The 975,175-nt window shown below is 36.0% G+C and overlaps 1 protein-coding gene across 21 annotated transcripts; it reads right to left on the bottom strand.

The window, feature by feature from the left end:
- Nucleotides 1-2,157: 2,157 nt before the first annotated feature.
- On the bottom strand, nucleotides 2,158-605,926 carry GPC5 (glypican 5). 21 transcript variants are annotated; one of them, XM_038151931.1, is made up of 11 exons: nucleotides 605,770-605,926; nucleotides 603,997-604,084; nucleotides 602,763-602,939; nucleotides 573,747-573,908; nucleotides 496,472-497,166; nucleotides 479,401-479,534; nucleotides 475,242-475,367; nucleotides 397,650-397,770; nucleotides 286,467-286,629; nucleotides 15,960-16,109; nucleotides 2,158-8,709 (listed from the first exon to the last, which is right to left on the bottom strand). In XM_038151931.1, exons 4-11 carry the CDS (start codon nucleotides 573,853-573,855, stop codon nucleotides 8,549-8,551), a joined length of 1,659 nt encoding a protein of 552 aa, XP_038007859.1. In that variant the 5' UTR covers nucleotides 573,856-573,908; nucleotides 602,763-602,939; nucleotides 603,997-604,084; nucleotides 605,770-605,926; the 3' UTR covers nucleotides 2,158-8,548. The 21 variants fall into 21 exon arrangements, 17 of the variants coding, with proteins under 17 accessions (XP_038007859.1, XP_038007724.1, XP_038007731.1 ...); XM_038151796.1 differs by lacking the exons at nucleotides 602,763-602,939; nucleotides 603,997-604,084; nucleotides 605,770-605,926 and adding an exon at nucleotides 581,915-592,570; XM_038151803.1 differs by lacking the exons at nucleotides 602,763-602,939; nucleotides 603,997-604,084; nucleotides 605,770-605,926 and adding an exon at nucleotides 581,915-592,570 and having other exon boundaries at nucleotides 2,158-8,706.
- Nucleotides 605,927-975,175: the final 369,249 nt, after the last annotated feature.

The raw sequence follows: 975,175 nt of genomic DNA, 5'->3' as shown, positions 1-975,175 counted from the left end.
AATTGCACCTAAAATGCAGAAACCACTTAGGGAACAGGAATGAGATGTGTCAGACGTCCATCACAGACTTCTAAGTATTGTAATAATGTAAAGTTGGAGGATTTTTGTGGTTGTTATTGTTGTTTTGGTTTTTTTGGTTTGGTTTTTGGCTATGATTTTGTTGATCCATCAGTGAATTTATTGTCTATCAGTAAATTTGACTTCAAGATTTTGCATCACGTTAAGATAAAACTGAAAATAAAAACTTATTAGACACAAGCAAATTTCACTTGCGTATGGTACAGAATGTTTTATATTTTTTGTTACTACACATCTACATTTGAAACAGAACTGATCATTGCTTAGATAAGCAAGTATGTTCGAGGGTTTATAAATTCTCAAATATGATTTGAAATTCCAGTAGTTTTCCAGAAATGTATGGAGACGACCTTTCCCTGGCTTTCTCACATTAAAAAGAAATTATTTTTAAATAAAAATTATTCCATAATTCTTTTTACTTACTTTCAAGGTTACTTAGTTTCAAGTTCTAAAAGGTTTTAGGCCCTTGCTGCTGTAGAAGGCTATGCAGCAGATCCAGATGGTGCCTGAGTACCAGGGCATGTAGAGGACCAGTCCTGCTAGGGTAAGTATTCAAATTCCCTGTGCAGGTAATGAAGAGAAGTAACACTTAAGAAGTTTTTGTTCTAGAAAGAAAAAGTTGAAGGACTTAACTGGATTGAATCCCATGATAAAAGTAAATTTTTTTCTCTTGTAAATTCACATATTAACTATTAGATATCCCTGAACTAATCTCTTCTTTACCAGAAGAGATATATGTGATCCTAGATTCCTTTCTCAGGATGAGAGGAATCACACTTCCAAGGTGGCCCTTTGATCCTGACAACTCGGTTGATCTGGCCACGCTAAGGCAGGTGTCTCAGACCATCCTGGTATAAATGTGTAGCCTTGGAATATGGCTTTGTCATGGCTAAAGTGGCCCTTATGGCTTTGTTGTCGATCCCTCCAGACTGGAACTCCTCAGATTGGCTGTCTGAATGTTTCTTTACTTGCTTGCAGCTTCGTTTTGCTCACTTTAGCTGTGACAAGAGGGTTTTTTCCTGACTGACCCGATGACTATGGCAAATTGGGTACACTTTCATTTATCTTTGCATGAAGAAACAATAGTTTTATATAGATAGCAGTAACAAGCAGTTATTTCATGCAGAATCAGATATTTATGACTCTAAGACAATGTTGTAACACAGAGCAATAGAGATTTAGTGCAAGAGCAGACAACTGCAGACTGAGATGGTGGCATAGAGGAAGCACAGACATGGGATGCCAAAGGACTGGGAACAGGGTTGCTACTGGAGATCCCATAGCGATAGACAACCAACCCATGGTCTTTGAAGAAATGTAGCTCTGGAGCAGGAAAAAACTGGTTTTAAGGGTAACAAAGAGAACCAAGAAGTAGCACCTAACATATGTGAATGGCACCATATATATTAGATTCAGATGTGACCTGGAGCAACAGATGAATGAAGGAAGAACAAAGGAATAAAAGCAAACATATTGACAAAGTGAATCTGGAAGTGAGAAAGAATAAAGCATCAATGTAATATTCCTCCCTTTGAAGGACCCCAGAGGCTGCCCACCCAATGTAACCCCTCTTCTGCAATCTGAAATTGCCAGTTTTAAGACCCATACAAAGAGTGGAAGACTGACTATGAAGTTATAAAAAAAGATAAAAACTGTGTAATTTCCTCTTTCCCATATATTCAGATTACTGAAAGGCTGAAATTTATCACCAAGTTACATATTTCATACTTTTTCCGAAGAACCACGGAAGTAAGGGTTCACACTATAAATCTTTATTTTCTAAATTAATTTTTATTTGTTATGGTGTACATATAACCAGGAGAGAGCAGAGAATCACAAATTGATATTACCTGTAATTTTTGATGCTTTTCTGAAAACAATCTTATTGTATTAAGTGTATCAATTCAATTTTGCATGTAGATAATACAAAGTCAAAGTATGTTTACAGTTATATCCATGGAATTCAGTAGCATCACAAATGTCTAAAAGAACCACCTGGCCCATGAAATAATTTCCAGTCTGGTAATGTTCTGAAACTAAAAATAACATATTTTTTTTATAGCTTGCTAAAGATTCAGGATGATGCTTTTTACCTTTCTGAAGGCCTGGAATTCTTTTTCTTCTTTTTTTTTTTTTTTTATAAACTTGATAAACTTTGATTTACTGTTGATCAACAGTAAAGTTGATAAACTTTGTTTGTTTGTTTTTTTAATAAAGTAAGTGAAATACATGGGTTTCATGAACACCTCTGTCTGCCAAAAAGCAGGGATGTAAACAGACATGAAAAATATTTTTAACAGCCATCATAAAGGTGTTAGCTATACCTATAAGTAAGAGGAACTGAAAGTAAACAGGAAAGCACATTCTATGCAATACTGATCCCCTAAAGACAGATACAAAGAAGAGAAATTACTCGTGGTAAGGCATGCTGATGTATTGAGCAGTATGTTTTTTGCCCATCAGCAAAAGATATCTGTTATACACTTTCATGTGTGGCATGAATAAAATCAGACTTGACCATGATTTTTAGTGGCTGTATCCTGTTTTATATACTGAAGGATGAATCCTCACACATAATATAGTTATGAAAACAATTTTGCAGTATGTTTTTATGTTATTTAAGTGGTTTTCTTTTCCCTCATGTTGTGTCCACCTGCTATAACTATGTGGCTAAAATTCAAGGAGCACTATGCCCACACCATCCATTGTACCAGCAGCATTGTCTTTGAAGATGCAAGGTGAAGTGGATCAAGGAGATCCTTTGAGTCAGAAATACCCTGACCAGTTTCACTGCATGATCCTGTAAACTCTTGCACCAGCTCAAATGGGAAAGAGAGTGACATTGAGAGGAGCAGGAAAATCAGAAACTGCCACAGAGAAAGACCTCCGTGTGACTTATATTCAAGAGACTAACAATTGATTTGGACTGCTTGACAAACCTGGAGAGACTTTGTTGTGACACCTAAATTAGGCATGCACCGCAGGTGATCTTAGCACAGCCCTCTGCGCTGTGAGGGGTGATGAGATGGCATCGACTGAGTCCTCCCAGCCACAGAAGCTCAGCATGAGCTTCCTCCTCAATGTGAACTAGAAAAGAGCCTCATGGGGTACCAGGTATACTGTCTGCAGCATTTCACATTAAAAAGTACTAAAATAAATTAAAGACAAAGTTTCTAACTGCCTGAAATGCAAATATTATCTCCCAAAATTTGTTCATGTATCACCAGGAAGAAAGAATTAGGAATTAAAACTTAATTAATTTTGCTGAGATTTTCAAGAAGAAAATCTGGCTTTTTCTAGAGTCACTAGCTTTCTTAGTGTAATACAGTTAGAAACAACTTTTATTTTAATTCCTATTATAATCAGTTGTGACTCAGAGCACATAGAAAAGCACATATTTTTCTAAATAAGATTAATGCTTACACAATTATTTCATAGAAGAACTGAATATAAAAGAAAATAAATAGAGATAGCTTCAACTACACATTTTAATTCATTGTCCTGAGAAGATGATATGGAAATGATAAAGTTAATCTGAAATCTTCAATAGGTTAATCTAAACCCTGTTATAATCTCAACAAGAATATTATCTCAATAATATAAATATAAATATACAGGTACAGAGTAGTAAAGAAGTTATATGCATATCTACCTACAGAAAGAAATAAAAAGGTAACCTTTTACATAGCTGTAATTATGTATCATCTTTTATTATTCATTAAAGGAACCATGATATTTGCTTTCCAAGGAAACAGGTGCTTCTTTTTCTCTTTCACCAGCTACACACAGGAAAAGTTGTTACCTTGAAATGTTTATTTAAAGTGCTAGGACATTAGTTATGAGAATAAGTACTCCAGTCAGTACCTTTTCCCCAGGAGATACAAGTACATTTAAAAACACTGGTACATCTACAGAAAATAGAAATAGAAAGTCAAGAATTATAGAATCATTTAGCCTGGAAAATAGCCTTAAGATCCTCGAGTTAACTCAGCACTGCCATGTCTGCCACTAAACCGTGTCCCTAAGTGTCATATCTACATCTTTTAAATGTCTCTGGGGATAGTGATTCCACCACCTCACTGGGCTGTCCATTCCAATGTGTAACAACCCTTTCTATGAAGAAATTACTCCTGATATACAATCTAAACCTTTCTTGGCACAGGCTGAGGCTGTGTCCCCTCATTCTGTCACTGGTTTCCTGGGAGGAGAGGCCAACCCCCACATTTGTACAACCTCTTCTCTGGCATTTGTAGTGTGATAAGGTCTCTTCTGAGCCTCCTTTCCTCCAGACTAAACAATCCCAGCTCCCTCAGACACTCCAAACATGTCACCAGCTCCCTTGCACTTCTCTGGGCTCACTGTGGCACTTCAGTCTTTTTGATTGACCTTGGGCTTCCTGAAAATTCAGTAACAGACAATGATCTGAGGGCTCTAGTCAGGGAGGCAGCAGGCTTCCCTAACAAATGGGTGTGCTATGTATATGGTCTCTCTTGATCTCAGGGTAGAAGAGGAATATTTTGATTTTATCAAATAAAAATATGAATTTCCAAAATGTTGTATTTTTTTTAGAATTATTCCATTGTTGGAATTTTATTGTAAGTAACCAGACTGTCCTCTAAGAAATTATTTCTTAGAAGGCTTTCTTATTTTATGGTCGCTATTAAAAAAAAAAAAATGTACTGAGGCCAGGTACACAACTCTAATATTGCAATTTTAGTATGATCAGTCTTTGAGTGAGTGTCTGAGAAATAGCACACTTTGAGCAAGGTATTCCTGTTTTAGACCATAACAGTTATAATACACAAAAAGATTAATTAAAAGAAGGCAAAATAAAGCCAAAATCTTGTTTACCAAATGTTCTAGGAAATACGGAGAAGATTCTGACTGTTAAAAATGCCCCATTGTAAACAATTGAAACAGAGGAAACAAGATCTACATGTCATTTCTGAAGTCATCTGAGGAGCTCAGAGGCAGCCCTGTGCAGTCTGTGTGACCTCATGTTGGGAAAAGCTTCTGCATGCCCAGGCAATTGACCCAGACTGACTCACTTACATACTGTGATCAGTCCATCATTTTATGTGGATGGAAGTGGTTTTATACTCCATTACCACAATCTCCAGCTTAACAGTTCTTTTCCTGTTTCTCATCTTGGCTTCTCTAAAGCATTCTTCATGTTTCTGTTCAGTGCTATTCCTCTTTCCATTGTTTGCTTTCACATAGCACAGCAACATTGGGGCTTTTTGTTCTTTTTTTTCCCCCCTGCCTTCCAAATGTGGAGTTATACAAAATTCTGCTGGTTTCCACAGTTTAATGCAATGGTACCTCCCTTGCAAGGTGACCTTGGGGCAGATTGTCAAAGAGCCTTGCCTCCCTTCTTCTTGCTCTGACTTGTTTGTTTTAGTGATTCTATAATAGTTATTTAAGAAACTAGAATATTTCTTCATAGCATGGTAGATTTAATGAAAAAATCTTGATGCAGCCTGGCAGATGTATGACTCTGAGCAATGATGTGGAGTGTATGGTGATGCCTAGAGATGGATGGAACAGGAGGGTGAATGAGGTCTCGTGGCAGAGTAGTGAATGAGAAATCTCCCGACCTGACACTATTATTCATATTGCTATTCATACTGCTATTCATATTGCTAGTTTGTTCATATGTGTCTGGGAAGAAGAAACCTAGTTTTCCACTCCAAAAGGAATCTTAGGAGTAATTCTGTGTAGGTACAGTGCTGAAGAGAATGGGAATAGGCCAAGAAAACCAAAAGAAAGGATTATTACAGATTAGTAATTCACATATACCCGAGGAGGTCTTAGGACTAATCAGCAATACTATCAATATTTGAAAATGAGGCTTGTGTTTCCTATATTCTATAGAAAAATCTACCATTCCTGGACTATCAGTCTCTGTAAGGTCTTGAACAACACACAAAAGTTAGGAATGGAAACAAAGTGCTTCAGGACATAAATAAAATTCTGAGTAATGAGTACATGTGGAATTTTTTCTGCATTTCTGTGTCTCCTTTTCAAAGCCTTATTCAATTTTCATTGAAGTGACTGATACTGGCCACTGTTCAAAAAAAAAAGTTGCCGAAGTGGATTGATTATCAGTGTGAGTTGACATTACAAAGGAAAAGAATGAATTCACATTTTCTTTCCCTGAATTACCAATGTCATAATTTCAAGTAAACAAGACTAGTGCATTTGAAAGATTGATTTGCAAAATCTGCAAAGGAAAAAGAGGTCAAGCAAAATGTACACACTGGCACACCTGCCTAATAATGATATTTATCTGGGAATGTAATTGTTCATAGAAATGTTAACTTGCTTTTCTATCAGTTTACCTCTTTATTATACTGTATGTTATACTATGTGTGTTAATGACTAACATATACATTTGGGAATAAAAATATTTATGTTTATATTAGTCTCAGAGTAAAATTTTTTGTCTAGAAAGAGTTCTAGTTATCATATGAATACATACAATTGGTTTTGAATACATACAATACATACAGGTGGGGTTTTTTTTGTCTTGTAAAATATTCTACAGGAGAAATAACTGTTACAAAAATTCTTAAATGCTTCCTGGTTAAAATGACACAAGAATTGGTCATGGCAGAACAATCAAATTTTACAACAGTAATACATAATGTACCATTAGTATTGTGGCACACTTTTGCAGGCCTCATTTTATGACGCATAAGAACTTGGGCTGGGATTGTTGTGATTCAGGTTTGCATTCATGTGTCACCACCCCAACCAGGTATCTAAGCTATCAGTGATATTAGTGGAGGTTTGATGTATGCTTCATGGGCCCACATGTGAATGTCTAGATCTGTCTGAGTTAAGGATGTCTCCCACTTAGCTGCCAGCTGCCATTCCCCATGGCTCCCATTTAAGGGAGCCTCTGGAACATCTCAGAAGTCCTGCATCATAAATGCCAGTCCCCTGAGGATGTCTTTGATACTCCAAGAAATCTTATGTGGCAGCAGTCATTTCCTTTTGGGCAACTGAGTTGCTTTTTTGGGGTGTCAGTCCCTATATGAGCTGGAAAATGCACTGGGCTTCACTGACTGTGTTGACAAAGGGCTGTGGTCGCTTGCCCAGAGAAAGACCTGAGGCCATTCAGAGCAGTCGTGGACACCAGGTGGGGATTTTTTGTGTATCACAACAGGCACTCATTGGTATTTTAGCAATTTAATCCAATGACTACAGTTACAGCTTGAAAAGCATGTACATAAATATCTGTATGTTGACATATATGTTAAGATGCCTTAATCCAACACTGAATCTTAACCTTGCTGTTATCCCTAGGTAAAATCGGCCATCATATACATATTTAGTATGTAACATATAGGTTTTTCTGAACTATAAAAATAATTCTGAATTCAGAGGGACCCTGACAGACTGAAGAATTGGCTTGATAGGAATCTCAGAAAGTTCAAGAAAGGGAAGTGCCAAATCCTCCTCCTGGGGAGGAATAACCCCATATACCTGTACAGGTCAGTGCCTCCTGGTTGAAAAGCCATTTTGCAGAGAAGGACCTTGTGGTCCTAAGGGACACCAAGCTGAAAAAGAGCTCACACTGTGCCCTTGCAGCAAAGACAACCAACTACCGTCTGGGCTGAATCAGGAAAAATATCAGCAGGTCAAAGAAGGTGATCCTTCCCCTCTGTTCTCCACTAGAGAGACACATCTACAATGTTATGTTCAGGTCTGAGCTCTCAAGGACAATGACAAGAGAGATATGGACATAGTGGATGGATTCCACTGCAAAGGACAATGATGATTTTGAAGGTATGGGAGCAAAACTTGTGGAAGGAGTGGCTGACACAGCGGGGTCTGTGTGGCCTGGAGAAGATGCAGAGCGGGATCTTTTGAAAATGTATAAATACCTGATAAAGGGAGGAAAGAAGATAGAGCCAAACTCTTGTCCGTGGTGCCGTGACAGGACTCAGTGGGCAAAATGGTCAAAAGGCACAAGCTGAAATACAGTAGCTAAAAAATATCTGCTAGGAGTGTTGAAGCACTAGTACAGTTAGCCCAGGAAGCCAGAAAAGTCTCCCTCCTTGGAGACATTCCAATGTCAACTGAATTTGGTCTTGGGAAACTTGCAAGAAATGAGTCTACTATGAGCACAGGGTTGGTTTAGATGATCTCCAGAGACCGTTTCAAACTTGGTAATACTCTTTTTGACAAATTGCTTTAGGAGAAAGATTATCATAGACAACTTATTTTCAACATAAAATATTAAAAAAGAAAACATTATTTTTATGACTATACAGGTGTTTAAAAAAAAACACAGGTAAGTATTACACAAAATTCTTTGTTAATATTCAGGGCTAAGATCACTGGCTGATCTTATACAAGATACCATAAATACTGCTATAATCATCAGATCCCTTATTCCAGGCTTGTGAGTAGGGATAAATAGATGACAATGAGATACATATATCTAGCCAGAAATGAGCAGTTACCAAAGACTGAGAAACAGCGTTACCAAAGTAATCAGCATAAATGTCATATAATGGGCCATTGCTGTACATCCTGCTCCAGTTGTGTCTAAAGTGCTGCCATCGTTGGTTTGATGGATTTGCTTTACGTCCCTGAGGTTCGTCTTGTCTGGCATCCCTGCTGAGACAAATAAGAAAATACAGTATGATGCATGCCTTGTCACTACTGGCAACATATTATAGCTAGAAAAAATTTAAATATCCTCAGCACACAGACTGTCACAGTTTGGTTTCTAATTCTCATGTTACTGCCAAATTCAAATGCTTTATAATTGCATCTAGAAATATGCACTATACTATAGGGCTATTCATCGTTGAAAGGATTTCTGAGGTCTGCCAACTCTGAACAAAGTTGTTCTTGTAGAAATATATCTCAACAAACATTTACAGACTGAAGTGAACAGTTTTGCAAGTACCTAAAAATCCACTGCTCACATCTTTCTTGGATTTGAAGAAAAAGGAAATAATTTAATATGAAATTTCTTGTGTCTGGGTTTTTTATTGCAAAATAAAATATTATTACAAAATAATGTATAACTCATGGAAGGTGTGCAGAAAAATATAGTTGTTGCTATTTAAAACTTCCATTTTGGCACAATTTAAATAGACTTTACAATACCGTAAGGAAAAGTTCTAAAGCTAACTTTGAACAGGAACCCTTTTACTGAGTTCCCAGCTGAATATTTGTACTTTTTTTTTTTTTTTTTTTTTTTACCAGGGTAAATATGTCTCCACTTCAAAACAGTACTCTTATGGAACAAGTATGTAATCAACCATTATATTTCCTCTGCCTCATTAAACATAGGAAAGAGAAGGTCTTACAGACACACTGAAATTTGGTAGCATTGTCAGCTGCTTGTATCTGCTATGCATGCTTGTAGACTAACTGTCTTATCCCATATAATAACTTGTGGCATGCCACTATCAATCAAAATTAACAAGTCTAAATTCAGTGTTATTACATACAACAAATATTGACATTGTAATTACACCGAGACTGAAAAAAGCTTCATATAAAGCAAAGTCAATATTTATGTAATTAGGTCAATATATATATAATTCAGAAGGTAAACTCTGCTGCTGCAACAGCAGCATTAGAAAGAAGCTCAGCTCTACTGAGCTGATATATTGATTTTACAGTCTGAGTTTCTGCATCAGTATTTATTCTTTAGGTGCTTCTTTCCTTTCTGCATCATTAGTAAAGATGAATAAACTTGTGATTTTTTAAATTATTATTCAAAATTACTATAACAAAGTATAAATACTTTAGTCATGGTGTTATCTTCTTTGTTGAGCTGGTTTAGCAGAAGCTGCAGAGGACAGTCATTCTTAAAAAGAACAATTTTTTTTTGTGCTTGCATTAAAAGTACTCTTTTCTCTAAAAGCAGCTTGAAAGCTGCTTTTTTGTGAACTTCTGCTCTATGTACTCAAATATCCTTCCTGCAGCCTTGAAAAAAAGCATTAAGGGAAGAGTCAGCTAAAGTCAAACATGCTGTCTGAAAAAACCTGCTGGATGCTTTCTGAAAAAACCTGCTAGAATGAATTAATCTTCTTTGCTGCTGTACTAAGCAGTGTACCCTGATATTTCATGTGGATTTTTCAATGCCATTCTCTTGCCTGGAATTTGTGAAAATTAGCTGTAAGAGTACAATGCAAGTGGACATACAATAAGGAAGATTGAAAGAACAGATGTTGAGAAGGAGGGAATACGACTTTTCCTCATCATGTACTTTCAGTAACCTGTGTAGAAAAACATCAGTCAGCCAATGCTTCACTGAAGGTATTTTGAGTGGATCATCACTATCAAGGTATATCAAGGATTTTTTTTCAGGGAAGGTTTTTAAGTAGAACAAAAGAAAAAAAGAGTTTTCATAATTTCTTCAGAGTTTTAGTGAAGTCTTCTCATATTTAAAAGAGATTAATTTCAGTAAGTGAAAAATTCAACTCTCACCTACACAACAAAGCAGTTCAGCAAGTGCCATAGGTATAACAAAGTAGATTTTTCCAATATTATATTTATTCCAATATTATATTTCTAATATAACAGATACACTATCAGAGTAGTGAAAGATTGAGTCTTATGCAGGACATAAATTATAAAAGCTAAATCATATAAAGATGAAAAGTATTCCTAGATCTTGCAGTTGAAGAAATAACCAGCTTCCACTGAAAGTATTTTGAATCTGAAGAAAATGTGACTAGATAACAATCAATGACAGTCAGGTGTAATTTCTAGGGAAAATTTAATTTACACTATTTCAAAAATAGGAATTTCTTTTGATGGGAATTTATTTTTTTTCTTTCCAGCCTCAAATGAAAACTGCAGACTTTGGAAGTTCCCATGAAAGCAGTGTTATAAAAAAAAAGTTCAAACCTACCTATATGTTTTCCTTTGAAAAGGCCATAAATCATTACGTGTAATCGCTGATCCTAAATGAATACCCTAATAGAACTGTAGTGTAATCATATAGCAAACCTGCCACCTATTCAGGCCCATAAGTCTATGCCACACTGACTTTATTGAAACAAGAAGTCAAAAAAATATGTATAGATATCATCTGGTGAAAAAATCACTGAAAAGATAAACACTCCTTTAAAATAGCTTATTTAAAGAGAGCTGTGCTTTGTTGCTGGGGTTTTTTTTAACTCTAATCTATAGACTTAATTCCTAAACCTAGGCTATCCTTTTTATTTAAATTAGTAGGTTCTGTTGTCCACTATGAATCAGGATTTAAACATTTATGCCACCTTTCATATATCATAATCTGTAAAAGAAGGGAACCTTCCCTGTAAATGAATTTAACTTTCATAGTTCACAGCATACTTGCAATGAGAGATAGCCAATCATTTTTAGCAGAACAGAGCAGAAATAAAACAAACTTGTTTGATTTTAATCTCCTCTCACTTCTGAAGCTGGAATTACGTTACAGAAAAGGCATTTAAGTTTACCAAGTATTTCAAATGATCTCTGGTAAATGTCTAGTTTAGTAATAAAATCATAGTAGAACTAATATTTTGACTGGAAAGATGGTAAAATTTAGAAGTCTCATCTGAGATTCAGGGGAATTTTTTTCTGATGAAATTTAGAATTTCAGCAGAGGGGAAGATAAATAGCTTGGGAATTAAAATCCAAATACCATGTTTGCATAAGTCTACATAAAGCAAAGCAGACAAGTATTACAGTTGTGTCCCCAGCATCAGCTCTGAAACTGTGTAAATAGCTGCAATTTAAAGTATTGTCCTGCTCTGGTTTAGAAAAAATAATCAGCAAAAGAATTTCCACAAACATTGTGATTAATATTACAGCATCAGAACACAAGTTCTTCATACTTTGGCAGAGCAAAATTTCATCTGTTTGCTGTGTTGTTTAACCAGTTCAGTTTGTGTCAGAAACGTTAAGTAAGTGTGAGCACCACTCCAAACGCATTATAAAGTAGCACTATGTTGATGCGGAAGTTTAGAAGATTGTAAGATTTATAAGGGACAAATAATTCCACCTCGTTCTTGGTATCTGTAGAGTCTACATTTACACCTTGGTTAAACAGCTACCTACAGGCATTTTAGGCGTAGGAAAGAGAGGTATCACATTTGGCATACAGCTGCTTGTCCAAAAGTAGCCTGATTCTTATAAAACCCTTTAGGGACGTCTTGGACATCTTAGAGCATCTCCAGTGACTTTTGATGCTTCTAGGTAGACAACTGAAGCAAAGTTAGTTACAGCAACTTGCATTATAGTGAACACAGAGAAATAAGAAAATGCAGAAGAAGAAGGTGGAATCCTCAGATGTACATATTTGGTCTGAAATTGAACAGAGAAACCCTACGCTTAGTTACATAACACATTCAACACTGAGTGACCAGAGAGTGTTTCCCAATATATCCCCTATCATCAAGCTTTATATCTTTGATGGAAAACTAAAACTAAATATTGAATCATGTAGATGTGGCAAATAGATTACATTTTAGAAATTTTAGGCAGGAAAATAAATAACTGATAATAAAAAAAAAGGTGAAATATTGATCAAGTTCATATTCCTTCTCCTGTAGTAGTATATTTTCACTTTTATACCTTAACCCATGCCTTTAATCCGTTTTGGTTTTAGGACCTGGTGTTGAAGGGCAGGGTCAAGGGCTGCATATTGCCATGAAAGTAGCCAATATCTGATGTGTGCAAACATTTATGAGAAGCCAGTACTTCATGAAAGTGTTTCCTGTTAAAGCACAGAAAGCGTCACTGCAGCTACATTTACATATTAAATATGTGTCCCAGAAGGAGATCCTTCAGGCAAAGTGCTGTTGAGTGGCTCATGCCTGCTGTGCTCAGGGACAGCAATACCTAGAAGAAACTGCTAAAAAAACCTCCTCTACATGGCACAATGCCTTGCATGTCTTTCAAGCCACACACAGTGATCTCCCAGGCTCAGAGATCCAGTTATCATTTTGTTTGTTTGTTTTAGTTCAAAGTGTTCGAAATAAATATGAGGGCTCTGCTGCAACCCACCAGGTGGTGTTTTTATAACATGAAACTGAAGGAACACATTACAAACTCTGGGATATGATATCCAGGCAAGGGAAAGTGTTTGAAAATAAAAAGCCTGCTGTTGAGGGACTCTGCAGGGCAGAGAAACCCAAGCCTTCAGCCGTCTGGTTTGTGTTGCCTTTTGGAAGTAGTCCTTGGAATGAATTATCCACAGAACTTGAAGTTTACTTTGGAGTGACCAAGATCATTTTCCTTAATGCTCAGCCATGGAGTGTGATGCCTTGCGAAGGCTGACCTGGAACAGAGACTAGACAGAGCTGAAGAATAAAGTAGGTATTTTTTAGGAGGCCTCACTGGATCCACCTTGGGCAGCGCGAGAGCCCAGTCAGGGCTACACCCCAGGTGAACCCAAAATGGTCACAAAATAGATGACTGGTCATGGAGTTTCACACTTTTATAAGTTCTGGTCCATTAACACAATGGAGTTAATTGTCCAACTATGGCTTTAGCTTATGAAGTCCCATGCTTCTTGTTTTTCTCTCTTCAGTCCACCATTGTTTATGCTCTTGTGCTGAGATTTGGTTGATTTGTCCTTGGCCTCCAGCTAGAGAAGGAATTGTTTTGTCTACCTACTCTGTGAAGAGAGCTTACTGTGTCCTAATATGAAGCTCAGAATTACACACTAAAGCAGTACAGAATCTGAAAAATATAAAAGCTAAAACCTGAGGCATCAAGTGAACAAATGCCCATGCAATGTGGGTAAGCAGAGCTGAAACCAGGAGACAACTCACAAGCTAAGTTAGTTGACAATGTAGACATAGCCTATGAAATCACTTAAATTTGGAGTGTTGCTTAGTATCATAGGAAGGTTCTATAATGTGATATAAATCCTAGCAGCAAATTTTCAATGTCTTCATAAGTCTCACTTCTACAATTGGCCAGTCATTTCTTTCAGTGAAAAGCAGTCATTGAGTTTTCATTGCTGTATCTAAGTAGCCCATGCAACCTGTATCAAGATCCCAAGGAGATCTCTGAGAATCAGAAAGCTGAACCTGAGCTGTATGCCACAAGGTGAGGTGGAACAGAGAGATCGTGCTCACTTAGAAACCAACCAAACTGCATAAATACTCAAGAAGTTTTCTGTAATATTTCTTTGGAGGCACTAATTTTATCTAAAATCCTCATTTTTTAACCTTTTTATATGCTAGCAATCATTGTAATAATACACAAACCAACACAAATAGCAATTTTAACTGTAGAGGGAATATCAAATGTAAGTAATCTCACATACAAACAAAGGAATAGCATTACTGTTATTGTTAGAAACCAATTAAGAAACCTGCCTAATGGTATTAGCTAAGAAAATTCTGCATAGTTAACAATATATTAGGAAATGAATCCAACATATCATGTTTAATTGTGCATATTTTATGAAACGTGCATACACAAGAAATAGAGTGTAACCGATGATCTTACCATAAGTCTGGTGAGTCATTTTAACTAAAAAAGCAGCAGACATGAAGTCTCTAGTCCAGTATTTGAAAGTTTTCTTTCAAAGTTGACAGTGGCATTTGTTTCACATTATACATTAATGAACTCAATATTTCCATTGAGAAAACAAAGCTTTTATGAGTTAATGTAACACAAACAAATGGTGTCAGAGACCAGAACATTTCCATTTGTTTCACATTATTAAGAATCAAAAAGTGATAACATCATTTTTTGAAATAGCTAACATGTACTTTTTTAACTTGTAGGTCAGTTTTAGCATAAACAACGTATATGTTAAGACTATGTTGCTAAAATAACAAGTCTTAGGTGTCTAAAATACTTGGGTTTATTTTCCAGACAGAGACCAAACATAACTATGTCTGATGTAGAGAGAATCACAGTAACGTTCATTAGATCTATTCCTAATGCTTTCTTGGGCCATAGTTTCTAAATCCATGTTCATTATAAGACATGTTCATTATAACTTCAAGGCTCAAGGGTGCTGGAATCAGCATTGCCAATAATTCCTGTTTTAAATGAAGAAATCCATCTTTTCAATCCTTTTCATTATTGAAGGAGTTTTAACCTTTATCATTAACCTATGCAAAAGCTTTGTAATCAATACAAAATTAAAATAAGGCCAAAGTCTCATAAATCAGTCTGTGTAAAAGTAAGCAAATTCTTCATTCTCTGAATTTTCTTCTTATCAGTACTAGTTTGCTTCCTATGAGTCAGATGTCCAGATGTCCTATATAAATTACTGTCATTTAAAACAGTTTACCCATTATTCTTTTATTTTTTTTTCATTTTTGCTGTAGGAGATTTATAATCAACAATTCTCATTTATGCAAAACTAACCATATAGAAGACTAGAAGAAAGAGATGAATTTGAACTGAAACTCCTGACATTAATGGGTGAACTAGGATTGAGGAAGAACGTTACCAGTTAGGGACATAAAAAAAATGAAATGTTTTTCAATTTATTTTTTCTTAATCATTCAGATTTCCCTGATTTATGGCCCAATTTCACTGTAGCAGTTCATTATCCTACTGTTCATCTTGTTTCTATTTCTAAAATTAAAGTAGCAAAAAATCACCATTTTCTGAAAAATAAATCTGAACTAAAACAATTTCCATTGTCAAGATGTTCAAGTAACTTCGTAGTTTTTTTCAGGTCAGTCTACCTAGAATTCCAGTCATTCCAGTCACTCCACTCCCTGTTAAAAGAAACATCATCTGTAAATTAACTTAATCTCCAAAATAGTCATACATTAAGTAGTTCTTAAGTTTTCCTGAAAAGCAGATTTTATGACATATTTCTACAAGTTGGAACTAATTACGGGAGAAGATTTTACAGTCATCTCCTTATCATGCCTGCAGATGGCAGATACTAAACTCACCTGTTGCCCATGCAGTGGCACATTTAACACCCCCCTTGTGAGCCTGTTCCCAAAGGTGAGTGATCAGATCTGTGATTTTTCTTGATGGGTTGGTTTTACTGCCTCTTGAGCTCACTTTTAGAACCACCCCACAGTGGGATCTAGTATGTGCTGGGAAGAGGAAGAACAACCATGCTGTTATAATTTGGAAAAGAACTTAAGCTCTCAGCTAATCATAACATTGTGATGCACCCAGAAGCAGACTAACAAAATGTAAAATCTGATGTTGATGTCTGACTCATCCCACATCAAAGACTGGATTACTGACTCAAAAAGGAAGCGTGGAGCTGTAAAGAAAGTGGATGTCCTTGTCTCCATTCCGTCACTGTAAACAAAAGCACAGCTTGTCTCCTTACAAATAAAAATGCAACACAGAGATTCCCTTCAGTTGCTGCTTTCTCTTCCTCCAAAAGGTTTACTTTTGTTTCCACAAGTTTTAACTCAGCTACTATGTTGAAAATATATCAAAAGCACAGAATAAAAAAGAATAAATTTTCCAATATCATCTTAGAAATGCATTTTCTAATCAGATTATGAAATTTTAAAAACCACAGTTTTTCACAGAAATATTTCCTCTCTGATTTTCATTTCTGAGACAGTTCTTTCTGGCAGAGCATTTCTATTTCTTTCAGGCAAGATGAATATCAGCAATGAATTCTATGGTTCTTACTGATGAATATTGATCTACATCCCTCAGTGTGTTTAGTGTTATGAAATGCCATAGGAAGTCTTGTGTCTCAGAGCATCCCACAAATACAAGATCTTTGATCTGAAGTCACTAAACATAAATAGTTAAACATCAAAATATGTGTCTTCTTTAAGTTCAGAGATAACCACAGGGCAATTCAGGGAACCAACCTGATATCTGCAGCAGTTTAACCTCTCCCTAGGAAAGCTGGCCTTGCAGAATTCTTATAAATATGTAGGTTTCATACTAATATACAGCTCCAATTCAGCAACACTTGAATAGTGCTGCTTCTGCTTTGCTCCCAAGCATCCATCCTTGAAGAGAAAATAACTGCTGATCACTCTGTGCTCCCACAGCCTAGCAAGGCTGACCATTGACTTGACTGGCTGTGGTTGACTGACTGGACAAAAGTACTTACCAGCAAAAGAAAGATATCAGTCTCCAGGCTAGCAGCAATGTGAGTAATGTAATAACAGTTCTAAACATAACATGTCAGAAAAAGGAAAAGAAATACTAAGGGAAAAAGATTTGTTTCCCGGATTGGTACTGTGAACATTTGGAAAGCCAAAATAAAAAGAAAACCCATATGACTTCAAGAGTTTCCTCTTAAAAATATGTTAAGTTGTGCCTGATCCTTTCTTCTAACTGAGTGCCCATCTATGTTACCTCACTTAATTAACCGAAATATAAACAAAGAAACAGAACCACTATTTCTGGTTAATTTGATCATTTAGACATATTTTCTAAACAGGATTTTAGTCACAACACAGCTCTTCAAAGAGAGCAGGAACACAGATGGATGAGAAACAGCTGAACTTTCACAGTTTAAGTTTTTAGCCTGAAGATATTGATCCAAGAGAGAAAGAATTGAGTAAATAATGGATGAGGGCTGAAAAGCAAAGAGAAGAGAGAAAGGTGACCTCTATTTAAAGCTATTCTTTGTGGACTGCAAGTTGAGGACTATAGGTTTGCACTTAAGTTGGGCTGTACCATTGTCAGTGAAAAGGTACGTCAAAGTGCAAAAAGTGCTTTTTCCACGCATGGATGGGTCATGGGAACTGAGGGGAAATGCTGTATCAACAGACTAAGACCGCCTCCTCCACCACACTCCTGTTTCTTCTGAAGCATCAGCACGTGGCAAAAGAAGGGGAGATGGTAACAGTGACCTTGGCAGACAACATATTCATATTTTTCTTCTTTTAGATGAAGAGAAGGAAGATTGGATTCAGATCCCAGACAGTGCAGCAGAGAAAGTTTTGCTGAAAGCCTCAACCCAAAAGTCTACACATGTATGCCAGAGAACAGTAATTGACATCCCAGAATTTGTTAAGGTTTTTTTAAGTTAATGTGCCTACCTTAGCAGAAGCATCATTTCTTGGGACTTGGTAGGGAGGGGAGTCATTCCAGTGGAGTAAAGCCTGGATATGAGGCACTTTAAAGCACAATAGCTCTTTGTGCCCTGAAACTGCTTTTGTTTTTAAATAGTCTTCTTCCAAAAAACGGGAGCTGAATAATGAGATGGCTGTTTTACAGGTTTGCTTTTCAGTCTGACACCAAGGATTTGTTATTTTATGGAGAGATTAAAGGTCATGGCATAGGTTTGGGTGAATGTTCAAAACAGAGAAGACAAAACCTGGTTCAAATTATACCTATTTCTAGCAGTACAGACAGTTCTGAAGAAAGGTATCTTCTCAGGGCAGTTGGATCTTTCTCTGTTAAGGGGCTCCAAATGGCAGCTCTGAAGAAAATTAGCATATATGTAAGGTAAAGAATTGGAGTGCCTGGCTCCTGAAGCAAAAAAAAAAAAAAAAAAAGCTCAGTCTACAGTGAAAAAAAGCCTGTATCTTCAAAAAAGTGAATTAATTACCTAGATCTCTAGATCTTATCTTGCACACTCAAGTGTTAAAATAATTACTTGTTTACTTTAAAGCATTTTATTTTGGGAAGTTAGGTTTAGCCAAGTTGGTTTTTTTTTTTTTTTTTTTTTTTTTTTTTATTTTACCAAATATTAACATGTATATAAAAGCTTTTGGCATATCTGGCCACCACTTAAGGTAAAGAAGCAATGGAAACATTAAGAAAAGTAGGCTACTGAAGTACTATCATCAACATCTATAACCAGTGTAAGAAGACCAGGACTGAATTTATACAAACTAGATATTTGGCATAAAAACATGGAAATAATTACATGACTAAGGAGGCAGAATTGGAACAGAATGAATGAATGCATTTGAAAGCTAATGTAAGTTAAGCAACAAAGGAAATTCTCCAAAAATAGCTCAGCAGGATAAGCAGATGAGTTAAACTGCTGAAAATGCCGACTGTAGGTTTTTAATAAGTCAATAAAGTACAAGTCTGGGAATGTCATGTAAGCTTAAGTGGTAATCATGACATTTCCTCCCTTGTGGTGTGCTCTCTTCCTAAGAGCCCCCTCTTTTTCCTTCAGTCGCATGGATGAGTTATATCATGTCAAGCTTCTCCTCCACACAGGAGGAGTTCCAGGACATGTTCAGCACACTCCAGTCATGCTCCAGTGATTTCTACAGTCAGCAGGGAATTAGGGAGCAGCAGACACTCTCAATGTTTAGAGCAGGAAGTATCAAATTGCAACACCCTCCCAGACATCAGATCAAGATGATGTCTCCTCCCTTTGCCAGGCAAGATACCAGTAAACAGGTCTGATTTTGGGAGCAGAGCTGCAGAAAGGTGAAAGATAGGATTAATTCTTCCAGGGTTTACTACTCTGTGTATTTGGGCACTGAGTGTGACCCTAGCACAGGCCATGATAGTGCTTGTGGGGTGCAGTCCTTAGCACCTGAGAAGTCCTGGGTTGGTGACTGAGCCAGTTTCTGAGCACTGCTCAGTCATACCAAGGTAAATTGTGGTATTGAATGAGACCTAGGTCCATCAAGGAATACCAGCCAGGGGCTAGATTGGGAAATTGGGCCAGAAACAGGTCTGGAGAAGAGTTTTCCTTCAACATTGGCTCGGGGCCATTCAGGGGACAGGACTAGAAATGATTGTATCTACAGGATAGCTCAGGGAAGGTCTAGGTGCACAGGACAGAGCTGCTGTGGGGCCAAGAAGGCATGGGTGGGACCCACAGGTGAGGCCAGTCAGGACCGTCAAGGCTTGGAATAGGGACCATGGTTAAATCTCAGTAGCTGTCTGAAATTAATTCTTAATTTGTGTAATTTCCTCAGTACCCTCATCTTCCAAGGAATATCCTGAGATTTCATCCACTTTCCAGAGAGTTGCCTGCTGCTGAAAAAAGGTTTTTGTTCCACTCGTGTCATTCAATACAGCACAGGCAGCGCAGTTTGGATGAGCAGTTGGTACAGTGCCCCTCACGCAGCAGAAGTCTTCCTCCATTCCTCATGGTGCAGGCAGCCATCTCAGCCCTTCCCCTCTGCCTTATGGGCTTGAAAAAAGAGGCAGGTAGTTATAAAGCCAGACCCAGGGAATTCCTGCTGGCATTGGGAGTGCATGCCTGGAGCTGGGAGGGCACTCTCTGAGGAAGAACTTACAGAGTCTTACACTGACTTGATGATTCCACCAAAAGGGCAAAAGGACACAATCCTGTCAGAAGATGCGGATCCATTTGAGCAAAACAACTGTAATTCCTCACATTTATGCATAGCAAAAGATGATTTCAGTAGCTTGTTTAGTCAAATGCATGCTGATATTGTCACTAAACTGTGCACCTGCCGCTTGATCCAATCATCCCTTGCTGTAGTCTTTGCATTCCTCAAGCTTCTCTTGAAACGATTTAGTCTAGATCTGACTTGTTGTATGACATATCTTTCACTGAAATTAAAGACAGATTAATGTGTTGTAAATTATATAAAGCCTTTTGCTTGATCACTCCCATTTTTTTCCCATGGGAACCTATTCCATAGTTCAAAACTTAAATTTCCTGCTAAAAAATAAAGGATTGAGATAAAACTATGCAGGCTTGTAGAGATAATGTTTTACCACACTAGTATCAAGCAACTTTAAGTTGATCCAAACAAAATGAAACAAAAAAAATCTAAATTTTTAAAAACATAATCAGGAATTACATCCCTGTTACCATTTTTGGTTGGTGGAAAAATATCATAATAATATTATTATATCTTAAACAATCAAGGTACTAAATGGCTTTAAAAAGAGTTTTCCTGGGAAAAACCCTGTCTGAAAGATTGGCTATTTTAAACAAATTGTGTAAGTTTTCTGCATTCTCAGGGATGTTTTTTGCTTTCCATGACACATTAAATATTACAAATGTAGTAATAATGTAGTCAGTTTTCCAGAGCAAAAAAAGAAATGTGTGACACTGATAATGCTTGAAAATATTGAATGGTGTACATAGAGTGAACAAAAATTGCTAGATTTTACTGAAAGCAGGGAAATATCTTGCTGTTTAAACCTGTTATTGTCACAGTGATCAGCTTGCCACATGCAAACTACTTTCAGTGGCTTTCTCTGTATATAGAAGGTGGAAGCATAAATAAAGGAGATTTTCTCCACACATCTGATTTATAGACAGTGAATAACTGATCTGATTTATAAAATGACAGTGAATAACAAATATATTTAACAGCATATATCAATAAAAATCCAAATGAAGTATGATTAGGCATTGTTATAAAATTGTAATTTAAAGACTGATTTAATTCTAAGTGTAAAAAAGCACATTCTTTTACTTCTGTATTTAATGAATTGTAACCTTGGTATTCTTTTAAAATCCATCAGTAAAATAGATTTTTTTAATTTAATCGGGCACATGGAAACTTCAAGAATAAAGAATTAGAGATGCACTCTAGTTTGACTGTTAAGTTATTTAAAATTGCATTTTGTATTACACTTAAATTGCACCACCCAAAATAGCATGATAGAGACAGTGAGTTGGTCTCATTCGGATTTTTGTCTGACTTGAAAAGGAGCTGTAAATGGGAAAGTGGAGACACACAGACATAAATAATTATTCATTCCCGAGCATACTTTCAGATGACACATCTGGGCTGTGCATGGATATCTTGATATATTAAAATTCAATGGCCTGCACTAGGCACAAAATCAGACTAAATGATCAGAATGGAATTCTTTTAGCTGTAGACTTAATAAGCTATGTGCAGATTGAAATCCTCTTGAACTGGAATTAATACTTATTAGCCAAACTTCCACATTATCTCTTCAACTGAAAACTCTCTAATTATAGGGAATCAGATATAAATGCTCACAAACAGGACAGCCTTAACTAGTGAACTTGACTCGACCAGACTCATGAAGGTAGTTTTTAATTCTTGGATTATTTTGAAATATTTTTCTTTTTTAAAATTGAAAGTAATGCCAACATTTTCAGTATGTATTTTTTACCATAAATTTCTCACATTTACATATTTTGCCATATTTTGTTGAACTTTTATAATTTGCAAGTGACAATCAATTCAAATATATAGTTCTTATCACAAGAGACTGTTTTTTCAGGAGCACTTTTGCATCAAAATGAATTCATAACTTCTAAAGAGATGAATTCCTGAAAATAGGGCTTTTCTAGCAGAATGCTGACAGACACTTACATGAAGCACTACACTCAGCACTGTGCAAGTCCCCAAGCACCACCTAGGCACTAGAAATTCTGTACCTTGTGTCTTCCCCATGTTTTGTATTCAGATGACATTTTTCAAAGTCTTCCTGTATGCAAATACTTTCCCTGGAAAGATATTGTACCTCTGGGAGTGTAGGTGATTTTGGTGGTTTTTTTATCGGTGATGAGAACCTGAGAAACAGATGATTAAATATAAGAAACCTTCCTCCATTACTATTGTGTCAGTGTTCTAGAACTTTCTGTCTATTGTTAAAGGGGTATCTTAAAATAGTTCATGGTCTAAATGTTCAATAACAATATTAAGATTACAGCGAGGCTGTGCTCAGCATTTTTGCCCTGTGGAGTAATTATGAAGGAAGAAAATACAGCTACTCAAATCTGCATCTCCTAAACCACTTTTTCAGCTTGTATAACAGAAGGTATGTAATTTATTATTACTTTTTAAGCATCCTTTCCAGTATACTGTGGTCCCAGCATAGCCATGATTTATAACATATCCCAGATTTTCTGAAACATTTGGCTTATATTGACGTGCAACTTGAGGTGGTCATTTGGCTTAAGAAGACTATTTATGCTAATATGTAATTAATTATTTTAGCATTTCCAGGCATATTTCCAGATATTTTGAAGGAGAGAGAAACCTTCTTTAGTAAAAAAAAAAAAAAAAAAAAAAAAAAAAAAAAAAGAAAGATAAAAAAGACTATAAAATCAAGGTTAATAATAATATTAAAGATGTTACATGTTGAGAAGGTGCAGGGTTAGCATGATAACTGTTTGATCATCTTCACATTAATTGGTTTAATTATGGCTACCCCCGACAACACTCTCCCCATAGAGAAGCAGTACTGCTATTAAGGGACATACTGCCCAAACATGTTTGCATGACCATCAGGAGACTGAAAACCCAGAAATCCTAGCCCAGCGGTCCCTCTGCATCCACAGAAAGACAAAGAAAGCAAAGCAGGTCCCTCTAAGTCTGCTATAAAATAGATTATGTGCAATTTTGAATCTACCAGTGATGGCAAGACTGGATATACAAGGTCAATGATACACTGGCTATGTCCAAGCATTAAATGTGAAAATGCTGAAGTTTTAGCAAAGCTTGCTTAGGGAAAGAAAAAAACCTTGTTTTTTCAGGAGAGTTTAAAAAAATTCTCTATTGAATTTATTTTGTAGTTCATTGCCAAATTTATTCTTTTTTTTACACTACTGTAACTGATATACAAGAATTATTAACAGATGGATTTGTTTATTTACTTATTTAGAGACTGTGTGTTTGCATTTTGTTTCATATTGAAATCTAAACAAGAGAATTTCCTGAGTATATTATATCCATTAAATGTAAAGAAAAGCTGGAAAGTTACTTTTAGAAAGGTTTTATTTGTATGCACCATTTATGTAATTATTTATGAATGGACAATATTGAAAAAAAGTGTATTAGAAAAAACCATTGCCCTGGATATCTTCTGCTCTTGAAATATTTCCAGTGTCATTAGAAAGCTGACTTCTCTCCAAGACTGGAATTCTTTTGTGATCTTTTAAAAACTGCAAAATGTAGTAAAAGTCAGAAATGTTTGGAGGTTTTCCGAACCAACTTAATTATTCAGAGAACAATTGTTTCAAAAATGTTTAGATTTTATCAAGTCTGCACTAATAATATCTAGCTCGAGACAGCACTTTGTCTATCTCTTACTAATGCTATCCAAACCACTAAAGCATCCCAAAGGGAGAAGAACTGGAAGAATTCAAAACTGTCATGAAGCAATTATTGCTGGGCAGACTGCTTCATATCCATGTGTTCAGCACATCTATTTCAATTTGTTTCTGGCAAGAAGGAATATAAAATTAAGGATTCACACAGAGGAAGAAACAAGAATAATATTCAATGAATTCAAAGTAGGCAATAAACCAATTTATTCAGCAGTACAACTACAGATACTTTCAACTGAATGTAATTATTTCAGAGCATCTGGAGGAAAATTCTCAGGGCAAGAGGGATTTCTAGTATTTAATACAGGTAATTGTGTAAATCTATGTGTAACTTGACTTCTGGGAGTACACATGTACATTAGGAAAATTATATATCTGTCTGAAAAATTAATATATTTGGGTAAAGCTTTTTTCCATTTGTTTCAATTCTGAATGAAAATGGATATAAACCCCACTTCAACTAGAATACAAATGTCATAGATTTTCAGCTTTAAAAAGTGCTATATTTTTGTTTGGTTTGAGGTTGGGTTTTTGGCTGGTTGGTTAGTTGGTTGTTTTCTGTTTGCTTTTTCTTGATGAAGATTGGCTTTCAAATACTTATAGATGAAAACTGATAAGGTAAAAAAAAAACAAAACCCTGTGTGCTTGATGCTGAGCTGCTCTGTACAGATGCAAACAGAATGGGCTGCTGGGGGCTGGCTACCCAGTCAGAGCATGAATAGCCCCAGCCAAGCCTCCTGTCTGTGCCAGGTTTGTAATGGGGACAGGAGTCCATCCGCACTACAAAAATTGTACAGATAAGGGGAGACAGATGAACAATCAAAATGTTCAAAGCTTCAGATCTTCAAAATTATCCAGAATAATGGGTTCAATTTTGCCTGAACATTGAAGGCACCTTTACAATCAGTAATGAAGGTAGTCTGAGCAGTAAAGTTGCCTTGGAGCCTTGACTACAGGCCACTGTTTTCAAAGCAATTGCTGAATAAAATACAGGCATTGCAGGCTAAAGTGGACAGATTTCCAAAAGAAGGTCCTGTAACAGAGCAAAAATAACATATTGAAGCTTTTTAGCTGGAAGATGTGTTCATCTACATAAAAGTCCAGCATTATGTGCATAATTTCTAGACTCCAACATCCGAAGATCTCTCCCATGACACATGTAATTCCAGCATTTCCAGCACAGCACACCCAGCCTGGTACTCTTGAATGTATTGCAAGAATTTGTTACAGGCTAACTATATTTTAAGTACTGTTCCAACAATTTATTGATACTAATCTCCGAATTCCACTGCCCAGTAATGTTCCTGGTTACTGTTGATTTGGCTGGTTGTCCTAGAATCCAGACAAGTAAAAGGCTTCTTGAAGCATTTCTTCTCAGTGCATGAGAAGGTTTTTTATCATCTCTCAGATTTATAGAGACACTAGGGAAAGATCCTGATGGCCAGTCAATGTAATAAGAAGAAATGAAGTGTCAGCATATGCAGAAGTAACGCAGAGTACCTCAATGAGAAGGAAATCCTTATTGAAGTAAACACATTCTTGTAGGCATATCTGGGGCTAAATAAAGTGAAATAATAGCTCAGAAAAAGGGAAATGATTGATGAGTGAAGCAGGTTTGGGTCAAAAATATTTTAGATTATTAGAATCTTCAGAAATTATTTTAAGTTTTTGCAACCAGTGTGGCTGTTCTCATATCCTGATGCCAAAGAGTAGGATGTACTTTTCTGTCAGACCTCTCCAGCAACAGGAGCTTTCAGCTGTTGAAATTACTGAACAAAGATACTAGACTTAGTGCTTTTAAGCAATCCTCTTGGCGATTTATCCATTTGAACCTGAACATGATACATGTTTTACATTTAGACATCTCTTCCAGCTCTACTGTTTCCCTGAAATTCAGTGCACATTCAATTCACAATTGGTTTTGTGATTGTTTCAGGTTTTTTTCTTTTTTTCTTTTTTTTTTTCCCCAGTACATGTGCTTGTACACTCATTCTCTGCCATATCATGAGTGAGTACTGGTATTTCATAAGCAGTACCTTAATTTTTCCAAGCAGCTGGTTGTGGTTAGAAAGAATGATGGTGGAGTTGATGGGACATGGATTCTGAATGGAGCTCAGAACACAACCAAACAGATTATGAATTTCCACATTACTTGTGCTTTTGCAATAGAGGCCTTGATGCACAGACCAGTGAGAGGCCTTCCTCATAGTACTGTAGAAAATTCCTGGCATATAGAATGACTTCAATGACTCCCACTTCATGGGAGAAACTAGAGTAAGGGATGAATTCCCTTAGGGAATAAACAAGTCCTTAAGGCCTTTCTGATATTCTGTGCATCTCAACTGTGGAACCACTTGTCTGGCAGCATAGCAAAAGCACTCATCTCCCAAATGTAGACACATTTGTGATTCAGTTGCCTGCATACACTTAGTAAGAGCTGTTTCAGGTCCTGCCACGTATCCTGCTTAGCTACTTACTGTCAGTCAAGAAGAATGCTGACTTGCTGTGAGATATGCGTTGTACCTATTTGCCTCCTGTCTTAGATACTCTTCTATACCTTGGAAGATGTTATGAACCTATCAGTACAGATGTAGAAGAATCCCACTGTTGTTGTTGTCTTCCACTCTGGTATCAATCAAAATTGGTTTGGGTTGTCATCTTGACACTGCATGGTCCATCTCTGTTTACCAATATTTAGAGGTATCATAGATTTTCCCGTTCTTGGACATGATCAGTTTATAATTAGGCTTGCTCCTTGCCTGTGGACAAATCAATTTATTTGAATGACAACTTGAAATTGAAACAAAGCTGTGTCTCATCCAGATGAATATCCAAATAAACATTTATCAGGAGCAAAATGTTTCTAAATTTCTTCCAAGTCTATCAGATCCAGTATCTGTCAGGGAGAATGTGCAGTTCTGGTGATTGTGTGATGGCTGCCGTACTTAGCTTCCATAAATGATAATATAATTGATGTTGATGAAGTCATTGAAAAGTCATGAAAGAAAATAATATGCTGGTTATCTGAAAGTACTAAGGTGGGTTTCTATTTTTCTACACTTTTCAGATTGTTTCATAATTTGAATTTACGTGCATTCATATGGAAGTGTGTACAAAAAGTCTGACTATCTAATGTTTCATACATAACAAAACCATTCTCTTTCATATCTTTTTAGATAATATTTTTCTCATTCTTGGATTGCAATATATGCGTATAATTTTTCCATGTCTCTATTTTATGATCAGTTGCTATAAATCACACATCACACAGTTACAGTTATTCACTGACATTACTTAGAAACTTGGGTTTTGTTGCCACTTCCTAAGTGGTGTGTGATGACGATAGAATGAAAAATGACATGATGTACATATGTTACTGACATCTGGATTTTATTCCAATACCGTTACCTGTTAAATATTTTTTTTCTAGACAGCTATATTGTGTCTAGATAACACAGAAGTACATGAAGACATGATTTATCATAAAAATCAGGGACTGATCATTCCATTTGTAACTGAAATTAATCCTTTCCAAAAAGTCTGAAAAAGAATGAGATATTAAAAAAAAAGTCCTTTCATTTTAGTGTTAATCAAAAGAAACGGATAATTAACAGAATTAACACGGACTGTTTCTACCAGAAAAAATTCCAAGAATTGTAAAGACCTGCACTTTGGTCATAATGACCTTCAATCAAAGTGACTTTCAGTTGCAGAGAACTGGATAATGGATGCTACTGCATCAGTCTAGCTCTACAATTCCTACAGCACATTAATGCTGCATTCATCTCCTTCTGCAGGTTGTACCTTTCAGAACATAAAAAGAACATTTCTTTTGCAGGTCTTTTCAATCTCCTTGTTTTCATGAGAACGTGTCTAGTTTTAAACCCTCCTATTTCATGAAAGTTCAGAACATATGTTGTAACGACAAGACTGTGCTCTTTAATCTACACTTCATTACACATTCTTTGATAGCTTTATTACTCTTTTGAATTTTATACCTGCACAAGGAACATCTGTTTCTCCTTTTCTTTTTTTTAAGGTACATTGTGATACATCTATTACAGTAACCGATTTACTTCCTGCTTTCTTCCTCTATACTGCATGTAAATATAATGTGTGCATCAAGAATAGTGGCTAGTAGGACTATTAGGAGCAAAGTGAGCTTCTTGTTTAATTTCTGCTCCAATTGCTTTTGCATACAGGTCAAACCTGTGTTTATAGTATTTTCTTCAATATTTCCTGTAAATTTAATCTCTGCAGGGGGTAAAATTTATTTCATTTTCCACTGTCTTGCTCACTATTTTACTAGAATCATACTGATTTTGAGTGTATGTGACATTTCAAGTTCAACAGAATGCCCTTATTGAGATATCAAAATTCACATATTTATTAAAACTGAATAAAAGTTTATTTCTTGAGTACTTATCAAATAAGACTGTGTATCCTGAATAATTCCAGGATATAAATGCATATCTTGAAAGGAGCTTAATATTTTCTGCCATCAGATATTCACTGGTGTTGGCACTGGTGTCATCTGTAATTAAGGCTTTCTGGACTCATCATTAAAGATGACAAGATTCCTGCTTGCCAGAATAGGGTTATTTATACTCAAAAATCTCTGAGTATTTACTGTAGAATGAAGTAGAATTCAATTATTTATTCATAAATATTCAGATAAAGTTATTTGAATATGAGTGAAAGAGACACTCGTTAAGATACAAGTTGATTCCCAAACATTTGCACCTTTTTCATTTACATCTTCTCTTGTGGGGTCTTTAGTCACATTTGGTTATGAAAGTGTTTCACTAGCTAAAGAAATGGACATTTAGTGGCTTGCAATGATTTTTTTTTAATTTCCTCACTACAAATCTGTGACTATGCACAGTTACGTAGTTTTGAGTATGCTTTTGTAGTAGAAAACTAATTTTCTTCCTTAATATTTCTGAAGAAAGCATTTCCTTGGTTCTCCTTGTTATGATTAAACTCCCCCTGCATCATTACAGTCAAGTAACTGACCTTGCTTCCTATTTAACGTGGGCACAAGTTAAAAACTTTCCTCTATTTTTTTTTTCCCCAAATTGCTGTCTCAGAGCACTGTCAAAGAAAACAAGGGTGGCCTTCCCTCTGTGACAGAGTGACAGCCTAATTTTGAGACAGAAACAAAATCTGGTTCAAATGCAGTGGAAACAAATATCTTGTTGAGAAGGGAATTCACTGGTTGAATTTGCTTATACCAAGACTATGAGACTAAGGAAGAGGAAGGAAGAGCTTAGAACAAGAAGAAAATATAGGGAAGACTGGAAACTTTGTCTGGAAAAGGGCATTCAGTTTGGGTCAGACATGTTCTTCTTCTTCAGAAGAAGAAAGTGACAAAGGGAATGGTGAGACTGACAGGAAAATCAGATTTGTGAATGAAGAAAGTAGTTGAGCTGAGCAAACAAGGATAGAGTGGAATCTGATGAAAAGTAGAACAGCTGGTGGGTCAAATTGACCTTGACATGAAGCTAGAAATGAAGAGGTGAAAGAATGAGTACAAGATGGAAACTAAAAGAGTAGTACTTTAAAAAAGAGTTAATTTTTTAAAACTGCAGGAAACAAAAGAGAGATCAATCGAGATCAGTTACCATTGTATTAAGTACCAAAACCTAGAGTAGGAAGGAGACTTATATTTTGGAATTGGAGACACAGTGGAATTGTATAACAGCTGCTTTAGAGAATTTGTTTACTTCATTCTCATTTTATCTTTTAGTTGAAACAGCAGAGTTTTGGCAGACTCACTTCAAGACTCACTGATTGTCATTGTAACTAAGTGTATAAAAAATGAGGGAAAAAAGCAACAGGATTTCTTTTTGTTTTGGAGTGTTTTCTTCAACTTATTTTTAAGACAAAAAAAAAGAAAAATGAAAAAAGGAATAAAACAAAAAATGTTATTAGAGCAATAATATCTGACTGTAAAGTCAACTAGTTAAGAAATTAAAAGTAATAATCCAAGTCACTTCTACTGAATTGATTTGTACTTTTTATTACATCTTTGTTTCTAAGAAAGCACTGTGAGGGAGTGTTTTAGGTGACTGAAAGTAGAAGATTCGTAATTCTGAATTTTCAGAATGGTTTTTTACTAATGGTTTCTCCAAACTTATTTCCAGTCACAGGCTGTAAGGTATTATGAAGCACAGACATGAAAGCAAATAGTCACTTTGGGTCTGGTCACCCTGTCTTGGTGGGAAAGAGGGCTTAAATGTTTCTGTCCAATTGACTTTAGTGCTATTTAAGAGTCTCATGCCTGTTTAGTTTACAGATATAGACAAATCCTTACTATCTAACCCAAGAGGTTTTTAAGTTCAAATTCTCATACTGCTCTTTTTCTCTCTGTACAAATTCAGTTAAAATTGTCCCTTGCAAGAATAAGTAATATTACCAATCCTAAATAGGTAATCATTTGTATATACAGCTCACCACAAAGATGTTTCTAGGGTTTTCAATGCTAATAAATTATTCAAGTTTATTTTTAATAATGAAACATGCTCAGAAATTATGGAAAACTGTATTTACATTAGTACTGATCCGACTAGTTTGTCAGATACACCTGCCAAGTATGAAAAATACTAAAGACTTAGATGTTGAATCAGATTTGAAATTTGGAAGTTCCTTTATAGCCCTAAAAATAAATCTCCTCCTCTGTTATGTGCCTTCTGTAACAGTTCCTTATGTGCCATTGTAAGGTGACAATTAATGACACTGATCTGCCTGAAAAAAATGCACCCAGTTTGAATGCTTGTAATAGTGACAGAAAGCATGGATTAGACACTGTCTGCCAACAGCAGAAATTGGACAAGAGCCTTTTTCTAAACTCAGTGAGGAGGAATAATTGCTCATTGCTATCCAACTGAGTCTGTTACTTTAGGAGAAAAGAAATCTAAGAATAGGTTTATAAAATACGCAGTAACTCTCCCCTGCAGACACAACAGACTTAAGGCAACTAAAAGTCTTTAAAAATCTGGCTAAACACTCAAGATGGACAAAAAAGTAAGTAGTGCAGTCTGTCCAGCATCAGAATACTCTTTAGTTTAAAAGTTTCCAGATTTATATTTTTTTTCTTTACTGTGTTATTAAAAAATATAAAGGTTTTGGGGCCAAGGCCAATTTTATGGACCAAGGGCTCGGCCCTGCCCCTGAGTCACCACAACCCAATACAATGCTACAGGTTTTGGACAGAGTGACTAGGAAGCGGCCCAGCAGAAAAGGACCTGGGGGTGTTGGTTGACAGCCACTGAACATGAGCCAGTGTGTGCCCAGGCGGCCAAGAAGGCCAGTGGCATCCTGGCTTGTATGAGAAACAGTGGGGCCATGAGGACCAAGGCAGTGATTCTTTCCCTGTACTCAGCAATGGTGTGGCCACACCTCGAGTACTTTGTCCAGTTTTGGATCCCCACTTCAAGAAGAACATTGAGATGCTGGAGTGTGTCCAAAGGGCAACAGAACTGGTGAAGGGTCAGGAGGGTAAGTCCTATAACAAGCACCTGAGGGAGTTGAGGCTGCCTAACATGAAGAAAAGGAGTCTCAGGGGAGACCCTATCACTCTCTACAGCTGCCTGAAAAGAGGTGGTAGCCAGACAGGGGTCATCCTCTTATCCCAACTCATGACAGAACAAGATGACACAAACCTGAAACTGGGTCAGGGGAGGTTCAGGTTGAGCATCAGAAGGAATTTCTTCACATAAAGGGTTGTTAAGCATTGGAACCAACTTCCTAGGGTGGGGTTGGTTCTCAACCACCCCTGGAGCTGTCAAAGGAACACTTTGCCATGGCACTTAATGCTATGGTGTCATTGACAAGGTGGTGATCAGGCAAAGGCTGGATTTCGAAAAGACCGTAGAGGTTTTTTCCAAACTAAATAATTCTTTGATTACCTGAAAGTGACACCTAGTGAGAGGGAGGTCAGTCTCCCCTCCTCAGTTATAAGTGCTAGGACAAGAGCAAACAGCCTCCAGTTGCACCAGGTGGTTGAGATTGGATACTATAAAATATTTCTTCACAGAAAGGGTTGTTAAGCATTGGAACAGGTTGTACAGGGAAGTGGTTGAGTCAGCACCCCTGGGGGTATCCACTGGACATGTAGATGTGCTGCCATGAGACGTGGTTTAGTGGCAGACTTGGCACTGCTTGGTTAACTGGATGCAATGAATTTAATAGTTTTCTCCAACATAAATGATTCTACGATTCTTTGATTCCATGTTTTTTTTTTTTTTTTTTGTTGTTGTTGTTTTTTCCACAAAAATGCAGCAAGGCCATAAATGCCAGAACAAATATAAATAGGTAGATTATTTGAAAAGCGGAAAAGTCAAGTTCAATTATCTGCCCTAAGTACAACAGAGACTTGAATATTAGCATCCATCAGCCTCTACAGAGCCCTCATCTGTCAGATTTTGTTGCAATTTCTGTTTTTCTTCTAAACTGTTATGAAAACTCCAGTGGTACCATTTCTATCATATTTTCAACAATAGCATTTACCATGGAAAATATCTTTATCACAACCAAGAAAACGTGGTAAATCTTAAAACACTCTTTTCAGAAAGTAATAGGGATGCTAAATTTTGATTTCCCAACAAATTATCTTTCATAAATAAATCACCTAATTTCTGATATTGATTACAGCCTGATTACAAATTAATTTCTTAAGTGAATTTAAAATAAAATTAAATTAAATGTTTGAATTATGTATTTCAGAAATTGAAAAATATGTTTCATGCCCATTTTAATTGGCTTATGGGGTTTACATTGCTCTTCAAAAGTAGTGGTATGAAACTTGCCTTAACATAGAAAAAAAGTAAGTTCTCAGATGCGAACTATCATTTCCCCTGCCACACTAAGTGATCTTTTTCCAGAAAGAGAGGTTATAATTTTTCATCTTCCTAACTGGTCAGCCTGTCCTGTAAACAAATCATAGGCTGAAATATCAGCACATTTTGGAGAAACTACATTATGATTGCATTTCCCTCAGGAGCAGAGTAGTAAAACAATCACATGAGCAATTCTCATGTGATAGGTTGCAGCTAAACCTCACAGAGCAACAGATTCCTATGGCCACACACCTTAGCATTCATAAAGAAGTTACTGGGCCTGGTTCTCATAGTCTTGCTATTTCTAAGCAGGTCCGTAAATGGAAAAAATCCCAGTAAAAATTAATAAAATTTTAAAGAAAGCAGATATTAAATCTAAGTAATGGAATAAAAAACATTTTAACACAGAGATTTAAAAAAATTACAAAAACAAAATAAAACTACAAACTAGAGAGCAGTGGTAGATAGATGTGATGATATTCCTAAGACTAGACCCTCAACACAAACCTGAGAAACAGGAAAGCATCTTTCGTTATCAGCCACGAAGGCGACATAATCAACACAACATTCTTTTCCATGGCTTTAGAATGATGGAATCATACTTTGTCACATCCCTAAAACTACAGGAATGAAAAAAGGCAAAGATTATCCCAGACCAAGAATTGGAAAAAAATAATGCTGCACAAATTTTCTTTTTCCATACTCTAGTCCAACCTCATGGAACAGTAACAATAAGTGTTCAAAAATTTTGTGTGATTTGATGTATTACTCTCAGTAACACAACTTCATCTCTTGTGGGAATGAAAAGTACACAGAACATACATGGAATAAAACATGTGTACCTATAATGAAGGATTCCCTAAGTTGGTGTGAGTTTTCTACTTGTTATTAGTATTCAAAAGATGAAATAGAGAGCTATAGGAGAAATAGCAGACTGGAAGAACTGATTTAATCTTTTACATACACTGTGGCTTAAATACTTAGTTAATGTTTTGAAAAAGTACATTATTTTTATATCAATCTTTTCCATTCTGAAAGTCTAAAATACTTTTCAATCTGCCCCAGTCATATCCTTGAATGGAGGAACTTCTACTATTTATCAAATATTTCAAGCTGTTGCTGCCAACTTTCTCTGCTCATTTACTGAGGGTGCCTTTCAAAAGTATGGCTAATCACAGTTCTGTGATATCAAAGACAAAAATATTCAAAATGGAAATGAAAGCAGGTTTTTATATACAGGTTTTTATATTTTGCAGCTGCAAATACTTTCTATGATTTTCTGTTTTATAAATCTTGTCCTAGGTGTATGAAAATTACATTTATTCTCAATTTTACTCATCCAGAAGAATCAGATTTGCATGTGGAAATTTAAAGCAAAATATTTACAGTTAAAGTGAACTACATTTTCCCAGGTAAATTTAGACATTTATGTGGAAGAAAAGTGTTTATATTGATTTCAATGCTACAACAAGCAGAATATTAGGTGACGAATCTATTCAGCATTGGTCAGGAGAATATCTCATTTGAGACTAAAAGATTTATTAATTTCACTTTGTTGTACATTATTTTCTGAAATGTTTTAGTTCAAAATGCCAAGCAAGATTCATCTCTAAGGCTGTCTGCCTCTTCATGGGAAAGAGTACTTGTGAAGGGCCCTTAGTATTCTCCGAATACTATTAAATATTAAATACTAATTTTTATGCAGCAGAGGAAGGTGAAGGAAAAAAATACATAGATTTAATAAAAAGAATCCTCTTTGTCTCTTTTGGAAATTTTTTGTACCTACATAGCTACTTATCTATGTGTACATAAATATGTATGTATATATGTACATACGTGCATGTATATGTAGCTAGGTACATGTATCTATGTATACTTCTAGATACATATATACTTATTTATATACATGACATTTAATCTTTATGTTTAATTTGTTGGGTTTTTTTTTCACAAAGTTACACAATTTTATAAGGTATTTTTCATTGGAAAAATACTTTATTCTTTTTATGTTTGGTTAGGTTTTTTGATTTTTTAAAATCTACGTACAAGAACATGAATGAAATGTCCCTGTGCTCATTGCAACATTTCAGATACTTAGAAAATATGTACTCTGGCAGCAAAGATGGAAAACCACATCCTGGGGTGCATCAAACACAGCATGACCAGATGGTCAAAAGAAGTGATCATCCCTCTGTATTCAATATTGATGTGGTCTCACCTGGAGTGCCAGTGCAGGGCCCACCCTTTAAAAAGAATGTGAAGGTCCTTGAAAGTGTCCAGAGGAAGTCAACAAAACTGGTGAAAGGGCTGGAAAGAATGTCCTGTGAGAGCTAGTTGAGAAGTTTGGGCTTGTACAGTTTGGACAGGAGGTTGAGGAGTGACCTCATTGCTGTCTACAGCTTCCTGAGGAGGGGAAGTGGAGAAAGAAGTGCTGATGATACATGTAGGTCCCTTCCAACTGAAATAGTTTATTCTAAAAATATTTTTTTGAGTTTGAGGTATAGGCATCCAAAGAACAGCATGAATTCTTACTAAATCTGTACAAAACTTGGCAGGAGTGATTTTCTGAATTTTTAACCTCTTTTTTTCCTCTTCATAACAAGTTTCATGGTTTTAAAGTTAAAATTTTGCTTTGAGTTTTATAACTACCTGATAACAAGTCTTTGTGAGCATGATAAATACTTTGCCTGAGTTAATTTCACTAAATTTTGCTGTCCAGAATATTTTTTTCCCAGGAAAATTGATCTCTTGTTTTCAAGATATATGCTTCTTTAAGAGGCAGAACAAAACATTTTGCTTAATTTGAACTTCCACCAAAGATGCATGGTTTCCAAAATTTTTGTTTAACTTATGCCAATTTTTTTTAGAAAAAAACTCAATTTTAATTGATTTTTAGTTTAATTTAAAATATGTTTCTATCTTGAACACTTGTGAGTATAATGAAGTTTTTATTGAAAAAAATACAACAATAGAACAGAATTAGACAAAGAAAACATGTTGGTTGAGAAGACTAGCAATTTGGGCATCATTTCAGAAAAGCACTTAAATGTGTGTTTAAAAGGAAAGTAGCTTCATTTGAGGCAGACAGTAGACAGTGCATGAGACAATGTAGAAGACTGTCTCAAAAAGTAAAAGATCCCAAGACACTTAGAATTTGGCAAGACAAGAAAGCCTCAAAAATCAAGCAGCGGGAAATTGACCAAGACTGAATAAGCAGTGTTTGGACAACTAAGTTATATGGAAAGTTGCAATTCAACTTGCAAGATGTGCTTCAAAGTTTATAAAAAAAGTGTGTCTGGGATGTACTAGATGTGGTTATCCTTGTGTAGCCCTACTAGCTGGAGAGATCACTAGACAATAATGCAATCTAAAAAATTACTATCAATTGAATAAAAGGCAAATGTTCAATCTTCCTGCTGAAAAAGAGGTTTTAGATGCAAAACGTAGTAAGAAGAAACAGAAACAAAACCAAAACCTAGCAAATAAACAAAACAATAACAAAAAAAAAAGAAGTATATCCTCTCACAAAACATACATGCCATGGGATGCTGTGGACTTGATGAATTACTTAAGTTCAAGAAGCAGTTTGGGTAAAACTACTGCAGGAAAGTCCAGCTGGAACAGTTAAAAAACCCCTTCAGCTTATTTCCTTTAACTTCAAAATTTAGTGTTGTTTCAGGCACCCTAGAAACTTGCAGGTGGATGTTAAACCTGAAAGACATCTTCCTTTTTTTTTGACCAGAGCTGGTGAGATAAACTTGGGTACTTCAAGTGACACCAGGCATTCGTGCTTATGCATCGGATGTTTACTTGAGCATGAACTGAATCTCTCTTGAGGTTCTATTGACTGTCTGGACTAGACAGTTCATTAACTATATTTCAGTGCATTACCTATAATTAAAGCTTAGACATGTAGCTCACAGCTAAGCAGTTGCATGGAGACATCCAAATGAAAGTGTATTAATGTTTCACTTGCTACTGAAAGCAACTGCTTCTGAATCGAGAAAGCCCTGAGTTGCAGACTGACAAGAACAGGGAAAATATTCCAGGAAATGATCAATGACTTTTTAGTCTTGTTGTTTTTGTAAATCCTTTTCCTTAAGCAGCTACTATTAGTCAATGGGGACAGATGATAAGTAAAATAGATGAGTCTGAGGCACCCTGAACTGTCTCAGAACAGCAATATAGATGCCCTTGTGCTGTTTTCTGGGAACACAGTATGTTGTGTACTGTTAGGAGGTAATGGCAAGTCAGTTTAGGGAACAAAAAAAAAAAAAAGGATTATCAAGAAATCAAATGAAATCCAGGTGAGATCGGTAGACAAGAAAAGGTTTTAATGTCTGCTGTATTAAATAAGCTTTTTCTTCTGAAAGGATTGGAGGTTTGCTAAAATAAAGATCTGGCTTGCTTCAGGTAGTACCTTGAATTGTGTAATCTACTTTATATGACAGCCCTAAGACATGCCAAATATCAAGGTTCTACTAAATAGCTGAAACAGATTGTTTTCCCCATTCTGTGGCATCAGTTATCCCTATACTGAAAACTTTTGCATCTTTATCTCACTTCCCTTACCTGTTCTAGCAATCTTCCTTATGCTCCCACACTTTCTTTGCATGATCACTCCAACTCTGTTTGTAGCAGCAATTTACACAGACCAAAAGCACAGGTCTGATGACTGACACAGCAATCTGTCCTCAGTAATGGCCAGCAAACTCCAGGGTATGGTTTCAATCCACATTTCCAGACAGAATCTAGGAGTCATTTGAATGAGACGGGCTATTTGCAACACAAGGGATGATTAACACCTTTTTATTCTAGGAGTGAAAAGAAGAAGGACTTTGCTCATCTGACTTTACAGTTCCTTGATATTTATCTTCTAATCATAGCTGTCGAGTTTAATTTACTAATACACATGTAACTGAGTGGGTTTTTTGGGTTTTGGTTTTTGGTTTTTTTGTTTGATTTGGTTTTGTTTTTATTTTACCCCAGAAATTGCTTACACCACTCCTGCAAAGCTCCAAGCCACCAGAATACCAGAACATTATGGTTTTTTTACAAGTTTATTATCCTCTTCTCTCTTGCCTTTGTGCTTTCCTTGTGCTTATTTTAACATTTATATTTTAACTACCATTTGTGTCTGACCCTACCACAGTTTCAGATGGTTAGTGTCCACATAAAACCTTACCATGTTTTCTGTGAAGCAGGTAGTTAAGGCATTAATCCTACAGATTCTGTTACTGTAATCCTCTCCCTGTGCAAACATAGCCAGTTTTTAGGAATAGCTGCATCACAGTGGAGTACAAAGACAAAATATTTCCTGTAAATAATGCATGGATTTTTAGAAAAGTGTGCACCAAGAAAAGTTATTGCTTTATCTGAGGAAAAAACAAAACCAAAACCAAAACAAAAAAACTTTGGGGAAGCAACATATTTTTATTCTTCTCTCATAAATTCCCTAATCCACTGATGTCCACTGGAATTGAGATGAAATAAATTTCAGTTATGTAATACATAACTGTACTACATAAAACTGTATATGTAATACAGTTATGTATTACAATGTCAAAATGTACACGGGGTTCTATGCATTAATTTGTGTGTTACAGCTATAAATCTGACAATTGATCTCTTAAATAGTCTGCTATTTTCTGTTAATGCTTACATTTTTGCAATTACATTGGCATATTTGATAGTAGCAAAGACACCTTTACACGTCCAACAAGATTTAAAATGCATATAATGAGTTAAAGTCTTAAAAACCTGACATAATGGAATAATAACTTGCTACTAATGACACTCTCATAAATCACAAGTTCTTTTCTCAAGAAACATGAATTTGTGACTGCAAGTTACAGGACAACTGTATTTACACTAAGTAACCTATTGTGTGTTCATTTCATTTTTTAATAAATTTTCTTTCAAAAGGTCTCAACAGCATGCAGTAATTTCTATGGCTTTCTGCACCCTAAAGGAGAAATGTTAACAGGATTGATCCTTATTTCCTCTGCTTTTGCCAATAGTTATTTAAACGACACTTAGTTTTTAATTCAGCAACCTCTCCAAGTCCATTAGTAAAGTAAATCAAACAAAGTAAAAATTGAAAGCAGACAAAACTGAAATTCCGAGAAAATTTTAGTGAATTGCAAGTTAAATTTCATTTCCACTACTGCAACAATTATTTTCCATGAGAAATTATGTGGCTGGATTAGTGAACTATATTTTAGATCCAGAGGGAACATGTGTCACCTTAACAGAATAAAACATTTTCAGTGAGGCTTAGTATTTCTTTGTGGAAGTCATATTATGGAAAAGTAGATTTCAAAAAATGTGTAGAAAATTAACAAAATGGTATTTCCTCTAGACAATATCAAGTCCCAAATAAAATAACAGGGAATTGAAGGAACATTGATCTGAATATTTATTTATATTACTGGCAGAGCTGACACAGTACGAAATATTAGACAGTACAGTATAGACAGTACAAAATATTTTTCTACCTACAAAGTCAACATATGAATCAGACCTAAAGTGAGCTGGAGATGAATTTCAAAGGAAATAGAAAGCTGTAATTTGTAAAAAGGTTTAGCAGAGTATATGCTTTTTTTTTTTACTGCAAAACATAAATAGGCAAAATACAGAAAGTTACAGATGAAATTACATTAATTAATTTGTCATATATTAGTTTACATAGAGATCTGGATATTACTCAAAGAAAAAAGACTTTGGAGATTAAAATAATCAGTGAAAACTGCTGTTATGTTTGCATGTACCAAATTTACTGAGTGTGATAAACCTGTTGTTTTTTGATATGCGAAAGAAATATTTAAATATTATAAAGATTCTCAATTTAAAAATAGATTTTTTTAAACTTTTTAAAGGAAGATAAACCTTATTTGTGAATGTCCTGAAATTTTTTTTCTGTGTGCTGTACTGATGTCCTATTCAGTACGTGAAATTAGGACATTTTAGAAAGAACAACAGTCTGAACCTTCAAACAGAACTGTCAAGAAATATATGGACACAATAGATAAAATATTTAGAAGAGATTAAAATTTAATTCCCCTCTGAAAGCTGCAGGAAATTACTAGACCTAAAAAAAATTGCACATAAAAACCATTGTGTAATTATCATCTCATCATCAGATGCATAGAGGGACATCTTTCCTACAATTCCCATATATGTGTCAATACTACCTGCAAAGGGCACAGAGGTACAGACGTGCCACTAGAAGGAATTCTGGGCTGTACTGTTTCTACTTCTGCACAAACTTCTTTGACTTGGGGGGACATATAAAATTACTTATACTTTGTTTTCCATATGGGTGAAAAGAAAGAGCTGTTTGATGAGGGGGTTTTGCCTCCTTTTTCTTTTTTGTTAATAAACAATTCTTTCCAGAACACAGTTTTATTCCATGTGTCACTGCTAGACAATTTATCACAGTGTTAAGGTAAAGTCCTTCCTTCTGACAAAAGAACAATTATTCAACACATCTAATTTTTATCAAAAGAGGTAAAAATACACAAATATTTACTTCAATGCATTATATGTAGTAAAGCAGCTTGATCGGAACTCTGAAGATGCGTCCATACAATTGAGTAAAAGGCCTAGTCCTGGACTACTCCTACTATTTAATTTCTAACATGGTTTCTGTTAATGGTTTTGGTCTTTGCCAGCTATTAGAGTTCCACATGATGCCTGGACATAGCTCCAGTGATACCTTATGGCAGGAATATTTCACACGAATTTGGGCACAGTCACCATCTCCTTTGGGCGTAAGAGGATTTAGCTGTGTGGATGTGAGGAAAGCTGTACCTGTGACTTAATGTGTTGCTCTTAGTTTGTTTCAATCTTTGAACCCTGAAAAAAAAGAACTGCTAAAATTAAAATATCTCTTGAATATATTTGAGTAAAGTGATGTGCTGGATATGTCTGAGATAAAGGTAGCTTACTTCATGGCAGCCTCTATGTTGTTGTGATTTGGATTCATGATCGAAACAGTGTTGATCACACCCCAGTGTTTTAGATATTGCTGATCAGTGTCTGCATGGGTTGATGCCTTCCCTGTTTCTCACTGTCCCCAGCAGTGAGTGGGCTAACAGTGGGCAAGAGGTTGGCAGGGGACACAGCTGGGTCAGCTGAGCCCAACTGACCAAAGGGATTTCCCACGCATCGGGGTATTGTGTTCACCAATAAAACATGATGGGTGTAGGGCAGGGACTATTCCTGAAGTAGCTATTGCTCAAGAGACCAAATGGACATCAGTCTGCTGGTGGGAGGTGGTGAATGATTGCCTTTGCATCACTTGCTGGTTTTTGAGGTCCCCCTGACTCCCCCATTCATTTTAGTTCCCTCATTAAACTCACAAGTTATTCTCAGTTTTACCTGTCTGACTCTTTCCTTTATCCCAATGCAAGATGAGTGAGTGAGCAATTGTAGGAAGGCTTTAACTTCTAGCCAAGGTCAACACCTACTGGTTTTCATAACCTGCAGTGATAGAGTTATGCAACCTAACTAGCAGTCTAGACTAAGGCTGCCTTTTTAGAAAGTTTTGGGATTCTTCCTGATGTTTAGTTTAATTGTTCCTGCTGTACCTTAAAGCCCATCAGTTCTTGCCCTATTCACAGTGAGCATAAAAGCAACTTTATTATTACCTGTTGTAAAGATTTTTTGAAGAAAAATCTGGAGGTGGTTGTGAATGAAGTATGGAAATATGTTTTTGAAAAAGAAACTGCACATCCCAGAGTGGTAAGAGTGGCCTGTACTGATAACAGATGTCTCATCAGTAAGGAACCTACATACAATCTCCAGGAGGATGCCAATAAGCTTACAGCATATCATATATATCAGTCCTCTTCCTTTTAGCCCACCAGAAAAACTTGGAGTACCAATAAAGAGAAAATATACAATGAGCAGCAAAGTGGCCTAAGAATCAGAGAAGCTGAGTTAAGCAAGGTTCTAGGAAAAATGACCATCCAGCTGTTGACTCCTACAATGCATGAAAGATCTGTCAAAAAAAATGGTTTGTTGCCACCAAATAGAGAAAAACAAAGACAGCACAAAGACTTGTATCCTGTTTTCTTTTGCACACAAGCAATGCTGAACAGACCACTTAGAGAATTACTGCATGTTGAATAAATGAAATTTATGAAAGTAAAAGTGTGAAAAATAAATCTATTGACATACCTTGTGGGGGTGGGGTGGGGAGGAAGGAGGCAGGGAGTTGGAAGTCACCTTCGTTTTCTAGAAGGCCTTTGAATTTGATTACACTAATTTAGTTACAATTCCTCTGTGGGCAACCATAACGCATTGGGAAGGCTGTTATTACAGCAATTTCCAGGCTTTCCTTCTCTGACTCTACAACCCAAATATTTAAATTTTTTTTGCCTTAGGTCCTAATTTCTAGAGCTTGTTGGTTCCCAGTCTTCCCAAGGCCATCTGGCTTGTGTCCATTCCTAACATTGCATCTCAATGGGTTCAGAATAGTGAAAATCCAGGTTAATAAAAAAAGTATCTGGATGACTAGACTAAAGGGTCACACCTTACCTGGAGGCTGGTAAGGCAAAGACTCTGAGCAGAAGGTTCAACTACAGCTTCCTTCCAATTGGAGTTATTTTGTTTCCTTGGATCACTGCTTGTAGTAAATAATTGGAAGGGAAGTAAAGAAAGGGAAAGCTATTTTGAAAAAGTTTGTGAGGCTTTGTGGATTGTATGTCCCAACAGAGAAGTTATTTCTTCACAATACCACATTAAATGTTGGCAAATGTTCACTTTGTAGTCCCTAATAATCCTCAGGTCTTTTTCTGTGAAACACATTCTTTCCTGGTTGGTCTGCATTTGTATCACAGGATTTTCCTGCCACCATAGAATCCTTTCCTCCTGCTGACTTATATTTTACTTAGGCACATTACTAAAAGAGATAAATTGTTTTGTTTTTTGGTGTTTTTTTTTTTTTGTTTTTTTTTTTTTTTTGTTTAAATCCTATTTTCCAAAGTATTTGCACACCTAGAGCTTCATAGCATCTAATTCAACAACATTCAATAAAGATATTATTTATTCCACTATCACAAGTGAAAAATATTGCAGAGCCTTGGACAGACTTTTACGATACCACAACAAACATTTTTTCACTCTGAAAAAGAGTCACAGTTAATTCTTTCCTAAAATAGTTTCCCTCTAATTTCATATCCATATTACAGTTGTTTAATCTGGACAGTATTTCCACTGCTTGTTTATAAAACGATCATGTGATAACTTCCAAAATCCTTCTAAAATAAAGTGGTACAGCAACACCACTCTCCCTCTATCCACAGAATGCATTAAAATGTAATAGATGTTTAACTGGAGAGTTCCAGTTTCTGTCCATATCTATATTGTTACCAATTATAGAGTGGTAGAGTTTAGTATTTCTGAAAATTTATGCTTTCTCAAGGTATTTAATTGAAGCCTAAATTTCACTATTATTAGCTATGGTAAAGATTATAAGAAACTACTGCTTGTTTTTTCAAATTAAAAACAGTTTAGCAGTAGAGACTTCTGACACCACTTTAATTCACTTTAACCATCTGAAATTAAACAAAGGCAAATGCAGTGTCATACAACTGATAAGCTGTGCTTTTCTTAGAGTGAAAAATTTTTGGTATGCAGAGTGCTGAAACTAAAGACAACCAATAATTCCTACTGACACTATGTTGATATCAGCATACAGGGATAAACTCCACTTATATTAGAGGCACACAAAGAAAAGTAAAAATAAAGAAGATAGACTTCTCATAAAATCATTTAACTGCAGAATCTTTGACTAAAGGTCTGAAACAACTTCCTTGTAGATCCCAAATGATTTTCTCATAGAGTGCAATGTCATATGTTGTTGGTGGTGAGGCCCTATGTGCCATTTTCCCCAGCTACATTAATATTTCTGAAGATTCAAAGATATCATACGTCATAGCACTCGATATCCATTAGCTGAAATGCTTGTTAGTACTCAGAAGCAGCTGGAAGAAAGAGCAGGAAGGACAGTGCTTCAGGCTTTTGCTTAACTATTTTTCCACCACAGGGAGTAGTGACAAAGGAAGGAGAGCTGCTTTGCAATTCATTTTGCTTAAAAGAACCAAAAAACCCATAATCTTTAGGAACACACAAAAGATGCTGTAAAGTTAGGTGGTGACTCTGAGCAGGGCCACAGGTAGTGAGTAAAACTAAGTCATTACCAGTGCAGCTATGCTTCAGAGAGACTGCTGGGGCTTTTTTTTTTTTTTCCCTGCTCAAACTTTGGCATAGGAAAGGAACAAGGAAGCTATTTGCTGTTGGATTAAAATAAGGGGCAGAAAGAATGGAGCCTGATAAGTGCCTGGTGATTATTCCCTTGATTCCCAGGCCTTTTCCATCTTTCTTCGATAGGGATGGAAGGACATATGAATATAGCCTGGCACTACATTCCCAGTTGCATATGCTACAATGAGCTGACCCTCAGCAGTGCCAGTGGTGCATTTTCCCACATCTCCAACTCTGCTCAAGTCACCTGCCTCTTACCAGAGCTGTGTCCTACCCTATTCTGATAGAGTTTCAAATACTGTACAGACAGGAAAAGGATATTGGCAGGTGCGGTAAAACTCCTTACCTACTGCCTAAGTATGTCCAAATAAGAATTTAATGCTTTCAAAAAGCTTTCTGAGGAAACCTGCCACAACAAAACAGGACGAAAATGTTGCAGTTTGCAACTGGTGATAACCTCTCTTAACTGATACCACAGGATTTCCCACGCTTTTAATAGAGGATAGGCTTGCCTCTGCAGTAATGAAAAATGTGACAAGCTGCACACTAAATATAAGCAACATTTTAGAAAAATATTGAGAGCTATGCTGGTAAAAATACCAAAATGAATGGCTTCTTTTTTTTTGACACTGTTGAAGAAAACATGTGAGAATACCAGATTAGTTTTTATTCTTGTTTTCAATCTGTTTCTATTTAAGAGTTGGCAAACACAGAAATATAGTTGTTTTTTTGATTAAAGAACAGAGATACTTCTCTGTTTGTTTCCTCATAAGTAAAACTGATCTCAAAAGAAAGGAAAAATGCTCCTTTCACTTAATTTTCAATGAATGGCTTCCTGATGCTTTGCAAGGAATATTTCAATACCTGCCCCAGGAAGCCCAGTCTCACAGTGGAAGAAACATGAATCTGAACAAAGTGAGTAATAGGGGCAAAAGTACCTGAAAGAATGTATTTTTCTGCTGCTCATGGGATGCATTTTGCAGCTCAGCATTCACACATCATAGGGTGGTGACTCCTATAGGCATTCATTTAATGATGTGGGGGTGGTTTTTAATCTTCTCACTGGTACAGACAAATATATACTCAATAAAAAATGGAGAATTACTATAAAAAACTATTCTTGATTCAAATTAAAAAAAAAGAATAAGAAAATAAAAATGAGCTAGAGATATAGATTTACTTTGTACTGTTCAGTTTTCCTGTTAACAAGAAAATGGAGAATGCTCTCATTTTATCCTTGTTAGGATCTCACTGCTCAGCTGCAACAGCTGTAAGCATTTGACAGTATAACTTTGAAATAATCATTGAGAACCACTTCAATTTTTTCTGAAAAGCTTTTTGAGAAAGTGAGGAGTTTTCCCTAGTGGTTTCTTCTCCCATCCAAGTCCTTGCTCTATTTCTGACACTTCAGAAACTGGAAAATCTCTGAAATCTGCATAAGGATCTGAAACCAGATCCATCCACTCAGTGGTCAGGTACTTCTGTGCATTCCTTCCGCAGAAGCCTGATTCACCTCTAAAGATTGCAGGCAAGCCTATTGCCTTCCTGCTCTATAGTCAGGGACAGCAAGTTCCATAGCAGAAAAACAGTGAAGCTGTGGCACTATATAGCACCACGTGGTGGTTTTGGCAACAGTTTTTAAAACCAGGCTTAAATTTGCAAAGCCAGATGGTGCAGTACAGTTGTGTCCAGATCATATTTCAAGACAGAGCATTGAACAGTCTACCCCATAATTCAATATCCTTACCAAAATAGCTAACTGAGTCACACAAGACACAGGCAATGCAGCTGAACTAAAAGTAATGTGTTTTTTTTTTTAAACTTAAATACTAACTGCATCCAGTCCTGGGCTCCTCAGTAGAAGAAAGCCATAGAGCCATTTGAATGATTTCCTAGAAGGGCCACACAAAGGAGCCAGAGGGCTGGAATACATCTTCTGTGCAGACAGGCTGAGACAGTTGGGGTTGTTCAGCCTCAGCTAGAGAAGCCTCCACAGAGACCTTAGAGTAGCCTTCCAATAGCTAAAAGAAACTAAAAAGAAAGATGGGAAGGGACTTTTTGTAAGGGTGTGTAGTGGTAGGACAAGAGGATATGGGTTTAAGCTGAAAGAGGGTAGATTTAAATTGCACATAAGGATGAGATTTTTTTTTTTAGGATGAGGATGGTAAAAAGCTGCAACAGGTTGCCCAGAGAAGTTGTGGATGCTCCATCTCTGGAAGCATTCAAGGCCATGGTGGATGAGGGTTTGCATAACCTTATCTACTGAAAGATGTCCCTCTCCATGGCAAGGAAGGATTGAATTAGGTGATCTTTAATAATTTCTTTCAATTTGAACTACTTGGTTCTATGATTCTATAAATATGATATAGACATGCTCCAAGAATGCAGTATAAAATAAGCATTATACCTCCAGAAGCTCTCAGTCTCTGAAGTTGTACTATTTTCACCCATATAATTTTAAGCTTACTGGAAATAAATTCTTTTGAAACAACATCTCATAAGGAAGAAGAATAAAGTGAAGGGTTTATAGATGATGATCAATAGAAAAAGATTGGAAAAGATAAAAGATGTTATAATTGAACTTGTTAGTTTTCTCTATATATGCCAACACTAAAGAATGTTAGTCAGCAAAGTAAACTTATAGCGCAAGGACACCAGTTTATTGGCAATGACATGTCTTGATATCCAGATAGATTAATACCATGGTAAAACTTCCTCACTCAAGAAAAGTTCAGAGTAACAGAGTGATGGATATGGTGTTCCATTTAAAAAGCAGATTTAATCTCCTTGTAGGCAGAAAGATGCCAGGTGGATTGTCTCAAATGTTGCCAGCAGTGAGGATGCTGCACAATTGAAGTTTGACTCCTGTTCCAAATTACACAGAAAAACCTCTCCAGAACAGTTCAGAGCTTCTGTTAGCTGAATTTGGCTTAATTTTCTGAGACTTGATCCATCATTGTTTCATTGCTAGTTCTCCTACTCTACTAGAATTTTCAGCTTTTTTTATGTGTGTCTCAAAATCACAGAAAAATTTTGAGATAACAGAGAACTCTGTCTGTCTAAGGAATTGATACTTCCTCCCATAAAATAAGGAATAAAACCTTCAAAAGATGGATTTTACACTGACTTCTAAGAGGAAATGTTTACCCCTTTGAAATTATTTGCCATTTTTCTATTGATTTCTTTGGATTTATGTCCCAGAATATCCCTTCCTCACTAGCACAACCTTTCAAAGAACTGTTTGGTCAGATTGTATAAAATTATTAATGAAGATCATTAATGTAGGATATTGTAAAAGTGAGACCATAGATATATTTTGGAAGCTGTGACTTTCCTTCAGAGACATAGTATTTTTGCTCCAACAAATTGTTCACAGTGTAATGAGGTTTTCCCAAAGCTTCCAGGGAAGACTGTTTACATACTTTTAAATAAAAAAATAAACTTTTGGAAAATTTGGCACTTTTTATTTATCAATTAACAGTGAAATGGCATCTGAAACACCCAAGAAAGGGCTTTAACCGGTCTAGACAAATGTTTTATAAATTATAGATGTTCTGTTCAATCAAGATGAGCTCTTTTTTCAAACCTTTCATCCTTTACTCTTGTGTCTAGTCTGATGAAAACTGTTTATTTTAAACCAAACACTGAAGTGATTACTCAACATTCAGATCAATTACTTTTAGTTTCAAAATCAGTAAAAAGTTTTTTTCAGCACCACAAGAAAAAATTTAGTTTTGCTTTCTCCAACACAAAGGCCAAATAAGCTTTTTTTCTGCTCTTCTTGGGAACAAAGTACAAGTCTGTGGTAGCAGACCAGGTGCAGAGCTCAAATGAGTGGCCAATGGTGAAGGGTGGCTGAATGGAATCACACAGATTTTGAGAAGTGTATGGCCACACTGGGAAGCGCTGTGAAGAGTAAGGATGTTCTTGGCAGTGAAAGTGGGCACTGAGTCTTTGAGAACGCCAAGCCACCCTTGGGACCTCTGTCCATAGCCTGGGGGCTACCAGGGCTCAGTCCTGATCCCTGATTCTTGGGAGTCCAAGACACCCATGAAGACCTTGTGTACTGTCCTTGGAAGTAGCAACAGCAAAAGCAAAGGACCATGCCAACGGAAATGGAGAACAGCTTTTTAGGTGCAGTTCTAAAATATCTGATGTCTGAAGCTTCCAGCAAAAGTGAAAAGAATCTTGTTTGGGTACAAGATTCTTGCTACTGACAGTGCATATGTCTGGGATTCAGTTGAATGAATGCATTTAGCAGAAAACCAACTCTTCCAAAAGATTATTGTTTCCTATGTTCATATTTGAAATAGAGGTTGGCAAAGAGTGGACTCAGAACTTAAAAAAAATTAACAGGTTTAGTGTTGATTCATGTATTTGATGGCAGAACATTTTTATGTATTCTACTTGTTTTCCTGAGGATAACTCTCTAAAGGCTGAAGATTTTGACCAATGTTCCATATAAAGAGTGTTCTCTTAATCAGTCTTTTGCTGGGAGTAAAGGTGAGGGAGTGTGGGCGATGCAGGGAGGGGAAAATATTGCCTGCTTTAATGCAAACAGCAAAATTTCTGAAAGCACAAAAAACAAATACCAATCAATACTAGGAAAATGAACCAAGAAATCATGTCCAAAGTCTACAGAGGGAGTTAACTCTTCACAATCTCAAGATGAATCCACTCAGAGTATCCTTGATTACGCATTGTATCCTAGAGCTGGTAATTCAAAACAAATATATGATATTGAAGTAGGTCTGTTATATTTCAAGTAATGCTTTTTGACTAATTGATTTACACAATGTAGTATTCAAATTGTACTGATAAACCAAATATTTCCATAAATATACCACTCATGTAGAAAGATGAATCCTGGGTATAATTTCCTCAGTGTGGGACTTGGAGAGCTGTCCTTGCTATTTACATTTCCTAACCACTAAGAACAGGGCTAAAAGGTTAGAGCTGAAAATCCCTTGCTAGTCACTTCTGGCATCGTGAAGGCTCCCTTCATCCTCTTCCTGACCGAAGTTACAAAGGAGATCTTTCTGTTGCTGTATTGCTTCTGGCCTTCTCTCAATGCAGACTGCATGTCCTCTCCAAATTTGTAACTTCTTCTGACTTCACAATTGAGTGAAGTAAACATACTAAAGATTTCCTTGGATGCTCAGCCACATTCTGCAGCATTTTGATATTTACTTTTCTTTCTCTCTTTTTAAGGTCAATTCCACCATTTTAATACTAGCTCTGGCATTGCAATGCTCACTGGATAAAATCACTCTTTTGATGCTTTCATCTTACCCCCCGGCCTCTCTCTTACTCTCATGCACTTGCCAAAATCTTGTATGACTGCATGGGCTGAGCTGCTTCCCTGTCTGCTTTTGGGATTCCCAAAAGTGATGCGTAAGTGCTCTATATACATCGTGTTCTCAGATGTCTCAAAACACACCACCAGTTCCATGTACTTGAGTGCTTTGATCTGATTCATTTCACCTATTTGTGGCACATAACATAAATCCCTAAGGCAGGAATGTAGTCGCCCATGGCTTCATTTATAGTTAATGGGAAGTAGCAAAGACCTCAACAGTGCAAATTAGGATGCCATAAAAGAGGCATTTTTAGGCAACATTGCCTTTTCTTTCTTCACTGCCTATCTAAGAACCTAATGTGACTGCAGTCCCAAGTGAAGTCTCTGTAGTACAGTGGTATGAAGGCATTAGTTACTGGTTGCTTTGGATTTTCTTCTGATTTATCTTCACAGAATGTAGACAGACCTTCACAGAATGTCCCAGCCCTCAGGTATATATTCATGAGAAATGACCATGTTTATTTGGTTGTTAGGCGTTTACTCTCCACATATCATCACATTACTTTTTCTTACTTGCATTAATACTAGAACTTGTATCCTTATTTGTCTTATAATTAAAAATTTAAAAACCCACAAATAAAATATTGTGATTTTTATTTTGCTACAAAATGGGTGAAAAAATCCAAAAGCATACAGCATGGATTTATGTTTTATTTTTGTACCACAAATGTCTTTTAACAGAAGCTGACTCAACCTAAACTGTAATATTTTCAGGTACACTAATGCCGTATATTAAAGTCACAATAGTTTATACACTATTATCTGGAAGAATTTACCTGAATATATATTTCCTGAAACAATCTCACCATATTGCAATATTTTGACCATTCACTCAGATGCTTGTGTCTGCAATATATTTAATAATGTATAACATTGTTGTTTTTCAAAATTACACGGCTGGGCAAATGAAAAAGAAAAATGAGTTCCCTCGTTAATATGCACAGTAAGATTTATTTTATATAATCTATGGAAACCTAGGAATAAATGTATATGTGTGCACGCAGGGCTACTCTTAGGTTCATTTCCTTTTTTCAATTCCATTTATGAATTTATATTTTATTTTGCTAAAAGCAAGATAGCTACCTCAAACTGCTAGGCTAAATGCAGAGTGTTGTCTGACATCTGCTTTGTTTCCATATCTGACTGACAGTGAATGCTGGAGCCCATCCTCTTTATCCAAAACATTGATTCAGGAAGTATATGAGTTATCTTAGGCTGCTAGACTTAGGAACGTAGCTCTTCTCTTCTAAATAGATATGTTTAGCAAGTTTCAAGCAGCCTATAAATATCTTCTCAGTGAAAAATATTTGTCAAGGATAAATTCAAATCCCCAGCCAGAATGTCATTAATGCTGTTCAGTGAGAGTGGCAGAGGCTCACAAAGAAATGAGCAGTCCAGCAAAATGTGCAGCCTCTTCAGTTCCTTTTGAATGAGGTGCAAGTTACTCAGCAGATCACTAGAAATATGCGACACATAACAGATGAAGCCCAAATGAAAGCATTTTCAATGATCTAGTAACTTATTTTATTTGTGCTGAGATTGCTAGTTTCTTGGTACCCTGCAAATGAGGTTCCAAAAAAGCAGAGAACACTCCCAGGACAATTAGTAATCAGAATCACAAAGCTTTTTAGAAAATGTATAAAATGAGTACTTGTGATCCTTTTGCCAGTCTATTAATTCTCCAATTAAAAAAAAAAAAAGGAAAAAGATAAAAAAGGAAGGGGGATGCCTCATTAGAGCGTAAAAGAAATGAAGGAAAAAACCCTTGCAGAACAATTAAATAAACAAAAAGCAGCTTGCTTTGAAAATCAAAGACAAAACATAAAAGAACTTTTGTAAAATAACTTCAAAGTTCATGAAATATGTTTAAAGTGGAAGTTGCTTTGGGAAGTTGGGAAATGTTCACGTACTGCTGGATGTCACACAGAAGACACAAGCACAACACAGTTAAAAAACACTAAATCAGTCAAATGCAGAATTAAAGTGAGCACAGTATTAAAAGAGTGTGGAAAAAACACCCTAAAAAAGGTCCTGAAAATGATATATACATAATAACTACAGATTTTTTCCATTTTCAGTGTTTAGTTGCCAAACCCTTTGACCTTTCTCAAAACAAAAACCGAAGCATTTAAATCTCATATTACTCATATTTAACTTATGTAATAGACAGATGATGTTTGCATGTCCAAGATTCAGGGAAATAACTAGACCCCTCTGACTGAGGGTAACTTCTGTCTTCTGGATACTTTTCCTCAAGGATAGCATCTGGCATAATAATAGATATTCCCCCTACAGCATTTCTTACATTTATGTTTATGTTACGCCAGCTGAAACATGACTATTTGGAAATACTATTATTCCAAGGAAGTTATTCAGATCCTCCATGTTATATGCTATTTAGCCAGCAGAAGGCAACAACACTGGCATAATTTCTTCAACTGAGAATTGCTTTCAGCACTTGAGACCAGAGGGTGTCTTAGGCTCCCCCAGGGAACACTTGCCCTACCAGTCCCTAGCTGGCTCGATCAGTTCTGGGGTGGAGCTTTGGCCCATGAGATTGGCTATCCCTCAGGAATGACTAACAGGAGGGAAACTCAAGTTGCCTACTCCTGACAGCAGCTTGGGTGCACTGCATGATAAAAAACTGTACTGGATGTGATGCACAATTGCACTTAGATATGATCTAAGTGTCATCCAGTCACAGACAAAGAAAGGATGAGTCTAGCTAGGACTAAGGCTGGATGAAGAGCTACCAAGTTTCTGTAACAATAATAGGAATCCCCATGCTTCACACCAGGAAATCCATGCTGAATTGATACATGCTGGTTTTAGAATAACAATCTCTCTCATGCGTACTGTACACAGTGCACTGTGAGACAAACTTCTGAAATGTATTTGTAGATGAATACACTGTGCCACCTGGAGTTTTAATAAACCAAACCAAATTATTTTCTCTCCATCTCATATAACTTTATTTATGAATAAAGTATTCAGATTTTGAGCAAGAGTTTACTTCCATGAATCAGGAATTAATGAGTAGATTTGCAACTGCTCTGAGAAAGGCTCTTTGGCTCATCACAGATCACTACTAACTCTGTAATTTGTCAGTATATTTTGGATACTGGAAAAAGGAGGGGAAAAAAGAGGTAGAGATAGGTGCAAGTGCACTACACAAGTGGGTCTTTCAGAATATTTTCAAATGCCAATATTGTGGGTAAGACTCATGGAAACTACTGCTGCAGAGAAATCCATAACAATTGTTGTTTGGGGATTTTTCACTCCTTCTTCTCCCTCCTACTTGTGCCTGCCTTAACAGCTATTCTGGCTGTTGCACAGCTTTATTGCTTCTTTAGAATTCTGTCTGGACCAAGTGGAATTAAATAGATACACCCAAGGTTGAGGTATTTCTGTGTTGCTTCCGGTGCAATTGCCTTTCTTTAGGGAACACTTACTCTTTTTTTCCTGACTTTTTATCTGGAGAAACCACTGACTGACACCAGAAGAATTCTGGTGTGGTGAAAGTGTGTCTGTAGGTTTTTATTTTATATAAAAAGAGCAAATGTCTACAGCTACAGTTAAAGTACTTGTACTTTAACAGCAGAGAATGTAGCAAGTACAAAAAGGTGAGAATATAAATCACATTCCTTTCCTTATAACAAACAGAATACGCCCGCTTTTGTCGCCTGAAGAAAGATTCCTACTTTAGCAATATGAACAGCTCTTGAAATTGATAAAGGCTTTTCAAGATAAGAAAGTTTCCAGCTGAAACTGGAAGAAATTCGTCTATTCAGAAAATAATATGGCTTTCAGCTTTGCCTGTCTGGTAAATAAAGAAAAAAAAGAAAAAAAAAAGCACTACACAGCTTCTGAAGATCTACAAGCATAAGGCAATATATTCTTGCCAAAGATATAAGAACAAAAAAAATCTCACTTGAACTGTCAGTCTACATATTCTATTCTTTTTTCTCCTTGTGAAAGCCAAATTACTACTAGTGTCAGTAGATTCAGAAGAAACTTTAAAAACCCCCACTGGCTTGATTTTCATTTTTTTCCTACTAGAATAGTAAGTTAATTTACATGCAATTTTACTTACACACACAAACAATTTGAAGAAGGGAACAAAACTTACCCCTGAATTGCTGTGTGTGAACAGGAGTTTTCAACACAATCCCCTGCTTCCAATATGACCCGGTAATAAATGAGACCAGTTACGCAGTTGTGCAGGCTGCCAGAAGGAGTCTTGTGTTCACTGATATGGATATACTGCATCCACTATCCAAAGCCTGGTTTTGGTTTTTCTTTTTATTCAACATTGTGTTAGTCCTTGGCTATGGGTCTGACTCATCTTTCTTGGTCAGTGGATCTGAACTAATTGGTGTAGCAAGGCAAAACTACACCATGGGGTAACTGTTTATGTCCCATGCCAAGTACAGAAGCCTGGAGTTTGGGATTTGAGTACCATTTCTTCTTACAAGGCAACCACAGTTGGTTATCCTAACAGAATTCCTTGCAAGAATGTCTAGATAGATGACTTAGTAAAGTTTTCAAAAGAAATTAATTTTCAGTAAATGTGGGGGTTTTTTTAATTTCTTTTTCTTTTATTTGAATTGCAATTTAAATGGAGATCATTAACAGAAGAGTAGGCTGCAAGCGAGAAGAGTTAGACATAGGCAAGGAGAAATATCCCATGGCTCCTACTGCTGTCTTTGTAGATGATTATTTGGGAAATGTAAGAAGAACAATAACTTCAGGTATTAAAAATTACCAAAGTGTCTCTGGAAGACTTGAAAGAGTATGAAACATCACAGGTCATCAAAAGGCGTGCATGGATTCAAGATGACTCCATAGAACAATGAAGAAGAGATGCTGTTTTATTCCCAGCTATACTGAAGTCTTGGTCTCTGATCATATTTTGGACAAATGCTCAGTAATATTACATCACAGAGAAACTCTGCTACGAACATCATAGAAAACATCTACATGAACATCAAAAAAAAAAGTGTCGTCTACAGGAAATGAAGAGAATCCAGTGAGTAGCAAGGATGCCAAGCTATCCTCCACACACACCTGAAGCAAACCCTGAGGCAGCTAGCACATGTTGCTCCAATCCTAAAAAGATGAACAAGAAGCTAAGGAGGAAAGAGCAAAAGTTCCAGTCCTGACATCTTACATCCCCTACAGTACAGTGCCAGGCAGCTTGAAGTGGCTTAGAAAGCTGTGTACAAGTAGTCCTGAATCAAAAAGCCTGTAGGCCTTAGCAATTATTTCAGCAATCTCCTGCCCATGCAGGGGACATTTTCACCAACTGAGGCAGTCATGCCCTGGGCTCACCTCTTCTAGGCACTGCATCACAAGGCAAACTGAGCAGAAGACCTTGGAAAACACCAGGATGAAGCTACTGCTGAGGTCATGTGAGTTGATCCAGCTCTGGGACTGAAGACCTACAGTCTGAGGGACAGAGGCCAGGGAAGTCAGCAGTACGCAGTGTGTGCCATTTTTCTTCCACAGCATTAAACTGCTAACTCTGCAGAACAAGCAGAACTCTGACAAGTTACAATGAATTCCCACCTTTGATATGTGGCAGGCAATCCAGCAAAGTGCCTAAAAAGCAAAAGTTCAAGGCTGGTCAAACAGCTGGGACCAAATGCCACAACAGATGAGGGATGATGGGTATGTCTAGGATTGGACTCTGCTAAAAAGTTGCTGAGGATGAATCTCATTGGATTTAAGAGGAGACAGCTGTATTCCAGGTAGAAAACAGGCCACTGCTAATAGGTAGCTGTGAAGGAGAGGTGTTCTGGCATCTGCCAAGATGACATGCACGCATGTTTGTTTCATTTTCATGTCCCTTTGGAAGGGACAAGGTGAGGAAGAAGGGATACCACATTGTGTCTGCTTCAAGCATCTTCCAGTGGTCCAGAGCACACTGCATTTTGGAGCCCCACAATCTGGGCTCCACCTTCTTTTGGTTTCTCCCCTCATTCTTTACTCTCTTAGGTCTGGATTCTGCTGAGTCATCCAGAGCCAGTGGGAAGTGAGGGATCTCATTTGTGCTCACCTGGGACCACGCGTGCAGCTCAAGGCTGCTCTCTCTGCTGAGATATGGCCCCTCAGTTAGGTTTGGTGAATTTCTGCTACTATTTTCTAACAGTACTCTGCAAAATAGTCTCCGTGTTTTCAAGAAAATATGTGCAATTCTGAAATCTCCACCTGTAGACAAAAATAGGTGGAGCAATCAATTGAATGGTTAGACATCATGGGTGGAAAACCACTTTTCCTCACTGTTATGCAAACTTCTATTTCCTCCTGTCAAAAAGCAGCAATAATATTTTTTCATACAATGGACTTAAATTAACTTTTTCAGCTGGAAAGAAACTATTGTTTTTATCAGGTACATTTAACAGAAAAGAATAGTTTTGACAACTGGTTAAGCAAGACATTCTATTTTTTTATTCTAAACACCATTTATTACCTGTAGACTTTAGTGGTTTCAAAAAGGAAATCAGAAATGGCATTTAAGTTCTTCTTGCCTCCTGCTAGTCACTTCATGTTATTTTCTCTGATGTAAGACTGACAAACCATTAAGCAATCAGTGGAAGGGCTTGTTTTATCACTTTAGAACTAAAAACAAGTTCATGGATGTGAAAATATGGGAAATCTCACCCATATTTTATTAAAGAACATGTTGATATGTCCTCTTCAGGGATTTTCTCAGTGTGAAAGTACGCAAATTCCATTGCTTATAAAAGCACAAAGGGAATTTGATGCACTGATAAAAAAAAATAAAGCTTTTCAGAAAATAACAGGCAACTCACCAGGGCATAACTGACCTATTCCTTTCTCACTTATTAAATGAATCTGAGGACCGTTTCAGGATTGTATTGATCGTGTTTTCAAAATGACAGGTGACCTCCAAATCAGTTCACAGGCCAGTGTCTCTTAGTGAAGCACAGAGCTGCTTGTCAATGGTGCCCTCAGAATTGAAATAGACATTGATGGACAAGACCTTCAGCTGGCTGTTTAGAACATGCAGATTCCCCCGATTAGACTGGCCTTTTTTGTAAGGTTTTTCTTGTCATTTCTGTTGCTTGGGAGTATTTAATGAGCTTTTATTGATTATGTGTTTAGTGTTACAGTGTTAAAGAATGTGTGCAATACCATAGTTAAGAATTTGTATTCACCACCTTTGTAAAACAAAGGGTTTGCGGCAGCTTTATGGAAAGAGTGATGCTTTTAGCTATAAATATGTGCTTTAGTAAAAATAGTGAGTGTACAAACTTGACACTTATTTCTGTTTTGAAAAAGGTTATGTGAAATTCCTGTAAGTTAAGCAGGCTGTTCTTCTAAAGTAGAATGAGTATTTGCTACTTATGACACAACTCAGTCAGATTAGTTTACAGATGTCAGTATATTTGTAGCACCTGAAAATTTGCAGCAGCTTTTTAATGTTAGAAAGGTGAAAACAAATGATGATTTTTCTTTTATTTAATATCTAAAATATTGTTACATATGCATGCATGTCTTATTTTAAATGCAGCAACCATGTAAAAGAAATGCTGTCTTTAGAAAAGGTGGATGTTACATGTATTTTCTCTGAGCCTGATTTTGCTCTTGCAGTATCCATTGTTTACTTAATAATTCATTATAAGGTGTTATTTAAAAAATGAAACCTTGATCACAATTGAACCAAATGTTTATTAAATATGAGTGAAAGAAGAAAAGAAATCAAATTATGTAAAATCATTCCTTCCTCCCTGACTTCCTCTGCAAAGTTTTCCTGGTTTGGATTTTCCTTTAAGAGAAGAGTGAACGTTATAAATTTGTAATTGAATCTAAGTTCCACCACATTAGCAATTCCTCCAGCTCACCAAGACAATAATTTTATAAAGTTCTTTCATTAAAAGCATTTACCTCAAAAGTATTCGCAATTTCCTCTCCATTTTTTTCCTTTGAATTAAATTACTCTCCTCTGTGTTTCATCCCCAAAAAATGCTAATTAAAGTGTTCCTGGACCAAAAGCAGAGTACTCTGTGAGGTCATAGCATCACTTTCTATCTTGACAATTTTAGTGTAACAATAATTCTCCATCTGATTCTGCCTTATGTAAGTTGCACATAGCTGAGTTTTCACACTGTAAATAAATTTGAACTCTTTCAATAACTTTCCCTCCATTTTAAAGTTCAACTCTTATGATTTCTGAGTGAAATTATTCACACTATTTGACATGAATCCCATTTATCCTGTTACAAATCCTATATTCTAAAAGTTTAAGTGAAGCCATGGATGCCGTATATTAACTCCCGAAAAGGTAAGACTTTAATCCCAAATCTCTAAAGGTGACATTAAGAGTATGATGTTCTGCCCAAGTGTAGTGCAAGCAGACTTCAGACACATTTGTCTTGGTTAGGATGGACACAAGCCTCTCTCTCTGCAATTTGAGCTGAAGAACCGTGGCTCAACTCAGAAGTCATAGTTGCATTTATCCTGCCCCTGAGACAACGCTTCTTGCCTCTCAGAAAAGAATATACACTCTGTTGCTGTCAGTGTGTGTGGAGCACGAACCATACCCAGCTGAAGTTCAACCAGCTTGGAAAAATTTATGGTACCTAAATAAATTCAGAGCTGCAGGATGCAATTTGGATGACTTATTTTTCAAGCATCACCATTAAATATCAGTTGTTAGAAGTAGCCCTAGGCCAATTGGTTCAGGTGAGCACCCTAGACACAAAATTGTGTTCTGCCTCACCTTCTCTCAGCTTGGGAGAATTTGTATTCATGGTCACTGAGAATGCATTAAACTGCCTGTGCAGAGCCCAAAAGCTTGCCTTTTGTTATTCTAGACAGGCATCATTTCAGTCTGGGATGGGTGGGCAACCATAAATAAGGAGCTTGATTCTTTCACCTGGTGATTAAGACACATTATTTACAGGAGGACAGCATCAAGTCCTGGCCCTTGTACCGGGTACTTTTGTGCATTTTCCTTCGCCATTAGCAGGTAAAACAGATTGTGAGCAAGAATGGGAAACGTGATATTCCTTCCCCATATTCTACCAAAAAATATAACCATTTCTGGGTGATCTGAATCGATTATTGTTTTAAGTGAGAGAAAGTCACAAGAGTATCAGAAAACATATGTTACTGTAAAGTCAATGATTCAATACCTCAGTATTATTTGCAATGCATGGTTGCATCATTAGCAATCTGTAAAAGTCTCACTAATCTTGTAATGAAAGCCTAGAAACAGATTTTGGAAGTTAGAGTGGCTCTGAAATCCAAATTGCCCACAAACTCAGCAAAATTAAAAAGGGAAAATGTACAAGAAATTAGGCATCTCAAAATCCCTCAAGCAGTACCCAGAGTGTTGGAAAATAATTCTGTGTCATCAGAGTGCCAAAATGCTGTCCCAGCAAAAGTTGTCTGACAAATATTTTTAAAAGCCTTTGTTTTTTTTTAATCTTTCTAGTAATGAGAAATTGATATTTCAGAATTCTAAGGAAAGTGAATCCATTAATTGTCAGGTTTCTTTCTATTATTTTCAGGGCATGGAATAGTTGGAAAATTAACTAGGAATTTAACTGGGAAGATAGGTTTCAATTAAAAGAAAAAGAGAAACAAAACCAGCTTTACATGACTATGTTTATTTTCACAATCTTTTTTATACAGGTTTTGAACTTGTTCTTACATTTTTTTCTTGAGCAAAGAGTTTAATGCAAAATCTTGACAGAGGTTGAAAAATTTATGCTATGTTCTGTTCCATTCTAAGGCAGTGACCAAAGAATAAAGACACCTAATTTTTACATGTAAAGGGAAAATCGTAATGGAATTTTGTAAAGTAAATTAATTTTAATGGCTACTCTATTACAAGTTATTCCCACACCAGTTTTAATCTCTGTTTGAAATTGTGTACCTTGGAGTTTTGTCTGTTTGGGGGGAAGGGCTTAAATTAAATTCATGCAGTATTCTCATGAGTGCAAAGTGTTAATCAAAGCTGCTGTTTCTTGTGACATAATGACTTCATTCTAACTAATCTTTGCAAGTGAAGGGATGCTATCTATTGAAATGGTGAAATGCTCTATAAACGTACATATACAGAAAAATTCCTATCAAAGTACAGAAGCTATATAAACACATCTTAGATATATTTATGAGATCCCAGTGAAACTAGGGGAAGAGACAAAGAGATTTCCTAGTTGCTTTTGTTGTGTGCCCATGAATAAAATTTTAAAGGGCTTATTAGCCAGGAACATTATAAATAAAGCAGGACTTGGGGCAAAAGACAATCCAAGGCAAGTTTTCTAGTAGGTGACTGTGGCTTCATATGCTGGCAGAACAAGAAGAATGAATTATCTAAGGTGAAAATCATAACTATTGACCTTTTAATTTTAGTAGAAAACCTATTTAAATACCCCATTTCTTAGGCTACAGTACAGCATCTATGGGAAAACAATGCAAAACTAAGGAGGCTGATCAAAATGTGTAGCTTCTGAGCTACCATGCTCATACTCTTCATATAATAAAGTAATGGCATTGTTGTATATGGTAGGGTTGTCCTCCTGGGTTGTCCTTCTGATTTTAGCCCTCATATTTACTAATCTGAAGCACACTTGCAATGAAAATGTGTTTCCTAAATAAATTAGGTAATTTCCCACAACTAAACCTTTGCGATGAAATCCTAAACCTATATATTCAACAGGAAAATCTCGATTAATTATAAAGCAGGTAGTATTGCACCCTTCACCTTTCAAAGCTCTCATGTTATGAAAGCATAATGAGAAGCTGGTTTACTAGTGTCATTAGCAATACAAGCCTCTATCAGAGGCTATTGGTATGCTAATACCAAGCTTTGTGTTGGCTTCACTCTTGAGGTTTCCTCCCATTTCATTGAAGTAAAATAGTCTACCTATAATAATATAACATGTTCTAATTCAGATGGTGGAAAATGAAACATTCTGCTGTTATTTCAGGGAGCCAAGCACCTTTGAATTACTCTATAAATACAGTGGGTGCATCATTCAAATGGAGGCTGACTGTATTGAATGGTGCACTAAGCCTTTACAGACCACTTCCTCTCCTCAAAGTTTTGAGCTAACGCTGTCTGAGTACAATAGGTATGTTCATAAATCTGTTTTAAGTGAAGGAATGGCTTTTCCATCAAGGACTATTGGAAGGAAAATTGTCATGGTAGTGTGAGCCTAAGGGTCAAAAATGGAGGGTGTAAAAAGAAGGTGGAGAAGTTCACTGTAGAAGAGGAAAGAAAAAAATCCAAACAAGACAGATTTTTAGGTAGACCAAAAAATGAGTGAAAAAATAAGCGTGAGAATGCTTTCAGCAAACAGGTGAAAAAAATACTATTTAGACCTTCAACATTCTTGTTCATAACAAACCCTGCTAACACATCTGAGTGCACTAATGCAATTCCCTCACTTTTTTTACACTTCTAGCTAATAATGTGTGTTTGTTTACTTTGGTTATTTTTATTTGACACACCAAATGTTTCGGGTCTCATCAGGAAAATCTTCCATCATAACTTTTATTGCAGCTTCATATTGACAATCTCAAACACTCCAAAATAGACAATGGGGCACAAAAATCATAACATTTTCTTTAAATATTCAAGAAGTGACATAAATAAATGTGAGGTCTCTGTATAGGCTGCTATCTCATTTCTGAGTTGTTTCCACTTGCTTTATCATCAGGCTGTGTATTTGAAAAATAAAAAAAAAAGAAAAAAAAAGATTCTTGGACTGCTGTGTCAGCAACTGCGGTTTGATCAAAATTATTCAATTTTATTCACACACTAAAATTGTGAGTGTGGATTATATAGATTACTGAAATAATTATCTTTTATCCTAGGTATTTCTTTAAGATATTGAAGGTTTTTAAAATCAAGAAATTGTAAAGACTTCAGCTAACAGCTAGGCAATAATATTTGAAAGGACCAAAGTCAACATGTACTGCTCAAAGTATCATGTCCTGAAGTTACTGTATGCCTATAAATAATTACATTCAGGTTATTACTGAATATTATATACTGAGATAAATCATTCTAGAATGGAATAAATCATTCTAGAATGGAATGCTACAATAATATCTATTATGTTGCACTTTCAAACTGCCTCTTCCAGGATACAAAAGAATTGGAACAAGCTGTGCTAAGTAATTTAGTGATTTCCCCAACGTCCCAGTCTGTCTTGTTTACAGCTAGGCATTGTGACTGTCAAAGCTTTTGCTTTACTTTTTTTTTTCTTGTACAAAACCACTACAAATATTCAGCATTAAGAGAAGATCAGAAAGCATCCTGCAGTCCAGGTTATAAAATTTCTTCATCCATTTATATTTCATAGAGTTCAATAAAATTGGTTACCGATTGTAAAATGTAAGTCCTGAATCCTCCTCTTGTGATGGAAACTGCACAGCTATGCAATGAATGGCATTGATCCATGTTAAGCATCTGCCTATCTATTCATTTATTTGCTTGTTTAAATAGTCATACACATGGATTCAGGCAACTAGTTATGTGAGTTAAAAAGTACTTGCGAGTTAAAAAGTACTTAATGGAAATCTATCTGGAATCTCAGGGTGGTGCATGCTGCAGCAGCCTGGCAGAATTCTGAAGTCCATGAACAACATTCTCCAGAAAGTGATTTCCTGAGTGGAGCTGAAATTTTTGAGTGTGTTCTGTAAATCCGTAAGGGGCTGGCATTTGCCATTTCACAGCTTTCTCCTTTCTGCTGGTGAAAATGCTACAGACAGATTAATCACAGGCAAGCTTGTTTATACTTGCTAGAAAAGCATGTTCTGTAAAAAGGACTGGTTCATTTGGCATGTCTCTTAGTACAGTCTGACTTTTTTTTCCAATCAAAACCAAAAATATCTTTTGAATTTCAATGACTGTGCAAGCAACCGAATGTGGGGATTTCAGTTATGAGTGAAACACAAATGCCAATTATAAACTGTGCTCAAATTCTTGGAAGAAAGACCAACCAATAAAGGGTTCTCATCTCTTTTTTGTTGGACTCATCTCTTTTAAGTTTTTCCTCCTTTGGCTGAACGTACCAAAGTTTCTGGTAGCGCAGTGGCAGCACAGCTTGAACATTATAAGCATCTTTAAAGTCTTTTGAATTTAAATATTTAATTTTATAATTTTTACATAACTTATTATATCTTTTAATTTATATTTAATGCATGATGATAAGCATATCTCTAATTCTGAAAAATATCACATTTATTTGCTCACTGTGAGACTTTCATTTTGACAGTAAATGCACTGGAACATTCCTCTATAATATACTTCTATTTTCAGCCATTCTTTGAAATGCTACATGGTTATTTAATTTAGCAGCACAGAAGGCAAATACTGTAAACACCACAATCCATTTATGGAAAGTAAAAATAATTCATGGAGCTTCTAATCCAAGAAAGCAAGCTATGAGTGACCAAATGGAACTGCAGACTAAGACTTATCTACCATAGGTCAGGTTGTGTTAAAGATTTACCATAAAAAAAAAAATAAAAGGGGGAAATTAAGAAAAAAGGTGGTTTAAATATTAGTTACTGGTCTCCTCAAACAATCTTTCTGCCAGGAAATTTGTCTGGGGAAGTTGAACACTTTCCCAGTTAAGCTATATGGGCAAAATTCCTATCTTTTGAAATAAATCATCTATAGAAGTGTCTTTGCAGAAAAAATCTTTACTGTGATTAAAATGTAATTGCTCACTGGGAACTTGTTGCATAATTCAGTATCTGTCTCTATAATGGGAACAAACTGTATGGCTTGAGCATGCTTTTAGATGCAGATTGAGCTCTTTTCTATCTCCAAGATGAAAAGAAGCCCTGGACTTCTCTGATAACTGCATTTGATTTTAGAATGAAAGAAGACGGACAAATTGGGAAAGTAAAATTTGAAGATCAAAGCTCCATCACAGAAACTTTTACAAACCTGAGAAACAGAATACAATGGTTAGGGTGCTTTTATTCAAAGGTGTATCAAAAGTGGATGCTTGATTTTAGAGACTGTTTTTCTTTATTCTTAGACTAGCACAGAGTGGATGCAACCTAGAAGTCAGGAAAACTAGATTAGAGGAGAAAAATAGCTGAGTTCTGGAAAACCTTTTGCTTGCCCATTCCTGAGGTCACTGAAGTAAACTTCAAAGGAAGGTACTCGTATCCCTTATCCTTTAATATATAAGTCTTGTCTTTGTAATTTATCTGCCAAGGATTATGAAGAAGCAAAATCCAGCACTGCTCAAAGTAATTTCATTAAAAAATTAAAAAAAAAACTGCCACAACCCTAGCATTTTATTAAGCTCAGTCTCAGTCCAACATCTATTTTATATTCCAGGGTAAAAAAAAGTGAAGGGGAAAGGTAAGGGGTCGCCAATAAACCTTTTTCATTTAGTTGATCCAGAAAATGATTAAATTAGTGTTTAGATCTCCTTAATCACTCACTTTTCCGGCTATTATTTCCTTGTTAGGTAGTTCTAGTGAACATAAGATAATTTCTTTTGTTCATATAAAAATCAAATTGAGAAACAAAATTTCAGAGAAAGAAATGGTCAAGATTGTCAGCATATACACACCATATAAGTACGTAGATCGCAGCCTCCCGGACCCAGTACCCTTGTAAAATTCCCAGCTTCTCAGAAATACTCTCACAGCTGATATACAGACTAAACCCCATAACTTTGCATCTACAAAGATGATGCTGTCACCTTTGCTTTATTTGCGATCAGTCAGAGTGGGCTCTCAAAAAGCTAACTCACCAGGTGTAGTGTCTCTCCCTGAGCTCTGGGAAACCCTGACTACACAACTCACCTCTGTCATATTTCAGTAATCTGGGAAAGCAGAGCTACGTGAGCGAACTGGGAGTGTTTGCAGTTGCTGATTCATTTGGCGGCAGGATGTGCTATAAATTGTGAAGCAGGTGGTGTTTCCTACAGGCTGATGGTTTGATGCCCAGGTATGTTGTTGCATTGTCTTAGTCCAGATGGCAAAACACATATGTCTGAGAGCAGGACATAGCCTGCTAGGCTTTGAGCAACTGGACATAATGCATTCTTATGACTGCTGAGGTCCCTCAGAGAGCAATCCAGCAGCCCTCCCAACCTAATTAATTGTGGCCATGAAGAACCTGGCTGTAGCTGCAAGAACATCCAAGTATTTTCTGCACTTGTCACATCTGCCCTTTTCACCTTCAGTATCAGCTGCTTGACTTCTTCATCTGGGAGCTGATAATTGTAAGGACTGGATTGTTTTGATGGTGTTGGGGTTTTTTCTGTGAACAACAGACAAGAGTGTCTGTGCTGGGTGAGGAATGCTCGCACTGGAATCCGCAGTATTTCACAATACAAATTATGTTAGTTGTTACATAGGTCCAGTTGCGCTGTCTCTGCAGCCATGGTGTGTGTGTTCATGTTTCTGAGTATAAACTTATGCACATACAGAGACTCTTTAAGAAGATTAAGAATATATGCTGCACTTAATGCCTTTTGAACAGAAAAGATTTGAATTTCAGCTTCCAAAGGGAAGTCACTTAGCCTGTGAAACAAGCCTGCAAGAAAGCAAGCAGGGAAATCAGTTCCCTTTACCTCCTTGATCATAGATGGGGATGTTTAGCTACAGAATATACAGCCTCAGCAGAGGAAACATGATTCAAGCAAGACAGAGGGAAAGGAAAAATATGAGAAATGTGGAACCACAGTAATAGGCATCTCCCAGAGAATTTATTTTTTCTGCTACATGCTTTCATGGCAATTGATGGCTAGTTGTTCAGGCCACCTACTGTCAATTTTTTACAGCTCTGAAAAAACATTCTGATGTAATTATTCAGTGAATTTTCAAATGTCAGTGTTGTAAAGAAAATGCTGGGGCTAGGAGAGCTTCAGAGAAAAAAAAATCATAGCTAGTTTTTGGCTTAATAAACAATTTACTCAGTCAAAGAGAACATGTTTTGCACAATGCTGAGTGTGTGGCAAACAATTTAAGAAATCAGAAGTGCTCTTTTTTCTAAAACAAAACCTTCGTTACTTTTTGACTAAATCTCAGTTTGAAGTGTACTCTTTACCCAAATGTCTCCTCTCTTAGTTTTACTCCTTTCCATGTAACAGTAATGATTTGAGTCACAGCTGCTTCACTGGAAAAACACTCTCCATTTCAATGCAAAGAAGGAAATCTGTTTAGGAAAGCTTCAGTGTTAGCTTAAACTAATCTATTTCCCTTTGCACAAAAATGGTCTGGAAATTAACATGATCAGTTATGGCGTCTCAGCTGCAAGGCTGGTAAAAAGCAGCTGTGAAGGATAATTTCATAAACTATTTCATCCAGAAGTGTAAGAGCATTTCTATTTGTGCGCTTGAGAAAATTGAGAAGTCCTATGAAGTCTTTGTGCAAGGGCTAGTTCCAGGGAATATATGAGTTTGTTTATGTCTGCTTATAATTAACAAGCAAATCAGCACAGACATGTTGTGAATGTGGATTGCACCTTGCAGATGACTCTGGATATTTGGATACTTAAGAGCTTCTGCGCTAAACTGCACCTGGACTCAAATAAAGAAAAGTCAAGAAAGAAGAGTGTGAGTGGCAGTTTTGGTTTGGTTTTTTTTTTTTTTTTAAATAAAAATGCAAAAGCACTATCAACAAAGCAAAAACTGTTAGCATAAGCAGAGTGATAGTGTGAAATAGGAAAAGCAAAACTCAGCGAGTGATTTTCTATCAGCTGTAGAAATCACCATTTGACTGTTGTTTGCCAACCTTGTGGTAAAACGAAGACCTAAAAAGGCATGTCTCAGTTATCGTGGGATAATAGATGTCTAACCACAAATGTCTGATGCTTTGAGATGCCTCGAGATATTCTCACTGGCTTTTCAGCTGCTCCTTTCAAAAGGTGCAGAATTCCCGTGACTCATATAATTTTTGCCAGGCTTGTGCCTTAGAAACACTGTAACATCTCAAGTGGTAGGCGACATATACATTTAGTCAAATGAATTTAGATATCTGAACAGAATACCACTCTATGCAAGGGAATATTAGAATTAAACTAGGGGAGAAATGCAAAGTAAAGGCTTCTGGATTTCTCATTCAAGTAAGGATTTCACTTCGGTAAACATATTATTGAGTGACAACTCAGCCCTCACCAAAATTACTTGAAACAGATTTTGTATTGCCTTTTCTGTGGAAACAGTTCAGGAATCCACAGTCTATTACTGTGAGCAAATACTGCAAAACATGCAAAACTAAAATGAATCTATGAATTTCTAGCTGTGTGACAAAACACTTGTTTTTTGCTTAATACATGCACAGAACAAGATTTTCTAAAAGCTTGGTGTATGCAGTTTTAAACAAATGCTAAAAAAATAAACTTCAAAGCAAATAGAAGGTCTGACAATTACATATAAAAGAAGAAGCAGTGACATGCACATTGTCTCCTTTTAACAGGCTACGTTGTTTATCTTAAGGTTATAATTCTACTTTTAACATAAAAAGTAGAGCTTACTGAGGGGGTGACTATGTTAGAATCAGAAGAAAATGAGTTAGTAGGAAATGTAAGTAATCATATAGCCAACCTTCTCTCCTATGCTATGCTCAGATATCCTTAAATCATTTTCCTGGGAGACTTGCCTAATGTTAGAGGCTATACAACCTTCCCAGCCACCTATTCCAGTGTTTGTACAATTCAAAGATGTGTTTAATTGTTTTTTCCTAAAATATATTATTTTCTGTGTTATTTGGTATTTATATGAAAACAGAATATTCCATCCTTCTTAGCTTGTTCCCTCCTCAATGACATAATGAATTTTTCCTGGTACTGTGGCATTTATAAAGCAAACATGTCTTTATCAAGCACAAGTTACTATTCACTTTGAAGAGAAGTACACAATAGTATATCTACTCAAATGCAGTCTTCTGTTGACTGTAAACATTGAACACGTTCCACCACTTCAGGTTATGAGACAAATAGCACAAGTACAGAGAAATTTGTATTAATATTCTCTTAGATGAGTGACTCACACCACCTATTAATGGTGTTTGGTAATTATATTGCCAGTAAGTAAATCGTAGCTTCAAACTGTCTTGTATTCAGTACTTGTACCAGTGGATCTCTACCTTAAATGTCCTCTACCATCCTTCAAATTTGATGGGAAAATTTTGAAAAGAAATACCTATACTTAGATGATAGCTGTATTATTTTAGAAAACATTAGCCTTGAAACTGTATGATTTAATACATATATTTTAAACCAGTTGAGACATACTGGATTGAAGCCTTGAGTGCCACATAATTATCAGCTACTGTTGTCCAACATTTTACCTTGAGAACTGAAGGTTCAGATGTATTGAAATGTTGCTGCAACAGCAGGACACTGCATAGAAAAAACAGCATTATCCCAGAATATACGGTATTATAAAAATCACTATAAAAACTGTTTGAAGAGGGATAAGTCAACAAAGTTTTCCAGAAGGAGGTCTTGCCCAAAAAATCATAGAAACAAATATTAGCATCATACATTTTAGATTTCAGGGTATCCTAGAAAAGATAATAAAATCCCAAACAAAGCAAAACAGAAAACCAAACCAAACAGAAAACATCTAATTACATCAGTCACAGCAGATAGAAACACTTGGAAAAAAAAAATAAATAGGCTTTTTTTCAATAGAAGGCACTCAAATAAGATGCCTCTTTTAGTATGTGTTGGTCATCATACTCATTAATTATCTGAAAGACAAAGTAAATAGTGAGAATAAAATTTGCTGATAATTTTATATTATTCAGGATTATAAAAGTAAAAAAGTACTGTAAAGGTCCGCAGTAGGGTTTCAAAATATTGACTGACTATGTAACAAAGTGGCAAATGAAATTCAGAGTTGATTAGTGCAAATTAGCCAGTGTGGGAAAACAAACCAAACTGTATACAATGACTGATTCTAACCACCTACTGCCTGGGACCTATGATTTACTAAAGATGGTAGCATGAACATTCTGATTTCATGTTCATTGTTTAAAAAAATGGAAATTTTAAGAAATATTGGATAATAAAAATAAAACCAGATGAAATCACCCTTATAAAATAATGTGTTGAATCTTGACTATATGGACTTCTGATTCCAGCTTGTGAAATGAGTACAGCAGAACTCATAGAAACAGAGAAAATAAACAAGTTTTATTGAAGCTTAATATACAATAATTTTTGTGCTAAGAGAAATTAAATATACTAGAACTTATTGAAAGAGGGAGCTGGAGAATGATGTGAAATGAAATCACCTCCATGAGAAATTTAATTGGAAGTCCTTATTCAGAGGAGGAAGTAGGATCAACACGATTTTTGACATGATAGTGGACTTTTAAAAATACATATAAACCTAACTGAACCATTTCACCAGTCATAACAAAGAAGTTGCTAAGTAATTATTAAACTCATAAAAGAAAAGCACATTATTGACAATTAAATAGTAAGAAGCAACATTGGGCTGCTTCAGATCATCAAAAGTGCAGACTGTTTCATGCAGGCAAGCATGACTGTACATTCTGGTCCTCCACAGTTGGAAAAACTTTGCATGGCGGACCCTTTCTAGAGATAGTTACTGGAGTAGGTGGGCAAGGCTATGAACTGAGTGGTACTCCTGTAGAAACTCTTGTATTCTCACATCTGCATTCAGAAAATTCAATGATGGCCATGGTAGGATTGGACCAAAGAACAGAACATCCAACAGAACATTCTTTCTTTGAGGAAGAAGTTTCAGGGGAGGGAAATGATGCTGATGATAAAGAGACCATTTTTGGTTCATTTATTTTGTCACAACTCTGGGCAGTTCCAGCTCCCTGGAAGGCCTGGCTGGAGTGAAAAGCAGTTGTGTTCAGTGCATATCTCAGCCTCCCTGTTTTATGCTTTTCCTTGCTTTATCACCATCCCTCTTTCATTTTAGGGCACAATTGATTTTAAGCTGCCTTCACATCCCAGTACCCAGCTTTGAAAACATATCTAGCACATCTGAGGCCAGCTATAGAGCATTAGGACATCCTCCAACATCCATGCCAGTGCTGAGACTCGGAGTGTTGCACAGCCTCACACTGCTGGCCACATGTAATGGGACCAGAGCCCTCAATAAAAGGCTTTACTAGCCCTCTTTATGAACACAGAGAAATACCAAAGTGTTTTGTTTGCAGAAGGTTCTCCTTTTCTGAAAGATACCCGAATGCATGGTAGAGATTGGATGGATCTACTTCTTTGGTGGATGACAGGGTTTGCAGAAAGCAGACAATTAGAGCCTGCCCACTGGAAGCCTCCCAAATTATAGCAGCAATGATTTTGTAGCAAACACAACAGAAAGCAGACTGCAAACATAGAGAGAAGCTTCTTGTATTTTCAGTGCTGGTTATTTTTAACAAAAAGCTGGGTTTTTTTAGAAAGAATGAGTCCTCTCACATTGTTAACCAGCAGATGGTACATACAGGGGCACTGCAGTCCAGCAATGGGGAGAGTCCAGCAATTTCATCTTTCTTGCTTTGTAAAAACAACTGATGGGTCTTCCTTTATGCTTGAATTAAACTGGAGAAACACCTTAATTCAAAATTGCTTTCACTGCACTTATTACGGGCAGAAACCAGAACAGGAAGCTTTGCTTCTGTTTTAAATCTACCAACTAATTCCTCTATTTCACTGACTCAATTCTGTTATGTTTATTATACAAACACTGTTTTACTTCAACATTAATAATGTTCCGTTTCCCTACTTTTCCATTTTAGGTTTCTTTCTATATATGTTTGATTGTATAAATAAATACAAGGATATATAAAATGAAACATACACAAATGAAGCTCCACATAGTGAATCCATGCTTGTATTTTATAAATGTACTATTTTGGAATACTTCTTCAACAGAGCTGCAGTAAAGAATTGGCCTTGTATTGGATGAACTGAATTTAGAGACTGAATTCTATTACTTGTCTATTTCACAGATGACAATTCCTAGGAAAGTACCTAAAAAAATCCCCCTTTTTAGAAACAACTATTTAAGAAACAGCTTCCAAAATATGCCCCTTTGGGACAAACAGTTCCTTAAGGACAGTCTCATATAGACTTACAGTAATTTTGCACTGAGGCTTGGTGTAACAGTTTCATGTGACATTTTAATTTGGACCAATATGTTTATAGTTTTACTGGCAAAAGTAGAGACAGACACCCTGGAGTGGGAATATAAAATCAAACTGTTGCTCTGTGAGCCAGTTTTCATTGAAATACAAGCTGTACATGCAACATACTCATTGACATGGTAGGCTGGTGTAGTGTCAAGGTAATATTGGATCCAGTGTATTTACCAGGCAGGTTGCAGCAACAGGCTGGTACAGCCAGCACACATTTAAAGTGCTTGCTGCTAAGTCTTCCTTGTAACAATGAACCTAATAAATTCAAGCAGGTCTGTGTTAGCTCAGCTGTTCTTGCACTGCACTCTGCTATGCTCTGTAAGCATGGATGATTTTTTTTTTTCAACAAACTAGAATTATGCGTTTTTTTTAAATAAAAGGCAATGTACTTTCACATTCTTGGGGTTTTGCACTATCTTGCATTTATGCTTATGTTCCAGCTTTATGTCCTACCATAAAACCTGTTTGTGTTATGAACCTTTTTTACACACCAAAATTTCTTTTTTATACATCATTGTTGATGCTCCTCTAATAGGAAAAGGTTTGTTTTTTAAGGTCTTTTAAATATTACAAAATAAAACTGGTTCAGGTATTCTATACTTGATATACTCTTAGTTCAGCTATGCATACAGTATTTCTGTAATTGAATCTCCTGTACTGATAGGGCAGTAGCAAACCACAAACATTATGTAAAGTATAAGACAAGAATAATATGTCAAACAAATTGTGCAAAGAAATGTTGATATCATGTGAAAAAACAGAGGACTGAAATATTAAGAAGAAAATCAATATATCTTCAACACCAAAAGCCAATTATTTGAAGATGGTGATACTTTTTGTTGTTAATCCTTTATCTCTACTCTTCAATAATGTTACAACGGCTAGGGCAATATTCCACATTCATGACAGAAAACAAGCCCAGGGAGGAGCATAAACTCTTATTCTTTTTGCCTCATATTTCACAAGTACTGTCCCTCAGAACATGATCATATATAAACCCTCTTCTAGGGATAGCAAATCTATGCCCAAATATAAAGACCCCGATATTTCCTATCTCCATAGTTCTCAAGGTTTTGTAATCATGATCAACTCACTTTTCATTACAATAAGTGCCTGACTTGCATGTGGCACAAAGTCTGCTACATCAGAAGAATGTTTTAATGGGAATTATTTCATACTAAAGTTTGTGAGAACTTAATGGTTATTGTATAGTATATTGTCAGGTTAACAGTTCCTGGATTTTCCCTCTGTTTTCAGTTTGTCATTAGTCATTAGAAAGTAAAGCTACTGCTGTATTTTAATTTGAATACAAGCCCCTGTGCTGATACAGTCTTTGGAAGCCAAACTTTGTCTCAGGAGAAATTTTACAGCTGAGTTGCTTGCAAAGCTCTCATTTACTTCTGATGAAGTAGCAGGGTACGTGCATAACAAAACTTGGAATGACTGAAAGAAAAAAGGATAATCTTGTAACACTGATAATTTAAATTAATAAAATGAAAACTCCTAGTCCATGAACCACTGTTGCCCCCAAAGAGCAAGGTGTTTCAGTTATTTGGAAGCTCCTGAATAATCAGATAATTATTAATTGAAATCTAGCAAAAAGTGTAGCACACTCTTAATGTTCATTCACCATCAGAAAGAAACTAAAACTCAGACAATGAGTTTTTTACCATCATTTTGAATCAAATAAGGAGTTGGCAGTTACATGTATGACTTGTCAAATTCTCTAGCAAAGCTTTTCAAAAGTTTTGAGATGAAAGAGCCATCCCTTTTTCTCAGAATAATGATAGCTGGAAAGATAGGATATTTAGACAATAATGCCTCAGAAGAATGGCAGATTTCTTGAGCAAGGTGTAAATCTATACAGCTGTTCCCTCTTTAAACACTTGGCTGCATGCAGTGGTGCTCTATACTCGTTATACACCAATAAAAGCAATGGAGTGTGAATAAAAACACCAATAAACTTTGTGGCTAATCCTTTCTCAAAGTGGACTGTACCTACTTTTAAAGCACAACTAGTGAATTCCATATACTCATATTTGGTATTTTCAATGCTATTGATTTTCAGAAAACATTAATTTCTTGAGAAAAACTCTCTGTGACTATCTTACTCTAGCTAACTGTGAACTATTAAAATGTGCTTATCAGAGTTTTATTGGGAATAGCTCTGGAAGTTAACTTCATGTAATGCTCTGATAAGCCCTGAAATTTGGCTTGTCTTTCATCCAAGAATTAAGTAAGATGGGATTAAAATACAGGATTTACACACTTCTATGCCCAAGTCTGATTCATCATTGGCCTTACATATAAACAAGCAGCAGAGGGTAAGTAAACAGTATATACTTTTGTTTGTTTGCTTGTGCAGCAAACAATTCAAATGGCAGTGTCTTAGTGCAAGGTATTATTGCTTGTTTGCTGAAAGAAAAGAAGATTCTATAAAAGAAGGTAAAAGGAAAATGCAATTGGCTCATGATGCAGTATTTTCCCTTAGTCCACAGGAGAGATGCTAAAGGGTGTCAGCCTTCCCAGGGCTCAAGGCATTCCAGCAGAGATCATGGCACACAGACCTGGAAGAACCTGCACTTATAAACCATATTCCTTCAATCACAGTGAGATGGCTGACTGTTTTATGTCCCATAAACTGTGACACAATTTCCTGCCTTTACTTCCCAATGTGATAAAAGGTTTTTCATAATGCACCACATAGAGCTGGTGCAGTCTCTACCACTGTGTTCTGTATTTTGCATCCTGGAATAGACTCTGGGAAATGGAAGCAAAGCAAACAAGCAAACAAAACCTCCTCTTTTTATTCTCTGCTTTTCTTCCTTTAATAGAACATAAATGCCACCTTTTATTCAAGCAAAACAAAACAACACTGTCACTAAAGGATGCTGTCTGTCGTAAAGCTCATGGTGTTTTGAGCTGAGCAAAAGGACAATTAAACCAAATAAAGTAGTAAAGGAAACCATGGGGAAATTTAACATAAAAGTAAAAGGCGATTCAGAATCCTGAATATCAAATTTGTAATGTAGTTCTCTTCAGGGGAACAAAGTTAGTTATATAAAAAATTCTCACAGTATTTTTAAGCTCCTCTCTGGAAAGATCCATGAATTGCAAGTATCTTATTCAGTATGGAAATATCTGAGTCTATCAGAAGTCTCTAAAACTGTATTTAGCTTTGACAGCATAATCTCAGAATTATCATCTATTAACAGACACAAAAATAGTCAATGAAAATTTCTTATTGATGCCATGATCAGTGCAGCCTCCTCTAGAAAAGACCACGACTTCTGCAAAGATGGTCCTTGTTTAAAATCCCTACATGAATCTGTTCTCAGGACTGCCAGGTATTGTACTTGTCATGAAGAATAAAATAGCAACATGGAGTGTTCTTGTTGAAATAACCTGTAGAAGTGATAATAGAAATATACAAGTAAGGTGAAGTTGCAGATAGAGTTACAGTAAATCAATGAAGCTTTAAAAACTAAAGAAAAACATCTAAATTTGCAAGATGTGGCTCAGGTAGAAACTACTTAGTGGCAGATTGCAGAGCAAAGCTCCAAGTTCATAGAGATAAATGAGCAAAAGGAGGTGCTGCACCAACAAATTCAATTGCTTTGTCTAACCAAAAATGCCCAGGGCTGTTTGGGCCTGCCTAGGCAATACTCCTGGACCCTTGTCTGCAACTCCAGAAGGACACAGGCCAACCCTGTATCATATCTGCCACCCATGTGTGGTGTCCAGGATGCCTTAAGTTTTGTCAAATAGCACCAGATTCCTCTGTGTGGTATATTGACACTTTCATTGTTCAGAATACATTTTAATATCTGCAGTTCAGTTTACATTTCTTAGTCTTTATCCAACACCATAGAAAACTTGAATTTATTGCTTCTTGACTGGCTCTAAATTCTTTACTCCAGCCCCTCTTCCTTCTGACTGGTACTACATTAAGATTAAATAATAAAGGAACAGAAGCATGAAAAACATACAAATCACTCAACAAAAAATATTAATGACATAGGTAAGACCATTGTCATTATGTAAAATATTAAGGACATAGGTAAGTTCATGTAGTGTGTTACATGAACCAAAGTTTATTATCATTCATCTGATAATGGTTTATAGATGATGTTTAGGAAAAATATTGAAAGTGGGATAGTTTTTTTCAGGCTATTTTCCCAGCTTTAAAGCATCTGCACTACAGGGACTTTCTGAAGCATAAGTGATATCTTTGTGTTGATATATTTGTGTTCAACAGCTATCAGAGGTCAACCAATCATTTATTCCAAGTGAGTGACTTGATTGTTTGCCAGGAGTTTATTGACGAGAAAATACAAGTTGCTGTCGAGTTGAGAAAGAAGTAATTGGGCAGTGCATGTGATTTAATCAGTTTCTGGATAGTTCCTTTAAAGAAAAAAATATGTATTTTCCTGTTTCTGAACATAATGAGCTTATACAATGTGACTTGGATTGGGTAATTTCAAATGTCAAGATGTAATGGTAGCAAAATGTGCTGTATATTGGTTTCACAATCAAAAGCAGGATGAGTTGCATTTTATCAAAAGGAATACCAATGTTAGCAAGAAGAATGACCATATTTGTTCAAGTGTGGTCCAGCAGAGAGAAAACTTCAAAAAATAATTTGAAGGTGTTATACAAAGTCGTTCAAAACAAATTTGTAGTGAGACATCTTTTTTTCATTGTGTCAGAACAAAGTTGCCTGTTTATTAAGGAAAGACAGGTCAAAAGAGGAGGTAAATCCAGGACCAGTTCTGCCCCACACAATACATCAATATCTTGAAACTCATATGGAGTGATAATATGTGATAAACTCTTTGTTTTACATATGATCTACAGAACCATCTAGTAAAATCACACCCTTTTTTTTTTCATATATTATGGGGTTTACTAATTGCACACATTTTTTACATTGAGAATCTTAAATCCTTAAGAACACATATTATAAAAAGATCATGGCTTCCACGTAAGTCAGAGAAAAAAAATTGTTGGTTCATTTTAGCTGAATCCCATTGTTCATGCATAGAATCTCACTTTTCCACTTGTTTCCCCAAGGAGAAGCTGAATGTGTAGCTTTTACCAATGTAGCTTCCTCACTGTTATTAAAGCAGAAAGGAAGAATAAGAGGAAGAAAGTACACTGTGCTTTTCCATAATCATGAACCAGTGTATTGTTTCTTCCATATGGCTTACAGCCCTATCTCAGGAACATACATATTGAATTGACCTCTGGACGACCTAAGATTAAACTGTTACAGGAAGAAAATAAGTAACAAGGGGCAGTTTAAAGCTAAGTGTGCTCCAGGCAGGGACATAGAGAGCCTGGCTGCACATGCAGTCCAAATAAGCTGGCTGAATAAACCTTCCATGGAGCGAACCGGTGGCACCTTTCCCTCCCCTTGCAGCCAACCACATAAACTTTCCATCACTCCTGCGGGTGCTGCGCTCGTAAGCAAATGAGCTCTTGAAATGTTTCAGGCTTTTTACTGACAGAAATTTCTTAGAATATTTATCCAGAGAATATACACTCGGTTTTAAATGCTCTCCTGGAAAACAGCACAAAACCATCTCAGAGTTTGCTCCAGACCTTGCCGGCTTGCTTCCACTGATGAGTAAGACAGGACAAGTCCTTGAAAGTCTCACCAGAGAATGGCGATTACATTCAAGGACCTCTGCGCTTGAAATACTTGTCTTAGAAAGAAAATGAGCATGTTTTTAATGTTGGTTTTTAGTTTATAACAATTTGTGTCGCAGCATGTTTTAGAGAACATAGAATTGTGTCTGAGTGTCTAGATGCCCCTCAGAGTTATAGCTTAAGGCAAGTAAGAGACTATGCTTGTGGTCTGGCTTTAATTTTTCTTTTAAAAATTTGATTGTTTCAATATCTGAATTATTTCTTTACTTGTATCTTAATTTTGAATACTTCCACCTTTTTATTTTTCCTAAATTCCTACTTTCCTTTTTTATTCTCTCTGTGCTCTTTTTCTTCTCTTATGGACGCTCAAAAGGAACACTAAGTGAAACTGGTAAAGAAAAACAGAAAAAGTATGCTCTGGCTTAAAAAAAATATATTTTAATGTTTTATTTTTTGGTAATTTTTATTCCTGGATTACAATGCACCTAATTTTTTGTAGCAAGCTACAGTCACTGTTCCATTTTTTTTCTGTCTCATATGGTGTGGATTTTTGTTGTGCCAGAATGTCTTTGGAAATAGATAAAGTTCTTAAGACTTTATCTTTCACAAACCTGAAAGTAGACAGGCATAATCTGAATTTATGACCACTGCATGGAATATTATCCTGTAGACTGTAGTAGTTCAGAATCATCTTCCCCTTCTTTTACGAGAACAGCAGTCTCTGGGAGATGGGACAGAAAGTAAAGGGAAATGTTGAGCCAAAACTCTGTCTGAAATAGAGTAGATGTTGGATCTGTAAATGAAATGCTGGCATCATGGAAAAGAGTGGCAAAACTCTCTCTGATTTCAGCAGAGCAGAATTTTGCCACCACTTTAATGAGACAAGTAAATAGAACTACATGAAACATATCTTTTATTTTAACAAATGCAGGCTTCAGACTCAGTTTTACATATCAATGTTCAACGTAGCTTTGTTTTATCACCTTGGGATATGTTTCACTGATGGCAGTACTGAAAAGGAGCCTAAAATATTGTGTGGAGCATAAAATATGAGAGAAAAGTAATATTTGAATTTGAAAAAAACCCTAATTTTAACTTAGTTCTATCCCCACCTTTTTTTCTTATATCTCTGATCGTAATAGCAAAGTGTTTATTTTGTGATAGCTTCCTAAGTGGCCGTAAATAGGCAAGAATGACAGTGAGTTTAAGAAATACTCTTCTATGCCACTTGATTTTCATATTACAGCAGCAAAGGGATGCTACCAACTCACACAAGATATTTTTCCTTTGTTCACTTTTTTAACAAACTTGCACAGTGGTCAGCCTTCATGCTATTGTTATAAATTCTTCTAATAGCTAATGTTTAACATTAGTATCTACCTCTTGAAAGTGATGATTGTGTAAATAATTTCAGATTTTAATTAAAAGTATGTCTAGTATATCTAATCTTTGCAGTTTTGAAGACCTAAGTAGCCCCCACCTTACAAGGAAGCATTAGAGCTTTTTGCTAGCTTTCAAAGATGATTTTTAGATATTTGGGATCAGAAATTATGAACCTTTAGGCAGTCTTCCCCTGTATCATAAATCTTCTCTGGTTTCAGTCAGACTCTGACTTAATTCTTCATTTCTGTATGCCTTTTTTTCTCTGCTTATTCTTTTTTTCTTTTTTTTTCTCTTCTTTTTCCTCCCCATGTCACGTGAGATGACCATTCAGAGAGAATGGGAACATCCAAGCTCCTCATCTCTCTCCGTCTTATCAGCACATTGGTACTCCAACCCCATTGCTCAAAGGAGATATTTTTTCTAATTTTCAGGATGTCTTGTACTTCAAACATGATTAGAGCTTCTCTAACTAATAAGCTAATAAGCTGGTTTGTGTTCTTTTAAATTAATGATCACAGACTTTATTCCCTACAGAACCATGCTTAAAATAGCAAATAAAGATTAATAGGTAAGCCTTTAAAATTTAGGGTTTAAAAAATTAACAATGTCATCTAAAAATTTAAAAAATCTGTTGTTCTCTATGTTCAGTTGTCTGTGTGTATAAATCAACAAAAAAGGAAAAAAAAAAGCAATTCAGTAGGAGGGAATTTGCAATACACAGTATTACACCAGAATCATCTTACTGTAGATTTTATTGGCAATAAAAAGGAAATAAAACCCAATAAAAAGGAAAATGTGTTAAAAAAATAAAACCTTATGGGTATTTTCCTTGTGCTATCTTATGCAGCAGCATAAGAGTTTTCATTTCTCGACAATTAGAATGAGTAAAGAAACCTTCATTTTCTTGTGGGTCAACACTTTTTCGTCATTATGTTATTCTGGTTTCATATAATATCTCCTAGCTATTATGTAGAAAGGGCTTCTGTTTTGTAAATTAAGTGCATACATATATACATACATACAAATATATATATATATATGCACACAGAAATGAGTATAAACACTGATGGGGTTTTTTTCAATGGCATTTCAAGGCATTGTTCTGGGAAGATTGTTTTCTTTACCCTTGACTTGTGTTAAATATTCTACTCAGGTTATGGAAGATGGTTGTCTGATTGCTTGCCCTATTTTTCTTTGCCAGAACAGATAGACTATGCTTATCTATTAAAAGCACTCCCGAGCTACATTAAGCTTGGATACCTGTGGAGCTTGTCAGCACAGGTTCTCACACAGGTCACTGGTTGCTGGGGCAGCCTCAAGAACAGAATAACAAGCACTATTTGATATGGGAAACACACATCTGTGTCTTTTTCTTATCAGCATACTGATGAGAAATCCTTTAGATAATGAAATAGAAAATCTCTCTAGGTAATTTTGGGGCTTTTTTTAAATTTTTTTTTAACTCTTGTTGTCTTAGGTGCAACTATTTTTTATTCTTAAATCACAGAAAGATTTAACATCTTTGTAGTGGTTGGGATACCTATGCATCACTTCCGGTTCTTGGAGAGATGTATCAGTTCAGAAAAGAGCTCACAAACACAGACAAGTAGTTGACCACCTGAAAAAAACAGGAGGAGTGGAAATAAGATCCATCAGAGGTGATCTGGCATAAAATTATACTATGATTATGATTTTAGGAACTGTATTTAGTTGTGCAGCATAGGTGTCTGCCGGCTTGGGACATCTGAGGAAGCTGTTAATATATATAAATATATAAATGTATATTTCTATCTATCTATCTATCTATCTATCTATCTATCTATCTATCTATCTATCTATCTATATATATATATATAAAATCCTGAGTTGCGAGCCATAGGGGACCTGCAGTTTTCTAGAGATGGAAACTAGGTGGGACAACTCTCAACACATGAAAATGCACAAGACCCTTATATTTAGGAAAATAACTTGCACTCCAGTACATTTTGCTTTTTCCTATTGTGTGGCTATTTAACATCTTAACCCTGGGCTCAGTTCAGGTGCCCACACAGAAGTGATAGTTAACGGTGTGATTCACAGCAACAGCCTGCCCAGCTTTAGATGATCCTCTCATAGGTTAGTTCTCATCTAGATCCTGTGTCACAGCTGATGAACCTGTGTCACCTTCCCTGGAGCATCTCAGGTTTTACCAGATACTTACGTATGGACAGCTGCTTCAAATCTCTGTGTACTCCTTCCTATAAATTGTCCGTAGAGAAAACACACATTGTGAAGATACCAGTAATTTTTTTCAATATTGCACAAGGAGACACTCTCTACCAGTCTGGACCATTTTTGTTTAATAATAGGTGCCACATATTGCACTCAATTCCCATTATTCTGGAACGTTCAGATTCCTTTTAAACTAATGCTCTTATTACTCTTCTGTGCAAAAAAAATCTACCAGGACAGCCAGATCTGCTGTATTATCATGTAAAGACCAGTGTACATGATGTTTCTATTTTCAGGATATATGGAATATCATAATGTTTTTATTTCATATATGCCTGCTGTTTAAAACATTTGGCCTTTTAAAGAAAAAAAAAGCTATAAATTCACCCATTAATGTATTTTCTGGCACTTTCCTTTTAACATAGAACTCTCACTTCCACGCTGTTCAAGTTTCAGAGTGTACCAGAATTTAATGTAGATAAATATTTATCTGTATAGTTGTAAACCATAGTAGATGTGCTATCAGTTTATGCTGCATAACCCTGGTGTTATGCAATTGCCTAAAACAAATTCAGTTACTTGCCAAAATACGTCATGCAATGCCTGGTTATCATCTAAATGACATTCCTTCTTTTTAAGTGTCTCTTTGATTCATTAAAAAATCTTAAGGAAACATTGCACAAACTAGAATTCCATTAAACAGACAATGACAAAATTATCATAAAATAGAAGCAAGCAAAATTTCATTATCATAATTTTGTATTACTTCATTTTTTATTTATTTCGTATAACTTTTTTTTATTTTAAAGAACTATCCAGTTTGACTCTTTTCCTCTCTCCCTTGCACACTGAGCTTTGCTGAAGCTTTAGCACTACTTCTAAATTATGAGTATAAATATATACACTGTATGGCTATACCATGTCATTTTTGGGATTAAAATTCTTTCCATCTTGTTTTAGACACCAAATTAGAACTAGACAGCTTTTGACCTTAGATCTCTCTTCAGGCAAGATTCCTCCGTCAGTTCTGTTTGTGAGATGAATAGGTGACTGAGATTACCTAGCTTTCAGACTGCTGTTTTCAAGATGCAGCTGTGCTTGGGAATCTGGACAGATTCTGTCTGTCCCACTAAATAGGAAAGGGGCAGATATAAGTCCTTAAGCTTGGAGTCAAGTGCAACAGGCGTGACACATCTACACTACTAACTTCTACCTAAAATACTTAGACCTATTGTCTTCTATACCATTTTTTTTTTCTGAGATCTAGGTCAGAGCAGTCCAAACTAAATATAGAGGTAGCTATCAGTTAAGAAGCAAGTTCAATCGAGCATCCAATCCTCAATTTCACTCCCTGGGTCTCTTTTACCTAGCAGCATAAGTGAATGCATCCATGAGGAAACTGAAGGAGCCATAGATTTGTGTTAATGCTTTAAGTGAAGGGGGAAAAAATACCCAAAAAAAAACACAAAAAAATTTCTTTACATTTACCTCCCCTATTCAAGAATAGATAATTATTGAGCTTTTTGTGGAAGTGATTACTCAGGGAACTTCTTAGTTTCTTTCCTAGTCCTAATTTGTGTGAAGATATTATTTTAAATTTCAGGTTCACAAGAGTGTCTCACTATTTTGTATTAAGCAAATATCATGTGCAGGACATGGTATCTGGAAAGGCAAAGGAAGAACTCTATCACACTAATATTTACAATCAACTCCTTAATAAACTAATTTAGAATTAACAGATAGCTAGCAACTAGTAGGAAAAAAGTTTCAGAGTGAGAGTAATGCGTAGAATGACACAGAGAGAACACAAGTGCTAGTGGGACAGTTCTACTTTCTCCTGGACTAAAGATTCTTGCTATACTTCATAAAGTTGTTGCTGTATCCTTCTACTTCTCTACAGTTTTTCCTCCTAGCTGGCAGACTCATAGGCCAGCTGGAGGTTAGTAGCTTTCTAAACAGTATGTAAGGCAGCTTCTGTGGAACAGTGCTACTGTGGTGAATTAAGAACATCTGATGCTTTTCCTATACACTCATACTATACATCAACTAATATATGTTTTTTTAAAAAATTAAAATATGATTAAGAAAGCAAGTTTCATAATCTTACTTCAGATCGGAAATTTCAAATTTCAGGTCATCAGGTCACTGCAGGCTTTTCAGGTCGTGGGATTTTTAAATTCCACTTTTCACACAGTAATTGGATTTTGGCAACAGTCTCTTGCTGTGTCTTTTCTTTTTGTTTTAAATTTTCCTTCCATGCCCACACCAAAATGATCAGTCCAGAAGGTAAGATTTGTGAGACCCAAGTTTATTTGGATAGGCAAAGTGTGCTTTGAAGTGTGCTTCTGAAGTGGGCAGTATGAAATGTGGCAGTTTATAGAATAGTCACATGACAATCATTTTTTATGCAAATAGCACCTTCATTAATTGACACCAAACATTTAACTCTGGGGAAATATAGCTACTGTAAGAATGTACAGATAAAAAAATCAGCAGCCCAATTCACCATTCTCCCCCAACATGTGCATCTTCAGCAAAGTAGAGACAAAATCCTACCAAACCAGGGCAGTAGGAACAATTGCTCTAGGAATACCCCCATAAGTAAGAGGTTAGTCTACTAATGGGCATATGGCAAACAGGCTCTGTTCCTTAACTGAAAGCACAACTGAAGAAACTCTTGGGACGGCGGAGAGAGACATACATTAATAGATTTCTAACATTATTTTTGAGAGTTTTAATTCAATGTGAGTGGATTTGATCTGAAACATGTTATGCAAATACGTATATGACTCTATTAACAAAGTTAATATCTTTAGTCGTAAGTTTGGTTTTTTTCTCCTGAAGTATCTGTTCTTTATTCTTTGGGACCTGTATTTTATAAAGGTCAGGTCAGTTTCTGGTATTCTGTTATCAGAAAAGTGTTCACCTTCTATGATACTATTCAAAAGTGCTTAACACGCAGCTAGAACAGTGTTCATATTGAATTGGAAGTGATGAATAATTCATACAATCTGATTTAACTTTTTTTCCTTGACATTAGATGATAATTTAGCACAGGGTGCAATCAATGATTTCTAAGATACTGACGTTCAAGGTTGTGCTTGGTAACACCTGGAAATGTACAAAAAACTTGCTTTCACAATTAATTTAACGCAGTAGCTACTCTTTGTCACTGTTATGATATACAAAATTGTACTGCATGTGTTTATGGCTTTCCTAGATATTTAGAATGCACTCACTAATGCTCGCATGGAAATATAAAATGAAAGATTTCTTAATATCCTATCATCAGATTTTGACAACCTTGGCATTTCCACATTGGTTTTGGGAAGACTTCCAGATCCGTAATTCACTTTATGTCTATGTACACTGCCTTTTCCCTTTTATATAATGATTCTAGATACTATGTCATACACAATCTAAAACCAAGACCCAAGACTGAACTGAGGAGACCTATTATGAAATACTAATAGTAATGTTATTAAAGATGATTGATTTTTGACACTGTTTAAAAACATGTCAAGATTTCAATCCTTTTTTTCTAGATTCTGCCATAGATTTTATACCCATCTTTGTGAAAGCAGCTTGAGGTCAATCTTTCCATATTAGATCTGTAGGTATGTGCCTATTGCGCCTTTTTCTCTTGAATAAAACATTTATAAATCCTTGTACCCCAGAAGGCAAGAGACCTTGGATGTTTAACATTTGTGGACATCAGACTGAACTGGGGAATCAGAAAGTATGATGGCTTGTGATGATACCCCTTCTTTCCAGGAAGCAGAAAAGCCTGAAGTGGGGACAAACCTGATACAAATTTGCAAGGCTGCTATGAGATCACATTTTCATCTGCAGATTGGCTGTCCCTGCTGCAAGGGCACACTAAATGGATTTCTGTGAGCAGCTTGGGTGGAAACTCCTTCATCTTGCCCAGTTTTTTTAATGACATTAAATGTATGTCCACCAGGCTGTGTTGCCACTTTTGCCAAATATGAAATAACACATTTTTTTTGTTTCTCTTTTTGTTGTTGTTGTTTTGTTTTATTTTTGGGTTTTTGGTGTTGTTGTTGGGGGGAACAGCATTTTGTTTTTGTTTTTGTTTTCCAGAATACCTAGAACAGACTTTGCAGTAGATACTTGGAAATAACAGATTAAAGTTCCTGCAGAATACTTGTCAGCAAGTTCCAACAACCTTGAGATTCAATGACAGCTTTACTCCCACAGTTTTAAACCCGCTGTAGTTATCTGATTTCCATGTTGCTGTTAATGAATACCACTGGCAGAGCTAAGAATTGTGCCCTAAAATACACTTCATTATCATTCCCTGAAGCTTTCTGCTATGGGAGGTGGCAGTGGACAGTAAATTTGAAGTACAATACCTGTTGTGTTGCACAGGTCAGAAAACCATAGTGGTTTAGGGAGTGTCCCTAATGCTCATTTTTTTCTTTCTGGAGACTCATTTATCTTCTAGGAGTCCACAAATTTCTGAGCTAGAATCAACCTATTAGTGATTTTCATCAGAACACTGCTGAGCCAGCACAGGTTGGATAACTTATTTTTTACAAAATATGATGAATGAAATGTACTTCATGACAGTGAGTCTAATGATTTAGAGCTGGTACTGCTTTGGAGGTTTCCAAAATAATTTCTTTGTAAGTTGACCTACACTATTATAAACTATGGAATCCCATAATTTATTTTGTGACAAATCCTGCCGTCTTTATCCTACTCTTAAGCAAAACAGTGAAATACCTCTCTTCTTACTGCTTGGGTAAGAAGAAGTACAAAGCTAATTAGAATAAAACAATCTAGTCCAGGATTAAAATAGAATAAAATAATCTAGCCCAAGAATCTTGGGCTATTTAGAATAAAATAATTTATATTATAATGGATTCTAAGAAGACAACAGCTTAAAAATATTGTTGCAGTTTAGATAATAAATGAAATTATGTTATCTTGGGTATCATATCTTCTAGCACTAAGGTTGATATAGAACAAGTTTCATACAACACTTTCTTTTCTGAAGCAAAAACTAAACATAAATGTCGACATAGAAAGAGGTTAGGTCAGATTTTACATTATTCATTAATATTTTCTTTTCCTTCATTTTGAGAATGTCCTTATCCTATCTTACTGTTTAGAGTAAGAATATATTTTAAATGTTGCATGAATTTATTTTTTTTTTTTTTAATCAAAGCAACATGAGGCTGGGTGGGGAACAGAAAAATTTTCCTTCAAAGATGCATATTTGATTTTTTTTTTTTGGTGTAGAGGATATTTGTATCCTAATATAGGAGGAAGATGCTTTTTGTGCTAAAACCTCTGTTTTGAGAAATCTTGCCTGGTTAGACCTGAGACAGTCAGTTTCAGTACTCAAAGTAATTATCTCCTTAATATCCTGTATTTATAAAGATCACAACATCCCTAATTTATGACTTTATTTGCTTCAGCATTCTCTCTCTTTTCAGAGTAGAGACACATGTATTTTGAGTGATTTAGAACTTGTTTGGGTTATTTCTCTCTATTGGCTGCAGAATGAAATATTATTACATCAAGTGCAAAGATTAGTGCTGTAGGTAGTGCTTATATGCACTTTGCAGCTACACTAATACGCAGAGAACTACTTGTTGTGTAGTCTAATACATCTTTAGGTTGGTATAGCTACAAACAAAGACAATTTGGATGTTTCAAAAGACTGGACATCTGGATGAGAACTAAAATAATTTAGTTTATCTAGACTAACAAAACTCCCTATGAGATATATTTGCTGTCTAGAGATGTTTTGGAATTTAAACAAAGCAAAAACTCCAAAGATTTACTTTAGTTGAAGAACATAAGGAAAACTGGACTATGTATAAAATATATTCAGGAAATCAGAAAAAGATTCTTAACCACTAGAATACTGTGAATGTGTTACAATTTTCCAGTAAAGATTCTATTGTCTTTCAGATGAGAAATACAGGCAGATATTCCTGCAACTGTGTTTGAAGCTCATACACAATATTGTGGCACAGTTTCAGGACTATCTGCCCTATAATCCAAAAGTATTTAACTTTGGGTCATGCTGAGTATTTAAAAAAACTAATCAATTTTTTTTCTACTGGCAAATTGATTTGTGATTCAAATGTAGTCTTTAGGCAATATAACTATCTTTTATCAGCTGCAGTTTGTATTATGCGTGTGATACATAATTAATTTTAAAAATAGAATTTAAAATGTACTTTTAATATACTATATATACATTTTTTTCTGAAGAGTTAGAAAACATTTTCTGGATTGTTTTGAGAGCATAGATGCATATGAATGTATAACTCATACAGATATATAAGCTTATTTTTTACACAGACTTTCAAACTTCCTGATTTTAGTTTCCATAATTTTAGATTACTAGTGCAAGAAAAATTATCATCTCTTCTTTCCCTTCTGTTCCCCCTCTTATGCTGCCTAACAAGCTATTCCAGAATCACTGGAAAAACAGAAAAGAGAACTGATTATTGGAGTGCAGAAGATACTTAAAAAGGAGGACCCAGGTAAACATGCAAGGAATTTTGAAGAAATTGTACATTTGTTTTTCTTTTTTTCTTTTTTGAATCCATGGGAATTTGTTTAAAATGTAGATAATAAGTTAAATTGAAGGGATAAAATGAATTATGTCAAAAGCAAGAGAAATAACTAAAATATTAACCAGCCAAAATAGCTGTTAAAGTTCATGAACACTCTACAGTATTATGTATTTCCAATGACTGGCTAGAACTTCAGACAGATTTATAAACTTCAGTTTTGGCCTAGCTCAACTTTGTTCCCATTTAACTTTTGAGGAGTTACAGTGACAAAGTCTTCTAAGTGCAGGATAGAAATTGCTAGGGCTAATAAATTTGACCAGAGTTCGTGTTGGGATTCATTATGTTAAATCACATCACGTGAAAATAAATTGACTTACACAAGTGGACAGAGAAGAAAGTTGCTCCTTGTTTAAATGACTCACAAAATATATAGTTCTGGCCCTCCTAGATTGCAGGTCAGAAACTCAGTCAGAGATAAACTTTTAAATCAGTGAGGTTTTGATCACATCATCATCATTTACTTCAATAGGATTTGGACTGTCAACCCAATAGACACTGCAGACAGTGGTAAGAGATGGGCTGCATAGAGAATTTCTCCCTTGTAACCTGCCTGCTTTCTTTACTTCAGCTGAAAGTTGAACAGTGTAACTAAAATAGCTCAGTGGGTATCATGAAGAATATTTTACATGCTGGTGAGCTTCATATATTCCAGAGCCTAATGGAAGGTGTAAGAGAGGCGAAAATGTATTATAGATAAGGAAGTCTGATCAAAATAGAAGCTATGGCTCCGTTTTTGTGAGGCATTCTCTGTGCCTACTGCAGAGAATATTTTTGAGTTATTCTATACATTTAAAATTACAAAATGCTTTTTACTGCTTTTTTTTCCCATTCACTAGAGGTCTCAAAATACACTCTGTGTACCCACTCAGGAGGCTATTCTTGCTGTCCTAGCAACTTCCCAGTATAGCTGCTCTTTTTCCCAATGGATGGGATAAAAAAGATGTAGGCACAAATACAGCAAGACTTCTTGAAAGCATGTCTCATAACAATATAGACTGACAGTTGAGAATGGCAAATGACTGAAAAGAATTCCCCAGTCGATCAGAAGCCTTCCTAAGCAACCTGCTCTATCTGAATACAGCTTGTGAATGAAGTCTGCCTAAAATTAATTCTGATGTAACAACAGGAGAAGTGAATTGTAGAAATCTAAGGCTTTGCTCTAAGGAGAATGTGTCACCTGACCCATGACATTTAAACTAAATATAGAGGCTGTCACTTTAAATGTCTCAGTTGATCTCAGCTATTGATATAAAGTGTAGAAGACAGAGCAGGTCTTTAAGATACTTAGGAGTCAAAAGGTAAAAGGTTTTATGGGCAAAATACTATACCTTGAACTGTACTTAGAAAAAAAAATCAGAAGACACAAAAAATGTTACCGGACTGGTGCAGTAGTTCTTTGCACATAAAACACTACCAGTAGCAGAGCAGGCATGTTCTTTCATAAATGCACTTTTTTGAGTGGTTTTCAGATGCAGATTTCACTTCAGTTGTATACATCTGTAAGTGGTCCACTGGTGACTCTGGCAGCATTTGTAAATAGAAAATCTCCAACACATACCTGCATCAAGACCATAAGCATTCTGATAGAATGTGGTTCAAAGATTGGAGGTACTTCAAGTCATAAGGCAAACTGAGAAGAATTATTATTTCATATTCTTTTGTAATTAGATATATGATTTCTCTTTGTTTCTGGGACAGGACAAAGTATTTTTATTACATCTATTTAAATCTCATGTCTGTTTCATTTATATTACTGCAGACATGTTATCATGTTGTAATAAGGAACCAAATACATCAAAAACTCTGATGTCCAAATATTTAGCTAACAATGTATTCATTTATCCCTCTAAAAATCCATGACAAATGTCACACACAAAAAACTGAAACTCTTTAAATCCCATGGAACTATTTGTTTAAGAAATCAAGCAAAGAGAAGACGAATACATAACTTGTCCTTCAGAACCACTTGCATCCTAAATGTCATTATAACTTACTGCTGATTAGCTGTAGAAATATCTTCTTTTTAATTATTTCAAATATCCACTTTACTGCTTAATGTATATTCATCTGTTACAATTACTTTTTTTCTAGAGACACATTTTGACAAAGTGTCTAAATCTTAGAAAAAGCCCCTAAATAAAACTAGCTCTTATTTTGGTGATCAAATGCTGGTATCAACTAGTGCACTACAAAGACTCTTTGAATTTCTAAGTATCCTTAAAGTGCTTACCTTAAAAATTAAACTTTTTTTCTCTAGAATTCCTTAACATGCTAAACAGTGCTCATTTTTCCACATATCACATTCTTCATTAATATGTGCTTAAAAAAGCTGCTTGTGAGTGAACATCCTAATTTTTCAGATGAGAAACTTAAAGCACAGAAAAAACTCTCATCAAGTGTCCCATTTCATTGGCAGAAAAAGTAAAATAAAAATTGTCACATATATCCTAAATTCTGTTCTCTTAGCCCAAATAAAAAACAATTTTTTTCTCCTTTGCAAGTACCTCGGTGACTAATAAATGATAACCAAAATGAATTAACAGATTTTTTTCAAAGTTCAGTACGCTGAAGTAGCAACTTTAAAAGAAATTAATGTGTAAGAATCCTTTTAAAGTTTGGGTTTTTTTTAATTTCCTGATCTCTTAATGATTGTGTTCAGGTTGTTGATTATCTCTGCTTATTTTACTTAGGTGACGAGAGGGCAGTGCAATGTTTATTTCCTCAAAAAAATAATGTTGTCTCTCCATAGAGCAATTCATGTTAATTCATGGTCATATGGCCTTTCAATCCATTAATTAAATTAATGAGACATCACTCCTTTCACCCATCCACCCTTAATTAAAAAACCTGAGAATGAGAAACACAAAAAAGTAACATATGGCATTATCAGTGTTGTGCCCAAGAGAACGATTTAATAACAGCTCAAGATAATTTATTGTTAATAAAACCTAGTCACCCTCTCAAAATTCATATGATAATGTGGAAAAATCTGTGAATATTCCGACTTATAGAATCTATTCACTTTTCTCTGCATCAGTCTTGGTGACTAATGCTTCATATTTCCAGTAGCAACAAGGTAGAATATTCGACTGCAAATCTGAATTTGATTGTATCAGAGCATATTTGATGAGAAATTGTAACTGCTCTTCTGCTGATGAGATTTTTGGGTAGCTAAAACTCTGTGTCAGAGGAGTTTAGCATGTTTTCTTGACAGATCTGCCTGAAGTCTATTGAACAAAATATTTGCTCAGTATATGATTTACTTTGTTTTTTACTGGATCATTTTCTGAGGCTGTTGAGGGAGCCCAGATGAAACACTAAATCTTAGAAACCAAAGGAAAGAGGTAAAACTAAAAAAATGGACAATTTTCATTGCCGTGCAAACAATAAGCAAGTCAGTGTATCTGGAATTAAAAAAATGGTGCCTGGAGATTCCAATAAAGTGAAATTACTCGCTTCTCCTAAGTTAATGGCTTATTACACACCAGTTTTTGTAGTCTGGAAAGGAATTAGGGTTCTGCACAAGCTCTACTTTCTGATATGCGTGTCACCAGCCCAAATAACTCCTGATGGGAATCTACCAGGCTGCTGGTATTGAACCCCTGCCTGAGGTACCCTTCAAGGTGCCTTGAGCACAGCAGCAGGGAAAAGTCAGAAGAGGAGCAGCCCTGAGGTACTCAGATAACCAAAGGAATAGGGATAGAAAATGAACTGATAGAAATGGCAAGTCTTTTGCTTACAAACATCTAAATTATCTGAGTTTGCCAATGGTTCCCTGCATGCAACTGCAACTAAAGGAATATTCCAATTTTATTCACAAGAAAAACTCCTAAGTCTTTTCGTCTCAAAGATGTATAGTCAAGCTATAAGTCCTTCCTTTCAAGGTCAGTACAATCAATCATTTCTCAGTTGCCCTCATTCACACAGAATCCTCTGACTCCCTCTTGGTAGGAGTTCCCAGGTCTCCCCTTTAGGAACTAAATTAATGCTCTGCAGATGGATTTTAGTGGCTGAATTCCAAGCTCTTTGTGTTCATTGGCAATCCACTATCAGTATATATCCAGAATAACTTAATTCAACTCTATTACTAGTTTCCGCTGAATGCTTTAAATACTCAATGCTGTATTACATTTCTACTAATAAGAAATGGGTGCAAGCTGTTCACATAATACAAATATGTTAATGCACAGAATTGGGACGACTTAATTAAACAAATCTCTAAATGAAAGCAAATAACAACAGCTATAATAATTAATAATCAATGCAATGGTCTCTGTAGTCTAGGATGTTTGTTAAGGTTTTTTTTTCACCGTGTTTTATTTTTTAAAATTTATTTATTAATAATATAAAAATTATACTTAATGGAAGTTTTAGAACTGATTGATTCTTCCCAGTTTCAATTCCTCCACCAGTTTTCTAGTAGTGGGAAATATCTAAGTCTTGTTTACTATTTTTCACCTTTTCTATTAATAAAAGTTAATAAAAATTAACTTTTTTGAAAAAGCTATTTTTTTTTCACAACCATATGGGATTTTTCTCCACATCATGTTTACATTTGCTTTTTAAAGTTTAATGTCTCCTGCATGATGAGGTTTCCTAGAAACTGCATGTGTCAGTAATTAATTCTAGGTGTTTTAATAAAACTAAATCATTATTTAATTCACTAGATTATTCCAAGATGGTCTTCCTTCCCAACACTTTGTTTATAATTCTGGCCTTTCACAGTATGTTCTTTTGCCACCAGATATTGGCTTTCTTCTAGTCTAGTTCTCTGAAATAACCACAACTGAGGACAAAAGAGTGTCAGAGACTGCAAAGCAGGGTCAGAAGTGCAAGAGCAAGTATGGGAGGGAAGAAGTGATTGCAGCAGCGCCTCTTTAAATCATCTTAAACTTTTCTAGAACTGTACTTTCAATTCTTACAAAAAACTGTATTATATGTATTTTATGTGTATTTTTAATTGGCATCTGGAGAAGCTAGACGCATAAAGCCATTTTATTCCTTTGTTCTGCATTTGTTTCTTTCAAATCCTTAACCAAACTCCTCTTGAAATACCATTTTGCTTTTTTTCAGCAATCCCTGATTCCATTAAAAATATTCACAATAATGGAATTTCCTGCACAGAAATTTGCTAATACATATCCAACCCCTGGCTAATTTGCACAGCATTTAAAACAGGTGTCCTCATCTCATGTGTGGTTAGGGTGAATTCTTTTAAAAATATTAAGAAAGAGGGAGAATGAGAACATTAATTGAATTTAGTCTCCACTACTTTGGATTCAAAAAGAGAGTCATATTATGCCTGTATTAATCCTGATTTTTTTTCCGGTCACTTTCCTGAAAAAAAAAAGAATTTTAGTTACACACAACATTTTAACATGATTTTCTTCTACCATCCCTATTCAAACATCTGTTTTGGAATAATATCTATTATTTAATGCAAAACAAAATTAGTGAGAGCCCACAATCAAAGTCTGGTGACACCATCTGCTTTGGACACCCAGTACAGCTGTTTTTGGAAAGAACTCATGCTGCACTGGGAAAACCCAGAATAATCTTTCTGACAAATATACAAGGTTCACGCTATGCAATATATGGGTAAGACAGCAGCCATTTCCAGCAAACACCTTGAGCAAATCAATTGGACAGTACCAGATTTACCTCCTGCTTTACCATGGAAGCAAGCCATTGTACTTAGCCACCTCCATTTCCTCTCTCGTTAAACATATGCACACACAGAGCCAGCTGCTCTCTGTTACCCCAACTTCCACTAGCATTACTTATTTGCTAAATAAAATGGAAGATTCCACACAAATTCTGGTATCTTGAAACTCTGTCTTGACTTATTTGGCTGGAGATAAGCTTGGAAAAAAAGACAAAGAGATTTTAATGCTTCACTGGCAAAGAGCCAAAATATAGGGAGCCATAATGAAAATAAAGATGCGGGTATTAATTACCAAAGTGTTCCCTTTTCTACTGATAGCTGTCTGAGCTATGGCAAATGCTTGTTGTCTGTATGACAAGTAAGTAAAACCAGTTTTCAGCATCTCCTTCAATGCAGGCAGTCGCTCTCCACAATAACTGCATTCCATTGGCCTGACTAGTTCAGATCACTAAGATGTTTTATCAGGTATTAAAGACACATAATCAGCGTGCCCCAGGAGGATAAGAAACAAAGTATAGTCGTGTTTAGAGCTGATCTACAAGTGGCAAAACCTCCACTCCAGGTGTTTCTTCTCTTAAGCAGGCACAAGTACCCTACTCTTTGGTAGGAGGAAGATTCAAATGAGACTATTTTTAAGCCTTTCACTTCAGCTGAAAAGCTGTACAAAAATAAATGCCATATGCACAAATGCAGGAATATAACAAATAAGTGCAGATTTGCCTCTACATCCAAGATGAAGAAAAAAAAATCTTTTTTCTGTTCTATGTTCCACAAGCTCTGTTTTATTTGTTAAAGAATAATAAATACACAAACAATATTTGCAGCACAGAACAGCATGTGAAGAATAAAAATATATTGTAATGACAGATCAAAAGTTTAATGATGCCAATAAATCCTTTCTCCGCTCTTTGTTTTCTGGGATTTTCAACAAGACCCCACAAAAGGATTCAGATTTCATTATTTTTTTAATCTCAGATGTTCCAAGTGTTCATATCAAAATATACTGCTGTATAGATAAATAAATTGACAATTTTGAAGTTTAAATATATAAAGATAAGATTTTATGTCTTTTTTTTCCTTGTGCTGATGTTAAATTGAGTCATTTATGTAGTCATTCATTTACCTTTTGTAAGAGACTCTTTGGTTTTTAGACAGTTCAGGTTAATTTTGCATTTAAAAGCTAATTATGATACTACGAATCCCTGATGCATTATTTTCCCTTACCTGAAGATCATAAAAAGGGGACAGTGGGGTCTGCAGAACTTATTTTTTTTTAATTAAAAACTTAGCAGGTCACCTTCTAATAGATTTACCTATGCAGAGGGATTTATATATAGTCAGTAAAGGCATAAAAGTATAGATGGCAATTAAGAACTGTCCTATGGGATATCAGCATATGCAGCCTTCTTTCCCCATCTGTATAAAGCTAAGTGTTTCCTATCAGATGTCAAACATCCTAAGAACCACAGCCAATAGGCATTGAAGGAAAAACTAGTTTTTAATCATGCACAGCTTCATTCAGGATTGAAATCCAGATATGATGAATAGTCTTAGATTTCAAATTATAATTGTGATCATACAAAGAAAGAAAATATGTAGATAATTTTATTGCTCCTCTACATGTGGGCAAAAGCCAGAAGTGCTGGTAATCCCATGAAAATACAGCCCTGGAACATTCCTATCCAGGAAGTTGATTAGAAGGAGAGAACTGATAAAAAAATGTATCTGATCAAGCTACTTTAGGATAAGCAATGCAGCAAATGAAGTTGTTCAAAAGCCCAAATTCACTTGTTTCTTAAAATACTGATGGATAACTGTAAAGTATTAAATATGATGTCTAGCATAGAGAATGGGAATCCCACATCTTGTGAGGACTGTTGGCCGCCTTTCAAATTTGTTCTAGGAGAGGCAAAATCTTCCTCAGAACACGGCAGAATTAAAATCCACTTTTCTTGTATATATTACCTTTTTGAAGCAGTACTTTGATTTGCCCTTTGCAAGTATTTTGCATAATATATCAGAGAGGGAGAGACAAGCAGTGACTTTTCGAACAATGCTTGTTTCAAAAAACATAAATGAAGGTATCCAGTAAAGGAGTACTCCTAGGCTGAGAATTAGTCTGACCTTTATGAAATTGCAATGGCCAAGCCTTCATGCCTGTAATTACATGAACAGTTGAAGAATTAGCCCTTATGAAAAAAGTCATATTTCCTTTAATCACCAGTCTTCAAAATCAACAGTGCTCTTTAGAATTAAGAAGAAAAAAAAGTAATTATTGAAATAAAGGTTTACTATTAAAATGCTAATGAACTCAAAGTGGTGACAATCATAGGTAATAAAAGTGATTTTGCAATGTTATTTGTCTAAATTTCCTAGTTTTAGGAGTTGTATTCATTGTTAATTTAGGAATATTTAAATACTAGATTTGAATGATATTCATAACACTATGTTTGATGTGTTGGTTGAGTTACTGTCTTTCTTTAAAGTGCCTTATACACATGATAAGCTTCTATGAGGATTTTTTTTCCTCCTTTTTCCTCTTTTCTTTTTACCAGAGCCAGGATACTTTTATTCAGAAAGGCACCTGAAGTAATCCTGAACAGTAAATAGTTGTACAGGGAGCTAATAAAGAACCGTGAAGTGCAGCACAGATAAAAGATTATATCACAATAGATGAAAGGTACAGTGGTGCTTTTCTCACAGGGATTTTGAAAAGGACTTGAGTTCAATTACAGTGTTAGGTACTTTAATCCTCATTCTCTATTTGCAATAAATAAATCAGAACCAAATTTATCAAGTCAGCTGATGAAGAGCATTCATTATTTTATACTACATTAGCCCCCAAAGTTCTTCAGGGTAGCAATGATTCACCTCAATAAGTCACGCCCACTGAGGCCATTTCTAAGAGCTTCAGAGCATCATAAAAAGGCATCCATGTGCTTGTACATGGAATATTCTCTGTTTATTTCCATACACAGAGAATAAAGGACCCTTTCTTTGTTACGCATTTATTTTTTAAAAATTAAGTATTTTCTACTTTAACTACAATGGATTTTTTAATTAGTATCTTATCAGATTCACCCTCATTACTTTCAGTACTTAGCTTGGTGAATGATCTTTGGGGTCTAAAGTTGTTTTAGAGTACTCTTGTGGTTGCTGAGAGAGGTACCAACCTCTACAATGTCACTTTGAGCATCCTCCTGCATTTTCCTGTGGAGATACAGATCTAGTAATGTCAGTGTCTAGTGGTAAAATAAAGTGAAGAGTTTGGGCTCCACAACAAGACATGGAATTCCTGGAGCAGGTCCAGCAGAGGGCTAATCAGTTGGCCCAGGGTCTGGAGAATGTCTCTTACAAGGAAAGGCTGAGGGAGCTGGGTGTGTTTGCTTTGCAAGGAGGCAACTCAGAGAGGTCCTTTCTCTAAATATTTAAAGCATGGGTGTGAAGAGGATGGAGCCAGGCTCTCTCGGTGGTGCTGAGCAATACAACAAGAGGCAACAGACAGAAACTGATGCACTGGAAGTTCCTTCTGAACATAAGGAAAAACTTCTTTACTCTGTGAATGACCATGCACTGGAACAGACTCTGCAGGGAGGTTGCGGAGTCTCTCTCAATGGAGTTATTCAAGTACTGTTTGGATGAAAGCCTGTGCCACGTGCTCTAGACTCACTCTGCTTTAGCAGGGAGGCTGGGCTGTTTGACCCAAAGTGGTCACTTTCAACCTGACCCATTCTGTGTTTCTGTGAGTCTATGAGTCCATCTAACAATGCTTCACATGTAAATTTGTTTTGATTCTTCAAATTCACTTGGCCTCCTCTCTAGTCCCTTATGACTTGAAGCAATGGATTCCACATGTTCTTATTGCTCACAACAATGTCATGCTACCGGTGAGGGAAAAGCAGGCTTAACCCTTCCTTTAAGACCAGTGAGAAAAGAACATTTCTCCAGGATTACTGAACATCAATGACCTGGCCTGAGCAGTAGCTACAACTTTGATCAGTGGCCAAGTGTTTAAATGTTTTGAATAACAGACTGCTGAGCATATGCAATCAGTGCAATGCATCCAGAACACGTAAAGCATACTGTGTGTTCTGGCCATCTGTGCAGCTCACAGGCAATTGCTCAAGTGAATCCCAATGTGTCAGGCTAACTGTGTGTGCTTCACACATAACATAGGCCCAGGTTTCCTGAAGGCAGCACCCAGAAAGCAGAAACAGAAGAGATGCATGCTGTAGAATGCCTGTATTACAACCCCCTTGCCTCAGTTATATTGCTCCTTACCAGCTATTGTTTTACCACCATCAGAAACGGTCATGCACCAAAGAATGCCATGTGACCCAAAAAGTACTTCTGTGTAATACATACATCTATCCTCTTTTTTTACTTCTCCCAAGTTAAATAGTAAAAATGATTTGAATATTATCTTCCTCAGAATCCCTTGTATCTTTCTAAATCTTTTTATAGATTCTTTCTGAAAGCTTACACTCCAAAGAGCTGCAGGAAGGTGAATTGTAATGAAATGAGATCTTGTTTTTCAGGACAGGCTACTGTCTCGTTCTCAGCAGAGTCATTTGGCTGCAGACTCTGACTACTGGGGTAACCCTTCTGGTGGTGTGGTTGTGAAAAGCCTGAGAATAAGAAGACAATACATCACGAATGTATCTTGAGGGTTGCGTTAGTTTCTGGATCGATTCAGAATGAAGCCTTTGGGTGTGATTTGAGTTGATTTGTGTAACAATCCTTCTTCTCCCCTCTAGAGAGATTCCCTGCTAGATTCAAATCCAGAGCAGGGCTGTAAATGTGGTGCATATTTATGGCTACCACAAGGTATGGGAGAGACAGGTAAATATTCTCTTGAGGCCAAGATGTGGGTACCCACTGCAGGCACTGCAATCAATGGCAAGATGTTGAAAGCGTATATTCAAATGACAAAAGCTTATTTATTGACAGATACCTGGAAACAAGCTCTCTAAAATAGTATGGCATACATGGAAGACGACTTATTTCTCAGGTCACAACTCTTCCTTCCTCTCCGATTGAAATATTTTTTTCCAGCTATGACCTTTTCCGGTCAGCATAGTTTTATTAAATAAGGTGGCTTTGCCCACAAATACTGCATAAGAAATTAATGTAGCTTGCAAAATAAAATGACTCTAAAAGTCCATATTGCTTGCTTACCAGGAACTTACTGTCTTCAAGCTGCTTGTGGTTCTCATCCTCAAGCATTGTTTCCAGTATTGCAGAAATGGAAATCACATGTGTGGCACTCATGTGTCCATGCCTTCACTTCTTTGTATTTTTAAAAAGAAAAACAAAAAAGGACACTACTAACCTGTGGCTTTAGTTTTTTTGTTACTACTCCTCACTATCCATGATTCTTCAGAAATAGAACCATGAAACCAAAGAATAGCCCTCTCTCTGAAAAGACCTTGGAAGACCATCTGGTCCAATATTCAATGGAAAAAGGGGCTTAGTTGGGTTATTTAGCATCCTCTCTAGTCAAGTTGTGAAAACCTCCAGTGATAAGGACTTCATCACTAGGGAAGTTCTTCCAGTGATCAATTGTTGTCAGTGTAAAATTTTCCGTATTTTATCTCCTAATGGGTCTTGTACCCATGCTCCTGTCTACTCCCTGTGGCTTCTTGTGAAGACAGAGCCTCTGTCATCTTTGTAGCTGCCCTTTAAGTACTTGAAACTGTGATAAAACCTTCCTGGACTTCTTTTCTAGGTTGGAAGGACAACTGGTGTCACATTTAGTGACCATAGCAAAACATGCAGCCACAAGGCTCTTGATTGCCAGTGACTGGCAGAGAGTAGGACACCATTTGTCCTTCACAGCTTTGAAAATCCCTTCTACCTTTTAAACAAAAATATTAACATCTTGGGCAGCCCAGTATCTCAGCTGACTGATTTGCACATGTTCAACTTTACAGGCAATTTTTCCTTGCTAATTACTCATATTACTTCTTTGCTGAAGAAAATTTTTGAATAAAAATAACATGGCAGCAATTTCTACCATTTATTTAATTGCCTGCACTACTTTATTCTTTTAATAGCTCTACTTTCTCCTCAGTAATTCTTTCTGCACTGATGTATTTGTGCAAGACTGTCTCTTTCCCATTGACCTTTATGGTTAGCCTCAACATACTTTGATTTTTTGCTGCCTTTATCTTATCCTCAATACCAATAATATGCATGTTATTACCCCTACATCCAGATAGCATTATTACCATTACAAGTCAATGAATGCTTTCACCTTAGATAATAGTTTTTGCTGGGGAGTAAATTCAAAGTTAAGTGTGTTAAGAATGCATAAATTATTTTCCTTGAAGCCTCAGCAGGTACTGAGTCACAACCCATTAATCTTTTCATATACTTCTCAGCATGAACAATTACTATCCCAATATAATGAATATATGAAATAAATCTAGTGATGTGAAATATTAAAATTTAAAACAAGCAGATAATCAGAATTTTAAAGACTATACAAAGACCATTAAGTATTGTTAGATAGAACAAAGATCAGTTCAATACATATACACAGAATCTAACCATTAACAGTAGAAAATGCATTTTCAACTATGAGTTCTATCCCATAAGATCTAAATTAAAAATGCAAATGTAATTCATGCTTGTGATAAACTAGATATATAATGATATAACTTCATTCACAGAAACAAGGATATGTCTGCATAATCCTAGAATTGTACTATTTTGTTACTCCTTTCACTAGCAATGGATGTAGATATGTATGCAGCCACTGGTTCACTTGTAGAAAACAGAACAAAGGAAAAATCTATCCAGAAAGATGATTTGATGTTACAAAGCATAATGAATACCTTGTAAAACCTCATGACAGCCATTGCTGCACTTTTCATAAAATCAAAGTCTGGCGTGGGTCAACAGACCCTTTTCTATAAAATATTGTTGGATAATTTGGGTTAGCTACTGTTGATGAAATACATTTATATACTGTGAAGTATCTATGAATTTACAAACCTCAGTGAACACTTTCTTTAATTATGTCTATAAAAAATCAACCTCTGTCACTATATCAAATTGGAACATAAATCTGTCTACGGTTGGTGTGCAGCAGCAGAACCATTGGAAAACATGCTCAGGAATTAAAGGTTGCCTGTTCCCCTTACGGTATTGAAATATATTAAACTTTTGAAAACCAGGAAATTGGATCTTGTCTTCTCTAATTTTGTCTCTTAATTGAGCTCACAGTAACTAGATATTGCATCAACATGAGCAAGACGTTCCAATTGCTTGGAGGCTGACTTGTAACAATTCAAAGATCATGGTTAGTTCAACAACTGTAAGAAGCTCAGTAGTTACAGCACTCACTTTTCAAAGACAACCAGGGATCCTTAAAGAAAAGCTCCCTCCCTTTCCCATGAGAAAATGAGTAAATCACTTAAATTTATTTCTTAATGTTCATTAGTTTTTCAATTATAGTAGAAAAGGCTATAACAAATAAAATGAGGACTAAACACTAGTAAGAGAAAACAATGCTTTTAGTTAAGATAAATTTCTACTTGAGGCCTTTCATCTTTGTAAGCTCTTGCTGTGCAGGAAAACAGAAGCTGAGTTCCAGTTCAATGAGTTTTCTTCAATTATGTCTGGATTGTCATTAAACTCATATTAAAAGATTCAATACAGCATCATAAGGCTTTAGATCAAGCCTACATTAAGGAGTGAAAGACTGCTTTTTTTCCTCTCACATAATTTGCTGAAGTTATCTCTCTCCTGTGATTTAGGGATGAATATATGTAGCCTTTGGAATATACATTTGTCCTCCAATGTGGCACTCCTGAATGACTCAGCTTCTCTATAAGCTTTATGAAAGCCATGCTAGAGGAGCTTTATTCATTGGAGCAGTATGAAAACTGAACTTACATTTGAATATAGATGAACTCCCCTAGAAGAGTGTGAAAGGAAAATAAGTTTATCTTCTCTATTGTGGGTTTAGGAAAAGAGAATCAGAGTCAAACACACCATGGATATTACTTGTCCTACTCTAGCAACTTCAGATAACTGAGACCACATTAAGCCTTTCTGCAGAACAGGGGGGAAAAGAGTCTTCTATTAATTTCACAGGAATGCACTTAGACTGCATCTAAAAACCAAATTTAACTGAGATGTAGAGAAAAGCACAAAGCAATCCAGGTCATCTTGAAAAGTAGCCATAAGATAGGTTAAATACCTTGGATGCTTTGGAATTGCTCTTTCCGTTAGCTGTAGAAGCTTAGGCAATCTAGACATCTAAAGTTAGATGAAATGAATCATAAAAAAATCAACAGTCTCTGGAAAATTGTAAAATTTGGTTATTGAAAGCAAAATGTACTTACCAAAAAAAAAATACCAAGACATTGTATTAAAAATGTATGGTTTGCTAAGTTTCTTTTTCCTAACAATGAAATTCTTGTTTTAATAGTCTGTGAGCATATGACTTTAATCAAATGGCATATTAAGTTAGCGTAGATGAGTAACTCACAAAGCACACTCAGCAAGTGTCACCATTTTGCTACATGAATCATTTGCAACTTTTTAAAGATATAAATTACCAGAAATCATTACACGCACACACACACAAAAAATAGGATATGATTTCTTCTATCATTTGTGGGAGTTGCAGCAACTTTCTGAACTCCTGAACAACCTATTTTGTAAAGGTTAGGTAGGTCTTATGGAATATGTCTGTTCTCTGATGAGATGAATCATGATGAGATCTGATGTGTTAACATATCTGAATATGAATTGGAAATGTAATTCTTGCTTGATTTATATAAAAGATGTAATTGACAGAAACATGTCTGAAAGCATTTGTTAAAATAGACATCAAATTCAAAGCACTCTTGCTATTTTTCCTTACATACGTCCCAAAAAAGTAGCAAAAATAGAAATAAGCTCTGGTCCAGAATAGATACAATATCATAGGAAGACACACAGCTTGGCCTACAAGTGCTGCAGACTAAATACTCTCTGACCACTGCTCTTATCGTCCCTTTTTGCCTCCATTCCTTTTAAATACTTGACTGTCCTCAGCTAGTTACTGACCAGCTAGTGGTTGCAGCATCCCTCTGGGAAACTCAAGCACCCAGCTTCCTCTTCCCAAATCAATGCTGTCACCACATCAATTTAGCATCAGGAGAGGTTTCTGGCTTCTGTCTCCACCAGAGAAGCTGAAGCCTTGTCACCAATTCCATAGGTGGGTGGCTGCAGGTGCGCTGAAGAGCCTGGGTCAGCTCCATGTCAGATGGGCTCCTGTTCTTACTCTGCTGTTGGTAGACTCATGGTGACCATACAAAAGTGAACCACTTTTTGGAAGTGCCTTTTTCTCTGTGTTAATCATTTGACAAGAGCAGGTTCACATCACTGTGTTCTGCTAGATCCTCCTATTTATGGAGATTATGGTCCTTAACAAGTCACTCTAGCAATCTGACTACATAATCATAATTACAGATTATAATTATGATGACAGCTTCAGTGCTGAATTTTTTATTTCAGATCTACGATGGAATATCTTCCTTAGAAGTCACATCATAAAAGTCTTCAATTAAAAAAAAAAAAAAAAAAAAAAAAAGAAGAGATAGTCATAAACCAGCAAGACACAGAGAAGGGAGGTACAATACCAAGAATTTGGATGCTCCTCAGCAAAACTCTTCCTGCCTGGCATTATCTTTCCCTCACTTACAGAATGCCAAACCTCCTTATCTGTGGCAGTCAACCAAAATGAAATTCAGTTGAATATTTTTTGTACAATAGAAGTGAGACTATGAGTCATGCACTTGTATTTTCTTATAGCTTTTCTTTGGCCAAAAAATCTGAATTAATTTTAAAGTGGAATTTAATTTTGAGATTAAAAAAGCCAAATATTTTATGCTAATGCAAAATGGTACATACTGAATTAAGTAGGACTGTAATGAATTAATTCTATATACCACATAGTTAAATTTTACAAGTTTAGTAAGCACAGAAACTGACTGAAAACAGTAAATGTATTTTAAGAAATTTTTTATACTCATTTAGCACCTGCCTATTCATCTATGTTTTAGCGATATTTTCAACATTTGTTGCAAGATTTCTTCCATCTTCAGGCAAAACTAAAATCAATATTAGGAGTTACCTAATGACTGTATACATAGCATAAGCCTCATGAAATAATATAAGGAGTGAATATAAAAATCATTTAACAGATATAAACAAACCCCCTTTTTTTTGCATTAAATCATACATTTCAGAAATATTTGACTTGAAAATTGGATAGACAGCTGCTTTAAATATCCACCAACAAAAATACCTTTATTGTTCTGTCACTTTAAATTCTCTTATGAGTTGTAATTCACAACAAGGGTACCCAAATAAAGATTATGATATCCCATTGACTACTTGGTAGAATTTGAATTGGCCTTTGAAAAAAAACTGAAATAAAACTTACAGTTTACAAAGATGCTTGTTTCAACATTCTTATGTTTTTATCTGTCATTCAACTGGTAGGCAAGTTGAAATAATCTGATTTTCTTAGTCTTACTTTCAAGCAAATGAGCACCAAGATGCAAAAACTAAATTTTGCATTACACACAATGACTTCTGTCAAGACAGAACATATTAGAATTCAATTTATGCTAACCAGGAAAGCCCTTTGCCCAGCAAAAAGGGAAACTTGGGATTTAGTGGTGTTTTTTTCAGATAATTTTAAGTCACTGCACACTGTTTTCTCATGCAAAATATGCATTATATCCATAGGAAGGAAGCTTTATGCAAATTCTGAAAATGCACAGCTGGAACAGATATTATAGTCCTAAGCAATGCTGTGTTCATGCATGTTGACAATGCTATGTGGAGCAGAGATCATTGCTGAACTTCTGGAAAGCAAGCAAAGGCACAGGCAGAGAGAAAATTAAACAGGCCTGTTTGCTGCTGTCCAAAACATTTGTGATAGCAGCAGAGAAACCTGCCTCTATGTGTCAGGCCAGATGCCTGAATAAGGAGGGGAGAAGGCATGATGCTCCACCAGAATCAGGCATTCCTGGGGAAAAGAGAGACAAAAATACATGCAGAAAGCCCAGCCACCTCAATGAACACACTGTGCAAAATGGCTGTGATTAGTTGAGTTGTGAGGAAAGGCTGGAAAATGGTTAAGATAGTGGAAATCTGTGTCAGTCATACTCACTTGGCTGGTTACAACAGTACTGAAACTTCCTGTTCATCATCTCACCCAGGATCCCTTGGACTTCAAGATTTCAAGCTTCCTCCCAAACACTTTGCTTTCTCAGATACCGGCACAGCATTCCTAGCAATGCATCCATACTTCCCAACCTCTTCAAGTGCAAGTTCTAGTCACAGGTGCTCTTTTGTTCCCGTGTTGGCTTGCCTTTTAGTCTATTCACATAGATCTTCCTGAGTGGCATCAAAAAATTAGTAGGTTTTCCTCAACTGGGTCTCCATAGCAGCAATAACAGGCTTTTCAATCAGCTGGTGCTGCTCTGGATGCTGGTGGCCCTCATCTAAAACATGTAAATAGATTAATCCTGGGATTAATCCTGGGCAGGAAACCCATAGAAAGGGTAGCACAGAGGTGAGGCATTGAAGAAACAAGAAAGAACAAGGGCTGTGGGCAAAATGTTTAGCCAGAAATATCTCCTGCTAACTTCAGAATGAGGATTCACAGCTCATATGGACTTTTTTCTTTGATAAAAGCTCAAATCACCTTGTTGAAATGGAGACGATATACTAAGAGTTTAATTACTGTCTCCCAATACAATACGTAGAAAAGTCAGGCCAATGTTTAGGTCTTCTGAATTCTTTTCACTGGTCACAGTGGATTGTACTAGCAATGCAAGGAAAAGAGATATATACTAATTGGTACTTTACAGGAATTTATCCCCAGGAGATCATTTCACTACCTTTAAACTAAGGGTAATAATAACTGCTGCTCAGTTCTGACATATTTAACAGCACTAGACTTAAGAGAGATTCATTTGGCTGGTATTATCATGTTAAATGGTGTGTGGTCATTGGTAAACAGATGTAAAATTTCCAGGCTTTCAGTTGTAAAATGAAAATGGAGAAATAAAGATGAAGTTAAGTGAATAGGATATTTAACTCCTGTGCCCTTATTTCTGAAGTGATGTAACTCCAAGATTTATTTAAACTTTTCAAATCAGGACATTCCATTAACTGGAAAAAACAATGATTGTGAGGAATCCATTATATAGTGATATAAAAGTTAGTAGCAGACAGCACTTACAGCACAAAAGAAAGCAAAAAGAAAAAAAAGTCACTTAACATATGTTCTCAGTGTGAGCTGTGTGACTAAAGGGAAGAAAAAATGGGGACATATGGTAACTGCCTTTTGAATATGGTAAAGTAAGTTGAAATAACTCAGGACTGAGATGGTGAGAAGTCCCATGAGAAACCAGGAGTTTTAATTCCTTGTTTCACCCCTTTCTTCTTGCTGCTGCTTTTAGCTCAAGCGTACCATATATGTGAACTCTACCAGAGTTTCTTTAGTGGAGGTATAATTTAGTATAATGACTCTAAAGGATGTTTTATACTGTCAAAATAAGTCAAAAGAGGGAAAAGCTGAAAACCTGAGGCTTCCATTGGAAGGAATCTGCAATTTATAAATACCTTAGTTGAAAGAAGTATCATCAGTTAACTCAATAAACAAATAGTCCCAGAAATGCTATGACTTTGTGGCATCTTCTTTTCCCCAACAGAAATATCCTCAGCAAAGAAGAAACAACTACATCCAGCATGTGGACTTCAGATGCTGGAATTGATATATGGACAACATCAGCTTGTTTTCATGACAGAAAATGAAAGCAGAACAAGCCATTTTATATGGTATTGTGAGAACAATTGAATGCAAGTGGCAGTGGGAGGCCTCTTTGAGGGCTTAGTAGGGTTTCACCAGCTGTACCTGCTTTCTAGTATTGCAAGAAACGTTTGTATGTTCCAGCGCATGCAGAGGCATCCAAAGCATACTCTCTTACACGTGGACCAACACATCGAAAGAGTAAATAGCCTTTGCCCTGTATGGAACTTTTATTCCCTCTTCTTCACTCCTTGGATGAACAGACATATTTTTAGATCATAATGCAAACTGCTTCCATTTAGAAAAGTAAATGATTAAATGAAAAACCAGTCAGCCTATCCATACTTGGCATTTTTTCTGTGAAATAAATATAGAAGCACTCTACCTTGTCAAAAAGTAATGAAGACGGTATGGAAATAATGCATTCTTCATTATTCCCTTAAAAAGGTTTCGTGAGTAAAGTGAAAATAAGCTGTATGAAAATAAATCCAGGTTTATCTGAAAAAACTGCAAGAGAACACAATGATGCCTTCTATGGAAAGTGTTGTTCTTTTCTAACTGCTCTGATCAGCAAAAAACCCAAACCCTCCTATTATTTGCTATTTATATAGTAGTAGAAAAAATGTCTAAGTCATCTGAAGAGTCCACTTTCCAAAGCTCTTCCAAATCAAAATAACTTGTGACCTCATGAAACAAGTACTAGAGAAAATGTGTTCTGTGCTGTTAGCTTACACTTCAGGCAGCTGCTTTTGAGTCTATGGGCTACACAGACTGTAATAAAGATATGACATACAAAGCTTATCCACAAAAACCCCACAACTTTTTACTAGTCTCCATTAATGCGATATAAATGGAATCTGTAGTGAAAAAGTTGAGTGCTCACCCCCACATTTAAAAAGCACAGTGTATTAGTGAAGCTACTAAATACTTTTTCTTCAGTGTTTATGTTGATATTTTTAGAAAACAAGATTGACTGTATAGTTTGCTGCAAAATTTCCTTATAACCAGATGCTCTTTTGAGACCAGAATCCTGCTGACTGGCACAAGAAGCATCTGGCCAGCTGTCAGGATTGATTTGGCTCAGTAGAAACTGGCAGCAGTAACAGAATGGAGGAAGGCAGCAATTACACTAGACAGTAACCCCTCCAATTCCAATAGTTGGGAGCATAACCAAATACCCTTGACATCTGGTAAAAAAAGAGCCAATAGAACGTTTGGTTCCTGCATTAGTGAAAAAAGATTTCATAGAGTTCCGCCAGCACTGCCTTGTCAGCACACTAAAAAAATACTGCAGGAGTTACAAGAGGAAATCTGAGAAAAAGGATATTGAGAGAGAAAGAAAAACAACCTGTGCTTCCTCCCTAATGCTTTTCACTTGCTCCTTCATGCATAAGCCTTCACATGTTTTATTCTGTGACTATTATTGACTCAGATTTGCAGAGTCTTTGTAAAACATTCTTTTTTAACTTTTTGGAATTTGCTTAAAGTACTTGAATCCTCACAGGACAGAAACCCCATCCTTTAAGGAGAAATAGGCTGGAAGGATTCTTTCTTCTGCCTTCAGTTAGAGCTGGCACTAGCTGCAGTCAGCTGGCACGTGGTGACTGCATGGCAGCAGCTATGTGTCATTTGTCTGTTGTCAGCTCACACTGACATTAACCAGACTGCAAGGTGAGAAGATACAAGGGGAGAGGGGAAAGAGGAATAAATCCACAAAACCTTTGTCTGCCATCTCATTCCGCTTCTGTTCATACTTGAAGGCCATTCTATTCTCTAGTATTGAGAACACTTGTATAAATATATGGTTATTTCATCTGTAGAACTGCAAGACGTTGAGAGGATTTTAAATAACAGAACTCCTGAAGACAGCAGGAATGTAAAATACCACCATATTTTCTTTCAGAAATCTAGGCCCACCACACAAGCTAAAGTGAACTATTTCATACTTAACCAGGTTCCACTCTGTTGCAGAACCAATAGCAGCATAATAACCTCACTGAGAGCATGTACTATAGTGCGAGAGACTGCAAACTTCCTCTTGTCTTACAGAAAGGGAGTACTACTCTTTCAGTGGAAATAGTACTTCATTTTTTTTTTCCTGAGTAGTATAACCTGGAGGTTGTTAAATTCCTTAGAGAACAAGCAGAACTTTAAAACTCACAAAAAACTTAGATAAATATAAAACTTGGGCAAAGAACAAGATTTTCACCTCTAAAGAGCAAATTTACATATTTTAAAAAATAGATAGCTTCCAAACCACAGATATTTTATCGTAGAACTACTCCCTTACTGCTGTGTATGTGAACTGTTTTACTTTAACAGATGTATCTCTGTTATGCAAACAAGCACACATCCCATACATCTCCGCTGAATCCATAAGTAGCAGACTAGTATTTTTCTTGGCTGCTAATTTAATATTGCTTTTCATTAGAATAGCCTGAATGGTTCTAAACACTCTTTCTTTCCACATATAGATGCCTCATTCTTTGACAGTCATGCTGGAATTACTGCTTAAAAAGTCATCAAGAAAGGCAGTGAACCAGCCTTCATCCCTGAGGTCCTGTTAATGGAGACAGTATACTTTTCTAGTTCTACTGCCATTGTCATGAAGACTTGTTTTTTTTCCATGGCTAAGCATGAAAGGGGTTAGATACTACTCAAAACCTCATTACTGTTATTTATTGCTACTAAAAAGTCAAAGAAAAATTACACCTGTCTTGTTTAATGTCATCTCTTACTATGCTTGTTTACTTTAGCTGCTAAAAGCTCATGGCAGGAAGCTATCATTGCATTTCTTTCCAGGGCAGAGCACACTAAAAGTTTGGATTGACTCTGCTATGTAATAACTCATGTGGAAATCACAAAGACTTCTCTGGACTGATAAAAATTGGTATTATCTTGAATTAATGGGATCTCTGAGCATTCACAAAAAAATTTATGTGTTCAGATTAGAAAAGACTGAATTGCCATTAACCGTTCCACAGAATGTAAAAAGATTAAGGTTGGAAGGGACTAATGCAGGACATCTGGATCAATCCTTTGCTCAAGCTGGCCTGCTAGGTGATGATTGCCCAGGACCATGCCCAGGAGGCTTTTGAAGATCTCCAAGAATGGAGAATGCATTACCTATGTAGGCAAGCTGTGCCAGTGATTGATCAATCACCCTCATCATCAAAATCATTTCCTGATGTTCAGAGGGAATCTCCTGTGTTACTCTTTCTGCCCATTGACTCTGGTCCTGTCACTGAGCACCACTGAAGAAGGCCTGTCTCTGTTCTTTTCACACCATCCCTTCAGGCTTTTGTACACATTGACGACATTTCCCCTAAGGGTTCTCTTCTCCAGGATGAGCAGTCTAGCTGTCTCTGACTTTCCTCACAAATGAGATGCTCCTGACCTTTAATCACCTTTGTAGCCCTTCAATGCAGATTCTCCAGTATGTCCATGTCTTGTGTAACATATAGCCTGTATGAAAAGTTCAACAGGTGTTTTTTATGCAGTCATATTTAGAATATTAATATTGTTACAAAAATGTTATATATGAATTTTTAAAATCTGAATAAATTACTTGGACATTAACAGGCAGAAAAACAAATGTCAACCAAAATACATAGCACCTAGATGTTCTGTAATCTGATTTTGGTCTCAGGTTTTAGCGAGAAAAAATAGTGTAGAAGAGGACAGAATACTATGTCCTGTTTTTTCTAGAATGGATTCTATTAAGCAAAGAATAAAAGTGTCCGTTCACACCCTCTTAATGGATTTAAACCATTGGATCAATAGCAAGGGATAAACTAAACCACTTAAGAAGGTATTGCATTAATAAAATCCTTTGCACCTGTCTCTGTAAAAGAGGATAAACAGAGCAGAGTTTTAGGGGGTGATTAAGAGAGCATCAGGTTGCAGTGAAAGGCTTAAAGGGGACAAATTAGCCTTTGCTGTACATGGAGATAAGGCACAGGGCTACAAGACTGAGCTACACATTACAAGCTTTTACAGGCAGATTAAAAGGTTTCAGGTTTTTTAAAGATGCCAGGGGGATATCACATGACAAAATATCTTGAGGCTGTTTATATAACTAATAAAAAAGATGGTAAACTCCTTTGCTGGAGCTACCCTTAGGGCTGCTTGTTGATCTTATTTATTGCAGCCAGAATTATACTTGATTCATAGCTGTTCTTGTATTCATTCTGTAGAAAGCCTTCTGGGACATGTGGGAAAAATGTGAGGATTCAGTATGATTTTGTTGCATTTTAATATTTAAATGTACTAGTCGTAATACTTTTATGAGCTTGTTAGTTTATAAATACAATCTTGCTACAGTCACACAATCCCCTATGTTCATGCTCTTCACATTCTTCTTCATTCTCAGATAGCAGCTGTCTGCAGAGTTTCACGGAGCTGTGGGCCAAGGAAGATATTTTATCACCTAGTCTCACTTCTTAGAGGTGAATATACACAGAATTTTACCCCTGTGTTGTCACAACCGACTTTGTGGGGTTATAACAGGCAAGTGCTGAAGGAGATCTGGGCTCACTATGTGTACCACAAACATTTATTAGGTAAACTACAGACTAACTGATCTTGGTAAATATTTAAAGATGGTTCAAAAAGAGAATGAGAAAACAGCAGTAAATGGCCAGTTACCACTGTGGGTGGAGAACATCAATGATGTTCCATAAGACTTTGTGTTGGGCCCCATATCATTCAAAATATGCATAAATTACCTAGAAAAGAGGTGAAAAATAAAGTGAAAATATTGCTATTATGAAGCCATTTGACATAGTGGAGACTGGTGTCAACCATTAAGGATCCAACAAAGCATTCTAGGGGATTAGGGAAGAAAATAGCTAGCAAAATGCAGCCAGTAGGTAAGTATAAGGTGATATTTGTGGCAAAGAATCACTTTCCCTTTTGAATTTTCAGTCAATTTCTATCAGTCAAAGAAATGATCTTGAAGATATACCAGAGAAAATCATTAAGATATTAGGTGAATCTCAGTAACAATAACTACTGAGTTTTTAGAAATGAAGCATAGAATAAAAAAATGGACAATGTTATTATAAAGCTGCATAAAGCATTTTGCCTACTGTCTGTACTCTAAGTACCCAGAAAACAAAATGATAGAGAGGAACTGGATAAGGTTAAGAGAAGGACAACAAAGAATACAAGAAGTATGAAACAGTGTCTTTACAAGGAATAAATAAGTAGTCTGGGACTCTTCTGCTTGAAGAGGAAATGACTGAGGGGGAAATGATAGGGCTTGTAGAAAACTGATCTGTTGTTCTCTGCCCCTTGACAGCAAAGGCAGTAGTAGGCATCAAATGAAGCTGTCAGCTGTCAGGTTCAAAACATGGTTACAGATAGAGTGTATATCACCTTGACACAAAATATTGTGGATGATAAAAATGTAAATGGGCTTGTAGGAAGACTAGACAAATTCATGTCAGAAAAATCCATACAAACCTTTTCTGCCTCAGGAAATCTTGTAGGCTTGAAGAAGTATTACCATATGCTGTTGGGTTTTTTCTCAGGGCATTTAATTTTAGTACATGTCAGAAAAAAACTCTTTTGCCCACTTAATCTTTGGTTAATCTTTTTAGATGTCCTAGTATCAATTGCACTGTGATGCTAACATCTCCAAAACCTAGCAAGACAGCTATGGACAAAGAATGAAGATAATAGAGGCATTTATTGAAAACAAAATAATAAAACTCATTATCCTCTCCCTTTTGAATTGTCTTGAGTGAACTGTTTCACCTAGAGTTATCTTCAAATCACCTTATACCTATAGGACTGTTTAGGGATAAAATTTTGTAGTCTAATATAGGTAATCTCTCTCACCCAGCCAAATTTTCAGACAAATGCATTGTATTGTAGGCATCTGAGAAATTAATGATAACCTCTTATTCATGGGACAAAGAAATCAAACATTTTCTGACTTCAGGTGACATGAAAGAGTACAATCATGGGGAATTCACTCAGTGGTAAGCAGTGGGCATGAGGTTCAACCTTCCCTACTATTAAGAGTGCAGATATTTACATGTGAGCTATACATGTTTAAATTTCCACTACATTCAACAGAGACTCAAGGAATGCCTCCACAAGGATTAAGGGAATGATTCAATGAGTGGGCTATTCAGATACCTAAGCCAAAGGATATCATGTCATTTTAAGTACCCAGAGGCATTTTCTCAGACATGACAGACATTATGCTAGACCTACAACAGAACTGCATTCTTCTGGACTCACAGCTGGAGGCTTAGCAGCATGTGGGAAAGCATATGAAATGTTTAAGCAACTTAAACACATCCTGTGTGTTTCTCTGATGATGATGTAGCCAGTCTTTACACTTCCTCAGCAGTATCAACTGCATTTTCATTCATTTAGAGTAGCATAGCATAGCCTATAACAGAATAAATGGAATAGTTCCAATTTGACAGGAAGTTACAACAACCCTTTAGTTCAACTACCTGAGCATTTCAGGGCTGACCAAGTTAAAGAACGCTGTTAAGGGCATTGGCCAAATGTCTCCTAATCAGTGGGGCATCTGACAGACACCTAGACAGTGCCCATCTGTCTAGGACTCCTGTTCCAGGGTTTGGCCATTCCCACACATCCTATCATCACATCCTAACTCCCAGGGAGGAGAGATCAGCTCCTCCCTTTCCACTGCACCTCCCCAAGAAGGTAGAGAGCAAGGACATGGCCCCTCAGCCTCCTTTTCCAAACTAGACAAGCCCAAAGTCCTCAGCCACTCCTCACAGGACATGACTTCCAGTCCTTTCAGTGGAACTGTTGCCCTCCTCTGGATGCATTGGAGGGCTTTGATATCCTTCTTAAATGTGGGGATCAGCACTGCACACAGCACTCTGGTTGAGGCTGCAGCAGTACTGACCTCAAGCCTCTGTTCTCCCAATTTTTACTTTTGCCTAGCTTTACTCTGTCCTAGGTACAGAATCCAGCATATGGAACTTGTTAAATTTCATTACAATGCTCCAACATATGCAGATCACTCTGCAAGACCTTTTGTCCCTTCAAAAGTGTCAACAGCAGCTCCCAGTTTGGTGGTGTCAGAAAACTTCCTAATGGCATGTTCCATTGTCCTGCATCCAGATTGCTGATTGAAGAGGACTGGCCCCAGAAATGAGCTCTGAGGAATGCCACTGGCAACTGGTCACCAGCCACATGTAGCCCCACTGACCACAACCCTTTGGACTCTGCCCTTCAGCGAGTCCTTCACACATCAGTTACAGTATTAGTAACAGGTATACATTTGCAAATGGATATAAAAATAGACAAACCCATAAAAACTATAATTCCAAACATCAACAGTGCACCTTCATTTGACACAAAATCCCAATGTGATAAAGATATATAAAATGTATTTTCATATTTCAAAATTAATTGTAAATACTTTAAATATACTTAGAAACAATGTGTAAAGAAAACATTTTCTGAAAGTGAAGTAAGGATAGTTGTGGTAGTTGCTGGCAGGATAGAATAAACCTTAACACACTCAAAATGAAATAAAGAGATATAAAAGCCATCTCATAATTCAGCAAGCCATTTATAATGAAATATGCATCTTTTAAATAAAGAGAATGCATTAGCAGTAGTTAATATGTTTAAAATTATTCCTTTCTCTTAACCTGTTGTCAGTTATGCATGTTTATAATGTATTAACTTTTCCTGAGTCGTTGACACACAAGCCTTTAATACACTTTGAGATATCTATTTCTGATTTAAGCCTTTCATCTTCTGCAGTTAAATCAAAACTGTTTCTTGTAACATTTTAAAATGGCAAAATTGTTTGAAATTGATACTCCTTATTTTAAAAATATTAAATATGAAGGTTAGAACACATGTTTAAATTAATTGTAGCAAGGAAGATAGTCCAGTTGTACTTTGAAAAGAAATAATTTTTGTCATCAGTTTCATGGTACGAGTCCAGTTTTCCATTTCTGAAGGATACATATAATGTTGTTAAGTTTTGAGATTCTGATGTCAAGATGCTCTGGCATTACTTCCTTCTGATTCCTCATAAAAACACATAATGTTTGCAATGTTCTTTATTTGAACATACAGTCTTCACTTGCCAAAGTAATAAAACCACATTTATGAAGCTGCCTTGAGAACCTTGGAAAATTATATAGAAATCTGGAATATGTCACTTTTTATTAGGTGACTTTGCTGAATATACCCACAAGTTCATGTCTCTTTTCATGGCACATTATAATTTATGGTTTTTACACTTTGCTATAGATATTGTGTATTAGCAGGATTGGAAAAGCCTTTTGTGGTTTAAGGTGGTTGCAGAATTTCAGGAACTGGATTTCAGAACTCTATTTCTGTGATAGGATTGCCTGCCATGGAGGATAGACAGATCTTTGTTCTGCCCAAGCCCTTGAAGTGTTGAGATGCTGTTTGTGAGGCCCCTCTTACTAGGCTCTGCAGAGACCGTTGTCTGACAGGGCAGCTTTTGCCACTGCTTGACAAGAACCTGTCAGAATTAAGAGTGAGGAACTTGTAGGAGTGCAGAGAGGGACAAATGCTATACAATGTGTTACTGTGTTTGTTGTACACAAGACATAACATTACTGAATGAGTTGGATTTTCATGTTATTTTCCATCTTATACTTCCTGTCTAGAGCCTGTTTTATGTGTGTCTCTGGTACTTTGGGATAAAGGGTGCAAAAAGGCAAAGAGAAAAAGAAAGGCTTCATTGCTTTACATTTAATTTGAGAATAAAAACCACAGATTTATTTATAAAATGAGGTATTGCAAAAATGTAACATGTATTCTTTTTCACAGTGCTGATTTTTTCAGCCCTATTACTTGTTAAACTATCCTAGACCTGATATATTACTGGTTTTATATATTCAAGTAATTTTTAATAGCAGGAATTGCTTATAGAAAGAGCACCCTTTGTGATCTTCACTTCTAGTTTCCTTTTATGAATTGCTCCTCTGATTTTGTTCATCATATATTAAGTCAAAATTATGTCTTCCTGATTTCATTCTTCTTGCTTCAAAGGCCACTGAAGAAAATGCAGGGATTTCATAGCTTTCCTGCTGCTGAATAGTGCACAGGGACTGATATTAGTATTTATCTTCTGTAATATATGGAATAATCAGGGAAGTAGCTTTCCTCTCAGCCTTCCCACAGTAGAAGACTTAAAATTAAATGACAGCAAAGGGATACCCAAACAATTTTGTTACCAATTTCACCAGTGCAATATTTGCATAAGGACTTAAAATTTTCATTATGACAGGGATTTGGGAAAATAATTCCACAATTTTTGATCTCTTTAGACAGCTTGGACTGGCTGTGTATCACTAAGTTATGAATAATGGGGTTTTTACCTACATTGCTCTTTCTAATGGAAAGATACAGTAAATGCCAAAAATGCACATTTGTTTTATCTAGGTCAGTAGGTACTTGAATCTTAAAAAAGGAAGAGAATTAGTGTTATTTTGTGTGATCTTAATTATGGCATAATTTCATGCTGAACTGCCGTATCAGCACTGCTGTGACAACATTACAGTTCTTTTATAGTATCTGTATGGTGAAAGGTGGTAAAAAAGATCAGGTACTTCTTTTATTCCAAGTGATTCTGTTTTAGGGGTGGAAGAATTTGAGAAGTACAGATTAACTGAACTGCTCTATAAGGCAGATGAACAAGAATTTTTTGAAGTATGTGAAGGGTGTTCATCTCCAACAATTGTATTTATAACATAATGAGAATAAAAGTGTAAAAGAAGAAGCTAAGAAAACAGGGAAGGGTGGGATTCCATAATCTTATCCACCCTCAAAATATGACACATACTATATGTCATTGACATCTACATACTAATTAATTGTTTTGATTCTGTTGATATCCTTTGAAAAAAGTAATCCTGTTTACAGTTCAGTTATGCTATGATAATAAAGTTACTTGGCATCTCAGGCTGGATAATGTGAGTCCCATCCAATCAGTCTCATTAAAAATTTTAGTGGTCAATGCATCTAGTTTAAGAGGAACAAAAGTGAATATGGATATTAAGTACATAAAGCTGTAAATAAACAATCTAAATTACTTTCAGGATCATTCTCTACATGTTTTGCCCCAGCATGTGTAGAAGTGTGCAAACCTGAACCAAACCTGATGAGGAGCAGGTAAATAATTAAGTTATATGGACAATCACTGGACAGAGTTTGAGCCTGTTCACAGGCCCTGATTTGTATACAGGACAGACGTGTCTAAAGATCCCTCCAGACTAGAGCTGGACTCCAGAGTGTGCCCAAATACAGTGGCAACAAAAGAGATTTTTATGTTAGGACACTGAAAAGATCTGTAACAAACTGCACCTCTTACTGATATGGAGTAACCTGTGCCCTATTTTCAGGTTGTGAATGTCTCCCTTAAGACCATGCAAACATTCTTTCACAACATTCCATTACTTTTTGCTATGAAGGATGAGAGTTTAACAGATTTCTATATATTTCTGTTACAGATAAATCATTCTTGATAATTTGAGGTATAGATCAGTGTGATCATAAACCAAAATACGGGAAAAACACAATTGCAACATATAGACAGGTTCAGGTCCTGTCTGCCCTGTCCCAAAGGGACTTATAAGGGATAATAACCTGGGGAAATGTCATCTTTTTGCTTGACTCAGTGAAGCTCACTGAATGGCTCTGCACAACCTGGCTCAATATGTGTTAGAGAGAATAGAAAAAGGGTTTAATTTCATGATACGTATATGTCAATCACTCCTTTTTGTCAAGTTAGGTCTCTTAGTGAAGAGGTCTTAGCTTTTAGAAATGGACTCAGGCTAAATCTAGCTATTTGAATAACAAGGTCTTAACCCATTCTTTTGGATGCCTCTGATACAAAGATATTCCATTCCATTTCATTGACCTTATTTTGCAATTAGCTTTCTTTACATATGCACTCTCATTAAAAAGAAACCAGATATGTATTTGGAAAATGTTAATAACTAAATGATATTTCTATTTGCTTAATTTTGAAAAGTAGATAAGGAAGAAATAGAGCTCGAGATAATTACCAAATTTCAATATTTATAGAAAGCAGGCACTTGTGTAGATAATAAGACAATTCTCAATGTGCTTTGATGATGATGAAGTGCCAGTTTTCTGTAAATATTGAAAAAAGGTAATTATCACTTGAACTATTTATTATTTATCTGGTTTCAGATCACAATGAATCCAGTCAAATTGCCATTTTTTCATAGGAATGTGAAGCTAAAAATAAGTCTTGTGTTAACCTTTTATATACTTTCTTTTTGTAAGTAGTTTAAAAAGTGTTTCGCAAGATGTAATGAGAGGGAATCTCTACATACATAAGGAAGGACAAATTTTTAAAATTAGTTTTTAAGTTAAGACAGCAGGCTTCCTAAAAATGAACTCTCCAACAAGTATTAAATCTCTGATCCCCAAACACTGACAAAGATAAACCTATTTACCATATATCTGCACAAGTCTGCTAAATAAGTTCAAAGGACATTTCCTGGGTGATTGAGTTCTGTACTTTATATGCCTGCAATTACATTAGTCAACCTGAAAAGCATTAACACTTTTTAAACCAACTGCCTTTGTTGTTTCTGCTAATTTTATGTGAAGGCTGTTTCAGAACCTACATTTTTGGAAAGATAAATTTTAATTTATACTTAAAAGTAATCCAGAGTACTTGATAAATATTTATTCTCATGCAAGTATTACTAAACACATATGTAGACATTTGCAAGAATAAATCTTGGCTTATACTGTGCAAGGACTATATATTAGCTTTGTTCTTTATACAGCTTTAATTACAAAAATAAATAAAGTGAAGTTTTCATAGATAAAAAGACACTACAGCACTCTCTAAATGTATTTATTTTCAGAATGTTTCATAATGCATTGAGTGACACTCAGAACCACATGCAGATAATAATTTGGAAACATAGTAACAAGAGAAGTATTGAAATGCAAATTAACACACCAAGCAAAAATTTCACTTATGATAAAATTATGCCTAGAAAATATTAACCTTTGTGTTAGTTCAGTGTCTGAGCATGCTGCACTCAGAATTATATTCTAGTAAGACAATACAGAGTACATTTATTTAGGTCCAGATCCAAAAATGTATTTTGCCCAAAGATTGGAGGGAAGTAAATATTACCTCCTTCAAGAAAGGGCAGAAGGGGGACTCAAGGAACTCAGACTGGTAAGCCTCACCTTGTTCCCAGGGAAGATGATGGAGTAGCTAATTCTGGAAATAATTTCCAGGCACATTAATAAACGAAAAATCATCAGGAGTGGTCATCATGGATTCTTTAAGTTGAAGTCATGCTTGACCAACTTAATAAACTTGTATGATGAAGTGATCGGCCTGGTAGATGAGGGGAGAGTGGTGGATAGTACTTGGACTTCAATTAGATCTTTGACACTGTCTACCATGAGATGTGCATAAAGAGGCTATTCACGTACTGGCAGGACAAGCAGATTCTGAGACGGACTGAAAACTGACCTTGTGGCTAGGTCTGAACAGTTGTCATTGGCAGGCCAAAGTCCAGTTGGACACCAGTTAGAGTGGTGCTCACCAGGGGACAATACTGGGTGCAGTCCTGTTTGACATCCTTAGTGATCCAGAGGATGGGTAAGAGTCTATGCTCAGCAAGCATGCTAATGACATCAGGCTGGAAGGAGGGGCTAATTTATCAGAGACACGTGCTGCCAGCCAGAGGGACTTTGAAAGGATGGAGAAATGGGCCAACAGGAACCTCGCAGAGTTCAGCAAGGGAAAGCACAAAGTCCTGCACCTAGGGAGGAACAACTCCAGGCACTGGCACATGCTGGAACAGCCAGAAAGCAGCTCAGCAGAAAAGGACCTAGGTGTTCTGCCCATTAGGCTAAACATGAACCAGGAATGTGTCCTTGTGGCAAAGAAAGCCAATGGTATCCTGGGTTGCCTTAGCATGAGTGATGCCAGCAGGTTAAGGAAGATGATCCTGCCCTTATACTCAGCACTGTGCAGCCACACCTGAAGCCCTGTTTTCAGTTCTGGGGTTCCTGGTACAAGCCATGGAGAAAAGAAAGACAGTCCAGCAAAGGGCCATGAACATGATGACAAAGAGGTTGGAGTATTCCTCCATGAATAAAGGCTGAGAGACCTGAGACTGTATAGACTAGAGAATAGAAGGCCTGTGGGTGGATCTGAATAATTTTTTCAGTGGTGCCAGTGACAGGACCAGAGGCAATGGGCCCAAATGGAAAGACAGGAGGCTCCCTCTGAAATCAGAAAATGCTTTTGGGTTGTGAGGGTGACTAAGAACTGTCATAGGCTTCCCAGAGAGGTTGTGGAGATATTCAGAATCTGTCTGTACAGGGTTCTGGGCAAGCATCTCTAAATGGCCCTGCTTGAGCAGGAGGGTTGGTCCAGATGATCTCCAGAGGTCTGTTCCAACCTCAACCATTCTGTGATTCTGTTTCTGTCATTTTTAAGCAAGTAAATGAGCTGGTATTCTGTCATACCAGGCAAAATAACAAAATGTTTCTGTCCATTGAAAATCAAATGTGTCTTTGTTTAAAAAAATATGATCATGATGTCTTAAGAAATAGTTGTTAAAAATTAAATTTGCAGCAGAAGGAAGGAGTGGCTGAAGGTTAGATGCCCAGGAATGCTCTCTCAGGAAGGCAATTAGCTGTGATAGGGTCTAGAGTTCTCAGAGTGCTGCCTGTGCAGAGATTGTGCATCATCAGACTTTGTGAACTCTTCCACACTCAACAGTGCTTCATTTTTCTCAACAATATACTATCCCTCCTCAGGTTCTACAGAACATCAGTGTGGGATTCTCATCTTACTATCAGTGGGTCCCTTGAAAGCACAGTCAGAGGAGATGTGGCTTCATGAGGGTTGGACATTGAACAGCCTCAAGCTAGCATTTAAAGCAAAGGTGTCAGTCTAATATGCATAAAGATAACTTGAAATATTATTCCTGTTTGTTTTCCATGAAAGCCACAAAACTTTATAAGAGAATCTTTCAGAAATAGAGCAAGACTAATTTTCCAGATAAAGCCTTTCAATTCAATAAGATATTTCATTGAAGAACACTTAAAAGTAAATATAACGTGCCTACAAGCTCAGTGTCATAAGATCAATTCCTTTTGAAGAAAAACTGTGCTTATGTTAAAATTAGCAAATTGGTAGACTCCATAGCTCATTCCCATGAGATTCTTTGGACACATGCTTTTTTAGTTTCTGGCTAAACAGGGCAAGAGTTTTGATGACACAGGTGGGATTCATGCATCTAAACACAGGCAGGTAACCCCATAGTACTCAAAAAAACTAGCCCAAAGCAGATTCTTTCATATTCTTTCAAAGCTGGTCTTGTGACAGGGACACACTCTACTCACTTTAAAAAAAAATGAATGAGTTTAAACAATGTACTGGAGACAGAAATAAAATTCTGTGGTTATTATATGCAAGTGGTGGAAGCTTCCTTGAGAAAAAAAAAAAAAAAAATAAGACCAAACAAAACAAGAATCAGAGTAACAGAATAACATTATCACATCTTCAGCACTAAAATAAAAAAAACAAGGAGCTTCAAGCTATTTATCCTAAGCATTACAATAATATTTTTACAATAATTACCAGATTTTTAATATATACTGAAAGACAAAAATTATTAGTTAAGCAATCTGTGGGATGATGTGAAAAATTACATCTACAAAACAGCTTGCACCTTTTTGTACCTCCTGTTTTACACAACAATTTTTCTAAGGCTATGTGTATTCTTACTAGCTTTTCCATTTCTGCCTTGTAAATGCATGTGCGATGGCTCATAGACACATGTGTGCGTGCATGATGTTATGTACAGCTATTTAAATTTTCATGGGGGAAAAAGGAAGTATAAATGTGTGCATGTACAGGTGGGGGAGCATAACAGTGCTGCAAGGATGTGCACTTCAATTCCATAAAGAAAGAATGAAGAAAGGGAGTGACTCAATACTGATGCAGATGTGAGCATACACATGTAACAGGCAATTGTATATTAGCATTAGCTCTGCAATGCTGCAAAGAGGAAGCAATTCTCACTCTTGTTTAAATGGTTAAAGTCCTGGTTCCACATGGGCTGCCTACAGCCTGTATTAATGTCAGACCTTTACCAACTTCAGAAAAGGATCATAACTGCTCACAGCATGTTTCTAGCACTATAATAATATACAGAATGTATATTATTAAAGCACTCCTAGAGCAAACCATACATCAGCCAGAATCAGAATCATTATTTTTACAGAATGTTGCTTTTAAGCACAGTAAGACAAACAGGATAGGTATGAATAATGACATTGAAGCAGATAGGTAGTGTTCTGTGTTCTTTCATATGCTTCATTGCTGAGAAATTTTGATTAAATGCCTCTGCAATTATTTCCAGGCTTAGAGATGTCTATCTGCTTTTCATTTTTTTTTCTATCTGCTTTTCTTTTCAGGTGTCTATCTGCTTAGAAAATGCAAAGCTTAAGAGTCCGTATAATAGTACCACACTGTGACTTGGGAGTTTCCATAACACTGAGGAGAAAGGATATTTTTTTAGCAAAGTATCCCCAAGTTACATATTATTTAGATAGATCCAAGCTGCTGAATTTACATTACTTCCATTTGCCAGATGTATACTTGACCTTTTGTGTTTGTTCATGTGCATATGTTACATCCAAAAATATTAATTTTTCCAAGCATGCACATGAGGCAAGAGTAATAGGCAATATTTCTCTGGGTTCACTCATAGGCACCAGAGAAACTTTCTGGCTCAGTTCCCTCCTTTCTACATTAACAAATCTAGACACCACCATGCATATTGGCCTAAGAATTAAAAAGGCCCCTCTCTTTCCCCTGTTTGTAGGTGAGGAAGTGAGCAGGACTTGTCCTGCAGATTCAATGTGCACCATCTGATGGAGCTGAGTGAGAAGCAGTCTTGCTGCAGACAGACTTCAGAAGAGATAGGTATATGATCTGCAAATTAAATAGCTTTAAAAAGAGTGATTGTGTCTCTATAGCAGCATAAATCTGAAAATTTATGCAGAAATAGCTATTGATAAGCAAATCTTACATCAAAATTTTCTGCGTCTAATTTATTGCAACAGAAATGTTGTAGGTATTGTATCCTATATTTTTAATATAAAATAAATTATACTTATCGATTTTTCAAGGTTATGTTATAATTGTATCGGTTCTTTTTTTTCTAAGAATAAGTGTGTGGTAAGGAATCAGAAATTTTCTTATTGCTTTCTTGAATTTGATTGAATTTGAATTACTTGTGCCTTGGGTTTTTTGGTTGTTTTTTTTTTGTTGTTGTTGTTGTTGGGGTTTTTTGGTTTTTTTTTTTTTTTGTTTGTTTTTTTTTTGCATAATAACTCAGTGAATCAACAGACCTATGTATCTTTACTGAGAGTTAGAAAATTCAGTCGCATTGAATTAGGTGATTTATTCCTTGCAACCTTCTCTTTAGCCTATGCACACTGTGACAGTTAGAGGCCACAGTAGCAATTTATCTATTCAGACCATACTGTCTAAAAAAGGAGTAATATCTCCAAAAGGGAGTATAATTATTTCTGAAAAAGCCACACATATAATCCAGAACACTTGTAACAAAACTTTGAGTTGACTTTTAAAATTAATTAGTTGAAACAGAAAGGTAATTTGTGGATTCTTACAGGTAATGATATGTACTCAAATACCTACTGAACAACAAAAATGCAGTTGTTGATAAAGCTGAAGGAGGTAATAATAATAAGAACAAACTGAGTAAATTAAGGCACAGAAGAATGGCACGGTGAAGAATTCAGGGAGCGAAAGTATTTTTGCTGTTCCTCTTACAACCTTTCTAGGGAACCTTCAGGCTTTCATTACCTGTCTGGAACGACTGTACACAAATGTATGCTTCATGGGGAATAAACAAGAACTACAAATCTATATGAGGTTGAATTGCACAGACATGGTGGGATAGCTCATGTGACTGGAATACTGTCATGGATGGATGGCCATGTACTTTCTAAAAAGGACATGTCGGAGAGGTGAGGTGGTAGAGTTGCTTTTTATAGGAGAGAACAACTGGAATGCTCTACCCAGGCACAGATGAAGGAGACAAGAGCTTATGAGTAAGAAGTGAGGAACATGCTAATATGGGTAACACTGTTGTGAGTTTTCACTGCAGTCCACCTGATCAGGAGGAGGAGGAGGTTGATGAGGCTTTCTGTGGGCAGGTGGAAATCACTTTATGTTCATGGGCCCTGGTTCTCCTGGGGGACATCAACCACTCTCATATTTGTTGGAGGGACAAGGCTTGACACACAGGAAGTTCCTATAGATCACTGAAGAAAACTTTTTGGTGCAAGTGGTGAAGGCGCCAATGAGGAGAGGTGTGTTGCTGGATCTTATACTAACAAGCCAGGAGGGACTGGTTGAAGATGTGGAGGTTGAGACAGTCTTGGCTGTTGTGACGATGCAGTGGTGGAACTCAGGATCCTGCTTAGAGGAAACAAAGCAGTAAGCAGGACTAGTAACCTAAATTTACACAGACTGACTGACTTTGGTCTCTTCAAAGACCTACCTAGAGGAATGCCATGTGCTAGGGCTCTAGAAGAGAAAGGGATCCAAGAGAGCTGGTCATTATTTAGGCACCATTTCCTCCAAGCTCAGGACCAGTGTATGTCAATGATCAAGAAATCAAGCAAAGGGGACAGGAGACCTGCATGGATAAATAGGGAACTTCTAGCAAATCTCAAACAGAAGAAAGAAATTTATGGGATGTGGGAAACAGAAGAGACCATGTGTGAGGACTGTCAGAATATGCAGGGATATGATGAGGAAGACCAAGGCCGACTTGGAATAGAGTCTGGCAGAGGACATCAAGGATGGGAAGAAAGATTTCTACAACAACATCAGCAGTAAAAGGAAGATTGAGGAAAATGCAGGGCTGCTGCTGAATCATGTGGGCGTCCTGGCAAGGGAGGATAGAAGAAAGCAGAATTACTGAGTACCTTCTTTTCCTCAGTCTTTACTGCTGAGCTCAGCCCTCATGAATCCCAGATCTCCAAGGTAAGAGAAAAAGGCTGGAGAAAGGAAGATTGCCCCCAGGTTGTAGGGGTTTGTGTTACAAGTTAGCTAGGCAGACTAAACATCCATAAATTCATGGGCCCTGATGGGATGCACCCATGGCTGCTGAAGGAGCTGTCAGATGTTTTTCTGCAGCTCTCCATCATCTTTGAAAAATCATGGAGAATGGGAGAAGTAGCCCATGAATGGAGGAAGGCCAATGTTACTCTCATCTCCAAAAAGGGCAAGAAGGAGGATAAAGGAAACTAATGAGCAGTCATTGTCACCCCCACCTCTGAAAAAGTGATTGAGCAGATCATTCTGAAGGTCATCACCAAGGATGTTGAGGAAAATAAGGTCATTGGAGTAGCCAACATGCATTCAGCAAGGGGAAATCATGCTGACCAGTCTAAAAGCCTTTTATGGCGACATGGCAGGATGGGTCAATGAGGACAGAGCGGTGGATGTCATCTGCCTTGATTTCAGCAAGGCTTTTGACACTGTCTCCCACAACATCCTCATAGGTAAGCTCAGCAAGTTTGGGTTAGATGGATGGACAGTGAAGTGGACTGAGAACTGGCTAAATGGGAGAACTCAGAGGGCTGTGATCATTAGAGTAGGATTTGGCAGAAGTCTTGTAGTCACTTGCATTCCCCAGGAATACTGGGCAAGGGTAGGGTCCTGCACCTGGGGAAGGATAACCCCAAGTGCCATTACAGGTTGGGGGCTGTCCTCTTAGAGAGCAGCTCTGCAGGGAAGGACCTGGGAGTCCTGGCGGATGACAAGTTAGCAATTAATTGGCAGTGTGGTCTTCTGGCCAGGAAGGCCAGTGGTATCCTGGGATACATTGGGAAGAGTGTGGCTGGCAGGTCCAGGGAGATCATCCTGCTGCTCTACTCAGCCCTAGTGAGGCCACATCTGGAGTGCTGTGTCCAGTTTTGGGGATCCTCAAAACAAGAGAGAAAAGGAACTGCTGGAGAGAGTCTATTGGAGACCACAAAGATGATGAGAGGTCTGGAGCATCTCTTATGAGGAGAGACTGAGGGAGCTGTGCCTGTTTAGTCCAGAGAAGAGAAAACTGAGGAAGGATCTCATCGATGCACATAAATATCTCAAAGGTGTGTGCCAAGAGGATGGTGCCAGACTCTTTTCAGTGGTGCTCAACGACAGGATGAGGGGCAATGGCCACGAACTAAAACACAAGAAGTCTCATCTCAAATGAGGAAAAATTTCTTTAGATTGAGGGTGGAAGAGCACTGAAACAGGCTGCCAAGCCTCTGTGGATCACCGAGTCTTCCCCTCTGGAGATATTCAGAACCTCCCTGGATGCATTCCTGTGTCTCCTCCTCTGGGTGACCCTGCCTTGGCAGAGGTTTTGGACTGGATGATCTCCAGAGGTCTCTTCCAATCCTAACAATTATGTGATTCTGTGTTAATATATTAAAATGAAAAACAATAGAGTACTGTGTGACTCGACAGACTTAATTTTATTACAAGGGAAAGGCAGCCAAAATCTCATTTGAAAATTTACATATATGGCCAGGAGGTTGTAACCAAAACATTTCCCTTGGACAGCTCATGTATGTGAAGAAAGATCAATGGAGATGTATAGCTCATTTTCTGAGCTGGTGCTTGCTGTGGTCTGTTTGGCATCTCCTATAAAATTCTAATTGTAAATCAAATTAATCCAATAGCAAGTTCAGTTGCCTAAGAATAGGTTTTGAGTACAATTTTAGAGATTCTAGGGTGTCCACATGACTTCCAGCTGTGTCTCTGAAGGAATATAAAAGGAATTTCATAGTCACCACAGGGGAAAATTAAAATGGCAAGGGGCTATTTTCAAGCTTATTTAGCCCTATTTAATGTTTATGAAAAAGAAAGCAAATACCAGGAGCTTCTTAGATACGCATAGACATCTCTCATCCTATATTGTGTGGAGCATATTCTCTTTCTACATCCCTTACTTTGATTTACATAAATTTCTGGAATTGTCATGCCCAAACTCTAGACCATGTCTAATAACTTAGGCATCTCCTAGTCAGAATTGTCCTAGGCATCATAGCTGTATTGATAATACAAATAAGGAGTTTGAAACATGGGATAAAAATATACAGCTTCCTTGAAATTTAGCCTGCTAGTTGTGACAGTTGAATTAGCCAAAAATGTAAATATGGTCCTGCTTCCCTCAAGGTAAAATAGGGTATATTATAAAATGTATTTATTCTCATTGATTTTTATAAGAAATTTAAATTAAGTTTGTCAATATCATATTTTTTTTACATTTATAATTTGCATACATCTTGAGGATACTTCAGAGAGGTGGAAAAATATATGAAAATATTATTCGTTACAGTCAATGAAGAAAGACAGACAATTCTAGAGACTCAGAATAGAAAACTATTGTAAAAGTTAATAACTCTTTCTTCATTCATCAAAAGGGGAGCCTGAAGGAACAACTCCTTGAGATTATCCCTAGCCCCTTTAGTCATGTCTGTACTCATATATAGAAGAGGAAGGAGGAACATCAAGCAGGGGCTCTACAAAAGTTCCTGGTCCTTCTGATCATGCTTTGGGCAGTGCTCAGGCACAATTCAAGGGAATCTATTCGGCAGACATTACCATCTATGGGCAGTTTTGTCAAAACTGGTATCCTGGCACCATTGGCAGTCTTCCAACACTATTATAGCAGTCTTTGCAACTTCAGCTGATTCAATGTCTCATGCCACATCCAGAGCACCATTCACATGTCTACTCTGCCCTCAGTTTCATGTTGTGAAAAATCTAATTGTGGCGATCTACAAGAGAGTATTCATATTGCCTTATTGAAAACAGTACACACAAAAGATAATTGTAATTTTTGGAGTCAGAGGCAGTCCAGGGCTAGATGCTATGAATGGAGAACAACAAATATGATTTTCCTCTCTCTTCCAGGCCAGAAAAAAAGTTCATGTGCTTTATCCATCATCAGTATGCTCAAATGCTGTTAATCCCCTCCTTTAGGCCCAGGCTACTCTATTCTTGATAAAGCAGACCATTTATATCACGCTTGCTCTCCTTGTTTATAATGCAAATTGAAACACTTGTCCTGCACTGATTTCAGACCTTGTGAAGGTGTTTGCAGGGCTGTGTCCAAAATTACTGCTAACAATTCTTCCCAAAAATCCTCATTTGAAGCTACCTTCTACAGAAGGTTTGATTTGGTCCCTGACCTATTTCACTGAAGAACATAATATCTATGTTTCTTCTTCTATGTCTATTCATAATATCTCAGGTTTCTATTTGGAAAATAAATGTATACAGGTATCTATTAAAAACTAGTAACAGAAATACTGTATCTTATCATCAAAACTACTTTTAAAAGATAAAAAGACATGCAGTTCTTCCCCCTTTACCTTCATAATATCTCTCCTCCTATTAGTATATTTCTTTCTTTAAAAACCAGAACCTTTCTTGAAGTTTCATACATTTACTGCCAAAATATATCTATGAGGGGACAGCACTGTCAACCTTCCTTATTGGATCTTTATGAAAGAATAAACATACTACACTGAAAAAGGCAAGATATAGATTGTCCTCTGAAATTCTTCCAACACCCACTTTATTCCCTTAGTTTCCTCTGAAATCTTCTCTTCAGAACATGAGCATATCAATATCAGTAATCCTGTTAAACTGAGTACAGTTCACGCATGACAATAACTTCATTGTCTCACTTCCATTTGAGATTTCTTAGTCTGAATTAATCTGAAACTTAATTTAAATTTGTAATTTAAAAGAATGTTCCCACTTTAATACTCTTCTAATATCAAATGCTACTTTTGTCTTTGATTTTTTTTAAAAAAAAAACTTTCAATAAACAAAAAAAAAGGCTTTGGTTTGTTTGTTTTTTTCTTTTTAAGTGAAATGGATGGTGTTTGCTAAATTTTAAAGACAGAATTTTAAGTACTTTATGCATACACAGTCAGGTTTGACTGGCAAAACATTATTTGAAACAAGGTCCTAAGAATGAAATTATTACTATTGGAGATTCAAGTGGAGATGGGATGAAGAGATATGCCAATCACTTTTTTTTGTTGATCAAAAATCAGATAAATATATATTTCTTTGAAATTTTTGTGCACTTTGCAGTACTGGAGTAGTTTCTATGTTCTTTTATTGTCACACTGTTGCAGTTTCACAAAACTTTACCAGAGATCCAACTGCTCATTTGTTTTGCAAGACTTTCTTATAAGAGAATGGTTCTGCAGGGTAAGTGACAGCAGGAACTGTATTTTTACAATTTGTGAAGTACCACTTCCTTGCCAGAAGAGATTGAACTTCAAAGCCTGACTAAAACTGCCATACACAGTTTATTTGTTTGGAAGATATAAAAAATAAAAGCCAGAGCTAGGGTTGCTACAGCGGTATTTCAAATAAATGATAGTGACAGCCAAATATTTGTCAAAGGCTGAATATGCTTTTTATCAGCCAAACAATTTCTCTGTTCCCGAAGTTAGTAATTGATCGCTAACTTAACTGCTTTATTGATGCTCAAGCTGCCACATTGTATCCAGAGCTCAAGAAAAAAAGAATTCATATTTGTGGATCTATTCCCTCTTTTAATTTTTTTTTACTATTCAGTGTTTTTAATGGTTGCCTAATCATAAATTCTAGTCAGACTCTTATAATTGGTTTTTGACCTACATTCTATTATGAGCCTGATTAACAATTCCCTAATCAAAGTTGCAAAACATTCTTCTTTGTGTTCAATAATTTAGATATCCATGTGGGAGTTCTATTGTTGCTCTTAGTCTTGCTGTGAATTTAGTTCATTCTGTACATGTAGTCTTGAGATTCACTTGGGCAAAAATAATTTCAAACTCAAAAAAACCCCTTAATACATCCAAGAATTCAATGACTCTCTAAACTGTACTTTTTCATTTTTAAAGACATCTACAAATTGAATCTACAAAGTGTGTATTTTGCAAATTAGCAAAATGGCATATTTGTTCTACCAAAAGCTCCTAGGACCAAGTCTAAGGATGATTACTTTTAACCATGTGGACAGAGTGCTTTTGGAGCTATCAAGATGTTAACAGGCAGGTTTAGGAAGATTGTTCCCTTTCATGAACAAGGCAGAGATGACATATAATGCCTCCCTTTAGCACCCTCCTTCTCTAGTGCCAGGAAAACAGGAACTAGATGTGGAAATATTTCAGGGGCCACAAAATATTGCAGCATTGTGATTAAAAGTTTATAAGGCCAAATGTCTACCCAAAACCCATTGACCTGTAAATTACATCATTCCTGTAGCCTCCAGAAAACAAGAGAGTGATATGGACATCTTCAAGACCAAACAGTCTTTTCCCAGAGGAACAAATGCCCTTTCAGAGAAGTATAGCTTAAAGTACAGCTGAGGACAAAGGAAGAAGAAAGCAGCTCATTGGTCCCAGCAGGCCTCTGTGACTTCCGCCCTATTGTACTTCTTGGTCATTCTAGTCTTCCTCTATCAGGGATCCTACCATGGCAAGATCTCCCTACTTACCCTCCAGCCTTTTTCCTTTGTCCTTTATCTGCACAGAAAATTGCTGACTGGTTTCAGAAGTGTTTTATACTTAGGGAACTATTTCAAAACAGATCTCAGTTGAGTTGCAGCTTATTCCCTGTTCAAATTAAATACAGACAAGAATTATATATCTGATCACCATTCTCTTGGTGATTCATTCAAACAGTTGGACAAAGACCTTCACAACTTAGTGGGGAAAAAAGCCCAAACCCCATTGTGGCAGCCTAGACTGTCCCTGAGTATACTGAAAAATAGATTTTAGCTAAACATTTTCTCAAAAGGTGCACAAGGCTAAACCAAATGCATTTCAACTAATTTGCTGATGACCTTAGCCAGCCACCTGGTGAATTAAAGTAACACTGAAACCTTGGAATTACCTAATGAGCATTCTAAGACTAAAGATGAGGGAGCAAGCTCCCTTGTTGATAACCTGTGACATATTCTTCACAGCCAGGGAATTTTATGTATCAGAGTAGACTTTTTAAGGAATAGAAAATCTACCTTACATGCATATTTAGTCTGATGCATGATGCTTTGCCAGGCAGTTTTTCCTCAGGGAACTGTGTTGAAATCCATTATAAATATTCCATTTCTGACACGTCTGCAGATAAATTAATACAATCCAGTAGGTAATTCCTTTTTTGCAAGAATCAGACAAAGTATTTTCATCACCAAGAAGACACAGAAGTGTTTTTAAAATATATGCCTCCTGAATAGTGCGTGAGCAGCAGCACAATGCGATTGAATCTCTTGTAAACAGATACTAGGAAAGAACATGAAAGTTGAAGAGATTTTGTGTCCTTAATTGCTTTATAGTCTTAATTTTCTGCAAAGTTTAAAAGCACAATGAGTTTCTTCTCATTGTGTACTTTTGTACGCAAACATACACTTTTACTATTATGACACTACATTTGGTCCTGCACTGTGAGAGACATAAAATTTGTCATATTTTTAACAAAACTAAAACTCACATCTTGCATGACTCCAAGGGTTATAATGCTATTTACAGATTCAACAGGGATAAAAAATAAATACAATATGAAATTTAGTATCAATCGTAAACTCAGCAGAAAGATGTAAATTAAAATAATTTAATAAAATTTAGACCCTATCAAGTAGGCATTATCAACACAAAGTTTATCAGGAAGTTGTTTGAATGTTTATACTTAAGTCCCCAAATTGCATGCAAATAATAGAAACTGTTAGAGAATACAAGTGAAAAACCCAGCATGACATGTACTTTTATTTCAAGGTTATAAAATCTACCCATTTATGCACCATAGTCACTGTGTCTACAATAAATTAGATCCCATAAAATTTAAACTAAAGCACACATTAAGGTTTCTGAAGCTAATGAAGGATCTGGGGAAGAAACTTCAGAGAGCACACACAAAAATTGCCAAAAGTCACTGGGGGTCTTAAACTACAGAAGGAAGTGAACTGTAATTGCTTAAAATTTTTATCTAAATGTTTAGCTAAGATAAATGATGGAGACTACATGCTCAGAGGACATTCCTGCCTGTTGGTTTTAAAGGGAGTTTTAGATGCCAACAGAGCAGGGCATGATCACTTTGGAATGGCAACAGTAATGATACATTTTATGAAATTATATACTGAGAAAACACTTATTCCAATTTCATTTGTTGAGTTCCAGTTTTGCATATGAATGCTATTGAACTCTTCACAATGTAACCTTTCATGGAAAAAGGTTTGAAAATTTTTAAACCCTAGAAACATGAAAAAGGAACAAGAACTATTTACCAACAAGAAAGATGAGCATCTGAATTACACAATGGAATGCGACTTTATGGAGTTAAATGTTGGATATTTTGGGGGAAAAAAACCAAACTCCCCAAACCAAAACATCAGAAAAAGATGCTTATTTTCTTATGATTGTGCTAAAATAACAATTCTCCCATTTTTCTTAGGTATTACTTTTTGAGGAACTAAATAATAAAACATTTGGAGTTTTAAAAGATTTGTTGCTCTTTGTATGAATACAGAGAATATATATCTTCATCTGTATTACAATATATTCTTTATTCGTCCTAAATTTCCAGTAAATATTGTAACAAAGTGATGGTAAATTTGTACAGATGCAATGAGTTTCATCTATTTCTGATTCTGTTTTGGAAGTATATTACTGTTTTTTGGAAGTATATTACTGTTTTATAGATGGAGAGTTGACAGGAGAAAAAAAGAGAAGGTAGGTATAATATAGCACAGATCATCCTATCTTGAGGCATGATTGCCACTTGCAGCATTACCTTTGTGAGGACAGATGGTATCAGTATTGATCAATGTTGAAATTGTAGACATATTTCATTGAGTTCTCCAAGAGCTCAAAATCTAATATTATTCCTCTGTTTTCCTGAAAAATGGTGGACGCTGTGGGTAATGGCATCCTTGATAGTATTTATGTCAGAAATGGTTCAAACTCATTTAAAATTCAGAAATGCTTCCAAACCTGGCCAGTTAGAGACATCATCCCCAGAACTTCTGAATTCACCCCTTGTAAGTTAGTCAGTGCTGCCTGGTATCCCTGTTTGAGACTGCAAGAGAGAATCCAAACTGCCATGCTACATCTGCTTCCAGTGTGTGGGACATTTTACAATGGAAGTATGTCTAGATCACAAAATCATAGAATGATTTGGGCTGGACCTTAAAGATCATCTAGTTTCAACCCTCCTGGCACAGGCAGGGAATTTTTCCACTAGTTCAGGTTAATCAAGGGCAACCTAATCCCTTACACTTTGACAGGGCATTCACCTGTTCCAGTGTTCCACCATCCTTATAGTAAAATAATTTCTTCCTTTTGTCCATTCTAAACACACCCTCATTCAGTCTAAAACCACTGTCCATTCTCCTGCCACTATGCTCCAGAATCCCTCCCCCTCTTACCCATGGGTCTCCTCAATGTACTGGAATGTTGCCATCAGGTCTCCTCAGCACTGTCGCTTCTCTGAGCTGAACAAACCTAAATCACTCAGTCTGTCTTCATAGGGCAGATGTTCCAACCCTGATGACCTTTCTTATCGTCCTCTGGATCCATTTGAGCAGGTCCTGGTCTTATGCTGAGGGCCCTAGAGCTGGATGCAGTACTCCAGATGGATGGTCACAAGAGCAGTGTAGAAGGAGAGATTCTCTTCCCTTGACCTGATGGCTACTTTTCTTTTGATGCAGCCCAGGATACGACTTGCCTTTTGGAATGCGAGCACACATTTCTGGCTTATACTCAGTTTTTAATGACAAGCCCTTCTCTTCAGGGCTGCTGTCAATTCCAGCATCACTCAGCCTTTTTTCATGTTTGTGAATCTCTAAGCCAGGAGCAGGACCTTGCACTTGGCCTAATTGAACCCCATGAGTTTTAAGCAGGCCCACCTCCCAAGTCTGTCCAGGTCCTCCTCGATGGCATTTATTTTATGTGTGAGGTCTACTGTCGTGATAAAACTTTTACCTTTATCCTTTTCTTCATTTTATGTTAGAGAGATAGAACATTCTCTGCTTTTTCCTTCTGCTCCTCTTCAGGCATTCAAAACCTATTTTGTAGCTTCACTCTTTAAAAATGGTAATGTTGAAGTCTATTCTAAATGAGAGAAATCTAGGTTTATGCATTTGGGAAAGAAAAGTTTATTTAGTATTTATATTAAAACTTAGGTGACTGGTCTCTGAAAATCAGTGTGTGAAGAGTAATAACATGAAAATGTATTAGAACTAGTGCTTGGGGAAGCAAAAATGCTTTTTGGTTGTTTTGTTTTTAGACTCAATAACTGGACTTCCACAAAAAGTGAGGGAACAAAGTATTTACTACTCAGTCCAGCTATTTCACTTTTGCCCTGGTACTGCAATTCCCATTGATTTAGCAAGAAAAGCTGTCAAATTTCATATAAGTATAGAAATGAAGAACAAAAATCTTCTAGCTTTCAGGAAGATTAAATCATAACTCTGTTTGGACTGGTTTTTACTTCCACCTATTTGACACTAATGGCTATGATTTCTGAACTCCCAATAGTCCAGATGGGGTACCTTATACCACTGGGATGAAATTGAAGATTAAGTCTATTTGCAGAAATTTTTTCTGCTTGGGATTGGTAGGCACTATATTTTTCACAAATCACACACAAACCATACTAGTTTTTTTTTTTTTCTTTGCATCAAATATTTTTCCATAAAAATTGCATCTCTTGAACTCTAAAAAGAAGACATCTGCATCATGTGTTTAAGTGAGATTAAAAAAAAAGAGAGATACCATCAAAATTCTGAACTAACCGTCTTAAGGTCTGTTTATAGTTTGATGAAAATGATATTGGATTTATTATAATGGCACAATGAGAACATTTCACACTGAAGTTTCACAATTTATATCATAAAGTAAGATCAGATAGTGCAAATGGGAAAAGAATTGTGAGAAATTTACCTTATTTACCTTAATACCTTAATACCTTAGTTATTTTAACTAATGTTTTATATTTGTTATTGCAGACTGAACAGTTATGAAAAAAACATTTAAATTAAAAGAATTTGGGTTCCCTGCATAATGAAATTCAATTCATTGTGATTAAAAGAAAATGTAATAGATAACTCTTGTTCAGAATTACCAACTGTGAGCAATTTTATATTTGAAATCTAGTATTTATGAGTTTATATCAGTGCACTCTTCTTAATTTTGACAATTATGTAAGTCATTGAAAGATATGCTGTTTCATAAAATTTTTTTTTTTTTTTTTATCTTAGTGTACACAAACTTTTTGAAAATAAGGTATGGGTCCTCTATGCTAGATGCCCTATACAGGTAAGTGGAAAAATGTCCAAAGCAATGTCTTGACTAATCAAAGTTTCTGGTAAAAAGTACATTTCAAGAATTGTGAAACTAGTGAAGAAGTATGGGTTATAAAGCTTAATTTTAAAACATTAAAAGGAAAGTTGTTCAATTTCAAATTTTATTGACATTTGATCATAAAGTACTTTAATAGCTGTACTGTTATATAAGTGGGAACATGTCTCACTGCAATGTGCTGTGATATCTTCAGTAATACATTCCAAAATAGAAAGACCTCTGAATGTCAGAAAACTTCACAACCAGTGACTTTTTAATGGACAGATACAATTTACAGCAAATCTTTCCATTTCTTGAGAGAACTGTCTATGTGTTTTGGGCAGAAGACAGAGTGGGAACACAATTCACAGAAAGACATTCGTATATTTGCTTCTGAAGGAGAAAAGTTCTTCAAAATTTTTCGTATAGAAACAATCTCTCTTCTCTCATTGCACCAAGGTAGGTTTCATGCATTTAGTCTAGCCAGCAGAACTGGTAGAATAAAGCAGTGTACCAACTCTTTTATGTAGTAGAAGTAAGCAAAATACAACAATCTATCTGCTCCAAACAGAATATTTGCTTTGTGAGTTCAATTAGATAGATAGCCAAACTATAAAAACAACCTGTTGATCATCACATGCAAACATTTCCTGGCGTGTCCACAACAAGTAGCCAACAGTGACAGCAAATTGGGAAAAGAATGCCATTTGATCTCATTTTGATCATCAATGAGATATTTTCTACCCAACCCAACAAATGAGGACACTCAAGAATACTCAGAGAAGCCAGAGGAAGAGATTCCAGCTGGGACACAGAAAAATGAGATCATGTGAAACTCTGATGGGATTGCATGTCCTTGAAACATGTTTTGGGACCATGACTCCACCACTTCAGACCTTGTGGCCTAGCCCCAGAAACGCACATCCCATGGCTTTGATTGCTGCACTAACCTGCACGACTTCACAGCTGCATTGTCTCTCCCGTGGAACATGGGCATTGTGTAATTCATAAAGTTGCATATATCTATGATTAAACTATTTTGGTATCCACAGCCATTTAGTATTCACTTTGTGATCTGGTCTTAAGCCACAAGAATTAGGTTTCTGTTGCTTTTAGGGTTTTTTTCACACTAATGAGAAAATCAGGTGGGAGTTTTAATAAGTAACAGTTCAAGATTTCCTGCCTTCCTGCTACATTTTGAAATATATATTTAAGTTCTAGAGGACTGCTCTTAAGACCTTCTTTAGAGGTTGAAGAAGCAAGACTGAGTTGGATCACAGTATGCAGAGCCACTTACTAGAGCACTTTGAATGGTTACAGCTGCTGCACCTCTTCTATGCTACAAGCAGTAGACAGTACACAACCTTAACCTTAACCTTGCAGAAGGCATCTTAGCATCCTGCTCAGGACTAGGTACTTCTCTATCATCCAGCACTTCTCCTGAATCTCTTGCAGGCATCAAATATAACAATAATATTTCTGTGTACTTCTCCAAGGATTTGTGTTGCTCTGGGAGCAGTGTGATGAAGCTTACCAAGCTAGGATTTACTGCATGAAAAGGAGGACACGAAGGAAACACTGGAGATACGGCATGAGGACATAATACGTATTTTTTGAAAGCCAGAGGACATCAGTCAGTGCTGTCTCAATCCTTCTTACTGTAAAAGATTCTCAGGAACAAAATGTCCTCACACTGTTTTGGGGCTTTGAATCAATGAGAAAATTAGCCGTTCTAGGCCAAAGATTCTTCTAGGGACCTAGTTATGCAACACATCCAATTTTGCCAGAACAGTCTAGAATTTAACAGTCATAATGGCAGTTTATGTTAATCATAAATCCTAGAGATTGTGTCTCTGCAGGCATAGCACATAATTTCACTCTGCTAAAAAGCGTGGCATATCTCATTCCCACAGAACCGTGTCCTAAACATATCTAATACTATTAAAATCTGGTATGCCTGGTGTGCTCAACTATATCTTACAGCAGTCCTGCATGATTACAAGGTTAACATGTTAAATAATCTTTTTTCGATTTGAGAGCAGTGTTAGGCATTCAAGGCCACAACTAAACTGTCACTATCCACACTGTTTGTAGTGTATAGATTATAACTCCCTTCTTCAGATAAGAGATAAGTCATATCCTACCTCATTGACAAATCCCTGTTTCCTTTTACAGTGGGCTAATTTTTTTAAAAGAAGTCCTCTAAAAGCTGAGACAAATATATCCATACAAAAAAAAAAAAAAAAAAAAAAAAGCCAAACAAACAAAACAAGAAAATCCTATATTTTATATTTGCGGTTTGGTTATATTGAAAAAGAAATGCCATTCAGTGAATTGAGGGATCACAAACATCCAAGTATATTGAGAATGTAAATGTGAAGGTAACAATAATTTATCCAACAGACATGACATTTAAAAATATTATTTAAATTTTATAAATATCCACAGAAAGGAATTTGAATATGCCAGAATTATCCCTACTGCATTTGGCAGCAAACCAAAGGAGCCAAAGTTACTTAAACTAGCTATAATCAGATTTCTAGAGGAAACTTTTATTTAATAGATTGTAAAATAAAGGAAGTGATAAGTTTTGAATTATATTCCATAGATATATATTTTGCATCTACTCATGACCATATAATTTTTAATTAGAAAATAAAACACGCTATTACCTTAGCTGTAACTTCACTGATATATGTAGCATTATGTCAAGGAATTTTGATTGATAGCTACAAAATATTAATGCTGGACCACAATTATTTGGGATGCTGTAAGTTTTTCTACTTAAACATCCAACAATATAAAAAAATAAATTACCTTTATGAAAATACATAAAACACAGAAGGCCTCTATTTCATGGTCTGATCTGCACTTCATTGCAAAAATTATCCTAAAACAAAAGTCTCAGTTCATTGAAAGCTAAAAATGAAAACTGTATGTATTTTTTAAACACCAGTTTCTCTTTATTTCTTAAACAAGATACAAAACTTGTGTAAAATGGGAAACTAGCTTGAAGTGACTACCTTCTCTGAGAACAGAGCTAAAGATCTTTTAAACACAATATTTTGACCTGATTTAACAGGTTGAAAAGCCATTTAAATTTATCTATTTTAATTTGCAAGGGATGCACTTACTAGCAGTGAAGGTGACTTGATTTCTTATTTTTCTATCTGCCTCACACTTCTTACTGTCTACATAGTCAACAAAAAAAGGAAATTCAGAACAGGGACACTGTACAGTGGCCCAGTAAAAATGCAAACGAAAGCTTATGCCTACTGTGCAAAGACAGTGTCCTGACCTTTGAAGCATGTTACCAACTTGTTATGAGAAGTGGCTGTGTGAATTTGAGCTTGATACCAGGTGTCTCTTGTTATGATGTCGAGTTCAAGCATGAGATAACAGCAAGTGCCTTGAAAGTATATTGGAAAATAGAAGACCTAGACCTGCAAACAATCCCCAGATGTCAATTAATTACTGGTCACTGGAGACGTACAACACTGACGATGGGGAAAAGGCTCCTTTCAGCATACTAAAGAAAAGAAGCAGATAAGCAAAAAAAAAAAAATAGCTGAGCAACAGGATAAGACACCTGCCTGTGAGAGTAACGCCCTCAGTGCACATTGCAGTCTTGTCAGCAGAAGCTAAAGGCTGCAACAGCCAAGAAGCACAAACGTTGTGTAAAATGACAGGATTTGAAATGGGTGCATAGAGGAAGAGGTATTTATGACAGGAATTGTTTCAGCAGAATTGGTGAGATGACTGGAATAGTGAGAGAGCTGCATTCTTTTGCTGCCTGCTCCAAGAGTAGCAGCTCTAGCTCTCTTTGCCTGTTGCAGAAGTCCTTCATTCTTTTGACCTGCAGTTGTCCAGGGCTGTGTGTAGGGGGGTGTGCATGAGCATGCATATGTGGGTGCGTCTGTCTTTCCTTGCAATTTCTATGTATATTTCCCCGTAACTCTCTAGCTTGCTGGTTAGACCTTATTACACATAAACAGTTCTATTGTTTCCTCAGCTGCCCTTAACCTTGATCTGTTCTCTTCATGTAGCCTTGTGTAATATTTAACAGTACCTAGACTATTTTACAACTCAGAATATATATTTTCTTGAATGCAAGAACTGATCAAAATCTTCTGCATGCTGTGTGGTAGGAGCATGTTAGGAATGGGTGACTGTATGTATCTCTCAGTCATTTTGGTATTTTCTAGCCAGTGGCCTTAGTAATGTGTGTAACTACTATCCTCATCCTTGCCCCTGATCCATTAATCTGAAAAATAAAAACTTGTTTTCTTGCTTATGGAAATTTGTTCCCTCCTTGGGGAATAAGAAGGTAATGCTTCATAAAGGTAATGACATCTTGATACACTTATTTGTCTTAAGTACATTTTCACTGTTATTAATGAATCTAACTTAAAGAAACTTGGTGGTTATGTGGCTATTTCAGCATTTCACTTTCAAGGGCAAGACAATCTTAAAACTACAAATAAGAAATTCAAAATGAGAGCTAACTGGTACAGCCAAAGGGAACAGATGGGATTTGTCTTTACCTTAGGAAAATGTGATTAAAAATGCAATGGCAGGTTTCATATCACAGGAAATTAAAATAGAAAGAATGAGATTTTAAGAGGTGCAACATACCTTGTTTTTCAAGAGCCCTATTGCTAGCTTCTAGCCAATAAATATTTTTGCTTTTCCTATGTTTTTCCTCTTTCCCATTTCACAGAAAGTGAGATATTTTACTGCGATTGAATAGGGTAAAGAATCCCAGTGGTGAAATCTATTACATAGTGACACAGTCTCCAAAGGAAAGTAGTAGAAGCTTTATTGCTCAGTACACTTAAGTCAAGATGAGACAAAGCACTGGGAAATATTCTTTAGGGAACAATCTGGTGACTACATGAAATAGAAAACCAAATAGCTGTTTTCAGCTCTAATTTCTACCATTAACATCCATGTTATAGTATGATTTGAAGGTTATTCAGAGATTAATGTGTTACAGAGCTGCTAGATGAGATAATTAATGCAAAAATCTGCATTTCACAACATTTTGCACATTACTGTAAGTTTCGGGGGTAGTAATTTAACCACACTTAAAAGAAAGCATAACAAGCATAATAACAAGGACTGAGTTGCAGCCAAAAATAGCCATCTGATTTTAAGTGATTGCTTTTCACACAGCAACTAGAAAATCTCACCTCTGATCTGGCTTTTCTTCATAATGATAGATGCTGCCTAGGAGTAACAATTCAAATGTCAATGAATAGATCTACTAGTATCCAATAGGTTGAAATGGACAACTAAGATAGATATAAAATGCTTTTGAACAAAACTGATTTATTTTGAACAATGCTGATTTATCAAGATACTGACATGACTATAATGCTAGTCTGTATTAACTGCAGGGCTGGTGATAAAATGATCTGGAAAGACCTATCTCAGAAAATATATAGATCTCATCCAGAGGAAACAGTGTTTACAATTTACCTAACAATGGGACAATGTGAACTTTAACATTCTTAGTGTTGTCAGTTTTATCTTCCTTTTTTATTTTTTTTCCTATGATTTACTCTTGTATTTGAGACTGGCAATGAAGTTACTAAAATAAGTAATCAGTACTTATAAACAATTCTATTTAAGTGTAATAAATAGAAATGTGTGAGAGAACAAAATATTGGAAGTTTGCTATCTTTAATATCCTGATACATAGAAACATGCCAGATACTACCCCAATGCTCTCTCACTCCCATTCCTTAGTGGCACAGGGGGAGAAAATATTATGTAAGATAAGCAAATGAATATCATTTACCAATGAGCAAAATAGACTTCACTTGAGGAAGAGTCCATGAAAATTATCAGACGGCTGGAACACTTCTGCTTTGAAGGAAGACTGAGAGAGCTGGGGTTGTTTAGGCTGGAGAAAAGAAGGTTCCATGGTGACCTTATAGCAACCTCCCAGCACTTAAAACAGGGCTTACAAGAAAGACGAAAAGAGATTTTTTTAGCAGGGCCTGTAGTGACAGGACAAGGCTTAGTGATTTTAAATTAAAAGAGAATAAACTTAGATTGGACACAAGGAAGACATTTTTTGCAATTAGAGTGGTGAAACGTTGGAACAGGTGGGTGCCCTAACAATGGATGTGTTCACAATCAGGTCGGATGAGGATTTGACTAACTTGAACTGGTAGCAATTATCCCTGTCCATGGACAATGGGTCAGACTACATGATCTTTAAAGGTCTTTCCAACCCAAACCATTCTATGATCTATGCATGCTTGCTTTGTGCCAACTCTCTGGAAAAAAAATGGAGCACAGCAGTACAAGATGTCATATTACAGTCTCAAGCAGGCCTGTTGAGTGGGACTGGTTATATTACCAAAGGTGAATTCTCAGTTTATTTTTGAAATTAATGTAATTTATTAGCAATTAAGATAGATTTGGGTAGTGAGAAGTAAAGGAAGATTTTAAAACACTTTCCTGCCATCTATTTCCCAGATCCAACTGCACTTGTTCAGTCCCAACTCCCATACCTACCCCTGCTTCGTGTGGCACACGGAGATGAGGAATGGGGTTTCATGATGTCATGGTTTGACGCTGGGACAATGCCAGTGCCCCCATGAAAACATATCCTCCCTGGTGTCTGCTGTGAGATGCGATCAGAGACAGAGCAAAGCAGACCTCCACTTGTGAATAAAGAAAAAACTTTATTATCTTACAATTATAATAAAATGAACACACAGAGCAAAAATGGAAACCTTTCAAACATTTCTCCTCCCCCCACTCAATTTCCCACAGCATAAAACAAGACCTTAGATTTTTACCCAGTCCCACACCCTTCAAATAATCAACTCAGTCCATCTCCACCCTTCCGACAATCACCTCTCATTTCATCAAAGAGAGAGGAGTCCCTCTTGCACCACAGGTTTCCCCTGGAAACACAGCCGAGACCAGTTGTGTTTCCCCGTCACTCAGCATCACCTTCGTGACTTCTTCCTTCCATGTTCAGTGCTCTCACTACTGCACATGGACCAGAGCTGCTTTTAGGGTTTCCCTTTTCAAGGATGCTTCGCCCAGTTCCAGGAGAAAACGACAGTCTCTCACCTTTTTGGGACACTAGTCCCCCCCAATATTTCACCCCCTGGGGCCGAGGAGTCTCGAGAGCACCATCACCTCATCACCTGTTGTCTCCGCTCACATCACTCCTTTGGCACCAAGCCATCGCCTCCCCCTAAAATACAGTCTCTGTATTACAGGAAAGGTTCTGTCCATGGCTATACAAGAAAAGTCCAGCCAAAAGCCACTCCATCACCTCCTCCCACCTAAAATTCTTCTCAACTTCTCTCGTCCTTCTTCACCTTCACAACTTGCACCACACTTGCGCATTTCCTCCTACTTATCCCCGTCTCTCTTCTCCTTCAACTCCTGGAGGATCAGCATTTGCAAGGTTTCCATCATCCCACAGAAGGGTTAAAATCACAGTCTCTACTCGTCCCGAACTCCCACGCTGGCTCTGCCGGGCACTCTTCTCGCCGCCCCCCCCTTCTCCTTCTCGGCCAGGCCGGTGCTATCAAGTTTCAAGGTAGCACTGGCACCTCTCTCTCTCTCTCTCCCTCCTGGGAAAGGGGGGCTGCCTGATGCCTCTCAGAGTTCTTCCACCCTTCCACCTCCATGGGGAACTCACTCTTGTCCTACAGGGGCCTTCACCTCCCGTCTCTGCCCAAGGCTCCGGCCTACCTCCCTCCGGCCTCATGGCTTCCCCTCCCCCGCCCAGCCCGCAGCTGGGCAGGGGAGGTCTGACCTCTCCATCCACCGGAACCAAGAAAGCATTCCCCTGGGAGTTCCTTGCTTTTAACCCCTGTGTTCTGAGAGGCGTATCCATATCCTCAATGGCCAAACCAGGTGCCAATATTCACATCTGAGCACCTATTGGTTTGACCACCACCACCTCCCAAAAACTCACTTCCTCTCAAACCACGACACATGATCAGTCAGCAGCACCTCTATGCCCATCCTTCTTCCTCACACCTTTCCTCCACTTATAAAGGGTATTTCCAGGGGCTTCAGGAAACATCCATAGGGCTGTCCACTAGCTGCACTGTGGATATCTGCTCCAGCACAGTTCTGCATGGGTTGAAGTAGGACAACCTTCTTCATTATGTTCTCTCCCATTGTCTGCAGGGGAATCTCTTCTCTGGCACCCAGAGCACCCTCTCCTCAGCTCCTTCTCTGACCTTAACATTTTCACTGTTGTTTCTCTCTTTTTTTTTTTTTTTTTTTATCCCCATCACACTGCTCTTTGTCTGGCATTTTTTCCCTTTATAAATATGTTTATGGAGGCACCACACACTTGGCTGATGGGCTCAGCTGTGTCCTACAGTGGGTTTTTTGTGAAGCCAGCCGGACACAACTGTGTCTGGCACAGGGTAGCCCCTGGTCTCACAGAGATTACTCTGTAGCCCACTTGATGCTAAAACCTTGCCACCCACACCCAATACAAAGCTGTGCAACACAGGGTACCCAGTCCAAACTCCTGCCCCTAAGCATCTCTTTTCAAACTCTCTTTAAACCAGTTTTATTGTCTTTAAAATTACCCTCTACAGGTCAGAGAAGTCCCCTTATGAAGTCCATTGCTTTAAAAGGATACCAGAGTGTTTCAAGGTCTCTAGATTAGTCAGAGCTCTGTTTCTCAGAATACACATTCCTGATCCTGCCTTACATATGGACAGAGTTGCAAGGAAGGCAAACACTGACATTTGTGCTGTTGCCAGCACTATTTATTTAAATACTGGAAAGGCACATGTATGTGCCTTTTCCTGAAAAGGAAGGACTGGAATACTGAAAGACACCTACAGATAGAATGTTACCCCGTATTTCTCAAAAACATAATATACTGGGAAGTAAGAACATTCCTGAACTCTTTATGATTTAAGTCCTCATCTTTGGATACCAGAGAGTGTCTCTACTCAATATTCCTACTAGGGATTTTGTATCCTATTGGTTATTATTATGGAGGAAAAGCAACATGAATATAATTCAGCCGGAAGCTTGTAATATTCCTCATCAAGTGATTGTGAAAAGAGAGTTAATGCAATTTTTATGTCTCTTGCCTGCCTAAATACTTTTTTTCTCTGTTCATATATCCAAAGCTCTTTTGAATTCAGAAAATAACTGCAAATGTGTTATCTCCCGAGACATTTACTAACACAAAGTCACAAAAACAAAACAAAACAAAACAAAAAGATGGCTTTTAGCTCTCAAGGACAATGGAGGAAAAGAAGTAAAATTCATCATACAAAAATTCATAAGTTCATATCTGCATTTATTATGATATCATTCTAAATCATATCTGTCATAATTTTGCTTCACCTTTCATAGAATGAGATTGTATATTTGTTTTGGTGCTTGAAATATTAAGATAACCATTCATCTTTTTGGCACAATGAAAGAAGAATGTGTAATGAAAAAAGTTAGGAAAATAGATGTTTCTTGAGAACATCTAGTTCTTCTATTGTAATTTGAACATGTACAGTCAAGTTCCTTATCTACCTGTTAAGATTTATGTTGAAACTGATCTTTCTATGAGATAATGAAAGGATGAGCTAAATCAATGAGGTATTATTTTAGAAAGAAAATATTCTTTCTCTGTATCCATTAAGCAATACAATTATAAAATGAAATTCTCAGTTAGACTGCTTTTTCACTCTGTTCACTTCAGCTTTGCATGACCATGAGTTTTGCGTGAGAAACTTTTTACTGAGTCTGATATAATTTTTCATTTACTTTTTGAGCTGTAGAGTCCAGCCACTTTCAGAGTACATAAATTTGTTATTTGATACTGAGGGAAACTACATAAAGGCAAGCCAAACCCAGAAAATATGGGTGTGGTTTTGTTTTGTAGTTGCTGTTATTTCAAGAAAGCTATTAATCTAAATTTATGCAAACAATATGGATAAAATTCATTATTACACTTAACATTATTCCTTCAGAAACACTTTTTAAAAAAATTCTAGTACTAAATAGTAACTCATAGGACAGGAACAATGTCTGTTGTATATTTTGTCACTAAGTATTTCACAGTATTTCCTTGGAATATTTGCAAATATACATTTAAATCTTTTTAGGAATGCTAGGAACTCAATGCTACAAATTCGTCTAATACTAGAGCTATGAATCCATTACCTAATGAAAGATGCTTCTGCCTGTGTTTTATAGCTTGACCTGATTTAGCTCTTCTATTGGAGTTCAGATGTTGTGAAAGTCATTAGGCTTTACCTTCCTGAACTCATATACTCACAGACATTCCAGACAAACAAACAAAACTATTAATAAAAAACATTTAAACATGAGATCAGTCACTGTTAAAACAGAGCTCATTTAAATTAAAAAAAAAAGAACAGAATTATATCAGAAATTAATGAGAAAAACTTCCTATAGTAGGGGGGAAAAAAAGGAGAGTTGCACAAGAAAAATATTATGTGGAAATCACAGATTGGGTATTTCCAAATTAAGTAATTTCTCAAATTCTTAGCTATCTAAAATTGCCAATTGAAATGCATATGCCATCATACTTGTAGTACCATAAGTGCAGGATGAGTAAAGTACAGCACCACTAATAGCAGTCCATAACTTGTATGTGTGGAAAACATAAGACAGGATGTGCGCAAGGCTTGCCTTGTTCTTTCCTCTTCCCAAAAACTACAATTCCAACTACTTTTACAGCTGGAACATCTATTGTAAATGTGATGTCTGATGGCCACAGACAAATAATTTCTCCATGATCCTGTTGAAATAGTTTTTGACTTTTTAGAAAGTCTCGTGCTGAGTGGAAAAACTATTACAGTTGTTTATTTTACACCTGCTACTTGAAATTTTTTAGATCCTTCCACATTCTCATATTGTATGATATAGTCCTTATTCACCTCCATAATTTACAACACTCTTATATACCACCTAGGGTCATGCAGTGGTTTCTAAAGGATATATAGAAGAGCAACACAGTGTAATAGTTGCAAAAGGGAAGCTTTAAACTCAATCAAATTAAGAAGCTTCACCATATGTCTTTTTTAGACTCCCTATTTAAAGAATAAGTTGCAGCAAGCAACACTTTGCCAACATTCTTCACTATTTTGTAACTTTGTGATTGTAGAAATGTCCCTTTAAGAAAGAAAACAAACCAACCAACAAACCCAACTAAGCCAAAATCAAACAGCTGTTTAGCATGCAATCTCTACAAGTACTTTTAAATTCTTACACTTTTTACTTAGTGAAAAGGAGCTTTCAGCTCCTGAGGCCATTTGCTATCTCATACTCTCTTCAGTGTTAGATAATGCACTTTGTGCTTAGAAATCACTCTGTATTTTTCTGATTTATTTGTTCTAGAATCTTTCCCTCATCCTCCAGTATTTTCTCTTCCTTCTCTGTTGTCAGCTTAATAAGGGTAAATTGCTATCCGCCTGCATTTGTCTTCACTGCAGTCTCTCTCAAATTCTCAAATTTTCATCATTACTCCCATGCATCTCAGATACATTCAGAGATCTGTGATTTTCCTCTTGGAACCTTTTCTTGATTTCCCATCAATTTCTTAATTTCCAGTTCCTGGAATTTCCATGTCTTCTGACATCATCATTTTGTATGATACAATCTCTCCTTTGTCAAGTAGTTTGTTTATTTTCTTTAAGCAGAGAGTAATAATGCACTCAGATATTTTGAAAACATAATTCTTATTTTGTTCTCAAGCTTCACCTAGAGAGGGTGTAAATATTATCCTGCAGTTCATCCTTTCAAAAGACATGTCAAGTGTCTTAACAAAAGGAATGAACAAAGGCATCTTATTTCTTATGGCAGATTTCAGAGTCACCCTTCAATTTCTAATACTAACTGAGTCAATTTTATATATTCAATTTCTTATCATTTTATGTTGTGAGATGGAGTCAATGTAATAGAGCAACATGTTATTATTCCCTTGCTACAAATGTTAATTTAAAGTACTGAAGGAAAGCATACAGTTGGAAAATCCAATAATAAATACTAAAATAGAAATTTAGGTTTAGTGGTGTGCCATACTTTGGGGCTTGCTTTGGAAGAATGTTTGAGACATGCTAGTACAACAGCCACAAAAAAAGCTTCTTAAAGTGATTTTTCTTTTCAAGCATGTCTTAGTTCTTTGGAAGTGTAGGTAGAGCATATTGCAAAGGCACTTTCTCTCTTCTTTACAGCTCTGCACAGAGTGACAAATATTTTGTTTGATTGGTTTGGTTTTGTTTCTCATCCCTTAAGAAAACTAGAATATAGAGTTCTTGTTTTGCATATTAATAGCTCCTTGAAATACTTATATGACACACAGTAACAGTGCAAAAGTATTCCTTTCCCATCTCTCCCCCTTCTTAGCTATCTACTTATTCTAAGGTCACTATTTTGAAAGCAAGAATTGAATAATTTCATTCAGTTATCACCTGTGGAGAAGCATATAAATTACAACTTATGACACCTGTGAGGCAAACTACATCCATATTTCTCAGTGAAGAAGATAATGAAAGAATAGAGTGTTTTACGAGACATTGTGAATGGTAGAGAGAAAAATGAGTTGGAAACATCACCTTGGTATTTTCAATAAATGGAGACTGATTGAGAAAATAGTAATTTCTAATTAAGCTACTTCTACTCTTTATAGGTGTGGCCATAAGAAGAACATCTGGAGCCTCGTGGGTAAAGAATGCCATGCTTTTCAGCTATGCTTTGAAGTTGGAGATATTTAACCTACTTCTGGCTTGCAGCAAAATGGTTTGTATAGGGCAGCTGTCTTTCCTTGTCTTTAATGTGTAGGCAAACACAGCAGAAGGAAGGACAAGAGTAATTACATAGTATATAATAAAACATCTTTCATGCAGCATCACAAAAAGGGAAGATAAAATGGTAAGTCATCTAAGAAAACATTTTTAGTACTTTACCAACAGGCACAGGTATTTTTGACAATTTGGATCTTATCTGCAATTTTCCATTTATAAAATTCATTAATTTCTGAAAGCAGGCGTGCTGTCCTACATCAACTTTCTATAAGGAAGCTTTGCCAGATGTTTTTCCAGACAGTTTTTGCTCTCTACCCCCACCCCAGTATTAACAAGACAGTACGTAGCAGAGAAGTTGTCTATGGTGGAAGAGGATAATTGTTCAAAAGATTGTCAGCAGAAACAAAATCTTTGGAGCCTTTCATCAGCCAGGGACCAAATTACAGTCAAGCTGTGTATTGTAATGTGTGTATTGTACAACATTTATGGTAGGGATAGAAAAGAATGTGTGGGTGTTTAACATGTCTCCCTCAAGAAGATTGGTGTGAACAAGTACTAAGAAGCATTGTAAATATCCTTGAAAATAAGCAAAAATCTCATTAGATGCCTCAGAGGAACTGTTTCTAACACTGTTTAGCATAGAGATTGTACATTTTTATTGATCAGTAAAGAGTGAAAAAACAAGCCTAAGGACTGGAAATTAGAACTAAAAAAAAAAAAATGAAAAGAAAAAAATATTAAATCAGAAGGCAGATAAAACAATCCTGTTATGAAAGTTTAGACAAAATAGTCCTTAACATTCCACAACTGAAGCCCAGTGTAGCATGATGTGCTAAGTATATAATAACCCTATGTTCCATTAAAAAAAAAATTCTTTGGTACCTTGATGCAAATTAGTAATCTAAACACAAATTCTTCATTAGAATAATTTATTATAAAAATAATAAATTTGTTTTAAAAATAATATTTCTACTGTTTTAAGGTCTCACTGTAACTCGATTAATATTGTCAAGAAAGCTGCATGCAATGTACAAGGCGAATGTTTTTACCACTTAAATGAAAAAGACCTTTTAAATAAATTTACATTTTCCTATTTATTTTTACCATGACAATTACCACTAAAATGTGAGCCAGATAAGAGAGATTAAGCATCCCTCTTTGAATAGGAGTATTTCAAAAAGTATTACAAAAGTATTATGAAAATTTCAAACCTATATTTTTGCCAAGTTGATTCAATATTCACTACACACTATCAATTTACCAAGCTATTTTAATGATAAATAATTCCAAACTTATCATAGCACTTTTTGTCTTGGGAACTGCTACTTATCTTTCAGTTTGATATAATTTAATAAAATAATATTTTCTTCTAAATTGTCTGAAATAGATAACTTAATACAAGTAAGCCATTGCCAATTAAACAGGTAATGCTAGACCAAAACACCAGATATTTCTTGATAATGAGGACACCCAAGAGTTCTTCAGGTCATTTGTGACACAAAGTAATTTTCTTATTGAACAAGCAGGGAATCTGTTTCAGTCAAATTGATTGACACTGCTCAAAGGGAAGATATTGACTTTTATTAGCCTCTTTTTAGCTTTCTATTTCACTCTCAAAGTCTTCAAATAAATTGTTTCAATTTACACACACACAAAGAAATAAAACTGCTCTGCCTTGCAGAGAGCCCAGAGCCTGGGCTAGAAAGAGCAACATTCACTGCAGTCTTAGTGCGGAAACTCCAACAGAGGACTAATTCAGATTGAATTATTCTTTTCAAAGTGCCCTGACAATTTAAAAAATACAAACAAATATATAGAAAGAAACAGAGAGAAAAGATGCAGTGGCCAAATGGAGCCCTTATTTGATATCTGCAGAGTTTTCAATACCGTTTCCATTTTCTTCCTAACACAGAAACAAAACAAAACAAAACAAATTTCCTTTTCTTTTTCCCCCTAAAGCATGTAGTTTAGTGGAAGTGTGAATAAAGGCTAAAGAAGTAAAGAAATGACTTTCAAGTAGCTGCCTTTCTTAATCTGCAGCTGGCTCATGTTTCTGTTATTTTTATGGTGCTGTGTGCATGTGATTGGCAATGGCAGCCTGCTTTCTGAGCATTTAGAATTACCTCCTTAAAATTGAAAAGTCTAAAAAACAAAGTTAAAATTTAATCCTTTTTTTTTTTTTTGGTGCTAATTAAGGATACCGAGTAGTTTAAGAAGAAATGACAGATGTGTAAGGACCACATTTTTATACTTACTGATAATGAAATCCACCTTCAGTGATTTTTTCACTGACACCATTTACCAAGAGCAATGCTGCTCAGTAGGGAAGAGTGTAAAAGGTGCTCAAATGAGTTCATAAATGTTTCGCAAAAAAAAAAAAAAATTTCTAAAATATAGGCAATTATGAAGGCTATTTGGAACAACACTTTTTCTTGGTTTGTTTCAAGTGCATCTGTTTTCCTCCTATGCATACTAAACACTATGCCCTATCGTTTAATAGCAATGAAAGAAAAACCAGGTTTGGTTATCTTTTGTTAATAAAGCAAGCCAAAAAGATCAGGATGAGACAGGATGATACCTTGGGTAGACATGTAAGAGGAACAGTGCACTGATGTATTTCTTGCTGGCTTTTTGTATCAGTTTGACTGCTTTCCCTGTTGCTATAAGAGTCTCTGATAAAATTCTGAGAATATGAATGGAGGCAGAAGAGGTGGCCCAGTGCAGTGAAGAGTCCTGGGCAGAGAGATTACATCCCACTTTAGTTAACTTGTTTCCTAGCATCTCCTGAAATAAAAACGTCCCATATGAAATCTGAAAATATGCATTTCAAAACACAGTAAATTTTTAGTCTAAAACTTTAGTCTAAAAACGAAAATCCCTTTTTTCCTCTCTCTTTTTTCTTGGCTGAAGAAATGGAAGACATAACTCTGGAAATCTGTATGTTCTGTAACAGGAGAAACAATATCTGCTGATATTGCTATGCTGTCCTTTCAAACATATCCTTTTGAAGAAGAATTATAATTTCTTTCCTATAGTTGTGACTATTTTCTGATATTTAAAGGAAGGTCAATTCCCCAAACATGAATCTTATATAAAATATTGGATATTACATGTGATACTTCACAGAAATCCTGTCTGAATTTTGCTGTACTAGACTATGGAACATATAGTTTCATAGTCTAACAAGAGATTGAGGCATATATTAATAAGAACTGAAGAAATGAAACATTTTTGATGGATGGAAGTGTTCTCCTATCAAAATATTTCATGAAGTTGTCACAAATCTGTTCTAACTCAATGTAAAAATGTCATGTGCTGCCTTCTTTCCTTTTCTGTATTTTTGTATTGAAAAATCTCCCTTAATTATTTCTGAAGATAGTAACTTCAGTTTTTCATGTCGATTTATGTATAGAATTTAAAGCTGTACAACAGGGTTTAAAATGTTTGCCAGATGCTGTCATAAATGATAAATTACCATTACTTCTACTTTCTAAATATTTCTTTCAGCATTGGGAAAAGCTAGGGATTTTTTTCATTAGATTTTTGAGTCTCCTTCTGGATAAATTCAGCCTGTCATAATGAGAGCAACATAAGGCTCCAAAAATATTGTAAACCTTCTTTTGTAACATAATAAATACTGTAAAAAGAGTATTTTGGAACTTTAAAAGAGATAAAAGTGCTTATATCAAAATAAGTGACCAATATCACTCAGAGTGATTGTAGGAACCAGCAAAAGGGCAGCAAAGAAAACTGTGCAGGCAGAACTTTAAAATTGCAATTAAGAACATATGTATAGATAGGTTAGGATTTCTCTAAAACAAATAAAAGTTCCCACTAGACCTTAGTTTTATTATGTATTTTTGTAAACCCTTGCCTTCTTTCTTCTTTCCTTAAGTTACAGCAGTCCTAGCCTCATCTTTCATCTTTCATGCAACTTCTCCTCTTAAATGTTGAAGGTCAGGACTGGGTTTACCTACTGTGCTTGTGTATCTTTTCCTTTGTCCTGACTCTTCCCATGAGCTTTAAATCCAATTCAAGACAAAATTCAATTTCACCAATAATTTATCCCAGTGTTGATCATCACAAAGAGATATATATTTTTAAAATGAGTTAACAGACAAAGTCCAGCTATAAAAAAGAGGAGAAAAAATTAAAAGCAAAGGAATGCAAATATTTTGTGTTCTAGTACTGCAAAGAAGAGTTTTGAATCAGGTTCTAGCCTATGAAATACCTGATTCAACAACCTTTTTTGGGTTTTGGGTTTTTGGGTTTTGGGGGTTTTTTTTGTTTTTGGTGGGTTTTTTGTTTGTTTGGTTTTTTGTTTGTTTGTTTTTGGTTTTTTGTTTGTTTTTTTGTTAAGATTCTCTGCCCTTCTCTGCCCATAATTAGAAAAAACAATATTGCAATGAAAAGGAAGTCACAGCTATAATTTGAAAGCTAACAGTGTTTCTTGATGACAGCCACAAAACTGCAATGGAAGAAAGATTTTTTTCATTAAAACTTTTACTTTTTTTCTTTTACAGTGTTAAGACCATTTTTATTTAAAACTTTAAAACTAAACACCCAAACTATGAGTTTTAAAATAAGAAGGCAATACTATCAGAAAAATATGCTTAGTTTTACACATTGTAAAGCTGTGTCTGCTCAAGAGATAATAGAGTTTCTTGTGGATGTATAGAGCAGTTGACACAACTGACCTCTTCCATAGCTGTCACAGCTTGCAATGTAAATATGCATGAGATTCACATTTTTAAGCTGATAAAAGGCAAATTCAACATATTTGAAAAGTAAGGCTCAAAGGTAAGTGCTGAATCAATGAAAAGGCAAAGATCATCACAAAGCACAATGGGAACAGAAGAGGCCTAGAATTTTTTCAAGGACAAAATTTTAGGTAAAATGAAGGACATTACAGTGGCTGTGGCTAATTATCAAAAACCATAAAGAGCACATGCTGCCTTCCAATTTTTTATATTCATTAAATATTCTTTCAGTTGCTCAAAGCCATGCTAGCACAGAGTCTGAAAACATGAACAAGTTATCCCAACACTGACAGCCCAACAAAAAAAGAACTGTAATCAGAGGAATAAACAGTATTAACCTAATTATTGCTGGTTCCTGCTGGATTTTATGCATTGTGACATTGCCTTTTCTAAGTGCCGTCTCAGTAGAATCTCAGTGGCATAGCAGATGGAAGGGGCAGTGCAAATGTGGAATTTTATTAGTGTGGTTTTTTCTAATACAGGAACTGCAATAAGGGAAGTAAAATTTCAGGAATGTTATAAACATTAGCAGCATCAGCAAACAAAGGACATTCACAGTCCTAAAAACACTTAAGAAAGATAGAGAGATGAAGAATAAGGACAGCAAGAGACTTACATAAACACAACAGCCCAAGCAAAAAATGAACATATTTTTCTGTGTCTTTGTCTTTATTTTCCTTTATTTGTGAAACAAAATGGAGAAGACATAATGGAAGAAAAAGAAACTGCAAAATATGATCAGTTGATAGAGAAAAGACAAAAAAATAACAAAGAATGAGGAAAAGGATTTAGTGACAGAAGGGAAACTATTAAGATGTTAAGAAATGCAATAGTTATAGATTCTGATTTTTGCTATGGAAAAGTCAATGGTACAAAATTAATCTTTATTAAAACAAGTATATATAACATAGCAATAAATAACCATGATATTGGATCAGAGCAAAAATCATTCTTTTTGGTCAGTTGCAGATATGTAGATTAAAAAAATATATGACACAGGGCAAGTATTAATTGAACTGTCCCTAGTTGAAGAACAAGTATTCAGTAAGAGTTTCATGCAACAGACTATGTGCCTGATATCATTGTTGTGCAAGGACGTGCTGCTTTTTTGTGATGTCAAGCATTGGGAGGAATTGAGCAGAAAAAGGGGTCAACACGACACTTTTTCTCTAGCTTTCCTTTCTTCTATGCTTTAATTCTAAATCATGAAGCACAACCAGAAACTGGCTGTGGAAGAATAATCAGAAGTGATGTGCAAGTTTTGCACTGGCATGGATGGCCAAGATATGAAAAGAAACCAATGGGCATGGGATCAATTAGTATATTGTGCCCAGGAGCCTTCGGCCTATTTTTTTTATGAACTAGTTCTTCAGTCCACTTGCTTAATGAAAGATTAATTTTCCCACGTTACTTTTGATGTACATGATTACGTAATTTTGCTGAATCCGTGCCTGCAGGATGATCTTCCCTGAACTTCTGCCATAGTAAATAAAAATCAAAGCTGGATTTGGCAGAACTCACAAAATTAAAACTATTTCTATCCATATGTTTTATGATGATTTCCCATATGAAAATCTGTAAATTTTTTGCTCGATTTTCATTTAGCAATTTAACCTTTTAGAAATCTACTTTCTAGTCTCAAAATACATATCCTCTATTGTAAAGATAAAATGCTCATATCTGCAGAACCAAAAGACATGGTATATTTTGTGAAAATCCAGAAAAAAAAATCCATAACAGTGATAGAGCTCTAACACCTATGGCTTTGTAAAAGAGTTTTCATAAGAGGAGTTGTAGCCTGAAGAGAAAACTGAAGACATAATAACTGCCTTAATGTATGTAAAATCTTCTGTTCTCAATGTCCATAGTAGAAAAGATAAAAAGTATCAGACTTAAAATAAAGCAGGAAAACTTTAGGCTAGACTTTGAGAAAGATTTTCTATCAGAAGGACTTCTAGGAGCTAAACAGGTTACTAAACTAAATTGTAGAGACTCAAGATTGGCAATCCTTAAGACCAGATCTGACAAAATCTGTCAGGAATGACCTTCCTGGAGTTGATAAAGATTAACTCAATAAAGTGGAAGGATATCCCTGCAACCGCTGTAACTCCAGTTGTAGCTCATTATTTCACCTGGGAGTAGATTTCACATGCCTATTAAGAAACAGGGGAAAATGGTGTTAAGAAAGGCTTGAAAGACATTATTGCCTAAATACTTTAATTCAGCTTTCACAAAAGAGAATGAATCTATTTACATGGGGATAGTCTTTTTATCTTGTGTGCATTAAAAAAAACCCAGTCTCTTTGAAAAGAAATTGCTATTTGTAAACAGACTGACCCTCTAGCAAAATTTACAGAATGAAAGCAATAATTGCAGTATAGCAAGAAAATTCAGTTACAATTGCTGACTACCAGTATGTCAGGTCTGTACCTGTGTACATAAGAAGCACATTCAGTCTGTGGAGGTGTTTGCGGGTCCCAGGACAAGGGAAGAGATGAGGAATTTGACTTCATGTTTCAGAAGGCTGATTTATTATTTTATGATATTATATTATATTAAAAATGCTATACTAAAATTATACTAAACTATAGAGAGAAAGGAATCATCAGAAAGCTAGAGAGGAATGAATAATAAAAACTCATGTCTGCTCAGAGATTCTGACACAGCTGGACTGGGATTGGTCATTAAGTAAAAACAATTCACATGGAACCAATCAAAGATGCGCCTGTTGGTAAACCATTTCCAGACCACATTCCAAAGCAATCACATAGGTGATTGTTTACATTTCTTTTCTGAGGCTTCTCAGCTTCACAGGAGAAAAATCCTGGCAAAGGGATTTTCATAAAATATCACAGTGACTTTCAGTCTGTTCCTGGAGTGGCCCAGAATGTCACGTTTATTGTGAGTAAAGATGAGACAAGGAACTGATGTAAGACAAGGTGGCTGACTGAGCTGCTGTCAGGTTTAAAAGAATACATTCAACAAATTATCACAGAACTTCTTCACGTGGGAATTTCAGACAGCCCTACCATCATATCCTTACTCTAGGAAGCTCTTTCTGAACCTACGCCAATTAATAGACATTGTCTGTATGGATAGATGTATTGATAAACATCCTGGGGACACTGCTGGCAATTACAGAAACTCTCTCAGACAGGTCCTTCTGCTTGTGCCTAAGAGATTTCTAAATAGTCAGTAGAATCTTTTCTGGCAGATATGGAATTGTTCATTCCACAGAAACACAGAATGAGTATGGCTGGAAGGGACCACAGTGGAGTAATTTGGTCCAATATCCGTGCTCAAGCAGGCTCATCCTAGAGCACAGGGCGTAGATCTGGGCCCATGTGGGTTTTGAATACCTCTGGTGAGGGACTCTCCACAGCCTCTCTGGGCAGACTGTTCCAGGGCCTCACCACCCTTGCAGTAAAGAATTTCTTCCTGATATTTAACCCGCCCTCTCTTGAGCTTTCTGGTGTGCAACTTCTGCTTTACTTATTAAAGTATCTTCACCTCAATCCATGAGCCCCCTCACTTTTACCCTTCTGATTCTCTTCTGCATCCCACAGTGGGGCAGTGAGCCCTGCTAAGTCTGTGCAGGACTTAGGGTGACTATGGGTTTAACCCACAATAAGTTTAATAATAAAAAACAAGAATTAAAAGTAAAAAAATGTTCACTTTTATGACAGGCATATGTATGGGTACATCTATGTATACATAACAACAAATCCTATTTTGAACAAAAGAATGTCAGAGAAACTCTTGAGTTCCTAGACTAACCCCATTTTTTTGTATGTGTTCACTTAGCATATTTATACATACATTTTAATTTTTCAATTTGTTTTTTTAAATAGTGAAAATACGGCTTTGACTCTTCTAAAAAATGATATTATTTTAAAGTATTTCAAATATTGCAGTAACATATTTTACTGGGGCTCTTGCAATTTGGCTTTTGCAACTGTTCTATTTTAAACTTTTTAGTTTTTTGTTTTATTTTATTTAACTGTGTAAGGCTGCAGCAAATCACAACCTTGTTCTTACATAAAATATTCACATGCTTAACTTTGAGCACAAGTAACCTCATAAAAACCAATGACTTAAGCAGATGTTTAAAATTAATCATGACAATAAATCTTTGGAGACCAGAGGCCTTTAAATTATATGTACCAAAAATTGTATAGTAACTTTCAAGGAATGACAAGAATTTTTATAAAAAAAAAAGTCATTCACATCAAATTACCACTTATGTATATATTACTGAGTAATAACTTTCGACATTACCTTTCCCCTTAAAAATCGAAATTCTAGGCCAAACAAAATTGAGTTTGTAATTTTTAAAAAGAAGAGCCCTAATTAAGAAGCATATGTGGTGTAGGGAGGAAAGCAAAAGGGAATAGTACTCAGAAGTCATAAATAACTTTAAATAATTTCTGAGTGCAATATTATCCAGAAGAATTTTAGGGCTATATTCAATATTGTGTTATGATCATGAAGTGCAACTTATGCAAAATTTAACACTAAAAATGTGATCCAGATGCTTTCAACTGCATTTTATTTGAGTTTTTGCAGGTGCTTCAATTCTTACTCTGTCAAATTACTTATGCTGATTGCACAAAAGAGTCACAAGACAAAATTCATAAATGGATTAAAAGAAACAGTCACAACACTGGACTTTTTCTTGTTCCTGGTATGCCCACAAGGCCTGTGTCCAGTGCAATATTTATACTTTTCTTTTCTTTTCTTTTCTTTTCTTTTCTTTTCTTTTCTTTTCTTTTCTTTTCTTTTCTTTTCTTTTCTTTTCTTTTCTTTTCTTTTCTTTTCTTTTCTTTTCTTTTCTTTTTCCTTTCCTTTTCTTATTGGCTGTGCAATATGGCAACACTGCCCAGCTTCAACCTGAAGTGTGCATCCATCCCAGTCTGTAATCTGGGTGGAGAAGTAGGATTTGCAGATTTGGGTCAAAGAAGGTATGGGACTTGACCTTTTGATCCTTCCTCTGTGTCCACACAGAGAATGTAGAGAACCATCTGTCAGTACCTGAAAGGATTATCTGAAGTACATCAGTGTGAGCCAAGCTGAGTCAACATGACAGCAGCCCAAACTGGTGGAAGACAAGATATTTTCAGTCTGCAAATGCCTTGCAGCTGCACTCTTGCAGGTGATAGCCACAATAGTGACTTATTAAGGCCAGTCTGATGGATCTATATGCAGGCATAGGCTTGACATAATGTATAAACCTATTTTTGGACTGGATCTATCTTCTGTCCAGTCTCCTCATAGTGTGGGTGAAGACCATGGGTCACGCCTCTACCTCTCTGTGCCAGGATGTCATGAGGTGCCTGAGTTACCTAGTTACAATGAGTCTTCCTGGCAAGGATTTTGAGAAATATGTCTGGTTTCATGGATTCCATTCCAGCTTCCTAAATACTATAAGTTGGTATAGTATTTCATTATACATAAACCCCTGGGCTTCATCTTCTTATTACTTAATCAAAAGTATTTTTCCTGATCAGACATAATTAGGAATTTTCATTGAGGCCACATGTATAAGACCAAGTTTTCACTTCTTCATACATTGAAAGTTTTTCTATATAAACCACCTTAGAGAAAACAAATTAGGAAATGTGTCAGTCAAAATTAGAGAAGTGAAAAAGTAATGAATTCTTAATGGACTGCCAATCCTGGAAAGACAATTTTTCTTCTTTAGACTTGGACCACAAAAGCTATCATGCCAATGACTATAGTGCCTTTAAGATTATTTTGTTTTGACTTTGAGGGTGGCAAATCTTTCTTCTACCCTTCCAGCTCTTCCTTTTATGGCAAAAGTCATAGCAACACTGGCTTTAATCCCTCAAATAAATCAACAGGTCAGCCCTTGTTATTACGTAGTGTGATGTTAATTCCTACAGCCTGGAGATAAACAGGTATGTTTGAAAAAGAACATTAGGAAAGCAATTTCAAATTCACAGAGTGCCATTTGTTCTTTTCCATTGTCAAGGTAATCCTGATAATTTGAAGATGTTTGCTACTGCTCTGCTAATCTATTTTTACGAAGAGCTGTCCATCCTCTAATCTTTCTCAATTTAGTGAAGGCATTCTGCTTCTTCACTGCAAGAATTGCATTATATACAGAACTTTTAGGGCAAAACAAAGTTCTTGGTACTTTCCTTCTACCTTTCCAGTGATTTCTGATCATAATCATACCTACATGGTTATACTCAAGTCCAACACTGATTGATTGGGGCATTAGACTTTTCTTGACTAATGCATTTTCCATGTAATTCATATCCAGTTTCCTTAATGTCTAAATATGTACTCTTACAGAGACCATATAAAACACCTTCCATAATGTGATGAAAATGAGAGAAATTTCTTGATGGCCAAGTTCTCTGTGGCAGAACCCAGAGCCAAGGTTAAGTCTGTCAAGTACTTTAAGTTCCCATCTCCATGATAAAAAATACTCAGGTATTCCTGGCTGTATTAGACATATTTACCTCTGACATTTTACAAGCAGTTCATCTGGCATACTTATCCAAAGTTATTTTAATGCCGCTTGCTGGGCTACGGGGTGTTCCCAGGTAGCTGCATTAAAGCCGGATGGCTCAGCTCTGATAAGAGCTGCCCGCCCGAGCTCTAGCAGCGCCTTCCAAGCCTTCGCCTTTAGCAAGCCTTTTAGTGATATTCAGCTTTTGTGATCTCCAGCTCATTAGTGATTTCAGCTCTTGGGCTTGCTAGGCTCGGCTGGGGCATGCAGCAGGCATTCGGCTAATGCCGGAAGAGAAGAGAGGAGAGAGGCTGTTTGAAATATTCCGCAGCGATGTCTTTTATTATCTTCTTTTCTGCAGAGGGGTTCAGTGACAGCTCTTCTCTGGCGAGCCATGCAGAAACAGAGGTTTATAAAAGGCAAAAGGGGATTGAGAATTGTCCAAGGGTAAAGGTTAAAGGAAAGTGACCTATAGCCTTACAGAGAGATAAGCAAGGGCCTAAGAGCAGGAGAGAGGGGCTCCTAAGGTCCAGTCATCATGACTCAGCATTTTGCCTATCTTAGGCTTCCGAACACCAAGGCAGGTTTACAGGGCCTGCGCCTGCTACATTATTTTTCTAGCTGGTCTGCCTAGATCTGGTCACAGATCAAAAATTTTGGGATTGCATAGACCAGAAACTTGTAGTCACCAGACATCACCCAAGACTAAAAAAAAAAAATGAGGTGAGTCTCTGATCTAGGGTGGCTAGGCAAGAATATAACCAAGAATGACTTCAGAGGATTATTATAAAATCCATGGAAGTAAATATGGTAATAAAATGCAGGAATGAAAACATTTTGGGCTCAGCAAACAGATTTTTTGGTGGAAGCTGTCTCCAACTGTCTCCAGGAAAATATCCAGTTAGTTCTGTTTGTTACAGAACTCATCATGAAGCTCTATGCCTCCTAGTAATGGGATACAAAACAGATAAGTCTATATAAAAGTATTTAATGCATGATATATGCATCAGACACATTTACTCATTGATTACAATTTCATATAGGCTTTAATGCAAGAGAACATGTCCCAGACATGGAACTCAAAGTCAGCAGAAACAAACACACGCACATAAAGGTGAATATAGGTAAGTAATATGTTCAGTCACGAACAAAAATAACAAATAAATCAGAATTCTGAAACAAGCCTTGCATTTTCAAAAAATGTAATGAGGTTCCAATTGGTAAAAAGTACTTAAATTCTTAGCCCTGCTTGCTCAATATTAATCTATTCATCCATGATATTAGCCCTGAATCAAGCCCTTTCCTATGTTTTTCATGATTCTAAAAGGTGCTGCTTATTTTCAGTATGAGATTTAAAGGCATAAAAAGGATCTATGAAGTAAGCACATGTTCTAATGAAGTACTTTTAAGCATACAAAATAAGCTGAAAATTAATTAAAAATATTATTTGCCAAAAAATCATTTTACTCAAATACCACTCTGGATGATCAGCTGAGAGAAAAATTGGCTGATGTTTCTGACCCATCGGCTAAGTCTTGACAAAAGGTGAACAAAACTGGCACAGTGTGCAGGCTGCAATTGGCAAAGAAAAAATTCAGGGCATATTCTGTTTACATTTAAAAGTGATGTAAAGCACAAGAACAGTGTTCAAAATCACTCTGTGAAAGGCATAACATGGGCCACAGAATTCCTGAGGGATTCTGGAAGGGCACAGTGGGCACAGTCCTTGTCTTTTCTTGCAGGGTAGTATCTTGATCCAAGATTTAAATGATCATAGAATCATAGAATGGCTTATGTTGAAAGGAACTGTAAATACCATCTAGTTCACAGAACCACAGCATTAGGCTGAAACAGACCCTTGAGATCATCGAGGCTGTCTCTTGAGATCATCGAGATCATCAATTGCCTCTCTAGGCAACCTGTTCCAGTCCCTCTCCACCCTCACAGTAAAGAATGGCTTCCAAGTAAAGAATTTCTTACAATGATGATGTTTAATTTCTAATCAATCAGGGCAGCAGTGAAGATGTACTTCCTGGAGGCCCCTGAACTTGACTTTCTGGGGATGGTGGAGGAAACAAGATCTCTGTTTGAAGCTGAAAAAAAACAAATGAAAAACATACATGATTCACTGAATTGTGAAATACCTACCTCAAAGTTTACCTGCTGAAAAAAAGGTGTAAGTGGTAGTGGGTACTATAGCTTCAGAGACTAATCTTTCTGCCAATTGCTTAAAAATAGCATACAAGAAACAGATCTGTACTTAAAAAAATAAAAATAAAAGGACAAAAACCAGAGTCTGATTAAAGCTAAAGTCTTAAATAATAATATTTGGTTTTGATGATATTACTAGCTCTATGTCGGAAATACCTGTCACAGACTTCATTAATGAAAACTAATTCAGTGACCTCCTTATTCAGTTTTAGAAGGGAAGACAAGTCTACCTAATAATGTATTCATTTTTTAAATTACCATCTGCAGTCAGTTATAGCAGTTTATTGGTTGTGTATAGTGTTCTCTCGGAAATGTTTCAAGCAGAAATGCCATTCATTTATATGATTATTATTAGACTCTTCCTCTGTGCCTCTTTCAGGAAGGAAGTACAAAGAGTTTGCTCCCCATCTGCTTAGCAAAATGCAAAACACAGGTGAAATCTGCTAGCATTCAAGGGATTTTCAGTTTCTTGGGCCCCAGGATAAAGACGGATATACAGATCCAGAGCTGAAAGATATATATTCTGTCATTTCCTATTAGTACCCTTACACACCTGTGAGGGCTTATAAAAGATTCCTTTTAACCATGATATCAGCAAACTTTAACCAGCAGATCTCAACCACCAAATCTCCTGATTAGCCATTTAAAATACATAATGATAGGAAGCACAAAGGCGTAGATTCCAAAATGAGTATACACCACAACAATATTTTAAATTCATAACAAATATACACTTATAAGAATATGTTATAGAATTTTAATTATATGTATAGAGTAGATAAACTACTCTGAGTCAATCTAAGAAAGAAAAGCAGAAAATTCAGTTCAGGTTTCAGATAAAATTCAGACTGATTCCTACTTTATACATGTAAGTTCAGCCAAGCATAATAAATCCTTCACAAACTGTAAGAGCATGTATAAGCTTACTTTAGTGAGAAGAATATTATTTCTATTTGTCATCATAATAGAGGAACATCATGGATTTGTTTTTTTCTGGAAGCCTTTGTATATGCATTGCAACCAGACCTCTGGATGCTTAAGGACAGAATGAGTTACTTCTGCAATGGCTAAAAAATTTTTAAAACAGTACGTATTCATTCTATTAAATAAATATCTCACATCAACTAAATCTCTTCCATTTCTGTTAGCTAATTAGAAAATTGCTTAAATTAATTATACTAGATAGTTTTCTAGTCTCTCAGAATTAAGTTGCAAGCATTGCTCACAGTCTGAAAAATGTTTTTATTAAATTGTCATTTCCAAGATATTATGCAACCATCAGTCAACTGTTGTGTTAAGTCATAATATATAAAGTACCTAAGAAAAAACTTTTTTTTTCTTATTGTAACTTTCTTTCAATTACAGGAATCTCTTTTTCCCTCTAGAGTGGTCTCCATGAATGACATTTGAGTCTTCACGGTTTGCTTATGTAAAGAAAAATAATAATAGAATATGTTATTCCTCATTTAATTCTTATGTCAAATAACTGTGATTGCTATAACTCCTCCATATAGTCATTATGAAGTCCACACTTTAATGTTCTAGCAGCAGGGTAACTTTAAAACACTTAATACAACAATTAATGGAGTATAAGTACCTAGTACAAGTATAATATTTAAACAGTCTATTTCTTCTTCAAATGGTTATGAAGTGAACTGGTTCCACCATCATAGCAATGTAACTTCCTCGTTAGGACATCCAAAGACCAAAGTATTCTGCCCATGTGCATGTTATTCCCCAAAGTAACTATCATGCATCTCTAGAAATAGAAGGTTTGAAGCTTGCCTCTCAAACTGGCCACTAACTGTGAAGTTAAAACTGCTATCAGGTAGGAATATCAAGCTTACTGTTCTCTCATTTTAATGCTTAGAAGAAAGAGGAGTGAGTTTATTGTGAATATTTATATGCCCCTTCTACATGCAGGGAAAACTTGATCCAATGAAGAATTTTCGGTCACCTGGAAAAATTCACCACTAGAGAAATGGAAAAGAAATTTTAGGAAACCAGGGAAATAAATTGGATGTGTAAGTTTTCTACTCAATTTTATTAGGTTTATTAGTGAGACTACTGCTGCATATAGGTAAAGCCTTATAAAATAAGGGCCTTGTTACCCTTGTAAAATCATGGCTCAGGCCTGCTACTTAGGCTAAGTAGAAAGGAGCTATGGGAGAGTGACTCAGTTGGAATAGGGAGGGGCAGAGAGACGTGAGAGACGTGCTGCGTGACTCGTGACGGCTGCGCGTCCACATCGTGGTGTATGGTGGTTGGGCTCGTTGTGCCTTAAAACCATGTAAACTGGTAACTGCCTAACTGCTTGAATTGCAAAACTGTTTTTTTGCAATTAAGTGGCTCTCCTTTGCACTGCCTGGGGACTCTGTGTCACCCTGCATCAACACAGACTAGCCAGGTTGTATTAGGCAAATGTACAAAGATGAAATAGTAGTTTCACTGCTCAAAGGGGTGTGCTGGGGAAGGATGTATCATGTATGATCAAAGTTGTGAACAGATCTGTTGTGAACAGATTACAAACATCTGTAATTAGACATTTAGATTACAGTGCCTTCTGTTTTCTGTCTTTACTTTTCCTACCAGTTGACACCTTTCCCTGGTAATATCTCTTTGCCAGCTGATTTTGCTGCACCCAGAGAAGTCTTACATTTGTTTTTCCAACTCTTTGAAAATAATAGACTATGCGACTGCAGAACCATATTTTCCACAGAAAAACTGCCTGCAAGACTTCTAAAAAATTCATGGTCAGGTTAAACACAGCACTCAGACTGTGTTTAGTCTTCTGGAAAGATCTGCTTCTCACCCCACTGTGAAATTCAGGTACATTGAATTACAGTTACAGCTGTAACTATATAAAACTATACAAGCAGAGTGAAATCATTATTAAAAGAATCAGTATATTAATAGAAGATCTATTTAGAGCGAAGAAAGTTGCACAGTCAATATCTTCCAAATTACATTATGCAAATGCATGCACTCCTAAAGACAATCTACAAAATTGTCTTTAAACCTTTCCCTTACTGTGTGTTTCAAGATCACAGAGTCTACAATGCACCTTAAAATATTATTTTCTGCTTCCCTTTTCCAATATTTCTGAAATATTCTGAAATATGAAATTGTTGTACACTTCTCCAGATTCTGATGTAGCAACTACAACTTTTATATGCATTTCTATGGAACAGCTGGCCTATACAACTTTTTGCTTCTGTTTCAATATTAGATTATGAGCACATCTGCAAAGCCTGTCTATAAACACCACAGTGTAATAACAAAAGAAAATCCAGTCAAAATATTTTAATTCACTTCACTTAATTGTTCTTATCAAAAAGTACTGAAAGTGATTGATTGAATAAAGAAGGTTTCTACCCTCATACAACTTCCAAGAATTTACAGGAAGCAAGGTCTCTAATAGCAACAGACTAGCAGTAGAAATTTAGCATGCAGAAGTTGTGAAAGAAGACTCTGTCAAGATTTTTATCCACAGATCTCTAATATATTAATATATAATTTTTCTGCAGTTCCTTGGCTCTGTTCCACCTCCTGTCACTCCTAACATTAGCCTTCTGACTCCTTCCTTGACTTATAATTGCACACTGCCCTCTGTGTCTTCCAGTCTGTTTACTGACCAACAGTATGTGTTGGCATTTTGCAGCTTTTGAATAGGATTTGTGAAAATATTTGCAAATATTCCTGCATTAGTGTTGCATAACCAACTATGTGAAGAACTATTTGCATTTACAGGCAGAAAAATTATTTAACTTGTAACCTTTCCAGCTCGCCTATTCTACATATTAATTAAGACCATTAATCATTTCTCCCACCTCCCCTCTTTTTTTTTAAAGGTCACATTTGGTTTCAAATTGAAAAAGACCCTTTCTTAAATTTATATATATGTGTTTATATATAAATATCTATATTTGCATATATAAAATTTGTCAAGATCTGTAAGTAACATGTTTTATGTCATAAACTTCACTAGCAAAGGCCAAGAAGTAATTATTTACCTTTCCCCTGTTACTCAGACCATAAACTTTTTGCAACTGATATCCCAGTCTATGTGACCCTATTCACAGTCATAGTAAAGAATGACTGGAAATTCAGTAACACAAATTTTACAAATCAGATGAAAGATTAGGTACATATACAAATACCATTTCACAAGTTTTGTCAGCCTGAAGTATCTCTAAAATTTATGCATTATGCTTATATTAGAATATTTTTTTTTCCATTATGGTGAAAAAGAATCCAGCTCATGTGTATATTTCCATATACAGTATTAATACCTTCTCTTAGCTGTTATGTTTTATACTTTTTTTCTTTAAATTGCCTTAGCTTGTGTTCGATCTTCTTAACTGAAGCATCTAATTCACAGTCTTAATTACCAAGGTTTTCCTCCCTAGCCAGTTACCCCTTAAGGGAATAATTTAATAGACCTAAAATCTCTGGAGTGGTCTATCAATTCCAATCACCTATTGAGGCAGCTGAAAAAAGAAACTTTCCTAAATTACATGTGCTGTACAAGGAGTAGCACCAGTTCATGCCTTCACATTAAAAGGAAAACGTGTCTGTTTGCTCTGCTTGAAAGAGCTTTGCGGTACAATATTCACATTAAGGTTTCCTTGCCAGATGAAGGTAGGAAGCTTTCTGTTGTCAATAATCTTTCTTTTTATTGTTACTTCACTAACTGCTAAAACATTCCTTAGGACAGTCAGAACAATTCGGGGCACTTAATCTCGACTTCTTCTGGTGGTGTTTTTTCCTTTGCCATTGACTGGAACCTGCATTTGCACATCTTGTAACTGAGCATGTGCACAGGCATTCAACTTCTGACACTTAAATTTGAAAGTCTCAATATACTCAGTATATTCCCTGTCTTAAAAGAATGTCAACCTTATGCATTGATCTTTGGGAAGAGATCTGCCAGATTTCTAGATATCAGAGGATGTCTGATATCTAGGTTTCCACTGAAAGCAGGGCAAGCAAGTTCCAAATATGCTCTAGTGAAATGACATGGTGCAGAGATGGCGAAGGAATTTCATGCTATTCAGACACACTGACATATTAACTCACTGCAAATATGACAGTCAGTTTTGCTATAGAGGTTTATTGTATTGTCATAGAATCTCAGTACATCCTGAGCTGGAAGAGACAAACAAGAATCATCAAAGTCCAATTCCTGTCACTGCCCAGGACAGCCCCAAGAATCATACCATTGTGTCTGAGAGCATTGTCCAAATATTTCTTGGACTCTGTCAGGCTGGTGCTGTGACCACTTCTCTGGGGAGCCTGTTCTAGTGCCCAACCACCCTCTTGGTGAAGAACTTTTTTCTTGCTATCCCACGTAAACCTCCACTGACACAACTTCAAGCCATTCCCTTGCATCCTGTCACTGGTCATCACAGAGAAGAGATCAGTGTCTGCCCCTCCCCTTCCATGAAGAAGTTGCAGGTTGCAATGAGGTGTCCCTTCAGTCTCCTCTTTCCCAGGCTGAACAGATCAAGTGAGCAGCTCCTCACACAGCCTCCCCTCTAGACCCTTCACCATCTTTGTTGCCCTCCTTTCGATGCCCTCTAATAGCTTTATATCTTAATATATATTGTGGTCTCCAAAACTGCACTTGAGATGCTATGTGAGAGCACAGCAGCATGGAGTAGAGCAGGACAGACACATCCCTTGACCAGTTTGTGATGCTTTTGCAGGCACTGAGCGCTAAAGATGCTGCAGGTCTACTGTATTTCCCCTTGCCAGTGTTGGGATGACAGAGGTGAATGCTGGTTTGCACAACAAGGTGTCCTTGTCTGTCTTAGAGAGAAACACAGCTGAAATCTGGTTAATCATTTATACATTTTAGAAGTTTTCACACTGAAAACTCCCATAGCATTTGACATATTTTTAAACTTAGTAGTGCTGTTTCTGAATAGAAACTTATGATTTCAAAATTATTGTATGCTTGTAAGTTTCTTTTAAATTTAAAATCATAAATTGGAAATTGGGATCTTATACAGTAAATTATTCTGGATTCTGTGCTGGGCTGAGTAAGATAGATAATGTGAAGTAAGATATGTTTTATGGTTGCTGTTAAAAAAATAAAGAACACTTGATATTTTTCAAAGTACTAGAACTCTTTCTACCTTTTTTTTTTTTTTTTTCAGCTTTGCATTACTGCTTTTCTCAATTCTAAGTAGAACCGGAAGCAAGAAGCTGCACTAGAAATTCTAGAAGCACGCAAGTTGTCAAGTTTTAGGTCAACTGTAAATTTTCAAAAGATTGAATTTTCAAATGTGCTTAGCACCATCAATGATGCAAAATCTCCAATGTCCCCCACCCCATCGTTTGCTTTGGGTATGATGTGCATGGAAGCTGAAGGAAAACTTTCCAGTCTCAATTAAGGGGATAAATGGGAAAAAGAAGAAAGCTTCTATCTCAGAAAACACATCCAAAGAAGCTTAAAAATATTGCTATTGTGTTTAAAGTCTGACATATGGGGACTTTTGCAATTCTACATTACACATGGTAAAGATAGAAGCTAGTTTTTTACATTGCTGGTAAGGGAAAATATTAAAAATTAAGCCAGTGCTAAGAACATGGTTTCTAATGACAGAGCTGGCCATTATCACTTTTTTATCCTTGAGAAATGGCTCATAGATGGTGCTAACTAGAGTCAATTACTACCCAGTATCTTGTGCTGACAGATAGCCATTCTGCTCTGGAGGGCACTTGCAGAGAGCAGAATTATTTTTAGTTGTAGATACTTGGGAGCTTCAAGTCATTTACTATGGATCATGTGACATTAAACACCTGCGGCAAGCTGCCACCTCTGACAAACTCTTTACCATGACCCATGAATACATGCACAGTTAATATCAGACTGTACATCATTAAATTTTACTGTCTGACTGAGTTCTGCCCTACAGGCACAGAAAGAAGAAACAGCAATGATCCTGCTTACCTGCCTAGGAACTGCTAACTTACTTTTGATATGTTTTCTCCCATGACTCATAAAAAGACTATTAATTACATTGGTGATATGTCATCATACTTTTATCCTAATAGGGATTTCAGTAAAAAATTACAGCTAGTTGTATCAAATATTACTTCTTCCATCACTGACTTGAATTTATGTAATTTAATTAACTTACACCTCAGTGATATTTTGAAAATGAAGTAGCTCTGAAATAGCCGTTGAATGGGATCCAATTGATATTCTATCAGAGTATACTGCACCAAAAATCTCATTCTCTCAATAAAATGACACTGTCAATATCAAAAAGGAGGAAAGTTGGACCTTACTGCTTAGTATGAAAAAGACCATGCAGTTCAGCTACCCTAGCAAAGTAATTGTGCTGAACAGGAAAGACGGATGGAAAACTAAAGTTTACTTAAGTGTGTCTTCCAGAGAGGGAGCTCTCAGTGACAGTGGAAATGCTGCATATTTTGCATATTCAGTCTCTCTCAGAATTGAGGGGTGCTACAATTAATTTCCATTATTTTGTTCAACACAGCTGGTTTCCTTCTCATTCATCTACAGACAGCAGCCAAACAAATATTTTCAGTTTTCATATTTCTTTCAAACACGAACTTTTATTTAACTAATTGCAGACCTAGCTGTCTAGGCATCATCTGCACTTTTTCCACTAGCTAGTGATCTAAACTTTTTTTATATTCACCTAGTCATACAGAGCTTTTCTCTGAATTTAAAAGAAATTAAATTCAGTGAATTTATGTATGAGTTTAGATAATGTATGAGTTTAGATAATGACTGCAAGATCAAACGTCATGAAAACTAGTGGACTAAAAAATATTTTTTAATTTTTATTTTCTTAGATAAAGTAACTTCTTATTTACATGAAAACATTTTCTGTAATTTTAAACTGTCATTTTTCAGAGAGCCTTTCAGATAAAATAGTGAAGTTTTTTTTATAGCAGGGGAAGAAAATTGCATTATCTCTTGCAAAGGCAATTAAACCTTTCGCACATTAAAATAATTTTTAATAGTTTAAGAACATAATATGAGATCCGGAATAGGCAGACACATATATAAGTGAAGGAAACATTTTTTTTTCCTCCAGTGAAGATAAATATTTCAGGGAGGGAAAAGTATTAGTATAATTTTAGTGAAAATTTGTGACTTGAATACAGTGTGTAGTGTTTTCACTTTAGAAAAAAGCCCTTAGCCAATGCAGATTTCTATATCAATTATGTAAGTCTATATAAGTATAAATATAAGTATAAATAAATAAGTATAAATATAAGTCTACTAATTAATGGTAAAATGAAACGTGTACACTACATGCAAATTAAAGCTCCCTTTTCTAGTCTCTTATCTGTAAACATCTGTAGAGTCCCATCAAAATGATGTAAATTCCACTTAACTTAGTTTCTATGATTTTAAGTGATAATTTTATTGTTTGCGTGAAAACAATACATATCCATGCAGAATCAGCCATTTTGGATGTTAATGCAGTATATCAATTCTACTTGACCAACATCAATATGAGACATAAAATAGACAATTAATTTCCTTACAAACAGCTTACAGTATGGACTAATGCAGCCAAAGCCTACTGCTGCCATGATTCAGTCAGGCTATTGCTCCTCTTCATTAAGAGGAAGATATTACATGGTCAAAAGAAAGCAATTGGTCTCCAATTTAAAAAAAAAGAGAAGGGTTTTGTATTAGGCACCTTATTGAATCAGGTTTCACGGTTTGTGATAGAAGCGGGCTGGTAAAAATGGTAGTTATGATTATTATAACAACTGTAAATACTGCTGTTTGTACCTCCAGTGAGAATTTATCCGTGGCCTTTTCCATCTAAAAACTATGTAGGAAAAGTTGACAAGAAGGGAATCTGTTTTTTGTCCCCTCCACACCAGGGAGAGAAAATGCAGCTCCCTTTAAGCTTTGTCACAGGAATTTAATGTATTTTTAAAAACACTAATGCTATTCCATATAGACTACAAATGGTTGGATTTTCAGAACGTGCAGAATACGGCATATGAGGGTTTCTTAGAACCAGGCCTGGACTGGAGATGAGCTTTGTGTGGGCCAAGTGTGGGCCATATGCACCAGATAGAATATCACCTGGTATGAACAGGCCTCAATGCTCCTCTGCTTCTTGGCACAAACTTTATTCCCTGTTGAGGTCATTTCAGTCCGTTTGATAAGCAGGAAAGGACAGCTTCCCTTTAGATCAGGAAGCACAGTTAACGAAGTCTGTTGCAAAGGTATTGGAGCCAGCTTGGCCATGGGAGGGAATAGAACATTAAGTCATTTCTGTTATGACTCAGTTTATGGGTAATTGGTAGTTACCCTCTAAACTACCTGGCACTCAAAAGATAACATGTTCTAAATTTCTGGCAGCCATTGGAATGCTAATGTTTAAGGTTGGCATAAATTAGACTTACATGAGCCAATCTATTGCTCACTACTCTTACATACTTCAGCTGAATCGCTCATGTTTTTGTTACTGTGGATTGCCTCTTTTTCCTTTATTGCTGTGCTCAGATACAGATGCATTTTGTTTTAATTAAGTCATTACTGCTATCTTGCAGATCTGCTTAGCACTTTCAATGTTCAGCTGTTATCTACATCTGTAATCCTCATCTCTATAATTAATGTTATTTTTATGATATTTTAATGTGAAATCACTTGAGAGAGACAGGCTTTAGCTGCTAATATAAGCTTTAAAGAGATAAAAGGCTGGAAATGGCTGGGATCTTCAAGGCTTAGTAAGGCTTGTGACAGCAACACACTTACAGCTATGCTTACATATTCAAATATTTTCATAGATTTCAAATTGAGTATCATTGCTGTACAAATTTGTCCATGGTTCAAATTTTCAAAAGCTCTCAAAAAACAGGTAACCTTTTGGAATAATGTGGGTTTAGAGTGGCAAATGCAGGACAATGTTGAAGATTCAATAATTTCAAAGGACCCGTGTTTCCTGGGTTCTTTTAATAAAAACAAAAATGAAACACTGATGGTCAAGCTTAGATTTTGAAATGGAATAAAATAGAGGAGGGAGACAAATCTGACACAAGATCTAAAAAAAAAAGTTGATTTTGAAGGGGAACTTTTGCCTCTATGACCAAAACTACCCTTCATTGCATAACCACCAAATAATTTATTCAGTTATTTCTGATTCACGCTTACTTTCCAACTATGCAGCTGAAATTCACTGAAAAAGAAAGTATGTACAAAATGGCAAGGAATGGGATGCAAACTCTGCATATGTTCACTGTCACAAGTATAAATGATGCAAAAATATGCTTACCTTCTGTAGTTAGTTTGAGTCCTTTATGTTTCTTCACTCAAGTAATTTTCACTTTCATTTGCTTAGCCCCATATGCCTAAGGATCTTTTTCGGTCCCTCTGAGCTGCTAAATTTTTTTTTCTTAAAATATTCCCTGGCTCACATACCTTTTGATTCTATTAACTATAAACCAGATTGAGCATTAAAACTGGTATATAACATATCAGAAGTCATTATATATGTTATGTGGAAATGTAATTTCAACTGATTTTATACTGTAGCTGTCCTAGAAACTTTAATCAGATTTTCCCTTTCCATTTCTAATATAAAACTGTCTATTAATAAATAAAAGAAGACAAAAATACAGCAACTTAAGATCACACAGAGAAACTCTTTGCAACCAGCCTATTATTTTTGAAACAATAGAAAGGTATCTCATATTACCCAAGACTGCTTTTTCTTTCCTGCTGACAACAGTTTCAGTCTACATTAAATTGCATCCCCTGGTAAGAAAAAGCCCTTGGAGAGAGAAAAGTACAGTATTTTCTTCTGAGATTAAAGGAGACATTTTCTAGGCCACTGCATAACTGATATTATTATACATTTATTTTAAAATGTTATACTTTTTGTACAATTTTGCCATCATTTTTATATGCAAATTTCACTTTGAAATCTAAACATTAAGAATAGACAACAGTGTATTAATATATCAGTGAAAGTGAAACTGTTTCAAGTTAAAATGGAAATGAAAGGTTTAAAAATATGACTGTTGCCTTCCAAAGATTATTAATTGATAGAGTTTGCAATTTATTTTGAAATTAAATTTTAAATTTACTAGAAAAAATTTACTGAACTGCAAACACAGAAAGCATTGAGTTGTATCTCAATAAATGTTTTCAACTGCTTATCTAAATGGTAGTTTTTGATTTTTTTAATGACTATATAAAGAAGGTTAACTGTCTCCTCAATGGAACACCTTTGTACCACTTAATTTCTCTATTAAGCTTTCAAAGGAACAGCTAAGGAATGCAAAGGCCTTTGCAATTGTTCTCTGTGTAATAACAAAGACATATTGTCATTTGTTTTTCAAAGAGGTTGAAAAAAAATATATTCCTTCAGCAAACAAAGAAACCAAAATAACCTGCATTCTTTCATCAGAAATCAAACTGGAATTTAAATTTTACTGAAATGCACTATTGAAAGGAACTATTTTTTACTATCACAAAGGCAATTTCCCAGCATGAGAGTGTACTTCATTGTATTAATCAGTAATAACCATGTAACTGCTTTGTACTATTACTTAATGGTTTTCATTCTGAGTATTTATAGTAAAAAGTAGGGGGTGTTTTGAAAGTTAGGTGTCTCAGTGTGCCTGACAAACATTCAGATGGATAGACCTATTTTAGTCTATCTGAACAGGAAGCCAGGTCACTCAGTAAAGGATGGTCAATAAAAATGGTGAAATAGGTTTTCTCCCAAGGACTGATAGCTGGATAATTTGAGAAAACGATGGAGAAGGATCATGAAATACCTCTGGATCGATGGCTATTAATTTAAGAGCAGCACATTTCCTGGAATGAAACAGTTGATGTTGTTGTGTGGAACAATTACCATTTTCAATTAACTGACATTTCACATAGCTTTGAGACTAGAGGAAGACAATAACCCTCAGCACCTAATCTCAGCTCTGCTGTTAGGTGAGCTTTTTGTCAATAGTTCTGTGCTTTTATTTCAAAGGCAAACCCAATACACTGTGAGAAGTTACTTTCTTTGTCCTCAAACAGTAAGAACTGCAGACACAGTTCAGGCACAGTTCAGATGCAATGAGTATTGAGACAACCACTGTCTGCTCTACTAATGTGTACCTATATGTGTATATAGCTTTTTATATATAAAAACAAATGTGTATGGGTTTGTACGTATTTATGGTCTTAAATAACTGTATATGTGCACTTCTTTTGCCATTTCATCAACATGAGCAGCTCGGTTAGCTTTTATGGTTGTTATGGCGTGTCACAAAAAAAAAAAAAGGTAAAACAAATATCAGTGATAGAGCTAGCTATCTCCTTTGAATGAAATGAACTAGTCTGCTCATTAACACTAGGTTTTATATCCTGCTATATAAATCACCATTTAACTTCCTAGGCTGAATTCTTACCACAGCTTGGGAGATTGAGATAAGCCTCTATAATGACAGCCTCTTTAAACTGACTTTTAGACCCCATAGAGTCAAAAATTCAAGGGGAGAAAACAGCAAAGAGAAGAGCAACCAAGAAGAGCCAGATGCAGACTATGAGTCTATAGCTGCAGCTGTTGTAATTTTGCACTAACCAAAATCTCAAGTATGAATTGATACATCTTTTCTGGGTCTCAATTCAGTTCTCAGTGGTTCCTTCTGAGACCCAAATTGTGTTTTTTTGTGTCACCGAATACAAGATGGGTAAATGAAGGGGGCAACAAATCCCAAAGGCAGGTCAAGAAGGGAGGTGGAACACATGAATGAGAAATGCAGCAGAGAATGGGACTGCAGCAGCCAGTGTTTACATCAGTTTAGGCTGCTGTGGAAACACAGGATTAGTAACATATTATTTAAATAATAAATCCAGAAAAAAAAAAAAGCAGCATTGCGCTAAATTCTTTGTGCTTTCAGTTATTTCTGCTTTTTATCAACTGTCTGTTTAGAATTAAATGGATAAGCAGTCCAAAGATCAAGCTGAGAACACAGACTGGATATTTTTAGTTTCAGCCCTTTGAGAAGCACTATATACTTTCATGTTTTTAGACCCAAAAAAAGTTAAAATACAACAGAAATTTATTTGGAGTCACAGTTTGGGGGAAAAAATCAAACCCACAACCAAACAATCATGTTACAAAATTATAAAATTCATAAGCTGATTTGAAATATAATTAACTGGATTGTAAGGCTATAAAAGTGTGTGAACTCATCCTTTTAGCTTTTGAATGGAGTCCTGAGGAATGGAGATATCCATTGATACAAGGTTTTACGACCAAGAGATAAGCAATTTGTTCTGTTTTGTAACAGAACAACTTATACATCCTTTAAATATATTAGGCTGACCCATAACTTGTAAAAACATTGGCCTTTGGCTCAGTATAGAAACCGCAATTGGTAAAAAATTACATTAGAAAATGAGTAAATAAAAATATTAAAGAATAAAAAGGAATATAAATAAACATACCACTGCTTCCCTAACAGATGGAAATGTTTTCAGTTTTGACCTCCTTTGTTGAGTAAAATTAAATTTAAAAATCTGAATCATGGATGTTAGTTTCTTGTCAAAAAAACCCAAAAAAACCCCAAACCCTGAATGTATTTTAATTTCTTTGTATATGTAAAATAAATTTTATAAGTAATAGTTAGATGCAGGATTGTCAGAAAGTATTACAATTATTTATTTACACTGCATATAATACTTGAAAGAAATTTTCTGAATATTAAACTAATTTTCATTTAAGTCCATTAAGCAGCATTATCCCAATCTTTAAACATGTGGCCATTGATTTGAAAAAAATATTTATTGAGCAGTAATAATAAAAATTTTTCTTTTCTGCACTGTATATATTCTTATTTCATAATTCTTTTTTTTTTTTTTTTGCATCAGTGTATGTTCAATAGCATTCTAAGTGATGGTACTAACATCTGTCACAAATGTGTTTTATGTTCTCTCATCCTCTCTTTAAGGAGAACACACATGCTGCTTTGTTTTGATTGTTTCCAGTTTCGTTTCTCTTCCAAATCAGCAAGACAAATACGCTATTACATTGGAGAAGTTATGCTGAGCAGCAATGGACTTTCATTTACAGGAAGGAGTAGCAGAATTAGTGATGATGGCTCCACCAGATTTAGTACCACAATGCCTGGAAATTTTATACCCAGAAGAAATAATTTTCTTTTTTGAAAGGTTTCTGAGTGCAAGAATTGCACTCAGTGTGCATTTCTGTGTGCAAGAAATGTGCAAACATCAGCCTTGGTTTTCAGCCCAAAATTCTTACATACCATTGGCTTGGTCTATTGAAAAAATCTTGAATATCATTCAAATACTTGCAACAGAAAATGGTTTCAATAAGTAAAAGATGTACTAGACATCCTGAAATTCATGTAAGGTACACAAATCTTCAAAATAAAGTTCTTGGCAGATATTTCTTACTGCAGTTATTGAAAAAGAATAATGATCTTAAGGTTGTTGGCTTCCCTCTCAATGGGTGTAGTGCTGTTCCTGGGAATTTGGTACAATTCATAGTCTTTCGTAGAAAAATCAAGATGTCAATTGCCTGATAATTGGAAGATCTCTCTTCAGAGTTCAAGATAGCATCTACACTGGGGTTTAATAAATATTGAGCACTAAGCTGAATGACAATTTGTTTCTGCCAGTTAGTCTTCAACCCAATATCTCCAAATCCTGTGTTTAATTTCTTTGAATTTGAGAAAGAAAAATGAAGTCTGAAGCAAAACGCTAGAGTACCCTTTGCTTTCAGATGTTAAGCCAAATATCTCCTTGATGCCACTCTGTTTTCTTAATAATGGCTGGTTTTCTGACCCTCCAGATTTGTTGTTATCCAGCCAGCCAATGCAAGAGAAATAAGAAAATTCTCTTTGAGAACTCTTTGGGTTGTGTAGAAACTCTACTAGATAAGGTTACTTGAAAGTTATTTTTTAAGTAATCTTTACTGCAATTACTTGGTAAAATGTCAAAGAAACATCACTGATAGATTTTTAAGATTCTTGAATTGGAAATTCTGGTATGTAATTGCCATAAAAATATTCCTAATTAAAACTAAATTAATATTACAAGTAAATAAAGATATTATCCACCACATTTAAAACACATCAGAATGTTACAAACATATAAGAAAGGCACTCACTCTGTTTCACCTTTATCCATCTGAATTTCTGACAGTATTCATGGCTTTGAGGCATTCCTTCTGCACTAACACTTTTTGAATTAACTATAGATTAGATTTTCTTGCTGAATTGTGGTAACCAATCTCACTTTTGAAATCCTCCAAGGGTCCAGACAAATTTAATCTTTCTACCTGAAACTTTTATTTCCTCCTTATCCAAGAGACAGTTTGCTTATTCTTCTTAATTAAAGTAAGCATCATTTTACTTGCTTAGGGATATCTCTTTGTTAGATTAGATAACATCTCCTGTAATTTAGTGACTAATTAATGTTTCTTCAATGAGTTGCAAAAAAATCTCATTTTTCCTTCTCCTTTGCCAATGAATACTAAGTTTTACAAAACAGGTTGAAAAAAATGCTCTGATTTCACGTGCATAAGATCCAGGTACATGACTTATTGGCGACAAAAGGGGAAATACTGTTCCTTCTTCCTAAACCCAGCTCCTTCCTTTTTTCTAGTCTTTGTCCCTCTCTCTCTCCCATTCAGCTCCCTTCCTTTTTTTCTTTTCCTTTTCCTTTTCCTTTTCCTTTTCCTTTTCCTTTTCCTTTTCCTTTTCCTTTTCCTTTTCCTCTTCAGCCAACATATCTGATTTGTTTTGGACTCCTCTGTGCATTTTCTTAGCTCTCTAAATAAATTGAAAACAAAAGTGGAAAATCAAAACTGGATTTTTTTTCAGCTGAATTAGTAATTTTTGAGCAATCCTCGGCAGTGGCTGCATGTACTTGGCATGGAGGAAAAGGTGAAACTGCAAAAGCAGAAGAGAAAGTGGGAGGACACAGGTACAAGGAAAGAGAGAGGAGGAACAAGAGCTTTGGCTGTTGATTGACCCATGGAAGCACAGCTTTAGTTTTCCTGTTTCAGGAGTGACTTTTGCCCTGAATACTGTTTTCTGTATCATCTGGACATTAATGATAAGCATCATATAAACATCTAAGTAGGACAAGGACTGGCAACACAGATGGCTCTTACTTGAGATCATCCACCACCAATTTGAGGTGCTTGTTCTTCATTGTCTGTCTTCTAAGTTTTCTCTAACTCTGGGTACAATTTTTCTTGCTTTAATTTACATGTCCAAACTGTAGGCAACTATGTAACAGTGAGTTTATTTTAGCCAGTTAATCATAGGTATCTAGTATTTTGAAGTGATACATTTTGTCTGAGATATTCACAGGCAGCACAAAACATGTAAGACTTGCAGAAGTCATGCCCATACACCAAGACGCTAAAAGTGGTACTAGTGACCTACACTAAGATAATTAAATGTCATCTCCTACCCCTTTTTAGGCCCATGTAAGTCTTCTATTCTTCATAAATAGGAGGGAATAAAATGGCAAAGATGAGAAAGAGATGCTTGATTGCCATGATTCTATTAAAAAATTTTTTTTCAACTAGTTGGGAAAAATTTTAGCTCAAGACATTTATTTTATGAACATTAATATACCTACAATATATATTATATGTAAACATCTTGTACCAAAACTTAACTAAAAACTAGTCCCACTGCACTCATTCAAGTTTTATCTGACATACACACATTGGTGTGTTTATATGCAGCATGAGTGGTTATATGCTTGAAGCTAACCATGAGTGTAATATCTTGCAAAATTTGGACACACAATAAGCACTACTGTTTCAGAATCTGTTTTGTTGAAATCTAAATTAGGATAAGGAATCTAGTAGATTGAACTATATCTCTAAAAAGGAACATTTTATATAAATTTCGTGTTCAGTAATGGGGTCAGAGTTTTCATTATATACTAAAATTTATCTTCTCTTACCATCGAATGCAAGTTCAAATTCCATATGAGACAAAAATGGTCACCTAGTCAATCTCTTGATATGATTTTCAATTTCATAGGGGCTTTAATTTTACTAAGTAAGGTTAGAAGCTAAAGTATTTTCAAAGTTTCATACATTTTTAAAAGGCGTGAATCAGTTCCTTAGCAAGACTCCTACTCCTGAGTTCATTAGGAGGATCTGATGTTCTTTGTAAATCATCATTTCTATGAAGATCTATAATAATCTTTCTTCCTGTTATTATATTTCAATTCTTCCTTGTTTCTCTAACTAAACAGTATAATTGTTTGGATAAATGTTACTTTGAAATGTTTCCTCTTTATTGAGACTCACACTCTAAGTTTTTATGAAATTCCTGGTTAAAGACTATATATATCACCATAATATTATGTCAGAAAGGTCCTGATCCTTTCAGGAATTCCTCATGGAGTTAACATAGTCACAAATGTTCTGTTATTTAATTGCCTTTTACCAAATTTATTTTTACAGGAACAGATGTTATTTTTTCAAAGTATACACTTAGGGCTAAATCTTCCATTGGGGCCAAGTCAACCAAAAGGTTATTACACAGTGTGAAAGAAAACATTTCCATGGCACTAAATAACAGTATAGTTAATCTCAAAATCAAGAGAAATGAATTTTGTATACACAAATGGTTCCAATAAAAATGTGGATACATTTTTATTATCAGAAGCAGTTACATTTAGCTGCACGAACTTCTCTAAGATGATGGATTTGTACTGTTGGAACAGAGCCATATCTAGTGTTACAAATGCACTCCAGGTGTTATAAGTAAAATTCTGCTCAGAAATTTACCCAGAACTACTAGAAATAAGAAGAGATGGATAATTTCCTGTATTACTTGGACAGATGTTTAGGTCTGGCTGTTCTGGAAGCTTGTGATTTTCATTTGTGTCACCACAAAGGCTATATTCTCAAGGGTACACAAGGAATTGCCAGTCAACATCTAGGAAAAATTAATTTACCAGGTCAGAGCTCCATACTGAGAATTAAGTGAAAACGGGTGAATCTAATATCTAGGCCCCTTTATAGAAGAGATCAGCTACTACAAAGAGCCTCCTCACTGCAGAATTATTTGGAGAAAAGATTTGCAAACATGAAACAAAAACAAAGGGAGTTCAATCTTTCATTTTAATACGCTTGTGAGTTGGGGAAATAGACTCTTTCCTCACTTTTGTAGGACAGTGTTGGGCATTTTGGAAAGCAAAATGTGCTACTTGCAAAATACAGTTATGCAAGTCAAGACTTATTTTAGTATTCTGCAAGTAGGTTAGACGTGGCAAAATACACAAGTAAATATAAATTGATCATCAGTTGCTCATACTGTCTTACAGGAATAGCCAACCTGTGGCAACAAACAGCCTCAAACCTACACTGCAGCTCCAGTTCATAAGGGTTATTAAAATACAATAGGCAGAGAAAATTTCTATGGTTCAGCCTATTGTACAAGCGTACACATATAAGGCACACCATCATAGAAACAGACTGGCATGGCAACTGTAATTTATTGCAAGTCTTGGTACCCTTACAAGCAACTGCACCTTTGAAGAAACCATCCAAAAGGACCTTATATACAGAAAGTCAGTGTTCTATCATCAAACTCCCAAAGAACTGCCAGAGGAAGTAGCTGATATCCTTATTCATATTTTCAGAGGACAAAACACCCTACTTGATATGATAATAAAATTTATAGTTAAATCTGTGCTTTATGCAAGCCTCCTGTTTTCACTTGTATGTAATAATCTCATTTTTTTTTTTTCTTCAGTGACTGAGACTTTTCATATCACTTTCCTTATATTGGAAATATAGCCAGTCAGGGACATCAATACCTAAAATCAAGATCTCATATTTTTGGCAGTCAGTCACCTAGAATCCTGCAGTAGTCAGTAAACTCCTGCTGTATTTTACTGAGAGAGTAAGGCACAGCTAATATAGTAAAAAAATCTCTCTATATATACATATACATATACAAATACATATATATATATATCTATATATATATATATATATATTTATATATATATTTTATCAGGTGATGAACTATGCCTTAGACCAATATATTACCTCCTGCTGATGACAGCGAAGACAACTTCAGGTAACTGACTTTGAAGCAGATACCTGCTCTATAAATTTGGTCAATGAATATCACCTTAGATGTTATTCTTCCTCTGTCTCTTCCGAGTGCCTAATACACACCAGCAACAGTTTCCTGCAGCTGTGAACATTTTTTTTTAAGGGAAAGGTAGAAAAGGTGTTTTACCATGTCATAATTAGCAATATAAATTGCCATATCTGGAATAAGCGCCAGATGAGCTCCCTAATGGAAATATGGCATCTTTTTGGCTACCATACTGTTTCATTATGTATTATATCCTAAAGTGGATGGATGGGGAGTGCATCATGATCTGTTAGAGGTCAGGGCATAGTGGTAGGAATGAGGAGACCCAACTATCTACATACTGAAGACCATGCTGAAGCAGAAAGATTTCCTTTATCTTTCCACCTTTATGAAAAAAAGAAAAGCAGGAACAGCAATGTTTTCTGGAACCTGATCCTGTCCATTTGCATTAGGCATCCTCAGCATAAGAAATGTGTAAGGCATTTGAGCAGAAAACCTGATGATTCAGACCCTAAACCTATTTCTTGACATATTCCTGTTCTATGTGAAAGGCTGATGTTTAAATATAGCAATATCTGAGATGTCTGTGAGCTTCCAAGATATCCACTTAAGGCTACCAGGCTTTGCTGAGGATGTATGGGCCATTCTTTTACTTTCTTGAGGTGAAGACTGGAGGTTACTTAAGGTCAGCCTAAGGTCTAATAGGCTACCTCAGGATGTCTCAGATGCAATAACATACCCCAACTGAGGCTACTTCATTAAATTGTAGACTTCCATTGATTTTGACACCTGGATTGCATGTATACACCTAAATATGGTTAATATCTTAATCTGACATTCAAAGCACAGAAAAGAATGGTGTTATTTTCAAATTTAGATAACATGCATACAAGCTTGCACTGAATCTAATCCTAGATTCTTGTACCTTAAAGCTTTATGTATAATACAGATTCTGTATTGAGTTACACATTGTGGTCTTTTTATTTAATTTGGTCTTTCTATTTAATTAGTCTTAGTACCACACATGATGTGTAAATTCATTAGGAAAACAATGCAAAAGAAGCTGGACAGTCACAGACTGTAATTCTAGGTGGAGAACTTCCCTTAAAATATATGGCCTCGGCACATTCTTCTTAACCAAGCAACAAATATATCATCATAGGGGCTTTCTATCAAATCAGGTATGTTTCAATTTATCACACTTTCCCTAACTCAGCTTTTGTACTGACCTTTGAGAGAAGTTAATCCATCACGACCTATGCAAACATATTCCCTGTCTTTATCTCAGGGTTAACCCCACTAAGATCTGGTGAGAACTGGGCTGTAACAATATATTGCCCAGTTCTAATTTTCATGGGAATGGACAAATTTTTATTTTCACTTTCTTCCTTTGTAAGGAAAGGGCCTTAATTGTTTTCTGAGCAGAAATAAAATAACTTTCCTGCTTTATGTTTTAACTCTTGTTCCCCTAACAGAAAGAACAACATTAAAACTAAAAACAGTGTTAAACCACTTTAGTAAAATGTTTAATGTGTTAGGCATTTCACTAACTCACTTTCTACTAAAATTAATTAGAATTCGGCAATGTGTGTTAGATTAGGAGAATGAAGAACACTTCACATCTCACTTTCAAACTCTGCTGTTAAGCCTCCATTTATATTCTGCTTTAGAATAGGTGCATCAAATCCTGGTTGCAGATTCAAGTACTTCCTCAAAACCTTCCTTTGACAGTAATAAAACCTAACTGCATTTAGCAGAGAGGATTTAAATATCGGGACTAGAGCCAAACCAGCAGAATTCTTTTTTGTTATCACAGATGTGCAGCTTCTCAGAGAGGTGACTCTTTATCTCCTTATGTCTACAAGCATTTATATGTTTTTATCAGTAATAATTTCTAGATTTAGAATACAATGGGAAGGCAGGCATATATTTTATTTGATATAATTTCATTTGTCTACCTTCTTGAGAGTTCCTGATAAATAAATAAATAAATAAATAAATAACAGAAGAAATAATCCTTCTATGAACTTATGAACCAGCAGGAAGTTTTTGACTCATTGGTAGGTCTCTATACAAACATATGAGACTTCTATAGTTTCAACAATGTTAACAAGCATTGCAAACACTCTATCCATCTTCCACAGAATTGCATTACTTTAGCACTTGTCTTTCCCAGAAGTGTTTGCTACAGTTTAACTGAGTATTTGATTTAGAAATCACAGCTGTTCTTGTAAATAGACAAATCTGCATCTAAGTAATAAAATGTGAAATCGAGTATATATCCACAATATGCCCTCCATCATTCTAGTTAATATCATAAGCATCTCTAATTTAAACATAATCAAGTGTTTCTTTTGTCTTCTTTGTGAAAGAAAGACTAAAATCAATTTCATCCATCAATGGGACAGTGAAGAATTTCATTGAACAATTTCACAGTAGATGATTTTTTTGAATTTATTTTTTAAAATAAGTGTAAGTAAAATCTGTCTCTAGACTCAATACTTCCTGCAGGAACTTTCTCTGACACAGATAACTACATACCCATACTTTTCTCAATCAGTAAAATACCAGCATTTGCATGGTCCATTGTACTCCGTTTCTTTGTATTGCTCAGTTGTATGTCCAGTTTTTTTGGATGGAGCGATATGGAGGTTTTTTGTTAGACCTATATGTGAAGTGGCTTACCCCCAAAAATCAGGAATAGTAGAAAAAGGAAGGCAAGTATTTGATCACAATAGTATACATTCTGGTTTCTTCATCCAGTTTTGAAGACTGGTGTCATACAGAAACTAGGTCCATGCAGTTCAGCTCTGTGTGTGTGTGTGTATGTGTACGTTTGTAAAACCCTTGAGCTGTCCTCAGGAAATTTTTAATGCCAATCCTAATATCAACCAAAAATTGTTGAAAAGGTTTTAAAAAGGTATTGGTTTTGTGTTTTGTAAATGTAGGAAATGAAAAAAGGAGGAAGAGCCTCTCTGATAGAAAAGCTGAGGCACACAATAATACCTTCTTCATAAGGTTCATACTTTAGATACATCTCAGGCGATCTCTGATGCACACTGGCACATAACCCTGGAATTTTGATTCCCTGGTCATGGGAGCTCTTTAGGATGCATAAGAAGATTACATCTGTGGGGATGGCAGTGTGAAGAAAGCACACAGCCCTGACAGAGGCAGAAGACAAACCCAGGCCTGCAGTCTGAGGCCCTCTTGGCTGCTGGATCAGGTGTCATCTAGACACAGCCAGAGACACATTATAAATACTTCAGCCAACAATGGCAGTCAATCAACCACAGGATGCAGAATTGTAGGAAATAGGCTTCTGATCCTCAGAGACAAGAAAATTGCCTGTATTTTCATTGTGAGAAGTTTGGTATTTTTGCTTTTACAGAAACATGGGGTAATTTCTCTCTGTGTCGTTCAGGACTCTGTCATGTGAAAGGGACAACTTCACTTGAAATGCATAGCAAGCATCGTTATGTTAGTAGAACGTCTTTGCTAAAACATGGCTAAGTTGTACACTTTTTGCATAAAATATTTTCCCCCTCTTAAATGCTCAGTCTTTTGTGGCAACAAGCTTAAACAAGTATCCCCTGCAGTTTATGTATAAAATATGCATAATGTGAAGAAACATTTTAATTCTGTTAAGGATATTTTGCTTTTGGCTCTTTAAAGAGATACCAAGTTCCTATTCCTGTGCTAATGTAGTTAGATCAGTTAAGAAACTTGATTGTCAACATAACTGTTATGCAAAACAAAGGCAGCTCTTTTTTCTGTAGTAGATAGAACAAAGGATTATAATAACTATAATCTCTGATAGCAACATAAAACCAAATTAAGTCTGTCTATTCTGTCTATATTTTTTAGACCACACACAAAACATTTTGAATTTTTTGCTTCCTGGTTTTCATGTAGATATTTATTTTGATAAGAGCTGAATCATTTTCTAACAAACTGACATTCTATTTATTACTTTGCATGACCACCATCAATGCATTATTTCCATGTTTCCCAAACATTATTCCATTTATTGTTACAAAATCCAGTGGTGACAGAAAAATATTGTCTCCATTTCTACAGCTGTGGCCAAAGACCACACAGTTAAGGATACATCAGACCCTGGAACTGAACCAAAAACTCAAAGTCCCAGCCCAGCACCTTCCTGGTATGACTAACTTTATAAATTTCCTCGCAGACTTTCTTTATGGTTGTAGTTTCAAGCAACACTCTACAACATGAAGTGATAATTACGTAACCGTATTTACAGTCCATCAAGAGTTACTGCAACTTGAAACAGGGAGCAATATTTTGTTTGGTATAAAGGAAACCCATGTCAGATGTTTTCATTTTCCTTAGAAGTTAAGTAAAAATACTTTCAGCATTTATGTGTGATATTAATCCAATATAGCTGGCTATCTGGAGTGTGTGTATCATGAATTGACTTCTAATACAAAGAGAAGACATTTTCTGTGGCATGGATGGGCCATTTGATATAGCCACAGTTACTCTTACTTCTCAAAGCTTTTTAGTATTTTATCCAAAGATCTATGTTGTGAGACTATTAAAACAAAGTCTTTATTAGGAAAAGAACTTAAGGAAGAAATACACCCTTTTGTTATTTTCTTTCCTACTTAAAGTTTATATGATTTTTACTGAAAGAATTGGATTTTCTATTAGGAATTTCCAATAAATTAAATGTTAATATTATATAAACTCATATACTCATATATATATATATATATATATATATAATATATTAACAATTATGTATATATCTAGTAATAAGACGTTTAAGTCTGAATAAGTTGATTATGTCCAATTTTACAGTCAATGGAGAAGAATCTTCAGTTGAATATTCATTTTATCTCCCTGGGAATGAAATTTACTCTTGAAATGACTGTGTATTTCTGTTGAGAAAATAAAAATACTTTTGAAGACTACAGTTTTGTTAATTTCGGAGGCCTAAATAGGGACAGATTAACTCTATCCATATCTGTAGAAACAGATATGTCTGATCCGAAAGAAATATCCTCATGTTTTTCCACTTTACTGCTATTTTGTGAAATAATATATATCTTGGTACTGAACAGAAATACCTTTTTTTGAACTTTACTGCTTGGTTGCAGAAAAACACTTTATTTTTGAGAAAAAGGTACTTTTTTAGCTATTTCAAAATTTTTATACAGTGTGTACGATGTCTTAATTTATTCTTCTGTTTATAAGTCAAGAACATTCCTTTCATTCAGTCCAAAAGATTATAGCGCATCACAAGTTAGATTTAACAAAGATTGTCCTCCAAATTTCATGTATTATATAGAGTAGATAATGTCACAGTTATCTATTTCAACAAAACTAAAAAATAGAAACCCTTTAAAGAATGCCCTTTAGAGAGGATATTAGAGAAAAACACTAGGTTTAAATTTCATTATCTTTCTGTGAGAATAAGAAATGTTTTGTAATTTATTACTTGGGTCTGTCTGTCAGGCAATACTGAAAGGCATCTCAGATTGTGGGGACACTTCACTGTAGTGAAATACAAGTCATCCAAGGAGATATGGTTTATACCTCAAATTTGGACTGGAACCATCTAAAACTTCTCAGTAGCTCTTGATAGAAAATGATTTTACAATATTATCCACAGGACTGGAGTTGTATTTGTAGTTTAGAAAGTATATCTAAAATTATCAGAGCACTACCAAGGTCATTTAAATAAATGCATTTTATTTGCAAAGCAATAGACCAGTAAGAGACTCACACCTGGCAACTGCGCTTTCAGGAACATCAGTGATCAGGAGATGCAATTAAATTGTTTTAACAAAGCTGCAATAACCAGCCCAGAGCCTAAAGTAGGAGACCATGTATGTTAAAATGCAAACTGGAAATTCAGTCTTGTCTGGTATTTTTGGGGCATTGCTACAGGAATAACCAAATGTCTGTGGCAATCCCTGGAGTAGTTTATTTTCAGTGGTGTAGAGCACTCAGCGCATTGGACTCCCAAAACTGAGAACCATGAACAGAAATTATCCATCAGTAGTCAGTACCATCTTTTGTACCTTATTCTGGGCCTGTGCGGATATCGAAATACTCCAGTGGGAGAAACAGGAGGTAAAAATATAAAGAGGATATTTTTTTCTCTCTTGAAGGCAAATCTGAACATCATTGTGACTATGAAAAACATGTGCAGTGTCCACAGGCACTATAAGAAGCTGTGGCATGCATTTCACCTTGATGCCTTGTATTGTAAAATTGATTTGTTTTTTGCCTACTGCGTGTGGCTACAGTGCTGCCTTTCAACCAATAAAAGAAATATACTTATTTGGGGGAAAAAGCTTGACCAAAATTTTTAGTAGTCAGCTGGGTGCTGCATATTTTCTTTACCAAGGTATTGCTGGTGTACTTATACTATAAGAAATACATCTAGTGTTATGTTATATTAGTATTTAAATATACTTAATTTACTTTTTGATCAACATTCAAGATGTTGTTTTATAGAAAATGTGTGTTGTATTTTTAGGCTTTCTGCATATTTAATAAACTTATGCCTGATTTAAACACTTGGTGCGGGAGTTAGTTATTATTATTAAATATATATATATATATATATATATATATATATATATATATATATATATATATATATATATATATATAGTGTAATTAATGTTGTTAATCAATTTGACTTTTTTCCTTGACTCACTAATTCTTAAAAACCAGTAAATAAACTAGCTTCTTCTCAAATACACTTAAAAATATTATGGTGTCTGATAAAAGCCAGCTGTTTCCAGCAGTCATCATGTATACTAAATGTGCCATGAATGCACACTTCTAAATTGGTTTTACAAATGGTATTTGTACTTGTGTAATGCTTTCTGAATATCATTGCCAAGTAAATTATGAAATGAGTTTGTTAAGTTGTGATTAACCAATTTGTAGCCTCTTGGATAAAGATTTATGAGTAAGTTTACCAAACCCTGTATTTTTTTTCAAATTATATTTATGTTGACTACAAAAGAAACCCTGAACCAAAACCAATTGAACAAAAAGAAGCCCCAACTTCATTTACTGCAAATATTTTGAAATCTATGCTTTCAGTGCTAAAGTTTGCATCTTCTAAGACTTATTTTTCAGTTATCTAAATACTACCAAGCAATACACAGCATCTGCCTTGGTGTACCTGCAGCCTTAATTTTTTATGAAGAAGATGGTAATTCACCAGCTCTCTTAAGCCATTTATGTTAAGGAGCTTTATAGATCTGTTACATTTGGGAGCCACATAACTCTAAGGCAATTCAGCCTTATGTTAAAGTATTTTATCTCTTTGCACTATCTGTCATAAGGTAGAACTCCATAAAGGAAGGTGACTGTGCAATTCCCAGGGATTTCAAGGGCACTTAGGGTTCTAAATAACTTAAGACATTTGTGTCTTACTTGGTAAAACGTTTTAGGGTATACTTTAGCACTCTGCTGAGTCAACACCTAGCATATTTTCATTTTTTTGCCACCTAATCTTCAAAAGAAAGAATGAGTAAGGTAATTCCAACTTTAGGCAATCTTCTATTTAAACAAGGATAGAACAGAAGGAGATTTGCTCCTGTACCTTAAGTGTTGAAATTTAGGTAGGATAAAGTTTCATGAATGTGAAGCAGTAGGGATCTGCTGAGTTTGTATCTTTAAGTAACCCCTCCATCAATAGAAAAAGGCAATTTTGGTTTGACAAAAGCAAAGTAACGACTCTGTACTTTTAAATTTTTTTTTCATAAAGCTATCATTTTAAGTAAGGAAGCAAAGAAGCAGCAAAAAACCACCATCATGAAAATTTTGAGTTAGCTAGTTAGTTAATTATTTTAGTTATTTCTTTCCAGAATAATTTGTCTTCAAGCAGGTTAATATTAGTGGAGATTTGCTTTGAATACTTTTCTGCTAAGTGATATTTTATTCAACACATTCATTTATCCTCCCCATTTTAATCAGCCTAAAGAGTAATAAATACCAGATTATTTTTCCTCTGCATAGCATAGCACACATCTAATTATTTTTCATTCACAGTTTGCTAACAGTATAGGTTTTTAATGCAGACTCCAAAGAACAACTTTGGCAGTTTATCTAGGAAAATCAGTATACATAGCTCATGCCAGTAATCTTAGTTATTTTAAAATTAGCCTTTCATTAAAAAGCTTAATTCCTGTAAACAGCATGTATTAAGAACATTTTAGAATAATCTATGTTAATTTAAATGGTGGCAAGGCAAGGACTGCAGACATACTAAAATGCTATAAAATAAATATTAAGGTTTACTGTCTTCTGAGAATAAGAAATCAGAGAGGCTTTTATAAAAGATTAAAATGGTCATTATTTGGTTCAAAACCTAACATTACACTCAGCAAAGGTTTTATCTTCCAGTATCTGAACTATGATGAAGTCATTGTGGTACTCAACATCAATATTTATTATGCTACATATCTAATGAAATATATAAAATTTAATTGAAAGGGGTAATTTTTCTATATGTTTATCATGATCATAGGCTTATAAATGATCTCACAGATTGCTGAATACAGTTCCTTTGTGTTACATGAACATCCATCAAATATCTGTCAGGCATTACATGGAAATTACAATTAGAATTAGATTTCCAGTTGTTTCTGCTTCTACTGCAAGGATATACTGGAATTTTGCTCACAAATCCCTGAAAAGCCATAAAAGCCTTCTAAAGTTCCAGACTAAATTTGTTCTTGAACAGTGACAAATGCTTGTTCTCATTCAACACCACCCTTCAGCTCAACATCTTCCTCTCTCCCCAGTGCTTATTCCTCCAATGTCTTTGTAATGTAATTGCACTTCTTCTCCTAATTTCAATTTTGGTAGGTTTGGTAAATTAAATTCATTTAGTCTCCCTTCATAAATAAAATTTTCTTCATTCTCCTGATTCTGTTAAAAGCCATTTCTGCATCTCTTCCTTTTAATATTAAACTTTTTAAAATAAGAATGAGCAGGAGTACACACAGGACTCTAGATTATATCTTATGAGTACAATGCCTTGTGTTACAGTTGAAATACACAAGAAATTCAAAAGAAATTCAAGATTTTAATACAATTCTTTCAAAAGAAATACAAGATTTTAATACAATTCTTTCCTCTAATAACCTTCAGATTGCACTTTGCTATTCATACAGCAAATCTTCATACCAAATATTTTTCTGATTTTTTCATTTCCAGCTGAAAAAGTCTCCATTTATAGCAAAGCATGTTCCTTGTAGATATGTCTCAGTCCTGTGTTCAACATCATTAAGTTTCATGACATTGTCACGGCTCCAGTCCTCAAGGAAAGTAATATTCCTATTGTCTTTTATATAAATGGTGCTTCCAACTTAGGCAGAAATTTCCTCCGAGTTTTCCTGCGTATTGTATTTAAACTCTCACTTTAAAAATTATATAAGTTAGTTTCAAGGATAATCTTAAGAAATGCCAGTGTTAATGCCACTTTTAACATTTCAGCTCTGTATTTCTCCTGATGGAACCAACTGCTATCACTAGTATTTTCAGCCCTTTACCAATTTCATAATATTTTAATTAATCTCCATTTTTCCACCTTGAGATATGAACTCTCATGTGGCACCAATACGTCACATTGCTGAAATCCAGGTGATAAAGTTTAAAGAATTTTCCTCTTTTAGAGGCTCAGATGAGATAGATATTGATATATTAGCTATATATATATATATGAGACATATATAAAATCAGATTATTCTGGCATTGTTTATATTTGTAAATCAATGCAATATTTTACTCTTTTCTTTCTAATGTAATCTAAATCTTATGGAGGACAGCCTAGTGAGATTGCTTGTATTGCTTTTCCTGACTTTTTAAGCATTTTCTATTCTTCAGACATAGGATAATACTCCAGATTTTAAAATTATTCTGTTCAAACTTCTTCTGGTTTGAAATGTCACTTGTGTCAGAATAGTCAGTACGATACAATTCACTTTTCTGGAGAAAACTGAATTTAGTGCATTGCACTTCTTTAGTTTTATTTCTGTTTTAGCACTGGCATTTTTCATTTCTATACATTTATTCATCGTTACTTTATTGCCTTTGTTTCCATATCTAACATCAACTCCTTGGTGGAGAACTGGGACATATTTCAGGTTGAAATTCATGGGCACTGATTTCTGGATTACACAGCATATATCAGATGCGAACCACAAAAGTCATAAGAAAAGGGAAATTGCATAAATGAGAAGTGGAGAATTCTGAAGCACATAGGGTACTGACCAAAGGAAGACCATGACAGAAGGAAGAAAGCAGCAGGAAAGAATGAATAAAGAAACACACATTTAGGAAAAATGAAAATTGGCTGATATGAAGAACAACACAGACATTTGTTTGGCTTGCACAAAGAGGAAAGATTTTCAGATATTAACAATAATCTTGTAAAGACCTATTTCTAGATTTGACCTTGAGTACAGCAAATAGCCTTATATTAATGAGTACTCACTTTAGATAAGACACTTTAAAAGCAAGGAGCTGAAATAACATCAAACAAATTACTCTGAAAAAAAAAAAAGGTAATGTCGGTGTTGTTAGCATCTATCAAAAATAACACATGTAAATCACTTTCAGATTTTACTTTCTTTAATTGTGAACCATGTTTGGCATGTTGCATTCTCTGAACAATAGTTGAGAAATTATTTGTGTTTTAAATATTTACCCTAAGGTGGTTTTATTTCAGAAATTGAATTGTTATCATACACTGCAGGTGTTTTGTTTGCTTGCTTGTTTTTTTTTTGCCTGGTAATAATATTGTGCTTCAAGCATTAGCAAGGATATTTTGTACAGTATGTGCTTCCTTGTAGTTTACCAGTTATATGTCTTTTGGTCCAATTATCAAATAACAGCAATTTAGCTTTTTGCAGATTTTCAGAGAGGATGTTTGTACCTGAGCTAGTTCCCTACAGAGAATGCAAATTGCATTCTTGAGCTGCATTTTTCTGACACATAGTATGTACCTTGTTCAGGATAAAACAGATTTATTTTTTTTAAAATATGCTTCCCATTGTCTATACAGCCAACAGGAGTAATTTGCTCCCATATTTTCACCTCCCGTGTTTAAGTATATATGTGCAAGGTTTTCATGTGAACCAGCTCTAATCTTGTTTTAGGGTAACTGGGTATTTATTCAGGAATAGAGTCTCAGTGGTGTTGAGATGAAAAAAATCTAGGTGTTCTCTTTAGAATAAACCAAATAACTTCTACTTTTGCTCATACTTTAGGTTGTATTACATAGGTATTTATAATCTGGAGAAGAAACTAGCCTTAAAAGACTGTTGGTCATGTATATCCAATGAGGTGCAAATTTGCATTATTTTTTGTTTGATATAATAGTATTGCTCAGTCATTTTCATATCAACTAGCTGCAGAAAGAACAAGACGGAGGAAAAAAAAATGAACCATTATCAGCAGGTTAAAATGTGTGGGATGCTGACAACAAACCCTTAGTGTCAGTGTCAAGTCTGAATTTAAAGATTTGGTTTTTATTTTCATGTCCTGAATAAACCAATTGTAACAGTATACCTGCTTTGACAGAACTAAAGACTACAGAATCATGGAATCAGAATGGTTGATGTTGGAAGGGGCCTCAGGAGGTCATCTGGTCCAGCTGCACTTCATGAACAAATAATGGAAAAGGAAGAAGTCTTAGTAAGGTAATTAAACTTTTCTCACTTTTAAGACATGAAAAATGGGACTTCATAATCGAAGCATTATCTGTTGCCCAACTTCTCCCTCACCACTAAAGCAGGACGCTATTTTAGCAAGAGCTAAAAATCAGCTGCTAATTTTTGTGACAGTAGGAAAACGTGCTCTGGCAGCAGAAACCTGGGAGGGTGGTGGGATTCTGGGTTGCAGAGCTGACCTCAAACTGCTCAGACATCTAGAGCAGGCAATCTTTATTTTAGTACCTTTCCTTTTAGATTGCTACGGCCAAGCTCTGGGCACTGAGCTTGAAAATCCCACATGGAAATCCAGACTCAGAGTCTGGAATTACTTTCCAGAAACCTTTGTTTTAGGTTTCTTCAGCTTAAAAGAAATATGTTCAGTTCTTTCAATACCATTTTCAGAGCATAATCTTCTCATGCATTTGGCTCCCCTGTTATTAATAATAAAAAGTATTTCAACAGCAGTTGAATTTTATGTCTGATTGTCAGAGGGACTCATTTGAGATTAATTAATTTGAAATAATTTATTCAAGAGCTCTCTTCCACCTATTATTCTTACTTCTGCTCTCCTCACCATGGATTTCCCATCTAAATCCCTATTTTTGTACATTTTAGCCTGATGTAATGTATTAGTTTTAAATCTTTGATTTTGTCTGGGCTCCAGAAAAAGGCACTTTCAAGCACTGGGTGCTTGGACATGAATCAGACTATCTTAGCATAAAGTTATATGCATGGTTTTTAAAGACAAATATAAGGGTAATGTCCATCGTACAAATACATAATACTGAAACCTTGGATAAATAACAGCCAAAGCAACATCAGAAGAGTAGAACTGAAGACCCCTGACTTGAAGATGTTTTGGGGTGTGAGGTGGTTGGTGGCTTGGTGTTTGCTTTGTTTTGTTTCTTGCAGAACAGGAAGCATTCCACTAGGACAAAGTCATAACAGTCAAACACAAATTCCCTTCAAAAGCCAAGGAATTGTAATCTATATAGGGATTAAATAGGGATTGCCTCTGTACCTGTTTGGATCAGAAATCTTGAGTTGTAAATTAATATGAAAATAGATAGGTGTCACACTATACAATGCATGAGAGAAACTGAGGGTCTTGGAAGATAAGATTAATGAAATATGTATTTGAGATGTAAAGTATATTACCCATTTAAAGAAAAAATATTTTCTATTCTTTGGGTCTAAGTATATTAATTATTATGAGATGAGAGTATTTTTAAACAATCTTGGAGCCTAACATATTTGCACTGAAAATAATTTCATTGTTATAGAAAAATAAAATAGCTACAAAGTTTCTAGGATCGTGACATAACATTTTGCCAGTTTCTTGGGTAGTGAGAAAAAAGGAGAAAACAATTAAATACTTTGTGGTACCAGAAGAGATATCCTAAAACAGAAGTAAAAATACACTTTGGATAAGTCTGAGGACTTCAAACAAAAATGGCCCCTTTAAATCCCTAGCATAAAAACAACTTCTGAATGTTCCTGTTTGGTCTCTTAGGCCACAGCATATTTTCAGAATATACACATTGAGTTTTTTTCCAGAAGTACTAAGTTGTCAAAAGGACATGTATGAGGAACAGCTGAGTGTGCACAGTACCTAAATGACAGGAGGACAGCACCAAAACCTTTCAGACATTTGCAGAAGATTTTATTTGGAATAATAATAACAAAATTTTACCAGCCTGTATAAAAATGTAAATAATATAAAGATGAGGAAGCTTATAACAGCTAAAGTTCTGCCAGTCTCACACGGGCTATCAGGTTGTTTCTCTATCATGGAAAGCTATTGCTCCCCTCGGCTTTGTGTTTGGCTAATAGAAGTTTTTCTTTGATAGGAAAAGAAAATTGTCTTCAATTTATTTTAGTAAATACAATTCCCTTGACCTCTAGTGTTTCAGGAGGGAGCAATTGTATCGATTTCAGAAACTGAATTAATGACAACAATTTATATGCATAACTATCCTTTAGTGCATTTCAGCACAACATTGCCATTTTTGTTCGATGTGTTTGCAGTGTCCCCTGTCCTTTGTGTTAAGCTTCAGCACAGAATGCAAGCAGCAAGGAACTGGCTGAAAAAAATATTTCGTGTTGCTTGGATTATACTTGCTGGTAGTAGTTGGTTTATTTGGGAGTTCATACTCAGGATGTTGATTAGAAAATACAAACATGCATTGCTTCATCTAGAAATGTATACCAAGCATGTACTCATATATTGATATAGATATTCTATAGATATATATTCTATATGTATTTTAAATATATATATATACAAAATATTTCTATATTTCTTCATGTAAACCAAATGCATATATATATTTTTATATATACACATAAAGTTTATATATATATATATACACGTACCAATATAAATCAAGCTAACATCTTTCTTCATTTACAAGCATGTTTCTATAGTAAAAGACAGTCAGATGATAGGGATTGGCAATGTGTGTTTCTTCTTACAATAGAATGTATCTATATATTTATATGACTAAAAGAATATGAAGAAAATATTGACACAGCCCAAGGGTATTATGGAAAAAAACACAAGCTTACACATTCTTATGTCATCCCATGTATAAAGCTGAATAAAAAACTATTTCATTTTAGCTGACACCAACAGTTGATTTAATATTCAAATAATTGAGATTTTGGATTCCTTCCTTTTCATGCTTTTCTCTGACTGGAACAATCCCAAGCATTTTTTGTAATGAACAATTATAAGCCAGAATAAATTACAATATATGGTAATGCAAATGGTCACATATTTTGTGAATTTGTAAATTCTCCTCAGAATTTATGTCTTTCTCATTCTCTCCTTTTGCTGGTTCATTGGGTACTAACTTGAATGTTCTAATGCTCTTTACCTGGTTTTCTAAACGTAATCATCTCATATTTTTGTAAGTCTATGCTCATCAAAATCCCATCAGTATTCCTACTCTTTCCAAAACCTAAGGCCTTCTTATCAGTGCTTCTCTATTTTCCAAAAAAGTTTGCAATAAAATAGATGAGGTTTTTCTTCTCACAGAGATTCCTAGCATCCTTTCTGAGTTCCTTAATCTGTGCCTTTTGACTTAGAAGTATTGCTCAGGTATTCAAATCCCTGTAGAAGACATTATTTGCACCAGTGATTACTTTTCAAAAGAAACTCAATATTGGTCCCTAAAATCACATTACAACTTAGACCTTTTTGGAGGGAAAGGAGACAAAAAAATCTCTCAGAATCATTAAAAATTCAGTGTTAAGCTAAGATCAAACTCTATACAATGGTCATGAACAGATAGCCTTTCATACAACAGGCAGCTTTGGATGAAGCACAAATACTTTGAAATGGTCTCAAAACATTCACATATTTCAGCCTGGCACTGAATTCCACAAAGAAGGATTATATTTCCTTAGGTATCGTATCCAGAATAATTCTTCCTAAATCTAGATTTATGACTAAGGTGACTGTTTGAAGAGATAAGTTACCTGAACTATGGTTACTGAGGGATAGGCACTCTTTATTAAAATAAACACCTTCCCAAAGGATTCAGGAGTACAAGGAATGTACAGATATGCATAGATTGTTTCCAAATAGTGCCTCAAGACAAAATGAGTCAGTACTCTAGGGATCACCACACACAAACATTCTGGGTTTAAAATTTAGATTAATTTTTAACATAGCCTCCCAAAATTACTTTTGTGCTAAAGAAAGCCAATTTAAAATAATGTGCAAATGTCAGCTACAATGCTGTGAAGAAACCAAGTGAAACAGAATTAGAACGTTATATAAAAATACAAGATATTCCAACTCTAAAATGAAGTATTTAAATAGATATTTAATCAGGGCAGTTAACCAGTAATGACACCAATTAATCAAGAAGTGGAAGCACATTCACCTTGCAACCCTTCCCCCACACCAAATCCATTACATTTTGAAAGAGATTGATTGTGTTTATTAAAAAAGTCAACAGTGTAATTTAATTATTATAAGACAATGTCAAACAGTTTGTGAATTCTGTGGGCACCAGAGCTATAGCCCTTTCTCAGACAAAAGTTTTGTATAGTTTGTAGACATTTTACTGCATAAGAAGTACAGGGTTGGGCACTGCATGAAAAGTAGGAGCTGTATATTGGGGTAGAAAGAGACAGAAAGCCAACAATTTTTCCCCCCTCAAGGAAAATAGAAAATTTATGGTCTTAAATTGTCTTTTTCAAGTATTCTAAAAAACATGCCTCACAAAACTTAAACTTCTATACTTCTCCAGACAGTTCTCATCCTGAGAATCATTTTTATACAGATAATCAAAAGAGGTTTTATAACAAAGCAAAAACAAATTTTCTGAGCCAAATATGTTATGAGATGAGAAACCTAGAATTAAAAAAAAAGAAGTTTACTAATGCATCAGATATGAAAATAGACATACCTATAAAAATGCAGTAGTACCAAGCCTGTGACAGAAAACATGAAGCTATGTTAGTGGTAAGCATAATTTTTAAATTCCTGTTCACCACTCCAGTTGGCTGACATTAATAATCATTTTTCTCCTCTATGCAATTTAATTAAATCAGGATTAGTTATTTATTTGCTCATGTCTGTCACAAAAACACTGTGATGACTGCTTAGCTCCTTCTGCAGTGTTTAAAGTTTTTTTACAGCCACTCACGGTTTATTCCTCTAACATCAGAAAGAATAAGACTCATGCAGGATTCTGATAGATAGAAGTATTCAGGACCAAATAAGAAAGAGAAAATACAGTCAGATAGAATGAACTTGGCATATTGGTATGAGAAAAAAAAAATCAGAGTTCAAAAGAAGGTCTGAATGATCCTCTTCTCTCTTTAGAAACTTTTTAATGTTTTATAGCTTGTAGCATTACAGTCACAGAGACACCTGATTAGAAATGCTTTTAGAAAGAGGAAGGAGGTAAGCGATCAATATTTACAGCAGAAGTGAAGACCTGCATGCTTCATGCAAGGATCATTGGCTTGAACCTAAACTGTATTTAGCACCTCAAACGATCCCAGTAAACCTCCTCCTTGGTCTATATGGCTAAACAATTACTGAGGAAGAAAGCCAAAGGGCTGATTGTGTCCTGGGTGCATCTCACACAGCATCGCCAGCCAGGCCAGGGAGGGGATTGTCCCCCTCTGCCCTGTACTGGTATGGCTTCACCTCAAGTTCTGTGCGCAGTTCTGTGTGACACAATGCAAGAAAGACAGCAAAGTGTGTCCAGAGAAGGACAAATAAAATGTGAAAGGTCTCTAGGGCAAAAGTTATGAGGACCAGCTGGTTTGTTCATCTTGGAGAAGAAAAGGCTGAAGGATGAACTTCGTGCAGCCTGTGACTTGCTGTTAGGAGGGCAGCGGAGCAGGAGGTGCTCTGGTGATCCAGCAGAGCTCCTCTCTGGTAATCAGGGATAGGACACAAGGAAATTGAATGAAGCTACATCAGAGAAAGTTCAAAGTGGACATTAGGAAAAGACTTTTCATTGAGAGGGTGATTGGTCTCTTGAACAGGCTTCTCAGGGAAGTGGTCATGGCACCAAAGCTGTGAGAGTTCAAGGAATACCTGGATGATGCTCTTAGTCACATGACTTAATTTTAGATAGTCCTGCCAGGAGAATAGAGTTGGATGCAATGATTCCCATGGGCCCTTCCACCTTGACATGTTCTGTGATTCTACAGCTTGATTTTGGATTCTAATTTTTCTGGGGAACAAAAGTTATTTCCTATTCCACCTAGCTGGACAGGTGTTATTGCACACCACAAAACAAATGGATAACTTGTTTTGATAATAATTTATAACAATTTTAATTGATAATTAAGGATTCAGAAGGAGCCCTTTGAATAGAGTATGACAGAGAGTAAGCTCTGAAATCTGCCTCAGAAAAAATTTAGGAGAGACTGAGCAGGCTGAAAGAGTCTTTCAACTCTTTAAACAACTGGACTGTGGCTAAATTTAAGATCATTTGAAGTCTAATAGCTCTTGGCAAGAGGTTTGACATATTCTTCAGCAATTACTGTAATTTAATTGTCGTTATCTTATAGTATTAAAGTGTACTAGGCAATTTCCTGTAATAAGCTTGATTAAGATACCTCTCAAACATCTACCGTCACTTGTAAGTCTGCTTTAGAGGGTGAATAATGCCCCACAGAACCTGTTTCTTTTCATTGACTGTAAAGAGTGTCCAGATGGTCAGCTCAGAGGTAAAAGACTACTTTGTACAGAGATACATTTGGCCAGTTGAAGGTTGTTCTTCGTGTCTACAATACTTGATTGCAAAAGAATAGATCTCAGACTTTGAACTAATACTTTGCCTTTTTTCTATGTAAGAAAAATCAGTATCACACTTTATTACGATTTCCTTAAGTAGGAACTTCTCCATTTACATACACACCACTTCAAGCCTCAGAATCATAAGGTAAAAAAGTAGTTTTAAGCCTCAAAGAAGGAAGCACAAAGTTGGGATGCAAATCACACTTCAAGGGATGGTGCCTCCACTGCTTTACTGACACGTCTCTTCCAATGGTTTAGAATACTTCCTGTAAAGAAATTTTTCTAATATCTAATATAAACATTTCCTGGTGAACCTGATGCCATTTTCTCTCATCCTTTTCCTTGTTACTTGGAAAACAAGATTGATACCCACCTCAGTACAACCTCTTTTCAGGACACCTGTGAAGTCTCCCTTCAGGCTTCTTTCCTCTAGGCTAAAAATTACCTGCTCCTTCATTGCTCCTCATAAGACTTGTGCTTTAGCCCTTTCACCAGATTTGTTGCTCTTCTTTGAATTCCCTCCAGCACCTCAATGTCTTTCTTATAGTGATGGTCACAAAACCAAACACAGTACCTGAGATGTGGAAAGTCAGTTTCTAATTGCTTTAATTATCAGCTGAACCACAGCAAAGTTCCAGTCTTGACAATACCAAGGATAATATTTCTCTTTACAAAAGCATCTATGAAGAAATAAATAAAACCAAGTTTTTATGTTCTTCTTACAAATCCCTTTCGCCACCTAACAAACACAGTTATCAGCTAGAGTCTCTACAGTAAGCAGAATCTCTTTGTTGAGATCATCCTTTAATTTTGTATTGATGCTTTTTTTAGCTTTCTGAGTTGCAAATCATTAGACAACCTTTTTTAGAAATGTCCAGGCTCTTTGTTGTTAAGGTCCTATGATCTTTAAGGTGCTCTTTTCTCATTGATTTAGACTGAATGAAAAAGATGTATATTGAACTCCTGAAAAATATTTCCTGTATTAAACCAGCAGTGAGCACAGGAAGAAGATTTTTTTTTTAAGATTCTCTCAGGTTTTAATATCCTTGAGATTGAGGTGAAACTTGACCTCCTCAAAGGTCAGTTTCCTGTCCATCAATTCATGAAGTTACATGGATATTCCTGAAATTCTATTTCTTGTGTTTCTAATGCTGTTACCCATTCTATCAATTTTCTAAGTGTTGTGGTTTTGCTTCCCATCTTCTTTCTGGAGAGATAGTTTTTTGAAAAAAGTGTTGATATTCTTAATAAGTGGAATGGTGATAAAGGTGTGAGGCAAAGGCTGGGTTTGGTCACTATACCATTTGCATTTTACATTCATGATGTATGAAGCACTGAAAAGCTAGAAGGCTGAAGCACTGAAAAGCTAGAAACACAAACTCTTGCTATTAGAGATACATTGCATATTAGGAAAAGTGACAGGAAATAATTGATAGGCACTTATAAGCAGCAATTCAATAACTGATACGGTTCATAAGTACCCATGACAAGTGGCATTGATCTAGTTAGTAATGCTAGTTGCTTTCTTTGGATGTTTAACATATATGGCACAATTTTTCTCTGATAATGTTTCAGTCCCATCTGTAAATAGAATTACGATCTGTTATAACCCTGAAATCGTTGCGTCTCATCTGTTCCAGGATTATTCTGCTCCAGCATGAAACTGACATAAAATCATAAAAGTAATAAACAAAAAAGCAAACAAAATATTTCAACACAACAAACTAATCATTTTTTTCTTTCAGGTATTAAAAGTGGCCCATCAGGTCTTCTGGTTTTGGTGCAAATTTGGTCTACCAAGGCTTTGACAGCCTAAGACTGCGTTATTTGTAGAAATTGTAAGAGCTAGACTGAGACCTCTTTAGAGTTTGCTATAAAATTAAGGAAAATTATCTTTTACAAATGACATACTTTATTATCTAAAATAAATTTACTTCTTGCATAGCTACATAAGCAAGATTTTTATGTATTACTTGAGTTTTTAAACTGATCGTTTATAGCCTGTGTGCATCATGGATAAAAGCATGGATTACAAAAGAGCTGTGACAAAATATTTGAAAAAGAAGCACAAAGAAATTAACTTTAAGGCAAGCAAGACACGTTTTTTTCTCTGGGAAATGCTTTGTTTTACTATAGATCAGCCACATATTTCATTGAAATGTATTTAATGATGGCATGTGAAGAAGACACACCATAGCTTTGATTGTCTAACTGCCTTTATGAATCTTATACAGACATTTGCAATGGGAATATGTGGGGAAGTTCCCTAACTACACTCATCCAGTGTGTTTGCACAAGATCCTTAAGGACATTTCCAGCTTTTTACTCCATTCACTTCATAAATATTGTCAGTATTTTATTTTCTTTCATGTTCATTCCTACTGAGCATTGCTAGTTTCAAAAAGCTGCTGATAAAAATATTAAGATCTAATTCCTGAGTAATAACACCAGTTATTAAGTACTGTGTGGTCATTTTGCATATGTCAACCATGAGTATAATTTTTGTTATTAATAAATATATTCAATATTCATGCTCTTCTTGAAACCTTTTATTAATACTATGAACAGCATGGGATATCTACATCCAGATCCTTAACAACCTCCTCATCTAGATAAAAGAATTTTTTGTTCCCTATGTTTTTTGTTGTTTTCAAAACTTCATCCCTAAACTTTTTACAAGTCTTTATTAGGGACTTGTCAACTTTTTTTTTTTTTTTTTAAATCCAAGAGCACTCTAATGGATAATGTGAACCATGGGCTCATTTTACAAAAGGTATTTCAGCAGTTTCTCAATGTATCATGTTAGTCTGTCTGCTAGTTAACCCACTCTTCTAAACAGTTTCTACTGTTTCTTAACAAACTCATCAGGCTTTTTTTCTCCTCAGGATTTATTTTGAAGCTTCCTTGAAAAATTAGCATTTGCCCCTTTTGTGGCAGTACCTTGGCAACAGCCAGGATAGTTTCAAGTAAACGTGTCTATGCCTATTCTTCCACTTAAATGCTTAAAAATGTTAGGTGATTAGCATGTGGTTGTGGTAATTTGCTGCAGTTCATTTATCAGCCTGTTGTGCAATGTCTTCCAGTGACATCTTCCAATTTTAAACAAAATCTCTGCTGTTTTTCACATCTCATTTGGGACCCACTCCAAGCTTCTCTGTGTGGATCAAGGAATAAAACCACCAACATTTCCTTTATGCTATGGCCATGGATTGTTTGAGTGCTCCCTCATACTTGTATTGACCTTAAAAAAAAACCCAGATGTATTTAGAATGGCCAGAAGCTATTTGCAAGGGAATTTTGTAATTCTTTGGTTTAGAAAAAACAGAAAATATATGTAGGATATTGGCATACTGTGATAGCATAAATATTTCTATAAGGCATGTTTTGGTTTCACCATGAAGGTTAAAAGTGGGCCATTTTCTATTAAAATAGAAACTTTATCTGACACCTCACATTGGCAGTTAACATTGCAGTCCAGTACACACAAAGTATTATTTTGTGATTCAAACAGTTTCAATGGAGAAGAAGAAAATGTGTATCTCTACATCTTACATCCATCCCTAAAGAACCTACCAACCAGAAATCGTGTGTCAAAAATGCATTAAAAGCACATTCCAGGAGATGAAAATTCAGCAGAGTATGCAAAGAAAATAAGACATCAGAGAAAGCCCTCTCACTTTTTGACCCACCTTTCAGTCCCATCTCATGTAAACAAAAGTTGATGTAGGTCAAAACATTGAAAATCCCATTCTGTGTAAGCTTCACTAGGGTAAACGAGATTCTTGCCTTGAATACTTCTGTAGTTTTTCCCTCATGTAGTATATTCTCTCAGCATGTAAATACATATGGGGTTTTTTGTTTTTTATTTTAAGTGATATGGATGTATTTATTTCAGCTAAAAATGTTCTGGTGTTATTTGAATACTCAGGCTCTTCAAGGTAGTAGCAATATGACCTGTCTTTCTTACACTTATTATTGTAAAAATGGCTTTTCTAGTCATTCTTCCCCTTTCACAATGTGAGCAAAGCTGTGACTAGATTCTAGCAACAGATGTTTCAACTCCTTTATAGTGCCAGGTAACATAAAAATCTCTGTGCACAAATATGTCAAACATTGTATTTTCAATAATATAATGGGAAAAAAAGAACAAAGAGTCTCCAGTGAACTTGTATATGCATAAGCCAATTTTCAGAAGTGCTAGTCCTAAGAATTGCAGTTTGACAGACCTACTTATCTGAATGAAGTAAATATTTATTTATCAAAGATAAATTGTGAATGTATGATTCCTGACAATAGATGTGCTACAGTTCAAAAACAATTCCCCACAGGATCTTTTTCACTGCATTCAGACTAATAAGCTTCTTCACAGAAATGTTTCTTTCTACCTGTGGCAGTGGAAAAGAAGACGGTAAAAATAGAGCTTCCACTATATTTGGAAAGTACCATTTGTGGGTACATTATAAGACCATCTTTAGTTCACCTGTCTATGACACAGATACATGAGCTTTGAATAATATTACTTAAGTCAATTAATTTAAAACAATTTTAATTAAAATTTGATTGGTTATGGTAGGAAAGTGGTAAGTCAATTTTTTATCTCCATGATTTTTCCTCAGAGACTACAGCCATTCTGCTATACATCATTATAACTTTGAACACCAGTGCTGTTTGATGAGATCAAACAGAATGATACAGGATAAACCAGAACACTCTGAGATGCAATGTGGCTCAATAAATCAGCAAAATTTTTAATATAATTTTCAAATTATTTTAAAAGTGAATAGGAAAGCTATCAACCAGTGCTTCAAGTCATTTTTTTACAGCGTTAACATATTATTCAAGCAAATAAACTTTTTCCTTTTTCTTGTGTAAAAACCAAAAATTAAATGCTAAATATTTTTCTAACATTCCACAGAAGTATTGAATTAGTTTTTACCTTAGCAGATGAGTGTTTTTTAAGATACTACCTGAATTTAAAGCATGAGAGGTACTCTGATAATAGTTTAAACTTATTGAGACAATATTTGAGGTTCATCTCGCCAAATCTTGGACAATTAACTAATTGGCCTACCGTTCTTTAGTGACTGTAGAGAGACCTGGAACTTTTGCATTCCTCTAAATGTCAAGGATCAAGACCTGACAATCTTAGTGTGACATTGGGGCTGGCACTGCTTGGAGCAGGTTGGACTGAAGAGCTCCTGAGGTTCTTCTAAACTGAACAATTCCATGAATCTTATTAAGGAATGGCAATCCAAACCACATTATGTGAGGTTCCTTTTTGCACATTGGTATTTATTATGTTTCTGTTAAGATTTATCACCCTGAAGATGGTCTTGTTGCACCACAGCCACATGGACATCATGTATGAAAAGTAGGTCCTTTAAAATTGCTGTTATTACAGCATTGCACCAATGCGTGTATTAGAAACAAACACTGAGAGTGGAATGGGAGGGGTTTGGTGTGAAACAGCCATTAAGCAATCACATACTGGGACCATATTGGAAATTATTATAAGCAGAGGCTTTGAGTGCTTTTTTCTCACCTACATATTGCACAGTTGTAATTGCCCTTAACTTAGAAAAATTTTGTTCCTTGGATTCTGAAAACGAGGTAAATATCCTAGAGATTGTTTATGAATTAATCAGAAATACCTAAAAATATGCATTTCAATGCTTAGTGATATGATAATGAGGTTTTAAAAAATGTGAGGCTATTTTGATGCTACCTAAAAACATGTACCACTCTTGTTCTCAGAAGACACATTAAAATCTTATAATGTCTGTTTAAATGAATGCCTGTGTACAAAACAGTGTGGTGCACCATATGACAAATTTTTTCCTTGCTAGGCAATAATTCATTGTGTCTATTTGTTTTAAACAACTACCTCTGAAGGAAATGAGTGATAAACAATTTATGTGAAGGGGACCTGATAGCTATCATGGTCCTCTGGAAAATATGCTTTAATCACAGGTTTGTTTAACAGTTGCAGTTTATAAGTTCATAAAATGAAAGCAAAGTATTCTAAACTAAAATAAAACGCTGTTATACAAACCCATTATTCTTAAATTCTTCCACTGTGATTCATATAATATTCATATTCACATTTCGTTAACTTTCAAATATTACAATGTGATACCAGATTTTAACTGGTTTAGACTCACGCAAAATTTTATATTTTTCAAAAGTTTTTTAACATGTAAAATAACATCATGTTTTTTCTTCAACATATTACTCATTATTTGTAATAATTCAGCCATTGTGTTAGTTTCCAGTACAGAGGCTGATTATGTCAGCAACTTACATCATGTACTTTATATTACTAAAAATCATGATGTTACCATATTAAGCATTAAATTTAAAGTGTGTTTCCCCTGTCTATGGCCTCCTTTCTGTTTTAGCAAAACAGAAACACTGAAATAAAGATACACTGTCATAGGCACTCTGAAGAATTTTGAAGCACTGGAGACGATCTCCCACAAAGCTGCATGATGCAACATGGATTGGAGGTTCACTATGGTTAATGATAAAGGAATATTCTGAAAATTCTGAAATTTATATTTCTTGGCATCAGAAAATTTTCCAACTTTATCCCCAAAATTACAGCATAAGTTTAGAAGAAAAAGCTTTCTTTCCCCAGCTAAGCAGAGAAATACACATTCAAACTGTGCCAAAGAGAAACATAACAAATCTCTGGATTTTTCCATTTCCCCCAAAACCTGTCTCACACACAGCTGCTTTCCCAATTGTCACAGTGAGACTCTCAGATTGCTTCTCACTCAATCCTTCCCTGACAGAGCAGACACTTAAAATCTGTCTTGCCATAAGACTGAGAAGAAAAAACCCATAATTTTTTCTTTGAGTGGGTGATGGAGGGAAGTTATTTATGAAGGAAATAATTAAAATATCTCAAAAATAAAGAAATTTAAAAGAATAACTTATACCTATCCACTTTAATATCAGTCATGTCACAAACCATGAATGCCATCAGTGCCATAAATCGACACAGTTATCTGTGCTTGATTTGTATGGCTGACTGCATTGATAATAGTTTGTGTGATTAGCTGAAATGCTGGATGCTGGTAAAAACATAATTGTTCACTAGAAGGCTATCAGTCTGTTGAGCAGATTGTGGTTACTACTTCTAAATAACTTGCTTTCCGAAACTCCTGTTTTCCACTTCCTCCAGATTTTTAAACAAATAAACAAATAAATCCTGTCTCTGAATTTTACACTGTCACACACAGGATTATCAAGAGGACGAGACAGAGCAGGAGATGACTACAGTGAAAATTTTACAGGTGTTACAGAAATGAGAGTCTATCATGCCAGTTCATTTAAGCTCCATTTATGCTCAAAGTACTTACCAAGAAACTAAAAGTGAACAAGCCCTGCAGGGCCTATTCAAAAGCATTAGCAATAAACCAGCCCCCACTGTGTCACTTAAAAGTTACAAGTTCTAATTTCATGTGGGAGTTATGTGGAAAGTTTGTCTCTACTATGATTATATCAGCCTGATTTTATTCCCCTCGTCATACAAAGTCTCAATTTTTTTTTCATGCATAATTGGCACACATTGTGGGTCTGTCTCTAATCTGCACAATTATCTACCTACACCGATTTTCAATTAAAGGATCACAGTGCACATGGCGATAGCATATTCTTGAAAGGCCACAGCCTCTATATGCAAGCTAAGAGTTTTGCTATCAGAAAAAGGCTATGCACTAGTTTTTACCTGACATTTTGCCTTTGGTGTAGCTCAGCATGTACAAGAAATATGAAAAGCAATCCTCAGTCTTTTTCACTGACAAATATTTAACAGAACAGCAGGGGCTGAGAGTGTTGGTGGCCTTGGCTCTGAATTGAAATGTCAGTAGTACCACCATAATGCAGCGTCTATCTGTTCACACACTTCAGAGAATGAAATCCGAGTGCTATCCTTACAGGAAGACACTTTAACATTTACCAGTGCACACACATGGACACAGCAAAGAAACAAATGGCACAAAAATGTTTGAATTATTGCAAGAGGTTTTGTGATATATTATGAGCTACATTTTCAAAGGTCAAAAAGCTCTGAGTACTGAATATGGAAATACAGACCATACAGTACGACAAGCTAGCTAATTAAAGTGTTTTAAATAATACATATTTTGTCCTTCCACAGATGAAGTCTATTTTCTAGAAAGTCAGTTATTGTATTTTGGAGGAAAAAGATAATGAATGTTGCTTAATTTTTCTTCAGGAAAAAATGCTGCTAAAATTTTTGTCTAGCAAAAAAGGCATTCCAAACAATCAGACATTGGCTTAGTGCCATCTTGGTTTTGGCTTCATATTTTTCTCTATGACATCCAGCTCAAGAGTTAATTTCTTTTGATGTCACTTGACTAAAAAGACCAAGAAAACTGTGTCTTGCCTGCAATCAAGTCCATCAAAGTTCAGTCCATGAACAGATTCTGTATGAATCCTCAGGGAAGGCTGTCTGGAACCCCATCTATTTAGTCATTTGTATAATAACAGAGACATAAGCACTGTGTTCTGTGCTTTTGTCTCTTTTTTAACATCTCATTTACATGGTAATTTGCTTGCCTAATCCACTCTTGTGTACATGAAATTATTAACTTCCTAGGTTTTGATTTTCACTAAAGAAAATCCTTCTGTAATTTCAGTTTCCCTGTATAATCTCCTCACAGTCATGTGCTTTGCAGCTTACTTCTGTTTCTGTTGTCCAGTGTATCATACTTTTTCACTTTTCATCTGAGCTTTAATGTTTTATTTGCTTCACATCACCCATAAAAATCTCTTCCTCCTTCTTTCTGGGTAATTTGAGTAAAAAATCATATGCTTTTATAAAAAAAAAAAAACAAACAAAAAACCACTTTATCTTCTCTGGTATGTTATTTAATGAATTACATACTCATACCTTAACTAGGTCTGAATACTTTTAGCCCTCAGAAAGTTAAAGGGATTCTGGGTTATAACTATCATACTACTCATGTACAGATTGGACTACGGGGTGAATAAAAATTTTAGGTTCCTACTGTCTCGTCTCTATTTGGTTTACTTGTCAGGAAGATAGGAGTTAATTCTGCCATGACCACCCTTGTACACATTTCTTTATTCAGCTGTGTTGTTGTGATCTTTTAATAAATGTGCTTATTTCCTCTGCCTACTCCCTCACATTCCCTCTCAAAATTTCCTGGTTTTATATTCTCCTACCTATACATTTAGCATGGACTTTCTCTAGGAAAAAAAGAAGCAGTCCAGTAAATTTTACTTTCCCATTATAACCCCTTCACCTATTACCAATGTCAATGCTTCTCATCTGCCTTTCTAAAGAGATTTTATTTTGTTCATCTGAATTAAAGTAAAAGATTTCAATGCACTGTTAAACAAAGGGCAGACACTTTGAATAGTCTTCCATTATGAATCTTAGCAGTAAATTCTAATGTATTAATTTAATATCACTCTGTGGCCCAGAGAACAGTCATAGATTATGTAGATAAAATATGCATAGTTATCATGTCATCCTCTGCAGGTTTTTTCTCCCAATTTATTATGCTGTATATATTGTCATATATCAGCACACAATGAAAAAGAGTGCTATGAGTTTCTCCTTGTAGAGGCCTTAGCAAAGTAGTTTTTAAACCTCATGGTTAATTCTAGCCATTCTCTCCTTAAAACTAATATTAAATAATGAAAAGCAGTCTAAAGCCAGCTCTTCAACCTAGATGAATGGTGAGTATGTACAAGGTTAGATTCAATTCTGTGCATTCAACATCAAAGTGCCTGGAGGTTGACTATACACTAATTATCTGTGCATCTATCACAGTCAAAGGGCATCTGGGGATCTATTCAATTTCTTTAATAGAGGCACACTGTGTAATTTGCCATGCTTGACTGTCACCACAGCTTCTTTTTCGTATCTGAAGTCTGGCACCGTACCACAGTGTCCAGGCTCATTGGCTCTAAGGACCCCAAAGACTCCATGTTCAGGTGACCTACTTTAGGGATGAAGGAGTAGCTCTCTGAACTGTGCTGTGCACACCTGTTATTATTTTCTTAGGTTCCACCAAAAAAAAGAAGCCCCAGCATCATAGGAAGAGGGGGAATGGATAAGGAAAGCCGGATGTGATAGACATGACAGCAGAGGTATGGCATACTCCTCTAGAGAAGTAGCAGGGCACAGATAAGATACTTTAGGGCACCTGGAATGGCAGATTCAGGAAACTAAATCCCACCTTATATTGCTGATCTTCATTGACTATAGCAGACTGGGGTGGGTTGACCCTGGCCAGCAGCTTGCTCAGTCCCCTTGTCCCAAGCAGGATGGGGAAGAGAATTAGAAGAGCAAAAGCAAGAAAAACTAGTGGATTGGCATAAGAATAGTTTAATAAAAGGAAGGAAGGAAGGAAGGAAGGAAGGAAGGAAGGAAGGAAGGAAGGAAGGAAGGAAGGAAGGAAGGAAGGAAGGAAGGAAGGAAGGAAGGAAGGAAGGAAGGAAGGAAGGAAGGAAGGAAGGAAGGAAGGAAGGAAGGAAGGAAGGAAGGAAGGAAGGAAGGAAGGAAGGAAGGAAGGAAGGAAGGAAGGAAGGAAGGAAGGAAGGAAGGAAGGAAGGAAGGAAGGAAGGAAGGAAGGAAGGAAGGATTATGCCTAGATTGACAAATGGTACCCAAGTATTCTGTTCTCCTGACAAAAAACAAACAATCAAACAAACAAAAACTTAAAAAAAACCAAAAAGCCCCCACTGGAATCAAAAAGAAGAAAACTACAAATTTTTTTTATTAATTTTGGCTCTAATACCTTGAGTACTACATACAGAAAGGAGCACTGTTAAAAAGACCTGTTATAAAATAAAAAAAAAAACCAAAAAAACAAAAAAAACCAAAAAAACAAAAAAACCATGAGAATGAAAAATGTTAAGGAAGCAACCAATTTATCTAGCAACATCTGTACTCTTGTCTCATGGTGTTTTTTTAACTCTGGACATGGGATTTTCATGACTATACTCCAAGTTATCTTGCTTTTTTTCTGCTTGAAGATGAGTGACAAGAGCTTTCTGGGCAAATCTAGGCTGCTCCTTGTCAATGGGGGATAGAGGAAAAAATCAACACACACTTTGCAGAGTTTGAGATATTCTAGAGGATTTAAAAACTGAATAAGAATAACGAGGGAAGGAAAAGTCATTATTTATGTAACTGAGTGATATGTGAACACATTTACAGCTTTCTTTATCTTTAGAAAACCTTGTATGTTTCTTATATACGATAGGACTTACTTCAGATAAATGTAGCTGTCAGAAAAGTGAGTGATTATGCTAGCATTTTCCTTAGGTTCCTGGTAGATACAGTAGGAAGAGTAGATGGCTCCAAACGAAGGAGACTATTCTTAACTCAGCAGGATCCCAGTATAAACAAGTCTGCCTGTAATATATGCTTGCCTATATAATTCACACATTTACTGCTGTCAGAGCATAGCTCACATTTCTGTCCCTTACCTGTGCCATTTACATTTGATTCCTCAGTAAACACTCCCTCAAAACCCAGGAATTATTTTAAAATAAATATTCTTTATTCTTTGTTTTTAAATGTAATGGTTTTGTACCTTAATTTCCTGAATTAGGAAGGTTGCAGTGTGGTTCCATGTCACCATCTATCTCATATCTTAGTTTTGTGACCAAGCTCTTGGATCTATAGCAAATGCAATGAATGATCACTTGAGAAAACTGCCCAGGTTAGAGAACATGACTTTTTTTCAAAATTTCACTTTTAAATATGATAAAGATATATTCAATATGACAGCATAACTATTTTAATAGTGTATTTTAAAAGTGTCTTTATATATTTCAAATGTCTCACTTCCACACAGAGTATATGGAGATAGAAATATTCCCATATAAAGTTAAAAGTACAAAAATCCTACAATTCACATGAGAAGTTGTCCCAAAAAATACGTGCACAAAAAGAAAAAAAATACTCAAAGGTATACAAATGCAGTAATTTTGAGGCCAGGGTCATAAAACTTGCTATTTTTTACATGCCTCACGAAAATGGCTGACTATAAATTTTTAGAACTGAGTATAAAACTGTTGTGAAAAGATGAGGAGTTGGAAATCTAAAGGAATCAGAGAGTATTGTTATAAGTATCTGTGATACAATAGAAATTGCAACTAAATATAATATTTTTTTAAAGTTTCTAGGTCTTAGAAAGTACTTTGTAATCAATTCTTGAATGAAAGATGACTTCATCTTTTACTTGATGAAGTTTGAAAATCTATGTTTTAATCATCACTAGAACTCTAAAACAAACATTTATTGAAAGGTATGAATTTTTTTCATTTATTGACAGGTATTAATTTTTTTAACAGTCACATCTTTTTGCAGAGTCTGCAGGTTCATTTCGACTTCCAGCTGACATGTGGTGGCCAAAGTAATCTTTCCATCTGCATGTAACAACAAGGTTGCAAACAGATTTTAGATATAATGACTCCTATCTGGGCTTATTTTACCTTCACTGGAAAAGACCCCAAACATTCAGCTGATGAAATAATAACCTAATTTAAACCCATCATCAGGCTTTTTAAATGCTATAAAAAGACAGAGATACACCTTCAGAGTGTGATTCATCCAATCTGAAGATAAATATCTAAAATAATTGGGAGGAATAATCACCCTCTGAAAGGGTCTATTTTGTCTCTATGACTGCCAAGCAAACCTATATGACTGTGAAAGGAATGAGACAGTGAAAGCAATGCTACTGATTGACATCCAAGTGTAAGAGTACAAGATAACTCAAGGAAGAACACATTGAAATGACTGAGCAGCACAGGACGGCATTTATGTCCAAATATAACTATCTGCTCTAAAATGAACATCCAGGTTTGCTCTGTAGACAAAGCCACTGGGAGTTTCCATGGTTTACTTCTAAGGTGGTGTTTCATGATGTGAAAGTGTTTAATGATGTAAAAGTGCTAAAACCAATGACTGTCTCCAAGTAATTTTGAAACATGGATATACAAAATCATGCTGCTATGGATTTAACACCTAGAGGATTGCTCTGTTTTCCAGATTGCATAGCTGATATTTAACCATGACCAGTGACAGGACTGGAGGAAGCAGCATGAAGTTGAGTCAAGGGAGGTTTAGGCTGGATATTAGAAAAAGGTTCTTTCCCAGTGGGTCCTTGGACACTGGAACAGGCTCCACAGGGTACTGGTCACAGCATAAACCTGACAGAGTTCAAGAAGTATTTGGACAATGCTTTTGGACACATGATGTGACTCTTGGGGATGTTCTATGCAGGGCTAAGAGTTGGACTTGATGGTCCTTGTGGGTCCCTTCCAACTCAGATTATTCTATGTTTCTATGATTCAAAGTACCAACAGTAAAATGTTCTCGGCATAGATTGGTTTTCTTCATTAGTCAGTAACTATCCATTCTTTCTTCCTTTGTCTTTGAGAAAAAGTAAGCAGCACCAGTGGTGCAGTACTCTAACAAACTTCCATCAATTTGGACTGATGCTACCTTTCAGTTACTAAAGGAATATTAAATTTATTATAATAATTTTAAATACACAGACACACACGCACTCAATGTAAAGATCCAGTTTAACAGTATTTTAAAGTGTGACCTGAACATTACGAGGTGCTCCATGTGAATACCCTGTGTATAATGATTGTCATTAAAGTTCCTTCCATCACCACTCAGCCTCTAAGAAATTTTAACTAATTTTCTTTTGATTCTTCAGAGCACAGATAAGAAAACCAAAACAAAAAAAAAACAAAAAAACAAAAAAACCCAAAATAAAAAATTGTCCAAAAATGTAACATAAGCAAAAGAAAGGAGTTTCCTACCAGACCATAATTTTTCTGAAATAAACAAATGTATTCTTATTCAATCCTTCATATACAAGCCAAAAGGTAGAGCTTGCAAAAAAAAAAAAATCTATTAATTACTTGTAATGTAAAATCTGACAGGAGTTATACAAGAAAGCAAATAACTTAAACAGTGTTTTAAACTATTTTGTACATCAAAAAGTTAAGAACTGCTAGGCAGTTTTAAAGATATTAATTACAGGTGATTAAACAGCGGGGAAAATGTAATGTGACTTTTTCTATCACTGTGACTTACAGTGTTAGAAGCCAAGTAGAAAATATGACACAGCCTTCTGATAATGTCAGACTCTGCAGCCTTACAGGGTCCAAATGAAGTCCCCTCATTGCTAGCAGTCTTCAAGACAATTAGAACTGGCTATTGCCCAAATTGTTTTATCTTTAGCTTAGATTGGTACTATATATGTGGTACAATATTTTTTGTTAGAATAATTTTGGTATATTTCTGTAACAAACAAATTGTTAAAAAATAGTATTTATTCTTTGTACTTATAACACCATGAACTGCTAGAGTAGTATGTCAACAACCCCCATTTACACCTAGGCATATCTGACTTACGGGATCATACCTCCCATGACACTTTTCCACTTGCATTGCATCTTGTTGGAAGACAGAAAATAAGGTCAATTTCCTGTCCTGTTTTTCTAGGGAACTTCCAAATAGATTGGAAGGACTTTCAGTATCCACTGGGAACAAAGCAGTAACTACTCCCAGTTGTTTGTTAATACAATACAAATGCAACAACCACTACATTGAGAAAAAAAAAAGGCTTAAAAATACAGGCTTTAGAGAATTCATTCCCTGGTTTAGAAAAACTGCTCTTAACAGCAGTAAGTTCCAACAAATACTTAACTTTCAGGTAATAAAGCCAGTCCTCAGTATGCATTTCCTCATTTACTAATATAGTTTTTAAAACTACTGTAGATCACAGATTACCAGAGGACAGGATTTTGAAGCTGTTCTGCAAATGTTATGTAAAATACACATGGAATCAAAATGCAGTTGTTATAAAATAATAGTGCTATTCTTTGGAGTTCCAGGACTTTCCTAAGAGACACAGAAATAATTTTGTGTGTCTTGATTTTATTATCTCACCTGCTTCTTATTAATTTCATTCTAGTTCTTTCCTCTTTTTTATTATGTATTAGAAACAAAGTAATACTCTTTGTATTATGTGCCCAGAACATTAACAGATGCATTCAGAACTCTTTTTACAGCACCTTAAGGATTAGAGAGTATTTTATTCCTATTTTAAAAACAATTCTTTCAATATCTGGCAGATATTCTGCTGATCAGATTCCAACAAGATGAATAAAAATATTCCCTCTGTTGCAATGACTTACAAGTTTTATCTCCTAACTCAATAAACTCAGAATATATCCTATATGTTAGTGAACATCACTGAGCTGTATGCGATGAAATGTTTTCTCCCAGCTAGTTTTATATTATCCAGTTTAGAGACAAAAAATGTTCCATTTTACCAACCTGTTGATTTTTACTTTATTTAAACTAAACAGTGTACTTGAGAAGTATAATGTTGGAAAATTTGGAGACCTACTTTTAAAGGCTAATGGCAACCTATAAGATTTATAAGTAAAATGAGAAAGAGAGCTGACATACTAAAAATGTTTTTCTATCTGTCTATCTATCTATCTATCTATCTATCTATCTATCTATCTATCTATCTATCTATCCATATTTGTGTATATCTATGTCTGTACTGAGAGAGATGGTGGGTTGTAAACCTAATTGCAGAATACTATTTTAATTTCAAATTTAACCCCTCTTAAAAATCTGCTTAGGAAGTGATATTTTGTGATTACCCAAGATGCTAAATTAGTTCACAAAATGATGGATTTTTCACATAGAGACATTTTTAAAATTGAATTGTTTTAGTAGACATCTGCATAGGGTGATTAACTTGTTCAGCATTACCTATGAAATGTTTGTTTATATTCCTGAATATAGTAACACATCAAAAAAACCAACCAACCAAACAAACAAAAAACCCAAAAAACCAAACTGGCAGTTACATAAGAGCCTGGAAATCTTGGAAATCTGGATGCCTCGACTTCAATTTCCAGCTACAAAGTCTCTAATGTTGATTGCTGGGTTCTTATCCATTATGCAACAACAACAAAAAAAAATTAAGAAAAAGGTCAATAAACTCACTAATTTCCTATTTCAGAGAAATTATGTTAGTAAGAATTGCAGGTTGGTAAGGCCCACCTCAATCCCTGGGGAGGTAATCAAACAACTAATCCTGGAAACCAATCTGATAACCTTCTATGATTAAGTTATTGGCAGTTAAATGGGCACAAACTAAAACACAGGATGCTCCCTCTGAACATCAGGAAACACTTTTTCACTGTGGAAGTGATCAAGCAGTGACACACGTTGCCAGGGAGGTTGTGGAGTCTTCACCTCTAGAGATATTCAAAAGCTGTTTGGACATGGTCCTGGACAGCTGATTCTGGGTAGCGCTGCATGAGCAAGGGGGTTGGTCCAAATGACCTCCATAGGTCTCTTCCAGCTTCAACTATTCTATGACGAGACAGTTTAGTGTAACAGGGGGAAAAAAATCTGTTTATATTAATTTACTTCTGTCTACCCAGCTGATCTCCTTGTTACATCCAGCCTTATTTCAGTCCATCATGATTTCTGTAAAGATGCGCGTGTCAAGAACACAGTGTTTGTATCACAAAATACATTTGTAAGTCTTCCTTTAATTCAGGTCTGTCCATTTATATAATTAGATTTTGTCAGAAATTGGTCAGTTTTCCTAACCTTCCCAGTTAAGGGTTAGCAGAAGAGTTCTGAGATCCAACATATCTGACTAGTTTTTCCTTCTCACTCTTTCACTGAGAGATGAAGGGTGAGATGATATTCCAGATTCCTGAAAGATAGATTACTATTAGCTTTGGGGTTTTTTTCAAAGCCCTTTTACTTGACTTCAAGTCAAGATGGAACTGAACTGAAGGAGGCATTCTAGGAGTACACCTAGTGCACTCCAACAGCTAATCACATAATAATAATAATAATAATAATAATAATAATAATAATAATAATAATAATAATTGATGGTGATGATGATGATGATGATGATGATGATAAAAAATAGACTGGAGCTAGACTTCATTAAAACCCCTGATATATTGGCAATGCTGGTCCTGGAAAACAAGTGGGTTTTTTTCACAAAACTCTCAAAGCCACACTACTTGCTCCAATACAAAGTAGGGTTTCAAAGTGGTAAAAAGAGTGGTTGCTGTCAGGCGCAAAAGAAAGGTTGGATGACTTATGACTCTGAATCATGTGTGAATAAAAGGGCAAACTATTCACTCATTTTGTAAGAGCTCCTAAAGAAGCATTTTTTATCCTACAGTTTTAGAAATGAAGTTTAAAGTACATTTTCCTTTTATATAAATTTACATACTTAACCACTGCTGACCTGGACTGGATTTCATGAAGAGCCCTACAGATAGTGGCAGCATGTTTTCCCATTACTGGCCTCTTGGATCACCCAAGGAGTCTACTTCTTCTAAACCACAGTATTCCAAAAGATCTCCTAATCCAATTTTAGATGTTCTGTAAATAAATAATATTTTTTCTATTGGAAACAGATGAGCAGATTATCATGCATCTGCTTATTTTCGTATGTGAAATTCTTAAATCTACCTGCTACTTGACCGCACACTTGAATTCATCTATGAAAATATAGTGATGCTATTTACCCCAGAGAACCATTTACTCTAGTCTCCTTAAAATAAACATTACAGGAAGATCTCTGGTGTTTTCTCACTGAGAAACTTACCTAATTTATAACATATGTAGTTTCTATATGATAAGGTACTGTAGGCAAGATGGATCAAAACTGAAATAATAATGAATTGTTTTGCACCTGAAGATTCAACAACTGCTCAAATGCAAAAAAATAACTCCATGATTTGTAGATAAACTGTTTACCTCTATGTTTTATTTAGGTGTGTTCAAATTTACTTTTTGACAATAATGTCATCTGCCAATCTAGTCTATGACTATCAATTTAGAAATATCCTGTTAATTTTCTGCTTTGTTCTAGAAAGATGAGTTTCCTTCAAACTTGCAGTCTGGTGTAGCTATGAATTCTGCTTTACTATTTCAGTTTAGAATTAATTTTTTTTTCAAGCATTGTGTCTCCTCCTATTTCATCCCTTAGATTCTGCAGCTGGAATAGGACAATCTGGGTTGTGTGCATAGACCAGGGGATGGAGGCTGGAAAGCCATGCTGTGGAAAGGGGCATGGGGGTTCTGGTTGATGGCAAGACAAATGTGAGTCAGCAGTGCCTTGGCAGCCAGGAGGGCCAAATGTGTCCTGGGGGGCATCAGGCACAGCATCACCAGCTGGGCAATGGAGGGGATTGTCCTGCTCTGCTCTGCACTGAGGGCAGTTTTGGGCACCACAATATAAAACAAAGACATTAAGCTATAGACAGTGTCCAAAGGACAACAATGAGGATGGTGAAGAGGCTGGAGGGGAAGCCAAATGAGGAGTGGATGAATTCTCTTGGTCTGTTTAGCCTGGAGAAGACTGAGGAAAGCTCTCATTGTCATCTTCAATATCTTCACAAGCAGAAGTGGAGGGGCAGGTAGTGATCTATTCACTCTCATGACCAAATAAATAAATTAATAAATAAATAATCACTCTGAAGTTCATGTACCAAAGTACTGCCTATTTCAGAAATTAAGTTTATGGATTTCAAAATGCAAACTATATACATCCATTTTACTATCCCACCCAGCCCCCTCCCTGCTATTCTTTCTGGTGGATAACTAAATAGCCCATAACACATTTTTCATTTGAGAGTACATGCCTGTCTAGGAACAGGTAAGTATAACAAATACTTGATATGTATTAAGCCTCGTAGATATTGCTGTTATCTCATTCCTATTATCCTCTAAAGTCACAACAAACAGAAGAGTAATGAATCCTAATTTTTGGTAAAAGAAGCATGATCTCAGCACTCTGTTAAATCCTCATCATTGTAAGAAGCTTGCTCATTCCACTGAAAGACAATGCATAACTTTGCAATTTTTCCCTCGTGTGCAATAAGCAGAATGTGGCACACAGCAAATGCTTTTGCTAAATCTCAGCAGAAGCTCCCAGAACTAGCTCTAACAAATTTGCAAAAGAATGCTACATAAAAAATCATTCTGCATCTGCTTTTCTTCTTGTAGTTGTTGTACTCCCTTGAACAAAGACTATTGGCAAAGACAAAGTTTCATCTTTGTATGAAACTAGCAGTAAAGGTCCACCCACGTCTTGGTGTGCATTATCATCTCAGTGATCCTTTTCCCAGCCCTTTGAGTAGCCCTGCATACCTGAGATAAATGCCATTTTTCATGAAGCTAAGTAGTGCAGGTTACAAAATATTTATTCTCCTTCCATAGGCATTGAAAAGTAATCCATGTGTGTCAATATTTTTTATCAAAGAGTGCCCAAAATGTCTGACTGCAGAGAATGGTATGGTTTGATCAATTCCTGTTACCAAAAAATTCCCCAAACCCACACTCAGGAACCCTGAAAAAAAAGACTTTGGACTGGATTTAGCTGTGGTAATGTACTTCATGCTGATAGGAAGGAAGCCCAGTTGGGAAGGATTCATCAGGGGCTGGCAGAAGACCTGTTTCCAGTTCCAGAAAGAGGTTAATGGGAGCAGTGAGCTGCACTCTCCTAAAGACTGAGTTGTACTTAGCTTCATGATTAGTCTTAAGAATGCAGGAGTTTCAATAGTTGAACTTGATTGTCCTGGAGGTCTTTTTACAGCATTGGCCATTCTATGGTTGCATGACCTGTGAGAACTTAGCAGGACACTCAGGAGCAGAGGGCATTAAGCACTGTCAGCCAATGAAATGGTTGTTATTAGTGGACAAATGCTATGTGTGTGATGACTGCCTAGCAGAGTTTTCAGTGTTGCTTCTACTAGTGATGCCTGTAACAGGGACACGAAAGAACCAGAATAATCTGCTAAACAAAGACACTAAAGAACTAAAGAATCTGCTACAGGACCAAAGATGAAAGAGATAAATAGACCTGAAGTCTCCCACTCTTCCTTATCATCTTTAGGATTATTAACAGGAGATTGCTGCAAAGCTTTCCATCATCTTTGTGGCTACATTCAGCCAGTGATATCCATCAGGTACTTCCACAGTAAAAAAAGATAAAATATTTTTTTCCATGTACAGTTTCATAATCTCAAAATAAGTGTTTTCAATTCAATTCAATTCAATTCAATTCAAAATCTCCATTTAAAAAACCAAAATGTGGAGTTGATGGGTCCTTTTCAGCCCAAAAGTTTTTTTAAATATTCATTGAGTCATAAGTTAAAAGACCCTGCAGTTACCACAATAAAAAAGAATGGCAGAGCAAAGAGAATTCTTCAGAGCAATACTTTCTTCATGTTTGCATGTTTCCCTAGTCATTATATTTTGGCTGTTAGGACAAGCTGGAGAAGTAAAGTAAGAAGTGTAACTTTGCAAGCTATCTCTAATTTTTCAGCCTAGAAAATTACTTATTGTCTGTCTCTTTGCACTATTTTTAACTTGCTAACTCTTTCTTGCTATTTTTGATAATATATCACATGTATTTATCCCTTCTGAAGCTCATCTTAAGATTGTACAGCATTGTTGAGCCTAGTATTATGCTGAAGTATACTGGATATTAATGAGTTATCATCATTCATTCAGACAGAGCTGATATTATTGCAATGTCTAAATTGTTCTATCTTTGCACTATGCTCTTTTTTTCCCCATTAAAATTCTATGAATCTATGATTATCTAAAAATGTTAAACTGGGATCATGGCCCTAAACAAACAACTCTGAATGATTTTAGAGGTTTACACACTAATCTCTTCTTTAACATTCAAATTATATAAAACGCACAAAAGAATAGTGGTGAAAATATTAGATCTTTAAGGTCACAGCTAGAAGTCCTAATTCCCAGCTGCTGAAATATGTGCATGTGTATACCTTTATCCCATCTCCTCCTACATTCATTGTCCTCAGTCTAGCTTGATCTTTCCTTTTCCTTGCTTTTGGCCTTTACCATAAGTTCTGTTCCATCTAACAAGCCCCTTCCCATATGCCAGGACAGGTTTTTATGAGACTGCTTTTAACCAGTGAAAAAGTTGTGGTGGACATCCTCAAGGCTTTGACTCCTTCTAAGGCCTATCAGTCAGTGATCTCAGAGCTCTGAACTTTTCCAGTGACTCTGTTTCATCCTGATACTTCCTTTGTGTATCTGGCTGCTTAATTTATTACTTCATATGGTTCTTTATAATGTGAATTAAAAAATTCACAAGCTGCTTTGCAAACCAGGTGTCCTTACACTGCCCTCACATTCCCTTACACTCTGAGCATGCACGTCTCTCCATCCAGCAGCAGAGACTTGATTGTAACTGAAATCATTTAACATGGGACAGGGTTCAAAGAGAATTCCAATTTAAATAAAGCAGAGCCAAGAGAGTTAGTGAAATAAGCAACAGTTTTCACAGGCCCAAGACCCGTATCACGTGAGAAACCAACCACAGAAGTGCTCCCAGGAGTAAGTACCAATTAATTTGTTAATATATAAAAGACTTACACTTTAGAAAAAAAAGCATAGACTCTTTTGTCAATGACCATTGAGCCAGCAAACCTATGTAACAGGTCACAAATAAACTTTTTCATTTTATCAATAAAGAGAATTAATATTTTATTTACTTATCTTTTTTTATTGCACATTCATTTTTAGTATGTATCAATTTTGTGTAGAACTTTAACAGCCGTGGAAAAAATATTATTTTTCCATTTAGAAAGAGAAAAAAAATAAAATGTCTTTTAAAGAAACAACACTTTTCATGAAACATACTCCTTCTATGAGAATCTGAATTTTAAATATCTACCTTAAAATGAAAGAAGATAATTAACCATAAAGGCACTGCAAAAGACAAAAATAGGGTATTACAACCTCAAGACAAAGGTCTATATAACATGTGTCAAATGTTCAAAATATAATCTGTCTTTAAATATGTTGAACCTGTGGAATGTGCTCTTTGGTTTTAACAGCAGTGCTCAGGCTTTTTCACTAAAGTTGTAAATGTAGAGATATTTACAATGCCTTCACAATGAGAATTATTAATTAAAGCTGTTTTTCCTTTAAAATAACATATATCAGGTTAGAATTGCATAATCATAGAACCATAGAATTCTATTTGGGTTGGAAGGGACCTTAAAGATCATCTAGTTTGAACCCCATTCCATGGGCAGGGACACCTTTCCTTACACCAGGTTACTCAATGCCCTCTCCAGCCTGGCATTTCCAGGGATGGGGGAGATGAAGGGTCCGCAACTTGTTTGGAGAACCTATTCCAGTGTCTCGCCATCCTTAAAGAATTTCTTCCAAATATCTAATCAAGACGTACTCTCTTTCAGTTTAAAGCTGGTTTTGATTTCAAACAGTCTTTGTGCTTATTCATGCTCTAGCAAGTCAAGACTTGGGCTCTTCTCATGATGTCTCTGCTGTAATTACTGTAGCAGATATTTTGGTGACCCACTGGGGACCCTCACTTCATATGGACTGAAAAGGTTCAGGTTTCATCTGTGCTCCCTGGTAGTGATTGAAAGTTGATTTTTGGGACACTTCTGGGGCAATGAGGTAGATGCCTTCTGGTAGGTGCTCAAAGGGTTGGGTATTGCTAGAAAGTAAGTAGAATGAAGCAGTGGCTGGGGCCCAAATGGAAATTTAGTTTTCCAATGTACAAGTCATGCAGGATTTAAGGGAACCAGGTTTAGTCCTTCCCTTCTCTATTAACAAGTAGAAAAAGCATCCCACAACTTCAATTTTTCACTTTAGCTTCAACACTTGAAATGAGTTTTGGCTGGTTTGGGGCTTGGGGTTGGTGTGTGTGCATGTGTGAGTGGCAGCCTCTAGAGAAACTGGAGCACTGGCTTCAGGCTAATCTGGCTGCTGACCACATACCATTATTTGGTGGATGACTGGATGAGGAGGCCTTTCCTCTGATTAAAGAGGGATTCAAGACAATGTGGTTTCATGTGTGTCAAGGGTCAACATACAAGAAAAAGCTTCTTACAGCACTCAAGCTGTTACTTATTACAACCCTAACAAAATGCTTACGAGAGGGAAAAATGTATTCAAGTAAAGAGTACATTTCCACATTCTTTTCAATAACCAAACTAACACATGCAACATGGTTTAGTGGTAATATGGAGGAAATTCTAAAGGAGGAAAATTAGCTAGAGAAACAACATATACAAAATTTACCTGTCTTCCTGAAAGTAGGACTACAGAGATTAAGGCAAACCAAATATGCCATATTACGGTCAAAATATTTAGAAAATATTTAAGTATCTGAATGTTCAATTTATGTATTTGGCTTTTTTCATCTTTGATAGCACTTCTTCCATAAAAAATTGAACCTGCTAAATTTTTGACTGTATTAGAAGGTCTTCAAAGCTCTGTTCCTGATAGCAGTTTGGAGAGGGAAAATAATACCATGAGATATCAGCCTTCTCTCATACCTGGAAGGAATTGCTTTGACTCTCAGCAAGAAAAAGTCTAAATGATTCTGTCTGTAATCCAGGTGTAATCAAGTTCATTTACTCTCTGAAGCCTTGCCTTGAAGAAATACTTTTCTGATGAAGAGTGCAGCTAATTACATTGGAATTAAAATGTAATATTTCTACCTACTAAAGAACTGTAACTCAAATTGAAGTTAGAAAAATTGCCAGATTAAGTAAAATAAACCTGATGTGGTTCTCTGGGCTAGGCAGCAGAATATTGAGGGGCAGCTAGGATCACTTTTTAAACATGGTAATTCATCTTAGAAAAGGTAATCCCTAACATCCCATTTTTTAACTAGATGTAACTAGAACATATATTCTGAACACATGATAGTCATTATTTTAAGGCCAAACAAGCACTATAGATTTATATGTGTTTCTGAGATTTCAGAAACATGGGAAAACAGTCAGAAAGTTTAATAGCTGTATTCAGGACACTGATGATTACTGTGACGTCTATAAAGATGTCGAAAGAAGGATACATGAAAAGAGAAACTCATTTGTTTACAATGACAATTCTGCAGTACCATTAATGGTTATATTGCAGTTTCATCTGAGGAAATGAGGTCTTTCTTTTATTTAGTATGTATTTGTTGTTAACTCACATGGGAACAGCATCTCGTGCAGAAGAATTTGCATCGTAAGAAGTTTGGACATACTTCTCCCTGCACTTTATATGTTATTTCATTATTTGGGACATAAAATAAAAGTCAATTAGACATGAAAAAAGGAGGAAGGGCTTTGAGAAGAAATATTTATCAGCCATTTGGATGGCAAGCTGAAAATACTTAGAGTTCAGACTGAATGGGAATTTGTGTTCAAAAATATTTTAACATCGTATATTGAGGAAACCCTATACTTCAACTTCTATATGTTTCCTTTGTAGAAACTTTAATAGAAAGGAAAATAAAGCTGTTTATAAGTGTATCAATACTCCAGATTTTAACATTTTACTTTGGATTCCCTTTAAACTGGTTTATTTGTACAAACATTATTTAGCTCATTATGCTCTGTTTATCTCATATAAACACACATTCTTTTTTTTTTGCGTTTGATATTTTCTGTGTTTAATCTAACAAATGAGAAATGCTCTTTTCTTCCTTGATCTTCCACAACTGTTCAGTATGAAGTTTCTATTTCATCAATGTCCAAAATCTAAGGATTTTTGATTGAATTTCTGGGACATCATTACAAAATTATATTTGCTCTTTCTGGCAATGTAAAGTTATCTGCAAGTAGAAGCAAACAGGTTAAGAATGTCATACCTTGCTAAAATAAGGGTTCTGATTAGGAAAGAAAATTATAATAAGGTTGAACAGGTTAAAACAATGGTTAAAAATACTGTCTCAATATAAGAAGAGAATGAAGATAGTTAAGCTCTTACATTTTTCAAAGTTAGAACAAGTATTGAAGAAAAACCCCATAAACTGTAGTAAGGCCATATATGAGAAGATACAATATATAGGAATGAACAATAATACATCAATTTGCAATGCGGTGTCTCAGCAATTGTTTATATTGTGTGAAGTATTAAAACCTAGATGGAATTGATTGATCAAGGGGAAATTGAACCACTACCAAATTTTCACTTCTAAATTAAAGATTGCCATGTGTCTTCCCTCTCTTACTTTTGCAGTCTAGAGGCACATAGAGGGAGTCAGAAACTAGGTTTAAACCAATCAAAATAAGACATCATAATCAAATTAACTTCAATATCTTTTTCACGTGCTGAAAAACGATGAAGATTGGTGAGCAAGACTTACAGGAAAAAGTCTGCCTAACTAAATTGCTGTAAACCATTTATTATTACTGCAGTAACTAAGAAAAAGAAACACCAAAGGTAAAAGTATTAAGAAGTTATTAAATCATGTCCCTTTACACTTAATAAGCTCTAAGTATGACATGAAAATTGAGATTTTATGAAACATTTGCAACTTCATTTCTTAGTAGTAGTGCACTGCTATTTCTTACAGAAAACCAGACAGTGGTCCGTATAAGAAGCATTGCAATATTGAACTGGCTGGGTATACCTGGGAAACTTACTTCTAGTAGGAAAATGCCGTGTGTCTTAGTCCTGGGAGCAAAGTCTAGTTAAAACTACTGAAGACAGAATAGGAAGGGCAAAAGAGTAGCACAATGTTCTGAGTGCTGGAAGAGGCAGCTTTTGGACTTACGGTATCGCATCTCCAGCACCTGCCAAGCAAGCGAGAGTGCTTCCAGTGCCTTTTATCTCACCTACTCTTTTGAGGCAGTTTTAAAATAAAATATTACTCTCCTCCTCTGAAAAGGCTCAAATGCTTACACTCAGGCAAGAAATAAGGGTTATATATTATCTGCTGAATCGGGTCCCTGGAGAGATGCTGCAAACACTCCTGTCACCATCCTCACAATTTCTAATAAACTCATTTCTACAGCTCACTGCTCTGTGCTGGATATTGTTAATATTATTCTAACAACTTCCAAAGGCACAGGCAACTCTGCAGCTGCTGCACCCTTCTCGTTTGCATGTGGGAGTGAAAGCAATCTTCCTCTGTTTGACCTTGGTGCAGAGTAGGCACATACCATTGAAAAACAGATGTGAGGCCCAGATATAGAGTGAATGATTCTTTCTAAGGCAATTGCTTATGGCTATTCCCTTGAAGTTCCTGTGGTGGTGATAATGCATTATTAAACTGTGGGAAGGTCCTGCTTGGTTAAAACATAGGGATTTAAAATTACTTACTAAAGAAGATTATTAAAGACTAATTGCTCAATAGCATAAGAAATTATAGAAAGCTCTTAACAGTCTTAAACCAAGGTTTTCTAAAGTGTTCTGGAAGTTATGGGAAAGAAAAGGTGTTACCTTACATAATTCTAAAGCAAGAGGACAAGTTTTATTGGAAAACTTTGTTTTCTCTTGCAACACACTTTTCAATAATCTTTTCATCCACTGGGCAGTACCAGTTGCCCATTAAGAAGCATTTTATGATAAACAGCTGTACATGAAAACTGAGCTGGATTTGAAACCAGAGAAGTGGGATTACTGCATTCAGTCTGCAGAAAATAGAAATTAATATTGCCATGTTTTCCATGGAAAGATGTTGAGACAACATATAATTTTTTGCCTAAATCCAGTAAATGAACACAACTAGCTCAACTCATCTCAGCAAGGACAAATCAGATATTTCACCCTTCTCAAACCATTTTACATATGCTTGCATATGCCCTGGAACACTGATTATGATCAATTAGGATTAGTTCAAAACAAGAAATTTAAACAATAATGGTCATTTTTTAATGGAAACTTGCAGGAAAATTTATTTAAAGGCTGCCAGCCAAAGGCAACACTATTGTTATATTCCAATTTGAAGTTTGTTTCTACCTTTCTAGATTAATTTAATTTGGATTAATTATGATACGGATTAATGAAGGTACTTAAATAATTAAATTACAAAACAAATCACAAAAGCCTGCTGTCATAGTCCTTTTTCTTCTCCTATCACTTAGATTATATCAGACCTAGGGAGAGTCAAACTGCGATGAACCTTGCCTTTTGGAACTTTGAATGCATTTGACTTGCAATCAGTCTGAAGCCTAATAAAGGTTTTATTTCTGAAACTGTTCCAAAATGTTAAGAATTTGTAATTGCATCTGTCTGGAAGTACTATTATATTGCCAACTGAATAATGTTGATCCAAGTTAGATTTCAGACCCCTTTTACTTTGGGAAAATCTAGGGAGACTAAATATAATTGTTAAAGAATATAATTAAATAAGCACATCATTAGATGTCTCCACAGACTCGTTTAATTGAATTGAAAAATTCCACATTGAAAAATATGTAAAAATATCAGTCACTACAGAAAATTTTAAAAAATTGCCTCACTATATTGCTGAAAGCTTTATGAATTTTACCAGTTTAAACATCTAAGCAGAGAACACACAAAATTTTGTTATGAATTCGCAAATGTGCTCAATGTTTATAAAATGATTCCTCTTCAAAGATGAAAGAATGAATGGAGAATAAATAAATTGTGACCTTCCTGAAAAACAACTTTACCTTTAAAGATGGATCATGTAGGGTGATGCTTCACTGCATCCAATATATTAATAGTTATTAAGCTGACAGAAAGTCAATTTCACCATAGCTTGTTCTTTACCAGAAAGCAACAGTAAAATGAAAAAAAAAATAAAAGGAGGACATTCAATCCATGCTTCCTGTAAATGTCATTGTACATTTTAATAGAAAAAAAGTCTTCATAGACATTAATGAATAAGCTGTGCATAAAATTTAAAAAGCCCAAACCCTATATATATTCCTATCATTCCTATCATGAACTGTTTAGGTGTTGACTGATTTTGTAGTGCAATGATCCTTTGAAGTCATGCAGGACAAGTATCTCCAATAGCCAACAGTTCCTGATAGGTGTAAGATTTCTGCCACTCCTAAAGCAGTACTGGGAGAACATGAAATCATATAGTCATCACTACTATACAGCTATTTAGAAATAAATTATTATAAAGGACAGCTAATATCATTTGCTATGCCAGTAAGTTATTACATACTAATAAGAGTATATGAAATAAATAACTTTTGAAACAAAACAAAAGTTTAAGTCTTAAAGACAGCAAAAAAATGCAAATTAATATGCTAAAAAGATACCTCATAAATGTAGAAAACAGGACATTTTGGATTCTGGAAATGAAAAATACCAGACAGATTTATACAAGGATTGATTTATCTTATTTTTACTGTACTATTGTGAGTATATACTGAATATATTTTCAGCAGCTCAGTTATTTTAACTGATTGAACATATGCAGTGCAAAAAGAAACGGTTGCATGAGGTGGTCATCCAATTATTTAGTGTATTTCATTTAGCTACAGTCGCATATTAAGAAGACACTACAATTAAAAAAGTGATAGCAGGAATCAGGCACTGAAATTCTGATCCCACTTCAACTCTGCCTTAAATGATAATCTGAAATGAATCCTCTGTGCCTGATAGTGAAATACCAGTGTTTTCACAACTCGGTCATCTCAGAGTTGTTTGCTTCTAATGAGATGAGTAACACAAGCTGTTCACAGAGACTGTAAGAGCTGAGCTTTTCCATAAGGAAACTTTAATGTGCAATCTAAATGCACCTCAGTGAACATTGGTGTTGCAGGGGGTCCAGAAATGCCTTACAGAGAAGGGATAGACAACTATTTCTCAATTCAGTATGATTAAGCACTCCATGAATCTTTTTTTCGTTCACAGATCATGGGCATTTCTAGAGTTAGAGCTGAAGTGATAAACACTGCCTTAAATGTTATTTCACAAGTGTTACTTGAAAATTTACTCTTTCAAGACTGCTTTTTTGTGCAGATTTTAAACTACTTATGTATTAGAGAAATATCCTTATTTGGCAACTTACATTAAACAGAGATTCATAATTTTTTAGTCTAAAAATACAGTGCAATGGAGTGACTCTCAAACAGAATAACACAGGACAGAATAAAGAAGATAAATAACAAGTTCACTGACACAAATGGCACTGAAAATCCTGTAAAGACTATGGAAAGTGAAAAATCCTCTGGTCTTTATATGATAAAAAGGGCCAAGCAATTATTTTAAACAACCAAACAAACAGCTTGTAAATAAGCAGTAACTTTCTGTAGAGGACCATACTTCAGAATGATTTTTCTCAAACATTTTGAGTATTGCTACAGGAGAGGTGATCAAAAATGAAGGGTCCTATGCAGATGGGGCAGAGCTGCTCTGATCCAGCTTCATGCTCTGCTTGGACACTGGTGCTCAGCCCCACCCTCCCAACCCATTTCCTCGAGAAGGGCTGGCTGTGCATGATACACATAATATGTGAAAAGTCTAATCTATGTAAGAGGCCTGCACCAGGTTAACTATAAAAAACACAGATTAGAAAGATGCTTCCTTGCTGTTTTGTGTCTCTGGCATCTCTTTTTTTCTCTCTTCTCCACACTTTTGCTTTCTTTGTCTCATTGTTTGCCCCAGCTCCTGATCATCCAGACAGCAGCATCAGCGGAGGATCTCAGGACTGGTGATATTGCTTGTCTTTTTTTCCTTGCTTTACCTAAGCAAAGCACAACTATCATATTCTATTCCATACTCCATGTTTAACTCTGCTGTGGGAGTGGGGAGTACACTGCTTGTGTAATGGTGTGTTGCGGCTTGTGAGCCAGACCTGCGAGGAGCTTCTGGTGGAGTTGAGAGCTTATTGAAGTGTAGTGGGCAAAATAAAGGGCTTGCTGTCTGTCACTTGTGGAAGTCTACTGTATGAATTTACAGGCTTGTTAGCCAGCCCCTTCTCAGTCTAAGTAGTGGGCTGGTTGCCAAAGTTTTGGTGACTGTAAAATAAAACAAGGTTTCCCTGACAAATGGTCCAATGTCTTTGTTCAGCCTCATGAGAATTTACAAGGAAAACCACAGCCCTTACCTGTGGGTCGTGACACTTACTGATAGGACAAATGATAGTAGCTGCTTTTTATAAACAATTTTATAGCATTGTATTAGGTATAAGGTGTGCTAGAAGATGAAAGCCTGTAAAGGGGCTAGAAAAAAGACCTGTTCTAATAGAGTTTTTGGGAAAATGCCACAAAAGTGAGATTACTCTAAGAATTCCACAGGTATAGGTGCAATCATCTTACTTAAGGGAACACTTTGGTATGGGGTCTAGTATGAATCAAAAAGTTTATAAAGCACTGCTAGCATGTAGATTTGAACACAAGATTGTTTCATGGAAACACTGGAAAAAGACAATCAATTATTTTCACATTGAAAGGAGTGTAGCTAATATTTCCCCCTTTTAAACTTAGCAAAAGCACAACATATTTGAGATAGCAATTAAACTCTGTGTATCTGATCTGGTTCTCCATTACACTTGAGCAGCACAGGTAGAAACCTGTACAGTATATACAGCCCCCAGGATTTCTCTGTGTTTTCACCTACTCTCTGCTACACAATGAAGTTATGATGCTGAAAATTAGTCTCTAAAGGATAATTTACCTAGAGCCTTAAATTTTCATTCTATAGTGAGAGTTAATTAAAAATCTATTATTGCTGATTTATTGGAAATATGAGTACTACCAGTTTTCTTCTTCATTTCATTTGATCTGTCTAAACAGGCAGATGACACATCAAAAAGACAACTGGGTGCTATACCTATGAAAATCTTTCCCTACAGGCAATTGTTTGGTTTTTCCCAGAAATCATTCTTATAATTGAAGACATTCAACATCTTTTTAAAATCACCTTGGCACAAAGACCGGGACCACATTCATGAGGTCTGCTGATGACATTCTCATCACTATGGAGAGGGACTGGAACTTCTCACAGGAATCACTGGATCTTTCTGATCTATGAATAACAGTAATTGGATGAAAATCACCAATGGTATAGACTGACTGAAATACTTAGATACTGAAGAGAAACAAAAAGAACTATTTCTTGGGTTGGTTAACTATACAATAACTACCAACCATCAAGATAAGACAATGCTGGAGAACAGCATTGTGCTGGCTGCATCACATAAAGTATTTTTAGTATAGTTCTGCAGGGTTTCTGCAAAACCACCCTTTGAAACATACAATTTTTTTACCTCAGATTGGACTTCATACAAAGACAAATTTCAAAAATCCGGTACTACAGTCAATCAGTAGAAGTAATGAATAAATTTGCACTACAAAACCAATGCATTGTGAATGGAATATAAGGTAGCTTTTGACTGCCCTCAGTGTCCCCAGCTGATTCCCTACTTATGAGGAAGCCCATTTTCCTCAATATTTTAAGGATGCTGTTGGGAAAAAAAGTGTGTTTATACATACAGTTAATTTAGATCAGCAAAGGCTTTTGGGTAGATAGAAAATCTAGGCTTTTAAAAATAGAGATAAATTAAATAAAATACATGCCGCACGATAATGGCATTTTCTTTATTTTTGTTCATGGAATAAAATATTATTGTCAAGAAGAGTATTACCTGTGGTGGGGAAAGTAATATTATTAAGCTGACTTTCATAAAAGTGAATGCTAATTATAGCTGCTAATCCAATGAGACACATTTCAGAGGTGTGCATAATCACTACAAATTTCACCTTTCTGTGAATATATAATGAAGCATCAGAGACTTATTTCTAAGTATATCAACTTCTGTCAAGAGATTTTCATTACACCAAACATTGATTAAGCTAAACTTAGGTCTACCATGCAAGAGATGGCTTTGAAGTGCTGGTAGGCATCATTTAAAATGTATCTTTGCAGAGACCTCTATTACAGTGTGTGAAAAGGAAAGAAGAGAATACTGTCAACTTGCATAATGTACTTGAAAATTACAAAGTAGAAACTTCTGTGATTCTTGTTACTTTAAAATCTGGAGACTGTGGGGAAGCAAAATATAAGCAATGAAAGTAATTATAATTAATGCCTTTGATGGTTGTTGTTCTAACTCATAGAAAGTTTCTGTTAACAAACTGCGATAAGCTTGTCATGCTATTAGGATCCATGTGGGATCTTGTGTGGAAACAAGAGCTGCTACATGTACATACCCTCTGTATACAGAAGAACATATACACACTGTATGTATACATACTCTGATACAGGGGAATTCTTCCCTGTAAAGGGAAAATCTTTGGTAGTTTATGCAAGTTTTACATCACAGACATAGACAAATGCTATCCTAGTAATCTGGTTTTATCTAACCCCTGTGCCACAGTGTGTGCATTTCTGTCACAGCAAGTTCTGCTTATTCATTTGCTGAATAAAATACATGAATACATGTATTCCAACATGCTGCACTGCACTGCATCTTTATCTGGTCCTACCAAAATGAACTGTAGCTCATTCTCAGGACTGTGCTGTGCTATATTTGAAATATTATCTCTCTGTGTTACATAGGCTGGTTTTGGAGGGGACAGAGCTAATTTTCTCCACAGTAACTGGTATGGGGCTGCTTCGGATTTGTGTTGCAAACAGTGTTGATAACTCAGGGATGTTTCTGTTGCTGAGCAGGGCTTGCACAGTCAGGGCCTTTTCTGCTCCTCACTCAGCCCACCAGTGAGCCATCTGTGGCTGTGTGTGGACATTGGGAGGCGACACAGCTGGGGCAGCTGATCCCAGCTTATGAAAGGAATATCTAACACCATATAGTGCCATGCTTAGCATGTAAAGATGGGGTAAAAAGAAAAAAGGGAACGTTTTGGGTGATAGTGTTGGTCTTTCCAAGTCACCGTGATGCGTGATGAAGCTAGGCTTTCCTGGAGGCGGCTGAATGCCTGCCTGCCCACCACAAGTAGAGAATGAATTATTCAGTTTACAGTAGATTCTACTGTTGTAGTCAGTATAAGTACCCAAAGAATACAAAAATGGTACTCAATATTTCATTAATGCCCAGAGAGCCTTCTGTCTTCAAAAGCAATAAATCTTTTGAAAGAAAACAGAATAATTCCTCAGTTTGTAGGAGGATCCTGTGGTAAGTTAAGCTCATTTCTCACAGCACTGAGACACCATCTTCTTTCACTATTTTTAATAGCAGTTTAGATCACTCTATCTTCCAGGAGCCATTGCTCCAAATTTTATTAAAAGACTTTTTAACACAGTACTGTGCTTTGAGGAGTCTTATAGTTCTCAATACAGTCAAGGGAAAATTGTGGTGTTCAAAATGAAGCCTTTAAAGCAGTTACTACCAGGGTGTGGCCTCAGGTATTATTTTTCACATTGAATAAGATTACCATTTTCTAGCCCTTTACTGTCTCTATCCTGCTGAACCACCACATCACCGCTTTATAAAACTCCATACACAAGTTTTCAAGTACTTGGTCCTGTTCAGGTTCCTGTTGTAGTCCAGCCCCTGGTGTTCTGATAGTCCTGATCAGCTGTCAGGGAGAAATGCAAAGGTTTTGAGGGATACAAGGGGTGTAACTGAGGAGTTCATACTCCAGGTTAACTCTAAGTCCCGTAGGGTTAAGGAGGGTCATTTTGCATCTTCCAAGGAGGATTCATGGGATGAAATACACAACCAAGCTGACTCCTTCCTCAGACAATGTAGAGAAATGTTCTCAACTAGGAAATTATTCACCTCTGTTCCAGGGACTCAGTTAAGTTGCCTAAACAAGTCTACTGAAATTTGGGCTAGGATATCCCACATGGTCTTCCACTGATGTACCAGAAGGGAAAATTTCTGTCACAGAAACTATAATATTGGGGTTGGGGGTTTTTTGGAAGCATCAGGAGAGAAGTTTCAAACATCTGCCAAACCCTAAGTTTTGGATTCCTTAAAGCATCTTAGAAAAATTTAGAGTCCTCAAATTAGCCCTTGATGTCTATATGAGAAGAAGATGTGCCCTAGCAATGCTTATTCCTTTCCTTAGCAGAGATATTCAAGGGTAATTAGATCAGATACAGATGGCTGGAGTCAAGTGAGATGAATACCACTCTCAGTGGTAATTAGGTACTGCTTTGAAAAACCACAAAATGTATAGGAGTGCTCCTATTACTCCTCTCCTACCCTGCCTGCAGCTATGCTGTAGCAACTGAAACTGCAGAACTTACAGGTTCTGGGGAAATCATGGGGTGTCTGAATACTCCGCCTTGGGGGCAATTTTCCTCTGATATGATACATTTCATAACAGTCATCCTGTAAGTGTCATAAATACCACCCATAGTTCTTTCTTAGGGAAAGGTTCTGTTAAGCAAACTGTATTTGCAGATATGCAAGAATGGTGTAGACATTTACTAGCAATAACAAGGCCATCAAAAATTCAGTCAGAACTTCCCTTTTTCTTTTTCTCTTTATCCTTACCTTTTTAAATTGAACATTAAATCAGTAATAAATACAATGCTCTTCACTACTGCTTTGAATTAGTATTGTAGTTTATTACAATTCCACTGATCTAACAAGATTGTATGGCCAGCTGTTAACAAACAGCACAGACAGAAGAAAGAAAGGAAATTGAAATTAAGTCAAACAGACACAGTTTAAAAGTGCTAATTAGGATCTTTATAGATAATGCTGTAATTTTTTTTTTTTTGTTTTCTGCTATTTTAAAGATCATATTAAAACATGTAAAAGGCTTTTAGTCTAAGGACACATTGAAGGGTGACCTGGAGTGGTGCATTTATCAGATCTGTTTGTGCATCTCGGTGAGAGAGGAAATCCTGCAGAAACTGAAGTGTGCCAACTAAACACTGTAATGGAGTTTATGAAGTCTGAATGGAAGACCAGATTACTAGGAGAGGTCATGTCTGCTCCTTGAAGTGGTGCCCGAGCCAAAAGAGGCTTGTTCAAAATAGCTTTAAATAAGAAAGGCTCCTGTTTGGCAGGATAGTTTCCAGCACTCTAGAACTGCTGCACATGATCTGCAAAGGCAAAATCAAGAGACTTTCAAAAGACATTTCCAAAGAATCTTTATTTCATTGGGTTTTTTGAACTGGTATATCTATATAAAATACTGTATCTTTAATTTTTTTTTTAAATTATGCTCCAAATGTGGGGAGATTGCAGTTGTAGCCTTACATGCTAATATTTGCTCATGAAAGTTTTGCTAATGAATTGCTTGCTTATTTCTGTCTTCAGTCCTGGTAATCACAATCTGGAATAAACATGTACATATTTTTTATTGAAATCTAAAACCATGGTGTAAAATTAAAATTAATCACAAAATTTCCTTCAGTATATCAATAATGCACTATTTTACTAGGATTCAAAGTACAATTAAACTGCTAAAGAAGCTACTGAACAGTAAAACACATTTTTTTTCTTTAACTGAGAGACAATACCTTAGAGGATAATATCCCTGTGAACAACAAAAAAAAGGGAGATAATTAAAATCTTTATAAAGCATCTGTCATCCAGCTATACTCATTAGGGATTGAAAAACCACACGGATTATAAAACATGAAAATAAAAAGTAAATATTAAGTTGTCCCCAAAATAAAACAGAAATATTAGAGAAAAATTTATAATGGTCAAATCTTTGCATAAAAGCACAGATACATTAAACCAAAAAACCCCAAACCCCAAGCCTATAACTTTGAGTATGGTTCTGATGTGTAAACAAAACAATCACCATGTAACATTTCCTGAGAAAAAAACCAGAATGATGAGATATAGTGTGGATCACAGATTATTGCACTTTAATTTCTAAATGAGCTTAGACATCTGTGAAATTAAAACCCCAGGGCGGACAATTTATGTGACACTACGTCGAGAAAGGAACAAAGCTTTGAGATGCAAATTCCATCTTTCCATTGCGTCAGACCAGGTAACCTTGCAAACAACCTTCACACAGACCAGTCTTCTCCACTCTGACTGATGTCTCCCATATGTATCTATTTCTCCTCTCTGTTTTCCAATCAAGTTGACAGCAATTCCCAATTCGTTTTCTAAAGAGACTGATAAAAGCCGGGCTGGACCTGTACCTGTTATTAACCTCTCTTGTACCATTATTACTTATTTTTCTCCTTTGAGATAAGCGGTTACATTGCACTTGCTGATCTTTGCATGTGATGTGTTATTATATAAAAACGGTACTGCAAATGTCAGCCTGTTACTGGGTCATTAAAGTCAGGTCATGATATTTGAAAATTTGATGTTCTTAACCTTTTCAGGAATTAACCAACATATATTACAGGATTATTTATCTTTGTTTGTTGTTTTTGTCATGGTTGTTGTTGCTTACATAAATTATTCATGAACACAAGGGCATATATTATGCTATAAAAAGCCATGAAGTCTAATTGATTTATTCATGTTATTGAAACAATGATTTAATCATTAATAGTGTTTACATACTTATTTTCACTGGCCAGTTTGAGTCTCCTTCATCATTGTGAAGAAACAATTTTGAGCTCTGTATATGTACAAACACTTACTCAAAAGTCTTCTATACATATAAACAATAGCATGAGATTGAATAAGATGGAAAATGGCCCCAAGCTGCAACAGGGGAGGTTTACTTAAACATGAGATAAATTTCTTTACCAAAATGTTGAAACATTCCCTGGCTGCCCAGGGAAGTGGTAGAGTCACCAGCCCTCAAGGTATTTAAAAAATGGGTAGATATGGGACCTTGTGGGCATGGTTTGGTGGTAGACTTGGCAGTGCTGGGTTAATGGTTGAATTTGATCTTAAATGTATTTTCCAGCTTAAATTATTTTATGAATCTATTATTCTGTGGTACCCTATTTTGTTCTAAGTGAAAATAAGGCTTTTTTGGCCTATCATTAGCATTCCTGAATCTTTTTCAGTTATGTACACCTTCATGTTTGTTACAAAACAAGGCTAAATGATAGATATTTCTCATTTTCAAATGTAAACTAAAATATTTAATAAAATATGTGTTTGAAAATGAGATACCCTGAGATTTTGCAGATATGAATTAACTGCAAATCTCAGGTAATGCTTGAAATACATCACATGATAGGCATTCTAAGATGTCAGAAATTATGACACTTTCTTATATAACTGCAGCCCCCAAACCCAAAAAATCTATGAAGTTCATTAGTTTTTGCAGGTCCAGCACCATTTTGTGCCAACAGCTGAGGAAAAAGAAAACAAAAAAAAAAAAAATGGTATTCAAATACTTGCCATGTTTGCTTTGAATTGGAACCAAAATTCTTTTGAGAAGCCTTTCAGAGCAGAAGGTATGAACCCAGACTCCATCTTCTACTCACATAGTTTAATTTTCTAAATAAATCAAGATCTTTTCCTTGACTTCTCTGCATGCCACATGGTTTCTGCAGACAACATATTGCCTTTCTTTGAGTATTACATTAAAGTTATTCTTACATAAACAACATACAAAGAATATTTTTTGCTAAGTGTATACCTAAAATTTTACTATATATAAGTATAGTTTAATTCATTTATTCAACATACTTGATGAAAGGATGTCATGTAGAAAGTCTTCTATGAGAGCCTTCTTTGGTTGCTAGTATAATTTGAGGAAAGTTGCTAAACAGCTCTGTGTAGGTATCTTTTGCTAGATTTTATACATGCATTTATAGAGCAATAATGCCAAAGGCATGCTGGCCATCTGCTGTCCAGCTTTAAGAAGTGAATTGTCATTCTTCAAAACCAAGAAAATATTCCTCATATTTCCTTCATGGATAAATAATCTTGAAAATTTAAGACAACTACCAAAGGAACAAATCACTTTTTACAGTGACAATATTAAAATTCATTTAAAACAAGCAGTTTACAATACCATACTAGAGAAGATGATTTGTGTATCTTTTTCACACTCCTGAGAACCACCACTGAAACAGGGCCATTTTATAAAACATTGTTAAAACAATCAGCAGTTTTTAAATTCAAAATATAAGCTGTAAGAATGTGTCCTGTTGTTAAAGCAATCACTCTTGTTTAGGAGAAAAATGGGACAAAGCTGTCATAACTTGTAAGCAAAATAAGCTATTAAAAAAATAAAATCGCAGATTAATGGTTCTAGCAGTCATGAAGATGTAAGCTCCAGAAGTGATTTATTACCTTTCTGAGGAGGTGAATGGGCAAAGTGTGATAAACTAATTGCAAGTATGAGTATTTTTATGGAAAGCTTTTGCTTCATGCCAGCTCAATATGCTGTTGCCTCAGTTGCTGATGTGACACAACCAACCAGGAACAGTGAGAGATGCATCAAAAAGCCATTCACAGAGGGAAATATATTATTCTTCCTGGTAGTCCTGGGGGGAGAAGCTGACTCCAAAATGCTAGCAGTATGGCTCTTCAGACAAAGCAGAATATACCTTTGCTCATTCTTCTGGGTCATTCTCTACAGTAAACTTCTTTTTGTCCTTTGTTATTGTGTTATTACTACCAATGCAATCCAAAATCAGTGGAATGCTCATTAGAGATATTCCTTTTTTTTTTTTTTTTCATGTTTTTCTCAGACCTTTGGACCAAGGCTATACAGTTCATGGGTGGCCTGATCCCATCCATCTACAAAATCTGTTAAACCTTTGAATTTCTTTTTACAGTGTGTATCTCTAAGATATTAGGACAGGGCTGCCTAAATTACCTTTACTTTTGAAAGAAACATTTCTCTGGAGTTTTGACCATTTCTTCAGAGAAATATTCCCCAGACACACTTGAGAGATAAATTGTCTAAATGAACTTTTTAATAACTTTTTACACAGTATCTAATTGTGGACTGGCCTAGCAGGCAGCCTCAGCAGGTGCATTTCTATCAAAATAATTTCACTGCATTTTCTCTGTAATTGAATTGACTAAGTTCTGCTGCATCATGATGTTTTCTCTCATTACAATGACAGCTGTGATATATTACAAGTTAGTTCTTGAGGAGAAGAAAAAAGTAAGAAGAAAAAAATATATATTTCAACCATAATTCTTCAAACCAAGCATCCAAGGGAGAAAAAACAAATCAAGCAACAAATCATTACCTCAAGATAGGAAGCAAATAATATGAAAGGCAAATATTTTTGTTCCAGAAGTACCTAGACTGTTTTTGAAACATTAAGCATATTTAGAGTAAAAAAAATTCCTTTCACATTAGTATGTGCCCTCAAAATATTATTCCTTGTGGTAGAAAAAAAAATACTAATACCTTAGAGAAACTTATGGTGTTCTTCAGTTTCTTAGCAGCGAAATTAGTCCTGAAATTCTTCCTGGTGATGTAAATAAGACTTTCTTTCACTTTTCTCACCAGGAACACCCATTCCAAAGCATTCAATAAATATAAGCAGAAAATATATTGATCCTCTGAGTGTCATACTGTAACTGCAAATTGCAGCCATTAAGAAAGTGCCCTAAGAATAACTAACTCTTTAAAAAAGGAAGCTTATTTACTGAAAGAAAAAAGAGTAAAATTATTCTGTATGTACATCTGTTTTCAAAAAAGTACAAGGAGTAATTTGCTGTCATTGAGAATGGTGATCACAGAATTAAAAGTAGCTTTTATACTCTACTGTGTTGAAGAAGTGTGTTCAATTGTCAGAAATAAGATTCCTCAAATAGGACTTCTTTTACTACCATAATTGTGACTTCTTAGTCTGAATATTACTTTCTCTTTGCATTTGTAAGCACGCATGGCACAACACATAATGAATTCATAACAATATTGGGCTATTGAGTAACTAATTACTTTCTCATTAATAGTTCTCAAAGATTTCACCTATTTCATCTGAACTGAGAAATTGCTATTGTTCCAAGCAGCTTTTTAATGCTTATTTGAAGAAGCATTTTTATTATTACTTTATACCCCCTCAAAACATGTTGCCTCTGTCTGAACCTTTTAGATACATTGAACTACTACTTTTCACTACTCAATGCAGTACTTTTGGAAATAGAAAGAATGATGGAATGAGATGCCAAAGGGAAAAAATTCAGTTGCGGCAGAAAGGCAGGCACAAGGAGGAAAAATGTAAATTAGTTGTGTTCATCTTAGGCAATGCCTTTCACTCCTCATAGCAGAGTGTGTAGTGTATGTGCTTCTTTCATAGTCCTTTATCTGAATTACACACAGACCATATGCACTTCGCAGTGGTCAACAGCCTATTCCCAGCTCTAAAGTGTCCCCCTTTGCCTCTAGTGTCAGCTAAAGGTTCTGGCATGAGATGGTGAAATGCAAGAGAAAGCTCTCAGGAAATAGAAAATGTGTACTTGTAGGGAGATTGTTGCCCCAAGGATAATTCCTCAGATTTGCTGCTTGTTCACTGCACAGACTGAAATATTTTTAGGAAAGCTGAAAGCAGGAATGGAATTCAACATTTAGCCCATAGTGTTGCCTTTAGTGGCAAAGCCCATTCCAGGCTGGAGAGAGGAGTAAGCCCTTGATCTCCATTGATTTCAGATAAAAGTTTATAAACCTGCCATATACCTAGACAAAAACACCTTTTGAGAAATAGGGAGTATCCAAAACCTCCATTGGGGTTGCCATATATTGCAGAAGTCTTGTGAGAGGCCTGTGTACTTCTGGACCAGCAGAAGGAGAAGAAAATTGAACCTCAGAATGCATTAATAAACACCATAATTACAACAACTGAACCATGACATAAATGTCTGTAGGTGAGTTAGGTCAGGGGATCCCTAGAACCCAGTTCAGCTGCTCATATGCAGACATTATATGTGGGGACTACCTGATTAGCTTGGAACAAATGAATAAAGGGCCTACATTTGGTTACTTCATTGTAAATGCCCACAATCTGGAGCTATACTGGGGGCACAGCTCAATCAATCACTTGACCGATCACTGATCTATCTGTCATAAAACATGAATTCTGGCTATTCTCTCTTGGAATTTGTTGAAAAGAAAATTGGAATACTATAGAAAACAGGAAGGAGGTACAATAAAGGATATATATTAAGAACAGCATTTTCAATGATTTTAGGAATTAATTCTTCACGCAAGTATTCATTTATTTCCAAGCATTTATGAAATGTTTTCACAGATTTGTGGAAGGAAATTGTCTAGGAAGCAGGGCGAATTTTACAATCATTGCTCATTTTTTACAGTCATAAATAACTTATAAAAGCTGCCTATCAGTGCTTTCTCTAGCAGAACTTTAGTGCACACGTGAAGTAGAAAAATTCATTTAAATGAGAACACAAATCTGATTTAATAAAGTCTTGGCACAAACCTTAATATGATTCCTAAAATTTACTAAAGTCACATAAAATATAGACAATCTCTATTATTTATAGTTGGACAGTTTATTGATGTAGTAGCTAATTAGCTATGAGAATCTGAAGTTTTTCTGCTATGCACTAGTATTGCTGAATTTTGTAAAGGAAACTACTTTTCTTTCATTTTTGTCCTTGTCAATAACACTCTTACTTCTCTAATTCTATCTATGGTCACAGGGGAATTTTTATAATCTCAGTTGTCGGAACCCAGAACATCCCTCTGGGTGCCCTGGATGGCCCCAGCTGCTGGCAGGGGGCTCTGAGACCCCGGCATGCAGCCAAAGACACATAGTGTTTCAATCTTTGCCCATGGAGCAAATTACCAACTCTGTATGAAGAATTACAAGCCACAAAAGTCTAGGTATTATAGTAGAAATAATCACAAGATGAAGGGAAAATTTTTGAGGGCTGTACAGGGGGGTTTTGGACTCTGTACAGGGGGGTCAGGAGTCCCAAGATGGGGGAATCAGGGCATGCCTCGTCTTTCTTCCTTCTTCTTCCTAGCCTCCATTATTTGGGTGATGTTGGCACTTTTAGATTGGTTCAGAATAGAAGCTGACTGTCTAACATAGGTGATAGCTATTGGAACAGAGTTGTAAATATAGTACACGTATAAAAGATAGCACCAGCCTCAGGGGTGGAGAGTGTGCCTCTGTCTGACCTGCTGAGCAGACCTCAGCAGCTCAGGGAGAAAATCTTTTAGATAACACACGATAAACAACCTTGAGACCAGATGACTGAAGACTGTTGAGTCTTTCTTTGAAGGCATGGGTTGGAGCAGAAACTTTTCCACCTTTTGGGGTCACCCTGACCTGGGGGAGACTCCGACACTCAGTGAATGATCAGAAAAATTTTGTGTTAATTCATATCAATTTCTTAGCACTTTATGATGAATAATCTCATTTTAAAAGAAATATTTATTTAAAGGTCAGGTTTTTTTATTTCTAGTATCTGAGCACCTAATTTTGACTCCTAGATAACAAAGACATTGTCTGAAATTATCTGCTTGTATCAAATAATCTTGGAGGATAATCTCAAAAGCTGCTTTGTCATTTAACATTTTCCCCCAAAGTATTTACATATTACAGTACTATTCCAGATAGGTCTTTACCTACATTTCATGCATTTTCCAGTTTCATATATTATAAGGACTTCCAGATTTGAAAAATCACTGTAAAATAGCAACTACATTATACATGAAAAGCTGATTACGCTTAAAATTGTTTTACCTGACCTGAAAACAACTCCAGATCTAAGGAAGTGAAAGGATTAAGGGAACTGATATGGTTCTAGGAGACCTACTTATCATGACCTTAAATTGGACAGGGGTTTAAATTGCATGTAAAATTACATGAACTAGGGTTGAAAAGGGCACATCTCAGACAAGTATGTGGTTCATCTGATCTACAACAGAGGTGTCTAACATGTGTTTTTATGCACTGTTTTCAGGAGCTTTTGGATGAACAAGACTGTATTAGGTTTGCATGGCCAGGTTTTGGTAGTGGGGGGACTACAGGGGTGGTTTCTGTGAGAAGCTGCCAGCAGCTTCCCCCATGTCTGGCAGAGCCAATGGCAGCCGGCTCCAGGGCAGCTCTGCTGGCCAAGGCTGGGCCAGTCAGAAATGACAGTAATGCCTCTGTGATAACATTGTTAAGGAAAAGAAAGTCATTGTGCAGATGAAATTGTAGCCAGAGAAGAGCAGCGTAAGAACATCTGAGAAGAACAGCCCTGCAGACACCAAGGTCAGCGCAGAAGGAGAAGCAGGAGGTGCTGCAGGTGCCAGAGCTGAGATTCCCCTGCAGCCCATGGGGCAGCCAGCCCATGGTGAGGGAGCTGTGTCCCTACAGCCCATGGAGGTCCGTGGGGATACAGAGATCCACCCTGAGCCCATGGAACACACCTACACCAGGGCAGGTGGGTGCCTGAGAGGAGGCTGTGACCCCGTGGGAGGCCTGTGCTGGAGCAGGGTCCTGCAGACCTATGGAGAGAGGAGCCCACTCTGGAGCAGGTTTGCTGGCAGAACTTGTGACCCTGTGATGGGACCCACACTGGAGCAGGCTGTGCCTGAAGGACTGCACCCCGTGGAAGAGTGACCCATGCTGCAGCAGTTTTGGGAGGACTCATGGGATGGACTCACATTGCAGCAGTTTGCAGAGAGCTGTTGCTCGTGGGAGAGACCCCATGGTGCAGCAGGGCAAAGACACCTCTCCCTGATATGCAGGAGAAGCCTCGGGTCACGAACTGACTATAACCCCCATCCCCTGTGTCTCTCTGCCACTGGGGAAGGAGGTAGAGCTTCCTCAGAGCTAGGAAGAAGAAAGGAGGAAGGTGTTTTTAAGGTATATTTTACTACTCATTGTCATGGTCTGATTTTGTTAGTAATAAATGCTATTACTATCTCTAAGTTTAGCCCAGTTTGCCCATGATGGTATTTGGTGAGTGACCTCTCTGTGTTCTTATCTCAGTTGATGAACCCTTCATTATATTTTATCTCTCCTGTCCAGCTGCTTAGGGGAGTGATAGAGTAGCTCTGGTGGGTGCCTGGCCTTCAGCCAGGGTCAACAGACTAAAAGTCATCATGGGAGCAGAAACAAAACTGCAGCTTTTCCATCTCCCCAGGAACAGTTATATTATCCTGCAGAACTATCAAGATTTCTGTTCCTTGATCTCAGTTTTGCCCCTTGCACCTCACATTGCTGGCTGTACAGTGGCACAACTTTACCAGAAGGACATCATGCCTGTGTACTCTGTGCTTGAGAACTCTCAAACTCTCATGAGGATACAAGTATAAAGCCCCTGGGGACAGGAACGAAAAGCTCCAGATATTCCAGTCCTGAAGCTCTACTTCACCACTCAGATAACAACTTTTTGTTGAGAAATTTTTGGCATGTCAGCATACACTATAGTATCTTCTAAAATGCAAATTATGTCATAAAAAGTGAGATGCTGATGAAACTCCCTGAGTGGAGATAGGAACAAGCTGATCTATGTGACCCTATCAATGTATCTTAAAAGCTGATGTGCCACTTCTTTTCACATTTTGGCACAGACCAGATGTGCTTTGATATGCAACATGTTTGAACAGCTAATTAATATTTAAAAGTGTCATTCTGGCATAATCTGTATAAATATACATTTGGAATTCACAACATCCTGTCAAATACAATTTTTTAAAAATTATATTCAGTCAAATGGTTATGAATGCCTGTATGAGTTTCATATGAAACTCAAATATTTCTGACTTCATTGAAAAAAACACAGGGTTTTTATCTGTCATTTTTGCTATTTCTTCCTTCAGAAAATGAGATTCACCTTCATGTATATAAATGCAGGGAAAACATATTTCCTATTAACAGCCTTTTGTAAAGTATCCATTACATATATTTTCTTAAAAGAAGTAGGTTTCTTATTGAAAGTCAGAAATCATTAACAAAAACTTCTGTAGAATGGTTTCAATGTTTTAATTTAAACACAAATTTTAAGATTAAACCATCTCTCATTGAAGAAAAGGAATGCAGTAATTCTATAGTTTTGTAGAAAAGAGAAACAAAATTATATCTTTACTTCCAAAAGTATACCTAGTTTGATTATATATTTAATACTTATATAGCATATTTAGAGTAAACTATAGCTAAATAAAGAATTTACAAATTGAAAGCCCCAGTGTTACTATTTCCTTAAGAAGTGATTCTCATATGTGTTCTATCTACTACAGTGCCTAGTGGTTGGTTGCCTTTTTAGCTTTACCAGTTCTTTAACTGTTTTCTTCGAGTTTTAACAGTTCTTTGAGTGGAAGAATGTGGATGTTCAAAAACTCCTTAAATTTTATAGCCAATATCTTCAGGAGTTTTTCTGCAACACTGGGTGGGGTGCAGCTACAATCTAAGAAGACCAACCACAACATTTCCTTTTTAACCAAATAGTTAACACTGAATATAAGCCACTTATGGCTTTGTAACTTTTCTCAAACAGCTAAATTCCACATTTCAGAAAACATAATAAATGTATCTGTGAGTATAAGTGTAATCACAAATAGCTTTCCTAGCAGTAACTAAGTTGAGTACATTTTCAATCCAAATGTACCAATAAGTAATAACAGTAAATTAAAAAATCAGTAAGATAACGCACCTACTAATTTTTCATTAAATCAGGACAGTTTGTGGAACTTAAGAACTTATCATAAATACAAAATAATACTTTACTAGAGTATTCAATTCAATGGTGATAATACATAGCACATTTTACAAAAATACTACACAGCAAGCAGTGGTGCTTTGCATGATAACAATTAAGAGTAGAAGTAATCTGGCCCACATCATGTATGTAGAAATTTTGCAACTTTTCTCCCAAGAACTGGTTTAAATCTTCGTCTTTCTCGCAAGATGTTAAATATGTCAGATTAATAATTATCTAAAATACTTATTTATGCTTATAGGTTACAAAATAATATATTTTATTTAAAACACAGGTGTTCTGCATTGCAGACAATAGGGTAGATAAAAAATTATAATCAATTTTCCCAGGTAGTGAGTCTTACATAGTCAAAGTTTTCCATTATATTTTAGTTGGCGTTAGCTTTGCAATCAGATATTGCCTAAGATCTTGAAATCAAACATGTCCCCTCCTCAGCATGACTTCATACTTTCCAAAGCTCTGCTTTAAGTAGGCCTACTGGTTTGCAGTTCTCTGAAGCCACTGAAAGCTATGCTATGCTGTTGTGTGCCCTTTTCCAAGTGTATTTTTAAATCAATTTTTCCTACACAAAATGTAATGCATCTAATCAAGTTTGGGTGACTTCTATATTTAATAAAGAAGTAGTTATGTATGGCACACAATGGTTTACAGCAACATGTTGATTCATTAGAAATCAAGTTATATTATCTATATGATAAAATATCAACCGTAGATATTTAATTATTGATATAGCCACAGTTTAAAAGATTTTTTTTTTAGGATGCAGTAATTACTACATACCAGTATTTTTTTTTAATTTGCTTTTCTTTTTGTCTTTTAAAACTCACAGATTACTTTTGTAAAAAGCTCCATATCCCAGACCACCAAGAGCTTGCTCATATGAGCTTCATGTTCTGTAATTTGTAAGTTTCCTTTGTTTTTCAGTGAAAAGGAAAGGAAGGGAGAAAATAGCTGACATACCTCAGTCTATGGGGCTTTTTCATGCAATACATCAGTTGGAAAACTTCCAACAAAAACAATGAAGACCTTTTTTTCCATTGAGAGAGAAAGAAAATAGCTATGTTTTTGATATATTCATGCATGGACACATCCAGCCTGAATTATAAATATATAGTTTTATGGATATGAGTGAGTGAAGTAAATAGCACCAGTTAAAAAATTCTTTTAAGTGGCACTACTCTATTGTCTTACTGGCTCTAGGAGCTCCAGGTATGGTTAGACTCTAAACTATAAAAATAAATAAATAAAGTGGAATCACATCTTTTGAAGGAAAAAAAGCATGATAAAGGAGGAGATGTTGACATTCAGGAGACCTTTTTCTCTCTGAATCTGCTGTTATAGCAATGTAAATTACAGCATTAGCTCATGAACTGTTTCAAAAGCAGACTTTCAAAGGTGATCAGTTGAGTTTATTAAGGACATTTCCACTGTTCTTAAAATATGTCATTGAAACAACTTTGTGTTTTCTGTAGCAAACAATTATGTATTGTTGGATTGCTGTGTTGAAAAGTTTAAACCTTTCATCTTTGATGCACTTGCATTTCAGATGCACTTGCTATTTATCGTATAAAGTTTCTAAAGCCCTTCCCTGTGGAAGACAGACTGTACATAAACATAAGATGCTGCATCACAAAACTGGAGAAATCTTCCTTTATTAATATTCTGTTCATGTTTCCATTCATACTGACTCCTAATGAAGTAAATGGGAATGTTGCCACTGACTTTGTTAGATCTGGAATTTGACTCCTCAAATTTGTTTTGTCTTACCTTCAAGAATCCCAAAGCATTCTGATCCCTTTTTCTAAGACTCCTTCTTTGATTATAGATCCTTCCCTCACAAATTGCCTTTCAGGCAGAAAGAAGACAGTGTATTTGCAAATTCATTTTTTGTTTCCTGTAAGGTCTAGACCACAAGGCACTTTGTAATGTCTCTGCTTGTCTGTATTACGTACAACTCTCAGGTTCCTTTCCTCAGTTACTTACAGCCCTCAGCTAGCATTTGAGTTAAAACCTTTTTCCTTGATTTTATGTCTAAATTGCTCCTTTTTCTCTCTCAATTATGATTAAAAGCTTCCTTAAGTGAAAGAGCATTCTAATTTTTTTTAATGTCATCACTTTGAAAATGCTTAATCTGAGCAACTGTGGGCATATTACATTATCTCTGTGATATATTACATAACTCTCTGATAGTTCTCGGTACAGTACATGGACAGAAACAGAGATTGCTGGAGTACAGTTCATTCTTTAATAGATATCTGAACTGGGTTACATGAGTTAAGGAGTCTGTACCAGACTAAGTAAGGTAAAGGTGAGGAATTGTAATATACACCAAAGAGTACAGTGGGGATGTGGTTTGCTTCAGAGTAAGCTACAGACCTGCAAGTAACTGCTATAGGAGCTCTAAAGTAACAGGACTGAGCAGTCTTAACTGTGGTTGTGTAAGTACGGAGAGGATTCTAAAAATACCTGGAGTGTGTCACATATACTAACATGACAGCATTACTCTACACTTTACCAAGAGATGTGCAATAGCTAGGCACAGGGCAAAGCCCAGTTCTCTTCTGCATCCTCACTTGTCCAATATCACTGTAGCCACATGTGGTATGAAGTCATGATTCATATGAAATTTCAGTTAGGTTGTTGGCCTCTAAGGTCATGTTATAACAGAAAGATTAAGATCCAGGAGAAGTTAGAACTGACAATTTACTGTATATATCTGGTAACTTGGAAAAGCCTGTGAGTGATAGGGACTACACTGAAAAGGAAACCATTTGAGTTCCTCTGCCACCAGACTGCTGCTGAATGCCTGGCTTTGGTAGCTGGATACTGTGAGCTGAATTGACAATTGATACAATGAACTTTCAACTCCAAAGGGCACGAACCACTTCAGCCTCTTCCAGTATAAAAGAGATTACTTCGGTTGTAAAGCAAAGAACAAATATCTTTTTAATTTCTTGCAGTCAATGAATTCTAACTGCATTATAATCCTTGCCTTTTGGTTTTGGAGCAAGTACTCCAAATAAACTCCCCTACAAGTTGCGGTAATAAAATCCCTGTTAAAAGAAGTAATAGACAAATTGACTTAGATAAAATACATTTTTAAAGAAGATTGCAGATAAAATACATGCTTGATATTCTTTCTTCCATTATGCCCTTTTTACTACATTTTGCAATATCAAAAACCTAATAATATACGATTAAATTCCTCTCTTCAGTGTTCTATTTAACTATAAAAATAGGAAAACTTTATTTTCAAAATATTATAAACCAGTCCTAAGACTGTTATAAAGAAATTAATTAGAATAATCCCTATAATAGATGTGTTTTTAAAACAAAACCAATTTTTGGAGGATACATAATTTTTAAATTCTACCCATTACCCATTTATTTTCACCCCTTTTTTTCACTGCTGCTTTTCCCTTCTAATAATTCTGTAATTTTCCATATTTTTATCCTAAAATAAACTTTTAAATACAAATTGCAATCCTGAAATTGAACTAGCCTATCTTATTTGTCTGGCCTGCTCTTATAGGTCTAAATATCCACTGGCATCTGGTAACAAGGCAGTCTGCAGCACTGGAACAGGAAATGCTATGAAATCCTAGTAGTGAAGATATCATTAAATGGTGGCCCTATATACAATCTACTATGCAAGTTTGCTTGTTCTTTAAACAAAAATAATCACCATGTCACAGGTAGACGGAAATATGCACCAAGATTTTTGAAGCATTTAGTCTCAGCAGCCTCTTCTTTTCCAGCTTTTGCTTATTTAGATTCTGTTTTCCAGTGTTCAAGTCCTAATACATCTCACTAGTTTAACTGTTATGTGCAAAAATATTTTGTGCCATGGAAAATAAATTCTTCTTATTTCAACTTGCATATCATATCTGTTTTATTAATAGGTGAGTGGTTATTAGAAGACACATACTGATCATTTATTCAGGAACATATAAATGTAAATGAATCATGAAGAGAGGAAGGGAAATTGTTCCCATTTCCACATTTTCAATATAGATAATATTTTATCAGATTTTATAAATCAAAGCTGCTCCATGTTTTATTTCTTCTCAACTGTTCATATTTTCCTTGAATTAAGTTTTTATTTATATATGAACCTCATAGCAAGTTTTGCTATCTTACAAAAAATAGGTTGCCATATGCTTTCATAAACAGAACTTTTATTTGCTTTTATTAGCTTGCTGCATCAACACGGAGCAGATTGTTTTGGAAAGATGCATTTTTATACTGCCAAAAAAGATCCAGAAAAGAATGCACCATTTTAAAACTTAAGTCCATTTCATGAGGATGTATTCTTTGAAAGAAGTTTGATCATATAGGGCCAACTGCAATGTCAAGACTACAATCTAGAAAAGGGCTGGGGCTCCATCCTACTTTTTAATTTTTTTTTCTAACAGCAGTATAACTGTAAAAACATGAAATCATTATAGGAATAAGTATATTGGAAATTATAGTAGCAAACATACTGAACTACCTTCTCTTTACCTGTTTCTTTTTCTGTTGTTCTACACTTCTATTTACAATGTTTTAAATACTGATTTCAAGTTCTTTATATCCCAGAAGTTATATAAAGTTGTTCAACACAGCATCAAAATAGATACAAGGATATGCATTTGAAATGGATATTTCTAACAACTAGATTAGATTTTCAATGATCTAGCTGACATTTATCTGTTCAGAATGCAAAAATTCATAAAAAAACACAGTTTCAGTTCTGTCTGGATTCATAAATATTCTAATCTCATTCTCACAGGTAAATAGTGATAAACTGTTAATGCCATTTAGCATTCTGAACTGATAATTTCAATTTATTTTCCATTATACAGAGCAATATTTTCTTCATTATTTTTGTTTCTTTGTACAGTGTCATTTTGGTTAATAACAGCAAAGTAATTCAAACTTGAATGAGGAAGGTAAGATAACATCTTATTGTCATTCCTCATAATACCTTATTGTTGACATAAATTTCTATGTTGCTTAAAAATCATTGAACACTGAAATGCTATTCTTTTTTTTTTTATGTAATCATAAAATTAGAGTACAGGAATTAGAATGCTGAAGGCTCAGGGGTAATTATATTTGTTATGCTGGCTGCATTGGTACAGAAGTTCCATGAAAAATCACAAGCACTTAGTTTTAAAGATTCTCAATGCCTATGAAATAAATGGAAGTAAGACAATTTAACAGACTATTCAGTAAAACATTCTCACAGAAAAGGAATCTTCACATCATACCATTATCATGGTGAATAAACTAAACACCACATACTGAAAATTTTAGTGTTGCCATTTAATGAAAAGATAAGAGTTAGTGTACCAAATCGTCTTTAATTAAGATAAATTAATTTAGAAGTCAATAATGAAAAATAATGTAATAAACTTGAAATGTAGTGGAAAATAGATTCTTCTAACCAGATATTTTATAAATTAGCATTTCTGAACATTTAACAGAAGAGGGTTTAGGGAGTTTAAAAATGTATATGTAACACTAAACAAAATGCTGATCTTAGTTTAAGAAAACACTGTTTTTTAACTGCTGAATTTAAGGATCAGGCATTAGACCATATTCAAAGTTAGTGAATAATTCAAAATTTCTGTATGGAAAAATATCTATTTTTACTGAGCCTCTAGAAGTAATATCCAGATCATTTAGGTATATAATAAATTAGTGCTAATAACAAACACAATATATTATTGGCACATTTTGACTTTACAAAGTTAGGAAATCAGAATTCTCTAGCTATACAGCAGGTGCCCCAAAAACATAGGTTTACATTCAGTGGTAATTTGAATAACTGCCCCTTACTCTTGCCTGCTGAGCTGGGTGAAGGACCCTGTGTTCACCTGGAAAAGCTGTGTGATTGCATAGAAGAACAAATTATTTGAACGGTTGTAACTTCAGAGAAGTCAGTTTCCCAGTCTTGATTTCTGCACAGCTGCACAAGTGCCCATGCCAGAACAGAACTGATGCAGGGGCAGGAAGAGGTATCTGGGATGGAACAGAGATTCACAGGATGAAAGAGACACCCAAAAAAAGTTAATGATGTATTACAGCTGAAATCGTATGAAAGCCTCATTAACACTGCAATAAATTAGGGTTGTTAATTTAGATATCTGAGTGAAATACATACAGATGTGTAGTGACAGCATTCTTGCCCTTTCCTTCCCAAATCATGTATTTAATGTTGGTAAATAAGGTGAAAGCCAAGAAACAATACAGAATTCTCACCATTTGTATGAACTAAGAATTCTACTTTTAAGAAGCACTCCAGAGAAATTAAAGGAATTTTGTCAGTTATATCTGCCAGTTATATCAGTTAAAGCAGGACTTTAAAAAAATGTTTCTTATCTTTTTTTAATACCATTTTTAGCAGTGATGCCTTTTTCCTCTCCTTTTCAGCCCAATGATGAACCTTATTTTCCCATTTCTTTCTAGAAAGCAACCAATGGGAAAGCAGTAACATTTTTAACAGTTTACTGCAATGTTTCTTGGGACACTAACCGTGAACCTTGTACTTAGACCCTCACGTCATAGTTCTAGTTGGAAAGTTTTCTGTGTTTTGCATGGAGATTTTCTATTACAGAGATACCATTTTCTCTATGATGTTTTGAGCTTATTCTAAGATGCAAAAAGTTAAATTGCAATGTTTTTCCCCCATTAGTCCCTGTACTAATAGAGAGAGGTACATGTATGCCAAGCACTGCCAAATATATCATTTAGGGATTCAATTAGTATTTCCATTAAAACAATAGTAACTATGCCTATTAAACTAGAAACTCAAAGGGAGAGTAGCAAGGTATAAAAGGAGCAATGTGCTCTTTCCAAATGCCATAGGTCACAGTTAGTTTGCATCCAGATTTTGGGAAGGTAGAGATTGTTTAAATCTCGGTTCAGAAAAAAAGAAACTTAGGACAAACTGACTTTTTTCTGACCATCTTTCTTTGCTTTCTAGGATAGTCCTTTGGTTCAGATACTTAGATGGCAGATGCAATATTGCTGTTATATATGTGAAAGCAATGTAGGCTGTAGGGCAAGAAGACTCTTAAATTACACGTAGGAAATGTTTGTTATTTTCCTGAAGGAGAAAGTGTTGAGAAATTGTCCTGAAATTCAACATTATAAAAGCTTGTGGTACACGGTAATGAGTTCCTGCCTTATGAGCATTTCCACAGGATCCTAGTACATCCAAGCTCATTCAAGCACATAGGATAAAAATTAAGGTCCACGTCTATTATCTCCTGACTTCTACATGTTTGACTTTGAAAATCTCAATTAAATTATTTTAATTTGTTTCTTAATACAATATAGTATAAGGGAAATAACTGGATCAGGAAGGAGGTAATAACTACAATGAAACATGTTTTCTTCTGGGCACTCTTTACATGTAAAAATGGAAATAGTTTAATTTCATTTTCTTTTCATTACATCGTGAGGGACAGCTCACCCTATCACTGAATGAATCCCACTATTAATGAAAAATTTAATTGATTAAGTAATCATGCAAGCATTTTTTTATGTCTTCTATTTCTAATATAAAAATAATTATTATTTATTTATGTAGCTTCTCCCAAGAACACTCAGAAGCTTTACTCATCTCCCCTTTACTTCAAACAAAACATAGTTTTCTTATGTATCCTCAGCACAGGGAGTCAGAAAATTCCCAATCCATGTGAGATCTGAAATAGAATAAACAACAGCAATGACTGGCCTAGTCTTCTGACAGGAGTTGTAATATTCACATGATTTCTGATAGATGATGATCCAGCATGAAGTGAAATGAAGTCTTCATTAGACTCACGTATTCAGCACATTGACCTCAGTTTGCTCCTCCAAACGTGATTCCAAGACTGGCACTCACAGACACTCCAGACGAAACAATTTCCCTGCTAGTATATAAGATGGACACCATTTTACCATGGATATTTGAAGAAGGAAGCTTTCTGCCCTCACCAAGCATGGCAGTGCCAATGTCTGGCTACGTATTAGCTTCTACAAATCTGAAACTGCTATGCTGGAAACACAGTAGGTCAGAAGTCACATGTAAAGTAATTAAAAATTTACAAAATAGATCTAATTAATTTATATCTACCTACAATTCTGCCTTTCTTAGACCCTTAGGCCATTCATTATCGCTTGTAATAAAACTACACTCCAGAGGTAAGTTTTGATTGAGCTAAGTCTGGATGACATCAGTCAAGCAGGTTATTTTCTGGGCCCAAGATAAATAATCCAGAAACACTTTTCTTTCTTTTTGTTTAATCCAGGTTGATCAACAAACAAGTGGGTTAATTTTATGTCTACTTATGTTTGGGGGTAGGCTGCAGGATCCACCTGAATTCTGGATTTCCTGGGAGAGAAAGTAGGATTATAAAATAATCAATCTATGGCCAGTTACTCCTTTAAAATATAGGCTACAAGTAATTAATCTTTTAAAACCATGTATAATTAAATAAATTTCCTCAAAAGAAGACACATTATTTAATTTAAATTGATTTGATTTAAATTAATGAAGAGCTATTTTGAAGGCCCTATGGCTTAAAAATGATGAAATGGAAAAATACAGTTCATAGTAATGAAAAAGACAGGTAAATCCAGCATTTCTGTGCTTTATCACTCTTTCAAAATAAAAGCGCAGGACCACTTTAAACTTACTTTTTTCCAGTTCTGCAGCTAAAAGGTCTTGCCAAGCTATCCTAATTTTGTGGAATGAGAAGGCCAAATTCCAAGCTCCACTCTAGTAATTTGTCACAGGTAGCTCTGCTGTTTTCCATGGTTATTTTTAACCTTCTAACTTGCTGTCCTTCCAATCTTTCTTTTCATTCTGCTGCTTTCTCTTCCACTAATGACTTCAATAGTTATTTGTGTGAGGAAATAATGTAGTATTTGATTCATGGCTAATAAGGCTTTGTGAAGAAAGCCTCTGAAAGGAGAGCTTATGTTTTGATGAACTAGATATTCAAGTAAAATTAAAATGAAATAGCTGTTGCAAATGCGAATACCTACTATTTCCAAGCAAGTTTTCTATTTTAGAAAACTCAAAATCTCTGCTCTGTTTTTAAAATGGACAGAGATATTAAGTTCTGTGGGGGCATCTGGGAAAATATCTTATATATTGGAGTAGTGCAGAACCAGAATGCTTATATAGGTAAAGTGTAATTCTGCCCACATGTCCCCTGCAGGAGAATACCTCATATTTATCCATCCCTACAGGGACAGATAAATATGAGGTATCATCCACCTGGTGTTCTTGAAGGAAATCACTGTAGCAATTTAAAAGTAATTACACATTATATTCAGGAAAACTATGAGCAAGGACTCAAGCCTGAAAGAAGAAAGTAGATTGTCTGGGTTTTGGAACCAAAATGTCAGCAGAATTAAATGAGCATTTGACACATTTGTTTCCTCCAGAAAGCCCCCTGGTGAAAAAGGGTCATGACTTGAGGATATCTTCTTCTGTGTACATTATAGGTAAATATACTGATGTTCCAAATCTAGAAATTCTAGAAAGCAGAATTTTGTCAATGGGGTTTATTTGGCTTTGAAAGGGAATATAATCAACAGATCCTCTAAAGTATTCTGAATGGGTATCTTAATTTCAGAAGTAGTGTGGGTAAAAAATGAGAAATGTGCAACACTTATAAAATGGGAGACTGCATCTTGCCTACCGTGTCAAATGAAATAAGATCAGCATTTAATGAGTAGTAAAAGTGAGAAATGCAAGTATAATTACCTTATCTTGTCTCCTGTTCTGGTCTCCTGCTTCAAATCCAACAAGTATTCCCCCAGAAAAGAAATTGTAAGTATTTCTACTCAAGTTGCACCATGCTCTGTGTGGAGAATTAGCATTGCATTTACACACATATTAACTGTACACCAGGAAAATCGCGCTACTGTGTTGAAATTTACTGCTTAGGCACTCAATAGGTTTTTTAATAGGTTTAGTATTTCAAATAGGTCAGATCTGGATGGGTTGACACAGAATTTGCTGATAACACACAAGCTGCTTCAAATTGTGTAAATTCTTCACAGACATTTTTATGGAACAATAAGCGGGAAAAAATTCCCTTATTTTTTCTCGGTTTTGGAAATGACTGAGGTAATTTTTTTCCTTCAGATTTCCACACACAGAAAAAAGAAACCTTAATCAGAGAAGCAAAATGTTTGACCAATCAATAAGCAGGGAAGAGCAGTGATTTATAAGAGAAATTACGGCGCCACTTTGATTATCTACGATTTGCAAAAGTGAAAACTATGAAGATTTGTGAATAATCAAAGTTAATAACCTGTCTTCCTCCTCTTCCCACAACACATTTTGAATTAAGGGTACACACTAGAAGTAAAATTATTTAGAAAGCTAAAAATAGCAATCATAACTTGTTTGTATAAGACATATCTTTCATTTTGGCTAACACCTTCCTTTACAAATCCCTAAAATTATTTCCATAGGATTATGATGGATTAAATGACAGTTCAGGGTAAAATTGGCAGAATTAGGTCCTAGAAGATTTCCTGTGCTATGCTATGATCCCAGAAGAGAAGGAGTAGGAATTACACTACTAAAATTATTAAAGCCAAATGGGATTTATTATTTAATATACCCTTTGAGAAAAATTCCTGCATTAACAGGAGGACAGACAGGATGACATGGAACTACATATTTTACTTGAGTCTCATTTGTCACTATCAACTTGGTCTTTGACAAAAATATTGCTGTTTAACTTTATTTTTAAATCAGAGAAAAAATAATTATTTATATTTTCTGCACATAATAAAATTATCAGCTCATAAACCTATTTACAGAAGGGTTGGGGTTTTTTCATTGTGTGTTTTTATTTGGAGTTTTTAATTCTTTGTGTTTTTAGGATGGAGAGAGAGACAAGACAATACAAAACTATGGCCTATGGGATGGGAGAAAGTAGGAACTGAGAATTTATATTGTGATTTATTTTATGAAAATAAAATATAACTTTTCATTGTACACTGAAAATGAGACATTTGAGACACTTCAAAAAGTGAATTTGCTTAATACAATGCATCAATTGAGAAATAGTAAATGCAATACTTGATACCCCATCCGCTGTAAATATTATCCTTTTATCTTATCTGCTTCGGCTGTACAAAATGTTGCAGTATTCAAAAACTATTCAAAATATTTTCTGTGAGATTTTTTTTAGGAGAAAAAATGAAGCATAGTAATTGTGCATCAAAAGGACTCAGGAGACCTTAAAAACTATAAATAATCTACAAAACTCTCTGTCATTCTGAGTTCATTCACTTAATTAAAAGACGCAGAAAGACATACCTTACAACTTTAGATATCTGCCAATGGCTAGAATCTAAGGGAACTAAAGTTCTCTTATTCTTATCTTCTCTTAAATTTCTTTTATATTACTGCTTTTGTTTTGGTTCAGGGTTTTTGTTGTTGCTGTTTAAATTAGCCTATAATTGATGGAGATTCTTACAGGTCTCTACAGTAGCATGTAAAACATAATCCATTAGAACATACTAGTCCACTTTCAAATATGAGATGGTGTTGAATGGCAGCATTTTTGGAGCTACTTAGTCCTGCGATGTGACTGGAAAACTGGAATCTGTACCTGTGAGGAACAAGGAGATTGTCATGCTTAAGGGCAGGTGTTTCTTCAATAAATACAATGCCATTGAAGAAGAACGAAGTTACCTAAGTAAGAAAAGTTAACATCAAATCACTTTTGGTTTTACTTCAATTTCCTTAATTCACCTTGGACCAGCTTGGGTTTTTTTTGAAAAAACAAAATCAAAATATTTACATCTCACTGAAAGAGGTTTGTATAACAGAAATACAGAACATAATATATGAAGTCATTTCTGCTTGCACAAGAAGAAAGGGTTCAGAAATACCCAAGAATTAGTGCATCATCCATCTGTAATATGAGTAAAATATTGCTTATAATCACAAGTGGATGCCACCTGATACATGTTGAGGACCTGCACTCTTACTGCATGCAAAACAGTCGTTGTCATAAAAACACAATCCTGAGTTTGCAATTTCCTCATCAGCATGAAACTAGGGTTTCAAACAAAGTATTTTTTTTTCAAAATGCAAATTGAATTTTAACACCTGCTTGGATCTTTGACCTTCTTTAGAGACCTGTTCCTTTCTTTTGATAGCCTTTGTATTTATTAGTTTTATTCTCAGCGCTCATCATTTATGCTCTTTTTCTAGGCCTCTGTCTCTGTGTTCATTTTTCTCTGGTTGTTTCCCTTGCTTGTTTATTTTTGCATCTCCTTTCTAAGAGCTCTGCCATCCCATGTAGGTTCTACCAATTGTGCTTCCTATTTTAGGTAAAACCTTGCTCAAGGCAAGTGAGATGTCATGCGCCAATGAGAGGTTTCAGAGGTATTATCCAGACCCCTGGCTGTGGGAGCTCTTTCCCCCGGCAGCCCTGTTCCCAGGAGTCATTTCACCTCCTCCTGCATCTCTAAGACATGCAATTCTTTCATCTTCTCCCGAGGAACCGCTTCATCACAAAAGTCTACTCTTCTTCTCCAAGCCTGCCCAACAGGTGATACTGCCATTTTTCAGTTCAGTTTCCCAGTACTGAGGTGTTCAAATGGGGCAGACACAGAGCAAGGTCTTGGTTCAACCTGTTCTACTCAAGGCAATGAGATGGAAAAAATGGCTGTATCAAAAATCTGGTGAAAAGATTTATCAAAGTCATACATGGCTGAGAATCTGTGATCACAGTAGCATCAACCATTCACCAATCTTCCCATATGTTTAGCTGTTTATGCAGAAAGTGTATGACTTTTTGGATCAGAAACACTTTACTCTCCTTCCTTTGGAGAAAGCCATCAAAATAGGCACGGGATTATTGCTACCTTAATCTAGATCCATTTTATCCCTACAAAATTATTCACATGATGCCTGTACATATGGTGGGCTTGATTGCATCAGTAAAAGTTTGCTACACAAGTTAAACAGGTGAGTGTTTTTATGGTAAGTTAACCTACTTCTGAAGTAGAAATACAGAGAAGAGCTGATAGTTATGCCACTGACATTTATTTACTCAAAAAAAACCTGTCAGTCTTTCTGAAATTTTTTACAATGCTTTTTCTTTTGCAGTTAAGTAAACTGTACCTAAAATAGTTTTGTGTAGGTTAATGAACTACAAATAAGAGGAAATTGTCCTAAATTGTATTTTAACATAATAATATGTCAGAAATAAAATTAAAATCCTGGCAAGGGGATGGATGAGTAAAGGCAAAGGATATCTTTGGGGAAATTATGTAAATTTGTGGAGAAACATCAATTTTAAAACTTGTGAGAAGAGTGGCTGAGCGGAATTGATGATTTCTTCTTATATGTATATTTTTCTTCATACCTATGTTTTTGTGTTACTTTGATAATCATTGACTCTACACTGAAATACATTGAGAGAAACAGTAAGGAAGTATTTCTTTGTATCAGTCCTGTGATTAATGATATGTGTCAAAACAAGCTCAAATCATCTGCCAGCAAGGATGTCTCCCAGACCCAATGATTTCAGGAATAAATACATGGAAAAACATAAAGGACGTTAGTTCTGATTTTACTTCGAAGACTGATTAACAGGGTAGCCAAAATCTCCCACCTATCATGGTTCATTTCTCTTCATTTTCCTTTCCTTCCCCAACTCAAACACCTTACTGCCCACACAGTTCCTTCCAGAACTGTTCTGACACTGTTCTTAATTTTCTTTCCTCTCTAATTTTAGTTTAATTTGCCTTTAAAATAATATTTTGGATCAGGACAAATTGATTAACATAATAATGCGCCTTAAGTTATTCAACTTACCATCTCTTAAGTTTTTTTCTCATGTCCCGTAAAGGCAAGAACCACAGACATACATGTTGTGATATTCTTACCAAGCAAGCAGATGTAAAGAATTCAAAAAATTCTCACTATATAGAATAAGTATTTTCTTATGGTCAAAGCATAGAAGAAGGTTAACAATTAGGAGAAATAATTATCAGGAAAAAATAGAAGGAAAGTCATAGTTTAAACAAAGGTATTGCTGCAGTTTATGAGATCATTAAGTTCATAATCTTGGCCCACAGTCTTCTATCTGCCACCTTTACGAAATTCTTAGAAAGTTCTTTAAAGTATTTTCATTGTAAATAAAACTAACAATTAAAGTGTTCATGCTGCTGTAGTTAACAGTGCATCAGCAGTTTTACTGTAGCCCTTGGTTTCACAGGTTCATAACTCTAAGGTAAAATGTTCTTCAGTCCGAAGCTCAGCATAGAAAAGAGAAATCATAGAAAAAGTGATTCAAGTATCAAGAAAACTACATTCATTCAATGTCAGATTTTGAAAGAAAAGGAGTTTAGTGAAGTATGGTAGTCTAAAAATTATTTTACACTTTGGAAACTAATAAATCATAAAAATAAAGATTCGGCATGCCTTTTTATGATTGTCCTCATTTTGAATGAAAATAGATTCATCATGACAGACTGATGTTATTTCAAAATTGTCAGAAGTATTTTAAGTTATCCATAGTCTTCTAAACATGTCCACAACTTTATGTCAACAAATCTGCAGTGACTTTTAGTCTTTAAAAACATGTCCATGTGTACAAAGGGTATTTTTTTCAAGGTTAACCATTAGAACTTTAATTTCTATCCTACCAACCATTTTAAAAAGAAGGAATTATTATTACTATTATTATTGTTGTTGTTGTTGTTGTTGTTGTTGTTTAATAAAAGGTTGAGAGAAAGATGTAATGCTTTACAGCAGGAATAATGGTTTTTCAGAATTTATACTATTTGTTTGCCTTATTGATCGTCACAGAGCTGCTAAAGCTTCATCCTATATGGCAGAATAACTGTACCATATACACCATTATATACCATATAACACAGATGAGAACTCAATAAAAATAAAGGGAATAATTACATTAAAAGGAGTTAAATATGGCCTGAAACACTGAGTGAGTCCAAGGAGTGGATGTGGAGTGAGTCCAACTTCACTAGAAGGCTCGCATTGGGCAGAATGTAAGATGAAGGATCTGATCCTATTTTGTACTCTCCTGAAGTCTCTCTTAAGAGACCTCTTCAGTTGAAAAGAGCACAATTTGCCAAAGCAAAATGCCCAGTGACTCTCTGTTGTGAACACTTGCATTAGGGATTTTCTTTCAAAGTGATGCACCTGTGTCCTCCTGTTAATGTGAAAGTTCAGTGAATCTGTGGCTTTTGTTCAAACATTTGCTACCATGGACCTGTGCCTGCTGCAGGATTTCCTATCAATTCCAAGGTGTTTTTCCCACAGCTATAAGTCTCTATAATTCTCTAAGGAAGACGCTGATTTCTTTTGGGATGTCATATCACAACAGTCATTGCACTTTCAATGAGATCTACATTGCACTGTCCCCAAAGAAATATGAGGCTTCACAATTATAGACTGGCTCCTTTCAATTTATTTACTCATTGCATAAGAGCAAAGAATATTGCAAGCACCTCACAAATATTGAAGTGGGGGGCATTGTTTAGAGCAATTCTTATTTTCAGGCTATTTTATAGGTTTGCATTTGAATTACTGCATTAAACTCACTGTAAAACAATCACCCAAAAGAAAGGTCATGAGATTGACTTTCTGCTATGAATAAAACCAAAAAAAAAAAAAAAAAGGTTGCAAAATACAAAGTTAACAAGGACACTAGCAGGATAAAAGTAATTTTTTTTAGTGGATGTCATTTCCTTAGCTACTAATAACATTAGATTTATAAGACTGAGAGAGGAAAAGGTAATTTAATTTTCACCATTTGTGTTGCATATCGCCAAAGGTCAGTCTCTTCACAGCACAGCATCTACCTGCATCTGATAGTATGTTAATCAATTCACAAACAATTCCAGAAAAAGAAAAATAGCATTAAAAAAATAACCTAATGGCACAATTTATAACTGATAGGAGAGATGCAGCTTTGTAAAGTATTGAGCCTTGGAGCGATACAAAGCAACCATACCGAGTACAGGGCACATCTCCACGAGGTACCTATGTGTTTGGTATTAACCAAATAAGGGATATGGCCAAATTTTTCATCTTAGCAGAGTTTCTGCAGCAAAAGAACTACTTCAGCAAAATAACTCTTCCATGGAGATCTTCAGACAGTTTAGAAATCCTAGATTAATGATCACTACTTCACCCTAAATTATCTTCTCTGATTACAGCAAATGCATTTGGGGCTGAAAGAAATCTTATTGCTGTCTGACTACTTATCATTATTAGTGTTACAGCATGTAGATGATAGTAACTGAATGAAAAGAAAATAGTTCACTAGCTGTTCAGTGCTTAGATAGTAACCCTGAAAAGAGCCAACAAAATCTATTATAGCAACTCTCTGATCTGTACTGTGCCTCAGATCATTGTTCAGAAGTGTCAGGGTACTCTCACATTAAATATTCCCTTCTCTACTGAAGAGATACAGCAGTCAATACAAGTAGTAGGAAAGATGACAGCACAACAAGACATTTATGAGAGCTCTTGACAGCAGGTGCACTTGGCTACAAAGTGGAAAGAATGAACATGGAGAGACCAATACTGCTGGAGTGAAGCAAGAGTACGTAAGCAGGGCACAAGCACAATAAAGTGGTTCACAATATCACTGCAAAGCATAGCTGGATCAAGACAAAATGAGAGGCACCAGAACAGTACTAATCCTAAAACAGAAGAAGATAATGCGCTGCACTAAAGAGACAACAAACTAAAAGTCTGGTGCTCCAATTTTTTTTCTTCACGTTTCTACAGAGCACTAGTGCTTCTAGGAATAATGGTATCAACTATAAGCTGCTACTGGAAAGAATGGATATTTCAATCCACTTGAGCAGACACTCACATTAGAATAATAGAATATCCTGAGTTGAAAAGGACTCAAAATGGTCTTTGAAGTCCAGCTCCTGGCCCAGAACAGAACAACCCCAGGAATCACACCAAGTGCTTGAGAGCATTGTCCAAATTCTTCTTGAACTCTGTCAAGCTGGTGCTGTGATCACTTCCCTGGGGAGCACCTTCCAGTGCCCAACCACCCTCTGGGTGGAGAACATTTCCTGATATAAAACCTAAACCTCCCCTGACACAACTTCAGGCCATTCCCTCAGTCCTGTCACTGGTCACCAGAGAGAAGACACCAGTGCCTACGTCAGCACCTCACTTTAAAACAGAATACTTGAGCAAAGTGCCAAGACTTTGACTTAGAAAAATACTTGGTTTATGAAAGAGTGAGTAGCACCCATTCAGAAAGAGACAATGTAGCAAACCTTTACAAATGCAATTAAAATAAAGCTTCTGTCCAAAAGACCCATTCTGATTCAAAACAGTCCAATTGCTGGTTACAGAGCAAAGGCTAAAGAAATCTGACTAAAATTTAATTGATAGGAATGTTTTTGATCTCCTAATCTCATAGCACTGCCCAACATTTTGCTCTTAAATAGATATTTTAATAGGAAAGCAATTTTAAATACAAAAAAAATTACAGATTGCTGCTTTGCAAAACTTAATGCAAACATTTTTGAGACACTGTAAATTCATCATGTCCATGTAAGTAAAGATTTCACCAGAGGCTAAGGTTAGTATTCAACAAAAACTTAGTTAAAAAATACATGAGAGTAAATTAAATACTGTGGGAAAATAAACACATTTTAAGACTTTATTTCTTTCCTAGTTAATTAATTCATGTTATTCATAGAAGGCATGTTTCTTTCCACAGCCTCTATTGTGCATCCTGACACTTAAGATGAGACAGCTGTTTTGTTTGAGGAACTGTTTTAGACAGTTAAAAGTCTGCAGATAATTGACTGGTCAAATCTGTAGGAGTCCCTTAGAGGTTGTAAAACATTCTTCTACATTTGTAATATAATACCTAGTTTATCCTTGCAAAGTAGCAAAAACCTTTTCCTGCTTAAGTTAGAAATGTCTTTTCTAATCAATTATGTGAGTACTTTGAGTTCTGAGCAAAGACTGACATTGTCTAGGATAAAAAATGGAATGGAGTGGATTGGATTTATTTGGCTCTTGTAATAATTGTTCTTAGTGGAGCGGACAGAAAACACACATGTTTATACTGTGAGACTAGAAATAAAAAATTATACCAAAAGTATGAAGAAAATTACAAGGAGCCATTATTATACTACATTAAACAGTCTTGAGATATTAATAATTTTCCATCTGTTTACTTATGTTCTTAGAATTTCTCTCATGAATGTACTTGAGATTTAGTTCTCCAATGTTGCTAAGAAAATTTACATAAACACTGAGTTCTCAAAGGACTTCTAAGATGTTACTAATGAAAACTTGGCCAGCATCCCCACTATCAGAGTTTGATAAAGTAAATATAAACATAGTTATTTTTTAAGAAAGGAAGACTGAAATCTTATATGCATAATTATGTAATGCACTGCATGCAAGTTATTATAGTCAGTATTTTTTAAATATGCAAATTTCCTTTGCTGGAAAAGCATAGCTTATTATTATCTGTCATTACTGAACTTTACTATAAGTTAGTTTCCACCAGCATCAACTTCTTTGACAAAAAAACAGTGCCAAACCAACCAAAAACGATAAGCAAAAAGTAGTCATATCTTCTGTTGTGTATTGCTAGCATCATCACACATTTGGAAGTTCAAACCTCCCAAATATTTTCTAAAAATGCATTTCTATTTGTTTATCAGTTGCAATCAGCCCTTTTGCAAGATAAAGTTTTCTTAATGCCTTTGGTTCATCAGAAATTCAAATATATTATTTCCAGTGTTTTCTACTGTTTTGCTATACACTACTTAATAATTTACATAAAAGTTTTCAGAAAGAAATTTGATTCCTTTTTCGAAAATTAAATCATATGTAGGCACATAATTATCTCTGAGAATGTAGTCTATAAGAATCGCAGTTTCCATGAAGAAAACCAAAAACTTGGGCATTTAGAAATCAAGATGACTTTGTGTGAAATAGCTAAGATATTTTTTGAAAATCAGGTTTATGCATGAAGTCGGATTTTAATGGAAATATATTTAGATATCCTTCCATTTTCTGAGTGATCTAGAGTCTCTCTCTTGTCATCATAAAAAAATTAGCTACGTATGGGGAAAAATTAATCCAGGTTTTATTAATGCCATAGTTTTTGATCAGGAAAACTTTATTTGTAATTATCCAATTTTCCTGATAGAACATAAAGTGAATCTAGAGTACTCTAGATTTAGGAACTAACCTTTAAATTGAGATAAATCCCATTTTATATCACTTTTATTCATTGTTTGAATAAGAAAAGATATTTCAAAAAATCTGTATTTCTCCCATATTTTGTTTTATACCTGAACTAAAAGTTAGTTATACATAAGCTGGCTAATAATAAAATTTGAACTCAGCATTTCACTTATATATCTGAGAAAAAGATTAATAGAAATGCTGATAAGTGTAAAAAAATCAATTTTCTCTGAGAGTAAAAACTTAGGACCCTTATTGTATGATGCATTGCAAATCTGGACATTGTTTTTACAGCACAGGGAAAAGATCTTTATATTTTAGGCATTCATGAGGGCAAAATAGCTTACAGTGGCTACACAGAGTTAAATTATAGAGTGATATAGCACATGGCTTATTTAGTTAGAAAGCCAAATAAAAGCCACAAGAAAATTATCTTTTCCCTCTAGCCAAAGACATAAAATAACATTAGTTATTATTTAAGTCACTCTTTTATAGGAACTCATAGTTCATTATTAAAACAAAAAAAAAAAAAACGCAGTAATGTCTTGTGGTCATGCAAAACATGTCAGAATTTTTCTTGTGGGACAAATCACACAGAAGTTACATTGAAGAATAAAAAAAAAATGGAAATGCCACTGGAATGGGTTTTTAGATATTCTGTAGCATTTATAAGTGGTGTGTATACGTATAATTATCTGACAGTGTGTATGTGGTGGGCTGACCTCAGCAACAGCCAAACCCCTTCCAAGATTCTCACTCACTCTCCCATAGGACAGAGAGGAAATAGAAGGAAAGCATGAAGGCTCAGGGTTCAAGGCAATTACAATATCTGAAACTGGTTTCTTTAAACATATCTATACAAGTCTATATGACTATCTTGTCAGAAAAATTACTTTTTCTTATTTCAACTTCTAGGCAACCCACTCATTATCAGCAGAAATGACAGCAACTACAAACTGGGAAAAACACCACTAAGACTATTGTAATACAGTGACAAATAGTGAACTACTCTAGAGTCAGAAAACTGTTCTAGGAAGGATTTATTTTTATTTAATTCAGAACTATTTCTCTACATGAAAAGTAGATTTTCAAATATATTTACATTATTTTGGTTTCTTTGCAAGTTAATGACACTTGAAGACCTGTGAAAATATAATAAAAATGTAACCAGTTTGTTGAAAGACAAGGATTTAGAAAAGAATCCTGACAGAGATTAAGCAGCAAAGAGAAAAGTCTCTGTAATAGAATCTGAGACAATTATAGCACCAGTGATTGAATAACTCATTAATTTCCCCTTTTAAAGGATTGAAAGAAAGAAAGAGAAGAATTTTACAAGCTGAAAATTTTTATATATTAAATGTAGCACATTAAATTAAGACCTTCCCTTTCAGTCTGCAAAATGCTTTATAGAAAATGCTCCATCTCATTCATATTTAAATTATATGAGTTCATAGCAACCTTAGAAAAAGTCAGCATTAATTTAGTCTTTTTAATGTTTGCAAAATGCAGGTTATATCAAGGTCCTCAAGTCTACTATATTTTCTGTTACCCTCAAACTGATCTGTCTGATACTCTTTAGGTTTGGAGATGGACAAGATGATTTTACCATCAAAAATATACGCATTCATTCAGACAGTTTTTAAATATTCAAGGTGTTAATCCTAAATTCTGGCATAGGGAAAAAGGCTTACTCTCCTAATATTTATTACCAAATACATTTTGTGGAGAGTCTTCCTATATTTTAATGATGCAATATATAGGCAGGTACAACAATGCTCTATATTAACTTTTCAGAAATTACAGAAGTAAAACACTGCTACTGAAGTTCACCATATGTGCCTTTAAGAATTATAAAAATACATAACATTTAATTTATCTAATCACATAAATGTGAAGATAAAGTGTTTTTCAGCAGTGATTCTATTGCTTTAGATGTTAGTTCTGATTAATTACTAAAGGCTTCCTTTCTTCCTATGATTCTCCAAACCGACACGCTTTAGCAAAACAAAAATGTCAGAATGCCAAAAGCACAACAGTCACCATGAACCCAAGATAAAACAAATGGGAACAGATTCAAAAGAAGTCTTTCAACTGGGCTTAAGAATAAGGGCTATTTTTAAAGAGTAATCTTGAATTTTTTAAAGAGTAATCTGGAATCTACAGAAAAGGAAGATATGGGAGAAAGAACCTGGAAAACAGACAGCTATTTATTAAGGATAAGGCAAGGTAAGACAAGTGATGGAAAATTTTGAAGCATTTGATGATTTATAAAAGTTTAAAATAGGAAATGTGATTTAATACCATGGGAGTACAGGGTTGCCACTGTTTTACCGTACTTGAAATAAAACAGGGGTAACAGAGAAGGATGTACATTATTTAATTTCTAGTTTGGATGTATTCACGTGCACATGCAAATTAGCCTCTGAAGAACCAGTACCAATACTGTAATTACAGGTGGGATCCATAAAGTGATTTACTAGTAGAAAAATACTGTATTCTGACTAGAATATTTTTCCAACATTGAAGCACTTGTACAAGTGAGTTGTTGCACATTCTCTGTTACGTAAATGGACAAAAAAAGCCCAAACAAATAAAACAACAAACAAAACGGGAAAGGCTTAGAAGCCAGATAATGAAAAGTTATTGTTTTCTCTAGAAAAAGCAAGGGTTCCTCCTAAAAGGTCAGAATTCCTCTTTTTTGGAACCATTCCTTATTGGTAGTGGATCCACCCTGAAGATTTCTTCTTAACTTATAAAAGATGATGTACCAGAGGAAGGATGTTTCTGAAATTAGTCTAAGTTCAAAACAATTTATATTGTCTTGTACCTGGGAAGGACTTACAGCCTACTCTAAAAATACCTGCTTAGACTAAGATGTGAAGTGATAATATGTTAAGCTCCAAACTCAATTATGGCTTATAATGTCACTAAAAGAAAAGATGTATGCTGATTTGGTTTAAAAAAAAATCTACCACTTAGTAATTTAACATCTTTTGTTTCTACATTTTCCTTTGTAAACATTTTATTTCAATTATTCACCAAGGAAAGATCAGATCTTAATTTTGTAGAGAATGAATGTTAACACTTTGGAAGGGAAGATTTGAAAATCTCTACAGATCTTATCAGAAAAGATAAAAATAAATATAAAATATATTATTCAAGACAGTGTTTCTTTAATGATGCATGTTAGACAATGCCATAGCACACTGGATTTGAGGGATTTGGTTTGGTTTGGTTTTGGATAGGAAACTCACTGTCAGGAACAGTCATTTCTCTGAAATAACTTAGTGTAGCCATAGTACTTCTTCATATCCATTTTTCCTATTCTCATTTCTAATGACCTCATCTGAATGTAGTTTTTTCTCTAATCACTTTTCTGCTATGCAGGAGTTTAAAAGTACATCGGTATCTTCTCTTTTGATGTTAAACTGTTAAACTGAACTTTACAGAGTAATGTGAAGAGGTGATGGATAGCAGGTTTAGTATTCCTCAAACTTTTTTATTTTAAGCCCTGCATACATACGTTGTGGATAAGTATAATTTTATTTTCAACCGAGAAAACTGCACTAAGCACAATACCATTGAAAAGTTCTCTTTAATGATAAGACAGAACATTCCTATCACTCTTCAAGCTTTCAAATTTAAAATAATAATAATAAAAAAGTATATATACACAGAGTAAAGAGCTGTGGAAAATAAGCTAAGGTCAATATATTCACCTAGGGAGTAAATAGACAAAATTTTTTGCAGGTTTGTGGTCTAACCCTGGCCAGCAGACACAGCCCCACACAGATCCATTCCCCTCCCCACTGGGAGAATGGAGTGAATCAGAAGGGTATAAGTGAAAAACTCGTGGATTAAGATAAAGACAATTTAATAGAAAGAGTAAAAGCCATGCACAAATGCAAAGCAAAACAAGGAACTCATTCATCAGTTCCCATGGGCAGGCAGGTGTTCATCTCCAGGAAAGCAGGAATCCATGCAACAGTGTGAAGACAAGCACCATCGCTCTGAAAGTCCCCCCCCTACTTCCTGTTTCTTTCCCCCTCCACAGCTTTCATTGCTCAGCATGGCACCAGAAGGGTGTGGGATATTTGGTCACTTGGTCGCAGCTGTTCCAGCTGTGGCTCCTCAGCCCCCAGCGTGATTGGACACTGTGAAAAGCAGAAACAGCCTTGATGCTTGATAGCTAATACATTGCTGTGTTATTAATCTAGGTTTGGTCACAAACCCAAAACACAGCACCTTATAAAGCACTATGAAGAAAATTGATTCTATCCCAGCTCAAAGCAGCACAACAGATAACTTGTTTAATTCTGTGCAGGGGAGACCTGTTAGAAAAAAATATGCAGTTCTAGTCTGGCCCCTCAGTAACATCAGTCTTACTGATGTCCCTAGCCAAGCTGGATAAAGGGCATCAGAAGCACAGCTTCTCACACTTCAGATGTGAGACACAATTCTTTGACCTTGGTTTGCACAGAATTAAAAATTCTGGTGTACACACCATAATTCATCCATAAGGAGAGAAAGGAAAAGCAAATATGATGTGACAGACAATGCCGTGTTACTTAAGATTAGTATTGGCCCTGTGATGACAACCATGATACAGGAACCTGAGCAGAAGTTAAAAGCATAATAAGCTTTCCTTTCAATCAGCTAGAAAGAGAGAATAATCTATTATCTATTTTTTCATCATTTTTCTCTTAAGTAGTTTCATCAGAAAACATATGGCCTTAGATGATTCACATAATTTTAAAATATAGAAAAGGCCAGTCTTATTTTCAGTTTATGATTGCCTTCTCTTAAAAAATACATTCCTGTTCAGTGTGGATCTAGTTCATGTAAAAAAGGCATTGTCTTACTTTTACTATAAGGCATCATGCTGTGTGTTAAACTAAGCTGTACAAAGCAAAAAGGATGTATGTTGTTAGTCAATGTATGCTATTGCATATATGCTGCAAAACCACTACTATAAATAGGACATTAATTTCAATGTAAAGAATAAAATAATTTCAATACAGTTGATTCAATTAAATCTTTAGTGGTTTATTGATTTTTTTTCACTGGTGCTCATAATTAAAGAATAAGAGTCTGGTAGTTGAAATTCATTTAGTGGAGGAATCAATATTTGATATTAAATGTGCTAAAAAAATAATTTGATTGCTTTTTGCAAAGGAAAGGGTACTCAGACCCAACAAGCCAACAATTTTCATTCTACATATTGTATGGCTCAGCTAAATACTCTATGCATAAAAGAAAAATACAAGATCTGATCATTTTTACAAACCAGTCTCCAGCCTCTGAGTACTTTTTCATTCTTCATTGCCTCAGAAAAGTATGAAAACAGGAGCAGAAATCCATTAGCTGTTTCTTCAGGTCTTAAAACACTTAGCAGAATGCTGTTTTTTTGTTTATACAGGTTAAGAGAAGGAAGAGAGCAGATATCTGTATTCTATATTCACTAAATTCAACAATACAATCAATATAACTTTTTAGATCAATATTTACTGAAGCTGGAGGTGATGTCTTTGGCTTAGGAATGGTGGTTCTTGTCCACATATGAATGCATGGTAATACCACAGTATGCAATATCCCCTACCTCCTTTCTTGCCGTTACTCTCACTGATTGTAAACTCGAGAATAGGAATAGGTAAATCAAGGGCTATGACCAGGGCTGTATTTCTCTCTGCTCCCAAAGTCTGCTGAAAGGATTAAGGCAGCTGAAGTTGTGTCAGCTGTCTCAAATCATCAGTTTGTGGATATTTGCTGCCCTTGTAAAAGGCAGAGCTTTATGAGTCATGAGGTTACAGGAAGATGGCCTTTAATATATTTTTCGCATTGCTTATTGCTGTGAAAGAAATTTGAAAATTTTAAATTATTATGACAATAAAAGTAGAATAAAAGGAAACAAAATGCATTAAAATAATCAGGAGGAAATTCAAACCTATTCAAAATCCAATTTTTGAGATGTTAATTTTTGCAATGTACATTCAGTGAAACCTTGTTAAAGCAGCATGAGGGATTATTTGTGCATAACATGACAGCACAGAGATTATGCCCCGACCAAAGGAGAGCTAGCAGTTGGCTTCTGATAGACGGGTGAAACGGAAATTTTGTGTGCCAGGAACAGCCAGAGAAGATAGTAGGATATGGTGAGGAAAATACTGCTAGTATACTTCAGAAAAAAGAACCAAGGGACAGAGCACCTTCAAAACAGATGTTCTGAATTATGGACAAAACAAACAAATCTGCTATTTGCTTCTTACTGTACTCAAGAAAATAATGAGAAGTACTTCCATAAATTAAAAACAAAAGAGGTTATGTCAGTGTCAGTTTCTATTCCTTGTGAAAGTGTACACAAACCTGAAGAAAGACTGACTAAATACTTAGATCACAGAAGAAATGAATTGCAGACAATATAAGGAAAATTAACATGTTAATGACTGAAAGCTTTCTGTGATCAAAGGTTCATATTTCATGCAAGAAGAGATAATTAGAGAAAATATTTTTCTTTAATCTTTTAATATGAGAACAACCATTTTCAAGATTGATGATTACATAACCTTCTAATTGGTAGTATGCTAAATATAATATTCATTCAAATAATTGATATTTACAGTTTTAAATATTGACCTAATTATTGGATTAAAAAACTGTATACAATCTAAGAATGCATTTACAGGATATCTTTCAATGTAAAGAAAAAAATCTAAGGAAAAAGGCATTCTTGGTAAATATTGAACTTTTTAAAACAAACAGCCAAAGAAAAGAGAAAGATCACAGTCTGAAAAAGCATGATGCCATGAGATATTGCCTCACAAAACCTTAATATAATATGCTATGCGACCATACTTCAGTCCTGCATGTAAACTACTGGTTTAGCTTACAATCAAAATCAGCTCCCAAACACACTACAAAATTTAACTAAAAGTACAATTATGTTCTTTACTTTTTGCTTTGTACTTCTGTTATATTTTAATAAAATCTTAGTATATGTTGAATTTTCATCACCAGGGCTTGGTAGCAGGGGGCCTACAGGGGTGGTTACTGTAAGAAGCTGCCAGAAGCTTCCCCCACTGTCTGACAAAAATAACGTGAGCTGGTTCCACGGCAGCCAAGGCAGAGCCCATCAGTGACAGGGCTAGCAACTCTGGGAAAATGTAATTTTAAAAGGATGAGAAAACCCTACTGCAATAGCAGCCGGAGAGAAGAGGGAGAATATCTGAGAGAAACAGCCCTGCAGACACCAAGGTCAGGGCAGAAGGGTGGGCAGGAGGTGCTCTGTGTGCTGGAGCAGAGATTCCCCTGCTGCACCCCACGGGGCAGACCCTGTGAGCCAGGCTGTGCCCCTGCAGCCTGTGGGAGGCCATGGTGGAACAACAGATATCCACCGGCAGCATGTGCAGAACCCCATGGAACAGATGGATACCTAAAGGGGGTGATGGTCCTGGCAGGATCTGTGGCCCCATGGAGAAAGGAGCCCCTGTTGGAGAAGGTTTACTGACAGGACTTGTGATCCCCTGGGGGATCCATGCTGGAGCAGTCTGTTCCTGAAGGAATATGCCCCATGGAAGAGGCCCATGCATGGAAGGGAACAGGGGAAGTCTGTGAGGAGTCCTTCCTCTGGGGAGGAAGGAGTGGCAGAGGCACGTGATGAATTGATCACAGTCCACATTCCTGGTCCCCCTGCATTGCTGGGGAAAGGAGAGGTAGAGAAAATAAGGAATGAAGTTGAGCCCAGGCATAAGGCAGGCATGAGGGGGTGGGGGGTTGGCGATCTTTTAAAGGTTGGGTTCATTTCTTAGGACCCTATTCTGATTTCATTGGTATTAAATTTTAGTAGTATCTCCAAGTCAAGTCTATTTTGCACCTGATGGTAATCAGGGAGTAACCTATTCCTGTCCTTATCTCAACCTACTGGACTTTATTTTCTCTCTCCTATTCTGACGAGGAGAGAAATAATAGAATGACTTTGGTTGGCACGTGGCATCCAGGGATGGTCAACTCACTATATAGTGAAATTTAGATTATTTCATAGAAAGGAATATTCAGAAGTGGTCCATCAAAGTCTTTAATTTTAATTACTTTCAACATTTTATAATAATATTTACCAGTGATGTTTTCCAAAAAGAGATGTGGGCACAGCTGTGACTAAATGCTTCATCACAAATTATTTTGGATCCATCATACTTTTCTAAAGATAAAGATGAATTCAATGCATCAAAACAGAAATAAGCAGTTTGTTGCTGCAACACTGATGTGCACACTGACATAATATTCGCTGCCTATATCATTGGCCCTATCTATGAGTCATCAAAAAAATTCTCTATTGCATACTAAATGCCTCGGCCACACTGTGCTTTGTCTCCCACCTAATATTTGGTGCCTCTGAATAATGCATGTGAACATCAGTAAACATGAAACCCAGGAACTGTGGTAGAAATTGAGTTAGTTTTTGCTAAAATCAAAATTAGGCTTTATGTGGGTTCTATTTAATTCCAAACATACCTTTATTCACAGTTATTTTTAGCTGTATTTAGGATAGAATAAATTCTATTTTCCAGATAAAATTGTTGTAATTACTGGTGAAAAGACCGTACATTTGTAACAGATGGGGTACACGTTTTCTATACTTTACCTTCTTTGCCAAAAATGCACTCTGCTGACGCATTTAATGTGCACTTTCACCTTTTAATTATACAACTATAAGTTAAAAATATAAGTACTCAACTTTAGGGTGTATTTTAGTATTCATAAAACAAAAAGATGCACAGATGAGTTGCTATGGAGAAGTAATGAAGAAAGTTTTACACGGATATTAAACAAAACAAAAAGTCTCAAAGTGTAATTACTATATAACATTTTATTGGTGGGTCCAGTAAGAACACATGTTCAGTCCCTAGGACTGACCATTTGCTATTATTTCACCAATTTCATGGATTGTATTCAAGTAATTTGATTGTTTCAGCAAAAACTTTTGATAGATGTTTAATCAAAAATTACAATAGGCAGGTATGTGAGTTGTTATTTTTCCTCATAGTAATCAACTCTTCAGTAATCTGTCACTTGACTTAATATCCTTTCTTGCTGCTCTCTACGCACTTGAGAAATTTTAAAGAAAGGACAGAATGATCAGCTACTGTTTCATGAACATAGGTAAGAAGGCATAAATTTCAGTGTAAAAGATATCTCCAATTTCCCCACCACCCGGTGGAGCTCAATGTGCCTTTCAAAGCCACAGCACAGAGACCAGGCTTTTAGTCTGTATGGAAACGTATGAATTCTGATAACAAATTCTGTCGTTTCACTAAGGAGATGATTACTAACAGAGGAGCTACTGAGTGCACTGAACAGGCTGAATAGATGTGCTGGAAGTGGAAACAAACCACTTTTGACCAGTAGACAAAGGGAAGGCAGTAAACATGGGTGTTTGGGATTTTAGAAAAGCTTTGTATACTATCTCTCACAGCATTTTTATCAATAAAATGTCCAACATACAGCTAGACAGGAAGGGTCAGGTCCAAAGCCTTATAGTAAATGAGGTATCACCTCTCTGGTGGTCAGTCACTAGAACTGAAATATTCTAAATTCTGGATGATAAACCTGCTTGATGTCAAGACATGAGGTCTTGAAATATTAACTGAAAAAAGAGAATATTGATAATACATGGCATAAAATTTGCATTGTGCAGTGCTTGTGAGTAATTTTTCCACCTTTTATGGCAGAAGAACCTGCATAACTTAAATTCCACAATAGCATTGTGATTGTCCATTTGCTGACACTCACATTTGACAGTGGATTGCAGTGTCCCATTGGAAAACTTAAGTGCACACACACTTTGCTTGCTTTCTTATGTAGGCACCCTGAGGACAAACAATTAATTAATAGAGAGCTTGTTCAAAGGAAGTGCTTTTAAAGTGCTTCTTCCTATTGTAATTCCTTATAGATTATCAATTTGAACCTTTTTTGACCATCATAGAGTTGCACAGTTACCTCCCTTCCTCTTCTCCCCTGTCACCAGCAAGTAGCACAGCTTTCAAGAGGTAAAATGTTTAAATTGTTCCTAAAAGATAAATAAATCAAAATAAAATAAAGCATCCTTTTAGGTAGACCTTTTGGGGAAATATTTTCTGGCTGCCCTGTTTCTTTATCACCTAAGGGAAAACCTAGTTTCTAAAGCTAGTGATGGACTGCCCACTATGAGAATTTTTAAAGTATAAAAAAAAAGGAAAAAAAGAGAACCATGACACTGAAGTAGATAGATGATCTCAAACCTCTCTGCGATTAACTGGATACAGAAGAAAATGAAATAGCAACCTAAGAACACTATTTTTTCAAAGTGATTTATATGTTATATTAAACAGCAGGAGAATCCTTTCTGGAAAAATCTTTTGGAGAAAGAACATGTACTCTTATTAGTGTTTGGTACACTGCTGCAGCACATAAATATCCAAGGTAGCAAATACAGGACTAGGATTGCAGTTTATGAAATTATGCCATAAAATAACTATTTCCTTTAATTCCCCATAGGTAGTTGTTTTTATTTTTTTTAAATAAATAATTATTGCAGAGTCTCATTCTCTCACCAGATTAAGACCCTGTACTTTTAGGATACTCACAGTAATACCTTCTCAGGTGCAATCAATCAGATGCTGTATCTGATAATATTCATGTCCTGCTCCCCTGTCATCAGTCTTTACTGTTTGGAAGCGAGTGCTACAGTGGCATCTTCTGGCATACAGAAGAATTAATTGCCTTCTTGCTGTGAAAGAACACGCTATTTAAAAAGGTAAGTTAAGAAACAAGACTGAAGAACTGAAATAAAAAGCACCTGCTGTTCTTCAATTATTCTGTTTAGAGCAATTAAAATAGTAATGAATGGTGAGAAATTAAAATCCACTTCCTTGCTAAGTGGCCGTTTGGACACAGAGTTTATGTGTGAGTCAACTGCTCCTAAGGCTATTAGTATCCTACATAATGACTTATAATTATGTCAGTTGATATAAAATGACAAATGGTACTTAATTAGAAAAAAGGAAGCAGCAATAAAAATGGAAGAAAAAAGGCAATAGATAGCACTAACTAGAAGAGAAATAAAATCTAATGGTTCTCTTTTTGAATCCATAGCTAAACACTTTCTTTTACATTTTATGACTTACATTTCTTTGAAATTGCTACGCAGTAAAATAAATTAATGTTTATGGATTTGGGGATGATGAGAGTTGTTAATGAACTGAATATTACATTTGAAATTTTACTAGAAAACTACTTTATAACTTCATAAAAATGTTACAGACCTCACAGCATTTAATCAGAATCTCTTTAATTATATATTATATTTTCCTTTTCTATGATGTATTCTATGTCATTATGCATCACACATCTTGCTAAGTGCATTCAAGAAGTGAATCTTGAGAAGCAGAAGCATTACCTTCCTCAGTCTACTCATAAGAGCCTGAAGGTCACACAGGTTCTGAACACAGGTCATGAGAAGTTACATTTTTTCTACTGTCTCTTGAATTTTTCCCTTTTTGTGGAAGTTGTTAACACCAGTATCAGGCTATCAATCACAGGGCCATTTTTCACAATGGAAAGCTACAGGGATTTTGGTAGTTAGTGACTGTCTCAAAGGACCTAACCCAGAATCTATCAAAATACTTGGTGCAGGAGCACGAGCAGCTAAGTCCTGAGTGTGCATAAGCTGATCTGCAAGCAAACACTTGGTAACTTAGTGCAGAGGGAGCTGTCGAAAAAGTAGCAGATCTTGCCCTCAACAGGCCAAACCACTGCGTGTGTGTGCAGCAGTGGGCTCTCAGCTGAGTCCCCAGGACTGGCCAGAGAGCTCATGGCTCATGACCGCAGTGAGTGATTAACCTCAGCCTGTCCTCTTGGCCCTACTTCCAAAAGTGATTCCCTCTTGGTAAGGACAGGACCCCCCTGTGTTATCTGACACACCAGTGCCCGTGTGCGCCCCAGTGCTGTCAGGGGAGGCTGTAGGGTGACATCTGTGAGGAGACACTGGGATGCCTCACACCTGACACAGGCTTTTGCCGTGGGATTCAGCAGATCCATCCAGGCCACGGCTTAGCTAGCCCCACCAGTCAGGACTGTGGTGCCCTAGGGAAAATGTGTTTTAAAAAGGGCAAAATTCTGCTTTTCACTGAGAAGGAGGAGGTGAATGTGGTGGAAGTGAGAGAAACTGAGAGAAACAACCTTCTGAACACCAAAGTGAGAGAAGGAGGAGAGGGAAGAGGTGCTCCAGGCACCACAGCAGAGGCTCCCCTGCAGCACCTAGAGAGGAGCTGGTTACCACACTGCAGCCTGAGCAGGACTTTGTGTTGGAGCAGGATGTGCCCTGAAGGAAGCTTCAGCTTCTGGAGAGAACTGACGCTGGCACAGGAAAGAAAATGTGAGAAGAAAAGGCAGCAGAATGGAGCTGTTATGAACTGGCTGCAATCAATCCCCTTTCCTTGTCGCCCCTACAACACCCAGAGTCAGAGGGAGGCAAAGGAGCTGGGAATTAAGCAGTAACATAGATTGAAAAGAAGTGGGTGATGGGGGTGAAGCTGTTTGGCTTTTACCATCTGACTCTATTTTAATTGGCAAGAAATTAACTTTCTTCAAGTTGAGTCTTTTAATTTTTGGGATGTTAATTGGTAAGTGATCTTTCTGATTTTATCTTGACACAAGAAAGCTTTTGTCTTATCACACTATATTTTTATTATTTGTTGAGGACAGGGAATTAGAGAACAGCTGAGTAGCTATCTGGCAATCAACCAAATCAACCCTGCACATCTATATTAATATATAGCAGAAACACATTCAGTTTGCACCAAAGTTTTGGTCTGTATTAAAGAGCATCATTTGTGGTTCTGCTATAGTGGCTAGAAGAGATACAACTGCAGAGGATGGGCAAGGTGGGCAGCAGAGATCACCTTCTCAGCTAAATTAATTTGCAAATGAAAGTCTGTACTCTTAGTTTCCCTGTATTTGAGGTGTTTCTGGGTGTCTTATGTGTCTGTGTCTTGGAACTACCAGAGAGAAGCAAATTGTAACCTGGAAACAAACCTATTCAAGTTCCTTATTATCATTCAGTTCATTTAAATATATGAGTAGGCATTTTCAGTTATTGAAAACAAAATCCCTGATGTGCACTTTTAATTAGCAAACCCTTAAAAAAGAATAAATATTTTATTAAATCTCAAGGTCTTCTGCAAGTCAGAACATATGATCAATATTTTTGTCTATAACTAGTTTTTGATGAACAATTTTATTAGGAAATATCTAATAGCTCCTTCCTTTTTTTCTTTTTTTGTGAATGACTGTGTTTATATACATAAGACAACAACACAATATGTAGTAAATTCTTATTTTGCAGCTATTTAGTTATATATGTAGCTACTTCCTTTTAGAACAACTCCTACATTCTGGTTTTGCTCCCTGACATTTCAGAAATAGTTTTTTTTTAACAGCTAGCTGTCTCCACTCTAGCAACTGACATATTTTCCAAATGTCACTGTTACAATCCATAAGATTCTCCTAAGAATATTGTACTTTCTACATCACTATCAGCTGTGCAAGTGCCATAAACTGTGTTTCTCACATCCCAAAGCTGATTACAGGATCTACTCTTTAGCCGCAGAGATGCAGACTTACATTTATGAGCATTTCTACTTTAGACTGTGAACACTGGGGAAAAAAAAATGAAAAGCAGTGGAAGAGACATGGTAAAGGTAGTGTACAAGCACATTTCTGTATTTCTCTCTTACATCCTTCTCTATTCAGACTTATTAAGACGTCTCAATCAAACATTTTCCTCAAAAAAATCCTCTCTTTGGGAGTATCTTATTCTTAGACAATTTATTACATCCTGTCCCTGTTCTCAAGGCTAGATTTTTGCTTCTCCAGGCTAGATCTCAGAGACATTTTGGCCCTGAAATAAAATGACATTGATTGACCTATGTCCATAATCCTTAGGGCATTAGTGATAATAAAATAAAAACAAGGGTTTCATGTCCTTTCTAGAAATCTGACCTATCTTTCCATATGGTCTCTCTATGTTTATAACAAACCCAAAGCATATGACTGTATGAGAAATGCAGCAGCTACTCAGCAGGCCCTAAATTCAGCTTGTGCTGTAAAAGCATTTATATGGGGATGACTGCAGGCAGCATGAACTTGAGAAAGGAATCCAAATGGGAGAAAAGATCCATGTTTCAGAGACATTAATGGGCTTGACATAAAAAATGCTAGTGACTACATGGTTCCACAAAGGATGCTTTGATGAAGTCTGTGTCTGTTGAGCTGTGGTGTAACCCTCTCTTTCTGCATATCACAATGAAGCAGGAGATTTTCCCTTCCTTAAGCACATCTACTGGCCTTGAGAAGTGTCTGCTTAATGGGGCTCTAAATAGGGAAAATAACTAAAGTTGAGCACATCTAACCTCTCTGCTACTGGCCAATATCTGGGAAAGTTGTTCTCGTTAGCCAACCTTTGAAAACCCAACAACTGGAATTTATATCCAGTTTAATTTACCTAAATGTAGGTCTCTAGAGTATAAGGTGTAATAAATCTGAGCTGGCTTCTGCTATAGACATTGGAAACAGGGTTCATAAAATCAAAATAAACCAGCGATGGCATACAGAAACAGACTCCTGAAATGATCTGCTAAAATGACAGCGTGTCTAAGCAACAGAGTTCCCCCTCTCCAATCAGGTATCTGCTATAGCTTTTTGCCTTGCAAAATCTTTTCTACACAGCCTTGGAAAAGCCTTTTTCATACATTTAATTCCAGAAACTTAAAAAACAGTACTAGTGTCTATTATCAGACTATTTATAGAAATGAAACATCACAATTCTAATCCAGATTGGAATTATACTTAACCATTTCCCTTCAAAATAACAAAAGAAAAAGAAAAGTACACTTACTGCCTTCCAGATATGTTATTTTACAGAATACAGGTCATAACTGAGTATTTTGAATAGTTTCACTCTTTTTAGGGAACTTCTGATTATTTATATGTGGGTGTCTGTGTGTGTGTGTGTGTATATATATATATATACATACATATATATATATATGTATTCACACAGGATTTCCAGATTTTCTTAGTATCTCCCTTACAAATTATTTATTAGGTCTCTATCTCCCTGACATATTGTTTCCTGAGGGGAAAAAAAAAGATAGTGCTAAGTTTCTGTAACAAACAAAAATTAATAGATTCTCTTTTATTTAAAAGTTAGCAAATGGTTTCAGCATGAATTACTGAGAAGCAGATTAGTCAAGGCATTGGAGTTATAATCATTAATAGTGGAAGACACAAATATGAAACTAATAATATTTAAGTCTCTGCACAGGTTGGAAAGGGAACTCTCAGGAGATCACACACACTTTGATTTTCTAAAAGAATATAATAAAGCCTGGAGATGCATGACAGGCCGAAGAGCTACCTTTGACTATAAATCACCTTTGAGTAAATCAAAGTGCGACATTTATCATGGTTACAGTCTGTTTAAGAAATAGAAAGATGGCAGTCTGAAATCATTCACAACTTTGAAAAAGGACAGATTCTTTCATAGGTAGATTTTAAAAGTGTTTTACAATTCCTTTTTGATTCAGTGAAGTAATTTCTTATTCATGTAAGGGCTGTGAAAGTTTTGTGTTGTTGTAGTTTTACATTTATTTTTGTGTTCAAAATCTAAAAGGAAGAATAGGTGAAAAAGATACCAAGACAGTTTGATAACAAAACAGACCATGGGATTTACAGACATTCCCAATTCTTTTTTCACCAGTAACCATTTTTTTCCATCACAGATGACGGAGAATAGGAATGATTTCTTCTCCCAGCAAACTAGAGCTTTGAGAAAACATGAATTCTGTTTTACAGGTCTTATTAGTTGTATTTGCAAGTACCTAAAGGAACCCGTGGGTTTCAGGCTCTAAGTCCCCCCGGCTAGTTTGGGATTTAAGCCCGCACGGCTCCTACATGGATGAAGTAAAGGACGAGAAGCGCTCTTTCTCCACGTGGTTCTGATGTCCTGTTTATTAGCTGGAAGGGGACATCTGCATCGCAGAGCTTCCAGGTGGAAAAAGAGGAAGAGCTTCAAACCCAAGGGACATTTATACCCACGGAATGGGAGGCGGGGACGGAAGGCCGCAGCCAAGGGGACACCAGTGAGGAGGGGCAAAGGGAGGGGCTGCAAGGGACAGACCACCGTACCAAGGGAACAACCATCTGAGAAAAGGGGGGACACAACACCCAGTGCAGCATCCAAATAACAATCTAGTGCATCACAACAAGTACCCCCTCTATTTTTTATTGCAATAAGTCATTAGTGATACTGACAATAAGACTGTGAAGTACATTTAAAGATATTTAACCCTTATCTAAAAATAAAAATCAATATTGAATCAGAACCAGAGTGAATGCAAAAGAACCTAACTTTGGGAAGGTGTTCTCTAACTAACTTGAGATATCTGTGCTTAAGCTACTGAAGCTTGTTCTTTTATGGTCAGTTGAGAGAAATAAGGATTGTAGGGCACAATTCTCATCTTAACAGGCATGCTTAATGTAGGCCTAATGAGCTATACCCTCATGAGGTTACTCATTTTCAGTGATACGTGTTAATTTCTTTACAGTGACTATAAAAGAAATCTAAATTTTTTAGCTCATGAAGAAAAATCCTGTCTCTGTGTCTATTGTTATTAAATTAGGATTTGCATACTAAGGAAAAAAATGAAATACACAGTAGGCTATGGCTGTCCTCCAATATTCATGTTTAGATTTTGGATGGTAACAGGTAGCACTTTTACTGTAACCTTGAAGTAGATAATCTGATCATTTAAAGGAATTGTTACTAGAATATGATAATAGTTTCAAACTACAGAGGTTAGCTTAATATATTCTCACTAAAAGAAATAAAACCAGTACATTTCTACAAAAATAAATTAAAAAAAAAAAAAAGAGGGCAACTCATTTTGAGGCTTTTGGTCAGTAGAGTAGGACTAAACTGGGAGAGTAAAAGAGTCATCCAAAGTGGATAGTAAAAGCTATCACAGGCAGTAAGGGAGATGGAACATCAAGAGTGAGATGCTGCTCTTCCCCTCCTTCTGCCAAAAAACCCATTAAAACATGGACAGATTTTAAAAGAACATTTCAAAATTATGAAGAATTTCTTATAGAAAGATCTCCTCGGCACAATAAAATCAGTCATAAGGGTAACTGGAGATGAAAGTGACTATTCAGAAGGTCTGTTATTTAAAAATGCATCGACTTTTGAGGGCTTATTTGAAGTAAAAATTCTCACATCTTTGAGGATTAGACATCACTACTCAGAGAAAGGGATTGATTTAAAATACAATTAATTAAAAGGAATGTATTTTTGCAGCAAAACACCTGCTCATTTTTGTTTTGTATAAAGGAAAACATTATAAATTCTCATCCACTGAATTAATGGAAGTATTTGATAAAACAGTAAAAGTGCTTAGAATACAGGGATCAAGAGTTACAAACTTCTTTTTCTCTTCATGTCCTTAATACATTATTATGAAACACATTTCAAAGAACACATTAACAAATAATGAATATTTATTTATTTATTGAATTATAATCAACGACTAATCAGAAATTATTAAAATGTCATAGTGAAATGGGTTCAATTAAATATTACATGCCTTAAAAGGCTCCAAATTTCTGGTAACTTCTGAAGTAGTGGTATTATTAGAAGGTAATGGCTTTAAAAATAGAATTAGACCTTTTTAACTCCATTTAAACTTATTATGTGGTCTCTCTGGAAAGTACAAACTCATATGAAGTCAGTGAAATGATGCCTACTCAGAATAAAGTCAATCAGAACTAATTTCAAACCCAACAAATTAGCCATATTATTTTCCAATTAACCATACTTTGCATAAACTAGCAGTGTATTTTGACTTGATTTTGCATATATCAGATGCACATGCAAAAATAAATAGTCCATAACCTAATATAGAATAGATAAGGAATTTTATTTTCTAGTATGGAGAAAAAAAAAAAAAATGGTACATTTATTTTTTTAAGAGTTGTTGCCTTGATGAAATTTTCAAAGTTCTTCTCTATTAACAGGATGATTCATAAAACTTTAGATTTTTTTAGGAAAAAAAATACGTTCAGGTCAGACATTGGTGAAGTGGTTATTCTGATTTTAGTCTATCTGCCAGCTGAATGGCTTTAACCATAGTTGTAGAGACTTAGCCTGACTATTATCTCCTACTCTGTCCAAATGATTCAACAGCCTTTGCACAAGAGAGACACTTACAGTAGGTAAAGGTAGGAAACAATGTACTTGGGATAGCATGCTGCTTTTTGAAGGATTAGCCTTAACTGGTTTGCCACTGGCTCGTTTCAGGGGATAGGATTAGTAAATAACACAAATTCTATGGTATCACATAAACCATTTGCATTTATAGTGATTTTATTCTGTGTTTGTGGAATGGATATGGTTAACCATTTCTTGCTTAGCTAGAAGTGACATTTGGTGATTGTTCTTGATGCATTTTAACGAATTCAATGTCAGCTTTTTTAACCTTATGAATCAATCAAGAAAAAGTCTGTCTGTATTCCCCATCTCATAATTTTGTTTATAGCTGGTGGTTTGTGTTTGAGATATGTCTGAAAGATCCTTGTAGAGGAGGAGTAGGAAATGGGGGAACTCACAGAACAATCCATGCCATTTCGAAAGAGGGAATACAGCCTTGCCTTATGTAGGGCAAAAACTTCCACACAGAAGGTGTTTTTACTCTCCACCTTTCTTAACAGTACCATTCAGAATTAAATCTTGTAGTCCACAGTAGGAAACTTGACTTTCACTGTCAGGTCAATTTAAGCAAGGACTGTATCTGTACTTGGCTTTCTTTGCCTCTGTAATTGCTTCTGTGCTTTTTGGCATAAAATTTAGGTGAAATAAGGAAATGGTGTATTAATTATTCAATCATTAGGTAACTTGTTGATTGAAAGCTTTGAAGTGTTTACATATCTGGAAGACCGATCACAAGAATTTGAGGTTTTTTCCCCTCTCTCTATCCAAGAAAATAGTCTGAAGGATGTTCATGCAGGTGAAAAGTTAAAAGAAAATGCATAAATCCACAGAGAGGAGTTAATTGGAGCCTTAGTGTTCTCCAGGCTGATAAATTACACTTTTATTAATCTATTACCACATAAAGTGTCTATCTCCACAAAGATACCAACTTTATTCTGATGTATAGCATACCAGTTCAGATGATACACAACCTGCATGATACCTTGACCACACAATACCATATTCTGTATTTCTCTGATATTTACAAAAGGGAGCTCTTGAAGAGCTATAGCCTTTATATCTATAAATGTTTTTGTTCCTTTTTTTTTTTTTTCCCTCTCTTTAAAGGAGAATCCAGAGCACAGAAGGACATGCTGGAGTATGTCCCCTGTCCTCAAGTTTGGGAAGCATAAAGCAGTAGGCAGGAAGGGGATTTTGGAAGTTTTTAAAAACTAGTAATGAGTAATAAACCAGAATTTGTTCAACAGGTAGATGCTGTACAATAACACTTTTGTAAGAGTGGCACTGGCTACTTTGATTCTACTGCTTTGGAAATGAAAAAGAATTTAGGACATTCTTTTTCCTGATAAATAGCTATGACACCTGTTATCTTATGAGTTTTCATCAGGAAATATTATAGAATGGATGAGAAAGCAATAAACATTAGAACTTTGCCAGAAGATTGTTTCTTTACTGGTAAACATGAGTGTAAATATTTATACATTTGTTCAGAAATAATACATGTAGTAAAAGGCTCCAGATTTCTGGTAACTTCAGAATTAGTGGTATTATTGTAAGGTAATTCCCAGCAAAATATAACCTCATGTTATTAATGCAGGTTGTTTTTAATAATTGCTCTGCTCTGATGTGCTGTTTTAGACCAGTGAGTGTTCTCATTAAACACTTCATGATAACTTAGAACCTTTGAAGAGCAATTGTGCTTCTTTTTTTGTGTGTGATAGGTGCTGTCATAAAAATCTTCATGTCAATAAAACATATTAATACAAGGCAAAAAATACCACTGCAAAATATTATTTTTATATTATCTGATTTTATTTCTGTCTCTGTGTAAATTCCCTCAGCAAATTTTACAGAACCGTTCCCCTTATTTGTTTTTGAATTAACAATCCAACATGACAGTACAGTTTCAATCCATTACTCAGGTTAAATTAATCACTCAAAAAGTGCAAATGTTGACTCATTAGACAACGTGCTAAGAGAGAGAGATGATACTCTTTAAAAGAGGTTTCTTGATAGAAAACAATCAAAAATTGAAATGTTGTCTTACTTTTTTCAAATGTATAATATCATTATGCAGGTCACACCTTTTTGCAAAATACTGCATAAGAAGTTGTATTGTAACTTTTCTCAGTTTTTACAAGGCATTTTAAGTGGAATCCTTTTGGTTTTTCTCTCACTGCTTGTATTGGTTCTGGCTGAGCTAGAGTTCATTTTCCCATAGCAGCCCTCACAGTGCTGTGCAGTTTGGTGGCACTTGGCACCTGTCAACCCACCACAGTGCTTCATGTTGTTGTACATCTGGCAACTTTACCTGTTCAAACTTCACTGACTGATGAAGGTCTATGCTTAACAACCCAAAAGTGGTTTTGGGATTTTTTTTTTTTTTGTGGAAATCTTTGGAAATAGTTTATCCTTTGCCTTTGTTTATGCTTCAGTAATTTATATCATCGAGTATTTTTGTGCCAACACTTGATCATGCACAGAGAAAAATATTTGAACTTCATATGTGTTGACAATATGTATCTTCTTGCTTAGTATTTCTTAATTCTGGAAATGCAAATTTTTCACGGGAACATGCTAATTGCAATAAATCTTTCTCTTCAAAAGATTTTAAGCCTCACAAAAGACAAGGCTATGAGAAAAAAGAGCTCAGGTTATGTGAAAAGGAAGGGTGAGATCCCCAAGCCTCTAAATTAACAATAGCCTATGAGAATGTTATTGTTAAAAATTATTATTGCAATATTCAGACCAAATGTGGCATTCACAGCAATAACTTTTATTTTTCTTATTCATTTTTAGTAGAATTGAGATGTTCTGAACTGAGTGAACTACGAACAGTGAAGTCATGTAGCCCTTCCAAAGACACCTGAATAACACCTCACATTAACATTTAGAAATTAGGAAGAATACTCTTGTGTGTAAATAAAACCTGAAATCCTACTCAGACATAAGGGATGTCTTAGTTTACTGAGGTAACAGAATTTAGATGAGAGTTAAAAAGAATTTAACAGATGGCAAACATCATAATGGAGATTTTATTACCAGCTTTAAGTAGTTTTGGTCCCAGAATATGCCACCAGAATCAGATTTAACAATGAGGAAAGCAACTATAGTGAAGTGGGTGAAGGAGCAGAAAGAGGAGAAAGGGCATTTGAGACTTAAGAATGTATAATGTCAGGCAAGAGATGTAGACTGGTTTATTTATGTAGAGATTACAACATAAAGCCTTTTCCAATGAATTTTACCTCTCCAGCATGATTTGAACAAGAAAATAATAACCCACAGATTAAGAAGACTGAGAAATAAAACATTCAGGAGACTTCTTTCTTCAAAGAGGATGAATATCAGGTGAGAATAAAAAAAAAAAAAAAGGGGAGATAAGGTTTGCCCATATATATCTTAAGCACAAAGATATCCTCGATATTTCTGCATATTTGAGCCCTGAGATCAGGGAGATCACTAGGATATCTCTGGCTGCAGTATTGAAACATGTGTGTTGCTTGTTAAAATGAGCTAAGAAAGACAAACAAGTGGTAGAGCATTTTTCAGTGAATTGGTGGTCTTGATAGAAGAATTATGAGAATTTTGATAGATGGTATTGAGAACCTCAGTGGAGTGATTTTTGGGATTAGCCCCTCCTCACAGAGCTATTTGAAAACAGATTCAAATCAATATGTAGGTGATAAGTATTTGTTGTTATTACTGCTGCATTCCGCAGGGGGTTTCAGAGAGGTAATTCATTGTGACGCATGAAATAGTCCTGTGGGAGCTCCCAGGTTAGAGGAGAATAAAACTAGCAAATGAAGTGTCAAGACTTTATACTACTGTTTATTTTATACATTTAAAGTGCACTACCCTTTCTAGTAGCATTTCTTAAAATAACGGCACGATTTACCATGTTTTAAAAGTTTTAAAAGTTCTTTACATTTTGAAAGAGCAAACCAGTCAGCACTATTGTAGCACATTGAAGCATTAAATATAATGCAATGATTGGACTGTTTAATAGAAAACTAGATTTTTTTTTTCAAAATATAACACATTTTAAACATTTTTGTAATGCAAGGCTGTCGCTTCTGTATTACAAATACCAGATGTCTTGACTGGCCTTCTAAAGCCCAAAGGCTGTCACCACACATTTGTCAGTCTTCAGCACCAAATGAAATAAATCCTTACATCTCTAGCACTGAATGTGAAAACAAGGAATCTTTCACTTCTCAAGCTACGTGTACACATAAAATTGGTACAAGTTTGTTTGGCAAAAGTATATCCCCTCCCTTCCTGTCTGTTCCTCCTGGGGTTGAGTATCAGACACACATCCATTAGGCAATGACATGGCATCAAAAGAAAAGGTGGATGTGTCTTTATTTTTATACACAGCAATTAAATAAAAGGGCTGGTTCTGTATCATACTTTTATAGCTTATTAAGATCATTGATTTGCTGCACACGGGGTTGTCTCCTTGGTGAAAATGTCTGCAGAAGCTACCAAAAAGAGACCCTGGGCTATGGCTAGGACCTCTAGACTTAACTATGGAAAAAATACATAGTAATCTCCCTTTCTTTCCTGGCTGGTTATGAGAGAAAGCAAAGTTGTCCAGAAGTAAAAGAATGCAGAAAATTTTTTGATCAGGAGAAATAATACTATGTGACTCTGTGGAGATCTAGTGCTGAGGATCAAACTTACTCATAGGCTCAATTCATAGGCTTGCCTGAAATTCAGACATACTTTTCAAGTCACTGTAAGCAATATCATCATCATGAATCTATCTCTTCAGTTTAAAAACAAGGAGTTTAAAATCTGACTTAGCTTTTAATTGATATTAGTCACCCAAAGCCAAGAAAAATACACAAAATTACATATGTTGCATAATTATATGTAAACTATAGATATTAAAAATATAAGCCTAAATTCTTACTATGTTTATATTTTTTCAATTCTAATTCCTCACATAAAGTCTTGAATCTTGAGAAGATAATTTTTTCTTAGTAAAGTATATTGTTTTCCATTTTAAATCTAACTTTAAATTCCCAAATTCCTATTCATATATCACAGTGATGCAATAGAAGAATTTTTCAAACACCTGTTTTATTTATTCTAAACATATACTTTAACATATACTTAAAGACACCAGTGATTTCTGGGAAAAAAAAATCTTGATCTATATTGTAATAAAATTGTACAAAATGGAATGTTTTAACTGTTCTGTTGGACAGCCCATATCTGATGCCCCAGAACAAAGTAGGACTCTTTCTGGTACACATTAAAGACAACTTTTAAGTTGAATTCCAAAAAGGAAATGCATGCCAGCATAAACCCATGAAATCACAACAGCTCGTGGAAGGTACAAGTAGTTCAAGATTTATGCACAAGTCAAAATATCGAACAGTATGGGTTCATATTTTTGTTCTATAATATCATAGAAAAAGTTCAAATGAAACAGAAATTCATGCAAATTTCACTATGCCTAGCACACAGCTTATAATTCTAGCAATTTAGAAGATGTAGTATAAAGAGGATATGAAGGCTAATTATAATTTTGACATTTTGAAAAGATTGCACTAAATATATCAATATTAAGAGAATTCTAATGCAGTAGGAGAGAGTGAAATGAAATATACTGTTCTTGAAATTCTTTTGTCATTTAATACTTTCTTAATAGCTCTAGTCACATTCTAAGGCTATTTTACAGTACTTCAATACCACAGTGTGTCATTATCAAATAGATATAAGATATATACAGTATTACAAAGAACATCTGGTTTTAAATATTTGAACTCCTAACTTCTTTCTCCAAAGTTAAACCTCCAAGGGCACGCTAAGGAAGTAAGTGTCCAAACTTTTTTGGATATTGCTCAAAATCCCACCTAGACTTCTAGTAGGACTTGAAAATGTATAGATTAAGTGTCAGTGCAAGAGGATCTTAGGCTGATTCCAAACTGAATTATTAAGGCATGCCCCAGAATGTTCTGTCACATTTTTCCAGCAGTTCAAAAAGAAATGGGAAACCACATGTTCTCTACAGCCATAATTTTAATTGCCTCTTTACTGTCAAGTCAAAAAGGACCTGGGGTTCACATCTAAGCCTGAAAACATGCAACACCCTCAAATTCAGTGAATATAGATAATGCAAAATGCAGGGTGAAAAAAATCAAAATGGAGAAATGGAGTGTAGATGAAAAACATTCATCTACTGTCACTATCTCTGCATGTATTTCTAAACTCGAAGAGAAATAAGAAGAGAAATAAGACATGCTGAAAAATGTCCTGATTCAGAGAAGTAGTAACTTACTTTGCTTATGATTAGAGTCCTATGCCTATCAAGTGAATAGCCACAGGATTTTTAATGAAAATTATTATAAATGTGTTTCAGAGAATAAACAAAACAAAAATACAATGCAACCAAATAAAACCCCAAACTACATAAAAATATGACTGTAAGAAAAGTGGAAACATGCATAAGAAACAGCAGTGGCATTATTGTTGTGTGCTTCCGTACATTGGTTCCAATAGTTTTCCATGAAATGCAACTACCTGCATTAAACCTCATGGTCACAGTTCCATCAAAAATTGGTGCAGTTTCTCTTTTTAACTGCCAAATCTCTTATGTTAATGTAATAACTCAGAGTGACATGCCACTTTATACCTATTATTTGACCAAAATACTGTGTTAAGTCTATATTGTGCCAAACATATTTTAACATGTGTTACGATAAAACTGATACTCATTGATACTGTGCTCACAGAAATCCTATAATTGCAGGCCTGTTCCTGTAAATCTTGGAGCACCACATAGGTGACTTTTCACATCTTTTCCAAGATAATTCAGTGGCATGTATTAGAGGAAAACATACCAATTCACTCTTTAAATGCATGAAAGAAACAGAATCATGGACTTACGGTCTGTAATTTTCAGAACTCTTTTGAATTCTCCACTTCCAGATCCTCCACAACCATCTTCATCATCACAATCACCACTGATTTGCTCATCTACACCTCCACCACTGCCTGTTTGTTGGAGATCCCATTTGCCATATTTTGGAAATGATTTGTCCTGCAACAGCTGAAGACAAGATATAGTATGCAAGTTAGCAGCACATATGGAGAGCCTCAGAGAAAACCCAAATTTTTGTATATGTCCCTAGTAATTACCTGTTTTGAAAAGGAAATTTCAGGATTGACAGAATGAGAATTCTGATTTTTTTTTAAATTTTTTTTCAACTCTGACTCACAGATAGATTTTAAAGAGTGGTATTTGGGGATGTATGGTTTAGTTTTATTTAAGAACCCACAAAAGGTCTTTATCACTATATGAGAAAATCAGGCAACAGTTTCTTGCCCAGAGGCCAAGTGGAATGGTTAAGTACATAGAATCATAGAAAAGTTTGTTTGAAAGAGACCTTTAATGGCCATGTAGTCCAAATTCCCCTGCAATCAGCAGGGACATCTTCAACTAGATGAGTTTTCTTAGAGCCCCACCCAACCTGATTTTGAATATTTCCAGGGCTGGGTCATCTACCACTTTCCTGGGAATCCTGTTCCAGTATCCCACCACCCTCATTACAAAAAACTTCTTCCTTATATGTGGCCAAAATCAAATCTCCTTCAGTTTAAAACCATTGCCCTTATTTCTACCACAACAGACCCCAATGAAATGTTTATTGGCCCTTTCTTTTAGGCCCACTTAGAGCAGACAGCATCTGTGCTACTTAACAGACGGACCTGGATCTTTTAAAGACCCATGTGGTGTCTACAGAGACTTAAGATACATTTATTGTTTTATGTGAATTTTTCATGTTTGAAATACTTGAAATGTGTGAGAGCTGTGTGGCAGCTCTATGTTAGTGAATCCAAAACACACTTGTCTGCTCTGTGTGTGCCATACCGAAATGTGGTAGATGCTGAAGAAAAAAGAATGTGTTGGGATGATATCAAATGCTTGACTTAGGAACAGCAAACCAAGCTAGTACATTCAGAGGCAGAGCTAGCATAGAGAGAACTATTTCCAAAGGACATCCAGACATTACTTGGTTAGAACTAATAAAAGTGAGGTAAAATAAAACAAAGGGATAGCTGATGCTGGCCTAAGCAGTATAGAGGATTTGGTTCCAGTAAATAAGATTGTTCGCTGGCTCGTTTTTATTTCTCACTATAGACATGGCCAATGATATCTGCATGGTTTGTAAAAAACAGTAGAGATCTGTTTAAAACATTTCTCCACTATGTTGAGCGGTGCTGAGCAGTCATCTGAATAATGTTAATCTCTCTCATTTATCAAATGTGCAAGTGCTGTCATACAGTTTTTAAATACTAGGTGGTACAACTGTCATATACACACAATGTGCCCTCTTCCCCATTCAGATTCAGTTCAATTTATCTGTCAGATAAATATAAACATCATAACCTATAAAAACCCAGGTTCTTACAAATGTTAATAATTCTTATAACCTCATCTCATCCAAAATGCCAGTTTGTACAGGTTTGTGCATTACTCATGCTTCAATCTAGAAGACTTCTTTACACCGGCCAAAACCTCACTGTCTCAGATTCTTTAATTTAATAATGAGATAGTACTTTTTCCTTAAAGAAGATACTAATTAGTTAGAAACAGACTCAGTTGTTTTATACCTTCAAAAATGTGTTTGTTTTGTTGTTTAACAAGGTACTGGGTTCATATTTTCAACGTATATACTAAGTTTATTTTCAGATTATAGAGTCACTTCCCAGATGAGGATCTCTTAAGTGCTGTACAGTGCCCAACAAAAAAATATATTTTAATCACTACTGCAATGAGATCATTCAGATAAATCTCAATCCTTCCATGAAATTCACTTGCTCCTCTGTGTAAGAACAGGAGAATGCCACTCACCACTGAATTAGCAGAGACAATTTATGCAGCACTTTTAATTCAAAAGTTTTATTAGACATTTATATGCTACCTGAAAGAAAAACTACCTAGCTAAGAGGAAAAAAAGCTCCTTGGTACGGCTGTTCTACTCCCTGCTCATTGTGTAATCCATGCCATACTTCTACAAACTGGTATTTATTGAAACAAAATACAGACTGTTTAATGAACTGCACTCAGTTAAAGAGCACACCTCTTTTTCACCCCAATTCATATTGTGACATATTCCCAGGGCCAGTTGTATGATAAGGTACTCTTTATTCCTGGGATCTGTGGCATCAACATGGGCAGGAACTTATAGCAAGACAGTTTTTAAAAACAAAATGTGTTGCCGAATTTTCTACAATATGCCATATACATATATACCATATATATATTATATATAGGGTGTGTGTATATACATATATATATACACACACCTATCTGTGTGTGTGTGTATATGTGGTCTTCAGGGCAGCCAGGACGAGAGAAGAGAGATGGAGAAATCTTGACTCCATGTTTCAGAAGGCTGGTTTGCTATATTATGATAGACATTATATTAAAAATGCCACACTAAAACTATACTAAAAGAACAGAAAGAAAGATGCATCAGAAGGCAAAACAAAAATAAAAAAGAATGAATAACAAAAGCTTGTGACTCTCAGAGAGTCTGACCCAGCTGCATCCTTGATTGGTTATTAAGTAAAAACATCCAACATGGACCAATCAAGAAAGCACCTGTTGCATTCCACAGTAGCAGACAGTAATTTGTTTACATTTTGAAGCTGAGGCCTCTCAGCTTCTCAGGAAAAGAAAATTCTGACAAAAGGATTTTCATAAAAATGTCATAGTGACATGTGTGTGTATATATATATATATATATATATATACACACATGCACACATTTTTTCAGCCAGAGAACATGCATCCTCCTCTATATCTCTGTCTCAGTCTTAGAAATATATTGGTTTAATAAGGTTTTCCATCTTGTTGCTTCTTGAAATTTCAGAACAATTTAGTTATCTTTCCTCTTTGTCTTCCTTTTTTATTATTATGTGCTATTGACTTATGACTAGAATCCTAAAAATACAGATGATCTCACTTAATTGCTTTAAAGGTAGGTCAGTATTGAAAAAGTGCACTTTAACTTTTTTCAAACTTTTCACTGTGCTTGAAAAAGGAGAGATTAAATAATGAGTAAGCTCATTTGTTATTTGGACTTTGTTATTCTCAGTTTGGTCTCCTTAATTGTACAAGAATAAATATTGTCTCCATATAAGTTCACAAGTCTCAGTGCTGGTTCCTTACTAAGCAAGACTTGGATCTAGTATAAATTCTTTATTAAACAGAAATCCATGCAGTGCTTCCAAGCTAAATTGATTCACACTATAAATAAAGATAAAAGTTGTTTAAAATAATTGTTCTCTTCTGCTGCACTTTTTATGAAGCTATTCTTTAAGAGGAAAATAAGTACATGTTATAAATGGAAAATTTTGTTGTATACACTTACTGGGTCTTTCAGCTGAATGAGGAGGGTTACAAGCTCTTTATTCTCTGCACCTCAAAAAAATACATTGACTGTTTTCCTGCTGTGTCATAATGTAAAATAGTCTCCTTTTTGTCTAAAAGTTTTTCTATTCTATCAAATTTTTGCCTCAAAAACCCTGAAACCACAAACCCCAGGAGTTTAATTACACATTATTGTCTTTCAATTTCAATGAAAGTGGCAGCAAATATTCTTGGCAACCATGTTAATTTGAATGAGTTATGGTAAGGGTTAATTCAACACTGTTCTGAGACTGCAGTAGATACACCAATATTCTAGATTTGCTGGTTCTTAATGTTGATGGAAGTTTATTGAACTAAGACTTTGGTATCAAAAGCATGTCCTCTGCTAGTGGCATTTTATTTTCCCAGAAAATTTGTGCACCACTACTATGGTAGTGGTGCATGGGGGAATTATTTGGGTGTAAATCAAATGAAAGCTCCTTGGGAGTCTTCAGCTTCACAGCTTCCCTACATAGCTTTGGGAAGTTTGACCTCCTCATTAGATCTTTTAGTGCCCAGTTGCCAAAATACCTCTCAGGACTTGCACAGATGACTTAGTGGAATGCATACTTTGACCCAAAAGCAATTCTGAACAAGGTTATAACACCAAAAATACTGTTAATAAATTTTGTGACAGTTCACATTTTAGAATGAAAATATTTGCATTACGGAAGTCACATTGTTGTATTAAAGTACTTGCAGGGTTCTGTAAATACATGACTCCACTCTGTAACATTTTGGTAAGAAAATGAACTGCTTGCAGCCGCCACAGAGGCACCTTATGAGGGCTCTTGAAACTTCTCAACAAATCTCAGAGTCTAAGCATAATTAGAAAAATTATCACTAAGGATGTATGATCATTGTACAATCCTATAGGGCCTTGTAATCTTTCAAGATTATTTGAGACTTTTATTGATGATCTGGAAATCAAAATGAAAAACAAAGTGGTAATGATAAATCTTTTATTGCCATGGGAACTGGAGAACTGCTAAATAACAAAAAGACGTGACAAACTAAGAAAATCTCATCTGGCAAGTGAGGCAATTGAGTGAATTTTAAAACACATGCTATAATAAAAGACAGACAAAAGTAAATTTGCAAGTCTAAATATTGTATTACATGCATATTAAAAGACAAAATAGTCTGTTTTGTAAATTAATTGTGGGTTTCCTGGGTAGCAAGCAGAATATGAATTACCCAGAGTAGTGTTCTAGCCAAAGATTTTAATGGGATATCTTTGAGGACAGAAATAGGAATACTAAGTCAGATTAGGGGTGTTATATTACTCCTAAATTTCATTCTCATTGTCTTTGTTCAGAAAGGATGGCCCAGAAGTGAATTCCATTACAGTGATTAAAATGGAACCAAAAATCCTTTTGTTTTAGCCACGGAGCTCATCCTTTAGCATACTCAAAAAACCCTTGATCTCAAGATTTAACCAGCCTTAGAAGCCTTGCGAATGCCTATATGGCAAATGCAGATTTAGCAGATTTGGTAGGCCAAAGCATATGAAAATGACAAATAAACAATTTTTTTTTTTAACTGAAAGTGAATAAAAAAAATCTATGCTACCAGAATCATACATTTAAAAACATTCATGTTGGTCTATATAAAAATGATTTTTTAATAATAAACAGTTGTTGGGGTAAGGGGTTTTTTAGTTTGGTTTGGTTTGGTTTGGTTTGGTTTAGTTTATTTGAGGGTGGTTTTTTTTGTTGTTGTTGTTGTTGTTTTGGGTTTTTTTGTTTTTGTTTTTGTTTTTCCTGGCTCAAATAGGTTTTGGTCTTCAAGCATGAATTATTTCAGAGGTTCAAGGACATGGTATGTATAAGGTTAAAGTAAAAAACTGAAATGGTCCCTTCTACCTCTTGAAAATATATTAATTCATATAAGTAAATCCAAAATGGCAAGAGTGTACTCTGTTTTGCATTTTTCTGCTTGCAGGAAGTTACAAGGGATTTAATCTCTGTTGTTTATCTCGACAGGAACACCAGACAGCCATTCACTCACTTCTCCTCAGTGGGATGAGGGAGAGAATCAGAAAAATGGTAAAACTGACGGGTTGGGATAAAAACAGTTTAGTAGGACATAAAAGGAATGGCAAATAACAATAGTAAGGATGGTGAAAGAATCTACAAAACAAGCTATGCACAATGCAATTTCTCACCACTCACTGACTGTTGACCTGAGCAGTGGACCACCAGCCCCTGGCCAACTCTCCCCAGTTTATATTCTTAGTGTGATTTTGTATGGTATGGGATAGCTCTTGGATAATTTGGGCTCAGCTGTCACATCTGTGTCCCCTCCTATTTTCTTGTACACCTCCAGAGAAAAAAAGAAGTCCTTGACAGAGTAAGCACTGCTCAACAACAATTAAAATGTTACTGTATTATTAACATTATTCTTGCCCTAAATCCAAAACACAGCATAATACCAGCTGCTAGGAAGAAAATTAACTCTATCCCTTCTGAAATAAGGACAATGTCTAATGAATGATGAACACTGAAAGGCAATAAAATTTACGTTTACATGATTGAAACTGATGTGATACAAAAATCTAGTATCCTATTCACTTATATCATGGACCATAATGGGAAATATGGATTTTCTATAAATTTTTTTGTATCGTATTTCAGTGAAAATATCTTGATGCTCTATTGCAGTTCAGTGTGAACTAAGCTCAGTCATAGTATTTCCTCTCTTTCATTTATGTGCACATCGTAAGTACTTTTGGAGGGAATCTTAAAAGAGCTCAGCAGCAAATCCAATTTAGCTAATCAAGTCAAATCCAGATGAATTATTTCTAGAAGTATTACTTCCTTGAACTCTATCAAGTGAGAGGAATAAACTGCTAATTTTTTTACCTCTGCTTAGCATTACACATCCAAATACTTAGAAATCAGAATTTCCTTTGACGATCTCTAAAAAAATTATTCATACACCTGTAGGCCAGAATGTCCTGCAGGGTTTAATTTCCTTAACAAAACTGTGCATTCCAAATTAGAAATCCAGCTAATATTGGAGACTGGTATTTAGATCACTAGTATGACAATTCATAATCCCTTATGAATAGTGAGTGCCCTGTGGGGATTTATTTTTAAAATAAAAAGCTGTATTTTTGTGTGAAATACATCACCTGCTTTCTCTTTTTTTTTGGGATATTTTCAAAAAGAGGATGAGATTTCTAATCAGGTATAGCCTTTATACCCTTGAGATGATACAAACTACAAGCAATGCATACATTGTCATTTCAAACTGTGTCCTGCCTAGATCCAGAACTACAACTCTGTGTTTCAAGCCTGAAAACTCATTCTTCTTCATAAAACCACCAGTAGCCTGAATTTCTGATGGAAGCAACACAATACTTCTCTTGAGTCTAAGCTAACTCAGCTGAACAAAGAAAGAAATAGACATTCATTCTGCTTACTGAACTGCAAAAATTAGAACGGTGGCTGAGCACCAGCCCTGCACAACATAGCTTTAACTAATCTTTTGTGCTTTCTTGATATACCTTTACTACCTCAGGATCAAATCAGTTGCTGCCTGCATAGTGAAAATAAGAATCACTCCAGCTTATTGTTACACAACTACTTCAAAATGCTTCTCAGTAGTTATTTATGTAGCATTCAAAATCACTTAGTAAGAGAACAAAATTTTCAAAGAAAGCTAATTGCTAAATTAGATAGCAATGACTGGCAATTTTCATTGAAGGTACAATTGCTCACAGTGGGACTATGGGTTCAAGCACAGGCACCCACTGTACATTTTGTTCCATCCCTAGTATGCTTCCTGACCATCACAAAGTTGAATTGACCTAACTAGAACTCTCCACAAAAATGCTTGACCCCAATTTGAGCCTTAGCATGGTCTACAGACTGTTCTGAGTAGGCAGCCTGGATATAGTTATTCTGATGTAGGAAGTAGGACACATGCAGTCCCTGAACATTTTTATTTAATACAACAGATGCAAGTTTTTTGGGATGTCTACAGTGCCAAATAAAAGAGAACCAGGCAATAAGGTACAGTGATAGACACTGAATTCTCAGTCTTTCTAACTTACATCTGTTCACCAACCAGTCCTCCCTAAGGTAAACCACTTATTAAGAGGCTATTTGTAAGCACTGGGGATGTGGAGCAGTGTACTCTCACCCTTTTTCCTCTTTTTACTTAGTAATATAAATACAGCTCCTAAATGGAATTGTCCATTCACAAATACCCTTTTACTAATTTGTTATGTATAGAAATCTTGCTTTGTATCTGGGATTGCATTTCACAAGTTAAGCCCACCAACTCAGGTTCTCACTTGAACTCTCTCATGAGCAATGACTTTTCTTTCCAGTTATTACTGGTTCAGAATGAATACAAGAGCAAAACTTGGCTCTTATCCCTTGGTGCAATCCCTGCCACCATAGTTATGCACGCTATCAACTTGATTTGTTTACAAATACTTACCTATTTCCATCCGTAAAAATGCATGTCTTGCTAACATTTCACTGCAGGTTTAAATCATCCTCAGAAAATTAAGTAAATGAGTTAGACATTTCTGAGATAACAAATGAGAGCACAACTAAACCCCAGAACAATAGCATGTACTCTTATTTCTGTCTAGTAGTTGAAATAACAGAAAAAAAGTCACATTTTATATGACTAATGTTTAGAGACTAATATTCTTTGCCTGTTCCACCCATCTATACATATGCTTATATTTTTTGTCACTGTTCTTTTCTGTTCATCTGTTTCCTCCTAGTTGTTTGAACGTTATTAGTTATAACCCCCTCCACTAGATATAACACATACTTTTTCAGATAATTTTAAAATAATTTTATCCTTTACCTTATCCTTATCAGAATTTTTGGACCTTTCTTCTTTGGCAAGGATTGATATAGATAGAAAAATATGACATATATGGTCATATTTGGTCTTAATAGTAGACTGAAATTATGTCTTTCCAGAACAGAATATGTGAATCACTAGACAGCTTAATATCGAGTGCTTTAATGAATGATTAATCAGGTATAACTAAAAAAAGAAAAAGGATTGATTTAAATAAAATGGCATACTGTGATCAGATAAAACTCATTTGAACAAACAGAGCCAGGATTTTGGGTGGGGTTGGGCTTCAGAATCATACACCTCAGTGTAGATGTCAAAAAATTGACATGTTTTTATGTAAGAGAAGTGTCTAAAGTCCTCAGCAGTTAGAAGTTTCATTCAGTTTTGTGAAGATCATTGTCTAGTGCTTTTTGATAGGACCTAGAGTATCTGGGGCAGAGAGAAAGAAGTGATAGAGAATTTGCAGAAGATCTTCGCAAGCAACTGCTGGAGGCCAAGGAACATCGAGCAGCTGGAATGGTTCCAGGCATCTGAGCACATGCAATTGAACCATAATCCTAGTTAAATCTGGGAGTTATTCAGCTAAGCAAAGACTGGAGTCCAAACAGATTTATAGAAAAGAAATAACAAAAAAAAGTTTACCAAGAGTATTCTTCAGTCTTTTAGCCAGGCAGTGCAATTTTTGTCTGTTTGGTAACAACACAGCTCATAGCACAACAAGGCCAACTGGATAAAAGCACAGTGGGATCCCAACAATTTATCTAAATGCTGTAGATATAAAATTCACTGTTTCTCTGTATGCATCCTCTCTAGATAAACAGCAAGAAAAAGATCAAATTATTTGTGAGGAAAAATGCTGATTATGACTGAAGAATTAAATTTTCTCAAAGAAAGTTTAAAACCAAACATTTTCAGTGCTACCAACTAGAACTTGGAAAATGATATGGAAAATTAATCAGAATTACAGCCAGTTTCAATAATCTCATGACTATCATTATGCAGGGCACTTTTTCAAATAAAATAAGAAACCAATGCATACCAGTGAAGCTGTGGAAAGAGAATTCACCAACCGGCCAGATTCATGTACACGGACGTGAGTACACAATCATTAAATCATTATCATGCACTGATTTCTACTGATAGTAACATCAATCTGTTATTAGTCTGGCTGTTACTTAGAAATAAAAATCATGACATTAGCAAAATGTGAATGTTCTATTTTATTTTTTACTAATAAAATTTATTTCATGGTTCAACATGTTTTTATTAAATTGCTACTGAAAATAAGCTAGAAATGGGTTCTACAGCAAATTATCTATACTACATCAGTTTTCCACCTGTGTATTTCCAGTCTGTGGCAATTTCGAGCTTATGTCTACAAAAGTAAGACATAAGCTTCATTTTACTTCTTTGACACAGTTTTTTGCTTAAGAGTTAATAATCTGTAAACCCTAGTTTCTTCTCATTATCAGTGGAAACAGAAGTCTGATGTTACACCTGAAGTAAATTAAACATCATGATAGATAAAGAAAATCGCAGACAGGCTATTTCAGGTTTTGATTTCTTCTTATATTTCACAGATCTGCAGGTGGAAGGGCATAATATTAAGCCATTTTGAAGAAGGACCTTCTGCAACACTTTTCACTTTACAAGAATATGCTACTTGACATTTCTTCTGAAGGGCCATTCAGAAGACATTATAGGAAAAGCTGCATTGAAATTATCTGTGATGCCATCATGAGCAAAATTGTGACTATACTGTTAGAGGTACATTTCTTTTGCTACCCTATTGTGAGTGAATAAATTGGTGATTTATCCAGTGAACTGATTCCAGAGAATGGAATTCAGTAGACAGTCAGTGGAGGTGACCCACCAGCAGTGCTGACTGACACACTGCTTTCCCTTATCCGGCAGCAGCATGATAAAGCTACTTTAGTCTTCTGCTTGGTGACATTTCTAGCCCTCATATCAGTGGACTCAAGCGAGTGAGGAAAAGCAACATCTGCTGTGTAAAATTCATGAAGATTAAGCTGACAGCAAAGCCAATATTGTGTAACTTCATAAAACTAGTATGCTCCTAGCAACATTTGAAAGCAAATTAAATACAAAAATAAAGTAGAAGGAAGCCTTTACTTTTGCATTAGGCATTGCTCTGTAGATAATGCAAGTGAAAAATGGTCCCATATACTCAAAAAATTGAAACATTAAAAAAACATTTCCCTCTTCAGCAGCTGCATACGTACTTTTTCCTTAAATCAGAGCATTCTAAATTGTTCTAGAATATGATATGACAGTAGACACTTATAAAATTTAATGCAGAACTCAGTATGAAACAAAATCCCAAAGTATTTATTTATCTCATAACAGACCATAGCAATGTTCTCTATAAAACAGTTTTTGTGGGGAGGGATTCTCTGTGCAAAAATATTGTCATGTCCCATCTCTCCTTCCCCCTCTCCCCGCAATACAAAAGATGTAATGCAGAACCTTAATATAATTAACATAACTTATAGCCAGGAATCTCCTTACATTAGGAGACCAAATATCAATCACAAAAGCATACCTCCTGTCCTTATCTGTGACTTTGTTTGGCCCCATCCTATAATAAGAGATTGCCACAAAACATATCACAGAAAAAACATGGATCCAGAATCTTCTGCATTATTTACCAAGTTTTTCTTATGGTCCAATACATACTCTTTTAATTTTCAGAATATATTCTCAGATATAATGCCAGTATAAACTCTAGTACATAATTTATGCCACACTTAAGACTTATACTGAAAGTTCTCCAGTCACTGAGATTGTGTGCCAGCACTCTCCAGAAGACAAGTGAATTCTTAATGAGGTTAAAACAAAGCCTTCCTGCCAAACAATTTGCCCCTTGTCCCTGTTCTTGAGTTGTCACTTATTTTCATGATTTCTGTATAACTATACTTCTCTGGTTATATTTGTGTAGTAAGGCTGCTTTGTGTAAATTGAGAATTATCATATATGAACGGCTGTGGTTTTAAATCTTCTTTGCCTCCAAACTATTCTTAAAATAGTTCCCATTGCCTAGTCTTGTCAAAATGCATCATGCCTGTTTTTCAAAATCTTCAAGAGAATTAAGGCATCCTTGAAATATGAAAGTGGTCAAGGAGCAGACATGTACATTACTTGAGAACAGGTTTCTTGGTGCATAAAGAAGTGGACCATTTACAATCAGAGTCTTCTCAGAAAGATTTACTAGAACAATTCTTTAGATCCCATTGAGTCTTTGTATGTGTGATAAGATTACAACTTTTCTCAGAAAAGCTAGCTTCAAGTTCAAGTAGCTGCCTATGCTATTTCTCTGTAGCATTACTTATTCAGATGCAATCAAGTACCATGGAGAATATTATAAAATAGAAGAAGCCTTTTTTGAAATTCCTGAGAAAGCCTGGCTCATACATTTTGCAGCTGTAATATGTGCGCAAAAGTCTAATTATAGTAAACCTAATCTATGCAGACTATGTTATTAAACGTGACATATATTTTAATTGTTGACAGATGGCTTTGAACCATGCATAAATATTTATAAAGTCACACATATTCCTATAGCTAGCACACACAAAAGTTCCAGGTATATTAGTCTGTCTTTTCTGAATCCTTTTATATGCACATGCAAACTCAAGATTTCCATTTTAATAACTATTTTATTGTTTATGTTATCTGAAGACATAAAAGGACTATTTTCTTTTTAAAGTGAAATGAATATTGCATAGATTACAGACAGTTTTGATTACTGTGGAAATCAGAGTACTTTTTCATCAGTACATTGTATTGTGTTAGCACATGTGCTCAGTTATTAAATATTGCCATTGTGCTGCTCATTCATAATCACCCATCTTCTCTCATCACTACAGGGAAGATATCTATAGAAACCGTAAAATCTCCATGAACAGTGCATAAAAACAGGCTCAGTCCAGCAAGACTATTCATTAACACACAAATCTAATGCACGTTCCTCTTATTTAGAACTCAGAAATTCTCATATATTTGGTTATTAATAAAATACCTAAAACAAGTAATATTGGGTAACATGGGTAACATTTACAAGAACTACCATCTAGGAAATACATTATCTAAGCTCTTCAGAGGTGTTCAAGGGTAGGCTTAAACTAGTGAATAACGTGAAGACTGAGGGATCCCACAAGTCAAAAAACTGCTTACACATCTCTTCAGCTGTTAGGGTGGGACTCATTTCATGTAGCTTTAGAAATCTAAGCTTAGGCATCTGTCTCTGCAGAAGGACAGGCAAATCCAGTGGGTAATTCATCTCAGCCTAAAGTTATCTGTAAGATGTTTATTGAAGTCAAAAGTCAGATTCTTTGCTGATACACGGTTTTACTAAAAATCCCAACCCACCAACCAACCGGCCGGCCAAACAACCACAATCTAACCAACAACAAAAAAAAAAAACTTATGCAGGTTTACTTTTTATTTTCCCCCCACTGTATGACTTTTCTCTTCAACTTAAACACCTCCAGGCTATTTAAGTGGCACCAGTTACCTTTTAGAGTCACTAGAGCTTTCAGAGTCAATGGAAAGAAACAAGCACGTTCAAAACCTTCATTCTAAAACAAATCATGCAAGGATGTATGGATATTTGCATTACTGATTTTGGAAGAGCATTGTATGGTGCTACATATTCCAAAGAAGGTTAATTTTTTTCTGCCTGGATTCTTTCACTAAAAGCTCACTGCAGCACAATCTACTGTCCTGCAGAAAATGGAAGGAGGAGGCAGCCATTTAAAACAACAAAGTGAAAATAAGAAACCTTAGCAATTAACTTCAAAAACTGTAGCCATGAAGTGATAGGATACTAAGTCCTTTCAAGAGGGTTTGATAGTTTCTTCCTTGAAAGTCTGGTGAAGGGATGAATCAGCAAGGAAGGAAGAAAATAAATGTCAGCCATTTGATGTCAGTCTTCCTACTGTTTCAAAGGTATAGAAAAAGTATTTTGAATTTTTTGAGAGTAAATTATAAAGCTATTTGTTAATTTCATTTTCCTTACACTTAATACAAATTTTTATGGCAAGTTTTTATGCATTTTTTAGCACAGTGACAGTGAGCTTCCAATTCTTTTCTTTGTATCAAAAATATTTCACACAAAGTGTGCCAACAATCAAACATCAGAAATAGATGAATCAGAATTCTAAAGAAATGCAAAAATATCTTGAATTCCTTTGAGATAAGCCATATTTATTGTGTTTTATTTTCTCTCATACAGAACATCTAATTGGGGAAATTCTGCAAACTCCTATTCAATGCAGTTATACATTTTTCGTTTTATTAGAAGTATGAATTTCTACCACTAAAAACTTTCATAAAAAATAAAAAAAAATCATTGTTCAAGTGAAGCAGAAATATCATATACGCTTTGTAAGGTACTTTGGGTTTTCTTCAATTTCTCATAATCCATTTACTTTTGTGCATGTCCTAACTTCTCTGGGGATAATATATGACAGATGGAGTCTGAATTTTGTTCCAAATGCTAGTAAAACTTATATATTGTACTTAACCTGACACAGGTTTCGTTATTGCGATGTGTTCATTTTTGCATTTTTGTAATGTAAATTCATGTGGAAACAGGAATTACTAAGAGATCAAATATTATTTTGCGTTTTTAGATTTTTGGTTTTTCTTTTCTTTTTTCACGGTTAGATGATGTCCATCTACCTTTTAAGGAAGATGAACAGAATCCTGAAGAATGGCAGTGATCACAGCAGATACCCTTATCTGGTCAGTAGGCTGTGCAAGTTCCACATTCTGTTAGAGCCCTGTGTATATTGGTGAATACATTGTGGCAGTTCAAAGTCAACATTATTAAAAAATTATTGTTCCCCGTGGGCCACATGACCTTCTTCCTGGCTTAAACTTCATTCCACAAAGCATTTACTTTCAATGCCTGGTGTTGATATCCAAATTCAGACATATTTTTCCTTTTTTTTTTTTTCCCCACAAATAAACAAAGGCCAGAACCTCAAGAAACCATGCATATACGAAACAGTATTTATGAAAAGTTCCTGCAAATTGTTAACAATTGCCTCATATATCAAAGGCTGTATATCTGCTAGCCTCTGATATTCTTCAGTATACTTCTATTGCTTTAAACCAGTTTGGATATAAACCATCATTCCTGTTCTACTGTAGCATGAATGAAGGCTAGAGTTCCATTAGCTTCTTTTTATTCCTTTAGAACACACTCTCACAGTTGTGTTCCTACCCCACAATCCAAATCTCAACTATGCACTATTTGGTACATATCTGTAAAGTAGGGTTACTATCTGGTCAAATAAGATATAGAATTAATAATTTATTTGATGTATAATTTTGAGAAAACCCATTACCTAACTAATTAAAACGCAAGTTTTGGCAGAGTAGATTACATATACTACACGGGTTCCAGAGACACGTTTGTGTCCCTGCCTACATTTCAGCCCTACTGAACTGAAATTAACCTTTTCATAGTTCTTTGCAACCTGAAAAATCATAGATTGAATTGTTTGTTAGTGCAAATTTCCTGATTTTCTTCCCTTGACTTGCAAAACTAGGGTCAATTTGAAAGAAAGTAATATTTGGTTTGCAATATTTTACTGCATTTAAACAAAAAGCCTTTACTCTCCAGTTTATACTCACAGAACACTGTGAGGATACACACTGTAAAATACACAAAAAACCCCCCTTCAAATACTCAGCTCCAAGAGGATAATTATATATGTGGCAAAAAATGCAGGTTGCAATAGCTCACCATATTTTGAGAGAAAACATATTCTCAGTAATAAAACCCATCTGCTTTCCCTCTCTTTCTAATTCTATTATTTCATTGAGTCACTGTCTCTTTTACCAGATCATTTTTCTCTGATTTATATCTTGCAAGTAGCATTAAGTCAGGACTGTTGAAATGAGGGCTGCTATTACAGGAGATATATTTTCTAGCAAGAGAATTCAAAGCAATATACGATCCAAGAGAACATAATTTCACCTATATAGTTTGGACACTGAGGCCTAATTTTCAATTATTCAATTATTCTGTTTAATTATTGCAGTTTTAAGTCTTTTGTGATAATCAGCAAAAACTAATTAGACATAAAACTATAAGGCATTCATTTTCAAACACCTAATTACATTGTAAATGCTGATATTAGCAGATTACACAGCATTATGTTTGGTTGCTTCATTAAATGATTGCTAGAGAATGCTCTAAAAGCAGTAACATTTGCCCACCAATACCTTCAGAGTCCACAGTAGATGCAGACTATTGCAGGAAAGACACAAATTATGTATATTTACTGCCAAGTACACTAGATAGATAAAAAACCACTGCTTACATTCACAAAGTTGCAGGGTGATGTCAGAACTGTTTTTTGTCTGTAGGAACTACAAAATATTCCTGGACACAAATGAATTAACAGAAATGGGTCTAGCATATTAGCTCAGAATTGTAAACCATCATCCCCACAAAACAAAACAAAAACAAATACAAAAACACCCCGAAAACCACAACCAAAAAATACCCCAAATCTGAAGAGAACACTAAGCTAGCAAAAAAAAAAAAAAAAAAAAAAAAATCCTAACAGCAGCCAAATACATCAGTGGAATAATTCTTTCAATTGAGACAGAACTTCTTCAAGGCCAAATGCTCCAATATCTGCAAGAGTATATATTTTAATTTGATTCTCTTATTTCTATACAGTTATCTAGCTTTCAAGTATCACCAATTTGCTTAGGTAATATCTCTGTGGCAAATTACTACCCTTCTATTCAGATTTTTCTTCCAGTAACATGAAGATTATAAAAATTAAGCCAAATATATTAGTATGACACACTACTGGAACAAAACATATAGAGAACCTTTTCTTAACCCTTGCAAACACTCTATTGAGATACTGTTTATTCCAGGAGTCTGATTTAATAGCAGAAAAAGCTATTGAGAAGCAAAACAGAGTAAAAAACAGCTTGCTGCATTCCAGTCAGGCACTTTCACAGTTCATAAAACCCCAAAACACAAATGAAATACATTAACATCAAGCAATTCTTAGATTTCAACAAAAATCTTTTTCACAGCTGAAAAATATAGCATAATCTAATTTTTCCTGAAAAATTACACTCTATTGAAAGTCTTTCTGCAAAACAATCAGCATGCTGAGAGATTCAACAACAACAACAACAACAAAGTACAGGACTAATTCACTTCTTCCAGGAAATCATGGGAAAGTATTAAAGACTGCAGCGTAATTCAGAGCTACTCTATTTTCTCTGCTTTGAAGGCAGGCCATGTGAGGGAATTATTACATTTTCATATGAGACAGAAAGAGAAAGTATAGACATTGACAACATTTATACAATGCTATGGAAAGTTAATATCTCAACACTGATGCTAAGCACTTGTATTATTTCCCTTTCTAAATTTAAAAGAAAACTCACCACATATTGACAAAACTGCATTGTAACTGTACCAATGGTATATTAAGTAGTCTACACACTGAGGACTCAATGTTGGCACAAATAATAGGCAGAACACTTTCAAAGACAGCCATGGAAACTGTAAAATTAATTTTGCTAAAACATATAAAACCTGAAAATTTTGTATGACCTAGCAAAAAATGCTTGGAGTGGGTGTTGTCTTCATGCCTAATTCACTTTTGAGTGTAGGAATTTTCTCTCAAGTCAAGGTCTTGGAAAGTTTTATTGTGCAATTTACTTGCATTCTGAAGACCACGCAAAGGTGTCCATATCATTTAATAAACAAGTTGTGACCATTGCTCAGTTCTCAGCCATAATCATCCCTACTTTCCAGAGAATGCTGCAGAATATCATCTAGAATATCCTCTAACCTGTATCAGCTGGCAAGGGCCACGACTCCCAAAGAAGAAAATAATATTTAAATTGTAATCTGCCTAAAGTGAGCACTTCGGTTGTCTCCATGCAAATTCTTAGTGTGGAAACATCCATCCAATCTAGCAGGTTGAATACTTTGTGTATCAACATGAATCCTTTGTAATAAAAGCAATATTCACAGATTACTGAGACATTCAGCAGTTATCACAGAGCTGTCAAAACCCAGAATTAGACTGCCCAGTTTCCAACCTCAAATTCATAGAAAAGGGAACATTTTAAACTTGAACAGCAACTCTACTCTAAATGTTGATACTCTTTATTGCAATAATTAGTCTCATTGAGGTTCTATTCCTAAAAAAAGTTAAAAGCAAAGAGCTTAATATAAATCTTTTTTAAATCAATCAGAAGACTTTATCTGGTTACTGAGGCTTGTGAATCACTCCAAAAGTGTGAAATAGGTGCAGTCCAAGAAAGTGAAAATTTTAAGTAGAAGAGCATAATTGTTTTAAATCTATCCTCTGTAAAAACACACTAATAATTTCCTATGGAGAACTCCGACTAGAAGTAATTGTCAGGAATAAAAATCAATAATACAAGAATCAAGAAAGACATACATTACATTTAAAAAGTGTAACAGCCTCCTCAGACAAAATTTGAAAATTGAGTTATTTGAAATTTTCATGCAAAACACAAGGAAATACCAGAGAGCTCACTTTCAAATAAGTGTTTTCTCTTTTGAATTCATTGTTTGGCTCCAGGTAGGCCACAACTCAGCTTGGAATTCATGATTCAAATCTTTCTCAGTGAAATATTTCCCAATCAGCCATTATTGACTACCGGCATGATCAGCATAGTAGAATGTATTTTTTTATTATTTTTTATCAGTGAAGCTAATGTCAGGACCTTTAAACCATCTGCTATATTTAAGGAAAAAGTATGGACAAGTGGTGATTTTGCTACTGAAAAAATTTAGAGGAGAAGCATATGTTCCAATGGCAATTTTCCCCCTGAGCACAGAGGGAAAGAGGCAAACAACATGTAAGCTCCAAAGTTACTGTTCCAGAGTCTTGCATATTCTGAATTGCATTCCAAGTCATTAAGAGGTTTTTTTTTCTACATCTGCTGGTGCTCAAGGGAGCACAGGAGGCAGAGTAAGCAACCAAATTGTCTTATGATGTATGCACAGTTCAAAGTGAACACACAAGGATTCATATGCTGATGACTGAACCAGCTATCTGATCACTCAGACGCATTCAGGATAAACACCCTGGAAACTAACCTGGCAAAAAAAAAAGGTTTAGTGTAGATTACAAATTTTAAACTTAACCTCTGTCTCTGCTACTTTTACTGTTTCCTGGTTCATCCACACTTCAGAAATATCCTGTTAGAAGGATTATATAAGGCCCAAGGCATTAGAAGAGGGCACGGGGTGTTTGTCAAGGCTGACAGAATTGTTTCCTTGCCCCATTTGGACCTGACCCATTCTGAAGCACTCCAGTATCATAAAGGCAACTGTGATAGCTTGCCTTGCCAGCATCTCGGCTGCAATTATTTCCCTTCCTCCCCTGTGTTACTGGGACTGAAAAGACAGACCACTCACCTGAGCTTGTGCCTGTCTTTTCACAGGGCACATGAAAAAGCAAACAGAGAAAGAATCTCCCAACTGATTAAAAAATTATCTGAGATATCTCTATGACCTTGGCAATGCTTATTAGGTGAGAGCAAAGAACCAGATATTTCTGTGAGCTCCATATTGCTTTAAGCAAGCTCTGACGCTAAGGTATAACAATTCTTTCATGGGAGATTTTAACTTCTGTGTCCAGAGTAGCATGAGGAAGCTGTACCAGCTAATCAGATATGTGGGGTTTATGCATTAAAAAGCAAATACATAGGGCAACTTTTCTGGTTGTGGCATGTGACTGTGTGGTGGTGCCTGGTGGTGTAAAGCCTGCCTGAGGTACTGCTGAGGGTCTGCAGAGACCCAAGGAGTTCAATGTAGCTGAATCACAAAACTACCTAAACAAAGTTCTCTCTAGAGTGAAGAAATCTTGAATGATGTATTGGAGAAAGATTGGGTTTTACATACGTAAAAAATACCTTCATGAAAATAGCATTTACGCATACATTTGCTACGTTTTGCAGTCCTCACAGAAAGCATTGATTATAAATCAGGGCAATGCAGCACACATCTGAGTACAAGTCATTTAGAGGCCATCCATGTGAAAGGAAGACATTATGAATAGCTTGTGTAGGGAACACAGCTGTTATTTCTTATTTAGCAAAACTGACCTGAGATGACTGCACACCATGTTAGGGTTTACATAGGACATCAGAATTCCCTTACAGTTTCTTGTGCTCAGCAGGCATCATATGCAGTGCCTAAGGAAAAACATTCTTTAGAAAGGATTTCTGAAGGCAAATGTAATCAGAATTCTTGTTGCAAAAATTCTTGTGAAAACTGCTAAGGAATATGGTACTTTCAAAATTAAATCTCTCAGTACAATGAAAATTAATTGGGGTTGTATACTCTTGCCTGAAATACAAAGGTAGAGACGCATATCAGTAGAAGTGACAGGTGGGAGATTCTAATGGGCAACATGCCTGTATCAAAAGGGAGAGACAGGAATGACTTCTAAGAATTTAACACAACTGTTGTGAGTGCAGGCAGAGTACAACAGAAATAGAGCACAGATTATTACCAGGATTTCATTCTCCCTAAACAGTATCTCTTAGTGCTGCTGTAAGAGCAAGAGTACTGAACTCAATGGACCACTAATCTAAATGGGAAGGACTTTTCTGGTGCTCTCAATAATTTGACACTGAAGGAATAGCCATTTGGGAGGAATCAACATAACAAAATACCCTTTCTGTAAAATAAACTAATATTGTTTTAGTTTGTGGTAAAGGAAGAAAAGAATAAAAGAAACTTTAAAAGGTAGATGAACTGCTCTGATCTAGGCTAGAATAAGTATTATGCTATATTTAATTATTTTTTTATATTTTGCATTTGTCAGTAAAGATAACCTATTTCTGACTAACATCACATTCTGTTTTTTAGCCTGGGGATACAGAGAGTCTTACTATACTGTGTTCCTCCAAATACATACAGCATCTGATGACATATATATCATTGAATATAAGAACCTTAGTAAGCTTCAGACATATGAATTATAAGCTCATGGGGACACAAATACAAGGCAAATATTTGCACAGAAGTGGCTCAGTAGGAACATTTGTATTTGAAATAGCTTTTGAGCATTTGGATTAAGAACCAAAGCTGAGTGGGAGGGATGAAAACAGATTATACCAGACACAGATGTCTTTCAGTAATATGCCTCGAGATGCATAACCACAAAATTTGTGAATTTACACTTCAGACTTTACCTGGTGAGAAAACTGAAAGAAAAGACCAGTTCTTGGGAATTACTTCATTTGAATACCTCACAATTCATATTAATTTGTCCACCTTCAGCTTTTAAACTGAAGTTTTAAAAAAACAATGGATCTTATTGTACAACAGTTACAATTGCATTAATTAGGAGAAATGTTTTCAAGAAAATATTTTTCATTTATCTCTTTAGACACCTACATTACATTAAAAGTCTGAATTAAATACTGTAAGACACTTGATAAGGGTTAAGTTGCTTACAATTTTTAAACAGAGTTAGTTCCACTGGTGTTATTCTAACAAATTTCTGATTAGTCGTACTAAAAAATTGTAATATTTTATTTTCCACATGCATGCCATTATTTAACGTAATGCAAAAATGAAGGAAAAAATAATTTCTGCATTCCCCTGAATTGGTAGGTTCATGACAGTTCATGCACTCCTTTCTGCAAAATTCTTCTGGATTATTCAGCTATTTGGCTGCATGACCAAGCACACTACAGATGATTCAGAAGTATATATCCTAAGATTTATTATTCCTAAGTATAATGCAGTGCTTCCACCAGACTAAAATCTAGCAAAATAGGTCAAAATATTAAAATCCTGATTTTTTGCATTGTCTGTTTTGCTGCAGGTCACTATCTTGACACACATATGTTAAATACAGTAACTGACAAAACAAAACCTCATTTGGGTATAAAACCTTTGCAGCCATATATCAACAGTGGTAACATCTGTAAGGGATGACCAAAAATTCTGTATAGGATAACCTCTGATACTGGTTGTCATATTAAAAATGCAGACCGAACATGCTGCTATCATTCAGGCTGAAGGACTGTTTTAAGCTCTAGTCAGCCTTCCAAACAGTTGTACTCCTGTGTGGTGGTTCCTGACATGCAAGAAAGGAAATACACTTATGCTTTTGTTAAAACATGTCTGGCATTTATAAATGAAAATATTTTCACTTACAAATATCTTGTCAGTAACTTTAGTGTGGTAGTTGTCAGAGGGACTAGAAATAGGAATGATGGAAAGAAAGAAAGAAAGAAAGAAAGAAAGAAAGAAAGAAAGAAAGAAAGAAAGAAAGAAAGAAAGAAAGAAAGAAAGAAAGAAAGAAAGAAAGAAAGAAAGAAAGAAAGAAAGAGAGTGAAAGAAAGAAGGAAAGAAGGAATGAAGGAAAGAGAAAAAAGGAAGGAAAGAAAGGAAGGAAAGAAAGGAAGGAAAGAAAGGAGAAAGAGAGTAAAAAGCCTCACCTGCCTTTTCCCAAAACAACATGAATGTTAATCTAGATTCCACAACCAAACTTTGCTTTTAATGACATAATGGGGTCCTCAGTCATAGAAAGACAGCCACATTTCTGTGTAGCACCAAGAACCCATTTACACTAAGGAAAGAAATAGCCGCCTAAAACTAAAAGTTTTTGTGCATAATAGCTTTTTATGAAAAAGACATATGACCCAATTTCATTTTGACAGAAACCACGCAGTGAAATGGCCATCTGAGGTAAAATGCTCCCATTAAAATTCATTTGTGCTGTGAGCTTTAATTCTTAATAGAACTTGGGCAATACAGAACTTAGATACAAGTGCAGTTATTAACTCATGAAGAACTTAGCACAAAAGTTCTACTTACACTTTGAGTCCTTCACTTAAGGGAAGAAATTGCATACCATGACATTTGCTGTAGTTAAAACATGACTGAAAGGCAAAACCCTTCCAGGCAGGAAAGGGAACAAGTCCAGAAGAAAACAGTAAGTCAGTAGGGTTTTTCAAAGGTTTTGATTTAAGCAGGCTGAATACATGCCCTATTATAGCAAAACACTTTCTACACACATAGCTTCTTCAATATTTCCATCAAAGTCAATGAGATAATTCAAGTACTTGCAGGATGACACAAGCATTTGAACCATTTATACCTCTGAAAAATCAGCTTGAGCAAAGAATAGCCTAAACATTATGAACCTTATTCTCGGTAACTGCAAATTCCTATTATCCCCTGAGTTTGTTTTAATTCCATAGACTCACACCCATTGATGATGTAGGCACATATAAATTGTTTAAATGCAACTTCTTGGAAGAGGTGCAACCATTTAATCATTATTTTATCTCTAACAAAGTGGAAAGATGATTTAGAAAGTTATAAATAAGGCCTTGTTTACACAGTTATTTGTAACAATATTCCATTCATTTATAGCTTATAAGGTAAATAACATATTAAAAGTGAGGTAATAGAATCTGGAAATTTTATAATATAGTAAGATCAAGAAAAACAGTTAAGCTATTCACAAATAGTGAAAGTCATCTTACAGTTTTTCTCAAAGACCCAAAAACATTAAAGATATGAAAGATGCTAAAATACAAAAATCAAATAAAAGGGATTTGAAAATTAAATTATTTAAGCACTGAAATAAATTGTGTGCAAAACCACCCCAGAGAATACAATCTATTCTGAATTTATTTCTTTCTTTTTTGTGCTTAAATATACGATCTGGCCTCTACTGACATTTTTAAATGCTACTTTTAGAGTCATGTCATGCTTTAAATAATTCCAGTTTGAAATAATTGATTCATGAGCAGTTTATCTGATTTACTTCCCTACCAGATGGCACAGAAATGTTCTGTGTCATGAGCTGTGCTACTGTATCTGGCTAAAAGACTGAATTACTTTATGCATTGCATCTGTAGTGCCTTTTAGTAATGAGAACCCTGTAAATTAGCTCAATAAATGAATTTGACATTTCTCTTTCAATAATCACTGATTTTTAGACTACAGGAAAAGAAAAATGGTTCTGGATTTGTGTTAGTGGCTATGGTATAAGTTCCCTCCTAGGTATCATGAACATTTACCTTGAACAGTCTCATTTAGTGTGATCAAATACAGAAAAGCAAGCAAAACCCTGATTAATGGTTTCTATGGGATATGTAAACCCTGAAAAGTGAAAAATATTATGATATAATAATTTTTTAATGGGATCTGTCTCAATATCTGTATTTCAGTATTCAAGTTGAAAGGAAAATTATTTTGGCATGTTTTTGGACCATCACAAAATGTCATATAAAACTTTCTCTATCAAAATCTACTTCCATTTACCACAGTAATACTTTAAAACAATAACTATATCCAAAACTGTGAACATTTAAACTTCATATGTTTAAGCATAGAGTTCAATTCTTTCTCCTTCATTGCCTAATGCTACATGGCAATTTATGAGATAACTATAGGAAACACAGAATGAGGAACTGTAACTTAGAGAAAACACATCACTTTATTCATTCAAATCATTAAAGAACCGCATATGACCAAACATTTTTGCTGGCATCAAGGTAAACACACTAGAATTATGTCACCCAAGCAGGAAAAGGATGCTGCAGCCACAGAACTGCCTTCCTGGAAAGTTGAAGAACAAACTTGTTTGCAAATTTGATTTATTAAAAAACCCCTGTTGGCATCTGCCAAAAGAGAATGGAAGCAGCTTTTAAATCCAAACTGTCTCACACAGATAATAAAAGAAAAAAAAACTGACAGTGTTTATGCCCAGAGCTGACACTACAGTTAGGAGAGTATTCTGTCCTTTAGAAATATAACACTATGTAAAGTGGTAAATGAGCTAAAAGAAGGTATGCAAAAAATTTTCATATGAAAATTTAGTTCCATAATCATGACAAATATTATCTAAGTCAGGTGTGTTTTGCATTCTGAGCTAACCTCTTTGGGCTTGAGTTTGTGGGTTTGGGTTTTTTTTTTTTCATTTTTAATCTGAAGAAAAAGACAGCAACAACTGCAAAGAAAAATATTTTTTGTTGGCTCCTCACCTACAAGTTGAGAGCAGTGGAGTAAGTAAGAAGCTGAGACAAGGGATGAACATAAAAGATGCTAATATAGCAACCCATCACCTGATGCTTCCCAAAAAGGGAACCAAGTAGCAAACGGAAGCTGGAGGCAAAGAAAGCAACAGATGGAATTTATTCAGAGAGGAATTACCTTGTGAAAACCATATCAGGCATGAAGAATTGATACTTCACCTTTGAGGTTCGGAAATATCAGTCACTCTGTCTCAAATCCAGCAGGAGAATTTCCACTAAGGAATTTACCCAGTGGTGGAGCAGCTAGAGGGCAATGTAGGGATGGGAGAGACATGGACACACCATCTTGTAATACTGGTGACCAGAAAATGAAGGAGTGACACATGGGAAGCGGGGCCTGAGCCATCTTGTCGATTGCCTGCTTGGCCATTTGCTGAGGAGGGTTCCTGGCTGGCTCCAGGGACCAATGGTGGTACCATGGCACCATTTTTGACAGATTGCTGAGGAGCTTCTCAGGGGGATGGAGGAAAGCTGAAGGACTGTCACTCATCCCTTCACTACTGATGGAAAGCACACACTTTTCACATCTAAGAACAGAGAAGTAAAACTCTGTGAAATGGAAGTGTTAAGCATTGGAGAATGTTCTGAAGCATGTCCTCCTCTTGAAACTGCTGGAGCAACGAGAATGTGAAGTGACAGAAAGCACTGACAAAGTTATGATTATTGAATGACAGCTGCTTAAGAAGGCATTCAAACTAGGTGTTTCAGATGCTTGTTTATATGCAAAGAGGGTAAACTTTCTCCATGTCATATATATGTTTGTCTTTAAGAAATGGCTTAACGTGCTCTCTCAGCAGTTGAACATTGTAGTTCTTTATTTTTTAATCACTTAGAGAATTTTGACCTATACTTTATCAGATAAGCAAGCTGAAGGGAACAAAACTGTTTTATTTATGTTATTTTATCTCCTCAACCCAGTCTGCAGACTTTTAGGGTATATTAAGACTATGTAATGTGGGAACACTTCTGATTTCCTGGACTCAAGCATTAACACCAGCCATACTGCCTCTCTATCCTCGAAGATGAAAAGGGATGATATATGATGTTAACATCATGCTATAGATGAAGGAAAATCTTTTTACAACATGTAAACACAGTCATTGCCTTAATTGTATTCTGCTTTTAGACATAGGATTCTGAATCAATGCAGGTGATGCTGCTGCTGTTTGTGCACAGTAACAATACACTCAGACTTGGTTTCAGTGGAGCACACTTGTGTACTTACAGCGTTCCACATGCCTTTGAACATGTATTTGCTTTAACAACATACATACTTCTTCCTGCTTGAAACTGCATATATAGTTAATTTCAGTAAAGAATACTTTCCATATTTCATTGGAAGATTCCAAATTTAATCTTCCTGATATGTGGATTTAGTTTAGGGATCTGCCAAACAACCATATATCTGGATTTTATTTCCATATATTAAATCCTATTTTAAGTCTCAATCCCTCTGATTAAAAAACTGAACTTCTGACAATATGTCTCTGATTCTCCTTGTTCCTTGGGGTTCTTCAGTGACCTATACCAATGAAGTATAGGTCAACAGAGAGGTTCATATAATCACGTTGATCACCATTTAAAAGATCACTAAGTCTAATTCCTAATAAATATAAAATGATCCATTATCCAATTTCGTGACTTTTCCTGTATCAAACAAAGTAGCTTTTTCTTTCTAAATTATTATTATTTTACTACCAGTACCTTCAAAGGCATGGAGAAGCAGATCTGGTCTGTTAATTCACTTTAACTATAAAACTGTCTTGTGCAACAGATAGCACTCCTGTGAATTTTAATTGATTTAGTCTGCTGTACTACCAGAAGAGTAACACCATTATACAGATACTTTGAGCAATCAATCAGCAGTGATTGAAAAGAGCAGAAGCTGAGCTTTGGAACCTTTCCCCAGCAGGAACACAGCTTCTGAGCTTCTGAATGAGAAAAGGTTTCTTACTGCTTCCCTTGAACAAAACTTAAAAATAAAAAAATAAAAAATGAAAATCAAACTCCATTCCAGCTGGAGAAAGGGGAGGAGAAAAGGCCAGCAGACTATTCAATGAGCTTCTCTCACCTATTTTTGCTCTGAACAATGTAATCAATCTCTGCATTACCATATTCACTTTACATTTTCCCACTTGACTGATTTTCAGATGGAATCACTATCACATAAGAGCACTAGACAGAATTACTGTGTCTTTTCTGCCAGCTACTGCATTGCATTTATAGTTCAATATCTGGTATTCATTTTCTTTTTCCTTTTCACATCCTTATTTTACCTTGTCTCTGACTAATGTCATCCCTATTCCTAATTACACTCAAGACTTTACACATACTTGAGGATGGATTTTCATTATTTATTAGTAGTTTATCTCCTAAGTGCTCATAATGTACAAGGCAGCCTCACAGTACACTGTATATGGGAATATGCATGTAAGAGTAATAATACTCTTTGAAGTGTTTCCTTCATGCTGTGTTCCAAATCTAACTCCCTGTGACATGTTTGCTGCATTAGTCTGTATTCAGGACATGAGATAGATAGGGCTGTTATTATCACAGTTTTTGAGAAATTCCTCTTATTTTAAGAATAAAAGTTGAAACAGTTGGGCTCAGAATGGCATTTATAAAGTAACCAGCAGCTTTTACAATCATTTGACTTATTCTGCTTTGTTAGCAAAACTGAAAAATGCAAGGAATAAATACCAGCATGTCAAAAATTTCCAATGACAAACCATGAAGCAATCAGAAAAGCTATAAAAACAAGGCTTGCTAGATTAAATAATTCTAATGCATGTTTCCAAGTTTTTCTGTAAATTATGAGCCTACACTAAACACTACAGTTTTCCCATATAACACTGGTGCTCACAGCTCATGGTACCAGGAAATTCAGAGCAATGGGTCGCAGAGCAGTTCCTTTTCCCACACATAAGGAAACCATAGCTTCATGCCCTGCACTCTCTAACTGCACTACAACCCTAAACAAGCCTCTATTTTACAGTCCCCAACTCGGAGTATAACACCATGTCACCACCTTTTCCTACCACTCCTTCAAACTGATACCCTATCCATCCATTTAACTTCCTGCCATATTCTTGTTACTGATAGTTGTAATCATGTCTGGGAATGTATGTAATCCCACAGACAGGAGTCAGCACCTCCAGACAGTCAGTTATTACTCCGAGATTGCTGAGTGTCAGAGATTTAGGTTTAAGAACTCCACAGAGGCAATTGTTAATCACTGATATCTCTATTATCTAAGGGATATAGCCTGCAACTAAGGTGAGTTTCTCCACAAAGGCAGTGGAGTGGAATCATATGGATCTGCTTCCCATAAGAACATTTCAAGGTTTATGTGCACTAGGAAGTCTGTAGGGTGGCAAAAGCATTAGCTTTTATGAAATTTATAAATCAGCGCTGCTACATGTTTTTGTCATTTCCTAGAATTTCGTAATCTAATCAAGATACTTTTCTGACAATCAGAACCTGTCCAATCCAGAATACTGAAACCAATAGTTGTTGTTTTTGTTTTTTTTTCAGGGAGCTATATTTGCAAATGTCAATTTTTTTCCCAAGGACTGGAGCGCTTGAATTTTTTTTATCCTGGAAGACAAAAAATGAGATTGTGTTGTTTCATTGCCTGCCAGAAAACCCCTAAACTTTTTAAAAGGAATTAGTGAATTCCAGAAAAATTTCACAGAGGGACTGGCATCTACCATTTCTATAAATATCTCTGGGAATCAATGACTAACAGACATTTCAAAAAAGAAGGGAAAGCTTAGTTGTATTTGATTAACTAATCATCTGTGGAATCAGCAACCTAATATCACAGATGTTAGGGGAAGGAAGTGCAAGCATCCAGAAATCATGTGTGCACTATACACTAGTAACATGCCTGTGATGGTAGTGGGTTACAACTGTGACTACATTATTGATTATAATTTCATCTGGACCAGATAAGAAATAATCAAAATCTCTAGCCAATCTAATGAACTAGTGTAGTTTATTCCTTCCACACCTTTAATTTTGAATTTGAATTACAAATGTTTAGCTCCATTGTTTGCTTTAATTTTGACATTAAATTTAGTGTTTAGTAACTGTGAAACATCTAGAAATGATGGCGTGAAAGCAAGACTATTATATGAGAATGAGTAGATCTGGTTTTACAAATCCAGATGGATTACAAGGTTTTCTCAAAGAATTTTGTTATTCAAAAAACTGCTAGAATCTAGCAGGAAGAGAAACAAAAATTATGTTGGGAAGCCACAATTCAATTAAAATATTTTAATTTTTTTAAAATTAGTAATACAAGTTGGTACTGAAATAACATTTTGTCTCCAATGAAATACAAAACCACTCCGACTAGAAAAGATTCACAGAGCTTTATTAGGCATTGATGCCACCTACTGGAAACCAATAAAGGCAGAAACTCCAGGTGTGAGGAGTGCTCAATTGCCCAATGGGAAATCAGTGAATTGCTGTCACATAAAATCACTAAACAAATAAGCCTGTGTCAAACATATGGACAAGCTCATTGAAAAATTAAAAAAAAAAAAATCAAAAATCACGATACTGTGTACCCTCACAGTAACTAAAAAGAGTCCTTGCAATTGTGTATTCCAAAACAAAATCTGTCCATTCTGAACTTTGAACTCTAAGCAAAAACCCAGAAGTTCTTAAAGAATTCTGAAGTTTTAAGAGGGTTTTTTGTGCAAGGGACAGTCATCCAAAATATGTGACAATATAGGATATTTCCCTTTAGCTTTAAGGGAAAGACAATTTCTTTACTGAGAGTTGAAATAGACCTTCCAATTACATTTGAATGCATAACCGTATCTTTCTGTTATAACTTGAAAAACCATGGATCTGCCAACTGTAAAATGAATTCACCATATTACATCACAACCAGAATAAGAAGGGTCTCTAGCCTATCCCTAAGCAGAAATCAGATCAAAATATAAATTACCTTCAATATTATTTATTGATTTGAAAGGGAGCTAGTATAGCCACCTAATAATATATGTTCTAAGGCAAAAAGTTTAACATTTCCACTCAGGCAATTAAAACCTTCTGTTCTTTTTTCCTCTCACAAACACAGAGCATTCTGGGCATATTTATTTTGTGTTAGTTCAAAGTTTCTGAGACATCACGACATTCCAGACATCCTCACACTATATATTACATTATGATCCTAATATTATAGCCCAGTAATCAGTGCCATTCACAACCCACCTACAAGCATGAGAACGATTTTTAATAACAAAGAAAATGAAAAAGTACAAATTATAATGGAAAGAAAAAAGATCACAGAATCACATAGTCATAGAATCTTAGAATATGCTGATTTGGAAGGAATCCATCGGGGTCATCAAGGCCAATCTTGGCCCTGCACAGGACACCTCAAATCACACCATGTACCTGAGAGCATTGTCCAAATGCTTCTTGAGCTCTGTCAGGCTGGTGCTGAGACCTCTTTCCTGGGGAGCCTGTTCTAGTGCCCAGCCACCCTCCTCCTCAGACTGAGATTGATGTCATTTCCTTGAATCCTTTCACTGGTCATGCGAGTGAAGAAGTTGGTACCTGTCCCTCCTCTTTCCCTCATGAGGAAGTTGGGAGACTGAAGTGAGGTCTCCCTTCACTCTCCTTCAGGCTGAACAGACCAAGTGACCTCAGCCATCCCTCATAAGGCTACCTCTCAATGCTTTTACCATCCTCATGGACCTCCTTTGGACACTCTTAATGCCATTTTTATACTGTAGCATCTGAAACTGCCCCCAGCACTCGAGGTAAGGATGCCCCAGGGCAGAGCAGAGAAGGACAATCCCCTCCCTTGCCCAGCTGGTGATGCTGTCCCTGATGCCCCCCTGGACACGTTTGTCCCTCCTGGCTTCCAGGGCACTGCTAACTCACATTTGTCTTGCCATCAACCAGGACTCCCAGGACCCTTTCCACAGTGCTGCTCCCCAGGCTCTGGTTTCCTGGTCTGTACACACAACCTGGGTTGTCCCAGCTCAGGTGCAGAACCCAGCTCTTGCCTTTGTTAAACTTCATGTGATTGGTGATTGCTCAGTTCTCTTATTTGTTGAGGTCCCTCGAGGCAGTCAACAGCTCCTCCTAGTTTATTGTTACTGGCAAACTTAGAATCTCTTCAAGTCCCACATCCAAGTCATTTATGAAGACGTTGAAGAGAACTGGGCTGAGGATGGAGCCCTGTGAAACCCCACCAGCAACCAGATGCCAGCCTGATGTTACTCCATTCCCTGGAACATTTTGTGCCCACTCTGTGAGCCAGTTGCTCACCCATTGTGTAACACTCTTATTCAGCTGAGTGCTGGATATTTTGTCTATAAGGACACTGTGAGAGACAGTATCAAAAACTTTGCTCAAGTCCAAAATTATTAGATCTACTGGCTTTCCTAGATCAAGTACATGGGTTACCCTGTCATAGGAGGAAATCATATTGGACAAGCAGGACTCTGACCTTGTGAAGCCATGTGGATCTTGGATATTCTAAAAAAGAAATAAATTTGAAGTCATTGCTGTTTCTAAAATAATGTTTTCTGGTTTTGTGTATTGCACTCTTTTCAACAAAAATAAAACTTAAAAGGTCATGTTGGTTCTTAGTGTCTCAACTGCTCTAACTTAAAGATACACAAAAGCAGTACTCTAGACAGAAATTGAAATGGCAGGAACAAGAAAGGGCTTAGACAGTGTAAACTTGCTATGATACCTCAACAGAAATATAGAATTATAAAGACAAAATGTAGTAAAACCTGACAAGAAGGAATAAATCCTGCATCAGATACTAAGTCAATTAAGAGTTAAAATTGTTTTATTATTGCTCTAGAACTCAAAATTAAATAGAAGAGTACATTCACTTTATGCCAATTCCTTGACACCATACATTCCAACCTCATACAGAGAATTCTTGTCAGACAAGACTTTGTTAATTTGATACATTATATATTTCAAGAAATAAAAACTTATCCCAAAGAGAACTCTTGTTCCTTTAGTCTCATAAAATTTCAGCATTTTTGCAGTGCCATTGGCAAAGGTACCAGTAAAATGCAGGGAAAGATTTTAAAATTGATAGTATCCTGCTAAGCTATAAGCACATTTAGTGGTTATGGCACAAGAAAAAAAGCCTTATGAGAGGCTGAACAAGACAGATATATGCTGAACCCAAAGCGTAAAAATGAGTAAATCTGGTCCTAAAACGATGCAGAATATCCTTTACAATTACTAACTGATCTCACATATGCAGTGACTGCATTCTTTTCGGCATAAGAGATCCTGTATCCAATTTCCATAATCTCAGCATAGTTATGGCAACTTTGAAAGGGCTTTAAAGAAAGTGCAGAGCTAAACTCCTTTTCTCTCCAATGCTGCTTATTTCACATCAATTCTCACTGATCTCAGAAAGAATTTTAGAAATGAGTACAGCAAAGCCTAGCCCCATGTCTCCTGATATTTTTTCAAGTAGTACAGATGAGTAGAATAGGTCTGACAAAGTACAGATGTAACTGAATGTAGAGGACTTTGAGGCAGTAAGATCCCTGCAGTTAGGAAATCCAAGCAGACAAATAGATCTGCAAAAGGAAAAGGGACAGGAAAATCTAAATAAATAAAAATATGCAACTATTGGAGCAGAAGAAAAGTTGACCATTCCTTGCCTTCAAGCTGCAACCACTGTGCTCAAACTTTGAGCTCCCCTCCACAAGTGCTTCCATATCTTGAATTTTATAAACCACATGTAAGACTTAATGCCAAAATCATAAAAAATCTTAGCTACTGGGACAAAATCACTACTAAAATAATTTAAAAAATAAAGTTATTGAGATTTCACTGTGTAACTTCAAAATTAAACCTTGTGATAGTTAATGAGCTGGTAATTACAGTGTTTAGGTAGAATGTGGACTGCAGTTCCAGACTTCTCTGAGATGAGCACAGCACAGAGGAAGGTGAACAGGGGAAAAATCCATGAAAGGATTTTTTTTTATTGCATACAAAATGAGAATTTTTGATGTTACAAATTAACCTTGGTTATTTTTCACTAAAGTGTAGATTACACTGGTAACAACTTTCACTTTCATCTTGGACATTTTATTATTAAATATTTCAGCTCCGATCGGTCCATATTTGCCATAGGACCAGAGTATTTTGACTTATCTTTCCTTTTCAGTCCCCAACAACATCCACAGAGGCTTTTGTCACACAACCCTGCTTTGGTGTTACTTGTATATTGTTTTCACTGAGCTATGTTGTTCTGACAGCATGCAATTTTTAAGTCTAGAGTGCTGTTACTCTTTAGTGGTTCTCCTCCAAAGAACTAGACATACGTTCCATTATATTTAGAGCATAATTCAACAAAATATTTAACTGCATGTTTAAATCTATTGCTATGAGTTATGTACTTAGATAACTTAGAAGATATGGGGTTTAAAGTATTTCTTGGGTTTTATACAGACAGTACTCTTCACCTTGTATGTGAAATTATTTTTCTTTTAAATATGTATTTTTCAAATCTTGCCCTTTCAGTTAGCACTGTTGAAAAGAAAGTCTGAAGAGGCACTACTAGCTGACATACTGTCAAATAACAGCCAAAACCTGGATTTTTTAATCTCTAAGAAGTCCACACAAAAACACTGAAGCATGATTAGCCATAAAAAGATATTAATTAATTAAGCCTTGATAACTATCAATTGTATTTTACTCATATCTATAGGCACCATGATCCATCTTTCATTTTGATACATATAACAAGGAAGGAAAGAAGTTGTGTCTGGTCTCATAATCCTAACAGTTTAAACTGCTTCCTATAAAAAATAATTAGAAGCATTTGTGAATTTGTAGAAAACAGAATTCTTCTCAATGGGTTCATCTGATTTTAATAGGAATGGAGCTCTGGAAAAGACATACAGAGCTAAATTCAGCAAGGATCTCTATGCCTCCAGGAGAACCAATGCCAGCTTGGGTAACAGGACTGTCTACACTGCTCACAATAATAAAGAGGTGTCTGATACTAAACATGGGGATATCCATTGGCAGAAGGTGCAGCTCATAGAGAAAATGTGCAAAGAAAAACAGGAGTGTGAAATACCACCTTTTTTCCAGAGTTTAAGGATTCTATCACCAAGAATCAGAGCCATTCTTTTGGATAAGTAACCAAAGAACCCACCCACTCTTAGGCTGTGACAGATACCACTTTCTATGTGTATGGCACTTCTCAGTCTCCTGTTTGAGCTGCTTTTCCTGCTTAGCAAAGGATTTCATGAACAAGGTGAGTAAGCAGATGAAAAGGACACTTTTGTAGCCTAGTAATTATGGCTGAGAAGATACTTGGCATGTGCTCTTGCTCTGTGTGCCTGCTACAAAGGATGCATTTTTATATGGAGATGTTTAAAATGAGGTTTAATCATTCCTGAAATAAAATGCCAAGTTGAGTTTATGTTATGGTCCTAATGAAATGCCCATGTGTTATATTTGACACCTATAATTACAGCCCAATTCATGAATGTAGAAGTGAAGTTCACCTTTATTTTGTTCACTGCTTTCAATATTGAGCAACCTGGTCTAGTGGGAGATGGCCCTGTCCATGGCAGTGAGGTTGAACTAGATGATCTTTAATGTCCCTTCCAACCCAAGTCACTCTATGATTCCATGATATCACCACTGTTGTTAATATAACAATCTTATGAATTAAATATTACCAAATTGTCCCACTAATCATAAAATTATAGCGAAACCTGGTTTATCACAGACATATGTCCACCTTCCCATATATTTCCTCTGCCTATTTTCATTGAAATGAAACAAGATCTCCTCTCCATCCTATCCTTAAAACAACCCCACAGCAATTCTTCAGTTCTCATCCAGCAGTTCCCAATTTAACAGTAATGACAGATTCTCCTGACATCCCTATCACCTGCTTGTCGTAATTTAGCAGACTTCCATCACAAAATCCTCCCTAAAATCCCCTCAGTTTCCCCTAGCAGCACATTCCTCTAGTAGTACTAGCTTCCTTTCTCCATTTTTGGTACATGGATGAATTAAGTCAAAATCTCTGCCATGTCCCACTGCTGAGTGACATCTATTCCTTCATTAAATGTGGATGAAGAAGGGTAAAAGATACAGAAGTTATCTGGAACACTGGAAAACACATCACCAGTCCACAGGCTTTAGTTTCTTAGGAGGCTGAAAAGATGTTCACATCTGATTAGCAAATTCATCTTACTGGAGGTAACATTTGGAGAGTCATATTTCTCTAGGCAAAACCTATCTTGTGTTGCAAAGGTAACTGGAATCATGGTACAAATTGATTTATTTAAAATATTTTGCTGCAATGCTGCTGGGAAAGTGTTTATCATGTTATATTAAACTAGGTCAATGATGAACAAGTATCTGTACAGTAGTAAGAAATATCTTTTTTTTTTTTAATTCTAGCAACAATCTGTTGTATGGAACAATATTTATGTATCTTACATACATGAATGCATGTTAGTAATGCATACTCAGTTTCCACAGTGTGTGGGGTGCACACTACAGGGAATTCAGTTTTAAAAGCAAAAAAAAAATTAACAGATTGGCTCCCTCTTGAATCCAAAGTGGTACTCAGACACGTTAGTCAAGTTAGTAATGATGCCTGCTGTTCAAGTTCATCTTGCAATGTGGTTTTGTGGAATTTTAAACCACATCTTTCTCTCATTTGAATAGCCAATTTCTTTATCTGGAAATAAATTACTTTTGGAGATATTTTAGTGAGAGAAAAAAGTTTCCAAGCATTTCTCATACATAAAATATATCAAATCCATGCGAAATATCTCAAACAGAACACTCAGCTTGTAGCAGAGACTTTCAATTTTACCTTTTATTCTCTGTAATAGTTACAAGCCGTTTTCCCCTTCTTTTCAGTATTTGAATGGCATATTTCATTCACACATCCATTGCTTTCTGCCCAGCACGGTAATTCGGCTAAAGGAAAAAGCTCAGTATTTGAAAATGTCAGCTGCCCAAAAGATATTTGGAAGTCTGTGAATGTTAACCTTTCTAACATTTGCTTAAAGCCATCTGAAATTAATTTTCCTCTCTGCCTTCCCATATCTGAATAAGGAAAAAGAACTACTCTAAGATGCCTATTTTAAGCAGAAACTGATACAAGGTGTATGATCTCTGGGGAAAACAGGCCTCCTAATATATGTAAATAACTCCCATTCACATTGCCATAACTGCAGAGGAACAGATTTTCTCCCAAGATTTTTATTCAGTAAATTAAATTCATGTTCACCTCTCTCAGTTCCTCTTACTTATTCTCATAAAAATTTCTTTTTCTGATGATCTGTGCACACCTTTCTCATCAGTTCACTGTACATAAAATTAAATGAATAGAGATATACAAGTAGCTTTAAATAATCTTAGTACCCAGGATATTTGTTTTTAAACATTGATTATCAATTCATCAAGTCAAGATCACTGGCAAACACATAAATCCTGAAGAAAGCTTTGAAAATATTATCAATTCAAATAAGACTTCACTGTGTAACCTCAAAACACAACAGAACTACTGAGTAAAATGCCTCAATTTGCTGGATCATCATTAATGTGAATGTGACACTGTCTATTATATGTTTGATTGCATCCTCTCAACACAAAGTAAAATGAAACTGCAGATCTGATTAAAAATAACGCACCATGTAATAATTTCAAAGCAATGCAACAGAGCTAAAATTGTTTGTAAAGAAAAAATAATGATCTTAAAATGATTTGTGCTTGAAGCAAGTAACTTTTTGCTATTGATACAGTTTTTTTTTCTATATCATAACAAGGTTTTTAAAACTATATTCCCAAAAATAAGTAGTATATACTCAACATTAATAGGTCTCATTTGGATAAAACAATATGAGTTTACAGAGGCAAATCTGGATTTTTTCACTTTTTTTTTTTCTTCCCTCTGTGTTCTTGAGAAAAGGAAAAGTTACACTCTTTCCTGCTGATGTGTAATCAGAGCCTCCTGCAGAAAAACTACTCTGGGCCACATAAATGGAAAGTGACCATGGCAACCAGAACAAATATTAGACAACAGGAGGCCACAACCAAGACTTATTTAAAGCCCTACTTTTTTACTTTTGAAATACTTAGCTTTTCTTTTTCCTTCCAAGTCACATCTGAACTCCACCTAAAATCCACATAATTCATTATTCATCCACGGTGTTATTCTCCCTAAAGATGCTAGAGCTTGATGTCTAGCATCCCACATCCAGTGTCCTACATCCATCTCCTTAACCCATGACAGATATATCCCAAGCCTACCCCAAAAGACAGAGAGCCTCCCCTTTGCACAGCAGAGCACTACCCTCCCTGTCAGGAATTTCCTCTACCCTTGGCAGGAAATTTGGCACAAGAAACATCTGTACCTACATGTAGGATCTTATCTTGTGCTACTGTGCTGAGAAGAACATCAGTTTCAAGGCTTTAAATTAGGAATACCAGCATTCAGGGTCCTTCCCTAGGATTCAATACATATTCTTCAGCATTCCAAGAACACCTGACTAGCAAGAAAATGCTTCCCACTGTTGCAAACTGTCACATGTAAGTTCCTAATTTAATATGAACCTGGTGGCAATCAAAGTCTAAAAAGATTGTTCTTCATGACTCCAGACTTCTGTGGTTTGCATGAACCACTTCTACAGCATCAGACAGCTTTGTCCAAGCTGAACTCATCAATTCTCATTAGAGTACTTATGCACACAATCTACAGCCAGATTCAAGATATCTGGTTTCTTTCAGCATTGTCTGCTTCCATCTGCCTCAAAAACCATCAGTCTCTGTGTTCCTAGACTGCCAGTGTGCACTGTGAATGTTGCCCTCCTGCTATTTTGAGCCATGTATCCTTGTCTGGATACTTGCAATTTTCAGCCACTACTGAACCTTGTGAGGCTAAAGATGGATATATACCTTCAGGCAAATGACTCGATGCTGAAGGACTTCTAGGGACAGTTTAGAAACCTGCATCCCTAAAGCCATGAGGCTTCATGGTTTATTTCTGAGAGAAGTCTGGAGAACCACACCATGAACATGAGTTCAAAATACCTCATTCAGCTTAATAAAGACTGGGACAACTGCTGCCATCTCCCTAGAACTCAGAAAGGGAAACAAACTAATGTCCTATGAAATACATGAATGTTGAGCCCTGAGGGCTCACACCTTCCCAGAAGACTGCCCATCCATGCAGAGAAGTGTAACTGCAGGGAGAGAAAGAGATGAGCTGCGCTATTTTTCAGAGAAGAAAAGACAGCACAGCACATAGTATCCAAATGTAAACTGATTTGCAATAAACCATTATAAAAGGATAGTGTATCTTAAAATGAAGGCACTAATTAATCTGTTGTTGACTTGCAGGATCAGCCAGTCTGAGTGGGAGAAAATGAAGGGAAGGGAAGGGGAAGGAAGGCACAGTCTGCCTACCTGCTGCAGATATGATACATCAGCCTGACTGCCAAAATCTGGTGATAGTATCTGCCTGTCTGTCTTTCCTCTGGACGTCCTGTGAAACTTCATTTATACCCAGTTGTTCACAGGCTTTGGGAGGGCTTTGGCAATGATTTTTCAGTCAAAGGCCTGACAAAAGTTGATATATCATATCTACTTGGATATAGCAGATAGCAATTTTCAGAGGGTTTTTTCCCTACACCCTTAAATTTCTATAGATTTGAATTGGAATACCTTGTCCCTTGGACAGTGGCCACCAGGGCTGAGCTTTCCAGATGCTAGGAAATCATCATGAAGCCTGGGGAAGCATTAGAAAATGTAGAAACCCTGTAGAAACCAGTGCCTTGGTCCTTCCTGGACCTCAGTACTTGCTCCCTGCTAAGGCACTGTTGAGTAAAATTCTCCCCTGTGCCCACAATGTACAAATTAAACAAATAGTCCAGACTGAAGCAAGGGAAGAAAATGAAAATAATTTTAGGGTGAATGACTTGAGCCCCATGTCAAAAAAGTAAAGCAGAAAATGATCCAACTCAGGTAATTATCCTCTAACCTTTGGCCACTTAACCTGAAAATCTACAGAAAAGGTTGGTGGATAAGCTTTAACCTCAGCTAAGTCTGGCCTCACAAAGTCCCTGAGATGCAGGACTTATCAGGAAAAAAAAAAAAAAGCATAATCTTATGCAGCTTTCCCTTTCCTTCACTCACTGCCATGTGTTTTGTTCTCTCCAAATAGGGCTAGCTCTTCTGAGCACATTGCTAGCTTTCTTTTTTTTTTTTTTTAGGCGGAGTTTCAAATGATGCTGTCAAGGATAAATATTGTTTCTGGTTATTTGCAAAGCAAATGGTGTTTAGTCGTTACCAAAGATGATTTGACATGACATTTTCAAGACTGAATTATTTTACTTTTTACATTAAAACCTGACCAGTTTTAATCTCAAATGTGCAAAAGCCCATGATTGAGATGGTGATTATGATCACAGAGCCTACATATTACACTGTATACTGTGCTTTATGGAATTAGAATTTATCACCCATTTCTCAGAGAAATTACATCCTCACAGACTTAAAGAAGTTTCTCTTTGCCAAGATCCTCTGTATAACCTGTATGTGTGAATTCAGTAAAAGTCTTAAACAGACACAGTATGTAAAAATTCATCCTGTCAAAATGACTGAATCTGTGTCTAGACAGGAAATGTTAAATCACCTTCTTTATTCTTTACAAAGTTGACAAAACATTTGCACTGGAACCTAAAAACCAATAAGAGATGCATTTTTTGCTTATTTGCATCTAGTGCCTGTAAATATATGTAGTCAAAAGTCATATAGAAAGACAGTATTTCAATATAATACAGGTCCAAAATCATCAGTCACCTTTACTTGAATAAAGACATTGGCCTTTCTATGAAATGAAAACACTGAAGTTTTAAGATAACTCTTTAAGGGATTTTTATCTGCTCTTTATATATAGTTGTACTAATTATATCTATTATGATTACTGAACTTTTAAAACTTAGTTTAGGTGGGGCAGTTTTGTTCTCTACTGAGTAGAGAACAAAAGAGACCAAGAACTTCAAGGTTTATGTCTGTTTTTTATATGGCACTGGATGAAGTCTACAGCTTCAATTGTATATGTGACACCAAGTTTGTTTTTCAATTTATAACTAGTATCAGTTTTTCTCTTTCCTCCAAGACTCAAAATAAGAAAGATGCAAGGCACATCTGAGCTCTTGGCTTGGTCCAATGAAAGAAGGAATACCTAAAAAGCTGTGGTCCCACACCAACTCTTCCTCTCCACTTTCAGCTGTGTATTCTAGCTTTTTGTTGATTTTGCAGCTCACTGTGCCCCAACACAAATTGATTTGTTTATTCACTAAAATGCAAGAGGGAAGAAAGTGATACTAATAGAGGCCCTGTAAATCTTTGGGCTGATACCAGTATCACAAACACTTCAATCATTGTCATCATCTTGCACTGCTACTAAAAATTGCCATCTTGCCTCTGACATATTTGTGAATTTCCCAATTTTTTTTCACACAGAACTTGTGCAGCCAGGCAGGGAGCTGAATCTGAAAATTAACTACTGCTGAAAGAAATCCTCCAAACACGTCAGGTTTGACTTGTGTTAGTTGCCTGATCCTGTTCACCACGTGGTCATGTTAACATGCCCGCAGGTGAAAAGCATCCAGTTGTGCAGGACAGGGAAGAGAAAAAACTGTCTCTTTCAGAAGCCTTTTCAGTTGATAACAACTGAAAATGTGACGGCCCAATGAAAGGTGGGATAAGAGGTGTACTAGTCATAAATTTTTAAATAGTAATTAGTTAGGCTACATATCCAGGAGGTGTAGGAAAATGTGGTTAGGCTTCAGCACCTCGTTGCAAGCCTAAGGAAGAGCCAAATATAAAGTTTCAAGTGTGAAAATCTGTTCAGTCCATTGAAAATTATACAGTATTTAATCATTCTGAAATCACTGTGATACTAATAAGCTCAAATGAATGCTTATTTTGATGACTAAATAACAGAGATTCTTATGGGCATTGGAAAACCTTTAAGGTGTACTAAAAAGATATCTGAAAGAATGGTGGAAGCCAAACAAACTTTTATCAACTTGCTTTGAACCCTGGATTGGAAACAGTAGCATCAAAATGCTTAGAATACTACCATCCTTCCTGCATTTTAATGATAAAAACAGATAACTTCAGGAATTTTTTTTTGTTTATGCAAAATATAACCCAAAAAGCTCTGAAATCCCTCACTAAATTAATTTGCTTTCAAACACTTCACACCCAGCTCCCATCTGATTTCAGCACATGTTCTGCTGGACAGACCAGCCACATGAGACAAGTTTAGTTAGAAACTTCTTTGAATAAGAGCTGTGTACTTGTGACACAAACTTAAATGGAAATGTGATAACTGAATTAGAAATATAATGCGATGGAGTGTGTGTGATTTGAAGATAAAGTCAGTTTACAGTGAAAATGCTTTAAAATCTGCTGAATAAAAGAATCTAGAAGAGTGTGCAGAGTTTTTTGAAATCTATTTGCGTGGACAAACTGAAATAGTCCACAAAATTTTGTTAAAATTTATGAGATTTTGTTAAAATTAATAAAATTAACTAGTAAAAGTTTTCACCAGAACTTGCAGTACAACATAAAGCTGTATGATTTCTATTATTTAGTAAGCAAAAAGGAAGACAAACATCAGAAGATGTAAGAAGTGTGTTTCCTGAATTAACAGAGACTTTCAGTCAATTATAAGAAGCCCAGTCCACTTCCAGAGGTTAGGGATTATGGTTTTTTGGTGGTTTTTTTGGTTTTTTGTAATGATTTAACAGTGCTACTCTCATCAGAGTTTTCAGGAAGAAAACATTTACTTCTAATATGGTATTATGGTCTCATGTAGAGTGGAATGAATGGTCTGTGAGATCTAACTCTTCTGTGGCATGGTTGTGGACTGAGGGCATCAGAAGTCTGTGATCCACATGACATCTTCCTAGCCAATATTTTCATACAGAAATAACAGTTGTACAGTCAAAAACTGAGCAAATATCATGCAGGTAATAGTACTGAAGTTTCTGTTGATGCCAAAAAGATTCAATTTTTGTAATTTTAGATATCAACAGGGAATGGAATAGAGCTCACATATGAAAGACCTGTAATGCTTTCAATGAGTACATATAGAAGAGATTTACTTGCAAATCATCATAGTTTAGGAATGATTCTCCACAATTCAGTGCCCCCACTGAGACTCTAAAACCACAGGAATGTTTCTCTCCTTCACCTGTTTTACCCTCCCCCTTCCCACTGCCATGGAATGGAGTTGAGAATTAGAGGCACAAAAGGCACAAAGATCACGGGTTGAGATAAGATCAATTTTCTGGAAACCAGAGAGATAAGGAAGCAAATAGTAGTAGGAAAAATACTAATGACAGAATGTAAAAAAAAAAACCCAACCAAACCAAACCAAACCAAACCAAAACAAAACAAAAACAAACAAACAAAGCCCCAAACTTAACTATTCATATGGGAAAACACCTCCTGGTAATAGACAATACCAGACAGCTTCCTCCACCATGTTTTCTTGGGCTGGGAGCTACTCCTCCATGGAAGAGAGTTCCTTTTCCCTGCCCCTGTCAATGATGTAGGTGGTATAGAATAACCTCTGTATCCTAACCATGCTCCCTCAGGCTACTGAAAAAATTGACCCTGTCCTGGTTGAAACCAGAACAAAACACCTGTTCTGACTTTCAGGTTTTGTATAATATAATTCGGACACAGAAATTTGTCAAAAGAAATTAAACCAAACTTCTCACAAGAGATTACTTCCTTCCACTTCTCACTTTTTAATTCACCTTTTACCACCACAAAGTCTCAGTGTAAAAGTTTATGAAAACATCGAACCACATATTTTGCATTTTCACCTTTGGAGCAGTGAAAATGAGATTATAAGAGAGTGATGTTAAATTATTTAGGTTGTAACCCAGTTTCAATCTATGTTAGTATGCAAAAATTATTTTTACCATAGACTTTTTCATAATGAAAAAACTATTGCACATATTTCATTGTGAATAGGCGCAGCAATTAAAATATTATAACAGAATCATTGGGGAATCAGAGTCTTTCTATTGAAGTAATTGCAGGTATTCATATCAGCTAAGCTTTATTTGGAAAACACTTTAATTTGATTATGTGATATATGAAAGTGCATTACAGAAGTTAACTGATACATTTACTTATAATTAAGGTTTTTAGTTAAACCCTGATAATTTAATAGGCAGATTCTCTTGACTTCATTGAGTCTGCACTAAAGGAAATAAAGGGATATAATTGGCATTTACAGGTGTGATTGCACACCTACACTTAACAATAGGAAAATTAGGCTAAATTGCTAAATAGTATATAGCATTTATCTGATTACTAACTATTAGTAATGAATTTTTAATGATTATTGTTTAAGATAAATTTTATTTTGCCAAACTTCAGACCAATATTACAACTTTCTTTTCAACATGTAGGAAAAAAAATAGAAAACCTAGAGACATACCTAGCAATTGTGGATGTGACTGCTCAGGATGAAACCAGTTACTTATAGCATAATTTGAAGTGACCTCCCATAACCCCATAGCCTTCAAATCTGTTCTACAATATCAGCCTATAAATATGAAAAATGTAAAATTCCTTAATCACAAAGAAGCTAAATGCAGCATGACATTATAGAGCAGCAATTGGTGCGCTGGGGGCCAGAGAGAAATGTCACAGCTAAGCTTCTGAATTCTTACTCTTGTCTCCTTACTAACTATTTTGTAACTTCACTACAGTTATGCACTTCACTCTTGCAGGCCTCTTAGTGGTTTAAAGTTCAGTTTAGATTACCACATGCTGGTACTTGTAATTGCCACAGGCTTCACATCTGTTTTAAGAGGGAAAATAGTCAGAGACCATCGTGTAGAAGGCAGTGGAGGTAACAGCCAGCCTGTAGGATATTTCATAGGACAAGTAAGCCTCACATTCCAGGTGTAAGTTGGAAAAAAATTTTCGGTTATTTCTATTGTAGAATTCTCCTGCCTGGTGTCTTGATTAAATTCTCTGTTTGGAAAATCAAAGCAACAACAAAAAAATCCATGAAAAATCTCAGTTTGCTTGTTAGGTTACAAAACTTTTTTTTTTTTTTTTGCTTTCTTTAAATGACAGCAAACAGAAATTTAATCCTAACAAAGCATTCCCCTTAAAAATATTTTGTTCAGTGAAGCAGCCATCTACAACAACCTCTTAGCTAAAGACAGCTGGGACCCAGTCTCAGCAGTTTTAATTAATCAATTAACAAATATTGTATAAAATGTATTAAAGAGATATCTCAAAATTAAAAGGATTGCATTTATTTGGAGGCAAAAGCTTTGTATTTCTCCTTAGCTGTTAGAGAGATTTTTTTCACGTTAGTACACAGAAGAGACTATCAAAATCTTACAATGTTAAAAAATGCAAAAAATACTGTGTCCCATTCACTTGCAGGAGCTTTTTTGCACAAATGAAGTCTGCTTAGAAGGAAGCAATAAACATAGCACACGGGAGCTTTCAGAATGAGTACAAGAAGAGATCACCAAGTAACCCTGAAAACGTTTCAAATACAGAAGTCTCTCCAGAATAGGCCTTCAAGATATTTGATTCTGTGAACACTGAGGAAATAACTAGTCCTCACAAAGGGTGTGTGCCTTCTGACTAGAGAAAAGGAAATAAAAAGTACTGATGTAATGCACAAAAGAGCAGCTCAAAATGTTGACAGCCACTAATTGGTTTTGCCATTTTACTCCAAATTCAATAATTTTGATAAACTTACAAAATCTAGCTATTACATGGATTTTTCAAAATCAGACTGGGAGTTTCTGTCCCAGAGAAAGTCAGTGGTGCGCTTTTCAGACATTTAGATTAATTTATGGAAAAACTTCCCTTCGTGTACGTATGTATCTCCTGCAGTATCTCGTCTTTTTTGCAATTAGAGAAGAATGGTTTTGGCCATCACACCATTCAACATGCAGCAAACATGCATCACCAGCAAAACTGTGCTTATATCCGTTGTTTTAAAGAAAAATTAAACCTTGGTTTTATGAGTAAAGGATAGAATTATAGTTTTATTTAAGATTTTCATGTTTTCAATTTACTGAAATCACCTGAAATGAAACCGAGACAGAGAAATATGCAGTCTTAATAAAAATAAAATAAATATTTTAAGGATTTGAGCACAGTATTTTCTGAAAATGAACTAAGGCATGTTGCTGTGAACAGACCTGAAATCACCATTATCAATTTCTGAAGGTAAACGAGGGAAAGGAAGTACTCCCTTTTACCCCTCTCCAAGACCAGAGAGAACAAAGAGTCTTTTTTTTTTTTTTAATAACATTTATACAATGTGCAAGTCCCTTTCCTGCTCTCAAAATTGGCAATTGTATTCCTTTTGGTGTAGATTTTTTTATGAGTTGTTGTAGCCTCTGTAAACTCTAAGACAGAATGGTAGCTCTACATATCGATCTCATTGAAATGTCCATGAATCATACCAAATCTTCTAACAATGATAGTTTTGACCTCAGGCTAATCAAGTTTTCTGCAGAGACCTCTTCTACACAGCATGTTTCTTCTAGAGGCCTTGACATATAAGTAGAATTTTTAGCAGAAGCCTTTTTTTTTCCCTCTTAAACAATTTTTCTTAAAAGACAAAAATGTAGTAAGTAAAGAGACACTGAAGATTTGTGCATAACTGAGTGATGTTCTTCTTTTTATTTAAATTCTAGCCTAGTAAAAAAAAACCCAGACAACAAATAATAATTTTTAAAAAGTCAAAACAAACAAATGAGTAAACAATCCCCACACATGCACACCTATAATTACATTTGTGCCCCTTTCAAGCAGCGGCATTAGAAAGGCTTATTCTTCAAAATCACATTGTGCATAATTACTATTTTTAAGAACGATAACTTACAGTCTGTGTAGTAAGTTTGATGATATTTTCAGGTTCCTTTAATCACAAACTCAACTACAAGTATAATGCAGAAGCTTCAAGCAACCACTTAGCACTCAGTCATTGCAATAAATACCAAAGGTACAATGAGATGAAACAATGTAAGTCAGATTTTAAATTCAAATGTTCTTTCAAAGGTAGACTTTACATATCAGAACTGGAATTATCTTATGTTACAGACAGAAAATGAAATCAATACTCTGAAAAAGTCCTGCCTGAAAGAGCATAAAATATGTGCAAGGAAAAAAATAGGAAAAAAACCTCTATAATCCAGATTTTAGAAATCCTGAATGTAAACCTACTGGGATTCTTAGTAACCAGCTAAACATTTACTAGGACAGGATGTGATGGAGTACTCTTACCAGTAAGTACAGTCAAAGATCAATCATCCTCTCCTAAAGGCCTGATCCATAAAGAGCCTGAAGCGTTGGTGTACTGAATTCCATACTGTTTTTTCCCCATCAGGTATTAGACTCTCAGGATACTGTAGAGGCTGGAAGTCACCAAAAACTTTCTGTGCTTTAGAAATCAACCACAAAGAAGTGTTGAAGATCTGTCTAAAGTGACACCTTTTTGTGGGGTCTAGGTACTTAAGACAGGCCTGTTGCAAGGACTCCTATCAGAATAGCCTGAATTTATGTGTTTAGACTGATCTAAGCTACATTTAGGGTCTTCAGGCCTTTGTCAATGTGAATTTCAGCATTGGTAATTCATGTTTCCTGAATTCCAAATAAGTAATTCAACCATTAAACCTTAACTTTTTACTATAAAGCCTTACTTCTTCAGATAATAGATGCACTGATGTTGAGCCTTTAATGCTCATGATTTGTTAAATAGTTGTATAATTCTGTTTTCTATCTAGATAAGCATATCTTATTAGGCAATTGCCTCCCTAGAAGACAAGTACTAGTTTAAGGTTTTTCAGGTAAATCCATAATGGAAAGTTTTAAGGAAAAAAGGCCACCCTTGTATCTTGCTGAGACATCTCATCGCTTCATTAATTGAATTGGGTGAGGGAAGGCAGAGAACAAAAGAACAAAAATACCAACGTAACAAATGGTTATGTTGGTATTTTTAGTATGGCCATGAACACTTCCTTTATAAGAATATTCTTCTTGCCCCAGATGTATTCAAAATGAGCCAGTGAGAACCATGCCACAGGTCTGTAGGATCACTAAGTCAATTCAACATGATAAATAAGCCAACTATAGAAAATTTGCAGTAGACCACAGAACAGGCACATAACCCCACGGCATCTCAAAATCAAGCACACAATTGTGTGTGGCAATACCAGGTGATGGCTTCTATTTTGTAAAACAAATTACCATAAAATATTTTTTTTACCAACTGTATTGGGCTGAACATGTCTTTATTAGCAATCTTTCACTAGTGGCTATATATTTTCAAACTGTAGAGGAAAAATTGAAAGAATTTTTTTTCAATTTGCGTAAAAATACTACTTCATAAAATTAAGCAATGTTTAGGGATTACCTGAATTACTCTGTGTGCTGTTTACCTCATTAGTTTATCTCTTCCTCTCATCATATGCTCAAATAACAACTATATCTGAACAAATAAACAAACAAACAAGCAAATATTCTCTCCCCCAATTTATTATTTCATAGAATTTCCCTAAAATGCAATTGCTGGGAATAAATTTCCTGTGCACTTGGAAGAGAAATCAAAATCAGTATGAAGAAATTATTTAACTGTGCTGCTTTTAATTACATAGTAGCAGATCTCATTAGCAAATTTGGACTATTATTCAACTATAAAAGGAAAAAAAAAAACAACAACAAACACAAAACCAGCAGTAATTAATTCTTAATATTTAAAAGTCGAGCAAGTGTGTATTGCCAAGACATCCAAAATTAAGATGATTCTCTCTTTGTACCTCAAAGATAAACTGAATATTTCTTCTTTCAGGTACAAGGATGTCTAGGCTTTTTAAAATTCAATGTTTACTCCTAAAAAAAAAAAAATCTTTCTTCAAGATTTTTTTTAAATTATGGTTAAATTATGCAACTGTTCTTTGGCTGTAGCTGGATAGAAAGAATGACCTTCAAGACAGAAGGCAAATATGCCATTGGCATGAGCAGTATTCACTGCAGTCTGCAGAGCAAACAATTTTTTCTTTTTAGGTATGTGGATTACACTACTCAAATAAAAACAAAGTGAGTTTTGGCTTTATCATCTCTTACACTTTGTGTTTGATTTTATATGATGATTTTCTAGTGCTAAAAACTTTAGCAAATGTTAATCCTTCAGACCAAAACTCTGCAGATTGCATCTAATTTTGCCAATGTAAATGATCAAAAATGCCATATCAATCACAGATTATAACAATAAGTCTTACAAATCATCAGGTATTTTAAAATTTAAATCATGAATATTTAACTGCCTTCTAATTTTCAATTTTTCTGCCAAATAATTTTGCAGGTTCTTCAGTAATAAAGAAAATGTTACACTGTGTACAACATTAGACCTTCTCCTGGCCTTTCTTTAGGCTTCATTGCTTTCCACAGCTGGGGATGTTCTCATTTCCCATTGTATAAATGACAGCTTGATGTGTGAGGACAGAAAAAAGGAAGTTGGCAATGAAAGAACATCATGTGTCTGGATCATTTCTCATAAGATGGAAAAATGGAAAATGAAAAGAACCACACTGCTCCACTTCAGCATTTTTGCCTCATATTTTTTGTCAAAAAAGTCTGCGTGGTTCCTAAAAGATGAGTTTCACTCTATAGGTTATCTGCATTTTTCCTATGAAGTGAGTTTAAAAATAAATAAAGGATGATTAGATTTCTAAGATATGCTGTGATTTGATGACTAAAGTCATTTGAGGCCCTGATAACTTCTAGGGACAGACTGCCCTGAGTGAAAAGGGAGTGAGAGCATCTGTGGCCTTTGTTTCACCTGATACAATGCATTTGTCCTCAGTCCTGCAATGTGCTTACAGCCACTCAGTGGCACAGATTCCTTTTCTCACACTACTGTTCCAGAGACGTGCTTCCCCTCCATAAATCTCTACTCAAACCATGATTCCTCTCTATAACTTTTCCTCTGCTTCACAGTTTGCTCATGTTGCCTTTCTGGTTGCAAAGGCGTGCGACCTGGTTCTGAGAATCAGCGCGAGGACCTACTGTTCATGGTCGCTCGGGCCATTAACAAGACGCTGACACCAATGTGGTGGACGGTTAAAGGCCTTTATTGCTTCATCTCGTGGGGTTATATACTCTGGGGTACTTCACTACGTCAGGAGGGGGTCTTGCAACACTTCCTGGGTTAGTAGAGTGGAAAGTTACTAGCCATGTTAGTGGGGGCTACACATTCCAAGGGTGATGGCTTATCTTAGGGGATTAGGGAAGGGACATTCCTGTAACTTTCCGTAACAGCCCGAAATCTTCCGAGCGCCTCTCCCTACTCACTACAGCTCATTAACTTTGAAATAATTTAGCAAAACTAAAGGCTTACAAGCATGTGGAGAGGGCTGGCCATCTATTTCTGTCATATATGTAGCTCATGAGAGGCATGAGAGGCTAAAAGTAGACATAGAGAATCCAGTGCTGCTAATCTGAGGAAATGACAAATGGATATTATAGGGTATTTCAAGGAAATGACAAATGGAGCTGGATTTCATTTTTTTTCCAAAAATAACTATTTTGCAAAGTAACTTTGTCAAGAACTGAAAAGACAAGACAATTCAGGCTTAAGATTGACAACTTAATTGCAAATAGCAGCTTAAAAAAGTGCCACAAAGACAAGTGCTGTCTGCAAATATGGGATTTAACATGTCAATTTGTTTGGATGGAGATTTGTCAAGATTAGAGGTAAAAGTTACACATAATTTCTCCTTGGAAACATGTTGAAACCTAGTTGAAATCATGTCTTGTTCCTATCTCCCCTCTTATCAGTGGGTCGTACACATTCCAGATAACACCTTACGATGCTGATTCTGTGATTCCCTACTTCCCAATACATTTCCTTGAAACACACAGAATGTGCTTTGGAGATCAAATGCTAATAGCTACCATCTACCTCAGCCACCAGGGACGATTATAATGTATAAAATCCAGGAAGTTGTCACAGACATTGTCAATGAGGAAAGAACACAATAATGAAAAGTGCTCACACAGAGGGCAGAGGGAGAGTTTATGCCATATCTGCTTGCATTAAGCTCCGAACTGTGCTGTAAAAAAGATCACAAAAAAAGCAGCAAAAGGCTCTACATGAGATCCTTTAATCCATTAGACCTGAGGTGAAGAAAGAGCTCAAGCACCCTTTACTCAAGAATAGTTAGTAAACATGCTGATAAATCTCCATCAGACACAAAGATGTCAAGCAAAACTTGTAGGAAACCAAACTACTTGGCACTTTTTTATTTGGCCCTGCAGCAATATAACAAAAAAAGCCACTGAAAAGTGATGGAATATTTTCCTTCTCTTTAAACCAAATAAGAATTTTATATGATATTAATTTGATATTATAATCTGAAGATTATGATATTAAAAAAAGCAGTTATGTCTAAGAAACATTTGGAGACAGTAAGACGCCACAGTGTAAAGCATCCATTGAACAATGTGCAGTGATCAATCAGCAGAACAAAAATTTACTCCTAGCTTTTGGTTCCTGGTATTTTACCTCAACATGGTTCAGGTACCATGTCATCTCTGAGAATCTGGGAAACAGGCATTGTTCAAGCCACATCTCTGACTGCTTTTTTTGAAAGAAAATGTCACCATTGTGCCTTAACACCTAAATCCAGTATTGGGCATGGGTAACATAATAACCTTTTCCAGCAGGGAGACTAATCTCCTAAAATATGCCAACGTCCTTTTGAAGACCTTTTTTAAAGCAAAACCAAACTCATTTTTAAAAATTCAAACCAGTTTTTTTTCCTATATGTGATGGCAATATTTCAAGTCTTTGTCCAGTCTCATTATCTGGACAGTCCCCTATGGCACCTAAGTTACGTTTTTGAAATGTATTAGTGTAATAATTTAAATTTACCCTCTTCTTTCAGTACAAAATTGTACTGAAATTGCTTGTAATATAATTACCTTTTTTTCTCCCACAGCATGTGTTCCCATCCTTATCATATTCACTACTTGTTTCTGAAGGCTATATTTAAACCCACTAGCATTTTTTGACCCATGATTTAGACTAATTTCTTCTTTATCTTCTTTTTATATATTTATACACAAAATTCTGCTCCTGAACATACAAACAGAGCATTTGAACTCAAACTTCAAAATGCTGCAGAGAATATTCTTGCCACCAGAAGACAAAACAAAATAATAAGCAATCATCTATCCTGTTGGGGCTAAGGTGATTGTCAGTGCTACATGTCAATCACACATTTTCATATATTTCAAACAGACATAAGTTTGATCATGCTAAAACTTTTATTTCTTATTGGCTCAATCAGTTTATTTTTTTTGGTGGATAAGCTGTTTGACCGGAAAAAAAAGGTAATTTCTTGTCACATAATACAGTTTTCTTAAATTAAAACAAATATATCTTTTCTTGATCAATTTTCTTTTCATAACTTTGACTTGTGTTTCAACATCTGAAGATACAAGAGGCCAATCTGTGAAAGTGCTGCACTTCCATGTTGAAAATGCATTTCATGCTTTTCTGTTGATTAAAAAAAGCATATGACAAATAAAAAAGAAAAAAAAATTGTCCACAACCTTCCAACACTCAAAGGAGAAAGATGTAACTGTTTTAATCAACAGAAAAAGTGCTTTTCTGGATGATTCAATGAATGAAATAAACAGAGATTTATTTTCACTGGAGGCAAGGGTGAGGAATGACACCTTGGCTACACGCTTGCATATATATCCACCTAGCCAACATGCATCCATTTCAGATGCTGGCAGCCTTTCTCTTGGTATATTTGCTTCGTTTTTGCAGGTGAAGAAAACCATGGGGGATACGTTTAATTGAACTCTGGTGTGGAAAACACACACAGAGAAAGCAGAATGGTTCCAGCTTTCACTTACAAATTACACAAAATCCTCAGGGATCTTTAACTAGTAAACATTTGGAGGAAATTAAATGCTAATGTGTGCAGTTGTACATTTTACACGCACAGACATCAAACGTATAAAGACAATAGTTTCTCTTCTGTTGTAGCATATTCATAATAAATGCACAAGGTATAAGGTTAAATCTCATGAAGTAAGGTAAGAGTTCAGTACCAAATCATGCACTTGCCGTATAACATGAGCCTAGACATTTTCAGCCTTAAACTGTTTAAATAAATGACAAACACTTTTTTTTTTTTTTTTTTTAATGTGCAAATATATGGCTCTAGTGTAGAATTAGAGAAGGTCCTTGTTGAATACTACAATGTGAATTATACCCGGGAGAACATAGTAAATGATGTTCTGGGATGGCATTAAAGTTCTTATGCATAAGCTTTTTTTTCAACACCTCTATCCAGAGAAGAAAAAGGCTTTAAATATTTCCCATTTAAGACTTCAGCAACTCAGGAGAAAGAGTATGTGCAAGTCATGGCACAGGCTGAGTGCTGGTCACAGTGAACTCATGAAAGCTTGTGTTCATAATCTTCTTTTCTGTAGGTTATGACAAAGGTGTGCATGTGTATAAAGAACAAATTAGGATATAGTTATGTTTGTTTTGTTACTGCCCTAAAGCATCAGAAAGATGCCATCTTTAGGAGAGAGCAGTGTGTAAACAGTCAACTTAAGGGAGTAATTTTTTGCAAAAATGGTCTGAGAAAATATTGGATGATTGCATAAATGTACTTCTAGAAATTAGTCAGCGGCTAATATATGGTGAATCATATCAAACCTATGCTTTAAAAATACAAGAACAAACAATAGAATTTAAAAGGGAAATGTTGGTTTCATGGGTTTAGGAGATGCCAAAGAACAAAAAATCCAGCTGTTTCCTTAGAAACCTAAATATTGGGGTCTAAATGAACACCTTGCTGAGTTGTTCCTTAAGAATAAGGGGTACCAGAAAATGGGATCTGTGAGACCTAAATGTGATCTATACCTGAAAAAGGCTCATTTTGTAGTTAGTGAAGAGCAATAGCTATTGCAAAGACAATTTGGATTACTAACGTTTAAGTTTCCAATACTAACTGGGATGAACTGTGCCTCAAGTTCTTAGCAACATTAAGGATGGGCATTACTGTACTGCTTGTTACAGCTAACGTAAGTTAGACCAAACTGAAAGTGTTTGTGGATGATCTTTAATTGACGCTATATGTAAGATACAACAGCAATATAGAATACAGAGAGGCTGTGTTTGAGCCTAGTAGAAAAGATGGACAGAGATGGGATTTGTTTGGACATGCAAATATAAATGCTACACAAAATTTATTACAATTTAAACTAGCTAGTCTTCAACAGATTCTCATACAGCTAGTTTTAAGTCAGTATACACAGATCTACAATTTCACCTACAGAGCTGATTCAACAGCTGCCATTGAAGGTCCCTATCTTTCCTACTTATATTTCTTACCTATTCATCCTGTATTTTGTTGATCTGACATCACCAACCTAAAATTTCCAGAAGCAATATGGATAAAGGTTAAGTGTTTTGAAGTTCTTTTTGAATCAAATCTTTTGTAACTATTAAAAAATTAATATAGAAACTAATAGCAGTGGCCTTGCCAGAATATTGAAACAGTCTGATAAAGTAATATTTCTGGCAGAAAAAAGTTCCAATAAATGGAAGTGGAAAAGAACATTATCTGAAAAAAAACCAACCCTCAAACCCCAAAAAAACCAAACAAAACCCCAAATAAACCCCTAAAATTGTAACAATGAATATAAACCTCCTGCACTTGCAATGTGTTTCCATACTGCTATACAAAAAACTCAAACTTTGGATAGCTTTGTCTTTTTCTTCTGATTTAGAGAAGAATGATTTCACTCTAATAAAGCAAAAAGGGATTCAGATTCTAATACTTTTTGTATATTTTGTCTGTAATGGTGTAGAGAAAATGTAGTAATTGAGTCTTCTTATGTTTAGAATTCTATGTTTAGAATTCTTAAAACTGTAATGAAGAGGAGCAATTCATTTCAGAAAAAAAATTTTTTAAAACTTAAAAAATATGGAGTAGTTTTACTTTTAAAAGATCATACTGTATTTAAAATTGAAAATAGTATTAAAAATTAATTTCAACTTGTATCATCTGTAATTTTTGAATTATTTTTCATGAGATTTTGATAAAGTGACCCAATATGTGGCCCATACAGACTTATACAATTGTTTTCACCTCAGCAATCCCTATAGCATAGAAAACACAGAGAAATTGTTCTGTGTTTAAAGCATGTTTTTCTCAGCCTCAATGGTAACTTATCAAAGTATGCAAATACCTAATGAGGATGAGTGAAAAAGATGTTGTCAGACATTTCTTGGTACCACCCAGTGACAGATGCAGGGCAATAAGCACAAAGTGAAATTCAGTAACTTCCATCTAAGTATGATAAAAAACCAAACATTTAATAGTGACAGTCATCAAAGGTTGGAGGCAGTTGCCCAGAAGGGTTTGGAGCACCCATCCTTGCAGATATTTTAAATCCAACTGAACAAAGTTCTGGACAACCTGCTTTATTTGGCTCTCCTTTGAGCAGGCATGTCAGCTTGGATGATTCCAGTGACTCCTTCCAACCTCAGCTACTTGTCATTCTTTGAATTAAAAGGCAATAAAGCAGTTAAAGTGTTAATCCAGATATTTATTTGAAAAAAAACAACTCCAAAGCAACAGATGATGATCAATACATGTTCTACTGCTGAAAAGAGTTTTCTAACACAGATGATCAGACTAAACACTGACTCGCCCAAGCACTTTTCATTGAATCAGAGCAGCAACAAATACAGTTCAAATTTTTCATTTCTGTATCTGTGTATTGGAAGAATGAGGACTGTACTGACTGTGGTACAAAGAGAGAGAGAGAGAGAATTACATTTTTGACCGGTCAAAAATTGTCTTTGCCTTGGTGATGGCACATCTTTTATTCCAGCCTCCCACCCCTGCTGTTGCCAGGCTCAGTTTCTTGCAGTGCCTAGAAACAGAACCCTCAAGGCAGTCATTGTTCTTTTTGGTCTTGTTTACTAATAAAACATTCAATTTCTGGAAGTGCTTTGGGTTTTTTTGTTTTTTGAGATAGGTTCAGAATTTAGGATTAAAATGCTTTAGGAAAGCATTTCTTAGTGCTAGTAGTAGCTATGCTAGCAAAAATGAAGCTTTTTTTTAATAGATGACATGCAAAAAGGCATGCAAAAATCAAAGCACATCAATTGAGAAAGCAAACTGCAAAGCACACCTTTTTCTTTACCTTGTATTAACATAAAGGACCATTTTCCTTAGCAACTGTTATACTGAAGGGCAATGCTTTTTCACTGTATTTCAAGTCAATAATTCTGATAATGGTTTCAACAAACCAATTTAGTAGCAAGACGGAATGCATTTTAATGGGTTTTTTTTTTAAGAAGATCTTTGATGTTGTCTGCTAATTATATCTCCCACTGCATTTAGCTAAGCTCCAACCCTCTCCCACCAGGTAGTTTTAAAATACTAGACTGCTATAATAAAATTAGAAGACCCACATTACTTTAATATCTAACCCTAGTACAGAGTGGGAATACCACAGACCATCTTTCATGCTCTTTATGTAATTAGCTCTTCCATAATTATGAACTTAGAAAAAAGTATCCCTTTAAAAAACATCAGTGGGATTCCAAAAATCCAAAGGAAAACAGAAATCTTGTTAAGTTTCTTTGATACCGAAGTGTCTTTTTGCTCACAGAAAGGTGAGCAAACTTTCTTTAAAGTTCCTGAACGTCCCTCCACAATATACAAAATATTTAATACTTTAATTACTTTGATTCTTGAGCAGCTATTCTCACACAATCCAGCTGAATTGTGCCTTCATGGGACGTGAGATGCCAGCCAGATGGCTGGAAGTTATCCAATGGCTACTTAGCAGAACACAGACAAGATTTATGAAAAACTATTGCTCAGAGTACATTTATTCTTGTGAAATGTCAGTGAGTTATCTGGTTTATATAGAAAAGTGAAACTCTTTTTTCCAGTCATAGCATATATCAGTTATAGTTACAGCCACGTACTGACATCCATCATCATTCATTTTCTGGTGAGGCATATATTCATTTACTTTTGTTTAGGGATCTTACTTCCCACACTGCTTTTCAGTTACTGTAGAAAAGTCTAAAAAAATATAAATGCTGAGGCATCATGAATTTTTGGTTGCTCACATACAGTCTAATCACTTTTCAGGAACTTAAGATAGCAACTTGTTGCAAAGGTAGCTGTACAGGTACAAGAGTATTCTCAAGACCCTTCAATTTCAGGATTGTCTCTTTCCTGAAGTGCTCAAAAATAAAAAAATCTAAGACTCAAGACATAGAGAAGCTTTGTAAATTATTTTTTAACTGCTGGCTCTGAAAAGAATACCCATTTCTCTGGACAAAAGAATTAATATTTTTGACTGTAGAAGCATAGTCACTTTCTTGAGTTTGCATGCCAGAATTTGCAAAGATAAGTAATTCTCTTGAAATGCAAAAGATTAAAGTGCAGATAGGGTAAATGTACCTTTTAATCTTTGCAGTTTGCAATGTGTTTTGTAAACCAGAGGATTAAATAATAACTTTGCCTGCGTCTCCCCACAGGAGACCTCCACAGAGGCTGAATTGTCTTTTCCAAGAAAGAAAGGATCATTTCACTTTCTTGACTTGAAAGACAGGATAAGCATTGTCTCCAGGGCAGACTTAAAACCCATAAATATGGTTCCCTAGGCTCTGAGAAAGACTAGACTGAAACCACAGCACTGTCAGTGTTCAGTGTACATATTCTGCTCTAGGTAGTTTGAGGCACTTTAGTCTCTGAGCTGCATATAACAGATCTTATTCTGAAGCATCTAAGTATTCACAGGATATATATTTTGCTTAAGGTACCATAACATAAAATTTAGGAGTTGCAGCATCAGCTCAGAATTCCTCTTCCAAACCACAAGGAAATGAATCTTTGCTTTCAAAATCCTTGGTTCGATATGGCCTGTTTCGTCTGAATCAAGCCCAGCATTTTCTATCTTCAGGAAATATCCCAGTCACAAAGTCATTGAGATCTCTTTCCTTTCTGTTTGGTGTTCCCATCCTCATCAGGAAGGTAGATGTTGGTTTTCATGTTGGCTAGGTAAATGAATAAACTTCTGGGCAGCACATCTTACTCTACTTTTCTGATTCAATGCATGTGTTTGGGATAGATACACGTACATTTATTGACATAATTTCTCATCATTCACTGCCCCCAAAATTACCATTGGAAAAATAAATTTAAATAAATTTATGGATAAAAAAATTTATATATCTAAATAAATTTATAGGCTGAAAAATGTCACCCTGGATCTATCTGTGGCTTTTTTTTCTTTTTTTTAATGTGTCAGCTTTGCATTCTGGAGCTACTTTGCATGCTGTTAGCTGTCAGTATAAGGAAGAAAGTTATTACCAACTCTAATTTGGAGACCTAGATTACTACTGCTTACAGGACTTTGCACAGTGCTTTGCTAACAGCCTTATCATCTAACTCAGAGATCTTGGAAAAAAACTACAGAGATTTTGCTGTTCACTTCAGGAAAAAAAGATGATCTAAAGATTCTCAGTCTTTAGAACTGCAAGCAGAACTGGCCCTGATAAAAGCAGATGAGCTATGGCTGAGGGAGGGATAAGGGAAAACACAGTGAGCAGATTCTGCTTGTGGTACTGACTGAGCAGAAGGCTTCGTGTATAGAGTGGTGCTGCACAGTAGTTGTGCTGCTATGACTGGGTCTCACAGTTGGAATTTATGGTCACAGTTGAAGTAACATGTGGATTCAGCAAAATATACTGACATGGAAAAACAATCCTCTGCTAGTTTGTTCTGTGTGTGTATATATATATATATATATATATATATATATATATATATATATATATATATATATATATATACACATATATATATACAATATTTTAATTGCTTTGAATTAAAATACTGTTTTACATTTATCTAAACTACACTGGAAAAAGTGTAAAGAATAAAATGCATACTTAAAGGAAATAGTATTTTTCAGCATCTTGGCTAAACTATCCTTCTGCTATCATAAATGCATGTCTTTCTGGTACTGGGTGCCCAGAATTGGACACAGGACTCCAGTGGGTGGCCTCACTTCTGAGTAGAGGGAAAGAATCACATACCTCGACCTGCTGGTAACATACTAATATGGCCCAGGATACCACGGGATACCAGAATAGCATCTCTGCAACCAGGACACGTTGCTGGCTAATGTACAATTTGTTGTCCACCAGGACTCACAGGTCCTTTTCTACCAGGCTTTCTATATTTTTTCTATATAATGTGCTGGTCCATTTCCTTGATGATTTTTTTCTCATTGTTAGAATAATTTATTTTATAAAATATACCTAAAAATTCATTAAAAAACTAGTGTTGTTTGGTCCAGTAATTTGGGCTCAACTATCTAAATTAAGTGTCCCATACTATTTAAGAAGTCCCAGGGTGCCCAAGACACATAATCTGAGATGAAAGTTATGAGAGAGGAAGAAAATGAAACTTGCAACCTATTGTAGGACAGGAGAAAATCTTAGTTGACACTGAATGTTTTATGCTTCCTGAACCAGATCAATCCCAACGAAAGACATTGCTGTGCAGAACCTAAGACTTCATTTACAAGAAAATACATTACAAACTATTCCCTCTCTTTTTTATACCCACTGCTATTTCTGGCCTTTCTCTTTTCCTCCCTCTGCTAAAGTGCTTCACATTATCTAAAACGTAGTTGGTAATATATATAAAAAAATATTTAAAGTTTCTTACTTGGTCTCTTACTGTCAATTTACCATTTTGTTTGCTAACCTGCTTCAAACTGTTTTGTTCTCCACCATTTACGACATAACTATGATTTCAACCAGAAACAACAATAAAAGTCTAATTCTTGCACATTACAATGTTCTTTGGTTATTCTACTAATAATATAACAAAAATACACCTGGTGTATTACTTGTTAGAAATAATACAACTAACCAAATTGCAGGAATACATCACTCAAACACCCAGATAAAGCAGTAATAACTGTCTGCTATTCTTAACTTCTAGAACTTCTGCTGATTTCTCAAACCCTCATGCTAGAATTCCCTTGATTTCACATTATGCACAAAGGGTTAAAATTACTAGACCCTGATTTTTTTGGTTTTTCTTTTTCCTAATTAGAAATATTGAACAATTGATTAAATTAAATTAATTCATAACTTTAATATCTATGATTCATGTCTACTTACCACATGGACTTAAAATTTTCTTACATATAAAAATAAATGCTTGTGTGCTTATATACAGAATGACTTCATTGTGTTACATGACAGTTAAATCCCAAACAATTATTTTAGTATTTTCAGAAGTTTTACCTAAGAGTTTTTTACCGGTATTTTTCAGAAAAATGTACAAATCAAAAACAGAAAGCAAGACTGTGTTATGTGTTATCACAACTGAGTAGAAACCTTTTGTGTTCATTTGTCCTTCTTTTTCTTATGGACTCAAGTTCTATCTGAAATAAGTAATTTTATCAACTCATTAAACCTGTGTGCAGACTGTTACTTGGGAATATGCACATTTGTCTATATCGGAAATACAATTTATCATTGGTAATGAGATCATTATTAATTTTTGTTTATAGTTTACTATTGATTGCTTGCACTTTGCACAGACACAACAATTTAAAATTTAATAAGTAATACTAGCAATGTCTGATTTTATCTTACCTGTTTCTACAAAAATTATCAGGGCATTACAAGTGAAAAGTACAAAAATGTGGAATAGCAATATCTGATTAGACTGGGGAAGATGAATTGCTACTGTGCTCTTTAAACACCTACTTTTAACACTGATCCTAAATCCAACTATTCTGTAGGGCCCTTTGGCATATCAATTACCCATGAATTCCAGTACCCTGCCTTTGTAGACGTCTGGTAAGAGACTTTAAACTATCAATATAAACAAGTATTTGTTCTCTGTGATTTCTGGTGGGAAAACATGACCAGAGAAGTGTGCAATGAACACTTTTACAGAGGTTGCATTCTGTTTAGTCTTAATGACAAGGAACCACCAACAGCATACATCACCAATGGAAAAATGAAGCAGCCAACAGCCGTGTGGTATGCATTATCAACTGGGAAATAATACAAGAAATTGCTAAAGGAAACCAAATGTATTCATGAAAGCTCTAAGGCCAATATTAAAGCTAATAAGTAGTACACAACACTGGAAGCAAAATATTCCAGCACAGATATGTGACTTGAATTTGACACAGATGGCCAATTCATCAATCAGTCATAATACAGCATGTCAAAACAGTATAAGAATATTCCTGTATTTTGAGCAAAGCCAGGTGAAATATCTTTCTGTAAGTGAAAACACTTTCTATCACATTAGTGAACAAAATTATTTCAAGTGACACCTGATAAATATTTTTAATGCAGTCTAGATCCTATTTTTAAAATAATATAATTTAGTGTTTGCATATCACTATGTTGCAAACTGAAAGTCTGCAGTAGACAAGACAGAATATACACACAAGCTAATCCAAATAACTTGCAGGGAAGAACACTGAATTTATGGATCAAGGAGCAGTTTGGATGACTGGTGTTGATGCTTCAATAAATGGTAGAGGTATACTACAGTGCAAGGCCTGGGGAATTTGGACCAGCTATCGTTCTCCTCAACATTTTGGAATTGTTGGACCAAGGTAAGTATAGGTCTGTTAGTTCCACATCAATTTCATTTAAAAAAAATCCAAAAAACAATGCAAGCCCATCAAAAAAACCCAACCAAAACCAAACAAACCCAAGAAAAATGTATAAGTGATATGATCTACAAATACTTAACCAATGGCAGTGAAATCTTTGCAAACTTAGCACAGCTTATATCTATATATCTATAGATAGAGGTAAATGTCTTCTCAGTCAAGAATAATACATATGTGTATTCTAATACTCACTCATGTTTATGTGTGCATGTATGATCATTTAGAAGGGTATATATTTAGAAGGGTATATCTATATCTATATCTATATCTATATCTATATATATCTATATATATATCTATATCTATCTATATATATATATATATATATATGCATAATTATCACTCAAGGCAAATAAAATTATTCATAAAATTAGATTCCCCTGGGATAAAGCACTCCAGTTTCAGAGGTATTTATTAACCAACCTACCTCCTATTTCAGCCTTGCGTGGCATAATATTGTAAAGCTTACATTAAATCATTCTTTTGTCATCTTAAAATATCTGAATCATCTATTCAAACAAAGCAGTAAGATATTAAAATTTCTTATGCTGATGTCTCAGTGAGGAAATAGGTTTAGCTGTCTTTTGAGAGTCAGGAAAAAATTACTAATAGTAATATGGAGCTTTTTTTCTTTCTTAGAAGAGAAAGGTGTTTTGGGCCTATGCTTCCTTCTTTTTCCTATTTTCTTTCATAAAAAAAAAAAAGTGCAAACATGACAAATCTATATTTTCACCATTTGCTGCTAGAAAAACAAAACTTTAAGAGCTTTATAGAAGCCAAACATTATTTACTTGCTAGAGAGTTAATACTGCCATGGTTTTGGGAATTCCTTGCCCAGGACTAGGTAAAGGAACAGGAAATAAATGTTGTGCATTCAAGTGAACCATCTTGATTATAATGAAGCACCAAGATAACCTAGAGTTTGGCTAGAACTATGGGGAGTGTAGAGAAAAAAAGTGTGCAGAAATCATCACAAAATAAGAAGAAGGAGTATCAGCTCTAGAGAAATAAATATATGCTGACTATCCAGCAGTGGTTCTCCACAGCAAAGACTGTGCAAGAGGAAGACTCTAATTTCCTTCTCCTTAGGATTCCTCTAAATCTTAAATTAGATCTATATCCTCTTTCAGATAAATGTTGAGCTTGCTTGTTTCTTGCCCTCACTATATGCCTTCCTGTTGTTTCATTCAATTTCTCTTTCATTTAGAACAAGTTTGACCAAAAAAGCTTAAGGGGAAAAAGTGCAGTCTAAGTAATTTATGTAGAGATCAGCTAAGACACCTTTACTTTCTCTCAGAGTAAGTTTTGGGTTCAGTTCATTTTTTTCTTTTTTTAAAGTGGATATTTAGAAATCGTAAAGCATTGTTGCATATCTAGAATCTGTGAATTACCTGAGGACAAATGTACTAATATGACATAAACCTGCAAAAACCTGTTATCATGTACATTGCAGAAGGTTCTTTTTATTCCTGAAGGTCTTGTGTAGAATACTGTAATTTGTTCCACAAGAAACAAGTGGTGAAGCATCTTGCATAATGGATCAGCTTGCCTCAAAAGGAAATTGAAACTTTTTTTTAATAGAATTGGGAAACTAATCTGTGAAGGTCCTTTAAGAGAATAAACTTACTTATAGCAGCAGGACAGATAATCTTTTCAATTTTCCCTTTACCACTGACAGCTATTTATAAAAGCAGAAAGGCTTGTTCATATTGTGTACATGCAGTTGGTTTTCTTTTTTTTCCCCCTTATTTTTAGAAAAACTGTAGATACAACTTTTACAATCTTTCATAAAATAATTGACAAAACAATATATCACAAAACAATATATCACATGGCACATCTTTCACAACTCCATATTACTCTTACATAGAAATAAACTAATTTTCATTAGTTTTCATTCTTTGTAATTAATAATATATTCAGTGGGTAATGAGATTTACTTATATAGTTAATTTTGGGATTTAACATGTATTACAGAGTTATTTTAGCGTTCAAACATTTTGTTCATATTTGCAATTTAAAGCAGCATTCCCAGCACTATCTGACAAGATATTTATTTTACAAACAAAAAAACCCCAAACAATTATTTATAGCAACAGCTGAGAAAAAAAGGAAAGGAGACAACTTCTATGAGAAATCTGTACCTCTGGTTGCCATTTTATGTGTTGTCAGTGTGGGTTTTTTATTAATTAGCATCATTACAGAAGTGAAAAGTGAAATAACATTTGAAGGCCTGATCTGTTCAGTGTTGTGTTCATCAGTAATCTGGAACAACGTAGAGACCCAAAGTCTCTTCCTAAAAATATCACATTTTGAAGAAACAGACAAGTGGTTCATTGAAGTGTTCTTTTATATCAGATTTATAAAGAGGATAATTTAAATACCAGTGACTGCATCTGTATATTCTAACTTTTCATAGTCTTATATGCAGAGCTGTTTGGGAGATTTTCTTTGCAGACATTACTGTAAAAAGGTGATTTACGGCCAGTTTTGGCAATGTCAGTTCAGCCTTTGCATATTGTGAATGTTACCAAAACCAAAATAAAATTATAAAGTTTGATGCAGATTTCTGTATCAAAAAATTGTAATTATATGAAATCCACATAGTAGTTTCTCAAAAGTTATATAAATAAAAAAAGGCTGTGAAAATTATACATTCAGAAAAAGTCATATTGCAGTATTTTGTCACCATCAAACCATCATACAAGAACTCAAACTTGCAAGTCTTGCTGAAAATATTTTTTTTCCTTTTTAAAAGCACAGAAAATCCCAAACCATTATTTTCTTCCTCCTCCCTCCTTTTTTTTTTCTTTTTTTTGTTTGCATATTTGTTTGTTTGGGTTGTTTTTTGTTTTTTTTTTTTTGTTTTGTTCTGTTCTGTTCTGTTCTTTTGCAGAGATGTGGGGGAGAGCTCAGAAGAATAATGATGGGGAGAAAAAACATCGCAGATCCATAAAAATGAGAAATTTAGTAAATGATCCATACTTGTGGACAACTTCTTTATTGTATTGGGTGTGGACCAAGACTATGAGGAGGTCATGCAATAACAAATATTAACTCTCAGAGGAAGTCTTGTTACCTTTAAGTAAATGGTCAATATCACTGTGCTACAAGGACATACAAATCTTCATTGGCAGCTGAGGAACATTTTCCAGTACTGTATACTGCATACACTTTCAATAGACAGAATGTGAAAGAATTCGCAAAACTTCTATACTTTTTAAGGCTGCTTTTAAATTTTTTTAAAAAGAATGTAAACAAATGTTCAAAAATTACTACTGGAACTGTAGACTATTAATTTGCCAGTTCCTTTATTGATAAAAGTGAAAAATCATCCCAATTAAGCACTGCAATGTTAATGTTAAGTAATGTAATATTTTATTCACTGCACATTGTTCTCAACCACTTTATCCACTAATTATTCCCTCTTTACTTTTCAGTAAGTATAGAATTTTTTAATAATGCAAACTTAACTTCAATTGTTTTTCTGTAAGGCAAACAGTTACACCTTTCAACTAGGCACTACTTAATCATGCCATTGCCATATGATTTTAGGCTCACCTGATTGAGGACTCTGAGATACACTGCGGCATACAGTGAGTGTTGCTGGGACTATCTCAGTTTAGGGAAATCAAGATTGGTAATTTAAAAGTACCACCCTCTTTATATAACTTTTCTGGTTTTTACCAGGTTCTTAATAACCTCCAGAAAGTCCATAAATCTAATTGGTCTGAAACCATTCAAGTCCACAGGAAAAACTTAACTAACATTATTGAGCTCAAATCAAACTCTGAATAAGAACAGAAAGACCTTTTCCCAAAGTGTTGCTTCTAAATTCAGCAATGTGAAAAAAAAATTTAAAAAATTATTGAAAACTATTATACAAGCATATAAGTATGACAGTAAAATTACTTTCCTTTAAAAAATCTTACAGAAAAATAAAGAGGGTTTTTGATAGCATCTCTTTAACCAATGCTTTCACCTCACTGAATTTCAATATGCTACATTTTGTTGACAGGCAGCTAGATCTTTTCCCTGTTATAGAAAATCAATAGAAAATGTATCATCGATTTCAGGTGGAAGTGAGAAATAGCAGGGAGTCAAGTCATAAAAGGGCAAAAAAGAGATTTAAACACATTTGTTTTATTGATTACTTTTGCCTATATCTTCAAGCCCATAAACAACTTGATTATAAAAGAAGGGCCTTCATTTCCTCCTTGTGTTGGACAGAAAAACAAAGAGTGCACCGAAAAAAACTGCACAAGGCAGTTACAGAAAAGAAAGTGAGGTGAAATGCTGACAGAACTCTCAGGTGCCGTTGAGAAATTACTATCAGTAAGTTAGTGAAACATCTCTTGAGAAGATACATTTTCTTTATCAGCATAGCCTAACATACTGCTCTTCTGCATGAAGAATTACTGATAATATCATAGCATTTCAGTTGATTAAGTAATATAAATATTAAGGAACACAACCAGCTTCTCTACACACACTTGAATAAGTAGAAATAAATAGTTGAAGAGACACATTTTTTCCAGAGTAGAGTGTGCACACCTAATTTCAAGGCATTGCCATAAAATATAGGATTCTGTGTCACAAAACGAGCTGCTAAACTTAGTGGACAAGAAACTTGCTCTGGTTTTGCTTAGAAAGGTAAGGCACAGCATCAAACATATCCTTAATGGCAAAAGTTGAGGTTGAAAACCCCATCATTCATAAGCACTTGCTGTCATGGTGCCCAATCACCTAAGCACAGCCACAGCTGTACAGCTGCATCTGTTTGTGTCTGAGCTGAGTCTATCCTGAACAAATGACAGTAGAAAGTGTGAGAATGCAGGAGAGATTTTAAATCCAGAATGTGCTATAGGAATATCTAGTCTTTCCCTATGTTCCACAAATGACACATAGCAAAACCTCAAGCACAAAAAAAACAGAATATCCGAAATATATGCACAGGAAGATACTCTGAATAATCCCCTTCTGGACTGTTGTCCTCAATAACTGGGACAACAGACAGTATTGCTTCACTTGTTTGCTACATTCTCATCTGCTGCACCCCATGTAACCTTGCTTCTGTTGTGCCATGATGTAGAGAATTATATGGTAAGGACCAGAAAAGCAAAAGTGACACATTCCACTTGGCATGGCTGAGGGAATAAATAAGGTAGGTTTATGATCCCATAGATTCTGAGGCTACCTGAAGGCAGCTCACTCCAGTGCTAACTTGAGCAGTGACAACTCTTCAGATTTACAGCACCCAGTGATAATTCTCCAAACACTGTTGTAGCTGCTAGAAATTCCCAAAGCACAGCCAGATATTGCCTATATACCTTCCTTTTCTGAGAAAACCAGAGGGACAAGCTGATATGAAACAGCATCACAAAATCACTGACCTGGCCCTGAGCCCAAACACACCTATTAACATTTCAGCAGTGCTTCCAGTCATTGTGTTCTTGTGTTATTTCACATGACTTTTGCATAAAAGTTTCATCAGTCTGCCTTTATGCAATACATTTCTAGCCCCCTATCTGAACAGCTCTAAGAGTGCCAGCACAGAAATACACTCAATGTCACATGTCAGAGGAAAGAAAGAAGCCTGCTGTTGTGCACACATGATGTGCACAGAGGCACCGATGGTGCATGATGAGCATAATTTTGTGACATAGGCTGAACAATGAGGCAATTACAGCAGCCATCCTGCATTTCCCAATCACCACTTCAGAAAACATTTTGTATACACAGTCATGCTGTTTGGGAAAGAACTTACTCTCAGAAGAGATAAGAGCTGATTGATTGAATTCTCTACTGAGACTATTTTAACCAAGCATGCTTTATTACAGCTTACTGCACTTTAGTTCATGTTTATGAACATGCAATGCTGAGCATGCCTTGATAGACAATGATGATGTCTCTGCCTGACATGACTGTTATGATACTGTGACTTTATTAGCACATAAATATTACTCCATTAAATTTTTTGGATCATATTCAATTCTGAAGCAACTCAAATGGTTTCGCTAAGCAAAGAGACAAAATAGAGAGTTTTGCAGTCTAGTGTGATGTTAGCACAAAATTAAGTAAAAAACCTTGAAAATGGGTTGTTTTCTAGTGCTGAAATTAATCTACTTGTAAAATGTAACTTGAATTTAAACTTATCTTATCAAATTCACTTTCAGTTAATTATATTTAAATCCACTTAGTATTCTGTAATAAATGTTATACTTGTAATGGATAGGCTCAGCACATTAAAACAATAATTTTTTTATTAGTGAGATGAGGCCAATTTAAAAGAAAATTAATCTGTGGATGGAATAAGGATTGAATTTCAATAGTCTAATATCTCAGACAAAATGCACTCTTACCAAGGGCACCTCTCTCAGTATGCAGCATATTATTCTACAGTACAAAGTACACTGACGTGGAGAGTCTTGTACTCTATTACTGTGGTCTCCAAACACTTGCTTTGGCTTTCTATAGAGTAGGAACTACATAGATTGATATTTTAACAGAAAAAAAAACAGAAGACAAAACTAAAATTTCAAACCTGAGAAGTTCATTTTAGAAACCATGGTTTTTAATTTCAAAAAGTTCCACTAGAAAATGACAGCCATCTCTGGGCCTCCGCATAAATTATGCCCACACTTTCAAGTAAAGCTTGTGGTTTTTATTATGTTTGCAGCATAATGAACATGAAGCTGCAATTTTGTAAGCAAAGACATTTTTAGTCTATTTTTATGCAGGAATTAATACTTGCCTCTTTTTTTTTCTGGCAGATTTCCAGACTCTCATGCAAAATGCTAAAATAATTAAATTCATCAATCTTGATAATTCATGAATTCTCTCAATAAAGAGAGATTGCAAAGTTAAATAAATATTCCACATAGAGAAATCTGAATTTTTACTACCTAGCTCTTCTCTGGAGCTAGCAGTCAGGTATCTCACCTGTTCTTAGAGTTGGTACTGTAAATAAAATTACATATTATTAACTTTACTTAAATGTTGCAGTTGCACAATCAAACAGAATTAAAGCTGCCATAATTCAGTTTCATACTGCTATTATAATTATCTATTAAAAATTAAAATGAGAGTCCATGAAATGGCCAAGTAGACATCTCCTTAATACAGGATTTCTGTTCTATACTTTCAACACCAAAGAACAATATTTCTCTTACTGAAACCCTCTGTCTCATTCACTGTGGCCTCTTACTCATCAGTCCTGTCTTTGAACAAAGTCATATTCTGTGAGTCTCCCAGAAAACACTGTTTTCTTACTGATGAATTCTAATCCATATTTGGTTAAGCATCTTATTTTCAAAAGAAAATGTTACTTTCATTCCGAGCAAATTGGCAGCACAGGATGACTGCTTGTCATGAAAGAGACTATATGGGCTATTTTTATCCTAAATCCACAGTTTAAGAGAAGAACTCCTCCAAAACATTGGAAAACATTGAGACTTTTTTTTTCTTCATCTTGTGGCTTCAAATGCACATTTTTTCATAAGAATGCTTAAGCATAATGATCAGGTTTAAGTATTGGGGGTGGAAGGGAAGGTACTTTACAGGTGAATCTCCTCCTCCACACATTAACATACAAAACCAAAAATGTATTAAGTTAGAAAAAGCATGATTCTTGTTTCTTACTGATTAACAGACTCCAGGCAGGAGCTGTACAGCAGTCATTTCTGAGTCTGCCATTTAAATTAGTTAAAACTAACCAAATGCTAATTTATTTAATGGTAAAGACATTATTATTTTCTGTTATATGCATATAAAATACTAACTAATTCCACCCTAATCCCTCTCTTTTCCATTCCTCTTTGCTTGTAATCTTACTCATAGGTAAAGTTACCACATAGCCCACATAATGCAATTTATCTATTCACCATAAATAGAAGTTTTATATCATGCATTTAATTCCCACAAAAATACAAAGGAGAGGAAATCAGGAATCATTTTGAGTTCTCTCCTCTTATATTTAGCCAGTAATAGAGCCTAGTTAATAAAATATGACTACTATTAGGGCGCTGGACAACTACAAATTATCCCAAACTGATTTAATTCAAGCTTTGTAGAGTCACATAATCACAGTTCTCCAAGTAGCATCCAAATGTTCTTTTGACATGTTTCCTTAGTAGTACTTACTTGGTCATTTAAAATGGGGTTGCTATAAATGCTTCCATTACAGCCAATACATGGGTATTACGAAGAGAATCAAATTACAGAGTACAATGTTCTTTCTACCTGTTCATTACTGGGGTTTCTGCCACTTTTCTGACTTTCTTTTTTCTTTGTTTTTACAGTCTTTAAAATGTCAACAAGAGACACATTTCTTTTTATGCCAGAACAACTACTCTGTGTTAGAGAGAATATATTACTTGGATAGCAGAAATATAGCTAGAATGGGTTTCTCCAGAATTCACCTTAAGCCAGATCTTTTAAGGTAGGTTATCACCAGTTCTTTTCCTTATTTGATGTGTTTATGCTGTGTTTAATTAGTAACTGTGTTACAGTTTGTTAGTGCTGATATATTATAGATCACTTTTATTACTGAAGAACATTTCTGAAAAAAATCAAAAATAATCACAAGCCTTGTTACATATCAAACACCTTCTTATAAAAGGCAAAGTCCTCTTATTTTCTCCACTGTTACTCAAAATTCATGTGGGTATTTTGAGGTCTCTTTCTGAATTGTGGTATTTTTGCTATAGGAAAAGGCAGTGGGATTTCTGCAAAATCATAGATCATGTCTGCATGAAAAAGAAAAGGTGAGCAGTAGTTACTGGGCTCTCTCCTGCAGATGTGATAGAGGCACCAATATTCTAACCAGATCCCATGATTTCAGAGATGTTTTGGTTAGGGCCAAGTTTAGTGAAGCTCCTTGCCATCCCTCTGCAAGGATTCCCAACCTATGGAAAGTTACCTCTTCCAATCATACTGCCAGCAGTAACCTGGATCATATCAAGACCACTACAGAGCTTTGGGGTGGAAAGACGTGGGCCTAGGCATTGCTCTCCTTAAACTTCTCACTCAGGCAGGAAAGGCTTAAACAGGGATGGAACACTCTAAGTTTTTATTAGATACAAAGTATTAAAATTGATGTGAGGAGGTTTAAGTACTGGCTCAGATTGCATGGAGAGTTTGCGGTATCTCAGTCTTTGCAAGTACTCAAGATTCTTCTACATGTTTACTCTGAGCTATCAGGTCTAATGAAACCCGCTGTGAGAAGGCAGATGAATGAATTGATCCCTGGAGAACCCTGCCAACCCGAGTTATGGTTGTGTTTTTCAATGTCTTTATGAATACATGCCTTGAAAAGAGCATGGGAGTGAAAGATGAAGGATTGTTCATGATATAAAGCTACTCAGAGTAATATAAGTCAATGCTCAGCTGTGATGACCTGTGGAAGAACCTTACGAGTGGTTTGCCATTAAAATAACACATGGAATTTAATACAAATGAATATAATTTCACAATGTGGAAGAAAAAGAATTCTAACAATATCTAGGACAAAAAGGATTTGATATTATCATTACCAGTTAAGGACATTGGGCTCCTGACAGCTATTTCCACCAAAACACCAAACCAATAAATAGAATACCTTAGAAATGCATAAAAATTGCTAGGAATTATTAAGAATGTATAAAAAAAGAAAAACCACAAAGAGTCTTAGAGAACATTGTTCACTGCATCAAAATTCATGAGTCACACTCACATTAAGACCTGTGCACAGTTTGGCTCAGTCTTATCTGAAAAAAAGAGAACCACCAAAACAACGAAAGATATTTGATGAGAAGTAAGCAAAGAATTTTGTACTATGAGCAATTGATTAAGAGTGCATTTTCAATAAAGAAAATATATAATGTCAGGGGAGATGATACTATAGGGATTCCAAAAGTGACTGGCTTAGATATGGTGGATTGAAACAGACTATTCTTCATCTTTTCAAAAGGAAAAAAACAAGAACATCAAATAAGGTCAACTGAAGCCAGTTTCATAACAAGCAAAAGGGGTACTTTGTGGAATGAGGCACAGAATAGTAAAACTAATGGATATATAGTTCTGTGAATGCTACATGGTGTCGTGGTTTGAGAGGAAATGAGTTTTTGGGAGGTGGTAGTAGTCAAACCAATAGGTGCCCAGATGTGGATATTGGCACCTGGTTTGACCATTAAGGATATGGATCCGCCTCTGAGAACACAGGAGTTAAAAGCGAGAGCTCATAGGATCTTAGCTCTCTTGGTTCCGGTGGATGGAAGAGTTCAGACCTCCCCTGCCCAGCCTCGGGCTGGGTGGGGGAGGGGAAGGGCCACGCGGCCGGGGGAGGTAGGCCGGAGCCATGGGCCGGAGATGGGAGGCGATGGCTTGGATAAGAGTGAGTTCCCCACAGAGACGGAGGGGTGGAGGAACTCAGAGAAGCAGTGGGCAGCCCCCCCCCCTCCTCGGGAGAGAGAGAGTGAGAGAGAGGTGCCAGTGCTATCTTGAACTTGATAGCACCGGCCGGGCCGAGGCAATGGGAACCGTGCCCAATGAAGAGTGTGTAGCAGTGTGGGAGTTCAAGCTGAGCAGAGACTGTGATTTTAACCCTTCTGCGGAAGGTGGAAACCTGGCAAATGCTGATCCTCCGGGAGTCGAAGGAGAGAGAGACGGATGAGAGGAAATATAAAAGGTGAGAGAGCGGTGCAAGTGAAGAACGACGGAGAGAAGCTGAGGAAATCCTAGGTGGAGGAGATGATAGAGTGGCTTTGGCTGGACTCTTTCTTGTATAGCCATGAGCAGAATCTTTCCTGTAATACAGAGACTGCATTTTAGGGGGAGGCGGCGCCAAAGAAGTGATGGTGAGACCCCTCGGCCCCAGGGGGTGAAATATTGGGGGGGACTGGTGTCCCGAACAGGAGGAGGCGGCGCCGAGGAGTGACGTGAGCGGAGACGACAGGTGATGAGTAATGGTGAGACCCCTCGGCCCCAGGGGGTGAAATATTGGGGGGGACTGGTGTCCCAAAACAGTGAGAGACTGTCGTTCTCTTCTGGAACTGGGCATTCTTGAAAGGGAAACCCTAAAAGCAGCTCTGGTCCATGTGCAGTGGTGAGAGCACTGAACATGGAAGGAAGAAGTCACGACGTGCAGTTGTTGAGTGACGGGGATTGGCCTGTGGCACAAGGGGGGGCTCTTCTCTCCTTGATGAAATGAGAGGTGATTGTCGGAAGGGTGGAGATGGACTGTGTTGATTATTTGAAGAGTGTGATGGACTGGATAAAGAACTGAGGTTTTGTGATATTCTGTGAGAATTGAGTGGGGGGAGGAGGAATGTTTGACAGGTTTCCATTCTGCTCTGTGTGTTCATTGTATAAGTGTGTGATAATAAAGTTTTTTTTCCTTTTGTTTACAAGTGGAGGCCTGCTTTGCTCTGTCTCTGGTCACATCTCACAGCAGACACCAGGGGAGGATGGGTTTTCATGGGGGCACTGGCATTGGGCCAGGGTCAAACCGTGACACATGGATTTCACAGGAAAACATGACCAGTTAAAGGAATCTAATGGTTACTGAATATGTAAAAATGACCCTGCTACTGAATGTATTAAGGAAATGCTCTTCTTTGGGCATTTGTTTTAGATAATACCTGAGATGGGGACATGGGATTTCACAGATCTTCTAGTGTGACCTGAGAAAGTCATATTAAGTTTAATGAAACAGTTCATCTGCATGTCTTATTAACAGAGCCATAGAACAGTTTGGATTGGAAAGGACCTAAAAGATCATCGTGTTCCAACTCCTCTGCCATGGGCAGGGACACCTTACACCAGACCAGGTTGCTCAGGGCCTCATTCAGCTTGGTCTTCAAAACCTCCAGAGATGGGACATCCACAGGTTCTTGGAGAAACCTGTTCCAGCGCCTCACCACCCTTGCAGTAAAGAATTTCTTCCTAATATACAACCTAAACCTACTTTCTTTAAGTCAATCCCAGCTTGTAAAAAGGACTGTCTCCAGGTCCTTCTCCAAATTTCGTGTAGCTTCCCCTTTGGAAAGCTTAAACATCCTCTAAGGTGTGCTTGACCCATATGCAACAAGTGAGCCTATCACATAATATATAAAAAAATGAAAGCACACCAGTCAAAAGTAGTTATTGTGTTTATTTTTCTCTTTATAATGCTACATGGTGCATAAGAAGAGAAAATTTCAGATATGTGTTTTGTGCTGGATCACCAAGGGATGTTTACGACATCACTGTAATTTAACAAAAAGCACTGTGGTACTCCGGTTGATTTACTTTTAAAAAGCTACTTATTTTACAACTAAAAATTCCCATGCTTTTAACATGGAAGGGAATAATTTTCCTGTAATACATGCAAGGATAAATAAGAGCTGACAGATGGTATAATATACAATAAAAGTTTCTATTAGGTTCATAATACATATTACACAAACACAGTCCTTACGCTCATATATTCCCAATGGCCTTGGTCTAGGTCCCATTGAAATCAACAAGACTATTTCCATTAAATGTGCTGTATGGCATAAGAAAATTAACTGTTTTCCAGTCATTTCATATTTTTAATAAAAAATGAACAAAAATTTATTGCTTGTCTAGAGTATTGAGATGCATTGATTTTAATAATTTATGATCCTCTGTGTTTATGTACTGCAGCCTGAAACCACATGATTAAGCTAACTATATGCATAGTTAAGACAGCAAAAATATATAAAAGGAATGTAGTAATATCAAAAGAAAATAGTGTTTTCCTTTTAGTTTGACTCTTTGGGCATGCATTCCCTCCATGATGCCCAGAGGAAACTCAAAGCTGTGGATCAATAAAAATACAAAGAAATTAGGTAAAGTCAACCATGACAAAAATAATACAAAAGACAAAAAAGTGTATAATTTTAGTTTTTGATAAATGCTGTAGCTCTAAGAATATCAATTGCCTAGAGAATTTAACTTATTAGTACTACAGATTCTATTCTTTTGGGGTTCTGTTGTAGCTAGTTAACTGTAAACTAAATTCGATTAAGCAATAAAACTTGGAAGATTTTATGCATGACAAAAAGAGACATGCAACTGTCTTTTCTCTTTCTATGTCAAAAGTAACCCTGGCCCCACAAGGACTTTTTCTGGCTATAGCCCTGGAAGACAATAAAAATGTTTCTATAAATAGATTAGTTACTAATGGAGGGCTAAGGATAATCCCCAGACTTTGTTGAATGTGGGGGAAACAGTGACAAAGGAGGAAAAGGCTGCGGTACTTAGTGCCCTTTTTTTGCCTCAGTCTTTAATACAAAGACCATCTGCCCTCTGGATACCCTGCCCTCTGACCTGGAAGACAGGGATGAGAGCAGAAGGAAGACCCCCATAATCCAAGATAAAAGTATCAGTGACCTGCTGCACCATTTTGGCACACACAATTCTAAGGGTCTGAAGAGGATTATAGAAATATAGAATCATTAGGGTTTGAAGAGATTAAGTCCAACCATTGAACCTTTCATAAACTCAGACAGTGTGGGTTTACAAAAGGCAGATCTTGAATAACGTGGTCCCTTCTATGAGAAGATGGCCACTCAGTGGATGAGAAAAAGGCTGTGGATATTGTCATGCTGTACTTTAGTAAAACATGTGGCACCATTTCCCACACAATTTTCCTGAAGAAACTGGAGTGATAGTGAATAGAGTTACAATCAGTTGGCAGACAGTCACAAATGGTGTTCCCTAGGGCTCAGTACTGGGGACTGTTAATTAGCTTTACCCACAATCTGGACAAGGGGGTTGGAAGCACCCTCAGTGAATTTGCAGATGCCATGAAGTTGTTCTTCTAGAGGACAGGAAGTTTCTGTAGAAGGTTCTGGACAGGCTGGATCTATGGGCTAAGGACGATGGCATGAACTTCAACAAGGTGAAGTGCTGGGTCTTGCAGCTGGGTCACAACAACCTCATGCAGTGCTACAGGCTGGCAGAAGAGTGGTGGAAAAGCTGCCCGGAGGAAGAGGACATGGGGATGCTGGTCAACAGACACTGAACAAGAAACAGTGAGTGCCCAGGCAGCCAAGGAGGCCAATGGCATCCTGGCCTGTATCATCAATAGTGTGGCCAGCAGGACCAGGCCAGTAATCATCCCCCTGTATTCAGCTCTGGTGATGCTGTGGCTGAGGAAACTGGAGTTGTTTAGCCTGGACAAATTAAGGTTCAGGTGGGACCTCATCACCTTCTACAACTACCTGTCAGGAAGTTGTACTGAGGTGGAGGTCAGTCCCTTCTCTCAGGTAACAAGCAAGAGGACAAGAAAAAATCATCTCAAGTTGGGTCAGGGGAGATTTAGATTTTATATTAAAAATAATTTCTTCATGGAAAAGGAGGTCAAAAACTGGAACAGCCTGCTCAGGAAAGTAGTTGAGTTACTGTCTCTGGATGTTTTTAAAAGATATGTAGATGTGACACTTAGGGACATGGTTTAGTGGTGGACTTGGCAGTGCAGGTTATCAGTTGGACTCAATGATCTTAAAGGTCTTTTATAAGCTAAACAAATCTATGATTCTATAACTGATAGCTGTGACAGAAAAAGAAAGATTTCTTTAGGATTTTTTTTCAAGGAAATTGCTTCCTTTTGAAAAATGAACACAGAAACAAAAAAAAGTAGCTCATCACAGGGGAAAAAAAACCAAAAAAACTCATTGTTGCAAACACCTTTACAGTTTGGTTATATTGTAATCATTCCGTTGATATGCTGAATAAATGGGAAACTACAAAAAGCTGTCTTCACAAAGTCTCTGAATGGGTGACAGACACTATAAATACAGATTTTCCCTTTTGTTTACCTCTTTCCTTAGTGTTTTTTTTTTTTTTTTTTGTGGTTTTGCTTTTTTTTTTCAAAAGGCAGGAGAACCATTAGGAAAATGAAATGGTTTGATCTAAAAAGTCTAACAACGTGAAACTTCTGACTCTAGAACTCTATTGTTTTTGTTGTAGTGTGCAGTTAGCTGTGGATATGAAAGACTTTAATGAAAAACCATTCCCTTGTAGTCAAACAGAATTAACTCCCAAGGGCATCCCTTATGTGTCATCCACATTGTGCTTTTTGATCTGATCAAATTTAATCTTTCATGCTTGCTGAATACACAGGTGGTGTCTTATAATGTTGCCGGCTCCTTGGATCTTCCATAGCCATTTCTAAAATTTGTTTTCATGTTCTCAGTGCCCCCTGGGGCAAACACAGCTACACCTACTTTAAATTATTTTTGAAACTTGAGGTATTTTTATCAGTATCTAACTTTTTTTATGCTTTTTAAACTTTTTTTCACACATTTTTCAAACCACCATTTTTGTGCATTTTATAGAATAACAAGGAGAATTTGGGAGGCCAGTAGTTTTGAATGACACTCAATTCTAGCCCAGTTATCTGAGCATTAACTGCAGGCTCATGTAGTACATAGAAGAGAAACTGAGTGCATGACAAAACTGTGATGCCAGAGAAAAGGGAATGATAGAAAGATCGGATTCGTCAAAAGTGGTGGTTGAGAGCACATTTTTCCTTTTTTTTTACTGCTACAAAAAATAGGTGAGTGATTACAAATACAATAACTATGAAGTAAGGGAGGGAGGACTACTAGTGCGTTTTACAAATATTACTTGAAAGTACAAAAGGTAAAACAGGAAAGGTAAAAGTTTACATATTATGGTAACTATAGACAAAGGAATACTGACTTTGAAATTGCAGAAAGAGAATTATCAAAAATTTTTCAGAGGTTCTCCCAGCATTTTAGAAAGCACTGTGGTAGGTTTCAGAGGGTGGAGGGTGAGGAGGCATAGGGAGGAGTGGTTTATATTTTATATAAAGTATAAAAAACAATTATAAAATATTTTGGGAAGAAAATAACACTGAACAAATTCAGACAGCTCTCTTTCTGATTCCCACTGCTTAGACTTTTAGATTAACCTTTCAGGAGACCATGCCTTTTTAGGTACCGCACTTCGTTTAGAAAGCCCCAACTCAAGAACCACAGACCTCAAAATATCTCTTAAAAATTGAGAAATCGAAAGGATTTAGCAATAGGATAATGATGGTTCTTGGATAATGAGACAACACTGAGAGAACTGAAGTGCACGGAAAGGAAACTCCAGTAAAACAAAGACGGAGCATATCTGTTTGGATGAGTTATTTCACAATGCATTTCTACAGTTTTAACAATCAATTGTTATAGCATCTAAATGCATAGCTTTGCAGTTAAAAAAAATTATTTAACCAGGCTTTTAAGAATCATCCAATTGAGCATGGAATAAACACACCATGGCGTGTCTGAAGCATACAATGCAAAAAGCCATTTAGTCATGACTTCCTGATCTCACAGTATGAAGAGTTAATCTCCATATTAGTGCACTGGTGAACCACCCTTACTAGTAAACATTATTTTCTCCTCAAATGTGTCTAACTCCTTTCTCTCATCACTATTCTTCATGAATTTCAGATTAAAGCTGGATTTCCAGATTTTCCTTCTGAAAATGATCATAAACCAGGAAAATAATTCCCAAACCATCCTACATATTTCTTTGCTTTAAAGAGCAGGCTAAAGATGCTTAAATAGCAGGTTCTGGCTGAGAGTTGTCTTTTCTAAACATAATAGCTTTCTCTGTATCTTCCGTATGTTTCTATACTCCTTTAAAATATTGACTTCAAGTTTGCATTGTAGTATTGGCCTCCTCAAGGACACATTTAAATGAAAAATAGTGTTTTCTGTCTCTACTGTACACACTTTTGTTTAACCTTTCAAGGATGGCAATAAGTGCCTGCACTTATTGTAATCTCAGACTGCTAAACATTTTCCCAGAGTACTGCTTGCAAAGGCATGGCCACAGTTTCTGTGGGTATGGCCTACCCACAAAACATAATTATATGCACGTCTATTTTTTTTTTATTTTTTTGCAACATAACAGTGAGACACTGATCTGAATTTTTAGTTTCTTTAATAGTATGGAAACTAATTCACGTCAATGCATGGTTTAGGAGTTCTCTACTACTATCAATGAATAAAACAACCTTAGCTAGAGAAAACACTGCAATTCATTTTCACTCACAGATTATTTGTAGCAGTAATATATAAGGACATAGGTTTTAAAGCTAATGGCCTAATAATTCACCTTTTTGCAGCTTCTTAAGATTAATTTAACTCAGTGCTCTTTGGGAGTGGTAGTTGGATATATTATTGCTTAGGCCACTACATCATTTTAGAAGCAAAGAAACAAACAAAAACCCAAACAAAAAGAAAAAAACTTAGCTGCACGTTAAAACACAAACAATTTCTTTGTGTTTCCTAGGGAAAGTAAAAGGAAGGAGTAGATAGAAGCGAATATTTAACCCACATCTTCCAGCTTCTTGCCACAGAACCATTCACATTCGCAGATCACAAATGAGATGTTTTTCAAGGTGCTTAATTTAAACAAAAGTATTTTGTGAGCCAGAAGCCCTGCTTGTGCTACAGGATGGAGCAAAAGATGAAAACTGGCATGAGAAACCAGTGTGTTCCACGGCTAAAGCAATATGCTTTCTTACTCCATTTTCTACATGAGAAAACTCACTTATGCAAAGATTCTGATGTAGCTAAAAATGTTTGTACCACAGGCAGGTATTTATCTCTAAGATAGGAATCTAAACTATCATCACAGTCAGTGAAGATCCACTAAATACAGTCGATAGAGTCTACAGAGCTATTTGTGTCACTCTAAAACCAGACAGTGACATTTGATCTGCTGGTTCTCTAGACACTATCGGTGTGCTGACAAGAGGCTCAATTCACTTGACCGCAGGTATTGATTTAGTGTCATCTGAGACAGAAAGTCTATCCTGCAGGGCCTCCAGCTGCTGCTCCTGTGACACCTGTGGGTCCCATGCCATACTTGCCAGCCACATGCAGGTGTCTGAGATAGGCTAAGATGTTTCAGAGAAGTCTTTGAGCAACTCAACAGAGCTTCACCGTCTCAATGTGTGAAATGCGAAGGAGGTGAACTCCACAGCTGCCAGGACTTAAAGAATGCAGTTAAAATGTCTCAGCTCACTGTCAAAGAAGAAAGCTCCCATAAGATAAACCACCACAATGAGCACAGATGTAAAAAAGGGAGGCATTAAATTCAGGCCTACATACAGGTGAAAGGTTTGGAATTAGCACACCAGACTGTGCAGACTGTGAGAAAAGCACAGGCAGCAACAAAAGGAAGATGCCAGGCCTGATGAAGCAGATCCAGGTAACTTATCCAGACAAAAATGCCAAACATGGCAAACTATGAGAAAACAAAGCAACTGGTAACACACACTCCATCCCAAGTTATGGGAATGGCACATACATCTCGTGGGTGCCTGAGATTGGACTGTATATGAGCAGTACCTCAAGCAGAACACTTGGGCACCCACACCACTGAGGAGACCAGCGTAGAGAAAGGCCAGCAGGAAGCTGCAGTAACCCATGTGGTGATGACATCTTTTGTTTAATATCTCTCTCTTACTCATCCTCTTTCTCTTCTTCCCCGCTCTCTTCCTATCCGTCTCTACCTCATATTTATTTTTAAATAAAATCCATACTAACGGTCTCATTTGCACCTTAATTTGGGCAGAGGCACCCTTTAACAGTTGGACCCTAACATTATTTCAGTGTATCACATTATTTTGGTGTCAAAAGTGGGATCAGAACAATGGCAATACCCAGACTTCTCCTCACATTTCTCCCCATCATCTAGAGCAAAATAACTGGGAATGCAATGAAGCTCATTCATTATTAAGTACCATCATCAAAACAGGGTTTGGGAAGCAAGGAAAAAAACCATTTATTCAGATTAGAGTCACAAACAATAGTATAAACTGTTTAACTGACATTATTTGATACAGCCTTAGACATCAAGGTCGGTAGTACTATTCACACTATTCACACTTAGTCTGAGCATTCTTTTAGCACATTAATAGTTTAATTGTGGTGCAGAAATATCAAATACAGGTGATTAAGTAGTCACAGCCATAGACAAGACTGACATAAAGTCAGTGCAAAAATTATGCATTTTTATTCCATCAAGTAAATCAGTTATTTCTACTAGTTTTACACTAAATATTTGCAATGTGATTTGGAACAGACAGAAGTGGGATTTTAGCAATTTATATTTGGGAATTATATTGTCCACAGTTCATGAGGCAGCCATTAATCTTTTACAGCTGGGAAACTTCGGTAAGTTAAGAACTATGTGATTGGTATAAATTAATATGATAGGAAATTTTTATTTGGAGGATTTTAAAAAGGAAATTTTCAACTGTAAATTTTATAACTTTAAATGTCTAACTTTTAGGTGTACTTTGAGTATTGATTTAAAAACAGAAAACCAGGATTCAATTAGTTTTTCCCAAAGTTTTTTCAAAACTAGTTTTTCCCAAACAATTTTGATTTCCCAAACACTCATTAAAACCTCCTCATTATTAGATTTAGCAATATCTAATATTAAAAAAGTTATAATAAGCACATAGATTATTAGAACGTAATTTCAGAAGCTGTATTATTTTTTCAGTATTAATGTAATTTGTCTTTCACTTATGACAATGAAACCAAAATAAGTAGCCAATTTATTTTTTTATGTTTGAGTCTTTTAATTGCTAGCTTTGTGTTTCACTTCAGGCTGCAAAATGGAATTGGAAAGAATGTGTTGGAGAAAATAGAAGTTTAGCATAAAGACTCTATTTACAATCTATACAGACACATAAATGAATAATCATATATTTTATTTTATTTATGTCATTATTTATTTTTACTGTTAATTTGTGAACTGTGCACTGTTACAATGGAATTTGCTGGAAAAGCATCCAACGTTTTTAGACACATTAAAATATGTGCAAAACTTCATCAATTATTCTTTATGCTGACTAAAATTGATCATACAGTTTGTGATCTCTTACATCTTTCTGCAGTTCACATATTTGAACCAGTGTCAGCAACATTTTACATCTTACAAAAAATCTTGCTTTCCTTTCTTATTTGCCTTTATGAACAAAAGAAGAGTTATTCTGTAAGCACCAAGGTTCCCCCTTTGCTTCCCTCCTACACTCCTACAATTTTTTTTTTTTTTTGGAAGAGTGGGGGGTGGCTGTTTGGGAAGTGGGGGATTACAGTGTGGAATTGTCATTAAGCCCTGCTAACTGAGCAGAACTTATACTTGGAATGATCCTGTCTCTTGTGAAATTCTCTTTAAAATATCAGCCGAATTACTGAATTTTCAGTTCAGTGAACTGCTTATCTTAGCATTTGGACTAATGCCTACTTCCTCTACTCTACAATTTAAATGCATTACTTTCCCTTATCACAATATAAGTGGCTTCTGAATCACCCTCTTGCATATTGACATCATTCAGAGCTGTATCTGTAACATTCTCAGGCATTAGTTTCCATCTTCTTCACTCATCACTGCGTTCCTTGCTGGTTCATTCTGCAAGAAAATGTTTACCACACTCTTAATGTTGGTTGTTTTTTGTTGTTGTTTTTTTTTTTTTTTAAAGATGTATCCACTTTGAGTTAGCTGTCTATAATTAGTAAGTCCTCATTAGTACCAGGTTGCATGAGAGAGAAGATCTTCCAACTCAGGACTTTTTTTTTTCTAATGGGCATCATTTGGCTAGGCAACTTAAAAATTATGGTTAGAACATGTATGTGGACAAGATATCTTGGTCTGTTTCTTCAGGGTAAGCTCCAAAACTAAAAACTTACTTCATGGAACACAAAATTGTCATTTTATCAGTTTTGATTTTTATCAGTATAACTTCAAATATTCTATGTTGTCTTTCTCAAAAGTTGTAGGGTTTGGCCAAGTCCTTCTGTTTGCAACTATGAAGATAACAAATTGCTTGAAAGAGTAAGTCTTACCTATGTATGTGGTCTGGCTCAATTTTTTACTGTAAAATGAACTTCCTTGTTGACCTTCATCTCTAGGATTTGTTCTCCTATTCTCCCAGTCATTTCTCAGTTCTGTAAGTCCCTGACACAGAATAGATATACCAGGAAATATCCTGGTTTCCTGGGGACATTGGTGAAGCAATGAGTGTCCTGAAGTGACTAGAATTTTATAACTGATGCTCCAATGAAGATTTCATCTCTGACTGTAAGTTACCTACTACAAAGCTCCCAGCCAAGTCTTGATTGGACTGATTGGAATAATTTCTCCCCCAGGCTTCATCTATTCTTGTGCAACAGATTACCATTCCTAAATTACTGGCAATTAAAGATTGTGTGCTGGTTGCTCAGGCATTCAAATTCACAGCCTGGCACATTAATTTCCTATGCCACTGGTTTTACTTTAAATAAAAATAGCAATCCACCAGCTGGGAGTAACTGGTGTGTACTTGTTTCTAACAAGCTTGGTTTCATTTGGAGAGTGACTGTTTACACAAGCCTGCAGTGATAAGACAAGGGGAAATGGTTTTAAACTGAAAGACAGTAGGTTTAGATTAGATATTACATAAAAATTGTTTACTGTGCGAGGGATTGAATCATTGGAACAGGTTGCCCAGAAACTTGTGGGTGCCCCATCCTTGAAGTGTTTAAGGCCAGGTTGGATGGACTCTAGCTACCTAGTGTAGTGGAAGGTGTCCTTGGCCTCAGCAGGAGAGTTGGAGATAAATGATCTTTAAGGTCCAAATCAAACCATTCTACAATTCCAGGACTCTATGATTTGAACAAGTTCTGAAGAAAAACACAGCAGAAAAGATGGAGGAAATGGGTTTTTTTTAATTGCATGAAGATGAGTTTGTCTGGAGTTATCTGCCACCTTCTATAAAAATATATAGACCTTGATTTAATTCCTTTTGTTAGGCTTTCAGCTAACTTAGTCTTATTTTACATTTTCTGGGACTTATTTAATTTTTTCATCCTCCATTTTTTTTTTAAATTTCATTTTTCTTCCTTCATTTTTGTTTAGCCAGGTACAAGCATATGCATTGTCTCCATGGAAACTAAATCTTATGGTTGCCATCATTTGGCTACTTGGTTACCCAAACACTGGGGCTGTGTAGGGTCAAACAGTCCCTACGCAAACTAGTTCATTTACAAGGAAAAAAAAAATATCTTTCAGGCCACACTTGGTCCAATGTTTTTGTTTTTCTTCTCCATTTTTCTTCTCTAGTTTTCTCTGTCTTGCAGTCTTGTTGGCTTTTCTCTCCTTTATTTCTATCTTTTTTTTTTTTTTTTTTTTTTTTTTTTTTTTTTTTTTTTTTTTTTGTGTCCTGCAAATAGATGCCTGCCTATGTGTTTATTCTGGAAGTGATACCAACCTGAGATTGAGGGCAAGGCTTCTATTGTTTCAGTTAATTTGCTCCATAGAAGGTTTTACAGCTTCCATCAAATCAGGAAAGAGGTTCATATCCAACCTCAGTGAGGCTGAATCTGGCCCATTATCTTTTCAGTAGTCATGGAATCATACAGGTTTCTAAGCCAGTTTGCATGATGCCATTGCAAGTGTTAAACAAAGCAAGTTTTCTTTTATCTGCCATAAAATTTATATCTTTCTCCTGACACATCTACTATAAGAAAAACTCCTGAGTTTATGCCAGACTAATAAAATCTCGAGTGAATGGAAGCTTAAAAATAATCTTATTCTGGTAGAGCTAAGCAACTTACTTGCTTTGCAATAATGTACTTATAATAGAGGACAAGAAAAATTGTGAGAAATCTCCACAGCTTTTCTCTAGACACAGCTAGATGATCACTCTGACAGATTCCATTCTTTTAGCGCTTGGTTTTCTGTTACCAAAGTTTGTAATATCTTATTAAAATTCTCTTAGGGTTTAGAGATGTTTCAAGGAGCTTATTTCTTTCCACTAATATCTAGCTTCCTGATTATCAGTTCATTTATGCTTTCCAAGGAATCATTTATTTTTTTGAGACAGTGTAATTTTTGTGCAAGCCTGTTATCTCATTTGCTTGCAAAGTGACAATTAATTCCTGATACATAGCCTCTAGTGTACAGCCCGTGTCAGCTGCACTATGAAATACTCATTCATTGATCTTGAAATCTGTAGGAAAACATACTAAAACTTGTATAAGGTATATAGGGGGATTGTTTGGTTTAGGTTTTTTTTCTATAGAAATGAAATTAATGTTGACGCATATATACACATATTATCTGCTCCAAGGCAGTTTTTATTAATTGCATTTAAAACTACACTACTCTGCATTGGATCCTCTTGTTATTTCATTTGCTTTTGAAATTTTCTAGAAGACTGACATTTTAGACATAAAGTCCCTCTGTGCACTTCCTTTAGAAGCTTGCTATAAAAAATTAGCCAGTGTCCAGTGAGACCATGTATTGGAGTTAGAAAATTTCTTTCAAGCAAAAAATTAGACTGAGAATCTTTAAAAATACATAGGAAAATTTCCCCAACCATGTAATCACTGATTAACAAAACTATTTAGAATGGACACTTCTGTGAGAGGTTAACAGGACTTTTGCCTTGACATCAATGAAAACCTTGTTCAGAGAAATCTGGGATCTAAGAGAAAGTCAGCTAACACATCGAATGTCTTTGAATGGAGGGTGGGACTGATAAACTTTTATGGACTGAAGTGATGTGAAGGGTAAAAAATAATTTTTTACTGAGGAATGATATTCAGGCAGCAGATGGAGACAGCTTGAAGAAACTTTAGCATAGTATGCGGGATAAAAAGGATGTGAAGTGGAACACAGGTTTCAATTAAATTTACACATTTGGATCACTGGGGATAGTCCAGATTTGAAAAGACAAAGGAAAGGACATAACACCACTCTGCAAGCCAGAACAGAACTTTATTCCAATCCTCATACCTGCCTTAGCTTTTCTTCTAATGTTTACACAAGATTTGATTTCTTTTGCCTCTAAGTTAGAACAAAGCAACCTGCTAAGTATATATATTTTTAAAAGTATTTTTTCATTAAGATAAATAAAGTCTTCACAGCACCAGTATAAGGGGTCCCATTCCATTCCTGCTGAAGTAGTAGTAAATTTCAAAGTGTTTTAATTAATGCTGTCTACATTAATGAATGTTTAGCCAATGTAATACATCTATCCCCTTATCTGCAATAATGGACTCCAGCAGCAAAAAGACAAGGAAGAAAAACTATAGAGTGTTAAAAGATAAGAATAACTCCAGAGCTAACATATATTATTTACCAGTCACAGGATGCAATCCAAAGCTTAGAGGAGGAAAAAAAAAATTTTATTTGGTATTGCTGAGCTTAGCATGGCTACCATAACATCCTCACAAGATTACAACTGCAAAGATTTACCTGATTCTTTGTCCAAGATTTTTTCTTTAAATCTCCTAACTAGTTCCATTTTTCACAAATTTAAACTCTCATGGAAAGTACTTGGAACTATACTTGAAGTTCACAAATCTAAAAATGTCAGGACATGAAAATACCCTGATCTATCAAAACATTTGGCAGAACAAGTTTATCTATAAGATCTATCAGACAATTGCATGAGGACATTGTATGAGGACAGTCTTCAAAAAGGGCAAGAAGGACCCTGGTAAGTATGCGCCAGTCAGCCTCATCTCTATCCACATGGATAAAGGAGGAGAACAGGAAGTCAGCATGCATTCACTACAGGTAAATCATCCTTGACCGACTTAATTGTCTTCTACAATGATAAAACTACCCAGATGGATGTGGGAAGAGCAGTGAGTATTGTCTATCTTGCCTTTAGCAAGGCTTTCAACACTGTCTCTCACAATATCCTTACTGATGAACTGAGGAAGTGTGGACAGAATGGGCAGTAGACAGTGAGATGGATTGAGGTGGACTGGCTGAATGGCAGATCCCAGAGGGTCATAATCAGTAGCACAGGATCTAATTGGAGGCCTGTCAAAAATGGCATCCCTCAAGATTCCATGCTGGGTCCAGTATTGCTTAACTTATTGATCAATCACTTGGATGAAGGGACAGAGGCCTCTTCAGCAAGTTCACTGATGACACAAACCTCTGAGGAGTGGCTGATACCCCAGAGGGCTGTGCAACCCTTCAGAAGGACCCAACAGACAGCAGAGATGGGCAGAGGAGAACCATCTGACATTCAACAAAGACAAATGCAGAGTCCTACACCTGGGGAAGAATAACCCAATGCAACAGCACAGGCTGGGGGCCAACCTGCTAGACAGCAGTTCTGCAGAGAAGGACCTGGAAGTCCTGGTGGACAACAAGCAGCCCATAAGCCAGCATTGTGTCCTTATAGCCAAGAAGGACAATTATGTCCTGGGGTGCATCAGGAAAAGCTTTGCCACTAGATCAAGGGACTACTCAGCCTTACTGAGGCCACATATGAAATACCATGTCCAGATCTGGGTTCCTTAGGAGAAAAGAAACATGGAGATCCTGGAAGAGGTCCAGTGGATGGCAATGGACTTGAGTATCTCTTTTACAAGTAAAGGCTGAGAGAGCTGGGCCTATTTAGCCTCAAGAAGAGAAGTCTGAGAGGGACCTCATCAATATCTATAAGTTTCTGAAGGGAGAGTGTCAAGATGGTATTTCCAGGCTCTGCCTGGTGGCGCTGAGCAATACAAGAAGAGGCAATGGGCAGAAACCGATGCACAGGAAGTTCCACCTGAATATGAGGAAGAACTTCTTTACTGTGTGAGTGACCATGCATTGGAACAGATTGTCCAGACAGACTGTGAAGTCTCCCTTGATGAAGACATTCAAGAACAGTCTGGACACAATCTTGCGACATGTGCTCTAGGATGACCTGTGGTGCCTTCCAACGCTACCCATTCTGTGATTCTGACATTAAAATAACTTTAAATATATACAGTCATAGTTAATACCATGAAATGACATATATATGTATATGTATGTATGCATAGTCTGCATTTAAGTAGGAAATTTCTCATCTCTAGACACATGCACACAGAGTAACATTATTCATTTCTTTCTTTCCTTGCCTCTCTTTTCAGCCAATTTCCTTCCTTTGTTCATTTCTTGTCTTCTTTACGTTTTTTTTTTTTTGTTTTTTTTTTTTTTATTTATTTCTGGGGCATATATTGTCTTCCATTTTTTCCAATGTTTTTTATTCTTGCTTGTCTTTCTCCATTAAATATTTACCAGCATATATCTCATATTTTGGCTTTTTCTCCCCCAGACCAATTGTTGCATTATGCTAAAATTTTCATCTGTTTTTCAGTGAATATTTTACACTTCTGCTCATCTTTACTCTTTTCATATCCTTTGTTTTTTCTTTGTGGTTTTTTTGGGGTTTTTTGTTTGTTTGTTTCTATTCCATTCAGCTATTTAATTATTACTATTCAGATTTCCATTTGTAATCTTTATATTTAGGTCACACTCTACCTGTGAATTGTAAACTGCATGCAGCACACACACATAAGTATCGCATCATAGTTTTAGGATGTGTTTCTCTGCAAAGCTTAAGTTATATTTTAATTCATTTAAATATGACAGCAATAGATGTGAGTAGGCAGAAAAAAATTTTGCTTCAGCATGTTTGGGAGATGTAGTGAGTGGGATCTATTACTTTAATAAATGATGTATTTCATTCACTTTTAAGCTTGTTTTGAAACAGGCCCCATTGTCATTCTGTTCGTACTCTGCCCAATGTAGCACTTCTTGTTGATCTTCAAGACAGTCAATAAGAACTACTGCAGCATTACACAGACCTTCTCTGTCTTTTGTTTTCTGCATAGATATCAATTTGTTAAACAATCTGAATCTTTGATGACTTACAAAACAGTTCAGCTAATGGTCCATGCTTTAATGCATCTTATCAGCAGCAAACATCTGCCTAAAAATGGCTATGCTTTCATGACTGTCAGGCTCTAGGGGAAAAGTGAAGATAGATGTCATTTTGCTGATCAGGTTTAAAACAAGGATTGAAAGATAAAAGATTCCTGCTTCTAAGCAGCAACTCCATGTAAATAATTTATAGTCCAAAAATAATATGCTATTCAACACTTAGAGGAAGGAATCTTCTTTCTGCGTCTCTGTTATATTAATTCCTTTAGAATTCTTCCAATTAATATTCAAAGATTACCAACTTTATATCTATAAATGAGTTGCTTATTAATAATACATAAGCTGTTCTCCTTTCTTCTGATGAGGCAGAGCACAACATGCTGCAAAGAGTATTGACAGGAAAATACATGATTTGGAACTGTTGTGAAGCCATTTACCATTCATGAAGTAACTTACTAATAATAGTTGCCTGCTTATGAAAACTCAAATGTCAAGGTTTTAACAGGGCACTGAGATCAAAAAGGATTAGTAACAAATGACCTAGAACTGAATTCTTTCTTATACAGCTGCACAGAACAAAGTGTTCATTTTGATTTGCATGTGCGGCACATGCAAGACTTTTCATTTGCTGGAAAAATCAGTGGAGAAATATGATAAGCAAAAAATTTGTTTGTAAATACCTTATTTACTGGCCATAGATATCAATAAATAACAACAGAAAAAAAAAAAGGATCTTTATATCAGTGTGCCTGAAACAGGGGAAACAGGAAACAGGGGAGCTATTCATAAAATCAAAGAATCAAATATGCTGAGTTGGAAGGGACCCATCAGGATTATTGAGTCCAACTCCTGGCCCTACACAGGACGCCCCAAGTGTCACACCACGTGCCTGAAAAATGTTGTCCAAGCAATGCCTTAACTCAGTGGAAAAAAGCTAAGTAAAGGTTGCCTTCCACACCCAACATCAATTTATCTAAAGCATGTACAAATCAAACACAATAACTGTAGAGCAGTGATGTACTGAATGAAGCTTCATAACTACATGCCGATCATTTTGACATGTTCAGCTGTTTAATATCATGCCTGACTGCTCCTTTATGGCTTATGATTTTCTTTTGTTAAATATGACAAGTCTAAACAAATTTGAATCCAAGTGAATTAAAACACTGATTTATTTACTTTGGCGAAAATCCCATATGTACAAACTGAATTCATGGTTTTGCTATTGCTAATTCAATGATAGAAATTTTTGAGTGTCTAAGAATTCATCTAATTGCTTCATATTCCATAATTCTACTGCACAAGCATGTGTATAGATCCTTTAAGATCCAAGATAGTCAGACACTATTCCTCACAGGAGGGACCAAAGCCATTATCCAAAACAATTTTTTTTTAATAAATAGAGAAGCCAAGACTTTTCTGGCTCTTAAAATAAATTTGAAACTGGTTTATATATAGTAAATGTGGCATTGTATTGATTACAGAAACTAGTATAGTATTAGCATTAGAATAATGTTTCCTAAAGGATAAAACAGGATTGCACACAAATGAACAGTCTGCTCAGGCAGCATCACTAAGCCATACCAAGATCTAGTTACTATTGTAAAAAACTAAAGTTAATCAGCACAGCATTGGGATGGGAAGGAAAATACACATGACAACATTTTTTCTACTTTATAAATCTCAGTGATTAGTTTATTTTTCTTAGGAGATAATAGGTTTATTATTCTCAGGAGAATCTCTACTATGGTCCTGCTTTTAAAAAGAATTAGAGTTGAAACTAATATTAATACATTCCATCTCTATTTTTCCTTAGATTAAAAGTTTTCCAGAGCAATAGGCAGGCACACAAATAGGAAAAAAACATTGTTCTGAAATGCAGTCCTGATGCACAGTTTTTCTTACATATGTGACATGCATGCTTTTCTCTTTATAATTTCATCATATCACTTTCTATATTTCCTCTACGTGTTGGAAAATGCTGACTGAAAAAAATGTAGCAGTCATAATAAACAAGCAGCTGTGAAAGACAAAAGAACTAGAGGTACAAAGAATTTAGGAGGTAAAATTTGTGTGGAAAAAAAAGGAAAAAGCATTCTTTCTTCAGAGGCAATTATTACTAAGTTTTAGAGGCAATTATTACTAAGTTACTACATCAATATTTGTGCTAAGACAGTACACTAAAAAAAGCAAAAAAAAAAAAAAACCCCAGCAAACCAACTCCCCACCCCCAAAACAGATGCAAAAAGGGAAAAAAGTATAAATCATTCATGTTTCAATTTACCAAAAAACAACTAAGTTGCAATTTATATGGAAAATAAGCTTCTTTGTTTTTATTCTCAGAATTTTTCATGGAAAAGAAAAGGATAGCAATAAAGTCACTGAAGTCTCTATTTCCTGTTAATTTGTGCCTCTTAGAAACCAAAAGGCCAATTGGAGTCTGATAAGAGTAAATTGCAATGAAATTGAATATATGATAGGAAGTCTTCTAGGAAGATCGGAAGGACCTTATTGTTTGAATTTGAAAGATAGTCTTCCAAAATAAGCATGACTAACTGCACTAAATTGTATGCTTTCTATTTAAAACCAAAAATTAAAAGATCTTCAAAGTGTGAGTCAAGTACTGCCTGAGTTTCTGCTGCCTTGAATATGAATGTGAATGTGAATATAGGAACATACAGTTTCCTTCCAGCGGAATAAATTTCAGTAAAATACCTTCTGGATAGGGAAGAAAAGCTGCCACCCTCACTGGAGTAATACCAGTAGGGACAAACAGTGGCAAATCTAGAAGTTTAATTTCTGAACACCTGTAGCAGAAGCAGCAGCCATGACTAAGTTCTGTGTAGCAAAAGAACCATGTTGATGTGTGCTAAGGAGGAAGAAGAGGATGACAACACTAATAAATCCATTCCTGAAGAGCTTAAATTCAGTTTCTGCAAGAGTTTGCTCCTTTGGTAACAAGAATTTACCTCTCTTGCCCTGCAAGTGATTCTATCAGAATAAGACTGCTTACTCATAGTCACCCTTCCCCACCCTCTCCCAATAAAAGTAGATAGTAATGTTTTGTTTAAATTTAATCTAATCCTATGAAATTGATATTTTAATGATTAATATAATATAACATAACATAATATAATATATTAATACTGAATATATTATAGGCAAGGATGTTGGATGTGCTTATTTGAAAACAAAAAACTTTGATTTAACATGCTGGAAGGAACTTCACTGTCAAAGATCTCAGCTTGTTTGCTAGTTGAAAGGTGTTATCTGATTCATAAGATGGTTCAGATACACTTAAGACTCTGCATATAAAAATAAGAAGCTCCAAAGTCTGTACAACTGCACAAAGTGATTTCTGAAGTTTTGGTGAGGCCATTTTGTCACAGTAGGGTGGTCAGATATAATTTACTTCTGGTAAGACAACTGCCAGATTTTCCCAGGGAATGAGGTAAAGATGAGCCTGTAGTTTCTTGGGCTGACCTTCAGGCTTTTATTTCTTTCCAGTCACCATGTACCTTCCCAGATCCCCATGATGTTCCAAAGATGACAGAGAGCAGCCTTGCAAGGACATCAGCCAACTTTCTTAATTTTCTTGGTTGCTGCCCCAAAGTCTGTATGCTGCTTCTGTCCTTCTTTAGTTCATTCAGGATACTGAACTCCCTGATTTTATGGCGATTATAGCCAAAGCTAATGCCAACTGATATATCCCTAGGAAGTTCCTATTACTGAATATGTGTTCCGTCTGAGAGCCTTCATGTACAGAAGCAAAAAAAATACTTTCACAAAATGAAGAGAAATTCAGCTATTGAAGTAAATGAAACTGGAAAATGTGGACAAAGTTAAAAATTTAAAAACACAAAAAATATACAGGGTAAAACCCTAAGATTTTACCAGCTGTAACAGCTTTTGATAAATCTCTAGCTTAAGAAAATGGGAACTTTTATTTTGGCAATATATCGCATCTTAAAAATAAATTCAGCTTTCATTGATTTTGAAAGTAACACTTGCAAGTATGAAGGTAATAGCTTTTTGATTGATTCAGTCAGAATGATTTAGGCTTTGTGAATAAAGGGGAAATTAATCAGTAAGGGTTGATTTAGGGCCTCTTTCATAATATGGATTTCCATTTTTGTGTGTCATTGTTCTGTTGTTAAAAACCTGATGGACTGTTTGCACTGAGGTAAATGATTAAATGTTTGTAACTAGGAGTGACTGAGAAGTGAGGCCATCTTTAAAGAATTAAAGCCTTCCTGAAATTAAATGCAACAATCAAATGTAATGTAAGAAAGTCTGCAAGAACCTATAAAGTAAACAAGCAGAAATGAAAACATTTTCCATTTCAGACAGAGCAGCTCAGAAAGGAGAACTATTGCAGAAATTAACTTTCAGCAAGTGAAAAAATGGTTAGGAAGAAATAAAGAAATTAATTGAGGTATTAGTGACAGGCATTCAGCAAGTGAAACAGTTCCACTGTACACAGGACTAGTTTGACAAGCATCACCACATAAAGTTGTTCCCTACTGAACTTTGAGTTTCCTTTTTTTTTTTTACCCTATGTAGATAAATGCTATCTCAGCAAGGGCCAAAATATTATTAGACTTGCTAAGGAAAGCTGTGATTGAAATGGACGTTGCTGGATAGTGAGCTGAATAAGCAGCTTTTTGGCTTTTTCTCTGTTAAAAATAATTAGGAAAAGTATTTTCTAGATTGCTTTATGGTTATTACAAGTTTTCTGTCCTAAATTCTGTTATTAAGGCCATGATTAGGCATGGGAGGAAACCAGCTGTTTATGTTGATTGCTGTGCTCCAGGTAGATCATAGATAATGGTCCAGTCTAGTGAAACAAGATCAATACGCAGTCAGATTCATAAGCAAGCAAAAACAATGGCATGAGACTTTTTTAGACAACTCTTCCCTGCTTCCTGTATTTCAAAGAGGAGAAAGTCATAAATACCGAGCACCTCACTATATCACCATAAGAAAACTACAGAAAAAGGCAAAGAGAACCCTGCGAAGTTCTTCACACCCTGGAAGTACATATTCCTGGAGGGAATCACACATGCAGAAATCAAAATGGTTTCATTTTCCCTTGAACATGGCAGATAAATGCCAAATATACCATAATTTCTATTTGGTACCATGGATGGCCTGTTTAGAGCAGTTTTGGGTTAAAACAAGAGAATCATTTCCAGATGTTTATAAAAGAAAAGGAAGAGATATAAGAGTAAGGAGTTTACTTTTAAAAAGCTTCACTATATCTGAGTTTTACATGGCAGCACTAAAGACACTACTGTTACAAAACACTGTGACTAATGGTAGAACATTCTTTTTTTCCTAAATGCACTGGAATACAGAGGTATCACCAACAATAAAATTATTGCAGCTTCTTTCCCAAAAAACCCCAAGAACTCTATGAAGATTATAGTTTGCTTTATTCTACATTGCCAGTGTATTTTATACACTGACCTTTTCCAGTCAGCTTAACTGGCTGGAAAAAACTATGTATAGACTGCATTACAGATGGAAATACAAAAGTTATAGAGTGCAGGTGGGTAAGTCAGAGGAATCAATTAAGGGTCTAACAAAGCTCTTGCAGAGAGTAGACCCCTACTATTTTAGCAAACTATTAGGAGGCATCAGCTGAGGAAAAATTCTTTCAAAGTCTAAGAGATCTTCCAAACTTTAAATCGAAGAGTGTGGCTGGCAAGCTGGCAAATGCTGTTTGGACAGGCATTCCTTCTCCCACCTCTCAAGGTTCTCTCACTTATGCTGTGCAGTACTCCAAAGACAGTAGGCTTATTGGGAACATCATGGCCCTATCCTTGCAGACTACTCTGCAAGCTGCTGCTGATGCTGATATCTTGGTTTGTTTGGATACCTCCTCTGTATTCACCACTGCTTGGTTTCCTATTAACAACTTATGTAAAATGAGACATACATTTTGAGTGCTTTCAGAAATATCAAAAAAACATTCAAAACAGTGCTAAAAATAATAGAAAAATGGCACAACATTAATCAAATTCTCTTCTTTTGCTGGAATAGGTGGACATTTTAAAAAAAAATTGGGAGCAGGAAGTACTGAATTAATGATTTTTCAGAATGAATACTTTCAAAGGTCTTTTGATAATAGCTGCACTTTCTTACTCATTTTCTACCATTCATTTTACTCCATTTTTTTCTTGATAATACAGAAACAGACTGCTTACTGTGGTCACTGTAATAAAGGATTTTTTAAGATAACAATTTAATTTTGTTTGGATGTTTCTAGGCGAGAACTGTGCTCTAAACACTTACTAATGCATTTTTTTGCCACTTCATGTCAGATAGAATATTGCAGAGACAACTGTTACACTAAACACTTCTGGAGGACACTTCTCAGTATTTTCTACCACTAGTGCACTGGAAATTGGACATTTTGCAATGTCCAAAACTTGCAATTTTTATGAACAGTTTTGGAGTTTAAAAATTGAAGATTGATCTGAATACCTTTCTCTTTGAAAGCACAGTATCTGTATTCACTATTTCCCAAGTATTTTTATATACATTTTGAATGAATTAAATTTTATGTTCAAGTACGTGTGATTTATCTTCCAAGTGTACAGATTCATTTCCAGTAATACAGTGCAATTAAACATGTTGCCAACTCATGCCTGTATGAAACCCATGAATTCACAGCAATACACTGCTCCAAAGTATGTATCAAAGTTACAGTCAAAAAAAAAAACCAAACCAAAACCCAAAAAAACACCAAAAAATTGTGCACCTGGGGAGGAATAACTCCAGGCACAAGCACAGGCTGGGGACCACACAATTGGAAAGCAGCTTGGCAGAAAAGGACCTGAGGGTACTGGTGGACACCAAGCCAGTGATGAGCCTTTGTGGCAAAACCACCAGTAGTCTTCAGGGCTACTTTACAAGAGTTGCCAGCAGGTCAGGGTAGGTGATCCTGGAGAGAATCCAGGGAAGGGTCGCTAAGGTAATTAAGCTACTGGACTATATTTTGTGTAAGAAGAGGCTATGAGAGCTGAGGCTGTTCAGCCTAAAGAAGGCTCAGGGGATCTCATACATGTGCAGGAATACCTGAAGGGTATAAAGAGCAGGGAGCCAGGCTCGTTTGGATGGCACCTGGTGGCAGCCAGCCCATGGGCACACTCTGGAACACATGAGGTACCATCTCAACATCAGGAAGCACTTTGTTTCTGTGAGCGTGACCATACACTGGCACGGGTTGCCTGAAGTGGTTGTGGAGTCTCCATCTCAGAGGTATTCCAAAACTGTTTGGACATGGTCCTGGGCAGTTCATTCTGGGTGGCCCTGCTTGAGCAGAGGGGTTGGGCTGTGCGATCGCCAGAGGTCCTGTCCACCTCAGCCAGTCCGGAATTCTGTGACAATTTGTCTTCAGGCTCCAATGATCTCAGCCAGAGCTGCTCTAGGATTGTGTGTACTGCTGTGCAGTTGCAACACTGCTTGCAGGATGGCTGTGGAATGTAAGAGCCCATTTTTAGCTGTTGGTTTGTAGTTTTAATTTCTCATAACTCTTCTTGAGTCTGATCTAATGCTGTCTCACTAGCATCTATATGTCCACATTAAATATATGATGGGGGAGAAAAATAAAGGCTTATCTTTTTTTCTAATCAACATTGTCATCTCTTCATTTACTTTATGTTAATGGAGTAATTGCGTCCCAAATTTTAACGCCATCCATATAGAAATCCCCAACAGAAATTCAAACTGCAGAAAGACAGAATTCACAAAACAAGGAGATTTAATATTCAGAAGAGTACCTCAGAAAAACAAACATACCAAGGGAAGGACAAAGATGTGTTAATGTAAAGCATTTCGCAGTAAACACCATATACATTTAAGCTAATTTATGGCACCTAAAGAACCAAGATTAAATTAAATTTTATGGCAAAAGAAAGCAAAACTTGACAGACAACAAACAAATTTCACAAACAATTAGGAATGCATCATTTCCCATCTTCCAGATCTTGTGAAGAAAACTCTCCTTCATTGTTTCTTCCTAACACATAAATTATGTTGTCTCACTGAATACACTTTAAATCAAATTCTCATTAAAATCAGAAATTAAAGTGAAATGCTGATTTTTTTCTTATCAGTAGACAATTAATTATGGTAAACAGGAAATACTGTGCCTTTTCACAAATAATAGGTTCATAGTCAAAATTTTAAAGATAAAACCAATAATTATATTATTTTGTTATCTAATAATGACTTTTATTAAATTAAAATATAAAAATATTATTTCTCAAGAAAAAATAGGATAAAGGAGGTGTGGCTATACAGATACAACTGAGTAATTCTTATTCCAACAGAGGCAATATGTGCAAGCTCAACCACACTTAGAAAATGAAAAAAATATCAAGAAAAAGAAAAAGGTTTTATTTTCTCTTTTTTCTAAATTTTAGATTCAGAGGTCTTGAGGATAGTCTGCAAAAGCAGTCATTTTATGATAATGCTATGTGAATTTTCCAAACCACTTTCTTGTCAATTGTCAGTGGCAAATGGATTTCTGAAAGAAGTTTCAGCATTTTTTAAACAAAAATTTCATCAGCAGCTTGAAAAATACCTATGAAAATGCAAAACACTAAAAAAATATTTTTGGCAAGAATAATTAACAATTATAAATGCAGATACTTGTGTAAATCTATGCCTAAGAAAAAAACGACACTAAATCTTTTTTTACATTATAGTAGTCATAATGATAATTGAATTATTTTCCAAAAGTTGAGTAACTCATAATTCAAAACTATTCTTTCAGAATTGTAATTTAAATATTTTTATGTAAAAGTAAATTCATTAGTAGCATTATACAAGCTTTAAAAAAATAAACAAATCCAGTTTTAAGTTAATCATAATACACAGAAAAATAAAATGTCTGAATGCCATGTGTCATATGCCAATATTCAAAATAGATACTGTAGTCAAGTTTTTCATTATTATTAATCTTTCTAAAATAGGGGAGAGACTCTGATCAAGTCTGATATAAATGAAAAAGACACAAGCAATAGATATTTAATCATCTTTTTCCAAGCCTGTTTCTCCTTTTTTTAATCTCAAATCTGCTTAACCAAACAATTAAGTGTTGGAAAATATCTTAAGACTTCAAGAGGGTTTTCTTTCCTGAGAGAGTGTTTCTACAATGTAAAAACAAAAAAGAGGATTTTTTAGAAGCCTTTTTGCTGTATCCAGCTGGGGAAAAAATAAATATTGGCTTACATGGACATGGCATAAAAGCAAGATTAATTTTTTTTCATTTAATTTTGCAAATACTCATGTTGCTTAAAAATTTTTACAAAGAACATGGCTCAATTTTCACCACTTCTACAGTCTAAAATGTTCACAGACATCAGGATAGCAAAAGGAAGGAAATGTTCTCAAAATACTTTTCTGATTACAATTACTTCCTTTGGAAAGTTCAATGTAGAGGGAAGTTCCTCATGTTTCACTTCTATCTTTTTAAATTATGTAATTGTGAAATTAGATGTAGAAATATCAATAGAGCAGAAAATGGTTAAAATGAATCTACAACTATTAAAGAGTCAGCAGGTATTCAATGTTAAAAAACATTTTAGTATATTTTAGTGAAGTGTGAGGAGTTTGGGAATACTCTGAGCCTTTTAGTTCTACTGAGCTTACTAATAGTAGGATTATTGATCCTGGCAAGGCAATAAACTCTGAAATAAAATAAATTCATCAACTGATGCACTGATGAATAGTGCATCTCAGAAGCAGTCAGCAAAAAGCAGGAGATACTACTACAGTAATTTTTAAAGTAGCATTGCTTTTTCTCTAAGTCCCAGCAGTATCTACTTTGTTTCACTAAAAGCTAAACAAAGTGACACAATACTCATTTTCTAAAAAATACCCGACATTTTTTTACATTGCTAATACTGAAAAAGCAGGTAAGAGATTTTTAATCTCGTATTTTCAAGAATCAGGCTACCATATCCAGCTTTAGACCAGAACAGTTTAATATTTATAGATGGTTTGGAAATATTTAGGTAATTAAGCAAAGCAGAAAGAACTGAAAATATAAATTCTCACTACCATCTTTTCTTGTGACAATATGATACACTAAAATCAAATATAGAGTCTGAAAAGAAAGTAGGAAATGTTGAATAAAATACCATAGTGCAACTGGATTAATGAAAAAAACAGTTCATATATTTATCCAAAGGTTTATCAATCACACTGAAATATACTACTATATTAATACCATTATCCAAGCTTTTATAGAATAACACTTAAAAATAAAAACCTACAGAACTAGCATACAGAATTTGTAGAAAAAAATACAAAATTTCATTTTTATTTAGTTTGTTATTCCAGAAGAATATATAAACTTGAAATAGCTTTTTAAAAACCAAAACAGTAAAACCCAGGTACATTCCACCATTTCCTGAGTGCATATGTCACCATATTTAAATACTGTATAGAAAATAATTGGGAAGAAGATGAATGTTTGATAAGAATCTGTTTCTGGACACGCAGCTGTAAAAAATTATAAGCCTTCTATGAATCCAAATTACTGGGAAATGGAGGTGGCTCAAATTCATCTTTTGATCAGTTGCCAGGTGTCCTCATTTGCTTCCAGCTGATGTGTTTTCTGGATTGTAATGGGAAGCCTGTCCAGCAAAAGCTCACATTTCACATTTTGGTATATAATTCTATTTCTATTGTTGTGGCCCTTAATAATTTCTATATTATCTGACTTTTATTCAGATTACAAAATCTTGTGATTTCCAGATTTGTAAAACACCACCTTTTTAAGCCAAGATCATTTAATACTGGCTGCAATGCCAACCTACTATTCTAGTAATCTTTCTGCAGTCTAATTACAGCTCTTTAAACATAGATGGTGACACTTTTTCTCTTCCTGATTTTTTTCAACTAAATTTCTTAACTACAAACTCTGTAATCCTTATTCTTCCAACTAGTTCAAACTTAATTGATCTAATATTGTAGCAACCATCTTACTGAATTACAGAAACTTTTCTGTGGCACTCCTTCAAGCAAAGATTCTACAACATGATGTTTGAATGGTATATTGAGAAGATATTATACTGCTGACAAGATAGTCTATTGCTCTGTCACAGCCTCTCTATAAACACATGTGTAAAAAAAATGTGTCTCTTAGCACATTTTCTGCTTTCTCCTAAATTGATTCATGGTTGTGTGGTCCATCTTTTGGTATTCAGAAGCACAAATTGAGACTTGAAATGTTTTACTTGAACTCCATAATCTACATTTTATTTCCAAAACCTCATTCCCACTCATCACCCTTCAGGTTTTGTAATAATTATCATCATTGTTGCTTAAATAGATGAACAGAAGCTCAGTTCTCTCAAAGAGGCTTTTTACTTTTCTTGCTGAAGATTTTTGTTACTATTTATTTCACTCTTGCTCATGAATTTAAATCAGCATGGCTTCTGGAAATTCAATGTAATTCCTGCACTTTCTAATACCTTTCCATGGAGCTCCTCATTTTCAATAGGACTTTATTTCCTTGCTTATCGGTTTTGAATTGGATCCTCATTTTCTTATATTATTTTTCCTCTGATTTTTTGATAGTTATACTTGAATTTCTACAATTCAGATACATCTTGTACTCAAAACCATTATCTTTGCAGAGTTGTTCTCATATCCCTAATTTGTTACTGCAAAAAGATCAGAGCGGGGTAAAAGCAATCCTCCAAACCACCCCAAACAAGCTACAGAAAACTCTAAAAACAAGAATAAGGAGAAGAGCGCTGAGATGTTTCTCAGACGGGCATCCTGAAGACTGGCATTACTGCTAAAACTTTGTGTCATGGAAATATATCCTGAATTAATTATGGTCATTCAAATTACTCCCAAGAAATTAGCTTATCGGAGCATAATGGCATTTACATGTCTGGGGAGCTTCTAAAAGGTTTTAGAAATATTTTTGTGGTGCAGAAAAGCAGTCAATCTGTTCTTGAAAAACAGCTGCCTTAGGTCCTCATGAACAAATGCAAACAGAATTCAGTGTTGCCCAAAATGAAGCAAATTCCACATCCTTGGTCAAATATATCTAACAAAGGCACCTCAGTTTGGACTATGGTTATACCAAAATGCCAAAATTAGATACATACATACATTCTAGAGTATGATTCACACCGTTTCAAGACTCAAATGCCTCTAGAGGTGTCTTTTTTCCCTTTCCTGCAGAGAAAGTAAACAACTTAGAGTATTTAAGATTTAAATGTCTCAAGATTTGAGCCCAGGCTACAACTTTGCTTTCAATATCAAAGTAGTGATAGATATTCATGTTAATCTGTATTTTTCTAAAAATACAAACAATATCAATATACTATATTCCTATCCTGAAGGAACTTGCGTATTTCACAGCCTGAATAATGAAACTGTCATATAACTTAGAAAGCAATAAAGGCAAGACTCAAAAATAATCATTGTAGTGCTTGAAACTTATTATTATTTTAAATGTATTGCCAAACAAAAGAGAGAGAGAGAAGAAGAAAAGAAAAAGAAATTGAGCAGCATCAAAAATAAAATAATTTTATAAAATTAAGTCTTCATCGAAGCCACCCATTCCTGCAAAATATACAAGTACAGATGAAAAGAGCACAATCTCAGGGTGCACAGATGACATTCCTCATTGATCTATAATACCAAATGTCTTATGCAAAATTGGCTTGAAATAATCAAATGAGGGTATAGTTCTCCATATCATGCAGTTTTTTAAAATTAAAAGTCTTCAATTAAGTCTTTTAAAGCTTGAATATAGAATCAAAACTCAAAAGAATGACTGAGGGGAAAAATTTTTAATAGAAACTATTATACAAATATCAAATAAAACTAAAATAGAATTTATTATTCATAGCTGCTTATTTGCTTCTATATTTCAATTATTAACACTTTCCATTTTTTTTTCTGTTAAATCATTTTTTCTAGGAATTTTTCCTTCATGTTGAAAAACAGTTTTAGGAAAAATTAGAAATTTAATTGAATAGGAAACATAAGAAGGAATGAAAAGTATATGATGTTAAAACAATTATTTCAGTTATAAGTTTCATTTAAAACCAATACTTTTTCTCTTTTAGAACTTCCAAATAAATGCTTCCTCAAAATTCCCCCAAACTGTCTATGTTATTACTTGTTATGTTTTCATACACCATTATTTCTTGATAAAACTTCTGTCACGCAAAAGTTTCTAACTGAAGAGATTCTCTCCTAGATAGGAAGATGCACATCTTTCTACTGATGTGCACAAAAACAATTTTCTTAAAACTGATGTTTTATGAGGTGACCTCTTCACATATAAGCCCCCATGATATATCAAGCTGACTATTTTATGAGGTTTAATTTTACTTACACCAAAAATACAAGTGTCTTTTTGCAACACCTGCAGAGTTTAACTGTGGTTATCCAGCAGAAAAATACACTTATATCTGACCAACCCGCGGGTCTGGAATTGCAAAAGGAGAAAAGTCTGTTCCTATTATTATGGTATGCCCTAAAAAGTATCTAAATGGAAATGTTCCCACTTCACCAGCTAAATCCTAACTTTACTCTCTGCTCTTAGCACCTTCCTCATACAAAACTTCCTTAAAAGTGGTGAAAGAAAATCAAACAAGTGGTTACTTGAAGGATTTGCACAGAATGCCAGTATAAGCAATAAAGGCAATAACAAATGCACTCTTATTACAGGTAGTAACTAAAGAAATCACAGTGCCTTACCTGGCTATGGTGAACTCTGTAAGTTGTGTAGATAAGGTATGTAATAACTTTTGGATATTAAAAAATATTAAAGCTACATGTAGATCTATACAAAACCAATCAAAAAAGCTCTGGAGACAACATTTAATCTGCTGGGAGGAAAATTGAAGCCCAAGCTCTCCACAGTAGCATTTACTGACATACTTTCAACATACTTTCAGAATCCCACATGCCTCCAAAAACAGAAGTAGAGGAACAATATTAATCTAAAATTGAAGAGAAAGTGTGAGAAAAAAAAAGATCTGATTAATTAAGAACAGTAGACAGTAGAAATTAAGAGAGCTGTTACAGGAGGAACTAATTGCAGCTGAACTGTAAAGGAACCAGATGGCTGGCACTTCAAACAAGGCTTCAAATAGGTTGTAAAAGAGTTCTTAGACAGAAGACTGGGGGAAAACTGACAGCTCTGATAAAATATGTACTAGGTATGTAACAATGAACTGTGGCATGGAGGAACAGAGGTTTAAAGGAGGACTTCTAATGAATGAAATTATAGAGGAGAACAATAGTCAAACAGAAGGTGGAAAAAACCAGATGAAATGGATTTAATTACTACGAAAAATAAAAACAGTCCCCAAAGTGCTTCCATGCAACTACTGAGTACCATGCTCCATGATTATGATGCTACCTGATTCTTCAACAGCTGTATGAGACTTACCTGGAAAGCAGATTGTTACATTTCTGTATATGACAAGGGTGTACAATCAGGGTATGACGAAATAAAGGAATGAATGGTAGTCTTATAAACAGTAGCCTTACTGTGATGCAGGCCTGGTAGAGAAGTTTGCATAATTTTCATGAAAAATTAAAGTTGCTATTTTTATTGACAGATTATGCTGCAGTTTTTTGTCTGCCCAGATTTGTGTGCTTCAATAAATTGAGCATAGACTTGAGTAAATAGTTCTGTTGCAAGGCAGACTTAGGCAAGGCAGCTGTATTAAGAAGAAATTACAGTTCAAGGTAACAGAATTGGAATTTTGCAGCCTCTTTCAATCTTATCACTGTGTTTTTATCATAGTCATTCATTATATGCACTTGGAAATGCCTCCCTATCTTTCATCACAATCAAGACAAAAGTTTTCACAAAGGCTATAATACACTTCTTCTTTCCTGCATGACTAGTTAGTATGTAACAGTAAGACTTTACTCAGATATTCAAACTAATTTTTTCAGCTATGGTCCTGACTGAATGGGAAACAGTTTTCTTGCTTTTGAGCTTTTTTTCATTGTCCCAGACCTGCATACCAATGGGAAACATAGAAGGTCAGGTACCTGTTAAAAGAAATGTTGAATATGACAGAGAAGTATTTTGTGGAAGGAGATGAAAACCATGTGATTATTTAAAAGAAAAAGATGAACTGGGGAGTGTCAGGAAGCAGGAATAAGAAGCTGACAAGGGGAAACTGGACCTAGCAAAATAATACTTAAAAGATTATAGGAGAAGGATAGGACAGTTCTGTATTCACTGCAAATATACATCCCATTAACAGGCAGAAAATAAAGGAAAACACTTTTATCTAAAATTAGCTTACAGTACTTCTATCAGCAAAAGCCTTTAGTCCTCACAAAATTTCTTTTCATCATTTGCACAGCCTGTACTATGGGCCAGTGTTCCTACGAGGACATTTATACAGTAATTACATGTCAAGTAAACTAGATGAGGATAGTGATTACTTTTAATGATTTTGCTCAACTGAAGTGACAAGCAAGTTACAAGAAGAGAAGTTTCTAATCAAAACATTATCATACATGAAAAACTGGGCTCTGTATATTTTGTTTAGGAATTTACAGGATTGGTTTAGAGTTCTTTTTAGAGATCCAATTAATTGTTCATTGCCTGAGGGTTTTTTATCCTACAGTTGTTTGTATCAGTGCAGTGAGGCAGGCTACAGATCAAGCTGAATGACTCACAAAGAGAAATGAGAAAAGTGCAGGGAAAAGAGGAAGCAGAGGTGTCCCACCAATGTCCCACTGCCAGAACAGCACCTTACTACAATTATCACCAGTTCCAAAGTAGGAATGAGAAAGAGGTGTCTCCATTTTCTCTACAAAGTATGACCTACAAGGATGGAGCTTTGCAAACAAGTCAGGGTGGGTATATGGCAGCAGAATGTTTAGATATTCTTCAGAGCTTTCCTCGGTCTGCTCTTAAGGATGAAGCTTATCAGACACTGACAAGTGTTGAAAAGGCCAAAACACAGCATTAAGGAACTGGTAAGTATGCTGGTTTTAAGCCAACAAATAAGATACTATTACTTTTAAGATGTAAGTTTTTGAAAAGTCATTTAAAGAAATGAACACATTAAAGAATTGAAATTAGACTGCACAATCTGTTTAATAAATTATATTAAGATTGTTTTTTTTTAAAGACTAAATTTGAAAAATATTTTTTTCAAAATAATAGCTAACCTGTCTTGTAAAGAAATATCTAAATGTCTATTCAATCAGATTACTATCAAAGTTATTATCTTTTCTATCTTGACAAGTTTTCTTTTGCATATGTCTTTTTTATTATATGCTTGTTTTAGAAGTAATTTAGAATCAGCATATTTATCAGGCTTCTTTAGGGTCTTTTTTTTAAAATGTATCAGTCAGTTAAATTCAGAGCAGTGTAATATTTCTGTACTGGAGAGAAGCTAAGAAACCTACCCACAAACCTAGCACATAACCACAGTCTGCCAGGATATATTTGTATTTTTCTGTATTCTTTCTTGAAACAAAAACTGTTTTAAAAAATGCACAGCACAGCTTGTTTCTGACACTTCCCTTTACTCCATAGTCCTGAATAGCTTTGCCGAGACTTCATGCAAATGAAATACTTCACCTTTGGTACTAATTCTTCAACTGCTCGCTGACTTAGTCTCTCAAGACAAAAAACAGCGTTGTGCTGAGCAAAATTTGTGACCTTAAACTATATGGTACAGTTTCAAATACAGTTTGTGCTATCCACATGGATTTCAGACCTACAGTGTTCAAAAGCAGTTGAATGCTCCATACTGTGCTGCTGCTTTCCACAATTCCAAAACTTCCAAAGAGCAGATGAGTTCTTTAGGCAACACACAGCCCTCACAGATAACATGAGATTTCTGTTTATAAGATTTCAGAGCAACAGATTGCTTTCCAGACGGATTTTTCTTGTGCCTACAGAACATATTGCTTATTCTACAAACTAGCAAGGAGAACAAATTATGGTGATGCTTGCAGCAAATGACTTTCTCTGTATTGCTCTCCACAGGTCACTGCCTCCGAGATTTCCCAGGACTGAGACCAAAAGGAAATAGCCTATCTCAAATAGGAAACATTCAACATGCTCAAAAAGGATGCATTACTTTTCAGGCCAGGAAGCCTGTGACCAGCAACATTTTTCCCTTAACAGCTAACCATTGAAATGCTTCTGAAATGCCTTTTTTTTTTTTTTTTTTAGGTGTTTTGTGTTGTTGTGGTACCTGTTTCATTTTAGATGTCACAATTATGTATAATGAGTATTGCACATATTCTAAGAAATGTTCTTATGATCACTGATGATAAAGAATCCTGTTTCCTTTGTGCTTTCTGTTTTATAATTGTTGACATCTTTTCATATCCATAGTATTTATGACAGCTCTTCTCATGTGTATTACCTGGTGTTAATAGCATATGAGTTCACCCAGTGTAGTCATGGAGTCAATAGTATCATAGAATAGTTCAGCTTGAGAGGGACCTTTAAAGGTCTTCTAGCCCAACCTCCAACCCACCAGTAGCACTCTCCTCAGCTGTGACACTTGGACTGCCAAAAGGCAATGCATTCCCATCAATATTTTTGGAACTGCTGCCGTATTTGAACACTCTCTGCTCCTGTACACAATCCACAGCTGGCAAACCAAGGTGGGACACAGTGCTCAGCCAGCACCAATGCACAAATGGACACCCAGCACAGCCATCCTGCTTATTCCCTTGATAGGCCAGCCTAGAGGAACCGCTCACATGGGAATTTCCATGGCACTGAGGAGACCACTGCAAGACCATGTACATGGCACTTACACCTTAATGGTACCTACTGTCCCACTCTTCTTTTTCCTTTTTAATGTATTTGCTTGCACACAAAGCATTTTCTTAATGTTACTGAGACGTTGACAGATTACATCTGTCATTAATTAGTACTAACAGGAACAGTAAGTGGCTTCTCAATTTGTTGTTGATACTTTCCATCCTGATGTGATATTACTCTATCTGGTTGCTGAGCCTCTGCTCTTAAGAGGCTGTCAATTGAGGTAACTATGGAAAGGCTTTGTGACATGTGACAGTTTTCATAAGTTAGAGCCACTACTTGATTTTCACTTCTGACTAGAGTTGATATCCTGCTTAACTTAAATCTTTTAAAGCCCTTTTGATACCGCTCCATATTTCTCTTCCCTTTTTACCAAACATGTTGTTCCAAGCATGTCAGTTTGAGAATATTCCTCTATTATTATTGAAATAAGAATATTGATTTCAGAAGTACGTATTAGAACAGTGTACAGGGTGTGGTGCACTCTATGAGGAGCAGGTGGAGCTACCTCAGGCTCTTCCAAAATCTCAAAACTCTCCTTCCCTTTATATTGCACAAAAAAATGAGAAGGTAAAACAATGGTTGTTTTGCTAAAAAACCTAACACAAGCAATTTCTACCAGCTATAACAGCAAACAATTTATGTGCAAAATAGACTTTTGTAGATAGGATCTGCACCATAATGAATACTTCAGTTAGTGTCACTATCCACCTCAGTAGCTAGAAAAGGCTGGGGTTTTTTTCAGCCACTGTTCTCTTAAAAAAAATGGATAAGAATTGACAGTATCTCCCTGCAGTATCAACAAATATGTTTTCTCACTGTGCACTGTGCAAGACTTTATAAGAAATTCAAGGAGAAAAACAACATAAAATCAAACATTAAGGGTTTTTTTTTCTTCTTTAATTAGCCCACTATTAAGAGTTTTATACAAATTAGAACAACAAACAATTTCAGAAAGCTCTGTGCAATGTATACTCTTCTCATTTCAGCATAAATCTTATTTTAAAAGATACTTCACAAAAATAATCATTTGTTCTAAATGAACAGGACTTTGATTAGCCCTTAATAACTCTGGTAATCTAGTTAGTGAAAAACAGTAATCTAAGGAAACTATTACTGTTTTTTAAATTAAATTACTGATCAGAAGGACTATGTGGTGACTGTTTTTCTCAGTTTAACTCCTAAGCATCCCAGCAGTGGGAGATGCATCAGCTAAAATGCATACCCTCCTAATCACTTTTTTTTTCCTGCCTTCTATCTGTAAACAATATGTAGGTTCGAATTTACACTAATTTTCCAAGACATACAGTCATCTCAGAATGTTCATGTAACTTTTAGTGTTTGACTTACAAATACAGAAAGACCACCTTTGTGAGCAACAAAAAAGCGTTTATACCTGCACTATCATCACAAAAATGTGAAGAAAACCTTTTCACTCCCAAGAGATACAAAAGTATCAGCAACCCTGCACTCCTTTGTGTGCTTTTGAGGCTGGAAGTTGAAGTACATTTTAAAGGGAGGAGTATCAATCTCAGAAAATAATTTCCCACCCGTTCTCTAACTGCTTCATGTTTTTACAGGAATGCTGCCAATATTTTACATGCAGTGATAATAGTCAAGCACTTAACATATTGTTGGCACCTGCCAGCAGTCAGAGGCAGCTCTCCATAGAGAGGATAAAAGACTGGAACAGCTCACACAACAAATATGAAATAGACTTCTCTGTCAAGTAGGAATATCCCGATATCCCTACATCACTAGTACTCTACTATCATGCCTTGCCAAAACAAGAATATGTTCAAGAGTTTGCTTTCAAAAAGACAGTAGCATTGTATTTCTTCTAGAAATAAATTAAAAAAAAAAAAAGAAGCAGAGCAAACAAATCACTGGGGAAAAAAATTAACACAATCAACATACTGAGCTATTCTTTACCTGCAGATTTATTCTAACTTTGGATGCAACCAAAAAGTGTAAAAAAACCCCAGTAAAAACAAAATCTAAGGCAAAAATTAACATTCAGATATGCATTTGTAATATGAAATACAAAACAAACTCGTGAGGAAGTCTTTCCTATTGCAAAAAAAGGAATAAATAAGCAGTTTAGGAGCAAACACAGCTGAAAGCAATTCTAATACCAGTGAATGTTGAATGGCTGCTGCATAAAGTGCATTGAAATTTTGCTTCCCATTTACCCATTATTGAAAGGTACAAACTGCAGGTTACACTGTATCAACAAAAAGCATTTAAGAAGAGAAAGGGAAAGAAAAGTTTAGAAAGTGAGTCACCAAAAATATGTCACCGAAGAGTGTATCAAACTACGTATCTGTCTAATGCTGTACCCTTGAGAATTCCTTCATTCCCTGAAAAAGAATTGCATTTCAGTCATTAAAAAGGTAATCAAAATGTCTAATTTGTGACGTATATACAGCTGTTGGCACTAGTTTAAGAGGAAGGGGGGGTTTAACTATTAGGTGTTTATTGTAACACTAGGCACAATTGCAAGTGCCACACCTCATGTATAAATAATTTCAAAACATGGTTCTTTGTTTGAGCAGATGAGGATTCAGTTAATATATTCCATCCCAATTTCCAATCCATACTTGAACAGCTTTTACAAAAACACATATTAACTTGACCATGCTGTGGTACATGGATAAAAGCTTTAAAAAATGCAGGTAGAAAATTTAGTTGTTAGCATGCCAAATCAGTGTCAAAACAAAGTCTCATCTCACTAGTTTTGTAACCTCTTTGAGACAGGTAAATGGGCAAATGGCAGCATGGTGAAACAGAGCATTCACCATGCAATAATAATGACAAGTAGTAAAGGAAAAATTAGACTGTCACCAGCATTTATTGTCATATGAAGTAATGGCATTTACTCCTTTAAGGAATGTAAGCATCAATTCTATTAGGGACAGTTTGCAGCCCTTTGTGGAGAAGGTAAATATCATTTTATGCATATCAGCTAGCACTCTAGTGGTATAGCAGTGCAAGATGGGATCTTCTCCAAATAAATTCAGACATGCCTTTTACTGCACCTAGAAATTGGAAAGAATTTATCCTAAGAGAAGCATTTAAATTTCCAGTATAGTCACTAATAGTAGGTGCCTCTGGAGATCTCCAGAGGGAGATTTGGTCTGCCTAACTCCTGCAGACATAGGAGTATCTTCTGCCATGGCAAGATTTCCTAAATTGAGGAAGACTTTATTTAACCTGTAAATACAAGTTGCAAGTAATGTCTATTTCAGTCAAAAGCAGTATTTTTTTGAGATTCTCTTTTGATAGAAGAAACACACTGGAAAGACCAATTTCCAATTGCCTGTAATCACAGCTCCAAAATATCATACTTACTTCATAACCTTAGTATTTGTATTTGCAGGAATGATGAATTAATTGTGGTTTTAAATTAATGGGGAAGAGAGGAAAATAATTCCCATCGCTATTTACACCATATGAAACTGACTTTTCTTATCTTGATAACCTATTAGAGTGATAGTTGTAGACTGCTGTACATGAAATGATATGCACTGAACCCATAATTTGCCTGCCATGAAGATAAATGAATGAAGAGTTCATCATTTAAAACTTTGGAAAATACCAATAGTAGTAAGTAAGTTTTACAAGAGTAAAACTACTCTTACTCTACTTACCAAGTAAGTAGTTTTACAGAAGAAGATGACTTTTTCAAGCCATATTCAGCACTGACTGGTTCATATCAGTTCCTCTAATTTCACTTTGTTGTTGTGAATACAAACCTGTGGAGTCCAGGGCACAGATTACAGGCATTGGGGTCCAACAGAATCAAAAACTTCTATTGATTTTTTGGCATATGCACTATTTACAGAAAAAGGAGGATTACTGTGAGCATCTCACAAAGGAGAACTGCCCAGAAACCACGGACCTCTGATACAGCCAGGGGTTGATTTCAGGGGTTTGAAGTTTTTAAGAGGAGAAAACCTGGAAAATACAGTTTAAACATTGGATATTTACATATTTTAAAGCAAAGTCTTTGCTTGGGATTTTTATACCTTTGTATAAACAACAGGAAAAAATGGAGGAGATGCTAAGAAATCTGTCTGTTTCTGCACGCAGGGCAGAATGGTCTTGATTTGTTTTTCTAAGTTAACATTATATGTGAGCAGAAACGGATCTCAAAAATATGTGCCCTTTTGCTATTTCCATCCTAAAGATGAATTAAAGTATATAGTTTGTAAATTTCAGACATGATTCATTTTGAAAAACTTCACCAATGTGTTTTACTCCTGCTAAATTAGCTATTTAAAATTTTGAGGTTCAGTAATACAGCTTGGATAGTGTGTTAGGTTTAAGTATGACTCTGTCTCCGAGGCATCACCACAATCCATTAAGCTCCCCTTATTTTCTGCCCCATTGTAAGCCTAGTATGTGATTCATCTTTTTTCATATCACACAGGACAAAAAGGTGATCTTTTGCATTTGAATCTCTAATTTACACTCCTCATCTTCTTTTCCCAAGTAGTAAATGGTGAAGAAGAAAGCTTTTTTGCAGCTTCTTGAGCTGGGGAAAAGCAGTTATATGTCAGGTCTCTAAGGATTTTGATGCTCTCTTTATCCCTTGACCCTATTTTCATACTCAGAGCTACAAAGAAAGAAACTATCCCACAGAAAGAAAATATACTTGGAGGTTGGTAAGCATTTTAGTATGTAAATTGTACGTCCTTTTCCCCAAGATCCACTCAAGTCTTTAGGGACAAGGGCAAGTAAGCTCTCAAAATGAAATACTTCATAATGGAAATATTCTATTCCAGTCTTTTAGGTACTCACTCAAGGAGAAAACAACACAACTTCAAGTCTCTAGAGGAAACCAACACAATAAACTATACAGAACAGTTTTAATATAAAAGGAGGAAAGCACTCCTGACAGATGGAACTTACCAAGTAATATTTACAAAGTTTATCTTTGTATACTATTTTGTAGTTATTAATTAAACGATGGCATCTCTTGTAGGGAAAATTGCATTGATTTTTCCCACCACTGTAGATGGCATTTTAATAAAGAAGAGAGACAAAAGCATGATGCCAAAGCTGGAGGGATAAAAAAGATATTTCTTTTAAGAAAGAAAGAATAATGATTGCATTTGAACTTCAAATCTAATGCCACTTCTCCCAGAAAACAACACTACTGATGGAAAAGAAATTTTTTCTGGTTTTTTCCTTTTTCTATTTCAGGACTCTTTGTTTTGTTGTCAGAGGAGAGATATTGTTCACAATTAGAGATATAAGAACGAAGAGGGTTTACCGTGAAGCTATCAGTAATATTTCAACTCCAGAAACCATGTGGGAAGCTGTACTTAAAAGCTGTCAAGATGTAAAAACAGAATTAAAGCAAGTCCTTTGATGGATATAAATGCACTAGGCAAAGAGAAGACATTTAATGTCTCTAATTCTCTTGCTTGGGGAATGGGGGTAGAGAAGGGAAGTTGAGACAATAACAGTGAGAAGCTTCATGGCTTCTCTAAGTAGCCTCTCCTTTTACCAGTGCAGAGGAGAGGATACTGGGTTACATGGGTCACTGACAAAAAATGCCTGTAGAACCTTTCTGGTCACTGAGCCTTCAGATCAGAGTGAAAACTTGTATTTTTAAACTGAAATACAGAGCTTCTTTTTTCTTTTTGTTGGTAAAATAACTGTTGTCTTCAACAGAATTATGTTTTTGTCCTCTAGTTCTGGCTATCTGTGCATATAAATGTGGCATGTAACAGAGATAATTGTAATCCTGTAAGCCTATTGCAATAATGTAACTGTACAGAACCATATTGGAATTGACTCCCATGTAAACCTTAAATTTAGTAAGTCACAAAAATGCACATCAGGTAACTAACACCAACTCAGGCAGGCATGTGATTTTCATTCGAACTTCCTAGTTTTTCTATCTGCCATCTAAACAAAAAACCTTGCAGCAATACAAGTTAAGAAAGAACCTAGATTCAACAAAGAGGGAAGAGGGAAATTATGTCTTATTGTTATGTAAACATACACACCCACTTAATATCCCTAAATCATCCTGTTGGTGCTTCTGTATGCTCACTGCAATGCTGAGTTTTGGTAGTCGCAGGTACAGATGGCCCAGCTACCAGAGCCTCACTTCCTACACTTATCTACCGTATACAAACCTTTTAACTAAATCATTTTTAATAACTGATGTGAGACACAGAGCAACTAGTGTTTTCTGTGGATGTGCACTCAGCAGAAACTTGAATTACACTTTATGGTGCAGTAAATTAATACTTTCATTACTAGAGTGGTAGTTAGAACTATACTGTACCCATAGGAAAAAGCTCCTTACCTGAATAACATGTTTCAGCTTGTCAATAATTTGACTTATTACAGGATCTGTTCCCTTCACTTTTACTTCTGGATTTGCAGACTGAGCTTTGATTCCACTGCCAACCACACGGTGCGTATAGCTAGTTTAATACAGAAACACACATAAAAACGGTTTAGTAACTTACTCTACTCTCAGAGTCATCTTCTAGTTTGTATTATCTCTCATGGCACCAGCATACCTCATTAAGGAGATTAATTAATTTTGTGCACGTTTTCCACAAAAAATAAATACAACAAAATATAATTACTACATTACACAAAGTTCTGTTATTTATTAGCATTTTAAGTTTACTTGCAAACTTTAATAAGGAAGGTTATCTACATTTTGTAGCATGAAATATTCAGCCCTGTGCATGTCTTTTTGTGTGTGTGCAGAAAGACCGTGCTCCATTTTGATTTTGCTAAATACAATGACGTGATCATTGCCTTACTGTGTGACACTTCAGGTTTTTCAAACAAACTCTAGATTCCCTACACACTGTATTTTCAGAAATAAACCTGAAGATTTTTAGTATTTTTGTGAGTGCATGCACAGACAGAATATATGTTGAAAGATAACAGCCACATTGTGCATTAATTATTTAGCATTACATCATTACATAAATTATATAAGTAAGAGTAGGCCAAAATGTACATGTTATACAGATATATAAAAAGAAGTAAAAAAACAGATATAACTGATTCAAAAAAGAACTGCTTGAGTAAGTAGAACATCGTTTATAATACATCAAAATTCAAAATACAGTAAATAAACTAACCACCAAGCAGGATTCTGTGGTTTATTAAGAAGCAATTCTTCATTCAACTTATCATATTATATGTAATACTCAAGTTATGCAAGAAAAACTGAATATCTACCTTCTCATCACAGATACTGTACATTATGCAAATACTCTCCATATGCTATATTTTTTCAGTGTACTCTGTAAGAGTATAGCTCTATAGCTCTCTGTCTCAAAAGTATTTTACCAGCTGTTATGCTGTAAGGAAAAGAAAGGAAATAACCTTATCAGAGCAAAGAAATATCTAATTCCTGCCTGTAAAATCCACATGTAAGTACAGACAATACTGCATATTCAAATTTTGCAGAATTTTTTTTTATGAAAAACATTACATGTCCTCTGAGCTCTGCAGAAAAGCTTGCATATATGCTAAACAATGAATGAAGTTCAGTAAAACAAGTTTGCCACATAACAGCAATATTTTGTCCTTGATCTTTACTTAAATATCACCCTAAATGAGATTTTGGGTATTTCTGAGGAAGTGTACACACTGAATAAATGAATGGCTCATATTCCTGAAAAGGTGTTACTTTGATTTACAGCAGACAGCTTTTTGTGCTGCCTTGTAGCAATGGAGCCATTTGCCAGCTTGAAGTGATGGGGAAAAGCTTGTATACAGGGATGTGTACAAAATCCACAGTCTGCCTGCTAGTCTTGGGCCACTGTTTAATGCAGCAATTTGGGCTGGGTCAACAAATCTTCTGGTAATTTTAAGTGTGAAAAAATTAAACATAAAAACCTTAAAAAAATTTTTTTGGCAGTCATTTGAATAAAACAAAATATATAAATAAATAAGGAATTAATTCCAGCTGAACAATGCTGCTGTGACCAGAAAAAAATGGTTTAACTCAACATACTAGTTTAATGCAACACCAAATTTTCTCTTCATACCCGAACACTATAAAAATCTTGAAGGTTATGTCTGTTCTTTTAATCCAGTGGTCTTGTTCTGTTTCACAGCATGCAAAATCTGCGTTCTCACTTTCTGTCACTCAGAATTTTTCAATTAACACCTTTTTTTCAAATGCTGCAAACCCAACTATTGCACATTTTCCTGTGAACTGCACAACTGTGAGAAAGAATACCCTTTCTCTTCTCTTAATTCAATGATACTCATTTCTCTAACCATGCAAGAAGAAATAAATCATGCAGAAGCTGAAAGTTCCCTAGACTACAATTTTATTAGTTTCACTCACCTGAGAATTATTTGGCAATGACTCATTCAAGACTGACTATCATTTATTTTTCAGCTATTTCTACAATGAAATCAGAAGTCTTGCACAGCTGGTATTTGTTGTAGGACTGACTCCCTTCTTTCACATGAGAGAAAGTAGCTGGGAAAGTAATGCTGTCTTGAGAGTGGACCTGATATTAGGAGTTTCAATCATGTTCTCCAACCTCTTCAGAGTCAATATTCTCTAAATTCCTCTTCACCTTTTTTCAGTTGAGAGTGGGGAAGGGTAAGAAGTGGAAGCAGAGGTGACATACATTGAAACAGTGACAACTAGCACACTAGTGCTTGATAACACCGCATCTTTAGGTCTATTTGCATTAAACAAATATTTGGATCAATAGGTACTGGCAGTAACAACCTTGGTATTACTTTTTCTTATTTCCCTGAGCTGTTTAGCATATTTCCACCTTCTTTCTCACTACTGATCCTTCTCTCTGCAACAGCTGGCATGATCCTTTCTGGGGTTTACAGAACTAATTTGTTATTTCCCCTGTTTTCTGCTGCCTGCAGGCTTCCTTATCCTCCATTTTCAAACAGAACAGTACACCTTTCCACCTAAAGCTTTCCCAAATACACTGACTGGCCCCAAACTCTTCAAACCCTGCTCTATGAAAACTGACCCATTTCATCCCATTCTCCTGACACTTTTGTCTGTTACAGGCTCCAGAAGATCCCAATTAACATACAAGTTTATGTCAATAGAGAAAATACCAATCCTTATATACCAACTCTTTGGACCCAGTATTGGTATAATCATTACACACTCCAAAGTTTTCTGGTTCATCAAATTTACCACATATTTACCACATTCCCACCTTGACTCTTAAAGGAGTTGATATTCCCCTCCTTTAAAAAATCCTTATACTTTTGAAGTGATGTGTTGTTATTCAAGCTTTGAAAAGATTTTACTCCTTTGAGAGTTTTTAATCTTGTATTCCAAGACTTCAGTCTTGAAATTGATGCTCCAGGTTCTGGATGTGAGTTCTCCCCCAGGAGCACACTGGAAATAACCATCACATATGGAAAATGAAGAGCTGGATTTCAAAAATTAAGATTCTTTTAAATGGAATTCAATTTGGAAGAATATTTTCCCCAAAATATATTTGGTTTGATTGGCAAAGGCAAAGCCCGGGGGTTGCTGCAGGAATGACTTCTGGGACAGGAGGCCAGAAGCTTTCCTCAGAGAAGAGCCAATGCCAGCCAGCTCCAAGACAGACCCACTGCTGGCCAAGCCCATGTGTGTCTGTGATGGTGGTAGTACTCCTCTGACAACAGATTTAAAATGGAGAAAAAACTGCCGAGCAAGAGGAGGTGGAGGAGATTAATTGAGAACATGAGAGAAACATCCCAGCAGACCCACAGAGACAGAAGTCTATGCTGGAGCAGGTCTGCTGGGAGGTGACCCTTGGAAGAACCCACACTGGAGGAGCCTGTTCCTGATGCACTCCACTCTGCGGAAAAGATCCACACTGGAGCAGTTTGTGAAGAACTGCAGCCTGTAAGAAGGACCCAAGTTAGAGAAGTCCATGGACAACTGACTCCCATGGGGTGGACTCCATGCTGGAGCAGGGGAAGAGTGTGAGGAGGAAGGAGTGGTAGAGACAGCGTGTAATGAATGCGCAAATGCGAGTACACACAGTGTATTGAAGTAAATTAATGTATAAGTTTGCATTTTTCTTGTTATTGGGAATCCTAACCCGTATTAAATTTGCTTTCACTACAAGGGGATCCAACTTTGACCAACTGACATTAAAAACTCTCATTTAACTTTGAGTTTGTTGTAATTATATGCTCTGACAAATCATAAGGCAGATCGAGAACATTTTTTCTTTCTTCGGGTGTATAATAAGGCATTGACAAAACCTTACAAAATATTGCTTTATTGATTCTTATAATAAAAATAAGATTATGAAAGTCAACATAGTTTTGTTTATACTACTCTTTGTCTGCTTGAAATGGTATCTTTTGCCTATAAAAATTATAAATGACGCATAAGTTGTTTCATACTCCATGTAATTGTGTTTAATTAACAAATGTCTTTAAATCTAACATCTTCAAGTATTCTAATGTAAATGAAATGATCTGTCAAAGCTAAACAGGCTGTTGGGAATCTGAATATGGTACAAAAACTTCATCCATGTAGACTCACATTTGCATGCAAAATTTGTTTCCCTTTATTTAGGGGTGGGGGGAAATATAAAAATCTCAGACTCTTGGTTTGAGAGCCTTCATTCATTTTAAAGTTTTAATATGGCATTAATCACTTTCTGTTTCTCTAACTTCTAATGTACAAATAATGGGAAAAATATTTTAAGGATCCCCACAGAGGTAGTCTGACTTAAGCAAGTGTTGCTCAGATTTGAATCCTGGGGAAAAAAAATGACAAATTTCTTGCTAGAGAAATAATAGACCCACCATCTGTGCTCATTTCTGTACAAGCATGGTAATGTATCACATCACTTTAATAGGCAGACTTGGTCCCCAAGTACTATTCATTTTCATCAACATTAGGAAAAAAACCCAAGAACTAATATATTTGTATTCTATAAACATGTTTTAAAGTGATGAATAACAAGGTGCCCATTTTCTGAGCTCAATATATGAATATTCATATAAATTACCTATTACTCTCTATTGTATTTATGAATACAATTGGTGGGGTTTACTTTTGATTCTCTCAAGATCTCTGATAAAAGAGAAAATCATGCTTTATTTGCTATCACTGATTTCTTGGTACGTGCAGTTGAAAAAGCTATGAGAAGTAATAAACACATCAAGTCTTGTATGATTCAGCCATTTTGGATGTGGTGCTTCAGGAGGATCTGTACATGTATATCCCTCCAGCATAAAATAATCTGTATTATCTTGTGATGACAACTAAATCATCATATTTATGGTCAACAACTGATTCCAATTTTCCTTTTTGAGCTACTTTTAGGCACTTTGACCATGTTTCAAGTGGGAGATTAAAGTAATGAAAGGTGTAGTACGAAAAGACGTAGACAGAAAAGTTATTGTCCAGAACATCCCTAAGGGCACTAGCAGTCAAGCCTCTCCCAAGAGACCTTAGCAAGTTTAGCTGGTCACTCCATCCTGATGTATCTCTTTCAACTCATCACCACCTGTCACAGCTTTCTTCTGGTCACCAGGCGTGTTCCTCAGGAATCAGTACTGTGTTCCATCCTGTTGAACACCTTCATCGATGGTTTGGAGAAGCAGCTCAAATACAGCCTCAGTCAGTTCACAGATAACTAACTGAGTGGTGGGAGTGTTCATCTGCTGGAGGGTAGGAAGGCTCCACAGAGAGATCTGGAAAGATCTCAGTCCTGGGCTGAGTGCAATGGCATGAGGTCAACCAGGCCAAGTGCTGAGTCCTGCACCTGGTTCACAGCAACCCCATGCTGCACCATGGGCTCAAGGAAGCATGGCTTGAGAGCTGATCATCAGTAAGGAATTTGGGGGTATTGGCTGATGCACAGCTGAACATGAGCCAGCGTATGCCCAGGTGGCAAACCACTGATTGTCCCTCGGTACTCTGCATTGGTGAGGCCTGACCTCCAATCCTATGTTCAGTTTTGGGTGGTCATGTCAAAAAGGACCATGAGGTCCTGGAACATATCCTGAAAAGGGCAACAAGGCCTATGAAGGGTCTGGAAAACATGTCCTATAAGGAGATGCTGGGGAAACTGGGCCTGTTTAGTCGGGAGGAGACTTGGAGGGAACTTCATTGCTCTCTACAACAACCTGAAAGGAGGCTGCAGTGAGTTTCTTCTGCTATGTCTCGAATGAAAGAGAAAGAGGAAATGGCCTTGAGATGTGCCAAGAGAGGTTCAGCTTAGATATAAAAAAACCCAAATCACTGAAAGAGTGGTTGAGCAATTGGAGTAAGTTGCTGAGGGAGATGGTGGAGTCATCACCTGCTGAAGTGTTTGAGAGGAGTCTGGACATGTCACTGGGGGATGTATTTATGGTGATAACGCTGCTAGTTTGATGGTGGGACTAGATAATCTTAAAGGTCTCTTTGAACCTTGATTATGATTCTGTGTGATTCGTGTGCTTTACAGTGCTTGGGACAATTGCCATCATCAAGAGCTACTCAGGAATCTCTGCATTAAGTTGTCAAGTGTCAGGGTCATGAAATTGAGACGACTGGAAATTGCAAAATTGAGCTCTGGTTGTGAAAGGCTTCCACTAGGCTAGACTGCCTTACCCCTGAAATGCTGGTGTGTGTCAGGTAGTCACACAGCTGAAAGACGTTCAGTGGGGCCAGAGCTGCTGCAGCTGCACAGAGACACTGCCTGATAAAGCTTGTTTTGTTAAACACTTTGTGGCAATAGAATTCTCATCTTCTTCATTTGTGATATTTCATTGCAAATGAGATCTTAATGCATTAATCTTCATGACAGTAAACAGAAAACAATCACAAACTCCTCCTCTGGTAACAATGGAGAAGACTCTCTCCACCCACCTAATTTTCTTCATCTGAAACCAATTTAGTGTAAATGATGCAATGCTGGTTTTCACCTGCTTGAAGTAAGCAGTGAAATGCTAGATAACTCTTTTTAAAGTGTTTGCTTCTACTGGGTTCTTGGGGAAGATCCAGACGATGAGAATATATGTTGGAGACCAAACAACTTTTAAAATAGTATACTTTTTTACCTTCCCTGTTTTCATCTCCTTTAACTGCCATTGATACAGTAACCAAGCTGCAACTTCTGCAGAATGTTCTCTCCTTCATGAAATAAATTTTCTTTTTTGGATCCTCTGGTTTTTAAAAGTAAGCCTTCATGTACTGGCCTTGTAAAGGGATTTGTTTTGTTCAGCTTCTCAGGTAAATTGAATTCTAAATTACTTCAGAACTTAGCTTGTTGGCACTTATAAATTTCAAGCAAGCACCTGTATTTATATAGTCTTGCTGTGTTTAAGAATGGTAAAATACCACAGTGTGCCCACTACATTTTGTTTTATTTCAGACATGGGATATGATTTTTAGTAATTCAGCTTGCTTGCTTCATGATTGCTGATAATTACTGGTTTACACCTGCTATTGTTAGCATCTTCATCATGGCTGGGCATTTCAAAATTCTGGGAAATGTTAATTGAGAAATTAACAATTACTTGAATACAAATGAAAAATAAACATATGCAGCAACAAATGGGTAAGAGTGCTCAGTGGTGTGAATTTTAATTAGCAAAGATGAACAAATCAAAGAATCACTGCAATAATAAACATCACTTGGAACTTAGACAGAAGTACTGGCTATTTTTTAGTCTTACATAGTTTTTTAAGAGTAGATATTGCAAAATTCGCTTCAGAAAGCTAGGTGTAAGATATTTTTTAGAAACTATCAGTGACAGTACTTGTAGTAATTCTCGGACAGATCCCATTTCCCCTAGGCATTTTCAATACATTTTAAGGGACTAAAATTTCAGTAAAATAAAATATTTTAAAAAATGTATTTAAATTTTTCAATGTTTTCAGACCTGCAATTTAGTATATTTTAAAAAAAACAGATTGCATATACACTTGTTTAACATGAAGAGTGGAAAAAATGGAGTAAAGTTGAACTACTGTTTGTGCTTCAGAAAAAAAATTTGCTCCTGTAATTATTTAGGCTAAAACATGTCTTTAAAAAGGTAGGTATGTAATTTTTTATCATTGCCCAGATCTGCCTTGTTAAAGGAAAATAAAAAATAGCAGATTAGCCTTAAGATTTTTCTACATTTGAAGACTAAGTGACATGTTTTTGAAATGGTGTTTTTAAAACAGATATTACATTTTAACATAGCTATTTGAAACTAGGTTCACATGAATAAAACAAATAACACTGAAGTATGTAATAAAGCATTATAGAGTTTTTCAGAATATTTATTTCAATGAATTTCCAAGTGTGACCCAGTCCTGGTTTTTGTTTTGTACAGTACAAGATTTTTCATAATCAATAATTTCCCTTACTTTCTAATCCTACAAAACATTTTTTGCACTCTCCTAAAGCTCATAAACCCCAACATTCCATCACGGCCTTTGTTTGAATGCTAAAATTTTTGAGAAGATTCTATATGTGGTCAGAAGCCAGTTGGTCAAAGTTTTAATGTTGGCTGTGTCTTCTAAAAATTAGTTCCTAATAGGCCTCAAGAAGTGCTAATGATGTCACAAAGGCTTCCTGAGGCAGACAGGTCTCCCTCTTGAGACTTCCAAAAGCATCAACTGGTCTCCAGTTGCTATGCATGGAACACGTATTTAGAAGGACTGTTTTACTATGCATCTGAAATCCTCTACAGGATGTGTAGTTTGTTAAGTCAGACACAATTTTTTTTGCAAATAATGTAACTTCTATTAAAACCAACATTTTCTTCAGAAGAAAAAATGCTATAACCTACATATTGAAAATTCATTTTCTAAAGCTTTCTTCTAGCACAGCAAATTTTATACTGTTTCAAAAATTCCAGAACTTTTGAAGAATTCTCACTCGAAAGGTGCCATCAAAATTTGTCTTCTTGTCAATTAATGGTAATCACTGTAATAGTTATCTATCTGTACCTATCCCTGCAGTACATTGCTATTTTCTGGACAGAGACACTATTCTTACATGTCATGCAAAATGAATGCCCCAAAAAGCATGACAAAACATGCCTGTAATGCATCTTAAAAAAACAAATGCGTTCTAGTAATTGCCAGGTCTATTGAAGAGAAAAGAAGAGCTTTGAGACAGATATTTCATTTAAACTAGGTGCCTTGGGTAAGTCACACGTTTAAATTGAGAAAATAAATTCTTATTACATTAGAAAGTAACTAAACATCAGACATATGCAAGTGCACTAAATCTATATAAATGAGGACAACAGTATCTCCTTCTTCTTGTAGCATTCTGGAAATCTTCTAACAACCGTAATAATTCTACTGTACCTTCATTTAATGGAGCAAGGAAATGAGAGATATTAATTACCATAAACAAGCACATAAATGTTGACAGCAAATAACTGGCAAAACAAAAGGAATTACCTTGGAAAAACAATTCAAGCAACTTGGAAATACTAAGTTGTCAAGCCTAATTAGTGTCAAATTGAGAAGCCTGCTTCCCCTATAGGATACTGAAATATTTCTGCTTAACAATGACAAAAGGGTCATACAACTGTGGCATTACGTTGGACATCAAACCTTGAATACAGAAGTATGACATGCCATATTTTGTCCAACATAATGCTTCAGCGCAGAGACCAAAGGGCCCTTCAGGGACCTGGAATGCACCTGATAATTTTGGGACTGATACCTAACATAGTCAATATTTATCTCACAGCCCCATAAGAACACCACTACAAGTGATGTCAAAACTGCATTTTTACAATCTTTCATGTGTTATTGAATGGTTTTGGGTTTTTTCTGAGGTAATTTATTGAAAACTGGCACAAAATGAGGATAAAGCTCTGGTGAAGGACTAACAAGCAGATAATTAACTAGAATATGATTATTGATAAAAGAAGAAAGGTCATTCAGCAAATAAAGGTCATATGAAGGAATCAACCTAAGCCACTGTGCAATGCTAAGAGTGAAGTGCTATTTCAGCAAATTCACTGACATGAGGCACTCAATAGATTTTTTTCTTGTTTATTCTAAAGAATTTAATCCCATGTGAAAAACCTGCTTTATACTGACCTTCTCTGTTGTCCGAGTACACCCAGAGTTAGCAAAATATTGGTGAATTATTAATAAATCAGTGTAAGCGGCCAATCCATCTCTGTGGCTTTGGACTCCTTTTGTCTTCCTAATTTATCTAAATGTGGATGAATGACGATGATGCACACTAGGACTTGATGACTCATACACAACAGATGACACTTTTTATCTTAAATGTTTTTTGAAACCTATGTGCTTAATAGTAATTGGGAGGGGGGACGAGAGGGGGTTCGTTGTTTGTTGTTTTGATGTTGTTGGTTTGGGGCTTTTTCTCCCCCCAGATAAAACACTTCAGTGTAATCTTTTCCCATTTTCAATACTACCAAGTCTTGGAGAATATAACATTTTCCTGAGGAGATTCCTGAGGATGTAACTGCCTCTTCATTCAAACAGTTTTACACTTACTCAAGCACACTTACATCATATTCATCTGTGTGGAAGGAAAATCAGTCCTCTGGATTACTCCATAGTTTGGATTGGAGAAAATTTTTCTCGGCAACTAGAAGTTTGTTCAGCAGTTAACCTGAAAGTTTTTTTCATTTCACAGCTTTATTATTCACAGCACCTTTGCTGGAAGCATTTGCATTCCCTGATTTGCAAACTACTCGCATTGCCTATTCTCAGAGCACCGTGAATAGCTCCTATTTGAAGAACAAATATAGAGTTATGTATCAGAAGTTCTACAGCATGCTGTATTTTATTAAATAATAGAAATAAGCATTACACCATAATGCCAGTTATGTGATAGTGTTACTTAATCTTCATGGGAAATTAAGCATTTTGTACAATGCCATATTTTAGCAATTACAGTAAAGTAACTTTTCATTTCACACTGGTGCTTAACTAACCTTATACTGAAGACAAGTACAGTTGCCTTAACCTTTGATGCTTTTCACCCTCCATGAGAGCCATGATGGATATTTTTTAAAGTATTTCAAGACAGGTCACGTCGAATATGGACTTGAAATAAAGTTGTACTCAAAGATAGTGGCATATGCATGAAGAAATTCAGTTTCAGAAGCCATTAGTAGAAGAGTAATGAACTAAACCTCTGTTCCGAGTAACAAACTTCTGGAGAAGGCTGAAGGATATTCTGGGAAGTCACTATGCAGTTATCTGGACTGGCCTGTTAAGACTCGTGTCCTTCATTTCCAAGTCTGTTAGACAAAATTATATCAGTACCACAGATGCATGTTTTAGATGCACATTTTTAATATCTAACAGAATAGGAATAATGTAAACACTATACACAAAGCAAATCATGGCACAGGGAATATGAGCAGGGATAAAAACATATTCAAGGAACTTTGAATATGTTTGTTGACCACAACATTTCAGCCCAACAATTCTTACATTCATGTGTCATATGGATCCATGTTTTAATGTTTCTTTAAAAAGATGAACTCACTCTTTATCTTTTGTGGGCACAATCAATAAATAGGTGAGCTAAGAAACCTAACATAGATAATGTTTAGGTGTTTAAAGATAGGGATTGTATTGGAGGTTTAAGAGCTTTAACAAACTTTTGGGTTTCCCTTTCTTCCCAACTACCCCTTCTGGTGTCTTTTTACAAATTTTACTTATCACATTCAGTTATTTCTTTCTTTTAGATAGAAGTAAGTGGATGTAAATACATTTATTTTCTCTTCAGTGGGAAAAAGTTCACAGGACCATAGTGGTAAAATATTTTAACTAAATTTTATAAAGATCATATTTCCAGGTCCTTGGTTCAGTTTTGTTGTCATATGAATCACAGTAATTGTTCTTTCTTTGGCCCCATTGTGAAAAAATTACAGTAAATATGTGGCAGTGACACCTATTAAATCAAATCTTAACAAAATACAGCCTTTAGGCAAATAACACAAAATTTTACCTGGAGAATGGCCCCCACAAGAACAAGAAATAATTAGCAACTGTACTCCACTTCCTTATTTTAGCTATAATAAAATTAAGCATCTACTGCCTAAGCATCTACTTCCTACAGAGTATGGAAAAAAGAAAGATAAAAGAAGGCCCTCCTTCTTTTGGGAAATAAAGCAATAGTGTAGGATGAAATTATTACTTGTCCTCTCCACTAGACATGCCTCCTAGACAACCAGTCTAGACACAATACTGAACTTTTAAATAACTAAACTCAAATTAGATTGTCTTACCCTTAGGGTACTCCTTTCTGAAGTGGTAAGCTTCCTGGAGCAAGCCTATTATTCTCTCTGTTTTTCAGTTTTCCATTCTAAAGTCATTAGACTTCTTGCTAACTTGCATCATGGAAAGCTCTGTGAAAAGACAAGAGCTAAACATTCTGATATGTCCAGCTATTTCAGTAATGGGAATTGTATACTTAAGCATCAATAAAATGTCAAAGAACTTGGTATTTTTGTCTGGAAAACACAGTTCAGTGCATTCTAGAAAACAGTACAGATAATGACAAGATTTATCTTCCCTTTTTCTTTCTAAAGAAGCCCAAAATATCTAATTTACTGAAATATTCAGCAGAACCAGACAAATTGAAGGACAAAACTAATAAGAAACTAATATAGATTGTAATGAAATGCTGGAAGCAAGGAAAAGAAGGGTTCTGCTTTCTTCCTTTGGGATCAAAAGGAGAAGAATTCTATCATCTATTATAAGTTTGGAAGCTCTGTGTGACTGCTTAGTATGCAGTCTGAAGAGAGAATCAATCTAGATAAGGCTATTCTCAGAGATTTGATTTTTAACTTCACTTGTGATATTGCCTTGGTTACAGAAATTAAAGTCAAGTAGGCAACAAGGGGTTCAAGGATAATGTAAGTCAAGCAGGCCATCTTCTGTATGGGAAACCCTGTCAAAGGAAGACAAGAAAAGGCAGTCGGTCAAAGTGTTGCCAAGAAAAATTCTTCAGGAAAACAGTACCCTACAGCAAACATTTCATGTCTGAAAATACAAAATGAACCCCATGTTGCAAAAATATATACAGTTTCTCCATATAGTTATGTATTTTTATGCATGTATATGTACAGACATCTCATTTCTGCTATGATCTACTAAGTCAAACTCAAGTATCCCTGTTCTGTATCATGAAATGGTCAGAATCTTTATGAAAAAACGGCTGGATTTCAAAAGCATTGTAACAGTGAGGAATTTCACTGCGAGATAAAAACATGCTTCAGTATCATGGGACGTGGGAAAGTAGGGTTTCACTTGTGTCTCTACGTATTCCTGATTTAACAGTGAACAGGCAACTGGAAACTAGGTCTTCCACACTGGAAGAGTGTTACAGTGACATTTTAGTCATAAGTTTTAGGTCATTGATGTAAGGAAAACCACAGACTAACTTCTTAGGCAAAATCTCTGGAGGGAGAAGAGCAGCTTTAAAAAAGGATTCACAATAACCATCACAGTCACAGAAATTATTAAGTTGCTTGAGCTAAATATCATTTTGTGTTTATCAATGCACACAAATTTCAAGTCACCTTAAAAATATTTCTCTTCAGTGGGTTTTTTCTTAATTCTGTCAATTCCATGGACTTTACTTCATTGTCAACTGATAGGATTAAACATAATTATTCAAGTGATTGATGTGCCTCAGATTTATTTCATGCTGTAAGACAAGAAAGAGCTGGTAACAAGAAATTCTCCTCTCTGTTGACAGTGTTAGTCACATCAGTAGGCCATTAACCTATAGACTAATTTGATCAGAGAGAAAAAGGACTGTGGTCTGTTGTAAATAGTTGGGGAGGAAATGAAGAAAGATAAAAGTTCCCATATCTTTACATAAAAGTACATATCCTTTCTTTTACAGTTCCTGGATAAAATGATGAAATGTGCATGACAGCACGAACTAAGACATCTAATTCTTAGCAAGCCATCCTAATCACTAGATTAGAGGCCTGGTCATTACTGAAGTATTTTTTTCAACTCATGAATCTCAAATTATTCCATATAACCTAAAGAAATATAAGTGGGACAGACTAAGAACTGTGTTTGTGATGCCTGCAATAGCCTATATCCCAGTGGATTTTGAGATGAGCAGCAGCCCGGAACCCTCAGTCACCAGAAATTAATCTACTCCCTACCCTGGTACTATGTTTCTAACTGAATTACAGGAAGCAGAAAACGTTGCCAGTTTTTTGTTTCGTTTGGATGTTTTGGTTTGATTTTGGGGCTTGGTATTTTCTAATGCATCCTAATCTCTTTCACATGCTCCGATAACACTTAACAGATTGATTATTGCATATAAAACAGCCAAATCCTTCAAACTGTGAAGCCCAAAGAGCTTGGTGCTTGAGCTGGAACTCAGCTGTTCCACACTCTTATCCCTGGAATAGGCATTTAATAGCCAGGGATGAAACAAAACTTGGCAAGCAGTTTAAAGAGGAAGTGCCACATAAAGTCAAGCAATAAATATATGGAGCAGTATGAATAGCCACACAAACTTCTGATGTGAAGGGGGTTGTGCTTTTTTTTTATTTTAAATCAGTGCCACTGATAATTATCTCCCCTCTCTGGGAGCTAAAATTACTGTATAAGTGGCCCTAGTATCAACATCTTAAGGCCATTCTTCAGACTGTGGGGTTTCCTCTCCAGATTTTATGTTTTCCTTAGGAGACTGTAGTCTGTCAGTAAAATAACTGTTGAAACAACAGTACTCTGACCATTAAAAATATTAATTTACAAATGAAAAACTATTTCTTCTTTCTCCTTAAGCACCCTCCCTATAGCATAAGGCCTGATTAGACTAATTGTACAGAAGATGCTTCACTACAAAGGAGTTGAAACCCTAAAATACAAATTATTAGGGAAAGTTTATCACAAGTCCTGTGAAGCAATACATACAATAATGCAAAATTCTAATATGCCCAATATTGTGAATAATGTAGTAGCATAATCTATTACTTCAAATTACTTTTTAGGCCTCTTCCTTCTTAATTTTAAGTGAGCATTAGGATGTACTTTTCATTAGAATATAGCTTTTCAACAAACATAGAAGGAACAAAGTGAAAATCAAGTCAAGAAAAAAAACTTGGGTCCAAGGATTCAGGATGCATCTCAGAAATACTCACTATTCATGTCATTGATCTTAGTACTTTGCTTCCAGAGTAGGACTGAGTCACCAAATAACAATGAATATTTTTTTCATCTGGCAGCATTCACAGAGAACAGTATTAATGCAACCTATATTCTGTGACTTAATCAAGACACAATCTTATGTTCTTCATTCAAGGGAACTTTCAATTTAAGGTCTTGAACTTTCAGTGCATCTATTCAAAGAGGTCTCTGTCCAGACAGAGAGTGAAAATGCAGATCTCAACTGCAAACAGGACTATTTTTGTAATATCACTCTTTTGGACACCTTAGAAAAATATCGAAACAAAAAGGTGCCACATTTTGGTTCTTTATTTATTTATTGGAATGCTTTTAAAATATGGCAGCAATATTATAAGCCAAAAGACATTACAAGGCCTTCCTAGACAGCCTCCAATATTATCAAATGAGTGTGTTGCTCACCCCAACAGGCCTGTGCATATCTTGCCCTGGGACCTCAACTTTCCTTTGTCTTAGATGAATTTTGGCAAGTGTCATTCAAGTATATGAATTCAAAACCCTTGTTCAGAGTAAGAAACAGTATCAGTCCTTTAGACATTCTGCTGTAGATCTACCAGCTCAACTGCTTCCAAGAGCTTTATCAACCCTTAATGGAGGCAAGGAGGGTGATTGTTATCAGTGTCTTTGAACACTCTAATTCCCTGTGGCAAAGTTTGAAAACTAAACATACCTTTAAAAAAAGATTATTTTGAAGAAAGAGATTGAAAAGGAGTCAGAATAAGGCACAGAAATGAACTCATATTTCTCAGTTCTCAAGCTGTGACAATTATTCCACTACTCCTCTGGAATTTCACTAGTTTATTATTAAAAAAAAAAAGAAAAGAAAAAAGAAAAATTAAAGCTACTGGTTAGTGCACCATGGGAATGAAATTTAATTTTTTTCCTCTGAAGGAACATAGTTGTGTAATTTTAAAGCTCCTATGAGATGACAGATATCTGAATATCAACAGAAGCTTCTTTGTTCCCAGAGAAAAAGAGATATTAATTACATCAATTATTTACCAAATATTCAGATAAAAATAGGCTCCTCAAAAAAAATTAGATTTATGGCCAATTCTCAGGCATGGTTATACTAAATTTGCTTTTTCTCTTGGTTTTTACTTTAATTTTGTACATGTAAACAAATATCTATTACCAACTAATGGAGGTGTCTTATCTTTCTTTCTGTTTTTTGAGGAACTATATTTTTTTTCAATGGATGTAATATATGCAAACCCTAGGAAAATAAATTTTTAAAAAATCTATATTTTAAAAATGTTTATCATCTGTAATATTGAATAGATTTTATAAAACTATTTTTATATAATTTATAAATATGTTTGAACTAAATTTTATACAGAATTTCAGGAATGGACAATATATTTTTATAATATAATATGATATGATATGATATAATATAATGTAATAGAATGTAATGTAATGTAATATAATATAATGTAACTAATATAATATAATGTAACATAATATAATGTAATGTAATAATATAATATAATATAATATAATATAATATAATATAATATAATATAATATAATATAATTTCTATTTATAATTAACTGTAGATTAGGAGGGGGTTTCCAGTTTGCTCCTGAGGATAATATCAGCTTAATGAATTTACCTTTTTTCCCTATTTTGTGCCTCATTCTGATTAACTATTAATCACAGACAGTGATCAACAAATAGTACCAGGAGACATATTTCACTAAATCATCAAAATCACTTAACTCAGGAGCCTTTCATTATATTTTCTCTCCCCTATCCATCTGAGGAGGGGAGTGATAGAGAAGCTTTGGTGGGCATCTGGAGTACAGCCAGGGACAGCCCACGACAGATCTGTGCAAAATAAAATCAAGAAGGCATAGAAGAGTTTTGAGATGTTCTTAAAGTTTCACTTACAGATTTATCTTGCAAACGGCATGGACCATAAACTTGGCAGCACACTGGGCAAGGGGTTGATTTTCTAAAGAGTTGAACTCTTTCTGAAAAGCTTTTAGTTCATTTAACTTGAGTATTTCCTTTTTCTTTCATTAGATTAGACTTTCATAGACATGGACCACGTCCAGAAGGACTCTTTCTCTCCCAGTTATGCATGTGCTGTTTGAGATTCTGTCAGGTACCACAGCTGGCCAACAGCTGCTGCTTCAGACCTGTGCAAATCCCCCAATGCATCTACCTGCTCCAAACAGATCATTCTAGTTACTCTGGGTATTGCAAAATAGCACATTACAAGCATTGTACATTACTAAACAAAATTCAGTATTATAAATCCCTGGACTGCATTGGGAAAACCTAACATGCTTAGCCATAGTTGTAAACTGACACGAATATTAATATATGCAGTGGTTTCTAACATCTATGTTGAATTAGACAGGTTTTTTACTTATTCTTTAAATAATGACTGCATTGAAATAAGAATTGGACATAAAATCAGATATAAATTCAGCCCTTGGATTTCTTGCTTTGTTTTTGTTGGGATTTGGGCTTTTATGGGCTTTTTTATGTATTTGTTTCATATGGAAACTCCAATTCTCAGAAATTTCTCAAAACCTCTGGATTTTGAGACATCCTTTTACCCAAGCTCCACGCTGGATAGATGCCAGCCAACTCTGACCTGAGGGATGTGAGCTCCAGCTAGTTTAGTGATCCTAATGAGAGTACAGCACGGTGCTAACAAAGATGCAGAGCTTCCAGACTGGAGCAGACTGGCCTTCAGCCAGCTCCAAGAACACGTAAAGCGAGGGGAGGTTTGTCTGCAAACGGCCAGGAAGATTTGCTGTGACTTGCAGCACTCCATATTCCCAGAACCTCATGGAATGATCACACTTTGCACAGCCAGGTGCTGAATGGCAAAATCTCTGAAAGCATCTGTGGCTAATTTTTGAATAAATATGTCATATATCAAGAGACCTTTGTTGGCATGATAAGACTGCCAACTACACAGAAATGCAAGAAGGAAAGAATAAGTCCCAGTGAGATCTAGGAAACTAGAAAGGTCTACTTGATATCAGGATTATACATGCAGGGTTTTATGTACCCAGAGAAACAATGTTAACTGGGGACGAGGTACAAAGACAAAAATGGTTATTCATTAGAAGCATGGATCTAATATCTGGACTATTTCACATGTGGGCACTTTGGAAGCCACTAATGTTAAAATCATCATGTACTTGTACCAGAAAATACCTTCAAATAAATTTGAAAAGCCACCTGTATAACTAATATGAATGCAATTCCATAATTTCATACTTACACGATTTAAAGATGTTTGGAAAATGAAAATTTTTTAGGACTTAAAATATGATAAAGGTGGTTATGAGAAGTTATATTTATACCATCATGACAGTGCATTTTGTCAAGCCACATCACTTGAGAAAACAAGATTTTATATATAAGCATAAATAACAGAATTTGAGAAGATTTTGTGTGTTGTTGTTTTGTCTGTTTTACTGTTTTTTATGGTAGATAATAACTTCAAATGAAATAATGTTTACTCATTACTTCATACTTCTACAATGTGAAATATGTGATATTTTACAATAATTTTAGTGAATGATAAAAAGATGTATCCAGAAAAAGTTTATAGTTCTATTTAACTCAATCAGAATCAGTTAAGAACTTCATCAATATTAATTTTAATGATGCTGCCACTTCTAATACATACAAAGAGGTAGTTTTCCTGTTGTTATGCTGTTATATACATTTGGATGGAGGGAATCAACAGAACAAGAATTTTGCTCTTACATAAGCAGAAAGTAAAAATTTTGAAATTTTGCACATTTTGCACATACCCCATTTTGAAATGTGGTATGAAAGAACAGAATAAACAATCAACAATCTTTTTCTGCTTATTATAACACTTGTGGATTTTATATTAGCAACATCCAGTTGACTAGAGCTCCTTATGTTTGCAGCAAAATTGAGTTCACACCAATCAGCTTCTTCATACTTAGCAGGCAAACAGAAAGTGTCTGCAGATTTTGACTATTGTTTAAGAGAATAATCCAGGAAAAGTACCAAATAAAATATGCATCTATTTCAATGCAGAGAGAGATGAAAATTCCCTATGCTGCTCACACACTTCTTACAGTGTAGCGTAATGTGCGATGCATCTTGTGATGTAATTCTATGATATTTCCATCATCTACCACCCACATAAACAGTTCAGCACCCACACACACAGTGAACATGTCCATACCTGGAGAATGTATATGTATATATTCATGAACAGACATATATGCCTAAGAAACTAAAAATGTAGCAATCGCTCACATCCCCAAAGTGGGATTTTACACACCATTTCTTGGGACAGCCTGCTATAATGTACTGTTAGCAGAACAGTGTGCAATAAAGTGGTCAGAGTGATTGTAATGTAGAGGGAAAAAAGGCTTTCGATCTGCTTTTAAAAAATTGCTTTAGTAGCTATTAGACAGCTCTCTAGCGGCAGGATATTATCCGGGGGTACATGGATTGGCCTGGGTTAATTCTGCCTAAGTAATTGTCTAAAAGTGCCAAGACTGTTTGCTCAGCTGCTGACTTCCTCTGTAGTCAGAGGAGAGACAGGGGCAACTTAAAGGGAGAATTATCCCATGCAAATCTGATTCAGCTTTTGAAGAACCTGGGTCTCTCCACTGGTGACAACCAACACACCACCACAACCGAAGACTGTGAGGAGGAGGGCAAGAAAGATGAGCTCAGGGAAGGAAGTAAGGAGTGGTCACCAGTCACTGTAGACAAAACTGAACCCATCTCAACATGGCAGGGACAGGATGGTGACCTTTCTGGCAGATATCCATTGTACCAGTGTGTCTGTAGGCTGTAAACAGCATTCCCCATGATAACTAGGAGACAGCAATGCTTTCTGAGCTAGCCAGACCACCATACAATGGATCAACACAGCAAAAATTATAAAACCTGCACATCTAATGAAAGGAACTTAAAACAGAGAAATGGGCTTGAGACAGCTTTTACCCATTTGCTCCTTCACAGCAACTGGCGACACCTGGTGTCATGATATGTTGGTGAGGATACAGGGATCAGTAATGGGAATCATGTTTGTTTTGTGGTTCAGCTGTATATTTCAATCCCTCTATTATGTTTTGGTGTGATTTCTTTCTTATGCCAAAATCACATGTAATGCCAACTATCTTCACACAAGTAAACTTGATGTTAAACATTAAGCTCTCCTTGTGTGAAATATTTAAAAAAGCCCAGTCAAACAGTACTAGACTCTGACACAACTGAACATAGGAGGCAGTAGGACACAGGCTCCTTGTTTAGGAGACAGCCTAGTCTTAATTGTGATGTGATGAATAAGGGACAAATGAGATGTTCAGGATTCAGGTCACTGGATTTCAAGAAGCATGGTGCCTAATAGGATTTCAGGGACTACACATAGCTGACTTTAATCAATACAGGACAGTCATTTAGGAAAGAATACAACATAATTCCATTTTGAGCAGCATTTTTCCAAATGGGTGTCTCCCTATATACTGGATACACTGGCATTGTTGGGGAGCTTCAGATGTTCTGCGGGTGATTATCCATCAGTAAGCAGAAAAAAAAATTAAGTAAAGAAAAGAGTCTATTTCACATCTGAGCCTTATCCTTTACCCAGTAATAGACATTTTCCAGGTAGTTCTGTGAGCAAATGGTGGCCACTGTACATCCTCTAGAATATGGAACTGTATTAATCACATCAAAGAAAATGCAAGTGTTCTGTATGTTATGATAAGAAAGGGAGACAGTACTATCAGTACAGGACTTGCACTTCAGCAATTGCTTCTGGATGTCAAAATAACTGATTCTAATAGGAAGATTCAACAGAGAAGAGAAAGTGCAACCATATATTATGCAAGGAAAAAATTCATCAGAGTATCATGTAATTTACAGACCAGTGAATTGATTGGCCCAGGTTCCTGAATTTTTAATTTTGTCTGCTGTCAGTACAATCACTGTAGTTCATGCCAACACCATATGTTACTTCACATAAACGCCACTCCACTTCTGTGCACTTTCAGATAATGAAGATCTAGAAGAACTCTGCTCACTTGACTGAGTCACTTGTGAGGTTGCAAGAAACTTGGCTCTGTGTATTCATGTTTCTAAAGACTGCACTTGGTCCAAAAACAGGTGTGAGTATTAGGTAGAGATATATAAACAATATATATAAAACCACATATATAAACAAAATATTCTTGCTTAAATAAACCTTTGGGAAAAAAATGTTCAAGGACAGAGAAGTACATGTAAAAACTTTTCTAGGTAGATTTCTTGTTTCCAAATTAAAATATCCAAGTAAGTAATTTGAAATGAGAATCATGTAAGTAAAATACTAATGAAAGTATAAAATATGATTTTATATTTTAAATTTTAATTTTAGAATGAAATCTAACTTATAAACCTTAAGAGCAATGGAAGCAAAGCTAATATGTATAAGAGCTCAAAAGCCAAGGACAGACATGAAAATTAAAGGACTTGAAAAGACATGGCATAATTGAGGAAAATTTTAAATATCTCCTATCCAAAGTCTACAGAAAACCACCTATATCCGTGTCATTAGTTCAAGTCTAGTTATAGACAATTTAAAAACTTATGTATACATGCTGCCTTACACATCTTGTAGCAAGTAATTTTCACACTTAAAATCACTGTCACAATTTGTTTCAGCCCATCACTTAAAACACCTTAAATAATTCAATGCAAACTGAGTCTTTGTTCTCCTATGTACAGCATAAAGAAAAAATACAGCAAGACTGAACTTTGCTTAAAGAATTTACACTAAACTACAGCAGTAAATGGGCATAGCACTGTTTTGCTCCCAAACTGGAAACAGGATTTTTTTGCAATACTGAGCAATGGAATAATTACTTAAGAGAATTAATTAACAGAGCAAGTGGCAGTTACCACCTTTCTTAAAAATAAAACTGGCTATCATTAGAATGTTAAGTGTGGATCTCATCCAGAAAGTTTTTGATAGGTGTGTTGAGAACATGCCTTCAGATAGGGCCTGTAGGGGATTTAGTGAGAAGAAAACCTAATTTAATGATCAGTGTTTGGATTTGACATGAGATAATCACGTAGCTGCTCCGCCTGAAATTGCCTAAGATAATTCTGCCTACACAGAAGTAGAACTTTTGGTTCCCTATTAAATGTTTTGATGACTGTTGGTGTTGAGGTAGGCATTTTGATGATCACAGCTTCACAAGTGCTCATAAATTCTGTGGACCAGGGCCAAATTTATTAACCAACTTGTGATGCAGAAAATCTCTGGCAGAGGCAGGCAATGACTTGATTCCTGGAAGCAAAGGCAGTTCATGATTACAGACCTGATCTGGAATTAAGGGAAACGGTTAGTTTAATTCCCTGCTCTGTCACAAACTTTCTGTGACCTTCACCAAGTCCTGCTGGATACATCTATTTATGTGTGTATCTATCTCCAGATTTTTTCTAAATGAATCAATGTGAACCTCTGAAGCAGCACAGTTGCATAAACACAGATCTGTGAAGCATGGCACTCTGGAAGCTAATTCACTCAATTTCTCTTCCAGTAATTCCTTATCAGCTAGATTTCAGGAATGAAAATATCTAAAATAATTAAGTTTCAGCAGCTATGAGATTTTTCTAAAAAAAAAAAAAAAATCTTTTTTACTTCTTTTCTACTTCTTTCCTGCTCAGCATGAACCAAATATTTATTTAAAGACACTTCCATAACTCTGATACAGACACAATCCAGATGGTATTTTACTCTTTACAGAGCTGTTACTTCAATAATTGTATGTTTTGCAAATGGAGAAAAAAACTTTACTGAATCATGTGTACAGAACACTAAGTTGCTAATTCCAGAGACAACCATGGTTCCTGTCTTTGTCATTTTTTATGAGACTTACCACTTCTTTGGTTCAAAGTAATTAAAACATTATATTAAATTCCAAAAAATTTTACCCAAAAAGGGTTGAAGAGGTTGAATGTGATGTTACACATTTACAGAAGTCAGGAACTTCAGCAAAACTGCCCTTGCCAAAGGTTTCAAAATCAAAAGTATGGTTACTGTTTGATTTTGATTTCTATTCCTATTGCAGCACTTGCTTTTGTTTCAGGCTCTGCAAGAGTTGGGTGACAAAGAAACTGCATGAATAAATGTCATTCTTTTAAGCTGTGTTTTCAGAAAAAAAAAAAAATCTTGATAGTGAAATTGGAAGACTTAAAGAAGGCCATTCATGTTACCCAGGAGAATACAAATCAATAAAGTTCATGGCTCAGAGGTTCTCATTGATTGGAACATACTGGTAGCACAGTAATTTCAAAAACCAATGCAGGGTTTGCCAACCACACCACATTTTGTGATTGTAGACAATAAAACTCTATGACCTAGAAACAGCTCTCTATGGTACAGGCCTCTGAATGACTTAATGTGCTTGACTCCGACATGGATCAGCTAAATACTGACCACTTGAAATGTATTTCAGAAGATTATAATTCTCATATGACATAAAATGTTTAATATAAAGAAATCCATAAAGTACTGTTACCTGAAGGGCACAGACATTTTAAAGCATAAAAGAAAACTAATAATTCAAGGAAAATTCTGTCTTATGAAAACATGCTTAAATGCCACGTAACGCCCTTTAAAAATGTGCCAAAGTAAACTCGTCTATTCTTTCATTAGATGCTGAAGGTATTATTGGCTGTCACACTCAATTCATGCATTCTTCTATGCCAGTAATTAACTTCAAGTGAGCAAGGAAAAAAAAATCCACTCCTCTTGCTTAGAGACATATCTCTGTTAAATTCTCAAGCAAAAATAGCCTTCTTTATCAGTTGTTGCTGTGAAAAAAATGCAGATTATGTCTGAGCTGTATAGTAGACTATTCTGACTCATGGGATATACTGTGAATGCTATATTCACAGTTCCAAACCATGGAAACAAACATGAAACAAATTTCTACACAGTGCATTAACTCCTGCAGAGCCAAGCAGCTATACTTGAATATTTAATTGAAGTATAAACACATAATATAGATACATATAATTATAATAATATAACAATCTCCACTTAGGGTTGCTTGGTAAAGAAGCAACCCTAGATCTGAGGCAGGTTATTTGTTTGATAAAGTCTGTATGGTGATCAGGCACTCACGCCTCAATGCCTGAGTCAGAAGAAGCTGAGCAAGAAGAGCAGCAACCCCATGATTTTAATTTTTTTTCTTTTATATGTGTTTTAGTTTCAAACAAAGAAACAGGTTTGGCATGGATGGAATGCTTCCCCGAGCAGTTTTTCCTTAATAATTTCTGATTTTCACATTAAAATCTGTATATTCCCCCCTGATTGTCGTCCATCACTTGTGCCAAGTCCACAGCCTATATCCACAGGAACTGCTCTGTTCTGCAGCTTACGAAGAAGGGTTCCTTGCTTACCTAAGTCTAGAGAGAAGACTTTGTAAGAACCTCCAGTGCCTGGGAACAGATTTTACAGGGTCTGCTGTTTCTTTCTTTTTTTTTTTTTTTTTAAGTATATCTTCCAGACTGCTCCAGATAATTCATACTCCACCTCTGTCTCTAATGCCATAATCAGGTGACAGAAATTGCTAGTGTCCAAGCACAGATCTACTCCTGAGTGAATCTGGTTCATTTCTCACCTGCTGCCTCCACATTCCTTGTTAGAAGCATTGGCTGCCAAGAAAGGCAGATACTCCCACGCCTTTCTATCTTACCTTGATTATTTTTTTCTTTATTACTTCCAGATAAATACTTCAGGAGAGAAAAACCTCACATTTTATGTGTTTGTGAATTTCTGCTTTCTAGTCTCTTTCTTAAAAAATTTATTATGTTTGCAATAAATAAATTACATTTACATGTTATCTAAAGGACCATTAAATCCTATCCTCAGTGGTGTGCCAGAAAATAATTTGGCTTCAGGCCATGTGAACAAATATTCTGCCAGCCTTTTCCAGTTAGCTAAGCTGACTGCTTGCTATAGAATTTTTCTTTCAAACACCTGATATGCTTTCTCTAACATATGTGGGGTCCTGTCCTTTTTCCTTACAGAGTTCAAACAGTCTTCCCATCTTTCTTCTTCACATCTTTTTTCTCCTCCTCCTCCTAGCACTCTCCCCCTTAGCACCTTACACACTCCAGAAGTGGAAGGCTGTATGACACAACCAAATCTGTAAGCATAGCTGATTTTTTCTTAGGAGCACTCAAGGACCAGAAGAGTTTGAGAAGCTCATACATCTTCATTGTTCTGGAGTGCCCCTGAGGCCGTTCTGAGTGGTGTGGTTTTGGGTGGACATCTGGGTGAAATTTAAATTGGGTAAGAATTAGTACAGAATGGACACTGTCTTTCATAAAGAAATAAAGGCAAAAGCAAGAGAGAAGACAATACAATATCAATTACCTATTACCTATGATTATCATCATAAGAATTGTTAAAATCCCCAGGTAGGAATAGATTTTTGGCACTACAGATTTTTGCAGTATCCTGGACACGGCAGACAAGCTGATTGCATGGTCTGGGCAGTAAAATTCTGACATCAACTTCAGACACAAAATCCTTAGAGATTATACCAATGCTGAGACTAAGTTCACATAAAGCCTGGATGACCTTGATGCTAGGCCAGTTCTTTTTAAAGCAGGTTCTTCTGTGAGGATGACAAACCCAAGCAGAAGTGAACATCACTACAGACACTTGGACACATCTTCACAGCTCTCCCAGGTAGCAGTGTCCCCAAAAGCAAATGCTGAGAACACCTATCTTCATTATATTTCAGTATACTCCATCAAGGTAGAAAGGTCTTACTATAATCTCCACCTTCTACTGCATTATAGGCTTAAATACAAATGAAGTACAACAGAGGTTAGGTCAGAAAAATTATCTTCACATGCAAAATCAATTCTGCTACTCTGCAAATCACTTATTTTTGCTATTAAGCCAAAAGAATAGCACATCCTATAAGCAATGAAAACTCATTTTCCAGACTTAATATGCAAAAAAAAAAGTGAATAGAGATTCCTCATGTCCCAAAATTAATCATGAGTTGTTGAGATTTCTTTGCCCCAGATAATTATGACTTCTAATTACAGTAAGGTTTCATTTGCATATATCCCAATCTTACCAAGCTAAGAACAGTCAACTGTTGCAAAAAGACATGGATAAGAACAGGCACCCAAGAGGATCATTATAAAAATATGGTTTTGGATCACCTGTCAATTCAAAACATTTCTACATATGGTCATGGCTTAATGTTTCCCAATGCTCTTCTCATGCTCATGTTCTCCTTTCAAGTCCCCTTTGCAATTAGTAGTATGTTGGAGCCAGTGAGCAGGGTGTAAATCACCCCCAAACTGGTGTTTTTATGATCCCTCCTGCTGTTCTTACTCCTCTTCCAGCTGCTTCTCCTTCTGTTATTTTGCCACTTTACAGAATAAGGGCAATAAGCTGAATTTTGCAGACTCATCAGTTGACAAACAATTTTGAAAAAGAGTGCCAGCCTTTAAGAATTCTAGTTTCCATAATGCTTGTTTGGTAATTTCCATAATAATTTCCAATCTGGTAGCCAGTTTAGTACTGAACACTGTATGGAGGCTAATTTGGCATTGGTTTTTGCCACTCTTTAAGTCATACAAGTTGCCAATGAGAGTGTGGCAACATTATCTGTAGTTAAACTTCAAACCAGAAACGTGGCAGAAAGAACTTTTAGGAATGGTACAGAAATTCAAAAGACTTTATTTTAAAATCTTGACCTTTTTTTTTGTCCAATTACCACAGTTATATCCACTATAATTCAAAAAGCCTGTGTTATCCTCTCCACCATGCAAAAGCCACAGCTACTGAACAATCCTCTGGACCCACATTCAAGTTTGGAAGTCTCATTTGGGGAAGAAAAGTTGTCCCAGTGTGTCATCTTTTCCTCATAAAGAAACAGCTTCAACAGAATAATCATCAAGTATTCCTGGCTATTATTTCAACTAATAGAGCTATTTAAGGAGTGGATAATTGGGCACATCATGGATTCATCTGCTTTTCATTTCCCATGCTTGGAAGATTAACAAAATTAATCCAACTGGCAATAAAACTTTTAAGAACTGGAAAAAAAAAATATTTGGGATATTGCCAAAACTAAAGGCAGTATCTATATCTAAAAATGTCTTCTTTGCAAATCAACTCTGCAGCATTTTTTTATCCTAATGACACCACATACTTTCCCTTTAGATACTCAAAAGAATTCATGCATGCTCTGTTGGCTATGCAGGTATTTGACTTTTGTCTCATCTTTAATTCTGCATTGAGTGATACAGCAGAAATCTTAAGGGCCATCTGTTTTACAGACAAGACCACCAGGAATTGTACCAGGTCAGTAATGCAATTTGAAAGAATTTTTCTGGATTTACCTACATTGAAAAAAATTATCTTAAAATAAATTGTTTTAAATGACAAAGCACAAAATTCTGTTTAAAAGGAAAAACAATGAAAGAAAAAGGAACAGGTTAGGCCTATAATAAAATTTAGCGTACTTTCCGTTAAGATAAAGAACTTGAGAACACTATTTAAAATAGGTTTTTTGTACTGTTTTGACCCTAGTTAACAGTATTTTACTTAATGAAATTCTCTAATTTTTAAATAAAGTGTAACAGGATATCTCTCTCAGCGGGAATGTATTTCATTTCTTACTTCCATTGCCTTTACATTGCTTTCAATACATTGAAGAGAATCTTTTTTATCTTTCAACACAAAAGTTTGTTATCACATCCAATTAGTCAAGACTAAATTGAATTCCCTGTACACTGGTCATATCTCTTTGATGTCTGGGTACTGAAAAAAAGGAATACAATATCAGTACATTATATAAAGAAGGACACAGACTCCTAGCTTCATATTCATATTCTCTTCCCATGCATTTTAGATAATCATTGTAGATTTCTGCTTCTTCCATGTCAAATTGCAAGGTGATACATAATTAGCCAGGTAGGAAAAGAAACAGAAAAGAGAATATTTATATCGTGCAGGGTCAAATTGTATTTTGAATTGTTCCTTAGCAAGGATTTGGAGTTTGCAATCTTCTCTTTAGCAGACTTATGATTTCCCTCAGTTCTATTCATTTGAAATGCCTGCTGAGACCTTTTTCAGTCTTTACAGAACAATTGAAACTTTCCATCTTTCATCAGAAGTCTTTCATGGTGCAATGACTACAATGAGGTGCAGAATTGAAAAGGCTTCTTCTGTCCTTTGACCTATTCATTACAGAGATATCACGAGCAGCCTTTGGAACTCCTTCTGAATTTCTGACCACATGGGAAAGAAATATGGTCATAGAGTACAAGAGTTGCTTCCTGCCTAGATGATCCATTTTTAACCCACTCCCTCAGGTTTTCTTTACATTCCTATTGTTGCATGATCTGAATTTTTTTTTCTTCATTATATTCTTAAGCCCACATTTTGCTACTGACCTTTGCTTTGCAACTCTTGCATTTTTCTGTTGATAAAAAATTACACATTTTTTTCAAGAAATTTCAGTCATAGGTGTATCATTATAATTTTTATATGGATGAAAATACCTTCAGTCTAAAATATAACCCTTGCAAAGAACAGTCAAAACTGAATAAACACATGTATATCGGTATCTAAATTAAATGTTATATCAAACAGAATCCCACTCACAAGCTTTCTTATTTAGGGCCATCTGGAAGGTAATAAGCACACTGCTGTGTACTAAAAAAATGAAAAACTGATGACAGGAAATCTCAAACTAAGTAATCTAATACATATCTAAATTTTTTTAATCAGTTCAACAAAGGATTCTATATTATGCTCATATGTAAATCTCTCATTTTCCTCATTTTCCAGTTGATTAATTAAATTTCTCGTAAGTATAAATATTTCACAGCCTTGAGTAATAACACCTCTTGCGTAGCTCATGCTGTTTATCTTGATATGCCACAGTTTAACATCTCCCAATTCATCTCCCACTTGTAATCCTCCTCCATAAAGTACTACAGGTATCTGGTGGCAACCTCTGTTAAGTTTTTTGAGAAATATAAACATACTGTTCGTTAGCTCAGGGTCAAATGCTAAATCTCTCTTAAGCTCATCATTAGTAATGTTCTGTAGGTCTGGTGCTGCTTGGCTGCCCACTGAGAGAAAGAAACCTGGCACTGTCCTGCCGGTTCCACCGGGCTCTGTTACACACAATCAGGAGAAGGAATCTTCCAACCCAAGACCTCTGGATTACTTTTTGAAGGCTGTCAGAGGCACTTCACTTTCTGGGAAAATAAACAAGGTGAGCACAGGCTTCTAGTTTAGGTAGCATTAAACACACTGCTCAAGCATCACATCTGTGTTTCAGAGGCAGAATACAAAAGCATTTGGGCAACATTAATGAATAAATTCCATATAAAGTAAACATTAATTAATAAAGTTCCATGTAAAGTAAACCATAACTGTAACTAAACTATAACTGCAACTAAACTGTAAATGTGTACACTGAATTTTCCACTTTAACTCCAAAGTCCATTCTGCTAAATAGAACACATTTCTCTTTGCTTACTATATTTACTGTTGTAGAGCCCCATCTTAACTTCTCCTGTTGCACAGCATGGTGATACATAGTTTGCATTCAACTTATGACAAGATTCATTGAATTCTACACCTAATCTGTGATTTAAAAAAATATATATATATTTTCCAACCCTGCACTAGGAATTCATTTTTATTATCAAAAGTTTGGAGACAATCCTGTCAGAGAATATCTTAATTCATCTGTTTTTTTGAGAAGCTTCATCCACATTTTGTTTCAGACTATCTTAATGGATAATTCTATATTCATAACTGCAGTCCACAAACCTAGCATTCCTCCAACATTGAAAAACTTAAATATTTTTCAGTTCTACTGCTGGCAGATGAGTTCCTTGTTGCTTTTTTTTTCTTTGTAAAGTAGCCAGGGTACAAATAAAATGTGTGCATTCTACTTAAAGAAGCTTGATGTCTGCATCTACTTTAAATACATGCAGTTATTTATCTCACAGTTGCTGTTGCCTTTGTCTTCAAATTTTTGAAAATACTCCCACAAGACCAAAAATTGAAATAAAAAGTGCTCATCAAAATTGACAGAAGGATTTATTCTGAGAACCAGAAAGAAGACGAGATATGGAATGAACTTTTAATTAAAAGAATAAAACAATCTTATTTGGAATCTGACAGAAAATATTTGTTGAATAAATCTTCAGCTTTTATTTTAGATGCATAAACAGATTGATAAATAGAAAGACAATTATCAAATAAATACTCAAAATATCATTAATTTTATTGGCACTTTGGAGAAAAATATTGGTACTCCTAACTTAAGAGTATTTCTAACTACTTAATAAGACAGGCAATTCTGAAAAACAACAGCCTATTAAAATATGTGTTTTAAATAATGGGAGATCACTGGAGATTTAACACTGAGTACTTTATTTTCTCTCTGTAATAATAATTAGGACTTTTTTTTTCAGTTGGGCGGTGAACATTCTTGAAAAAAATATATTAATATTTCCCATATTATGGTGATAGTGTGGTGAAAACCAATACAACCAAATGGGTTCCAGCCATGGTTTTCCTCTGAAGGAGAAAAACTTCTACTTGATCAACTCTTTCATATCTGAATCCTCAAAAAAAAGTCATTTTTTTCATATGTGCAATTTGGTTTAATAGAATACATCATTTTTGTCCACAAACACAAATTTTGAATGATGTTTTTTACTTGCTCATCTGAGAAATTAATGATTTGTAAAGTGTGGTACAGAGCACTGTGAATATCCAATTTTAAATCTTCTGAGTCACAGAAAATGGAAGAGTTGACAAAACTGTAGTCTCCAAGGAAAGCCATTTAAAATTCTTACCAGTACAGCATATTCTCATTTATTTAAAACTCAAATAAGAATTTTATGGAACATTTCAGTCTGTTCTAAATTAACATATTTACCCCATTATGTTATGTGGACTGCAACTATTAAAATGAATTCTGTGACTCAAGAGACACACTCCTTCTCTTCAACTGCTGTAATTAAACACTTTTGAGCAAACTTTGTCCTACACTTAAAGGGCCTCACAATGTAGTCCTTTTTTCAATTCTCTATAAATTCTTATCATTGAAAAAAGAAAGAAAACTTTGTGATCCATAGGACACAAACTTGGGAAAAGTCATGCTTCAAATTACTTCAACCTTTACAAGAACAAAAAGATGTCTTCTCTCAAATTAAAATAAAACAAAACCAACCAAACAAATAAAAATAGAAATACCTCCTGACAGATTTCAATAACACTTGATAGGCTACAAATTAAGTTCTAATGCCATGGTTACATATTAAAATGCAGAACTGTACTACTCAGTTTGGCCTTCTTGGTTCCTAAATTATGCTTTCAGCGTGCTGCAAAGTATATAGGGAGGTTCCTAAAAGAGAAAGATTGTCTTAAAATACTCTTTCAGTAACAATACTGAAAATACTTGTTCTATTATAATATTGAAATTCATAAATTAAGAGAGAAAAGGAAAGTGAAAATACTTAGTTATCAGTGCAAGACAGCATTTAAAGGTTATATTTTAAATATCTCGAGTATGTGAAAGTAAAACAGACACTGAACAATTACAGGTTTTGTACTTTTAGTTCCTCATGTAAAAATCAAACAAAAAAAAAAAGAATAAAGCAAAGCTTTTCCTTCCTTATGACAAGATCCCATAGAGAGCCTGTTTCTCATTATACAGACGGCCATCTACATGTTACTGGCAGGATTAAGTGTATATGTAATTTACATTCAACCAAAAATGAAGGGTTGGTCTCTCCTTCATCTGCAGTTCCATTCTAATGCGTAATTTACATATAACTGAATCATTAATGTCAGCTAAAATAATTAATTTTTGAAATCCTACATAAACTTAGTACCAAGCTTCATTTTTAAAGATGTTGCTAGGTGGCCTTTAATTTATATGATGTACAGTAACCTTTTCCATAGGTAAATGTGCAGTTTGATCTGCCAATTAAACTAAAAAGCTGTTCATGCTAGGGAAGATGTTCAAAGGATGAGTGTATTTCTGGTAGGAATACCATAAAGCTTCTTTTCTGTTCAAAATATAACAAGATGACTTTTCATCAGGACCTAGCATTAACACAAATTTTATTACACTTGCTGCTGTCCTTCAACAAATATCATACCAGAAAAAAACCCAACAGATTGGTAATAGATCATACTAACCACATCTAATCCTCTCCACTGCACCTGAGAAACTTTTTTGGATTCTTGCCACTTCATTTTGTTTTATTAAATCAGTTGAGCTCTACATCTGAAGACTGAGAGAAAAAATTAATTTATTTTTGGAAGATGATGCTGAGTGTTAAGAATAATCACAAGAACTACAGAAGTTATATGAAAAACTACAAACATAATAAATAAACAAATGCAAATTGCGAAGTCAATTTTGGTTGCTGATAGGCCTGAAGTCTGGTCTCCTTTCTAATCACAGAACCCATCCATGTATTTGTGGATATTCCTCATTTGCTAGAGACCTAATCATTGAACAAAGACAGCAAAAGATAGAACATAAAGTTTTGTAAAAACAAAGTTAGAAGACACGCAAAACCAAGACTGGCACACAACCCTAACTTTTAGCTTGGAAAGTGAACAGCGATGCCTAAAAGAAGCTGCTTGAAGAGCTTTTAAAATTTATACAGTAATAGACTCAGTAGCTTCTCAACAGAAAATTTGCTAATTTAATCCACTTAGATACTTTTATATTTTACTGAGACTTTCCATTGGCTCTATTTTCAAAACTGGAAAAGCATGAAAGAGCTGGAATATGTGCCATGAGATTGATCCAGATCTTTTTTGTCACTTCTGTCACAAATGTTTTTTTAATGGCAACTTGAAGCAGAGGGAAAATCCATTATATAGTATGGAGATTGCTGTGCAAACATGAACATGTGAAATTTTTCTTTTTTACTAAATCATTGTGACACCATCTGCTCAGCATTATTTCCATACTGCTTGACCTATTTCCATATATCAAAGCAAAACCAATCAGAAAACAGAAAAAACCTGTCACTTGATAGTACGAGATGAAAAAATAGGATTTGTCCTGCTGTTGCCACGACAAAACTTTAACCCATCCCAAAGCCTTACTGAGACAACTGCTTAAACACAAAATCTGTTTTCTGTATTCCAAGACAATCTATTCCCTGCTAATGACAAAGACTCAAATAGTCACACTACTCACTTTTCAGATCCACTCATAGTTTTTATGAGCCATACATACTCATGTCAGCAATACAGCAAAATGCTGAAGACAGAGCTAAAGAAAACAGCCAAAATACATTGAAGTCAACATGGATATAGATTTTGAAGCCTGAGCAATGAAGACATCAACAACATTTAATGTCATTTCCTGTTGACATCCTCTCAACCAGGATGAGAATGGACAGCAGCAGAACTGCTGCAGCTCTAAGCAGTGAATGAAATGCATATACCCTAATTCAAATATTCCCTGTTTTCACTCTGAGACTCATCTCAATCTAATGTTCAAGCTTTCTTAGAGCCCCACAGGTATTACAGGAGGATGTGCCCACACTACGGTGTATTCAGGGCCCTGGCTACTCAGATCACTCAAGCAATTGACTGCAGTGTTGTGCTTACCTGGGTAACATCCCCAAGTTTCCTTTTTGATAGAGTTGGTGCATTGGTTTCTCTCACAGGATTTAATCTGGACATCTGGATGCAGCACAGACACTGCCATCACTAAGGTTTTGGTTTGGTCACAAAAAATGACCAACCATAGACATATTTACAGACCTTGTATTTATTTTTTTCAAGCAACTTGCCAATTATGTTTTATTTAGGTATTTTGGTATTCTGCTGTAATCAACATATTCAGTTTTCCAATAAAATTGAACATCAGCACTTATGAATATAAGCATTATTTGAGATGTGAGCAAGTAAGTGGACCAGACATAAAGGTGGAAGACTGATAAAGAGTGACCAAGCCAAAGGATGGTCTAAGAAAATGATCTATGGATGAGTGACTGGGGTAAAATTAGACAAGCCAGTTCAGTGAGCCCAGTTAGGGTAGCTATGTTCACTATCTTACTGGGTCACTAGCAATCTGGAAGTACATTTGAGAAAATCTGGCAGTACTTGGGGCATTTTCTGTGATGCCGTAAACCCACACTGCCAGTTCACACGAAATGGGAACCAAGTCCAGTTACAGCAAATTCTCTTTACTTGGCTGTGCAAATTCTTTCTACTTGGCTCGGCTGATTTGGGCTGAGGTAGTTTTCTTCACCCTGGCTGTGTTTTGTACAGGGCTGTGTTTTGGATTTGTGCTGAACACAGGATTGTAGAGATGTTTTCATTATTGCTGAGCAGTGCTTACACAGAGGCAACATCTTTTTGTACTGCCATGCTGGCAAGGAAGTTGAGGGTGCATGAGAAGCTGGGAGGAGACACAGCCAGGACAGGTGACACAAACTGACCAGAGGAACATTCCAGACCATGTGACATCACATTCAGTAAATAAAGCAGGGGGAAGGAGAAGGAAGCAGGGGACATCTGAGGTGATGGTTGTCTTCCCAAGACACCATTAAGTAGGGCCCTGCTCTCCTGAATGGCTGAATGCCCCCCCCCGCCCATGGGAAGCAGTGAATTGATTCCTTGTTTTTGCTTGGCTTGTGTGAGTGGCTTTTGCTTTCCCCATGAAACTGTCTTTACCTCAACCCATGAGTTCTCCAGCTTTTACTCTTCCTATCATCTCCTCGATCCTGCTGGTGAGGGAGTGAGCAACTGGCTGCATGGGGCAAGGATGCTGGCTGGGGTTAAACCAAGGCATTACCTAACCCAGCTTGTTGTGTTGAGTGTATTCCATACTCTTTATTAGCAAGGAAAATAAAATCTATTACCTTGGCTACTTTCCTGTGAAAACAGCCCTTTATCTGAGGATACAGAGATGAAGTAAGTGATTTAAATAAAGCTGTTAAAGAGATAGCTGAGAAAGTGCTCCACGGAAAATGTGGATGTATTGATAAATCCCCTATGAGCTTTGCAGGATGGCAGGTGTGACTGAAGGCCTTCTTTCTCTGGAACAGTGACATTCTTAAAATCCTGACTGTATTGAAAAATCAAGCTCTTGGACAACAGTATTTTGTAGTGCAAGCAGGTTAAGACTACGACAAAATGTAAAAGCCGAATGGAAAATGAATACGACTCACACTTTGTAATTTTTTCCTTCTAATATACTGAAACTTGTGACTGGAATACTCTGATGGTTTCCATTATGCTAGAGTGTACACAGACATCATATGGGGTTTTTTTTTAAGATTACAGCAATCTCTGTCCTGAAATTTCCTATTACAAATTTAGATAAAATAGTTGGTGTTCTGCATAAACCACTGGGCATTTGTTGATACTACACACAGCAGGTGTATTTACAGTACTCAAGAGAAAGTGGTGTAGTATTGGTTTTTGAAAATTCTACAACATCTTCAAGGGACAATGGAAAAGATCCACATAAATAAAGTCTGCACAACCTCAACTCATTAAGCAAATGCTGATTATTTAGAATTAATTTATCTTCTGCTGTAAAATTATATCAATTTATTTTAACTGCTAGATGAGGGAAAAGAAAGAGCAGAATAAAGTTGCCCTGGCTATTCAGACACTTCAGAGTGGTAAAAACTATATGAAAATATAAATAGGAAAATCTGGCACTAAACAATGTTGTTCCTGTACAGAAAAAGGAATGGACACAACCTAGGTCACTTAGAACAGGTAAACCTAGGAAAGGTTATGGCTTTACTACTTGAAGGAACTATTTTAAAAATCACACCTGAAACAGCAAAAAATGTCACCTTAACCTATTAAGAATCACTGAAGCCACATAAACTAAGCTCATGTTTAGAACTAAGTGATGTTACAACACTGAGTATTTATTATTGAAAACTGATAATGAGGTCCATGTCTGCAAAGGAAATTAATTTAAAATAAAAAAAGCTGAAGGCACAAGAAACAGCAAACCCCAATACTATCAGTGTTTCATATCACTGAAATGTGCATCAGTAATACTGCATTTTTGCATAATTTGATATGCCAAGACATATTCCTGGAAATAACTTGAATGAGGAAATGAAAAAAATAGCTTTTCAAGAGAGTGAAGAGATTACACAGCCAAACTACTTGCAGCACAAAGCTTACTAAACATGCAGGAGTGATTGTGTGATTTTCCTTTTGATAGCAGAGCACAGCTGAGGTTCAGGAGACCTCTTCTAGGTCTATGTAATTATATCTAGCTAGTTGGGGTTTGTTTAAGTTGCCTAAACATAAGAGTTCAGCACAATTACGAGTTCAGCACAATTACAGATATCTACTCTTAGAATTCATCCTAAATATGGCAATGGATTTACTGAATGTCTTTAAAAGATTTAGTAAAGTACACCCTCTTTATGCAGCTGAGAGCATACAGGGATCCCAGTCATCTTGGTTATCACAGAATCATAGAAAGATTTGGGTTGGAAGGGACCTTAAAGATCCCCTAGTTCCACCACCCCTGCCATAGGCAGAGTTCACCTTCCACTACACCAGGTTGCTCAAAGCCCCATCCAATCTGGCCTTGAACACCTCCATGACAATACTGTGGACCCTGCTCTGAAAGAACTACAGGATTGCTTAAGACTCTACAAATAATCTAACTATTATAAAAAGCCTGGTTATTTATTCCAGATTTTTGCAGTTTCTGGTCTCTGCTTAAGAAAAACTAGTCTGTCCATCACATAGTTTCCATACTGTGGGATTTCTTTAGGATAAGCTGCACATTTGTGTACACTTTTCAAAGTCACAATTTTATAGGTCCTGTGTTCAATGCCTTTAAGAGGTTAAGTGTCATGTGTCAGCCTAGTATAAAGATTGAAAAACTTTTTTTTTGTTGCACTGCAGGTCAAAAGTGCAGATCCTGACAGGTCACTAGTTCCCATTTGATGGTAAAATATACTCTGTGCTGTTGAGGAGATTTCTCAGCTGCTGCTGAAAAAGATTGATGCTGGGAACCTGCTTAGGGGCAGGCAATACAGGCTCTACCTCAGCATAATCTCTACTGTTAAAAGCTTCATTTAAAAATATTCTCCACTAGTATTTTACTTATTGTAAAAAATATTTACTTTTGGGAGGGTAAAAAAAGAGCACAAACAGCTTTTCTTCTCTCCTTAGATTCTATAAACATATTTACGTATATCCTAGTTTAGAACATCAAATCCACCTTCTGCTTTTGCAAATCAGAGTCCAGGAAGAATTTTCTATTATAACCCAATAGGAGAAAAATCAATAAGTGTTGAACTTGAATGTCTCTCAGAGTGCCTGCTAGACAATGGTTATGAAAAATGCTGACTCCAACAATATGGAGGGAGTCCATGCTTATCTGTAACAAAAGAAAGAATGCACTGTTTTTCCTGTTACCTTGTATTCTATTTCAGAAGATTGCTATCCTAGATGTTAAAGCACTTGCTCAACTGTCCAGGCTGATTACTTGGTAACAGAAGACGGGAAAGAAAGATTTATCATTGTAATTAATTATTTTTGCCTTGCATATAGTACACTGATGCCATCTACAGACATGTGTAAAAGCATTCCTAAATGCATCCAATGCAATCTACCAAGGTTCTCTCCTGGATATTAATTAATATGTTTATTTCACTAAGACTGGAATACTAATAGTTTAACCACTGGAGATGAGTTCCTCCGTGACTAAGATCAAATAAAAGGCTCTCACCAGTTTGGCAGAAACTGAATTAGGCCCTGAAACAGTTTTCCTTATAATACCACCATCACACCACACACATACACACATACACACCACCTCTACACACACCACCCCTTCCTCTGCAAACCAGATTATTTCCTAAAATTTTGCTGCACAAGAACAAACTGTTCCCTTGTGCCCAGTCGATATATTTTGTTTGATTTGGACAGACTTACCAAAGTCTTATAAGTGGTAAACTGTTCTGCTACAGTTTTTCCTGAGAAATTCCAGGAAAATACTAGAGGTGCAATTCCTACATTTAGGCACAGCCCTGCCTTGCTTTTACATTCACAGATCATCCAAGCCTTTGGGAGGTTTGTCTTCTACTCATTTTTCTTGATTCGGGATTAAACAAGTGCAGTCCAATCTGATTTGGATTTTGGTTTGTGGCCTTTTTTTTCCCGCTTTCTCTTTGCTTTCATTACAACCCCTAAGGAATTCCACTATCTCACCTGTCACTAAAATTTTGTTCAAGATATATTTTGCAGTGCAAAACCTGCATCTCTCTATTTCTGCAAATATCATCCTGAATCCAGACGTAGTGACTAGTTAATTTCCAACAGCTATGCTTTGTTTGCATTTCTAGTGGACTTGGCATTGAAAATGTACTGCCTCCTGTACAAGGTCTGATGGGAGAAGGAGGTTCTGAGATTATCATAAACCTGAAAGGATGAATGCAACTGCGGTGTTCTCCCTGCTCTGAGATTGTACGCTCTTAAATAAATGCATGTAAATAAACTTCGTCTTTATCATGCATCATGATATGCTTTCAAAGATTTTGAAGTTCATTATACTCACAGCCTTTTGTTTCTGAATGGGTAGAAAGAGGAGAAAGGAAAGAAGCCCTGAGAACAGTGAGCACCGGTACAGGGAAGGTAAAGTGCCTGACCCGCCTGGGGTCATCACTTGGCATGGTGGCTCTGGGGGTGAGGGGAGAACAAAGTGCGCTGTACAACCTGCTTCAGGAAAGACTCTGAAATGACCTGGCATAATATTCTTATAGCCAAGCTGATGAGATATAGTTTGGGTAAATGGTCTGTAAAGTAGTTGTAAAACAGGCTGGATCACTAATTTTAGTGAGTTGGGATCAGTAGAACAACGTTTAATTGAAAACCACTTCAGTGGAGTCAGAGTTGGGGCTGATACTGTTTAATGGCTTTTTTAATGACCTTACAAAAGAAGGAAACACAGTTTCATCAAGTTGGTGGGTGATGTCAAATTGTGGAAGAGCAATCTACAGGCTGGAATTGGGCTGCAATTCAGAGACATCCCTGACTCAGAGAAATGGGACAGCAGGAATCCCTCGAAGTTCAAGGAAGGGAAAGACAAAGTCCTACCCCTACACTTCTAGCTAGGCAACTCTACAGGACATCTGGTTTCTTGGTACCTACTGAGCAGACAGGCATTACTGTGTGAACCTGTGGTAGGAAAGCACACATAAGGCAGGATTCCTGATTTCTAAATCAAATGCTAATACCAGGAGGTTTAAAACTAGAAGAATAAAAAAAAATAAAACTCAAATCTCTTGGACTACCCGACTTTCATGAAATACTTTGTCTCATTCAGGGTTGGGTTTAGCAGTAAAGGATATAGTTAACTCCTTCTCAAAGCAGAAATCCACATAAACATACTTTGATGTCAGCTTTGTAACTTACAAAGAAAGAAAAATTCTAGAAAAATACTTATTTTTTGATATTTTGCATTGTAGACATACCAAAATATGTATTTAAAAAGTCACTGTTTACCTAAATTTCTCTTTTAAATGAAGGGAATAGTAAGAACAATCAAGAACTAAGCCAGCACTTTGACTAGAAGATTTCTACTGAAATTTTAGGAACATCTAAAGCCAGGATGTATTTTCCATGATGTCAGATACCTCAAAGAGGTAAGAGTTAGATCCTGTGTTTGACACCACTACTTGATGAAACCCTGGTAAGTATAAAAGCTCAGTAATTGTTTGCCTAGATGCAGAAATTATGTATTTAAATACATGTATGTATGGTATTAGGAAGAATGGTATTAACCAAAATGGAGTTAACATGAAACACAAGAGAAGCAAACCATCAGCTGTGAAGCAGGTAATAAAATAAAATTAAATAAATTTTAATTTGTTTTAAAAGGAGGGAGGAAGCAAATGTAATAAAGGAGAGAAAGAATGAAACAGGAATAGAGAATATTGACATTGAAAATATTCTTGGATTTAAGATGTATGAAGCTGAGAATTCATCTAAAAATAAAAGAAAAACCTTAATACATTAGTTGAGGACAAGAAAATTAGACAAGGGGATTGCAAAGAAAGAGAAAGAAAAACTGATTAGACTGGAGGAAAGAAAAATAATATCATGAAAAGTCTTTCTGTGGAAAAAAATGTGTACAGTGCCAAAGTTTGGAAAGATGAGTTCCAGTGATCAGAATTCTGGACTATAGCTGGAGGGTGATAAAATGAGGATTAATACCACCAGATATAAATATACACCCACCAAGAAAGATTTCATTTTTTAAATCTCAGCAACAATCTAAGATGAAAGGAGTTAATACACTTGTATAAACTATAACAGGATATTACAGTTCTCTCTTTAGAAAAAGAGAATTACTTAAATAAAAGGAAAAGACAAACTGAATAATGAAAAAAAAAGAATGCAAATGAAGGTGCTATCAACCATTAGCAAAACACAAACATGAGAAACAGGAATAGGACTAATCAACTTTAAATAGAACTTATTAAGTTATGAAAGGAATAATATAGCACAGTTGCTGCTGACAAAAGAAGGTTGATCAAAGTCACCTGCTCCAACCCTAGGCTTCTTATGTTGACTTCCCAAAGTGGCTTCAAAGCCAAAGTGTTTTTTTACATTTTTTCTCCAAAAAGGCAGAAGGGCTACCTTGACCTGGCTGAGAAGTTAGGATCTCACTCACAGCAAGTGAAGACCAAAATGGTGACACCATGATGCTGAATCTGTCTGGGGTGTTCACCTGCTAGCCAGGGAAATCACTTTGTGTCATCCTGGAGGATCTTGAAGATCTGAACTTCAAACATAAATTTCAATTTGAACCTCTGTTTAAGTTCCATTGCAATAAAAATGCGGAGGTATATTTGTCTGGAGTCATTTAGATGATGATATATCTCAATACCACCAGGAAAATTCTCATTGCCTCGGTGTTAAGAACATAGAATTCCAAAGCAAAAGTTTCACTGTAACTGCTATCAAAACAGAAGTCATCCAAAGGTTTAACAATTGAAAAACTGAAGCAAAATATGAGCAGCCTATGTCTTTTGGATTGTGAGCAAGAGACTGGAAACAGGTTAGCAGCAATTTAAGATATTTTGGTGTGTATATTTTGGCAGTTTCAGACTTGTTGTAACACCTGGGTTTCTTCTGTGCTGAAGACCACAACCTAGATATGGAAATAACCACTAAACTGCCAGAGGAAGGGCTAACTGCTTGGTCCCCAAAAGAGAGATTAGAATTGGTCATCCATAGGGTGATCAATATCTGTAACATCTGGAAAATTTTAATACTGTTTGGAGGCAGGAAACCATTACAAATGCAGATTCAGCAAAAGAAGGAAAAGTCTACCTGGTTATTCCTAAACTGAAGCCATCTCAACTGGATATAGATGTCACTGCAGCAAAAAGTTTATGGGAAGTTACAAATAATCTGTACAGTCTATTAAATAGGGTGAAGAAAGTATTTAGGGGGGAAAATCCTCCAGGAAACTGAAGTTGAAATTCAATATCAGATTAATGAATAGAACAAGAAATGTAAGGGCCAGCTGTATACATCTATTGCACAGTTTGCACTGAGTGCCCATGTGTGAGCGACTGAAATGTTAAAGATTAATGACTCAAACAATCAGCCATTTGCAAGAGCAGGAGGTGCTTTGCAGAGGGCAGGTTTGCACCTCTCAACCAAAGGGAAGAAGAGTTTCTGGGCTGGTGTAGCAAAACCTCAGATGTACACAAGAACAGCCCAGGTGCAGAGGGGCTGCCCTCCTGCCACCACAGGCTGACCACAGCAAACCAACCTTCATTTTGCAGCAACCTGGGTTTTTAGCCAGGTAAGGAAAAAGGATGATAAGAAGAAGACCCTTTGGAGCTGGAGTAGTGCTATATATATATAAACAGCCATCATTCAGGGCCGTTTCCCCCTAATCCATCCCAAGGGATCTACCAATAGGAACCTCAGTTACCGTCACTTTTGGGGGTAGGTCATAACACCATGCCACACTACATCCAGTGAAGCTGAATTCCAAAAGTGAAAACAAAGAAGTTGAGGCTCAGGCATGAGAGTTAGACTGGAACTTAGTATTTCAATGGAGAGTGGAGGATTTTGTAATTAGACAAGAGAACTGATACACCAGACACACATACACATGTGTACACACACATGTGGATTCCTTTAAACTTTTTTTTTAAATTCCAGAAATATGTTTTCAGGTGTAGCACAGCTCAATAGTTTCAAAAAAACTTTTTCATTTCTTACTGTTTTTATTTTCCATCTGTTGAGTGCAATAACATTGTCCTTATCTTACTGAAACTCTGGGAAGCAAATCAGTTAATGGATAAATGACCAACTAGCAATACTTGACCGACTGCACAAACCACAAACACTTTTAAGTTCTCAAGTGCAGTTTGGTATTTGTCTGAATTGCAAATGTTTACAAGGTAAGACAAAAGGGCACATTGTCCATCCTCCTGCTCTCTTGCCTGATCATTCCCAAAGAATGTCCAGGAACATGCCATAGGATAGCAATCATGGCATTTTCCAGCAAAGTGCAGATGTGGACAGTTACTTTGCTTTTATAGATATAGCTCAGGAGCTGAAGAGATGCATTGAAAACTTCAGAAAAGGATCTCATTATGTTCAACATACAACATCAGTTTGGTATCATGCAATTGTATTCCCTGTATCACTAATAAAAAGACAAAAAAAGATTTTTATTTCTCTAATACTGACACCACAGATGCTGTTACCACATGGTATTGCCACATCTCAGTTTAAAACCTCATTCAGAATGCATCTGTTTAGGTGTATTCAATTTAGGATACACTGTAATCATTTGCTTTAATGAAAAAATGAGCAAACTGAACCCTAAACTCTCCAGCAAAAACACTGTGAGTTTGAGAGATGGAAAATTGAAGGAAAGATAATTACTTTGAAGTGGTGAGTGTCCAACACACAGAGAGACTGAATATTTCAATTAATTCTCTGGTATATGTGATCCATCTGTATTATATTAAATTGACATTTGTGTGCTGTGAACATTTCCTGACACCAAGATAAACAGGTGTGAAGCAGCCCTTGCCTATGCTAGTGAGATCTCCCAGCCTTCAAAACAGGGTGATTGCAGCATATTGCTTACTGGGAACAGTGCCTAGAACCTTCAAACTCCCAAATTTTATGCCTGGGAATTGCTTGGGGAAGTGCCAGTTGATATAAATCAAAACTCTTCCAGGGACTGTTCTAATAACCTAACAGGACAGATGATATTTTTCCAATGCCCTGATGCATTCCTGAGCATTAGTTACATTATACACACATATAAAAAATAAATACGTACATATACACATATAAAAACATAATAAAATGGTTGCTCATGTGACCAGAAGATCTGCTTGGCCATGCACTCTTTATTTCACAGAAACCCTAGTGAAAAGCTTCAAAAAATTATTTTGCTTAAACCACTTTCTCCTGTCAGACCCCACTGGAAACTGTCAACAGGAAAGGAGAATTTTTGGGAATGGATACCAGCTCAGCCCATTCTAATGGGGAACTTCTATTTATAGAACCATCATTTCTGGATGGAGAACTAACTGGTACAGCACACAACAATAATTGAAACTTCTTTGTTTCTGAATTTTAAATAACAAATGAGAAATCACTGTGAATAAATAAAAAAAGAAAATTATCAGCAGTTGAAGGACATGTTGGCTTCTATAAGAATATTTAGACAGAAATTATCCAGACTCTGCTCAGAGTATATAACTTTGTTTTAGATCTATAAATTCACTAATATCTTGCAACTCACTGTGCAGACTGTTCTTCTCCTCAATTTAAGCAGCACTGCTATGATGAGCAATGAGTATAAAAGAATTCCTGTACATGCAAAAGAAATGGCTGCCAAGGCAGCTTCACACATGTGAACTCCTTCCCTTTGAAATTATCTGTTTATTTCTGGATCCCACACACTCCGTAATATTTCATAAAAGCTGCACAGTCCTTCAAGTCTATACTGGGTGGAATTTCTATGGGGGAAAAAAAAGGAATGCAGTAGAAATTTTTTTAAGTTGGTCCACTGCTAATGAGTACCATCTGGCTGGAAGGGATGCAAAAAGCTGCTGGCTTGATCAAGTTTGGTTTGTACCTGCTTTTTCTTGTATTTTGAAAAGGGAGGTACACAAACTCTGGACTGGCAATTTTTGGGAGAGGGACTTCTAAAATAAAAGATAGCAAGCTTTAAAAAATACAGAAAAATAAAAGTGAACTTACTAGTAGTATCCTCAATAAGAGTAATTTCCCTGAGTTGCCACTGTATATGTCATATGAAATGCAATTATTACCAATATCATTATTTCTTACAACACAGTGATGAAGGCACTAGGGCTGCATACATAATTCTCTCAGCTTTGCAAGAATGGACAGAGCCCTCCTCAAAACAGTGGTTGTACTCCCCCTGAATGACAAAGTACTCTGAAGCAAGTCATGTTTAATAGCAGTATGTGGGGGGTAGCCTCCATGTGATGCTTTTTAACAAATAACTATCTAATATAATGTTACCACTTAGTGTAACAGGTGGTAACAGACAGGTCTACAGCTCATCTATACTCAGATGACTGAAATCCCGACAGGAATTTGGCTGTAGTGGGTTTTTTTTTTTTTGCAGCCAGAAGCCTGACTATTCACCCAGGTTCCTGTCAGTCCAAGGTGTCCTGGACTCCACACCGCCTAGTTTTAAATCAGTTCAGTATGTGTACAAACATATATATTGGACAGTGAGCTGCAGTCATGTCGCAGAATCACAGAAAGGTTGGATTTAGAAGGGAAGGCTGGAGATCATCTAGTTCAATCCCCCTGTTAGAGAAGGTTCACCCAGAGCAGGTAGCACAAGACAGCAAAGTCTTGACAGACTTTGATTATCTCCAGGGAAGGGAACTCCAGAACCTCAACGGGCAGCTGGTTCCAGTGTTCTGTCACCCTCAAAGTAAAGAATTTTTTTGTCATGTTTAGATGAAATTGCATTTCATTTTATGCTTGCTGCCCCTTGTCATGTTGCTGGACACCACTGAAGACAGTCTGGCACCATACTCTTGCCCAACCTTACCATATTTAAGATTGGCAAGATTCCCTCTCAGTTACCTGCTCTTCAGTGAAAACAGTCCTTGCATGTAATACAGGTATAGACATCTGTAACAATATTGGTGTTTCTAATCCATTTACAGAAGGCATTAAATATGTATCTGATTCAATGCAACATACAGGGACCACTGCCATTATTAGGTGGCAATAGTCTCCCTTTTTTCCTTCCTTTCACCTTTGGTTCCAACTTGCTGAAGAAGACTGCTAAATCCAGAGGGCTTTGGGGTGGGTTTTTAATTGGCTAACTCCATGACAGAAGTAGGCTGAGTCCCTACTCTACCAGAAGCCCCTGTAACCTATCAGACAGTGAAAATATATCTAAAAAATAAGGATGCTGATACCTTTGCTCCATTCTGGAGTTTCACTACCCATAACCTGGAGTCTCTGGGCTGGCAGTACGAGGTACTGCTATTGCATCACAAGACTACAGTGGCAGAAATCTTGGCAGCCAGACAGAAGGTAATGACAATTTCAAAGGTACAAGGCTCTTCTTGGAGCTGCAGAAAATGACAGAGCTGTCAGTGGAATCATAACAGAAGCACCTAAGTAAAAAGAAAAACACCACCAATAACAGCAACAAAACAGAGGGCCTTTTTTCTGGAGATAACTGAAAGTGAAGGTTAAAAATACTATGTATGTAATTTAAGAGGAGAAAGTCTTTCCGAATACTCAGGAGGTTGTTTCTATTAAAGGAGTTAGCAGAGGAGGGAAAGTGATTTTTTTTTCCTAAGGACAGAAGAAATACCTCTAACATTAAACACTTCATAATCTGTCAAGACCAAAGAGTAAACATACAAACACAGATGGCATTCTGTGTTCCTGCAGTGTAAATGCCTCTTGAACTGCAAATATTTAGCTGTTCCATTGCCTGGTCTTTGAAAAGAGAGTTAATATTTTCAGCCTTCAGACCCAAAGAGAATTAGATGCCATACTTGGATATGTACTGTATTTTAAATTTAAAATTTTGTTGTACTGCTCGGAAAAAAATATGCTAAAATGATATGAATTTCCAGGTACATGTGGATTGTTTTTTCATGACCATTTTAAAATTATTGAGAGTTTAAATTTTTTTGTATATTAACCTAACAGTCAAAACAAATCTGTTAAAGAAACAGAAGCTGTATTTTATATGTTAAGTTTTGTATAAAAAAGCTATACTCAAGCATGAGCCAAGCTTTCTGATACTAATATCGTGCACCAAAAAAAGAAAATGACAAATCACAAAGAATATAAAATCCAATGCTTTCAATTCTACATATGTATGTACATTTTATACAATATTTACAAAGTTGCAGATACAGGAAAGAATCCAAAGGAGGAAAAAATAATTCCTGCATGACATTTGCTCTGAAATGTTGTTTCAAGCATGAATCTTTTAATAACTTCACCTGTAGTGGCACAGGCAAAGCAAGGGTTAGAGGAGAAGCAGACAGAGGATCACTCCAAAGCCCTTTAGGAAATCTCTCCTTCTGATATGTGACTTAAACAAGAAGCAGAAACCTCCCTGCAGCAGTCTCTCTGCAGCACCTGCCAGTGCAGCAAGAGCTCCCCCCTTTGTTTTCACAAACTTTAACCACTTTGCTCACTTCTGATACTTGAAAAAGAAGACAGAGGGAAAAAATATGGAAAACAGTAGCTATGAGGCTCTATGAGTAAGAAAACAAACAAACAAACAAACAAAAACCCAAGCAAATTAAAAAGAAAACAAAAAAACCCAAAAATAAACCCAAAAAACCCCCACAAAAACACAACAAAACTACCCCAAAAAAGAAACCCCCATTTCAAGTTCTTTACTTCAACAGAAAATATAGAACCTGAGTACTTTGGGATCTTTACAAAATCATCCATTTCAAGTCAAATTGGACTTGCTTGACAACAGGCTATTGTGAAGCAGTCAGACTGGGGAGAAGTGCCTTCTCAAGGCAAATACTTCAGAAAGCCTGTCTAAGTCAGAATCGCTTATTCACCCCCAGATCAAACCCCAGAATCTTCTGGAAACAAACACCTGGCATCTCTTTAAAGACAAGAATTTCTCCAAGCTTTTACCACTTCAGCCAATAATCTGGACACTGAGCTAGGGCCTCTCAGGTTGACTGGTTTCTTCATTGAAAATTATTGAAGTTGCTTATTTTATTGAAAGTTTATTGAAAGTTGTTTAAAGATCTTCAGTATACTCTATGAAAACTTGCAATGCACATACACTGAAAAGCAGTAAAGATAACAAGAAGGGGCAAACAAACCTGGAAGACCATTTAAGACATTATCTATGAAGATTTACTAAAATCTCTTAAAAAACATGACCAAATGTTTGAGTAAGAACAGTAACTGCAATTTCAGTAACTACAGCAATTAGGGACAGACTCTTAACTTTTTTTTCTCTGGACACTGACAAGGAACATTTCTTATGGTACTCCATTACTGGTTGCTTATGGTAATGTGACTTAATTTCAAACTATAGCTGCATGAACCAGGAGGAAAGTTTAAATGTATCTTCTTTTTCCAGAGAATGTTTTATCTCAGTCTTGAAACAAGTAGAAGGCTTTCCTATTAGCATATTATTCTTAAGGGAAAAAAATCAGAATAAAATTAAACTGCATTTGCACACACTGCAGATTAACTAGTGCTTTGTCTCAATTACATGTTTGCTGCTTCAGTGGACCTGGTAGGGTGCTTCAAAGTTTCCAACTCATTTAGCTGTAGCTCCACGGTGTGGCCAAATGTGAGAATATATTGAAGGAGAGAGATCTAGCAATTTTCCTGTTGCTATGTGCCTTCATTCTCAGTTAGGTATCAACAGCTTTGTCCATAGCCTACTCTCCCAGTAGGAAAGACTACAGGATACTACTGAGTTTAATTATTTTCCCAACAATAATTCCAGGAAGCTTTACACCTTTGTTATATCCTGTAAAATGATGGCTTCCATATAAAACATCATAATGAAAAAAGAGTAAATACTCTTTACATAGCATTGAAAAAGATGAAAGATACATCTGCCTAATAGAACATCTTTTCATTTTTTTAAGCAAATTCATGCTCTGATAGGATAGAAGCACACTTTAGCCATTATTTCTTTTTCTGCTGGAACAATCTACTAAGTGACATAAATACATTACCTTGAATTACATATTATTGATCACTAAATTCACTTACAATTATTTTCTTATGCTGAGTTATTTCTTTGAGACTCTTAAAGGTAAAACCATTCCGTTTATTTCTTGCAGTGTCTATTTGTGTGCACAAGCTTGTTTAATTTAAAGCTGGACCACAGATCCAGATCTAATATTCCCTGAGGGTGATTGGAGACAATACAGATCTGTTGTTCATTCAATACAAGCACTTATTGAAATGAACTATTAGAATAAATGCATTAAAAGTTCATTCAGTGTTAACTGCAAAAGTGATGACTATTCTGAGGGTTTAAGAATAAAATCAATTCTGTGCTACCACTGCCAAACTGATTCATTCTAACAAGGAAGATTTTAAACTGGGAAATTACAATACAGTTAAGGTTGCCAGTTTGCATTATTCTATTCCTAGCTAAACCTTTCAGGCATTCATAAATTGACCATAAAGATTTGCTCTGCCCTGGGGCTACTGTGATACATATATTAGGCTGACAATCTGTTCCTTATTCAGCTTGCTATGTCTAGATAAGAAATATCACACGTTATCCGGAGTCTGCTTGCAAAGTCTGACAAGGGTGGATGAAGTTAAGAATCCAATGACAAATTTTATCCTGTCTTTTCTCATATCAATTGACAATGTGCTGCAGAATTTTGCTCCCCCAGTTTTGATTATCCTTATGATAACTTGCACAGTAATGATAATTTATCAGAATAGTTTAAAAGCATGATTTCATTTATATTCATTATACCCGCATAAGGCAGCTAGGTAAGTGATGTTAACCTTATGTGGGGAATCAGAGAAAGGCAAAGTGACTTTCAAAAGGCTGTAAAATGATTTAATGCATCTCATAAGACCAAGGCTTTTCTAACCATATGTTGTCTCTTCTGGATTCCAGCTCCTGCCACATTTATTGGTCAGCCTGGTCTACCAGGAGGTGTCCCTGCCCATGGCAGTGAGGGTTGGACCTAGATTATCTCTAGTCTCCCTTCCCATCTACACCATTCTATGATTCTGTGATTTTCAAAGTATCAAAGGAAAAATTCTTTGATACTAAGGATTATATTTTTACAAAATCATATAAATATAGTGCACTGGTGTTGTGAATATACCTTTTAATTCACATTTAGTTCTGTGATCAAAATTAATTAAAGACCAGGTCCTGACTTAGTCCTCTCTTTTAAAGTCATGCTGGCAACATCACATATACACTCCTTCCACTCATCAAGCATCTGAAGTAATTGTATATGAGAGAGACAGTGAGAAATAACCCTGTTTTTTTAAGTGAGTCTGATAGTTCTGGGAAAGCCTTGGGTATTTTGGGTTTAGCTGTTATTACCAAACCTAAAAGCTGTTAGCAGGAGCATCGTAACAAATTGTCATCTCTCCTTCTGCTCTTTCTATGATTACATTGTATTGAATACCCAGAAAAACATCCAAGATCTTAAAAAAATTAACTCATTATTTATTTCCAAACTTTTTATTTTCATTTTAAAAAATACCCGAGAAAATTTCAGTCTTCACAAGTATGAAAACAGACATTTCACTTCACTTTATCTCATGCCACAAAGGCTTCATTGGAGTTAAGCCTTCCTAAGAACTGTTTATCCTCTGCACTGCAGCATGGCCCTTGCTATCTGTGCTCTGACTCCCTCACCACCCTGATTTAAAGGGTGTAGTGGTCTCTCACACCTGCCTCATTTCAATGAATTTGATTGAACACTTTATAAAAAGGTTTTTAAGAAATCTAGTATTGCTAAAAGAAAGAATTAACTATTTTTTTTTTGAAAGAGAAGAATTTCAGAGAAGGAGAAACTGTTTTTAAAAGAAACGTATTGGATATTACTTTAGAAAAAGAAAGCCCTGAAAATTATACACCAGTTTTTGTTTCGGTTTGTTTTGTTGTTTTGTTTTTTTTTTTATGCAATGCTTGCCAGTATGATATGTAGCCAAGAGAACACACAGCTTTGCTGAGTTCAAATTATTATTATTATTATTATTATTATTATTATTATTATTATTATTATTAGTGTATCTGAGTATTTATTTATCTTCGATCAGCTGCTGAAATAATTTAAAAGAGAGTCTTTAATTTCCACTGATAATTGCAGCCATATCCTTCTTAATATGCTCTCTGCTTGCATGTTTTTGAGAGCATCTTTTAGTGGCAAAGAGCATATAATTTCCTTTTATCTTCCACTGTCATTTCTTGCCTTCAAAGGCTGTGAATATACCCAATATTAGAGTCTGAATAATGAAACATTTGTTTTCATCTGAAAGCAGAAAATAATATCAGTTCAGGCTCTGTCTCTATCCTTCAGAGACAAAGGAAAAAAATCCAAGTAACTTTAACTGTATTATAGTAACATACAGTATAGCATGTAAATATATTATTAGAGGATATAAACAGCTTCAGAGAAAGGAATCACCTTTAAAGCATTTGGAAACTGAGGCCAAGAATCATACCAATTAAAGAGAGAAGAGAAAAGAAGAGAAAAAAATAAATCCACATGGCTGAGTATTCTCATTAAACTCAAAGTCTGTCAATGAGTATTTATCTTTATTCTTCTGCCTGGAAGGAAGGCTGAAGAAAGACTGAGCAAAAACACCTATTTCTGTCAATGAGGCTCAGTAATCAACTCTGTCACCAGAAGTCCTCTTACTGCCAGCTGTCATTCAGATGACAGGTTATTTCAATATATCAGCAGAGGGCCAGCTGGCAGGGGGATAGAAATGACAGCCTTGCTTGAGTAGTGAAAAATATTTTCAGCAGAATTAGCAAGGCTGAGATTGCTGTATATGCCTGAGGATACAAGTAAGGCCAAAGGAGGGATGCATTGAGCAAATAGGCAGATTTATTCTCTGCCTTCTAGTGAATGTAGGGAAGTGGTTTTTTTTCAAAATAGCATATAGTATGTCACTCAGAGGTAAATTAATGTTCGATCTGTTTGACAGGTAACCTTTTCTCCTGTATGTTTATTTCCTGGTGTTATTCTCCTGTCTCATACAATTAACTCTTAGAAGTTTCAGCTCAACTCTGTTTTATTGAATGACATGCAGTGGTTTCTTTGGACTTCCTGTCATCTTTGAGATCTTCCTTTTCCTCCCTTCTTTTAAACATCTTTAGGGTCCTACTAAAGGCCCTGCATTAGTTCTTCATTACTTCAGATTCTTCTCAGTCTATGCAACTTGTTCCCTGCTGTGCATTCATTCAACTTCCAAACCTCTCAGAGGTTTAACTCTAGTTGACTTTAAAGTTATCTGCTTAGGGATAAAACTTGAACTTGAAAACATTTCCAGAACTTCACCACCAAAATTGGAAGGTCCTGTTTGTAGTGCTGCAGGTCAATTTTAAGAAACTTGCACTGACTTTACTGGGAGCTGAAGGTATCAGAAGTTGTTGACATTCGATCTCTGATTATGAGTACAGACAGATGAAAACTTGACTTTTTTTCTGCTACCCATTTAGTCAATTTCTTTTATTTATCTCCAGGTTTCAACGTCTTTTTTCAGTATTTCGTTTCAATCTTGTCTTTTTTCCATCAAATTGTTCAAAAACTACCAAATTCCCCATTTTCATAGGCAGAACGTGGATTTAAAGTGAGGGATTAGAAATTAATCTGACTTGGAATTAGCTAGTATTCAATATCCTACTTTCTGTTTTCAATTGCAATATATTAAATAACTATTTTCACCTTTAAAAATAATTTTGTTTGGGAGGGAGGGACCTTCTATAAGAGCAAATCATACAGTTATTTCTAATGCTGAGAATTACATTATCTACAGAATAAAGTATGCCTAAATTAATGTTTCTTATCACATACATGCATGATTCCATCTGTTTCCTATGAAGTAGGTATCATCCTATCAACACAGGTTGGACCGTGAAGAAATAATAAAAATTTTTGACCAACATCTCATTTGAGTATCCATAACCATTTTGACCCTCCAACAATATTTTAATATGCCATTTATAAATTTTTAGCCTGCCCTGAGGCACATTTTGCTACTCCATTTATGTGTGCCTTGTGTAGGTACAGAAAGTACCAGAACAGCTGCCCACAACATTCCAAAGCAGTTTAACATTTTACTAAAAATACCATGAAGTGTTCTAATGGTATGTTCTAATCTGTGTCTTATGGAATTTTTTAATCTATTTTGGTATAGATTTTTAATTTTAAGACGAGATTTCAATAACAAGAGGACATTTAAAACACAGTACCACCTTTCCATTTAGAGACTGTTTTACAGACATGGGGTTTAATGTACTTTTTTTCCTTTTTGCGTAGGTTTGTTTTTCTTTCTATCAGGATAGTGGAATCACTGCAAGAAAACAGAAAATTGCTCAGTTTTCAGGCATTCCTATAATGAAATTTCTACAAATCTCACTGATGATCCCTACCTTCCTTTACTGGGATGCTGACACTGAGCACTCACTGAGGAGATTTACTTGCTATACTTCTAATGCCATGCTGCCACATTTTAGAGGATAACAGCACAATTTTTTAGCAACTTTTCTAAGAAAACTAGTGAGGTCCTTCCCTGGGTAAAGGGAGGGCCTAGAAATCCCAGTGGTCACTGAAAGGCCAGCTGTGTCACATCTTTATCCACAAAACATTCTTTGAGAATGGCCTGACTCTACATTCTTTAACAATCTCAAGCCAGCTTGCATCCCTAAGAGCGAGGCTGCTATTTTAAAAAGTGCAACTAAGCAAACTGCAGACACAACATTTCCCTGTTTCTCATGACAGAAGAAGAGATGAAAGTGCTACTTATACTGTGGCCTAGCAGCATTCAATATGGTTTAGTATTTGGATATCAGAGTGACAGGTGCCGTATCAATATACAGAATTGCTTGAAGACATATAAAGAAGAAAAATTGATCAATGGTAAACCAGTCTTTAAAATGCATGTCTGCACTGTGTTACTAATAAAGGTGCCTCGGAGATAATGCTAGTGAAAGCAGAGATGGGTTCTGAGTACCCTCTCCTAATTCTCTTGTGAATTAAATGCATTAAGCAGAAAGGGAAAAGGGCGATTCTTCTAAGATTGCACACTGGAGAATTCCATAGTGTAGCTTACAGCACATTCATTAGCATGCTCTTTCAGATACAAAAGAAACATTAGAGGATATGGTAGTAAAATGATCATAAATGAGTCACAAGTCATTAAATTAATTTTTTAACCTCTGGAATGAATCAATCCCTTTTTCCTTCCTATGATACTTTCCCTGACATCATCCCCTGACATCATCAAAGACTGCTTCAAATCAGAACAAACCCAGCTTAAGATGTAATGTATTATTCAGGGCTGGAGTCAGACCCAGTTTCACTGGAACAGCTGCACATCATGAGTTCAGCATCCCTATTTCCCACATCTCCCACACCTGTAGTATCTTACAAAATTAATATTCACATGGCAGTACCCTTAAGGTTACGAGGAAATAATAATACAAGGAAAAAAATAAATTAACAAAATTATGGCTCTTATAATAAAACTCAAGAATTTATGCTTAGGAAAATAGTCCCAGAAAAACCAGACATACAAGAATTGAATATGTTGTGGAAAGAATTAAGTGTTCTATGCCTTTTGGAAAAAAAAGGTCTCTGCAAATCCACAGAACAAAGACACTGACCTAAGATATCTTAAATTACTGTATGGAATGTGTTTTTACTATATTTAGGTAAAATAGTCAGAATCAGTGACAATGCTCTTAAAATCTTCTGACAATATATATTTTTAAAAGCTGATTGGTCATTTTCAATGATTCATGAAGGTCTAGGGCATAAGTTGATGCTGCCAAACAGAGCAGATGGGCACTTTAAATGCTGAGATGACTGTCAAAAGGCTACTTCTGAAAGATGCAAACTGATAATAAAAGTAATAGGACTTAAGTCAATAAGGAAAGAAACTCCCTCATTTTTCAAGGTAATGCACAATTCTGCTTACACTGACCTGGTTAATAAAAAAGATTTAATGTATCAAATGATTGCTTAAATATATACCAGGCATTTCTTCCTTTTTTTTTTTTTTGAATCTTTGAACAGGAAGAAAGAAAACAGTCATTATGAAATATTATCTCATACAAATATTTTAGGAAAATGGTAAATATTTGGTTGGCTGCACATTGTAGTTATCACTGACTGTTTAGTTATGAAAATTGCACAACAGCCTCTGCATTTCCTGCATTTCTTTTTTTCTCTGATACTCCCTGGGAAACAGTGATAGAAAGCTTATGTATATTTAACTCCATGAGATGTTGACAAGTTGAATTAATTACTCAGAGTCTTCTGTAGTTCTAAAAATATGGATGTGACCCCTTGTTTCAGATGCAGCAGGCTAGTTACAACCATGAAAGGAAGCCACATTTAAGTCAATTAAACTGGTTTAAAAATTGTTGCCACTATGCAGTGGTCTCCAACACAGATGCTGACTTTCTGGGCTTTACTCAAATGAATTTCCTTCCCTTTTCTTCCCCCATTCTATACAGTTAGTCCATTTTTCCTTTTAATAATTTGTCTCATGGTGTCTCTCATCTTTTTTCCCCCTAACTGAGAAGTAGTGAAAAATCTTCATATGCCAAATTTTTCCTGCCTACCACAACATGATAATAGTCTCCAGTTCTGTTTTTTCTCTAAATCCCACTCTGTAATTTTGCCATACAACCTGTGCTCTGCTCAAACTCAAACAGTGCCTTTTCCTCAGCATACTTCTATCCAATGACTGGAGCTAAGCTTGACCACAGCTGATTCACAACCAGATCATCAGACACTCACTGGACTGCTTTAACTGGCTTGGGCTTTAATCAGGACATGGCAGCCTGTTGAACACATCACGCTACTCCAAGGAATTTGGGAGCCAATCAGTGGTGTTGGACCATACATACAGTGGTGTTGGACCATACAGATAGATAGATAGATAGATAGATAGATAGATAGATAGATAGATAGATAGATAGATAGATAGATAGATAGATAACCATTCTGGTTCTGCTTGGTCCGTCTGATTTGTACTATTTGTTTTCTAAACAAACAGGGAATTTGGGTCTGGTAAGTTACTCAGCACAGTTATGCAGAGTTAATTAAAGGTTCTTCATGTGAACATCATTCAGACAAACTTAGGTGATGCCATGTCCAGCTCTACTTCCTCCAAAAAACTTCAGTGAGGTGAGCCTGAATTATTATAGGTTGATATAAAGATAGCTCTTGTGACTGCTGCACAACATCAGTAGGTGCACTGGGGTTTTATGACATTGCCAGGGAGGAAGAAAACAGCTGATACGGGATCTGGGAGGCATTTTTATTAACCTTTTCACTCAATTGATGGGTTTAAACCACAGTTCTCAGAAAAATTTATGGAACCCAGTACAGATCACAACTCTGCATGTTTCACAGTTGCAAGCTTAATCATAAATAATATGTAAATAATTTACATACAGGTATAAATGCATAAATAGTGACTTTTATGCACAAATATATACATTTATGCCCTTAGCTCTTTCAGCTCTTCATGGGCAACTGTTTCCCAAGATTTATAGACATTCCCAATATTCATATATACTTGAATAAAAGAACTTTGTAGAGATTGATAATTTGCAGGTATTTTATTTTTTTCTTTCCTGCATTTTATTATTTGATATTATAATTAGTATTTTGGAGAAATGGTCAGGAAATATTAGCATGTATTGAAATTTATATTTATCTAGGTAAAGGAATAGATTCAATTGGCAAGATAAATGGAAGGAAGATAAGGAAAATTAGTTTCAGAGCTGAATCTTATCACTCAATATTTGCCTGTTTCACTTTTGTAATTGGTGATTGATAATACCTTCTAGAATGAAGAAAAACCAACAGCTTAAAATTTAAATAATAATAGCAAAATGCAGAGTAATGTAGAGCTCTATACCCCAAAAAAGATCTTAAATTAAAAAATATGCACTAAACAAAGGATTATGAAAATTTTAGAATCTGAAGGTTTCAGACAAATAAATATTTTAATAGCAATATTTTGAGCACATTTTAATATCTCAGACAGATTTTTTGTGTAAAAGCTTTTGCCCACAGTTTGACAAATCACCATCTTCAAGATCAAGATGTGATTTGGGCATAATTTTCCATTGCTAGCAATTTTTCAGGTAATACTTTACTATTCTGCAAAATTCACTCCCTGCAACTACATAGAAAATACTTCATAGAAGTTACCGCACTTAGTATTTCTTTCCCAAGAAGACTGACATTTAAATTCCATAATTTTTGTTTATTTTATCTGCCTTCAAAGATCCTTCATATTTTAATATTTGTTAACAACAGTAATTTGAAAACTCAAATTAATCATATGTATGTCACCTACTTACTAGTAAAGATGCTGAGAAAAACTCATGTTGTTTTCTGTGACAGCAAGAGCAAAAAGGAAAAGATTTTAACAGAAAGAAAGAGACATTGAGCTTCCTACGGAAAAGAATTCTAACTTGTGGATTTATCACTTTAATCACTTCCAAGTCTCCTTCACAGCTTACAAAATATGGAGGTTATGCTTTAAAAAAAAACTAAATCTTGATTTTAATTATGACAAGTCTATCAATACAATAAAAAAGGAATTATTCCTCTTGTGAACCAAACACGAATTGTAACTGAACAGCTTTCGATAATTTGATTGTATTGGAGTCCTGAAATGGATATTTAATCTAAAACAAAAAGAAGTGCTCTAAAACTGCTTTGGCAGATAGCCAAATAGGTATATTTTAGATAAACTCAACCGCTCAGACCACAAAAATGTGATCTGATAATGGAGATGTAAACATTACTTTATTGTACCCAGTTTGCCTTCATCATGTGTCCGATATTTGTATCAGAGATTGCCATCGGTGGTTAATACAATTACAGTAGAAGGTGTCAGAAATTCAGCGACAGAGCTCTGTATCATTACACTTTGTACTATTTGCATTTTTTCCCAAGATTATGTTTATGTACTTAACAGAAATTCTTTTCCCTATCAAGTGTACTTGATCATATAATCACAGTGAGCTACCAAACATTGCAGCCATGAAAACAGGATCTTCAAATGCAACAGCAGAACAAACACTGCAATGTGTGACTTAATATTCAGCTACACTGCTGCCAAGGGATGGCACTTCCACACAGTGCAGGGTGGACATGCCAGCTCAGCTAGGAATCTTCTACAATGCACTCCTTTAAGCAGATAAAATATGTCCTGGAAGAGTTTCTTTAGTTTAGCAGAACCCTTAGCCACCAGGCTAAGGGAAGATGGTTGCTTCCATACAGACACACTGTTCAAAAACAGGAATGGACATGAGGTACATAACTGCAATTTAAAAGTCAGGTAGAAGGTGGCACAAGAACAGGACACAGACTCAACATTCTGCAAGTTGTGTCGCAATGTCTGAAGCTCGATTCCCAGGTACGACACCTTAAAGACTTCAAAGTATCTTTAAAAATATTTTCTATTATTCTCAAAAGCCTTGCCTAATGGGGGAGAAAGGAAGAGAGAGTAGACTCCGGTCAGTTCACAGATCTGCTTGGACAATTGTCATGGGAGATGGTTCTGGGGAAAAAAAACAGGTCCAAAAGAGATGGTTCATCTTATTCAAGCTTGACAACAGTACACTTTCTTGTGCAGGAAATCAAGCAAAGGAGACAGAAGGCCTACATGGATGAACAAGGAGCATCTGACTACCCTCACACACAAGAGGAAGTCTGTAGGAAGTGGAAGTAGGGTCAAGGCACCAAGGATAAATATAGAGATGGGGTACAAGGATGGAGGCAAGTCAAAATCCACCTGAAATTAAATCTGGAGAAAGTCACAAAGGATAAAAAGGGAAGTTTTTACAGGAGAACCATAAGCAAAATAAAGCCTAAGGAAAATGCAGGACAGAATAGAGCCCTGAGAAACCAGCCCTAGGTGACCCTGTTCCGAGCAGAGAGCTAGACTGAATGTTCTCCAGAGGCCCCTGCAACCATCCTATGACCATGTGACAACCTCAGCATACTCATCTCCTATATAGCTGTAAAATCCCTGAGCCATGGCTGGCTTCAAAGGACTTTGTGTCCTATTCTTTAGGAATCATTGACAGTGGAGGACTCCTGCTCACTTTTTCTTTTCCAAAGGAAATGTGAAGCATTAATTACCATTTTTACCCTAAATCAGATAAAGGCTTTTCTGTCCTGTGCAAAAATACAAAATACAGCGATTTGCACCTTTACCATTGTGCATATCAGAGAACTTAGAGAAGACTTCTGCCTTTGCAAAGGGAGAATGCCCTTACCTATTAACACCATTATAGGGACACTTAATTTAATGTGAAGTAAATGGAGTGTTGCCAGAATAAATTAGATGGACTTGAGATATGTGACGCCTCCACAAATCACCTATTATTTTCTCAGACATAACTATCATGATTTTTCTCTGACCAGTGTTACTTCTTTCTGTATATTTCCCGTGGTAATCCTGCTCTGTTTTCTGTTTTTATAGCAACACTGGTCAGCATTGCAGTGCCAATATCACAACAAAATGACACAAAAGAACTAACAACTAAACAGACTCCAAACTCTGTGAGTGTGCCACAGCCCAATATCTTTATGAACACTGTGTCACACAGCTGTCAGCAGGAACTTGCTCTTTCCATGCCCCGCTTACCCTGGCTGGCCACACTATTCTGGATGACCCTTCCTTTGTCCTCATAGAGTTGAAAATACAGAACTGTTTGGCATCCTGAGATGTATGCTTTCCTCTTTCCCAACACCACATCACTCTTGGAATACATTCTGACTGTGATGCAGCACAGCTTCTTCACCTTTCCTTGGAGAGCTGCTACCTAATCAGTTCACCGAGTAAGCACACGACATTTATTTCTGTCTACCTACAATTGCTAATTGGAGCTTTCCCTATTAATTTTTTCAGATATTTTCTATGCTAAGATAAGGTAATTTTAAAAATTATCAAGGTAATTTAAACATTTTAGTGTTATTCCCCACTGCATGAGCCATTAGGGATCCTACACAAATACCCAAAAGCCAGAACCTGCCAACCGTGCATCATCCATTCCATTTCAGGGTGCTATTGGTATTCCACAGCTTAACCTGCTCTTTCTGTCAGCAGGTAATAGTTGAACTACAGACTCAAATGAGAAAAAAAAACTTATACAAAACCTGTGCTAATTTTATATTAATAATAGAAAAAAACTATTACAGAAAAAGTTATTATTTTATAGAAAATATTTTCCATTCTGACAGAAACCCCAGCTCTTACAGTCTGATTGAGTGTCTGACCTTCTTTCTTTCCCTTGAAAAGGCCTTTTTGTAGCTTGTTTCTAGATAGCTACACTGAGAAAGGAAGAAAAACCTGCAGTTAATCACCTCCTTCTCTAGAGATCAGAAATGGGTCAAGTGTAACTGTCCAGTATCTGAACAAATAGTGTTAAATAAAAAGAATTAATGTCTTTATATTTCTGCATGTTGATGTGAAAATATATTTGAAAATTCTTTTAAAAATAAGCCATATCTATGAAATATAGCAGCATAGTTTTTTCTGCTTATCATAAGAGCTTTTATACAAAAATAAAACTTGTCATCCCTTGGTAAAAAGCACATGTGAAGTATGTGAGTGACTATGCCACTTTGAAAGGCTCAGTCAGTCTTTGCAACAACTTTGGCATAAATACATTTTTATCTAAACACAAACATGAGAAGAAGTACTACAGTTATTGATTGCAAAAGTAATGCTGTCTGGTTACTCTTTATTTAAAAAATAACTCTGCCAAACAGAGAGCAGATTCCTCAAAAACTTCATTATCTAACAACCCAGCTTTGCAAGTACTTTTTGTGTGTGTGTGTGTGTGTGTGTGTGGTTACACACATAAGTAGTTCCTTTGATTTCAGCAATACTTCTCTGACTGCATTTACCTTCCAAAAAGCCCTTTTCTTGTCTGAATTAAGCAGATGACAAAGTCAAGGCAAAGGACGCCTGCAAGAAAGATGAATCAGAGGGATTTGGGCAAGGCTTCCTATGTTATCATGGGAGAAAGGTGGCTGCTTCTCCAAAAGAGCTGCTTAGAGAAGAAGCTTAACTCAGGGCTTCCCAATCACCTTCTCGCAGTCTGTCCAGCTCTGGCTGCTGTTTAGGAGATTAGCCTATGAAAAAGCCCAGTCAATGCCTAAAGCCCAGGTTAAAACCATGCTCCGTTATTCCCAGTGTTTGCAGACCAGGAACTGAAGCACATAATCTACCATGTTGTGGCAGCAATAAAATGTATTTTCTTAGGCTCTAAATCCACTTCCCTGACTAGACTAGAAATGTAAAGCAGCAAACATGAAAGCTTCATCCCCAAGATATTTTAGACAGAAAAAGGTTCAGCTTTCTTTTTCTCCCTAGGCCAGAAATTCCAATTTGAGAAACATTTCCTTTCAGCAAGAAAAATATTTCATAATCTGTATTTGTGGTGATAGTGGTAGTGTTGCATTCAAACCCTCAAAACACTTTCTACAGCTAAGAAGTACTGAAAATCAAACCATGATATAAAAAGTTAAAATATTAACCATTTTAATTATTACATGTTGTAGATCTGACGAATTTGCTACTTGGTCTTTAATATGCTAAATTGACACACACATGGACATATATATGGGATTGACATATCTATCTAATTAAATTTTTCTTGGTAAATATCCTGTTAGGTTTCATTTACATACTATGTCACATACTGCTAATACATTTTAGTCCACTTGGAGAATACACTTATGCTTTGAATTTACAGAATTTTCCTTTTTCCTATCCCTCATGTGTCAGCAGACAAACACAAAGAATGTAAGTGCATATGTCAGGGTCATTACACTTCTAGAAGAATCTATATTTGTCGTTATGCAAAAAACAAAGTATTTGCCAATTTTATAATTATGTCTCATGGCTTAAACAATTGTTGTAAAGAATTATGTATTTATTTTTTTTTTAACCATTGCATCATTTTAGCCAATTGCTCATTTGTTTTGCTGAGGAAAATGGTATAAAATAAAAACTTCCCTAACACAGAAAATATGTTCATCCTCAAAATTTCCAAATTTCCAAGACAATTAAAAACACCTTTTTGAAAGTTGTTCATATCTTTGAAGACTGATAAAGACTTAGAAGTCTTTTCTCCTATTTTCAAAATATTTTCAAATACATCTTCCCTTACATGCATAGGCAGACTTTACAGTCTCTAGAATTTACATTTATTTTACCAGGATGCTTGTACTGCAGAGGTAAAACAACAAAAATACTAAGGAGAAACTATTTCACCTGGATTAATCCCATTTAAAGCGTTACCTTATAAATAATGGGCTTTGGTAATCAGTTTTTAATCAAAGAAACAAACAATAATGATGAGTTGTATGTTACATTGCTTCACTAAGCAGTATATATACTTGAAAACTGAACTTGAAATCTGACATCTGTCACTTTACCCAGTCATCCATCACTAGATGATAAAACTGAATTGTCCCTGACTGTGTACAATTTATTCAGTATTCCAAGATTTCAGGCAATAGGATAAAACCATCCAGCAGTGTGAGGTTTTTTTCCAGCTCTGAAGTAAACACTAGGGAGCTTAATCCACTGTCAGAGACATTTGCCCTTTCAAAGAGCAATGCAATCTCTAAGACTGCAGAAATGCAAAGCAGCTGTTTCAAAACAAGATGAAATAAGTCTATTAGTTCACTGAATGACTGCTGCACTCAGAGTTTTCAGTAGTCAAAGAAAGTAAAATCTAACCTACCAAGAGCATTTGGCTACCCTTCTGTGAATCCTCTGCATTTCTTCCTTTTCTCTGTCTATCACAGTGTCACATTGCTCATTTGATTTGTCCCGTTTGGTTTATTTGTTAGTGTTGGACCAGAAAACCTTTTGATACTGCTTAATGGAATGAGAGGTCTAGCAAATACACGGTCCTCAGACCTCCCCTTTCAAGTTCCTGTTTCCTCCAAGAGTCAAAAATTTCTGTGTAATTCTGCTGAGATGATCCCTTTGTTCTAGACAATCACATTGGCAGGATTTTGAAATACATCTGCTCTTTAAGTATAATAGAAAAATAATGTCGAAACCCTACAAATCACTAAGCACCTGTAAGATCTTGAAAATGATATGATTTCATGCCAATAACAACTTTGGTTGTAAAAACTGTAATTTTTTAACCAGCACAGCTATAAAAATTGCTGTTATAGCTCCAGGTATTTCAGAAGAAATGCCTAATATGCTAAGGTTTTTCCCTTTATGTTAAAAGGATCCATTCTGCTGCAGGCATCTTTACACCCATAATACTGAATCCACACTGAGTGAACAACTGTACCCAGGGAGCAGAACAAGGAAACCTTAATAACAGGCTCAGCAAGAGATCTCAGTCATTCTGATACCCTTTTGTGCAAAACAGGATGAGAATGCATAAGGAGCAAAAGCTACAAGTAATTTGTAGCATTTCACAGTTACATTAACACCTCTAATTGTAACTGACAGGGCAATTAGGGCTGAAAAACATCCCAATACACTGCTTTGAACATGATGATTGTCCCACTGAAACAACAGAGCTTGCACTCTGTTTGGAAGAAAAGTGTTTCACTTTATTTTCTTTCATTGAAGTAGATGCCCCAGTTCATCATGCCTCATTAGAGATTTGTGTTGCTATAAACATGATTATTTCAAACAATCACAAGCCTTTATATCAAGCACATAATTTAACAATTCCCTTCTCAATACAAGTGTCAACAAGGCTCTTTTCAAAAAAAGAATGCTAATTGTTATATAATCCATTAAAGTAATGAGTCTTAGAATAATGAGCAGGCAATATTGGCTGAATACTAATATAACACAAATGGACCCTCCTTTTATTTTTTTTAATGAAATCCAAACTATTCATCTCATGTGCCTGGGTTTACCAGGTTTTGTACACTTCCTTTCCTACCAGTCTCCCTTCCTCCCACACTCATGCACAGCTCCCTGCGGTGAGCCATAACAAGCCAAGCTGTGTCCAATATTAGCAAGTAGCTAAATTATGTAACCACTAATTTGCAGATTTTTTTTTTTTTTTCTGGCAGAACTCAATGCTTAGGGCCCAATATCTACGCTACAGATATCTGTGGGGGAGAGAATACTTGATTAGATCTATTTTAATCCCAAGAGACTGAATGCCCATTAGTAGTCAGGCTGTGTTAGATGCTATCTTCAGGCACGCCTTCCTGTTTAGTTTCATCTAAAGGGAATCCTGATTATTTGGCCCAAGACTGTTTCACAACATGAACTGAAGTAACTAGAGATGACTAAGAGATTTATGTCAAAAACACACTCTTGATCCAAATTAAAATGCTGCTGTAGATGCCTCTGTATCTGATTCTTCAAGTAAAAGACAGTAAAAAGTCCATAATTCAGGAGGAATTAATCCCTCTCCGATTTCTGCACATATATTCAGGATTTAAAATGGGTGGGATTTTTTCCTAGTCCGAGAACTCTCCCCAATCTTAGCTGTTGACTGTTTATTTTTCTATTAATCATTTGTTATATACATCTGTATATCAAGCATTAATAATATCTGGCCACAATTTACACACCTTTGATAGTATAGGATACAATCTTAAAGAATATATAAGAATAAAAATAGTCTGAAGGCTGAATAATAATGTAAGTAGTGCTGGAAATTAAATAAAATAGAATAATTAAATGATTGATCTTGGAAAAATACTCAAATCTATACCCAAAGTGTGACAGAGGTCATTTTAAGGGTGAGCGGAGAATTTCAGAGTGTGTTTTTGCTACCTTGCCCAACCTACACTCAAGACAGAACATTGAAGGGAAGAAAAAAAGGACATAACACAAACCAAAACTGTAATTGCAAATGTCACCACTATATATGGGCCTTTATGGACCTGAAAAGAAAAGTGAATCCATTAAGATGACACCAAGATATTAAGAGAGCTGGAGAACTTGACATAAAAAGAGAGGATGAATGAATTGGGTTCATTCAGCTTGGGAAAGACCAGGTTGAGAAGGGATCTCCCCACACAATTTATAAAAATACCTAAATTATAGGTACAGAGAAGGAAGGTATAATTTTTCCACAAAGAAGCACAGTAATGGAACAAGAGCTAACATGCACAAGTTGCTTATGAGAAATGCTGTCTAGACATATGGAAAGAAAAAGCAGCTGAACATCGGAATGGGCATTGGAATTAGTTAAATAACAGCCATTGAAAATGCTACTTAGCTTGTCAGTGTCCTGAATATACTAATCTATGGCCTTGACTTGTTACAGAACTTTTACCAGCAATTCCAGAGGTCCTTTCCTAATGCAATCTTTTCCATGCTTCTGAGACCAGACTAACAAAAGAAATTCTACACAGAAGATGAAAAAATATTGTCTTTCTTCTTCCCATTGAAATCGTGAACTGCAGTAGTTTATGCATATTTTTACCTTAAAAATTATAAATAATAGCATGCTTTTTGGTTTTCTTTATTCACGCTGCAGACAATGAGAAATACAGAGACGTAGGTTTTATATCCTCCCAAGTTTCTGCCTTATCTGCTACAACCTGGTTTCATGAGTAAAAGCCTGATAAAAGGAGAATGCTAATGTTAAGAGTGCTTTAAAGAAACAGAATATATCACAAGAAGTTTTAACACCCTCCACGAGCATTTGTGGGCAAAATCAGCCCTGCCCTCCTCTCCTTCCGACACTTGAAAAAGTCTTTGGGGGAAGAAACTGAAAATTTGAGATACCAGGTAGCAGACTAGATAAGGAGGGTTCTTTTCAGCTGAAAATATGAGGGTCAATTGAAGACACTGAGTTTCTGCTACTTTTCATCTTTCTAAAGAAAAGAAGCACTCTTTGAGATTGTCTGCTTGATAACTTGGCTTTTGTCACAGTAATGGCCTACTACAGACTTCCAAAGACAAAGGATTTACCAGATATCCTTCTCCATTTGTAATTGGTCTCCTCTGGACACTGCTGGACACCAGGGCAAAGTGATGGCTGTTCAGGGATTGCTTCTGACATAGAAGCTACTAGTCACTGTCTTCCACCCATACATCTCTCTTCCTCAGAGTCCATCAGTGTCCTTCCTTTTTTTTTTTTTTTATACTCTAATTCAGCCTTCTCTTCTGTCCTCATTTTGCTAAATACTCAGAGTATTTCCTTATGATACACTACTTAAATACCAGGAGCTGCCAAAACTTGTCTATATTAGCTTTGTACAGCAATTGCAAACACTTAGATGAAGTAAGTACAGAATGAGTCAGAAAATTCAGTAATATGAAGTGAAAAACAGGTTTGGAGTTTGGGTGGTTTGTTTTTCTTTCCTCAAAGTTGTGAGCTGCTTGTTTAAACATAGCTAAGGCTAAAAGATGTTTGTGTTAAAAGAGATTTTAACAGCACGTGGCATAACATAAAGGAAGTTGAAAATAAGATAATTTTTTTCCTAAAATATACGGCACCGTTGCAAATCACAGCTTTGATCCAGCACCTTGTTGATCAGTTTTTACATTAATATAAATGGAACTGCATCTTTGTTTCATGTCATATGGCATTAGCACACCGGCCAAACTCAGCAAATATGTACAGAGAAGGGGCAAACACCAGAGCAAGTGAAAACCACAAAAGCAATCAAATGTTTCCCCAAAAAGACCCCCATTCTGCATTTGCTTGCAGAATAAAGGGCTACTGTGCAGGGGGTAAGAAGTGGTCACAGCACCAGAGCTCAAGTTTTGGACAACACTCTCGGGCACATGGTGTGATTCTTGGAGTGTCCTGCACAGGACCAGGAGTTGGACTCGATGATCCTTATGGGTCCCTTCCAACTCAGGACAATCTATGATTCTATGATAAAGCTTCTCACTTTTGGGATTGTGATCAGGAGAAGTTACACTCTTCTCCACTGGGTGGCAACATAAGATTCAGCAACAGACAGAACAACTCTCCGCAGGAGCACCAAAAAACCGGGAGTTTTCTCCTGTTGCTGTTTCACTTTGCCATGCTGTGACATGGGGAGGGGTGGGGGGAGGCAGTTTTGAACACGGGTAATTGATTGTGTTTTAATCAGACTTGGCGCAGTTCAAAAAGTATTAACATAGCCCCCTCAAATTTTTTGTTTCTTTTTTATTGTAATAATGTAATGAAATGTAAACTAAAGTTACCATTAGATGTGCTGGAAACTAATACTGACTTCTCATAAGTGGTTTTGCACAAGCATCATGGCTACAGTTCTGCAATTTTTTAAAGTGAATTTTTTTTTAAAGTCATTTGAAGCAGTAGCAAGATAATGTAAGACACAAATAAGATTTAAAAAAAAAAAAAAAAAAACAAACAAAAAACCACAAAGACTATGCCTCTGGTTTCTTTAAAATACAGAATATATTTTTTCTGACAAAATTCCCTAGAACATAATTACAGTATGTATCTAGAACATAATTACAGTATGTATCTGTATCTCTTTTTTGCCAGAAGACAGGTGAAGGTGACGGAGCATTACTCTCACATCCACATAAATTTAAATGCATAAGCTCAGAATTATTTCAAACACACATATAAATGAGAAAAAAATAACTTAATACACTGCCTACTTATCAGGAGATGTTTTTCTAGGACATAAGTTGTTCTGTACCTAGAGAAAGATTTTGCTCTCTTTCTATGAAATGATGATCTATTTTATTTAAGGTCTATTAAATATTTTTGAAAAAAGTGGGGGAAAAGGCAGTGTAAATCCCAAACAGTTAAAACGTTTGGGGATTGACACAACTAGTAGAGAAAACTGCTTATCTGAACAACTGTATGATCTTTTTACATATGGTTTCTCTTCATGTATTCCAGTACAATTCGTGTGTACACAGCTGAGACAAGAGTTCTTGTCGTGAGCATCTGCTTGACCCATCGTGTGTGCTGCACCTACCACTGTGAACCGTTCCAATGGCACTGCTGAAGCATCTGCCACACAGGTGCTCTCTACAGAGGAATTCAGAGCCTAGAGGAACCTGAAAGGTAGCAGGGAACAGCAAATCAGTAAGCTCTAGCTGGAGTCCAGGAAACTTGGGGTTTTTTACCTTCTGATAACATCTAAGGGTGGTGCACAGTGGTGCACTTGTAACTACAGCTCCCTTACGCACAGGGTAGAAGTGACCCATTTCTGCACTTTCCTTTTGGTAGCTGGGAAATATGCCCTGCATTGTGGTGGTTTTAAGTGGAGTAGAGCTATTTTTCTTCACAGTGGCTGGTATGGGGCCATGTTTTGGATTTGTGCTACACAGAGTTGATACTATAGAGACGTGTTTGTTATTGCTGAGCAGGGCTCACACAGAGTCAAGGCCTTTTCTGCTTTTCGTACTGCCACAATGGCAAGGAAGTTGGAGGTGCATGGGAAGTTGGGATGAGACATGGCCAGGACAGGATACCCAAGCTAATCAAAGGGATATTCCTGACCATAGGACATCATGCTCAGTATATAGAGAGGGGGGAAAGAAAGGGGAAGGGGGAGTGTTTGGAGTGATCAAGTTTTGTCTTCCCAAGTCACTGTTAGATGTGATGGGGCCCTGCTCTCCTGGAGATGGCTTAACACCTGCCTGCCCATGGAAAGCAGTGAATTAATTCCTTGTTTTGCTTTGCTTGTGTGTGTGACTTTGCTTTCTCTACTAAACCATTTTTATCTCTGCCCCTGAGTTTTCTAGCTTTTACCCTTCTGATTCTGTCCCCAACCCTGCTGTTGGGGCGATGAGCAAGCGGCTGCGTGAAACTCGGCTGCTGGCTGGGGTTAAACCATAACAACCTTCCCTCAGGGTGTAAATGTTTTATTATCAGACTTATATGTTCTTGAGGACAAGATTCAGATGATCTAAGCTACTCAACCACTTTGTGCTGCACACTCCCAAGTGGTTGCAGGGGTTAGAAACAGCCAGTCTACTAGCACTAAGTAGGATGTGTCTCACTCCACTGACTGCACAGACTCACAAGTCCAAATCAGATGCCTGTGCTTGCATAGCTATAGATTTCAGTTGAATCTCACCCCAAAAAATGAAGCTGTACACTCAAATTGTTGTACACTTCCTTGTACACTCAAATATGGCATTGTCAACATATGAATACAAAAGAATTAACAATACTGACTGACACTTAAGCTGAAATAATTCTCATTTTAAATTCTTCACAGGTGTCAAGGCAAATAAACAACTTCTGGCTGCTTGATTCAACTCTTTTTCACTATAAATATATCCCTTTACTAAGCAATTAAAATTACAGAGAGGGAGCAGAGCCTAGTTATCAGCTCTTGAACTGACTGGTAAAAAATTCTTCTGAAAAACTAATTCTCTCTATATTAAAATATTTATTTGAAATTTAATGATTACTGTGAATCTCTGCGAATACAATCTGTGCTGTCAAAAGGCTGAAGGGCAGTCTTTCTAATCTGAGATTTTGTTGGGTTTGATCATAGTAAAAACCTTCCTGTACTAGAAGTATATGTTGTCCAGGGCTAGTAATATTTATCTAGACATTCTTGTTCAAAAAACCCCTACAATGGCTTATGCCACCTCTCTCCAATAGCTAGCTGCTGTCTAGCCCCCCAGCACCATTCAGTGTTGTTCTTCAACCATTCAGAAATTGCAATGTGATAACTGACAATGAGTAATACTTTTCACTGCAAGATGAAATATCCTTATATCAAAAACATTGTTAGGATTTTTTAATTATTTTTTATTTATTTTAAACATTTTCTGTTCAAGGATTTCAGGAGGCTCTGCCTATGTGCTTTTCTTCCTTAAGTAGAAAAGACAAGTCGTTTTAGTGTTTGTATTGAATATTAGCTGTCTGCTCTACTATCTTTGTAGATTCCAGAAATACTTAAGTAAACAATGAAAAAATGCATTTTTATGAGATGTAACATAGGCTAGGCTTGTTACTTCATCTGTAACAGTTGTACTAATGTGTGATTCAGATGTTTTAAAGACATTAGGGTATGAGAGTGAGGCATATTAAAATAATGATTGCTGGTAACCTATTTTATACAGGAACTAAGCATCTCTCAAATATTGTCATTGTCATATTTGCAAAAACAACATGAATGTACAGGTTTTTATAGCACTTTATAAGAACCACTTTAAGAACTGTTAATAACAGTTTATTATAACTATTTATAAGAACAGAACTTTGCCCAGAGAGATTTAAGAGTCTCCCTCACTAGAGATATTCAAGGTACTGTGCCTGGACACAACCCTGTGCCATGTGCTCTGGGAGGACCCTGCTTGAGCAGGGAAGCTGGATCAGATGTACCCTTGTTCCATCCAGCCTGACCCATTCCATGATTTTGTGATTCTGTGGCTGAAGACTTAAAACCTGGAGTTCTAGATAGCATAACATCACCCACAGTGAAAATAGGCTAAGGAAACAGGGAAAATTAATCTTCTTTTCATAAACACTCTAATTCTCTCCAAATCTGTTCCCAACTTCATCTTACATTTAAACTGAAACTTCGATGTAAAACACAACGTTTGGTGCCTCATGCAAGAATATGTTCCATCCTTGACCTACAGCACTGAGAAAGAATTAAACTGATGCTTTGTCTTGTGTAATTATTTTATACAGCTTAGCTCAGTGAGCTTAACGCAAAACTTTGACCAGAAGATCAGTACTAGCAAATATAAATCAACAGTTATATGATATTACATGCAGCATATGGATAAATATGGGTAGCTAGTTTTCAAGTGAAATATCTCACACTTAATAGCTGCTCTGGATTAGTCTAGTACCTGTAATATTCAGTCTTTAGGTTATTTTGATTCTTTGTCTCAGCATAGATACTTTGTATTAGCTTGAGTTACTAGATATTTTAACCTTTTATAACATAAATTCTACCAGTACTTTTAGACTGATGCCCTTTACAAAGGGGAGAAAAAGTCCTAGGAAGTTCTATCCAGCTATTTGGAAAACTAAACTAATTGCATCCTACAAGGCTCCATTTATCCCTTCACTGAAAAAGAGGCCAAGAGGCCCATTCAGACATGCATTTCTTCACACAAATACCTGGAGTATAGAAGATCAAGAGTAACAGGAGTTTCAACATGACAAGCTCTTATTAACATAAATGTGTTTAACATGACAGAGATTCACTCTTCAAAGGAAGAGAAGCTACATCTTATTACACAGCAGTACACTAGAATGTAACCCCTCCATCCAAGGGATTTTCTCAAATATATATAAAGATTCCCAACAGTTTGAAGGAAGGTCTTGCTGGTAGCAGAGATATCTTGTTTATTCTGAAAGAAGGACAACTCATTGTGAGATTGGACGGGCTTTTATGCTTCTTATTTCCTTTCTTTGTCTCATATATATAAAGCACGTTCTTAGGAAGAATCTGCAGAGTCTTCTGTTGCATGAAAGTAACAATTTCATTCAGCTGCTTTGATCTGTTATAATAACTTCTGATATCTTAGGTGCTACTGGAACATGAAAACCTTTCAGATTTGGATGTGACTATTCACATTAGTGCTTGACTGGATCATTTACTAAGGCTGTAGCACGGCATACATGGGCGTAACTATGTCCTTTTCACTGGGTTTTGCTTCAGTCTTTTTTCAGAGAGAATTGTCACAGGAGCACTCATAGCAGGTAGGCATTAACTGGGTTGCCTCATTAAATTTCTGTGTGGAGTACTACACTTTAAAAATTAAAATTTCTTCTGCATTAAAGTAGCTTCAGTTTGGGTTATTCAATGAACTGAGGAAAAAAACTGAGCTAACATCACTGATTTCTAAATTCACAGTATTCATTAATGCAGCTTAATTTTCCTGAGAGCCCATTTGTGGAGTAGTGCTAAAAAACTTTGACCCTAGAAATGCAGTGTTACAATGTAAACAGAAAAAAATAGTAATTTTAATGAGTATAAGACAATCTGTGCTTCCAATCATATAATTCTCAAGGAATACAAGCAGAAGCTGAGCTGCTAAAGAAGATAAGAAACCATAACTTTTATTAAGAAGGACAAAATGATATTTTGAAGAACATGCTCATAGACTAACAGTTCTAAATGGCAGATTAGTTTTACTTCATTAGAGAGGATCTAATGATTCTTTTGACTGCAAAAGCAGCAAAAAATACTTGATAAAACTGGAAAGAATACTATTTGCTTCTAGAAAAAATAATGAATGAAATTATTTTTGAATGCATTAATAAAACTATATGAACATCACCTTTTTATCATCGGTATTATATAAATGTCAGTAAAAATATCAATCCGTACACATAAAAAAATCTATAAAATATTCATCAAAATAGGACTACATAACTCAAATTTTTCTTATATAAAGAAAAACTTTCTGCAAAGTTTCACAATTAGACTCACAGGAAAAATTTCTGGTTTTCACATAAGTCTCCCAACCAACTTCCAGACCTTTAAAGGCACCCTGCTTGTCTATGTCATCTATGTCATCTGTAAAAATGAAAAAAGCAAAACCTTCAGCACAATCTAAGTTTCAAAAGCATACTTTCATAGTCAGTGCAGGATGCTCAATGAAAATCTGACCTACAGCTGCCAAGAGAAAAAGTCTTCAGCAGAGGTTACATAATAATATGAAGGTTGAAAGGAACATCTGTAAATGCTGCAGTGCTGAACATTATTACACTGAAGTCTCCTCTCTGGACTGGTAAAGTTGCAGAGTTTATAGAAAACTGCTGTGGGCATTACATTGAAAGAAGACCCCACAGACAATTATTTCACAATCCAAAATATTGTTCAAATAAGTCATTGAGGGTGCTGTATCAAATTGCCATGCCTAGAGATGATAAATAACTTGGGTATAGAAATATAAAATGTTTCAGAGTATCAGTGTGTGAAACTGTAAAATATTGCTAAACTTACTATTTGAAAGAGAACCTGTATATCTAAGTTGAATTCAGTAATACTGAAAATAATAAATAAAAGAACTTAAAGGAGGCACAAACTTTCTGTCTAGTATAATCTACTATGACTCATAGTTATTTATTCTATGCAAGGTTTATTTTTGAACTATGCATCAAAATCCCCTGCATGAGTTTTCCTTGGTTTTAATATGAACCCTTATACAAAAAAAGAGACAACAGATTTTTATTTTTATTGTTCCATTCTTTCATGTTACAAAATACAGTAAAGTAGTCCTGAATTCACCTGGAAAACCTTTAAGAGTCATCAGATCACTAATACTAAATTGTGCTTATTATTTTTCTATGATTGCATAAAATGAAAAGCCAAAACTTCCAAAATGAAGGTATGATGATGCAATAATTCAAATTTGGAATATTTTTTGTTACTGTTCTTTCTCATGCCAACCTTTGAATAGTCTTCTGTGACTTCATAAATACTACATTTTATTAGCATGGTTCTAATCATGTTTTTAATTTTAAAAGTCAATACAATTTGTAAATTATTATCAACCTAATAGAAATTAATTCACCCACTGTCAGAACCCTTCTATTAGAGGCTCTGCTGTGCACGACAAACAAGTGCAATGATTCTAGGGCAAACACTACAGAAAATTATATATTTGCTCAAGCAAACAGAAGGAAAAGTAGAACATTTATTTTGAGGTTATCAAATGCAATACATACTTTGCTGATTTTATGTAATTAAATTCATTCCATCCTGAAGCGAAATGAGATTTATCTAAGTATATACTGAGAACAGATATTACCAATAGTAAAACAGGAATTACTTTTATTGTTATAACTCACAGCAAAATGGGGAACAAACCCCAAAATTATTATAAATGAAGGGATCTTATGCCAGTTCATGTCTTTTCTATGTTGACACAGAAATATGTATCATCAGCCCCTCTTAAACTGACTCAGCGCTTTGGCATCTGAAAACTTCTGGTTCTCTTGTGGAAAGCTAATGGTGTGAAGATTTTTGAGTTCATGGGAAGTTTGAATGTCCACAGTTCCGGGCCAGGCATTTGCAAATTTGCATATTTTGAGGAAGTACAAGTTTACAGTTGTTTTTTCTCTATGATCTATCACCGGTCCTTGTTGGCAGCAGCCTGTTGGGCAAAGCAGTAAGAGCCATAATGGGCTGTTCCTACATTTTAAGTTGCTCAGGCACATGTTTTGCACAGGTGTAAAGTGATGCCTTAGAAGGCAGTTTACATTTTTCCATGTTTTAAAAAGTGATGATTGTTTCAAATAGAAGGAAATTGAAATCAATTTATTAATTTCCCTTATATAACCATTTATCCTCTTTTGTTGGATAAGAACAGGAACAGGATTGTAGTAGTTTCAGAATATTTAAGAACCAAAAGAGAAAATTTCCCCTGCCTAAGAGCTATGCTAAAGCTAAGCATTTATTTGATGAGAGATGCTTATTATAATCACTTTTTAATGATTTGCTCAGCAATTAAAATCAATCATGCTGTTTAATTTCTCTTAATTTCGATACTTCAGATATGCGCTTTATATGAAACTCTTCCTTCAAAACTTGATTAGCTGTTTTTAATAATTTCCATTACCCCTGAATCCTTCAACACACAAAATATTACTATTTTTTCACTCACATCTATTTTTATTTCAGTTAAAACACTGGTCCTGAGATGTACAGTATATATTATGCTCTCCTCTGTGTATTTTTAATTTATCTCTCTTCACATTCTAGCCAGGCTTTCTGGATAACCAAAGCTGTATAAATGTCAGTTAAATCTCTTTATGTTTGTGAAATGGAACAATCTCAGTCTATTTACATAGTTCCCATTATTATAGCTTTAATGCTAAGATGCCATCGAAATTCCAAACTCATATGCTTTGGTAGTGCATAACTTATTAATTCCAATTCCTCTTTTTCCATTGAACTTAATTAATCCTATAACACTAAATTCCAGGTACTTCATCACAACTTTCAGCTGTGGCCTTGAAAGTAAAGTTTGAATTTCAATTTCATGCTAGACCACTGCAATCATACAATTGGGTAAGACAGGGGAGGGGCTGAAGACTCCTCTGAGATGTCTTGTGCCTCATTTCACGCCGCCGGGACACAGATCTCATGAGAGTGATCTCGCTCCCACAAGTCCTGGCCACTACTGATCCTGCTAGGCATGAGTGCAGGAATGTGGGAATACTGGTCTGAGGTTTTCATGAAAGCATGAGCCTGTACTGTGTGAACAAGTACTGTGTGATCCAGAACAATTTCTAGAAAAGCAGAATCAAGGGCCATATTTCATGGCATTGTGATTTGGGAAAAAAAAAAAAAAAAAAAAGAAAAAAAAAAAAGGAAAAAAAAAAAAAGAAGGCTTAAAGCAAAAATGGAACAGCTGAAGTGTATGAAATATAAACTGTTAAGTAAGCTTTCATTGCAATAATACTGTTATTCATTTTCTGACCTTTTCCCATCCAGGCTTGATAATCTCTTGGATAGCATTAGAGAAGGCAAAGGTTAGAAGATTTAACTGATACCCAATATTGTCAGTGTTAAAACCTTTGAAATGCTTCCTTCAGAAAGATGCTCAAAAAAGGAAAATGAAAAACTGCAAATATTTTCTTTTCCCTATTCATCTGTCTTCAGGACTTTTTGCTACTTGCAGCTTGAAACACAGATACAGCAAGCAGTCTAAGCAATCTCCTCAGGTCCTGGTACACCAGCAATACATAGTTCATTATATTGTTTTCTCATGTCAAGCCCAAATTTCAGTCATCAGCAGCTATCTGTGGCACATGTTTTTGAAACAGAAGGCAAAAACAGACGGAAAAGAATGAAGAATCTCAAAACAGATAAAATCTATTTGTCTTTAAATAATTTGAACAATGTAGACTTTTCCCCATCAGTGCCAGAAACACTGGTGAGATGCACTGATGAGTTCATCAGTATTGTTATTTATTATTATATTAGTGGGAAGGCAGGATGAGGAGAGGAAAAAAAAGAGTAAAGAGAGCGAGTGTACAGGTTCTTCAGTATTTAGAGAGAAAAGCTATGATGCCTGCTCAGTCATTATTGCTTCCAAAATGTCACAGCATCCTGGCATCATGACAATAGAAGCTGAGCAACACAGGATTTAGATAATCCTGGTTTCAGAATCATAGGGATAGAGGAGATTTTAGGAAATTATCCAATTTATCTCCACATCGCTAAGAAAAATCAGCTTTTGCTACATCATTTCTCAGTGACTGCGTTGCCTATTCTTAAAAATCCTTCTTTATGTAAAAGCTGGACAACAAAACCACTTATTTTTGTCCTTGTCACTAGAAAAATCTTGCTAATGTTTAAGCAGAATATATTTTAAATGCTTGCTATGCACCCCAGCCATTACAAAAGCAGATACTAGACACTTTTTCTTAGGTCATCACTTCTGTAATAACATTAGTAACAGTAAAAAAACCTTATCTTGTTCAAAGAGCAGGACAGCTTTTCCCCCTTCAGTTACAAAAGAACAAACATGAACAAATACAATTGAACAAAGGGCATTTTGATTGAATAAGAAGCCAAAACAAAAGGGTGGAAGAGGACAAATCTGAGTACCTTCATGAGGATAGTGAAACGGGAGATTGTGTATCACAATGTATTTGGTGTACAGTCAGAGGTCTTGAGATGTAGGAACTAATCTGCAGGTCCCAGCTCCATTTGATAATCCAGAGCAATTCAGGGTTTCCTGCTCTTCTGGTTTTAATAATCATTCTGTACTTCTACTATCTACATCTCACGTCTTTCAAGAAACTGACACTGACATGTACTGACCAAAACTATAAATATATATGCATTACTATATATACAAAGACAAAATATCTTAGTTAAGGAAATTTTAAAGTTAAACTAATAACAAAGTGTTATTCCTTGCTTTTAAGATACAGTGCTTTTGTCACCCATTATACCTTTGGGTGGATCCAACATTAAATATATTGTATGCATATATATATATATATATATATATATATATATATATATATATGAAGCATATATATAAGCATATCTATAGCATATATATTAGCATAATTATTGAATTATTTTTTAAAAACACTATGAATTTAGAAAATTTAGAGAATTCTTGATTTCTTTATCAGGACCTTAGTGTCTAACCAATCAAAATCAAACAGTATAATAGTATAAACAAAGTAACAGTATAATCATATAACATAATAATAGATACAGTATAATAGTATCATATGATTTAATAAGAAAGGTTTGAAAATATCTAATATATTAATAGTAAGTATATAAGCAGCCACAAGTAATGATAGAAGAACTTTGTTCTTAGGAAATCTTGTAACTACAAGACCCTTCCTTCATATTGTTACTGAAGTATTTGGTAGGAATGCTTTAGGTGAACCAGAAAACAAAAGCAAGGAGGTACAGTTGAGATTAAATCTCAAATACAGTTACCTAAAGAAGGAACATGGCCTCTTCACAAGATTGTTGTGGAAAAATCCCTGGACAAAGGTTGCCACTGAGACTGTCAAGGGAGTCAACCACTCACTGGACTTTGCTGCTGCCAAAGCACGGGACTGCCCCAGAAGATAAAGAGAAGTGGGCCTGTAGCCGTTTGATAAAAGGATGTCCACTCAGTTTCCTCATGCATCGATAATAAATGACAGCTCCTATCTAAAATTTTAGAGAAACCTAAAGGTGTATATTGCCCACTGCTCTCTCTGTTTGCTATCTCACACTTTACTAACTCTCTTCACAGCCTTCTTTGACATGACCTTTGATAATACCTATTAATCCACACATTAACATAAATATTTTTATTACAAATAACTGCAATAAACTTTTCAGTATTTTGGTCTCTGTCATCAGGAAGGGAAGGATCTCCTGCTCAGAGAAATACTTGTTTTGGTGATCAAAGCAATAAAGCAAAAACACAGAGATCAGCTCTCCAAAAATCTTTCTGCCATCCAAAAATGCTAGTGTTTTATAAGCTGTGTAATATACTGATTCCAGAGACGCACATCCAGGACTGTAGCGGTTTATTATCTCTTCTTTGCCACTGCTGCTGAATGATGTATCCCAAGCTGCGGCATTTATAAAAAATACATGTTCCTCTTTTAAAATGTTTTATCTTCACATTTAACTTTTAGTTCTCTCATGGGAAACGATATATATTAAGAGATTCCCTCATACTTTGCAGCCAGAGAAGGTTTTAAGCTTGAGTGTCTTACCACACACTGCATTAAAAGGAGCATTTTGTAAAGACCAAGAGCAAACAAAAATCCATATTCTTCTGGTCCAACTGCATTTTGCCAAATATAAATGCCAATCCAGGTTCTTCTCCAGTGTTTAGGTGCTGCAAATTTGAAGGAAAAATGTCTGAAGAACATTGGAATTCTTTTTTTCTTTTTCCTAAACAGAGATGCAGGGAGATTTTATTCACTGTGTACAGGTGAAGCCTGAGAGAAGGGAACCCACGCTTATTTAATTTTCAAACTAATCTTGACACAGACACAGGGAAACATCATACCTGACTGGAATAGAAGCTGTTTTAGCAAAACTTGACTTACAACAGAAAAAAGACAAAAAGTGAGCCAGAAAGTTACCTTCTCACAACATCTTCTCCGTTCCAGCATGGGAGGCCATCGGCAGCTGCCAGCTCATTCCCGCACAGCTGATCCGCCAGGTTGCTGTAAAAGGCTCTGTAGAGCCGCAGGTGGCTGATAAACTCCCTGCACACAGGAACACCAGAAATAATTGTCACTGTCAACAACAACATTGAGCTGCCTTGCTGTTGTGCATTTCTAAAACATAAGGAATGTGGTTATTCCATTACTCTCCACTGGTTCTGGTGATATTTTAAATCGATCTGTCAATAGATAAGTTTGATTCTTTTAGATACGCTTCATTAGTTTACAGAGTTGATACTCCCATTGGTCAAATTTTAAAAAAAACCCCTACTTTACATATGCTCTGGAACAGAAACTATTTCTTTCAACCTGAAATTTTCTTGCATTGTAGTGATATAGTTTGCAATGCTATAGTTGGACAAATAGATGAAAAAATGCTCCAAAAAAAAAGCATAGCAAATAAAAAAATAGGTGTAGATGAATAAGTCTCCTGTTTTCCAAAATTGCTGACAAGAAGTCCCCTACCTATCTTTACAAATATTACAAAATTTTAAAGTTATGCAGCAACTCAAGATTCAGGTAAAATGGGATTAAGATGTAGGTGTTCAGTATTTAGTAAAGATTTAAATAACCATCTGAAGGATTGTATCAGTTCTACCATGTGCTGTGCTGGCAGCTTATAAATTATGCATTGTTATTTTAAATAATTTTAAAGATGCCCAGAGGTAATGAAAAGGTTTTGTACTTAATTCAAAACAAATGAATTACTTTTTAGTTGCTATGTTCTTAACAGAATTGTGGTATTTAATATAAATTGCTTGTTTATGAATTGAAAATCTCTTCCTGGGAGACCCTTTCCTACTGGGAAAAATTAAAACACTTATTCATTCTGAAATGGAACATGACACATTACTGAGTTATCTATGACCTGCAGGCACACAGAAAAGCCCCACCAAATGCTGTACTTATTGCTCTGTAACCCAGCAAGCTCCACTTTATGTTAACTGCTTTTATAATGTCTGGAGTTGTGAAAAAATGCCAGAACTAGTATATACATTTCCCTATATTTAGTTACCATAGGACGATATACTATAGGGAATTTAATTTTTCAGTATTGTTTACTTCAAATTAAAACAGATAAAACATCAGTGATTTATACAGTCCATCATTTAAAAAGCCATACATTCTTTAGGGTAATAAGGCAAATATTTAACACAAACTACAGTGGTTTTGATTTACTATGTCTATTAAATGTGATGTGAGTGCCCTACTAATTCTAAAACTGCAATTTTGAAAAATCCCATGTAGGGTCAATTTTGACTATGCAACATATAATTGCCTATGTGCATTAGGCTTTAAATATGATTCATCCACACTCTCCTAGCCATGAATAATCATATCTTTTATTTCTCTACACCCAAAATTTAATCCAATGTGCACAGTGGCTTTGCAATTTCCCTCCAAATGCCATTGAGTGGATTGAATTTGATTCTGTCCATGCTTTATGTTTTCATTCTGGCTGAAAAATAGTGTTTAAAGAGTCCTCTCAAAGTGAACAGTTAGAATTTCTTCTTCTGAAGAAATAAAAATAAATAAATATAGCTGTCATAATATCTTGTCACAAACTGCATTCTAACCGAAAGGTCATTTGGTTTATTAGTAAATATGTCCTGAGGCAAAGATAAATTTAATAGAGAAGTAATAACTGATTTCAGCCCCTGTTAATTTCTGACCAAAGTAGTTAGAAGGGCAAATGGTATGAATGTCAATTTTCACATGATCATCCTCTAGACCAGATAGCATCTAATTATAGGCAGCTGACCACAAATGTGCAATTACAGTCAGTGGAAGCTGAAGACACTTTTTATCTGTTTATTTCATCCTCTGTACTACAAGCTGTTTACAGTTCTGGAGAAAAAAAGCATTTCATACTTCCAAGTTTGTATGTTGCTATTGAAGGGTTTGCTTAGATTTTTAAAAATTCATCTAACAATCTTTTGGCATCGAAAGAAAAGAGAAATTTCTTTTTCTTCTTGTACCAAATACTATCAGCTTAGGTCCAATGGTAAAAATAATTCAGGAGAAGTTCAGGTAGCAGCAGCCCAACGTGTACTTTAAAATACAAACTTTCATCTGGACAGGCATTTGGAAAACAGAAGTACCACAGGAGGTGAATAGGTGGAGTTAGAGGAGAGCACTTCTTTAAGAGCAGGCTGCAAGCACTTGCTGAAGTCACACTTCCACGTGAGGTTCTTACAGTTGCTATGGGAATATAAAGTGAAATGTAAAGTGACTGTGCCTAAAAAGGAAGGAGGTGATCCAGGAGGTAGCAACTGCAGATGATAGCAGATAGGAAGTTGTTAAACTGGAATCTGCATCAGTGAATTTCAAACTTTCTTTGCCTTCCCCTTTTTGGTGCAGTTTGCATGCCATGAAGAAGTGTCTCTAGAATCTCAGACAGGTGAGAAGGGAAGGGAAGGGAAGGGAAAACAATGTTGCTTTGTGTTGCCCACTGCCTTTCATGCCCCTGAAGGTCTTTTAGGCGATCTCCCTGAGGTCAATACAGGGTTCTGCTTTGAAACATGGAACAGTCCTGGTTTAAGTGAGATTTTAGAATATGGTATTGTGTTTGCAGAGTGTTCAGCAATCAGAAATCATCAAGAACTTGCATGTAACTGAGAAACAAGCACCCATGTAATGGCTATTCCCTGATAAACATCTGTGCTGGCTAAAGCAAACTTCTGGTTTGCATATCTTTCTGTGACCACAATGTTTTTAAAACCCTCTATTTATATTTTGCATTGTTTTGGCTTTTTTTTTCACTATTTGGTAACTGAAGGTCCTTACACTGAGAAGAATGGTGTGCCTTTGAAGCTCAGAGGCACCTTTTCTTCTCCACACATCGGGAGTGAGCAATTATTCCCTGCAATTCTCTCACTTCTGTTTCCTTCAGGACTACAAAGTGAAATGAGAGGAAAAAGAGGACGAAGAAAACTTCTCTGTGTTTTAGCAAACACTATGACAGAAATTAAATTTCTGATTTTAACTTTGTACTTTATTTGCATAATGGAGCCTTTAATCTTAACTGCAACATTCCTAATGCCTTAGAGTGCTATTATGGTCATTAAAAAACCTGATTAACTTGTCTAAATATAGACTGGCCTTTGAGATTCCTTCAGCTGCCTAAAATATCTGCAGAAAGCTGGAAGCCACCACAGAATCACAGAATCTGCTGATTTGGAAGGGACTCACAAGGATCTTTGAGTCCAGTTCTTTGCCCTGCACAGGACCATCCTCAAGCGTCTCAACATGTGCCTGAGAACATGCATTCCAAAAAACGCTTCAACTCTGTCAGGCTTGAACTCTGTGATACAACTGATGGGACACCTGCGTCCTTCTCGGCAGGAGATCAGCTGTGGTACCCCAGGGTATCTCTGAGTGGCACTGGATGCTTACAGAAGTGTGGGCAGCTAAAACGACTCCTTTCCACAGGCTGTAATGGCAGCTCAAACACCTAACTCACACAGTTATACAAAGCTCACCCTACAAGGCTGAGCCAGGTTTAAATGAAATCTCCAAGCCTCTGCAGTCACCTCAATTTGCTACATACCAGCAAAAGAGCCAGAGGAAAAAAATCAGCAGGTCTTGCTTGAACAAGGCTTCAAGATTTAGTCCCAAATGCTTAGTTGTCTGGTTTTTTTACAGCAGAAAGGTATGTAAGAAAAGTCATTCATTTTTTCTGTCTAATCAGCTTGTACAAATAGTTTTCTGTAAAAAGCTACAGTCACTTTTTGTCAAATTTAATAATGCCTGCTGATATGTAAAGTTAAATGTAATTTTAAAAATTACACATAGAGCTACCACTCACATTCTATCAATGTTATCCACTTTCCTAAATACTTTAAATCACACCAAATGACTCTGGTCATACCTCCTTTACTTCTGAAAACAAAATCTAGTCATGAAATTAGCTTGTCCAAAATGTAACAGAGTAGACTGTGTTGCTGAAATGTTTCATTCTTTGGAGACTTTATTCTCTAGTAATGCATGCCATTGCATTGAGCATCATCTACTCTGTTGCAAAATTAATGGCTTACTTTGTTCTTTCTTTCTGGCTGTAAAACTAATGTCTTACTTTCTTCTGTTGGTGAGTGTTTGTTCACTGTCTCTGGAGAACATCTTCAACACTTGATTATGTTTGTTCTGATCAAAGGAGCAACCTGGAGACTGTTTAGGCTTCCTTACAGGAGGACCACATATCTTATTCACCTAAAAGGAAAAAAAGACACAAGAAGAAGGAAAGAACACATGTAAGCAACACTTGTTATGTATCTCTCAATTCAGTTTCACTACATTTTAACAAGAAAGAATGACTAAGCTACGAAAAGCATAATTAATTATCACACTGTGTTACACTGTACCCATAATGAATGCACCAAACATATAATTAGTCATTTTATAGTAGAAAAAAACAGTAAAAGCATTCCTTTTTAAGGGATACCAAGTGTGTAAGAAAGTCACCATGTATTTTATTGATTGTGGTGCTTTTTTTTCCCATAAGGAAGTGTATTTTTATGTAGACTGTATCAGAATCCTCAGAGAATATGATTGTGAACAGCAGCATATTTCCATTTTTTCTGTAATGTATCCCAATCATATTTTTATTATGCATTGAACTTTGTACCTTCTTTCAGGGCTGATGAATTATTATGGCATGTTAAGCCCAGTTACACAAAGATATAGTGAACAGTTAGCACGGTGGAAAGTTGCATTACAACATGAAAGATGTTAAAGTAATGACCCAGGATGTAAGTCTAATGATATTGGACCACAAATGTTGAAAATATCAAGGAATTTTATGTCCTGCTTTCTGATCTAGATGTCAACAGATAAAAATTCACATGAAGTCTCATTTTCTTCTTCGTAAAATGTGATACTAAGCATTTTGTATGACATAGGACATTCATAGCTCATTACTACTCAAAATCATTGAATAAAAAAAGTTAGGAATATACATATATTTATTAAATAAGAGAGAGTTTTGCTTATAATCACATCTGATAAGATGTATTAAGCAGACTGAACAGCATGCATTTGTGTAAGCTGGCAGTGGTAAAAAACTAATACTGTATGTGATTTATGAAAACTTGGTAGTCATTAGGTAGTCAACTTTTAGAGAGAAAAAGGGAGAGAGGAGATCAATGTGGCCTCTAAGGCAGATATCCAATCTTGAAGCAGAATCATATTCAAAATGCTACCATGTGAAGGAAGGAGTGCGTATGCTGAACAAGGATTATTGTTTCCTATTTTATATTCCCAAATGTAAGAACAGAGACAGCAAATAAATCTCATTTTCAAGTTATCATCATGCATTAAAGAGAGAAATGCAAGTCTTATGGACCATCTTTCCAACTAAGAACTCCTGTAGAGCAAGTTAAGAAATACATTTAAAATATAAAATAGAACAAACACATTTAATTTTAATGAGTTTGTTGGCATGCATGTTGTATGTGGTGATAATGAAAGATTCACTGAATGCACTTGCTTAGGTCAGTAAAAAGAGAAAGAATCAGCATTATTACCACGTAAAAACTAGTGTTCATCTTATGATTTGAAATTGAAGGTAAAGTTGAAAGTGAGTAGCCCTATAGGCTGTGGTTCACAAGTCACAATGCAGGCAGCCAAGTTATAATTTAGACCCCCTTTAAATGACATGTCTGAATTTACCTGCAAGAAAATTATCTCTGGCCATATGAGGGATTTTTAATGTCCTTTAAGGGATTACACTTTGAACATCACTTGAGGCATTCATCTCAATGTTTCTTCTTAGAGGCGGTGTCTCTCTGGACAGCATCTTACAATATTCCTTCTTGTCCTCAAATTCAGTTTCAAACCTCCTTCACTCTATTTCCCCCAGTACTTCTTCCTCAGAACACATTAAAGCATATTTCACCAGCTTAACTGGACTCCCCATGTCTCCCCTTTGTCTCTACACCTTTTCTATGCTTCATGCATCCTTATGCAAGTTTGCTCCTTCAGTGCCAGCCTCTGCAGCAGCTTATCACATCAGCCCCTCTTTGCTAATATAATGGAGATATACCAGAGACGCAAAATGCTTCCATTATTTTATTTGTCTCACTTTTATCATATTCTTTTATGCTCAGTGATGTGACACAGGGAGCATTATGCTTATAAATATAAAATAATCTATAATAATAATAATAATAATAATATATATAAGCTTCTATGACAAAACAACTGATTGTTTGGGTTGCCTCAGTTCCAGCTTCCCATACACTCTTCAGCTACTCTTTGTCTTACCAAAAAGAAAAATAAGGTTTAACAGAGAGTGAGAGTGAAGAGTCAGATCCAGATGTTTGGGAAGGAGTCATATGCAGATGTTTTGTCTCATGACAGGCCTGGGTCAGGTGTGCAGGGTGTCGTAGGTCTCAGGTACCTTACACATCTGACACCTTTGCTGTCCAGGCACTTGCAGAGCCTGCCTGCAGGATGAGAACCTGTGGGGAGAGGAGAAACAGGGTGGAGGTGACCTGCTGGCTAATGCAGCCCCTGAGCAGATGGGTAACAGTCCTTCAGGTCAAGGGGAAAAAAAAAAGAAAGACAAAAATAAATAAATTAGTTCCACCTATACTAAACTGAAAAAAACCTCATATACATTCACCTTCACTAGGAAAACAAGAGAATCCACAGCTATCCGTGTTCCTTGAATTTACAGCAAAGTCTCATTATATTTTGCTCTGACTAAAATGAACAAAAAAAAAAGAAAATCAAGAATTTTTACAGCCATAGTGCCTTGGAATATGGATGATACTTGTTTTACATGTGCTTTACATAGACAGTTGTTTCAAAGTACGGTCTTACAGCCTTTCTCTGTTCTCTTTGAGTCAATGTCTCAAGAAATGCATTTTCAACAGTAGGAAATTTGCATTCACTGATATATGTGAATACGAACCTTAGTTTCAAATACAAAATCTTTCTTAAAAAGTAATCTTGGGCAAACTTTATATATAAAAATAACATTAAAAACCAGTAATTATCTGAAATGTCTTTTTAAGAACTGATTTTTTTCCCCAATGTTAGAAAATTCTGAAAATCCCAATAAAAAGCATTCACACAGCACCACATACACCTCTGCCATTCTCACAAAGATATGCACGACAGTAATCATACTGCTGAGAACTCAGTTCTGTTAATGAGGGCAGCAGCACAAAATTTGCTCTTTAGCAGCCACTTACTTATTCAGACACAGTTTCTGAAGGATGAGCTACTCCAGCATTTACAATGGTGATGTCAGCGTCTCTGTAACCTTCCTCATATCTGTGATATTGAAACTTCTGGGACCACTGGCTTTGTATGGTGTTGGTTCCTTCTGTGTCTGGTGCACCATACTCATATTGCTCACCCAGCTGAACCCAGCCTGGGGTTTTTAATCTGTTCAGTAGTGTCTGTCACTTTTATGTCATTAACTTAATGGGCATGACAAATTTACTTTTGCCTCCCTCACTAGCCCAGTCTTCATTATCACCTCGTTTCTGCAGTAAACTTGTGCATATGAAAATACCACGTTCTCTCGCCTTGCCTTCAGGTGCCTGTTCTGTCTGTGAGCCAAATAATTTATAACTCAAACATTCCAGTAGTTCATTTCCCAGTACAGGGCTCATGACAGACTAAAAACCAGATAAATACAGTTCCCATAATAATTTCTGTTTTATATTTATTTTTTAATGCTTTCTTTATATCTACAGGAAGAAGTACATGTGATAAGCACAACACCACCTAGTTGTATTTCTTGTGTTTTCTGAAGGACTTCAACTATATCCATTGTTTCCTAATTTTTAGTCTTTAGATTGTAAAATTAACATTCCAATTGAGAAATCATTCACTGCTATTATTGCCAGTCTTGAGAGACTGGAATTATAACTTTGAGAGAAGAGCAATGCTCTCACTACCCTACTGAACTAATAAATGACCATTTTGCAGCAATATCTGATCAGAATCTATTCTTACTATCTTCCAGTGTCACTGAAATGGGATTTCCTCTGAATGTTTCCACAAACTGAGCATTTTTCTTGGCTTCCAAAACAAGAGAGTGTAAAAAATGATCCTCAAAGGGGATGAAAATAGAAAAGTGAAACTGAAAAATCATCAGAAAAATAATTCAGTGAGATACCTCTCACTGAATTTCAGGAAGACTTGAAGACTTCCACAAAATTTTAAAACAGGCAAGCCTGAACAACTTGCTAGGACTATTTCTCTCTTTTTTTCTTTTCCTTTTTTGAAATGTTCTTAAATACCACACAATATTTAAGGACAAAAGAAACCTCTGAAAATTATAAAACTCCTGATTTTCACAGTTCAGACAAACCTACTGTCATTATAGTCAGCATGCTGTTATTACGCACAATTTGTATGCCACAGTATGATGACTGAGTTAATTAAAAGCTCTTGTAATAACCATGCAGTTAAATTGCAATTAGTGCCACACATGAACTTTATGGCAGTTTGATTTTCCTTGGTGCAATTCCTTAGAATGCCTACTTATGATTACTTACAGTTTGGAAAACTGGAGCATTATAAACCTTTGTATTTAAACAGGACTGCACAATGATGGGAGCATCACAGCAATAATGGTCAGACACTGTTCTCTAAGCTCAGACACTCAATATGAGAAATGTGTCACATTCTTTGTTTCAGTTTCGGTTTGTGCCTTTTACTCTTTTTTCCCACAACACAAATGGTTCTTTCTGACCTCAGCTTTTCTACCAAAATTATTTTACATCAAATGACTGAAGCAAACAATGCACAGTCCTGTGATACACTTCAAACTAGATTTACCAAGTCTCAGCAGACTCAAGTTTTAAATGCCTGTATGGACTATGGCCACACTGGTGCCTTGAAGGTTTCTGAGACTGGATCAATCTAGTTACCACCTGACACATACTCCATTTACAGGAAATCCTATATATATATATATATATGTGTGTGTGTCTGTGTGTGTCTGTGTGTGTCTGTGTGTGTGTGTGTTTCAAAAACTTACAGCACTTGCTAAATGCACAAAAAAAACCCCAAAACCAAACCAAACCAAAACAAAACAAAAATATGAAAGAGTTAAAGCAACTCTTTAAATAAAGGGCAGTTTTCACACTCCTGATTCTGATACCCAGCCAGATCTGAGTAAAAGACCAAGAAGTTTTGTACCCAGAGAGGTGTCTTCTTCCCTGTTCCTCAATGCACAGCACAGTCTAAGTGACTAGCTATGCCATAATCTGATTTCATTTAATGCATGTTTTAGCTAGTGATTAGTCTGGTGGCTTTCAATTCTAGCTGTCAGATCACAAAGTTGCCATATTCCTTACAGTTAAATCCCCTCAAACATTTTGAAATCTAACAACTTTAAAATAAAACTAGAGTGAAATATCACGCTGGTTGGAAATCCATTTGTTACAAATAAAATTGTGGGTAATTTTCTTTTCCGTTCTAGAAATACAAAAGGAATACTTTCTTCTAGAAACAGATTCTTGATGAGTTGCCAGCATTTCCAGCACCAGATTACTAATCAAAAATACCAAAGATTTTGATCGAGGAAAATAATGCATTAAACTGTTTTACTTTCCCTGGTTTGTTTTATTTCAACTAAACCACAAGAGGGAGCATCAGTATTTCAGTATTCCCAATCACTTCAGCAGCCTTCTATTGGTTTGGGGGGGTTTAGGGTTGTTTGTTTTTTGGTTTTTTTTTTTTTTTTGAACAGTTGCTCATTTAATCCCAAACTTCTGTTTCGAAGAAAAATGCATTTTGATATATGAGAGGGTGCACATGGCATGGGAGATTTAAGTATTCCCTATCGAGACAAAACCCAAGGTTTTGAAAACAAGGAGAGCAAGCATGAGGTAATAAATATCTGCTTTTCCTTCAGAATAGGAAAAATGTTAATATGCAACCATTAATGTGAGGAGAGACTGGTGAAGTACCAGGTTTGCAACCCAGGAAAACCATGAAGAAATTCTGTATTATTTTCTTTGTTTTCTTTCCAATTTTTGTCTTCTTTATCTGTGACTACGTGACTCTAACAATATGTCTCAGACATGAGAAAATAAGCAAGTTCTGGAGTTACAGTGGCAAATTGCAAGATTAATACCTACGCTTAAGCATTTTACAGAATTTGCAGGAGAAGTCCATGACAAGTGAGGAGGAAAACACCGTGAACAAAAGCCTAGAGAATTAGACACTTAGAATAATGCCTGCTAAAATTACTAAACAATTTAGAATCCCCTGCAAGACAAATCTCAAATAGACTTGCCAGCTAATGATATTTTCCAAGAAATTTTATTCAAAATTGAAATTGAAATTTCAGGTGATACACAAAAATGTGCAGCTATAATTTTTCAAGAGAGATAGAGTTGGAAGTGGTTTCAAGCTCAAAAAGGACAAATCCAATTGAAAGAAAACTTGTGAAATAGAAGAGTTTGTCTCACACCCAAGCAGGTGGTATTGAGGAAAAATAAATGTAAACTGCAGATGTACAGAACACACACCCACCAGAAAGGCAGTGGTAGACCCCTCAGGGAAAAGAAATTAAAGGATTACATATTGGAAATAAAAGGAAAGTAATTTTATGTGATATATAAATTGAAGTACAACTTGGAGATACTGAACGAATAATTCCACTTGGTTTGGCACTATGCAGCACCACTGCCATGGGTAAATGCCCCATCCGTGGAAGTATTCAAGGCCAGGCTGGATTGGACCTTGAACATCTGGTCTGGTGGAAAGAGTCCCTGTCCATAGCAGTGGAGTGGAACTAGATGATCTTTAAAGTCCCTTGGAATGCAAACCATTCTGTGAGTCTGCAAAATCTTCAGTCAAGACCAAGGAAAGAGAGAAAAATGCAAAGAGTTTGCAAACCAGCTTTTTATAATCAGAATTTTTTCATATGGTTTTGTAAAAGACTGCTGTTCAAGCTGTTGGATTCTAGGAGTCACAGTCCCCAACTTTCACATGACGGAGACTCATATCCTCCTCCTACTACTACATTTATCAAAATCAGTAATCCTGTCCAAGTTCTTGAGAACTCTGTTCTCATATCTTATCAACGTTTAATTATCTCGGCTTTCCTTCATAATTTTGCATGTTGGGGATTGCAAAACGAAATCTAAGAGCCCATTAAATACGAGCTACTTAATATACTTTTAATTTGTGTCTTCTGGTCTTTAATCACTAAAATTGTAAATGGTTTTAATTCTGTTGCTCCATTCATGAGGGACTAACACTCAGCAAGTCTGGCAGTAAAAATAGCTTCTCCTCCTGAATGGAGCTGGAAGGGAAGGAAATGATTTTTTTTTTTTTTTTTTTTTTTTTACTTTAAATGACTTAATGTCAGGGGAAATCCAAATGTTCTCAGCCAAGTTACCCTGTAGCCAGAACACAGCACTGCCAGTTCAAACTCTTCAAAGGCAGTTCAACAAAAACTGCTTCTTATGAGAGGCTGCCAGCTCTCCCGATCCAAGTCTGCTTCAGTGGATGCCAAGGTGTTCCATTTATGTTCAGTGAAAACATTCTGTGGTTCTCCTCCGAAAAACAATTATATAAAACCGGCAGTAGCCCTTTCCAAAGATCAGCTGCTTGTGTGTAGTTTGACTGATTTATTTATGCTTTCTTGTGGTTCAAATATACTTTATTACTCCATATTTCTGTGTGCGCAGCAAATACAGCTTTGACACAGAGGGCTAAAATTGTGTTGTCTTGTAGGACACAGGCAGAACTGTTCTTTAAATCTAGGTCTAAAATTATAACGGGTCACCTGTGTATACCAAAAGAAATTCAGTAGAAGTGTGATTGTCAATGACAGCAGAACTGGGGGTCTATAACCTTTATCAGGCGCACAACTCACTTAAAACAAAAAATATATTTCAATTTACAATACATAAAGAATTAGCGAAAGCAAACCAAGCTGGCTAGACCAGCGTATCTGCACAATGTGTTTACACTTTATTGCAGGCTGCTATTTATGTTCCAAAATTGTGAAGAGCAGAGCAATTTTGTTAGCAAAATTCCATAACAAAAGTATGTAAGCTAATAAAATCATGTTCATTTAAATTACCAGTCATAATACATTATTTCATTTAGCACTAGACACTGTCAATAACTCTTCCTATAATTGGAGGAACACCTTTTCATGATAATAAGAATCAAAAAAGTCAGAAAAAAAAGGAGGGAAAAACCCACTATCTAGTTAGTATTTCAGAGAACCTATGTGTTTCTTCTCCATTCCAAACTGCAGCTTACAAGATCAATGTTTTTGCTTCCTGTATCTGTATATTAAGTGTTTCAGTGCATGCTCCCACTCTTCTTTGTACCTGGGAAAAACAGTTTTCCTTGAAGATCTTTTGCAACGTACAAGACAGTCACTTATTCATATATGTCCATATCATTTCAGAGACCAAACAGTCCAGAAAGCTCATTTGCTTCAAAATCCCTGGATTTGCCCCCAAAAAAGTTTCTCCTTTACAAAGAGTTTGTAGTGATTTAAAGGCCGACTGAGATGCCAGAAGTCTGCTCAGCTCAGTACCTCTCTCTTCATGAAGTTCCTCTGTTTCACAATGAAAAACAAAGATCTCAATCTTAAAAAAAAAAAAGCAGCAAAATTGAACAACTTAACACATTGCAATTAATTTCAAATTGTGAAGCAGGTTCATTTAAAACACATTAAATCCATGGAATGCATAATGCATGCCATGATTTACTCCTACATTATTCACTTGGCAGTCTAGATTGAACATATCTCTTGTAAACCTGCACTACTCAGCATTGCTTGCCAAAGCCATGCATGTGTGTTGATAACTGCAGTGGGTTTGACTTGGTTAAGAGCCAAAGGCCCACCCAGCTGCTCTCTCACTCCCCCTCCTCTAAAGAATAAGGGAAGAGAAATAAGAAAAAGCTTATGGGTCAAGATTAAGACAAGCAGATCACTCACCAATTAATGTCATGGCCAAAACAGCCTCAGTTTGGGGAAGACTAATTAATATATTGCAAATTAAAAAGATATTACAATGGTGGGAAATAAAGTTCAGACTAGAGACACCTTCTTCCTATCTCCTTGCTCCTTCACCTCAAGGTAAATCTCATTCCTTCATTTCCAGCTATTCTGTTACCCCTCAGTCCCCCAGGTACTGCAGGGGGCTCAGAGACTGGGATCGTTGCCAGTACAACTACAGCCCATACAAGTAATTCCACTGTGGGAGACACAGGGGAGGAATCTGGGCAATTCAGCAAATGAATTTTGAAAAAGCACTTTTCAGAAAAGTGTGAGACGTGAACTTGACACTGGATTTGAACGTCTTCTCACGGAAGGTGAGAAATATGTCCTCTGTCACTTCCATTAAAAAAAAGAAAATTGGAAAAAAAGAAGAGGCATAGAAAAGGATGTACCTTGAAAGTGGGACCAAAAGCAGAGATACCATATATTTAAATTCTGAGAAGCTAAGGGACATAACAACTGATTTAGTTTAGACAGTTGTGGTTTTGTGGTTTCATGGTTTCACATTCTGCTATTTTGTTTAAAAAGTTCTTGATGGAAACAAGTGCTTCCAGTGTTTGCCACACATCTCCAAGTGTATGATAAACCTTAAAATAAAAGACAACCAGGATATTATCAAGTGTATGTCCAGCAATGTGTAAATATTTTGTCTTTCCAATTTGCATTTGCGTAAAACACCTGGATATTTCAAAGGAGCAGATCATAACCCAAACACCCATTTTTCCACAATGTGCGCATAACTATGCATGTATTATTTCCTCTGCCAATATTCTGTGCATGATTTCAAGCCCTGTTTCTAAACATTAGAAAAAAGTAGAGCAACTGCACTGTAAAAGGATACCAGTTTTGAGGATAATCCAGCAACATTAGGCATACAATCGCCATTCCAACACACAAAATGCTCTGAGTTTTGATTGCCACAATTTTTATGTTAAATGTTGTAGCAGGTATCTTCTTGTTATTGGATAAACACTGATTTCAGTGAAATAAAAAACAGTATATGGACTTGTAGTAATATGTAGTGTGTGGTATAAATACCAGAAATAACAGTAATACTTCAGACCTCAGTAAATGCAAGCTGCTGAAATATATAGAAAGGATGGATCAAACAAAAGATGGGAAGAGCTGCCCACTTGCTAACTATGTTCAGGAAGGAATAAAGTCTACTATTCAATGAAAATAACTTTTCATTAGTTAGAAACAAGCCATAAACACTTTTTTTGGTGATTTTCACTTTGTTTTCAAAGTTCTCCTTTCTCTTTTCTGATGAATAAAACCCAGCTTAGCTTTAGAAGAAAACTTGATAGATGCAAGGAGCTTTTCAATGATGAAACAATGGGGAAGTGAAATACACCACTACAAGAATCTGAATTTGATGGAGGTTATGATTGCAATAGACTTACTTCATGTTACATTAAAAAAATTACAGATGTATAAAAAATACACCATACTGTATCATACAAACAGTACAGATTTTAACAGCTATGGCTGGATGCATATCTGAATGGAGAGAAAGGGAAGGTGATGGTCTCAATTCTGTGTTAGCTGAAGCAGGAATCTTCTTTTCGAACACAATTGTATTAGACTTTAAATCCAGTTACTGCTGAGCAGTTTCCACAAATCAGTTTCTACTGATCTTGTGAAGTAATTTAAATTCATCAATGTATCAAGAAATTTAAATTCAGCAAAGTTATAATGGCACAGTCATTTGCCAAAAGCATCAGGCAGAATTCCACAATTTTATTCCAAACTCAGCTTTGCTGAAAATGATAGGGGTTTGGGGTTCTTTTGGGTTTTTTTAGGGTTTTTTTTTTAAGTATGAAAGAAATTTATGACAAGTGGCTCACTTGGGGGTTGTCTTTTACAAATTGGTAATGGGAACATACACTCGCTGAAAGTTAAAGGAGTACAAGGCTAAGTCCATATAGGTTGACATTTGGTGACAGGAACAATATAATTAATTTTCTCATAATGTCAAATTTAGGTAGTATCTGTCCAAGCTCTAATCCAAAGCTCGTTTTTCCTCCATAGCTTATCACCAATACCTCCACTTCTCTTGAGAACCAAAGAACTACAGGTGAGTGGTAGCCTGGCTACCACTTCCTTTGAGAACCTCCAGGCTATCACTCCATTAGTCTCAAATTTTATCATCCCGTTGTGGGGAATTTTATTCACACTTAGAGACTGTATAAGGAGCAATTCATTCTTTTGCTTTGACCAAAGATCTGTGAATTAAACAGACAGGGCATACAGACTTGTGAAGATTCAGTTTTAGCAACATGCTTGCATGGCAATGTTCACCAGCCACAAGATGAAGCCAATGCCCACATCCTGCACTGTATCAACATCATGAACAGGATAAGTTCCTGCTCTGTCCATGATCCCTCATGCAGGTCCTATCCCACCACAGCTACTGAGTAAAAGATGGTTGGCTCCTCAGTAAGAATATTCCCCTGATGCACCCACCTTCTAAACCATTTCACAGAACCAGATTTATTTATATGGGATTTTTTGAGGTCGTATAATCTAACATCCCTATTCAATCAGGGTCAGATACAGCTGGTTGTCCAGGTTCATATCTAGTTGGGTTATGAATGTTCCCAAAGACTGAAACTCCAAAACCTCTCTGGACAACCCATTCCACACAATTTCATCAGTTATGATTTCTGCCCATTGCCTCTTGTCCAGTGAGCAAGGCTGAAAATAGCTTGGCTTTTTCCTCTTCAGTGGCTCATACCATGTATTTATACACGGTATACACCATATATTTATTATATTGATAAGATTCCCCCTGAGCCTCTTTGTCTCCATGCTCAACAGCCCCATATATGGAATGCCTATATATCTCTCAGCCTCTGCACACATGGAAGATGCTCCAGTCTCATATTCATCTTTGTTGGCTGGCCTCACTTCAGTCATTCCGTAACTTTCTCATACTGGGCAGCCCAGAACTGGACAGAGCAATTCAGATGTGGTCTAAGCAGGGCTGAGAAGGGGTGGATCACCTCCCTCAAACTTCTGGCAGCACTTTTCCTAATGAAACCCAGGAGACTGTTAGCCTTCTTTACTGTACAGATGCATTTCTCATGTTCAGCTTGGTATCCTCCAGGAGCCTCACGCCCTTTCTTCCAAAGCTGCTTCCCAGTCAGTCAGCCTCCAGCAGCTGTTGATATATGGGGTTATTCCTCCCCAGGTACAAGACTTTTCCCTTTGTTGAACTTCATCAGATTCCCCTCAGCTCAATTCTTAGCCTGTTCCTCTGAATGACAACCATTTGGTGTATCAGCTGCTCCTCCCAGTTTTGTTGTCTGCAAACTTGCTGAGGGTGAACTGTTCCATCACCCTGTCCATTAATGAAGGTATTAAAGAGTATCTGCCCCAGCATCAACCCCTGGGGGTCAGAGCACTAATGACTTGCCTCCAGCTGTACTTTGTGCTACTGATGGCAATCCTTTGGGCCCAGCCACCCATCCATTTTTCAGTCTTCCTCACAGTGCATTTTGACAGTTTATATTTAAGGATGTTGTAGGAGACAGTCTCAAAGGCTTGGTATAGTTGAGGTAGACATCAACCATTGCTCTACCCATATCCTATCAATCTGGCTGTCCTATTAAGGGTGTCAAGTAGGTTAACCATTACTCCCAATCAACTTTCTCTCCATTTTTTCGGAATATAGTTTCTAGGATTAGTTACTCCATCACCTTTCCAGGTATGGAGGTAAGGCTGACTGACCTGTATTTTCCTGTCTCATACTTTTTACTCTCTTTGATGATATCACTTTATTATAGCAATTCTGGCTGTTTAAAGCTAGTCAATTCCAGCAAAAATAACCAGGAAGAAAAATAAAGCTCTAAATAAAGTCTATTAAATTCTTCTTTCTGCTAGCACTCTATACCACAAGAAAGATCTTGCTTTCTTTCCAGTATTAGACAGCTGATTAAAAAATACCCAGACAAAAGTCTCTCTTAATAGAATACAATTATGCCTATCTTTAGAAGACACATAACTTACATATTCTTTCAGGATTAGACTGAGAAGACTGAGAACTTCCACGATTTTGATATTTTTGTTGTCTCCAAATATTTAGAAATCTCTTAGAACAGTGAAGACATAACACTTTTGAAAATCCCATTCTGAATTTTTGTAGGCTTATATTACATCTAAAATTACATACAAGAATTTTACCAAACCTATAGCACAGACTCCTCATTTTCAAAATAAGGAAATGCCAGAATTTGTGATCTTTTTTTGTGTTTCTGATTCCCACATTTTTATATGCATATGTATCTTTTAGTATCATGGTCACATACTTCATTTTCCTTCAGATCCCAAAATCATCAGTGCTCAGAATAGCCAATGAACAACTAATCAATATTCTTTTTCATCTCTTTTATTCAATATTAAACTCAGACACCACTGATCTTTTGGAAATCAAGAACAAAACTCGCATGCAAATTTTGCAGGGAAGATTTAACTATAAAGCCCTGTGAATTTTAGCTTTCTCTTTTCTCCTTTTCCTTTCCCCTTTTCATTTTTTGCCTGACTTCAGGCCCATTTCCTCTCCTCTCAGGTCCTCTGTTTGTTCCACTCCCCCTTGTGGGTTACCCAATGTGTGGCTGCACAAGTCTTCAAACAGCAAAACGAAACTTTAGCTTAGAGCACAGACACTCCCTCAACCAGCTTGATTTTCAGCTGCCAGGGAAGCAGGCACAGAGGCAAAGGGGTGGGAACAGAGAGCTGAGGATGGTGCCAGTGCCAGAGCAGGGCTTGTGACACCAGCTTGAACTGCTGTTAAATCACACTGTGACACTGGAGTGTGTCTTCCATGGCCTGGGAAGGCCATGAATCCATACATAAAGGGAGTGGGAAAATGCTCCTATGCTGGGGATGGTAGGCTCCATCCACACCAAAACTTTGTAAATCTTGCTGAAATGTCTCTTTGTCCTCCTGTCTTAACATTGACAGTGGTTTCAATAACAGAACAGGGTTGATATGAAAGAATTTATTATGACTTGTAAAAAAATTTCCATGGATTTTTTTTTGTTTGCTTGGTTTTTAGTTTGTTGCAGTATTTTGGTTTGGTTTGGAGTTTTCGACATGTATGTAAGGCTTAAATGTGCCATAAAGTTCTTGTGCATTCATCAGGATGTACAGTGCCTTCCATGGGGATTTCCTTGGCTTTACACAAGCTCAGAGACCAGCATGTGGCAACTTGGGCTGAGCACAAAAGGAGCACAGGATGAGTCTGCAAGGCGCTCTGTAACAATGGGCATTTTTAACTGTTATCCAGAGTGTAAGAGCTACATAACCTCTTCTTCAGATTATCCTAATAATGCAGCTGTTCTTGTTTTGCATGGTGCAGCTCTCTTAAACCTCTATTACACTATATCTGCACGAATATCCATACAGATGTTTGCTAAAAAATTTCTGTTCCAGCTAAAAAGCATAGGGTACACTATGCGCTGAGCAATATATGGACATATATAGACTTCAGGAACAGAAGTGGCATTAAATATATGACAATACGTAGGTGTGAAAATACAGAAATACGTGAATAGTTGTACAGCCCACACATCTCCACCAGATTCTGCAGAATAGCATCAAATAATGCCCAGGTATCGAGATGATGAACAGGTGCTGCACTTATTTGTCAGTCGGCAGAGCTGTAGGAGGCACAATTAAAGGCAATTTTGAAACAGTAACAAGAAAGGGAAAGACAAATTCCAGATGGACACTGAGCTGGCACTGCTCTGCTGACCCAAGCAGAAAATGGAACAAGCTGTAAATAACTAGAAAAAAAAGAGTTTTGTAAAAGGAAGCCATGCTACATAGATATTAGTGTTCTTTCCACACCACACAGAGCTTAGAGTATGAATATACATCAGATTTAAATACTCCTGCCAAGTGTTAGAAAAAAATCCTTTACATATGGTTATTTACATAAACATAGCCATGAATGAATAAAAAGACTGCACAACTACATGTATCATTAAGCAGGATACTCTATAGATTCTCATATTAACACTTGCATAATTTTATATGATACTTCCAAACATTCAATTTTTTTTCTCTGTTCACTGCTTTAATCTCACAAAAAGTAATGAAATTCTCTTTTAAAACTGCAGACTGCTGCGTGCCTAAGCAAGCCATTATTTGCTTGCTCATAATCATCTTTTCCCTGTCTGTTAGAGTCACTGATGCATTAATTGCTTATCAAAACCTGACACAGTTCATGAGTAACTCTGAAGATAAAATAAATACTAATGAGCCAATTTCAATGAAATTCCTTTCCTCTGCCTCTTAAAGCTGAAATACTATATTTATTACACGTCAGAGTTAAGTCTTGATACCTAATAAATGGGAAAATATGAAATATACTGACTAGGTCCTCATGGTTCAAGGGATCATTGCATTATAGTCTTATTTGACCAAATTAGTGATCAAAGAGAGAAAGGATTGGTCAATTATAACAGAAATTAGGTGAAAGAGATGTCTAGGTCTGGTGCAGTCGGAGTCAAAAATGAAGTATGTGGCTTTTGAAGCTGGGAAATGCTTATATATCAGATGATTTTAATGTAACCTTAGTAAATACATGATCTTCGAATAAACACATTGGCAACAAATATCATTAGAAATTCTTTACATAGAAATTTTAGAAATTCCTTGCATTGAATGAAGGATGGGGAGAAGGAAGGCATGGAGTTTTCAGGAATATCAAAATAAAGCACTTTATTTTAGATGAATACGGAATTTTAATTAAGCAAAAACACTAACTGGAGGGCTCTTGACCCATTTAATTTTTTACTAAAATTCAGTGAAATGTACTATTTTGGACTGTAAAACTTTCATTTTGAAAACATGAATGTGCTGAAAGATTTTTAAGTCTGGGCCAATGAAAATTCACTGTTGAAAATCCAAGTCGAAAACTTTTCAAATTAAATGACACAGGGTGAAGTAGGCAACACAAGTCCTTCCCTTGAACCTTTACTTGCTTGCTCTAGCTTGTTCCTGGAAATGGTAGGCAAAGAAGATCTCACAGAATACAAAGGAGCAACAGATTATTTCCCTAAAAGGCAGCTGTAGCTCTGAAATAACTTGGGAATTAGAGAGACATCAGTGAACCACTTTTGAGTAAAAATGTTAGTGAAAAACCCTTTTACAAAAAAATGACAGCTTTTCTCAAGGAAGTTGAGCAGCAGGATCTGGCTGGTATAAAGCAGATATAGTGGGAAATCTGTAGAAATGAACCCTGTTATTCACGGACTACAGCAGGATGAAGAACCCATTTTATCAGACCCTGTTCTTAGTCAGAAATGAAGAAACCTCTATTTCTGATATTAGGCCAAGCTGTTTATTGTTAGAGGCCATGTCAGCTGCTGAGCAGAAGACACTTCTTTAACTTCAGCTAATCACACTTTGAGGCCGTCCTAGAAGTGCCCCTGCACCTTGGCTGATGTCCCAGCACAGGGACACCCAGACATCCTCTTTAGGGTGTACTAGAAAACTAAAGGCATCTCCCCAAACCAAGCTATCCAATCCAGTATTTAATACAGAATATGCCACTGTCAGTGAAGTCTGCATGTAATAATACTACAGAGAAAAAAATGTGGATTAAATATAATACAGGAAAAATTTGGATTTTGGTAGTTACCCTCACAAATTAGCATATATATTAGCTTTTTCCCTACAGTGTAGTTAAATAGTGTCTACTTTCCATAACAGTTTCCTAAAATTCTTAACACATTCACAGCTAACAGAGCTCTCACACAACTTTTTTTTTTTCTCTTAAGTGTAAGAAAGGACTTATTTCATGTTACAAATGAACTGTGCTGCTTCCTCTGAAACATACCAATTTCCAAAATTATGGAAATAATATATGCAAAGTCATAGGTTCTTTAAGGCAGGCCACTGGTATCTAAAATAAGGATTGTTTACAATTATCATATGTGCACGTAAGATAACAATCAAACAATTTTCTTATGTTCATGAAAAGTATCTTTTGTGCTCCCAGAAACTGTTTAGTCAAATAAAGCTGAACTCAGATATAAATGTGTACCTCACCATAAAAATGGCCAAACAAATAACAGCTATCAGTGATACTTTCCTACCGTCATGTTTGCCCTGAGTGTGGATAAAACCAGCATCCTACCTGCTCAGATAACTCTGGCCCGTTGATCCGAGCCTGTACCAGAGCATCATGGACAAGAGAATGGAAGTTCAGCAGCACGTGCTCGATGCCGTGCGCTCCGCTCAGGGCTCCCGAGAGCTCCTCCAGGGACTGGATGTACTTCCGCCAGTGGAGATCAACTTCAGCTACGCCAGCCAGGCAGCCGCGGATGGTGTTGAGGCAGTAGCCCATGCAGGGCTTGCTCAGCGTCAGCCCCTGGCAGTGGGGGCAGTACTGCATCCTCAGCAAAGCTCTGCTGCAGTCCCTGGAGAAGTGCAGGTGATCTGTTGTATTGATCACTTCAACACCCAAATTCAGAGCCTGCAAGAAAGTCCGGCTGGGTAAGAGTGATCTTGCCATGTGGCCTACGGCCTTTTTGGGAATGTTGCCAAAGGGCCTGATGTCTCTTGCCGCTGCTCGGAGGCACTCTGCATATTCCAGGGAAATGTCAGTCGGACCAGGGTTAATCACATGGTTGTAGACTACTGGAAACAGCGTGTCAAAAAATCTATTCACAAATTCCTCTGTGCTGGCGTCTGCACCAAATAAGAAGAGTCCAACATCTGTGAAAAACTCCTGCACGTGCACAGCAGCCTCAGCAGCCATGTTTCTATATACATTGCAGAAAAGTGTGCTTGTGTAATTCTCAGCCAGTCTGATGAGCATTTCAAAGGTTTCTGCAATAAATCAATCAATCAATCATTATTTTTATGTTTTAAAAAATAAATTAGAGTAAGAACATAAAACACATTATGAAAACTTACATATATCCCAAAATAATTACTTCATTAGAATTTTTGAGGAGACAAACTTCTCACCAACTACAGCTACTGTCTATTCAATATAGGGAAGCACTTTGCACGTAATGTTACAACACAATTAATAATCCATATTTTCTTTGCAGGTTACATTAAACACAACCTAAAAAAGTATAATGGAAATAACTGTAAGCCATGTTATTAAGTTACAAAATACAGCAGAGTCCTATTGTATCTATTTATATAAACACATGAGCTCTCTCATCTCATGACTCATTCTGCAAGTTGCAAGAAACAGCTGAATGCTCTCAATGACTCCAAGTCAGTCCTCTTACCATCCCAAATGGATGGGCAACATTAAACAATATAAACAACTTTTCCATTCTAATAAAACTTAGTAACTCTTAAAGATCAATTTTTATTTTCCTCTTCCAGAGGAAGCTATGTTCCAAATACACATGAGAACATGATTTTACACAGTGCTGTTTGGTCTGGCAATTGGTATGGTCAAGAACCTGCTTTCCTCAGGAACTGATGGATAACCCCTTGCTGAGCCTCAAGAACTGGATAATGAATAAAGCCTGAAGGAACAAACTTGCATTTCACACTTTAAGTGGTAATCCATAAATACACTGAGTAGTGTTCCATAAACAGTTTAAGTATACTGGAAAAATATCCTCTTCTGACTTGACCTATGATTTGCAGGTAAGAAAAAAATCAGCTTTCAAAACAGAAAAAGAGTGTTTACATTGAGGAATTCCCTAGATCTGCCTGAGAAGGTTGCACTTTAGGAAAGGCAATGAAGCAATATATGCATCAAAAAGAAACTTGGCTTAGAGTTGAGAATAGAAACACAGAAAGACATATTACAAATATTAAACCATTTTACATATTGAATGGCTACAACTCAGTAACTTTTATTTCAAGTTTTACAAGTTTTCATGTATTTTTTTTCACATTCATTTTTAAACAAGACTGTAAAAATACAGTAAGGAAAAGCATGAAGTACAGTTTATATTGTCTAAACAGTGATGTTAAATACAGGTAGAATAAAATAGTGTGAAACCATGTCAAGCAATTTCTGAAGCTATCTGAAGTCTGCTCGTCAGTCACTGACTGAAAGACACAGTAGAAAAGCCAGAATAAATGTAAAAAAGACAAGACTGGATATCACATATTTAAAAAATGCCTACACAGAAGTGCCTTATATTATGATAAAAGTTTGTTCAGTTCAGCAAAAGGATTCTTGCTGACTGCGAGATTTTGAAATTGCATGCTTTGTGAAAAGATCACATATACTTTGTATTCAGTCTGTCTTTTCTCCAATAAAAAAGAGATACATGCTTCTAAATCACAATAATTCCTCTGCTATCCGTCTTAGTTTTGTATTTCATGCCACTCTTAAATTGAATTTGCTGTTCTCTTTTCTATTCTTCTAGCACTCACACAAGTAAGAAAAAAGTGTTGACAGCTCACAGTAATGAGTCAGAAAGTGCATTCCACTTGTGAGGTTTTTCGGGTTTTTTTTTATTGCTATGTCACATATATATGTGAACTTCTCCTTAAGTGAATTTCACTATAATCATTCATAGATGCCAAATATCATAATGTCAAAGAGATAATGTCAAAAATCAAAGAGATTAATTTGTTTCAAAAGTCATACTCCTAAAGTCAGTACCCTTCATGAAGCTATGTTCCCACCAATGGAGACCTATTCAACACAGAAAAGCCTCTTAGGTTTATGCTGTGAGTTAACATGCAAAAGTGCCAGCTGAGTACCTCTGCAGCTCCAACCTCCACCAGCCCCTCACACCTCATCCCTGAGCTATGAGAGACCCATTTCCTTCTGGAGCAGACAATAAGGCACAACAAATCAGACAGGGCAGATTAAATTGATCAAGATGCCCACTTTAAGGCACCTGAACCAAGGGTGAGAACTCCACCAGCTCCCATGGAGGCACAGGTACATGGGAAACTAAGTTACAGCCCTAAATTATTCAATACCTAACTATAATACATCTCATTTTCACTTGGGGAATAGGGAATGCAAAGAACAAGCAGGCCTACTACAGAAACTTTATTTAGTCATCTAAGAGTGTTTGATAGCATTTTTAATGGTAGATGCCATTTTTTATTTGCCTGTCCAAAAGGGCATGTGCGTTCTGCAGATCCTGTGTCATATCTGTAGGCTCTTTATAAACATTTTGCATTTAAAATGGTACTAGATGGCTGTGCTGAGACCACTGAACTAAATTCTAGGTATCTAGTTATCACAGACTTGACAAGCTTTCATATAAAAACCTGGAGCAGCCCAGAAGAGCAAAGACAAAAAAATTAATTAAAATTGATTCTTGGTTTAGATGGCTTAAAATAATAAAATGTGAAGAATATTAAAACTTCTTTATTATTACTTTTTCTAGATGGAAACCATAAAGTCTGTGATCTAAATGTCTGTTACAATCCATGGCTGCAGTATCCTATTACCAAGTGCAAAAATATTAGTTGAAAGAATAAATCATGCTGCATGTTGGCAATCAATAGATTTTACAATGTGGTCTAAATAATAACAAATCTTCAATATTGAACTATATTGCTGGTGCCTGAGCAATCCCCAGATGAATTAGTACATAATCAACTACATAATTTACTATTTCTGCCTTTCTAAATAGAATGTGATGACACTGGCCCCCTGTGTTTCCAGTTCTGCATCATGTTGTTTAATTGTAATTTTATGATTTCTTACAGAATTTGTTAATAGTTCTGTTTGTTTTGTTTTTTTTGTTTTTTTTTTCTACTGGCATATTCTCTACTTTCTAACCATGGCTATTTCAGAGATTTGTTTTGCTCACAGCAAATTTACTGACAGACAGCAAATCACACCAATGTTTACTTTTAATATTGAATAGCTCCTGTGAATATGTTACAATGACAATCTATGTCATTTACAGCACATTCTGAAACTTCAATGACAAGTTATACTGGTTCAATACTGCAAATTGTAGCAATGTGTTTATCTTTTAAATCTATGGGCTGAGACTAACATAATCAGCATTAATTACTCAGCAACATAAAAGAAGTGATGACTTTTCAATCAGCATAAATGTAATACACATAAAATTCATTTTAAGTATAATTAAGATGAGCTAAACAAGCTCTTTCTATTGTTATCAAATGAGTTTTTAATCTTCAGGGTCAGTGTCTCTTATCTCCGTAATTTATGAGATCTTCATATTAATCGCCATACAGTATCCTATAGACACTTTGTGCAGCTCTACTATCGATAATTTCTAGTGTTTTCTACAGATGACATGTCAATTTTGTTTTTCATTGTTGACAATTAAAATGGTTGTTTGTACACTCCTAAATCAAATTTCAGGGTTGTCGATATTTTAACCTTTTTTTTTTTTTTTTTTTAAGAACAGTAGTATTTCTCTTCCTGATTTTACTAAGAACAAAACACGAGGCTAGGAAATTTGTAGATGAGAACTTGCTTGTTTTATGTATAGCATTTTTTCAGCTGATACTTCATTTTTTTATAATAGTGTGTTTAACAAAGTCTAAAGAAACTATCAGGCCACTGCTTTAAAGGATTTGCTCTCTTCCTTTAGTCTTTCAGCTCCTTAGAGCCATCGGGAGCTCTAAATTATAAAGAAGTTCCAAAATATCAATTAGTCCCGTGGATAAAAGGGTTTAAAATAAAAATCAGAAGTATACACATGACTTGTTTACTAGAACAAAGGGAACAAGTCCAGTTTTTTATTCCTGGACATTAATAAAATTTAATGGAAATACTGCATAGAATGAAATAGAATTTGGATTAGATTTTAAACCAGCCCTACAATTCTCATCTGTAATAGTTCTGGCAAAGTGTCTTTATATTATAGGTATCTTAGAAAATTAATTTGAAATAATTAATTTCTATGGAACCATGCTGTTGTAAAACAATTACATTTTCTTAAGTTTACCCTTTCTTTCCACAAATGTTCTATAAATCTGCTAAATGAGACACTGCATGGCTCTAAATGCTGACCACTACCTTGAGAAACACATATAGTACTTAATGCAGACATAGTCTAATAAATTAAAAATCCAGTATTAGTAGTGGTGCAACAAGTTGTGAAGTCTTTTAATTTGACAACAATTCACCAGCCTAAATTACATATTATAAATTAATTCACATTAGGAGTAACATATAGAACTCAGTAAATTATAACCAGACAGGTTAAAATCCATCCTTGATTTATGACATTGTGTGTAGCAAGACTGCCTTTCACAGTCCAGAGGAGATCCAAAATTGATGAGCCTGGACTATCTGAAGGGTGTGCCCATAATACACAGGAATCAATAACCAAATCCAAGCAAACCTGAAAAACATAGCAATGTTATAACTTTATTATGATTTGAAAAAATTCTATGGAAAAGTATTGCCAGCTGCCATTGATGTTTGGTGATCTTGTAGGTTTTCCTTCTGTTTATGGGTAGCACAAATAAACCAGAAGCATCATACTCCCTCTTCTAAAGATTTATAGTACAATCAAACGTAGCTTGCATGCATTGTCCTTCTAGAGTCACAACGAATGTCTCAGGTACAAGATACAGCCAGGTAAGCAAAAGGCATTCAAAAGTTATGAAAAAAAAAGTGGAGAAGAAATTAATGCACACAACATTACATTCTTTCTTTTTTTTTTTTTTAAATACATCAGAGAACTATGGACGGGTGGGAAATTCAGTGTAGTTTTTCCTATTTAGCAAGTGACAGATGTAATGCAAAATCCCTGAATCATTTACCATGTCAGAAAAATGAGCTGGAAGAATGACGTCTTCAAGACAAATAAATTAATTATAAAGAATGAACTCATTAGAGCATTACCTGTCAAGGTTATATGGGAGAGAGATCAATAGGGTAAGTGTCAGTCAAATAGATTTGGGACTCACTGAAACTGCTCCTCATTAACACATATTTCAAATTAATCCATTTCATAGATTGCAGACTCACCAATGGAGTCAGTAAGAAAACAGGTATAACAAATGAAACCTGTAGCATAACCAGATTTGTGTTGCCAAAGGATAGCAAAGCACCTCAGGCTTTTATAGCTCAAAGTACTCACAACAGACTTTAGAGTTTGCCAGGTCTTGTCTAGTCTTGAATTTAATTTAGCTGTCTTTAAAAAAACCACAAACATTCAACAAACTTGAATTAGAATTGGTTGACCATTGCCTAAGTTGTTCTGTGTTCAGTGGCATATTATTCATATACTAAAGGAGTTTCCTACATATCCTGTGATTTGGACTTTCGTTTAGTCATACCGTATTTTTTTTTTAGTTGGGACTTGTTCTGAGGCAGCTTTTTTCAGCATCAGGACACAAGGAAGTTGACATAGGACAGCTTTAGTTGGAATATTAATAGGAATTAGCAATCATACATAATTGTACACAATTCAGGCTGTAAGCATTTTTTACACTAAAAAGAACTGTTGCACTTTGAAATGAAATATCAAATTGTGTCAAATCCATATGTAAGGTGTGTCCTTCTTTTTTCCATCCAAAAAAATTGTGAGGACTCATAAGAAACTCATTCCCAAGTTAACCAATACATAGAATGTAGAGTAATGTCCAAAGCCAGGTAAGATGAATTTCACTCATTTTCATGCTACATCTTTTCACTAGTCTGAACTGGTAAGTGTACTTCTCATTCGTGTTTTATAATCAACTCAGTATCATCATGCAGTGTTAATTTTTGCTGACTAAACCTGACACAAACTATTTTGCTATGTAGAATTTGCTTTCTAATCAACACATTTAGGTGTATTTTCCTCTCCTTCTCCATCTCCTCAGCTATGCATTTGAGAAATGGCCCTACAGTGAAAGAGGTCTCAAGTTCCAGTGATGTAATGTGATGATCCAAATCTTGTCATTTGCTTGGGGGGTTTTTGTAGGGTTTGTTTTGTTTTTGTTGGCTTTTTTTTTTTTGTTGTTTTTCAGGGGAGTTATATTGGTTTGGTTTTTTGGTTTGGTTTTTGCTGTGGTATTGTTTTTCATTAAAATTTTGGAATAAATTAATGTTTTATCCAGTTCATTGGAGTTACATTAATTTTTATGACTTAACGGAAATCATCACAATTGATTCAAAAGATTATTTTTGAACTTTTCAGTGAAACTTGCTGCTGTTGATTTTAAAATATCTAGCATTTGAATTTGCTATTTAACATCCTCCTAAGTCATAACTGGCACGTAAAGTATTAAATCTTACCTCAACAAATATTTTAATATTGAATGTCTGTCATATGAAAGAAAGAATGAATGAATAATGTAAGGTTATCATTTTATCTAGTTATAAGCAGTGATTCCACTTTTCTCTCAAAACTGTTCTTTCCTTTTCTTTTCAATCTGGTGTTATCCTTTTAACAGTGATGACTATGGAACCATTCATCTTGTCATTTTGGAAGCAACATGAGCAGATTGTTTTCTATGGTGCCAGGAGAAGAAATAACTAGCAATTAACAGAGCTCAACGAAACCTTTTTTCTTTACTCTTGAATTCTGCTTATGTTCTCTCTGAGTTTGCATTGCTCTCCAGGCAATACTTTCCCAGAGGAAATATTTCTAAATTCTGAATAGATTGCTTAATGCCATGGAACAAAATATGCTCAGAATTGCAAGCAGGGCACTCCAGAGAATCAGAGCTTTAGAACTGGTATCTTATAACAAAATTGTCTGAAAATATTTTGATGTAAAATGCTGTGCATGGTTTGCAAAAGGACATTAAATTGATACTGATTTAAGATAACCTTTTCAACATATTTGCCATAAGGACAGCAAGTCATCTCAGATATATGAAAATGGTATTATACAGAATTTATACCAGGATGATGTTGAGATAGGAGGGCCAGAAAATTAACAGATTAGAGGGATAAATTAATTTCACATAGTTTTCAAATTATATACATGTGAGTTAAGAAGCACTTCTAAGGCATGATCCATCTTTCTAAATACTTTAGACTGAGATGAAGTGCTCACTGGAAGTGCTTGCTCCTCTCACTTTTACTATAAAGAGATGTGACATTGAAGCCCTAAGATTTTTGTAGGGAACTGGTATAAAAGGAAGTGTCCTTAAACATAATTCAGTACTGCAATTTATACAAATAAAGAGCTGAGGTGATCATGCTTCTATAAAGTGGTCTTAATGGTAGATAAATTACAAACTTCTCATGTATTTATGCAAATCTTTTTTCCCTCTTCACCTGTAATTCGCTTTTCTGACAATGAAATATATGGTTAGTTCCAGGAGCTGCCGGAGCATTATGTCTATACATGCTACCTTTATAGGAATTAATTATTTGGGAATCACAGAGAAATTACACTTGAAAAGAAAGAACAACCTCAGGAAGATTTCCATAAAGTTATGATGATGACTGACATCAGATGAAGCTTTTGTCTTTCTGTTGAAAACTTTAAAACCTGACTTTCTATTTATTTTTTCCAATTTTCCCAGTTTTATGGGGGCAATACTCACTCATCTTCAGTAAGCTGTTTTGTTTTTTTTTTTAATACAAATTACATTGAAATGTTAATCAGGTTCTAGCACATGCAAAACTACAGATCAACATTTCTTGCACATCAAACAAGTAAATATATTCATTTTGTATCACTGAATTTAAGGAGACTGTTTACTTGACATATGACTAAATGTAATGGGTTTCAAAGACCCTCAAGAGAGCTTGGTAAGGGATTAGATGCATTTATTATCTTTCAATTCACTTTGCTCAACTTCAAATTTACTGAGGAGAAAAAAAAAGATTAAAAAAAATCCTTAAGTCTTCATTTCTTAAAAAACATCCATGTTTTTGGAAGATTCAGGAACAATGAATTTTATGACTGCATCTATACTGTACTGAAGTTAGTTCTGTGTTCCTCTGTAAGTACTGGATATCAAGAAGAAAAACTGTATGTCCCTCTGTATAGCTCTGGTATACTGGTGATTAGCGACCTTATCGCTGTCAGTGATTAGTGACATGTGCAAAATTCTGCTTAACACAGGTGATACAAAAAGCATTTTGGTCTATGCCATGCATTTAAGTTCCTATTTTGGCACATGCTATAAAAGAGAATGGAGTATGCACTTCCAAGTTTCAGACAGGTAAGTAAATGTAGCATTTCTCACTTGACAAGACTCAAAGGAAGTGGATAACCAGGCAGCCAAATGTTCTTTTTCACAATCAGAAGGAGAAAGTAGCACCCGTCAAAAATATAAAACTCCAGTTCACTAAACTGGTTAGGGAAGGACATACAGTTTATCTAAATTAAGCAAAATTCAGAAGATACTTGTACTCCAGGAAAATCCCAGGGAAGAGTAATTGCTTCTAAAATGACAAATGCATGGAATATCCTGTGTAACCGCTTTTGATGATAACATCTTTAAATCAAATAGTGATACAGATTGGAACAGTTCACTCTACTTTGATTCATCCTTCCTTATCCAGTATGAATCCTGATTTTAATACAATTGATTTCTACACCAACTAATGACACATTTGTCAGAAAATAAGGATTAAATAATATATGTTAAATGATCCATAGTTGCTAGTAGCTTTGGCACTTAAAATGATAGAAGAATTGTTTAGGTCCCGCTGAGACCCCTTCTGTCTCCTGCAGGCCATGGATCTCCATGCCCTCCCTCTGCTGAGGCAGCAGAACAAAGGATCTCCCATCTGATTTTTCAGTCCAACTCTCTGACCTCAAGACAACCGGGAAAAAGTCAAACCCTGAATTTCTTTATTTAGTCTGGATTTCTTTTTATAGTCTACACATGTTTTCAGACTACTCTGAAATTTTTTAACATCCGCTTCTTAAATACCAATACATTTATACATTTTTATTTTGATCATTATTTTACCTATTATTTTCTGGATTTGTTTTGTATTATGCCTTTTTATGACTATTTATGTTTAGTCAGAGCTCACTCAATGGATTAGAGAACAACCGATCAATTTCTTACTGTGTAATGGCGTAAATATGGGTTGAGTATAGGCTGAATATAATTAAAGTATTTTCTTAAAATTTATATCTTAATGCTCTTTACACTTCACCAAGTTCCTTTCAAATACACAAAAGATAATTTGCCTTTTTAAATGATGCTACTTTGTTTCATTTCAGAAAGATTATGAGTATAGTCAGTGCATTACCTAATTTCACAGTATAGCTTTACCTGCTTTCACCTCAACACTGTTTGCAGATGCTCTGCTAAGCCCTGTCCTGCAAGCACTGCTGACTCACACATTCTCAAGGCATGTAATGCTTTCCAGCAAGGAGCTGGAGATACTAGCTGATGGAAATATGTGTCTCTTCCAAAATACAAGCCCACAGTATCTTCTACCCCATCACGCGATTCGCCTCATTGTGCAACGTGACTGGAGGTATGCATTTCTGGCATCACTCAAAAGTGGATCATTACCTCCCCACTCCCTTTACAGCTATGTATCCTAGATTACATAGGACTGGAAGATCTATCACTAAAGAATGAAACCATGTAGAAACACAGGGCTAGAAGGCACTTGAGATGCGTTCTAATCCATCCATTAAACCCAAGGGAGGTTCAACTAGATTTATGCTCTTATATTTTAACATGTTCATCTAAGCTATCCTTAAAATATGCACATTAAGAGAGAAGGCACAACCTTCAAGAAAATCATTCCAGTGCTTCATCACACTCTCATCTGCTTTTACCAATGAGAACAAATTATTTTCTTCTTCCTCTTCTTAGTTATTTCAGATTAGATCCTCTGCAAATGACAGTAGACATCTCTGAAGACCAACTACATCTCCAAAGCAGATTCGTCCACATCTCAGCTACCAGTAGAGAGGATGATGGCATGATTCATCTGACCTAGTTTAGATGTCCTCATGGTAAGAAGATGAATCACACTGCTTTTCTCCTCTATTTATACAGAGAAAGAGGATGATTAGATCAGAGAAACTGGGAGGTGAATCTTACTCCTGAAAACTGTTAAAAATCTTTTTTATTAAAATGATCAATCTTCTTTTAGTCATAAGGGGGGCACATTCTGCCCCTATGCAGTTGAACTTAATTCTAAATACTATCAAAAGGCAGTCTAAATTGCCCAAATTATGTGTATAAGTGGACAAGCTGGATGTTTTGATTCCAAATTCAGCTCTGCCTGACTAGCTGCTATAAAAATGTTTTGCTAAACTACTTCAGAATTGCATGGTTTCTCTAAGTCATGTTTACTGTGGGAAACACAAAGCCTTACACATTATTTCAACAGAACAACTGCTGAACCAGTCCTTCCCCAGTCTTCAACTTGATCTTATTCCGGCCTCAGTGCAAAATCCACATACGTCCCCATTTTGAATTCTAGCTCTATTTTACAGCCTATGAAAGAGCTCTTGCTGCCTTCCCTCTTTGAGAGCACACTAATTATTTACATTCAACACAGGGGTGAAAACAGTGTCTGTACCTGCCTAAAAGAACCACATCTGAAGTGCCATTTTCTAGTCTGACTGTGAACACTTGCTAACCGATCAAATTAACATTTAATAAATCTTTAGCATCTGTTTGGTGGTAATTTAATCAAGATCATTCCCAAATTACTTATGTGAATGCCACATTGAAGATCATAAAGAGACTTAGGAAAGCCAGTTGACTTAACACCTGTGCTTTTCACATACCCACATTCTGGATCCATTTCCCTACAAGGAAATTAGATTAGTTTAACCCAACTTTTACCAGTAAATACAGTTTCATTGTTATTGTTTGGTATGTTCTTGTTTTTAGCTTCTAAATAATTCAGCTTTTTAGTCCCAATAATTGAAATTAGGCTAAGAAGTCTAAAAATGCTCGAGTTTCCTCCCTTTCTGTTTAACAAAAAATAAAGCATTCACCCTTTTCAGTCTTTTGCTATATCTAGAAATCCAAAGACAAGTATTAGGGCACTTCAGAATGCGTATATTGACCAAAAAAAACCAAGCAATGAAAACCATATGGAAAACAATTCCGAAGTGAACATGCTTACATCTTATAAATGCTATTCCCTAGCAGTACACACAGGTCCTTTACCTGATAATAGACTGATCAACATGGGTGATAGATGGGCTTGAACAAAACTAACTATTTCTAGGGGATCCTGATAAGATATGTGGGAACATTTTGCCCTTTCCTCCCTTTTTCAATGGATCTGCATGATAATCTGATAATTTTATGCCCCTGGAGTGATATATTGTGATATAATCTATTAAAACATATTTTACCTCTGTAATACAAAGTAAAAGGTTCATTATAGAGCTTTCAATTTTATATTGTCCAGTTCATATGTAGTTTTGAATGCATGCATGTCAATACTGATGAAAGCAGTTGATATTCACTAAATAATGACAGTGCCAAACTCAAAATACTCAAGACAGCAGATAAAGATCACATCTGTTTATCACACCTGTCACATAAGTATACAGGGTAGTGATTCATCTCAGCTACCACCTCAACTTAATACCATATTCTCTTTTTCTCAACAGTAGAAACTTATGGGATGTTTAAGGTATGATTCATCTGACACATTTCAGATGTTTATGGGAAAATGAATCATGCAAAAATATTTATATGGGCATGAATCATGCCAAAAAAGTGCCTCTCTCCATTTTGTATTGAGGGAGCTGATGGTGACAAGCTCATCAATTCACTCTATTATACCAATCATCATTAGTTTTGCTATTTCACGTGCACATCCTGGTTATCTCAGTTATAAATTTACTCATAACTTCCATATTGTTGTCTTGGAAGAGCTGTATCTGAATTCCCACTGTAGAAAATTAGATCAAACTCTGTTTGCTCCAGAGGTTTACTTGTCCAGAGATTATTTTCTTGCAAGTAGATAAAATATTTTAGATTATGTATTCATCTAACTTCCACTGCATGAATGCAATCTATATAATAGAATAAATTTCTGGTGAAAGCAATGAACTCTTAAAAAAATATACGACCTGTACAGATGATGAAAAATTTGCCTCTGCAAGTTGGACATTATGTTCCACTTCTTTCTGATGTCACCTAGTTTAATGTTGATCTAGTAGCCACATGAAATAAATGTGTATGCAACTTCTTTTATTTATGCATATTTACCACTAGACATACAATTAATAGCTTACTCCCAGATTTGTTTCAGATCACTCCTACTAGCTCTTTCAAAGAATGCCTGTGTGGTTCTACAGACAGGCTTACTACAGGGACCAGTGAAAAAACAGTATAGCTGAAACTGTGTAAGCTTCAGCACTCTCCAAATTCTTACAATATTGCTCCTTAAAGCTTCCCATTCCCTTTATAATTCTGACACCCCATGGCATATAGCAAAGTAGCTTGGGTTTATTTTGGTAGGCATGGGGCAGCCTTCCTATTATTGCAGACTAAAAAAATGCCTTTAAAAATTATCATGTAAAATCAAGAATGCACACATAGCCAAGCAGTACGTGAAAAGGATGTGGTCATTCTGGCCTAAAAAGAAGTCCTAAGTGGTGTGGACATCAGCCACACTGTATTACTTGGCCTGCAGTCTGATATTTCTTGAGACCTGTGCAGTTAGCAATGCCGATGCAACAAATGTTCAGTTCTGTGCAATCTTCCTCTTGTAATGCTGAGGGCAGTACTATAGTAGTTTCTTCCTCTTGTGTACCTTTCATTTAACTTCTAAATATTGTATATAGTTTCAGAACTCCTCACAGGGCTCCCTCACCCTCTACTAATATAGATCAAACAGATAAAAGAGGTACAGGAGAGAAAAGCAAAACAAGTTGTATACTGTCTACTGAAGACTGGAAGTAGCAGCCCTATTCTCCACTCAATTTACCAAATGCCTTTTAATTCTCTGCCAAATCCATTTTGACAAGAAGATCAAATATTAAATTATTTTCTGAACTGGCCACTTTCCTAGCAGTGACAAAACCACAGCTCTTTTTCACACTGGAGTCTATGAAGAATGGGATGGGAGAAGGAAAACCAAGAGCACTCATCAGCTTTGGATGTGACCATCCAAAGAGAGAAAATTTTCATTTCAGTTCCAATGGTATGTTTGTTTTAAAAGAAAGCCATGGACATTAGTTCTACTTTAATCCTGAGGAATGAGTAATAATCCCAGCTCTTGAACACAGACTGTTACTCTGAACACAGTATATACAAAAGATGTAAAACCTTTCTCCATAACCATGAAAATCATCTGTCTTTACAGCAATAAAAAACTCACTTCTCAAATCCCATGCATGCAGGAATGATTATATTTCCAAAATAGCAAATAATATACTGTGAAAACAACAGGAAGGTGAACAGCAGGGAACTTCTCTGTCTCCTGAGACTCTTATAAGCGCCCCACTATTCTCTTCTGCGACCAGAAGTTCATATGGGTAGTTTGCGCATATTTAACATTACAGGAATGTTGTGAGAAGTAACTTCCTTCCTCTCTTTATTAGTGGGTCTTAGTGGGATGACATTTACAGCAGAGACACAGGATCATCCTGTTCTTTTTTGAGACTCTTATATACTGCTCTCAGTGGTTCAAGAAGACTCCTCAAACCAGCATGAATGCTGATGGAGGACTCTCCTTCTTGGAGATGAGAAACTGCCCTCAGAAACTGATCATTTGACTCAAAGCAAACAGCAAGGAAGGCATCCTTTTCTCTTCTAGCTGGCAGATAATGCAAATCAATATACCTTCATATATCTTAACACTACCCTAAAATAAAGATGCAACTAATCACTTAGTAGGAAGCTCAAAAACAGAGCACGTGTACAAGGGACAGCACTTCAGAAGTGTGCTTCTGAATCTTCAATGAGCATTACCTATCCGAAGCTGAATATCAGCACATTTTTAAAACAACTACTTCTCCAATTCTCTGACTTATTCCTATCATATGGATTTTTCAAATTTTTTTTTCACCTGACATTTTGCTGCATGGTTTGGTACCAGTTGCACAAATTAATTTGCTTTCTGTATGGCATGAGCCTTAATCATGGGTCATTTAGGAAGCATGAAAAAAAGAAGTAGCATTGTAGGAGTCATTGTGGACCAACTGAAGATATGGGGCTTAAGAAACTTTCATCTACATGAGAAAAGATGACACCCATATAGAATTTTGTGGAAAAACACACCATACCATAAACCATTCCACTGAGCAGACACAGGTCTGTGAGCACTCATATTACAGTCATATGTCTTTATAGATGGCACACACACAAAAGGACTCAGAGGAGTAATGAAAAAAGGAAAAAAATCTATATAAAATAATTTTTTTTTCTATTTCAAGTAGAATGTTCCCTGCTTCTTGGGCTTTACTGGTTTTAGCTTTTCTAAACCCACAATAAATAATAGCACAACTCTAAAATTGCAAAGTTCTGGCTTTATTCTGTGTTTTATCTGTTGATACAGTTTATGCATAATTTATAACTTGCTGTTACAATCTCACCAAATCAATAGTTTTCAATAATAAATAAGTAAACAAATAAGTACTACTGTATGGCTTAGTTTATATGGGCAGGTAAGAAAACAATGCAGCCGTATTCTTTCTTAACCGTGTACTGACATGGGGGAAAAATAAAGTGAACAATACTTTATATGAATAATATTGTAATTTTTAGTATCAAAATAATGAGACGATTACTGCCAAAATGCCATTTTTTCAAAATTTAAAGCAGGATTAATTTCATTTACTTTAGCCATACAGCAGTCAAACACTTTACCTACCCTATTTGGATAATCAGTGGATAATCTGACAGGCAACTCTTCATATTTTATCCCTGAGGCAAATCTAAGGTTACTGATTAATTAAAAAGATGCTTTAACTGTGCAAGCCACAGCTCCCACTCACACAACTCATTCTGATTATGGCAATCATCTACCTTAGGATGGGATAAGTTGCACTCTGGAATTCCTTTCCTTTATGAACGAGCCTGAGCCTAAATGAGGCAATTCAATAGACACTCTTTTAGCTACTTTAGAGTGACTAAAATTAGAGAAGATTAATCCCACTCTTACAGTCTGCAAATTCAATCGGGTTCAGTTCTAGGTGGATTTAATACTGAGTTTACCTAGCTAATAGGTCCCTAATTGCCACAAAGATAACTTCTATTAATCAACACACTAGGGGAGAGGAAATAAAAAAGGGAACAATATTTTACAGGATTCTTTATTGTTTGGTAACCTTTAGGTGTTAAATATCTCTATGTCTACCAGTAATATATTTGCTTTTAACATCAATAAATATGTGTTGCTTGATATGTAGGTCTGTTACCATCCATTTAAGAATTTATTAACACCCATTTTCCATTCCTGCAGTAAGGATGCAACACACTGCTATTTCAATACATTTTTTCCTAAAGAGTAATCTACCTTATTGAAATGATTTTTTGAATTTTATGTCATAGAAACAGATGTACTCCCATAGAATAGTTCCCATAGAAAAGCAATACTGCAGTGAAAAGTCAGTACTTTGCTGACTTTAAGATACTTTCACTAGCAAACTATTTCCACTGCAGTCCCACTTGAAACAACTTTCTGAACTAAATCTTTGTTTCCAAAAATCCAGCTAAAATAAAATATTCTAAATACCTGCATCTCCATACACATTAAGATTCCATATTTTTTTTTCTGGGTCTGGCTGCAAGACCAGCTAATTTCCTGAATTAATGATAAAATCCAAATATGTAGCAATTCCCTTTTCCAGAAAATAAAGTTAATTTTCCTAAGAAGGTGTACGATCAAAACACCTAGGAAAGCAAGACGCGGAAGTAGGAATCCAGTGATTATTAAATAATAACATTACAATTTTCTAAGAATGCTTGTATACAAAGTTGAGCCAGCTCTACAGAAAGATTTCCAAGCAGTATCCAAGCATCCTGGAGGTGATTTAAACCTTTTTGTACACTGATGTTCCCTGGTCTTTCTAAGTTAGCTAGAATCTGAAGAGAAGTCTGAGTTTTACCAACACTTGGGCTAGCAGAGACTTCTCCCTTCAGCTGAAAATGGAGAAAACAGCTCACACTATTCTTCAGAGTATATCCTTTTCTGATATGCACATCTATCTCACCTCAGGAAGATTATTTATTATTTAAAAGCTAAAGTCCTAAAAAAATTCTGAGAGTTACTTCTGAGCATCAGTTGAAAATAACACACAACACAATATATTGGTAATGTGTAAGTGGCACAAGGTTGTGGCATCCATCTGTGTCCCAAAGTGGCTTCCAGTACAGCACAGGACAGAATAAATAGCCTTGTTCCACTAATGCTCCACACATAATAGTTTTCAGACCAGAAGAGAAATTACCCAGTAACAGTTTCTAAGTTCCTCTGAGAAAAACAATGTTGTGTGGGATCACCTATTTCTCTTTTATCACATAAACAGTTGCTGATGTTTGCTATCAAAGGCCAGAAGGGAAACTGAGCTTAGAATCTCATACTGGTCATAGTGATAAGAAGTCATTGTTTATTGATGTTACTGGCCCTTGATCTTTTTTGTTATGCTGCACTACGTCTGATCCTTGACTGTGAAACACACAGGAAATTCATTCATGTTGCGCACTTATGGAACTCAGTGATTACTTCTTCCCAGGAAGGAAAAACCTGAGCTAGTCAGAGAGATCCTGGACCAAATACTGACAAAAAAAAACCATAGTGCATTTTCAAATAATGTGTTAAGTTCACCTATCTGAAGGAAATCAATTATTTGGCTTAATAGTGAGAACAGTTTTGTTCTATTATTCAGAAAGCAGGAAAGAAATCTACTTTGGAGAAGAGAATGTGAAAAGTTTTCAAAGCTGTTTGAGTTGCAGCTTAAATTTTCATGCTGAATGAATTAAAAACTATTAAATAAACCTATCTAATTCCTTCAAACAGAAAGCAAGTACAGCTGGATTTTTTTATACTCTGTTCAGTGTTATTAGTACACAAAATAAGATTATCAGTTCCTTCGAAGCCTCCAAGAAAAGACAGGCCTGTTAAGGTATTTTGTGATGAGATCAATCTAGCACACTCTGTGAGAACCAGGATCCAAGAGATTTTGGCATGGGGACCTCTAATTTTTGCATGCCACCACTACAGTTAAGTTAAAAACTGAAACATTAGAAATTGAAGTGCTCCTACATATTTATGGAAGTACACTTTTTGAGCACCTTTGGGAATTTAGGAACTGCAGCACCTGTAGAGATAGGTATGAGCTAAATGGCATGATTTCAGATTACAGTTCTGAAGGCAGACTTCAGTGAAGTTTTCTCCAGCTTCTGATATTTGCTATCAAAGAGAAGTTTGTCAATGAGTCATCTAAGAATATTACTGCTCAATAGAATTTGACTTCTTCTTGGTATCACATGAAAGACAGCTGTTAGCTGGACACATAAAGCCTATTCACTCACTTGTATCAAGAATGTCTGTCAGATTACAGGTTGATACAGAATATGATGCTTCATCAGTCTGTCACTCATCACACTGCAATTTGTGTGTCAGATCTTAATGGGGGAGCCCACTGAGGTTGCTGCTTAACTACTATGTTTGGTGTTTAATTGCTTCTTTAGACTTAGTTTCTTGATCTAATGTTTTAAAGATGATTTGCAGACATAGAAGATTTGCTTTCACTGAGTGTCAAGTGCTAAAATCTGAACAAAAAATTCTAGATTTCTTACTGTGCGATAAAAAATAATACAGTGTACAGATCACTTGTCAGTCATAGTTACAGCAACAGTGAGCAAATAAATACTACTTTGTAATGTTGTATTTAATTGAGTGAACAGGTTAGACTGCTTACGCTATTTAAAGCTATCCAGTCTAAGACTAGATCTACTAGATTCTTGGATAGGTGCTAACTGCAGAGTATTTTGTAAAAAAACTTGACCAGCTTCTACATCATGCAAAAATGTCTCCATTTTCAAGGAAAGGTCTACCTCTGAGTCCTGTGTGTTTCAGTAACAGAAATACTGGTAGATTCCATATAAAACTAATAGGTAAAATCATCATACATGCTCATATGATAGGGTATTCTACAGAATCTGTTTCATAGTACCGCAATTTAGTTAAGCCATAGTGGGATGCCGTGTTCTGAGATGACAGATTGAAATTTATGTCATGTTATGTTATTTAGAACTGAGAACTGAAGATATGGAAATAGAAGTAAAATAGTTAGTATTTCCCACAATAATGTAGGGTATAATGTAGGCATCACTGAATAGTACTGAGAATAATGAAGACTCAAATTCCAGTATCCCTGAAATTCTGAGATGCTGACTATCTGTGAAGATTTGGGGAAGTTCTGTAATTCTGTCTGTTAGAAGACAGCTCTTAGACCAGAAAGTACAAGCATTAACCCAGAACCACAGTGTCCACCACTAAACCATCCCATTCTATTATTTTGCAATGTTAAGATAATATACCTGTATAGAAGGAGGCTATGGGGATTGTTTATTATTTGATCAGCATATTTTATACTTATACATTTTATACATACAAGAGACATAAATATTCTATCTACACTTATGACTAAATGAAGATAGGAAATTTGTCTGAAACATCATTAATATTACGTCTTTGTTTACATATTCCAAAAATATATGACTTGTTATATGTGACTAACCTGTTTTCTATTACTGATAGCTTGTTCTATTATCTTCTACAACAATGAGGAAAAAAAGGTGGGGCTAGTGCACCACTGATAAACCAGAAAGACTTAATAGATCAAGATAATTCTTACACACATCTAAGAAACACTGCCCGAAAAATAAAATCAGAGACAATTATGATCTCTAACAAACAAAATATCTTTTGGGAAAGTAATATAGCGAAACGCAGACTATTCATCAATCTCTCTGGGTGGACTGATAAAAATTTGTTACACAAAACAGAAAGCAAGAAGACATAGACTTTACAAAAGAAAATAGATAGAAGCACACACTGAGAAAAGTGAAGGCACAAAATGTGAAACAACTAGCAAGAAACATGCAAGGTAAACAAAGAAAAAGATCAGTAAGAACATTAACTGCAAGGGGAAGACAAAGGAAAGCTGCTCCATTACTCAACAGGAAAAAACTATCAAGCCATGGCACTAAGAAAACTTTAACGTTTAGTGCATTCACTGCTTCAGTCTTCACTAACAGAGTTAGGTGTAATCAGGCAGATAATGTAAATAACACAAACAACAATGCATTTAAGACAGAAGAAAGGAAGCAGGTTAGGGAACACAACCATTAGATAGCTGGCTTTAAATCACTCAGAAATTATGAAATTCAAGGAGTATAGAGAATTTGCTGAAGCAATTTCAGAGGCACTTCAAAACCTCATGGATGATGAATGGGATTCTGGAAGACTGTGAAAAAAACAAACAAGCCACCTATCTATCCTTGAAAAATGGAAAGTAGAAAAAGCTGGAAAACTATATGTATCAGTCAGACTAATACTCATTTCTAGAAAAAACACTGGAATATGTCAGCAAACAAAAAACTGCAAGCATCAATAGAAGGGAAGATGAGTAAGAGTGAAACAAAATTTTAACGCCAATTTTTCTGGGAGACAAAGGGGCAAAACAAGATTTTACTTATTTAGTAATAAAAAGCAAGCTTTAGTGAATTTTCTGATACATAATGTTCTTTAAGTTCTCATAAGATGAATTAAAATAGTCTAAATTAAGTTACTCTTAATTAGCAAAATTAGGTTGACAGATATTTCCAGAGAGATGGCCAGATACTTCCAGAGAGATGAAAATGGTTCCCTGTTAAGCAATATACTGAGAGAGATGAAAATGGTTCCCTGATAAACAAGAATATACAGATTTGTGATTCCTGGGAATCTACTGTCAGCCGAATCAGTATTCTTCTTAGTAAGCAATTTTGGCATCGCTTTAATAAACGTGAAGTTATGAAATACAAAGGTATTGGCAAGCTGCAGCTAACAGTAAGCATTTTTGCTCACAGAACTAAAATTCAAAATGACCAGAACATACTGGATACATGTTCTGCAAAAACAGAATTAATTTCCCCAAAGAGAAGTGAAAAATACTTCACTCAGGCAGAAGTAGTCAATGGCACAAATCCAGACTCTAGAATAGCTGCCTGCAAGAAATAAAACATCTGGAGGATTTCATGCATATGAACAGGAGTCTTCTATGACATGTAGGAAAGGAAGAGACTGGACAACTAGTGTATTAAAAAAAAAAAAAAAAAAAAAAAGAGAACATACCCTGTAAACATGTAAATAATCTTTCTGCTGTAGCTAGCTTTAAGACACATTATACTCTGCAACATTAAATTTGATTTTGGGACTAGAATCCCCAAAGTATCTGGATTGTCTAGAAGAAATTGAGGGGACAATAACAAAAAAAAATCCGAGATGATGATTTAAATATGACTTGTAATGAAACATGCAAGTAATGGAAGTTAAATCCAGCCTAAAACAGGAAAGGCATGATAGACGATAACTGCAGAGAGGAACAGAAAAAACATTCCTCTTGTCTATTGTGGATAGTGCAAGTAGTAAGAAGCTTCAACTTTGGAAAGGGAGATTAATTTAGACATGAAGAAAAGCTTACTAGAAATGACAGCTGTGGTCCAGAACAGATTGCCTTATGAGAGTGCAGAGTAAACATCAGTGAGATTTTAAAACATAAGATACACAAAAGCTGTTGAGTTTTGTCCTTTGTTGTTTGCAACCTAAAACATTTTGAGAGATTCCGTCTTGTTATATTCCCAGACTTTATAGTTTTCTGAATTCTTGAGCTGGTTATGATACCTGGTACCATCATGACAAATCAGGAGAGAAGTCTGATATTCCCCAAGATCATGTTAAGATGGGAAAGGAGATACTGTGAGGAAATGCTGACTGTTGGTCACAAAGACAAGAGATGAGAAGTTGAGGTCGACAGGTGACCTAGCAAACAGCCCAGCAAATACAGAACCAAGGCTCCACCTGAGCTCAGCTGTCTGATAGCCAGGATGCTTGATAAATGAACATTTCATCATGGATAATCATAGGACAGGGAGGAGTTTAGAAGACAGATCAATACTAAAGAGGGAAAAAAAAGTCACAAGATCCAAAGGCCAAAGACCCAAGAGAATATGGCAGGTCTGTAGAAAATGAGACCAGAAACACTAAACAGTTACTGTTTTTTATGATGAAAGGTTTTTTCCTACCAGTATGTGCCAGTGAAATGTGTGAATTGCCACTGGATCAGAATTTTCCAGTGAAACTGCACCACTCACCAAAATACTGAAAAACAGTTTTCAGCAATGGAATGAAATCTCACCAAGTCGCAAGGGACTGTGTTAATATTTTAAAGGAAAAAAAAAAATTTAAATACTTGTTTAGGTGACAATGAAGTGATAATATTTTTAAGTATAGGAGTATCAGTTGAGTGAGAGAAACATCTGAGTAAGGAAATGAGAAAGATCTTTCAACTGTTAATGTTTGATCCCCTTTCTTACTCATGTCATTTCCACATGAAGATAATTATGGGGGTGATTGGGCCATGTTTCACCCAGATGTTTTGCTCCCTCTTAGTGGTTCTGTATTGCTTACCTGTCCCAGAATTTCAGCTGGAAAAACAAAACCTAGAAATGATTTTTTGCCAATGGTTGCACCAATGGGGGGGGGTACAGCAGCTGGGAGCAACAGAGCAGGGCAAGACATGGATGCTGGCAGCACAGGGTCAGGAGGGGCAGAGCAGCCCTGCTGAAGGCCCTGGGGTGAGCAGTCAGCACAGGCAGGACATGCGTTCAGAGGAATGGGGAAGCCCTGTGGTGAGTTAAGTGGGTTCACAAGAAATAAGGTCTCAGGACAGAACATGCTGTAGGACTTACTGTGGATAAGGTTTGGGAGACTGTAGGTAGAGCCGGGAGCCTCAGATAAGATGGAATTTGGGGTGGTCTGAGAGAAAGAATTAGGGTTCTGGGGCTTTAGAGCTTTAGGCTTTAGAGCTAGCACAAGAGGGAGACTTACGGGAGAATGAACCTCTGCACTGGGAAGTCTTCAGGTTCTAGTGTAGCTGTGGCAATAATTCAATTTTGGGCACAAGAATTATGATTTGGCACATGAAAGGCTTTGAGTCAGGATAATGAGTTTTAAAAACTTCTTCCTCCCTCTAAACATCTATAACCTGATCTTGAGTGATCAACACATGCAGCTCATCCTCAAGTTGGGACAAAACTGCTGCGTATGTTTTTACCTCCTTTCCACACCATTTTTTTTTCTTATTTTTTAAACTTTTTATGTTTTTCAATAGGGAATATGACAGCCACGTAGAATTCTAAATGTCACTCCCAGAAGGATGCCTCAATTTTAAAAGCTTAATAAATGAATCCCTGCAAGACCTTAGGAGTACAGTACAACTTCTACATATCACCCAGAAAATCCAGTGATGGTAAGCGCATTGTGCATCAGAAGCTGCTCTGTTTTGCATTCCAACAGCAGCAGCCAGTGGTCCATCATGCATTTGTTACTACAGTATTGGATTGAAATTTCCTTCATTAACTAATAACATAATGCTGTTTGTTGTATCACTGTAATTCGGAAATACCGCTCTGCTGTGCTTCGTGGAATCAGTTGTGTATACAAACAGTTCATTGAAGGGTAGCAACTCCTTTGTGAGGTTAAGAGCTCTACACCTGTCCCTCACTTGTCAGAAAACACCAAAGCAATTATCAGAATTATTCATGAAAGCCTGTTGCAATATTTTGTTAAATCGCTTTACCAGACATATTCTATTTATTACTTGCAATGCACTTAAAAAAAACCCCACAATATTATAGTCTCTCATTTGTAATTATTGCTCTGTATCAGCCATTTTAAAGGAAACATCTGAATTCACAAAATTGCATTTCTGGAACTTTTCCACAACAGGCAAGTCATTAAGCATAGGTGATACTTTCAAACAGAATTTTCAGTATCATAACTGGGGGAAGGGGTGTATTTCATATTGAAAGATCCTTTAAATATGTATTCTCCTTTCCTCATTTCTCTGTCTCATGCAGTCATGTTCTTGATGCCAAGACATAACAAGTACATTAACAATAAATACAACCCAATAAATTATTAGGAACATCACTACCTTACTTTTTAAATGCCTCAAATACATTGACTTGTTTCAGAAGTAATGTTCAAAGCATGATAAAATTAGCTCAAAAACAAACCAATTACTGAAAAAACAGAATATGTATTCACATCAAATTTTTTCATATTCATGTAATTTGATTAGCAGACAAAACATGCTTGAACATAAAGCCATACGCTGCTAAAAGCATTTAATGTTAACCTTGGATTAATGGTTGGACTAGATGATCTCAGAGATCTCCTCCAGCCCTAACAATTCCAAGATTCTATGATCCAATTCTATGATCAAAGTCAAATTACCAGAAACCAGAAAAAGAATAACCTCAAAACCTGCACAATTCCGGAAGAAATTACATTCCTAGGAAGAATTATTTGAATAAGGTTTGTATATGCTAGATACTCAGATCAAAAATACAGGAGAAGAGGGCTCTGCCTCCAGAGCCCATACAAATTGCTGGAATTTTGCTGACTAAATAGACTTTGGAGTAGACAGTAAAACTAGTTTTATGTTCTATATCTATCTGTATGCACTGAATATTCAGCACGCACACATCAACAGAGGAATACTGTCAGAAGACCAAATTTGCTTCCAGGAATATATTTCAAAATAATTTTTAAAGTGCAAAGAGCACAAAAATTGTATGCATTAAATTAGTTTTTATGGTCACCAAAAGGGAAAAATATATTATACATATGTGTGTATGCATGTATGTAGGTAGATGTATAATAGGATTTAATCCACTTGCATGTCCTGGAGCAACATTATCACTTTACAACTGGATGTATGGTTCTTTTACCTTTAAATTCTTGTATCACAGCTGCTTTATCAATGTCATGCTTATTCATTTTCTTGCATGGCTGGCTGCAGAACTCAGAGCATCGTGATAGAGAACAAGTTTGAGAAAATACACATTCGCTTCCTTCTTTGCTGCCCAGAGCAACTGAAAGGAATTTTCTTGGATGTAAAGTAATTGAGAATCTGCGCATATAAGATTATTTTGAAGATTTTTTTTTTTTACTATATGTATCTTTTGGATGATGAGAAACTTGCGTGGTTCTTGAGCTTTGTTAGCAAGACAGAATTTTTTTTACATACTTGGAAAGAAAACAGATGACTAATTTAATAGAAAAAGAAAATATAATAGATGAAAATTTCTACTTCATTTAATGTAATATTGTTATTTTACTCCCTTACATTCCTCTCAAAGAAACAGCTTTAAAGTAGAACTTTTACAACATCTGAACATACTGCTGCACACTCAGTGGAAAAAGAGCTTAAGACTTATACACTAAACTAATATACCTCCACTCTCATGGGCATATGAATTCTTATGATGTCTTTGTATATATGCTGGTTATATCAAATCTTTCATTTATATGTTATAAATACTGTCCTTGTGTGAAATTTGTAATGCAGTTTTCTTAATGAGACAACATAAAAGTTTGCAGTTCTTTTCCTCAGAATAACTTCCCTTTATCTCAAATTAACAGATGGATCTAACATTCCTTGGGCATTGAGAGAGCAGGCGGGTCTAGAAAGTGTTGCTCTGTTTGGCTTCCTAGATTATTTTGGATTTAAATCTTTCTGTATTTCTCTCTTCTGTTTCAACCCATCATTCTCTCTTTTAAATAAAAGCGGTGTTTTGTTTATTTTTATTTTTCTCTTGGTACTTAGAGTATCATGAACCAGTGCTTAATTCACTAAAGCACTGCTTCATGCAACAGAGATGGATAAGCAACATGCCCTGCTTGTTGGGCAGGCTTGTTGACTGCAGGCTCAGGTTAGAAACGCTGAGAAGATCAGGTATAAAATCCTGTTGTTGATTTGGCATCCCTTCGGCATCTATATTATTCTACATTATTTACATTCCACATTATCACTGTGTATTATCACTTTAGATATCTATCCAGCATACGTTCTGGTATCTTTACAATCTGTATGAACTAAATATTTTTACGTGTCCAGCAATTACATGACATGATAAAAAATGTGTGAACATTCTGAGCACATTTCACAACAATGTAAAAAAATCAGAGTCACTTTTTTATCTCATCTTTTCATCAAAGTTTACCAGTCATGATACAATTAATCTAAGGAAAGACAGACATCTTCAGTGTAGGTGTGTGTTTCAAATACAAATTCTAGATTTTGGTCATACAATACCGTTCCAGTGGAGTAAATCTAGAGTATGGCTCATTTTTCCTATTGACTCTAAAAGGAACGGGAGTACTTACATTATAAACATAAAAGATACAATGAAGAAACTCTAGATTAAGTTTCTGAACATGATTTTTTCTATTTCCTACTACTGTAAGGCAAATTTTCTTGTCAGCACTGGGACACCTGCAATTTAGGGCCTCCAGATGTTGGAAGCCTTATAAAATCCTTAGTGATGAAATGTGCTACTGTACACAAAGTCTAAAACCTTGCCTGAAGTTTCTTTAACTACAACATGTCTTATTTTCCAGGGATTGTTATGTGCAGAATAAAATTATTTTAGAGGAATTACAAGTTGAATATAATAAAATAATATAACCTAACATACTGATACATTTAAATCTGGGTAAAATATGTAGAAGCTTTAAATAGAGTTTATGACAGTAAAATAAATTAATTCATTCCAAATGTTACACTGTAGTAGGCTATATATTTCTGCCAGATGTTTCTCTTTACACAAATTTTATTATGCCGCAAAGGGCAATTTGTTTTAATATTTTTTGAGAATAATATTTATTTTGGAAAGCAGTACTTCTCTAGCTCCACATTCTAATGAGAACAATTTCCTTTGATTCATTGGTGTTACCATTCATATGTTGACTCAGTCAAAACACTAATTAGTTGCACACATGCTGCAAGAATGAGAAAGCAAGAAAATGCTGATTAGGGTCCCAACCTAGTATATTTTTTGCAGGAACTGATTGCATGATTAGGAGCTTTTAAAGACACAAAATTACTAAATAATTTGGTCCACTGGGTAGCTATTTTTTAAAAAACAAATTCAAGCACCTCCATTGTTTAGGTTGTTTCCAGGCTATACTACTGTTTCAGCCCTTTTTCTTCAACATGTATTCAATATGTATTTGTCCCTGACATGTGCTACATATTACTTAGCTTGTGCTTCAGATTTAGAATCTGAATTCTGGTATTGACAAAACTGAAATACACATATACAAGTGCTCTCATATTTTCACCTATATCTCACTCTTTCAAGGTGCTACCAAAAATATAATCTAAATTATGTGCTGAAAAGTTGAAAGCTAAAAAAAGGATTTTGCTTAAGGAAATGAAATTATTTAAATTTGGCTTCAGCTTGCAGGGGTTTTTATATCTTCTAGCTACTTTGGCCAACACAGATTTTGGAATGAAAAAACTAAGTCAGTATTAGATCTAGAAAGATTCAGATGTTTAAGCAAGTAAAAGGAAGATTAGTTTATCTTTCAGTGCAAAAATGGGTCCCTTGAATTCCTATGTTTTATGAAGTACCTATCTGAAACTGGGATCACAGGAAATTTATACAGCACATGTATCATGCATAAACTTAGAATTGTCAATTTCTTGAATTAGCAAGGCAAATAAAATGTTTTTTTCCCCTGCAGAGCAACCTCTACCTCAACCTAGGTAAAGTTCAGTTATAAAATTACATATTGAAAATACATTACCTTTCAGTGAGTACTGTAACTTGTCATGTCAATTTTAACAACTTAATTTCTAAAGATTTGCCTTCTGACATTGATTGTAAAATTATAGAGTCCTTTGGCCCCACATCTGAATAATAAAAAAAATCTGGTAGAGAACAGATTTTAGTGAACAATGTATAAGCAGGACTTTAAATGATACAGAATAGATTCTTCAATTTTTCACTTTAAATTACAACAACAAGCAACAAATAAAACAAGTCTGCTGATTTAATGATGGTTTTTGTACACAGTAGCTCTGAGTAATACATAGTAAGTAAGCTGTAATAAGTTAATGAAGCTTAAAAGTTATATTATAAACTCAATAACATTATTATAAATGAGATTTTTGGTTTCACATGGAAATTGAGAAAAGCCATTAATCTGAATTAGTTTCTCTGGGTTATTTTAGAAAAAAAAATCACTTATGTAGCTCTGAAACAATCAGCTTACTGACTATTTTAAAAAAATGGACATCTATTCACCATGAATGACATTTTTTAATTTGTTAACAGGAATAGGATTAAGTTCATTAAAAAATGTTTGTTTTCAGGGACCACTGGGGTTTGTGTATTTTTTTAGAGGAAAAAAAAATCATAGAATCAAAATTTCAGTTGGAAAGGGGCCCTAGGATCTTTGAATCCAACCATTCACCTAGCACTGCCATGTCCCTGAGTCTACACGTCCCACATCTACAAGTCTTCTAAACACCTACACGGATGGTGATTCTACATCTTCCCAGAGCAGTCTCTTCCACTGTTTAACAACCCTTTCCATGTAAAAATTTTTTCCTGATATCCAATTTAAACCTCCTCTCACGCAATTTGAAGCCCTTTTCTCTCCTTCTATCATTTCTAACTTGGAAGAAGAGGCCAATGCCCACCTGGCTACAGCCTCCTTTCAGATTGTTGTAGAGAGTGATAAAGTCTTCCAGCTGTCTCCTTTCTTCAGGCTGAACAACTCAACCTCCTTCAGCTGTTCCTCATAGGACCTGTGCTCCAGACCCTTCACCACTTCCACTGCCATTCTCTGGATTTGCTCCATGTCTGGGGTGACTTTATGATGCTGAATTGTATCCCCATTTGTCTGTTTAGCCCAGAAATAAATTTTTCACCTTTAAAACTAGATCTGAGAGTGAAGTGGGTGAGAAGAAGTGGTGGAATGTCTGAGGTGGCTGTACACAAAAACATAAAGATAAGAGCTTCATCTTTCCTTCTCACTGCAGCATGGACAGTGAAAGAGAGCTCTCCTTTCCTTTCAACTTTTTTTAGCTAGCTGAGGCAGAGAAGCTCTCTGGATTGTGGCTTTTCTTTTTCTTGGTGCTGCTCTGGACTGAAAACCCAGAACAACACTGGGAGCTCACACCTGTGGCTCCCCAGGGCCTGGGACACAGCATTTTCCAGTGCAGGAGGGACTGATAAGAGACTGAGCGAGTCAAGCTACAGCCAATGACAAGGACTTTCTGAATTTGCCATCTCTTCAGAACGAGAAGAGAATTTTGTGAATTGTTTTTGCTTGTGAATACTTTGCTCATTAAATAAACAGGTTTTTTCCACTTTTCTCCAAGGAAATCTTTTCCTAAACCAGCAGGGGGAGGGGCCACTTGAATCTGCTTTCCAGAGGGACCCCTTTGGAAATTTCCTCACTAAACCAGGACACCCTAGTACCTCAATGTCTTTCCTATAGTGAGGGGCCCAGAGCTGAACGTAGGATTGGAGGTGCAGCCTCACCAGTGCTGACTCCAAGGGACAATCACAGCCCTGGTCCTGCTGGCCACACTATTGATGACACAGGTCAGGATGCCATTGGAATTCTTGGCCACCTAGGCACTCACTGGCTCAAGTTCAGCCATTGTCAAACAGCACTTGTCGGTCCTTTTCTTCTGGACAGCTTTTCAGGCACTCTGCCTCAGCCTGTGGTGCTGCCTGGGGTTGTGACCGATGTGCAGGATCCGACACTTCACATTGTTGCACCTCAAGCCATCGGCCTCAGCCCACTGATCCATCCTATCCCCATCCCTTTACAGAGCCCTCCTAGCCACAGCAGATCAACACTCCTGTCAAACCTGGTGTCATCTACAAACTGACCTGAGAGTACACTTAATCCCTTCATCCATACCGCTTATAAAGATATGAAACAGGGCTGGCTCCAACACTGAGCTGTGGGGAATCCCACTGATGAACGTCCATCAGCTGTGTCTAACTCCACTCACCAACACTCTCCAGCCCCAGCTACCCGCCAAGATTTTCATTCAGTGAAAACTGCACCCATCCAAGCCAAGAGCAGCCATGTTTAAAAGCAGTATGGACATCAATTAATATATTCCTCCTCATGTTACTTCTCTGTGCATTTTTAATAACTAATTATCTCATTGCAGAAATGCAAAAATTATTTTAGGTACATTAAACACAATTCCTACTTATTTTAATTTCCAATGCCGTGTGTCTATTTTGATTTTTAAATTACCGTGAATGCACATTGCTTAAGGTAATGACCCTAAGCCCATAAATAAAATTCAGAAGGAACTATACATGCAGAACACTGATAGTAATCAAGAAAGGTAATAAGACCCAAGAGCCAGAAGGGTTTTCAGTCATTTAATACATATGTATAACTGTACCGAGCAAATATATCATGTTGTACTTTGAAGTGAGGTTAAGCTGGTAATATTGACAGCTTTATCAACAAGTGCACTGCTGTCAGTTTTCAAGAGCACTTCTCACAGAATGGAAAGAAGAGAATACCCAAAATGTGTTTAAGATGAAACAACTGCAGACTGGGCAATAGGTATGATTTCTACCTTTGCCTTTGCAATTCAAAGATGAAACAGAAAGAAAATCCCTATGAGTCATGCTGTAGGATTGACCCATAAGTGACTGGCTAATCTAGTGATCTAGTATCTAGTGATTTCCCCACTGTGTCATACACTTGGCTGCCTTAACGAGAAAACTAGAAGTGTATTCTTTTAAAACCTGGCACTGTAAGCATTTCTGGTAAATTCAGACATATACTTGAATTTCTTGGATATTTATCATTCTTAGTAATACTCCTCAATATTTGTGAAACCTGTAAGAGATGTCCTTCAGTATTACTTGTTAGAAAACTGGTATACATTTCAATAAATATTTTTCAGTATTAATGAAAATATTATGGAAATAAATATAGATTCAAGCTTTTTAAGCACTAAACCATCTGACATAACTGTACAGATGTTAATGCTGAAAAAGAGGCACAATTCCAATAAAACTGTTCTCACTCTTGAGAGTGAGATTTTATTGTGAAGTTTTTTTATGGTTTTATTTTCCTTTTCTTTCTAAATTAACCTCTCTCAGATCCATTGAATTGTTTATAACCTAGCAAACTCTAACTTAATTATTATTAAATATGTAAAATAAAAGCTGTTTAAAATAAACCCATTTGTCTTACCCTGTGCTCTTCCTAGTATATGAATAGGTTATTTATTACTTATTATTATTATGTCCCGTTCCAATTGTGCAGACTGAGAAATAACTGAAGAGGGAAACAAAACCCACAAAGACATGTACTTACACATGCACAAAAAGACAAACACTGCAAATATACATGGCTAATCTACATGCAGATATATTATAAGTATATATACCTACATGGATACAAACCTAGCTTGTATCAAGAAAGAATTCCTTTGAGTGGATACAGGGTGAGTGATGCCTTCTGGTTACTTTTTACATTGTAGACTGTTTGGGCAATATCCCAAACTGCATCCAGAAGGGATACAGACATCTAAATGTATCAGATCTATTCCACTATTCTTTCTTTTTTAATCACTGACACTAATAACATTCTGGTCATCTGATTAAATAATTAAAATATCATTTTACTTAGTGCACAGGGGTTGTTTTGGTTTTTTTTGTTTGTTTGTTTGTTTTTTGCTAACTGCTCCTACACATTAATTTACTATTTGTTTCAAAGGGAATTCTTCTCATCATTAAAGATTTAATTTAGACTGAGAGAATTAATAATGATCATTTCCCTCCTGTCCCCTTCAATTCTTGAAGATCAGTTCCACCTTAACTTTCTCTCTTAAACCTCCAGTGCTTACGCATTTTTTCTTAAATTTTCTTCTTTTCTAGAATAAATTACAGTTGTAATAAACCGTGTTTAAATTCGCTAGGTCTATACATGTTTTTACAGTTTGCAAATTTCTGTCTAACTTGGTTTAAAGTCCAGCTGCTATTTACTAAGGCCCAGGCTGTAATGTAGGCTGTAAAACAGAAAAGCAGAGTGAGGACCAGGCAGACCAAACCAAAGCCAGGCATGGAGCAGCCTGTCCTGCAAAGCCAGCGGTGCCTCATCAGCTGCTATTCCTCACTGCACAGCTGAAATAGTGTGCACTGGCAGATAAGCATAAGCATGAGCATGAGCATGATTTGAGCAGAAAAAGCAACTCATGGTCAGGTGTGGATTTCAGCCTCCCGATTCAATACCTCTTTTTCACTCAGACTGAATAGCTGTGTCTCTCCTGAGACTTGGAACACATCTCCTGATGTGCCAACCTGATCATGCTTGCTCATTACCTTCCTTTTTGTTTTGTTTTGTTTTTTTTTTGTTGTTTTTTTTTTTTAACCTGAGATTGATTATGGTTTTTTAAATCACTTAAGCACTTGGCTAGTTAAGAGTCATTAATCATTAATTTCATCTACCTTATTTATTAATAAGCTTACTTTCTCTCTAGTCCTCCATTTTCCCTTGATATTCTTGCAAAATGGTATTGACTCTAACTGCTCCAGGTGCCACTAATTTGTTCTTATGTTCTGCTATCCTTACCTTTTGCCTGAATTATAAATGACCTTAAATCCATTCAAATGTACCCCAAGAAATAACTTCTAAGTAAGTAAACACTTCTTGGTTTCTTTCTTGCACAGTCTCTTGTTTACATATTAAATAAAAGGGTGAAAGATTGCATATGCAGTAATTGCTTTACTGCTCGTTATCTACTTGATGGTCACTCAGAAAGGTACTTGCAGAAATAGCTGCAGCCTGGGTGGCTGAGAGCAGCAAATACAGATGGTTGAAAAGGCCTGTGAGAAGAGACTGGAACTATATAAGACAGGCTGAAATGTGGCACTGAAACACAGAGTTTTGCTCACTTTTGCTCAACTTAATGCAGTTTCTTTTTTTGATCCAATTATGGATCCATTCTTCAAGCAAGCTATAAATAAATGAGCAGAATCTTCTAACAAAAAAATCACAGAATCACAGTGATTTTTAAAAACCTACCGCTACAATAACATATGTAAGTGATGAAAAGCAACATGAAATTAATGCAGATTTCAACTCTGCAGGTTTAAATGTATGCTGATTACAGGAATTAAGATAGAGTTTACACAACAGTTCTTCTTTGAAGTATATTCTTTAATCTGGAAAACTTTGGGCACTCCACACACCTCTTCACATGAGATACAAAAACTTTTTTCTTCCATTTTTGAAAGATACTTGCAGCAGCTTGCAAGACAATAAAATCATTTTCTCTTTGGAAAAAAACCTGAAACACTGAACTGGAAGGGCAGTAAGGAGAAGTTGGCTCTCACTTTGCCCTGATAATTAAACGCACCTAATGCAAAAAAATTTTGTATACTGTCATGCAAACCTTGAATAGCAAAAAATTTAACAAGAGATTTTATGTGCAGAAAAAGGCATACACATATTTCACATTCTGCTTCAGAACTAACAGATAATCCCACCAGAAATACCAATTCTATTTCCTATGAACATGATTATCATAGCATAGATATGTAGAAAATACAATTGATTGTATTTCTCACCTTCTAATTGACAGATAAAGCCCAACTGATTTAAAAACTTAGGGAATGATGCTGGTGTGGCATGAAAACTTGGCCTTAGACTACAAAGTTTGACTCAGGCTGATTTACTCCTGTAACTCCAAGCTAATGCTCTTTCCAGACACGTTAAGGCAGAGGGTTGGCCCATACTGCAGGCTGTGCCTGTGCCAGACTGATGGGACCAAGCACCACATTTGAGCTGAAGGAACTCACACATACATGTAGCTGCAGCCACTACAGATTGCTCCATGATTGCACAGGTCTCTGGACATCACACAATAAACCAAAACTATTACTGATAAATGGCTGATGACAAGTTAACAGCAAAAGAGGGATATTTTGTCACCCAAACATCCAAAATGTCACCAGTAACTGAAAACTGATTCCAGGCCTCCTTCTTACTACTATAATGAAAACTCTGTAAAGTTTTATAAACTTTAAGGTTTATAACTCTCTGAAAGAGCTAACAGCCAACTGTTTTCATGGTCACAGTACACTCCTCTTGTTTGTCAAATGCTAACAGCCTACAACAGTCTAAATCAGTCAGTTACCTTACAATCTAACTATTTATACCTCGTTTAAGAATGTTTTGTTATGCAGAGTTTTGTAATAACCATAAATATACTGAATTTCTACAGCTTTGCAGTTTCAGAAGGTAAACATCTGTTGTCTTGAAAGTGACAGGACTGGGCGCCCACACAGATTCCCCTGCAGTGAAGCACTGCTGCATTAGGATGTAAAAAAAAACTTGTAATAAGCTAACTCTTTATAAGTTACTATCATCAACATTTTCAAAGTAAGACTTTTTTTTCTAAAAGACATAGTCACAAATCGTTACTGGAAATTCTCACGGTTAACCACAATGATGTGAACTTCACTACTACCCCTGGGTATTAGACAAAAATCTTTGCTTATTCAAGGAATTCCATGCTCAATAGAAAATCTGAAGAACAAAAGAACTAAAAAAAACCAACCCAGGCAGTTCAAAAGGTGCAAAGAAATGCTTAGGGATTCTACAATATTACAAGAATGTCTTTGCTGATCTACATGAAGCATGACAGGTATAATCCAAGCTGCGAAAGGAAAGATTAGTAAAAATCCTACCACAAAGACATGTAAAACACCAAATTATGCTACTATTAAAACATTGCTTTTTCATATGTATGCAACAAAATTTCAAAATAAGTAAATGACTCAATATTGCTGGGGGGAGCTTCTGCTGCATCTCGTATTATACTGCATCATTCATTAAGAACATGAAGAGTGCAATGGAATAACAATAATACCTTATATGTAATGAAATATAACCACTGGACTCTAGATCGAAACTCAGAAAAAGACTGCCTTTGTTCTTCCATCTGCCACTGAACACCTGTGGAACTTAAAGGAAATAAATTTCCTACTTGTTCTTTGCTTCTCTTTCTCATTTACTTACACTGTGAACTTCTTATGATTGAGACTTTCCTTGTTATGTCTCTGCACAGCACTGGTAGCATGAGACTTGGATAAATATGTACTTCAATGTGATCCAGTAGCAATTTTAGTCATAATGAGCTCTTACATTTATTTTCCACTACTGCTTACTCTTACAGCTTTAGACACTCTTACATACTTCCTCGCTTGTCCTGACAGTTTTCTGGATAGCCATACTTTGATATTCACATATCCTAGGTCAGAAGTGTCCTGAGACAAGAACACAGCCAGCTGTTTCCCTCTTATACTCCTAAGTAACCAAAGGTCAAATTAAATTACATCTTCCTCCTGCCTGAAGGTCTAAAAGAACCCTCATTATTGAGTCTTCACTGCAGCTACCTACATCTCCCGCAAAGTGCCACTAGTTAGACATGATTTTGCTACAATGACAGTATTTGACACCATTTTCCTAGCAAGTAAGACAATTCTAATCTAGATGTTCAACTTGATATAGTTTAAACACAAATACTCCATATCTCAGGTGGAGGTTCTTTTCAGGGTACGTGCAACAACTGCCTCCTCCTTTTGAGAGTTTCTGTTCAAAGAAGCCATAAACACATGAACACAGAGTAAGGGCAGTCATGTGAAGAACAAAGTGCGTCAGCGGCATAACTGATAAGGATATGAGGAGTGTGAGAATATTTTTCCAGTTGGGAGGATAAGGCAAGGAAGGAGACAAAATGCAGAGAGACATAAATCCAGGCCAATTAGCATTAGCAAACAAGAACCAGAAACAAATCAGCTCAGTCACACTAATTGATGGGCTATCAAAGAACTGCACTTTTCAAGAGATAAGGATGCAAACCTGGGGTCCTGCACTGTGGCAGGGTTTGGTGGGACTGTGTTAAGTGGTGGGCAATGAGCAGGGGGAAGGGGAGCAGCAGGAAACAGATAAGAGGAGTATGCAGAAAGGGGTATAAACAAGACAATTGCATTGCTAATCAGTGTTGGACAGATGCAGTAGGGGTATTTATCCTACAACCGCTGTGAATGGTGTACATATGAAAAAAAGCTTGAGGTGCTGGGGTGAGTGAGGGGCTCAGAGCTGGCTGGAGTGGGTCTTGGGTCACAGCCCATGTGCCTGGTGTTGGCTGATGGGGTAGCGTGAGTGTTTGTGAAGGGGCAGGTCCTGGCAGAGGTCTCATACAGGCAGAGAGTCCCTGCTGGTATTTAATGTGAGGTATCTGTGGAATGAGAGTGTGAGTGGTGTGTGTTTGCAGCAAGCACCCAGCTGCACCAGCAGCCTGTGGGGCCGGTAAGTGGGGTTGGGGTCCAGGCAGAGGTGCCAGTTGTGTAAAGGCACCCCAGGGTACCTCACAAATGTCCATGTGCTTGTGAACTTGGAGAGTGTTGTGTGTGTGCTCTGCTGGTGATGTCCTGAGGCAGCCTGTGTGATCAGCTGCGTTGGTGTCCTTGGCGTGGACGTGTGTCCCCTCACCCGTGTGTCCCTGAGACACAGACTCAACTTCACCAGCGGCTGAACCTGCAAACCTAACAACCCTTAGCAGCCCTAACACACATCATATTGCTTCAGACAATCCATCAAAAGTCCTTCTGTCATTGGAGACAAAGGCAGAAACGCAACAATCCTTGTTCCAACAGAGAGCAAGGAAAAGAAAGACTGACTTATAATTTGTTGCAAGGGCAGTAAGCTGAAAGGGAGAAAATTAAAACTCTTATTTACTTTCTATCCACAGATTCATGTAAAATGCCCAAGCACTCAACAGGCAGAAAACAAATGTCTGCCTCTGGACTCACAATTTCTTTTCTGAATGCTTGACAAAAAACATTTTTCAGGTTATCAACACAATAACTTTTTCCACTCAGACTGGAATGAAATCTAGCTACCAGCAATCCATCTTTGGAATGGTCCTGCTCTTTTTTTTTTTTTTTTTTGGCAATAGTTTAAATTTTTAATTTCACCATTCTCATTTGCAGTTTATATTTACTGTATATTAATTATTTCTCATGAAAATGATAAAAATAACTTAGCAAACAAAATCTATTTTAAGTTAAAAGTTACGCCAACAAACTGGGTTTTTACCTGCTTATGATTTGCTGGGAGAAGAAGGGGAAGTGGACATTTATTTTTAGCATAAATTAAATAAATAAAATCATATATACATGCAAAATAAGGTTTCTAATTCAGTTAAATGTATATGATGCTCAGCATCTGAACTTCCAGATACTTCAAAAATGTCAAGAGCAAAACCATGTAAAATAGTGTCTAACAATGTATTTTTAGGACATCACCATCTGTTTCACCTTGTGTAAGGGATGTGAAAGTATATAATATGCACTGTATATTGCCATAAGCCAATTAAGGTAGGTAAACTCATCTTAGACTTAAAAATTCATGTGAAATGTGAAAATGTATAATAAATGTTTTTCTTCACATTCTTTAACAATGCTTTTCTCAGTTCCCTCAAAAAGACAGAGCTTTAGAAAACAAAAATGGGGGTTTCTTCATTTCAGCCTCAGGAAAGAAATCACTGCAGCTGTACTATTTATCATCCTGGAAGGTATTGTATGTATTTCAGATAACTGTGAAAATACCATGATTTGTTTGATAATTCAGTAACTTTTAATTTGGTTCACTCTGCTTAAGATGGTGACTTGGATAAGGTCAAATAAAAGAACAGAGGAAAAAGAGAATTGAATAAGACATACCATCCTAGAACAGCCCAGGCTGGAAGGGCTCTTGAAAGATCAAGTGGTCCAGCCTTTTGTAGGAAAGGGAACCTAGATCAGATTATCAAGCAACTCGTCCAATTGAATAGTGAAACCCTCCAATGATGGGTACTCACCTCTAAAAGTGCATTTACTCACTGTAAAAACTTTATTTCTTATACTGAGATGAAAGCACTCCAAATGCCACTTGGAGCCATTTCCTCATGTCACCTCCATGTGGCTTTTTATGGAGAGCCTCTGTCCTCTCCGTAGCTGCCCTTTTAAGTACTGCTATGTTGGACTTCAGCTAGGGTTAAAAACCCACCCATTTGATTGACAATAGATAAAAAAAAAAATCAGTCCTCTTACTTTGTCTTGAACAATTTCACTCAAAAATGATTGAGAGATGTGAAATAAAGGGACTCCAACCATCCTTGCAGTCCTTATGGAGAGCTTAATACTGCCAACACTACAAGCTGCACCTGGAAACCTCCAGTAACTTTGTTCAGGTGCATTAGCTTTACTACCCGTCTTGCTTCTATCAAGTCTTACACGAGCCTGCTAAGTTCACTGACTTGGCAGGATTAAAATTTCAACACAACTGAGCATTTAAATATGGCCTTGTGTATATTGCCACTTTGGAATGGATTTAAGGACACAGTTAAATGCTTGGCATGCCATGCCATAATCTCTGCAAACCCCAAGTACTATGTCATTTCTGTGCTACAACCTCTTCTAAACACTTCCAAAGTCATATAACACATATTCCCTCATTATGTCTAGTTCTTTATCTGCTCTCTATCACACTGCTCTCCTGTTACAATTTAGACATCCACAAGACTGAGTCTAAAGAGATCCCAATATATAGTCATAAACCCACAGAATACTTTTTGATTTCTTTCAAGTCTGGTTATTTGATTCTTTTTTGTTACTATTACTTCGTACAAAGAAATGCAGAAAAAAAAGTCACACGAATGCTCCCAAATCTAATTAATCTCCATTTACTTCAAGAAATCAGAAACTGATATTAATATTTCACCTCTTGCCAAAATTATTGTTGTCCCATTAAATAGAAATCTTAATTAAAAACATCATCCAGATGTTCCAGGATGGAACTGGGTTTGCATCTTTGCTCTTATTTGAATGCATGTACCCTGAAAATAATATAATTCCTAGGAACACCTGCTTTTCCAAACAAAATAGTGCATTCACACTGAAAACAGTTTTTTATTTACCCATACAACCTATACTCCCATATAAAACAGCCAGATGGAAACAAAAAAGAAAAACATATTTTAAGTACTTATCTCCAGTTTAATCCAGATCAGGGATGAAAGACCTTTTCTAGGATGTAAAGAAAATCAATTGAAACAGCTTATAGTCTTGACCACAATTAACTTCTCTGTTTCTCCAGCTGGCATTGAAAGAATTCATATGTCTCTGCCTTAAGCTGAAAAACATGCAGTAATGGTGTGACACTTAGTTAAAAATTGCCTCATATCACAGAATCACAGTACGGTTGAGGTTGGAAGGGACCTCTCGAGTTCAGCAGGCCTGATTTCCCCTGCTCAAGCAGGGCCACCCAGAGTCAGTTGTCCAAGACCATGTCCAGATGACTTTCATATTCTCCAAGGATGGACACTCCACCACCTCTCTGGGCAGCCTCTGTCAATATTTAGCCACCCAACACAACAAAGTGTTTCCTAATTTTCAGAGGGAATCTTCCGTGTTTCAGTATGTGCCCATTGCCTCTGTTCCTGTCACTGGACACCACTGGAAAGAGCTTAACCCTCTCCTCTTCACATACTATCTTTGGGTATTTTTCAGACATTATTAAGATGCCCCTGGGCCTTCTATTTCCAGGCTGAATGGTCTCAGCTCTCTCAGCCTTTTCTCATATGAAGGATGCTCCAGCCTCTTAATTGTCCTTGTGGCACTTTGCTGCAGTCTCTCCAATATATCCATGTCTCTCTCATGCTAAAGAGCCCCTACTGGACAGAGTACTCCAAGTTTGGCCTCATCCATGCTGAGAGAAGCAGCCAAAACAGGATACTGGTCTTACTAGTAAAGAATGAGGAGAAGAAGGAATTGAATACCTCAGCATATTCCATGTCCTTTGCACCATGACCACTGCTCATTCAGCAGCAGGTACATGTTTTCCCCAGTTAGCATTTGGCTGTTTATATATTCATAGTCTCCTTTATTGTTGCCTTTGCCATTCTTAGATAGTTTCAACTTCAAGTGGGCTTTGACTTTGCTAACTTCATCCCTCTAAGACTGGACAGCAATTCTCTGCTCCTCATGGGTCATGTGTCCATAATTTCACATTCTGGATACTTCTTTCTCAAATCTGATTTTTGCTAGCAAATACTTTTAACCTCTTTTTCCTATCTTCATGACCAGTGGGATGGACACCTCCTAAACTTGATCCCTGAATGTCAATCAGTTTTTTGGCCCCTCTGCCCTCAAGAACCTCATCCCACAGGACTCAATAAGATGCCTGAGGAGGTCAAAGAATCCTCTCCTGAAGTCCAGACTTGTGATCTTACCTTTTGCCCTGCTCGCTCCGCTCAGGATCTTGAATTCCACTATCTCATCATGGTCACTGCAGCCAAGATTGCCCTGTCATGTCATCCCCAATGAGCCCTTCTTTGTTCCTGAGTATGAGGTCTACTTATGCACTTCTCTACCACTTGTGTCAGGAACTGGTCATCAGTCCTTTTGAGGAATCTTCTAGATTTCCTATGTCCTGCTGCACTGTCCCTCCAGCAGATACTGGGATGGATGACATTCCTCATGAGGAACAAGGCCTGCATGTGTGAGGTTGCTTCAGGCTGTCTGCAAAACTCATCTGTGGAGTAAAGCAGGTGCCTTCCTTTCCCTAGAATAGGCACTTCTTCATTTACAGACTAAATTTGTGCTAACAAATGATTACCAGCCAAAATCCAAAAGTGCCTAATGAATTTGTCAAGACGCAGAATGTTGGAAGGGAGACAGAGTGAACTGTTGACTAGGATTTGGGAACACTGCAGGTGCACAAGACCCAAATAAACAATGTTTAGGTGGCCTGGAATTATTGTGAATCTTGAGGAATGTTGTATTTCAAATTCCTACTAGTAAATTTTGTTTTAAAAAAAATCTGGTATTGCAGAACTTTCTGTACTGTAGCAGATTAATCTGCGTATTTAAAGCAACTTCAAGCATTTATACCAATGCAATCTCTCTCTGCCCCACTAGTACATTGCATTTTAAAGTCACTATCTTATTACATTTTTATAATAATCAGGTTTTTTTAAGTTTTTAAAACAAATGTTAAGACTAATTTTCTGAAACGTAAATAATTATGCATTTTTCGCTTGTTGAATATGAAGAAAAATTAAAATGAGAAAGTATTTCTCATCAAGAAATTAATGATCATGAAAATACTACAGAATGTGCATCAGTAGAACCATTATTCTGTAATAACTGAGAAATTTTATTTTGTTCTGCTGCCATTAAGTTAGCAGGAAAGAGAATTAAGTAAGGTATAATACTTTCCTTTTAAAGAACTGTTGATGTAAGAAGAGATATATGAATATAGTGGAAAAGTGCTTGACTTCCTTAACTTTTGACTTACTTTTTCTTATTAAACCAATTATTCCTGCACCATCTAAATCCTTCTGAAATAATTTCCCACTGGCTGAAGCAAAAGCCACTGCAGGGAGCAAAATCAGCCAATTTTTTCAAAGCTGCCTTTATTGAAAACCTACACAACATACTACAGAATTCAAGCAGATGTTTTCAGGGTTTAAGATTAAGGAAACTTTGTATTAATGTTTTCCAGCGGCCTATTCACAAAAACCGATGCCCTTTAGCTTCACTAGATCCTGAGGTCAGCAAGAATGTGATATAAAAATATTACGGTTATTAATCACCAACAAGTAAATCTATGAGCTTGTAGCAAACTCTGAGATTAGGATTTTTATTGCAGTCTAATCCATTATTTTTATAAAGTAGCAAATTGAAAGGCTTTTGTCTTCATGGACTTTTGAAGTGTACCTTCTGTAACATAAAAAAATAAATACTGTGCAATCACGTCGCATACTGAAAACTAAAAATTAAGTAGTGTCAATAAACAATATATGGATCTGATTGAATATATAAAGAACTAGCATCAAAATCTTTTAGTAGAAGTATATATGTGAAAGTCTGCAAGGAACTGAAATTCTTTAGAGATCCTCAGGCATGACTTTTCTCTCTTACACTTAGCTTTAGGCAATGAACTGCATATCAGCCTGAGCAACAAAAAAGGAAAATTGTAGCTTATTCTCATTATAAGACATTTTTACATCAGTTTGCTTGGTAATAAAATTTGTTTGTTTCTAGACACATTTTCAATATTTGGAAAATAAAGGAAATGCAAAGGAAAAGAAAAGGCAGGAAAAAGAGTGTGAGTGATGTTGTTTTCTATGGTACAGTTGTCTGTGGAAACTAAGAAGTTGTTACTTACTAAAAGGATGGCCATGAATACTAACTATCGCTCACAGTAGCCAAGTGGCCAGTCCTGAAACAGGTCACTTACTTTTAAAATGAATTTACTTATTTGACTTTATGAGAGAAAATGAATATGGGGACTAGTTTATGTAAATCTCCTTTATGTTTTTACAGGGTTACCAAAAATAATTCAGAACGTAATACATTCCCCTGCTTTCTGAGTCTGCCTAACTTTGTGAGTGCCTATTAATGCAGCATCCTCTTTGCTTTGGAAGGTCTTTTGCCATTTAATTACAACCCACTGCATTTGCCTATTTGTGAGAGTTTTACACTTTTCTCCTTCCTAGAATGGCTTTTCAATACATCTTTAGGTAGATGGGCATCCAAATCCCACCTAAGAACCCTAGGGAAGCCCCAGAAATTTGCATCACCTGCAACAGGTACCTGCAGGGTAACAGGTATTACCTGGATTATGTAATAATTTTGAGACCAGAAATAGGTGTTAACTCCTCGGCAAACCGAAGAAAAGTTAATCTTTCTGGAACTGGAAAAGACAGATGGTGTTTTTTCAGCTGAAGAAAGAATCTAATCTATGAAGATTTAACTGCTTCTTTAAAAGCAAACAGAACATCTTCCACACATCTGAATCAACTCCTATTCACTCATGACGATCTCAAAAAAATCAGCGAAATATCTTAGAAATTTTGATTTTTATCAAAGTTTAACAAAACAGCATCTTTATAATGAAGATTAAAAACTCCATGGCAAACTAATGCTATCCCAAGGTAATCACTTAAACCAATAAAAAAGATCACTATATAAACAAATACTATTACTATACTATTATTATTTTTAATTAAACAAATTTTAAATTCATGCTTGAAACTATCATATTCATAAATAATTTCTCCTAAGACAAAAAAGATATTAAAATCCAAACCAATGTACATGTTATGATGAGCATCAAAGAAATTTTGAAGATCCAGCTTAATTTAAAATCACAGATCAAGAGAGGCTTTACAACCCAACTGAAGATTAAGCATTTGTATAGCCACTGAAAGTTTTGAGAAACAAAATAATGAAGCACATTTAAACTAATTTTAATTGTATGTTTCTACCAAATGAGGATTACCATCTTCAAATCTGTAATGTTTTGCTACTTTGAGTTGAAGCCTTTCTTGTTTTCCTTATTTTTTTTCAGCAATCACAATGTATAAAGCAATGAGGAGTAAAAAAAAAAGATTCCTAGGGTTTTTTTTTTCCTTCATTTTAGTCATCTGCTATGTGCAGAGCTTTTGTTTTATTTGAATTTCCTAAAACTCCCCTCTCAAAAATGAGAAACCATCTGGAACAAAGAAGAAAACGCTCAGGGGAAGGAAATGAGAGCACTAATATTTGTGCAATATTCAGTGCTCCTAACTCTCTCTGGATTGTGTTGAAAGTGGATCAAAGACCTTCCCAGATACTTTGTACAATAAGTTCTTCTAACATCAAAGCACTATAAGATGTCACTATTTTCCACTAGTTTTCCTCTAGATGAAAATCTCATTGGTTTCAAAGTTTGTTTTTGCTGCTCAAGAATGTATTGTAGTCAGGTAAGTGTGACACGAAATAGCACAAATTTCCTTGGATTTTTAATTCATTTGATAACTTTTCTACACACTAAATCCTTGTATTTTTCTTTCATACTGTACTGAAAAACCTTAATTTATGACACAAAGAAGATGACCAACACAAACTAAAAAATAACTTTGTTGAATAATTCTTGCCAAGTGAGAAGCAGTCTCAGTGTTATCATCCACATACATATGCTTCTCAATGCAAGTTGTTTTTCTAGAGAACTTCATGGGTCAAGTCCTAAGCCAAAGTTTTACTGTCATTACTGCTTTCAAATAGCTGCCAGGTGAAGATAGAGTCCTTAATGTTTCTTAAGATACTGTGCACACAGCAGAGGTCTATTTTAACACTAAGAAGTACAAGAACAGGTATATACAGTAAATCTTTTCCCTTTACAGTGGAGAGCAATTACCTTTGTCAGTAACTGACAGGAATTGATTTACTGTGATCTCAACAATAATTATGCCTACGAGAGTCACTGTTCTGATAAATTACTATCTACCTCCTTATGTGAAGCCTAAATAACGTGACCACAGTTTTCTGAATAGCACTGACTTTTCATAACAATGTCACACATTTGTTTGAAAGTATAAAGGTAAGATCACTTACTAGTGTCCTTATCAATTTCTTTATTTGAAGACCTGTTAATGGTTGACTTTGGAAAACATGAACAGAAGAGCCATACAGTGACATGAAAGGTGATAATTTTTCATTCTTCAAGTTATCTGCTGAAAAGTTAACCATATGCTATTGCTACACAGTCTCTATTAAGATGATAAAATGAGGTTGCAGCTGCCTGAACTGTGAATTTTTGATTGCTTTCATGATTTCTTAAACTTTCAACTCCAATACTAATTGACTCCAAAGAGTAAGATTTAAATTCTGGCAGAGCAAATCTGCTTGAGGGAAGATGGTCAAGAGCAAGCAACCTGGTACACTGTAACTGATGCTTCAGAAATTTACAGTAAGATGACCTCAGCTCCAAAATGACAATTTTTATCTAAAAGACAGAGCGTGACCTCTTGAAAACTGTAAACTGTGGATTCTTTGACCTCGTATCATAAAAATCTAGAAATTACAAACAACTTCCATAAGATGCAAATATCAGTTCTAGTTACTGTACATTCCTTTTTTTTTTTTTTTTTTTTTTTTTAATCTAGATATAGAGTCACACATCACTGAAAGGTTAGGGCTGGAAGGGACCTTAAAGATCATCTAGCTCCATACTCCCTGCCACGTGCAGGGATGCCATTCACTAGATCAAGTCACTCAGGGCCACATCCAGCCTGGCCCTGAACACTTTCAGAGGTGGAGTACCCATAACTTCTCTGGGCAACCCCATCCAGTGCTGCAGTGCTCCTGATCCAACCTGATCCAGATCACCCTCTGAGTAAAGATTTTTTTCCTTAATCTAATTTAAAACTGCCCTCTTTTAATTTAAAATCATTGCCCCTTGTCCTGTCCATTGCAGTCAACATATCTCAAGTCTGAATTAAGAAAAATCGTGAGCTGAATAGCACTTAAGTGCACAATGATCAAATTTCACAGCTACTGCATACCCCTATTATGCCGTTCAGATTTTCCCTCTTCACACCCTAATACAGAATCTTTCCAAAGTCCTTAAAAGAGGTGATAATTTACATCATATACAATAACAGAACTGAAAAACGTATTTACATGCCAATCTCTGCCTTTATTTTATTTCAGCTGGATTTGATTTTGTCCTGTGGAATGGAAAATGGATCTCTAATAAAGCAGCCCAAGAGGTAATGTACAGCTCTCTAAAGCACTGAGTGACAACAGAAGCTGTTTTAGGAGTGAATCCCATGTGAGACTGGCAGGTGTGACATGAGCCTGTAAGGCCCTTTCTGAAGGCACAGCTAATGGTCAGACAGGGTACTGTAGAGGCCGCTAAAGTGGCACCTTCTATATTTTGCTAGCAAATCTTATGTAGTATCTGCTAAATTTTCAGACTCTTCTGTGTCTTTTCACTGCTGGCTGCGTAAAACTGTGGTACTCCTATCTGTGGCAAACATACAATTATCTTTCAACCACAGCAGATCAAAGTTACTCATACAGCTACTTGCAATGATGTTCTGACAGCTTCTGCTCCCTCTGATGACTCTGCTTTTGAGTATTTTAAAGCAAGAAGAGTGTAAGAAGTAGTATTTGATTACAGGAAAAAAGCATTCTTCTACCTTAACCATTAGCAAGGAGAATGGTATCCCTTGCAGCTCCATAACATGAACTATGGTAGCAACGTGCTGTTAACTTATTTTTGTCCATTTTGATACCTCTGGATCTTGATATCTTAGTGTTGTGTGCTACATTTTATCACTAGACTAATTTTAGTTGAACAGAGGTGGATGCTTAGGTTTTCATTCAAGAACCACCTTCATAGCAGGCATTTGAATTAGCTCTGTCTAAACCAAAAAATACACAAACTGTGTCCATCCTTGATGGAAATTAGCTGCACACAATGAGTTTTTCATCTCACTGAGTTTAATACAGTTGTTTTAAATAAAATTGTTTTAATTTAAATAGATTTGACATGTTCACTTTACAAGAAATGAAGAGATAAATCCAGAAGACAACTCACTCCTTTCCTAAACAGGTTAAATGGATCCACCCCTGCAAAGTTCTGATGATTCTGTAGGTAACGGAAGCCATTCATATATATACATGAAAACTATGAGAGACATTGTGGTCTTCAGGGCAGCCTGGACAAGGGTGAGGGACGGAGAAATCTTGACTCCATGTTTCAGAAGGCTGCTTTATTATATTACCTGCTTAAAGGCTGCTTTATTATATATATTATCTTAAAAATGCCACACTGAAACTATACTAAAAGAACAGAGAGAAAGATGCATCAGAAGGCGAGACAGGAATAGAAAGGAATGTATAACAAAGGCTTGTGACTCCCAGAGAGCCTCACCCAGCTGCCCCCTTGATTGGTTATTAAGGAGAAATATCCAGCATTGACCAATCAAGGATGCACCTGTTGCATTCCAGACTAGCAGACAGTAATTTGTTTACATTTGCTCCTGAGGCCCTCTCAGCTTCTCAGGAGAAGAAAATCTTGACAAAAGGATTTTCATAAAATATCATGACTACAAGACATTACAATTCATCTGTCCTGATTTAAAATTTCTGCACCTCAACTAATCCTACTAGTCTATACTCGTAGAATGAATATGGAGAACTTGGCTGTCTAAAGCACTATTCACCTGCTCCTAAAGTATGAACATGTTGCTCTGTGTCTTTTTCTCTCCACTGACTTTAAATGTCACCTGGTCATCTAGCTCAGATATAGATCTTCAAAGCTTTGATACCTAAATTTGGAAAAAGTTCTAATTCCCCAAAAAATGCAAAATAACCCAGACCCTTTAGGAGAGGTTAACCTCCCTGTGAGAGCAACACCAAACAGGTTTATAGTCACAAGTTAAGGAAGAGTATTGAGAGCTTTCAAGAAAACTGATAGGAAAAGCAAAATTCTGCTACAGAAATAGCAACTGAGAAAGATATTTTCTTCTGTAATAACAAGAAAGTGCATTCAATTTTATTAAATTTATTAAATTTTATTCAATTTATTACATTTTTATTAAATGAACAAAACAACATAGTGTTTATCCAAGGCTATTACAAATTGCCACTGGAAGAAGTAATTTGGATCTTCCAAAAATATTTGATTCTGCTGAATTTCTGAAAGATTCAAAAACATGTGTATTGTAATAATAATTATTAAAAAAAATAAAGAGCTCATAAATACTACTGGATATTGTTTCATTAATCTGATATTGATTACAGGCAAAATATTGCTTTCCTGGGAAAACAAAATGTTCTTAAGTAAGAGTAAAATCACAATTAGTGCTAAGAAGTGCAACTTTCTGGAAGACAGGTCTTGGCAAGATTGCTACTTTATAATGAGATCACAAAATCTTTCAGTTCACTAAAGTAAATGAGATGAGAACTTAAAGCCTTTGAAATAATAATTAAGACACGAACAAGCACTTGAAGTAAAAATGAAGTAAATACCCCTCTTGGATCACTAAAATTAACCAGATTCTCTAAGATCCTGTGCTGTGACTAACTGCATTTAATAGAACAAAAGATAAAACCTTTGCTGATACGATTTGCAGATGACATAAAATTGGAGGGAATACAAATAATGGTGTGGTAAGGCCAATGATACAGCTAAATCTGGATCCTTCTATAGTATGCAGACATTTGCACTGAGATGAAATACAGCTGCCAAACGCAGAGTTCAAAGGAATATAAGAAAGGTAATGCAGTATCTTTAAATAGTCTGATACTGAGGGACCTAGAAATACTGGCATACAGATAGCTGAGTTCAAATTGCTTTTATGACAATGCATTTATAACTCAGTCCTTGGGATCATATTGTGTCAGAATTGATGCACCCATACATAAACTCAGTGCAACCAGTTTTAAAATCCTGTGCCATCTTTTTGAGAAGAATGCAGAAAAGTTAGAAACAATTCAGAAAACAACAACAACATCAAATCAATTCTATAACCTACACTTTACACCAAGAGATTTAAGAAATTCAGCCCAAATTATGAAGTTAAGTCAATAGAGGACATGATAATGCGTAATACATTATTATTATCATAGGGTTTTCCATATTTTTACAGCTTTAGCTGCACATGAACATTGACTGCTATGCCTTGTGAAATCCTCAGATACAACGGTCAAAGACATTTGCACTAAGTTGTCACGGTAACTCATTACAGACCGAGCTCCCTCATTAGCAGTGCAGTAACAACAGTTTATTTCTTCATGTATATACACATGTGAAATGAATGCCATACTCATGAAAATGGTGGTAAAAGTACAGAATCTTCAAAAGGGCCTGCAAAATTTTCCAGGCAAAAGCATGGCTAGGAAATATCTTACCCCAACATGCATGGGTAAGAGATGTCTGACACTAAGCGGCTGAAAACAAGATTGAGTGAATGAAAACCCACACTAGGCTACATAGTAAGAGAAATAAGGTACACCTTTTCTGGGACTGAGGACACTAATTGCTGATTTAATGTACCTTAAAAATACCACAAATCTTTTATAATTTGAATGTTTTCACTCAAGACTGGCAATCTCCTTATAAGATACAGTAAAGGTCAAAAAAAACCCATGCCAATGCAAAAATTACTAGGTGAAATTTGATGCCAAGTATATTGAAGTTATTAACATTAGATTACCACTGGCTTTTAGAAGTCTTTACATAAAGAGATCCTTTAGTAATATAAACATGTTTCCAAAATCTTTTACATCTATCTGAATACTTATACACTGTTCAAAGAAATTGTACCTCAATGCTCCCAAAACCAGACAGATGTCTGGCTGTATTTCATTTTTTTTATGCTTCTTGTTTTTTGCATTACTTTGGCATAAGATTGCAATCAAAATTCAGAATTTCCTAAAAAATTATATGAATTTAGCTGTAAGATGAACTGAAACTATGTTTCTTCTAGGTCAAGACTCTGTGGTGAGTAACACAAAATGTTGTCTATTCCCGCCAGTCCCTGGGGCCAGGTCACCCTGCGTCGACACCCACATCTTTTTCCCAGACCCAACACAAGCGCAGCAGCACCAGCATCGGCAGAGCCTGGTGGGTGGCAGGAGGAGGCAGCAGGAAGAGGAAGCAGGAGGAAGCAGCAGGAGGAAGCAGCAGGAGGAAGCAGCAGACAGCAGCACTGACCCCACACACGCCGGCACCTCTCATCTGCCACTTGAGCTCCTCTGTAACCTCCTGCATTCCCAGGAGGGTTTGCTGCCATCCTTTCCCTTGGTGTCCCAGGGGGCACAATCACCTGTAAAGGTCACCACATGGGAGGCGGATCTGATGCGATTTTCCATGTCTCCCCACACACAGCTGTCCGTGGTGGACGCCATCTTGGAAAGGGTATTTCCGCCATTCTGGATGTCTCTCTGTCCTTGGGCAGATTGTGAGATTTGAGAAATTTTTATCTAGGGATTACTTATTGTTGTTTTCTCCTGTTGCAGTTTCACTTGTTAGCAAATTATTCTTTGTTTGCTTATTTCTACTTGTATTTTGTTTCTCCTTATTTGTGGGAAGGGATTGGTCAAAACAAAGGGGGAGAACTCAGTTTTGAGCATTCCCCTTTAAATTGTTTTAAACAAAGAGAGAAATGATTCTTTGCAAGAAGACCATAGGACAGGGAAAAACAAATGCCACCAAAACAAACAGAAAAAAACCCAACCAACCAACCAAAATACACTACAACAAGCAAAGCATGAAAATAACTTCAGAAGTAATCTCTTAGAAGTTGCATTCAATATTGCTAAACTATGAGAGATTTTATGTGCATATACAAGAACATGTTTTGATGAAATACATACAAATAGGTAATCTCAAACCAGAGAATCTCATCCATTCCAGAAATTTAACTGATAATTCAAGGAATCGCATATGTTGGCTGCATCCAAATTCTGATACCAGTCACAAAGCTGACAAGTAAATTGGGGGTTCAAGGCTAAGAAGTGAAACATACAATTCAGGTACCTGACAATCTCTCCTGACAAGTTCCATGTTTTCTCTGCAGTGTTTAACAGTGGCAGAAACCCCTGCTTCAGCCATTGTCAAAGACATACAGAAATGAGACAACAGATCAATTGGGTAGAGATTATTCTGTGAAGATGACAGTAACACATCGTTTTGCTATCTCGAGCACAAAGAAAACAAGCAAGACATTTTAAGTCATCACTCTTTCTGCGTGTAGTATTGACAGGCGTTTAAGGACTAGGTCACAGTACCCGATTAAACTGATTTCAGCCATACTTTTTTTCCTTCAAATCTCCTTTTAAGTCAAAAAAATGCAATTTTATTTTCTCATTAGCAAAACTTTACTTGCTTTATGAGCAGTGTGAATGTATTTCATTTAAACAATCTTCATGAAAACCTCCTTGTCACTTTTTCAAACTGTGATAATTAAGATCAATTTATGAGAACAAATAAACCTTTTGAACTTCATCCTGTTTGGTTACCTTTATTCTAGTTGGCTAGACTGTATTTGTATATTCAGTATATTCAATATTAATTGTGAATTGAGACACTAAAATATTAAAACAAGAGAGTTCTGATAAAGTTTTGGGATGCTACAATTATGCAAAATTTATATATCAACAACTATTACACAGGACAGTTATAAACAAGCTAATAAAAAGAAAAAACATATCATCGAAACCTTGCAGGCTATAAAAGTACCTAATTATTCTTAAGAAGACCTAAAGTATATGGTCTTGCTATTATGCACCTGGAGAATCTATTTAACATTCCCTTATGTGAGTGCAAACACTTTCAGTTCCATTCTTTTCTTTATTTTCATTCAGAGGTCACATCCTTTAACTACAAATAAAATGTGTAACTTTATCCTACTTGAGTTATGTCCAGTGCTTCAGCTAACTTCAATAGAGAAGAGAATATGCACAAAAGAAAACATTACAGATCCTATACAAGCTAAAGAAAGCTACTTGCTTTCTTTTTATACACACTGTAGAGGTGATAAACCCAAAGGACTTCTCACAATTCTTTTTCCTCATTCTCAGTGTGATTCAAGTTTTTTATTCTTCCAGCTCTTTGGCACAATCTGCAGGGTAAATTTACCATTACACAGATCCTAGCCTCTCAAGAGCCTCTAGAATCACCTAAGTCATCATTCTGCACTGACAAATAATTAGATTATTATAAACAGTTTAATATTTAAACATATGTTAGCTGAATAAATAGAATATACCAGGCTTCCAAGAACTTACCAGAAAAAACAAGCTGATTGTTCCCCTATTTTTCTCGGCCATAACTGGTTCTTCACTTCTGAAGCAGATATAAAGTAGTGCCATTGCTAATGAACTACTTTTTCACTAGGATTAAACTTAAGACTTAATAATTTTTATGGTAGGATTCCACTGAAACTACTGAAACTCTGAGCTATGGTTTATCACATACTATTTCCCTAATCTTTTCTGAACAATGTCAGGCTCACCTTTGGATTGAGGATTGCTTTAAAAGCCTTTATGAAATACAAAGCACATGACTCCCATACTTCAGCAGTGATTCCTTCAAACAATATTGAACTGCTCTGCAAGCAGTTTGCTATTAAATGGCTTTGTGAAACCTTCACATTTGCTCAGCACATTCTTTTGCAAAGTCTAGGAGACTTATTCAATTGACCAACATGTTGCTTGGTAGCAGCTTGATCATGTGATCCTTACTGGGAAGATTAAAACTAGCATTTTATCATTGTACTCAATTTCTACCACAGCAAATCAAGAAAGTAAAGGCAAAAAAGGTCTTTTACTTAATCCTAAATTTGCATTAACACAATTCCTAGTCAGATGCAGCTTCTGATTATAATACCACATAAAATCTCTCTGCTTCAGATATCACAGGCAAAAAAAAAGCTCACTTAAGCACAATATTAAAACACAGCTTCAAATCTTTTGTGGTTTAAAAAAAACCAGAAAAACCAAACAAAAAATCACAAAACACAACAATCCCCAAATGCCAATATTAGTAGACAAACTTTCCAAGAATTCCAATTATTATCTGCTGATACAATAGTGCTTATTAAAAGCAGACTATGAACATATTGATCAAAGAGGCAAAAATGTAATTTTGAGAACTTCAAGACTACACATATCTCTGACCCTTAAGCTTCATCTGTACTAATGAATTAAACATGGCTGTGTACTTAGTCATGGAAGACAATTTGTGTGGAATCCACATCCACTCTGAACCACCATGCTGACTTCTGGCAGTAGGTGTTCTTGAACCATAAGTACTCCAGAAGTCTACACAGGAAGCTTCTGATATTGTGCTGGATGACTAACAAGCAATTATGTTCTGACATAACTGTCCATCATAGGAATGGTCACTTCCAGAACACAGGCATTTGCCTGGATACTCTGCAACTGATTAATGAGTAAAAACACAGCTTGTATTTTCATAGACCTAAAGTTCTTAGCTGGAGCTTGACCCTTCCACAGGTCAATAGTGACAAGTGGAAAGCTACCAATAAACAGACAGTGCTGATGAATGCAAAGAAAATGCTTTAGCATCTTTAACTTAGACCAGAAAATATCTGAAAATTTGGTCTCTGACTTTGGAAAGGTGATTCACGAGAACGGCAGTAAGTGTCTTAAGACCCCACAAATGGGGCTAGGTGTAAACCTCTGAGCTGTACAATGATCTATTAAATATTGATTTAATTTTTTAGTAAGGTTGGCTAGATAAGCTCTGCTGCTGTTCAACCTGCAAATTATCTTCTGTAAATGCTGGAAAATGCTGAACACAAAATTATTTTGGAGTCCCAGTCTTTTGTGGAACTTCTGTGCCTTAGTATGCCTACTTGCCACAACTATTTGCTACTCAACTCTCCATTACCAAAAATCAGATTCTGAAATTCAGAATTAAAGTGATTAAGTCGTAAAATGTCTCTAGTGGTGGCTGTAGCTGCGTACAAAACCTCCATCTTTTTCAGGGAAGAAGCACTGTAGCATTAACTCCCTGTGCTCTAGAAAGTAAGAAACTTAGATATTAAAATTCTTAGCTTTAATTTTCAAGGAAAATCATCGTTTTTAATGTATAAAGACACAAAAATTTGTCAACTGTGGTGACTGATCATTTTTTTTTATTTTGGAGACAGTGCATTATAATTTCTGATTCTCATTTCAGATAAATACACAGCTCAAAACATAGGGACAACCCTAAATAAAACAACAAAAATATACCAAAAGAAAACAGATCATTACTGACCACTAAGAGAAAAAAGTACATGTGTACTCTTACCCAAGAAAATTATTCATAGGACATACACAGGATATAGTCAGTAGGATGAAAATGAATTCCTTTAGTGAATAATACATAAGGAAATAAGGACAAATATATCAAAGCATGAAATTAGCAATTCAAATGCATCCTAATGTGCCATTTTAGCTTTTTTTTTCCATTAATAAGCGTGTCCTGACCTGGGACATAATAAAAAGAAGTCATGCTTTGACAGATTTTTTACCGGACCAAATTTGGTTAGCCCACAATAATATCCAACTTAGCAGTAATGAGCATCTACAACACTGCAAACCAGCATATAAACACAAGAGAATATATCATTCACCACAACAATCCTTTAAATGCTTGCAAATCAAAAAATCTTTTTAACGTGATCTATTCCTGCCATGTTCTGGTTTTAAAATCTTTAGTGAAACATACAAAGTGTAAATTCTGGTAAGTGTACACAGGATTGATTTCCGTCTGATTTCATGAAATAATTTCTTGGTGAATACAGCAAATTTAAAGAAGAGAAATTTAGTTCTAAATTTCAAAAATGTATCCTTCAAAAACTACATAAATTTTTAAATAATAAATATTTACCTTATTACCTCCTGTTTTAAACGTAGTTTAATCCTAAATTACACTGAACTTTCCCAGCTAGCATATAGCAAATATAGTCACACTTGAACAGAAAGAAAATTAAATTTGCTTTTCAGTATAGTTCTCACAAGTGTGAAAATTACAGCAGAATATTAATACTTCCTCCCAAAATAACATAAATGGTAACTCGATTTAATTTAATTTTGTAATAGCATGGCTGTAATAGCTGGCTCTTTTCTAATATAACTGAAGGGACTGTGGACAATCTAAGGTACTAAAAAGGGAACACTTCTGTCCTTTCCTTTTTTGCACATTTGGGGATAAAATGTTTTTCCATTCTAACATACTCATACAAAGATGTTGGTGGAGAGTCACTTGACTTTATGATCTGGAAAGTGCTTTTTTTACAGAAGAGGGAAAAAAAAACAAACCTTTGTTTTAATGCTCCCCTCACTGGTGGTGTAGATTATTATTCTATTCACCCTCTCTGGTGAATAGAATAATCAGACTCTGCTGCTTTGCAAAGGGAAGAATTTTATGAACTTTAAAGGATATTGCCTAGATCACAAAGTTGTGCAAGGTCAGTATCTGGCATGTGATCCTTCCCATAAAGCTCTGCTGACAAAACTGAGCTGTCAACTTAGAATAAATAATCCTTTCTACGAACAAACTAATGGGGTTCTTCACTTACTATGCTCTGTTTCACAATAAAAACCTATAATAAAAGTGCAGACAACATGTTCTTATATGAACTCTTCATACAATTATATAAAACTTTACAACCATTCAAGAACATACATTGTTCTTCTATTTAATGGAAAAAACCCACAACTAAAAAAAATCAAAATCCAAGCATCTAGGGAAGGAATAACTTATTAAACTTAGAAGCACGGTGCTATGTGCTACTCAGTGTAGTAGCACAGCATTAAGCATTTCAATGAAAATATCCAGGATTCTCTTCACACTTTGATGTGAAGTGTTTGTCCCTTGAAATTGTTCTGCATTGCACTGATAAATCCCTAAACTGTTTGATGCAAGGCTGGCTTCATGATTTGTCCTTAATGAATTCCCTCAGGGCATCTATAACCCATGCTCCCATATTAAAAGAACAGATTAACTTCTTTTCAAACCAGAAGACTGAAATCGCAAATCAATCTATACATAAAATGGTATTTTACACTCAGGAACCTAGGACATTTGAAATTTCAATGTTTTCTCCATCTTTTATATTAACATACTATCAGTTGTAGATTTCTCAGAAAAAATTACGTTACTTGAGTCAGTACAAGGGTATGGAAAACTGTTTCTCACATACTATTTTATGCAGCTCTAGAATACATATTAGTACTTGATCACACTTTCATTGAGTGGTAATAGCAGCCAGCTTTATGGAACAGGTATATCCTGAAAATCACTGAAAACTATTGCAGTGGATTTCCAACAGAAGACTAAGTGTGAACAGAAATATCAACAACAGTTTGCAGTTCTTGATTGATTTCCCTGTAGCTCTTCAAACTCTTCCTGATTAAAAGGAAAATAAGGTTCTCCTTTATTCTGATTCAACACCTGAAAATCCTCATATTTTTTATCAAATTTCATATTACTTACAGCTACAATCTGCCACCTTCACACCATCCTCATTTCTCTCTCTGCAATATTTTCTGGAAAGCTACACTACTTCCCCCTCATCTTCAAAGCTATTTGGTCACACTGTCATGAGTTTCAGAAATCCAATCAGTCTAGATTCATTCTCACAGCAACTGGAAAATATTGTAATAAATGTAACTTGTCACACCTCATTGAGCACATTTTTATTAACATACAGCACCAGTTCTATCTTCTATTATATACAGGAACATACACAGTATCTTTTCTAATGCCTATTAACCTATAAAAAGATAGGAAAAACTTTGATGAATTTTGAGGTAACAAGTCCCAGTTGCTACTCTTCTATCAGCTTATTTTCAAGTACTGTTTTCTTGACTATGTAAACTGGACTATCATCTCGAGAAAAAATATTTTTAAAAACACAATGAAGAATTTGAAAATAGTTTAATTAGTCCTCTGTGGAAACAACTGACATGTTCCCCAAGCAATAAAATTTTGAGCTAACACATACTTGGTTTAATCATTATGGGCTGAACAGAACTGAAAATAGAAGTCTGCTGAAACACTGACGGCTCTATCTGAAAGGGAAGATCTAAGGTAAAGAGTCAGGGCTCCTGTGTATGATAGTAAGAAAACTTTATCAACTGCCAACACTGTGCAGTCAAAGCAACAAAATATCCTGTCTGTAGACAGGATATATGTGTACCCAAGTCTATGTAAAACCTTCTTGCACATACATCCCGTACATATATATCCTGCGTAACATTCCATTATTCTTCCCTCCTGAATGGCTTTAATAATTATCAGCTAATCTCTGAAATTTCTGTTAACTGAGAAATGAACTGAAGCTCCATAGACAGCCAAACCACAGCCATTTTGAACATATGTAGTATTTCAGAAGAAAGAAAAAGATGCCAAATGTCAGGGAATTTTTTTTTTGTTAACTAGTGTTCATTAACCTTTTTAAAGATAAATAGTCTATGGTTATGAATACTTCAAGAATTCTTGCCAGTCATGCAAAGAAAAACACATACACACACAATTTAATGTATCATGCTTACAAAACTCTTTTGTGTGTGTGTGTTAATAGGACTCCTCGGTACAAGCATTTAGGTTACTATAAATAATCTAAAAATTGAGAATAAATTTTGAAAACCCACATACAGGCGTAAAGAAAAACCCCAAACAACTGTGTTACCGGAGATACCAATTAGCGTACGATCCAAATTGTTTCTAAATCATCTTGCATATGACAAACAAATACAGAATATCAAAAACTCCAGAAGGAAATGACCATGAGAATGTTTAAAAGGCAAACATTACTCTGTTTATACAACATTCTCCTTAGAGATTTAAGCTGTCAGAAGATAAAGGGATCTAGCAAGACTGCAATAAAAATAAAAGATCTTATTTTCCCAAAGGAATTAGAATAGCTCTGTAAATTAATAAATAGAAGACATTAATATGCTCCTACAAAAGAAAGGCTTCTTAATTTACTATGATGTATGAATAAATGTCTTTTATTCACAGTGTTAAAAGGAAGATGAGTAATAGTTAAGGGCAAAGGCTACACTTTCAGTAAAACAAAGTGCAAATGAATGGGAATTAGATTAATATATCAGATGCAGATAGAATTTTTGGAGAAAAACGTGTAATAGGGATCCAAAAAGGAGTGGTTTTGGCATTACCATGCAAGACAAATAGATGCAGAATTGTTCACAGAGACATCTTTCAGTCATTGAATACATCAGAATTCAGTGTACTAAATTTGCAGAAGTAAATTATCAGTAAATAAACTGTAAACATTAAGAAAGATCAGTGAGAAATAATGATTAAACACAGGATGCACAGAAGGACCTGCCACATCTGGATCAAAAAGAATGCTTGTGACCCCAGTAAGTACAAAAATTTGCCTCTTTTTTTTCCTTCACTTCTAAAATCTCTACCCCACATTTTTGTAATATTTGCTCCCCAGAAAAAAAAATGACGTATTTCACACTCCTCATTGATAAGAAACACAATCTTTGGAAAACAATTACAACAAAATCTAGCAGAGTCAGAGTGCAACATGACAAGGAATATTATGAATCTGCTGAGAGGTAGTCCCACTTGACTAAGAACAAATATTTATGATTATTTAATGATAAAATGAAAACCCAACTCTTTCAGATCATAATGCAAAAAATTGAATATACTTTACATAGATCAGTTCCAAGCTTATTCTGTCCAAAAGTCCCCAGAAAATGTTTGGAGTATATGTGAAGCAAGACTTGGATGGGAAAGACTTGAAAAAAAAATGTAAAAAAGAGAAAGAATTAATGGTATTTGAGCTAATTTCTAAATAAATATTACTTATAGATTAATTCTCTGTTCTGAGATTTTGCTGGTCAGATACAAGAGTAAGGAAATATATTCCTTCTTCTTTTGATTAGTCATTGTCTTCTGAATTATTAATTATCACCTTAAATACAAATATTTTCGAGAAACTGCATCTCTATATGTGGCTGAGACAGATGTTAAACTTCAAAACTGTATTTTCTTCAGATGGATGCAACTTAACAGGATAGAATATTTTAAATTAAATATTATTTATATCTTCCATCACTGTAACTTCAATACACCTTAACATTTATTCCCAGATTAAGTCCTGCTGAATTTCAAAGTTCAATTCAGAAATTCTACAGTAACTTATAGATCTAATTTGTGTAGTTGTCAATTTTATACTAGAATTGCTTCTGTCAATTGTCTTGAGAGAAGTTTGTGTATTATTAAATACTACTATATTTTTAGTCTGCACTGTTGAGAACTCATGCAAAAAATTTCCAAAAACAATCTGGATGAAGTAGAACACAGTTCTGACACATTTACTTAATTATAAATAATCAACAGGAATTATACTATACTACAGAAAAACTATGTCAACTTTTTAATTAAATAATGCATTTGCTAAAATGCATTATTATAAAAAGCACTGCATAACTATTAATAATGCATTAGTTATACAAAGCACTGGAAGTTACAAGACTGTCCTACTGCTTCACTTTCCTGAACTTAAAAGTAGCCCATTTGATTTACAGTAAAACAGATGGGGTTAATAACTACATTGGGATGAATGTGAGTACCTACTCTAATAAGAAAGACTACAAAAACAGAAGTCATGGCAGACATGTAATCATAGCTGCCTTTTAATTATAGGCACTGGAAGTAGCTCAAAAGCACCATGATTTAGGCTATGGTTTCACAGGTCTCTGGCTGCAGTACCAGACAGACACGCAACTGTTTGTGCAGCTGCTCCATGAAGCAGATCAGGGAAAGTATCCAACTTAAACACAGTACAGCAGGAAAAATTATCCAGTGTTAGTTTGCCACTGTACTTCACTAAGAAGCCACAAAAGTGGTTGGGCTACTACAAAGAGCAGAGGACAGCACATACTGTCAAACAGTCAGCAAGGAAGGAACATGAATAACTTAAAAGCTTATACTGAGGCTAAAAATAAATAAAGAGAAAAGTGAAAAAGAGCTTTAGAAATACCCATATTGAAAACTGGCACTTAACTGGGAAATTGCCAGACAAAGGTATCCCATTGTGTTTGAACAGAATACTATTCCTCGGCATAAATGTTTCCGATAGAAATCAATGAAAATGAAGTGATCTCCAATACACAGATGGTTCACAAGCCTTGGAATAAATTTTATCCTTCCAGTATCACAGACACTTAAAAGATTAGGAAGTGTGCAAGCACAGAACATGAAAATAAAAGCCATGCTTTAATAACTCATACTGACTTTAATTCAGGAACCTACATTAAATAAGGAAATCGGGATTACAAAGCGCCCCACAAATCCAACAGAGAGAAGCAGATTCTTAACTGAATCCACTGAACCTCTATTTGCACAAGAAGCTTGAACATAGATGCTAGAAAACAAAATACTTAAAGACAATGAATGTGCTTTTTAATACTCAAATTCATAATGGCAACCCAATTCCTGCTGAAATCAATGTGACTTGATACCACATTTGACATTGACTAACTATGGGGAGCAGTTGAGGCACTAAGGTGGGAGATGAAGAAGCAGGCTAATTTTTCTCTGCAAGTACCTTTCTCCCACTGTTGACTACGGAAGAACTCAGGAAAGCTAGGCTCCTAACTTCATTGTTCAAATAACGTGGAAGAAAGATGGATTTTGGTATATTTGTGGATTTAATCGAGCTGCTCAAATGCATTGCACTTAAGTACAGACAGCAAGGAGTCTCATGGCTCTAGGCTTTTTCTCTTGCTAATAGAGGAAGACACTTCCAGGAGTCATGATTGGTGCACCCCACCGTCCTTTCTCTCCACAGCCTACGCTGAGGGCTGAACTGCCTAATTTAGGACAGAACATTAAGCAGAATTTAAAAAACTTGTAAGCACTAAGCATGAGTGAACAACAGTAAGAAACAGGAGAAATAGGTACCTTTCAATGGCAAATTCAGATACTGTGTCTTGCCAAAGTCTTTCAGCAGATCCTCAACAGATGAATTAATTATCTCAGTGACTTCACCACCCAGCTGTCTTGAGTAACTCAATGCCAAATCACCATGCTATGAAAACTTATGTCCCTGAGTTGTACTTTTCACTTGCCACCTCTCAGATGAAAAATATAAATCCTGGACTTCAAGGTCTTCACATATTCAATGTATGAATGGGAGGGTAGGAAAAATACTGATCCTTTCTTTAAGAACGTGTAAAAAAAAAAAAAAAGGATAAAACCTGAACACATTAGTGTATGTTGCAGAACCTCCTGCTTTTACTGTACCAGAAAAGACAACATAAATCGAAAAATTGATGAATTACTGTGCTTGTAGGTTCTGAGCTACAGTACAGAAAACTCTTTAGCTGTAAATTTTTTTTTAAACTACTTTCCTTCAAACTGATACTGCAGTCATTAAACACAAAGAATTTTAACTTTCAAAGCAAATGTTACCACAATGTTTTTTTTTATTCTTCTTGAAAGAGAAGTATTAGAGTAAGTATATATATATAAACCATTACATGCAATCCTTCATGGTTGTTCTTAAGAGAGCTTTAAGTGAAAAATTTATAAAGAACAGAACATTGGTTTTCACTTTCATGTATTTATAAGTGTGAAGGAAAGGGTCAAAGGCAAGAGTAGAATTTCTCACAATACTTTCCTTGTGAGTAACAGCTGAGAAGTCTGGAAAGCAAACTAATTGCTTAACTTTCATATTATCAACAAAGCTGTCTTTTGACAGCGCAGTTAAAATCTCTGTCATCTGTTATGTTTGATCAAGTTAGTTTTGACCGAAGTACTCACACTGGCTAATAAGAGAGTTCTTTATTTTTTAAAGGGTGCCAGAGACACCTAAGAAAATGCCGTTTCTTTTTGATTTCTAAGCCTTTCTGGGAAAGGATGCAGAAACCATAAGTACCCCCACCAGAAGAACCTAAATGATCAAACAAATGGTGTCTAGTTAGAAAAAAAGTCCATTGAAACAATGAATGTTATCAGGTTATTTTGAGTCTCTGCTACCTCAACACTAAACATTGAAAGAACCACTGAATCCATTAGGTTAGAAAAGACCTCTGAAATCATTGAGACCAACTTCTGACTGAACACGACCTTGTCAACTAGACCACACCTCCAGTCATTTCTTGAACACCTCCAAGTATGATGACCCCACTATGTCCCTGGGCAGTCCATTCCAACATTTAACAATCCTCTCAGTTAAAAAATTCCTCCTGATGAATTCCTATTGATGTCCAACCTGAATCCCCCCACGTACAGCTTGAAGCCATTTCCTCTTGTCCAGTTGCTAGCTGCCTGGGAGAAAAGACCGGCCCTCACCTTGCTACAGTCTCCTCCCAAGCAGGTGTAGAGAGCAGTAAGGTCACTCCTGAGCCTTCTCTTCTCCAGGCTAAATGTCCCCGCTTGCTCAGCAACAGCCCCAGCTTTCACAGAAAACAGGGAGCATGTGATTCTATCTCTATATATGGTGTATCAAACAGAATGAGCATTTCAAGTCTTGATCCACATCAAAGCCTTGCCAATATTACCCCAACAGGATTTGAACCTGGCTCCTAGATATTTTAATGAGCAACAATATCTGAAATAGAAAAAGGAAAATTCAAAAAAAATATGACTAGACATTAGCCTGTGTAATTCTACCGTTGACATCGATTCTCTCTTTGTAAGAATCAAGATATGTTCTAGTCATTATTGGGCTGATGAAAGCTTTACACAGCAGAACAACTTTATAACTTCAGTAAAGACCCTAAGAGGATGCAACGGTATCATGAATATGGTTCTTCCCTGGAAAGCCAGATTTCTGCATGCATCCCAGTAAACTATACATTTGTACGAAACTTTTCATCCCTCCTGAGTAAAAAATAGCTTATTCTCACAGTTTCATTGCATTCAGCTAATTTCTAAACAGCAGTGTTAAAAATGCTGTTGTCCAGCAGTTCAACTGCTGTCAATACTAATATCAATAAAATCTGCTTAAGAGCAACTTGAATAACCATAAATATGCAGAGCAACAGAAGGAGCCCCAGAGTATCTGTGATAGGAAGATGTGGCACAAGATTCACAGGAGACCTGTGCTTCTCCAGAAGAACCCTTGAGGCAAGGTAAGAGGTTTCAGATCACTGAATATAGTATTACCATGTACAGGAAATGTACATGGATGAATAAGAGAATGATAAAATTTGATATAAAGAAGGAAAAGTACTTTAAAAAAGAACCAGGACCCTTCCTGCTCTATGAGCTAGCTATGAATTGTTATCTATGACTGTATATGTTTTTGTTTCTCCACATTTATCTGCTGAGGAGCTTGATGTATCTACCAAAAGAATCATCAGGGATTCTAACAGGAGAATGACTACCACCTGTGTTTCCTTGGCAAAATAATGGGCTTTATTTTTGCAACAGATTTCTTTTCTGAAATTGGTCTAAAGATGATACAGACAGACTGCAATATCTTTTAAAGAAAAATAAGGGGGAAAAATAAAACCCAAAAAACCTTATCCATAGACACAAAGGAAAATTACTAAAACAAAAGGTCTGTACATGTACTGCAGCATTCTCCTGACATTAGATATGCTAGAATTTCCTAGCACAATATTTGGGACTAAAGTTTAAAATGCTTCCCTGATGAACACATTTCTCCTGCCAGCTTCACAACAAGCCTTTCAATCACTTTTTAGTTCATTGCTCAAGCTCCTCTGTATTTTAGGCCCTGGCTTTGTCCTTAGCCAAGCCAGCTGTCTGTGGCCTCCTCAGGCAAGGAAGAATATGATATCTGTGCTGTACAAAGACAGGAAAAAAAATCAGCAACAGAATAGATCTAGATGTCCATGTTGTTAAAATATCTAACACATAAAGCATTTATAGTTTTCTTTAAGATGTATTAAAACCCAGCAAAAGTGTATTAACTCTTTGTACACATCACTCAGAGGAAAAGCAACTAGATTATTAAAGTATACAAATAAATATTGATCTAAAACACCAAACAACAACCCAACTCAAACATTTCTCCAACTCTCAAATTATTTTCTTTAAATCTGAAAAGAGAGAGATGGGGCTTCTCCTTGGGTTTAACAAGCCAAGTGGAAGCAAGTACCTCTCATCAGTCCTGGTGAGCTAGCTGGCCTCTGTCCTGGGATGTAAAATTCTCAAGGTGGGAAGGAGAGCAAGAGATAGATAGATGGATGGATGGATGGATGGATGGATGGATGGATGGATAGATAGATAGACAGATAGACAGATAGATAGATAGATAGATAGATAGATAGATAGACAGACAGAAACCTATCTCTAGCATTATCATCAAAAACTCAGCGATAAAGACAGAAAGAACTATGAGGTTAGGCCCTGCTATGGAGACACAGAACAAGGATGTCTTGTCAGCGCTTGAAGCATTCTAGGTTTTGAATCCACCAGCTGTTTAAAATAAAACACATAAATATATAGGAGAACAGAGTCAAAGTACCCCCTGCTGTCCATTTCTAGGTAGATGCCTTTTCCCTCCCTGAATAGAAAGTGAGGGAAACAAACACAAAGTTCTGCAGAAAAAGTAGCACAATTAATGCATTAGGAAAGATTCTGGCTACTGTGCTCTCACAAAGTAAATACCTGGAAGCAGTTGCTACATCTAATGTTTGAAAACTCATCAAAGCGACAAGAGAAAAACATAAATCACAAGTAAAAATGCTTTCACTTAATCCATTTCTCAGAGATCCCCCAAGGCATAACTTTACTAGGGTAGTAACAACAAGCAGATTAAAACAGGCCTTGATGTTCAAAGGGCAACTAGATACTGGTGTTGCAATAAATCTGAGAGCAGACAACAGAAAATACTCTTTAAAAGAAAATTTCCTCAAGTAGAACTCATTGCAGAAAGCCTGGTACAAGAATTTTCTCTTTAGATTAATTTTCTTGTATCTAAAGTAGACTATGTACTAGTATACTGTTCTTATAACTCTGGTGACCTCACTACACAGATAAGACTAGGATTTGTAGATACAGATAATAACTTTTTATGAGTTCAAAAACATAGCTGAAAGTTTATCCACTCTGCAGATCATAAGAGAAATTATCTCCATCTACAAACTTCTGCTTATTTTATATGATAAAATCCAGTGAAAATTAGAATTTTAATGATGATTTATACTAGTCCTATTTCTTTTCCTACCGTTCGTTTACCTCCTATAGCTAGGAATGTTCTCAATCCTATATACTTACTATAGCAACAGAGTCATGAATCAAAAGAGACAGGTGAAAGCAAAAATAATATTCACTAGAGAATCACAGTAAAAATAACCTGGTTTCATTTAATAAGGCATGTTAAGCTTTAGCCTGCTAAAGAATGGAGGCAAAATATTAGTTACTTAAGGTAAAGACTCACTTAGCAATTAATAATAAATAATGGAAGCTTGCTTCCAATGTCATTCTTTCCCTGCATAGTGCTACAGATTTAATTTGATAAAGGGAAGACGACTCAGGGCAGGAACAGGCAGAAATTGTTTCTTCATGGTAAAACAGCAGCACTATAAGATGCCAAGATGCTCAAAGTATCTCCGTTTTGTAAAAAATAAAGTAGCTGTCATGCACAACCTTTCTCCCTCTGTGATCAACTAATAAAAGCTCTGACAAAATCTTTAAAGTCCTTTTTTGTCATAAAACTTGACAGTTTGAAGCCCCATCAATGGATCTCAGGTATTACAACTTTCTTAAAAGCCTGAGACAAATTCAATTAGACAGTATTAATCACAGAGAAGAGTGCAAAATAAAAAGAAGAAATTTTGCCTACTATCTGTTTTTTAAAAAAGCTTTAATGAATAACTATGTAAAAACTGATTGCACAGAACAATAATGTCAGTGGTGTACAAGTCTGTGATACTGAAAGAAGTGACTTCAGCACCTAAATAGGTAATGTGACTTGATACTCCTAACCCAAACAATCCAGAAAGTATTCATTTAGGATACAAAAACGCATAAATCCCAAGGTCCTTAACAATTTATAAAGTCTGCAAAGAGTATCTAAATCTACAATAAACACTTGATGTGATATACAGACTTTTGTCGAAATAAGAAAACAAAAAATTAATTTTGTGATTCACATACAACTTAGTTGCAAAGCTCCTTGGAGAGATTGAATAGCTCAGTGGTGTTCCCTTAAAATTCTGCATGAGGAAGAAACATGGAGGGAAGTGTGTGGAGTAGACTGCATTCAGTTTTATGATTGACATCTTTCAAAGAATCACTCCAGTGCCAGACTGAACTATGATGAATTCTTTCCTACATACACACTTACCATCTTTAAGACTGGAACAGGATTGTAGATCTGACTGCTGTAACACACCTTGGGCCTGCAAAATAATTCTTTACATAGCAGGGCAGTGGCTGGCATTTGATTGCAGTGAAGAACTTGAGATGGGTTTGATATTCTATCACCCTCAAACAGCCTGTTCCAGTAGCTAATCCCCTTGACTATTACAATGTATGGCTTATTTCCTACCTGGGTGCATCTGGTTCATGTGTATTAACCAACTGGGGAAGCACTGGTGTAGATACTGCTTATGCCTAGATATTGGAAATGCATCTCAACCAGCTGAGTACCTCCTCATTGCCAGAGATCACCCTGCCTAGAAGATGCATTCACCACCGTGGATTTACTTGTTAGCTCACCAGGTTCATATGCTGAGTATTTACTCTGTCAATGTGGACCCAAGGAACAGCAAAAGAATACTACAAACACTGGATATCTCCATATTAAATAGGTAGAGTCAATTTCTAAAGGTTAAGTAATAAAGGAAAAAGAGAAAATATGAAAATAGAGCTGTAGAACAAACCAGCACATTTTCCCCCAGCATTTGTCCATGCTCTAAAGCTTTGAGTCAAGAGTAACCATTACCACCTTCTCTTGTACTATTATGGGAACAGAAGTAAGTTAGAAGGTTTTTTTGAGAAACAACTTAAACTTTGAAATAAACTCTACATGCTCTCTTCAGACTATTTTTCTTGCTTCATTTTCCTAGAACATTAAATAGAGCTTTCTTGGTCTTCAGAATTTGCATTTTTAAGTTTTCAGGAAAATGCTGCAATGGCGTTTTCACACTGTTAGGAGGTTTTACATTTTCAGGTGTCACAAGCTAAAAACTACCACTTGTTCTGAATTCTCAGCATGAACACTGAGAAGATGCCAAGGCTGGACTTCTTTCAGTGTCACAGAAGTTACTTTCATGTAAATGAGCCAAGTTAGAGTGCTGCTCCTTCTACTGCAGCTGCAGCTTCTAGCTGCACTGTATTTCACTGAAATTTAAAGCTATGTAACACTGAGAAGAGGAGTCATAGACTCCTAAATAAAACCCAAACTTTTTTTTTCTTTAGGTTACATGAGGAGAGTAGTGTCCTCATTTGAGAAGCAGAAAAGAGACTTTCCGGATTCCCTGCAAAAAGCAGTTGATTAATTCTTAAAACTGCCTTTGATTTCCACCTTCCTTTCTGATACGTACCATCATTTTAGGTTGTGATCCTCTCAAGAAAGGGCTGTTTGGTTTAGTCATACACGGGACAGGTGAGGAACTGAGTTTGTAAAGTTCTAAAGAAATTAAAAAATTAAAAAGACACACCTATTTTCCCCTTTTCTTTCTGCTTAATGTCCTAATTTTATACTCCTCTTAGATTGGCTTTTTAGGATTTACTTATCTCAGATTTTTTATTTGGTTTCTTTAATCCACCCCTGTGATGAGTGCACAGACATAAGCTAATGCTCAGATATTTTCTGAAGATCTTTGACAGAGATAATTTACTTATTTTTGTCTCTAGTATAAGTGCTCTTGTTTGGTTTTATAAGAGGTCTTGAGTTTTAAGAAAATACACAAAAAGCTTGCACTTTTGTGCATCTTACCAAATATTTTTGACAGTACGTTTCTGTTCCAGTTGCCTTAGGAACCATAGCAACTGCAGGGAGGGAAGCTGAGTATCAAATAAGTATTTCAGCTAGTGAAGTAAACCTGTAGTTAGAAGCAAGACCAAACTTACGATCATGATTTTTTTTCTCACCCTGTCACCTGGTCTGTTCTGCATTTAACTCAAAAACTGGGATGGTCCTGAAAAGCAGCAATTTCTTTGCAATTGTTTTAATCTTCTTTCCCTAGGCTCCAGTGACTCTCTCTGTAGCAGTGACATTGTCAATATAACTTAGCCCCTTACTTTCAGAATATACATATATACAGTTCATGCAAGCAAAAACAAGTAATCATTAGAGTTACTTGACTCCATTTAAAACAGACATATTTGATCTCATTTCCTTTGAATATGATGGGACTAAATGCCCCTACCTCACATGTAGACACTGCATTGTTGACTTCTACACTCTGAAAGAGGGAACTTGAATCTTTTGTCCAGAATACAGTAATCTGCTTTTCTCAAGGTTTTGCAATATATACTCTGTGGGATCAGCACCTTGCTGTAGTGTTTGGCCTGGAGGACAGAAAGGACACCCTAAGACAGCTAAAAGAGCACTAGAGAGATGCCTGTTGTACAGCTGAATCAAGCCCTGAATCTCATCACAATGACCTACTGCTAACACCTTTGCCTCTGGGAGAGTCACACTGAACTATGCCATTAAACCATTTTGTTCTTAGGCAGTTACCTTTTCTTCTCCTCATGGTGCCCTTCTAACTTCTCACTATTTCATCTTCCATGTTCTGGGCTAGTTTGTACCACAGTAACAGTACTGAAAGAGGAAGCAAAATCAAATTTCTTTAAACCAAAGGGGTCATTAATCTGCCTCACAGTAAGGACTAAGCACAGTGCGTGGAGGAAGAGCTATCTTTGAATCCTAAATTATAGTAAGCACTCAAAAAACATTGTTTTTAAAAGAAAACAGCAGCTTTATGATCCCCAGGCATAAAAGAAAGGGGGGAAAAGCCAGCTTAATAAACCATTAAATATAAAATGGAATTATTAAATGAAGAACTACATCTTTCCCATGGGAGCAATCACTACAAAATTTCCTTAAATATTAGCTTCTACCTAATAACACAATAAAGAAAAAGACCTGGTATAAAACAAATTACAGATTTTAATCCTCTACTCTGAAGGAAATCCTTAATAGATGGCTATTTCAATTTACCTTCAAAACAACAAGAGTAAGTCATGAAGAATCAAGTCTCTCAGGGGACTGATCAAAATTGAATTTGCGGTTTCCTGTACTATGCTGACAATCATTTACAATAAAATTGGAATGAGAAAGGGAAATTGTCTGTGGGACCACTGAGCCAGGTAATAGCTTCAGTATAACATGGTCACACAGCCAAAATCAAATTAAATTGTACATAGAATTTTAATATGGTTGAACTAGGTCCTACTTTGCTTATAGGATTTTGGCTTGCAACTTTTAAGTAACAGATCTGGAGTGAAAAAAAAACTACTCATTGGTGATAATCAGGATTTTATGCTACCAGCAATTTATTTAAAATAACATGACATTAAAATTGCGTTAGGGAAAACAAAGAAAATTTGCTTGTCAACGATTTTAGTTTGAAACTGTTATACCATAATGCAAACACAAAGGAAAGCCATTTTATAACTTCAAATTTCTAGTCCTTCTCTGTACATCTCTAAACCTTGCAAATTATAGCTACATTATCCCATGTTACAAAACTCAAAGACCTCATAGGCACAACATAAAGAAAAAGGAATACTTCAGATATTTAATTATTTTCATATGCATAACATCTGAAAATATATATCCATAATGTGTTATATATCCATAATGTGTTTTACACAAGTATGGAACAAAGATTGGCATACTTCAGTTTAAAAATAACATATACACTTGATTTGAAAGAAATCTTCTCAGCAAGCCTGGCCCTGCAGAACATCTTTGCACAAGTTTATTTCCACAAGCAGCCATCCCATGGCTATCACAGTGGTAGCAGTGAAGGGAAATGTCCACTGGACACGCATCTCTTGGTTCTTAAGAAAAGTTAATTAATTGTCTCCCAACCAGCAAATAATTCATTTTTTTTAGAACTCTGGTGACCTTAGAGGATTCACTGAAAAAGGCAATAACATAGATGAGACCTGGACACTGGAAGTATATCCAGCCCGGATCTCCTACATATCTTGAAAAACACTTGTTCTAAAGTGATTCAGGCCTGCGAGTGCGGACTATATTTACAAATTATACAAATAAGCTAAAATACTCACTGGAGCAGTACCCTTGCTTTGTGGCACACAACTACCCTAATCACTAAACTACTACAGGGCTAATTTTTCACTTCGCTTCTATCACAGTGGATATTAAGTAGCTATACAGACAAAGACAGCTGGAACAGGAAAGAGTTACACACTGCAAAATAGATAACCCAGAAAAGAGCCAACTCTCCTCAGCAAATTCTGCTGCATTTTTAGACATTACTGAAAACCCCTAGATAAACGGCTACTGTACAAGTACTGAATGGCTAAGCAGCTGATCTACAGCCGATCTGTAGCATGCTGTATTTTGACCTGCAATGCATATGCATTTCAAATGCACTGAAATAGTGAATACAAAAAGTTCTCTTCCAAAACTCGAGGATCAGCAGATTTCTATCATGGCACTCCTCTAGTCTGCATAGACCAAAGTTCACGTCTTTAATACAAGAGGAAACTTGTAGCTTTATTAAAAATGGATATTACTTGTATCAATAGCTCTTTTAAGAATCAAAGTACAGCTACTTACACTTGCTCATGATGTGTTTTATATTAGTACGTTTGTTTCATTACCGCTGCTAAAATCACTGTCACCTGCTTCATTACACCACACACATACCTTTCTGCTTAATTCAAGAAGAGCAGAAAGAAAAGTAGATATTCACTTCTTATTTTGCGTGTAAGCAATTGCCACATGATAAGCAAAAGAGTGAACAATGGATTTGACACTATGTTTATGGAATCTTCTTGCACACTTCTACCTCTCCAGCAGGAGGGAAGCAGTAAGCCAGCTTTCATTCCCACCAGGATAAAAGCAATCACCTCCAAGCAGCTGACAGGCTGGAAACTCAAGTGTGAGCTAACTGCTCAATAACCTGCTTTTGTTCCCAAACTTTACTCACATGCTTGCACTGTTAGATAGGGTGGCTGTAAGGTTTCAGAGAGTAGGGAACTTCTGAGAGCTCTTATTTGGTGTGTAGAATAGAGTCACTGGGGTACAGCTTCAGACATACCTCAGTGTAGGTATCTATGTGTGTGAAGATTAGCTAAGCGTCCAAACTGTCATTACAGTCAATGGTGACACTGGGCTCACCTCAGCTGTCTAATCTTAGGTTTCCAGTGATACTTAGCAAGTCCTGGGGTCTTCAGTGACAACCTTTGGTTTCTGTCCACAGCAACAAAATCCTCCTCCCAGGTTTATGTGTACAGTACAGTCCTTTTAATTCTCTCTTTACTATACTTCATTTACTTCAAGTACAGGTATAACTTTTTTACAGGAAGTCAGTGCTTGGTTTTCTAAATTCTGTAATAATGTATTTTAATGTTTGAATAATTCTAATTTGACGCAATTCTACCCTCCCTCACTTTTTCTTTCTGTTGTTTTGACACAATGGTTTTCTAATTTTAAAAGTCACTTAAAATACAATCAGATTTATCCACTCTAGATGTAAACACACCTATCTTTAAAAATTCCATGTTAGACCAGATAACATTAGGTTTACGTCTGTGGGGAAGCCAAACTGGTTTTACCTCTCAAAGGTAAATGCAGTAATGCAGTAAAACCCTCCTTTGAAATGCAGTACATGATTCCACTTCTAAGCAGTATATCAGGTTCACTGAGATGCAACTTGAAAACTAAAAAAGGTTAAAAATAAGACTGTAAAAACTGCACAATTCTTTGAATTTCCCATGTAGAATACATAGTTCATAATATAAGTATCTGTTGAAGTGACAGTGTATAGATCGATTAGTTCTATACACAATAGTTCCACCACAGAACTAATAATATAAAAAAAATCATGTATCAAGCTATGATCAAATTCGTGTTCTTTTAATACTGACATAATATTCTATATTTAAACCTATTCTGCAAGAGTCTTTATGACTGAAGCAATCCATCCCATTATGTTATAGTAAAGAACTGTGTAATTTTCTTTGAGAGAGATTAATGAACAAACCCTTTTTGCTAGAGCATAACACGCACAGATTAATCTTAAAACTAGTTAAAACATACAAATCACTGAGCTTTTCTGTGTAAATCACATTTTCAACCTGTCCTAAGGCCAAGAAAAGTCTGTTGAGCAGTCCAGTCCCCTGGCCTGCAAGCAGAATTAATCTTATTTACAACATAATTCTTGGCAACCATTTTCTTTTCTAAGACGTAGAATTCTTTTGTTTCTAAGACGTAGAATTCCCAAAACTGTTAACCAAAAGCATTTTAATATTGTCATTGGAAAATACTTGTTAATATTGAGCTTGTATTTTTTTTGCTGCAGTATGACACCATTGGGGCTTTATCTACTATAAAGGAGTACAGACAAGCACTTTCTTATGTGTAGATTTTTCTGTGTAGATTTCAGAGCATATTTTTTTCTCTCTTCTTTCCAGCTGATCCATGTCTTTCAAGTACACTACCCAAAACTGAAAAATGTTCTCCAGTTTACCTACACAATATTGTTTAATCCACAGATCTCTTCTCTTTCTGTGTAGGAATCTTAAAATAGTTGCCTACCCAACAACAGTATGAAACTGCTGACTTTTGTCATCCTTTGATCTATCATTATTCACAGAACTTCTCCTACAGAACAAATCCATTGCAAGATATCTCCCATACTATTATGTCTTCCACTGCTCCTCCCTAGCTAAATGGAGCACTTTGCATTTGTTCGTATTGAACAACAATTTTTTCGCATTTTGTTTCCATCCTGTCAGGACTATTTTGAGTTCTGTCTTTCTACAAGACTTGCTATTTTTTTGGGGTTTTTACTTTTTCTTAACACAGAATAAAAACACTAAGTGAAAACGTCCATGCATATTTGAAAATCTTGGAAATCTAAAAGGCTGCAGGCAATTCTACCTTTGAAATAATATTAAACATTCACTCAAAACCATCAATTTTATACTACCTTCTCTGCTGGAGTTCAGTCTTTCAAACTCCTGCATTTTGTCAGCTATTAGCTTCCTGAAGTTCTCAGAATAAGCAGGAAGTAGGTATCCATGAAAATACAAATTTTCTATGGCCACTGCTCCCAAGGGAATGATGTTTTTAATCTGTACTTCACTTCCTTTTTCAAATGCATAAGAACTACATAAAGCATAAAAAAATCTAAGTTAGCATATGTCTGTACTGATCACTGTGTTACAGAAACATAAACCAAAACAGTAGTTAGCTGGGTACTAAGAAAAACATGGAAAAAAAATCTTAGTATTCACAGAGGATGACACTAAACAGTGCACTGACATCAGCTTAATTGTAAGTCAGACACAATTGTAACTAGGAGAAATAATCGATGGTAAATGAACAGGCTGAGACTAGAATACAGGAGCACAAGTGCACACTTGAAAAGAACAATTTAAAAAAAGACTGATGTGGTGAAAACTGTTAAAGAAGCCCATTAAAACCCTGTGCATATATAGATACATATATACATCCCAGGAGTGCCTACAGGCACAGAACACATAGACAAATAAGTATCTAAAGATAAGAATGAGATAGAGTAGAACCAAACTCCTTTGGAATGATAAAAGACTCGCTTGCAATACAGAAATAAAACTTAGGATTAATAATGAAATTTTAGGTATTAATCTAAATCTCCACATTTCTGCACTTACAGCAGTCCCTTAGTGCTGCGTTTTACATATATACAGACATACTGGGTCCAAATCTAAGTTATATTAGCATAATGTTTATCCACTTTTTTATTATGAAGGACTCAAAATACCATATGAATAGATGATTTCTGAAGAATAAAGTCTGTATAACAGCTTTGTTCCTTAGACCAATCGGTGGGTACAATGATTTTTCTGTGTTATTAAAATTCCCTACTTTTTCAGTCCAGAGGGGAGCATGATCACAGCTGTGGGGAAGGGCTGCAGAGCAATTGAGAAAGAGGAACGTAACTCTGGTGAACCACAGATATTTTTGAGACTCTCATCCCTCAACGTAACAGACTGACAAACAGAGTCTCTCAATCTGTCCACATTTTTGTCCTTTAACAGAATCCCTAAATTTCATTTAATTAAAAGAAGTGGGATTCACCAGTATTTAGATTTAGGCTTACTTATATCACACTTAAAATATAAAGGATTATGGAGATGCGAAAGAAGAAAATGTTAGAATATCAAAGCAGTTTGTATTGCAAATGATCTGACAGGCAACATATCATTTGAAACCATGAGAGAGATAGCAGCTCTAGCTGGAGGTTTTCTGATCTTCAAATCATTTTTCAGAAAATTTCACAAGTGGAAAGCAATTGAATTAGTGCCAGGACACATTCAGTTTCACAAAGATGAACAGAAATTCCATTATTTCTTATGGCTTTCCAGAGAAAGCAGCTCAGAAGATTTCAACCCATTTTCTAGTTCACACAATTTACTTCAGCTACTGACTAAAACTTTTTCCTATTTAAATGTAGTAATTGTACTGTGATCTCAAACAATATGATGCAACAATTTGACTTCATTTAATTATGCTCTAGGAAAAAGTAGAAATTAATCTACTGTGTAGCAATAATTTTACAGAAAAGCATGAAACTGCATCAAGAAAGCCTGATTCAATATACTTCAGAACTTACATGGCAAAGGCATTACATTTTTCCTACACAGTAGGAAGTGTCAGGTAATGCTCTATTGAAGAGTGCAGTTTATCACCTATTGCATGCAGGCACACACTTGCCAAGTCCTCTGTTTCAGTGACAGGCAGCCCCATTCAGAAATGATTGATGCTTCCATATTTATCAAAACTATGCTACAGTACTAGAGCTGCCAAATATAGTAGCATAAAGAAAAGTCCATTTGCTTTAGAGTCCACAACTAAATTCTTATCTCTAAACTTCCCTTTCAACCAGACAAGCTGTTATCTTGTTCTATGTCATACATAGCTGCTTTTTAAAGGGTTATGAGCTCTCTTGCGGAAAAATATTGAAATGACACAAGATCTGCTATTCTGTTGCACAGCGCTCCATTCTACCGCAGATCACCAGATTCTTGGATGCCTATTCAATTCCTCTCCAAATTTTAGAAACTGTAGGGATTTCTTTTTTTATTCCACACAAAAACCAGCACTGCAATGTGACTACACTGTAACCCTGGTGGCACTTGTTAATCTTTTGATTACAAGTATAGACAAAGGCCAGTCTGAACTCCAAGTAACATCTAAGAACTGTACAAAATGAGTGTGTACTTATTGAGATATGTCTATGATATGCAAATGTAATGTTTAAAAAGGATTTGGGTTTATGGTTACTAGAATGGAAATGTTATAGCCATCCCTGTACAGCAGCAACAATCTCTTCCTCAAGTATTAAGATAAGAAATACTAAAAATCATGTATCATGCAATAATGTTATCCTGTCAAAACTACTGTCTTGAAACAAAATTATCATACAGCTTAAGTTCTCTAGTCACCTTTCCCAAGGGAAAAATGATTTATTGTTCTGCATAATGTATCTCCCACTTACTGGATTAATATCTTATTTAACTCCATTGCCTCCCATCCTTCTGCTCCCTTACCATTCCTCAAAGCTATTAAAAAAGAAATAGAGGATTCACAACAAAAAAGAAAACACACTTTCTGAAACACCCCAAAACATACAGAAAAAACTAACAGTACTCAGTAGGACCCAGCACATAAGTGATGCTATTTGCACCATGTAGCTTGACATGTCTTAAGAGGCATGGAATTTTTGAAATATCTGAAAATTGCCAATAGTTACTGTCAGGAGGCAGTGCTTACCACAATACAGAACCACAGAATTTTCACCAACATTAGAAGGTGACAAAGATATGTCAATATATTTGGATTAGTTTACTCTTATATACAGACACGTGCACACATATAACAAGTTAATAGACAGATGGGCAGACAGCTGCTTCATTTGACCAACACGGTCACCAAAAAGTCCCTGGTAGTTAGACACCCTGAAGACCCAGGAACTCTAGACTGTATTTAATGCTGAATGGAAACACACCTCTGAAGACCTCCAGAGTCAGATACAGATCACTTATTTTAACTGCCTACTCCTCTCTACTGAATATACAAGAAACTAAGACAAAAAATTAGCTATTTGTTCTGTTGGGATCTAGTCCACCCCTTTAAGGCCAACCTCAACATACTTTGAGAAGAGGTAGGTGACAGCAGGGACAAAATCCATGATGTCTGCTCTGTTCTCTACACACCCCAAAAATTCTCTTCAAGCTTTCTGCGTGACTCCTGAGATGTCTGTCCAGTTGCCAATTACACTCCTACCTGCCCAGCCCAGCCTCATCTAAACATAGAAGGCATGCCTAAACATTTGGTGGTGAGATAGGCACCCTGTCATACTATAATTCAGATTGAAAAGGACCTTAAAGAAGTGTCCAGCCCAAAGTCCTGCTCAAAGTAAGGACAAAACTGAATTCAGATCAGATAGAATGTCTTAATATGTACCGAGAATTCCAAGCTGAAAAAACATCAGCAGCATCTTATTATTGTTTCTGAATCTGAAATAATTTAGCTCAATTTTAGTTAGCAATGGTTGTAATTCTTCAAAAATTAGTAGTATATTCAATAGCAAGCTTTTCCACAAATAATTACTTCAAAGTAAAACAAGGTTTCAAATCCAAATAATACCAGAATCCATGCAACATTCTCTCTGTTATACTTCTTTACATAAAAAGAAAATAAAGATAAAACTACTAAAGACTAAAGCATGTACTTTGAAAACATGTGAAGTGTTTAAGATATATAAAATAGATTTCACTTTTAAGTATATGCTTTGAAAAGTACTTGTTTTGTACCAAACTCTAGGTTAACTCCTATGGTACCAAGAAAAAGATAATTCACAGAATTTAAAAGGAAGAACAAATGCAGAAAAAAGATGGAAAGATTTCTCTGAACATTTTACCAATGATTCCCTAAAAACACCCTTTGACAGCTGTGTTAGGCAGGCTAAATGGCAAAACTCCCAAAAGGTGGAGAGCAACTCGCAAGTCCAGCTTGTTTTTAGCATTGGACAGCCTAAATCAAAAAAAAAAAAAAAAAAAAAAAAAAAAAAAAGGAGGCTTTAGGACTCCAAAGTCAATTTTGCATTTTAGGACCCCATTCTCCTAATTATTTCAGCATCACGGGTTAAAAACAAGACAGTTGCCAGAAGGCTTCCCAAGCCTGTATGAAGCTACCATGTTATCCTTGCCAATGAAATGGTCGTAAAGGTTAATAAGTACATATTAACAGACAAATGACAAGACTTTAGGGCTTTGTCCTCAACACATGTAAACTCTGTATCTCCTTCCATCACATACAACCTCATATCTCTACTATTTTCACATCTTCTCAGCTCTTTAACCAATTTCTGCATTAACTTATGCCTAATTAAATAAAAAAGAAACTAATAGTATACGAAGAACAATTGCAAAAAGAAACCCCATCACCAGTCCAAATAACTATTATTTATCAGGTAACCTCCTGTTGTTTATTAAAACAACTATGGTTCAACATGCAATTTTTTTTCAATCATATTTAGAAACTCAAGAGTCTGAAAAACTAGATCTGAAAAAAGAATCTCAAAATCTCAAAAACAAACTACTCAAAAATGTCTACTAGAAAAAGACAAAGAATATAGTGGGTGGAAACAGTGGTATAAAAAAAATCTCTCTTTTGTAGCACTCCAGGCATTAATTTTGCATTTTAGTATGGACCAAGTTAAAGAAGTTAAAAGGAATGTGAAGTTACAGGTTTACAATTAAAATCAAAGCATCTTACTAGAATGATTTCTTACTTTTTCTCAAATACAATCTTTTAAAAGCCACAAATTCCAAAAGCAATGCAGTTTCTAATCACCTGCATGATTTAGAATTCCTTATTTGAAAGCGTAAAAGCATACAGAGAAGCTAAAAATTAACCTATAACTTTTATTAAATCATAAATAATAAAATATGAAAATCACCAAAAGTATTATTAACAAGTTTGGAAACAAAAAGCAGAAAGTTTTACCTTGAAAAGCAGCCGCATTACGAGATATTAAAAATTTTAATGTAGCACTTGATGTTTGAAGCACTTGCTGTATATCTTGCTTTGCTGCAATCTGATACCTTTCTTCCATCTTTTTGGTACAGCATGTTGGATTTTCAGAAGTACAAACCTGGAGATCAACACCTGAGGAAAAAACAGTTATACTGATTAATATAAACAGAAGTATGCAAAACACAAAGATTTTTTTTTTTTTACATGGGTATAGAACATTTTTTTACATGGCTATTGACACAGAAGAAATACCCAAAGCTTTAAAACATATGGTCTTGTTCAACAGAAGGGGATACTATTTAAAATTCTGTGGGAAGAGTACACTTATTACAGTTAATTAAAGTCACATAATATCATTTCCCTGACAATGTAATCTTGTTCCAGCTGTGAATACTGCTAACTAATGTGGTAAAATATGTTGAATATGCATTGTACATCACGATACAGGTGGTAGATGTCCCACTCCTGGAAACACTCAAGATCTGCTTAGATGGGGCTCTGGGCAACCTGATCTAGTTGAAGATGTCCCTGCTCATTGCAGACTAGATGACCTTTAGAGGTCCCTTCCAACACAAACTATTCTGTGATTCTGTGATCCTCTAGAATACTGAACTGCTGGAGCAGCTCATGGCTGCCACTCCTGTGCTTCTGAAAATCTTGGACTAGAAAAAGCTAACGACTTCCAAACATTACAAACACAGCAGTGGAAAGCCCATTCCTGACAGGTGCATAATGAACATGCTTATATTAACTTCTACATGGAGCAGTCCTAACTTCCAGTCTAATCTCCCTAACTGTGTCTTTCTCTAATGTCAAACATTCCAATGAATCCATGACATCGACTCCTTACTTCCCTAATAGGCTGGGAGACACTTCTACAAAGGAGTATTTTTTTTTTTTAATTTTGGGCACGCTGAAATCCCAGAGGTAAAACTCAGTACTTCTATAACTTTACAACTGGAGTATAATCAAGCATAAAAAGCATTATTCACCTGCCTTGTTATCATGTGGTATTCAAAATCTTTTTCTAATACTGTATCTAAACAATGCTTTCTAATACAAAAAACAAACATATAATGAAAGAATAAATAGGAGAATTTACATTATATTAATACAAAACTTAACAGTCCAATCCAAATTTTGTTCTCAAATACATTATTGCACTAACAGATATGACAAGATTTTGTGGAAAGATAGTGAGAAACTTATTTTCATCTGCATGACCTTTCAACTTCTACATTTTCATTATTAACAAATAATATACAGAGTAACTGCTCACATGCAGTTCCCTGTGTACACAGGCACAGACATGAATAATACTTGTCTAATATTAAAATGAAATAACCTAAAAATTAGGTCAAAATTACCCAAATTACCCAAACTCTTCTTAATACTTTAAATAATTGTTAGGCACTGCTTAGCTTTCAAACCTTTACCACTTGTAAAGAAGAATTACAGATATACAGACATACAGATATACTTGTAAAGCAGAAGATCTAGATATCACTGCCACAGAAGTTAATTTGAAACTTTATCTAGGCTTTATGGATTTGAATATAGCTTCAAGAAGACAAACTTTCAGCAAAACCCTAAAATAATAATGAATATTTGTATATGACTTCAGATGAAACTTCAGTATTATTTTATTTCCTTGATTTTATGAAAAATATTTTTTTAAGCAGCATCTTTTGAACATTAATCTCATTCCCAATCCCAAGGGAATTTTGTTTTATAGTTTTAAGATTGCTAATCATGTACATATGAAGTACATTTTATCAACCTACTTTTGTTCCAGCTCATTAAACACAGCTGCTTTCACTGGCCAGGAAAAAGTAACCAAATACAACATACAAAGAACCCAACTGACTAAAAATTGAATTGTTGCTCAAAACCCACAGAGTGGTTTTCCAGATTTTTTTTAGAGATCTACAGAACAAGGAACAGCTTAAGAGATAATGTTTCAGAAGACACATAAGCCAGACCGTGAAACAGGTCCTTCCACTTCGGTGCAAGCAATATTAAAAAACCCACACAATTATTTTCTGAGTTTTCACATCTAAAAAACTTCCTATCTTCCAAAAGAACTGTTTTATCAGTAACCAACTTTGACATAGAGGGAGAAAACACTTTCTACTCCAAAAAGGCATATTGGCTCTTTTCAGTACCAAATTCTGATTGTGGCTCTACACTGTGATCCACTTTGAGACAAGATCACAAGACAGCTAGAAGTGAAATACTTTAGACTGTAATAAAAATATATTGAAGTAAACAGTTACGATAAAAGAAAGGTTTTAGAACTGAAAATAATCTAGATGAGTCTAGGAAAGACAGTTTGGGAAGAAAAATGTAATTGTTCTAAGGTGCAATTTACCTATCTGGAACTGATTTCAAACTTTTATTCATGGTCTCAGCTGTAGAAATCTGTATTTTTAGTACCTTGCGATAAACAAATGCTGACAGGATAAGAACATTAACTGCCAGGCAGAGCAACTGCCAGATCTGTGGTAAATTTCTGCCTCTCTATTTAGACTTCCAAGAGATCAAATCCAGGGTCTGAAAAATCCCAAAACAGACATAGGATTGTCATGACAATCTTTCAAAAGCCAGCACTGAAATGCCATACGGCTTGGATGAAATTGTCAAATGAGTGGTTTATTTCAAAATGGATTTGGAACCTGTATCAGACCTAAGTCCTTCTCATGCTTATCCTTTAATATTTATTAACTTATTTTTGTTACAAGCACCACTCCAGATTTAGCATTACTTGCTATCACCATGATTGTCATAAAGTACTTCAGCTTTGCTCAGTAAAAGAGATGGGGATCAGCCTCAAGCACCCGGCCCTACTGTTGATACTGCTGAACAATAATCTCACTTCTTTCTGTGGCTCTATTCAGCAGCAGTCAGTATTTCTCTCACCTGCACTTCAAGGGATGCTGAATTCTATATACTGCTTTCAAAGGGCACTCCAGACAACACTGTAGTACAAGTTTAGCTCCTTCCTTATACACTCCAAACTCATCTTCCTGCCTACTAAGAAGCACTCCAGCAAGGTGAAACCAATCCCTTCATACACCCACACTACAGTTCACAGAACAAAACATGTCATCCTGTCCAAAAGCCCTCCTATTTTTGAGACTACTTGAATTTCAGGGCAGGGGAACCCACAGTGACATGGCATTACAAAAGCATTGTACTGGTTCCCAAGAAGATTCAAGAGAAAATCCCATGGAGTGAGAACAGTCCATTCCTTCTACAGGACACCAGCCTTAAGCAATGTAGGCATAACAGTGGTCTGTTCCACTTGGCATGAGAGTCAGAAGGCAGTTCTTGAGCTGCACCATCTTTCAGGCCAACCCAGCCAGATCAAGACTACTGAGCACTGATCACTTCCTAGAGAAGCTGAAAGATTGGAGATTGAGATAGGGGAACTTCTATATAGCTGAGCCCACTTTTTTGTTGATTTTAATCTCAAAATACTGTTAAATTTCTTTTCACAGCAATCATTTTGTGGATCCAGAGATGAAATGTTCACACACACAATAAATTATGCTGTTTGCAACAGTCCTTACAAAAACGGATGTGATATAATGAACATCAGTAACTGATTTGACAGAGCAATTCACTTTCTATCTCTGACTAAATCATATTCCAGAGCTCTGAATGACTGTTAAACAAATAGAGCAATTAGAAGTCTCCCTGCCTCAATACAACAAAAGAAAAAAAAATTGACTTGAGGTAGAACCAAAATCCAAATTACTGGAATGTAAATTATACTAGAAACCCAAATTAAAATTCAAATATGATCTTGGAATTGCATTAAAGTAACCTGCTGGATTTGAAACTGACTTCGATGGTTACTTTAGGGGGAATTAGCAAGAATATTTTAATTTGAATGAACAATAGTATCACAGACCAACTTTTTCTGACATTATCTCATCTTTCCAGTATGTTTTTTCTCATTTATTCAAATTCTTATTCATAATGGTTCTCTACCAAAAAGCCTCTACAGTAAAATTTTAAATAATCACAGTCTTCACTCTCTTTTATGCTTCTTGTTCTCATAATTGCACACGTGATCTCCCAATGTTTGCTGAAAAGAAGCCTAGATTGATCCCTGAAAAAATAAACCAACCCAAAACTAAAAAAGCAAACAAACAGAAACCAAACAAAAACAAACTTCTGAGAAAAAATATATCCAGCAGTTTTTTTCCCCCAACTTCACTGGGAATTGTTTGATTCTACAGTGACAGTAAATTTAACATTTTTCAATAAGCCTCAGAATTCAGCTTTTTGATGCAATGAGAAGCCTGAAAATTTTTTCACTGACATATCTACCAGAGGCTCTCTGTTAGGAAGGCATGAGTGAATGGTTTACCAGCCATCCTATTCTACTGTTGCTAAAATTGTATCATAGAATGGTCTGGTTTGCAAGGCCCTTACAGAACATCTAGTTTCAACCCTCCACCATGGGCAGGGACATATTTCATTAGACCAGGTTTTTCAAAGCCCCATCATGCCTGGCCTTGACCACGTCCAGGGATTGGGGATCCACAACTTCTCTGTTCTAGGTATTCTGAGAGAAAGAAACCAGAAAATAAATATTATTTGCAACCAAGATAACAAGAACAGCTCAGAGCTCCCATTTAATCTGTCTGGAAAAAAAGAGCTGCTGAAATTAGCTAAAAACTCTAGATTTACTAGCATATAGAAAAGAGTGTAGGTAAAAGAGTGCAAATCTTCAAGAAATCTTGGGTTACAGTACCAGAAAGGATATACAATAGCATGAACATAGGAAATAAAAATATGTTTAAAATATTTTGCAGACAACAATTTCTTTTTTTTTTTAATAATCCAAGTCATATTGATCCACAAAAACAAAATAAAAAACTCCAGACCTAAACTTTGAGTACTTTTCATATTTATTTTATTCTTCATACAGCAAAAAGTGTCTTCAGGATTTTTAATCACTGAGCTTATTATTATGTACAGTCCCACCAAAAATGTACTTGTAGCACAGAACCAGACAGGAAAAAAAAAAAAAAAAACAAATTATTTTTGCAATTAACACTTGAAATCAGCATGAATGCAATTAATGTTCCAATATAGCATGTGATGGGGCTGAGTCTAAGTCTGTACTATAGCCCCCAAATCACATTTACAAAAGACCAAGAACAGTTAGTCAAATGTCTTGATTGCTAGGGGTAGCAAAAAGTATCTTAGGATTGGTAAAAAAAAATATATATATCTTGATTATTAGTTGCCATTTTCAACACTATTATATCCTGTCCTATGTGGATCATAACACAAACTCAAATTTGTAGTTTTCATAACCTTCAACATTACCTTCATGAACATATATATGTCATTTCTGCATAGGATGACAGAGGTACTTTTTTCTCCCTTAAAGATACACAACCTTTATACAATAGCTGCAAAACTAATTACATAAAATAATGTATAGGTTTTTGAGCTAACATATATTCAAAATACAGACACATGACAATCTCAGAACCAGAATTTGCATGATTTACTGATATAAGGCTGCTGTTTTTATTCCCACTAAGAAGAGGAAAGAATGGGAATGGTACAGCCTTTTTTTATACATGCAACAAAAACAAGGCAAACATAACCCTGTAATTTTATTGATTTCCACTGCATACAAAACCATACATCAACCAGCATTCCTGCTGTTCTTCAGCTGGTGATCATGCTCTACCTCAAAGAGCCAGCTTAAGACATTAAAATGAAAGTGTTCTTAAGTTATGTCTAAGGTACCACTAAAAGAAAGACACAGAGGCAAAGCAGGAGAGGCCATTTACGCAGCTTATTCTGAAGACAACGCCAACATTTGATAATGGAGTAGCTCCAAAATGCCACAAGCTGCACTGGCTGTCCACTGTGGCTGCCCACAAAGAGCACCTGAGATGCCAAAGGTATCCCACCCACTGCACACTGCACTACCAGAGAGATGTACGTTTCCCAGAGTTATTGCATCACTGAGAACATTATGGAAACCCTAAGAAAATTAAAATACTGTTAGATGCCCACATTTCAACACCAAAATTAAACCTTGCAAAGGCAGCTTGGACACCTATTTTCATAAGGGGACACCTACAAGAAATGTGTGTGTTGTATGGCTGCATGTTTGCATCTTATACACAAACACGTTTCTTAGTGTCATCAGAAAAGGTTTTAAAATATTTTTACATCTTGCCTCAAAAGAAGTCTTAATATAGAAGATCAGTAGCAAAAACTGACATTTCTCTTCACATTATACTTTGAGCCTACTAATACCTTTAATCACACCTAAACCTTCTAAAACACTCATTTAATCCCCATTTTCTTGTCATTGCACTTCATGACAGATTTTACTGCTTGCAATTATTTGTTTCATGATATCTGAGATCAATGCTACTCAGAACAAGAACTCTGGCAGCCCACAGCAATGTAATTCCTTCAAAGAGTGAAAGGCTGCTGACCATACAGCTGTACCACACCTCCTGCTGCTCACTGTTTGCAAGGGCAGCAGCAGAGAAAGGAATTCTTTTATATTCTTACAATTCAAACACGGCTTTTCCTACGAGCAGGAAATGCATAGAAGTCCAAATCAAAAGAAGAAAGTGAGTGGTGGCATAAAAAATATTATAGGGGAAAGGAGGAAATCGGAGGAGCAGAGCAGAAGAAACATGAATCAGGCACCATAGTTCTTTTCTCTTGAGTCAGCATAGCTCCTCCCTATCCCTAGAACACAAATGAACAGTACAGTAATCAAAATAAATAACAATAACAGAGAAAACATAAAATTTACACTAGGCTATGGAATGAGAAGAACATAGATAAAGTGATACCATATCATTCATACTGAGATTATTCACACAAATAATCAGCACAGAAAAACGAAATTGCCAACAGGACTGTAACTCAGATTTCACTTTACAGACACCTTCATTTGCATAGTACCTGTCTCATCAGGCTTTCCAAGTGAAGTGTTTATTTTCTTTTTATTAAAGACAATTATAAAATCTTCAGGTTAGAACTATGCAAGAAGACAACCATGCATGTTGATAAATGTACTGGTAATAAATATAGTACTCTAATTTATAACCTACACACTGCAATATTGACTATGTTAAGCACTATCTATCACATTTAAAGCTAGAGTTATTAAAAGCTCTTTTTTGGAGGGATTCCTTTAAAATAAACCTAGTATGCCTTATCTCAACTTGCAGAGTTAATAAAAAACACACAGATTATCTTTAAAAAACCAATGAGGTTAGTTATTGATATTTCAAAGTGAGGGGACATTAACTCCGCTTTTGTTGCATTTTCTGTTTAAAAAGCACTGACTCACATTTACTAGTTAACCTGTCATCCAAACATGAACACACTTTACCGATGTGTAAAAAAAAAAGTTGTTTTTTTCATCCTTTTTTCATCACTGATCACTAAAATACTTGCATTTTAATCCTCTGAGTTCAACTGAGGTTCTCACAAAACCTGGAACCAAAACCTCAAACCTAAAAACGTACGCCTTACTATATACGTGCTTTGTAAAGTCATTCAGTATCTACTTTAAAAAAAAAATTGCTGATACAAATGCTAGATATACTCAAATTGCCATAAATACTCTACTTTCCCGGGAATTTTATTCCGTTACGTTCCAGTGACAGGCAGATATCCAGTACGGAAAATGCGCAGCCCGACCACTGGCAGCGGTGTAAATCATTCTCATTCCACAGCAGTGACTCCAGCAGCCCCAGACGGAGATCGGGGGCTGTTCCCAGCCTCCAGGGTTCGCGCCGGCACCCATGTACCTGCCCACGGCCGGCTGGAAGCAGGACGAGCCCAGCTGAAGCCGGCTCGCTCTGCTCTGCGCGGCACGGAAGGGAAGTGGCTGGGCACAAGGGGGTTTCAGGCAGGTGTCGCGCTGCCCCAGTGCCCACAGCCCGAGAAGAGCATTTTCTCTCTTGAGTAAGGGGCCAGTCGCGATGTCGCTACAAAGCGGGGGACCCGATGTGCCCGCGGTGCCCAGCCCGGCCACCAGCATCACCCACCCATCGCCGCCGGCGGCACCGATTTCGAAGCCGGCGGCCCCGCCGCTCCCGGTGCCTCCTGCCCCGCCAGCTCTGCCTTACCTGCCCGCGGGAACTCCGGGACGCCACCGAGCGGGCCGAGCCGCCGCACCTGGAAAACTTTCCGGACCGCCTCGCAGCTCGGCGGCGGCTCCGCACCCACCGAGGCGGCGGCCAGGAGCAGGACGGCGACGGTCAGGACGGCAAAGCAGAAGCTCTTCCCCCCCATGGCCCGCGACCGCCGCCAGCTGCCGCGGGGACGCGGCCGAGGCGCCCCGACCCGCCGCCGCGGGGGAGGCACCGCCCGCCGCCCTGCTGGGACCCTCCCCCGGCCCGGCCCCCGCCCGAGGAGGGGCCCCCACGCCCAGGGCAGCCGCGGGAGGCGCTGCCCAGCGCCCGTGTCGGGGCTGGGGACGAGAGGAAACACCCCCGCCGTACCACGCACACCCGGGGCGCGGGGAGTGCGGGCTGCGAAGGAGAAAGCCAAAGGCAAAAGAAGCGCTGGCATGATAGGGGAGCAATTCCGACCCAAAAACACGGAAAAAAAATATTACAGCGCTTTGGGGAACTGCTAGCGACAGGCTTAAGACTGTCAATAATGTACGCTGTTCAGTTTGGCTTGAAATGCCAAACTTTTGTTTTTCTGACAAAAGTTTCCAAGAATTCGGCAGTCTTCGGGGCATCTTCAAAAAGTTCAGTTTCCTGACGCAAACGTGAGTGACACGGGACCAATTTACAAACTCCTGTCCTGTCTGCAAACTGAAGTCCGATGGGAGCTGTTAAGGCAGCCAAGGGAGCATCTGGGAGGCATCAGGTTATCTTTAAGAACAGCTTCCTTGATGCCAAAATCAAGAATTTTCTCCATGCACAAATTTTAAACGTCACACCTTATCCCTGACCAGAATCATTATTATCTGAGCCAGATTTTTTTTCTTAGTGTGCTTCAGAGCTGCAAGTGGTCATTCAGTACTGTAAAACATAAGGCTTTCAATTTAAAAGAAATCTTTAATCTGCGTCAGCAGTGTCAACACAAGACTCCAAAACCAGTTCTAAGTGTGGATTATTCCACACTTTCATTTGAATACAGTTAACAAACCAAAACATAAGTTATTAAAATTTGCACTAGAGATCAACCACTACTGAGCAAAGCAATAAAACAATGTCATTATCCAGTCTTCATTATCCAGTCTACTGAATGACAGCTCATAAGAAGGGGAGAGGACTAGTATTTCTCAATCATCCATACTTCTGGGCTTGGCAACTTCCTTTCACCAGCAACCTCCAATGTAGATTATATGAAATGTCCTTTAACAGAATTTGTTTTACTTTTCTTATACATTGATGTATAAAAAGTGTACACAGATGACAGGTTACAATCTTCTTGATAAAGGACACTACAGCAAAAGACATTTTAGTCCCCCATAAAAAAAAAAAAAAAAGGAGAGGGAGGGAATAGAACAGTGAGTCCTACTGCAAATAAAAAAAATTGTTTAAATTAAAGTAAATAACTAAAAAAAATAAATTGCAATATCTTGTATGGAAGCTGGTGGTAGGCAGTGAGCTCCCTGTCATCCAATAAAATAGTCTTTTTTAAAATATTGAAAAATACCACTGGTGAAAACAACCTAAACATGGCAGCCAGAGAACATAGGATCTTATTCAGCAACTTGAAGATGGTAGAGCAAATTCTGGAAATGATGAAATGCCATCCTCAACACCTAATACAAAATGTGCAGCACTCAAGTCAACTTACGGAAATAAAGTATTAGTATTCAGGGAAAAATTCTTGCAAATTAAGAAAAAGATTTAAGTAGTCCCACTAACAAATTTCTCCTTTACCCCACAACCACGTGGAAGTTTGCCTACGGCAGTAGATGATATTGGGAAATCTCTAGAACTCCTTTGCTTCAAATGGAACCAGTACTTTCTCATGTCCTCCACCAATTGCAATTCAGAGAAACCTCTATCCTCCAACTGTACAGTTTAAGAGAAAAGGGAGGTTTTTGGTAAGAAATTTAATGTACATGTTTTAACTAGACCTTACCATATGAGATAGATTCTAGTTTGGTCCAAAAGGTGAAGTAAGTTTTTGTTTGTTGGGGGATTTAGAGAGTTGTTATTTCTATTTTTATTTTTTGTTCATAACTTTAGCATAGGAAGTGTGAAGGAAATAATTATTTTTTGCTCCATTAGAAGATTGAATTTAATTTTTTGCTTCAAAGTTTTATGCTTCAAAGCTTCTCTGATTTTCATCTTAAAATGTGTATTTTAGCTAACAAGTTTCAAGAATTAATTATTCTGGGATATACTAGACTGAATTTATATTCGCTAGTGCTGTTAAGCTAGTAATGAGCAGGCTCCTGTCTCTTGCCATGGGGCTCATATTCTTGAATCTACTGCTTTTTAGTGGGCACATTTTGCTTCTGCTTACTGGATTTTGCTTTATCACCTTACTGTATTGTGCCCAGGAATGCACCTCCAAGGGATGGCAGGTGGCCAGAGTATGGTGGCTGCTGCTCCTGTCCTGCTGTACTGGACAGGCTGGAACTTCAGTCTGAACTTGAGTTGAAAGGTCTGTGACCTGGGAATGAGTCCATGATGGAGAAGAGATTCACTCGCAGCCCATGTAGAATCCCATGCCAGAGCAAGTGGATGCCTGAAGGACGATGTGACCCTGTGAGATGCCTGTGATAGAGCAGGTTTGCAGAAAAAATGAGCTCCTCTCATTTTAACATGAGAATATATATACATATATATGAATTTTATGAGAGAACATGAGGATTGGCTAGACTTGTATCTTCTTGGCCAAAGCCTGAACAGACACACCTGATGGCTCCTCATGGATAGATATCCAGCTGTTAGCACAAGATGACTTAAGAATACCCCTTCTACAAATTCTCCCTTTGCCTCTTTTCCTTAATCACAAACAATACCACTCTATTACCTGAAACACTGGTGCAATGCCAGAGGAGGATCTTCAATTTATCCCTCTAAATCACAGGAAGCTTTTTAAAAGGAAGCTTTCTATTATTTTTGGAACACAGCTAAGTTTCCTCCTCATCTACACAAATGACATTCTCCTTTGGACTGTCATCTTGTAATGACTGAAAACACTTTATATGGCTGTACCACCTTTCCTGTTTTCATCTCTTCAGAGAGCTACTACAAAAATAACCCTTTTCAACTTGTTGCTTAGACCATGTTCACTTTTCTCATATTCCTTATTGTGTCAGACACAAATTGCTTGGCTTTGGTTGCATATCCTTCTAAATGGTTCCCTCTCTGGATGCAAAGGGGAGTTTCTGCTTCCCAAAGACTACAGCACCTGTCTCCACATTCTGAAATGATCATATACTTTCATGCTATTTTTTCTCATGTATCTGAAAGTAGTTCAAACATCTATTAGGCTGCCTCATAGTAAAAAGATTTAAAGAGTGATTTAGAAGAATAAATGTTTTGACTATTCTTTTTATACATACCACAGTAAAGGAAGGAAATCAATCTTTATTGATTAAGGAGACAGACTAGTGTCTGTGTTGACTGCTATGTTCACATCATCTCCCAGTGTCAAATTCTATTTCTGTTGTAAAATATGCTCTCTGCAAGTTCTTGGTTTTGATAACATCTTTTTGATTTTTATATAGCTTTGAACAGAGTATGGATCCTAGGACCAAAACAGAACTTCTGGAAGTTACAGCAACAGCATGGGGAGGAACAACAACAAAATAAAAACTACACAACAAATCACCAACTTTTTCATCAGTTATACAGAGCTATTCTAATGATTCTATAGATAGTAAGGGGGAAAAAAAAAAAAAAACCAAAAACACCCCAAACAGTTATCTTGTTTCAAGTTGGTATAATAAAGCTAGTGAAGTAGGACTAAAAGCTACATAGCATTTGTATTCATAATAAACCCACATTTACCAACGATACCATAAATTTAGTGAGGCCTGTAAAACTTCACACACAACTTTTAAGTTTAATTTATCTAATTGTTCATTAAAGTAGAGCCTGAAAGAATTGATACTAGCCTTGTAACATTTTTACCTTATTTTGAGATAAATTCTCAAAAATGTTGGTTGGGATATTTTGATTTTTTTTTTAAAGAAGGAAAAAATATTAATTTTATCTGAAAATCTTTTTGAACTCTTAATGAGAAAACTGTATTACTGTTTCATGCTTGCAACAACAAAGAGTTGTCAGCTGAGAACTCAGGCAGGGACACATGAGAGAGAGAATACTGGGGCAACAGATGCAGACCACAGAGGAGTACATTACAGTCATAGTAAAGTTTGGAAGGGACGTTTAAAGGTCCTCTAGTCCAATTCCCCTGTGAGGAACAGGGACATCTTCAACCATGACAGACCACCAGCATTGCTCCTCCCGCCCCCAAGCACACAGCAGATGCTATTCTTCCATTAACTTCAGCTGAGGCTTCCCCCCGCGCATTAAGGTCCCAGCATCCCTTCCGTCCCAGCTCCCGGCCTCTCCATAACTCTCTACACGCTCTTCATCTTCGCGGTGAAACCAGCCAGCCGCTGTCATCCAGGAAAAGCTGCTGGCAGGCAGACCCGAGGAAGCGCTGTGCCTGCCTGCTGCCGCCGCTCCCCGGGACTGCCCCGCTCCCGCAGGTGCACCCTCGGCTTGGGGACATGGGGCTGGGGGGAAAGGTCTTCTCCCCGTCACACACCACCACAGCCCCCGGCCCCGAGCTCTGCAGGACTGACTTCCCACTTCAATTAAAATGGAAAAGGGTGCAGAAGTTCAGACCTGGCATCCTGCCTACACAGGCACAGCTTCCGTTCTTCACAGTAATTCCAAATTCCAGTACTCATTTCAGAGTACTGTATCCAGAAGGTAATTGCACATCTATTTTAATAAAAGTTTTATTCATTTAATAATTTATACTTCAAACATAGCTCAGCAGTCCGCCATTTACTCTCAAAAGTACTTCTTTTTACTGCTAGGTACACTGTTTCCATGGAGACTTTCTTAGACATTTTGGGGTGAATATTCTTAATCTCTTTTTTTTTTTTTTTTCATTTTAAAAATCGGGACAGACCTAGGCACTCCTGAAAGGCTTAAGTAAAGATTTACCTCCAGTAAAGGTTCAAGTTTCCATTAGTAACAACTCCCAGGCATCTATTTTTTGATTACTAGGAGCTACACGTTGCCAGTGTTGAACAGGTGACCTACCTCACCATTAGGTCCCCCCTGAAGTCACACACTAAGATAAAGAATTCGTAGGAAGTCTCGAATTTAGACCAAAACACTGTAACTCTGTTACACCTGATGAAACTAAGTATCAAAGAAAATAAATGCAGTCACCCTCATTTTCTTTAATGCCATTCACACATTCAAGATTCAAGTGACTAGCTGTCTCTGTCTGCTTGACACAGATTCAAACTTTCCCACCTCCCAAGTGGACATGTGAGATATTAATGTATTTTTTTAAGTGGCAAGGCTATGCAATCAATCACTGATATTATCTTAACATGCACTGTAGTAGTTTTAGCAGCTGGTCTGGGGAAAACCAGAACACCAGTCTACCAAGTGGGATACTCTTGCTATACATGACCAAGAATTTAATCTAAAAATGCTAGCACCAATCTTTTCCTGCATTATAAATACAAAAAAAATACAGCCACAGCTTTCTATTCAAAGGCTGTGAAACCTCCTGCCGAACCACATCATGAGCTCTTTTTATGGATCAGTCTGTATTTATCAGGACACAACTTCCATCAGCACAAAAACTTCATTAACTTGATAATGAAATTCACAATGCAAAGTCAATTGTAATGATATCAACTACAGCAATTGCGTAATTATGTTAATAACTATATGCATTAGGCATATAGCCATTTGTTAACAGGTATTTCTCTGCTGTTATAGGTATAAGATATCCAAAATGGCTCAGATGCAGGAAAAATCTTCAAGCGAAAATAATGCGAATATCAAAGCCATCCACCACACAAAGTTTCATGAACACTGTTATCCCTGAACTACGTGTGAAGCGTACTTCAAGCTTATTTCTCATTTTGTATTAAACAGCAAAATGAAACCAGTACCTGGAAAAAGGAAGGCCAAGGTCCTCATTAAAGAAAAAAAAATAGTGTGCTTAAGGAGATACATAGATAGCACAAATTTTTTTACTACATCTTACTGCCACACAAGACATAATTTTTTTCTTAAAGACACAAATCCTTTTACAAAACCAAACTGATCCCCGCTAATGAGCTGACTAGTCCTGGATGAGGGTCTCAGATTGGTGTGTTTTTCCCATCTTCTCAATAGCGTTAACATACATTTCATGGACGCGATATATTACATGTGAACAACTTTGGAGTCCACTGTAGGAACAAGAATTAATCAGTGCAGCATGTAAATACTTTGAGATGTTAGTCTGCTGTTGTCCACTGGCTGTTCCAGAGTACTGTGTAGATAATACAAGCATGTAAGTTCAATCTTAGTACAACCTGGTTTCAATAAAATTTATCAACAATTAATATTAATAGAAATATGATTAAAATAGGAAAAAGTGATCACAGAACATACTTGAAAAGAATGTTATAGGTTTAGAAGAAAAGCTAAGGGAATTCTCCAGTAAATATTGTGTCTCTAACTATATTCCAGCCTTGTCTTCAAGTGCAGCTCTTAGATGACATGAATATAAAGAAATGAGTTCAAAAATCTTAATTTAAAATGAAAAATAGAAGTGAGGGTAGGTATTGAACTGATACTTTTTTTTTGCTCCATCTTGCTAGTATATGTTGTTTGATGAAATATTCCTAGGATAGTATAATGTCATACAGCAATCAAAATGGACATAAAAATTCTGATCAGCAGGACTAATTTTTGTTCATCTCCTCCAGAAACAGAAGGAAATAAAAATGAAGGGTCTTAAGTCTGCACATTATAAAGACTCCTCAAATCTTTTCCCCCCTTTTTTCAGCCCCAAATAGAATTTCTGTAGCACATAACATTCAATTGTACAGAAATAGAATGCTACATCCAGATTGCACTTGCATGTAACTTTGGGTCACCATATGATTTCATTCACTGTGTTTTCTCAAACTGCTCTTTACCTCACTGTGGTTTGGAGAGCCATGCTGTACCTGCAAGGCTGCGTTCCCTGTGATTGTCCTGCAGTGCTGTTTCTACCATAAACTACAGAAGCTTCAAGAACAAAACACGGCAATAACAATCCAGATAAAAAACAAGGCAGAACACTGTAACAGAGTACTTATACTAGTTCAGGATGCCATAATAAAAATATTTAATCAAAAACAGACAGACTGTAGTTTTCTAACAGTAGTGAAGAAAAAAAATTCTACATTTTCCTTTTCTCTAGAACATGGAAAACCTGTGCAGTAATGTTCCATCTCTCCAGTCATATTTTTGGGGGTCAAAAAGCTGGAAGAAGTCATCACCAGACGTTTCTAGTCTCATGTCTACCCATTTATCTAAGATTTTCTCCAGACTTCTAGGACTAACATTTTTCACAACCTTTTTCATCTTCTTCAAGTTTTGTGTTTATTAAATGCTCCTGCAATGACTGAAAAGGCAGCTAAATGTAGCATCTGCTCTTCTGTTAGAAGTTGTCATCTTGTTTTATCAAGTACCAGTGCCCACCAAATCCTTTATTTCCACAAACAAAAGTACTTTATCTTTTAGGTACATAAGCACTTGAGCAAGTCTCAGTTTAAAGACTATCTACATGCTCATCTCTGCTTCTTTTCGAGAAATGGATTGATTATTCTCTCCCTCCTTTTACTTGGTCAGGATAGCTGTAATTTGTTCTGCCTGTATAATCCAGCAATATGGAGCAGGGATGCTGACAGCTATGTCGTTTTTAATAATATTGCTACTGATTATGAACTGGCACTTTATAAAGGAGCCCCTTTATAATTTATCCTAAGCTAGACAGCAATAGTGGAGTTTATGCTTATCTAAGAACTAAAAAGGGGATATTTACCTAGTGGCATAAAATGCAAGTTGCAAGTGTTTGGCTATTTACTACGTTCCTGATTCCACTTTTCCTTTTACACTTCTAACTAGTTTGGTACAGCTTCAACTAAACTAACTTGCTTCAGTAGTATGTATTGTGATAGCTGCAAAGCATTGGAGCCACCAACTGTTCAAACATGGCAACAGCTACCTAACTTCTATTCCGAAATAGTAAATACAGAACACATCATGCTAAGTTTTGGGACCACTGAGTTTCCTTCATTAATTAAGACATAAAATCATATTTATCCCATTAAAATTATTAAAACTTTGTTTTTCACAAAATTATATTTCATATCTCAAATTATTATATTGCCATCTCTAAAGATACCACATATATCTAATACCCTGGAAGCTCTTCCTGTTCTCCTTTCAATTAGACACTCAAATGAAAGACAGTTACACATAACTAAGCAGCAGATGCATTTCCTCGCACACTAGATCATAAGTTCAAGCAAGCCTTTCATAATGAATTTTATACATTTGTTACTGCAAACCATTATATCCAGAATTTTAAAAAACTTAAAGATAATGATTACATTAGTGAGCAAAATGAATGCAGTTACATCAGAGCACACTCCTAAAACAACTGCATGTTCTGCTAAAAGAGCATCTTGTTGTTTTTTAAGTTTATCTTGAACTTTTGTCTTCAAATACACGTATGTTTTAATTCCCTCTATTTAATTTCCTTACAGTGCCTACTTTAACCATAAATTTCTGTAATTGAGCTCTACCAACTCCGTTAAGGCACCCAAATGTCTCAGTTGTCCCAAGCTCTGGCATTCTGTGGAATTGAACACAGTATTTGCAAGTTTGCAGGTGACACCAAACTGGGACTCTCTAGAGAGTGCTGTTGACTCTCTAGAGAAACAAGAGACCTTGCAGAAGGATCTAGATAGATTGGAACATTGGATAATCACAAATGAAGTGAAATTTAACAAGTCCAGATACCAAATTCTGCATCCAGCACAAAATGGCAGAGGAGTGGCTGGAGGGCAGCCCTGTAGAAAGGGGTCTGGTGTTGCTGGTTGGCAGCAGGATCAGTGTGAGTCAGTCGTGTGTCCTGGCAGTCAAGAGGTGAAACCACACCCTGGGGTGCATCAAACACAGCATCGCCAATTTGTGAAGAGAGGGGATTATGCTTCTGTATTCAGCACTGGTATATGCTGAATGCAGTGCTGGGTCCACAATTTAAGAAGGATATTGAGGTCCTTGTATATGTCCAGAGGAGGGCAACCAAGCTGATGGAAGGGCCGTTCTCTGAGGAGTGACTGTGGATTTTGATGTTTAGTTTGGAAAGGAGACTGAGGAACAACCACATTGCTCTCCGCAGCTTCCTGAGAAGTGAAGAGAGAGGTACCGATTTCTGAGATCAGTCATAGAACATGTGGGAACAGCTCAGAGCTGCACCAGGGAATCATATCTTTACTGAGAACATGGTCAAACTCAGAAACAGGCTTCCTCAAGAGGTGGTCAATGCTTTGAGCCTGACAATATTTAAGGGGCACTGGGACAATGCCCCAGGGAGCATGCTTTAATTTTTTTAAGTTGTCAAGGCAGTTGGATTAGATGATTGTTGTAGGTCCCTTTCAACTGAACTATTCTATTTTTACCTGAATTCAATCAGCACAAGATAAGGAACACCTGAAAATGACCAAGTTTGAGAATTTTAACCAGCAGGCAACAGTATATAGTGCTTATTTCAGTTTGCAAGGCATCTTGGAACAAGATGAGTTTGTATTACACCACTGCAGTCTCCAGGTAGAAGACAGAACAAGAAAGCTACAGGGTAAGTCAACTGCACACTTCAACTGTGAGAAACCCAGAATAATAGCTCAAGCATTTAAGAAAAATATATGTACTGAGGCAGACTCCAAAGCAACTATCTTACTAAATCAGCTACAAGAAGTTGATTATTATAGGGAAACAAGAAGCTGTGAAGGAAGAACAATTCCTGAAGTTTGAAGAAAGCAAAAAAAAAAGCTCCTGCTTTGTCTACAACCCATTTCTTAGGCCCCTCAAGGACAAAGAGGAAATGTCACTTGGGAGCAGTTACTTTTTTTGACCTTGTATGCTTAGGGAAAGGCTAGCTCCAAAAGCAAGTCAGAGGAAATGAGAGAAACTGCAAATATCTGTAGTTTTACCAAAAGCTTCCCAAAATGTTCCCTGGAATCCACAGTACTTAATAAAATTTGGACTAAAATATACAAAGTTTAAACTAACATTGTAATATTTCTAAACAATTATATAAAAGGTCAATTATCTACACACAAAGAAAAACTTTTTAGAAAACTTTTAAACAAAGTTTAGGAACAGTGATAAAAAAGCTGCACTTCAGACTTGTTGGCAAATCTTAAAGAAGCCTGAGAATTCTTAGCAAGAGACAAACATAACCCTGATACTAGGACTGACCAATCAGATGAATCAAGATTATAAATGTCTATATCCTTACCACATATGTGCAATTTCCCACCTATCAATCAGGAGCACACCAGAGACCCAGACATCAGGGAAGTTTGATTTTGTTGGGGCCATAAAAAGCCAATCGATGAGGATGTTCCGGGTGAGTAAAATAGAGATAAATCTCTAGTTAGTGAAAAGACTAGCAGAGCAGAGAGCTGCAGCTCTGACAGGGTCTTCAAATACTGATTAATGCACCAGTTCTACAAGTTACAGCTACCACATGAAAGAAGACCACTCGCCCTGCCTTGCCAGTCAAACACATGGTGGTATTGCTGCCCTATGGAAATGGCACTTCTCTCTTGAGCACACTGCACACCAGCTCAAGTTGTGGCCTCATGTATTTTATCAAGTGCTGTTAAGTAAACTTCCCACTCTGACCATTCAGGGACTCCCCACCAGTCACACTCCTAAAGGCCAGACTTCCGCTGCTGTGCTGGGACCAAAGCCCTTTCTTTCCCAGCAGGCAGCTCCAGTGACCTGATGGGAACCCCGCTTGGCTCCCTGCTCACCCCACTCACACAGTCAGACCAGGTTACCTACAGCAGGGTCTTGGATGCCTTGTTACAGAAATCCATTTACTCCTGGTGCAGTACCACAGCACAGTTCCACAGACATGGCCCAAGCTGGTGCCTCCGAGGAAGAACCTCTCACTAAGGAACCCCTGGGCTTTTATCCCCTCAGTCTCCCCATACTCCTGCCCCATTTCTGTGTCCATCCACCTCACTGGGTCTCTAGTCTTCAGCTCCTTTTTTATCCAAACAATTCCTGGTTCCTGCCGTGTCTCTCAGTGTTCATTCACCTGGCTGGCAGCATCCATCTTCATTCCCTTTGTTATCCCAAAGGTTGGCAGCTCCCGGCTTCTTGTCCTGGGCTCCCATTTGGAGCTCAGCTCCCATCTCAATGTGCAGCTTTTGAGCCCAGCTACCTGCACCCGGTCTATTTCTCAGCAGTGCCACCTTCACATCAAATCCGGACATCCATAAAGATGACACTCAAAGCAACTTGGAAGTGCAGAAGACTTGAAAAAGATCTCCCATTCAGGTAAGGGACTGATTTTACCACTCCACCAAGGACCATTTAATCTCAAGGAATGCTTCTGAGCAGCAATAGAGATGGGCAACACATACACCTGCATATTTTTATAAAATCTTGATCTAGGTTTTGTTTTGTGCTTTATTAGAACTCCCCAGGAGATTATCAGTAAACTAATTGTACCCATTTGTTGTTTAGATTCTTTGGCCATGGCTCCCTTTCAGCTACAGAGGGAAGGCTCAGTTTATCAGTAGCAAAACTCTGAAATACCTAGTTCATATTTTATGAATATAGATAATCCCTTTTTTCTTGAATTCTAGACAGTTCTTTTGCTTCTGCTATGTCTGTAAAAACATGCTTACATTCCCACTGGCTCACCACACTTCTTATAAAAGAATATAAGGTAGAATGTAACCAAATTTAAATGTCCTAGAAATCAGATTTCTAGAAGTAGGTGATCCCTAACATCCTATAGCTTTCCTATCCCCAAAGGAGAACAGGCCTACAAATCTGTACACTTTAGACCGAGCTCTTAATTTAGTACTCGAGAGGCACTTAGCAAGTGAACTATACATGCACAGATGGAGCAAATAATTTTCAAGCTTAACTCCACATGGTTGCAGATACCAGAATGTGGCTCCCAGCTGTCAATACTGAATACCTCAGTATGTACAACACTTTTGGCAGCTCCCACAAACTATTTTCCCAGGTAACCACTCGTATGTCAGAGTATGAAGTATGTCTGTCGTGGCCAATGATGCTGCTTAAGTTTGGATCGGAATTTTCTCAGTAGTGGAAGGATAGAGCTCAAATTCCAGGTTAAGTCCAGACATGCTATTTTGACAACTGCTACATGAAAGTAACCCAGAGAAACATTCAAGCAGTGCAAGAAGGCTTACTTTTTGATATACTAGGGTATGTTGCCAGGAAACAACTTCATGATTTGGAGAGGAAAAGGAAGTAGTGTTAATACAAGAGTACGGGCATCTTCAGACAGAATCCAGGACAGTCTTTGAATACTCCATCCCAAAATACTGCAGAAAAGATTCACCAAAGCTGATTCCTTTTTTAACCACTTTTCATTCTCACAGTGAAAATTTATTACAATAAAAGTTTTTATTTTTTACAAAAAAATGAAAAACATAATTTGAAAATCACCAATTTGAAGCAGTGACCTATATTCTATTCTCTGAAATCAAGAAACTCATGTTACAACGAAGAGGAACTCTTCACTTATCCTATTAATGAAATAGTTCAAAACTCTTAACACTCTTATATCTTTTCTTATAAATGCAAAAAAAAAAAAAAAAAAACATAACACCTTCCCCCCAAAACTACTAAGCCTCCCTACGTGAAATACATCACCAGAGCGGAATGGACTACCTCAGAAAAGTCAAAATACTCTTGCGCACACTCAAGAGCTGTGTTAGAATTAAGGCAAGAAATGAGACTAGTCTACCAGTCCAGCAAGTTCTGCAGGCTTTTTTTTTTTTTTATCTCTCTTACCTCTGGAAAACAAATCAGCCCCCAACTCCTCCAAAAAAAAAAAAAAAAAAAAAACCCAAAACATCAAACCAAACCCACCAGACAAAAAGCAGGACAATTTATTCCACTTAGAATGAAATTTAGTTTGCAATAAATACAAATATTGCAATTATTATGAACCCAAGAATGGCAAAACTATTTATCACTCCAAGCAGTTTACCTAGACTTTCTAGGCTTTCTTGGAGAGATCATAGTTCTAGTCTCCCCAGCAGACAAGGTTCTTCTCCAACTATTATTTTTCTCCCTTTCCTCCCTTACTCTACCCTTGTTTTAACATCCATCCACCCCAACGTCCCATTTAGAAACACACTAGTCACATGAAAATATGGTGTTTTCCTTTCCACATTTCAAGTGCAGTACATATTTGAATTCATGTGTAAGTATATCTTTCTACTGACTGTGTGTTTAATTACTATCTGAATTTAATAAACAAACCTTCAAAAGGGACAAAAATAACTTTGAATAGTAGATACCAACAAGTGAACACCTGTTGTCAAAGTGATATATCTTTGGACGTGAGTTGCTAGGAAATAAAGGTAAAAAGAATCATCCTCATTCAGAATACAGCTTCAAACAGGAGCTGACTCAGACCTGGCCAGACAAAGAACATGCTCGCTTCTGTATGCGCTGATCTCCGTGGATAACCCATATTACAGACTGCTCATGCCATCTCCCTCAGCAAAACCTCCTTTCACCATACTTTTAGAGCAGCCTCTCAAATGATGCCTGCTAGGATCTACTCATAACTCAACCATTTGGATTTAAGCTGGGATCAGTCAATTTCTGAAAACACGTGAATGGGGAGAACTGTAAAGAACTACTTGCCCAGGCACCCAGTAACTGAAGGACAGAGACTGAGCCAATTTTTCTTTTTTTTAGCATTTCTAGTTCTGCTTTTCCCCAAAATCTGAGGTATTCCAAACTTCTTGATTGACCATTGAAAATACTCCAAGAACCTTTGGTAGGATTGTTAATCAAGAAACCACAGAATACTCTACGTTTGTTCTCATAATTATGTAAGTAAGCATCTTTCGGCTTTCCAACACCTCATCAGTTCTTACAGCATACTCACCTGCACACATATCCAGTCCAATGCATTTAGAAGTACCACAGATCTGTTAATTCAAGATCAGGGCTAAAGCTCTACCAGAAGACACTGACAAATACAAGAGTACAATTTGGTGACATACAGAAGATTTAAAAACAGCTGTGGGACCTTCAGATTGGAACTAAATGTTGAACTGAGCAGTTCAGAGGCTACAACTTGCTCATAGAAGTGAACCATCCTGAGCAGTATTACACTGCAAAATTTCCCTGTGATGGCTGAAAGGGAGCACTTCTTAACACAAAATCCTCTACAAACATTGAGAACATAAGCATGATATAATTTCAAAGATATTCGTGACTTACAGTGCATTATTCTGATCGAAACAAAGATGTAATGATTTGCTTTTATGCTTCATCTGATAACACTGATGCACAAAACTACATCCCAAAACAGTAGTATGTCACTCATTAAATTACACTCTATCAAAAATGATTTAATATAGCACTATCATACACCTTCACCCCCTATGGAGTAATTCCAATCAATAAAATCTAGGTATTAATTACTGCTCAAGCAGGTTTTCAAAACTTTTTGCTAGGTAAGAATTAAGATTTTACCTAAATTAAAACCCTACTAGCAGAGCTTATCGCACGTACTGACACTTTTCTGCAGTTAAGAAAGTTGTCCTTAAGACATTCTTGTTTCATTATGAAACTGTCTATCAAATTAAAAAAAAAATATATCAGCCACCTAGTAGTGCCAAATTCTCATGTTTGTCTGTGGAAAATGAGAGACATAAAAGCAGTTCTTTAAGACATTTTTTGGTCTTTGGAAAACTACTAGGAAAGCTAAAAAAAATATGAAACCAACTTGAACTCACAGTTTTACAAGGTTTAACACAAGTATCTTTTATTTTCAACTATTACAGTAATATTCAGGAACCAGATTGTTATTTCCCACATAAAACATGGGCCTGTGATAAAGTAGTATGGAGTGAGAAAATAAAATGATACACACATATCAAAACAACTAACTAGTGACTCAGTACTTCCTAAGTGCTTGTATTTTACATCTCTGCAGAGGGGACAGTTAAAGAATTACAGAAGTAACTAGAAAAATGCCAGTCCTCTGCAACAGCAGAAGCAGCTTTCTCTCTGCATCAAGTACAATAAACAGGAACTAGTTAATTTGCTCTGCAGCAGGGAAAAGGACTGCCATAAATACACTTAAAAGATGGGGGTACCTGGAATCTTTTGAAGATTCTATAACATGTCACCCAAGGCATTTCTTATTGTTGCACATCTTTATTTATTTTTAGATATCTGATCATTTCTGTCCCAACTGCTGACATGTCCCACAGCAGGATAGTTGCTCCAACATTCTTGTTGGTCACAGCAGCATACAAAACAGATTTAGTAACCCAAGTGATGCTACCCTTCTGCCTTGACTGAGCTTTCTACTCTATCATCCATTCAGTTTTTTCATCTTCCCTTCCTTTACTTGCATCCGTGATCACCTTCCACCTCCCAGGGAGTATCACACTATTTCTGAGAGGAAACAGGCCTACATTTTTCTATTAGAAGTGGGGCATGACCAGCCAGCACTTACCTGTCAGATTCCCCCAACATAATTCTAAATCACTCGAGATGTATTTTGCACTGACTACAATACAGATTATTTGTGTAGAAATCTTAAACATTCACCACAGACTGTTTTTTTTTTTCTTTCCAAACACTGCCCCATTAATTCAAGCTATACATTGATGGCCAGGCATTAATTAGCTGGGTCAATCAACAGCAACCAAAACCAGTCTAAATCCCGGATCATCTACACCAATCATCTAAGCACTTCTTCACTTCGAAGTTTCAGGTTGTTGTTGTTTACAAAACTTATGTCAAAATTGTTCCATGCAAAGGATGTTGGCCACATGGCATGTAACAGCCATTTTTTTCCCTTTAATTAACTAGGGAGATTGCCTCCCTCAGCTGAAGTGGATGTCTGAACCTGGTACAAATTTGTAATGCTCAAAGGAATCGATCTTTTAAGTGCTGATCTCCTTGAGTCATAAAATGCCACTGAAGGCTACCTAAGTCACAACTACGTGCATTTACAGCTTTGCCTGTAGTTTGTTACCAATGTGAAGAACCTGACTCACTCTCACAGAGCCTGAAATTATTTTTCAGTAATAAATTTTTTTGATCAAGCATTTTATGTTTGGGCATTTAAGACTAGAATAATGCATCCTAGTCATGTGTCCCTAGCAAGCTAAGTGTAGGAATGAAGAAACCCCAACATCTCACACCACCCCAATAAAAACACCCAAAACCCCGACACTTGAGCCCAAAATTCACAGAATTGCTCACCCCTTTAAACGGGGAACTAGGCAAAACTAAGTTTTGTTCAACAGTAAGAATGAAATGCTAAATGGCTTTAATAATTTTGTCTTCTTTACAGCAGTGAAAAGTCCAGAATAAAAGTGATAAAATGAAACTCAGTCTCTACCTACTAGTCAGTTCTCCTCCCACCAAGAACACAACTGACTGTGGTATTACACAGTCTTGCAGTACTCTATTGGAATGAATGTATGCAACATTTTTTGTTTGTCCTGTTCCAAACTGCATTCAGAGTTTCAGAATGTGTAGCATGCAACAACGGCACGGTGGGAACGCATGCATAATTTCAGATTACAGACAACTCCTATACACATTAACAGGTATCTGCTTCAACACTTCTCTTGCTGTATCATTTAAGACAGATGCTACACAGATACAAGAGACACATGCACAGCAGATACCCATCAGAAGAATAAATGTAGTAAATGGAGAATTCTAACAGCACACATTTATTTTCCTCCAGTATCTTTTCCTTTACACATCACCGAAAAATAGGAACAAAGGAAATTGCCAGAAACTGGCTCTTCAGAGAACTGCAGATTTATAGCAAGGTTTCTATGAAGAGTCAGAACATGATGAAGTCCACTCCTTCCTATTCTGGATCTGTTTCATATACTGAATTCTATTAACCTATTCACATGAAGCTACCAGGACCAAAGAGAGATAAGGCTTCAGGGAATGAATTCTATGATTGAGGGACAATAGGGAAAAGTGGTCTGGAAACAAATTCCAATATTCCCAGATTTAAAGAAAGCCAAGTCTTTACCCAGACTTCATACACAAGACCACTTATGAACTACACAAATACAAGTGATGTACTGTAGAACACAGAGCATTGCAATAATTTTCTATGGTATAAAGTCAGCTATGCCACAGAAATCCAACTTTGTGCCACCACAGCAGGGGAGACTCCCTTCTGGTCCTATTCATTTAATGACTTATGAACGAGCTCAAAATGTCTGTGCCTGACAGTCATCTCACTAGTCAATTTTGATATTCAAATGTCAGCACAGGAAAGTCAATTCTAAAGAACTGAGCTGTTTTTTTCAGTACCACCCAGTGACAAATTAGTGGAAAAATGTTTTATTTCCCAGCATGCTTTCAGATACTAAGTACACAGAATTTTCTATGGTTAACAGAACAGGCTTTTCTTATAAGGTTAACTGTGCTATACTAGGACTACAGAAGTGTTAATACTGCTTGGAATTTTTATTACTTTTTGTTTAGAAAGACAGCGTAAGTGATGTCCTTCCTGCATATACACTTTGAAAAAATAACTTTATTTTAGACAATTTCTAATAATCCACGCAGGCTTATCTTTATTAGACCAATCTCCCAAAAGTTTTTATGGTTCTGACTAATTCACAGCTCACTTTAAAAATGAATACCTGTACAAAGCCAGTAGAAATACGCTTCTCACGTGGTTTACTATTTTAACAGAAAAGCTGAATATGTCTGCAGAAGATGCCTCTTGATATTTCTGCAGGATTTTAGAACTGGCACTTGTTTCAGCCATCTAACCACTCCTCTCTAGTCACATTTTCTACATCAATATTGAAGGATCAACTCAATTCAGTAAAACTAGCTGATCGTAGCAGGATTACTTCTCTCCCTACAGTCTCCTGTCAACTACTCCGGTGTCTCAGCTACACTGAAACCAATGTACAGACCTCATGATTAATTATGAGGAAACATTCAAATGACTTAAAAGCCCCATTTACACCGGACTTAATGTAAGACAGGACTGGATTTACTTATTAGATATCAATGAGAACACTAAGTTGAAGAGTAAAAGTATAAACAGAGTATTAAGGTGTTTTCCAAAATGAGCATGACTAACTTGAAACTTTCAAGTTCTGAAACCAATAAACCAATGCAGTATTGAGGGCATGCAAGCAAGACTAGTATTAGAAAAGCAGTGCCATAACTGCTTCTTGACTAAAGCAGAGCTTACTACCTATCTTGAAGATGCTGTGCAAGTTACAAAATCATTTCTCACACCTGCATCATGTGAAGGTTTTTTTTTTTGAGTCCAGGCATTAAAAGAATTTATGATGGGAACACAAAAAAAAGTCACTAATTGTTCATTTTCACATAAATGTATTAAAACTAGGTACACATCAACATACTTAGTGGACAAGGCTCTGCTGACATGAAACTTCCCTGTGCAAGCACTTGATTTTAGAAGGCTTCATTGTCCAACTAATGAACATCATCAGGCATTTCAATACTGATACTTACAAGGCAGTATAAACACAATCACATATTAAAACATTTACTGCACCTAAACTTCCAAGAATACTGCTTTTCTATGTTAAGGAGTTAAACCTTAAATCACCAGCAGATTACTGCAGAAACTGAGCAACCAGAAATCAGGACAAGACACACACTTCATCTGCTGACTCCACAGACACAAGCTTCCTCTAATCAGCAAGACTAAGAAGAGAATTTTAAGCTTGGGAATAGACTATTTGGGGCAAGAAACCTATCTGAGCAATACTTCCTCAATAGGTAAGACACCAAAAGCAGTGGAAACTGAGCAGCATGGACAAGTCCAACACTGCTTGGTTACTTCAGAAAGGAGTTTAAGTATGTCAAAGGCATCTATGCATTTTCAACTTCTTGCTAGAGGACAAAGTAATATGGAGAGATAGCACTGCAATACCCAGTGCTCAACACTCTTTAGGAACGACCCATTTAGCTTTATATTCCATTTGAGTTTAAAGTAAGAAGAGCAAGGGTATCATTGACCCATATTTTCCCACCACAAAGGAACTCTATTCTACCTGTAAGTACTATATAGGGCCTGGCAGCCTAAAGTAGCGAAGTGAGTAATTTGAATTTATAGCATCAGTCCTCTGTAAGTCTGAGAACTAAACCCATCAACATTTGAGCTATGACTGTAGTTTACTACAATGCAGCTCATTAAACAATGCAAGATATGTTGGATGCGCCACTTTAAGATTTTAGTCATTCTTCCTTATAGAGCTGGTTATATATTTTTCGAACAACCAATCTCAGCTTCTTTGAAGCAGGTATTTGGTTGAGTTTTCCTCCAGGTAAGTTCTTCAGGAAGCTCAAGAGATGCTTAATTCATTGCTATGTGTCACAGGCTAAGTGATTCGCTAAGGTTACAAGCTGACCACTGTTACACTCATCAATGTAGACACTCCTCGATAAGTGGACACGTATTAAGATTCCATAGGTGATGAATGGTTAAGGCTCTGCCTGTAACCTAATCTGTTGCTCTTAAATTTGACAAATTATAGATGGAAGAACTAAGGCTAAAAATGCACCCCATTATCACTTGGAAAATGCAGTTTCAATATAGTAAGAAGCATGACAAAAGGAAGCTGCTGAATCCTTCATGTCATTTGCATTCCCAAAGCAAGATTATCCTGAAAAAGTCTGAACTTCCACGCAGATTTTTTGGTATTTAAGATCCATTTCTTCCCAACAAATTCATGAAGAAACTAGAAACAAGCATCCACCTCAGTTTAATAGATAAGTAATGATATAAGCTTTGAAAAAAAAGAACACTCAAAAATTTCAGTGAATACATACTGTCAGCAACAAATCCAATACATACAAACAAGAAGCCAAATATAAAAAAAAATCCAAGTCTGGTTACACAGAGAATTACATGACACTAAAAAACAAACAAAACCCAACAAACTTAGAAATTTAAAATTTCATGGTTCAGTGAAGGAGAAATTCCTTAAAGCTACAAGGGTGTTTCAGCCTCTATCCCCACCAACCTCAACAGGCCGGGACAAGTGCAATACCACAGACACACACAGCATTGCAACTGATCCCAACCTGTGTAGAAAGGGGTATAATTTTTCCACACTCACTGACTGACTTGTCACTGCCACAGTCAGTTTTGCATGGATTTGCACAGCAGAGTATCATACAGCTGGATGCAAACCTGCAAAACTAACCAGAGAACAGTGTTCAATAAACAACAAATAAATTGTAAGACATACTTAACGTGTAGTTCTACAGCTAGCAGTACTTTAAGTGCTTATAATGCAGTAGATTAGTGAACACTACCTGCACTATAAGCACTTTAGTGCTACAAGAGCTGTCATTCACTAGACTGCTGTTAAAATAAGGCCACAAAATATCCCATAACCAGCAGAAAGCATTCAAAGTCCTTGATGTAGATTATAACAGGCCACCATCAGCTTTGCATAGATTTGCACAACCACTCTCTTCTTGTAGTGCAACTATGCAAAACTAACAGAAGTCTGCAAAGCAGAGAACTACTGGAACATCTACAGTCTTAACCTGAGTGACTGGATGAAGACATAACTTCTTATGCCAGAAGGAGCACTTAGGGCAGTAGATGCTAATCTACTTCACTATCTGCACTAGATGCACCTTAGTACAAAAAGCACTTGACACCACCACACTGTACCTTTCCATTCTCTGAAGTCCTGCAAGATCTCCTGAGGCAGTTGTCAACATAATGCTACAAGTGCCTTCACTGCAGTAGGTTCTATATATCACTACCTGCACTGTAAGCACTTTGACATTACTCTGACGCAAACAGCGTTTTTAAGTAATTCAAGATACGTTGTCTACCTTGTACCTGCTGAAAGAAAACAACAAAGTGAGTATTTGATCAGGTTTCAAATTACAAGCTTTGGAACAAATATTCACATTTCTGGGCTGAAGATCTCCTTTAGAGTAAACTGAACCAACCTATCAGCCCAATCCAGGACACTCCTACACAATACTAAGCGGTATCAAAATCAATTCTGATTATCAGGAGAAGACCCAAATGTGAAAATTAAATAAATGATTCTCCCATGCTATTTTCAGAATGCCACAACAACTTGAAGAGTTAAAAATATCCAACTTTTCAAAGGCAAACCTGAATTTGGTGAAGAGCTCCCACCAAATCTTCAATTAAAAAAGTTTACACCCAAATTCCAGAAAACCAGGAATTTAAAAATTAGATTCAACATAACCTACCATTGGCTTTCTAATGTCCAGAAACCACCTTATGACATGGCAGATATCTTTTTAAGTTTTCCAATTACTCATTTTGCTGTCCAGTTAAGAATATTTGCTGCTACTGCCACGGACACCCTGTCTCAAATTACAAATTCTACCATGGCATTTAAATTAATCTATCTAGCAACAAAAAGCTATTCTAATGATAGTTGTAAAATATACTACCATAACCAAATTACACCTTATTACAGACCTGAGGTTCAGTAATGCAGGACAGCACTATATTCGAAATTTGAAAACTTACTTAATTCCTTCTTTAACAGGAATATAGACTTGAAGGAACAAGTAAATCAATTTAATATAATACTTTAAAGCTACAATAAACTAGCTTCTGTTAGACTAACTAGAAAAAAAAAGGTACTTAGTTAAAATAAAAAAGACACATCTAAGATACCAAATCTAACATTTTTATAACTTCCTCACTGTCAAACTGCCTCTAGCAAGCAATGACTGCTTGGGAAACTTACATTATTCTCCTCTAAATGAGTCAAACTGTGGACTGCTACACATGCATCCAATCCCAAGGAACTATTTGGAATTTAGTGGTCCTAACTGAAGTCTAAGCCTGAGCCTCAAAAGAACCGCTTCTGACCCTACACTTAAAAAAAAGTAATTAAAAAATAAAAACTTACCATCATCCATTGAAACTAACTTCCTCTGCAAACACACTGCTGCAACATCCACAGAAGGCTTCATTATGTCCAGCTGCACGTGGGGATACTGCAAAAAAAACCACCGAGTTACTTGCATTTTGTTCCTGAGGAATGAACAAAGTCACCGAGGAATTTCCCAAACCCAGCGCTCCCCATCCGCACTCCACCCCTCCCGGGAGGGCGCGAAACGCTCCGTACCCCCTCGGGCGGCCATGAACAGCCCCGTACGACACACCGCACGCGGGCTCACGCTTTCTTCCCGGCGAGCGGATGCCCGCTGAGCCGAGGCAGGGTCCCTCCCGCGCTGAGGGTTCGTGCCGTGGGCCCGGCCCGGGGCCGCCGCCGGGGCCGGGCCCGCTCCCCGCACCGCGCAGCACGTGCTCGCCGAGAACACAGGGCCGGCCGCCAGGGGGCGCCGCCGCCGGCAGCGCGGAGGTCACAGCCCGGCTACGGCGTGCCGCCCCCCCCGCGCGCCCGCCCGGGCTCCGCCGAGCCCCGCAGCCCGGGCGGACGCGAGAGGGTCGGGCCCGCCCGCGCCCGGGGGCCGCCCGGGCCGGGAAGGGGCCGCGGCGGGGGGAGGGGAAGCGACTCCCTGGGCCGCTGCTGCCCACACGCGGCTCCGGGCCTAACAGGGAACAATCGGCCTCAGCACGCAGCCGCCGCCATGTCCCCCGCCTCCTCCCCCTTCCCAGCAACATGGCGCCGCCGAGGGCCCGCAGCTGCCGCCGCCGCGCCGATTTCGTAATGAAGCTCGCGGCTCCCGAGCGGCGGCGCGGAGCGCGCCCGCTGTCCCCCGTCCGCCTGCCCGGGAGAAGCGGGAGGTCCCGCACCTTGGCGGAGAACTGTGTGTGGGGGGGAGGGGAAGGGGGGAAGAGAAGGGCCCGCCGCCCCCGCCCCTCCTGCGAACAAAAGCCCATGCGGAGGGGCCCGGGACGCGCTCGGAGCCCGCGGCGTTGCCCCCTCCCCGGGGCCCCGCGCCCCCTCCCCCGGGGGCCGACGGAGCACAAAAGCGCCTCCGCCGGGAACTCCCCGAGAGCCCCCCCCGACCCGCGCCCTCCCCCCCGTCCCTCCCCGCCCGCCGCGTCTTTTACCGCCGCTGCCGTTCCCGAGCTGGGCGTGGGCGGCGAGCGGAGCCCCCGCGCCACCGCCGCGGCCTCTGCCCCACGTGCGGCTTTGTTCTGGCGCCGCCAGCTCCCCCCCGCAGCCGCGCCGGGCACGGCGCAAACTTTCCCGGACGGGCCTTCCCCCTGCGGGCCGCGGGGGCAGAACCCCCGCCCGCGCCCACCCCCGGCCGCCGCTGCCATTGTGCCGCGCACGCCGCCCTGCCCTGCCCGTCCCGGGGGCTCGGCCGCTCCCCGCGCCACCCCGGCCCGGCGAGGCGCCCCGGGCCCGGAGCGCGGCGGGAGGAGGGGGGGGGGCGGGAAGGGGGCGGCGGGACTCACTGCAGCGGCGAGCGGCGCGCACGCTTTTTCAAATCTCCCTCATTCCAGCCCCTCCCGCCCCGTGTGCGAGCTCGGGAGGCGCCGCGCCATGCGCCCTTCTCCTGGCTCCCCCCGCCGCCCACCCACACCCCCTCCTACCGCCCCGGCCTCTCGCAGCGGCCCCACCAGCCACCGTCGCCGCCGCCTCCGAGCTGCCCGCCCGCCCCCCGCCGCCGCGCTGCCTTCCCGGGCTCGCCCCCCGCGCCGGGCGGCCGCCGCCGCCTCACAACAGGTTTCCTGTCACCAACACGCGCGCGGCAGCGACACTCACCAGCCAGCGGCCGCCGCCACCATCTTCCCTCCTCCTCCTTCTCTCGCGGCCCCAGCGCGGCGTGGCCGGCCCGGTCGAGGGGAGCCGCTCCACGCCGCTCCCCGCCGGGGCGGATGAGGGGGGGAGAGGCGGGATGGGGGGGGGGGGTTGGTGGGGGTGGGGGGGGAGGGAAGTGGCGCGAAGGCAGGTCCCGGCGGCAGCAGCGGCCGGGCTCGGGGACCATGTGGGTGAATGAAGGGCGGCGGCTCCCGCCTCAACGTAAATATCCACAAGCCCCGCTCCGCCCTCATTAGAATAGAAAACAAAGTGCTTCCGAGCGCCGCGCCGCCCAATCGCCGGCCGCGGCCCCCGCCCCCGCCCGCCGCCGCCTGCTGCGATTCATCCACGCACCAGGCATGCACCGAGCCCGCCGCCCGCCCGGCCTGCCCCGCGCTGCACGGGCACCGCCGCTGCCGCCGCAAACTTTGTCTCCGCGGTTCTGCTGGGGCCGGGCCGCGGCGGGGGAGCGGAGTGCCCGCCCCACCGCACCGCACCGCGCAGAGCTCCCGCCGGGGGATGGCGGTGCCGCGCGCATCCTGCCTGCGCAGGCGGTGGGGAAGGGGAGGGAAGGAGGGAGGGAGGAAGGCACGGGGTGGGAGATGCACATGGTGGCCCCGCGGTCACGGGAGGGCCGGGGGAGGCCCGGCCGTGGGGGGCGGGCAGGGCCGGGCTGGGCCCGCCCGCCGCCGCCCCGCGAAGTTGCGCGCGGTTGGGAGCGCCGCGCCCGTCCCGCCCCGGCCGCGTCCCCGGCCCCACGCGGAGCTTCGCGATGAAGTGGGTGGTGCCGCATGTGGCTGCACTTGTCCGGAGGAAACTCCTGCGCTTGGTTCTGGCGGAAAGGCAGGATAGGAAACCCGAGTCGGGAGGGTGCGAGTGGGAGAGGTGTGGGAAGGCGAGCAGCATCAGCAGCGTGCCCGGCCGGCGGTCTCGGATGGGGGTCGTACTTGCGACAGACGGACCCAGGTGCGAATCCCGGAGCTCTGGCCGGTGTCACCCGGGGCAGGCTCTTTGCGGGCGAGCCCCGGGAGCTGAGTCCCGCTCGGAGCCACCATCGGCTGCGGCTGCCCCGAGGGCCCGCGGAGACCCGGGGCCGGCAGAGGTGCCAGGACCTGTGGGGACGGATGGCTGTTCATTGTCATACAGCTGCGTAGATGAGGGGGCAAAATGATTAAGTGAAGTGTGTGACTAGGTTTTCCTATGGCCCTCGGTTTGGGGTTTTTTTTGGGTTTTTTCCTTTTATTTGAGTCTTCTCAGCTTTCTGGACTGTGATGGGAAATGATACTTGGAGATCAACATACGTTTCCATCACATAGATGCTTATTTTACAGACTAGATCAATCCTGTATTTCAAAAGGTGAAAGTGTCTTTGGTTACTGATACTATATTACGTTGTTTTGCACAACAGTGATATTTTATAGATCAGCCTTTACAGATCTACAGTTCTTTACGTCATTATAAACAGAAAAATCGCTTTGCTTTCTGAATAAAACACCAGAAAATCTGTAGCCTGAATTTGCCATTTTTAACGCACTTCGAGGGTTTGTTTGCTGTCATATTATGTTGTTGTCCAACATGTTGTTACGTTGTATTTCTGCAGACAGTAGCATATTTGTTTTTATAAATTATTCTAGTAACCTTCCGCACATAGCAGAAAAAGTTTGCCTCTTCTGAGTTTGTCAAATTTTGTAGCTTTTCAGAATATGACACCAGTAGTTCCTATGCTTGTAAATACATTTCAATAAAGCTCCAATAGTATCTTTTAGGCAATTTTGCTATGTTTGAACCTTAGGAGTGTAATAAACCAGAGTTGTGTTTGTGGTTTTGTTTTAGTATTCATACGTGATGTCAAATGTCACAGAAGTAGATTGTAAGTTTTTCTCATCCACACCTTGTAGTTTGAGTTTGATTTTGTTTCTCTTAGACGTATATTTACTGATGTACACAAAAAATATTTTACAATTCTCTGTTTGATAAATGACCTTTTCAGTACCATAGCTGGTTTTTAAAACCACAGTAGTGGAAAATGCAATTGGTTTTACATTTCATTTTAGTAAAACTGAAGTTCTTCCTTGCACCTGATGCTCCTTTCTTGCACCTTTAGCCCTGTTTACCTCCCCACACCCCCAAAACAATTTCTATGATTTTAAATTCTTTTTTCCTTTTTTTTTTCTCTGTAATCCTCTTTGGCAAAAAGGCCAACAAAAGACAGTAAGATGCAAATAGAAAGATATTTCTGTCTTGCTGCTTTAGATGAACTTTATGCCTTGCCAAAATTAGTGGCAATAGTCCCACCGATTGAACAGGTAAAGTTTCAGCCCTTGTGTTTCATCCAAAGATTCCAAAGAGCTTTTGCAAAACTGGGCAGGTATTCTCAGAATCTAGAGTAAATGAAGTGATAGGGAAAGTAACATCACAGCATACCAAACTTTGCACTGGCTGAAAAGAGCCAACAAAAGCATAAGTGAGGAAGACTAGACTGATTTTTTTTTTCAGTGGCTTTATTCAGAGAGGATACTGTATTCAGGACCTGGTGTCTTGTGTTCTCCCCACACCTAGAAGAAACAGGCTACTGATGAAGAAAAATGTATTATTTCACTGATTCAATGGTTGGGCTCATAGAATCCAATCTTCCTGCTACTGAAACCAGTGGAATCGTCTTCATAAAGCCATTGTGTGCACTGGTCATCCACAAGCACACATGTTGCTGTTTTGTGTTTTATTTTGTGGTTCATTGCTCTAGTGGTTTCTCCTACAGATAACTTCACTTAAATATAACTTCGTAGTAGAATCTACTAAATTGAGCACATCTTTCCTTAAGAGGAAAAAGTGACACAATTCTAAATGCCCTTAAAGGAAAAAAATTTAAAACAGTAAATACTGCTCTGTATCTTGAAAAAAACCACTCAGCAATTAAGGCCCTAAGATTACTGTCCTTTAACATGTATGAACTTATCTGTTTGTCCTTTATAAAGCACTGCCTATCTTATTTTTCTTTGCTACTGTAGGTGAGAATATCACATCATAATATTTACCTTCACAATAGTGTGGCATGGCAATTACTATTCCTGTGTAACAGGTAAGGAATCTGATACAATAACATACAGAAATTAGCATATTCAAAGCCAAGACTGGCTCCTTAACAAAGGCCAGTTAGTTCTGTTTAAATTGATAAAAAGAATAAGGAATAAATCAGTATCCTTTATGCATCACTTAGGATCACAGGAAATGTGAATGTTATGCAGTACACACTACTAAGAAATCTTAGGAATTTGCTACTTTATCAAGCTGCCTCTAAAAAGAAAAAAAAATTACCTGAAAGAGAATAAAAATTTCATAATTCTGTTAAAAAACCAGCATTATCTAGTGAGATGTACAGTAGTGATGTCAGCTCCTTGTCCTTACACTCCTCATTAGAGTGAGACTTATTAAAAAGAATTTCTGACATTCTTCTTGGTACTTTTATGGTCTTTTATTTCTAAAAAGAAAGGTGCTCTGGTTTGGTATTCTACTTCCAACTTTAAAAATTTCCCTTAAAAAAAAAAGTTTTATCATTTCAAAGTACTGCAAACTGCTTATTTGTAACAGAGGTGACAGATTTAGTAGATTTCAGTCAAAAAGGAGAAAACAGGACAAACAATTCCCCAACATGTTTTTATATTTACTTAGCACTGCTAATGCACAAACCAGTTAAAAAAAACAAATCTAAAGTAAAACATTTTGGAATTACTGATTTTTTTCAGAGCTAATTCTTGCTATTCAAAAACAGTTTCAAAAACACTACATAAAAGTGCCCGAACAACAAATACAATGGTGCAAAGAGGCTTCTTTGTTTTTAGGATTAGATTATCCTTTTCAGTCATACAATTTTTTAAAAATCAAACCTTTAAAATTCCTGCTCATTTTATCATGCTCAAATACACGTGAATCATAATTTCAAATATTTATATTTAGAAGGAGGCATGTATTCTGTAGGGAGGTGAGTTATAACAAGATACAGGAGTCCTCAGTCACAGGCAGTTAAACATCTATATCTGATTATTATTCTTGGGAGCATAGTACTGCTATCATTCAACCATTAATTTTATTTCCCAGTGTTTATGATGTTATCCTATCTGGAGATCAGTGTTTGCACAGACTCTAGCTATTCATTTCACTTGTAAAAATGTTCCCCTTTATATGTTAGTTTCATTTGAGGTTTGGAAGTCTCTAATCTGTGGGTATTTTTCAGCATCTGCAGAGAGTTGAAAATTTAGGAGCTGAAGTAGCATGAAAAGAAGAAATGTTTATAACTGGAGAGTGTTGCATTTGCAGCAGTGTTTCCCCTACCTCTGTCCTCTGCAGTTCAAGTTTTGTGCTTTCTGAGGCTGGAGTGGCTGGGTACAGGCAGGCGGACCCCATAAATCCCTCTCTCTCTCAAGCTGGCCAAAAGCCTCTGCTACTGTGGGTTTTTTACACAGAAGTTTTGCTGCAAGATCTGCCTTAGGTTTCTCGAGAATGCTAATAAGAAACTGGAAATATTCCCCAATAGGATGTTGGGGAATATGAAATAGTTTGGAGAGATGTTTCTGTTACTGTGATCCAGACTCAGCTATAGGAAGCAAACATTGCTGGGGAGAGAAAGACTGAAGATACACTGCCTCATCTTCAAGTATTCTGTCCTCTGTCTCACAAGCTTACTTTCTTGGCCGTTGAAACTCTCTCTCTTGATTACTGTTTCAACCTGTTCACTGCCTTTCCTTTTCTCAGTTCCTAAGAGAAAAGTATCTTACCTGTGTTCTACACAGTCTAGAGGGAGGTATCATGAAAAACGCTGAACAGCTGGAGAACAGAAGCCACAGGATTTACTTCAGACCAAACTGGATCTAAAAATATTGTGGAGGGAGAGGGAGGGGAAAAGCACAGGTGTGAGCATGGTAAGAAGGGATTTGGAAAGTAAGAAGAAGATGCTTAAGGACAGACTCTGAAAAGAGGGGAGAGAAAAGGTTGAGAGCAATTTGGACAGGGTCTCTCCAGGATGAAGTTGTGCTCTGACACGGTTTTTATAAATATTCAATAAATTACTCTATCCTTCAGCCTTTCTTGGTACTGATAGATGTAATTCTTGTCTTCTGTTCCCTTGGCATCCATGCAAGAAGAAGATACTTCTTGTTTTGCTTGCAAACATTCAAAATTACTAAGAACATGGTTTCAAGCCTCACAGTGGCTTTATTGAGAGTAAATAAATGAACATGCCAGGAGAGATAAAGCAAAGTGGCTGTTGTAGCCTTCCCCAGAATCCGTTCTCCACATCAATGGGGGCATTTTTAACTGTTGTGTACGAATGAATCCTGGCATGTTAATGCAAATAATCATGTGATATACCTTCACAGGTGTGTAAGAGCAGTTAGTGAAATGCATGTGGTTATAGAGACATGGCTATCTTTTAGGGATGTACCTGGGCTAGCTAACCCAAATGCTTAATACAGCTGCCTGTCTCCTAGATTACAGAATGAAGATTAGCAATGAAGGAGTGGAAAAGGATAACTATGGTAGATCATATGGTAGAAGGACTGGGGAAACATATGTACTCCAGGGATTTGCGAATATGGCGATTAATAGACAAGGGAGAGAGAGAATTAGTATGGAAGAGGGAATTATTGAGTACTGAAGAGAAAATGATGAGTGGTGAAAAAACTGGGAATTTGAAAGACTTTTTATGTTCACATGAGAGTGTGAGATGAATACCAAGGCACAGTGAGACCTTTTGAATGTTACAGTAACACCTGTAGATATTATAGATGTTCTTCAGAATAATATCTGTAAACTCTTGATATTTGTACTTAAGAAATTTATACCTCTGTCTGTCCCCAGAGTCTGAAGAACTGATGATAAATTGTACTTTAGGTCTTCTGCCTTTGACTCTGAAATAAGTCAGTGTGTTAAAGGACCACCCCGGCACCAGGATCAAAGTAATACCTCAGAGGATCTGATGCTAGTGGTTTTGGAAGCGTTTGGCAGCTTTTTTGACCAAACATAACCCTGCTGTCCAGTCAGAGTCCTGAATATTTGGGATGCACGTTGGATGAGATACTTGAGAACTAAGTGTTTATGGACAATGTATAGTAATAAACATTATACTTCCATTTACTGTCAGAATATCTATTGGCAATGAGTGTTACACATCAAAGACATCCTTTGACAACCCCTCGTTAGGAGTGTGTCTGGATCTGGATACATCTGGCATGTCCTCATCCCAAGGGAGAATGAAGCTCTCCAGCCTCTGTGAGCTGCCTGCTCTCCATCATGAAGACCCCTGCCTTTATTTAGCGCTTCTGCAAACATTCAGTCCTTCTTTTCCTCTCCAGTGCCATCCTCAGCTCTTACAAAGCTTTGTGGAGCAGCCATCCCTTCTTCTAAGGTGAGAAACTGTGAAAAAATATAGATGAAAAGGATATACATACTCTTCTCATTTTAAATAATTTTAAGACATTAGTCAAGGTAGGAACAAACTTCAGGTATTCATTTTCCCTCCTTTTAATGTAGCTTTAGCTCAAACCACTTACTTTATCACAGGAAAATATAGTATCATTTTTCCCCAACATGATCTGGGCAGGTAGGCTAGCTGCGTGCAGACTTGAAAAGCATTCTTTCTTGTTAGTCAGAAAAATCACTGAATTCAAGTATATGGCTGTTTGTGTGTATGTAGTGAAGATCACGGTGACTCTACCCTTCATTGTGAGACTCTGCTGAAAGTGCTATACAAAAATAAACATATGTGTAGATGCGTGTATCCACCAATAAAAATGGTAACGATGTCATAAACATTCAACCTGCCCTAGTCTACTGTAGAATATTTGGCCAAGATTTTATCTTTCTCCATAGCTTTGTGTCAGTGAGACTAGTGGTTCCTGGTGACATCAATGTGCACATTGATTAAAATCCTTTGTCAGGTCAGCAACCCGTGAGAATTTTCAACAGTTGCAAGCTAGGTTGAATACACTGGTTCCAGAAAAGTGACAGGACATTTCTTAAGAGGAATTCCCAAATTGCTTACCTCCCATTTTAGATGCCTGCAAGCAATGAACAAAAAATATTTCCATTATTCTAATGGTGATTCTCACTAGATGTTGCTAGCAAGAAGATGTCTGTATAAGTCAGTGCACCTGACTGATGGAGAGAGCTCTATTGCTTGGAAGGTATTTCTGACTAGCCCACAGTGCACAGTAAGTATAGAGTAGACAGCATTTAGCTAAATTTTGTGATTATTCATTGTGCTTTTTTCTCCTACTCAAAGTGGTAGAGAGGCTACGGAGAGGTTTAGAAGTGAGATAATATAATAGATGTTGTCACTGCACAGACAGCAGAACCCACTAGTCCCTGTGTCTCCTATTCTACAATTCATATTCCATCAGTAGGAAAGAAAATTTAATTTATTCCAGAAACAGAGACTTGGACAAGAGTGATGTGGTCAGTAGCAGAGCAGTAACACAGTGGGGAAAAAGAAGAAAAAATGGTTCTGTGTCAGGACCTGTGATTAATTAGTTTGACCACCATCTGTGACACATACTTCAGACATGCAGTCTTCTTGTGCAGATAGCTACATACTTATCAGATGCAAATAAAGATGTGTTTCCAACTACATTTAGACAAATTTCATCACCTTTTTGTCAGCTTCTTAAATCTTTTTCCAGTTGTGTGTATCTCAGCTGTGTTTTTGCAGTACTGTCTCCAACTACTTTGAAGCTAATCTAGATTCTTTCATGAACAGAGATTTATCTTAACTGAATATAGTGTGTTCAAGAGCTGGGCTGAAATGTAGCATGGAACTTAAAATACTGAACTACAGCAAAACAAATGCCACATTTGATGAGCTTTCATATACAACAAGTCACTTTCATTCCCTTGATATACAGTGTTCAATAGCAGAATAAATCTTAAAAAAAATTAGTACTGTTTTTTCAAAACAAAATAAAGCCACACTTTTAAAAAATCTCATATATTTATCTGAAGATAGCAAAATGTAGAAACAATTATAAATTATGTAGAAAATGTAGAAACAATTACAAATGTAAAAGTGAATGAAAATAAAGATATAAAAATGTCATGAACAAATGCTGTTCTGGAGGGTCTGACAAATACTATTTGAAAATTAAAAATATGGGAATCACAACTTTCATATTCAGAGGACAGATAACTTTTTATTAAGTTACAATAGGAATTAATTTTTAAAAAAGCTTTGTTTATTCAAATGTACTAACTGTTTTGCATTGAGAGACTTCTTCAAATGCTCTGGGAAATAATATCTTTTTAATATAAACTTAACTTTTAAATGGGAGAGCCCCTAGTTTCTTCTGATGAAATAAATTCAGTTAAGGACTTCTTCTTGTTACAATAGAATTAAAGTTGATCAAGTATGTTTATAGTGTGAAGTATGCTTGTAGAAATTGACTCTGCTTAATCAGTGGATATGCTCCTTGCATTTAATCCATGTCATATCTACTCTACTGATTAAAAAAATCTGTTTGATTAGTCCTTATTCATTAATCTTAAGGGGAAAAATAAGAGTGTCCATGAAATATTGTGGTATACTTTTCTCAGTTCTGTTTCCATTATCAATGGAGCTGTTAAATGAGTTTAATTTGAAAAAACTCCTTATTTCTTCAGGGACATAAACAAACAGCATAGTTTTATACTATTTCAATGTTCAGAAGCCACTACATTAGGATTTAAAAAACCAAAAACCAAACCCATTTGCATTATCATTTGCTATCTTCATCTTTTTATTTAGTATAAATTAACTACATATATAATTTAAATGATAGATTTCCTTAAATGAAAGAAGCATGTGAATGAAGTTACATAGTGTATAAATTTTAGTTCACTTATGCTACACAAGAGTTTGAGTGTGAAGTTAGAGACTTGCACAACAACATATTACAACTCTTAATCTTAACTGACAAGATAAAAATTGAAGCTAGTTGTGTTGAATTATCAGTGTTGTACAGGTGTGTGTGTGTAAAAATAAATATCTAATAGTTTTCAAAATAAAAAAATCTGTTGCAGTTTCAGCTAGCTGATTGGTCATTTTTACTGTGAAAAATACTGGCAGTAATGCTAAGTTCAATCTATGGAATATGGCCTCAGATTTATTAAAATGAAAATAAACCCCATAGACATTGAATAGTGAAGAAATCAAATTTTTTGCCATTGAATGATACACTAAAAATTAAAAATATGCTAAGTAATTTTGTCGATATGCCAAATAATTTGTAATACTTTGACCTAATATTATGATTGGAATGGAACAAATACAAGACAAATGAAGAGGTAAAATAGGAATTTTATTAAGAAAAACAAACAAAAATATCCCATTCTTCTGTAAGAATTTATTGTAATCATTAAGAGACATAACAGTTATGACTGTTAGATATATGTTTAAAAATGTTTTTCAGAATTACACATTCATTAAGCTTAGTCATGTTCCTTTTGCAGCAATGGTAAAAGAGTTATTTTTGACCTCAGCTGCACCATTTCCCTACATGAGCAAACAATATAATCTCTATTTTTAGCTCTGATGAAATGCTGATTGTCCAAAAAAAAAAAATCTTAGCCTACTTCTTTAAAAAAAAAAAGAAAATTATTCAGAATGAGCAAATCTTGTTCCACCTTGTAAGATAAAAATTGTTTAATGAAAATATTTTTAAGGCAAGTCTCAGATGTATACTTTGTCTACATGTCTTCTAAATATTTTCTCGTTTTATTCTATCGTCTCTTTTTCCATCTGCATCACTCTCTAGGTTCTTCCCTCGACTTCTCAGGCTATAATTAGCCCAAGCATAATGAACAAGTTTCTGGTACTCGAAGCTACTTTAGGTATCACAGCACCACTCTGCAGCATAGTACCCTGTGGATGCACTTGCAAAGCCCTTTTTTTTATTTCCTCTAAAACTGCTGAGCACCAGTAACTTGCAAAATACAAAATGCCCTTATTGCTCCTGCTGGGGTTTTAATACACTCATTGCCTCCCTATGTGCTCAAATAAGAACAAATCAGAAATGTGAGTGCAACATTTTGACCACGGCATCGCACTTTGTTATTATAAATTTCAGAAATGTACTTCAATTATTTATTGTATTGCTGTATTTGCAAAGTGATATTAGCAGCATGCTTTATTATGCCCTTCAGTCTCTAAGACTGAAAATGATGTTTTGCTGTAGTGTCAAAACAAAAAAAAACATACAAATTTATTTTCATAATGCACATATGCGTATGTTATTGGTCAATTGATATTCGTAACAAAAAATCTGCAGTGATACTTGTGTTAGACAGATTAAGATTTCCTTAGATATTATCATTTTATTATCATTAATATCATATTTCCTTAGATAGTGTATTTTTTCTCTGATGAATGCAGCACAGGAAACTACCCACACCTTTTACTTTTACAAAACAATTTCAGCTTTGGTCAGTTACACCAGTCAACATCCTTCCAGTCAACTTATCTGATCAGCAGACAAGCAATATCAATAGCTTAAAAGTAACCTGAACTTAAAGTCTTCCATTTTATATTGGATGAATTGGATATTTTGGGGGTTGCGAGGTACCTATGCCATTGTGGCACCTACAAAAAGGTTTACTTTTATCACAATCGGTAAGAAGTATTCTAGGAGCTCTAAAATGAACGTCAGGCTCAAACTCCTGTGAATAAGAAAGATAAGCAATATGAAATAATGAGCTTGTACAATATGTACAAATTATTAGTTTTTTAAAATCTGTAATCTAAACCTTTTTTAAGATAGTGCTTTACCAAAAGGAGGAAAAAAAGTTGCACTACTCTGCTCTACTCTGTCTTTTTCTGCAGCCCAGTATCTAAGCAAAATATTTAGCATAATATTGATTCTTCTCAATAGCTTTTTCTGGCCAGTAAACATGAGACAGATTTATCAGTAACATAATTTTAGTAGATTTTGACACCTTATGGTAGCTAGCGACTTGATCCAACAAATGCAAGACTGAAGATAAAAACAAATTCATTGCAGAATAGAAGAGGGTGTAGTCAAACTGATACTGACAATATAAAGTGAATTACAACCCAAGACCTTATGCTCTATCAAACTGAGGAATCAACTTTCATAGACAACAGAAGAGAATAAGAAAGTTGTAGATACAATCATAAGGAGAAACAGAACAGTGGGAGAAATGTGATAATGTTTATTCATACTTTAAAAAAATACAAAGGTGTTCAGTTAATCTTTAATATCATTGTCTTTATTCTGATCTTGAAGATTATGGATAATGTAAGACGTGAATTCCCCTGTTTCTTTCCATATGTTCCTAGAGCAAAAATAGTTTCCCCTCTTCATATGGATTTCTCCAAATAAGGAATGAAGAAGCTGTAAATTAACTCCTCATTACTACAGTACAAATGCACACTTCCAATATGCTGATTTGAGGGGAGAGGAGAAATGAGGAGACAGCTCTTTGGAAAACTCTGTTGAAATATGTCTTCCAGAAATTTCCCACTTAATTGCAGGTTTGTTTTTTTTTTTTTTAACAGCATTTAATTATTCGTGTTTATACATATGAAAACAACAAAGAAAACAACAACAAAACCCCTCAAACACCAAAAACCCAGCACAAAAACTTAATTAACTGGACTTTGTAGTGAGTTTCATTATGTTTGTAAGTTCTTGATTCTGGTAAGAAGGTAGTACAACAATGAGATAGGTTGATGCTGTTGAAAATCCCCTACTCCAGGACATGATTTAAACAGCAGAGGTGACCAGATATGAAACCAAGATTAGAATGTCAGGCCAGAATTGAGCAACAGAGCTGTAAAGACATCCACAACTGAGAGCTAAATGTCCTTATTGCCATGTGCTGTTGTTTAAACCTGTCCATCTCAAGAAGTTATCTTTGGGAAAGGTGGATTCTACCTTCTCTTTCTGTTATGATTTCTTCATTGCCACTTGTACTTTACAGTAAATACAACATCTGTTACAAGATGAAATAACATCTGTTGTCAACTAGCACAGGCAAATAGACTGAGCTAGATGCATCAAATGATCCAGAATGACAGCATTTATGGGTCTCCAACATAAATAGATATAATAAAAATTAACAACAAATATAGACTTTTGCATACACTAGGATATTAATCTCTACAGCTTGCTCTGAAAAAAAACCAAAACCAAAAAAAAAAACCACCATGCTGGACCTTTTTCAAATGACCATGCTCTAGCTTTATGGAAAACAAATCCCAAAGTATAGTACATTTGGGAAATTATGTGAGTATGCACACATATTCTTAAATTTGAAGACATCAGGAATCATATTATGATAGTGTTCTGTTTATTATCATTATAGTCTAGAAAGTGCTAATGTTTTTTTTCTTTTCACATATATAATTTTTTGTAATGAAGTTAATATTAAAATAGTTAAATGTATTTTTGTCTTGTTAATTCAAATGTTTTGACTTTCAGACACAGCCTTTTTTTTCACATTCTGGCTTGCTACTCCGCTTGTGTTCAAAGCCAGCATCTGTTTCCCCATTGTTTTACAAGAAATCTTCTGCAGAACAAATAAGTGATACAATTAATTGCAAGCCTGGAGGATAAAAACAAGTTCCTGACCTTAAAAATCACTAAACAGAATTATCTATTATAGTACTTTTACTTTTGTCATCTTTCATTACATTAACAAAATGTATCCATTATCTCCATTATTTAGCCCTTCTTGTTGATGCTACTACTTTTCCTGGTATCTTGATCTAGTTTATTGAAATCCTGAAATATTTTATTGTAAACAAATCTATACTTCTCAAGGTTTTCAATGCTTAATTTTCAAATATAGCTATTTTAATTTCTCACATGTAAAATTTGCTTGTTCTTCTTTCACACAATAATCTCTAATTTATCTACTTCCTTGAAATGTATAAAAGTTGTTGTATGAGCTTAGGGCTTTTCTCCAGATTCACTGTATTCTCAGTTAATAATTTTGAAAATTAACTGTCCACCCATTATAAATTGTTGCTAAGTAGAGTTGAATTTCAACCTTGTATAGTGTGCTCTCTCATTATGTGATTCCATGTCTTACCAAATGCAGACAATTTTTGTCAAGTTTTTTTTTTTTAGGTGCCTCTTCAACCACACGATAGTTCAACTTTCTTTTAAAAAAAAGTTTTCATCTTCCTGGATGCAGAGTAAAACTTGAAGCCGTGGATGCTGTAAAAGTGAATGTAAATAAGAAAATTACATTTTCATATTACTTTGAATCAGTGTTTTGGTTTGGTTCAGTGGGGTTGTATTTTAATTCTGTGTTTTGATTTTTTTAAAATTGGGATTTCAGTACAATTTTAGGTTTCGACTCATGTTTCATTTTTGTGCATTTTTATCTTTTATTTGCTATTGATATTTCTTAGAAATTATTATTTAATAGATAGATATGCATATCCAATTTGGTAATAGTTCAAAACTTTTAAATCCAGAAAATGGAAAAAATAGGAGAAGGCTGCTGCTTATGATAAGGTAAACTACCATTAAGGATGAATTTCCCAGACATGCTGCACACCCTGCTTGAATACTCTGTTTTTATTCATACATACCTAGCTGGAAATGGATAGAGAATAAAAAATCTCAACTATTGTATCCCATTAGATACTGGGAGCTACATATAAATCTTTGCAATGCTGACCTATGCTATAAAATTAGTTCTAGCAATACAGGTATCCTGACTGGCACCCAAACACTGTTTCTGTGCAAAGATATCCAGTGAAAATCAAAGGCAAACAGCAAGATTCACATATTCAGCTAGGAAAAGCTGACAAGCTGAAGGCATAACTTAGATGCCTAAATACTGATATGATATGAAAATGTGTGCAGTTCTCTATGTTGCCGTTGGATGACTCCAGGAATGTTTAGAAATTGGTTCATTTTTGTATGGATGAAATGGAACACACAATTTATGCATCAATATTAACAACACCTGAGCATCAGCAAGCAGAAATAAGAAGGAAATTTTGGTTTTATGTCATGCCTGTAACTGCTTCTATTTCTTTATTTATGGAGAGGCATGTGCTATTAACTGCCATTAATCAGAAAACAATACTACCATTGGCAAAGAAGATCTAGCAAATGCTTTGCTATACCCTGAGAATATGGAGTTTATTTATTCATAGTTATAAATACAGAACGTAAAGGCCACATAAAAGTGAAATGAAGTGAAAGAATCTGCGTAGATGACAGGGGAAAAATATTCTCAAAGCTTAAGTATTTCTATGTTTCTTAAAATACAATAGAAATCTGACTGTTTTTTGTTTGTTCTAGACTCTCATTTTCAAACAGTAGCTCAACTAGAAACTAAATAGGTGATTGTGTGTCTGATCTGTTTTTATCGTTGCTTGACACTGATTGTGACTCAATGAATTTTCTTTGATTTGAAATATAAGTTTAGATATGCAAGCAAGGGTTTACATTTACCTTATATAATACAATGGGATCATTATTAAGGTACTTAGTAAAAAATGATGGCAAACCGAATTCTAGTCCATATTTAACATTCATTTTGTTGAATAGCATTTAGACAGTATGTTTTGTCTAGTCTTGATATTTTTTCAACAGAAACAGAAAGGAAAAGTCATCTCTACCTGTGGGTGGGCAAGTGTAAGAATGAGATAAATTAGGCCTTAAAGTTTCAGAGCTTGTGAGACTGCACAGCCTCAGTACACCAGGGCTTTACCTCTCCGGGTTACAAGACGTCTGTAATTCTGGAGGGCTCTTAATAATGACCACTTTGCAGCAGTGTTAGCATGGTTAGTGTCCAGTTGGCTATAAGTATGTGTATCATGTACTATGTTTTTGTTAGCTTTTGGCATGTTACATTTTACTTTGGTACAAAAGACAATGTGGGGCCTCTCAGGGCCAAGCTTCACAGAAAGGATATCCTGTCTTTATCGGCTTGGAACAAGACATAATAATATAGAGTTGTTGCAAGCACCATCAGAGATAAAGGTGAAACACAAAAATGCATCTTCATTTTTTGCTGCTAGATGTACTATTGTTTCTGAAGTTCAGGTTTCAGGTTCTGACACCTGAAAATACTGATATCTTCAGTCGCCCATCTTGTCTACAGCCATTTGAGGTTCAAAGTGTCTCCACAGCTACATGCCAGAAGAACACATACATGGACAGATGACATTACATTAAACAGCAATAATTACAAGCATGACTTCTATTATTCTGTGTGGATGATGAGTCCTGCCTTTTGCTAGTGCTAAGTTACTACACCACTAGTCAGTGGTGAGAGACTAGACAGAGTGAGAGACTTGTGTTCTTAAGTTTAAGAATCTAATTTTCAGCTTTCTGGACAAAAGTAAAAAAGGAAGGAAAAAGAAAAGAACTATATAATTAAATGGTTCTGGTATGACACTCCTCCATTTCTGTTGTCAAAATGTCCCTTTAGTATAGAAGAAAGTTTAACTCATTCACAGGACTCTAGGTCAAACTGATCAACATCAAAGGAGCCTGGCTTAGTGTATTTAAAATTGTTTCACATATTTAATAGTTAGACAGGAAGACATTAAGTTTTGCCCCATAAAACTTTTTTGGATGTGGATCTTGAATACTCATTGACTTCCAATTCTGCCTATTTTTTAGCTACTGCACAAATTAGGAAGCAGTGTGTGTTTTTTACAGAATGGTTCCTTTGCTTATTTCTTTTATTGTAAATTTCACTACTTTGGTCCTGATGTTTTTTCTACCCTATGTAGAACTTATCATGAGTTTTTTCTAAAATCTGTTTGGTTTATCTCTACCTTCTAATATTCTTATGAATTTTATTTATGTAAACATGCTGAGTATGTTGGGGTTTTTAAATGGACTCTCTTCATGCCACAAACTAGATGAAAAAAGAGAACAAACAAAGAAGCTAAAGCAAAACAAAAATTCTATTACATGTTTGCTGAACCAAAAAATAGCTGAAGGGTTAATGTGAATTCCAACTGATTTCCTAATCAGACACTAGCTGAGAAATAATTTCAGTGTTTAGTTATTGAGGGGTGGTCAGCCAATATAAGTCAAGACCTTTTTTGGCCATAGATGAAGTCAAGTTAAACAATGTTGCTAGTAAATACAAATAGTTGCTTTGTACATACACATATGTAAACTCTAGGACTCTTGTACATCTTGAATTGATGTAGTCATCTGGCCTTCCTGTTTTACACTGTAGAAAACAGTTCCTTCTACTATGGACTTCTTACATACTGAAGTCCATAATAAAATTCTAAAAGTGCCTTTTCCTTTCCTCTACACATAAATGAAGTCTACCCTGACTAGCTCAAGCTTAGGTATTGCAGATATCTAAAACAACCTGAGTTGTATTTACTATGTGCTAGCAAATGTTCCATTTCCTTTTCCACTCAAAATAGCATGCCTTCATATATCTGCAGATCAGTCACCAAGATCTAATTCAAAGAAGTCTTGCAACCCACAAATATCTTTGATCACCTTTTGTTACCCCGAAAGTTAACATTCTTCTATGTTAACAACACAGAACAACAGTCTTCTATGCTTTTGCATACACACACTATTCTTGATCTAAACTCTGTCTAAACATGATCCAACTTCCAAGTTCCTTAGTGTCTATATTCCCATCTCATTCAATCTTTCTTTGGGTTTTACATCTCTAGAGTTTGGAACAACAGGATTATTACTTTGAAACAAAAGGGTTATTACTGCTATGTTGGTGAATTTGTTGTCTGCAAATAGAATAATTTTGAAGAGCTTCAAACTGAAGTGAGAAAATGGTGTAACTTTAAAAGTTCAAAGAAGAATATTGAACCATGTCAAAGTATACCTACACAGTTTCAGTCTGGGACTACTCAGAAAGGATGTTTCTCTAGAAAGAAGACATAGAGGTTCAAGATGTGTTTCTAGAAACAGAGCAGAGGCAGAAAAAATGACATTCTGGTGCCTTACCACTGTTCATTTTATGATCAGTTGCGGAGAACTTTGATGTGAGCAAAGAAGTCCACTTAAAGCATGGAAATATGTAGCTTTGTAACTTGAATGATTGTGAAGATGTGATTGGCCATAACTTGATAGTAATTGTTCTGAAAAAAATGGCAGTGTTTTGGAACCTGACTTTCATAAAAGGAAGATATTTTCTTTATAATTATCATGGACTGTATTATGAAATATTTCACTTGCTACCAACCTGCAATCTTAATATTGATGAGGGTAGCTGTGGTACCAACAAGTTTGTCCTTTTACTCACAGTTCTACTTCCTTTGAATTCTTGCTTTCAGCTATGCTCTTGTGGTGAGGGAAAACAAGATATATTTTAAGATTATTTTGAAACCGAAGAGAACAACAGTGCCTTAATGGAGAGAACAGCAACATTTATATAGAGCACCAGTATTTATGTCAATATTTAAGAGTATACATCTATGTCTTTAACAAAGAAAAAATTATGAGAAAAATGTGATTAACACACTCAGTATTATCTCAAGTTCCTTGAATAATGCAACAGCCTCTTGTTGGAATAGCAGTTGCTCTTTCATTGCTCCCACTTTAGCCAGTTTCTGGAAATGATGAAATATGCTTTCCTAACTCTGTAAGAGATACATGAATTCTGAAATTATTCAATAAAACAAGCTTTCTTTGTATCTTCATTGTAACTTCAAATCCCTTCCCGTTCCTTTTTTTTTCTGAGGTTTGTAGAAGTTGTCTTGAATAGCTAGCCTTTCCTCCACTGGATCTTGAAGCAGAACATCCTTTTAACATCGCAGATGCATTAGAATTGTAAGCTAGTTCCCTTTATAGGCAATGATGCATGGTCTTTCAAAAGAATGACTCCTGTCTGCTAATGACAACTGGTATGCACCATCCTTACATTCTTTATTTAAGAAGCTTAGATGAAAAACATAGGCCAGCTATGATTTAGACAGCTACAGTCAGATCTCTTAATTTGATACTCCTGCTGGTTACCCTTCCAACCCCCTTTCTCTACAGAAATATTTTGATTAGATAGAAGGCAAACCAAATTTCATGTCTTTGTATTGTATTTTTGGAGAAAGACAACAAAATTTTATTTTTTTTGTTCCAAAGTTTCTACTATTGGTATGATTATGCCACTGGGGACTAGTTTGACCTTCTGAAGAACATCTAGCTGAGGTTTGGCCACTGGATAATCACTCCAGTGATTGATTAATAAATCTGAAGCACAACAACAGAAGCGGATGAATGTCTTGACAATATTGCCAAAAGTCAGGCATGCCAATGAGATAGGAGACATGCAGGAAATAAAGAAATGAAGAATGGAAAGCAAAGATTATGAGGAGAATCACAAAAAACCCCATAAAATGCTGCTTCTAGAAGATCTCTAATGTGACTATGAAATGAATGGGCAAGACATAGATTTTTCATGGGATGTGCTTAAGAGAGTATGCAGTTAGAAGAGGGAAACCTCAGTAACACAAACATCTGTGGTTTTGTTTCTGCATAATCATGGACTACAAAATATGCAAGCAATATTTTGGAAAGGAAGAACTAGCAAATGAGCCACAAACCGACAAACCATTAGCAACACAGACTTCATTCTGTCTTTAATCAAGGCTCTGAAACAAGAGCAGATGCAATATAATAACGCTTATAAGAGCCTCTAGTTATTATATAGGATGAAACCCTGAGGTTTTACCCTATATCTGATGCTTACACATAACTGACTAGTCCAGTGCAACTATATACCCACTTTTCTGGATCAGCTGAGTTTAAACAGAAGTGAAGAGAAAATAGATTTTATTTTCTCAGTAAGTAAAAAATATTAGAGTTGAATACAAAGACAGTGGATTCAATGTACCATATGACAGGCCAAATTTGCCATGCCACCTGATTAGTCAACCTGATTACAGTCTCCAGGCAGCTTGCACATGTGACTTAAAATAGCATCTCTAATGTCTTTGTAGTAACAGACCATGTCAGGAAGAAATTCAGTTGGTTGTTTGTATGCAAAGGACAGTTCTGCAGCCCATAATTCATAACATCCTAAATTTAGGGAGGTGATCCACCTTTCCTAAAGATCGCAGGCACCATGATACACTCATCATGACACAATCAAATGAAAGGCAGCGATAATGTTACAGTTCAGATGAGTCAATTAGAAATGTCATCTTGCTAGAGGGCACCTTTCACCACAATCTGCATTGCTCAGAAAGCAGTTCAATTAGACAGATAATGCAGTCCAAACAGAAAATTTCCCAGCTGTCCAGTTTAAAGATGAAGTTTTAAATTGGTGTGCATCTTATTTTAAATTTGATTATAATATGGATTTCTGCCAAAAGGAATAAAAGGCTGTCTTACCAAAATATTTCAGTGATATATATTATTTTCTTCAAGACTTAAAGGACAGCACAGAAGAAACCATGAAATTGGAGGTAAGAGAATTTAAAATGAATTAGTTTAGACAGAAGTTTTATGGGAAGAAGCAGAAACAAAAAAAAATTCTTTTCCTTTCTGTTTATTTTAGGGTATTGCTGCTTCCAGCTGGTTACAACAGTTTTGGCCTTTGGTCTTATGAAATAGTATAAATGACACTAGCTGAAGTTGAAAGGTCTCAAAGAGAGTCAGTAACCTCACAGCATGATAAGCTAGGAGAAAAGCACATTTCAGAGCTTTTGTGTATTTTTTGATACATTAAACAACTATACTTATGAAGCTTTCATTTTGCTGCAACACTTGGGAAAAATACACTGCTATTTGAGTCTGTTATCACCCTGTCGGGCTCTCACTTATATCAGTTTGCAAAGAATCAGACTAAGAGAATATATGTAGAAAACCTTCAGAATGACCAGTCCTGTGATTCTAAGGATGGAGGTGGATGATGATAATTTTTGGAAAAATTTATTATATTATGTCTGATGCCTTTCTGTATGCTTAACATGCTTTATTATTCCAATATTTTTTCTTATAACATTATTTCCAAATAAACCTGGTTTATAAACATATTGGTATAAGTAAACTAGCATGATGTGCAATGATAAATTATTATCAGGCCAACTGTAGATGCATTCTCATAAAAGCTTAAGGCATATGGGAAGACCACTTATTTTTTAACATATATCTCAAAGTCTCGTCCCAAAACCAGGGGCAAGACATTACATTGTCTTTGCCTTTATTGATCATTAGTAAAACATTTTCAGATGATGTTCATTCCTTTCCCTAAGGAAACAAGACTCCTGTGGCAACACTGGCTGTGTGCGAATGGTATGTATACACTACTAAATTTCAGTCACTTTCTGCTTGATCAGTTACTGCTGACAGAGATCTGGGAGTACCAAAGATATGCAAGCTCTTGGAGTTTTGATAAAAATTGGTACTTGGAGAAAAAACCCTATTAATACACACAAAAGAAAATCTTCAGCATGAATTCAGCCCATCATAAAGTCCAGGGACTGCAGAGGGGAAAGAGCTGTAAAAACAAATCAAACCAAATAAGCAGCTTTGGTAGGGCAATTCACTGCCTGCTACAAACTTGTCAGTACAAGAATTCAATTCACCAGACTTGGATATCTTGTTCCCACCTACAGCTTAGGGAAGAGTTACCTCACCAATAATGGCCATCTGAGAGTTATTTACCCAGGCTAGTCATACTGGCTGTGTCTGTAGTGTTGAGTGAAACATGGCTAAAGACTAGCCCTGACTAATAGCACTGTTCACTCTCCAGGAAACTTAGGTACTTTTTTGAGAAGATCTGCTTCTACAAACACACGAAACCTAGGTGTAAGGTATCTGATAAAGACCAACAGAGTTCAGCTTCTGATTTTCATTGATTCTGGTGTTCACATAACAATTTTAATATCTACAGTAGCATCCAAATCTTATATGGTGGCTTTGGCTAGGAGAAAATAAGCTGTAAATCTGAGGCACTTCCAAACAGCAAAGCATTAAGTATTCTAAGTATTTATCCAGTGTTTGAACTCATTCCCTGATGTTTTTTTTTTATTTCACAAAAGGATATCCATGGTCAGTGGAGCTAACAGACATCTCCAGAGGATGAAATGAACTGTGCTAGAAAACACCTTTGCTGTTGATGACAGTTCAAATGTACGCAAAAAGGTTAGACTAGACAATCTGATTTTAAACAGTTTAAATCAGGTGTGATTAATCCCATCCTGGAAGCTATTGAACTGTTCTCACAATACCCGAGTTCCTTATAGAGTCAATGATGAAGACTAGGTTTTTTTGAAGATAACATAAGGAAATCCAATTAGCTGAACTTTGTTTGTTAAACTGAATGAGGCAAAATGACCCTCTTGAGAAAAAAGGAATACCCAGGAAACTTAACCACTTGCTTTAAAAGATAGCTTCAACAAACTCAAGGCATTTAGGTGTCTAATAAAGATGAGCAGATTTCTTTTTTCAGATTTCTTTAGTTCTTGTGCTCGTTGAAGAACCTTAACAACATTAGAGTTGTTAAATTTTAGTATTTAGTATTAAATCTAATGTTTATACTGTAATTTTTATAATCTGTTACCACAATAGCAGAAGATCACCAAAAAATTACAAAAGATGTGCAGGAAGAGGCAAAACATGTCCGATTCTAACATGTCTGATTTTTCACCTATACTGTTAATATAATTTGTATTATCAAGAACTTGTCTAAATTGAGGAACCTAGGAACATTTTCCAGCTAGTGGATCCAGGTGTATGATCCAGCTGCTTTCTATTGGATGACAGCAATTATAGCTCTTTGGATGAGTAGAGAAGAAACTGTGGTGTATTCAGTAAGACCCCTTGCTTGGCACACCATCATTATAGTTTATGCCGTGAAGATTTAAACAGACGTTTAGGAATGGCAATTTTTGTGGGGGGTGTGTGTGTATATGCACATACATATATGCATACATATATAAAAATACTTCTTTAAAAAGATCCATAAAACATTATCTGAGTTTTGCAAACAGTTTGTTAATTAGAAGATCATTTGAGGTAGAAGAAACATGCAAATAAATAATACACTAGGAATCAAATAAGCTACCTGAAAGAACAATGAGGTCTCTTGATGGATTTGTTCTAAACAGCAGATATGTCAGACCAAGAGTAACAGCAGAAGACAAAGAAAAAAAAAAAAAGAAAGAGAGGATGCATTTGTACCAGACGGAAATAAAATTGCTCAAGGCTGCAGCACTGTGGAGGCTTGGGAGAAATGGTAGTGTTTTCCTGTCCCTGGGAAAGCCTGGAACTGATTCCAAAAGGCAGTACTCAGGGATGGGCCATAGCTGAATTGTTCCTCGGTTTCTATGGCTAACATATACACTAGGAAATCCTTATGATCAACCACGAGCAGACTTTAAGGAGTTATTTAAAGGCATCCTCTAAATACCCTTCTTACTTTTTTGTGCCTTTTCTAACTTTCTTTTTTTCTAAATATTTCACTGAGCAGTTTATCCTACTTTGCTAGGACAATCTTGTGTCCTCCTCTAGCAGAATAACAAACAGGTCATAGGCCCATTAAACCAACAGCACTCCCGTTAAAGCAATGATCTTTTATTTGGTTATCATCTGGCTGCCAATCATGTAAGGAAAACCCTGAGGCTACAGATATATGAATAAATGAAAGGGATAAGGGCTGGTCTACTGGTCCTGATGGCAGCAGCAAACACACCCACAAAGATAAAATATTTTCTCATTCCCACACAAGATGGCCTCTTACTTACTGCCCAGCAGAGAGAAGTCTCTGTCCGGCGGTATTTCCTAGACAACATCTAAACATTATCTGACAGAGCCTCTTGAAGGACTGAAAGCAGAGAAGGTTGTGTGCCAGCAAATCACATTGAACAGGAGACCATTTTCTGGTGGTGCTTGAGTATATATGCCCTCATCCTGTTTATTAGTACTACAGGGATAACAGCAGGGTCCAGGCATGACTGAGGGGATAGCATTTTCAAAAATTCTGGTTCCTTAATCATCTTAGGTTGTTAAAGAGTTTGTATCTGTCATATAATAGAAGTTGTCCATACTAGGGAGTTAGGAAGTAGAGCTAAAAAGAAAGAAAAAATATCAATACCATTCACTTCCCCCCTATATATTTTAGGCTTCCTTCCAAGCCTGTTTTTTTCCTCCATCTCCTTCCTCCAAAAGCTTGCTAGAAGAAAATAGATGGAAACAGCAACCTTTAATACCGAGTCACTATTTCCAATATAAAACCAACCTCCAAAAAAAGAACAGAAGTGCAGTTATGTAGAAAGTCCTACTTAAAACATAAAAAAAGAGACTTCCTCTGTTAAGTAGGGGTAATAAGGAAAAACCTTACATAATGGGTTTTTCCTGATTGCATTGCATTGCATTATAGAAAGCTATGCTCTTAACACATTTAGAATAATTAATCACTTTGGTTAATAGCATACAACATATCACTAGCCTTAGCTATTGTATTTCACAGAGTACCTAGAATATTTGTAAGTATTCACAAGTGGCTGCATTTATGAATTTCTGTACTTTAGGAAAAAGTCCTGAAACACACAGAAGAACAGACATGCTGGAAAGTGGATCCATGTTTTTAACACAATTTTTTTCAGTAGTGCAGTTTTCCAGTTTTGTCTGGAAACCAAAAACCCAGAGGTTTAGCTCATCATAGATTTCTAAAGAATCTGGTTCAGAGGAGCTGCCACTGTCAGTGCTATTTGAAGGCTGAGATTCTAACTCACAAAACATGATTTCATCTTTCTCAACATTTATTTAAGAATTCAATAGATTTTTCAATCTGTAATATCTGGGATCATTCTTTTACTCTTTGAAAAGGAAAAACTAACAAATAACTCAATCAAAATTCAGTTTTAGTTGGCAAAGTTTTGTCTGTAATGTACTGACAAATATTTTCTCTAATGAGTTCAAGCCTCCTTCACAGATAAATATGACATTAAGCTGTCAATTCCTCAGTTAAAACTATTTACTAGTGCCACTGCACAAATTTCAAGGAGTCTGAACTGGAGTAAAACTGAGCCATGTAGTTTTTGGTTTCTGGAGAACCTTTTGTTTAAGATACAAAGAAACTTTAGGGTAAGTGAAGTAAGTGGGTACAAAGTCAGACAAATGAAATTACTTTTCCAAACAGACATATAGGAAAGCTAGTAAGTTAAATAATAGTTTTTGGAAAGTTTCTTTTAACAATATTTTGATAAAGATGTCACTTGAAGATGACAGTGCTACTGAAAATTTTAGAGCTGCAATGGTGGAAAATTAAAGGTTCAGCCTGGAGAAGAGACATATATTTATCTATAAAAATATTGATTATGTAATAGTGATTCTTTCAAATTGACATCTGATGCATCACTCCACATCTGCTATAACTAGCTCTATATTAGATTCCAGTCAATAATCACCCAATATTGCAGGATTTGCCACCAGGGAAAATATTAACAGAATGGATGTATTGTAAAACAAAGACTGAAACATCTTCTCATTCTGATTAGGGGACTGCTGAACATGATTAGCAAGTCTCCTAAAAATTTGAAGGACCAGAGAAAATCCTTCAAAAGATGAAGGCTTATCTGTGCCTGAAAGCCTGGGCTTGAGATTTTGTTGAAATAATTTTGATGTAAAATGGATAAAACAGAAGAGCTGACCAAGACAATGCATTTAGAACTGCAGATGTAGAAATAGTTGTGAGGAGACAGTAGACAGGGGAATAATGTGAGAATAGAGTAGAGAACAGTTCAATTGGAAGGGACCTATAAAGATAATTTAATCCAATTCCCCCTGAGAGTTTCCCTCATCCATCAGGGATGAATGCTTAATTTGTAAAGTTAGATTAACTTTGTTGAAGATTTCTCTCTTCCCTCCATCCTGCTGTAAAAACATGTAAGTAAGAATTTAAACAATATCTGTTTAAAATTAGTTGCATTAGAAAGTCAGATTGCATTAGCCACTGATTTTTTCTGTTATTAAGGCAATGAGTGCTTTACTAAGGATTTTGAGATTTTTAGGTTTTGGTGACATAGATGCCATAATACAACTTCACCTTTACACAAAATAAAATCTTCTGTTACATTTTAAATTTTCAGTCTTTTTTTTTTTCTTTTTAATATTTCAGGCTTCTACAAGGAATTGAATTTCCCTGATATGTACAAATTGATGCTGACTGTTCACATCAGCACTTGTAAATATATATAAATAGTTTTTACTTTACCAGTCAGATAGTTTTGCTCATATAATTTAGCTTTGCCAACAATATATAGTTATGAGGTAAAATTCTGTAAACTGATATATCTGTCAATGATGCAGATGAGATAGAATTTAAAATTACAGACTGTGAGTGCTGTACTGGGTTTTTATGTATGTTTTTGAGGTAGTGATGACATCTTCCATGCAGAAGAGCACCAGGTAAACGCAGCTTTGAAACATGCTCTTGGTATTCTATGCCCTTCCCAAACTCAATATTTAGTACAACACACTCTCAAATGCTTGTTCCTGTAGCACAGTTCCAGCTACATACATAGATCCTTCTCTTCAGCAATTTTTGTATACATTTTGGTTTTTATGTGTATACTTGTTCTTTTGGAGTGATGAAAATTTCAATTTGAGACACCCATAGAAACAACTGTACAGTATCTGTAAATATTTCAAAACAACTATTGAAAATCAGGGAAGGAAAAACCTGAACAAGCCAAGTAGAAAAAGAAAGGCTAATATTCAGTAATCCAAGGTACTGTAGATAAAACTGACTCTGGTATATTTTCATGGTTATTCAGGCTCTGAGAAATCAAATTATGTTGAAACAGTTACATGTCAAAATATATAATCCAATAAATCTAGTATTTTAGGAATGCAGGCAGAATCTACTCTGCTGATTATATTTAAATAGAAGGCAAAGCTCCAATGGACAGCTGGGTGGCAAAGGGTAGGATGTGTCCCAGTCCTTTCTCTTACAGTCAGTGGAAAGAAACAGGTGATTATTTGGTGTAATTTAACAAAAATTACTAAAGAATGCTTAAGCTTGTCAGATGAATTGTATCCCAAGAGTTCTCTCCAAGAAGAGCCTATGATGACTGGTTCAGGTGCAATTGTTCACATGACTGATATCTACAATCTGCTGAGAGGAATTTTACCCTAAAGATCGCTGTGGAATGAAGGTTCATTGCTTTTGTATACCTGAAAGTTTTAAGTGTAAAAAACCTGACACCTTTAGGAATGTTTCAAATAAAACATGAATTTGTTAATGCAGATATTAATCTCACATGTAATGCAACCTATTCATAGAAAGAATAGTTTGTCTTCCAGTTTTAATTTTAAAAAGCAATGTCAGGTGGTATTATTTCCAGCTGTTTTCAAAGTAATGCTTTAGAATATTCATGTTCTCTATGCAGCTGGGGTGAATTGGGAGTATTGACTCCATGTTATTTATGCAGTTACCAATGCAATTTTAAATTTAGCTAAATAATTTTTCCAAATATATCTTTTTCTAAAATTTCATTCTTAATTACTGTTTTGTCCACATACTGAATAAGAACTGTTTGGTTAATTTTCATAAACACCATTTTCATGCCTTAAAAGTCAATATAGTCTTTAAAATGATTTCTAACATTTAAAAGTTATCTATATTCTTTTTATATTCTGAAGATATCTAACAATATATTTGTATTAAAGCTAATTCCTTCCATTTTTATATGTATATTGTTTATATATTATTATTTATACTGTCTTTTAGTAAAGCAATATGATTTACTTAGGTATTTGTTTAACTAGTTTCTTAAGCTGGAAACATAAGGCCTTTGGCACATTCTGAAATATGAAGAATAACCCTTTGATTATGATGAAGCTGTTTAAAGTTTAATCTATGATTGGATATTGCAATTATTAAGTAACCACCAAAGCATTGGTAAAATAAAACCCCTCTGTTTATGGCTTTTTCCTCAAAAACACACCTTCATAGAAAAAAAATGTAGAATCCAACATTATAAAGAGAAATAATTGCCATTTGGTGTAACTAGGGAAGTGCTCTGTCCAAATGTCATTAAAAGCACCAGTCTAAGACTAATTTCAGAAGTGCCCAATTCCATTATTAATTAATAATGGAATTATTTAATTATTAATTAATTATAATTCCATTATAAAAATTATGTGTAGACTTTATCATTTATGTTTCCTTACCATTTTGAAAAGCTGAAAAAAAACCCCAGTCCATATCAACCATTAAATATTATTTAAATTTTAGTTTGGATGATGGTGTACATATCAAATAAAATTAGATTTCGAAAGATACATCTGCTTCTGTATGAAATGGCATACCTCCCCAGTTTACTTCTGAGCCCTCACCTCCTTATCATTCACACTACATAAGCATTAACTCACTTCTGGTCTTTTTTCTGGCAAACAAACAAGCCCAGTTTCTTCTGCAACAAAGCCAACAGCTTTGGGGACAGTTCACTCTACTGGCAGCTCTCACATGTTTTAGATGTAACACTACATAGCTCTTAGCAGAAACCTTTGTAGTCTACTTGTGTATGCATGCAAATGCATATCCACACTAGATGTTTGATAAAACAAATCTGTACAATGCACCAACAGTACTTGTTATTCTATCTATTATCACTGTTTATTATCACAACACTAAAAAACCTGAGAACATTCAGCTTTTTTTTTAATGTTGGAAAACATAAAATTTGGCCTTTATCTTGTAAAAGATTTGATAACATTTTCCTCCACTCCCTTTCTCATGTTTAGCTTTGTGGTGCTAATCAATAGGACAAGAGGCAACAGGCAGAGACTGATGCACAGAAGTTCCACCTGAATATGAGGAAGAACTTCTCTATTATGCAGTAAACTGAGCGCTAGAACAGGCTGCTCAGAGATGTTGTGACACTCAGAGACACTCAGAAGATGTCTGAATGCAATCCTGAGTAGAATTCTCTAGGGGACTCTGCTTGAGAGGGGAGGTTGAACTTGATGACCTCCAGTGGTCCCTTCCTTCCAACCTCAACCACTCTGTGAGTATGTGAAGACCTTCACACACTTCTTTGTGCTTCAGTACAGGCTGTAGAACAATATTAAGGTCATAAGGGTGAAGGAAAACGTCATTCAGACATACCTCTTTCTTTCTATTCAATCCTTCCAAGAGGATTGAGAATGCTCATGGGAAAGGAATTCCCTGAGGCCATTCTTCACCTCTCAGAAAGGTGTTGGTACTTGTTTGTTGCTTAGTTGTCTTAACACTTTGAAAAAGGGGCTTGTGCAGATAGCATTTACTTCCTTAAGGAAAACATGACACTCATGGTTTTCTGTGGATGAAGTTAACCACCAGAGCCACAGCACTCCTGACAGAAGCCAGCTGAGGGCTCAGAGCACAGATATGATGTAGAATGCAATGGTAAATATTATTTAGTATGAGATGCAGTGTAAGATGAGTTCATTTCTAATTCCAGTCATCCCAACTGACACAGAGACATTAATCCTAAAAAAATTTCAGCAGCCATTTTGTTGAAGAAACAAATATTGTGAAGTATGCTAGGTCATTTATGTAAATGAGATGCTTGAAGAATGAGAAAAAAGATATAGAGTTGAAGATTTAATTATAAAGAGTTGGGGGTTGGTTTTTTTTTTTTTTGGGTTTTTTTTTTTTTTGGTTTTTTGGGGTTTTTTGGGGTTTTTTTTTTGGTTTGGTTTGTTTTGGTTTTGTTTTTTTTTAATAATACATTGAAATGTACGTTTAGTCCATGACTCCTGAACAATAAAGAGATAATTTTTCTGATCAAATCCCACACTTCTGGATGCTACAAAACAGCATATTTTTTCTTGGCTAAAAAGCAGGAAACCTAGAATGCTCTTTTAATGTATTGAAATGTACTGATTACTTATAAATCAGTAAAATTATAAAAAACCCCTAATTTAAACAGTGTTTGCAAAAATGTAAGGAAATTTCAGCTGCTTAGTCTTTCCTTCCTTGTTAAATACTGCAGTTAGGTATTTCTAATTGTAGGTGCCACCAGTAATGTTTCAAATTTCTACTTTTGACTAAAGCTACAGTTAAAGGTCAGATTTGCTTAAAAAAAAAAAAAAAAAAAAGAAAAGCATGAAAAACCACACATGTTGGGACTACATTGGAATTTGTTAGATTAAATTGTTGTTGTTTAAGACTCATGTCTGCTTCTAGAGGAGGCCACTTGAATATAGTCAAGTGTATTATCACAAATTAAATTAATTTTGTTTATATGGTACCTTGATAAATTAGACTCTGTAGTCAGGAGTTAATAGATACAGTTCTCATTGGTAATGCTGCTCCTTTGAGCTACTGAAGGAAAAAATCACTATTTTTTAGATTTGGATTTATCATTTGATTACTCCTAGTGTCTATCCAAAGATCTATACTCAACGAGGAGGCATAACATAACACCTACTTCACAGATTTATTATCTACTAGCAGCAGCACCTGATGTCTGAGGCAAAGTTTTTGTCTGTTTAATACTAAGATATAAAGTGCTTTCAAACTACCCACACCTAGTGAGCCAAGAGATTCAAAATGGGTCAACTAATTTATTTTGTAGGTAGGTGCAAGACAGGGATATCTACAAGCTGAAAATTCCTGTATTAAGGTATCATAGTTTAAACCAAGTGGTTTAAACCAGGACATAAGGTTTGTCTCAAAGGAATTTTCTTCCATCACAGAAACAAATGAATTCTTAATCTCATTCACCTAACTATAAAGGGACTTACAGATGCTGGAACATACAGAAATAATGTACAAAAAAAATAAACCACATGTAGTACTGTTCTCTTTGTACAACATAAGCACAAAACTTTATTGGTAAGTTACACCACATTTTTGTCCTTTTTTGTATATTTATAATTTGTGTAGAGAAACAGAGATGTCAAAGTTGACAAGCATACAAATCATGGAGTTGCTAAATAATGGTTGGAAGGTTTCTGGAAATCTAAGAGCCCAGTCTCCTACATGAAGGAGGACTGTTACCCCACTCCCAGGTCAGGGGTGATGTCTGAAGTGCTCCAAGGACAGTCCTGACAACTCCTAGTCTTGAACTCTCCTGACTGAGCCTCCCAAAACTGCACATGTAGCACTCTTGCTATATCATCTGGCACTACTGTCACCTTCAGAGTGGCCCTTCAAGTAGTTAGAAGCAATCATTAAACTCTTCAGGACCACCAAAGTTCAGTTCCCCCACCCCATCTTTCTTTGTAGGGCATGTTTTAGGCACCGACTATCTTAGACACCCATTACCGGACCAGCCTCTCCTGTAAGTGGGGGGCCCCAGCACTCCCTGTCATCTGCCAGGTCCCAGTGTCCAGAAGAGGGACACTGTGATTTTCCTCAGTCCCTTGGCCACCCTTCTTGTGGGTGCAATGTGCAATGACACCCACAAAATGGGGCAGTGACAGGACGCTCCGCACCCGCGCCACGGCCTCTGCCTGGTGCTTCCTTGGTGCCAGCCCGGGGGCAGTTTGATGCCACAGCGGGTGCAGACCTTGGTCCTTCCTCGCAGCACGTCACTGCCAGCCCCAGCACACCTGGGAGCTTTCTGACCCAAGCGGGACAAGGTGTTTCTGCAGCCGCAGTAGCGGCCGGGACACCTCTGAGTGCCGGTGAGGGGCTCTTTGTTCCCGGCACAGCAGCGCGGTGTCAGGCCGGGCGGGCAGCGGGCGTAGCGCCGGCACAGGCACAGGCACAGGCAGAGGCAGGCGCTGAGCTCGCTCTCGGCCTCCCCCGGCTGCCACTCGCCAGGAACGGGGCCGGGAATCGTCGCCCGGTTCCCGCTAACCACAGCTCCCCTCGGCTCCCCTCTTCCCGGGACACCCTCGGCCCCCCTCTTCCCGGGACACCCTCGGCCCTGACGGGAGCCGCCGGCACCGACCGAGCCCCTCCCGCTGCCGCTGCCGCCGCGCCGAGCGCCCCCCAGCGGCCGCGGGACGGGCCCGCGCAGCCCCGGCAGCGGGGAGAGGGCCGGGACGGCCGGGCGGCTCCGCCCCGGGCGGTGAGGGACACCCGGCGGGACGGGACAGACCTGCCCTGCTCTGCCCCGCCCCGCCCCGCCCGGGTGCGGGGAGGAGCGGCTCCTCATCCCGCTGAGGGACGGGCTGCGAGGGCGCACGGCTTTCCGCGGGAGAGCGGGCTCCAGGGAAGTCGGGCCAATCAGATGAAATCAAAGGAATTAAGCCGGGAGGGAATTTTGCTTGAAAATTGTGAGTGTCAATAATCCCAGGCTCACACTGCTGACAGCAGATTGGTAGCCCACAGCGGGTTTATATTTGAATTGGTTGGCGCTCCTGATAACCCCAGCTCTGCTCATTGCGTTTGTTTCAGGAAGAAGGTTCCCCGGTACTTCAGGAAGGGAGTGATCCATTGTGTGCCACCTCTTGAAGATGCTATATGTAAAGTTTGGTTGCTAGGTGTCCCGTTCCCCCCCCCCCCCCCCCCCCCCGCCCCTTATATATATATTTTTTTTTTTTAATGAATACCAGATGTCGGGAGAAAAAAGCAATTTATGTTCCAACAAGCCTACGGCGTGGATGTACATTTCTAGCTGTTAGCAAAACACTTGCTAATTACAATGCTTCCTTCTCTTTATAGTATGGATAACTTGCAGAGAGTCCTTTTTGCTAAACCATGACTGAACGTTATGGTACCAGTGCTATTTTTTTTCCTTTTCTTTCCCCAAAGAAACGGTGCAGTAAATGTTGAAAATTCTACTAAATTCACTAAACACCTTAACTGAGAATGGGAAGAGCTAGTTTTGCTTTTTGTTTTCCCTATTTGAAAGCTAGAGAAAGTAACATCCGAGTCGCGAACAGATGGCATCAATCAGTCAGCACAAATCCTGCCTAACGTCAGTGTTACAGTATAGTACTCTACTCAAATGAGCATTAATTTTGGAAACCAAAATGATTTTTAAGGAAGTATGTTGGAGTAATTTTGTCCTTGTCGTATATTGCTTCTGTTATTGCAATTTTTTCTTTTTGGAGTGGCTGGATAAGCAAGTAATTGTTAACTCATTTATAATTCTTAGATAAATTGAAGGTCTTTTTATTTTATTTAAGAAACTCAAGTTTTAAGTAAAGCTTCTGATAACTGTCTGATAAGAAATATCCAATGGACCACTTCTGTTCTTGCTGTTATTCACTAGGCAGACTGGTCTGTCTTTACCTCTGGCTAATAGTGTTTTTTCAGTCCTGTTTAGTCTATTTTGCCTTTTCAGTAGTGTATCAATCCATCTTTCTCCTATTTTTTCCCCTTGCCAGCCCACCGTCTGCCCACATGCATGGGAAAGGGGAAAATTGCCTCACATATTCTTCTTCTTCCAGCCGGCGAGTAGGAGGTGTTTTATGATATCTTACTCCTCTGTAATAGGGAAGTCACAGATTTGCCCTACTACATACAGTTATTTAAATCTCTTTTTAATCCAGAAATCTATGTATGCAATTTAGGGGGAAAGGTAGTTTTAAAGGAAGTAAACAAGATTTATAACTTTGCTCAGAATCTAGTTTGTGTGTACTTACTGATTAGGGTTATGGTTCTCCCTTCTTTTGATAAGCCCTTGAGAACAACTGGAGTAAAGGCTCTTCATGATTTGTTTAATTCCTATGCAATCTGCTGATGTGGTGGGAAAGAGCTTATAGATATTTCTCAAGCTTCAGGTTGGGGAAGGAAAAGCTTTCACCGTCTGTGGGTGCACAGCTTCTCTTATCACCCTTTTGCTGTGGGAAGCGATACTCCATCACCACCTGGGAACTCAGGGAAGCCAAAACTCACCCTCTCACTGCAACCCCTGGAGCTGTGTAGTAACTACCACAATCTGCTCTGTGCTCCCTGATCCCCCTGGCTCACATTTCTCATGCCACCTACCATTGCTGCCACTTATCCTGTTTTTGTTACCAGTCACAACCTACTTGCTTCTTTCAGTTGTAGTGAGCAGACCCCAGGGCCTCTGCTTTCCTACAGAGACAGGAGAACAAAGCTGCCCCTTCTCTGGCTTTCTCTTTGAGTTCATGGTACAGTTTCTCATGGGGTGACCAAGCAGTCTTGCCATCTTAAGGCAGCCTCCAGGAAAACAGTTATTGCTTGAAATCCCCTCTGAAGGGTCAGGTACTGGCCAGCATCTCAGGCCCCTCATTTCCCAGGTAAGTCCTCTCCTGGGACTTACCCAGGGGAGTAAATTGTCTTCACCTGTGCTCCTGCTTTTCCCACACTGCATCCTGGGAAGAGGATTTTGCCTCCTGAACAAAGAGAAGTGCTGTGAAGCCTGGAGGTCAGGACCTATTTTGGTCACACTTCTCTCCCAACATCACCAGCTGACCTTTGGGAAACTCACTGTGAGTTGACTCCATCCTTCTGCAGAGACATTGAGGCTTACAGTAAGCAGAGAGAATGAAGACACCTTTGTAGGATCACAGAGATGCCTTAGGAGGAAGCTGTAGTTTTCTTCACTGATAGACTGGTAAAGAGTTAGGATTAATGTTTTTAACTCTGGTGAGTGTTTCATGTAACAGCAGGTAGAAGAAAAACATTTAGGAAAAATGGCTTGTGAGGAGAAGAGAAAGATGTCTCAGTCATCCCAGCTTCTGATGTTAGCAAACCATATTTTGTTATACATTTAAACCAAAGCCTCTTCAAGAACCAGTTGTTAGTTTTTTCTACCAGTTATATTCAGAATACAGGCTTCTAATTCATGTACTAAGAATCAGGTTGCTAGGTTTAGCTGACTGTCCTTCTTATCCTGCAAAAGTGAAAATTCAGAGCCTAGTCTGGACAGTTTGAACATGATCCAGAGGCAGCTGCCTGCCTGAGAACAACCTGTTCAGATCCTCTCCTGGCTCAATATTCTAAACTCAGTCAGTTTTTCCCATATCAGCTATAGGAACCACCTGTTATGCGCCTAACAAAGTATCAGCTGCACAGGTAGTATACAGAACAGCCTCATCTCATGAACTGGAGGTTCGCATTCATGGGATTGGAATTTAAGAATATTATAATAGTTCTTACAACAAAAAAATTATTCCTTCTCACACTGTGCTTGTTAATATGAACCCAGGCTAATGTAAAAAGAGAAGAGGGATTGTGATTGCAATGGGCTTGTCTGCTTTAAAGGAAGGTAGAATTTGAAGAAGGAGACAAAGTTTTAAAAGGGTTGTATTTTTCCCCTTGGATGAATCTGGAAGGGAAGCAAAATCATAGCTGTTGAAGGAATGATAAAAAAATGATTTTGAGTTCTCAGCTGTAACCAAACAGGAGGTGGTGTGTTTTTTACTTTAGACTCCAAATGTTACTGCATTTCTAAATCCCACGTTCCTGATCACTTAGAAAACACATAGTAATGCTTTTTCCCTAAAAAGTATTACTCATCTCCTTTTGAAATTATTTTCAACCAGTCATGAAGCTTGAGTATTTTATTCCACAGCATTCCACAGCAAATTACTTCTACTTAATTTCAGATTAGTAAAAAGCTCTATGTATGATGATATTCAAAGAAAGTATTAAAGCAAAGAAACAAACAACCAAGACCAAATCCAAAGAACTAAACCAAACCAACCAACCAACCAACACCCCCCCTTGCCCTTCCCAAAAAAGTCAAGGAAAAGTATAACACAAATTTTTCCTACAGTGATTAAAATTTAAATGTTAATTATATTCTCATTTGTATAATATATATGTGCATTTGTGCATGGTTGTATGCTTGCAGATGGATGCTTTAGCTGTAAAAAATGAGAGATGTATTTTCAACTATGCAGGGAAAAAAAAAATCTGATTTTTCAGTTGCTGACCGTTTTAGACATCTGTATTATAAACTGAAGAATGTGAAATTATTAAGATTATGGTAGGACAGAACAGTCTAGAAGGAAATGTAACCATCTTGCTTGAAAAAAACTGTGTAGCAAAAGATTACAAATGCATGTTTTGTTTGCTCTAAAACTAACATTTTTTTATTCCAGAAAAATTGTCAGTAAATACAGTGGAAATGAGAGCAATATCCTATGGATATTAGCAACCTCCCCACATTTCCATGGTTCTACAGTAAGGTGAAAAAAAATCCTCAGAAGAAGGAATCTTTTACCTGTTGTGGTTAAAAACTTTGAGGAAAGATGTTATAAATACTTTGAGAAGGATTAAATATTTTATCATCACCTTATTTTTTCATCAATCACTTCAAATTCAACTTGTCAAACCCAAGGGAGATGCCTGGAACTTCAGGAATCTGAACATGATGTAGGTAGAACAGATATATTCTTACCTTCTTTCCTAAGAAGAAACAGTCACTTTGACAACAATCTTCAGGTAGCAATGTAATTCAAAACCAGCATTCACAATTTTGACAGAATTTTAAGGCAAGAGTCACAGCTTAGCTCTTTATTGAAGACAAAAAGTGCAATGGAAGAAAAATTATACAGCTGCAGCAACAATAACAGGAAACCAGAAGAAAAAAGGGGGTGGGTTCTGCCTCTTGATCTGAACATGCTCAAGATAAAAGTAAGTGGTAATGCTTCAGTAAGTAGTTTCATAACGGGTGTCCTGCCATGTGGAACATCCTACACACACAGAGACACACACACCAGGTATATTACAGTGAGAATCTGTCATCTTTATCTCTTTGGTTATTTTGGAATTCGATTCTTAATTTTTCAGGCAGATCTAGAGTGATTTGAGAGACTGAGTAAAAGGACTTTTAAGTTTGACTCAGGAAGGAAGAATGCCCAGGAACCAGGTGCACTAGTGTTTCACTTTGGAAACAGCTACCCTTCTGCTTCTTCTCTCCTAGATTTTCATTAAACTTAGAATTTGTAGAAGTTTGTGTTACTGCTCTTAGGAATAAAAAAAAAAAAAAATAGAATAGTAGATTATTTTACGAAGTGGAAATGTTCCGTTACAAATTGGGATCTTTGTAATTTCTCTGAAACTTTCCAATTCCATTTGGAAGTGTAACTGCTGCAATAGCAATTTCATAGGATGGCAGCTACCTCCAACTCCAAACTCCAGCACTTCATAAGTTTAAAAATGTACTTTGGTTTTGCTCATTTCTCTTAAGCAAAAAAAAAAAAAAAAAAAAAAAAAGGTTTTATGTATCAAAAAAGAAAGATCTATATCCTCTAGTCTATTAGAGGTATGTACAAAGTTCTTTAGATTGCATGTTTTTTCAAGCTCTGCATGTTATGCAGTATGTACAAATGTGTAAAATATTAATACTCGTGAAACTCCAGAATTTTGACAATCTGGACTCTACCTGAAAAAACCTGAACCCCCAGATACCACAGCACTGCTTTATTTCCTTCCATAAATTTGTATAAATTACAGAGATGCACAGAACTGCAATAATGAAGGACTGTGTCTCTCCACACCTGCAGTTTGCAACCAAGGAGCTCATTTTGGCATGTCCTGACTTCAGCCTTGACCAAAAAGGAATAAGGACAGAAGCTACTGCAATGTGCTCACTGACACTTGCCCAGCAAAGGGAATCTGGGCACTGGATAACAATCTGTGGTGGCTTTTGTTTCTATAAAATTTACAGGATAGTATTTTTCAGTGATTTTGGCTACCTTAACACTAAAAGAAATACTAATTATTTAATTTACCGTACTATTTACTGATTTTTCCTTGGAAATATGGCTGTATACTCAGACTCTAGCAATGGCCAAAGAAGACATGATTAGATTTAACTGTTAAAATTGGCAATTTAAATTTTTTTAAGGAGTAAAGAGCTACCATTAAGTGTTGAAGCTTAATTAAAATGTTAACTGATATTTCTGATATGGTCTCCTTTAATCAGATATTTTTTATATGTGACAATTAAAGAGAGATAATTTAGTCCTATGTTTTCTTTCACTCAATATGATCTCAGTCACCTGCAGTTCTCATGGTGCACAGAAATGCCAATTAACATGGAAGAAGCAATAAGAATGAGCTCAGTTCTAGTATTGAAACCAGCTTTTTCTTGTTCATTTGAATAATGTGATTAAAAGAATATAGTATTAAATCAAATAATAATAATAAAAATAAATGGTATTTTTAATATATTTATCTGCCTAGAAGATACTGGTCTTTCACCCTTCCATGTTGAACATGAAATTCAGAGAATTTTTTTTCTGAAGAGATCAATACTCATGCTTGTAATGACAACAGGTGGCAAAATACTAAAATGAAGCTGCAAAATGGGCTTCAGTGTTATCTTCAGTGAGTAACACAGCTTTGGGGTTTGGGTTTATTTTAAACATGTTTGTAGTATCAGAGGAAGTGGCAGGATCGCTCCTGTGTGCCTTTACTAGAGCAGTTTTTTCTGCAGTGTCTTCAATTGAACTAAAACAAGGTTTCAGATTAAACTGATGCATTTTTTTTCAAATTCAAAGGAGAAGGAAATTGGTTTTCTACTAGGAAAAATGACTACTATGGTCAATTGATTCCAGTAAGCTGGAAGCAAACTGTCCCTAATTGCTGATGCATGGTGATGGCAGCAGTGTAGGTAGAATTTTATAGCAAATAGAGTACCAGAGGAAGAGTGCCAGTGCAAATAGAAGGTGGCACACACAGTATAGAAATTATACAGAAAAGAAGCCAAGGAACGAAATATAGGTTGCCATGAAGCACTTTAAGGAAGATTGTGCAGGGACAGCTGCAAGGGGAAAATTGCTTGAAGTGAAATATAGGCCTGTGGGGGAATAATACATCATGAGTCATTTGGGACTCTTGGAAAGAAAGTTTTTCTTAGAAAAATATTTTATGTTATTGGCTGTCACTTCTTTTACTGGCACCCTCTGTTATAGCTAGCTATTCATTATCAAATGACTAATTACTATAATAGTTGGCGTTAACTTAAAAACAAAACAAATTGCCTCCATCCTATTTTAGGTTTATTAGGAAAAAAAAAGAAATATATGGAATATAATGAGTTTGCTTTTTAAAAATACATATAAAACATGCTAGCTCTCTTATTTTTCCAAATCACTAAAATAACTGATGAGGAAGTAAGAAGTGCCCTAGGAGGCTTTGTAAAGGGATGCCAGTTCAGAGATGAGGCTTGAACTTGCACTTACTCTCAATGTCCTTCTCTCACAGGCTATGTATACCTATATGCATCTTTGCTTTCAGGCATATACACTTTGTCTACATACTAGTTTTTCAAGTCTTGTGCTTATCCTCATCTTTTCCATATATGTGTTTGCTTGCATGTAGACAGGACCCTGGTTTTCAGAATTCATTCTTTATCTGTTTTAGTTAGATCCTGTTACAGCATCTCAGTGTCAGGACTGAGCAGCCACATCACTACAGCCGAAAGTAACTTCTGAAAGCCTTGGGTTTGACTGTCAGAATATGCTTTGTAAACAATGATTATTTAAACTTGGCAAAGTGATGATTTTAATAGCTGTGATTTGGTTTTTTTATGAAAAAACAGTAGTATTAAATTAATGGATATTACCAAGATTAGCCAATCTTGATATTAGATTCACTCAGTATTGGAGTGTAAACCGGTTATTTTCTCATGTTTCTGTTCAAGTGTACAAATTACAGCAATCAAAACAAATTTTATGTTGTTTTTAACAAATCTCAGTGTATTGATGGTAGATGCAGTAGGAACTGACTGTACGTGGCCCTAATTTCTAAACAGGGTGACAAAGTTCTGTAAAAAAGAAAATCTAGCAATTCCAGTGTTTTCAAATCTCCTATCAGGGTGTGTTTAATCTGGCTCCCAGCAATGCTAAAGCATATGTAGGCAAGATAACAAACTATTATCAAGCATTTATGAAAGTTCACTTTCTTGTTTTATAGTTTAGGTAGGTGCTGCGGTCATTTGTGACCATAGAATTGTAACAGAAGCTACATCTAATATATCTAAATACATACAAAATTTGATAATTAGAACAATTGATTTCAGAGAAACTGTACCTTTTGTTAGTCTTTTAGATTGTTGGCTTTTATTAAAATTCTATATTTATTATTATATATATATTATGTAATATGTAATTATACATATTAATCACCATCCAGTAAGTCTCTACATATTGTATAAAAAACTAGTTCTCCAGTTTGATTTGTCATTTTCTTGGTGACATTTTCTTGCAGTATATTATTTACTAGCTATACTATTAACTTCAAGTTTTTTTCTCAGTGAAACTCCCACTAAATGTCATATTTGATATATTTTTAGATAACTAAACATGAGATTTGATTTACCCGACTGTCAATTAAAAGTGAAAACAGAATAAAATTAGAGTATTAATATATTTTTTTTTATTTTACTAACACAAATGTATAATACAAACAGACACTGATAGAATTACTTAAGTCTCTGTTATAGGTACTATTGTCATATTACTGCCTACGTTGCTACTGATTATCTTACAAAAAGAACAGCTTTAAGAAAAGCAAACAAAACACAACTGGAATAATTTATTTCCAGAGGCCATCCGAATTCCAAATGCAGCACTCATGCCAACAAAGGCAAGTTTTTCTTTTCCTTCATTTTGAAAGTGTCTAAGTGTTTTAACTAAAAAATTATTCACTCAGTCTCCTCCTAAAATGACCGACCCACACTTCTTTGTGGCCTGATTTTTAATTTTCAAGTCAGTTTCCAATGCAAGGAAGCAATCTATAGGAAGACATCAGTTATGTTTTTCAGGAGAAAAATGACCTTCAGTGAAGCTCCTTGCTGTGAATGCATGATTTCCTTTATTTCCAGACAAAATATAAAGTTATATGCTTGTATTGCTTTGCTTCAGTGAAAAACGAATTTAGTAAATTTAGAGTATATAAGTATAGAGTATGTCTCAGAAAGAAATCAGAAGTGAAAATTAGTGAATTCTGCATTTCCATCTCCATGAGGGATATAAAAACACAATATTAAAATAGTGGAGGATGGAGTACTCCCCACTGTCTGCACTGGTTGTCAATATATATATTTTTCCCATCTTGAAGTGTCTGAATAACAGCAATATGTATTCATATCACAGAATCACAGAATGGCTGAGGTTGGACAGAACCTCTGTATGCCAGCTGGTCCAACCTCTTTGTTGAAACAGTGCCACCTATGGCAGGTTTATCAGGCATGTGTCCAGATGGGCTCCTTAAATATTTCTAAGGATGGAGACTCCACAGCCTTTCCGAGCAATCTGTGCCAGTCCTTGGTCATCCTCACATTGAAAAAGTGTTTCCTGATGTTCTGAGGGAAACTCCTGTGTTTCAGTTTGCACACGTTGCCTCTTGTCCTGTCACTGGGAATGACTGAGAAGAGCCTGGCTCTGTTTTCTTTGCATTCTTCCTTCAGGTATTTGTACACATTGATGAGTTACCCCCTCACACCAAACAGGCTCTGCTCTCTCAGCTGAATAATAATAAGAAAGATTCTCCAATCCATCATCAGCTTTGTTGCTGTTTGTTGGACTCCCTCCAGCACACCCATGTGTCCCTTCTAGTGAGGAGCCCAGAACTGGATGCAGTACCCAGGTGTGTCCTCACCAGTGCTGAGCTGAGGGGAAGAACCACCTCCCTTGACCTGCTGGTAACACTACCCTTGATGCATCCCTGCATGGCTGATAATCCTCTTTGCCCCAGTGGCACATCTCTGCCTCATGTTCAGTTTGGTGTCCAGCAGGACACTCAGGTTGTTTCCATCTGTGTGGCCCCCAGCCTGTCCTCGGTTGTTCCTTCTCAGGGTTGTTCCTTCTCAGGTGTAGGACTTTGCACTTCCCCTTGTGGAACCTCTAATGCCAGTGTCTGCATTTTTCTTTTTCTTCTAAAGAAAGAATTCAAATTCTTGCTTCTTTGAGGTAGTTAATATTTTTTGCCACATTTTGGAAAAACTAAGGTCACTGCTTTGCATGTACAGATCAGGCTGCATTTAACTGCACTTGAGAAGCCTGGGATAAGGAGTACCTGCCATGGAGTTTGCTATATGTGAGTTTAATTGCACTAATTGCCCTCATACTGGGTTAGAGGGTTTTAAACTCCATTTTCTATTTCCCTCACTTGTGTATTTGAGTGTGTTTCTTTTTTACTATTTTAATATTTGAAACATATCTAGAAACCGGTAATAAAAAGGAATTGTATGTGTAACAAACTGTATGTGTAACATCCATAGAGTAGTCATATTTAAGATAAAAATGACAGTTGAGAATAGAGGTCTTGATTCAGCAAAGTATTTAGTGCCTAAGTCAGTTGTGAGACCTTGACAGTCCAAATGATTTCAACATCTAAGGTGCTTCAGTAACATATACAGTATATTTTTATTATATATTACATGAAAGAACTCAGACCTAATACCCTCAGTTATTTGTATTAGACTCATATATCCCATTTATTTCTAGGTACAATCAACTGTGTAGCTACAGAGCTACCCTGCAGTGCATCTCAATTATTTCTATTCATCTAATCAGTAAATTTAATATTTTTGGTGCCACTATCTGAAAAGAGTGCTACTTAGCCTTAATTATAAATTCACTTACAGGTTTGGGATGCACAACGTGAATTATTTAGAAACTGTTTTATTTGTTGCTCCAGACTGAAATTTCCAATAATATTTGTTTGGTTTATATGCATACATATACACATATACCTATATATATATTTGTGTGTGTGTGATTGAATCACATACAGTGTTCAACAACTGCATACTTATGTCTTATTGCATCTTTTGTGCTTATATGTTTATATCCAGCTGACTTTGTGAATATGACAGATCAGTTTGCCTAAAAAACACAGTGTGTGTTTTCCACACTAAAATATTGCAATTAGAAATAGCACCTAAACCCTCATATTTATTTTGTAGCAACATACATTTTTTCCTCTAGATGGCAATATATTGCAAGAAATATTGTCCATCTGTTTGCAGTACTTATAAAGATTGAATTTGGCAGTCTCCAGAAGGTATTTAAAGTGAAATTGCTCATTCTTTTCACTTGAATTTTTTGAGGATTGTTAAGTGTAACATAATATATAATCAAGAAAATCCTGTAAAATTGGAAGAAGTAAATGAGTTAAACAAAAAATAGTTAGCTATACTACATTCAGTGTGTAAATACTTGCCTATAACCAATGGTCACATGGGCTTTTACATCAAGATAACCTGTAAAAGGATTTCCCAAATATATTAGTACATTTCACATAAATTACTGTAGGAAATGTGACTTTTACTTTTCCATATCAAGACAATTCCATATTGGCATTTTTCTGATTTGATCACAAATTAAAATACAGTACAGCAAAAATAGTTTTCAAAAACAATGAGCAATACTAACATGGAAAATTATGTGTAATGTATCAGAGGTAGAGATACTGTTGTAGAAGTGATGATTAAGGGATATAGGAACACCTAATCAGTCAGGATAGGTAGTATGTTTCATACACCAACTGATATAAGCAGCATGTCAAAATAGACATTTTTCCAGGCATCTCAGTCAAAAACTTGTATTTTCCCCTGTTCATACATTTTAAACCTGGCTTAATGTTTTTCTGTTCTAGTATACCATAATAAAAAGATAGACTGTATTTTCTTGAAAACATTAAGTAGAAACTCAGGAGTTTCATGCACATCTGGAGCTCATATATTTTTATATACCCTTTTAGAAAATACCGTGTGCACCTACTGAAAAATATATGAATTGAGACACTATTTCAACCATATAACACACTTGAGATATCCTTCTTTCTACACATATGCTTGACTTTTTTCTCTATAAAAATAAATACTGATACTTTATTGGAAGATTTTAACCTTCTTTCATTTCAGCAGAATCTGACAGATCAGTAAATCAGCCCAGAAGGTTTATTCATAGTATCTGGCCCTGAAACTTCCAATGTGGATTCCTGAGGAATTACTCAAAAGAAATATTTTCCCCCTAACTTTAGTTAAATGAAGAGATGATCTGGTGATATGATTCTGAACATGCTGATGATAAGCTCTGCCGCTGGGGAGTTAAACCAGCTGGGAAGTGTGGCTGTAAGAAAAAATGTGAGCGGGCAGTGAAAGGGGGCAGAAATGGCAGTTTTATGGCAACACGTCTGCAAATATTTGTAAGTTAGTCATACAGTTTGCCTCAGGATAACTCTGTGGGTTTAGGGATAGATTTCTTAGCACTGTATATTTACCCTCTTAAAAAGAAGTGTTGAACTGGTATTTTTTGCCTTCTGGATATCATTAGGAGAAATGCAGGGGTACCTGATGCTAAATAAATATGGAAAGGGAAGTCACAGATCAAGACATCTGGGCTTTGGTGAACACTGATAGTGAAAAGCTGTGGGCATTTTCTTTGAGATGGCAAAAGGATGAAGATGAGCTCACTGTTGACTATGGATTTTGAGATGACTCAAGCAAGGAAGACAGTAGGAAAAATGCTACTTGATTTCATTGTACCAAACAGATAAAAGCTGCAGATATGTGAGAGTTATGACTGGAGTAAAGAGTTTGCTAGCTGGTTTCTTTGAGATAAAAACCTGAAGGTTGAAACACTAGTGGAGAGGCTGAACTGTAAAGCATAAAAACCCTTAGGGAGGTCTGTAGATCTTTCTGTGGACAAAATAATTGTGAAACAAAGAAATTAGTTCAGGAAGAATGGAAAAAGGCAGAACTCCAGGATGCCTCTTAGCTACTTGGAATGCAAAGTTCCCAGATTGAATGGTGGCAGTTTTAGAAATTGCCACCAAAATTCAGAATATCACACTACTGTGGTGTACTCAGACTTCTGGAGCCTGCTTGTAGTGTCCAGCCACAAAATACTTCAAGTGCAGGCAACACTGGAGCTGGGCTATGTGGTGAAATCCTGGATGTGTTATGGAAAGAGACAGAGTGCTACATATTCTGCAGAAGGTATTGGTGTTTGGTCAGCAGTCCGAATATGCTTCATGCAACACTTCTGTATTAAACTCCTTAAATGTTTACTGTAGTGCATTAGGAATACCATATTTGCCTTTAGGAGTCAGTCAACCAGCTCTTGTTCCTGTTGGTAGGAAGTAAATATCACCATCCTCCTTAATAAAACCTTGCCCTTGACACTGAGGAAAGGATTATTATTATTATTATGTCATACCCCTAATATTTTTTAATATATTTCTGTAACCATATGGAAGAAAATAGTGGTAGAGACTGGCAACCAGTTTCCTCTCATCATATTACTAAAACTCTCTGTGGAAAGAAATAAAGATGTTAAAACTTTCAGAATAATGTCCTTTTAAAAAGGACACATTTAAAAGGAAGATAATTCAGTCAAACACTCTGACAGTGTATTTATATTTTAAAGAAAAAAACCCAAAGCCATTGGGTCAGACAGCAACCTCCTCCTCTGTTTTGCTATTTGGACTTCCATCCACTGATGTTGATTAATAATCAACTCTTTATTTTCTAGGGTAATTATATATGACAGATCATAAGGATGGCCTAAGGAGTGGTGGAAAATATTCTTACTTCTCATATTTTTAAGACAGATTTTGCCAAGGGATTCTCTTTCCAGTAGTAAGAGCCAGATAATAACTTACAAATTATTGTGGCATAAGACAGAGACAGTAAATAAGATATATCAGAATAGTTCAGTTTCTTTTCATTGAGTTGCTATCAGTTGCTGCTTTTTTTTCTGCTTGCTGAAGGGAAGAAAAATCTGGTTACATTAAGTCCCCTATTTTATACAGTCAGAATACTTGAATATGTCTCCGTAAGTTTTTTGTAATGATCTGGGCCTGAGTTTCTTCAACTGTAAAATGGTTTTAGGTTTTCACAGAGGTTTAAAGAGACACAATAAACTAATACTTAGGAAATACTTTGAAATCCACAGATGGAATTTAAAAAAAGTTAGTTCTACATGAGGTGTGTTCCAGAGATCTGTGTATGTTACTTGGATAACATTCTGCCAAAATATTCTGCCAAATATGTAGGTATCAATCAATCTGTAAAAGTGAAAACAAATCTGGAATTGCTAAAACTCAATACATCATGGAAACTAATTAAATTAAGAGAAAATTGAATGTTTTGCTCCTGGTATGAAACAGAAACTACCTGACGTGATTATTTTGAGGCAAACTTCATCTTCCATATGTCAAGAATGAGTTTTTCTTTACAGACTGGCCATAATGGGACAAGATCTGGATATGTAATTGTAAAAAAGGATTTTTAATCTGATTAACAAAGGAGTAGGCAAAGATACATTTTGCCTCTAACAGTGGTAAATACAGACTGACTCAGCTAACTTGGAGGGAAGTGCCCAGTTAAGCATCCAGTTGTTCAAATCTGTGTGAATATCCATTTAAGAGAAGTATAAATCTCTCAAGACAGGAGTAATTGTAGGTTACAACCTGTTTTACTCTGTGAATAAGGAACTTACCTTCCTGCTATCTTTGTCTATAGCCCTAACATGATGTCTCTGTTGCTAAATTTATGTAATGAAAGGTGTCACCTATTAAATGAGAAGTGAGCAGTGCTAGTAGCAAGTCCAGCTATTCTTTCTGTTTTAAATAAGTAGAAAAGAAGAAAAACAAAATGCAGAATGTTAAACAACAACAACAACAACAACAACAACAACAAAAAACCCAAGAAAGCTCTGGCTTTCTGGTTATTGAGATCTACTTTATTTTTATAGTGTTACCCTGTTCATGACAAGGTAAATCAGTAAAATACTAAAAGAACCAGACACAGTATAAGGAATGGATGAATGTGCCAAATTTCTCTTTGTGTTTTATGCATAATGGTATAACAGCAGACAACTCAAAAGCATGCAGATGAACCCTCAGTTTGTCAGGAGTTCAGGGAACAAAAAAGCAGCCTGCAGCTAGCTTTCTCCACCTATGCCTGGCACAAGTACAGTAACTAAATGCTGTATTTTATTGCTGAATAGAAAGACACAAACAGTGAAATTTTAACATCAAGCAGGAGCTAAAGCTGGCAGAAGAAGAAAAACAATAGCACTCAAAGAAAATAACAACAGCAAGGAGGGAGTAATATGGTCCAAAAATGAAGAAAAGACAAGGGACCACATCCAAACCCAGAATAGGTTGTAAAACATGCTCAGAGATAAAATATTCCCAGTGGAAGTGGGAGAGGCACTATATCTCATATAGTGGTCAAGTAGAGAATTCTGCAAATCATCCTTTATACTGCTGCCAAATACCATTTTCTGTCTGTGCTGTTACCCATTTTTTGACATTGCCTATTTCTGTCTATGCTTCTTAGGGGTTACTATTTTAATTATTTTGATCTCTTTTTTGTTGGTAGTGGGCTGCTATCAAGAAATATGTGTAGCATATGCCTAGTATTGGCTTCATCAGTCAGAACACAAATTTTGACAAAATTTTAACAAGTTTTGAATATGTTAATATGCACTGAATTAGACATATGAGTGAAGTCTTTACTCTTCATTTAAATGTCTAGTTTTAATTTTAAGGGCCTTTTGGAATCCCCTATAATTACCTCCCTGTAAAACAGTAAAACAAAACAGTAAAACAAAAGAGTCCACAGCTCAAACATGCCTGCATGTCAGTACCCCAGATGGACACAAATGAGGTTATATGACAGAAATGTAAATAAAGCAGGTGTAGAAATTGTGAATCTTGCTCTAGTGAAGTGCTGCATGTGTAGATACAGACCAACAAAATGGCTAATGCAAAATCCAGCTGCCACCTGAGTGCTAAGATGGTTCTGCTCCTCCTATGCCCATCCCAGTGGTCCCTCTCTGCATCCACTCTAGCACTTTTCAGACATGCTGAACAGGTTGTTTGATTAAGGAACAGAAAATTAACATGATAAAGGAAAGCTTAGTTTTTCAGGTCTTTCACAAGCTGAAATCAATCAAAAGGGCATTTCCAGGAAGAGCCTGAGACATAGCAGGAGAGGAATGTGACCTGCACAGCTGGGTATGCAGGCAGACAATGAGGAGAAGGTCTTGGTGTCCACAGCCACCTCCTGTAGCAACAGCTGGCTCATACCTGTCACTGAGCTACACCTTCAGAAAGAGAGAAATCCCTAAGAGCATAAAGAAGGAAGTAACAACGTATGACATAACCTCTGTGATAATGTATCTGTCATTGAGTAAAAGCTGAAGAAAGTAAGCATTTATGTGAAATGTTCATAGTTGCAACTCTAACTCTGGGCAGGATTACTGTGAACACCCCTTAAAGAAAAAAAATAAAATTACACCAAATAAGTGACTCATCAGTTTCTTTTCAGAATGGAAATGGTTTATGTTTTGTGATTTGTTTATGGCTATTTAGCTCACAGAAGCGATAGCAAAATTGTCCCTGATGGGAGTGGTTTTAACAAAATGGAAGCAAGGTCTGCTGAAACAAAGCGAATTAGTAATTCTGGAAAAACGCCTGGGGAAATATAAAATGGGAAAAAAACCCTAGATATTGAAATAAAATTAAAGACAATCTTATACTGCCTTCCTCTCAACCACCACCCCCCCAAAAAAAACCCCAAAAAAACCCAAACAAACAAAAACCCTCAAAAAACCCAGAAAAAAAAACAAACCCTAAGAAAACCAAACCAAACAAAATCCAGAACCCGGACATGTGTTTCGTGCTGTGTCCAAGAAATTTCTGTGGGTGTTCAGAAAAGCCAGTGTGCTTACTTGCCTTTTCCAGGTGGAGCAGATAGTGTAAATTCAAGGTGGTGTGCCAGGGAACACCATTCCAAATTGCCGCCCAACAGCTCAGGGTAGGCTTTGGTGGGAAACTTTCACTGTATAGTTTTATGGCAGAGAAGTGAAAGAAAATACATAGAGGTGATCCCTAAGGCAGGAGCAGATGAATTGCCATGAACTGCCAAACTCAAGACAATGACCAAGAGATTTTCCTAGAGATTAAGACTTCTAATTAAGTATTTTTTTGCAACCAAAACACCCCACTGCAATTTGCTAGATGGAGAGCAAGACTGGAAAGAAGTCAACATTTTCTACATGTATCTCATCTATCCTATTGGATGGATTCTGCATTTTCATAAAATGTATTGTTCTACTTGGTTTTACAGTAAGATCACACATGTATTTTCTTTCAGAATAAATTCCTTGAAAATTCTGGCCCACTGTAAGGATTTTCTCTAGTTGTCTAGAGAAGCAGAACTAAAAAGATTCGAGAATAAAACAGGAAGACAGAATAGGTGGGTGGCCAGCTACCTAACTCTTATTTAGAAAAGGTGTCCTCCAAAGAAAACTTCAGTCAAATTACTGACAAAGATGAATTGTCTGGAAATTGTCAGGAAACTCTGAGAGACTTGAAAAATCACAGTCATAAATCTCCAGGAAGAAAGATCTTGCTTTAATATTTGGACCACAAAGAATTGGTGGATTTGCATAGTAGAATTTGCATAGGATTTGGGTATTTTTGCAACTGTTGTCTACTTTCTGTAAACAGAGACTTTGCTGGAATAGGTTCAATTTGCAGTGAATCAATTTTAAATATTTCGGTAGAATTGTAATTGCACTTGAAATTGCTTGAAAATAGGATTAGATCCCTCTGAGTTCTGAAATTTGTAAAGCTGCAAAGCAGGCCTGTGCACTTCTAAACTTATTTTGGCTTTTGAGTTAATAGTGAAATCATTCTAAATCCAATTTGGGGAACAAGGGAATATAGCAGTAATGGGAGCATAATATTTGAGATTTGATAAGTGATGACATCATCATTTAAAAAATTAAGACAAGTTGGTGTGTAAGAGATATAATGTAGATGTTGCTGTGACTAAAATATTGAGAGCATGTGTCTGTGTTTTGGGTTCCAGCCCCCCAGTAGTTATACTTGTGCAATCCTTTTGTGATGCAACAAAACAAAATAGAGTGTGTGTGTTGTTTTTGGTGAGTATATGACACATATTCTTTTCTCTAAATACCTTGTTTGGTGACAATATTTCTTGGTTGCCTACAGAAGGAGCTTTTTATGTTTCAGCTTTTAGAAAACAGTAAATGTCACCATGGTATTTATCTGTGTATATTTTTTAATCACATAATCTTATTACTTTCCTAGATCTAGATTTTTCTTCCTCATATAAAAACTGCCTTCTTTTTGTGAGCAATCCTTTTGACTACAGTGGAACCAGTTATGATCAACATTACTATTCAGAGTAAGTAAGGTTGTTGCAGTCTTGCCCTTAATATGTATATTTTCCACAATTTATTTATAAAATGGTGTTTTTGATTTTTTTCCCTACCTTGGGAAAAATTATCAGAAGAACAATTTTTCAATTGTTTACAATAAATTCTTTTTGATATAGCTAAGGAGAGGGGAAATTTTTTAATATCGTTGGTTCTTTATAGGTATAGTGCACACAGAATTTTATAGTGGATTATGATTTTTTTAAAGCAGTTCTTTATTGTAACAGATTTCGTTGATACAGTAGTTAGTAAATCCCAAAATTAGTGAAAATGTTAATGTTTTCTAGACAACTACCAGGGAAAATGCAGTATCCATTACTGTTTAAGCTTCTGCATTGGCAGAAGGATGATAGATAAACTGGAATGTGTCAGTACTTTAATTCAGTTACATTGAAATGTAAAGACTCCAAAAGAATCTTTGTTAGGTTTTCAAAAAGCCAGCACTTGGATTCCTACCCAGCTGCAATGGCACAGTGCAGTACTGTCTGTTACTGGTGCCAGTTTCACACCATCGTGCAAAAAGGTTACTGAATATCCCTCACATCATTAGGGTTGCAGAATGAGCTCCTCACTCAAATGAACATGTCTTCTCTTGCTGTGAAGACAGTACACTGAGAGCACTTGCTAATTCATTCTGATTCTGTTGTGTTTAATTTTAACTTTCATCCCGTTTTCTTTTGCTTTCTTTTTGTTCTTTTCTTTAAGTCTTTTTTATTTTCCTTCAATTTTTTTTACCTGAAACACAGTAACGTTCAATGAAGTAAAATTAATATTTATAGACATTATCTTCCCATTGCACACTCCACACACCAAATTTTAACTTGATTGATTTCTGCTTTGGTTATTGAAAAGAAGGATAATCTGTATATTATGGTTTTATAAAAGAAGTCTCTCGGCTCTATGCAAGAGAATCAGACTGGGAGAGATTTAATTTGAGTTCTAGGGAGTTAATTATAATAGCCAGGATGGTAGCTCAAATATGTGCATGGATTTAGCTGAGTTGGGTCTAAACCAAATTTTTCTTCCCCAAAAGCCTACCTTCTGTGCTAAGCAGAATTGCACTTTTACCTGAGAAGGTGCAGTTTGCAGACAAGTGTGTAAAACATAACACACCTAATTTTCAGTTCAAGTTCTGAATTACTTATCCTGGGGATACTCAATTCACCTGTATTGCTTCCCCTCATAGGTGAGTATAGCTAAAAACAGGTCATCTACTGTCTATACCTCCCTGTTCCAAACTGCACTGTGCCAGCAAAGAGCTATTTTGAGTTGCAATTGGATCTCATTGATTTCAGTGAAACCTCATTTGTCATAAAACTGGGAAATTCAGTTGGAAATCAAACTCTGTATATTCTGTCACTGAAAAATTCAAATACTTGTCCTGTTGTACAAAGCAGTGAAAGGTGTGGAAGAGCAAACTCTGGCGTTCCAAGGGTGGTATAATAAAGTTCTTCAGATGCTTGAAGAGCAATTGCATAACTTTTAATGTAAAGCAGTCTCCGTATTTCAGTCTACTTCAGATAGAAGGAAAATACAACTCTATAGCAGGATTTTAAAGTCAAATCAGGTGCAATAGTGTAACTTTATCTGGAATATGAACAAAAGAGTGGTTGCCAAGAATTAATGAATGATCTGCTTTTGCCCATAGATGGCTGACTATAATGGTAAAGTAGTTTTCACGTGTTTGGTACCGTGTTTCAGTATTACCATTGTAAATTGGAGCGTGTTAATGATTTGAAAAACAAAAATGAGACAACTGTTGCTGAAAAAAAACCAGTAGATTATTTTAAAGGTAAATCTTAATCATGTTCTCTGGAACATTTTTATGGGAAGCCTGGAGAATGCAAAACCTACAGTGTGAACCAGTCCTAAATAGTAAGTTTTTGGGAACATGTAGGTTTCAGCTGTCAGGCAAGAAGGGATGTATATGCTTCTTTTTGTTAGGATATATTACAATGTTATTGTCAATGTCTTTGTCTTCCATATGTGGTTATAAAAACAAAAATACCTAAACAAACAGTGTTGTTGACAAAACTGTAAATACTCAAAATTACAAAATTATGAGGCATGCTCTTATTCTGGCTTCTGGAGAATGGGGCCACGCCATGTATTTTCTCCTGTATTTATTGAATACTATGAACACTGGGATCCTGATCTTCTGTTGCTACTCACATAAGCAATTGTATTTACTTAAATAAGAACAATAAATATTTATTACCTTTGTATTTTGGGTTTCATGATACAAATTCCCAGTTCATATTTCTATTCATTCTTAACATAAGAGCACTGAAAGTCAATGAGTTTTATATTTTTCCATATATTAACTTACACAACTAGAATAAAATGTGAATTTATGTTTTGAACACATTTTCTCTGAACAATGTAATTTTAGCTCTTAATTTTGCTTATAGATGATCTGCTAAGAGTTTAAGTAGAACAGTTGCTCATTAGTGTGTGACAAGGGTGAACAGGTTGACTGAAAAAAGTAATCAAAGAAGGCAACTAAATCAATATGTTTTCAATGTTTGTCTGTAGTTTTGACAAATTACTATCCAAAAAAAAAGGCATAAATTAAGCTGGATAAAATTCTGATTTTCTTGGAAAGGCTGCCTCTATCTCAAAAAGCACTGATTGAATGTGTTGAAACAAAATTCTTGTCAGTTTCAGTGTTCTTTAGGGGAGTTCCTATAGTAAGTATGTAAAAAATGGTATGATTTATTTTTTTCATAACACTTGCTCTATCCCCAAAGTGACACAAGTGGGAAATCCCATCTGTGAGTATCATCTGCTGCATGTTAAATTACTTTACTCAAATTGGGTTTGGTTATATCAATCATCCTCAAGCTTAATGCAATTCCTGAGGAGGTGGTTAACCTTAATATCAGTTACTGGCAAGAGTTTAAATTACTATTTTTAACAGGGTACTGGGGCATCCTATTTTACAGGAACATATTAGGTTTCCTCTAGTTAAACTAAATACTGAAATATAAGTTCAAGCCCACAGATTTGTGAAGAAACATGTTCAGTTCAGGCACAGTAGAGTGATAAGACAATATTCTTTGCATTTAGAACAAGACAGAAATACTTAAAAGTATTAATGTAATAGTAATATTTTGAGTATTTAAAATGCATTTAATAACTTTAATTTGCTGAACTAAAGTATGAGAACAGATATCTCACTACCCACAGAAAGGATATAATTGGTTTTAAGCAAGGAGCAGGTTAATGGTGAACCTTTCAAGATTTGAACCATCAATGACCAGAGGCAGCTGCTAATCACTTGATAGAACCTCCTCAAATCCTCTGAAGTTGAATCAGCTCCTTCTGGATAAACCAAAACTGGTCTTCATAACAGACTCTAGTTTCTAAAATTGGATCAAGCTGACCAGCTGAAATGTATTAATTTATTAGCTGCTATCAAATCAGAAATTTGAACCTTCTCATACCACTGAGGCTCCAAAGAGCTGGGAGTGACACAGCACTGTGTCTGCACTGTTTCAGGTAGCCTTCTATTTTTATTATTTTTTCAGATTGTAATCTGATTTTAACCATTAAAGCAAAAGAGAAATTAGCATAAATCAATCCTTTTACTTCCTGATGATCTTTTTCTGACTTGTTGAAAGGATCATATGATAGAATAATTTGTTTACTTTTCCAATATGTGTACTAAAAAAAGAATCTATTCATCCAGTGAAGTCTGAAGTCATAATGCCAGATTATGAGGAGGCAGTAATGGTGCCAAATAATAAAAGGCAAAGCAGTCAAGCACAAACTGAATGACCAAAGTTATCTAAAATACAACGAACACAAAAAATAAAAATTGTTCTGGGTATTGTTCTGACAAAAGGATGACTGGAAGACTGATTTACAGAAGATCATATTGAATATATATATAATTCTTTTGGCTATTATTTTCAGATTGAGAGAAATAAAATAGGAAATAAAAATTCATTCCAGTTGACTAGAGTTCATTTCCAAAGCACTCTCAACATATATTATATATAATACACTAGAAAAAACACTGTAGTGAAATTTATGGAAAAAAACTGCATACAATTTGATAAAAAAAAAAAAGTAAACATTTACATCAAGCTGCATACTGTTCTGGAAGGAAGTTAGTGTTGAGGCTCACCCAGAAGCATGTCAGAGATGTAATCTGACACACACTAAGAGGGCTCTCTCTGCAGAGGCCTTTGAAAGAAAATGTGTTTCCTCTCATTCTCTCAAGATTATACAATATTTAGAAACAGTCAGTGGTTCCAGCTTTAGTACTTCCAGTTGTGGTCCCTGATGTAGGTTATTCATGAATCATTTAAAATTTGCAATGCTAGATTAGTAAAACTCTGAAGGAAATTTTCAGGATTAAAAATAGCTGATTTAGGCTTAGAATGAATGTAGGCAGAACTGTACATAAGAAAGTGAAAATGCTCAGTCTTTTACATCTTGACAGCTAAATTTATTAGGCTGTGGAATGGTCTCTCAGGGAAAGCAGTGAAAATTCAAATATTTGATTTTTTTAAAATAGGTTTGGCAAATATGTAGTGGGTGTACAAGAGCAAACAATTACTTTGGCAAAGAAAAAGACTACAGCTGTCACTCAAACTATCTCATAATCTTAATGGGTTCAGTTTCTGTTTAACACTGGCTCCAGCATGTATCTTTTGCTCAACTAAGCAACTGCTCGGTAATGCAATTTTGAGACCTTACCAACGAATTTTGCAGTTTTGAGCTAGCATGTATAAAATGGACCAAATGAAACAGAGCAGCGCTTTTTGCACATGCAAAAAAAAAAAAAAAAAGCATGAAGAATCTGAAAACTCTGTTTCATTCACTCTCTCTGGGTCATAGAAGACTTTTTGTTTGTTACCCTAGATCAAGAGATTTCCTTCTCCTGAGTTTGTGATTTGGGAAATCATTTATAAGATGTATAGATGATTTCTAGAGAGGTCTCTTCCAACCCCAACAATTCAGTGATTCTCAAACACGCTTTTCCAAAGAATGACCTTTGGCATCCTCATAGTCAGGACCTAGGAACTTTTTTGGCTTTATGACGTAGTGGGAAAGCAGTGGGATTCATCACTGGCACAGTCTTCTCTCTGACCTTTCCTGAACAGACTACATGTCAAAATAATTTGGCAATAGAAGTAAGTGGAATAGTTGGTTAAAATAGTTCATTTTAGGGGTGATTGAGGCTGTCACTATTTCTCTTCAGTGAGACTTCCTGACAAAGAGAACAGGGCCATCATTTTCTTTTGCCTGATACCAAGTCACAGTTTTTGCCACATGCTACAATAGAAAACTATTAACAGTTTTCCTGTAAGGAACTGAATTTTCAGGTATTGTCAGTCAGCCAAGGCTTCAGCATTTATTTGCACTCTTTTTAATTGTAGACTCCCAGCTAACTCCCCATTTATAAAGCACCCCATATCTCAGTTGCATCTTCAACCATTTTACACCTGTTTTTCCTTAGTCATCTCCACATCTCTCCTCTCTTACACTTTAGATGGATTGAAGGGATTGAAGCTTCCCTACAGAAGCTTTAGCAACTGGCAATCAGCATGGAGGTTTCTAACACACTGGTGACACAAGATGCAACTTTTCATAGAAGATCTAAGCAGTACTGGTTAGCCTCTGCAAACTGTCATAGTTCCTAATCCTGAGACAGAGGATCTGTCTCTGACAGAGGCTTTGTCTCTGCTAGGGAGAACATAGTTGATATGGTCTGTCTTTCTGCCTTCAACTGAAACTGACACCATTAACACAAATTAACAATTTTAATGTCTTATCTGTCCGTTGGCATATTACAGGCAGCCTTAGGAGTCATAATTGACAAATCTAGCAGTCAGTTGTACTGAGGAAAGATGTGACATGTCTGTAGAGGCAAGATCTTTTCTTAGAAAAGCCCATATAGCTGGAAAAAGAGCATACAATCCCTTCTGAAGTCTGTTGTAGAAGCAACGGACTTCAAAGTTAAATGAGTTGACAATGCCCGCTCAGTTTAATTTGTTTTGATTTCTCTTTACATTTGTGCCAAATTACTGGATAGCAGTAACAGAAAAAGAAAAAAGAAAGGAAAAAATGTACCTTTTTATAAGCTCATTTGAGTAATCTTTTCTTTGCTTCCTTCCTGTACTTGTTCCTGCTATCAGCTGAATTATTTACTCCTGCCTGGTACTGGCTTTAACATTCTGTATCTTTAACCTGGCTAAGCCCTCCCTGCAGCGCTTGTTGGTTTTAGCTTGTTTTTATTTTGTCTTTTTTTCCAACAAAGTTAGGGGGTTTTTTTTGCCAATTTAATGAGGTGAATCAGTTTGTGTTGTGATCAAGTTATCACCAGCACTTGTTTTAAGTAAGCTGTAGGAGTGTGGGCTAGTGCAGAATGAAGAGCAAAAGTTTCTCCTTTGAGAAAGAAAGAGCTGTCAGTCCCTGCTGTACTTCAGAAGCCTACCCTGAAGCCCTATGGGCAACTTGATGTTTGCTCTCAGAGACAATGGAAATGTTTCTGAAGCTTATGGACATAACTTTTGCCATATATCCAGGATAGAGAGGTAAATACATTGGTTTGTGGAATATATAACTGAAAAATAGGAGCCAGCATCCAAAACACAGAGCGCCTTTGGAAGTAAAATTTTGTTATTAGAAGGAATTTCCTTAAGACAGAAATTCAGATGAAGCACTGTGCCAATATTTGCTGGAGCTAAATGCATGACAAACTAAGAAAATGTCCTACCTATGGCAGGCATCAAGAAAGACCCAGAGACAGAATAGAGCATGGTACCAATAACACCAAGGTTGTGGGTTCAGTCCCCATACACGTTTACATAAGGGTTGAACTCAGTGATTCTTGTGGATTCATTCCAACTCAGAATATTCTGTGAATCTGTGAATATAAGCCCTTATCTTGCAACACACTGCTTTAGCCACAAGAGACTAGAGTGCTATGAAAAATGAGATTTGGAGTTCTAAGCCACAGTGATTATTTCAATTTATTGACATTTAGAGGAAAGAAAGACACAAAAATATTTTATTTACCTAATAGAAAAAAAAATAAAAAACCCTCATGAAACTTTAGATTCATCTGATTGCTTGGATAAAACAAAGGGTGAATTTTCTTTATGGATAAAACTATAGATAAAAATATTGGTAACCCATGCTTGTCTTCCTTAAACAATTAAAAAAATTTTTGATATTTCAGAATTTGTTTATTTGATCCCTCTCTTCATATGATTAGCACACTTCATGTGGAGAAAAGCAGATAAAGGGACATATAAACCTGTTTTGTTTGGCACTGTTTTTTTTTTTTTACCTCTAATTCTTCCAGTTGATGGGTGGTAAAGCAGTTCAATGTGCTCCTTCAGGTACATATCTCCTGATCAGCTGCAAAGATAAATGGTATTGGAGGAATGTAGCTGTATAAACTTAGTGAGAAAGCTGAATCCCACTAAAATATTCTAGTCAACACTTTGACCTTGAATTCATTTTTGCTTTAAATGGTAAAGGAAAAAAATGGTTTTGAAACAGAGATAGGTACTTATTTCCAAAATCCTAACTTCTTTTTAGGATTTCGGGGCATGTCTTTCTACTGATTCTCTGTTTCTCATGGTTGTTTATCTTAGAAAAGAAGCTGTATTTGTGGAAAAAAGCAACTGGAGTAAAACTGAGCGTTTTAAAAGTTCTTTCCATGCGTTTACCTTCCTTTCTTCTGGAAAATTGATTAAAAAAATTCCTTTTGAATCCCACTTTTACTTTCCATTTTTCATTCTTATCCTGTCTTTTGTTTCTCTTTGAGCATTAAACTTTTACTTTTAATTTTTAGTGAGGAAAAAGGAAGAGAGTAAATAAGTGTTTTGATTCTGTTCTCCAATTTAATTTTTTTAAAAGAAAGGGAACATGGAAGGGAAAAATCCCCTTTGAAGCATTATTGTTTTTAAATTATAAATATTCAAAATAATTAAAAATCCTAACATTTTAAAAATTAATTTTGCATAAGCGTTTAGCCATTTCATTTTTTAATATAAAACTAATAAATTACCATTCTCCTCTTAGCTTTTTTCTATGTTTAGTGGAAGTCTGGTAGTTCAGGATGTCTTATTGTTGCATACACACAGCAAAGTGGAATCTGAATGATATTCAAAACTTAGATATGCCAGAAGCAAACTACTAGTAAGTGAAGTGACAGTAGGAAATAGACTCTTTAATTATTTTACAGTGGATAAATATGGTCAAAATTAAAATGTGGAAGCTGCCTGTTGAAAATGTATATAGTTATCTGTGCATAAATTTCTTTTAAAATTGAAAAAATTATAGCTAGAGAATTATCTGGTTTTACTTAAATTCTGAGAAATTAGTATGTGAAGCCACTAGATATTCATACCAGAATGTATGCCATTGATTTGGATTTAATATGCTAATTAAAGTGAACTAAAGAATCACATGGAACTGGTTTTTTAAAATAAAATGAGCATTTACAAAGTATTAATATACAATTGATCCTGGGAAATTCACAAGCTGAATTTCCTGTTCAACAAAAATACCATGTGAGGTGAGAAATTGTTCTTAATGTATAGTAAAAGACTCAGAAATATTTGCCTCCATTTTTCTTTCAGTATTATTGCAATTTAGGTTTAGTCAAATATTAGTAACTGCTGGAGGGTGATCCTCAAATTCTGGTGCATTCTGCTGCCACTCAAACTTGTGCTGCTCTGCCCCCTGCTCCGTCCTGTTCCGTCAACAACGAGCTTGTTTTTTCTCCACAGAGCAGCTTCCTGCTTTTCATGAAAGCATTTCTTTCAGCTACCACCTTAATATTCCTTTTTCTGAAATTTGTATGGAGTGTGGAGCTCCTTTGAACAACAGAGAGAAGACATACAGAGAGCAGGACTGGGAGAAGAACAGAGATAGCTGCCATCTGCCACTTTAGCTAAACTGAAGCAAATTGAAAAGGCTCTTCAGCACAAGTTCTTCTTTCTAGGGAACAAAACCCCTTCAGTTAAAATGCACTCTTTTCTGACATCGTATCTTTCTTTTACTGATTGAACAGGGATATTTTAGAAAATCAGGGTACTGTGTATGACACCAAATTTAGTTGGAACTGGGAGAAAAAGATGCAATCCAAAGCCCATTGACAGAATTTAGAGTTTTGGAGTGTATGCAAGCAAACTCAAATGCTCCATATTTTCATGTTGAATGCTACAATAATGAACAGGAAAAGCAGTCCTGTAAAAGAGGGCAATATGCTGTTAGGGTTAATGCAATGGGGGAGAGAGCTAAGAAACTGCAAATTCTAGCATTAACCTACACAAGCAGTCCCTATTGTCCTTATTATCCTTTGAGCAAGTAGGAACTCAGAACATGTTTATGTCTGTTGGAGAACACAATGTGTTTGGGACTTCGATCAGTCAATAGCTTTAGTCATTGGGCAAGTCTTTTGTCTCTGTGAGTCACAAAAGACTGAAATCACTGAAGGCAGGGCTCAGCCTTATTGCATATGGCTCTGGAAGATTTGTAGTTTTTCTATTATTATCCTTTTCAAATCTATACTTCAGATCTGAAGAAAATGAAACTAAGGGTAAATTTTGGCCAAATTTATAATTTCAGCATAATAAAGTCATGAAATGCAAAGAAGTAGTAATGATTTCCAGGAAAATGCCCAAGAAGTATGCCGTTTATGCTGTATGCAGAATCAATTTAGAGTCCATATAAGCATCTGGATAAACTTTTGCATGCAACAAATAACTAGCAGTAGCTGTGACAGTTATGAAGATGAATGGGAAAATTTTAGAATTGGAAGTCCATTAGTTAACTTGTGAAATTTACCTATTTAGATGATGAAATGTTTAATGGAATATAGAATCTTTTAGGTAATACTTAAACACATTTCCTTTCTGAACATTTTTCTTATTTTGTGATATAGTTTACAATGATATTTGGAGGAAAAAGGACAGTATCTGGCAAGATAGAAGGTGCTCCTGTGACAAAAGGACTTTCCTTCCTTTGATCTCTGGGAAAATCAGAGAAGTGTGGCATTGATAGATGTCTAAACAGATGTGAGCAGAGTGACCTGAAGTGATTGTAGCCAGGAGGCTGAATATCCCCCTTAGTCTTCCATTTTTCAGGCCACATACAGGCTACTGCATACAGTTCCTCTCCCAAAGCAAGAAAGACATAATCAGCTGGGTCAAACCTAAAGGATGGTCACCAAGCTGGTTGGAAGTGGATTACTTGCCCAGTGAGGAGAGGCTGTACCTCAGAATATAACTGAAGTACAAAGGTCTGTAATAATGTACAACCATTTAAGTAGTACAACATAAGTTTTTAGGTAATCCAAAGTGATCAAACTCCTCGATCCATTAAGAATGGTTACAGAAGATATTTAGTCAATATTTACCTGATGATAAAATCTACTAAAGAGGTTGCAGGGTTGTTGTTCACTTGAGTCAATCAGATTCAGGATGTCCCTCACACCAAAGGTAATCCACCCAGACTGGATACACTCATGGGATCATACAGACCAAATGCTGTATAGCCTGCACAAGCACATGTGTCTGAGAAGCCCTTTCATTTAGGTAAACAGCAGCTGTTTTGCATTGCATTAATAGTAAAATTGAGCTGTTTAGAGTCTAGGAACCTACTGAGTGTTTGCCATTGCTCAAAGAAAGCGATTACTTTATAAAAACAACGTGTTTCACAATATAAGATCTAGGAATGTCTTTTCCTGGTACGAAACAAAACATTCTGATTCTAAAAGAAATGGAATGGCAGTCTTGGAAGAACTCATACACAAAATTTTTATATGAAATACCAGAATTGTTCTTATCAATTTACATTTTATTAGTTTTCGTGCAGAAATTAAGAGATAGGTTGTACATTTCACTCATAGGTCAAGAACTCATTTTAGCAGTTAAAATGAATTGCCTAAGTTAAGCATTTCAGCCTGAAAGGTTAAAGTGGCAAAAAAAAAAACAAACTAGAAAGGCTTTTCTTTTCTGTTCCTTCAATAATTTCTAGTTAAATCCTGAACAGCTATAGATTATTGCAAGATTGTGTCACTTTGCATGTAATTAAGAAGATATTTATGAATTGTGATAAAAACATTCCATGTAGGGCTAACACACATCCTGAAAGTGTCATAGGTAGTTCCTCTTAATAATTTATTATGGCTACTAACAGTGTGGCACATTGACCTGTGGTTTGCATTGAACACCAACTGCCATCTGCACTGATGTATTATCTGCCAACATCATTGCCTCCAGATACCAAAACACATTTAGTAGAGAGTGGCAAGGCATTTCCTGTTTGTGATATTCCAGGTTAAGGAAACTTGTGAAATGATTAGGAGAAATAGCAGGCAGTTAGTTGGAACTGAATTCTTTTAGGGCTGTGAATTTTGGAGAGAATGAAAAAAGCAGAAGATCTGAAAAATACTTTCATTTCTCTTTCACAAATTGTAGATTTCTTGGTCTTGGAAAACTAAATGTCAGAATAATATGAGAGTTTCACAGTTATGGTATTTCAGATTTAACAGAAAAAATAAGCCTTTTCTTATTACAGTTTAGTAAGAGTTCAAGAAGGCTTTTAGATTTTATTTCATTATTTTATTTAGGCACTCTCTAATAGTTTACTTGTTCTTCATTAATTAATGATTCGTTAACATGAAAGCAATGAAACCAGTGCACTGTGAAGCAAAAGATACCACTCCAGACCAAGCTGGAGGCATCAAATAAACCTTTATTTACCCTGAGGCCAAAACCAGAAGTGCTGGGAACATGGACAAAAGACAATGGATTTTATTCCCTTATTTTTTCCATGAATGACATGATACATATAGCAATTTGTGTAATTAAGTTTTACCATCTTAAGTTATGCTCAGATTTTAGCAGGCATAAGGGATGTGTCCTAATTAATGAAATAGGAATCAGGAATTGGTGCTCAGGTTTGTCTCTGCGCAGACATAAATGGATAGATTTTGATTTGCATGTGTGCAACAGTGCTTGGCACAGGCTAAGCTAGAATGTGTCCTGTGAGAACTCCAGGATGGAAATAGTGTTCAATGCTTTATAAAATAATTTCCAAGAAATTGTGATGTTACAGATGGTGTTAGTTCAATGTATCGTACCATGTATGCAGTATACAGAGGCTTCTCTTCATGACTGGAAAATCCATATTGGAAAAGCTGAACTTCCGGTGCATGACAAGGCAACCTGTGCACTACACAAAACAAACAAGCAAACAAACAAAATTTCCTGGGAGCACCAGAGTCTAACTCTACAACCGACTTGCAGTGGAAGCATGTATCTAGTTTGAACATTTGGGTTTCCCATGTATTGGTGGAGCTATTGCACATGATCTGCAACTTATCAGAATATTTATTCTAAATATTTTTGGTTTAATTGGGAGAAATGCAGGAATTTTAAGAGGCAGACATGAAGTAGTAAAGAAGAAAAACCTAAATATTTTGTGAGTTGACACTAAAGAAAAGTACTTGCATACTTGCATACATCTTTAAGTCCAGTTTTTTTTCCTTTTAAGTTAAATAGGGAGGTGGTGGAGAGAAAGTGCACCAGAAAAATGATATTTTAGGCTTTTGCACTGTAAATTTAAAATAAAAATAAATGGAGAATACAAATTAAGGTTTCCATAGCAGTAGTTATTTGCCAGTATTATGTATCTGAAGCATGTGCATGTGTTGATTGGACTACTGTGTACTTCGCTGAACAATTTGTGCATTCATGAGTTAATGACTCTATGGAAATCTTTAGCTGTTATGTTTGTGGACTACAATGGAATAAATCAGCTCATTTCCATTTTGGTGTTGTTTTCATCAGTTTTCAATCGCTGAAAACTTTCTATTCATTAATGAGTTAGAGCTTCAGATTTTTTTACTATCTTTGACTCAGTTTCTGACCTGTTTACTTGCCAGTAAGACCTGGGTGTACTCCCCTTCCTGTCCTTGGACACCTTTATCTCTTTCCTCCCTGCCCCCATGCCTAATTGTTGTAACTAGAACTAGTTGAAAAAACTATAATTAGTTATCTATTGTCCTCAATAAATTAAAGCTAAAGACACTTAATTTGTCTTGCGGAGCATGTTCTCTCCTTTGGCACCACAATGATAATTTGATTGCTTTTGAACTATATATACTTATATGTTTCTATATTTAGGTATATTTGCATATTCACAAGCCTTTTGACCCTTTTAATCTTGAAGATAACAAGACTCAGCCTTAGTCAGCTGGGTATCTAACTAGCTTAGCTAGTCCCTCCAACTAAACCAAGTAAACACAAACGAAGACTGTTGCTTTAATTTCATAACTGAACCCTTAAAACCAAATAATTTTATAACCTGGAAACATTGAAGGATGTGGTGAGAGGCATGTCAATCACAGCCAGAAGATCACTGTTACCACCGGATCTGATTACTGCTGGCCGTTGTCTCCAGGAGAACAGGGGGTTTCAGTTCAAATAAATTACAGACAACTAACATCTCATTGAATCAGAAGCACAACTCTAACTCTGAATAGATATTTAGGCATTGAATAAAAATTAAATGCAGTAGTTGAGATGAAAATGAGAATCTGGGCTTTTTAACTTGCTGATGAGCATAGCATGGCAGCAACTATATTTTGATTTTTAATGCTGAAGGAAGTGAGGCATGGACAATTACCTGGACTCACAGAAGGGATTTCCCAGAGACATTTTCAAAGAAGCTGCATGGATATTAATGAATCTTTATTCTCTTTTCCTGTTTTATGAAGAGTTTAATTTACTACTGTAGTGCTCCAAACCACTGCTGGTGTACATATGCAGACCTTTGATTACTCTAGAGTAAATGAATACATTACATCAGCTACAGGCTAGTCATCTACATATATATGTCCTATAGACAAGCAAAAGTAAATTAGATTTCAAAGTCCTGAAAGGTGGGAGAATAGCATAAATCTAATTTATTAAAAAAAACGTGGTAAAAGACGTTTAAGAGGGATGTGTGTTTGTTTGTTTGTTTGTTTGTTTTTCATAAATAAGCTAGCTAACATGATGATATGGGGACTGTAAGTGGTATCCAATACTGCATTCCTGTTGCATGCGGTGTTGTATGTTCAGAATTAGACAATAGTGAATAAACAAGAATTTTCTACAGATATATTAGACAAAAAGAGATCACGACTTCCTCCTATTAAAAAAAAACAAAAAAGTTGTGTGTTGCCATTCTTTGAACAAGCACTTTTATTTTTTGGTCAGATGAAACATTTTTCTTTAAATCTCAGAATTTATAAAAAATATTCAATTTCAAAATACTTTATAAAAAATGAAGGATTTCACTGTTAGTTTGCCAAAGGAAAAAAAAAAACCTGACAAGTAAAATTTAGAGATTCTTTTAAAATTTTTCCCTTCTGTTGACAAGTCCTCAATGGGACATAGAGCAATGCATTCACAACAAGTGAAGAGAACAGTTTCTTGTAACTCGTCTCAAGAGCGGACTCTTCACAATTAGCTAGCTAACAGCTTTTAAGAACTGTGTGGTTTATTAAGTGTTCATAAAATGAAGCAAGACTGCACAATCTTTTCCTGCACTGCTCATTTCTTTAAATAGTCAGTAACTCATACATCCTGTATATTTAGCTAATAGGAAAGGAAGAAACAGCATATTTAGTTTATCTATGTAAAATTAACTAATACAGGTTGGATAATGGGCATTCTAGATGAATATAGCATCCAACAGTTACAGTAACTAAATTAATGGTTTCTTGTCAACAGCACATGAAAATACTATAAATTACAAGTGTCAGTTCATGAAAAGTAGATAAATTTATTAAAAACAAGCTCAGTGAATACATTGTAAAAACACTGAGAAATCAGCATATGATGCTGGATTGTTTTGACTACTTTGTGTAATCTGTGTACATCCTCTCATTTATAGAGAGACACATCATATATATATATTTATATACATATATAAAAGTACACATGTCATCAGTAGAAGCCTGATGACAGCAACTTAAAAACCTCATTTACATAGGCTACTTTACTGTATGTAAAAGTAATTTCCCTTATTTACTAGAATCCATGATTTTGAAGATAGAGAAGTAGCCCTAATTCCCAGTACCATATGGGATTAGAAGGTATTCATTCTCTCATTTTACAGAATGAAGAAGAAGCCTTTCTTTGTCTATACATATAATGGTGCATGCAAGGATAGAAGAAATAATTGACATAGCAGGAGACATACTGGGATAATCTTATTCATAATTTTATCCATAGGGCAATTCCAGTTTCCAGATAAGGGAAGGACTTAATTTTTCATCATTGACATTTGGATTAAATGACGGTATGTTTACACACCAAAATTTTCTGTACTGATGCAAAAATCTTTAGTGAGTTGAATGCTATTTATTATAGATTCAATATTGACTGCTAGGCATTCTGCTAAATAACTATTTATTTCTTTTAATCTGACTGGCTTTGTCCCATTTTTTGTGAACTTGCTTGTCCTCCAACAACAGAGCCAGGCTGTGAAAGAGAGGAAAAATATATTGTAAGCAATGATATGGAGTAAAAAATTAAATGGAACAGTCAAAAAGATGTGAATTTCAGAGGCACTCCACCAGGAAAATGGTATTTAAAAAAAAACATGGTGATACCTTAATGTGAAGGGTTTCCTTGACTCTCACAGTAATATATTAGCTATTTTAAGTTCTCAGAATTTAACGACAAAGTTTATTTGAACGATGAAAGTTGTGCTCATCTTCTGTCAGATTTTCCTAAAAGAGTAGTGTGAGATATAACATACAAACATCAGCTATGGTCATAGAACTAAAGGTGTTTATTGCTATGAATTTGTCTTCCAGTAAAGAAATGCTCTTGTCACTTGATATAGCAAAGGCATTTTGGGTGATCCCATCACTGACAGGATGGAGAACTTTCCTTTAGAAAACTTCTGAAGCCATGAGTGTTCCTGGAAATACAGTATTACCTGTAGGTAAATTATGAAAGTGAGAATGGAAAATCAATACAGCATCACATGCGAGATACAAGCATCACAGCAATACTCAAGTGCTTAAAAACTTGCTGGTTACCATCTCTTTCTTCATTACTTGCTAATTATCTGCTTCTTTTTTATTTCACTGCTGAACTGCTGCTTCTAAACATAAAGAAATTTTCATCCATGTCTTCTAATATATTTTGCACAGTTCTCAGCTGTAAAGAGATAGAACATGAGGAACTAAAGTGTGAAACAAGGTCATGAAAGTGGCATTTGTGGACATGCCAAACAGGAGATCTGAACATGTGAAGGTGTATATAAAAAATAAATATGTCTGCTCTCTCATTCCTAACTTAGATATTCTTAACAGAATAGTTCAGACTAATTTTTGTATTAATTTTTAAAAATTGATTTCCAAAGAATTATTTGTTGTAACTATTTTTCTGGTCGTCTCCCCTGCCCCCTACCACTACAGGAGTTTTAGTATTTAGAAGGGAGATTTTTTTTTGGGAGGTAGGTAGGTAGTTTATATTTGAGTTAAGCAACCTACAAGATTGCCTGAAGACACAAATATTTTCAGATCCTTTGATGTTGAATCAAAACCAATATCAAAATAGAGGCTAGGCCTAGAACATTGGCAAGGAAATAGTTTAACTATGTAACCAAGACTGAGCATTGCTAAAACAACACAAAAATATAATAGGCCCTAAAAACTAAATGATTGCATGCTATAGTCAACTCTGCAAGTAATAACTTTGATGCTCTATTATTACTATTATTATTATTATTATTATTATTATTATTATTATTATTATTATTATTATTATTATTATTATTATTATTATTATTATTATTATTATTTTGTTTGTTTCAACTCTGATAGCAGTAATTTACCTTTCCCCCTTGGTGATCCATGTCTCAATCCACTCCAATCTACATTTCAAGAAACCATTTTATGGAGAGTCATTCTTCCTCAGAAGGCATAAACATGTAAAGGCATTGTAAAGACAGCTCCAGAAGAGCAGTTTTAAGAGAAGCATCCTGGAGTCAGCTCATGTGCCCAGAGTTAAAGGCCAGTGACTGCTGTGCCAGTACAGGGACTTGAGAGTAGGATGGAGACAAAACCATCACAGCAGCATAAGAAAAAAATCTAAGGAAAACAAGAACAGGATAGGTGAGGTGTCTCCCAGATAGTGTTCAGTTTAGGCAACAAACACATCACCTTAGAAAGTGACTAATTCTGCATGAAAGATGAAGACACTAAGTGAGAGCTCAATAATATAACAAACTTCTTCTGACCTGAAATCATGATGTTGCTGCCAGGCTCATGCACAGAATAACTTTTTAATTTCTGTTTCATTCAAGCAGTTTGAAGGTGTATGTAAGAACCTTTTTTAATTCATGCCTGAAGTGTTAGGACACTTGTGCCAGTCATAGGTCAGCATTGAACATTAGCTGGCCCAAGTAAATGAAGATGCTTTTTTTTTGCATAAATGGAGATGATCACTACTGTATTTGGATTAAAATGAACAAAGCAATGCATGTGCTCTCACACATCCACAGCCATGAGTAATCAAGTATATTAATGAAGGTCTGAAAACAACTCTACAGTGAGGGAAGCAGTGGGATCATTGCTTCAGAAGGAAGCCAAGAGAGAGAGGAGAGCTACTTTTAGGCTCAGAGCTGACCAAAAACCAGACTTGGATTTATGAATAAAGAGGTAGTCTCCTCTTGTTTATTATCTTTGAAGAAAGGAGAATCTGCAATCTTCCCTTAAAAATAAGCAGAGTTATATTAAAGAGAAACCAGAAGTAATTTCCTTCGGTTTGGTTTGTTGTTGTTGCTGTTGGGAACAACCTGACACTGGCTCATTCCCAGCAGCAGCAACAGCTCATCTGGGAAGTTATCTTTGTAAATAGCTTTGCATATCTTGACATTATCTACTTACATTTGGTTTAAGATGCAAAGGATCACTTTTCAAGAATATGACTTGAAAAAAGTTTATATTAAACAATAGACACCTTGCATATTATGACAGGTGTCTAATTCCTCTGAATAAACAATCTTTTCTCTCTGTGCCTCTTTTTCTTCCACTCATTTACAGATCCCACATCATGCTTCTTTATAGAGAGATGCATTGTTCTTTGGGGGGGAAATAATACTGTCAGACCAGTTTGTGTGATGGTTTTATAAAGATTTACATGGAAAGATGTCACACAGTCACACAGATACCACCTCTGCTGAGCCATGCAATGGCTTGGGAGGAGGGATTGCTGATTCCTGTGTGCATGCAGAAAATGAGAAGATCAGAGATACGAGTGTGTACTAAAAAAAGGGACATATATAAACATGTTCAACAAGTGTATTAACCTAAAAGTTCTGGTAAAAACGTGTTGTCTTGAAGGCATAGCTACTTGTAGGCGATGCAGTAGTTTGTCTCCTCTGCTTGTATGTCTAGAGGCACATAGACACCATGCAAAACTGTTACCCCCCGGAAAAAATAACAATGTCAAGTAAAACTTTCATACTGTTACCCATGCGGGGGTTTGGTCTACTCCTAGTCACACAGCTTAGCTTAAGAAAGTGTAGCACAAGGTGTATGAAAATTTTTAGGTAATGCCCTGTATAACTAAGAGGAGAGTCCCCATGTGGATAGACCTCCTTGGCTGAGGCTGGTATGACAAAGCTTTTCTGCTTAAACAGAGTCAGGCTCCTCCTATTTTATTGATAATGCTAAAAATTTCTGCTGTCAGTGGAGTTTAACATTTTTAAAATAGGCATTTTAAAATAACATTTTAAAACAGGAAACATCCATGGCCATAAATCTTAGTACTTTTCCAAACTGAGAAATAAGCTATTTCTTGGGTAATTTTTTTTTCAGCATTTATACATTCAGTGTAAATTAAAATGTTTAACATCACAGAAAAAAAATGAGAAAAGACGGCAGAAATCATGTCAAGCAAACTGAGATCTACTTTACACATCACTAGTGCTTCTCTGTTTAAATTGTGCTTGCTATTAGCTTCCACAGTGCTAAGTGCTTTAGATAATGTACTTTTCAAGGAAATTAAGAAAAACATCCAAAAAATATCCAGAGAGTGTGTAGGTAGTTTCCATTAGCAGTAATGGGAGTTTGGGCGCAGTCACAACTTACAAATCCCTCAGTTTAAAACCTGTTTATCAGATACTTGTTGCAGGCTGGGAGTGGGAGCACAGAGCACTGAATTAACATAAGACCTTTCCAGACACTCAGTCTTTGCAGGAAGCAAATTTATTAATCTTTTTTTTTTTTCTTTTTTAAGTTCAGAATGTGTTTTCTTTTCAAGAATTTTTATTTCGAATAAGCTTTTAAAAATTGATATAGGAATATATATATATAAGTTTTTCTATTTGTTTTTTTCCAGCTAAGAGAGTAGCCACAGTTTTTATTATTTCAGCATCATTTAAGGCCAGTCTGTCTACACACGAGCTTGAAAGCCCTTAATGAAGTGCTGAAAGTATATTTAGTTATTTAAGGGTAAGACTGACTACGTTGTGTGAGATGTAGTACAGACTGTGTCTTTAGCACAGGATTTGTGAAGTGGACACATGCCAGAAATCCACCAGATGTAATAAATTGTCTTGGGAAGTTCCTCTGTTAAATAATTGACAGTAACCTGAGGCTGAGTATTCATGAATTTGTTCAGCTTAAGTGGATGTTTTAAAAAATCGTTTACATCTGGGTATTTGAACAATATTTTATGTACCAATGAAACTTCCTTCTGAGCCTGGAAGGACGAGCATTACAATCCAGAGCCTCTTGAGGCTGCCACCTACCGGGACAGAGGGAAAACGCACAGAGACCAGCAGGGCAATCCAGGACATCGGTGGTGCAACTTCAGGATTTCTGCCATTTAGAGAGAATTTGGGTGGATTTCCAACTCCCCTCCCCCGCCATTACATTTCGGAAAATATTCTGGATCAGCAGTGGTGAAAAAAAATCTATTTTTCAGACCAAGATCGGAGGTTATTTGAGAAATACTTGCAAATACAATTTTTCAAAGTATTTGAAAAATACTGCCAGTGCAAGATCATATTTTCTAGAATTGTTGAGCTGCGTGTGCATGAAGGAACATGTGTTCAGCACATCCAAAATCATCCTTGGCAGCTCTACAAATACAATTCAGGCACGACCTGCCCAGAGCCTCAGCTGTGGGATCTCAGCGTTAGGCTGAGATAATAGAAGAGATATTAGATTTGATCCATAACTGAACAGCACTCACAACTGAGTGGTTTAGAGAGATCCTAACTTTCCATTTATCATGTGGATAATAAATGACTAATGCTTTTGGATAGATTTGATTATTTGCATGTGATAAAAAAAACCAAAAAATCCAAGAATTGGAGTAGAGAAAACATCAAAACATTTGGTTAAAGAAAAAACACATGAGATAAAGTGATTCCAGGATTCAGTTTAAATAGAACTAGTGAAAAAAAAAAAAGTTTCAATTAAACTTTTTAGTGATTAAGAAGCCCCTAATTATCAGAATAAGTGAAAATCATTTATTGGGTAGATGTTTAAACAGCTGCTTGGAATTTGCATCTCTTTCATTCTGTTTTTTATATTCTTCTGACTTGTCAGAGTTTTTCTAATTGACAATTTTTAACAAAGCATAATTTGCATATTCTTTAAAAAATAAATATTATACACTTAATATTTATTTAGAGTACAACTAAAAAAAACCCCAGAGATGCAGTTTTGGTGTGCCAAGACTTATCAGTGTACAAATACTTTTTCATGAAAATATCATTTTCATAATGCATCACACGGTAGATAATGGACCAAATAGTTACCTTAAAGTCAGAGCTGATGCTGGCAGAGTGACACAAAGTCTTTATTATCCTGCAGGCATCTATACTGTGAATTTCTCCTGAAAATCAACATCACAGTGATAGAATTTGGTCTACATTCTTATTATCTCTGCATCAGGACTTTACAGAGATCAAAAGGGATACACAGTTTGAATTCTGTCACTTTACTTCCACAGGACTTCTTAATTGCAGTAGCTGTTACTTGTCTCCACTGTTGTGAAGGTCATAGAACAATTTCCATGATGTGTTCTCACAACTTTCTGACACATCTCCCTTTGGAGCTGAAGTGTTCTGTGCTTGGTCTCTGTACCAAGAGCAACGTCCCTGTGGTTGGTTTAAAGTCCTGAAAGAATTAAAAGAAACACATGTTCTTTTCAAGTTGTCCTTTCTAAACTGCAGACCAGGGAAGTTACACTATTAAGAGTTGCTGAAACAATGGTTCAGGCTTCTATGGAGTAAATGACATGAGACTGTGAAGTTTTTATGGATTTGGCCATGTCTGCTCTAAGCTGGCACTTTGTGTTAACAGTGGTAAGGTAACTGAATTGTATTTTATTCCTAAGTCTGCACTTCATAAAACTCCTAGTTAAAACAAAAAAAAAAAGATATTTTTTTCACTGGGGCCTAAAATATTAATTTTATCTATCCACTGATTCATTTTCATGTTTTATTTCAGAGGAATTTAAAATCACATTTTCACATGTGGAAGGCCGGTATAATAATTTAATTGTTAAATTGAAGAATTGTAGTTGATTGTGTTAAACATACTTTCCAGTTGTTGAAAATTGTAAATAAATGAAAAAAAGCTGAGAAAGCAAGTATTTTCTTTTTTCCCAAGCAAGTGACAAGTCAGTCCATTCAAGTTGCTTCTAATCATGTAAACTCATGGCCCATATTTTTTGATCACCCATGACTTGTATTTGTTCCTAGCTGTGAAGATTCTAGGCAGGGTAACATGGACAAGAGAGATCAAAGAGGAATTTTCTTAGAATTTAGCTCAGATCTCCTATGAAATATGACTGTAACCTACTGGATTGATCCAGAGTTTGTTTTTTCCTTTTCCTTTTCCTTTTCCTTTTCCTTTTCCTTTTCCTTTTCCTTTTCCTTTTCCTTTTCCTTTTCCTTTTCCTTTTCCTTTTCCTTTTCCTTTTCCTTTTCCTTTTCCTTCTTTTCCATTTGGGACAATCATGTAAAAGCAACAGAATAATGATGGAAGTTAGATAAGGCATTATATTTTACAACATATACAATTTTATTAATTAGCATAACACCCAAATGTAAAGTAGATGTGGGAAAACTTCCAGGATCCAAGATATTATCAATAGCTTTAGTAGTCAGCTCATAACACTGAAGTGTGAGTTCCTAGGGTTTTTTTTTTTTTTTTTGTGTGTATGTGCAAAATCTTAAAAAATGTATTCTTTAATAATTTAATTTCAACATAAAAGTTGAGGAGTTTTCCCTAAATTTCTTCTGATTAATCAGTAAATGGTGAAGAAAACGCCCACACTTGGAATTTTTTTAAAGTTATTTTTCTTAAAAAGCTCAAAAAACCTTGTAGATCAACAGGAAATCTGGAAAAATGTTCATGTAAATACATTTGGGTTGGCATCAGAAGCACAGTTGGTCTTTGGGTTCTTTGGAACTAAGGAGCTGGTGACTTTAGGAAATTTTAAAAGAGCATAGTCCTGTATGATGCATTCTAGTCTCTCACAAGTGTTCATTAAAAAACCCCCACAGCATTCATCTCATGAAATGCAAGGAATAATAGTGTTTGGTTAAAAAAAAAAAAAAAAAGAAAAAGATATGAGGCGATTTTTAACCAGACAACTTATGAGAAGATAATTAAATACTTTCATTTATGACTTTCATATATTAGATTAACTCCTCAACTGACATAAACAAGGACTTTATTACTGATCTCAGAGGAATTACATGCCTGGATCACTTTGCTTATGAAGATATACTGCTGTACAACACTACTACAGTATCTCACAAGAACATGGCTTCTTTTGATGGCTGAGCTCTTAGGTGCATTGTCACTGTATCAGAAAATCCTGTTTCCAAAAATAATAAACACATGGATGCTTAAGATTTCTTTTTTGTTTCAGATGTCATATTCTACTCAGATATATGTCATATTTTGTGTCTATGTAAAGCAGTATATCTTAATCCAGTTCATTTAATAAAAGGCAATAAGATTTTTGAAATTCAAGGAGTATGATTTTAAGGATAGCTGCCTTATTTATTAGGTTGTGGAATTTTATATAATTAAATGTATCACAGGTGATTTGGGTAGCCACTGTGTTCACAAACCCATGACTTCTCTTTCTGAGCTTCATTGGACATTACAAAAAATTAACTTAGGAAAATAAATTGCCTAAAGCCAATCCATATGCTACTCAAATTAAAAAATAAGGTGCCAGAAAATCTGGCTTTGCTGACCCCTGAAAAATTCTGTAACAGATAATGGAGATATATGCACTAAATCTCTTATATCTACAAGAGTATGTAATTGTATATGCTGATTTCACAGTGATAATTGTGATTATTTTGTTTTGTATTGAATTCAGAAAAAGAAACAAACAAAAATGAGAGTTCTCATGACCTACGTACTATATGCTATAAAAAGGGATGATTATTAGTTATACATAGTTCATAGAATATTAATTGACTATATTATCCAGTGTCATTTTATTATTAATCTTAGAATCAATTAAACAACTGTTAAGAGCAAAGTTGTCACTTATATGCTTGTCTGTCACCCCACAGACTTAAGCATTGTTGTTTACATTCAACTAATAAAAGAAAGTTAAAATAATTTGTAATCACAGCTACAAACACAGAAAAATGTTCATCCCTTTGCAATCTGTGTGCAAAAGGAGGAAAATATCAAACCCATAGTCTGTAGCAATGGACTTGCAAGGACAGAATGTTTCTATGAAGGAAGTTAATTGGGCAGTATTCATTCTTGCTCATCATAGTGTTTAGCAGCATTTCAGAGCCCTACACAGAGAATGGTACAGGCCGTTGATTTTTCATGATACTTCAGGGTGCCAAGAGGTAAACAAAAATTATAAAAGGTATAATACAATCCCAAAGTGCATGCAGAGCTACATTTATTGCTTTGGATTTGCTGAATCACAGAAACTGATTCCAGTTGAATTCTTGTGATGATAGCTTATGATAATAAAAGAACTCCCTAAATAATTTCAGTCCTTGCATTCATTCTAGAACTATGTTTTTTTTCAAATTCTGTGAGAAGTGCTTCTAGCATATGCAGCTCTTACTAAAATGTGTATTAAATAAATGGCTCAAACCACAGCTGTTTTGAGTTCTGTCCTTATTTCTATCACAGACAGAGTGGCTTTCATTCTCTCCTGAGTCCGTGGTATCTGGGGAGTGTGGATACCACCTAAAGCCTGTGTTTTAATATGTGTATTTTAGAAAGTTAGCGCGAGATTCATCTTCCTTGCTGTGTTTTAGAACTCCATTTCTCAGCTAATTATTCAGCATAAGCTTCTGGGATGCTATTTAACTGACACATTTATGATAAGGCAGATAAAATGTGCCTGTAAGTCCCACTTTTCTCCTGTTGACTCTGAAGGGACCCTTAGGTGACTAGTGAGAGATCTGCAGTCTGAATGCGTGACACTAGTTGATATAATTAGACATTTACACTGTGATTCAACTCATGGTAGGCATAGCTGAAGAGTGAAAGCCCCAAGACTCTAGTAGTACAGTGTAAAAAATAGCTTTATAGAAAATTTCAAGTAGTTTTAAAGTCATTCTGGGTGGAATGATCACTCAGGGATCATTTCATTGGGCCAAAACTGCTTGCCTTTTACTTCCTTTTCTCCACTTTAATTCTCTCCTCTCTGGAAGATAGCAAAGCAGAATAGACAGAATATATCTGGTTTAATCACAAGAAATGACACTAAATTAAATTCTCATTTAGAAAAAGTTCATTTTTTTTCTCAGTAGGAGAAGTAAGGGACTTTTTTTGTGTGGGGGGGGTTTTTTGGGTTTTTTTGGGGTTTTTTTTTTTGTTTGTTTGTTTCACTAAACTATGCTAGCCTGGTCTTTGGGGCTTCTTTCCTTTTCCTCTTAAGCCCACATTATCTCCTCTATGACTATTTGAAATTTTGTTTTATGAACAACCCCTTTCTTTAACAGGTTCATCAGAATTATGCACAGTTCCTTAAATTCTCAGCAGGACAACAGAACTAACAAACTTCCAGTTTGTGAGCTGGAAAGCATTATATTTGCTTTGGCTGTACTATGGTGGCAACTCAGGATGGGAGAAACAAAATTGGATTTTGTCCTCTTTCCTTTTAAGGCTGCTAAATTTTCTGTTCAGAGTATCAGTTTTCTTATATGGGTCATTGAATGCAATCTACTATTTTTCACTTCTTCCCATTTCACTAATCCAGCCTTTAATTCTGGTTCCAGTATTGAACATCCCCATTAAACCATGTTCAAAATCCATTTACAGCTCCCAGATTTTAGTGTGATGCTCCTACAACCAAAATTTTATATAAAACCAATTTCAAGAATGATTTGGAATAATGCATTTTCCCCGTTTTCAATCTGGACGGTGAAACTTCCATTTCTGCATAACTTGTTGCCCCCTTCACATTTAGGAAGTAATTTACTAAGCTCAACTAATTTACTAATTCATCTACTAATCTCAGTATCCTTGTGTAAATAACAAGCTTCTCAATATGGCATAACATCAAATGTTTGACTAGATTTTACAGAGTTGAGATCTTTTTCACCACTTTCATCTGGTCCTCTGTTTGAGCCTGCAACAATTCTCTCATTTGGCAGCTGATTCTCGTCACTGTGACCAAAATGGCACAGAAGCACAGATATAGCCATTTCACTCTCCCCTTTTCTGTGAACTGCTCTTAATGCCAGTTTTATTTTGACGGTTGTCAAGAAGGAAGGAATAAAACATCATATCTGAATGAAAGCTTAGTTATTAAATGCACTGAACTATTTTACCCTTGTTATTTTGAAGGAGCTGCTTAGCACAGTGATAATGATTCAAAGTATTGTGACTAGGTATAAAAATATCTAAAATAGTTAGGCTTATAGCTCAGTTAAAACATGGTGTAATTCTATAGACCTATTCCATTTATTTTACAGAAGTGTATGAAAACAAGGCTTCTAGAAAACAGATTTCCTTTCCATTCCAGAGATATGAATTAGGTAAGATGACTTTATGGTAAGTATCTGCACTGGAAATATCTATGTTGTTTACCAATATCACTGTTGGAGTAAAGATTGAATTTCTAGGAATTTGTCACAGAAATATAGGGAGAAGACCAATAATATTCTTAGCAATGAGTAGGCTTTGGAATGAACAAATGATAACCGCTTTAGAATGATAATTAATAGATTCTGCTCAGGCTTTCATATTCATTCAGAGTTGTAATTTTTTTATTATCTCTCAGCCAGCTTGTGCCCAAGAAGTTTAGCACTTCCAGCCCTCTTCAGTTCCCCAGACTATCTTCCTGCCATCCCATGCACTGATACAAAACACTTGCAGGCAGTGCAAGACTGATTGTTAGGACAAATGCTCTTAATCTATGGCACAGTCTCTGACTGATGGAAAAAAAATCTAGCAGGGATTCTGTTGGAGGAAAGCATTTCAGGTTCTAGGATCCAGTCCTCTTAAAGCTAACATTTAGCTACTGTAAAATCAATGGAGAAAAGCAGATGCCATTGAAAGACTCCTGAGAGACATTTGTTCAGTATTCTAACTTTGAGTGTAGACAAAAATGAAGTTATCTTGGGAGAAAAGGAATATGTTTCATGAATTGTAAAGACAGATTTCTTACCCTGAAAATGCTTGAACACTCATGCTTTAGATTTATTCTAAAATAAAACTATATCCTTGCAATTATTTTATAGCTTTTGAGATAGGTCTGGTCTTCATCTCCCAAAGTTAATGGCACTTCTCTATAATTTTATTTCTTTTCAGAGTATAAGAAAAAAATCCTTTGTCATATAAACTGATGCTGGAAAAGAGATTTGATAAAAATGAAATATCTACAAAACATTTGAACAAACACTCTTATTCTTGTTAAATAACAAATTGTTCATTTTTAAGTGTTTTTTTGTTTTGTTTTGTTTTGTCTCAATATATTTCTTTATGGGAGAAAACCTCCCAAATATTCTAGTAAGTGCACTATTTGGCACAAAATCTAAATGCATCACATGAAGCTAGAATATAATGTTAAATGACAGTTCCGGAGCTATCTCCTTACACACTTCACTGGATGTCTGCTCTGAAGTAATTGAGGCAAGGAAAGAGCTAAATGGGTCTAAAGTAGGTCAGGGATTTTAGTTTTTCCGACGGGCACGAGATGGCAGTATTGATCAAGGTACCGCTTCACTTCAGGGCGTTCCGATAAGGGCTAGACACCCCCGCAGAATCGTGTGAAACGTTTAGTTTTATTTTCCCGTTTTGAACAAGAATTCGCATTAAATATTTATTGCAAACGTATGCAAGTTCCAGGGCTTATGACTTCATAAAATCTGTTTGTGTGAGTGGTACAGGAAAGGGCAAATAGTGCTTTTGAAGTGGAGATTATTTAAAATCCTGTGAGAATAAAGAGAGGGATGTGGGGAAATTCTTGATATAGAACTGATACAGGTGGAAAGGATAAAGGATGCAGGCGTTTCAAAATGAGGAGTAAAGGTTAGCGAGGTCACAGGGAATGCCAGAAAAAGCAGTGGAGATTAGTGGAAAAGCATGGGGGATCATAAGATTTTGAGTAAAGGATCTGGGCAGCAAACCAACAGATTTTGCTTCTTACATATCAGAATTACTGATCATTTAACTGACTCACCTTCAGCACCCTAATACTATTTTAAAAGACATTTTGAATTCAAGCTTTGTATTTTCTCTATAAGTGACGAGGATGAAATCACAGGCTTTGCAGTCGTTGCCCAGTGCCTGGGTTTTCAAAATGAGTCATTACAGTTTATTTGCTTGACTCATGAGATGGTGATGGCAAAACGACTCACCCACCTGAGTCACTCCCAAATCTTAGCAACACTTGCTTCAGGACAGCTTTTTACCTTGAAATCCATCTGCCTGCGTACCTGTCACAGAACTGCAGGTCAGACTAATTCCCAACTGGATGCTAAAGCTGCCTGCCAAGCCATCACCTCTGTGCAGCTGGTGCCTGATAAACTGGTCAAAATTCTGTGAACTCCTGTCTGCAAACTAGGGTGACCTCTGTCTTTGTGACCATAACCCCCTTGTTCAGTGGACAGCAAAGAAGAAATGCCCTATTCAACCTAACAAGTCCTGCAGCTTGTTTTTTTCCTGCTCAGTAGAAAAAGCAAGTGGTGGTGATGATTAAAAATTTTATGACTGTGATGAAATTACCATGAAGTTTGTGCACAACATGGTCACAAAGCCATAGACCAAAAAGAGGTTGTGGTTACTTCTGGTCAAAGTGGGAGTTAGTTTTAGGCGGTTTTAGTGTGTTGACCCTGGCTGGATGCCAGGCACCCATCAATGCTGCTGTCTCACTCCCCTCTGCAGCTGGACAGGGGAAAGAAAATATAATGACATGTTAATGAGTTGAGATAAGGACAGACAGAGATCACTCACTGATTACTATCATGAGCAAAACAGGCTCGAATTAGAGACATGACTAGAATTTCTTACTAATAATATCAGAGCAGGATTATGAGAAGCAAAATGAGCCCTAAAAAACACCTTCCCCCCACCCCTCCTTTCTTCCCAGCCCTACCTCCTCCCTCAGCAGTGCAGCAAGGCAGAGAATGGGGGTTATGGTCAGATCATCTCTCATTGTTTTTCCTATTGCTCAGGGAAAGGAGTTCTTCCCCTGCTGCAGTATGAGGTCCTTCCCATAGGAGATGGTTCTCGATGAACTTCTCCAGCATGAATCCATCCCACAAGCAAGAGCTCTCTGCAAACTGCTCCAATGTGGGTCACTCTTCCATGAGGTGCAGCCCTTCAAGGACAGGCTGCTCCAATCATGGATTCCCCATGCGTTCACAGGTCCTACCAGGAAACCTGCTCCAGTGGGGGGTCCTCTCTCCATGGGCCTGCAAGCCCCTGCCAGGACCCTGCTCCACCACAGGTTTCTCCCAGGTTCACAGCCTCCTCTCAGGCACTCACCTCCTCCAGTGTGGATCTCCTCCACGGGCTGCAGGCAGATCTCTGTATCCCCACGGACCTCCATGGGCTGCAGGGACACAGCTGCCTCACCATGGGCTGCACCACGGGCTGCAGGGGAATTTCAGCTCTGGCACCTGCAGCACCTCCTGCCCCTCCTTCTGCACTGACCTTGGTGTCTGCAGAGTTCTTCCTCTTGCACATTCTCACTCCGTTCTTCTTTGGCCACAATTACATCTGCACAATTACTCTTTTTTCTCTACTTAGCTATGTCATCACAATTTCTGATTGGCCCAGCCTTGGCCAGCATCACATCTATCTTTGGAGCTGTCAGGGACTGGCTCTGCTGTACACTGAGGAAGCTTCTGGCAGCTTCTCGCAGTAGTCATCCTTGTAGCCCTCCCTGCTACCAAAGCTTGGCCATACAAACCTCATACAGTGGGATTGGAAATGACATGGTTCTGGGCTGTGGCTGCTTTCCTGTTCCCCAGGAGCTGTGTTGGCAGCCTGCACTGGCCAGCTCTGATACTCCTTGGGTCTGTGGCCTTGAACCCAGCTGCTGAGGAAGTGTGGGAGCAGAAAGAGCTGGGAGAAATTAGAGAGAGGTGGGGATACTCTGGCTTCCTACCTTTAGGAACCACTCAGGCCTGAGCTATCATGTCTCTGACTTGCCTCATTCCTGCTGATCCTGGCTGATCCTGATGTCCTGGCTTGGCCCCAGCCTGTCTTCATCCCCAATCTGTCTCCAGCCCCAGGGATGTGCCCAGTGACAGGGGCTGGGGCTGCCCCAGTGCCCTAAAATTGTCCTGCTCTTGGCAGGGAGCTGTAATGACCCTTGGCTGGCTAGCCCCTGTCCTACTGACTGGTGGGGAGCCCTCAGCCTGAGGAAAACCTGGATAAGCAACAGTACTGGGGAAAGTAATCTTGAAATCATGCTTGAACACAAAACTGAGTTGTCCATGCTGTGTGCCACTAAACACTCAATTCCCACTCTGAAGTGCATTAGCAGCAACACTGCACATGAACTATGGGGAGGAATTCATTGTCATACTCTGACCAGAGCAGGAGAAGCCTCACACAGAGTACTCATTCCACTTTCAGCACCAGGTGTTAAAGAAGACATAAATGGTTTAGACAGAATTCACAGGACAAAAATAAAATATACTAAAAGGTTTGGAAAGCACGAAGCAGGCAGGGGGAAAGCCTGCTCTGCACTGTTTGATCTTGAAGATAGTTAAGATGGAATTTTTAGGAAATGATCAGTTATACAGAGAAAAAGTTATGACAGTAGTTTAATTGGAAGAATAAAACAGCTTTATTTTTAGTATGAGAAATGTTATTCTAGATTTGAGAATGGTGCAACTCTGTGAGACTGTGGTATGTGCTTCACTGAATTTTTGCACAGTAAGTATAAAGAATGATCTGCCTCCATAATTTCTGATCTCTTGAAATATCTTCCGGACCCTCATTTCTATGGCATGGCAGATATGACCAATTTCTAATTTCTTTTATTTTGTATTAATATTTATTTAATTTTTTTTGCTTATTTCTCTAATATTAGTGGCAGTTCTTCACTGTAAGGAGAGCAGAGTATTTGAGGTCCTTTAGTGGAAATGTTAAGATGGAATTTTGCACTAGAATGTATGCACAGCTCAAGCCCTCAAGAGCAAGGTCATCTTTAATTACACTTCATTAACTGCTGTTAAAGTTCCTTGAGATATTGCAACATAGGTATCAGTAGCATCAAGAACACATCATTACGAGATATTTTCTGAATTACCTGAACTGCACAGGTTATAGCTTGGAATTTTAATAATTAGAAGCTCAGTGTCATCTTGCAGCATTTGAAAACGTATGTATTTGGTGAACAGGCTAAAGACAGCTAGCTTATTTTGTGGCTGAAGGTTGTGTTTATAGCTTAATAAAACACGGCCTGTAGCTTTATTACAACAATCCTTGGTTTGCTTGGTTTTTTTGTTTGTTTGTTTTGGGGTTTTTTGGGTTTGTTTGGTTTTTTTTTTTGGGGGGGGGGACTGCAGTTGTTTTTTTTTTTTCTTTTCTCCTGCAGAAAAAAAATACTGTATGGGTTGAGAGTGTGTTGTCATGCCTATAGATTTTTACAGAATACTGTGACTGGAATACTGGATTTTATAAGATGGTTTAAAGCTCCATAGGAAGATTCTTGTTCTATTTATTCTAAGCCATCTTAGTGGAAGAGAGACATATTCCTCATGCAGAAATCTTGCTGTATATAAAGGTTATTTTTCAACATTAAATTCCATGAAGATCACTACACTAAAAATATTGCTGCACAGCCAAAATCAACTTGAAGTAAAATCATGAAGTAAAACCACCCCAATATGTACTTTATTATTAAAGGAAGATAGAATAAGAAGTCGGAGATCAAAAGGACTAGAGAAATAAGAGTTCTTCAGTTCCTGTGGTTCAGCTTTTGCATTTAGCTAAGAATGGCATAAAACTGTAATTCAGAGGTTTCTCCCTGTTTTTCTGCTTTGTCAGTACCACCTTTATTTTTCATTCTGACCTTTGATTTCTTGATTTCTCGGTTAAAAATGTTTTAATATATGGTATCAAAAGACATTTTTATTTTTATTATTTCAAAACTGATTGTTGCAGTTGTCTTTTAAAACAAAAATCTGTGTGATTGTTACACGTTGCAATCAACTCTAAATGTTATACATTAAAATAAGAAAAGTGTGAAACCCAATAAAAATAACATAAAAATTTCATTTCTTCAAATTATGGCAATGCAGGATTCTACCAATAAATATTTTGTTAATGTTCCTAATACTGCTTAGATATTTACTCTGCCTCAACATGGGAATGCTGCTAAGTTGTTCTAGCCCTAATCTCAAAAAAACCATTAGATGGCAATGTTCACATGGCAGTACCTTTGCAGCACTGCTGGAAACTTTCAGGCATTGTGAATTTCTATACATTCATTTATTTCTTATTCTAAGCATTAGTGTTTTACCACTTTTCTACTTTTTCCCCCCTTTCTTTCTTTTTCCTTTTAATACAAGGCTAAAAGAAACCAGACATGAAAAAAAGCCCTGAGGTTCTCTTCCTGTAATGTCATACACTGCAGGACTGCTTCAGAGCTGCAGCTTAGTCTTTATTATTATAGTTTCCCCAATAAAACTTCATTTAGGTAATCAGGGTAAGGCCAGGCAAAGCATCAAGTAGTGCAGATTTATGCACACCTTGGCTGTGTAAGGCATGAGGAAAAAGACCATCACCACTTCATCTGTTTTTTCATAATGCAAACAAAATAGCCATTTAAAGAAATTAAAATCTGGAATTTTAATATTTAGATCTCAATGTGATTGAGCTTTAATATCTTTAGATTTTAAAAATATTTTGAAAATATAATTAAAATTGCTGGTAAACTAATTCCTGTGTATCTCTGAAGTTCTTTGACTACACTTAATTTTCTTCTAAAATGCTAATAATATTATTAATCTGTCAGGTCTTTATTTTAAATTTTAATCCAAAAAGGTTCTGTATTAGACTTGTATGTTGCTCCTTTCTGCCTTATACAGGCCATAAAGTCCAAAGACATTGTAGTACTGATAGCAGGATTCATACTCTCCTCTCTACCAGGTCATTACAGTGGAACTTCTGGAGAGGCGAGTGGTCGTGTTAAACTGCTTGGCTCTGTTTTGTCCAAGGCTCAGCCTGTGAGGTTCAAAGAAGAGACCACATCTGCCACTGGTGCAGAACAAACTAGTATTTTGGCAGTAAGCATTTGAGTATTCTTTGTGGTGATCAGAAGGGAATTGTATAAAAAGATCACATTTTGGAAACACTCAGAAAGCAAATCCCCTAGAGCCAGGAAAAGGTAGTGCATTTCAAAACATAAGCTGCTAGGAGAGCTGTCCATTATGGATACCAAAGATTCCTCCTCTGTTAAATACTTTAATAGCTCTGCAGGATAAAGCAGAAATGAATACTTTCAGAATAGAATGAAGTCAATGCTGTTTTAAGAAGGATGGTCACTTCAGCATATATGTCTAAGTGTGGTGTCCTCATTGTGCATGTCTGTGCTAATTAACTTAGAATTGTTAAAGAATAAGTAGAGAGAAAATGGATTGTGATGAAGGGACTGGAGTACCTCACAAATGAAGAAAGGCAGAGTTTACACTGGAGAAGAGAAAGCACAGAGGAATCTCATCAAAGTCTGTATAAACACCTTCAGACAAGGTGTGTAGAGAACAGAGCCAAGCTCTGCTCGGTGGTGCCCACTGACAGGACCAGAGGCAATGGGCACAAACTGAAACACAGGAGGTTCCCTCTGAACATTAGGAAGTGGCTTTTTCTTTTGCTTTGTGGGTAACTGAGCAATGCCACAGGTTGCACAGGGAGGTTGTTGAACTTCTGTCCTTGGGCACACAAGAAAAACCATCTGGACATGGTCCTGGACAGCAGACTCTATGTGGCCCTGCTTGAGGAGGGGGTTTGACAAGCTGACCCCTGACCCCCAGATGTCCCTTCCAGCCTCATTCTATGATTCTTGAAAGCTTTTAAGTTCTGTTTAAGTGTCACATTTTAAATGGCTAATTTAGAATCAGTCAAATTTACAAAGTAGTTTTACTTTTAAAATCATCACTTTTATGTCTATATTTTAAAATTTATAATTTAATACTAACATTTTAATTCAATGTGATTATTCTAGGAAGAGGAAGACAGCCTATTTCATTGTTCGCATCATATGCCTCTCTTCAACCTCTGACTATGAAAAAGGTAGAATAATGGGTGGTGAAAGAAAGAAGTAAGTATCAAGGTCCTTCCTTTCTGTTACAGACTCCCCTATTTTATAGTTTTAAATTCATCCTTTCTTTTAGGCAGGCTAAGGGTTCGCCTGCACATGTTATCTGTCTAAATTTTATTAAGAAGACCCTGCTCTTTGGACTTTGCTTTTTTTCTAAATTTTCTTTTCCTTTAAGACAAGCAGTATCTTGGTTAGGGTAATGCCATAGGCATTCTGCTAGGGAAAATGAAGCACTTCATGGGGTTTTTTTCCCCCTCAGGATATTTCACTTGTCAGAATAGAAATATTCTTCTGCACTAAATACAATAAAATGAACCTTCTATATCAAGAAACAAAAAGGAATTAGCTTCAACTTTTGATTTTCTAAATTAACTAAATAATTTCATCAGGAAAATTATTTAGTAGTTAAAATCTAAAAAATGGTGGTGCTGGAGACATACCATGTGGACTTGAGTCTGGGTAGGATCCTTAAGGTACTCTTCCCTAAGGATTGTTCATAGAGAGAGAAAAACCTATCTATTCAGAAATTTAAGGAAATACAGGGTTTATCCATGCTATCAGGCTATTTTAAAGAGAGACAACAATTGTTTTTGAAGCAACTCTTCAGTTGTTATACTTTTTTATTTCCCTATATCTGTGACATTTTGCATTGACGTAGCCTTTGCACCGTAACTTTCAAATGCTGTCTATAAAGATTTCCCATTATCATCACTAGCAATTTGACATGGAGGCATCAAATCTGGACAGAAATGATCACCACATAAGAAATTGGTAAGGTCTGTTAGTCTGCCTTAGATATGAAACATTCAGGTTTTCCAGAAAACGAATGCCACAAAATAGGTTTTTTCACTTGTTTGTTGGTTTGTTTTTTGTTATTTGTTTTGTTATAGTACACCTTTGTCTCAAGTGTAAGGCTATGCCAGAAAAGGTTCCTTGTGATCCCCTTTGTGTATGTTTATACCGTGTTGACCAACAGCAGCTTTTTTGTTCACCTGAGATTGAGATGCCTGTGAGACTAGAAAACAGCTATGAATGTCACTAGAAAGTAGCTCTGAAAGAGACAGCCTAAAACCCTCTAAATTCTCAACAGATGCTTTCCCTTGCTGCATCTTGCACTAGCACTGGAACCAGGATTTCAAAAAAAAGGTCTCAGACAAGAAGTAAGATGGATGAGGATTGTGCTCTGGACCTGGTTTTCACTCACCCTGGTACAGGATAAGATGGAGGAATCAAGAGGGGCTAAAACTAAAACATGGCCAAAATCACTGTTTTCCACACAGAGCCACACAACCTCATGCTGGCAACTAAACCCCATGCACCTCTTTGCTGACTCCCCCTGGCCGACGGGATGGAGGGGAGAACGGAAAGGGTAAAAATGAGAAAACTCGTGGGTTGAAATGAAGGCGGTTTAATAGGTAAAGCAGAAACTGCGCACACAGGCAAAGCAAAGCTCATTCCCCTCAGTTTATACACTGAGCCATGTGCTGGGCTCCCTTTGCTCAGTGGTGGGCAGCTGTCACAGCTGAGTCCCCTCACAAATCCTTGCGCTCTCCAGCCTGCTGGAGTGGCTGAGAGGCAGAAAAGGCCAGGAAACTGTGCAAGCATTGCTTAGAAATAACAAAAAACTCCTTGAGTTATCAACACTGTGTTCAGCATGAAACCAAAACATGGCCCCAAACCAGCTACTGTGAAGGAAATTAACTCTATCCCAGCCAAACCCAACACACTTCTTTATGCTAACAAGCAAAACTCACCTGAGGTTATTAACATAGTTTCCACAGCTGCTTTTTCAGGAAATAATAGGAAAAAAAAACCCTAACCCTTGGCTCTCTGTCACCATAATTTTAGCAATATATTAAGAGAAAAAATTGTATATATAACACATATATTTTACATTTCCTTGTTTTGTAAATCATACTTTTATTTAAAAATGGATTATTTTAGTGAATCAATGATAGCTATAAATGAATGATGTAGTCAATATGACTTTCCATTTTTATATAGGTTTTTTTCTGAGGGGACAACATCATATTCTTTATGTTTTCTCAAATGAATGAGGGAAGTGATACAGTATTTTAGGGCTGTCACAGCTGGTCTTTCAAAGCTGTTAATATGCTCATGGAGAAAAGGACAAAGAGAGGCTTTTTAATATTGCTGAGAAAAATTTTTTGGGTGAAATATGTTTCTCTATTTTCAATTATTTTTGAGCATTTAAATTATTTTTTTAAAAATTTTTTTGGCAATTTATGTGATTTGATTCCCATAGAGAAAATGGACATTTAAAAATATTTCCAGGAAACGGAAATATAAGTCTTGAAGAAAAAATATTTCTCGTAACTTTGCTGTGATTGGAGGGACTGTAACATTTTATTTCAGAAAGAAAGGACAAAAACCTAACTTGAGAAACATTTTTTCCTCAACAAAGCAGACATCAAAACCTGATCTAGTTCATGCTAGGTCACCTTGGTGATCAATAGAGAGAAAAATGTCACCTCTAAAAGGCAGTGCATCTCTCACATATGTGTCCAAAATCACATGTATCACCTCCTGAAAATGCTTACTTCTCTCATTTGGTAAAAGGGGCACATGTGATGAATGGACACACAGAAATTTTATTTTCAAGTACAAACAGGTTGCTTATACTTTGCTAATTGGGTTTTTCTGTACTATTCTAAGATCAAGTTCTCTTTCAAGATGCCTTTACTTCAGGTCAGAAGCAATGTCATTTTTAAGGGTTTGGCAGCTGAAAAAATGTAGCAAGTGTATTTTTATGGTGCAATTGTTAATTTCTCTCTATATTGCTGTTGGCTCATTTGTGACTCAGATTAAAGCCTCTCACTTTTTGAGTCCCTACAGTGTGAACCTGTGAAATTGATTTGGAAGCAGGGTTTGCAATGGTGACTGCTGTTGAAAATTTTCCATTTGGGGGACCAAAGACAAAAAGGCTTTGACATTGCTGACTTCCTTGGGTGTCCCATCCCTTGCTTTTTCCTGCATGCTAGAGAGGTTCCAGGGCCAAAAGAGTCCCCAGATACGCTATTTATCCTCTGGCACTCCCTCCACACGAGTTATAAATTCCCATTTGTATTTCTGCCTTGTTTTTCATATATAGTTCTTCTCAGTTAGAGAAGTGAATTATTCTCTTAATATTTTCAAAGGAAAACTTATAATAGAAAAACATATTATTAATGAGTTTAGATAGAATATATTTCCATTTTTTAATTCCTATTTTTATTAATGCTGCCTCTTCTGAATTACATTAATGTTAGTATCAATCTCTTTGCTTTACATTTATGAATACAAAAACTACTGTACTGGTGCTTCATTTCCAGGCACAAAGCAAACCATCTCTTTTTTCAGTTAAAACAGTTTTAAATCTACTTTAAGCTAACCTTCCCTTCCCTCTGTACATTTTTCCCCCATGAGAAATACAGACTTTTTTGGAAATTCACTGTAAGTAGTAAAACTCTTCAAGTTTTTCAGGAAATCAACAGTATATTTGCAAGAGGCTATGTAAATCACTGTCATTAAATAATTCATGCTAGTAGGGTTTACAATTTTTTACTTTGTTAGTTAGCTGTATGGCTACCCTTTCTAAACTACAAGGTTAAAGGTAGTGTAGGGCTTGTCACATCAGGAGTGTTTATTGTGGGTTGTTACAAAGGTAACAGAAAACTTAACTCCAGTTAAGGGTAATTAATTCAAATTAAAAAACTAAAATGAATTTGAATACAGTCACACAGATATATTCATGGGTCGTTAAGATTTCCATACGTGTCGGTGTGTATTCTGCTTTATAAAATATACACACTCTCTGAAAGTAATGAATTTACACACCATCCAATTTTGATTAATTTTTGATAATTCTACCTCTTCCTTAAGTACTGTCCTAAAGTATCCTCAAGGATAATAAAATGAAACTACATTTTGATACAGAAAACAGATCAAGATCCCTATTTTCACTCCACTAAGAAAACCTAAGCCCAAACCTGTTGGTCCTGAAAAGCAAAAAGTTCTTGGAAATCAGGCTAGTTTTCTCTGGGAAGGTGGGTAGGGCCAGGCCCACTAACAGGAGAACAAAAGACACAATAATCAAACGCAGCAAAGTCCATTTTGCCGCCAGCCCTGCAGGAGAGGCCTGACTCCCTGCGGCTTCCTTTGCGCTTTACAGTTTCAAAGGCTGACACTGCAGCAGGGGGTTTGACCTCTCCAGAACTGCTCTGATCACAAGACACCCCGAATGCAGCCTTGTGTTCACTGAAATAGCCCAAGTGAGGATGCTCAGCACCAGGAAATGAGCACACCCACAATTTCATTGAGCTAAATTAGGTTCGTCCGGCTGCAGTTAACCCTCGGAGGGACTGCAGAGCTCAAGTTGGAAGTAGCCCACACACTCAGGCACAGCTTTGCCTTTTATTACTGGTGGTAGCAGACTATACATGGTCAGCAGTGCTGACCATGGATACTGTGCTTGACACTCTTCACCAGGCATACAAAGGAAGATAGCCCATAGTCTGAAATTTTGTGTTGCAGATGACTGGGAAACTCCAAAGGAAATGATGAGCAGAAGATTTTCCTTGCAAGAGTATAGGAATATTAGAATGAACTTCCAAGGAGGTGATATAATGAAGGCAGATTATTAAGACTGGAATTAAGTGGATGAAAATTAGTGATCTGCCGTTAAGGAAAGATCAAAGCTGTGTCCAGTCATTACTTGTGGACTGAAAATCCATGAAACCTATTTCTGGTTATTCAAAATGTTTAAAATCCATTGAAATATTCAGATAAATGGAATTAAGGGTAGACTATCACAAGAATAATGAGCAAGCAAAAGCATGCTGCAAGGAGTCAACCTAGATTTAAATAATTGGCCATGTATGAACTGTCTTTGCCACTGCTTCTCTCTGGAAAAGCAAATGCATTCCCAGATTATAAACACTCTAGTTTTGAAGAATTTCTCCAAAATAATGCTTTTTTAGGAGTGTTGGAAGTGTACAGTCCATCTTGCAAACCTGCATAATCTAATCCTCTGTAGATTCCGTTTTGCATTAAGGTCACTGAAAAAACTCCTGTCAATCGAAATGAAATCTGCATGTAACTTATAACCTTCTTAAAAATCATGGGATTTATCTACTCCTGTGAATCTGAGATATTTCCAGCTTGTCTAAGTAAAATCTTAGACCAAAGTAAAAAAGCCAAGGGAAGTAAAATATTATTAGCATGTTTTATTACTGTGTTCTATGCCACTGTCTTAATTACGTACAGAAAATGAGGAGACATAATTAGTATCAAGTAATCTGAGATGTGATGCTGGTTTGTCCCGAGAAAGAGAATATATTATTTAGTGACTATTTTCCTGTACTATTCAGGGAAGATCTCAAGTAATCTGAAAAAGATCATATCAAGAAGTAACTCATATAACTATCATTTTGTTCTTGATGAATTTAGAAGTACTCACTGTGAAAATGTGTCCTACTGAAAACAAAGTTTTCAGCTGCCTTAAACCCAATGCAACCATTCCACTTTAGGACTTTCAAGTAACCAAAAAATTCAAATTTGTCTTTTAACATCAGCTGGATCTCTTTTAAGTCCAGCGGGAAATATAAAAAGTTATCCAAGGCTAAAATTGGTGAAAGAGGAAGGTTCAGCAGGACAGGTGGAGGTGATGATCTCTGGTGACATTCATCTGTATTTCCTAAGGTATCCTTCCCTGGACGATTTTTTGTATCCTCTGCGATGTATTATATTCAGTGCCTCATTTTTTGTTAGCAGTTTCCTGGATCACAGGTGACATTTCAGCAGTGGGTTATTTCTTTGTTGGGATAAAATGATTGGCATGCCACAGGATAATTTAGCTCAGCTGATGTAATTCTGCTAAGTGCATAGCTTGTCTTACTAGGTTTTCAACAGAATTATTAAGGTGAGACAAGTGGATTAAAGATTATTGATTCAATCTTTGTAGTGGAAAGTTCTCTGAAGTGGTGACTGTATCTTGTTTTAAATTTGAATTGCTCCTGACACAAGAGACTTGTTCTTTCATATTTCCTTAGAGAGATTTTAGACAGTTCAACATTACAAATTAATATTATGTTATCAGAAGCATAATAATTAGAAATTTTATAAGATTATAAAAATATTGACTTTGCTTCATTTCCTTGTTTTTTTGGGTTTTTTTTTCTTGATGGTTTAACTGATACTGTACAAATCCTTGTTCAAGTGTGAGCATCCTTGGACACTTGAGAACTGCAAATTCCTAGTATAAATTAGGCCAGAGTTTACCTTGCTAGCCAGGATAAAAGCCTTTTTTTTTTTTTCTCCAAAGATATTGAAAATTATTCTTCATATGAAAAGTTTATGTCATTCAGCTGGTGCTTCTGGACATCAAAAATTCTTAACATCAAGCCCTAAACCTTCTGTGCTACTGTTTATTCACTCTTCTTTTGGCAATAGACTTGTCAAACTTGGCTCAATACCGTAATGGAGGGGTTGCATATCTATAACTCTTTAGATTTCAATGTCCACCCATTAGGAAATAATTGACCAGATTTTCCTTTGAAGTTGTGAAAGCCAGTAGGAGGTATAGTAATGATTACCTAAACAGAGGTACTTCTGAGCTCTGCATTGTTAGCTTCCTGTCTGTGGGGTTGTCTCTACAGCATCAAGGCAGAACTTATAGCAGTATTTTTAAATAATTGTTGTCTCTGATATTGAAGCATACCAGTAGAATATTATAAAAAAGAAATACAATTATAATTCTGTAGAAAATCCTGCCTGAAAGCCTCACCACTATAATTTTCTGTCCAGGTTAAGAATTAATGTATTTTTTTTAAATGTTTGCACATATAAGTAAGTAAGTCTAAACTGTTTGTATCCAAAGGTAAAAATTGAAAGGTATCTCAGAATAAATACATAATAAAGAATTTTACATTTAACTCTCAAATAGACATTAAAAATGCCAGTTTTCCTTCAACTTCTGGAAATAAATGAGAAATGTTTTTTCAGAGTAATAATTTTTAAAATAGAGTGGTATCTGTAGTTAAAGATAGGTTCAAGAAACTAAAGAAATTGTCACTAAAAGAAGCCAGAATTAATCTTGTAAGAAAACCTACATAGACAAATCCCAAAGAGTTTACTTCTAGAAGGCTTGCTGCTGAATCAGTGCTTTGTTGAACATGGAAGCTAATAGTACAAGATACCTAAAAAGAGCTGCATAGAAAGCTTTTCTGTACATGACAGACATTTTTTCAAGCGTACTAAAGAAAAATTTTTTAAAGTTCTAAGACTTTTTAGGAACAAACAAATAAGACATTTTTTTCAGTTCATATAATGACTTACAGGAAAGCTTAGTGTATGAATACTCCCTAGTCCTCCTGAACCCTACCTCCAAGTTTCAAATGTTTTCCTGTACATTTTGTAGATGAGTTGAATCTGGGGCATATCTCTGCAAACCAAATAATTTTGCTCTTCTGTCAGGGTTAAATAGAATGAATGCCAGATATCATTGCCCTCCTCCATCTTCTCACATAATGCCATATCTGCCTACTAATAATAATTATCATCTTTTAAGACACCTCTTTCCTGAATCCTGTGAGCTGATTAAAAGTGATTCAGATTATTTAATTCTAAATGAATGCACCATTTATTCCCCCAAACAAGTACAGCCAGTGAGATGGGGCTATACTCACAACATACTCATCTCAGAGACATTTGCCCTAATACTAAAACACAAATAGGGAGCTTTCACCCTTTTAATCTCTTAAGGTTTCTTGGGCCTCTGGGTTTTTCTGTCTGATATGATTTATTTCTGGCTTTGTTGTAGTGTGTTTTGTCCTATTAATATGATTATTGTTTGATCTGTAATTTCCTTGTGCTTCCTTTTGGTCTCTGCCCTTTTCCCAGAAGTTCCTTTACTCCCCCTGTCAGGAAATGCCACTCTCTCTCTAAAAACTGCCTTCTCTCAAGAAACTTCTCTGTCAATTTAGCATTTCTCTAAACTTCATTAGTTCACTGAAACTGTCCTTTTCCCTTGGGATTCTTCATTGGGTAATATTTGAATGCCCTCCTTGTTTGTTATCTTAAGTCCTCCTGATTTGTTGAATTCTGTATCCTCCCCTGCGACCCTCCCCTGGTATATAAGCTATTGTGTGCCCTGAGATCGGGATCCTGGAGAAGCCAAGGGGAACTGTAACATCAAATAAAAGTACCCCAGGATCCGTGACTGCTGCGTTTGTTCTTGCGCTGTGCCTTCCCTGGCAGCTGGGGATCAGCGGAGCAGAGAGGGGCTGCGGCTGCCCATCACCATCTAGCCGGGACCAGCAACATGGCTTGTTTCATTGTGTACAACTTTTCTTTTTTATACAACTCCTTTCAGTCAATTTTTAAAGTAGATAAACTGAGTCAATTTTCAAGTAACACAGATTAAGTAATTTTCTGTGATGTTGCCAAATATATAAAAGTGATCAAAGAGATCACTTTGGCATCTTGTTACTTTTAACATGATATTTATAAAAATATTTTAAGATGCCATAGATTTTGAAAGAGTATCTTTATGATGTTTGAAATGTACAGTGATAAACTGAAAACATAAAGATTGGGACGATGCAGAAAGAACAAAAGAAGTCTAAATCAAAGAATATCACATAGATATTATGAGTGCCTGTGTGGAGGCAAAAAGACCTGTGGATCCTTGTAGGATTATGGGACTGTCTGTGAGTTGTTTTGGGGAATTTTTGGTGTATGTTTTTATTTTCCATAGAAGACAGTACATCATCTCTTCTACAATGATTCTAGAGGATTCCTGCAAGAAAATCTTGGCCTGTCATTGCTTTTTATGTTTTAGGTTATAAAGGGATGACTCAAGTGTATCTCATACCATAAAGAAACTACCCACATCTGCATTTCCAGATTTTAAACATATGGGAGAAGCAGTGAACCTTAACTATCAAACTCTTTGTCTTCAAGGACGCATCCCAGAAAATTGTTTCCTTTGTCCTTTGACCAGATATTCCTATGTGCTCATGCTGGTGAATATGATGCTTGACTCCATCTTCTAATTTTTTGCTGGAGTTTGATTTTTTCCATAAGGGCTCCTCTGTAACTAAGGAGAATTTAGTCATTACTGAAGGAGAATAGATATCGCACTTTCTCTTTTGCTGTGAGCATCTTTTAGGGCCGTGTTTGGTGATAAGCTTATTGAATGAGTGGTGCAGATAGTGAAAAAATCAATAAGAAGTTTACAGTCCAAGGCAAAAAAAAAAATAGAACAAAGGACTGTGAATAGAGGAAAATAGAACTTCTAGTTTGTTTTCTCTATTACTTCATGGGCAGATTCTGATTTAAAACAGCCAAGTTCAAAAGCCTTTCTATTTGAAATGAGACTTGCTGCTTTACCACTCAAATTAGAATATCTGCTGCCTTCATTTTACTGGTGCTTTATTTCTTAGTGCAATGTTTGTACTCTGAATCTTTCTGGTAAAGGGGAAAGGATTGTGGACAAGTGGATGGATCCTTTACATTAAACTGGTTGTGCAGCTGGTGATGGTAATGGTAAAGGTCAGGGATTTCCCTGCCCTTATCTGATCCCATGAGATTTAAAATATTATTTTCTCTCCATCCTGCTGAGCAGGAGTGAGAGGGTCTTGGTCAGAATGTGTGAGACAATGTCAGTTAACTCACCACACTGAGCATTAGTGAAATTCATCACATTCCATTTAAGCATAAGAAAATTTTTTTTCACCGTGAGGGCCATGAAACTCTGGAGCAGATTGTTCATAGAGTCTGTGGAACCTCCATCCTTGGAGATATTAAAAATTCAACTGGACATAATCCTGGACAGCCTGTTCTAGTTGCCTGCTTTGAGCAGGAGGATTTAATTAAATGATCTCCAGAGGTCCTGTCCAACCTCAACCATAGAGTGATTCTGAGGTAGAAGTGAAGATTAGTCTTTACTCACGTGAACCCTGGGAAATCTAAATGGTAAATGTCGACAAGCATGAGGAATAGAATAACAATTTCAAAGGAACTGGGCACTTTTAAATTAAAAAAAAACCCAAAAAACATATCTTAAGTACTAAGAATTAAATAAATGAATTATTATAAGCTTACCTGAATGACCTTATTTAAAAGGTTTTGATGTTTTACAAATTTATTCTATTTTGCACTAGTCACAGTTTGATAAATCAGAAAGACAGATGAAATGAGAAAATAAAAATCAACATATTAATTACTGAAGTCAGTCATAATTTTGGCAAAATATGGAATGCATTTTTTCATCTTAAATTTAATTCAAATTTGACAATAAAAAATAATAAAAGCTCAGTTTGAAATTGTATAAGGTGTGAATAAAATGGTTTGTACCTCTTCTGGGGAAAGTCTCTGGGGAAAACCCTGATTATCTCTGTTTTCAAAGTGAATGTTCACACTGCAGAAATAATTCAGGAATTACTCAACCTACTGTTTCCCTCAGCCAGGGATCATGCAAATAGGCCTTCCAAAAACCCAACCCATCACTGAATGCCTCTAGAGCTGTAAGTGCCATTCACAAGTTGAACAGGCTCAAAAACCTTTCTGAATTATACTTGGTACTGCAATAATTCTCATTTGCTTGGATAGCTATGCCTTTTGTTTTGTGCCTTCCCTCTTCATAATGACTAATCCTTCAAGGTTTGAAACATTATTCATGACATAATAGCTTGAGCTGGCAGTTTATACATTTTCATCAATAATGATTGTCAACCCACAATTGAATGAAAAACCCGACTCTAAATGGTTGAAGTGTTAGCAAAAGCTAACAGTAAGAGCAGACACTTTCCATCTTAATGACTGACATAACTACAACATGGTGATACAATCTTTGGAATTGTGCCATGATTTTACATCAAGTTTTAGTGATTTGAGGATTTGTAACCTTTTTCATTCCAGAAAACTATTATACAATGACTGTAGATAAAAGATATAAACAAAAGTTTTCTTTACTCTTGAGGTCTTTGTATTAAGTTGAATCAGTTGAATTAGAGCCTGAAAGTATCAAAATCAAAATGATACGCTAGAATATTCAGTTGCTCACTACATTCTGATGTTTTTCTCTCTGAGGCTGTTTTACACTTGGCCTCAGAAAAGCCGTTCTGCCTCCATGTCTTGTATGTGTCTCACACTGTTTCCATGAGATTCTGCTCCATGATCTTCCCAGGGAGAGAGATAGGATGCTAACCAGTTTGCAGTTACTTGTACCTTCCTTTCTCACCTTTTTAAGAATAGGGGTGATGTTTCCCTTGTTGGACCCTTACTTGGTCTTCAATCTTTTCTAATAACAATCATTATTCAAATAATCTTTAAAAAAAAAAAATCAAACCTATGAAAATGTTCGGGAAATGCTTATGGAAGTCAGTTAGTAGTGATTTTTTTTCCTTTTAGCAAAAAACAGACAGAGGAGGCTCAAAAGCACCAATATACTTTTTTAGAGCAGCATTTTTTTTGCTTCATCTTTAAAATGACGTTCCTTTCTGAATTCATAAAGTGAAATATTTTCCTCATTTTCCTTTTCTTTAAAAACACCAATTTTTATACAACATTGATTATGTTAATGGTACACAAAATATTGATCCTGCTCTAATAGGCATTACCAGTTGAGGTGAAACATTTATGCGCATGATTTCAACGAAGTGCAGTTCTATACAGAAGTTTGACATACCTCACATCGCTGATGACCATCCAAATTTAGTATCTGTATTGAGTGCTCCATGCAACTTTCTTTATTTACATCTGTTAAGGTGAAAGACTCCAGGGCTATGATTAAACACCATATAAAAAAATCTGTGCAACTGTCAACAACTTCTGTGGGTACTCAAATTGTAAAGTAAAGCAATGGTAAATAAAACATAGAAAAAAACTTGTCCTCCTAATTCCAGCTCTGTGGTGCATATTTTTATTTTGTGGAATAACCATGAGCAACACAATTAGTAATGAACCTTTTTCTCTTCAGAATGCAGCACTAGTCTCGTACTGGATCTGGAAAATTCCTTTTAAGTAATAAGCAAATTCTTGCTGCAAACCAAGATGTGACCTTTTATTTATATGAAAGATGAGCTTATAAATGAAATTTGGTTTGGGGTGACACGACATTGACAAGCTTGCAAGAATCCGAACTGGACAAAGTGTCATTAGGTGGAATGTTTTTTTATCTATAAACATGGAAGTCCCAGAAAGGTTGAACTCTGCAGAAACCCAGACCACCTTAATATTTTTCTTTAAATGACCAACAGCATTTTTCTTATAAATATATAAGCCCTCTAATTAGGGATTTTGGCATCATATTGAGTTTTTATTTCCTCCCTCCGTTTTACACTCCTGTTTGAAATGAGTACAAGTTTTGTTGAGGTAACAACACAATGAAGCACAATCTGTTAAATTGAAAGCTTTTTGAAAGCTGCATAGGAAAATTTCTTTTAACTTAATTTCCCTATTCAGAATGGAAATATGTTAGAAATAAATGAACTAACAAGGAGCTAATTCTACTTGTGTTGATTGCTTTTCAGTTAGTTCCATAGCGTGAAGTTTCCCATTTTGAGATCCTGCTGTCTTGTACCAACAAAAATGAATAATTATAAAAGATACAATGGAAAATCAGACAAAGAAAGGTCTTGGAGTACCAAAGAAAGATCCTGGAATATTGGTTGATTGCCATATAACTCTTCAGCTGAGAAACACCAGTCCTTTTTAATGTGAAGTGGAAAAAGGAAAAAAAAAATTATATAAACAAACATATATGTACCTAACAAAATGAATATATATATATCTCAGTATGTGTGTATATATATAAATTTGAAATTACAGTATGTCAGAGCTTAGTTACAGGTCACTAACATGGGTTCAAGATGCAGCTGGATTTCTCTCAGTGCCACATCTTTTTTTTTTTTTTTTTCATTACAAAAAAATAATTCTTTAAGCTCTCCCTCAAAGATACAGCATGCATTTACTGATTTGTTCTTAACTGTGATTTTACTACCAATGTCATGTTTTTGGAGGAGCATTTTTCTAGTAATACTGGCCAAGAGACTGAGATGAAATAATATTTCTTTATTCTACACGTGAAACTGATTTAGTGATTTTCTTCCATTTCTGCAAGAGCCTGGTAATTGCAGTTTATAGGTCACTGGAATAAATACTGCAGGTTAAACCTGCTGACATCCAAAATTCTTTCTGATGTTAACAAATACCTTAGTAAATATTTATTTTTTATATTCTCTTAATTAGTGAAGATGTTACAAAAGTACATAAAATAATGAAAAAATTGCTTTCTTCAGAGATCACTCTTCACTATAATCCTTTTCATATTTAAAAACCCTAGGAAGTCTGTGACCTCTTGTCACTTTTCCTGAAGAACGTATATTACATATAAAAAAGACTAAGTTTTATGATAGGTAGAGATAAAATAAGATCTATTTTGTGGTCCTAGACAAGATTTAAGACCTTAGATGTTGTGGTGGGTTGACCTTGGCTGCACACCAGGTGCCCAAGCTGCTCTATCATTCCCCTTCTCAGCTGGACCAGGGAGAGAAAATAAGGTAGAAAATGGCTCATAGGTTTAGATAAGGTTTTTACAAAAGCAGATGTGAAAGTTTACACCCTCACAAGCAGAGAAGAAAAAAGTTTCTTCTCTACTTCCTATCAGCAAGAGATGTTCAGCACCCTCCCAGGTAGCAGGGCTTCAACACCTGTAGCAGTTTCTCTGGAAGGCAAGCATTGTAAACAGTGAATGACAGCATCTCCTCCTCCTCCTTTTCCTTAGATTTTATGTCTGAGATTCCAAGGAGATTTTACTTATGTGGCTCACTTGTTTGCAGCACATCTCACATTCATGAATGACTTCTTTGGTAGCCTCCATGATCACGTCTACCCCTCAGTCACAAGCCCACCTGTGTGTTGCATCTCTTCCTAGATGTCCTTATATTCCTTGGGCCCATGGGGCTATAAACAGCTCACTCTTCCACTCCGAGTCCAAGTCCACCTGAGCTATCTCAGTTTTGGCAGCCTTATCTATCTGTTTTGATGCTTTTCAGTGACATGACTTTTGGGCATGTGAACATCAGAGTCTGGGCATATGAGAGTACCTTCGGAGTCATGTTTTCTACCTGTGCAGCGATGTTCTTCCATAATGAAGCAGCCCAGAGGGGTTCATCATTGCGTTGCCAATTGCTCTTCCATTGCTGCAGCCACCCCCACAGGACATTAGCCACCATCCATGAGTCAGTGTAGAGATAGAGTACAGGCCACTGTGCTCATTCTGCAATCTCTGAATGGGGCTAGTTGGATGGTTTTCCCTTCAGCAGATTGGCTTGACTTTCTTTTTTCTTCAGCAGCCCCAACAACTCATTTTGTGGCACTCCACACAACATCAGCTCAGAATGCATCAGTAAATACAGCATAGCCTTTCTCACTTCCTGATAACTTCTTATTTGATGGGGCTTCTTGGGCAGAAGTCACCTTCTCCTGCAATATTCCAAAATCTCTTCCTTCTGGCTAGTCCATAATCTCCTCCTGGGGAATTGGGTTTTCCCATTTGGGCTTGTTGTGTAATTAATGCTACCTATTGTAACACTGGTTGTGATGTGTTGAGGGGATGTTTTCTTTGAACATCCTGTGTAGCATGGCAATCACAGGCCCAAGAGGGGGCAGGCTTCTTCCCAACAACTTCTGAGACAGCTTGAACCTCCTCATAGGATGCTAATATCTCTTTTTCAGTTGGAGTGTAGAGGGTTTCTGATCCTTAATAACCCTGACTACAAAACCCTAATGGTCAGCCTTGGGTTTCTCCTGATATCCTTTGTCACAAGTGAAAATAAACTAAAAATTCCTGGCCTTTAAGTTCTGCACTCAAAACTGTCAGTGTTCTTGATCATGACTGAATTTCTTTGTAGATCTCAACACTGTCTCTCAAGGTACAAGCATGGTATCTGAACTACGGAAAAATGTGCTGGCTTACTTTTCAACTCTATTGGTTCCTAACCTTTCATGAGCACTTAATTCCTCAAGTGGTAGGAAACAATCACGCTGTAGAAGCCTGTGGATCATGAAGGGTAATTGGATAAGATCTTTGAAAGATTTACAAGCCTGCCATGGATTGTGCCAGCTTAAAACTGTTTGATTCAGTGTGAAAAGATCTGAACAATTCTGACCTAAAGGTTCAAAGAGAGACCTTTTCTGTAAGAGTGTAATTTAGAGCCTGTAATAAAAGTGTATTGAAAAACACCAGAAGGAAGAAAACAGCCATAAATTGTAGAGCTTAATATTACATTATAGGACACTTTTCAGTGACATATCCTCTTGTCTTGCAACAAACCTTTGCCTCAAACTGTTTTAATTGTTCCTTCTAAGGGTTATTATAGTAACTCATCCATAAAAGGATAATAAAAAAGCCATTTGTTTAATACATCTGAGAATGTGGACTTGCTTTCTCTCTCCGTGTAGGGAAAGAGATACAAGGTAAGACCAGGTTTTTGGACAGTATCACAACTAAAAAATAAGGGGAAGACTCACAAAGAAAATTAGGCAATTTATGTGCAAAAGGTAGGTTCTCTAACATCATATTTAATATCTAGACTACCTTGAATACCCAGCAGTATTGAATATACACTGAATGGTAAAATTCTCTGTGCTTAACCATTTCTATTCCTGTGCAACTCACTATGGGCCAGTGCAATGCCCAAAACACTGTAGAATACAGAAGGAGGATGATTTCTCCACTCTTCTCACCTGCAAGGTGCAGCTGAGCCCATGGCTCAGATAAATGTGATGTGAGGCAACTTCTGGTCTAGAGCACAAGTCCTAAGAGGAGAAGCTGAGGGAGCTGGAGTTGCTGAGCCTATAGAAAAATAGGCTCAGAAGAAATCTTATGGTTCTCTACAACTACCGGTTGAGGTGGGAGTCAGTCTCTTTCGCCAGGTAACAAGTGACAGGATGAGGAAATGGCCTCAAGTTGTGAGAGGGGAGGTTTAGATTGGATATTAGGAAAAATTTCTACACTGAAAGGGTTGTTGAACATTGGAACAGGCTGCCTAGGGATGTAGTAGAATCACAATCATTGGAAGTATCTAAAAGATATGTAGATGTGGCACATAGTCAAGTGGTTTTGTGGTGGACTTAAAAGTGATCAATTAATGGTTGGACTCAATGGTCTAAGGGGTCTTTTCTGACCTCAGTTGTTCAGTGGTTCTGTTTTATGACTCAAAGCTTCCTGGTGGTAGAGCAGTAATAAGTCATGCAAAAGTTTCACTCAAAATTCTTAGTTGGCATGTAAGTATTAGCTCGACAAAGAGGCATTTTACTTATCTTTGATTGCAAAAACTTTATACACAAAATAACTCAAAACCTTTGCAGCTGAGCTGTACTGAACACAATGAGAAATACAATATAAATTGTCTCTGGAATTTCTTGGAAATATGCTTGTGCAAACTGTTATAAGCATATGTCTGTATAGTAAAATTTTTGCATTTCTACCAGTTCTTTATATACAGTTTGAATAGTATAAAAAGCAAATCACTCATAGTTGGTATTGGTTTAAATGAACGGGTCTAATTCTCTCTTTCCTTTGAGATATGTGATTAAGTCAGTCCTGGACTCAGAGTGTATGTACCGGGCCAGTGTCTCCCCTAAGACCCATGTGCACTGCTTTGCAGTGCCCGGACACAGAGTACCATTGCTTTCAATGAAGTCCTTCAACTTTTCTTCCATAGTTTTTTATTGACCTTTAGGTAATGTTTCCTATCTTCCCCTATACTTTCTGACAGCAGGCCTTTAAGGTTTGTTATTCGTGTTCTAACTTTATGGTCTGTGCCCATGAGCAGAGATTTTTGGAGGCACGTGACATGAATATAAGAGCAAGTAATAACTTCATTCAGACTCACAATTACTGAATTTTAAATTAAGATTTGCCCTTAGGCTCCTGTTTGAATTGCAGTGGTTCGGCTAACACACCTCTAGGACAGCCAAGAACAACCTCTATGTGGATACCAGAGGGGAGTGTATCCAGACATAATCACAGCATGGACTTGCAGCACCTGAGGAGATATTCTTGCGAGACAAAGATCAAAAGGCAACTATGAGATAAAGGGAAAAATCTCTGGGGCACATCCAAGTCGTAAAAAAAGCACCAGAGACTCCACCACAAATAACAGCTAGAGAACAGGGAGAGAGCCAGTGAATCTGCTTGAAGAGGATAGCCTGAAATAATGTATTTGCAAATTTAGAGTTTGCAATAAGGGGATAGGAATTTCATAGAGTACCTAATTTGCTGTTGGCTGAGGGGCTTGGGGTTTTTGCCTGGTTGGTTTTTTGGGGGTGTGTGTTTGGTTTTGTTTCTACTGATGAAATTGAGAAAAACAGCTTTCACTCTGTCCAAATATATGCTAATGTATACCTTAATTCCATTGAAAGCACTACAGTTCCAGTGGTGCCAAAATACAAGAAAGCAGGTTGGAATCTAACCACAGGGCTAAAAATTAGTTATTTTTTTCCCAAAATACATGTAGCTTCTATCTATATATCTACCTGTAAATTCCTAGGCATAATTTTCTAAACTAGCTGTACTTTGGTAAGTAAAAAGGAAACTCGGATTAGCTCTATAACAGTCCAGGTCACCGCCCTGTTTTCACATTCTGACAAAATTTAGACAAAATGGCACAAAATTTAGACAAAATGTAACAATGACAGCTGAGCATAATTTTTTTGATATTTCATTTTCTGTGGATAAGCCTTCAGAGTGAAAGATTACCACAGACAAATTAGAGAAACTGTCATGAAAATAAATTAGAGTTTGACATTTTGCAGGTACTCTGTGACATGATGATTGCTGCTTTAGGAATATTTCAAAGTGCAATTAAATTGCATCTCTTACCAACAGACCATAAATCATTATCTGTAGTTCAGTGGGATATCTTCAGACCATACATTTTAGAGGATTTATTGTAGTTTATCATATTGTGTACCTTTAGGGAGTCTTAATCTTTAAATAATTGCAGTAATAGTTGGTAGGGGACCTGCATTAGATGCGCTCAATAAATCAGGTTATTGACATTCTAAATCAAAGAAATTATGTTGTACTGTTTTCACAATATTTAAGTGTATTTGTGGTGACAAAAATACAGACTTTACAATATTATACAAAATAGTATTTATTTATCATCTTTGCTTTCTTAATGATCTTTTTATCACCTTTGCTTTCTTAGACATTTCTCTATGGCTAAGTAAACGACCTATTAGAACATTAAAGCTAAACATTTTATGCTCCATGAATCATAAAAACAGATTAATGCCATGCAAGCATTCATCAGCTCTTCCAAATGGAAGATTTTCTCAATAAACTCTATTTACCCTTATGCTCTCTTTCCACTATTATGTTCTGCTCTATCCCATTTTAAACAACATGGAGAAAATCTATCTTTGAATGCAAACCTCATCTAATTGTTGTCTTTTCAAAATTATGTTGAGCGTTACCACTCGACTCCATTATCTCTGCAGAATTGTAGACAGTGGAAAACCCCACTGAGAATATAGTGAGGAGAAGAGCTGAGGCTGCTCTGAGAACAAACATGGCAGATGGAAAAGTGGAGAAGACAGCAGAGTGACTGGCTGACAACCAATTTCACTGCTGTTTCACCGTTGTCCATAACAGAGACTGGGGTAGGAGTCAAGCCTACCACACTGAACAGCTATGGTAGGCTGACCTTGGCTAAGGGCTACACTCCCACCCAGACATGCTCTTCAGTGGGACAGTGGGAGAAAATAAGGCAGGAAAGCTCATGGGTCAAGATAAAGACAGGGAGAAAATTTGCCAGGGCAAAAAAATATTTACTGCTAATTAGAATAGATTCAGGGAGTGAGAAAAAAAGACAAACCTTAAACCAACAATTGTTCTCCACCCTGTCTTCCCAAGCTCAACTTCATCCCAAACTTCTCCATCTCTTCCAGAGAAGACTGGGGGAAGTTAGCAGATGGGAGTTGTGGTACTCCTCCTCCCTCCACACACTTTCCCTCTGTTCCTGTGAAGGATCTCATAATGGTCTATAGCTTCCTTCAGAGATATCCATCCCCCTGCTCCAGAATGAGATCCTCAACCAGCTGCAGAGAAATACCTGCTCCAGCAAGGGTCCTTCATGGGCTGAGTTTCTGCTCCTGTGCATGCAGCACCTCCTGCTTCTTCTGTGTCTTTGCCCTTTCTTAAATATACCACCACAAAGGCACCACAGGCTTGGCTGATGAGCTCAACGGTGTCATGTGGTGGGTCCATTCTGCAGTCATCTCTTCTGGCAATGGTCAGTCCCTGCTCTCATTTCACAGAGGCCAACCCTGCAGTCCCCCACTGCCAAAACTTTGACATCTACACATAAAATAACTACATATGCAATCTCTGTCCCCTTGCTTGTATAAAAACCTGGCAAATACCTTAAACTCTTGCAGAAGAGGTAAAAATCAGATGATACTGGCTATAATATTTGTAAATAAAAAGTGTCTTTGAGTTTTGTTGTAGGGATGATCTGAGATTTTATGAGATTTTCTTCTCTTCTATATTTCTACTAGAACTGCAACAGTAACCAATCCAATACAGACCCCTGTTGAGCAGAAAATAAAAAAAAAAAAAAGAAAAGAGATTGTTAACATTTTACTCATTTTCAGAATTGTTTAATTAGGCAAAAACCCCATACATCAATAAATAGAACAAGTCAAGTGAGGTTTTCATGCCATGCCCTTGGAAAACAGTCAGCTTGCATCCAACACAGAGGTACCACACCTGATGGCTGCAGGATACATGGCCTGGCCCTTAACTGGTTTTCTGTTCTTCCATACCTCCAGCACACTGATCTAATTTCTCATCTTCCTTTTGCAGCAAGATATGACCAAACAGGCATTTGGCACAGGATAAGAACTTTAACAGTCTAGAAATCTACAATCTGGGATGGGGAAATCAGTCATTGCCCAGGATGACCAGGAATATGTTTGTGTTTTGGGGAAAAAAATAGCAAAGATATTTAAAACTTGATTGTTTGATGTTTCTGGGTAGTCACTTTGGTTCAGCTGTCATAAATTGCCCAAGAATACCAGATATATATAGATGAGCTATCAATCTCAAAGTCCTCTAAAAATGTCCTCTAAAAAGAGTTGGGAATTATGCCAGATAAAATACTGAATTGTTCAGTTGAAGCTGAGGGAAGCACCTTAGGAAATTATAAAAATAAAAGGATTTAAATGCTTTGCTATCACTCTTATCATCCTTCCTAGACTTCTTTTAGGACTTCCACATTTATACTTAAAATTTTAGCCTTGTTTTCACTAGCTTATTTTTTTTCCTTTTTTTTTTTTTGTGTTAACTATTCCTGATGTTGTAATGTTATTAGATTCTCCATTTCTGTCAAAGAAAATAGTATATTCACACAGTCATATGTGTGCCATTTCAGATCTAAACCCTGATGACTACTCATCTTAAAACAGAGGAAGCCCTGTATTTTTCCATTTCCAAAAGACTGATCTTTTTCTTGTTCATTTTCAGCAAGCTCTACTAACTGAAAAATGTGCTTATTAGATACTCTCTCTTGGTTATGACTTTCTTAGTAATTATTAATGCTACACCAAAGCACAGAACAGGAATTATAGTCATGACTAGGGAATGGTTTTAAAATGTACATCTGTCTTCCTGTATATTTCAATGCGGAGATTGCATTACAGTCTCCTTCTTCAGCACAGCCCCTAACTATAGCACATTGGAGTAGATGTCTCTTTTCTATTTTTCCTACTTTCAACTGTTATTCAACTAATGAGTTTCAGAGCCTTCTATATATTTGCATCTCTTTTTTTTTTTCATGTATTTGTCCCATTATTTTCCCTTATGGCCTGCAGAATTCTTTCATCTTAACACAAATAAATCTTCAGTTGTGAGACTGTACTTGCTCTGCAGAAGTATGGATTACTCCCAATATTTATGTGTTTTGCCTCTCACTCATTTTTCACAATTATGCGAGATTTGCATCTAGGAATTCTATATATTCAACCAGACATTTTTTCTGTCTTACATGTGGCTCCTGGTTATTTGCCCTTCTTCCAGTTAAATCATTATAACTTCCAGAATCTGTGATTCTGTGATTATAACTTCCTGTAATTACTGATGTAATCTAGTAGTTTTTAATAATGAATTTTCTTGCATTTGCATTTGAGGGAAGATGTATTACAGTTATTCTCTCTATTAGGTGATGTTCACTAAAGCATTCTCTAGGTAGAAATAGAAATAGTTAAAAGTAGATGATGATGACATGACCTTTTAGGACATCCTTGTTATTCTGCAGCCTGAAGTGTGACACAGTGTACAGAGGGCAGGTGTAAGGCAGATGTGACTTCAGTAACAGTGCAGGGTTATTCTGAAATGATTACAAAACCTTGACATCAGTGAGGCTGGTATCATACCCAAAGAGGATGGGTTTAAAAGTTACAGCTAATACAGACTTCAGGACTGGAGCTGACCCAGCTCTTCTCTGAAAAATGAGAAGAATAACTGCAGATCTGCTCAGAGCTCAGGCAGCACTGCCTCAGCAAAGGGCTGTGTGTGAATAAGTTATCTCCAGCCACAGTGGATGTATCTGTGGATATACTCATGACATTGTGAAGTGACTGTTCCCTGGCCCTCTGCTCCCTAGGGTCTGTAAGGCAAAAGCTCTTTAAGATACACTAAGGACTTTTTGCTCTTTTGGATTTCTGGTGAACATGTCTGGAAATATCTTGTGCTTGTACAGGATTTGACTCATGACATCTGAGAGTATTCTTCTTACCCAAGGAAAGAAAAGTTGTGATCAAAACAATTCTGACCTCTGCGCCATACATGATGTCTCAAATGTATCCTCATAAGAAGAATCCTAGAAATAAAAAATTCCCAGGCCAGCTAGCCTGACCTCTTACACAGAGCAGGTCATAAGATTTTTATTCTGCAACTCTTTCAAAAACCATAAAATTACATTGGTGCTGAACTCTTATGTGAAAGTTTAAATCTTTTGAAGTCACTGTCACAATTATGCATTTTCCAGTTGAAGTTAACACTACTGACAGGGAAGGAGAGGATGTCAACTCTGACCACTGGATGTGGTAGGGCTGAGGTTGAAGTGGGGTCTAACTTCACTGTAGATCAACATGAAGAGTAGCAAAGCAAAAGAGTGTTATTATGATGTCATCTGATTTTGCATTCTTTTATTTTTTTTGTTTCTATGTAGCATTCATTGTATGTAATTTAAAAATTTTTGATTGCTGTCCTAAGCAGGTCAGTTGCTTTGATGGAACTACCATTCTCAAATGCTTTCTTTTATGAAATTGAAATTTCTTTCTCTTTTTTTTTTTTTTTTTTGCATCTCAATCCTGTTTCTTCATCCTGTACTGAAAAATGTATAAAAATGGATTCTGAAACAGTAAAAAACATGAATACATAGAGTGCTTCTTTTCTGAAATATGAAAAAAGTCCAGATTTATTTAATGGGCAGCTAATTTCTCAGTACAGCTCAAAAGCAAGCAGGAATAAAGTATGAATATGTTAAACCATGTAGGAGAAAGGCATGACTGAGAAGTAAACTAAATTGGAGGTAAAGAAACTGAATCTTATTTTCTGAAGGTTTTTCCTATCCACCTTCAAGAAAATTAAAACTGTAGAAAAAAAAATTAAAACTTAAAACTGTAGAAAGTATCAATCAAGTTTTGAATTACTTTTCTCAACATAAGTTCTCCTTCATTGAACACATTTGGTAAATTCCTTTTTCACTGGTGGAACACAGAGGCATACACGAACTGTTTTTTAATTGAGTCTATTTAATTAAGATTTTAATCCTAATGCTATATAGCAATAATACAGGTCATTTATCAGCTACTATTGCAAACTTGATTATATTCTTAACTGTCTCAATCAACATAATTTCAGTAAATTGGAAAGGAGTCACAAGCCAATTAAAAAATGCTCATTGTTCTTATTATACTGCTGAATGAAAAAAATCTGCTGGCCTGAAGGTCAAATTTTCCTTCATGACCATTTTCCATAAAAATTTTCATTTCTTATTGTCTTCTCTTTGGTTATCTCTAAATCCAAGAGGTTGTGTACTTGTAGTTACACTTCCCCAACTGTAAACAAGCACCCAATGCTATTGAAGTACAAAATTAATAGATAAATGGAATGTTTTATGATTTTGTTACTGATGACAGTTTGTGAGTATTTTAGATCTGCCTAAGTTTTATCACAACATTCTGCCCTATTAATATAACTAAGTAGGTCACAGTGCATGTGCATGCAGATGCATACATATCCTTTTTAATCTCCCTTCAGAGTTCTTTTAACTTGTTAACATAAAAATGAAGGCTATAATCAGAACTTCTTTATATTTCCTGTGAGGAAGAAAAACAGTGCAAAACTGATAAAATTGACATGCCTCTCTTAATGTAAAGGAAGAAACTGTATGAAGCAGGACGAGTAAACAAAACTCCATTTGTGGTTACACTACTCTAAAATTGTTCTAATTCTGCCTTTGAGACAACACAGCTTCTTTATATTTCTTTGAAATCACTGAAGAATATTTTAAAGAAAAACATTTTTCCTTTATAGTTTCCTTACAGCAGACATTTACTACTCATATATTATCTTCCATAATAGGATTATTAGTTGCAGCTCTCTACTTTCAGAATTTGGTATCATAAAGAATAACGAAATGTAGCAGAAAGTCTGAACCTCTTCAATAGAGAAAAATCAGCATTAATACCCAATTCTCTTTCTGATGCAATTCATTATGCAAGTCTCAACTGCAAGCGCTTCATAGGAAAAGGAAAAAATATGTGGGTACTCTCATGTATCCTCTCCTGGATTCTATGAGGAAGTTCTCTCTTTCTGTCCTGCTGTTGCAGCTACCTTGTTTTTTCTTCTAGTCCCCCAATATTTGTTTGTCTACAGAACACATCAAATCTGCCGTTAGAAGTAAGTTTTTTCTTCTTGCTCTTACCATATTTCTCCTTGCCATCTCTTTGAATACTTGACTCTCTTTTTAGCTGTGCATAGGCATGTACATGTTTTATTAGGTCTAAATATATGCTCTTCTGAAAACTGAAGATAGAAGCCTGAATTTGATAAAGACACAGATGGTTTACTTTTAGAAATTTCGGCCTACCTTCTAACACCACTATGGAAAGACATAAAGGAGCTCAGATCAAGAAGCAGTATAGTGACACAGCAACAGTTTGTGCAGGGTAACCAACCCTGTGCAGGGTGTAGTGTAAATCCAAACGGGGAGAAACATACCCATAGCATTTCCTGTACTCGGTGTAGTTAGGCATGGAAATGTGTTGAATTGCTGTAAGCAGGTTTTCTGCCTTTGGGAGGGGCAGAGATACATATGTCTGTAAGCATGCATGGGGAAATTCAGATTCTGATAATGATTTTAGTAGAGGTCATTATATTGAGAAGCAGGATGTATAAGTTAATCAAGAGTAAATATTAAAGAGAAGAACAGTTTCCTCAGGCTTTTCCACAATGAAACAGCATTATGGGATTTAAGATGTCCATGTCTGAGGTTCAGAAAAATTGCTTTTCAGCCTTTATTTTGACTGATTTGGAGTAGGTTCACTCCAGCTTTCTAAAATTGCTCTCCATTTGCTGGGCTATGGGGTTTTTTGAGGAAGCATATTCCTGGTGTAGCTTCTTGGATGAATTTATTCCATTTCATACAAAATATGTGGTATTTGGGGATATGATTTAAACTCTTCTGTGCTTCAGCTGATCTTTGTCAACTCAAGGGCAGACTACAAGACTGCAGAATCAGTTTTTTGTTTCCTTTTTTTTTCTTCTTGTTATGACTTTCCTCGCCCACTACTTTCAGAATGGAATTTCTGCCTTAAAATATGCTGCATTTGTAGGCTGAGGGTGTTCTACATCTCCTCAGGTGTAGCTGAGAATTAAACCTCTGAATGCTGTCATAGACCCAGCTGTCTTCCCTGGCTGCGTTTTGGAGGAAGCACAGTGCAATATAAAGGGTCTCCCTGTCTGTGACCAGTCATTATGGAGTATAAATTGACCCCTGGCCTTACAAGTTGTGTAATGCTGATTGCCTCCGGGTCAGCGAGGGCCAGCCCTCTATGCTGCAGATTCATCCTTAAGGGGGTGAATTGGGATGGTCCAAAACATGTCCAGGGAATAAATGCAGGGGCACTTTCTGTGCTGAAGCGCTCAGTGCTTGAGCTGGCTCCCTAGTCCTGGCATGACAAGCAGCACAGATGTCCCTGCAGTGCCTCTCTCTCTGTGCCTCCCAGCTGCTGGAGGCAGAGCAGGTAGGATGCTTTGTAACTCCCTGTAGGACACAGCTGTGAAACACTCTTGATGGCCCTGAACAGGATGTCACTGGGGATTTGTGGGCACGTCTGGAGGCTCAGCTGCCAGCCTACCTGCTTTGCAGAAGCTGTTTGAATAAGTAATGCAGGAGCCCTGAGGATGCCTGGCAGCTGAGGCAGGCTCCTCAAGACCTGCTTTTCGGACCTAGGCAACTACTGACACATAAATGGCACTTGGGTGGTTTTATGAGCCCCAGCAAACATTTCAAGTTTATGAGGTCTAAGGCTAGTAAGGTTTTCAAAGAATCTTAAATGGGATTTAAGCCAATACTAAGAAATCCCAAGATCTGCCAAAATATTTTGAATATAAGCTACCTTGGATTCTTTTTAAAATGTCACCTTAGTGTGAAATTGTTATTAGCAATGAAGAAATAATTTTATGGCTCTATTGTAAATCACACGTATTTATTTGTTCTCTGTAAGAGCAAAAAATCTGAGGAAAAAAATGTTTTTCTGCGTCACACGACTCTGAGGCTGAAGTGGGTGCAAGGTATCCATTTGAGTCTAATTACCCAACTACGCTGAGCACAGCCAGTCCAACAAAAACCCAGCTGTAGTTTTTAATTGCCTTAAATGAGATCCTAAATAACTATGTGGAGTTAAACTACAGCACAGAGAACACAATGTAAATGCATAGAAACTCTGAACACCCAGGGCTCTAGAGTGCTCAATTAAACTTTCCTTGATTATTCAATACAACAGAAGTGTGCAAATTAAAGGCTTTCATGCTACAGCAGGCTACGACCTCATTCTCAAGTTTCAATATTGCAATGTAACTTAATTAAGATTTTCCCCACACAAAGCATAACCCCTAGAGGTAACTTTTGTTCCAAATACCTCATATAGGTATCTCTCCTGCTGTTAAGTGAATGGCTCCTGGTGAAGCAAAATAAATATTATTCTGGCATAGACTCACTTTTTTGTATACACTGAGAACAGAGAAAGGAACAGTATGAAATCATTAAAACATTTAAATCACCATGCTGAAATACAGTTGCTGAAAGGCCTCATTCTCATTGCATTCAGACTGTAAAGTGCCTTAAAATAGTTTGTGAAGAACCCACACTAATTTCTGATTCTGTGACAGATACTCAGTTTGAATAGGCACAAATTGTGTGGAAACTTGCGAGTGCAAAATTTCTGCCCCGTTTAGGTCAGTGGTACAAAACCAGTAAAATCAATAGGCACCGGAAAGAGCAGCTTCATCTCAGTATGTTTGTTTGTTCATATGGTGTCATGAAATGTTGGGAGATTTAATAACTGTGAAGTATACTGGAGTCACTGCATGAAATGCCTTTTAAAATCAATGAGGCCTTAATTATATGGACAGAATGCCAAACACATGGGAAATGGTTGTGAGAATATGCTGGGTTTTTCCTTTATACTTAGTTTAGAACCACTAAAATGTATTATCACTCTTTTTGAATTGGACTATTAAAAAGGAAATCTTAGACAACAGAATAATTTAATCTCAGTACCAAGTTACACTTCACACCAAAAATATTTTTATACAGTTGGAACAATTTGGGCCCTTCTAAATGTTTAAATTAAGTGCCAAATTACATTGCTAATAATGATGTAAACAGTATACTGTTGCTTTGCTTTGAAAAGCTTTTTTCTCCAAATAATTATTAGTAAATTCAATTACTGAAAGCAAAAATACATCTTAATTTTATTATGCAGGTTGTTTGACCACATTCAACTAAGCAGACTGAGAAAGCCATGTCACTTTATAGTTATAACTCAGTTATTAGACAAATTTATCTGTTGCTTTATATTATTCACACCTTTCTTTCACATTTCCCTGTCTTCCATTATCTTATCATTGTCTTTTATCTTCCTTTCAAAAGGTGACATTAGAAGCTGGTTTGAGGCCATTTTTTGACTTCACATTAGTCAGGTCTGGTTTTTCTAGAATGAAACATTCAATCCCATTTCAGGAAATTAAAAAACAAGAGTTCAACATTGACACAAGAATAATTTCCTTTGTCCCAATATTTTCTTCTGCGTATTATATAAGCCTAAATCACCTCTTAGGCATCTAAAAGCTATGCTTTGTCATCTCTGAATTTTAGGCACATAAGATCTCAGTAACAACACTGAAGACAGAAATCTCTGTTCAGCAGATTAAGACTCAATATAGATATTTTACTTCTGAACATGTATGCTTAGTATATCTTCTAGAAAGATTAATATTTCCCCCCACATTAAATAATCTACAATAAATTCCAATTGCATAAAAAATAAATAAATGACAAATTCAGATACAGTTTTCTGATAAGTGTCTTAAATTTGTGAACAACATTGTGAACAATTTGAAAATGATGTACTTTTGGTCAGCTCATAGCAAATTCAATAAATGGTTGTTGTGGTCCCACCAGGAGCACTTCTTTGGACAAACCAATGGACTCAACAGGTGATGTCTGTACTTTCTCACTTGGGTGTTAGGTCATGTTATCAGAGAACAGCACAGGCCTCTTCTCAGTAGTCTGTGTAATCCTGCCAGTCAGTTCACATGCTTTTTGAAATCCAACTAGGCAGTGACACTGAAGGCAGAGGAGAATTAGATTTGGAAACGGGGGGAAAAAAGAAGAAAATTTTGCATCAGGTACAGATAAGTTAGAGGTAAATATTTTATTTCATGTGTATTTCTCATTGTTATATTTCACATATTTTTGAAAGTGGGTTTTGACAAATCTCTGTGATCTATAATACATTATCTACAGTATAACTTCTGGATGTAGACATAAATCTACAGAAGTGAGAAACCTTTCTCTTCAGCTAGCTGTCAGAGTCTTTGGTGGTAGGCTATTCAATCAAGAATATAAACATGCCTCTTCACTCAAGCTGTGTGTGACATTTGCAAAAATAAAAAGCTAAATCTAAAAAATCGAACCTTACATCTGTTGTACATTTGTATGTGTATAATTAAGTGTTGGTCATTAGAAAATCAGTGTTGGTCATTAGAAAATCTCTCTAAAATTACCCTGTTAAAAATGTGAATCATCCTTATGAATTTAGTATTATGAAATGCTAGAGTGCAAATATAATTCTTCTAAATATTTCACCAATATGAAAATAAATAATGTAAAATACCTGGTCATTAAAATGTCCTCTGGAAAGAGAGACTAATATTAAGTGAGATATTTTATCATTAGGACTTGCTAGGATCAGAAAAAATGAGGGAGGAAAGCACTTTCGTCAAGTCAACAGATGATTCTCCAGAAGAATTTTTTGTTCGTTTCCTCCACCGTCTGATGGTTTTCAGAAATAGTAGTTGAGAAGCATTATTTAATGTTCAGTAAGTCTAGCAAATAACTATGCAATAGCCTCCTAACTGATGTTTAAAACCATTGCACAATTATTTTTATTGTGCAATTTTATAGTATTATGAAACTGCTAATGAAACTATTATCTCTAGCTTCCAATTTTTTTACTAGTTAGCAGTAGTGCAACATTTTCAGGCAAGCAAATGAAAATCAAGCATTCTTTGTTAAAATAGAACTAATATGGAAGTACTATTAAGGAACATCTGTTCCCTTACCATTTTCACCTGCCCCAGTTACAATGATCATCCTTTTTAATTGCTAAGCACCTGTCTTTTATTATATTTGATAGCAATTCTAAATTTCATTTAATTTCCAGTCTCTTATCTGATTTTGAAAATGTTTTACTTCTATAATGCCCATTTACATGGTTTATTACCTTAATTCTTCTATTTAATCTTGAGAACCCTAAAAATGATTATGCGATTAATTGTGCAGGAATGTAATATTTCTCCCTTTAATATAAACCAGATACCTGCTCTTCAGTCTCTCTGGGGGAAAGGAAAGGAAAGGAAAGGAAAGGAAAGGAAAGGAAAGGAAAGGAAAGGAAAGGAAAGGAAAGGAAAGGAAAGGAAAGGAAAGGAAAGGAAAGGAAAGGAAAGGAAAGGAAAGGAAAGGAAAGGAAAGGAAAGGAAAGGAAAGGAAAGGAAAGGGTGTCCTTAAAATTAATAGTTTCTAGTGCCATTAGGATGAAGATATAGTCCTGCTTCTCAAGGTACCACCACTGACTACTTACAATTATTGTTGAGCACATTAAATGTCTGAGTATTGCAAACACAAGAAAGAAATAAAATTGAGCTAGGGTAACCCTTTCTTTCATTAAAGAGCAACAGGGAAATAGTATATTTGACACCTTGTTCTCACTTGCTCTGAGCATCTTCTTCCCACTTTCTGTCACATACTAACCCATGAAGTCAGTTTTGGCTTCTGTATCAAAACCCATGACACCAGACACAAATTAGGTATTCCAAATGACGTTATTTGACAAGACTGATTCTCTACTGTAAATAATTGCTCTTTGGTACCTGTGAAAAAAAGCTGATAAGTTACTTCCTCAAAACAACCAATATTTAGATCTTCCTTACTCATACATGGGATCAGGATCATGGAAAACGTCATACTGAGTGGTATAGTAATTATTAGACTCGTAGAATAGTTTGAGTTGGAAGAGGATGTTTTAAATGCCATCGAGTCCATCCACTCGTGTACTTGAAGAAATCATGCTGCATGTCTGGAATCACCTCCCTGTTCTCCATTTGCCTTAGCACAGCTTCTAGGAGGATCTGCTCCATGATCTTCCCAGACACAGGGGTGAGGCTGACAGATCAGTAGTTCCCAAGGCGCTCTTTCCTACCCTTCTTAAAGATGGGTACAAGTCTGGCCCATCCCAGATACCTAACACAGGAAATCTTTCAATCAGCAGGAACAGTGTGTCTAGGGGAAAAAGTTTTTCTTTTAATCTCATTATTATTCTATGCCCTGAAGAATGAAAATTAGTTTCTATTTTATAAATCCTATCTGTTTTGATTCTTTTAAATGGAGTTTTGTACTGTAGCAAGATTGTCTCTACAGGGTGTGTGTACATCTACATATTTATGTATGGGAGAATTCTATAGAAACAGAAGTAGCAGGGCTTTTTTATTTTGTATCAGTAGCCCTGCAATTATTAAATGTGAAGATTTGCAAATAAAAACTTCTCAAACTAAATATTAATATCTCTATTCAAGTGAAAGACTGTTGGATCTTCCGTTATTTTCATGACTTGAAATTCAAGGCATGCAGTGAGAAAGGCTCATGGGCTGTGCTGCTTTTAGTACTGTGTGCCTTCTATGTTCTTGTTGATACTTGTGACATTCATGCATGTAACCTGCCCAACATGATTATGCATTTCTATAGTTGCTTGTGTTTTTAGATCTCAAAGTGTTTTATTAAAAGGTGGCAGAATTTTCATAATATGCATGCTAATGGTAAGCTAAAGGAATGTCAGCATTTCTGCTCTTTCAGCTAAGAAAAATGGAAAAAAACTGGCAGAAGAGTTGCCTCTCAAAGCTGAATCATTGGCAGTTCTCATTGCAATTAAGAGTCTTCCAGTGTCAGCTCTAGGTATAAACACAGAAAATACTGGCTGAAAGCACAAAATTCTGGGAATGGCCTGGGTGAGCCTGTGTCAATCCACTTGGACACACATCTGTGCCACCCCACAATGGACACTGTAGAGCCACACCCATATCTATAAGCCTGAAAGCCATAGATCATACAGGGCCCTGCCCATGGACCTGGGCAGACAAAGCTGCTCAGGTTTAGCCACAGAGTTACAGTGAAATCAGGAGTCCATCTACTTGAGTTCAGTATCTTGACTGAATTTATTGATATTCTACTTCCCTAAATTTCCAAATGAATTCACAGTTCGTGCCTTTTCTGTGACTGACAATCTGTTTTTGAGCTCTGCATTTTCTTCATTGCTGCTATTATTTTTGTTCAGTTACAGCCTTAATTAATCAAGCCCAAATCCAAAATGCGAGCTTCATTAATTGAAAGTTCAGCCTCTGTGTTTCAAATAAAAAGCTTGACATCAACTCTAATGATCTTCAGAAGTGTTTAATTCCTTCCAGAAGTACATCTTTCCTCTTTTCCTCTCTTTCTGTTTCAGATCTTAATGGCAATTTCATTATTAATAACAAGGAAATCAGAAGTCTTTAGTGTGATGGTTATATAAGCCAGTTTGAGATTTTATCACAGTTAACATTGGCAAATTTTAGCTCTAATAGCCTGTGGGTGCCTCTGAAAATAGTTTAATTTGTTTGTTTCTCTCTCTTTTTGTGGCTTGTACTGTTATCTAACGGCAGTTAGTGGTCTGAATGAGAGTTCTCCACAGAAAAGTATTGCTAGAGCCAGATGACTTATTGTCTTTATGACTCTGCTTCTCTAAAACAGAAAGTGACAAATTCAGAAGTTGAGATTTTCACTTTTTTTAGATATTGCATGGTGATTACTATGTGGTTCAACACGTTAGTTTGCCAAGTGCTTACTCATTTGAACATACTAATGAACTTGTAAAGAACACTAAATCAGTCTGTTTCGATGAACAAGGTGCTGAATAAGCCTCCAACATACTGAGTACTATGTCAGTCATCTTACCTTGTGGGATGTGGGGTTTTGTTCTGAGACAATTTATTGACCATCTTTAGAAATGCCTAAATATATAAGTAGGTGTATTTAGTTATCTTTAAATTGTCAGTAAATCATATTAGATTTTTTGATAATTTCTATCAACGTAGTTCCATTTAATTAAGAACTTGTGGAATTTTATATGTGATACTTTCCAGGAAGAAGAGGAGGGGAAGGGTGAGAGGGGGAATTAGGAGGAGAGATGAGTAGGAGGTGGGAAATGGAATAACAAAAAATTCCTCTTGATACATTTTCTCACTCCTACTTCTACCTAATAAGAGTTTAGCTTTGAAAAAGTATACTTTGAAAAAATGCACAATGTTAACTGTGATTAATGCTCACCAGTAGGTCTAGCTAACTTTTTTTGGGACTGAAAAAATGGAGAAATCTAGTGTAAAATTGATGCTGTTGATAAGTGTACCTGTGACTCAGAAGTGTGCTCTAACAGGTTGACTTAAGATAATTGAGAAATTAATTTTACCCTCTGCTGTGTTCTAAGTAAAAACGCTTCCTAAAGCTTGCTACCTGCTGTCTTTTAATATGGTAATTATGTCTGGGCAGGTTTTTTCTGCTGTTAATCTATGCCTTGAAAAGCCTGATGCCTGTATGTAAATATTACATTTTCAAACTGGGAGTCTGATAATTTAACTGTTTCACCTGGGGAAAGACTATGAAAGGTAGTACTTATTTCATCAGGTAAGAAAATTGTGTCTGTTTTTGCATAATCAGGTAGCAGCTAATCAGAGGCAACTTCTTCCCCATCTTAGATTTGACCCTGCATTTCTCCAGCTTGCATGTGATTTTCCATTCCTAAAGGTTGTGGCACAATTGTTTTCAGAAGGAGCAGGAGGATGAACGCTAGAGGCAATAAATTGTCTCTCTTATGTTATGAAGAAACAGTATAGATTTTTCTAGGAAATATTTAAATGTATGTTGGTGTAGGGTCTTTAGTGTAGCCTGATAGAACAAGACTGTGACAAACTCATTGCTAACTTTCCACTGATTGGAAAGCTCCAGGCATGCAGAACATAGCATGGGAGCTTCACGCTGGATAGAGCTATAGCCATCAAATTCATAGAGACAATTACTGTGAAGAATTTATTTTTCTTTGTTTTCCAGCCAAACCCTGTAAGTTGTGGGCAATAAAAACAGGGTGTGTATTATATTGTCAGAGTTTTAAGTATCCTTGGACTGAAAATACTCTTTTATGTACATTATAACTTTCATGCAGCTTAAAATCATTGTCATTATTTTGATTTAATTAAATTGTGTTGGGTTTGTATGGCCATGGGTTTGGTAGTGCAAGGGCTACAGGGGTGGCTCCCATAAGAAGCTGCCAGAAACCTCCTCAGTCTCCAGAAGAGCCAGTCCTTGGTGGCTCCAAAGATGGGCACGCCTCTGGCCAAGGCTGGGCCAATTAGAAATGGTGGCAATGCCACTGTGATATCAATAGAGAAAGTGAGGGGACAGTTCTATGTGCAGCCAGAGAAGCACAGAGTGAGAACATGTGAGAAGAGTGATTCTGCAGACACCATAGCCAGTGCAGAAGGAGGGGCAGGAGGTGCTCCAGGCACCAGAGCTGAGATTCCCCTGCAGTCTGTGGTGCAGACCATGGTGAGGCAGCTTGTGTCTTTGCAGCCCGTGACAGTCCACAGGGATGCAGAGATCCAGCTGCAGCCTGTGGAGGCGCCTGTGTTGAAGCTGGTGGAACCCTGGAGGAGGCTATGATCCCATGGAAGACCTATGGAAAAAGAGGCCCTAGTCCCAGGCTGGATCAGCCTGTCCTTGGAGGACTGCACCCACTACAGTGGAAGAGTGACCCACACTCAGCAATTTTGGGAGGACTGCTGCCCATGTGATGGACCCATATTCTGAAGGTTGCCCAGAGCTGCGGCTAGTGAGATGGAGCAACATCACAGAAGCTCATGGAGAGCTGTCTCCTGTGGGAGGGACCTCATGGTGCAGCAGGGGAACAACTCTCTGTGAGCAGGGGGAGGAGCCTTGGGTGATAAACTGACCATGACCTCCATGCCCTGTCTCCCTGTGCCTCTGGAGTAGGAGGTAAAGCTGGGAAAGAAGAAGGGGTGGGGGTGAGGGTGAGGTGTTTTTTAAGGGCTCATTTTACTTCTTATTATCCTGCTGATTTTTTAAGTAAGAAATTCCCTTCACATCTCTAAGCTGAGTCTGTTTTGCCCATGATGATATTTGATGAGCGATCTCTCTCTGTCCTTATCCCAACCCATGAATCCTTTGTTAAATTTTCTCTCCTCTGTCTAGCAGAGGGGAGTCAGTGAGTGGCTTTTGTGGGTTCCTGAATTTCCAGTGTTTAAAACAGCAAGGAAAAGGATGCCTTAAGGTCAGTAGAAAATGGGATTTGGAATCCATTGCAAGTGTTCTCCTTATGCAGATGCTGTGTACCTATCAATGTCACATACCAAACCATAAAACAGCTTCTAATCCAGAAATGGAAGTGGAGATCCTGCAATTCTGCATATGTTGCCTGTCTGGGAGCCTCCCAGGCTTTGCTCTGCTGCAGGACTGTGAATGGTGTACTCAGGTATGCAGTGACTTCTCTTCGTCAAGGACAAACAGTGGATTTTTCCTCAGGTTGTGAACCAGAATAAAAATTAGCCTTTACTGGGTGCATCTGTGTTGACCTCAGCCCTGGAGTTTCAGTATTCTTTGATCCCTTTTCAAACATTCCTTTAAATGTCATGAAATATACGATGAAGCTATGCATTGTATTGCAAGAGCAAGTAGTGGTCCTAATTGACAATAGGTCATTTGTATATTACAAGAAAGAGTGGGGAAAGACTGAACTAAAACCTCCTCTTTTTGTCTAGATCCTTTATATCTTGAGATCCAATATAACCACCTAGAAAATCATAGGAAGCTGTTTCTCTGATTTTTTTTTAAAAAAACTTATTCAGTACTTACCTAGTCTTAAGAAGAGTTTAGTGGTCAGTTTACACAAGGATAATGTGCTGAAACAAATATATGAAAAAGAGTGGGTAGTCTTTCATTTAAATGCCATTAACATTTTCTTAAAGCTCCAAATAGTCTTTCTTCTCATCTTTAGAATGCCTTATAAAGTATAACTAAGTTCAGAAATTTCAAATTGAATTGCCCTAAAGGGATAATGATAACTTTCAAATCTCACAGAGTGGCCCTCTCCAAAACTCAGTTCTTTACATTATTAGGCTATTTTTATTTTATTGTGCCAACTCCTTCCTGACTTTTTCTTCAGAGACTCTGTAAAATATATTAGAAATTAATAAAATCAAACCCCAGAAACACAATTCCAAAGCCCTGAAAGTGCTTGAATAATATGAAAAATTAGTTATTAAGTAAAGATACAATAAAGACAGTTATTGTTCGATGGCGTATAATTCAGTAGAAGAGAAATAAAATTATATTTAAATGACGATTTGCAAAAAGTTTCCTTTTATTTACATGTGAACTATAGTTTCAGGATAAGAAATTATAGAGTTTGATAAGGAAAAGATTCAATGAATAATTAAATATATTATGAATTTGTTTTGAATAAAAGTTGGATGCTCTCTTTCTTCAGTTTTAAATACATGTTATGTTATTGTTTTCTGTCAGGAATACACTGTGTAAGTGCACAGAGACTTCTTTGATCCTCTATTTGGAAAATGGTTGCCACATGGAATTTTTGTTATTTCTTTGCTGTTGAAGTAGTATTTTTGCAGCAATGTTTATTTGAAGAAATTCAAGTAGTAGCTGGGGGAGACTGATTATATGACAGAAAGTTCCTTCTTTGCTCTTACCTGTTTAAGATTAAAATCTTTGCCTCACACAATCTCCTTAAATATTTATTTATTTATTTGCATATATTACTGTCTTTTCAGTGTAAAAGAAAGTTATGTGGGACAAAAATCTTGTCTTGCACAGCTTCAGGGGGCATTAAACTACAGCAAGTCAGAAAAAAGAGTGCTTTTTCATCATTGTCTTATTGCTTATGGAGTCATTTACATGAGTGTAAAGGAGGCAGAAAATGCTACTGTTTTGTTATGAGTAATACAGAGAAATAAATAGGTGCAGCTGCTATTAATGGTAGGGAATTGTGCTTCTCCATAGCCCCTATTATTATTGTGTAAGGAGAAGCTTATATATTGAGTTAATTGTTCATGTTATCTAAATTATTCTGCTCTTGATTTATAGTTTGCGAGTAGTGCAGAATCAGCCTTAAGGCATCAGCACAACATAGAATCAGAGATTTGAAAGAGTTAGAAGTTTAACTACTTAATGCGCAAAAGTTTGTGTTTTATTCTTGTAGGTAAGTATAATTTGTTCAATGAAGTTGGTAACATCAGAAAAATCAATATTTTTTTGATAAATGTATACATTCTTGTACCTTAATGTTATTTTAAAAGGGATAATTAGTTTCCTTACAGGTTATTAAAAATTAACAGCAAAAACAGGTGATGGTTTTAAAACAACATATAATCATCCACATCTTGGTTAAGGTATGCAGTAAAGTCCACAGGGTTTAAGTAGGACAAGAAAGGCCCATGATATAATTAGGTAAGATAAGAAACATGAGGCAGTATGGGCCAAGATATGGAAGAGTTTCAGAGAGAAGGAGCTTTGTAGATAAACTGTCTTTAGTGAAAAGAAATTCAAGGTGTCACTCAATGAAACAACTGCACAGTAGATTTTTAAATGGCGGAAGGTTTTTTTTTGTTTGGTTGGTTGTTTTTTTCTGGGGGTTTTTGTGGTTGTTTTTGTTTTGTTTTTGTTTTTTTTTTTTTTTTCTCTAAAGAGAACATTAAGTTGTAGGGCTCATCTGTGACAAGGCATTCTGGAAAGCGAAAGTGTGCATTAGTTAGTCCAAGTAATAGTACTGAACAAAATCTTCTAACAAGGACAGTGTTCTGGAGTCAACATCTGAACCTGGAAATCCTGAACCAGAGGATTTCTACAATTTGGAAAGATGTGCCTTTGGAACCTTTTCATACACATTTCCTCTTAACATCTGCTACTGGTTAACGTTGTGAAGATGATAGAATAGGAGGATGCAATGACTGCTTCTCTACTGCTAAATAAAACATGGTAAGGGACCTTCCTCTGGTCTTAAGGCCAAGTATTACATCTTGGCTGAAACCAAACTTCATTTGGCTCTGGATCTCTTCTGGGCTTCATGCCATGCTTTTTTGTTGTTAGAAAATAGTTATAATTTTGTGGGAGTTTTGTTTGTTTGGGTTTTTTCCTTTTTGTTTTTCTGTTCAAAGTGTCTGAAACAACATGAAGGAAGTTCACTGGGTTGGTAAATTCACACTAAAAGTCTGAGAATATCTTTTACAAGGTCTGGGATGTGTCACAAGGGCCAACAGGGACACTTCAGGCTCTGCAAGCCTTGTTGAGATACAGTGTGTGAAGGGAGCCAAGGCTGATGCAGTCTAATCCAGCCTGCATGTTAGGAATGGCAGATGGCATGCGGTGTCTCCTGAACTTTGCCTAGGCACTGCCCCAGGGGATGCTACTTGGCACAGTTTAAACCTGACCTCTGTAGCTAAGAGTTAAGCAGTTCAGGTGATGGAAGCACCACTGCTCAAGCTTCTTGCCTTGAGTGTTTTTGTTTAGCACTATTTCAGATGCACAGAGTGATGCCTTGCCTTCCCAGTGAGGTGATAACATAGCTTCTGTTTGAGTTTCTGGGAAAGGTAACTTGAAAATGTGATGTGTTTACTTTTTATCCAAAGGGAAATCCTGGCATAAATTTTTATGGTGGGGTCAAACATGGTTGAATATTATATTATTCATAAAGACATGTTTATTCTTTGAAGCTGTTTCAAGTTAGGGTAAGCTAACCACAAAGTTCCTTATCCCTAGATTTTTAAATCCCTGTAGGAATTTTCCCCAAGCACCTTCTTTGTTTCTTCTGTAGAATATATTACTTTTGTAAGTCTGCTGTTCCGAAAAAAAAACCTTGAAAAATGATTTAATATGCATTCTCCATTTTTTTTGTGTCTTAGAGATGTATCATATACAGGCTGGACTACCTTATAGTTTGCCTAAAATATCATATGAAAGCAGAAATTTTGTGTAACTTGTCAGTGACTTTCACTATGGTCTGTATTTCTATTCCAATGCATTTTCAACAGTTATTTTATTCAGTGGAAGAGAGATTTCAATCAACAGATACTGTTAATTTTTATGTAGAACAAAGATGGAGAACAGAGGAGTTTAGCAGAATATGTAAGTGCAGCTGTGGACAAAATTAATTATCTGATCTAGCAGAAAAAATACCTAAAAATGCTGGAATATAGTTGAGGCAGTTAAAAACAAGGGTACAGTAAAGTAAGATTTTGGAGCTTTCCCAAAAATTAGTTGAAAAATAATTATTTTTATTTGTTTGAGAGCCTTAAAACACATTCTTGATGCTGAATGAGGCTGCAGGGATGCCAGAGATGGCAAGGAGTATATGAAGAAAGAGACACTCTTCTCTCTGAAGTCAGTTGAGGCTCCTTGGCTCATGAAGAATACAGCCCTTCTCAAGCAAGATGTGCTGCTTGTGACAGTAGCAAGTCTTGTGCCTTGAAAGTCTTGAGAGTCAGAAGTTGCCCAAGAGACAGAGAATTTCCACCCTTGCAATACAAGAAAGGTGGACTGCAGAAGAAGCAGATGTTCCAGAAACAACTCTGGGGGTAACCAGAATGCTGACCCCAATTTTCACTTGTGCCAGGCAACAACAGTGAACACACAAAAGATGAAGGAAACATTGGAACCTCTGAAAAGCAGGAAAACTGGAAAGAGACTTATTTACACGGTAGAAAAATGATGGATGTATACCTTGAAATAAAATCCAGCCCAGCAGCTGAAAAACAAACAAATAACCTCCCTATGTTAAAATTTAATCCAGGAGACTTCATATTTCATTTCATTTTGAAAAGCTTAGCTCCAAGTGCAAGTGTTAGAGAGAAGAGCAGTACACAAAACAGCATCTCTGGCTTCTCAACAATGTGTAGTCTCTGTGGCAGCTCCTTTGAAATCCCTCAGTTCGCCCCATGAAACGACTGGTGCATTGTTCTTGGAGCACATTAGTTGTCTGCAGGCTCCATCTCAGCTGTTCTTTGAATTCAGCGAGGCACTGAAGTGCTACTCCAGGCCTTTGCCTGGTGATTCAGGACTACAGCAGGTGTAATTAAGCTCAGGCGTGCTGGTAGGAAACCCAGGACTGCTCATACAGTACATGTGCACTATAAATGAAGCTCCTGTTGTTATAAAAGAGTCTGTTTTCAGTATCCTGCCATTCCTATTGCAGCACAGGACTGTTCTGCAGCAGGGAATCCTTTTAGGTAACAGCAATGAGAACTGACTATGATGGGTCACTTGACATGTGTCTGCAGGACCTGGGTAAAGGAGTTCAAACAGGAGGATTACAGGATTTTGAAGCCATGAATACCTGACTTAACTCTTTGATGCTTGCAGTGAGGATTTTCTGATACTTAAACAGCACCAAAATAATTCATATTAACAGTGGGATTATTGTTATTACAAAAAAAAAATTGCAGAGATTATATATGAACTCGTGGACTGCCAGAGCATGCCTTGACAGTGTGCATGGTGCATAGTCTGAGGAACTGGCTTAGTATTGAGCTTTTGTCTGAGGTAAGCCCTAGTGGCATTTGTCTGTAAATGTGTGTTTGAATTGTAACTGCCCTAATTTAAATAAGTAACCTTTTCTGGTAAAGCTACATCTGTTTTATATGCATACAGATATGACTGTGCAGTACATTAAAACTAAAATGTCCTTACATGCCTCTTTAAGAACATAGATTGTTGCAAATTTAATTTTCCTCATGAAAAGTCAATGGATGGATTATGCAATCCTTAGAGCAAAACTCCAGTTCCAGAATTTTAGAAGACCTATAAAATTCCACTTATACTGTGGATGCAATACCCACTAAACTGATCTTAGGGAGAGCAGAATATTTGCCTTCTTCAAAATCGGTTCTATAAGAACATATAATAACCTTGGTATATTCAATTGCCTAATGGCCTTTTATTCATTTAGGTCCCAGTTCAGGGTACTGAAGGAGATACATTGCTTCAAATGCTCGAATAGTCCCCATGAAACTAAAGAAAGTGTGCCTGAAATTAACTACCTGTGAAAATTCCCTAATGAGTAGAATCTTAGAATATAAGTTGCTTTTGCAGACTTTGTATATAATTAACCTCTTTTGTGCCACTGTACAGCTTTAGAGTACTATTGAAATGCAGCATTAGAATCATGCAGCTTGAGAAAATAATTTGATTGCTATATGGGATGTGCCCAAACGAACAAGAGCTCTGCCAGGTCCCCTTTTCTCAGAACTAGACCGAAACTCATCTATCTTCTGCATACTCAAAGTCATGAACCAAGGAGCATTAAAAGTGAAATATTGTATGCAAAGAGACATATTTTCTCTATAGTTAAAAATACTTTTAATGACTCTATGACTAGAGATTATATAGAATGCAACAATGTTAGGGTTTGCTCTTAGATGAGTGTTGTTTTCCATTAAATTATTATAAAAAATAGTCCCACAGAACAGGGCACTGCACAGTGGGACAGTTTATTACGCAGGAATAAAACATCTGAAATAAAATAAACTTCTAAAGGCAATAGGAAAAACAAAGGAAGCAGTCAGCAAATGACACAAGATACTGCTTGCTATTCTGTTCCCTTCAGAGAATCTGGAGGGAAAATGGGAACATCTGGATGTCTCAGGTAATTTTAGCCAACAAACCAATGAAAATATTACCTAAACATTAACATCAAATATACTTTCTCATCCTTAAAAAAACCCATAAAATAGAATACAACTCTTATATTTTGCAATCACAGGAACCGATATCATTCTTCCACTCACTCTAACATTGCTGCTATTCAGTTGGAGTTCAAAATGGCCATTAGGTACCCCAAATCACAAACTTTTTCATTTGTTATCACTCCATCACTTTTGTGATTAAGGTAGTTGGCTAAAATAGTGGCTGAAATATTCTGAGTCTCACAATAGCAGCTAAATTGCAACCTTAATGTGCTGGTTGCAGAGGGGTAATGACAGTACAAATTGTGACTAGTTTTGTAATTTTCTGTACAGCTGTATCAGGAAATCAGCCTGTTTGGAGAAGAATTCTAGTCAGAGGCTCTTTGATGAAGGGTGAAGACAGCTTTAGAATGTACCTCCGTTTTGGAGATCATACTGATTTATTAGTTTTTTTATTTCTTTAAGATTTGTGATGAAATTGTTCATTGAATTTAGAATATTTTAATTAAAATTAGGACTGGCACTATGGGCAAAAAATCTCCCCAAAACCAGCTTTTCCAATGAGCAGAGCAGTGAGCCAGAAGAGCACTGTTTAATTTCCCAGTGCTTCAGCTTCTGTTCTTTGCCTGCCTGGTGTGTGGAGACAGTGGGCCCTCAGGAGCAGACAGCATGGGTGGGGTTCATTTCTCAAATCCAGACTTCCACATGTGCTCTAATCACTCTGGACTCCTTTCTAGGGTGCAGCTCATCTTATCCTAATTTGCGGGTCTGAAATAAATGGCAAGGATCGTGCTCTAGAGTTGCCTGTTGGTCTCCCTGGATCCTGCAGTGAGCAGCTCATGCCGTTGGCATCCCAGGATAGGTGAGACAAACCCTGTCCTTTGTGTTGGCACAGCAGAGCATAATGCACACAAAGGACAGTCCTCAGTGCAGGGGGAGGCTGCACTGTTGCAGTTCTGTGTAATAGATATTACTTCCTTTGAGGTAGCTAGACATTGCTGTAGGCTGCATGTGTTTTACGCCCTTGCTGATTTGCTCTGTGTGTAAGCATTTGCACAATAAAATAAAATAAAACAACAACAACAACAATAATAATAATAATATTAACAATACCTTTTTTTGTGTTGCATTTTGCACCTTTACTCAGAGGCCCCAGTCTTTGTGGGCGTTACATCATTGACTTTTAATCAGTAATGAAAAATTTTAGGCTTTTAGAAATACTCATTCTGGGACAGAAGGGTTTACACAGCATTACCTGCCAAGGGACATCATCCTTCTGCTCATTTTTTGTACTACTAGTTACGTTCCATGCGGTAATCCTTCTCTTTAGAGTAGAAACATCTAGGTTTTATTGCATGTAAGGGACTGTGCAGGACTAGCTATTTCTCTTTAATGTACTATTACAAAGTGGGCTCTTTTATGGGGCAGATTTACAGATCTACTGTGGAATCCATCACCTCTAGTCTACATTTTCATTGAAAGAACTTCTGACATGAAACTGTACACTTATCAAAGCCGTACACAGAGAAGACAAGACTATCAGAAGGAAGGAACTAATTGCTTTTCAAAACTGATTTTAATAACTTTTTCAGTGCTATCCCTAAAAAATAAAAATGCAAATTTCCTGTTGTCTATTTGACTGTCCGTCACTCATCCTGCCCCCTCTGCTGGCTGGTAAGTGCAGGATCACTTTTCACACAGCCTTGGTTTTCAGTAGGTAGCACTTGAAGACTGTATTTTATGGATGAGAGCACTATGAAATACATGGGAATTCAGGAGCAGCTCTCCTACATTATGTACAATGCTTTTTTTTTCCTATGCTGTGAATTTTCTAGGTAATTTTCTCATCTAAAAGCCAGGCAGACCTTTTGTAACACAGGTAGGAAACCACAGATGACCAATCTAGAGATTTTTGAAGTATTCCTTTCTTCTTGAGAGTCTTCATATTCTAAAATATGGGTGTATAAACATTTGGGTACTTCCCCATAGGGCCATCCTCAACAGAAAAGGGGGTATTCTTGCAATCTAGGAATAATTGCAGTAGATGTGTGCCATCCATACTGTCCCTGGGGAAGAAGGGTTCCCAAAGCAGACAGGTTCACTGGCTTGACAATTATTTCTCTCCACAGGAGTGGCACAAAGCAAATTTATTTATTTATTTACTTAGTTATTTAGTTAGTTAGTTTCCAGTAGGAAGCCATGATTCATATTTGTTTTTAGTTTGGGATAATTAATTTAATCTGAAATCTGATAAAGTACTCATAGGAATTCTAGAGAATCCTGAGAAAGTAGCTATGTAGCTTGTTTTAACAATAGGTATTGAAAATAAATTGAAGAATACAGCTTTTGACCTTTTTTTTTTTTCTTTTCTTATAGTCTCATAGTGCAACATAGGGTGAATGATTCTGCCATACTGCCCTTGTAACTAGAAACAGTAAGTTTCACTGACCAGGGATTAGAGAGAAGAGAGTGGAGGGAATTAGTCCATTCTTTGTGATTGTAACAATGGACATTTTTATTTTCAAAGGATCTCTGGCTTTGCTGCATTCTCCAGTGGTAACCCTGAGACCTGATAATTTGTTAGCAAAGACTCCTTTTAAAATGTAGTCCTGTCTTTTTGACACCATGACACTTAGCAGGTTGATCCTTTTCTCATGGTTTCCTTAGCTGTAGGTTAATTTAACTGACATATTTAAACCACAAACCAGTCTGGGACTGATTCTTCAGAAATATATGATTTTTAAATATAATTTATCTATAGCATGTTTTTGTCTTGCACTACTGACTTGTTTTATGTTCAATTTTGAAGAACGGCTCCAAAGACAGAGGTGTCTAGAAAGTCACCAGCTATCCTAAAAGTCATCTGCTATAATGTGCAGCAAATTACTGGGCCAAATTTAGCCTTTTATTGAACAAGAATAGCAAAACTAGTGGTGAGATTTATACATGCACACAGCATACATATTTGAGTTCTGTGTCAGAAATAGAGACAGCAAGCCTTGGATCAATATTTGGAAGATAGAAAACAGAAGCAACTTTCCTCTCTACCACACTGCCTTTAATGGCGAATAATCCACTCGTTCCTTCTTTTTTGTGCTTAATTTCAATTATTAAGAAACTTAGCAGTCGGCTGAGCAAGCTACTGCAAGCTACCTTATTTGTCTGAGGGGGATACTGCAACTGCATAAGAGAAAGGGTGTTTGTGTTCTCACTGTGTGGACTGAAAAAAATAAAACAAGTGGTAGGTAGTATCCAGACCAAGATGTGCTATAATATTCCTTCATAGTGGTAAATGAAAAAGCAGTGACTTATCTAGTCTTGCAATCTTAACTATGTTTTTTGGGAATTATTGTTTGAGGAAGAAAAGAGATGCAGAGTGTTCTCAGTTACTTAAAGTAAGAGAAACTTAGTTTAAATTGACAAATGGTTTTTCAGTTTCTGTGTGTATGAAGAGATGAAAAAGCTTGGGCATATGTAGTTTCTCCCATCTGCATGCTTTTTTTGGAATATGAACAGAGCAAGGCACTCCCCTGCCATGACCCTGGGCATTTTGGCTGCATTCAGCTGTGATTTTCAGAGCAATCGTCTCCACAAGTATTGAAGTTCCAATGCCACTTGGTGTCGCACAGTGCCTAAGGAAGGGCTCTTCTAAAATGGAAAGAGCAGATAGAAATGAACTCCTAATAAGGAAAATATGAGAAAAATAAAGGTAATTTCTTAGATGATACACCTTCTGGTACAGTAGTTTCCTATTGAAATTAGTGTCTAGTACCTGAAACACACAGGTGGTTAGCAGTGTGGCATTAAGATGACTGATGCTATCTCCAATTCAAATCCCCTTCTGCAAAGGAAGGGGGGGTAGGGTAAGAGAAAGAAATTCCTCTTAATGCAAAGCTTGGATAGCAGCATTATATGCAGTTAAACAGGTCGCTGCCTTCTGCATTTTTATAGTAGCAAATCTCTATAAACCATGCTGCGCTTGCTCTGCTGTTCAGAAATATACAGTAAATCCCCTAGAGACCATGCTGAATTTCTAGGACAGGTATGTCAATTGCAAAATGTGGTTGGATTTTGAATATGCTCAAAATCTTCTAATGTGCTTTTAGTAGCACTGGGCCTTCTTGAACTTGCCTGTATATCCTAGGTGTTAAATGAGGCATTGTATTTGCATAAACTAGTCCATGCATTTCCCTGAATTACCTCAGCTGGAGTCCTCATTATTAGGATAATGTAGCTTCCTGTCATGTTTGGGAGGGATTCTTGTCAAACAGAATAAATTCTGACACTCTGCTCATATTTGGTCATTCAACAAAAGATAGGCCTTTTTCCATTAGTATGTTCTCTTTTTTTTTTTTTTTTTTTTTTTTTTTTTTCCAGAAGAACCAGATGCAGTGGTACACAAGAGGGCTTGAATTTTACAGTGAGTACCCAAGAAAAAGCAGCAAGTGGGACAGAAATGAGCTGCCTGGCCTGAGACTACATTTTGAACCTGGGTGATGTGTGATGTATATCATCCTCTACTCACCTATTCCCCAGTCTCCATGAAAGAGAAGAAGGTGGTTATCTGAGCTAGAAATAAACAGCAGCATCTCCCTGATCCGAGTGGAAAACAGCCACGTTGAAGGGTGAAATGCCCGTCTGAAAACAGTCTTGCTGGCAACAGTGTTAGCAAAAACAAAATCCCCAGTGTCTTTTTCCTTTCCAGGAAAACAGAAGTAAATAATGAAAGTAGCTTTGCCCATTCTGTTATTTTAGAGTAAGAGGCCAGCATGATAGTTGGACTTGGAGGGTGAGAACTGAAAGTTAACCAAGAACAGAAGAGAAAACGAGCAGACTAAATTTTGCTTGATGTAATCCCCCCAAGTATTGTATTGTATGCTCACAGCTTAAAAGCACTTCTGGGCATTATTTAAAAAAAATAAATATTAAAAAAGGAAGATGAACTTAAATGCTTATATAAAAAATATATATTCTATAAATATATATTCCTAAAAAGCTTGACATACTTCAAATGAAACAAATTCTGTAAAAGTTCCACTTTCCCAGTAGCATTGTCATTTGGAGGGTAGAGGTCTCATTCATGACACATCCTTGTACAGAAAGAAAGATATAAAAATGGTAGGTATTGTGGGCAAAATAAATGCTGAATAAATTTAGATGGATGCCTTGAAAATGAAAAATATTATCTCCCCAAGCAGAAATAGATTAGAAGGATATTTTGTGATTAAAAGAAAAGAATTCTGACATCTGTAATGTGGCTTAAGGTTTATTCTGCTAGCAGATGGTTTTCTTCAGACATTAGTCTGTTAAAGGGTAGCACTCAAATTTCTGTTGGGAGGTAAGATGAAGATGTCTTCCTTTGTTGACTTGATTTTGTTTTAAAAATCTTCTTCATATGGGATTCCGAGAAATGGCCTTTGAAGCCTAAGGAAGCCATCTTGGTTTTCCTCAAAGCTGATGTTTAGTATTTATAAGGAGAAGCCGATTTAAGTGTTGGATTTGATGACCCTAGTAGGTCCCTTCCAGCTCAGAACGTTCTGTGAATCTGTGAACAACTGAAGAATCTTTGCTGTTCAGGAAATGTTGAGGAATGTGCCCAAATCTGCCCAGGTAAACACTAAATACTTGCCTGTGTTTTAAAGAGAGTTGTACTAATATCACTTTGACACCATCTCTTTTCCAAGGTGCTGCTATTACTGGCCTGATTAGGTAAAAAAAAGCTGATGACTGTGCACCACTGCAGTCAGTTCATGCAAATTTGGTCTCTGCTGCTAAATAGGGCAGTCAGAAAAAGCTCCATGGTCTCAAAGCCTATAGGCATGCGTATATACAGTTGGACTAATTCAACACAGGTCTATGGAGAAAGTTGAAAAGGGTTTAGATGATTGGGGAATCAGTGCTTGAATGTAGACATATCTATAGGGGTTGCCCAATAACAAAATCCCACCACAACTTTTTTTTGAGATTTTTTGAGTTGTAAAAAACAGTTATGTTTTTACACCGTTTCTGCATATAATAATGAGATTTTAAAGGTGAATTATATTTATATATTAAGAAAAGTATGCAAGCGCTGAAGAAAGTCCAACATTCATACCTTCACTTTGATGCTTACTGATGCTTACTCATAGACAATCACCCAATGGTGCTAAACGTTCTAGAATTATAGGCTCATTTTCTTCATGCTGTTTGAATCCCCATTTTTAAAATTACAGCAAATAAAAAAATGCATTTTCCAAACTATAGATTTATATATTTTTAGTCTACACCTATGATTTCATCCCTTTTTTGTTGGAAAATATTTATTTTTAAATTTTTGGTCCTAATTTTTAAATTTATTTTACTTATTTTCCTTTTTTTTTTTCAATCATAAAATAATCTATTTTTTTCTTTTTTGGTTCAGGTAGGAGAACTGCAGGATTTTATTCGTACAGTAGGTGGCAGATGAAGACTACATATTTCATTGTAATTTTCTAAATATCTAAACTGGAGGATTATTCTATTTTCTAAAAATATGTATTGATGTTTAGGAGCACCTGCATGTTAAAAATGTTATTCCTTTTTAATAATTTTTTTTAGTACCACTGAACTCTCACAATCCCTTATATATTAATAATGATAATTAAATCACAGGTTAGAAAGAGAATGGTTGGAATGAAATTATTTCTGCTGCATTAACCTTGAAGTCAAACTTGTTCATTTCTCAGGTTTTCATTTTCCTGGAGTTAAGAGTGAGCAAAAATTTCTGGGAAAGAACAGTTGTTTTCATATATATAACAAACATTCTGCTGGGTCTCATAATACGTTGTCTGCAGCTGTTTCAATTTCTTCTAGTGACTTTATGTAACAATACAGAGCCTCTCTTGATTAGAATAGATTTGCAGTTGTAGAATTTTAAAGGCTAAATTAAAGTATTACACAGGTATTTTCAGTGGCAGCTGCTGAAGGCATGCCAGACACTGTACGTGTCTTGTTGAGGCGCAGATGACCTCAGAGCGGCACATAATACTTAAGTACTCTGAAAGAGAAGGGAAAATCAATCAGTCTGAAAAGCAATGTGGGTTAGTGCTAATATGAATGATAGAAAAGAAGCATGGACATAGGTTTTCAAAATCTGTTAAAGAACTTTTTTCTGATGGAATGATTAATGTTTGCTTGCTGCTCCAGCTTTTAATTTATTCCAGCTTTGTCAGACTCTTGCAGTGTGGGTTGTTCTATTATTTTTTATACGTGCTCTTACACTGCACTTATCGTCATAATACCTGAATGTCTTATGGTAGGTGCATTGAATAATTAACATCCACTGCATATTTGTGCTGTCACCTTCTCCCAAGGAGGCAAGTGTGTGTGAGAGAGGGTTTTTTTCAGGCAATTAAAGCAATGCACAGGCACACAGTGATATGTGTTAGAGAGGGCACATTCTGAGAAATATGGCTTGTAATTAGAGAGATCTGATTATTCTTTAGTTCCTGTAGTAGGGCTGTTAGTGGTTTTGTTAGCTGTATTTTCTGTACATTTGGGTGTTTTGCAAAAGGATGAAGCACCATTGTCTCATGAGAGCATATTTGTATAAATTTTGCTTGTATGTGTGAATGTAGAAATGGTGGATGCTTATTTAATGGGTTTGCAATGAAATCAGTAGAATTACAGTGGGAATTGGAAGGAACTCCTATACTGTTCTCTCTACAATTTATAACTCATTAATTGTTGCAGTCTTACTGTGCCAGTACTCTTTAAAGAATTATTTAAAGTTCTTCTGTAGGAAGCAAGTATATTATCATTGTTCCCTCTGTCCTTGCTAATCAGATGATTGTATTGACAGATTAGCCAAGGGTGATACACGTTTTCATGATTGCTGTTTCGGGGAATCAAGCTATTTACTGGAACCTGTGTGCATGATAAATTCTCCTATAGTAACCGCCTGACCAATTTCTGTAACAATTGCCACTGAGAATGGAATAGATGAGAGCCCTTGCCATTGAGATTGAAATTTGGCTAAGTGTGATGTCGGATCCTATCCAAACCTGTTCTGGATTTTACTCTAACTACATTAAAAATAAAGAGCAGATTGTCTCTCCCTTGACAGATTCCACTCTTCACCATACCTTCTTCTGACTGACATTACAGATTATTCCATTTGATCTGATGCTAGATCATAGTTAATATTAGTGGAATGTACTTGTATCCAATTACCAATGTTTTGCAATACCAAGTAGAGAGGAATAGCAAATTCTGTGATGATTTGTTTCCCTTATTCGCATTAGACTGCCTGTCAGAGTCTGGAATCTCAGTCTAATTTTCTTTCTTTAGCTAATGAACAAAGATGCAAAACTCTTGTTTACCCCTCATAAGAAAAATAAAACAACTGAGATTTTTTGTTTTCTGTTCTTCTTACAGATAATTGTTTGTATTATCATAGAACCTAAGAATTACAGCCCCAGTACTTCCATTATGTGCAGTACTGTAAAAACAGAACAAAAATTCTCAAAGTCATCTGAGTATATACAACAGTATCGGTATATACATTCATCAGTACATACAACAAGGAACAAGAAGTGAATCTGTATAAAGAAAAATAAGATTTCAATTTTGAATTAGGCAATTCTGGCTTTTTATTCATCCACTGAATGCAAAAAATAACCCAAAACACCGAAAACCACACAGTGGAAAAGATGTTTACAATAATGCTAAACCTTCCTTCATGAGACAGGCAGAGATGCTGCCTCTCACCTCTGTTTATTGATTGCTTTGCTGACTTTTTACTGGATGTTGGAGTCTTGACAGGGTAAACATTGCCATGAACAATAGTGAAGTAGCTGGATCCTTTCTTATAAACCATAAAATGGACTAAGAAGAAATTAAAATAATAAATAATAATCGTTGTCTAGATTTCCACCTCAGCATGATTTATGAGACTTTTAGGAAGCTGACCTTAGATTTGTCTTAGGAAAGGGTAGAAGAAACACCCTATTTCTTTTTGAATTATGAATTCTATCTTTCATTAAAACCTCAGACATAATCCTATTTGTTTCTAAGCTAACAGGATGTAGTCCTCAGCCATTAGTAATTTACAGTAATAATGAATCAAAATATGGGCCAAAAGCTGTAATGACATTTAAAAAAATGTGTGGTGATTTTGGTTGCCTCACAGACATAAAATTTCTGTCAACCAAATCAAATACAAATGCACTAATCTTGTCCTCAAAGACAAAGAATTTGATCTTGTCCTTTTACACTATTATTTTGTATTTAAATACATATTAATATTCTCATGCTTTATTCAAATTGTGAACCTTTATTCAAACCTGCATTCTTCTTTATTGCTTTGTATTACTGTGCAGTGGTTGCTTTTTTTTTTTTTTTTTAAATTTGTCTGACCCTTTTATGCCCTATATTTAACTATCTCAATTTGTATTGATGCCTTAAATTGTTACAGCCTGGAATAACTTGGGATTGTCAAAATAAATTGGAATTATCCAATTTATTTCAAATTAAACACAGATTCCTGTAGATCTAGTCCATCTGCTTTGATGCTTTGATTAGCAGAGTCAGGCTAATTAAATTCTGCTCACTATATTTAAATTCTTGAATGTATTTTGTTCATGGCCATCCTTCAAGCAAGAAGATAATCTGGTGAATCTGAAAACATCCTGAGTTATTATTCTGAATTTGGTCTTGGAAAGGGCTTCAAATGTTTACACTGGTTTTTGGTTTTGTTTTACTTTGTTTTGGGGTTTATTTTGTAAGACATATTATGTGCTGCTGTTCTGCTAGGTAAGACAATTACACTGAATAGATGTCTACTGATTATAGTCAATTCAGCAGACTGTGTCTAAATTGCAGTTAGAAATGATCCTTGATTTACATTTAAGGGCAGGGTGAGCCCAAATTGCTCGACTCCTTGCTTCCTCTGCAGTTCTCTGTGGACTGTCAGCTTGCTCTTACATGTGCAAATGTCAAATTAATTCAATAGTAGACATGACCTAAAAGGCACATGTAATCCAGGACCTCACCATGAGCCTGAATGATACTTAGTGCTTGTGCATTTGCAGAAAGACTCATTACTTTTTAAAATCATAATGGAAACCAAAATATGCTGATCCAGAAGTTGTTTAAAACAATGAAAGACAGTTATATTAACAAAAATGAAAAATGAAGATTGGCTTTCTAGGCAGCTCTTTCCAATGCTGAGGGAACAATTGGGAAGAAGTCGGGATAGGGCAGGGAAGAGTTTCAGAATTGCCAAGAGAAAGTTGGCTGTTCTGAAAATTGAGTAGTGGATGCACAGACTGGTCTGCTTCTCATATTTTTCAGATTGTCATGGGAAATGTGAAATACTGCAACGATGAGATAGGGATATTTTTTTTCCGGTCCTGATGGAAGCTGTTCCAGAGACAAATAAAATGTGGGCAATGAACCACTGAGAGGGAATGCTAGAAAGCCTGTGGTCTTAAAGTCAGACCTTTCTTCTGGAAAAGATGAGCCAAAAAAGCTTGGCTTTGGCTGAGCCAAAGCTCCAGCCCTGGTATTGCTCTGGGATCATTCTGTATATTTTGAGTTAAAGCTTTAGTGGTGAGAAAGGAAAAAAGAATGCAAAATCTGGGCTAGAAAGGAGCTATGTCTCTTTTGTCACCTGTTGCCATTGACTGGCCTGACTTTCTGATTTTTTTCACTGTCTTCAGACATCAGGTCTCGATAATCAAAATCACACTTAAGAATCACAAAGGATTTAGGGATACTGTTTAAAAAACCTTTTGGATTTATTTGTCTGTATATAAATTTTTAATTCTAAATACCTATTTATTTAAAAGGAAGCATTAAACTATGTTCACTAAGAGCCAACTTTGACCTACCTAAATAAGAGAAGTAATAAGAACTATAATAATAAGAAATATATTAGAAAAGTCAGAGAAGGGAAAGAAGGGAAGCTAATTTTTTTGAATCCTGCTCTTAGCTGATGCACTGACACCAAACTCATCATCACTAGCATAGAATCATAGAATCATATATCATGGGCTGGTTTGGGTTGAAAGGGACCTTAAAGATTGTCTAGTTCTAAGCACCCTGCTGTGGGTAGGGACACCTTCCACTAGACCAGGTTGCCAGTGTTCCATTCAACCTGGCTTTAAACCATTTCAAGGCTGGGACATTCACAACTTGTCTCTCTCTCTAGGAACTGAAAGTCTTTCTGGGCTTTTGGCAGATATATAAAGCTAGAATTTCCATGTAGTTATTCTAAATGACGGGGTTTATTCAAGGAAGAAGGAACACTTACATGAAATCCCAGTATATAAGCTGCCTCCACTTGCTTTTGGCATGAGATGAAATTGGTTGTAAAATACAAGTCAGAAGAAATACATGTAGAAGCCTGCAGAGTATTCTTCAGTTTGGAATTCTGTAGTGGTGTTTTATAAGAATCTTTAGGTGACAGCTTATTTCCCTCAGTTGCCATGTAAATTATGATATTAGTGTTAAGGAGACCCTTAAACTCTTGATATTTAATTTTAAGCAGCTGTTGAATATTTCAGCACACACAAATCTTCTTAGGCATCAAGTCCAACTCCTTGAAGTTTAAAAGGAGTTTATTTTAGGTTTCAGCAAAAATATTTATAAAGCTTCTATAAGAGTCACATCAAGAGATACCATTTTACTTACTATTACAATTAGTTGCTATTAATATTACTGTTATTAGTTAACTATCCTTGTTAGAATTCTAATCATAAATAATAATGTTTTGTAATGCTTTACTGAGTTCTTATATGTATAGAGATCCCACTGGCATCAATTATTTGCTGTTATTATTGTTAACAATGATTATCATCATGATATGTTGAAAAATATTTCAAGAACGTTTGCAGTCCCCAGCTGAGCTCACAGCCTCATTTTGCCAGGCTTTACAAAAACACACAGCATCAGATTATGCCTCTCTTTCAGTATAAAGAGATGTAAAACATAAGAAGCTGATGGTGTGATTTGATTAGGAGGTATACTTTTAGGTAGTACAAGATTAGTTCTTATTTTAGTTGACTAATGCCACGATTTCGAAAGTGCAAATCACTCTGGCTTTAGTAGAGCTTTAGTTCTGTCTTTTTGGTGTTGTTCTAGAATATAGAGGATAATTGTTCATGTGCCTTCTAATTTACTCACTCGAAAATACATTAATTCAGTAATTTGACTTTAGTTTGACTAGCTATAAAAATTCCTTAGTACAATGTCTAACCCCAAGAAATACTGTCAAAAAACCCCACCTTGCAAAGTTCTTATCATTTACTCAAGTGACACAATATGAATTCATTGAACTGAGTGAGCCTGTGGAGGGTCTTATTCAGTGTGGTTATTTGGCAAGTTAGTGACTTTTTTTAGACCTTTTGTGTTCTCAAAGAACATGGAAAAATATTTAACCTTGAATACTAATATCTTTATGGTAACATATTCAGAAGCATAGTATGGAACAGTAGTAATGTAGGATTTTTGATATAAGTCATGCCTAATGAAAACAAGATCCCTCATTACAGGTTGATCATAGAAGCTAAGTTGTCTTTCTGACTCCTCATAATATAAGAGAGGAAATGGAACCACATCCTGCAAAACATAAATCAAGAGGCATTTCCTTTCTCATTTCCATAGAAAGTCCTCTCAGGAGGTTTAAAGAAACTTCAAGTTTGATCTGTTTATTTGCTTCTTTTGCAATGTCTGTATCTGTTTTTTTCCCTCTTCATTTCTACCATGCCCTTGAAAACAAACAATTGCAGGTTTTAGTGATTACTTTTACATCAGGTTAGAAATAACCTATTATTCTCAAGACTGATTTAAGTTTTCTGGACTCTGGCAAAATATTGCTTTAATTTCACTTCCTTATTCAGCATGGTCTGGGAAAGTTGCAGGTTGAGAGACACCTCATGTTTTGAAAGCAAAATACTGCAGTCTTTATAGGGTGGGTAAGACTTGTACAGTGGCCTCCTGCAGGATACACATCTGAGCTCAGCACTGAAAATGTTTCATTTGCATAGACATTCACCATATTGATTGCAACAGAAAAGACAACAGGTAATAAAGGTGATAAAAGTCAGTGCTGCTCAAATGAGATCTTGTTTTTAGCCTGCATGAAAGCTCAGTTGGAGTTTCTGTGATAGGGCTAGTCTCTGAAAACATTTGTCTCATAAGCATTTTTAGAAAATCTGCATGAAGTGATATAGAAAACCAAAGGAAGTCACAGCTTTATGTGCATGACAGTGAGACAGCACTGTAATTTGAAAATGCTTCCATTAAAATGGGAATGAATGTACTTTCCTTGATCTGACATCTTCAAAACATTTTTTGTCTACTGTTCTTTACAGATATGCTATGGCATGCCACTTGCATTTTTGGCGTGTATTGCAGTAGCAACAACTTTACATTTTCTGCAGGTTTGCAGTATTCCAGTAGGTATAATGGCTTTCCATATTCCTTGCTGTCTTTTATTACCTTACCTAGCAGTTGAAAAGGACGTCTGGTGTCTGCACATGTGGCAGGCTTCAAATTTCTGATTCACATTAAGAAATCTTGAAGGATATTGGACAAAGTGTTTTTCTTTAACGGATGATAACCCTTGTCTCTAAGATTGTTAATGGCTGGAAACTTAGGTGTTTCTGTTGTAACAATTCATAGTGACAATGAAACCCACAGACAAATGGGTTTGGCTTCCTCCGTCCTCTGTTAAATGTCTGAAACTCAGATGCTGAAATATGAGCTAGTCAGCCTAGACTCCCTTGTCAGCCAAGTGAGAAAATTATGCACCTCCTAAGGGTGATTCATTCCTAAGGAATGTTTAAGATATGTCCCTTGAATTGTCCACGACTGTCTTTCTCCAAGCAAAGGAGACTCTGGCTTCAGATGTGAATGCAACCTTTTCAAGTCTGAAGTTAATTATGCTTAAACCTATCCTTGAGAGCTTCAAGATTTTGATACCTAAAGACAACAGAAGCTTCAGATCGGTCAAGGGCTCATGTGAACAGTCCTTGCCCAAACCATGTCAAATATAGTACAGTTTAAACAGCTGATAAAGATGATTTTATGCTTTTTAAAATTTTTTTTAATGAGATAAGGAACTCTCACAGAGAGATCACTAATGCTCTTTTGTAGCTGGCAACTGCAATTGGGTGTCTGCAAGAGGCAGTGACTCAAGTGCTTTTTATCTAGTGGGAATGTCAAAAAAATATTTTGTGGTAGGGGGGTGTGTGTGTGTGCCTATGCATTCCTACATATTATACACTTGAAATTTAAGAGAACGCTATTATACAAAGCAAGAACTTTATAAATTACTCGAGTTATCATGACAGTACTAGCTCAAGGAGGATATTTAAAGGTTCTCTGTTGAAACACCCCAAAATTACTCTGATCAAGATTAAAGGGCATTGCTACTTTCTCTTTTTTCTTCCTTTTCATTCTCAGCCTGTGCTGCCACAGGCCTGTTTCTGTGAACTTTGGGCACTTGACAACACTCAGTTCTACAGCACAGGTGCATGGAAATATGGGGACTCAGCAGCGCTGTAACTGAACTTGTTTTTTCAGCACTAAACATCTGTCTTTCGATTTCATAATGCAAAGGAAGGTCAAAGCAAACAGTTACAAAATGAAATCTCACAAATCACCTCATGCATGAAATCACAGGAAAAAAGGGGTAGCAGGACCGACCAGCTCCCTGCTTTTCATGCTCAGCCCGTGTCACAGCACAGCCAGCTCCGTGGCTTTGAGGGTAGCCAGGGGAATCCCAGCTGAGGTCTGTGCTCCCTGTGCCACCGTGCATTTCCTCTTGTGGGGTGTCACGGTGCTGGTACTGGTGCTAGCACGTGTCATCTGCCCTTAGCCCCAGAGGAAAATGAAACCCAACAAGTTTTTACAGGGGGCTTGCAACATTGAATGGGGATGGATCCCATTACACTCAAGGCAAGAAATACAATTGAGATTAAAAAAATAATCTTTGGTTGGCAGCAGGTTTTTTGACTGCTGCACCTGGCGCCAACAGATTGATTTGAGCGCAGCTTTATCCCGGACAAATTTGTGGAAGATGCATTACCTGCAATAGAAGGTAAACAGAAGATTTGCAAATTTAAAGGGTCAGGGGAAGCACAGATCTCTCAGCTGGAATGTGAAGGAACTGATCTAGGGCCAGTTCGTGGGAGAGTGGTAAAATTCACTGTAGATTTGATGATTATAAAATTATCAAATATGTGAGTAGAGAGAAGTTCTGAATTCAGAAATTAAAACTGGGTTTTCAAAATTCAGCCCAGTGTCTAAGCCATAAGACTTATTTTTCCTTTCGAATAAAACATCTGAAAGCACATTTTATTGCTACGTGTGAAAAAAGTTGGTAACTTTTCCATACTTTTCCACTATAAAGAAGCTGTGAACACCGTTGCTATTTCATGCTTATTTTCTCAAGATGTTTTATCCTCGAATATATATCTGGGCTTTATGGTAAAGTAAGACATTAAATAACACAGGATCAAAGCCTTCAGTATTTGTTCTGCATCAGGGGAGAATGCTATACTGACATAAAAAGTAAACTTTACCTTTATACATCTGTCTATCTTATTGTTCTTTATAACACAGACTGTTGAAATGGAAATAACAATAAGTCTTATGTTCAAAAACCAAACTTAAGATAAGGCAAATTTTTTTAACCTCCAAAGAGATATTACGGGGTTTTTTCTAAGTGTTTTATGGGTTTCTCTTTTTTTTTTTTTTTTTTTCCCATCTAGTTTGGGTTTTAGAAACTCTGAGCTGAGGATATTTGAAAATCTTCAGTTCTGTTTATATGTTTCTTCTTAAATCACTGTAAAAACCCTTGGCTTTAGGTGTCACAATAATGAATAAATTAATTATGGATTGCTATAAACTGTGAGTGCTATTACAACTGTTTAGAATTTGATAAAAATCTTTGTTCATCTTTTCAAACAGAAAATACAGGATGTATTATAACTTCAGTACCAAGTGAGTATATTTAATGTTGAGCTTCTGTGAGATTACTGAAGTGTTATCTTTTTTTGACATTAAGCACCATTTTAAGTCCAAAAATAGTTTTCTTCAGAAGTAATATGTTAGTATTTATGTTACCATTAGCATGTTTTAATGAAGGGCATTTAGATTTATTATTAGTAAATGAAAATTCTGCTAAATTCACATTAATATTAGTCTTAGAACCTTATATATTTAAAGTATTCTGTAACATAATTAGATAAAGGAAATTCAGTTTTAATATGTCAGATAGTTTTATCATCTTACAGGCAGCCCTCCAAAGTTAATAATGTCAGGAAATATGAAGTGTTTTTTGGCTATAAGATTAGACTTTTTATTTGGAAAAGGGCTTTAATTTTCATTTCAAAAGTAGATTTCATGTCCCATGAAATTTAAATGGTGACATTTAGAAAAAGTTCACTTTATTATAATATAGTGAAAAATTATAGTGTACATGCTTCTTGCTCAATCCATCAAGACTGCCTCTGAAAAGACCAGGAATCTTTTTGCAGGTAAAAAATAAATGAATTCACTAAATAATCAGTTTCACCAATTGTTCATCCTCAGGAGGCATATAGCTAGGCAAAATTAATTACTTCCTTAATGATATTGACTGGAGTTTGGAAACAAAACTTCTAAATGTATTCAAAATTTTTCTTTTTATTTAATGACACTTATTTACTGAAAAGGTTTAACTTCCACAGACAACACCTTCCAAGAACAACACCTGACAAAAATTAAACAGACAATGCTGGAAACTCTGTATTAGACATGACTAAGCAATGCTGTGATCCCACATCACCTTTCAAGAACTGGGAGTTGTCTTATGCAAGAAAGATTTGTATGTATGCTTCTTTGTAAGAAAGTGTCATGGTTTGACGCTGGCCCAATGCCAGGGCCCCCATGAAAACCTATTCTCCCTGGTGTCTGCTGTGAGATGTGATCAGAGACAGAGCAAAGCAGGCCTTCACTTGTAAACAAAGGAAAAACTTTATTGTCTTACAATTCTAATAAAATGAACACACAGAGCAAAAATGGAAACCTTTCACACATTTCTCCTCCCCCCACTTAATTTCCACAGCATGAAACAAAACCTTAGATCTTAATCCAGTCCATCACCCTTCAAATAATCAACTCAGTCCATCTCCACCCTTCCGACAATCACCTCTCATTTCATCGAGGAGAGAAGAGTCCCCCTTGTGCCACCACAGGCAAATTCCCCTGGAAACACGGCCGAGTCCAGCTGTGTTTCCCCGTCACTCAGCAATCACCTTCGTGACTTCTTCCTTCCATGTTCAGTGCTCTCACCACTGCACATGGACCAGAGCTGCTTTTAGGGTTTCCCCTTTTCAAGGATGCTTCGCCCAGTTCCAGGAGAAAACGACAGTCTCTCACCTTTTCGGGACACCAGTCCCCCCCAATATTTCACCCCCTGGGGCCGAGGGGTCTCACTATCACTTCATCACCTGTCGTCTCCGCTCACATCGCTCCTTTAGCACCAAGCCACCGCCTCCCCCTAAAATGCAGTCTCTGTATTAGAGGAAAGGTTCTATCCATGGCTATACAAGAAAAGTCCAGCCAAAAGCCACTCCATCATCTCCTCCACCTAGGATTTTTCTCAACTTCTCTCAGTCCTTCTTCACTTGCACAACTCTGCATCACACTTGCGCATTTTCTTTTATCCGTCTCTCTCCTCCTTCAACTCCCGGAGGATCAGCATTTGCAAGGTTTCCATCGTCCCACAGAAGGGTTAAAATCACAGTCTCTGCTCATCTCGAACTCCCACACTGGCTCCGCCGGCCAGGCACTCTTCCCCTTGCCGCCCCTCGGCCAGGCCGGTGCTATCAAGTTTCAAGATAGCACTGGCACCTCTCTCTTTCTCTCTCTCTCCTGAGGAAGGGGGGCTGCCCGCTGCCTCTCCGAGTTCTTCCACCCTTCCGTCTCTGTGGGGAACTCACTCTTGTCCAAGCCATCGCCTCCTGTCGCTGCCCAAGGCTCCGGCCTACCTCCCTCCGGCCTCGTGGCTTCCCCTCCCCCACCCAGGCCGAAACTGGGCAGGGGAGGTCTGAACTCTTCCATCCACTGGAACCAAGAGGGTTCCCCTGGGAGCTCCTCGCTTTTAACCCCTGTGTTCTCAGAGGCGGATCCATATCCTCAATGGTCAAACCAGGTGTCAATATCCACATCTGAGCACCTATTGGTTTGACCACCACCACCTCCCAAAAACTCATTTCCTCTCAAACTACGACAGAAAGTTAATGGAGGAGAGTCACTTACCTTTGAAAATATGCAAGTGAACTCTTCCAAACCAGTGCTCAGAATCTCTATAGGCATGTCTTGATGTTTACAATTTCATAGAAAAGAGAGGTGAACATTAAAAAGACTGAAGCAAAAGTGTTTTCGGTATGTGCACTGCCATAGGCCATCTCTGCAGGAGTGGAGACCTGCCCCCAGCAAAATTATGGCCAGTCCTCTGTGCAGACAGAGACCAGCAGAGACAAGACGCAGGAAATCAGCTCAGTGGGTGTGCTAATTTTGTCTGGGCTAGAGTAAACTTCACAATTGTCTTGTGGAGTTGTGCTGAAAACAGTGTTGATAACACAGGGATGGCTTTGTTGCTGCTGAGCAGTGCTTACACAGTGTCAAGGCCTATTCTCTTTCTCTTACATCCCACCAAGGAGTTGGGAGAGACACAGCTGGGACATGTAACTGCATCTGACTGAAGGGATCTCCCAGACTTTATGGCATCATGTTCAGCATATAAATCCTGGGGAAGAAGGAAGGAGGAAATATTCAGAGTAGTGGCATTTGTCTTCTCTAATAACCGTCACACATGATGGAGCCCAGCTCTCCTGGAGATGCCTGAACACCTGCCTGCCATGGGAAATGGTGGATGAATTTCCTGTTTTAATTCGCTTCCATGCACGAGTTTTGCTTTCCCTATTAAACTGCCTTTATCTCAGCCCATCAGCTTTTTCTCTTTTACTCTTCTGATTCTCTCCCTGGTCCTGTTGGTAGGGGTGTGAGTGAGGGGCTCTGTGGTGCTTAGTTGCCAGCTGGAGTTAAAGCACAACAGCAGGCTATCTTGAGGTACCATTGATAAAAAAAAAAAAAAAGATTTGTTGTAAGGAGGGAACAGGCCAATTTACTGCCCTTCAAGTGCCCTGGCTGTTCTTCAGAAAGAGGTGGGTAGTAAAAAGCAGCCATCCCTCACATTCCCCAGTTGCCCTGTTAACAATACATTTTTGTTAAGCATGCAGTAGCAATGCAGCTGTGACCTGTGATTCATTAGTTTTGTAGTTGGATAGATATATATGAATCCTACTGCTCCAGTTAGTATCAGCCAGAAACTGACCATTAATTTCATCAATCAACAACTGAGCCTCATGGACTGGTTACAATTAGTGTTAACTAAATGGTGTATAACAGCATGTATAGCCCTGGCAGATGTTGTGATTCTCACTGGGCTTTGCTTTTTTTTAAAGGAACTGCTTATGCCTCAAAGAACTTTTTGATATAAATGAGGGGGGGAAAAAAAAAGTGAAAGAATAGATATCTCCATATTAAAGCAAAAGTTCAAGACCCAGATCCAGTAAAGAACATATTCAGATGCACCCTCCCCAAACCTTTGGTAGAAGTGTTATAAAAAGAGATTCCTATAGAATCATAGAATGGCCTGGGTTAGAAGGAGCCTTAAAGACCATCTAGTTCCAGCTTCCCTGCCATGGGCAGGGACACCTTCCACCACACCAGGCTGATCGAATTTCCAGCCTTGAATACTTCCAAGAATGAGGTATTTGCATCTTCTCTGGGAAATCTCCTCCAGTGCCTCACAGTAAGGAATTTCTTCCTAACAGTCAATCTAAATCTAGATGAGAGAAGAAAACAGGTGACAATGAGGAGAAATTAATGATTTTCTGAAGAAAATACAGAAACAGGAATGTAGTGGATGGTCTGGGTGTAGAAACTGCAGATCAAATGGGGGGGGGGTGGAATTTGCTATGTTGGCTTGTCTTGCTAGTTTAGGAAGAAGCTTTAGCACTAATTAAGAATTTACAATTGATTTTTTCTCTGTAAACTATCCTGTAATTTTGAGAGAATCAGTTCAATAGAACATGGTTGCTTACCAAGCTCCCAAAGAAGGAAGGAATGTCCTGACAACATTTTGCAATTTTCCTCAGTTTGTGAAGACACTTGTTTTATCAAGTGTAAGAAATAAATCAGGGGTCTGCAAACAGGGATAAAATTTACAGGCATAAAACTTTCCCCAGGGAATAAGATCATATAAAATTAAAGTGACATTTAATTCCTAAATATAGAGAACCAGAAAAGTTGCCAGTCTAATGTATGAAGTAGTGGGTAAGTGGATAGTGGGAAGACTTTAGTGGTAGGAATAAATCATGTCTGAGTATTGATCACCTGTTTCACCTCAGGTGTCAAATGTTCAAGGACCCAAATTTTCCATACAATTAACAATTAAACAAGGTTGCTGAAGAAGAATGCAATCTTACCCACTTGTCTGGATGTGAGTTGTACCCATTGAGCCCCATAGGTTAAGATGTTCAGTAATCCAGTGTGCTTAAAAGGTTTTATTAAGAATAATCCTGATAGTATTGATTAATCGATGACAAGATAAGATTTAGAAGTGCTAATACTCTTTGCCAGTCTGTTTAGTTTATTCAAAAGGAAGTCTAGCTTCCTATCCTCTGGATTTAATTTTGTACTGTATCATTCTCAAGTTATAGAATAAGTGTTTTGAGAGGATCTATTTCTCTGGATATGAAATGCCATAATGTCTATTGCATGACATAGTGGTCACTACAGGAACTGCCCTGCATATTTGATTTCCACATCTCAACCAAACCAGAGCAGTGGAGTGGTCCAGAAGCAGGTGGTGCTGTGCAATGCGGATGATCCAGCTTTCCAGGGGTCTGTCCATCCCTGGTTTTCATTGTCTCTGACTCGGGAAACTGAGTCAAGGTGGCAAAGCACTTTCTCTTTTGTATACTTTTGTTGTCAGTATTGTTGCTCTGTGCATTATTCCATTGCATTTCAGTAAATGGTTGTTTCAACCCACAGTCTCTGCCTCTGTCCTTCTCTCACCAGAGGGGGTGGGGGGAAGGAGAATGGCTTGTTTGAAGTTTAATTTCTAGCTGGTGTTAAAGCACTCCAATACTTCATATACAGGGGCAAAGGGATTAAATATCTCTCTGTTTGTGTTATTAGAGATATCCTTATTCATCTCTTTGAGTATTTGTTGTTTACTTGCTCCTTAGAAATGCATTTTGTTTCAGTTAAGAATCAACATTTCAGTTGTACATTGTTTCCATGGTATGACCTAAAATTTTAACAGATTTTTCTATCATCCTAAAAACTGTTCCCTGTGGACTTACTATGGCCTTCTCATCCAATACAGAAGATTTTAACTAAAACATAGAGCACAATAGGAATTTCAAGTCTTTCAGCTTGTTCTCTTTAAAATAAGAATTTTACCAAGTATTCTGTGTACCGAATATTTGTACAGAACAACACAGATAGTTTCTACCTGTGTGCTCTACACACTCCTTTTTATAAAAAGACGAAAAAGAGATGCATCACAACAGATGCAACAAATTTAGCCCCTATCCCACAAATATCCTTAACTGAGTTTTCTGTTCAAGAAGCCAAAAAAAAGGTTTTTTTTTTAAGCAGTGTTTCTCTTTCATTTTATTATGTTTTCACTCTTGCTAGAAACAATCACTTTTCTTATCACTTTGGGAAATGAATTCTTTTTAAGCGCAGATTAATACAATATTGATAAAAGCCATTGTTATGTATATATGTCCGTAGTGAACAAAAGTAATTTCATTCCTCTAGACTTTTTAAAGCTGCAGCATTATTGGCTGTCTAGGTCTCATTGATTTGCCTCATGTAAGCATATGGAGTTTTTTTGTAAGTAATGAAATGCTAGGGTTCAGTTTGGTGCATCTTTCATTAAATCTGCAGTGATGAAATCTCTTTAATAATGTGTATGACATTGTTTTCCCCTCCCCCAACTTTCATCTGGGATGGAGATGTAATTGAATTGCTTTTCTTTCATATTTTATATAGACAGGTAGTAAAATCCATGATATTTTTAAGACATTGTAAAATTCAACTTTCTTGTTAAGTGAGAACCTTGCTTTTTTATATATATGTATATTTATTGTGAGGAAATATAAAACAGATCAGAAAAAATACATGTTCAAACATTGAATTAGTAGCCAGAACTAAACGAAGAGTAGATCAAAAAGACAAGGAAAGTAATTGTCAAAAAAAACACAGACTCAGTCTTCAATCCCAAAAATACTTGGTTTTATGGATATTTTTATAGAAAAGAATAATCTATCTAAAGATCTTGGGATGATTGTTGTAAACAAAATTGAAACTTTGCTTACAATGAAATGAATAAGTGTGGCTACACCGAAAAAGAAATCTCTAAGCTTTTATTGTTTTAAAAATGGGTAATAATTAATCTTTTTTTGTTGTTGTTATTGAGTACTTGGAATATAAATGGCATTATGTTAAAACATTCAAGTTGAATTTATAAAGCAATATTCTGAGTCTTGGTCAATACTTTAGTACATTAATCATGTGATACAGAGAACTGGAACTGAAAAGAATGGAGGCAACTGTCCTTTGCACTACATGGAGAAGTATATATTAGTTCAGAGAAAATGTTTTGTTGGGTAAAATGTTTGAGCTTAAATTATAGCTATGTCCATGATATTGTTGAATCACAGATAAAATTTAAAAAGCCTTTTTCCATAAAAAAATAAATACATAAATAAAACTGTCTCTTTAAATATTAATAAGGTCAAGTTATTAAGCCTGACACTGTCTTTACAGTGTAGCACACTTCAGATAAGGATGCTATGCCTGAAGATTACTTTAGTGCTGTCCAGTATCAGAACTTTTATGTCTGTTTAAAAATCCAGATAGAGCTCATAAATGAAAGCCTGTTTATACACTTTCTTTCCTTCTATCACATAAGACAGAGTTTTATATTTCAGCTACACATTGACACTTGAATTTTTCAAAGCCACTAATTCTATACCACAGCATAACTTACTACCCAGCTCTGATGGGTGTAGTGTATGGATCCAGTTCTTCAGCTTCCTCTAGTTTGAATCAACTTATTGTTCTCTGGTCTCCTTTTCTGCTAGTGACAAATTCATTGATGCAGTACAGGTCTGAAAATAATGGACTTGTGAACTGTTGTACATCGAAATTAAGGAAAAGCACAGGGTTTATTCCTAGGAAAAACAGCTGTTGTGGAAGTCGGATTTTAAGAGGAGAGAATGGCACTGTGATACAGCACAGCTGAACCATTAAAGAGCATGTTTACAGGTGTCCTTCAGTTAGATGAAATATAAGGCAAATGCTTTGCCCTCCACAGAGTATGTATGTGTTACTAGATAAAGGATGGTCAGGGACAGGAGCCATGACTGCCTCCGCTGCTTAAGTGTCAGCTTGCTCCCTGGATTTGGGCTGGGCTGGCTCTCTCTAAAGTAACACTTGCCTACAGGGATCTAAATCGAACCAATATGGGTACAAATTAGATGTTGTCACTTTGCTTAGGATCATCCCTTGCTCTTTTATTACTTGTCACTGTAGATAGTCAGTATGTCCTGACATGCATGAAATGCCCCTTATAAATCTTATGATGCTGGAGACATTTCCAGTTGAGAACTTGTATGACTTTCTTTCCAACCGTTGACAGGATGATAAAGGACAGTCCACTAGGCATTAGTAAGTGGAGGACATAAGCATGGACATACCCAAGTCTGTCTTCTTTAAATAGGGTCGGGTATATGGGGAGAGGGTAAGCAATCAGACACCCTCCCTGTTCCTTATTTTGTGTGCTTGAGGCCTGAGATCAAATTAATCAGGAAATGAATGTAATCCGGGGACCAATAGTCTGTATCTGCTCTAAGATATCATGTCCCTGTTACCCACAAAATGGCAACTATTTTTTTGTAAAGGGGACTCCTAGAAATGTGGTGTATCTGAAGGTAGAAGCATGCCTTTTTTATGTCTCTATAGATAGTAATCTTGTTTTATATCTTTCTAACAGTCAGCATATAGCTAGCATAGATGTTTGTTCAAAAATGTGTCTAAATGCTTTGAAACATTTCATAATTCAGCAGTCTTCTCTGTAACTTTATAGTGGTGGTACATAATAGCCCTGATTAGGGTTTAGAGTAATTTCAACTGTTTCCAGAACTTTTCCACCACTATAACCTCACATTTTTTTCCTATACAGCCTTTTCTCTTAACCACCTGAACAGTATTATAACAGCCTGAGTTCTTATATTACCCTCCCTGCTCCCTACTGTTACTTTGCCTTTCCAGTAAGCTCTCTTCAGAGATAAATACAAATATGAATAGCACTTATAATTCAACCTCTTCTAAAATAAAACTTCATTAATTTCTCAGTATTGGTATCTATGCATGACATTTATGTACTCTGCTGCTCACTTTTCTCTTGTTTGCTTTATTGCTTCTCTGATGTGCAGGTTTTGGAGATTTCTTCTATCTCTTGTGCAATGGAAGGCCACTTAGTATGCATTCCCCATTCCCTTTCCTTGTCCTTGTCTTTTTTTTTTTTTAATCCTGTTCTTTTTTCCACCTATAAGCCACTTATCTGAAAAGACTGAATGTATTTTTCCTGAATATAATACAATATATCTTTCTTGTACTCTGAAGAAACACTGAAATGAAGCAACCTGATTAAAAAAGGAAAGAAAAAAAAAACAGTCTATGTATAGTACAAAAAGCACCATTAAAATAGTCTTAAAAAAACAAAATCACAATTCTATGTTTTTAACCTGAAACAATTTTATTGGAATCAAAAAGAAAAGACTCATTACTAAAGCATTTGAAGTTCTGCAGCTTTTATTGTTTTATTTTAGAGACATTGTAGGAATGACAGAGAAATTATCAGCATTTACACAATTCACAGGTTTTGTGTTGCTAAAAAATAATTTAAATTAATTCTAATTTCCAGTTTAGGCAAAATTTTATTGGAAACATAGAAGAGGAACCAGCTGGAGGAGCAACCTCTCTTACAAATGTTTAAAAAATACCACACAAGCTACATTATTTGAATTACTGTTTTGAACTCTTGTCCTTTTCCACACTAGCATTAGTATAAATGTCTTTTGCTGCAGTTTTCTTAGAATGTACCACAGTTGAACAACACATTTTGGAAGGTTTCTGGGGCATCCCACTGGTATTGACTGGACTAGATGGATGAGAGCTCAAACTCCCATAAAGCTTAAAAAGAGATTTTTTGGAAGAATCCAGTTACTTGAAGAAAGCATTCCAATACAGAGACCACTTGTAATAGGCAGTTCATGTGCTGACCAGAAACCCTACTCAAAAGCCAAAAATTCTGTCTCAACAATTGTTTGTCAAAAGAGAGGAAGCCAGGTTACAATCTATCTCTACTTGAGAAATTTATTCTGAAATATTGTTGCTTTAGAAGTCTAGATGTCCCAGTTTCTTGTCATCCAGTTTCATCTAGAGCATTGTTTTTCACTGATTTTTCTTTTCTTTAAGACAATTTTGGTCTTTTTTTTAATATAGTCAAGCCCCATAAATCTATAGTCAAAAACCATGTATATCACAGAATCACAGAATAGTTGAAGTTGGAAGGGACTCAGGAATTAATTATTTTCAACCCTCCTGCTCAAGCAGAACCACCAATCCATGAAGTTGGGTTTTAACTTTTCGATGAAATGTGTGGAAATAAGGAACATGAATGGACCTGAGTCAAATACAGGTCAAATCACTGCCTTCTAGATCCTGGGTTTAGCTCTTTATTTTGTGCTTCATTACACTGCATTTAGGTGTCCTTTGGATCAGGAAAGGAATTCTACTAAAACTAAACCTTGGAGATCAGTGGAGCAAAACAGTGGCAGATTAGGAGCAGCAAGAAACAACAAAAGTGTAGTCTAGATAAAGGGAAAGTTTTCACACTCTTGTTACTGAGTAGCAGAGCAGCTTCAAAATTCACAAATTCACTGCTTTTTTGGGGGCGGAGAGAGGAGTTTTATTCATGCAGTGTTAAGAAGTCACTTCTGTCAATAGATAGGAAAGATGGATAGAAGAAATGAGACCAGATCAGGATTCAACATCTTCATGAGTAGTCTAGGATGGTGAAGAATGAAGAATGTGAGGTGTAGGGATGTTATGAAAGAGTGTATTCATAGCTTCTGTGAGAAAAACACAGCTCATGTCAGTACTTATTCAATGGAAGTGACTTTTTTGACTTTTGGGGTGCCTGATATACTTCTAAGCACTTACCAATAGCTAAGGATAGTAGGAGGGCTGGAAAGTATAATAGTTTCATCTTCTTTGAGGCAGAAATAGCAGAAAAAGTGGAAGACCAAATAGAATTATAGAATCTTTAAGTTTGGAGAAGACCTCCAGGATCATTAAGTCAAAGCTTTGTTCAAACACTCCCATGTCAACTAAACCATAGTGCTAAATACCAATCCGGCATTTTTATATTAAAAAGTCCGGTCTTGGAATTTCTTCAAAATTTTCTGGGGATGGTGACTCCACCAAACTCCCTGGGCAGCCTGTTCCAATGCCTAACCACACTTTCAGTGAAAAACCTGAACCTTCCCTGATGCAGCTTGAGACTATTTCCTCTTTTGTCCTGTCACTTGTTGCTTGGGCGAAGAGGTCAACTCCCACCTTGCTACAACCTCTGTTCAGGTAGTTGTAGAGAGTGATAAAGTTTCCCCACACCCTCCTTTCCACCAGGCTAAACAACACCAGATGCCTGGCTGCTCCTCAGATGCCTTTCTCTTCAGACCCTAAAACATCTTGTTCCAAAATTATGAAAGTCTGATTTAATGCAAATGATCTCAAGCAATAGAACAGATGATCTGCTTATGCAGTACCAGTTGCCCTCGTTGTCTATTCCTCTGGTTAAACTGAGCAATTCCTGTCCTTTGGCAAAGCCACTTGACTAATTGTAATTAATTTTTGCTGTAAGCTAGTGCTTTAAATGCCAACAGTAGTTGTGCTTAATGAAGTGAAAATGAAAATGAAATGGATAGTTCCTTGTCAGAGGAGGAAAAAAATTACAAAGGACATGCAGTCTAGATGAACTTTATATAAATATATATGAAAGAAAACAACTGTTATAACTTATTAAAGAGCATAAGAGAAATGTAAAGAACAAATCAAAAGAAGTGTGTTGTTGCTCAGCTGAAAAGGAAGCTGTCCTAGTTAATAGGGCCAAACTTTTACTGTAACATGTGCTTCTCCCTTATGTTAAAAAAAAAAAGAGATAAAGGAGAGAGATGTTAGAAGAAGAAATTCTAAGAGGTTTAAGGCAAGAAGTTAATAATGAGATGTCTTCCGGGAATGCTAAATGAAAAGGAAAAAATGTTGCATACTACTTTAAGCTAGGCTGCTGCGCAGACTTTATTTTTCAAATTTCAAGGACAGTTACTGCAAAAGGAAAGCATTTGGTGATAGATAAAGATCTGATTAGTGATAAAAAATCCTTTTAGAATCCCCAGAAACTGTACATAAAGATTTAAAATACAAAGATGAACTTGTAAGGGGGTAAAAAGCTAGCAATGATACTGTGCATGAACAGATCAATTTTCCAAAATACTTAACCGGACAAATAAAATGAAAGGTACTTTCTACTATGTTTGTCAGCTTAGTATGTATGAATCAATATATATTAGCCCTGTATTTGAAGAGCTTAGTTTGAATTTGTTGTGCCAGTCCTAAACAGCTTTAGAAACTCAGGTGATCTATTGTCTTTTCAAACATTGCGCATTAGAACCTGGAAAAAAATATATATTTGGCTTGGTTTATTTGGTTTGTAGTGGAGGGCACATCCAGTTAATCCCCAAAGTTACCCTAAATACAGATGGAAAAACTACCTGAAAAACTTTTGCCCCTTACTTTTGTTTCACTGCTGCAAGGATTTCTATGGCTAAATTTATCACAAGTGTAGAGGGTAGGATTGAGTCTGTGATCTAAATCAAACTTCTCACACTTAGAGCCTACAAAAAGGAGTGCAAAGTTGAGGGTACCATCAAGAGAGGGAAGGGAAGAACAAGAGAACTCAACAAATACCTTAGACCTGTGGGACCTCTTTTTATTCAAACAACTATGGCATAGATACTATGAGAGAAGGCCAACCCACTGATGCTCAAGGTAGCTGCCTCAATGTGTCCAGTTTGTCCTTCTGGCTCTGTCTGGTGAATGGTAGTGAGTCTCTGGCTTAGCTTGAAAACTTTACTGGATCAGTAAAAATTGTATTTGCTTTGGCATAAGAACGATTTTTCTTCCTAGTTGAAATAGGACAGCTCTCATCAGTTTTTTGTTATGATTTCAACTAAACCTTTGCTGACTATGTCTGTGTTAAGAAAAACCAAAACAAAACATGAGCGAAAAGAAAACACCACTACCAAAAGGTATCCCCAAGGGATAGACTTCTGCACCAACCTGTGATTGTTTTGGCTACTGAATTCTTAGTGTCATCACTGGTACAGTTTTGGCTGTGCCAAAGTGTTCGCTCCAATTTTGTCTGAATAAAAACTGGTGAGAGAAGATGCCAAGAAACACTCCCAAAAGGCATTATGGACAGCACTGCTCCATATTTGGGTCTCTCTGCTCTGTTTACTTCCCTAGCACTGTCCCAGCAGGCTTTGAATCCTCATACTCCCCCATATATTTTTTATAGTACAGTGCAGATCTTCAGTGTATGTGTCATGTAATCTCAGAGGCAGCTGTAGATTTTTCTTCAGAGATTTTGAACTGATAAAAATAGATAGAAATAACAACCAGGTCTCCTTGCCAGAAACGTACTACATAAGGACTGAAAAAGATATGTAGCAAAGTGCTACGCTGTGAGGAGGTGGATCTGCTGTGTCACTTTGCCTTGGGGACAGAGAATGGATCTTTCTTCAGCTTAGTTTACTAATATCCATGTGCCAATGTCTGCTAGTCTGCTGGGCACCTAAAAGAACATTTGTTGTGTGACAGCTCTCTGAAGCAGAAAAAAAAAATTCAGCAAGATCTCAGCTCTTGCTGGAAAACAGAGGCATCTTTTGTCATCCCTTGTCATCCCTTTCTGATGCTCCTTTCTGGCACCTATAAGACATCACTGCAGTTTCTGACATGGTGAAGAGTAATTTTTCCTGCCAAACACCTTACCTTGCTTTCTGATATCATCATTTAATATCAAACATGAATAATTGATGTTTTTGTTTTAAAAACATTTGTCTTAACAGAGCAGGTGTGCATTCTGAAGCATCCAGTAAACTGTCCTCACAGAGGGCTCCATCTTTTCTGGAGCCTCTAAGGCCTCTCTTGCCACCCTCCTACCTGCTTAGCAAGAAGTACTTTGTGAATTCTTCATTCCTAAACACTTCACAGACTCCATCAACAAGTCTTAGGCGAGAGGGCAGAAATCTAGATATAGTATTCCACAGAGATGCATATCCCACACTCTCAGTGGAAGTAGCAGTCTTGTACTTCATTACAGTTATCTTTAGCTTAATAAATAATAGCTTGTGCACAAAAGGAATGTCTTGGTCTACCCCCAGCTGGCAACTAAACTTGACGCAGACACTCACTCACTGCCTGTGATGGGATGGGGGAGAGAGTCAGGAGAGAAAAAGAGAAAAATCATTATTTGAGATATAGACAATTCAATAGGTAAAGAAAAAGCAATACACACAAGAAAAGCATACTAAGAAATTTATTCACCACTTCCCATGGGTAGTTAGGTGTTTAGACAGCCCCAGGAAAGCAGGGATCCATCACACACAATGAGTGCTTTGGAAGACAAATTCCATTACTGCCTCTTCCTTATTCATCTGCTTTTCAATGCTGAACATGATGTCTGGGTATATCCCTTGATCAGTTGGTGTCAGGTGTCCCATCTGTGCGGTGCTGTCCACCAGCTGTCCCACTAAGCTTGAATGCCTGATAGCTGTGGCAAACTCCTAGGAAATGGGAGACTAAAACAGCAGTGCTTTGAAGTAGTAAAGCATTTTAAACACTGGGTACAGCAGGATGGATTCAGCAGAATCCAGACTGAGCTTCTCAGAGAAACTTAGAAGTACACTCAATTTGTGTTGAACAGCAACTCTTACAAAAGTAAGAGTTATATATGACTGGATGGGTCAGGGCAGATTTAATACAAAAGTAGATATTTGAAGCTTTAGCTAGGGGTTTGAAGAATTAAATTACCCTATGATAACTTTTATTTTTTTGAGTTCTAGTTAAGCATCTAAACCTAACAAAAAATTTAAGTTCCAAAATTAATTTATAAGCATTAACAATAACATGACAGGCTAAAAGCATATTCAAAGATGGAGGCAGAGGCAGCCTCTATTGTTCTTTCACACTGAAAAATGCAAAGGATTTGAAAATTATCTATATAATATTTTTGGAGCATTTAGCTTAGGCTAAAATTCAGTAATGCTTGTTGAACTCCCAGGACTGCTGTCTTATTTATGGGTTAAGAAGAATGAACTAGACAGGCAATGCATTTTCATGGAAAAATCAGGAGCTATTCAGGACAGAGCAGGGAGTTTAAATTTGTGTATACTACTAGAAGTTATGGAGCCATCACTATGAAGTTAGCATCTACCAGTAGCAAAGTTGTTCAGGACAATTAATTAGCATGGAAACAAAAGGTTATATGATGAAGAAATATTTGGCTTCATTTTCTGAGCCAAATATCAAATCACAGTGGAAAATATAAAATGCCAAAGTGCTTGCTGTCTTTATTTTATGCCCTTGCTCATGTCTGTGTGTGCTCCACCCTTAACCATCATTTTGCTTCTTTGGTAGAAGTAGTGCTGATTGGAGAGATTAAACAAATTCTAGAAAGGTAATACCCATAAAAAGACTATATGAATTTTTTTTGAGAATTCATTGTTTGAGTTACCCAAATCTTGAACAGTAAATAGCATGTCTATAAGAATGATATTTCTACAGTGTAATAGGAAATACACCAGAGGACAAAAGTTAATTGAATTAAACATTGTTTAAGATAATTTGTTCATGTCAAGCTCTCTTTGGTTGTAGGTAATAACTAGTTTAGCGGGATCGTTATTTTATACTTCATTTTCTTGTTCCTAGATTTTGAATAGTATATTTATCTTGTCTAATTAAAAGACTATCACATTTTATTTACAGAATAATAATTGGAAACAAACCCACCACCACCAGCCCACACTACGTAGTGCTTTTAACTTGGAAAATGTCAAGACTTTGTTGTCCTTATAAGAAACTGCATTTAATTTTGTGGGTACTTCCCCTGGTTTCAAAAATGAATGAGGGAAAATAGATTTAACGCATTTATGAAAATTTGAGTCCTGGGTGCCAGCATGCTATGGATATTATAAATACCAAGGGCATAATGAATTTTCTTCCAAAGTCTCAGAAGATTACGGAAAAATTGCCATAGTTTTCAGAGACAGCCGGATTATGTCCCAAAATAAGGCAGAACTGTGCATATACATTTTTTTTCCTTTATGTCTTGTGTCAGTATGAAATCCATTGGACTTACAGTGATTTCCATTTACTACAGCTTTGTTGCTTGGAGATCCATTTGGCTGAGGTTTGTAAAGTGTAACGTTGTGTAGAAACCAATGACAAAAACTGAAAAATAATTGCATAACGCTGTATTGTTCTCTTAGGATCATCTCACAGCCCTTTAATACAGAGCTCCAAAGTTTTGATTATTTGATGATATTTGATTATTAGATGGTATTTGAAAAATTGCTGAAAAGGTAAATGCTATTGCAAATCTTCAGAGTTTCATAGGATCAACTCTATTTGGACAAATACTAGTAAACAGATTTTTTGGTCCAATGCTACAAGGCAGAAAAAAATGCCCTTTGAAAATTTTTTTAAAGCTACCAAGGGAAAAAGACCCTCTAAATTTTTTTGGTATTTCAAACCAAATTAGAATTTAAAAAAAAAAATAGAAAATTTTGAATACAGTTAACCAGATTTTGAATTCTCAGAAGAGTTCCTCTCTAGATTTTCTGGGTAGGTTTTTCTGTTGATTTTAAAGTATGCTGGGAACAGAAATGATTAAACAGATTTTGTCTTCATTATGGGACATCTAAAACTTCTCTGAGCAACCTGTCCCAGTGCCTCATCACCCTCAAAGTAAAGAATTTTTTTCCTAATACCTAACCTAAATCTAACCACTCTCAGTTTAAAGAAATTCCCTCTTGTCCTATTACATGCCCTTGTAAATGCCCATCTCTTCTTATAGTGTCCCTTCAGGAATTGAAGACCTTTAGGTTGCATTCTGATTGCCAAAAAATAGACCTTTTTGCTCCTTAATGAATGTGTGGATATTGTTTTAGAATTGTATTGTAAATGTTCTCATAGCAATAGCCCCTAGAAGCTATATCCATAATCTGTGTAATACACTGTGTTTATCAGCTCACACTGTGGGCAGAGCTGCACGGGATGTGTAGGATGACAGTGGAGGTTCTGTGCATTCCCTGACCAGAACGTGTCAGCTGGAGTGAGTTACAGGCTCCCAGGCCCCTCACTGATTAATTTGCTGTTTGTATGTTCCACTTTTCTACATAATCTTTTAGGTAGCTAGAAGATGGATGTTCCTTGAATTTGATGAATATCTAAACAGGAATACTGCAACTACTATTACACCATGCATATCCTTCTACATATTCTACACAGAGAAACAGAAGATGTTTCTTAAAACACTTTTTTTTTAACTTGAAGAATCAATTTATAGCTAATAAGGAATGCAAAAATAAAATTCAAACTGCACTGTAAATAAAATAATTACTCGAGAGAGGTAGTAACTGCTCCCAGTCAGTAGCAGATCACCATAATCAATCAGCTGGATTGTTCAGGATGGGTATGCTCCAGTCTGAAAGAGATGGATCTGCTGGCAGGCACTTTTAATAATGTTTTAGGAAGGTGAGAGGGCATATTAAGGTGAAATATAGTAAAGTTGGATGAAATCTTCTATTTCAGTAGTGCAAAGAAGTTGTAGGTGTGCATGAGTAGCAATTCAATATGTGTTCTTATTCAGTCTCTAATAGTGCTATCTCGTTAAATTATTTTGTTGGCTTAAAAACACATTGTAAAGTGGCAGAAAACTCTGTATGTTGGTAAAAAACCTTTGGAACATTTTTCTAGATGATGAAGAAAGCAGATGAAGTTGTTTCCCTCCAGTCTCACCTTTAACTTCACTGAGAGAATGGATTTACAAAAATTTACATAAATTTGCAAAACCAGGGCATGTGTGTAAGCTTCTATATGTGCTCATTGCACAATTTTACCTATATTGACCTTTATCTTAGCAGACACTGAATTTGAGCTGCAGACTTCTGGAGTCAGTGGTTTTGGTTTCTGTGATACAGAATATACCATGTCTCTGAACTCAGAGCCACTCTGTAGCCACAGCCTATGAAAAACTAGGGAGATAGAAACAAATCAAAATTCTTTACCTACAATCTAAAAAAAACCCCAAAACAAACTTCCTAAAAATGTGTTTGAGTGGACTCCAAGTGTGGGGTTCAGCTACAACCTTTAAATTGCTGACTGTGTTTGTCTCAGACTTGAACTGAGTATGCCAGACTAGACTTTCTGACCAAGACTTTAAAAAACTAAAATTTGCACTTATGTTTGTGTCCCTATTCTGACACTGATATCTATGATATGGCTCTTTTTCATGTAGATTTCACCATTTATGAGTGTTATAGATATTTTGCAACAGTATTTTAATGTATTTTTTATTTAAAAAGCATCCCTAATCATCTACTTTAAGTAAAATTAAAAATCATCAATATGTTTTTCTTTTTTTTCCATGTTTTTTCTGAATATTTTTTTTCCATTTTTTTTCTGAATCTTATAGAACATTTATGAGAATTTTTTAAAGCTTTAAATTTTTCTATCCTGTAGACCAATAATTTATTTCATCTATTCTATATGAATATTTTCATCTATTCTATATGACTATTATTGTGCCTTATAAGAAGCTGGAACTTGTCAAAAAAAAACATTCTTCCGATTTCACAGAAGAGAAATTCAGAGATTAATTTCTGAAAGATCCAAAAGACTTGTTTTTAAAACTACTATGAAACTAGCATCACTGTAATCTAGACATTAGAAAGTACTTGCTTAGTACAAGTACTATATCTGCCTTGAAATCTGAATTTCTTTTTTTTTCAAACCTTTTAGGAATGTTCCAGTTGATTGGATGATCTTCATTAGTGAAAAGAAATTACCTAAGAGGGAGAACTTTAATGGGTTTTTGCTGTCTCTAAGGGCTTTTCAAGTCCCTGTATTTGAAAAAGGTTTGCTTTAACGTGGAGCAGTATTCTAAGATTACCTCCCACAGAGAGCGGAATAACCTATTTCACTGTGCATGATGATTTATCAGCATCACTTTAGACAATTGGGTAAGTTTTTCTCCATTTGCACAGTGAGCATTTCATACTTCAAAAGTATAGAATCATAAGTCATTGTCTATCTGTTCCAGTAGGCACGCCAAAATAATTAGATAAAGAATCTATGGAAATTTATGAATGCACATACCTGTGCAATAACACATCAAGTAATGATCATGCAAAAGAAAAAAATCACACAGCTTCTAACAAACATCTTGTAGTAAAATTTTTGTGTTTCCTTGAAACACAAAAGCCTTGGGCTTTTCCATGTTCGTATTGTGGCATAAATGTTCCTATAGGGGACTTCAAAGCTATATCTATTACTAAGCCAAAAACTTGTAGCCACAGTTCTCTCAGTGGCATAAATTCAGTTGCAGAGGGAGCATTTCCAGTTGTAGTTGCATGAGATATTCAAGAAGTTTTTCCTGCAAGACTACACAAAACCTAATGAATATTGTAGGTTGTAATGGAAATGGGTAGAAAAATTATTTTTGTGGATGCAGACAAAGGGAAGACCACAACACATGTAACTGCAATGGTGATATTTCTGAAAGCATTGAAACCTAGTGGAGGCAGAAGGTCAAGAAGAAACATCAAAGAGAATGTGCTGAATCTGAAAATACTGTCAGCTATCTTTATTGTGGTGCATAGGAAGAAACCTGTTAGCATGATTTAATTCACAACCAGCCTAAGCAATTTGGTGTTAAGCCAGGTGTTGGCTGTTTGCTGCTGACTAGGAAATTTTATTTTGAATGGAAAAAGCCCCCAAACTTAAAGGAAATGTTGAGGGTGTTGGCAGAATTCAAAAGATTTACTATGCTCAGTGATTTTTTTCAACGCTATCACTCACCTTTCTGTGGTCGTAAAGCCAACATAGTTATGTTAAAATACAATTTAGTAAAAAGGTTTATTGCTGCAAGAGAAAAAAAAATCTGTAAAAGAGAATGACAGTGTTATGTGTCAGGCATTTAGTCCACTTTAATATCATATGCTATAATAAATTACCCAAACTGACAGTTTAAAACTAAAGAAAGACATTCCCACAAATACTGCTTTTCTTTAAGGAAACATTAAAGAATCTGGTTGATTTTCACTTGGTTTACAAACTCCCTGGGGGATCTTGAAGTTTGGGCATATTCCTCAGTGTTCAGAAAGGCATTGAAAAACCTGTGTTTAAGATCAGGCACTGGCAAACATCTGTACAAGAGGATTGTGTTACACTGTCTCTGCACAAAGTGGTCCATAGTGATTAAAAGAAGAAAATAGAGCAACATTCAATGGTTGCTGGGTCACTGTGACCTGAAAAGGTTTGCAACCTGTTTTCTAAGATTTTTATTTTCCACATTAAGGAATGGAAGGGATAATTTTTTTGCTGTTTTTAGTCTGAAATTACTCTTTGCATCAGACAAACTTGAGTAGAAATTAAGCAATATTTTGTTTTACACTTGGTGCATCAAGAGTTTAGAATTAAGTTCATAGCTAGATGGATCTGATCAGCTCCTTAAAACTGCTGCTTCATCCGTATTATAAAATAGAAAAAATATTTGTCTTGTGTACAGTTTTGCTGAATATGATCTGGATTTGAAAATTCATGTAGTATGGTATACAGAGATTAAAAATTCCTTTCTACAGCTAAGCCTGAATATAAGCTCTGGCAGCTTTCTTGAAAGATTATTCCCTGCCACTTCTTATCTTTCAGAAGTGACATTATCACTCCACTGTAAATGTCAGTTAGGCTTTAGTAAGTAGGTCTCGCTCCCAATCTGATCACAGATAAAAATTGCCATTAATAGTCCTGATAATTGACTAGACTACGTCAAATTTCTAATATAACGTGAATACTGTGTATCAAGGTGTTGGAGAGAAGACTGCTTATCATATTAGCATACTTTGTATACTTAAATTTATAAATGGATTGTATTAAGTTGTTACAAGATACAAAAGAAATTAGTTTAAATGTGTTAGATGTTGGTCAAGGCCAGAGACAGTTGCCAAGCTATTCTTGTGAGAGTGAGTTTCAGACCTACAACTCTAGTCTGCCTTTTGAGAGACCCTCATATCTCTAAAATGTCATCAGTGAAAGAGCTATCACCTGGAAATACATAAATGTGCTGAAAGAAATATATTTTAAATCCTGTAAAAGCTGGGCAAAGAACTAATGTATCGATTTTTTCTCTATTAGCTCTTGAAAGAGAAGCCGGGTCAGAGCAAGATATCTGGTAAGCTCCACTAAGATTTCAAGAATCAATTCCAGAGGTCATATTCATGATATCACTAAAATTTATCCACACTTTTATAGGAAAAGAAAAAAAAAAGTAATGATATGTTTAGATCTGGAAAAGCTTTGAATTTATTTGTTTCTGTGCTAGTATCTCTCTTGTATCTATGCCACACCCCACCCCACTCATCTCACCCACAGTTGTTAATCTGTGCTGACTAAGAATGCTACTAAAACTGACACAGTATGCTGTCCAGCTGAATGATTTCTATGTAATGTTTCTCTCATCATGTATTTGGGGTTCAAGCTGATGAGAAATCTCCTATGACTAGATATGAAAGAATCCCGTTCTGTTCTGTAATGTCTTTTCTCATGCCATTATTAGCAACTAGAGTGCAAACGATAGGAAAAATACTTATTGACATGCTGATCGATGCTAGTGCCATAAAAGGATTTACAGGCAGGTAGAAGTGAGAGTTAAATCATTTCAGTGAAATGGTTTTTTAGTTGCAGACCTTAACCTCAGGACAGAGACTTAGAGGAGTGAGTTTAAGCAGATCAAGGAAGGTTTTGTTAAAAAGGTAATAGACTCTGAACTCCTCCACTCAGCTACACTTCATGCTGTTTCTGAGAAGAATTTTTCTGGGGTATAAAAATCTATCACTTGGCAACCTGATAAAGTCACGAGACTATATTTAAGTTGATGAAAGGCACAGGAGGAAGGTAAGGAAAAATACTGATAGAATGAAATCTCCATAGTGCACCCAAGGTCTGGAAGACTAGGTTGTTGCTTTATTTAATTTTCATTTTTACAAAAACATGAGATTTAATAATTTAACATTAATTTTAGGGGAAAAAAATAGAGGTTATAGTTGATGATTTCACTGAAATTATTAGCTCTTGAAAGAGAATATAGTTAATATAGGAAAGGACAGATTCTGATTGAGTCTAATAACCACATATTAAGACCCCATACACTTTACTTGTCCCCACCTGGAAAAAACTGGAGCTCATTTAGAATAATTCTTTGAAATAATTTTTAACTCATTGAAAAAGTCCTAAAGAAAGAACAATAGCTGTATTTTTCAAAGGTTCATTCCTGCAAACATATAAAATCTTACATATTTATGAACCTGTGCATTTTTAACAGATCAACAGAAGAGAAAGCTATAAGGCAAAATACAGTTCCCTTCCCCTGCTGTCCCTGAGAAGAGACTGTTCTCTTGCTGTGACACAATAACAGAAATACCCAGTGCTTCTGCCAAAATGACATGTTCTTTTTTCCTCAAATAGATATTACTTATAATTTCATCAAGTTCTGCTTTCTGAGTCTTTGAGAGGTCAGAATGACTTCAAGTAACATAAAGGAGCAATAATGAATAAAAAGGAAAGAAAAAGTGTTACACAGTCTTAATATCCATTTAAGGTGTACCAGAACCAGTAGAAAAAATGCACTACAAATTAAGAGACACTGTATGAACCCAACCAGAAAATGTGACAGAAAATGTTCAATATTAAAATTTACACTAACGTTTTGCAAAAGAAAAGTCACAGTGCTGTCTCAAGAAATAAGCTACTATAATGACAGCTTCTATAATAGTTCGTATTGAAATAAATAATTCTAAAGCTTAATTTTATAAAGTGAGGTTTCTAGGTTTTCTTTTTGTCTAGCTAGCAACTCACTACTGCCACAATAAGGCTGGGCACAAAAAGAGTTATAATTTTTTATGGTACCTTTTTTTGGATTATGACAAACACTTCTCCATGTACGCACAGAAAGGTAAAAGGAATTTTAAACCGTAACTCAAAGAATCATAAAATATCCTGAATTAGAAGGGAAATGCAAGTATCATTGAAGTCCTACACTTGGCCCTGCATAGAACCACCCCCAAGTCACACCATGTGCCTGAGAGCATTGTCCAAAAACTTCTTGAACCTAGACAGGTTGGTGCTGTGACCACTGTCCTGGGGAGCCTGTTAGAGTACCCAACCACCCTCTGGGTGAAGAATCTTTTTCTAATATACAATTTAAACATCCCCTGATACAATTTCAGGCCATTCTCTTGGATCCTGTCACTGGTCACCCCAGAGAAGAGACCAGTGTCTGTCCCTCCTTTTCTCCTCATGAGGAAGTTGTAGACTTCAATGAGGTCTCCCTTCAGATTCCTCTTCTCCAGGCCAAACAGACCAAGTGGCCTCAGCCACTTTGTCATACAACTTTCCCTTGAGGTCCTTCACCTTTTTTTGGCCCTCCTTTGCCTGTTGCCTAATAGCTTACAGTCTTTTTTATATTGTGGTGGCCAGAACTACACAAAATACTCAAAGTGAGGCCACCCCAGTGCAGAGCAGAGTGGGACAATCCCCTCCTTTGCCTGGCTGGAGATGCTATGCCTGATGCCCCAGAGGATGTGCCTGATGCCCCTGGCCCTCCTGGCTGCCAGGGCACTGCTGACTCTCGTTTAACTTTTCAATGACCAGGAACCCCAGGTTGCTCTTTGTGGCACTGTTTTCCAGAGCCCAGTTAACCAGTCTGTGCACACATCCAATCTTGCTCTGACGGTGCTCTGTCCCAGGTGCAATATGTGGAAATTTCCTTAAACTTATTAAGGTTGATGATTGCCCAGTCATCTAATTTGCCTTGATCTCTCTGTAGGGCTTCTTTGCCTCCAAGGGAGTTCACAACTCTTCAGATTTTAGTGCCATCAGTAAACTTAATTAGTTTTTCTTCAAGTCCTGCATCCCAGTAGTTTATGAAGATGAGGAACCCCACTAGTGACAAGTCACCAGTCTGTGTCACCCCATTGAGTGTGACCCCTTCAGTCCGACTCATGAGCCGGTTTCTCACCCAGCACATGATGTGTTTATGCAGATGTTTGCTGGACAGGTTGTCCGGAAGGATCCTGTGAGAGGAAAAAAATTTTACTGAAATCCAAAAAGATTACATCAAATGGTTTCTCTTGATCAACTAGGTGTGTTACTTTGTTGTGAAAGGAAATTCTGCTCAACAAGCAGGATTTTCCTGTCATGAAGATACTCTGATGACTGTGGTGTTGTTCAGGTGTTTTTCAATAACTCTCAGAATAATCATCTCCATAATTTTACCAGCCACTGAAGTGAGACTGACAATCCTCTAGTTTCCAGTGTCATCCTTCTTGCCGTTCTTGAAAACTGGGACTATGTTAGCCAGCTTCCAGTAAACTGGAACCTCTTCAGGTTCCCAAGACTGTTCAGAAATCATAGAAATGCTTCAAAATGACATCAGCCAGCTCTTTGGGTATATTCTTTCATGAATCTTATCAGGACCCTTAACTTATAGGAATCCAGCTTGAGGAGTAGTTCCTGCACAACTTCAGGGTCCCCTGGCAGTTTATCATTCTGGTCCTCCAGCGCAGAGCACTGAGACCCCTTTAGTCCTTCTTAAGTGTTGAAAAAAAAGTGAAGAAGGCATTATACTTTTCTGCCTTTTCTGTTTTGCTTGTGAGGTGGCCATCATCATCAAGTGACACACCAATGTTATATCTGGACTGTTTTGCTAATGACATATGTAAAAAAAAAATCTATTTTTATTGTCCCCCTTCTGCTGAGGAATTCAAGCTGTTTGAAATTAATATGTGAAGAATAAAAAATGGCTTTTTTGCAGACAGTCAGCACTTGTATATGTCACACAAATTGTTAAGCCATATGCTAGCACTTAAGTGTTGAATCTAGAATTAAGTGAATCCCTTCATATGTGTTTCAGAAATTGCTTCTAAATCTTTTAAAATTAATTTAAACCATAAATTATCTTTAGATCTGCATAATGGGTATTTCAGTAATATTTGTAATTCACTGCTTCTTGCTTAACTCTTCATTGTCTCTGGGTACCTGAACAAAAAATATTTTGGGGCTATAACAGAATAACTTGTTCAGCACCTCAAGGGTGTGTTAAGAATTTGGATAATGTTTTAATACAAAACTGCTAATACTGTGGGTCTGTCATTGAGTAAGATACTGATTAATATAGCAGAGCTTTCTGATAGATTTGTCTGGAATATACTTTTTGGTGTCTCTGAATGTTTTTAGTAATTTTAATGCTTCTGAAAAATAAATGTGTAGGAAGTCTTGGCTATGTGCATCTTAAAATTTTTTCATCTGAGTCTAGGCATGTCTAAATTTACTGCAGCAAATATCTTTGACTTTTCATTGATCAGTAGATATAAGAATCTCTTATGTTGATACCAGGATCACATAACCATTTTCTAGACTTTTTCCACGTCACTCCCTCCTGGGGCCATCAGCCCCTACCCCCAGTGATGCTGGAGCAGGGCTGGCCTTCAGTTCAGCCCTGCCCTCCCCTACTCTGGGCACCACTGAGCTATGCCCACTTGCAGGCATTGGTTTCCTACAGGTCCCATCTTATGTCAGCTGCCGTCAGGCAGGTGATTTCAAAAGCTTCAAGTAGTTTGTACGGTGTTAGACTCCCATATTTAGGAAATGGAAATAATCCCCATGACAATGCAATCGTGAGTCTAGAAGGATATTCAGATAACAAAAAAATCAGATAAAAGTAGTCTATCATAGTGTATAATAAATCTGCCCAAATTTCACCTATTGTACTTACGAGATTTTCACTGGATGTGATGGAAACATAGTAAGCTAAATTTAAGTGAGTTGAAATCCATGCCTGAACTCAAGAAGGGATTCAATTACTAAACAGTTCTATCTGGCAATGGGATTAAGGCACACAGGCTGTTTGCAACAGCAAAATATTTTGGAGTGGTATTGGAGATCTACTAGGACAGAGAGAATCAACACTGGATCAGATTTCTGCAAGCTGCCCTTTCTGAAACAATGGGTGAGATGAATTTACTCCTGAATATGTCCTGAATATACAGAAGAGTCATTTGAGCACCTTATAACAGAGCAAGGGACTAATCCCGTTTGTAAATGCTGTGTAGGTCTGATCAGCATTCCAGACTTGGTATTTTATTTATCAGAATAAACAAACCCTTGGATTACCCAAAACTGAAGTTATCAGTCTAAACTGTTTACATCTAAGAAGAATGTGGGAAAGAGCAGTAAAATGGTATTACTTCATTCAGTCACCAAGAAAATTTACACACTTGCAGAACTTCTTCAAAACTGCAAAACATAGCCTACAGGACTGATAATAAATTTAATTAAACTGACACATGGCTCATTCATCCCAATTACATATTTAGCTTCAAAAAGTACATCAAGCCAACAGGATTCTTTGCTATGCACATGTCTAAATCTCTAATTTGCTTTCCTTTTTACATAGGGAGGACAGCCTGGAATCTGAACACGCAACAAGCCTCTGGGGCTGCCACTCTGAATCGACTAGTACCAGCAAAATTTGCAAGGAAAGCTTACAACATGGCTGCCTACTTCAGCAAATTTCAACCCAGTATTATCTGACTGCAAAGGTCAGATAATAGGTTTTAAAAGTAACAGAAATTATTTGCTAGATAGCAGAGTGACAAAAAGGGCAAACTCCTGTGAGCATACAGGTGTTGTTTTTAATAAGGTTGATGCAACACATTTTGTAAATTATTTCATACACTTTTACATACAATTCCTAATAATTCAGTGTCTTTAGGGAAAGTTGTAATATAATGAATGGAATATCTAAGTAAAAGACTAATATCTAGCTCATCTGCAAGAAGTAATCCTCATAAGAATTAAAAAAGTTATGTTGAAAACTGAGCAGAGTATGTTGCTTAACAATATTATATTAAATGTCCATTTGGCTTTAAAAATATTTATTATTTATGTGTAAAGTCCATGGTGTACACAGTGAAGATAATTTAATCTGACAAATAAAACCTCCAAGTGTTTGAATATGATAAGAGAGTTCCTGTAATAGAGCCCTTGTGCAAAATGTTGCACTTGTTGTTTTGAAACCATGGGAATGGCTGTTACTGCATTATCTATCCAGCAACTACTATAGCTCATGGCAGAAACCATTCAGTTTAATGGCTTCAATGAGCTAGTTTTGTTTCATTAATTCTTCCACATTGAAAAATACTTAAATGAAATAAAGTAGTTTTTAAGAGGCCTCACAGCCCTTATACGATTCATATAACATGAAACATATAATATTCTTGAAATGTTATTTTAGTATTGGAAAATGAAATTGTTACATTATTGTGATGTAAGTAACCTGAATTTTTTCACCATCTGGCTCAGGAGCATGGAAGACTGAGCTGGGAACCATAATCATGGCACTTAGTACTGCTTATAAAGGAATAGTAAAAGGAAAAAATAGCTTTTGCAGGCAAAACACTTAAAATACTACGATCTATCTTCCGGAATTTACTCTTTCAGTGTCCTTGCCATACTATATTCCTATAGTATGTCCTAGCTTTCTGGCACCTTATGTCAAGTCATGTAATATGAAATTTTTTTATGTTCACAGTGTTAGACAGAAAGAGAACAATGTGATTTCCTTTTTAAATGGAGGAAGAGATTGTAAAGAAGAAAGATCTTGCAAAGAACTGTTACCAAAATTTAATTCTAATGTATGAGATCTTCATATTCCCTGTACTTTCTGAAATCTCTGATCTGGTTTCCACAGTCTCCTACAAAGAGGTCAGACTTTCAGAAATGTTTGAATGAACTCAAGAAGCGTAGTTCTCACGTATGAAAAATTTCATTATTTACTAGCCAGTGGCCCTATTGTGAAATTTACTGCTGACTAGAGTATAAAAGTTGTAAATTGTCCACTTTCCTTTGACTTTTTTTTTCTTATGTTCTGTATGAGACCATGATGTAGAAAAGCCAGGTGAAATGTACCTCTAGTTTTTGAAAAGTGAAGACAGTGAACAGACTTCATCTTCTTTACAATGTTCATGACTTCACATACTTCAACATCATCTCTCTGCCTCTCTCTCTCTCTCTGTTTCTCTCTCTCCTGTGCTCCGCTTTTTGCTCTTCCAGTCTGTAGATTCTTAGTTCCAAGTTTCTTCAGATCCTTGTTGATGATGCCTTTTCTCCTCTCTGAAGATTTGATTAATTACATCAATTTTGAAACAGGAGGACAAGAGCTGTGCAGAGTTTTATAGATCCACATGCAATATTATTTTGCAGTAGCATTTGTTTCCTTTCCTATCTGTATTTTTTCCTAATAAATTTTAAAATTCAGCTGAATTTTTTGTTACTACTGAATCTTTCAGAGAATAAAATGTGCTTTTAGGATCTTCTCCCTGAATACCATAGTCAGCTCAGAGACCATCACTGTACAAGGATTTTTTAAAATTCTTTTTTGCATATAGCTATAGTTACAAAAAATTATCTACCCTGAATTTCAGTGCTAATGGTTGAATTTAATCAGGCTATTATATGAAACCAAAAATTCAACTAGTTTGAACTGAAACAAAGTTCTTAGTGTGATCTTTTTTCCACATGAGTGAAAAAGAAAACTAGTCACTTATTTCTGTAGATACCATGTGTTGTACCTTAATCATAAAAAAAAAAGAGAGGAAGAAATGGCATCACATACTGAAAAAAAAAAAAAGAACCTGAAAGCTGCAAAAACACTTTCATTCTGGAAGTGATTAATTTATTTTTCCTTATTCAGTTCATTACATTGAAAGATTAAATGCTTTCTTAATATTGATTTATAATCAAGTATAAGATGACTTCTTATATTTTCTGTAGCAAGTCACAGGGAATTAGAGTCTTTAGAAACACATTAATGGCAATCAATGTCAGCTAAGCTTTTTTTCCCCATCTTCTAGTTTTGCCTAATTAAACCTGGGTGACACGAGAAAGACATTTCCCCAAGGGCTGCCTGATGCCACTTTTCTATCAGCATTATTTCATTCTACTGTGCAGCTCATCTTCAGAAAGTAAACAAGGCAGAGGTAGGCAGTAACCTCAAATCTATCCAAACCACCAACACATAGCAGTGAAAGAAGAAAAAGGAAATTAAAAATCTTAGCTGGTATAAATCTGTGAATCTATACAGAGTTATCTGTACTGACATTCATGTACCATGATGATTGACACACTGCTGAGGAATACCCCTGGTGCAGGTATTTGGGCTTGCAAGATGCAGGTTGAAATGCACTTTGAAATGCAGCTTGAGCTCTTGGTGGGAGCCCCAGACAAGAGGTCGGGAGCTGCCAACTTTTGGGATAACAAAGGGCAGGAAGGTGAGTGCTGCCAGCCAGGTGTACGCACACTGAGAGACAGCGCAGGAGTCAAAGATTGGGAAGATGAACGAGAGTCAAGAGTCGTGTGTGCTTGGACTTGGAGGGGATAAAAGGGGATAAAAGACCAGGGGGTCCTTTGTTTAAGGTTCCTCCTTGGAGCCACCAGCTTGGGCTGTGTCTGTGGTAATGTGGCAGGAATAAATGGAACAAGACATCTGAGACAACATGGAAACCTGGTCTGACTGTGTGAGTAGGGTGAGCAGGGACCCCAGCGGGGCTTGGCTGGAGCTGCCTGCTGGGAAGGGGCTTCAGTCCCAGCGGTGGATGTCTAGTCTTGGGGTGTGTGACTGGTGGGGAGCCCATGAATGGTTGGAGTGGGAAGTTTCCTTACCAGAAGTTGAAAATCTGAGTTTCTTTTCCATAATGCTTCTTAGCTTGTACAGCAGATAGTTAGTATGAAGTGCTATTTTAAACTCTAGTATTTATACAATCAGATGTTCTAATTAGCTATATTATATAATTAGTCTTAAAACTAGTAAGGGAATTTCCTCTGTACACTGTTGCTCAGGTAAATTTGAAGAACTGGACAATGATAGGGTTTTGTCCTCCTGGTCTTTATATCTCTTGGTATCCTAAACTGACTTTAATTTGTCATCCTAATGTAAATAATGGATAATTTCATCAAGTCACTGGAGCTACAGGACCACTGTAGAATTCTAAATAATAATTAATGGTATATCTGGGGTCATCAGTTTGGCTTAAGGATGTCATCCAATATGTATTCATGAATTGATTAACCAAAAAGAGTAGCATGAGGTATAAATTTCAGTGAAATATGTGTAAATTCTGTGCTGTCTAGAAAGTAATGGTCTGTCTGAGGGAGGGGAAGCTTTCCAATAATGTCTTTGTGCTGAACCAGGAACTGGATTAGTTTCTTTAAGTGGTTTTTGTTTTTTCGGGTTTTGTTTAGAAAGACTGCTCAGAAACTGATCCTGGCCCACTTGGCTGTCAATCCACATTTGGCAGAATGTTGTGCTTGTCTTCAAAAGGAATCTGACATTCTGAGGAGTGTTTCAGATGGAAATGGATAAATTGCTAGTAAATGCAGACAAAAACAAATTGCCTCTATATGTTAAATATTAAAAAATATCTGTTCTCTGGGTCCATATGAGGACTTGCATGAGATTTAACTGTCTGACTATCTTTCCATATTTTCCTAATCCAAAACTGCTAATGCCTTCATATCAAGCCTGTTAACTATTGACTGACCATATAAATATTTATTGGTACAAAAAAAGAAAGATTTTTGATATGAGAAACTTAGTGTGTCAAAAAACATTTTACATCTAGTGCAACATAATAGGTCTGCTACTACTGTAAAATCTACAGCCTGTTCCTTTGCATGCCTTGTCTGCCAACTCGGATCTGTCCTGCATTCCCAGATGCTAATAAAACAGGCTTTTGATGAGACAGTGAAAAGAGCCAAGTGGAGAGCCAAGCAATAGGAATGACTACAGAAGCATCCAACAGAGTCTTTTCACATTCAGATTTGTGCTTTGTTCTGGACTAGTGGTCTGTTTGGAACAAAATGTGCCACAGCCAAAAAATACTTGGACTTACAATTTCAGAACCTGGACTCCAGTTTCCTGGTTGGAGTATGGTTAGTTGAACCAACCTTATCTAACAGAGCACCCTGTTATGTCATACCATTATTAGATTTTGTCATAAATCTATTCAGATTCATTTTGGCAAGATTATCATACTTTTCATTAAGTAATTCAAGTGCTTTCCAAGTTCAAGTCGTTGTTTTTATGGTAGACTATGTATTTACTCAAAGATGTATGTACGCTTCTGTGATAAATACATAGACAAATATATAAATAAATAAATGAAGGGGAAAGAATAAGGCATGGAATTCAAATCTTCTATGCTCCTGCAGTGTTTGGAAGGTACACTCTTAAGCTCAAGAGTTTTCTATTCTGATTAGCTAAAAGTTATTTAGTCATTCCTGTCAACCTTTTTATTCAAAAGAGAAATTTTCATCCTTGGGGGAGGGGTGAAAAAAAGCTGAGATAGGACAGGTGAATTATTCTTTGGACATATCTACCTCTTCCCAATGATTAGACAGGGTGAATAGCCTAAGGCAGGTAAATTCCATTCTAACTGCATGCAGTGTCTTTTTTCCTTTTTTAACCAATTAATTTTTTAAAATTTTTATTCTGGGTATATCAGAACAAATTACACTGCACTAGATGACTAAATGTCTAAAAAAAAGGTGTGTAGTAATATAGACATTGAAATGATTTTTAAAAAAGAGGTGGTAACTTAGAACCAAAGGAAGTGGATAGGAAATTTTAGCAGAGAAATGGAAAATCTTCTGAAAAGGCATTTTTGTTCACTTGGGGTTTTTTGGGTTTTTTTGGGTTTTTAAAATTTTTTTTTTTTTTTTTTTTTTTTTTTTTTTTTTTTTTTTTTTTTTTTTTTTTTTAGTTTTGTTTGTTTAAGTTGGTCATGAAGATCACTAAGAATTTGAAGTACTAGAAAAGGGAATTACAGAACTCAGTTTGATTTCTTGATTTCATGCAAGGTTTCACTACTAACCCCAAAGCAGGCTATATTTGTCCTAGAAAAAATTGTAGAAAACAATATAATTTTGGAGCGCTGAGGGTTTTCTTTCTGAAGCTGAGATACTTTAGTTAGGACCTTGATAGGACCGTACATAATAGAGGACAAGAGAGAGAAAACACATGCATAAAAAGTTTAATCTGTAATCATCTGTTGTGTCTTCTTTTAATTTCTAAGATTTATAAATAAATTATAAAATTATACCTAGTTTATAGCTCTATTATATGGAAAACATGCTCAGTTAAAAAGAAGTTTATAATGACTGTTTATATTTGAAGTGACAAAGGCTTGCCTCTCAGTATGGCAACTGGCTGGTTATTCCTGCCTTTGTTATGTTTGGTGGAAAGAAGGGTAGAGGAGATGAGAAAATTAGCTACTCTGTTTAAAACCAGTTTTTACTACTAGCAGGAAGTGCACAAGCAAAGATGATCTGTGTGTAAGAGGGCATACAACATGAATTAAGTAAGACAAAAGCTATTCATTTCTTTCTTCCCAGATGCAGAAAGTCAGTTCATAGGGCAACATTTCCCTTCCCTGTCTTTACAGTTCAGACTACTGTGACTGGAATGAAAGCCGAGGATTGGTTTTTCTTTTTGTTTTTTGTTTGTTTGTTTGTTTGTTTGTGGTTTTTTTTGCTTTGTTTTGTTTTGTTTGTGGGTTTTTTAGCAGTCAATGTGTTGCTGTGTTTTGGATTTCTGACTAAAAGTGTTGTAAACACATAGGTCTTGACTACTGCAGAACAGGCACCCCTCTCCCAGCCTACTGGATTTATGGGGAGAAGACAGCCAGCCAGTGTGGGTGCTTCGTGGCTGGCAGTGGTTAACCTATCACACAGTGCAGATGTTTCTAGCAGATAAATACTACTGTGGAAGAAGCCAAAGCAGAATTCTTTCAAGTAATTCAGGTGACATGCATTTATATTGAATGGGAGAAACAGGAAGTGAGTCATCTAACCTATTCCAGATTTCCAACATGAGATGGACCACCCTCTCAAAATGTATTTCTTACTATTTAGTCAGTTGAATTCCATGCTTCATGTCAGTAGGGGAGGTCTCATCTAAGGTTTTCTTAATGAAGATTCAACTGATGAAGAAGCTGAAATATAAGTAATTTATCATTGTAGGAAGAATAAAATAACTAACTGAGGGATGACTTGGACAGGCTTGAAATGAAAGGCCAACAACATTATTGTGCAACAGAAGAAAATTCCATTTTGGGAATACCTATCCAGGAATTACCAGTAAACCAATGTATTTCTTTGTTTCTTGTTGTATGACAGCCAGACCAATGCTCGAAGGGATTACAGTATCCACCTGTGGATGGAATATAAATTTATATTTTAAGAAGTTTAGAATGGATTAATGGGCTCATTCAAATCAGATAATACATTCACAACAGTAGAATGGGAAAAATTGTGAATAGAAACAAATGACTGTGTTGGGAAGAAGCTGTGAATCAGCTGAGGTGATATAAAATGAAATAAATTTGAGCCAAAGACTTCTGTAATAGGTAAGAACTGTTATCTAATGCAGCAGAACAGAATTTTCAGCAGATAAATGTGCTGGACTGTTAAGGGAGAGTTTTTAACAGATGTACAAAGACTTCTGTGGAAAAGGTAAGTTTCAAGAAGGCTATAAGTGAAAAATAAAGAACAACAAGAAATTGTAAAGGACATGACAAAAGCCAAACAGTTTATATAACAAATTTTAACAATCAGAATTAATTGAATACCATAACAGTATGAAGGATATAATTAAAATAATATTCCATATAATTCCTTAAATAGTTGATGTTTCCTGGTGAGCCATAGCACCTGTAATATATTAGTGGCAAGGTCAGATGTTAAAGTTAGTTTAAGTTCATGAAAATTGTACCTTTTAAAAGATGCCTGTAATTATTTTAATAGGATGATATGAAGGAAAATCTATTAGAGAACCTTGCCGAATTTCAAATTAAAATGAAGTCAAGAGCTGTAGGCTTAGCATGAAATACTATATAGTCCAGAATGCTAATTTATTTTAATTGCTATTGCTAAATAAAAGGTTAATTATAGAGCAGCTGAATAATGTTGTGGGAAAGGACACCAAAGCTCTGTAAACAGATCCATACTTAAATATTTTGAACAGGTAGATGAAATGTCAGAGTTGTGCAGAAATTAAGGCTCATCTTAAAGTGATGTTATTTGTGTTGTGTCTGGGAGTCATAAAAATCCATGCCATAGCAGAATTCATCTATTATCAGCAGAAGTAATACATAGCAGACATCTTTTTTAGCTGAGCCATTCTGGCCAGCTTCATGGGCAATGTTCTATGCTCTTTGCCTTCTAAATGCAATTGAATGGTCCTTTCTTTCCTCTGAATTCCCTCATCAATCCTGTATAATAACATCTGCCAATGCACTCTTCCATTTCAGCCATTTTCATATGGAGTCAGTGACCCAATAAACAGACTTCACTTCTTGACTTCTGAGTACTTGGCCATACAAATAATAGAATTACTTCACTGTTTCAGACGAAATGCTTAGGTTCTTTAGATATCAAGCGCAGAGAAGCAACAGATGCATAGGGAATTGTTTAAGGTATTTAATGGGAAATGCTAATTTCATCACAGTTTTTGCACTCTAATTTAGAATATCACCTTAATGAGTGGAATATGGAAAAGGAATGAGCTGCTAGTGCTTTATTTTCAATGTCCATGAAAATTCATAATGTTGGGTTTTTTTCTATATCCAGTGAGCCAAAATCTGCTCTCAAGTATGTATGTATTCATGACATTTTTTTACAGCAATGGAAATTGTTCATCTTTATATTCAAGTTGATTTTGTCACATTGATTTTTCTTGACATTTTGTCTAAGCCTACAGAGAAAAAAAAGCAATAAATATAAACTTAAATGTGAGAAAACTTGTGGATGTATTGACAGGATGAAGTTTAGAACTACTCAAAGTAATTTTCCATGTTAGCAATTATTTTTGAGAGAGAGTGGTCTTTGAATGCTATTTGACTTGCTGCTTTCATTTTTGGGGAAATGGAAGCCATGGAAACCTGTTTTTAACATGACTGAGAAAGAAGTTGTCTTAAAGCAAGCTACAACATTCTAGCAAAAACTTTGTCATTAGATGAATGGCTTCCAAGGTGATTACAGAAAAGCACATTTCCTTTTGAGAGTATCAGTAAGTTCAAATCAAGAAGACTAGGGATTTTTACTGGGTTTTGGGTTTGGTTTTTTTTTGTTTGTTTGGTTGGTTTTTTTTGGTTTTTTGGGGTTTTTTGTGGGTTTTGGGGTATTTTTGGGGGTTCTTTTTTGGGGTTTTTTTGGGGGGGGGTATGTGGTTTGTTTGTTTTTTTTTTAATAATAAATTACCCTAAAACATACACTTAAAATATAATGCATAATAGCTGTGAAATTTTTAATGAAAGCAGTTACACAATCAAGACTTGATTGTGCTACATTTTGATTTTCCTTTGGAGATTTTACAGCAATGAGATGTTTTCTTCTTTCTGTAAAGGTTGAGTACACAGAGAGAAGGATTAGATCAAGTTATATGTGAGGGTTTCATTTTTTCTGTGAGATTTCTCATTGTTTTCTTCTATTACTTTCACTTAGAATCATGGAGTCAAGACTGGAAGAGACCTTTAAGATCAAGTCCACCCATCAACCCTTGACTCACTAAATGAAATCACCCAACACCAGGTCCAGACATTTTTTAAACTCCTCCAGGGATCATGACTCCACCAGCTCCCCAGGCAACCTATTCCAATGCCTGACCACCACAACAAAGATATTTTTTCAAATATCAAATCTGAATATCCCCTGTCTCAGTTTAAGGCCATTTCCTCCATTCCTCTCTCTGCAGGCATGATAGAAGAGACCAGCCTCCACCTGGCTGTAACCTCCTGTCAGGTAGAAAGCAATGGGATCTCCCCTGATTACAAGGGATTACAAGAAAAAGGATTTCTTCCTGTAATTTGAATAGTTGGAGAAAAATTAAATTTTTTACAGCAATCTTATCTCACTTCATCCTTGTTCTTAAAGGATTATATATTCTGAAGCCTACAAGGAGTTGAGGCTTTCTAGTTATATACTGAAATCCCTCACCACTCATTATCTTGTGTTGATTTTGACAGTCTTATTTTAGCCTGGTAATGTTATCACCACTCCACCATTTGTATTAAATATTGTTGAAGTCTGAATTTTATAACTTAGATTTTAATTTTAAAAAGAATTCTTTGCCAGTATTGAAAAGTTATGTTATTTTTTAGTATTGTAAGATATATAAGCACCTGGGAAAGAGCATAACACTGTTATTCAGAAGTGGTATACAATGGGCCTTTGTTGCAAATGGAATTTACACTAGTTTCTTAAAATCAATCTGCTTAATCTGATTGAAATCGTACTATGGAAATCCTCTGTTTTAACTGAGAATGTTTTTTCTGCATTTAATTCTAATGGAATGAAAAGAATATTTTTCATTTCACAAATGTCTACTAGGACAGTTGTTACAAATATTTAGGGTAAGACTATTTATCTACAATAGGACCTATTGACTCTGCTGTGTTTATGCTAGTCTTTTGCCTGATCACGGAACCATCAAGGTTGGAAGAGACCTTCAAGATCCTCTAGTGCAACAGTCAACCCAGCACCACCACAGTTATCCCCAGGTGATACTCCCCAGTACCACACACACACACTTGAATGCTTTTGGAGTTGGTGACTCCACCACCTCCCTGGGCAACTTATTCTGATACCTTACCACACTTTCAGTGAATTATTATTTTTTCAGTGTCTAATCTGAACCTCCCCTGAGGCACCTTAACACCATTTCCTCTGATGTCGTTTAGTTCAGCCTGAATAAGAGCAGCCTACAGCTTCCTCATGAGGGAGAGTGGAGGGGCAGGCACTGATCTCTTCGCTGTTGTGACCAATGACAGGACCTGAGGGAATGGCCTGAAATTGTATCAGGGGAGGTTTATGTTGGATATTAAAGGAAATTCTTCACTTAGAGGGTGGTTAGGTACTGGAACAGGCTCCCCAGGGAAGTGGCCGCAGCACCAACCTGTCTGAGTTCAAGAATCATTTGGACAATGTTCTCAGGCATGAGGTATTACTCTTGGGGTGTTCTTTGCAGGGCCAGAAGCTGGACTTGATGAGCTTTGTGGGTCTCTTCCAACTCAGGATATTCTATGATTCAATGATTTTTCTCATTTGTTCCTTAAGTTTTTGTAGTTTTCTCCATTGGTCTCAATTTAAAATTTTCCAAACAATTCAAACACATTTATTATATTTTACAGCATCCCTCTGAGGTACATAAAGATCACATAGAAATAATGTAATGTATTACTGAAATTCGACCTACAGTAATGTGATACCTGCAGCTGAGTAAATAAGGGATGCAAAATAGTTTTTTAACAATGCCAGGAAGGAAATGAAAACCAGTTGTATTGAATAGAACACCCAGAAAGGTTTTAGGCATATAGCTTACAATTTAGTGAATTAGAATTAAATTAGCATAGTGACATTACTATAAAAAAAAATTACAGATCTGTGACAGTCACCTGGTATTATATTCTTTGACTGAACTTAATTTAACTGCCCAAAATTTAGGTGAATCCTGCCAGGTGTTATTAGTAGAGTTCTATGGCACTTTTTGTACGATCCTTTTCTGCTAATGGATGCAATAATGTTTGTGATGCTGTTTTCCTCATCCTTGCTTATCTGCACCTCAAAAAGACTTAGTATTACCTTAGTTCAGGCACTCTTTTTCAGGCCAATGTTGTGTGGATGTCCTGGAGACCTTAGATGTCTGAAATTAGTCTAGGCACCTATGTTTGTGCAAACAGAGCAAGCATGAAGGATTTCAAAGCGACTTCAGAGTGCAGATGCCCAGAGTGGGATTTGGCTCCAAATTAAGAAGATTATACACAAGCATTTATATTCAAATTATATGTCTAAGGTCTTGTGGTCACTGGAAGTCAATGGCTTAATTAACTTGCTCAAATTTAGGCATCCAATACTCTATGATGGGCCTCAGGAGATCCTCCTGACTGTTCTCTTACCTTATACTCAGAAGAGCCATGTTTCTGTTGGTGCTATTTTGCATCTGCCAGAAATATCTCTGCATCATTTGTTCCTCAGACTGTATGAACTGGCACTAAATTCCCACATGAATGGAAGTAAATAAAGTCTCTAGTCAACATAGGGAATGAAATCTGAAGATGCATTTAGCTGACAATATAGGATGTCTGTAATGTCTATAATCTGGAATTTAAGTGAATTTACAAAGTCTGAAGGAATTAAATTTACTAATATCAATAATTTTGCTATTACATCTTACCTGGTAGAGTGCATATCCTCCCTCCTGCTCATTAGTCATGGCAAGTACTTTTTGACTTTTGTGAAAGTCAGTGTTGCTCGATTCAATGTAGTAATAAGAGAAGGCAATACTTGGTTGGCTTCTTTGACATTTAGCGTTTATATAATTGGATTTCCTAAGGGAAGCAGGAACTTGGATATGACTTGAGGTAATTCTGATTTCTCTACCTGCAAGTTACTGGTTTAGTGTAAGCCACCCTGCAGGGCTAACATAGTCTAGCAGAGATTTGTCATATCTGTGTATGCAGTGTTTGGTCCTGGGGCTTCTTTTAACCCTTCTGGCCTTAGGATACAATTCCTAACATGTTGATGCTTTTTATCTGTTAAAAGTGCTTGAAATAATATGAAAGTATCTTTTGGCTTATCAGAATTAAGTTGATACACTATGAAATTGAAGGCATGCAATGAATTTGCAAAAGTGTGGCACAAGGGATATGTATGGGCCTTACAACATTCTGTAGAATGCTGGGATGTGAAAGGATACAGATGCTGTAGTTTTGTTTCACATTCCTCCTCTTGAGATTCAACTCTGGAATATATTTTCCTTTGAGCTATGCTTTGTTGTCACCCCAGAAAGAACTATTTACTTCACATAGGAAGAGCGGTTGGTGGTGAGTTAATCCTTGGCATAGAAAATTGTGGAAGGAGAGGAATTAGAATTTTAAATTTCCCAGAAAGCTTTTATGACAAGTTTAATGATTGTTAAGCATAGTTTATTTCAGGTTAAGAGAATCATGATTCTTATAATGTATTTTTATAAAATGATTGAAAAGTGAACTTCTATGCAAGGACAATGTATTTTTTTCTTCATGCAATTTAAAAGTAAATATCAGTATTATTTGGTTTCGCCACCATCAATTCTATTATCAATGCAATTTTCATGTGAAAGTTATGGTGTTGATCAAATGTTTAGCCAATCTAAATTCAGGCATTTAAGTGATGGGCCTAAGTTAACATTCTAGTTGAGCTCTCTGTTTTTCCTACGCAGTGTTTTGGATTTTCATGGTAAGGTTGTAGTGAGAGTGGCTTCTGTGAGAAGACACAAGAAGTTTTTCCTGTGTCTGATAGTGGCGTTCATACAGAACAAAACGTCAACAAAAGGTGAGAAAGCCTACTGATAACAATAAAAGTCTTCAAAATTGGAAAAGACAGTGAGAACATAGAGATGCCAAAGAACAGAATTATGTTCTGATTAACACAGATCATGACATCGAGATTCATAATTTTTAATGCAATACAGCAAAAATGCATTGGTGTATCAGGGGAAAAAAACATCATGGATATGTAAAGGCTAGCTTAATTTTAAAATTTTTTTCCTTTGTGTTTACTAATCACTTCCAGCCAAGAAATGATAATTCTGGAATTTTATTTTTTTTTTGTTGGTTGCCCTTCTGCTCTAAAATTATTAGTGAATTCGTAGCTCCAAAGGAATGAAAAAAAATAGGATCTTGAAACATATTTCTGGGTGATTAAAAAAAAAATTGGGAAGAGAAGTGATTTGAAATGTATACAAAATATTCATAATGTACATAAAATGTATATGCCTATACTCACCAGAAAATGAGAGAGATCATGTATGCAATAGAGGATAGTTCAAAATGACTTAGAAAAACACGTGAAATAGGGAGAATGAGAGCAGCAGTCCCAAGTCAAAAAAATGGCAAAAGATAGCACTAAAATCATCTGTATGTATGTGCTGACTAAGACACTAGAGAAGATGCCTTGACAATACCGTCATATAATCAACCTGGAAAGCAGGAGATAAGAACTAATACTTATGTGCACTAAGCTTTTATATTGATTTCAGACTTGAAGAACATTTAAGGCCACAGCTGTTTTGGAAAGATGATAAGAGTAGAATCAATCAGAAAGTGAATCTTACATTTTTACTGAAGACTGTGTCTGATTTGATTGTTGCTTCTCTCATTCATGTACAGGAGAACAAAGAATAGAAAACTATCAAATAAACTCCTGTGACATGATAAGCACAGGGGGTGTAGCCCAACACTGTCTTTGCCAAAATGGTCTTTCATCATTTATTATATATAATATTTGGACTATTTAGTACATCAATATGTGCTTAGATGAATTCTTGTATACTTGTATACAGCAGAAGCACTGTAGGATATCCTGGTTCCCTGTGACTCCTCCAGTGGTTTCATTCAGAGGTTCAGAGAGAAGCTGAAAGCATTATGCTTACCTAATGCAATCTTCTAAAGAGGAGATTTAATGTAGAAAGTTGCCTGCAATTTCTAATATCCAGTCTAAGAATGGTGATCATATTTGCAAAACAGAAAGTTGGATCTTGGATTATGAACATTGTCAATAAATCCTTCAAAAAGATGTCTTGTTCAGGTGCTCTAAATAACAGAAATGTGCAAATAGATATTGGAGAAAAAACATTAGGAAGGTGTCAAAAGCCCTGTGTCCTGGATTGTCAAGCAAATTGTATTCTATTTGCCATCTGTATGGCAGTTGTCTTCTGTTAAGTGGGCAGTTTTCCTTATCTCTTCCACAACCACTCCTCCCTCCAGTGGGGGGGGGTGGGGGGGGCAGATTATTATCTGCTGATAATAGGCTATTGAATGTCACTGCATGACTGATAAGAACTATAACATCCCATTGGGAGGTGCTCTGCCCAGAGGGAAGAGCCAAGCATTCCTACTCAGATATAATCTGGAGATTCTGCAATACCAGCACAGCTTCTCCACTGGATTTCCCAGGGCAACAACAGCTGTCTCTTCTTCCACTGGACCCTCCGAGGAAGACTACAAGGATCCCTGCTCCAACAGAGCCACACCTGACACTCCAGGAGGACTGCAGCCACATTTCCAATTGGACTGCTACCAGCACCCTGACCAACAGGGCGTCAGGTTGTGTTCTGACTTTGTCAGTGTTGTTTTAGTTTACTGCATTGTTTATTTTATCCTTTCATTTTCTTCCCTATTAAAGAACTGTTATTTCCTCCTCCCATATTTTTTTGCCTGAGAGCCCCTTAATTTAAAATTTATAGCAATTCGGAGGGATGGGGGGAGGGAGGGGTTTACATTCTCCATTTCAGAGGAGGCTCCTGCCTTCCTTAGCAGGCACCTGTCTTTTCAAATCAAGACACACTCTAGTCTTGGTGAATGTATTCTGGCTGCAGATGAGAAGATGAGTGAAAATACACCTGGATTCTGAAAAGAAGTATAAGTTCTGGACACTAGGCAGACTGTAAAACAATCTGCTTAATTTATCCCAATGAGGATGTAAAAGTAATTTTATAGCAAATGCTTTTGAGTAGCTGAGGCCGATGAATAAATCTAATGGTGTTACATACTTGTTTTAATCAGCAAGTTTAATATATATTTATTAACTGGCTGAAGAAAGTACTGTAACTAAAATGGTCATAATTTTCTTCATTGACTGACCTGAGAGGTCAACACCAGTGTCTAATTCATTCATGGCTGATAAAATCGTACAGAAAATATTTATTATTTCAAACTGATAAAGGAATATCACAGTCTAGTTTTTAATGAGTGCATTCTATGACTTTTTCTGGTATATCTGTATCCAAGCTCCTAAGTTAGTTATCTGAATTTAATAATACTGCAATGTAATTGGAATCTCTAGTGTCTTTGAAAAGTGGTCAGTTTACCTCGAGGCCTTAAATAACTTTTTAAAGGTTTAAAGGCAAGCATCCAATTTGGAGTCATGGTGAGAAATGATGACTACCGTGCATTATATTCTTTCAACCTATTGAACCTCTATCTCTTGGAAATGAATAAAAATCTAGTAAGTTCTTTGTTTATAGAGCTACTGCATCACAGAAGCCGAACATATTCACACAGTGAGTATTAATTAAACCCCAGCACTTCCAAGAATGCACAGGAAGATGAAGAAGTGTGACTGTGCATATCTGAAGAGTAAGTTTTGGTGTGCATTAACTTTCTGTTGGCCTGAGGAAACAGGTGAGTCACTCGCATGAATGGATCTGAGGTTTGGCTTAGAGTAAGGGATTAGGGATATAGATGAAAGGTATACATTTGTAGCATGTAGTAGATATGGAAAGGATACTTAAGCATGATTTTGTTAATCATGTGAAAACATTATTATTTTTTGAATGTTTTTTGATGCTGAACCCAAACCAAGTTTGACAGTTACTGTCAGTGTTCATGCAACTTTGCTACAGTAGTATATCTATATCTATGCAAAAAGCATATTTTGGGAAAATTTTGATATGATGACTTTCTAGGCATTTTCCCTTTCTAAATACAAGCATAAAGACTTTGCACATACTTAATTCTGGCTTGCAGTTTTATGAATCCTGTAATTAAAATCTGTAATCTAAAATACAAGTTGCCTCTTGTCAAGGTAGTTATTAGTCTACCAGGTACCTTGTACGCTGGTTTCTTCTGGGGTACTGGGAGTGATGGAGTGTCCCTGCAGGGTGTCAGGGCAGGAACCAGGGCCTGTCCCACTCCCCCGTGAGGAGCAAAGCAGCCAGGGTACACTGGGGCAGTTTCAGCCGTGAGTTTTGGTCCCCTCCTTGGGGACATGATTAGTTGAAGGCTGGGCTGGGACATTGTCTATGAGTGGCCGAGCAGAGCAGGACTTTGGGGAGTTGGAAACTGGCCCTGCTGTAGTGTCACTGAGATGGGGCTTCCACAGGGAGAGCAACGTGTGAAAGTCCTAATGTCTCTACCTGTTTGCTAGTCTGTGAGGAAGATCGCTGTATAAAGGAGATCCTTGGTGCCTGTTATCATTTTCATGTACTTAAGACTCACCAGAATGTCTTAATGCAATAAATTGGTTAATAAATATATGAGGATTTAATAATATTTTAATTATTTTATTTAGGACTTTTAAATTGGTGTGTCTGGACTTTTAACACTATAGTGCCAAGACTCCGAAGAATGATAGTATATGCATTGTGCAGATGAACAGTGATGGATATGCATAAGTCCTGTAATGACTGCTCATAGTACATAACCTCTGTTACTGGTTCCAAATATTACCTATAACATAAGGCATGTCCAAACATTCATTATTTCAGAAAAGGGATCTTTTTTTCTCCTGTTCACTTTTTCCTGCTGGGTTTGAGAAAATCTGTTCTCTTAAAACGGTTATTAGAGACTGCTTTTTTACTCCTTAAAATATGTTTAAAATTTCCCAAAGGCATCAGAGGAGGTGATGGAGGTTTAATTCTTGATGAAAACAGGAAAAGTATATTTAAATATATGGATATATATTTAATGTATTTATATATATGGAAATCCTCATGTTTTTGTGATGAATGCCATTCTAAATCACTGTGCTTGTGAGCAAATCTCTTCATTTCTTAGAGGGACAAAGAAAATCCTCATTAAACATATTCATCAGTACTTTGCAACAGCAAGTAAAAGAAATTTTTTTGGTAATATCTCAACATGCTTTTAAATCTTTTTTTGTCCATTTACTGAAGATTTCAGAAGGGGTGTTTAAGAAGAAAAAGGGAGTAAAGTCCATTTATTTTTACTTTGTTTCTTTATTATCATGACAATATTTACCCCCCTCTTTTTCTGGATCTAGTAGTATTGAAGTTATTGTTTTTGCAACAGATCTGAGGGCTAAATATCTGTTGCATTTAAAATCAGGCAATAAATCTTTTTCTAGAGCTGAAAAATAAATGACAACCTAGGGTTTACAACAGCTGCTGTGGATGAATAAACCATGAACTTTATATTATCAGGTGAATATCTGTATGAAGGCTTAAAGCACATCTCCAAGCTGTAGGATATTGAAAAATAATTTTGTTTTTATTAACCATGACAGCCTACTGAATAAATTAAAAGTAACCTTTTATGGATGATATGAGAGATTTTGTTGTCCTTTAAAATGTATAATGAATTTTTCTCAGATTAAAAAAGTTAGTTGCTACCTGTTTATCACACATTTCAGCTTAGTATGCATCTCTTGTCCCATTAAAAATGAGAGCTTAAATCCTCATTAGAGAATACTGTTGAATAGTGTTTCTGGGTTTTTATGGTTTTGTTTTTGGTTTCTGAAAGTACAGACACCTGTTTGTATGTTCCTTTTTCATAATTGTAATGCACAGATAATGGGGAGGCTTGTGCAAAAAGATAAAAAGGTTTGTTCAGTTGCTGAGGGCACAGCAGAGATACTGAGGATGCAGTTTCCATGTTTATTGACAAATGTGGGAATGGTAGTAAAGATGTGAAATGCTTATAAGAGGCAACTAAGTAAAAGTAATGTAAAGATTGAATATTTTCCAAATATGAACTCCAGTATTAAATAAACAGAGCAATGAAATTTAGTTGGAGTTATACATGCCAAAAATTAGGGAATAATATATAAAAATTCACAGGAGAAACAAAAAGGAAAATGAAAACTTGATTTAGACCATAGGTTTGTACCATTGGCAGAGCTTTGTTTGGACCAGCTCTCCCTTCTCATTACTATAATCTTAATGTTCCTAATAGTATCCAACTAAGACCTGAAGTCATTGTAAGTATTAAATCATTTTGTTTAATATTTTACTTGGACTAGGGAAAAAATATTGTATGAGCAGCATCTTAGACACATCTATTTGAATTCCTAAAACAACTGACAAATTTATTCTGTACAAGAGATCTATGGATAGAATATGGGATTAGCCATTAACCTTCTTTCAGTTTTCTTACAAAGAAGGGATAGAAGTGCTGCTCTGACAAGGACACCTGTCAATAATTTGTGGAATCCACAAATGGATGACTATTGGATTTTTCAATACTCTGCTAGATTATGTGCAGCTGTCAACAGCCTTTTGAGTTGCTGTGTAACTTGTGAGGCCCAGGTGAGGGTCTATGGTTATTTCTTTAAATGTTTGTGCAGGTCTTGCCTTGGGGGCTTGTCTCATAGGTACAAGGGTCTGCCTCATACTGAGCCATTGATGCAGTGTCAGATGTTCATGTCTGAAGGTATTTCCTCTCTGTACCTTTTGTTGCACCTATTTATTCTTTTTATAAATGAGATTTTTAGCTTAAGCCACCAAAAGCAGCTTAAGCCACCATCACTGAAGCCCAGGTCAAGTTCTTGGATGTTCTCCATGTGGGAGACCAACCACAAGTTGACACCCTGCTTCCTATCACCTCCTTGGTCTTCTACCTCAAACGTGTTACATTAACTGTGAAATCTATGATGGTTTTATAATATTTATCTATTGCCATTTCATTTCTGAATAATTTGTGTATAAATTAACCCAGTCAACTCAACATAACAAATGTTAGAGTAAGATAATAAAAGGAGATCTATAATAGTAAAAGGAATAAATTTTTAGAAAAGCCTTTCAAGCACAGTGCTGGAAGGGCAAAAATTGGGTAAGTTAACAGCTTTAAAAATGAAGTAGGTTATATTATGGAATTGGCCATATGGCATCCTGTCTGCAGGAAAATAACTGAATTGGGAATTCTTTGAATTCCTTTTGATTCTAGACTCTGTTGTTGTAGTTTTTTAAAGACTTGTCAAGGCTTCAGTTCTTTATAGAAATTCTCATGTCCTACTCATGCCTAGTCATTCACAAATATTCTGGATCCACAGGTTTTTTCTCTAATATAAAACTTATTAACATTTATGCAATCTCTGTGGCATTGTTTGTTTCCCAGATTGCCTATCGTGGAGAGCAATATGCAGGTTTTATGGTTCACACTTTATTCAGCCTTGGCACTTCCTTGGATCTCGTGGGTTTTCCTTGAGCAGAGTGATAGTTTCTCTAACTCATAGTTCAGTGTAAAATATAATAGATCTCAAAACTGTTAATACCCCTGTTTTCTGTGGAAGACAAACCTTCTTCACTACATTCTGTCCTACCATCTCTTTTTTGAAGAGGCCTCATTTTATCTGCTGCCTCAATTTTATTGTGTAATATCTACTTCCAAAATTTTTTCTTAATTGGCAAAAAATTCTCACAACTAATAAAGACATGTACATTTTTATATTCAAGAATTTTTTTTTTTGCTTTTTTGTGTACTTTTTTACATATGAAGAAAATGCTATGTAGGGAAACAAAGTGAAGAATTTGCTTTGAAAATAGTATATGTAAGGAAGATAAAAATTCTTCCTGGATTAGGATAATACATTAGCTCATATTTTGGACAGACTTGCTAATTTTTTTTTCAGTCAAAAATCCCCAATCCTTCTCAAATTTGTTTCAGTCTAATTAAAAATACCTTAATTTACAAATCTTATCAAACTGGGAAAATAGCCAGAATAATTTGGTGTCTAAACAAAATGAGGAAAACAGATGCAGGTTATAAAGCATTTAACTTAGTATGGACTCAAATCTTTAAGCAATTCTCTACAGTGTAGAAGAGGAGCAACAGATTGTTATCCATGGGAGGGTGCCAGTGACACCAATTATTATGTTCATATTTATCCTTTTCCTGTGAAGGATTGTCCAAAGTAGATACTGAAGGATTAGTGCAGACTCAGGCTTCTTAACAAACCTTGTAGAAAAGTAAACAAAAAGTTAAGAGAGAAGATGAATATTACCAGTCATAGTTAATCCCCTTGGTCCTAAATCCCTGCTGAACTTGCTCATCAGCTTAAATGCAAATGAGATGTGGAAATACAGGCCCTGAAAACACTGATTCTGTTCCTATATATACTGACTGGAGGTATTCCTTGCTGTAAACTTTCCTACTTAGTAAAACCATCCTAGAAAATTATTTGAAATATTGAGAAGGTAATACAAGGGTAATTTTATTTGCTAGGCAAGCAATGGTTTGTGAAAGAGCATTCTGTTTGGAACAGGAATAAGCATTCCTCTACTATTATATTAGTAACAGGCATTTTAATTTTACTCTGCTTTCTAAATGTATCCATAAAATTTGTGAAAAATACAGTCTTGTATCAAATCATACAGAATTTGATAGTAAATAACCCAAAATATATCAGGTTTTATCTCATTTTTTTTTGCAATGTTTTCATTACGAGGAAATACAATATAAGTAGATTTACTAAGAATGTGCTTTGGCTAAACTGTGGTGTGAAAAAGCCCATATCTTTCTATAGATTCATGCCAATTAGTGGATTGAAATTAAGAAAGCTGACTCAGAAAATATTTTTTTAAATGGTCAGCAACATTTTAACTGAAGATGTACGAGCATAGCTCCTTAGAGAATGAGGCATCAAATATCACTTCTGTGAAGTAAAAATTAGAAACTGTCATCCTTTCATGTTCAATCCCCTTTTTTGAGTTCAATTCAGCACTTTTTAGCTTCAAGTTTAATGAAAGTTAGAGCATAAAGTAATTATCACAAAGGGTTATATTCAGAAAATTTCTTTATTTCTTCTACAATAAAATTTTAAATCCCCCCCTTGATTCTGAAAGCAGTGATACCTCAAATTCATCATTATAGCTGGAAACAGTATCATGGGTTTAAGTAAAGGGCAGAAGGACATGGCTTGCATAGAACACCCCATAACACACATGAGTGCATTTGCATTTGTATCAGCATTTTGTTAAAGTGGAAAGACAGTAAACCATACAATGACATTAATCTGTAATTCAGATACTCTTTTCATTGTAGTGTTTACTTGATTATCTTTCATAAAAATCAGCAGTCATATGTGCTAATATATGCCATGTTAACCATGACATAAATTGTATTTTGTTTCACCTGCTCAGTAAATATACTGTGTGCATTGTGTATTGTGAATTTCAGTTCTTCAGTAAATGTGTTGTGAATACATTCATAGAAATCAGCATCTGTTTGCAAACAAGCTCCTAAGAGAACAAAGAGACAGAATTATTTAGTAGCCTATTTTCAGGAATAATAACACTGGTGCAGTTTAGATCTTTCTGCTTACTGTCTCTCATTATAACTGATTGTGAATAGAAATTTATCATAGATGATGTCACAACTCTCTTTGCTTTTAAGATGAATACAAATTATATTTTATCATGTATAATGTGGTACTCAAAATTTAAATTTATTCTAGTTAAATGATCTAGGAAATGATCTTTGATTATGGGGCCAAAAGGCATGTTGAGCCCATATCCATTCAACTCACATACATACATCTTGCACACATCTTTTCTCCCCTCCCCAAGTAAGGAAGAGAATTTAAATGTTTATTAGGATTAGATCTAACAGATAACCCCAAACCTGCCCCTGTCTTAATCTAGATATGCTAGTCAGCATGGGCTAAAAGTATGACATGGCCTATGCTAATAATCAAGAGTGTGGACAATTATGTATCATTGCTAAGGTCCATGTGTGTGTGTCCTTTTGTTTTATAAGTCCTTTTTGTTTTACTTAGCCTTCCTATGAATCTTTAAAAAATCAATTTAAAAATCCTTCCTCCCAGAAAAGGGAGGAAAAAAAGATTACTCCTAAATAGAAGTTGCTCTGTGCACCACAGTAAACAAGGAACAAATACTGTAGCCTAATCAATTTATAGGGTGATAGGAAACAATGTTAATCAATTAATGAAGCATTTTAGTTATAGACATTCCCCAAAAAGTCTCAATATGTGGTTCTTCTAGGTTACTGCACAAGTTATCATCAGCACATGTCCTGTTGATGTCACATAATAGTGTGTAACAGCATTGGAGGCAGCAGATTTCTAAAGCACTGCCTTCTATGAAAAAGAAATGAGGAAACAATGATACAGGTTAAGTAGCATTCCCATCATTTTGATCACATTCCTTGTAAATGGCAAAAACTGTGTTTGAAATATCTGCTTTGCTGACACTATGGGTGTTTTTCTTCCCTGACAGGTGGAAATCCTAGGACGGGAGTCCTTGTTACTAAGTGGTGTCAAGGTGTGCTCCCTAAAGCTCTCATCCCACCGTAGTCATAATGCTTCAGTTTGTAGGAAGGGTTCTGAATAACTCTTCTGACTATTTCTAGACATTTAAGTAAGGATCCTGATACTCAGATGTAATGATATTTGCATTTACCAAAACTTTGTAGGAACCAACCATTTTAATTTGTCTTTTCCTTATAATGTCTAAATTCAGTATTTTCAGTACTCCTGTTAAAAAATAAAAAAGAAATTGTTATAGAAAAGAAAACATTGAGAGGCAATGAAATTTAATCTTCCTTTTGATAAGGGTTCAAAACTATGTTGACTTCAATGAGAATTTCACAAAGAAAGTTATTATAGATTTGGATCTCCAAGACTTCTGCACAGAGAAAAGTTATTACATTCTTCCTGGTTCTTCAAAGTTCCTAAAAATTGGAATCACAGAATGTAGATATTTTTCTCAGAAGGCCTTGTAACACTCCTGCTGTATTTTTCCAACGCTGTTAACCTGTGTACTTTTTAAAAATCTTGCTACAAAACCCAAAATACTTTATATTCAATAATGTAACACAATTTAGTTTGCAGTAGGATAACTGAAAAAATAATTTAAAATAAATAGGCCATGGACAATGTAGCTTCTGATATCTGACGTTCATTTTGATTCACAGAAGCGTGAAAAATAAAGTCTGTCAATCATGAAAAAAAAAACAAAAACACCCCCTTCCTCCCTAGCTCATGCTAGATAGATAGGTAATGAATGATATCTGGATGACTTTGTGTCTATCAAACACAACTACTAAGGTCAGAAATTGGCAAGAACACAAGTCAAATGCATGTGCTTCAGGCTATCTTGTGCTATCCAGTTACTGAATTGATCTACCCTGCACTTCAACAACTGAAAATTACTTCATTTTAATGATGCTGAAATAGCACTTGTCACCCTGATGTGTCTCACCCTGTATATTAGGCTTTCTACCCTTCCTTTGCTGATAACTAGAGTGGCAACATTCACCCTTCACATCAAAAGACTTCAAGATGGAGAAGAGAGGAAAGAAGCACTAATTCACTGCAGTAAAGCTAGTCCCAGTAGCTGAGTGATAAAGTGTTTTGACAGAATAGTTCAAAAGTCATGTTGCAGTAATTTTTCATAGCATGTTTTATGCTCTACAGCCTATCAACAAAAAATCTACAAATCTTTAGGCCTATATAAGATAAACTGCCTTCAAGATGCATACTACATCGCTGAAAGCAGCTATACTTTGAACTGTTAATACATTTTTAGATTAGGTAATACGAGCCTTCAGGAGTTGTGTGGACCAATTAAAAACTAAGTGTAAAGAAAAATGTTAAGACAAGGACTATTGCTGGATTGTTGGCATTATAATACCAGGATAGGATCCATACCTTCTTATCTAAGCCTTCAAGGGCTTTTGCTTCATGTTTAGGAACAAAAACAAGTTAAGCCCCACAGCAAAAATCTCATTTTAACATATGAGCAGAGACATAAGAAAAGAAAGCGCCAAATAAAAACTACTTTTTAAAAATCTTCAGATGAAAATGAGGAGTCAGATAAGATAAGAGGCTATCTACTTAAAAATTGTTCTTTTGAATGATATTTTAAATATCTAAGGTATCCAAGGAATCCACATGCAGCTGACGGATATGGTGTGGAGCTATAGAAGGCTTCAGACTCTTCCAGAGAAGCAGGTTGCTAGGCAGCCAAATGTGTGGAGAATAATTTTGGACAATGATATCAAAAAAACCCTCTGACTAGATGACTGGGCTACTCCAGTCGCAGTGTCATGGTGGAAGCTGCAAACCTCCTGCCAGAGGGACAGTCTATTGAAACAGCCTGTTGAAGTGCCAGCAAGGGATGGAACAGTTGCACTGCTCCTGAGGACATAACTGGCACAGATGGAAGGACCTGGGTTAGGTCTTTGGAACAGCTGGTGTCTCAAGAACTTGTAATTCTACTAAAAGCAATTCTAGTAATAAAAACATAGAAGTGAGCCATGTGTCATTCTATGTTCTCTCTCAGTTCCTTGCATGGAAATGTTGATTAGGGGCTACCTGATAATTAATATCAGGTATATAATAATTAGAAAGCTATTGTAGCGCTTTTGTAGTTTGACAAGTTGGCAGCATTTGTGAATGTAGTGCTCCATGTATTTACAGAGTAACACAATGAGGAAATAATATTGCAGGAAATAATATTGCAGGGTGCATGACAGAAAGATATCTCAGTGTTAACCCTGTCTCTAAGGGTTTGCCTAATCCCTCTAATAAAATTGATGATAGTTGCACTTTTTGTGAAGCAATTGTGCTGCAGGAATTGAATTTCAGCTACTGGTTGGTTTCACACAGATCACTGAACAGCAGAAGGCCATTTGAAAACAAATGATTCTATATTCCAGGACCAGTTCTGTGAGATAACTGAGCTCTTGAGTTAGAATGAAGAGAAAAACACTAAGGAGTGGAAAGAAATGTCTGAAAGGAAATGAAAGATATAGCTTGGACATCCAGTAATATTGGACAATGGTATTCCTGGTGTGGTTGTAAAGCTTGCAACTGTGCTGGAGAAGTAGTGAGTGAACACTTCCAATTAGCTGTGAATCTATGTGTGTAAATGAAAAAATGTCTTAATCTTTGGACCAAAGTACTTGCAACAAATGTGCTCTAAATGCTAGAGCAGTAACTATGGCAGAATTTGATCCAGGAAAAAACATACAAACAAATAAACAAAGCCCCCATCCCTTCCACCTAAATATACATTTTAAATTATTTGTATTCTTTTGAGGGGTGAGTTAAAGATCATTTTATATCCCACTCCTGTGGAACAATTGGAGTCAACTGCATTCAGCTCCTGGTTCAGACTCTCTCCTTGTTCCTTATGCTATTGTATTTGGGACCTGTACAAGAGCAATTACTTCAACTGGTAATTCACAGGCACATGGATTTCTCCTATGCTTATTGTGTGACTGTTATGAATGAAGTGATAAAGCCAAAGATCTATGTCCTACAGCCTCCCCTTTGGGTTACCCATTTTGATCAATATCTTATAAATGAGTTTTCTTCCCTGATTCCTTCTAATGCCATTATTAGATCACAGCTTTGTCCTTGCAGAACTGATATGCTCATATCCAGAAGACATGATGGCTATGCCATCCTTTTAAGGACATCTATTCTCATCCTGCTCTCATCTAACACTTACAAGTGATAATCTGTGGAGAGATTCTGTGTCAGTGATTAAGGACACGTGCCATTATGGGTCTTACACTGAGGGAGATTAATTTCAGAAATGAAAACAGTAAATGTCTTTTATTCTAGAGAGGGCATCAGAGGGCATTTGAGTTGTGTCGATTCTGATTATCAGTTCCCAACGGAATATAATTATGTTGGTATCCTGCCCAAAAAAAAATCTATTTTAAAGCACTGTGGTGGTGCATCCCCACCTCCCCCAACACAGACTGCTCTACAGTGACAGAAATTCTTGTTAGCCTGGGCCTTGATAAATGACTTGCAGGTGATGCTCTTCCCCTTGAGATTATCAGAAACACTGTCTGTACCAGGAACTTCTGCTGCCCAACCAAGGAAGGGGATGAGACAGAATCAGTCATCCCCTGCTAGCCTTGGAACATTGCTTTACTGAGTCATAGCCAGAGTGGAACAGTATTATTGTTACTAGACTTTTGAAAAATTCCAGCAATTACCATCTTGGACCACAGCCAGGATGGAAATTGACTGATGACTGAAGCCAATTGTCTTGTGACCCTACAAACAGTAGTCCTAAGTGAAGGCTTTTGAGCTCTCCTGGATTGCAGCAGGCTGGGACCAGCATTTCCTGTACATGGAACATCTTTCAGAGCTCACCTTTAAGAAATAGGTAAAACAGCATACCCTACACAAAGTAAAACAGAAAGTAACTGATGAAAAATTCACAGGAACAAAACCTGCACATTTTGGAAAATAGTAATAATAGTAATAATAATAATAATTATCATCTATGACATTACGCATTTCAAAAGTAGCATCGTAGCATCGGTAACAAATTAGCAGTATTAGGAGCTGAAAGGCTGCTTAATAATGTGCTGTGCCACAACACCTTTTCCAGCTTGCCAACAGTATTTTTTTTTGAAATGTACTTTTCAGTGTAGAATCTAAAGCTGTACTAATATTAAGTCATGGCTCCTTTAATTTCTTGGAAGCTTTATCTATTTTGATTGCTAAATGTGAAATTGTTAAATTGCTAAAATCTAATTAAACCACCCTGATTTCCTTTGAAATTCTTTTACAGAATTTTTAGATGGAGTAATTTCACACTTTTAAAGATGGATACATTTGTTTTGGTTTGGTTTGGTTTTTTCTAATCTGACATTTCCGTAATGACAATAGAACAGACAAGAATAAAAATGAAAGAGAAAGATGTTAAACAAAGCCTTATTAAGCCAAATCTCCAGTTTGAAAAGGACAGCAACTAATTCTGAGCATGTTGTCACCTGGCAGCTAAAATTCATAACAATATTAACCACATGAAACAGATATGGATGACAGAAATACAGGTTATTGACATTTAGATTATTTTCACATAGGAGCTTTCCATCAAGAATTTTCAGTGTATTGCAATTAATAGCTAAAAGAGCAGCCAAAAGCATAGAGGAACAGGCAAAATTAAATATTAGGAGAAATATTCTAAAATTACACTAATTTTAAACAATTAATTTGGCAAAACTTTGAAGTTTAGTTTTACTTCTTTTAATAATGTGAAAGCTACAGATTTTAAAAAAAATTACTCCAGTTGTTCTGATTCTCTTCTGTCTGTATATAGATCTCTCAATTACTCTTTAGTTGCTTAAATACAGCAACACTTAAGTGCAGCAGCTGTAATTCTTCCTGCTGTAATTACTGTGAGATTCTATTTAAAATCTAATTGGAGTTAAACCTGTATATTTTCTGCTGTAAACGCAGAATAAGAAGATCTATATTGCTGTGACTTGAAGAAGTCTTGGAATCCAATTTTAAATGAGTAGTGAAAGTAATCATTGCTCATGATTACTAACTTAAGTTTAGCATCTAACTAAAATATTAGATGTGTTCCCAAATACTGGTGATTCGATCTACTTAAAAAAATCCCACTTAAATCCCTGTAAAGTCCAAGGAAGGAAGAAGGTGCATCTAAAAGCAGAGAATAATTGTTCCTTAGTCATCCAATCTGCACTGACTGCAGATAGATATGTCATAGTTATGTCAGAATGGTCCTGTAGGCATGTAGGGAATGAGCCCTGTTCTGAAGAGGGACACCAAAGAGAGCAATGTAATAAAGCAGCATAAAGGCAGGACTGCCCATCTTGTGCATAATCATCTAGTTCTTCAAAGCTTTCCTCTTGTAAACTGAAAAATTCTATTCTGGGCTGTTTTTTTATCTGACACTGAATCAAAGTCTCTCTGTAACCAAGTATAATGGAGTGGGAAAAAAAGAATGAAGGGGAAAAAAGACAGAACTAGTACACAGATAAATCATGACCCCTGAAAATGTTTTTCTTTAATTCACTGTTCATCTAATGTAAATTGCATTCAGGAAAGTGCTGTTGGTGCTTCCAGGTCACCATTCTGCTGTCTCCTCACTCTCAAACTTAGAGGGCAAACTTAGGTTTTCCCACAGTGCAGACTTTTACCATGAGACTATTTTTCCAAAACACAGTCCACAAAATAGGTGCCTGCCCAGAGTTTCAGTGCTGTTGTCTTCAAGAGGCCAGGGCCTATCTCTTCAGAACAAGTAGGTCTGATCATGCCTGGGTGATGTAATTAACTTTTAGCTAAAATGGAGGAAATACCAGGGTCAACTAAGCTGGAAAACCAGGCAGACTGAATAGCTTCTTGACACTCAGTGAGCTCAAGGCAGACATGCCCTGAGCATGGGACTGAACTTTCCTTTATCTACGCCGAATCACATATATACATCAGGGAACAGGAGAGTTTTTAGAAATGGGAGGATTTGAGGACTGGAACATACTTTGTGAGATAGGAGAAAAGCTGCTTTATCTGCCACTTCCCTGCTCCATTATAGTGGCTGAATAATTCTTATCAGTTCTACACTAATATCAGTAATGGAGATATAAAGGCTTTGTAAGGCTTCTTCCATTTGCTTTGAAAGTAGAAAAAAAATCACCAAAATTTCATTCTGTCCTCTAATTCTGCCTTCATTAGTCATGTGGTATAATAGTACTTATCATGATGAACTCATTTGATTTAAGGCAGATATATATATAAAAGATTTCTGTTTATAATTAAAGGAAATTAATGAAACATTAATGACCATTTCACTAATATATAGCTACTTTCTGAAAATATCTTAATAAAAAGTAACATAGATATAATTTGCAGCACACAGAAGACTGAGGTCCTGAAACTATGGTTTTGTTTACAGAAGATTTACATACGCTGAGCTTTATTGTTTGTGAGCTGTTCCAATGACTTCCCTGTAGTATTTAATGCTGTGTAAAATCTTGTGAAAATCTTTGCAGGGTTAAGACCTTCCCCATTACTGAAAGAATAAAGGTTAAAGAAAAATACACAAAATATTTAGGTTGATTTCTGTAACAGATTCATATATGTTAAGTGCAGTCTTGTCTCCATATACCAGAGGGAAGTTTTCCTGTTTTAGCCAAACATTTGTATGACCTAACAGTTAAAGAACTTGGGCATTTTATTGCCAGTTCTGCCAACAGTTGCCCTTAAAGTATTAAACAAATTTCTTAACCTCTCTGAGCATCTTTTCTGGTTTTTGAAAATGGGAATATAACCAGAAGTTACACTTAACATTTATCAACTGAGTTCAGATTTTTGAAAAGAAACTGCAATAGAAGTAGGAAGACTTACTTTTTCCTCATCTTTCCTTTATTGCAATAAGCAAACAGAAGATTAGATTTGTTAACTTTTCATTTTGAATTGTATGTATTGCATCATTGACAAATAATCTGTCCTCATTTTCAATTCCTGAAATGCAACTCAAATGTTCTGAAGGTCTGAAAAAATAAAATGCTAAATATTTGATTATTAAAAGTCAAAATAATTAGAAACATTGTTAAAAACTGTTGATTCACACACCAGAAACAAGTTTGCATCAGAAAATACAATTCAGAAAAGCATGAAGGAACATGGTATTAATTTAATATGATTACAGATTGCAATTCAATGGGGAAATCAGTGTAGCTTAATTTGCATTTTGAAATGAAAATTAACTTCATAGATTTTTTCTCCTCTTAGTTGTGAGAGAAGAAAAATGTCCACATCTGTACTACATTTGTAAATGTTTAAATCAGCTAACAAGAAACATTGTTGTACCAAGTAAAGCAATCTGTTAATTTGTGACATAATTAAATATGCATTTCTGTAAAAGCTCAAAACTGCAAGCATGTTTAATGAAATTTTAAATGACATTTATTTTGCATATCCAGATATGTTATTAATAAACTGAGTAATTTAGACCTAATTTGCATAGTAAGTGAATATAATTAAAATCAAACCTTCATTAAAGAATCACAGGAAATCTTTAATTTCTAATGTATTTTAAGGATAGAAACAAGATTAATTAGAGAGTAATGCCAACAATGGCCAGTAATACATATGATTCAGGTGAAATTCATACTGCACATGCCAAACTATGTTAAAAGAAAAGAAATAATTTAAAAATATTCTGATAACTCATGACTATAATTTTTTGCTTTTCAGAAATGTTTTAATTTTGTCATCGAGATATATTAAAAATAAGATGGAAAATATCAAATAGTAAGAATATAAGAATTGCTCAATTTCTGATATTTCAATTTTTTAAAATTGTTGATATTGGGAAGCATAGGACCTCTTTTTCTTCCCAGGATTTCTTTTGTACCTATTACATTACAAATAAATGAATCCATATAGAAGACTTTAACTTATCATTAAATTTAAGGAGTTTGGACTTAAAAAAATTACTATATTTAACATGAATCATGGTAAGGATATGCATGTTTACAAGAAAGGTATAAGCTGTAATACATCTCCCATGTGTGTAAAATTATAATCCTGTGGTCATCGTTGTGCAGGAAGAAAAACTCATTTGGTAAATGCATTGTTTTTTCCAAACCATTCTTCAGATGAATGAGATGATGGTCCCTCAGGTCAGTGAAATTCTATTGACTCAGCAAAAAATCATAAAAACCTCTTTTCTAGTAATAGGGATGATGTCTTCAAATTGCATACTAGCATGGTTTTCAAGGTTTTCTTTTATACATACAGTAGAATTAATTAAATTATTGGTACAATGCTGACATACTATTCCTAGTCCTCAACTATTTTTTGTTTTGTCTCGTGGTCTCCTGATGTCTCCATACAGGTACACAGGAAAATTCTGTGCTTTGTGCATTTAGCATGCACACAGTCAGGAACTCCAGCTTGGGCTTTATCTGAAAATAATTGTAGTGAATGGGAAAGGGCACCACAGACCTGGAGTAGAGATAGAATATTGGGCTGGCAGCGCACAAGTGTAACTACAGCACAAAGTGAGGCAAATCATTGCTCTATGAACTAGTGTTCAAAGTTATATTTAAAAATTATCAAAAAAGGAATAGTAGAAGACACTGTGATCACTAAGAAAGAACAAAATTGTTCAGACCTTTCTGACTTCTAATCATTCTGTTCTAGTATTAGATAGAATTAGATAGTATTACTGGCTCTTCATGAAGAGTTTGGATAAGAAATTTCTGCCTCCAAAGGTATTTCAGATTTCAATATGTGTAACAGAAGTAGAAAGAACAGAAAACAAGTTGCCATGATGTGATACTATCTTTTGGTTTAATTTGCTTCCTTTGCAGTCTTGATATCAAATTCTCTATTGAAATCAAAATGAACACATTTCAGATTTATTTCCTATTGTAAAACTCCTTGGTAAAGGACAAATTATTACTGAGAAAGTCTAAAAGAAAAAAAGAGATTCCCAACAGTGTCTTTGTATTTAATGTTTTGTCAACATTTCTATTATAAACCCAGATGTTTTTCTTAGTCTCTTGGCTTTCTACAAGAAACTGAGGATATCAGCTGAGATGTAGTTTAATTAAACAGAACAAAAAGCATGACAATCTCTAAAATTATTCTGACATTAAAGAATGGGAGATAATAAAATAATAAAATTCCAATAATTAAATATTTACTGGGCAAAAATATTATTACATTTCCCCACAAAGAACCTTGCTGCTGGAGAAAATACATACACTTGTTCTAATCTCACAGTTAAGGATTCAGAGAAAGTCCAGCAATTTACGATATGTATTGTGCACTGATTTTTATTTATTGTACGTTAAAATTGGTATGGCAGGCCTTATTGTGCAGCCAGTTTGATATAAAAACCTGCATTTCACTACAAAAATCAGGTACTTGAATAAAGGTTCATAAGACTGAGAATTCAGTGATAACTGCATTAAACACTGTTACTGTCTAAACAATGAGAGTATGTATGAGAGTCCTGTGAACCCTGTCATCATTAATGAAAGCCAACGCTGCTAAAAAGCACACTTACCCTGTCTCAAGGTATGAGTTATATAAAGCACTTATTGTGGAAAGTGTAGAATATAATATAAATCTATTATTATGACAAATAGTTATTTGCACAAAATTGAAAATATCATTGTTTTTATTTCCATTGTTTATAGATACCACAGGAGAAGGAACTGAAGGTCCTTGCTTCCTCAGGGTCCCCTCATATCTGTTAACAGAATTATAAAGAGAAGATTATTATTTTCTTCATTTCAATCTCAATGCTTCTCGCTTTGGGCTCACCTGAACATTATACCAAATAAGTAGGCTATGGAAAAAAAAGCCTCAAATTGACATATGACTGTGAAATAACAATATAAAAAAGAATGCAAACATTGTGATCCTATCCCTACCTATATAAAAATGGAGAAGCAGGAATTTCTCTGTGGGACTTCTGTGGAGTAGGTATGGCCTCTGCAGACCATGGAGAGGAGCACAGTGCAGCAGATATTTACACTGCAGCCTCTGGTGACTCCAGACTGGAGCAGGGGGATACACCCTGAAAGAATAGTGGTTTGTGGAGAGCCCACACTGGAGCAGGGAAAAGGCATGCAGAGGAAGAAAAGTAGATAAAAACTTGTAAAATGACCACAAGTCCCCCATTCCCCAGCCCCCCTTTTCTTTTCAGATTACTGTGTATGAATCCTTAAAATATCTACTTTTGTTCTACTACTATAAACTGTCTCACACAATATTTTCTAATTTTCCTTGTGTTTTGACTATGATTTGGTTACCACGACACCAGTATTAAATAATTTTTTTCAAGGAACTGTAATTTGCTCTGTTTCAGAAAAAAATCAACCCCACATTTTCTTCAAAACTCTGGAAGTGAGAATATGCAACTAAGAAAAGACTGAGGTTTTCTCACTTGTGTGTGTGGATTGAGTTCTGGATGACATTTTCCCTAGATATTTATTTTCAATTTTCCAAATAAGGATAATGATAAGGTTTTTCAAAGTCACTAATGATTTTTAGTGTCTAAATCAATTGAAACCAAGGAAAATCTTGCCAACTAATGTGTAAGAATATTGGTAGTTATTGTGGGTTTTGTGAAAACATAATTCATGTTGCTGTTACCAGTGACAAGTATAACCTACACACCAGATTTTAATATTTCCTTCTCTATGAGAACATAGATTGTAATACATATGAGTTTTTTAACATTCAGAAAAAGATGTTATCAGTGCTAAACCATTTATTTTCTTTGACATCTTTTAATTTTTTAATGTAAATCTCCCCCCCCCCCCTTGAAAGAGCACTCAATAACATTTATGTTAGGCTATTCCAAGAATGGAGTAAGGTTTACCTGTGTAAGGTTTGTCTGTAAGAAGTAAGGTTTCTACTATGTGATGCTACAATTTTTTTTATCTCTATTGTATCTATCTTTACTTTGTAATGTGTTAATTTTTATTTTCCTATCAGTGCGGATAATCCCTTATATATTATAGTTACAGGCACATTCACTTTTGAAATTTAAGTGTTATAAGCTATTTAATAATTTCAAGACTTAGCCGTAAGGAGAACTGATTATTCTTCCTGCAGAGGTGCTCAAAGAAAAAAAAATCACAACACAGACATTCACTTCCATGCCTACTATCTCCTGACAATAGTGCTAATTTAAAATGGGAAGGCTCTGTCAACATTGCCCTTGAAAACATTTGTAATGTTCTTCATATTCAGGCTGTTAACAATGTCCTTTCATGGCTCATTTTACTCAACATCTTCTCCAGATACCATTGACCCTGACATTATTTTACATCATCTTAAGCACTTTGTAAGTCTCACTGGCCCTGTTTTAGCCTGGCTGATAACTTTATCTAACTTGACCATAAGAGTGTAAATTAATTACTACAGGTATTTTTTTCTCTGTACTAATTTTCAATTGATTCAGGTATCTAGATTATGTACTATAATTTTTGTTACCCATATATTCCTTCTTCCTTATATTTTAGTTATGGTTAATACAATGCTAGATGATGCTTGTTATCTGAATTAACAGTTGATTCTTCTTAAATTTAGTTGTTTTACAGCACTGTCTTTGAAAATGGAAAATTATATAACAAACTCAATTTAATAAACTCTGTATACATGACAAGGAATTTCCATTTAGCAATTTTAAGTTAGGCTTGCTTCTTTGTTTGATGCCTGTAATCAGAAGTTTACAATAACCTAAAGGCAGACAATGTGTCCTACTAGGGATGCATTATTTGATGTTATCTGCAAGTTATTTCCCAAGAAAAGCCTCTTCCTGGAATGTAATGGTTCTTCAGCAGCGCACTGAATTCTTGATCCATGTGTGTTCCCATCCAGTGATATTTTCTGTCCCTCCTGAAGTCAGATCTCATGCTATATTTAGTGCATGGTCATGTACTTAGTATTCCTGTTGCATTAATTGTTCATATCCTCTCTCAGTAAATAGTTCTGTGGATGCATCACCTGCCAACAACTTCCATCCGGCTGATGGAACCAACTCCAAAGTTCAACACAGAGGCAACTTATGTCAAAGACAAGCAAGTTCATTATTGATATATGGCCACAGAATTTTTCCCTGCTTTTGTCTTCTTGGTCAAAGAATTCTCAAATACCGGATTTCTTTTTCATACAAAGCCATATGTAGAGAATAAACATTTTCCTTGTAGCCTTTTTCTGTGTATTTGATAGACTGACTCTGACTTAAAAACTCATAGAGAGCAGTGGGAATGTTTTTGATGGGGCTACGAACTCCTCAAAAATGTGTCTGAGATGTTTGAATGTAAAGATCACTCCCATTTGCCTTCACTTATATGCTTGATTCATTTTCCAGCTGAAATGTGGGTTATGTGTGTTTACCTTATGTCACAGGGGCCTGAATTACACTCTTGAAACTTAGATAACTGTTTTACTTATCTTGACTACATGCTAGTGCACATGAGTGCAGGAGAGAAGATAAAACATCTTCAGATACAATATTTACATACTGTAAGGAGTCTGGATGTCCCTCTGCCTCAGGAGAAGTGGAAAAAAGCCCCCAAGGATACAGACATTTTCACATAACTTATTTGTATTCATACTCTCTAACTGGCGAGTTTATGGAGGTTACTGCTCTCAGTTCTTAAGGATCCACACATAAATAGGAACATAAAATGTCCCTATTATATAGGAACATAGGAATTTTTTACTTTTTAAATTTTTTTAATAATGAATTATTTTTATTAAAGAATTTTTAGTTATGAATTAATACAGGGAAGGCTAAGGTATACTTTCATCTCCTGGTTTTAGGGAAACTGTCTAACTTTGGAGGTCTGTGTCAATTTGCACACCTTATTCTTTCATCTCTACTGCTAAATCCTTTTCTCTAGGTATTCTAGTTCATTCCTGAATCTTTTCAAAAATGAAAAGGAATAGGAGAATAAGGGTTCTAAGCTAGAGGCTGAAGAAAGGCTAGGACAAAAGATGTGACTGATCAGCAGAAAAAGTCACTGGAGAGAAAGAATTGAAAAAATAAATTGGTATAGGAAAATATAGAATAAAAAATGTATAAAAGAAAAAGTTAAAATGGCTGCAGCTGAGTATTTCTAAAATAAAACCATGGATAAGTTAAAAAGTAATTAGAAAGATTAGGGGAAACAAAAGGAAAAAAACCAGACCTCTGAGAACCAAGAAAAGAGGATTATGTGCAGTAAGAAACTACTAATAAAAAGTGTTTAGACAAAATAAAAATAAGGCATGAAATTAATAATAACTGTTAATTACATTATCTCCTTATCAGGACTGCTTGCATTAGTGGAAATATTGGAATTATATGGGATTAGCTTCTCTCAGATTCATCCACTAAGGTCTTTTTTAGCATATTCATGCTTGTGTCAGATGCCAGTTTCAGGATTTCTCAATCTGCATACAATTATTTGGCAGCTCAGCTTCTTCTTTTGTTACATTTTTTCTCTAACTCCTACTCTTAAAACTTCCTTCTTTTGACTGTTGTTCTATCTGCCTATTTTCCTTGCTCTGGGAACAAGCTAATGGTAATGTGGGAAACAAGGAAAGAAACACACTGGGGCAGGCATGGAAAAGGCCTGTTTTATAAAGGAGCCTGTCATGGGCAGAGTGGGAGCTTTGGACAAAATTTAATACTAAACTGCCACTGAGTTGTGAGAGGCCAAGGATACCCCCTTGCTTTCTAAAGCTCTTCTCAGAGGGAGAAGTCTAGGGGAGGCTGGGTCTTATCTTAGCCTCAGATTATCAATGGTTTAAGTTTTGCAACTTTGTCCCACGTGTTTTAATGATGGCGAATCACATATAAAAGGTAGGTTATTTATTAGGACAAATGAACAGACGAAAGATTATGGACGAAAGATCTGGATCATAATTGCTTACTACACAGTATAAGATGAAAAGAACTACTATTATGTTACAGTATTACATAAAATAGTGGACTATATCAAGGTACCTATATTAAAGCTAGCAAAAGAAATGGTATTGATTAGGAATCAAATGTAACTTAAAATTACAATAAGGTACACAGGTTCCTTCACTTAATCACTTGGGAAGTAACTGTGAAATAGGTATTCCCACTCAGGCGAGAAAATTCACACATTTCCAGAAAAAATATATGGAAGCCTTCAGCTTTGTGGGAGTTTGGTGTGACTTTTACAGTTGTAAAGTGAATGGCTGTCTGTCAGAAATCCAGCTTACCTGGTCAAATCTCATTTAAGAGTAAGATGTTTGTTGGCAGTCGGGAAATGCCACACCAATGTTAACCCCATGGTGCCAAAAAAACTCACTGGGAGACAGCTTGTCTTGTTTGAGTTATCTGACCAGTTAACAAACAACAGGTAAGCTCTTAGGCGAGTTAGATGTCCTGCTACTGAGCTGCAGTATATATGCATATATTATGTCTTAGATGTTTATTACATCCACTGACAGCTCAGGTCTAAAAGGCACAGAGACCACTCCACAATGCTCCTGCAATAAGCACAGAGGAGGATGGCAGAAACAGATCCAAATGCCCCAGCAGTTTCAAAGTTGCATAGCTTATTAGCTCTGGTTCAATGTCAGCTGCTCTTGGCCTAGGTCTCCAGAGCACCAAGTCTTGATAAAGCTTACTAGGTCAGTCACAGTGCCAGGCAAGAGCTGTCTCTGTGTGTTTTTCCAGTGTCCCAGGTAATGAGCCCTTCTGACTCTGGAGCTTAGGAGAAACAGTTGAGTTGCTGTGCAAGAAGCTGTCTGAGACCTGCAAAGCTGGGACTGAGACAAAAATAACAACCTTTGCTAAAGTGAAGCTGACTGTATGTATTGGCATGTCTTTACATCTGACTCTACAGTACTTTTGGGTCTGGGAATGTAATAAAACTGTCTTTTAAATGGTTATGGATTGTTTTATTCTCTGCTCCTGGCTTATTACATGATCATTGTACCGCACACTTAACAACAGGAATGGCTGGGTGTTAAAGGATAAGGCTGCCTGTTAGGTCCCACTGTGGCTACAGTAAAGCTAGCTGTGTTGCTAAGTAGTCCTTTCCTCCTCCTTTAGCCCGAGGTCCCTTTCTTTGGGCACTAATATTTCAGTGGCTTCAAGACAGCTGACTCAGAACCTTTTGTTCTTTTTCTTTTTCTTTTCTTATTTTTCTTTTTCCTTTTTTTTTTTTTTTTTTTTTTTTTTTTGGTGGTCTGTGTTTCACCTGGGTCAGTTCCTGGATTGTATAACTGTCTAAGTGCTGGTGGTTTTGTAAGAGAGGTAAATATCAAAGTACAGAAGCATATACTTAGAGCTGATTGCCCAGGACCCTGTTGAGACAGCTTTTGAATGTCTCCAAGGATGGAGAATCCAGAACCTCTCTGGGCCATCTGCTCCACTGCTTGGTCATCCTCTTAGTGAAAATGAGTTTTCTGATGTTCATCTGGAAACTCCTGTTTTTGAGTTGGTGCCCATTGCCTCTGGTCCTGCTACTGGGCACCACTACAAAGAGCCTGCCTCTATCTTCAGGTATTCGTACACACTGATGGCATTCCTCTTGATCCTTCTCCATGCTGAAGCATCCCAGCACTCTCATCCTTTGCTCATTGAGGAGTTATTTTCTGTCCCTTGGTAAGCTTTGTGGCTTTTCAATGGACACTCTCCAGTAGTCCCATATTTTTCTTACACTGAGGAGCCCAAAACAGAGCAATGTGCTTCATGTTTGGCCTCACCAGTGCTAAGTCAAGACAGGGCTGTCATCTGTTTTATTTTTGTGTCTTCATCACATCATATAGTACACACCCAACAAGAAATTTCTGGTTTTTTTTAGTATCAGCTGCTATTATTATCACCCCATTGCATGAGCTTCCTTTCTAAATGATCTTCTAAATATAAGTTTGCAATTTGGGAACAGAATACCCAAATTACAAACTTACATTTTTCTCCTAGCAATTTCTTCAATGGTAGAAATGTAAACTGGGTTACAGCAAACTGGTGCTAGCCTGTTCAAAAAGGAATGTTTTCCTTTTTTTTACAATAGGTTTTCAAAGTCAACTATGATCAGAGAACATATATTAACAAGAAAGGCCAGAGGAAAACATTTTAAAAAGAGAGAGAAAAGGTTTCTTCCTCAAGGATTGATCATAAATCTGAAGATTTTTGACAGTTCCAGGACAATTTTTTTGCCTTGTCTTTGATAGGCAATGTCTCTGGTCAGAGATCCAGCTGGATAGAAATCTATCTCAGTGGGTGATTAAAGTTTCCTCTTTTTTTCCTAGTGGCATTAAACAATGCAGAAAACAACTGACAAGAATCAAACAAAGAATCAAAGCTTTATACCAAGACTGCATAAGTTACATAGCTAAACTTGAAAAAAAGCTTTGGCTGTTCTCCTAGCAGACCAAACAAATGGGGAAGAAAATATTCCCTTTTCTTTTGAAAAGGTGGCATATGGGACAAACACAATAAAGTCAACTAAAGGAAAATACATAGAATTTTCTAGAATTAGTCTATGGAAATAACCCAACAGAAAGGGGATTCTGTGTTTGCTTTCGTTTATTTGCACCTTTTTTCCCTCAAGATCTAGATCGATTTACTGTTACAGAATAACTAAATGAGACTCACAAACATAAATAATTCTGGCTTTACTTACTTAACTGCTAGAAACTAGACATGCTCAAAAGCAAAAGAAAAATGCTGAGGCATAGACTACTGCAGGTTTTTTTTTTCTAATATAATTTATTAAAAATAAATAAGAAAAAAAAGGCAGGATTTTGAATAATCTAAATCTGTTTCACTTTATGTAATTTAAATTGAAAACTGGTTTGTCTGTTTCGGGGGAAAGTATTTACATAATTGACTTCACGGAGTGATTATACAGCTGGAAGTGAAAAATCTTAACTTAAAATGTCATTTTGTTTTCTTCTGTTTTCCCACCCAATTTCATTCACTGATTTAATAAAAATGCTAACTGCAGCTGTAGACTTTGTTTTCTTTAATGTATTCAGATAAATTTGGCTAAAAACTCATAATTGACCATCCAAAACAGAAAGTTGATGCCATCAAGACAAATGAATTGGTGCTTCATTTTCTACACCTCAAAGCCTAAATCCAAAATCTAAATGCTGCTGCCTGTGTATCCTATTCAGTGTATAAGGAGAATTTCTTGTCCAAATTACATACTAGATATTAGGTGCAATAGAGGTAGTCAAGAAAAAAATGGTGAGTATGCAGATTTACTTGAAATCTTACCCCTCCTGGAAGATTAGGCACTTAAATTATTTGGGACAATTTACCTTGAATCTTTTTATGACCATGGATATTTAATAAACACTCTTTTAGAGAAAGGAACCATTTGCTCTCCACTTAAAAAAAAAAAAAAAAACAAAACAGTGCACACATCAATTCCTTTTATTCTCCAGTATCAATGTGAGCATGAAGCGCAAGGTCTGGTTAAATTGCTCCTTTCTCCTAAGTATGGGAAAAAAGGAGGATTCAAGGTTATGCTTGTACCCTCCCTGTTCCGGCTGAAAAGATCATCAAGATTGAGGACTGCCTATACTTCTTTTGTAGATGAACATTTAAAGTCAAAGGTACCATGAAGTGAGAACAGAAGAAAAATCTGTTTCTAACTTAGTAGATGAAGAATTCACATGAGAAACAGGTCTTAAATTTGCTCCATTGAGAGTTCTTTCCCAAATTTTTTTTTAAGTTTAGTATCTGTATAATAAGAAATGCAGTTTGTGTCTCTCATTGAGATCAAAGAAAAAATACTTAAAATGAAAATCCCATGTAATGTTACATTTCATGATACCTTTGAATTTCTTATGTTTTGACTCTTATGGGAAAATACAGGTGACCTTGTAGGTCAAGGAAAACCATATAAGTTACACTTCTAGAGCAGTAAACAGCATCCTATAATGCAATAAAAACTAAATCTAAGAGACAGGAACCTGAATATGTTCACTTTCAACCAAAAACTTACTTTACACCTGTAAATGTTAAAGAGAATAAAAGAATGGTAAACAGTGTAAATTCAAGTAAGTGGACTGTGAACCAGCATTTACTCTACCAGGATATTCAGAGGTGACCTTATCATTCTCTACAACTTCCTGAAAGTAGTAGCTGTAGTCAGGTGGGGGTCGGTCTCTTTCTCCAGGCAACAACTCTCAGAACCAGAGGACAGAGTCTCAAGGTGTGTCAGGGGAAATGTAGGTTGCATATTAGGAAGAAGTTTTTCACAGAAGAAGTGATAAACTATTAGAATGGCCTGCCTGGGGAGGTGGTGGGGTCACCATCCCTGGATGTGTTCAAAAAAAGACTGGATAAGGCACTTGGTGCCATAGTTTAACTAAGGTGTTTAGTACATGGGTTGGACTTGATGATCTTGAAGGTCTCTTCCAACCTAGTCATTCTGTGATGCTGTGATTTCCCCCACTATTAGGACAAAGAACAGCTATAGTGAACGCCTGATTTCAAGAGTAAAATGAACTAGTATGGCCCAGACACTATCATTGATCAGTTAAGTTGCATTTACAAGATGAGTTTATGTCCTGTTTATTCATATTTAAATTTAGATGTGGAGGTCCTCATACTGAGTTAGAAAGCTCAGCTATTACTAGTATATTTGTAAGAATTACTTTTTTATTAACCTTAGTCATGAAGCATATGCTTCTGATGACCACACTGATTGGCAGAAAACATACTCCTTAAGCTTTTTTTATCATAAATGCTGAGCTAAATTTTTTGTTGAAACTGACCATGAAAAAGAGCACTGAATTACATACAAATAAAAACCTGTTTTGTTTTGCAAAAATACTCCTGCAGTTTGTTATTTTTTGAAAAAAATACAAATACTAGAAAGACAGCACTACAGAGGCTACTTTGGTTTTGATATTCTGTATAGAAAAATCTATCATGAAGTTTGAATTCTCCAAGGATGATTCATTCATGCACTGGGAACTGAAGTGAACAATTTTGCATTGGTGGTAAAATGAAGTTTTCTTATTATTTTATAGTTTATGAATAATGAAAATTTGCAATTATATTAATGATGATGAAAACAATTACATCAATGTATAAGTAATTCATTGAGACAAAAAGGCATAACCCACCTAATTATTTCTCACTAATTATTCTGTGACTTGAAGTTTGAACAGACTACTATTAATCCTTCTGCATAAGTACTACCATCAGTAAGGAATATTAAAAACATTGCCATTTTAACAAATTGAAATTACATAAGTAGGCTTAAGTTGGCTGCAACTGTTAATTCTAACATACATATTCATTGCCTTTACTCACACTTTCACCAGTAAGCTAGGAAAGAATATAAGTTGTTTTTCCTTGTATTTTCACAGTTCAGCTTTATTTGCCATTGTTTCGCCAATCTTATTATAAGCATCCTTGCATTGCTGGCAGACTAATGATTTAACTTCTTTTATCAATCCATGTAGATGCGTGCAGATTTCAGATATCAGTTAATGGCTGATAGAACATAGATATAGACCATTCTTAATTTTATCTTTAAATAACAGAATATATGACCTTAATTAACGTATAATCTTACAGTTCACAGTAAGAAAATTGAGACTTTTTTTCAAAAGATTCTATTTTATTGGAATATTATGTGGACATGAATCAGAAAAAGAAATCAAATCACCTCCTGACAGCCAAAGTCTTTATTTTGAAGGCAGTGTAAAATGTTGTCACAGAATGGTAACAAGAAATAATGATTGTTTTCAAAATTCCTACAGCACAGCAGTACAAATCACTCAGAGTTCAGCCATCTGTGGAACTAGTCCTTGGAAACCCCTATTACTCTCAACAGATGTGATATAATTTCTGATTTGGGCTGCAGTTATCAACCATATTAATTTAAAGTCAAATGAAGTAATGAAGTACTTCCCTGTTGAAAAAAAAAAAAAAAAAAAAAAAGGAAGCACCATCTATCTGTGATGTAGAATTTTGATGTTACAAAATTTTTGACCTATGTTACCTTTTGAACAAATAAATAATTGTGCTTTAAACATAAGAAAGGCTCATGTCCCATGCATTATTTCTGCTCATTCTTAACTTGTAGTATTTGCGTAGTCCTACTGAATTCACCAATATTATTCAAGCTCTCCTATTGCTTTTTGTTTCTTTATCTCTTTATTTTTTTTCTTCTATTAAGCATAGCAACAATAAACCATGATGCTGGTATGATTAAAATACAAAGTATTAGTAAAATTACTGGGGATGGTAGTAGATTTTGAGAGAAATATTGTAACCAAAAGAAGATGTACAGACTGATCCTGAACATCATACAACTTTTCAATTTGTAGAAGTTAGACGTTTCTTGCTTTCCTGAGCAAGATATTCCATTTTGCCCACTGTCTCTGTCTACTTGCCCTTTTCTTACATTAATTTGTCTACTTGTCCTTACTTGAACTCGAAAATACTTTTAGAGTTCACAACATGCTGCATCTGTGAATTCTGCATGAATTACACACTGCGAGCAGTGTCTGTAGGAATCAGTGTTAGCTCCTTCTGTCTACCCGGGAATCTCATCCCGTGTATATTCCTTAGCTGGAGGCAGAATTTGGTGGTCATTGCTGAAATTTATTGAGCTGGACCTTTGGAAAGTTACCTATATCTGGATAAACAGGAAGAGAAAGAAGTGTACTTGTACTCTTTTTTAATATAAATGGGATTGTAAACACCCTGAATTGTTAAGTTCACAAAACACAGTAATGGTCTATTTTTTACTTAAGATGTGGTGCATATACTTTTTTATTGTAATACCAATATTCAAATTCTGATAAACTTTTGCAGATAAAAGAATTTCTTGTCCAAAAGTTTCTCAGTTAGCTACTGATGGACGTTCCTTGACTTTTGTTTGAGAAACTTAAGGCAATGACAGAACCAGATTTCTAAAAAATACTGAACATGTGTCTTCTAGAAAAAACAAAAGCCTCTTGAATATAGATCAAATTCAGCTTTGGATGAAGTTCATTTGTCACTGTTTCCCACAACATCCTCAAATATAAGCAGACAAATTGAGTTACATAAGTACACAGTGAGGTGCATTGAAAACTGAGAAAATAACCCGATCCGCTTAGTTTTGGTCAGAATCATAAAGCCCAGCAGGAGGCAGGTAACTAGAGGGTTACTTGCAAGTAACCCACTGGCAAGCCTAGGGGTTGATATTGAGGACAATATTTCAATACTGTCATTAAAGACCAGGACACTGAGACAGAACAAAACTCCAGCAAGTTCTCACAGATATTGCAAAACTGAGAGGAACAGCTCATTGACGGTTGTTTTGCCATCCAGAGGGGCTTAGACAGGCTGGAGAAATGGGCTGAGAGGAATCTTGTGAAGTTGAGCAAAACGAAAAAAATGTTCTCTTCCTGGGTTAAATAACTCCAGGATTCTCTCAGTGCCATGTGTCTGGAAAGCACTTCTCAGCCCTACAGAGAACTTTAGGGTTCTGGTGGACAGCAGAAATCCTTTCTCATAGCAAAGACCAAAATTTTCCTGGACTGCATTAAGGAGAGTGATACCATCAGTTCAGGAGAGGCAATTCTTTTCTACTAAGCACTGGTGAGACTACATCTGCAGTACTGTGTTAAATTCTGAGAGGCTGAGTGTGGAAAAGACATAGACTTACTGAAGTCAGTCCAGCATAAAACCTGTGTGGTAAGGAATTGGAACCTCTTTTGTATGAGAAGAGCCTGAAAGCTGGTACTGTTCAGCCTGGAGCAGGAAGACTCTTAGAAAACATACTTAATCAGTCTCTGCCTGAACTGGGGAGCTGGACTGGATAATTTCAAGAGGTCCCTTTCAAAATACATGATTCTGTAATTCCATCATTCTTGAACTTCATGATGTTTCTGTTGATCAAGTCCTCTACTTTCTGAGGTCACTCTGAATTGACACTTTGCCATGTATTTTGTCAGACACTCCACCCAGTTTAGTGTCCTTAAAAGCTTTCCTGCTGTTGCACTGCTATCATTGTTCAGTTCACTGATAAAGATGTTGAAAAAACAGGCCTCACTATTGACCCGTGCATACTCTGCTTGTCAGTAACTGTCATCTGGACATTGTACTATTGCTCATATTCTTTGCACACAGGGATCCAACTGGTTTTCTGCATACTTAAATATCCATCAGTTCATTCAACCATTGCAGATGTCTTCAGCTTCTGTTTTAGTTTCTGTTATTTCTGTTATTTAGGACAGAACATAGTGCAGAAAGATCAAATGCCTTGGCCAGTAAGCACTGCTTTCCTTATGGAGAAAAGGAAAGAGGGGAGTAAAAATATTATCACTGCTTAATTAGTGGCTTCTTAAAAAATCCTGTCAATTTACTTTCTGATAAAAGAAAGTAACATAGGATTTATTATATTTACTTGGTTATAAACATTCTTAATGATTGACATGTTAACAGCTTATATATATTCTTTTTTTCAAAATGTAGTGCAATTAAATTAATTAAGGAAAAGAAACAGTGGTATTCTCTATGTAATGTTTCCCTGAAAGAGATTTTGAAAATTTGGTTTAGCTATGTATGTGATACAGAGAATAATCTGCTTTAGATGGCCTACCAGAGTGCATAATTATTTAGGTAATGTGGAATTCTGTGACAATTACTAAATTCTGTTACTGGGAATTACATTAGCATTTTGTCATGGTATTAAAGGCTTAGAAGTGAAGAACAAAAAAAATTACCAGTGAGAAAGGTTAATGAGACTTATGCAGGTAATGTGTAACTTAAAAAGTAGTATTTGGGACATTATATTCCTTGTGGAAACTAGGAATTGTCATATGACATCGTTCTTAATTTAGAGTCATAAAAAGGGCATACAAAGTACTATATAACCACAAAATACAGATTCTAGACATGTGATGCCTCAGAGAGAGTTACATGCTGGTTGCAGAGCCATTAAAACTCTTGAAAAAACATTTTATTAGATTTTGGCTCAGCATTTAAAACATTTTTATTAGATATCTTGGCTCAGCATTAGCAATGTGTAAATCCAAATATCTTTCCAGGCTAAATTAAAAAAATAGGAAACACTTAATCTCCAGAACAACACTATCAGTTATAATTTTTAATAGCACCACAGTCATCAGAATTCCTAGGTAACTTGTAATTGGAAGGACAGGGGATGAGGGCCAAGGCATGGTAGCCCAACCCAGTAGTCATGATTCTGTTTCAGTTTTAAATCAATATAATTTATAAATTATATGAGGAGACAACATGCCTCCATAGTGAAAGGAAGCTTAGAAATATTATCTGTCAACATCGTCATTGAGAAGAATTGTCTTTCTGATCCTAGCAACCATTCAGTCACATTGTAAATTCAGTCAGCCTGATGCAAGCCCTTTTCATTATAATATCTTAAAGATTTACTGCTAATAGAAGTGAGGTACGTTTTTGCTTTTCATCATTTTCCATAAGTTTTTATAAGTGTTTAGACCTATTAAGATACAGCAAGTCATCTAGTGGGATTTCTTTGGCATGACTTACCTGCAAAACAGTTTCTAAATGTCTAGAGGGTTTCTATCTACTTAAATATTTTGAAGTCTGACCCAGTTTTGGAAACATGTAGCAAAGAAATGAAAAATGAGCATCATGAAGAGGGTGGGTAAAAGGTAATTTGTCTTTTCTAGACAAGAACTAGAAAAGCATTGAAGGGTAGTGTCTGTCCATAGCCTGTGGAACACTGCCAAACGGAATTGCAGATGCAAGCTTTCAAGATTCAATGTGCTTGGACAAGTATTCAAGGACTGATCAAATGTTGGTCACTGTAAAGAAGATTTAACAGGTCTAAGACAATCCTCAATCCATGGATGTTGTTTGGGAGCTGAAAACAATCTTAGACTGCCAGAGTAGTGGGAACTGCATTATATGTTTATCTAGATATTGCTCTTCATAGGAGTCCTCAAGGGGTCACTTACGGAGAAAATTTTTTGGGCTGATCCAGTGTGGGCATCCATGTACAAAAGCAATTTTAGTCCTGAGGACATGAGTTACAAGAACAAAAAGCAAGGTGTGACTCTTAAGAATAAAGATGTGCATACCATGCATAAAAAAGTCTGAAGTTTAAGGAGGACAAACTAATTATCTCTTGCCAGCAGACAAATGGAGAAATCTGCCACTTGTGCCACTGAGTGAAGGGGCACTTACTGCACTCCCCCAAGGGGTGTCCAGAAGGAAGTGGCAGGCAGGGAAAAGAAATGTACCTTCAGAGACCCAAACACGACTGTGGTTATGGGACCATACCCTCTGCATTTGGCCCACTCATTGCAGGGGGCCCTGACCTTCCTGAGGAAGGCTGAAACATTCAGCACAAAATGCTCCCAAGAAGTACTGGACTGGGAAGTGCAATACTAGGGGAAGAAAAATGTAGAATCTAAGGATTTTCTCTTTAAAAGATGTAAGAAGATGATTAATGAGCCTTTCTGTAATAATTAGATTGTGTGGACTCTTAGACTGTTAAAATATTAATTGGACTAGAGATAAGGTCCTGGCTCACAGGTGAGGTGTTTTGCTGGTGCCATAATGAGGTTCTAAGAGTTGCAAGAGCAGCAGATCCACCAGAGGGCTGCTGTCACCAAGTTCATGGCTGGGCACAGCTAAGGTGCTTACAGGGGCTGCAACCTCACCCTGGCATAGCTCCTGGCATTAATAATGAAGAAAAATCTTTTAGAGGCAATACTGAAGTCCTCAATTCTCACAGTGTAGTAACTTCAGTTTATGTCTTAATCTGAAGGCCAGTGTTTCTGTTTTCATCTAGCCTTACACTTTCAAGTTTTGCAAATGAGTTTTAAGATGATTACAGGAGCAATTTGGGTACCTTGGTGATAACATGATACAACAGGTAATCTGCGTGTTTGAGATATGTGTGTTCCTTTTGCAGGTCTGTGTGGCTACAGCAGCCAAGCTTCTCATCCTAATGTTAATAAAATATGAAAAAAAAAGTCAAAACATTTGCATGATTGCCTTAGGAACCAAGTATTGGGGTATTTGTTTCTTTTAATAGTACCCCATGCATTATTAAAGTGTTTTACTTTTGAAAATATCCCAAATTTTCAAGTTGTGTAGAGGGGATAGCTAATTGTGTAAGTGGAACCTTGGTGAGAAGAGACCTGTGCTTTACAAAAGGTGTCTGTCACCTGTGGCTTGCTTTACTTCTGTCTGTATAGAATTAATTATAATAAAAATGTAGAGAAAAGACAAGTGGAGATCAACCACTTGAGGCTGATTCCTCTTGTGCCCCTATTCTCTCATAAGAAAATCACATTGCTGAGGAATCTAGAGCAGCTGTATCTTTCACTAGCACTGCTAAGTCATTGATCTCTCACTGCCACCAGGATTTTATAATTTTTCTCCTAAATTGAGATGGGATGATAGTTGCTCCTTTATGTATAAGCTACTTCCTCATCTTGTATAGTCATTAATTCCCTTTCCTTATTGCTTATGAATTAATCTTGAGGGCCTGACAGTCTTTTTCTAATCTTTTTCTTCTCTCTTTCCCCTCATTCTCTTCTAGAGATCTTGTGTTCTGCCTGAGGTTTTCTGAGTGCTTATGGATTATCTGCTTCTCTACAGCAAACTCTCTTCGGTAACATTAAAAAACAACAGAAAAAAACCCCAAAACCAAACAAACCCAAATCCAAAAAAATTAGCAGTTTTGTTAGTCAGTCTGCTTTACCATACTGGTTGTCAGATAATTATGTTTTTATTTTTTTTTAGTTAAGAAGTATTTTGTGAAGAATTTTTTTTTTCACTGACCATGTCTGTTATGGTATCAGAATAATTTAATGCACAATTTTTCCTATAAAAGTCAGAAAATAATATTTGGAAATTTTAACAAGCAATATTTTAGCTTACAGGCTCAACACAATCTAAAAATCCACCTAGAAATGACTGTATTTTTCTTCAAAATATCCTGAAAGTAGAATGGTAGGTTTCATTTTCAGTTAAAAAAAAATCAATGAGACATTTTAGACCATGAATTATCTGAGAGATACCACTCTCAATTTTACAGACTGAAGAGAACCATGTATTTCTATTTAATCCATGAAAAAATATGCTAACTTATGCCAAAAATCTATAAATTGATTTTATGAGCATTTAGGGTTGTGTACTATATATCATACTTGCTTATAGAAAATGTAATTATTTCCAAGGTATTTTATTAGAACCTCTGAATGGCAGTTTTATTACATGAGAATCAGGACACAAGGGGGCTCACTTGCTTTACATTTCTGGATTTTCTTGTAATAATGATATAGTACAAAACATGCTTTTCCTTGGAATTATCCAGGACACTTTTGATAAACCTATAAATGTGATTGAAGGGTAGGTTATTCTGCTTTGAGAAAGAGAAATGTAAGCTTAATTTTTTTTTTGTTCAAAATATATAATTTTTTTAAATTTAGCTTCCCACAAAACAATTGCAAAAATGAAACCCTATTCACTAAGACATATTAATTAAATATATATGAAGACGTTAATTTTATTTTTTTTTAACCAGGTGGATGAGATTAGTCCAATCCTTGCAAATATGTTTTCTTATATGTGTAGACCTTCTTTGACCTATGACGAAGCATTCCACTTTTGGAAAATGTTAATTGCCTTTGCCAAGGAAAGCAGAGTGGGTTTAAAAAAGCATTTCATTATTATCTGAGCAAGACTGACTCCTCTTTTGCTTTAGAGGAATAAAACCATTACTTTTGTATGACAGAGTTGCTTTGCCAGAGAAAAAGAAGCTTTCCACTTCCTGAATTACATCTGATTGCCTGTATATACACTGAAGGTGATGGCTTCTTCACAAAGGAATGGATGAGGGATTTTCTTGCATGGATCTGTTAAAGCATGCTGTACCTTTGTCTCTTTGACCTCCTGTGTGGAAAAGAATTGTTCTTCAATGCCTTCTTGTAGTTCAGATTATCCTGTGCTTGCATTTCAGGCAGAATATATCTCTTATTTTCAGTAATATTGTTTCGTATTCTTATATCACCAAGAAAAAGACAGAACAAATTTCCTCCCTAAATATTTCAACCTAATTTCTTCCTCAGGAGGAAGAAAATTAATCAACAAAAAATAACTAATTTTCCTTTTTATGGTCTTGAAGCATTAGCTGATTAATATCATCCCAAATAAATTTGACATTTTCAATGATGCTGAGAAAAACCAAAAAACACACTAAGAATGAAGTGATTCTGAAACATATGCAACGAAAAGAATGTGTCCATTCTAGATATATAAGTAAGCAGAAAAAAAAACCCCATAGTTTTGCAAAATGAATAAAAAGATGAAACAAATGTAAAAAAAATATTTGAAAGTCTCTCCACATAGAAACAAGAGTTAATTTGTCCTGGTTTTACAGAGATGTTAGGGAATTTATTAATTTGAGTTTGACGATGGATATATAAGATATTCCTGAAATGTTGGCTCACCTTAAGAGCTGAAATTCTCTTTGAGAGAAACCAACTTCAAATAACTTGCCTGTTGAGGTGCTGTTTGGTTTGAGGCATTTATTTTTGCAAAAGGTCTTAGAAGTTTTAGGTCCCTCTGGGGCCTTAAAGCTTGTGCTGATCTGGATAAAATATTTGAAAGCTAGGAAAGAGACATAGTCCAATAATAGTAGTTACTAGGCAAAGCCATGCTTCAGCGAAGAAAAACAAGCTCTGGACACATTATGACTTGTTCACAAAAATTAAGGTAGTCCATTGTTTTACCTCTTTCCAGCCCCACCCTCCTGCCCAAACGAGATTAGTTCTATCAGTAGAAAGTAGACATGCTATGAATAATAGCTTTGAGATTTATGTTAATCAATCCATAATATTCTAGATAAAAAGGCCCATCAATGTATTTTTCCCTCAGATATTTTCATTAGGGTTATAAGACCTTTTGCCAGAAGAAGGAACTCAGATTTGAACACAATATCTTTTTCTGCATCACATGGATTTTGACAGATCCATTAGCAAAAATTTACAGTTTCAAATATAATTTTGGATTAAGGACCAAATGCTGACCTTCTTACTCATGTTAGTTACCTCAGTCTGGGCATTGACATCTTCCTTTTTAAAGGTTTGAGATTGTAGGAAAAAAAACAAACTAGTCTGCACTAAAATGGTGCAGCTGAAACCACACTACCCTGTGTATAAAACACAGTCTATGACTTCTACCTGTAGTTACTTTGGTTAAGAAAATACTATTTGTGTTCTGTCAAAAAGTCCCCAACATTTAGCTGATTGCATTCATACACTTAAGCATGTCAAATCCTGATGAGAAAAAAGCCCATAGGATAACAGATGCAGTCCAAGTACCTGGAAGAGCTGAAGTAGGTAATGATATGAGTTTCAATTGAGCCCAACCGACCTCCATATCTCATGTGGAAATAGGTTGTTAGATTATTTAATGATACATAAAAATACTTTAAGCTTTCTGTAGAGAACCAGAGAGTATTCTATGGATTTTTTAGCAGAAATAAGATATGCATACTGGCAGAAAAGGGATAAAATTGAGGTATTCTTGCTTTCACTTTTCCTGACTACTCATTTATCAAATAATTTGATACAGAAATGCTAGTGTAGTTTCTTGTCCTAATAATTCAAAAATTCCAGTAAGGATTGATTTTAGACATTTAGTTACACTGCTCTTGCCCCCACAGTGCTAGGCTCCAGTAAAATATACTGATTGGATTAATCCATCTGCCAGCTGGAGCTGACAAGGTTAGAGGTGGCAATAAGAATCCATCACGTTTGCTTGCTTTCGGTACCATTTGTTTACAGTGTACGGATTTGGTGAGCTGAAGGAGTCCCTGCACTGCAGTTGAGCAGCCAAGCATATCTGTGCTCAGATTTCCTTCTTGGATGGCCAACTCATAGCTCAAATGACTTGGCTTCTCCTGCGCACAATCAGTCATGAGCTGTTCAAGCACCAGTGGCTCATCAGAACACCAGGTTCCTGGAACAAAAGCAACTGTCCACTCAAGCCTTTCTGCCTGAAGCTTACCTTCCTTTCCCCATTATATGGTTCCTTTTTTATTGTTTTGCTTCAGCCTCCTCTCTGGTTTCTCAGTTAGGAGTCACTGTTGCAAAGTTAGTGAGGGAAGAACTACCAGTCTGGCAGTGTCAAAACAACGGAACAGCAGGGTAACTCCACTGATCTGTTGGCTTCCATTATTGTAGAGCTTAAAACAGGTTCTCATGAATTAAGAAAATAGATAATTGTATTCTTTTTTAAAAATTAATTTTAAAAAATATTTGTCATGGTTTTTAAGAACTGTTAGCCAGATTGTAGGAAAATTTACCTATAAGAGGACATGAATACTCACTGACTGAAGTTTTTACAAGACCCCTTGAGAGTTACAAGTTTTATCTTGACCAGTGCTAATAGGTATCTTTCTGTGAATTTGCATTTGTTTTAAAAAAACCTGTCCCTGGATTCTTTTCTATAACTGTTTTTTTCTTGTATACCAGTCTATTTTAAATCACTAAAACCACATGAAAAAACAGTTCCAGCAATTTATCATATTCCACTTTTGCAGTCTGTAATTCTTCGAAGTGCACTACAGTAAAGCATGTAATGCAAATGAAAAACACTGACAACCTGTTTCTAGTTTGGATTTCTATGCAAAACCTTGTTTATGGTAATGCAAATTAAAATAAATTTGTGAATAGATATACTCCTTCAGTAAGTGAATGGCAAAACCAAATAGATACAGCTCTTTTGAAATTCAAGGGGTCACTTTATTTATGTGACCCAAGAACCTTACCTTAACAAAAGTTTCAAGCCATATTATCTTTTTAATTCCTCTTACCAACTAAGAATGATATCAGAAGACAAATAGACAGAGTGAAGTCCAGTAGAAAAATTTCTGAGTTAGTGATGAGCCAGCATGTATTAAAGACATTGTACAAGAATATCTGGATCACTTCCTACTTGAAGTCTACTCAGTAATCAGTATTGTGAACATGAAATTTTGCTGCACCTTTGTAAGCTTTCCCTGTAAATTGAACTTAAAGATTTCAGCTCGTTGTTATTTAAATGTAGCTATAGTATTTACTGGACTAAGTTGCCACAAAGATTAAGTATTTTGGAATCATCACAAAATGTCTTTATACACACCCTATATAGATGTGCCTAAAGTGTGTATGACTTGAACTTTAGTGTTATTTTTACACACTTCCATATAATGAAGAGTGTCAAGGCTCTATAAAAACTATCTAATGAAGTCTTCTTTGTTGAAAAATAATTTTAGAGCATGTAAAAAAAAAAAAATCATGCTCCTATGCCAGATGGTGAAATCCATGTCATATAATTCTCTATTTAACTGTGTGTTATATTGCAGCTTTGAATAAACTGGCATGCAGGAGGCTGGTTGAAGCCCATCATCCATAAATACAAAACCAGTTATTTTGGGGAAGTGTTATGGGAAAAACTATTGGATGTTTCTCAAAACATAAAGGTTAAAACTGTCAGTTATATGCAACAGATTGACAGTGTCATTAGAATTCTAAAGTGATGTCTTAGAGATATTTTGGCAGTATATCAAAAAGTAAAGAAATAGTAATTGAATATGCAGATTTTTGGAAACTGTCTACAGCCTAAACTGCTATACTGAAAACAAACTTCCATGTGCCTGCCAGGATTTAAAAAAAGAAGTATTGTGAAGAACCTATTTGCAGTCATTGATGAAACTGTCTGAAGTAATTACAGGGCGTTGCAGCATTACACAGCAAACTTGTGTAGTTTATGGATTTCAGACTCTGTAGTTGCAGTGGATATCAAATAGAGTATTAGAGCAAAGTACAGTACAGGTCTTGGATTATATGAACTTCAAAATGATGTTGACTTATCACCTTATATTAAGGATTCCATACCCTGAAAGGGAATTATTACATTTAAAAAAATCAAATAAATCAACTTCTAGAATTTTCTACTGGTACTTGTTGTAGTATGCTCTAGTAATTCATCAATGTGGAAGGATAAAAACAGTTGGCAATTCTCAATGGAGATATAAAAAAATATAATTTTATTCATTATTATAATGTTTGTACCTCCATATTAAATTTTGGATATATTTCTACCTATTATTTATAAAGGAGGTGGATCAATACTTTAATGCAGATCCATGGAATACTATAGTATGTGCATGCAGTATTCAATTTCTTTACCCAGACAATCCTTTTTATCCATCAGGCTGGAAGGACACTGCCTAAACTTGCATTTTAACACTATTTGAAATGTACTTTGACAAGCTGTGGTTCCAGCAGGCATTATCATTTAACACCATGGAAGTTAACTCTTCTTGTGGGTATATGAGTAAGTTATTAAGTGTGCTGTGATGCTATTTCTAGAAAGTTTTTTGCTTACCTAAAAGCTTCCAAGTGAAAAAATTATTTAAGAGAGTAGAAGAAAGAAGTGCTACTGTGTGGTTCAAGACATTTTTTCAGCTTTTTTTTTCTTGAGAACTGGATTCTCATGCTGGACTGAGTTCCCTGGAGAAGTAACTTACCTACTCTATACAGTATTTGAGTCTCATTTCAGAAGTAAAGACTTCAATATAGGAAGGTAACCTCAGTTAGAAACGGAACCTTTGTCACATCCTTCACAGTATTATAAAAAGAGTCATAGTAAAGGCTTACTTTTGATTTGAAATAGTATGTATAGTCAAATGACTACAGAAATAACTGAAGAAATTAGGTAAAGTCAATGTTATATTAAATTACATTAACACCACCTGTAATAAAATTTATAAATTGACTTCATTGTTTTGTTTTCTTTAACCAACAGACTGAAACTCATTTTTCATGCCATTTAAAAATAATATTTATCAAAATTTTTTTATTTCCATTTTTCCATTCCCTTTTTATTTCTCTTTCCTTTGTAAATGATTTGGAGGCTGGAGTCAAATGCATATTAAGGAAGTTTGCTGATGATACTGATAGGAGGAGCTATAGATTCCCCCAAAGATAATGAGGCCTTAGAGAGAGATCTGGATAAAGTAGGGAGTTGAGAAATTATATAATCTAGTAGGTGGCATCCCTGCCCATAGGAGGGTGGTTGGAATTAGTTGATTTTAAGTTGCCCCCTCAGCACAAACCATTCTATGATTCTGTGATACTATTCTATTATTCTATGACCATCCGAAATTCAACAAAAGAAAATGCCAGATTCTGCACCTCGGGCAGCATAATCCTGGCTGTACTTACAAACTGGGGGATGACAGGCTGGAGAGAAGCCCCACTGCAAGGAGAGGATTCCCTTCAACCTGTGATAGTCTTTGATTCATACCAGGTCTAGTTTGCTTTTCTTGTTAAAGAATACATATTTACTTAAAGAAATTCTATCCTGTGCCGAGCTGGAAAGGTGACTGTATTAAGCTTAGCAAAAGGTTTTTAATTTCTGGCTGCTTCTCCCTCCCACCTTCCGTCCCTCCTTTCCCTGCCCTTCCATTTTTGATAATGGCTTTAGAATACCTAGCTCAATGGAGGTAAATAACTGCAGCATTGAGGCAGAGAATTCAGTGTCTGAGCTAGGAAATTCAGCTTCTTTCTACATTCTGTTCAGTGATGTACAATCTGATATTTTCTTGTTGTGACAGATAGATGGAAATTATTGGAGTTCCAAAAAATATTTTGGCCAGTGATATTAGCTTAGTTAACTCATATCAGGAGTTTTACCCCATAAAATTAACATTATTGAGTGATTTATCTTCATTGTTTTGTTACTGAAACTTTTTATTATTTGAATAGATATTAAGAATTGGTCTTTCCAGAAGTGGTAAACATTATGCTGTTTACATGTGCAGTGACTCAACAGTACTCAGCAACTGATGATTCATTACCATATGCTACAATTTCCCCTATTGCTGGCAATTATTAGTTAAGAATTTTGATCCAATCTCAAAAGACAGCTTATGAGTTCATGAGTATTCTGAAGGCAAAGACCCCAGGCAGGATTCATCTTACTTGGCTTTCGACATCTACTGTTGGGATGTCTGCCCTTAGCTCTGTTTCCGTTCAACTGAGAGAAAATATGTGCATCTGTTGCAAACTTCATCTGATCAAATTTAGCTGATCCCCCTAAAATGAGATAAGTTGTACTGTAGAAGTTGTAATTGCTCCCCATGTTCTATAAGGGGGAATCTACACAGATGATCTGAGATGCACAGTCTGCACTAAAATGCAAATAGAAGCCCTCCTACCCATCCCACTACAAACCGGACCAGTTTGCCCTTTCAGTTCACAAACACTGATAGAGAGTCTCTCCTCCAATTCAGGCTTCCCTTGTCCTCCATTCTTTCATTAACTTCCCTTAGATGGTTCAAAGAAACAACTTTAAAACTGCCTCGCACATGGGAGATGCTAACATTTCAGTGATGGAGACACTTTCTAGATCAGTTTTTACTCCTTGGCCCATGTCTGATGGAGATGTCTCTGCACTTCTTGGTGCCAAAGTTCTGCTATAGACTAATAAATATTTTTGAAGTATTTCTGTGAGGGTGGAATGTGATTGATCTGTCTAACAGTATGTGAGGTAATAGCATTTAGGTCCACAGAAACTCTGCCCTTTTTATTCATGTGCTGGTATGTGGAAGTCGCAAGCACACAACCTTTTTTTTCCTCTTACTAGGAAAGTGTACTGAGCCTGTCTCAGAAGGAGTTAACTTTCCTCATAGCAGCACTTACACTGCTGTGCTTTGCGTTTGTAACTAGAACAATGCTGGTAACACTCCACTGTTTTGGCGACTGCTGAGCCGTGTTGTACATAACAACATCAGTGCTGCCTCCTCTAACTTGCCCTCCAATGGCCTGTAGGCTGAAGGTGAGCAAGGCTGAGGGGGAACACAGCTGGAACAGCTGACCTAAGCTGACCAGAGAGGTGCTCCTTACTAGACAACATCGTGCCCAGCATGAAACGTTAAGAGAAAGAAGGAGTGGAGTGGGCAATATTTAGTGAGGCATTTGTCATTAAGGTATTTGCCTTCTGGAGCAAGTGCTATGCATATTGAGGCCCTGCTTCCTAGGAAGTGACTGGGCAAAGACAGAATTAGTCTCTTTCTCTTTTGCTTCTCAGCACTGCTTTTACTTATCTTTGTTAAGCTGCCTTTGTCTCAAGGATTTTTTTCTCCATTGTCCTGCAGAGGAGGGGGAGTGATAGAGCAGCTTGGCGGACACTTGGAATCCCACTAAGATCAACCCACTGCATGACCCAAAAATTATTACTCAGTTTTCAAAGAGGAGGATGATTTTGCTAGGAAAAAATATTAGCTGCAAATTATTTATTCAACTTTAGTTTTCAGATGAAACAGGAATGAATGATTTAAAAGTTGTCACAAAAATTAAGCTGTCTTGAAGCTGTGGACACTTAAAAGTTTGTTCTTTTTAAATGTCCATTTTTAATTAAAAAACATGCCTTACATATATATCATAAATGACTGGCTTCTATTTATTTGAAATTATGCCCAAAGTTTATTACTTTCTAGTGAAAAAGTGAAAGATTATCTTTCATATGTTAAAATAAACTGAAATTGATGACCCTGAGACATATAAATGGAAGCAGAACAGAAAACCTAGTTCTGAACGTTGCTTCATAAATAATTCATGACATTTCTACAAATATTCCACAAGCTTTTTACGAGATTTTGTAAGCCCTAAAGTTTTTATTATCAGGAGTTCTATACTGCTTCAGTTACAAGCTACTTTTGCAAATATATAAAAAATACAGTTGGAATGGCAGTAAAACCAGGCATCTTTGCTCCACAGTGCACATTTTCTTATTTTAGGTTGTATTGTCAGGCATTTCTAATTAGCTGAAACATTCAACATAGTACCTGCTATATTTGTTAACTAACTGACTAGGAAAAAAACCAGAACCAAACCAAACAAAACCTAATAAAAAAAACAAGAAAAAATATGTAGTATGTATTTGGAGAAAGGTTTAAAGTTGATAGAGTTGGACTAAGAATTCACAAGAAGCAATAAGTTCAATTTTTTTCGGTTCTTTCTTCTTATGTAACTTATCTAAAATCACAGCGTTACTTCAGGGACTGATTACCTGCTTTGTGTTTTAACTCTTTTCCATTGATTGTGATGATCCAAAGCTTAGTTTTTGTTTCATAGTTATGACTGAGAAGATAAATAGTTCCTGACATATATGACACAGGGCTCATAATGATTTAAGAAGGAATTCTTGCAAAAAATCTTCCCACAAGAATTCATTGTCTCTCAGTAATGTTAGTAGAGAAATTTTGTCATGAGTATTTTCAGAAATCAAATCTATAGGAGGGGAAGAGAAAAATCATGACATTGAGGGATTTTTTTTTTGTTTTGATTTTTGGTTGTTTTTGTTGTTTTTGTTATTGTTTTTAAAGAAAGCTTTTCTTTCCCCTTTATTTCCCAGTTTTGGTTTACAGCAGGAAAGTTTGAAAAATCTAACAGAATTATTAGTGCTTTTTGGAAGCAGCAGTAATAATGCAAAACATCATACTCACTTGATACATGAAAAACTGAAAATTACACTTAATCAGGGTCTCAAATTTAAACTCAACAATACTGGGGCACATGTGCAAGTCACATGAAAATTGAGGAACAATACTTCAATGTCTTTCCAAACATGGGAAATTTAAACCTTGGTACCCAGCTTTTGCATGTTGTTCAAACTTACAGAAGATGTCCTATATTTTCAGATAGAAAGTTATAAAATATTTTCTTTTTTTTTATTGTCTTGTCAGAGAGTAAGCCAAACTTTCCACTCAAAGAGAGTAATATGAAATTGTGTTGGCAATGAACAGGGGAAAAAAGGGAAAAAAGGAAAGAAAAAATAGTTCTTTGATAAAATAGAATTTATTCTATATTTTCCTTATATATGATTATGTACTAGATCTCAAAGTCAGTCTCCACTGATTTATGTAGTGGCAGCCTTGTTTTTGCTGTTTCCTTTTACAGCCTCCCTTTACTTCTATTTCAATTTAAAAAAAAAATCTTTCCTTTGCCCAATCTCTTCTGCTTTGACAATTTTTCACTTCAGAGCATTCACATAATATTTTTTTATTTTTGACTTATACATACACACAATTGACACATGCACACAGTCTACCATTATCAGAGTAATGTCTACCATTTTTAATAGTGAAACTCTTCAAACACTATGAGAATTTTTGATTTCAATCTTGGACCTCAGTTCACTCATATCTTTTAAGCATATTCTTAAATTCATCTTTATTAAGCAATAACCAAAATCTAAGGTGCTGCTGGTTTCACAAGGGATTGAGCACATGCCCCAAACAAAAGTTAAAACTAATGCTTAAACCTCTGAATTAGGATATTAACAGAATCAAATGAGCACAGAATTGTTAGGTTTGGAAGGTACACTGGAGCTCACTCACTCAAACCCCCTCTGCCAAGGCAGGGTATCCTAGAGCAGGGAGCATAGGAATGTTTTCAAGTGGGCTTTGAATGTCCAGAGAGGGAGAGTCTATAACCTCCTTGGGCAGCCTGTTTCAATGTTTTGATATCCTCAATGTAAAGAAGTTCTTCCTGGTGTTGAGGTGAAACTTCCTCTGTTTTAGTTCATGGCCATTGCTCCTCATCCTGTCACTGAGCACAACTGAAAAAAGTCTGGCACGGTATTCTCAGAACAGACCTTTGAGATATTTATGTGCATTGATAAGATCCTCTCTCAGTCTTCTCTTTAGAATAAACCAGCTCAGCTCCCATAGTCTCTCCTCATAAGAGATGCTCCAGACCTCTCATCATCTTTTTGGTTTCCAATGGACCCTCTCCAGTAGTTCCTTTTCTCTCTCGTACTGAAGATCCCAGCACTGGACACAGCACTCCGCATGTGGCCTCACTAGGGCTGAGATGAGTATAGTGGCAGGATCATCTCCCTGTGGACTTGCCAGCCACACTCTTCCCAATTTACTCCAGGCCCTCCTGGCCACAAGGCCATACTACTGGCTGCCTGCTAATTTGTCATTCAAGTTAGGCTTCCAGGATTTTCTTTATAGAGCTGTTCTCTAGTATGTCAGCCCCCAGCTCCTTCAGCAGCCATGGATGCATTCCATCAAGGCCCATGGATTTATGGATGTTTAGTCTGCCCAGCTAACCTGTAACACAAGTCCCTATGGCCAAGGGGCAATCTTCCATTTTCCAACCTTCTTCTTTTACCTCTGAGATCTGGGAGTCCTGGGGACTGAGCTCAGCAGTAGAGACTGAGGCAAAGATGACACTTCTGCCTTCTCTGTGTCCTCTTTCTCCATCCTGGACACCCACATGCTTCAGCAGCGGCCCCACTTTTTCCCTAATCTTTCTTTTGGTGATCATGTACTTGTAGAAACCTTTCTTGTTGTCCTTGATGTCCTTTGCCAGAGTCAAGTTCAAGTGGGCCATGGCCTTGTCCATTGCATTTCTGCATACCTTGATGATGTTCCTATTGTACTCCCATGTGGGCCTGTCCCTTTTTCCACATCCCATAAATTTCGTTCTTCTGTTTGATATTTGCTAGATGTCCATGGTCATCCCATCCCCTTTGCCTGATTTCATAATAATGGAATACACTGGTCCTGAACTTGGAGGAAGTGGTGCTTAAATATTGACCAGGTCTCTTGGACTTCCTTCTCTTCTAGAACCCTACCCTGTGGGATTCCTCTGAGCAAGTGCCTGCTCTTCTACCTCTTCATTCAATGCTGAGTGGGACACAAACAAGGATGATAGTTCAGCTTTGTATGCAGGTGACTGTGAGGTGAGTTATGAATGTGTTTTTTTGCTTATCCATGATATTCTTCTTAAAATGCCTCTTTTGCACTAAAACTGCTAGTTACCCCCTCTGACTGCCAATTTCCATTTTTCCCACATACACCAAACAGATACGTCCAGAATTGTTGTCTGACTTGCAGGCCTTACAGCTGCTTGTTATCTTGTGGCAATAAAGAACAGGAGTGTGTTTTCCATCTTCCATTCTCCACCCAGAATCATGGCTGCAGACAAATAATAAGTAGTATACAAGAAAAGTTATTTCCACATGATCATATACTGACTTCATTTAGAAATATGGAGTTTTCTTCCATTTCGAAAAACACTAAAGTTCTTTCCAAAATTACTTAAAGAAAAAACATCTTAACATGTTTCCTGGGCACATAACATAATATTTGTTTTATATTATTTTGCATGGAACAAGAGTTGACATGTTTGATCGATGCTGAAAACAAGAGAAATGGAAGCTGACAAGTATGGGAACCAGAATGTAAGCCATTCAGGCTAATAGACAGACTAGATAAAAAAAAAAATGCAGTAACAAAGAGTAAAAATTGCAGTGAAATCTGTAAATGAGAAAGAAACATAGAAATCAAACTAATATTAAAGCAATATGAGCCTTCAAGCCTCCAAACATGGAGAGCATATTGCGTTTCAGTTAGGGATACTGGAAAGTGAATAAGGGGAAAAGATGGAAAACTTGTCATGGGATGAGTAGAATAAAGCAGACTGAAACACTGTGTATTTTTAATTCCCTCCACCCAAAGTTCCAAGCTCAGCATAGGCAAAACATCATCAAATCCTCACTCTCAGTAAGTATTCATACCATCCTGCAGAGAGACCTTGGCAAATTAGAGGACAGGGCAATCACCAACCATATGAAGTTCACCAAGGGAAAGTGCCAGATTCTACATCTGGGATGGGGCAACCCTGCATGTACAGACTGGGGAATGAGATGCTGGAAAGAAGTGCTGCTGAAAGGGACCCGGGAGTCCTGGTCAGTGGAAAGTTGAACAGTGAGTCAGCAGTGTCCTGGCAGCCAGGAGGGCCAACCCTGTCCTGGGGGGCATCAGGCACAGCATGGCCAGCTGGGCAAGGGAGGGGATTGTCCTGCTCTGCTCTGCACTGGGACAGCCTTACCCCGAGTTCTGGGGGTAGTTTTGGGTGTCACAACATAAGACATCAAACTGTCAGACAGCATCAAAAGGAGGGCAGAAAACATGGTGAAGGGTCTTGAAGAAAAGCTGTATGACAAGAGGCTGAGGTCACTTGGCCAGTTGAGCTTGGAAAAGAGGAGAGTGGAGACCTCATTTCAGTTACAACTTCCTCCTGAGGGGATGAAGAGGTGAAGCACTGATCTCTTCCCTGTGGTGATCACTGAAAGGACTTGCGGGAATGGCCTGAAGTTGCGTTCAGGGGATGTTTAGACTGGATATTACCTAGAGGGTGGTTGGGCACTGGAACAGGCTCCCCAGGGAAGTGGTCACAGCACCAAGCCTGACAGAGATCAAGAAGAACATGAAAAATGCTCTCAGGCACATGGTGTGATTCTAGGGGATGTTGCTGTGCAGGTCCAGGAGTTGGACTTTGATGATTCTTGTGAGTCCCTTCCAACTCAGGATATTCTGTGATTCTGTGATTCTGTGACTCAGAACTACATAGACGAATTTTGTACTCTTCAATGTGAATAACTGTCAGGAGATTACTTTGTTGGTTGTCTGCCTTTCCCTCTTGATAATACCTCAGGCTAAACTTCTGTGCTTTCTCATAATATTCAATATCAGAACAGCTGACTCAGAACATCCATAGAGACATCTCACTACTCTCCAAAAAGAAGCATGGAACCATTAAACTCTCCTTTACCATATATGTTCATAAAAATGATGACGCATTTGCAGATAAAAAAACCCCCAGGGCTTCAGTTCATTATTATAATCAAAATGATTGTTTGTGCTCCCCTTTTGGTTTGGTATATTCACTATTCCCTTTTTCACTTCTGAGCAAAAAACTTTAGTATTTGTTTTCTGGTCATAGATGCATTGGAACAATACAAGGAAATTTCTTATCAATTCCCAGTTACTGAGCTAGAGAGAATGACTGATATTTATACACAAAGGGCAACTCCAGAAGACTTTTTCTGTACTATCTCATCAGTGATGCATATAATATAAAATAAGTGGTCTTTCTCCTTGTTTTAAAATAAGTATGACATTTAATTGTGTGGGTATGGCACTGACCTGACAGTTTATTACATCACTTATTTAGGTATTTCCAGAATATGTACTCCATTAGCTGACAATACTTGTTATTAAATATTATGGCTTTGTACCTGATCTTCGAGCATTAATTCTGTTTGCAGAGTGAAAATTTTTTCAAATTCATTCAGTTGGACTTTTCTGTTCTTTTGCTCTTTACCTTTCTTATCAATGTTTAGCCATCAGAAAGTTTATTGTTACTGTGTTTTCTTCCTTGACAACAGTGAAAATATATTTCCTGCTCTGGAACCCAGGGAAACTACTCATTGATGAAGATTTTGCATGGGTGGCTATTGTGGAAATAGCAGTCAGTTCTCAAAACTTTTTCACATAATGAATACTGAATTTTTACTTAAAATGAATTTTTAAAATAAATGAAATGCTCTCTATTAAGTTTTATCAATGCCTTAAAAGGTCTAACTGTAGCTTTGTTTATGTTTGTGGCTCTTAATACTTATGAAAAAGGCAATATTATGGGAAGCCCTCCAAAAATAGTATTAGAACAGAATAGTATTATACAGAAAGAGAAGAGTGAGTCAAAAAAACAGGTAGCAGTAAAAATAGACTGGATATTTTAAAAAAAAAATATTCTTGAAAGCTAAATTGATGTGTTTTGCAGTCATCTAGAGAGTAAAGGGTAAAATAATGTCCAGGAAGAAGATAAGGGCACTGGGTCAATATATCATGCTGTATTTCAGGCGACTTACAGAGTAGCCTGAAAAAAAAAAATGAAGGGTTTCTTTCAACATATGATGGTTATCCTCTGGAAAACATGTTCAAATTGTCTTGTACAGAAACTAAGGTGCAGAAAGAATCTGCAACAACCTGCATCTTTCCCTTTTGTGGAGCCAGTATCTCCATGGGACAATTGCTGAAGAGCTAAAAAACAACCCTAAACCTGGTGGTAAGATGTTTATTTCTACAAGCTAGATAAAGAGTAGACAAGTGCATATGGGAAAGCAAGAACAAGTGAAAGCATAGAAGGAAAAGAAATCATGTTTATCCAATGCTTTTAACAAAGCAGGAGTCTCCAAACACTAATATAAAATTTGGATTTTTATTGAATGCATTGCAACACTTTCCAGGAGACTTCAGCTTTGATTATAGAAAAAGCTGAAATGTAACCCAGAAAAGTCTGAAGAGACATAAAAAGGCCAATTTAGATTGGAAAATAAAAATAATATCAAGCTGCAGACTCTTAAAATTTTAAACATTATGCTAGTGGGGAAGATTAGTACAGAAATAAAAATTAAAAATAAAAACCTAGCTCCAAATCACAAATGAATAAAGAATGCATAATTGCAAGACATTGTATGCCAAGTAATTATGGGTTTTTCAAATATATACACAATAAACAGCAGATGTGATATTTTTCCTATTTTAAATGTCAAGAAAATGGGTAGACAAAGAAAGACGAAGAACTGACAAATCTGTCAACTAAATATAATACAGAGTAAGAAAGTAGCAAATCTCTCTGCTAAGAAGTATGTTCTTCTCTCATGTCGTGGATCTCCAATTAAGATGATATTTCTTGGAGCTGCCAAAGAAAATATTTGAACACTCCTTTGTGTGCATATTGGCATTTAGGTCCTGGGACAATCAAAGATCAGGAGTATGCAGAAGATGACATGGAATTCATTGTTTCCTCCCCTTTCTCTAGTCTCAGCTGGTAGTTCTTGGAGAAACATTTTAAGATCACCTTGATTCACCGCTGAGAAATGCAATTCAGTTTTAAAATGTGAAATAGAACACACTCATACAAGTTTCTGGATGATAATTAAAGAAACATTAAAAATGTCAATGAAGAAGAAATACAATTAAAGATATGCAAAAGATCAGAAATTAAAGCAACATAATATTTTTCAGGAAAAGAAGATATTGGGACATAATTATTAATTATGTGACATAATTAATTCTAAACCACTGATATTCAGTATGAAAATAGGAATAAAAAGTTTGGAATGAAGAAACATGAAAAATAATCTTCAAGGTCTGTACAAGTGCACATTTGTATTAGAAAAAACAGGTAATGCTTTTTCATCTTCTATAAAGTCATAGAATCACAGTATCACAAAATGACTGAGGCTGGGAGGGATTTCTGGAGGTCAACCTCTTTCACAAACAAACCCAGTTCTCTCAGTATTTCTTCATACAAGAGATGTTCTAGCCCTTTAGTCATCCTTGTGGCTCTTCTGACAAAGAACTGAATTTCTAACATAGAACTGAAATGATTTCTTCCAGCTGAATTTTTCTATTTGCCACCTCATTCCAGAATGATACTGACAATTTAGACAGAGGTCAGAATACAAGAAAATAATCACTATCAGTGGAGTAGAAACAATGACTTCTGAGGGATTAACTTTGAGAAAAGAGTAAGATTTCTTAGCATCTACAAATATTCAGAAGACAAAATTCAAGGAAGAAAGTGTAACTATTTAGGGTAATAAATTAAGGTTAATATGGAATAACAGAGTGAAAAAAAGGAGCAGAAAAATTAGAAAGAAGAGTACAAAATTTCCTGATAGAGAGCAATCAATCTCTGGGGTAACTTTCTAAGGCAGTCACAGAAACTGATTTGTTCAGGACTATTATTACTGCTCTGAACAAAATGTATCAGATCTTTCAGGCATCAATGGTACAGTAGTGCAATGCATTAGGTGATTTAGTGAGTCCTTTATCTTTCTCTCTAATTGTCGTTTTATTACCTCACTCTCTGTTTACAGTAAAATGTTTTCCAAAACAAAATACTCTTGAGTATCACATATGGATAAATTCATCATGGATAAAGACAGAAGACAATGATAAAATAATAATTCAGATCTATGCATTCTATTATAATTTAAACATAAAGCTGTTACTATTTACTGGAAGTGGCCAATGCATTGCCACAAAAAGATCTGGGGATTTTTGCTGTAAAGAAGTAAAGTAAAAATATTTAATCTTTAATAAAAGTCACTGTATCTAGTTTCCTACAAATTTCTGATATTTTTTTTCTCTAGAAATATACTATTTTTTTCAGCCTTCTCCATTTGCAACAGTCCATTGTCGATGTCCATAATTGTTCTCCTGTCAGTTTTAATCTTGTCTCCTTCTGGCCTGTTCCTCTGGTGTGCCTTTGTGATATCTGGTCCAGTTGTCAATGATCTTACATGTTAGGAAGAGGCTCTTCAGAGGGTTCTGAGACACTGAAGGAGGGTGTCCAGAGAAGCTAGAAATGCTCAAGGCTGGGTTGGATGTGGCCTTGAGCCACCTGATCTAGCAGGTGGCATCCCTGCCCATCACAGAGGGGCTGGAATTGATTTTTAAGGACCCTTCCAAGCCAAACCACTCTATGATTCTACCATCATATTCCTTGGGTTCTTATCTTTCCTTCCAAGCTTTCCTTCATGTACCTTTCAATAATAAACCACCCTCATACCCAGCGCTTCACCTCCCAGTATCTCACACCCTAGCCAGAGATTTCTTGAATGTACAAAAAGCACTGTAGAAAGTGCAGATATTTTGCAGATTTGCAAGGGTTGGGTGGCTGGAACAAAGGGATTTGTCTTGTTTGCTTGCATGCTATCCACGAAAGGCAGCAGAGATTATCACTTGGAAACATATGCTGCTTGAGAGCCATGTTTCCTCTTTGCTTTTTTTCCTTTGGGAAATACTGTGTATATCTCTGGTACTATCTGAAGGAATATTAATTATTTCCATTAGGACTAAAGATGTCTGTTTGGCTTTCTAAAATGTTTTTCTTGCCTTTGAACTGTGTGCTCGCCACACTGCAAGCAATGTCACATAAGGGATACTGTAGGCATGCTTTTCCTTCCTTCCTTCCTTCCTTCCTTCCTTCCTTCCTTCCTTCCTTCCTTCCTTCCTTCCTTCCTTCCTTCCTTCCTTCCTTCCTTCCTTCCTTCCTTCCTTCCTTCCTTCCTTCCTTCCTTCCTTCCTTTTCCTTTCTGCAACATTCCATCTCTTTGATCCACAGATAGCACTACAAGACTCACTAGCTAGACCAATATGCATAAATATTTATATATACACGCACACATATACATTGTATCAATGTATCAGTCAAGGCTACTGCCCCACTCAGATTTAAAAAAAAACCCTCTGCAATTACTGAAGATAACATTTTATTTTCTAATTCTGCAAAACAATTTCTTTCTGTTTATTGAAGAGTATGACAACTCCGTATAGATTCATAGAAGGTGATAAACCATTCATTGTATTTCTGCAATTATTTAAAAGTCGTTTTGTGCACTTTCAGGCTAGGGAGATACTCCTTACAAAACCAATGCCAAAATGAAATTAAAGGATTTGCTGGAACTTGAATCCATTTAAAGGAATATACAGCTGTAGGGTTTTTGGTGCTATCTTTGTTACTGGGTATTACACTTTTAACTGATAAAACTTCATATCAGAGAGAATGTTCTGAAAAAAGTGTAGTTAAAAAACACATTTTCTGTTACAGTAGTTAACACTGATTAAGTAAAAAGATAAAGTGGATCTCTGTCAAGTACCTTGAGCTAGAAATAATTAAAAAACACGAGCCCCCTCCCCAGTTTACAGTGGTGAAGGCAGGATTGTGTTGAGTCATTTTCTGAGTGAAAAATGAGGGTACTATATAGAAACAGAATTTAATTTTTTGTGATATAGACTAAAGTACTTCATAAAAAGGAGAGATTCTCCATGAGAGGAGAAATCTGATTGCTTTCCAGCTGTACAAAATCAGTAGTGGTAGTGAGAATATTATAGGAATCTCAACTCTTACTCCTAAGAGTTTACTAATTTTTTAAGTAGCTGTGATGAGGGTGGCTTGATGGCTATATAACAGCCACTGAAACTTTTAAAATTGGGATTCTGAAGCCCAGACACAATTACTGGATCAAGAGTCCAGACAGAACTCTGACTAAACTGGTGCACATTACTTAATTGATTCCCTATTTAGGTGAGCCCTTATCCCTTTGTATGGTGAAACCATGTTCAGAATTATTAACCATGTTCAAATTAAAAAGTCTGTAATCCTTCATAAGCATTTCTCACGTTTAATCATAAACAGTTTTCTAGAAGAAAAGAGTAGGTTCTTTTACTGCAAGCCAGACCAGAAACAAGTACAAGGAAGCTGAATTTATACATATTTAAAGATAGAACATATTGTGTTGTATCTGTTTTGTTTTTTTTTTTTTAATTGTATTCAAAACTGGGCTGAGCACCCTAAGGAAAGGAGAAGAAAGAAATTTCTTTAGCTGATACTTTAGCTGATAGTCTCTAAGGGGCCAAATTAATTTTACATCATTTGTGAAATCTTGATATCAGCCTGAATCAAGAAAAAGGCTTGTCTGCAGACTTGTCAAGTCCTTTTTTATGAGGAAATAAATTATGGTTGTTGTACTCATATATGTTCTAAGTGTCTGTTTGAAATAAAGAAAAAAACACTACACCTATCAGTGTTTGATGAATAACTACTCCTTTTTCAGGAGTCATATATGTAAATAACCATTATGGTCAGATATGCTGTTGAAGTTATGTGGGTTTTTTTTAAACTAACCTCCTCCATTGATTATCAAAAATTGTAAGGATTTTTGGTAGATCTTACCTTAATTTTATAGATGCATAATGGTAAATTTTAATATCCATATATTTATATTAAAATTTGATACTTTTTATCTACTTTTTTTATAGAAGTTCAGAGCATTGGGCTACTTTGCTATGTTTTTCAGGAGTGGCAAATACCTGATGAAGATTTTTTCTTTTTGGCTTAAAAAAACCAAAAGAAAAGAATACCCTAAATAAACCCAAATCCATTATCTTAGTTTCTGCTGTTCTCTTGTCTACAATTTGAGCAACATATGAATGAAAGGCAGGAATGCACTTCAAGATATTATTTAACCCAAGCCCAGGCATTAATTCTGGATCACTACAGTCACTGTCAGAGACATTTGACTTATCTGTGCCTTAAAAACGTCTTGTAAAGAAGATTGAGATTGGCTCCACCAGTAGTACTTCAGTACCCTTTCCATCATATAGTTTTTTCCTGTAGTTTTCCATAAGCCTTCACTACTATCTGTCATCAGAACACAGGTGTTGTCAGCCTGCACACGGAAAAAGTATGGCTGTACTTCTCATGCTCTAATATCTCTTTGAAAACAGTATGAGCATGGGAATGAGGTTTTCAGCCAGAATAATAGAGTTCATATCCAGATAGCCTCATGAGGGATTCACCTGTCTAAGCATATCTGTCTAGTATCATTATTTATGCCCTAATAGTTCTGAGGCACCTGCAGACATTTGAAAGATAAAATACAGAACTTGGGGAAGACCTATGGCTTTCTTGGTGGCAGCTGGAGACCAGACAGGATGCAATAAGGTACACAAAATGTGTAAGAAATCAATTTTTCAAGAACTGAATCTTGCCTACAATATCTAAAACATATCTCTCTATGAAGCTGGGAATGCAGCTTAATGAAGCTTAGGGATGTGTCTATCATGAGGCTGGACTACACTGGGTGCTCTGGTGATCTCCACTTATTATGTGTACATCTATATGCTGAGGTCACACTTTTGAACAACTATTGAATTCTGTGCATTTCTACTGAATCGAACTGGAAAACCAATATTCAGAACCCTGCATTGCCTATGAAAGATTATGAACATGGATGTAGGTTTTCTGAGAAAAAGGGCATAAATATTACCAGTAGAAATCACAGCTATTCCAATCAGAAAACAGTAAAGTCTTTGTTTTTTATGCCCTCTCTGACATAAGAGATGTGAATTTAAATGATTGCTACTAATCACCTGAAATAAAAATATTGCAGAAGAAAATAATATCCTTGAGACCCAGTCTGTAGGTTGTACTGAACAGCTGGTGCTAAAAACCAAAATTTAATTAAGGAAAATAACAGGTTATTTTGTCCTGACCATGATAACTGCTACATGACTGTTCATAATAATATTCCAATGATTCTCTCCACCTCTCCTGAGCAAATGTAATTGTCATTTCCAGGTAGAAGCGATACTTAACACAATAAGCTGGTGCTTATTTTGTGTCTTCTACAGTAAGAGAGTCCTGTTCTTTCAGGAGAAAAAGAAAAACCAGAGGAAAAAAAAAGAAAGAATAAAAAAAACCAGCAAAAATTCTGCTGAAGTCCTTTAGAAAATGCCTAGAAAGAATAATAAAGAAAATCCTTATAATTTTGTGAAGAATTTACAGTTTAATAGATTCAGTTACCCTTAAGTTACATGGAAGTGTGTATAGAACTGCTCTAAATAAAACTTAGCAATTTAAGATGTAATTTATGCAGGACTGTTTGTCCTTGACTGATAAGAGAATGACAGGTTTGATAAAAATTATAGGACGCATGCTTTTTAAGTGAAACAAATCTTACTGAACAAAAAAAGCTTTATGGTTAAAGGAGTCCTAAACAGAGCAATTATCAAGCTTAGTAAAAGCAGTCTAGCTCCACTGCATAATATGAAAACTAATAATCCCACCTACCCCAATTTATCTACTTATCCTTGGAGAAGTATACAGTAAAATATTTCTGTAGACTTAACTCCAAACATACACAACCATCACCTGCCCTGAATGAATGGCTAGAGATGTAAGGAAATTGAGGTCTGTGTGTGATTCTCTTATAAATCAATGAAAAATCTATAATGACTGTAAGTTACAGAGACAAAAAAGATATCAGGAAGTTTTTAACACTAGAAGTCCTTGATGTAATAATTCTCAATAAATTTGACATTATATATATGACTATATATGAAATTCTCTTTGATATCTGATGCAGGTTAATCTTAGATATCTTCAATATAAGCTTTTTATATTTAGAAGCATCTTAAGGTTAGTTAACTTCACAGAATTCAGTTCAATAATTTTAGAAAATGTTCCTAATTGTGTTAAAGTTTTTAAAAGTATTGTTTTATATAAAATTTCCAAAACTATTACTTGACTGCATATTAAGAATTTTGAAGTTACATTTACAAGCATCTGAGAAGAAAAATCATAATAAAAACATCAGCTTTATATAATGTCAGTGACAATGGTCAGTACTCATGTATTCTTATTGATGTGCTAAATATATCCTTTATAAGGTTCCTTATAACATTTTGGGGTTTTTTCTTCAAATTTTGTTCCATTTTTGTCTTTATGAATTCATTGAAACTAGCTGCAATTCTAGTAGGGTAGCTTCTGTTAAGTTCCTAATCTTTGGCACAGAGAAATTTAAAAATCTTAGTTATCAAATCTAAAAGACTGATTCTTGGTAGTAGTTTTTTAAAATTTTGTAGTAAATTGGCTGAGCAGGACAAGAAATAGATAGGCCTGGAATTTTTGATCATGCATCATCACAACATTTCCTATCATGTGGAATGAGTGTCTGTCATCCCTCAGGAAAGAACTATTACTGGAAAGGGACCTTTACAAAACTTCTCAGTAATTTCCACTCTGGGTCAATAGATGGGCCTCTGCTATATGTGAATTACTCCAAGTTCATCTGGCATGCAAATCATGCATATGTATAAATATGCAAAATAGTTTAATAATGTAAAAGTGTTAGATTGCTCTTTAAGGTTTGCCGACTTGCATTTTTAATGGATAGAACTTATATCAGTTTTGACATGTCAGCCACCTATTTTCTTCTTGCATTTAACCATATGGAAATCTTACAAGGAGCAGCTGAGGTCAGTTGGATCCTTCATCTTGGTGAAGAGGAGACTGAGGCGAGACCTCATTGCAGCCTACAACCTCTTTGTGAGGGGACAAGGAGGGGCAGGCACTGATCTCTTCTCTCTGGTGCCCAGTGACACGACTGAGGGAACGGCCTCAAGTTGTGTCAGGGGAGGTTTAGGTTGGATATTAGAAAAAGGTTCTTCACTCAAAGGGTGGTTAGGCCCTGGAACAGGCTCCCCAGGGAAGTGGTCACAGCACTCAGAGCTGAAGGAGCATTTGGACAATGCTCTCAGGCACATGGTGTGACTCTTGGGGAGTCAGACTTGATAATCCTTGTGGGTCCCTTCCAAATCAGAATATTCTGTGACTCTATGATTTATGATTGTATTTTATTTTGAAACTATGTATGAATTAACCATCATATGAACTATCTGCATAATATAGTGCTAGGTAGTAGCAAAGGGGGAGGGAATTAAAACTTTCCAAAGATTACAGCAAGTAGCAATAGAAAATACTTGTTGAAACAGCAAAAAAATTCAGACTGGTGAAAGTATTTTAAGTTACAAGTGTCAGAGACATGATTTTTAAAATTCGGTGATGCAAATAATTTCTGACAGTACCTTAAATAAATCTATCTAGTGTCCACATTGTAGCAATTTAAATTAAAGGTTTTTCTATTTTTATTTTTAATTTCATTGGGATCAAGCATGTCTTTGAGAACATGAGAAAATTTTGAAAATGTATTTCCCAGTTTTATAAGAAATCATCTTGGACTTGGTGTGCTGATAGAAATCCAGACTGCTCGTTACTTAGATGAATTACGAAACAAGTAACGCAGGTAGCTCCAGATTATGTGTCAGTGAAAATAGGGTGAAAAAAATCTGTGGGGAGAGGTAAATGCATAAAAATCCTTCTAGCTAGAGCTATATTAAGCACAGAAGGATGAGAAGAAAGAACTAGAAGCAGAGATGGGGTAGAGAAGGAAAAGATGATCCTTCCTTTTTACCCCAAATACTAGGTTAAATGCTGAGTGCTATGCTACTCCTCACTATGACTGGAACATTTTTATATGGTACTAATTAATTTAGCAAGTGTTTCAGCTTGACCTCTAAAGTCATGGAGGTCTGGAGAAAATGATAAGACAAAATCTGCCCACTAAAATGTGCACAGGAGGATAGCAGTATGAAAAGGGCAGGGATTCTTTTTAAAGGAAAGAAGATCCTTTCACTTATTTCTAGTCTAAACTTACTTCTTACAGACTTGCACAGAAGAGATTGTCTTGGCAATTGGCTTCATCAAGAGACTTTATTAGGTTCCTGCAGATTAGGGAAACTATTTAATTCCAAAGCTGTTCACAATTCCTATCTTCTCTGTGAGATAACACGTTTGTCCAGTCTTCCTTATTTGAACATATACTCCAGGGAAATATCTTTTTCTCTATAACATCACTGTAGTTTTAAATGTTTATATATTCATAGATATTCATCATGCTAGCAATTTAGATTCATATTTTGCATTTCCCCTTTTGGGAATATTAAAAGTTTATTATGCTTCATGGATCACAGTCATAATGATGCTTGATAAAAAGTACTGGAAGAGAAATCTGAAAATTTATTTTTAAGTAAAGTTTTGAGACCTGAAAAAGAACTTCATGTGAACCATGATGTGAGGACTGCAGATAAATTTTTTACAAGAGATGTAGCAGACATGAATCTATCCCTTTGAAACATAAAAGCATACAAATATTAAACCCTAAAAATTTAATTTTGATGAAAACAATTTTCAACACTGATATATATATACCTCACATATATATAATATCTCTTTATTTGGAACATAACTGCTGTATTCTTCCAACTATAATTTTTTTTTAAACTTGTATTTAAAAAATTATTTCTAGTCTTGAATTTTGAATTAGGGCTTTCAATTAATGCCTTTATCTTTTCAATTTTTAGCATCTCTGTAACATTTGATTTACCCATTGGGTCTATTATTGATTATAGAAATATACAATTTCATACCCAAAATGTCTGAAATGGGAAGACCTTTTGTAGTAATGAGATTTTATTCTGGGAAATTATTAAGGTGAGAAAAGTGACCTCATTTCTTCAACAGCTGTGGAAGGACTGTCAGGGAGAGAAATGAATGAAACTATCATCTTTAAAAATGCAAGGAGAAATTTAATCTTTTATTAAAAATCAGTTTTTAATCCCACATTTTTTGTTGTTGTTTTGTTGTTTTTTTTTTTTTTTTCTTTTTGCAATGACTTCTACTTTCTAGCCTCTTAAAATCACCATATCTAATAAAGAGACTTGTGTTTTTTCCACATTGTTAAAAGCATTTGATGGCTTCAGCAACATCTATGGTTACACAACCACAAGCAAGCAACCTCTCACCCATCAAGATATTTTTCAACTTTTAATCCTGGAATCTTAAAAATCATTAAGTTAAGTTCTAAGTTATCACCTCTCAACTAGGTTGAAACTCCATCTGTGACCACTATTCAGAACAGAGTTTTTCCAGACATTTAAGACATTTCAACAGGAATTGTTGAACAGTGTTCAACATTTATATGTAATACTGTCCATGTGTGTTTAGCAGCAGAAAATAATCTGTACCCATTAATTTTTTTCTTTAAATGATGTTTTTCATTTAATTAATACCTATATGAAATCCTTTGTAGGAAAGTTCAGTGTTGGGAATCAGGTAGTTTTCTGACACTAATCAACATATAATTCAGGCAGGCTACCTTGCACCATTGTATCAACATTCACTATAACCTGCAAGTGACTTTGTTCATGTTGCATCTGTTATGTGATTGAAACTTTCCCATATCAAATGCCACTGAATAAAAAATACTTTTTTATTCTGAGGACTGTTATTATCACAGTCCAAATTTGTTTTATGGAGCCTAAGGATTAATTTGGAAATGATATTATCAATCTGATAATTGGATTCATTTTTTAATTTGATACAATCCTTTTTGTAAAAAATGTATAATTCTCCTGGCAAAAATTGACAGACAGCAACAAAAGCTGAAATTATATTTAAGGACTTCTGAAACACCAGCTTAAGCAAACCTAGGATAATTGTATTAAGTTTTTGGAACTCAAATATCTAAGTCTTCCATGTGCAGGCATGAATTAAAGTTTAAAAAATAATGCTTTTATTCAAGAGATATAAAAAAACCTAATGAGGGTACAAATAAATAAGAGCGCTAGTAATAATAAATTCTTAGTATATAATCATAATGGTTTTATAGTCTTTCCTCTGGCAATTAACCATCTAGTTGACTTGCCCTTCCTGCAGTAACCTTCATTTACATTTTAATGTTTTGAAAATCTTTTACTGGGACTTGTTTTTTCCACATGTGCATTGTTTCTTTTACCAGAAGGTTCTTCTGCTACTAGAAACTATCACTACCCTCCTCTCACAGTGCTCCTGTCTTCTAGCCATGGCTCTGTCAACACTGCACTTTTCCAGCCACTCTGAGAAACTCCAAAATATGTGTTAAAATTTTTAGGTAGTTAAGAATAAAAATTATTATTATATTTTATTGGAAAGAATATACACAAAATTGGAAAATAAGTTGGAAAATAAATGCCATCTCCCATTACACAGATGTTCCCTTAGTTTGAAGCACCCTTACAAAAAAGCTACTGAATTCTTTGACTCTTGAAAATTTGTATGTCAGAAAAATAATCTGTTTCTCTTGGTTGAAACCTGCCTTACCACACTTAGGTAGAGTTGGTACGCTTAGATTTCTGTGCACTGCTAACATACTCTTATGCTATAACTTGATTTTTAGCAGGAATATCTTTCAAACATAGTGACATAACACTACCAAATCCAAGCATGTCTAAGGCCTTTCCAATTTTTTTTTGTTTCCACGGCTGCATCTGTCACTTAAGCTACTCCTTTTTCAGGGTTGTTCTCTTTGGACATCTGGGATGGGATGATTTTCTTTCCATGTTGGAGGATGGGATGGTTTTGCTTACAGTTGAAATCTGAGACATGGCTTACATGTATTTAGTCCTTCTGGTCATTTGAAATAATACAATCTGGAAATTGGTATGCTTTGTGTTAGTGCATTCTCTTTGCTAGGTGTAAAGGACTGACAGAAATGAAAGATGCTAATATTCCACGTGTGCAATAAGAAATATTTCACTCAAAGAGAGAAGTATCTCTGTCATCCCTTAAGCCCTCAAGAAGCATTCACTCAGGACAACAAATTACTGAATATGAGAAAGTCAGACTGTAGATATATAGTTGAAAGTCTATAGGCTTAAGATTTCTCAGTGAGAAAAATCAGTAGTCTCCATTTAATGGATATAATATTGCTCCAAAAGAAGGTGGATTTTATTCACCTGAGTCTATTTTGTTCATTTGGAAGCATTTGGAAGCCATGTAATTACTTCTTTGCCAAGCTGAAATAAGGGTCTTTATAATGACTGTCCAGCAGCCTGACTCTTCCCAGTAGGATCCTTAAGATTATGAAAACTTGAAATATGTAGGCCTTTGAAACTGCCCTTCTAGAAACAGCTTTAGAAAAAATTATGTGACATTAGAGTGGAGAAAGCAATAAAAAAAAGGGAAAAAAAAGTTAAATTTCTGCAAAACATTCACTTGTCTTTGATTGTGAGCATATTTTAAGAGATTTAATACTTTTCTCATAATAAGAGAACTGACTTGCTATTTTATGATTTTCTTTAAGTGTAGTTTGCTGAACTCAGCTCAGTCCTTGTGTAAAGATGGAGTAACTAAACAAAGGTTTGTAGTAGTTTTAATTTCTGATTCGCCAAGTTGCTTTCCATCCTTCAGCCAAGTTTAGATGGTTTGTCAGCTGAATCTGCATTTTTACTTGCAGTGGCAGATGTAATGAGAGCTTTTACTGCCTCTCACATGAGACAGACACCAGCTCTCAATCCCCTAGCGTGCTTATTGTACACGGAATACAGAGTAAGTAAAGCAAACGAAAAGGACATTGCTAAGTCTCTTGGCTTGAACATTTCTATCTAGGAGGTCAGTTCTTGCCTGATATGCAACATCAAACATATGGTTCAGACATTTCCCTGCAGATTTTCTTCACACTGTTAGAAATATATGGTGGATAGTTTCTTTTATAAAAAGCCAGGACATCTGTTAAAGTGCTCTATGTTTGTGTACTCCTAACTCAACAAATCAGGAGGGACCATTATAATTAGGTTATTGGACAACCCCAAATTAATTCTTAATAAATTAACTGCAGTTAATAAATTTGAACTGCAGAATATGAATAGAGACAATCCTTTCAACCCCATGTTTTTTTCTTTTTGAGACTCCTATGCTACATGGAGGTAGAAAAACAAACAACTGGAAATATTTAATAAATTCTTCTGTAGCAGTGTCACAATTATCTTGATAATCTCTGAGAATTTTGCCCATGGTCCCTCTCAGATTCTTTTTACATACATTAGTATCTTCTCCTTCTGTGGATATAGCTTTTCTGCCCAGTCTGTGTGAAAGTAGAACACCCTCAGATTGGCAGCTCCCTGAAACAGCTTTCTAGAAGTTGCAAAACACCTTACAGGGCAAAAAATTTGCAAAATGTACAGTTTACTTATTTTCACTATTTTAAAGGAGGTTGATGGATAGGAATGTAGAAAAGTGAATGCTGTTTGTGAAAGTCATTAATTTTTCCTGTTTAATGGCTTTTCCGGGAGTAACGAGTTCCACAGGCATGTTTTAAAATGCAGGATAGATACAATAGAAAGTACAATAGAAAAATTAAAACCTTTAATCTTATATGCCTTTTCTACTTATGTTCAAAAAATGATGCAATTTTGTCCTTTCTGAAAGATTCCTGAGCAAAGATTTATTCTTATTCCTGCCAACCTCTTAGTCTATTGCATTTTGATAATTTTCAGCACTACGAATACAGACTGAAATCCTCAAGTAGATTGTTTCTATCTACAATTTTAAAAAGCTTAATTACACTGATAGGACATCTATTACATGACCAGTCACCTAAAATGTAGCACAATATTAGTCTGAAAAATTTAAATGGTTTAACATTTTGTCTTGGCAAAAGTTCCCTCAAACATGTCCTTTGTTTAGAATTTAAATTCCCTAGTGGTTTTTATTAATCAATATTCAACATGATTTCATTGGAGTAAAAGGGAAGCAGATATGAGGGCAGAATTAATTTGGAAAAGAACAGTATCAAAATATGACATGTCATCACAAGACTGGTGAATAGGTGTGAAGTACTTTTCAGTATGAAAAAAAAATAATCTAGTAGCAACAACTTTTTAGGTGCCTTTGAAGTCTGCTGACTTATTTAAAACGGCATTCTATGTATTCCTGGCTTCTATTATTACTTATTCTACATTATTCTAAATCAAGTATTTTGGCTTCTAGCAGTCATCACTTAAATCCTGATAACAGGACTGTCAAAACTGAAGATTCAAACACTTTTAAAAAAATTATGGTCTTTTACTTAGCCAACAGTTTCACCTTTATTCAGGAAAATTTGAAAAGAAAATACTTGTGGAATACAATCATTAACAAGATACACTTATCTTGAAAAGCAAACAGAAGATATCTATAATATTACATTTTGAAATAAAAGGATATTTTATTCACAAAAGAGCAGGAAATTACTGAAGACTTGATGAAAGAAAAATATCTAAGCTTCTTGACCTAGTTCACCTAGACTTTGTACTGGGTTCTAACATCTTTGTTTCTTCAGTCGAGATTCTAGCTGTAACTTGCCACTAGAAAAAAAAAAATCCTATTTTCAACTCTCTCTATAAAATGAAAATTGCTGATGATATAAAGCCAAGTGAAAAAAATACTTTTGAGTCTTCCCTTAGGGTGTGGGAGATATGTACTGAAATACCATGACACTATGTACGTCTCAGAGACAGCAGAATCCTACAGTTTGATGATATTGCTAAAAAAAAGGGGGATTGGTCCTTAGCCCAAGCCCAAGAGACAACAAGTTTCTTCCACCCACACTGCTGAGGAGTGGGTTTTTCTGTGGCACATTTATTTTGAGGAGAGCTCTTTAGGACAGCACAAAATGATCCTGACACTGAGCTGACAGCTAAATACTATGGTATAGGATTCAGGGTCGGCATCCTAACATGCGATTTCTGTGGTTAATTTTGCGCATGACCTAGAAAAGAAAAATAGAGTTATAATAAGATTGCTACTGGACTGTGCTTGGTATGAAAATATATCTTCTGAACGTCTGAAGCAGATTCAGGACCAGTATTTATACACTGGGAGTGTTATTAACTGCCATCTGGTATGAAAGTCTGGAATATTATGTTTTAGAGGAAAAAAAATTCTCTCTTTACAGGTGGATTCTAATTAAGTTCTTCAGAAAGCTCATTTATTTATTTCATTTTTGGGGATAAACATTGATCAAATTCCTAAGAAAGTGGCTGCTGAGTGGACCCAGGATTCAGCATTAATATCTCATGCCAAATTTCTTCTTCAAGTAATTTGTAAAATGATGTGACTTTTATCAGATAATATATTCTCTTGCATTTGAAATTGTAGTTTGACAGAAACGTCCCTAAAAAGAGACAATAAAATATTAGAACTGACAGTTAAAAATTATTATAAATTATTTTGCATTTTGCTGACATTGAATTCCTACTGAACACATCATCATCCTAAAATTGCCTAACCCTCCTAACATCTTAATTAACATATTATGTGGATTCACAGAACACTGCTAAAATAAAATTAAGGTAGGTATACAGCAAAGGACAGATTGATGAGAATAATAGGATTATGTTTGATTTTCTCCAAATTTAACTTCATTTGTTTTGATAAATAGCAGTATGACAAACAACATAATTCATTGTCAAAGTCTCTCTTGATATTTTGAAACAATTATGAAATTAATCAGTTGTTGTAAGTATTCGGAACCATTCAGAGGATTTCATATTAATATTATTTCCATCAAGAATTGGAAACTATTTTCCAAGTGTTTCATATTTTAAAAAAAGCTCCTGGTACTTCATAAAGAAGAGAAACTTAGATGGAAATTCTGGAGAAAATTATATAATAAATTTTAGGAAAAGCTTGCAGAAAATGTGAAAAAAGTATTCTCCAGGTTAATTATTATCTAATTCCTTTTATATTGAAATGGAAGTGACATGTTTAGAAATGTCATGATTTATTGTAGGGGAAATCTTGTATAAATGTATACCTCTTGAGGTAAATACTTCACAATGAAAGAAACTGCATTTCCCATAAGAACAGTACAATTAAAAGATGTAAAGTATTTGACATTCTACCCCTTTTGCCCTGCAATATTCCAAACATTTTCTCAAAGCACTATACAAGGCTGAAAAAGACTGAGAAAATTAAGAATAGGCTATATGTGAAATGATTCTGTGCCACAGAATGGATGCTATGATGTGCTTGGTTTTCTCTTATGTACATGGGTTGCTTTAGGTGTCCTTCCAAACTAGTCTACATTTTCTGATATCTGCCTCTAAAACAATGCTTGTAAATTTCACAAGCACTTGTTCCTCAACAGGCTTCCTCAACACTGGTTTTTCATTTAAAAATACCTGAGGCATTGACAGCAATTAAATCAGACCTATGTGAGTCTGCAATTCTGGCATTTTTTCTATTAGGACTTAATTGGTGATTGTTAAAAGTCATCTTGTGGCATCACCTCCTTTGTGCCACATCTATCTCAGACAGAAATTTATTTGGAGACATCCATTTAAACACTTGGGAAGAAAATATCATGCTCTAAATCCAGTCAACTAAACTAATAACAGTAGCAGGTTAGCATGGAATTTTTTTCCCATATGGGTTCATATGGATTTATGCAAATGAGAATACATGTATAATGCTATAGTAGTCTTAGATACAGTTGTGTGACACATGAAAGGAAATGAATGCATGAAATTTCTCCACGCAATTCCTTCAAGATTGAAACATTCCCTATCTCATACTATTTTTTTTCTTAATTCTAAATAAATAAAATGGAAATGAATGATATTGTTAAATAGAATTTTTCTGAAACTTTAAATTTTGTGTAATCTTGATATTTGAGTGCTCGTTTAATTTTTGAGGAAAAATAAAGGTAAAATATGAATCCTGAAATATGGGGAAAAAGAATCACTGACTCAAGTAATTTATGGTGCTCATCACAATAATCGACAAGCATACTAAGATGGCAGTCCCTACCTTTGAAATGGCATAATTCAGGGTAGAAGAATGATAACATAACATGAGTAGAGGGTTATGTAAAACAAAGGCTGTAGCTGTCCTCTAACTCTGAGCCCAAGTCTGAATGTCTTCATGATACTTGGCTATGGATTTCTTCCAGGGCACAGCTAAGTATAATTGAGGGAGCATGTTAGTCTGGAGTGTCTGCAGGAAGGGAAAGCTGAGCCATAGACCAATGCCTCCTGGAACAGTGTTAGAGGACTACACAGGATGAGCTATAAATTGGTTCAGCCTTGTCCATACAAGAGAGCAGTAGTAGTTTTGAGAATAGTAGTTGAAAAGGTCCAAAATGATCCAGGAACTATGCTATTCATGCAGAATACACCAATACTAGTCAATAAAACCAGTTTAGAGGTTGTCCTCTGACCTTAAAAATAAGTTGCAGGGCACATTTTCTGTCAATGTGCATCAAACAGGGCGGCCATAACCAAATTATCTACCGAGAATAATCTCAGTTACTCGCAGAGTTTGTCTTATCTGAGCATTTGTTCAAGACTGCAAGTTAGGACAGGCTAAAACAGGATCAAGGACAATACTAATAATTTAACAGTATGAAAATTTCATACAAGTGCCAAAAGCAATCTATCCCCATTTAGTTTGCAAATACATCCATAGAAACAAGGGTAAATCTCAGTGGCTGGATGATTAATTTGTTCCAAGTTGAACTGAATCTTCTATGACCATCCACATTTACACAACAATAGAGCCCTAAACATTTCCTCTCAATTTCAGTCCTGTACTCTCAGGTGATCTATAATAAAGCCAGACTGATCTTGTCAGTATGGGCTTTCACTGGCTGGCATAACATGGAGATGGACCCACTTTAGTTAAGTATACACAGATACAAAACCAGATTTACTATTCTATGAATTTTATTAGTGTATTTCAAAAACCAAAATCAAATATGAGAGTTTTCAGAGGCAATTTAAATTCTCCATCTTTGACCTGGCCCATAGCATGATCAGATGTACTGAATCATTGTGTCTAGAAGTCATCTAATGGGATGTGGATAACAAAATCTGAGCCAGGTATTTAAAATTTTTTGTACACAATATAAACGAATAGACTGTGGGCTCACATCCATGTTAGAAAGATGTGTATTTGCTCGCTTATTTGTACTTGTTTGGTCAGATGAATCTCAAGTTTCCCCAAAATAGATGCAATAAATGATTCTGGTGTGGCAGTTATGGAGTGCCTACCTTAACTTTCCAAATTGTCTTTTTAGATCACCTTTGAGCATAACGGATCAGATATTCATAGACATCTGCAGTAATTATATTTTTGTTACTATTTTATGAAAAAGCTATTGGGAATGATATCTGAATCTCTAGCAAAAGTTAATTGTTTTATTGAATTCATTGCATCTGTATGTTGGGTATCCCTGATATTGTGAAACCAAGTAAAAATTCCAACAAACCTCATAATTGTTGAAAGGATCCATTAATGAACCAGTTGCATACTTCTTATGAATAATGTTCTTATGTCATTGTAAACTAATTTCAGGAAAGGTTTTCTTGAATAAAGGTGCCAGGACAGGGACCTGGATCTTGCCATCCTATAGCTTTTATGCTGTTGTAATACCTTATGATGCACTATCATGGGCCACATGGTAGTATGTAGTCATTAGACAAATGAAAAGTAAGCAAAACAAATCTTTTTTACAGAAAATATTCTTGATTTTGTCTCCATTTCCATATTTTATTCAGTTATTTCAGATTCAGGGTACTTGGAAATACATCTACATTTGTATTCAATTTAATTTTCCAACAGAGGAATGCAGGATTGCAAATAATAGGCTGTCAGTTTCTTCATTATCACTTGCATATCCCTTCCTTCTCTACAGTTATTTTACTTGTGGGTCATTTTATCTGAATTTGAGTGAGAGCAAAAGGGCTAACTCCTCCTGCCAAGAAACAAATTAGCTTTTTACGTTGTTTAATAACTGCATCCAGTTCCAAATGCCACCAAACAGCTATTAAACAGCAAGCCCCTTGAACAAAAACTCAATGGTGCATAACACAGTTGATTAGATGTACTCTTTTCTGAAAGGGCCATTATTCTTAGCAGGCATATTTCATTACTGTTAATCTGAGTTTAAATCTATGCACCCATAACCTAATAACTCCATCTGAATTGTCTAATGTTATCTAGCTAATCTTTGGATGTTTTCTAATATTTGTGGGGGAGATTTTTGAGGCTGAAGAACTGTATCTAATGTTCTCTGTTGCTGTTTCTTCAAACTGAGATCAATCACACCTAAGAAGAAAAAGATTTTGCTATTTTACTGCATACAATTTTTTCTCTTCAGTTGAAACAAAGCAGTACTCACAGCAGTTTCCAAGCAAACCCATAATTTACAATTACTGCTTGGTACTAGTTTCTGTGCCTGGGTTACTGAATGCCTTTCCTTTTAGTCAATTTTCTCTATTTGCAGAGAGTTACATAGGTGTATTGCCGTGGGGAAGAGCGTGGTTTGTCCATATGTATCAATAAACAATAGCAATAAAATATGCTTTCAAAACCAATATTAGATTGGGTGATATGTTTCCCTGATGAAAATAATAAGGTTCCTAAATTGTGTTAGAGGATTTGCTAGTTATACTGGAATCCTGATTTAAATGTGCTTCCTGATTTAGTAGGGAGAAAATGTAGAAAGATATCTGCAGGTGGATTTATTTGGCCAACCAATAGTAGTCCTTCTATTTTATACCTCCTTAAGACACTCTTACTAGCAATTAAAAATTTAGACATCATTATAAAGTAATCACATAAAGATTGCTTTAAAAAGTAATTTGACATTATGTGAAATTTACTACATTGTGCTCATATTTAAACTTTGATAAATGAATTTAGAACCTTATAAACACACGTCTTCTGTGTAATAATTGCCTTGGGAAATAAAGCCCTAAGAGATGAGAAAGGTAAGCTTCAGCCTTGGAAGGTTATCTGGTAGCTCTTATTATAGTGTAGAATTTGCACAGAATATGATTTTTAGAAGACATGCATACACATGTCAAGATTGATGTGGCTGTTTCTATAGTACAAATTTTCCTTCTTTGCATTACCTTCAGCCTCAAAAAAAACAAATTCAGAATGTCAGTGGACTACTTGTTTTCAATGTGAGTGACTATTGTGGTTTTTTGCTTCTCTGGAATCCTCTGATTAGTTGTTCATTGGCCTAAGAGGCCAGCATGCGTTGAGCCGCGAAATCTGAATATTCATGAAGACAGGGGAAAATATCACTAATAAAGAAATGCAATTTAAAGTGGCATTTTAGCCACACGTTTTCATTGTATTGAAATCGATGATGATGATGATGATGATGATGATGACAATGACAAAGTTGAGTGTCTGCGGGTGAAGATCAGGGGAAGGACAGCAGGGTGGATGTCTTGGTTCCGTGTCTGTTACAGACATCCTCGCCAGGATGAACAGGTAGATGATAAGTTCTGCAATGGTCAATCAAATGGACAATCACCAGCTCTTGTGCTCATGGGGATCTTCAATCTGCCAGATGCCCAATGGAGGCACAACACAGCAGAGAGCATGAAGTGTTGGAGGTTCCTGGAGTGTGTGCAAAAGACTTTCCTGATGTAACTGGTAAGTGAGCCTACCAGGGGGAGTGCCTGACTAGACCAGTTTAACACCAGACAAGAGCTTAACAGTGGTCAGAGGGTGGTCACTGGGGCTGCAATAAACACTGGATTTACTCATTTGAGCACGCTGTCTTTTGCTTGATTGAACAAGGAAAGTAATCCATATTATTATTTTAAAAAATCCCAAAAAATCCATACATTACAAAGAAAATATGAATCCACAGTCTCTGGTTTAGAGTTCATTAGACCAACAGGGCTGCAAAAGGAACATTAGCTCTTCTGGAAGCTTAATGAAAAACAGAAAGAAGATCAAGTATATGTATTAAAATATATTAATATCAAAACTGTGCACTCTTGCCATTCAAAGGAAGATGTTTTTGGGGAATAATGACCATTACAAAGCTATCTTTTTGCAGTATGAAATGCATTTTGTTAAACATGATGACTTGGACAATTTTATTGACATTTGCATGAAATGTTGTTTCCATTGCAACAATTTTATATGTGGTATATAAAAAAGACAAACAGGTGCACAGTTAATAATAGTTATTAATAGTTAATAGTTAATAATAATAAGTCTATATAAGTCCATATGTGTTTTCCTATGTTTTAAGCCCAGTTCCATAAGAAGGGAAAGTCTGAGACCTAGATGGTGTAGCCAGGTCCCTGGGAAAAGGAGGTTTAGAGCTGAATCAGAGTAAGCTGACCTTTCAGAAAGCCTCTAAAATATGTAAGGAGAAGGCTAGAACCTAGCACTTTGAGCATTTACAACAGTCTTTGACATGTATCTTAGGAAATATTTTGCTCTAAGTGATATGCAAATAGTATTAGTTTCTGCTAAGGGATGGAGTGAGCAAAAACCAGGAAATTGCTGGTAGTCGCTCTTTAGTGAATTCAGCGTTTTAAGCCTGAGAAGGATGATCCTTCCATACTCTAACCTAGAATAGTTTTCTAGGAACACATTAAAACTTTGTCAAGATTCTGATTCCTGATTAAATATTTATGCCAAGTGCTTTTACCTTATGTGTTTTTCCTAGAATAACGTCATTTGACAGACACCAAGAACCCAAAGTTGTTACATCAATTGGCTCATATGTGAGAGTACTCAAAGATAATATGCATCCAATTTTCAGAGCTCTCCTTAGTGTCAAGAATGAAGTTCAGAAGACTTAAAAAGTGCAGCAAGGCAGCAAAATGACGATGAACAATATAATAATCTTCAGGGATTTATATGTCTTATGTTACTAAACAAAAAACAAACAAATACAATAGAACAAATTAACTGCAAAATAATACTTGCGCAATTATTCTAAGTACATTCACAGACTTTTCTGTATACTTTCAAGTTCTATGAAACTAGGACTTCTCAGAATATGTTGCATTTAATTTCTCAACCTGTGGAAGTTTATGATGCGATGGTTAGGTTACTTGTGTGAATCTCCACACAAGATGATGTGCACAAGCCTTTCAGAGCCTTAATGCAGTGTTTCACATGACTAAAATATTTTTCATTTTCTTATAAACTGGATTCTTATCAACTCTACAAATACTTTTTTTTTTTTTTTGTCTCCCAATGTATTTAGAAATATTTATTCTGAGGAAATGGGTGGATGAGGGCTTTTATCTTCTTGTTTCTATCTATTGTACAAAATTTAAGTAGATCACCTGGAGGTCTATCTTCTCTTGTCTGAGCCCCCACTATATTTCACTTAATATTACATAACAATTTGGTTACTACCAAGAACACTGGAAAGACAAGAGGAAATTATTTATTGAAGTCCTTGCAGTCAGTAAAATAAACAAACAAATAAATAAATGAATAAATTTTAGAAAGCTCAAAAGAATGAGAAGGGAATCAGAAAACCAGCAAGCTGGTCAAGATCACATCTTAGGACAACAGCAAAATGTTGCCTAGGACAGTGATTTGCAGAGTCTTAGACTGACTGTGAAATAAGTGGATGAAACAAGATGTTTTGGCCTCATCATACTGCACATAGCATCAGAAGATGCTGAAGGAGTCACTGCTTCTAAGCACTGATTCTACACCCACAGATACCCTTTTGTTTGCATTAATTCTTTTTCTCTTACTTTTCTTTTCTAAGAGCCATTGTTGTCTCTTATAGAACATCAGTTATTAAATAGTCTTAGAAAAACCAGGGTTTTATTCAATCCATACAGTATCTTAATTGATTCTCTCACACTGCTTGTCAATAAGTTCTAATTTGAAATCCAAAGAGGAGAAAAAATATAAAAAGGTTTTCACTGAAAGGATGAAACTTCCAAATTACTGTAGTATAACCAAAAACCTAGTGTTGAGTGTTACCACAGGGTCAAACAGAACACACAGACCAGGCTTTCTCAGTTTCTGTACTTTTCAACTAACTTGCACTTGCCAGTACTATGCAGGCATTGGGATTTATCTCACATAATGAGAATGAGTGGCCTGCTCAATACAGTTTAGAAAATAAAAAACACGAGGCTAGAAATAGAAAAAAATATAGCTTTGTAACTGCTAAAAGAAAAAGGAACAAAAATTCAAATTCAAAATAATCCAATGAATTTAGAATTATTTTTAGCTGCATAGATTTTTGGCAGAAGAAAATGAGCTAACCAGCCAAGTCCTCACGCATCAGTTAAAAAGAATAGAAGCTGTTCTCCAACACACACTAGTCCTGAGACAGTGAAAGGTCCCAGCACTTTGGTCTGACTATGAGGCGCCTCGAAGGCCAGCAGCTCCCCCTGGGAGATATAAACTGGACTTGTGGCTTTGGCCTGGTGATTAGAAAGCAGGTGTAGATGTCACCAATGACACCAATAGTAAACATTTATACTTAAGGCAGGTAGAAAGACTCAAATATTATGGTAGAGGGTGTTTAAAATCTTTTGTAGTAGTCAGACTTCTTGATGTTCTTAAGCTTGCACACATTGAGTAGGACGAGTGACACTGCACTCATACACTGCTAATTGGAGTGTACCAAATTATTAATATGTACACAAATAATATATGTGCTTTAGAACGACATAAATTAATCTCCAGACCACTACTGATGTTACAAATAACTACTCACAGAAATGAATACATTTTAAGTATCTACTACAGGACAAAAAATCTCATAAAAACTGGCATAACTGCTCTGAAAAAATAAAAGGAAGGTAAATTACTGTAATAAGAAAAATAGAGATGAAAACAAGAGTTAGGAAGTAAAAGTTATACTTAAGTTGAAGCAATAAAACAGAAAGAATTGAAAATGTTAGAACAATTATTTCAATACTTCTGAGACAACATCACAATTGAGATGATAAAGACAACTTTTTTAGAGCATGCTTAACAGTTCTATTCCCCTGTCTCAGATGTTAAGTCAAAAGTATTTTTCCCAATAGTTTTTATTTGGAATTCCATATTAAAATTTGTGTTATATTGTCAATTTTCTAAACTTTGTTTAAAAAATGGCATGCTGTTATGCTAACTGATTCTGTAGGATGTCTATCAGTATATACTATGGAGGCATCCTTATAAATTTCTACTTTTCCAAGTGCTTAGTGCATTCAGAAAGCATATTCATAAAAATATTCTATTAAAATGGTGTTACCAATTTCAGTCTCATATCAGTATACTCCAGTGATATTCAATACTTTGAATGTTGCTGGAGAATAAACAAATCATTTTTTTCCAGCAGTTGAAAATTACTTTGCTAACTTCAGAACCATCAGACGGATTTTTTATTGTAATATTTCTATATGTATGTCATCAAATAAATTTGCAACTGTTTTTTGTATAGCAGTGAGGAGAATAAAAAAATAATGATATTTATGAGTTAATGTTTTCTGTTATTCTTCCTGTTCTGCAGCAATTTCTCTCCTGTTAGGAACAGAAGATAAAATGTAAACATAAGTTATGCACAAGTAATAAAATTTATATATTCCACTGTGCGTTGAAATACTGGATAAGTTTTTACATTAGAAAAATAATGCTCTTTGTAAAATCCTACTGGTAAAGTGCAAAACTGCAAAGAGCTGCCAGTGGTGATGGCATTGACATTGTCCACATTCACATTTAGAAGAGAGGTATTCTCCTTATATTTGTCATTAAGGACAAATATTTGTCACACAATATTCAAAGTACCTCTCTTAATGTGAATTATTACCACAGGATGTACCTATGTATATCTTTACTCTTGTCTTTGGTAGAAGAGTGAAATAGATCCTAATCACCAATTCTTATTAAAGGCATCAAATTTTCTCTGTGTGTGTGTGACCATACATTCCAACTGGATCACTTCTATTTACAACTCATTCTCCAGCTTCAGGGGTGTTATTGCAGATATTACAGGTAATATGAACATAATCCTTGAATGAATGACATTCATCTCAATGTGTTGGGGCATATTGAGCCATAACTGCTTAGTTCTACACCATGCTGAATAAAAAGACCCCAATGTACCATTCATCTCACAGGATGGATATAATTAATTCCTATTTAGAAAGAGTTTTGTGATTTTCAAAAAAATAATAAAATTCTACCACTGTTACAAAAATAATCAAAATTCTTGAAATGTAATTCAAGATGCATTCTGAAAACTAAACAGTTCCAAAAGAGAAAAAAGTGTTTGCATCTTGACTTGAATAAATTATAGAATTGAATGGAACAAAAGAAAAGATCAATAAATTTATACAAATTTGTAATTCAGTTTGCCTATATTTGGCATTGCTTACCCGGGATTAAAGTTCTAGATGAATTTTTAATCAGGCAAATAAAGTAAACCTGCAAATACTTTGGGACTTGTGTGTATCAAGAACAGTTTTCTTTTTCTTTCAAATGAAAATGAAATTAGAGAAAGGATATTTCTATATGATATCAACGAAAATATATTTATTCTAAATAATGCAAAAAATCTTGTTTGAAGTCATGTGATTTGCCAGGTTATGTGGTTATTTTAAAAATTTACTCCTACATTTGTGATTTAATTCAGATATGTTTTCATCTATGCAAACGAATGAGTTTGAGCATGTCTTTTATCAGAGATTTTCTATTTTTTTTTTCTCCAAACATATTAGCCACGACTCATACATTTAAAAAACAAAAAAAGTAGTGAGCAACTGATAAGGTTTTAAAAAGGCTTGCTAGGCCTCAGGTTGTCAACTGAGCCAAAGACATTTCTTTCTAAAAGTTGCTGTGTCAGTCTGGGCACAATCCAGAGCAATGAGCTCTAGGATGACCATGCTTGAGCAGGAAGGATGGACCAGACGAGCAAGCAGCCAGGGCCACTGCAGTCCCTTCCAACCTGACCCATTCTGTGATTTTGTGATTTGGATATAAGGGAAAGCAGAACGTGCAATTGGCAAAGGACAAGACTGATATAATTTTAATCTACGTAGAAATTGAGGTAGGCTTTGCTAACTGTAATGCTTTAAAGGTAAAAGATTTAACACACAAATGTACTGTGTTTACTGAGGTAAAACAGGGAAAATGGAGACAGAAAATGCAGATGTTAAAAAAACCCCAAAAAAACCACAAAACCTCATATCCATCCAGGCATCATTTTGCACATTCGAGTGGAATATTGCAGCTAAACTAAAGTTCTCAAATCCTTTAATTTCTATTCAGTTGTTCAGCTCTACCCCTGAAATTGTCTGTTCAAAGCACTAAATTCAGATTGCATACTCAAAATACTTAGGTAAAACTCTGCACTTCTAGGAGTTTGAAAAGTAATAAAACAATGCTGATTTCAGCTATGCAAAGGATATTGATTTGGTCCCAACTAATCACTGAAATTTTGTTGTCAAAGGAGATAGAGATAGCCAGAGAAAAATTTAGAAAATTTACAGAAAATAGGAATAAATTGTATTATGATTATCCATAAGACCATATAGTAGAGAAATTAACATCTAGCCCAGTGAAGATTACCATCTGGAGTTCAAAATCCTAAGTTACCGTTCTTGGAAAAATAAGTTTTTCTTTTGTTTTCCTTTGCACATATAGATTGTGGGGGGGATGGAATGAAAGAAAATAAAGATGGTGTAGAAGGCAACCTCAGCCCTGAGGAGTTGCAGCTGTACTAACTACCAAAGAATAGGAACAGGCCTGCCCTTAATATGCCACATCCGTGTCCAATAAGGGTGAATGCTATAAAAGAGCTGGTTGAGAGGAGGGCTGAAGTTTGTTGGTTGTCCTGTGAAGAAGTTAGTGCTGTAAGGAGCTGCTCATGAGAAATCACTGAGAAAGTTTGGAACTTTTGCAATAAGATGATAATAATAGATGACCTCATATACACAGATCCTATAATTCAAGATTCCAAGATGCTAAAAGTTAATACAAGTTCGTTATGGTACTATTAAGTGAGAACAGATAAAAAATTTCCATTATAAAGATAAAACCCAATAAAATAAACTTACTTATTCTCAGGTCTTTTCACATAGTCTCCAATTTAATTTCAATGGAATATTAAATTATCTTCTTAATTATCTCTGAAGGGAAATTAGAATTTTTACTAACAGTCAATGGAGCTAGGAGGAGTCACAGCACTCTGTTAAGTTGTTAGTCCTATTGTTTATGAAATAATAACCTTGGGATTGTTTCTCTGAATTTTTCATCTCTAAATAGTAAAGCAATTTGTAACTTGGTGTGTTTTATACAGTAACAAATCTCTTCCAAAGAAATATTTGCCTTTGTGTCATGTGTATCTATTAATATTGCATTTATCTTTTTTCTGTTTTGTCTAAATCGCTTCTAAAGAAAATAATCTATGCAAATACTTCACACTCCCAAAGAGAGGGAATGTCACCATTTAACCCCAGCAGGCAACTCAGCCCCACACAGCCGCTCAATCTCCCCTGGCAGGAGAGGGAGAAAATCGGAAGGGTAAAAGTAAGAGAACTTGTAGGTTGAGATAAAGACATTTTGTTTGGTAAAACAAAAACAACCTGCACAAAGCAGAGCAAGGAATCCATTTACCATTCCCATGGGCAGGCAAGAGTTCTCCCAGCCAGCTGGGCTCTATCATGAATAACAGTTACTTGGGATGACAAATGTCATCACCCAAAATGTTCCATCCTTTCTCTTCTTCCCCTTAGGTTTTACTGCTTAGCACAATTTCTGCTGCTTTCAAATATGTTAAGATATGAACAGGGTAAAATATTCATTAATTGTAGTCAGATTTAATTTTGGGAATTAAATATTTATTTCTAGAAGTAGTCAATGTATCCAGACTTTTATTTTTAAGGTGTTCCTTAGTGATTTGCTTATGTCAAGGAATGAACCAAAGGTAGAACCACGAAAAAAAATCAACTATCAGTTGTGAAATCTAGAGTATATTGAGTCAATTAGGCCTTCGCTCCATATCCTAATGTTTTCATTTTTTGGGTTGTTTTTGTTTGGTTGTTTTTACACGCTGTTGAAATAACAGCATATGTGATTATGGAGAGATACCATGAAAATATTTTACAAGCCATACTGAAAATCTGAATTGTGTTTCAGAACATGCTGCAAAAGAAAAGTAAAACTGGTTTTTGCAACTGTGTAGGAAACTAAAAATTAAGTCATGGACATTTTTCTATTCCTTGCTTTATTAAGGATTTTTTTTTTTTTTGGTTATTTAGTCTCAAGAGGATCTGACTCACCATTCTACCTATCACATTCACTTAAATTCATTTATATAGACTGATTAAAAAATATTGGTTATAATATTATGATGCTTGTCTTTCAAATTTTTTTTAAATTACTACTACAAACCAAAACCATTTCTGCTGAAAGTTGAATGTCATACTGTCATTCCATAATCAGACCTCCAATGAATAGGAAGAAACACCACATGTTTAGATTAGGAAGAAATTCTTTACTGCGAGGTGTGTGAGACATCGGAACAGATTGGTGGGTGTTCCATCCATGGAAGTGTTTAAGGCCAGATTCATTGGGCATTTGAGCAACCTGGTCTTGTAGAAGGTGTCCCTGTTCATGGCAGGGGGGTTGGAACTAGATGATCTTTAATGGCCCTTCCAAACCAAACCATTCTATGTTTCTATTCTATGAAGTAAAATCTATATGGAGCTATATAATGGAAGCCTTATATTCACATAAACTCTTTGTAGTCTCTCTTGAACTATACAGGTGTATGAGCCAAAAATTTACAGATCAAATAATTTATTGTTAATATAATAGTTTTTGCCATCTTTTTTTTTTTTTTTTTCCCCAGGAAAATCCAAACCTTTTTGAAAACAAAATACCAATTCCATAGTTGTAGTTACTCTATTAGATTTCTTGGACATAACAAAATTATGCAACTATATTATAAACCTTACATAAATCTTCTAGGGATTGCTATCTATTTGTTTTACCTTGTTGGTAAAAAAATACAAAAAACAAGGTGTTCTTTCTGAAAAGCTGTAGTTGTTCACTTCGGGAAAACAAGATTACTTTCAAGTTGCTTCTTAGACTTTTCACATTTGAAAATTCTTCTCCAATTTTTTAAAGATGATGTAAAATTCTAATTGAAGCTTTATTTATTTTTTATAAGAATGTGTGCTTTTTTAAACAAGCGAAACCCCTACATTGTACTGCTTTAATGTCATAGGATGCAAACTTTTTGAATAGCTCTATTTTCAGGTCTTAATAAATAAATGTTAAAATTGAAAAGAAAAATCAAAAAGATTTTAAAAAGAACATCAGTGTTTACTTCCATTCATCCTCTTTTTCACATAAGCACTGAAAACAGATTCCTATGTAGTAATTTTTAAATGCATTTTCTTGCAATCACTAAGATGCACCAAATTGTGAATTCAACACACCTGAAAGTCTAATTCACTTCACTTTTCATTTGATAAAACATATACTGATAATAAGTTCACCTTTTTGACAATGTCTGCATTAATATTAGTGTCATTTGTTATTTAAGAAAACATTTTATGTGTGTTTGGAAGAGCTGAATATTCTTATTGGAATCAGACTGATGTCCAAGATGATGCAATAAATTTAAATAGTAATATTTGAAAGAAGAAGCCATCTTATATTTAACAAAATTATTTCCACCTTTGTAACCAAAAATTTTTTATGATGCTACATAGATATATTGCAGTATTTCTTGCTGCCAATTCTCTTATTTTACAGAATATATGCTACCTGCTACAATATTAGCAGTTTTCTGGTGGGGGTGGAAATCTCTACTAAAGTCAGTGCCTGTTTTTACATTATCTTTATCCTTGGAAATGTTTCTCTCCATTAGCTGCTATACCATCTGTTAACTGCTGGTAACAGATTTTAAGAAGCAATTCTTAAGAAGGGAACTAATAGTTAATTAACTTACGTGCTTGTTAAGCATCTGAATATTATTCTATATTGACATTTATTATCACCAACCTTTAATCTTAGACTACAAAATAAAGTCATTAAATTACATTTGTTTGTGCAGCAGAGGAGCTGATTAGTATTTTGAAACCATGAGCATTTTTTAGGATATTGAAAGGTCAATAAAGAAAACCTTAACCAAAACTACTTTTCAGTAGGTAATTTCATAAAACAAAGATCATAACAAAGGCTACTTGAAAATTTTTTAATATTTAAATATTAGTTGTCCAACTGTTGGAATAGGTTTCTCACAAGAACATGATAAGTACAAGAAATGGCATACTGGCAAAAGGTTTCCATTTTGTTTGGAAATCCAAAAGCAAAGTAAGAAGGAAAGGATGCGTTTTAAACCCTGTCCTTTTTGGATTAGGTATTTTGCACACTGAAAATTTAGTATCCTCTACTTGCCACTACATCTTGTAACCTTACACAGTTAATGAGTAGACTTTTTCTTTAAAAAATGTGGCAATAGTCACTATTCTTGCTATAAACAAAATCTTTAAAGTATGAAATAGAACACCATGTATAGGTATTTAAGAATTTGTTGCAAATCTGGTTAACATTTTAGTGATAATAAAACCAGTTATACTAGTCCAGGCACAGTAATACTAACAGCCATAACCAGTATTAACACTTAAGAGTTTCATAAAGCTCTTGAAAATGTTACACAGGGCAAGCTACTGTATCTTGTTCTCTCTGCCATTAGGCTCACCCTTCCAAAGACTCCCTCAATCCTAATTAAAGTCAGTGCAGACTGTCTTCCTCAGGAAAAGAGATGGGTTAACACAGCAGGTCATCACGTGTCCAAAGGAGGAGTTCTATACTCTATACTCCCAGTTCTTATACTCTATACTCCCAGGAATAGGTCCCGGGGGCCTATTCCACTACAGTCTTATATCTGTGCAGATGATATGTCATACATTTTCTTAAAACAACCGGATTTTTTCTTTTTAACTGCTGGCTAAACTTTGCAAGGGGAAGAACAGCCTTCTTTACTCTTCTCTGGCACAACAGGACTTTTATTTGGTTGAAACTGCTGGGCTTTTACAATATCAAGACACAGTTTAAGGTATGGTTTACACAAGAGGAATAGACTAAGACTCTCTTAGTCCAAGACTAGTTACACAATTACTGAAACACTGCGCTACCCAATGACTGTACATCTTGGGTCTTGCAGTATTTTAACATCTGGAGCTATGTGATGGACATATGGAGCCAGATAACTCTGGGTTAGGCTGAAGAATGAGAGTGTGAGGAGTTCCATCTGCACTGTAGGAAGTTTTTCTGCTTGGTCTGAAGCAGCTCTGGACTGTGCTGGAGAAGACAAGATGGGATACAGAAAAAGCAAAAGAACAAGGGCTGTAATTTAGTGCTTACGACTTTCCTCTGGGCCATCTGGAGTTTGCATTCAGCTTCGAGGGCTGATTAAATATTTGAAATGTAATGCACATAAATAGAAACCCTGGTTTTAAGTCTCCTCACACAGAGAAGAAATAAACCAAGAACATTTCTTGTACTGGATGAATGTCCTAAGCCCTAAATCCTTATCTAAAGAACATTGATAACTCTTCTGGCCTCCTTCTTCAGCAAAATAACAGTTAAGTTTTGAGGGGTTTTTATGGTGCTTATCCAATAAATGTGTTCTGTGAACATCATCTTGCTTGTGCTCCTTCCAAACCTCTGACCTTCAAAGTGAAAAAAGTTTAAAAAGGAATAAAAAGCTTTGGGGATTCTTGTGAAAGACAGGCTTGGTCTAGAAAGCCGTAAATCATAACTGTCAATTTCAGAGTGCCTTTAGACATAAAAATAAGAAGAATTTTTATTACCTGAAGAATCTGAGGTTCCCAAGGGTTCAAATTCTTAAGAAGTCTTGAGAGTCAGAGAACACTCCACCTAAATAAGTCTCTGGACATTTTTTTCAAACTGGTTGAGCATCGAAATGTTAAGTCTAGGTATGGTTAAATATTTTTGAATGGCTGTGTTGCTGGATCTGAGGTCTCAACTAGGAAAGAAAAAAAATTTTTTCAAAGAGTTTTTATCCTTGTTCTGTGAAATTGACAACTACTGTGAATGCTATTAAGGGCACAGTATTCTATATTTTTGTATACACCAAAAATGATTAATAGTAAATAAAAATAAAATTGATTAGTATAAATATACCTAGTGATTAATACCAAACTTTCTGCACCATTTCAGGGCTGTATGCACTGATAGCCTTTTTCATTTAAGGGTCATGATGATAATGCAGGCCCTTTCAGAGTCTTGCAGTTTGTGGCCTTAAATAATATGTTGTCTCTCATACTCAGGACCCAAAATTATGACAATACTAAACTTTGATGGTTGCTGAAGAAGCCTGCAATATATATTTTCTTTTTTTTTTCGTTCATTTCCTGAGGGAATTCATTTATTAAAAAAAAACTCAACCTCTATTTTATGGGTAAATTAATTGTTTTCTAAGTTAATGAGGCTCAACTGTTGCAAGGATTAAAATGTCTGTTCAGTAAAAAACTCAAAACATAGTAAAGCATTTTTATCGATCCAGTTTATTATTTTATGTAGTACTCACACACACTAGGATGATTCATTCCATCATCTTAGAATTTACATGGGAAAAGTCAGAGAAAAGTTTGTTTTTGTGGATGATCTTAAGACCTCTCATTCTGCACACTTTTATACTATACCCTTTGGTTAGGTTAGCTTTTGTATCTCTTTGGAACGTTTGGGGTTCTCCTCTATCCATTTCACAGCTGAGGGGAGAAGAACTTCAAAGTGCTGTAATATATAAATATATATTTGTGTAATGAATACATATTCTCTGTTTCCTTCCTAATAATTCTTTACACTTCAGCTGGGTTGTTTGTTTTTTTTTTTTTTACTTCTGCCAAGCACTGAGCAAGTATTTTTATTAAACTCTGTCTTGCTTCTGAGTACTAATGGTCATTACCAAGCTCAGATTTCAATATATGAAGGTGGAATAATTTCTCTCTGTGTTCTACATTTTGTAATGTAAACTTCATCTTCTATTTTATTGCCCTATAATATATTACAACAGCCTTCATAATCTGCCAACAGTGCTATAAAGGAGTGGTGGCTCTTGTCCCCCTTGACCACAGTCTTCCTTCTCAGCTGGTGTTAAAGGCACTCACTCAGGGAGTGCAATCTGTGACTGCATAATGCCAGGTGAGGTCCTGCTCTTGGGTGGCACTCAAGCATAGGTGATGCAGGTAATTCCGCTTCCAAAAATCTCTGCCAAGGTCTGATTGTGCCGTCCAAAGCCAGAGTCATATCACAGCCTGGTTCTGCATGCCTCAGAATATTACGCAGTATGAATTTATCCTTTGATAGCTCAAACTACTTTTATAGTGACTTTGGATGCTGCAATTTGTTACTGACTGTTCCCCTTATAAGAAATTCACCTGTAGAATCATAGAATTATTAAAGTTGGAAAAGACCTCCAAGGTCATTGAATCTGGTCTTTGACCAAACACCGACATGTCAACTAAACTTCAGCCCTAACGGTCATGTTCAATTGTTTCTTGAACACTTCCTAGGATCATGACTCCACCACTTTCCTCAGCAGCCCATTCCAATGCTTAACCACTGATTCAGTGAAGAAATTCTTCCTCATGTCCAACCTGAAACTCCCCATGTGCAGCTTGAGGCTATGGCTTCTTGTTCCATCGGTAATTTCCTGGGACAAGAGGCTGCCCTCCATCTTGCTGCAACATCCTTTCGGGCAGTTGTAGAGGGTGATAATAGCTCCCCTGAGCCTCCTCTTCTCCAGACTAAACACCCTCAGCTGCTTGTCATAGGACTTACCCTTAAAGACCATTCACCAGCCCTTCTCTGGAACTGCTCCAGCACCTCAATGTCCTTATTGAAGTGAAGGACCTGGAACTGGACCTGGACCTGGGACTCAGGGAGTGACCGCATCAGTGTTGAGTACAGCCCCAAATTAGGCACTCTTCTGGAGTGTGTTTTCTAGTTTCACTTAAAAGAATAAACCATTTATATGATACAAAGCATAATAAGAAGAGGAAATCAGGAAATGAGCTTCAAAATAATCTTTCTGGAACTAATATTCATAGATGTTTGCACAGCAGGTAGTGCTGAGTTCAGTGCCCAACAGCTGCACTGGCTGTCAACACAAAACAAAGACAGATTATATATCGTTGTGTGATTCTTGGTAAAAATGTTCTCCTGGGAAGAGTAACAGCTTGATTCTACCCCCACGTCAATTTCTGCCATCCTCCAAAAAAACTTCTTGGCAGTTAAAAGACTAGCCTTGTGCACTACAAAATAGTCTTCTGCCTTTTTTCTTTGGTGAGTAATCATAAAAATATAAGAATAATAGGATTAAAACAAGAGCAGGAAAGCAGATACACTGATAAATCATGCCTAGCAGGTTAGGCTCAGCCAGTGTGGGAGGTTTTGGGTCCTTCTTTCAGGTGAATGGTTGGTTTTTAGTCTAAGACTATGCCTCTGGGGGCCACAGGGAAAAGATGTATATACATTTAGTCAAAATATAATTTCAGTGTGCAGTTTGTGTGACTTCATGTGTGGGATAAATACCTCGGAAGATGGATGAATGCCATTAGGTGTGTCATACACTCAGATGACGCTTTTTGCAAGCTGAACATGAGGTCATCCTCACAGATTGAAGATATATAATTACCTCTAATCTCTATCTGAATTGATTTAATGTTGAGAATACTCACAGAGGGGTTCTCTTTCTAGAGAAAAGAACCAAATCTTAGAAGATTAAATAAAAGTAAAGAAGATGGAAAGTGGTTTGTACACCTCTCAGAAATGTTTACCCTTTCACTCTGGAGTAATCCATCACCGCAGAGTCACAATGAAGAGCTTTTTCATTAGCCTGAACTGTTTTTCTTCTCTAAAGATCCACTGCCACTGAAGATAGGAAGTTCAGTCACAACCTCTAGAATATTCCACTTTTCTTCCTATTTTGTTTGTCCTGTTCTTCTTGTAAGGTCTCAACTTATAATTCAGGATGTAGCTTAACACCATAAATATACCACAATATAAGTTACATCATCTGCCAAAAGAAACAAAGCAGCAAATAACTGCTAGCCTATGAGCAGTATGGATGTTTTTATTTTGCTATTTATTATACCAATTTATAGAAGTAGGCAGAAGAGTAAAAAATGCTCCTAATATTAGTAAATTCTATTTTATTTCATTTTACATCTTATTTTCAAGTCTGACAGCAAGATGAATCTGCATTTAATATTCGTTGCTAGTGCATAGATGATATCTATTGTTATTTAGGATTCAAGGATATCTGAATTTCTTTGTGGTATAAAGTTTCCAATATTATTTTTCAAGCTCTCTTTTTGTCCATGGAATGGAATTGCTATGCTCAGTAGCTGGGAGACTGATTTTGACAGTATATTAGTTTTAATTTGAAGTAAAATTGCAGATGCTGCTGAGAAGGTCATATTTCAAAAATAATGATATAAAATCTCTCCTGTAGGGAAGTTCTTACAGTTTGAGGATTTCTTTCCTTCTACTTAACTGAATGGTAACTCCTTGCCATCATTATTAACATCTGAGCATTGCAGAGTAGCAGGATAAAATACTCAAGGCTATTGGAATCAACCATTTTCCATTACTTTCCTTCTGATCTAATATATATACTTAGCGAATGCCAGTTCTTCAGCTTTGAAAGGTTGAAAGAAACAAAGAAAAGGTACAGGACAATGCCATAAGCTTTGTGACCTGACATAATGTGCCCTAAGATAGAAATCAGACACTATTCCCTCTCTTTGCCAGAACACTGCTTAGTGGAAGAACAATAGGAATCTAGATGTAAAATATTTCCCCTTGAATTTTAGCTTTATGTTCCACATTATTTTCAATGCCCACACTGAACCATGACATGCACATGGATCATATGAGGTATTTACAAAGATGTAAAACCTAGGTGTTGAGGTTTTATTTAGCAGAAAACAATATAAGTATTTAAATTTAATAATTTGAGATTCAGAAGGGGGGAAATGAGACCTTCTCCTTCTAATTGTTCAGACTATTTTGATGAAAATTACATCCAGATTGAAATAATGTAAGTTATCCCTACTTTTCCTTCACTAAGTTGCCAATAGCAAACTGTGAAGAGCAAAGTAAAATACTCAACTAATTTCACAGACATTAACCTTTCTTAATATAGACAAAGTGTGAGTATATTTTCATAAATGCTCAGGAATGTTGAAGTCACCTTTTTAGCCTTTAACAATGTAAGTTAATACAATTTGTGTGAAAGCCTGTATATTCTTATCTCTTTAGGTCTTTCCTTTTTCTTTTGGAAAGATCATAAAGACACCAAGGGTATTTTGTAAAGAAAGAGGACAGAATTATTTATTTTTATTTCTGGAGCACTGAGAAAAATAGTGATCAGTCAGGAGAACTTGAGGTTGTCTACTGATAGATGTGGAACTGCTTCCAGTTTCCCAGAGGGACTAACAGAAAGAATAAGTGATTAGATAGGTAACTGTAGCCTTTTTACAAAGCTCAGAGAAATCAATGAGATATATTTATTTACCTTTCTGTGATTTATATAAGATTCTATGTTTCTTGCCCCCTACGTTCAGTTTCCTTTACCAGCCTGGAACAGGAGGGGTTTCTAGCATTTACAATATCAACTCCTGTTCTTGACCTTTTTGAAGACATAGTTTATATATTTTCTCTTCTTCTCTAATGTTTAAATATCTTTGTTCCTCAGGGCTTACACAGAAGGTGCAACACTGAAAGCTTTTTGTAAGGAGCCTGCAAGATCCTCAGGGCAAACAGTTTTTCTTGATTCTGTCGGTGAAGCACAAAGCACACTTTCTACAGCATAAAAATAAATCTTACTCCCCATCATCCCTGGTAGGCAGTTTGACAAATTTTATATTAAGTAATTGCTTTTGGCTTGCTTCTTCAAGGGTCCAAGCATCTTTCAGTTGATGATGGACTATGGGGGAGGGAGTGAAGTTTCTCAGACTCTTGCAGCAAACAGCCAGCATCTTTAAATATTGAATGCTCCCCAATAACCTTGCATTTGTTGAAAAAAATCCTATTTTACATCAAAAATTTTGTGGAATTCATTAAATTTAAGTCTGCATTTTATTTACTTTTTGGTTTTTACATGACAACCCATTCTAGGCTAGAGAAGTATTATCCTGTAATATTGCATTTTGTCTCTTCTGTTCTGAACATACAAAAGATGATAGAATCCATAGTGCAATGTCCTGAATGCATGCACTGCAGACTAGTCTTTCTGAATACATTAAGGCCTGATTAGAAATGAAATTCCTATAGAATGTCCAAATTTTGCTGTTAACATAGCTGAATTTGAATAAAGGCTAATATGGGTTTTGCACGACATTACATTTCAGCTTAGAAAATGCTTTGATATTGCACTTGACATAGTGAAATAATTATCAGTGTATGTATTAAGTTTGAAATCAAAATATAATGAGTCAATACAAACAATAGCATTTTACTCATAGGATCTATGTCACAAGATTTATACCCTGTGGATGTTACAATAAATAGAAATTCTTTAATTTTATACATCTTAAAAAAAAGTACAGAAAAAGATTTCAAATATGGATTAGGGACATAGGGAATAAATAAATATTTTAATCCAAAAGTTCCAAAATATTTCAAAACAGGTGAACTGTATTCAGAGATTTACTAAAGAACACATCCCAAAAGTCTGTAATGGTGTTCCAGTAAAAACTAAGATTTATCAGTAGATCTGGTGAGTAGTCTAAACATATAAGTAATTACCTGATTTCTCTTAATTTTGCAAGTAACTTTCAGTAATTATAAGACATCTTTGCATTGATGATAAGACTAAAATAGTTTTTCAACACCTAAATTTAAATTTTGTGTGATTTTAGATGAGTCAGCACCCGCCACCCCCCTTCCCCCCCGCCTCCCCCCCCCAATAACCTTTGCAGCCTTTTTTGACATTTGAGAAGGCTTCTGCTGAAAACTCTTGAGGGAGCTAAGTGGATATCTAGACAAATAACTTCTGTCTTTGTTTGGGATCCACTGAGTAGAGGTCCTCCTTTTCGGTCTCTGAAGTTCTGCACAGAAATACCATTCAGAAATATAGCAGTTGGTAGCATTTAAGTTTTTTTCTAACAGTCTTGATAGCATTGAAATCTACATATTTTAATTCCCTGAGTACTCTTCTCATCAATAGAGAAAATGAGGAGAGACTTCAGTCCTTTAGTTAGAAGCAGACCACAGTGATGCCAAGAATGTAAAAGAGCTGTTTGTTCAACTAAGGGAAATTATGGCAGTGTAGAGAGTATCCAAAGGCTCTTGATGGCCAAGCTTGGACTTCTAAGATTTGGTGCTTCTTTTCTGATCTGTTTGCTGATAAGCTAATGAAACAAATAACAATCCCCCCCCCCCCAAATACCTGCACAATTAATTCACTATCTCTGTTAATTAGGCATAAGCTCTTTGCTGGGTTGCAAGGTATTTCCCAATTCTAATTGATAGAATTTATAGATCTTCCTCCAAACATAGCAATAATATCAGAAATAAAATTATGTTCCCTTTCATTTTCCCTTGTCTACCCAATCAGACAGGAGAAGAAGCACAAATGTCATCTACCTGGATTTCTCAAAAGCCTTTCAGTATCTGAAGAGGGCTTCTAAGAAGGATGAAGAAAAACATTTCACTAGCTCTTCTAGTGACAGGACAAGAGGCAGTAGACTATAATGAATGAAAATAGATTTTAGCTGCATATTAGGAAGAAATTCCTTACTGTGAGAGTGATGAAGCACTGGAACAGATTGCTCAGAGAAACTCTTGATGTCACATCCCTGGAAGTGTTAAAGACCAGGTTAGATGGGTCTCTGAGCAGTCTAATATCATGTCCCTTCCCACAATAGGCAATTTAGTCTAGATTATCGCTAAGGTCCCTTTCAACCTATCCTATCTTTCTGTGATTCTAGGTTTTATCTAAGGTAACATCACACATATTCTTTCCCATAGAATTGTTCATATCTAGACTGCATGAAGGTACCTGTGGTCTCTTTTGCAATCAAAATACTGTTCTCTGATGCATCTTAATATAAATTTGTGGAAGTCAGAGGACATCAAGTAGAAAAGGGCAACATTTAAGGGAAGGCCAGGATTAATTATGATATAAATGGATTAGATGCATGTTTTGGAATCAACTGAGAGTGAAAAGAAGTAAGAAAAGTGATTGATGTTGCTTCCCACTGTGCATTCAGATGAGTTTGTAGACCATGTCACTATTAATTTGCTCCTAAATATATCACAGCTTCTAGGCTTGTCACAGTAGGAAATTTTAAAGGCTTGTTTTGCATGAGCAATCACTTTTATTCCTTTTCAAGTACAATTATATTTTTTTCTTACTCTCTTACTCCTCCTCAGGCAGGATCAAAGAAGTCCTGAAGTGTAATGTTTTATAGTGTGATTCAGTACCCTGTATAGTGGTACTAGAATAGAGATTATTAATTTCACGTGTTCTTTTGTAATGTCCTGATAAGATGCTTGGGCATCAGTTACTCTCAAAATTTCAGTCACAGGAGGACAGGGGAAAGGTTTTTCCCTTTCAGGTACATTTCAAGATTCAAATACCTACACAGTAAATATGTTTTAGGGTCACAGTTTGAAGCCCATAAAGGGGGCAGAGATTTTCTGTGGCAGTTCTTGGCTGTTTAGGAAACAGATGTCCCAAGGCTTTAGATGTTGTTTTGGAATTTCCTACAAGAATAGACAGTATTTATTTTTCATAATAAGCATCTGGTTCTTCATCAAGAAACCCTCCAGAAACACTTTGCACTCAAAGAAATAATTATCATTTACAGTTTGGGGAAATTTATATGCATACTTCTTTGGAATTGCCTGATAAGAGAAACTAGAAGAGAAAACTAGCAAGGGAAAGAGCAATAAATCCTCTTAAAAGATTCATATTCAGATAAAAGTAATCAATTTATATGATATTTTTCTTTCATATTTTATATATAAGTGCAACTCTCATTAATTTTAGGACTATAGTTGAGAAATGAAACACTAGAATGTTACCGCAAGTGTTGGTTTCTGTCTATTTAGCCAACATTTTCCTAAGTTTTAAAATTACTCTTGGTTTTAAATAACACACTAGGAAATTAAAAAAAATATTAAAGAGTCCTATTTCCTATATAATATATATGTGTATATATTTTAAAGCAATCTATTTTTACAAAATATCCACTAGGCAAAGAGCATAATTGCAGAGTGAAAATTGTTAAGTAATGATCCATGAGACTGGATCATCAAAATGGGACCCTGTAGCTGAAAGATATCACTAAATTTGAAATTTAGAGACATCATTATTAAATGCAAGACCTCCAGAGGGAGAGATGGAGGAAATTAATATGGCACTGCAAAACAGAAATACCTTATTCCAAACGTAAATGTTGTAACCAATTTTAATAAAGTATTTACATTGTGGAAATTGTTTATTATTGTGCATTAGGTAGTTTCTCTTTTAATTAAATAGAAAAGATGCAAAATTAATGAAAACTCAAGTATTTTCACCTTGTTGTTGAAATTCAAAACTGTAGGAATCCAACACTGATAAACTGCTGAAGATGAAGAAAAGTAAATCACTGGCTCCTCTGATTTCCTCCTAGCTGAGGAATATGCTGAATTCAGAGATGATTTTAAGACATATGTGACATGGTTAGAGCAAAAGGCCACTTGGACTTTACACAGCTGTTTTGATCTCAAGAAAGTTAACTAGGAAAAAAAACCCAAATGACCTTCCCAACATATCCTGAAGTGCAGATCTATGTACAGAGATACCTGCACACACAGACACGCATGCCAAAGTCTGCACAGACACAGACATTTGTGCTCATCTTGCTATAATTCCTCTAGCAATTCCAATGAATTATGTAATGGGGAAGTGGAAGTATGCCCCTGAGATCCTGTTGACTCCTGAGCTGTTTTGCTAGAAAGCAGTGCTGGGCTCTGTGCAAAGAGATATCCCTGGCACTTACTGACTCATGATCAGTAGATTGATAGTATCTACCTTGCAGGACTCCTGCTGATCTCTTGATGATGGGAATACTGCCGCCTTACATAGTACAAGCTGTCAATCTGTGCAAAATGGGAACTTAGAGAAACTATTAGATAGAAGCAGGTGCCTTGTTACATGTAGACAATCATCTGTTCTTGGAAAAGGAAAGCCATCCTAATCTTGCTGAGTTCTCTCAGATTCAATGAAGCAGACTGCCTTTCTCTTTGTGAGGCAAAAGCTTGGAGCTGTCAGAAAGTAAAAATGCAGAAATTGGTATTGAGTATCAAAATCTTTGTTTGCAAATGCAGTGTATTGACAGTTCACTCTGCTTCATCTCCTATTCCAAAGCCTTTAAGATTTTTCCTGGCTTCCATATATAATTTTAGTTCTTTTTGCACTTTTTTGGATGTCCTCTAATCCTTTGTAGACTATCCAGCTAAAAACCTGCTATGGCCTTAGAGTCTTTTATTTGCTGCTACTAGTAAATCACTCCTTGAGCAATAAACAAGAATTCAATGCAAACTACATCTTCCCTGAAATTTCTTAAAAGTTGAAGTGTGTTCCTGGAGCGGTGAAGTGAAGTGAAGTGAAGTTCTGAAGTGAAGTTCTGGAGCGGTCTTTTTGGGAACATAAGACCCAAAAATAATTAGAAATCTTTTTTTTTTCAGAATAAAACCCAAAAATAATTAGAAATCACAAGACTTCTTCTCTCTTCACAGAGAGCAAGAAAAAAAAAAAAACCCAAAACAAAAAAACAAAAAACACCCAAATGGAAATATAAATTAAAAAAAAAAAAAAAAAAAAAAAAAAAAAAGAAACCTGCATTTATCCAGAACAGTTTGGAAAATCCTAAAGAAGAAAACAATGGTGTTCAGCCTGTTTGATAAGTTGAAGGGGTTATGCCAACATATGTAAATAGGATGCTCTTAAACCTCATGAACAAACCCTGGAAGGTATTCCACAGACTTTGCCTGAGGATTTCATCCAGTGTAGGAACAGTATTTCTTTCTGAACTAAAGAGAATGACTTCATCTGAGAAGCCTCAAATTACATGTCCTTTAAGCTGGTTTTTTTTCCACCAGTTATGAGTTTTCATGTTGGAAATAAACAAGGGTGTATTTGAAAGAAGAATTCTTTTCAGTAAGGACACTGTTTTGTTCATTTGTTGCTAGTGAAACGAAATGTTACAACACTAGTTAAAATGTGTCAGTAGTTCAAACCAATATGGCAAAGAGCCAGACTGCTTTTCAGCCCTGCTCCATTTAAGACGTTTCTTATTTTAAGTTTTATGGATTAAGCGTATCTGCAGAGACATGTTAACTAATTTGGTTACTAAAAAGCTTAAGAATGTGGAACTAATATGAGTAAAACATTATCATTTATTCATAGTGTTTTCAACTGTATATCATTCTCCATTGTTCATCTCTAAAATGTCAATCTAGATTAAAAATATTTGAGATAAAAACATTGAGTTTGATTCTTAAATCTGCTGCTGTGGTACACAAAATACCCAGTAGATTTTTTTTTTTTCAGGGTAACTAATTCACCACAGCTTTTAAGGAAAATGATAGTGACAGATGATAGTTTCAACTTTATTGTGCTTGCCTTTTCAGTCTTTTGGGATTTTTGCAAATGGGTTTTCAGTAGATGCACTGGATGTCCCTGGATTGAAGGGCCACTAAGATAAATTTCTTCTCTTTCTCTCAGAAAACTCTAAGGCAAACATAATTGCCTGAGCCTTCTTTCAATTTGTCTTTGTGTAATATCTAGTATAAAATGATCCCCACATGTGAAAACATAGTTAGAAGGGTCATCCAGCACAGACTGCATTAGAGAAGCTTAGTATTGCCTGGGAATTTGAGGGAGGAAGGAAAGATATGGCAAAATCTGAGTCACTCTTGGCTGCTTGGCATTCAGGTTTTTCTCAGATGTTGTGGCTGCCTGTGCATCTATCAACAATAATCTAGTAAGAGTTTATGACTGTCCCTAACCTTAGAACTCCTTTGGCAGGTGCTTGCAACAGAAGGTGCAGGCATGGCCATCAGCCACTACTTCAAAGAATTTTTCTTGCCAGACCGCATCAGTATTTAATGGAATTTCGGCTAAACCAGCCAGCTTCCTCTCAGGACTGTCTATGCCAAACACAGAGTTACTCAAGAATCAGCTCTATTTGGTTTTGATGTGGAAACACAGAGCTGAACATTGTTGGTGTGCTGATGATAATGGCATTCACCTCACACCTCTGTTTTACAGGTTTGTGCAGCCAAGACCAAATTCTATCTGTGTTAGTCTGAAGAACAGAGGGCAAATTAATCATTGTATTCAACTCTAGTTTCATAACAAAAGTAGGGTGAATGAACTCACCCTACTTTAATTTCATAAAACTGTGTCAAATCTGTAACTTTTATTTGACTAGGTAATGATTAAATAATAAGTATTTTTTTTTGCACCTAATAGTAATAGTGATATCACTTCTGGTTATTGCATGAACATATTTGCTAGCCTGAATTACTCTTTTTTCCATAGTCAAGTCTGAAGCATTTGCTTCGCCTATTCTACTGGAATGAGTGTGCAAACACATACTAAAGAAATTCCCCATTTATAAATAAATAAATCAATTGATAAATTAATTAATGAATTAAATATGAAATGAAAAAAAGTGAGGTTGTGAAGCAAGAGAAAGCTGGAAATATTATTACTGTCAAAGATTCTTTGAACATTTAAATATAAAGTTGAAATAATTCTGAATTGATCACATTTAGGAAAAAACTTGGTAAGTAATCATGGATTACAGAAATTAAATGACAGTGCCTCATAAGAGCTAGTCTTGGGTGATATTCAAGTCTATTTCCTCAAATCAAATTACTTCTTACAAACTATTTCCTGCCCTTCAAATATATTTGCCAAGTTCTGTCATCAAATACATGGACTACCATGATGTATGGATCTGATTCACTCAAAAAACCCAGAAACATTCCAATTCTGGTCTTAATACAAGGTTAGGGTGCTACTTGCTGTATTTTACTAGCTGTGAAAGACATAGATTAAGTTATGTGAGTAGGGTAGTCTAGGGAGTCTCAAGTCTCTGGCTATGCTGTTGAGTGAAAGTGATATAAGGACAGCAATGCATTAGCACTTTCATTTATATATTACCATTTATATATTATGTCAAGTTTGGTAAATTTCTCTTTTGTGTATCAAAAGGCATTTCCACATTCTATTCCTTTAGATGTACTGTCTAGTGTAACATGTTATTTAATTACTGAGTTGTTTTTCAGAAAATATTTACTTTTCGTTGTACAAGATCAAATTTCTATCTATTTCTAACTTTTCTATTTAATGCAAATTATTTAAAAAGCAATGCTTGTCATGTAAAACAACAACAACAACAACAAAAAAGCTTTCCATTCTGCCTCCAAGAGACTATGCTTATTCAAAGACTGTGTTTCATTAAAAAGTCAGCAGCTTACTTTACTGGCTATAGCCTGTATTTCAGAAACATTTTTATCCAGCCATAACTAATGTGTATTCATACCTGCAATGCTAAGTGTTGAAGTGCTGTCAGCTTTTGTTGGGGCTGCGCTCCTTTATCCACTAAATTACCTCAGGGGAAGGTACGAGTTCTGAGGCAACCTAAATTTCAAGCAAACTTCTGTCAGAAAACTTTTTTGGAAAAGGTTCCCTGACCAAGAACTGGGCACAAGACATACTGGGCTTGTCGTGTTTTGTCCAGGTATAGAACAAACGTTGTGCCTCCTGACAATTGCAGGCAGTGCTGTCAACATTGTTCTACCCAGGATATAAAGATAAAATTTATGAATTTACTTTGTTTCACCTCTAGACACCAGCCAGTGGATGAAGTGGCTGCTGGTTTGCAGAAGCAAACCTGCTTCTGCACTTGTAGTAACCGGACATAATCCTCCTTTTCTTTCCTTCTTTCATCTTCCATCCTGCTGGTGAGATAGGCAGAGAAACAAATTGTTAGAATCTTTAAAGTTTGCTCTTTTAGGAGATTTATTTTACCTGAAAATGCTTACTTTTGAAGATGTCATTTCATCTTGGTTTTACAGTAGGATTGGTAAAACAGTAAAATCCCTTTGAAGTGAAAATAGGCAAAATTAAATCTTCTTCTGTTTAACTCATTTTTTAGGAAACATTTCAAGAGACAAAATGGCTTAAAAGCAGACATTTTGTCAGGAGCCATGAGCTTCAGAAAAGCTGAACACCAGCTCTCTAGCACATTTCTAATTAAATATGCAATTAAAAAGCTTTCAGTGGCCCCTAAGGCTTCCCAGCCTAGTTAATAGAAAACGTCTCATCTTACTTTAACAAGCAAGATAAAACTTTCTTAAAAAAATTATCCACTGTTGAATAAAGTGCTTTGCCTGCTTTGTTTCCTCTCTGTGCTTCAAAAATTTATTTTATGATGAATCAAGTGGCTCAGAATTTTAGAAGAAAACAGTGAAGTTAATGAGCATTAAATAAGTTTATTGGAAAATTAAAGTAACATAGACTACATTTTAGGCATTTTCTGGGGGCTGAAGTAATATTCAGGTTATGTGAAAGAGTCCTCTTTATTTAGTAATTATTTAGTTAGTAATTATAAAATTTAAAGATTTGCATTTCAGTAAAAGAAGTCAGACAAAATATTTTCAGATCAAGTATTTTTATTTCAGTTGGACTATCAAAGTTGTCGCACTGAATGGTGCAGATGGTGGAAGTTTGATCATAGTAGCATAATTATAGGATGATTTTTTTTTTTTTTTACTTAATCCTCCAATTTTTTTAAAACTATTGTCTTAGGGAGACTGTCATATTGGCATTGAAGCGTGGATAAAAGATGTACATGAAAATGGCCCGTGGACACCTATGATGAGTGAAGATAGTCACAATACAAGAGAGGAATGGACATGGTCCTTGTCCCAGTGGGTAGGTCAAAGTTGGAAAGCGTACACTGGAAAGCAAACCCGGCAGAAACAAGCCTATGGAAAGTGTCCAGGGATATACTGAAAGCTCTTTGTGCTGTCAAAGACGCAGTTAAAATTAATCCATGCTGTAAGAATTCTTACATAATATTTGTGGTTTTGAATTGTGGTGATTGGAATATTTGTCACACCAGCATTAATCATAATAATCAAGGCATTTAAGTTTGCTGCCAAGTTATAAATTTTTTGTGTTAATTTTCTCTTTTTACTGTTAATCCTTTTGTACATGCAAATTATTCTTTTTCCTTGAAAACAGCAGACACCACCTCAACCCACCCTATGCTCATGGGACATGCAGTGGTGAAACATACTCTGTGTAGCTCCTAGTTCCTCAACTCATATGAAAAAAAAATCTCTTTAAGTCCTGCAATACATGTTTTGTGCTATAGTCCATTTTCTGTCACAAAACGTTTTCTGGAATATTACAGTCTTTCTTTTTGACATAATAGAATTATAATTAATAAAGAAGTAAGAGCCTTACTGACATTTATTTAGCACAGTAACTACCTGAAGGTGTTCTTCCCTTAAAAAGTGCAGTCACTTTTGGAATGCAAATAGCTTGCCAACTGCATAGAAAGCTTTCTACAGTGTTTCCAAACTGAACAGAGTAGGTTACACAGGAAAATATATTTCTTCCATTTATATATCCTCACATATGTATTTTTCACAGCTTTTTTTTTAACATTTTATCTTTTCATTTTTGTGACAAGTGATTCATGTCATAATGTGGCTGCTTAATTTCAATATCTGAATGTAACGTAGACACATGCAATAAAGTAATAATTTATTAATACTAAAGAGCAGCAAAAGAAATATCTGTTAGAGATAAACACACATTTTTAATCAGTGACGGCTCTGAAAACAGAACTGCATAAACATATTCAAATAAATGCATCTGAATCGTTTTATGTTGTCCCCACCGACACTCCAATTACATGATTTTTAAGATCCCAGAGTCTTCAGAAAATATAAAAATATGCAGCACATTGTAGCCCTGATCCTGAGGGCTGTGTCCAAAATAAAGTCTTCTCCAAGAAGAATAAATAAATTTATTTTAAAATAAATTCTTCTCAAAGATGAATTCTTCTATTTTGTAGTTGCTTTTCTAAGAAAAAACAAATTTTGTGTCTCTTTGGCTTTATAAACATAAAAAAACTCCCTGTAACCTAGTGGCAGACCAGTTCCTGTGCGGAGTGTTTTGCAGTGGTTAGAGATTTAGATTCTATTTCTCCCATTTTCAATTTTTCTCCCATTTTCAATTTTTCTCCCATTTTCAATTTTTCTTGTAATGAATTTCAGGAGCTAAATATACCAGAAAAACTGAGATCAAATGTTCCACTCTATCTTGTCACATATCACTGTATATATAATGTATACTTAAGTTGTGATGAGGACAGGTTTTGTCTCAATAAATGAGTATTACACTGTCAGGAATGCATGGATTTCACTTGTTTCCTTTCTTGACAGGTCTACTTCAGCTTGTTTTATCCAGGGAAAATAAATAACTTGGAGTTAAATGAATTTTTTCAGTTATGCAAGTCTTGGAACTCACTGACTAAACTAGTAAGTAAACTCTTGGGATTGCAGTCCTGTATTGAATATTCATGTTACTGAGTTCAAAATCCATGTTTTAGCAGTATTTTCTAGTATTCCCAGAAACATTCTTTTAGTCTAATTATTGATTAAAACAGAAGCGTCAGGAGATGAGCTCAGCTAAAGCAATTTGCTTACAGAGCTGAACTCTTTAAAACGTAAGAAAAAAAGGGTATGAAGAAGCACTATCTTATTGCACATCTTCATCACGACTTACTGCCATGGAATTTTTGTCTTGGATTTGGAAAGAAACATGTGGTAAAGTTAATATTAAATAATAGAATTACAGTAAAACCTGCAATTCGGTGACTCACCCAAGGCCAATGTATTGCTCATGGAAGAAAATTAATACTCCTAGAGTGAGTTTAATTTTACCTATGTTATTCTAGAGAAATATGAAAATATATAGGATACTTCAATGGAATAAATAAATAAATATTCAAGAGAAGGGAATAAAGACACAAAAATTAATAAGAAATAAATGTGATCTTGAGACAATGAAAGCTACAGATGAGATTTCTGAAGCAACATCGATAGGACTGTGTTAACCAAATGGAAATAATAAAAATAGAATAAGGAATAAAAGTTGAAATAGAGTCAATATATCTGAAAATGTGACTACAGCACTTATATATTTTATGGCTGTGAAGACAGTTGTTATTTTCTTTTGTGTGGATGGTGACGTAAAGAAATTCCAAAGAGTTTTTGCAGGTATAAAGAGATTGATAATATCAGACAAGTTGTAGTAGAAGAAATGGCAGAGATGGAAAATATTGGTGAAATAATCTGCAATTTACCAGTCCTGCATGAAGAAAAGTCACTAACCTTATTTCTATTGAGGCTTGTGGCTCAATATCCAAAATATACAAGTCACCAACAGTGTTTAAAACTAGCTAATATTAATGCCAGAAAGATACACCAGCTGCTATAGAATCAATGTTATTGAGAGGTTTCAGAATAAATTAGTTTGATACCAGAAAAAGAAACTTGCTGAAATATGATAAAATTACATCCAGCAGAATATTTTCTGAGTTGAACTAAGCTATTTGGTAGGCAACCCTGGAAGAAGTCCATTCCAAATAGAAAATAAGATATAACCTCTCCTCCCCCAATTCCTCAATACTATTTATTTCTCAGGGGTCACAAACTAATGCTTTTTAAAGTGGAGAAATATATAGGAATGCTTCCTTATATCATCAGAAGACTATTGGTTTTCCATTACCTTAGTCTTTGTCTTCAAAATTTCTAGATTTATAATGAAAAATGGTGAACTAACTCAAAGTATGCAAAATTCTGAGCTCTGTATGAATCCAAAAACACACAAAAGAAGGATTTTTAGCACAGAATCACTTGCACTATGTGAAGATATATTCCTGTTAAATTTAATAACTTATTTTAAAAAAAACCTCAAAAAACACATCATTTTTCTTGTCTAACTGAGGAACAAAGTAGCATTACATCTATTCGTAGAAAAGGTCAAATAGCTTAAGCCATTTACTCATCATAATAGCTTTGGTAGTATTATGAATAAAAGCTTAAAATACCTTTTGTTACATATCTGAATTTTCAAGGGGATTCACAGAGATTTAGTTGTGTGTCTCCTATTAGAATATATCACATACCTAAATGAACACACTCTACACTGAAAATTGAGATGTTCAGAGCCAATTCAGTGATCATATATTCAGGCAAGTAACTTATATTTACATTTTCATTACATTCAGTGGAACTACTGAATTCTGCATTTTCAGAAACTAGCTATTAAATGTAGCACAGGAGAACAAACACCTTGCAATCCTAATTCTAAACAGGAGAACATTTAAATATAGTCATATGAATAATTTCCTACAGTATTGTGGATTTATAGCTTCTGCATTGAACATAGCAATTTTCAGTTATCAGAAAATTAGTTTAATTTTCAAGTGTTGATACCTGACTATTTCTGCCTTCTTGAAGTTTGTCTTGCATAATCAACTGGCAATTAGTCACTGTTAAACATTTCTACAAAATTAAGATCAAGGATTTTCACCTCTGCGAAGTTATTTAATTAATCACAGAATTACAGAGATTTGGAGAGGACCTTAAAGATCACCTAGTTCCAACCTCCCTGCCACTGAGAGGAAGGTATTCCTCTAGAAGAGGATGCTCCAAGGCCCCATTCATCCTGGCCTTGAACACATGCAGGAGTGGGGCATCCAACTTCTCTGGGCAACCTTCTCCAGTGCCTCCCCACCTCTTATTGAGATCTTTTGAAAAGTTTCCGTTCAGCTTTCTCCAGGATCTCTTTAGGCCCTGGAAGGATACCAGGTGGTATCTCGTGAGAGGGGAGTAGATGGGGAGAACCACCGCCCTTGACCTGCAGGTCACACTTCCTTTGATGCTACCCAGGAGATGATTGTCTTTCTGGGCTGAAAATGCACATTGAAGGCTCATGCCAAATTTTTCTTTCACCAAGACTTCCAAGTCCTTCTCCGTAGGGCTGCTCTCAATCTATTCTCCTCCCAGCTTGTACTCATTCATGGCACCCTGCCCCCTGGCAAATATCAGCAGCATAGGCAGGATGCTCCCTGTTATCCAGGAAGGTCATGCCTGTCTCAAAGCACAGTGCCATCAATGGAGCCAAGGGCTGGTGTGGCTCTTACCTTCACGTGTCATTTGTGTCATTGGCTGCTGCTGCCAGATGACCCAGACTCAGCATCCCAGGCAGTCCAGCAGAGCCATGGCATCACTTGTGACCCTTTTTTTGCTCTTCGGGACTGAATCCATCTCTGTGTGAGCACATTGTGCCTTGTCTTTCTCACAGCTTCATGGAGTCATAGAATATGCGGAGTTGGAAGGGAGCCACTGGAATAATCAAGTCCAACTCCTGGCCTTGCACAGGACAGCCCAAGAATCACACCATGATTCAATACATCTTTCAAAAAGGTGTCAATTAAGTTATACTTTACAATGTTACACACCATTACTATTTAGATCACAGTCCTACATCAATCAATTTTTAAAGTATAGACAATTAAAGAAAAATTTTCATTATTGAAAAAATATTGAATATAGTATTGATTGAAATGCATGAAAGTTAATAGCTATTAAAATATTAAATCACAGAGTTCCTAAAAATAAGTACACAGGGTCATCTATGTTTTACAAATGTATTTTTTTATGTTTTACTAAGTTTTAAGTATATAAAGACATACAATGTCTAGTTCTTTTTATAATCTCTAAATCTGTAGTCCCCTTACCATTAATTTAAAAAATAATTCCTGTCATATTATTATGCATAAAGGCATGCATGTTAATATTCTGATTTTGTAGCAATATGCTTTTTTATTTCTATATAAGAATTACTGGTAAAATGTTGTTTGTTTTTTTTTTTATCATAGCCATGATTCAATCACTGCAGAAAAACTGAAAAAACATGGAGTAAGTCTTGATGGATTTTACACTAAGTATATATGATCAGGAACTGTATAAAACAATAATGTCTTTAGCAAAGGAAAATCGTAAAACGCAGATTCTGTGAAACATATTTCTGTTGCAAACTGTGATGTGAAGATGCAATGAAGTAGAGTGTAATGGATGGCACTAGTATTGGATGTGATAGGTAATTCTGGAAAAACATGATTTGGGCAAATTCCATGTCTGCTCATTCATTCAATCACTCTCAGATGTCAATGTCATTAGACCATCCCTTGAAATGATAGCATGCACATCAGAAAAACAGTAGCTTCTCTGTAATAAACACTTCTTTCTTTGAAGGAATTTGGCCTTATATTATTTAAAAAACCCTGTCAAATCAATCCACTACAAACCAAACTAAACCCTCATAAAACAAAGAAACCCTCCTTACTCAGGTTTCCTGTGAAATGAGAGCTGGATTAGTATGTTGGTGGCCAGGAAGGTGTTGTCATCTGCATACATAGGTGCATCAGTTTCCTGAAACAACCTTTGAATAAAAGTATAATGGTATTTCTCAATGCATGAAGTCTTTGGCTACATTTATTTTAGTTTCTGTAATTAATGATTTTTTGTAAAGACTAATGGGAAATGTTTTAGCTTTTCCCATGGTACAAATGCTGACCACATTCTGTATTAGAAAATGTGATAAACAGATTTTGTGCACAAAAGCCCCTCAGAAATATAGGCAGACTTTTCTCTGAGGTAAACATCAGTGTATTAAACTCATTTATCAAACAGCACTATGCCTGAAACAGGATGCAAGTAGCATTTTTAAACACAGTGCACACCAATACAGTGTAATTAGCAGGAAAAGAAAAAGGGTTTGTTCCTCTTTCTATTTTTTTTAATCTCCTGGTTTTAAAAGTTGCACTGTACAAATAATACAAATAATAATAAGATAATCTGGGTTTGTGGTTTTTTTCTTTTTTTTTCTGATACGAAAAAAGGTGGTTTTTCCTCTCTTTTTCTCTCAAACAAAATTTAAGTTTAAATTGAGAAAGAATTGCTCTGAAAGCATAACTATTACTTTTGATTTTTGTGCTCTTATGCTCACATACTGAAACCTAGTATTAAGTTTGTGATGACTCTTCAAAAACCAACTTCAAGCCTATTTCTGCTTTTGTGAAGCCTGAGTTTTATCAAACTCTTTCCATCACAAATATCATCTTCTCTTACTGCTTCCAGAATCCCTAATGTTGTGTTTCAAATGTAATAGAAAACATCACTTCAGATTTATTCAAGAAGATGAGTTGTGAATGTGCAGATGCAGAAGGTAATACAGTCTCTTCCAAATATAAAACCCATCAATATCACTAAGATTTCCATGCGTGAATGAAATATGCAGCATTTTGGTGATCAGAATGAGAAGAAATGATTAAAAATAAATTCTTTATGTAGTTGGAATATTTGCTTCAGCACAAAGATGTTTGAAAAACATCACTGAAGTAAAATACATTTGGATTAGATTATTTCACTAAATCATCTTAATAGTACCGTTCCCTGCAAATTGCCCTAACAATGTCATTCATACTATTTTTGGACAAGTATGTTATTATCTGAGGCAGGACAATCTAATTTTTTTTACTAGTTATATATTATTCATCTGCATTTAAACCATTGTTTCAAAATTTTTTTCAGAAATTTTAAATCAAAGTTATTATAAAATAATGTCATATAGAAGTAACTTGTATTTTTTCTTTTTTAAAAAGTTTAATGAGTATGTTTAGGGAATGCCCTCTGCATGTAAATATGCTGAAAAGAAAGGATGCTTCACTGACATTTCCATATATTTATTATACAATGTAATGCTCATCAGAAAAAAAATCTGCAATTAGTATATTCTCAACAGAAACAAGGGAGTGTTAAATTTATGGTGGCCTAAGGGATGCTAATTAATTTGAAAACTTATGCCAATCCCTCTGGATCAAATGCAGAAATAAATACATCATTGTATTTCTTTGGCAATAGCATTTATTATATAATTTTCACAGCTCCACTTAAAAGCCAGATTGCTATTTTTAATGAGTCCAAAGTGGTAATGCAGAGGAAGACAAAGATTAATAAACACATGCAGCATCATACAACATATTGATTACATCCAGTCTAAATAGAGAAAAGGATCTATTTGTTCTGATTAACAACTTCAAGATCAGGCCCAACAGCAGCAATAGAGAAATATTTACATTTTTGGGTATATTTTAAAAAGTTTCTGGGCCACAAACAATAGTTCCTTTTTATATGAGACCTAGCTCTGCTTTATATTTACATTTAGACAGCTATAACAACTGATAAGAGTTTTTGCTGTTATCTCAACCATGCAAAAGTAGAAAAGCATTACAAGACAATCTGTTTGTAACTGTGGTGATAAATTTATAAATAATACAATATTAATGAACTTGGTAAATCAGCTTAGTTTTGTGAAATACAATTATTTTTTAAATGAACCTGTTTAAATTGCTCAGCTGCAGAAAATTTAATAGATTGAGTAAAGGTAGGTAGAGAATTTGAAACTTTAAGATTAATGATTTTTTACTTATAGGTAAATTCGGCTTATCTCTTAATTGGCACCTGGCTCAGAAAAGTCAAGCATGTTCCTTGCTACATCCTCATAGACTATCACTTTACTGCTGCAAATTCTGAAGTAGCTATGGCAATATTGATATCACTAAAACCTTTCCATCATAGTATTGAAGAGATTCAACGGCCTCTGTGAAATGAAGAGTGAAATAACTATACCTGGATCTTACCGGACAGAGAGTAGGGGTAGGGGAAAAAGGAAGAGGGGCCTCCAGAGTCAAATATCGAGTCTTCATAGAAGTATGATCAATGCTCCATCTATTGTTAGTTTCAGGGTACATTTATATGGTTCCAGGGTTCAAGCGACATTGGAAAGTATCTGACTGGTTAACAAAGAACTTATATATAAAACAAAGACTATTTCTTAAACATATCTTGGTCACGTAGCTCAGCTTGTCAGCAATATCAGTAGAACATCTTCTCATCCTCTGCTAGAATCTTCAGACCATGTTCTTTCACATCTTCTTCAGTTGGCAAACTTTCTCGTGCTGGCTGTCCAAGGACAGCATGCTTTTGCTATCAGGCACATATCCTAAGTGTTGGCAAGCATGCTCCTAAATCCACAGAATGTCCATTGTTTTTTGTCTGCAGGGTTGTGCACATAGGCCACAGCATCTGCCTAAAATGCTCTCTAACGCCTGGAATCTCTCTTTGTGTCCTATTTTAATGATGTGAAAGGAACCAAAGAGAGTTTCTGTCCTGCCACTGTCCTGTCCTTGCCCCTGACTTCCTAGAGCAAGCTGAATTTCTCTTCCAGCCTGGCTCTGTATTTTAACTTAATACATCAATGTCCCACCTTACTCTTTGGGTGGTAAAATACATTTAACTTCATCTCTGCTTTGAAGGCTAAGCTGAAGTTCTAAATAGCACACTAAATAAAAACACGAGTTCTCTGAACTGCCTTACATCTCCAGTGTCACCAGGGCGAGGCAACATAAATGTACTCAAGCAGGTGACAGCTGTCTACTGCAAGCACCCTATACCCTGCTGTTTCCGACTTCAGAGGAAAATGCTTGCAATCATCCACTTTTGCTGTGGAAGTTCCCAGCCTTACTAAATCCTTGGCTCTTTTATTGCAAGTTGTCAAGCAGTAAGGAAACACAAGTCCTCCGTAGTGCTTTAAATAATTTACTGGTATTGAGTAGCTGAAAATTAGTCTAGCCCACAGATGCAGTGTGAGTTAGCACTTTAACTGATTGCTAAAAGAGTTGATGATACTGAATAATAGAACAGCCTGTAGTTATCCAGAAAGCATATATTGCAAGTTGTCATGCAGTTGTACCCACAAAGCAAAACCGTATTCTGTATCTGGCTCACAGGTACAGATTAAAACTCAATCAGCATCAGCACCTTGAAACAAAATTGGCTTCCTGCCACTTAAGATGAACGAGAGACAAAGCTGCCTCCCCTAATGCAGACTATGTCAGCCCAGCCCTTGCGCTGGGCTTTTCCTCCCCTGCTTTGGTATCATCCATGGTGGCCACACAGCTTCAGCTGGGCTGTGTGTGGTGCAGTGTTGTGGGCTGCTTTCCCTCTGGGGAGCTATTCTACCTGCCTTGAGGTTCTTTGTAGGCTTGCAGCTTCCTTGCCAGGAAGGGCCTGATGTGTCAGGTGCATTCTAACAGGAGGCATGTGCTCTAAACCCCTAGCAGAGGAGCCTGGGTGTGCTCTGAGAGCTCCCAGCTGGGATACATCATGCTGAGCTAAAGCCTGTGACTTCAGAGACTGCCTGAGCCTTTCCTCACCTGACAGAATGACTTGTGCTGTGCCTATTGCACCATGCCATTTACAGTTGGATGTTCCTGAGCGCTTCAGTGCCAACTCTAATTGCATAGTGTTGTATCACCTTTCCTTTTTGACTGCTGCCTTCTTGCACTTCATGCGTTAGTGAAGTCCTTTACTATTCCTAGAAGAAGGTAGGAAAGACATCAAAGATAAAGGGAGGAGAGAGAGAGGGAGAGAGGATGACTCAGACTTATGAAAGTTTTTGAAAAATTCTGCAAAAAGAATTCTATGGTAAAACCTATTATAAATATGTGCTGTGATACTGAAAAAATCACTGACGTTTCTCCCTTTGCTTTAATGTAGTACAGGAGCATTTTTCAAGATGAAGTACATAAAATTTATTTTCAGAAATGTTTCATCTTGACAACTGTAATCTAAAATGAGTGAGAGCCAGGAGGGCTCTGAATATGTTCACTCAGGTCCCCTTAAGGAGAAGGGTTTTTAATGAGAATGTTCAATTTCCAAGAAGAGTCCATAGCTGCTAATTTATTCAATAAAAGAAAATGTTACTGTTCTTCCATTTATATTTTCTGTAAGGTTAATTATTTCTGAGAAAACTAATTTTTAACCTTAGCTGACATAATAGGGAAAACCCTTAATATTAAATTCCACTGTTTGCTGAGATCAGGAAAGGTCTGTTCATGGTTGACAAAACACCCATAATTTGATGCAGACAGTTAAGCACCCCAAAAACTTATTATCAGTAAAAGTTGGTACCTCAAGGGTTGAAGGGTAATTGGGTAAAAGATTTGGCAATAATAATTTTGGAATTAGAGTATCTTCTTGTAGTGTACAAAAACCAGCAGGGGACAAACACTTACTACCTCCAAAAGCAAGAGCTGCTGAAGTCATTTATCCTTCTGAGGTGGCTCAGGTGGACTGTCACTTTCACTGTTTTGTGGAATGCAGCTACTATCTTTGCATGGGACTTTGCTCCGATATTTAAAAATACCAGCCTGGATTTATGGCTTCCATAGGTGTCTTTGTGCTGTCCTGCTGGTGCAGTATAGGCTATGCTAGTGGACGCTCACATTCCTGAGCTGTAGCCACACCAGTAGTTCTGCACAGTGCGTAGCTCTCACTACATCAACTGGGACTTGGATATTAAGCACCTTTGTCCAGCCCTTAAATCCTTTTAAATATCTAGCCCTCAGATACAAAGGTGAGCACTATAAAAATTAAAGTGTAAACTTCCCTCCAGTGTAGGTTTGCGTAGTACATAGGCACACATTGCAGGAGGAGGGTGAGGGAATACTGAGTCGCAATTTCTTCCTTCTCTAAGCAGTTGCCAACATCCAGTGCACAGAACAAAGCAAACATCCTGCGAGAAAAACAACAGTATAAGTCATTGTTACTTGGAATACTTTGTCACGGTAATTTGAAATTTTGCCTGAGACTAGAACTAAGCTTAATGAAACAATTTTGTGAATTGTGCTCTTCTTGATGGTTTGATTTGGTTTACTTTTGCATAAGACATATGTACGTACATAAATACTTGCACCAAATAATTATTTTCAGCACACACAAGAGCAGCACACATTGAATAAGTAGCTTCATAATTTGCTATAGACATAATAGAACCACATAAACTATTATGTGGTACTTCATGTGATTGTATGTGTGTATTCCTAACTTCTGCCCTTCTTCCTTCTACTCATTTGTCTCAGAAATTGAAAAAAAATCGAATATTCAGCTCTTCTGAGCTGCAGGAGAGTGTCTAGTGCATTCACTCAGCTTCAGAGCCTTTTGGTATTATGGAAGAATGACTGTGAGTACACAAAGAATAGAAAAAAGAGAGCTTGTAAAAAAGTGCTAATTTCTGCAGAGTTTGAACCAGCAGGAGTCTCTCTTGTTCTGTTCTTCATGAAAGTACATGCAATGTTTCAAAAGGAAGGGTTTTCCAGGTGATAAAAGAACAGTAAATTGTAATGCATTTTTTACTGCAGAAGTAATTACAACCATTGTAATACTGCTTACACGTATATGTTTTCCTATTCAGCACAAAAACTCAGAGCTGCAACATAATGAATGTGTTTTTGTTTTTCCTTTTTAATCTCAGCATATTAGCGAAGTCATCTTGATGCAGGCTGCATTAGTCATAATCATACCTGCTGTTACAAGGAGAGTGTATGGAATAACTGAAGCACCGACAAATCTTTAGGCTCTTTGATCAAAGATGCATAATATATGTAAGAGAAGGTGTTAGGATAATATTCTTTTGAAAAGAAACTGATATTAGCAAACTTCCAAAATGTTGTATCTAGGTCAGAAATTACTTTGGCTATTTACAGTTAATCTGAAAAGGAAGAATATAATAAAAGAGACACAAGAAAATGGATTTTCATCTTATAACAAGAAAACCTAGGGAAAAAGAAAATATTGTGCTTAGTAACTGAAGTGCAGTATGTGTAACTTTTTTACAAAAATCATGCATAGGTTAAAAAGGAATTGAAAAATTGATGCTGAGATTTTTTTAAAAGGTGTTTTTAGGTGCTTATGAGCTTGGATACTTTTTCAGAAGGGTTATTAATTTACATCAACTTCCCCAAACATTTGCGAGCATGAAAGTGAATTCTTAGGCAGTTATTTGCAAGGACAAGTTACGGTGGTATTTTCTAAGATGACATTTTTGTTTCCTGAGAAATCTTGTGAGAAATCCAGCTTTTGGGAGGAAAAAGTGTATAACGTAAATTAAAAACTTCATCAGTATTTAGAAAGCATATCAAATATGTTTTAGGTCAAACAGGTAACAATGATAATGAGATTGTTTTCCTGAATGTGTATAACCAGTAATGATTCTCCAAACAGAATATAATTGCTCAGTTGAGTAAAGACAGAAGAGAGGGCCTGCACATTTAAAAAAAAAAAAAAGTTTTTGAAGTAAGTGAGGGACAGGAGATTGACAGGAGCAGGGAACTAGGAGTATGATAGTAGCAGACAGCATTAAAGCTACAGCCATGGCAGTGTTGCATAGTAAGAGGATATTGAGGGTGGAAATGTGGCTATCACTGAGTAGAAAGAAGTGGCATATGCTCTCCATGGTTTAGAAACCAACTCTCCAGAAGCCTCTAGTGGGTATGAATCATGCACATAATACACGTAAAACACTATTTAAAATACACTGATTCACATAAAACTATTAAAAATATTAAATGAGTGTTTGAAACACACAAAAGTCAGACTGCAAGAAAGCCAGAGAGGGACTTTTTAAAAGACCATTTAGTGGCAGTAGAACAGTTGATGGCTTTAAACTGAAAGAGGGTAATATCTAGATTAAATATGAAAAATAAATCCTTTACTGTGAGGCTGATGAGACACTGGAAGAGGCACAGGAAGTGTTCAGGGCCAGCAGGGCCAGGTTGGATGGGTCTTTCAGTAACCCTTTTAAATGGCAGGGGAGTTGGAACTAGATCATCTTTAAGCTGGTGCCTTCCAACCCAAGCCATTCTGTGATTCTATGATTTTCTTTCTGCAATAACTGAATACCTGATGTGACTCATCTGGGTAATCCAAATGTCAGGAGGGCTGTTTCCTTGTTGTTCCTACCCACGTCCACCATGTCTGAATCATAGTCAACACCCAGCCTTTTCCTCACAGGTGTCTTTACCCCAACATGACACAGTTGTACAAGAAGTCACAGCCAAAAATCCTCTCAACTGTGTCAGACAAAAATTCAAAGCAATGTCAAGTGCACAAACAGAAAAATCCAGAGTATGTGAGCCGACCTGACTAACACACTTCACTGAAGTCCCGTTATGCCAGTCGTGATTTCTTGAATAGTTAACACCACAAAAGAGAAGAATCATAATACCCAGAAAATGTCATGCATTAGGGAAAGAGCAGCTGTTCATTTTATTGTTGTAATGAGAAGGAAAGTCAAGACCAGTCAAGTTCACAAATTCCCATTTTCTGAATGTTTACCTCTGCTATGAATATCACCTCAATATTTTCAGGGTTAAAACTTTTTTTTTCCCTGTGTGTGTGGACAGGAACATTGCACATTACCACATTACAAAACCTACTATTCACCTAAATGCTTAAATGAACCAGAGAAATACCTCATGGAAAAATTCTCTGCTGAACTTTATTCAGCCACTCATATTTTGTGTGAATTGTGAGGACATCAGATAAGACCAGAAGTAACATCCCAGATGCATTTCTTTGAAATGTTTGATATATCATTCCAAAGGACACTTTTTCATTAACCTTTCTGCCTATAAACATGTCTTATTCAGTAGAGACTAAAGCTCCTTGTGTTTAAATTACTTCTTTTGTAAGGGAAGGTGAATTTCAGAGAGTGGTAGAAGGTATTTTATCTCATAGGATTAGTTGGTTTGGTTTGGTTTGGTTTAGTTTTTGAAAAGCTATGAAAATGCTGTATTGTGAAAATACTAGACTCTCATCCAAATATTGGGGGTTTATTGAAACCAGGCCCAACCTTAAGTTTTCAAGTGCTCACCCAGTATTAACTTGAAGTTTCCTGAACAACAGAACATCTTGAGTATGATATGTCAGGCTGATCTTACAGGCTGATTTAGAGTACATACTTGTAGTCTTGCCCTGAAGAGAGCTATCACGGTCTCTGACAGTCTAACTGAATAAACTCACTAAGAACATACATGCTTTAAAGAACTACATCAGTTTGAAAATGGACGGTATAAACTCAAGGCAGTATAAACTAAATTTGATCCCAGTGGTAGCAAACATTGCATGATCTAGCATGAGGGACAATTTTTTTCTGCCTTCATGCAGTTTGCAAGGGTGCATAAGAACTGAAATGCCTGTCTTATTTGCTTTTGCCCTTTGGGTAATCACTATCATTTTAGTAAGCTTCTGACTGTACTTCAGGATATTGGTAATGAAAGCCAATATCAGATGCATACAGTATAAGACAACCTTATTGCAGTGCTGCCACCACACATCATTACTATCAATTTGACCTTGTCAGCACACTGTGCAATATGTTCTTTGCTTTAGGTTTTATTACTGCTACTCTTACTGTCTGCTGGAGTTACGTGATCTAATTGATCTCTACAGCACACTCACCCACACAACGAGAATAAGTGCTCTGTCTTCAGGCATAGTATTGTAGTGATTTCTTGCATTTATCCACAGCTCATAAGTGAGCAGACCTGTTACATGCATTATTATGCACTGCAATGTATTTTGCCTTTTAGATAAGATCTTGCACTGCCTGTCATTCACTCTCCTTTAACACGAGTAAAGAGCTTATTAGGAATGCATACTTCATCCTCTGAGATTAGCTGCTGTCAACACATTTATGCCACCATTTATTCTAAAAATGTTGCGGGGAAAATGCCATTCAACAAACATATAGGTTTTTGCACGCATATCTTCAGTATATTAAAATTGTATTCAGGTCACTAAGTCAAATTGAAGAGCCCCTGAGTCCAGAAATACATAATGTTCTCTGGTTTCAATAGCAGTGAAGAACTAAATTCAATAGCAATGAAGAACTAAATTATAGAATTGCAATAAATAGATTATCAAAATTATTTCAGGTTATGAAATTGCAAGGAATAACTAAACTAGCTGTTACAACAGTTGGAAAACTTTTTAAGGGTCAGAGAAAGAAGACATTTTACTGGAAAGAAAAACCAGCATTTGTTAATCCCCTGTTTTGAATGGTGAGAATGGAGAAAGCTGATGCAGGAGAGAAACAGCAAAAGGACAGAGAGATATTTAAGAATGGAAACAATAAGTAACGAAGAGGCATGGGAAGAAGTAGGACAAGAAATAGCGACAGTTATGATTGCTTTGGAATAAAGAGTCAATTTCAAGTAATTTCTTTTAATCTTGTAAAAGCTGGGAATTTTATCTGATATGATCATCTTGGTTCCCTTGATAGTCTCCAAAGAAGGTTATTCCAAAGGCTGACTCCTGTCTTCCCTCAGAGATATATATTGCTAAGCAGTCTAAATTATAGATGCTTTGTTCTTTCTCTCTTTCAGCAATGATTCTGATGAGAGTTTAAACTGCCTGTCAACATTTCACATGGCTTCAGTCAGGGGGGATGCATTTCCCTAACAGTATCAAGGTGGTTTTACACGTACAACAGTACAACCTGGCAAGCAGAAGCAGCTGGGCTGATGCAATAAAATATGATAAAGGTAAGGCTAAACAAGGTTAAACCTAGCATGAAGTTGGCAAAAACAAATGGAAGAATGATTCCTCAGTTTCATTATCAGAAGACCTGATAAAAAATCCCAAAACAATACCCTCCAACAAAACAGTCTTCAGTGGATTTGTTGCAGAACTATGGTAAATAATATGATAATTTTGATAGTCTTTAAACAGCCTTATACTGCACAGAGGAAGACATAAGAGTGCGTTTATTTAATCTTATTTTCTTCCAGAGAAAATATGATGTTTCCACATGAAACAGCTTTATCCCTTTGAGATCATGTGCTTTACATTCAAATCTTCAGTGAAACAATTTGGTAGACTTCTCCTTACTAGTAGAGGCAGCAAGATAGTGGTGGCAGAACATGGAAAAGAAAATATGAATGCTAGAGCCATAATAGAATTCAGCACAGGATGAAGCCTAGATATAAGTATTTCTAAAGTCTATTTTTATCTAGAGTATATTTTTTCTAAATATACAAGGGTTTAAATTAAATCAGAATTATTTGCACAGGCATTTAAATTACTGGAACACAATCTTTTCTAGCCTTAAGCTGAAATACCTGACAAATATAACATTACATATCAGAAGATCAGTCAGTAATACAAATCTTATGGAAAGAGAACAGAAAAAAATAATAAAAGGATAAACCCATGAAAAAAAGGAAAAAAAAGAAAAGAATATAACCAAATACAGTAAAGCATTTTATACATACTTTCAGAAAGCTTCCATTTTAACTAGTTTTTCAAGTGTGTCTATATCTTTACTAGTTACGTTATCCCTGTCACTATAATATACATTAATTTTCATATTAATTTTTTAGAAAATCATGGAAAGAAAACTTTTTCTCTGTTTTTGTTGAATTAAATTTGCATTTAAGGATCTATTCAGTGCTGCAGCATGATTTATTAATTTATAGATTATCATTGTAATAATGCTACTGTAGTGCTACTTATATAAAAAACTAATTCAGATCCAAAAATCAATTTAGGATGGACAAAATCAATTATGTTGTAAACATACTCTGTGTGCTCTGAGCTATATTTAAGTAATTGATGCTTTTCTAATGTCATTTCATTAGTAGTATTGAAAAACTGCATAATGAAACACACATCTGTGTCTTTAGCACAATAAAACCTGTCTCTTGTTGAAAAGAAATGTGTTCTATGATGGAAATTCACTTAATCTTTCAGGGAAGAGTTACAGTGTTTGACTAAATGACTGATATGTGTAATAATCATCACAGGTCAAAGCAGACAAAGTTAAGCAAGAGTCTTAAGACAGCCCTAATTATTTCAAAGATAAAAGAAACTACAGAAAAAAAAGAAGAAAAAAAAAGAAAGATGTGAACTTGCTTTAAACTAAAAGAAATTCTATTAGCTATTAGTATGTCACAAGCAATAACATTACACTTACTGAAAAAAACCAAACAACTGAAACCAAACAAAAAAATAATAAGTACTAAAATAAAAGGAAGCTGATGGAAAGTTGGAAAAACAGATTATTTGTGAATATTTGTTTCAATTGCACATTTTTTTTTCTCAAAAACACTTTCATGTCCCTTTGTTGCTAAGAATATTATTCCTATAAATATTGTGTGTTTGTAGGAATGGTTAAACTTTTTTAATATGTGTTAACATGGTTTGTTATTGCATTTCTAAGTGCAATAGCCTACATTTTTAGACAAAAGTTATTAAAATAAAAGCACAGACATCTTTTAGGTGTCCACATTAGTGTGCTTGCTAAGAGCAGTAACGAGGTTTCAAAGTGAATGCTCTGGCTATCCCTGAGCATTGATTTGTTTTGAAAGGGATCTGCATTAACAAGTATGTGATTATTTTTAAAGTTAACCAGAACAGGAGCTCTGGTCTCAGACTGGCCTCAGATGCACTTACAGTGCTGGGGCAGATTTAAGTGTTTGAACCAATGATTTCTCCTTTTGGAGAAATCTTTATATGAGGAGGATGGAAGGGACATTAATCCTGTGAAACAGTAAAACTAACCTGGAGGATGTAAAAGCCATAATGTATATAAAATATTAAATATATTGTCAATGTAGGCAGTTCAACAATGGTATTTGGATATAGAAGACCTGTCCTATGGTGCAAAACTGCTTTCTATTGTGGACACAAAATTTTTCATGCACTTTTGATTATTTAATTTTCACCTAAATGAGACAGCAGATAGAAGTGGAAACAATTAAATATAATAGGTCATCAGATACCAAAAGCATATAACACTGACTGCAAGAACTTAGCATGCATAGTTTGTGAAGAGTTCCAAAGTTGAATTAACCCATACTATGTTTTTCAACCCACCCTAGAATAGTTTCAAAAATAAGTCTCCAACATGTATGGAGAAATCATTATAATTTTACAGTTCTTTATTAAATGACCAAAAAAAATATAAGATAAAGACAAAAAGATATAAGATAAATACTTGATTTAGTTGCAATTGATAATATAGGCAAGATTTGGTTATAGAAAAAGTTCTATTGATGACTTGCAGGATGGAATTCCATGTTCTTTTTCTATTAAATTGCAAAGGAAAGAGTTTAGCTGATGTCACCACTTTGCACCTAATTACTTTGGATAGACAACCTAACAAACGTGGCTTTCTGATTAGGATTTATGGATTTTGTGTGCTGAAAGAACTAAAAGAAAAATTGTCAGTACAATTCTGTTCCATCATGATTAATGTGTACTTCCAGTTCTTCTGAGATCCATTTAAATCCCTTTCTCTTTGCAAACAGCCCCATCTCTTTCATTCAGCACTTACCTTTTCTTAGCCAAGTCTTTTCAGTGCAGACACTAATCTCCTTGGCTTTCAATGCTGAAGTGTCCCTAATGTTATAATCAGCTTTTTATTTAGGAGGAACAGGAGACAGTTCTCAATAGCACAGACAAAGATGATTTATTTTAGCAAGCCAGCAAGATCTGAGGTTTTGTGGCAAGAAAAAAAGGCATAAAAGATCTCAGCACATCTGAACTATGCACATCTGATCAGTATGTTTGTTCCTCCAAATTTACATTATGGTCTAGACAAAATCCTAGAAATAATCTTTGCAAAGAGGAAGTGAGTATAAATAATGCTAGCCAAACATGGAAGGCCAGAAGTTGGAGGTTTCTAACAATCCTGCTTACAGAGATACTGGCTGGAACTCCTTTGCCAAAAAAAGCTTTATGTAGCTTGGATAGCAAGAATGCAGAGGGTGTTCTTAGAGTGTGAGAAGCCTGTATGTTCCACAGCAGGCAGAGAGACAGGGTTTTACAAGTACTAGGAACCACTGTGACATCTAGGAATTATAAATAATTTGATCATGATTTAATTAATTCTAAATTGAATATAAGTACACTGAAACAAGGTAACAAGAACAGTATGTAAGCATTTTGTAACATTTTCAGGGCATAACACTGTGAGCCAGACAATTCAGCAATTGACATGAGAATGATGTGACCACCAAAGGGGAAAAGAGAAGTTGCATATAAGAGACAACCACGTAAGACAAAGTTGCAGAGGACATTAAAATCACATGGGTCTGCAAATCCACAGGATTTCCAGCCAAGTATACCATGATAACTGGAAAGATATCCTTCACCCTCAAAGCAGAATCAGGAGGATTTCCCTCCCAAGGTTGGGAGAGGGAACTGTAGCAGCAAATAGCATGAAAACAGCAAGCACAAGTGAGAAAAGAAGAAAGAAGGTAAAACAAGGCACATCTGACTTATCCTGCCAACAGCTCTCAAGGCTGATCACTTTGTTCTCACCAAGGACCACCACAAACTGCAGCCAGCAGTGGTATCAGTGATGTGGAGTTGCATGCACACATTGGTAATTCAGAATTTAGGTGTTGAAGACACGCTGTAAACTTTGTGTTGAGGCTTTGTTGAAGACAATGTAATAAACTTTAAAACAATATCTATTGTTAATGTGCAATAACTAAGCACTGTCACGAAGTGTGCTGTTAATGAATGAATTTAGTAGACATTGTTTTTGAAGTCTAAAGGCAATCTGACTTGTCTGTTTTCTAAGCATTTCTGTCACAGTAATCAGGTTTTTTCTTTGTTTTTCACTGTGTGTATATATACACACACATATTTTCAATTGTAAAGTAATATAGAACTGCTCTTGTTTTCTCAACTTTATACTCAGATATAAAGAGACAGGCATTGTTCATGACAGAAGAGGAAAACCGGATCAGAATTTTTAAGCTCTTCTAATTAAAAGTCAGGTGTTCACTTATATAATAATATCTAAAACCTTTACCTCTGCTATTCCTTTTCTTGCATTTCCACTCTGTTTCCTGCATACACAATATAAATTAGTTATCTCTGGCAAATTTCCTAAATCAAGAGTTTATCTCTAAAGTTTGCTGAGTTTTTCAGCTTCCTTATATCAGAAGTAATGAAGTCAGTGAAACTGCTCAAGCAAGCATAGTAAGTTCTTGCTTTCTTATAGTTTAAATGGACATAGATGAAAGTTTTCTCTATTCTGACTCTAAAAAACCAAAAAACTCAAGGACTTGTTAAAATTATTTATGACATACAAATTAAAACACCTTAGATATTCATGTTCTTTGTACTTTCCTGGTTGAATAATGAGTTTTAATATCACCAGTCAGACAGTGACTCAGAAGATATCACTTTTATCTCAAAATATTAGTCTTAGTTTGTTGATTAAAGAGCTGATTCTGGGTCTTTCATTCATAATTTGCTGCCCACACATTCAGTATTTCTCTTAAGTCTCACTGTATATTTCTTCCCTTTAAAAAACACCCTAAAAATGAACCAGTTCTTAAACACAAACACAAAAGAAGTATTATCCTCTCCAAGCAACACACTGAAAACCGTAATAAACAATATGAAAGCAGATCTGAATCCTTATGGCATAAAAAAGTAATCTCATGTAAGAAAAAGCCAATTAATTATATCTGGTAATGAAACATCTTGATCAAGATACAAAAACCTTTATTCATTGTCTAGTAATTTTATTTGTGTTCTAATCTGTAGTTAACTGTTTATATGGTAGCCATTAATAGCCTTAAATTTTGGATTCTTCTTTCGTCCCTTGTTTTTTTCTTCACCTCGCTGTCTTCCATAACTCAGCAATTTGTTACTTCTGTTATATACCATCTACTTGACCTTGTTTTTCTTGAAACAGTTCTGAAACACAAAGCCAGAAGTAAAGCTGCTTTAAAGATATATCATAATTTTCTTACTTTTCTTTTATTTTCTTTTAATGAAACAGCTACTCTGACTAGGGTTAGCTTTCTGCTTCAGAAATTTCAGGAAAAACAGGAAAAGATAGCAAAAGTAACAGTTTACAGAATTGTACCATTCCATGCTATTGCAAAGAATAGAAGAGAAGTAATGAGGTCCAAGAGCAGAACCAAGAATAAATGATTAAAGCTATCTAGGATGAATTAGTGAAGATCTACAATTAGACTGGTATCAATCACCTAAATTCTTCTGCTTAACATTCTGAATCCTTTGCACAAGGATTACGAGGGTACCTAATATATGGGTATATAGAAAGTACTTTTCAGACATATATCAGATCAACAACTGGATCTTCACTAATCATCCTTTCACATTATACTCTTATCAAGCTATATTTTTTATTATTCTATGCATTTCATGCTTCTGAAAAACCTATTAAAAACAACAAAACTGGATATCAATTAAGAAATAACTTTTCTAATGTCAGATTAAAAAACAAAATATGCCAATCTTTCAATTTTTTTCCCTCTGAGCAGGCTTTTAAAAATCAAACAATGAGATGTTCTGACATTTTTAACCAGTTTTAGTCTCAAAAGTTACATAGGAAGCCTTAGAAGCACATAATATGTATCAACCGCAGCTATAAACATCTTACCTGAAATTTAACTGAAGTTTAAAAAAATAAACCAAAGAAATGAAAATAACAGGCACAAATTTTTAATATCTTGACCTGTAATTCAGTTCCTTGAGATACTCTGTCAGACATTTGCTTTTGAGCTAGAGATACCAGATTATCTTCTTAGCATGTGGAGAAAAAGCATACCTCTAGAATGGGTTTATTTTGTTTTCATCCCAAAATAAATGTCCAGGATGACACTTCTGCACAGAAGCCTTTTTCTTCTCAAAAGATTAAAAATAAAACCTAGAGTGATTTTCACAGTTTAAAGTATTTCTTTAAGCTCCCTAGGTTTTATGTGCATAAAGTCAGATCAGAAGAATCATCTCATATGTCTCTGATTTTCAAAGTCCTTGAGTTGTAGTAGAATACCTAGGGGAGTTCAATCAACTGATTGCTATATAAAGATAGTGAAATACTGCATAGGAAAATGTTAAAATGAACATGACTTTGAAATGTAATCCTTTGTTTCATTGCATTGCTCCCTCACAAATCAAATCATTCATTGTATATTGTCCTTTAGTCCATAAACTGATGACTTACAAGTAAGAAAAGAGCTTTAAGAACAGAAGGTTGAATTAAGGTAGTTTAAAAAGCAAAAACAATACTGTCACTCCCTGTAGAAGACTAAAATAAATGAAAAATATTTTCTAGAAACTAAAGAAATGAATCCATAACAGGAAGTTAATACATGTCAGGGACTAGTAGTAAATTACTGCAGAAATTGAAGATACACAGGTACATATTACACATTCTTGTTTTTAAAGAATGGAGAAGTTGGTAGCAGTGGAGGAAAAAAATGAAAGTCTAGTGAAGTAATACCATGGAATACAGCAGAATTAATAAGGGACCAGAATTGCCAACTGCCAGCTCTCTCATCTTCTAAGGGGTAATAAAGAATTCTCTAAAGAGTTTAACACCCTTTATTTCTGGTATTATTAAATTTAGCTGGAAAATAATACTTGAGAATGTATTATATAATGTAACCCAGAAAGAAAGATCTCAACAATGTTACTACATAAAGAGAAAGTTATTCAATATTTCTTGAAAAAAATGGATGCCAATTAAAAGTTTGCATAAAAACTTATTTTTTTAAATAAAGAATAATTTTAATGGCCTGGTGTTTAGCCATCTGACTAAGATATATTGCAAATTCAAAATCCTAAGCATATACTCATCGTCCATTATTGATTTACTTACTTTTAAGATTTTCAAAGATACAGTGACATGAAAGTGTTATTATGCTAAAAAAATTAAATATGTTTTAATTATATTTTTTACCAAATAGAAATATTTTTCCCTGTATTTTGCTGGAGAACTTACATAAAGATATGAATTTGGATTATTTATGTTATGTAGTCTCAGACTCATATATGTGATTTCTTCATTTCTTTATTTCAAGCAGAAGCTTCATTTTAAGATGAACCCTGGAAAGAAAAACAATAACAATGACAGTTCATGCTAATAACGATCCAGGTCAATTTTTCTTCTCTGCACAAAAACTTACTTGAAGAAAAGTTATATGTCCATGCTCGATGTAGGATGTGGATTTAGGTGTTGGATTCTGACTCAGAAATTGTTCAGAAAATTTTCTTTGTATGTTCACATTTCACTTTCCTCTTCCTCTCCCCCTCCTACACCCTCTCCCCCACCCCTTCCCCCTGATGACAGGTTTTGGGAGAATTTTGAAGTACTTTGATTTTGAATATGTTGAAATTATTGTAAGTTGAATCAATTTAGAGAGTGAATTCAACATAATACAGATACCAAGTATTTTTCCTACTGCTGATGAAATGCTTAATATCCCTACTATGAGGTGAAAAATCCTGCAATCTAATGAAACAGACGCAGGGGAAATGAATGATGCATAGTAGAGACACCAAGCATGCAATTGATTTCATAGATGCTTATTCCCCTTACTCCAGCCCTCTAAAAAGCAAATGGTTATATGTGTATTTTCTGCATTTCACTGGCAATCAACCCAAAATGCTTCATATTCCTCACAAGGAAAAATTCTTTTCAACTATTGTACAGAGAGGTTTTACACAGTATGAAAGAACATTATTTTCTCAAGCTGAGCATGGCAAGAACAATTCTACTAAGCAGTTTAAAACAGATAATGAATAATAATGTTGAAGTCTGTGGGAATTCAAATCTGAAGAGGTCTATAAGGGGATATTTGGATATGCTTTTCCTGCAAGGAGAAGAAAATACAGTGAGGAGATTGTTAACTCACATTTTAAAAGCTATTGATTTAGCATAATGGACCACAGAATATTTCTTGAGTAATTTTAAGGCAGAGCAGGAATAGTAAAGTGACAGCAGTAGCTTGACAAAGGGATCTGGAGTTTACTTAAATAAATCAGAATCTGCAATGCAATTTATCATACTATTAATCAGAGATCAGAAAATGTCGTTAGGAAAAGAGAAAATACTATACCTGAAAAAAACACAGAGGCATAAAGAGTGAGAAACAAAAGAGAGACTGTGAATTCCTCTGGGTCAAAATAAGACTTTGTTATTGCAGTCACCTTAAGGGCCACAGATATTTAGTGCTCCTTATATCATGGTTGTGAAAGTAACATTACCATTCAGTGCCTCTTGGAGAAAAAATATATCCATATACATATTTAAACATAGGTGATCTATTTGCAGCATGTGATTGATTGTGAAATTAAATTGTGACATTAAAAAGGATTTTAGGACATATTAATGGATTAGTATAAGGAGCAATACTTCCAAAAGTAGATAGATAAAGCACTCAGTTGCCATTGCAGGTGAAAAATCAAAAAGTCTGATTTTCAAAACTCATTCAGCTGTTGATTGATATTCAAGGTGATGGTGAGGTCCCCAAGTCTCTATCAAATGCACAGTCAAAGTCTTGTCTGTGGGAACCAACAGAGGAGTTGATTTTAAATCAAACACATCTGTAGCACATTATATATACAAATATACAAAACATATTGTACACAATTGAAGAAGGTGCTAGTTTTGCACCTTCTAGGCTGGATATAAGCATTCATCTGGCATATGGATAATCTAGATTTTTTTGTCTATCCAGTAAGTAAAAGTTGTAATAAGATCTTAAAATTTAATTTAGTCTTTCCTGGTTATCTTAAGGAATATCCCTTTTTTGAAGTTTATCTGTCTTTAAATGTTTAATATTTCTAATTGGCAAAACATCCATCCATGTCTTTTTTGTGTCTGTTGTTTTCTATCATTATATGAAGCAACCTTGGTTGCCTATTTTTCTTATCAATTGTTCCAGAGAATCTTAATCCACGTATGTTCAAACCACCACCATTACACCCCCTCCTCCCCCCCCAAACAAACAAACAAACAAACAACAAAAATGTAAAAATACTATTCACATTGCCACTTAAAAAAAAAAAAAAAAAAAAGTTTTGCTTTAAGGAAAGATTCAGAACTGTGACGTATCTTGCACACGAAATTGCATTTATCAGTCTTGACCTCCCTGACAACATTTTGTATTTTCATTGACTCTCAGGTTTTAAGCTAATTTACATTGGGAGCAATTATTTTGATAACATTGGAGAACACTACTACTGCCATTTGAGGATTTAATTAAACAGCCTTGGGCACTACATTATAAAATGAGTCATAGAGTCATGTCACTAATGTTCAAACTGTGTTTAAACTTCTCGGTGCGGCTGTTTATAATAATCTCCATCTTATTGTTCTCATTAGTTGCAAGCAAAGCTGTAACACATCCACCAAAGAGATAGCGGTTTTGGCTCTTTTAAACTCTTAAATTGTTAAAAGACTAGAATATATTTCAAAGGAGGTAAGAAAATGTGAAATTACACCCTATTGTCTATTTAGAATTCTGTACTCTTTTCAGAACAGTAGGAATTTTTCTTGGGAAAAGTTCTGAGACAATTGAAATGACTCACCTAAAAGTAAAGCTAATACATATCAACTTTAAAGATGGAATAACTTTGTGGAGAAAATAATGAGATTCTCTTTGACAGAGAAATGATCTTCCAAATGCTTCCCAAGACAGCCCTCAGTTTGAAACCTTCAGTGTTTTGTGATTCCTTATCCTGCTATTACCCAGTGATCCTTCTCTGAAGGGTCTGTTCAATGTGTTTGGAAAATATGGTGCTTTTTCACAACCATGGATGATAATGTCAATGCCAAGGCCCTAAATATTCCTTGAAAAGATATTATATTTCTGAACAATATTTTTAATTCAGGCATAGCGACTGCCTTGCACTGCCTTATTCTCAGTTACCAAAGGAAATCAGAGTGTTGAGGATTATTTTAACAGTGTTTTTTTTCTAGCATATTATAGCCTAGTACATCATACTAGGCAGGCAAAGTGGACTTCAGTAAAAGCTGTGTCTGAATCCTCTGTCATGTACTACTAAGTTTCCCTAAAGGAGAAGAGAATCCTTCCCATTGTAGATGTAATCACAGCTACGTTATTCAGGGCTTCCTCCCTGCTGCGTGAATCTTGAAGTTTATTGTGTTTTTTCTTTTTTTTCCTCTCTAGTGTTGAGTAAAAATTAACATGAACCAATGCTCTGGTACTTAGCAGCTGTGCCTTTGCTTAAAGGGTGGGGTTCATTTACAGTCTGATCAATAACACCACTGGTGGAAAGCCTAGGAAAGTCAGAGCATTCAACTCAAGCACATGCCTGTGGTTGTGGGTGTTCTTAACTGTGGGGAAGCACAGTTCAGCTTTGTACTGGACAGCAGGCTGCCAGCACACAGATAAATTACAGGGTTCAGGAAAGGCTGGAAATTTTCTCCTATATTCAGTCTGGATGAGGTCACCTTGAGTTAGGAGAAAGAGCCTTAGGCACAAAACCTGAACCCTGACATTTCTCACAGAATAAAGCTTGCTCTGTTTTATTTACAGGGATTCTATTCCCTACAGCTGAGAAGAAAGAAATATTCCCTTCCCAGACTCAGTCACAAACCCCCATATTTTATTTAGTGACCAGACTATACAATCAATACAGAGATGTTTAAACCATATTATTATAGTAGCAGACATATAACCATTTGTCTGCTTGCAAATAGCTTGCATGTTTATTATGCACGCCCAGTAAGAACAAGACCTTACAATTCTTTCTTGCATGGATCCATCCTTTGATCACATTCCAGATATAGCTTTTAATTTTTTTAAAAGAGAATTATTCCCCATGTGGTCTGTTGGTATGTGGTGCACAAACTGTAAGACTTGCAATCTCAGTGGTATTAAATCCCACAGAGATAAACACAGCAGCCTGCTTTAGTCAAGGAAGAAAAATGTACACTGTTTTTTTTTTTTTTCTTTTTTTTTTCAGCATAAGTTATAACTCTACCTGACTGACAATTCTAGTTAGAAAAGAGTTCTTGTAAGAATTTCATCCTGTGTGTGAAAGGTCAGAATCAGAGGTTAAGTGTTCTGCAGCCAGGCTCTAGGCTTGTTTTTACAGAAGCCCAGAGGAGTAAAAACATTTTCAAGTGAAGCAATAATGGTCAGAGATAAACAAAACAAGAAAGCTCCAGAGGGAAAAAAACCCAACCCAGTCTTCTGTGTTCTGAGAAGAAGAACAGAAAATAAAATAAAAAAAATCAAAAAAAGGAAAATCTTTACTCCAAAAGATTTGAGTATAAGAGCCTGTATTGAACAATGTGAATAATTTATATTAAAAAACCCCAACAAAACTACTAACTCTCTCTTCAATTTATTATTGGAATATGTTACAATTATCTGCAAACTAAACTATAAGAAAGAATACTTATAAATTAAAAAAATATTAAGACATAGAGAAGCAAAATGAAATTATCTATACAATTTAACTTTGCCCCAAGATGATTTTATGCATTAACCTCACCACATGATTCTATCTTTTTACTTGTGTTCTTGAATGAATCTGAGGAGTGACTTTATTTGTGAGAACATTACTTATTACTCACTCCCCTTTGTATGGGCAGCAGTGAGTAAAATACAGATTAAAATTATAAAATTTGGACTCTTAAGAAGAGAGTTTACTGTCAACTTCTAGTTGTTGTATATTTTTAATTGTAGATGAAACAATATAATAATTTCTGTTTTATGTGAGTACATGGTCTCTTTTTTATATATTAAAAAATCAATCCCAATGCTTGCTGTTTCACATTCACGTTTCTCACTACTACAGTCAATGGTATGAAGAGGCAAGGCTGCTGTGGGAACTTGAGCTGGTTTTTGACTGAGACAGGATCTGTCAAAGGATACCTTTGCATAAAAGCTGGGAACCTGCACACTTTAAAAATAACTTCTTGGTTCATAATGAAAGAGAGAAAAGCCAGAAGAATAACAAGAATTTTTCTACATAACAGCAGGTTTGCCCACGGCTGCAGTTCCAGTCTATCTGCCCCACTAAGGATGACAGCAGCACTTGTCAGAACTAAATTACTGAGAATGTTAACAGTATTCAAGCAGCAGTCAAAGAACAAGAGCCTGCCCACTGCCTATTCCAGCATTTACCATTTCATGTGCCTTGAGACATGTGGAGACCCTGGGCAGGGGGGCATTCCCTGGTCTAGGGAGACACAAGAAGCTTCTCTCAAAAAGCTGTTAGACCCCATTGGCTCCTTCCCCTGTTCCTATGCCTGTTCCTATGTCCCTGAGCCACTCCTCCCTATTCCCTGATTGTGCCTCATCTTTGTACTGCCCCGAGACCAGGGTCATCCCCCAGGCCCCTGCGGAGAAAAAGCTGGACCCTCCATGTGAGTGTGTCTGGGACTTAATCATCTCACTAAGTGGCTGAATAAAACACCTGTGGATATTATGCACATGTCCTTTTTGCTTCCTTACCCTGGACTATACTAGCAGCAATTCAGACTGCTACAGAGACAAGGTCCCTTTACTCTGCATTATGGCATTATGAGATGTGTATTTTGTCACCCTCACAAATGCAAAAGGCATTATAATGGCCACTGTGAGTATCATGTTTATGCAGGTATGTAGGAGCAAAAATCAGGCTATAAAAATGTAGTTTATTTCTGTTCTAAATAGAACAACAATTTCTGTTCAGTATTACTGAATGTAGGACATACTTGACAGCTATAACCCTTTACAGTATTTAACATTAGTCTTGCAAATGGAAGATAACGTAAAAGCTTTTGCTGAAATATAAAAAACAAATCCGATGGTTCATAATTAACAAACAATTTCAGTTTCTAATAAAAATTTCTACTTATTATTACAGGTTACGCCTTATTTGCCAAAAAAATTAATAAAACCTGATTGCCCTCTCATATAGTCATATAGTCATATGGTCTATAGGTCATATAGTTATACTTTTGAGACAGGCATTTCTCCTGTATTCATTTTCTTTTTTCCCCTTTTTAAAATAAATTTCTGAAATATTTCTGCTATATATTCTTTGCTTATAAAAACTGAATATATATACACATCTGTAAAATGAAGCATTGTGTACATTACATTTTATTCTGAGACCTAGTCTTGAACTATTAAACTTCAGGCCAGTAAGGATTAGATATTTCAGCCCAGAATGAAGATTTAAGTACCTGGCAACATTTTAAAAGGCAGCAAAACTAGTAAATAACTAGGATAGACTGCATAAAGTGACCTCTCTATGTACTCCATTTTCTCAAAAAATTTGATTCATCCCATGTGGTTTTCCTTGGAAACATGGCTCAAACCATAGTGAAGGTATTTTTCTACATAAGCAATCACAACTACTTAGAATTTCTTCTCTTGCTCCCAATTTTTATCTTCAAGGACAAAGAAATTGAAAACATCTGCCACAACTATTCCAAATAGATAGTTTTCTTTCTGAAAAGTTACTTCATCTCTAAATCTGAAATCCCTCAAAATGGAGAATTTAACACCAATGGATACAATACACATTACCATTAAACTAGACCATGATTCAGCCTTTAAATCCTCACTGGGACACACTGTATTTTTTCCCTTGAAGAACTTCACTTAATCATGTGATATGTTGGTTTTGTATTTTCATTCCTAAACAATTAATTCAATTAAATATTTAAATCTCCCCAACCACCCAGTGACAGTGTTAACAATTTAGAAAATGTAGAAAATGTAAAACAGTACCAAGAATCTTAAGTACCTGATGACACTGAAATAGAATTCTGCCTGTGTTCTGTTTCTGTAATGGAAAATACTGAAAAAAACTTTGTTTTCCCAGTTTGTCACTTTCATCTCTCTTCTCCTCCTATAACTTCATAACAAGGTTTCCAAAAAGATTATTCTCTTTGAATTTCAAAGCAAATCCCTAACCTCATCAATGACTTTATTTTCCCTCTTCTTACTTAAGTCAGTCTTCTCTGCTCCAGCCTGATCCTTGAAGATTTGGGTTACCTATTTATGCCAGTCTGCAATATGATCCACATGAATATCTCTCCCCAGCCATGGAATACCACAATGCAGCTATGATGCAGAGCAAAATATCTAGAATTCTATTTATGGCTACTGAGATATGTTTCCTTTTTTTAACATCCACATGCTTCTAAGTGACATTGGGACTTTTTTTCTGAATAAAAGGATCATAGTGTTTCTGGCATGCTGTTGCATGAGCCTTTAGATATATGCCTTGAGCAAGAACACAAAAATTTTTAAAAACCCGCATGGCAGTTTATAACATTATAAAGATGTTACAGAAGTCAGAGGAATGTTCTGCTTTAAAATAAGTTGTTCCACTTTAAAGATCAAAATTTTAAAGGGTGCCTTTCCTTGATTTGGATGTACTATCAGATATCATGTAGTTATCTCTGGAACAGTTTCAAATAAATAGAACACAAGTCATTTCAGGAGAAAGGGAGAGGACAAAAGTGAATATGTATCTTTAAATTGTTCATATATTACACAGATATGTATATATCAAATCAGCTACAAATACAGAAAATGTGTGAAAACATTATGATTTTATTTTTAACTTGGTCTGTCAAGGCTCTGAGTATTCTTCATGATCCTGAAATACTTTCAAGAAAAGATAACAAAATATAAATATGCATAGAGAAAGACAGTCTGTCAAATTGTTCATTTCAGAAGGAAATTCTAAAAAAAACCCTTTCATGACAAAAGAAATGCTTTTAGACTGAAATGTTGATGTTTTGTTTTAAAAATCAATTTTTTTCTTCTTATGAGGTAATATAAACTAGCCTACTTTATTAAATGGAGTGAGAAAGACAATCAAGAGAAAAGGAATCCCTTTCATTTTGCAAATGGAAGTACAGAGGTCTCTCCATTTATTACAAATGGAACTTGATGAATCAGTATACTTAGTAGTCTGAAATTATATGCTAAAATGGATTGAAATGGATCATATTTTTTGTGACTCTTATGAGGATAGCTTCTTTCTGCAGTTTCCATCAAGACACAAACACAAAAAAAACTTCTTTGGAAAAATTGTGGTGATGTGAAAAAAGATAAATGTAAACAAGACTGTTTTCTCTGTTTTCTGTGGTGTTTTTATTTGTCTTATTTGTTTCTTTGGTTTTTTTTTTAACTACTTTTTAAAATATATATAATTGTGGCCCTAAAAAGTTTTTACATAAACCAGAGAACTCTCAAAACTAAATGCATTTTACTGCACAGCCAGGTCTATCATCCCCTTATATGGTCATTAGAAGTGAAAAAACTAAGAAAAGAACTTGCAAGGATTTGTTGGTTTTTTTTTTTTTTTTTTTTTTTTTTTTTTTTTTAGATAGGTAATCATACCTAAAACTTAAGGGTAAGCAAAAAGTCACAAGAGTAAATTACTTTGAAATATTTTGGAACTAGAAGAATGGGCAGTGAATCTTAGTCTGACCTTTTTCAATGATTTGTCCTATAAAAAACAGCACTGATATATATATATATATACTTTGAGTTATACCTCGATGAATAAAAGATGCTTTCTAAGATTTCTGAAAAAATGTGAATTTTAATAATTAATGACATAAAATTAGCTATATGAACTTTCACAATGAGAAAATTGTAGTTCAGACTGTTTTTATACATAAGTAAGTATGGTTTTTACTTGAAATGTCCTCATTTTAGGGTGAATCTTCTGCTGTTTGTAAGTGATGCTGTAATGCAGCCTTCTGAGAAGAGTACAGACAAGACATAAGATAAGAGACTTGTGAAATGGTACCTAAACCCCCCCCTCCCATAATGGATTCTGCAAAATGCACTGCTGTGCCCATGTCAGAAAGATATTTTGTCTTAATTTTCTATCAATTCACAAACTTAATTAGTGGTTCAAATAATTTAAAAGGTATCAACATATAATCTAATTTTTGTTTGATTCCATACTTAGTACTACAATTGTGTGATAGTGCTAAGAAATCTCAGATGTCATCACTCCTGACAGGAGGCAGTTGTAGGACCTGGAGAAATGGGGTGCATTTTTTAATTAAATATGGTGCCATAAGGACCACTACACTGGAGTTTTATAATATAGCTGTAGTGGCTAGAGAAGAAAGGCAGTAATGAAATATTAATACTGATCTATTTTAGAATAGGTCTAGAAAACCCGTGTGACATCCGCTGAAAATCCAGGTCACTGGGTTGAACATCACCTGTGTGAAGCTGGGTATCCATTCCTGTGCATAATTTGAGTTATTTAGGTTCCTTTTCTCCATCAGTCAATTGTTTGAGTAAATTCTCATCAGTTTGGCTTCAAGTGTAAAAAGGAAATGAAAATATCACTTGTGAAAACCAAAAAATCATTACAATAGATATTTAGATTTAAGATTTTTGCTTTTAGCCATGTTGAGAAATCATTTTTCTCAGAAAGGATAAGCTCAAAAAATTGAGACAGAAAGCAAAAAGTATTATTAATGTTTTATATAATATATTCTGAGTGTCTTGAGTTTGATAAGTAGAGCAAAGTCTGCACTTATCCATAATACAATGGAATCATACTCGTATTCTAGAATAATTGGTGTGTTGGGAGCTGCTGTAAAGCTACATTTATTCAGGGATAAAAAGAACTACCCTTCTTAGCGATAAGGAATATTAATTGGCCTGGCAAGGTTTGAAGAGCAAAGAGGATAACAGCACAGAACACAGAGACAATAAATAATCCTCCTATGCAGCTTTCATCATAAAAACAAATCAACAAACAGTTAGAGATGCTATTGAACATTATAAATGGTGGGAAATGTGGGCTCACAGTTGTCACTTAATCGTTGATGAGTCAGTATCTTCAAAGTTACTCCAAAATCATTACATATTTTTTATGGTGAGTGACTAAGTATGACTTCTGTCTCCATTCTATCATGTGCTTGAACTTAGCAAGCTACCAAGCTGCACGTACAAATACATGAATTTCTATGTGTAATCATTGTTGTAATGCTCAAATCAAGCCAGAATAATACAATAATCTTGTCTTTTCAGCTTGCATTACTGCTTATACCTTGTACAGAAATGGGAAAAATAACCTCTAACAAGCAAGTACATATCAGGTACTTTTACATACTGTATCATCTTGCTCAGCCACTAAATGACTATATAGGTCTCCCAATAGAAGACACCGAGAATTAGAAAAAACCTTTGTAAATTTAATTTATATAGCTTGTCACATTTAACATAAGTTAATGCTAAATTGTGCATATAATTAATTTGTTCTGATTATTCTACATGGACCAGAACCATTCATGATCTCTGGATCGCAAGTTCCACCTCTGAAGGACCCTAACATGTCCTTTGCAAGAAACCAGAAGGGTATGAGAGCAACCACTTCTAAAGTGCAGAATAGATCATCTGGATTTTCAGTTTACCAGCAACTATTATGTAGACTTACAAAGCCACTCATCCAAGTAGTGCTCAAAGGCACTGTTATGTACTCAGACATCCTCTCCTGTGAAACAGAAAATATTTTTTTTTCAAAACAATACAACAAAGCCAAGGGAGACTGGGGAGGAATGTTCATGAGTTTCTGTGAACAAGTGATATTACTCACCTCGCTAGTATTAATTTTGTCCCTTGTTTCAGTATGGCATTTCAGTTAATTTCTTCATGCATCCGAGAGAGTAAGATAGTTAGTAGAATACAAATAATAAAAGATCAGAGGGAAGCTGGGAGAAATAGTCCAGAAATAATTTTCAGTCACCAGCTGTGGAGGCGAACTATAAATGATGCAAGGTAACGGAGAAAAGCATGTTCACATTTCTTCAGTGGCAATGTAGTCAAAATTGAAACAACATACCTGCTGTTTGTATTTTTCTTCTAATCAGCAAAAGGGCCCTGTAGCGGCTGTGCAAAAATACCAGATGATGCACATGTGCTTTTTCTTCTCCCTAATTAATTTTTTTTTTGACTGGCCTCAATTTTGCCATTGACTGTTCTCAGGAAATCTGAGATCCTTAGACCATTTACCTGTGCACTCATATCTATCTCCATTATCATCTTCTGCTCTATATTCTCCTCCTGAATCCATATTTCTCTGTTTTCTTCTCTTTGCCTACTGTTTTAATTCTAGAGCTCTGTTATTCCATTTTATCACATTGCATTGTATAATTCAGTAAAGTCTACAGATGCTCCCACAACTGCAAGCATGGTTATTTTCTGAAATGAAATTCAAGTCAGTCCAATTAAAAGCAGTTTATTTCAAGTTAATTTTTTTGCTAAATATTTTTACCAAGTTCTCTCAGTTATATGTATTGTCGGAACTCAGAATGTCCCACAGACATTCTCGGACGTTCCAGACCCAGGTCAAAAGCATCTGAGACCCTGGCATGCAGCCAGAAACCCCTGTGACTTTGAATCTGACCCATGGAACAGTTTACCAACTTTGCAGGAAGAACAAGAAGTCACAAAAATTTAGATATTGTAGTAGAAGTAGTCACGAAGTAAAGGGTAGGATTTCTGAGTGCTGTACAGGGGGGTTTTAAGCCTTGTACGCAGGGGTCCAGGTTTTGTACATGGGGGTCAGGAGTTCTAAGATGGAGGGACTTGGGTGTGCCCTGTCCTCTTTCTTTCTCCTTCCTAACCTCCATGTCTTTGGTGGTGTTGGCACTCACAGATTGGTTTAGAGTAGAAAGTCACTATTCAATATAGATAGTAGGTATTGGGGAAAAAGCATAAACATGTAGTACGTAATATATGATATAAAAGATGGCACCAGCCCCCTGGGAGGGCAGAGTGCCTTTGTCTGAGCTGCTGAACGGGCCACAGCAGTTCAGGGAGAAGAATCTTGTAGATAACCAACAATAAACAACCTTGAGAACAGACAACAGAAGGCTACTGAGTCTTTCTTCGAAGGCACGGGTTGGAGGAGGGACTTTTTCATCTTTCGGGGTCATCCCAATCCGGGGGTGAAACCCCACAATGTATGGCATTAAATGACTCTTCCTTGATTTGTGAGTCTTTATGTGCCATTTTAATGATGCAATGAAGATGGTTTGGTTTTGCTGGTTTTGGGGGCTTTTTTCCTACTTATCTTAATATGAATGTAGGGCTTTCAAGAATTTCCTTTAAAAATTGTCTGATTTTCCAACTACATATAAAGTTCACAGTGATTATTAATGTATCTGAATGTCTTCATAATATATCTGAAATACTGAAGAGTATTGATTAGATGCCATTTTTACATTTCTTAACTGTAAGTCAACTCAATAAATAATTGTACTCCTTTTGGAGCTATATTAAACCTCTTATATTTAAAAAAATATTTTAAAAGCCTCTGGGTTTTTTAGATTTTTTTTTTGTAGCTGTAATATTACGGTATACATAAATGTCTTGAAAATACTGGATAGATCAGTCATAAAATATATAAAGATTATTCCAAGTTTAATGTCATTATTATGACATCAATTACTCCTAAAATAGCCAAAGGAGGGAATGATTTCACATAAAAACTTGATTGTGAACATTCATTAAAGCAATTCCAACTCAGAAACACAACAGAGATGTTTAATATGACTTATTAAGTCTTTTTTAAAAGACTTGAATAATGAGTTTTGTATTGTATAGTCGCCTTCTGCAATAAAAGAGAAAAATACCATAAGAAACTCTCCATTAGGCACTTAAAGGACTTAGTAATAAACACATCAGCAAAAATATGTTAAAAAATTTTACATGTGTTCGACTAAGACTCTTTTTGAATGAAAGCAAGGCAGATTTCCTGTATTTCAAAGAATAAAAATGGGGCAGAAAAAACCAAGAAATGGGATTTACTCTTATGATTGCTAATTGTTGGACTTTTACTACAGCAAAAATTTAGTCGAATACTTACATTCAAGCATTTGAGATGTCTGATAGAATTATTGTATTTGACATAAAAACATGGGGAATTAGAGCCTGAATCTTCAAAAATGAGTATATGACTTTGACCAGTGATAAAAAAAAAATTCCATACTAAATAATGTGCTAAATATTTCCTAGAGGCTAAACCTTTGTAAATGTTAACTGAGGTAGTATTGGAAATAAAATCCAAATATTGGATTGCCTTTTATACAGAATCCATACACTGTTTTCCAAAAAGCATATGCCCTGCAAGTTAGTTAAATATCAAAGGGTTGAATTCAGAATCCCAAGACTCTGAATAAGAAAGAAAAAATGTCACCTTTTTTTTTCCCAGTGTTCCAAGTTATCTTCCGCTTGTCAAAAGTACACATACCTTTTATAATATATGGAGCTTTTTTGCTTAGCAGAAGCAGTTTGTCACAGCTGCTGGACTTCTGTTTTCATCTGCTATGTTAGGACATAGAGGATTAGCTGCTATTTTTTTATATGCAGAGGTACTTACAAAAATGTGTCTTGCATGCCTGACTTTTTTTCAGCCAACAATAATTTTATCAGACTGCAGACATTTGCTTTTCTCTATACTATATGTGGTAGTAGAGATTGTAATATCTTCAGTCACAGATATTTTTCTGTTCTAGTTCTAGAACTGAACCCTACTACATAGGGAACTTAATGCAAACTATTATTAAAATGTCAGGGTCCCTGTGGAGATCATAGATTAGATTCAGCTATTGAAATCATACAGAGAAACAATAAAAATATCTTTGTGGGGTTTGCAGTTATAGCACAGAACTAAAGAAGTCTGCAATATTGACCTACCAGTAACATGTGAAAGGCATGTTAATAGATAGAGACATGATCCTTCTGTTTGAGGAGATATTTTAGGAGGCATGGATGCAAGTGCTTCTCTCCCAGGAATAAAAATTCTTGGTGTTTTTTTTTTTTGGTTTTTTTTTTTTTTTTTTTTTTTTTTTTTTTTGCCATGCCTTTCATTCCAGTTCTATAAGATTCATGGTAGAAAAGGTGGTGGGTCTTTATGGCCACACATAGGTGATGATTCATATTTATACACTATCTCTTAAATTGCTGCTTACTCTACATTCTCAGAGTGGCCAAAGTTTTCTTGCTTCTAAAAATGGATGGAGCTGTGATGGAAGGCAATGGGAGCACTCACAGAGTCATAGAATCAATGACAGAACACTCTAGGATTTATAAAAAGAAAAATATCTTGGGCTATGTAGGAATGGCTGTCATTCCTGCCCCAAAAAACTATGAAAAACTTACAGAATAGCATTCAAAGTCTTCAGCAACCTGAACTCTGCTCTGCATCAAGCACTGTCCAAAAAAAAAATAATAATCACCACAATGAGCTAACTCCTTCCCAAAGCCATGTACTTTCAGAATTAATCCAAGTGATGTCTGCAAATAGAATACTTATTTTGTCCAGATGATCAAACCCTACTGGAAGAATCTCATTATTCCATTTTTTTCCAGTAAGATACGCATTACCTATTAAATCAAACACTGTGTAATAGCTTCTTTGCAGAAATTCAGTTCCCATGATAGCTTTTCAAAGTTTCAAAATATTTTATCACTAATGTGATAAATTTAATTAAATATTTCTAGAACTGACATATTCTTTAGATTCAGAATAAATATGCAGGGCCAAATTGTGGAAGATTTACACACGCTGAGCAGCAACTAACTCAAATAATTAGTTATTTTTCTTCTACTGATGTTATCTTCAAAACAAAATATTATTGAGTGTGATTAAGGTATTGAACTCTGCTGGAAGTAACTACCAGCTTGTACTCTTATTTTCTGCTGGTTTTAATGTAGTGAAGCATTCTATAATATTTTCCAGTATCAACTGAAATGTTACTGACACAGAAAGGTGGATGACTGAAATTATTTATTTGCACAACTTTACTTATTTTGTTATTGTCTCAGACTTTATATTAGTTTGTCAGGAGAAAATAGCATCCTTCAGACTGTACTTATTTAAAGAAAAATCATATGGTACCTAACACCCACCCATATAAAGAGAGCAACATGAGAGTTCTTTAAAATCTAGATTAGAACTATGTGTAATTCTGGTGATAGAAAAAGTTCTTTATCTAAAGAAATCATGGTTTTCAGACAAGAATGAGAAATATTCTATTTTTGATAGTATAAATTGATCCATGGGATATAATTTTTTTTCTTTTTCTAGCAATTTCTTTATCACTTTGAAAATATGATTTCTAAAAAGGTTCAGAACTGTTTTCTGTACATGGTAAAGAAAAATCCTTTGTTCATTTGCTTTAAAGCAAAACTCTAATATTTGAAGTCTGTGCAATCAATCTAGTTTCAAGAGAAACACAACCCTGTAAAAAAACAGCATATAAATGAAAGGCATATTTTCTATTTGTTTTCAAATGCCATCTCTTTCAGCTGTTAAGTATGATGTCTACCTGAATATATTTTCCCCACTATTTTCTCCCTTAATAGGAGAAATTAAAATTGAAAAATCAGCAATTTGCTTCAGACTAAAAAGAGTATCCCCCCTTTCTCAAAATACTTTCTGTTGATTAATTCAGTTCAAATCCCAGAATCGTAGAATCTCTAAGGTTGGAAAAGACCTTTAAGACCATTGAGCCCTGCAGTTGCTAAAGTTGTCTGCACTTCTTATTCAAAGAACATAGGCAGTGTCTTTACCAAACACAGTGAAAAAAAGACAGCCTAGATGAATTTGAATAAAGTTTAGCTTCACCTCTCCTTGTTTTCCTAAGTGTGAATCTAACAACACAGCTGAAGCCAATCCAGCTGCACCAAAGATATTCTGTTCTTTGTACAGGCCCTTTTAGAGGGCACCATACTCCTCCTGTGGCTGCAAGCATTTCTTTCTTAGTACTGGTGTTCTTCTCCAGGTGGCTCATGTAATGAAGCTCCACAGGACTATGTTAGACGATGCCCCGAATGTCTCTTGTGGACAATCAGTGTGCTGGAAGCACAGAGCAAGAAGAGAGCTATACTTAATGCGGAAGAATCCCTCTGGGATGTGCTCCCAGCAAATCCTGGGAAGTGCAGGATACACACACTATGTGTGTACCTCAGTATCCAGTCCTCTTCTTGCCATGTCACTCTTCCACTGTCTCTCTAGGTCTCTGGGTCAATGCAATCTCTTTGGTGTGCATGTGGGGAATCATCAGCATCTCTCTTTGCTTGAAAGGAGCATAATGTTTTCATCAGCTATTTCCCTTTCTATCTTTTAGGATTCCCCTTTGTGTTTTTTTAAATAGATTTAATAAAATTATACCTTGTTCTTGGTCTGCAAGCTATATGCAAATTTGCATTACAGTGTGGAGCACTTTATGCCAGAGACTCGTTGGTTGTTCTCTCAGGACAAAAAATAGTTCAGATCCTGGGGTGCATTGCTTAAACCTATCATGACTGTGTTTCTTACAACTGTGAGATGTCCAGTGTCAACCTTGTCGCTGTTTCCCATCATCCTGTGCCTGTGTTCTTTCCTCCACATTGTGTATCCCCAGTTCCTGGAGCTTCTGCTATGAGTCCAGGACTGTGTTTCTCTGCACAACATCAATACCTCAACCATAAATAGCTTGCTATAAAAAGAGAACATGCTTACTGCTACTATTTGTACAAAAACTGGAAGCCTTACATATTGGAATAAACACAGGTAGATTAACTTAGGCACAGTCATGAGAAAGAAAAAGTTGTATTATGCATTTTAGAAAAAGAAAGAAATTAGAAAAAATATTTTCACAGCTAAAGGAAATAAGAGTAAAGCTGCAAGCATTCACAACAGGTTCAGACAAGTGTGACAAGCCGCTGTTCTGAAGGAGGACCTGCAAACTCAGGTGGCTGTTTCTAGCAATGGCAATACAATATTACTGGGCTAGAAGCCTACAGTACCTTTCAGTTTGGCTCTGCTAAGCAAACAATGCAGCTAGTGTCCCTCTATGGGCTTGTGATTAGGGAACTTTCCAGCTTCCATTTCCTGCACTATCAAATTATTATAAATATTTTCATTTTTAAAGTAAATGAAATATATTCTGTGACTCAGCAGTTCTTTATCCGATGTGCAGTTGTATAGAGTACAGTGAGTTATTCCAGCAACATAGAATACAAATACTTCTGTTTAGCTGCAGGGAAGTGCGAGACTTCTTACCTCTGTCATCCCAGACATCCTTTTTTATTTGTTTTCAGTGACGACAGGTTTTTCATACCTCTACCCCAGAGGTGAAAGTAATTACTTCATTCACATCCTCTAAGAGATCTTTAAGCAGCCAGCCACTGGATATATTTAGAGCATGTTACTTTTTCTTTCACTACTACTGGCTTTGACCAAGAGGGTTGCAGTATCTGATTATGCACAAAAATTATAAATATACATAAATATACATAAATATTATTGCTGCCATGCTACTTTAGGTTATATGAGTACCTGAACTTTTAATGTACTTATGCAATGGCTGCAGTTTTTTTTACCTAAAACAGGGATCTGCAAAGTAGCAGTTAAACAAATATCCTCAATATTTTTTCTGTTAAAATACTGGAGCCATACTTGTTTCTGAATATGTAATTACTCATTATGAAAGAAGATATACATCCTGCATTCTGAAAAGCACAAAAGAAACTTTTAATTTTAAGAAATGTGTTCTTTATTCATAGAACTAAAAAAGGAAAATTATTAGACACTGTGACCACACAGGAGGTGTAGGATAGTTGGCAGTAGTAATAAGTATTAAATATTCACATAAATCCACTTTTTTCTCATACCTGAGATGTTATGGATAGACGCTTTATTCCAGTAGACCTCATATTTTGCCCACGAGAGCAGAAAGAGCTTTTCTTTTTTTAATTTTTTAAAAATTATTTTCCCCTCTTTTTTCTTTTCTTTTTTTTTTTTTTTTTTTTTTTTTTTAAAGGAATAGATTCCTGACCCACAGGTCAGGAATAATTGGATTTAGATTTCTTAATATCAGAAAGAATCTTCACCTGACAAAAATGAAGGCCAAGAAGATTTAAATTCAATTAACCTGAAATAAACTTCCCATGACATTTAAGCTATCCTTGGATAGCCCTCCTGCCTTTCTGCTCTAAACGAGAATCATTCCATTTCGCACTGGTATTTTTAAGAAGGGGAACTGATATGGCAGGTTACTTTAACGAGTGTAGTAACTCCATATTTCACAGTTAGAGGTGTGAGTCGCCTTCAATAACAGTTCTTTGAGGCATTGCAAAAAACTTTGGTAATAGTATCTTAAATCTGGGGAACCGAGAACTAAAGCTAATTCCAGGCTATGCCTCTACTGGTAAATAAACAAGCCAGGAACATTGTTGCTGGTTTTAGGATAAAACAGCATACACAACTACCCTTCCAGGCTCTTTCCCATGCCCCAGACACCCTCATCCATGTGATTACCCTTAAGGTTACCCATTAACAGTCCCTTGCACATAATTTTCCTTGAACTGTACCCTGAATTGTATTGATTGTTAAAAACATAATTTGGAAAGCAAAAATAATAAAAGAAGATAAATTCCTAGATGGAATTTAAATTCCTTCATTGAAGATAGAGTTTTGCCACCAATGCGTTAGCACTTTAGTTTGAGTTTCTGTGATTAAGTAATTTCCTTGCAGTAGAAGCTAAGGAGTTTATTTTCTCTGTAAAATATAGAAACTGTTTCCAACAAAGCCCTTGGTGTCTACTATCTGTATTATTAGCACATCAAATACTGTCTCTACAGCTGTAAGCAGGAAACACAAGGCAAAATTTATATGGAGACCAAAGAGAGAGAGAATAAGCTTTATGGTTTAAGGTTTTATGTTGCAATATATGAAGTAAGCAATTACCTACGAGAAACATGACACTGCTAGTGTAATTCATTTCAAGAAAACTACACCTTTCAGGAAAAAAAAGCAAGAAGGTATCAACTTGAAGAGCTGACACACAGATGGGTAATCTGATCCCTTTATAACCAGAATTGTTTAGTGAAGGACAATGAAATCCCTTTTCTTGATGTGACATTTTAAGCACTGATTCTTCTAAAATGAATATTTTAGTTTAACTAGACAGCTATTTTAAGTAAGGGTAGGTAATTAAAAAGCAACTTCTAAATGCATAATTTAACCCCTGAAATAGTTGCAAATATCAAACAAATTTTTGATGCCTATTCATAAAATAAGAGTTAAAGACAGTCAGGAGCTATATTTCTTTGCAGTAATCTCAGGACATAAGCTATTAGCTATTTAGCCTCATTTGTCTACCTAGGAACTGAATTATTTCTCAGTTTAAAAGGGACAGGACTACTATTATCCTTTACTGGTATCACCAGATCCTGTTACCTTGTATCCAGTGTGACATCACATTGTAAATAGCATAGCTTCAGCCACCAATTTTTTTTCTTGTGGTGCTTGGCAGATTATAAATCCAATTACATTCTGTCCTTGATGATGTAGGTATCACCCCTTAGCAATATGGTCTTTTCAACAAAATGCTCAGTACCACAGAGATGCACAATTTTCTATAAATCAGCTTTGATTAGGTGATAAAGGCAGAGTTCAGATAATGTATCTTGTCTGCTGAAGATTGCAGATTCTCTTTTAATAAAATTCTGCTGATAAGAATAAAACAGCCTCTTACTTGGGATGGAGTAATTAGAAATTAGGCTGTTTGGAACAGGAGCTTAATTTTGCCTAAAAGAAAAGGGCTTCTCAGAACAAGATGTGTAGATTAAAGCCTTTAGTTACATGGTCACTTTATAGACTCATCAAATGAGAATCACCTTGGAAAAAAATCAACTTCCTTTTAATTAATATTGGGGGGAAATGGTTTTCAAGTAGTTGAAGAAAACTAAGTATATTTGCCATCTTCATGCTTGGGTAATCAGAAAAGTCTACATTCTACATTTGACTGAATCGGGACATTTATGCAAAAGGTAAAGCAGGATTACCTTTCTGAAATCACTATTAAGAAGGCACTTCTCCCAGTTTCCTCTGTTGTAAGTGAATTTCCTTTCTTGCAAGAGTATAATTTCTTTTCCTCCTACCCAGACTTTTATTTTGCATAGTGTTCCCTGCTTCTGTACTGAGATTCTTTTTCTGCACTAGTTTCTTACATTGGCTCATAGAATTAAGCAGTATCTTTCATAAGAAACCACAGCAATCTTGAGTTTGGAGGCCAGGCTTTAGAAAACCTTTAGGGTAGGATCTTAAAAATAAATTTAGAAAAAATGTTCTGATGAAAGTAATTTAGGCATGCTGGGAACTTGACTCTATCAATTATGCCTAAGCATTTTAATAACATTTCACACTGCTTGTGATTGCACACATAAGATGAAAGATGAGCTGGCTGTTGAGAGAAGGCAAGTAAACTGGAAATGTAAATCATTCAGATAATTAAAATGCTGAGTTACAGAAGCACTCTGCACTATGATAGAGGTTCTTCTGCCATGAGACTTAACATTTGTGAAAAGGTCATTTTTTTTACTTTCTAAAGTACTTAAAGTGCTTTTATTTTGATAATGATTGTACATGTCAGCCATAATTATCTTGATAATCTATGCTTTTCTGTCCCTAATTGGTACAGAAAACACTTGGGGATCTATTCACCTCCTTGAGCAGTGTCTAGTGCCATTGCTACATGGATATAAGAGACACTTGAACTGGACTGGGAGGTAAAGTGTATGACATGGAAATCCTGTGCTTTCTGGACTAGCGGCTGAATGTCATGTAAAATTTGGTAGAGCACTTCAAGCAGCACTAGACATCTGAATGATGCTGATAAATTCCTTCATTAAACTAATAACTACATAGTTCAGAAATAATTCAAAATATGAATTACTCACATTGGTTTTTATTTTTAAGGAAAATAGTAGTCCTGTCCCTTTTAAACTAATAAATAATTCAGTTCCTTGGTAGACAAATGAGGCTAAATAGCTAATAGCTTATGTCCTGAGATTCCTGTAAGGAAATATAGCTCCTTTTAATCACATCTGAAGAGTTAACCTCAATTTTTTATAATAAAAATGATATATTTTCCCTCAAACAATTTTCTTTATGTGGATGAGAACAGTGTTAGATTGAAACCTGCTTATATTTCAGATTATAGTTCTTTCTTACATTATCTAGCCTCTAATAAAAAATAAATATCATTGTTTTATTGTCTAGTCATTCAAAAGGAGCATTCTGTTCTTCAGCACTGTCTCACTAAGTGACAATTTAGAAAACCTATTTCATATTTTCTCTATCTGTATCACTGAAGTTTGGAGCCAAGTTTGACTAAAATCCTTTAGGTAGCAATGGCTCATTGCACCTTTTCTGAAAGATCTGGTTAATATTTTCTCCATATATCTACATTCTTAGTTTTATGAAGTTTCTCTGGCTTTTATTTATTTCTTTACTCCTCATACGTAATTTTCTTATCCTGCACTATTTACCTTTGAGATCTTAGATTCAGCTTTTGTCTTATGTAGAAATCAGTCTTGAAGACATGATGGGTGGTATATTTGTAATTGTATTTAAATTACTGTCACTTTTTCTTATAAGTTCCCCCAAAATTAATACATTTTGAATGGAAAAAATTTCCTTTTTATTTTTTCTTTCATCCATTACAATTATTGGTTATTGCAGTATTTTATGCCAACATGAGAATTCATTCCTTCCATTCCCATCACTTCCAGTGGAAACTTTTCTTTGACTTTCTTTTCCCAAGTAAATAAGTTCTCATTCCATTCTGTTTTTTTTTTTCCTACTACTTGTTTTTAGTCTACTTAAACAGAGAGAAGTTCACTACTAAGTCTCTGCCTTTCTGCTGTTTAACAGTCCACAATTTTCTCCTGGGAATATATACATCAGGACTGCATTTCTGGGAGGGATTCTGTTGATCTCAAATATTCATAATCAAGCCATGCAAGATATAGATGTTCAAGGAAATATTCTTCTTTGCAAAGCCATAAATAAAATCCTTTCCTATTTTCAGGATTTTCTCTTTGTGGGCTAACACATTAGGATGATAATATGTCTTCCTAGGGGGACTCCCTAGTCATTCACACAAGTATGAAGCTGATACCACTCATCATCAACAGTGTGCTTGAGGCATAGTTTAAGCACATCAACTCTATCATTTACTCACATGTATATTTTATTGATTTTTAAGTTAACTTAAGACTTATTTTTGGTATCATCTTAGATAACCAAATGCTCTGACATAATAATTTCTTCCCACTTAGGAAGAGGCATAAATGCAGCACTTTGAATTGGTAAGTGCAGGAAAATGCACTAGATATCACATCTTTACCCCTGAACATTCTGTGCTACTTATTAGGCACTTTTCTTGAGTGCTCTTTCCATTAGGGGACTTTGTCTTGCTCAATTGCAAGTTGAAGACTGCGGCCAGTAAATCTGAATTACTGTTGGAATAAGTATAAGAACTAAAAGCTAATTTCAGCAAATTTGGAGAACGTATTTATTGTGAAAAATTTCCTTCTTTTTCACATTCCCTAACTTCTGTACTTTCCAATACTCTTAATGAACAAGCTTTGTTACTTCTTTTTAACTGTGTTTTCTGTCTTTCATTTTCAAATGCATTAAGTAATTTGGCTTAACATTAATGCTGATTGGAATGCTCTAGGCAATAGAGATTTTAAAAAGTGACATTTGTGTTAACTGCAAAGGAGAGAAGAACTAACAACCCACATTACCATGTTTGTTTTCCTTCTAACTGAACTGATGTAATGAAGGCTAAATGTCTTTCTCTTCACTAGTTTTATTCTGAGTGTGAATTCTTTCTTCAGTAAGGAGTTAAAAAATAGATCAAGAAAGGTATTCTGTATTTTAGCTCCACTCCTAAAATATCTTAGCGATATTTCAGTATTTAAAAATCTATATAGTCTAGCAGCTAAACATACTCAACTTTCAGGCAGCTAGGGTTAAAAAAAAAACTATACATTGATAGAGTTACAATTCACCTCATTCATGCTATAAGCATGAAACAAAGATGGCTCTTCCATCACTGACATATGCTTATTCTTGTAATTACAGAGGTTTGGAAGACATTTAAACCATTCCACAAAATATAATTTTCAAAGGTTCCTATTTCATCTGTCCTAGTTGCCATTTAGGATTTACAATGGTATTCAGTGATCTAATCAGGCATACCCCTTTGTCTTCTGTCTACAGCTGCCTTAGAACAAAATAAAGGTAGTGTTTGACTGCATAATTTCTATGTGATTTTTTTTATCCTTGAATAAAAGAAAAAAATAAGAAAGAGAAAAAAAAAAAAAGAAAAGAGAGACATTTATAAGTAAGGCACTTACTGAGAACTCATTCTTTCATTCTAATGTATATTTTTATATTTAATATCTCTGACCTTGGATTTTTCATAGGTTTGGGGGTGTATTTTTGCTTTTGTTTTCTGATACAAGAAAATAAAAAGAAAGACAGGATTAAATTTCTGTATTTTAATTCTGACTTGAATTAAGAAGCTGGTTTGGAGCTCTTGGCTTTTTTTTTTTTTTTTCTAAACAGTTTAAAAGCTCAAAGTAAAACACTTTTACACCCACTTTGGCAGTCTCCATTTCAATAAGTTGTGCATAAATTAGGAGGTGCGTTTTTTAAATTGTAGGTTTCATCTGTGCAGGCTATGAATCTCCTCAGCTCCTGTTTGCCATTGCAGGAGGGCATGATCATTCCTCAAGCATGAGGAATCTGCCAAAGTATCTTTCCTAGGCCCACTCTGACAATCAGTGGAAGGTCTCTCTGGCCATGGCAGGGAGGGTTGGAACTACGTTATGTTTAAGATCTCTTACAACTCAAACTATCCTATGAGTGTGTGATCTCAAATAGCACAAACACAACTTTAGGTAAGTAACTGAGCTGTTGATTTCTATGCGTAATTGGATCTTCAGCTCCAAATTCAGGCACCTACCTGTCTACAGACACATACCTGATCTTGATATTATATCTAACCTATGATTCCACATAAAAAACCCCATATTTTTTAGGTGTATCAAACTTTTATTGAATCTTTACCAGAGGTAATTACATGCCTGTCATTCAATGGAAAAAAAAATGGAATAATGTTTGCAAGGAGATATTGCAAAAATTGAACAATTGCTATCTTGAAAGAAACAGAAAACGTGGTCCAACCCCTCTTAAAGCTCTTTAAGCCCATCTGGCAATTAAGCTCCATGCAGCCTCTCACTTGCTATTCCAGCCATGGGATTGGATGGTGATTCTGGAGACTAAAAGTGATAAAATGCATGGGCAGAGACAAAGATAAAAGCTATGCAGGCAAAAAAGCAAAACAAGGAATTAATGCACCACTTCCCTTTGGCAGGCAGGTATTCAGCTATTCCCAGGAAGGCAGAGCTCTGTTGTGCACAATGATTTCTTGAGAAGACAAACTCCAAATTTCCCCCCTTCTTCATCTCCCAGCTTTATATACTGAGCAGGACATAACTGATACAGAATATCCCTTTGCTCATTGGCTGTTCTGGCTGTGTTTCCTCCCAACCTCCCGCTCACTCCCAAATCTCCCTGCCAGTGTGGCAGTATAGAAAAGCAACAAAAGGCCTTTGCTCTGAGCAAGCCCTGCCTAGAAATAACAAAGACATCTCTATAATATCAACACTTTTGCCAAGCCAAATACAAAACACAGTGCCATACCAGCCATTGTTAAGAAAATGAGCTCTACCCCACCCAAACCCATAACATCCCAGTATGAGCAACTTGAATTAAATGGTCGTACTCCTCTGAAGAACATCCATTTTTTATAGCAAAAAGATAAACTCCATTTTGAAATGTGATCCTGCCACCACAGATTTCCCCAGTAACAACAAAAATTGCAGTCAAAAGCAGATCATTATGCATAGCTAAACATGCTTTAGGGCTTTTCTCTCTTTTGACAGCAGAGCATAACATTAAATTCACATGAGTCCACCAAAGCCAAGCACTTATACTACATATGCCCTTATTTCATATCATTGGTCACTTCATACCTGTAGTGTTCTACCAAAAATTTTGATGAAAAATATTATACTATGTATACTTCTTTCATGATGCTGAAATCCATATACTTTAGGAGATACTTTAGCAATCCTTGACTTTTATGTACGTTATCAGATTAGCAGTTAATGCCTTATGCTAAGTCAAATGGTGAACATAACATTTTATTTTTAAGAGGAATAAAGTCATTTTACAAAAGAAAATAGACATTTCTAGCACTCCTCTTTAAGCATTAAACATTACATATACTTCCTCTAGTCAACTTCTCTGCTAGAGAAAGGAAAATAAAGAGCACCTACTACTGAGCAATTCACTTACTTACTAGTTTATGTGAAATATGTATTTGTGAATTGCCATGCCTTCAGATCCTTCTTTGGTAAATACTCAGTTTAATAAACTTGATTATTAAGTTTATTAAGTGTGTTTATTATTAAGTGTGAAGAGGTTTGGGGGTGTTTTCAGTTTTATGGGATATATTTAAGGCAGATTGCTTCAGGGAGTGGTACAGTTTCTCATATGTATTTGCCTCACATCTTTAGAGTGAATGTCAACAATACATTTGCAGGTCCCTGCATTCTTTTTTCTTTTCTTTTGTTATTTACCTGATATAAAGATCACTGCAGACATAGCTGGGCATTAAATTCCAAACTGTAGAGGTGTATGTTAGGATTAAATCTTAATAATATTAAAAATACTGGGACAGTGGATACGCACTTGTCTGGAATTTTTACATGAAAATAGCGCAATATATCAGGTGTGGTCACAGTCTCCTATTACCAATCTGCTGCGATTAGTATCCAGAGTGGTTGTAACCTTTTGCATGAGAGAAGACCAGACTGGTTCCTCGTTTCTTGTCCCCAGTTCCAACTGTTTAAAAATGGGAAAACAGGTGGCCAGCAGAAGGATAGGCAAGGGCCAAGTATGCAGTCTTGCATGCAAGAGGTACTGAAAAAGTAAAATATGACAGCAGTTAATGATGAGAAAGGGGGAAGTTAAACCAAGTAACAGTCTGCACTGACAAGAGACAATAAAGGACAGAAGGACAATTGAAGACACAACTGAAGGGGTGCAGAAGGGAAAAGCTGGTGCAGGCAGTAGTGAAGAGTAAGACAATGCGATGTCAACATCATATCATACATGTTGATGTAAGAACATGTCCACATGCAAAGCTGTAAAGGAAAATAGGAAGTTCTAGAGCAGCTATAGGAAATACATATTTTACTCTAAAACTGAATTGAAGCCTATGAGAAAGGAAGGTGCAATAAAAGGGAACAAATTCCCCAGCTTCTCTAAACTGAAATCATTTTGCTGAAGAAAAAGGAACCATATTAGTCCAACTTCAGAGAGGAGTTAAAATTTCAAATGATAAAGCTGAGGATTTGGAATTATAAACAGTGTGTTTTCAGAGATATATTAGTGCTAAAAGCCATGCATAGTCATAACCATAATGAGTACCTGGGGGTAATTTAAATGAAAAAATTACATTAAAATACAAAACCTAATGATTTCTTAATGTAAAAATGTCAAAGAGAAAAATTCAAAAAGAGGAAGCACATGATAATGATTATATAAATTATCCTAGTTAGCTGTTAGTTCTGGAATGAATGCATATTCTCTGTGATATATAGGGTTGCAACACAGTTTGTTCAATCAAGTTACTTTCTAATTTTCAAATTTTGAAATGTAATATGTAATTATGTTCTACTTAATATCTTCTATTTAGCAGTTGCTTTAACTAGGGCCAGATGGACTGCAATTAGACTTCAAATGGGAACATTTAGCACTTTCAAAATTAAACTGGTTATTCTAATTCTTCATGAAAGTGATAAAAATAGAGATGGGGGATGAACCACACAAAAGTCTGAGACAAGCCATAGAACATTTAAAAAGGAAAAGGAGGTCTTTCCACCGTTGCTCTCTGAAGAGCTGGGATCTTAAGGAAGGAAAAAAAATGTTTTCTATTGTGGTAGAAGAAAAATAAACAGAAGAAAAATAAATACCACAATAACTTTTTTCCCCCTCTAATAAGAAACATCTGTACTGCTTGTGAATTTTTGTAACATTCAATAGATGAAAGTACAGGTGCCAGAATGAGTCAGGCCCTACTTTTGCAGTGCTTAAGATTCCTACACTCCCTGAAGATTAGGTGACCTAGCAGTCCTTCAACATCTTTGATTTCCCTGGTAGTGCATCTCTGCTAATGAAACTAATTTAGGAAAAAAATTGGATGTGTCAAAAAATGGAGAAGCAAAGAAGCAGTGGCCTGTATATCTCCCACATTTGCCTCCGTAAATACAGTTGAATGTGATTGTTATCCACCTTTAGACAGTGCTTAATCCAGCAATGGCCTTTTTTTTTTTTCAATTATCTTGCTCTTGTTTCATTTTGTCTTTCTAGTGTCCTGTAAATGTTTGGTTCATTGTGGTAGATCTAGATGGGTGTTTAAAAACTAGAAGTCATTATGTCATCCTTTTGAAGTGAGACCACATGTAGAAAAGATTAAAGGTTCACAAATAGAAAAAATAGAAAAAAAAAAAAAGAAGACAAATGGCTTTTCAGTTAGAAAGGTCATGTAAGAACTGTAACTTTTATTGCTCTTTTGCCTGGTTTATTTATACACCTTGTAGTAAAAACCCCATTGGATGTGAACTTTAAAATTTAGTTTCTGAAAATTAAAGTATAATTTATCCAAATTTTTGAAGGCGACAGAAATTCACACACCTCTTTTGGATGCTAGTAGAATTCCTGATTCTTCAATCTGAGGAAGGCAGAAAAAGTCAAATAGTCTACCACCTGAATGATCATGTCAACTATTGTCAATAATATCTATGTATGTATGTACCCATCTCTACGTGAATATTAAAATTACATTTCCAATTGGTTAATTGTAGGTATTTTTTTTCTAATAAAAAAAATACTGTTTCATATTTTGAAACAGATAAACACTGTTCATGTCTGAATATTGGACTTCATTCTATGGAAGAATTATATCTGGTTAATTTGGAAGTAATAAATATTTGGGATTGTGGAGTAGGGGTTCTCATTATTGAAACAAACCTTGTGAATATATTTTAACTTAGTGTTTTACTTGGAACTTTCTTTAGCTTCATATTTAGCAAAAATTCTTAAAGACGTAACAGATTTACATTACTTAGAGACAGATTCAGTCATTGTAACAGTGCTTCTTTTCTTCTTGACTTTTTACATTTTTTAACAGTAACACAGTATTCTTCAGATAATTGTCTTCTTTCTAAGACTTCCTGATAAAAAACTATTACACTTGAACCAATTAGACAGATTTTGTTTTGTTTAACCTTCAAATGGCAATACTTCATATTTAATCTATGATGGGGCTTCATATTTAATCTATGACTAAATATGATTAAATATCAATTAAGGTGATGGTAAGGCCTAAGTAAGGCAATTAGATTCAAGGTTTTAATTGCTTTACTACTACTCCATACTCACATAACAATGAAAACTTAATTATTTTCAGAACTCACTTCACAACATCCCTGTTCCATGACATATCTTGAACTCATTACCCTTATAACTATTTTTTCATAACCTATACATTTTCAAACTAGTGAAGCTGCTTGAATAACTAAAAATTTCCTAAATCAAGCTCTCAATTTTTCAGCCAGCTGTAGTGGTATTTAAACATGCCTGAAAAAAATACTAACCAACCAACCAACCAACCTCCAAACAAGAAGAAGAAATAAAATCCAATTTAAAAAAAACAGCAAAAAACCCCAAACGGAATTATGAATAAAGGTGACCCATATAAGAAACTTATTTGTGAATTTATAACTAAATAGTGGCTAATAAATGGATTCATATTTTAACTCTCATAAAAAACCCATAAATTTCTTTAAATATGGTTTAGTTTGACTTCCTTATTTTGTGATTATGCAGCCACATTTGGGTGAGAACAATAATTTTCTAACAGAGTTTAAAAAATTCAATAAGATAAGATAATGTATAGCTTGTTCACAATTTTAGCTCAAAATAATTTCTTTGATATACAATCCTGAGATTTAGAATGCCTACCCTACAGAGCTAACTGTATTCATTCACTTTATAGTCAACCTATGAGAACCAGAAAAACTTGATTTTCTAACTCTAATAAGCTTTTGTTTAAGGAAGCATTAATCTTGTCCTTGATGTGTTGCCTAGCCTAACAGGAAGTTTTTAAGATACTTGATTTTATGTTGAAAAGTGATCAGAAAAAAACTATTTAGCACAGGAATAATTCTAGGGCCCTGAAAGGGACATGAGCACCCCCCTTCATGACCCTGACCCACTCCACAGCTGCAAATGCAGAAACCCATGCAGATAATGTGGACCATATAAGCAGTGACCCACTCATTCCAGAGTATTATTTTTAATCTCACCAAGAAGTGTGAGCTCATTAGAGGTGGCATGCATGTGTGTCCACCAGGCTTATGATACCTGCTTGAGACAGGGCAAAGAGCATCGATGCAAGTAGTGGGGTGACTGAAAAGGAAAGCTTAAAAGCCAAATTACTGAATCTCAGAATGGCTGGAGTCAGAAAACACCTCTAGAGATTGTTTCAGCCACCTTCTACCCAAATAAGAGTATCTTCACCTATAGAAAGTTTCCCAGGACAGTGTTCAGTCAGGTTTTAGATATCTTCACAGATAAAGACAGCACAACTTCCCTAAGAAACCTGTTTCAGTGCTCACCCACCCTTACAGTCAACAAATGTTTCCTTATGTTCAGATAGAATTGCATGTGTTTCAATTTACACAGATTGTCTCAGGGCACCACTGAGAAAAGTCTGTTTTTCTGTTTTACATTTCCCTGAGCCCCTCTTCAGGCTGAACAGTCACAAACCTTTTCCATCTCTTCTCAAATGAAAGATGCCCCAGGCCTTGATTTCCTTTGTGGCCTTCACTGGACTCACTCCCTATTCAAGCCTTACATACTGAATTGTGACCTTTGTCATAACTTTCCTATTGCAAAGGGGTACAGCCTACTCAGGTAAATGAGACCGTCAGCGTGCCTACTCAGTTCTGTCTGTTTAGGCTGACCTGGTATATATGGGAAAGAAAGAAAGAAGAAAAGATGACCCAAGTTGTCAGACAACTGCTAACAGCTTTATATTTGTAGTTTTTTGGAGCTGTACTTATGAATTAATGAACAAACACTAATTAGCTCTAAATAGGAGGATACTCTGGATCCTTCATAGAGGTTTAAAATGGACCAGGGTGGATGAAGCCATAATTTTTCACTAGTGTGAACTCTGCACACATCAAAACATAGAAATCCCTAACCAGCTGTTGTACTCATATTGCTTATAAATTAATTTGAGACTATGTGAAACTGAGTACTGTGGTTCTTTATCCATGGCTTCAGCATCCAAATTTTACTATATGAGATTGGTTTCCCAGTTTACGTTGGACCATCACAGAACCATCACAGATAGGAATGAGTTTGCTGCATGGATGTGTCCAGAAATCTATCAGCATTACTAAATTACAGTTGCTACTATATTTTAATTACAATTACTGAAAATAAAATAAAACAAGATACATTATAACAAAGGAACAAGGTTTTCAAGTTGCACGCAGATGGCAATTTTTGTTTTTCTCCAGGTGATGCTTTTGAATAATTTTTCAATACTTGTGACATTCACGTTTTTAATTTATTATCCTGTTTTTGTTTAAGACAAAAAACTAAAGGGAAATAAAAATTCCCTTCAGCTATTCAAATACCACAATCCAGGTGCTTTTGAGTTTAATGTATTACTATTAGAAAGACTCTGGAGTAGATAAGGGAATAGTTCTTTGTAATAAGTAGAAGAGAAAGTGCATTGTTATGAGGAAACAGTGAAGGAGCAAAAAAATACAAGGATGCATACTAATAGAGTTTTGTTTTTGCCTTCAATTTATACTGCATAATTGAGGACATCTACTCTTCAAGAAATCATCATTATTATTACTGTCACATAGGGACTGATCAACCTTCTAAAAGGCAGAAGTGGAAAGTTAAAGATATTTAAGAGTTTTTTTTTACTTTTTCTGCTCTGGGATTTTAAACTCTTGAGTTTTTTCATACTAGCTGAAGGACTTTTGACCTTCATGAATTAATGAATTATAGATAAAAATGAAATCCAAGGAAAGTAGTAAAGATTGTATTGGCTGGAGAGACTATGAGAGTTGTACTTTCAGAGGCATTCCCAGTTGAATGTATAATATTTGAAAGTTCACTTGCATAAGTAACTATTATGAGTGAGAAAAATTAATGTTCAGGTGATATTTGTGCAGAGAATTGTACATCATAAAAAACGATATTTTGACTATGCATTTAATATTTTAATATAAGGACTCTATATAATCTGTAGAAGATCTGGATGATTTCCTACTCCAGTTTTTTTTGTTTTGTTTTACCATCTTCATCTAGACCCTGTAAAAAAATAAAATAACTCCTTTCAGATGGAAAAATATACAAACAACAAAACACATACACCCCAAAAAACATGACTCAAAACAAAAAATCTCAAATGACCCAGCAAAAACCTGGATCCATTAATTTCTTGTTACTTGTAACTTAAGCCTTTCAGAAAGTATTAACAGAGAAGATTAACACTTGACTAAACAAAGCAGGGTAATTTATTTATTGCTCAGTTCAGATAATTTTTATTAGTTTATGCTAAAGTTTGATCTCACAGAGAGATTATCTTAATTTTAATTATATTTTTTAACATCACTAATAATTTTTAATATATTTTTTATATTCATGCAGCATTTTGATTGTAGATTACTTCAAATTCTTGCCAAGGATTTTCCTTCAGCTTCAATAATCAAAAAAATACTCTTGGTATGTGACACTCTTTACTGTTGAAGAAATATAAAAATTAGGTTAGCTTGTAGAATATAATTGGGATGGTCAGCCTATATAAGTTTTCCACTCTGTAGAAGAGCACATTTCTCTGCCACTAATTCCAATTTTCTTAATACTGGGTTGTTTTCGAAACTTGCAGAATGTGTTTGTGAAACTTTAAGGTCAAAGGATGCAATTAGGTGATTTCATTTTAAGAAAGGGTCTTGCAGGATGGAGTTCTAAGCGAGAAAACAGACACGTCTTCAAGACATTTCACTTGAAGTACTTATAATTGACACTTAACCTTGGCTGCCCATAACGACTGCAGTCACTTGAAAGGTAACAGATCTTATCAAGACAGGAAAAAACTCAGAAGGCAGCCACCCTTCCCAGCTAACTCCAGTGGGAAGGCAAAACTGTCCTCAAAACTTTGGAGAGAGGCTGTGTGTACATTAACAATTAGTTCAGCACCACAAGAGTGGACCTAAAGAGTGAAATATTTGGTGTGAGGACCAGCAGTCCAAGCCGTACTATTTTTAGGCATCGTGATGCATGCTGATTATAGAGTGTGGCTAAGTTGTGCATAGGGGTTGCAATACACCAGGTCCTCTCCTGAACTGCATTTTCCTGCATCGTTTCATCTGGGAATGATCTCCTTTTGGCATTCAAAGGTTGTTAAACTGAGAAAGCATAACAGAAATTCACTTTCCACCCTCAAAGAAGTTTTTAAAATGAGGATGGAATGAATCCAGGTCACTGTGGAAAATTAAAAATGCATGTACACATGGTATTGTAATTCAATTACTGGTCAATGTATCTATCTTAAGATCATACTGTCTATATATATATTTTTTTTTTTCCAGTATGAGCAATTTTGTTTTATTATGGGAGTTTAACAGAGTAACTCAAGAAATTACTTTAATACTGCTGTCACATTACACATCAGACACGATAAACTTTCAGCCAGCCGTCTTCTTTTCTCTGATCAGCTGAAGGGAATGTTACTTAAATGACTAGGTAACCAGAAAAACAAGCAAGCAAATTAAAAAAAAAAAAAAAAAAAATTAAGGCAACCAGATAAAAAGAGAAAACTTTTCCACAGTAAAGGTGTAGTTATCCATGTTATTCTTTTTCTTAATGTGTGCCAAGTAAATGAATCACAATTTATTGCCAGCATTTTTCTCTTGAACTTGTTAGGCCACGTGGAAAATAATTTATTATTTGCAATTCCTTTGCAATACTTCAGCTACTTAAGACAGTGTAATATACATTAAGATACAGCACTCAGAGAAGATTTTCTGCATATAATTATTTTGAATCAGGCTGCAAATCTCACTAGTTAAGTTACCTTTGTAAATCCTATTTATGTACTCAGGAGAAATGGGCTGAAACTCATGTGGCACAGTAAATTTATCTACAGAGCAGAGGTCTTCATCCAAGCTAGTCATCCTATCACCTCCAGTTCCTTTGTAAGATACTTTCAGAAAATGAATCTTTTCTATATGTTATTGATATAAAGTCTAACTTCTTCTTTTGTAGAAGTATTTCTAGCTCTTTGTTCACATTAAATTTGTAAATTAGCTAGAGATTAACAGAGCAAACAGCCAAATAAAGGTGAATATCAACTATAAATTTAGAAAATCAGATCTTTATACTATCCCATAATCTGAAAGAAGTCTGTCGATATTAACCATTTCTTAGGATTTAAAAAAAAATTATTATAGGTACATTTTTATGTACATATTGATTATATTGATTGAGGACAAATAAACAATGTGCATAGTACATATGCATGTATGTGTCTGTGTGTTCAGTGTATGACTCTGAGGACTTGTGATAAAGAATGAATAATATAGAGGAGTTCTTTCAGAAAATACACAACATGCTTAACAAAAAGGTTCATAATATTTTTTACACATTCCCCTATTTGCCTTCCTTGGGCAGGAAGGCAAATATTAGGAGAGAATGAAAGAAGCTAGATCACTATTTCTGAGAAATACAGAGTAATTTGATTTCTCTAGTATTCATCATTCAGACTATTCTTAAGCCAGCATGTGTAGCAATCAAAAATGTTTGTTGTCCCTTTGTTAAATCCTTTCCAAGACCATACCTTAAAATAACATGATTTTTCGTGTGTATGCACTTGTGTTCATGAAAGCTTCAGTGTCGTATAAATATCAGATTCTCCTATGAATGATAGCAGTTCTTTTGTAAAAAGCTTGCATAGCTTCTCTGAATTTTCAATGTTTTTCAGTTATTTGCAGTAATTCTCCTATCTCCCCTTAGCACTGACAGGTTTCAGGAAGAGTAGAGGATATAAGTTTAGTTTTTTAAAGACATGCCATGGCTTAACCTCAGGCAGCAGCCAAGCCCCACACAGCCACTCATTCACTCCCCCGCAAAGGGCTGAGAGCAAATCGGAAGGGTAAATGCAAGAGAACTTGTGGGATGAGATAAAACCAGCTTAATAGGGAGAGCAAGAGCCACACATGTCTGCAATGCAAAACCAAGGAATAATTCACTGGTTCTCATGGGCAGGCAGGTGTTCAGCCATCTCCAGGAGAGCAGGGCCCCATCATGGGTAACAGTGACTTGGGAAGACAAATAGCATCAGTCTGAACGTCCCCCCACCCCCGTTTTTCTTTCTTCCCCCAGCTTTATATACTGGGCATAATGTCATATGGACATATGTTAGTTGGGATCAGCTCGTCTGGTTGTGTCTCCTCCCAATGTCCCCAACATCCTCATTAGCATGGCAGTACAAAAAGCAGAGAAGTCTTTGGCTCTGTGCAAGCCCTGCCCATCAATAACAAAGACATCTCTATATGATCAACACTGTTCCCAGCACAAATCCAAAACACAGCCCCATATAAGCCACTGTGAAGAAAATTAACTCTACCTCAGACAAACCCACAGGAAAATATTCCTTGTCATTCTCAGCTGAAGCCTAGATGGGTAAAAAGTTGTGAAAATTCAAATGAGATCTTCTTAAATGGCGTGCAAGTGGACATGTGTATATACATGCATATTTAATATGAATATATAGAGAAATGTATATTCTATGTGCTTGCATATTTTTATATAAAATCTTTCAGCTAGGAATTTGATGCATATATTGATTTTTTTGTCTGTTAAAAACATAATAATGGAATAATACCAGTGGAATAATGGTACAGAAGATGCAGATGGATAACACAAAGATAAAAAACTGTCATACTATTTTTACAATCACTAAATTCTCCTCAAAATGCAACTCAGGGCTTTATCTTCTGATTTGCAACTAATCAAATAAAGTGAAGGAGTGGGCAATGAAGACATCAGGGTAAGTTCTCACCATCTGTACTTTATGCAAGTGTATTCATTGTCATCTTGCTATTAAAGCTTCCCCAGATAATTTCTTGCAGTTAAGTTTTTATAATTTTTTTTCAAGGTGTCACATTCCAAGTTTTTTCCATTAAAAGAGTCTCTTGGTAAAGATATGGTGTAGCTAAGTGGATATTTGAGATTAGAACTGGAGGTGATTCAAAATGGGGCAGTTAAATGCAATAAAGACACCAGCTTCTAACAAACTTACTCTACCCAACAGATCCTTCTTCTACTTCTTAAAACCAGAAGAGAGCTATTTACCAAAAATTAAGAAATACTAAGATTGAATTAATGTAATAAAAATTGACAAATGTACCATTTTTGAAAAATTGCAAACAGATTTTAAAAAGAAAAAAAAAATGCTGAAAAAACAGCTGTTTCCATTACTATGAAAATTTTTGTTGCCATCTCCTAAATCCTCTGAGAAAGTGAAAAAGAAAAGGTGGAAAGAGATTGTGAGAAGATGTAAAAATAATCTGTATGTTATAATGAAAAAAACAGAATGTGTTTTATTTTTTCTGTCCTTTTTTTGTGTACATATCTGCATTTTTTCCCCCATTAAAGAAATAAAAATTCTTCAACATCAGGGTATTAGTGAAAAGATTCAGAATCACATTATTGAATATCATACACCACATCACATCTGTTAAAGGCATTGATAATCTTCAGTAGCTTGCACTATTCCAGACAATCATAATTGCATTAAAAATGGTTTAGTAATTACAAGTGTTTATGGGTTCCTCTTTCAAAACAGAGGATGCAAGTATATCAAAACTTAGTTTTATACTTGAATAATATGTGTTTATGTGCAATCTTACATGAATATTCCAGGAACATGTGAATTTTTTTTTGTCAGAGGCAAAATTTTGCTCTAAAATCTCATCTATTCTCCCCACCCATATAAATGTAAACAGCAGTCAGATTGCAAATCTTTAATTTTATGTATCGCTGATGCTCTATTGCAAATATTTGAAGGTCATTAGCATTTTTATTCTTTTGGTTTGGATACATTTGCATTTATTAACACATTTAAACAACTGCAATTTCAAAGATACCTCCTTTTTACAGGGCAGTTTCAGTCTTGACTAAGTATGAAACAAAGTTACAGAATCTGTAATTCTTGTCCTTCTTTTCCTTCTGTAATTCTTTCCTTCTATCTGTAATTCTTTTCCTTCCCTCAAAAAAGTTGTATCAAGGAAAGTAACTCTTAAAAGAAAATGAGCATTGTCAGCAGTAGCAATTGACTTTGCATTAGCTTTAATATTTTAAAGTTTTCAAGCAAAGAAACCCTGTTTTTCCCACAGGTCTCTCTTTCCATTTAAGAAGTGATAAACAATCTAGATGAATGTGCATAATTTCTTCAGGGACTTATCAGTAATAAGAAGACCAAATCTTCCACAAAAGAATAAGGCAAATTACAATGGAGTAAAATAAGTGCTAAAGGCCAAATGAAGTGCCAAAGCAAATAAATACATAAATAAATAAATAAATAGCAGAGTAGAATAGTATCTTAATTGGATACACATATGAGACAGGCCCTAAAAAAGAGGTCTTTTGCTATTTTACCCTCCAGCCACTAAATTATACAAAAGATGAACACAGATTTATTATTGAGAATCTTTTTAGCAACATTTTCTGTAGTGTAGTTGATATAAATAATACTAAAATTCTGAAAGGTTATTAAATTAGATAACTCTTAAGGGATTGCATGACAGACTAGTGGGAGGCTACTTCAAGGTGATAAGAATGATAACATTGGGGAAGAATTTAATGAAGGATTTTAAATTTCCTTGGAGAGGTTAGTAAATGGAGTAGGCTTTTAAATAATTTAAAACAGTAAAACAATAAGAAGAAATGGAGTTTAGCACTGTTAAGAAGATTTATTTGATCTGGACTAGTTTACTAGAACATTTTTTCCTGTAGACTAAAAATATTTGCCATTTTACCTTATAATAAGCTTTTGGAGTAAATATGACATTAAAGTGAACTGGATCACTTGGCTTTCTCAGATTCACTGTCAGCCAGCTCATGATTTGTCCCCAAAAAAGTGCTTACACATGATTTGAAAGGTAATAATGTTAAAAAGCTATTTTTTTGCAGGTAGATACTTTTGCAGAAGATTTAAAAGCAGTGTTGTGGTTGATATAGCCATATGATCAAATCACATTAAGAAAGTAACTTCTATGAGAATATATAACCACATCAGATGTACAGCCAAGTTAATGTCAACAGGCAGGTTTATGTTACTCTAAAATATTGATTTCTTTTATGCTTTTGATTGATGGGTCAAATAGTTGTGGTACTGTTGGATCTGTTACAGAGAACCCCACTAGAGATATGAAGGCTGAGGGCAGCCTTGGCAGCAGTATAACCACGAGATTAGGCAGATTAAAATCCTGGAAGAAGTGAGAAAAATCAATAGCATAGCCACAGTCCTGGATTTCAGGAGAGTAAAATTCAGCTTGCTTTTGTAATTTCCATTAGAAAACTGAACTGGAGAGGAAGTTGAGCAAATTCAGCAGACAGTCAGCATGGATGAATAGTGAACTCCCCACTGAGCCACAGCCACAGAAAAAAACCTCAAACCAATCCTTAATATAGACCAGAGGCAGTAAGGGTTTGATTATGTGCAGTACAGGATGAAATGCCATAAAATGGAGTAATTGTGAGATTTATCACTGCATTTGTTTGGACCTTTCTGAATGCTTTTGTTCCTACTAGCAAAATACATTAGAAGTCTACAGAAATAAATTCTTTCATTCCAGAACAGGCAGATAATGATGAACATTGTAAGAGGTATAATTTGGTTTTAATCTAAAAAGAATGAGATATATAAAACACAGTTTAGTCAGAATTTCACATGGAAAGATGAGTTGAGCTCAATAATACCTTTGGATGTTCCCAGGTGATTGAGTAGTTCTTAATAGCTACATATAAAATCTTCATCTCAAAATTCCCTTTGCATTAAAATTGGGCATTATGCAAATCAGTTTTTCTTTGCTTCTAGGTACAAGCTGTAAGTTTTGCTGCTCCTTGACTTAAAGAGGTAAACTATTAACTGGAGGATTCTGAGCAGCATGAGCAGAAATAACTCTTAGTATTTCAGTGTGTAGAGTCTTTAGGTGTTGTGGGTTTGGCCATATATCTTCCATTTAAAACAGGAAAACATAAATATTTATTAAAACAAATTCTTTCCCATCATACATAAATGAACATAATTTGTGTGAACATACAGTCTGGGATACACTAGGAATATGGGTAGTCTGGGACCAAGACTAAAATTTAGCTCTCTGATATCGTTTAATGAAAAAATAATGAAAAATCACAGCAAAATAGTTATCTTAAAAAAATTACCTAGAATATGCTAAATTACTGCATATTCTGAATTTTGTTTCTAAACTAGTTTTAAATGATAATTCTCATCACGTCAATTTAGAGACTGAACAACTTCATAAAGGAAAAAACATTTAATGCATATTAATAAAAATACAAAAAAAACAGTCAAGATTATTTTGTTAAAGCTAGTTCGTACAGACAATGTATGAGCTTGCCCAAACCTTAAAATGGATTATTCCTCTTGTAATGAAAAGTTGATAAAATCAATCCAAAGATTATTAGCATATACTTAGGATGATCAGTATAAAAGTGAAGAATAGTGTTTCTATTGTCATTACTTTTGGAAATTATTGTTCTAAGGATTTTTTCAGATATAGATTTCATTTGGACTTATTTTTCTTGAAGTCCACTAATAAATCTGTCCTCTGTGGCTTCTGGTCCTGTTTTAATTCCATTACAATTTTGCTCTGTATACACACTGACAAATTTCACAATTTAGTTATGCCAAAAGAATGAAGAAAGACCTTCACAATCATTAATTTTTTATTTTTATTTAGACACCCATTAAATAAATTTGCCTCTTTTCTTAAGTGATATTAATTCATTTGACAGATAATATTTTATCTGTGTAGTTGAAACATTTCCCTCCATTACTTTTTGCATTCACTGACATGGGATTTCATTTTCACTGTACACTGTGTCAATATAGAGTGATTTTTGTTTAAAGTTCTCTCTAATCATATATCTTGAATAATTCAACATTACCAGCAAGCTTAGTGGTCTTGTTAATATTTTTTTTCTAGAATATTTACAAACATACTGAGCCACACTGTTCTCAAATAGCAACATTTGTAATTTTCCTTGAGAGTGAAAACTTCTCTTTTGTTTAAACCTTCTATTTCCTATCAAGTACTAAGTGACCATCTTTTTACACAGCCTCCTGTTTGCCTTTTTTTTTTTTTTTTTTTTTTTTTCTTTAACAGGCTTTGGAGATGAAGACCATTGTCAGATTTTTGAAATTTGAATGCATTATGACTAGATGACATGGAGAGATATTCTACTTGATTTCTTTAAAAATTCCCATAGGTTTCTGAGGTAAGAATTTCTGACACCTAATATTTGTAGTCCTTTCCCCTTTGTATGCTGCATATAGTTATATGTCTATAAATTTGATCTTTAATCAAATGTAGATTGACCTGCTATAGTTTCTCCTTAACTGATCAAGTCCTTTTTCAAATATGTGCTATTAAATGCAATCATTTTCACTTTCTGCCGAGGCTGGTTTAAACAGATGGGTTGCTGACATTTGTATTTGAGTCCCTTCAGTGCCTTGAGTAAATGGAATTTGGCCAAGTTTTAATTAATATTAATTTATTCTAAAACCACTGCTACCTAGATTTGATTGGGAATTATCCACCTGGTTCATCCATATAAATAATGCCTTCAGTATGAGAATATTCCACAGTTGACAATATTGTGAAAAAAATAATGTAATCCTTTTGTGTTTGATTTACCTTTCTAGGATTCCTATTCCTATTACATCCATCTAGTGTCTGCACCCACTCATTGGAAGATTTCCTGATTTCGAAGCACTTAAGAGGTTACTATGATTCTATATTTAACTTCCCAGATATGTGAGCTGGCATAGGCAGGTTGCAGAAAAAAACCTTGAAACCACAGATGAAATGCAATGAGAAAATTCATTTTCATTTCCTCACCATCTGGGGGATCCCTAAAATTTTACCCAGGCAGAGGCACTCAAGTGAAATCAAAGGCACAGCAGAGCTCAGTCCGTGCTAGAGGACCACCATCTCTGCTGTTTTCAGCTGTGTTTCAGGGATTTTGGCAGGTGTAATTTACCACTGTGTTTTGGTCTTTCTGACAGTAGGACAGGAGTCTCAACCATATTCAATAGTGTGTCTCTAAGTCTACCACAAGCCTGTGTTAACTAAACACATAAATATAAAAGATGTTTAATTTACATTAGATGTAAGGGTAAGGAAGAAGGTTTTTTTCAATGAGGTTGGTAAAAGACTGGTGGCTCAGAGAGGTGGCAGATGCTCCATACCTGGAAATATTCAAGGTCAGGGTGGACTGGGCTCTGAACAACCTGATCTAGATATTGCTGGTCATTGCAGGGAGTTGGATTAGATGATCTTTAGAGGTCTTTTCCAAACCAAATTATTCTATGATTCTATGTTCTACTTATCAATCACACAGGGCTAAGCAACAATTAGTGCAAATATATTAATATGAGTTTTTCAATACCTCAGCTGAAGATCACTTGAATGTGTTTACAGTCCTTCTCAATGACTTTTCCTTTTTTTCCAGCTCTAGAGTTTATGTCCCTGTCTAATTTTTCATTTGCTAAAACTTTCCCTTCTTACTTAGAATAGCTGTCTTTTCTTTCCTGTTGAAACATAATGGCTTTTGAATGGCTTTTGATAGGTACCATATATCTACTCTGAACTTCTAATATTTAATCTTCACAGTACCTTCATTTTGTCTGCAAGCTAGCATTAATCTTTCAGATATTCCTTTTAATTTTCTTCTTCAATTTAATGGACATATTTGTTTTAAAAAGAAAGTTACTAAGAATTTTTGTTGGCTTGGATTTTCTTTTTTGTTGCTTTTGTTTGTTTGCATAAAGATATCAAATTTTAGTGCATTAACCTCATAGTCTGTATTAAGTATAGAATTCCACCCACTGAAGGATTAAATCAAGAGTAATTTCTCCTCTATTGTTTCAGTAAATACATTCCAGTTTTTTTCGACTAAGATTTATATTGTCTACATCTTGAAATCAATGATGTCAAAAATAAAAGTCTCATTCTAATTCAATATGAGCTTAAAAAAAGTCAACAAATTAAAGGATCGTTTGACTGAACAGTGAATACAGTTTTTAGAAAAAGAGAATTCTTCTATGTGAAGATTAAGATGCAGTCCCCAAATCTATGAAAAATGCAGCTAACCTTAGCAACAAATAAATAATGAATTAAGGAGAAAGAAGTATGTCAGTTCTTAACAATACAGTGCTTGGACTCCAGAAAAACACTGAAAGTCAAACCCAGTACTTCATAGGGATGGATTACTAGTATGGATGTTTTTGACTGTCTGCCTAATATGGCTAGAGTGACATTGGAATATGGAAGAGCCCAAATGAGATATGAAGCATGAAAATAAAAATATAAGAATACATGAATATATAACAGTTTGCCCCTTCATTTTTCCATACTTGTTCCACCCCTATGCGTCATCATTCTTTCCTTTCTCCCACTTTGTTCCATGCCCATACATCTCACAATACATTTGAAATAGTTCCTTTAAACATCCCATAGTAAATTTACACAGTCCCAAAAATTCTCTCTGCTCTGTGGCGTTTGAAGGTCTCCAGGATGAGGGAAGACATGAGGAATCTGACTCCATGTTTCTCAGAAGGCTGATTTATTTTTTATGATACTACATTATATTAAGAATTCTATACTAAAACTGTACCAAAGAAATAGAGGAAAGGATACATCAGATGGCAAGAAAAGAATGAATAATAAAAACTCGTGACAGACTCAGAGAGTCTGACATAGCTGGCTGTGATTGCTCATTAAGCAAAAAAAAAAAAAATCCCCATGCTGGGTAAACAATTCTCCAAATCACATTCCAAAGCAGCAAAACATGGAGAACATGAAGCTTCCCAGCTTCCCAGGAAAAAATCCTGGGCAAAGAAGATTTTTCAGAAAATATCATGGTGACACTGCTCTACGCCAGAACTCTCTTGCCCCTGCCTGCCACAATAAAATCTATAGCAATTTAGATCATAAACTGTCTTTTCAGGGCATCCTGGAAATTTAGGGTTTTTTCTGCTGAATCAACTCAGTAGGTTTTGCAGTGGGGACAGCTGGTTTTAGGACAATTTAGGACAATTCAGGGTTGTCTTGTTTTTGTTGATTTCCTAGCAGGAGGTTTCAAGTCCCCATAAGAGATTTCATCAAGTTATCTAAAGATGAGTCTGCCCATAGTCCTTTGACTTGACTGGGTTTCTATACTAAGCTCCCCTGACTGTTATCCTTACTGTTCATTCTAATCCCTGATATACTTAAAGTTTACCCTCATCCTGTTAGCAAAGTTCCTTTTACCTCAATGTGACAAATATATCTTGTCTCTCACTAGCACTCCTTACACTTCTATGAGGGATCCGCGCTCACAAAATCTGAAGTAATACCTGCACCAGCAGCTGTACCAGTAGCTGTTAATTTACAAGATGGATCCAGTCCTGTCTGGAATTTTCCCCTCTGCCTGTCTCCTGATGCCAGAAGTCAAAATCTGCCAAGAGCTTCCATCCTCGGAGTATCATTCTTCCACTTGTTCAACCATAGGCTCTTGCTGTCCTTACTCTCTTGCAGGGAGCTGTTCAAGTCCTTGGGTGTCTGTGAAGACTCTGTCAAGCCCCTGTTGCTACCCAGCCTGCTCAGCTCTTAGGCTGGCTTGCACAGACATTGACAGCTTTGCCCCAGCCACTTGGAAGCCCAGAGAAGAAGAAGCTAGGCAACATAACAGAATTGTGTGAGTGGAGTCCACAATGAGACAAAATACAGAAAATATTCAAGTAACGCATTTTGCTTCCAACTTTCTTTGTTATTTTACTTAATCTATTTAATTTCCCTTACACTTCCATATATATAACATGGAATTCCCTTTCTGGCAAGGTATAGTCAGAAAATATCTCTTGCCAAATGTTTCACTTTCCATAAATGATCATTTTGCCATAATTTATGAAGACTTTATTTCAAAATGTACACTGCTGCAGAGAAAACAGATGTAATATGTACATAAAACTTGCATAATTATGCTGAAAAATATTGCCAAATTGAATATTTAAAAAATATTTTGTTCCAACTTGGTCTTAAATCAACAAATGCATTTTAATGGACTCATGTATTGAAAAAAAGGATCAATTAAATTCTTTATTTTTAAATGTTTCTGTTAAGAACTAACTGAGTAATACTGAGCTCTTTTCTGTAACTGAAATTTTGATAGGCTAATTCTCCAGAATGCATCACTGAGCACAGAATGGAGGAGTCTTTGTCACTGGGTTACAGCCTGGAACAATGAGTTATGTTTTCATTTTGTTTCTCTCCAGTGGGATGACTTGTCAACATATCTGTACCATATCACTGAATCTCAGCAACATCTCTTTGGTATCTAAGATAATTTACTGTTTAGAAAAGGAAGTTAAACTCCAGTCAATAGTAAAAAAAAGTGAGTACTTGAAATAAAACTGCCTAGGCCATACAGAAATTGGATTGTCCATGTAGGAATTTAGCAAAGACATGCATTCTTTGTGGAAACTGTGTCAGTAGAGCATATAATAATTCAAGCATAATTTTATTTTTTGTTCTCTGAGTAGGGGAAACTATCACAGGGTCGAGAAGCATATCACCAAGTGCATATTTTATTTAAAAAAAAAATCAAAAAACCCCACATAATCTTTTGTTTTATTTATTTGACTTTAGGGTTTTTTTCCTCAAGGTTTATTACTAAGTACTTCTTGGCAAGAGAAACGTGAAAATAAATTGACTCTGAAATGGCATTTTACTCCTTTACTATCAGAACTGTTATATTTTAATTTATTGATAGGAAGCATTATAATAATGATTAGATATGCAGAATGTAAATCTAATACATTTTGTAGTCAAATGGCAGGTATCCTAGAGGCAAAATGCTTATCATGCATACTCTGTAAAATATGTGTTTGCTTCAGTCTTTTGGGACTCCTCGGCATACAACCCAGCTGAAAAATGTAATAGGAATTTCATTACATAGCTGTCACTAGGGAGTAAAAAATATGGCTGTCTGAATAGTATTTACATGGAGTTTTGTTTTTGTATGCTACAAGTCTTTGAACTTATCAAATGAAAGCTTAATCAAGGACTTTAAAAATGTTTGTAAATACATGTCCAGATGCTATTGCATTTGAAAAGACAGTTGCAAAGAGAATCTCAAGTATATTACATTTAAAACTTCTTGCTGAGATTAAAAATGAAGCATCTTCAAAAAAAATGTAGATGATCATAGTGAAAAATTAATTTACAAGACTTCTAAGCTCTTTGACTAGTCATATATCAGGACTGCTTTGAAATGTTTAGTATTTTTAATTACATGTGTCAGATGCTTTGCATTTCAGAAATAAACATTCTAACTTATAATGAGATAAGGTTTTATACCTACATTGCAGACAATTTTGATTTTTTTTTTTAAGCGTGCAGGAGAATTTAGCAGGAGTGGAGGCTCATAGTGTTGCCAATAAACAAATCTGTATGAAAAAAACCAGCATCAAAGCTGTGAGGAAATGTTAACATGGAGAAGGACTGGAATATCACATAGGAAGCAGCAATTGATCTCGAAGATACTGAAGTAGGGCAACATGCAAGGACATACTGACAAGGACAAATACCAAATGAATTTCAGCTATAAGATGGCAACTTATCTGGTGGCAAATAAGAGAATATGTAGGCTACATTATTAATCACAATAGAAATCAGATTTGAAAAGAAATGTGACTGTCAAAAGATTCAGCTGAAGTATATCCAACAGATAAAAAGTGAAATTGTGGTTTCTCAACCACAGTGAGACTGTTTCCATAAAATACTGGGATGAAGTAAGTGCAGTAAAAGCTATCTGAAGTTAAGCAGTTACAAAGATGGAGAATGAGAAGAAAGAAGATTTATCTAAATCAAAGAAAACTATAGAAATTATCTATTTCTATGTTAATAGATAACAGCAATTTTTAGTTAAGAAAGATATACAATTATAAAAAAGAAAGTGAAAATTTGTAAAACTATCATGACACAAAGCATTTACTAAGCTCTCTGCTAGAAGAAGGTATTTTCAAAAGGTTCGAGACAGCACTTCTATTTTTATAATGTTTAGCTTTTGTACACATACTTTCCTGTGGGTTCTCTGCTTGTTTTTGCTACCTCTGTCGGGGTCTGGATTGAAGGCACTTGAGATGATAGTCCACCTTCAGACTCCAATATTCATTGTTTCTTATCAGTGCTACAGCCTCACAACTGTGAATTCTGCAGCCTTTCATTAGCAAGGCACAAAATGGCTAACTATCTCCTTTTACAAGGTCTTTTAAAGCTAAAATATCTAATTAGGAAATGGCACCTAGCTTATTTTCCCTTTTAACCCAATAACTGATCTCTTGAAGCTCACAATGGGGACTTTTCTGTCCCATTACAAAACACCACCCAGACCCAGGAAGAAGAAGGAAGAAAGCAAAGAAGAACAACCTCTCTCCACCCTAAAACCTTATCTTGCTTCATATTTATTTCTATATTCTAAAACCCCAAACACTAAGTTTTCCACCCTGTGATATTATATACTTCTAACCAACTACACACAGTAATCTCAGTGTTACCAATTTTGGAAGCCTTCTCCACAGCCTCAGGTCAAAAGCAGTGTTCTCTTGAGAATCTGTGCCTTTAAGCACAGAAAATTCAAAATTCGCAGCATCCAGGGTTCCAACGCTTTCCCTTAATTTATCCAAACTATATTCTTTGCTTTAATAGCTGACAGGATAATGTCTTAATTAAACATCTAGCTGATATTTCTAATATAAACCTAATATATCATTTGCAACAAACTTTTGTGTCAAGGGAGCTTTTGAGCTCTACTTCTTCTGTTTCAGTGACTATTGGGCTTTGACAGAGCAAAGTACACACTCTGTCTTTTGACTAATGTCTCATATTTAGTGTATTCCAAGACCACAAAGAATACATACTTGCAAAGGGGATAGCAACTTTTTCTACAGGCTGAGACTATTGACACCAAGTAAAATTATTCTTTTTTGAAGGTTGTACCTAGAAATCATTTATCTGTACCAGATAACTTGCTCTGACAGCTGCCATGGGAATGTATCAATGGTTTCCACAGATGGTCTTCTTAAGGTAGCCGTATCTAGACAGCTTAAACAACAACTTGCCATCTCATGTTCCCCTTGTGAAAGGACAGTGTGAGAAAAAAATCACATTTCTGCCCTTCCCTCCTTCTTTTAGCTATCCAGCTACTGCCTTACCATCTTATTAAAAAATCGTCTGTCTCCTAAGAGGGGTAATAAGGTACCAATTATCCCATCACACCACACCTACATATACACACATTCACAAACTACACATACAGTATTGTGCGAGCACATGCACAGAGGGAAACAAAACTTCCAAGCTTCAGTTCCTAGATCAACCATTAACTAGAGAAAAAATAAGGGAACATTTCTCTCTGTACAGCAGATCACAAGTTTGCTTCAGAAACTTTTGAGTATGAATTCTATGAACTTCTTACAGTCAGGGTTAGGACAGTGGACTCAGGCGCCCTGATCCAGTATGACAATACCTGAATTTTAATGCTGCCCATCTTGAGGCAAACCATAAAATACAATCTGAGGTAGACTCCTGTAATGCAACTGCCCTTGAAGTAGGAGGACAGCAACATGGCAAGCAATCTGTTACAAGCCTTTATAGCTAACAAACAGAGATATTCGATTGTCACTTAATGAATAAAAGAGTGTCTTTCCTTAACTTTTTTAATTAGCATATTTCTCTGAAGTTTCTTACAGTGAGACAAATTCAAAAGAATTCATAACATTTTACAGTGACTTAACTTTTTCTTAGACTTGTTCCTCTTTTAAGTTTTAGAACAGCTTGAGATTGGCAGGTTTTTTAATTATTGTTTATATCCCTTTTGTGTGAAATCACCAAAAACACAGGTTGTTTTTTTTCCTCTGGTATGTGTAGGGTAATAGTTACAGCTAAAGTGCGTGCTACATTTTAGGAATTATTTGATTTCAACAATGTATTAGTCTGAGTAGAGGTAACTTTATAAACCACATACGCACCTTTTCTTCGTCATGCTTTGGCACCCACATTCTGCCCTACCCTGAAACTAGTATGATAAAAAGTATGAAGATGGTGTTGGTTACTCAAATGCTTACCATAGCTTACAGATCTGAAAAGCAAGAAAATTCATTTTTTGTAATCCATAGGGACACTGAATGATACTTGATGCACTTGATGTAGTGCAAGTTGGGCAAGATACTTGAAAATAATCACTTAATGGAAAATGCTCATCACTAATCCTCTGGAAAGTTCCAGTTATTCACCTTTTGTAGATTGTGGTTATTATACAAATACACATGGGATAAAGAACTACGAATTGTAAAACCAGATTTTCAGGCTGTACATTTGCTGGATAGTACCTTCCCACAGAATTGCTCTCATTAAATTCTGTGACAGTATTCTGTAGCTTAGGATTGCAACAAAAAATGAAAGTTTTTGATTTGAAACTTATCTTGAAAGGACATCTTTTGTCAAAGACAATTTCCAGAATTGTTTAGTGAATGCTAAAGTTAAGGAAAGTTTAAACAGCATCCTGTACTTAACGTCTTTAAATAAAACCCAATAAGCTATATGTAAAATATAACCTGTGCCTCCTGTGTAATAACATTTTCATGTATCCATTATTATATATTGACCATTTTTTCCCAAGTTTTCAATACCTAAGTAAGTGAGAGTACATTTTTACTTGTGTCATATATAGGCGAATAGAAAGAAAAAACCCACATTTTTCAGGCTGTATTTTCCTGATAAATTATATTTGTTTTATAAAAGGTACAGTATTTCTCTGAAATATTTTGGACTTTCATTACTCTCAATAACAAAATAAAATGAAAATAAGTAGGAAAACCTTCAAAATACTTATTGAAACAAACTCTACAATCTTAATTAATTTTAATGTTTCTACCAAAAGTGATGTGGGAATGACAGATAGATTTGACAAATAATGTCCACAGTGTTCTCATGCTGCACTGGAAAGTTTCATTAACTGAATAGAAGACTCTGTGGATTTTATACCATAGCTTGAGTATATTCTGATTTTTTTTTTTAATTTACCTTAATAAAAACTTATCCTTCCAATGTAGTGGTAAATAGGTTAAATTTGTATTCATGCAGTAAATGTTGACAGACAAGATTTCTTGGTTTTGCTAGGATTCTAATAAATGTAGCCATTTATTTTTCGGTATTATTTCACTTGATAAGAAGGAAAATAATACAGTGGTGCTGAAAGAAATGACAAGAGATTGTGCTTATCCGATTATTAGTTTTTTCCTGTCATATGTAAATATATGACAAAGGTTTGTTAAAAATGCTGAGGGGAGTTGAATGTATTTTGCTGACTTTCCCTAGGCTACACAGCTTAGTTTAGGAGGTTTTTAAATGGAGAATTTTGTCTGGAAAATTGGTGGGTGCCAACTCCTGAGTACCTAAAATTATAAAACTGATCTGAACAGATTTTTACCATTATGCCAGCCAATGTCCATACTGTGATTCAGATGTTCATCCTTTGGCTTTACAGTGTCTGAGTTAGGTTTCACTTTTAATGGACAGAAGGTAATGAGCATTTCATCATATTCCAAAAACTGCTCAGAACAGGGCAGATCCATTGTTTGGAAATGTCTGTTTCTGTAACCCAGAATGGTTAAGTGAGAAGTAGGAATTCACATTACAGACACCTTAAATCAGACGTGCCTTAGTGAGCATGGCAGACACTAAGCAATGCCAATCCTACCTATTCTACCTCTCTGAGTGATCAATAAGCAGGCTGTAAGGGTGTCCTACTGCTAACCTAGCCTTTAAAATGGCCTCTTTTGTCAGAAGCCTTCTTTATTTCCAAAGAGGATACACCAAAGGGAGAAAGATGAAACCATCCTTCCAGTGAGAAATCATTAAATGTCTAATCCAAGATATTATTGAGGGATTTTTTTATTATTATTGCTGTATTTGTATTTTTATTGTATTCTACATTTATGTATTTGCATTTGTAATTTGCTAACTTAAACAAAGATAGTGAATTATCACAGGTTCCAGTACAAGTAGAACTGAAGCTAAGGCATACTAAAATATTCGTGTCGAGCAGCACATGAATCTCCTCTGAGCCTTGTGCTCTTCTGCAAACCCTGCTTTTTTTGTGTTCACAGTCTGAAATGATAGAGAGTTTTTACTCCATCCAACAGAGTGGATTTCCTTTTAACGTGAAATTGCAGATGTATATTGCATGTCATTAAGAATGGTTTGGAGTGCTTCAGGGTACCTTTAAAGAATTATTTGAGTATTAAAGAATACTCAAAATCCAGCGTGGGGTGTTATTGACAGTGTAATTGATGCAGCCTTCTGGATAAAGATTTTGGCTCCACTATCTCTTAAACTGTGTCTAAATAGAGCCTTTTAAGAGTTTGGAACAGACAGAAATAGAGTCAGACAGCTTGCAATGATGTAATGTAGATGATCAGAATCCAGTGAAACTTCTCTGGTTTTCTTTTATTTAGCCGTGTGGATCCCTTGAAATAAAATCTATTAACCTCAAATTTTGCTCCCATTTTATTGTTTGTATCTAATTGCAGTTAAGCTTCAGTGTCTGTTCTTCACTGGTTCCTGAGACAGTGTACGGCAGCTATGTTTTGTAACGCACCAGCTTTCAGTTTAGTTATGATGAGCCTTGTGGGTGCTTGGAGAAAACCTGGTTTAGTATTATCATTTTGTGATTTCATTGATTTAAATGTCTCCAAATTTTAACTGAAGGAAGATCTGAAGATGTTAACTCTTGATGATATGTGTGACCTATAATTCAACAGGACGCATATCATGTGCATCTTTCACTACAAATATTGTAGGATATTATACAAACTGAATTTCAAGGCTCCCTTGCCATGTTCATATCAAGGATGGATCACAAAGCACCTCTGACTTAGTGCTTCACTAAATTATGTATTACTTGGAGAGAAAATGTCTTGCAGGGGATGACAGCCTGAAGGACAATGCAGTTCTCCACAGGAGCAACTAAAGACAAAAAATACTCTGACGAATTCCCTTGCCTGTATCTAATTCTGCCTTTACAAACTTGTAGCTGGGGTCTTTAAAAGTTTATAATTTTAATTCTTCAAGTACATTGCTAAGGAAATGTGATAACTTACAGAAAGAATCTTAAGTGGTCTCTACAGTTTCTCCAGGTACCTCTCAAAGGTAAATAAAAGCAGATGCAGCAATTTTATTTCAATTACTTGATTTTATTTTCACTCTTTCTAAACAAAAACCAGAAAACTAAACCAAACCAAACATAATTTTGAATGTCAGCTTAGTCACTTGGAGCTCTTTCTGTGCTTACTAACAATGACAGATCATTAAGTTCTTTCCATGCTCCCACCTGCAGAAGAATTAAGTTTTGGAATAGGAGAATGTGAGATACAGTAAGTATAATATGGTTATCATTGATTTGAGCCTAAAATATGTAAATAAACAGACTGTCCAAAATGATCAACCTTTCCAATTTGTTTTTAAGACAGCTCCATCACACTGGGCTTCTACACAAATGCCAAACTAGCTACATTACCAACAGGTATTTTTATCTTTACCTTTACTTGACATACACTCTCCAATGATTGTGAAACACTGAATTTAATCAAATACCTAATAAAACCTTGGTCTTTCAATTGACTTCTAGTCTATGCCTTTCATCTTTACAAAGGGATTATGCATTCTATGGGTTTAAGTTTGTTTTTTGTTTGTTTGGTTGGGTTTTTGTTCATATGTTTTAACTGCAACAGAAACTCTTTGTATTTCTAGCTAAGTCTCTTTGTACAGCAAGCCTAAACAAATTTAATTGAAATACAACAACTGTGTTTTTGTTAAAAATACTAGAGTGCAAGCAGTGAAGTAATTAATCAAATTTTCAAATATACATGCTCTGTTCAGCTTTAAATGAGGGTCTACACTTTGTGATATTATATTAGTAATGAAGCTATACATTCGATTACAGTAATGTATGGACTAAGCTAAACTGAACCCTAAATTTCATTGATATTCACAGGGAAAACAAAATCAAACAGAAAAACATGTTAGCACTCACTCTAGGTATTGGCTCTGTCAGAGTATACTTGAAACCATGAATTATGAAATCACAATTAAGAGATATATGCTTCAACTGTGATTGTTCAGGTAGAATTTAAGATTCTTTCCATCATTAAAATGACCAGTTGGATTTTCAATATGATTAAGTATTGGGGTGTTATTTTCTGCAAACCTCCAAGATGGTACAACCGCACTAATTAAAGTAGTCCTACACTAAGAGAAGAGTTCACTGTGATGCTAATTAAATGCACATTACATCAATATTCAAGAGCAGTCTTTAAAAATATTGAGAAATAGAATGGTGTTAAGAAGAAGGAGAGAGAGAATGAGAGACATGAAAATGAAAAATTGTACTTCTCACAGACTACCTAGAGGAGTGATCACAGTGAATAACCAGGGGGTGGGGGGGAGAGGGGTCAGGGAGAATAAATTTTTTAAAAAGGTAAAATAATTTAATCAAATAATCAATATAATGTATTATTTTGCAGATATTTTTAAATATCCAGCTATAAATTACAGAAATTTAATACATTTTAAATCTGTTTCTTTGAAGGTAAATTGCCAGGAAAAAGTAACTTTTTTTTCTAATATTGATAGAAATGACAGTCAGTGACAGTACAATTTTCATTGTATTGTACGATTTGTAATGCACATCTTAGTTCTTAGCTAATCATCAATTAAAAATGATTAATTTAAAGTGTGTAAACATTTTATCAAAATATCAAAAAGTCAAAAGTGAGGAAATTCCTTGAAGTTGAGAAAATGAAGAAGAAATGCCCTATGAAGAAAATATTACTTTTAACAAAATCATGATATTTTCGTTCATTGAAGGGGTTGTGTTAAAATATATAGCATGTGGTTGAAAGATCTGATTTGTATAGATGTTGGGGCAAAGTTTTATGGAATTGAGGTCATGCAACAAACACATTATCATTGTCTAATATAAGCACTGAATTTTTCAGGAAATGCCTGACACGAAGAGAATCTTGTGTCCTATGGGTTAATCTCCCAGGTAGGTGCTTTAAGTGATACGATAAACTGTCCAAATAAATACTTTAAATAAAGATATGAGTTAAGTGAATACAATATAGAAATAAATATTTCTTGACTTTGTAGCTAATTTACAAATAAGAGCTTTGAGTTCATATCAACTGATAGGATTGACAGTGTTTGGGTTAGTTACAAAAGTACATGACTCTTTGCTGTTGCTGTTCTTTGGCTAGACAAGTGAAGCAAAACACTAGAAGAGAACTTCTTATAAATATTTGAGGTGAAATACAGTCCTGTGTATGTGTACTAGTGTTTGTTCTATTTGAACATCTAAATGGCCACAGAGTGAAAGCAGAAAAAGGTTTTGAACCTGCCCAGCAAATTGTATTTGATTTGGATCTATGTATGGATCAGTCTTTGAAGATTCTATTTTTATTCTCCAATTAGCTGAAATTAATAAAACCAATGAGGAATTCACAATTTAATTTATTATTATAAAATTTCAGATACCAGCAAAGCTGACGTTAGCAATAGCTATGATCTTTGGAACATTTTAAAAGATAGTCCATGGAATAAAGAGAAGGTCATTGTATTCCAAGTGACAGTAGAAATTTAGATGAGACATCAAGGTATCGTCCCCAAGAACAGTGGTACTTTTGTCATAACTGCTTTTAAAAATAGCTCTAGAAAGTACCCTTTATTTAATAGCACTGCACTATTCATCTTCCCTGCAGTGACTGAGTGATGACCCTTGCAAATGTAGTAATTAAACTTTTGAGTTGCAAAGAGGGCCTCTGACAGTCTCAAAAGGAAAATTACAAATTAGAAATCTGATAGACCAACCCTCTGAAAAAAAGGAGTGTATTTCCCCAAGGCATTTAAACTGCAATTAAATCTTGACACATAGAGTCAGGTGTGGTAAAAAAACCCTCCAAAAAAGTTCAGTATGGATCATGGATTTTAGTCTAGTATATCTGCATTTTCTATCACTAATCATCCAAGGTGTAGTACAGATGAAATCACATCTGTACCCATTCATCCTTCAGCTTTCTGCAGAGATGCTCTTATCTGATTGTTGCATACCCATGAAAGACTTATGCCTAAGCTGTATTTTAAAACCCTGAATTAGAACTTCTGTTTTAATATTTTGAGGCAAAAAATACTATTTTGAGGTACAGCTTGGTTCCCCATAAGCCTATCTTACCTCACTTTTTTACTTACCATTTATTGTTGTCATAATATTTTAAAGCAAAATTAATTAAAAAAACAGGCAAATTCAACTTAAAGGCTTCATCTCAGCTGCCTTATTAAGCCAGGTAACAGTGATAAACATTCAAAGAATAATTAGGTAATAACTCTTGATGAGGTGAAATTATAATTAATTAATTTTAAATTAAAGTATTGACCTTGAGTGACAATAAACCACAGTAGAACTAATAGTTAATTGAAGGTAAAATGTAATGTATTATACTACAGATTTTCAAAACACAGTGGGCTTTAGGGTGGTGACTTTCCTCCTTTACTCAAGAACATGCATTTGATTCACAATCTTTTACCTTTAAAAGCAGGACAAATGCATTCTCACAGATTCAGATGTAGCAGTTAAAAAAGTTATTGTTCTTCTATCAACTAGTTTGTATTGAAGTGTTCTGGAAATGTGCATATGGTTTTACTTCTGAACTATGAAACCCTACAGATAAATGACAGCATTGAATAACATACAGTGGCTTCAAAAGCTTTTTTTTCTAGATTCTAGACTACATCTAGATCTAGTCAGAGCAACAATGATTTATATAGCCTTATCTTGGTGACTTTCATGTTCTTACCAAGGTCAACACATATTGACTCTCATGAACCACAGGAAAACATTAAAATAAATAAAATACCAGGAATTAGAAAATGTGTCATTACCCAAATTTTTTTGCATGTATGTTATGACGATAACATATATGTTAATGACTTTCTGCAGTCTGTGTCTGCAAAGTGTGTGAAACATGGTCAGCAGATGGAAGGAGGTGATATTCCCCCTCTGTTCTTGTTACACCTCACCTGGAGTGCCGCATCCAGCTCTAGGGACCACAACTTAGGAAAGATGGACCTGATGGAGTGTATCCAGGGAACGGACATGGAGATGATCACAGGGCTGAGACACCTCTCCTATGATTTGAGATTGAGAGGCGTGAGGTTATTCAGCATGGCAAAGACTCTGGATAGACCTTCTATCAGTCTGCCAGTGCCTGAAGGGAGACTACAAGAAAGCTGGAGAGGTACCTTTTACAGGGCATGTAGTGATGCGACAAGTAGGAATGGCTTTAAACAGAAAGCAGTAGGTTTAGATTACGTCGTAAGAAGAAGATCTTTACTGAGAGGCACTAAAACAGGTTGCCCTGAGAAGCTGTACATGCTTCATCCCTGGAAGTGTTCAAGGCCAGGTGGGATAGGTCTTTCAGCAACCTAATTTAGTGGAAAGTGTCCCTACCCATGGCATGGGAGAGGGGGTTGAAAGTAGATGATCTTTAAGGTCACTTCCAACCCAAACCATTCTATGATTCTGTGATTAATGATTCTGTTTGAGGTGTTAATATTATGCTCTAGGAGTATATTCACTTACTTAGGGCAGAGTGCTATTTAGTGAGGAGTTTTAAATTTTGTTTTGTGGCCAATATTTTTCCTCTTTTTTGCATTAATGCCTTAGGTTGAAGTAAATCAGGTTCAGTAACTGATTGATGCTGTGAATTTCTGTGAAAATAAACACCAGAAAAAGAGCCATTTTTACTTTTCCTTTCAGCAATTGTTTTTAAATTGCAACCTCAAGTGACATTCAAAGCTTCCTACCATTTAAAATAACATTAATCTAGATACAATAGAAAAGCAGTCATATGGATATTTGCAGTGAGAATCTGCAGAGTGTTTGTAAGACAAGTATATTTTTTATTAATTATTAAGGAGTCTTTTGGTTTCATGGATTAGCTGATACCCCCCCACAGTTCACCTTGTTCTGCAAGTAGTTCCATTCATTTCATGTAAACTCAATAATCCATTGGGGGTCTTTTTGAAGAACAGAACACTGTTCAGGTCCCCTGTTGTACAACAACATACACCCACTGGATTTAGTAAAATTGCACTACTTTAGACCAGCTGAAGATCTGGCACATAAATCATGCACAAATGTTATTCCAGTGCACTGGGAAATCAGTAGGGCTGTTTAGAAATTAAAGATCATCTGGAAATTCTGGTACTGTTCCAATAAAGCTTAACCATAATAATTAGTATTGATGGTATATTGCTTCTCTATTTCCAACAATGAATAAGGATGGCAGAAGACTGTTTTAGAATAGATGTTTTGGGATTAACTTCTTTATGCATAAAATACTTTCCTCCAATGCTGATGAAGGTTTTTTGCTAATGCTTTACTAAGATTAAGAGCTGATGGAAGGAGATAAAAACAGCCTTGTGCAAGACATACCAAGAGGCCAGCCTGACAAAATAAACCTCATTTGTTTGTGTCCCAGCCCCACACTTACAGTGATAAGCCTTTATATTACCAGCAGGATGGGTCCTAGATGCCTAGTAAAGATCCTATTTCCTCTTGCATTTACAAGGCAACTAGAAAGGTGTCTTGATAAACTGTCACCTTCACTTTGATGTATAAAATTTCCTTTTTTTTTTTTTTCTTTAAAGGAAATGTCTTAGACTGCAAGGGTAGTCAATAGGAATGATCCTTGAAGCAATATTTCAACATTTTATCCTGTGCTTAAAGGCTTATATACTTCAAATAAAGCATCTACTACTATTCACATCACTAAAGATTGTCTTCTTCTTTATATTGTCTTTGCCCTGTTCCAGTTTTGATTTTGACCTTCTCATAAAAGCAGGACAGGGAAATATGTGAGTCTAGAGCACTGCTTTTCAGTCTCTGTTGAGATGTAAGATGTAAATGTTGATTCAGAAGGAGCTCTGGAGCATAGCAAAGGGTTTCTTGGTTGGTTTTTTGGAAGTTTTTGGGGGTTTTTTGAGGTTGTTGTGGGTTTTTTTTTTGGGTTTTTTTTCTTTTTTTTTTTTTCCCCCAAGATGAAATAGATCGTGTCTAGAAAAAATAATTTACACTTAATTATCTTTTGGAAAAAAAACTAGCCCTACATTTTCTTCACAGATAAATTTTTGGTCAGCACCTAGTTGTTAAAAGGCTTGTTATTTGGTAATTAAAACAACAACATAATGAATTTAGTTTTACTTAGGAAAAAAAGTTTATATAAATTATTCATGCATTTCAAAGTCTAAATTCGAGACTTTTTTTTAGCTGTACCATTTGATGAAAGCATATGAACTCTTGTATTTTTCATGCACTGATTTTTTCAAAAGATGAGTTTTAGCACTGTTCTAAACATCAGCTTTACAAAGGTTTACAAACATACATATATATGAATATACATATATTCACATGTTTGGCTGTTTGAGGAAAAGAATCTGTTACTTCTCCTTAGAGTGCCATGACTAAATGCATTTGAAACAAAGCAATTTTATTGTCAATACTTGAGGCATATTCACTTTTGGCTCAGTTCTGCAGAGATCTGCATGAAGTGTGTAGCGTTTACGACATTGACTGCCTTCCCTGACTTTCACTCAGAGCTAGGATTCACTCCCATGCTCAAGGACTCTTAGAGGACTATGTAAAATCCAAATGGATGGCTGAGTTATGTTATATTCATTAGCAACAACTGTAAAGCAAAGCATTCATGTAATCATGTCAAAAATACCAACTCCCTGTCATTAGATGCACATGCAAAGCAAGAGAGAATTTTTACTATCACCTGTTTCTCATGGATTGAAGTTCCTTGTAATTACAAACTCTGCATTAATCTATATTAATATATTCATAATGGGTTACTGTGAAATGTTTATATATGTGTGTATATATATATACACATATATATATTTAAGACAAATATGGAAACATATCCCATGTGCAAAAATAGACAGTGAGATGAAAAGTGTAGAAGCTGCAGTTCTGCACAAATGACTCTGATCACTTAATGACTCATAATGGCTCACTGAAAATCAAAGGCATAAAGTAATGAAATGCAGATCATTGACAGTCATCCACATGAGACAGCCTGTACAATAATCCAATGATACAGCAATGATATTATGTTGCAAGATTTTTAAAAACTTATGACTGAATCAGAGTGAAGTTTGGACATATGACAGAAAATCCAACATGCAGGGGCCTCTTTCACTATGAGCTCGATCTTAATTAATGGCTGAAAATGAGCTTACATGTTCTTCTGGAAATGGGTTTGTGGTTTGGTGCCTACTGGGCAATTGCCCACATTGGAGAACTTGCATGTTATCTGTTAAAGCTCCGTACACAATTCCATCTCCAGTTTCAGGCTAAACCCTTACAGCAAATTTCCAATACAGCAAGTGAGCCTCAGAGTCCTGAGTGAATGGAACTGTTCTACAAAAGGATCATCCCATGTCTTCTTCGTGTTGTCTGATTTTGCCTATAAACAAGCTACTGAATTTGTAGTCCTGTCTAACTTTGAGCAAGTGACAAAAGAAGAAGAATGTGCTCTCATGACACACAGTTAAATAAAATATTTCCATTTCTTAGCTCAGTAGTAGTACTACTGAAATAAATGACAGCATCTTTGAAACTTGTATTTTCAGGGGACTGTTTCTGAATATTCTCATAAAAAAAATGCAAGTAGTATAATTTTGAGAAAGCAATTCCAGTTCAAGTGCCCTTATACACAAAGATGTTTATCTAGAAAACATCAACTCAGCATTTAGGATTTTTAAGTTACTCCTCCCTCCTTCAGTTTCCTCAGTGCTTACTTAGCACTCTTAGGCAACTCTCAGTACTCAAAATTGTATAGACAGAAATGGAAAGGGAAACAAAAAGAAACGTGCCTTCAAAAGCATTCTTTCTTGGAGCTTCCATTGCATCCCATCATTCTTCCAGCATCCCAGGTTTTTAGCCTCATGTTGATATCAAGGATATCTTATACCTCTTTTTATGCACGTATCTTTCTTTATTGTATCTGGACATTCATATACAACAATCAGCTACACGGTTTTTGAAGATATCTGGAACTGGAGTTCACTTCTAAAATATTCCTAACATTTTTCAGACAACATTTGTCTTATAGAAAAATAAGAATTGAAGATTGGATGTAGAATAGCTGTACTAGAATGACATCCACATAAAGATTAAGACATAATAAAAGCTGGTGATTCTGTAGAAATATATTCTTCTTGAAAGAACTGTGAAAGCTTAGATTTTAAATACAAGTATACCACTACTCAGAGTGAGGGATATAATTTGTTAGCAGGATGCTCTGTTCTTTTGTACTGTACCTGACTGAATAATAATGCAGAGGTTATAAGTGTGAATGCAATTAGATTATTAAAATATCCTTTCCACTGAACAAAAATTTCATTGACTGTCTATTAGCCTGGGAAGTCCATAATGATAGTTAGATATTAAAAATCATCTGTGCATGCTCTGTTCAAGGGTTCTCATAATCATATAAATATGAAGCATGAAGTAGAATGAAACACATGGCACTTCTCATTGACACAGATTTGAATAAGAACTTTGTGGAGGCAGCTGAAATTTTATCCATAACCAACAATGTAATTTGAGAGGCACAAAATCAAGTCAGAACGAAGTGTACATAGACCACAAAATTATGTATTCCAGTCCAGTAATAAGAAAACCAAAGAAACTATTTTTTTTTAATTTTATTTTTAATAAGAAAATTTTGTTATTAGACTGTATTTTATTAGCAGCACTTTTAATTCTCTGTTACTCTTTAACATGTTTCTACTGTACTGTAACTCGAAGAAAATGCAGGCAATATTTTATGAAATAAAATACATTCCTTTGTATGGAATAGAACAGCAAATATGAACATCTTTACACAAGCACTCAGAGCACTTTGTCTTCTCACTAAAATACTTAATATGACTGCAGAACGACATCCACGGTATAATTACTTCTCTCCTTTGCATGCTGTACTTTAGTTCATAGACCGATATCATTTGTTTGCTAATTTCACAGAATGTAATTAAATTAGGAAAAAAGAAAGAACATAACTAACAAATCAAACCATATTGAAGATTTTTCATGGAAGGTACTGGTTTATCTGAAGAAGACAGTGACTTGCTGTTGCTTTTCTGAAATGGTACAATATATTTATGAATTATACTTTTGCAATGGGCACTACTATGACTGCATAAATCCTTCTGTATATGTCCCTGTATGCTCCCGATTTGCTCAGGACAATGTGCAGATGGATTTCCAGTCCTGTCTGACACAAATCTGCTTCTTTCACCAGAGAAAGCTCTTACATTTTCCATACCACTTTCACAGCATGAGAAATTATCTCCTGATTGCCTTATCAAATGATTGCTGTATCAAGGCAGTCACTACATAATAAATGCCCTGCTAACTCTGGGATAACAGTGCTCATTTGAAACATTTCATCATGTCTCTCTCCCATCTGGAAAACAACTTATACATTCCTCTATCTTAACATGGTTTTCTTTTCCTGCTCCAGTTTGATAGGGGCAGGACTATCACCAACTGACAACTTCCACAAAGAGTATTCATACAGTGGCATAAGGTAGATAAAATGTCGATGGGTCATTACATTTGTCATTTTTCAGTTGCCCATGAAAATGCAGCTGTTATATACAGAGAATTGCTTCAAAATCTCTTGACCAAATGCAAACAGGTTTTCACAGGTCAGAGAATATCTCTGCCAAATTTCAGATTTCTATCATTTACCACACAGGTCTTCCACAGGTGCTACAACACATAAAAAGTATGATGAAAACATTACATTTAACTGCCAGTAATGCTTTTATTCACATTCTACAGATTAAAAAAATGTTGAACCATTCTTATTCAATAATTTAAAAGACATCAGTTGGGCCTGCTTATATGACAAATTCAACATGAGCCACTCTGAAAAAGACTTCCAGCTTCTCAGATCTTATGATAACCATTTAAACACAAAGCTATTTTCACTGTTTAATGTGGGTAGAATTCTAGACTGTATATATTGTATACTAGTATTTCTGCCTTGTTCAATAGGAGCTGTCTGCCCATGTAGCACAGAGCAGCCAGGCATCAGTAAATGCAATGCACCCTACACCAGCTGTAAGAAGCAGCTAATTACCTGTATCAGCACCACAGCTGTGTCTCCTTGCTAAGGATGAGAAATTATGTACTCCCTTTATACGGGAGTTCATTCAGTACTGTGTCATGCACAGTTATTTTCCTCTGTGATTACCAAAATGCTGGGATGGGGGAGGGGGGAAATAACAAAACCACTTAATGAAAAGCAAAACAAAATGAAACAAAGCAAAACAAAAAACAAAACAACCAATCAACTAAAACCCCCTCAAACCAACAAAAATAACAAAACAATTATTTCCTTTAAATTATCTAAGTATGAATCATTGATGTCTGTGGGTAGAAAAAAAAATCTAAGAGCAAGCCATGCAAGTATTTGTCACTATAGAAATCTATAGAAATTACACTAACCTCTAAATAATGGGGGTTTTTTTTAGAAAAACATCTTAAAAAATACATCTTGTATATATTTAAGACCATCACCCTTTGCCAAAACATACTTAGATTTTTTTTTTTAAATTTCTCCCTCTTTGGTGCAGCTCTTCAGGATCTTTAGGATTCTACTACCTTTAGTCTTCCTGTCTTGTTTTGCATCCATTAAAAAAAGGATTAAGGTCAGAAATACCAGTGACCAGGAAGTCCTTCAACTTTCATAACACTCAACCTTTAAAGTTTTATTTTAATTGAAAGTTCCTCTCTTATATAAACAAGTAGAATTTCATTTTAGCAGTTTTTTGATGTTTTCCAGTTCTTCACTCCCATGGTCTCTGAGAGCTTCCTGAAACACATGTGCATTAATAGTGATTAAGGACCTGATGCAGCAGGAGCAAGAAATTCCTGAGACATTGCCTGGTCTGTGACATGGAGTACTAAAGAATAAGAATTTGCACTGATATTGCTGGCACTATGTGAGAGTTACTCAAAACCACACTGAAGGTTAAAATGTTATGCAAAGCAACCACAGTCTAGATAAATAAGGAAAGATAAACAGTGTTGGCAGACTAACTACCCTTGGAAGGGACACCATAGACATTCTGCTTAATTACATTTCCAAAGTTAAATAAGATTAATATTGGATGTGTAGCATAGATCCAAGGTTGAACATGTTTTACTTGTGTCTGGTCTCTTTCCTAAATAGTAAGAGCAGCAAAGAGGTATTTGTTTGCAAAAACTTTTCAGTTATGCTGAAGATATTTGATATGAATATTGGCAGCAAAAGAAGAATGTCAAATTAATGTAGAAACGGGACATGTTATTTAATTCCATATATACTAGGTACCATAATTCCATATATACTAGGTACCTCTCATCTTTTAAAACCACAATTGTTTTTCATATTTTACTTGGTTTGTAACTACAATCAAATAGAGACTAGAGAGCTGTTCAGTTAATTCTGAAATAAATGCATGAATTTGGTCTACTGGGTATTTCTCTACCTTTGAATGACTACATCCACCCAGTGACTAGTTCTCTATTATCTCCAAAGGAGATTTAAGCATCTGGCTCAGCAAGACACCTAGATCACAGACATCTCAGTGTGTTTGGAGCTGACTCACAGCTCTGAATCACACTTCCAAAAGTCTTCATGTGCAGCTGCCTGAGCACCTCTGGCCAAGAAGTAGTGATATTTACTGTGGCTTACCTTTAGGTTCATAAACCTGATTAATTAATCTTTATAGAGATTAATAATACTAAAGCTTCATTATCCAGTGATATTGAAGCTGATGGATAGGACACAAAATGAAGATTAGTGGTGTGCATATGACTTTCAGCATCAGGCTTGAATTGCAAATTTCAATAAATATGAGCTGTGGCAGAAATTTCTCATTACCTTAAATACATTCTTTCCGATATCTTAGCTTGCCTTCAGAAAGCACATTGATCTTTCTTCCTGGAATACAATAGACTGAGATCTTTAATTCGTTCAAACATTTTCCATATAAACCTAAAGATATCACAGTACTGGAAACTATGATAAAAACAGAATAAGAACATGCAAGTATAAGAATAAAAATAAAGTAACTTTTCCCACTGTAATATTTTGAATGCTGTTATACTATTAAGTGTAATATTTATGAAAAAGGTAGAGCAATACCTGGTTGAAATAGACTGTCTTCAGTTTTATTATGCTAAACATAAGAAACCATACAAACAGATTTTGAAAATAATGGTAACCAAATCTTTTTTAGTGCATTTTTTTATCTAGGGGAAACTACCATCAATGGCACCTTAAGGATATTTCCAAAGAGATACTATCACCTTCTATAACACCCTGGACACTTAGTGGAAGGGGCTAAACTGAGGTTCTTTTGCTCTGGGCAGACACACGGGAGGAGTACCCAGATAGTCCCAAGATGTAAAAATCCCACAAAAGTTTACTGTCAATCTGTAAAAAATCAAGGAATTTTGTCCTGAAACTTAGTCAAACTCATAATACCTTCACTTTTCTCATTGTGAAGTTAGAGTAGTGTCGAGTTGAGAGAATATTCACTGGGTAACAGTTTCTGCTTCACTTATTATGAAATAGAAGGCAAGACTGGTCTGTGGAAAGCCCAATGAATACTCCACAAACGTTTAAGATGATTACATCAAGGTAAGAAACAAAAGTTATGATAGTGTTTTGTTGATTGTTTTATGATGAACTTAAACCTTATTTATTAGGAAACAAAAGAACCCTACAGTCCGAAAGCCCCACAATTATTGCTATATGTATTTGTGTTGTGTAAATTATTATCATTATTATGTGCAAAGTGCTATTGAATTCTACATAATAGTTGAAATGCACACAACAAAAGTGCAGACATCCTAGATCTACTAGATTCATCTATGCTACTGAAGAGATCTCCAGAGAGCAGCTTCTTGCTTGGAAGTTATTGCTGCAGGATGCCTCATGCCTGTATTTTTCGGGAGAGACCGACCCTCAAAAGCAGAGTGATGGTATTTGCACTGCCTAGAACTTGGCTATGTCCATTTTTGCCTCCATGTAGTGTCTTTTTAACCCTAGGACCTAATTACTATTTTTCTTACATTTGCATAATGGGACTTGGACTCAGTAAAAAGTGTCTCAAGAAATGTGAGGAACTTATTTTAGTTAAAAGAAATAGTGTCTTTACAGCATTAAATTCAGTCTATATAGTGTGTCCCATAGTATGACATGAGAGTGTTATCAGAGATGTTACAGGGTGCACAATTTACTGTGTGGCATTACCTACAGCACGTCAGTATCAAAATAGTATCATGTAGTCTTTGAAATTTGCTTTGGAAGTAAACGATATAGTTCACACTCTGGTGTGAACTATACAGCAGAATTACATCCAAGTTTGTCTTAAGGGGAACTAGAAGCTTCTGTGAGAAGAGAGCTTGTGAATAAATTAAAAAATTAAGCCATATGGATAATCAAGAGACAAAGACTCAGGGGACTTGATTTTCTACAGTCTGTACTACAGTGATGCCTCTCTTTAAGCTGAAAGGTTTATAACACAACTCTTATCAGGACTTACAGTTGGATAGAGCTGGAGCAATAGAGTTTATGGAAAATGTGACCAAAGGGAAAAAAAAAGTTAACTGTTTTAACATACATTCTAATTTTTCAACCATTGAAGATGATAATAAACTAGCCATCATAATACTGGATTTAAATTTAAAAACAACTTGATGGAATAATGAGTATTAAAATATAGTGGTTGCACATTACTGCTTCAGGAATATATGTTCAGGAATTAGTCCGTTTCCCTTCTAGAAAACCCACAGAGATCCAGGTATTTATATCTAGCATTTGGTATTGTCCACGACACACTGCTTAGTGTATACTCTCTTGTATAAACCACTAAGTTGTTTGTACCTATTTGTTTAGAGATCCATCCATCAGGTGCATGGTGTTCATCACCCTTGTTTGTTCCTGTTCATGGCATGACTATGGAAGATTTTACCAAGTGGGAAGGGAGTTTAATTTTTTGTAATGATTAAAGAGGCAAAGAAATCCCCCTGTGGGAAGCTGTCCTTCTATGTCCTGTCAGGTGGATAGGAAGAATCACATAATTTGTACTTCACCCCTTCTCCCTAGACTCAGTTTGGAGTAGCTCAAAATGCTTTACAAGAGATGTTCTGCTCTCTTAGTCCTCTGGGGCCTTCTTTCAGCTGAAACAGTTTGCAATACTAAAAGTATTGCTCTTTTAAGGCTACATTCTTCATAATGTGGCCAACTTAATCATATTATTTTGGTAGTCTCACATATACAACCTTTATGTTTCTAAGTCAAGATACCAAAGTGCCAGCAACCATGGCCTGGAAGAGGATGACTTGGCACGATCAGTGGTCAGTAGAGAGGTTTCTGCAGGGAAATTACTTGTGAACCACAGTTATAACAAGCTTCGTAAGGAGAGGCCTGGTTTTCTCTCCTCCTAAAATAACTTCATTCCAGATGAGACCTCAGAAACTCAGAGCAGACCAATTGAGGACAATAAGCTCAAGTACACAGACACTATTTCCAGTACATTGGCACAAATTGGAACTATTCCCAAATTATACATTGCCTACATAGCTGATAAATTTACATAATTCGAAGTTTTTAAATACCTCTTCAGTAAATACCTGTCAAGAATGGTTTTATTAGAGTTGATCCTGACAGAAAATGGCTGACCTTCTGTAATCCTATCCTGCCCTGTTTTTTTGATCCTATGATTAAACGTATAAATAACCTCAGGAGCAAGAAGCTTAAATTTAGATCACAGCAGGTTTTTTTCATGCCCAAAAAACTTCAAAAATAAGGTAGCAGACCACTTTCAAAGGTCACTCAATATTCTAGTATATGTAGCCTCGTACAAAATCAAACTCCAGGTGCATGGCTGAATGTTTCTGTGAAAAATGCAGGTTTGTCAAGTACTTCAGCATTTGCAGGAGGCAGAACATTAACACTACTTTGGACATTGACTCTGAAATTCTGCTTAATTTACACTTCAAACATAAAAGCTTTTTAACGACTTTGCCCCAGATGTAAAGCAATTGAAGGCTTATGGGGAATATCCAGAGGCAGAACTTTAGGTACTCTAGACTAATTTGTTTTAAGGATTATGAGATGTGTTAATCAAGCTGCAAGTATACCCTAACTGAATTAAACCTATCTCTTTTACCAGAGGAAATCTTGTATAAATTTTTTGAGGTAATATAGTGGACTAACAATTAAATAGAGGTAAGTTACTAAGTTAAATAGACTCCTGAATGTTCAGACTGTTTAAATTTGTTTCAACTTGAAATATGGGGCAGTAATATTGAACTTTTAAAGTCACAAACACTTTTAGGTTTAAGTTTGACCATCTTTAAGAGCTGATTTACCTACTTTCCATTACATCTAGTGCTATTAATTAGCAAGGTCTCACATCTATAAATCTGGAAAACAACGTAAGTTGCAGATACTGTACTTGAACTTAAAAAAATTTGTGATATGTGAACAAATTCTCATGAGAGAAAAATTCTGAGAGATATTCATGCCAGGAAAGGCTTAAAAATTCTATGAAATCGATCAGGGGGATAGTTTACGGACTTTCTTTTTCTGAACTGAAGAAGTAAGAAAGCATAATCTGAAATCTATACTTGTGGCACATAGATATTAATTGAAAAATCTCAATTTAAATCTTGAAATGGCTTCAACATCTCTGTTTCTCTTATTTATTTCAGACAAATGACATGACTGTTGGGGGAATTTAAAACACTAGATTTTTAGAGGACTTTTGTGATTTTATAGTTTATTTAGTTTTACAAACTGCTTTTTTTTTTTTTTTTAACAACACCTTTATGGAGTCTTCAGCTATGTTTGAGACATTTTTTATTCCAGGTACCAAATAATTTGCTCATCATTCATGGGCTGGTAAAGCGTATCTTTCAAAGACAGAGTGAATTCATTTGCAAATATTCCTGCAAGGAGGATGATTTTCCAGCAGGGCTGGAAAGAAAGGGCTAGCATTCGTGCATACTGGGATATGAATTTCCTCCCACTTTAGAAGCCCACCTCCAGTGCTGCATGTTGCTTAGCTTCTCTTAATTTTAGAGACCTTGAAACTTTAGTCATCAATGTTCTTTCAGCTATTTCATGCTTCAACTATTATTTTTTTTCAGCAGTGTTTATTTCAACAAAACAGTGACAAAAAACCACTAGGCTAAACAGACTTACAATGAAAACTGCAATAACTAACATATAGTCTGAATAAATGGCAGCTTTTGACTTTCAATTTCTTATGTATCTTCATTATCAAGGCTGAGCTGCTAATTAAGAAACAATCACACAATACTGTCAAGTGCTCAAGGGAGTGAGAACTTCCTTGGCTCAAATTTGTTTAGGTTGATATGCTTATTCCTGAATTTTGCAATTTCTCTGTTCAGGTTGCACAAATCAATTACAGATTTTAATAGGTAATATAATAATTAGACATGAAAGGTTTTTTTAGGCCCTTTTCCTAAAAATCTTATTAACATTTTATTCCAGTTTTCCCTATATTTGTACAGAAATCAGACATTTTGTTATAAAAACAAAAAAGAGAAGGTTTTGAAAGGATCATTTAATTCTTTCAAGCCAGGAAAGATTTCTTATCGTCCTGGGGGTTTGTGTTTATTTGTTTTGATGATTCAGTTCCAAAGGAGATGAGATCGTTCTGTATTTTCATGTCTAGTCCCAGTGTCCAATTTCTTTAGGGAAAATACAAGCCCACACAGACTAAGACACTAAAGGATGTTCTGAATGGAGGCAAAAGTAGGTATGAAACTCTATTTTTGTCCATAAAATGCACACACAGTACAGTGAGAGCCAGAATGCACTGCAGGATTCTGTGGTTTTGACACAAAATTGATCATGTAAACACAATGGATTTCAGTTAGTAAAAAATCAGGAAGTTCAAAAAAAAATTCCCCACATGTGTTTGAGCTATGGAATCTTTAACATTTCTGAAGAAAAATGAGTGAATATGCCAAGTAAAAATACTGAGTGAAAATATTGAGAGCTTTTTGTCCAACTTATTTTCTTTCCAGAAGTCAATTCACATCTTCACTAAAATTTGATGTGCTAAAGAGAGGTTTTATGAGACACATAAGGAACACTGTTGAATATGAAAGTAGAATGCATGTGAATATAGAAAGCAGAATGAACTCAAGACTTCTAAGGAACATACACAAAATAGAGTTGCAGTGCTTCATTTTGCTCTTGTGTTTCAAACATCAAACAAATTTATCATCAAAATAGTATTTAGGCTCTAGGGGTAGGAGAAGGAGAAAGACTGAGATACTGAAAGGTTTTTGGAGAATATAACTGGGGAGATGAATCTTCAGTTTACAACAGTTTTTTTTCTGCAAGAGTCTACCCTGACCTATAGTTATCCATCTCCCTGCAGGTTGTGTTCAATACATTGTCCCTTCTTTCCAATTCTTTTCTTCTTATTTCATTTCTATACTACAAATATCTGAGCATGAGGGAGAATATATTAATTATTTCTAGAAAGCAGAATTATTGAGATTGTTGTCCCGGTAAAGCTGGAAAAAGGCAAATAATTTAATTTATATTTGTGTATTGAACTAGTTATCATGAAAAATTCAGGGTTTTTTCCAAATTCAATAAAGAAGAGTTAAGCCATTCTCATAGAATTTTTTTCTAGCAAAAGTGAAAATAAAATTTCCTTGAATTTTCATCCTAATCAGTAAGACCAAAATAGATTTTTTCTGCAATTTCCAGGATCAAGGAATTCACTTAATCTGACATTCAGAATCAAAATATGTGTTTATGGCAAATACATTAGTCATAGATGATACACAAGAAGCAGAAGTTAATTGTAACTGACATTTGAAGTGAGGGTCATTTTGAGGTCAGCAGTTTATTTATAGATTTTGCTCTTTTTGAAGTAAAAAGACTAAATAAGGTTTAATCTATTCCAAGCAAAATCATACTTTTCCTCATGACACAAAAAGAAACTGATTATGATAATATCATGCATTTAATGACATATAAAATTTATTTTTACTATGAAATATTACTTTTACTCTCTTTTTAATTACATTTTTATTATTATCATAACAAAACAGCATACAAAAATGACTGCACACTACTCTCTTTACATACAGATTAAAGAATATAGACATAGTCATGGCAGAGAAGATACCATAACTCTATTTCTTTGCTCTAAAGAATGAAATATTGAGCATTAGGTTAAGACACTTTCAGACTTCAATGCCATTATTGTGATCCTCAAAACTCATTTCAGTTTCCATTTAAAGCTGAGTCAGCTTGCAACAGAAAGTTACACATCTAGGGAATCCCAGATAATTATGAATGCTGACAGGGTCAGTCTCAGCATTTTTCTAGCAGGTGAGTCAAACAAAGGTCTTTGGAATTCTCTCTTTCTTTCTTTCTTTCTTTCTTTTCTTTCTTTCTTTCTTTCTTTCTTTCTTTCTTTCTTTCTTTCTTTCTTTCTTTCTTTCTTTCTTTCTTTCTTTCTTTCTTTCTTTCTTTCTTTCTTTCTTTCTTTCTTTCTTTCTTTCTTTTTCTTTCTTTCTTTCTTTCTTTCTCTTTCTTCCTTTCTTTCTCTTCCTTCCTTCCTTCCTTCCTTCCTTCCTTCCTTCCTTCCTTCCTTCCTTCCTTCCTTCCTTCCTTCCTTCCTTCCTTCCTTTCATTTGTAAAGAAAGTATTCTAAAACTTGCATGAAACTATCTTTTTTTTTATTGCAGACTTTATCAAAATTATTTTTTATCTCTTAAGTTAGTGCTCGAATCTAGGTTCATAGAAAAAGTGTTATTTTTAGTTCAACATTTATAGACACAGAAAACTCCGAGAAAATTCAGTTAAAATCAACATGTTTTACCTGCTATTCTAAGAAAGCCAATAATCCATATCCTGAAATTAGTTTGCAAGGAATAGAAATCTACTGCATTTTGAACCTTAACATTATTTTCCACATCAAGATTTTTTTCAGTGAGACTTGTTTTAGATTTTGATTTTAATTAGTTTCATTTAGACTGTAGATTTAATTTTAGATTTTTTAAAATTAAAAAGTACACCAGTTGGCGTTTTGTTGAAATTTTACTAGTGATAAATACAAACCTTGGGATTCAGCTGTGATGCAGTTCTATGTATTTTGCATAAAACTAGTCATTGTATCAAAAGTGTCTCTGAACCTGAAGTTTTACAGTCAACTGAAAATCTGCAGTCTCTGTGACAACACGTAGTGTGAAGAAAAGATTAAAGGGCATGTTTTACAGAAGTACATGAGGTTTGCATGAGATGTGGTAGAAGACAGCTATTGTATAGTAGGGCACTGCTGACATATAAGACATTAAGAAAGCAGGAAATTTATCTTCCAGCAGTATACAACACCACTGGTAAGAATGAGAGAAAATATTATCATGTGTTTTCTTAGTAGAATTTGGTGGGTTTGCTCAGAAAAAGGAAGAAATTGTGACTGTACATTTTTAGCAAATCAAGGTAAAACAAATACTAAGGTCAGTATTGAAATCTGGTCCATAATTCATGGTTTCTAACACTTAAAGTGCTGGGCTTAATTTGCTGATAAACAATGATCACAAGACTAATAAACTTGTCTTTATACTTGCTAATGAGAATTTGATGTTATATTTTCACATCTTACAACAATCTTCAGCTAGGAACAGATATGGTGATATTTATGATGGTAGTTACTACAAATAAATCTAGATGTTGGAGATTCTTTAGCAGTTTTGAACTGCTGAAAAGAGATGACAACGGGGAAAAAAATAGAAAACAAAATAAAGGTCTCCAAAACATGGCAAATAAGCTTGAGCCCATTCCTAAAGTACTGGAAACATTTAATACTATTGATGTTCCTGGGTTCTCATTTTTATGATGGTGTATGAACTATATGGATAGTGTGTTGAGAGCAGTGTCCACTAGCTAGGTGGCAAACATTAATTAACTTTCATGTTTAGACATTTTTTAGAAATTATTAAAATAAAATACCCCTTATTGAGAGGTACACACAGTATCAGTACTGCACTGTTTGCTTGCTGACCCCAAGAAAATGCAGTCACCCCCAAAAGACAGGATGTCAACAGGCAAAATTCCCTATCACTCAAAATACCCTTTCTCTGTTCTTCGCTGATGTACATTCTAAAAACTGTAGTAAAAGCTTTGAGTTCAGTACATTTATTTGACAGATGTTCCCTAATTACTCTCAGGGACTATTAGTTTCTATCACAGACAGTTTAACTCAGTTTTCTTTTGATACTGGAACGCCAATCTACTGTAGTACTGTCTAGAGCTTAGCAACTGAAAGGTGTGAAGCATAAATCCTCTCTTGTCTCTAGAATGGAATCCCTAAAATTACTATCTGTTCAAATAATTTAGATATTTATAATGACTCTTCTAGCAACTTCAAGAGTTTCAATACACTTTCTTTTGGTCCTATTTACATTAAGAACAATTGCTGTATTTCCATTGTGTAGAAATGTGTTGGTTGGTTTGGAGTTGGCATAAAAGGCTCAGTTGTCTGAGCTTTAACCTGTGAATATTATTATCTGTGATTATTATCGTTCCTTTTGACATCTCTGGCTTTTATAGCTCAGTAATAGAGGAAAATACTGCTCCAATGCAAAACCATCAAATTCAATTGTATTTATTGCTCATAGTCAAATGTTGTGCAAGAAACAGCACACTAAGTGTGGAAATGTAGTCACCATACATGAGGATTTCTTCTTTGTCTTTTGGCCATGTCTCCTATTTACTGCTACACAGCAGCTCAATCTCACTAGAACAGAACACCTGCAGCACTTTTAGTCTCTGACCAGGTCAGAAGGCTGGGTCAAGTGCTTAAGCCCTGAAAACATGTCTGAATCATGCTGGGCTGAGGGGTGCCTAAATCTACCCAAGCTGTTTGGTAGGATATTATCTAGCATCTCTAACTCTCACCTCTTAAATGAAAGAGACTTAAACTCTTGTCTTTTTCTTAGTTTGCTTTTGGCATCTCAGTGAAGTCTGTAAGTGCAGAGTGGTTTTAGAGCACTGCTTGTCAGCTTTGTCCCTCAGGACATTAACATCTTGTCAGTCTATTTTCTAATTCCAGTGGGTCTTGTTTCAAGAGTAAATAATCTGACTACTGTGATAG

This window comes from Motacilla alba, chromosome 1 (genome assembly GCF_015832195.1).
Source record: "Motacilla alba alba isolate MOTALB_02 chromosome 1, Motacilla_alba_V1.0_pri, whole genome shotgun sequence".
NCBI classification, from domain to species: domain Eukaryota; kingdom Metazoa; phylum Chordata; class Aves; order Passeriformes; family Motacillidae; genus Motacilla; species Motacilla alba.
This window is presented reverse-complemented; position numbering and strand designations above follow the sequence as displayed.

Coding starts and splice junctions, on each gene's coding strand:
- GPC5 (XM_038151796.1), bottom strand. CDS start 582,359: ATGCCAGCGCTTCTTTTGCCTTTGGCTTTCTCCTTCGCAGCCCGCACT. Junction 479,535..496,471: donor GGCCAGAGTTATCTGAGCAG/GTAGGATGCTGG, acceptor TTTTCCTTTTAG/GTGAATAAGATATGTGGTCC. Junction 475,368..479,400: donor ACACTCACCAACAGAAGAAA/GTAAGACATTAG, acceptor TCCTGTGTGCAG/GGAGTTTATCAGCCACCTGC.